The sequence below is a fragment of the Sarcophilus harrisii genome, chromosome 5, assembly GCF_902635505.1.
Source record: "Sarcophilus harrisii chromosome 5, mSarHar1.11, whole genome shotgun sequence".
Taxonomy (NCBI): domain Eukaryota; kingdom Metazoa; phylum Chordata; class Mammalia; order Dasyuromorphia; family Dasyuridae; genus Sarcophilus; species Sarcophilus harrisii.
The window spans coordinates 138,758,077-139,911,509 of record NC_045430.1 but is presented as its reverse complement, the minus strand read 5'-3'; the positions used below and the strand labels follow the sequence as shown (position 1 = coordinate 139,911,509).

The following is a 1,153,433-nucleotide window of genomic DNA, read 5'->3' as shown; positions in this document are numbered from 1 at the left end:
TAAATCATTCCTAAACACAAGATAATATTTGAGGTTCAAAAGAAAAGACACAGAAGGCAGGAAGCACATAAATCATAGACTTTAAAGTAGAAATATAATTTTAAAAGGCAAATAGGACATTTCAGGACCAGGCAACAATGTGAACAGCAATGATGCACAGTAGAAGAAAAAGCTATATTCAAGAAACAGGAAAAATTAAATTTCCCTAGTGCAAACAGTATAAGGAAGTGCAGAGTAAGAAATAAAGCTTGAAAGGGTATTGTAGATCCAGATTGTGAAGGGCTTTGATTGAATAAAAAGGAGCTTAAACTTTAAACTTTGGTAGGCAATGGGGAGTCACAGAAGGTTCTGGAGCAAAACAGCAATTTAACTTTAAGGAAATACACTGCACAAAGTATTTGATAGGCTATCAATTAGATGAAGGATGCATTGAAGTAGGGGAAAGAATATAGTTGGGATAACTTTCTATAAGGGTATTTTAATAGAATAGGTATCAGTAAATCAAGCCTCTACTATAAGGTTAATAACAAGAATATGTAGATATAACTGGTCATTCTTCATAAATATAAAGATAATTAGAGAAAGAGAAAAGGCAGTTGAGAGATACTTCACAGATCTTCCAGGCCAAAGGTTCTTAAGCTAGGGGCCATAAAATGTTTTTTTGGATAACTGTATTTCAATATATTGATTTCCTTTTAATCTCACATATGTTTAGTACATTTTAAAACATTATTCTGAGTAGACTATAGGCTTCATCAGATTATCAGATTCATTACCCAAAATAAATAAATAAAAATAAAAAAAAAGGTTAATGAGCTCTAATTCTAGAAAAACCTTATGCCCTTCACAGAAGGAGACTTCTGCAACACATTTGTCCTTTTGTTATTATGTGAATAGTTTCAATTACAGACCATATTTCATTCCATTTATTCATCCTTGGACAATAGGGCCTAGACACTATGAGCATCTTATTACCTATGCTTCCAATGTACATACAGCCTTCCTCTCTTACTCCTTCTTCCAATGTGAGCCAGTCTCAGGGAACAATAGAACAATAATCAAATCAACATTACTATTGTTACAGGAAACGGTGTGACAATATACTGCCTTTGTAGCTCCTCTCAAAACTACTATGACCATCTAACTCATAACTATTTTCTCTGGCCATTGTCTTTTCAAGTATATTTCATTTTCCTACTGCAATGCACTCCTTGAAGACATGGAAAGTACAACAGTCTTATTTTGCATCCTCAGTGCTTAGCATATAGTAAATCCCCAATAAATATTTATTCATTTATAGGATATTTTTTCTTACCTCATCAACTCTGACTCCCCCCCCAATCTTCTTTATCTTTTTAAGATCCATTCCTATTGCTATTTACCATGCCAAGAAGAACTAGCATTAACACCTTAATCAAATGACAGGATAATATCAAGGTAGGTGCCAAGTTACATGCTAAATGTATGGAAAGTGATATTTCATAGTTTCTTTGGTGCCTGCAATCTGCACTTTAGTCTTTATATATCTTTACAATCTTGTTGATATGAGTATTTCCTCTATTGTTACAGATTCAACCCATACCTTTTCATCCTTTGAAATTGTTATTCATAATCTTCCATAAATCTGTTATATAGGATCTTCCCAATGAGTCTGGAGCTCTAATATTTTGTAGATATCAATCTAAAACTTTGACTGACAACCAACACTCCCTTTTGCAGTATCATTGGTGTACTTTTATAGTCATAAATGTCATTTCTGATAACTGTCTTTGATATCCTTGGGCACTATTGGTTCACATACACCCACTATATATCTCCTAAGAATATTATTTTTACATATAACTGGGGAACATAGAAATAAAAAGACAAAGCATTTATTGTGAATATTAACAATAATAGCCCACATATATGCACTGCTTCATACATGTTCATACAGGCACTTAATACATGTTTGTTAAAAATCGAATCTATAAAGTTAGTTGAACATTTGTGATAATGAAGACTATGATATATCTATATCTATATTTATATCTATATCTGAATGGCAAACTACAAACTCATCCATTAGTAAACATATCTTGGGCTGATATTACAAGAATTTTTATTCTTCTGACATTATAGTATTCTATAATTTATGGTAACATTATATCACCTGTAAAATACTGAAATTAAAGATATGTGTTTGATAGCAATGAGAAAGCAGCTTGAGACCATAAAAAAGTATACCATAATTTACCAAATGAAATCCATCCAGTACTTCTTCTTTTGTTTAATTCTAGGCCAAAGTCATTGTCTTACTACAGTGACTGCTTATGATATTCATATTAAAGGACTAATTCAATCCATCAAATTTTATTTCATAGTCTGGGAAATGTATTCTTTATCAGCAGAGTTTGGCCTCTGTTGGATTAATGAGAACATCTCTGTTCAATGACTATGGATCTAAATGAAAAGGCCCTCTATTGCCCTGGGGTTCACTTTACACAAAAAGCAGAATGTCATCCCCAAATATAAGCATCTGATGAGTCATCATCTACAGAAAATCCCTCTTCCCTTTGGACTTTGTAAAAGAATCCTCTGTGATCTTTGGGTGACATAGATATCTGTTTTAATACTGCAGAAATGTTATTATGAGTCCCATCTAAGTTACATCTTCCAAAGAAGATTTATAGAGGAAATCTGAAAAAAAAAATAGATGTAAAAACAATGCAGATTTAACAATTTTCCAACACCTAACACAATGCCTGGCATATAATGCATGTTTCATAATGACTGATCCCTCCTGTATTCTCATCAAATACAGAAAAGCAATAACCTTTGAATGTCTAATTTCTGAAGGCTTTATGAGAAACAAAAATTGGAAATGGTGCTTGAGACAATGATGTCAGGAGGAATGGCTAGCCACAATCAGAAAAAAATCTCTATAGAGAGCAGAATTTTGAAGGCACTTTACCATTAATTTTTAAGATAGCTTAAAGTGGAATGGTCCTAAAAAGAATGGAAAAGATTATGTGTGGCATTATTTTCTCTGTTATCTAAAAGTGAAAAGATAAAATATTTGATTATGGCAATTAGCAAAATACTTTTGTTTCCCATTTCTCAATCCTTTCTAGATATATAATCACATCATGTTTTAAATGGAGCATTCCACTAATCATAGGGGGCATTCAGGTCACAGCACTAGTATAGTTACCATCATTTTTGTGCCAGGTAAAGTAGAAAAACTGTATTACCAAGAGAGTTCCTTAAGAAGATTCTGAAAATCACTTAGCAAGTATAACTGGCCTGAGGAGTCGAATAAGAGTATGGTCAGTCATGTCTGTCTGATTTGCATTCTGTCCATTGCCAAGAAGGAGAAGAGTTTATAGAAAAGTTTCAAGAGAATTCAGTTAATTGTCAGAAACTTTGCTGAAATATGAAATAAATACCTTACAAGTCAGTTTTAGGGCACATACATCTGAAATTTAACTAAAATTAAGAGTCACTGTAAAAATTTTGAAATCAATGGTTAGCATAGGTATACAGAGAGAAAGATTTGCATAAGTAAACTTAACCGTAATGCACAGGTAATGCTGCAGTATCAGTATTATGATATGTCTTAATTTCTATTATCCTGTAATAGTTAAACATACTCTACATGTTAAGATCATGGTTGGCAAAAGAGAGATGAAGGTTACCCCTAAAATCAGATGCCAAATCAAGGAAAAATGAATTACAGTAAGATTTTTCAGAAAAATCAAAAAGATTCTAGCAATATGGATTGTGAAATCATTATTCATGTTAGACTGTGATCTACAAAAGGACAGAATCTGTTTTGAGGGGTCTTAAGCTGTAGATAAATGGTAAACACAACTCCTTGACATGTCTTATTGATTGCAGATACATGCTACTGACCATAAATTTAAGTGAAGAAGATATTAATTTCCATTCCTTTTTAGTATTACACATTAAATAGATTTAAACATAAAAGTAGTAAGGTACTGCAAAAGATAGACTGCTGAATATGGACCAAAGATTCGCATGCCATCTTGATATTAGTTAAGTGAGAAAAAATAATTTAGTCCTTGAAAGCTTTTAGACTTCTCTTTGAAACTTAATAAGTTATAGACAGTGGTCACCATTTTTGTCAGTGGATTACTTTCACATCAACAAAATCACAGGTTATTTGATATATATTTAAATACATTAAATGTTCTTAGATGGTATTTAGGTAGTTTTATGGTTTGCCTAGCATTTAATCCACCACACACTCTTTCATTAGATTTTCACATTAACCTTGTAAGGTCATTAAATAGAGTGATAAGACAAATGGCTATTTTCCCATTTTATAGATTGGAAAATTTGAATTGATTTTCCATGTTACAAAATAAATGATAAAAGATGGGATCCCAAACTCAGTTTTCTAATGCAAATTTGGTGATTCCTTTATTTTTTAATTTAAAAGTTCTTTTAAAAAAAATATTGGGTAGAATTCATTAATTTGGTAGTCATTAAAATTCACATTTTTTTTTAAATTTTTGACCAGAACAAGCAATTGCAAGAGTTTTTCCAAAATTAAAAATAACATTTCAGCTCCTTTGAGGAAAGCAAAGCAATATGACTAATTACCTATGGGTTTTTCCAGATAGTAGCTAGAGCTGAGTACAGGTAAAATGGTATCAATACTATAGGTAAAGGTTTCACCTTGAAATTCATTTTTTAATGGAAAGTTACTTAAATGCCAAAGATTGGGCACATTGGGAAGTTCTCATTACAAAAGAACATAATCGCCTTTTGCATAGCTGGTGATAATAATTAAATCTTTGAACAAATCACAACTTCTTTGGTGTTCAGTATACTCATCTTTAAATTGAGGTGATTATATTAGATTAAGTCTGAGGTGTCTTTCCAATGCTAGAACTATTATCCTATTCTAATTAAAGCTTTGTCTTCTTAGTCCTAGGTTTAGACAGGGGTAACTTGAAGCTTTCATTGGTCATTACTACTATAGTGCAAAGGAATGATCTAAGATTTTGATCAAGGAAATGGTTGAAAGAATATTGTAGGCAATTGAAAATATAGGGATAAAATGACCAGAGAAAATGTGGTGAAAGCAAGGCCCACTTTCAAATTGTGGAGATTGGCCGTAGTATTTCAATACTTATCTATAATCTTCATAATTTGAGGGATTTTTTTGACTTTTTCCTTCTTCAGAAAAGTACCTTTTAGGATATTATAGGCCAATCTTATCACAATACCTCCTTCCATGCCTGAGTCAAGTTGGCTTTTTCTCCATTTTTGGGAAGTCCAAATACTACAATTGTTTCAATTAATTCAAGGCATGAATACTAGTTGGTTTGTATAAATGAGAGATGAAAAAGGATTTGAAAGATATTCTTGAAATAGAGGAAAAAGATTTAGAAGATCCCTATTAAATGAACTGGAATTTTAATTTGGAAACATTTACATTCTCCAGGTGTTAGATTGCTATGAATCACTTCATATGTGTTCTATTTTTCTATAGAAAGCAGAAGAAGAAACTCCATTGGTGAACTTTCTAACTGACTATGAGAGCAAGCATTGAAATGGAAAATTAGAAGAGATATATGAATCTACTTTTTAAAGCATGGATATATGGTTTAAGTGAAATCTTGTCTGGAAAGAGGGAAATGGGCTAAATATTTCTTTTTAGATTTTGATGCCATGCAGAAGACTCATGAATTAGTAATAGTCTTATTTTTGTGTGATACATTTTCTATTCCTGCACACAAAAGTTACTGTATCAATCACAGTTACTTCAAGAATCAGGAAGAAGAAAGCCCAGCCCTTAATTTTGAACTTGTATATCATTTTGCCTGCTGATGTTTGGGAGGCCATGTAAAATGGAGGAAGTTCCACTGAGTTTGGACTTAAGAGGACACTGATTCAAATCCTGATTCAAATTAGACTTCCATTTTCTTACCTGTAAAATGAAAAACTTAGATTGTCTTTAAAGTTTTGTCTGACTGATTCTCATCTTCTTTATTACAGCTATTATATTCATTTAATGTTGACCAACATGACTTCAAGTTAATGGCCTCTTCCCTATCTTTTTTGTATATCATAGCTTACAATTGCCAAGAGGCTTTTGAAAAACTTAGCAGTTTTCACAGATATTTTCAGATGAACATTTGTAAATCCTGCCTTTTGCACTATTATAGTGAGGATCACTGCATAATACATAGATGAATCTGTAATTCTCTTGTATTCTTGAAATGCTGAATTTTAGAATTACTTCTTCCAAAATAACATAAATGTTTTTAAAAGTCAAATATAATTTTAAATCACTTTACAATAGTACCTAACTATATGTGGAAAAAAGATATTGTTCTAGGGAAGAATTGGGGGAGAAAGCAAGTAGAGGTAGGGAGGCAGATGCATTTGATGCCCATCTAAAAGAAAACATCTTTGTACAACACCCATGGGACAATGATTAGCAATCATAGGATGTTAAAGTATTCTTCCCCATAAAACTTTACTAAAAATACTAAATATTTCTCAACTCTCATAAGGAAATGTTTTATTTCTCCATATTTTCCAGGCTACTTTTAATCAAGGACAGTTGAGACTTCTGTCAGAAGGCCAAACTGATTATATGACATTGGATCATTGAAAAGAATTCCACTACTCTCAGAAGAACTACAACTCAGTGGCTTCTCTAGAAATATGTCAATATGATCTTGGTCAGATAGCAGGAAATAGTTAAGTGATAGGACTGCACAGTAGAACTGTCATATTATGCTTAAGCTCTTTCTGCCTATGGGAGATTTTTTTTTTTTTTTAGTTCGGAATTTACATTCCTAGTTCCTCCTTTCAAGAGCTTAAAATAAAAATACTAACATAAACAAAATCAAATTTCAATTTCTTATGAGTATGTTCAAATCAACAAGACCAAAATCTTGAAGTGTCTAGGAAACAACCAGGATTTATATACAGGATAGTTTAATGGCAATTTAAAAAATAACACAAGAGAAAGTGGACAAAGTTTCAAAGAAAGGTAAAACAGTGCAAAAAAAAAAAAAATAAAGGGAAAAGAAGAAAAATATACTGAGGTTAAAAGTTCTTGCCATGTAGCAGCTAGGAACACAGTGGATAGAGCATTGGACTTGGAATCAAAGATATTTATCTTTGTGAGTTCAAATTTGTTCTTAAACACAATAGCAGTAAAACCCTGGGCAAATTACTTATTTGCCTCAGTTTCCTCATCTGAAAATGAGCTGGATAAGGATATGGCAAACACTTAGTGCCTTTGCCAAGAAAACCTGCAAATTGGGTCATGAAGAGTTGGACATGATGGAAAAGACTAAACTATAAAAAAGAGCTCCTGCTTACAGGATATTACCAAGATGAATGTTGCTGCATGAGAATGCTATACTTTTTATCCCCATTTGCTACCACAAATCAGTTAATCATTTATGGCAATAAAAGAAAATAGCCTAATCAGACCCTACATTCTACAAAACATGGGAAGAAATGTGACTACTACCTTTTGCAAAGCCGAATTTCTGTTAACCTAACCTCCAAACTCCAAGCAACTTATATAGAAGCTTGAAAAGTTATACACACACTCTCTCTCTCTCTCTCTCTTTTGTGTCCTCAGCCCATACTTCTTGATAATATAAGGAATGGAGTACATGGCACTTAGTTAACTTCCAATTCTCACTATTGTCACCTCTCAGGTTATCATGCATTCTTAAAAAGTTGGAGATTATCACATTAAGACTTATTACCATACCCTTTCTTTCCTTGGGAGGAACCTTGTCAATTAAATTACATTCTACAAGCATTTATGAAGTCCCTAAAAATTATTTGCTAGGCATTATATACCATGTCACTAAAATATAACATCCATCTAATGTTAAGAATAATTTAAAATTTAAAAACCTGTAAACCAGGTTTTTCTAGGTCTTATTGACCACTTCACATATTTTCCAATGGCTTGTAGCCAGTGCAGAATGTCAACTGGTACCACCAAACCAAAGGATATTTAATCTGGTCCATGTCATCTAAAATTGTAAGAATAAAATAGAGATTCACAGTAAAGTGGCATTGGTTCTGATGTAATACTCTGAATAGAAGTTGTCCCAGGAGATCAGCTGTGACCAGAGACCTTTCCATTTACCATACTGAGTGTAAAAATATTTACAGATGTCTTCCTAGGAATATGGCCTTCATGAAAAGAGAGTCATGGAACTAGTTAACAAAATCTTACATAGACTCCCTATATGTAAGCAAATTGGAATACTTAAATAGAATGCCAGTATATAAGGATTCTCTCCAGTATTCTAGACCAGAGGTGTCAGACTTGAAACACAAAGCTCCCAAAATGGGGTCTGAACCAAATTAATATGTAAATGGGAAATGCGTAACAAATACATAAAAATATGGTATGTTTTGTTGTTTCATTTCAGTCATGCCCAACACATTGGGAGTTTTCTTGGCAGAGATAGTAGAGTGAATTGCCATTTCCTTCTCCCACTTCTTTTACAGATGAGGAAACTGAGGCAAAGAGGATTAAATGACTGGTCCAGAGTCCCACAGATAGTGTCTGAAGTCTGATTTGCACTCAGACTTGATTCCAAGTCCATCACTCCATCCACTGTACCACCCAGCTGGCCCCTCACAATATGATATTGTTAATGTTAAGTTATAGTTTCATAGGTCAATATTCAGTTACAGGGATTCATTTCTATTTGATTTTGGCACCATTGCTGTAGACTTCCAAAGAAGACTTTAGTAGGGTTTTGACCTTGCTTCAGTCTTGGCCAAAACACTCTCTGTTTTAGGAATGAGGAGGACAACAGAGTAAGTACTTTGAAGTCTCAATCAGGTTCAGAAGACATGGGACATAAAGATCCCTTGCATACTTTTGGTATCATCAATTCAATTCAGGTAATCTTTTATTAAATATATCTACTATTTGCTAGGTACTGTCTATGCCTGGAACATCCCCATGACACAAAGATAAAAAACAAAAAACAAAAAAAAAAAAACCACTCCTTACTTTCGACCATATCCCTACATGGTTACCTTTTATTCTATATATATGCTTTTGATGTCCCTTTTATGTGTTGTCTTCTTCCATTAAAATGTATGCTCCTTGAGGGCAGGAACTTTCTTGTTGGACTATTTTGTATTCCCAGTGCTTAGCACAGAGTCTGACAAATAAAAGTGCTCCTAGATGCTTGTCACCAATCTGTGAAGGGACTTTGACATGAACACAAAAAATAGATACAAATTCAAAATAATTTAAAGGAAGAGAGAGCTAATAATTGGTGGAGAGGGAATTTGGAGAGGTCTCCTGTAATAGGTGACATCTGTATTATATTTCAAAGGAAGATAAGAGGTAGAGGTGAAGAGAGAGTACATTTCAGACTTACATAAACACTTGCGAAAAGGCACAGAGACAAAAGACAGAAGGTAATATAGGAGGAACAGCTAGAAGTCTAGTTTTACTGGAATGGAGAATATGAGTAGAAGTAATATGAAGAAATGTTTGAAATCTAGGTGGAAACTCGGCTGTGAAAGGCTTGTAATACCAAACTGAGAAGTATGTATTTTGTCCAAAAAAAAAAAAAAAAAAAAAGAAAAGGAATCTTTGAAGAGTTTTGAATCAAGTAATAATATGGTCAAATATATGATTTATGAATATTTATATTAGAGAAAAGAGGCAAGACCAGAAGACCAATTAAGAGGCTACTTCAATGGGAATACAGAGGAAAGAGAATGACCATTTAATATAGAAAATGCTATGTACCGAGCACTGTTAGTGCTTTTTAATATATATTTCACTTGATCTTCATGACGACCCTGAGATGTAAGTGCTATAATTATTTCCGTTTTTAAAATGGAGGAAACAAAGGCAAACTGAGGTTTGTCCATGGTCATACAGCTAGTATCTGAGGCTGGTTTTAAATTCAATAGTCTAGGTGAAAAATGATAAGGACCTGAAGTAAGAGAGACATTCAATGGACTCCCTTCTGAATGTACTGTATGGTTTGGCAGCATACAATCTTGAAAAGAGAATACAATTATCCCTTCTACATTGCCAGGGTTTAGGTTACAGCACTCCTGAAATCTGAAAAACCTACATATAATTTTTGGATCTTCCTTAATACCAGAGAAGTCTAAATTATTATAGAAGATAAAATATATGGATATTATACAATATTATACATATGTTTTATATATTTCTGAGTTTCTGTGTCTGCTGGCCTTTGCATGTTGTCAGCAGCTCCTGCATAACTCCCCACAAAATTTCATTTAATTTCTTATGCTAACCCTTCATATACTGAAACTGGGATGGAGAAAATCATGATATGGAAGGGATAACTACAGTCTTGATTATTTAAAGTACTTTCTGAAAAGCAGGGGAAGGGTTTAGATTTAAAGCAATACCAACAATTAGAAGCTTTAGAGAGAGATGTAAGTTTGGTGTAAACAAACAAAAGTATTTATTAAGCACTTATTAAATGCCAGGCACTGTGCTAAGCACCCAGCATACAAATGAGGATAATAATTGAGAGGGCAGCTAGGTGATATAATGGATAGAACAGCAAGACTGGAATCAGAAAGATCAAAGTTCATATCCATCCCAGCTGGTGAGACCCTCAACATTAGTTACTTAACTCCTATTTGCCTCAGTTGCACATACGTAAAATGGGACCATAATGGAGAAGGAAAAGAAAAATCCCTACAATATCTTTGCCATGAAAACCTCATGGACAATGTCTATAGGGTCACATAGAGTTGGTCATGACTGAACAATAACCCTTAAAGATTTGTTGATTCTGATGAGGCAAGAATGTATACAGGAAAAATTTTTGCTAGGAATTAATGATATCAAAGTAGAATGGATCATCTTGTTGGGACAGAGCAGATTCCCTTTCACTAAACCTATAAGCCATGACAAAATTACCACTTATCAGAAAGATTGAAGATGAAATTGTCCAAGTACTGATTGGACTAAATAGCCCTAGAACTGACTCTCCCCCTCCCCAATTCTCTGAAATATTGAAGAACACAGGAGGATAGATTTGAAAACTGGAAAGAGCCTTAAAAACCACATAGCTCCCAATAATCCTAGAAGGAAGATATAATGTTCCTTCCACTATAGCACACATTTTCTTATTACTAGTTCTAAGTAATTAGATCTCTAAGTAGCAGGGAGTAGATGAAGCAGCTACTTGTTGACCCTAGAATACCAAATTCTGTTTAACGTCTCATATAGTTCCCAAGAACAGAATGAGAAAGGACAATTCACTTGCCAAAGGCTTAAGAAGGAACCCACAATCAAGGAACCCAAATCAAGGCTTGTTAAACTCCAGTGACACCTTTGTCACGGTCACTTCCCTTCACAGACCCAGCTGGCTCCTAGACACCAGACAGACAAGTTGTGTCAAAGCTAATAACTCAAGGAGATGAATGACCTTGTCTAATTATCATGCATGGTTTGCTCTGTGATATGTGACCATTCCCCTCTGTATATTCTCTTACTACCAGGCATTAATATAAATTTTATTTTATACAATTATCCAGGCAGGCAAGGCCTTGACACTAATGTCTCAATCCCCAGGGACTGAGGCAGTGAGTATACACATGCACACACATAGCAATAAAGAATTGCTCCATGTGAATTAATTCTGATCTCTACATTTATATCGACAGGAAAATCAGGTGTTTCCACTGACAACCATGCATCCAAGATGTTTAATTTAAAGCAATCTCTGCACGCTTCATTGTGCACATGCTCCTGAGGCTTCACACAGCCCACTCTTTTGAATATCCTCACACTTCTGCAGAAGCAAATTAAAACCAACTCTAATATAATGCCTTGGCAAGGAAGAGTAGCTTTTTAAAGTGACAGCATCATAAAGATTTTACACATTTCCTTCTGTGGAGAATGTCAAAATGATTGCCATGGAGAAGCTTATTTCTGGCACTTGAAAACTAGCTCTTTCACTCCTTATCATCAAAAAATACTTATTAGTCATGGTATTAATTTATAGTCTGAAATTCCTCTTCCCTCTCCCTCAAGCTAAGTACTTAAGACATAATTTTATTAAACTATGGCATGCCCACCCTGAGTGAATAGTGTTTATCAAAGGCTAGGTTGCCTTGATGTTGTAGATCAAAAAGAATGAGTTAAATGAATGTGACTTCTATTCTAAAAGCAAATGAGAACCTCGTTCTTCTCTAGTCACTATTGGTAGGTGGGTTTTTGTTTTGTTTGTTTTTTTTTTTTTTAAACTAATCATCTCCACTTTTTTAATCTATTGATTTTACTATTCAGTATACTGGATATTCTGATGATCACCCTTTTGGATCATGTTGTCAACAGGAAATTTTATTAATTTCTAAATATTTTTCAAATCAAAAAATAAATTATCATTTAGGGAATAAAAATTGCTAGTATTTGGGTTATGACTTCTTAAAAATAAAATTAACTAATTTGCTGTATGCTATCAACCATTTAAACCTGGGAGGGACCTAAACTGAAATGTCTTAAAGTTCATTTTTTCCCCTCTTTCCTCTCTTTCCTTTTAGACTATTGCCCTGGATTTAGAAGATCAAGGATTATTCTAACATAATACAATAACTTCTGTCTTCATTTCTTTTTATTCTCTGAGAAGAATTGCTAAAATATACTCTTTAAAATTTTTTTCAGAAATGCTTGGCCTTCTCCTCTCCTATCTTTCCAGTTGCCAAATTAGTTGTATGGAGTTTAATATTTCAGCTTACAGAACTAAGGTCATCAGTTTGATTTTCATATGTGCAAAAATATCATACCTTTCTCCAATGTAATATATGAATTCTGCTCTGTTCCAGACTGTGGCCGACACTGAATTCCTTGTATCTATACACATTTTTTTTTTTTGGTAAGGCAAAAGAAATGAGAGATTATGGATTCAACAACAAATATGAAGCATCTAATACAGCTATAGTGTGGTGGGCACTAGGAGCAATAAAAATAATGAAACCATCCCTGCCCTCATTAAGTTTACATTCTATTAGACTTAGGGTAAGACAATACACTATGCACAGGTAAATATAAAACATTCTAATTTATCTTCATTACTAGAACAACTCAATGTGTGTATCCTGTTGGTGATCAGGACATAATATCTTCATATATGAAAGGCATAAATGTTCTTGCTGCTAATAATGTTAATCTCATAAAGGATGAATATGGAAAGTACTGGGCTTATTGTAATATCTGGATTTCAACTATAGCTACCTCTGAGCTTTATAATAAAAGACAAGTTATCAGTTAATTTCTTAAAACTTTATTTTCCTCACCTGTAGAATGGGGTAATGATATTTGTACTACATAAATTATCATTTGTAATGTACTATATAAATAAAAGCTAATAGTGATGACTGTGGTAATGCATATATTGGTGTGACAATTAAGTCCAGGAGGGGATGGAATGCTGGGTCTGGAGTTAGGATGATTCATCTTCTGGCCTCAAATACTTACTAATTGTGAGAGTCCCAGCAAACCATAGATTCTGTTTGCTTCAGATTCTTCTTTTATAAAATGAACCTGGAGAAGTCAGTATCTTTGCCAAGAAAGCCCTAAACAGAATTATGAAGAGGTGGAAAAGATTGAAAACAACTAAACAACAGTAGGGTCAATTTTCACCATTCACAATGTGCTTTGGAATACTTAAAGTAGTATAGTACAGGAAGAGAGTAGGGAAAAACCAAAACAAAAAAAGAAAGGGGGGAGGGCGCTTTACCTTTTCTTTCTCATCTTCTATTTCAAGCCACAAATCCAATTTTTATATACCTACCTGAACCAATTTCTGGGAGTACCAAAGAGACCTATATTATTTTTCAGGTCTATTGTTTGGTGCAATAGCAACCATTCATGCAAACAACCTTGAAATTCTTGGAATGCCAAAATTGCAGAAATAACAAGTCATTGATACCAAAGCCTTGATCTTTCAAAAGATTCAGAGACCTTAATTTCCAGACTAACCACAGGACTCTACTATAAATTGGTCCTTCCAATTTATTGATGTATTCTTCCATTCAAAAGATTTGTGTATTAATTCATTTGGGACTATAGTTATCCTTTTACTAAAGGGAAATTATATTAAGATAGTGTTAAATCACACAACTGTCAGATTTGTTTGCTTTACTGCATCTTTCTAATAATTATGCACTGTTTTTGCTCTTACTGTAACAGCTTTCTACAAAACATACTCATACTAACCAGTCTTCAATAACATCCATTTAGTGGTTAATCTCTATTACAAAATTAGGAAAGAATAAAAGCCACCTGAAAAGAATTATAACTAAACAAAAGTCAATAATAAACCTTAGTCTTATTATTTGTCAGATATTACTTGTCTTGTGAATTCTTGATTTCAAATCATTGAATTACAGAGAGAAGCTTTTCTTGTAGCTCCCAGAAGCAGAAACCCTTATCTAATTAAGACAGAGACATAGAGACAGACAGACACACAGAGAGAAACACAAAACAGATTCCGAGGAAACAGACAAAGTCAGAAAAAAAAAAAAAATAGAATGATAGAGATAGAGAGAAACCACAAGTCTTCCTAAACTGAGAAAAGATATGAAGAGCTGAAGAGAAAGGTAGAAGGATTAAGATAAGATTGAGTAACTCTCCTGGGATCTCTCCTTCATTTTTTAACTCTTGGAGTGCCAGAGATTTCCCAATCTTACCAATTAACATTTTCCATTTTGAGTCCTAGTAAAATCTTATTTAAGAGTATGGCTCAGTATTTGGAGAGTTCTCCAAAAAAATATCCAGCAAATTACAAGGGTTTACTATATGCCAAATCCTACTATATCATGCTGCTCTACTTCTGAATTCTTTCCTTATGTTTCAGGTTTTGTTTTTTTTTTTAAGATTTTATTTGTATTTGTTGTTGTGAGGTATTTGAAGGTGGGGGAATTTATTTTTAAAAATAAATAAACAAGAGGTAATCTTGTTCTTAGAATTTCTCAAATTGAATAAAGGTGGCATAATTTTGAGCTTGTTTCCCAGAGTTCCACTTGCCTCAAAAGTGTTGGCTTTAGAGATATTTCATAAAATATAGAAGAGCAAATTTCCCACCCCAGAATTTTTTTTCTTTCTGAACTTCTAGTGCTTTATCTAGCTTTTGATGATATATTTTCCTAATATTTTTTCTAACAAATCACTTTCCCAGGAGTCTGTAAAAATTGTAATAGATAATTCCTTTGTGTATTCTAGAATTGGAACTATTTTATCATCTTTGTTTTCCAAAATGAATTTCTAGAGAACTAGAACCTTGGAAAAGGAATATTAACTTCTTAAAACATTTGTTTTTAAATTGGACCCAACACCAACTTCATGAAATAACTATCCCTATCTTAAGCTCACAAGTAAAATGAATTTTTTTCTTATAATATCTACCTAAAGGATTATGAGCATGAAATGAGATGAATATACAGTGCTGTTGAAAACCCTAAAATATTATCTAAATATCAGCTATTGTAAATGTCTCATATTGGTGTTATTTTCTCTGATACTCCCTCACACACTCAACATTTCCCTCTATCTTTAAGAAAATTTTAATTTATTTTTCAAAGCAAGAAATTTGCTCAGGATTCATATAGATTTTAATTTTATTTTTCTATTTCCCCATAATTCTACAAGATAACATTCTAATAGAATGGAAGTTCTTTCCTCTGATCATCAGTATATGGACTTTTAATATGTGGCAAGAACAAATTTCATTGATCTTTCTAACCTTTTCTACTTCTCTCCCTAAATCCAGATGTTATATCTGAGGATCTTCAGTCTTATTGGTATCAATTTTTTTTTCCCCCTTATAGGGCACTTATTTACTTATCAATGAAAAATCATCTATATATGGATTTCAATATAGGTCAAAGGCTTAAATGATACTGGATAAGTCTTTGAAAAAGAAGTAGGTAGAATTATAATAAGAAAATCTTAAAAATCAAGACCTATGAACATGTAATTAGAAAAAAAAAAAGTATTCTTTCTCTAGCCTTCTAGCTCACATCAATAAATAACATTTCAAAAGAATGAGAGGACACTACATCCTGAAGTATCATTTTTAACAGTGATTGGAAGGCCAATGTGTTATTTCTATGAAAGTGTTTAAAGAGAATATCTCAAAGTGGTTCATAAATGACCACATTTAAAAAATAAGATATTTTTCTCAAACATTTCAGGTTCTGAAATAGTAAATATCCATTAACTTTCAGTATTCTTATTTTAATGCTTAACTGGTTCTGTATTTTAAAGTTGTACAATTAAAAATGCCAACTGATGATAAAATTCAACAGAAGCATATGGCAACAGAAAAATTCAGCAGCAGCAAGTGTTAAAATAACATTTAACCAGAAATACTCCACATCCATATTCAAAGAGTATTTCAAGCACTGCTTCATATAGAACAGCCCGATTTTGAATTACTGTAATTAAGTGTAAAAGTGTGCTGATTTGTTGGTCCCACAATGTCAATCTTTTCCATAAACTTGTTAGCCTCTATATAAATAAATAGGGGAAAAAAAAGAAATGAAAGCAGTAATCATAAAATTATTTTATCCCGTAAGAACTGGTGACAGGTTAGGTTATATATATTTATATGAAAATATATATACACAATGCATTTATGCTGTTATCCAAGTATATTTAAAGCATAAATTATAATTGCATAAAGTATATTAAAAAGACAGGAATGTACAAAAAAATACATTTTTTGTGTTTGTTTTTAATCTTTTGTTGTTAAAATGCTACAATACATTGCCAATTTTTGTCTTTTAAAAATAAAAATAAATATTTTAATTGGGTTACATTTATTTATCACAATGATCTTAAAAAAAAACAACAGCATGAACATTTCAAGAGCAAAAGTTTTCTTTTCTTTTGTTCTTCCTAAAAGGATGACAAAGTTTATCTTTACTATATATTTTTCCTTATACCAATAATGAGTCATTTTAATATTTCCGACTTGTAAATATTGCATTAGAGAAAAAAAACTATTAAATTTCCTTATATAAAATCACTATATGATAACATATGAGTATGTAACTATTAAAAAATTAAAGTACATAAACATTTTATGAGCCAAAAAACCCTACGTACCAATATTTGCATTCTAAAAAAAAAAAAAAAAAAAGATTTAGAAATGAATGATACTCATTTGATGTACAACCAACAATACATATACAAATAAATGTAGATTTGAATACAATAAACTCAGAGTTATTTAATCTACTAATTGGGTTTTATCTCAGTAGAGCCATGCCATTAATATTTAAAATTTCTGGAAGAAAGATGGTAAAAACCTCAACTGAAATTAACTGCACATATCAATTCCCATTAAAACCTTTGCCTTTCTCCTATACCTTAGGGAGCATCTACGTATATACTAGGGCACAACTGTGATATAATTCATCATGACACTGGATGTTATAAGAAATATATACAACACGTTTAGGTATTTGAAGATAAGTGAAGAACTTAAAATTATATATATATGCACAAATAAACATGTTCAGTTTCACATTAATTAAATCAAATTTCCATAGTCATTTATAAAGAGAACAATTGCAATGGAAAACTCCTAAATCAAAGACTTGGGAACAGCTTGGATTCTGTGCACAGAATAGTGCTAAGAAGTATTATAAAGTTGGAAGAATAAAAATAGTTCTCTATATGTGTGTTTAAAAGGGTGTTTTTTTGGTTTGCTTTTAATAAAGATAATAACAAGTCCTTATTACAAATAACAAGAAGACATCATTACTGAAAGTCAGAAGCTGTTTGCCAAGAGATGAAACACAGAATTTGTGCTTTCAAAATACTTCAGAGGTAGAATGTATATATTTAATATTATTTACATCTTTACATATATGACCTATGCTGTATTACATACAGCATATATTGTACGTGTTTAATATTGTATTTGTACAATTCATATTTATGTGTCTATAAGTATATGGATATATTCCTGCAAATCTCTAACAGATAAGTAAAGTTTATAACCATGCTATTTTAACCTACTGAGGTATTTAAAAAATCTGGACATAAAAAAAGAAAATGCTTAACTAACCTTTCCCGACTGAATTAAAAATGAATGCTATTTCAAATTATACACAAGTTAGATAAATGCAACTTGCACATGTAAGTTTGGCCATATCTCAGAAAGACAAGACATTTTTATTATTTCATCTTTTTTTCTTGGTGTTTAGTTTGGGGAATGTGATCAATAAAAGGTGTTGAGCAACAGCTACATTTCATTTAAACAGAATATATATCTTGGTCTTTGTAACCTAGATATTGACACTTTTTAGGGAAATCTACAGTAATTGAAGAAATAAAAAGATATCAAAGTATATATTCACTTGAGTTTAGCTCTTCTTCTCTAATTTGTCTTCTTTCCTGTACTTCTCTAAATTGCATATCTGTGTTTCCATGAATAATGTCAGTGTGCTCCCAACACACTCTAATGCAAAGGTAGATCCGTAGAAGTACCTATGTGACTGTTAAAATTTACATGGCCATTTTAAAAGAAAATCAAATCTCCTGCAAGTTTTAATCACCTGTAGCTTTATACATTTTGGAGAACAGTTGATGGCAAAAGAAATTTAGGAATATAGTATACCATCATCCTTCCTCTTCTTCATTATGCCTAAAACTCTAAGAAGCATAATTTAATACATACCATATGAGAATAGGCGTTGCTAAACATTAATGAAAATTGAGTAGCCATATCAGGAATGATATGGAAACAATACTTTTTCAATGCCAATAAAAATTGTCTCATCATTTTCAAATGTATGTCATAGATTTTTGAGGCAGAAATTAAATTATTATTTTATAGAATTCCACTTAGAGGGACTAATTTGTAATTTTCTTCATATTGGATTCAGGCACAGACAATATTCCCAAATATTAAGAGCTATGTCATGAATGTTATTTGACTCCCTGGCATTTTTGAAGGACTGCATATGAAATAAGACATGATGTATGAAGAAAGGCTTTACATGATATTGAGCTATAAATATAAATGGAAAGCTTTTGAGAAACATATAGAGTGGTAGCTAGAACATCACACTAAGAAATCAAAAAGAGGCCTTTACTTAAGTGCATTAGTATAATGGGTGTGTTGATATTTTGCATTTTAAATCTAGCTTGTTGGAGCAGCTGCTCTAACAAACTGTTTCTAAAACTAAGAGATGGCTCCTTACTCTGAAGAATGCTTTTAAAAAAAAGTAAGATATTAGCAAAGGCCAAGTTTGTAATCATTGGATTTCACATTACATTCTAAGACAATCCCTAATAGTACTTTATTTTGGCAAAAAAAAAAAAAAAAAAAAAATTATAAAGTTATTAAATACTAAATGAAAACATCAGAATTCTTTGTTGTCTACAACAGAGCACTGATTTTAATGTTAATTCTTAGTAACAGAACATAAATGTAAATTTAATGAGGTTAGATCTCTTTTACTATGTTAAAATGCAGGACTGTGAGGTAGGTTAAGATAGAAACATATCTTAAGGTTGTATTTAGCCCGTTTTATATTTCTTCTGTATCAGCATAATATTATGTTAAATTAAAAAACATAAAAAAAAAATCTTATTTTAATTTTGAATGGCCGCTTCTAGCTTAGCTTATAATTAAATCATTATGTTATAGTGCTTCAAAAATTTCTGATGATGGAAGTATTTTATTCCCTCTTATGATTATTTAAAGTTTCTTTCTAATTCTAAAATAATCTAATTTCTGAAATGACAAAAGGACCAAAGAGAAGACTATAGAAAAGAAGTATTTTAATAAATAATTTTAGAATATGAAAACATTTTACTTGCAACTCAAAGATTGCAACATTTAAATTAATTTTTAAAAGATACAACATATACACTAAACATTAAGCTTACACAAATAACCTATCCTAATTATAGTTTTTAATGCCAACAGAAGATTTAAGAAAAAACAAGTGGACAAAATATATATTATAAAAGGTCATTCCTTATTCTCTGTTTCTTGAAGTCTGGTCATAAATTGAGCCTGGGTTATGGGGAGGGTGGGGGGAGGAGAAGAGCTATAATATTTCAGCCTCCGTTCAAGCATGGATAACATCAACTTTTCAAATAAATATCTGTCAAAAATAGTGTAAATATCACCTGCTGAGGACCATTCCCTTTCTTCACCTAGTCAATACAAAACCTTGCATATAATTTTATTTCTGAAGTAATTTATTCTGAAATCCCATCTTTGGATAAATTGTAAATTGTATCCCCCTAGTCAGTACAAATCACTGCTTATTATCTTGCTTCTAACATAATTCATACTGAAATCCCATATTTGAATAATTGTAAATTGTATCATTTATTTGTATGTTTTCTCTACAGGTAGAGAAAAAGAAAAAAGAAAATCATTGAACTCTATTTAAAATAAATGAAAAGAAACATCTCCTTTTATGTCTATATCTGCTATATTTTATGAGGCTATCCCCAAGTCTTAGTGAACAGGTAGTTGTGCCTGTTTCAGTCTTGGAGCATTAAAAAAAATCAATGAGTTACTTCAGTGTAAGAAAAGCATTTATTACAAATTATTTAAATGAATGAAGGATTTACAATTTAATATTTGTCTATGTATATGAAGAAGTTGATACAGTAAAATTTTTCAAAGGGACATTTTTTCAATTTAATTTTTAAAAAACCAATACTTTTTATAACTAATAAGGTTATGATGCATATCTATAAAAAATGTTTTCAACAACTATAAATGAACATTGTCAGTTTCAAAAGCCAGAGGCACAAAATGCTGCTCAAGTAAAAGTAAAGTTAAGAATCATAACTTTATATGGGACAAGAGCTTACAATTTGCAAACTGTAAGCAATTTATTTAAGTACTCATTTTATAGGTCACCCTCCTGATAGCACTTAGAAATGAGAATCTAAATCTGATGTAAATAGTTTGGCATCATTATTTGGCTAACTCTGCCTTTCTTTAACATGCAGTGTCACCACCTGGATATCTTGCCAATTATCACACTTTATTTATTTCCTCTACATTAAGTGTACAGAAGCAATTCTTATTACAGAAGATATTCTAGGAATAGACATCTTTATTTAAAAAATACATAAACACTATTTGCTAAAAGAAAAACCAAACAGTATTGGTGTTACACGCTCACTCTTTAGTGTGCAAATTCTCTATGTTCCCCCACCGATATCTAACGCAACAAAGACTGGGAACTGAATCTATTAATAACTCTTCCAAAGAGTCCTAATTGGTGAAAATGCAGGGCTTGGATCCACTAAAAAAAAAAAAAAATTTTTTTTAAACCTCAAGTCTTCAGCCTTAAGCCAGAAAAGGACAGCAAATCCTTTATAACACAAAATACCAGGAAAAAGAAGGCTACCTTAGGCTTTGTTTTTGTTATGTAAAATGCATTAAAGTGAGTCATCCACTTAAAATTACCTACTGGTGGTAGCTGTAACCCAGTTTCAGGAACTAAAATAAGTGTTTCCCAAAATGCCTGTTAGGTTATTCAGTGCACTTAAACATAAATGTGAATGATGATATGTAGGTGCACATATATGTATAGCTATTTGTATGTAAGGACATGAAATTATCTCCCTAAGATTTTAAGTTTCTTGTGAACGTAGAGGAAATTATTCTTCATTCCTACATTTTCCAAGAGAACCCGCCTATTTCTACAAGTCATATCACCACAATAAATGGTAGTCTTATTATGTACAAGCCGTGTCAGTTTTATGACAATGAGGGGGAAAAAAATCCGAACGGCCCTCATAACTCCTTAGTTTTTTCTTCAGAAACCAGATTTAGTAACAGCCCCCAATTGTTTATTTAAACTACAGAAACTGAATAGCTCAGCTTTGCTAGCATAGTTCAGCTAAAGAGAATCGGAAGGAAAGGATAACGTGTTTCTAGGACCCCCAGCAAGCCCACTAGAAGCGACAAAACATTCGGGAGTCCTGGAGGGAGGTACACTTCACATAAGAATAGCTGTCAAGTGCAACCAGTCAATTGTCAACTAAACAAGTTTGGTTAACTAGGCAATTACAATAGAATCCGAGGCCAAGTACAGGAAGTGTTAGTCCTCTAAGAATTGAAAGGGGAAGGGGGGGAAGAGATATATCTATATAAAACTCAAAGGAGGTGTCTATTACATCTTAAGAGAATCAAAGCTTTTCAGAGGGCCTGGTTACATATGAACATGTGTCCGGCTGGAAACTTTTCTCTCAGTGCAACTAAACTGTAAAGAGGGCAATTGAGAAATGGGCTAAAGTAGTGGGAAAACCCCTGGATTTTTCAAAGTCGCTCATTTTCTAAGTGGTTGTTTTCTTTCCTGAGACCGCCTGGCCTTAAATCCGCTACCCGATGCGGGAGATTTCGGATTTCATGTTTATTTCCTAAGTGCAAAACCTGCAAATACCTCATTTGTCATTTTCATCTTAGATTCTGGTATTTCTTCCTCCTCCTCTCTCACCCCTTCCCCCCACATGTAAGAGAGCCAGGAACTCCCGGTAATTTACAATCCCCCGCCCCCAACTCTCTCTGGCTCGCTCTTTCTCCCTCTGCCTTTCTTGCTCCCTCTGACACACACACACACACACACACACACACACACGCACGCATACACAGACGTTGTCCACATCCCTCGCCAGCTCCAACTCCATGGATGGACTTACGTGACTGCCGAAGGGAAAGGTTCTTCCGATGAAGGGTTGATCAGTAAAGATTGGAAAAGTGTCAGACTAAAGACTAGCAGCCAGCCAGCAGCCATCTTCGGGATAGAAGATCGATTCTCCCTCTCCCCCCCCACCCCGCTTCTCACTCCTTCTCCAACTCGAGGGGGGAAAATTAAAAAAAAAAAAAAAAAAAAGATAATGGAACCAACCGGGAAGGAGAGGGGAGAAATGGCAAAACACCAATGTACACACTGCAAAGAAAGACGCCAGGAGATAACGCAAGCAAGGTGCCAGAGATGGGGAGGGGCTCGGTGGGGGAGGTAGGGAGATCAAAATCCAGATCTGGAATGAGGGACGGTTGAGAGAGAAAAACCCACTAGAAGCTCACTGCAACTCCCTACAGCAGCTTCATCTGATCAGCCGCCATCAGGGTTACTTTTGTAACAGATCTCGGCAAGCACTCTCTTTTCTGTCTCCTCTTTCCCTTTCTCTGTTTCCTTCCCTGATTTATTCCCGATTGCAGAGTAGAAGGAGGAGGCGAAGGCGGGGGCGGAGGAGGGGTGACGGTAATGGGGAGGGGGAAGTAAGGAGGGGGAGTGGAGAGGCAGAGACTTGTGGAAAAGCGAGGTTTCTTCTTGCTTCTTCTCTGCAATGAGCAGACGGGCTCTGGGAAAGTCACAGGGTGGTGGTTGGGGGTGGGAGGTAGGAGGGGAGTGTGTCAGATGAGTCTAGAGGAGCCCGACCGTGAGCAGCTCTCCATAGAAGGAAAGCATAAAAGGAACTCCCAAAGTCAGCATCTGAGCTCTCTCCTGAGTCCCAGGGGTAGAGGAATGGTACCTAATCCCCTGGGGCTGTCAGGGGAAATGCAACCACCATATCCCAGAAGGCATCCGAAGACAGTATTATACTCCAACAAAAGTGTTTGGCACACTCTGAGATTCAGATCTTTGTGAGTTATTTTTGAACACGCTTGCAACGTTCTCCCACCCCTCTTCGGAGGCACCAGAATAAACTGCCTGCCTAGGAAACGTGCAGAAGCGATTTGACAACAGAAGTAGGAAGGCATTAAAAAAAAAAAAAAAAAAAAAAAATGTGGGTTTTTTTTTTTTTTTTTTTTGAACCACTAATGATTTTCTACCAGGTGGCACTATTTGACTCCGAGTGTCTGGGTCCTTTTCTCCGTGGCAGCTCGGATCCAGTCATATATCTGGTATCTCGGCTTTCACTAGTTACTGGGTTTGCTGTCTTGTAACAAGGCTAGTTGAAGAACAGGGCAGGAAGAATTAGTTGATGGAGGGAGGAGGGGAAAATAGTATTAGTACTGCTGTAAAATTATCTTTTATAATATTTATCTATATAGCTGGGGTTGGAGGGAGAGAAATTTTCACCAACCTAGAAGATTCATGGAAAGGTTCAGATTTTTCCTTCAATATTTTCAGGGAAAAAAACCTTCAACAAGGAGTCTACTTTGTCCAGTGATCATATTTGTGGAAGAAGAGATAGGTGCAACAGGCACCCGTACTCAAGTGATTGAAACTGAAACAGGTGGGATGGATGAAGCTAAAGGAAAAACAAAAAACAAAAATCACGAGGGTCAGGCAACCCTAATCAGCTGTTGCGGGCATCCTCCTAATGTCACATATTTTAGAATTACTGATTTAGGTGAGAAGCAATAAATATATACAATTTGCAGAGCAACAGGCTTAGTTCATGGCACTGTTGGGGGAGGGGGGAGGGATGTCAAATGAGATAACATAAAATGCTTCGAAAACCTCAGAGTTCTCTATGGATGCTGGTTATTATTATCTTCATTATTTTATTTGGTGTTAACTTCTCTTCATTCCCACATCCTTTGAAGGGATTGGAGCAGGTTGTCGAGCTAAAAGCTTTTAAGAAATATCAAACTGCTGGTTGTAGAGCTGTTTACAATGAACCAGAGGTAGAATTTACTTTTAATATGGTTAACACTAAATTGCCTTTCTTAGTAATATCTCCACTGACTTAGATGCGTGGGAGGCAGAAGAAAGTTGGCAGTATTTAGCAAATGTTCTCCGTATTTATAAACCATATTTCTAAATAAGCTGAATAAGAGCTGTGCTATTTGGAGATGACTAGAAAGTTTATAATTCTTAAGATGAACTTAATGAACCAAGGCTCTAGAGTGCCCTTCTACTAAAAAATAAAAGAAATAAAACTTCATAAACCAAAACCAACACTCTCTTTGGACTGCATATTGAGGCAGTCCCTCTAAAATTAATTAATGGAAAGAGCTTTCCCTTTGAAGTCCAGGATCTGGGTTCAAATTCCTGTCTTGCTACTTTAAACTTGAGATTGGACAAAATCAATTGGCATTTGTTACCTTCTAGGTTTGTTTACTTATCTCCAAAAGAGATTTTTAAGATTCCTGAAGTTCTCAGTCTATGATCCTATGAATTTTGCCAAGAGAAAAGCCAAACAACAATATATAGAGAAGAATAATGCATGAATCATGGTTGTTCTTCAATTTAGTGCATGTATTTTTTCACCAAAAATATTCTTTTACATTTCCATTTTTTATTTTTCCAATATCTTCCCTTTGTCTATCTTATTCTTAAATTTTCCCTTGCAAAGTATTCTTCCTATCCCATCCTCAATGATTTAACTTAGGTTTATTTTATGCAAAGCATAAGGTGGTGAGGCAGTAGAAGCTCTATAAATGAGGAATGGAGTGGGATGTGATGGAATTGAACACTAGAGCTTAGAAAATATATTTTATACAATTGAAGATGACATTTATTTTCTTCCCCCCCCCTCAGAATTGCATGACCAAATAAAACAGAAAAATTTTTTCAACTGATGATAATTCAAAAATAAAGATTTTTTTTGTCCTTTTTGTTTTTTAAAACATGACCTTATACCTGCCTTAGCAAAGCCAAAATTTAGGTTTATGTTATTGTCAGTGATATATTGCTTATAACAGCCTTGTCACACACACAAAAAAAATTATTGTGGCATTATATTCTGTCAATTATTTCAATAATGAATTTAAACTTCCTACTGTGACCTATCATGTTCTGGTCTTTCATCTTTCTAAATAGTGAATTAAAAATGAAAGTATATAATAAACTTTCAGAGAACTTAGATCTTATATCATAATTGCCTTATCTGGGCTTGAGGCAAATCTCAGTATCTTTGTATTCTCCTGATGAAGCACTGTATATTTTTCAATATCCAATTCTATAATATAAAGTCTTGCTTATACAATTCTAAATAAAGTTATTTGACTCACAATTGTAAGTTTAAATCACAACTGGCATTCTTTTATGAGATTTGTTATTAATTACTTAAAATATATCTTTTAATTAGGCATGGATTAAATGTGGCCTTCATATTTTATAAAGGGCAAATGAAATAAGGTCATTTTAAAAGTAATATCTTTCTATTTGGTGTTCCATAACATTCTATATTGTCCAAGTTAGTTTTTTTTTTTTTTATATCAGAAAACATGTCCTTAATTTCAATAAGACTTTGCTTAGCAAAAGTAACATAAGTAGATAAAGTTCCTGAGTCACATACATTTTCATCACTAAAGTTGTCACTTTAGAATGAACTTTCATTGTTCTTTTCATCATGATTTATGGATATAGTGTTTATATATTGAAGGGAAGGAGGAAGAGCAGATGAAATAGTTTTAGAATTATCAAGTGATGTTTAAGTATGACAAAGTAAATATCAGGATGAGTTAAAGTTTGATAGCTAGAGATTTTACTTTTAAATGGTCACTTGAGGAAGCAAGTATCAAGAAAATGTGGTGTGTAGAAGTGATCTTTTTAAATATAAGCCTATAGTCAGTAACATTTTAAGGAAGGGGTTCCTGCCTACTCAGGCAGGAAGATGACACAGTGGATAATGTTGGTTGGAGTTAGAAAGAACTGAATTTAAATCTTGCCTCAGATCCTGGATTAGTGACTTCTCTTATTCTCAGTTTCTTCATCTATAAAATGAGGATAATAAAAAACATCTACTTCACAAGACTATTGGAAAGATCAACTGAAATGATATATGTTCAATATGTCACAAATCTCAAAGTGCCATATAAGTGCACTCTACCTATGATTCTCATGTTTTTTACATAGCTTTAGAATAGTCATATATTTACTAGTTCTTTTTCATTTAGAACATTGATAAGTACCAGTAGCCTGAAATTCTAATAATGTAACAGTTTTGTGAATAGTATTGATTTGCAGAATTTTTGTTGTGTTTAATTTAGTTAAGACCTTGTTCTATAGGTCTATGATAAGCAGCCTATCTAACTTGCATATGTGCAATAAATCTTAGTGTTTCCCCTTGATAATACTGAAAGTGTGTTTAAATTAAAATTAAAATGGTTTAAAATGGATTAAAAAATGGATCTGACCTCAGAAGGCCTGGATTTGAACACTTAATCTGATGCTAGCTGTATGATCTTGAACAAGTCACTATGGAGCCTCATAGAATCATCAGTTTAGAGTTGTAAATATTTTAGAGGTCATCTCGTCAATCTTCTTATTTTACACATTAAGAAATCAAATCTCAGAAAGGTTTAAAGACTTGCACAGAATTATACACAAAAAATTTCTGAGATGGAATTTGAATCCAGGTTTTCTTTAATTAATCAAGTGTCCTATTTTCTTTATCATGTTATCATTCTTGTTCTCGTTTTCCTCAAGGGTAAATTAAAAGGATTCTCTTAGATGCAGTTTAAGGTACAGCATCTTTATAAATCTAATATTTTGAAATTCTGTTTTGTGAGGTGGGAGCATATTAATTGTCAGTATTCTTGAAAAGAATGATATTCAGTACTTTTAGAAATGCAATGGAACCACAATAAAACCAGATTTTATATACAAGAATTAAATATACATGAATATTTATGGCACATAATATAAATGCTTGTTGCTTGATGCATAAAATAATATCCTCTGAAATATAACTGGAATCAAAGTCTATTAGGCAGATGTTAATGCTACTGTCCTCCAACCACATTAAAAGGTATTTCCACTGTACATGAAAGATATATAAATATACTCAGAGAGAGCTATGTTATATATGTATATGTGAAATATATACTGTATTATGTGTATATGTATATGTTTCATATATAATTCATATAGGCATAACTATACCCAATTGCACTATATTAGAGCTGGAAAAGTCTTTAGAAGTCTGCTAGTTAAGCTCTTTCTTTGTGAAGATGGAGAAACTGACTTCTAGATGTATCATGTGACTTCTTCCTGCAACATCACAAAGCTAGTAAATGGCTGAGTTCCAACCCTATCTTCCTGTCTCCCAAGCCAATTATGGTTCCATTATAACAAAGTTCCATCTCTGTATATTGGTGTACAGTGTGTGTGTGTGGTATTTGGAAAAGATAACATGTATTTTAGATAGATAAATCATTAAACAGTCTAGTCTTATCATTTTATTGCTATAGAAAATTCTACTAAGGAAACCTTGCTTTATTATGGTAGATGAACAAAATAATTACTGCAGTTTATTATGGTGGAGTCTTCTTTATGGTTCTGAGAGAAGAAATATCTTTTTCAGGATTATACAGCGTTTGTATAAGAAGCAAAATGAAATTACTGTCTTCCTTCCAAGACCTTTTTGACATTCTTCTGTGTTACATATTATATATATACACACATACATAAATATATGTATATTTGTTATTGTTATTGGGTCTTTTTGTTTCTATCTGATTCTTTGTGACCTCATTCAGAGTTTTCTTGGTAGAGATACTGGAATGGTTTGCCAATTCCTTCTCCAGCTCATTTTACAGATGAGGAAATTGAGGCAAACAGGGTAAAATGATTAGTTAGCATCCAATAGGCATGGCAGGATTTGAATTCAGAAGGATAAGTCTTCCTGATTCCAAGTCTACTGCTCTCTCCATTGTCATACACACACACACACACACACACACACACACATATATGTAATGAATATGTTCAGATACTTAATAATAGACACACTTTTAAAAAAATTAAATTGGCCTATGATTTCATTAGTTTAGCCAATTCTAAATGTTGAATTTCCATCAATGCAGATCTCTATCTGCTTTGCAAGTTACCATCTGTCCAGTGCTAGGTTACTTTTCTAGTATCATACAGTCAGAATATTTCAGGTGCAAGAACACACACACACACATACACACACACATACACATGTTGAAATCAATGAATACCAGCTCTTCTAGTTTCAGCCTCTGTGAATTATTATCCTCCTGCCACAAATTCCTCAACTGAAAAATGAGAGAGTTGGACTTTTTGAAGATTTCCTCTCATTCTGATCCCTAAAACATGAATGCATGTTTTATTTAGAAAAGTCATCCATTAGACTATTATGCTGAACATTCTTACAATATGTTACAGGAACAAAGGTTTTCTTAGAGTCTTTAACTTTTTTCCAAGGATCAAATAAGTATTATTCTGCCAAGAAACTCTTCCTGATCTCTTCTTCCCAATCCCACCTTGTGCTCTATTCTTCCTCAAATTATACTTAATTGTATATAGTCTTACTTCAGGTCCATTCAAATGAAAGCTCTTTGAATACAACCCCTGTTATTTCTTTGTCTTTGCACCCAGTACAACAACAACAAAAATCAGTGCTTAATAAATGCTTGCTGCATTGAATAAAATTGAAAAATATTTCTGATTAGACCCGTAGACTAGAAGTAAATACTCCAGTTTCTTTTAATAACTGAGTACAATAACTAGGTTACATTCATTTGATAAACATGAAAAGTTTTCAGGTATGTGTTTGTATCATGAAAAATTTGAAAATAAACATGCAAAGAATTCCAAAAGCTTATGTTGTATATAATTGTACCAGTAGAAGGTATATTTGAGGGATGTATTCCCTTCTTCTTTTCTTCCCAGCTCTAGAATCTTGAGTTTTTAGAGAAATAATCCCTTTTTCCCCCAATTCTCTCTTATGGGGGAATTATGTTTTATAAAGTCATTACTATCACCAACATATAATACTTATCAGCTCTTTGGATGTAGTTTTATGAGTACTTGCCTACAAAATCTTTGTGTTGTAGAACTTAGAATTTTTTTAAAGTTTTTAAAATTATATGAGTTATGTGATATTTTGTGCCATGTATTGATTTTGTTATTCTTTAACATTTTCAAATGAATTTTTATCTATCATTAGGAAATTAGGGACACTGAGGAGAAATTGATTGAATAAATTTGCCTGCATTTATAAAGACCTTCAGTAAAGCATTAAACCTAATGTTTGAATCTCAAACTATCTGCTTATTCCTTTTGCATGGATACTGACTTTAAAAAGAGATATTAGTTACTGGAGACTTGGTCTGCCCTGTCACTTAAGGGTCAAATTAGTTATTTTACTATAAATTATTTTTAAATGAATTTAATTCTTTGAGACTTTATTTCAAGTACAAAAGTATTTTAAAATTCAAATGAATGCTTAAATTATCTGCACTATCTAACTCATTTCCCTTTTTATTGTAGATTTATGCCATCATGCCTTGATGTAATAGTTCTGACTGGTGATGCTGATTCTTCCTTGGTTCTTTCATATTACTTACAGGTTCAGAATTACTAATTACTGAAAGCAATGTTGATAGTTATGCTATGTTTAAGTCTATCTGTTTCTCTATATATCTATTTTCCTAGCTATCTGTCTCTATAATCTAACTCAAAAAGTCAAAATTATAGCTAGAAAAAAAGATAAACATAACAGCATTGGCCTTACAATTCCATCACAAAAATCACTTTCATTCTCACAAGTAACCCACAATGCTCCCATTAGAGAAAGTTGACAAGGCACAATAAACTTGACTAGACTTTAATTAATGCCACAGCAAATACACATGGCTCATCAATGTTCAGGGAACAGATACCAAGTTCAGCATGTTTTCCCTTTCTTCTTCTCTTGGAGAGCCCAGCCCAACTCCACCCCTTCTCCACCCCTTCTTTTGATCTTGTCATCCTACTAGACAATTGCAAAGAATCTTTAAGTGATTCCAAAAGAAAGGGAAAGTTTGAAAAGTAATGGGAGGAGGAAAGGAAAAGAACAGAATAGAAAATTAAATAGGTCAAAGAGATTATAGGGCAAATAAGAAAAAAAGGAGTAACAAATGAAGAAAATAGAGTTTGGAAAAGACAAGATGAAGAAGATATAAACAAGGGAAGAATGATAAAGATTGAAGATAAAAGTTAATAAAATAAACTTGAAATTATGCAAAAATATCATAAGAATGTCAGAATAAGTTACTTTTTAAAATCATTAAGCAATTATACTTTTATTGCTTAAAGGAAGCCACAAGAGATATAAACTTTACCATTTACTTATTCAGATTCTTAGCCCTTATTTTTATTAAATATTTATTTTTAATATCATAATACTGAATGCAATTTTTCTATTGCATATTTGAAAGATATATTTTTTACATAGGATCATAAAATTAATTTTCAATATGTAGTCTTTGTTTTATGGAAAGTAGCTGAAAACACAATAGTCAATTATGTATGTGTCTGTGTGTGTGTATGTGTGTGTGTGTGTGTGTGTGTGTGTGTGTGTGTGTAGTATTTTTTTTTTATGTCAGTAGATATTGCTAAGCTTTGCCCTTGCCAATTAAAGCATTGCTTTCATGGAAAAAATAAAAATTGTAGACCTCAGGTCTACAAACTTCTTCTACCATTTCCCATATAGAATAACTTACTAGTTAGAGGAGGTATATTGGTGGCAGTAGGGAGGGACAAAGCTAGAAAAGATCTGTTAATACTTTTTCTTTTTCTGTCTTGTACTATAACAACAACTTTGGCCATCATACCTTTGCATTAGTGAGAAGTTAAAGAAAGCTTGATCTCTTTATAATTATGTAGATACTATGTGTGTTTTTCTCTCTTCTATTTATTGATTATCCTTCAACTAATTGCTTACCTTTCAAAACTCTTAATTTTTGCTCCCTAGGTTTAATAATATAATGTTTCATTTCAAAGTCATCCTAATCACAGATTCATCTATTTTGAATTGGAATTGGATTATGAGATATAATGCAATTCCTTCATTTTATAGGTTAGGAAACTGATATCAAATGATTTATTCAAGGTCATATATGTTATCAATGGCAGAACCTCTATTCTACTCGGGTTCTCTCAAACTAAATCCACCACCTTTTCTGATTTGATTGCAATACCTCTTTTAGTTCCTTTACAATAGAAATGAAGAAACTGAGGGCCCAAGGTTAAGGTGTTTGGTAGATCTCCTTATCACCAGGGTAGTACTCTCCATATTATTCTACAAATGCCATCTGAAATCATACCACCTGCAGATAAGAAACTATTTTGTGGTTTTGAGATTTTAAATTTTTCATCACAAAATGTTATCATAAAGAAAATTAATTTCTTCTATAAATCAGTTTACATAACCCATTAATGTCTGGAATAGATAAAGCATTTGAAAGAAAAAAAGCAGACTGAGAAAATATAAAACATCTGAAAATTTAGAATAGGTAGAATGTGGACTGAAGGAAGACAATCTGTGAACAGGTCCAAATTTAACCAAGAGGTGTTTTAAACAGTTTCTGTAGATTCATTGTAGATATTTAAAAAAAAAAGAAATTTCATGTTTTTTTTTCGTTTTGACAATGTATTTGTACTATTATTATAAGACACAAGTAGCCTGAAGTGGCTAAGTAAATGACTATAATCATAGTAACCATTTAGATAACTCTTGGGAAAATGTGCTTGAGCTACTCTGCTCCCTTATGCTGACCGGGTATATGTAAATTCAAATTCTACCTTTAAGCATTTATTTCACAATGTTAAATTCACAATGCCAAACTCTGGACTGAAAAATAAATGTGTATCTGGGAAGAATATCTTCATCATTCTCCAACTTGAAAAAAAATCCTAATGCCAGGTATAAATATACCTGTTTGCAACTTTTATTCACTGTCCCTGATTCTGGGACTAAACAGGTCAAATCTAATCCCTTCTCTACAAATACTAAATAAAATATTACTATTTTTTTTTATTTAATAGCCTTTTATTTACAGGATATATGCATGGGTAACTTTACAGCATTAACAATTGCCAAACCTCTTGTTCCAATTTTTCACCTCTTATCCCCCCACCCTCTCCCCTAGATGGCAGGATGATCAGTAGATGTTAAATATATTAAAATATAAATTAGATATACAATAAGTATACATGACCAAAACGTTATTTTGCTGTACAAAAAGAATCAGACTCTGAAATATTGTACAATTAGCTTGTGAAGGAAATCAAAAATGCAGGTGTGCATAAATATAGGGATTGGGAATTCAATGTAATGGTTTTTAGTCATCTCCCAGAGTTCTTTTTCTGGGCATAGCTGGTTCAGTTCATTACTGCTCCATTGGAAATGATTTGGTTGATCTCGTTGCTGAGGATGGCCTGGTCCATCAGAACTGGTCATCATATAGTATTGTTGTTGAAGTATATAATGATCTCCTGGTCCTGCTCATTTCACTCAGCATCAGTTCGTGTAAGTCTCTCCAGGCCTTTCTGAAATCAGCCTGTTGGTCATTTCTTATAGAACAGTAATATTCCATAATATTCATATACCACAATTTATTCAGCCATTCTCCAACTGATGGACATCCATTCAGTTTCCAGTTTCTAAGCCACTACAAAAAGGGCTGCCACAAACATTCGTGCACATACAGGTCCCTTTCCCTTCTTTATAATCTCTTTGGGATATAATCCCAGTAGTAACACTGCTGGATCAAAGGGTATGCACAGTTTGATAACTTTTTGAGCATAGTTCCAAACTACTCTCCAAAATGGTTGGATTCGTTCACAACTCCACCAACAATGCATCAATGTCCCAGTTTTCCCGCATCCCCTCCAACAATCATCATTATTTTTTCCTGTCATCTTAGCCAATCTGACAGGTGTGTAGTGGTATCTTAGAGTTGTCTTAATTTGCATTTCTCTGATTAATAATGACTTGGAGCATCTTTTCATATGACTAGAAATAGTTTCAATTTCTTCATCTGAGAATTGTCTGTTCATATCCTTTGACCATTTTTCAATTGGAGAATGGCTTGATTTTTTATAAATTAGAGTTAATTCTCTATATATTTTGGAAATGAGGCCTTTATCAGAACCTTTGACTGTAAAAATATTTTCCCAGTTTATTGCTTCCCTTCTAATCTTGTCTGCATTAGTTTTGTTTGTACAAAAACTTTTCAGTTTGGTATAATCGAAATTTTCTATTTTGTGATCAGTAATGATCTCTAGTTCTGCTTTGGTCATAAAGACCTTCCCCTTCCACAGGTCTGAGAGGTAAACTATCCTATGTTCCTCTAATTTATTAATAATTTCATTCTTTATGCCTAGGTCATGAACCCATTTTGACCTTATCTTGGTGTACGGCGTTAAGTATGGATCAATGCCTAGTTTCTGCCATATTAGTTTCCAATTTTCCCAGCAATTTTTATCAAACAGTAAGTTCTTATCCCAAAAGCTGGGATCTTTGGGTTTGTCAAAGACTAGGTTGCTATATTTGTTGACTGTTTTATCCCTTGAACCTAATCTATTCCACTGATCAACTAATCTATTCCTTAGCCAATACCAAATAGTTTTGGTAACTGCTGCTCTATAATATAATTTTAGATCTGGTACAGCTAAGCCACCATCATTTGATTTTTTTTTCATTAATTCCCTTGAAATTCTTGACCTTTTGTTTTTCCATATGAACTTTGTTGTTATTTTTTCTAGGTCATTAAAATAGTTTTTTGGGAGTCTGATTGGTATAGCGCTAAATAAATAGATTAGTTTAGGTAATATTGTCATCTTTATTATATTTGCTCGCCCTATCCAAGAGCATTTAATATTTTTCCAATTGGTTAGATCAGACTTAATTTGTGTGAAAAGTGGTCTGTAATTTTGCTCATAAAGTTTCTGATTTTCCCTTGGCAGATAGATTCCTAAATATTTTATATTATCAGTAGTTACTTTAAATGGAATTTCTCTTTGTAACTCTGACTGTTGGATTTTGTTAGTGATATATAAGAATGCTGATGACTTATGTGGGTTTATTTTATAACCAGCAACTTTGCTAAAGTTGTGGATTATTTCTAATAACTTTTTAGCAGAATCTCTGGGGTTCTCTAAGTATACCATCATGTCATCGGCAAAGAGTGATAATTTGGCTTCCTCATTGCCTATTCTTATTCCTTTAATCTCTTTCTCAGCTCTTATTGCTATAGCTAGCGTTTCTAATACAATATTAAATAGTAACGGTGATAGTGGGCAACCTTGTTTCACTCCAGATCTTATTGGGAATGGTTGCAGTTTGTCTCCATTACATATGATGCTTACTGATGGTTTTAAATAGATGCTGCTGATTATTTTAAGGAAAAGTCCATTTATTCCTATACTCTCAAGTGTTTTTAATAGGAATGGATGTTGGATTTTATCAAATGCTTTTTCTGCATCTATTGAGATGATCATATGGTTTTTGTTAATTTGGTTATTAACGGCCAATTATATTGATAGTTTTCCTAATATTGAACCAGCCCTGCATTCCTGGTATAAATCCTACTTGATCATAGTGTATTATCTTGGAGATGATTTTCTGTAGTCTTTTTGCTAATATCTTATTTAAGATTTTAGCATCAATATTCATTAGGGAGATTGGTCTATAATTTTCTTTCTCTGTTTTCAGCCTACCTGGTTTAGGTATCAGTACCATGTCTGTGTCATAGAAGGAATTTGGTAGGACTCCTTCATTCCCTATTTTATCAAATAATTTATATAGCATTGGGGCCAATTGTTCTTTAAATGTTTGGTAAAATTCACATGTAAATCCATCTGGTCCTGGGGATTTTTTCTTAGGGAGTTGTTTAATTGCCTGTTCTATTTCTTTTTCTGAAATGGGACTATTCAAGCAATTTACTTCCTCCTCTGTTAGTCTGGGAAGTCTATATTTATTTAAAATTTATTTATATTTATTTATTTATATAAAATATTAAATAATTGAGCACAGTTATCTTGCCTATTTGTTGACTTCTCTAGACTAAAAGTCTCCATTTCCTTTAATAATCCTTCATATGACATGGAATCAAGGCATTTCATCATATCTATGAACACTCTATAGTTTAGCAATGCCTTCTTAAACTAATATCAAGAATTAAACACACTGCTTCTTATGAGATCTGATGAGGACTAATATTAAATATGGAAGAGAAATCACCTCCTTATAGCTGGAAGAGGCTGTCTTACTCTATGCAACCTAGGATTGCATATTTGTTGTTTAACTGTCTACTTTTGAGCATATATTTAACCCCCATATTGTTTTCACACAAACTACTGTCTAACTATTCCTTTCCCATCTTGTACTTTTGAAGAAGGGTTACACTTCTGATCTTTGTGTCACTGGCAGATTTGCATAGCCTGGAATCTATGCCTTTAACCAAGTCACTGATTATAATAGCCTGGAGTAATGATGATGATAATGACGGAAAATATAGAGGATGAACGGAATAAATCAAAACCATGTATGAATAGGATGAAATATATATTGTTCCTATTATCCTGCCTGTTATTAAATTGTCCCAAAGATATTTTCAAGGAGCCATTATAATGTGAACTCATGTTCTATAACTTTTACTTTGTTAACAAAAATAGAAAAAAGTCATTTTAAACTCCTGTATACTCAGAATATTAAACATATGAAAACAATTGAAGGGTAGTGTTTTTTCTCAGGATTATTTTATCTTTGAACTCTGTTGAATATAGGATGAAAATAATCCCACAGTCTTCCTGTCGCAAGGTTAAAAGAAGCAATAGCCAAGTTGTGCAACACCAGTGAAGGAGATATATATTAATAACTCTGAATGTCCTGGAGTTTCTTATGATAGCTGTGAAGATCTATCAGGAACTCTGAAATGTTGGCTATTTACATTTTGTCACTGATTGACTTAGTACCCTAGTCACTATGATTCTGAGAGTCAACAAAATAAGATGATAGAAAAATAGATAGATAGATGGATGGATCGATTGATGGAAAATAGCTAAGTAGTTAGCAACAACATTGAATGGGTTAGTGATTTGATGAAGGGCACTACAATTACGTGTAAGCATCAAGGAAATAAGCAAATAATGGGTAATATTTATATAGCAATTTTAGATTTTGCAAAGCATATTACAAGCATTATCTCATTCTATTTTTACACTGAGAGAGGTGTTATTATTTTCCTCATTTCCTTGATGAATTAAGTGACTTTTCTAGAGTCTCAAGTCTAATAACTGAGGCAGATTTTGAACTCATATTTCTCCGACTCCAGATCTAGCATTCAATCCATTGAACCACCTAGCTTCCTCTAGGCAATAGATGGTGTAGCATAGGAATTCAGAGAGGTACTACCCAAAATTATTGTGAAATCATCAGTTTAATTCTGAGGACTACAGGACAAGTGGTGTGTTCTACTATTATAAGAAGGCAAAATAAAGATATATAAGAACAAAACTAATACATTTACCTTCTGGAAATGCTTCAGTGAAGATGGCACTGACTACTAAAGCAGGAAGCTAACAAGTATATATGAAGCAGGCTGAAGATACGACTTATATAGTATTCTATTATAATAAAACTTCCAACATCTTCCTAGTTATTGATAATGGCTTTATGCTGATTTGTTTTTTCATTATATTTTCAGATCCAAGACACACAACAATCTATTACAAACAATTACAGAGTAATCATAAAACAATGTCATTCTCAAAACCAAATTTGATGAAATTAGAGCATGAATTGAATAGTTGCTTAAATCTGAAGACATTTAAAATTTACAAAACACTAGCTCTAGAAGTGCTTGAAACTGGATAAATGGATAGCAAAGGTATATGATGACTCAAATGATTTTGAAAAAGTAAGCATGAAATTGGATCTTATGTGTTTTTTTAGTTTGATAAAATGAATCTAACTAATAGACTATACCAATACACAATAAGTTAAAAAAGAGCATCTCATTATTGATTTAGTGATCATTGAACTAGCCATATGAAAGTGCTATAACATTTGCATTGTCTTAGTTGGTTATCACAAAATTTTTGACTCAGTTCTGTACTCATGTGCAGTGAGTGCAGAAATAGATCCAAAAACTGAGTTTTGCTTTTTTTTTTTTGTCTACATAGAAATAGAGGAATTTATAATAGTAATATAGGATTAAATAATTGTCATAAATCACAAAAATATTTTCCTTAGGAAGCCCAGTTTTATTGATGAATATACACTATTGTGGTAGACACAACAACATATCACAGCAGGCTCCAAAAATTTAACATCTACAAATACAAAAAATATGATTGTGTGGCTAAAACTATCCACCAAAATTTGTTATCTTTCCTATAGAGAAAATTACCCTATGTTATCCTATATAACTGAGAATAAATCCTAAACCATGAATGCAAATCCTTAAGTTATCTCTGAGAATTCAACAAATAAATCATACTGATTTTTTAGAATATCAACTGTCACCCACAACTGCCCAAATATAACATTGATTCATAAACATTTAGATGTTATATTTTAAATAGATGTTGACATAACAAATCTAATATTTTTCAATTTATGTGAATTGAAAAGCTTTCAAAATATAGGCTTAGCAGAAGAAATGTAAAATGTGGAGGACCAGGACTAGGTATATTTTATTACTGACATCTTCTCTCTGTTTTAGAAGTTGTCCTTAGTATATTTTCAGTCAGTTAGAAGATAGGTATCTCTAATGGAGATAGGAATCTGGAGATCAATAATTAAAAGTGGGTGGTTATAATTATTAAGTATTGGAGAAATTAGGTTGACTGGAGAAAGGAGAAATATATATGTTTTTAATCAATAAAAGCAGGTATTTCTCATCTGACTTTTTGCCATCCACTGGCAAATTGGGTTGGGAGAGGAAAAGACTATAATTTGCCTCTTGGAGGGTGAGTAGATTGGTTCTGATTGACAGTTTAGAGATTATTGGGTTATAGTTAAGTAACAAGAGCAGGCAACTATTATCATAGGTATAGTCACAAATAAGGACCCCAAACCTGATTTTTCAGAGCAAAGAGAGCTTTTAATCCATGAAAAGGATGAAGCACTAGGAAGAATAAGGCTCATCATGGACTGCCTTGATAGCATGGTTTAATAGGGAAAAATTACCAGGATGAAATATGAAACATGGCTAAACCTAATGGCTTTGTGATACATGCTCCCAAATAGGCAACATCGGATTTTTTTTTCAACTAAGAGAAAGAGATTCCCAGAAATGTCAAGCAGCAGGGCAAAAAGGAAGGTCCATTGATCTAGAGGGTTTGGGTACATGGTATGGGGTGTGATAGTCTGGATGTGGGAAAATGGTTAAGGTGGAATTAGAAGTATTACTGGAGATTTTTAGATATTGTGAGACAAGGGAACATTTATGAATTTGGAGATCATGGGCCAAAATATACCAGGAGGTATATTTAACCATTTCATCTCCAGAGGGTTCTGTTTCAAGACTTAGGGATCCTTATGGTATGCTAGCAACTTTGATTACAATGGCCATTTAATCTGGAGACTGTCAGCAAAGCAGAAAGCAAGGTCTATTTGACCTTGACACAATGGTAGGTCAGCTGCTAAGACCTGAGGTTCCTTCATATCACCACAAAAATTATGGAGATAAGTACTCCATGGTCTCCAAATAGAATGAATAATTATGTCCAAATGACAAAGAATGAGTAGAGTATAGAAAAGCCCTGAGGTCCAACAGAATTGTAAAGTGAGGAGAAGGCTTGTTAGTTAAAAGCAGAGACTCTGGTTTCCCTCTCAGGGCGACATAATTGGGAAAGGGAAAGAGAGCATTAAGAATAGGTTAGGAGAAAGATCATCCTGTGGTACTTCTTTTTTCTGTTTTTGAGCCAGTCAGGTAGGTTGGGTAGAGAAGGAAATCCTATAGCTCTTCCTAAATTTTTTTGAAACTGAATAATAATAAAAATGTATGATCAGATAAAGGAATTTCAAAAGTCAAATATAAAAACAAAATAGTTGTATATGGTGGCAAGGAACAAGAGAGGAAGATGTCTAAAATGAAAGGAAACTTGTTAATTACAGAACAGTGTTCAGAGAACATAATAGAATGGATGAATGAGTGAATGCATGAATGAAAAAGTATGTACTAAACACTGAAAATACAAATGGAAAAATCTATGTTTTCTCTGATCTCAAGAAGCTCACAATTTTACATGTAAAAAAACTCTTGAGAGTTCAGCTTCGGGACAGATGACAAGGTCCCAGGGTCCTTAGGTTATAACAATAGTTCAAGTATTAGTAGCAGGGTCAGAAAGTATAGAGGCGGCAGGACAAATAGTAAGGACTGGTGACCTTTCATATCTTTGAAAGGATTAGTAGTGCCCATCTCATCTTGCTATGGGAGCAGAAAAGCACACTATAAAAGTTCAAGATTGCTGATAATTGGGGAAAGGGATAAAGAAAAGAAAACAGGGTAGGGAACCCTGGTGATGATTGCCTCCTTCCTACTTGGTTGACCCCAATGACTTTCAGTGGGTAATGACCTTAATAGAATCAATTAAGTACCTAAATAAATTGATTTTATCAGTTCATTATCATTGAGAAGGGGATAATTAGGTACAGCCACTGGACTTGGAATCAGGAAGACTCATGTTCAGGAGTTCAAATTTGAGTCACTTAACTCTGTTTGCCTCATCTGTAAAGTGAGCTAAGAAGGAAATGGCAAACCACTCCACTATCTTTGCCAACAAAAGCCCAGTCAAAGTCATGAAGAATCAGATGTGATTGAAACAACTAAACAACAAAGCACTGAGAATACAAATAGATAACTGAGATAGCTTCAGCTTTTGAAGAATTCACATTCTGAATTGAGGAAATAATAATAAAGGAGTGTTTTACTGCATGAAAGATGGAAAAGCTCCTTATGATGTGTTGTAAAGTATTTGGCCATGCTCAGAGATCAGGATGGCTCAGTGAGAGGAAAAATAACACCCAATGGTACTTTCCTCATCAAAGCAATGGGGAAAGACATGTTTCTTAAATAGCCAAGGACAGATCTATGATCATTCAGAAGTAAAGATCCTTGGTGTAAGGTAGACAGGCAGGTATCGAGTTAGGTTCACTGGGGGAAAGGCTCCAATATCAGTACAGTTGGCTTTGATTTCCAGATAGAAATAGTGGCATGTAGATAGAATGTAGATAGGCATCCAGATAGAATAGTGGCAAAAATAGAATGGCATGTAGGGAGGGAGATAGAGTTTAAGCAAATTGGTGGAGATTTATTTGTTTTTATCAATTGGGCATTCTATATCACATAGATATAGAAGATTAGAGGGAGCAGAAGTTTGTTCCTCATAAAATAATGAATCTAGGAGAAACAGGAATTCTGTGGATCAAGTTAGGTAGTCAGAAGTTTCAAAATCTAGGAGCAGCCTTCATAGTCTTAGAAACATGGTCCTTGGGGTAATGCTGTGTTCAGGGAACTACAGAAACTTATTCTTTAACTCATATTTTACTGAAAAAAATGAGACTATGTAAAAATGGTCTTTTGTATCATCCTACTCTCACTAATCTTTAATTTCTCCCTTTTTACTAGTTGTTTTTATATTGTCTAAAATATAACGGTGTTTTCCCCTTTTAAAAAACTTATTTGATTCATCATCTATCCTTGCTAATAATTATTATATATCTCTCCTTTTTTCATGGCTAAAGACCTTGAAAAGACTAACTACAACCTATGCCTCTAACTATTTTTCTCTCACTTTCTTCATAACTGTAGATTTAGGCTTTCACTTTCATCAACTAAAACTTCATCTCTGTGATTTCTTCATTGCCAAATCTACAGGTCTTTTCTCAATTTTCATATCTCTTGATCTCTCAGAAGATCATATCTTTTTCTTTTTCTTACCTTTTGTGTACTGGAATTCCTGGTCTCCTTTGGTTCCCAACTAAAGTTCTAACTTCTACAAGAAGACTTTCCTGATCTCCTTTAATGCTGGGGTTTTTTTCTCTATAGATTATCTTCAATTTATTTTTTCTATATCTTATTTGTATGTAGTTATTTTTATATTATCTTCTCAAATTCATTATAAGATCTTTGAGATAAGGCATTGTCTTTTGTCTTTCTTTGTACTTCCAATGTCTGGCATATGATGCTTAATAAATGTTTGTTGACATTCACTTGACTAAACCATAACTGAGTATTGGTACACAAATGGAAAGCAGTAGAGGAAGTTGTCTGGAAATCTGCTGCCTCTTCATGGCAAGCACAACTAGCCCTGATGAGGATATGTTCCAGAAATGTTGAAGTCTGCTTAAGACCTCTGGCAATCGCAAGCAGAATAATCGGGTTGTGAGGCAGGGTTGTCCCAACCTTTGGCCTCAACAAGGAGTAAGTGTAAGTGAATCTGGTTGTATTGAATATAAGATCTAAATAATGATCTTTCCCCTAGGAGGTATAATACAACCCATCTTCCAACTCTCAGATTGGTCTTCTCTAGGGATTATGCCAGGGCCTTTTGTAAGTACAAGTTCCCTTCTTTGGAGACTATACCATAGATCAAAACTTGAGAAAACAAAGAGTTATTATTCTATTTTTTCCTTTTTTTTTTTCTTTTTTTCATTCTGTATATCTTGGTCTTAAAGTCACTGAATATTAAAGTATAGATTGATTTAATTTGGAGGACTGTATAGAGTTTGCCACAGAATTTATCTAATTTCATCTTTTGCAACAGATTGCAGAAGTTGAAATCATCTTCATGGCATTCTTTTTAAATATGCATCTCACTAGCACTGATACATAAGCATTTACAAATAAAGCCTTGATAAAGGGATGGGGAAATGACAGTGAATATGCCAGCATTAAGGGAAATGATGGGTAATGATAGCTTCAGTTTTATCAAAGAAAAATGACTCCCCCCCCACCCCAAATCTTCTGACTTATGCCACCTTGGAAGTTAGAGAAAAGGGATCAAGGCAGGGGTACCAGCATAATGAAGCCTTGGGATAGTGGCCTGGGGGCAGATAAAAGAAAAGGGTTGTACTATGGGCCATGCACAAGCAGATAGTCAAAGGGGTGATGGATTAAACCACTAAGAGGACAAAGTAATCTCTTCAATAATTGTCATTCTGGGGCAAATCTGGCAATTTGAAGTACAAAACAATAAAATTAGCTGAATATAATTATTCATTCATTCACATTCAATTTCATTCATTTCACATCAAATGACACATAAGTTTCCTTTGGAATGTTGCATTGATTACCCAACAAAGTGCTGGGAATTCAGATACAATAAAAATAAGAACACACCCTTGAAGTTAGGAAGGCTTGCATCCTTAGCTATCACTAACTAGCTGTGTGATCTTGGGCAATTTATTTAATTATTCTGTGCCTTAATTTCTTACTTTGTAAAATGGGGATAATATAGCAGTAACCTCATGTAAGGATGTGAGCATCAAATGAAAAGAAAATATGCAAAACACTCTGTAAAACTTAAAGTGCTATAAAATGCCAGCTTTTATTATTTTTATTAATATGTAGATCCTCCTCTTAAAAATGTCAACAAATTGCTCAGCAATACTATAGTTATTAAGTATTATCTTTTCCACACACAGAATGCTTTTCACACAATTATTCTTTCATTTTACGATCTAATTCCCAAAATTGCTCACATAAAAATAAATTACCTAAAGAAAAAAAGTTAAATTTTAAAGAAATTTAATATTTGAGCCTAATATGATAACTACAGAGTTCTATGCAAAGAAATTTATATTCAGTTTGGCAATGGACCCTCTACCATTATTTACTTTATTTAGACATGCAGAACTAAGTTGATTTTATGCTGTCATTTGTTGAATCGTCTTTTGTCTTATATTGAAATATTTATGGTACCAAAGACCATGAGGTTGTAAATGGCATTTTCAGTCATCACATAAACTATGTATCTGTATTTAAACCACCAAGTGCTATTTATTGCTTTGCCTACCTAGCTTTAAGGAATATTAATACTTAAACAGAATATCTTCACAATTGTTGGGCCTAACCTCCTTCAATTCATGAATGGAATTGTGTTTTAATATAGTGGAACTTTTTATATTGAAAAAAAAGATTCCCATCTTGATCAGGTAAGCAGTGAGCTTTAGAAAACTAATATGCATATGGTAAATAGGTTATCATATCACACCACTAGGGGGTGTGCCCAAGCTCTGAAGATGATGGCCATCTAATAAACAGGTAAGTTAATATCTGTGACCTCTGACTTTCAGAGCCCCTCAGGCTCTGATATTTTAATATCTGAAAGATTTTTTAACCCTTTTCTCTCCTAATTTCTAGAAATGGAGCATGTTGTGTTGGAATTCTGGGCTAAACAAAAGCAATTTTTTATCAATTATTCCTTTTAAAAATTACTGTAATTAATTACAATTACAATTAATTACAAAAAATTGGTGTAATTAATTACACCTTTAGCCAAGGTAGAAGCAAGAGTATGATTCTTTTAGCAGCAAGAGGTATGATTAGTTTCTTTAGTACATGAGGTTCCTTTACTTTTATCTGTGTAATATGGAAGGCTTTGGAAGTTCAATGGAGTTTAATTCTATTTGTCACCAATTTTCATAATTGCAGGGGTTAGTAAAAATAAAGGTGAGTTTTGTTCTTTTTTGCCATCCTAGTTTACAGACCTCCTGAAATCTATCTAGAGCCCCTTTGGAATATCTGTAGAGCCCAAGTTAGGAGCCCTTATTTAGAATGTCTCTATTGAAAGGTAATTATTATTTTAGAGAGAACAATGGATTTGAGACAAAAGACAAATTTGAATTTAAACTCCAACTGGCATCTAGGTCACTTCTAGATAGAGCACTGAATTTGGAATCAGGAAGACTTGTCTTCCCGAGTTCAAATATGACCTTGGGTATTTACTAGCTGTGTGATACCGGGCAAGCTAGTTAATCCTATTTGCCTCAGTTTCCAAATCTGTAAAATGAGCTGGAGAAGGAAATGGCAAACTACTCCAGTATCTTTGCCAAGAAAACTCCAAATAGAGTCACAAAGATTTGGACATCACTGAAAAAAAAAAAAAAAACAATAATTCATCTCCAACCAGGACTATATGAATAAATGTTCAACAACCAATTCTTTAGGGGAAAAATGTAACAGGACACACTTTTAAGATTAATCTGCATTATTAACATTCCATCACTTCCTTAGGTCTAGATAATCAGCAAAGCAATAAATCAATTCTTGATTTATAACATTTGCCAATTTCCAAAGGCAAAATGCTCGGAGTAAAAATTTAACATATGATTCTCATGAACTGGTGAAAGCTATTTCAAACACAACATTGACTCTGACACGTACTAGCCAAAAAACTCTCCAAATTCGGGGTCTGAATTTCTCACTTTTAGTTTCCTCATTTGAAAAATGGAGACATTACCTTCAATTTCTATACTGATTTTCCTATCTTTGCTTTATGTCTAGTTGATATAAATGAAATGATTTAAAACTCAAATGATTTTCATCAGAAATTTGGTCTAAATCTTAGACCTCTCCTTTAGGAATTTCAATTTGGTAGCTATGTAAAAAATGGATTGGAGAGGGGAAGAACTAGATGAAGGATGATTAGGTGGCTATAGGCAAGGAAGGAACCAATTAGCAAAAAATGAAAGAGGTCCTGGACTACTATGCTTGTGATGTGAAAAAGGGGAAAGATGTGAGAGATGTTGGAGCTGGAATCAATAAGACTTGGCAAATGATTGAATATGGAAATGAGAAAAGTCAAGGTTTGGAAGAATAGTGGTATCCTTAACATAAATAAGCAATTTAGAACAAAAGATGGCTTTAAAGTTCTTAAGAATTCTATCTGGTTTGGACATGTGGAATTTGAGATGTTATTTTAAAGGACATCTAGTAGACAATTGGAAAGGCAAAACTAGAAATCAAGTTTCTAAAGTATGTCTAAACTTAGAGGTTATCTGCATAAAGATAATTGAATTTGTTTATTTCTCAGTTCATTTCAGTTATCAATTCCTGATTTCATTTGGGGTTTTCTTGGCAAAGACACTGGAGTGATTTGCCATTTCCTTCTCCAACTTATTTTACAGATTCCTTTGATCAGTAACCTTTGGTCCAAAACCCATTTGGGAAGCTTCATGGTTTTTGTAAAGGATCTTAAACTGGGTAGAATTTCATAGCCAATCTTTTGTCAACATAAAAAATAATACATCGTGCAAATTTTAATTCTTCAAATGTATATAAATATTGTTTAGTAAGCTTCATCTAAAAGTCTTTTCTCATTATGCATACCCTCAACCTAAAGATGTTAATGAGAACCCCTAATATTGTGGTTATAAAGCTAGCCTTTCAAACAATTATCCCTGGATTTAAGAGTTGCCTCTCACTAGACAACTCTGAGGAGGTGAAAGATAATTTTAGAAGGGAAGACAATAGCAGCTGGAGGATTAGGAAAGGTTCTCTGTAATTTATCAACAAGTTATTTATGAAGACCTATTAAATCTCAGGCATTGTGATAAAGACTGGACAGAGAAGTCTTAAAGGAAGCCAGAAAATCCAAGAGGGGGAAATGAGCAAGGAGAATATTTTAGATGAAAAGCAGAATGAGTACAAGAAATAAAGAAAAGAGATGATATATCATGTACGAAGAAAAGGAAGTACACCAGAATTGTTAGATCATAGAATAAGAGGAGAGGAGTAAAGTATAAGAATACTGGAAACATGTGAAGGAATCAGAAAATGACGAGCTTTATTTACCAAACATAGAATTTTGTATGTGACTGTGGGGGTCAAAGGGCCTCAGAATTCATTTTAGAGGCAACTTTAAGTTAAATAACCTTTTGTGGACTGCTCTGGAAAACTAAATGTCATTTATTGATTCCCCTAACCTCTGTTTGAGAGGTTTTCCCCTAATAAAATGTGAGGAGAACAGGGACATTTTGGGAAACTGTCACACATCAGTCCATCCATCAATCAAAAAGGATTAGTTAAGCACTTACTACAAGTTGTTGAGGTTAAATATATAAATCAGGAAAAAGCCTTATATCAAGGGACTTACATTCTAATGGAGAAGGCAATGAGGATACACACACACATACATATGTGTATACATATACATATACATATATATATATATATACATGTATAGCACAAATATAAAATTAATAAATACAAATCCATTAATCAGCAGTTAAATCTAAGATAGTTTAAGAAGGAAGGAATAGGCAGTTGTGACAATCAGAAAAGATTTCATACAGAAATGATGCTTGAATTATGTCTTAAAGGAAAAGAAGTATTCTAAGAGACTGGAATGTGGTATTGTAAGGAAAAAGTAAGGAAAAGAAAGAATGCCATTGGATCAGAGCAAGAATGGGATTGGGAGTTTACTCTCTTTGACAACTTCAGAAGGGAAGGTACTGGCATCTGAGAGATTAGAAAAAGCCCCCAGTAATTTATCAACAAATTTTTCTCAATTAATAGGTAATTTGAAGTACAAACTAATAAAAATTGCTTGGGTTGAAAACCATTCATTCATTCCTTTTTGTTCATCAAGTAACACAGAGAAGTTTTATTTGTAAAATGAATAAGATAAAGTAATTTCTGATTTTTCAAGTATAATGACTTGTTGTTTTGGTCTAGAGGGGAAGGGGGAAACTGCCTTTGGCAATATGCATCAATAGATGTTCTACAAATTACAGTTTTATTGTCAGGTTTATCTCCCTCATTAGCATATGAGCTCTTAGGAAACAGGAATTGCTTTGGCTTTTTTTTTTTTTTTTTTTTGGTATCTCCAGCATTTAGCCCTAGGTCTGGCACTTAAATTTGTCTTTTAAGTTCTTGTTGAGCATTTAAGCCCAGAGAACCTCTGAGCTCTGATATGGTTTGGAGAAAACAATGAAAGGGGGATGGGATGGAGATCCAGTAACTGATGATGCATATGAATGGAAAAATGGCAGTACTAAGATGGCAGAGAGATAGGAATACTTTGAATGCCCTATGTCCATATATAAGCCATTTTGAAGTGTAAAGAGAGAAGAGAGTATGATGGAAAATAGTACCAGAAAATTACATGCGATTAGGGAGCACCCCTTTAATCAGCAAAAAAGAAATGCTTTGTCTGTTTAACAACTGTGCCTACAGCTGGTCCTGTTGCTTCCTGCCCATTTGCCTACATTCTGCCTGACTAAGCATTAGAAAATGTCAAGACAGGCTCTCAAGGGAGGAAGGGAGGGGTTAGAGGAGGGATGACTTCTCTTTAAAAAAAAAAAAAAAGTATGTCTCCATGAGAGGGAGAGATCAGAAGATATACATTGTCCTAAGGACATCAATCTGTTTGGAAACATGACTTTAAGTTCTACCTTTCAATTAATAATTATATGTTATCTATCAATCTTTCTGTCAAAGTTTCCCTCAGAGGAATTAAAAATGGATAAAATGAATCTAAATGATTAGTTTCCTGGTGTGAGCATAACATTATAAAGCATAGTAATCTACAAGAAAGTTTATTAAACAAAAAAATGCTTTGAAAATAGCTGGTTGCTGTTTCTCAAATCTAATTGAATTACAGGGTTTGGAGTGACCGTGAAAGGTCATTTGATCCATTTTTCATCTTTTAGCTATAGACCATTATGTTTCACAGACTCTTTAAAGAAAAAAAAAGTTTCTATTTTAGCCATAAAAATTAGTCCCCAAAAAGAATCTGAGTAACCTTACAGAAAAGCCAACAATGGACAAGTAGAAAATGAAAGAATACACTAACAGAATTGTAATTCATTCTGCTTCTTCTCATTCCATTATTTTGAGATCCCAAGAAATCTGTGCTATTCAAACCAATACTTGTATAATATTATTCTTTTTTTATAAGGATTTTCAAGGCGAGGTAGGTATAGCCAGGGGAAAGAAGGGAGATCATTAACAAGATGCCTCTATAGTATTCATCTTCAACTAACATGTTGGATCTGAAGTCAGATCAAGGTTCATATTTCAACTCTGTTACTTATCAGGGTGACCTTGACCTAGCTTCTCTGATATTCAGTGAGCTTTGAGATTCCTTTGAGCATGAAACTTATGAGATTATGAAAATATTCACAAGTGGTTAAGTATTTATGATGGGGCCTGATCTGCTTATACAGTTATCCAGCCCTTCTATATCGCAATTTACCCCACTGAGATTTTGATATGTCACAGGCTAGCATAAGAAATTAAATGGGAATTTCTTTTTTCTTTTTTTTTTTTTAAATAGCCTTTTATTTACAGGTTATATGCATGGGTAACTTTACAGCATTAACAACTGCCAAACCTCTTGTTCCAATTTTTCACCTCTTACCCCCCCACCCCCTCCCCTAGATGGCAGGATGACCAGTAGATGTTAAATACATTAAAATATAAATTATATACACAATAAGTATACATGACCAAAACATTATTTTGCTGTATAAAAAGAATCAGACTGAAATATTGTACAATTAGTTTGTGAAGGAAATCAAAAATGCAGGTGGGCATAAATATAGGGATTGGGAATTCAATGTAATGGTTTTTAGTCATCTCCCAGAGTTCTTTCTCTGGGTGTAGCTGGTTCAGTTCATTACTGCTCCATTGGAAATGATTTGGTTGATCTCGTTGCTGAGGATGGCCAGGTGCATCAGAACTGGTCATCATATAGTATTGTTGTTGAAGTATATAATGATCTCCTGGTCCTGCTCATTTCACTCAGCATCAGTTCGTGTAAGTCTCTCCAGGCCTTTCTGAAATCATCCTGTTGGTCATTTCTTACAGAACAGTAATATTCCATAATTAAATGGGAATTTCTAAGGAGTTTTGTGGAAGTTTCAGGATGCCTGAAGAGCAGGAGATAACACAGAGAAATTTTAGAAACTCCAAAATGAATAAATTATATGTATAGATTTGTATAATATCAAAATAGTTTATCTTTTATTACCCTAACAATTCAGACTTCTTCTTTGGTTGAGAGAGCCAAAAACTTTTATGTGGATTTTCCAGATTAAGTCCCTAACTTCCTGTGATATGGAAGGGATAAGTTTGTTTTATCTAACCATTAAAATTTATCTATTTTCTTACAAATGTAAACATTTTGAAGATACCATCTATAAGTTCTATTATTTAAAATAAAAGCATATTAATGCTAAATTAATATTAATTAAAGTAAATTAATACTTTCACTTGACCTCCCCACCCCTCACTTATAGCATGGAAACACAGGTAAGTAAAACAAATTGATACATTGGCCACTTCTGATGGCTCATGCCTATCGTTTCCTATCTGGGATGGTTTCTGACTACCCATGGAGTGGGTAAAACAACTTTACCTCAATGGCTACCAGGAATTCTTATCACAGTCTCCCAGTCCATAATAGGTAATAGAGTATGCCCTATTGGCTACAGTAATAGGCCTTGGACTAAGTAAAAAGGAACTACATGTAGGGGGTTGCATACATCTTTTCAGAGACACACAATTCTGAATACAGTAGCATTTTTTAAAAAAAAACATATATAGGCATTATATATACTACAAAATGCTATCTTTTCAGCTTTCTACCTGTGTGATTTGGGGCAAGCCATGTTACCTCTATGTTACCTTTCCAGGCATTCATTTTCCTTGTTTTTAAATTAAAATAATTGGACTATATGAACTCTAATTTATCTTATCTTGATCTGTATGTAAAAGGAAAACACATACAGGGTTCCCAATTCTCAGTTCAGCCTTAGCCCTCTTCATTACAGGGATATATATTTCTCCCACTAGAACCACTTGAGTATAACATAGTGATAGATGCCCAATCATTTTGCATACCTGTGGAAATGACAGTGTGTGAATAAGTACTTAGTCACACAGATTTCAAATATCTAAAGAATCTATCTATATAGACAACAATCCATTAGATATCTGTAGAGTCCAGATAACCTAACTTTGCCTCTTAGCCCTCTGGGGAATCTAATTGGCAAATAATCCAGACTTTCTCTCTTCTATGATGTATATTCCAGGGCAGATGCAATTAAAGAGTGATTTATAGATTTTGGAAGGCTTTCAAGGCTATTGGTCAATTTGGCATTGTTGTCTCTGTACTGTTAGGAGATACTCAGTTTTTTTGGTCCAATCTTTAGGAAGATCCTTGCCCAGAATAAGTGGAGTTGGCTGATTGCCAGTGGCAGCGATCCCTGGGGAATTTCTGCCAAGACAGTGCCTGTAGAGCTGTCCAACAGCTGTTATGGATTGAAGTTCTGAAGGGTATCTGAAGAAAGGGAAGCTGGAATGTTAAAGACATGACAAATGACCCTTTATGCCCTTGGGAGAGTGAGTAGAGACAAAGTTAGGAGGGGAGGGGATCAAAGTGCAACACACACACACACACACACACACACACACACACGTGTGAAACAAGACAAAATGCAAGTAAATCTCCCATGGGAATAGATGAACAGAGTCAGCTGGTGGAAAGTCAACAAGGGCAGGGCTAGTAAACCTCATTGTGGTCAGGTACTTTGCACTTCTAAAATTCTCCAGAACAAGATTAAACAGCAGTGCATTATTTAGAGGTCTAAAGGATAGTAGCCAGAAACTCTGAGGAGAGGTGAGTTGTGTTGAGAGGTGCTTAGGGAAATGTGGCTATTTAACTGGATATATCGGTCCCTTAAACTGGGTAAGGTACTCTGCCCTTAAAGGAACGACTGACAGGGAGCTCATTGGTAAAAACCCAGGTCTATCTAGGCATGTCTAGTTAGTTTGGCATGGAGGTAGCCTTGAAAGGACTTTGGAGCAGATTACCTATCATGAAGGCTTCAATTTCCCCTATTAGTAGCCTCCTTTGATTGATTTAAAAACCTAATTGGCTTTGATTATCTTTAAAACTGGAGAGATTCAATTTATTGTCCCCCTCCCCGCTTTTTGCTGCATCCAGAAGGTGAAGATCTCAATTTACCCATAGTAAGAATGACATGAACTGACCTGGTCAGAGAAGGACTACATCACTTTTGAAGGATTTTATCAGAATTCTTTTAAGTGGATTACATTTATAAATATGTATGTATATTTAATATATTTAACCATTTTGAAGTCAAATGTATCCTTCTTCAGCTTAGCCAATAAATTGGTGCTGCCAGAGGCCAGCCTGGACATAAATGAGAGGTTCTTAAACTGAGGTCTACCTACAACTGACCTTGGATAAGAAAAAATATACATTTCAATTTTCACTAAAGTCTAATTTGGATTTAATAATTATTTTTCATTTATGAATGAATTTTATTTTTTAAAATCATCACGTTATTCTTAAGAATTCATAACATTCACCAAACTATAATGAATGATTAATTGGGCCACATTAACCACTGTGATATGATTCCAAAGGGAATTGATTATAAGTTCTAGATATTAGGTCCCAGAGATGTAAACTGCAGATGGTGAATTCACTTGTTTGATCACAGGAAGTGAACTAGAGAGCCTCCACCCTTGTTTTTTGCCTTGTTAAAATGATCAGTCCCAGCATAGCCATGGTGACTTGATGACATGGGAAATCCTCAATATATTTTTGTTGCTTCTTCAGTCTTCATAATCCCTTTATTGCTCAACATGTGAAGATGGCCATGAATACTTGAACAAGAAGTAGGCCTGTTTGCTAGTCTGTGGCCTGCTTGTTTACTAGTCCATATAGATGTTTTAATATCTATTTATCAGCCAGCACACTGGTGAGCTTGTTTGTTCAGTAGGACCTCCTGCTGAAAGGTCAAGATAGGTCTGTATGCAGATTGAAAGAAATCATCTGTCCTCAATGAGCTTACACATAATAAGTGACAAAGAAGATAAGTGATAGACTAAACATATTGCTGTAGGAAGGTTTGAGAGAGGAAAGACTAGCTCCTAGAGCATGGGAAATGTTTTCACAGAGAACCTGAACTATATCTTCAAGGAAAAAAAGAAATCCAAAAGGGAAAGGGGGAAGAAATAATTGACCGAAGATCTGAATGAATATACAAGGTTGGGAGATGAAATGTTGCATTTGGAGAACAGATAGTAATCCAATGTATGTGAAGTGTGTAAAAGAAATAATATGAAATAAGGTTGAAAAAGAAAGTTGAATCTAAATTTTAGAATACCTTAAATGTCAAGCTAAGAAAATTTTAGCTAATACGAGAAGCCATAAGAAATCAATTAAGATTTCTGAACAATGATCAGAGATCAGATGGGTGCCTTAGGAAGATTACTTTGGCAGCTTTTGAAAGCATAGATTGTAGAATGAAAAAAAAAAAATAAAGGCATAAAGACCATAAATAGGATCCTATTTTAATAGGCAAAGAAAAAGATAATGAGAACTTGAATTAGACTGGTGGTTGCATCAGTGAGGAGAAATTGACAGATGTGAGCTGTGTTCTAGATATGACAGATGTGAGTTATATTCATACTGATAGATATATCAGTTGACTTTGGAGAGGGTGAGTATTAGGGAAGAATGAAAGATGATTCTAGTAGCTGTGAAGTTATCCAACCATTCTGGAAAGTAATTTGGAACTAGGACCAAAGGGCTATAAAACTGTATATATCCTCCAACTCCGCAATATCTCTACTGGATCTGTATCCCAAAAGATCTTAAAAGAGGGAAAAGGATCCACATGTAAACAAATGTTTATAGCAATCCCTTTTTATAGTGGCAAGGAACTGGAAACTGAGTGGATGCTCATCAGTTGGGGAATAGCTGAATAAGATGTGGTATATGAATATTATGAAATAATATTGTTCCATTAGAAGTGATCAGCAGGATGATTTCAGAAAGGCCTGGAGAGACTTATATGAACTGATGGCGAATGAAGTGAATAGAACCAAGAGAATATTGTGCACAACAAAAACCAGATTATGCGATGATCAATTCTGTTTGATGTGACTCTTTTCAACCATGAGGTGATTCAGGCCAATTCCAATAGATTTGGGATGGAAAGAGCTGTTTACATCCAGAAAGAGGACTGTAGGGACTGAATGTGGATCACAACACAATATTTTTCAGCTTTTTAATTGTTTGCTTTTTTTTTTTTTTGCTTTCTTTAAAATTTTGTTGGAACAATGCCCAAAGGGGTATAAAATTGTGCCTGTCCTTTGACTCAGACTCAGTAGTGCCAATACTGGGTCTATATCCTAAGGAAATCATAAAGGAGGGGAAAAGACCCACATGTGCAGAAGTGTTTGTAGCAGCTCTTTCTAGGGTGGCAAAGAATTGGAAAATGAGTAGATGCCCATCAATTGAGGAATAGCTGAATAAATTATGATATATGGAAACAATATAATATTATTGTTCTATTACAATGATAAGCTGATTTTAGAAAGGCCTGGAAAGATTTACATGAACTGATGTTGAATAAAACAAGCAGAACCAGAAAAAACATTGCATACAATAACAGCAATGTGCAACCAACTATGAAAGACTTGGTTCTTCTCAGTGATTCAATGATCAAAGGCAATGCTAATAAACTTTGGATTGAAAATTCCATCTGAATCCACAAAAAAGAACTATGGAGACTGAATATAAATCAATACATGCTATGTTCACTTCCTTTTTTCTGTTTCTTTTCCTCCTGTGTTTTTTTTTTTCTTTTTTGTTCCAATTTTTTTTCTCTCAACCTGATTCATAAAGAACTGTATATTTAAAAAGCTAATATACATGTGTAATCAGAAAAAATATACAAAATATACAAAAAATACAAAAGAAAAAAGAAAAGAAAACTATCTTTGCATATATTTTGAAAATAAAAAGCTATTATCCATTAAAAAAAAAAAAAGATGACTCCAATACTTCAAAACAGGGAGTAGAAACTGAAAATTGGGAGGACAGGGAAGTTGAAGAGATCATGACTTAAATGTGGTCCATATTGGCTTTAAAGCACTTATGGAAAAATGTAACTAATCTGTGCAATATGTAATTTAAGCAAGGTGTTGTAGAGGTAAAACTAGAAGTCAGGAGACAGATAAGTATTCAATATCGAACTGTGAGAATCATATACAAATAGATGCTAATTGAATCCATAAAACAATGAGATCCAGTGGCGGGGGGGGGGGGGGGGGGGGGGGGATGTAAAAAAAAGTAGAGAGCCCAAAAGAGAACTTTGGGGGGACACCCAAAACCTGGGAGCAGAAGATGAATAATGTTCTTGGAAGATAAAAAAAATACTGAGGATCAGCCAGAAAAATAGGAAGGGAGGGAAACATCAGACAGTAACATTACAGAAGCAGAAAGAAAAAAATATCTAGTAAGAAGAGTCAGTTAACAATGTCAGAAGTTGAAGAAAAGGATAAGGATGAAGGAGGAAAAAAGGAAGGATAAGGGACAAGGATAAGGAAGAATAGATAAGGATGATGGGGAAAAAAAGATGGAATTTAGCACTTCTTTTTTTGTTGTTTTTTCAGAGATGTTTAAGTCTAGTGACTGGTTCAGAAGCCACATTTCAACAGGCTGAGAAGTGAGTGGATGATAAGGAAGTATTGATATTCAGCACATAACATTTTCCCCTATGGTTTTGATAGTGATAAAGATAAGAAATATAGTTTAATAATTGTAGGAGATGAACAACATTAAGTGACTTTTTAAAGTTGCAGGAGATGATTATTTTGTGGTCAGAGTGGAGGCAGCTTCTAGATAAAAAAAAAAATATAATAATAAAGATGAGTTAGAGAGGAAATAAACAAAGGGGTGGTTTGCCAGAAGACATTGGTGGAAGGGCAGGTCAAAGAGCACAAATAACAAAGAAAGAGAAGGGCCACTTCCCCCTCAGAGACCTGAGAAAAAAAGAGAATTGTAATGAAAAAAAAGTTTTGAAGAATGGAATAAGGAGATAAAGATAGTCTCAATTTTCTCAATAAAGTAGGTGATTTCAGGAAATGGAGAGGAGTTAACTAGTAGAATGTAATGATATATATCTATATCTATATCTATATATATATCAATCTTTGAGGCATAAATACAAGTAGATTATCATTGTTGACTGGGCATCAGCTGTCCTAGTGGCAAAATGTAGCTGGAAAGGTGCCAGACAATGTAATTGCCCTGGAATTGCCAGGCCTAAGTTCCTGGGGAACAAAAGAAAGGTTGCTTAGGGAGAACAGCAATCAGGAGGCAACTGCTGTGGAGTATTGGTGGTCAAAGAGCATGCTCAGAGTCCAAATGTTGGAATTAGGGGAAGACTGGAGATATGATTGCAATAGGACAAGGGAAAAAAATCTGTACAATTGAACTGGTTCATTAAAGGATCAAGGTGGGGAAGAGAGGAGAAAGTTACAAGGATTATGTATAGGGAAAGTAAACAGAATTTAGAGGGATTAGCAAACAAAGTAACCATGAAAACCAGGTCTGGGAGGCTAGATGGGTAGACAAACCCATTAAGTGCTTCCTATGTAACAACCTATATCTATATCTATACATATATCTATAGAAGATAGATGTAAGCAAACAAAACTCTGCTATCAAGGTGCTTACATTCTAATGGAAAAGACAATAAAAAGGGAAACTGGAAGGGGATAGGATATATAGGAAGATGAAAGCTCCCAGGGTGTTTGGGAGAAAAATGGAAGATGAGATTCAGATCTGAGCATGAATTTCACTTTACTTATCATTCTAGTATATTTCTCCTAGAATTCTCCACAAAAAGTCTCAAAATTGCTCCTAATTTTATATAAATACTTGTTGATTCTGGGAAGTGACTTTTATCTCTGTAACAATTTAGTACAGGATTTTAGGAACACTTACTCTGAACGTATCAGTGTGCTAGGAGTGAAAGAAATACACAGAAAAAGAAAATATTATGTGCTCTCAATTAATTCATACTTCAGAAAAAATAGTACCTATAGGAGAGTTGTAACTTACATATAAAGACTCAGAAATCCTAAGGGTAAAGCTATAGGATAGATTAAAACTAGGGATTTGTCAGTATTAGATCATAAAATAATCTCATCTAATGATTCCCAACATACAACATAGATAGTGTGTTACTCAGGTGCCTACAAAGTGTAATACAAATACTCCTATAATGTCACACTTGGGGTGTAATGCCTGAGAAACTGAGGCAAAATAGAGATCAGAGAGTATTTAATAATTTATTTAAAGGGAGAGATTTATTGGAACCAAATGGATCCATGGTTTGGTCCCAGGGCTGAATGAGACTGTCGTCTCCAAGGATCCAGCCAACAATGTGAGTTTCTCAATGACTATATACACATGGCTCAGATTCAGGGGGGGTTCTGAAGCAGGGGCAGAGTCAGGGTGCTGAGAGCTGGAACGGGATTCTGACAGGGTGGGGTGAGCCACTGGAGATGGGAGGAGGCATCTTGATAAGATAATATCTGACATTCTGATAGCTTGGGATGGGGAGAGGCATTCTGATATTCTAAAACATAAGATCTTTTATCCTTATTAAATATTCTAATAAAGAGGGAGGGGAGATTTTGTAGGACTGAACTTTAAGAAGCAGAGAAACTGAGTCAGGACTGGATCAGGGTAATTAGGGAAACTGAGAACTGTGGCATAACAGGGGCTTTACACTTCTTACCTAGGAGTGTGAAATCTCTGACTCCCTCTGATTTGGATCATTCACCTATTTTTAGAAGATATATATATATATATATATATACACATACATACATACATATATATATATATATATATACATACATACATACATGTATATATATATATATATATATAGAGAGAGAGAGAGAGAGAGAAAGAGAGAGAGAGACCATAGGTTAATATTTAAACTTTCAGGACCCTAGAGGTAACTAGGATCTTATTCGGAAGGCTTCATGTTTATTCTTGTTACAGATAATTCTTGCTCTTCATTTTAGATAGATATTATTTATTATTTTAAAGAAAACCTCCATTGACTCCTATATTTTCCCTATTCAGTGCCCTAGTTCTTGAGCCCCCATCCAATGTGTTTTTTACCTATACAATCAGTTATTTGGAAATTCACTCATTCACATAATAAATGATATTTACACAGACATTCACATAATAACATTTTTAGATCTTAAATAACCAGTTATTTAGTAAGAGAAAAATAAACATATAATTATGGATGTTAACATATTAAAATGAATATATACGGGTAATAAAAATCAAAATATACATGTAAATCCAGATCATACTCTTCCATTAATGTATTTATTGGCTTTGGTGAAATTATAGTAATCTTGTCATGGAAATATATGAAGGATATATTGAGGATAGCTCCAAATGATAAACTGTAGATTTCAATGTTATGGGGCTATTGACTATTAATTCTTACTGCTAAAGCTGGGGAAACCTTAGTCTCACTTAAACTTAGCTGTTAAAAACTTTTTAAAAATTACTATCAGCGTTAAAATAGATTTTTAGAAAATATTGGTTCTAATGGGGATGACAGTGTTCTTCAAGACAGACAAATGTCAAGCTCATCAAACTGGTTATCTCTAGGCTGTACAAACCAGCCCAACCAAGTATTCATTCATCTGGTTCTGTTTGCTTTCATTCTAAGGCAGCAGCAGCAAAGGATATCACAGGTAAAATCTCCCTCTGCTTTTCCTTTTCAAGTCAAAGGTGGCAGCAGAGAGCAATAAACCTTTAATAAGAAATATGGAAATCCAGATGACTCTAAAGCACCACAGGTATCACTGGATCTTTTGACCAGTGATCAATCAAAATTCATTTATCTGGCTCTTTCTCTCAGTTTTCTGTTTTTAATCCCTATAATGCCAAATGGGGAATTTTTAACCCTCTTATAATGACCTCAACTTTTTTCCTCAGTTTTCTCTCACCTTGCTGATATATTGCCCTTGTGTTCAGCACTTCAAATCATTCTCAACTTTGATATTCAGTTCTTTCTTGAAAAGGTTATAATTCCCCAATTTTCCCTAGCATAATAATTTTTCATACATTCATATAAATTCTCATGTCCTTAGTTTTATTCTCTTTGATCATAGTATATGTATATGCAAATTAAGTTACTCATTAAGCTTTTGAAATATAGTTTTATTTACTTGTTAAATATTTACTAATTATATGCAAACATTTTTAACAATCATTTTAAAAATTTTTGAATTCTAAATTCCCTTTCATCTGTTCTACCACTGTACTTGAGAAGGGAAGCAATTTGATATTGATTATACATATGAAGTCATGCAAAACACAAATCCATGGTAGATATGTTGCAAAACAAAACACAAGGAAAACAAGACAAATTTTGAAAAGTTTTTTTATCAGGAATTTCTGATACCAATCTGTTTACAATTTCTTATAGCATAATAGTGTCTTCAAAGATCATATACTACCACTAATTCAGTTATTCCTGAATTATTGGTCACCCCCTTCAATTTCCATTTCTTTGCTATAAATGTTTTTATACAAATAAGGCTTTTTTCCTTTTTCTTTGATTTCTCTGGGAAACAGACCTATTGGTAGTATTGCTGGGTCAAAGATTATGCTTGGTTTTATAGCACTTTGGGTATAGTTGCAAACTATTCTCCTGAATGATTAAAATAGTTCACAACTTCACTAATAGTGCATTAATGTCAGTTTTCCCACATCCCCTCTAGTATTTGTCATTTTGGTTTTTTGCCTTGTTAGGTGTGAGATATCTCAACATAGTTTTAATTTGCATGTCTCTAATCAGTAGTGATTTAGAGTATTTTTAATGTGACTATTCAGAGTTTTGATTTCTTCTGAAAACAGCCTGTTCATATCCTTTGACTGTTCATGAAGTGGGGAATGACTCTTATTTTTTATAAACTAGGCTTAGTTTCTTATATATTTGACAAATAAAGTCTTTTTCAGGGAAATTTATTATAAAATGCACCCCCACCCCCCGTTTCTTGTTTTTCTTCTAATTTTAGCTACATTAGTTTCGTTTGTGCAAAAACTTTTTAATTTCACAAAATAAAAATGATCTATTTTCCTTTCTGTGATCCTCTCTATCTCTTGTTTGGTCATAAACTCTTCCTTATCCAAAGATATGACAGCTACATTCTTCCATGCTCAATTTATTTATATCACGTTTTATGTCTAAATCATGTATCCATTTTGACCTTGTTGGTATATGGTGTGAGATGTTGATCTATACCTAGTTAATACCCTCAAAGACTTAGACTGAGAGCTAACCACATCTTTTATTCCTTGATGTGTCTTCCTTCTGATTGGCCTGATAGTACATCATTTGGATCTCCTCTGGTAATGCTAATTGGTGGATACTTCCAATAAGGAGGTGGATCAAAAGTTTTTGACTCATCCCATTATTTCCTCACTAGGAGGGAGAAGACTGATTTTTAGGTGGCAGATCACTCTACAGCTTGGGAAAATGACTTTCAAATTTGCCTGACTAGCCCCATTCTTGTATTTAAAAAATGGAATGTTAGCTAATTTATGAAACCCAGCTTGCTTCTAGCAAACTTGACTAAGTAAAAACATTAGCCATCTCAACTAAGTTTTTACTGACTTGATCTCCCTTTTCCTTTAGATCATTCCCAAATCTTGATGAAGGGAATAGTAAGGACAGAGATTTGTCCTTGTGGAACAGTAATGGTCCCTGCCCAGGATATAAGTGATCACATACACTAAGGTGTGATCACCTTAATTGGGTCACATTCTTCAAAAACTGCCTGCCCCAGGTCTTTAAAAAAAATCAGAGGAAAAAGGATGGAGTACAAATTAATAATTGATTATTGATATGATAGCAAAATATTAATTTCCATCAGGACTCTGATGGCTATCTGAATGATTATTTCTACAAGAGATTATTTATCTTTTGATGAAATGTTTTCAACTATCAAATATCAATTTTTTTCTCCTTCCCATTTCCCCAACTCAACAAAGAAAAAGAATGAAAGAATCCTTTTTTTCCTATAATAAAAGCTCTATTCAGGCAAAATGATAATAATAATAATAATAATAAGCATTTGTATATTGGCTACCTGCAAAATGTGTATTTCTCATTAATCCATCTGTCAGTCATTCAACTATAATTTATTAGTAACATATGTATACACACAGAAAATATACAGAAAAGGAAAAAAAAAGTTTCTGATCTCAAGTGCTCCATATAAGAGATAGAGAGGATCACAAGAAGTAAAACTGGTAATTTTGATTACATAAAATTAAAAAAATATCAGAGGAGAAAAGAGGGCATATTTGAGAAATGCTACAAAGATGAAATCAACAGGCTTTGGCAACGGGATTGGATATAAGGTGAGAGATAATGAGGAGTTGAGGATTTCACCTAAGTTGTAAGCTTGAGGAACTAGAAGTGTCTTTAGTCATACTAAAATTTAGAAATCTGAAAAGGTTTTGAGAAGGAAGATAATGAGTTTAATTTTGTACCTTTTATCTAGTGATATGAAATAAGAATAGAGAAGATGGAGATCATGACATATGACCTCATGCTTTTCAATAAAGAGGCAAGGTTATCAATTAAGAGAGTGGGAAGAGGGTAACCTTGGGAGAACTGAGAAAGAAGGAAAATATTTAGAAGAGTGACTATGGAAAGTAGGATAGTGAAATAATTAGAGGTATAGAAAGATTGCTTAATAATAGTTAAGAATCAATTGGGGTCATGTTACACAACTTTGTAATGGAGCTAGTCAGAAGACTTACTTCCTTTTTTTTCCCCCTTTCATTCAGCAGCATTTGTGTGGGATTAAAGGCAGTATATGGTGGAAATAATCTCTGGCTGAGATTTGGCAAGGCACAAATGGCAATATGATAATGGAGTAAGGGACTCGAGAGGAGGATGATGTAGAATTGAACTGTGAGTGTGTCTAGTGTGGGAATAATGGGGATATTTCCATCCCCCCAAAAACAAGCTGATAAACATTTAAAAACTTCTTAGCTCTCAGAGTCAAGCCTATGCTATCATTCTTAGCAATCTCAATAATCACTTTCTGTTAGAATCCTTACAAAGTGATGTCAGTTGTCTAATTTAGCATGGTTCAGTATGATTGATCTGATCCTACAAGGAGATGTTATGGGCCAGAACTTAAAACAAGGTACTAAGTGGAATTGAGGAGACAATGTTTAAATCTAGTTTAGAACTAATTTAATCCTACAACAAATAATGGTTTCCCAGTGATATAATGATTGGTGTGCACTCAGTATACAGCATATAAGCAAGAAGCTCTCAGGGCCAAACACAGAAGCCCACTCTCAGAGGCGGAGACAGATTCCATTCCATATTCCACCTTTGTGCTGGTGGAGACATTCGGAGGGAGCTAGGGGCTGAAGCTCAAGACTGAAGGACACAATAAAGGACTGGATTTTAACTCCTGGCTGTGTTTGAAGTAATTATTACTTTGAATTGAAACTAAGGCTGCCTCCAGAGAAGCTCCCCTGAGAAACCTGCTCCCAGAGAGAACAATCATATATTATAAAAAAGAAGAGAACACTACAATTTTCATTTCCTTTGAAGGGATTACCATGATTTCAGATCCTCTGAGCCTGTAAAATGGGGTATTAGCGTTCTCCCAACCAACACAGAGAACTCGGGTGATGACCACACAACCTATGTCTGGCTCCCAGTGTCCAAATTCAAGTTTATGAGGTTATAGATCAGTAGTATGTCCATACTTGGAAATAAGCTTTGGACTTTATCAGTGAAAACCTAATTTGAAGCCAAGAAGTCTAACTTCTAGATGGAATAATGGCTTTTATATCAATGAGTGTCCTACTGGAAAATGTAATTCATTTCTGGTAGCCATCATTCTCCCATTATGAGGTTATGTAACAGCCTAAAGATATATATTGTATAATGCAGTATTTAACAATTTGCTCACTTTGCTATACTGGCAAAAGTCATTTATGGATATATAAAACAGATAACTAAGCATCTGATCATTTTTTTATTTTTTTATCAAAAGTTGTAAAATCTTCCAACTTCTTGACCTAATTTTTATTGTTCTTCTCAACCATATGTCATGGATAAAATAGAGAGATTTTATAATAATGAATGAATCAATGAAAAAGTCTTTGATTATATAATATGAACTAAACACTATGGTAAGTATTAGGGATTCAAAGCAAAAATAGATTACCTCTGTTTTTAAAAAAAAACATTCTCCAGTTGGAAAATATAACACATATAAGAGAATATATCTTCAAAATAAATGGAAAGGCCTAGAGCAATTATAGGGTGATAAACAAACTTAGGAGTAATAGGATACATCTCACTGCTCTACCCCCCTGACAATAGACAAATACCTACAGCTCTAGAGTAAAGAGATGATTCTGGGTTTATTCTAACAGTAATGTGGATGGGGGATGAGGGTGGGATGGTAATGGTTAATATTTGGCCAAGGTCAGTAAAGAAGAAGAGAGCATTGGCAGGAAGTTTGGTGTAGGTAGTCACTCTAGATGCCAGCTCTAGCCTGGGCCCTTCTGTCACCCTTTTTGGGTTTGGGGCTTCTTGAACTGAGGAAAGGAAAAGTTTGGGCTTCACTTGATGAAAGCTCTGAATAACATAATTCTTCACCAGTATTGTGGAACTCAGATAGGTTCAAAGTTTAAAATATAATATGTACTTATTGGCTATATATGCAGTGGAAAAACAGCCTTATTAGGTGACCATTTAAAAAAGTCAACTTTCAAATTAAAAGAATATAGAGGTGACTTTCTCCTACAGGCAATAAGAGCTCAGTAGCTAGCAAAGCTTAGAGTTCCAAAAAGTCAAAAAAAGCTCAGTAGTCCTTACTGGAAAAAACAAGCAATCTTCTTTTTCTTCTTTTAAGAAAACACAAAACCACCATCATTTTTATTTAAAGTTTGAGTTTCAAATTCCATCCTTCCTTCTTTTCTTTCTCATCCTCCTTTAGACAGTAAGCAATCAGATGTGGGTTATACATGTACTATTATGTAAAACATTTCTATATTAGTCATTTTGTATAAGAAGTTTTGAATAAAAAAATAAAAGAAAGAAAAATAGCCCACTTCAATCTATATCTGGTCTATATTAGCTCTTTTTCTGGAGGTAGATAGCATATTTAATCATTAGTCATTTGGGATGTTGTGGATCATTGTGTGGTTAAGAATAGCTAAGTCATTCACAATTCTTCATTGAAAAATATTGCTATTACTGGGTACAATGTTCTCTGGGTTCTGCTCACTTTACTATGTATTATTCACCTAATTTTTTCTAGGCTTTTCTGAAATCATTTTGCTTGTCATTTCTTATAGCACAATAATATTCCATTGCAATCATATACCACAGCTTGTTTAGTCATTAACCAAGTGATGGTCATGCCTTTGATTTCCAAGTCTTAGCCACCACAATAAGAGCTGCTATAAAATGTTTGCACAAATAGTTACTTTTCCTTTTTTTTGTTTGTTTGTTTTATTTTGGGTATAGATTTAGCAGTGATATTGCTGGATTGAAGGGTATGCATAGTCTGATAGCCCATAGTTTGATAAGCATAGTTCCAAACTGCTCTCCAGAATGGTTGGATCAGTTCACAATTCCAACAACAGTACATTAGTGCCCCAGGTTTTCCCACATCCCCTCCAACATTCAGCATTTTCTTTTTTTGTCATAGTAGCCACTCTGATGGTTGTGATGTGGCTCTTTGGAGTTATTTTAATTTGTATTTCTATGTTCAATAGTGACTTAGACAGTTATTTTATATGATTATTGATAGCTTTGGGTTTTTTACCTGAAAACTGCCTTTGATAAATTGTCAAATAGGGAATGACATGTTTTTTTTATAAATTTGATTCAGTTCTTTATGTATGTGAGAAATTAGGCCTTTTTTCAGAGATACTTGTTATAATTCCCCCCCAGTTTTCTGCTTTCCTTATAATTTTTCTTTCACTGGTTTTAACAAACAACCCTCTTGAAAGGTCAGCCTAGTTTTAAAAGATCAAGAAGGGAGAAGAAAGGAACATTATAAAGCCTTCAGCAGTGAGGAAGCAGTCTCTTTCCTTCTCAGTTGCAGGCCCTCAGAGTCAGATTGACCCTTTACACAAAAACAGACAAGTCTCCTAATTAGTCTCTAATAAATGTCCAGGAACTAATATCCAAGAAGCCCTTTAAAAGTCTTTGGATGGACAAGTGTTTCTGTCTCCTCACAGTGAGTACTCACTCCATACTGAGGTGTTATTGCTATTCATTGAAGAGGTGTTATTGCTATTCAATGATGGCTACCAGAAATGAATTACATTTTCCAGTAGGACACTCATTGATATAAAAGCCATTATTCCATCCAGAAGTTAGGCTTCTTGGCTTCAAATTAGGTTTTCACTGATAAAGTCCAAAATGACATCATGATGTCAGGGTCAAAGTATAGCCTGTCTGACAGTGGCTGATAAGTCCAATATGAGCTTGAAAGGCTCTGCCATCGGCCAGGAACAAATTGTCCATATGAACATTTGAGAGGAAGTTGTCTCTGGATTTACTCATCTCATATTTCCTTTGTGTTACTGTGATTCTGCTTTGCTCATGAAGTATAATATCAGTGTCAAACTTTCTGGATCCCAGACAGGTGTGCTAGAGGCAGTTGAAATGAGCTCTCAAATTGTCCTGAGCCTCATCAAATGCTAAAAATCAAGATTTCATTTATTGCCTTCTTGATAGTCTCAACTTAAGAAAATGGAGAAAATGTAAATAATGCATATTAAACTTAAAGTGCATGCATTATTATCATATACATTATTTTTTTTTTCAAAAATAACCACAATAACCACAAGCTTGTAGTTAAATAGCTACACTCCCAGTCCCACTTTCATGGATATTAGCATTTCTACAAACAGTTCCTTGTCCACCAAGAGTTTGTAGAGGTTCTTTCACCTAGATGGAGTAAAATAGTATGAGATTCTTTCTTGAGTTGAACTACCAAGCATTCAAATTCTACAACAAAGAGTATAACTCCAATGGACTGGCCACTTAGACCAAATGCCAAACAAACATTATAGATCAGGCTCAGGAAAATTTGAGAGCCCATTTCAACTGCCTCCAGCATACCTGTTTGTGACGCAAAAAGTTTGGTACTTCTGAAATTCATTTTAAGTTTCAGCCTCAGTGATATCCCTAAACTTTATTATCCTCTTAATTTCAAGACACCAGAATTAATGGGCAGACATTTTGTTTATAAAAAAGAAACACAACACAACAGAATTTGGAAACTTGTACATCAGCCATTGTAATGGACCCTCCTATAAAATCTTCATCTTTGTATGTTTCTGTTCTCTTGGGGTGTGTATGGTTGGGGGGTGCTGCCCCCAATAGAATAAATATAGCAATAATCAGTTAAGTGTGAATTCCTGGAATGGTCAATTCCTCCTATGGAATTGAAGAAAAGTCTCCAAAAAGAAGCTATATGATCATTGTCTCAAAACTGCAATTTTTTAAAAATAATTTTTTTTAGAACTTAAACACTCCAAAAAGAACATTTCCATATACAGAGCAGAATACATACACAGCAGAACACAAAAAAGGTTTCTCTATGAAACTATAAATCTCCATTTCGTGCCACTTTCTTAAAAAAAAGTATATAATGTATTCCACACATTACTTTCAAAACCATCCAGTTTGTGCTGCCTTCTGAATTTCCTTCTGTTCTTTTCTGTGAATGTCTTAAATTGTTTCATTTTTAAAATATTCTCTTTTGTTTGGCAATCTATCACTAACTTCTCCCCATATCAACCATTAAGAATTAAGAAAAAATCTAGCTCTTATAATAAGTATAATCAAACAAAAGAAATTAAAATAGTGGCCATATCCCAAAGTATTCCTCTTTCTTCACCTTGTGTCCTCTCCATCTCTTTCAGCAAGTAAATATCAAGTTTCATTTCAGGACCTCTGAAGATACAGTTGGTCATTGAAGTAATCAGAGTTCTCATATTTTTCAGAATTTTTTTTTCTTAAGCCTTGTTTGCCTAGTATAAATTATTTTCCTGGTTATGATCTCTTCACTACTTAGAAATCTCTGAAATAATTTCTTTCTTTTTTTTTTTTTACAAACACAATATTCCATTATGTTAATATACTCCAATTTATTTAGTCATCCCCTAGCTGTCTAAGAAGTTATCTTAGATTATATATTTAAATTATAGATTCAACCCCTTAGATTCTAGTTCTTTGATTTTCTTTCCTTCCTTCCTTTTTGATTTTCCCCTTCAGGATAAGAAAATTTGGTTTGCTGAAGGGTATTCTCTCTTTTTATCTCTTGCTCGTCCCCCATGTTTCCTCTTGAGTTTATTTTTTACACCAAACTATGTGTATGTGTATGAGTATGTATATGTTCAACCTTTCTTTGTCCATTTCAGATAAGACTGAGATTAATTCAGTGCTCTCTTCATCCTCTTCCATGTCTATATACTCTTCTCACACACCACAACAATGATGTATAAATTTTAGTCACTTCTTCCCTTAGTAGACTGTAATAGCATTTATACGATACTTTAAGGTTTGCATGTCTTCCTAGTTTCAAGTACAGTACTCTATTTACTGTACAACAGGATAGCCTCTTATATATTAGCTTTCCTCTATGATTATTTTCAATTTACCTTTTACATATCATATTTGAACATGGTTATTTGAATGTTCTCTCTCCCCATTAGATGATGATCTCTTCTAAAGAAAGGACTATTTATTTTGCCCTTTTTTTGTTTCAGTGTCTAACGTATAGTAGGTACTTAATAAATAATTGTTGAAACTTGGGGGAGGGAGAGGAAAAGTTTGAATAATCAGCCCAATATTCAGTTTATTGATTTCCTTGAAATGTAGAAAGGTTATCAATGTCTGCCATTCTTGACTCAATATTTTATGAACCCATCCATGTAGATGTCCCTCTCTACTAACACATAATTTACTAAATAATCTCATAAACTGTTTTGGACAAAAAAATTAATCACTTGTTGGTTAACCATTCAGTGACAAGTCTCTCCAAATGCTTCAGGAAGGGATTCATCTATGAGACTGTTTTGTCTGAGGACCTACTTTATGGTTGAGTGCATTCATGCATCCATATAACTTAGAATTTTGTGAGAAATTGGATTTCCTTTAGTTAAGACTATTAATCTCTAAACCTCAAAAAATAATCTTATATAGAAAGATTATCCCCTTCAGTTGGGTTGAATTGACTAGAGGTTGGACTGGAAAATTCAGTTTTGAAAACTAACTTTATTTGAGGATATTCAGAGAAGAGGTTACAATTTCCATATTTGTAAAAGTTCTCGTTAAGGTATCCTTGTCATCTCTTCCCCTTGTAAAGATATTTAACACTCTAATTTTAGAGATTTTTGGAGAAGTCTTAAGGGGGAAATTATGGAGACCTTCAATTATAGACTGCCCATGGTACAGTGGCCCTCCCTGCCTATTTCAATTTCAAGAGGCAGTATAGCATAATGCTGAGAGTCCTGCACTTGGACTCAAAAAGACTTGAGTCCTAATTTTACATTAGATACTTGTAAGCTTTATGAGTGTAGGAAAGGTTCTTAACCTCTCCTAACCTTAGTTTTTCCATTTGTAAAATTAAGTTAATAAGAGCACCTACAATACAGATCTTGGTGAGGAATGAATGATAAAATATGTAAAGCACTCAGAAATCTCTTTTTTTTTTTATTTAATAGCCTTTTATTTACAGGATATATGCATGGGTAACTTTACAGCATTAACAACTGCCAAACCTCTTGTTCCAATTTTTCACCTCTTACCCCCTCACCCCCTCCCCTAGATGGCAGGATGACCAGTAGATGTTAAATATATTAAAATATAAATTAGATACACAATAAGTATACATGACCAAAATGTTATTTTGCTGTACAAAAAGAATCAGACTCTGAAATATTGTACAATTAGCTTGTGAAGGAAATCAAAAATGCAGGTGTGCATAAATATAGGGATTGGGAATTCAATGTAATGGTTTTTAGTCATCTCCCAGAGTTCTTTTTCTGGGCATAGCTGGTTCAGTTCATTACTGCTCCATTGGAAATGATTTGGTTGATCTCGTTGCTGAGGATGGCCTGGTCCATCAGAACTGGTCATCATATAGTATTGTTGTTGAAGTATATAATGATCTCCTGGTCCTGCTCATTTCACTCAGCATTAGTTCGTGTAAGTCTCTCCAGGCCTTTCAGCACTCAGAAATCTCAAGTGTTTTTTTCATGATCCCACTTGGGGTTTTCTTGGCAAAGATACTAGAATGATTTACCATTTCCTTTTCAAGCTCATTTTACAGATGAAGAAACAGAGCCAAACAGAGGTAAGTGACTTGCCCAGGGTAACACAGCTAGAAATAGTCTGAGGCAAGGTTTAAACTCACATATTTCTGACTCCAGGCTTGGCATTCTATCCACTGTGCCACCTAGCTGTCCTCTATGTAAATGTTAGTTGTTATTATCATTTTTGATTAACAAAATCCAGAAACAATTAAGGTTATTAATAATAAATAACATGAATTATTCATTATGTTGAACCAAATGAGTTATTATATGTAGGGACCAGATATAAAATATATTATTGCAAGTTGAAACTTTGAATATGGAATACTGGCTTGGCAGTATATATTATATATTTTTTTCTGCCTTCTATACTTTAGGTTTTTCATTTTGGTCAAACATTTTATTCTACTTCTTATTTTTTCTTTGAGAGGGTGTTATGTTCCTTTATTTTACTGTACACAATTCTATTATCTCTGACATCTCTTTGTTTTCAGCAACCTTGAGTGAAAGATAAAAAAGAAAGCTTACTTGACATTCAGGTCATGAGAGTGGACCACCTTCTTGTGAGGGAACAAAATTATACCTTAGTATACCTTAGTCAGTGCTAAGCTTCCATACTCAGAGCTGAAACTGGTTGCTCTTTATCATAATCTACCAACCTCTTCCCTTTTAAATTCTCCTTTTATTCTTCTTTTGATTGCTTTGTTAAAAGATAAAAATGAAGGGAAATTTATTTTGTTTTTTTGAAGCAAGACTTACTTTCTAAGTAAACCTCAGTGGTTTTCACTGTCAGAAAGACATCAAGGAAGGAATGAAGCAGGAAAAATGTCTTACAAGGTGGAAGAATGTAGTGTCATGCCTTAACAACTCAGTCTAGTAGAGCAATTGACAAGTTAGAGGTGAAAGATCAAATGAATGCAGAGACCACATTCTTTGACCCTAAACTACAGGTTTCCTTTTTCTTGGCAACAGTACTGAGTCATACTGGCTGAACAATGTGTAAAGCTTGACATGAAATTTGCATTTTGTGGATATACAATTTCAAACCCAAGTACCTATAAAAATTCATTAAAATATGAAAAATTTCCCCAAGAAATATTTCCCCTCAATATTCCATTCAAAGGAAAAAAATGGAAATATGTACCTGTCCTTATATTCAACATCCTTTGAGAGTCATCAGTAAATTGCAATAGCATATCCTTGAATTCTTTGCTTTGGAAACAAAAATGCAATACCCACTGCCCAGGCAAAGTGCCTGGTACATAGTAGGTGCTTGATAAATGCTCACTGATTAATTACTATTTGATAATTGTAATATAAACAAAACTCCTGTTGGGTGATAACCCTCTTCTGTTGGGTGTTAGTTTCAATAAAGTGGTGGGTAGGAGAGCATCTAGACCTATGGAGACTTGCAAATAGTTTGCAGCAATCATCAGGCCCACAGAAATTCCACTTAGGCTGCCAACTTTGCATTGGTCCCACCCACATTTTGAAATATCACTCCCACCCTCTCCTTGCCATCTGCACATCCTCCTACTACTTCCTGTGTCTCTAGGCTTTGAGAACAGAAGCATCTGCCTAGAGCAAGCACACTCAGAATTGCCCCCCAAACTTAGCCTCCCAGGAAAAGCAGAGGAAAAGGTAAGATCAAGTAGAGTCTAAGAATTTCATTCCCATTAGAGTACACTAATTGATTCTCTTCAGAACTCTGACCTGATTGTCATTTCTTTATTTTCTTACAACCCTTCACCCCACAAGCAAATCCATAGGTAGAAAGTGCCTGACTATGCCTTAATATATTTTAATTTTCCTTAATATTAACTTGTTAAGATTATTATTTCAGATTGGTCTTTTTATAAAATCTGTACAACCACTTTTTTGGATTTTTTATTTGACTTTTGTCATTTTATTCTTGGATAATAAATAATCTGGAAACAAATGGTGGAACTAGTCATTCTTATGTCAATATGCTGATTACTAATGTATGTATATCAATGGTCTAAGTTTAAGAAAATGAAATATTTTTTTAAATATTCAAACTCAAAAATGATTTATGCTTTTGTAAGATATTTTTTTCCTAAAGATTTTCTTTTGGAAACTTCCTGTATAGGAAATTCAAATTTCAAATTATATTTCAAATATTCTATTTCTACTAACCAAAGACCATTGTTTATAAACAACTGAAAGAAGATAGTACTTTCCTTACAGATATGGGATACAAAATATGATTGTATTTCTGCTAGCAATCCTAAGTTTAAAATGCCAGACACTCAGGGTTTATAATATTTTTTCCCTTTGCCAATGTACACCTGAGAGCAGGACTGTGAATTACTTTATTTTTAAAAATATTAATTCAATATTTAACATCTACTGGTCATCCTGCCATCTAGGGGAGGAGTTGGGGGGAAGGACGGGAAAAACTGGAACAACAGGTTTGGCAATTGTCAATGCTATAAAATTAGCCATACATATAACTTGTAAATAAAAAGCTATTAAAAAATTAATTCAGACCAACAGGATGATTTCAGAAAGGCCTGGAGAGACTTACACGAACTGATGCTGAGTGAAATGAGCAGGACCAGGAGATCATTATATACTTCAACAACAATACTAGATGATGACTAGTCCTGATGGATCAGGCCATCCTCAGCAACAAGATCAACCAAATCATTTCTAATGGAGCAGTAATGAACTGAACTAACTATACCCAGAAAAGAACTCTGGGAGATGACTAAAACCATTACATTGAATTCTAGTCCCTATATTTATGCACACCTGCATCTTTGATTTCCTTCACAAGCTAATTGTACAATAATTCAGAGTCTGATTCTTTTTGTACAGCAAAATAATGTTTTGGTCATGTATACTTATTGTGTATCTAAGTTATATTTTAATATATTTAACATCTACTGGTCATCCTGCCATCTAGGGAGGGGTGGGGGGTAAGAGGTGAAAAATTGGAACAAGAGGTTTGGCAATTGTTAATGCTGTAAAGTTACCCATGTATATATCCTGTAAATTAAAGGCTATTAAATTAAAAAAAAAAAGACATATTAAAAGATCAAAAAAAAAATAATAATAATAATAATTTTATTCTGCACAAGTAAAAAAAAAAATAATTAATTCAGAATGAAAATTAAAACTGCCTTGACTTTGTTATGATATATTGAAAGTTAACAATTTTGCTGTAACAAGTTATTTTTTTCCATTATGTCTCACATTTAGAAGATTGTTAAAGACCAGAGACCATGTTAAAGACCATTTAGTTTAAGCCTCTCCCTTCAAAAATGAACAATCAAAGACTTCAAGAGGTGAGGGAATTTGTCTTACATGAAGAAGCAGAATGGTGGGTCTGAGTTGGCTTTTGGGTCAGAAAACCTGAATGGTATCCACTTTAGCAGATTATTTATGAGTGATCTCTTTATACCTTAGCTTCCCAGTTTGTTAAACAGAATCATATTTCCACCACCTAATGGTGTTATTGTGAAGAAAGTACTATGTACTTTTCCATTATTCTTGGCACCTTGCATATTGTGCTGATGATGACAGGTACTAAACTCATATTAGGCATTTGTCTTCCATCTTAAAAAAAATTCTCTTCCTCCAAATATCTTTTTTCCTGTTGAGAGCATAACCATACATTTGCAGTCATCACTGCTCTGTACTCCCTCCTTATGCTTATTTCTCATAACACGTGTCTAGTTTTAATGCTCATATCAGGCAACAAGTGTTTGCATACCTTCTCTGACCTGCCAGTTGTTAGATTTTTTTTCCCTTCTCAATTTTTTCTTGAGTGTATTTATGTATGTTATTTTTTCCTTTCAAATGTAAACTCCTTGATGGTAGAGACTGTTTCGTTTTTGTCTTTATGTTCTCATACCTAACCATATCTTAACAAGTTGTATTTGATAAATGTTGGAAGTGGGAAAAGGGCAGATGGTAGGAGGAAGAGAAAATAGATGCTTATTAAATGAAAAAATGGATTTTAAAAACAAATAATAAATCAGAGTTGACAGTTCACATAAAAACTGTTAAACTGAATTGTTGAATATGTATTAGTTGAGTGAAATTGAATTCCCAAATAACCATTTAGTCAGAAAGTTAAGGTAAGGACCTAGATTCCTTGGCTATAGGTCTATCATATAACTGGTGGCAGATAGAGTACTGGCCTTGACATCAGGAAGTCCCTATGCTCTATCCACTGTACCACCTAATTGTTTATTTATTTTCTATCAGACTGATTTCTGGGGAAAAAAAAAGATAATTCCTTCACTTCCAAATTATTTGATTCCTTATAACAAAAACGACAATTACACTAAAATATCCTTTAATGAAATAATGTCTGACCATATAATATATTTCAGTATTAGGCGTCCCCTATCTCTTTGTTGGGTGGAAAGCAGCACATTTCATCATTGCTCTCTATGTTTATCACTGGCTTTTCAGCTTCTCAAAATCTAGTTCCCCTTTAGTTATCTGTCTATTTGCATGATTGTAGTCCTTTTGCACATAGTTCTGTTGTCTCTGCTCACTGCTGCACTCTGTGGATTCTAACAAAACCTCCCCACGTCTCTGAATTCCTCATAGTATCCTTTATTATTGCTCAATAATAAACTTTGATATTCACATTATATTGATTTTCCAGCTTTTTAACCAACTGATGGTCACTCACTTTCTTTACAGATCTTTGTTAGCAGAAAATGATGCTCTATTTTTATATATACTAGGTCTGAGTTTATGTTTTCACTACTTGAGGTATATACTTAGTAGTAGGATCACTTCATCAAAGAGCATGAATTTATTCATTTGGGGGGGGGGCTTTAACTGGAATTGAAATTTGGGATTATTAGAATATATCATAGCATTACCACAAAAAGGCTTTTCTTTTCTTTTTATTTGTGCTGATCTTCTCATAGCCCCTCTAATATTAGCCATTCTCATATTCATCAATTTGCAATAGAAGAGGTAAAATCCCAGTTTTATTTTTTTTTTTAATTAAAGCTTTTTACATTCAAAACACATGCATGGATAATTTTGCAATACTGACCCTTGGAAAACCTTGTGTTCCAATTCCCTCTCCTTACCTCACCCCCTCCCCTAGATGGCAAGTAGTCCAATATATGCTAAACATAGTAAAAATATGTTACCCCTGTAACCCCTGGCTACTCTTGTGGTGATTACTCTGACTAAAAAGAAGGCTGCCCCAAAGACCTCCAGACAACCAAAAGAACATTACAATTCCATAACATTCATATACTATAACTTATTCAAGCATTCTCTATCTGATGAGCATCCATTCAGTTTCCAGTTTCTTGTCACTACAAAAAGGACTGCCACAAACATTTTTGCACATGCGAGTCCCTTTCCTTCCTATATTCCCTTGGAATATAAACCCAGTAGAAACACTGCTAGGTCAAAAGGTATGCACGTTTTGATAGCTCTTTGGGCATAAAACTGCAGTTTTCAGGTTTATTTCCTTTATTATTAGTGATATAGAGCAATCTTTCCAATGATTATTTAGAATTTTCAATCTTTTTGAAAACTGCTTGTATCTTTTGATAATGCATGTATTATATTGGAGAATATCTCTTGGTATTATATAATTATGTTAATTCTCTATACTATTAAATATAAGACTTTTCATTAAAGAATTTTTATACAATAAAGTTTCTTTATTGTACTTTCATTGATTATGTAAAATCTTTATAATTTCATGTAATAGAAATTGTCCATTTTTTTCATTTGTGATCTGGGTTCAAATTTTGCTTTTGATATTTGGCAGAGTCTTTGCTTAAGCTCCTTGAGCTTCAGTTTTCTTATATGTAAAAGAAGTTGATTGAACTAGATATCCTCTGAAGTTCCTTCCAATTCTAGACTTATATCTTATAGTACTTCTTTATCCCATGTTTGAATAAGAATTCCTTCCTCTCCTTCCTACCCACATTATCAGTATTTGAAAAAGATGCTCTCTTTTATTCTTTTCTAATTTTCTTTTTAAAAATTTTATTTAATATTTTATTTGCCTCCAGTTACATTAAAACCTTTCTAACATTTGTTTTTAAAACTTTGAGTTCCAGATTCTTTCCCTTCCTCCTCCCCTACCTATATATTGAGAAGGCACATTCTCTTCTAATTAAAAAAATGATGTGGCCTTTTAAAAATACAGGTTGTATCCATATTGAACTTATAGTGATACATATAAGATTTTTGTTTAAACATTATTTTGGTCAGATAATTTTCTGGTTTTGTCATGATTACTTATCAAAAAAGAATCATTTTCCAATAATTTATGTTATATAATCTGTCAAATACTCACTTCCGTATTTAATAACTTTGCTGTTTATTTGCTGAAGTAGCTTGTTTCATTTATTTATTTTTAAAAATCACTTCCAATTATTTTTGATGACTACTACTTCATAACATATGGTTTAAAATCTGATAGTTCCCTTTCAGTCATTTTTCTCATCATTTCCCTTGAGATTCAAGATTACATGTTCCTCAAAATTAACTATATTATTGCTTTGTTAAGTTTATTAACAATCTAGGTAATTTGATAGCTATTATGTTAAATATGTAAATTATTTTACAAAATATTATCATTTAATAAACAGAGATTGAAAGCACTAGTTTTCTAATTATTTGTCTTCTTTTCTTCCTGTAAAGATCATTGTATTTATCCAAATATTGCAACTACCTTAATAAGTTGATAGGTAAATGGCACAGTAGAAAGAGCACTGTTCTTGGAGTCAGGAAGATCTTAGTTCAACGTGACCTGAGACACTAGCTCTGTGATTCTGATCAAGTCACTTCACCCTATTTATCTTAGTTCCTCATCTTTAAACAAGCTGGAGAAGGAAATGGCAAATGATTCTAATATCTTTGCCAAGAAAACCCAAAATGGGGTCATGAAGAGTTGGACATGACTGGAAAATGACTAAACAATAATATCAATCTTTGTAAGTTAAATCTCCTACATTTTGTGTGTTTTATTTTCAAGGTAGTTGCTCTTATCAATTCTTCCTAGATTATATTAATATCATATAGAAAATTGATAAGTTCTATGAATTTATTTTGTATCCAGCTATTTTGCTGAAACTATTAATCTCAGTTTCTTTGCTGATTCTTCTGGTTTTCTAAGTACACTATAATATTATCAGTAAGGAGGTATTTTTTTCCTTATAAGCTCAATTATGTTGTCATAAAACTAGAAGTTTGTGATAATTCTCTTAATTTTCAATCTGCATATTGTAAATTCACTTTATTCAATTTAAAAAATATATATTTTCTTCTTTTTAAGACACATTTTATAAAGTTTTAGTGATCATTATTGCAAATGTAATTTCTTTTATTTGAATTCTGAGCAATTTATTATTCATGTCTTAATTACTTAGTATTTATTTAGGTTTACACTTTTGCCAATATTTATTAGTTTCTTTTTATTGTATTCTGAGTTATAACAGACATATTTATCACTGGACCTTTTAATATTTTTAGGATTCCTTTATTTCCTAGTACATAATCAGTTTTTGGTAAAGATATTGTGAGATGTTAAGAAAAGTGTATTCTTCCCTTTTAGAAGTGATCCTAAGTCAATAAAATTCCATTTTTTCAAAATAAATCTGTTTATATCTACATTTTTCTCATTTTTCCTTTCTATTGGATTTATCTACTTCCATGAGAGGTAGAATAAAATAAATAAAATAAACTTTCATTATTATTACCATTTTTTGCACTTGGTTGTAAATGTTATATGACTTGGTGCATATAGTTATTTTTTTTTTAAAGAATTGCTGTAAGCATTATAGATTTTGTATCATACTCTTTCCCCCTACTCTGTATCTATCTGTTACAGGTGTTATTTATTATATACAATTGTTTATCTTCTATATTTTTCTATTATCTTTCTTTGAAGGATGATTTTATCCAGTCATATATTATTTACATTTAGGATTACATTTGCTAAGTTTGTGTTTTTTTTCCCATTAAATACATTTATGTAGATAGATATATTTTTATATAGTTATGTCTATGTAGATATAGAAAGTGATTTTCCTTAAGTGCTTATCCTTAAATGATATCCACTCATATCATTTCCCTACTCAGTATATTCCAAGAGCTCCCCATTATCTCTAGGATCAAATACAATTTTTCTCTATCTAGCTTTTTAAAAACTTTAAAAAAAAAGCTTTTTAAAAAACTTAAAAAAAAAAACCCTTTACAACTTGGCTCAAATCTATCTTTGCAGTCTTATTGTGTATTATTTTCCCCTCTGACAATACTCTGTAATAGTCTGAATTATCCTTCTCTCTATTTCTTGCATATCACATCCTATTTCCTCAAGACTTTGTAATTGATGGCTCTCATGTCTGGTATCCATGTGTACTGTCCTCAACTTTCTTTCTTAAAACTTCTAATAGTTCCTTTCCTCCCAAATTATCTTGTCTTTAGCTACTTTGTATTTATATTTATTTTATATGCCAGTGTATCATATCTATATGTATATTTTCACATATGTACTTTTTCTCATTTTAGAATATAAGTTCCTTCAAAGTAGGAATTATTTAATTCTTTGTATTTGTAGTCTCAGTACCCAGAACATCATACCTGGTATATAGTGCTTAATAAATGTTTTTTGATTAATTGTTTCATGAAAGTAACTTTGATGCAATGATAACTAATTCTGAATTACAATCAACTTTCTTCTATTTTTCATGTTGAAAATCACAAACTATTTACTCCACAACTTGTAGATAATATTATGCAGCTGGTGACAGAAGTCGCCTCTCCACTCCCATTCCCCATTGAATTCTCTCTGATACTTTTTTTTTCTCTGATACTTTTAAAATATCATCTTAATGTTATTGTAACCAGGATGATTTCAGAAAACAATCCCATAAATGCTTACATGAGCTGATGCAAAGTAAATTGAGCAGAACCAGATAAATGCTGTATACAAGAACAGCAATACTGTATGATAAAGAACTGTGAATAACTATTCTCAGCAATACAAAGATCCAAGATAACCCCAAAGAACTCATGATGAAACATGCTGTCTCCAGAGGAAGAACTGATGTCTGAAGAAAACACAAACTGAAGCATACTGTTTCTCTCTGTGTCTCTGCCTCTCTTTTTGTTTCTTCTTGTATAAAGTGAATAAAATGGTAATGTTTAACATGATTGTACATGTGAATTTATATCAAATTGCTTATCCTTTCAGAGAGGAAATAGAATTTGATATGCAAAACTAAAAAAAAAGTTTAAAAAGTTTTAATATGTAAGTATAAAATAAAATAAAATGCTATTTAAAAATAAAACTAAACCTATTTGTGGCAAAAATAAATGAAATACCATTTTAAGGCTTATAAAGCACACCTTGCATAAGAACCATATAATATATAAAAGCATATGGTAGATTTTTTTTTTAATCTTGACTTTTATAAGAAAGGAAACTGAGACTGGGAGGGCTTAAATAAGTTTCCCATGGTCACATATGTGTTAAGTGACATAGCTAAGATTGAGATTGACTTCTTATTGACTTCTTTGGACTTCAAGTTCAATGTCCTCTACATCACATGCTGCTGCCTATCCAATAGCTGCAGCTGATTTTAGATATTTGACTACCTCTTGAGAAGTTTTTTTCCTATCATGTAAGATGTGAAAAATGATTTTTACTGATACTGGTCATACTCTATTTTTAAATGAGAATCAGTAGTGTTGAGAGTCTGAGCACAGCAGTCAGCATTTGGTATGAGAGTTTTCTTTTAAATTAGCATTGTACAGCTGACAGGAATAATTTCTGATATGTTCTGAAAGAACCAGCTAACATTCATAAAAGAGGGTCATGAAAAGCAGTGGGATAGAGTATAGAATGAGTCATGTTATGTCCCAGATTCTTGGAATTTGGGGTGAAATTGAAGTCAGGAGAACTAGAATTTAGTCTTAATTTTGACACTTATAAGTTGTAAACCTTAAAGAAGTAATTTCCACTCTCTGGAGCTGTATTACCTTAACTAAAATTTGAAAGGACTGGATTATTCATTCATCTCTGAGCTTCCTTCCCACTTTAAGATTCTCTGTCTACATTAAATGATTGGTTAATAAAGGAAAATATTCAAAGTGCATATGAAAATATAATACAAAATTTTCCAGATGTGTAAATATCTCAAATGAGGTCATGATTGGAAAACAACTAAATACAGAGGTAGAGCAGCTAGGTGTTGTTGTAGATAGGACACTGGGCCAGGTCTGAAAGAGCTGAGTTCAAATGCACCTCAGATGCTTACTAATTTTATAACATAGAAAATCACAACTCCAGTATTCTCAATTTGCTCACATATAAAATGAACTGGAAAAGAAAATAGCAAACCACTTCAGTATCTTTGCCAAGAAAACCCCAAATGGGGTCACAAAGAGTTGGACACAACTGAACCACAACAATAAATAAAGGGGTCATATAGAACTTTTGGTCTTTAAGATTGTTTTTTCTCTATGTTTTGGTTTTATCTTCTTACTTAATTCAGGATATTCAATGTCATAGTCAAGCTATAATTAGATATACTTTCACAACACAGGCACAAGTCAAGCAATGCATTTGTTATTTAGGGTTAGCCAGTTTTCCTGGATCTCTGTAAGATCATTGCTATTTTCTTTGACTTTTTGAATCTGGGACACACAGTACATAGTGTTTTCTCTGAAGTGTATTGTGAGACTAATTCAAAGGTTTGCTCTCTCTGTCTTGTTGTTCTTGTAATATGTCTTCCTTCTCTCTTGATTGGTATCCCCATACTTCTCTCTGAGATATTTTTTTTTTCCAGTGTGTCATTTTTTTGCAGCCTGATGATAGTTAAGGGGAAAAAATGTTTAAAATAGTTTCTTCAAGGTTTCTTCAGGAATAATCTGCTGTGTTATTATTCCCTTCATATATGCAATAGTTCACTCTCATCAGTATTAGACCTCTTCCAGTATTAATCAAACTATGTCGCATCTTAAATCTTACAATACCCTTCCCTCTTGAAATGCAGATATATAACATAGGCCTCATTTTATAATGAACATTTATGAGAGTTAATCTTGGTAATCAGAGAAAATCAAATACTTAAAATGTTACCAATTATAGGGTATGATGCTTAGCCAATATATCATCACTCTAAAATTACTAGAAGAGGTCCTCCAGATTTAAAACTAAGCAATCTGCTATACTGAGGGCTGTTAAAATCCTTCATTGTTTAAGTCAGTAATCTGAGGTCTTTCTTTGCTTGCTTTTTAAAAATTATAAGTATATTTACAAAATATGTATAAAAATGAAACAATATTTCTCAATAAAATCTTAAAGTCCAGTTTGCATTTGATTAGAAATCTGTTTAAACAAAATAATTGTTTTGTGTTTTCATCAGACTTTATCTGCAGATATAAAAGTTTGTGTTTTTTTTCAACAAAGCTTTATAACTTTCTTGTTTTTATGATTTTGTACTTAATATATGTTTTTGTTTTATTCTACTGACCCCAATCTTGGATAATTCCCATCACCTCTCCTTTTAACCCCTATTCCCATGCTACTGAACTTTGTTAGACAAAAACACACAGTTGTGCTGAATAGATCCAATATAGTTTGTGTTAGTTGATCTTAACTGGATCCTCACTGCTCTGCACTAATCCTTTGACTCTTTTCTGATTGAACACACCTCACAGCATCTGTTCCAAGCCTTATCCTTTCATCAATATATCTGTCACTTCCTCCCTCCTCCCTTCCAGAAGAGGATTTTGTCTCACAATTCACAGTGAACAAAGAGGCCACACATCAGATACTCCTTTCTGTATATCTTAATTACCTTTAAATCATATTCCTCTCTTTTCCTTCATCTTGCCAAGGCTAACTTCTCTATCTTTTCCCTTTATCTTATAATTCTTTCTATTTCCTCCAGGAACTTGATCCTTAATCATCCCTTTCCTTTTTATAATTCCTAATCTTTTTTTTTTTTTTTTGTACATCATATCCAACTCATATTGTCTACAAAATGACAGGATTCCCCCCATCTCTTAGAAAACAGAAGATTAAGCTTTTATATCTCTCCTCCTTTTTAGGTGCCAAATTCTTAGCCAAAAAAGAAAAAAAGGATATCATATTTTGCTTACTCTTCTTTATCCAACATTCACATCTTATTTTTTCCCAATATGACTTCCAACTCTACTACTCACAGTCTCCAAGGAAACCAATGATGTCCCATTCTTAATTTTAATCAATTCTCAATTCTTATCTTAATTGATCTCTCTTTAGCTTTTGACATTCTTGACCACCATTTGCTCTTAAACATGTTAGGCACTTTTCTCACCAATCAGTCATTGGTTTGTAAAAAAAAAAAATAATACATTTAAGAATTGGAAGGTACTTTCTCATTTTAAAGATGAGGAAACTGAGACAGAAAGAGATTAAGTGATTTTTTTTTCTGTAGTCACACAACTGGTAAACTTCTGAGGTGGGATTTGAACTTAAGACTTTCTGTGTTTTTTTTAGCATCCTATCTACTACCAAACACTGCCAGTCACTTGTAGACAATCTGTAGTCCTTGAGTTTTCATAACTCTGTTTACCTGGTTCTCCTTCTCTTGTACCAGATTCTCAGGCACTCTCCTTCATTGATTACTCATTCATGTTCAATATCCTTTTTTGTTTTTTGAGAGATGAGGTCTTTATTGGAAAAACTTGCTTTAAATTCTCTCCCCTCCCCATTTTTACTTTTGTTCTAGTTTTGGTTGTATTGGTTTTGTTTGTAGGAATTGTTTTAATTAAATGTAATCAAAATTATCCATTGTGCATCCCATAAAAACAAAATGTAAATGAAGCTCAGAGACATGCAGGATTCTTGGCTCAGCAAAAAAAGAAGAGATTAAATTCTATAGTGACAGTAATAATCCCAAACACTTCTATGATTCCGTAAAGACTATTTAAGGAATAAAAACTTCCAGCATATTTCAACTACTCATCACTACTCCAACTACTTCTTACTAATCAATAACAAAATCATGAAAATGGGCTTTCCTGGAGAGATGAGTTAATACTTCCATAGTGTTCTTATTCAGCCATCAGCAATCAATGCCAATCATATGCCTTAGGTCATAATCAGTTTCTCTCCAACTGAACCTCCACCAGAAGAAAAGATATTGAATGGTATCAAACTTCCTTTAAGTGGCAAAGCACCTGGTGCTGATTCCATCCCAGAAGAGATCTACAAAGCAGGGGGTTCATTTTTTATTCAAAAGTTAGTTCAGTCTACTTTGAATGATTATGTACCCAAGGAATCTATTCTAGGCTCTCCTCTCTACACTTTCTTGGTGATCTTATCTGCTTTTATGATTTTCATTATTCTCTTTCTTCCTAACCTGCCTTTTGGATAGCTTCATCTAGATGACCCTTAGAAACTAATCTTTCTTTCTCCTCCCACAATTTATTCTCTTTCTTTAGTTTGTATTTTTACAAAGGATACTAAGTAATCTTTGGTTCATTAATTGTAGTTATCACTCTTCACTCTTTCATCCTCTACAAATAATTTGCTCTCACTATCTCCTTCATGTCACTACTAGAAGTTTGCCTTAAAAGTGACCTTCACTTCTGGTCTCTTTCATCACAAGTTGCCTTTGGATATTTTTTTCCAATATATCCATAAATATCTGAAACTCCACATTGTAAAAATAACTCATTCTTTTCTTCTCAAAGCTTCTCTTTTTCTTAGTATACATCACTGTTCTTATCATCCTGTGTTATAATTTCTAAATCATTCTTGACTTTTGCTTTCCCTCAGCCCCATATACAATTAGTTGACAAGTTTATTGATTTTACATCTGCATTTATCCTATTCTCACAAATCATACAGCCACCATCCTAGATCAAGCCTTTATTCTGAACCTTTATAAGAATCTCTACTTAATTTCCCAGTTTCCAGCCTCTCCCTTCTTCAACTTATTTTCTAAATTATTGAAAAATTAATCTTACTAAGGTACAGGTGCAACCATTTCAGTTTGTGGTTTAAAAAATCTTCACTGGTTTTATAGGAGCATCACTGGACATGGAGTTAGATGAACTGGGTTAAAACCTTTTCTCTCCTATTTGATACTGTATGTGATTTTGGGCAAATATCTCTGTATTATGTCTTCTCATCTATAAAGTGATAGGACTGAACAAGATAATTTACATGGTCACTTCCATCTTCAAATTTGTGATCTGATTATTAAAAACCAATTTCTTATCCTGGGATTTAAGGAAGTCTATAATATGGCTCCAACATACCTTTTCATATTTCTTTTCCTATCTAGTCCCTTTGCAAACTACATGGAGGTTGTAAGATGATTGTTCTGGTTTCTGTCAAATATCTCAGGTGAATATGTTTGTTCATAATGATTTTTAATACATTTTATATTTTTAAAAATTGTTCTGCTTTATTATAGTTAATTTGCTTTCCATATTTATGCCATCAAATTCAAAAAAAGAGTTTTTTTTTAAATAAATTTGAGTCCAAGTATCACAGTGTTATTTTCAAAATAATTTGATACATTAATATTAGTTTTGGCACCCATTTTGTTTTTAGATAAGATTTTTGAGTTTATATTAAGTAATGATGTTTACCAGCCTCAGGTTCTTCAACTTTTCCCTCTGCAGAGTTTGGTAAATATTGGATATCAGCTCTTATTTTACCTAATTTGGGTATAAGAATGATATTTCTTAGGAGTACCTTGAATTGGTTAGTATCATTATGATATTTATCGTTACCATTTTGCCTCTCTCTTGTTTCATAAATGGATAGTTAAAAAATGCAAATTGGTATTGCTTATAAGCTTATTATTTTCAGTATCTTACTAATATCTTAAAAAAATTTGTAGTTCTCCAAAGACAAGAAAGAAGTGCTATACAAATTAAATATTTCTAATATAGATATTCTGCTTAAACTTGTGTTAGGTGAAATTCCAAACTTTGTTTCCTATTTCATTTATTGGTTATTACCAACTTCAAAAGAATTTGTCCTTGTAGAGTTGGTACCTTGTAAATTTAAAAAGATAAAAATAGAAATTAAAGAATAAAGAAGTATTAAAGCATAGTCTGATATATTTGTATTCCGATAAATTTGAGTGTTTGCAAAGAAAATACAATATTCTGATCACTTAGTATTTCATAACAGTCTCATAAAACCAGTCTTCTAATGCAGTTATTTAGGAATAAAATATTATTTTATTAATAATAAAAATATTCTTCACTTTACTCATTAAATCCTTGAGAGAGTCTTCATGTTTTGATTGAGAGAATCCTAGAGTTTTTACACCTATATCCATACATAGAAATACATTTAAATTTGTCTTTTCAACCTGAACATAAAAATTGCAAATAAATATAAGATGTGCCTACAGTATTTTCTTTCAGTTATAGTACTTTAATCTGTTGCTAATTTGTCATATGCCATTGTAAATAGAATAATAACTTAATTCATTGGGTACCCTTTTGCATCCTTTGTGAAGCCTTCTGCTTTCAGGATTCTCTTTAGATGCAATTCTTGGCATGATGAGCAACATAGATAGTCTCTGAGGTCTCACAGTCTCTTTTGATCTTGTGGAAATTTTCAAAGGGCCACTAGGGATGCCACTACCTAAAACTGTCTTACTTCTCATTTGTTTGTCCATGATGTTTCTTTATTCCTGGTGCAGATCTTGCCATCAGTCACTGTTGAAATCCTTAGCTACTATTCAGGTGTCACTACAAGTGGTGTGTGTAATGATACCTTTAATCTCACAAACTTGTGAGGTCTCTTGGGCACTCAGATCTCTGAATCCTAGTTAGCATAATACCAATCAAAAACAGGCACAAAAGAAAGATTGGCCCATTTCTGTATAGGGTGGCTTTAAGTTTGAGTTCCAGACTACTCAGAAGATTAGAGGACTGGGTATCTGCTCTCCTTTACATCTAGGTCTTAGAATTCAACACAACATTCTTCCTTGGAGGAGAGAGTAGGTAAAAGGAGAAATGATTTGTACTTTTTGTATGCACACTCAGTTCCAGCTCAGCAGACCTGAGTCATTAGTTCTTCAGCTTTCACAGTTAATTAGGGAATGATTGATTATCACAAAGTACAGATCCCTGAGTCATCATGGCTTGTATTAGGTTCACACTTGACCTAAGTAAGGATCTGTACATGCTCCAAGGATTGTCCACTTCCCATTGTACTGTCTACCCCATCACACTCTGATGGGGTATACTTATACTGAGATTTCTACCTAGAGATATGAATTGATTCTCCATCAGAATAACTTAAAAGTCACAAAAACTATCATGTGTCATTTCAGCATATCTTATACAGAAGAAGTTTTTTTTACTTTGGTATGTAAACAACTGACTCATTGCTGTAATGGGGTAAAATTCATGTCCCCATGAATAGCAGTTGAGATTTCATATTGCATTTCATCATCTCTATTGGATTTTTCAAAGTTCACAAAGATAAATTTGCACATTATTTTTTGTGTGTGTGTGTGCTTTTTGATTCTCAGCTTTAGTTGTCCTAGAGAGTCTTCAGACTCAGATTTGGGGAAAATAATAGAGATTGGAAAGTTGTTGTTTTGGAATTTTGTTTCTTAAAAGAATTGACTGAAAGTCAAATAAATCTTCCTTATCAAAGTAATCCCCAAAAGTTCATCCATTGTTGGTTTCTTTACTATAAGAGAACTAAATAAGTATGAATCAGAAATGATTTTTTGATTTATTTCAAGCCCCCAGCTGGTAAAACCCAGGTAATTTAGAGGAGAATTGCCTTCTCATTCCCTGAGTAGCTATATATATCTTTTTTTCTTGGCTCTATATCCTCTCCTCAAGGCCATTCATATAGACACACAGACCCTTACATAAACACACACACACACACACACACACACACACACACAAATAATAAATTATAAACACTAGTTTCTTTTGGAAATGTACACCAAATATAGAAAACAACATCTTAATGGAGTCAAAGATTGGGTGAGGGTAAGGGGGAAACAAAGCAGATCATCTTTCTGTTTGTTTCCTTTCTACAGCGGGAGAAAAAGAGAGAAAGTAAGGGAGGGAGACACACACACACACACACACACATACACAGAGATGGAGAGACAGACACAGAGAGAGAAGGAAGGAAAAGGAAGGAAGGAAGGAAGGAAGGAAGGAAGGAAGGAAGGAAGGAAGGAAGGGAGAGAGGGAGGGAAAGAAGGAGGAAGAGAATAAGGAAAGGAGGGAGGGAGGGAAGGAGGGAGGAAGAAAAGAAGGAAGGGAGGGAGGGAGGAAGAGAAGAAGGGAGGGAGGGAGGAAGAGAAGAAGGGAGAGAAAGAAAGAAAGAAAGAAAGAAAGAAAGAAAGAAAGAAAGAAAGAAAAGAAAGAAAAGAAAGAAAAAGAAAGAAAGAAAGAAAGAAAGAAAGAAAGAAAGAAAGAAAGAAAGAAAGAAAGAAAGAAAGAAAGAAAAACTATTTGAAAGGAAGAAGGGAGAGAACATTAGCATAGTAATTATTAGCTTTGTCCTTGACACATATTGGGCATAAGTCCATGAATCAGTTCAGTCTGGTATCTGGAAGAACTCTTATTTTGTAGCTCAGCAGCATTTGGTGGTTTCATTCATGATCTATATTGACAGCCATGTCTCTGGCATAAGCCCTGGTCTGCAGTCACCTTATCTTTTCACACTATTGAAACCATAATTTCTTATTGTTACAATAGCCACATACTTCCAGCTTTCATAATATTGTTGGTCTTTCAAATCTCTACAACTCACTTCTACTTTCTCTGACATCCTCACTTAGTATCACCTATATATGATCTTCCCTTTTCCTTTAGTCACTAGGTTCACTAGTGTTCAAATGCATTAGTGTTAGTCAACCCTGTAGTTACATATTTGAATTAATAGTGCCTCTGAAATCAAGGGAGTAAAGAATATCCAAAAAGGCATGAACAACAGTATCAAATGTTACAGGAAAATAAGGATTGAAAGTAGCCCTCTTTTTTGGTAATCAAGTGCTTATTAGTTATCTTGACAGGGCTATTTTAATAGAATAGAAAAGGTAGAAGCTAAATTTCAAGTCAATGACACCATGAATAATGACAGGTGAAAACATCTGGCATTTTGACTTTTTCAAGAAGTTTGGCTGTGAAATGGAAGAGAGTGAAGGAATAGTGCTATAAGGGAAGAGAAGATGAAAGGAAGCCTTTTTTAAAAATTGAGCATAACTGTGCATATTTATATGTAGAAGAAGTCAAGAGAAGAGAGAAGTAGAAGGAAGAGAACATAATTTTTCTGTTCTTTTCCTTTGACAGAAAATGCATATTTTAAGTTGTTATTGGTATTTTTGGTTGTATATCACTTTCATTTCTGAATATATCTTTCCTCTCCAACCTAGACAGTCATTCCTTATAAGAAATTTTTTTAAAAAAAAAGACAGGAAAAAATCCAGTTCAGCAAAATTAACCAATACATGAACCAAATCTGATAATACGTGCCCACACAGACACACACACACACACACACACACACACACACACTATAACCCTCATTGTTGCAGAGGGAGAGATCTTTTCCTTTCTTCTCTATAACCAAGATTATTTACTATATAAGCACAATATTCAAGTTGGATTTTCTTTTTTTTTTTTAATTTATAATATTCTGGGCATTATGCATATTGCTTCCTGGGTTTACTGATATCCTCTATGAAATATAAATTTTTTTCTGTTTGCTACCATATCTATCTCCCAAACAAACATACATTTAAGAGGTATCCACTTTGAGGAAAAAAATTTATTTATATAAGGAGATTTTCAGTATCAACCCACAACAAAATGTTACATATATAATAATGTAATGCTGGAGAAACTGAGACAAGACAAAGATTAGAGGTTTTAATTTTATTAATGGAGAGCTTTGACTAGTCAGCTGGATGGGACTCTTGTCTCAAAGCACCCAGCATCTAGTAATTAATTCCAGAGACTTTTATAGGGCTCCAACTATCAGGGAAACAAACATAAGAAGGGAGAAACAGCTAGTAAGTCATAATTTCAGAAAGGACCATAAATTCTGATAAATTGAGAGTGAAGAAGTTGGTCAAGCAGGAGACAGGAAGTCTGGAGCAGAAGAGATAGAGGGTGCCATCTAGTTATTTGAGATAAGCTATCTAGAGTTTTATGACTCTTTAGAATGCCAGAATGGCCAGAGCTCTGCAGCCCTAATTATTTCAGTCCTAATGGTCAGGAGCAGGGGGGGGGGGGGGGGGGGGGGGGGGATGAGGAGGAGAGAGAGAAGAACATAGCAAACTAAGAGAAACTGAATATTATAATTCAGGGAAACTAATGCAAGGAAGCTGAGGCATTACAATTCAGGGAAACAGATATTACAATGAGGTAGGGAAAGTAAAGTATTACAATTCAGTGAAACTGAGGTATTACAATGAGGTAGCGAAAGTAAAGTATTACAATTCAGGGAAACTGAGATATTACAATTCAGGGAAACTGAGGCATTTCAATAGGAGCTTTATCCTAATAAACACTTCCCCTTCAGTCTCAATTTAAGCTAAATTTTTCTTTAAAGATATTAAAACTACTTTCAATATATAATTGCTTCAAAGGATTAAGGCTCAAGACTTTGACATAAGTTCCTGGAATCCTGGATGCTAAGACAACTAAGTGGCTTAGAATTAGGTAAATTCCTCTTGTTCAGTTCAAACCTAATCTTGTAATGCTGGAAAAGCTGAGGCAAGAGAGAGATTAGAGAGTTTTAATATTTTATTTGAAAGGAAGAGATTGTTCTGGGGGCATGATGCCCTCAGGGCTGATGTCCAAAGCATCCAGCAGCTAATGTGTGCTTCCCTTCATACTAAAGTATGAATACATAGTATAAACATATAAAGTATACATATACATAGCTCTAAGCTACTGGGGATAGACTGAAGCAGGGGCGGAGTCAGAGCAGTGGGAACAGACTATCAATCCAGTTCTGACAGGGTGGGCAAGGCACCGGACATTCTGATAAATTGGGATCAAGAAGAACAATGACAGAATGGGGGACATTTTGATAATTAGGGAGGGACTGGGATTATAATGTCTAAAATAGAAGATCTTTCTCTTTATTAAACATCCTGATGATTAAGAGGGAAGGGTTACAACCTGAGGATTGGGGCAGAATAACTGAGGTGGGACAATTCAAGGAGATCGTGGCATAACAATCTCAGATACTAGCTGTGTGACCTTGGACAAATCACTTGATTCTGTTTGCCTCAGTTTCCTCCTCTGTAAAAGGAGCTGGAGAAGGAAAAGACAAATCATTCCAGTATCTTTGACAAAAAAAATCCCAAATGGGGTTATGAAAAGTTGGAAATGACTGAACAATCCTGGGTACTAAATGGCCAGAACAAGAGGAATTGGAGCTTCTCCTTCAGACTTGAGATCCTGAATCATGAACAACACTGAGAAGCTATGCTCAACTCATTCAGTGCTTTATGTGGATGAATATCATCTCCTTGCTTTCAATGTTCTTTCTTTGCAATGCTGAAAGATTCCTTTTGTTGACAGATGGATTTCTAATGTCTCATTGTTTTTTAATTTTGAATTTAGCCTGCCAGGAGACTCTTCTGTAATATGCTTAAGTAGTCATCCTGTAACTTCAATAAGAAGCTTATGGAGAGCAAAGATCTTATTTGCTTCTGTATTCTAATACACCTATTATCCCACCGCTACATTCAAATACCACAGCCTTTTCTTGAACTATTATAAAATAGTGAAGGACAGAGCCTGTTCTTCACCTTCTCAAAGGATCTTCATTCATCTCTTTTTTTCTTTCCTCAGTCAGAGTTATTGTGACTAACTGATGATTAGACTTGTAACTGAATCCATTTGATTTTCTTTGGCTACCAGATTTAATATTTATTTTTAGTAAATCTTTAGGTAGTCCATTTACATGAAGTTTAATATGATTAAATAGGTATAAAGTATGTACTTTTCAGTTGACAATTTTATTTTCTGTTAGATCAATAAAAACTTTTTTTTAAAACTCATCTATAGTTTTCACCTCATTAAACCTTTCATTCTCTGGAATGGGTAAGGAGAGCTAAATGGTCTAGAAATGTTCTCTTAATATAAAATTACGAGGATCAGTCGTTAAAGTCAAGTTTTCCACAAGGTTATAATACTGAAAATGCCCAGTTATTAAAATTTGATTTTCCAGGCTGATGAAGACCTTCATGTCTTGATTTTTAACATGTATTTTAAACTGTCCATTTCATATCATTTTTGCATATCTTACCCTTAAATAAAGGAAAAGAGACATGAAAAAAAATCTGACAAATGGCATTTCTAAGTAAATAGACTCATTATTATTCAGTTAATCTTGATCCTAAGGGAATTCATGATTCACGAATAGAAAAACCCAACACATAAATTAAAGTGTTTAAAACAAGTGTGGGATCAGTAAATAATTCCTTAACAGATATTCAGGTACTTGCTTTAGTATCTATTACAAAAGAAATCTTTAACTTAGGCAAATTTTCGAAACCTGGCCCCAACTTATTGAAGAAGGGTCCCCAAAACTCTAAAAATCCTTGAAGGAGAAAATCTCCTTTAACTCTGCCTCAGTGAGAGACCCCACCCAAGGGAAAGCAAACTAGACCTTATCATATTTGGTTCCCTGACCGAGAATCTGGGCTGCAGCAGTGAGAGCACCAAATCTTAACCATTAGACCATGATGAGGTTTAGCTTTTGGGGTTCCCTTGAGTAGGGAACCATGATAAGGTCTAGATTTAGGGAACCAAAATGAGATTAGGGTTTCTGGTGGTCAGGGAGTTAAATAATAAGGTCTGGTGTCAGGTTTGGAGTTCAGGGAACCAAATGAAGAGGTTTGGCTCCCCTGTACTCCCTTGGGATTTGGTGCAAGGGTAGGGAGTTTTGGGGAAATCCCTTCTGGTGGTGCAGAGATTCTCTCTAAAAGAATTTACAGACCTGAAAACCTATATTGATAAAAGAGGTTTAATTGTAGGGATTGGAAAGTAAGGTTAGAAATCCTGACAGAGAGGCATAAAGTCTTATTAGGGAAATAAGTGAAGGTAAAGAGAGGATAACATGGGAAAGGAATATTATTCAGCAGGCAGAGGTTTCCATGGCATAGCCAACATGGCATAGCATGGCATGTTTGGAACCTCTGCAAAGAGAGGGTTTTAGTTTGGCTCTTTTATAATAGGAGCTTTGTCATAAGCTGAAGGGGGCTTGTGGGTGGAGTCCCAAGTTGGCTCATCTACTCCCTGGGTTTCAGCTTGAGCTGGAATTCAATGAGTTTCTTCAATTCAATAGAATTGGAATTCCTTTTGTTAGATCACAAAATGAAACTGTCTTGTTTGCTTTCCCTTGGGTGGGGTCCCTCAATGAGGCAGAGTTGAAGGAGATTTTTTCCTACAAGGATTTTTAGAGTTTCATGGTCCCTTCTTCACTATCACTTCAGGTATTTGCCCACTTAGATAAACACTTCAGTTGTTAAACCGACTCACTGATTTCAAAAATGCCATTTTTTTTTTTTACTTCATTTGAATTGGATTTCTTGATTGAAACTTCAACTGGACATAATTGTATGAGGCAGATTAATTTGAGGTTCATGGTGGGGAGGTGTTCATGAGACAGTGCTACCACAAGTGAAAAAGAGAGAGCAGCAGTTTATCCCACAGTGTCTCAGATCTTACTCCCACAATCTCACAATCTTGGGAGGTGGAGGGGTAGAGAATGTCAGGCCCTTGGTATGAGAACCAGGAAAAATTGTGCCTTCTACCTCCAGAAGGCCTTGAGGTGGAACATAGAACAGTGGTTTATAAGAAGGAAGTAAAACCTTGGTATTTTCAGGCAAACAAATTCAATCTATGATCATTAGTTCGCTGCCTTTGCTTATTTTTCCCTTTCTCATTTTCCTACTCCAGTATGCTTTCTCTAAATCAGCCCATTTATTAAAAAATTATATCTTGTCTTTTAAGGACTAATGCAAAGTTCTTGCCTGCAAAACCTTCTTTGATTCTATTTTTTTCTTTTGCATTTATTTGCAGGAATAAATTCATATTTAACACTTGTTACTTTGTTTAAGCTCTTTATTTAAGTGTATGTTTTATACCCCCAACTGGTCCTTAAGCTCTTTAGGAATAAGCTCTTTGAAGACAGGAATTATCTCATTTTATTTATTTATTTTTAATCTTCTGTGCTTAGGAGATATTAAATAAATTGGGGGCAGGGAGATAATACATATTTATAGGATAATGTGATCTATAAGTAATCTTGTCCAACTCTCCCCATTTTGTAAACATCTTTATATTCCTGATAGTGTTTTGAACATAGTATACAATTTATATTTGCTGACTGATTGAATACTAGTTAATGTTTTATACTATAAATAACAGTGTTCACTTTTTTTCTTTATAAAACTAATTGCAGCCTTCTACTATCAGTAAATATATAGACCTTTTCACTGTCTTTAATATTCTTATGTTAAGTTACTCTTAACTTTTCCAGTCTATAAGTGGTTATTTTCTAACTCCTAATATATCTTTTTCTTATGTGAATCAGAATGATGTTATTTAAAATTTAACTTGTCCTAAAAAATAATTTAGAAACAGAGGATAGTACTTTTACTCAAATTAATTTCATGGAATTTGCATTAGGCACAGTGCAAACAAGTCTCTTTAGTTGCTTACATTAAATAAACTGTATTCCATCATTCATTTTCAGATGATTGATAGTTACTTAGAAGTGATCAAACTTTTGAAAGATTTTATAATAAATCTTTGAAAGGTCTTGAAAGAAATCCATCCAAGGTAAGAAATATTCCTTTATTAAAAGTCTCTTACTGACTAAAAATTGTTTTTGTATCTATTGTCATGGTTTCCTTATGTTCTAGAAGAAGAAAAAAACCTGCTAAAGAAAGACATTACCTGAACTCTTATATTATTATTCAGTTTTACAAAACTATTATAGATTTTTTCCTCCAAGTAGCTGAAATTCTTTTTCTATTTTCTATGTACAAAATACTTGATTATTCTCCAAAGAAATGAGCATCCAATGACTTAATTAAGCTAGTATTATTTAATATGATTTATAACATGTTTGCAGCCTTCAAAGACCTTCACTACTCAGTCTAAATTCTTAGTTCTTTTCTCAGCTTTATAACAATTTTATGTAATATTTGTGTTGGTGTTCTAGTTTGTTTTAATACATTGATGGATGTCATCTTATTGATCTATTTATGTCTTTCAGTCATGCACATATAACCTGTCTTTTGCTTGCTTATCCTGGAGGACTATTGTTTATAATTCTCCTGTAAATCCATCACTGGAAGACTTCCTATAAATAAAAATAAAAATAATTAAATAAATAATAATTAAAAAATAAATAAAATAATTAGTCTGACTTTGCTATAAACACACAGAACCATAAGTAATAATTATAATTATATATAATATTATATAAATATTAAGTATAAATAATAAATAATAGGTTCCATGTTCTAACTTTTTTATATATATCTTTCTTTATATCTAGGTCATGTAATCATTTTGAGGTTTATCTTGGTAATGGTAAGATATTGGCCTGTGCCCAGTTTCTAACATGCTGCTTTTTAGTTTTCTCAACATTTTTCCTCTACCAAATAATGAATTCCTACCCTCAAATCCTAAGTGTTTACACTTGTCAAATAAAAGATTATTATATTTATTTTGCTGATGTAAATTGTATTCTATTGATCCACCTATTTCTTAGTGCCATACAGTTTTGATAAGTGTTGCCTCATAATATAGCATAAGATTTGGTACTGCTAAACTTCCTTCCTTTACATTTTTTTTTCATTAGTTCCTTTCATTTTCTTGACTTCTTGTTCTTCACAAATGAATTTTATTGTTAATTTTTTCTAATTCAGTAAAATTATTTTTGCTGATTTAATTGGGATGGCATTGAATATATAAATTAGTTTAGTTAAATTGTCATTTTTTATATTGATCCTGCTTATTGATGAACAATTAATATTTCATCAATTATTTAAATCTGAAAAATAAAGGATATATGAAGGATGTCATCTGCATCTAGAGAAAGAAAAAATGAAATTTATATACATACATATATACACACAGAAAGAGAATGATTTTACATATATAAATGTATATATACAGATATGTACATATTTGTGTCTAATGATAGTCACCTCTAAGGTGGGAGGGAGAGGAAAAGGAAAAAAAGGGAAATAATTTACATAACTTTAAAAGGAATAGCATCTTGAACATAATAGATTTGAAGTTTTGTGTACAACTTTTTATTGTACAATATTATGGAAATGGTTGTTTTATCCCATGAAATATATCTTTAATTTTTAAAATTTAAAAATACTACAAATCTAATTTGAGTTGATAACTTAAATTTTGTGGGTTGGGAGGTGAAGGTTAGGAAAGAGAATATGATTTGATTAGTGCAAACTTACCACTCCAATGCACAGACAATTCAGGCTCATATTCTACTGGTGGTTAGTTAATAATCATCTTTCCATTGAATAATATTTTTAAAATGTTCCTTATATACATGCAGAATTAAAAAAAAAAAGTTCTCTACCTATTTCACTATTCCTCACTCTCCCTCAAATAATGTGTTTGTCATTGTCCAGGCAAAGTTAAATTAAAAGAACCCAAGAAATTTCAACTCCTTATTTTTTCTGGAAGTAAGAGCACATGGAAACCAGGAAATGAAATTCCTCCAGTCTAGATTATTCTGGGAGCAATGACACAGAACTCAAAGAAAATTTGCTTAGCTAAATGCCATGGAGCTCCCAGTAAAGATCCATGCTTATCTGATTTACAGGCTGTCTTACCTATCAGCTGCTTGTGTTGACACCACATTAACTAACATGTTTTCCCTGGAGAATCTATTCACTTCAAAGAGCTAGAGTGATGAGATTTAAAGGGAAAGGGCTAGTGACAATAGAAATGTGGTACTGGTATTATTACTGAACACAATCCTTTCACTACAAATTCATTGAGGAAAATTGTTAACTTTACAAAAATATTTTTCTTATACATTAATTTCTTTTTTCCCTACTTCTTTTATTTCATTTATTTATTTCATTTCATTTTTATTTTTACATATATTTCACCTCCTCAGATACCCAGGGAGACATAGCTTGCAATAAACAAAAGAGAGACAGAGAAAAAAAAAATTAAAGGATTCCACAAGAGACTACATATCAGCTGAGTATGACTGCATACTCATGGGTTCCTATAGTATTCCACTTCAATGAAGTAATAGAGATATATTTTCTAATCTCTTGTGAAAACAATTTTGGTCATATATTTACATAGTTTCCTGCTCTTTTTCATGTTCTTTTCCATTTATATTGGAGTTGTAATTGTTTACATTATGTTCCTAGTTCTACTTATTTTATTTTAGATCAATTTATAGAATTTCAATGCTTCTCTTTAAAAAATACTCAGTGTTTCTTATGGCAAAGTAATATTCCAATATATTGGTTCAATATATGACTTTCCAAGGACACATCTTATGTAAAAAATAAAACTCAGTTCCTTACATGCAGATATCCATTCCTGTAATATGACTATAGAAAATTTGGTCTAGGATTCTTAAATAAGAAAAAGCTATTAGAAAATGCATTAATTAGGATTATGGCAGTAGTCTTGCTCAGTATAACCATTTATAAACTTAATCTAAGACCTCTTCATTTTATAGCAGTTATTTCTTATTATAACAAAAAACAATATACTTCAATTTGATCAATCATCAAATATTAACCTCTTTTCACATTCTGGGAGTTATGAATACAAACAAACAAATGAAGGGAAAAAAAAGACTTAAAATTTCAAGTCAAAACAAGCATGTGGGAATTTCCACAGTTTCAGGGGATCAGTGATAATATTACCTACCTCTTGACATAGAGGGGATAGATTCAGGGCTCAGAATAAGATATTTTCTGAGATATTTTCTGATATGGCCAATGTAAGAATCCTGTGCTCTAAACCTAGTCAAGAGACCAGGATCCAGTGCTAGTATGATACAGGAATACCAATGGAAGTCAATCAGAATATGGACAGTGATATGTTCTATTAGGATTCAGTTTGAAATATACTATAGTCATGATGAAATTCCCAATAGTTCGATGATATGGGATTAGAGCACAGGAGAGAGACTAAAGACTACATAGATCTAGGAATCATTTGTATACAGATTATCATTGACTCTATGGGAGCTGGGAGATAACACAGAAAGAAAGAAAAAAAAGAGGTCAAATGGCAAAAATTGAGTGCCTGAACTAAAGTGGTGACTGTTTGAATAGGGAAAAATGAAGAATAAGAGAGATGGTATAGCGGTTGAATTGACAAGAAGAGAAATGCTTAATATAAAGTAAAAATCTAGAGAAGAAAATAGTTGAGAGAGCACCAAGCCTCCTTCAGGGAAGTCAAGATTTCAAAATTTGTTGAACTACATATAAGTGTACTGAAAAAATTGTTGATATTATCACTATGTTATTGTCACTTATCTTTGAAAGATCATTGAAAATAACAGGTGATCTTCATGATTGGAGAAGGCCAAATATTCTCCCAATATCTTTCAATGAAGGTAGTTAGTATAAAGTATACACAAATGGGATTGACTTTAAACCTGGGGGGGGGGAAGTTATGATGCATTTATTTTTATTGATTTCTTTTGTTTTTACATTATTCACATTTATAAATATATACGTTCACTCCCCCTTCCCCATCCAGTATATGGATCCAAAGAAAGAAATAATGAATGAAGCAAAATCAACTGGCCCATGAGTTATCCAATATTGAATGCAACCTTTTATTAATATGAATACCAACTTCTTCAAAAGAATAGGAAAGATAAAATCTCTCAAATGTCCTAGTGTCTGTCTTCCCTCTGTTAATTACTTTTTATCTATCTTATATAGAGCCTGATTTGTATATATTTGTTTGCATATTGTCTCTCCTATTAGATCATAATCTCTGGAAGACCAGAGACTGTCTTTTGTCTCTTTTTTCTATCACCTGTGCCTAGCACAGTACTTGTTTACATAGTCTATGCTAAATTGATGTTTGTTGATTGATTGAACCCTGACATCCAATATGGCTCATCATGATGAAACCAGACTGTTTCAGTTATTAACAGGGTTTTTAAACCTTTAGATCTCTTAATGTTGTTTAACTACATTTTGGTAAATAATTTCAAAAATAGTTTATCTTATCATTATAAACAAAGTATAAAGATGTGGGCTTTCTCTGGAAAATCAAATTCAAATAGAAATCTCAATGGCAAAAACTATCCATAAGATCTCTGTGAGCCACATATTGATTTAGAAAACCACATATTGACATTATTTCTGTTCTATTGTATTTTTTATTTTGTTCAATATTTTACAATTATATTTTAATATGCCACAGTGCACTCATGGCATTTGATAGTTCTGTATAAGACAATAATATTGTTAGATGTATTCACTGCAAAGATAGAAGAGTTTTCATTAATGAGGACACAAGTTGGAAGTCTCTAGTGTAATCCTCCAATAATTTATCTTTGACCTTATGTTTTTTTTTTCCATTTTTCCCATTATTTTTCCATTATTTTGGATAAAGAAATAGATTTCTTCACAATGATCTAAAACCAGGAGAAATAACTAATGTATTAAGTCACAGAGTAAGTATACAAATATTGCTTTCAGTTTCTGGTTAACTAACACAATATCTGTTACTTGTTACTTATTGATATTACTATTGTCACTAATAGAATTACTCTTGAATATATCCTGCAAAATATAGGACAGGCAAAGACAAATTAAAAATCCAAAAATTCAAATTCACCAAAAAAAGATGATAGGTTCATTCATGGATTTAAAGTTGGAAGGGAGCCTGGATTCTATCTAGTACAACCCACTTCATTTACAAATGAAGGAACTGAGCCCCAGAAAAATAAAGGCCAGTTTGAGTGGACCATATATATTTATGTATAAAGAGGCACACACACACACACAAACACACACACACACATATATATATATATACACACATACATGTGAATATGTATATTATATGTATATACTTATATACATAATATAACATTGCATTTATCTTATGCCTTAAGGTTTGCAAAACATTTTATAAGTAACTCATTTTCCTTTCACAGCAACATTGGAATGTAGGTGTTCTTATTATCCCCTTTTTATAGATGAGGAAATTGAGTCAGATTGAGATTAAGTGATTTGCTTAGGATCATACAGCTATTAAGAGTTTGTGGTCAAATCTGAACTCCTAAATTCAAATTATTTGCTCTCTCTACTGCACCACCTAGCTTTCCCACTGCTAAGCCTGTACTCTAAAGAGAGCAAAATTAGAAAAGAAGAAGAATAGGTCCCATGTGTACAAAAAATATTTATAGCAGCTTTTTTTTTAATAGTGGCAAAGAACTGAGAACTAAAGGATTGTCCATCTATGGGGAATGCCTAAGAAAATTATGGTATGTGCATAAAATGGAATATTATTGTTTTGTAAAAAATGAAGGAAAAGTGTCATAGAAATTTGAGACTAAAGGAAATTAAAGTGAGTAGAATCAGAAAACAATAAATAAATGTTTATTGATTGATTGAACACTGAGATCCAATATGGCATCATCATGAGGAGGTCAGACTGTTTCAGTTATTAAACTGATCTGAAAGACCAACACAATTATCAACTATTATTTTAGAGGACTGATGAAGAATGCTGTCCAACCTCATGTTAGAAATGTGATGGACTAATATGAAGAATTAGAAATATATTTTTCCATGTGGCTAATGTAGGATATAGTTGGTTTAGATAGGCTTAATTTAATACAATGATTTTATATTTCCCTGGGAATTAAGAATGAGAATGGAGAGGATGGAGAAAAGTGTGTGGGGGGGAGAAGAACTTGGATAATTTTTTTTAAATGCCTCAAACTGGGGGGCTTATATATTCTCTTAGTGGCAATATAGAGTCAATAGAATTTATTGAATTAGGAACACCATGGTCAGAACTATGCTTAAGGAAGATCATTCATGTAGCTTTGTGGAAGATAGATTGGAATGGACAGATAATTGAGGCAGGGAAATGAATTAGGAGTTTCTTGTAATAATACAAGGAAGAAATGATGAGGGATTAAACAAGAGTGGTAATTGTGTGAGTAGAAAGAAGGGACAGGTGCAAAAGATGATGTCAAACAGAGTCCTGAGGTTTTAAACCTCGGATATTGGAAGAATATTTTATGCAATATTTACAAAATGTATAACATAACTAAGACATGTATGTTATATAAATGTTATGTTTCCTTAGCATTTCCTTATATATTTTAACAATAAGCAATTATAAGCAATAAAGCTTAATAAATCATTGATAATGATGATATTCTTATGCTAAGACTTTGTATGCATTGAGTTGATTCTAGTGGCATTCCAAATATTTACCATAGCATTTTGATAATGGACTTCAATTTTTTTTTTGAGGTTTTCAAATGGTCATTATATTTTTGATGAATTGTGCTGTAAAAATTAGTAAGCATTTCTAATGAACTAAGAAAGAAGATATAATTTAATAATGATATTATTATATATGTGATTGATAATACTCAATTATCATACTTAACTCTTGTGTTATCTTCCACCTAGCATAGAGGCCATGATACTGTTTTAGCCCTGCTTAGTTTAATCATACATTTCCTTATTCCTCAAAAAATCCTGAGATGTCATCCTGCTTTAATGTATACTATGCTCTGTGTGTGTGTGTGTGTGTGTGTGTGTGTGTATGTGTGTGTGTGTGTGTGTGTGGTGTGTTTGCATATAGATGTGTACTTTTGGAAAAGCTTATTTGCTAAAAATCTTTTTAGACTGCATTTAATGTGGATCACACTCTTCTGTATTGTAAAAATATTGTCATGGTTACCTGGAAAACATCAAGAAACAGTTGGGTGAAAGAGATACTAAAGAAGGGAAAGGGACCTGTACGTGCCAAAATGTTTGTGGCAGCCCTCTTTGTAGTGGCTAGAAAGTGGAAAATGAATGGATGTCCATCAATTGGAGAATGGTTGGGTAAATTGTGGTATATGAATGTTATGGAATATTATTGTTCTGTAAGAAATGACTAGCAGCATGAATACGGAGAGGCTTGGAGAGACTTACATGACTTGATACTAAGTGAAATGAGCAGAACCAGTAGATCATTATATACTTCAACAACAATACTATATGACGATGTATTCTGATGGAAGTGGATTTCTTCGACAAAGAGAAGATCTAACTCAGTTTCAATTGATCAATGATGGACAGAAGCAGCTACACCCAGAGAAGGAACACTGGGAAATGAATGTAAACTGTTTGCATTTTTGTTTTTCTTCCCAGGTTATTTTTACCTTCTGAATTCAATTCTTCCTGTGCAACAAGAGAACTGTTTGGTTCTGCACACATATATTGTATCTAGGATATACTGTGACATATTTAGCATGTATAGGACTGCTTGCCATCTAAGGGAGGGGGGAGAGGGAGCGAAGGGAAAAGTCAGAACAGAAGTGAATGCAAGGGATAATTTGTAAAAAATTACCCAGACATGGGTTCTGTCAATAAAAAGTTATAATTATGAAAATAAATAAATAAAATTACTGCAGACAAAAAAAAAGGAATAGTTGGGTGAAAGTGAAAGTCCAAATTTTTTTGAATGGAATTGTTAATAGAAATTAAAGATTATAGACAAAGGGAAGATAGAAAGTTGGGGTGGGTAGAGAGTGAAGAGAGAGAAGTTAGAAGAGAATTAATAATTGTACCTGCTTTTAAATAAAACATTGCCAAGTCATTTTTTCTTGTATGCACAGTTTCACAGTTATTGGTCTTAACTTGCTGAATCTTAGAGAACTGCTTTATTTAAGTAGCTCCTCATAGCTTCAGAATAAATCCAAAGGGAGTGAAATTGAACTCACTTACTTAACTCCTTTTCAACAAGAAATAAAATGAGAACATGTTTTTATGTCAGAAGGGATACTATACAAATACATTTATTTGTTTATTTTTGTGGATGTTGGCCTATTACTTCATGGAAACTGCTGATTTCATTTGATCGTTCACTTTTATGCTTATTAAATTTAGTGCATTCTACTCTTATATACTCTTGTTAAATATATTTTCTCCTCAATTTAGCATTGAGATCAATGGAGATGGTTGAATTCCATCTGTTTTATTCCTAGTTAAAGCAAATATTCACTAATAAATTCTAAGCTTTGACTTTTAAATGGTTTAGGTAACTGCTATGAAGTCCCCAAATAAGAAACTGATATTGCTTAACTGGAAGGAGCAACATATAATATTCAGATTGTAATAAAATTTTTTCTCTGAAAAGTTAGAAAAAAAAAGATGGAAAGAGGATTAAATAAGTTAGTAATTCATTTCAAATAAATTATTTACCACTACAACAGTGAAAGAGTGTGATTAGATAAAAATGGGAAGCTTTTTTTTTTAACCTCTACTTCTAATCACCATGGAGATTGTCTATGACTGATTTCTCGATAGTAACCCTCACAATTATTTTTCTAGATCTATGATGGTTATTCATGCTTTATTAGCAAATCTGTTCTCTAGGGAACAATGCAATGTCTGTCCTGTTCATATCATGGAAGATAAATGGAACAGACTTGATCACAATCCAAACTAGATTAAAATGTAATTGAGAAATCTTTAACAAAATGAAAAACACAACAAAATATAGATACTCTTAATATATAGTTTTCTAAGTCAATATGTGATCCTTATATATGGCTTAGTGGCCCTATTTCTATTAGAGTTTGATACCAATGGATTAGATAAGAAAGAATCAGAAATAATCGTCAATAACCCTATGTTGTTATAAATTCAAGAATGAAAGTCATATGGAAGAAGGATTCACCATTTTGCATGAATTACTAAGAAACTTTAAAAGTACTCTGAAAGAAATTAGATTTAGAGTAATACCAATTATTTCTTTTAAGTGAGAAAAGAGGTCAGTAGTATAAACAATCAAGGCTATAATGAGAATTCTTAATCACATGAATAATTTCAAGGAAGAGTATAAAAAAGACAGAGAGACAGAAAGAGGGAAAGAGAAGGAGATGGAGAGACAGAAGACAGAGACTGAGAAGAAAGACTCTGTGTGTATGTATGTGTGTGTGTGAGAGAGAGACAGAGACAGACAGAGACAGAGAGAGAAATTAAGAGAGAGAGAGAGAGAGAGAGAGAGAGAGAGAGAGAGAGAGAGAGAGTTAGTTCATCAGAACCCTCAGTTGTCTTGGTCCCTCTGATTGGAAGACTGAAGGGTAGAGCAAAAACCTTTTCCAAGAGGCTCCCTTTTTGTGAGGACTCAGAATTCTCAGCCATTCATCCATTTCCCACCAGTTGTTTTATTATCTGCCCCACCATCACCATGCCCCAGTGCTGGGTGTCCTCTGGACACTCCTTTCCACCATTTTTAGCTTTCTCTAATTTATTATCTTCCCCTATTAAATTGTAGACTCCTTAAAGTCAGGAACTATCTTTTTTTTTTTTTTTTTTTTTTTGATATGAGCACTTTGTTGCATTGGTATATAGTATGCATATAATGTGTACTGTTGTATTGTATTGTACAGATAGATACAGAGGTACAGATCACACAAAAGAAAAGAAATTATTACATAAATTTTTTTGGTATAAAATCTATAGATATATAATAAAGGAAAATATCAACTGAAAAAGCTAAAAAACATTTGTATCTAATATCAAATAAGTGACTATTACCAAATATGTATATATATGTATATATCACAAATATGAAAAACCAAGAAATAATTGGCAATAGATAATAGAAAGCAATAGATATGTGTTCAAAGAGTAGAAGCAAACAATTCTGAAAATAGGAACATCAAACTACTAATAAACTTGTGGAAAAATTTCTAGAATAATCGATAATGAGAAAAATACAAATTAAAATAACTCTGATGTTTCATCCCATAACTAGCAAATAGGTAAAATAACAAAAGATGGAAAAAGTCATTATTGGAGGAGTTGCTTAAAGTCAGACAAAACTGAAGCATTCTGTAAAGTTACAACTATTTCCAACACTTTAGGACTGTTCCACTTGATTCTAAACAGTTTGATATAGTAAATAGAACACTGGACTTGAAATTAAGAAAACTTTCTTTTATCCCAGACATTTATTAGCTGTAGAATACTGTGTAATTTAACAATAATTTGTATTCATATAATACTTTACATGTTAACAGACTTAATTTGGTTTTTTAATCTCTTCAAAGTTCAGTTTTCTCATATGTAATATGGGGATGGTAATAGCATTTACCTCAGAGGTTGTTGTGAGCATTAAATGAAATAATAGATATAAAACATTTTGCAAACTTTGACTTGCTATATAAACATTTGCTTTTATTATGACTTCTTCTTACTGAATTGAAGCCTATCTCTTGAAACCTGGGTAAGCCTCTTTCCCTCAGTAGTAATTGAATTAGAATATATCCTTCCATGATACTTTAAGATTTTCTTTTTTGAGAGCGGTCAAGTAAGGAAAGAAGTTATTTTCAAGCATTCTTTCATTCTCTTTTTCAAAAGTATATTTTTTGTAGAGGTTACAATTATAACTCACCTGTCAATGATTAGCTTTGGGACATATTTGTTTCTTATGATCATCCATAATTCTTAGTTTGTGGCCCATAGTGCCCTATGGTTTTCACTTCAAAGAGTGAAATATTATTTATTATGTAATATTATACTATAGGTAAAAATATTTATTTATATCTACATCCTATGAAGAGGTTAATGCTGCTTCTGATCATAATTAACAGTGTTTCTCTGAAGGTGTATTTTTTAATTTAAATTTTATTTTCTCAGCCCTGAAGTCAGGAGGATCTTAGTTCAAATTATGTATATATATATATATATATATATATATATATATATACATTTTCTTTCTTTTTCATTTTAGTAGATTATTTATCAAATTACATATAGAGATAGTTTCCAACATTCATTTTGGTAAGATTTTGAGTTCCAATATTTTTTTCTTCCTCATTTCCTCCCTATTCAACACAGCAAGCAATGTGATATGGATTATGTATATATAATAATTTTTAACATATTTTCATATGAATCACATGGGGAACAAAAACCAAAGTGCAAATAATATGCTTTAATCTGCATTCAGTTTTAATAGTACTTTCTCTGGATATGGATATTATTTTCCATCACAAATTTATTGGAATAGTTTTGGATCACTTTATTCTGAGAAGAGTTAAGTCTGCCTTAGCCAATCATCACACATGGTATTCCAAATGGAAACTAGATGGAAGAATTTCTATATGATCCTAGAATATTGGGGAGCTACTGAAGTTTGAGAGTGAGATGCTTAGATGAGAATCTGAACAAAGATGATGGCTTTTCTTCATTTATTCTATGCTCCATCTAAATTAGGCTCCTACATCATTTCCCAGTCTCATTCTACTCTTTTACACCTTTGCAACAGTTGTCTCTCAATACAAAAGTGATATTTTTTCATATTTCTTGACATTTCCCTTCCTCCCAGGGCTAATTTAACTATTGTTGTTCCAAAGTCTTCCCTCATCTTAGTTCGGCCTACGATACATTATTTCTCCCTCTTTCAATCTCTCATATCACTGCAACCTCTCCTCTACATATATAATATTATCATATGTTATATTATCATATGTTACTGATCTGTTAGACTTCAAACGCCATGAAGGTAGAGGCTATCTACCTTCATCTTCATATTTCCAAAACATAGTAGTGATGAGGTCCTGGCTAGTCAAGTGGACTTCAGCAGAGAAAGCCTGAATCACTGTAAGAAATCTAGAAATCTAGCTATCCCTGATGCAAGCAGGGAGGAGCACCGGTAGGATCATCTCAACCTTAAGTGGACCTTTTGCTCTTAAGTAGGCCTTTTATTGCTTGCATTGACAACATCACCATGACCCCACAATTTATTGTATCCTATCAGAGAGTGAAGTTGTGATATTTACTCATACTGAAGAGCTTCCCAATGGAAGCTCCTTTTTAGGGCCAGCTCAATAGTCATAGGTATACTCCTTTACATGGTTTATTTCTCCTTGTTATGGCTAACTCCTCCATTTTGGGGTTAATCCACTTGCTAAGTGTAACAATGAGTAACTTCCCTATGAGTTTAACCTGTGAGCCAATGGTGTACTCCTTGTTATAGCTAACTCCTTTTAGGATTAGTCAGATAATTTGGGAGTTTAGCCCATTCTTAGCAGTGTAATAAAATTTTTGACCCTTCATTCTGAAAATATCTAATTCTTTTGAGACAACTTACAACACTGACCCATAACCCCAATATATTTTGGGGTGTCACCATTTTGATGGCTAACCCTATCATTTGTTGACTCAGTGGGGAAGTCTGAGTGCACCTTGTAACCTCAAAAAAAGGCAATTTAAAGTGTTTACAGAATGAATAAGAGGCATGAAATTTTCAAGCCTTTAATAAGATTTGTTTTTTGATTTATTAATTATATCTCAAATAATATAAAATACTTAGAAGTAAACTATAATAGTGAATACTCTGGTCTCCACTTTTAAGTCAAGGTATATTACATTTTTTTCTGTCCCTCAGACTTTTCTCGTATCCTGAAGGATTTTCCAGGTTCCATGTCATTTGACTCCAGGGCGCTTTGATGTTGTTTCCCCAATTTTAGGGAGTATCTTGTATGGCAGTTCCATTTGCCACTTAACATTTGGATTTGATTTTCTAAAGGCATATTAACTTTGAATGAAAAGAAATAATACATTTATAAACATCTCATCCTTTAATATCTTGGAGGTCATAATCTCCCTTCATACCCTTGAGGCATCTCAGTCTCTGAAGAAATAAAGATGGTTAGTGTCACAATTTAACAGGGACAAGTTCAAAGTTAAACTCCAACTTGAGCTTGAGTCCCAGGCACTATGGCCTGGAATTTTGTTTCCAAGTTTTCCATGGTACAAGGATTCCACCACTTATGCTTCAAAGTGAAAGATACAAAGGAAATAGACCAGTCCACAAGCCCAAATCCATTTATGGGAACCATGGGGTCTAAAATATGGGAGGATCGGTAGTGCTTTCCTTTACTAGTTCAGTTAATAGTGTTTGTACTAGGGGTGAACTTGGCCTTTTACTGCCTTAGGGAAAGAGGGAGGCACCAGAGAGTTTTGTCTCTACAAAAACGAAAAAATTGTCTGTGAAAGAGGAATAGGTTATTTTGTTAAATTATCTGCATCCTCATATTTGGAACTCCCTATCTCTATAGTTTAAAACAAAACAAAATGAAACATATGAAAGAACTTTCCCCCTTGGAACTTGATTCTTGCTTAAGCTTGGAGACTAGGAAGACATTTCTTTCCCTAACAAAAGAACTGAAAAGATTTAAGGGGAAAACATAAAACAAAAGTCAATGAAGGAGTAATCAGATACTTAGGAAAATGATGAGTTTGTTTATGAGAAAGCAATCTATTCACTTTACTCTAGGCAGTTTGGAATTATTGAAACATTAAATAATCCTGCTTACAATCATTAATAAATTTGCCCAGAATTCTTAGGCAGTTTAGTGTTAGAAGTAATATAGTATGAAAAGTTGTTCTGTATTAAAGGATCTCATGAGAAAGTACAATTTCATTTTTAGTTATTAAAAAATCTCTGAGTTATTGCTAAGGTTTACTTGCCAAGGCTTTTTTATTTGTTATTCATAACAATTTACAATACTTATATTTATTACCTTTTGTCAACTTGGTTAGAGCACAATGCCCTTTTTACTCTTTATGATATTGGATGTATATATTAGAAGAAACAGAGTTGCCTTTGTAAAATGAATTAAATTTTTTAAACTTGAAAAGAAAACATGTTTTTATTAAATATAAACAGAATACTAATATTATTTTATTTTTTACATGAGCTGATATTAAATTTTGATGTTTAATATTATTAGTTTTTTTACTTTCTTACTTCATTAGCAACCCCCCCCAAATATTAAAACCCCCAAACCAAATAAACCCCAAACCAACGCACATTGGTGTCATTTGAACTGAATAAATCCTGCTATTTTTTTGCAATTACAAATCTGAACTCAATTATTATAGTGTAAATTCCTCATAACAGAACAAAGCTCAGCTAATTAATCTATTCAGTCAGCTAACTAATCTAATAAATTCAAATGAAGTTTCATACTCACAAAAACAAGTCCTTAACCTTGTGTTTAGGTTTGAAACCATTCAAAACAATGTATATAGGACATCAAGGATCAATGGCTTCATGGAATGTCCGAGCTAGGATTTGTGATTTTACCAGCTGCTGTCAAAAATATAGATTGTAGGATATCTTATCCAGCTTCCTCATTTTAATAATAATAATGATGGTGATAGTATTTATACAGTTTGAAAAGTCCTGAACAAATAGTACCCATTTATTCTCACAATGACTCTGGAAGATGATACTATTATTATTCTCATTTTATAGATGAGGAAATTGAGGCAGAGATTAAGTGATTTGTCTATGATCATGTTGCTCTCAAGATAGCTAAGTGACACAGTGAATAAAATGCTGGGCCTGAACCAAGAAGACTCAGCTTCCTGAGTTCAAATCTGACCTCAGACACTTATTAGCTGGATGACTCAGATTAAGTCACTTAATCCTGTTTGACTCAATTATTCATCTGATAAATGAACTAGAGAAGGTTATTTCACTCAAGTATCTTCACCATTAAAACTCCAAGTGCAGTCACAAAGAGATTGGTGCAACTCAACAATAACAAAATGCTACTATTAAGTGTCTGGGACTGAATTCAGATCTTGTTAATTGTCATCCCAGTGCTCTCTCCACTGTGCAAAATAGTTATCATAATTTTACAGATGTAGAAACTAATTCCCAGGCAGATAAAGATGTGTCCATATAGATCATAAGCGATTTTAAACTCTTTTCTGTGCCAGAGACTTGAATCCAGGTCTTCCTGATTTTATGTCTAGAATATAACTCTTATATACACAATAGTGAACATATTTTTAAAACATAAATTAACCGAATCAAAATACCTGTCATGTTTAAAATTAAATTCATCAAGCAATGATTCTTAGAGTGTATCATTAAATATATTTGCAAAGAGATAATATATTTTTAGTTTCATCACTTTTACGTGCTGGTTGAAATTGATGCTAAAGATAAGTAGAAATGTATTTTAGGTGTCATGGTTTTCCTGTTCCCACAAGAAGAGCCTCAAGCTATAACATGCAGTTTTTCTCCCTGGTCCAATTATAACAGGGCACCTATGTTGTGGTGATGTATTTATACATCCTCAAAATGATCCACATAGCCACAGAACAAGAGTCTGCACATACATAGGTTTGCACTTACTAATGAGTTTTTCAATTGTTATACCAATCTATCTGACAGAACTTTCTCTCTAGAGGTCAATTATATGAGGGGAAAGGGCAAAAAGAACACATTTTAGCAGACATGCTAATAACTTCAATTTTACCCTTCTGTCAAAGAACTGGTTACTGAATGGATACTGGACAACTATCCTCAAAGAAACACTGTGCATGCAATTAGATTTTTCAACTAGTGGAAGTTTTGTCTTATCAAGAATGTTACCAGAGCTTTCTTTGTTCCAGGAGTATTAAAAATCTAAGGGAAGAATGGAAGTTAGGACTTCTATAGTAGTGAATTGACTCTATTCCCATCAAGTACCTTTCAAAGCCTTTTAGAAGAACTATAAATCCCATTATATATGGATATGTTTTCTGATGCTCACAAATGGTAGAAAGTTTCAGATATGAGCATGAAAATTTCCAAGAGAGAATATCTGATTTTGAGTTTTTTGTGCTATTTGTTGTGAATGGAACTGTCATTCATTGGCTTATAAATAAAGCTATCCTGTTCTAATGCCAGTTGAATTTTTTCCTAATATATTATATATAGATGAAAAGGGGTTTTCTTTTTGAAGAAATGATGTATTTTGTTGTTTTGTTGGAGGATAAAATCTGATTTGTGGTTTGGCTTTCCAGGTTTACTGAAGGAATCACTAGGATAACTAAATTGTAAAGGGCTGCAACTTTGAATAAGTACACTTGAATCAGACAACCAAGCATTTAAGGCTAATTACCTATTTGACATTGACTCTATTAGCATATGTTTGGAATTGCTCTTCTCATAGTTAATGCTGGCTCAATGTTTGGAGTTAAGAGAATTGTAGGTAAAGATTAGGGGATGGGGTGAGAGAGGCCAGAGAACTTCACTTTGTGACAAGACCAGGAGAAGAGAGGCTGGTGGTGAGCTTGTGACACTTTGTCTGTCTCCTCCCCATAAAGACCAAAGACTTTTACTTATCCTGACTTTGGCTGTTCCTGAGACTTCCAGGGAGCTAGTCTGGACTTTACACTAGATTAATTAAAAATGTTTTAATAAAATTTATTCATTGAATTTAGAATTACAGATTCATATACTTGTATAACTTGAAGGAAACCTTAAAGAAAGATACATGGTCTGCTGGAAAGTTTATTGTGCTTGTAGTTAAAAGATTTGAGTTATAATAAAAATTTCATTAAGTACTAACTGTGAAAAAGAATATGCTCAAAAAGACACATTCTCCCAAGTCATAGTTTCCTCATCTATAAAATGAGGTTAGTAATAAATGACATGCTTTATAGGGCTGGTATGAGGATGACCAAAGATCAATCAGAGAATACAAAGACAAAAACAAATGAAACGTCTGTTATAAAAAAAAAAAATTGACATTTCTCTAAGGAGAAAATATATAATAAAAGTTTTGTGACTCCAGTATATTATATGAATATGAGCTATATTTATCACTGTTTCTGTTGGATACCACCTTTGTGAACTTGAGAAAGTCATTTGAATTTTTTTTAATGCTCTAGAAGAAAGAACAAATTTTTGACGTGCATCAGAAAAGGAAGCTTTCACATTAATAAACAGACCAATAAAATAATAGGTACACAGAGATTATCCAGTTTAGCTCCATAATTTTCCATTTGAATAAACAAGAGCTTATAAAGGTTATTGTCAAGATTATAAAGGATACTGTCAAGTTAATGACAAGGTAGGCCTAGAACTCTACTCTTCTAACTATCAATTAGTATTTAAAATTATTATTTTAAAAATTGGATAGATTTAAATAAAACTTTCAATTTTAGTTTTCAGTTTAGTTTTAGTTGTCCCTAAAATTTTCTTTTTTTTCCCCTATATTTCCAAAATCATTGGATTTAGATTTGACTTTAGGACAGAAAATATTTAGAGTTAAAGTTACCATACATATTGTAGATGAAGAGATTAGGTCCTCAAAGGGGAAGAAATTTACATAACATCATACAGTTAATTAGATGCAGAACTAGAGTAGAACTCAGATCTCCTTAAAGATTTTTTTTAAAAAGCTAGTTATATCTGAAAAATAAGCCAAGTGAAATGTCATTAAAGTCGGTTTTTTCAGTAAGCATCTTGAAAATGAGTTCCAGTGAAAGTATTTTATTGAAGATATACTTAATGCATTTCAGATTATTTTCTTCCACAAATCTAGCACCAGATAGTGTGTCCAATGAAATCCACTTTGATAAAAATGATTAAGATAAAAAAGCTATTTAAGAATTTTACAGGACTCCTAATATACAACTATTATCATCACCATGTTAAAAAAGAAATGAGAACCTTGATTGTGAAAAAATATTGAGGGATTTTATTAATTCCTCTGTCATTGAAGATTTTCAATGAGATACTGGATTAGCATTTGTCAGAGCTGTCCTATTCACTCATTCATTATTGATTCATTCATCAAATATTTATTGAGTATTTAATATGTTCTATATTCTGGGGGAAATAACAAAGGTCAATGGAAAGACTTTTGAACTTGTCACCTTAGGACCTGAGTTCTAATCTTAGGTTGTTCTATTTGTTACCTGTGTGACCTTGGGTCAGCTAATCAAACTCTTTGAATTTTCTTACTTGTAAAATAAGTGGATTGGACTGACCTCTAAAGTCTCTTCTAGCTCTAAATGTTAGACCCCATGTAATCTCTAACTTCAAAGAATTTTTATAGATATAGCAGAAGGAGGTAGAAAACAACACAAATAGAAGCAAAGTGAGTATATAAAAGGCATATATAGTATTGTGCAATCAGATAGTTCTCTATTTCATTATTGGCAAACTTTTGATCCATGCCACCTAATGTGCCCACAGAATACTCTTAGATTTTAATTCACAATCTTAGTGTGGGAACTGTGATCTTCACAGCAGGGTAAATCAGACATAAGAAAAAACATCAACAACATTATTTTCCTTTTTGCAGAAAAATTTTTTTTCTTTATACCCCAAATAGATTCTGATTACTACTTAGCCTTTTAAAATCACATTTATTGCATTTATCTGTATGTTATAAATTACTTGAGGGCAGGGGCTACTTTTTGCCTTTTCTTTTTATTCCTAGGGCTCGACACAGGACCTGGATCATAGAAAGAAAAATATCTTAAAATTTACTAGCTAGATTTCTATCTTAAGGATAAAACAAAATTAAAACAAAATTACTCTGATTCTTATTGATTGGCCACTCATTAAGTCCCAGGCCAAGTTCCATATAGTCATTTGAATCTTTATAGGAAGCCTTTCCCACTCCCTCTCAATTTATAATTTCCTTTGAAGATTATTTCCAACTTATCCTATGTATATTGTATATACAACTAATTGTACATATTTGTTTGCAAATTTTCTTGCTCCCCCATCAGATTGCAACCTCCTTGAGAACAAGGTCTGTCTTGCCTTTCTTTGTATTCCTACTGCTTAATGTAGTATCAGATACATAACTGATGCTTACTAAATATTTATGGACTCTTCTAGGTCCTGTTTTGGCACAATATTATTAGGTTTGTTAACTCTCCATCTCCAAAGAACCTTACCTTGTAGCTAAGAAAAAAAGCATGTCAAATGAACAATCATTATCTTTAATCATTTTTTTTTTCCTAGTTAGATTCACCTACCTTGGAGATTACAAACAAAACATTTTTAAAAAGTGGAATAACATAAAATTTGTTTTTTCTTCATACAACTCATTCCTTTATAAAAGCTTCCTTTGATACTCATTTGGACATGACAAAGACTGATTTCTTGAAGAGTGTCACCAAAATACAAGATCTAGCAGCAGATTGTACCAAACAATTTAAGCTTTGAATATGGGTTGGATTTTTGTTACCTGAATACTATAAGAGTAGAATTCAGTGACGTTTATCACCGGAAAACTGACTACTAGGTATTTTTTTTTTATTATAGCTTTTTATTTACAAGATATATGCATCAGTAATTTTTCAGCATTGACAACTGCAAAACCTTTTGTTCCAATTTTTCCCCTCCTTCCCCCTACCCCTTTCCCCAGATGGCAGATAGACTAATACATGTTAAATATGTTACAGTATATATTAAATACAATATATGTATACATATCCATACAGTTATTTTGCTGCACAAGAAGAATTGGACTTTGAAATAATGTACAATTAACCTGTGAAAGAAATAAAAAATGCAAGCAGACAAAAACAGGAATGGGAAATACTATGTAGTAGTTCACACTCAATTCCCAGAATTCTTTCACTGAGTGTAACTGGTTCTTTTCATTATTGAACAAATGGAACTGGTTTGGTTTATCTCATTGTTGAAGAGAGCCACGTCCATCAGAATTGCTCATCATATAGTATTGTTGTTGAAGTATATAATGATCTCTTGGTCCTGCTCATTTCACTCACCATCAGTTCATATAAGTCTCTCCAGGCCTTTCTGAAATCGTCCTGCTGGTCATTTCTTACAGAACAATGATATTCCATAACAATCATATACCACAATTTATTCAGCCATTCTCCAAATGATGGTCATCCACTCAGTTTCCAGTTTCTAGCCACTACAAAGAAGGCTCCCACAAACATTTTGGCACATACAGGTCCCTTTGCCTTCTTTAAGATATCTTTGGGATATAAGCACAGTAGTAAACTTTTTGAGCATACTGCATTTTTGATTTCCTTCACAGGCTAATTGTACACTATTTCAGAGTCCAATTCTTTTTGTACACCAAAACAATGGTTTGGACATGTAAAAAAAAAAAAAAAAACAACTGTTTGAGCATAGTTCCAAATCGTTCTCCAGAATGGCTGGATGTATTCACAATTCCACCAATGTATCAATGTCCCAGTTTTTCCACATCCCCTCTAACATTTAGCATGATCTTTTCCTATCATCCTAGACAATCTGACAAGTGTGTAGTGGTATCTCAGAGTTGTCTTAATGTGCATTTCTCTGATTAAGAATGACTTGGAGCATCTTTTCATATGGCTATAAATAGTTTCAATTTCTTCATCTGAGAATTGTCTGTTCACCTCTGACCATTTATCAATTGGAGAATGGCTTGATTTCTTATAAATTTGAGTCAATTCTCTATATATTTTGGAAATGAGGCCTTTATCAGAGCCTTTGACTGTAAAAATGTTTTCCCAGTTTATTATTTCCCTTCTAATCTTGTCTGCATTAGTTTTGTTTGTACAAAAGCTTTTCAATTTGATATAATCAAAATTTTCTATTTTGTGATCAATAATGATCTCTAGTTCTTCTTTGGTCACAAATTCCTTCCTCCTCCACAGGTCTGAGAGGTAAACTATTCTATGTTCTTCTAATTTATTCATAATCTCATTCTTTATGCCTAGATTATGAACCAACCCGTTTTGATCTTATCTTGGTGTATGGTGTTAAGTGTGAGTCAGTGCCTAGTTTCTGCCATCCTAATTTCCAATTTTCCCAGCAGTTTTTATCAAATAGTGAATTTTTATTCCCAAAGCTGGGATCTTTGGGTTTGTCAAACACTAGATTATTAAAGTTATTGGCTATTTTATCCTTTGAACCTAACCGATTCCACTGATCATACTAGGTATTTTTTTAAAAATTACTTTTTTTTTCTTCTAGAGCAAATTTTGACAATTGTTTGTGAAGACACATAAAATGTAAACTGATAGTAGGTGTACCACTAAAATTATTCTTGGTCTTTTTTGACAAATGGAAATGCAAATTGCTTTGATGAATACCATTCTGAGAAGGGTTCTATGAGATTCATCAAACTACTAACGGGACCCATGAAGAAGGATAAGTACTCTGGCTCTAATTAAATGATTTTAGAAAAGTGAGGTTAAAAAAAGGGAAAAAGACCTTAAGTTTTTATTTTAATATCTGCTCATATTAAAACTGAAAAGAATTCATATAAAACTATGCATCCAGTTATATATTCTTATAGAACTTTAAATAATGGCAGAACAGTAGTTTTGGGGTATCACTTAGAGATATATATTCTTATCCTAACCAACATATTAGTTGCCTATAATGTGTAAAGGACTAAATTTTGTCTTCTTCTTAAAATATAATTTATTATTTTTATTTTGCCTTTAATTTTAATCTTGTCTTTTTATCTTATCTTGCATATAAAATTTCTGTGAAATAACTGAAAAAAGATACTCTGAATCTACATATTTGATACACCATAAAATTCCTTATGAAAGCCAAGATACCTTAACCTAGGGCTTATGGATTCTCAAAGGATCTGTGTATAGGTTTTAGGCAACCTGTGAACATGAATAAGGGGGGGAGGGTGGTGGTTACATTTTTATTTACTTTATTCTTTTGTTTCCTTTATAATCCTACATATTTTATTTTATGCATCCAAAACATCATTCTGAAAAGAGTTTCATTGAGTTCACCAGACTGCAAATAAGGAACATGATAGTAAAAAAGGAAAGGACTCCTGCTCTAAGTGCAAATTATATAGAGTATATGTCTAGTCAAAATGTCAATGTTTTGTTTTTATTTAACATGATTCTATTAGTGGGGGATTGGAAAGTACCAGATCATATATAATAGCTATCATATATGCATATACATACTGTACTAGTGTTTTTGACAAGAAGGAAGACACAGTATTGCATGACATTGAATTTAGAAAATTAAGTCCAAATTTGAGTATGTCACATGGAAGGAAAATCTGCTGACAGATTGCAAACATAGGTTAATGATCAAACTGAAATGTATCCAGAGAGTGAAGGTGATGGTTGCCATGCCTTAGGGATTACTGCTCATCCTGCTTTTGCTTGACATCTTCATTGAAATCTCTAAGAGAATAATCAACATGCTAATGAAATTCATAGCTGATACTAAAGCAGGTAAAATAGAGATGGGTGGGGAGGGGAAGAAAAGGGAGGAAGAAAAGGCAGAAAAGAGAATAAAAAGAGATTCAATGAGACTTTCTTTCCTTTTAGCGAAATAGTTTTCTCTAATAATAAATGTCTAAGGTGACTGTTAATGCTTTACTGATGCCTTTTGCTTTTACAATGCTATTGCCTCCCCAGAGAATCCTCTCTTGAAACTAACTTAAAAATAAAACAAATCATCACAGCCACATGTTGTGATATGGGAGCCACCTGCCAGTGGCTGCTGGACATCTAACTCAGATCTGTAAAATGAATCTTCTTCATGTGAGAGGATGATGATGAGGATGAGGATGCTGATGATACAAGGAGATGGAGAGGCAGTTACTGTTCTCTGACCTCTCCATTGAGAGGCAATGGTATTGTCTGACCTCTCTCCTCTTCCCTCTTGCCTCCAATTTATTTCATTCCCAATCCACAAGGAACATCTGCAAAGGCTGCTTTGTAACTCCTTCAAGTATTATAATTCATAGCTGTGGAGGCTCTCAGAGAATTGACCTGCCCCTTCACCTAGGCATAGTCCTTAACAGCCACTATCTATGACTTATATTCCTAATTGTATATCATTTATCATGGGATTTTAAATGTAAACTTGGAATGGACCTTAGAGACTGCTGAGTCAAAACCCTTCATGTTATAGATGAGAAACTGAAGCCAAAAGAGAAAGTTACTTTTCCAGTTTCCCACAGCTACTAAGTGTGTGAGACTGGATTTGAATTTAGTTCTTCCTGTCTTTAATTCCAACATTGTATCCCACTCTGCGACCAAGATGCCAATGTGATGCTCTATTTTATATTTCATTTTCTTGATTCTGTTTTTTTTTCTGCAGCAGTTCATTTAAGTCTTTCCATATTTATGTGATTTCCTCACAGTCATTTCTTGTTGTTGTATAATATTCCATTATATTCATATGTTGTTATTTGTTCTAATATTCTCCAATCAATGGGCAGCCACTGATCTCTTTTTTCAGTTATTTTGTTGCCATGCAAAGTGTTGTTATGAATATTTGAATGGATATTCGGGACCATTTTTTATCACTGATCTCCTTCAGTTATGTACACAGCAATAGAATAACTGGGACAAAAGATATGAATGGTATAATGATTTTTTTCTTATGTGATTCTAAATTATTTTCCAGAATTGTTAGCCCAATTCACAATTTTACCAACAAAGCATTAAAATTTATGTCTTACGTTAGCCTCTCCAACATCGACTATTTCTTACCTTTGCTACCTTCTCAATCTGTTGTTCATGAGGTGAAATTTCAGTTGTTTTAATTTACATTTATTTTGTTTATTATTTAGAACATTTATCCTTATACCTTTTTGTTCTTTGCATTTCTTCCTTTTAAAATTGTTTTAAATTACTTTCATCAAAGCTTAATATAACACTTATAAATTCTTCCTTTTTCACATTTAAAATAATAGAAACTTTTTCATTTATCTTTTCTCTTATAAGAATAACCTTTGGATGATGTGAGTAGAATTAGGACATTATACAAAGTAACAGCAATATTGTGCGATGATTAGCTTTGAATAACTTAACTCTTCTCAGAAATACAATGACCCAAGACAAGTCCAAAGGACTGCTTCATGATAGAAAATGCTATCCGCAACTGGAAAAAGAACTGATGGAACCTGAATACAGATTGAAGCACACTATTTTTACTTTTGTTGTTGTTTTTCCATTTAGTCTACTACTGCTTTCATAGTGTGACAAATAAGGAAATCTTTTACATGACTGCATATAACCAATATCCAGTTGCTTACTTGTTTTGAGTGAGGGGAGGGGAGGAAGATAAGCAATTCAAATTAAAAAAAAATGTTAAAACTTTCTTTATATGTAATATGCTATTAAAATTTAACTTTGGCCTCAACATGAATGCAAACATTACAGATATAAAGAGTAATGACCTGAAATAATTATCAGTTACGTTTTCACAAAACTTTCAATTATGTTGCCAATGTTAGCAGGTAACTAATAATCCCAGTGTTTGGAGTTATATTTTTAACTTAAAAGAAATCTCATTTGACTTCTGATTCTTTTTGCCCTAAATTTCTTTTAGATATTAAACCTAAATATGATCCATGTTAAATTGCATGAATGGATGAGAGAGAGTAAGTTGGAGAAAATGATGATGCATTGGAAGCAGGAAATTATAATGAAAGCTCTAACATCAGCCTTGCAATATATTACATCTTAATATCTAGTCATTAGAGTACTGTGCCTCAAACAAGTAAGGAATAATGCTTGAAGGTTATTCATCACTCAATTTTCACAGCAGTGTATCAGCAGGAATTTATTTAGCACAGCCACTTGCATTATTTTGACACATTGAGAAAATTCATTCCATTTAATTGGCCTTCAAACTCCCACTTCCACCAGTATGGTGTATTCATTTATTATTAGCTCACAAGATAAGGAGTGTGTGGCACATAGCAATTACAGAACAACTCTAGATCTGCAAAAATGCTTTCACCTTGCCTGTTTTATTCCATCTTTATTTCAAACCTTTTGCAGGAATGAGGAAAAGTCAACATTCTTCTCAGAAAGTAGAAAGTCATTTCTGATGCAAATTTAGTCTAGACAACTTCACCTTCCCTGAAGGACAAATGAAAAATATACCAATGTGTCTCCTGGGAGAAAGAGAAAGGGAATAAACATTTATTAAGTATCTACTATGAACGATCTACTTTACAAATATTACTTAATTTGATCCTCATCACAATCTTGGAAAGTAGGTGCTACTGTTATATCCATTTTAAAACTGAGGAAACTGAGGCAGAGTTTAAGTGATTTCCAGCATTAGTAAGTGTCTTATATTGGATTTGAACTCAGGTTTTCTTGCCTCCAAGTTAAGTTTTGGATTCATGAGTCACATAGCTGCCTACCATCTTAGCACCTGAAAATGATCCTTTGTGTGTGAGGTAACAGTGATAGAATATAGTGCTAAAAACACTGGACCTGGAGCTAAGGCATATCAAGATTTGAATCCTGTCTGTGACCCTTGCTAGTTCTGTCACCAGGACAAGTTAGATAATATTTCCAAGCTTCAGCTTTCTCATCTGCAAGATGGTACTAATAATGCCTATTACTCAGGATGGTAATGAGAATTAAATGAACTCATATGCATAAAATCTTCTGTGGTTCTAAATATTTCATAGTTTAGTTTTTCCTTTGGGAAATATAATACAGTACTTTGCACAAAGTATACATTTAATACACATTTATTATTAGGAAGAAACAAGAAAACTTAAAAAAAAATTTGCCTTTCATCATACTTTTAATACATGTAATGACTATAGACATTTTCACTTTTCTTTCACTATCCTACATCCTATGACAATTCAACAAGGAAACAAAATAGCCAACTATGGAGTGCATTAGTGTGGATAAAAGAAATCTGTGTTTTAGTTCTAGTCATAGATTTTACTAGATAAAAATACATTTCTACTATGGAGTTATGTCGAGATAGAACTTACAACTCCCTATTCCTTTATGTTGTTTTATTCTCTCTTCCTCTCCATCCATCCCTCTCTCCCTGTCTCTGTCTCTCTGTTTCTCCATCTGTCTGTCTCTCTGCCTCTCTCTGTGTGTCTCTTTTTCTCTGTCTCTCTGTGTCTGTGTCTGTGTCTCTCTCTTTTTCTCTCTCTCTCTGACACACACAAGACGCAGATACTTGAATGTTCTTTTCAGAATTTCTTTTTCTCTTTACTGATAAAGATGGAGTACTTGATATAGTCCATAGCATATTAGACATAGAGTAAAGAAGACTTGAACCCAGACCATTCCCTCTAACTTCCTTTAAAAAAATGAAAATAATTACAATATTAGAAAATAATTACAATATTAGAATATTTCTATATTGCTTTACCATTTATAATCTTGAAGTAGATAATGCAGTTATCATTATTCCCATTTTACAAAAGAGGAAATGGAGTCTCAAAGATGATAAGTGACTTACTTACTTATGGTCACAGAGGTGACCATACCTAATCCCCTAATCTATGCATCATGTAATTAAAAAGAGAATTTTTGCAAACAAAAAAACCAGACAAAATGCTCATGGCTCATTAGTTAATCGCCACATTTAAACAACTGCATTGTCTTTTGTGAATTACCTGTTATTCTATGAAATATTTTTTAAGTTCTGCGGGTTAATGATGTATATGATATTCACTATTTTGAAGGATATAATACATTCTACTATAGAGTTATGTAAAGATAGAATTTACGACACCCTATTCCTTTATGTTGTTTTTTTTCCCTCTCTTCCCCTCCATCCCTCCCTCTCTCCCTGTCTCTCTGTCTCTCTGTCTCTCTGTCTGTCTCTCTGCCTCTCTCTGTGTGTCTCTTTTTCTCTGTCTCTCTGTCTCTGTCTCTCTCTTTTTCTGTCTCTCTCTGACACACACACACACACACACACACACACACACACACACACAATTATAAGCAAGAGAGAAATCAAATCAATAAAATTGACTCATCAAATGAAGTTGAACATCATAGACTATTCTCAACCACAGTCTCCACATCTGCAAATAAAATAGAAAGGAGCCTCTTCTCATCTCTTTATTGGGGACAAATATTGTCATTATAATTTGACAGCATTCTGTTCCAATTGTTTTGTTGTTGCTCTTCTTTCCAAATTCTATTCCCTACTACACACTTGACCTACATCTGCACTTTCTCTACTTCAATCTCTCACAGATCTTGAAATCATTCTTACTGCCTCTTATTCATATGAGGAAAATTTCATTAGGCAATTTGATTGATAAGATTTTTTATAGTCATCATGTATATTGTTATTTTAGTTCTGCTCACTTTACTTTGCATCTTCTAATACTTATTGATATTTATAATGTTGTTTCTCATGGTGCAATAATGTGTACATGTCACATTGTTGAGGCACTCTCTAGTTAATAACCTTTTTTTAAAAAAAATTTCCAGTTCTGTGCTACAAAAATTGTTACTATAAATATTTTGGTGAATGTGGGACCTTTATTTTTATCAATGCCATATATATATATATATATATATATATATATATATACACATACACCTGACTAATGACTTTCACTATGTAAATATAAAGAAAAAGTAGCATTCCTTCAAAATAAGAGAAATTATGACATCAGTAGAGTATAAATTCCTTGAGAATGAAAATTGTTTCATTTCTTAAAAATGTGTGGGTTCTACTTAGCATAGTACAAGGCATGTAGTATTTAATAAATGATTGATTGAATTCCTTTTTAAAACAATTGTATATAATAGTAGGTATTTACATTATTAAATATAATTCTTTAGATGAAGTAGTCAATAGTAGAGCCCCTCAAATTCTAGAATTATATATGACAGAAAACAGAACTTTATCTTTCATTGATTTGTTCCATCCCCAAAGCCCTGTGATTGTTTCGTTCTCAACTCTCTTTTAGTATTGTGATTATCATAAATAATACTATAAACAACAAATCCTGCTATCTCAAACATGGGGTTACTACATATTTGGCCTAAACGTTCACTTTCTCTCTTTTGACCTCTCACAGATCTTTAAATCATTCTTAACATCTGTCTCAGTCATATGAGGAAGAGATTTAATCAGGCAACTGATTGAGTAGGATTAAAGAGTTGTAGAATGGAGATTATGTATATATGTATGTATGAGCCTATACCTACAGAGAGTGATGGATATACATATATGTCCACTGTATATAAAACCTTTTTTTTTTGTTTTTTTGAGGTAGATATGACTAAGAAATCAAACCAAAATTATTGTCTATCATAACTTAAGAAAGCATAAGCAGTTTGTTTATAAGATTTTTTAAAAAAAAAATACTTAAACCCTGAGGAATTAATTAAATAGGATTTAGACAAATGAACACCAAAGCCAGAAGGCCATCTTGGATAAGACATTTTTATTTTATAGTAATTGGCAGCCATAATTATAATTCTCTCATTTAGAATCTCACGAATCTCAGTGGAAGTGTTCATATATTTAATTATTCATATGTTTTTTTTTTTTTTTAAAAAGCAGAAAAAAAGTACTTGGGTTGAGAATTCTTTTGCTTGTTAAAAATTTTGGGTGAAAATGATCATTAAAAATAAATTTAGGTGAAAAAAGTTTCTTTGTTTCTTTTTTTCTTTCTTTTTTAAAAAATGTGACTATCCTAAGCTACATCACTAAGGAAGTTACAACTACTGAATTACTTTTAGTATATAGTTGGAAACTTCTCAATGTGTCTAAGCAAATAAAATTCTTCATCAAAGAATATCCTAGACATATGTACTTTCTTGGAGCAAATACAAATTTAAAATGAAAAGAGCACAAAATTTGGTATAGTCAAATCCCAGTCAGTAGGAAAATCTGCTAAAAAAATGAAGCAATAATATGGTTTTCTTGAAGAAATATACATTTAATCATGAAATATTTGACAACCTGATTTAGTTCCCAAAAGATCAGATAGTTACTAAAACTTACATTTATCAATAAAATTAATAACTATGTAAATATTTTACTTATTTGTATCAATAAAATTAATTAACAACCACATAAATATTTGGATTCAACTAAAATTATATATCTGGTGTTATAAAGATGTCTTCTAAATAGCATTCCTGCAAACTGGACATCCAGCTTCTATATGAATACCTCTCTGGTGACAGGGAACTCACTATTTCACAGGTAGTCCGGCATTATCTGTACAACTTAAATTTATAGGAACTTCTCTTTCTTTAAAAAAAAAAAAAAATTGTATTTTTCCTCTTTAAGCTGAACATCAATAAATGTGATCATTTCAAATCACCAAGAACAACAGTAAAAGATATATCTGAAATTGAATTTCTATTGTAAAGTTTCTCTTCTGGACTTGTATTTTTATTTCTTGAATATTTTATTAATGCCTGCTTTCTTTTTTACTCTTTTCATTTCTGTCTTCCAGAATGGGGTCCTTTAATTTTCACATGTTCTGTCAGTGTTAGCATGATGCATGATTCCCTTTACATGTATGAACAAAAGAAAGGCCTGATGATAGCAATCCTTGGTTTAAACCACAAGATTTGTTCAACTCTAAGTGCCCAGAATCATTTTGGAGTTATAAATGCTCAGTAGCCCAGTAGTGACTGCATGTTTTTCCTTGAACTTTTTGAAGCAGTTTTAAATTAAGCACTTTGGAGTGATATTCAGCCTTCCTGGACTAAGTTATTAACAGTACTATGAATGCCAAGTAATAAAATTTAGCAATGGACTCCTTAATTCCTTTCACCTCCCAGGCATATGAGAATAGCAATTTATTTTTTAAATAAAGAAAATGCCTGAAAAGGGAAAAATAAACTTATAGAGGAAAGAGAGGAAATAAAAAGGGTAGTATGAAGTGTTAGAAAGAACACTGGGTTTCTTAGTGGAGAAGTGAGGTTTAAAGAAAGGCATTGCCAATTACTGAGCTACCTCAGTCTTTTGGCCTCCCTGTGCTTCAAATTCCTCATCTGTAAAAAGAAAAAAAAAAAACAAACCAACAACTAGATTATGACTTCAAAATTCCCTAAGTTATAAATTCTATGAGTAAAAAGAGAATATTGGCATAAAGAAAAATTTCTCCTGCAAAACATTATATTTACTTTAATAATATTCATTGTCTTTTGAGCTCCCAGGGCCAATATATCATTGTGATTCTTAGTATCCACAGAGGCACTTTGAGAAGGAATACCCCCATCAGTAAGACAGAGATTCAGTAAAGACTTTAAGTACTATGGCCAGAATATCTCTACTTACACAAGTCATGGCTGAATTCTAATAGCAGAGTTGAATTCTAAATTTGGCTTTGGAAGGAAGGAAGGAAACAAACAGTAAGGTCTGTCATGTGCTAGGCATTTTGTTATGTGCTTTACAAATATTATTTCATTTGCTCCATATGTCCTTTAGAAGTAATTTGCTAATATTATCCCTATTTTACATATGAGGAAAATAAGACTCTCAGGTTAAGTGACTTATGCAGGGTAACATGGCTAGTTAGTATCTAAGGTTCAATTGAATTTAGTTCTTCCTGACTCCTGGTCCAGTGCTTAATTTACTGTACCACATGGCTGTGTCACTTAAATTGTATAATCTCATCTACTCATGTTATTCCCTCTAGGTCTTTGCTCTTCTGTAAAGTGAAAAAATTAGAAATGCTGATCACTAAACTCTTTTATAGCTTTAATAGTCTTTGTTTTACTTACAAGTAAAGTCTAAAAGCATTTATTAAGTGCCTCATCTATGGCAGGAACTATGCTTGCCATTATTTTCTTTATGATAACTCTTTGAAATAGGTGGCAGAACTATTATATGAGATATAATTATAATGTAATAAAATGGAGCCCACAAGATATATCATCAATCTTACATGTTTATTATTATACTCACTTGGTGGAGTGTGCAGGCAGCCTATGCTAATCTTCTAAACAAGATCCCATTGAATGTCCACTTCCACATGTTGCTTTTACCAGTTGTTAACTCATTTATTTTTTCATTCTTCATGTACTCATAAGGTCTTTAGTTTTGGTGTTCCTTACACAAATTGAAACAGCAACTATCTTCATGACTTAATAGATGATCTATATGAGCCTTCTTGGCAAAGAGGAAAAAAAAATAGATCTTCTCTTTGCCACATTCTGATGATGTGATTCTGAGGCTTTAGCCTGTCTGAGCTTTAACCAATAGGTGTATAATTTGTTCCTGCTCAGAGAAGTTTGCCCACATTTGTTTTTCATTGGCATAACTTTTGAAAGCCCACAATCATTCACTCAGTCAATAAATACTTTGTTAAATTCTTACTATCTGGAAAGCATTCAATTGAACTGAATTTGATAATATTTATTATGCTCAAGCTTTTTGTAAGGTGTTGTCCTAGGTGTTGAAGATACACACAGCTCTTAGTGCAGGAATAAAAATATATACACATAATATAAGATAATTTAAAGATATAGATAATCAGATCAAGTTTGGATTTTCAGAGAAAGAGCCTAAGCTGAGTCTTGAAGGAAGGTATGAGAAAAAAGGGAATGCATTCTAGAGTTAAGAGTATAGGGGATGGCTACAATGGTGATCTTACCAAACAGTTAGTCGTCTAGCTTGACTTCCAGGTGCTGTGCCACAGTTCTCTTTTAATGTCCTGACCCAGTTTCTCTAATTGTCTTAGTTACTCTGCCTCAAGTTATAACTATTCCCTCTTAATGTTTGATAGGATAAAGGTCTTATACAGTGGTTCTCAAAGTATGGTCTAGGTCCTCAAACTATGGCCCACAGCCAGATGCAGCAGCTGAGGACATTTATCCCCCTCACCCAGGGCTATGAAGTTTCTTTATTTAAAGGCCCACAAAACAAAGTTTTTGTTTTTACTATAGTCCGGTCCTCCAACAGTCTGAGGGACAGTGAACTGGCCCCTATTTAAAAAGTTTGAGGACCCCTGGGAGAATCCTGGGGATCTCTGAAACCCTTTTAGAGGGTCTACAAATTCAAAAATAGTTTTTATTTCTAATATGGTGAATGTCTATAAATGTAATCCAGATAAACAAAAAAGCTTTGGAGAGATCCTCAATAATTTTTAATAGGATAAAGATAATGTGCACGAATGTTTGTGGCAGCCCTTTTTGTAGTGGCTGTGTCACTTAAATTGTATAATCTCATCTACTCATATACTGGAAACAGAATGGATGTCCATTAGTTGGAGAATGGCTGAATAAATTGTGGTATATGAATATTATGGAATATTACTGTTCTGTAAGAAATGACCAACAGGATGATTTCAGAAAGGCCTGGAGAGACTTACACGAACTGATGCTGAGTGAAATGAGTAGGACCAGGAGATCATTATCTACTTCAACAACAATACTATATGATGACCAGTTCTGATGGACCTGGCCATCCTCAGCAACGAGATCAACCAAATCATTTCCAATGGAGCAGTAATGAACTGAACCTAGCTATACCCAGAAAAAGAACTCTGGGAGATGACTAAAAACCATTACATTGAATTCCCAATCCCTATATTTATGCACACCTGCATTTTTGATTTCCTTCACAAGCTAATTGTACAATATTTCAGAGTCTGATTCTTTTTATACAGCAAAATAATGTTTTGGTCATGTATACTTATTGTGTATCTAATTTATATTTTAATGTATTTAACATCTACTGGTCATCCTGCCATCTAGGGGAGGGGGTGGGAGGTAAGAGGTGAAAAATTGGAACAAGAGGTTTGGCAGTTGTTAACACTGTAAAGTTACCCATGCATATAACCTGTAAATAAAAGGCTATTAAATAAAAAAAAAAAAAAGAAAAAGATAAGAAAAAAAATAGGATAAAGATATTGAAAACAAAAGTTTGAGAACCACTGGTCTTATATCTTAGACCTTAGGCTATACTTATTCCCTTTTAATGTTTGATGGGATAAAGGTCTTATCCATTTTAGACATTAGAATATCAGGAGCCTCATCAGCACCTCCTTCCATTATGCCTGCCTTCATTATGTCATCCTCATGCTAGGTTCCTCTCCCCATTAGGTCATTCCCATCCAGGTACCTCCCTCATTATATCATTGTTCTTGTTACACTATAAAAGAATCGTGTGTTGGACATTAGCTGCTGGATTCGATGAGACCATAGTCTCATTCAGCCCTGGGACCAAACCATGGATCCATTTGGCCCCAGTAAATCTCTCCTATTTAATAAATTATTGATCTCTAATCTCTATCTTGCTCAGTTTCTCTGGAATTACACAGGGAAGGGAAAATTGGAAAGGTTGCCCAATGCCAAATTGTAGAGAGTTTAGATACCACAAAATTTGCATGTGATCTCATGAACAATAGAGAACAACTAATGGCTTTTAAAACAGAAGAATGACATGGTGACTCTGCCTTTGAAAGATTATTTTGGCAGGTATGTGCAAAATGAATTGGGATGAATAAGGCTGTAAACAATTGGAATAATTAAGATTTTTTTTAATAGTTCAGGTAAGAAGCAAGAAAGGATTCCAATAGGGTTAGGGTTAAGTGAAGAATGAAATATGAGTGAAAAGAAGAATAAATGTCAGTAATATATGGAAGAGAGAATAGACTTGATCAAACTTGGCTACTTATCAAATGAGACAAGGGAAAGGAAATAGTAAGGGGTGATTGAGGTCCTGAGTTGGGATCTCTGGTGGCATAGAGATGTTCTTGAAAGAAATAGGAATCTTGAGCAACATTTGATTTTTTGAGGAAAGAATCAATGAGAAAGATTAAACCATTCATTTATTTGAAAAGGATTCTGGTATAATGCAAGGCATGCTTTATCAGCATTAAGAGGACTTGGGTTCAAACATTGCTCTGTGGCTTATTTTCAATGTATTCTTGGATGAATAACAATTTCTGGCCTTTAATTTCTCATGTACAAAAGGAAGGGGTTAGAATAGGTGACCTTTAAATTCTCACCCAATTTTAAATGATCCTTATCTTGCCCAATTTAGATGATCCTGATCTTTTTCAATTCTAAATCTCTATAAGCTTATGAGTTCTCACAAATCTGAATTATTTTCATGATTTGAATTATAAAGTTGATTTGAGGGCTACTTTTTGTTTTATGTGTCCTAAGCATCAAAATGACTAGTAATAACTCTAGAATGATATCTACTTTAGAGACAAAAAAGGTCATTTTTCTAGAAGAGACTCTAAGATAGACCTTTAAAAAAATTAATAGAGTATGTTATAGTAAATTTACTTTACCACAATTATATATTTAAACTTATTTGATGAAGAAAAAAATATAGATCCTATACTCAAGAATGTTATCATCTAAAAAAAGATAGCCATGATATTGTATCTAAACAAACCCTGTAAAGATAAACATATTAACAATCTAGTGAGATATTTCTTTTGATAAACTGAACATATTGGATTGATTCTAAAATTACAAACAAAATTGTCTTTCATAATATTATCTTTAAAATATTTCCAACTTAAACAACATTACTTAAAGTATATGGAACCTAGATTTTTAGAAGTTTAGAATAAACAAGTATTTATTTTCTCTCCTCCAATTTAAAAGCTAAACAAAAAATTCATAACAAATATGCATAGGAATAAAGCAAATTGCAACAGGAATGAAATAGAAAATATAATGATAAGATAAAGATAAGAAGAAAAAGAAGAAACAAGTAGGAGCAGAAGGAGGAAGAAGAGAAAAAGTAACATTTATATGGTGCTTTGCAAAATGTGGGCTTGATACTGTTACTATTCCCATTTTACAGATTCATACATTGAGGTTTGCTCAGTATTACAAACTAATGTCTTAAGCAGGATTAGAAATTTACTCATCTTGATTCCTTATAAAGTACTATTAATTGCATCAACTTATCTACCAACCTATAAAAAGAGAAGATGAAAGAAAGGGCTGAAGAGAGAATTGGGAAATGTCTATTCAAAGAGCACAGGAGGAAACTACTAGCTAGAAAGACTGAAAGGAAGCATCTGAGAGGAAAATCAGTGTCACAGAAGGTAGAGAAGAAGATAGTTTCAAATACTGCAGAGAATTCTGGGGATCCTAAAAGTGATTTCAGATCTTGGTTTGCAGGGAAATGTTTTAGTGGTTTGCTGAACAGAAGCTATTCATAGGGAAGTGAGAAGTAACTGGTTAGTGGGAAAATAAGAGGCATCAAATGTAGGTCTCCTAATATCCAGTTGCCTGGAACATTGTTTAAAATACTTAGTACCATTCTTTTAATTTGATATTCTTTTTCTTCTTTTTATTAGTGTATTTTCAGTGAATAAGCTACCTCAGCTCAGGCAGTTTATATATCACTAAAAGAAAGGTAATTCTAGATTTTTAATACTTTTTGTTGCCATTGGTGATACCATGCATTAAATTGTTTATAAGAGCCCCAGCCCCATTCTTGGCTGTAGTAGTTGCTGAACCAATTAGTAAAATGCTCAGGTTTTGAAATCCCTCTTTCAAAGTCCATTCCTTATAGATATTAAAAATAAATCTGTCATGCAATCACAGCTGAGACCTTCCCTCTCCACCACCCTTCCCCCTTTGCAAAGCACTTATTGGATATAGTTGTTCCCAAGAGGGAAAGGGGAGTCTGAATTGATATCTGAATGACAGGGCGCTGTTGACATATATTTAAGCAATGCCAAGATTTCCCTTATTTTTAAAGGAAGTTTCAATGGCAGGTCTCTCTCTCTCTCTCTCTCTTTTTTACATGCTAGTAAAGCCAAAGGAGGCTGTGCTAATTTTAAAAACAGGAAGAGAAAAACCAGTATATTATTAGGTAGAAATATAATGAAAAGAAAATGGTAATAAAGCTATTTTGCTTCACTTTAAAGAGAGATAAAATGTTTATTCTACATAGTTTTCTTTCAAGATCACTTATCAATAGTAAATATATGAAAACAGTTCTTTCTTTGTGTTGCAGATGACAATACATTATCACCAGAATAATCATCTGTCATCTTGTGAAAGGACTGTATATCTTTGTAATATTTATAAAATGAAAAATATACCTGACAGATTGCGTTCAATATTTTTGCACATGCAAGTAGACTACATTTTTACTTCACTTCAACATGCTGTTTGCAAAGTCAGAAAAAGTGAGTGCAGTAGTTCAAGATGCCTTTGGCTTGCAATAAATAGTAAATGAAACAATATGGGTAAGTCATTTAATACAGTTGTAATCGATTGTCGCTGTTGCCTTTCTGGTCAGGTTATTTTGCAGGAGCAGATTTTTAATTAAATAAATAGCTGGGTCTGCAGGCAGGTGTGCTCTGGCAAGCAACCTGCCCTGGGATTTGGTTTTCAGTAGTTGCTTGGCAACACAACACAGACAGGCTCCACACAACAGCTGGACCCTCTGTTTGCAGCTAGCAGATGCTCATACCTCAGAGAATGGCATCAGCAATAATGGTCTGAGAATAATGGCTTGGGAAGCTCCCTAATAAACCAAAAACAAGTCTGTATGATAAAGATCAAAGGCATTCCAGACTTATATATTAGCTTTAATTTGGTTTTAATTCTACTACCAGAATCAGGAAAATGGAATGAAGATTCCAAAGACATTAAATTATCACCCTGTCTTGGAAAATAATAATAATAACTTGCTAGTATTCATATAGTTCTTTAAGGCTTATAAAGTTATATAAAACATATTTACATGCATTGTGTATGCATATACATATGTAAAATTTATACACGTGAAACATATCTTGTGTATATTTATATTCCTTGTGTTTTTATTGTATATAACACATACCTACACACATAATTTACATTCCAAACATATAAGTACCCACATACTGTATTCATGTATACATATATATGTGTGTGTACTGTGTGTATATTATTTAATATTTGGGTTATGTACTATATGTGTATATATGATAGATGTAATACACAACATATATATAATATATAATATTCATAACAACCCAATCATTATTTTTATTTTTTAGAGATGGAAGAAATACTTAGTGAAGTCCAATGACTTGCCTGGTATCATACAGCTGATTATGTATTGGGGGCTGGATTTGAATTCAGGAGCTCAGATTTTTCTAAATCTATATTCAGCTCTCTGTTCATTGTGCCACCTGATTGTTATGATTTTTTTTTATGGTTCCAGGTAACAGATATTTTGGAGCTTCAGGGTTTTACTCTATTGCTATTGTTGTCCATGTCTATTTGTGATTGAATTTCTTAAACTAAGTTCACATGAATAGGTTGAAAAAGGACACTGAACAAAAGTGTAGCTATAGTTGGCCTGGTGTCCTGCAGGTAGTGAAGATGGTCCACTGTGTGGGAAGAATAATACTTGTATATCCTCCCTAGCAACTGAAAATAATAAGAAGATAACAGATGTAGAAATTATGAAATTTTAGAACTGGTCAGGTCTTCAGGTATCATCTTGTCCAATCTTTTACTTTATATATTAAGAAACTGAGACATAGAGAAGTTAATTGATTTGCTCAAGATTACACAAGTAGCAAATGACTCAAGATTTAAATGAGCAAGATTTAAAACAGCATGGTGTAGAGAAAAAAGAATTACATTTGATATTAGTAATAACTCTAAATATAGCTATTGATTTGGATTTTTAAAAAATGATTCAATGATTTTTTTGGTTTACTTCATATGAAGAACCAACACTACCCACAAAGATTGGTACCTGCTCTGTATTACAGTCTTAGAGAGTTGACTGGCACACTGAGAGGTTAAGTAGCTTGCTCAGGGTCACACAGCTGGTATGTGGCAGTAGTAGGACTTGAAACTTGAGTCTTATTGACACTGAGGTCAACTTACTGTCCACCATTCTCTTTAATGTTAATAATAACTTGCATTTGTAAAACTTTGATATTTGTATTTTACATTCACCATTTAATTTGATCCTCACAACAACCTTATAAGACAAGTGCTATTATCTCCACTTTACAGGTGAGGAAATTGATTAAGATAGGTAAAGTGACATATTTAGGGCCATATAGCTAGTAATCACCTTGTATAGGACTCAAATGCAGGTCTTTCTGACTCCAAAGATGTTCAAGAACAAGCTCTGCCACTTGCTACTTGTCTGAACTTTGATAATCCTCTTGACATCCTGTGTGTCAGTTCTTTTCTCTATAAAATGAAAAGTTTGAAATTAATCATTTCTAGGGGGTCCTTTCAGCTCTAAAGATATGATTCTAGAGCAAAAATCAGGCCTTTTGACTCCAGAGTCAGTACTATTTCTTCATAAGACATCATATTAATACTACCTTTTGTTTCTATTTGACTAAGTCATTCTCACCTAGGTGCCAATTGTGTCTCACCTTCAATTTGATGCCTGGGGTCAAATAGCAATAATGCATAAAATATATCATCAAGGACATGTAGAAAATGAAAAAGGCAGTTCCATGTTTTATAAGGAGAGATGACAGATGGGTTATCTGAACGATACACTACTTTCTATGAACTATCTAAGGAAACAGAAAGATCCTCCCAACATGGTAGGTAGATGGATCTTCTGTGAAAGATAAGACCTGAAGAGAAGGAAATAGCATGGAGAATTACAGTCTCTACTATACCCACCCAGAGGAGATCAAAGATGATGCATCAATGTATAGTTGCTTCATTCTAAAGAAAATTGGAAGGGAAGCCATATGCTATTTAGTGTTCTCTCTCTCCCTCTATCTCTCTGTCTCTCTTTATCTCTCTTTGTTCTCCCTGTCTGTCTCTCCTCCTCCCTCTCTCCCTCCCTCATCTTTCTGTTTCCACTCTCTGTCTCTGTCTTTCTCTGTTTGCTTTTGTCTCTCTTTCTCGCTCCTTCCCTCTCTTCCACTTGTTTAAAAAAATGAGGAAACTGAGTTTAAGGTCACATAGTTATGAAGTATTAGAATCAAGATTTGGATGTAGCTCTTTGTATCATACCAAATTAACTCCTTTAAAAATGTGAATTTATATTCAATTTCAAATGTCAATTTTGTCCAGAGTGAAGTTTTAAAGTCACTTTATGTAGTATTGCCCTATTTTCAGCTATTATTTAAGCTACATGGGGTATGACTTCAAAATTAATAAGTCCAGAAATCATACATAAAATGACTCATTATTTTACACTTAGCTTTAACTTTAAAAAGAAATATCAATTGTTTTTCTATACCTATAGAATCTAGGTAGCAGAATTGTAATCAAAGAAGCTTAAATGATTCAACTATTTTCTATATTACTTGTTGCAGACCTAATCTTTTGACTGAAAAGGTTTAGAAAAAATGTACTACTATTTTTGATGCATTCTTTTTTTTTTTACTTTTAAAGGAACTTTAAATGTTAAGATATTTTTAATATGTTTACATTTCAACGATTTAATCACTATATTATTTTTCAATTCTGTTTTCAAATTATTATTTTAGGGATGAAATGCCTTTATTGCATTTTTATTTCATTAATTAAAAAGAGACCTGAATTCTATCCTCATATTATTAACTGCTTACTGGATATTTCTCCTGGAATGTCCAAAATGGAATTCATGATTTTTTTCTTCAAAAATCATTTCTCTTCCAAGCCTTTTTATTTGTATGGAGGGAACACTGTATTTCATTTATTATCATTCTCTACCTTGGAATCATGTTTCACTTTTCCCCTCTACTTTACTTTATCCTCCCCTTCACTAAGATCACATATCCTATTAGTTGCTAAATCTTTTTAGTTTAACCTTTATAACATCTCTATAATCCACAACCTTCCCTCCATTCATATAATTCAGAGTATCATCACCTCTTGGCCAGACAATTGCAGTAATCTTGAAATTCATCTCCCTGCTTTATGGGAATGAAAAGTTTGTCCCCTGATATGTATATCCAGGACAGATGATACCAAAAGATCACAAGTTTGAGTCCAGAATTAAACAAGAAAAATAAAGTAGATTGGACTGCTTTCAGGAAATTCCAAAGCTTCTTTAATTATATCAAGTCCTGATTTTTTCCCAAGAACAGCTATCTATTGAATATCTGTATTCTACCATTATTATATATATAGAAAATATGAAAACATCAATTTTTAAAACATGAAAAATGTTTATCAAAGAGAAGGCACACGATCCAGAGACACATGATCAGTGTAAACAGACTAGAAAATAATAAACACTTAAGGATTTTTGAAGAAGGGAACCAAAAGATGGCATTAGGGAATTGTATGAAAGGGCCAGACATGTTGTGAAGATGAAGGATGGCACGAGGACTTCCAGAATGCTTCCCTGGCATCCTAGTCAAATTAGGAGAAAGCAAGTAGGGTTTCTAACATGTTGAGACCATATAAGATAAAAAGGACAATATATGGATTAAAATTTGTATTGTTTGAGGAGTTGTCAAAATTGATAAGATCATAGTTCCATTTATACATTTTATGGGGAGATTTTTTTCCAAATGGAATGAGTTTGTACTCTGGGGCAGTCTCAAGTTTTCTTTGTATTCACAACATCTGGTAGGTATTTATTGTTTTTTATGATCTTTGATAGCATTATATCTGTAATTTTATTTGATGAATGAACAACTATTAATAGTTTAAAAGAAAAAAATTCCCAATAAATTAAAATGCATATTATAATATAAGGTAGGTAAAATATGAAATCCAGTCTCTCATGTTTCTTTAGTTTTATTGTATTTTAGTAAAAGAAAACAAATTTATGCCTAGTAATATATGAATATAAATGTTGCAAATAATTTGAACAGTAATTTCAGGAAATTGTCTTTATAAGATTTATGTCATAATAAGATAAGCAAACCGACATACTTCTGAAGCAGCTGTCTTAACAAACTTGCTACTTGCTTTGAAGCATTAAGTTATTAGTAAAACATATTTTCTTTACCAGCACAATCTGGTAAAAGAGATTGATACATATCATTATAAGGCAAGGTAGAATATGAAAGTGCAAGAAGGTAGTTCAAAGTACAAATGGAGTTCACAAGTGGAAAAAGTCATATCTACCTGGTAGCTGTATTCAGGATGTGCATTTGAGCTGGACTTTTAAGGACTAGTTTTACAGGATGCCCCAAAGTTCAGTCTCTTCACCGTCCATCAAACTTCTCAAAAAATGAGTCCTTATAGGGCAGTGTGTCTGTGATTTCTAAAATAAATCTAATTTCTTTTAGTAAGCATTTAAACACCTATTATGTGTAAGCCTCCAATGTCTACATTATACTAGGGGAGCAAAAGATATAAAAACCAACCAGGAAGTTGGTTATTTTTGGACCTGGTTCTTTATAATAAGGAAGAAGGGGATTGGTTAGAGAATTAGAAATATTAGGACCCTTGGACAAAAATGGCTAGTCAGTCCTTGACATTATGATAAAAGAAAGGACATCTATAAATAGTCTGACACACAGACCACATTTTGGAAGAACATATTTTAAAGACTTCAGACACTATTTTATTTTTTACAAGGAAAGTGTCTTAGAAGTCATACAAAACTGTGAAGGCAACAGGAAGGCAAGATACATTTTCATGTGTAAGGCACTAGGCTGAGTGCTAGGGATAGAAATATAAGCAAAAACTGAGGTAATCCCTGCCCTCAAGGAATTCACATATTTAGAGGGTGACAACATACCAAAATAATAAATAAATAAATAAAAGCTGAAAAATGGTTGAGGAATGGGAAAGGGACAGAGAGTATTGAAATCCAGAAAGTCACAAGTCAAGCTAGGAAGGGAATAAAGGCAGAGTGGCCTAGTCTCTACTCAAAATGGAGATCTGAGGAAGAATTAACCAATGGCAGAAGGAAATCATCATGGAGAAGTGAAAGTGGGAAGGGCTCAGGGATAGAAAGATGTTCCAGGTTGAGGAGGCTCCAGAAACTTAGAGAAGCTCCAGAATAAGATGGTAGCTGATGATTTATGGTATAATCTTGAAACCAGAAGTATAGCTTAAAGGGAAAATTTCATTTAAGGATGAAATTCAGAAGGCACAATGATAAATAATACCTAAAAGGAAAAAAAGATAGAGTTATCTAAAGAGAATCATTTGAATGTAAAGGGAACTAGCTTTGATTTTAAAAAGACATAAACTAAAAGACTAGCAATATAGGGGGAGAGGAGTGAGAGAGAGGGAGAAAGGGAGAGAGAGAGAGAGAGAGAGAGAGAGAAAGAGAAAGAGAGAGAGGGAGAGACTAAGTCTATTAATAGATTTATCTATCTATGTCTAATACAAAAAGACCTTGTTTTAACGTCTATTGATATAATCAAATAGTTTGAGCCATTTTTTATTTAGTATGATAAATTATGTTACCTCTTTTCCAAAAATTGGCATGATTTTTTCATCCCTGATGTAAATCTTTTATTATGATGAAAAAAATGGAGAGATTCTTGTCTCTATAAAACCTAGTGTCACATTATAATACTGATTTGATTTTTAAACTTATGAAGAAAAAAAACCTATTTATTTTTAGTATGATGAAAAAAAGTATCTAAAACAAACAAAAAAAACTTATTATTATTTGCAAAAGATAAATACTAGAAGTTTTCCCAATACACAACATAATAAAGCAAGATGCCCCTTTCTTTACAGTTATATGACACAAGTTTGCATATACTTTTGATAGCAATAACACTACAAAAGGAATTAAAGGCATAGACACAAGCAAAGAAGAAACAGATGCTTCTCTTCCCTTGACTTATTAGGGATATAAATTCCTACCATTTAGTTATGTGGAATCAAGACTATCCTTATTTCTAAAAGCTTTTAGAGTATTTTGCAAAATGAAATATATTTTTAAAAAGAATACCTTAAACAAAATTCAATTTAACAATAATTCCTTTTAGAAATAAAAGCTCGTTAGTATTGTATATTTTGTTGGGGAAGGGTGGACAGGAAGCAAATATGCCTTAAAGAGAAGTAATAAATTTTAATATGTATTTGTTTCCTAACCATTTAATAGTATCTTAGTGTAAACTTATAGTTTCAATCACTTTACTTTATCAAAGCAACATGGAATCTAATAGGAGAGGTAGAATGTCATATTTAAAGTGTAGGCACTGTTCAGGGAAAAGAGTACCTTGGAATGGATATTGTAGTAGGGTGCCCTAAGAAACCCCAGAGGGAGTACAAGAACCTGGGACTCTGAGTCCAAGGTTGCTAAAAACATGGAATAGGAAAGAGGGAAAAATTGAATTGTGCTGAAAATAACTCTTCTATAATATAGCTTTGTCTCAACAAATCTGTATGTATTTATAGCAAATCTAAAGATCAAAGAAAAGTAATGGTATGACTGAACAACCTGAGTAGACTGAGGAAAACCCAGAATTGCCTATTGTTAAAAGCTGACTCTCAGTATCTATGCAATGGAAGTGTAACCAGGGATTATTGAATGGTAAAACTATTTTACAACAAGCAATCTAATTGTTCCATGTGCCACCTGGTGGTACAAATCAGAAAATCATTAGCTCTCACACTGGTTTCTAAATTCTCTCATCTCACACCGATAGCAGAAGTCTGTTTCAACAATCAATAAAGCATTACATTCAAAATTCAGTGATTTGACAAATAGCTTATCAAATGTTATTATTATACTGAAAGACCTCAATTTAGAGGAAGCATTTTATTTTAAATAATAGGGAAATTATATATGTATGTATGTGTGTATGCATACAAGCATTCTCCATTCAAAATTGAAGAATCAGACACTCACAGGTCATTGAGTCACTGACATAAATGTTGCTTACTTTTCCCAAACACAGCAAAGACTTGTAACATGTCTATTGTGGCTATTTGTATGTTTGGATTCAGAGTTCTTCATCTATATAGGGAAAGCCATGATTATCAGGATATGATGAAGAATATATAATTTTAATAGTTTTCAGAAACTGACCAAATTTAAGAGACCTAGACTCCACGTGGCTGGGACTTTTTGTGTTCTTAGAAGCTATCTCAGGAAGTAAGAGCAATAAGGTATGTATATTTTAAAATTTATCCTTATGTTCTTAAAGCCTAGCATACTATTCTGAATAAAGTGAATGTTAAATGCTTATTGGATTGGATCGGTTTGAATTGAATTAACACAACTGCAGATCATGTTATTCCTATGGTTCATGGTTTTGCTCCCCAACCTAATTCATGATTGCTCAGAACAGAAATTCTTGATAGCTTATACAAGAAGAGTATTATAAAAAAGAGATTCAATTCTACTTTGATACTATAGGTAAAGTTTCTTTTCCCAAACACTCTCTCAACTAACTAGGCACCCCACCTTTTAACTAAAGAGAGTGTGTTGTATAAAAAGTAAAAATATATATATAATGTGGGAAGAATTAAAGAGGAAAATATGTCTGCAATAATGATTTAGAAAAAAATTCTGGAACAAACCTTCAAATTCATCAATGTGGAAGTTTTGAATAAGATATAGATCATCTCATCTATGAGTTTAATATGAGGAGTTTTTCCATATGGAGGGGTTAAGTGACTCGTCTGTGAAAACATAGTAAGTAGAAATGACATTATTTAAATTAAGGCATCCTATTTCTAAGATAAGCCCTTTACTAAGAATGCCAAATGGATTATTTTATTTAAATTTTATCTTAATGCATCAAAAAGTCACAGATTTAGTAAAATTCAATAAAAAACATCAGTTCATACTTCTATTTACATCTTATTCATAAGAAAACAGAAAATATATACATTATATAGAATGGGATTGGGATAATTTGGGCCTAAAAAAAGGCAAATAACCAGTATGCTAATGTTACAGATACTTGTTCAGTTATTAATTTTTCTTTTCACATGGAGGGAAAGTGATAGTTTCTTAGTACATAAATATTGATATTCAGTGGGTAGAATACCTAGTCAACATTCCAATCTATTGAACTTAAGAATATTTTAGAAGTGAGTTAAATGGAAATAACCAAGCGCAATAATTACTCCAGAAGGGGCATGGAGATGTAGAACAAATTATGGGTTCAGAATAAGAAGGGTTTCAACTTAAGTCTCCAAATAATAATAATAGTCATTTACATAATGCCTTAAAGTTTATAAAGTCCTTTGAATAGATTTGAGTCTCAAAACAAATCCATCCACAATTCCCTGTTGTTTCTAAAATAGTCCAGGATATTTTTCAGTCACTTTCTTACCACTATAGGTTAATACAATTTAGAATGACAAGGAACCACAGGGATTATGAAATCCAATCCCCTCTTTTTTATAGATGAAGAAATGGAAGCCTAGAAAAATCTGAGTGGTTTTCCTCAAATCACAAAGATAAGTGGCAAAACCAGGGCTGACCCTTTGACTATTGACTTTGTTTTCCTCTAAATCCCAATCAAAATTCCACTTTCTACAAGAAGGCTTCCTTAATTCCTATTATTTTCTATTTAACCTATATATAGTTTGATTTATATATATATATATATATTTGTTTTTAGATTGTCTCCCTCAATAGATTATAAGCTTCTTGAAGGAAGGAGCCATCTCATGTTTCTTTTTGTATGTCTGATACTTAACATAGTGCCTGGCACTTGCTAGGCGACAATTGATCAATATTGGCTGATTAATAGTATATTACTAACTAACAGTATATTACTATTAGTATAGTACTAACTCCTTTTTCCTCCATAATTATCAGAAAGTGAAGTAAATGTGAGGCCTAATTAAAGAAGAAAATTAGATCTGGAGATCCTTGATTTAGAGCTTGAAGTATATTTATATATCATCTATTTTTATTTCTTTCTGTTATAGATGACCTTGATCACCAGGGAGTTTAAATGACCTATAAAGAATTATATAAGTGATAAGTCACAGAACTAAGATATGAATCCTGGTCCTCTGGCTTACTTTGACTATGCCAAGATAAAGGCACAAAGTCTTTTCTATTCTTCTACTTGCTCTTACACACTAAAGAGAGAATTCACAGGGAAATGTGACAGTGTTCTTTGGGGAAAAAACAATATATAAATATATCTGGACTAGGTATACTCCATTAAGACAAAATTTTTATTGTGTTAAATCTCAATGAGTCAAGAAAAAGTGTAATAACTTTAATATGTAGGTCTAAGTTGGTTCTGGCATTTAGTTTACACTTCAAAATTAGATTATGGATATGATAATATATGATCTAGAAATATAGGAAAGGTAGGTGAGGGTAAAAGAGAAACAGAGACAGAGAAAGACAAAGACAACAGGGAGAAAGAAGAAGGAAGGGAGTAGAGGGACAGAGAGAAGTAGAAGCTATGGGAGTATGGTGTAATGGATAGAAGATTGATGTTGGAAGCACAAGAATTGCATCCAGGTTCTATATCTGACACATACTGATACTGGCCAAATCCTTTAACCTTTAAGTTTCCCAGTTAATTTTCCAATACTAAAATCTGAAGAGAAAGTACTAACATTTATTATTAAAGGGAATTTTCTCTCATCCAGGTGCTCCCTGCACCAATGAAATAATAAGTTGTTTGTCTGTCCATCCATCTATCTATCTATAATTTAATGAAGTTTATTAAGATGGAGAAAAATCAGAAAAGAACTAGTGAAAAGCCTTCTCTTAGAAAGGTCAATGGGAGAAAGTGGTTATGTTTAGTCTCAGAGGAGACAAAAGCTATCTTCAAGTACTGGAAGGGTTGTCATATGGAAAAAGGTTAAACTTGTTCTTTTTGGCCTAGAAGACAAAGACAGAAGCATTGAATAGAAGTTGCAAAAAAAGTAAAATTCAGGCTTGAAGCAAGGGATCTTTTTTTTAAAAAAACAATTAGGGGTACCTAAAAATGGAATGTAAAATGAATAGATGAATTAGCAAAGATGCATTAAGTGATTACTATGTTATTAAACTTCATGCTATACATTACCAATATAGAAAGGAAGGTGAAAGAGTTCCTGCTGCAAAGCATTTATATTTTGCTGGGAAGGCTATATCGTGTTCACAGATAAATAAATACTGGATATGTATAGATTAAATGCATAGTGACTGGCAAAGAACACACATTGGGAGAAATGAAAAATCTCTAGAAGGAAGTCACACCTCAGCTAATATTTGAAGTAAATTAAGTGGAGCTAAATTATCTTAAACATGCTTTCAGAAAAGTTTATATTTTAACTTAGAAGCAATGAGAATATACTACAGTTTCTTTTAAATTTTTATATCTATCTCTTTACTAAAGTTTCTTATGTCAAGAAGTAACATTGTTAGACTGTAATTTAGGAATCTCATTTGACATCTGTGTAGATGACAGATTACAATAGGGAGAAAGTGAATGGAGATACAATTCAATCAATAAATTTTTATTAGGTGCCTACTATGTGCCAGGCATTTTGCTAAGAGACCCTAAGACAGGCCCCTAAATACTTGAGAGTTCATTGATGAGAAGACAATATTGTTCTGATCTAGTAAGTGAATACTCTAGTAAGTGCTTCCAACATCAACCTTCTATCCATTACACCATACTCCCATACCTTCTACTTCTCTCGGTCCCTCTACTCCCTTCCTTCTTCTTCTACTCTTCTACTAGAAGTGAAGACTTCTAACAGGACATAAAATTCCCATATGAAGAAAATAAGGTTCTGTTCCTCCACACTTTAAGAGCAATATCTCATGGATCTTATGGATCTTCTACAGTAAAAGTGTAGGTTAAGCATCAATCCTGTAGATAATTTTGGCAGATATTACTTTCTATGGAGATGATAGTCATCAACTAGTGGGACTAATCTAATGGTTCAGGTATTCTGCCTAATGAGCAGGTAATATTCATCTAAGTTCCGTTGATAAGTAACTTCTAGGACTATGACTTTTGGGTAATTATTATTGTAAGCTGTAGTGATGTCTGTTTCAGCAGGAACAAAATGATTGATGGAGATGTGAGTGACTCTGACAAGTTTTGTACTTATCCCGTGACACTGAAATAACTTGATGATCCCAGAAATTATTATATTAATGGAAGAAGGTTTCAATTCCATTGAATTCTATTCAATCCAATGTTTGGATTTAAATACATACTAATGTATGTAAATGACTGATTTTTAGATATTCTTTCAAAAGTACATTTTGGGGACACATAAAAAATAAAGCATAGGGAGTGTGAAAGAGTTAAAAAAAAAAAAAAAAAAAAAAAAAAAAAGCCTGTTTTATAATGTTGACTTGTCCTAGTCCTGTCCATTTGAATAGTTAGATTTTTAAGCAATGTCATCTCAATATATTCAATACTGACATCCTATTTTATGAAATATAATTCACAGCTTCATAATCAACCTAAAGTGCCTTTATATCAAAATAAATTTGTGATTGTGCCAAACATTGTGTTTGGGTTGCTACAGAAGGGCTACATCATCCTAGTGCCAAAATACTTAATCAATTCTGTGCATGCATTGGATGTCTGGCACTGTGAAGATGAAACAACTTGGTGATTTAATTTTTTTTTTACATTTCTACCGGTTGGCTCTTGGCATCAAATAGACAAATCCTGAGTATTTCTAATTTTACTATTCTTGGATGGCATTGCTCTTGTCATATTATATGCTTATATCTCATACTATGAAGGACTAGACATTGCTAAGTTGGATTCTGGTCCCAACTCTATAGATAACTAAATGAAGATCCTAAATACCACTTGCTATGCCTCATGGCTAAATGTTGCATCAGTGTTTCTTAAACTTGTTTTTTGCTTTTTCTTTACCATGAAGAATCACAGAACATTGAACATTTAAGTTGGTAAAAAGAAGGGTGTTAAGGTGGTTGAGATTCCAAGCTCATTAGTAGAGAGTGGATTTCTCTGCTCTTCTTTCCCCTCCTCCAAACCTTTATTCTCTTCTTTCTTCACTTCACTCATACTAGAAGCACAGGCAATTTGGAGTCTGTGTGGATTGAGTTGATATTTTGGTCTGCTGGAGACCAGACTGGGAAGATCAGGCAGCAGGGTGTAGTTGAGGCTGAAAGATCTATCTAAGGAATGTAGAAATCTGGAGCATGAGGAGTAGTTAATGTCGGACTTGATAAAATACACAGAAGTAAGGAACACATCCTTTGAGAAGCGCTAGTTAGTGATTTTTATGTTTTATTAGTACTCTTCTATTCTATTTCAATATTCAATGATACCTTCAATTCTGTAACATTTGACATGATTTAGAACCTTCCAACAAAGAAAAGTAAAATGTAGACTTCACAAGGCTAATGTATTTATTCCAGTTATAGAAGAAGGAATCACTATCATGCAAACAATCTAGTATGTAGGTGCAGATTGAAGTTAACAATATGTCAGAAAGAAAATATCTTAATTATTTCCAAATCAGAGCAAGGTAACAGTTTTCTAGTTAAAGTTTTTGTGGCATATTGATATTTGAACAGTATTCCCTACTTAGAATATCTCCAACAAGTGTTCATCCAACTTTTCCACAATTATATCTAGTAATGAGAAACTTACTACCTTCTATGGTAAGCCATTCTGTTTTTAATTGTTAGATAGTTTAAAAACCAATAACAACAAACAGAGTCACAAAATCAGAGAACTTGAAAGACCTAAAAGTCTATTCACTAGGTCATTGAGCAACTAAGGAGAGCAGTTCAAAGACAATTAAGTCTGAATAGGAAGACCTCAGTTGAAATCTGGCTTCAAAGACTGGGTGATCTTGGGCAAATCACTTAAATTTGATTGCCTCAGTTTCATCATCTGTAAAATGAGCTAGAGAAGGAAATGGCTAACCACTCCAGAATCTCTGCCAAGAAAATTCCCAATGGGGTCACAAATGGTCAGACATGGTTGAAACAAATGAACTAGGTTTTCACCATCAACCAACAGTTATCCAGCTTCTGCCTAAAGACTCACCTTCCACAAGTCTATTCCATTTTTGAATAGTTTTAACTGATAGAAACTTTTTCTTCACATGAAATCTAAATTTTTCCCTCCATGACATCTTGGTCTTGCCTTTGTGGTCAAACTAATTCCTCTTCTAGGTAACAGTCTTGTAAATTCTTGAGGACCGTTAAAATGTCCCTATATAGTCTTTATTAATGCAGCCTAAGATCCCTTTACCCTTTGGGTCCATGTCACACTATTTCAAGTCATATTGATCTAGCAATTTACTAAAAACCCCAGATCTCTTTTACATGAACTGTTATCAAATGTCACCTCTCCCATCCCTATTGAGTGCTTGTGACTGTTGTTTTTTTAAACCAAACTGTAGGGCTTTTCATTTACTTTTATTACATTATAGTATTACTTAAAGTCCCCAAATCATTTTTCAAATATGCTATTGTATTGTTAAAAACAATAAATATGAAGAATTCAGACAAACAAGGGAAGACATAAATTAACACAGAGTAATCAGAGCCATGAGAACAATATATGGTTGTATTAATATAAATGAAAGTAATAATAAAAGGCAGCTGAGCTCAGATTAATTGCAATGACTATTACTGGCCTCAGAAAACAGATTATGAAATACATTTTTCTCTTCTTAGAGATGTGTGGTAGATGTATAATGTCAGATATATTGTCAGACATTTTATTGATCACTTCTACATAACTTTGTTGCTAGGGCAAGGTTTAGAAGAATGAAGTCTAATAGAAAATGGTTATGGTGCAAAAAAAAGGCTTTGAAAGCAGTTTAAATTAATATTCACTTAAAATAATTGTGCAATTTAGAATTTCATTGGAAATTATATTTGCTATGTATTTTCACAACCATAGAGACACTATTGCTCCACATATAATATGACTAGTATTGTTAAGATTTCCTTTCTTCAGGAGTGAAAAAAGGGATATATTGAAAAATGCTTAGCATTTGGAGTCAGAAGACCTGGTTTCTCATAACAGCTTTGCTTCTGATTAAGTTAAGTGAAGTGTGTGTGTGTGTGTGTGTGTGTGTGTGTGTGTGTGAGAGAGAGACCTTAGTTAACTACTTAATCATATGCATATATATGTTTCTGCATATGTAAAATTGGAAGATTAGATATGATGATTTCCCTGTAAGAGACTCTCCTTTTTAAATCCTATAATCCTTATAAAAATGCATTTCAGAACTAAGGGGGACACAATATAATAATACTGATAATGGCTGATTTAAAAAGTAGATGGAATGGAAATAGTACTAACACTCTGATGCAAACAAAAATACACATAATTTGAAATTTCACACTCACTCACTGAAAAATTATTGAGTACATATTATGTCCAAGACAATGTGCTAGACTTATGGGGAAGAGGGGAAAGTGTAACCTGTGTATTCTCAGAATTACCTAGAGCTAGACTCAGGTGTAAAATGACTTCCACATGTAGAAGAAATAGAAGTTCCTAGTTGTAAGGAAGGCTCCTGAATATAGAAAATGATATCCCCACATATAAAAAAGACTCTTAAACTGTAACTCACTTGTAATATGACAGCATATGAAATAGAATGGAACAGTATTTATTAAGGGCTTATTATGTTCTAAGAACTAGAGAAACAAATTAAAACAAAACAAAAATCAAAAAAACCCTTTAACACCTGCAATCAAGGAGTTCACATTCTGATTGGGCAAGATAACATCCTGAAGGAGTTCAATCTTATGACATATGAAAAGGTCAGGTGGAATTCAGATCACATACAATCAATGAAAATGCAAGTCGACAAGGATATTATAGAGCAGTGTCAGGCCATGGGGTCCTCCAAAATAATAATAATAATAATAACAATAGGGAAAAGGGATCATGCATCTGAGGATCAGAGTGGAGTATTTGCCATAGGTTACTTTCATCAGAATTGGGATGGGGAATAGGGAAGTCTTTGTTCCCAGACAAGATTGGACATGCAACCTTTGTTGATAACTGGACAGTGGGAACGTAGTGGCTATTAGTATTGGTTTGAATTTAGGTTGTCTGTTGGTATACTAGGAAGTGTGAGGGGAAAACCCTTTTAAATATATTTAAAAGGCATTCTTATATATTAACAATGATTTTGAATATAATACTATGATGTAAATAGTGTTATTAATTTAAATTAAGTATAAAGCCAATATCACCAATTCAGTTATAGAGGATGGCCTGTAGGGCTGCCGTGTTTGCGTCAGTTCGTCCAAATCACCCTCCAATGAGTATGAATGATATGATTCCTATGCCTTCTCATCTGATGAAAAGTTGAAATAGGTTAGGTTTAGGGGACACCAATGATTTTTTTGCTTTCATTCTATTATGAACTCCAGGATTCCTCCCATTCCCAGATCAGATTTTGCTGAAGGGAAAGAATGCTTCATGGTGCTTCAAGGGAAAAACCTTTTCTCTTCTCCTAATATTGAACAAAAAAAAAAGATAATAAACATATTTGCTAGAGGTCAATGGATTTTGATGGCCACTCTTTGTTTTTTTTTTTTTTTTAATCAAACGTGAAAAGTATAAGAATTCAAAGAGATAACAGAGAATAAAAGTGCAAATACCCTGGCCAGGAGAAAGAAATTGTTTCTCTTTCTACATCTTTCTCTTCATCTTCTCACTGAAAGAAAAGAAACAAAAAGAATTGTTCTATGATTCAGCTAGGGATAGGAGTTAAAAAACTAAGCACCCTTAAGTGCATATAGGAATGGCTCCCTGAACAGTTAAATTTCATGGGATTTGCCCATTAGCTTTAGAAAGATTCTTTTCTGTATCTTTAAATACAGCTTTCCATCCTCTATATTAGCAACCCACGATGTCTAAGGGGTTAGGAGTGGGTGCAGATCAGGAAATAGTAGGAAAGGTACTGAATGACTCCAGTCCATCACGCTCTCTGTTCATCTACATGGCTCAGCAGAGATGGATTCACTATAACCTCCCCACTTTCCTTTTCCAATGCCAAGTTCAAATGTCACTAGCCCTATGCCATGAGGGTAAAAGTTAGTTGGATTGCTTTGGTTACTTCCAAGATCGTATGTTCCCTTGGCAATGCACACTAAACTTAACAGTCCAAGAGATGTTGCTCATGTTAATATAATGTCCTTTGCCTCTCTTCTTTATGGCCTCTCTGCAAACTATCCCAACTTGAAGAGACTTTATTACTCAATTCCCACTCAGAACCATAGCTCTTATTATGTTTTCTTTTCCCCTAGCAGATCAACTAGAGGATACCTTCAGAACAGCAACCATTTAATCAAATAACATAGCAATATAAAAAAAATGAAGATTTCTCATACACAAAATGATGAGATCTTGGATGGGGAACCATGATATTACTGGGGAGGAGGGAACAAATACATCAAAGAAGATACATACTGGGACATATGTGAAGAGAACAAGTGGCTAGACCAGATCACACCACTGATATTACGGAATGGTCATAAGTCTTCAGAAGATATCACTGAGCAAGTTGTTTGTGTACAATGATGTGGGATCCTTTGATGCTGAGAAATCTCCTATACAACTATATAGGCATTTATCATTTGCCAAGTATTATGCTAAGAAGTAGGGATATAAATAAAGGCAGAAAACAACTCATATTCAAGGTGCTAACATTCTAGTGGGAAAAACACATAACTTTTTGTTGTTCAGTGTGAAGATCGTGTATTTTTAAATCAGTAGGAGACAGGAATTCAGGTTAGGGGAAAACCGTCAGTCTTTATTCTCAGTGAAGAAGGATCGGAGGTGGAAGAGAATTGGCGATAGCAATGTGTGCAGCTGAGTCAAGAAGCTAGCTCGACCAGCAGCCACACAACCAGCAGCTCGGAGTCTCGAACCCAGCCCAATCTCTCCCCGCTTGTCTTCCTCCCTCTCTCTCTGCCTCCAAAATCGTCATTTCCTATACAACACATCAGGACTTGCACGGAGAGTGGGCAGGGACCATTCTTTATCCAATCATGTATATTAATAGAGTATAGTCCAATTACTATTTAGCCTCATGTACTTGGGACCTCAGTGCATCAACTCAAACCTCAGCCCATTACAGTTCAGTCATTTCAGTCATGTCCAATTCTTTGTGAGCCCACTTGAGGGGTTTTTTTTTGGCAAAAGATCTTGGAGTGATTTGCCATTTCCTTCTCTAGCTAATTTATAGATAAGTGTAAATAACTAGGAATACATAAGTTGCATAAAGACTAGATGGAAGGATATCTGAAATGGGAATTGTTACTAGCTAGAAGAAAGGAGGGCTGTTAGTATACTGGGAAAAGCCTACCATAGATGATGACATTTTAGTTGCATCTTGCTTGAAGCAAGGGAGACCAAGAGGCAAAAGTAAAAGTACAAAGCATTCTATGAATTGGGAGAGTTAATAAAGAGCCATGGAGATGGGTGATGGTATGGAAATGGAGGAAAGCCAGTGGGGCTAGATCATGGAGTTTGTGTTACGAGTAAGGTATAAGAAAACTGAGAGATATGAAAGAATAAGATTTTAAATAGCTCTAAATATCAGACAGAGGAGTTTATAATAAAGAGAATAGAAAGTTGAAAAGAGGAAAAGGTCTAAGACAGGGTCTTGAGGGATGTCCAACATAAAGGATATGACAGATAAAGTACCCAACAAAAGAGACCGAGAAAGAGAAGTCTGAAATATAAGAAAGAGATAGGAGAGAACTGAGAGAGTACTAGATCAGGAAAATCTTGGAAAGAATGACTAGGAGGAGAAAGTGACCATCAGTATGCAGAGAGTCAGGAAGAATCAGAATTGAGAAAAAGTCAGCAGATTTGATCATTAAGATCACCAATAACTTCTGGAGAGGGCAATTGCTGTTAAAAGAAGAGAACCCAAAGCCAGAATACAGAAGTAAGTGAGCAAACAGTGAGAGGCAGTGAAGGCATCTAGTATAGATGATTTTCTCACAAAATTTAACAGGAGTTTCAATAGGATAGCTAGCAGGGAGCACAGGCTCAAGTTGTGGGTTTTTTTTGTTTTTGTTTTTGTTTGATTTGTTTTGTTTTGTTTTTTAAGAATGGGGGGAATGTGGGTATATCTATAGTTAGGAGAAAATCTCTTCTGATGGTCTTTGGTACCATCAGCTGGTCTTCATCAGCAGTAGGATTACTTCCTGCAGAAGGAAAGTTTTGCCAATTCTTTTTCTTATATTTTGGGATTATTCTTACGTCATTGTGATATAAATGCAACCAAATAGTTAAGCTTTTGGCACTTTTATCTTTTCATCCTTTTTCTTCTTGGCTGTTATTCCAGTTATGATTTTTTTTTTCCTTTTTTATTCTTATCATCCAACTGATTTAAGCAAGATATTCCCAAAAGGCTCCCCTCAGCAAGACTACAAAGAGCTCCATGAAGCTTTGGTAAGGAATTTTCATCTTAAATCTCAATCTCATTATTAGTTATCATTTCAAATCACAGTAGTTGAACTGGGTGGAGAAGGCTTGAAGTGATTCTCCCCTTTCTTTCTTTTTTTTTCTTTTGGAATAAAATTGCTTCCTTTCCACAAACACAAGTTATAAATACACAAGAGAAGTATAAGATATTGTGAGATTTTAGAGAATGGAAAGGTCAAGTCCAGCTAAGGAAGATCAGGTGATTCTCCATGGAATAGGTGACTTTTCATGAACAGACTTTGAAGTTTGGACATGATTTCAGAAGATGAGATTAGGGTGGGATATTACTGATATAGAATGATGTGAACAAAAGCACTAAAGAATAAAGTACAGGACATCTGGATGACAGCAAGAGTTCTTGTTTTAGTAGGTTATGTCTAATAGGAACAAAAATAGCATGAGATCAGTTTGAGACTGTAGGCAGACTGTAGGGCTTTCAAATATCAGGCTAAAGGCTTTGGCCTTTATTAATTCAACCCTGGGAAATTGTACTTTGGGGAAATTACTGTGATAGAGGTCTGAAGGAAAGATTGGAAAGGGTATGGATTGGAATCAGGGAGATTAGTTAAGAGACTATTATAATAGTCTAGGTGACAGACAAATAATAGGCTTAAAGGGGCAGTCCTAGTGGAAAAGATAAGTAGTGCGCAGATGTGAGTGATATTTGATAAAAGAAACCTAACTCAAGAACCTGGAAAGCTTACCTATATAAAATTTATTAATGTTAAATTAAAGACTACATAGAATACGACACTTGACTTCAACATAGTGAGGTCATTTTGATCCTCTTTGAAAACAAAAGACAAGAAGCAACTACAACAAAATAAATGGAAGGAACAATGAAAATTGTATAATGACTATAGATCTTAGTTCTGAAGAAGAGATGAGAAAATGCACCTCTCCCTTTTTACTGAAGAGTTGGGGGAACACTGGTATGGAATTTGCATATATTATCAGACACTCTTGATTGATTAGTTGGTTTTGATGTACTTTTTTGATTTTTTTAAAGTCACACATTGTGACTTTCCTTCTTCGTCAACATGTATCATAGGATACATGTATCTCCCAAATCCATTCATATTTTTGACAGACTATTCCTTGCCTGGAATATATATACGTCTTTTGTCTCTGTTTCTCAGAATCTCTAATTTCCTACAAAGTTCACCTCAAATGTCATCTCCTCCATGATCTTTTTCCTGTGATTGCTCCCCCTTCAGCCCCAAATACTTTAAAACTTTTCCTGCTTTTTATTGAATAAATGAATAATTTTTAAGATGTATTTATTAAATGCTTTGTTGTTATTCAGTCATTTTAGCCATGTTTGATTCTTCATGATCACATTTAGAGGTTTTGTTGGCAAAAATACTAAAGTGGTTGGCCATTTCTTTCTCCAGTTCAATTTACAGTTGAGGAAACTGAGACAAATTGGGAATGGAAGCAATTGAAACCAGTTTTGAATTCAGGAAGATGAGTCTTCCTGACCTCAAGCCTTGCTCTCTATCTACTGTGCTGCCTTGAATATTTACTCTGTTAAATGCTAAACACTGAGCAAAGGTCTTGGAATACAAATAGAAAAATGAAGACAATTCCTGGCCTAAGGGAATCTTCATTCTGATACAGGGACACAATACACATGGAGGAAGGGCACTTCAAGAGTGGATTTTGAATATTTTGTTTTAGAAACTTTTGGGGACATGTCCTTTCCAGAAACCATTCTAGTCTAGGGCTTGTTTTTTGGATCTAATAACATAGTTGTTATTGAAAAGTTCATTATTGTTGAAATCTTAGTGGTCTGAAAACCTGGTTCTACTAGGAATTATGGATATGCCAGGGCTAAGGGTTTCTTAGGATCCCAAGCCTAAAAGTAATGGACAATAGAAGCGATCATCAGTTAGGAAAGCAGAATCTCAAGGTAAGAGATCTAGGCAAAAAAATGTTATACTTAGATATGTAATTTTCCCCCAAAATGAATATAAGTTTCTGGAGGACAATGTTTACTTAATTTTTGCCTTTGTACCAAAACATAACATAAAACCAACTTTTTTTTTCTTTTCCTTTTTTGGGGGAGAAGTGGGAGATTTGACCTATGATTTCACTGGTATAGGAAATTTTTGGTGAAGAAATTCCCCTTACCAGTGAATATCAAAAGGTGTTCTGTAATGCAATTTTATGAGGCTGACTGGGACATACAACTCTGATAATCTTTAGGCATTTATGAGCCCAGTACTTAGACTGCTGTCCTTTGTAATTCCAAATAGTTTCTCTTTAATATTAAAACAAAACAAAACAAAACAACTCCAAACAGAACATCCAACAACAGAAGTCATAGTAGAATAACTAGAAAGCACTATGACTGAGCTAAAATATAATGCCGTGGATGGGGAAAAAAAAGGATGTCACTTATATAGTGTTTTCTAAGTTAGAGCAGGCAGCCCTCTGAGGAGTATGACAAGCAAATAATAAAGTACAGATAAAAAGCTACAATATATGAATTTACTGCGCCTGAACATTTTATTTCATAAACTTACTGTTTGTCAGAATATTTTATATGAATATCACATTGCATCTAGTAAAATTTTTAGGAATTGCAATTATTTTTAATAAGGGGGAAAATGTAACTTGTAATCAATTGTTTTTCCATGTTCTCATTTCAAAAGAAATGGTATCATCTGAAGGAATACATGTTGGACAATTTAAGGAATTTTTGATTTTGTCCACTTATTCCACAGGTAAGTTGAATAATCTTATAAATAGTTGACTAAAAATTTTTCAATAATTAGCTAAGAAATAAGTAGCTCAAAATTATGGTGCTTGATGGGCACCCTGATACATAAGAAATGATCCCTCAGGGGAGATACCTCTCTATGTAATAAGAAGGAGAAAAAACATCAAGGTGTCTGGTTATTATAATTGAACCTGAAGTTGGTAACAGTGATTCTCTTGAAATTGAAGACCAATAAAATAATTGATGCTGATTCAGTTTTGATGAAGTCAGAGAATGGATATAATGGGTTCCATTAAACAGTGTCCAACTCTGCTAATTAGGAGTCATAGGGGACATCAAGAAAAAGTCAGAAGAAATTAACTACATGAATATCCATCCAGAGAGTAATGCCTGATAGTCCTTGTTAATAACCACATAGAACCAAATAAGGATCCTGCACAATCATTGCCTAATATTGCTTCTTGTGAGCTTTACAAAAATATAGGAAGATGTAATGGGAAATTTCAGGAGAAGCCATGCTATGAGATTCAGGGAGAGGAATCTGGCAGTTGAAGAATGCAATTGACTGAGAGAAGTCCAATTAGATAAAGAGTTAAATATTCTGCATTATTTACATTTTGCATCTCTCAATAAAATATAAAAGATTGTATTGGCAAATTTAGTTTAAAAAACTGTAACATACAGTTGCAAGAAACATCAATCTTAAAGAATAGCATGAAAGAAGTATAAGGCAATGATTTTCTTATACCTTTTGACTAGGGATTATATTTTTTCAAGACTTAAATATTTCTTGAGAAACGAACTAATTCAATATTTCTTGTGGCTACTTCATTATTTTCCTTGAAATCCTAATTCTAGTGAACACTGGGGATGATTTGTTAAGACAAAAAAATTTTTTCATTGGGTCTTAATTGATCAGTCATCTCTTCCATTTCTATTGGTGATAATGTGTCTAGTCTCTAATGATAGAAAAGAGATAAAAGAGATTATTCACTTTCTCTGCTCTACCTTAAATTCCCCTGATTAAATCTTTATAGGTCTTTTATTGTGATTTATATTACATATACATACTGGTTATTATGGCTTTAAGATCTGAAACTGGGAGTTTTGTATTTGGATAGCAAATTATTTATATACACTCAAATATAGATAGGAAGACATCTATCTATCTATCTATCTATCTATCATCTATCTATCTATATGCATGTATTTTCCTTTGTGCTAAAAAAAAAAGATTGTAGTTTGAATAAATATCATACAATTAAATTTATAAAAATAATAATTATGTTAAAATAGGACTATGTATTTAACAGGAGACTTTAGAAGCTTAAGGCACAGATATTAAAACACCATAATAATGTTAAAATAGGATGAGGATATTATATATACAAATTCTCCTAAAAAAGGAGTATTTACATCTTAAAGGGGGAAGCTGGTAGTGAAAGGAATAGAATGCTGACCTAGAATCAGAAAGATTCACTCATTTTCTTAAGTTTAAATCTGGCTACAAATACTTACTAGCTATGTGATTCTGGACAAGTCATTTAACCCTGTTTGCCTACATTTTTTTTTTTTTTTTAATTTATAAAATGAGCTCAAGAAGGCAATGGCAAACAATTCTAGTATCTTCATCTAGAAAATCCCAAATAGATAAATGAAGAGTTGGACACAACTAGGAAAAAAAAATGATTGAAAATCTCAAAGAGGCAGCATGGAGTAGTAGATAAGAGGGCTAAGACTGTGGTAGGAAGAACATTTCCCCATACTCCTCCAGTATGTGGGTTGAGCTACTTTTTTTTCCATATAAAGGAACTGGAATTATCCCCATACCTAATTGGCTCAAGGTGCTAAAGGCTGGGGCCATTGATATCTTTTCCTAGTTGCCTAAATGATTCTTCTTGGTTGTCTCTTCCTGCTTGCCTTGCCTCTCACACTATATTATTCACAGTTTTTCCTTTGGTTCTTGACAAAGTCTAAGTATAAATAGCCATCAAAAACTCCAACTCCTCTTTGATCTGTAAACTACTTGGGCAATCTATAAGCAAGGAAGCTGCACCTTTCAAATATATTTGTTGACTAACCTTTCCATGCTAAGTAAATCACCTTTTGTTGACTCTTAGACTGACTAAGTATGAGTGTTTCCTTTAAACCCAAACTTGATCCTAAATTATAAGGGCACTAGCCTGAGTCAGTTCTTTCCTTCCACAGACTAAATAAATATTTGAACAGATGCTGATGCTGATCTTCATGGGCAGAGAAAATTTTGTGCGAATGACTTCCTATTGCACTGAAACCATGTCTTTTACCCACCTTCAAAAGATCTGAATCACAAATAACATTTTTGGGGAAAGAATAAACCAGCTCACACAGGGAAAGCTTCCTACAAAACGTTAGCTTGTACCTTATCTATAGATAAAGAAGACTTATAATCTACATGGAAAAATAATCAAAGCAACTTGTGCAACCAACTCATCTCTGTATTTTGATATAACATTTGACAATGTTGTTTAAGAAAACATTGTCTCTTGGCTCAAGATGATATGTAATTATGAATATTGTTCACTGCTATTGAGACCATCAATAATTATGAAAAACTTAAAAGGACTGAAAAAAGACTACTCAGAAATAAAATAAAATGCAAAATTTCTGGACAAGTAAATGCCCCTATGGATCTTGTCTTACCTGAGATAGGTAATATATTAGGATTGGGTGTGTCATTTGTTATTATATCAGTGCCCTGCACTTGGAAATAATTTGTTGTAGTTTGTTCTTCATTTTTGAAGAGGACAAATATCAACACGAAGGTCATGTCTTGACTTTCAAGTGCACTAAATTTAAATGAAGCTGGGCTGTGCAAAATCCACCAGCCTTATTCTCTCCTCCAAAGTCATCTGGGTTCAGTGGCAAGAATTAGTAGATCAGTATGACATGAAGGTGGCTCTGGATGAAGTGGGAGACTATGGCCCTTTTAAGCTAAGGTTTTTTCCCAGGTTTCAGTTTAATCATTTAAAATAATAAATTGAAGCAGGTTAATAATTTAAGGCAAACTATAATAGCCAAGACTGAGCTTGGCTATTAACACTCTGAATTCCTTCCTTCCTTCCTTCCTTCCTTCCTTCCTTCCTTCCTTCCTTCCTTCCTTCCTTCCTTCCTTCCTTCCTTCCTTTCTTCCTTCCTTCCTTCCTCCTTCCCTCTCTCCCTCCTTTCCTTCCTTCCTCCTCCCTCTTTCCTTTCTTTTCTTTTTCTCCTTCCTTTCTCCTTCCCTCCTTCCTTCCCTCCCTCCCTCCTTCCTTCTTTCCTTTTTTCTTTCTTTTCTTTTCTTTCTTTCTTTCTTTCTCTCTGTCTTTCTATTTTTCTTTCTTTCTTAGTCTCTTTCTTTGTTCTCTCTTTCTCTAGTTCTCTCTCTTTCTTCTTTTTTCTTTCTTCTTTTCTTTCTTTCTTTTATCCCAGTTTTATACTTTTCACAAAATGTTGGATAAATATGCAGACTTGTTATTTTTGTTCATATCATCATGTAGCTGTGCTGTCATACCAGCAAGAGTAGGGGTAATTAATGCACATCATCTCTGTATCATTGCATTCTTTTGGCAATAAGTAGATTACTTAACCTTTTATTTTGCTCTTTCTCTTTTACTGTTGCACAATTGCTAAGAAGGTAAAATGGAAGAGGTAAATACTTTGGATGAAATAATATAATAAAATATCTTAGGGCATGCTTGTCTCATATATCTGAACTCTAGGAGCAAGATTCTGAAAGCTATAAAGGGAGGGTAGAACTCAAAGGTCTTTAGACAATTGATGAATTATGCTCAAACTGCTGTTGTTTTGGATAAAGGCAATATCATTTGGAAGACCTTGATCATAATGGACACTAGGAAGCATAGAGCCTATTTGACTAAATGAAGTTCCCAACTGTGTGAAACTCAAGCCATAGAAAGTCAGATGTTGGGAGGGAGAGAAGAACTGTGCCAACAAACATTTGTTGTATATTCTGTAGCATATATGAATCAGTTCTTTTTTTGTTATTCCTTGTAATTCTACAATTTCAAAATTAAATAGTCTAGAAAATATGATCATTAGAGTCTTACAGATGGAGAAATTGGCTTTGAGAGAGCTTAATTCTTACAAAGGTAACAGAAGCAGACTGGGGAAAAAATGATTTTATATTTGGAAACCTGAAGGAGAGGTCAAGAAGCTTAACTAAACTTTCATATCTCAATATGGACATGAGAAGATAGTAATGTGATGTGTGGGGAGTCTGCACAATTTGAAGTCAGAGGCTAGAATTCCAAATCCAGCTGAAGTCATTACAGATTTTATGACTGTGCACACCCACTTTGCCACTCTCAGACTCATTTTCTGCATGAAGGAATCATTAGACCACAAATTTAGAGTTAGAAAAGACCTTATAAGCTATTGAATACAACCCTCTTATTTTACTGATAAGGAAACTAAGACTCAGTGAGGTACTGATTTGCCTAAGGAAACAACTCATAAGTGACAGAAGCAAGAATAGGGTAGATCTCTTCTAAAGTCCCTTTTAGCTATAAATCTGTGCTTCCATAAACTAACAAAGCAAAGATTGATTGGCTAGGGGTAATGAGGGAGAGGAAAGTCACTATTACAATGTAGGCATTTCCTATGTCATGTTCACTGCAAAAATCCTGGAAGATTTATGGTAGGTTTTCTTCTCTATGTTATCAATATGAAAACTCTGGTAAATGAATAGGGAGAGAAAATTATATAAAGAATATTTTTATTGCATATGCCCTCAATTAGGGAATAGTTGACCAAATTGTGGTATATGATTGTGATGGGATAATACTGTGCTATAATTAATGATGAACTTGATGATTTTAGAAAAGATGTTGATAACTTGAATAAAATAATGAGTGAAATGATCAGAACCAAGGAAATTTTACATACAGTAATAGCAATATTAAGAATAACATTGAGTAACTAAGTCATTTTGACTTTTATAAATACCTAAATTAACTATAAAAACCTATGAAGGAAGATGCTATCTGCATCCAGAGAAGGAATTGATGAATAGAAGTATATAATGAATAATTTATATATGTGTGCATATCTATATCTATATGTTGATATATATATATATATATATATATATATATATACACAAACATACATAATTGTGTCTAATTGTAGATATCCATAGGATGGAGGTAGAGGGAAGAAAAAAGGGGGGGGGAATTACATGAGAATGTTGTTACATATTTAAAAGCAGTAACACATTATATATAATAGATTTGTAAATTTCATGTGTAATCTTTAAAAAAAAGACACTTTTACCATGCTATGGAAATGCTTGTTTTATTTAATAAATTCAATAAATATTTTAAAGAGTATTTACACAAAAATTATGGGTGAGAACTAGACCTTTGACTTTAGTGATAGGGGAGAGTTCCAAATGAGGATACTCTTTCTAGTTCTCTGCAACTTGTAGTCTTAGAGAGTAGTCTAGAGCATTGAGAGATTAAATGACTTGCCCAAGATCACACAGTCAGTATTTAGTAGAGGCAGTACTGGATCCCAGGTCTTCAAGGCTCTATGGCCAGCTTGCTATATACTAGGTCACATGACTGACTTTCTAGAAGAAATAATAATGATAATAAAAGAGAAATAAGACCAAAGAAGAACTAGAGAACATTGTGAAAGATAAAATGGACAACTATGACAACTTTGATTACATTAAATTAAAAAGGTTTTGCACAAACCAAACCAACAGAAAAAAGCTTAAAAAGGGAAGTTCAAAGCTGGGACAAAATATTCAAAACCAGTATTTGTGATAAAGGTCTTATTTCTAAAATATATGAAGATCTGTGTCAAATTTATAAGAATAAAAGTCTTTCTACAATTGATAAATGGTTAAAAAATATGAACAGACAATTTTCATATGATAAAATTAAAGTCCCCTATAGTTATTTGAAAAAATGCTGTAAATCAGGTACCACCTCACACCTCACATTGGCTAAGATGACAGGAAAAGATAATGACAAATATTGGAGAGTATGTGGGGAAACTGGACCACTAATGCATTGTTGGTGGAGTTGTGGAAATAATCTAGCCATTTTGAAGAGCAATCTGGAACTATGTTTAAAGGGCCATAAAATTGTGCAAAAATGTTTGTAGTAGTTCTTTTTGTGGTAGCAAAGAATTGAAAAATGAGTAGATGTTCATCAATTGAGGAATAGTTGAACAAGGTGTAGTACATTAAGGTAATGGAATATTTTGTTCTATAAAAAATGATGAACAAGCTGATTTTAGAAAGGCCGGGAAAGATTTACATGAACTGATGCTAAGTGAAACAAGCAGAACCAGAAATACTTTGTATACAATAACAGCAAAAATGTGTAATGATCAACTATGAAAGACTTGGTTCTTCTCAGTGGTTCAGTGACCTAAAGCAAACCCAATAGACTTTGGACAGAAAATAGCTGCTGCATCCAGAAAAAGAACTAAGGAGCTCAAATGTAAATCAACACATTTTTATCTCTCCCAATGGTTTTTCCCTTTTGTTCTGATTTTTCTCTCCTAACATGATTCATAAATATGTTAAAAATAAATAAAAATAAAAATAAATTTATTTTTACAAGATTAAAATAAAGGTAATGGAGGAGATACTTGTAATGAGAAACACCTGAAAATGTGTCTTTGGACAGTATTTAAGCATTGATGTCTTAATTTAAGTGATGATTAGTAAAATGTTCTATTACTTAAATACAAAATACAACTTTGTACTTATATTTGTACATTATAAAATTTGTTTCTTTGTTGTTGTTGTTTTTTTTTTTAAATCAGGGCACCAAATCAAGAAAACTCATCTTCCTGACTTCAAATCTGGCTGTAGACACTCACTAATTGGGTGACCCTGGTCAATTCACTAAACTCTGTTTGTCTCAGTTTCCTTATCTGTAAAATGAGCCAAAGAAGGAAATGCAAAAAATAACTCTAGTATTTTTGCCAAGAAAATCCCAATTAGGGTCACAAGTAGTCAGACACAACTGAAAATGACAGATACAAAGGTATATTATTCATGTAACAGACTAAATAGCTTTCAAGGGGCCATTAATTGACTGGAAAATGTACTTATGAAGAGTATATTATGGACTACATAGATAGTTTACCAACTGAGACTCTTCAGAGGAGAGAAAAGATAATGAATATCTGTAAAATTGCAAGTCTCAAACCACAAAATTATTCACTTTAATTATTTGAAGGATAAAAGATGCACACACTTTTCATGAAATATCTTTCATTTTTCTTTTAGGAATCATTTATTCCTTGACTTATACTTTATCATGTTTTATGTGTGGTACATGGACATTTTAGTGTTACAATTTGTCATATGCCTAGAAGAACATCTCTACCAGAGATATTTATATTTAAAAGTCAACTGCATAGGATGTTAATGTGTTTAATTTTTGGTTTGAGTTTTTTTCCCCAAGACATTTACGTATGTATCTGAGTCTTTGTGCTTGGAGTGTGTGTGTGTGTGTGTGTGTGTGTGTGTGTGTATGTGTGTGCATGTGTGTGTGTGTCCATTCAAGCACTTATTAAATGCATACTATGTGCAAGTGCAAGACTCATTTGTGTGTGTATTTATCCAGCATATCTTAAATCATTGGCAAATAGTAATAATAGCTCACCTTTAAAAAAAAACTAACAAAATTTTATTTTCTTTGCTTCCTGCCCCTCATCATTAGGAAAAACAAATCCTCGTAAAAATTCTTATAATCGTGCAAAACAAGTAGCCCCATATGTCATGTCTACACATGGATATCTTATTCTGTATCTTTAATCCATTCTCTCTCTTTCAAGATGTGAGTAGCATACTTAACTTTGGACTTGAGACTGATCATTATGTTCATCAGTTATCAAGGATATACTAATTTTTATATGTACTTTTTATATAAGTAAAACTTGTCCTTTTCCCAGAGTTCAATATATCAAATATTTTACTTAATATTGTTTATCACTTCTTGTGTATTTTTATGGCTATTCCAAGGAGATGATCTTCAAAAATGGGACTCCAAGAAAGGCAAGGGTTTCCATATTGATCCATGAGCAACAGCTCATTTCCTGAAAATTTGACTTTATAATAAGTGATTAAACAGAAACTGGAATCTCTAGAGGTTTTGGTACAGAGTGAGGGTGGCAGGGAAGAGAGCTTAGATAAAAGAAAAATTATATTGACCCCCTGATGTATTCACTAAAGTAACTTCCTACATCCATAAAAATGTAAAGATCCAAGGTAGTCCAGAAATATAGCCGATATCCTAAGTTGCAGATCATAATTTATAAATTAATGTAACAGAGCCCTCAAAAGTGGGATTGTAGTTTTGCCTTTGTGCAGTGACTTAGGAAAAATTGCTTCCTCCAAAGTCCAGATTAAAAAAAATGAATGAATAAATAAAATCATTTGTATTGATAGGCTTAGTGAACTGATATTCACCGTGAAATTCATCAAAATAAGATATCACCAAATATTTGTTTTTAAATTTTTATATATTTAATATTTCCTCCAGTTGCATTATTTACATTTTAAAACTTAAGTATTTCATGGAAAACCAACTAATTCAACATTTCTTATGTATACTTCTTCATTATTTCCCTCTAGATGCCAATTCTAGTGAATGTAGGGGAGAATTTGTCTACTAGTCTTAACTCTGCTTCATTTGGACTTAATTGATCAATGATCTTTTCCATTTCTGTTGATGACGATGAATCTAGTCTCAAATGGTTAAAAAAAAGAACATTCACTTTCTCTGCTCCACCTTAAGTTCCCTAGATTAGATCTTAATAGATCTTTTTATTTATTTTTTTATTATTATAGCTTTTTATTTACAAGTTATATGCATGGGTAATTTTACAGCATTGACAATTGCCGAACCTTTTGTTCCAATTTTTCCCCTCCTTCCCTCCATTCCGTCCTCCCAATGGCAGGTTGACCAATACATGTTAAATATGTTAAAGTATAAATTAAACACAATAGAAGTATACATGTCCTAACAGTTATTTTGCTGTACAAAAAGAATTGGACTTTGAAATAGTGTACTATTAGCCTGTGAAGGAAATCAAAAATGCAGGCAGACAAAAATATAGGGATTGGGAATTCTATGTAATGGTTCATAGTCATCTCCCAGAGTTCTTTTGCTGGGTGTAGCTAGTTCAATTCCTTGCTGCTTTATTGGAACTGATTTGCTTCATCTCATTGCTGGAGATGGTCATGTCCATCAGAATTGATCATCATGTAGTATTGTTGTTGAAGTATATAATGATCTCCTAGTTCTGCTCATTTTACTCAGCATCAGTTCATGTAAGTCTCTCCAGGCCTTTCTGAAATCATCCTGCTGATCATTTCTTACAAAACAATAACATTCCATAATATTCATGTACCACAATTTATTCAGCCACTCTCCAATTGATGGGCATCCACTCCGTTTCCAGTTTCTGGCCACTACAAAGAGACCTGCCACAAATATTCAGGCACATACAGGTCCCTTTCCCTTCTTTTAAGATTTTTGGGGGATATAAGCCCAGGAGAAATACTGCTGGATCAAAGGGTTTGATAACTTTTTGAGCATAGTTCCAAATTGCTCTCCAGAATGGCTGGATGTATTTCACAATTCCACCAACAATGTATTAGTGTCCCTGTTTTCCCACATCCCTTCCAACATTCCGCATTATCTTTCCCTGTCATTCTAGCCAATCTGACAGGTGTGTAGTGGTATCTCAGAGTTGTCTTAATTTGCATTTCTCTGATTAAGAATGACTCGGAGCATCTTTTCATATGGCTAGAAATAGTTTCAATTTCTTCATCTGAGAATTGTCTGTTCATATCCTCTAATCATTTATCAATTGGAAAATGGCTTGATTTCTTATAAATTAGAGTCAATTCTCTATGTATTTTAGAAATGAGTCCTTTATCAGAACCTTTGACTGTAAAAATGTTTTCCCAGTTTATTGTTTCCCTTCTAATCTTGTCTGCACTAGTTTTGTTTGTACAAAAGCTTTTCAATTTGATATAATCAAAAATTTCTATTTTGTGATCAATAATGATCTCTAATTCTTCTTTGGTCACAAATTCCTTCCTCCTCCACAGGTCTGAGAGGTAAACTGTCCTATGTTCTTCTAATTTATTCATAATCTCATTCTTTATGCTTAGATTATGAACCAACTCATTTTGATCTTATTTTAGTGTATAGTGTTTAGTGTGAGTCAATGCCTAGTTTTTGTCATACTAATTTCCAATTTTCCCAGCAGTTTTTGTCAAACAGTGAATTCTTATACCAAAAGCTGGGTCTTTGGGTTTGTCAAACACTAGATTATTAAAGTTATTGACTATTTTATCCTTTCAGCTTAACCGATTCCACTGATCATACTAGGTATTTTTTTAAAAATTACTTTTTTTTTCTTCTAGATCAAATTTTGACAATTGTTTGCGAAGACACATAAAATGTAAACTGATGGTAGGTGTACCACTAAAATTGTCCTTGGTCTTTTGACAAATGGAAATGCAAATTGCTTTGATGAATACCATTCTGAGAAGGGTTCCATGAGGTTCACCAAACTACTAACGGGACCCTATGCTTTTCCAATTTATTTACAATCTCATTATTTATGTCTAAGTCATGAACCCATTTTGACCTTATCTTTGTGTACGGTGTTAAGTGCGGGTCAATGCCTAATTTCTGCCATACTAATTTCCAATTTTCTCAGCAATTTTTGTCAAATAGTGAGTTCTTATCCCAAAAACTGGGTTCTTTGGGTTTGCCAAACACTAGATTATTAAAGTTATTGGCTGTTTTGTCCTTTGAACTTAACCTATTTCATTGATTAACTAGTGTGTTTCTTAGCCAATACCAAATGGTTTTGGTAACTGCTGTAATTTTAGATCTGGTACAGCTAGGCCACCTTCATTTGATTTTTTTTTTCATTAATTCCCTTGAAATTCTTGACCTTTTGTTTTTCCATATGAACTTTGTTGTTATTTTTTCTGGGTCATTAAAATAGTTTTTTTGGGAGTCTTATTGGTATAGCGCTAAATAAATAGATTAGCTTAGGTAGTATTGTCATCTTTATTATATTTACTTGTCCTATCTAAGAGCATTTAATATTTTTCCAGTTGCTTAGATCAGACTTAATTTGTGTGGAAAGTGTTTTGTAGTTTTGCTCATAAAGTTGCTGATTTTCCCTTGGCAGATAGATTCCTAAATATTTTATACTAACAGTAGTTACTTTAAATGGAATTTCTCTTTGTAACTCTAACTGTTGGATTTTGTTAGTGATATATAAGAATGCTGATGATGTATGTGAGTTTATTTTGTATCCTGTAACTTTAGTAAAGGTGTGGATTATTTCTAATAACTTTTTAGTAGAATCACTGGGGTTCTCTAAGTATACCATCATGTCATCAGCCAAGAGTGATAATTTGGTTTCTTCATTGCCTACTCTAAATCCTTTAATCTCTTTCTCAACTCTTATTGCCAAAGCTAGCATTTCTAATACAATATTGAATAGTAACAATGATAGTGGGCAACCTTGTTTTACTCCTGATCTTATTGGGAATGATTGCAGTTTGTCCCCATTACATATGATGCTTACTGATGGTTTTAAATAGATGCCACTGATTATTTTAAGGAAAAATCCATTTATTCCTATACTCTCAAGTGTCTTTAATAGGAATGGGTGTTAGATTTTATCAAATGCTTTTTCTGCATCTATTGAGATGATCTTTTTTTTTTGTTCATTTGGTTATTAATATGGCCAATTATACTGATAGTTTGCCTAATATTGAACCAGCCCTGCATTCCTGGTATAAACACTACTTGATCATGGTGTATCATCCTGGGGATGATTTTCTGTAGTCTTTTTGCTAATATCTTATTTAAGATTTTAGCATCGATATTCATTAGGGATATTAGTCTATAATTTTCTTTCTCTGTTTTCAACCTACCTGATTTAGGTATCAGTACCATGTCTGTGTCATAAAAGGAATTTGATAGGATTCCTTCATTCCCTATTTTTTCAAATAGTTTATATAGCACTGGGGCTAATTGTTCTTTAAATGTTTGGTAGAATTTACATGTAAATCCATCTGGGATTTTTTTTTAGGGAATAGATTAATAGCTTGTTCTATTTCTTTTTCTGAAATGGTACTATTTAAGTGATTTACTTCATCCTCTGTTAATCTGGAAAGCCTATATTTTTGGAGGTAGTCATCCATTTCACTTAGTAACCTGTTTATTGGCATAAAGTTGGGCAAAATAACTCCTTATTATTTAATTTCCTCTTCATTGGTAGAAAGTTCTCCCTTTTCATTTTTAAGACTACTAATTTGATTTTCCTCTCTCCTTTTTCTAATCAGATTTACCAAAGGTTTATCAATTTTATTAGTTTTTTTCATAAAACCAACTCTTTGTTTTTTTTATTAGTTCAATAGTTAATTTTTACTTTCAATATTATTAATTTCTCCTTTTAATTTTAGAATTTCAAGTTTAGTAATTGATTGGGGGGAGGTTAATTTGGTCTTTTTCTAGCTTTTTAAGTTGCAAGCCCAATTCATTGAGCTTCTCTTTCTCTATTTTATTCAAGTAAGCCTCTAAAGATATACAATTTCCCCTTATTACCGCTTTGGCTGCATCCCTCAAATTTTGGTATGATGTCTCATTGTTGTCATTATCTTGAGTGAAATTATTGATTGTGTCTACAATTTGCTGTTTCACCCAATCATTCTTTAAGATGAGATTATTTAATTTCCAATTACTTTTTGGTCTATTTACCCCTAATTTTTTGTTGAATGTAGTTTTTATTGCATTGTGATCTGAAAAGAAAGCATTTACTATTTCTGCCTCTCTTCATTTAATATTGAGGTGTTTATGTCCTAATATATGGTCAATTTTTGTGTAGGTTCCATAAACTGCTGAGAAGAAAGTATACTCCGTTCTGTCACCATTCAGTTTTCTCCAAAGATCTATCTGACCTAATTTTTCTAATATTCTATTTACCTCTTTAATTTCTTTCTTATTTGTTTTGTAGTTTAATTTGTCTAATTCTGCGAGTTCAAGATTGTGATCCCCCACTATTATAGTTTTGCTGTCTATTTCTTCTTGCAACTCTCTTAACTTCTCCTTTAGGAAGTTAGATATTATACCACTTGGCGCATGCATGTTTAATACTGATATTGCTTCATTGTCTATAGCACCCTTTAGCAAGATATACTTTCCTTCCTTATCTCTTTTAATTAGATCAGTTTTTGCTTTTGCTTGATCTGAGATGAGGATGGCTACCCCTGCTTTTTTGACTTCACCTGAAGCATAATAGATTCTGCTCCAGCCTTTCACCTTTACTCTGTGTGTATCTCCCTGTTTTAAATGTGTTTCCTGTAAACAACATATTGTAGATCCAGTCTGCTATCTGCCTCTGCTTTATGGGAGAATTCATCTCATTCACATTTATGGTTAAAATTACTAATTCTTTATTTCCTGCCATCATAATATCCCTAGATTGTGCTTTTCTTTTTCTTATTCCCCTTACCCCCTTCCCTAGTATTAAACTTATGGGCCCCACTTGTATCACGCAGCTCTCTCTCTTTAGGATCCTCCCTTCTCCCTTTGAATTCCTTCCCCCTTTCTTGTACCCTTCCCTTATTACTCTTTTTCCTTTTCCCTTTTCCTCTCTCACTTTTTAATGAGGTGAAAGAAGATTCTCTGTAAAATAAATATGTCAATTATTTTCTCTTTGAGCCAACTCTGATGAGAATAAGATTCACACAATGTCCCCCCACCTCCTCTAAGTTCCTTCAAATAGATAGGTTTCCTTTGCCTCATTGTGGGATGTAGTTTCCTTCTTTTTATCTCCCCTTTTCCCTTTTTCTGACACTATTCCCTTTCCATTTCTACTTCCCTTTTTTATGTTATATCAGTAAAATTAAATTATACATGTGGTTTTTATGTGTATCCACAACAGAGATACAGTTCTCAAGAATTGCTTTTACCTTTTTCTTCTTCTCTTGAGTCCCATGGTTGGAGATCATTTTTTTTTTTTTGTTTAAATCTGGTTTTTTCCTTAGAAACAAATGGAATAACTCTGTTTCATTAAATGTCCATCTTCTTCCATGGGAAAAAAATGCTCAGCTTAGCTGGGTAGTTTATTCTTGGCTGCATTCCAAGTTCTTTTGCCTTTCAGAATATCAGATTCCAAGCCCTTCGATCTTTTAATGTTGAGGCAGCCAGATCTTGAGTGACCCTTATTGTGGCACCTCCGTATTTTAATTTTTTTTCCCTGGGCGATTGTAATATTTTTTCTTTAGTCTGATAGTTCTGAAATTTGGCCACAATATTCCTTGGAATTTTTATTTTAGGGTCTTTTTCAGAAGGTGTTTGACGAATTCTTTCAACACCTATTTTACTTTCTGGTTCTATTACTTCTGGGCAATTCTCTTTGATGATTTCCTGTTAAATAGTACTTAGGCTCTTTTTTTCATAATAATTTTCAGGTAGTGCAATGATCCTCAGGTTATCTCTCTTAAATCTATTTTCCGGGTCTGTTGTTTTTCCAAGTAGATAGTTGACATTTTTTTTCTAATTTTTCCATTTGTTTTTGGTTTTTTGTTTTTTTTTTTGGTTTTGCTTGACTGATTTTTGATGTCTCAATGAATCAGTCATTTCTATTTGTTCAGTTCTGATTTTTAGTGAGTTATTTTCTTCATCAGCTTTTTTTTAACTTCTTTTTCTATATGTCCAATTGAGTTTTTAAATGAGTTGTTTTGCTCTATGGAATTTTTTTCCATTTCACAAATTTTTTTTAGTGAGTTATTTTCTTTTTCCAATTCACAAATCCTACTTTCTTGAGAATTCTTTACCTTTTCCAATTCATAAATTCTGTTTTCTTGCACTTCTTGGGAGTTTTTTACCTTTTCCAATTCACATTTTAGGAAGTTGTTGCTCTCTTGCATAGCTTTTCTTTCCTTTCCCCATTTTCCCCCTAGTTCTCTTTTAAGGTTTTTAATAGTCTCTTCCAGGAGAGTCTTTTGTGTTGGGGACCAACAATTGTCTGGAGATTGTCTTATTAGTCTCCTTGCCTGCTCCTTGAGCAGAAAACCTGCTCTCTTTCCGTATAGAAGCTATGGATCGTCCTTTTGATTTTTTTACTCATTTTTTAAAGCCTGTAGGGTCTTCCTTCAAGGCCAGGAGGTTACCAGCTTCCTCTGCAGAGCAAGGATAGGTGTATGGATGGGTAGTTGTCCTGCCAACCGGCTACAAAGTGCAGTGAGCTACGGGAGTGCTCTGGGAAAAAGTTCCCCCCTGGAAGTAACTCAGGCCTGCACTTTGAAACTGTGGAAGTGCCCTGCAAAGAACCCTGCTGTGAGAGTTAAGGACTGCCCTGGGGCTAGAAGCTGGGCAGTGAAACTGTCACTATCCCAGGCCAAAGTCCTCCGTGAGGGTGTGGGTATTAGCAGTTGACCACTGAATAGTTGCAGGGATGGGAAGTGTCCCTGCCCAGGGAATCACAATTGGCTGAAAGTTCTATTGCCCTAGGCTGAGTCCCCCACTGTACAGATTAGAGGCTGCCCTGGGCTGTGCCCTCCTGCCGTGCAGATTTGTAACTGCCCCCACAAAAGCCCAGTACTGCAGGATGTGGCTGCAGGGCTATATTACGGTCTGAGATGAGTCACTTCCGGTTTTGGGTGATTATAGCCAGATCTTGTTAGATTCTGGCGTTTTTCAGAGAGTATCCTTTGTATTTGTCTTTAATTTCTCTGCTGGTTTACTGCTTTATAATTAAGACAGAGCTGTAAGCCTATGGGAGAGTTGTCTTTAGCCACAGAAGTCACCCCCACCCCTGGTCTGCTCCAGGGGTCTGTGCTGGTCTTTTCCTGGCCCCTCAGGACAAACCTTTCCTGGTGATCTTACAGATTATCTTTGGCTGGTAAATTGTTGTGCTTCTAAACTTCATGGGTTTTACCAGTCAAGCGCTATTTTCAAGGCTGAATTTAATAGTTGGTCATGAGGGCATGAGTGGAGCTTAGAAAGTTGTGTGTGCCTTTTCTTCCATCTTGGCTCCACCCCTCCTTTATAGATCTTTGATTATGATTCTATATGATTACATGTACATATTGGTTATTAGGGCTCTAAGATCTGAAATTGGGAGTTTTATATTTGGATAGCAAATTATACACATATACACACACAGATAGGTGGATATATGTATGGATATATATATGTATGCATGTTATCTTCCTTTTTGCTAAAAAGATTGTAATTTGAATAAATATGAAGTCCTTTATGAATTTCCTTTCTTCTTAACCTCTTATGCTTCTGCTGAGCCCTGAATTTGAAAATCAAATTTTCCATTCTGCTCTCCTCTTTTCATCACAAAAAATTGAAAATCCTCTGTTTCACTGAATGATCACCTTTTCCTCTGAAGGATTCCTCTGAAGGAAGATTTTGCTGGGTAGATGATTCTTGGTTGAAATTCTAGCTCCATTGCTCTTTAGAATATCATATTCCAAGCCTATTGTTCCTTTAATGTAGAAGGTGCTAAATCCTGGCTTATCCTGACTGTGGCTTCACTATAATTGAATTGTTTGTTTCTGGATGCTTACAATATTTTCTCCTTGACCTGAGAGTCCCAGAATTTGGTTATAATATTCCTGGGAATTTTCATTTTGGAATTTCTTTCAGGAGATGATCAGATTCTTTCAATTTCTATTTTCCTCTCTGGTTCTAGAATATTAGGCAGTTTTCCTTGATAATTTCTTGAAAGATGATATCCAGGTTCTTTTTTTGATCATGACTTTCAGGTAGACCAATAATTTAAAAATTATCTCTCCTGGATCTATTTTCCAAGTCAGTAGTTTTTCCAATGAAATATTTTACTTTTTTCATTTTTTGATTTTGTTTTATTGTATTTTGATTTCTCATAAAGGCATTAACTTCCATTTGCTCAATTCTATTTTTCAAGGAATTATTTTCTTCAGTGAACTTTTGTACTTCCTCTCCCAATTGGCCAATTTTGCTTTTTAAGTCATTTTTCTCATTAGCAGTTTGTATTTCCTTTTATACCACTCTCAATTCTTTTCCCAATTTTCTTTCTCTCTTACTTGAATTTCAAAATCCCTTTTGAGCTCTTACATGGCCTGAGTCCAATTCTTATTTTTCTTGGAGGCTTTAGATATAGGAACTTTGACTGTTAATATCTTCTGAGTATGTGTTTTGATCTTCCTTGTCACCATAATAACTTTAAATAGTCAGCAACTTTTTTTTTGTTTTCTGTTCATTTTCCTAGTCTATTACTTGGCTTTTAACTTTTTGTTAAAGTAGAGATTTGTTTCCAGGGTGGAAAGTGCACTGTCCCAAGATTCAGGGGTTTTTGAGCAGCTGTTTTCAGAAATCCTTCTAGGAACCTGATGACAAACCCTCTTTTCTCTCCGAAACTACTGTGTTCCCACCTCTCTATAGTTATAAAATCTAGTATGCTAATTCAATAGTCTTCTTTACTGATGCTCTGGCCAGGTGTAGGAATCAGGACTATGCTGGTGCATCCTGGGCTGGGACTGCACAAAGGACTCTCACATGTTGCCACAGACCCTCTCCATTGACCTTCTTAGTCTTCCCTGGTGTTCCCTGATGGAGAAGTCCAGAAATCCCTAGCACTACTGCTGGATTAGAGGTCCTACCTCACTGACATTATGGTCTGGGCTGGAGCCAGGGTTGCCTTGGCACAGCCTGTGGTAGGAATTCATGTTGGGCTCCTACCTTGGTTCCACAGACCTTTTCTGCTGACCTTCTAAGTCCTACTTGATGTCTCTGGCTATAGAGCTCTGGAAGCCAGAAGTATTGCTGCTGATTCATAGGTTGAACGGGGTCAGGATCTGGGACTGTGGCTGAGACTGCATGCTGGATTACCACCCTGGTATCACAAACCTTTTCTTCTGACCTTCTGACTCTCCTTTGAATAGAGAATATTCTACTCCATTTTTGGGGATGTTATAATTGTCTAAAATTTCTTTAGTCATTATTTAAAGGAATTTGGAGCAGTTTGGGGGAGAAATTGAATGAGTTCCTGACTTATTCCACCATCTTGGTTCCACTTCTCCACCAAATATTTTTTATGCATTTTCTATGTGAAGTCTTATATGGGTTCCAAAGTTTGTATGAAACTTGTTTTTTGCTCTGATGAACCTTAAAATTTCATTGAAAATAGGATGAGAATATACTCTTTAGAAAGGCATTTCACTGGTAAATTAAAATTTACTTTACTTTTTCATAAACTTCCCCTGACAACACTAACTCCCACAAGCATAACGAGGCAATGAATATGTGGCATAGTGGCTATTTATGTCCTGTCCTCTTTGTTGCCAGGGTAATAGCAGGAGAACTGAAGATACTGGAGGTGTTATGATTGGTGAGGATGCTGACTTTAGCTTCCAAATGGAAAAACTGTAAAAAGCAAAATGTAGGCTGGGATGTGGGCAGCCATACAGTGAAAGGGACAAGAGATATGTATAAATTAGATGAATGGATTTTTCCTTGTTAGCCAAACATGATATTAATCTTGGAAATATGACTTGTATAGGCTATCTTTCCAGTAATGGCACAAAAATGTATCAACCCAGCCACATGAAATGTTAATGAAGAATAACTTCTGAGAGTAATACAGAATCTGATCTCATTGGCAAATCCCAGTTCAATCATCTTACACTATAAAGAATAAATGTTTTCCCTCTATCCTTCCTCTTAATTTGCTCTTCTACAAGAAAGAAAAATATATTTAAAAAAATCAGTATTTTCTTTAGAGGTGGTAGAATAAAATTAAATTTCTCTCTAAAGATAAATGGAGCAATATTTCTCCTTTCCATTCCTGAATAATATCCCTGCACCTAAAGGAAAACAAAACAAAACAACCACATAAGAAAAAAAGTTTCAATGTGTTTGATAACATTTGGAAGAAGTAGTCTGATATATAAGAAAGAACATTTTTACTATTCAGAAAATTAGGATGTTATTTCTTGATCCCTTTCTAGTTAACTTGACAACTTTGATATTCCATTTATGTAGTGAAAAAACCAGTAGGTTTGAAAACAGGAAAACCAAGGATCATCTTCTAACTATAACACTACCTGTCATGTGACCAAGGACAAATCCTTCACCTATTCTAGTTCAAGTTTCCTCATTTATAAAACAGATATAATAATGCTTAGAATTTACATAGCAAATCATAAATATTACCTTATTTCATCCTTATATGGGAGGTAAATATTGATATTCCCATTTTATGGATGATAAAAATAGGACAAATAGGGATTTTCTATCTATCTTGAGGTTACACAGATGGTGAGCATCTGAGACCAGATTTGAACTCAGGTTTTCCTAACTCCAAGGGCAACTAGGTGGTTCAGTGCATACAAAACTTAGCCTATTATCCAGGAAGATCTAAATTCAAATCTGGCCTCAAAAATACTTAACTAGTTGTGTGATTCTAGGTAAGTCACTTAACTCTGTTCGTGTCAGGGGTTTTTTTTTTAATCTGTAAAATGATCTGGAGAATCACTCCAGTATCTTCGCAAAGAAATCTCCAAATGGATTCATCAAAAGTCAGACAGGGTTGAAACTGAAAGATAACTTCCTAATTCCAAGTCCAATGTTCCTAATTACTGCACCATCAATTTCAAAGGATTTATGTGAGGATCAAAAATAAAAATGCCTATAAAAACATTCAAAAACCTTAAAGCACCATATAAATGTCAAAGATTAATATGTTTATCTGTCAAATAAGGGTGGGATTATTTTTAAGCTCTCTATCAAATCTAAAATTATGTGAATCTTATAAATCAAAATGTGGAATCATTAGGGATCAATTGATCTCCTTTAATTTTTGTAAGCTGTGCAGTTGCTAGGAGAAAAGAAAAAACAACAAAGACAAATCTTTGTCCTCCTTCTAGCCTGTGTTCTATTAGCTTTTCAGAAGAGTAGGACCAGCTGTCATCCTTAATCAGGTTATTTAAATTTTCCTGACCTTAGTTTCTCAGCTGTAAAATGGATGATTAGCTGATTTCTAAGTTTCTTTAAACTTCTGTGATTTAAAAAAAAAGTTTGCAGCCAGCTTTCCCTAAAAATTGATGCAGCCAAAAGAAACTTTACTTTTTCATAAACTTCCCCTGACAACACTCATTCCCAAGAGCATAACAAGGCAATGAATATGTGGCATAGTGACTATTTATGTCCCATCATCTTTGACCTTTTCCTGTAAGTATAACCAATCACTTTTTTTGTTGATTCTACTGCTTGATATTTCTGAGGAGAGAGGAGAGAGAGAGTTTTGAGGGTAGCCTGTGTGATGGATTGAATTTTGATCATTAAGTTATTTAAGACTCTTGTATTGACTTTGTTTCCCTCTTGAAGAATGAGAGGGGATGTTAGGAAACTTAATATTATAAAAATCATGTTTTCCCTGAAAAAAAAGGGAACAATAAAAATGCAGTAATTTTCCTCTATTTGGAGGTAGTGTAATGAGATTAAATTCGTCTAAAGAGTGTAGGGGAGATGATACACCCCATTCTATCCAGATCACTTAGTCATCGAAAGTTTCATGATTAGCTGGGGATGAACTTCGAATTGGAAGTACAGACCAATAAATTCTAGTCAGAGAGCCCAGCAATGGATGAATTCTAAATTTTGCTCGAGTGTGTTCTGATACCATTCTTATTTTTAGCAAAGAGGGGAGCAGGACAGAATGGCCAGTGTTTCCTAGGTGTCACAGGATTGTGGATGAGATCATGCTTAGGGAAATTTAATTAAGTATTTGGTTAGAAAGATTAGAGGCCATGCAGTCTGGAATTTGGTAGATTTGTTTTAAGCAGAATTCTAATCACCTTACTCTTCTGAATAATTTAGAAATTTTTCTATTTCTTGGGTCATTTGTGAATAAGCACTGCAAATATATTATTTTGATTATGAGTGGGCAGACAAAAGAAGGATAGAAAGAAAAACAAGAAGGAAATACCAGAAATTATATCCAGATGTGTTGAAAAATCTCTAGGAATTGGGTATGACAATTCAGATTTCTGACTTCAACAAGGTAATCTAATTAGCTCTGTTTAATTCAGTTCAACTCAACAGATATTTATTATTTTTGTAAGGCTTTATTTTCTCCATTTCCATAGAATAGAAAAAAACTAAACTTTTTTATAAAAATTACAATCTTGACCTGTAATGTCTGGGTTAGCTTTCTGGAGGATCTCTGGACAGGCCTTAGTCTTTAGGTGGAGAAGTGATGAAGGCAGGAGAGCCACCAGGTGGGTGGTCAAAGATGGAGTCCGGAGGCTGGGGACTGGAGTCTGGAGTCTTCTCTTGTGTCTGTGTCTGAGACTCTCAGATCCCAGTCCTTTTAGCCCTTAAATACTTCAATATGATTACATCACTATAGCAACTGAGCATGTGCCAACTAGAGTGATTCCATCATTACATCACACTGAGTAGGTGCTTAACTATAAGCACCCTGCTGTCCTTGATTCAAGTATACCTTTCCAGAGTTCAGGCCCTCTAAATTGATCCCATTCATTCAAGGAGTCCAGATTCTTTGGAGATTTTTGGACTATTCACCAAGCATCAATATCCAGATCAGTGCTAAGTCTTGGCAATTTTCAAGGGGGACTGAATTCAAAATAAATATATATGAAGGTTTTCTGGAGGCAGCCTTAGTCTCAGTTGAAATAAAAATTACTCCAAAATTGCAGCCAGGTGTTAAAAGTGCAAACGTTTATTTCTCCTTCCAAAATAGCCCGGTTATTTGAGAGTTACTCTGCCTGGCTCCAAGAGATTCCAACAAATATATAAGTAATAATTTTCATGTTGGTGTAGTAGATAAAGTATTGGTCCTGGTGTCCAATTTCAATTCCAGTGCCAGACACTCAATAGCTGTGTGACTCTGGCCAAATGACTTAACCCTGTTTTCTTCAGTTTCCTCATCTGTAAAAGTTGCGGAGAAAAAAAAAATGGCAAACCACTCCATATCTTTGCCAAGAAAATCCCAAAAAGAGTTACAAAGAATTGAGCAAGATGAATGAACAAAACAAAAACAAATTTTTGAGGGAGCACTAATAAAAAAGAATCCAGAGTAGCTAAGTTCAGCTGTGACTCTGCCACCTAATTCCAAACTTTGTTTTCTTGAAATGTAAAATCATAAATGCAAAATTAGCACAATCCTCTCATTAATTGATACTAGCTACTTTGGAGTCTCTATTATGCTCCCATTCTAGGATCTCCTCATTTTTTTCCCTCCTTCCACAACACCCTTTTCTGTAACCTCTTCCCCAATTAGACTGTAAACTTCTTGAGAGCAGGGACTGACTGCTTTTATTTGTTTTGCCAACACTGGGTATAACAATATATCCAGTATGTTGCCATTCTTCTTTTATTAGAAAACCTCCTTTGAGGGGAAAGCCACCACTTCTAGAAGTGTGAGTAGCTATAATTATTAGATTTTCCCTTACATCAAGCCTACATTTATTTACCTCCTTGAAAGCTGCATCCACTGTGATGTCATATAGGAGGGCCCTTGATTGCAAAAACTTGATAAAGATCATTTCTACAGAGAAGAATAAACATCCTATGGCTTTGTATTCTCCATGTCTGCTCCATGACTTAATAAAAATAGTCTATTTAAGGTGTATAACCCTGAGTTGCTCTGCTTTTTGTAACTCCTTTCATCATACCTTGTGTATTACTTCCTATCAGAACATTACACACTACATTCTGAGAGAGAGGTGTACCAGGAAAAGTATTTTAGATTTGAAGTTACAGAATCTGGTGATTTCATTTAATCTTTTCATGACCATGGGTAAATCACAATCTGCCTAGGTCTTAGTTTTCATCTGTAAAATAGAGGGCTTGGAATATATGATCTTCCTTCAATCTCTATATCTATAATACAATAAATGGATATGAAATACACATTTAAATTCAAATTATGACACTTCCACTTAATACCTGCCTGACTGCGAATTTCACTTAAACATTCTAGATTATAATTTGTTCACATATAAAATTGGTATAGGTTGCTCCTCATTTATCATCAGACTCCCTTTTTTAGATTTCTCCATCATGCCCCCACATTATATTCTTGCTTTCTCCTTTCTGTCATTCCCAACCTTTTCAACTTCCTTTTATCCATTGTTTTCTCTTAGTAGATTGTAACTTTAGCAATTACTTAATTATGTATTTGATATATGTTTATATAAGCACATATCTGTATAGAAGCAAGTACATTTCTATATATGAGTGTGATATATGCATATGAGCAAGATACATCTATTCTTGTGTATATATAATGCACATGGTATTTATATGTGTGTGCAGAGGGTGTGTATATTCATGAATCCTATTCTGATCTCCCACTTCCTTTACTAACACAAATTTCTATTAGCTTATTATCATTTGTGTATGTACCAAGACTGGGATCAATGAATCATAGGGTTGGCAAGGACTTTGAGAAGTCATCTTGTTCATCCTCTTCACCAATTGATCAAGTGTCAGCAATTAGTCAAATGTCAGTGACATTTATCAAGTGTGAGGCAGATGCAAGACACTAGAGACATAAACAAAAAGTTGTCTCTCTGTGAAAGATTTTAGAATTTTGCAAATATCTCTTAATGAAAGAGCAGTTAAATCAGTATATATATGTATGTATATATATATATATATATATATATACACACATATATGTGTGTGTTTATTTTTGTGAGTGTGTGTGAGAAAGAGAGACGAGATAGAGACAGAGGAGAGAGAGAGAGAAAGAGAGAGGGGGGGAGGGAGAGAGAGAGGGAGGGAGAAGGGGCGGGAGAGAGAGAAAGGGAAAGAGAGGGAGAGAGAGAGGGAGAGGGAGAGAGAGATTGATTGATTCCTGGAGCAGTCATTCTTTCATTCTGGTTATTTTGCCTTACCAATAATGATTTTTTGAAAATTGATTTTGGAATCTTTATATTTAAATTTTGTTAACTTTAAATGAAGCTTTCATTGTACCTCATTTAGCCTACAACATCAAATATTAAAAGTCAGTGTTTTATGTATCACTTTGAAAAGTTGAAGTGTAAAATTTGGAATTAAAAGCTATTAAAATACAATCTTATCAGAACTGAAAATTATGCAAATTAATGTAATAATATTTTAACACTGGACAGAAAAAGACTAGCATCAGAGATAATGAAAAATTTTGTCATAACTGTTTCTCTTAAATAAAACTGAATGTGGGAGTGGAGTCAAAATGGCATAATAAAGGAGGAACTTGTCCGAACTTTTCCAAATTTAACTCTAAAAAAACCATAAAATAACCCCTAAAAATGAATTCTAGAGAGGCAGAACCAACAAAAAGGGTGAAATCATTTCCAGCCCAAGTGAAGTTAGAAGGTTGGGAAGAAACATCTGTCTCACTTGGATAGAAGAGAAGTACAGTACACTAAAGTGCAGGTAGCTTTCAGGCAAGTCAACAGCAAGTATGCCCCAGAAAGCAAGCAGAAGGCCCTGAGCTTTGATACAGATCAGTGACTAGAATCCCTGGCCTTAGCACAGCCAACAGCAAGCCAACAACACAGCAAGTCAGTGATTAGACCCTACAGCTATGATGCAGTGGGCCAGAGGCTGGATGGACCCCAGGCTCTCAGCACAAGATGTTTAAGACAGCACCCCCTTAAAGTCAGAAACAGATTCCCAAATTTAAAAGTTATGAAATAGACTGAAAAAATTAAAAAAAAAAAAAACAGAACCTGATTATGGAAAGTTACTATAGTGTTATGGAAGATCAAAGCACAAATTTGGAAGAGGATACAATGCAATATATCTACATATAAAGCTTCAAAGAAAAAAGGTAAATTTTTCTCAGGATCCAAAGGAGCTCCAGGAAGAGCTGAAAAAAGGATTTTAAAAATCAAATAGGAAAAATAGAAGAAAATTGGGGGAAAAATAAAGTGTTTCAAGAGAATCATGAAAAAAGATCTAATAGTAAAGAAAGCACAAAAATTGGAAAAGGATGCATAAAAATTCACTGAAGAAAGCAAATCCTTAAAAATTACAATTGGCTAACAGAGGTACAAAAGCTAATTGAGGAAAATAATACCTTAAAAATTAGATTTGGAAAAGTGGAAGCTAATGTCTTCATAAGACACCAAGAATTTACAAGATTAAAGGAATAAAAAAAATGAAGAAAATATAAACTATGACCTGGAAAACAGACCCAGAAGAGATAATTTTAAAATCATTGGACTGCCTGAAAACAAAATTTAAAAAAAAGCATGGATATCACATTGAAGAAATTATCCAGGAAAATGCTCTGATATTCTAGAACCAGAGGTTATATTAAATAATTATATTTAGGAGGGAATTTATATCTTTGGATGTTTACATAAGTGAGAAAAGGCAGATCAATGAATTGGACATGCAACTAAAAACAACTAAGGAAAAAATACATTTAAAATTTCTAATTAAAAATAAAATTGAAAACCCTGAAAAATCAAAGAAGAAAATAATAAGAAAACCATTGAACTAATAAAACTAGGAGCTGATTTTATGGGGAGGAAACAACATAGCAGATAAACCATTGATTAATTTGATTTTTAAAAAGAAAAAAATTTCCAGTATCAAAAATGAAAAGGGTAAGCTCATCCCTATTGAAAAGGAAATTAAACCAATTATTAGAGATATTTTGCACAATTGTATGCCAATAAATCTTATCATTTAAGTGAAATTAATGAGTATTTACAAAACTATAAATTGTTTAGATTAACAGAAGGGGAAATAGAGCACCTAAATAAAACCATCCTGGAAAAAGAAATTGAACAAGCCATCAGTGAACTCTCTAAGAAAAAATCTATAGAGCCAGGTGAATTCACAAACAAATTCCACAAAACATTTGAAAAGCAAATAATTCTAATACCACCCAAACTATTTGGGGAAAAAAAAAAGGAGGCAAAAAAAGCCCTACAAAATTTCAAAACAACAACTAGACCAATTTCCTTAATGAATATTGATGCAAAGTTTTAAAAATAAAATTCTAGCAAGGAAATTATAATAATATATTACCCATTTCATACCCTATGACCAGATTGGGATTTATGCCAGGAATTCAGGTCTACTTTAACATTAAAAACCTATCAGCATAGTTTGCCATATCAATAACAAAATCAATAGAAATCGTATTATTTCAATAGGTGCACAAATGCACCTATTGACAAAATGCAATATCTATTCCTATTAAAAACTCTAGACAACATAGGAATAAATGGAGCTTTTCTTAAAACATGAAATAGTGTCTATCTAAAACCATCATCAGGTATTATTTGTAATGGAAATAATCTAGAAGATTTTCTAATAAGATCATAGGTAAAGCAAGAATGCCCATTATCACCACAATTATTTTATTTTTAATTTAATTTAATTTATTTTTAAAAAACACATTGCCTTAAGAATTATGTTGGAAGATAAAAATCAGAACAAAAGAGAACAAACCATGGGAGAGAAAAAAAAAACAGAAAAAAGAAGTGAACATAGCATGTGTTAATTAACATTCATTCTCCATAGTTTTTTTTCTGGATGAAGATGGCATTTTCTATCCAAAGTTTATTGTGATTGCACTCACTGAGAAAAACCAAGTCTTTCATAGTTGATCATCATACATTCTTTCTATTACTCTATACAATTTATTCCTGGTTCTGCTTGTTTCACTCAGCATCAGTTCATGTAAGTCTTTCCAGGTCTTTCTAAAATAGCTTGTTCATCATTTTTTATAGACAATTGATATTCCATTACTTTCATACACCACAACTTATTCAGCCATTCCCCAATTGATGGACATCTACTAATTTTCCAGTTCTTTGCTACCACAAAAAGAGCTGCTACAAACATTTTTGCACATATGGGTCCTTTTCCCTGTAGTGGAACTGTTAGATCAAAGAGTATGCACAGTGTTATAGCCCTTTGGGCATAGTTCCAAAATGCTCTCTGTAATCTTTGGATCATTTCACAACACCAACAATGCATTAATATCACCATTCTTATTAAATGTTATACCAGACATGTTTTAATAAATACATATATATGTGTGTGTGTGTGTGTGTGTGTGTGTGTGTGTGTGTGCGTGTGTGTATGAGAGAGAGATAAGAGAAGAAAAAGAAATTGAAGGAATTAAAATTGGTAATGAAGAAAAAAAACTATCACTCTGCAGGTAATATGCTGATATATTATAGAATTCTAGAAAATCAGCTAAAAACCTAGTTGAATCATTTAGCAAAATAAACCCATATAAATCATCAGTATTACTGACAAAGATCAGTGGCAAGAGAAAAAAAATTCTGTTTAAAATAACTGAAAAAATATAAACTACTTAAGGATAAAACCAGAAATTATATGAACATAATTACAAAACAGTTTTTTACACAAATAAAGTCAAATGTAAATGTAAACAATTGGAAATATTTCAAGTGCTCATGGGTAGGCTGAGGTAATATAAAAATAATGATTCTATGTAAATTAATTTACTTATTAAGTACCATACCAATCAAACTACCAAAAAAATCTATTTTGTAGAGATAGAAAAATAATTACAAAATAAATCTGGAAGTACAAAAAGTCAAAAATATCCCAGTAATTAATGAAAAAAAAAAAGTAAAGAAAGATCACCTCACTATATCAGATTTCAAACTCTGTTATAAAATGGTAAACATCAAAATAATCTACATTGGCTAAAAAATAGTGATGGAGCAGTGAAACACATTAGGTACATAAGGTACAGTAAATGATGACTAAAGTAACCTAGTGTTTAATAAATGCAGAGATCCAAGATTTTGGGACAAGAGCTCCTTGTTGTTGTTGCTATTGCTGTTTATTCAATTCAGTCATGTCCAATTCATTGCAATCCTGTTTGGGGTTTTCTTGTCAAAGATGTTGGAGTGGCTTGCCATTTCCTTCTCTAGCTCATTTTTTTATAGATGACAAAATGAGGAAAAAAAGAATCTAATGACTTGCTCAGGGTCACATAGCTAGTAAGTTTTTGAGTTTGAATTTAAACTCAGATCCTCCTAACTCCAAGGTCAGCACTGTATCTATTGTGGCATATAGTCATTCCTGTGACAAGAGTCGGTTATTTGACAAAAACTGCTGGGAAAACTGGAAAACAGTATGGTAGAATAAGGTATAGACCAAGATTTTACATATGCACATAAATTAGATAATTAAGTTAAGAAATAGTTTACTTTTCAAATCTATGAAAAAAGGAATGATTTATGACCAAACAAAAGATAAACAATATTACAAATTGTAAAATAGATAGTATTGACTATATTAAAGTACCCAAGATTAAAAGGAAAACAGAAAGCTAGAAAACAATTTTTATAGCAAATGTCTCAAATAAAGGCCTTATTTCTTAAATTCATAGAGAACTCAGATCACTCTATATGTAGTGACTAAAAAAAAATGGAATTTGAGTGGATGTCCATCAACTGGAGAATGGCTGAACAAATTGTGGCATATGATTATAATGGAATACTATTGTGGTATAAGAAAAGATGAGCAGGATGCTCTTAGAAAAACCTAAGGAGCATCTAAGTGGCAAAATAGAGCACTGGCACTGGAGTCAGAAACACTGGAATTTAAATCTGTCTCCAGACACTTGACACTTATTAGCTATGTGACCTGGGCAGGAAATTTAATCCTAATTACCTCACAAAAAAGGGGGGGAAAAAGAAAAATGTAGAAAGATTTACATAAACTGATGCAAACTGATGCAAAGCTAGATATTGTGCAGAGTAAATAGAAACATAAGATGATTGATGATTGATGAACAATGGTGAACAATTCTATCCATATCCAGAAAAAAAAGATTGATGGAACCTGGATGCAGATCAAAGTATACTATTCTTCACTTTATTTTTTGGTATTTTTTTTTCTTTTTTGGGGGACAGTCTATTTCTTCTTTCACAGCCAAGAATAATAAGGAAGTACATTTTGCATGATCAAACATGCATAATCTATATCAAATTGCTTGCCATGTCAGGAGGGAAGGAAGGGAAAGAGACAGAGGGAGTTGGGAAATTAAAATTTTTAAAAAGTGTTAAAATTTTTCTTTACTTGTAGTTGGGGGAAAATAAAATATTATTTGAAAAAAAGTAAAATCTAGGGTGGAACCAAGATGTGGAGTAGAGGCTAGAATTCATGTGACTTCTCATCCAAATTACTCCAAATTCCTTTAAATATTTCTAAACAAATTTTAGCATGTCAGAATACCTAAAAAGGCAGAGTAGAACATTTTCCATACAAACAATTTAAAAAGTCAGTAGAAAAGATCTGTGGAAGCAGAATGGGAGCCCAGTGCACAGTTCCACTGCAAAAAGCACCCTATCCCTCATTCCATGCCAGTAAAGTAGGAATAGTTCTAGGGACTTCTGAATCAAAGTCAATACTGACAATTTCTAAACCTCTCAGCCCAAAGACACCAAAGAAAACATAAAAGGTCATCAGAAAAAGGCTGTGGCAACAGGATAGGAGTTCAGCAGGCAATCCCATGTAGGCTGTGCCTCAGCAGTCCCAGCCCTAGCTTCTGTTCCAGTCCTGGCCCTAGCCCTGATCTGAGCACAGCTGAACAAGACTATGTTGTTTTAGAATATTAGATCTTACAGCTAGACTGGAGGGGTTGGAGGTGGGTGGGGAGAGACATTTCTACCTTTTCCAGGACAGAAAAGAGGACTTGTGATTGAGTTCCTAGAAGGAACTCTGAAAACAGCTTGGAACAGTGCACCCTGCACCCTCAAAACAGAGTTTTCATGATCAAAAAAAAAAAAAGCCTGTAAATCATCTTTCAGGAAATTATCAAGGAAAATTGTTCTGATATTCTAGAACCAGAGGGTAAAATAGAAATTAAAAGAATCCAACAATCACCTTTTGAAAGAGATCCCAAAATGAAAACTCCCAAGAATATTATAACCAAATTCCAGAACTCCCAGGTCAAGGAGAAAAGATTGTAAGCATCCAGAAAGAAACAGTTCAATTATAATGAAGACACAGTCAGGATAACCAAAAATGTAGCAGCTTCTACAATCAGAGAGCTTGAAATGATATTCTGTAGAGCAATGCAACTAGGATTGTAATCAAGAATCACCTATCCAGTAAAGTTGAATATAATCTTTTATAGGAAAAGGTGGTCATTCAATGAAATAGAGGATTTTCAAGCATTCATGATGAAAAGACTAGAGTGAAAGGAAAAATCTGATTTTTAAATATAGGTCTCTGGAGAAACATAAGGAGGTAATGAAAAAAGTGATATCATAAGAACTTAATAAGGTTTACATGTTTGCATTCCTATATAAGAGGATGATACTTGTAACTTAGAACTGTCTTATTATTATGACATTTGGGAGTATATATAGACAGAGGGCACAAGTGTGAATTGAATGTGAAGGGATAATACCTAAAATAAATGATAAAATTAAGGACTAAGAGAGGAATGTTCTGGGAGAAAAGGAAAGAGAAGTAGAATTGTGTAAATTATCTGCCATGAAAAAGAGCCAAGGAAAAGCTTTTATAGTACAGGGATAGGGTGAGCGAGTGAACTTTAGTCTCATCAGAATTGGTTCAGAGGAAATAACATACACATTCAATATGGATATAGTAATCTATCTTATCCTGAGGAAAATTGGAGAGGAATGGGATATAGGAAATGGGGAAGATGATAAAAGAGTGGGCATATTGGGGAAGGGAGTGGTCAGTAGTAAAACACTTTTGAATATGGGCAGAATAAAAGGAAAGAAAGAACAGAATAAATTGAGAACAGAATAAACAATTTCAGTTAGCACTGGAAATTGTAAAAAGAATCTTAAAGTTTCTCTAAGATCTCATTTTTCAAACATAGAAATGAATCAAATTTATAAAAAATAAGAGCCATGCCCCAATTGATAAATGATTACAAAATATGATCTATGTCCAAAAGACCATAAATTCATGCATATCCTTTGACCTAACAACACATTTTTAGGCATGAATAACAAAAAAGATTTTTTAAAAAGGAAATATCTATGATTGCTTTGTTCTTAGGACAAAAACTTGGAAATTGAGAGGATGCCCATCAGCTGTGGAATAGCTAAATAAACTGTGGTTTGTAATGGAATGTTGTTATTCTATAGGAAATGTTGAGCAGGATACTCTCAGAAAAAAAATAAAACCTAGAAAGTCCTTCATGAATTCAAGCAAAGTGAAATGTGATATAAATATTGTTTGAAGTGAGAGAGTCAAAATTGCATAGGACTTGCAATCAGGGAGAGGTGAATTCAACTCTCACCTTAGCCACTTACTAGCTGTAGTAATTAGGAAAGATACTTCTGTGAATCATTTTCCTTGAGGTAAAAAGAAAATCAATATCTCACAGAATAATTCTGTAGATCAGATGAGATAATGTATGTTGAACTTTATAAACCATGAAGTGCTATGTAAAGGAGACCTATTTTTCATATTATGAAATAAAGCATGTTTAGGACTAGGATCTCCCAAGGGAAAAAAGCAATAAAGAGACACAGATTTCAAAGCCAAAACAGAAATAGTTTTTGGATTGCTTGGTGTTTAATTATTCTATGCCATTGTTAGCCTCTATTAGTTTGTATAATTGAGAATTCATTGAACAGGCATGGCAATAAATAGAAATAGTTAACATTTCTTTATCAGGGAACTTCCCAGGAGCATGTGCACACTTACTTGTATAGTTGTTTACATACACACACACACACACAGAGAGAGAGAGAGAGAGAGAGAGAGAGAGACAGACAGACAGACAGACAGACAGACAGACACAGGGAGACAGGGAGGGGGGAAAGAGGGGAGAGTTTGTTCTTTGATTGCTGTAGCTGTCTGTGTGTTTTCTTAGGGAGGGCTCCTCCTTTTTCACATTGCTCCCTTAAAAAAATTGTTTTTGTCTTTAGCCCTTTGCTCAGTCCCTTTGACTTAATCCATTTTTCTGATAACTGATCCTAGGCTGTGAATCACTAACCAAATGCTTTTGGTTCTTTTCTATGCCTGAACTTTCTGAATATATCTCAATGGAAACTTGAGCCAACATTAAGGAAGACCCTTAAGTTTTATCTCATAGTAGGTTTCAGACCTGGACTTAATGCTGGAGAAATAAGAAAAACATGACCTACCAGCATTCAAAGAATGTATCATTTATCTACTACTGGAGAGGTGACCTATAACAATCCATTATATGAAAAGTATAGAAGGCACAATGTATAAAATTAGCAGTGTTTCACACTATAAAAAGAAAATGTTCTATGAGTGTGAAGGCCATTATAGGAATCTCACAGATGCTCACTTCAATCCATAAGATAAATATGTTACAAAGACAGACTAGATAACCTATGAAAACAGCACTGATTTGTATTTCCATTGCTTACATTAAATCAAGAGGAGCCTAAAAGAAACTGAAATAAATTTATAGGGAGATATTGGAAAAGGCATCTACAACAGCCTTCTTATGAGGACAAATCCTAGATTAAAAAATGAATGAAAATGTCATATTAATATGCACAGAGCACTGGGAATATGTTATTCTCTACCTGACCAGTATAATGAGACTGGATTGGACAAGTTAACCCAAATAGGAGAATCCAAAAAGCCAGGTAAAGTAGTAGAATAATAAAAATCATGAATTAAGATTTGGAATGAAATTCAAGATCATCCTGCTTATGTGAGTTTTTGTACAATTTGTAAGCTAAAAAAAAATTGTGTTTTTTTTTTACATTTTTAAAACAAAGTTTTATTGTATTTGACAATCATTCTCAGCTTACATGCATTCAGAAGTAGGCAGCAGCCAGATTTGGCCCTCCAGCAGTTTGCCAATCTCTGAGCTAGTCAATGAGATGACATGAGTTAGAATTAAAAAATTGTACCATTTATGTACCATAACCATTTATGTTATAAATAAAATGTGGGGAGAAAACTAAACATTGCTTTCCCATTTTCATTGAAGGCACCATCTCAGTCTTCCAGTCTCAAAAACTCAGTCATCTTTGATTCATCCTTTTTCCTCAGTCCCTAACTTCATTCAGAAGACAAATACTCTCTTCTACCTCCTTAATAATTCCATACTCTCCTTTTATTCATGCTAGCGCTTCTTTAAACAAGTTCCTGAAAGTCTTGTACTGTTCTATGTGACTATCTTTTGTCTCCAAAAAGTATGTTTGAATCTCTTGAGTTTTTTGATGAAAACTAGTTTCCTTTTTTATAAAATATGTTTTTTTTTAATTGTTCTATCTCTAACCCTGGAAATGCATGAACTGATGCAGAGAGAAATTGAGCAAAACCAACAGAGTATTGTAACAGTAACAGCAATGTTGTGCAATGATCAACTTTGATAGACTTAGTTCTTGTTAGAAAAACAGTGATCTAAGACAATTTTCACTTTTTTTGTATTTTTCATTTTTCTTTTGATTCTTCTTTCACAGCATGACTAATGTTAAAATAGTTTAATATGATTATACATATATAACTTATCAGATTGCTTGTCATCTGGGGAAGAATGGAAGGTAGGGAAAGAGGAAGAAAGAAAATTAGAATTCAAATCTTATAAAAGTGAATTTTAAAAACTATCTTTACATGTAAAAAATTAAAATGTTAATAAGTATGTGTGAGAGGAATTTTTCTAGCTCTCCTTGCTGTTAGCTCTTTTAGGAGGACATAAATTCTGACTTGCATTTCTGATTTTAGCTATGTGATTTTTGTCTTTTTTGAAGTTTTATTTAAAATATTTATTTTGAAATTTTATTCAGAAATCAACTTTGTGAGTACAAGAGACAGGAGGTATTGATGAGCAGAAAGGGCATGTGAAAAAAGTCAATGATTTTACTGAATTGAAAAAATTCAATGTAAGTCTGCTATAGGATCTACAAAGACAAAAACAAAAACATGAGCAATATTGTTGTTCAGTTGTGTCTGACTCTTTGAGACCCCCATTTGGAATTTTCTTGGCAAAGATACTGAAGTAGTTTGCTATTCCTTTCTCCAGCTTATTTTACAGATGCAGGAATTGAGGCAAATAAGGTTAAATGATTTGCCTAGGATCACACAACTAGTATCTGAAACTGAATTTTGTTTTCCTGGCTCCAGGCTCAGTTCTCTACCCACTGTATCACTTAGGTATCCTAAACAATTTCTTCCTGGAATGAGCTTCTCTGGGATGTATAAACAGCAACATGAAGAAATGCTAGTATGTTGTTGTTGTTTAGTTGTTTCACTTGTGTCCACCTCTTCATGACCCCATTTTGTGATTTTTCTTGGCAAAGATACTGGAATGTTTTCCTATTTCTCTCTCTACCTCATTTTACATATGAGGAAACTAAGGCAAATAGGTTAAAGTGACTTGCCCAGAGTCATATATCCAGAAAGATTTGAAATCAGGGTTTTCTGACTCTACTCCATTTCTGGCAATCTATCCAGTGCTCTGATGGTGGTAATATTAGATAATATTAATAATGCAATATTATTGAACTGCAATTCAATGCAATTGAATGCAATATTACCCAGAACTGAGTACTGGGGTGATAATCCTTCTGTTCTTTTTACTTCTCAGATCACATCCAACCAGGAGTACTGGTTTCAGTTTGATATACCATTTTTTTTTCCAATTTGATTTTATTCTATTTTCAAATCTTTCTCCCTTCGCCACCATAAGCAAGAAAAACAAAGCCACAGTTACAAACACATAATCAACAAAACAAATTCCTGCATTGGCTATATCAAAAAAAGAAGACAAACACATAAAAAGAAAGAAAGAAAGAAAATGAAGATATATCTCAATATAAAGATATACATAACAAAGATATATGTGCATGAAATCATATTTACATATAATTACATATATGATATACACACATATCCATGTACATATATAATATGTGTGCATCCACACATACCTCATTCTCTATGTCTATCATTTCTATATCTGGAGCTAGCATATTTCATTTGTACTGAGTCTTCTCAAATTATGGTGGGTCATTGTATTATCAGAGTTTCTAAGCCTTTCAAAGTTATTTGTCTTTTCAATATTGTTTTTATTGTATAAAGTCCTCTCCTGAATATTGCACACTCCTTTTTTCATCAATTCATATAAATTTCCTCAAAAAAAAACCTGTTCCCATTTTCTTTTCTTACAGCACAGTAGTATTCTATCATATTCACACATCGTAGCTTGTTCAGCCATTCCCCAACAGACAGATACTCCCTGATGATTAATAAAGGATTTTGAATTCTTTGCCACCAAAAAATTGATACTATATAAATGGTTTTGTAAATATGAGTGGTTTTCTTCTTTCTCTAATGTTTTTGGGAGTACAAACCTAATAGTATTAGTATTTCTGGGTCAACGAGTATGCAGAGTTTAATAATTGGGGGTGGAACATAGTTCCAAATTACTTTCCAGTGTAGTTGTACCAATTCTAGGTATCAAATTTGAAAGAGGTAGTTTAGTTAGAGTTAGGTTCAAGTCCTGCTTCCCAGACATGTAGCTGAATTACCTGGACAAGTTATTTAAACTTTCTAAGTCTTAGCTTCTTATTTTTGTAGAGAATAAGACTTACTAGTTTAGGGTTGCTATGAAAATCCAATGAGATAATATATTTGAAGCATCCAAATATCATTTATTTTATTGCCATTATTTTTGGTTTTATTATTATTATTATTATTAATCACAGAATATGGAAAAGGTAACCAAATGGTATTCATGTCATATGAATATTAACTGAAGAAACTAGAGGTACATAGGCTAGAAGAGAGAAATGAGAGAAACAATAGCAATTTTCAAGTATTTGAAGTATTGTTCAGAGGTAGAAGAACCAGATTTGTTTTCTTTGGGTGTTTCATTTCACTAGAAATGTTCATGCAATGCCTGGATGATTGTTTTCAGTTATATGTTAGAGAGGATTCTTTTTGAGGTATGGGTTGGTCTGGAGCTCCTCTGAGCTCCCATACACTGCTTATTTTTTGTGATTTTATCACAATACATATCTGGTCCCTTTGCACTTAATTTTTGTAGGAAACTGTCATTTGTGGTAGGATTCTCTCTATATAGTCGCTTAGCCTAGTGAGGGGGTTAAGAAAAAAGGAAACAGCCAGGAGGGGAAGAGATTAAAAATTCCTTTTTGAGCTATGACCATTGTAAGCCAATTGGAAGTTTTGCAAGTCTAATGATTTTGGAAAACTATTTCAAGGGTGAAACATCTATAATCAAAAAGAAGTTTGATCTTTTTCAAAAGATTGACTTTCAAAAGACTCCTATTAGTTGGGTCTCCCAGTAGCAGGATGATTATTATGGAATGCCCTGATTAATGATAGCCTACACAGCACACAGAGTTATTATGCATTCTGAGTGGTTACTAGGTTAAAAGGCCAGCTGATAATCATGCTGGTTGGCTTTAGAGATTTTTCCATTGTCTGCAAATTGACCTAAGTAATAATAACACAAACAATAAAATTGAATGTGAAACAGAAACTATGTCATTCACTATATAAAATAAAATTAACAGTTTTATAGTAATATGCTTTCTCCAAGTGCAGCCAATGGCAGGCTTTAAAAAAAAAACAGTAATTCTTATAATGACATTTTGGGACCATATTTGTACTTTCAAAGTACCTTGAAATTCATTGTTATATCCTAAAATTTTGTCTTCTCTCCTAAAGAAGTGTAATTTATTTTGACAAACAAACATTTCATATATGCCTACCATAAGCTGCTTGATTAAATTCTGATGAAACCAAGACAAAAAAAAAAAAAAAAAAAAAGAAATCCAGTCACTGATTCTAGGAGCTTATATCCTTCTTGGGTCCATAGCATAATATAAAAAGATAAGTACATATCATATAATTTGAAGAGGAAAAGAAAACTGAAAATTAGGGGAATCAAGAAGTTTCTAGGTGTCTGAGCCTTTGAGGCATTCAAGAATAGTGAGAGACAAGAATACATTTTGGGAATGGGAGACAGCCTGTGGAAATACAGGGAGTAGGAAATAGAATCCTAAAATGTTCCAAAGAGCAAGTAGAACCTATTTGTCTATAATAAAGAATGTGTGAAGGAAAATATCATGAAATTAGTCTGGAAATATAGGTAGGAGCCAGATTGTGATAATGTTTAAGATTAAACTGAGGAATTTATATTTTATCATACATGTAAAAGAAAGCTACTGAGGTGGATATGGATAGGGGAATGGCATGGGTAAAACTGTTTTGATTTGGTTTTGGCAGATATTAACAACATGGATTGGAAAGTGGAGATCAATTAGTATGCTAGCATGGTGCTTTAAGAAGTGATAATGATCTCAAGTGTGGTGATAGTCTGTGAAAGAAAGGGACAGATGTGAGGGATGATATTAAACCAAGAGCCGATGACCCTTCTACTTTAGTTAGAAGAGAATAAGGAGAAAGGAGAGAAGGAAAAAAAAATCCTCTATTAAGTACCTACTAAGTGCCAGGCATTGTGCCAAGTGCTTTGCAAATATTATCTTATTTGATTTTTGTATTAATTCTGTGAGGTAGGTATAATTTATTTCCTTTTTAAAGTTGAGGAAATTGAGGCATATATTTAAAGTGAATTAATCAAGGTCATGTAAATAATAAGTGCCTTAAGTTGGATTTGAATGTAGGCCTTCCTGACTCCATACCTAGCACTGTGCCACCTAACTAGTTAGCTATGGATTTTAAATTCATAGAAGAACTGTTACTGGCATTGGGTAGGTGGGGTAAGTGGATGAATTGTGATAAATGTGTGATTTCACTGGTTTAGGAAATTCCAAGAGTGAAAGCTCTATTCATTGATGTAAAACAGCAAGTTATCTGCATTTCATACTCTTGGAGAATTACCTCTTCAAAACAATTTTTAGCAGCAGTTTGACAAAATGTAGAATGATGATTGAAAATTTCAATTTTATCTTCAACTATTTTAACAAGTAAATAATAAACTAAAATCCCCAGAGAACAAACTATTTTTTTAATTCTAAAATCTGAGCTTGAAGATAAATCATTGTACTATGTGATTATGTCCAAAAAGCAGAACAAAATGACGAATGTCATTGAAGCTAATTATTTTTGAAAGTATAATCTAGAAGTTCAGCAAATGCAAATAAGAATTTAAATATTTTATCAACAAATAATATTTCTTGAAACTTTCCCACCAAATAAGAATAAATTCTGGAAGTACATTTCATCATGTACAAAACAATAGTTACTTCTTACCAAAACTTTAGGAAAGCAAAGTAAGAATAGATAGTCTTCCTACATAAACTCTCAAAAAATATTTTTTTTTCTTAAGAGAGGAATGAAATGGAAGAAATATGATTGCTGTTTCAAATGAAAGACAGTATGAATGGAACTTCTGGAAAAAAGTATTAGAATCAATGTATAAAAATTAAATGGGTATAGACGACCAATATAAAGAACTTTGTAGGAATTATGGTTATCCTGAAGTTGAATAAGCTAACTAGCTAAAGAGCTCTCCCTCTTTTTAGATATATTCATAAAGAGGGTGGATGACCATGACAAAGAACTTAAAAAGATTCATCTTTTTGGATAGTGATTTGAACTCTAAGGATTCTTTTCAATATAAAACATGATGCTACAATCTCAGGCAGTCATTAACAGTGACATGCTTACCTTATAAAAGAATGAGAAAATCTTAAGATACAGTAGTTTGTTGGCAAATGTTTAACAGTTGACTCTGAGAGGTGGAGTTAAGAGAAGTGTATGGAGGATACACTTCTAAGTTTAAACTGCTGTATTAATACTATCTCTGTCATTTTCTTAGGTCTAGTCAATCAATACAACAATAAATCAAGCTGGTGAGTTATAGCATCAGTTTTCAGGGTGTTAATGCTCACACTGATTAAAAAAAATATTTTGTTCCAGAGAAAGCTGTCTCCAACACCTCCTTGGTATACATATCTTAACCTTAAATACACACTTTAATATTTTAATTAATTTAGTATATTTCTTTGATGCTTGATAATTTCAATCTGTTTCTCACTTAGACTAGCAAAGATTCCCTTACTTAGTCTCAGGAAAACTCAATTCATTATTGTAAACCTTTAAGTCCACCCCTTGAATCTGAGTAAAAACTCAACGACAAAGTGAGCAGTTTGCTTGCTCTTCTGAATTGCTTTTTTAGCATCTCTGAATTAACCGTCTTTTCACTTAGACCCCTCTCCCTATTTGTCCACCAAAGCTTATTCTCCCTCACTTACTTCTCATTTCTCAATTCCTTCCCTCTGCTACTTTCTTCTATTTCATTTTTGACTAATCCTTTACAGCTGCTGTTCTCCTAACACTTCAAATGCTTTTTTGGAAGAGGGCAGAATGCAAGCAAAGAAATAAAGTGCTGTTCTTTTGGCTACTCGAGCCCATGCTTTTTAGTTCGAGTCATTGCTTTATATTGATTCCTGTTTTTTTTTAAACTTTTTTTTTGCCTCAAATATAACCTTTGAACAATTCCTATCCTAAAAATACTCTAATAGAATTGACATAGATAATGTTATAAATTTACAAAGAAATATATATGCATATGGATATATGGATATACATGTCTGTCTACAGACAAAATGTTACAAAAACAGACAAAAATGTTACATGTATGTAAAATGTGATCCTCACTACAACTCCAAGGAAGGAGCCACTAAAAAGATTAATCCTATTTTAAAAATGAAGAAACTGGCCTCTGAAATGTTAAGTGACTTTTTCATGGTCCTTATATATGAGATAAAATTTGACCCCATGTCTTCTTGACACAAAATCTAGCAATATAGCTATTATACTTTTACCCTGTTCTAACCCCTGCCAATTACTTCTGTCCTGTGGTGAAATAAAGGTTCTCAAGCTTCTCAAACTCATGTTTCTTTTAAAATGCTTAAGAATCTATTTTGTTGACATAGAAAGGGGAAAGAGGAAGAGTTATAAATGAAGGTGATTTGAACTTTTCCCCAAGATGCTATAATGTAAAAGGAGATGAAAACAATTTATTCTGATGGCAATGAAGGCAGGTGAAGCAGGCACTCTAGGCTCCCTACAGCTTGGTCAGGCACTGAAGACATCAAGTCATCCATTACAGTCCAGGCTATCTCCTGTTGTTCTGGCTTTCATTATGCCACTGGCTCTGGAAGAAAATGACTATGTAAGACAGTATGTAGGTGCCAACTTTATGCAACTTTGCCTCCCTTAAAACCCAATTCATGTGCAAATCATGACATCACCCTATAATGTCATGTTTCTATAAGGTTGATGGTCCTCTTCAGAATATAAAAGACAAACAATAAAGTCACTAAGAGTCCTTTAACTCCCCCTACATCATGAGAACATAAGAATTTACCTCCTAGCAAGAATAATTTAGTTACATTAGGAAGAAAAATAATTAGTTAAAATAGGAAGTACTCAAATGACATCTAGGTGATCCAATAATGTGAGTGCAAAGTAATCATGGCTAGAGGGTAAATATAACAATACATCTATCTTCTTCCCTATCTCCTGCAGCTAAATTAGTCTTAAAATTTTGATTTGAGAATTCTTTTCAGGCTTTTACACCTAGTGGCATTTTGGGTAAAGTTTTCCCAGGCCTGAAAAATGAGAGATATCATTCTAGGAATTATAGTCATAATATGAATTGGATTTATAAAATACAAAGGTTCTTCATACAAGTTAATTCAAAAAGTTGAGGGTTTTAATGGTTTCTCATGTATTCTCCCAGGAACATTAAGGCTTACTCTTATGAAAACTCACAAGATATTTTTAATTTAAAAGCAGAAAAGAGGTTCTTAAAGCTCTATCAATATAATAAATCAAATGGAACTTGATTTATATATTTCACAAAACAGAAAAGATTAGTTCACTCTAGCTAAGGTTGAAATTGAATGTGTCCTTAGAGAAAAAAAATCTTATACCGTTATTTATTTTTTTGTTTATTTATTTATTTTATGAGTGTAACGCAGAAAAGAAAAAAAATTCAATTTTTACAATCATGAGGAAAATGATGACGCCAAATGATGAATAATTTTTAGCCATTAAAAATTCCAGTTTATATTGGGGACATATAGAATTGTGAGATCAAACAGCTATTGCCCTAAAGGAAAAACAAGACAATTTGCTGAAGAATAGAAAATGTTTTGCTAAAGAAAGGATGACTGAAATTAACTGTCTACTGATCCTTATCCTATGGACATCTCTGTGATCGTGATTTTTTTTTTAATCAACAAATTCAAATTGTTATTTTTAGCAAAGAGTCTGTGACTTCCAGATCGAGATAGATGCACTGAATCATTGTGCTGATTAAAATAAGAGTCTTTTCACTTTTAAATGCTAACAATAATGAGACCATGATAATTGACTTTTTTTTCTAGCCAGATCTTTAGATTTATTTCTCTATGTTTCAATATTTTAAAATTCTTCTTTAATGGTTACTTTTTTATCTACTTCCTAGTAAGAAGAAGAGATATTTATGTTTGAATATGTGTTTTAGTGATTTCAAATAAAGAAACATAAAATGGGATATAATTGAATAAAGGATTTCATCTTTTGTGAGAAATATTCAGTAACATAAGTAGATTCCTTTTCCTGTCAGTCAAAGGTTGTTGTTTCCCACCCATGATGGCACCTCAGCACAGACCATCTGTTTTGCACTGTTCTAGGCAGCTGGAAATGACAGTTTCCTCCAACTAATATTCCCAGTATTCCAAATTCAAATTCTCAGATGTAGAAGTATCGCTAAAAGACTACAATGATGCCCCAAATACTATAAATGTCCTTGGGAATGTCTTAAGATTTTAAATATTGACTTAAATAGAAATAAATGAAGACAAACATTTTAGCATCTAGCCTTAAGTCCACAGTCACTGTAGTATGGGATCTATCTTCCTAATCCTAATCAGGAACAATTGTTGTCCAATTATTCCTGCTTCCAGAGCAGTTCTCACAACCATCATCTCGTGGAAAAGGGGCCAACCATTCCCACCAACTGCTAATCGACCACCATATACAAGGAAAGCAATCCAGACCAGGAGAAATCCAAAGTAACCTAAAGAAAGGCACAGGTCAGACAAGTCAAACTACTGCCACCATCCTGAATACCATCTATGCTGATGGAGATAGCTAGACCCTTGAAAAAAGAACCTTGAAAAGAGAAATGCTTTCCCAACTTAGTATCCTCAGTAAAAGTAACCTTTGTGGAGATGTAGCCTATACTTGTTGCTTTTATGTTTCTTAGTTACTGAATAGCTACTGAAAAACAGAAAGTATTTTCCACCTGAGTCCATGACACTATCAAATGGTCCAACATCAGACACTCACAGCATTTATTTTTTGCACTACTAATGATACTAAAGAAGTCATTTGCTTCATTTTTTGCCATTGCAAACTAAGGACTAAGACTTTTCTGTCTTACTTGACGCTAAAACTTTCCATGTATGATATCTTCCCTACCATCATGTGAGTTTCTTGAGAGTTGGGGCTCTCCTATGTTTCTATTTGTATCCTGAAGGCAGCATAGTTCTTTGAATACAGATAAGGCCTAAATAAATGCTTCACTCATTCATGAAGTGAAGATGTTGCTGGCTCTATTGATGTGGATACCTGCCCTATATAAACTAGATGGGTATAAGAATACATATGGGACCCTTAATTTCATTGCTATTGGGAACTTTCAGGTATGGAAACTCTCTCTATCATTGCAATCTGAACTCTGTCTCTACAATTTATAATCTTAGAGTTTTGCTTAGATCACTAAGAAGTTAAATGAATGGCCCAAGGACTATAAATTAAATGCTACTAATTACAATTAAACAGTTATTTATTCCTATACAACTGTATTTTAATTTGGAATTGTCTCTTCCCCATCCAAGTCACAAAATTGTGAATATTCTTCTGAACCAGAAATACTTCTACTAGCTCCATACCCCAAAGAGGAAAGAAGATTTTCTTTTACAAAAAAAAATACACTCATATTTAGAATATATTCTTTAAAACAAAGAAGTAGAAACTAATCAACAATGAGGGAATGGCCGAACAGGTTATGGAATATAAAAAGAATAAAATATTAGTTTATCAACAGAAGTTATAAAAGGGATAGTTTCAGAAAAATTTGGAAAGACTTGTATAAGCTGTTATCAAATAAAATAAATGGAAACCAACATACAATAATAGCATTTTAAATAATAACTTTGAAAAATTATAGAACTCTGATGTATGCATTGATCAACTATGATTTCTGGATTGATGCTATTCATTTCATTACAGAGATGATGGATTTAAGAAATAGACCAACGTATATATTTTCTTTTTTAAAAAAAATATGTATATATACATATACTATTTAATTTCCCCCAATTACACATCAAAATGATTTTTTAACATTAAAAAAATTTTCAATTCCAAATTCTATCCATTCCTCCTTTTCTTATTCTTCATCTCTCTGAAATGCTAAGCAATTATGGTGCTTTTATGTCTCTTAGCTACTGAATAGCTACTGAAAAACAGAAAATATTTTCCACCTGAGTCCATGAACACTATCTAATGGTCCAATATCAGACACTCACGGCATTTTTTTGCACTACTAATGATAGTAAAGAAGTCATTGACTTCTTTACCAAAAACAGAAAACTGTTTTTCAGTAGCTATTCAGTAGCTAAGAAACATAAAAGCAACAATTATGAAATGCTGAGATAAATTAGATTATAAATGTGCAATCATATTAAACATTTCCATATTAGTTATTTTGTACATGGAGACTCAAATTTTAAAAAAAATGAAAGAAAGTGAAAATATCATGTGGCAGTCTATATTCAGACAGTGTCAGTTCTTTTTTGGCAGTGGAGAGCATGCTTCATTATGTCTTGCATAACTGAAATGGATAATAGTGAAGCAATTCACAATTCTTCATCATACAAAATTGCTGTTACTCTATACAATATTCTTCTGGTTCTGCTCACTTTACTTTGCATCAGTTCATAACACATTCATTTTCTGACGTGGTCAATGTAAGAATTTGTTTTGCTTCACTGTTCATATTTATAACAAAGTTGTAAATTTTTTCTTAGTAGTGATGAGGGAAACTTGAAGTAATAAAGGGCTAGACTAAAAGGTGCCATAAAACATGAAAAGAAAATGGGGTGGGGGAGAGGTTCATTAAAACATTAAGCACAACCATGAACAGGAGAGAACAGAAGAAAAGTCAAAAGAAAAACAAAGACAGGGCAGTTTTGAAAATTATATTTTGAATTAATTATGTATTTAAAAGGAAAAGCAAGTTGTACATAGTACAATGTTGTAGCTTCATGCTAAATCCTCTTTTTCTATTCTACTTTGTAAATGGAAATGCCCATTTTTTTGGTGTTTGTTAAATTTAGAATTTAAAGAAAAGTCAGGCTAGAGACAAAATTGTGAAAGAGACAAAGTTCATCCTTGAAGCCTTCCTTTGAAGGCAACCCTTTTCTGAATCCTTTTCTCTACATTCAGCAACCCAAACACTTCCACCCCCATACTGTAAAGTTGCTTTCAGGTACTTTTATCAGCAAATTCCCATAGAGAATTTTGTGACAGTGCATTTTCCTTCATAAGGACATTTATTAGCATTTTGGAAAGTCAGAAAAAGAAAGTAATGATCAACCAAAAACAATGACTAGTTTTAATGGTGCCATTTTAGGTACTTTCACTGAGAACATAATTGTTTCTTCTGGAGCTCTGAAATCACATTTCCATGATTGCTCATACTACATAACATAAAGCAAGTGTGCAGGACCTGGAGTCAAAGGCTTAAGCAGGAATCCTGGCTCTACTGCTTGCCTTGTTTTCTGATATTGTAGAAGGACTTTAGCCTTTCTGGGGCCTAAGTTTCCTATGATCCAATTTGAACATACCACTTTTGCTGCTTTCTGGACAATGCCTCATATTATTTTATAGCTTCTTAGATGATTCTTGAAACTAGATAAAGCTATAAAAAATATAGCACAAAAGAATCTTCATTTAACTCAATAGATTTGCTTTATTATTAAAATATTTCTTGGGATGGGGGCAAATAGATGATGCAGTAGATAGAGTACCAGCGCTGAAGTTAGGAGAACCTGAGTTCAATTCTGGTCTCAGGCACTTAATACTTTCTAGCTGTGTGATCCTGGGCAAGTCACTTAACCCCAATTGCCTCAGCACACACACACACAAAATTCTAGGATGACATTCCTAACTATAAAGAACAATATATATAATGTAAAAGGAAAGAAACAAGGATTTATTAAGTACTTGCTATGTGCTGGGCTCTCTGCTAAGTGATTAACATATATTATTTTATTTAATCCTTCTAAGAAACCTATGAGGTAGGTACTATTATTATTATTATTCCTGTTTTACAGTTTGGAAAAATGAGCTATATAGTGCTTAAGTGATTTGTGCAGGATCACATAGCTAGTTAATTATATGATGCTATTTTTAAAATTTGTATTCCTAATGCAGGCCAATCACCTTTTTTTTCCAGTTTCCAGTTCCCTAGAAAGTTAAGGATTTAGGATTTTTTTTTTTTTTTTAGGATTTACAAATTTTTTTTTTTGTTTAGGATTACAAAGGAAATACGTGACAAAACCCAGATTTAAACTCTAGTTTGGATATTCCAAATTGATCAGTCCAACTTGAACACTCTTTTCTTTGAACCATATTGCTTCCCTTTTTGCTTTTTGTTCTTTAAGTAATTCTAATTGATTTTAGATTTTCAGAGTTAGTCAAAACTTACTCTGAATATAAGGGAACCCACAGAAAAACTTCAGGTCCAATATAGACAAATTTCATTTTGTGAGATTTGCCTGTATTGAATGCTACTCATCATAATTAATAATCTAATTAATTCTAAATTGTTGGTTAATGAATACATCTTGCTACCTATTTTAAGATAAATTAATTAGAATGATTAAAAAATCAGATACAGACACTGATGAAATATGAAAATGCTACTGTTTTAATGCAAGGGTAAACGTCATCTTTTGCATTATATATTATTACAATTCATCAGTGCAATCAAAAATCCCAAATAACAGGGGATATCCATTTTGGGAAATTGTCAGGACCATATGGAACCTTCAGGTGGTTTTATGATGGATGGCCATTTAGAGGCCAAAGTGAAATTTCAGCTTTGCTCCTAGTCAATATATGTTCACAATATATAAACTGCTACCACTGTCTGGGTGATTTTTCAGAGACTTGTTGGGAGTCCCTAAGGATATTAGAAATTGAGTTGGTCACAGATATTAAATGACCTTTCATCCCAAAGATATGGACATTAAAAACTCAGAAACAATGACGGATCTGTCTAGAAGTTCAGAATTGCTGAGTTCTTTCCATACCGACTGAATTTTGAGGTACATCAAAGATCTGGGAACCCACTTGTGTGTGTGTATGTGTGTGTGTGTGTGTGTGTGTGTGTGCACGCATGTTTTTAAGATGTAGAAATCTTTTTTTTGGAAAGCCATAAATTTATAAAGGGTGGGGAGTTATCAGAGATGCAAGGCCTTAATTGCTTATGGAGGTGAGCTTGATATTACAATATTAAAAATACTTTACTAACTTCATGATGGAATTCTTAGTAGTTTAAAAAATTGGATAATAGTTTTAGTGTTCTACATGACATTAAGAGTTAATCATAATCCTCTCATTTTACATATGAAGAAAATGAAGGAAAACAAAGATAATTGACTAGCTTTGGGTCCCATAGCTACAAAGTATCTGAGATGAAATTTAAATTCATATCTTTCTTACTCCATGTCCAGGACTCTGTCCTTTATGTCATGTCATTGACATGTCATTAACAACAGATCTGTGAGGCAGCCTGAACAGATATTAACTATATTTTAGTGACCAACATCTGAGGTACAAAGTGATTTAGTGGTTTGTCCAAGATCAGTTACAAAGCAAGTTAAATGACAAGAGAAACATGGGAGCTAAGATTTAGGGTTTCTTTTCCCTCTGCTCTTTTCACTATGGATAATAATAAATCAATAATAATTATTATAATAGTAATGATAGAAACATAGCACTTTAAATTTTGCAAACATGACTTCATTTGAGTTTCACAACAACATGTGACTTATAAGTATTATTATTCTCATTTTAGAGATGAAGAAACTGAGTCTCAGAAAATTTAAGTGGCTTGCATATGGTCATACAGTTAGCATGTAGCAAAAGTAGGATCCAATTTATATCTTCTGGGTACAAGTCCAACACTTTATCCAGCAGGCCAATATGACTCTTAAAAATAAACATTTATATAATAATTTATGTGAATATGAAATTATAGAGATATATTCAAACACAAAAATGGAATGAAATCTAAAATAGGGAACTGTTATTCAGAAATTGTGGTGAAAAAGATCTAAATTAAACTCTCTAATTGCTCTAAACAGGTCTGGAATAGATAGCCCAGATTTCAAAAAGAGATATAGTGATTTATTTTTTCCCCTCTCTGAACTTATCCAAAAGGATATATATTGACTTCCTAAAACAACTGGGGTCAGCCCAAAATGAAGTGAAAATCCCTCCCCAGAAGCAAGAGAAGGAAAACAGACAACGTGCTGTGGTCATTGCTGTGGTGTTCTATTCCCTGTAATACCGAGTTTAGAGAAAGCTGACCAGCTTTTGTTTCAACTCCACTGGATCCCACTCACACAAAGCTTTCAATATCTGGATAACCTTGGGGATTCTACTTCTAACATTTCCTTCAGGCTCATTCTTCAAAACTGAGCCAGCTAGTTTATATTTAGGTTGGAACAGCAAGGGTACCAGGTGAATAGCAGGGGGAAAAAAAGAGAGAATGGAGGGCTAGATTGTTTGAATCTTATGGTAAATAGAACAGTTCTCAGCTGTATCTCCTTCTAGTCAATGATGTTGATAATATATAGACAATTCTGTGGTATCCCTTACCCCAAATGAATTAATTTTAAGATATTATTACAAATATTTAGCCCAGACAGAAGTCCTGTAACTAAATCAAAGGTTATATGTGAAGAAAATATGTAAGGCTTTTCAAATCATCTCTGTACTGGATAAAAAAAGTTTAAAAATGTGGGAAATGATGCTGAATAAGGTCAAGTAGACAGGGAGGCTGTTTATCAAATTAGCACTTTCTCCTTCATCTATCAAGTTTGGACTTCTTTCAAAGCAACAAATTAGATCAGTCTGACAGGGAAGTTTAGAAAATCGATTTGGCTGATTACGTAATCACCTCTATTTCTCTATGTGGTGAAGATTGGATTTTTACTTGGCTTCTTCCTTTTACTTTCCAGGTCAAGAATTAATTGTAATTTACATCCATAATCAGAATAATCCATAATCAACAGTGATCACAGGAGTTCTTTGGTCATTTTCCTAGAACTATAATTTAACTTGTACAAAACAGGATTTTGTTTCCATGTGCTCATCTGTCTGCAATTTTTATGATTGTCTACATTTAGAAGTGATTGTCATTAAATACTCACTTGAATATCAAAACACATTTGATATTTTATAGCACCCTTTTTATTGGCAGACATAGTTCAGGGAACTTTGATGATAGCTTGATATTTCAGCTATTATTAATTTTTACTACTATTCAACAGTTCATGAGTACCTAAGATATCTTAGGCTATAAAAAAGGGTTGTATAGATTTCAGTTCCTTTTGTAACATAGATTCTATTTTAAACTTTTGCTGAAATTTTCTAAACATTAGCATTGTTGGAATTATGAAGACTGATACACAGATAGGTTTGGGGTTGGGAGAGATTTTAGAGACCATATTATTCATTCTCTCATTTTCAAAATTAGGAAACTGAGGCCCAAAGAGGTTAAGAGAGTTGGCCATAATTGTATTGGTAGTGAGGTGTCCTAACTTAAGATCCAACATATTTTTCATTGGTCAATTCTGCTTAGTGTAAAACCTATAGTTAGAGATAAATGCTCCATCCCCTTATCTTTATTCAGGAATATACTTTTGCCATGTCAGAAAGATAGAAACATAGTTTACTTGTTTAGATTTCTGAGGGAGAGCTCACAACTTTTTTACTTATATCTTTCAAATTCTAACCATTATTTCCAACAAGAAAATTAATCCGGATACCCTCTATATACCTAGATACTGAAATAGATCCAAGATCTATTGCAACTCTTCCATGCCCACAGATCTTTGCCATATCTTGCCATAAGTTTACCCGATGTGCTTGGACCTTCTTACTGTGTTTTTTTTTTCTGCCACCATGGAATAGTAAGGAACAATAGTGGCCTATTCATTGATTATCTTTTATTCTCACCCTGTGACTGACTAATGTTCTTTTTCAATTATAGATGGCTTTGATAACACCCTTTACTTGATTCTTCTTTATAATTCATTTTGTTTTTGTGTGAGCAATGTGTCTGACACACTGTTCATATAAAATATGTCCCTCTATAATAACCACATAGAATGATATTCAATTTTCAATGTTTTGGAGATTTCAGTGTTTCATGACTTACAATTCACAACACTAATCACATTGGCTCATGTCAAAGTTCTGAGACTTTTTTTCTCTTACAAGACTGACTTACTGCTGTTTTTAAACTTTCATCATAAGCCTTTCTCTTTGTGGCTGACACATCTTGAATTCTCCTGTAGATATAGAGCCCTAAAATGTATCCAAGTAAGCATCTAATCAAAACTAACAATTTCTATTTATATAACTTTGAGATATATAATGTATATTTCTCACAAATATCCTGCAAATCATATAAGCATGACTATGTCCATTTAAACGTATAATAAGAATAATATCTAGCATTAATATGATGTTTTATGATTTAAATGCAAAACTCTTACCAAATATCCATTTTCCCCTTATCACAACCCTGGGAAGTATATGTTAATATTAGTTACATTTTACAGATGAAGAAATTGTGGCAAATAGAGAATAAATGACTTGCATAGATTCACACAAATAATAAATTTCTAAAACTGACTTAAAATACATATCTTCCTAAATCCACATTCAAAATGTTATCTATCACACTACCTTGTTGAATAATGAAACTGATATTGAAATTGGAAATAAAGTATAGGGCTTCTGATGCTAAGATTAATAATGCTTGCTCATGAATTTCAATACTATATATACACACTAGTTTAATTTCTTTATATCAACTTAAAATTTGAGTTGAACTACCATTTATTAATCAACTGCTGCATGCAGACTTTTTCTTGTTCTATTATTGGATAGGATATGACAAACATCTCAAACAACTGTAAAATAGGTACACAGAGAGTGCAGTTGTTTGACAGAAACAATGTCTTAGATGACAAGGAGGATATATTTCCTGGAGTTACAATATTTGACCTGAGTTTTAGAGGATGGACAGTAACTAATTAGGAATAAATCATGGAGAATATCCTAGCTAAAAGAAAGAATGTTGACAAAGGTGCTAAGATAGAAACACAGATTATATAAAGGGATACTATATAGTTCAATGTGACAAGAAGTAAATTTAAGTAGTATGAGATAAATTAACAAAGATAGCATGACATCAGATTATATAAGGACTTAAATACCAGTCTGAGAAATCTGAACTTTATATTTTAGACATCAGGAGTGACTGTAGGGTTTTAGACTGTAGAGTATGATAAGATGATAGAGTATGATAAGAGGCACAGCACAGTGGTGTAAAGAAAACACAAATGCCCCACAAAGCCAGGAAGACTTTCTACCTTTGCCACACACACTGTGTGATTCTGGGTAAAACTTAACCTCTCAGCATTCTAGGAGAATAATTTTAGATTATAAACTGCAAAGAAGTGTTAACTTGAATTGCTAGAGAGGCTTTTCTAACCTGGGAATTTCCTACCTCAGCAAAATCATAAGTCTAATGCCTATCCATATGAAAATTATTTGAAGTATAATTAAAAAAGGGAAAGAGTGAATATAGGACTACTTATTACAAGGCTATTAGAACAGCTCAGACACTGAGGCAGAGTGATGTGAGCAGAAGCAGGGGGAACACTGGAAACAGTTAAAGCAATATTAGAAGGGTGATCAACTGTGAAAAACTCAGCTACTCTGATGAAGATAATAATCCAAGACAATTTCAAAGTACCCACAGCAAAAAATGCTACCTCCAGAGAGATTATTTTGAATACAGATTAAAACATACTTTAAACAGTTCGTTTTTCTTGATTTTTTGTGTGTTTTCTTTTACAACATGGCTAATATAAAAATATGTTTTATCTGACTTTAAATATATATATATAAAATCAATACCCTATTGCTTGCCTTGTCAATGGGATGGGGAGGGGCAGGAGGGATGGAGAAAATTGGGATTTCAAATTTTTAAAAAAATTAATGTTAACATTATTCTAATTGTAATTGGGAAATATTTAATGAGATAAAATATATTTTTAAAAAGATAAGACAGATAAAATATAAGACAAGTGAAATGAAGTTCTAGACTAGAGTGGTTATATAAGCATGGAAAAGAGAAATGGAGGCTAGCAGTGTTATGGAAGGAGAACCAACAAGACTTGGTGAATGACTGGATATATGAGGTAAGGGATAAGAAATGTCAAATATAACAAGATTTCAGACATGGGAGACAGAATAATGGTGATGTCATTGACATAAATAGAGAAGGCTAAAGCATCAGCAGATTGAAGGACAAAGATAATGAGCTCAGTTTGGGACAAGTTGACTTTGAGATGCTGTTTTGACGTTCAGAGTCTTGTTGGAGATTATTTTTTATTCAATACCACACTGCTGTCAAGTTTAGTAGATCTTTTAAAAATTGTTTATACATCGTAATTTACAATCTTGATTGTACACTTTGACTTTCCTTACTGAGGATTTTTTTTCCCCCTGACTCTATCTCCTATTTACCAATGTCACTTGAGTAATGATCTTATCCTCTAAGGAGCTAGCAACGTAGCTCAGATATGTCCAATAACTCAATATAATCAATAGTATTTTCCTAAAATTCTAATAGTATATTTGTATTGTTTGTATCACCAATATATCTCTTCCATTACTGTAATCTTTGTTGCCTTCCATAAAGATTTGCTTATCTGATTATAAAATTCGATAGGTATTTTTTTTTTCCTGAAATAACTGTTTGCAAGCCTGACTTTGGAATGGTGACAGTGAGAAGCTATAAATAACCCAAAGAAGTCCAAAAGTTATAGATTTGAGATCCCTAATATATAAAAGAGACTCCAATCTTAACAGAGACTCCAATCTTATCTCCAATCTTAACATTTAACCTAAAATGTTAGGTACCTCATATGTATCTTTCCAAATTCATTTCCTCTTTGCCTCTCTTTAATCACAAACTTTTTACTCATTCTATTGTTGTTCAGTTGTATCTGATTCATTCTGACCCTATTTGGGGTGTTTTACCTTTCCTTTCCCAGCTCATTTTACAGAAGAGAAGCCTAAGGTAAACAGAATTAAATGACTTGTCCAAGGTCACACAGTTAGTATCAAAGGACAGATTTGAATACAAAATGAATCTTCCTGACTCCAGACCCAGAACTCTTTCTATTGCACCACTTAACTTCCCAGATTGACTAGGTCTTACAAATCTATGACAGGTAGCCTAGACATACTAGGATTCCCAAATAAAGTTTCCCAAATCTCCAGATCCAGGTGATGGGAGCTTTCAAATCTCATTCTAGTTTTTCTAAATTTTAATGATCTTGCAGATTCATCCCATTTTTGAAGGTTAAATGTATGCAGTTCTTCTAAACATATTTCCATATTTGTCATATTGCATAAGAAAAGTCAGATCAAAAGGGAAAAGAAAGCCACAAGGAAGAAAGACCAAATCAAACAAACAACAACAAAATGTACAGATACTAAACTTTGATCGACATTCAGTTTTCGTAGTTCTCTTTCTGGATGCAGATGGTACTTTCCATCATAAGTCTATTGGTATTGCCTTGGATCACCTTATTGTTGAAAAGAGCTGAGCCTATCACAGTTACATAATCTTCTTGTTATTGCGCACAATGTTCTCTTGATTCTAGTCATTTCACTGATGTTATCATCAGTCGTATAAGTCTTTCCAGGCCTCTCTAAAATCATCCTGCTCATCATTTCTTATACAAGAATAATATTCAATTACATTCATATACTATAACTGATTCAGCCTTTCTCCAATTGATGGACATCCACTCATTTTCCAATCCCTTGCCACCACAATAAGGGATACAACAAACATTTTTGCACATGTGAGTCCTTTTCCCTCTTTTATGATCTTTTTGGGGGTACAGCCCCAGTAGAGACACTGCTGGATCAAAGAGTATGTACAGTTTGATAGCCTTTGGGACATACTTCCAAATTGCTCTCCAGAATGGTTGAATCAGTTCACAACTCCACCAACAATGTATCAGTGTTCCAGTTTTCCCACATCTCCTCCAACATTTATCATGATCTTTTCCTGACATCGTTGCCAATCTGACAGGTATGTAGTAGTACCTCAGAGTTGTCTTAATTTGCATTCGTCTAATCAATAGTGATTTAGAGTATTTTTACATGACTAGAAAAGGCTTTAATTTCTTCATCTGAAAATTGTCTGTTCATATACTTTGATCATTTATCAACCAAATTCCATTATTTTTATCTCTTAACCTGATATTACTATTTCTCTTCCAGAAAATGGAAACAGATTGTCCCACCCACTAAACTTTAATAGATACATTGTGAAACCCTCCGCTCAGAAAACATTAGGGGCTCCTCAATGCCAGTAGGATAAGAAAAAAAAAATGTATTACTTGACTTTTTGAAGACTTTCAAAATCTGGCTCTAACTTCAGCTGCACAAGTCTCATCACTATTTGCCTCAGTTTCTTATCTTTAAAATGTATTGGAGAAGGAAATGGCAAACAGCTCCAGCATTTTTGCTAAGAAAACTCTAAGATCTGTTTACAAAGAGTCAGAAATGACTGAAACATTACTGAATAACAACAACCTGTCAGAGTCAGCATCTTCCCTTCCATGATGAAATATTAAAGTAGTGCTTCTAAAAAACTAAAAAAAAAAAATTAGAGACTTTTAATATCTTGTCAGAAAGAAAAAAATTGTTTTTTTAAATGAACTCCAATAGAATTTTAAAATTACAAAGAGAACCAAAAGACATCACTACAGCTTCATTGTTTGTACAAAATGAATGCCAAATCTATGGAAGAAGGGTATCTTTTCAAGAAAATTAGTTTGTCACTCAACTCTTTTCACATGATATATCCAATGCCACATTGTGCTGCTATTGACAGTAAAATGTATGTTATTTAAGTTTTATTTTTCTGTGTCGTGGCTTTGCTGTCATAGGCAAAGGAATAATTCTTAATTAACCAAGAATTGGTTAGAGTGGAGATGAGGATTCCCTATCTGTTAATTCAACTAGCCCTCCAAAAAATCAAGATTGAAAATATTTCTCTGTCTCTGTCTCTGTCTCTGTCTCTCTCTGTGTGTCTCTCTCTCTGTCTCTCTATCTCTCTCTCTCATGTGTCTCTGCCTGTCTGTGTTTATCTGTCTGTCTCTCCCTCTCTCTCCTTCAATTTCTTTGCCTGTGATTTTCTTACTCTCTTGTAACTATTAGAAAATAAATCGGATATGCCATCTATGTCTATATAACTGGTGACGAGAAAAGCAAAGGCTGTAGGTTGAACTACATGACCTACTGGGATGGAATCCTTTATTCATTAAGTTGATTGAGTAACTGAAAAGAACCTGTCACCTAATATCAGTCCACTCATTCACTTAGGATGACTACAGATTAATGAGAGAAGCACATATGTGTGTTAGTCAAAATATGCTATTGATCAGATTGAGCCATTCATGGGATGAATGCTTATAACCCCAACAGTAGGGAACCTCTTTTTATTTCTCTCTACCCTCTCCACAAGCTTCATAGAAAATTTTTTGTCTTGTATTGTACTTTGTTCTTAGATTCTGCTACTTTGGAAGATTTCTAAAGAGAAAATGTTGTCAACCATAAAGATTGCTGTATTAAAAAAACTATAACCAGAAAGTTTAGAATGCTGGAGAAGATGAATGAAGTTTAGATTTTAGAAAGGAAAAAAAAATCCTTAAAGATACTTTCTCTCTGTCATTTCAGTTCTAGTCATGTTGGGAGTACAGAGATCAAACCACACAAGCAAAGAAAGAACCACCCCCCCACTCCCCCACCCCCATTTTGCAGCAATCCATTGCATTCTAAGCTAGTTAGAAACTAAATTTGTAATTTATATTATCTTTTCTGTCAGTTTCCAAATTTTGATTTGAAGATTTCTGTAAATGTTGAAGTATTTTTAAGAAGACTAGGTGAGATTGTTATTTGAAATCTTTGGAATGGAACTAACTGAAAGTAGTAGGCTTTGTGATTTGAGTTGGTGGCACATAATTGTGCTTGAGAAAATTGAGATTTGGAAGATACCATTTATAAGTCCAGATTGAGTTTGTTCTAAAACTAAATTATAATGTAGCACCATTTGAAGTGAAATAATTGTAATGTTTGATCCTCTTTGTGTATTTTGTTACTGTTCAGTTATTTCAGTCATATACTAACTTTTTATGACCATATTTGGAGTTTTCTTTGTGAGGACAGCAGTGATTTGTCATTTCCTTCTCCAGTTCATTTTAAAGATGAGGTAACAGAGACAGATAAGTGACTTCCCAGGGTTACATAGCTAGAAAGAGTCTAAGACTGAATTTGAACTCAGATGTTCCTGATTTCAGGCCCAGCACTTTCTTGACTTCACTTCTTCTACAAATATATCAGACTTAGATGAAATTTCATTAATAAAAAATTAATACTATAATTATATATACTGACATTTTGAATGCCATCAGTAAAAATTGTTGTTTTGATGGATGGATGAAATAATTTTCTATATAAGAGGAATAAGACATACATTCAACTAAATTCTGATTTCACTGGAAAAAAAGTTGTGGTATGTTTTCAAAGTTGTTAGGCTTCTAATTTTTCTTGTATTATGATTTTGTGGAAATCATTGTATAAGAAATATTATTCATTTGAAAATGGATATTCTGAGGGTGTTACAATTGTTTTATTGGACAATTAATTCATTTTTTGATAGCAACTGTCATCCTTGTGGTTAAGAAATTATCAAGCATTTAATTTTTCTTAAAATGAATGATAACTCAGAGTTTGGGAAAAGTATCAAATTGTAAATATTTGAGAAATTGTGAGGACCTTGCCAGATTTCTCCCCCCTCTTTCCCCCTCCCCCCGCACAATCCCTAGGACATTCAGCCTTAACAAGGTTATAAATCTTATTAACTCTCTGAGAGAATTTGCTGAAAGAATGGGATGAAATCCTAAAATAATGAAGTGCTTAAATGAAAAAAAAAAAACAAACTAGGATATTTTACCACTAAAATAACGGGGCTTACAAGTTTATTTTATTTTTAAAAAAATGATTTTACTGAACAGATTGTTTATTATTTATTAAGATTATTAAAGTTGTCTTAATATTGTATTATTAAAATTGCATCTTTGAGTCAACTTATTATGGATAGATCCCATATTTAGAAATTTTATTTTTGTTTTACGAGTTATCATGCAATTCTTTCTGATTTGGATATATGTCTGATTCAAAGCTTACAGTGACCAGTGTCTTTCTGGGTTTTGAGTAAACAATCATATGTTCATTATAGGTATATAATCATAGGATGTAATTATTTTCTTAATTCCTAATGACTAGCATCTGCTCAAGGATGGATTTAAATTTAAAAATGATAAACAAGATAGTGCACCTAGGTGGTGCAAATGAGGGGATGCCTAGCCTGGAGTCAGAAAGATCTGAATTCAAATCCTGTCTCAGATAGTTATTGGTTATGTGATCAGGGAAAGCCACTGCCCTGTTAGCTTTGTTTGTTTTTTATTGTTTGTTTGTTTTGTTTTGTTTTATTTGTAAATTGATCTGGAAAATGATGGTAAATGTGAGGAAAAAATAGTAATTGATATATCTAAGTTGTGATTGGTGATTTGAAGTAAATATTTAAAGTAAAACAATTCTTCACAGTCCTGTGAAGCATGGTATTTATATTCAAATGAAAAAAGTATTGCTTGGAAATTATGCTTATCTGTTTGTTAAAGTGGTTGTGAAATTATTTAGGGACCTTCTTCAATGATTTCTTTATGCTGTGTTACTATAAGATTTGTCCTTAGGGTATGCTAAATTGGGGTTAGGTGATTTTGCCAGCTAGTGCTAAAAAAAAAAAAAAAAAAAAAAGCAAACGAGAGATGTATATGTATATGTATATTTTACATACATACATATATATTATGTATATCTGCATGTAAACACAAACGTGCAATGCTCTAAAACCCCAATCCTTTTTTTTTTGTCAGATATGTTTTGTTAGTTAACCATGTCATCTCATACTTGTTCTGCATATAAATATCTGGGAATCATAAATATAGAGATAACATTCAAACCCATGGAAACTGATGAAGTACATGAGAGATGGTATGAAGAATAAAAGAGAGAATATATAGTAACATTTTTATTAAGCATTATAATATTATATGAATAACAGTATAAATTGCTATATTATTTAGATGTTGTTTTGTAAATATATAATATACTTCCTTAACATTATAATTTATAAATACAATAAATATGTTATTATATTTTCTTCTCTCTATACCTCTTCTAAGATATATTAGATATAAAATTATAAATGTTTATATATATTCAAATACCTATATGTACATATACAATTTTATATATATTGCATGTGTGCATATATGTCATACATATACATATATCCACACACAGTACTTTGCTCTTCATCACATATGAAATACAATCTTTAGACTTTCTTCAAGTTTTTCTTCCATGCCTAGGATGCACTCCTTATTCATGCAAATATTATAGCTATGTAAGAAAAAAAATATGTTGGTATGTCATTTATGTTAAACAGATCCAGCAAATATGTATATAAGTGAACATGTATACACAAAATATATATAAATGCATGTATATGTGCATTGTGATGGATGATTGTAAGGGAATTTCTTTAATTAGTGCAGGTCAGCTACTTTTTTTCTTTTTTGATGTTTGTTTTATTTTTATTCTGGAAGTTGACCAGAATACAGTCAAATTATTTATCCATGTTATATTAGAGGTCCTAGAAAGGAATTGACTCCAGGGATTCTTTATGGGAAAGGCCTGGAACCCAGACTTAAAGGAAGCCCTTCATTCAATTTCATCAACAGTTACCTCTCTGACTTCATAAATACATCAAGTAGTTAAGAGGGGATGAATTTGGAGGGTAAATTATAATATGATTTGCCCTTTATTCCCCACCATTCTCTCAGAAACATCCTGATCCTGACAATCCACTAGAGGTAAGCCCTGACAGCATAAGATTGAGAGTAATAAAATTTCATCACTTTTAAAAGATTTAATGATTTAAATATTTTAAAAATCCAGACTGACCTTTCTCCAATACATATGAAAAGTTAAGTTTAACTGTGACAGTGCTATGCTTTTGCAATTGAGTAAGAGACATCTCTAATATTTTATTAAGGTTGTATAAAATCTACAGTCAGGTTAATTTCTTTAGTTTGTTTTGTTTAGGTTTCTGGAATTGACTTTTAAGTATGGTTTTGAAACAGGGTATCATCACACTGATAATCCTATTTGAACATTAAAGTGAAAGAAAAATTTAACAGGTACCTTCTTAGGCACTGAAGTTTTATTTTCCCAGATTTGGGAAATAATGCTGAATATAGGGGCCTAGTGCCTCTTTGTGGTCACTTGTATTATTGCAGCCATGATGAAATTTTTAATGTTTCTAAGAATTACCTTAGATATAATAGAAGTCATAGGCATCTAAGAAAAAATTTCACATGCAAAATTTCCCCAATATATGTATATATCCATATGTGTACATGTACATATACATACCTATGTGTGTATATAATTTTGTATTTTTTTCAGAATTTGATAGCATAGTAATATTTATATAATTAATTATAGACTATACATTCCAGTTGCCAAACTCACTAAATTGCTTTAACAATATGTTTGGTGATAGTGATTGGGAAGAGTAGAGGGTGATAAAGAGGATGGTCCCTATGCCACGTATTGAGGATATGCCAATAATGGCATGACCACTGGATCTAGTGTCAGAGTACCCATATTGAATTTTGATTCTCCTTACTATGGTTATGATATTGATCAAATCATTTGACCTCCCTGAAAGAAATTTTCTCATCTATAAAATTAGTTCAGGCTAGATGATATTTAAGACTTCTTCCAGTTCTAAATTCTATGATGTTAAATGGATCACTATGAAAGAGATAGGTTTCATTGTTCAATATTGGTTTATTTATCCATGAAATACAGGCAAATGAATTTCAATCCAACAAACATTAGACAATACCTACCATGTAAAAAGTAGTGTATTAGGTCCTGCTGATACAATCTTGGAAAGCAATATAGCCTTTTCCCTCAAGAACCACAGAATCTAATAGGATAAAATGTAGTAGGATAAAATGAACATTGATAAGGCCAATAGAAAATTATAGGGACAAAGAATAAATCCAGATTCAAAGTGTTCTACTTAATTTGAGAATGGAGACGTCACTTTCGTTTGAAAAGACCAGAAAAGAGCTCCATGAATTGCCAAAGTTGAAGATGAAGTTGAAAGTGGACTCTGAAGAAGAAAAATAATTTTCATAAGTAGGAGGCAATGCATAACATGCATAATCTTTAATTCCCTAATAATCATGGCCACAATCTGTGCATTGTAAATATATGCTTTATTAATGTACTTTCTAAAATTAGGCACCTAGAATTTAACAAAATATTTCAGCTGTGATTTAGCCAGTGACTCTCATTTCCTTTATATTCTACATTATAACACATTTAGGGAAACCTAAAATGGCACTTTTTTTGGTTGTCATGATACATTGTTGGCTCATTTTGAGTTTATGAGTCCATTAAAGACCCCAGATCTTTTGAACATAATTAGTTGTCTGGACAACTGAAGCTGATTTGAAGCTGATTATTAAAATCCAACTTTAGGAATTAGTATTTATTTTTACTAAGTTTCTTCTTTCTTATTTGTCCTATTTAATTTTTAAAGATATTTTTAGATACTGAATCAGTTATCCAATGAGTTAATTCTTAGCTATGTATCATCAGCAGTCAATGAATAAAATGTTGAATAGCACCAGGACCAAGTGGCATAGCACTACAGAAATAGCTCTAAATTTGACATTGACACATTAATTTCTTGAGTTTGGTTATTTACTGAGTTATGAAACCATCTGACCATGCTATATCACGCCTACCTTTCACCATTTTGTCTACAAAACTAGCATGAAATATTTAAAGATAAAGCTATTCGCTATACCAATCAGACTCCCAAAAAACTATTTTAATGACCTAGAAAAAATAACAACAAAATTCATATGGAAAAACAAAAGGTCAAGAATTTCAAGGGAATTAATGAAAAAAAATCCAAATGAAGGTGGCTTAGCTGTACCAGATCTAAAATTATATTATAGAGCAGCAGTTACCAAAACTATTTGGTATTGGCTAAGGAATAGATTAGTTGATCAGTGGAATAGGTTAGGTTCAAGGGATAAAACAGTCAACAAATATAGCAACCTAGTCTTTGACAAACCCAAAGACCCCAGTTTTTGGGATAAGAACTTACTGTTTGATAAAAATTGCTGGGAAATTGGAAACTAATATGGCAGAAACTAGGCATTGATCCATACTTAAAACCATACACCAAGATAAGGTCAAAATGGGTTCATGACCTAGGCATAAAGAATGAAATTATTAATAAATTAGAGGAACACAGGATAGTTTACCTCTCAGACCTGTGGAAGGGGAAGGTCTTTATGACCAAAGCAGAACTAGAGATCATTACTGATCACAAAATAGAAAATTTCGATTATACCAAACTGAAAAGTTTTTGTACAAACAAAACTAATGCAGACAAGATTAGAAGGGAAGCAATAAACTGGGAAAATATTTTTACAGTCAAAGGTTCTGATAAAGGCCTCATTTCCAAAATATATAGAGAATTAACTCTAATTTATAAAAAATCAAGCCATACTCCAATTGAAAAATGGTCAAAGGATATGAACAGACAATTCTCAGATGAAGAAATTGAAACTATTTCTAGTCATATGAAAAGATGCTCCAAGTCATTATTAATCAGAGAAATGCAAATTAAGACAACTCTAAGATACCACTACACACCTGTCAGATTGGCTAAGATGACAGGAAAAAATAATGATGATTGTTGGAGGGGATGTGGGAAAACTGGGACATTGATGCATTGTTGGTGGAGTTGTGAACGAATCCAACCATTTTGGAGAGTAGTTTGGAACTATGCTCAAAAAGTTATCAAACTGTGCATACCCTTTGATCCAGCAGTGTTACTACTGGGATTATATCCCAAAGAGATTATAAAGAAGGGAAAGGGACCTGTATGTGCACGAATGTTTGTGGCAGCCCTTTTTGTAGTGGCTAAAAACTGGAAACTGAATGGATGTCCATCAGTTGGAGAATGGCTGAATAAATTGTGGTATATGAAAATTATGGAATATTACTGTTCTGTAAGACATGACCAACAGGATGATTTCAGAAAGGCCTGGAGAGACTTACACGAACTGATGCTGAGTGAAATGAGCAGGACCAGGAGATCATTATATACTTCAACAACAATACTATATGATGACCAGTTCTGATGGACCTGGCCATCCTCAGCAACGAGATCAACCAAATCATTTCCAAAGGAGCAGTAATGAACTGAACCAGCTATGCCCAGAGAAAGAACTCTGAGATGACTAAAAACCATTACATTGAATTCCCAATCCCTATATTTATGCCCACCTGCATTTTTTATTTCCTTCACAAGCTAATTGTACAATATTTCAGAGTCTGATTATTTTTGTTCAGCAAAATAACGTTTTGGTCATGTATACTTATTGTGTATCTAATTTATATTTTAATGTACTTAATATTTACTGATCATCCTGCCATCTGGGGGAGGGGGTGGGGGGTAAGAGGTAAAAAATTGGAACAAGAGGTTTGGCAATTGTTAATGCTTTAAAGTTACCCATGCATATATTCTGTAAATAAAAGGCTATTAAATTTAAAAAAAATAATGGTAAAGTTATTGGATTTAATGAGGAAAGAAGAGTGGCCTGGAAATTACTAGATGATAGCAACAAAAAACTGGATCCAATGACAAATCTCGATAGATTGAAATTCAGAGGAGGACAGATCAGCAGCAAGCAGCATACTGATTCGTCCTCCTGGCTGAAGGGGAAATGTGATAAAAGGAGTAACTAGCATGGAAGATTCACGCACACACAAAAAGAAAACAAGGAGAGTTGTCTTCAGGATAAAAAATCAGATTCCAGTGAATGTCACAACATGTTAAGTGCTGTGAAAAGAATAACACAAAAATGAAAGGAGGTTTTTAATGATTGGAAGGAATCTTCCAATGCAGAATGAGTTACAGTTTTTTGGACATAGCTAACATGGGAATAATTTTGATGCAATGCCTATGTTTTCTTTTAAGTTTAAGTTCTTTTAAGGATGAATAGGAGGAAGGGAAAATAAATGCTTAATAATTGAAAAATCAGATTATACTAAGAAAAGGAAGAGGTGGCAGAAAGCACTGTGAAATGGGATTGGGGAGAGGTAGGGTTTAATAGAAAATCCATGAAAGTTCAGGGATAGATAACTGTACAAAGAGATTTTTATGTGGACTCTTGCTATTCTGAATTGTTGGAATCTTTACAAATTGTTAAGCCATTGGAGTTGATTTGATCTTAGAAAGAGATATTTTGGGCCAGAACTTGAAAGAAGGTACTAAGTGGAACTGATAGAAACAATACTTGTGTTCACACCTTTAGAGAGCTCATAAGCATCTAAGTACTCAATGGAGTTCACAGGTTTGGGAGAATTCAGGGTTTAGAATAAGATAACCGAATTGATACCTCCCTTAGGGCCAGAGAGCACTCTGGGAGATAACCCAAAATCCCTTTCCTTCCAGAAGGTGGAGTTAACCTTTGGGAGATCATATATAGAGGGAGCTCTTGGAGCTTGGGGACTTACTTGAGTTAGTTACTTGAGGAGTTACTTGAAAGAGTTTTTCTTGGGAACTCGAGAGAGTTTTACTTGGAGTCTGAGAGAGCTCTTGGAACCCACAAACCCTATCTTCAAGGCAAAAGATTCATTGCATCTTTCAACTTGGTGCTGGCTGGAGGCTGAAGAAAGCAGAGGCAGAAGCCAAGGACAAAGCTGCAAGATCTCTTGGAACCAAGCAGAGAGATAGGCCTCTGGATTAACCGGGCTATATTGAAGGACTCAATAAAAGATCTAAACTTTTATCACCTGGCTGTGTTTTGGGAAAAGAAACACCAACACTGAATCAAAAGGATTCCATCAGTAAGAGGTAGAAACTTCTTGTCCTTGAGCAGAAAGAATACCAAGTATGCAGAAACTTGAAGACTAAACTGGGCTAAGGTGGCTGAGGTTTATGGTAGCCAGGTGGATATTGAAAAGATGAGCAGATAATGCGTGGATTCTTAGTAATATCAAACCATTGACTTGGACCATTTGTTCATATTCCAAAGCATTGCACCTGACATAATTTAAAGACATTGTCTTTTCTCCTTTTCTCAATATAGTTATCTGATATATAATGAGTCATAATGAATAAACTTGGGTCTGGGAGAACAGCAGGATAAAAACTTCTCTTTACTCTGTGTTCAGGAAACCAATGTTCCCTGACATTAAGAGAACAATAGAACAAAACTGTGAAAAATTATTTTTTCACTGTGTTTATAAAAATCCCATTGAATTTAAGTTCCAAGTTTTTATTACTCCTTACTTTTTTTGTATGTAACTCCTACCTATTTAAACATGTTCTTTAATTATTAAAATGGACCTGAACTAGTAAATAATTATGAGATATGCCATTCTAATGAAAACTTGTACCTTTTTCTTTTGATAAACTATGAGATTATCATCTTACCATTAAAGATTTAATAAGCCACTATCTCTAAGGCATAGGCGGAGATTTCACTCATATTCTTGGGAGAATGATGTTCTGTAGTTATAAAATACTCTCACATGAATCATTGTACATATTATCATTTACATATTATCATTTACATATTATCAATTACATATTATCAAAAAATCTACTAGGAAGAAATAGAAATAAAAATTCCATTTAAAATAAAAAGAGGTTATACCTGGTAGTCTACTAGCCAAAGAACACACAGAAGCTACATTAGCTAAAATACAAAGCACTTTTTACATAAATAGAGGTAGATCTAAATAAATGAAAAATATTAATTACTCATGAGTAGACTAAGACAACATAATAAAAATGACAATGCATATTCAGTTTGTTTATTCAGTGCCGTACCAATCAAACTACAAATTTTTACTTTATAGAATTAGAAAAAAATAATAACAAAATTCATTTGGAGGAAATAGGTCAAGAAGATCAAGTAAATCAATGGGGGGAAATGAGAAAAAAGGGGGACTAGCAGTACCTGCATTCAAACTATGCTACAAAGCAGTAATAATCAAAATAATTTGGTACTAGGTTAAAATAAATAGAAAGGCTGACCAAAAAGATTAAGTATGTAATACATAGAAACACATGAGGATAGTAACCTAATTCTTATTCAATTCAAAGATCTAAGCTATTGGGATAAATATTGAGAATTCAACAAACTGTTGAGAACTGGAAAACAGTCTGGCATAAACTGAGTATAGATCTCATATCATATACCTAGATAATTTCTGAATGGGCACATCATTTAGACATAAAGGATGATATAAGGAAATCAGAGGAGCATGGAAGAAATCACCTTCAGATCTATAGGAAATAATTTATTATCAAACAAGTGATAGAGAAGTTATCAGAATATAAGAGGAACAATTTTGATTACATAAAATTAAAAAATTTTTTGCACGAAAAATAAACCCAGATAAAATTTGAGGGAAAGCAGGAAAGTGGGGAGAAATTCTGTGCAGGTTTCTCTGAAAAAAAGGTTTCAATTCTGACATATATAGGGAATTAAATTAAATTTATAAAAATAAGAGGCACTCCCCCAATCAACAAATCATCAAAAGATTTAAATAGGCAGTTTTTGGAAGAAGAAATCCAAGCTATCCATAGCCATATTTTTGAAATGTTCTAAATCACTGATTAGAGAAATGCAAAATAAAACAACTCTGAGATATCTCTACATACTCATCAAATTGATTAAGTTGACAAAAAAGGAAAATAAGAACCATTAGAGGGGATGTAAGACAACAAGTACTGTGATATGCTTTTGATGGAATTACACCTGGTCCAAACATTTTGGAAAGTGGGAAATATGCCCCCCAAACTACTAACTACTACTAAATTATACATATTTTTTTACTCAATGATATTGTTACTGCATTTATGCATCAAGGTAATCAAAGAAAGGAGAAAGGGACTTTCATATGTACAAAATATTTGTAATAGCTCTTTTTGTGATAGCAAAGAATTGGAAAGTGAGGAGAATTGGGGAATGACTGAACAAGTTATGGTAAATGAATGTGATAGTACTATTGTACTATAAGAAATGATGAAGGGAGTGTCAGAAAAATCTGGAGAGATTTATATGAAATGATACAAAGTGAAGGGAAAAGAATCAGGAGAACAATGTATATAATAACAATATTGTAAACATAATCAACTTTGAAAAATTTAGAAACTCTGATGAATGACAACCATGATTCTGAAGGATTCATGATGAAATAGGCTATCATTTTCCACATAGAGAGCTGATGTACTCAGAGTGCTGATTGACGTGTATACACACATACACACACAATGCATACATACACATTTTTATGGTTTTTTTTTATATAGGTAAGGTGGGAATTTGTTTTGCCTAACTATATGTATTTGTAATGGGCTTTATTTTTCTTAACTTCTCAATGGGTAGAAGAATGGTAGGGGGAGGAAAAGAGTTCAGAATTTAAAGCAAATGAACTTAAATAAAATTTTTAAAGTTTCAATTTCTAAGATTAAAAAAAAATCATTGAATAGAAACAGGCCTATTTGGTCTTTTTCAGTATAAGATTGGAAATAGATTTAATAGACCGTTTCTTTCATCTCTTTTACCTCTAATAAAGACTGAGGTTCTTAAGTTAATTTTTGTGTCCTAAATTCTTTGCTACTCTGATAAAATTAATAGACATCCAAAAATTGATGGAAAAGATAAATTTCAATTAGATATTAATTAAAATAATTTTTATTATATATATATATATATATATATATATATATATATATAAAATAATCCTGCTCCATCCAAATAAATAATCCCTTGAAATCAGTCCAGAGACTTCAGGTTATGATACCTTGCATTAAGATAAAATAGTAGCTAATTTTTTTGAAGCAGGGAACAATTCATTTTATATAATGATTATAATTTATAGTATATAATATACTAATAATATATTATATAATAGTATACTAATAATATAATATATAATGGACTTCTATAGTGAATTTGTTTTATATGAATCCATAGTTGTAGGGGGAGGTATGTATGTATAACATATATGCAAAATATGACCATCTCTTCAATTGAGTCAGAAAAAAGCAAAGCCATTGGAAGATGAGCCATGTACAGAAAAACTCTTAAATGTCACAGCCTAGTCATTTTGGATTTGTTGAGGCAGGAGACAAAATTCTGGGTAGAATCCAAAATCTTTTTACAGAAAAGAGAGTATCTTCTTTCCTTTTTGTCCCACATTGGCTATGATTTCTAGGGCCGAGCTATTTACCCAGAAGATGACATTCTACTCAGCAGTTTGAGAGTTTGTTGGTTCAGGTGAGTTTAGATAAGAGCCAACATTTGAGTAGAGATGCACTCTCCAAATATGTAGATACAGAGAGTCAGTCACTTAAGCTGGAAACAACTTCAAAAGGTATGATACTTAATAGCAGAGAAAAGAAGCAACTACTGACAACAGAGAACTAGCACTAGCAATTGAGAGCTGACTGATAGAACATTCTACAAAGAAAGAGGATTTTAAAGAAATGCAGCAGTAGAGGAGTGATTGCCTTGCAATTTTTACATGCTTACTTTTGTACTTTAAATTTGTGTCCAATATTCCTATGCACTCTTGTGTGCATTTGTAATTAAGTAAGCCCCATAGTAAAGAAACAAGGGGGTGGATGAGGAAAGAGATGTTTTGTAGCAACTGTTATTGCTATACTGTGTTAATAAGTGACTGATTTGACCTAATTGTATCTAAATACTGACTTTTAGGCTTTGTTTATTTATTTTTAATTTATTGAATAATACAAAGATTTCTATAATACAATAAAAAAAAGATTGCCCTTGCTATTCCATTTAAATAAGTAATATAGATCTTTTTTCTCTTTTTCCCCCTTCCCTTCCCATACCATCTGCCCTAAAAAGACTACCATTAGATACACACATACATATGTGTGTATGTATGTATCTATCTACCTAAAATCATTCTATAAATACAGTTTCTTCTCTGCATGCAGACAGTGTCTTCCTTCATATGTATTTTGTAGTTAATTTGGCTATTTATAATAATCAAAATGACAATGAATTAAATTTAAAATAACATTTTATTGATATCTCTTATCCATATTCTCTTCTGTCTCCTTTCTTTTTTCTCCAAGGGGATTGTCCCTTTTTAATTAATTTGATTTTTTTGATATTGGGGTTCAAAACTAAGCAATCATTAAATCTTTTACTCAATCTTCAAGGCTATCAAATACATCTCTAGACAGAGTGCCAATGATGTTGAAGTCCTATGATTACTAGTCTTTGCCCACAGCCTTTCTTTACTGAGGCCTAATGAACTGCATTGGCTGCTGCCATAGCAGTTGACATGACCTTATTGGGGTTTTCTCCAGGGAATTTGCACTCTTACTGTCTCAGGACACAGAGCCCTCCAAACTACATCTGGACTATTTCTGTTCCAATAGGGGGCTATTGCCTTGCTTATCTGTGCTATCATCAACTTTATTGGAAGACCCCTTTCCTATTTTCGGCTGATATATATATATATATATATATATATATATATATATATATATATATTTTGCTGACAATTCATGAAGTTCTAGGGTTAAAGAAGTTGAAACTATAGTTTTGCATTAGATGTCTTGATTATTAATATGTCTGGTGAAAATTTCAGGTTTATGACCAAGAAGTATATAGAAGCTTTATGATCTATCTTCTTTCACCAGGTATCATGGATGGACATCTACAAACACTTTTATTCATAAAAAGTTTTGTAGTGGATAAAATGTCAATCCTGGAGTTAGGAAAACCTGAGTTCAAATCTGTGTCTGATACCTATTACTTGCATGATCTTGAGCAAGTCATTTAACCCTCTTTGCCTCAGTTTCTTCATCTGCAAAATGAGTTAGAAAGAGAAAGTGTAAATTACTCCAGTATCTTTGCTAAGAAAATTACAAAAAAAGTCACAAAAAGTCAGATATGACTGAATGGCTGAAGAGCCACAACAAAACATTTTTACTAGTATCATAGAGGAGATATAATATAAAGTGTAAGTAATAGATGACTTTCATATGTAAGAGGAGTATTATAGACTGTACTATGGGTATATTTCTTGGCTGCGTCTAGTTGCCTTACTATTATGCTGCTGAGAGTGAATACCATGAGAGTATTTCTTAAATATTCTAGTAGTGGAATCTCTGAGTACCAAATTATGAAATCTATTCTCTTATGTTTCTAAGCATAACAAAAGTTAGTTGGTTGATTTGGAAGACTGTCTTAGAAAGAGAATGATCAGCTGGAACTTTATAGAAAAGTAGACAAATCCTTCAAAACTTTACTTGGGATGGAAAATGCCATCTGCATTCTGAGAGAGACGTATGGAGACTGAATGTGAATCTAAGCAAAGTATTGTTTGCTTGCTTGCTTTTTCTTTTTTGAATTTTCCCTCCTTTTATTTGATTGTCTTGCAAAACACAACAAATATGAAAATACGTTTAACAGGGATTGTACATGCTTGCTGCCCTGGGGAGAGGGAGAAAGAGGGAGAAAAATAATTGGAAATCAAAATCTTACCAAAAAAAAAAACTACTTTATTGCAAAGAGGTAGGGAAAGGTCTGAGGTTTATGGTGGCTAGGAGAAATGTGAATATAGCATTAAGGATGGGTAGATAGATAGATAGAACCCTGATTTAATTCAATTTCCTAATAATTAGAGATATTTAGAAATGAAATGATCTGCCTTAGTGGATATTATATTCCCATTCATTAAGTCTTTAAGTAAAGGCTGGTAGAAGGAATTTTTGTTCAGGTTGAGAGTCATCTAGATGGTTTCTGAGGCTTCTTATTATTTTGCGATTCTGCCTTTTCTAAGAGATAGTTTATAAATTTCCTTAGCAACCCATCCTAATTTTGAATAAAATTATAAGCATATAAAAGTGAGTCATAGGTCAGACCCTACCACCCAGACTGTTTCTTCCTTCTACACTGTTTGGAGAGAGCAGACTTGGGCTTTTCCCAATAACCTTTACCTTTGACCCTACCTTTTTTACAATCACCAGCTCAACTTTCCACAAACTCCTAGGACTGGCCTTTCTCTAGGTCAGACTGCTTCTTTTGTCACTCCCCCTATCCCCTACTCTACCTCCCAGATATACCAATATTCATGGCTTCTCCAATGGCCTCTTCCTCCTTCAAATGAGGTTGCCATCAACCATGTGACCATTCCTTATTTGCAGACCTCCTACCTGTTTCCTGTTTTGACCAGAACAATGTTGTCATCCCCAGAGGATCACATTTTTTTTCCTGTGGTGACAGTAAAGACAAAGGCAAAGGAGTCTACTGAGTGCCTTTTGCAGTTCCTGATGCATTGTAGGTCCCGGGTCCTGCTCTGCCCTGGGCAGAAGCTTGCCAGAGATGAATGGGGCCACATCCCAGATGCTATGAAAGCTGCTGTTACCCTGGAGAGTACCTGACTCCTGTAATTGCATTCTCTAGGCTCCAGCCACAGAAGACACATCTCTGGGATTTGCAAGAAAGCAACTGTGAGAAATAGGTAATTGAAGCTGCTGAAGCTTCTGGGTAACTACCTGAAAATCCTACAACACCTGCAAATGCCTTGCCCCCTCAGCCTGTGTAGGGTGAGTTCCCATTAGTGAGGATAAGCCTCAAAGGGATCTAGATGCTGGGTCTTCCTTGTCATATGATCTGACTCCTTCTGATATTATGACACCTCCCCCAGCTCCACCATGAAACAAAATAATCACAACAAGGCTTTCTTGAAAAAAAAAAAAGGGAGGGGGAGAACCCATAATATATTGAGTCATACTGTACCTATGCCATTCTTAGTGAAATGATAAACTTTTTTGGAGGGGAGGTGGAGGGTTCGGCATATCCTCTCATAGGATAAGGTTATTTCTTCTTGCATTGTTCTCAATGATATAATTTTATATACTTACAGAATACTATTGAATTGAATTCTCAGTTCTCAATGAATTGAAATCTCATCAAGGTAGAGACCTAATTTTTTCCCTTAAGCTACAATAATTTAATGATTATGTAATTGTCTCTTAACATCTTACCTAAATTTTTAGAATCATAGCTCCTTCAGAGTGGGAAAGGGAATTTGAAGAATCATAGACCTCAAACTATTACATCTAAAAAGATGAGGGAACAGACTTAGGGACTTGCCAAAAAATCAAAGGACAAATTAGCGTAGAACCTTGATTTTAACTTCTGGTTCCTGATTCCTAGTTGGTCACCTAATCCAACCTTTATTTGAACAGAAATCTCCTCTGAAACTCAGACAATAAGTAGTCATATGACTGTATTTGAAGATTACTGTTGATGAGGAAATCATTTCCTCCTAAAGTAACTAATTCCCTTTTGTGAAAACACTGTTGAAAAATCTTTCAAAATATTGAACCAAAAATATTTCTTGCCATTTTTACTTTCTCCCATCTCTTTTTTATCTTCTTGAGTTCCAGTTAAAAAGAAAGGAAGGAAGGAAAGAAAAAAGTAAAGAAGGAGGGAAGGAGGGAAGGAAGGAAAAGAGGAAAGAAGGAAGGAAGGAAGGAAAAGAGGAAGGAAGGAAAGAAGGAAGGAAAAGAGGAAAGAAGGAAGGAAGGAAGGAAAAAAGGAAAGAAGGAAGGAAGGAAGGAAAAAAGGAAAGAAGGAAGGAAGGAAGGAAGGAAAGAGGGAAGGAGGAAAGGAAGGAAGGAAAAAGGAAAGAGGGAAGGAAGGAAGGAGGGAAATAGGAAAGGAGAGAAGGAAGGAAGGAAGGAAGGAAGGAAGGAAGGAAGGAAGGAAGGAAGGAAGGAAGGAAGGAAAGAAGGAGGGAGGGAAGGAAAGAGGGAGAGAAGGAAGGAAGGAGGGAGGGAAGGAAGGAAGGAAGGAGGGAGGGAGGGAGGAAGAGAAAAAATAAACCTATTCAAATCCATTTTTATTGAATAATTTTATAAATACTACATTTTACCTTAATGTACTCTTATTTATGTCTCTTTAAAATATTCTCTTATAGAAGTGTTTGGTCAGCCTCTACTCTTTCTTAATCACTATCTTTGTGGCAATATGAACTCTGAGTAACTGTACTTGCACTTTGTATCGGGATTTTAATATTTTAAAGATGTTTTCCTCTGAATTTTATGAAAGAAGTAATGTTGAACGTTTTTTAGCTTCATTTTGGAGATTAGGAAAGTGAGGCTCACTTAGATTGAAAACTTTCCCAAAAATCATTCAGCTAACAAAGGTTGAATATTCAGTTTCAAAGCAGTGAACTTCTTTTTGTTCTTTAACATACATTTCTACAGTATTTTGTTAAAAGTCTTAATTAAATAATAGCAATATATGAAGAAAAAACAATTTCTTAGCTATAGAGTATACTACTTTCTATTATCTATAAAGTATTGTGTGTATATCTATATATCTATATTTTAGGGGGTGATCTTTATGAAAATACTTGAAACTTAAAAAAAAAAATTTTTATTCTGTGGAATTTGTAAACTCCCTTATAAGATTTTAGGTCCCAGTCTAAGGTTCTTTACAAAAATCTTGTTGAAATTAGGATTTAGAAAAATGATTTCTTTAGTTTTTGGTTGTTCAAAGACAATAACTTATTGTTCTTTGACTGTTAAAAAATCTCCATAAAGTCTGGGGTTGAGAAGTAGGGTTTAAGCTTTTGGCATTTCCTCTCTAAAATCCTTGACCCTGTTTTCTGAAGTGACTCTCATTAAAATATTAATACATATCAATAACTTATCAATAAAGTAAAACATCTGATTCGTGAGTGTAGTTGAGAAATGAAATAATGAAATATATTTGGAGGGGTCCTGTCCAAAATAGTTAACTTCACTTAACAAAACAGAATTTTAATTAACCCAAAGTGAAGAGATTTTAGCCATACAAAGCAGGATCTGAAATTATGGCAAATTTATTTTATAACAAAAAAAAATAAGGGCTGGGGTGTGGGAAGAAGATATTGAACCCATCTCTCTTATATTTTCATTACTTGCCAATTACTTTCTTCCTATATTGGGGTTTGATTGGTGTGCAGGTCAGGTAGAGCCAGTTCGTGTGCTAGCAAGTAGCGATTTCAGAGAGAGACTACAGAAAATGGACACTTCTATCAAGAAACCAAAGAAATGGGGGTGGGATCATTCCCACTCAAATAGAAGTCAGTTTGGGGTAATTTCTAAGTATGTATTATTTGTCTTCTCTTAATTTTTTTCTGTTATCCAGAAGCTTTTGTGTTTTCTTCCAATTTTTTTATTAAGGATTATATATAGACTACTAATAATTTTCATATATACTGGTAATACTAGTGTCCTTCCTGTTGTGGTTGGTGTTTGTTTCTGACAGTAAGATAATTGTGAAGGAAAGCACATTTTTTCATTAGTAGAGTATTCTTCCCAGTTTCCTTATTGTTAAAAGCTGAATCTCTTGGGAAGAATTGTGTCTGTTTAAGAGACATCAGCTAGAGATGGAATAACTCCTTTTCCTTTTTTTTTTCTACCCCAACCCGCCACCCCCAAAGCCCAGCTAAGTGACTAAGCTGACAGCCAGCCAGAAAATACCTCAACCCTTGCTCTGCTAGTATGTCAGGGAGATACATGGAAAATTCATCTGAGACTTCTGGGTACAGGGTGAACTTCGGTGGCTGCATTTCCCTGAATTTATTTTTAGTCAAATTAATTTTGAAAGGAAAAGTTTTCTCCCCTTAGAAAAGGATATTGCCTTGACAGCACAGGAGGTAAACAGTACACAGTAGGTTGTTGCCTAGAAAAGCTCATAGTTAGTGAAATTCAAAAAAAAAATTTAAATGAATCCATGGTTGCACAACCAACCTAATTATCTTTGTCATTTTTGTTTACACTTTCAACTACTGGAACATTCCCATAAGCAAATATGAATCTGCTTGTATTATTCTTTAAGATAAATTTTAAGTAGCATCTGGTAGTGAAAGAAATGGTATTCTCTAATTTAGTACTCACCTATATTTGTTTGTTTTTTTAATCTACAAGGGTCCTATAGCCTTAATTATCTATCCCACTATAGACATATGCATTTTACTTCCTTGTCTTGTTGTTCTTTTTATGTTATATGTGTGTAATATGTCTTTATTTAGTTATTAAGCTTCTGGAGGGGGACATCATAGTGGCATAGTATATTCAAAACTATAAGCGATCATAGAAATCAGCTAATTTACCATTTCTTAAACTTTTGTGTTTCAAGGATGCCTTGTATTCTTCCTGCCCTTGCCCCAGGTTTTTATGTTTTTATTTTATTTATTTTTCAAACCAAAATATTATTCTTTTTTATTTTTAGTAGAATATTTCCCCTAATTACACATCAAGACAAATTTTGGCATTCATTTTTATAAAATTTTGAGTTTCAATTTTTTTTTCTCTTTGCCTCTTTCCCCTCCATTCTACTGAAGATAATAGCCCATTTGATAGAGGTTATACATGTTGCCTTTACTTTAAAAATATTGAGAATTCCAGAGAACTTTTATTTATATAGTTTATGCCTATTTGTATTTACTCTGTTAGAAAATAAAATATCCTAATATTATAATGAAAATAGTTTTAACTTTGTAGACATGCTGAATGGGCCTTAGGGACCCGGTCCTTAGAGCACACTTTGAAAAAGGTTGATCTAATCGAAGGCTCTCGTCATGAAGCCCCAAATATGAAATATGAAATGGCAAGATTTAAGGAGTGTTCAACTTGGAGTCAGGAATCCTGGGTTAAAATTCTATCTTAGGAATTTACTAGCTATGTGATCAATTTACTCAACATCCTTCATTTCCTTATCTGTAAAATGGGGATAATAATACTAGTTACCTCACAAAGTTATTTGGAGTAAAGAGATGGCCATTTTAATTTTCATCTGTATGTACCCTTATGATAAATGTAAATTATTATTATTATTATTATCTAAAATCACAAAAATTGAAGTAGAGGCAGAGTTATTAGAACTTATAATTCTATGTTCCATTATGGAGTTCTGTATGTAATAAGGGCTTTGAAAATACTTACTGATTGATTTTTGCAGCTGTAGGGGACAGTGAGCATTAATAAGTACATTCTTTAAAAACAGTCAAATCCTTTAGAAATAGTGTCCCAAAAGGAAAGAAAAGCATTTCTGTACTGCATCAAAATTCTGCATAAAAAAGAGTAAGGAGATCAATGAACATTTATTCAAAAGCATAGTCATTATTTCTTTTTTTTTTTAACCTAAATGATTTGCCTTTTAGTGTCAATTACACACACACACACACACACACACACATATATATATATATATACATATAAATCATTATGCTTTTTCAAAGTTCTTTCACTTAATTTCCTATTGAATATACTCAACCTATGAGACAGCATTTCAGGTATTATTATTGCCATAGGAGACATATGTGGTGTTATAATAAAACTATTATTAAATTGCTTATTATGAGTCAGTTATGGGATTAAAGCACAATAAAATTTAGTGACTTGCTTGAGATTACACAATGAAAATAATTATTCAAAAATTTGGTAACATTAATCTAAATTTCCTTGGACTCCATCGAAACCTCTTTTCACTAAATTTTCTTGCTATTTTTGAAATTAGCTGGTTGTTGAATAGTCTTAATATGAATGAGAAAACTGCAACATCTAGAATTGGTTATCCCATATTTTCATATGCCATGTTAATATGCATCCTAACTCTAATCAAATCAATCAATTGACTTAGGAGAATAGCTCAAGAAGTGATTTAGTCCAATTTCACTTTACAGTAAACTGAGGTCCATGGAGGATAAGTAAATCCCGTAAAGTCACAGAGTTAGAAACAAGTAGAAGTCTTTGAACCCATGTTCTCTGACTTCAAACTCACTGCTTTCCTTTGTGCTTTGAAAATTAATTTTTAACAACATGCTTGTGCTGCAGCTACCCTGAACTCTGGTGAGGCAAAATTTTGGTGTAAGCATTTACACTTCAGAAGTTATCAAATAAAGGCTTGTTTTTATGTTTTCTTTATTGAATAGATGTAAAGCAATGGTAAAAATGATAAAATGGATTAAATTTCAAAGAGTATCATTTATGCAATTTTATTTTATTTATTGGATAGTTGTTAAATGTGTATCAGCACATTCCTTTCACCAGGCCTTCCACATAATGAACATTAAATAAATATCATTTAATAGTTTGACAGAACAAATAAGAATATACTTCTACTAACAATCCTACCTTTTGATTTTAATGCAAAAAGTGTAATCTTGAAATCCTGTTTCCAACATAAAATGTTCCAATGTCTAGAGTTTAAGGTCATTTCAGAAAAAGGAGCCAATTGTCAGAAATACGCAAAATGTTCAAGTCAACCTTTGGCTCCGTTTCCATGCAAAATCAATCTTGAATACACTATTCTTTATAAAACTAAGTTTTGAGACAGAGGCCAAGCATGCTGTAGTACCCACTAAAATGATAGCCAGTTACATCTGGCATTTGATGGTCAGGAATCAAAATAGTCTTAACCATACTCACTAAGCAGAAATAAAAGCCTGCCTTGATTCGGTAAAAATGAAGAGAAAAAAACCCCCTAAAATAAAAAAAAATAACTTTCAAATGTATGACAAGAACAATCAATGGGGACAAAAGAAAATACTTCCTCTACTACCTATAGTTCAATTGTAGTCTAGAAAGAATGTTTGCAATTGAAAAATATTTAGAACCTATACTTACCTCTCTACTCCAGACTCCTCTAAATATGACTATAGAGGCTAAAAAATATTTATTACAGAAAAATGAAGACTCTTCCAATCTCTATTTTATGATATATTACATCTACCCTGCTTTTGGAAGGCACAATAGCTATAGTAATCCTAGCATTTATGTAGTACTATCAAGTTTGCAAAGCATTTTACAAATATCTCATTTTTTTTTCAAAATAATCTTGTGACATGTTATTATATTGTCCATTTTATAAATGAGGAAATTGAGGCTAACATAGGTTATGACTTGACCAAAATCACTCAGCAAATATCTAAGAACAGATAAATTCATAACTGTCTGACTCCACATTTAGCACTCTATTTTCTTCCCCTGAGAATTCTTTATTAGAATATAGCTTAGTGCCTTTATGGACCTTTCAGATGAAGAATTGGGGAAATAAACAACTATGTCTCAATTAATGTGAATAATGAATTTCATGGAGTTTGTAATACAATTTGAAGTCATACTGCATATTTACATTGAATTGGAGATGCATTTCATATAACAATAGCTTTGAATAGTATCCAATATAGGAATTCTGCTGCTTAATTAAAAATGTTTATAGCAGGGATTTCATTTTCATTTAGCAGGAGGAGAGATTTTCATTGATTAAAAAGATAAACTTAATTAAATTTGAAATTAATTTAATAACTTAAAAACTGTTATCTCAACAAAAGAAGTGATAAAATATACACTTCTGATCACATAAAGTTGGAAAGCTTTTACATGAATCAAATGAGTGCAGCAGAAAATTGAAGGAAAATCTTTGAAATAAATATCTTTGTTAAAAGTCCAATATTGAAGATACATAGCAAATTTATGAGTATTGAAAGCAAGAATCATTTCTAAATAAGCAAAGTAAAAAAATAACTTGAGCAGTTTTTAAAAAGCAGTTATCTTCAAGTATATGATAAATTGCTCCAATTTTTTTAATATTAAGAAAAATGCAAATTAAAACAATCTGAGGGCTCAGGTCATTTTGCCAAAAAATAACAAAAGACCAAAAGGATAAATGCTAGAGGTGCTGTGAAAAAAGATAGTCACATAAATGTGCTGCTGGAAAAGCTGTGATTTGCTCCAGCTAGTCCAGAAAACAATTTAGAATTATAGTTCAAAAAATAATCATATGACTCTTCTGAGTATATGTCTAGTTATGGACATATATTACCAGGAGTTCTAAGACAAAGGAATGGTTTTTATATATACAAAAAAAATGCAACCTTTTTTGCAGTAGCAAAAATTGGAAGAAATTATTCATCAGTTGGGGAACGGTTGAATATAGTGTTCTTTGTTTGGTTTTCTGGAAGTCTTTGGGCAGCCTTCTTTTCAGTAGAGTAATCAACACAAGAATAGCCAGTTATTAAAGTCCAAATCCTTTATTATCTCTTTCAAAGTTTTGTCTCCTTGCCTGGGACTTCAGCAAGTTTTCTTAGAGGCCTTTCAGAATCTTGGTTTCAGTGGAGAAGCTAAGGAGGAAATGCCTGCCATCACAGTGCTGATGAAGATGGAAATGAATCTTTCTCCTTGGGCCAGAGAATTTGTGCTCCAATCTCCAGTCCTTTGTCTTCTCTGCTCTCTCTCTGTCTGAGGCTCCCAGCTTATATGCTCTACACTGAGTATAAACCAATCATTATATCAGTAGGAAACCATTATTTGTTGTAAGATTAAATCAATCATACTGAATTTAGAGAACTATTAATCACCATGCTAAACTAGATAATCATTGTCTCATCAATTCCACTGAATTAGTACCTTGTAAGAATCCTTGTTTCAAGTTCAGAGTTTTGGCCCATAACAGCTGAACACATGAAATATATGAATGTAAAGTAATGTCAACATGAGAAATGGCAAACTTGAAGAATTCAGTGGGGGGGAAGCTTGAGAAGATTTTATCAACTAATGTTGTGATGAGAACCAGGACAGCACTTCACGTGATAATCCTAGTTATATAAAGAAAAACTACTTTGAAATACCTCAGAACTCTGATCAATGCAATGATCAATCATGATTGCACAGTACTGACACTGAAACATGCCTTCTTTCTTATGGCAAATTGATGGGAGACTACTTAGTGAGAATGCTACATGCATTATTAGATATAAAAATGATATAGGATATTTTATGCTTATCTTTTTAAAAAAAATTAAAAGAGAGAATTCAATTTGGGATAAATGAAAGGAGGTCCAGGAATGGAACACTTCCAGAAATGACAGATTTAGAAACAAAAGGTATTAATAAAACATTTTCTTCAAAAAAAGGAAAAATCTTGCATTTATCCTCCTCAAAATGTATTTCTCTTTCCTCAAAATTTGTGAGTTTTATTTGTTTGTTCACTTTATAATTTCAGGAACTTTTATGCTCGGTATTATGTTTTATCTTTCCTTAATCTCCAGATTCATTGATGTGCTGCATTTGATCTTCCTGGTTTCTTTCTAGCCCTTTAATTATGTATTATTTTTCCTGTTGTTGCCATCTTAATAGTCTATTTAACTTCATTTGAAAAGCCTGCAAATATATGTGGTTCATATTTATTTTCCTAGTAGCATGTCTTCTTAATCACAGTTCCTGCAGCCAAATTTACTCCAATATTAATTTCCTTTGATTTTAATTTATGTCAGGGTTTGAATGTATTTTCCTTTCATCATGTTGATCTACTTTTGCCTTTTTAGTAAGTTGGACAAAAACAAATTCTCTCTCTCTCTCTCACACACAAACACAGACACACAAACATATACACACATACATACACACACACACACCAACAAATGATTTCTTAAAATATTCTCAAAATATTATCCAGCATAATTAAGTAGATTCTCTTATTAATAAAAAAATTGTTGATCATTTTATCCAAATATGGATCATAAGCTTTCAATGGTAAAAAAAAAAAAATGAAGGATAAGCTAAATTGCCTTTAGTATATTGTACAGTGTTCTTAATGACCTCAAGCTTTTTCCTGAAACAAAAGCTTTTTTAAAAAAGATAATCATAGTCATCTGATGATGATATGTGATTTTAAATTATGAGATGCATAGTTTATGAGAAACTGGAGTTACAGATTATCCAAAAAGCAAGAGAGAGAGATACAAAAAGCAAAAGAGAATGAGGGAGAGGTAGAAATTATTCAGGGAAAGCATTAAAAAGGATATCATCAGATAAATATGACTGCAAATAAGTTAGATTAGACATCTAGTAGAGGAATAACTAATGAACAAACAATCCAGCTCCTCAGTTGTTATCAATAAAACATTAAGAAATCTAATGGAAGGCACTGTTTGTTTGGTAGGTTCATTATGAAAGTTTTGTTTGGGTTTATTATCTCAAACATTTAGCATAGTCCTTGGCATATTGAAAGGGCTTAATAAATATTTCTTGATTGATTAATTGATATGACAAGAGGTATAGCTTGATTGTGCTCTGCACCACTGAAGAGAGTACTCACATTAAAGAAATTACAATTCCATCTAAGTGTGATATCTATTTTAAGTGTATTCTTTTAGATTTTATTCATATCTTTTATTTTTACACCAGTTATATTTCCCAATGTTTCCCCTTCCCTTCTCCCAGAGAATCATCTGTTGTAATAAAAAATAAAAAAGGTTAAAAGTTCAGCAAAGCTCAGCAATATATAAAAAGTATAAAATGATATACAATGCTCCCCATCCATAGACCTCCATTTCTGCAAAGAAGTAGACAGAAGTACCTCAAAGTGTATTTTAATGCATTGTAAGCAAAAAGAAGTGTTTTCATTCAAACTGACAATATTTTGATATTATCTTCATGTCACATTTTCTCTTCTTATGTAAATGAATTACATAAACAGAATCATTTTATATGTATATTATGCAATCAGGTCACCTCTAGACAAATACTGCAAATATTACAGAGACAAATCTAACTTTGAGATTTAGGGGAAAAATACCAAATGTGCCAACACTTGCAAGTCCCCAAATGCTTTAAGCTCTATCATGTTTCTCTCTACTGAGGGAATTCAGATGACAATAACAAGGAAGTTGTTTATCTACTTGGATAGGATTCCTTTCCTTGGGCACTGTTTGACATAAAAAAAAAAATGCACAGATGTATCTCTGTCACTTCTTTGACCCCTCTGGAAAAATGAATAGCTAGCCTGATGCGTTTATTGATCAGAACAAGCATCAGTTCATGAGAAAATAAACAGTAGATGCTTTACTGTATAAATGAGGATTTTTCATCTACCCCATGCAAATTGGTTATAAATCTGAGGTTTTAATACTACAGTTATGTTGTTGGATATACTTATTCTGGAAACACAGATAAGGGAATTTACTGGATTACTCCAGAGGTAATATTTTATGAGACTGAATAGTTGCATATGTATTTCCTAAATCAGATATGTCATATTCAGCCTGCAATTTTTAATTATGTTGATTATTGGATATGTTTATCATTTTGTAATTAACTCTCTTGTCTCTCTTTTTTGCAATGTGACAAGGAAAATTCCAGAATGACAGTAGATGTTAATATGAAGTTTCCTCTACTAGCCCCTTTTTGGAAAGCTTTTCAAAATAGTTGTTTTAAAAATGTGAAGCAAATTTTTATGGAACTTTTTGCATAAGTCTAATAAAATGATTGTCATGAAGCCAAAAAAAAACTATTTGTGGAATAATTTATTTCTTTGGTGTTATTCCTAGAAGTATAGATAGAAGTGATCCAAAAGACCATCTGTTCCAACTCTTCTCAGGTACTATCAGGTATTACATCAAGCCTGAGTTACCTATCTGAAATCAAATGTGCTTCTTTGCATTAGGATCTTTTATTTCCTGTTCTTGTTACCTGTCCTTTGACCTTTAAAACAGATATTTGAGACCATAATGTATGCATGTTAGTATATATTTTTGTAGTTACTTAATCTTTTCTGGGATTTTGTCTCTTCTGAGATTTCAGCATCTATGCTCATACTTTTTCCTACATTTTATCTTTTGTAAATGGTGCATAGTTTGGTTGAATGCATAGGATAGGAAAAATAAGATTGAAAGGGACTTTAGAGGCCATTTAGTCCAGCTCCCTCATTTTAAAATAAGGAAGCTGAGGTCTGGGAAGATTATGTAATTTTGAATCCCATCTTCTGATTCCAAAGATAGTGATTTTTTTTTTCATTTTTAGCATGCTAAAATTTTCTCCTATCTTCTTTTTCATTTTAAAGCTCTTTGGATTAGATTTTGCATATCTCTAGGCAACTACATTGTTGTATGTAGTTCTCTTTCATTGGTCAGAAGACTGTAATATCTGTATTTTAAGTCATGCTCCAGAAATTTAAATCCCATTTGCAGATGCCATCTTGACCAACTGTTCACTTCCTAAATCTGTCTCTTTTCTGGAACACTTGCCTGTGATAGTGAGCAGTGATGAAAACACCACCTGTACTGTTAAGGTCTTCAGATTTGTGCTCAAGATTTTAGCATGCTTTCTAGATTCCTTCTGGCAATAAAATTGTTGCCCATGGAAATTATAAGGATTTAGCAGTCATCATTCAATTTGATAAATATTGGAAGCTTTTCTCACATCTTGAACACATATTGTGTGTGTGTGTGTGTGTGTGTGTGTGTGTAGATTCTCTGAACAGAGATTTAGACCCAGGCAATGGAGTTATTCTTCCTTTCTATTTTCTCTATTTCCATTTGTTTTCTCTCCTCATTCCCAACTTTCTTTGCCTTTGTTTCTTCAAATTCCCTGACAAGGAGGAAATTGCTGGCTTATATTGCAATTGGGATGAAAAGCATAAAGATTCTCTGTACTTCCCTTACTCCCTACAGGCAACAGATATTTTATGTGATTTTTCTATTTCATTAGCTAGTTCATAATTCTAGCTCTAGATATGAAACTATGATTTTTTAATAACATCTCTAAGATTGAAGCTTGTTACTAAGTACAATGAGAAATCAATGGAGGTCTGTGAATACCTGATATTTGATAAAGACAAAAGGCACAGATCCTCCTATTCCTCTGTCCAAAATAGCTAGTGCTGCTTCTTTTTTTTTTTTTTTTTAATTTAGCTTGGGAATTCTGAGCATAATAGAAAATACGATATATTTTAAAATTATTGATAATGTTTGATAGACTTCTTACAAGAAGATAAAATTGGATCTGGATTTTTCTTGTTACTCCTCAAACTAAAAAAAAAAAATGAAACAATAACAAGAGTGGTTTGTTGAGGGAGGATGAGTATTGCCTCCTTGTCTCCCCTTCATTGTTTTCTTCTCAAGCATGTCCTGCAGACAGAGAAAGGAGTGTCTGAGGAAGAGCTCCACGTAATATGAAGGAAAGAGTGTGGTTTGGACAGAGAGATGATACCCCAAATTCCAAAAGTAGGAACACAAAGGAATAACTACAAATTCTTACTTTCAAACTGTCACAACTTCTCATTTATTGATAAGGAAACTAAGGCCCAGAAAAGTTAATCAACATCATATCACACAGATAGTAAATAGCAGAATTTTGATTCAAATTTAGGTCCCAAGATTTCAAGTTCAGTACTAATTCAACTACATTGCTCTGGTTCCAAATCTTTTTTAAAAATGTATTTGATTTTTTTAATATTTCTCATTTCTCATTTCATTAATGTAGGAATATTATATTAATATGCGATGGCTTATTGAGACATGTGAAGAACATATTGTTTTTTTTTTCCTTTTTACTATTAAACATAAAGCTATGGTGAATATCTTTGAGTAGTTAGATCTTTGTCTTTTCCAATCTCCCACTAAGTCTTAGGTTTTAATCACTTACATGTACTCTGAGGTATATTTCTATGTATATATGTTTACATATATACATATACATACATATGTACATACATACACAGAAAGAGAAAAGCGGCATTCCCTGTAGATATTTAATAAGAAAGATAGCAATTAGACCCCTCAATCAATAGATTATTTTAAAGGAAAACCAGTGGTTTTGTACTAGAAACATGTGAGATATGGGAATCAATCAATATATGGTTCCTCATGAAATGAGAGAAACTCAACCACTTGGATCATTTCAGGGTGATAAATGTTATATGTACAATACTGCATTAGTTTTTTTCTCTCAGTGGTTTACTTGACAGACACAAATATATCCATGTTCCAAGTTTAAACTCATTAGCTCTGCTAAATCATAAAATGTCAGGTCTTGAAGTAACTATTAACACAGTGGTAAATACCATTAGCCATTCCTTTTCAACTTAGTCAATTTATTTGTCACTGAACCTACACTGTTGCAATAAACTTCAAAAGCTCAATTCAATCATCATACTATACCTATTGGACAGCATGTTTTTCTTTCATACCAACACTATTGAAAGCAGCTGAATTTCAGAGTCTGCTTCATAGAAATGATCAGTGATGTTCTTTGAAATGGAAATCATCCAAAGAGAAGGAAAAAAAGCTTAGAGCATGAAAGTTGATCACTCATATTGAAACCTTCATGGGGGAAGGGCTGGTGAATAACTCAAAACACTTACTTTATAAGCAATTTCTCTCTCAATATTCTCAAACATTCAATTAGTTTCAAATTCTTTAGAGTATTAATTTGAAATCACATTTATTAGATCATAGAAACTATACTTTTATATATAGAAAACACCACCCCCCTTCAACAACCAAAATAACAGAGACCTTTTTATATTCAGTAAGGGAACCTGGAATATAACTCAGTCTGATTTTTCTTATCTACCATTTTCACTGTTACTTTCATTCATTAATGCACATGCTATATAGATATTTTAATGGATCTGAGAACTTATCATTATGGGCATTCCAATCATGACCCATGCACTCATTTTCATTCTATCCCATTGGTCCACAAGGAGATCACCTCAAAGGTAGTCAGATAACATTAGCTTTTATTGAATGCCTACTATGTGCCAAGAATTGTGGGGACTTTCAGATGGAATTTACCATGGGGAAAACGCACCAGTATGGCAAAGGTATAATCCTGTGAGAAGTCAGCTGACTCTTTTTGATGATTTGAGAAGTTTGGGAAGCCTTCCCTCGGATTCCTTAATATAATTTCAGTACTAGTGGGCATCATGATCTTATCTCTGATCATCTTTTCATCTGGAAGTGTCACTGGCCCACTTCCTTTTTTCATACATTTATTTGATAATATCATTCGTATTGCTTCCCCTATATCAATAGTGATAGGGTACATGGTATTCAGACCATAATATATTACTCTCATCAAAAGAGTGACTAATAACATTAAATATTCAGAGAGCTAAACTTGGCATCTAGGATACTTAAATATTGAACCTACTGAATGAAATCATTTAACCTCTCTTACCTTGTTTCTTAATCTGTGACATAAACCAATAGAATCTATATTTATTGTGAATAACAAAAGAGATTACATATATAGCATGCCATTCAAACTGAAGTACAATATGAATGTTAGCTATCATTACAATTCAAGTTCCAAAAGTGAAAGCAGTTATTATAGAGTTAGTAGAAAGAAAATTACGAGGTTTGGAGTCAGAAAACTTGAGTCAGGTATGTTAATTTCTAGTTGCCTGACCTTGGGAAAGATATTTAACCCATCTGAATCTCAATTTCCAAGTAAAATTGTCAGGATTTGTGCAGCTAGGTGACACAGTGGATAGAGCACCATCCCTGAAGTCAGCAGGACCTGAGTTCAAATCTGGCCTCAAACACTTAACACTTCCTAGCTGTGTGATCCTATGCAACTCACTTAACCCCAAATTCTTTAGTGCAAAAAAAAAAGTCAGGATTATATAAGATCATATATGTTAGGATTTCAGAAACTTTAAAGTGCTTTATGAATTTGAATGATTATCTAGGGAGTTTTTAAGAAGTTCAAAGGCTCTCCTAACCATGGACAACCTCAAGGTTTGGATAATATTCTTTCTTTATATGATTAGTAAGAATGACAGAAGGAAGATTATTTTCAATGTAGACCATTAAAAAAAAACCTGTAAGACAAAACTTAAAGGGCTCATTATTTTTAAATCTAGTCATACAAAGAAGAGAAAACCAACATGAATGGCAGAGATTGTCTTTTGGCCTATAAAGTACTTTAAAAATTAGGATCATCTGTACATTTTTGTTTATTTACTGAAAGAGCTTGAGTAATAACAGTAGTTGGATTGAAAGTCAATATATTAGTTGACTTTATAGTCCAGGTCCAATCAACCTTATATGGAAGCTTAGCTTCTTAAGTTGTTGACCTATATAGTGCAAGAATGTATGAACTTTCCTTGGTGAGCTATTTCTTCAGTGCACAGGCCCTGTCCCTGAATAAGTTGATTTTTGTTTGTTTTTTGTTTGTTTTTAGTACAAGTCTTCTATGAAAAAAATGACTATAGAACCTAACACTCAAGCACAGATATTTTCATTAGACTCTCCTCAATGGTCAAAAGAATGATTATCAAAACCTGTGAAACATGAGGAACAGAGTTTAGCTTCCAGAACTGATATAAGACAAGTATAGTTCCAAGATCCTATAGAAAAGCTTAGCTTCCCTTTCTATTTTCCTACTAAAAATACAAGGATTAAAATTCATATTTTATTGTAGCCCTCCCACTCAAGAGGAGGGTATAACTCCAAATGTTTTACAACAAAACTATCTTGTCTCAAGGAACTATAATTGATGTCATTCAAACATGTTTGATACCCCATTGGGGGTTTTCTTGGCAAAATATTATACAGATTTATCATTTCATGGATGAGGAAACTGAGATAAATAGGGTTAAATGACTTGTCCAGAAACACATAAAAAAAGGAGGAGCCAAGATGGAGGAGAGGACACATGCTTCATTCTGAGCTCCCTTCTACCCTGGCTTACTAATTATCTAATTCAGCCTCAGACATAGTGCTTAACTGATAGAATGCACAAATATTGGGAGTACAACAAATTGCCAGCTGAAGATAACTTGGAAGATTGCCAGAAAAGGTCTGTCTTGATCGGTGGGAGAAAGCCAGTGCAGACAGAGAGGCAGAACACAGAGGCTAGCTCATGCTGAGTGGACCAGTGGTGGAGTGTGGTCTTTGTGGGTTGAGAATTTTCAGGGAAGACCCTACCACAGGTTCTTTGCTCTGCTTTGATTGAAAAGCCATAGATCAGCAGAGAAGTTACACAAACGCCAAAGGTAGAGTGTACCCTAAAACGCCAGAATATAACAGGACCTGGCCACATCCGCCCAGCACTAGGAGTGACTCAGCACAACCATAGTGAAGCTGCACAGCTACATTCTGCAGCCCTGGGCTCTGCCTAGGGCAGTCATACTTCCAGCACGGAGGGAAGGGGGGGCCCTCCTCCCAGGGCATGGCTGCTTTTTGCAGCCCATTCATAGGACAACTACTGTCTATCTGTCCCTGTTCTGTAGAGGAAGCTGAGAACCATCTTGCCCTGAAGACAGACCCTAAGGGCTTTTAAAAAATGAGTAAAAAAGCCAAGTAAGCTCTAACTATAGATAGTTATATCTATCTATCTATCTAGATAGAAGAAAAATGGGGAAAAGAAAGAGAAGCTCTGCAAGAGAATATGGAAAAGGCATAAAACTCATTAAAAGAAAGATTTGATAAAGTGGAAAAAGAAAACAACTTCCCAAAATGCAAAATAGAAAAGATAAAGAACTCCAAGGGAAACAGAATTTGTGAATTGGAAAAGATAAAGAACTCCCATGAAAGTAGGATTTGTGAATTGGAAAAAGAAAATAACTCATTAAAAAAATTAGTGAAATGGGAAAAAAAATTCCATAGAGCAAAACAACTCATTTAAAAATTCAATTGAACATATACAAAAAAAAGTTAATGAAAATAACTCTTTAAAAATCAGAACTAAACAAATAGAAATGAACGATTCATTGAGACATCAAGAATCAATCAAGCAAAACCAAAAAAATGAAAAAATAGAAAAAAAAAGTTAAATATCTACATGGAAAAACAATAGACCTGGAAAAAAGATCTAGGAGAGATAATTTGAGGATTATTGGACTTCCTGAAAATTATGATGAAAAAAAGAGCCTAGACACTATTTAACACGAAATCATCAAAGAGAACTCCCCAGATGTAATAGAATCAGAAGGTAAAATAGGCATTGAAAGAATTCATCAAACACCTTCTGAAAGAGACCCCAAAATAAAAACTCCAAGGATTTCAGAACTATCAGACTAAGGAAAAAATATTATAAGCAGTCAGAAAAAAAAATAAATACCAAGGAGCCACAATAAGGATCACTCAGGATCTAGCAGCTCCACATTAAAGTATTGAGGGGCCTGGAATATGATATTCCATATGGCAAAAGAACTTCGAATACAGCCAATAATAAACTACCAACAAAGCTGGGCATTTTCTTCCAGGGAAGAAGATGGACATTTAATGAAACAGGTGAATTCCATTTATTCCTAATGAAAAAAACAGAGCTAAACAAAAAATTTGACCTCCAAATACAGGACTCAAGAGAAGCAAAAAAGATAAAAAAAGAACTCTTGAGAACTGTATTTCTGTTATGGCATACATAAAGAGTGTGTGTGTATAATTTGATTTTACTGTTGTCATATAAAAAAAAAAGGAAGTAGAAGTGGAAAGGGGATTGTATCAGAAAAAGAAAAAGAAGGAGATAAAAAAGAGGGAAATTACATCCCTTGAAGAGGCAAAGGAAACCTATCCTATCTGAGGAAATTAAGGGAGGGGGAGGAATATTGTGTGAATCTTACTCTCATCAGATTTGGCTCAAAGAGAAAATATTAAACATATCTGTTTTACAGAGAAACTTCTCTCACCTCATTAAAAAGTGGAAGAGGGAAAGGGAGAAGGAAAAGAATAGGCTAAATAGAAGGGAATACAGAAAAAATAAGGGAAAGGTATAATAAAGGGGGAGGGACTCAAGGGGGTGGGAGGGATTCTAAAGAGGGAGAACTGTGTGAGGGAAGTGGTGCCCCATAAGTTTAATACTGGGGAGGTGGATAAGAGGGGAAAGGAAAAGAAAAGTATAATCTGGGGATAATAAGATGGCAGAAATTATAGAATTAGTAGTTTTAACTGTAAATGTGAATGGGATGAACTCTCCCATAAAGCAGAGGTGGATAGCAGATTGGATCAAAAGCCAGAATCCTACAAGATATTGTTTACAGAAAACACATTTAAAGCAGGGCGATATATACAGAGTAAAGGTAAAAAGCTGGAGCATAATCTATTATGCTTCAGATGAAGTAAAAAAAAAAAAAAAAAACAGGGAGAGCCATCTTTACCTCAGATCAAGTAAAAGTAAAAATTGATCTAATTAAAAGAGATAAGGGAGAAAACTATATCTTGCTAATGGATAGCATAGCCAATGAAGCAATATCAATACTAAACATATATGCACCAAGTGGTATAGAATCTAAATTCCTAAAGGACAAGTTAAGAGAGTTGCAAGAAGAAATAGACAGCAAAACTATAATAGTGGGAGATCTCAACCTTGCACTCTCAGAATTAGATAAATCAAACCTCAAAACAAATAAGAAAGAAGTTAATGAGGTAAACAGAATATTAGAAAAGTTAGGTATGATAAATTTTTGGAGAAAACTGAATGGAGACAGAAAGGAGTATACTTCTTCTTGGCAGTTCATGGGAACCTATACAAAAATTGACCATATATTAAGACATAAAGACCTCAACATTAAATGCAGAAAGACAGAAATAGTAAATGCATTCCTTTCAGATCACGATGCAATAAAAACTACATTCAACAAATAGCTAAGGGTAGATAGACCAAAAAGTAATTGGAAACTAAAAAATCTCATCCTAGAGAATGAATGGGTGAAATAGCAAATCACAGACACAATTAATAATTTCAGCCAAGAGAATGACAACAATGAGACAACATACCAAACTTTGTGGGATGCAGCCAAAGCAGTAATAAGGGGAAATTGTATATCTCTAGAGGCTTACTTGAATAAAATAGAGAAAGAGAAGATCAATGAACTGGGCTTGCAACTTAAAAAGCTAGAAAAAGACCAAATTAAAAACCCCCAATCAATTACTAAACTTCAAATTCTAAAATTAAAAGGAGAAATTAATAATATTGAAAGTAAAAAAAACTATTGAACTAATAAATAAAACTAAGAGTTGGTTTTATGAAAAAAACAATAAAATTGATAAACCTTTGGTAAATTTGATTAGAAAAAGGAGAGCAGAAAATCAAATTAGTAGTCTTAAAAATGAAAAGGGAGAACTTTCCACCAATGAAGAGGAAATTAGAGCAATAATTAGGAGTTACTTTGCCCAACTTTATGCCAATAAATTTCATAACCTAAGTGAAATGGATGACTACCTTCAAAAATATAGGCTGCCTAGATTAATAGAGGAGGAAGTAAATTGCTTAAATAGTCCCATCTAAGAAAAAGAAATAGAACAAGCTATTAATCAACTCCCTAAGAAAAAATTTTCAGGACCACATGGATTTACATGTGAATTCTACCAAACATTAAAAGAACAATTAACACCAATGTTATATATTATTTGAAAAAATAGAAAATGAAGGACTCCTACCAAATTCCTTTTATGACACAGACATGGTACTGATACCTAAACCAGGTAGATTGAAAACAGAGAAAGAACATTATAGACCAATCTCCCTAATGAATATTAATGCAAAAAGCTTAAATAAAATATTAGCAAAAAGACTACAGAAAATCATCCCCAGGATAATATGCCATGACCACATAGGATTTATACCAGGAATGCAGTGCTGGTTCAATATTAGGAAAACTATTAGCATAATTGATTATATCAATAATCAAATTAACAAAAACCATACGATCATCTCAATAGATGCAGAAAAATCATTTGATAAAATCCAACTTCCATTCCTATTAAAACACTTGAGAGTAGAGGAAGAAATGGGCTTTTCCTTAAAATAGTCAGTAGAATCTAGCATCTATTTAAAACTGTCAGTGAGCATCATATGTAATGAGGATAAACTGGAACCATTCCCAATAAGATCAGGAGTGAAACAAGGTTGCCCACTATCACCATTACTATTCAACATTGTATTAGAAATGCTACCATTGGCAATAAGAGAAGAAAAAGAGTTTGAAGGAATTAGAATAGGTAAAGAGAGAATCAAATTATCACTCTTTGCAGATGATATGATGGTATACTTAGAGAACCCCAGAGATTCTACTAAAAAGATATTAGAAATAATCCACAACTTTAGCAAAGTTGCAGAATACAAAATTTAAACCCACATAAATCATTAGCATTCTTATATATCACTAACAAAATTCAACAGTTAGAGATACAAAGAGAAATCCCATTTAAAGCAACTGCTGATAGTATAAAATATTTGGGAATCTATCTGCCAAGGGAAAATCAGGAACTATATGAGCAAAACTACAAAACACTTTCCACACAAATAAAGTCAGATCTAAACAATTGGAAAAATATTTTTGCTCCTGGATAGGTCGAGTGACTATAATAAAGAGACAACACTACTTAAACTAATCTATTTATTTAGTACTATACCAATTAGACTCCCAAGAAACCATTTTAATGACCTAGAAAAATAATAACAAAATTCATTTGGAAGAACAAAAGGTCAAGAATTTCAAGGGAACTAATGAAAAAAAAATCATATAGAGGTGGCTTAGCTGTACCTGATCTAAAACTATATTATAAAGTAGTGGTCACCAAAATCATTTGGTATTGGCTAAGAAATAGACTAGTTGATCAATGGAATAGGTTAATTTCACAGGACAAAATAGTCAATAACATTATAGCAATCTAGTGTTTGACAAACTCCAAAACCCCAGGCTTTGGGATAAGAATTCATTATTTGACAAAAATTGCTGGGAAAATTGGAAATTAGTGTGACAGATACTAGGTATTGACTCATATTTAACACCATACATCAAGATAAGATCAAATTGGGTTCATGATCTAGGCATAAAGAATGAGATTATAAATAAATTAGAAGATAGGATAGTTTACCTCTCACACCTATGGAGGACGAAGGAATTTATGACTGAAAAAGAACTAGAGATTATTATTAATCACAAAATAGAAAATTTTGATTATATCAAATTGAAAAGCTTTTGTACAAACAAAAGTAATGCAGACAAGATTAGAAGGGAAGCAATAGAGTGGGAAAACATTTTTTATAGTTAAAGGTTCTGATAAAGGCCTCATTTCCAAAATATCTAGAGAATCAACTCAAATTTATAAGAAATCAAGCCATTCTCCAATTGATAATTGGTCAAAGGATATAAACAGATAATTTTTGGATGAAGAAATAGAAACTATTTATAGCCATATGAAAAGATGCTCCAAATCATTATTAGAGAAATGCAAATTAAGACAATTCTGAGATACCACTCCACACCTGTCAGATTGGCTAGGATGACAGGAAAAGTTAATGATGAATGTTGGTGGCATTGTGAATGCACTCCACAATTCTGAAGAGCAGTTTGGAACTGTGCTCAAAAAATTATCAAACTGTACATACCCTTTGATGCAGCAGTATTACTACTGGGCTTATATTGCAAAGAGATCTTAAAGAAGAGAAAGACCTATATGTGCAAAAATGTTTGCCGCAGCCTTTTTTAGTGGCTAGAAACCGAAAACTGAATGAGTGCCCATCAATTGAAGAATGGCTGAATAACTTGTGGATGTTATGGAATATTTTTGCTCTATAAGAAATGACCAGCAGGATGATTTCAGAAAGGCCTGGAGAGACTTACATGAACTGATGCTGAGTAAAATTAGCAGGACCAGGAGATTATTATATATTTCAACAACAATACTATATGATGATCAATTCTGATGGACATGGCTCTCTTCAAAAATGAGATGAACCAAATCAGTTGCAATTGTTCAATAATGAAGAGAACCAGCTACATCCAGCAAAAGAACTATGGGAAATAAGCATGAACCACAACATAGCATTTCCACTCCCTCTGTTTTTGTCTGTTTGCATTTTTGATTTCCTTCTCAGGTTCCTTCTCAAACGTTAATGCTGAAAAATTACCCATGCATATATCTTGTAAATAAAAAGCTATAATAATAATTTAAAAAAAGAAACACATAGAAAATAATTGTATAAGGCCTGATGTGAACTCGGGAAAATGAGTCTTCCTGACCCCAAGTATGGTACTGTATTCACTGTGCCACTAGCTGGTAAAAGGAGCATTTACAATGACCCTATCTTATCCATCATATATTTACTTATTTGAGGGGGGAAGTGAAGGGAGTGGAAGGCAGAGATGCAGATCTGTGCTTTTATTGATATGAAGATCTCTTGTTGAGAAAACTATCCCAATCAATGCAAATGAGTAATTGCTCTGAAATTTTGTGTCATAGAGTTATCTCAATGCTTGGGCGCATAAAATGCTATGGCTTGCCCAGGATGCCACAGATTGTCAGAGGTGAAAGCATCCTGTAGGTTTTTCCATCTCCAAAGTCAGTTATCTACTATGTCGTGTTGCCTCTCATTCTAATCTTATAGATGTAGAAACAAAGACCCTGCCTTTGAGATTGACTTGAATCTTTTTCTTCCTGAATTGAAAGACAAGCTTTCTATCAGCTACATATTATATCTCTCCATTTTGATTATCCATTCCAATGCTCTTTTTCTAATAGAGCATACTATTGATAATTAACAATGTTGTTGTTGATGCCATTGTTGTTGCTATTGTTAATGTTTTAGAAGGACAAGGACTTACATCTTGATTATAACTATTTGAGAAAATTGTTATTTAATTTATACAAAACTGTGAATGCATTTTGTAATAACTTTTTTTTTCTCATGGCAAATTTTAATCAGGGTTAGACAAATGTTTAATCCTCATTCTTTTAAAGGAAAAATAAAACCTTTTCATTTTAACTGTGTAAATGTGGGAACATCTGTCATGTAAATGGTTCCTGTTACATTAGGACATAAATCACAGTAGGAGGGTCTACATGGTGCTTATGGTCAGATAGCCAAGACAGCAAGTAAAAGAGGAGTTGATAGGCTTTGAAAAACAGAAAGTGTCATGAGTAAGACTGGATTTTAAGCTTGGATTCTAGAGGAACACAGAGAGTCAGTAAAGGTAGCATAATAATTAAATGAACTCTGATTTTGGTCAGCTTGTTCCCTGATCTATTTATAATACTTACTGAATGTGGGCTGCTCTGGGCCCATAGGTGTTGAGGTAAATCTACCTTTGTTCTTGATTAGTATCTAAAATATCAAATCAATCAGCAAGTATAGATTCTACTGGATGTCAGACATTATTCTAAGTCGTCCTTGGGAATACAAATCATGAAAGATCTTACCTTTTATAAAAGTAGAAAACGTTTGTGGAGATATGGACTATTTTGACTGTGCAAGGGCACATGAGCATACACAAAGGCACGCACACATGCACACACATACACACAAATATACACGCAGAAAATCTGTATACTTTCCGTCAATTAGCCAACTATTTACTAAAATGTTTAAGATAAGCCCTAAGTGTGCTAAGCTTTAGAGAAACCAAAATAAATAAATATTTATTTTTTAAAAGGAAAGATGCTTATATATTTTTCTTTTTTTTAAAATTGTTTTATTTTTTCTGGTTACACATGTACATTCATTTATATATGTATATATATATTTCTTTATGAATGATATTGGAAGAGAAAAGTCAGAACAAAAAGGAAAAACCATGAGAGAGGGGAAAAAAAGAAAAAGAAAAAAAAGTGAAATAGCATGTGTTGATTTACATTCAATCTCCAGTTTTCTCTGTGGATGCATATGTCATTTTCTATCCAAAGTTTGTTAGAATTTTCTTGGATCACTAACCTGCTTAGAAATAAACAAGTCTTTCATAGATGATCATCACACAATCTTGCTGTTACTACATATAATGTATTCCTGCTTCTGTCTGTTTTGCTCAGTATCAGTTTGTGTACATTTTTATAAGCCTTTCTAAAATCAATTTGTTCATCAGTTTTTATAGAATAACAATATTCCATTACTTTCAAATACCATAACTTATTTTATATATCATTCTCCAATTGATGACAATGTCTATTTTCAAAGAACATGCATTCCAACATTCTATATGCTTGTCATATAATGAAAAGAACATAGATAAGAGTAGATTTAAAATAGGTTTTGTTGAATTGTTGGGATTTGAGGGACAACAAAACAGGGCAGCTGAATGGCATAGCGAATGGAGCACTGGGCCAACAGTCAGTAAGACCATATTTCAAATTTGATCTTAGATACTTTTTAGATTTGTGAGCCTAGGCAAGTCACTTAACTCTTGGCTGTATGAAACTGGAAGAAAATGCCAAACATTCCAGTATCTTTTCCAAGAAAACCCTATGGACATTATAGTCTACAGAGTCACAAAGAGTCAAATATGACTGAATGACTGAATAACAAAAAGTTCACTTATATATAGAAAAAATCATGTAAATGTAGTGCTGGTCAGCAGGGAAGTATTAAACAACGGGGGGAAGGAAGTAAAAGTTAGTAGAATCATAGAATTGCAGAATGTTAAGGCTAGACAGGAACTAAAAGACACTCTCATCAACTTTCTATGCTTTATTTTGTAGATGAGGAAACTGACATCCAGAGGTATAATTACTTTCCAAAGTTCCTGCAGGTTATCAATATGAGAATCTGTGGGTTATGGCATCAAGGAAACTAACTAGGAATATTTGAACTAAACTGTTAGAGGAATGTTGAATCTGAGAAATGAAAATGAAAAATATATAAGTTGTTCAATGTATGATTTTACATAGAATCTTAGGTACTTGTAAGGAGTTACAGAATTTTAGAGCTTCATGGGGGTCATTGAAACTATTGTTCTTGGGGGCGGAGCGACGGAGAAGGCAAGAACTTTCTGTTTTTCACCTTTCTTTATCAATATTATATTGAGTCAAAATAGTCTTGACTGCAAATTCAAATGATAAAAGTAAAACTCACCAGCCAAAGAAAATCTGAGCTGCCAAAAAGGTTTGTTCCGGGAGGGAGATCAGCATAGACTGGGAGAGAAATTAGTTTCGAGAAGACCCCTCAAACCGAAAGTGAGAGACAGATCTCAGGAAAGCTCACAGCCCCAACCGAAGTAAGGGCTTTCCTTGGGCAGTTGGAACCTGCACAGCAGGAGGGCCAGCCCGAGCCCTCTAACGAGCAGTGGGGGCCCTACATAGAGTGCACGGAGGCATCGGGAGACAATGGGGGCAGAGTCCGACAGATTTTAGAATCGGTGGTCTGTGGACCTAACCCACAGCCCCAGAAAAGGCCCCGGGCTACACTTTCACCCCAGCCAGCCTAGGGAACGCTAACCCAAAAGACCAACTGGGCACTTTGATAGCTCAGCCATGCGAATCCACCCCTTGTTGGGGAAAGGAAAACCTAACTCAGAGAAATACCTGAGCGAAACCGGGTTTACATTCCTTTTCCCCAAGAGGAAGCTTAACCCCTGCTAGGAGGCATACCCAAAGGCAAACATGAATAAAAAGATGAAAAGAATGATTGACAGCTTTTAGAAAAAGAGCATCAAAACCTGAAGAACCTCAAACAGCAAAAATGCATCAGACTGTCCTCCTTTACATGATGCCCAAGAAGAGACAATTAAAAGTCTCAAAAGAGAGTTGAAGATAAATGGGGAAAGGAAAGAGAATTTTAAAGAGAGCAACAACTTCCTGAAATACAAATTGAAAAGATAAAAATTCCCAGGGAAGTAGGGAAACAAAATTTTCAATTGGAAAAAGAAAAAATTCAGGAAAGTAAGAATTGTGAATTGAAAAAAAAAGAATTACTAGAAAGAGGATTTGTGAATTGAAAAGACAAAGAACTCCAAGAAAGTAGGATCTGGAATTGAAAAAGAAAATAATTCATAAAAAAAAATTAGTGAAATGGAAAAAAAATTCCAAGAGCAAAACAATAATTTAAAACTAATTGACATATACAGAAAGAAGTAAAAAAAGCTAATGAAGAAAATAATTTTTAAAAATTGAGCTGAACAAATAGAAACTAATGATTATTGAGGCAAGAATCAGTCACAAAACCAAAAACAAACTGGAAAACCATAATTATCTATTGAAAACGAAGACTTGGAAAATAGATCAAGAGATAATCTGAGGATTATTGACTTTCCAAATTATATGAAAAAAAAGAGCCTAATACTATTTTACAAGAAATCCTCAAAGAGAACTGCCCAGATGTAATAGAATGAAGGTAAAATAGACATTGAAAGAATCACAACACCTTCTGAAAAGACCCTAAAAAAAAAAACCCCAAGGAATATTGGGCCAAATTTCAGAACCATTAAGGAAAAAATTTTACAAGCAAAAAAAAAAAAAATTTACCGAGGTGAAATAAGGGATAAAGATCTGGCTGCCACAAAAGGATCAGGACCTGGAATCTGATATTCCAAAAGGCAAAAAGAACTTGGGATGCAGCCAAGAATAAACTACCCATGTTGAGATTTTCTTCCAGGGAAGAAGATGGAATTTAATGAAAAAAGAATTCCATTTGTTTCTAAGGAAAACCAGAACTAAACAAAAATTTGATTCCAACCATAGAACTCAAGAAATGCAGAAAAGGTAAAAGAATTTTGAGAATTTATTTTGTTTTGGATATACAAAAGAATACATGTATAATTTGATTTTTACTGATATAAAAAAGGGAAGTGATATGGAAAAGGGATGATGGCAGAATAAGGTGTGAAGGAGGAATAAAAAGAGGGAAACCATATCCCATGAAGAGGCAAAGGAAACTTATCATATCTGAGGGAATTTAGAGAGGGAGAGGAACATTGATGAGAGTAAGATTCACACAGAGTTGGCTAAAGAGAAAATAATTGACATTTGTTTTAGAGAAAATTCTCTCTCACCTCATTAAAAAAGGGGAAAGGAAAAGGGAAAAGAAAAGAGTAATAAGGGAAGGAAGGGGAAAAGATTCAAAGGGGGGAGAGAGGGATCCAAAGAGGGTAAGCAGGCCCAAGTGGGGTTTAAGCAAAAAGGGAAAGAGGGTTGGGGGAGGCAAGGAAAAGAAAGATAATCTGGGGTTAAGAATGGCAGGAAAACAGATTTAGTAATTCTAACTGTAAATGTGAATGGGATGAACCGCCCAAAAGGGAGGCGGGCAGACTGGATCAAAAGTCAGAACCCTCAAATGTTGCTTACAAGAAACAATTTAAAGAGGGAGATACAATAAGAAAGGTAAAAGGCTGAAAAATCATTATGTTTGGTAATAAAAAAGCAGGGGTAGCATCCTTGTCAGATCAAGCAAAACAAAAATTGATCTAATTAAAAGAGAAAGGAAGGAAACTACATCCGCTAAAGGGGCATAAACAACGGCGAATCAATATTAAACAAAGCAAAATTGGCATCCAACTTCCTAAAGGGAAGAAGAGAGTTGCAAGAAGAAATAGACAAAAAAACTGTAATAGTGGGAGATCTCAACCTTGCAGTCTCAGAAAGACAAATCAAAACCACAAAACAAATAAGAAAGAAATTAAAGAAGTAAATAGAATATTAGAAAAATTAGGTATGTTAGATCTTGGAGAAAAATTGAATGGGAAGAAAGGAATATATTTTTCTCAGCAGTTCATGGAACCATTCAAAAATTGACCAATATTAGGCTAAAGACCCAAATTTAAATGCAAGAAAAGAAATAGTAAATGCTTTCTTTTTCAGATCATGATGCAATAAAAAACACATTCAACAAAAAGTTAGGGGAAATAGACCAAAAGTAATTAGAAACTAAAAACTCATCTTAAAGAATGATTGGGTGAAGCAAAATTATAGATAAAATTAATAATTTCACTAAGATAAGACAATGATGAGACGTCACACCAAAATTTGTGGGATGCACCAAAGTGGTTAAGAGGGAATTTTAATCCTTAGAGGCTTATTGAATAAAAAGAGAAAGACAAGATTAATGAATTGGGCTTGAACTAAAAACTAAAAAAAGACCAAATTAAAAACCCCAATCAAATACTAAATTTGAAATTTAAAATTAAAAGGAGAAATTAAAATATTGAAAAAAAATTGAACTAATTAATAAAAGTAAGAGTTGGTTCTATGAAAAGCCAATAAAATAGATAAGCCTTTGGTAAATCTGATTAGAAAAAGGAGGAGGAAATGAAATTAAAGTTTAAAATGAAAAGGGGCTTCCACCAATGAAGAGGAAATTAGAGAAATAAAAGGAGTTGTTTTCCAACCTTTATGCCAATAAATTTAAACCATGAAATGGATGACTACCCAAAAACATAGACTTCAGGATAAAGAGGAGGAAGGAAATTGTTGAATAGTCCTTTCAGAAAAAAGAAATAGAATGAGCAATAAACAATTCCCTAAGAAAATTCCCAGGACCAGATGGATTTAATGGAATTTTACCAAACATTTAAAAACAATTGGCCCTTTATATAAATTATTTGATAAAATAGGGAATGAAGGAGTCCTACCAAATTCCCTTCTAGACACAGAATGGTACTATACCTAAACCAGGTAGGTTGAAAACAGAGAAAGAAAAATTATAGACCAATTCCCTTATGAAAGATGCTAAAATCTTAAAAAAGATATTAAAAAAGATACAGAAAATCACCCCAGGATAATACACTATGATCAAGTAGGATTTATACCCAGGAACAGGGTGGTTCAATATTAGAAAATACAATATAATTCCATTTAATAACCAAATTAAAAACCATAGATCATCTCAATAGATGCAGAAAAGCAGACAAAACCAACATCCATTCCTATTAAAAACACTTGAGAGATAGGAAAAATGGGACTTTTCCTTAAAAAAATCAGCAGCATCTATTTAAAACCATCAGGAGCATCATATTAAGGAGAAAAAACTGCAACTATTCCAATAAGATCTGGAGGAAACAAGGTTGCCCACTATCACCAATTTATTTAATATTGTATTGAAAGCATATAGCAATAAGAGCTGAGAAAGAGATTAAAGGAATAAGAATAGGGCAATGAGGAAGCCAAATTATCACTCTTTTGCCGATGACATGATGGATACTTAGAGAACCCCAGAGATTTTCTAAAAAGTTATTAGAAATAACCACAACTTTACAAAGTTGTTGGTTATAAAAAACCCAAAGTCATCAGCATTCATATATCACTAAAAAATCCAACAGTCAGGTTACAAAGAGAAATTCCATTTAAAGTAACTACTGATAATATAAAATATTTAGGGAATCTATCTGAAGGAAAATCAGAAACTTTATGAAAAATTACACTTCTTTTCACACAAATTAAGTCTGGATCTAACCAATTGAAAAATATTAAAGCTCTTTTGGATAGGGTGAAAATATAAAAAGATGGCAAATTCCAAACTAATCTATTTATTTATTTATACCAAAGAGTCCCAAAACACCATTTTTGGACCTAGAAAAAATAACAACAAAATTCATATGGAAAAACAAAAAGGTCAAGAATTTTAAATTAATTAAAAAAATCAAATGAAGGTTTATGTACCAGACAAAATTATGTTATAGAGCAGCAGTTACCAAAACCATTTGGTAAGGAATTTGGCATGAAAGGGTTAGTTGATCAGTGGAATAGGTTAGGTTCAAGGGACAAAACAGTCAACAACTATAGCAACCTGTCTTTGAAAACCCAAAGACCCCAGCTTTTGGGATAAGAATTTACTGTTTGATAAAAAAGGGGAAAATTGAAACTAATATGGCAGAAACTAGGCATTGATCTCACTTAACACCGCAACCAAGATAAGGTCAAAATGGGTTCATAACCTAGGTAAAGAATGAAAATTAATAAATTAGAGGAAACAGGATAGTTTACCTCTGACCTGTGGAAGGGGAAGGACTTTATGACCAAAGAAGAACTAGAGATCATTACTGATCACAAAAATGGAAAAATTTTGACTATACAAACTGAAAAAGTTTTTGTGCAAACAAAACTAATGCAGACAAGATTAGAAGGGAAGTAATAAACTGGGAAAATATTTTTACAGTGAAAGGTTCTTAAAGGCCCATTTCCAAACAATTGAGAATTAACTCTACTTTATTAAAAAATCGATTCTCCAATTGAAAATGGTCAAAGGATATGAACAGACAGTTCTCAGATGGAAATTGAAACTATTTCTAGTCATATGAAAAGATGCTTAAGTCTTATTAATCAGAGAAATGCAAATTAAGACAACCAAGATAAACCACCTGTCAGATTGGCTAAGATGACAGGTAAGATGATTGTTGGAGGGATGCGGGAAACTGGGGGAGCATTGTTGATGGAGTTGTGAATGAATCCAACCATCCAGAGTAGTTTTGGAACATGCTAAAAGTTATCAAACGTGAACCTTTTGATCCAGAGTGTTACACTGGGAAATCCCAAAGAGATCCGGAAGGAAAGGGGCTTGATTGCACGAATGTTTGTGGCACCCCTTTGTGTGGTAGCTGGAAACGAGGATGCCCATCAGTTGAGAATTTAATAAATTGTTAAGAATATTATGGAAATTATTGTTTGTAAGAAATGACCAACAGGAATTTCAGAAAGGCTGAGACACACGAACTGATGCGAGGAAAGAGGGACCAGGAGATCATTATATACTTAACAACAATACAATGATCATCAGTTCTGATGGACCCCATCTTCAGGAATGAGATCAACCAAATCATTTCCAATGGGAGTAATGAACTGAACAGCTAGCCCAGAGAAAGAACTCTGGGTGATGACTAAAAACCATTACATTGAATTCAATCCCTATATTTATTTCCCACCGCATTTTGATTTTTAAAGGTAATTGTACAATATTTCAAGTCTGATTCTTTTTTACAGCAAAATAACGGTTTGCATAATTATTTGATCTAATTTATATTTTTAAATATTTAACATCTATTGGTCATCCTGCCATCTGGGGAGGGGGGGGGGTAAGAGGAAAAATTGAAAAGAGGTTTGGCAATTGTTAATGCTGTAAAGTTACCCATACATATAACCTGTAAATAAAAGGCTATTAAATAAAAAAAAAAAGAAAAGAAACTATTGTTCTTTTTACAGCCTTCTGTCCTACAGCACAAGCCACACATACCCTCTCCCACCTTTCTCTGGACTTTTACACAAGCACAGTATAGAATGAGTAGGAGTTTTGTTTGTTTTGGATCCTTTGGGAAGCAGCTGCTTGGAAATCAAACACCCTTTCCCTATATAAACTATTCAATAAGTTGCATACTACCTATTCTCAAATCTACAGGGATATCTACAACATCATACCTCAGATCTACTGGCAAAGAAATAGAATGATTTATCAAGCATGCATTTTGATACAGGCTCATGGGGTATTTGGCAAGGACTAAAAGAAATTAGGTCATATACATACCTATCTCTATGGTGAATTCTATATCAGACAACAAAAGCATCACTTTGGTACGGAGAGGGGAAGTTGAGAAAAAGCAGCAAAGAAACATTTCTGACTTCCCACCTTTGCCTAGAGTTAGCCTTGAATAATAAAAGTAAAAACAACCCATATTTATACAATACTTTAAGCTTCAGTTGGTATGTTCTCACAAAAGAGAAAAGGTAGGTAGCACAATTATTTTCGAGAAAACTAAGTCTCAAAAATGGAATAATTTGTCCATTATCATATGGGAATCATTTTCAAACAACTCACTATCTCTGGGTCCAGTGCTCTTTTAATTATATAACATCATTTACTAAGAATATAGTAATAAATGTACCAAGAGAATATTGTACTTCTAAACCTGGGGCACAATTTTTTTCATAAATATTTACACTATCAGAAGGAAGATTAAATGCACATGGAAGGACATGCACAAAGGAAAACATTTGCCAGGGCACATGCATTGAGAGATACCCAGGTTGGGAATATATGTGCACTGGTCACTTGTATGGACAAGCAACAAGTCTCTGATCTACAGGGCAAAGATATCTTCTGGTGATGTGATCATGGAACTCTTACTATGCCTGCTATTCATAGGGCATCTTATTCAGTTTTTCTTGAGCACTTGTAACATATGTCCAATGTAGTTTGTTTCTGGAATTGCTCCTAGCTGAATTTGAGGGATTGTGGTACCTTTGCTCTCTGTGGCTGTGGTTCATAAACAAACAAACAAATAAAATAAATTAATTGTACATATAAATATAACTTTAAAAACAGAAACATGCACACATATTACATGTATCAGTGAAAGAAAAAAAAAAAGGAAACAATTAGTCAAAGGGCCTGGATTCAGGTCCCAGCTCAAACATTGAGTACCTGAGTAACTCTGAACCTCAATTCTTTTATTTTCTACTTTTCTTCTCTTCATCTTCCTCTTTTCCTTTTCCATTCTACTATACTGCCTTCCTGAGACAGCAAGAGAAATATATTTTTTTCATTTGAAATAATGAGTGTGGCTTCATTTTTCAGATGGGAATCAGAGCTTCAGGAATATGTACTTAGAAGAAATTGTTATTATAAAAGAGGACATCATCAAAGTACTTATCAAAACTTGAGAATAATGACATCAATGTTGCCTTCTGTTCTAAAACTGTACTGAAAATAGAACCTTTAATTGCCCCTGATTCTCTTGGAGTTTGGGAAAGAAACATGAAAGAATAAAGGTGGAATGACAAATATCTTTTGATAAGAAGGAAGAACAGTGCTATTTTGGGGAATAAAATCTGTATAGGCAGAGACTCTGTGACGTGATCATTGACATGTGATTCATGAATCATCCAAAAGGAATAGAAGTATGATTTGTTGTTTAACTTAAATTAAGAGGATCTTAATGAAATGGAGAATGAAATAAATGTGTGTGCATGAATATATATATATATATATATATATATATATATATATACATATAATGGAGTATCATATCACATTAATGAGGAATTTATTTGTAAGGTATAACTATATCAGTATTGCTGTTGAAATGTCTACCTTTCTCTGCATTTAAGTAGGGATATCTAACCTATGGTCTTTGAGATCTATGAATTAATTTCAAGGGTTCAAGAATTTTTGATGGGAAATATATCATAATTATTACTAACTACAATTTGACATTTCTTTCTTTATCTAAAAACATGATTTGAAAAAGGTATCAATGAAGGTTAAGAACTCCACACTCTGGTTAAGAGGTTCTTAAAATCTCCCTTGTCCATGAAAGAAAAAATAAAAACCTTGTAATGATCAAAACTGGAAAATTCCTCCTTAAAAGGAATGAGAAAAGACAGCTTAAAATCATTTAATCTACATTTTATTAAAGTAATTTACTGCTCCTGGGAGTTGCTGCTCAGTTGCCTGCCCTAGGAATGAAATCTTCCCATTTATCTACCAAGGTTAAACAGCCAGGGGACTGGCTGGCTAAAGGGCTTCATAATGGGAAATAGATGTTCCTTCTGTTACATTGCCAGCTTAAATCTGGCCAAGGATTTGTAATACACTACAGGTGTAGCTTTCTTCAAATCCAATACTGTAAATGAAAATCTTAGGAAATAGCTATTTGTTCTACAAAAAAGTTTCTTTATAAAAGGATCATAGGTTTAAAAGAGACCTTACTTAATCTACTTCCCTTATTTTATTAATGAGTGAACTAAGGCTCAGAGAAAGCAAATAACTTATTCAAAGTCACACCAGTGTGAGGCTTATCTAACACTATCTTCTTTAGAAAATCTGTTTTGAATCTAGTTTTGACAAAAGGTCTGTAAGAGTATAATTGTATGCTGACAAAATATAATTCTTTATGAAAGTCCATAATCCAGAAGGGTGTTGGCTGGAACAAGATAAAGAACATTTGAGACAAAATTAGTAGAAAAGGAAGTGATGCTAAAGGTAGAAAGCTGCAACAGGAAAACAAAGTACATAATGACTACAACAGCTCAAACAACCAAAAAAAAAAAATACTATCAAAGGAATCTAAGTGGTAGGTAATTTTTTAAACGTTTCAATAGCTTTTTATTTTCCAAAATATATGCAAAGATAATTATCAACATTCAACTTTGCAAAATCTTGTATTGCAAAATTTTCTCCCTCCCTACTTCCCCCTTCCCTAGACAGCAAGCAATTCAATTTAGGCTAAACATGTGCAGTTCTTTTAAACATGTCATTTATCATGCTATGCAAGAAAAATCAGATCAAAAGGGAGAAAAGTAGAAAAGAAAAAAGCAAACAAACAAACAACAACAAAAGTGTAAGTATTATGCTTTGATGCACATTCAGTCATTGTAGTTCTGTCTTTGGATGCAGATGGCTCTTTCCATCACAAGTCTATACTGCAAGTAATGGTAGGTAATTATAAAGACTAAATTTCCCTAAGAAAAGATAATTCATTTCCCTTCTTTTGTATTGATAGTTTTTGTTTTATATTAGCCAATTAATAAACATTTATTAAGTATCTAGTAAGTGCCAAGAATTGTTTTAAATGATAGAAATACAAAAGAAGACAAAAAGACAAACTTTACCTTCCAGCTGTTTACAATCTAATGGAAGAGACAACAGAGAAACTATACACAGAATAAAATAGGAAATAATTAATAGAGGGAAAATATGAGAGGTTGTGGAAATAGGAATAGGAAATAGCAAATAATTAACAGAGTGAAGATATTAGGGATTTTAGTAAAACATATATTTTCTAGGAAAGAATGGGATTTTATATGATGTACTTTATTTCCTGAAATAGCCATGCCTCTAAAACTTTCTTTATAATAAAAAACAAGGAAAGATGGTGACTGGACCTGAAATTTCACTATCTGCTAGTCGATAAACATTTGGTAAGTTCCTACAGTGTATCATTTGCTGTGCTAAGTTTGGGGACAAAACAGAAAAAGGAAAAAAAAAAAAAAAGAAAAAAACAGTCTGTTCTCAAGATGACAATATGAAAACAAAAACATCCAAACAAGTTATATTCAAAATAGAAATAATCCAGTGAGAAAAGGCAGTAGAAGATGGGGGTAAACTTATTATAGAAGTTAGGATTGAAGCAGTGACTTGAGGTAGCCTCAGTCAAGCACTATAAGAGACCAGTATTATTAGATCACACAGACAGTGTATCTGAAATAGAATTTGGACCAGTTATGCCTGGTTCTGAGGAGAGCTCTCTAATGATTATATCACATGGATTCTCACACCAAAGAATAAAAAAGGAAAAATAGAACAGCTTAGCAAAACTAACCAATTTAGTTTTGACTAAAGACTTGGATTCACATATGGGCTTGAACATTTATCAGCTGTGGGAATTTGGGCAATTCACTAAACTTTCTGATCCTTAGTTTCCCCACCTCTAAAATGAAGGGATTAGCTTGGATAGACTCTGAAGTTCCTTTCATCTCTCACTCTATGTACTATGATATGTCTGACATTACACATAATGATTTACATTGATGAAGAACAGAGGTAGGGAACTACAGATGGGAAATATTTTATATACTTCCCAATATGGTACATATGTCAGTTGCTTTGTTTAATTACTTTTTTTTTTCTTCCTTTATTACCAAAGTTGTTTCAAGAAGAAGAGAAGGATATATTTGGACATCACAGTCATATAAAAACAAAAAGCATCAATAGTTTTTTGTATGTTTCTTTGTTTGTTTTAAAGAAAGCTAGGGTGGGACAGCAGTGGATAGAGCCCCACTCCTGAAGTCAGGAGGACCCGAGTTCAAATTTGACCTCAGATACTTAACATTGCCTAGCTGTGTGACCCCTGGGCAAGTCATTTAACCCTAATTGCCTCAACAACAAAAAAGAAAAAGCAAAAAAAGAAAGAAAGAAAATGAAAGAAAGGTAAAGCAGCTAGGTGGTACAGTGAATAAAGTTCTGGGTTTGCAGTGAGAAAGATCTGAATTCAAATGGAGTGCAATCCTGGGTAAATTCCTTAATCCCATTTGCTTTAATGAACTTTGATTATAAAATGAGCTGAAAAAGACAATGACAAAGCACTCCAGGAAGTCCCAAATGCTGTAGAGAAAATCAACCCAGTAGAGTTGGGAATTCTCTGAGAAAGGAACTCCAAAACCCAAATCGAAATGATAATGACATGGAAGAAAATGAAGATTCTTTTTCTTACTAAAGAAGTAAGTAAAATAACAATAGCTAGTATTTATATAAGGTTTGCAAATTTTAAAGTTTGCAAAACACGTTACAAAATTAATCTTATTTTACCAGTACAGCAACTTTGAGAATTGGATTCTATTATTTTAGTCCTATATTATAGAATAAGTATTTGAGGCAAATAGAAGTAAAGTGACTTACCTAGGAATTATCTGAGGTGATATTTGAACTCAGGTCTTCTTGGTTACTACTCTATTTTAACACTTAATGTCTCTATGGATATCACTGATGGATACTTATTGGTAATCTCTGAAAAGTCACTGAAAATTGAAAGAGTGTTCCAGGACTGGATATTGACAAATTTTATCCAGTTCTCAGACTTTGGAAGATTTGAAAAGCTTGAGTTTCATTCTTAGAATATCTAGAATTCTTCTGTGAGCACTTAGCAAACCAAAAGGGCAACAAACCTGAATGAGTTTATCAAGAACTAATCAGATTAACTTCATTTTTTTTTGATAGGCTAGTCAGATGTATACACTAGAATACTATATAAACTATAGGCATAATGTATCTCATTTTCTTTAATTTTCAGATAAGAGAGAACAGAGCTCCAATTTACTTTGTCAGACCACTTCTGTAGCAAAGTACTCAAGTCTGGCCACCCATGTTTTAGGAAGGAAATTGGCTAGCTGGGAAGTCTAAAGGAGGGCAGCTAAGAAAGCCAGTTGATCTGAAACCATGCTGCCAGTGTGTCTCTGTCCAAATTACATATGTTATTCATATTTTTATGTATACGTGTATGTGCACAGATCTTGGAGTGCAAACTCCTTGAGATTAAGGACTTTTATTTCTGTCTTTGTGTCCCTATCACAATGTCTACTATACAGCAGATACTTAATAAATGTTTAATTAATTAATTAAAAGAACTAGAGATTGGATCTAAAATTTCTTTTAATAGCAAGTTTCTATGCATTATTTGCATAAATTTTATTTACATTCAACTTTTAATGATTGCATGTGTTCCTTAAAACAATATGTAAATGCATCAATCACTGGCTAGTAGATGGAACATTTTGAAAGGTTTCTGGAATCAGATCTTTTGCAGGTTTCAGCCAAAATTTCCAACTGTATTAGTTCCTGCCTCCTAGAAATCCATTGAAATGATTAGATAAGAATGGTGCCATACTTCAAAAATAGTCCTCAATGCTCTCTAACATGTAACTTCCTGATGTCCTCTTATGAATTAATTTATTCTAGAAGTAGAAATTATAATTACTTTAGGTCATCTGTTGTTAGACTTCACAATGCCGTATGTTTCATGAAATCTGAAAAAAAGTGAAAAAAAAACTCTAATAAGCAAGGGTCAATTCAGGCAGGAATTAAATATAGGAGAGAGCTGGTTGAATATAGTGGGCACCCATACAGGAGCTGTGCTTTAGAATTGGTCTTCAATATGAGAACATTTAAAGGAATAAAATAGGATTCTACCTCTGGTTGCAGGGGCTTAAGCATCGTGGAATAAATTAGAGACTTGGTTATTAGGATTAAGATACAGTATGGATTATTTAGGATGTTGTAATAAATTGGTCATCACACTCATCTGAAAAGATATGTCTTTGATATTAAACTTGACACTTTTCCCCCTCCTGGGCAGTTTTATTGTATGAGACTTCCTTTATTCTGTCCTATTGGTTTTAGTTATAGAGCTGATGCTTTGATTTCCTCAGGTCAACTAACTTCCCTGTGCCTCAGTCTCCTCATCTGTAAAATGAGGGAGTTGGACTCAGTGACTTCTACTATTTCTTCTATTTCTAAATCTGTAATATTTTGACTTTGTCAGACATGAAAGCAACTGCAAAAGCTAAACACTCACATACAGCACTGTAATTAATGATCCTAAGATCATAGCATCATATTCAAAGTTGAAAAACTGTTAGAGACTAATTGAATCCAATCCCCTCTTTTTTACGTATATAAGTGGCTTGCTCACAGTCATAAAGCTTTTAAGTGTCTGAGGAGAGATTTTTATCCCAGATACTAATACTACTCATCAAGATGTCTTTCATTATTAACATAGCTTGAAGTAAGTTTTGTTCAATTCAGATCTGGTGCTTCCTTTATTCTAGTTATTTAATCCCAGGCAAATCTAATTCATGTTCTTTTACTTTCTTATGGCCAGACTCTGCTAATGAGGGACCAGGTCACAAGTGAAAATAATAACAGCAGCAAGTCACTTATTAAATCAGAAGCAATAAAAACTCAGTGATAATCTCCTAAGATTTGGTGCTTTATGACTTCTCTGCCAAAGACTGCTGCTAGAGATTGGGGCAGGGCTGAAGCTTGCAAGTGGATTGAAGGGCAAAGACCAGACTGGTCATAAGAATTCATTTCCCTAGGATTACCCATTAAATATAACAGTAGAGGAAGCCAGATTGAACTTCCCAGCAGTTTGCTATGTTATTTAGCCCCTTAGCTGCTGAGTCACAAATGCTTCCTTTAATAGCTTAACAGAAGGTGAGAAACTTTATTTCCAAGCCTCATCAATACAAAGAAGAAGAAAATGGAAGGCGGGAATGAGCAGCTCCTTTTAAATTTATTTATTGATAGCTGCCATGAATATGAGACTAGGAAGAAATGAATGAAATGACCATTTAATACATTTCATAGAATCTTACAATTTAATGACCTCATTTGTTGTGAGCATTAAAGAAAAGATAGCATACATTTTTAAAGTGCCAGAAGAGAGAAATCCTATTTTCCTGACTCTGATAAGACCAGGTATATATTCATGGGAGACAGTAATGAATAATAGTTAGATTGCTATAATAGGAAAACCTAGGTTTTCCCCCAAAAAACTCTCCTCAGACACTTAAAATCCTTAAGACTCTGAGCAAGTCACTTATATCTGTAAAAAAGAGGGGATTGAATTCAATTAGTCTCTAACAATTTTTTACAAACTTTGAATATACGATGCTATGATCTTAGGATCATTAATTTTCATATAGAGTAGGCAGATGAAACTGAAGCAACTTTTAATCTTAAATTAGTATGCATTCTCTATGAGGAAAAAGGAAAGGGTCCATGAGAATGTTTCCCCATGAAGTAACAGTATATGTTGCCCACTTGACCGAAGCTTTATTAATGCCTGTGGCTTCTATCATCTATGCAATGAATACTTACATTCTCTGAGTTCTCATTTTGTTATTTTGTATGTCATATTTAAATTGTATGTATTGTCCATGTAGATTATGCATATTTATGTGGGTTTGATTAAATGCAGTTACCAGGTGGTATGATTAGATATTTCTAGAGTCCTTCAATCCCATAACACATTGATAGTTGAGAGGAAATAATTTTCAAATCCATGTAATATTCCTGAAAATTATCCCTTAAGGGATCTATAATGCCTCAAGCAGTATCTTAAGGCTTGACTCCTTTTCCACCAAATGGCCATCATAAAGACTGTCACATGCAGTAGATATTAATTTATTCAAGCCAAAAGTAAACAAAAATTAGAGAAGGTATGCATATGAGAATATTCCAGGCCATACATAGAAGGAATAAATTCTTCTACTAAGAGAGAACTATTTCAACTTAACTGTGAGACAGAATTCTTCATCTTTCCCTAGGAGAAATTTTCTCAGGTCTCTAGAATAGCAAGCTAAAAATAGGGACATGTTTGAGAAACCTGGTCCGCTATCTCTCAGTTTTTTTACAGGACCTTCTATCCCCCCAGATAGAAACTGGAGCCATTCATGTTCTCCCTCCACATTGGAACCCTAAGGATCTCTCTTCTTCCAAGCTATTATCAACTCTACTTTTCATACAGGCATGAAAGGATGAGTTACCGATAAGAAGAGGCTTAAGTAAATTTCTAATTTTAATCCCCAGACAACAATTTTTTTGTCACTGTAGCTGTTTATTTCCATCCCAAACTCTGGCAATTTTCAGAAATATTAAGTTGTAGAAAACAGACATATAAACATCCCTATTTCTATAGCACTCAGGATAATAAATTATACACAAGAGATGATCAAGAACCCTATGATTAATTCCTAATACCCTAATAGCTAATTCCATCACCCATCATTATCAGTTCTAATTTAAAGAGTCATTTATAATCTTCTATCTATATTCAAATTTAAGTCACTTTTACAATCTTAGAAGGCTAAAAGCTTATCCATTTTCTACTCTACCTACCAGAATATACTCTTATCCTCAAATAGTCTTAACTAAACTTCATTTTAAAACTATTTTTTTCTTTGCACTATAACTTTGATTTCAATTATAAATGCCAGATTTGTTTTAGTTGTGAAATACAAATCTCTATTTTTTTTCAGTTGCTGTCACCATATTCATTATTTAGAATTAGATAATGTTTCTAAAAATGGTTAAAATCAAAGGTTGAAAATGCTCAGTTTTCAATTCCAACCCCTGACTTGTTAAGAACTGTCCCTATGGTATATTTTATTGTTCCCCATAGTCTCAGAGAAAGGAAAGATGAGACATCTTTAATCAAGTTGTAAGAAGAAAGATAAAATATTTCTAAGAGTGCCAGCAGTTGGATATAAATGAATTATGATTAAAGCTACAATTAAGAAAGTTCAATCAAGTAGTGCCCAAGATGTTTCTGAAAATTAATTTATTTTTGGTTTCTTTCAAAGTGGAGGAACCTAGCTGTAGGTGTTTTGGTACATAAATTTCAACTATTCCCAAATAATTCATCAGAGTTTATTCTACTTTAAAAAGTTTAGCATTTTGCCAACTGGAAAATTTTGAACATTTTAGAATAAAATGAGAATATTCTCTTTTATTCCTTTATAAACATATTTAATGTGAAGACCTGATTTATTTATAATAATAATAATTGATATTTTATGTAATGTCTTACATTTATGATGTCTCACAATAGCTCTTTGAGTTAAGGTATCTATCTATCTATCTATCTATATATATATTTGTCATTTTATAGATGAGAAAGAAAACTGAAGCTCAGAGATATTAAATGTTTCATTGATGAAAAATTATAGATGCCCAGTAGTGAAAAGTTTAATGAATTGGTTGGAATTGTTCAGAAAAAAATATTAGAAATTAAATTTACTGCCATTTAGCCATATTTCCTCCATCTTCTCAGAGATGTGGCAAAAGAGTTTCTTATATTAAATTAATGTTTGCATTAAGTTACTATAGAAAGTACCTTTAACTCCAACAATTTATAATTTAATAATTTAAGAAATAAGGGCAAGATTAGTTGGTTTCCACAAATGTCCTTTTATACTTTTTTGTGTGTTGGAATGGGGAGGAGAACATGGCTGTTTATCTTTTATGCAATATAAATAATGTCTATCTCTTAAAAGGCTGGCTGAAATTGATTTTTTAATTGCACTTAGATTTTGTCCTTAATTTGAAGAGTACTCACCAGTACTTTATAATTATAAAGAGCTTTTTTTTTTCAAAAAGCAGAAAAAAATTATCATTCATTTATAATTCCATTTATGTTTTTTGAACTCCATTTTAGTTCAAGGAGAAAGCAATTCACAAACAAAGTTCCTGGTAAACAGAATTCTTTATTGTGAGTATTAGTAATGAACAAAAACAAATCCAGAAGATACATCCCTGGGCAAAATATTTCAGAAAAGCTCAATTTTCTACATATAAAAGAAAAAAATAAGAGTAGTACATGGCACTCCTCTACTCAGGAAAATTCAGTAATTCTTTGGGATAAAATAGATATTCTTATTTGACATCTAAAACTCTTCACAATTGTGGTCCAACCAAACTTTCCAAATTTAATTTGTAATCCTTTCTCTCACATACTAAGATCCAGCCAGACTTGTCCACTGGTTTTCTACTATATATAACATTCCATTTCTCACCTATGGGTCTTTGTACAAGATATCACTCATGCCTATAAGCTCTCCCTCCTCATAGCCATCTTTTGGAATCTCTGTTTGTATTTAAAGATCACCTCACATTTCATTCTTTGCCCTTTTAAAGGAATGAAGCATGTGATTTGATTTTTTTCTCAAGGAGTTTACATGTTCTTGGCAAGAGAATTATTATGTTTGAAAAATTAGAAAATGATACAAAACTCAGAGTCCAAATAGACGTGAAATTTATGTGAAATTTAAAGTGATCAAATAAGTCCTAATAGTGAAGGAAAAAGATAGACATTAATTGAAATGAACACTTAATTGGAATTGATCACAGAAGTATAAATAAGATTTCCATCAAATGTGTCCATTTGTCTTTCCCACTACAGGGACACTTTTTAATTGGTGAGCCTGATGTATTACACACTTTTAGGATCATAGGTTTAGAATGGGAAGGAATCTTGACAATTTACAGATGAATTAAAGCCCTAAGACAATAACTGACTTCTTCAAATGTATACAGGTTGTAAATAGAATAGTCAAAATTTAAATCCAGATTCTCAGATTCTAAATTCAATGCTCTTTTATCTACACTACTCACTTTTTAAAAGTCTTATTGATGTAGAAAACTCTCAGTATTGCAACTCCTTTCACTAATTCAAATCCTTTGCCGATTATAGTGTATAGCTACTAGACACCCTGAGAGATTAAGTGATTTGCCTATGATTTTTCAGCTAACTTGAACCCAGGTATTTGGGACTCCAAATCTCTTTCTCACTCTATCCTTCCATGGCACATCTCTAGTTCTAGGACATAGATCTGTAAGTAGAAAGAGCCCTGGAAGTGATCTAGTTTAATCCCTTCATTTTATAGATGAAAAAACTAAGAGCAAAGAAAGATTTTTAAAATTGCTCAACGTTACAGGTAGGGATCGCATTTTATGTATATATGCACACATGCATACTTCTATGGGCATAAATTTATATAAATATAAAGTTTAGGTTGTACCTATAGCTTAATCTCTTTAATTAATGTGACTAATTCAGTTTTTAAAAATCTATTAAATCAATTTACAAATGCATCAATATTTGAATTTATCAGTTAGTATCAGTTAATAACCAAGCTTATTTCTCTCTGTGCAGAGACATTTCTAAATAGAAACAATGATCATCTTTTCAGTACTTGGGGGAAGCATTCAAAGAAGAGAGCTAAATTCTGAGTCTCTTTCTCTGACTTGGTTATCAATATTTCTTTGGAGCAGATGTCTGTGGCAGATTATGCCAAGTGAGGCTGTTAATAGGTGGGTGCTATTGAATCAGAGGACAGCTATCTGTTTTTGCTGAAGAATATTGCCAGACCAGAATGGCTGTTAATGGGCTGTTAGGCCCATTACAAACAGTTTAAAACCATAAAAATCTAAATGACTCTAAACAGCCTTAGAATTTATAGCTTATTGTTTTTGCAGAAAACTACATTTCCATGTAACTCTAACATTTTTATCTCAATCTCTGTTCTAGGATTTTGTATTTTTTGCTTCATATCATATAAGTTAACAGTATTCCAATTTTTAACTCCTTTTCACAAAATTTAATTGGGCAATACTGTCTATATTTTTGTAAAGTACCTTCCCTTCCTCCCTCCCCCCGTTTTCAAAGAGAGAATAGAAATTGTTACATACATTATTCTTTTTTACATTCTGTGGTCTGAATTAGAAGATCTTTACATAGGTAATATAGTGGTTTTGAATTCAAATTGCCAATTAAAATAATTAAGCATTATTAAACATTTAATATTTTTCAGATATTCTGTTAAATGCTGCAAATACAAAAAAGTGAACTATGCTTAAGGAATTAAAATTTTACATTATATTTTATGCTTATATAAATAATATAATAGATAATAATATAATAAATAATAAATAATTATATACATTTTCCAACTTTTTAAAAAAAGATTTCCTGCCCAATATCTGCTTTGTACTACGAAAGTAAAAAAAGACTGTCAATATCACATAATTAATCAAAACCTTAATATGAGTCAATCATATGCCACAACTTAATTGATGGGACATCATTTTGATTTCCAATTCTTAATCATCACAAAAAGAACTGCTATAAAACCTCTGACAAAAGAAAGTAATATCTTTATTCCTTTGCCACTTTATTTCATCTCTTTAGGCTTTAGATTTAGTAATGGTATTGCTTAATCAAATGATATATACATTTTTATAGGCTGATGGACTTAGTTCCAAATTGTTCTCCAGAATGATTAGATCAGTTCACAGCTCCATTAACAGTTCATTGGTGTATCAATTTTTTCAAATCCCCTTAAGCAATTTTTCTGATAGGTGTTGTGTTACCTCAGAGTTGTTTTAATTTGCCTTTCTTTAATCGCTAGTGATTTAGAACATTTTCCCCCAAATAACTATAAATATCTTTAGCTTTTTCATCTGAAAACTGCCTGTTCATATCCTTTACTCATGTATCACTTGGGAAAGGACACATTTTAAAATGTTTTATTTAGTTGCCTACATATGTAAAAAATGAGGCCTTTATCAGAGAAACTTGTTATAATTTTTTGTTTTTATTTCTTTGTTGATGATCCATTTGACAAAATGTAGCTTCCCCAATTTCTTTTATTTAGATCTAATTTTGCTTTAGATCATCATTGCTACATCTACCTGTTTTACTTCATAATAGATTCTTTTCCAGCCCCTTTTTAAAACTTTGTGTCTTTTTATTTCAAGGGTGTTTCAATGTTAAGACATTTTCATTTTGAGAAATCTTCCAGGGGGATTCTTTCCATTTCTATTTTATCTTCTTGGGAAAGGATATTAGGACAGTTTTCTTGATAATTTCTTGAAATATGATGTGTAGGCTCTTTTTTTATCCTGGCTTTCAGGCAGTTCAGTAATTTAAAAAAATTATTTTGCTACAATCTATCTTGCAGTTCAATTGTTTTTTTTTTTTTCCCAAAGTATCTATTTTACATATCCTTCTATTTTTCCCCCCTTTCTTTGGGTTTAGTTTTATTGTTTCCTGATATCTCATGGAGTTAGTTATTACCTTCCACTTTCTACCTTCCAAATTTTAAGGAATTATTTTTTTTCTCTTTCTTACTTTTTTTTTTTTTGAAGGGAAGAAGGGAGGGATCACTGTTAAGTGGCTTACTCAGGGTCACATGGCTAGAATGTTTCTGACATCAGAATTGAATTCTGGTCCTTCTGACTCCAGGACGGTACTCTATTCACTGTACCACTTAGCTATACTGATTATTTCCATTAGTGAGATTTCATATTTCTTTTTCATTTGGTCAATTCTGCTTTTAAAGGTATTCTTTAGTGAATTTTTGTTCCTCTTTTACCAAACTATTAATTGCCTTTTCATAATTTTCTTATATTACTTTCATTTTTTTCCCCAATGTTTCCTCTACAACTCTTTTATCTCTTTCTTTAACTCTTTCAGGCATTCTTCCTGGACTTGTCTCCAATTCACACTATTTTCTGAAGTTTAGCTTGAAGATGTTTTCATATTGCTGTCTTCTGAGTTTGTCTTGTTCTTCCTTGCAACCATAGTAGCTTTTTATAATCAAATTCTTTTCTTTTTATATTTGCTCATTTTCCCAATATATTTCTGAACTTGGATTTTTTGTTAAAGTTGGGCTCTGCTCATCTGGGAATGGGGTAGTAGTACTATCCCAAGCTCCTGGGGCTTTTTTTTTTTTTTTTTTTGGTGTCAGGGCTAGTTTCAGAAGTCTGTAAGTTTTCAGTGATTCCAAGGTGGTAGTGGTGGTTCTTATTGTTGCTTCTTATTCTTCTTTCTTGACAAGAACCATGACATCAAGGAATGAATGCCGTGACATGCAAGTGAATTTGGATTTAAGTGAGGGAGGACTGGGCAAAGCCAGAAGCCTTGCTTTTCCCTCTGGAGACATCTGAGCCCAGTGGCAAGATAAAGATTCTGATGACTGAAAATGTTGCTCTTTTCAAATTGATATAATCCAGGGAGAGGTGTGCTCACTGCTCTCTTGATTTGTACTCTGGTCTTTATCCAGGAAAGGTTGCTACTGTCCTGTAGCCACAATTAGTAGCATTCCTGTCAGTCCTGGAACTAGGACCAGATTTCTGTTCTCCCGTAGCTGCATGTGCTGGTGCTCCTTTTTTCCCTGGAACAATGACCCCGGACCCTGGTGCTTTGTGATGAACTAACTGTATATAGACAACAAAGTTACCAAACAGTGCCACATTCTATACTCAGTGTCAGCAAAGGTTCCTCTGGAATCTCTTTCTTACCAGTTATCTGACACTGTTTTTTGCCTCTGTGCTGAGTGCTCTCAAAGCTGCTCCTGTTGCCTCCAAGACCACTGCTAGTTCTGGCCATCTGCTCGAGGCCAGCTCCAAATTCAATATCACAGACCTCATCTGCTGACTTCCTATTGTGTACGTCTAGACAAATTGTCTCACTATGACCTTATATTGTTGCTCCAGAATTTCACCTGAGGCATTTCTTTAAAGTTTTTTTGGAGAACAATATTGGAAGAGTTGCATTGGCTGGCTACCTCTCCTCTGCCATCTTGGCTGCATCCCCAGGACAGTATCAATTGCAGAAAAAGTATAGACTTTCAGAACACAGGTTTATTTCCTTTCTAGGAAAGTATTTAAGTTCTTTATATTAAAATATCCTGTTCTCTGATGCTATATTCTTGATATTTTGGAGGATAGAGACTAGGAGGCTAGGGTTTGAAGAAAGAATGAGATTCACTTAAAGATTTAGATTTTGGCTATTATTTTTCTAGAGGTTTTTATTTTCTTAGGATATAAACAGTGGATTATTTCCATTTATACTTTGTTCTCTGGTTCGAAGAGATCGGAACAATTTTTTTCTTTTTTCTTTTTTTTTGAAATATAATATTTAAACCTTTTTTAGTCACGTCTTTCAGGCAGTTCAATGGTTTTAATTTAATCCTCCTTTATCTGTTTTCCAAGTCAGTTGTTTTTCTTATGAAATATTTTACATTTTCTTCTATATTGTTCAGTCTTTTGATATTGTATTAATATTTCTTATTGTCTTATTGATATCTACTTGTCTATTTCAATTTTCAGAAAATTTGTATCTTTATCAAGTTTTTGTACCTTTTATACCAAGTTGTTAATTCTGTTTCTAATTTTCCCTCCCATATCTTTTATTCCTTTTCTAAATTTTTTCCTCTATCATTCTCATTTCCATTAATAAAAAATACTTGAACTCATTTAAATACACAATTCATCTATTTAGAAATTCTAATTAAATTTGTGTTTTAATTTGAGACTTTGTAGACATTTTTATAGTTATTCTTTTCTCCTAGGACTGTGTTTTGGGCATCTTGGTAAGCATGATAGCTTTTTATGGGAGGATTGTTGTTGTTGTTGTTTACTTTTTCTACAGAGAACAGAATAGAGATTCATTTCTATATTCTATAAATGTAATTTCTCAACATTTTTATTACTTAAAAAGTATTGAGAAATAATGGGGAAATAATTGATAGAAAGCTAGCCTTGGAGTCAGAGTTTGAGTTCCATTTCTGCTTCATATTGATTGGGTTAACCCAAGCAAATTGTTTAACTTCTCAGGGATACATGCAAATCTCAAAGACTATAAGTTGCCAAACTTTATTAGTAGAGAGAATTTTCTTACTAGGTATTCCCTACAGAGACAAAATTACAAGTGTGTATCAAAAAATGATTATTCTGTTTTTCCTCGGAAGATCATGTTTATTCTTCATGACTTGAACCTTATTATTAAAAGCAAATTAACTTAATTTTACTGTAATACCTTACTGTAATGTGCCTTCACATTACTTAGAAAAGATAAGACTATGTCTATTTATTTAACAAAGATTTTGGTATAGAATGAAATTTTTGTTAGTAAACCAAATTTGACCACAGATAAAAGTCATATCCCCTAGTGAAAGTTGAGTGTAACTCCTCTAATAACATGGACAACTTATAAAACAGTTGTTCTTTCTCATCTTACCCTCTCACACCATCTTCACTACCCTGCCCCTACCCCACATCAGCCTCATTATACTAAGAAAAGGAGATATAGGAAAATCAAGTTATTTGACCAAAATCACAGTTAAAGTTGTAGAGAACATTTCTGCTTAGATAAGAGTTGGCATGGATAGCCTCTGAGGTAGTTTAAATTTAAGATTCTATGCTTTGGGGATTTTACGTGGCTTAGGGACCTAGTTTTTTTTTTTAATTTTTCAATCCAATGCTCTTGTTTCTCTTGAATTGGAAAAGCAACTATTAAAAACTGCTAAAAAAATGAACAACATGTTAGTAAAATTTGTCTATTTTTAGTTTCCTACAAATTAATATATTGTTTTTAATAAACTTTGCATTTAATTGTCAGTATAAAGAATTATCTGCCAAAATCCATGTTTTCAAAAGAGTGTATTAACAGCTATTACTATGCATGTTTCCATTAATATTTTATAGAATATCTGGCATAGAAAGTGACATTGAATCATTGAAAACCATTGCCTGGTTTATTTTATGCCTATAATTAAATATAATGGTGGAAAGGAGGGTGGAGCATCATAGATGGGTCACTTAAATTCTAGACATATAAAGAAAAATATTTTTAAGAATTCACCCATTAAGTTAATTATTTTTCCATTCTAAATGTAAAATGTCCCATTCAGTAAGCTGAGAAAATTATACTAAACTGAGAATAAAGAAGTAACTATTGAAGCTTCTTAAAAGCCTTTTAAAAATGTGGTGAATATACTCAACTGGCTTTTTTTCATATTTTCTTTTTTTTATTTCTTTTTTTATTTTATTTTATTTTTTTTTATTTAATAGCCTTTATTTACAGGATATATGCATGGGTAACTTTACAGCATTAACAATTGCCAAACCTCTTGTTCCAATTTTTTACCTCTTACCCCCCCACCCCCTCCCCTAGATGGCAAGATGACCAGTAGATGTTAAATATATTAAAATATAAAGATACACAATAAGTATACATGACCAAAACGTTATTTTGCTGTACAAAAAGGATCAGACTCTGAAATATTGTACAATTAGCTTGTGAAGGAAATAAAAAATGCAGGTGTGCATAAATATAGGGATTGGGAATTCAATGTAATTTTTTTCATATTTTCTATGTAAATGGCATTGTGGCAGTGGCTGTGAACTGAGAATGAATAGTTATTGTCCTCCAAAATGAAAAAGGAAAGTCTTTGTCACAAATATGTACAGTCAAGTAAAACAAAATTTCACATTGTGTCTAGAAATGTATCTCATTTTCTACCTTGAGTCCATCACCTCACTATCAGGAGCTCAGTAACATGAAATCTCTCCATAGCCCTCTCCAATTATGGTTGGTCATTGTATTGAAGGAGTTTACATTATAAAGACATTTTTTGCTTTTCTATTCTTGTTTCTTATTGATTAGTGATCTGCTCTTTCTCTTAATGGCTGACTTTTCTATAAAACAATTGTCTTAAGTAACTTCTTGGGAAATGAAAAGGTTTTGATTAGGTGTCTGTAAGTCAAAGTGACTAGATTTTCTCCAACTTGTAGGAAGGTGAACTTAATGTGTTCTTCAAAAGATACCTCTTATTATTCAATTGTGTAGCTAGACAGAGGGACGAAATAGAAATGTTCAGAAACTTGAGGGTAAGTTTCATACCATAGTATTGGCTTGAATATAATAGCAATCGATAGGCAAATTGGGCATGTGGTGATGGTTAGAAATGGCAGGAATCAAAGAGAAAAATAAAGAATCAAGACAATCTATGGCATATGAATTATATGGAGGATGCAAGCAATATACAATTCTTGGGGAAAGAAAAGAGAAAAAAAGTTTAATTAAAGTTAAATTTAATTAAATTCAAGTCTTTTACTTAGGACTCAGATATATAGAAATTTCACTCATTCTTTCAAGGATAAGCAATATATTCAAATGGGTCACCTTTAAATATGAAAAGCATATGATCTAGAGTTTAAGAAAAACAATCATTGATAATCAAACATATAAACTCAGATTTTTGTTAGTGTCATATTCTATCTCTATCAGGTTTCAATTTTGCCTCTGTAAACAATTCGTAACTTTTGTGTAATGTGGACATTTAAATCACCTAGCTTGTTAAGGAAAAAAATCAAGCCATAACATGCATATTTAACAGTGCGGTATCATGTGGCAAGCAAGGTGACATTTGGAAAGGTGACATTAAGCTCTGCAGGATAGGGTACACAATCTAAGAGTAAAAAAGGAAGGAAGAACTGCTGAGAGATCAGGCTGTTCTGGGAGCTAAATCACTTTTCCACACACTCCAGTGACACTCTGCCTCTCCTCTAACCCTGCAAAACACTTCACATCAATTAGTTAAAGGATAAAGTATTTTAGAAAACTTCAGGAAAATGATTAGGTACTACTCCACTTAACTCTTATTATGCACAAGAAGAATTTTCCATGCAGTATAGGAGGTACCATTATCTTTATTTTATATATGTGCCCTATATTCTTATCCTTTGGGTTATTTCCAAGGGTCTTGGTATTATTACAGAAATTTAAACATTAAAAAAACATCATTTTACAAATAATTTCAGCAACGATTTTTATGATATTTTCACCACAATTTATTTTGCAAATTTAACTGAATCATGCATGCTTTTAATGGAGTCATTCTAAATTAGCATTTGTCAGGAGGTTTGGATTAGTAGTTTATGCTGGTGATTAGATATAAAGCCTTTCAGTGTTCTTTGTACTGGCTGGTGCAACCTGCTTCAACTCATTTTACTTTAAATGTCTAATCTTGAAAAAGTTTGGAAAGATTTTAATTGTAACATATATAAAAAGGATAATTTACTAGCACCTAATGACCTCAGAGATGCATTAGACAATTCATTAATAGTCTTTTTAGGGAACTTCTTTTTTTTAAGTGGTAGACAACTAGATATTCTTGTAAATGTCACACTACATGACTCATTCCTGATTTAATACATCCTAGAGTACTACCAGTTATCTCAGGGGAGTACAAATCCAAAATTTATCAGGAAAAAATTCATTCTCTTATTCATCCATATTTCACATTCTTCAAAATAGTTGTGCAAAAAGACTAGATGTCAGGGGCAATTAGGTGGGGCAGTGGATAGAGCACCAACCCTGAAGTCAGAGTTCATATCTGACCTCAGACACTTCCTAGCTGTGTGACCCTGGGAAAGTCACTTAACTCCAATTGCCTCAGCAAAAAAAGAAGAAAAAAAGAAAAAGAGCAGATGTCAGAATTAAATTTTTTTAATGTTTAGTTCTTTAGTTTCAACAAATTTGCTGCTAAAGACCATATTGAATTCAAAGAAAAGAGAAATGACAGTCACTAACAATTGTATTATGCTTTGTGATTTACACAGATTACGATTTGTAATTAATAAATGTTTCATTTATCTATTTATATACTTATATAACTATTTTATATACTTATATATGTGGGATCACATAAAAATTTCTCTAGCAAAAGGGGTTACAAATGGAAAACGTTTAAGAATCTCTCTTATAGATCATTAATATAGATCATATGTAGATTGAGGCAAAGGGAGATTCAATGACTTATATAAGGCTCCTCAATTTATAATGTTGAAGGTAGGATTAGAACTCAGATTTCTCCTAATTCAAGTTCTACCATTCTTTCTTTTACAATACATTGAATGAGTAAGAACATAATACTAGAGATATAAGGGACATCAGAGTCTGTACTAATTCAACTTCTTCATTTTATACCTGAGAAAGTTGAGGGCCAGAAGTGAAAAAATTACTGGAGAATAGCCAGTTATTTCATTTATATTAATTGTGAGCACATCTATTAAGTAATTTGAAGCCATATGAAGTCTATAGTATTTAACACAGAGAATGTAAAGCTAGAAAAAAAATTGATATAACTAAGTCCAATCCTCATTTGCAATGAGGTATTGATATCCAGAAAGGTAGAGTCACTTGCATTTTTGTTTTTAAGTCCTTTTGTGACTAGTCAGTTTAGATAAAACAGTCAAAGTGGTTGTACAAATGTAGACAATTTCAAGATACAATTTTTCAGTGTCCTTCAGCATTCACTGCATCAAGTATACTAACCAGCATCACCATCAAACATTTGCTAAGTGCCTAATTATGCAGTTTGGTGTGCTAGCTGATAGACAACAGGGATTTGAGAGATCCTGCCCTTCAGGTGCCATTAAACTAATGGATGTTACATTAAATATAATAATGAAAATGATGGTGTCACTGTTTTTTCTAGATTCACTTTAATATGTTGAAAAACTTTAATATGCTGAAAAAATGTTTTCCCCCAGGAGTAGTATTTATCACTAATGATCATCTCTTTTTATATTCATTTTTTTAAAATAAAGGAGAGTCTCTTTATACTTGGCCTAGAAGTTTTCATACATGATTTCATCCTTCTTTTGTGTTTTTGAAAATGGAAAGAAAAGTCAAGTTATAACCTCGTTACACTGATGCTGTCACACTGAAGCCTGTGTTATTTTTTCCAAGCATTCCTTTGTGGTTCTCAGTATGTCAAGGATGACTAGTCACTGCTATAAAATGCTATGACCTAGATATGAAAATCTGTACATGTTGCAAAGAATTTATCAATCTAGCTTAACTATTTTAGCATATCCTGCCAATGAATCTTTTAAAATAAAAATGAAATAAAGAAAAAAAAGGCATCAAGATGGTTTAATAAATGACAATTTCAATCAAAAAGAATTTCAGTATATTACCTTTCAAGGATTTTGCTAGAAACTGGCAATATAAATACAAAATATAAATACTCTAGAAAATTACATTCTTCTGGGGTAATATGAAATTATTAAGAAAATAAAGTACAGGATACATATGAAATAAATTCAAAGAAATCAAAGTAATTAGGAGGAGGCTCTAACAAGCAGGGAAATCAAGAAGGTCTCTTAAAGGAGGTTATAGCTCAAGTTATCAAAAGGCCAACATGAAGACAGAAAGTAATACAAGCTTGGAAAGCAACTTCTGTATGTAGAAGATGAAAGCAAGTGTGAGAATAGTTAGTATATAAATTTGGCTAAAGAATAAAGAGCATAAAGGAGAGAAATAGGTAATCAATCTTACAAGATAAGCTCTACTCAAATCATGAGGGAAGGCTATAAATGAATTTTCACTTAATTTTACAAGGGATAGGGAGCCTCTGAAGAATGTTAAGTGAAGAATGGCACAGTCTGATCTGTTGTTTAATTTGGCATTTGTGAAGAGGCTAGATTGGAAAGGGAGATTAAGAGACTATTATATAATCTTTCTGAAAAATGATGAGAGGCCTGAATCAGAGGTATAATTATGTGTATAGAGAGTAGTACACACATGAGAGAGGTGCTGAGAAGGGAGAAAGGCAAATAACTACTTGTACATGGTAGTGTGAGAGATTACATATGATAGTATCTAAGTTGACTTCATGACTATAAACCTGAATAACTAATGGACATATCTTGTTAGGGATGGTTTTCCTTCTCTGAGAATTGCCATGTCAGCTGGTAGGGTGGGCCAGGAGGTAAAAAGTGGCTTGGCCTCTGAGAGAGAAGGTTGTGTCTTGCAGGTGTTAAAGGAACCGCTAATAGGTTCCTTGAGATAGCAAGGGTGTGCCCTCTTGCTCTATCTCCACCTAGGACGCAGCACTAACTCCAGGTGTCTCCCTTCTGCAGATCCACCTATGCAGTGGGCTAGGCACGGGGTAATCCCAAAGGAGAGTAAATATAAATAACCACCTTTGAGTCCATAGAGGGAGATGCAGAGAGAAACACGCAGGTACATACACTTGTTCTTACACTCTCTTGCTTCCTGCTAACCCTTGCTAAGATTACTAATAAAGAAAGACTGTTTTGTACCTTAAGATCTGCTCATCTTCTTCTGTATCTGGGGGTTTTCCCGAAGACTGGTATATATGGCCCTGGCAGTCTAGAATAGTGTATACAGATGGTCTGGTACAAATGGTGCTCAACAAGGGGCGGGATTGGCCAGGGACCTCATGAATTCAGCTGGTCTGATCATGGGAAGGGAGACAAGACATCAAGACTGATAGTAGGTCTAGGATGGAAGATGGTACAGGTTTTTGTTAGGGTCCAGGATCAAGAGGAACTGGGGAAAGAAGTTTATAGAATAGTAAAGCAAGGGGAAAATAAATGTGACCTCATACGAAGAGGCAGTGGGAGAGAAGTAGGAAGTGGATAGATTTACAGACAGAATTAGGAAGTATGCTACAGAAAGCAGCGAATGAACGAAACCAGAAAGCAAGGATTTTGGCAAGGATTTGGCTAGGCTCTTATACCTTGTTTGAAGGCCCCCAGGGAAGAACTTGGGCCCCATTAGAGTGGAAGAAATTTAAGGAACTGAAGGAGGCAATTAACACTTATGGGGTTGATTTTCCATATGTTAAGGAGCTGTTGGCTCTCCTACCCTCAACAGTATACTAACTCTGAAAGACTATTGCTAAAGTCTGCTGGGAGTCTCTGAAATGGATGACTGTGTTTGCAGACTTGGCAAAAAACTTTGTTTAAGAGCCATGCAGAGCCACACCCCTCAAGATGATTTCCATAAAATAGTAGTAGTATGAAGAAATGAGACCAAATGAAATATGATGCAGCAGTATATGCAGTTGTATTCCAATGTGCCCAATGATCTTTTAGCAAAATTCAGGCTTCTGGAAAGCAGAGGCCCTCAATGACTAAAATTAAACAGGGCCCAAATGAACCTTTCCCTGATTTTGTGGCTTGCCTGCTGGTGGATGTTGCGAGGTTAGTAGGTAAAGGAGAAGCAGCTGGTCTTATCAGGAAATTAGGGAAAATGCTAATACCCGTAGCCAGAAAGCCATGCTCTCCTTAGATGCGGACCCGAGCCTTGAAGAGATGATAAAAAGATGTAAGAATGTTGGCACCAGTAACTTCCTTTCTTTTTTTTTTCTTTTTTAAAATTTTCTTTTTATTGCATTTATTTACTTTTTAAAATAGCTTTTTAAAAAAGGTATATGCATGGGTAATTTTACAGCATTGACAATTGCCAAACCTCTTGTTCCAATTTTTCCCCTCCTTCCCCCCACCCCCTCCCATAGATGGCAGGTTGACCAATATATGTTAAGTATTTTAAAGTATAAATTAAATACAAAATAAATATACATGTCCAAACAGTTATTTTGCTGTACAAAAAGAATAGGACTCTGTAATAGTGTACAAAAGTTCACAATTCCTATGAAGGAAATAAAAAATGCAAGCGGACAAAAATATAGGGATTGGGATTTCTATGTAATGGTTCTTAGTCGTTGCCCAAAGTTCTTTAGCTGGGTGTAGCTGGTTCAGTTCATTACTGCTCCATTGGAACTGATTTGGGCACCAGTAACTTTCAAATGGATGCCCTTGCAGCTGCCCTTTCTTTCTTTCATTATTATAGCTTTTTATTTACAATATATATGTATCAATGATTTTTCAGCATTGATCTTTGCAAAACCTTCTGTTCCAACTTTTTCTCTCCTTCCCCCCCATTGCCTTTCCTAGATGGCAGGTAGAACAATACATGTTAAATATGTTAAAGTATATGTTAAACACAATATATGTATACATATCCATACAGTTATTTTGCTGCACAAGAAAAATTGGACTAAGACATAAGGTAAAAATAACCTGAGAAGGAAAACAAAAATGCAAGCAGACAAAAGCAGAAGGAATAGAAATGTTATGTTGTGGTCCACACTCATTTCCCATAGTTCTTTAGCTGGGTGTAGCTGGCTCTCTTCATTACTGAACAATTGGAACTGATTTGGTGCATCTCAGTGTTGAAGAGAGCCATGTCCATCAGAATTGATCATCATATAGTATTGTTGTTGAAGTGTATAATGATCTCCTGGTTCTGTTCATTTCACTCAGCATCAGTAAGATTCTCCAGCCTTTCTGAAAGCATCCTGTTGGTCATTTCTTAGAGAACAATAATATTCCATAACATTCATATAACACAACTTATTCAGTCATTCTCCAATTGATGGGCATCCATTCAATTTCCAGTTTCTAGACACCACAAAAAGGGCTGCCACAGACATTTTTGCACATACAGGCCCCTTTCCCTCCTTTAAAATCTCTTTGGAATATAAGCCCAGTAGTAACACAGTTGGATCAAAGGGTATACACAGTTTGATAACTTTTTGAGCATAGTTCCAAATTGCTCTCAAGAATGGTTGGATGCTTTCACAATTCCACCAACAATGTATCAGTGTCCCAGTTTTCCCACATCCCCTCCAACATTCATCTTAACTATTCCTATCATCCTAGCCAATCTGACAGGTGTGTAGTGGTATCTCATAGTTGTATTAATTTGCATTTCTCTGATCAATAATGATTTGGAACATCTTTTCATATTGCTAGAAATAGTTTCCATTTCTTCATCTGAAAATTGTCTGTTCATATGCTTTGACCATTTATCAATTACAGAATGGCTTAATTTCTTATAAATTAGAATCAATTCTCTAGATATTTTTAAAAGGCTTTTATCAGGACCTTTAATTGTAAAAATGTTTTCCCAGTTTATTGCTTCCCTTCTAATCTTGTCTGCATTAGTTTTGTTTGTACAAAAACTTTTTAACTTGATATAATCAAACTTTTCTATTTTGTGATCAATAATGATCTCTAGTTCTTTGGTCACAAATTCCTTTCTCCTCTACAGGTCTGAGTGGTAAACTATTCTATGTTCTTCTAATTTATTTATAATCTCATTTTTTATGCCTAGATCATGAACCCATTTTGACCTTATCTTGGTGTATGGTGTTCAGTGTGGGTCAATGCCTAGTTTCTGCCATACTAATTTCCAATTTTTCTAGCAGTTTTTGTCAAACAGTGAATCTTATCCCAAAAGCTGAGGTCTTTGGGTTTATCAAACACTAGATTATTAAAGTTATTGACTATTTTGTCGTGAACCTAACCTATTTCACTGATCAACTGGTCTATTTCTTAGGCAATACTAAATAGTTTTGGTGACCACTGCTTTATAATATACTTTTAAATCTGGTACAGCTAGGCCACCTTCATTTGATTTTTTTTTTCATTAGTTCCCTTAAAAATCTTGACCTTTTGTTCTTCCATATGAATTTTGTTCTTATTTTTTCTATGTCATTAAAATAGTTTTTTGGGAGTCTGATATAGAACTAAATAAATAGATTAGTTTAGGTAGTATTATCATCTTTATTATATTCGCTTGACCTATCCAATTGGTTAGATCTGACTTCATTTTTATGGAAAGTGTTTTGTAATTTTGCTCATATAGTTCCTGACTTTACCTTGGCAGATAGATTCCCAAATATTTTATACTATCAACAGTTATTTGGAATGGAATTTCTCTTTGTATCTTTTGCTGCTGGATTTTGTTGGTGATGTATAAAAATGCTGAGGATTTATTTTGTATCTTGTCACTTTGCTAAAGTTGTGGATTATTTCTAATAGCTTTTTAGTAGAATCTCTGGGGTTCTCTAAGTATACCATCATATCATCTGCAAAGAGTGATAATTTAGTTTTCTTATTACCTACTCTAATTCCTTTCATCTCTTTCTCAACTCTTATTGCCAATGGTAGTGTTTCTAAACAATATTGAATAGTAATGGTGATAGTGGGCAACCTTGTTTCACTCCTGTTCTTATTGGGAATGGTTCCAGTTTATCCCCATTGCATATGATGCCTACTGACAGTTTTAAATAGATGTGGCTGCTATTTCTAAAGGAGTCATAGAGAGAATGAAGCTTAGTGAAGCCACTATATGTTATCAATGTGGGAAGACTGGTCACTTCAGAGCCCAGTGCCATCAGGCAGGTAGGAGAACTCACCCACAAGGGATATGCCATAATTGCAATAAACCAGGACATTATGCAAAGGAGAGGCACAAAAATAATTTGAAAAATGGGCTAAGGGGCTCCTTGAGGGCCCCACAACAATCTTATCAGGTGGAGGAAAGGCATTCTTCAGCGACTCAATCAGGACTACAGCAGGAGTATGTCTGGCTTCTGTCAGGTGATTTGGGTTTCCCCTTTGTATTTTTTTTTCTGTAAAGAACCAGATAGTATCTATTTTGGACTCTGTGGGCCAAAAGGCAAAACTGAGGATAATATATGTAGGTACTTATATAATATAATAAAAACCAAATTTCCACTATTGATGAAATCAAAGTATAATGATAATAATTGAATATTTTTATACAGTTTTACTAATGAGAAGACAATGAGTGGGAAGGGGAAAATTTGTTTAATTGGTATTCAAAGTTAGTGTTTCCTATCATCAAAATTGATTACAAATGTTTGTTTATTAAAGATGATATTTAATAAAATTGTTGATATTTCATCTTTGAAATTGTCTTTTCACACAAATAGCTGGTGCCAAATACTGATTTCAACTTAAAAGCATGTGCTTTTAGTTGATTTCAAAGATTATTTTAAATATATTTATTTTCTCTTTTTGTAAGCAGCTACAATTAAGTATGATTTATGATTTCATTAATTCACCATTGATAAATACCTTTCCTTGTTTGACTAAGAAATGGCTTGATTTAAATCTTGCTTTGTTTGCAGAATTATTTTTTAAACTTTTTATCTAGAAATTCTAATATAATAATAAATTTTATTTTAACTCATAATTTTTCTAGCCATTTTTTATGTGACTTAAGAATATCACAATGTCTTGTAACAGCTCTTCTATGTGTGTTGTTTGCAGCTGTAGTGTAATTGCATAACAAATGCAATGTTTTCCCATCTAAGTTGATTACAAAGTAATATACCTTTACTGTACCTTTAAAACTATGACATTCAAACTCCATTTTTCTTTTTTTTTTTTTTTTTGACAAATGAAAATGGACTGGTAATTTTAAAAAAAAAGTTGCACTATAATGGTAGAGGTGCCACTTGAAATGTTGAATTATAACTTTGTCAGTGTGATTTGTATTGTACTGAGCAACAGCATTAAGTAATGAAAGAATCTCATATGATCTCTGTTGCAACTACTAAACTTTCTATTATAGCATAAAATCAGTCATAGATAATATGTAAATGAAGGGATATTGTTGTCTTTCTATAACTTAATTTATACATGTAATACTATCTTTTGATTTTTGCAATCATTTAAATACATAAAAGAAAACAATAACAAACTTCTTAGATCACAGATTACACAGAGAGTAAACTGAATTTGGTTTTAGTTTTATAATCACTATTATATCACAATTAAGAAACATTTTATGTTCTTATTGGCCATAAAATTTTACTTTAGTGACACACTTCTAGATATTTATTTTTGTATCTACTATATCTTAATTTATACATATTAGATTGTAAAATCCATGAGGATAGAGTATCTATCCAAACTTTTTAACTCCTCTACCACCTTTATTATCTGTGACTTCCCCTTATGTGTATGTTGCCTTAATTTGGTAATGTGCGTGACTATTCTTACTGCTTTGTGATTTGAACTATCAAATAAAGTAAATACTTATGAAAGCCTTAATTATTTAACTGGTTGTAATTAAACTAAGTAAAGATTGTTATACTTCTGACATACTAATATAACATGATATTTTTTCATATTCTATCAGTATCTAATTTTAGCTCCTATGATTATTCTTCCAAGTTATAAAATGATAAAATATAAATTCTTTCAGTTGGAACTACCCATAAAAGTCAACTAGTTCTTGCTCCAACAATTCCAATAAGTAATCATCTAGCTTCTATTTAAATGCCTTTTGTAACTGAATTAGTTATTGAATATTTATTAAGCTCTTACAATGAATACATTCTTCTAAACTTCAGGAATACAAAAAGAGCAAGATATATTCCCTGACTTCAAAGATCTCATGATCTAATGGAGGACATAAAAATCAAACAAATGTAGCATGTGCAAACATGCTAGATAGAAAATAAATATGAAATAATTAACAAAGGGAAAATACAAGAATTAAGAAAGGTTGGAAAAATCTTGTAGAAGATGACATATTAATTGGGACTTCAAGGAAGTAAGAAAGGTAAATATACAGAGTGGTATAAGACAGTCAGAGAAGATACCAGGAATTGAGAAATAATTTATGAAATAATAAAGAAGATAGTGCCTTAGGTTACAGGTAGGTGTCAGAGGGCAAAGTATAAGGAGATTAGAGAGGTTGAAGGAAATTCAGTTATGAAGGATTTTGGATGTCATATTGAGGCTTTTGTATTTAATTTTGGAAGTGATAGGGAAACACTGGAGTTTATTGAGTAGTTTATTCACAAGATCTGAACTTTAGGGAAATCACTTTGGTGACTGAATGGAGGATAGAATGAGTGGGGAGAATATAGAAACAGGCAAATCTATCAGCAGGCTATTGCAATAGTACAGATGTGAAGTGATGAGGGAATTCACTGAGGGGAATGAGAGGAAGTAGTGTCAGAGGAAAGAAGGAGGCATGTTAAAGAAATACTACAAAGGTGAAATTGGCATACCTTGGCAACATATTGTACACGGGATATGAGAGACAGTGAGGAATGGAGGATAACATCTAAATTGTGAAATTGAGAAATTGGGAGGATAGTGTTGCCCTCTATGACAATAGAGAGCTCATTGCCACATAAAGCAGCACATTTGATTTTGACACCTCATTTTCAGGAAATTTTTCCTTAAATTTGTGTCCCTATAACTTCCATTCAGTGCTCATGATACTTCTCTTCAGCAGCCAAGAAAAGCAAGTTTAATTCCTCTAGCTCCTGATAAGCCTTCAAATATTTGAAGGCAGCTGTCATGTCTCCTCTGAGTCTTTTCTTCAGGCTAAAATCAAGCCCCTAGTTGCCTTCTTTTGTATATGCTCCATCTTGTCAATGTCTTTCCTAAAATAGAGCATTCAAAGCTGTGTGCAATATAGTCTGACCAGGAAAGAATATTAAAAGACTATTGCTTCCCTCACTTAGTATATTATACTTCTATTAACTTAGCCCAAGGTCATGTTAACTTATTTGGCTATAATACAAAACTATTAATCCATATTGAATTAACTGTATCTCTTAGGATTTAGTTATTTTTCCCCAATAATTCATAATAATTAATAATATTTAATTATAGACAACAATCTATATAGTTTTCTAACTGACATTTTGATCGATAATTTTATAACTTTTATTAATATCCTTAGGTATATTGAGTTGACTCATCTTCATACAATGAAATTCTTTGTAATTTCTTCACATGAACCTATATATATATCTAAAGCTTAGTTTTCTACAATTAATTTAAAAACAACTAAGTTATTTTAAAAGAATTAATTTTACTTATATTTCATCTTACTAGAGTAGGCCTTTTGTCCATGTTAAGATATTTTTCATTGCTGATTCTTTTATCCAGTGATTATTAGCCATGCATCACAGGTTCATGTTATCTATAAGCTTGATAAATATACCTTCTGTGTCTTTATACAAGTTATTTTTTAAAAAATAAAATGAAATGGATATGAGGGAATAACATGATATACCATTAGAATCTTCCCTCCAGAATAGAATTAGTATGCCATTGCTCTATTTATGACTATTGTGTCCAAGACACAATAGTTTTGATTGTTAGTTGATATGATTTCTGGACCTATGGTCTTCTATTGCCACAAATTGATCTATGAGTATTAGAATCCAGTTCATATCTTTTTACCTTGCCCATAGAATAACATAAGACAACTCATGAAACCAAATCATATAACGTCTGTCTCTTAAGTTCATGACTCTAATTTTTCTAGAAACTAATCAAAAGAGGAAAAGAGATTAGTCTTGTATAATTTGTTCTGTCTCCTTAATTTTACTGGTCAGGAAATTCCTATTGTGAAAACTCACTCTACAATTCAGCATTGCAGAATAGCACTTGTTCTACAATTTGTAATCTTAAAATTTGCCTGGATTACTAATGGAAATATTAAAAGTTTCTGGAACAATGACAGTTCAGAGTTACAAATCCGGTATGTGTCAGAGGAAGATTTGAACCTGTAGAGGGCTGAAACACTGAAAAAGTGTGCTTGAATCAGATAGCAGAGCTCTTAAGGTTAATTACCTATTAGATCTGAGATAATGGCTCTAAATACATATATTTAGATGAGATGATGATGTGATGGCTTTCCTTACCATTGGTGCTTGCTGAATGTTTGGTGATGAGGTAATCGTAGGCAAGGATTGGAGGGCTGAGGGAGAAAAGTCAGAGTCATTTGGCTAAAGGATGAGGAGGAGAGAGGATAGAGATTCTGGACTCCAGAATCCAGGATGCATCTTTGGAAGCCACTTGGCAGCTTGCCTGCCTCCTTCACTTCTCCCTCTAAAGACCAAGAACTTTGATCCAGACTCTGACTGATCCTGAGGCCCTCCAAGGAACTAGCCCAAACACTGAATTAGCTGCTTACCTACTTTGTCATGTTGCCTATAAATGTGATTTCTCCTAACTGGTGTCAATTTACTATCATTGCTTCCTTAGCACTCACATATCATCCTTCCAATAATGTTGCTCATATTTTTTTTTTGCAGAAAACATGATCAGAATGCTATCTTAGAATCTTAAATGTCCATCAAAAAAGAGACTAAACATAAAAAGGGAATAAGATATCCCATCATTTATAAGACATGAAAAGAACTGGAGTTCCTGTGTTATCTGTTTCAGAATGTGGATGAATATAAAGAGTATCTTTAGTTACTTCATAGGTAGGACTGTATGGTTAGCATAGAATATCAATAATAGTTTTATATTTGAATCACTTGTATAGATGAGAAAATAGACGTACAATAAATTAATCCCTTAATGCATTCACAGTTGTGTTGCCTACAGCACAAATCTTCATTACTTATACATGTTCTGTTTCAATAGCTCCTCTAATCTTTGTTCTTTTTAGTGCCATTTCTTATTACCTTTGTAAATAAAACTGGGACAAGGACATTACAATACAAGTACTATGGCTCTTTTGCCTTGATGATGAGATTTTGTTACAAAAATCTTTTCATATAGTTTCCAATTTTCTTTCTTAAATCCTTGTCTTTATTCTTCCTTGATTTTAAAACACCCTTGGGATGAATTTATTTAGTTGGACCTCTCAACAAGCTTTATTTAAAATGATTTTACCTTGCTTGCTTCTCTCTGTTTCATTAGGTGATATTACTTGTAATTTATATTACATTTATCTGAAGGATCTTGTAAATGGATTTATATTCTAAATGGGTATTGCCTTTGGTTGCCATTTCTCTTCAGCTGACAACTAAATCAAGTATTCACTGATTTTTTTAGCCTCTTTTTAATTTTATTTTAACAATTGATTTGTAGTATAAAATGTTTCTATAATATTGTTGTACTCTATGTCCAAATCCCTCTGTTACTTATTTTGTTTTGAAATTTGTTTTTATTAAAAAACAGAATGATAAAAAAAAAAGGAAAACAAAACAAACGATTAGAACATTGTCATGTGCCCAGAAAACACCAGGAAAAATTCAAAATATATAGCAATAAATTACCAGTTCAAGAAAGGATATTTATGTACTAGTAGAAAAATTATATTAATGAGTATCTGTCTTTATATCCTCATAAATTGTTCTTAGTTCTCTTTTGGGTACTTTTCTTTACTTTATTCTTTTTTTCTCTTTCATGTTTCTCATTTCCCATAAGCAAGCTATAGTTAACCAATGTATATAGATAGATAGATAGAAAAAAAATATATATATATATATATACATACACACACACACACACACACACACACACCTACCTTTCTCTTTCCTTTAATTCTGCTCTTTAACTTTCCTTGCTATTATTTAACTTCCCCTCACTATTACTTAACTCCCCTTACTCATGAATTATTCCCTTGTCTTTTTCTCCCACTCTTTGCTTCCTCCTGCACCTATCCTTCCTCCCTTATTTCTAGAGAGTGCTATCATAGTATATATGTAATGTTGCTTATTTAATCTGTCCTTCATGTGAGTAGTTTTTTCAAAATTACGAGCCCTTCTCTCTCCTCTAATGGCTCTGTGTCTATTTTCCTCTGCACCTCATTTGTATAACATAATTACTATTTCTATGTTAACTCTGTTCCAATCTTTCTTTTTACTTACCCAGTTGCTGATTCGATCTTAAACATATGCTAAAAAAATTTTTTCCATGTTAAGTTCCTTGAAATTAATCTTTGATATTGGCTCTTATATATTAAATTTTCTATTGAGTTCAGGTTTGATTGAAAGAAAGATCTTGAAGATCTGCAAGTTTATTGAATGCCCTTTTTTCATTCAGTATTATGGATAATTTTGTGGAATATGATATTTTTGGCCATAGACTTAGTTCTTTTGATTGTCAGTAGATATAATTTCTGGACCTGTGGTCTTTTATTATGGCTATGGTTAAGTCCTGTACAACTCTAATTGTAGCTCCAACATATTTGAATTTTTTTTTCTTGTTTCTCTTTGATCTAGAAACTTCAAAATTTGGCAATAAGATTATATATATCTTTGAGGTGGTGATTGATAGATTGTTTTTCTCTTTCTACATTTTCCTCAGGTTCTATCATTTCAGGACAATTTTCTTTGATTATTTCTTATATTGTTGTGTCAAGGTAGTCCAATTATTCTCACATTTTCTCTCCTTGCTTTGTTCTCCAAATACATTGTTTTTCTTATAAGATGTTTTACATTTTCTTCTATTATTTTATACTTTATATTTTGTTTTTTTTATTTCTTGGTCTCATAGTTTCACCAACTTTCCTTTGTTCAATTCTAATTTTCAAACAGTTATTTTTTGTCTTTAAGACTCTGAATCATGTATTGAGACATCTGCTATCCAGGGGAGGGGTGGAGGGAAGGAGGGGAAAATTTGGAACAGAAGATTTTGCAAGGATCCACATTGAAAAATTACCCATATATGTTTTGTAAATAAAAAGCTTTAATAAAATTTGAAATAAAATAAAACTCTCTATTTCCTTTTCCAGATGATTAATTTTTTTCATAATCTTGTTTTTCTTCAATTTTAAAAATTTTTTCTTTAGTTTTTCCTCAATGTGTCTCATTTGATTTATAAATTTGTTTTTAAGTTCTTCTATAAATTCTCTCTGTTCAAGGAGCCATTTCACCTTACTCTTTGGAGTAGAAGAACTGTTTTTTACTTCAGTGTCTCTGTTTGAAAATGAACCTCAGTTTTCCCTATTCCCATAGTAAGTTTCTATAATTTGGTTCTTCTTTGTCAGTTCATTTTTTTAAATGAAAAGTATTAAGTGTAAGCATCTCTAATAATTGGGTGGGGTTGTGGTGCTTTTAGCTTTACTTCAGCTCTCCCCTCTGATATGGAACTCAAACATAAGAGCTCTATCTTCCTGCAAGTGTTGGCAGCCAGTCACATCCCTGCCCCACTACCTCTGTACTCACTAGATGCTAGTTCCCTTTCACCCAGGGCCATGGGTTTGCATAACAACTGGACCTAAAATTCTTGATCAGTTGAGGTTCCCTCAGTCTTCCTGACTTAGACTCCTGACTCTTCACTGTATTCGGGAAAAGAAAGTTTGTGTAGTTCCTGCAGATGCTCCATCCAAACCCAGCACACTCCAGCAGTCCTCAGTTGCTGTTTCTACAGAGTTTGCTCAGAGATGTTTGTACTTCACAAGGATTAATTCACAAGGGTCTTTCTTCAGATCTTGGGTTTTACCAGTAGGACCACTGTTCTACCCTGTCTTCATGAATTTTCATAATCTATGTTCACCTTGAGGTGCAGATTTGTTTTGTTTGTGTGGGAAATCTGGAGAGCTTAAAATTTACTGAGCCATCTTCCCAGAATCCTCCCATTTATTTTTAAATACAAATAACTTATTTGAATAGTGTCTGGATTATTTCTATTGCAAGACATATTTTTATCAATTTTTTCTTCTAATTTTGAACTAATTTTAATCTTTGCTCTAACAAGTCAGCAGACTGATTATACACAGACAGCTGATTCACAAATTATTCCATCAGTAATGAATCATTTCCTCTCCATTAAATTATAATCAATTTAATATTTTTTCCTGCCAGTATTGTTTGATGGCTAGATGATTCTGAAAAATAGAACACTGCATTTTCCAATTAATTCAAATGAGAATTTCCCATAGTAGATGATAGAGATACAAGATGAGAAAGAACATACAACAAATAAGGAAATTTGTAGAATTAAAGGTGGGGGATGTCCCTCGGGCAAATGAATGATTGAAATGAATAGGTGGACAGGTCATGTTATAGTGAGAGATAAGAGGTGTGGACAGCTTGAGTACTTCATGTCCATTGTAACAGTGTTGGAGTAAAGCATAAAGGAAATTCAATAGGAATAAAATAGAGAAGAAATGAAAAAATTGGCTGGATCTTCTATGATGAATTTATGGGAAGACATACTTATCGAATAGGATGTGTAAGGCATAATAAATATGTTGTGTTTTCCACCACTAGTGGTAACATTTGTATTAATAAGAATTTAAATTGATCAGGCTTTCATTTTTTTCCATATATTTCCTGATATTCAATAGTGATATTGATGAAGCACCCAGATAGTGGAAGTGGGGGGGGGAAACTCACAAAAGACATTATCATGGTCACAAGGGTCCTTTATTGTCATAAAAAAGCTCATGGGATAATCAGATGATTAAGTAGTGAACTGGGAGAGAAGGGGGGGGGGTTATTTGAAAGTCAGCAGTGAAGAGAAAAGATGTGGTTTAGAGAGTTAGGGACGAGTTAGGGAGGGTCCGAATCAAGTACAAACTCATATGTATATTATGACTATGTCAGCAACTGCATGATAGGGAAGGAAGAAACAGTATGATAATACAGGATTATGAGATGGCTTTATTCACAAAGCTTATTTGTAGGGTGAGAATGTATCTAGTGTATCTGCTCAAGGAAGAGGGGTCCTTTATCTGATTTTGTAAGCTGAGTATGCCTCAGTCATGTTGACAAGAGGGTGCCAGGAATTTGACCTCCTTTTGTAGGTATGATGGGAACCGGATGGACTAGGTTAACCTGGTTAAAGTTTACATCATTCCTGAAATGAATGTACAACATCAAAATTATTGGAAAAATTTACTTGAGAAATTATATTTTCTATATTTTTCCTAGAATGATTTGGGATATACTATTGTATGGATATTTTAAAAATAGAAGTGAAGTACTTGGTTAATAATACACACACATATGAGAAAAAATTCATTTGGATCCCTATGCTATTATCAGTATTACTTTGGTATTTCATATAAATCATATAAGAATAGTTAGGTTTTTATACTGGGCCTCAAATTTTAGTGTAATATTCACTATTGTTTATGAAGTTATGAAATTCACTTGTACAATCAGAAAAATATTGACAAATATATCACTATCCTATTTTACCCAATTCCATTTTCAAAACCAAGATTTGATCTTTTGGAAGCTCCTCTAACTTATTTTTTTTTGTATTTTTGTATTTTATATTCTTCCTCATTCAACAGGAACTGGTGATCATTTTATTATTATCTTATGACTACTTATTCAGTGAAGATGCCTCATATTTCACCAGACCTGTCACTCCCTTGTTGATAAATCATTTTTGCCCCTGAAGAGTAAGGTCTAACAGTCAATGAAATTCTATATTTCACCATATCTCTTTTGCATATTTAGGTATCAAATCATATAAAAACAAGGTTCTGGACTGAGGGGACATCATTAAAGGAGACCATGGACTCAGAACTCTGCTTAGTCTCTTTATTGTAGGTAAAACAATTTTAATATGTATCATCTAGGTAAGTATGCACATGTTGGTAAGAATATTATATATTTAGTGAGACAATAGGAAAACAATTCATTTGGCTGATGATCAGATAGATATGATATATTCTATATTATAGTGTAATGTTCTCTTGCTCAGTTTCCTGGGGGTCTCTGAGGATCTTGGGAGCATCCTTCATTTCAGTCCAGTAATCACCATGAGAGTAGCCAGGAGTTAAAAGTCCAAATCCCTTATTATCTCTTTCAAAGTTTTGTCTCTTTTCCTGGGGCCTGGTTAGCTTTCTTAATAAACTTCCAGAGTCTTGGTTTCAGTAGAGAAATGCAGGAGGAGAGCCTACCACCAGGAGTCTGACCAAATGAATCTCTCTCCTTGGTTCTGAGAGCTTAAGCTCCTGCCTCCAGTTCTCTTGTCTTCTCTGCTTCTCAATGAATCTAGCTGAGGCTCCTAGCTTATATGCTCTACACTGAGTATAAATCAATCATTATATCACTAGGAAATCATTATTTGTTGTAAGATTAAATCAATCATACTGAACTTAGAGAACTATTAAGTATCATGCTAAACTAGATAACCATTGTCTCATCAATTCCACTTAGTACCTTGTAAGAATCTTTATTTCAAATTCAGAGTTCTGGCCCATAACATTATAGTATGGTGTTTATTTTATAATGGATTTTATAATCAATGATGTTTCCAGCACAAGTATAGACTGGAATTTTATCAATAATTTACAAATGACATTGTAGCAATCTATTACTTTCTTTTTTTTAAAGATAAAAAAACAAGTTAAGCATTCTATCCCCATAAAGACCTAGAATAAGCAAAAAATATAAACATTTCTACAAATTTCCACTCCATTGTGAGTTTTAAATTCTTTAAAACTATGCTAATGAATTATACCATTCTGACAGGTTCCAACATACTAGACTACATGAGCATAAACCCAGGAACTGTTTGAGTTTCTTTCCCAAAGACTAGTTTAATGAAGTAGAAAGGAGTGTGTTTGTGTTTCTGGCAGAATTAGATCAAATGACTCTTGACATTCTCTTTATAAACAAAGAGAATATAGAAATAAGTTGCAGCTGAATGAGAGTTCTCAAGCTTGTGTTGGAGAAACAAGTGAGTAATATTTTTACTATTGCTTTTGCTATTGCTATTGGTGTTCTTTTTATATGCTCAAAGACAACAAGAAATATCATTTCATCATTGTGTACTCTAATGCTCACAATATAGATGTTCAAATACAATTGCAGGTTATGTATCAAAATGTGTTATGTGCAATAAAGAGATAGATAAATTCTACTAAGAATTCTGCAGGCACCTACAACAAAGCAAGCAACACCAAAGCAAGAAATGTATTGAAAAATATAGATGAAGAAAATAATTAGAGTTCAATGATATGTAGGCAATACAAAAATCTCATATTGATATATCTTTAATATATTTTATTTAAAAAACATTTTGCTAAATGTTCTTTTTAACCATAATTTTTTCCAGTATCTTCTCCATGCTCCTCCCAAAAATAATTTTCTTTTAAAGAATTAGAAAGAGGAAAGGAGTAAAAAGGAGAAAAATTAACAATACAGTAAATATATCAGATAAATATTAAATAGATGCAATGAACTACATCTATGGACCTCTGTAAAGGAGTTAAGTAACAGTATCTTTTTTTTTTTTAATGGCCTTTTATTTACAGGATATATACATGGGTAACTTTACAGCATTAACAATTGCCAAACCTCTTGTTCCAATTTTTCACCTCTTACCCTCCCCCCACCCCCTCCCCTGAATGGCAGGATGACCAGTAGATGAAGTAACAGTATTTTATCATGACTCATCTTTGGGACATCAATAGTACTTTGTAAAGAAAACAAAGAGCAATTGTAGTAAATGAGAAAAAAATAAATTTATTATATCTTTACAAAGAAGTAAAGTGTTACTGAAATGTCAATCATAATTGACTCATTTTTCAGTAAGAGTCACACTGTTTAACATTTAAATAATATCAAAATTAGTACAAAGCTGGAAGGAAGAAGAGAAATAAAATAAATATCTACCATTCAATTTAAACACTCAATATTCACCAATTTAATAAGTTATTAATGATGGAAAATAAGAAGGAACATAGACCAAGACTTCAATAGTTTCATATAGAAGACTAATAGATAAACATTAATTATCAAAATAATGAGAGAAAAAAGAGCCTAAAAAGTGTCTCAGTCAAAAAAAAAAGGAATGTCTTGCCAAGCTAGAGGATATATTAGTCAAAGATACCATCAATTTTAGAATAAAACTTATTGGTGAAATTTTACAGAGAAGAATGATGAAAAATTAGGGGTAGCATTTTACAAAACAGAATATCATAGTGGAAGGCAAAACCAGTTTTTAAAAAAGACTTGATAAGAGACTCTAATAAACCAAATGATCATAGAGTAGTAGATTTTTTGTTTGTTTTTTGTTTGTTTTATTGGAGTTTTTTTGGATATAGATGGAAGTAGGAAAACAAAAGATTAATGGAAAAGATTCAGAAACTTTCAGAATACTTTTTATTTTCAAAATCAAGGACAGTAAAACCACTATATTTGAACTTAAGACATCTCCGACCCAAAAAGGTAAAATTGTTTTTTGGGAGAATATTCATGAGAAAATCAAATCAGAATATACCTTATACAAAAGTAGCAAATATGTGTTGGAGGTAAAAACAAATTCAAGGGCATTGAGGACTTGATTCATAGCACAACTGAAAGAGGAAAGATATCACAACCTTGGAAAAAAATCTCAGATATTATTAATACTGTGAAAAGATGACAGAAAGCTCATCAGTTACAATTAACCTAGATATCTACTTTCTCATTTATAAAATTTTATGTGACAATCATTTATTGATAGCTTCTTTGATGAGTGTAATGATAAAAAAAGGAGGGGCAGATTTTTTAAACCAATATTCTATAGCATATCTTTTCCTCACCATCACAAAAAAATCCCAATGTCCATTGTTTGTTTAATGTATGTATGTTTGTGTATGAGAGAGAGAATAAGGAAGGGAGAGAGAGAAGGATATATATATATAGATATATAGATATAGATATATAGATATAGATATAGATATATAGATATATACACATACACACACACACATATACACATACACAGACAAAGAGAGAAAGAGAACACATACAAAATGATACTTTCAAGTCTCTTTTCCAATAAGGTAGCTCCCATTCTTTGTTTATAATTCTTAAAGATGGCTCATAAAAATAACAACAAATGAATCCTTGTTCAACTCCTTGATCATAAATAATAGGTAAGAAATAAAACAATATGAATTAAAAGTTAACTAAAAATATGTCTTATCATAATGGAAAGGTAAAACAGAATTCAAGTTAAAGAAGGGTTTCTTTGGATAATAATATATTACAAAGTTCTTGTTTGCAGATGACATCGGATTGGTTCCAACAGATCACAGAATATTGCAAGACATCAAGGAAGATATCCATAACCATACAAAATAGGTAGGACCAACCATCTTCATGGGAAAAAACTCAAATAGTTGAAAAATGTCTGCTTTTCTTATTATGGCATGCAGGTAAGTGAACAACCTATAGAACTCACGTGTGTGTGTGTGTGTGTGTGTGTGTGTGTGTGTCTAGCAATATATATATATATATATATATATATATTGCTAGAGAGAGAGAGAGAGAGAGAGAGAGAGAGTCTGTGTACATACATATTAGCCAGGAAGCACAAAGCAATAATGAGTTGGCCCCAGAATTAAACAGGAATACAGTGAGTGAGATTGCCCTTGGGAAATTGCAAGGATTCTTTAATGACTTCAAACTTCTCTCAATAACCATTGCTAAGATATATATATATATATATATATATATATATATATATATATATATATATATATATATATATTCAAGTCTTTGAAGATTTTAAAATGAGTATCACAGAGAGGGCAATAGAGAAGCATATGGCAGTATGAGTAAAGTGTGCCATGTAATAAATACAGGACTTTGAAAAAGAACCAGAGTAGAACATATCACCAAAGGAAAATATGAATGAAAGAGGAGCTGGGCTGGACATATTCCAGGAATAGAAAGATAACAGGTGGACAACCTATCAGATCCACTGCTATTCTCACCATGTCAGAAAAAAGGCTGCCAACATGTTGGATCAACTCTGTGTGGTTAATTTTACGACATGAACAGAAGTCATACTGGATAAACAAATACAAATAAGTACAATCTGTATCACTAGGGGCAACATCTGTACTGATGAGGCAGCAAGTATATTTGAATGTGATTTAAGCAGACAAAGGGATTGATTCTGCAATTGAGATTTTTTCCTCAGGATATGATAGCATATCATCATGGTCTTCTTCCCCTACACAATGCCATTTAAAGTGTTCCTGTAAACATCTAGTAAATAATTTCATGACTTCCATGGACAGGTGGCTGGTTCTATGAAAGTTGAGACTTCAAAAGAATTAGTTTAGCACTTTACTATGGTTGCCTAGAACTCCTGTAGCCATTATAACCACCTGTTACTATAATTTATTTTAAAGAATTGGGTATAGTAACAATCAGGTAACACAAATATCCTGGAAATTCTAGGCAGCAACTATAAAGTCTATTTCTATCCCTGAAAATAAATTAGAAAAGACCTTAAGGCCATCTACTCTTGAAGCATAAATTCTAACTACCTTTAATATCATTTCATAAGAAGTGATGGAGCTTCTACTTAAATACTTCCAAAGATAGTTGAGTATTTAAATTTTTTTGAAATATATATTGTTTGTTGTTAGTAACTTTTTAGCTGTAAAGTGTAGAAGTAAATGTTAAGTAAATTGAATTCTTTTTTTTTTAAAGGGAAATTTTTAAATATTCCTTTTAAAAATGAATTGTCTTTCTCAATAGAATGTATACTCTTTATAATTAGGGACAGCAGCTTAATTTTTAATATTTGTTCCCAAGTAATTTATGATAGCATAGTATACCACATTAATACTTGTTATCTAATTTAGCAAATAAGTGTGATACCAGTTAGTCTCAGAAAGTATCCATATGATCAGTTAAAGTGTGGTTGTATATCAAAATAATTCAAACAGTTCTCTATGTTCCACCATATTTCATCACATAGATGGTTTACCTTTGCTTTATCTTGGGCAATATATACATGAATACACACACAAACATATATACATATGTACATAGGCATATTACATAATTATCTGAGGTTATTAGAGACAACCTTTCAGACAAGGTTACTAAGATACTGTTTACCGTCTTATATGATTTAGTAGAAATTTCAAGTACAGTAGCAGATGGGATAAGACAGGATATCATTTATATCACAGCCCAGGGATAGGCATACTGAATTTATATTCTTGTTTTCAAGAGAAATTTAAAGTATTAGATATTAGACTTCTCTGGAAGCATGATTTATATTTGCCTTCAATGAATGTCATATTCAAAAAGTTGAGTGATTTTATTCTGTAATTGAGAAAAAGTCATTCTGTGTCGGTATTAGGAAGAATGTGAGTCTATGAAGAAAACAAGTTTTAACAGATGGCATTGGTTTAAATTTAATTCATGATATCAAAAATATAGAATCTTCATGTCATCTTTAAAATTTTGTGAAAACAGGAAAAAAAAAAGGTCAATAGCCAATACAATATCAACTTCATTATTGTTGAATTATTCCTAAAGTAGAGAGGGACAAAATGGTTGATTTTCATTGTGGAAATCACATTTTTTTCTGAAATGATAAACTACTCACATGCACAAATCATTCTTCAACAAGTCATCCTACTTCATATTGGTAATATTATTAATTCACCAATATTGAATTTAAGCTCTTATTAAATAAGTTAACTTTTATTGAAATCACTTTTGATTTTGACTTAATATCAGAAACTATAATATTTATATTAAAATAACTGATAAAATGAAAATGATAGGCCTTGGAAATATAATACTGGCTCCCCAATACAGTTTTCATTGGAAAATGTACAAAACCAGAAGGTAGAGCTAACCTATACAAGAGAAACATCAATTTTTCTTTAGTTTACCATAACTTAACTAAATACTATATATGTCCTGTGCCATTTCCTCGAGGACTTCTCTCTGATGTAAAGGTCTTGTTAACATATATTTAATTGGCATTCTGAATATGCAATAATCAGTTTAATACCTCAATTATATATATATATATATATATATATATATATATATATATATACATACAAATTTGAGTATGTGATATGTATGAATCCAAGCAGATTCCAATTCATCTTTGAGTTGATGGAAGCTTATTAAAAGTCACTATAGCCAAAATATCTATTACTCTGAATCTAGCCTGGTGATAAGCTTCACTGTTTTAGCTCGACTGATCCTTGGACAAGAGACATATACTGTTACTGGGCTTGCATTTAGACCTTATCTAATTTGGTAGGATATACCAGGGCATATGTTCTGCTAATACAGCCGTGAAATAATATAATAGAAATAATAATTAAAGAATAAATTTTCCAGCATAAAAACAAACGGAACCTCTTCTCCCTCTATGTTTCTTCTAGGGTAATAAAGAAAAAATTCAAGATATTTATGTGATATTCCTATCATGATTTGAGATCCTAGAGCATATCTTTAAAAAATTTACTTCCTGCTTATACTTTGATTTTATAGTCACTGACACAAGATGAATCTTGGTGTCTTCTTTTGTTTAAGATGTGTGGTGAATGCGGAAATTTTTTAAAATGAAATATACTGTGAGTATGAAAAAAATGACAATTAAGGAAGCCAAGGAAAACCATTTCATATTGTCAATTTTTTTAAAGGAATATAATCAATTTAGAATAAGAAGGCATAAATTAAGTTCCCATTTAAAAAGAACAAAGTAAAAAGAGTTAGACTGCCACTCAAGTAAAAGCTATGTTTCTGTTCCATTCATTTTAGTTCACTAGAGGGAAAATGACATGGTTTCCCTTGAGATACCTAAAAGTGAATATGAGCATGGATAAGAAAACTCCAAAAAAAAAAAACCCACTGGAACGGACACTGCCCAGCCTCCCCAACTCCCCACAAACTGGATCATCCATTAATAACCACAATACATAATGAGGCAATTCAGGGAAAGTATGCACACCCAAAAATATTATTAGAATCTTTGGTATGATGGCCTTCAGACCATGACAGAATGAAAGAATGTATTATGGTCCCGAGAGACTATCTCTTAGATTCAAAACATTTTTATAGCAAGCTCTTATCTTTCTGGTAGAAATCCTAGGTCCATTGTCACATGAATCTGAGCATGTTATGAATTCTGAAAAGTATTATGAATTTGGGGGGAAGATAGGCTCTTAAACAGATACATTTAATAAATAGTTCCTTGCTTTTATTATCACAAGCAAGGGACTAATTAGTGGAACTGCATAGAAGAAATGCTTCTGGTGTGGAAGTTCTAGACTTAGAAATGTCCAGAGAAAGTGCAGGAGTTTCTCAGGAGAAAGGGGAGTTTCTTCAGTAGATATAAGCTGCCGTAAAAATATTATCACAATCTCCCTTTCAGCTCTCAGAAGCCTACTCCTATATTTACAGGTTTTTTTTTTTCAAACTTTGAATCACTACAAGGCAATTTAAGTGGTCAAGAAACATAGTTCATAAGTCAATACTATTTTTGTAATTTATTAAGAGTTAAAATTTCTCAAGTAGCTCTCTCAAATTCAAAGCATTCATTCCCTACCTCACCCCCCATATGGCCCCTCTTTATTAGAGCAATTGACTTGTGTTCCCATTTACACTTACTTTAAGAGAGAGAATCTTTTAGATGTCTCCTTCTTTGATCTCTGCCTTTCATGTTTGAGGCAAATGGTATTACTGAAACTTCTGCTGATGTTCTTAAATAACTTGTCTCCTGCTTTCCCTGAATGAATTGCTCAGTAGTATTAAGTAGGAAATGCTTTAAAACATCTTATATGACTTTGTTATATTGTTAGTGAATGTCAAATAAAATTAGCAAATTAAAAGCACAAATACAGGCCAAAATTCTGTATAATTGAAAAAATGAGCCCAATAAAAAAGAAATTTTCTTAGTTTTGTAACTATTTCCAAAATTAGTTTCCTTTCCTGCTGCTTTTTAGATTATGTTACAATACATATTTCATAAGTTAGTTCTTGGTAAGTACATGGAAATATTAAGAATTTCAGTGCCATTAACAAGAGTCAACTCAGTTTTCATTCTCAAAGTCTTAACTCTGAAGAAATTCCTTATTCATTCAAAGAAAGCTTCTGATTAAGTGAACCAGCCTTTTTCCTCTTCTCACCCCAGACTTTCTTATTTCTTCATATTTACAGCTTTAATGGACAATACATGAATTCAATCAAGTCATGATTTAAACAATTATTTTAAAGTTAATTACAACTTTGACTTTTACTATGAATAAAAGAACAATAATTTACTTCTGGCTGAATCCCTAAAGAAGAAACTTATATGCCATCCTTTCTGATAATTTTTATTTTCAAGAATATTTCTCTTTCCATTATGTCACCTTCTTCCTCTCCTTTTTTAGTGTTTTTCTGCCCTTGTCAAACAACTAAAATTTATGATAATAGTCTGAGTCATTCAGAAGTTGTTGATTTATAATGGCACTTTTAAAGTTCCATCCTTATTTTTGTCTGCTGGATGTAGTACTCTAAATCTACTATTTTCTGTCATTCTGTCATTAAAATCATGTATCAAATTTTAGTAGCGAACTTTATACATGTTGTATACTCTATGGATACAGGGTTAGCCTTGAAGTCAGGAACATATAGTTTCAAGTCTTACTTCTGATGTGCATGTTGAAAATTACATTAAAGCAGGGGCTTTAACATGTTCTTTGCTGCTTCTGCTGCTGAAGATCATGGGACTTTCCCATCTGATTTGCAGATGAAACATTCCATTTTTGTTGTCTTCCTCTTGAGAATGTGAGCTCTTTTAGAGAAGGAACTGACTTACATTTATGCTTGCAACCTAAGTGTGTAGGACAGTTCTTTTCCCATAGCAAGTATCAATTCATTTATTCATTCTTTTGTGTAATTTAGCCTTTCAGTAACTCAGGGGTCTCTCTAAGGTGATAAGACAGTGATAATTTACTGGTTTGCAGTGGAGGGAGTTTCTACTTATGAAATTCTTTATACCAATTAAATTTCAGTGTCAGATGAAATGTTTTTGTGTGTGTTGAATCTTCTCTGTTTTTTATGTTTGCTGCTTCTTAATAATACACCCAAATTTGCACAATTCTCAACAAAACCTCACCCAAATCTGTCATACCCACTAAGAGATAATTATATACCTCTCCTTCTTATCTCATATAAGCTCTGACAAAAAACCAGAACACCTAGTATCTCCATTTCTTCTACTCTCACTCTCTTGTCAGCCCTCTGCAATCTGACTCCTGATATTGTTCAACCAAAAACTGTTTTATTCAAAGTTGTCCTTGATCTCTTAATTGCCAAATCTGAATACTTATTTTCAATCTTCTTTCTTGATCTCTATGTATCATTTGAAACTTTTAATGATCTCTTTCTGGATACTTTTTTCTCTCCCTTTTCCTTCTTTTCTCTCCTTCTTGTTCCTTCAAGACACAAGTTAAATAGTAAGATAGATCCAAGATTGCAGATGGGACTTGCCTGAGCTCTCCCCTAAACCCTTCCAAATACTTTTAAATAATGTCTCTAAATAAATTCTGGAGTGGCAAAATTGACATAAAGGCAGATGAAATAATTTCCTAACTCTAGATAATTTAAAAGTTGTCACCCCTTGTTGAGAGTGGAGTACAATCCAGCTCAGGCTGCCAGCAAACTGGGAACAGGCTCTGGGAGCCACTGAATCAGCAGTGGTAGCAATGACTTTCAGAGCTCTCAGCTCACAGACAGTAAGGGGGTAATGTCCAACCACCTAGTCAGAAGGAGATTACAGGGATCATTTTGCTAGAACTGAGGCAGGATTCTGTTGCCATTTGACCAAGCCACTACTTGGTTATATGTCAACTCTTTTCTCAGGGCAAACAATAGAAATTTGAAGGGATGTCCATCAGTTGAGGAATGACTGAAAAATTGTGGCATTTGATTCTGATGGAACACTGTTGTATCAAAAGAAATGATAAGCAGGATATTCTCAAACAAACCTAGGAAGCCTTCCATAAGCTGATGCAAAGTGCAATGTACTGTATACAAACTAAGAGTAGAGCTAAGATGATGGAGAGTAGATTAGTCTTTATCTGAGTTCCTTCTGGCTTCCCTCAGTTCAACACCAGATCAAGCCTCAAACTGCTTTTGAAGTGACAAAACACACAAATATTTGGAGTGTAACAAATTTCCAACAGAAGATATTTTGGAAGAACTTCAGAAAAGATATGTTTCAATTAGGAATGGGGGGGCAGGAAAAGGGGATAGAGGCAGCTGAGCGCAGCTGCAATAGGTGGTGTGGTATCCCTACTGGGGGATTCAACCCAGAGGCTCTTAGCCAAAATATAGCAGTATTGGCTACTCTCTCCTGATTCAGAAGCCAGTGGATCAGCAGATCATCTGTGAGACATCTCACACAACTACAAAAGGCAAATAGTGAGCCCTTGTCCAGAATAACAAAAGACTTGATCATGTCCAGCCAGCGCAGAAGGAAGTCAGCAGCTCTGGCCCCATGGTAGCATGAAGCCACTGTCACCTGTGGAGGAAGCTTGGGACAATCTCCCCTTTGTCCTAAGAACACACCTCAAACTTTAAAAATGAGCAAAAAAAGAAAAAAAAGTTCTGATCATAAATAGCTATTATGGAGACAAGAAAGAACAGACCTCAAATACTGAGGACAGTAAAGGCAAATGGTCTCTAGATGGACCCATAATGGATGATATGAATTGATGTCCATATCATTAGGCTCTCTTGAAAGAATAATAAAAGGATCTTAAAAGAGAGTTAAAAGAAAAAAAATGGGAAAAGGAAATAAGAACTTTGCAGGACAGTTTGGAAAAGGAAACATAGAAATTATCTGAAGAAAACTCCTTAAAAATAGATTTAGCAAAATGGGGAAAAAAAGCTTTTAACTCCTTACAAAATAGATTTGATGTAATGGAAAGAGAAATCAACTTGTTGAAAAATAGAACAAAGCAACAATGCATTTAAAAATTCAACTGGCCAAAAGCAAAAAGAAATGAAAAAATTAATTGAAGAAAATAATTCACTAAAAAATAGAATTAAACAAATGGAAGTGGATGATTCAATGAGACATCAAGAATCGGTCAAAAAAAAGAAAAGAAAAAAAGGAAAAAAAATAGAAGAAAATGTAAAATACCTCATTGGAAAAATAACTGTCCTGGAAAATAGATCCAGGAGAAACAGTCTAAGAATACCTGAAAACCATGATGAAAAAAAGAACCGAGATATCTTTCAAGAAGTCATCAAGAAAAACTGCCCTGTTGTCCTAGAAACAGTGGGTACAATAATCATTGAAAAAATTCACCAATGACCTCCTGAAAGAGAACCAAAATGAAAACTCTAAGGAATATTGTAGCTAGAGTTCAGAATTATCAAATCAAGTAGAAAATATTGCCATCAGCCAGAAAGAAACAATTCAAATATCAAGGAGCCACAATCAGGATTACCCAGGACTTAGTAGCTTTCACTGTAAAGGATCAAAGGGCCTGGAATATAATATTCCAAAGGGCGAAGAAACTTGCATTGCAGCCAAGAATCAATTATCTGGCAAAATTAAGCATTATCTTTTAGGAGGAAAAATGGACATTCAATGAAACAGGTGAATTTCATTTATTTGTGATGAAAAGACTAGAGATGAATAGAAAATTTGATCTTCAAATACAGAACTTAAGAAAAGTATAAAAAGGTAAAAAGGAATGACAAAAATAATTGTATCTTTTTAAAATGAAAAAGTTTACGTCCTTATGGGAAAATGATATATTTAAACTCTTGAGAACTGTATCTCTGTTTTGGGTATACTTGGAGAGTGTAGGTATAATTTGATTTTATTGTGATGGTATAAAAAAGAAAGTAGAGGTGGAAAGAGGATTGTATTATAAGAAGTGGAAAATGGAGGTAAAATGAGGTAAATTACATCTCATAAAGAGGCAAAAATAAACCTATTTTGAGGAAAGCAAGAACAGTGATGATTATTGTGTGAACCTTACTCTCATTGGATTTGGTTCAAAGAGAGAATTTCAGACATATTTAGCTTCACATATGTAAGGCAGAGTGATACATATAGCATAAAGGAAAAAGGCTGGAACAGAATCTATTATTCTTTAGATGAAGTTAAAAAAAAAAAGCAGGAGTAGTGATCTTGATCTCAGATCAAGCAAAAGCAAAAATAAATCTAATTAAGAGAGACAAGGAAGGAAACTACATTTGCTAAAGGATATCATAGATAATGAAGTAATATGAATACTAAATATAAATGTGCCAAGTGGCATAACATCCAAATGCCCAGAGAAGAAGTTAATAGAGCTCCAAGAAGAATTAGACAACAAAGCTACACTACTGGGGGATTTCAACTTTGTTCTATCAGAATAGATAAATCTAACCACAAGATAAATAAGAAGGAAGTTAGGGAGGTAAGTAGAATTTTAGAAAAGTTAGATATGATAGAAATTTGGAGAAAATTTAATGGAGACAGAAAGGAACATATTTTTTTCTCAATCATACATAGAACCCACCCAAAATTAACCATGTATTGGGATATAAAACCTCAAAATCAAATGTAGAAAGGCAGAAGTAATAAATACATCTTTTTCAGATCATGATAGAATAAAAATTGCACATAATTAAGGGTCAGGGGAAAATAGACCAAAAAAAAACTAAAGAATCTAATCCTAAAGAATGATAATGTCATTCAAGAGAAGGACAGTAATCAGACAACATACCAAAATTTATGGGATTCAGCCAAAACAGTTCTTAGAGGAAGTTTTATATTTGTAGATGCTTACTTTCATAAAACAGGAAGAGGAGATTAATAAATTGGGCATGCAATTAAAAAAGCTGGAAAAAGTACAAATTAAAACCCCCAATTAAATACTAAATTTGAAATTCTGAAAATAAAAGGAGAGATTAATAAAACTGAAAAGTTGAAAGTAAGAAAACTAATTAACAAAACTGAATTGGTTTTATGGAGAAAAAAACCCAAAATAGATAAACCTTTAGTTAGTTTAGTTAGAAAAAGAAAAGAAGAAAATTAAATTGTTAGTATACAAACTAGCAACATTATTGTAAGATGACTTAGCTGTTGCCAACAGTACAATGATCTAAGACAACTGTGATGTAATTATGATGAAAAATGCTATCTATACTCAGAGAAAGAATTGATTGTGTCTGAATACAGATTAAAGCATACTTTTTACTTTATTTTTCTTGAGTTTTTTTTTTTTTTAATCTGCTTTCTTTCACAACATGGCTAAGTGTTTTTCATTACTACACATGTATAGCCCATATCAAATTGCTTGTCTTTTCAGGGAGGGAAGATAAGGGATAGAGGGAAAGAATTTGGAACTCAAAAGTTTTAAAAAATGAATGTTAAAAATTGTTTTAAATGTAACTAGGGGAAATAAAGTGCTAAATAAAATTTTAATAACAAACAAAAAAGGTTCAGAGTAATTGCTGTCTTATGCATAAGGGTTTTTTTTTTTATCAGTCTCCTCAAAGTCTAGTGTCTTCTTTGCTAAGTTTATCCTCTGTCTATTCTTTATGTATCTTGAATGTATCTATATGTGTAATGCTATCTCCCCCATCTGAATATAAGCTTGGGTCCAAGGTTTATTTTTGCTTTTTCTTTGTTTTCCAAGTCCTTAGGTCTATGACTGGAACAGGAAAAGGTTTCAATAAATCCTTGTTGATTGTTGTATGTATCTTATGTGATTGTGTTTCACATGCACATATACATGTGTATATGCATGATGAATATTTCAATGTGTACATATTTGTGTTTTAACATGCATTTCTTATGCATGCAATACATATATGTGTGGGTTTTATTTACATATGTGTGTATACATGTGTATGTTGCATATACATCAACAAATATGAATTACATATACATGTATTTTTGAACAAAAGTTCATGACCATAATTAAATCATATTTTATTTTCCAAGTTAAAACTCTTATTCCTGATATATACATATATATATATATATATATATATATATATATAAAACTGTTATGGGCCAGAACTCTGAAGCAAGGATTCTTACAATATGTTGTCAGTGGAATTGATGATTCAATGATTATCTAGGTTAGCATGGTGCTTAATAGTTTTCTAAGTTCAGCATGATTGATTTAATCTTACAACAAATAGTGGTTTCCTAGTGATATAATGATTGGTTTATACTCAGTGTGTAGTATAAGCCAAGCTCTCAGAGCCAAAGAGAAAGATTTACTTGTACCTTCAGTCAGGTCAGGTTCCTGGTGGCTCTCCTGGGGAACTGAGAGGCTCGGGGAGAGAGCTAGGGAAGACAAGAGGACTGGAGGCTGAAGCACAAGCCCTTGGACTCAGATTCATTCATCTCATCTCATACCACCTTGGTGGCAGGCTCTCCTCCTTAGTTTCTTCACTGAAACCACAAAGTCTGAGAGGCCTCCAAGAAAGCTAGTTGAAGCCCCAGGCAAGGAGACAAGACTTTGAAGGAGATAATATAGGATTTGGACTTTAACACCTGGCTATTCTTGTGGTGAAGGCTGGTCCAGGAGACCTCCGAAAACAAATTAAGAACAAACATTACATGTAACAATTTTAAAAAGATTCTTTTTATATTTGAAATCATAAGTGCTCTGTATTTTCTTAGATTTTTATATTAGCACTTGGAAATTTCTTTTGCTGTTTTCACTTAATTATATAACTAAACATGTTGTGATCCAAGTATGGAGTTTACACACCTGAAATAATGACATTGATCTAATCACTATTGAATTATTTGAGACATTTAGATGTAATCAGTATTAATCTGATGGAAATTTGCTTTGTTAAGTTGTTTATTGTTACTGGTTTACATTAAAAAAAAAACAAACAAACCATTTTTTCCCCTGGTGGTATTACATTTATTAGGTACTACTATTTCAGAAACATAGCTCACAGATTCACGGTATGGGCTATTGAAATGTTTCTGTGCTTAATATGTTTGTGTATAAAGAGATAGGGATATAAATAGATGGATAACTAGTTTCATATATACATATATATATAATAAATTTATTCCCTATCATAGTGTTCTTAGAACATGAAAGATAATAGTACCATAGTAATTTATATGACATAAAGTTTAGAAAGGACCCTTAAAGTGATGGATAGTTGTAATTATAAATTCCTACAACTTGATTTTGCCCAAGGATTTTTGTAGACAGAAATAAAGAGTGATTCTGATATCTGTCCTTTCTGTTTGATTTCTTCATTCACTATATTATAATGAATACATTTTAAAGTTAATAAAGGCATAATTATGATTATTCCTATTCGAAATTATTAATTGATAACTTAAATGATCAACTAATTCACTTTTAAGTTGGAATCACATTGTTGAAGGTGGAAAATGCATCTTCTTGTTTGATTTTCTGATAGTTATTAATAAGATTATAGTCTCCTTCCCTTCTCTATAACCAATTTTTAAAATATTTTTCTTCATTGCTTCTTTTTCCATCTTTGATACATCAGTGTTCCCTGGGGTTCTTGTTAACTGTAGTGTCTTTGAAGTACAAAAGATAAAATGCAACAAAAGTATCTCTGTATTTATTTTTTCGCCAAGGGGAAGAACATGTTTAGATTTGTTCCAAAGCTTATGTGAATATAAACCCATATATGATAATTTATCAACATGGACATTTAAAGATGCATAAACATATATTTCAACTCTAAAATACACTAGAAATTTATATTTTATTGTAAATAGAAAAATAAATGCTAAATCAAAATTGTCATTTATCTTAATATAATAATCCATTTTTAAATAAGTGCAGCTAAATAAATGCTTAAAATCTTATATTTTATCCATTTCTTCCCACATTTATATATTTGAATTTGGTTTGTGATATATTTCACTATGAAATAATTTTTAAAACACATTTTATTCATTGTTAGGTTTAGAGATATTATAATAATAAACTTTCTTAAATTACTTATTAATGAGGGGAAAAATGAATTGTTAGTTAGGTATTTCATTTATTCTCCCTATGAATGGAGCAATTCTAGATTATTTGATCAAAGTATGTAGATTATGTTTTCACAGAAAACATTAGGTTAATTAACCACATATGTAGTATAATTTAAGAATCATTAAGAAAGTTATTTACTTTCCAAGTCTCCCTTACCATCTTGTGCATGCAACAAATATGGTCAAGTGATATCCCTTGTTGAAATGAAAATATGTATGTTATGGAAAGGTAATATACCAAATCTTTCTCGGGGTAAATTAGTAATTTATAGTTTAGTTGGCTTTACTTTATTCTACCCTTTTATATAAGGCAGACATGAAATCTTTATATTGCAGATCTTTAAAGCTGGAAGAGATACCTAGGTCAATTTCTCAAATGTCATTTTACAAATGAGGAAACTGAGGCCCACACTAATTAAATAACTTTACCCAAGCCCACAAAAGTAATGTATTAGAATCAGGATATGAACCCACATCCTCAGCTCTAAACTTAAGCATTTTTTCTATTGTTTCATTTAGCCACCCTACTTTACTGTAAACTCATTTTTTATCTGCTGGTTGTTTAAAATATATTTATATATATATATATATATACATACATATGTATTTACATATATATTATATACACACAAGTATGGCAGTTATACATAAATTTTTTTACTTGTATATGAGCAAATATATACAAATGCAAACCTCTCTATATAAATATGCATAGATTAGTGTGTGTGTGTGTATATATACACACATTCATGTTTTTCCAGGTAAGAAAATATTTCCAGGTAAACAAAATAGCTGAGTTAAATAGCCATGAGAAATAACTTTGTGGCATAATAGAACAATCTCTGAACCTGGAGTCAAAAATTTTGGATCAAAATTTGACTCTGCAACTTACCATTGACTATATAACCAAAGAAGTTATGATGTCTTAAAGTCTTAGTTTTCTCTTCTATAAAATGGGGGAAATAATACTTAAACTAATTAACAATATACCACATAACTTATCCTGTTATTAGAGAAATGTTTATTAATTTAGAATATTATTTTAAAGAATAGATCTCTAGTTTTCAAGTTCCAGAAAAAATAACAATATGATATTGAAAGTATTTTTTGGTAGAAAAAAAATGAATTATTAGCACTTCAGGTAACTTAGCATGTAGTTTTTATATGGTTTCTACTTAGATTAATATCAGAAATTTATAGATCATTTTGTGGTTTGCAAATAATACAATAAATACCTAATATTTATTCTACTACAAGTCAGGCACTATGAAAAATGTTGAACACACACACACACACACACACACAAAAGAATATTTCCTATCCTCCAAGAGTTTCCAATCTAATGGCAGCAGAGAGAAAAATATACAAAAGCAGAAAAAAAAATGACAGTGGAAGAAGGAACTAGGAAAATACCTAACTTAGAGGCATCTTGTCCAACAAAATTGATACCTCGAAGGAAAGATAATGAAGAGTGAAGTGGACTGAAAATACAATCTCTGCATTCTGATCACAGGATCACAGTAAGATCACAGGATGAGTTTGGTATTCTATCCTCCAATTCTCCAATTAGAAAGAGACTGAGTAATATGATATTAATCAAAGTTTGAGTTAGTAATGTGGTATAAGGATACAGGGGATAAGTTTAGCCTGAAAGGCATCTTTTTCCATGGAGGTGAATCCAGGCAAGGCAGCAAATGTAAAGTAGTATAAATTCTTACAATTGTGAAGTAAGCATGATATGTTTTATTATTTCTCTATTTTATACATGAAGAAGACTTAGAAGATGACTTAAGAGCCACAGAGATAGTAAGAGCCAAAGGCTACATTTGAATCCTGCTCTCTTGACTCCATGGTTCTACTTACCTCTCATTATGCTATGTCTCTCAGAATAAGGTGCTCAGATTACATCATAAAACTTTCTGATGTCTCCAGATATCAAGAGGAGATTATTAAGTAGTTATTGAAATAACGAGAAATTTTCTTGGGAGTAATAAGATGTTTTCTCAGAAAAAAAAAAAAAAAAACAGCTGAATTTGTTTTCTTTCTTTAAGTAAATAAGGTTGTGGTGATTAGAGCCACAGCAAAAATAAAGACATGACAAATTGATTTGCAATGTTATACTAAGATGACCTCTTAAGAACTGGCAGGACAAGTGTCCTGGTTCTTTGTAATGAGACATAAAGCAGCTTTTTCTCCTCCCAGTCTCGTCTAGTGCCATTAGCCTATATAGTCATAGACTCAGATTGCTGTATTAAGCTAAGGACACCCTTCTAGAATATTTATTATTCAGTCTAGTATGTAAGAAAGTTATTAGAGACACTTATATGTTTTAGATTAATACATAGGAGAATTTAAAAAGTATCATATCATCTCTATATTTAGCTATTTGGGTTGGATTTTTAAAAAAATCCCATCTGTCTCTTTTAGTGCATTTAATATAGTGCATCCTACTGAGATCTGGAGACAGTCTTTAAATAACTCTTCAACACCGTTTTCTCTGTCTGAATTTAAATTGTCATGATGGACATTCTATTTTTTTCTTCCTTCTGCCTGTTCTTTACTTTATTCACTTGCACCAGTTTCTTTTTTTTTTTTTTTTAATATGCTGAGTCATTAAAAGATAACGATGTCTTTTTCCCTTTTCATATTTTTTTCCTCCTCCCATGGATACTGATTTTCAGTCTTTTGGTAAACCTTCACAGTGATTTAATATAATTGAGGGAAGCACATAAATATTAATAGATACATAAACAAACTGTTAGGAAAGCAGCTGTCTTGGCTTATTTTTGAAATAGCCCTTATGAAAGCAAGGGTCGGCAGGATCGATGCCAGCATCTGGAACAAGACTGCATTTTCTGTAGTTGTTGATTTTGGAGTTGTTAATATCTTTTGGAAATACACTGAAAGAAACAATGGATATTTTATATAGCTCACATTAATATAGCTCTTTACATCTTACAAAGCATATGCTTTATAGCCATAAACTCAATCTGAAACATCGATGTTATAGCTAGCAGGGCTTTTAGGAAAGAGTTAGTAGTTTTCCACAGGAAGCTAGTAATAAGATGCTAGTTCCATTATCTATGATGCATGGATATGTACTTCCTTGTCCTAAAAGATAATCACTTCATTTTTGGCTAAGTTTTTTTTTTTCAAATCAGATACTGTTCTTATTTTTTAAATGTTATTAAGTATAATGGATATCAATTTTTTTCCCAAATGAAATGTACTTAGTCATGGACTAAGTGTCCTTATTTCTACATTTTGGAGTCCTAAGAGGGAATGACCAAACAAGTCTCTGAGGTAGGTAAACAAGAATGGTAATTTTAGGGAAGTCTGGCATTGTGTGTTAGAATAGAATTATGGAAACCTAAAGGAAACCCAGGCAATATAAAATTAGAGAGCTGGAGCTAGAAAGGGAGCTCTGAGGTCATCCAACATCCTCCTTTTTTCACTTATGGGAAACTGAATCCCAGAGAAGTTATGATTTTCCAACAGTACATGGGGAGTATAGAAAGTGGGATTTGAAACTATATTTTGTAAATCCAGAGCCAGTACTCATGATGAGGCTCATTTTTTTCATAATGGACTCTGAAAATAAGGTTTTTCCTCCACATTTCTTCCTTTGATGATATAGCAGTTGGTTTCAGAGTTGATAAAAAATGTTTTTAATATGTTGTATTCACATTTGACCTATCCGTTATTGTCTTCTGGAACTTCCTAGTTAGTTATGGGCTATAGTTTCAAGAGTTTAGGATCCTCACTCAACTTAGTTTCCTTTGTGTTTGAAGAAACTGCAATTATTTCTGATGAAATGTAAATGAATGTGGTTGAGAAGACAAATGTGTGACCAGCAGTTATTTCCATATTGTATGTAATGCTGACTTTTGGTTAGTTTGTTTGCTGTGTTTGTTACTTATTTATGAGATATTTTCTTATTGCATACATTTGAAATAAATTAAGCCATTTCCTTATAATGAGAAAAGTTATCTGTCAACTATGTACTCCATTTTGAGAATTCCAGAGTAAAGCACTTTACTTTTGTATCAATTATGTTTCAGGATACCCTGAAGTAATTCGTTTGTCCCCCTACTTGAACACTAAGTAGATTATATCTATTTATAAAAATTTTCTGTTAAAAAACAGCAACAAAAGAATATACAACTTTTGTGTCAATACTGTGTTTGTATGTTCATAGATGCATAATTTAAAGAAAAATTACCTTGCTGTGGATCAGATCAAGAGATCATAGATTTGTACAATCTATGTTTTCCAGGTCTACTCTTGATTATATTATATATTAAACTATTATTACTCTGATTACTCTATTGTTAATTTTACTTAACTAAAAATTATAACTTTTATAACTTTTAGTTTATATATGTTATATATATATATATATATTAAAAATAAAATAGGAATAAAACAATGTTTAAAAGAGCAAATGAATGGAGATGACAATGAAGGTAACATATTATAGAATATTCTTTTTGGAGTCTGTCCTAAAAGGACAGATGAATGGTTATCTTTTAGGACAAGGAAATGTATTCTGAGTTTAAATGTGATTTAAAATAAGCAAGTTGTAAAGAATAACACCATGTCATAGAATTTCATCTAGACTTGGGAATTTCTGTAATGCTAGAACAATTCTACTTCTCAGTATATTAAGATATTTATCAAAGTTTATTATTCCCTCAAAAAGGGATATGACTTTCAAACTAAATGGAACTAAAACATATGACAGATTTTGAGTGAATATTTTACAGTCTGATGATGTCCAGATTTTATAGTCTCATCTGGACTATATCTGACAAAGGTTTTGATACACTTTGAATGATAAAAAAGAAGTTTGATCAGTAAGATGAACATTTTCCAAACTTTAGCACTTTATTCTTTGTAGCATCTAACCCACTAAATGCAGTTGTTTTTCCCCTTCATAGTCTATCGTAGTACCTGTTTTCTTACTGTTCCTGTATGGAGCAGTCAAATAAAAATACCAAACAATTCCCATGAGATGTTTGACCAACATGGTCATCAGATGTTGATACAGTCACTCTGGAGTAAGAGTTTCAGTTCACTATTAATTTAGGAGCATGTAATATAAAATTTGGTGCAAAATAGAACTTAGAAGGGTTAAGCTTTCCTGTTTCAGTTATCTGACTGCAAGCAGGGAGCATGACCTTATCTGTCTATTGCCTATCTATCACAGATTAGTGAGGATAATTTACAGTTAGTTCTAAGCAGAAGCCATTCCATAATTACATATGCTGTGTCTTTTTCATTCTGACCTTGAGCACTATTCTCTACTGCCACATTTCTCTCTTTTCTTCACTTCTTATTACTGTTCCAGTCTCAAACTGCTTAGCACTAGCAATGAGGTTGTTTATTGTCCTTTGTCCTCAAAGATGACTATAACATTAAGGAGGTGATGCCATGAATTGTAAGTGAATTGGATTTAAGTGGAGGAGGGTTGAGCAAAGTCACCAGCTTCACTTTCTCCTGCAAGGCCAAGTGAATTCAGTAGCAAAACATAGATAAGGATGACTTGCCTTATTTAGTCAATTATAAAATTATGCTTGAATATGATTGCTCATTATTATTTTTTTATTATTTATATGAACCAGAATCATAGTTCAATATAAAAATGTTATTCCAAAAATTTTCAATTTATGGTTTGCAAATGATTTTAAGTTTATAAAATTTATAAAATATGTATCTAGTGGAATGGAAATTATCCTTCTTAGTGTCAAATAAAGCCTGTCTTTATTAATGCTTTCAAAGTCTTAAAAGTGAATCAAGTGGTTTTGTAATAAGAAAAAACATTCAACCAATATAAAGGGTTAAAAGGTATTTTAAAATATCAAGACATTAATACTAGTCATTAAAAAAATCTCATTTTACTAAAACATAAAGGCAATCAAGGTTCTTCTTTGAGTGGTAGACCTTAAGTATCATATAAATATGGAAGATTTGGAGAGGGACAGAATAAACCACAAAATTACAGAATCTCAAAGTTGTAAGAGACTTCAAAGATTATCTAATCTAACCTTTACCTGAAGGGAAACTTTCTTTACAAAACAATTTATAAAGAGCTATTCAGATTTTGGTAGAGGATTCCATTAATGGGGGATAAGTTTTGTCTAGTTCCAGAAAGTAAGCCTAAGCAAATGACTCTTCTTGCCATTGCTACCCTTCTAAACATAATTTGATCACATTATCTTCTATTTTCTATAGTATATTACTTTCATTGTAATCTCCATTCATTTATTCTTTTAAACATTGTTTTATTGCTATTTTATTTTTAAAATATATATTGTTATATTTACAAGTTTTAGTTAAGTAAAATTAATAATAGAGTAATCAGAGTAGTACTAGAGTACATACAATGATTTATATTTATCTCCTCTCTGTCTTCTTTAAGAAAAATCTAGTTCTCCATCATTCAGTTAAATAAAAAAAAACAAATTTGTTATAACAAATATGCATAATCAAGCAAAATATATTCCCTCAATGTCTTTATTTGTCTTATTCGACATCCTTTATCCCTCACCACTCTGTATAACATGTTCCATCATCAGTCCTCTGAAATCATAAATGGACATTAGATTGATCATATTTTTTACAACTTTCAAATTGTTTATTTTTAATGTCATTATTTATAGAAATTCTTTTCTAGGCCCTGCTTGCTTAATTATTTGTATGTTTATTAAAATCATTATAATTACTTATTTTTTATAATAGGCATAACAATTGTCAGTTCAGTTTTAAGTTGATAAAATTTAACACTACACTGAGACTTTTGAGATACAGTTAATTAATGTTATTATATTAATTATTTTTCCTGTTCTTACTTTGTTCTGTATATTTTAACACAAGTTTTCCATTTAAAAATATTTCTTCATTTCATACAGTGCAATAATATAGTAAATTTTATCCACACATTGTTCAATTGATGGGGATGTTATCTATTTTCTCTTCCTTTCTTTTTTCTTTTGCCACCACAAGAAGCACTGCTATAAATATTTTTGTATACGAAAGCTCTTTTCCTCTTTCTTTGATCCTTTTTGTAAATCAACCCAGTAAGAACAGCTAGGTCAAAAGGTATGTACCATTTAGGAGATTTTTTTGATATATAATTCCAATTTCACCTTTGCCCCCTCATGCACTGGCACCTTCCCTTAAAACTGTCTAATATCTATTGTATTTATCTTTCATATATATATACATATATATATACATACACATACATATATATATATATATATGCATGCTTTCTTTCCCACTAAAGGTAAATTGTAAAGAAATAGAAAAAATCTTTCCATTCTCTTCAAAAAAAGGGATTGGTTTGTTTTTTATTTTTCTTTTCATATCTCCAAATCATGGCATGGGCTGTAGCACATTGGAAACCTTTAATAAATGTTTATTTATTGACAATTGACAATAATCTGTTTGAGTAAACTGAGTTGTAGACTGATTAAATATGAATACACTATTTTCAGTATGTTTTTGTTTCATTTTAGAAATTCCTGAGAATTTGGAGGATGTCATTATCTGGAACATAGTAATCAGTTTCTTTTCTTCTTCATAGATTTATGGTAATTCTTATTATTTTTTCTCCTTTATTCTCAAAAAATCTAGCACTTTTATCTACATGCATTTTAAGTATTTTTAAAATATTTCCCATTTTTCATCTACTATTTATCTTCCTAGTATTCTCTCCCTCAGTAAAATAATACTACTATTTGTCAAATTCAGTGTCACATTGATATTCTCTACATATCTTTCTAAATTCAAGGTCATTGTTATCTTTTTCTGAAAATAGTTGCATTTATTTAATTATATATTTTAGTAATTTCATGTATTCAAGTCTTTTAAAGTATCTACCATTAACAATTTTGTGCCTTAAGTAAGTTCTAGTTCAATTTCCAATGGTGATATTATTTCAATATATTTTCTTTTGCTTTTTTAATTCATAATGCTTTTACTTGTATTGAACCTTTTCTTTTGTTTTCATGTTTTCTTTTTAAATATAAAGAGAATTTAAAGTTGTGTGTAGAAAAATTTAAAATATATAGAGAATTTATAGGCATTTGCATGAGAATTTTTAAAATATAAAGTGAATTTAAAATTATTTATTTGTGTTGTTTCATCATTTGATGTTTCTTTTGTTGTTTTTGTTTTTGAGGAGTGTTTAGAAGTTAATCTCCTTTTTAGTTTCATTTGTCTTATTACTGAGTCTAAGAACTTTTCCATTCCCATGATGGTAATTCTCTATACATTGATAATCATAAAATTAACTTTCTGTTCTCCTTTCATTTGAATTCCAACATCACATCTATAAGTAACTATTGGACATTTCACAATTATTTCAAACAACTTATCCCAGATAACACATTATTTGTCCTTTTGTAAATTTTTTTTTCCAAACCCCTTCTCCTATGTACTGTTATTGGAAGGGTTGGAATTATTTTTGATTCGCCAATAATGTATCTTCTTTGTTTAATGTATCAGTAAGTCATATTGATTTCTTCTTTGATCTCATGTCTGTTTCTTAATTCCTATTCTCCTTATATAAGTTAGGTCAAGATCCTTTTCTTCTCTACTTAAATTACTTCACCAATCAATCAATTTCTTCTAGATTCCCATAATATCTCTTCTGCTAACTATCCTACATACAATGTCTAGAATAATTTTTCTTAAATGCAATATCCATACCATTATGACTACTTCTCAGATCTATTATTATTATATTTATTAATATATATGTATTATAATATATATGATTATTTTATTTAATTGCTTTATTTCCTGCCAAATGCAAGTTGAAATATTCTGCCTCGTTTATAAGATGTTCCATAACTGGCCCCACAAAAATCATTTAACTTTCTTTCCAACTGCTTTCAAATAAAGGTTTAACTCAAGCTTCCCTTCTCTTAGCAGTCTTTCTTAAATCATTCCATTCTCAGTGATTTATTTGTATACTGGTATCTTCAAAGAACTGGTAGTATATTCTGTACTGTATCTTACATATTCACAGTGCCTGCTTAATTAACTATTTTTGATGTATCTTTTCTTCCCAATTAGATTTCAAAATCCCTACGGGAAGGAATCACAGTTTATATTTCTATTGAATTTTCCTAATTCCTCCACAAATGTCCTTTTCCAAAGTTTCACCATAATTTGGAAATATGTCCTTGGTTCTCAAAGGCTGTGATATTGGAACATAGTTCTCTGATGAATTCCATCAAGCAGAAAGTTTTCACATATGGGCATAGCAATAGCATTTGCCTTCTGTTCAAGGACTAACTTGACAAAGTACTGATTTTTTTTTTTGCCAGTCTAATCCATTATTCAAAATTGCCTAATCCCAAGATATTTCTTTATTAATTTTATTTTAAATTTCTACATTACTTAAATATTTTAAATTAACTCCCAATTCAAAAAGAGTATGAAGTTTTCATTAAAAAGTCTGTAGACTGTGAATTCTTCAGGCAAATGTGTTGCTTGAAGGCTGCCTAGGAAATAAAGGAGCAAATATATATATATATATATATATATATATATATATATATCTTTGAGGTAAATTCTTAGCAAAGTCATAGACACAGTTCCTCTGAGTGTTACTGCAATGTAATTCACTTAGCATGAAAATTTCCCATCTGCAGTACTGTATATTTCTTAAATGCAAACCTTTGGAAGCAGTTCCTGATAGAAACTTCCTTCATTAAATCTTTAATTTCTTTAATTTAATTATATCTATCCTGTATGTGACAGCATTGAAATATTTTAAAATGACAAATGTAGGAGAAAAATATGAATCCTTAGAAATCTTGAAATAATTCATGTATAGCTTAACATTTATCTAAAATAATATTGCAATATAATTATATAAATAACCCCCAAAAAACTGAGAATTAGAATAAATAGAGGAATAATGAAAAGACTTATTTGATTTATACCAAAGTTTAAGTCAAAGAAAATATTTTTTGTTTCTTTATGACTTCATTTCTGTCAGGAATTCTTAAATGGAGAACATGAATTTAGTTGTTTAAAAAAATTGGTCACTATTTCAATACAATTCATTTCCTTGTAATTCTGTGCTTTATGTTATCCATACAAAAACATTTTGAAAAGAGGTACCAAACTTCACCAGCCTGTCAAGTCCTACGATATGGAGTAATTTCTCTAAATTTATATATTTAAAAATATAAAATGGATTAAGAAAGGAAAATCTGTACTTATAAATGGACAGGAAACTTCATACAGACAACTAGGTTTCAGAGGGAATAGAATACCCAGGTTGGGGTTTGAGTTCAAATTCTATCACAAACCCTTAATAGATATGTCAATCATAGGATAGTCACTTAACCTCTCTTAGCCTCAGTCTCTTCATCTATAAAGAAAGGGGATTAGACTAGATGATAAATAAATATTCTTCTAACTCTAAATCTATGATCCTATAATATAAAGTTCCATATATAGAGGAGTCAAAGTTCTCCATTCATTTGAGCCAATGTCATTCCTCAACAGAAAAAAAAAAAAAGAAAGAATGTCTTGTTTATGGAAAAATAATTCAGTTTGGGATTACTGAATAATAAATTTTCTTGTTCAGTAATTAGAATGTGACCAAAAATTAAACTTTGAAAAATATATTCTCCTAGGAGAAAAGATAGAAGGATCAAATGAGGTTTGAGGCACTTAAAATCAAAGTAATGTTCCCACAGTAGAGACCAAGAGTCATAAACTGTAGAACTTGAAGGTGATGATGACAGAGGTCATCTTATAGATGAATGGAGGTCCAGAAGGATTTTGTAATTTGCTAAGTGAGTCACATAATTCCTGAGAGACATATAGACTAGAACTTGAATCTTGTTTTTCAAAATATTGTTCTTGACTCTGGTAGCTTTCTTCATACAATCTGGAGTAGGAATTCAGATAAACAAAAATAATCAAATATTCATTCAGAAAAGAATTATAATTATTTTGAGTTTATTTGTGGTTAACTTGATTATTGTGCATATTTTTATGTAGAATAGCTATAGTGTATTTCTAATGGTGAATAACATGGAAGATGTGACTTTAGAGCTACAACTGAGAAAATGTATCATAAGGAAAATTTTGCTATTTATGTAGTGAGTCATTGAAGATAAAAGTTGAATAGCTCAAGTATGGTGCTAGTATCTTCACTATGTTAAAAAAATGTGGAGGAAGGCCTCGAGCAATTCCTCTGTAAATTATCTATGGGAGATCATAGCATAGAACTTTATAGGATGAGAAACCATAGAGAGGTTGTGATGTTCACAAAGAAAATAAATTTCTATAGCAATGAGATCTCAGTGTCACAGAAGTATTGAAATACTGAAATATGAGTAGTACTTCCAAGGGCAGAACCAAGATAGCAGAGATGACACACATTCCTCTCTGACCTTCTTTACAACCCTCACAATAATAACAAAATCCAGTCTCTGAATTAGTTCTGGATGGGCAGAACCCACAAATATTGGGAGTGAAATAAATTTTCAGCAGAAAATAATTTCAAAGATTGCCAAAAAGTTCTGTTTCTATTGGAAAAGGGAGGAGGCAGCCAGAGCAACCAGTACAAATGCCAGAGCAGATAGCTCACTGTCCCAGGGCAGAGAATTTGCAGGAGGAAACAGACCAGAAAATATCTGTTTCAGTCAGAAATGGGAGAGAGGCAGCAAAGCACAAACAGCTGACCACAAACACCATCATAGACAGAGCAGGGTCCCAGGACAGAGGAGTCTCGGTATGGCAGTGTGACCTCCATGAGGCAGAGAATTTGTGGGAGGAAGCGGACCAGAGAAGCTCTGCTTCAATTGGAAGCAAGAGAGAGACAGTGAAGCCTGGGCATCTGACCACAAATGCTAACTCAGAAAGCTTAGAATCTGGGAGCAGGGCAGTCTCAGGGCAGCACCTGAATAGATTCTGACCACAAAAAACTGGGCAGACAGCACAGAGCCACAGGGGCATTGCTAATGACTCCACATGGCAGAGCCAGCACCAGGAGTGAATCAGTACTGAACCAGTGCGGCTGCCTTTGCTTGGAAAACCTCTCCTGTCTAAAGGCAGACCTTAACTTAACTTTAAGAAAAGTGAGTAAAAAAGTAAAGAGGACAATTGACAGCTTTTATGGTGAAAAAGACGAACAGATTTCAAACTCTGGGGAGAATAAAGTCAGATTGTCTCCAGATGAAGCTCCAAGGAGTGAAATAATCTGGTCCCCATCACACAAGGCTCTCCTAGAAGAATTTAGAAAGGATCTTAAAAGAGAGCTAGAGGAAAAATGGGGAAAGGAAATGAAAGCATTGCAAGAGAGTCTGGAAAAGGAAACACAAAAAAGACATAGTGATATAGAAAAAACATATAACTCATTAAAATATAGATTTGACAAATTGGAAAAAGAAAAAAAACTCCCAGAAAAACAGAATTTGTGAAATAGAAAAAGAAAATAATTTCTTAAAAAACAAAAATTGTGAAATGGAAAAAGAAACTAACTCTAAAAAACAGAATTTGTGAAATGAAAAAAAAGTTCCACAGATCGAAACAACTTATTCAGAAATTCAATTGGACAAATACAAAAAGAAGTTTTAAAAAGTGAATTAAGAAAATAACACACTAAAATTCAAAATTGAACAGGAAACAAATGACTCAATAAAGCAATAAGAATCAGTCAAGCATAACAAAAAGAAAGAAAGAAATAGAAAATAACTAATGGGGAAAACAACCTACTTGGAAATTAGATCTAGTAGAGACAATCTAAGGATTATTGGACTCCATGAAATATATAATGAAAAAAAAGAACCTAGACACCATTTTTCAAGAATTCATCAAAGAGAACTGCCTGGATGTCATAGAAACAGAAGGTAAAATAGACATTGAAAGAATTCTTTGATCACCTATAGAAAGAGATCCCAAAATTAAAACTCTGAGAAATATTGTGGCTAAATTCCAGAACTATCAGACTAAGGAAAAAAAATACTACAAGCAGCCAGAAAAAATAATTCAAATACCAAGGAGCCACAATAAGGATCATTCAGGATCTAGCAGCTTCCACATTAAAGGATTGAAAGGTTTGGAATCTGATATCCTGAGAGGCAAAGGTAGTTTGTATGCAGTCAAGAATATAATACCCTCCTAAAATGAGCATTTTCTTTCAGGAAAGAAGATGGACATTCAATGAAATGGGTGAATTCCATATATTTCTGATGAAAAAACCAGAGCTAAACAAAAAGTTTGACCTCCAAATATAGGACTCAAGAAAAGCATAAAAAGGTAAAAAGAATTCTTGAGAATTGTATTTCTGTTATGGGTATACATAAAGAGTACATGTGTAATTTGGTTTACTGTTATAATATAAAAAAGGATCTAGAGGTGGAAAGGAAATTGTACCAGAAAAAGGGAAAAGTGGAGGTAAAAAGAGGGAAACAACATTTCATGAGGCAAAGGAAATTTATTATATCTGAGGGAAAGAAGGTAGGGGGATGATCATAGTGTGAATCTTACTCTCATCAGAACTGGCTAAAAGAGAAAATATTAGACATATTCAGTTTACAAAGAAACTTCTCCCATCTCATTGAAAAGTGGGAGGGGAAAAGCAAAAAGGGAAGGGGTAAGATAAATAGAAGGGAATACAGAAATTGAAAGGGAAAGGTTTAAAAAAAGGGGAGGGACTCTAAGGGGGAGATCCTAAAGAGGAAGCGCTGCATGATGCAAGTGGTGCTCATAAGTTTAATAATGGGGAGGGGGTAAAGGAAAAAAAAAGAAAAGCATAATCTGGGGTTAATAAGATGGCAGGAAATACAGAACTAGTAATCTTAACTATAAATGTGAATGGGGTAAACTCCCCCATAAAACAGAGTGGATAGGAAACTGAATTAAAAGCCAGAATCCTACAATATCTTGTTTACAGGAAACGCATTTAAAGCAGGGTGATACATACAGAGTAAAGGTAAAAGGCTGGAGCAGAATCTACTTTCCTTCAGGTGAAATCAAAAAAGCAGGTGTAGCCATCTTTATCTCAGATCAAGCAAAAGCAAAAATTGATCTAATTAAAAGAGATAAGGAAGGCCCCTATCTCTTGCTATAGGGCAGCATAGATAATGAAGCAATATTAGTACTAAACATATATACACCAAGTGGTATAGCATCTAAATTCCCTAAAGGAGAAGTTAAGAGAGCTGCAAGAAATAGCTAACAAAACTATAATAGTGGGAGATCTCAACCTTGCACTCTCAGAATTAGATAAATCAAACCACAAAATAAATAAGAAAGAAGTTAAAGAGGTAAATAGAATACTAGAAAAGTTAGGTAAAGAGAAAATTTTCTCTTTGGAGAAAATTGAATGGAAACAGAAAGGAATACACTTTCTTCTCAGCAGTTCATGGAACCTATACAAAAATTGACCATATATTGGGACATAAAGACCTCAAATTCAAATGCAGAAAGGCAGAAATAGCAAATGTATCCTTTTCAGATCACGATGCAATAAAAATTACATTCAATAAAAAAACAGGGGAAAATAGACTAAAAAGTAATGGGAAACTAAATAATCCCATCCTAAAGAATGAATGGGTGAAACAGCAAATCATAGACACAATTAATAATTTCATCCAAGAGAATGACAATAATAAAACAACATACCAAAATATGTGTGGTGCAGCCAAAGTGGTAATAAGGGGAAGTTTTATATTTCTAGAGGCCTATTTGCATAAATTAAAGAAAGAGAAAATCAATTGATTAAGATTTGCAACTAAAAAAGCTAGAAAAAAAGCAAATTAAAAACCCCCAAACACTAAACTTGAAATTCTAAAAATAGAGAGATTAATAAAATTGAAAGTTAAAAAAACTATTGAATTAATAAATAAAACTAAGAGTTGGTTATATGAAAAAACTAACAAAATAGATAAACCCTTAGTAAATTTGATTAAAAAATAAGAAAGAGGAAAATCAAATTGTTAGTCTTAAAAATGAAAAGGGAGATCTTTCCACTAATGAAGAGGAAATTAAAGCGATAATTAGGAGTTATTTTGCCCAACTTTATGCCAATAAATTTGACAACTTAAATGAAATGAATGAATACCTTATAGGTTGCCCAGATTAACAGAGAAAGAAATAAATTGATTAAATAGTCCTATTTTAGAAAAATAAATAGAACAAGCTATTAATCAACTCCCTAAGGAAAAAAAAAAAACAAAAACAACAACAAAACCAGGACCAGGTAGATTTACATGTGAATTCTACCAAACATTTAAAGAACAATTAACTCCAATGCTATATAAACTATTTGAAAAAATAGGGAATGAAGGAATCCTATCAAATTCCCTTTATGACACAGACATGGTATTGATACCTAAACCTGGGAGGATGAAAACAGAAAGAAAATTATAGACCAATCTTTCTAATGAACATTGATGCAAAAATCTTAAATAAAATATTATCCAAAAAATTACAGAAAATTTCCCCCAGGATAATATACCATGACCAAATAGGATTTATACCAGGAATGCAGGGCTGGTTCAATATTAGGAAAAGTATTAACATAATCAACTATATCAATAACCAAATTAATGAAAATCATATGATCATCTCAATTGATGCAGAAAAAGCATCCAATAAAATCCAACATCAATTCCTATTAAAAACACTAGAGAGTATAGAAACAAATGGACTTTTCCTTAAAATAATAAGTAGCATCTATTTAAAACCATCAGTAAGCATAATTTGTAATGGTGATATACTGGGAACCATTCCCAATAAAATCAGGAGTGAAACAATGTTGCCCACTATCACCATTACTATTCAATATTGTGTTAGAAATGCCAGCTTTGTCAATAAGAGATGAAAAAGAGATTAAAGGAATTAGAATAGGTAATGAGGAAACCAAATTATCACTCTTTGCAGATGATATGGTGGTATACTTAGAGAATGCCAGAGAGTCTATTAAAAAGCTATTAGAAATAATCCACAAATTTAGCAAGGTTTCAGGATGCAAAATAAACCCACATAAATCATCAACATTTTTATACATCACTAACAATATCCAATAGCAAGAAAAATTCTATTTAAAATAACTGGTGACAATATAAAATATTTGGGAATCTATCTGCCAAGGAAAAGTCAGGAACTATATGAGCAAAACAACAGAACACTTTCCACAAAAATAAAGTCGGATCTAAACAATTTGAAAAATATTAAGTGTTCTTGGATAGGTCAAGCGAATATAATAAAGCTGACAATATTCCCTAAACCAATCTATTTGTTTAGTGCTATATCAATCAGACTCCCACGAACTATTTTACTAAACTAGAAAAAAATGACAACAAAATTCATCTGGAAGAACAAAAGGTCAAGAATTTCAAGGAAACTAATGAAAAAAAAAATCAAATGAAGTTGGCCTAGCTGTACCTGATCTAAAACTATATTATAAAGCAGTGGTCACTAAAACATTTGGTATTGGCTAATAAATATACTAGTTTCTCAGTGGAATAGGTTAGGTTCACAGGACAAAATAGTCAATAATTATAGCAATCTAGTGTAATGGGCTGAGGCTTGAGTTGATGCACTGAGGTCCCAAGCATGTGAGGCTAAATAGTTATTGGACTATACTCTATTAATATACATGCTTGGATAAAGAATGGCTCCCACCCACTCTCTGTGCAAGTCCTGATGTGTTGTATAGGAAATAACGATTTTGGTGGGTGGAGGCAGAAAGACAGGAAGAGAGGCTGGGAGAGATTGGGTCTGGGTTCTAGGCTGGTAGCTGCTGGTCATGTGGCTTCTGGTCTAGCTAGCTTCTTGGCTCAGCTGCTGACATTGCTATTGCCGATTCCCTGCTTCCTCCGATCTTTCTTCATCTCTGCTAAAGATAAAGATTGATGATTTCCCCCTAACCTGAATTCCTGACTCCAGCTGATTTTAAAATATGTGGTCACCACAATCTAGTGTTTGACAAACCCAAAGAAACCCAACTTTTGGGATAAGAATGCACTATTTGACAAAAACTGCTGGGAAAACTGGAAATTAGTATGACAGAAACTAGGTATTGACCCACACTAAACACTGTATATCAAGATAAGACCAAAATGGATTAATGATGTAGGCATAAAGAATGAGATTATAAATAAATTAGAACATAAAATAGTTTACCTCTCAGACCTGTGGAGGAGGAAGGAATCTGTGATCAAAGAAGAACTAGAGAGCATTATTGATCACAAAATAGAAAATTTTGATCATATCAAGTTAAAAAGCTTTTTTTTTTTTTTTTTTTTTTTTTTACAAACAAAACTAATGCAGCCAAGATTAGAAGGAAAGCAATAAACTAGGAAAACATCTTCACAATTAAAGGTTTTGATAAAGGCCTCATTTCCAAAATATATAGAGAATTGACTCAAATTTATAAGAAATTAAGCCATTCTCCAATTGATATATGGTCAAAGGATATGAACAGAAAATTTCCATATGATGAAATTGAAACTATTTCTACCCATATGAAAAGGTGTTCCAAATCATTATTGATTAGAGAAATGCAAATTAAGACAACTCTGAAATATCACTACACACCTGTCAGATTGGCTAAAATGACAGGAAAAGATAATGAGAAATGCTGGAGGGGATATGGGGAAATTGGGCCACTGATGCATTGTTGATGGAGTTGTGAACGGATCCAACCATTCTGGAGAGCAATTTGGAACTATACTCAAAAAGTTGCCAAACTATGCATACCCTTTGATCCAGCAGTGTTACTACTAGGCTTATATCCCAAAGAGATATTAAAGAAGGGAAAGGGACCTGTATGTGCAAAAATGTTTGTAGCAGCACTTTTCAGAGTGGCTAGAAAGTGGAAATTGAATGGATATGCTTAAATTGGAAAATGGCTCAGTAAATTGTGGTATATGAATGTTATGGAATGTTATTGTTCTGTAAGAACTGACCAACAGTATGAACACAGAGAGGCTTGGAGAGACATACTTGAACTGATATTAAGTGAAATGAGCAGAACCAAGAGATCATTATACACTTCAACAACCATACTATATGAGGATCAATTCTGATGAATGTGGGTATCTTCACCAATGAGAGCATTAAATCAGTTCCAATTGATCAGTAATAAACAGAATCAGCTACACCCATTGAAAGAACACTGGGAAATGAGTGTGGACCACAACATAACATTTACACTCTTTCTGCTATTGTTGCTTGCATTTTTGTTTTTCTTCCCAGGTTATTTTTACCTTTTCTAAATCCGATTTTTCTTGTGTAGCAAAACAACTGTATAAATATGTATACATATATTATATTTAACATATTTAACATGTATGGGAATACCTGACATCTCGGGGAGGGGGTGGAGTGAAGGAGGGGAAAAATTGGAACAGAAGTTTTTACAAGGGTCAATGTTGAAAAATTGCCTATGCATATGTTGTCAGTAAAAAGCTATAATAATTTTTAAAAAGAAAAGAAAAGAAATACTGAAATATATTTTAGCACTTATAATGAAAGTAAATCCTGTAGTTCCCATTCAAAATACATGAATATAATACATTTTTAAAATCGATTATTAAAATGGAAATAACATTAATAATTAGAGAAATGCATAGTTAAAATAACTCTTAGGTTTTTCTTCAGCTTTATCAGACTGGTAAAGTTAACAAAAAATGAAAACAATAAATATTGATGGAGCTGTTGGAAGCCAAGCACACTTCTTCACCATTAGTGAAGCTCTGAATTGATTCAGGCATTCTGGGAAGCAATTTGCACCTATGCTTCCAAAGTTGCCAAACTACATTCCTTTTGACCAGGAATATCACTAAAATACCTCTACTCTAAACATATAAAAAAAAAGAGGAAAATGTTACAAATGTGAAAATACAGTAGTATAAAAGAACTGAAAACTAAAAATGTTCCCACCAAATCAGGAATGGTAAAACAGATTATTGCATAAAAATTATGGAATATACTGATGCTGTAGGAAATGCTGAAAGGGGCAGTTTTAGGAAGCCTGGAAAGACTTATATAGTTGCAGAGTGATGTGAGCAGAATCAGAACAATTTATGCTCTAAAACAATCTTGTAAAAATGAAGAATTTTTAGAAACTCAAGAACTTAGATGAACCCAATGAACAGCCATGATTTCAGAGTACTAACAGAAAACAATGCTACCTAATTCTTGACTAAGAGTTGATAAATGAAATATGCAAAATGAGATACATTTTCATACTTGACCAGTACAAGAATTTATTTCACTTAATTATGTACATTTTTTGTTTTCCTTTTTTTGCCTTCAGCAAAATGAGAGATAAGTTTAGAAGGGGGAAAAAAGCTTAATTGCATAAAGATAGATTGATGGATGAATAAATGACTAAGTATATGGGTGAATGAATGAAGTAAAAATAACTACTTCTAAAATAAGAATAAAGAACAGACCTTATTTTGCCACTTTTATAGGGGATTTACCAATAAGGAAATTTTCTATCAATGTGGATATCATTTTCTCAGTAACTTATAGTCATAAGAGGTTTGTCCAGGACCACATAGTAAACGTTATGAGGCAAGACATAAACCAAGGTTTTCCTTATTCAGAAACTAACTCTGTCTTTTATGCCAATTCAATGTAAAAAAAAGTTTAATAATTACAGTTTTAATATAAATGTGTGGGTCTTTATGAAAAAAAAAAGATCAGTTTTCTAAATACTGCCTAACTAGTTTTAAATATTGACTTGCTGTAGTCATCCCCTTATGAATTTACTAATGGAATTGAAAGTTGAAAGCAAACCTTTCCATTAGGAATGTAATTTAAATTCTGCTGCAGGGAAACAAGATGTCTTTCATTTCTTCATAATTTAAAGTTAAATACTTAGTGTTACTCATAGTTATAACCCTAAGGTCCTACAGGGATTAAAAGAGAGATAAGATGAAAAGATTGACAAAGTACATACTTAACAACAAGGAGACAATTTCATAAGACTTATGGATGAAACTAATCTCAGATTCAAATACAGAAATAATTTTCCTAATTAAAATGAGTTAAGAAAAATGACAAATTTCTACACACACACACACACACATACACACACACACACGCATGCACGCACGCACGCACACACGCACACATTCATGGGAACCAGTACAGCATTTTAGTTTGTTCCTTGTTCTTGCTCCATAATCGACTTTCTTTTCTCAACAGGTATTTCCTAAATGATGAATCCCTGATGCCATTTGTGCATCAATCATCTATAGAAATTTGCTGTAGCTTTCATATGCCCATCTCTCCATTGATTTTTGGGAGTATTCCAGTTTTAATTGTTCAAAGGGCACAAGGGCATCATATTACAATATTTGCAATTATATAGCAATGCTAAGTAAATACTGGCAGTTATTTTTAAGATGGACTTTTATGTTGGAGAGCAATTTGTAACTATTGAAACAACTGTCCAATTTCTCAAATACAATTCATATTGTTCCTCCAGTTCATTTCTGGAAACACGTCAGTAACTGTCTGCCCTATATGGACTGCCAATGTCAATAAATTCATGGTACTATTATAGTACTAAAGTAGTCAGTGGAAAAGATCCCTAATTGTGCTTGCTAACATTTGGAACAGCATTCCAATATTTCAAAAATATTTTTACCTACAATTAAATAATGGAAGAGAAAACTTTAATCCTCTGGTTAAAAAATTAATGTCTGAATGTGACTGATATCATCAGGTACCTGTGCAATTTGTCATTATTGAAGATGTGATTGGATCTTACATTGAAATAAAAGAATAATAAACTTACCTCAGAGTCAAGAAGACATGTTCAGACTCTACTTCTGATATATGTTAGCTTAGTTTACTGGGGCAAGACCCTTCACCTCTAAAAATACCCAGGCAACTATTTAAGATTCAAAATTGCATAACAGTTCCCAATAAAGTTTCTTTACCAGAATTTTTCTTTGCTAATGAAATAACAAACCTAGCTAGGAAAGAAAAAATAGTAATGCATTGCTAAACTTATAATTAGTATATACATATATATGTATATGTCTATATACATTATATACATGTATATAATAATTTGCAATGATTAGACATGTATAAAATTATTTTTGCAGATAATAATAATTTGGAAAAAAGGACAATCTCCCAAGGTTTCTAAAGATGATCTTTTACACTTCCAAATACTCCAATAATATTTTTTATAATACAAGAAGCCATTTTATTATGATTTGTCAAGTTTTCTTTATTAAAAAAAAGTTAACTAAGCTCTAATGGATCCAATTTTGTTTTCAATCTGCTCATGTTTGAAAAGGGATTAAAAGATCATTTACATTTTTAAAAAATCTTTGCCAATTATCTGGATGTAAAGTGAAAGTTTAGAGTTGTTTTGCTAAGTAATTCTCTTATTAGTGGGTTGAAACAGTCTTTCAAATGGTTCTTAATACTTTGCAATACTTTTGAGAATTATTCAAATTTCTGAAAATGAAAGGATCGATTAATAAAATTGAAAGACATAAAACTATTGAAATAATAAATAGAACTGAAATGAAAAATCAAAAAAAGATTTTAAAAGTTAGTTTGATTAGAAAAATGAAAGAAAAAAACAAATCACTAGTATCAAAAAGTAAAAGGGAAAACTTTTTACCAATAACAAAGAAATTAAATCAATAAGTAGGAGCTATTTTGCCCAACTGTATGCCAACAAATCTAATAATCTAAATAAGATGGATGAATACTTACAAAAATATAGATTGCCCAGATTAGAAAAGGAGGAAATAAATTACTTAAATAGTCCCATTTTAGAAAAAGAAATTGATCAAGCTATTAATCAACTTCCTAAGAAAAAATTTCCAGGGTCAGAAGCATTTACAAATGAATTCTACTAAATATTTAAAGAACAATTAATTCCAATATAATGCAAACTATTTAGGAAAATAGGGAAAAGAGTCCTACCAAATTCTGTTTATGACACAGATATGATGCTGATAGCTAAAGCAGATAGAGTCAAAACAGAGAAAGAAAATTACAGAGCAATTTCCCTAATGGATATTGATGCAGAAATCTTAAATAAAATATCAAAGAGATTATAGAAAATTATCAAGAGGACAATACACCATGACCAATTAGGTTTTATACCAGGAATGCAGGGCTGGTTTAATATTAGGAGAAATATTGGCATAATTGACTATATCAATAACCAACAAAACCATGTGATTATCTCAATGGATGTGGAAAAAACATTTGACAAAATCCAACACTCATTCCTTAAAAACAACAACAACAACAACATTACAGAGCATAGGAATTCATGGAGTTTTCCTTAAAATGATAAATAGCATCTATTTAAAAATATCAGCAAGTATCATATGTAATGGGGGCTAGAACCATTCTCAATAAAATCAGGGGGGAAATAAGATTGTCCATTATTACCATTACTATTCAGTATTATATTAGAAATGTTAGCTTTAGCAAAAAGAGAAGAAAAATTAAAGGAATCAGAGTAGGTAATGAGGAAACAAAATTATCATTCTTTGAAGATGATATTATGATATACTTCGATAATCCCAGAAAATTAACTAAAAATTTACAGAAACAATTAACAATATTAGCAAAGTTGCAGGATACAAAATAAATCCACATAAATCATCAGCATTTCTATATGTTACCAACAAAGTTCAGCAGCAAGAGATACAAAGAGAAATTCCATTTAACATTACTGCAGATAATGTAAAATATTTGCAAGTCTACCTGCCAAGTCAAAGTCAAGAACTATATCAACACAATTGAAAAATACTTTGCACACAAATATAGTCAGATCTAATCAGTTGGGAAAATATCAAGTACTCAGGGATAGGCCAAGCTAAGATGATAAAAATGACAATTCTAACTAAATAATCTACTTATTCAATGCCATACTAATCAAACTACCAAGAAATTATTTTATAGAGCCAGGAAAAAAACGTTCTTCTGGAATAATGAAAAGTTAAGAATTTCAAAGGAATTAATGACAAATACGTGAATGAAGATGGCTTAGCTATACCAGATCTAAAACTATATTATAAAGCAGCAGTCATTAAAACCATTTGTTGCTAGTTAAGAAATAGAGTAGTTGATTTGTAATAGTTCACAAGATACAATAGTTAATGACTATAGTAATCTAATATTTAATAAATCCCAAAACCCCAGCTTCTGGGATAAGGTACTCTATCTTTGACAAATATTGCTGGGAAAATTAGAAATTATTATGGCAGAATCTAGGAAATGATGAACATCTAACACTTTATACCAAGATAAGGATGAAATTGATTCATGATTCAGACGTGATTTAGAATGATACTATAAGCAAATAAGAATAACAGATAATAGTATACCTCTCAGATCTGTGGAGAAGGAAGGGATTTGTGGCTAAAGAAGAATTAGAATTTTTATAAAATGCAAAGTGGATAATTTTGATTCTATTAAGTTAAAAATAAATTTGAACAAACAAAATGCAAACAAGATTAGAAGAAAAGCAGAAAATGGAATAATTTTTTTTTTATATTCAAGGGTTCTAATAAAGGCTTCATTTCTAAAATATATAAAAAAGACTCAAATTCATGAGAATACAAGCCATTCTCCAAATGAAAAATGTTGAAATCATATAAAGAAACAATTTTCAGATGAAGAAATTAAAATCATTTCTTGTCATATGAAAAAGTGCTCTATTGAACAGACAACTCTAAGGTACGTACCACTTCACACTTTTCAGATTGGCTAAGATGATCGGAAAAGATAATTATGACTGTGAGAGAGAATATGGGAAACTGGAACACTAATACACTGTTAATAGAATTGTGAGCTAATCAAACCATTCTGGAGAGCAATTTGGGACTATGCCCAAAGAGCTATTAAAAGGGTGCATACCCTTTCATTTATCAGTCTCTCTAGTGGGCCTGTATCCCAAAGAGATCATAAAAAAGGGGAAAAAATACTTATGTGTGCAAAAATGTTTATAGCAGCCTTTTTATGATAGCAAGAAAACCGACACTGAATAGATGCCCATCAGGTGGAGAATAGATAAATAAGTTATGGTATATGAATGTTATGGAATATTACTGTTCTATAAGAAATGATCAGCAGTATGATTTCAGAAAGGCTTGAAGAGGCCTTTGAACTGATGCTAAGCAAAATGAGTAGAACCAAGAGAACATTGTGCACAGCAACAGCAAAATTATGTGATGATCAATTCTGATGCACATGTCTCTTTTGAACAGTGAGGAGATTCAGGCCAGTTCTAATGGTCTTGTGATGGAGCAAGCCATCTGCATGCAGAAAGATGACCGAGTCTAGATCAGCATAAGATTTTCACCTATTTTTGTTGGTTTGCTTGCTTTTTGTTTTCTTTCTCATTTTTTCCTTTTTTGATCTGATTTTTCTTGTACAACATGATAATTGTGGAAATATGTATTGAAAAGTTTCACGTTTAATATGTATTGGATTGCTTGCTATCTAAGGAAGGAGTGGGAGGAAGGGAGAAAATAAATTGGAACACATTTTGCAAGGGTGAATGTTGAAAACTATGCAGAAATATTGAAAATAAAAAGCTTTAAAAAAGGATTTTGCCCCCAGATGGCTTTTAAAAGTACTAATTTACATTTTAAATTTTTACAAATTTAAAATTAAGGTTCCTTATTTACTGTCAGTTTATTATAATAAGTGATTGTAACATACTGGTGTATATACTTAATTTTTGTTAAATTACTTTTCATTTTCCCCAGTTCTTTTAAAAAACATGAAAAGAGACAAGTTGGAGGGGTTGTAAAATATAAACATTAATATTTTGGAAAGTGGAATTTTGCTAAAAGTGATAAAAATATTTATTCCTTTTGACTCATTGTTAGGCCTATACCCTAATGAGGACAAAGATGAAAGAAACATCTCATACACATCAATATTTATAGTAGCTCCTTAAAGTATCTATATAGTATAAAAAAAGAGGATGTTCATTGAGAGGAGAATAGCTAAACAAATATTGGCAAACTAATATAATAGAATATTACTCTACTTTTTAATATGCTGAATGTGAAAGACACAAATGAAAATAAGATTTATATGAACTGGTGAAAAGTAAAAGAAGCAGAGACCGGGAATATAGGCTAAATAATATATAAACTAACTGCAACTCCAATTCAACAATCATTTATAAAACCTTTAACTTGCCAATTATTATGCTAAGCATTAAAGATATGATAAGATAGTCCATGCTCTAAATGGACTTAACAATTTAAAATGGGAAACAACATACCAATAGAGGTGGGAAAGTGGGACCAGACACTAGAGAGTACAAGCTTAAAAGCACCTTGCTTTGTGGAGTTGAACCAAGTAGGGTAACAGATGCAAAATGAAGTGATCTAAAAGTTAAGTTTTTCAAACTAGTATTTTATTTTTAAAAATGCATGCAAAAAATTTTTCAACAATTGCCTTTGCAAAATCTTGTATTCCAGATTTTTCACCCTTTCTCATTCCCCTCCTCTCTGCAAGAAAGCAAGAAATCTAATATAAGTTAAACACGTGTAATTCTTCTAAATATATTTCTATATTTGTCATGCTGCACAAGACAAATTAGATTAAAATGAAAAAAAATGAGAAAAAAAACCAAGCAAACAAGCAACAACAAGGTGAAAATATGATTTGTTCCATATCCAATCCACAATCAATAGTTCTCTCTCTAGATACAGATGGCTCTTTTCATCACAAATCTATTGGAATTCTCTTGAATCACCTAATTACTGAAAAAAGCCAAGTCAATCACAAAAAATCATCACATAATCTTGTTACTGTTGTATATACTCTCTTGATTCTGCTCACTTTACTTAATCATCAATTTATGTAAGTCTTTCTAGGTTTTTCTGAAATCACCCTACTTATCATTTCTTACAGAACAATAATATTCCATTACATTCATACACCATAGCTTTTTCAGTCATTCCTCAAATTATGGGCATCCGCTCAATTTCCAATTCCTTGCCACTACAAAAAAAGGCTGTTACATTTTTGCAAATACAGGTCCTTTTTCCTCTTTTATGATCTCTTTGGGATACAGGCCCGGGCCCAGCAGAGACACTGCTGAATCAAAGGGTATGCACAGTTTAATAGCCCTTTGGGCATAGTTCTAAGTTGCTCTAAGGATTGGTTTTTATCAGTTCACAACTCCACTAACAATGTATTGGTGTCCCAGTTTTCCCACATTCCCTATCACATTCATAATTATCTGTATCTGTCAACTTAGCCAATCTGAGAGGTGTGTAGTGTTTTAATTTTCATTTCTCTAATCACTAATAATTTAGAACACCTTTTCATATGACTAGAAATGGTTTCAATTTCTTCATCTGAAAATTGTTCATATCCTTTGATCATTTATCAATTGGAGAATGGTTTGAATTCTTATAAATTTGGGTTAATTCCCTATACATTTTAGAAATGAAGCCTTTATGAGAAACACTGAAATATACTTTTATTCTCAGATTTCTGTTTCCCTTCTAATTTTGGCTGCATTGGTTTTGTTAGTTCAAAACCTTTTTAACTTAATGTAATCAAAATTATCCATTTTGCACTACATGATATTCTCTAGTTCTTCTTTGACCATAAATTCCTCCCTTCTCCACAGATCTGAGAGGTAGACTATTGTTGATTCTCCTAATTTGCATATAGTCTCACTCTTTATGTCTAAATCATGAATCCATTTAGACCTTATCTTGGTATAGGATGTTAGATGCTGGTCAATGCCTAGCTTCTACCATACTGTTTTCCAGCTTTCCCAGAAATATTTGGCTAAGATTGAGTTCTTATCCCTGAAGCTTTGGATTTATCAAACATTAAATTAATATAGTCATTGACTATTGTGTCTTGTAAACCTCATCCACTGATCAACTACTCTATTTCTTTGACAATACCACCAAATGGTTTTGATGACCACCACTTTATTATATGGTGTTGGTACAGCTAGGCCAGTTTCCTCTGCTTTTGTCTTTATTAATTTCCTTGAAATTCTTCATCTTTTGTTCTTCCAGATGAATTTTGTTATTATTTTTACTAGTTCTATAAAGTAAGTTCTTGGCAATTTGATTGAAATGGTACTGAATAGGTAGATTTAGGTATATTTATCATTTTTACTATTTTAGTTCAGTTCACTCATGACTACTTGATATTCTCCAATTGTTATTTTGTGAAAAGTGTTTTGTAACTGTGTTCATATAGTTCCTGACTGTCTAGGCAGGTAGATTCCCAAATATTATCCACAGTTATTTTAAATGGAATTTCTTTTTCTATCTCTTGCTGTTGGACTTTGTTGATAACAAATAGAAATTCTGATTATTTATATAGGTTTGTTTTATATCCTTCAATTTTTGCTGAAGTTATTAACTGTTTCTAGAAGTTTTTTTAGTTGATTCTCTTGAATTCTCTAAATATATCATCATATTGTCCTCAGAATGATACTTTTGTTTCTTCATTGCCTATTCTGATTCCTCCAATTTTTTTTTCTCATTGCTAAAGTTTACATTTGTAGTACAATATTGAATAATAGTGGTAATAATGGGAAACCTTGTTTCACCCCTCATCTCACTGGGAATGCTTCTAGCTTATACCCATTACAAATAATATTTGTTGATTGTTTTAGATAGATGGTACTTATCATTTTCAGAAAAAACTCCATTTATTCCTAGAATATTTAGTGCTTTTAATGGGAATGGATGTTCTATTTTGTCAAATTATTTTTTTTACATCTATTGAGATCATCATGTGATTTCTGTTAGTTTGGTTATTGATATGTTCAATTATGCTGATAGTTTTTCTGATATTGAACCAGCCCTGCTTTGCTAGTATAAATCCTACTTGCTCATATTGTATTATCCTGGTGACAAGATGCTATTATCTATTCAATAATATATTTTTTTAAGATTTTGGCATCAATATTCATTAGGAAAATTATTCTCTAATTTTCTTTCTCTGTTTTGGCTCTTATCAGCACCACCTCAGTTTTGGCTCTTATCTGTGTCATAAAAGGGAATTCCAGATTGCTCACCAGAATAGTTGGATTATTTCACAACTCCACCAACAATGTATTGGTGTCCCAGTTTTCCCACATCTGCTCCAACATTTATTATTGCCTTTTCCTGTCAATTTAGCCAATCTTAGAAGTGTGAGGTGATACTCAGAGTTGTTTTAATTTCTATTTCTCTAATCAATAATGATTTAGAGTATTTTTTCATATAACTATAAATGACTTTAATTTCATCATCTGAAAATTGTCTGTTCATATCCTTTGACCATTTATCATTTGGGGAATGATGTGTGTTCTTATATACACAGTTCTATTATTTTTTAAATGAGACCTTTGTCAGAAATATTGGCTGTAAAAGATTTTTCCCAGCTTTGTACTTCCCTTTTAATCTTGTTTCTGATGGTTTTGTTTTTGCAAAAACTTTTTTTTTAAATTTAATGTAATCAAAGTTGTTCATTTTGCTTTTCATAATATTCTCTAGTTCTTCTTTGGTCACAAATTCCTTCTACAAAGATCTGATGGGTAAATTTTCCCCTGTTATTTCTTAAGGGACAAGTCAGTTCTCCAAGAGTCTCCACAGCTATGGATCACAACATCTGGCAGCTTTTACTGACCCAAATGTTGCAGACTAGGAATGAGATAAATTGGAGGCAGAAGGAAGAGGAGAGAGGTCAGACAATACAATGGTCTCTCAATCAGAGGGGTGAGAGAACAGCAACTGCCTCTCAGTCTCTTTGTATCATCCTCTTACAAGAGGAGATCCATTCTGGGTTGGATCTCCAAGTAGCCACTGTTAGGTAGCTCCTGTGTATTTCAGCAGCTCTCTCATGTATTTCAACATATGGTGCCCAAACATGGGGTAGAAGATAAGAATTACAAGAAGAACCAGAGCTGTTTATGAGAAGGATCCTTCCAGAATTAAGGAAGGAGAGCCCCGGTAAGACATTTTTAGTCAGGATAATTAAAGGGGCCAGTACATTAAAGGACCAAGCCAAGAGACTGATGAGAGACTTAAATGCTTGTTCTGACTACAGTCCTCTGCTCCATTAGAAAGTTTGCCTTGATTAGCACCTGCTACAACCATCCAGATAGGGCTGCTTGCATTCCTCAATGTGCAGACCATGCTGTTGGGGGAAAATACTAGCAAAAAAACAAAAAATGAGGAATTGTTAAGGGACAGGTCAATTCTCTGAGAGCCTCTACAGCTGTGGATCACAACATCTGAAGGAGTTGCAGAGCAGCCTTTGCTGACTCAGGTGTTGTGGACTAGGAATGAGATAAATTGGAGACAAAGGAAAGAGGAGAGAAGTCAGACAATGCAATGGCCTCTCAGTCAGAGAGGTTAGAGTACAGCAACTTCCTCTCAGTATCCTTGTATCATCCTCTCACAAGAAAAGATCCATTCTGGGTTTGATCTCTAAGCAAGCATTGTCAGGTGGCCCCCATGTATTTCAGCAGCTCTTCTGTGTATTCCAACAGTTGTAATTTGTTTATGGTATCATCCTTTATGATCAAATAATGTATTCATTTTTATCTTATTTTGGTATAGGGTGTGAGATGTATTTCTAGTCCTAGTTTCTGACCATATTTTCCAATTTTCCCAGCACTTTTTCTCAAATAATGAGTTCTTATTTCCAGAAGCTGGAGTTTGGGGGTTTATCAAATACTAGATTGCTATAGGCCTTGATTATTGTGTTGTGTATATCTAATCTATTCCACTGATCCATCACTCTATTTTTTAACCAGTACCAATTTTTTTATATATATAACTGCTATTTTATACTATAGTTTAATGTTTGGTACTACTAAGCTGCCATTCTTTGTGGGGGGGAGGGGTTCATTAATTCCCTTGACTTTTTGATCTTTTGTTTTCCAGATGAATTTTGTAATTATTTTTTCCATATTTATTTATATTACATTTATATGTAAATATAATATATTATATTTCTATAAAATTATGTTTGGTAGTTTGATTGGTATGGCAGTGAACAAGTAGACCAATTTGGGCAGAATTGTTATTTTTATTACATTAGCTAGGCTCAGTCATAAGCAAATGAAATTCTCCCAATTGTTTATATCTGACTTTATTTGTGTGAGAAGTGTTTTGTGATTGTCTTGATCTAGTTCTTGGGTTTGTCATGAAGGTAGACCTTCAAGTATTTTGTTTTGTCTACAATAATTTTAAATGGAATTTCTCTTTCTATCTCTTGATGATGGACTTTGTCATTAATATATAGTTTTGCGGATGATTTGTGTAGATTTGTTTTATATCCTACAACTTTGCTAAAGATTTGAATTGTTTCCGATAGATTTTTGAATGATTTTCTAGTATATCATGCAGTATATTTTCTAATTATATCATCATATCATCTACAAAGAGTGATAGTTTTACCTCCTCATTGCCTGTTCTAATTCTTCTAATTTGTTTTTCTTTTCTTCTTGCTAAAGCCAACATTTCTAGTACAATGTTGAATCATCGTGGTCATCAATAATAGTCATCCTTGTTTCACGCTGATCTTATTGAGTAACTGAGATTTCTATGCTCTAATACATATAAGTATCATGTACTTCTGCGAAAAAGGTATAGTCCTTTCAATTCTCATTCAAATTTCTCCAAAGCTCTATCATAACTAAATAACTAAAATTTTATTCACTTCCTTAACTTCTTTATTTTCTAAACTGTTTAGATTTATCTAGTTCTGATAGAGAGAGTTTTATATCCTCTACTAGTGTAGTGTTGCTGTCTATTTCTTCTTAAAATTAATTTAATTTCTAAGAATTTGGATGCTATACCACTTGATGCATATATGTTTAGTATTGATATTATTTCATTATCTATGGGAAATTTTGGAAAGATGTAATTTACTTCCTTATCTCTTTTAATTAAATCTATTTTTCTTTTACTTGATCTGAGATCAGAATCACTACCCTTTTTTTTGTTTGTTTTTTTGTTTTTATTTCAGCTGAAGCACAACATATTCTAGTCCAGCCTTTTACTTTTATATGTATATGCTTCAAATGTGTTTCTTGTAAACGACATATTATAGGATTCTAACTTTTAATATAGTCTACTATCCACTTCAATTTCATGGGAGTCATGGGGACTGTTGATCCCAGTCACATTCACAGTTAAAATTACTAACTCTGTATTCCCCACTACCTATTTCCCAAAAGTTATAGTTGTCTCTCTTCTTCCACTCTTCACCTTTTCATCAGAGTTTTGCTTTTGACCACCATCTCCCTCCATCTGCCTTCCTTTTTTTTTTTTATCTCTGCTTTCTTAATCCTTTTCTCTTCAACTTCTGCCCTCCTTTCTATTAGACTCCTCGTTTCTTTTCCCCTTTTCCTTCCTACTTCCCTATAAGGTGAGACACATTTTTATACCAAGCAAAGTATGTACATATTTATTCTTTGAGCCAAATATGATGAGATTAAGATTCAAACATTGGTCATCCCCTTTCTTCTTTTCCTCAACTGTAATAGGTCTTTTTCCTCTTTGTGTGACATAATTTAACCTACTTTTATCTTTTTTCCCCTCTTCTCCCAGTACAATCACCTTTCCACTCTTCATTTCTTTTTTCTTAATATAATCACATTAAAGTCAACTTGCACCTGCACCTCTAAGTATACTCCTCACTGCTCTGACAAAGATACAGTTCTCAAAAGTTATACATATCATCTTTCCATGTAGGGATGTAAATATTTTAATGTTTAAAAAGCATAGTTTTTTTTCTGCTGTTTATCTTTTTATACTTCTCTTGAGTTGTATTTGGAAATCAAATTTTTCTGTTCAGATCTGGTCTTTCATTACAAAAGACTGAAAACCCCTTATTTCATCAAATGATCATCTTTCCCTGAAAGATGTTGCTTAATTTAGTTGTTCCTTGATAGTAAGGCAAGTTTCTTTGCCTTCCAGAATATCATATTATCAGCCCTCCGATTCTTTAATGTAGAAGCAACTAGTCCTGAGTAATTCTGATTGTGGCTCCTCATTATTTGAATTGTTTATTTCTGGCTGCTTACAATATTTTCTCCTTATAGGATAATTCTGAAATTTAGTTACTATATTCCTTGGAGTTTTCATTTTGGGAATCTCTTTCAGGAAGTGATTGCTCGATTCTTTCAATGACTGTTTTAGACTCTAGTTTCTAGGATATCAGGGCAGTTTTCCTTAATGATTTCTTGAAAGATGCTGTCCAGGGACTTCTGGCCAAGATGGCAGAGAGGACACATGCATCTATCTAAGCTCTTTCTTGCCCTCAGAATACTTTTTTTCATGATATGGCCTTGGAATTAGTGCTTGATTGAAAAAAACCACAAATACATTACCAACAGAAGATATCCTCGAAATTCGCCAGAAAAGATCTGTTTTTGTTCACGGGCAGGGACGATTAGACTAGGTGCAGACTGCAGGCAGTGTCCACATTAAAGGATCGAAGAGCCTGGAATCTGATGTACCAAAAGGCTAAAGAACTTGGTATGCAGCCAAGAATAACTCACCCAGCCAAAATGAACATTTTTCCCCCCAAGGGAATAAGATGGACATTCAATGAAATAGGTGAATTTCACCTATTTCTGATGAAAAAAAAAAAAAGAACTAAACAAAAAGTTTGATCTACAAATATAGAACTCAAGAGAAATATAAAAAGGTAAACTATATTTCTGTTATGAATTTACATAAAGAACACATATATAATTTGGTTTTACAGTTATAAATATAAAAAAGAAACTAGAGGTGGAAAGGAAATTATACCAGAAAAAGGGTAAAGTGGGGTTACTATATCTCACAACCAGGCAAAGGAAACCTATTTTATCTGAGGGAAAGAAGGGAGAGGGATGAACATAGCGAGAATTTTACTTCCATCAGAATTGGCTTAAAGAGAAAAATATTAGATATATTCAATTTACAGAGAAACTTCTCCCACCTCATTAAAAAGTAGAAGGAGAAGAGTGAAAAGAGGAGTAGGCTAAGCCGAAGGGAATACAGAAATTGTGAGGAAAGGCGATAAGAAAAGGGGAGAAACTCTAAGGTGGGGGAAGGGATTCTAAAAAGAGAGGGCTGTGAGAGGCAAGTGGTGCTCACAAGTTTAATACTGGGGAGGGGGGTAAGGAGGAAGGAAAGGAGAAAATGATAAGCAGGGGTTAACAAGATGGCTAGAAATATAGAATTAGTAATTTTAACCATAAATGTGAATGGGGTAAACTCCCCCATAAAGTGGAAGCGGATGGAAGACTGGATCAAAAGCCAGAATCCTACAATATGTTGTTTACAAGAAACATACTTGAAGCAAGGTGATACATACATAGTAAAAGTAAAAGGCTGAAACAGAATTTACTATGTTTCAGGTGAAGTAAAAAAAAACAAAAAAAACAAACAAAAAAAAAAAAAAAAAAAAAAAAAACAAAACAGGGGTAGGTAGCCATCCTGATCTCAGATCAAGCAAAAACAAAAATTGATCTAATTAAAAGAGATAAGGAAGGGCACTATATCTTGCTAAAGGGTAGCATAGATAATGAAGTAGAAGTAATATCAATATTAAACATATGTGCACCAAGTTGTGTAGCATCTAAATTCTTAAAAGAGAAATTAAGAGAGCTGCAAGAAAAAATAGACAGCAAAAGTATAATAGTTGGAGATCTCAACCTTGCACTCCCAGAAATAGATAAATCAAACCACAAAATAAATAAGAAAGAAGTCAACGAGGTGAAAAGAATACTAGAAAAATTAGATATGATAGATCTTTGGAGAAAAATAAATGGAGACAGAAAGGAGTATACTTTCTTCTCAGCAATTCATGGAACCTATATAAAAACTGACCATATATTAACATATAAAAACCTCAAATTCAAATGCAGAAAGGCAGAAATAGCAAATGTATCCTTTTCAGAACATGATATAATGAAAATTACATTCAATAAAAAGGTAGGGGGAAAATAGACCAAAAATAATTGGAAACTAAATGATCTCATCCTAAAGAAGGATTGGGTGAAACAGAAAATCATAGACATAATTAATAATTTCACCCAAGAAAATGACAATAAAAAGATGTTATACCAAAATGTATGGGATGCAGCCAAAGTGGTAATAAGGGGAATCTTCTATCACAAGAAGCCTACATGCATAAAACAGAGAAAGAGAAGGTCAATGAGCACAGGGGAGTTTGTCTCAAACTTTCTTTACATGACAACAGGGAATTCTCACTGACTGCTCTGGGGATGGTGGTGCTTCAGGTTTTCCCACTGCACTGTATGGGTCTGCCCAAATCCCACCTGTTTTGCTGGGGTTTGATAACTCACAATTTGCTTTCTGTAGGTATGTGGGAGGTCTCGCTGCTAGTCTCCTGATCCACTGACCTTCAGAACCAGATAGAACAGAGGAGGCAATGGTGTTATATTTTGCCCAAGTATGTCCTGCTAGATTCTCTTTATTACACTCCAAATGTTTGTGGTTTCTTTCACTACAAAATCTGTTCAGAGCCTTGATCTAGTATTCATTATAAGGGAACCTGGGGAGAGGTCAGGCAATGTCCTGTCTACCCTCCACCATCTTGACTTCACCTTCCAATTTCTGCCTTCTATAAAGAAAGCATTGGGATATGCCTCCAGATCTCTAAAGCAGAGGGGAGAAAAGACTGAGAGAAATGGAGTCAATCAGGGATTAAGTTAGCATAATGATGGTGAATTTGGAAGAGATGAAACTATTTGGAAGAGTTGAAATGTAGCAGAAAGCAATGCAAAGTCAAGCTATGAAACTAAATGCTATGAAATTATAATAATGAAGCTTAGATTTGATAAGGATATTTCCTGTATTTAGCTGATCCATTTGCAGAAGTAGGAGATTATGGTTATGGAGCATTGAAGAACATAATAGACTAAGTTAATGTGTTATTTACTTTTGTTGATTTTTCTTCTTTCTTTCTTATAAGAAATGGTTCTCAAGGAGAAGGATATATTAGGAAATGAAATATAAGGAAGAAGTGTTCCCTATGTGTAGTGAGGGGTTTATATTTGACTGGGGCCTGTCCTTAAGTGTCTCAAAGGGAGGCAGACTTCTCCAGAATCTTTTCCTTTCATCCTTCTCCAAAAGAGATTTTCATCCCTAACATGAGGGGAAACAGGAATCCCTCTCCCTAGGGAAAAGTGATATGTGTGTGTGCTAGCACACACACATAAATATATGTTGTGTATATATGCACATAAACATGTCATATGTATATATTTATATATTCCCTAAAATATCATTTTTCTAGAGTATATGACTAAATTTTGATCACTTTGTCATTTGCGGGGATGAGGACCCCAAATTCTATTTCCAAGATTTGACCCCTTCCCCACCTAGTATCAATTTTACAATGAAGGCTCATAGAAAATAGCAAAGAAACTAATTTATTCAAAGCAGAGCAAAACAGCAATCAAAAAATTATATATAGGAGATTATATACCAGACAATATTTAGTAAAAGAGCTCTTCCATTGGGAGAGAGGGAAATACTCAAGAGAGCAGGTCCTGGATCTTACCCAAAAAGAAATTGAAAATCTCTACAATACCAAGCTGAAAGAGGGAAATTATAGACACAACCCACTTCTCTCATGTCTTCCCAGTCTATTTTTTAAGCAACTTGGAGTGGGATTAGTCTTTCATCTTCTCTCTAGAACCTGGAAGCTGACTAGGCTTTCAGGTATAATTCTTACTGGCAGAATTCCCAAAAAGGGGCTTAAAAAGAAACTCTTGATTGGAAAGCCTTGAAAAAGACTCAAAGGACAGTTTTACTTATAAAGACTGGAGGGGGTCCTGGCTGATAATTGAAGCTCTCACTTCTTTTTAACTCTGGCTTTCCTCTCAACTCACTCAGAGTCTTCATCTCCACCAATATGAAGAGAGTCCCTTACCAATGGGCTTTGAGAGATGGGTTAAAGGTTATGTGAAAATTAGTTAATGGTTTTATTTATCTTAGAGATTTTTACATTCCAGTTGCCGAAGACAACAGACTTCTTGGCTATCTCTAGATAACCTAATGAAAATTATTTAAATGTCAGAAACAGTGAAAATAAGATAAACGTGGTATAACTCCAGACTCTCATATCTGAAAAATCAGGCTTTTGAACAACTTCCTTGTCTCTTTACACATCTGGGATTGTTAGAAATGCAACTATACTGACATGGCAAAAAATGCAAAATAAATTTTCTGACATATATTACCTTCAGAGAAAACATGTTTCTTGGAGACTTTGAAGTGAATTATTTAGCCTGCCAAGCCCTAACACTGTCCACTATAATAGAATTAAAAGCATAAAGCTGGCAGCAACAATGGATTTTCTTGCTATTATTTTAGCATAATTGGATTTGTTGGCATCCTTTCTTAGCATTCAAGATATTAAATCCTAGAGCATACAACTTACTGTAATGTATCGGATTAATAATCAGCACTACTGGATATCTCAGATAAAAGGCTATAAAGTAACTGGCTAAACAGGGTGAGATGAAGAAAATGAGGGCTTTAAAAAAATAAAGAATGTGTAAACTATTATTTCCAATCTATACCAAAGCATATTTTATATATTAGATAGAAGTTCTTAATACACAGGGGAAAAAGGATGTGTGCATTTCACTGGCATTTAGTCATCAGAGATAAAATGGTTTATTTTAAAAGAGAAATGTTGCATTATTTAAGAGTGTAATATACAGGGAATATTCCCTCATATGTGGACCCCTTGGTAAAGCTTCTCTAGATTCAAGGTATAATTTGGGACTGCATAAATTCAGTAACAGATCACTACTTCATATTGATGTATTTATTTTTACTAGTCAGAGAACTAAATTAAAACCAAGAAAAAAAATATTTAGTAAAATGTCCAGGGCACATCTATGGAGGATAATCTTATGTTACTTATATTATAAGTCTGATGTCTTCTGATGATACTACTAAAATATTCACTCTGTTTTTCTTTCTTCTAAGTTTTCTCTCAACAAGAAATACAACTAGCTGTCTCCTTATTTCACTACTAGACCCTCCCTTGTACTGAGTTATCTGCTGTTCTTTAAACTGGCTGTTTTGTTTCTGTTGAATTAATGAATAAATGATATTTTAAACATTATTAAGGTATTTCTATTCATCACATATCATGTGAAGGGCCAAGAATGAAAGTCCAAAAGTAAGAGAAATACTGCAATACAAATACTGTTTATTTCCAAAAATGATTAAATAAGTGGCTACAGAGCTTTATTTAGATAAAGACAGGATGACAGGTCTTTTTGCTTCTTTGTTTTAGAGGATATGAGTTCATATCCAACTAAGAAAAGTCAGGTAGAATGTCACTAAGATTAAGTCTTACTTCTTAACTTTCATCTCAGGATACATATCACACGACTTTGTCCTTATCCACTCTCTGGTTTAGGAATAGAAATCCCTAAACCATCTTTTCTGGCTTTCCACACAAATCACTGAGAGCAAGAATTAAAAGGAAGCAAAGGAGACAAGAGCATTGCTCTCTCCCATAATTTCTGGTTTATTATGCATTTCTATCTACATCAACACTATTACCCATTGGTACTATGTTTTGATCAATGAAAAATCTCACTATCTACCCATGTAAGACAAAGGAAGAAAAAGAGTGAATGATAGCTTTTCCTCATATTATCTAAAGAGATTAGTCATCAGCTTTTTTTACAGCTATAGTGCAGAAGAAATAGGAGTGTATGCAGTAGTTTTTTAAAAATGCACTTTTTTTCACACAGAAGAGTTGATTATAACATAATGTCATCTAAAGGATAACTATACAAAAGCCAGTACCAGGAAGAGAATACATTTTTATGTTCCTTCATGAATTAGATTTAAAAACTTTACAACTGTGAATTATAGTCCAATAAAATATAATCAAGGGTGCAAAAATAAATATCTTGGCAAATAACAATAACCATTACCACCTCTCCTCAAGCAGTAAAAGGCTCATTTAACTTCATTCTTCTCATACTATGTTTATAGGAATTTATATGCATAGAAGCTTTGATAAATAGAACACAGAATCACATAAAGCTAAAACTGGAGGTTTAAAATTTCAATATAAGCCCACTAATTTATAGAGACCAGGAAAATTTGTGTAACTTACACAGCTGATTAGTAAGAGTAATGACTAGAACTAAGGCCCTCTGATTCCAATTTCAATATTACTTACATTATTTCCCCATTTATTCTTGTAATGATACCTAGAGACAGTGTTTACATGGGTTTATCACTTAAACTTCCTTCTTCTCTTTCTTCATCTTCTTCAAGTGTTTTTCTTTATTTAATTTAAACAAATACAAAGTGAGAAAAAAATTGCAATATACACTGCAGAACACAAGAATTCATCATGAAACAATAAATTTGCATTCTAAGAAAACCTATATTATAGGTGACTTTCATCAGCTGAACAAAAATTTTGATCTCCAAACACAGAACTCAAGAGAAACATAAAAGTTAAAAAGGAAAGAATTCTTGAGAACTTATATTTCTGTTATGGGTATACTTAGAAAGTGTGGATATAATTTGATTTTATTATGATAATATGGAAAAGAAACTAAAAGTGAAAAGGAGATTGTATTGGAAAAAGAAGAAAAAGGAGGTAAAATAAGGAAAATTACATCTCATGAAGAAACAAAGAAGATCTATTATAATTGAGGAAAAGAAAGGAGGGGGATGAGCATTGTGTGAATCTTACTCTCATCAGACATATTTGGTTTCACAGAGAAACTTGTCTCACCTTATAGGAAAGTGGGAAGGGAAAGGGGAAAAGAAAAGGGAAGGCTAATAGAAGGTAAAACAGAAGTAGTAGGGAAAAAGTGTAAGAAAGGGAGTGAAGGGTGTTTGAGTGTGGTGGTGATCAGAAGCAAAATACTGTGAAGGAGGGAAGGGGGACAGGAAAGAGAAAAGTACAATTTGGGGTAAATAAGATAGCAGGAAATATAGAATTAGTTATTTTAACTGTGATTATGATGGAGTGAATTCTCCCATAAAACAGAAGGGGATAGCAGACTGGATTAAAAGCTAAAGTCTTACAATGTGTTGTTTACAATAAAAACATTTAAAGCAGAGTGAAGGTAAAGAGCTAGAGCAGAATTTATTATGCTACAGGTGAAGTAAAAAAAAAAAAAACTGATGTCAGATCAAATAAAAGCAAAGATGCATCTAATTAAAATAGATAAGGAAAGAAACTATATGTTGCTAAAGGACAACATAAATAATAAAGCAATATAATACTAAATATATATGCACCAAATGGTATAGCATCCAAATTCCTAGAGGAGAAGTTAAAAGGGATGCAAGAAGAATTAGACAGCAAAACTATACTACTAGGGGATCTCAACTTTGTTCTCTCAGAACTAGATAAATCAAACCACAAAATAAATAAGAAAGAAATTAAGACAGTAAACAGAATGTTAGAAAAGTTAGGTATTATAGATCTTTGGAGAAAATTGAATGGAGACAGAAGAGAGTTTACTTTTTTCTCAATGGTTCATGGAACCTATACAAAAATTGACCATGTATTAGGGCATAAAAACCTCAAAATTAAATGCACAAAGGTGTAAATAGGAAATGCATTTTTTTCAGATCATGATGCAAAAAAAAATCACATGCAATAAAAGGCCAAGGGAAAATAGACCAAAAATTAATCAGAAACTAAATAATCTAATCATAAAAAATAAATGGGTAAAACAAATAAATCAAAGACAAAATCAATAACTTCAAGAGAATGACAATGAGATAACATATCAAAATTTGTGGGATACACCCAAAGAGGTTACTATGGGAAATTTTATATTTCTAGTTGCTTACTTGTACAAAAATAGAGAAAGAGAATATCAATGAACTGGGTTTACAACTAAAAAGCTAGAAAAAGAACAAATTAAAAACCTTCAATGAAATATAAAATTTGAAATTCTGGAAATAAAAGGGGACATTAATAAAATTGAAAATAAGAAAAGTATTGAGTTAATAAATAAAACTGATTTGGTTTTATGAAAAAATCAACAAAATAGATAAACATTTTGTTAATTTGATTAGAAAAAGAAAAGAAGAAAATCAAATTGTTAGTCTTAAAAATGAAAAGGGAGACCACCAATGAAGAGGAAATTATAGCAATAATAATTATTTTGCCCAACTCTATGTCAATAAATTTGATAATTTAAATGAAATGGAGGAATATCTACAAAAATATGGATTGTGTAGGTTAAGAGAAGAAGAAATAAATTATCTAAATAGTCCCATTTTAGAAAAAAGAAATAGAACAATCTACTAATCAACTTCCTAAGAAAAAATCTCCAGGGCCAGATGGATTTACATGTAAATTCTACCAAACATTTAAAGGACAGTTAATTCAAATACTATATAAACTATTTGAAAAAATAGGAAAAGAAAGTTCTGCCAAACTCCTTTTATGACACAGATATGATACTGATACCTGTAATGTCTGGACTAGCTCTCTGGAGGATGTTGAGACCATCCTGAGTCTTTGGTGTTAGTGGAGGAGTTAAGGAGGCAGGAGACTAATGAGGATAGATGGTCAAAGATAAAAGTGCGAAATCTTCTTTGTGTCTGAGTCTGTGGCTGGAAGAGTCCTCTGTGGCTATGGCTGAGATAGTTCTTCTGTGTCTGTGGCTGAGAGGGCCAATCCCAGTTCTCCCAACCCTTAAATACTTCAGTACCATTACATCCCTACCACAACTGAGCATGTGCAACCATTACATCACCATATCACATTAAGTATATGTTTAGAGAACCATTATCTCACACTGAGTGCTTAACTATAAGCATCTTGCTATTCTTGATTCAAGTAGATCTTTTCAGAGTTCCAGAACTCTACATCTCCCATTTTCTTTTGTCTTAGAATACAGGTGATCATGGCCTCCCTGACTTCTCAGGAAGGGAGGTGAAAGCACCATAAAAGGGGGTGATTACATTTCCCTGACTTCTCAGGAAGGGAGGTGAAAACACTTAAGGGAAATGGGGAGTCAAACCAGATATTGTTAGCAGGTTTCCTCTGGGCTGAAGGGACTTACTTGAAACAGGTATTCATAAATCCATTAGCATGGGAGGTATTACACAAGCACATACTAATATAACACAGGCTAATAGTGATATAACAAACAACATGAATCAATATGAGGAATTATACATGTCCATAAATCCTTGAAGGAGGGTATATAAATAACAATCGCACATACAACTCCTTCAGCAGCCAAGAGATAGTCCAAAACTTTTCTATTGTCCATTACTTCGTGTATCAGGCAATCCAATGATTCCTGCAGATTTTGAAGTCCTGCAACAGTCTCATTATGTCTCAGGGAATCCAATGATTCCTGCTGGTTTTAAAGTTCTGCAGCACTCTCATCAACAATTTTTGATGTTCATGAGTCAATTGCCATAACTGCCATGCTCTTTCAGTTGTGGACAGTCAGCAATGGAGCCATCTGATGTTTCTTGGCACTTCTTTGTTTTCTCTCCAATGGACAAGGTGAATATGGCTCACTGTCACCCATCTGATTCCTTCTCCATCTGTAGAGGTACAAGCAAACTTTCTCCCCCAAACAGTTAACCTATCTAGTCCCTTCCATTCACCACTATCTAGATCTCTCCACATTACCTGGAGATTATCTAAAGATAGTGGAGCTGCTCGCAATGGATACTGCCCTTCTGGCGGGTTATAAAACCTGTCTGCTGGAGTCAGTGCATCGTTATCAAAAATAAAAAAAAATAATAGTATAAAGAGCTAAATTTAAAAGTTCTCTAGGGTTACCTGTGGCTCCTCCTTTCTTTTGTTTTTGGAAGAGCATCTTGAAGTCTCTGTTTCTCCTCTCTATCATTGCCTGGCCTTGAAGATTAAAAGGTTTGTCAGTGGTTTGTAAGATCTGATATCGGTCACAAAAGTGTACAAAATGATTAGAAGTATATGCAGGTCCAGTATCTGTTTTTACTGCTTGTGGCACACCCATGATTGAAAATGCTTGTATAAGGAATTCAGTGACCACTCGGCTGTCTCTTTTGCTGCTTAGTATTTCAAAATTAAATCCTGAAAAGGTGTCTGCTACAACATGGATAAAAGACAGACGACCAAAAGATTTATAATGGGTCACATCCATTTGCCAAATTTCATTGGGTCTCAAACCATGAGGGTTCTTCCCTGGCGAGAAAGTAAAAGGCTGGAAAGAAAGGCAAGCTGTACAGGGTTTTACTCTGCTCCTAGCTTCCTCTTTTATTATCCCAAATTGCAAATGTAAAGCTGAAGCAGCCTGGTGATATTTAGGATGAGATTCTTGGGCTGCCTAAAATAAAGGAGTATTGCCTAACATGGATAGAAGGCTATCTGCCTTTGAATTTCCATAAAAAATAGGAACTGGAAGTCTACTATGAAAGTAGACATGCAAGATATAAATCTTATCTGGATGCCTTCTCACTTGCTCTTGAAATTTCTTAAAAAGCTGATATATATTAGAAGCTACAAATTTTATTTGGCCTTTGGCAATCTTTGTACCATACCTGCTGAATAGTCTGAATCAGATATTATATTTACATCTCTTGGATAATAAGTAAGACGTAGCATGATTGCACACAATTCATTCTGCTGAGGGGATTGAAAAGGAGTTCTAACTACTCTCTTTATAGTTAAGTCATGAGAGTATACAGCACAAATATTATGTTTGGATGCATCTGTAAAGATTGTTGGTCCTTTAAGAGGAACCTTAGAAACTTTTTCTTCAAAAATTCATGGACAATTATGTAATAGCTGGATTATCTTTGATGGAGACCTGTGTGCAAAATCTGGAGCTGTGGCCAATAAAATTTGCCTCTCTGGGATGGTTTCGTAGCATACATTAATTTGTGCATTGGTATAAAAGGTGTATATCTTGTCAGGTCTTATCCCAAATAATTGTATTACTCACTTAATGGTCTTTAATAAAATTCTAGACACAAGCATTGGGAAAGGAGTAAGGCTTTGGTCTGGTTGTGCTGAGAGGTTCATCCACTGCATTCCACTGTCTCCTTGATGAAGGACTGTTGTGGATGACTCTTTTGTAGGAAAACCTGATAATTCCAAGGGTTTTTTGAGTGACTCTTTCACCACATTGGATAAAGCCATTTCAAATTTTCTCAAAGCCTCGAGCTTCTTTTGTAAGCTAGTGTAGTGAGTTTAAAGCATTGTCTCCCTTTAAAATGTCATATAATGGCTATAATTAATAGGTAGTTAAGCCTAACATGGAATGCATCCATTGGATATCTCTTATCGATTTCTGAAAGTCATTTAAGGTGTTCAACTTCTCTGTTCTTAAAAAAAGCTTTTGTACTGTAATCACCTTAGGATATACTTCATATTCTAAAAACTGAAAAAGAGTGTGCCTTTGAATTTTTTCTGGAACTATATGCAATTTGTAGTTCCTTAGTGTTTCTATGGTCTTTATTATAGACATGTTTCTAACATTTGTTCCTCAGCCGCACAACCCAATATATCATCCATGTAATGTAACAACATAACTTTTGGAAATCTTCTTACTGGAGTAAGAGCAGCAGCAACATACATTTGACACATAGGGCAAAACTGTCCATTTGTATCTTTTATAAGGTTCAGTTAAATTAACGCTGGGCACTGAAAAGGCAAATCTTTTCATATCCTCCTTATCTAGAGGGACAGAATAGAAACAATCCTTAATGTCTATAACTCTGAGGCCATTCTCTAGGCAAATGAGTAGGAGAAGGAAGTCCAGGCTGAAGAGTACCCATAGTTTTTATCTGTTCATTTACTTTTCTTAAATCAGTTAACATCCTCTATTTTCCAGATTTCTTTTTACCACAAATACAGGGGAATTCCAAGGACTTAGAGAAAGTTGTAAGTGTCCTTGGTCAAGTTGCTCCTCTACCATATTTAAAGGCCTGAATTTTATCACTCACTAATGGCCACTGTTCCACCCACACTGGTATATCAATTTTCCATTGAATGGGAACAGGAGAGAGTGTAGGCAGACCTTCAACAGCAGCCCTGCCTAAAAAGCCAAAGTACTCAATTGTAATCCTAAGTGTTGTAAAATGTCTCTTCCCCATAGATTAATGAGGATTTTATTTACTACAAAAGGAGTAAAAAAAACTCCTATTTCCCCTTCAAATATCCATTTCAAAGGGGTAGCACTAATTTCATCTGCTATTGATCCTCCTATGCCAGACATATAAGTGTCTGTCTTAATCATTGGCCAATGACTGGGCCAATTGACACTTTTAATGACTGTACAATCTGCACCTGTGTCTAACAATCCTTTCAATGGTATGCCATTTACATAGATAGTGAGCATAGAATGGTCAACTGTAAGAGTTGCATTCCAGAATATTCCCGGATTCTGTTATTGGAAGTCAAAATCTGGGCAAATATCACCAAATTGCCTATTAGGAGTATCTATCAGTAAACCTGATGCTACTACTTCTCTTGGGTGATGTTACACATTGTCTGACTAGGATACCCATTCCCCAGTTTCCCAAGTCAGTGTATGGATAAACACTGTTTAGTAAGCCCTTGCAGGAGGTGAAATGGTCAAGCCTACTGTGCCTGGAGGCAAAGGAAATATAGGCTGGACAGGGACAGATTTCACCTCTCCAGTAGTCCCAGATGCATACAACTCTTATTCTCCCCAATTGTAATCTCTTTCTCCCTTCAGGTTGCTTCTCCACTGATTGATCATGTTGGAGTACTGAACTTCTAGAAACTCTCTGGAAGTAACATCAGCTGCTGTCATGCCCCAGGTGTTTTTTGCCTGAGACCCTGGAGCTGAGCCTCACTTTCCATTTCCCTGAGTCAATCTACATTTGGATGCCCAATGAAAACCTTTATTGCATTTTGGACATAGAGTTTGGGTCTTGTTCTCACACCCTGTTTACTCACTCTATCTTTATACCAACATTGAGTTTTCAGCTGCCCTACTTTATACCACATTGAAAGTATTGACGAGTCCCTCTGGAAGTCCTTTGCCAAAAGGGGCCCTGTCTTCCCATGATCATATCTTGAAAAGTCTGCATCATTGCTTGGGTATAAAAGGTATTTGTGCCCACTGTGGCACAGAGTCTTATGATCTCATCTAAAGGAGTATCCTTGTGTAGCCCTAGTATAATTCTTCTAAAAACCTCATTAGCATTTTCCTTAGCAAGTTGTCTTATCATAATTTCTGTTGCTACATTTTCACAAATAGTTCATATGACAACTGTCTGCAGACATCCAAGAAATCAGCAAAGGGTTCATTTGGACCTTGTGCTATTTTCATGAAGGCTTCCCCTGTATAATCCCTTTCTCCCATCAGGTTGCTTCTCCACCGATTGATCATGTGGAGTACTGAACTTCTAGAGACTCTGGGTGTAACATCAGTGGCTCTCATGTCCCAGGTGTTTTTTGCCTAGGGCCCTGGAGCTGAGCCTCACTTTCCATTTCCCTGAGCCAATTTACATTTGGATGCCCAATGGAAGTCTTTATTGCAAAAGATGGAATGAAAGTAGTTTAGCTCTGCCAGATCTAAAACTATATTATAAAGCAGCAGTCATTAAAACCATTTGATAGTTGGTCAGTGGAATAAGTTAGGTTCACAGGACAATATAATCAATAACTATAGCAATCTAGTGTTTGACAAACACTTGTGACTTTCCATTATGTCATCTGATCAGAAATCTAACTTATTCAATTTTATCTTTTTAGATACACCCTATCATAATATGTTGAGATTTTATTTTCTAGATCTATTGTTTTAATGCTAGCTATCCCTCCCATCTTTCTGTCACATGCATATTTGAAAAGGATGTCATTTATTGTCTTCATTAAAGCTATCAATAAGTAATATTAAATAGCACAAAATGAAAAGTATTTTTCACAAGAGCTATTGTGCCAAATTGATGGAAACACAATAATAGCTGGTTATTCAAGCATTTATCAATTTGTCTCACTTAACAATGATAATTTAGTCCATATTTCAATATCTTGTGCACAAGGATAACATTAGAGATTGTATCAAAGATGGTAAAATATAGTATAGAATTCTTTCCTTCCTCAACTCTAGCTTCCCTGGTTTTCTTTTTCTTTTAATTTCTTTTTTTTTTAATTTTCAGTAGTGTTTTATTTTTCTGAATGCATGTAAAGATGCTAATTTCCAACATTCATTCCTGTAAGACTTTGTATTCCAAATCTTTCTCCTTCCTCCCCCTCTCAAAAACAGCAAGCAATATGACATCAACATAGGCAATTCTTTTAATCATATTTGTAGATTTGTCCTGATGTGCAAAAACAGATCAGAAGGGAAAAAAACCACAAGAATGGGGAAAAAAATTAAAAAGGTGAAAATACTGTGCTTCAACACACATTCAGTCTCCATTGTTCAGTGTCTGGAAGTGAATGACATTTTCCATTTCAATCCTATTGGAATTTCTTTGAATCATTGCATTTTTGAGAAGACCCAAGTCTATCACAGCTGATCATCACATGATTTTGTTGTTATTGTGTACAATATTCTCTTGATTCTGCTCACTTTATTTAACATGATGGTGTTTGATGGTGTTTATGTAAGTTTTTTCAGGCTTTTCTGAAATCAACCTGCTCATCATTTCTTATAAAACAACAATATTCCCTTACATTCATATGCCATGTAAATATATACCAATTTATTCAGTCATTACCCATATGATAGGCATCTACTCAGTTTCCATTTCTTTTCCACTACAAAAAAAGCTACTACTAATATGTTTTGCACATGTAAGTCCTTTTTCCTCTTTTATTAGGATACAGATCCAGTAGTGAGATTGCTGAATCAAAGGATACTTATAGTTTTAAAGCTCTTTGTATATAGTTCCAAATTGATCTCCAGAATGGTTGGATCAGTTCACAACTCCACCACAATGCATGAGTGTCCCTGTTTTTTTATATCCTTTCCAACATATATTGTTATCTTTTTCTGTCATCTTAGCCAATCTGTGAGGTATAAAGTGGTATTTCAAAGTTGTCTTAATTTGCATTTCTCTAATCAAGAATAATTTAGAATATTTTTTCATATGATTAGAAATGATTTTAATCTCTTCATCTCAAAACTGTTTGTTTATATCCTTTGACATTTATCAATTGGTATTTCCTGTTTTTTTTTTAATTTGCCAAGTCCTATCTTCTAAAAGAATCTTTTTCTGTTATCCTTGCTGTATCCCCCTTAACTCTAGTACCTTCTTTCTGTTAATTAACTTTAATTTGTCCTATATATATCAGGTTTATACAAAGCTGTTATATGCTGTGTCCCTCATTAGACTATAATTTCCCTAAGAGGAGTCTTTTATTTTTCTTTTTATTCTCAGTGCTTGGCACAGTGTGACATATAGTAGGTGTTTAATAGTGTTAGTTTACTATGTCTCAAGAGTTCTGGAATTTGGAATCTTCATTCCACAAAAAGAAATGGGATTTGTAAGATATAGGCTTTTTTGATGAATCCATGCAAAGTTTTATTGATCACCACTTTTTTTACATTAATTATCCCTTTAAATAATATGTTCTATAATTTTTTTTCATGAATTAGCAAATTTACACTAGCCTAGAATTTGCAGATTCTACCCTCCTCCCTTTCAGGGCAAATGGAACAAAGCCTAGCTCTCTCCAGTAATAGGGTATCTTCAGTATCCCAAAATGTCTTTATCCTGGCTTACTTTATGCAGTCCTTCAATTCACTATAAAATCACTTGTCTATGAACTATAAGATTTTCCACTCAGTCTCTCCAAGGCCTAATCCAAATTAATTATAGGATATTGGTGATACAAAAGGACATTTGAAAAAAAAAAATGGAATTCAAGCTATGTAACAAAGAATTAAAATATGAAGCAAATTGTCTCACCACTTGTTTCCTAATAGTACCTGCTCCAACCTTCCAGGGCTGAGAAAGTGTGTATCCCAGTTCCCTAAGGTATCTGATCAATTCTGTTTGTAAACTAGAAAACAGAGGGTTTAGAACTGGAGAAGCACAGATCCCTACCATTTCAATGCTAGAATGTGAAAAGCATGGAAACCTGCAAGTATAGTTTTCTATACAAAAAATCATAGTAGAAGAGACAGCTGTAAACATTGTGTCTGTGTTCAAAAAGGCCCTTTGGACTCAGTCACTTAAAGGCCTTCCTGTTGTTCTTTATACATGCTACCTAGTTTCCTACCTCTGTGCTTATACCCATGCTGTATCCCATTCTTCCTGAATAAATACATTCAGGATACATCCTGAATGGATACTCCCTCTGAACTCTGTCTCTCAGAATTCCCAGTTCACTTCAGGTTTCAGGTTAAATACCACTTTTTTCATCAGGCCTTTCTTAATGATCCAAATGCTAATGCTTTCCCCATTAATTTATTTAATTAAAAATTATGCCTATAAATTTGCATGCTCTTTCTCTGACTAACAATAAATTTCTTGAGGGTACAGGTTATTTTTGTTTTTAACTTGTGTGACTATCATGTAGGACATAGCCTGGAATAGTCAATGCTTTTTTGATTGACAGATACCAGTAAGAGGAATGAAGAAAGGACTCAGTAGCAACCATTAATCATCCTTTAAAGAGCAGCAAGATGCAGCCAGGATAAGCCCCTAATTCTATGGCCATTTTCATCTTCTTCCTTCCTATTTCACCATATGAAATAAGATTCTGGAATGGCATAGAAATAAGAGGAATCATGAAAAGTAATATCTGCTATTTAACTAAAAGAGTCTTAAAAAAAAACTACTACATGCATCAGTAAAGATATATTCTTCCCTGGAGAAAATTCTGGAGGTGATACTAGAGTCTTTGGAGGTACAGACTGATGGTCTTCTTTCCAAGATACAATTTCAGAGAGACTGAGTTGTAAATCTAGCACATTTTGGGCACTCAACCTTTAGCTCATGCTGAAAGCTCAAACCTTGGACTAGAAAACTGTTTTGCAACTAGAAAAGAAAAGAAAACAAGAAAGTTTGATTTTAAATTAGGCCTCCAAAAATGTCAAATAATAATAAATAGTCTTGGCTCCTAAGTTTCTTGACTTAGCCCCTTCAAATACTGCCTATTTTTCAAAGCTTAGTTTATCTTTGCATTTGTCTTCAATTTCTCTAGCCCAAACTACTATTTCTCTTTGCTAAGTTAAAAAAATATATGAAATTAAACTTCTATCACTATTACACAGTTTAATCCTTTGCTTTTGCTAAATGGTTTCATATAGTTAGATTTGTCTTTCTGAGTAAAATATAAATTCCTGGTGCATAAAGTACAATTCCTGTACTTATTAATGTTACTCATAATAGAGCTAAATACTGAACAAACATATAGTCAGCCCTCAACTTTTGCAAGGTAAACGTTCCTAGAAAAAGTGAATGTTGATATATCAAGGCTATAGGAAATAGGGGGTTAAGCATCTAAGAATAGCAAAAACTATAATTTGTTCACTAACCATTATTTTAAAATATAGTATTATGCATATAATTTTATATCAAAACATTAATAATATATATGATGTAATACATATATTATATATAGTATAGTATATATAATACAATAATAATATATACTTTTCCTAATACAATAACCATAAAAGAATCCATAAATGTAGTATACAAAATGAAATCTATAACACACATTTTTCTCACTAGTAATTCCTTTTGAAAAATTAATTAATTAATCTGTTTTTAATATGTATTGCTTTTTAAACCATGTTGGGAGAGAAAAATTAGAACAAAAGGGAAAAACCATGGGAGAGGAAAAAAAACAAAAAAACAGAAAAAATAAATAAATATAGCATGTGTTAATTTACATCCAATCTCCATAGTTGTTTTTCTGGATGCAGAAGGCATTTTTTGTCCAAAGTCTATTGGGATTGCTTTTGATCACTGAACCACTGTAAAGAACCAAGTATTTCATAGTTGATCATTGCCTGGATCCACTCATGGGAGGACTTGTGTACCAGCACGAGGAATGAAGAAGTGGGACTCAGGAGGAAAGTCAAACAGGAGTCATTTTATTCAAAGAAACCCTCAACCTTACATATCATATGCTTATGTAATACACTTATATAGCTATAAGGTACTGTGCATGTGCAACCATATAAACAACTTACTTTTACATGCAGATGTTTCCTTGCCATGTCAGCATAATTTGTGCCAAGCTACACATCCACATACTCTGTTCCAAGTACAACACAGGCTGTCACACCCCCTGACTTCTCAGAAAGGCCAAGATGCTCTTGGGGGGATGGAGAGAGTCAAACCAGACACATCAGCAGAGTTCCTTACTGGACTAAAGAATCTTCTATCTCGTCTAGGGTTCCCCACTATCTGTGGCTCTCTATATCTCCCCTTTTCTTTTGTTTTAATTGGAGCAATTATACAGATCCATGAAGTGGCAGATAACAAGTTTCAGCATGAGGAAAATCACATAGGCAAGTAATAATATAACAAGCAATATGACAATACAACAAGATGTTAAAAAGAGTCACAAGAAGTCACAGAAGAAAAGTATAGAAAATCACTGTTGTCTTTTGTCTCTCATCTATTGAGCTGCCTCAGGTAAGTGGTATACATTCATAGTCACCTGCTGTGAATTATTAATATACATACAAGAGGAATTCACAACCACTTATACACCTCCTTAAGCAATCAAAACATAGTCCAAAGCCAGTCTATTGTCCATCATTTCATATGTCAGGGAATTCAATGATTCCTGTAGATTTTGAAGTCCTGCATCACTTTCATTAGCAATTATTTTTATGGTCATTGTAATATTTGTCAAGACAGTCTCGTAGATGCAGTCAGGGAGGGAGTCACCTGATGTTTCCTGGGTATTCTCCTTTGTTTTGAGATGTTTTCCATTTGTCCTCAATGGACAAGGTAGATACAGCATGTTGGCACCCATCAAATTCCTTCTCCATCTGTAGAGACACAAGTAAACCTTTTGCCCCAAGTGGTTAACCTATCTAGTCCCTTACATTCACCACTCTCTAGCTTTCTCCCATCAACTGGTGATTATCTAAAACATCAGAGCTGCTCCCACAATTCATGGCTTTCCAGCAAGTTATAAAATCTATCCTTGAGGATTTAAGGGCATCCCAGTGGTGTATAAAATCTGACACTGTGCACAAAATCATGTGAAATGTTTAGAAGTATATGCAGGTCCATTATCTGTCCATTTATTGCTTGTGACACATCCATAACTGCAAAGGTCTGTATAAGGAATTCAGTGACCACCCAGGTCATCTCTTTCAGTGCTGGAACTGCAAAAGTAAATCCTGAGAAGTTACCCATGATAACATGGATAAAGGACAGCTGGTCAAAAAATTTATAATGAGTCACATCCATCTGCCAAATTTCACTGGACCTCAAACCATGAGTATTTATCCCTGGAAGGAGAGCAGAAATGTGGAAAGGGAGGAAAGTCATACAGGCTTTTACTATGCTGCTAGCTTCTTCTTTTGTTATCCCCAAATTTCAGACATAAAGCTCATGCAACCTGATGATATCTACAATTAGATTCTTGGACAGCCTGAAATAGAGGAGTGTTGGCTAACATGGTGAGAAGGTGATTTGCCTCTGAAATTCCTTTAAAAATAGGTCCTGGAAGGTCAGTATGAGAGGGGACATGCAAAAGGTAATACTAACCTGGTCAGTTTCACACTTGCTCCTGAAATTCTTTAAAAAGTTAATATATGTTAGAGGCTGCAAACTTTATCTGGGCTATGGCAGTTCTTTGTACAACATCTAGGCCAAATCAAATATTATGTTTATATCTCCTAGATAATAAGTAAGGGCTAGCATGATTGCATAATTCATTCTGCTGCATGAACTGAAAGGAAATTCTGGCTATTCTTTTTATGTCTAGGTCAGGAGAATATAGACCACAAATGTTATGTTTGGTTGCATCTGCAAATATGGTTGATCCTTTAAGAGGAATCTTAGAAACCTTTTCTTTAAAAACCCATGGACAATTATGTAGTAGCCAGACTATCCTTAAGGGTGACCCATGTATGAAATTTGGAGCTGTGGCCAATAAAATTTGCCACTCTAAGATGATTTCACAGCATACATTAATTTGTACATTGGTATAAAAGATGTATATTCCAGATAATTGTGTTATTTGCTTAATGTTTTTTTAACAAAATTCTAGCTACCAGCACTGGATAAAAAGTATGGCTTTGGACTGGTTGTGCTAAGAGAGTCACTGTTTTCCCATGTTTAGGTCTTGAAAGGCCTGCATCATAGTCTGGGCATAGAAGGCATGTGTGCCTACTGTGGCACAGCATCTTACAATATCATCTAAAACTAAATACAAAATAAGAAAAAAATAGAAAAAGACAAAAAAGGAAAATAAACAAAACAAAACAAAATTTTCATGTGCCCAGCAGAACATCAAGGAGGATTCAAATATGTAACAATAAATTTCAATGTCAAGAAAACATATATAATAATTTAAAAGATTATATGATAAAAAAGATTATATACATGACTATCCATTGTTCCTTTGATTCCTTGTAGGCTATACTTTTTGTTCTCTGCTGTGCAATTTTTATTTTATTCCTTTTCCCCCCTTTCATTTTCCCCAGGCTACAGTTAAGCATGGATATATTTATACATATTATATACACAAACACACACATACACACACACACACATTATATATATATTTTTTCACACTCAGCTACACAATATAATTTATATACACACATACATACAAACACATAAACCCATATATAATATATATATATGCCTTTACATACACATAAACATGAATCTAAAACAATATAAATATAGCTGACAAATAATATAGATCTCTCTTGTATATTTGACTTTGTCTTAGATCAATGATCATTAGCCCTATTTTTTCTAATATCTTTTCCTCCTGATGCTTATTGCATATCTCTTATTTCCTATCCCAACTAACTTTTCTACTCTGTCTACTCCATAAACTTGCCTTGCTATTACTTAACCTCCTCCCATATATATTGTATATATGTATTTATTGTTCCCCTATTTAACCAATTTTGATGTCAGTAGGTTTTCAGAACCACAAGCCCTTCTCCCCTCTCTAATGCCTCTGTGTTGGTTCTTCCTCTCCAACTCCTTCATAAAGCATAATTATTATGTTACCTTTTCTAAGACAATTTTTGCCTTTTAAGTCAGATCATGCTCGACTCAATTTGATTTTGTTGAGTTCTTTGAAATTAATCTTCGATGTTTGCTCCATTGAATTTCCTATTAAGTTTGAGTTTAGTTGAGAAAGAGTTCTGCAATTCTGCAAGTTCATTGAAAGTTCATTTCTTTTTCATTCAATATTATGATTAGTTTTGCAGAATATAATATTTTTGGCCACAGACTTAGTTCTTTTGATTATTGATTTATATTATTCAAGATCTTTTATTGTAGCTGCTGATAAATTCACACAATTCTAATTGTAGCTCTAGCATATTTGAATTGATTTGTTGTTGTTTGTTTGTTTGTTTCTTGTAAGATTCCCTCAAATCAAACTATCAAATCAAACAAATCAAAACTATCCATCCAGACAGTTGTTTAATATTACTTTTGGGGTAGAAGAAACTCTTTTTGCTTCAATGTCTTCCTCTGAAGATGAATCCAATCTTCCCAATTCCCATAGTAAGTTACTATGGCTGTTGTTTTTTTTTTTCTTTGCCTATTGATTTTTTAAAAGGATAATTATTAATGTAAGCACCTGTAATTCTGGGGGAGGAAGATAAAGTGCCTCTTGCTTCACTTCAGCTCTCCCCTTTGACCGGGAACCCCCAAACCAAAAACTCCACCCTCATGTAAGTACCTATAGCCAGCAACATCTCTACCCTAGTTCTTTTCCACTCACCTGGCCATCTCTGTAGCATAGCTGGACCTAATATTCTTAATCAGCAGAGATTCCCTCAATCTTCCTGGATTTAGGAACTCCCCAAACTGTCTGAGAGGTGAAATTTCCTGTAGTTCAGATTGAGTCTTCCTCCTAATTCAATTAGCCACAAGGTTCCTCCTGGCTATTTCAGGTGAGTTAGCCTAGAGGTATTTACATTTCAAACTGATTAAACTTTAGTCCTGGGGCCTTTTTTTAGATCTTTTTGTATTATTTCATTAGGACCCTTGCTCTGCCCCAAATCTTATTTGTTTTTCACTTATCTATATGTTTTCTCTGAGTCAAATTTTGTTCTGTTTTTGGGGAAAATCTGGAGGGCTTGAAATTTTCTGACCTAATTTGCCATTTTCCTAGTGTTCTTCTTCAACATTCATTTTTGTAAGATTTTGAGTTACAAATTTTTCTCCCTACCTCCTTTCTCTCCTTAAAACAGCAAGCAAACTGATATAGACCATACACTCATATTAAATTATTGTTTCCACATTAATCATACTATGCAAGAAGAACAAAAAGTTCATCCTCAAAATGGGGATAGCAATTTATATTATGAGTCTCTCGGAAATGTCTTGCATCATTGCATTGCTGAGAAGAATTGTCTATCATAGATGATCATCACATAATGTTGCTATTATTATGTATATTCCTCTCTTGGTTCTGTTCCCTTCACTCAGTATCATTTGATGTAAGTCTTTCCAGATTTTTGTTAAATTTACATCATCATAATTTCTTATATAATAATAGTTTTCCATTACATTCATATGATATTATAACTTATTCAGCCATTTCCCAATTTATGAGCATCCTATCAATTTCCATTTTTGCCACCAAAAAAAAAGTGCTGCTATAAATATTTGTGCACGTTTGGATCTTTTCCCCCTTTTATGATTTTTTTTAATATAAAACTAGTACTGGTATTGCTAGATAAAAGGCTATGCACAGTTTGGTCATAGTTCTAAAATGCTTTCCAGAATGCTTAGATTAACTTACAGTTTCACCAATGATGCACCTATATCCTCTCCAATCTTTATCATTTTCCTTTTCTGTGATATTGGTCAATCAGAGTTGTTCTAATTTACATTTCTCTAATTAATAGTAATTTAGATACTTTTTCATAAGATTATAGGTAGCTTTAATTTCTTCATCTGATAGGTCGAGCAAATATAATGAAAATGACGATATTGCTTAAACTAATCTATTTATTTAGTGCTATACCAATCAAACTCCCCAAAAACTATTTTACTGGCCTAGAAAAAAATAACAAAAAAATTTATCTGGAAGAACAAAAGGTCAAGAATTTCAAGGGAATTAATGAAAAAATGCAAATGATGGTGCCTGGCTATATCAGATCTAAAACTATATTATAAAGCAGCAGTCATCAAAACCATTTGGTACTGGCTAAAAAATAGAATAGTTGATCAGTGGAATAGGTAGGTTCACAGGGCAAAATAGTCAATAACTATAGTAATCTCGTGTTTGACAAACCCAAAGACTTCAGCTTTTGGGATTACAACTCAGTACTTGACAAAAACTGCTGGGAAAATTGGAAACTGGTATGGCAGAAACTAGGTACTGGCATACACTTAACACTGTATACCAAGATAAGGTTGAAATGGGTTCATGATCCAGACATGAGGAATGATATTATAAACAAATTAAAAGAACATAGGATAGTTTACCTCTCAGATCTGTGAAGGAAGAAGGAATTTGTGACCAAAGAAGAACTGGGGATCATTATTGATCACAAAATAGAAAATTTTGATTATATTAAATTTAAAAGTTTTTGTACAAACAAAACTAATGCAGACAAGATTAGAAGGGAAGCAATAAATTGGGAAAACATTTTTTCATTCAAAGGTTCTGATAAAGGCCTCATTTCTAAAATATATAGAGAATTAACTCAAATTTATAAGAATTCAAACTATTCTCCAATTGATTAATGGTCAAAGGATATGAACAGACAATTTTCAGATGAAGAAATTGAAACTATTTGTAGTCATATGGAAAGGTACTCTAAATTATTATTAATCAGAGAAATGATAATTAAGACAACTCTGAGATATCACTACACAGATCTCAGATTGGCTAAGATGACAGGAAAAGACAACGACAAATGTTGGAGGGGAATGTGGAAAAACTGGGTCACTGATACATTGTTGGTGGAACTGTGAATGGATCCAACCATTCTGGAGAGCATTTTGGAACTATGCTCAAAAAGTTATCAAACAGTGCATATTCTTTGATCCAGCAGTGTTTCTACTGGGCTTATATCCCAAAGAGATCTTAAAGAAGGGAAAGGGACACACATGTGCAAAAATGTTTATAGCAGCTCTTTTTGTAGTGGCAAGAAACTGGAAACTGAATGGAAGCCCATCAGTTGGAGAATGGCTGAATAAATTATGGTATATGAATGTTACAGAATATTATTGTTCTGTAAGAAACAACTGACAATGATTTCAGAGAAGCCTGGACAGATTTACATGAACTGATGCTAAATGAAATGAGCAGGACTAGGAGATCATTATACACAACAACAAGAAGATTATACAATAATCAATTCTGATGGCCATGGCTCTCTTCAACAATGATATGCTTCAAACCAATTCCAATTGTTCAGTGATGAAGAGAGCCATCTCCACCCAGAGAGAAGACTATGGGAACTGAATGTGGTTCACCGTATAGCATTTTCAGTCTTTTTGTAGTTGTTTGCTTGCATTTTATTTTGCTTCACTTTTTCTCTTGTGCGGCATGATATTTGTATAAATATGTATACATATATTGGATTAAACTTATATTTCTACCATGTTTAACATATATTGGACTACTTACCATCTGGGGGACAACATAGGGAAAGGGGGGAAATTGGAACACAGGGTTTTGCAAGGGCTAATGTTGAAGAATTGCCCATGCATATGTTTTGAAAAACAAAAAGCTTTAATAAAAAATAAAATTCTTCATCTGAAAATTCTTTGACTATTTAATCAATTGGGGAATGACTTGTTTTCTTATAAATTTTACTCATTTTCTATATATTTTAGAAATGAAGCCTTTATCGGAAACACTGATTGCAAAAAATAATAATAATACTTCACAGCTTTAACTTACCTTCTAATCTTGGTTGCTTCAGTTTTCCTTGTGCAAAGTCTTTTTAATGTAATGTAATCAAAATTATCCATTTTGTATCTCAGAATATTCCCTATATCTTGTTTGGTTATATTTTTTTCCCTTCTCCATAGATCTGAAGGTTAAATTATTCCTTACTCTCCTATTTAGGGTGTCACCTTTTATGTTTAAATCATGGACCAATTTCAGTCTTACTGTGGCATATGGTAGGAAATGTTGGTCTATGCCTAGTTTATGCCAGACTATTTTCCAGTTTTCCTAGTAGTTTTTGTTTAAAAAGTGAGTTATTATCCCAGAAGTTGGAGTCTTGTAGCTTATTTCCATTACATATAATGCTTGCTGTCATTTTAGATAGATACTGCTTATGATCTTAAAGAAAAATCCATTTATTCACATTCTCTCTAGTGTTTTAAATAATTATAGGCACCATATTTTGTCAAAAACTTTTTCCTGGGGCAGCTAGATGGCACAGTGGATAAAGTGCCAGCCCTGAAGTAAGGAGACCTGAGTTCAAATCTGGCCTCAGACACTCAAAATTCCCTAGCTGTGTGACCCTGGACAAGTCACTTAACCCCAATTGCCTCACAAAAACACTTTTTCTTTCATCTATTGAGGTAATCATAATGATTTTTGTTAATTTTGTTGTCAATTATGCTGATAGTTTTGTTAATATTAAACCAGCCCTGTATTTCTGGTATCAATCCTGACTGGTCATAATGTGTTATCCTCATTATGAATTACCATAATCTTTTTGCTTATATTTTACTTTAAAATTTTGCATCAATATTTATTAGGGAATCTGGTCTATAGTTTTCATTCTCTATTTTGACTCTTTCTGATTTCGATATAAGCAATATGTTGCATGTTAAAGGAAACTAGGTAAGATGCTTTCAGCTATTTTTTCAAATAGCTTATATAGTAATGGAATTAATTGTTCTTTAAATGTTTGGTAGAATTCACTTTTAAATTCATCTGGCCCTGAAGATATTTTCTTAGAGAATTTATTGATGGCTTGTTTAATTTCTTTTTTCTAAAATGGGGTTATTTGTGAATTTTATTTATTCTGGCAATTTATATTTTTGTAAATATTTAGCCATCTCACTTAGATTTTCAGATTTATTGACATATAACTGGGCAAAAGAGCTCCCAAGTATTGCTTTTAATTTTCTCTTTATTGGTGGTGAATTCACCCTTTTAATTTTGGATGCAGATAATTTGGTTTTCTTCTTCCTTTTAAATCAAATTAATCAAAGATTTATCTACTTTATTGTTATTGTTGTTTTTATTAAACAGCTCTTAGTTTTATGTGTTAGTGCAATACTTTTAAAACTTTCACTTTTTAAAAATCTCTCCTTTTATTTTCCAAATTTCTAATTTGGTATTTAATTGGGGGGGCTAATTTGTTCTTTTTCTGGGTTTTTTTTTTCTGTTTTGCCTGTTAAATTCATTAATCTTTTCTTTTTCTTTTCATATAAATAAGTAGACATTGACATCCCATAAGTTTTAGTATATTTTCTCATTATTGTCTTTCTCTTGATAACATTATTGTTTCTTTGATTTATTGTTTGACCCACACTCATTCTTTAGGTTTGGATTATCTAGTTTCCAATTAATTTTAGTCCATCTTTCTATGGCCCTTTATTACACCTAATTTTTTTTTATTGCATCATAATCTGAAAAGTATTCATCTAATAAATCTTTTTTTGCATTTGATTGTGAGGTTTTTAATGTCCTAACACATAGTCAGTCTTTGTGTAGATATCATGGTACTGTGAGAAAAAGGTATATATTCTTTCCCTTCCCATTCAATTTTCTCCAGAGGCTTATGCTCTCTAACATTTCTAAAATTTTATTAACCTCCTTAACTTCTTTCTTCTTTTTTTTTGTGGTTAGATTTAACTAGGTCTAAGAAAGGGATATTATAGTCCTCCACTATTATAGATTTATTGTCTATTTCTTCCTGTAACTCATTTAACTTCACTAAGAATTTGCATACTATACTTGATACATATACATATATGTAAAGTGTTGATGTCACGTCAGTGTCTAAGGCATGTATTCATTATTCCCAAGAGAGCTCATAAAGAAATTCATTACCCTAATTCCCTTTACTGAACCATCTGATCAACTCCTTAGTAAAACATTTGAAAGGTGATCACTTATCGATAAGAACTAGGCAATTACCTTTTCATTTGCCACTGTATATTAGCCCAGTTAAGGGTACAGAGTGCTTTGTATGCACAAACAACATTTGAATGAACTCTGAATGGGCCTATTACCACTCATTTTGATTTCTGCTTTTTAAATATGAACTGAAAAGTCTCAGTTACTTATAATTGCAGATAGAATCACAGAACACTACAAGGAAGTATTTTCCTCAGAGTGGGGAAGACATCCAAAACCCAACATGTGTGAGATACACTTATTATTTTCTATTATGGGCTGATCTCTATGGATAGACTACTTAGATTTATAGATTAAAATTTAAGGATTTTTTAAAAGTCAGTTTTGTAGGTTATGCATTGGCAAAGAGATTAAGACAATGATTTATTCATTTTTCTCTTATAGTAATTTCAAAGTGCTTCATTAGAATTCATTTTTTTCTTTTGTAATACTATTTTTAATATAAGATAGAAATTCTTTTGTCCTTGGGGTTATTATGAAGTGAATAAGTTTTCATGGGTTAAGGGAATAATATTTCTTAACATTATAATAAATTATTTAAAGCTGTCTTACTTTAAAAATTCTCTCTTTAAATTAATTAGTAGGAATGTAATAAGTTTGTAACTATAGTTAAGCTCTTTGAGTGTTTGTTTACTAAATAATTTTATGTTAGCAAGTAAAAAAAAAATTAAGCCATATCACTTTTCAAGGAACCATTGCTACATTTTGTTTCTCAGTAAGCTGCTGGGTCCTAGTAAACCACCACAAATTATATATCTCAACAGACCAAAAAACTATGTTATAGATATAAAAAGATAATAAAGTAAAATATCAATTGAAAACAATTTTTGTCCTGAAATAAAATTTGCATATATATATGCATTCATGTATAAGCGTATACATGTACATGTCTGTATGTACCTATATACTATAGTTATTTTTAGAATATATACTTTCTTTCTAGAATATACGAGTGGATATATTCTGATTATGTACTTTCAGGAAAAGGATGATTAGGTGGTAAATGGTAAACAAGATTTCACACAAACCAAGCAAGAGCCAAGCCATTTTGGCTAAAGGAATTAAAAAAAAATCTACATGAGTCAGTGAAGACACATTCTTCCCTAAGAAAAATTTCAAATTAATATTAGATTTCTTGGAAAATACATATTGGTTGTCTTCTTTCTAAAGTGCAACTTCAGAAACACTGAATTGTAAGCTTAGCACAACAAACAGTACGTATTCAGGCACAGACACAGACACACATACACACATTTAAGAAAACATGTCTTGGATCAAACAATTATGTGGAAAAATATATAAAACTTTTTAAGATTAAGTCATTTGCCATTGAGTCATTAAGTCAAATCATTTGGGTACAGTCTAGCTGTATTGTATTATGCTCCCACCTAATGGAAAGAAATGCTTTAAGGTATGTATGAGTCAGCTAGATGGCGAAATGAATAAAGGTCCTCGAATAAGGAAGATGAGTTCAAATCTTTTTTCTTTTTTTTTAATTTTATTAAAGCTTTTTATTTACAAAACATATGTATGGGTAATTTTTCAACATTGACCCTTCCAAACCCTTCTGTTCCAAATTGTCCTCCCCTCCCCACTCCTTCCCCTAGATGGCAGGTAGTCTAATACATGTTAAATATGTTAAAATCTATGTTAAATTCAATATATGTATACATATTTATACAGTTATCTTGCTGCACAAAAAAATCGAATCAAGAAGGAAGAAAAAACTGCAAAAGAAAACAAAATGCAAACAAACTACAACAGAGAGAGTGAGAATGCTATGTTGTGGTCCACACTCAGTTTCCATGGTCCTCTCTCTGGGTGTAGATGGCTCTCTTCATCACTGGACAATTGGTATTTGTTTGAATCATCTCACTGTTGAAGAGAGCCTTGTCCATCAGAATTGATCATTATGTAGTCTTGTTTTTGCCATGGATGATGATCTCGTGGTTCTGCTCATTTCACTTAGCATCAATTCATGAATGTCTCTTTAGGCCTTTCTGAAATCATCCTGCTGGTTGTTTCTTACAGAACAATAATATTCCATGATATTCATATGCCATAATTTATTCAGCCATTCTCCAATTGATGGGCATCCATTCAGTTTCCAGTAAACTAATATCTTTTCCAAGAAAACCCCAAATGGGGTCAAGAAGAGTCATATACAACTGAAAACCACTAAATAATAACACCCCATTGTAAATGCCTTTATGAGGACTGAATAACAGCCTCTCAACTGATTGTTATCATTTTAGAATTCCTTATTACTTGCCATTCTCCTTTCTGTATGAGGAAACAAAACTTTCTGTTCCATATCTGAATCATGTTTTTATTCAGGGTACCTTTTAATTTGTTTCATGCTGTCACCTGCTTCCCTCTATTCCCCTGCTCCCACTCCCTATCCACATTCCCATTCCCAATCTCAGTCTTTGGTAGGAAGGAATACTTAAACTACAGTTGAAAACAGAATTTTCCCTTAGTAATCTGAGATAGAGGTAGTTTGAAGTTCTAGAAAGATGGCTCTCATGATGAGTTCAAATCTTGCAAATCTTGTAAGATTATGTAGCAATGGGCAAATCACTTAACTTCTGTCAGTCTCGGTTTCTTAGTCTGTAAAAAAGACCATAATAGGATTTACCTTGCAAGATTGTTGTGAAGATCAAGTGAATTGACAAAGTGTTTTACAAACCTTAAAGTACTATATAAGGACTAAACATTATTATTTGATTCCTCTATTAGTTTTTGGCATTAAGCAAAGTTGGACCACAAAGGTTATTTAGTGAGCTATAGGACTTTAACTTAAGTTAAAGTGAAGTGGTGAGAGTCAGGTGAACACTTTTGGCACCAGTGTTTCAAAACAATTAGCCTTTTGGTACTCTTCGAAAGAAAAAATTGATTTCCAGATACATGCTTCACAGTCAGTTTAAGAAATATTTAGACATCTGGGTTATCCTATCATAAATGGTGACAATGAAAGTGAAAGATTATTAGTCATTTCTACAGTGTGATATAAATGAAGTCAACATAGAAAATTTAGGAGCTTAGCAACTTGGAGAAGTCATATAAAGGAATAAATGCATCCTATAAATTACTATTAACTGAATTCCTTATGATAATGTTTGAAGCACACAGACTACATACTCACAATCCTTATTAAAATTTTTGGTTGAACTTAAAAAGTCAACATTTCATTTCAATTCACACAGCCACAAAATAGACTCTATCATTATACCCTGAATGAATCTTTTAAAATATACTGGGAATTTTGCTACTCTTTATGTGCATTGTCCTTTTCTATCAGATATTGAGTTGTTACTTGATAGCTCCAAGCTCTGCATTTCTTGATATATGGAATTAAAAATAAAATGTTTCTCTCTTCCTCTAAATTCCCAGAACCTAGCCTAGGCTCTGTCACATAGTAGGTACTTAATAAATAATTGTTGCCTGATTGGTTGACTGATTCATTTGTGGATTTATTAGCAAGACTCCAACTACTAAAATGTCTCCTAAATGTCCATCTCCAATCCTGATTTATCTTCTGGATTCCAGACTTAAGACCCTGACTGCCTGGAGCATATCTTTCAGCATGTTGTCATCTCAACCTGAACATATTCAAAACTGAGGATATTATTTTTCCCTCAAAATCTGTTCTTTCTTATTTCTGTCTGCATTCTTCACCCCCATCTTTCATGTTTTAGATTTGAAGTTATTTTTCTTTTCCCTTCATTATTCACATCTAACCAAGTCTTGTATACCATCAAAACTCTATTCCCATTTTTCAATTCAGTTAATCCTGTTCTAACCGCTGTGTTGATCTCTAATTTGACATCTTCAACTGCCTTTCAGACAACTTGAACTGGATGTTCAGAACATAGCTTAAACTCATATCCAAAAATGAACTTACTATTTTGCTGCCTCAACTATCCCCCATTCAAACTTCACTTTCTATCTGGGGCTCTACTGGGTCTGAACTCTATCTAACAACATATCCCTCCCAGGTTAAGTGGATTACCAGAAATCTCATCATGTAATTTAACTCAGATTTAGACATAGGTCTGGAGAACAGAGGACTAAATTTCATCTAAAGTTTTCCTTAATACTTTAAAGCTGTACCTCTACTTGATCCGAACTCCATGGAACAATATGGAACTCTCCAAGCCCCCTCTTTCCAACTCCTTTTTTTTTTTTTTTTTTTTTTTAATTTAATAGCCTTTTATTTACAGGATATATACATGGGTAACTTTACAGCATTAACAATTGCCAAACCTCTTGTTCCAATTTTTCACCTCTTACCCCCCCCACCCCCTCCCCTAAATGGCAGGATGACCAGTAGATGTTAAATATATTAAAATATAACTTAGATACACAATAAGTATAGATGACCAAAACATTATCTTGCTGTACAAAAAGAATCAGACTCTGAATTATTGTACAATTAGCTTGTGAAGGAAATCAAAGATGCAGGTGTGCATAAATATAGGGATTGGGAATTCAATGTAATGGTTTTTAGTCATCTCCCAGAGTTCTTTTTCTGGGTATAGCTAGTTCAGTTCATTACTGCTCCATTAGAAATGATTTGGTTGATCTCGTTGCTGAGGATGGCCTGATCCATCAGAACTGGTCATCATCTAGTATTGTTGTTGAAGTATATAATGATCTCCTGGTCCTGCTCATTTCACTCAGCATCAGTTCGTGTAAGTCTCTCCAGGCCTTTCTGAAATCATCCTGTTGGTCATTTCTTACAGAACAGTAATATTCCATAATTTTCATATACCACAATTTATTCAGCCATTCTCCAACTGATGGACATCCATTCAGTTTCCAGTTTCTAGCCACTACAAAAAGGGCTGCCACAAACATTCGTGCACATACAGGTCCCTTTCCCTTCTTTATAATCTCTTTGGGATATAATCCCAGTAGTAACACTGCTGGATCAAAGGGTATGCACAGTTTGATAACTTTTTGAGCATAGTTCCAAACTACTCTCCAAAATGGTTGGATTCGTTCACAACTCCACCAACAATGCATCAATGTCCCAGTTTTCCCGCATCCCCTCCAACAATCATCATTATTTTTCCTGTCATCTTAGCCAATCTGACAGGTGTGTAGTGGTATCTTAGAGTTGTCTTAATTTGCATTTCTCTGATTAATAATGACTTGGAGCATCTTTTCATATGACTAGAAATAGTTTCAATTTCTTCATCTGAGAATTGTCTGTTCATATCCTTTGACCATTTTTCAATTGGAGAATGGCTTGATTTTTTATAAATTAGAGTTAATTCTCTATATATTTTGGAAATGAGGCCTTTATCAGAACCTTTGACTGTAAAAATATTTTCCCAGTTTATTGCTTCCCTTCTAATCTTGTCTGCATTAGTTTTGTTTGTACAAAAACTTTTCAGTTTGGTATAATCGAAATTTTCTATTTTGTGATCAGTAATGATCTCTAGTTCTGCTTTGGTCATAAAGACCTTCCCCTTCCACAGGTCTGAGAGGTAAACTATCCTATGTTCCTCTAATTTATTAATAATTTCATTCTTTATGCCTAGGTCATGAACCCATTTTGACCTTATCTTGGTGTACGGCGTTAAGTATGGATCAATGCCTAGTTTCTGCCATATTAGTTTCCAATTTTCCCAGCAATTTTTATCAAACAGTAAGTTCTTATCCCAAAAGCTGGGATCTTTGGGTTTGTCAAAGACTAGGTTGCTATATTTGTCCAACTCCTTTTTGTATCAGGTCTTGCCTACTGTGTGTCTCTTGCCACAAATCTTTCCCCACACTTCTCCAACCTCTATTCTACCACCAAAGAGATTTTCCTTAAACCCAGGTCCAATTATATTACAACCTTATTGAGTAATGTCTAATGAATCTTTATCATCTCCAATATCAAATAATCATCTTTTTGATATTTGTAAACTAGCCTTCTCCCTAAAATCTGTGCAATTTTTTACACTTTACTCTCCATCATATAGGTGATACAGTGAATAGAGTTCTGCATCTTCCCGAGTTCAAATGTGGCCTCAGACACTTACTGGCTGGGTGACCCTGGGAAAGTCACTTAATCCTACTTGCCTCAGTTTTTTTCTATAAAATGAGCTGGAGAAGGAATTTGCAAACATTCCAGTATTTCTGCCAAGAAAACCACAAATGGGATCATGAATTCAAATATAACTGAAAAACAACAACCATTCTACCATCTAATCTTTGACCTCTGACATTGGCTCCCATCAAAAATTCTATCTTCTGTAAGAAGCCTTTTCTAACTTCTTTTTATTATTTCCTATGTTATTTTTTTTCCTTTTTATCCTGTACATAACATATCTGTACATTTTCCTTGTACTTGATGTTTTTCCCATTAGATTGTGAATGCCTCAAGAGAAGGTACTGACTTTTGCTTTTTTTTTTTTTTTTCATTTCCAGTGCTTAACACAGTCCATGGCACATATCAAGTGCTTGACAAATGCCTATTAATTTAATGATTGACTATACGGAAAAGTAGATTACTTCATCCCAAGAAAAAAATCAACATAATTAATCATTTTAATAAAAATAAGTAAAACTACACAATTATTTAATGATATGCAAAACATTTAATATCATTCAATACCCCTTTCTACTAAAAACACAAAAAGCATTGGAATAAATACGCCTTTCTTTAGTATGGTAAATAACATTTGTTTAAAACTGAGAACTAATATCATAGTCAATGGATAAAGGTGAAAAGCCATTGCATTAAGATCAGCAGTAAAAGACACACACACACACACACACACACACACACATACACACACACAAATCATCATTATTTTATATATTTCAATAAATGTTAGCTTTTGAAATAAAGCACACAAAATAATTAAGGGAATATGCACAAGCAAAGATAAATTCAATCATTCCATGATAATGGAGATGCTTGTTTCCCTGATCCTTGATGAGGTTGCTTTAATGTTTACTCAAGGTTTTGACAACCTCCCTGTAATTTTCTTCTTCATTGTAGAAACATTTTATTTTGCACTTTTAAATATTTGATGTGGACTTTTGATCCTTTTATCTTCTTTCTGTTTATGTTTTTAATTTTGTTTTTAGGGATTTAAAAAAAAACTATCACAGATTTTGTAAACAAGGGATTTCAGGATCTCACTCAAAATGCCAGTACAAGAACAGAATTGTAAAATGATACTATTTAAAAGCATCTTATATCTGAGACCCTTATAATAATTCAAATCTAAAAGGTTTTATATTCACCATGGGAAAACTATAATTATTATCTAACCTCATAAACTTGGCAGCAGTCTCTACAACAGAAGATTAATATATATGATAATTTTATAAATCCTTCATGGTACCTTCCTCTCTTCCCCTCTCTTTCCCTAAATAATTCTTAAACACCTATCTGATTTGAATAAAATATAGATGCATAAGTAATAAACCCTTGAGGAGAAACCCAAGCAAGAAATATACATGCATTAGAAAGTTGCTGGATATTTTTTATTTCCCTTGCTTCTCAAAAAGCCTTATTCCTAGTCTTAAACATGCTGAACTGATCACTGGGGCAATGAATATTCTCTACTGAGTTTTACAAATATGCATTAAATTTTTTTCAGAACTACTCATTATACTACCTTCCATCCGTCTTATTAAACCTTATTGGTACTCTACAGTTTTTGTTTAAATTTGAAAGAGCATCTATGACAATGCCACTGGGGTTTGCTGAGTACTAAATAATGAAATTATATGGGACACAGAAGAAACTTACTTGATTCACACTCATGAAAATCTTTGAAGGGTACTCAATGGAAATATGAAGACATGTAGATAAAAAGGAAAAAAGCCCAAAAGTTTTGTAAAATTTAAAAAAAAAAAAAAGTATAATCCCAAGTTTTTTGGCTATTCATTTATATAAATCTTTCATTTGAAGGTGATATGTAGTATCAAGGGGAAACCAAAATTGAATATTCATCTTTCATTAAGAAGAGAAGCTCAAAACTTGGAGAGCTTAAATTTTTTTTCCTCTAAATAAGTTAATTTAGCATTTATTGAGCACTTATTATATGCCAGATACTATACTAGATATTGGGATACAAAGACTTTCCCTTGATAAGCTTAGGAAATAAAATAAAGAATTCAGAAGGATGATTATCAAATAAAAAAATCTTCATTTTTAACTGATGTGGAAGAATGTATTCATCCAAATTGATTTATGCCCTTTCTAGTAACCACCTTGGCAAACCAGACACATTTTGAGCAATGATTCTGCTGTTGCCCAGAACATTTTTGGAACTTCTTCAAAACCTGAACCACATTCTTTTGAATATTCTTGCTCATAGTAAATCTTTTTGAGGGTGTATTTGGTTCTTGAAATTACACCCATACCTTATTCAGAGCCAAAGAAATACAGCTAGGAATATTTAGTTTTAAAAAATTAAATTGTGAGTATATGGTAATTAGACTTAATTTCTTCTGTGACTTCTAAATTGTCTCTGAAAGCAATGTTATGAGTTTCAAAAATGTTTTTTAAATGGTTCTATCTCAGAAACAAATATGCAACCTACCAAAATGAATAAAGGATAATATTGTTCAAATATAAATATTCATGTTTGTTTGAATAAATTAAGTTAGTTAGCTCAAATTCATCTTCTCAAATATTTTTTTAAAATTGCATTTTCCAACAAGTCTTGTTTTCTGTCTACCCAGAATGGGAAAAAAAATAAATGAAGGACGGAACAGTAATCTATACTTTTTTCTAGCTGAGTTACAATAGCTTGTGGACTGGAAGATTACTGTGTTAAGATTGAGTATAGAAATAGTATATAGAACAGTACAATCACAAAAGCAATCATTGTGGGAGAAGAATTCATTGAGCTTTAGTTCCTTTGAGGCTAAAAGAAGAAGAGAGAATAGGGATCTGAAGGTTGTTGTGCCATGGAGCCCTGTAAAAGACTATGAACTGAGAGACAGGGACTGTAATAGCTGTTAGGAGGGATCAAACACTTCTTGAATATGGGCATCCTTGGACAAAACCTCTTAGTTATGATTCTGAAAGAAGACCTTACCCAGCTTTCTATAATTCATCCTAGAATAACTGAGTTTAAAATCTTTTTTTTTTTTTACTTTGGCATATACTATCTATACACTTTCCACTCATGCTATGACTGGTCACCAATTTAAAAAAAAAAATCAGAAAATGTGAATGGTAAGAATTTTAATGTTGATGATGAAAAATAAACAATTTAAATTGAATATATAGTAGTTCCTTATTCATATACCATTAATAAGGATTAAGAATTCCATAACATTGAATTTTCTAGATAACTATTTGAACTTACTCATTCAAGCCCTAAATTAAAAAAAAAATCATTTTGGGAGGAAATCTCCCTAAAGAGTATTAAATAATTACATTTTTTTTCTTAAATAGAAAGTAATAAAATAATTTGAACTGATATGACTTGGTTCATTTTGAGAATGCATTTATATAGGAGTAGTGGTACCTATGTATATTTATTCCTTTTTCTGTTTCTTCTCTACAACATTCAGTTAGCTATCACTTCTCATTGCTGTTACTCTGACTACTTCTGACAGTGGCCCTCACTCCTAAGAGAATGAAAGTTGCTTGAGGAAAGAGATTATTTCATTTTGTTTCATTGTTGTCCCAGCCCTGCCCCTGACCTTCTCTGGACTTCAGATTCAGTATCTAACACTATCTTACCTTGGAGTTTCCCTTAGCACATGGGAACTTCTCATTTTGAAACATCCTATTCTACCTAAAGATTGCTCACTTTGAAATATCCCTAGTCAAGAAGGATCGTCCACTCTTCTCCCATTTGTGAGTTCCTCTTGGAGCCTCCAGTATGTGCAGGGGCCAAGCAAGCCTGCTTCTTTCCCCTACTGGCCTGTTTCTTACTTCTGGACATCAAAATCATCCATGTCCCCACAACTTCCTTCCCCCCTTTCCGCTCCCTTTTGTACTTAACATTTTTTCCCTTTCTTCTTTCCTTCCTTCCTTCCTTCCTACTTTTGCACCTTTACAAATAACTCTCTCCTATACTTTTTAAATTTAAATTTATTGACATAATGCTTTTAAAGTACATACTAAGGGATGCTAGTCACAACTTTGTAAACTGTTCTGTCAGCATCCAGAATTTTTAATGATTTCTTTTGGCTAACTGTGAATTGTGATGTTTATGTATATTAGGAGATTCATAAGGATCATCAATGTAGGATGTATCTTGCCTAAGGCTATTTAAATGAAAAAATATTTTTTCTTTGAAATAATCGGTCCAAGGGAGGCAAGTCATTATGCAGTCTGTTTTTAGAATTAAAATTCTGAAGAAAATTAAAGTTTATTCCAGATTGTTGTGATGGTCTTTACTTTTCTATGATTATACATTTTGGGGAAATGTAGATATAAATATTGTGATTCATAAAAATTGAGGATATGTAACAATAACTTGGCCTGCTGTGCTCTTTTGCCTGAAAATAACTCAAATTTATTGGATTTCTTATTGAAATTGCAGGGTCTGACTATTATAGTAATAAAATTGTTCCACTAAATATGTAATGGGTGATTTTACTTTGTTAACTACCTAGTTTACACTATAGTTATAAATAATGTTGACATTCATAAATGTGATTGAACACAGTAATAAAGTTTAAGACAATTATACTATCTTTCAGTTTTATTTTAGTATGCGGAATGTTGTACTACCTACTATTTGAAAATCTAAAGAACAAGGCAGAATTTTCATTCTAGTTTATAGGGATTAGATAAGAATTAAGCTTGTGATTTTAATGAGGATACTTTAATGAGGATACAATAAAGGAACTTCCAAGTGAAGAAATTTTTTCTACCAACTCAAACTCTGCAGCTCTGCAACTGAAAATGTCATTTTCCTACGGCACTAAGAACAAAGATGATTTACTGAGAGTCATTTACCCTATATGTTTAAGGGGTGAGACCTGAATCCACATCTAGCTGGTTTTGAGATTAGTACTCTTATCTACCATGCCATGCTTCCTCTCTAGCGTTGGAGGCATTTTAAATCCAGCATTTCTGAAATCTAATCTGAAAAAAAAATTTTTTTTGGATAGATTAAAATAGGTTTAAGATATCATAGCTGGAAGCATGTCCAATATCTGATGAGAATGATATCTTTCTGGGAACTATCATTCTTGGTGACTTATCTAGATTTTGAGTCCATTGAACATGATGAATTAAATGATTGAAAATCAATTTGAGGAAAAGAGTTAATATTTGACCAAGGAATCTGAGTCAACCCTTAAAGGATTGGGACAGTATTAGGCCTGTTGGACAAGAAAATATCTAAATGTATGTATTTTAGTCTGTAAATTTTGGTGAAGTCCAATGTAAGAAATCTGAAGATTAATAGACAAACTGAAATTGAACAAAGTTTCTTGAACCTGGTTTATTCCACAGGGAAAAGGAAGTGGAAGCAAACTCTTAGGGAAACAGAAGCACATGGTAGATAGGTATCTAATCCAGACTACTGCTAAAATGGGATAGATGGGAATAGGTTAAGGATTTCAAAGAGCCTTTATCCTTGGAATATAGTGAATTGTAGTCTATGTTTTCATTCCTTTGGTTCAAGTTTCTTCATCTTCTCTTTCAGTGCCTTTTTGTTTTTTATAAGTATAGTTCAAATTATGAAAGTTTATTGTTATTCAGAAATAATAGGATCAATTATGAATCTGTTTTTTTAGTGGGGGGAAATGGAGATTGGGAAGTTGGCTCATGTTTTTCCCAAAAATTTCCCTTAAAAATATATTTCTAACTGGAAAATGAAGGGAGGCCCATCAATTGGAGAATGGTTGGGTAAATTGTGGTATATGAATGTTATGGAATATTATTGTTCTATAAGAAATGACCAGCAGGATGAATACAGAGAGGCTTGGAGAGACTTACATGAACTGATGCTAAGTGAAATGAGCAGAACCAGGAGATCATTATATACTTCAACAACGATACCGTATGAAGATGTAATCTGATGGAAGTGGATTTCTTTGACAAAGAGACCTAACTCAATTTCAATTGATCAGTGATGGATAGAAGCAGCTATACCCAAAGAAAGAACACTGGGAAATGAATGTAAACTGTTTGCATTTTTGTTTTTCTTCCCGGATTGTTTTTACCTTCTGAATCCAATTCTGCCTGTGCAACAAGAGAACTGTTTGGTTCTGCACACATATATTGTTTCTAGGATATACTGCAACATATTCAACATATATAGGACTGCTTGCCATCTAGGGGATGGGGTGGAGGGAGAGAGGGGAAAAATTGGAACAGAAATGAGTGCAAGAGATAATGTTGTAAAAAATTACCCTGGCATGGGTTCTGTCAATAAAAAGTTATTATAATAAATAAAAAAAGAAATATATATATATATATATATATATATATATATATATATATATATATATTTCTAGCTTTCCTCTAAAGGCCCCTAAGGTCCTATCTATTCTAGGCTTCCAAAGAATGGAGCATAGTAGAGAATACAAAAAGGAGTCAAGTTCATAGATAATCCAGAAAACTGTGTCCTTTAAAAATATTTTTATTTATTTTGTTAAAATTTCCCAGTAACTTGAAGCAAATTTAACAATCTTTTTCTAAAAATTGTTGAGTTCCAAATTCTCTGTCATTTCATGCAAGAGACCCCACCCAAGATGGCAAGTAATCTAAAACTGATTATACAAGCAAGGGAAGTCAGGTAAAATATATTTCCATATTACCTATGTTGCAGAAGAAAATGCAAACAAAATAAAACAATAAAAATAAAGTTTTAAAAAGTATGCCTCAATCTTCATTCAAAGTTTATCAGTTCTCTTTCTGAAGGTTGATAGCATTTGGGGTCTTTTGGACCCAAATCTTAGATAATTTTCTTGATCAGAGAAGCTAAATCTTTCCCAGTTGATCATTTTTTATAATATTGCTGGTAATGTGTAAAATGCTATTCTGCTTCTGCTCATTTCACTTTGCATGAGTTCACATAAGTCTTCCCAGGTTTTTCTGAAATCATCTTTTATATTATTTCTAAGAATACAGTAGTATTCCATCATAATTATATACCACAGCTTATTCAGCCATTCATCAATTGATGTATATTCCCTCATTTTCTAATTCTTTGTTGCCACAAAAACAGTTGTCTAAATATTTTTGTACCAATAAGTCCTTTTCTTTTTCTTTGATCTCTTTTGGTATATAGACCTAGTAATGGTATTGCTGGGTCAAAGGATTTGTATAGTTTTATATCCTTTGGGCACAATTCCAAATGATAATCTAGAATGGTTGGACTAATTTAAAACTTCACTAATAAATAATATGTTCGTATTCCAATTTTTTTACATCCCCTCCAGCATTTGTCATTTTCCTTTTCTATCATGTTAGTTATGAGGTAGTATCTCAGTTGTTTTAATTTGTCTTTCTCTAATCAGTAATACTTTAGAGCATTTTTATGTAAGTATTGATAATTTTGATCCCTTCTTCTGAAAACTGCCTATTTGTATCTTTTGACCATTTATCAACTGAGAAATTAGTAAGTATCTGACTCCAGACCCACTAAGCCACCTAGCTGCTTCCTTTAGATAGATACGACTTATCATTTTAGGGAAGGCTCCATTGACTCTTATGATTGCTATTGTGTATTGTTTTTAAAGAATGAATGGTATATTTTGTCAAAGGCTTTTTTAACATCTTTTGATGTAATTATATATATGTAATGTTTTGTAATTGTTATGATCAATTGTACTAATAGTTTTCTCTATATTAAACCAGTCCTACAGTCCTCTTATAAATTCCTCTTTGAAGGAAATTCTCCTTGATAGTATTTTATTCAAGAATTTTGCATCTATCATTGATATTAATTAATGAACTTTGTCTATAGTTTTATTTCACTATTTTTGTATCTTCTGGTTTAGGTATTAAAATAATATTTGTGTCATAAAAGAAACTTGATAGGATCTCTATCTTTTTTTTTTCAAATAGCTTATATAGTATTAAGATTAAATGTTCCTTAAAGTTTGGAATAAAAAGTGTTTCATCACTCTACCATGTCACAAAATTCTCTTTCTGACATCCTATGTTGCCTTGGGTTGGAATAATGTCTCACTTTGATTTTTTGTGGTCTCTACCTCTATAGAATTCTATTTGAGGCATTATTTTAAAGTTGTTTGGAGAGGGATGTATGGAAAATTCAGCTGAGTGCATTCGTTACTCCACCATTTTGGCTTTGCCTTCAGAAGTCCAAAAAAATCTATGTTCCTTTCTTTACCTTAGCCCCTCCATATATTTGTTATGAATGAATGCCATCTCACATAGAACCCTGCCCAATGAGGAGTAAAAAACTTGCAGTTTTTATAGAATAAAGCAACCTTTTTAATAATTTCTATCTTTTCTAGGGAAATATATCTACAAGCCTATAAAATTTCCCTGGTATTGAAGTCCATAATAATTAATGTGAAGACCTCAGGACCACTTCAAAGTCTCTTACTCTCCTTCTCTCACCCCAATTTCTACTCTAAACTACAAAGTCCACTTAATTCAATATACTAGTAAAGGACAGCTTGATTTTTCTCCTTTACCTTCTGAGTCTATATATCCCTTCCATATCACAGGAATTAGGAATACAGTGCCCCCATAATCTGGAAAATCCCTTCCTCTTTATTAGAGAAAAAATGTGCATTATTATGGTATTAAAAGAAAAAATGGCTATTATTATGTAGTACTAATATATATGTATCTACATCTATATTATGCATTTTTGAGTTTCTAAACTTTGAGTCATCTGCAAAGATGTGTCATCTGTAAGAAAAAAAATTTTAAAAATTTAAAAGATGTGTCATCTGTGATTTCCATAAAATTCTCAAGAAATTTAATTTTTTATGCCAATCTATGCTGAATTGAAAACCATTCTGGAGAAAGTTGCAATGTGCAAGGGGTAACTGTCAACTTTTTGGCCCCTTGATGCTACCTACTTTGATTATCTTTCTTTCCCAAGATTTGAATATTCTCATTGTCTTTATAGTTACTGTATGCTTATCCTTGCTCAGTAATATGTTTCATGTCATACATTCAGATAACTAGAACCAGTATTCTGCTGAACTAGTTAATAACCTTAAAACTTAGATTAAGTTCCACATCCTCCAATTGTCACTTTGCTAACTTTCCATTGACCAATGCTTTCTCTGTTATCTCTCAATTACTCTATATTTGTCTTTTACTGCTTGATTTTTAAATATTTTTCTCCCACATTTTAATGTAAGTTCTTTAAGGACAAGAAGTGCTTTTCTTTTTTTCTTTTAACTCCACTGCTTAGCACAGTGTTTAGCATATAGTAAGTAAGCATTTAAATACTTGTTGGTAGATTGATTTGTAGTTGAAAAAACTGAAGCTGAGGGAGATTACAATTTTTTCAGGGTCACACAGCTAGGAAGTGGTAGAGACAGAACTTGAACTAATTTTAAGATTCCAAAATGTGTGATCCTTCTACCATATCAAGTTTTCTTTCACTAGGAAAAAACAAATAAATCTTTAATATCTTACTTAGGATATCTATAATAGATACATTTTATGGTAATAACTATAGGGAGAGGTGGAATGATTATCTTCATATCCCCAACATCTCATAGTGTAACATATAGATATAGATATATTATATATTTGTGTGTGATTATATTGACCATATAGCTGTTACTGAAATATCATTATTCTACAAAAACATCAATTATGGTTTTGTACTCTTCTAATAAGGGTTTTTCTTTGTTGTTGGGAATAGGTTGAGGAAGATAGAAAATTAATACCTTTAATTAAAAACCTTCTATGGAGCCTAAATATAGCTCTGAGATTTCTTCCTATTTCTTCTTTTTATACTAAACTTAAATATTGCTTATGTAACTTCCTTTGAAATATTTAAAAACAAGAGTTTCAGGGGTAGAGCCAAGATGGCAGAGTAAAGTCAGGAAGCTGCTGGAGCTCTCCCGGTTTCCTTTGAAAACCACATGAAACTAAGCCTCTGAACAGTTTGACAAAATGAAACCACTCTCTAGCTCAAGATAGATTGAAAAAACCTCAAGATAGGTCAGTCTCACTGGGATGAAAAGGATATTCAGCCCAGATCACATAGACTGTGGGAAAGCCAGGTCTTAATCACAACAAATCAACAACTAAGACTATCAGTCCTGACATTCCTGTAACAGTAAAGGAGCAAATCAGGGGGGGCAGCCTCCAATCCCAGTTCAAAAGGCAAACTCTGGGAAACCAGGCTGTTTCCTGGAAAGAGCAGGCAAAGATACCCCCTGTAAACACAAAGGGGTTCAGTGTTCAAAGCCAAGGCTTTGAGCTGCACAGGAAGTTTGGGCAGCAGGCTTTTTACTCTAGGAGCAGTGCTCCACCTTAAAAGCAAAAAAAAAACAAAAAAGAAGAAGAAGAAGAAGAAGAAGAAGAAGAAGAAGAAGAAGAAGAAGAAGAAGAAGAAGAAGAAGAAGAAGAAGAAGAAGAAGAAGAAGAAGAAGAAGAAGAAGAAGAAGAAAGAAGAAGAAGAAGAAGAAGAAGAAGAAGAAGAAATAACAAAAGAAAAGGGAAAAACAAATTAGCAAGAAACAGAAAAGGAATTTGACCATAGAAAAGTATTATGATGACAGGGAAGACCAAAACACAAACTCAGATGAGGACAGAATGTCCACAGAAGAAATCTCAAAGAGTGAGATAAATTGGTTTCAGGCTCAAAGAGACTTCTTGGACATGCTCATAAAAGACTTCAAAAGACAGAAAAGGGAAAACTTTTCACTAATAAAGAGGAAGTTAGAGCAATAATTAGGACATACTTTGCCCAACTTTATATCTTTGATCCAGCAGTATTATTACTGGGCTTATATCCCAAAGAGATCTTTAAGAAGGGAAAGGAACGCACATGTGCAAAAATGTTTGTGGCAGCTCTTTTTGTAGTGGCAAGAACTGGAAACTGAATGGATGCCCATCAGTTGGAGAGTGGCTGAATAAATTATGGTATATGAATGTTACAGAATATTATTGTTCTGTAAGAAACAACTGACAGAATGATTTCAGAGAAGCCTGGACAGACTTACATGAACTGATGCTAAATAAAATGAGCAGGACTAGGAGATTATACACAACAACAAGAAGATTATACAATAATCAATTTTGATGGACATGGCTCTCTTCAACAAGGATATGATTCAAACCAATTCCAATTGTTCAGTGATGAAGAGAGCCATCTCCACCCAAAGAGAAGACTGTGGGAACTGAATGTGGTTCACAACATAGAATTTTCAGTCTTTTTGTTGTTGTTTGCTTGTATTTTATTTTGTTTCACTTTTTCTCTTGTGCAGCATGATAATTGTATAAATATGCATACATATATTGGATTAAACACATATTTCTACCATGTTTAACATATATTGGACTACTTACCATCTAGGGGACAGAATAGGGGAAGGGAGGAAATTGGAACACAGGGTTTTGCAAGGGCTAATGTTGAAGAATTGTCCATGCATATGCTTTGAAAAATAAAAAGCTTTAATAAAAAATAAAATTCTCCATCTGAAAATTGTGTATTCATATCCTTTGACTATTTAATCAATTGGGGAATGACTTGTTTTCTTATAAATTTTACTCATTTTCTATATATTTTATAAATGAGGTCTTTATCAGAAACACTGATTGCAAAAATATATATATATATATACTTCACAGCTTTAACTTACATTCCAATCTTGGTTGTTTCAGTTTTCCTTGTGCAAAGTCTTTTTAATGTAATGTAATCAAAATTATCCATTTTGTATCTCAGAATATTCCCTATATCTTGTTTGGTTATAATTTTTTCCCTTCTCCATAGATCTGAAAGTTAAATTATTCCTTACTCTCCTATTTAAGGTGTTGCCTTTTATGTTTAAATCATGAACCAATTTCAATCTTATTGTGGCATATGGTGGGAAATGTTGGTCTATGCCTAGTTTATGCCAGACTATTTTCCAGTTTTCCTAGTAGTTTTTGTTAAAAAGTGAGTTATCCCAGAAGCTGGAGTCTTGTAGCTTATTTCCATTACATGTAATGCTTGCTGTCATTTTAGATAGATACTGCTTATGATCTTAAAGAAAAATCCATTTATTCACATTCTCTCTAGTATTTTAAATAATTATAGGCACCATATTTTGTCAAAAACTTTTTCCTGGGGCAGCTAGATGGCACAGTGGATAAAGTGCCAGCCCTGAAGTAAGGAGACCTGAGTTCAAATCTGGCCTCAGACACTCAATATTTCCTAGCTGTATGGCCCTGGACAAGTCACTTAACCCCAATTGCCTCACAAAAATTTTTCTTTCATCTATTGAGGTAATCATAATGATTTTTGTTAATTTCGTTGTCAATTATGCTGATAGTTTTGTTAATATTAAACCAGCCCTGTATTCCTGGTATCAATCCTGACTGGTCATAATGTGTTATCCTCATTATGAATTACCATAATCTTTTTGCTAATATTTTACTTTAAAATTTTTCATCAATGTTTATTAGGGAATCTGCTCTATAGTTTTCATTCTCTGTTTTGACTCTTTCTGATTTCGATATAAGCAATATGTTGCATGTTAAAGGAAACTAGGTAAGATGCTTTCAGCTATTTTTTCAAATAGTTTATATAGTATTGGAATTAATTGTTCTTTAAATGTTTGGTAGAATTCACTTTTAAATTCATCTGGCCCTGAAGATATTTTCTTAGAGAATTTATTGATGGCTTGTTTAATTTCTTCTTTCTAAAATTGGGTTATTTGTGAATTTTATTTATTCTGTCAATCTGGCAATTTATATTTTTGTAAATATTTAGCCATCTCACTTAGATTTTCAGATTTATTGACATTATAACTGGGCAAAAGAGTTCCCAATTATTGCTTTTAATTTTCTCTTTATTGTTGGTGACTTCATCCTTTTAATTTTGGATGCCAGTAATTTGGTTTTCTTCTTCCTTTTAAATAAAATTAATCAAAGATTTATCTACTTTATTGTTGTTGTTGTTGTTATTAAACAGCTCTTAATTTTATTTGTTTGTGCAATACTTTTTAAACTTTCACTTTTTAAAAATCTCTCCTTTGAGACTTACATGAACTGATGCTAAGTGAAATGAGCAGAACCAGGAGATCATTATATACTTCAACAACGATACTGTATGAAGGTGTATTCTGATGGAAGTGGATTTCTTTGACAAAGAGACCTAACTCAGTTTCAATTGATCAAGGATGGACAAAAGCAGCTACACCCAAAGAAAGAACACTGGGAAATGAATGTAAAGTGTTTGCATTTTTGTTTTTCTTCCTGGGTTATTTCTGTCTTCTGAATCCAATTCTCCCTGTGCAACAAGAGAATTGTTCGGTTCTGCACACATATATTGTATCTAGGATATACTGAGACATATTTAACATATATAGAACTACTTGCCATCTAGGGGAGGGGGTGGAGAAAGGGGAAAAATCAGAACAGAAGTGAGTGCAAGGGATAATGTTGTAAAAAATTACCCTGGCATGGGTTCTGGCAATAAAAAGTTATTATAATAATAATAATAATAAAGGATTTAACATACATTTTTAATATGTATAAACATATGTTGGATTGCTTGCCATCTAGGGGAGAGAGTGGGGAAAAGGAGGAGAAAATCTGAAATGCAAGGTTAAGCAGGGGTCAATGTTGAAAAATTATCCATGAATATATTTTGAAAATAAAAAGCTTAAAAAAATAAAAATAAAAATCTCTCTTTTGATTTTCAGAATTTGTAATTTGGTATTTAATTGGGGGGGTTAATTTGTTCTTTTTCTGGTTTTTTTTTTCTGTTTTGCCTGCTAAATTCATTGATCTTTTCTTTCTCTTTTTTATTCATATAAATAAGTAACATTGACATCCCAAGTTTTAGTATATTTTCTCATTATTGTCTTTCTGTTTGATAACATTATTGTTTCTTCGATTTATTATTTGACCCACTCATTCTTTAGGACTGAATTATCTAGTTTCCAATTAATTTTAGTCTATCTTTCTATGGCCCTTTATTGCACCTAATTTATTTTATTGAATCATGATCTGAAAAGTATTCATTTAATAAATCTTTTTTGTATTTGATTGTGAGGTTTTTAATGTCCTAACACACGGTCAGTCTTTGTGTAGCTACCATGTTACTGTGAGAAAAAGATATATATTCTTTCTCTTCCCGTTCAATTTTCTCCAGAGGTTTATGCTCTCTAACATTTCTAAAATTTTATTAACCTCCTTAACTTCTTTCTTCTTTTTTCTCTTTCTTTGATCACCAAGCCTTAATGTAGTCTAACATCATGTTGGCTTTTATTTGATTGCTTTGTTTTATAGATGACTCATATAACATTTGTAAGCTCTTACGAACCTCTTATATTTTCCATATTATATCTTTAATAGCTATTTCACTATTCAAATTGTCCTTGTGCAGTTAAATCTATAAATCCCATTATAGAACTTCAAAATTAGTCCTATTTAATTTCATCATATTTGACCCATTATTCTACCCCAAAGAGATATTTTGGCATCCTGTCATTCATGTTAATGATCTCTCTCAACTTTATATGATCTGAAAATTTAGTGTGTGCTATTTAAACCTTCATCCAAGTTATTGATAGTGTTGAAGTGCTCAGGTCAAAAGACATATACTTCTGCAAGATATATCCTTTCAATTTGACAGAACAGTGACTACTATAAGGTCAATTCATTTCATCAATTTTGAATCTACCTGATTTATACTATCATCTAGCTCACACCTTTCCACCTTGTCTATGAGAATAGCATGAGAACTTTTTAAAGTGTCATATATTGTGCTCACAACATTCCCCCTAAGTACCAATCTAGAAATCTTGTCAAAAGATGAAATAAATTTAGTCTAACACAACATATTCTTGATGAAGCTTTCTTATTGGTCTCTTTGTAATATGTAATCACATATGTATATATGTATTCTTATATATACACATATAGGAATATGTATATATATATACATATAGGAACTTACACACATACATATATATACAAACATGTATATTTAGATATGTATATTGCATGTATACATCCATTGATGAAATTTGTTTTGCTTTACTATGAATACTTGAAATCCATAATGACTTTAAATTGATAAACCTGATTATCCAAATTAGAAACACAATCTATTAAAATTATATCTCATCCAGACTGTAATATATGACTAGGAAAGCATACTATTAAACTAATGAATTGATAAATATAACTTGAACAAGTACTTCAGATAAATGATGAATTAAATCAAAAAAACTGAGTAGAAGAAAAATATACTATTCTCCCCATGATTTTAATTGGGTTTGTACAGTAAAATATAATGACCATGGAATTAAATGTCAACAACTCAAAAGATAATTCAGATACTATAGTGGATAGAATTGTATTGAGGACAAATGAGCAGAAAAGAGATCTTGTGAGAATAGTCAAAGCAGTTATATCCATATATAACTTAATGTTCTTAAAATGTAAAAAGAAAAAGGGGAAGCCTTCAGAGAGTTAAGCAGATCCTCAATCAGTATACCTTAATTAAGTGCCTTCTGTGAACTAGGTATTGTGTTGAGACTACAAAGAAAAAAAATAAAATTACCTCTGCCATTAAAGTTAAGCTTACATTCAAACAGGAGAATTAGACTTTTATGTGAAGGCTTGCCATGCCATTTTTAGAGCTGTTCATCTACCTTTGCTGTCTACCTGATACTGGACTTTCACCTGTGATTCCAAGAAGCTGTAGCATGAGTAATGGCAACACTCTGGTGTAAACCATTTTGGCGGATAGATTAAACCAGGCTTAGGGTAACCAACAGGACTCAAGTCCATCAGTGAGTTAAGAAGTGTTTACTCTATATGAAGACTTCCCTAGTGGAATGATAGGATGAGAACAATTTGTTCTAGTCATGAAGATGGCTGAAGCAGGTGTATGTTTAGAACTTGGTCAGACATCAAAGACTCCAAAGATATGAATTTAAGCTTGGGTCATTGACAGTCATCCTAACATTTGTCTTTCTACTGGATTTTGGTGGCTCTGGAAGAGAGAGAGAGAGGCTTATGACTTTGAGCAATTATGCCTCACAAATCCAATTTTCACAAAAGTCTAGATATCATCTGCGATGTCTGTGGATCTCTTCAAAAATAAAAGACAGACATTCTAATGGAGAACACAGCACATGCATATGCATATATGAATTATATCTGTGTGTAGTACATACACTCTGATAGATATCTATCTATATCGGTCTATACACATAAATATGTATTTACATAAACACCGGTGTGTATATTAAATAAATATAAAGTAATTTTTGGGAGGAAAAGTGCTAGTGAGTAGGGAGAAGTAGGAACACTACTTCAGAGAAGGGAGAGACTTAAAGAAAGAAGAAAAGGTAGGATATCATTACAATGCTATAGGTGAGAGATGGTGGGACTTTGAATTAAGCTGGTGCCTGTAGTAGAAAGACAAGAACAAATGGTAAAACGCCATAGTACAAGGAAGCAAAAAGGGTTTGAGAATTATGCTATTGGAGGGAGTTCTTAGAACTGGGGAAATTTCAAAATATTTTAATGTAGGTAATTTTCCACCAAGTGATCAATAGCTTTTCAGTACCCTCCACTATAGCATATAGAAACATGAAAAATAAATGATGGTTTGGACTCAGGGCACTTACAATCCAACAGATGATTAATATATAGAGATGAAAAATATTTAAGAACATGTATAAAAGCACATTTTAAATAAATGTGATGTATTCTGTATATAATGCTCCTAAGGAAGAAACTTGTCACAATCATCAAAAGTTTAGGACTGACCATTAATTTTTAATACACTGAATACTATGTGAACTGACAGTTTCATCAAACAAAGATGCCATGGTGTATACTAGAAAATATCCTGAAATAATTTGTTGATAATCAGAAATCATAGGTTGTCACAGCCTGTGACAAACCATAGGTTTTCAGTTAATATCTGTTGATTTAATAATATCTTCAACTTTTCTACTCTGCAGTTGAACAAATTAGATTGTAATCATCTAGTTAAGCTTATTAAACACTACGTCTCAGTGTTGAAATGTTTATGTAAAATTAAAAATAACATATATAATGTTATAACTCAATAATTCTTTATTACGTACAATCTGTAAAGATTCAGAAAGTGGAGTACTATATGATTATTTTGTGTGTATTCCACAACTACTCTTAGAATCATCTATTTCTCTCATTTTGTAGCATGGTGGTTTGCACCTAGCTGATATTCTATTATTAGCTTTGCAATGGAATGAAATAGAATGGAATGAAATGGAATATGAATATTAACATTTAATTTCCTTTAGTTCTTTTTTTAGGATTTTAGAAAAATGGAAAGTTCTTTCTTCTTCATTTCCTTTAGAGACAGATCATAGTGTTTCTACTTCTAATGGTGAATCAGTATATTCTACAACTACATTTCAAGGCAATTAAGGGAAATGGAGCTGTAGTCTTACTTCACAAAGCCTTCTGAAGGGTTCAGTGAACTGTAGGAGTTCAATTAATGTTACTGACTTACTGACCAATTTAAGATTTTTTTTTTTTTAAGGGAAGAATGATTTAGGGGAATCAGTTGTTTGGTGACATCCAGTGGTCTATTTTGGTATGACAGACAATGACATTTAAAATGACAGTTACTGAAATGATTTTATTTGCAGAGCCAAAAAAGCAAAGATCAGGGAGAACAACACAAAACAAAAGCTTTGTAGAATTTTTCAATCACTTCATTCTAGTTAAAAAAGGAATTTCTGGCTCAACGTAAGTAAATTTTCAGTAAAATTTCAAATGAAATCTATTCTTGATTGATTAATTAGTTAGCAGTTTAGTAGGTAGATTTTATCTCATTGGGCTTTGTAGATATAAAAGGAAGATAAAATTTATGTAATTCTATGAAGTATGACATTGCAATATTTTAACATTGAGAAATGAGAACTAATATATGCTTAACATAGTTTTCAAAATTAATCTAATTAGCACATAAATGATAAAGTTGCAAGGTAATAGATTTAGAGTTTCAAAGACCTTAAAAGATCCAAACCTTCAGTGGTATATAAGGTATATGATGGAGATATATTACATTTCCAAATGAAGTTGTAATGTACTGTTTTATCAACTTTTAAAAATTAAAATTAATAGTATTTAAGTACCCACATATGTATCTTAATTTTTTTTTTCATTTCACATATTCACATAGTTTAATTAGTTAGAAGGAATATCAGAGGGCATGTAATGCAATCCCTAAATAAACAGGAATCTCCACCTATCATAAAAAATAATCTAACAGCTTTACCTGAAGACTTCCAGTTATAAGAAATCTACTATATCTTAAGGCAACCTATTCAACTTTTTTTTTAAAGCTAGCTTAAAAATGTATATAGCTTAAGATTTGCAAAGTGCTTTACAAAGGTTATTTCATCTGAGGTAAGTAAGCCAGATAGGGCAACTAGGTGACTTAATGGATAGAGCTGCCAAACTTACAATGAAGAATTTCTGAGTTCTAATCCAACTTTGGATATCTAACTTTAGATACTTACTGGCCCTGTGACCCTGGAAAAGAAATCTGACTTCTTCATGTCTCAATTTCTTCAATTATAAAATAAGGATAAAGATGGCATCTACCTCACCAAGTGGTTGTGAGGATAAAATGAAATGTAAAGTATATTGTAAATCTTAAGTGATACTATTATTATTTTTTCATTTTTATTGCCTCAAAACAACCCTTTTAAATAGGTGCTATTATTATCCTCATTTTACAGGTGAGGCTGCTGAGGATAAATAGTCCTCATCATCAAAAATAAAACAAGGTCACAGAGTTAATAACTTTCTGGAATCCATTTTGAATTCCAGTCAAATCTATAATTCTATTAACTATTCCTGATAAAAATTCCCAGCAAATAAATCCCTTCAGTCAAAGCAGATATGCATCTCCTTTGTAATTTATAATTTTAGAAAAAGGTACTAAGAAAATAAATAATTTATTCAGCATTGTGTGAACATGTCATAGTAAGGACTTGAACCCAGATGAAAAAATCATAGAGATAAAGCTGAAAGAAAAATCTCCATACAACATCCTTATTTCACAGAACAACAAACTACAGGTCAGAGGTTAGCCAACTTATGTAAAGTCACCTACCTAATGTCTGAAGAAATATAACTCTAAGGCCAAATCTCTATTAAGATTCTCATTATATACTTATAATTGTTAAGAGTCCAAATCTGCCTTAGAGTTAAACCCATTAGTTTTGCTATGAACCTTGAAGATAAATTATGGAGTTCAAAGGTGAATGTCAGAACAAGACCAAACCACTTTTAATATCAAAATACCTGATCAACAGACATTTATTAAGTATTAAGTGGCTTTTACTGTTAGACCACGAAAAGATAAAAATTTTCCAAATTATCATTTTAAGGTTTGGATTACTGAGAATAAGGTAAAAATGCAGAACAGCAAAACATCTGTCATAATTCTATATGTATAATAAAATATTGTATGATATTATATACAATAAAATATTGTATGATAATACTATACAATCTTCCCAAATGATGCAAGTTTATTTATCTGTTAGACAATTTCTATTAGAATTTACACTTGAAAGACTGGAAAAGAAGAAATATGTTAAACAGAACCCTTACAATTTTTCCTCCTTAAATCAAGAAGTTTGAAAGTCTTTTTCAAAGGATTATATCACCATCTTGTGGCAACATTAAAGTAATGCAAATGTAACAATTCTATAGTTAATGTTCTATTTTATAGAATATTAGACATCTGGAAGGAAATTACAGATAAAGAAACAGCTGATTGAAGAATCGATTTGCCAAAGTCTACAGTAAATTAAATTGTTTTCTATAGGCATCCTGAAATTAATTTTTTTTAAACTCATTCTTTAAAAAGTGAGATTGTTGTCCTTTATTTTGGAAGAGGACCAAAATGACATCACTGTGTTAGAATTGAGTTACATTGTATGCAACTGTGACTGATCAAACAAATACAAGCTCCAAATGCTCTGTCACAGATTGGACATAAATAATCCCTATGAACATTTGGCGTAGATTCTCTAACTTTGTGCATCTCACGTTTCTTTTGGGCTAATTCAATTCTGCTTTCCTCATAGAACACAGCCCCCTCTCTGATGAGGGCACGCCATGCTGGACAGTCCTGGACCAGTGTTTCCCATGTCATACAATCAGACCTTGAGAGTGTCCTTATATTACTTTTTCTGACCACTTTATGAGTACTTGCCATGTCAAGTGCTCATAAAAGACAAAGTGTTAAGAACACTAAGTTGTATATAGATAAATTGCTTTGACTATTCTCACAAGATCTCTTTTCTGCTCATTTGTCTGCAATACAATTCTATACACTATAGCATCTAATTATCTTTTGAGTTGTTGTGTTTGAAAGGCATCAGGTCATAGTATATAGAGACTGATGAATGCAGGAAAATACAGATCCTAATTGTGACTCTGACACTAGCAAATTTTTCAGCCCTGAGTAAGTCACAACTCAGTGCCTCAGGAAGCTCTAAAATATGAAAAGTTACAGAAAAAAAATAGTTGATTAATATTAATTTAGGGAATTTACAAATCAGGAGTTTTCTTCACTAATTAAATCACAGGTTTAGATTAGCAACAGATGAAAGTTTCTCACTATCTATTTCAGAAACTTGTCCTCAATAAAACCTTTGCAGGCACTCAGTAAAGCTGTTGTTATTGTTTTTAAATGAATTGCCAAAAAGAAAAATCTCAACTTGAGACATGTCACCTTTTGGGAGGGATTGCTGACCTCTTTTCTTTTAGAGTGTAGGAGTGTTTGAAGGTGTCAGCTTTTGTGGTGTGAAAAAGTTTGGTGGGGATGAGGGATGGAAGTGAACAACTAGAGAACAGCACAGAGCAGTATAAGATAGTCTCAAAGGAGTGGGAAGAAGGGATATCAAAAGTTGATAGAATGATCTTGAGATGATAAAAAGATTAAAAGGCCATTTTGGGGGGCAGCTAATTAGTGCAGTGGATAGACCACCAGCCCTGAAGTCAGGAGGATATGAGTTCAAATTTGGCCTAAGACACTTAACACTTCCTCCTGTGTTTCCCTGGGCAAGTTACTTAACCCCAATTGCCTCAGGAAAAAAAAAAAAAAATAGGCCATTTTTCTTAGGCACCAGATATCTCTCTGACACCTGAGGCAAACATCTTTTAGCCATACACACACACACACACACACACACATACATACATACATACATACATACCAGAGAGACAGAGATAAGGGGTGGGGAGAGGAGACAGAGAGAGAGGGAGAGAGGGAAAAAAGGGAGAGGGAGATATGGAATTGTCTGGTGATAGGGGAAATTGAAGGAGACCTTCCAAATCCTTTTGTTTCACAATTCAGTGAACTGGGCCCTGGAGAAGTTAAATAACGCGCCTAATTAAATTCAGGAAGTGACAGGTAAGATTTGAATACAGGTTCATAGACTAGGTGCTTTCCGCACTACTATATCCATTCTGAGAGCTGTACATGTAATCGGGATTAAACTAGAGTACTTTCCATAGGACTGGGTTTGGGTTTTAGTCTACTGCATTGGAACATGGAACTTTTACCCTGTTTTCAAATTCCAAATGGCTCTAATAAGTTATTTTAATTGTTTGATTTTTATTTACATTTTTACTGATTCCAAGATTTCTGATTTTAATGTTTCAATTAATCACAATGGAACCACTCTATACCCTTTTCTTTACAGTCTTTCATAAATAGTGGATAAAATAATTTTTTAAAAATTTAAAAAAGCATCACAATGACCAGATGAACTATTAAAATTTATCTAAAAAAGTCCTTATTTGGCTGACATTGAATCCATCCTTGGGCTCCTCCTCTTTGTTTAAACTGCAGTCCTACAGTGCTATAGTCTTTAAAAACTCAAGGTTATATCCATACCACTAGAGGGCATTAAAAGTGAATTTAAATTGGAAATTATTTGACATTCATATTCCCCTCCAAAAGACAGAGATCACCCCATGCTGTTCTATTGTTTTATTCTTCTTAAATTATTTTTCACAGGAATGTTCTCTATCATTTTTTCTTGTATAAACATTAATTCAAACACAGACTTTAAACTAATCTCATTATCAAATACTGACTAGTTGAAATTAGTTTAAAAAAAAAGAAAAAAGGCAGATAGACTTTTAATTTAATTAATTGCAAATGAGTCCTCATTGATTTTTTTATTTTTTATCTAACACATCAAAACTCACTTTGATATTTCCTATTTAATTCTCACTCACCAGTATCCAATTAACACCCTATTAGCTTATATACCTGTAATTATCCCCAACATTTTATGCTGAGATTTTTAACACTCCACTAAAAGTTTTGTTTCTCCACTAAAATATATGATATCTGTGGGCATAGTTTTTAAAAATCTTACTTGTAATTTTCTGAAATCACAAGTAAAATTGCAATTTCTAAAATGACTAGTGTCATTTCTTTGTTCATGAGGAATGACAATATGTTTCCTTATTTATTTATATTTATTTTATATTTGTATTATTCATATTTGTTTATATTCATACTTTTTATTTTTACATCTCTTGCATTATTGCCAATGGGGAAGTTAGGTGGTACAGTGGAGAAAATGCTGGCCTTGGAATTGGGAAGATTCATCCTTCTGATTTCACACCTGGCCGCAGACAATTATTAGTTGTGTGACCCTGCACAGGTTACTTAACTCTTTTTACCTCAGTTTCCTCATCTTTAAAATGAACTGGAGAAGGAAATAGCAACTACCCTAGTATCTTTGCCAAGAAATCCCCAAATAGGGACACAAAAAATTGGATATGATTCAATAACAACAACAATACAACAAAGAGAAATAGTTACACAAAATCAAAAAATACAGAGTATTATGTCTGGGAGTGTATGCAACACTGCACACACATAATCTCTTACCTCCATACCAAAAATAATATTCACTGGTTTGATATTTTTTGGTCCTTTCTGTCCCTCAACAATCCTCTATTTTTTTTACAGATTTCTGGGAGGTTGGCATGGTACAAAGGAAAGCAGATTGCATTTCAAATCTGTGTGTGTGAGTTTGAACCCTAGCTCTACCTGTATGAAAGAAATAAAGCAGAGAATGGCCTTTTTAAAAATCTATTTATAAACAGAATAACAAACATACAAATAGAAGGAATCCTTTTTGGGGAGTTATTTATTTGTTTGTTTGTTTTTGGGTGTGGCTTTAGTAAACTGATAGCCATTGAAGATCTTAGCTTAAAAAGGCTAAGATCTCCCGTTGCATATAGAGCCATTTTCAGTCAAACTGATCTATAACTAACCATTGGATTCAGATGGTTCCAGAGCAGAAAGTGAGGTTTGTGACCTTGGATAGTTCTCCTTCCCTCAGATCCAATTCACTTGTGTGTCATATCCCTGGTGCTATCTATGGTCATCTTCAAGAACGAAGGACAGACAATAGCAACAACCTGTATAAATCTAAGTAAGTTACTTCATTTACTCTGGACCTCATTTCTTATCAAATGAGAAGTTTTGATTAGATAATATAAAATATCCACTAGAGATCAAAACCTAGAAGTCTGAAATCCTATGATACATCTCATTCTCTTTATTGACTATTCCAAACATTTTTTGTCTTCAGATTTCCAGATGAGTAACTATAACTCATAATCTGCAATTATATCTAGTTTACCCAGTCTCCTATTTCTCTAAGAATCATTAAATCATTCAACAAAAATTTATTGCTGTTGTTCAATTATTTCAGGGGTGTCTGACTTCTTCTGATCCCATTTGGTGTTTTCTCTGCAAAGATAGTAAAATGGTTTATCATTTCTTTCTTCAGCTCATTTTACAGATGAAGAAACTGAGGCAAACAGAATTAAGTGACTTGCTTAGGGTCAAGCAGCTAGTAAGTGAGGCTAGATTTGAATTCAGGAATGAGACTTCCTGATTCCAGGCCCAGCAATCTATCCACTATTGTACCACTTAGCTGCCAAGAATTTATTAAGAGCCTACTTTGTGTTTACTAAGTACTATGCTAGGCTGAGTGATCCAAATCAGAAATCACTTTCAGTTCTCAAAGTCTTTACTCACAAGGCATTTGTTGTTGTTTTCCTTCATTCTTAAAGAGAACCAAAGACATCAGGTAATTTCTTGAATTGCAAGTCAATTGGACTTAAATGAGGCAAGAACCTCACCCTCTCCTCCAGATTTATAGGTCATTGCTGACATAAGGAGATACCCAGTTATATTCCTTTTTAAAAGAAGCCTTCTAGTGTTTGAAAAACCCAAAGACCCCAGCTTCTGAGGTAAAAACTCACTATTTGACAAAAATTGCTGGGAAAATTGGAAATTAGTATGGCAAAAACTAGGCATCTAGTTAGCACAGCCACACATATTGTTATCTATATGTTATACTGAAATAGGGTAGAAATGGGTTCATGATTTAGACATAGTAATACTATAATCAAATTAGAAGAACAAGGAATAGTATGTCTCTCAGACCTGTAGAGAAGGAAGGAATTTGTAGCCAGGAAGAACTAGAATACATTATGAAATGCAAAATGGATAATTTTAATTATATTAAATTAAGATTTTATACAAACAAAACCAATGTAGCAAAGATTAGAAGGGAAGCAATAAACAGAGTGGAGGGGGAAATTACATGAAAGAGTTCTCTGATAAAGGCCTCATTTTTAAAAATTACTATTTTTTATTATAGCTTTTTGTTTTTAAAACATATTCATGGATAATTTTTCAATATTGATTCTTGCAAAACCTTGTGGTCCAAATTTTTCCCTCCCTTCCCCTATCCCCTCTCCTAGATGGCAAGTAATCCAATATATGTTAAACATGTTTTAAAAATATGTTAAATGCAATATATGTATACATATTTATACAATTATGCTGCACAAGAAACATCAAATCAAAAAGAAAAAAATGAGATAGAAAAAAAATGCAAGCAAACAACAAAAAGAGTAAAAATGCTATGTTGTGATCCATATTCAGTTCTGAAGGAATATTCCCTATTCCTGAGTAAGTTCACTTAGTCCTTTAGTTGACTTCTCAAGGAAAGTTCACTTTGTCCTTTAGTTGACTTCTCAAGGAATGCATCATGTATGCATTGGCTGCTTATCTATGTTTCAGGAACTAGCCCCTCCTGAAACTCAAGGACACTACTTGGGAGAAATGGCTAATCTCCCATGTATGTCATTTATTAATTACAACCTTGCAGACCCTCATGGTTATCTCCTTGATGAGCTAACACATCTATATTCCCATGGCCAATACCACAAAGATGGGCCAAAGCTCAAAGCCCCTGGCCCATCTATAGCCCAAATCCTTTGCCCTAAGCCTTCTTTGTCTGAAACCCCATAAAAGCCCCTGCTCTGAAATGGCTCATTGGAGTCTCATCCATGGAGAGGATGCTCTGCCTGGAATTGTTCCCAGTTCAGGACTCATAGGCTGAATATGGGACTCCCCACCACAGTGAATCAGAGTGGGTGCTCCTCCGAATTGGTGATGTTTTCTCCCTCTTTTTCATCTATTCTGATTATTATATTAATAATTGTAGTATGTTTAGTTATCCTTATATGCTGGTTTAGTTATTGCAAAAGGTCTAGTTTTTGCTGTTTTTAGTTATTATTGAAGTGCTTTTATATTTGGCTTCTGAAACACATGAGTCATTTGTGATAGCTAATTCAAACTTTAAAATCTTACAAGTTCCCACAGTCCTCCCTCTGGTTGTAGATAGCTGTCTTCATTACAAGACCATTGGAATTGGCCTCAATCATTTCATTGTTGGAGAGAGTCACGTCCATCAGAATTGGTCATCATATAATCTTCTTGTTGCTGTGTATAATGATCTCCTGGTTCTGCTCATTTCACTTAGCATCAGTTCATGTGGGTCCCTCCAGGCATCTCTGAAATCATCCTTCTGATTGATTCTTATGGAACAATAATATTCCATAACATTCATATACCATAATTTGTTCATCCATTCTCCAATTTATGGGCATCCACTCAGTTTCCAGTTTCTTGCACAACAAAAAGGGATGCCACAAACATTTTTGCACATACAGGTCCATTTCCCTCCTTTAAGATCTCTTTGGGATATAAGTCCAGTAGAAACACTGCTGGATCAAAGGGTATGCACAATTTGATAGCCCTTTGGACATAGTTCCAAATTGCTCTCCAGAAAGTTTGAATCAGTTCACAATTCCACCAACAATATATTAGTGTCTCAGTTTTCCCACATCCCCTCCAACTTTCATCATTATCTTTTCCTGCCATCTTAGCCAATCTGAGAGGTATATAGTAGAATCTAGAATTGCTTTAATTTGCATTTCTGTGATCAGTAGTGATTTAGAGCACCTTTTCATATGACTAGAAATAGTTTCCATTTTTTCATCTGAAAATTGTCTGCTCATATCCTTTGACCATTTATCAATTGGAAAATGGCTTGAATTCTTATAAATTTGAGTCAATTCTCTATATATGCTAGAATTGAGGCCTTTATGAGAAGCTTTGAATGTATATTTTTTTCCTAGTCTATTGTTTCCTTTCTAATCTTGTCTTCATTGGTTTTGTTTTTTTAACTTAATATAATCAAAATTATCTTATTTTGTGTTCAATAATATACTCTAGTTCTTCTTTGGCCACAAATTCCTTCCTTCTCTACAGATCTGAGAGGCAAACTATCTAAAGATCTCATTTCATCATCTTTGTTTCTTTTTATCTATTGTCTTAATTGAAATCTTTAATATAAAAAACTTATGCTGGCTAGTGATTCTGATCCTTTTTGATTATTATTTGCAGTTTAGGAAGGATTATGTAGAGAGGTGACTTTCTTACATGAGCAGAATGAATGTAATAGTCATCATCAGGGGGTAAGAATGGGGCTAGAGCCAAAGAATTTCAGAGTGAGAGAAAGAGGTATTAATCTCTTCTTGATTCTACCCCTCTTTGGAGGGAGGAAGAAAGAAGGGAATAAGGATTTAAGTACCTACTATGTGCCAGGAACTGTATTTAGTGCTTGAAAAATGTATCTCATTTAATCCTCATAAGAATCTTAAGTGCTATTATTATCTATATGTTAGAGATCAGAAAATCAAAGTACATAGAAGTTAAGCTATCTGTCTAGAGTGCCATATCTAGCAAATGTCCAAAGTCAAATTTGAATTCAGGCTTATCCTGAGTCAGGTCCAGAACTCCATCTATTGTACCATTTAGCTGCCTCGCAGGTTGGTCCAAAATTTGTATGGTTTATCCAATTAGAAAATATCTCCTGGCTCATGGTCTTTATCTATGTAAGGGTAATCTATCTGTTGTGCTTTTGGCTAGGTCATTCTCCATACATATTGGATAAAAATTTAATTAAAACATTAGAAATGAATAAAAGAAATAATATCATTGTGCCTAGAGTAGTTATTTCCCTTCCATTCACCTTCCCCCTCATCCCCTTAATTGTGATCCTCCTCAAATTAAACAATAACTCCACTGTGAAGGCAAGTTCAAAAATTGAGAAATTTCATCCTTCCCCACGTCATGCTTTCATGGAAAACTGGCCAGAACGTATACCCAGAGTTTTTTGTTTTTCTATATGCGGCAAAGTCTCTGGTCTAAATTGTTATCCTGTTTGGGGATTACTCAGAAAATCAGAACAATAATACAGTGTTCCTAAGGATAAAGATGACTGCAAAATCAAGACAATCTGGGCTTTGGTTTATGTCTTGGAAGTAATTATTCTTGCTCTCCTGCTCTCATGTGTTTTGTCTGAAATAAGTTCTCTCTTTCATACAGAATAAACCTGAGAGGCAACATTTCCCCTCCCTCACCCTGAGAATAAACTGTTTGGGGTACTTAGTCCTGTTTAGAGGGCTTCAAAGGATGCAGTATCTTCTAGTAGAATACCATTTCCTTCCTTCCTTATTCAGTTTCAAAAATTCTTTTCATGACCTTGAAATGTCACATTTCCTCCTGTTTTGCATGACAATTTGCTTATAAATCAGACAGTTGAAATTGATGTCAGGATTTGAAAAGTGCTGATAGGACTATTAAAAATAAATAAAAAAGTTGGAGGGAAAGTACATTTAAAGGAATATGTTGAGTTTGAGGGTTGGGTGGGAACTAAAGTTAGAAATATCCCCATTATACAATAAAAAATGCAAGGCTAGTGCTCCAGAATGGGGTCATAGTTTAGAGACAGAAATCTGAGAATGAATCATTACCATTGTACATTTCTGTTTCAATAAGAACTTTGAGGAATGTTTTTTTTTTTTGTTTTTTGTTTTTTTTTTTTACTTCTTCTGCAGTCTATATGATGATGAATGAGTCCCTCCAATCCACTCTGTTTTATATTGGTTCCTTAACAGTTTCTGTCATGTCTAATTGCTTTAGAAGAAATCTACTACCCTATTCTGTACCTTCATCCAAACAGCATTTATTTTAGTCCTTTTCCTTCCTAGACTGAATTCAGAATAACCCCTATCCTAGCTCATCTGCTGTGAAAGAAATGTGCAGAATATAAAAGCAAAATTTGTTTAATATGAATGTGGCATTGATTAAGTTATGATCCCATCAATTCCCAGTCAGGGAACCAAAATGATGAGGTTAGAGGTAGTCAGAGAGTTGTTAAAATCCCCTTTTGGTTGGCACACAGGTTCTTCCTGAAAGAATTTGTGAAATCCAAAATATTCATTGGCAAAAATGAAAGTTTATTGTTGGATAGGAAGCCAGTTCTGTTAAGAGACTGACTTCTTTAGTGGCAAAGTCCTATTAGAGAAATGGAGACTGGCACCGAGAAGAGAATGACTTCTCAGGGGGAAGGGTTCTAGAAGTAGAGAAAGCTGCTTTGGACCTTCTGCAAAGTGTGAGTTCAGAAACTGCCCTTTAAAAGGAGTCTTGAGGCTTCAGGTGGAAAAGGAAGCCAAAAGTTCCCAGGCCTAGATGCTTATTGGTATTCAGCCCAGATCTATTAGAATTAACAACACTTCTTGGTTTTTGCATCAAAAGAGATGTTTTTTGACCAAGATTTTTAATTGAATCAAAGGGTCTGGCATCCCCGAAAGATAACACAGTTTCAATAAAGGGAACAGTTTCCCTTCACCTTCAGCATGATCAGTATAAAAGAGAGCAGAAATTGTAACACCCAAAATGATTTAAAGGAAGCTAAGGCAACAACAACAATAGCAGAGTTTTAAAGCAATATTGAAAATCCCATAGGTCTTTAGTTTAAGTGAAAGGGATAATGATTAATTAACAGCAGAAAGGGGGTGGGATACTAACAACAGAAAAAGATAGGTAGCTGGCACTCCTGAATAGAGACTGGCCCTAAGTTCAAGAGTGCCTGAGTTCACATTCAGGCTCATTTACTTGTGATATATATATATATATATATATATATATATATATATATATATATATTAAACTAATAGATGACGAGAATGTTGAGTGTCTGTCTAGCTTATCTAAATTAAACATTCTTATATTTTTTCATCATGGATGCATTTTTTTTGATGGTTAGCATTTTTAAAGCAATAAAGTATTTTATTTTAAATTTTAAATTAGATTTAATTAGAAATAAGCCTTTCTATAACATAGTGTGATTTTAAAAAGATGATTACATAAATGAATTTTAAAACTATTAGGCACAAATTGCTTTTGCTTTTAAATATATAATAAAACCATCATGTAGTTTTTTTTTTCTTTTTTTTTTTACCTCTCCCTCAGATGGATATTATCAGATGCAAATATGGGGGAGGGGGGAAGACAAGATGACCAGCACAGATAAATAAAGTTGATTTCTCAAGGTAAAAGCACAAAGGAATTTTATTACCATTTCATGAGAAAGGGTGTTTACCTACCAACAAGCAATCAGACAAGGAGAGGCAAGGCCCAGTTAGCAAACAAGAATTATATAGGGATCTAAGATAACACTCCTTATAGGCTGGATCTTTTTCCTGATTAGTCTGGAAATGACCTCACATTCTAAGACATAAATGAGGAAAAACTTCTAACATAATCACATTTTTAGGATGACTAAGTTTCCTTATATGGGAGGATCACTGCCAAGATGACCCCAGCTTACTATCACAAAGAAAAGGGTTATATGGCCCCACTCCTTAGAAGGCACATGATCTCTAGAAAAAGAAACCTCACCTTAAGGCACAGCCAACTTTTACTTAATTTTTAGAACACTATCTCCATCTTGTGAAATAACTTTCACAGTTCACTTCATTCATGTGTATATATATGATTGCATGCATATATATAATATATACAAATGAAAAATCATTCTATATATACTTATATTTGCCAATTCTTTCTCTGGATGTTGATAGTATGTCCTTCTGTTATGCCACAGTTCTCATTTTCCATAATTATCCTGAACCAGTCTTGAACTCAGTTTCCCTGCTTCTCAAAGCTCAGTCCTGCAAAACCTCCCCTCCCTCTTTATCAGAATATTTGATAAGGATAAAAGATCTTATGTTTTAAAATATCAGAATGTCTCTCTCTATCCCAAGCTACTAGAATGTCAGATACCATCTTATCAAGATATCTCTCCCCATCTCGGGGTTCCTCCCTCCATGCCTCCCCTTACCCTGTCAGAACTGGATTGTCAGAGTCCCATTCCTGCCTCAGCACTCTGACTCTGCCCCTGCCTCAGTCTACCCTCTGTGTCTGAGCGATCTGTAATAGATCACTGAGAACTCTCATTGTTGGCTGGATTTTTGGAGAAGATAGTGTCATTTAGCCCTGGGACCAAATCCATTTGGTCCCAATAAATCTCTTCCATTAAATAAATTATTAAATACTCTCTAATCTCTATCCTGCCTCAGTTTCTCCAACATTACATTTTGGAGGCTTCCCACCTAGATGTTAGAAAATGAGCAGAATTAGAGATGAGACTTTCAGGTCTCCCTCTTGGGCTTCAAGGTGACTGGGGATCTGAACTCTTGGCCTGGAGAGGCCGGCCCTCTGGATATTTTTTCCAGAACCTCCAGGAAAGAGAGCACTTTCCAGCTACAACTGTGGCTGATGGTGGACACCTCCATTTGGCCATGGGAGAATCTGGTCTGAAACCCCTGCAGGGTAAATTTTCTGTCTGGTCTGACTGCTAGCAAATCTGGTCCCCAGAAAAAGTTAGGCTGATGAGCCACACAACTCTGGGAAATTTACCTAAGTACCTTTTGGGTACTATCTGGTTTTAATTTGGGGATTCTCTGTGAAGGCAGAGAAATACACCACACTGGGAGGGAAGACTCTGGAGCTGACAACTTCCCTCAGGGCTATCTTTTCCAGACAGCCCCTGGTCTGTGTTAAATGTTTTGTTTTATGTTGTAACTGCTCAGTCAATGTCTGTTTGTCCTGTTGGTTCAGAGCTCTGCTAAATTAAGAAATTTGGGAATTGACTGTTTCAATGTTGAAATTGTATTAGTATGAAATTTACTTGTGATTTTAAACTTTAAAAACTGATGCTCAGGTAGATGAAATTCAGGCTTACTTTGGATTTAACTACCTTAGATAAGACCTCTGGCCAACAAAAAGAGTTTATGCTAATTTCTTTGAACTCTGGCTGGAGAAAATATCTGATTAGGGATTTTAGCATGGCTTTAAATTGTGGAAATAATTTTACTGTTGCCTTTGCAGGCTAGATTTAGTTACCATTGAATGTAAATCTTAAGAACTTGTTGGGGTGAAGTTCTGTTAACTTACTTGAAAGGGGTCACGTGTCTCCAATTAGGGTCTGACTTTTCTGAAGGCTTCTACACTGGACAAGTTGGGACTTAGGAAAAGTCCACTGGGAATAATGGCCACGTGGGGCCAGAGAGAAATTCATTATTTGAAATATGATAGGAAAAACAGTTTTATATTACTGGGAACTTAAAGCTGTATTTGATTGGATTTTAAGTTATAATATAGGTTATTAAAACAAATGCCAGTAGCTTACCTTGGGAAGTCTTGTTTGTATCTCCCTACTTAGAGGATATGTTGCTTTCTAGAAGTATTGGGTAATTTGTAAACTATTCTCTGTTGGGTATATGTATTAAGTTTTATGAAATTTGGTTTTTAAAATTTTTTAAAAAGTGATTTAAAGACAAAGGACAAGAAAGATTGATTTGCAAAAGCAATTAATAATTTAAATGGAGCATCTAGTATTGGTTTGGGAGTGTTTAAAGCATGTTGAAGAAGGTTTGAGCAAGTAAGCTTTGGGAGGAGAGAAATAGAGATGGGATAGGAAGAGATGGTGTGAGAGAAGGAAAAAGAGAGAGGAAAATAGCTTTCCAGAAAGAGGGGAACAAAAAAGCATAAATCCCTAGTGAATTTGCCATTTGCTATGGGAAAGGCGATACCCCATGAGGTTGGGGACCTGTCTTTAGATGGTAGATTGGATCCTGGGGGAAATGGCACCCTAAAAGGTTAGTAGTAATAAGTTGGGGCCGGGAAGCATGGTGGAATGGGGGAAGGGTGACCATGTGAAATATCTCTCCCCTCATTAAGGTGGTAGTTTTGTTTTTGAGAAACTGCAGCTCCTTGCTGGTTCAAATATTAATTGCTTCTTCTGTTTAATTAATACTTTAAAGAATCTTTCTGATTCTTTTATGTAGAATTGGGTATTCTGTATAAGTTTAATAAATTGTATCCTGAGGTCATGCCCATCATTTAAAGGGTTTCTGAAAATCATAGTTTTTCTTTGTCCTTCTGAAAATGTTTCTGTTAAATATGAAAGATAACTTGTGAACTTACTGAAACCAATTTATTATTGTGATCAATATGAGGTTATGGTATTTCTAAAAGTTTAATATTTTTAAGTACTTCTTGGATTCTTTTATGTGATATTAGGATGTTCTGTATGGGATATTCTAAGTTTTCATTGCTTGTATTAGGTCATCCTGAGGTCATTTAAAAAGCCTCTGAAAATAATTTTTTTTTTGTCCTTTTGAAAATGTTTGTTATGGACAATATGTAATTTGGAATATCTGTTTATGTATTGGGTATTTTTAAAAGCAAACTGATTTGTATCTATAATGTTCCTACATCTACTTAGATATGAAGGAAGTGAACTTACTGAGACAAGTTCTTACTGTCATAAATATAAGGTTATGGTAAATATCTGTGTAGAATATGTCTGAAACTTAATTAATAGAATTTGTTATTAGAAGTAAAATTCCTTGGGCTTATAATTAATGCTATTTGGGAGTTTTAAAGCTCTACCCTCTGACAGTTACTGGGACAATTAACAGGAGTGAAAATGAATTGAAGCTATTTTATCCTGTTTTGCTGAAAGTTGAGTTTTAACTCCTTATGTTATGGTTGTATTTTTTCCTCCTGTAACTAATTTCTATGATCAGAGAAATGGTCACTAAGGAATTGTTATTGCAATTCAATTATGTCATACCTTGTTATTTCCAATCTGATTTTATGTAATATTCTCTTTAAAATAATCTTCCTCTTATTGGGGTTTTCTTGAGGTCTCTGGAGGCAGCCTTCCTTTCATTTCAGTAATCACTACACAAGTAGCCAGGTGTTAAAGTCCAAATCCTTTATTGTCTCCTTCCGAGTCTTGTCTCCTTTCCTGCAGCCCCATTAAATAGGAGGCCAGTTCACTGTCCCTCAGACTGTTGGAGGGCCGGACTATAGTAAAAACAAAAACTTTGTTTTGTGGGCCTTTAAATAAAGAAACTTCATAGCCCTGGGTGAGGAGGATAATTGTGGCCTGCGGATTGTAGTTTGAGGACTCCTGGTCCAGATCCTTTATTATGTCCTTCTTGGGGCTGGGCAGCTTTCGGGAGAGCCTTTCAGTATGGCCTTGGTTCCAAGAGGTTGAGGTCCTGCCTGCCTTCTCTGGCTTCTGAATTTCCCCGACTGAATCCTGGCTGAGACTCCTAGCTTATATATGCTCTCTTATCAAGGGTGTGAATCTTGTAGAACTATAGTAAGTACTAAGTACATGTACTGAACTAGAGAACTATTAAGCACCATGCTAAATTAGATAACTATTGTCTATCAATTCCACTGACTTAGCACCTTGTTTCAAGTTCTGGCCCATAACAGTTATATGTAATCATTATATCCTAAATACTTGGGCAAATAAGTATCTAGTCTGGTCATCTATCTGTTACCGAATATTTATGTCTGTGGATATTCAGGTTTTTAAAGGTTTCTAAATAATACGAGCTCAAAAGCCTATCTATTGGGAAGCTGCTGGCCAATTCATACTGGCCTCTTCACATTTTGTATCAGTCTATTCTAACCTTTACTTGTTAGAGTTGTGTTTTTTGTTCTAGATTTTGGTCAAGTACAGGTACTGACTTGCTTCTGAGACATGGATAGTTTCATTCAGCCCTGGGATGAAATCATGGATCCATTTGGGGCCAGTAAATCTCTCCCCATTAAATAAATTATGAAATATTTTCTGTCCAGCCTCAGTTTATTAGGCATTACACTTCATATGTTCTTGTAGTTATTTTGGGTATTTATAGTATTAAAAATGTTTTATCCACTCAAAAATATTTCTATTAATTTATACAATATTCTCTTGGTTCTACTCATTTTGTTTTCTATTTTGTGTAATTCTGCCCAAGTTTTCCTAAGATCATTTCTCTCATCCTAAGGCTTTAAGAGAATATGAGTGTAACTCCATGGTAATGGTCCTTCTCAAAGGACCTAGATATGCCAGTGTGAGAACAAATTTAAGAGAGTTAACTAGCCCAGAAACTGAAAAGGTTTTTGAGAGGTGTGAAGTAGTAGAGTGTGGGTGACTACACTAATGAATGTTACAAATGAAGAAAGTATATGAATTCTCCAAAAAAGATATTCTTATTATTATATATCATGAATCTGAGAACTAAACATTGTGAGAGGGAACATTATAAATAAAGATTAATATAATCATGGATGAGAGCTAGAGGGTTCCATCAAAGAGCTAAGAGAACAAGGATAGCTTAGCATCAGGAAAAAAAAAATGGAAGAAAAGTTCAAGAAGACAGAAGGGTCAACAATGTTATACATATTGATTTTGAGAAGAAACCCTAAAATCTGAAATGTTTTTAGAAAGAAATTCATTAGGTTGTTTGGTTGGAGAGAGTGAGGTGAAAAGAAAGTGTAGTTCCCTCTTGTCCAGGTTCTGGAGAGTTTACAAGATACAGGATTTTGGTTGGGCTACTCTTATGCAGTTGAGCAATCTTGCTGAAATGGCAACTCCTACATAAGGTAGATAATATCGGTAAGTGTAAACATTCAACCAAATTTAGGTGGAAGTCAAAACACAAGGGGAATCCAAAACACAAGCCTGGGTTTACCCAAAACAAGAACTGCCTAAGTGTGGTGACCCAAAGCATAAATATTTTGGCTGGATCAAGAATCTAAAGGAATCCAAAATTCCTAGTAGCTATCTCATGACATTCTTAAGAGAGTTGTTGAGATCAGGATGACCCTCTGGGTTCAAACAGTCCTTAGTCATGTAAAGTTAGTTTTAAGCAGAAGAAAAAGTTTTCTGAACAATATAAAGCACTTTCTACATGTTATAATAAAATTAAGAATAAGCTACAGAAAAAAGTCCATTAACTTGTAAATGAAAACTTAATAATATTAAATAGTTTTAGTAAAGCCAGTTTGTGATTAAGAAGATGGTGGTATTTTTGTATTGCTCTGCAAGTTAAGGGTTTGTTTGATATGGTTCTCCATATGTAGGAATAAATATCCTCAATCTCTCACACAAATATTTCTCTTCAGAGAATTTGATTCATGCCTGGAAAGGAGCAAGAGATTGGGATTACAAAACTGGTCACTCTGTTTTTATCAGAGTGGGAGGCTAGTATAAAATTACATCTGTGCTGCTCTCAAACTATTGTTAATCTAAGAGGAATAATTTTTAAGTTTAAACTGTTATTTATTAACTTTTAACAAGGAAAGAATGGCCTAATGCATTTGTGTGTGTGTGTGTGTGTGTGTGTGTGTGTGTATTCAAAGGCTTGATCTTTTCACCAAATGTCCATTACTTTAACAAGATCCCAGAGTGAATAGCAAATAAATCTGTTTATCCAAACTGATAGAAAACAAAAACAACAAGAGAGAGAGAGAGAGAGAGAGAGAGAGATTTATCTAGATTAAGATATATCAGACAAAGTATGCTGAGAGTAAATGAGCTCTTCCCCAGGGAGAAGAAAATCTCAGTTCAAATATTAAGTCCACAATCTCATCTAAAGGGAAATTGCCTGGAATTTCTAATATGATAATCTAGTCTTATCTGAATGTCTAATATGATAGGGAAATGATCAATGAGCCAGCTCCTTTACATATTGACTTCTTCCCAAAAGCCATCTCTTCATCCATGTGCCTTTCCCTGAAAATAATCTGGAAAAGTGTTTTTCTTCTCTTGACACTTAAATTAGAAGAACAAGATCTCTCCTCTCCCATATTCTTACTAAGTGCATCCCTCATACAACCATGGAACATGGAGATATCATTCACTAGTGAAAAGAATCTTGGACAAATGTTTTTAAGTTCTGAGTTACATGCAAAGAAAATATAAGACTACCAAATGAGTTATAAAAGGAAAAAAAAAAAATAATAGTATGTTTAACACTACCAATTGGGATATTAAAGGAAGAAAAATAGTAGTATGTTAGCTAAAAAGCAGTAGTTGGTTCTGTAATGCCAGAGAAACTGAGCAAGATGGAGATTAGAGAACAATTTAACAGTTTATTAAATGGAGAGATTTACTGGGACCAAATGATCCATGTTTGGTCCCAGGGCTGAACGAGACTATCGTCTCAAAGAATATAGCCCTGAATATCAGACAGCAAGACTCTTTTATAGGATAATAAGAACAATGACATAATGGGGGAGGTACCTGGATAGGGATAACCTAATGAGGGGAGGCACCTAGGATGACATAATGGAGGGAGGTACTGGAGAGGTTACTGATATTCTAATGATATATAAAATGGATAGACTTTATCCTGTCAAACATTAAGAAGGAATGATTATAGTCTAAAGATATAAAACCTTTATCTCATCAAACATTAAGAGGGAAAGATTATAACCTGAGGCAGAGTAACTAAATAGGACAATTAGAGAAACTGGGTTAGGACATTAAAAGGGAACTGTGGCACAACAGTTCTGCGGGGAAAAAAAAAATTATTATAGAAATTTGTAACTGTTTGGGAGAGGTGAAGAAGAAGTAAATTGAAGAGGGATTTGAGTGAAGGAGGAAAATAATAATAAAAGATAGGTATATAGATACTTAAAAGAAGGAATACTTGATGACTCTAATTTTCTTAGTAAAATGGATTACACAATCATTTCCAAAGGATAAAGAAATTTATATGGATCTCCATGGAATATCATTTTTACATTAGCCATAGGAAAAAAGAGAGAGGGGGAAATTATATATATATATATATATATATATATATATATATATATATTTAGTAGAGTGAATGTTGTGCCAAAGTTCCCTTTTTAATGTTGTGACACAGTTTCTCCAACTGTCCTATTTAGTTATTCTGCCTCAGGTTATAACCTTTCCCTCTTAATGTTTGGTGTACCTCAGTTGCTCTGCCCCAAAACCCCAGGCTATAATCATTCCCTCTTAAATGGTTGATGAGATGAAGATTTTATATTTTTAGGTTATAGACATTCCTTCTTAATGTTTGACAGGATAAAGGTTTATCCATTTTAGATGTCATTAGAATATCAGTAACCTCCCTCCATTGTGTCATCCTAGGAGCCTCCCCCACCATTAGGTTATCCCCACCTAGGTACCTCCCCCATTATGTCACTGTTCTTGTTATACTATAAAAAAGCTTGCTGTCCCAGTACTCAGGGCTGGATTCACTGAGATGACAGTCTTGTCCAGCCCTGGGACCAAGATCCATCTGGTCCCAGTATCTCTCTCCATTTAATAAACTATTGAATTGGTCTCTAATCTCTGTCTTGCTCAATTTCTTTGGCTTTACATGAAAAGGGGTCCTTTTCAGAAGGATTTCTTGAACCTGCTATAGAAGAAAAAAAAAAAAGATCTGAATAAAAGATTGATTTCTTCAGAGAGGTTTAGAAAGAATTGCCTCTTACCAATCCTTTTCCCCACTAGAATACCACTGCTTAGCTCATTCACTGTCTGGAAGTTCTTAACATGGAGCCCATAAACTCTAAATGATATTAATAGGGATATGGATAGATTTCAAGAGGTCCATGGACTTGAACAGTGGGAAGGAACAAATTATACCTTTATTTACTTTAACTAGGATTTAGCATTTACTTCAATTATGAAAAAATATTAGTCTGAGTCCAGACTTCACCAAATTGTCAATGGGGTCCATTATACACACATACACAAATCCCTAGTAAAAATCCTTTTTCACTTGCGCTTTTTTGGGGGGGAGAGGTAAAATAACTGAAACAATAATATCTCTGGTTTTTTTTCAAGCCCCTAAGTAGAGACTCCATCTAGTGACTAAGAAAGAGATCCTCTCCTTTCTTCTTGTGTCTTATGTTGATCATAGTACCATTTGACTCTCTATAACTCCCCAAGAATACACATACACACAAGCATACAAAGTGAACAATAATTTGGAGAAATGGATTTGGGGGAGAAGGATATGCCCAATACAGAAAGTGAATACATTTTTAATAGAAACAAGAATTGAAAGGGACAAGTGAATCCTTCTTCTTCACTTCATTGCAACCATTCTTTTATTAGTTTACCCTTTCTCTGATATCAAAATCTATCATGAGATTTCTCCTGATTCTTTTTCTCTCCTTTAGAAGAAGGAAAGACTGGGCTATCTGTCACTTGCTTGTTAAGGCTCAAATAGCTAAGCATTGGTGAATCACTTATTTAAGGATCTATGTGCCCCAAAATAGAACATTTGGTTAAAGAATAGCATTATCATTTGGATTTATCTCAAAATCTTATTCATTTATACCCTGCCATTTTTTTTTTAAGTAAAGGGGGGCTCATGATTGAAGGAACTACATTTCCCAAGAATCTCAGGCTTGCAAATATTGGGTGGATTCTGGAATTCCCAGAACTAAAATCCCATGAGATTTTCCTGGAAGGTTGAAGGTGAGGTGGCATTTCATCATAGAAGGAGATAGAGACATCTAAAGTAACACCATGTGTGTATGTGCCCCATATGCCAGAAATTTGGGTTTGTTAGTGAGACTCACAGAACAAGGAAAGGAGGTATGAGTTATAGGGAGCATGCACCTAAAATCAAACAGCCTGATGTCATGAGCTGAAGAGCAAAGCCCAGGGCCCAACTGGACACGGAAGCCACAAACAACACTCTTCCTAAGCCTGAGCAAGTCCTACTATGGGGAAGTTTTCATGCCGTCTCCTGAGACCAAGGCAGAAAGCACTAAAACCTAAGCTTTTTTCCATCAGGCATGTAAGTAGGAGGTTGTACCCATCTGTGTGTAGGGGTGTCTGAGAATGATTCTACTGCTTTATTTTCCAGGTTTTATTCATCCTTCTTTTCTCTTTCAAATAAACATGTTGTTTCACTGAAAATTCTTTCTTGTTCTATAACAGACTGTCTGATGGAAAGGAACTTTTTATATTTGTTTAATTTTGTCTAATATCTAGATACAGAGATTGTCATACATATGTAAAGAAGATATTGCACATATAAAAAAAAAAGCTAGGAATATGAATTGCCATGTGTAAAATAGGTATATAATGCTCCACAAATATAAATGAGGTCTTAGAAATAGAAGAAAAGCTTAAGGAGAAAAAAACAAAAGGAAAGCTCCTGAATGTAGAGGATTGGATTTCACATGTGAAGAAAGCTTGGACTGGGTCCAATATGTAATATGCAAACACAGTAATGAACCAGGGTATAATAAGAATATTTTTCTATGCACATGTATATTACAAATATATGTACATGTGTGTTCTCAAAGATTTCTTTTACTAGACCTAGAGGATAATAATAATTTATATATTTTACTTCTCCCATGAGCTCTGGCCCTCCCTCTTTTTTCCAGCTTCTGGTGAGAAGAAAAAAAATTGTCTCCTTTCTTTTTAAAGGCAAAACCACTTATTTTTTCAAATATTACCAGCATCCATCATTAACCACTTCAGAAAATAAAGACATCTGCAAGAGTAAATAGCCATCATATATTTTATATGAATAAGAATTATTTTATAAACAATGAAAGAATGGCAAATAATTGGGGAACTATTTTTTTTTTGGCATGCCAGCCACATGTGTTGCTAGTGGTAAAGAATAGAATAGGTTAGGTGAACCAAGAAGTCATAGGAATTCTGGTGAACAGGTCCAGAGGAGGGAGAAACTAAGAGATTTAGTTTGTGTGTGACTTCACAGTCCTTTTCATGTTCCAACTGTTTTCAAAGGTCCATTACCTTCACAATCATACCTTGACTTTCCCACTCATCCATTTGCAAAGTGATGGCCCTGGACATTTATTCATATTCCTGCCTGTATAATCACAGAGAAAACTAAGCCAATTCTTTTTTTTTTCCCTTGGAAACAATTTTTTAAAAAATTTTAACACACATTGCTTTATGAATCATGTTGGAAAAAAAAAACAGAACAAAATGGAAAAACTATGGGAGATAAAAAAACAGGAAAAAGAAGTGAACATATAAAGTGCTGATTTACATTCACTCTCATTAGTACTTTTTCTGGATGCAGATGGCATTTTCTGTCCAAAGTCGAGAAGAACCAGGTCTTATATTTGACCATTGCACATTCTTGCTATTATTGTATACAATATAATCCTGGTTCTGATTGTTTTGCTTAGAACTGGTTCATGTAAATCTTTTCAGGCCTTTCTAAAGTCAGCTTGTTCATCATTTTTTACAGAACAATAATATTCCATTACCTTTATATACCACAATTTGTTCAGGCATTCCCCAATTGATGGGCATCTACTCATTTTCCAGTTCTTTGCTACCACAAAAAGAGCTGTTACAAATATTTTTGCACACCTGGGTCCTTTTCCCTCCTTTATTATTTCATTGGGATACAGACCCAGTAATAGCACTGTTGGGTCAAAGGGTATGCACAGTTTGATAGCCCTTTGGGTATATAGTTCCAGTTTGCTCTCCAGAATGGTTGGATCATTTCACAACTCCATGAACAATGCAAAACTAAGCCAATTCTGGCCTTCAGTCAGACTCATAGCATAGAGCCTGTGCCTCTCCTCATCATCTCACATCACTGAAATTGTTCTCTACCACCTGTCTTTGTCCCAATGTCCTCTTCCAATTTCAAGTTCAAAAGTCACAGCTGATTGTGAATTCAGATAAAAAGACCTTCTTGCATCTTCCAAAGAAGTAAGCAAAGGACTTTAGAGTTTAAATCTCATGCTTTACTATTAAATAATTTCCTTTGCCTTTAATGTAAAATTACTGTATCTTTAATTGCAATATTCTCTAAATAAGGGCTCAGTAATGACAATTAAGTATACTAGAAGGAATCTATATGAGTTCCTCTTTTGCTGCCAGACTGTTGTATGCTAGTTCTTCCCTGTTGTTGACTATTCTACTTATCTTAGGATCATACACAAGGTGTAGGAATTAAATGTAGATGTCAGCTAATGAACTCTTTATCTTTTGGAAAGGATGAGTCCTATGATTCTACCTCCTTTTTCTACTGGAACTAGTTAACAGCTACAACAATTACAACAAGAAGTTTACTTTAAGCTTTTAATAGTTTTGATGATACCTTGAGTAATCATCAAGTAGTTCCAGAGTCAGAGAAAATTGGTACAAATCATAAATCTGATGGTAGTTATTACTTATGCAACTTTAAGAAAGTCATAATTTGCCTGGGTCTCAGTTTCCTCAGCTATAAAATAACGTAGGTGGATGAAGTTCCCTTTCAACTCTGAATCTATGATTCTATGACCTTAATGAAAAATAGGTAACCTGGAAGACTGTATTAACTTCCTTTTGCAACAATACTAAAACCAATTTGGCTTCCATCTACATTTTCGGCCTCTTTCACTTTACTCCCTCTCATATACTATTCTTTCCATTTCAGTCAAAACATCTGATGGTTACTTTCTGGTGACAATACTCCTTTTGCTAATTTTGTGTGTTTGCACAAGGGATCCCTGATACCTGTAATACACCTGCTCCTCATTCCTATTTTCCCTTAGAGGAAGAAAGCAAGTTCCACCTGTAACAAAAATTTTCTTTCACTTATTAAAATGATTGTCCTTTTGAAATTTCTTTGTAATGCTTGCTATGTACATTGTTTTTTCAGTCATTTTTTTTTCAGTTGTGTCTGATTCTTTTGTGGCTGTTTTTTTTTTTTTTTGTTTTTTTTTTGGCAGATATTAGAGTGGCTTGCCATTTCTTTATTCAGTTCATTTCACAGATGAGGAGGCTTATAGCGTTAAGTGACATAGCTAGTGTCTGAGGTCAGTTTTAAACTAAAGAATGTGCACCTTCCTAGATTCCAGGGTCTGTGCTCTACCCACTGCACCACGTATAGCCATGTACATAATTTGTTCCTCTCTGTAAAATGTAAGCTCCTTGAGATTATGGACTAGACTGTTTTATCTTTGTATCCCATTCAATTACTGCCAGTTGTTCATAGGGTTAAGAAATATTTACAGAATTTTACTGAATTCCTTTTTAATTTCACAGCTGGGACATTGATGATCATCAGTTATGTAAAAATTAGGCACTCATTCAACTATTTGATATTTATAATGTTCCAGAAAATATCATACTAACATTAATGAAAACGGTATGACTAATTTAATTGATGGATAAGATAGAATGGATCACTCATTCACTTTTTCTTTATAAATGAAATGTGTAAAGAAAAAAAAATAATTCTAGAGTACCTAGGCCTGTGTACTGGGATTAGAATCAGGAAGTTCATGAGTTCAAGCTCATCCTCAAGACACTTACTGTCTGTGTGACTACCAGGAAAGTCACAACCCAGTTTCCTCATCTGTAAAATAAGTTGGAGAAGGACATGGCAAACCAGCCCAGTATCTTTGCCAAGAAAACCCCAAATGGGGTCATGAAGAGTAAGATAGGAATGAAACAATTCAACACCAAGTGTCTTATGAATCAACAGATTATTTTTTATTCACATTTCCCATTAGGTTTCATCATCTTCATATCACAATCCCATCATCACCACTTTAGTCTTCTATGAATTAAATAAGACTGAAGGATTTTGATTACACAGACTATGGCCCATCTGTTTCACATCAAATCTGTTTCACATGCCAACTATAAAATGGTGATATTGAATAGAATGCAAGAGATGCAAAGAGAATCCATGGATGGTGCAATTATTTTAAGTGAATTTAAATTTTCTGAATTTTTTATGAAAATTTGAGTAAATACTGTAATATCATCCTGATTCCTATTCATTGTTATCAGTCTGACAGTTTCAAGTACCTCATAGCAGTTGATCTTTAACATTACTTGAAAATCATCTTATTAAATGCAGATGCACATTGTAATAGTATCTCATGAAACTTTTAGTTTATCAAGGACACATTAATAAACAGAAATCTAATTAAATTCAGAAATAGGAATGTCAGCATATAATTACCAGTAGCTTAAATGGTAATTTCAACTGCTGAGTCTTTTTACAGTCATCTGTTCTTGAAATCCACCTAAAGATGCAGATCAGCTAAAAAATATTCAAAGTTAACAAATAACACCAAAAATTATTCTGAATAAAGTACATAGCAAATGTTTTCTTATAAAGCTTTTGTTTTTTCTTTTAGTAATGGCTTTTTGAGTTACACTAATTCACTTATTCCATTTTTATCCAACAAAAATTCTCCATTCTGCTGAACCCTAATAACAACTGATATAAAACAAATTTATTCTCTTGCTTTTTCCATTTAGCTTTATTGCTACTTTTCACTTTTGCCCTTTCTTCATGTACTATTTATCTACGTTGGGCAAAGAAAAAATGATGGTAATTGCAAAGCAAAATGGTTTAAAAAACATTTTTAGAAAAATTGAAGAAACACAATGTTTTCATTGATGACTTGCATGAGAAAAGAATTATAAAATATATGATTATTAATAAATTAGAATGATGTGCAAGTTCCTCTTCTGACAAATTGTTCTGTATGTCTTGTCCCTGCTCCAGCTTGGTTTTCTAATGCTTTTGGAGAAGATTAGATTCAGGTCAAGCAAGCAAAGCTAATTTGTGTTTCTCATTCTAAAAAAAATATGATGGATGTAAGGGTGAACTTGGAGACAGAAATATCTAATTCAAATCCTCTCCCTGATACTTGATTTGTGATCATGGATAAATCATTTAACCTTACTGAGTCTCAGTTAACTCTCTAAAATGGCCTACTAAATTATAGGAGGGGACTTCTATAACACCACTAATCTTCATCATCCTTCATATATTCATTAGTTTCCTCCCAAAAGTAAAAGTTAATGAGCTTCAGGAAATTGGTCTCTGCTAAAAGGCAACATTAAGTAGTGAAAAGACTGAAACTCAGGAGTCTGAATTCAAGGCACAGTTCTTCCACTAAATTCTATGACAAGTCACTTTAAGTTCCCTAAGACTGTTGCCATATATTTAAAGAAATGAAGTTTGGTTGGCTTGTTTAAAGTTCCTTTCAACTCTGAAATTCTGTGAAATGATTGTTAGGGAACTTCACAAACCAATTGAAGCATTATTTTTTGCCTTTTAAACACAAAATTGTATTGTGCAAAAATATATATATATATTGTGTTTTTCTCTCAAAATATTGATAATTAGGAAAGTTTAGTTAGAGATAAAAGAAGAACTTGATGAGTCACCAGAGTTTTGTTTCTTCCATTCACATCCTCAAAATGGCATTTTTTACCCACTTCACCCCTATAGTATCAACCAATATATTAATACTCTTTGCTATGTCATCTTGGGACAGGCATAATCACAATCTCTGAGCTTTAGTTTCCTCAACTTCTACTTCTATCTCTAAATCTATGATTTTATGACTTTATGAATCCATGATCCTATCTCAGCCTAGTGTGACAATTAAAATTATCCCACTTACAATAAAAGAGATAGAGGCAGAAGTTTGAAACAATAGCATTTTATTAAAGAGTCCATGGTCTCCTGTAATGAAATCGACCTCAGATCTTCTTATGATCACAGATGCCATCTCCTTCCCAGGCCCTATTTTTATAGGGCTAGATGTCCAGTCATTCCAGAATAACTATATCTAATACAGAATAATTATATTTATCAACATGTGCTGCATAAGCTAAAATAAGCAATATGTCAGCAGAGTCACAAGTTGGATGGAGCAAAGGATAGTTCCATATAAAATGGACAGGATTCTCCTTAATTTGACAGGAGGAAATCAGTCAGTGATCTAAGTAGTCATAAGATGGTCATTTGCTTCTATTGAATAAGTGGTTGGTTTGGAGGTACAAAAATAATTTGGGGGAATTTCCATATAGTTGTCACCTCTACTAAGCTGGACTTGGTCATCCAAGTCCAGGGGAAAACAAGGGTGAAGAATCTTTAGCTATCTTCCTATAGTCAATCAAGTGAACTTAGAATCTGCAACTCACAGCTCTGGGGACTTATATATAGGACTTTGATATGATTTTGTCAAATTGATTAATAATGATTGGAATAGAGTAGGGGTCCAAAATAAATTACTTTTCTCAATAGACTTCTAGTCCTTCAGGCTTTTATAGAATGATACTTTCAAGCTGTCCCAGGAATGTTCCCATAGTACCACAGATTCACAACTAAAAGGAACCTTAGAGACAAAGGTATCCTGTCCCCTCATTTTATATATAGGGAAACTAAGGACTAGTGGTTTGTCCAATGTCAAACAAGTAGTAAATGAAAGAGAAGGATTTGAGCTTCTTGAGAGAACTTTGGATCTCCTGCCACTTAAGAAGACTTTTAAGGAAACCCATTTAAAACCTCAGGTGAACTGCTTTATTAATTTGGGTATTTGAAAAGTAAAAGAGTCAGGCTGTGGATTTAATCAACCTAAGACAAAATAAATAAATAAATAAATAAATAAAAGTAGCTGATGGAAACTCCTACCTCCTCCCTTCCTTCCCAACTTCAACTTATGCATTCCTCACCAAAGTGCAAATTAAAGGACTTGAAACTACACTTGGTAATAGCCAGAGTTTCTTAATCTAGAGTCTATGAAGTTACTATTAACTTTTTTAATTGACAAATATAATTCAATGTCATTAGTTTCCCATGTAATCCTTCTATTTTATTTATTTATATATTTATTTGTCTGATTATTTATTTATTTTTGTATTTTGAAACATTATTCTGATTCCACAGGCTCTTTTCAGACTGCAAGAGGGCTCCATGATACAAAAAAGATTAGGAAATTTGACTAATTACACACATTTGCATCTGCTGTGCTTTCTGAGATTTAAAAGGAATAATCAGGAAGGGGCTGGATAGCTACTAAAGAGATAGACTACTCACTTTGGTAGGCAGTATCTTTCCTGGTGTTTTAAGGGAACAGGACAGTCAATTTATAGTCATCATATCTTAATTTGGTATTGGTGCCTGGCATTATCTTGAAGAGAGATAATGTTCCCTGAACAAATTTTAGTGAGAAATAACTTCAGTGAAAAGCAGTCTGGTGTTTCATGGTTAGAGATATAACTACAACCCCTATCAGGGCACTGTAAAGGCCTTGTCTTTTGTGAGTGGGGACATTTCATTGCCCAAGCATGGAGGATTGATTAGTCTAAGAGTTTGGCTATTCCTGAGTGACAACTGATGTGACCTGTGTGGAGAGTTACCCAGTGGAATTATAATCATAACACCTTTGGGGAGCATCACCTTTTAGGAGGAATTACACAGGTAAATGCTTTCAAATCTTTTATTAAAGTTCCTTGTTATGAACCTATGAGACAAAATCCCTTTAAGTGTACCCATGTCTTGAGAAGTAATGCAGGAGAAACTGAGCAAGACAGAGGTTAGAGACCAATTTAATAGTTTATTAAATGGAGAGATATACTGGGACCAAATGGATTTGGTTCCAGGGCTGGACGAGACTATTATCTCAAAGAATCCAGCACTAAGTATCAGAGAGCAAGATTTTTTATAGGATAACAAGAACAATGACATAATGGGGAAGGTACCTGGATGGGGATGACCTAATGGGGGGAGGCACCTAGGATGACACAATAGAGGAAGATACTGGAGAGGTTACTGATATTCTAATGACATTTAAAATGGATAAACCTTTATCCTGTTAAACATTAAGAAGGAATGACTATAACCTAAAGATATAAAACCTTTATCTCATCAGCCATTTAAGAGGGAATGATTATAGCCTGGGGTTTTGGGACAGAGCAACTGAGGTAGACCTTTATCTCATCAAACATTAAGAGGGAAAGGTTATAACCTGAGGCAGAGTAACTAAATAGGACAATTAGGTAAACTAGGTCAGGACATCAAAAGGGAACTGTGGCACAGCAGAGAGAATCATAAGATCTTAAGTTTAGAGCTAGAAGAAACTTGAAAGTCATGGAGACTAAACTCCGCATTTTATAAATGACTAGACTGAAGTTACAAAAGATCATGAAGCTTAAATAGGATTTGAATCAAGTGGGTTCTTAAGTTGTAAAAGATTTGAATCAATTGTTTTAAATTAAAACTATATTTTCCTCATATTGTGATGTCTCTAAGGCAAAAGAATAAGATCGAAATATAGGAAGGAAAAATAAATAAATATAAAGAAATAGCTGCCTAAATAAACCCAAAGCAATTTTGCTATTACCTTGGTAAATTTTATAAATGTGTGCATATATAGAATTATGTTTGAACGAGATGAGGTGAGATCTTTCAAGACAGTTGTGAAAATCGAGTAAGTCTTCATCTATTTCAGAGTTTGAGTAGGCCTTGAAAGACTTTAAGCATTGAGTCAAGGGCATACCTAAGTCCCCTTCCTGCTATCCTCCCATGACATCAGCATCTCCCTATTTCAGTCAAATATGGGCAGCTATGTACTTATTGGTCAAGTTCAATTTCTTGGGTAGTTTCTGCGTTTAGAATGTAAAATCCTCAGCCAATAAGGATGAGGGTCAGTGGTGGGAGGGGGTATTTGAGTAAGTGTTGACCCTGACCTGGAAGGGGCTTCCTCCCTTCGATTGTCTGCTCCGTGGGTGGGACGCCCTTTTTGAGAGAATGTATAATAAACTTTGCTTTGCTTCTAGAGATCCCTCCAGCTTTTTTTTTTTTTTTTTTTAATTAAAATGGTGATCCCTCACCATTTCTGAACCACACATGTTTAATAATGAGAAATGTTTATATTACAAGTACCTTTAAAAATTGTAACAAAAACATAAAGCTTTTTTCACTCAATTGTTTTTGTTTTGTGGTTACATGTAAAGATAGTTTTCAATATTCTGTAAGATTTTTGAGTCCCAAATTTTTCTTTCTTCTTCCCTCCCTTCCTTTTCCCCTCTCCAACACTGCCATATTAGTGGTATTGTGAAAGAAAAATCTGAAGGAAAGAAAAAACAAAAGTGAAAATAGTAGCATAAATCTTTTTATACAATCTGCTTTGTATGTTAAAATGTTCGTACTTGATCAAGTTCACCATAAAAGTAACTTGGATTTTCTAAAGAGTTTGTTGGTAAGAATTTCAGATTTGGCCTCATAATATCCACAGTTAAAAACTATTTCCTGGTTTTGGTTTGTCAATATCTAATTGATTCTGATCATTCTGTGTTATCTAAGACTGGCCATAGCACCGAATGGTGATATTATGTGATGAATGATCACCTAAGGGTTTTCTTTATTATTGTCTAGACTAAGCCTCAAGAGTTTGCTTGAAATTTTGGAATATTATGAACAGGTCAATTCAATGATCTCTCAAGTGCCAATTGAAAATTCTATGGATTTGTGTTATGAAGCCTTTAAAATGATTATTCCATGTCTAGGAAATGGCAAAGTCAGGACTCAAACCAAGGCTCCACATGCAACATTTTCCCCAGATCATCAAGTTACTTCACTCATACTATTTGATGATTTTATGTATAAGTAGGAAAAAAGTGCTGGCCATGGATTTAGGAGATTTGAATTCAAGTTTTATCTTGTATGCTTGCTAGCTATGTGAGCAGGAGCTTCAATTTTGTTTATTCTTAAAATAAGAATAATAAAACTTGCATTACTTATTCTAGAGGATGGTAGTAAGAAACACAATTTGCAAATCTTAAAATGTTAGACAAATGGATTGAAATTGTTCATCCTAGTAGTTTTGAAATCTCTTGAGATTGGACTGTTATACCTAGCTTATATAATAATAAATAACATATGAAATTACATATATATGTTTTGTTTTCATCATCATGTTTGTATGCTATATGATATATAACATAAATATATATAATTATATTAATTATAATATACACTACATTATATATATAAAATAATATATATTATGATACATAAAATGCCACTATTGTGGAATTCAATTCAGCTGTACTAGGTAGGGCATTAGGTTTGAAATACAGTTTGATTTAAAATCTGAGTATATCTAGGTTCTGGAATTCAAGTTTTTCAGGATAAAAATACTTTCTTTCAACCTTTGAGTACTGACTCTTTGATCCTTTGAAATATGAGTTTAGAAACTATTACAAAGTTCACTAAAGCATACTGTGGCATTATTAAAATTGAATACTGAAATATGAAATCCAAATCTGTTCACATAAAGTTAAAGAAAAAGTCTTTTTCTTTTCTGGAAATGTGAAATAGACTTAATTTAAAAATTGTGTCTACAATCATATATCATAGATTTAGAGCTTGAAAGGAGCTTAAAATGGTATTGAATCCAATTTCTTTACTTGCAGATAAGGAAACTAAAGCAGAGGGAGAATTAAATTACTTACCTGGTTAGGCATGTGTTAGTATATATAATTCTAATATCTTACACTTTATATCTTTTTGATGTTGGAAAAATAAGACACTCCATTTGAGAATTGGTGTATGACATCATTCAAAATGGAATATTGAACAAAATAATTTTGTGTCTGCTTAAAAAATCTTAGTGCTTTCACAGATGGCCTGAAATTGCAAGAAACTGCTTAAATATTTTTAACGATCAGCGATTTCACCTGTATGTGGTCCATTCTCCAGCACCAAAATTTACAACTTTAACCATGTTAGTAAATGTTCTTGATGATTTGAAATGGGCAAGATAATACTGATATGTAAAGTGCCCTGGTATTTATACTGTCATTTAATCTTTAATAGCATAAAATGCACTTAGAATTTTGGGATACCTGTATAAATTTATTTTGGTCCAAACCTGTGATTTCATTGGTATAGGAAACTCCTGTTTATAAAACTCCCACTACCAATACAGATGTGTAACTTCTCTGTACAGGTACCCAAGGGCAACCTGGACCTCTTTTGTTTTTTCCTTTCATTAGTACTGAGTCATTAAGACTATATAGGTCTCAGTAGATAGGTGGGGTTTCTTTTCACAATTTCTTTCTCGCTTTGATAAGGTAGGAAATGTTTTCTCAACTACTTATAGCACAGGTGTGAGTCCTTTTAGTATTTTTATTGTTTTTAAAAATCTGATCTAGAGTAAACCTTTTGTTAATCTAAATGCTTACAGGAAAAAATCTTTTATAGAGAATAAAATTTGCTATTTATTGCCATTTTCAGGGTTTTCCTGGGTAGAAAATGAGTTTCAGATTTAGGAGTGGGCTAGAGGGACTTGATATTCACAGAATTTATCTGGGGAGAGCCATGACCCAGAGATTCTACAAGAGACTACAAAAACAAGTTGTTTTTGGTATATTGTATTAAGGAATCAAAGTCCAAATGAAATAATAATTACATTATTAAATGGGCATTTTTAGAGCAATTAATAGGGCAATAACACATTTGTGAGAGGCCCTTGAAAAAAATATTTTAATGTTTAAACCATTTTCAGGTGTTTCTTATAAAATGACTGTACTTGGCATTTTTTAGGAGGTATTTAGATATTTAATCTTTCTATCTGTCCCTCTAAATGTTTACAAACTCAATTTAACCTATTAATGCCTTTGACCAATCTTGTAATGAAACCTTTGACCGGTTTTCAATTTCAATTCCATTTTTTTGGAATCTAAATATGAGAAGCTGGTTCACTGAACTTAATCCATAAGTAATAATAAATTTGCAATTCCAAAACTTATTTAAACAAACTTTTTTATCATCTAAATTGTGTGAGTAAACCCCTGATGTCCAACAAACTCACTGTAGAAAGATTTGAATAAACACCAAAAAGTGAGGAAAAAGTAAAATTCCTGAATGAAATTATTTGACTAGACATTTTTTTTTATTTACGTCTATATTAAAGGAATATTAATACTTCCCCCTGCTAGGCTATAAATTCCATAAGATCAAGAATGATACTTTATCTCAATTTTGAATCACTCCTTGTTCCGAAATAATGTTCTACATTATCATAATACTAAAACAGATTTGTGAAATTATCAATTTAGGTAGTTCCTAGACTTGGGTAGATTATAATGTTGCAACAATTCAACTCTTCTTATCTTATATGCTTTACAAATGTGTGCTGAATTTTTAAAATGTTACATAAACTAAAATTGGACCTGAAGTCTCATCACTAATTTTGCTTTTGCCTGGCCATATTTCTAATCCATTCATCTTTCTCTGTGCAGCTGCAACTGTCACTCCTAGGACACAGAGTTCTAACTTTTTTCATTTATTTTTCATCCCTTTCTATTATTCTTGATAGACATATATTTTGATTGTTGCTGTAGTTTGTTTTCAGAAGGCATAGTTAATACCCTAAAAAAATCCCTAGTGGTTCTTAACTGTTGTAACCATTAAGTCTTATACAGTCTTTTATCACCAGTCTCTTTTTCTATCTCTGTTCTTATTCTTTAAAATAGAATGATATGCTTACTCTGGTATTGTTAAGCTTCCCTGTTTCCTACTTTGGGGGCATTTTATTATACTACTTGTTTGAGAACTTGACTGAAATGTTCTCACAATGTAAATTGGGCTTTCATGACACACTCTATGTTTGTCTTTGGGACTTTTCCTTTCATTTGCAAGATTTATACAAATTGCTTTTTTCTGGGTTAAGGTTCCTTTATCATTTCTTTCCCTTCACACATTCAATCAGAAACTAAAACAAACTGATCATTCTGTGAATCTTATCATAGTCTTCCAATATTAAGTCTTCAACTTCTTGCTTTAAATCATTGATGCAGCCTCATCCTTTAAGTTTATCATCTAGATTGTAGCAGTATCAGTATAAATGCTGGGTTTTCAACAACAGATTTTTTTTTCCCCTAATTTATGCTAATATTTCATTATTATCATTTTCAACTCTCTGTATAAAATATTATGTTGTGGTTACTTTGGTAGGGGAAGAAGAATCTGATTTTATTCAATTAAAGTGTTAAAAAAAAAAAAAAAAAAAACAGAAAATAAAATAGGATTGCTTTTTAAATGCTTGGTAAGATTTCCCCAGTCCTGGCTTAGATCATATGTGTTTAAAATTACAGAGTTAAAAATAAATAACTTTTCAGTCATTTGGTTTCCATTCCATTCAAGGGATACTGATAAATACTTAAGAACAGGTTCTTTGGTGGGGAGGGAATTGTATCTAGGGCATGCTTTTTTTAAAGTTTAATCTTCATTATTAACATTATCATCATCACTTTCTTAAGTCTAGACAGTCAAACAATGAATTAGGCCCCTATTTGTATCTTCTGCCTATTTCCAAGACATAAATACTCACACAAAAAATTTTACAGTGGGGTCTCAGGAGCAAGTACAAAATGACTCTAGTGTACCCCAATTCCATCCCTCCTCAGAAATAATTGGAGATGAGGATGCAGATGGAGGGTGTTGAGAAAAGAATTAATTCTATATTTTGCCATTTGCAAACCTTCCCCCCATCCCCACTTTATGTTCCTCAGCTGCCAAATAATTTTTAATAAACCAATTGTCCATCTACTGACCAAGAAATATACTACACCTTTTATCAACCAGTTAATTGTTCACATAATAATCTTTTCACCAAAAAATGGAATAATGAAAATAGGGTACCTATTCACCTGCAAGTCAAGACCACACTGTCATAATGTGATTGGTCCTGTTGGAAAACAAAGGACAAACAACAACATGCACCTCTTGCACCTACCACCATGTGAGAGAAGAAAATTTTCTCTAAATAATTCTTTTGTCCACTTTCAAAAAGTTATTTTAATTTATTAGTTTTCTTTCATGTAAACTCTAGGTAAAGCATGTGTACAATGTAGAGTGCTGGAACTCTGGAGAAGTACACTTGAAACAAAGTGTTAACTCGGTGGGATTGATGAGATGATTGTTCTCTAGTTTACATATATACTTACTACTTAGCATGGTAATGTAATGGTTCTCTAAGTTCACACATAATCAGTATGCTGTAATGATGTAATTACAATAAGGTATATAAAGGCTAACAAAAACTGGTAGATATACAGTCTATCTTTGACCATCCTTGTGGTGGCTCTCCTGCACTGTAAGGGAGACTGGCAGACTGGAAGACTGTAGGAGGAGATTGTCAGACAGATTGACTGAGACTGTGGAGCAGACATGATCAGACTGGGAGGCTTTGGACTTTATTCCTGACTATTCTCGGGGTGACTAATCTGCTCCTTCCAGAGGACCTCCAGAAAGCTAGCCCAAACATTACAGTACAAAGCAAATATAGCAGCCTTTTTTTTTTTCTTTTTGAATAACAGCACCTTTGAATGCTAATTATACTTACAATATATTATAGTTCCTAAATTCTAGCAGTTTAATTTAGATATCTGTTTTTTAAATTACTTATATGTTCTGTTTATTTTCTCAGTATTAGTTTCAACTGAATCTAATTTAGAAATTTCTTCCTACTAAGATTTATCCATCTTAACAGAATGTTATTCTACTTGAGAGGCAAAATTAAAGTTATTAAATTTAAATTAAATCACTGAAAATTTCAAAGGATTATCTACAATTATTTTCAAATTATTTTGTTCAAAAAATTACAGATTTCAGGGAAACCAGAATATTGGGAAGTACTAACCAAAATCAGTGACATTGAAAAACATAAGTGATATGACATCTTTAACTTCTATGCAAATATTTTAAGTTAATGCTTTCCCAATACATGTTCAAATGAAGCTTATAGTTATGAATTTATGTTGACCAATAGTGATGGTGACAGATCAAGAGTCAGTCTTTACCAATTCACATATGACCTAATTTTTTCATAGCACATCTATCATTAGCATTGCATTAAATGAGTGGCTGATGGGCAGTCTGAGTTTATATTTTTGTCTCTGGAATTCTTGAGTTTAAAGCATGTCTAAAGCAAGTTGGGGTTTGGGCTGTCTAATTTGGAAGGAATCACAGATTTAAAATCTGTGTGTTTGTGTGTGTGTGTACATAAATTTAAATACTCCACCATCATATTTATGTGTATTTAAGAACTTTAACTTAAGTACTTCATTTAAATATTTCTATATATATGTATAAACACATATAAATACACATACATACTTCATTCCTTTTACTTCTGTGGGTACTTTTAAAGAAGGCTATACAGCCAAGTCATGTAATAGAAAAAAATAATGGTGGAGTCTCTCTGTGGATGGAAATGGAAGAAAATAATTATCTAAATCCATACAGACTAAATTTTTGAACTGATGAAAGGAGTACTGCCGATCACAAAAGGGGAGGGGTTGAGGAATAGAATTAGTTAGCCCTCAAAAACCATTAGAAGCCTGTCATTCTTTCCAGATTTCTCTGACCTTGAGTGGAGCTCATATTTACCTTGTCATGTTCTTCAAGCGCATGAGGCAGATGCCCAGTGGCATTTCTTTGTTGTTACAACTTAGCATAGGTATACTATTTTAGGGGTGAGAGAGGAATGAGTTGTCTTTAGTTGTATCAGCATTTCTGGAGGTGTCAGAGTAGGCCTAGAAGAAATTTATTTCATAAACTTGAGCATATTTGAATATTTAGGTTCAAATACATTCTGTAAGTTGCTCAAGGCAATTCTTCCAAACTGTTAGTCACTTCTGAAAGTTGGGAAGATCTCTGAGAATCCCTTCTATGCACATATAGACTCCCAGTTTGATTAGTTTTTCTTTAAATTTAACTTTTGCTTAGGTCTTTTCTGTTATGATACAGGAGCCACCTGCCAGTGGCTGCTGGAGGGCTAACTCAGACCTGTAGAATGGATCTCTTCATGTGAGAGGATAATGATGACACAAGGAGACTGAGAGGCAGTTGCTGTTCTCTGACCCGCCTCTACTGAGAAGCAATTGCATTGTCTGACCTCTCTCCTCTTCCCTCTTGCATCCAATTTATTTCATTCCCAATCTACAAGGAATACCTGCATCAGCAAAGGCTGCTTTGCAACTCCTTCAAGTGTTATGATCTACAGCTGTGTAGGCTCTAAGAGAATCGACCTGCCCTTCACTTAGGCATGGTCCTCAATATTTTTCTTGTCTATATTTCCCCCAACAACCTGCATCTGACTGAGTCTGCCTTAGCCAGAGTAAAGAATAACCATCTTGTACTGTCTCTCTGTCTGTCTGTCAGCCAGCCAGATGTGTGTGTGTGTGTGTGTGTGTGTGTTGTCTCAAAATGGCAATTATAGCCTTGCTCTGAGAAGGTTTCAGAACTATGGTATAGGAAGGATAGTGTATGTAGTGTTTACTGCCTGCTGGGTCTATTATATGAGCCCCTATGGTTTTCTCACTGTAGTCCTTTTTTTTTTTTTTAAGTTGGTAACAAAAAAAAAAAAATGATATACCTTACTATTGCCCAAAATATGTAAAGTCTGAATAAATGAAAGATTTTGAAAAGCATCCAATACCAGGTTATTTATTCTTCACAACTCACTGATGCAGTATTAAATGCAAGCTGACAGATGTAATAATAAAGATTTTATTTGAAAACCAATTAACCTGTTTCACATTTTGATAATTTTTTTCTCTACCTGTTAATTACTTTCTTCCTGGGAGACAGATCTCCTTGATCATTCCCTACCCTCCACCCAATTTGCAACTACAGGACTTACTTAAATAATTTTAAAATAGCTCTGGGCATCTGAGTGCCAAAAAATCCAATCTGAATTCTATTTTCTTTTCAGACTTCAAAACTCCACATCATTTCTAGAGCCAGCTGCCTCATTAATGTTCTGTTCCTCCTTTACTGGGAGGAATCTGCTTCCTTTTTTCTTCTTCTTCTCCCAAATAAATGATCAGATCTTGTGAAAATCTTGGTGTCCCTCTATAGATATTTCCCTCAGATATGTTATTCTTGCATTATTTTTTCCTTCCAAAGTCCAAACTTTCTTTTTTTTTTTCCATCAAAGTCCAAACTTTCTTCAAAATAAACTGATATTTTAGATAGTACCTATTTATAAAGTTGTCTCCATAAATATTGGAATTTCCATTGAGTACATCAATAATCTTGATGAAAATCCTAGCTTTTAAAATTTAAACCTATGCCTTCATTCATTTTTTTTTTTTCCCATGGAGAATGGGATATTAGAAAGAACAGTAGGTTTGGAGAATTAGGAAATCTAGGTTTAGTTGTGAATCTGACTTCCACTGGGTTTTATTATGGGGGAAAAAAATCACTTAATCTTTGTTTATACCTATAACAGAGTGGCATGTTTGACCCACTTATCTTACTAGGTTGTTTTGAAGAAAAAATAAAATATAGAAAGCTGAGAATGAATAAGTAGGTGGATGGATAAAAGAATGGGGTGAAAAAGCATTTATTGACCTCCTACTATGTATAAAGAATTATGCTAAATACTGGGAATAAAATTTTTTTAAAAAATGGCAGTTCCTGTCTTCGAGGAGCTCATATTCTGTGGGGCTAAGAAAATGCATATGTAAAGTTCGTCTTTAAGTCACATGACAAATCTTTGAAAGTTGCAACAAAGCAGTTTTCTTTCATCTGTAAATCTATATTCATACTTAAATAAATTAAATAATAGAATATACCATAGGAAGAATATATAAACATTCAAATACATCATCTTAACTAAGCACCTATCAGCATACCTATCTTGGACTTTATTGTTCAATTTAATGAACATTTATTTTAAATGTCTACTATATTAAAACAAACAAACAAAAAAAAACCACTACCCCAAGTATCAACATGCAAACTAGGAGTAGATTTTTGCAACCATCAAGGAATATAGGCCTGGGAGAATTCTGAGGAGATGCAGAGTAGGTCAGAAAATTTCCAAGTACTTCAGATTTCCTTCATAAATAAGACAAAATCAAACCTCAGGGCAAAGAAGAGGTGGAGCAAAGCAATGGTCCTCCCAGGACAATTAGAGAAGACAGGAAAAAGATAGTAGGATTAAGATTTCACCCTTATAAACTATAAACACACCTCTAAGCTAGTTCCACTCAAACAGCAAGTGAAAAGCCCTGGTGTTAGCTGTATTGGGAGGTAGCCTCTGCCCTAGCCATAGGAATTTTTACCTCCCAGATAGCGTAGACATCAGGTACCTAATCAGGGAAGATTGAGGGAACCCCTCCTGATAAGGGACACTAGGACCATTTGTGCTGCCAAAATGAAGACCTGGGCAAGAAGGGACTAGTACATGCCAGAGTGTAGAAACAGTGGGACAGGAATGCTGGATGTTAGAGAAAGGCAGACTTCTTGGTTTCCTATTCTAGGCAAGAGGGCAAAACTAAAGGAGGATCTGGGACAAAAGGCACCATCTCCCATACCTCAGTACTAGAGGAGATTATACTTACAATCTGCTATTAAAAAAATAATAATAATAAAATTACTATAGGGATTATACTTACAATCTGCTATTAAAAATAATAATAATAATAAAATTACTACAGGGTTCATATTCAGAAAAGGAGGTTGAAGCAAAAAAAAAAAAAAAAAAAAAAAAAAAAAAAAAAAAAAAAGAGAGAGACCCAAATTCTTAAGGAAGAAAATGACTCCTTGAAAACCAGAATTAGGCAAAGGGAAGCCAACAAAGTTAGAAAAGAATAAGATAATAAAATTAAAAGAATGGAAAAAATAGAAGAGAACACAAGACATAAGAAAAACAACAGATTTGGAGAACAGATCAAGAAGAGAAAACATAAGAATAATGGGATTATCTGAAAGCTATGACCAAAAAAAAAAAAAAAAAAAGAATTTTGATACAATAATACAAGAAATAATTAAAGAAAATTGTTCTGAAGTGTTAGGACAAAAGGGGAAAGTAGACCACCATCTGAAAGAGTTCCTATGAGGAAAATATATAGGAACATCATAGCCAAATTCTGAAACCCTGGGTCAATAAGAAAATATAATGAGCAACCTGAAAAGAACAGTTCAAATATGGTGGAGTCATAATTAGAATCACACAAGACTTAGCAATGGCTATATTAAAAGACTGCAGATCTTGGAATACATATTGAAGAGCAAAAGAATGAGGGTATAGAATTATACTCAGCAAAGTTAAGCATAATCCTGAACAATAAAAAATAGATTTTCAATGAATTGCCAGACTTTTGAGGATTTTGTTACAAAAAACCTGAACTCAATAGGAAATTTGATATATAAGATCCAAGAAAAATATAAGGTAAAATAAAAGACTAATTTCAAGGGAGTCGATAAGGATAAACTGTATGTTTCACAAATAGAAATGTAAGCGGTATGTCTAAGATTGTCATTAATAATTGAGTAGTTTAAAAGAAATATGGGGTAGAGCTGAATATGATGGAATTCTAAAAAGCAAAACCATGAAGGAAATGGTCAAAAAAGTAATGATCTTATACAAATGAGTTACAGAGGAAGAACTGACACTGAAAAAACTAGGGAAGGGGAGCTGGTAGTTCTGGTGTCCTAATTTCATCAGGAATGGATTAACAAGGAAAAAATACCTATATATTTAGAAATGTATAAAAGTCTTCTAAATCTTTAAAACAAATAAGAGGGGGAAGAAATAAAACAAGAGGAAAGTACAGGAAATCTGTAGATTTGCTGGAATAGGACAAAGAAGGAAGGGAGAGAATAAGGGAGAAAGTCTTGCAGGGGAGTTAGGTTAAATAATAGCAAGGCAAGGTAGTAGGTAGAGATGTAAAACAAAGGATTCAGCAGGGAGAGAAAATAACAGATATACATAAATATGATAATAATCAGGAGTAGAATATATTAGGGGAAAAAAAACAAGTAATAATCACTGATCTCAGACAAAGTTAAAGCTAAAACATATTTAATCAAAAGAGAAAAATAGAGAAACTACATTCTATGTCAGCCACATTAGTCAATATTGTTTTAGATAATTTAAAATAACTAGACAGTATAAATTTGGAATATTATTGTAGAAATAATGAGTCAGTGGATTTAGAAAACATATGAAAGACTTGGATTTAGGAAGAATGATGTTGTTTCCCTTCAGATAAACAGAGGATGAACAAAAATAGTATGGCCTTACATAGATATATATGAATTTATATGTATTTGTACATATGGTTTTGTGTATATATATATATATATATATATATATATATATATATATATATATATACATGCTTAATTGAAACCTTTGAGGTTACGTAAGGAGAGGAAAGAGGAAAAAATAATTAAGTAAAAAGTGCACAGTAGAAAACAAAAGAGAACCTACAAGGAAGCAAAGAAAAGATAAACATCTCTGAACACAGTATGTAATATTTATTATGCAGGCTTTCTTGAAATGGAAATCTATTGTTTCATAATTTTAACCTTTTCATGTACTGTGCACGACACTTTTTTTCCTATTTTATATTTATTCAAATTAATTAAAAGAAAAGAAAAACAAAGGGCATATGTGAGCAAAAGTGCACAGAGAGAAATTAGACCAAGATTGGACCAATTTGGCTAGAGAATAGAATGCATAATATCACATAAATCAGAAATGTGATATGACATTGTGATGGGCTTTCGATACTTTGATACATGGATAATACTTGGATGAGGGCATTGAAACTTTAGTCTGAGTGCAAGGAGATTTTTGCATTTGCTGAGTAATAGTGAACAATAGTGAGAATGGAAAAGAATAGAGAGATATCAAAAATCATGCAAAATAATAAAATGAAATGGTATTATTTCTATTTTTAAAATGAATAACATCCACATCTCTTGAACCTCTTTTCCCTTACTTTTTACTAGAAGCATTTTTGAAAAATAAATGTTCAAAATCATTTCATAGTTATATATTTTATATTTACTATCTCAGTTAAAGTGAATTTTATAACTACCATTATGTTAATTGCTTTAATACAGGAATTCTCATGTTTGTTATTTAAGAAAAAGAAACAAAAAACATTAAACAGTAGGGAGTCATTGAAGTTTTTTGTTTGTTTTCGAACAGACGTGCATGTGATTAAACCTTTTATATAAAGAGAAATGTAGGTAATGATGCAGGGAAGTTGTCTGGAATGGAAATCTCATTTCCTGTTACCATCATCTAAGGAAAGTCTTTCCTTACCCCCTTATTTGATAATACATATTGATAAAAGCCACAGATTACATCCTCTAGTGAGTAATTCATGTAAAGGAGCTTGCTGAGGAGAATCAAGCTATTTTCTTTCCATTGAAACCTTTTCTTCATTTGAAGCAGAAATATAATCTAAAAATTCTGAGATCAATGTGAAATCAGCTATTACATAAGCTGAAAACATTATCCTCAGAACACTGTGGGTCTCATATTCACCTTAACCGTGATCTACCTTATTGCTATTTCTGTGATACTTCTCCATAGAGACTATGTCTAAGGGCAGAAAGCCACTCACCTTTGAATTCTCTAGGACTATATAACCTCATTTTAACACTGACCATTTTCTGTCTTGTGAGCTTCCATTTCCCTGGGATATCTCTTAATCTAAAAACTATAATGAACTCAGCTCTATTACTGACTCTGTAAAGGGCAAGACTAGCTAGCCTAAAATATCTATCCTTACCCAACCTTCCACCATATGTGGTCTCCTCCTATTAGATGTGAACTTTTCAAAGCCAGAAACTATTTTATTTTTTTCCCAAGCACTTAGTATAATCCTTATTATACTTCATAAATACTTTTTATTCAATCTTTCACATAGAGAATGACAAGGACATGACATTTGACATCCCTGTTTTCACATTCTTTAAAGGAAAACCATTAGCTCCAGTGTCCTACTACTTTGCAGTAGGAAACATTGATTTTCATTGGGATAACACTGAATATGAAATGTAGTCATTTTTAGATCTGCCAAGATTTTTCTAGCGAGATACCATTTTAAACAAACAAAAAATAAAAATAATTAAAAAAAACTCCATTGAAGTTGAGGACTAAAATATAAATAGGAATCTCTGTGCCTCAGGGATTCTTTCAGGAAGAAAGGTGATGCTGACACAGAGGATAGTCTTACTGCAGTCTTGTCTGGAGGGGAAGATTACTTTTCTATTTTTGCTTAGGACAGTGTTTTGCACATAGAAAGGACTTAAATCCTTCACTCATTCTTTAGCTCTGAAAAAAGGGTTTGATGATGATAAGTAACATTTCTATAGCACATACTATGTGCCAGACACTTTGCTTAGCATTATCTCATTTGCTACTCAAAATAATCCTAGGAAATAGGCATTATTATTATCCTCATTTTACAGAGGAGGAAACTGAGGAAAACAAAGATTAAGTGACTTGCCCAGAGTCACATAGCTAGTAAATGTCTCAGGCTAGATTTGATTTAATGTCTTCCTAACTCCAGGTCCAGAACCCCCAGAATAGGCCCAGCATCACCCATTTACTCCTAATAAACTAACATCTCCTTTTAAAATGTTACTCATCTTTCAAGGTCTTGGTTAAATCATTTTCTTCTAAAAAATCCTCTGTAATCATCCCAGCTCAAAAAAGATATTTCTCTTCTAAACTTGTACTATGTACCAGTTGTACTATGTACCATTATTATTTCCCTTTTTGTCTCATATTGTAGATTTTTTGTATGTTCTTTATTATATAAACTTCTTGAGAACATTGCCTTTTTTTTTTTTTTTTAAACCATCATTGTCTATGCAGGGCCTTGGATGTTGTAAATACTCAGGAAATAAGTTCAGTGACAGAATAGATGAAGGAATAAATAAGATGGCAAGTGACTTACATTATTCAAATAACTGCTTTAAGCAGATTGAGAACACATATTTTCATTTTTTTAAATAATAGCTTTTTATTATCAAAATATATGCAGAGGTAGTTTTCAACATTTACTCTTGAAAAACCTTGTGTCCCAAACTTTTCTCTTCTTTTCTTATCACTTCTTCCCCTAGATGGCAAGCAATCTAATATAAGTTAAACATGGATAATTTTTCTATACATATTTTCACATTTATCATGCTGTATAAGAAAAATCAGATCAAAAAGGGGAAAAAAATGAGAAAGAAAACAAAAAGCAAACGGCAACAACAAAAAAATGACAATAATATGTTGTAATCCACAATCCATTCCCATGGTCCTCTCTCTGGATGCAGAAGGCTCTCTCCATCACATGTCTATTGGGATTGACCTGAATCACCTCATTGTTGAAAAGAGCCATGAATATCAGAATTAATCACTATATAATCTTGCTGTTGCTTTGTACAATGTTCTCTTGATTCTACTCATTTTACTTAGCATAAGTTCATGCAAGTCTCTCCAAGCCTTTGTAAAATCATCCTGTTGATCATTTCTTATAGAACAATAATATTCCATAACACTCATATACCATAACTTATGAAGCTATTCCCTAATTGATGGGTATGTATTCAGTTTCCAGTTCTTTGCCACTCAAAAAAACTGCTACAAACATTTTTGCACATATGAATCCTTTTCTCTCTTTTATAATCTCTTTGGGATAGAGGCTCAGTAGAGACACTACTGGATTAAAGGGTATGCACAGTTTGATAGCCCTTTGGGCACAGTTCCAAATTGTTCTCCAGAATGCTTGGGTCAGTTCACAACTTCACTAACAATGTTCAGAGAACACCTTTTATAGATAACACTTTTGCTGTTTATCAGTTCATTCAATTGGTATTTCTTTGCCCATTTCCACTTTACCCACACATTGTTGTTCTTATTGTTTATCCTTTGTTTTAGACGATATTAGGGGTAACATCTTGAATTGTGCATGAATTAGATTTAATGAGACAATTGCACAAAGTGTCAGTCTTATTCTCTCTTCCAGAGGCAAGGAATTCTAATGGCTGGATGGACTGGTAATGGCCTAGGATGCAGTGAATGACTTTGGTATCTCTGATTTCTGAACAGCCTCTAAACCAGGAGTAGGAAAACTTTTTTTTTTTTTTTTTTTTTTATGCCAAGGGCCATTTGGATATTTATAACATCATACAAAATTATCATTTTATAGAACTCAAACAGTAGGTGGTTTTATATCTAGTTTTAAGTTCATCATTGCCTGTGGTTACCTCCACAAAAGATTTCACGGCTCCTGTAAGTCTGGATGTTCTCCATCCCTGCTGTAAATACTCTGCAGTACCTGCTTCAGTTACCTTCATGGTCCTTGCATCACACTGAAACCAACTACCCATTCTGCTGGAGGAAGTACTCTTGTGCTTGGGGTAGATATCTCCCTAACTCACAATTGGTCAGTCACCCTGAACCTGGTTTAGTCCATCTGCCAATACAGTTTACTAGGATGTAACTGTTATATGTGCCATAGCTTCTTGGAACAAGTGAGTTGGGTACTTAGTAGATACCAAAGATAAATGAGCAGCCCTGAAAAGAACTCGGCAAGCTCTCACACTATAGGTACCAGTCCTTCTTAAAAACCTCATCTACTATACATACGTACACATATTTTTACATATATATGTATGTATGTGCATATAAACATGTATAATATTTATATACATATGTATAAAATAAAATACTTTATATACTATATATGCATATACATATATATATATATGTACACACACACATATATATATATATATATATATATATATATACACACTACTTCTATGTGTGTCATTAGGGGATCTATTTATCATCTTGTAAAATCTAAAAATATCAAGATTTTTTTTTTGTTCAATTAAATATCAATTAGGTACAAAGTGATACAAAAGTGATACAAAGATAGAGTTCTTAATCTCACAGTCCTTAAATGAAAAAGCAGTCCATGGAAATGTTACTTTTTATGAGCATTGGTATAAGGCTCTGAATTGATGATATATGCAAAATACCTTTCAAACTATAGAAGACCTTAGAAGTCTTCTCTAGTAAGAGAGTGTGACAGGCAGAGTAACGTGGTAAATAGAAGGCAAGACTGTAACCTAGCAACATATGAATTCAAGTCCTGCCTCTGATGCCTCCTAAGAGTCCTTAAAACATTAAATTTCTCAGTGTCTCTAGCAACCATATAAAACCAAGAATTGAAAGAGGAGAGTGAGTTCTCTTCATGGTGTCACAGACTGTGCAACAAAAATAGGTGTGCATATCTATGGTTATCTAGAGCAAAGTTTAAGTTTTTATTATTATTATTATTTTTAGTAATCATCTTGAGGAATGTATTTGTGGTGTTGCATGAAAGAGCTGAATGAGTTCTCAGTTTCTGAGGTGACAAATTTTCACTTTCTTGGCATCAACTCTAAGGGAGAAGGTTTATTTTAAGAATTATGCAGGTTATTGACATCCTGTTGAATTGGACATTTCAGTGTTTTTCAGTCACTTTTGACTCTTTATGATCCCATTTAAGGTGTTCTTGTCAAAAATACTGGATTGGTTTGCCATTTCCTTCTCTATATTATTTTATAGATAAGAAGATAGGAAAATAGGGTCATACTCTTGACAAACTTTGCTTAAGGTTACATAGTTTCTGAAATCATAATTGAACTTGGGAAGATGAGTCTTCCTTTTTCAGGTTCAGCACACTCTATTGAACCTACTGTATAATAAAGACTATTCCTATATACCTTCAGCATCTCCAAATTATCATCTCTAAGATATGTTTCTAAAATCTTTTTGGATCCCTGAGAAGTATGATGACTATAAAAGAATTGAATAATGAAAATGCTCATGAAACTAGGACTTAAAACCTAATAATGTTTCCTTACCAGTAACTTTTTATTTAAAAATGGAAAGATGGATAATGAAATACTTAAATGAAATACTTAAAAATAATTTTTGCTGTTTAGGAAAGGTCATACCACGTATATTTGTCATTTAAGAGTCATCCTTTCTTTATTGTACCATCTTAAAATAGGTTTTCATTTAGTGTGTTAATGATGAGTAACAGCAGAGTTGATGTTTTCACTATTTATTTGTTAGACTGGGGGAGCAGCCTTTGTATAACACAACTTGCATAAATTCTCAAGATACATCCTGTATACAACCACAAAACCATGACAGGGATTTTTACATAGAGTGGAAACTAAAACAGATTTACAAGCATTGTCTTTGTACAATTCTCATACATTTTATGTTTTAATTTATACAACTTTTAGAACAAGGCTTTTTGATTTTTTTTTTGTTTTGTTTTTCCAGAGAAATCTCAGAAGTAAAATTTATAAATGGAAAAGAAGATATCAAATCACTATCACTGCATGCAACATTCAATTTAGAAACATGACATTTTTTCAAGGATATTTTCTTAATTAAAAAAAAATTGGACAGCTGGAATGCTGTATGTTTTTCTTTTTTGATAAGATATTGTCATGGTAGCACCTGAGCACATCACTGAACAAATATACAGACACTGTCAAATAATATTCACATTCACATGCTGAATGCTGGATGAAATTAATAATCCAAACTCGTCTGTTTTACAAAATGTATAGTTATATACAGTGTAACAAATTAAGAAACTGCTCTTTCAAACTACCTACTATTATTTAAGGATTTTTAAATGATTTTAAGTTCCCCAGGTAACTTTTTTAAACAAATAAAACGGAACATACAGAAAACATTAAAATGTGTATTATAACTTAGATTATCCATTTACTCATTCACTCTAGTCTTTTTTAAGCAAACGCAATTAATCATTTGAAAGAAACAACTGAATCATCTGATTTGTATTTATTGAACATTCTCTCCTTTTCATTTCAGTTCCAAGTTCAGTCACATATCTTCAATTCATTTGTTAGACATAGATGTATATACATGTATAGATATAGTTGGCAGAATTTGGGATAATAGACACTGTAGCAATGAAAATAAGTCCTTTAAAATATTAAGTATGATTTAAATAATAAAAAAATACTATAAACATCTTTATGATATCTTCATGAAACTAAACATTGATCAAATAATTTCTATTAAATTGGGCACAATAGCTTTTTATACTATAGATGCTTACTTATATCTCCACACTACTCTCACCACACCCACTCCCACCATTATTCCTATAGTAAGAATCCATTTTAGCTGGTTACCAGCTACGTTATTCCCACAAAATGACCATTTCAAGATGTGTATGTGTGATCTACAAAACTTACTTCACTTATGTCTTGAAACATGGATTTGGTTAATAAGTTAGTTAGATGTAAAAATATGGGTACTATTAAGAAGCAGATCCTATATTCCTTTATTCTGCTCCTGGATCCTGTCTCTTTACACTGTGAAATAGTAAATGAGTAACATATTCATAGTAATGTCCTGCTTCTATCCCCATCCATATATATTAATAAAGACTATATCATGAAGCCTTGTAAACACTCACACTGTGCTTTTGCTCAGATTTCAGCATGTTTTCATAGCTCCTTGGTTTAAGATCTAATGCAATCTCAATATTTCATGATTAAGTGGATTTGTGGGAAAAATCAAAATTCCTCTGAAGAACCTGAAAGATGTACTTATTCAGGCAAATGTTGTAGAAGTATATTGTTTAGATCAATAAAAAATTAGTTAATCAGAGATCATAAATTCCATCACCACTAAGAAGTCAGTGGAAGGATAAATATGTAGAACTGGAAACCTATGCTGTGATATATATAAAAAAAAATACCAAGAGTTTTATTTTTTATTTTAAAATGAAATTATTTCATTTTATGGAGGATAGTTAACTTCACTCAGAAGAAATGCATTCACATAATCAGTGTTGCATAGAATAATTCCAGAACAACCTAAGGATTTTTGGTCAACTGCAACTTTGGCACTCGTTAGAAGCATCTTACATCACACATTCTGAATTCACGCTAACATATACCCCTCCAAGATGATCTCTGTCACTGAATGTACTAAATGACTTGACTGCTACTAGTCTCCAGGAACTGTTGAGCCACCCAGAATGAAAATAATTTTAATACATTTGATAAGAGATGATGAAGGGACATCCCTTTGTTTGATAATCTCTACTACTTTATTGGTTAAATGGAGATCATATTTTGAAGTCAAATGATTGGTATGAGCCAATCATTTTTTATAATGTTTAGTTCTCATGAGTACAAGATGACCAGAGAGACTGAGAGTGCCAGAGTTAACCAAGATCCTATTAGTTTAGCTTTCAGGGAATCTAGAAGTGACATTTTATGTCAGAAAAGCTTATTAAGCTACTTTTCTCAAATAAAGAATGTTGATTATAGACTCCCATATCACAGTAACTCCTGCTGAAAATTTCCATAGCAACCATCAGCAGGACTTGCAGTCACCAATACAAATGAAATTCTTGCAAGATCAAAATTGTCTTTGATCTTTCAAATACCTACATCTTATCCTTATTTCAATGTAGCTAAAAGCAGGATTTTTTATTATTTTTTTTTATTTTTTGGTGAAGGGTAGAGGTGGAGGGGATGTTGTTGGATAGAGAAGATATGATAACCTTCCAAGTAGGGCTGTAGGACAACTGGAGTAAATCCTTATTCTATTAATGCAAATAAAGTTTGTTGTAATGAATGATTTCCAGTTATTTTGAAGGTCCATGCAGAATCAAGAGCTCTAGTTAATATTAACTACAGAGAAAACTACATTTGAAATATGTATTCATTTGAAAAAAAAAAGCCACAATATTCAAAGTTAAAGTTGCTACTGTGAGAACTGTACTACCTCCTCTTCCCAGAGGAATATTGAATCTAAATTACAGCAGCAATTTTAAAGCAACAAACTTAGACTGAGTTGCTTAGCTCTGAAATTTTGCTTTAGAGACAAAGTGAGAGTGGAGTAAAAGATTTAACAAGGGAATAGTTCATTTGGCTTCAACTTTGCATATCCTGTCTATTTATATATATTTTAATTTTGGTTTTTTTTCCCAAATGGGTAAATGAAAAATAATACTTTTGGAAAAGCATTTTCCACCTTATATATAAAATGAGATTTGAAGGTGATGTTATTTTCTTTTTAGCCAATATAAAGTGATTTTTTTAAGGGGTAAGAAGGCTTTTAGTGTGTCTTGGAAGGAGAGACTCAACATGTTTGACCCTTATTCATTATATTTGTATAGCTCTTTATATTGTGCAAAGTGCTTTCGTGTATATGGCCTACTTTTATCCTAACAACAACCCTGTGAGGTAGGAAAGGAAGCTATTAAGATCATCATTATACACAAGACATGGGCACACAATGAAGTTTAGTGACTTGCTTAAGATTATACAAGGAATCATTGTCAGAACTCGGACTAAAACCCAGTTTTTTTCTAAATTCTAGTACTAGATTATTTTCCACCCGATCCAAGATATTGAATTTAGACCATTTTGTTCAATATTTAAAGAAATGAATTATCCATCTTCTGGTGTCAAAATCCTCACTCAAATAGAATAAAATTTTTAAACTTGGTATTTTGAATAGTCACACTATACAATTTTTCCAAGTTTCCCAGTAATGAATTTGACCAAAATGAAGTAGGGAAGCAGAAGTATGATAGAAAGGTAGGCTTCTGATGTTAGGATTTTCATGCTATTATATATATATGTATATATATATATATAATATGTATATACATATACATATTTTTTAAAGATTTAATGACAAGAGTAAAAAGTCATCCCAATTTATTTTCCACTACAGAGAGACTAATATAAAATTTATTTGAGGGAAATATTTTTGTCTCCTAATATGCCACTCAATAGAAATTAAATCTATAGGATAATTAATTTATTTTCAGTTCCACAAAGAATAGGCTCTCATGCATTCTAACTCATACAAGACAAGTTAAATCGTCCTTTGGTACATATAGCCTATATTATTATTATTCAAATAGTCTTCTCCAAAGACTAAATTATGGGAAAATAAATAATCTTCTATATTTTTGTGATAGGTCACTGGGATTATTTTGTTTTTGAGGCAAAATTCTTCACTACCAAGTCATTCATGTCTGTTTTTCCAGGATAGCAGCTCATTTGTACAATAAATAATATCGCCTTTTTAATATTCCATTTAATTTCTATTCTGGGCTATCTTCAGTATAAATCATGTCAACCTTTGCCAAAAATGTGCTTTCATAATATAGGTTTCAAGAATGGTGCTTTACACCATGAAATCTCCTTTGAGCTCATGCTCCAAGGCATATATATATATATACATATACATATATATATATATTTAATTCATAAAAATAAAATCCACACCTCTGCCATGACTGTACACAAAACGGGATGAATCAATCCTGCAGTATACTCTTACCATAGTGAATAATCAGAGAGAGCCTAAGGTTCAGAGAAACTACTTCTATAGTTTTGAAAAGTGAGATTTATAAAGTCAGTCCTTTGTTTTCACCCCCGATGCCTTTGCATAAAAAACATCATTGTGTTACATTGCAAACCATATTGATCTTTGAACCATCACTTTCAGCGTCAGAGCAGCTCCAAGTAATCACATTGCCTTCAGCATTCAACTTCTTCCATAGTTCCTATTGGTGACCATGAGAAGTCTTATATCAACAAGGCTTCCTTTCTTTAAATCATATATCCTTTTAATTGGGATCCCAGAGCTGCCTGTTGACTTCATCAACAACAAGTTTACAAGGTTGAAGATTCATCATCTGATCTTCCCACTTGTCTTTTTTTTCCTTCTGAAAGCCTAGTTAAACACAATAGTATCAATCTATAGAACTGATTTGATGCTCTTTATAGAAGATAATAGTCTGTAAAGTTCTAAAGCCTAACCAGACTCTCTTCAATGTGTTTGAGTAGGACTGACCAAGAGTTTGTGCCAGTTTACTATTCTTTTCCTTAAATCCACTTTGTCAAGCCAGATATAAGCTTCACCAATTAATGTCTTTTTCATAAACTTCCCTCCATTGGAGACGAGCAAAATCTAGAAGACAGAAAGTCAGAAATTTACTTTATCTTATTCTAGATAATTCATATCAATTCAACATATAGTTATTAAGCCATCACTATAAGCAAGCCATTTGAAAGACATTTTTCTCACTGTGGGAGAAAAAGATAAAGATGAAAAAGGGGCATGGAAGAATTACAATAACAAAGAAATCCTCAGAACACTTTAATGCTATAAATGAACTTTAATATTTCTTAATATTCCTTGAAACAAATTGTACATTCTTGAGGTTCTCACCATTCCAAACATAAATCTGTGTATGCTTAGATTAAAATAGATATACTAAACCAATGTGCAGGATACTTTATCAAACATCTTGGTTCCAGATTATGCAATATGAAATCAACTAGAATATTAATGCTAGAAAAATGAAATAGTCAATTTCATAAAACTAGATGATATTATTTTGCATTTTAATCTTCTGGAATTTTGCATCCATTAATGCTTAGTAAATTTTTATGGAATCTTAGTTGAATCTGTAGCATTGGTGTGGAATGACCTTTTGTCCTCTTTACCTATCATTATTTTGTTTTTCTAAAATTTTCATATCATGTCTAACTCTAACCATGACCCTGGTTGGGGCTTACTTGATAAAGATTCTAGAATGACTTGTCATTTCCTTTTCCAGCCCATTTTACAAATGGAGGAACTGAGGGAAACCAGTTAAGCAAACTGGCTAGAGTCACACAGTTAATGTGTCTGAAACCAGATTTGAATTCAGGAAAATAAATCTTTCTGATTCCAGCCCTATTATTCTATATATTGTGCCACCTAACTGCCTCCTCTTTGCCTATCAAAAAATCTTGCTTATGCTTAAAAGACTCATTAAATATTGATAAGGCACTCTACTAGGCATTATGTAAAGATAGTACGATTAGAGATAGATTGCCTTATTTTTCAGTTGGCTCCTGAGATAAGTCTCATCTTTATCATAATTTTAGGAAAAAAAGGTTTGAGGGCAATATCACCCAATGAGTCATATTTCAACCTTCATGAGAACCAAGAAAATATGGAGATTAGTTAAGAATTGTAAGGAGGTAGATAGCATATTTGAAATCAGTTAGAAGAGATATACTCTGAGAATTATCCCAGATTTGTTCCTCAGGGAAGACTGAGTCAACTAAGTCTCAAGACTTCTGTAATTAAATTCCTGGCTTTACCAGCTGAAAGATTTGCTTCCCCTGATTTCTGGAAGTCAAGAAAAAATAAATATAAAGTCTCGGCATCATGCTTAGATTAAGGAAGTTAGTCTCCTTCTCTGTAGTAGAAGTTATCTTCTTTATTGATATTTAAAGATTAGAACAGACAGAGCCCTTTTGTGTTTTATACAAAAAGTTGAGAAAAGAGAAAAGGAAGTTGTTTGGCTTTCCTGTATTAGGTAAGGGCTGATGGGGTAAGAAAGACATATCATTTCCCTCTTGATTTTCAAGCATACCTTCAAATATAAGGGGAATGAAATTGTACTTTAAAAGGCATTGGGGGGGAAAAAAACCCCCAACAACCTACTATTTATTTAATTTTTTTTCTTTCTATATAGCTAGAATCACACCAAGTAGAGATTCATTTCAGTAAATTTTGTACTCTGATAGGATTAATGAGGTAGGCTAAGTCATTTGCTCCTAAAGTTTAAATTAGTTTAATCAGAAAGCTTTATTCATTATAAGTTATTTCTGTGCAACAGTTGTGTTGTAGACTTCTTGGGTCTGAGGGTAAGCTGGGTTGGGAAATAGACAAAGTTCACAGAGGACACAATCATAGAACTTAATAATTCAGTAGAGGGAATAAATAACAAGTATGAATAAACCATATTACTAAATAAAATCTAATTGTATTAGAAAGGTACAAATTCAGTGCTTTGTGCAGTCCAAGTGGAACAAGATCATGATCAGCTGGTGGATCAGGGAAGACATCCTTGAGGAGATATACTTTGATTTGGATTATAAAGGAAAATTAGAATTTCCTTATGTAAGAGGTAGAGAAAGGGGATTCCAAGGATGACAAGTAATCCAATTTGAGTGGCAAAAGAATAGATGGAGGAGGAGTCTAATACTTTGAAATTTTGTCACCACAAAATTCCTGTTATTATAGCCCATTGTCACAGTAAAAAATCACTATTAAGAAAAATTTTGAACTTCTGTCCTGGCTGAGTTAATCTCAGGATTTATATGTTATGATTTGACAAGAAAACGACAAATTCCAAAACTTTACCTAAAAAGGCTGACAAGGTTAAATTGATCTCCTTGCTGTCTAAGGGACTTTCAAAAGTCTTCTCCAGCAAGGCTATTAGAACCAGTTCTGCAGTGTTTAGCTTTCCTTAGTCCAACTCCATACACTGCTACTGGAAAAATCATAGCTTTGACTGCATGGACCTTTGTTGGCAATGTGATGTCTCTGCTTTTTAGTATGTTGTCCAGAAGCTTTCCTTCTAAGGAACAAGTGTCTTTTAATTTCATGACTGCAGTTGCCATTTGTAGTGATCTTTGAATGCCAAAATATAAAATCTGCCACTGCTTCCATTTTTTCCTCCCTATATTTGCCAGAAGGTGATGGGACCAGTTGCGTGTGTGTGTGTGTGTGTGTGTGTATACCCACACACATACGCACATATAGTAGTTATTGTTTGTTTTTTAAAGTTATACTTCAAGACAGCTTTTACATTCTCTTCTTTCCACCCTTAAGAGGCTTCTTAATTCTTTACTTTCTGCCATCAGATTGGTATCATCTGAATATCTGAGATTGTTTTAAAATTGGAAAAGAAGAAAATTCTCATGTTATTTATTTCTCATGTTATTTATTTAACTTCTATGCTGAGTACATAATACAAAATTCCAAGTTAGCTTAATTAAAAGCTGGAATTAATGTTGCTGGGAGAATTATCAACAATCACTTGTTCCATGTTCAGTTCCAAATGTTGCTTCCTAACACACATTTAAATTGCTTAGGAGACAAATAAGATGATGTGGTACTCTCATCTCTTTGGGGACTTGCCAAGTTTTGTTTCGATCCACACAGTCAAAGGCTTTAGTGTAGTCAATGAAGCAGAAGTTGATGGATTTTTGTTTGTTTCTTTTCTTTTCTTTTTCTGAAACTCCTTTACTTTCTCCAAAATCTGAATTTTAGCAATTTGGTCTCTAGTTCTTCTACCTCTTTGAAAACCATACTATGTATCTAGAGCCAAATATCCTGGAAAGTGAAGTCAAGTAGGGCTTATGAAATATTGTTAACAGTAAAGTTAGTGGAGGTAACAGATTTCCAGCTGAGCTATTAAAAATCCTACAAGATAATAACTATTAAAATCTGCACTCAATATCCCACCACATTTGGAAAACTCAAATAGTGACCACTGGATTGGAAAAGTTGAGTTTATGTCCCAGTCCCAAAGAAGGGAGATGCCAAGGAACATTCAAATTACTGAACAACTGTGCTTATTTCAGAGAGAAAAGAGTGTAGAGTGGAAGAAGAGGGTCAAATGTTATGTTGGGAGATATTAATTTTAATAAATCAGGATAGTATAAATATAAATAGTATTTATATCATAAATAAAAAGTATAAAAATAAATATATATGATATACTGGTATAAAATAGTATACAGATGAGTATAAATAGTATAAAATATGTAAATAATAATATAAATATAGCATAATAGTATAAAAATGAGATCATAGGATTTTAAATGTAAGACTAGAAAAACCTTTTAGGTCTTCTAATATATTCTACATGTAACTCAGTTTTTGAGCATACTTTGCCTAACATAGAGCCATCTGCATCCCACGTCATTTAAGTGGTGTAACTCCCTTTGATTGGTTGCCTGTATCTTTAAAACTGGGGAGATATTTGTGTCATCTGTATTCCTAGATTTACAAACCATTGCCACCAGCCATCCCAGCATGGAACCCTAAGATGGAGCTTGTTTCTTAGATTTTTCAAAAATCCTTCTACTGTGGTCTAGCTGCCCTGCCCTGTCCTACCTGCACTACTGGTTTCAAGTTTATCATGGCACAACCTCCTGAGTTCTGTGGAAATCACTGGCAATACCCCAGGGCAGATTTCTGGGAGCTGGAGTAAAAGAGGAAGGTATCTCTTCTCCCTTCCTCCCCACCCCAATGCAGTAACTAGTAGCACAGCTTCAGTCTCCCCAGTTTTGAAACTACAGGTAGCCAGGCAAAAGAAGCTATAATACCCATGTGGTGACTGTTCTTTGGTAAGCAGCATGCTCATATGCTAAGCTATATAGAGATAAAGAAATAAAGTTCCAGTGGGAGAATAAATAATTTGCCCAAGGGTTCACATAGCAAAGCCAGCATTAAAACCCAGGTTCTCTGATTGTAAATCTTCTATACCCTCTAATTTAAAACTTTAGATTTCTGAAATTCTCATTTACACAGGGATTAGGCTGGGTGTGCTAGCACTTGTATACGTTTCTGAGAATAGATTGTTAAATTTTCATTGTAGTCATTACACCTGGGAAATCAGCAAAGCTACAAATTAGGATTTGAGTTATTGTTTTGATGATCATCAGACAAGACAAGAATGGAGAAAAGTTAATATATATAAAATTATTGGGCACATTAAAAAAAAAAACAAACTAGAGAGCAAGCTGTGAATTATTTACCAACACATACTGGTCAGATTGCTTGTTTTATCTTTTTTTTGGGGGGGGAGAATCAATAGCCAGAAAATATTTATTAAGCACCTACTATGTTCCAATAGTCACTGTGCTAAGCATTGGAAGTACAAAGACTGCTTTAAAAAAAGTGCCTGCTCCCAAAGAGCTTACAACTTAATGGTAGGGGGAGAAACAACATGCAGAAAACTAAGAATGAACAGGATAGACACAGGATAAACTGGAGATAATCAACAGATGAAAGACACTAACATTAAGAGGGATCTGTGAAGATTTATTGTAGGTGGCGTTTTAGCTGCCAAGAAAAGCAATACTAATTTACTTGACAGTGAATTTCAAATAATGACTGCCCATCAATAAAATAAAGAAAGAGCAGGTCAATGAAATGGGGATACAATTAAAAAAAAAACTACAAAAGAACAAATTAAAAATCTCCAATCCTGAGAATCAAAGATCAGATTAATAAAATTGAATGTAAGAAAACCATTGAACAAATAAATGAAACTATATTCTGATTATGTGAGGAAAACTAAAAAGATAAGCCATTAGTTAATGATTTTAAAAAGAGAAAGAAGAAAAGTAAATTACTAATATCAAAAATGAAAAGGATGAATATATACCAGTGTTGTTTGTCTGCTCTAGAAGAGGACCATATCAGGGAGGTGATGCCATGACATGCAAATGAATTGGAATCAAGTGAGGAAGAGCTATATTAAGGTCATTGGCTTCACTTTCTCCTCTAGAATCATCTGGGTCCAGTTGGAGATGGTCCTTGCTTGTTTTATCTTTTAAAATGAGCTTATTTAAATCTTTGTCATAACTCATTGTATCTAAAATAATAAAATTATTTTAAGAATTAAAAAGACAAAATTATTTCAAATTCACACACACACACACACACACACACACATAGTTGTAGAGAATTACCTGAAGAGAATGTCCAGCAGGATTCAGGCTAAATCTAAATGTTTCATTGAATGAAGGTTCCCGATCATGCCTACATACTCTTGTCTTTTTCTTGATCACTCTTTTTTGGGTAGAAATGTTGACTACATACAGCTTCACATACAAATCTGTTGATAAGAATTTAGCTTTTTATTAAGTCCACTGCTGCCTCATTTGACCAATAATACTAAAGAACATTTTTTTAAAAATAGCACTTCACATACATTTGATCTTCACAGTAACTCTGAGAAAAATAATCCTATTATCACCTTTATTTTTCTGCTAAGAAAACTGAGTTTTTGAGAATTTAAAAGACTTACTGATAGTCACACAAACAGCAAATATCAGAGACAATATTTGAACTCCAATTCCTCCTGACTCCATGTCCAAATTTCTTTTTATTATAATATCTACCTCTACAAACTGTCCACTACCTAAAGAAATAAATTTTATAATGCTTCTTCCCTGAAATCTATAGTCTCATGATAATTTATATTAGAAAAATTAAGTATTAAATTAAATAACACCAATTTTCTCAAAAAAACAAATTTTTTATTTTTAGCAAGTATTGGTCTATATGTTTTAAAATATCAATAAAGCAAGAAATAGCAGTAATTGACTTAAATTTCAATAATAATTCAAGTTTTAACTAATTTTAGTTTTCATTAAGATCTTTAGTATCATATCCAATGTCCTCAAATGAGCTTTTTCACATATTACATATATCATATATATATATATATATATATATATATATATATATATATATATATATATATATATATATATATAAAATAGATACCTGGTAAATGATCAGGAGACTTAAATTTGTAGGTGATATTTCTGCATTGAAGGATCTCAACTATTAGCTGTTCTCCATCTGTTTTCATTTCTTTTTTCAGGGCAATCTTGATTTCTCCCATTACTTGTGTTTTAGCTGAAAGAGGTAATGCACAAACTTAAACAAAATTAAATATCTGTCATGAATAGATACTTGAAATGAATTAAATTACATTATAAATCACTGTCACACACAATTATGAGGAATTGCTAATTCAGCAACTTCTGGAAAATATGACCATATTTATTTATCATTAATCCTCATAGGAAATAAACTTTCATTTTAAGAAACACAAATCACTTTTTTTTTTTTTTTTTTTTTTTTTTGTAACTGAAGTGTTCCCAAAGACAAAAGGCAAAAATGTGTTTCTGGGGGTATATAAGTGACACAAAGTGAGCTCTGAGCATATGTGCCTTCCAGATATGCCTTCAATCCTTGCCATCACAGTGGAAACTGCTCAAGTCATATACTCTTCACATTTCTTTTTGCACAGATCTGAGATTTCATGGGAAACCTTTGACAGGAGGCGTGGAGGGCACAGTAACTGTTAGGCTGGAGGTAGGAAAATTATCACAGATTACATATGTATATGGATTACTGCCATCAATTTTTTGTTGGTATTTAGGCAATTTGCTGATTGCAGAATTTGATTAATTTCTTTACTGAGTTAATCAGCTATTTGACTGAAATAACCTTGATGTTTTGAAGTTTAAAGAAACTTTGGCATGTATCCTGGAACAACTTCTGTTTGTTTATCTTCTTCCCTTCTTCCAGTAATCAATACCAGCATTCAAATGGAAACCAAGCAATCTTCCACATCTTGCAATTTTTTTTTTTAACTAAATTGGTACCAGAATGAATTTTTCAGAGCTAAATCATGATTACAAAGTGGCAAACAAAGGAAGTATTTTGAACTATCACTACTTTAGAATTATTTTAAAGAAGGAATCAGATTGATCTGTGTGTCCATGGGGCAAGCCTCTACCTAACAGTAAATCTGAGATGTCTAGAGTCATAGAACACTCTCCTAACAAGCAGTTTCATTTTATTCTCTGATATCATGAAAAAATACACATAAATTTAACATTTCAGCATGAAATCATATAAAAAAGCTGTTTAGTAGAATCCAATATTTATAATTTAAAATTATATCTTGTATTTATCCTTTGTTCAATAAATTTTTTCTTACACATATAACTTGAATTTCATTCATTTTATAAAGAGATGAAAATATGCCTATATAAAAATAGAATATTTATGCTAATTCAGATGATATACATAGCTCATAGCACACAGTGTCTTTTTGTTGTTGTCATCTTTATTTTTTATTTTAACTCATCTGACAGATAATTCCTTCTTATTGATAAAGTAATCAGAAATTTCTAACTACAATTTTTGCTACCACTGTGTTTGTGAAATAATGAGCACTATTACAACATGCAATTTTATAAACTAGAAAAATACAAGTCAAGTCGAAAGATAGTAATCATTTTGTCTTAAAGTAATATACAGATGTACCTATAGAGGAAGGGGATGATTCTCCAAGTACTGTGTTTGTTGCTTTGTTACTTTATAATCATGATTCAGATTCTGATACTACCCAACTATGTAATTGTGGCTAAGTCCCTTGACCTCATTATAAACCTTAGCTTCCTCATTTGTAAAATAAGGTTGATAATAGCACCTATTTCACAAGACTGTTGTAAAGATCAATTGAGATACTATATGTAAAACACTTTGCAAAGCACAAATCTCTCTAAAAAATGATGTATTGTTACTATAAAGTGTTAGCAATTGTTCATTTTGGCTTTATTTCAATTGATCTTATTGATTATTTCTGATCTAATATGGGGAGAAAGTCTGATTGGCATCAGAAATAACTGATTCTATTGCATGACTATAGTTTTAAAAATAATAAAAATAACTTTATTTAAAACTCTACAGAAGAAAGCTTTGCACAGTGACTATGGGAAGAAAATTCTTATACTATAATAAAAATGTTGATATGGATATGCTTCACAGTACGTTTTTAGTAAAATGAAATTGAAATATATGTTATCAATAAAGCTGCAAAATTGGATTCAATTACCAAACATTAACCCAAAGGATATAAAAGCAACTTTAGGGAAGTTTCAAATGTATACACAATGTAATCACAATAATTTATCAAAGGAATCATACTTAGAGTTTTAAATTGACATCAAGAAGTTCTGCTTTTCCTTTCTATAATAAACCTCTTGTTGGCTCTAACACTGAAAGAATGCATAAATTCTGGGCTTGATCCTGTATTCAATTTAATGAATAACTTTTTTTTAAGTTCCTGTTGTGTACTGTATGATATCAACCTCTTTGTTTTTCATAGGTATGTTTAGGTCCTTTGATCACATTATGCTAAAACATTAATCAGAAAGTACTGAGCTTACTATTTTGGTAGATGTGCTATAGCTTGGTCTCTACTCTCACAGGGCTTGTAATCCATTTAAGAAGAAAAGACCAGTAGATATGAAAAAAATCAGCACACAGAATAGGACAATATATAATTAAGGGCTGAATTAGGTGATACAAATAATAGCTAACATTGGAGTGTGTTATCTCATTTGATGTTCAAAACAGTGCTGTGATGTAGGGACTGTTTCTGTCCTCATTCTACAGATAAAGACACGTAGAAAAGTTAAGTAATTTTCCCAGGATTGTATAAATAGTAAATGCTAGAGGCAGAATTCAAACTACCAACTATGCCACTTGCATACCTAAAAAGAAAAAAGTGAATATAACGAAAAGGACATTTATATATATATATTTTTCTGAATTCCTATTAATTATTATATTTTTTTGAAGCTAGCTTTTTGTACCTGGAAAATTGTCTAACCCAAAAGTTTAGAGTAGAGATCCAAATTCAGGGATCTCAGGGAAAGCAGACAGTTGTGAGGAATGCTTAGATTCTATACACATACACTCAAACCCCACAGAGTATTTCTTTTGAGAACAATTCAGGCCATGTTTGGGGGCTGCCCAGAATTTGGGTTTTTGGATTTCCTATTTCAGATTGAATGTTTATACTCACTGGATGATATACAGTTCAAATTGTTCTTTTCTGCAAACTGCCTAAAACCTATGTGAGGTCAATTAAATAAAAGTCCTTATTGTCCTGTATGAACTCTGTATGATTTAACTTCACCTTTCCCACTTGTCTCTTTTGCCAAATAACCTAATAAAATTCTTCCTAATACCTTTTTTTCCCCAGATATTGGGATTTGTTCTCATATCTAACATCAACTACTAGAAAAGGCAAATTTGAAAAAAAAAATGATTTGAAATTCGATTAGACTAATATGGTGAGCTTACATGATGAGTGACAATGATAATCAAGTAGAATTCAGCCTTGAAAAAATGATTGCAGTAGATTTAAAAATAATAATTAAAAATAGCTAATATTATATATAGTGCTGGTCACAGAACACACACTGTTCTAATTGTTGTTTTTATAAATATCTCATTTGATCTTCCAACAACCCTGGGAAGGTAGATGCTATTATCTCATTTTCACAGATGAGGAAACTGAGACATGTAGATTCTTGAATGATTAGACCTGGATCATACAGCTCGTAAATAAATATTTGAGGAACTACTGAAGAAGTTAAAATGTTTTAGGAATAATCATAACCTCTGCCTCCATATAGTTATAAAAGTCTAGGATAGAATTTAATTGAAATTCACTGCAATCTAAGAAATGATGAATATAAAAAGTTCAAAAACAATGGGAAGACATAAATTGATAAAGAGTCAAGTAAGCAGATTGAGGAAAACAATGTATGTAATAATTGTGACTATATAGATGGAAATAATAAAAAGATAAGTGAAAACTAACAGATATATTTATATGATATATAGATATGTTGAACAAGCTTATCCCCAAAGAAATGTTGAGAAAATGGATTTCCCTCCCTTGTTTGAAGAAGTGGATAACTGTAAGTGTGAAAGCCTGAATTTGTTAGAAAAATGAATATTGGTTAGTTTTGTTGGAGTGCTTTATAAAACTTGAAAGTTTTATCCTTGAAAGAATAATAGGAAATGATACATTTAGAAATGTAAATTAAATGAATTTTTTAATTGCTGAAAATTTAAAAAAAGCTTAGGTGAATCCTAGGCAGTTCTTAGTATTATAGAATCAAAGTATTTACAATTGAAAAATCACTTTTGCTTATATCTAATAATGAGACCCAGCAAGAATGCCCTTGATGAAGATAATAGAACTGATGAAGAGAATAGAACAGAATGCTTTCATCTATGTAGATGACATTAATTAAGAGATATAGAGAATATAAGATGCTATACTATTCCATACAAAAAGACATTTGATGTGATAGAAAAATGTACCACTTGAAGCTTTCCTTCAACAATATGTCTTCAGTGTGCACATTAAAATCATATAAGATTCATTGTCAGATTTAATAACAAAGATAGATTTCTTCACTGACTTTTATCTAGTTTAGCATAGTGATTAATGATTCTCTAGTTCAATATGATTGATTTAATCTTACAACAAATAATGGTTTCCTAATGATATAATGATTGGTTTATGCTCAGTGTAGAACATATAAGCTAGGAGCCTCAGCCAGATTCATTCAGAGCTAGAGAAGACAAAAGAATTTGAGGTGGGAACTCAAGCTCTCGGAGCCAAGGAGAGAGATACATTTCCATCTTCATCTTCACCAGAGAGGTGGCAGGTCTCCTCTTTAGCTTCTCCACTGAAACTAAGACTCCTGAAGGCCTTTAAGAGAGCTAGCTGGGCTTCAGGCAAGGAGACAATAGAGAATTTGGACTTTGGAATTCAACATCTGGCTATTTTTGTGGTGATTACTCTACTGAAAAGAAGGCTGCCCCAGAGACCTCCAGAAAACCACCAAGAACATTATATATAAATATAAATGTATATGTATATATGTGTGTGTGTATGTATTTTCTAATGTAAAGCAAAGTAAAGTATATGTAAAGGAAGTAAAGATTTTCTAATGTAATAGCAAGACATTCAAGAGGATTAAGGTGTAAATTAGAAAAATCACTACATCCTATCCCAGTTCCATTTCTAAAAGATATTTTTTTCCTTTGGCCATCAGTTTAGTTTTTTCTATCCTTGTCTCTGTCCCCATCTCTCTCTGTCCTTGTCACTGTTCTTGTCTCTTGTCCCATCATACACATATACACTCCCCACTCACCTCTCTACTATGTCCTTTCTCCTAGCAAAGTGCCATCTGTGGCATTTATACTTTCAGATGAATGAGTCTGACAACTGTTAGCACTCTTAGGGATAAATGCATTTTAATCTTATCTATGATCACAAAATGAAAAGCTTTACCCATTTAAAAGGGATTTCAGACTGCTTCTGTCCCTTGAAATTATACTTCAATATATTTGATTTGGGTTAATGTCACTGGAGTACTAAAAAGAATTGGAATTTAAATTTTAAGGAAAGCATCATGTGCTGCTATCTAGCAATGTTTTTTAGGGTGGAGAATGAAATTAAATATATGGGAAAACTCACTTTCTTACTCTTCTGAGCTGATAAATTGAAGCCACATTCTTTCCAACTATCTCAATTCCTTCATCCTGGGAAATGCCAGTTTGTAAATTTCCTTTTCTCCACAAAATCCTCTGGCTCCTACTCATTCTTCAGGGATTAGAGATTTTTTTGGAATGACTTCTCCCAGCCAACTATTCTACCACCACAACAAAGAGCTCATTGAGTCTACATAATAAATACATTTATTCTAAATAATAAAGGAAAACACCAGATTCATGTTAAGTTCTGCCCTTTGGGAAGCTAATCAAAAATTATTAATAAAATTATAAATGTGATGGTACATACCTTTAGCTAGAGAAGCCTCCAGCAAACCACCCTAATATTTTGGATAGAAATATCAATCTCTGATCTGGCAAAATTCTTTGTGTTCAAAGTAGTGACTATCATTGTTCAGTCATATAGTTGTATCTGGCCCTTCATGATCTCATGGATCATAGCATGCCGATATTGTCCACAAAGTTTTCTTGGCAAAGATATTGGAATCGTTTGCTATTTTCTTCTCCAGTGCTTTAAGATAAATGGCAGTTAAGTGACTTTCCCGGTCTGACACAGTTCAAAAGTGTCTGAGGATGAATTTGAAATTGGGTCTTTTTGATTCTGGGCCCAGAGTTCTATCTTCTAACCTTGCTGCCTCCAAGGTAGTCACTAGTCTGCCCCATTTTCCCTTTTCTGAGCTTGAAATGTAAATAAATAAAATTTAAGGTATAGTTTACAATTTTACATCCTTATGTTCTTTTAAGTCATTTTGAGAAAATTACCAGAAACACAGGGTTGGGGAAGGGTGAGTTGGAGAGAGTGAAAGCTTTTTATAAATTTTTTCTTAGTTTTTAAAGTGAGAGCTGTCACTCTGCTTCAATCTAAGTTGTCTTTTGGGAAACATATACAGCAAGATACCTGAAAGCAGGTATTCTGTCTTTCCTATCTCTAGTTCTGCTTGGCCATTGCCTCCTACTGAGGAGAAAGAAAAAGACTTTACTTTCATTAATCTTTCCTCCTTGTCTGTCTTTTCTGAGACACTAATTTTTCAAGCACCTGCATTCTGTCCCTCTAAATCTCAAATTGGAATTCCCAGTGAGGCCCCAGCAAGAGGGGCAGGCTAAGACCCATCTGAAAAATAAATATTTTTTTTTAGAATTGAGTGCCTTATAACACTACAGAACTAAAAGTATCCAATTTGTCATCACTCATTTTGTGATTTGGTACAATTCACCTGATCTCATCTGCTCTCCATTGATCTCATCAGAGAGCTGAAGGAATTAAGGGATCTCAAGCATTCCATCCAGTTCTAGGGATAATTCTCTGAAATTTCTAACCTAAGTTATCTTTATTTTGTACTAGTATACTGTCCTTTTAGAGAGCATAGTTTTTATCCAGATCTTTTCCCCTTCTAGATTGCTTCTCTGCAATTTACTTTTGACTTTCTCAATTTCAGTTTTGCAAATTTGAATTCATTAATGTCTTCAGAGAATAATGAAGCTCCATTCAGGCCTCAATCCTATCTCTATGAAAAATCTGAATCAATACCCACAATCAGAAGGCAGTAAAGGGATTCTTTATGCTTTTTAACTTATTCTGCATGTGTACTTAAATTGCAAGTCAAAAAGATGTCTTTTTGTAAATATTGGCATTTTAAAATTGTCATGCAAATCAAGCTTTGCTCTTGAGACTTTTTGAACACTAACTCTAAAATACCCTAAATCCAAATATGTTAGCTGACTACACCAATGTTCCTCTTGAAAATCAAATATTATACAAATATTAGAGGGGAAAAAAAGCAAATAAACTTCCTTGCTGGTAAAGATAATACATTGACTAACACTTTGCTCTACTTGACCATAAAATAAATGTTATTTTTTTTAATCTTACCTATATTGGGATTATATTTCAAGCCACACTTTCTCAATGAAACCTTCTTTGATGACTCTATCTCAAATAACCATTTATCTTCTCCTATTATATTGATGAGATGTATCATGCTTAATGTACAAGCCAGAAATGTTTTCTAATTCACATGTATTAGATTTTAATTTTTAAAAAATTTGTTTGAAAGTTTTCTGAAGGTGTAGAGGGTTTAATTAATATTTCTCGTGTCCCCACCTGAAAACTATCATAATGCCAGATACAGATTAGACATAACCCCAAAATACTGATTGATTGGGTAACTATTTTATCTACCATAATTCATTTCTCTTTAAAGCTTTGAGCTGCAGTTCATTTGTGGGACAGTTGTAATTGGAAAAGACATAACTGAATCTATGCTGCACCATTCCCAAAATATGAACAATTTCCAAAAGAAGAATCGTAACTTATCAATAGTCTTATGAAAACATGTTCCAGATCACTAAAATTGAGAGAACTGCAAATTATAACTGTAAAATATAGGCTTAAAACCTTCGAACTAATAATAATTAAAAAATAAAAAAGAAATAATCATAACATCAATTGATTAAAAATCAATCGTAAACCAGATGTATTTTAATCATGTAATTTTATCAAACCACAAGATGCCTTTAGATTTTTCTCTTAACTTCATTATCTATGAATATACATATCAAAATTTCTAAATCGAAGGTATGAAGCATGGATTTTTAATACTTTTGGTCTTTAACAGTCTTTATATTTGTTTTCCTAGGTCTTTTACATCCTCTTATTTTTTTTTTTAAGTAATTTATTCTGCCAAAGGGAAAGCAAGTATGCAAGTTTTCATTAAAAGACTATTTCAAAGTAACCCAGATATAAGAGGATGTTTTGTACAATAAGACACTCATTCTGGTCTAATATAATTTTAACTGGTTTGTGAAAATGGGACAAGCATGGACTCTTTTTATACTCTGTTATATAAAGAAATACTTTCTGACTGAAAGCCAGAGAGAACATCATTTGAGAGAAAAAATAGATTTTTTTCTGATTAGTCTGCCCTAATGGTTTTGGTTTTTTTCTTCCTTTTAATATATACTTTCTAACATTCATTTTGCTAGGAGAGAAAATCACTAGACCTGCTATATCTTTTTCAGTTAAAAGCCTCCTTATATCCTGTTGTTGCTGTTTTTTAATACCATTATCAATTTTCAATAGACAGAAAGAAATATTAGCATAGATATAAGTCAATATCACTTGAATAAGTCTTTGTCTTCAAATTGATAACATTCAGGCTATTCATTGGAATTCTGAAATAAAATGCTAAAAATCTATAAATTTAAATTTCTTTGATAATGTAATAATAAAAGAAATCACTTTTTATTATGAAATTACTTAGCCCATTTTTCTATTCCACTTTTAAAATCCTAGTCTATGATTTCCTTGATTTCCTTCAGGAATTGTCCTAAATGGACATAACTAGATGATATTCATTCATAGGAGGTTAAATGTAGATGATGGTCCAGCAGGAGAGATGTAATATCTATACTTTTAATGATCACTAAAATCCAGCCTAAAGACTTTATTTCTCTTTGATAGTCTGTCTTTGATAGGATTTCTCTATTCATTATAATCTTATACTAAAGGTGTGAATGACAGTACCTTAACTATTCCAAAAGCATCTATTTGTTCAACAATAACAACAAAAAAGAAAATTTGATGTTTTTCTGGAACAATGTAGATGAACCATACTCAGATCATTTTCCTTCTGGGCATGATCCTGTTATGGGAGTGGGAAAGAAAAAAAGACAATTTGTGCATCTCAGCCCCCTTTATTCAGTTATGGGGAACGAAAGGGAAAAAGGAAATTGTGCAGAAAAAATGACTGCTTTGATGGCTTTTGGAAGATAACTACATCTGTAACCTAGGAGACCCAGATAGTTAGGTTTCTCTGTTCTCTAGCAATTGATCATTAAAACAAACAACAAGCAAACATTTTTTGTCTATCCTGTGCCAGATTCAGCTTTGGATGCTAGGGAATATGCAAACAAAAATTGAACAGCCCCTGCCATTGGGCAGCTTATGATCTAATAAGAGAAATAATAAAAGTGGGGGGAGGATGCCTGAATTCACTTCTGGTTGCTCTAGGAGCTTTTTATTCATATTATCTCCTTACTTCCACATACTACCATGATCTTCCTTCCCTCCAGTCTCATACTGATTCAAAACCTTGGACTATCTTCTGGTCTCTCACCAGAAACATTACATGACTTGTCCTACACACTATAAATAATAATGATCAAAGACTGTATTTGGATCCAGGCTCTCTGACTCCAGAGATAATCCACTTTCTATTTTACCATGTTGCCTTCCAAATCAGATATAAATCCAAGGCTCTCTTCTCTCTGTCCATGCTCTGACTTAGCTTATTTATTTATTTATTAATTTATATACAGAACACCTTTTACACAAACTTCTGCTGATGTTGACTGAAAACTTTCTTTAAAATTTTTAGTCTTATAAAGCTTCTGGAACCTTGAGAGGTTATGACATCCTAGAACTTCCTGACTACAAGGCTATTCCTTTATTCCCTATACTATGCTTCTACAGTTGCAGAAGAAAAGTGGGATTTGTAGTGGGGCACCATGACTAGAACATCCCTGGGGGGGGGGGGGTGCAGCTAGAGACATCTGTGTCATTCAGAAGGTCAGACCAGTGAAGGACTGAAGGTGAAATGTGGGGATGAGTGTTATTAGACAGTTTTAGTACTGCTACTGTCAGCTATCAGGTGGCATAGGATCAAAATCTGGGAGAGATCTGAGATCAACGAGATGATGGCATCCTAGGCTTTATAGTCCCATGCCACATGGGTTTTATTTTAGAGAGAAAAGGAGGGATATATTCTCATCTACATCAATGGATGAAGAAACTAAAACTTTACTCCAAAGAACAAAACAAATTGTGGTATAGTGAAAAGAGGTCTGGATTTCCTGTCAGAAAACCAGAGTTGAAATTGTAGTTCTGACACTTTGTATGTGAAACCACACAGATTTCTTTGCCTCTCTTGCCTCAGTTTTTTCAACTGTAAAATGAAAGATTGAGTTGCAATAGCATTTAGGTTCTCTTCCAACTTTAACATTACATAAGTCTATTGAAACACTACTTAAACTATTTTCTGTTTTAATTGACTTGCCAAAATAAATTAAGAGCAAGAGAAAATTTCTAGGGATTATCACCAATGAAATGTCCAGAAGAGTTAGGGTAACTTTAAAGATCGTCATAAAAGTCTAGGGAGAAATCATTGGAGGAGAGATCAGATATGAATCTTCTTAATGAGAAAGGTATGGGGCAAATGCTAGACTATCATTGTGTCCAAAAGGAAGGGAAAGGGGCCTTGGGCTTGATGAGGGGAGCTCTGAAACTCTCACTCTCTCTCAGACTTTGCGGGGGGGTGGGGGGGGGTGGAACTTGGGAAACTCCCTCAGAGAAGCTCTCTCCCCTGAGAGACCAGCCCCAGAGATTCAAGATAAAATGATTTCATTCTGTTATCTGGGTGAGACTAGTTGAATCCAGGACCACTCCTACTTAGTCTGAGCTGGAGATCAAGATTTCTATCCAACTCTATTGAGTTGGAGATTAGTGGAAGGACACTCATTCAAATGAAAATTTGTATTCAATTCTGAAAATCTGTCTGTTTCCAACTCAAAATGCCCCCCAGCCTCCAGCCAAGTTTCAGTTATAAAAAGAGGCAACTTGGGGCTCATTCCTTGCAGAGGACCTAATCATGCCAAGGAACCTCTCTCTTCCCTTGGCATAGCTTTGACCCTCTGACTGCTGAAAAGACATTCTCTTTTCAGTGTTACTCCCTCTTTACCTCTCTCACCTATTTCCCTAATAGGACCCTATTTATCTCTCTGTCCAGATTTCTCTGCTAGATCTCTACTTCTCTGTTGGGACCTGCCACTAAGAAAGTCAGTCTGCAAAAACTGACTTCCCTGTGCCAATAAACTTTTTTTGCCAGTTTAACTTTTCAGCTTCGTAAATTTGTTTACAAAGAACCTGCGCCTACCAGAAGGGGGTTCCCACAACTCCCTGCCCTGTGCCAAACCTCATCGTTTTTTGGCTCCCTGACAGGAAATCGAGGAGAGTCTAACCTCAGGCTGAAGGACATGATAGGTCTGCCTAGAGAGACCAGAAATGGAAATGCCCACTGCTAGCTTGGGGTTTCCTCACTGAGAGGTTAGGTTGGTTAAATAGATTTGGGGAATGCTGACACATTGCTATTAGAATTTCAAAACAAAACGTTTCTTATGGGAAGCTTCAACTTGATCTAGACCCAAACAGATTTTGATGGACTGAATACAAACTCAAGCTCTAAAAGAATAGATTTAATCAGGTAGAGGTACCCATGAATAATTAAAGTTTGAGACTGGTTATTTGCATATAAAGCAAGAATGAAGATTTAAAACATGCAAATTTTCAAAATTTCCTTTAGTTTATCACTTTAATCCCTTTAATGTGTTCCTCAAAGACAAAACTGGAGCAGGAGGAATGGTTTGAATGTTATTTTCTAGGAGATTAATTCAGAGAAGAGAATAAAACTATTGGGATTTTCTGCTGTGAAATTAATAATCAAAATAAATTATACCTTTTTTATTTATTTTTCTTACTATTAAAGACCATGGGAATGATAGTTTTGATTGCAGTTAAGGGAAAAATAACAATTTTCTGTCAAGGGGCATTGTGGGACAAGAAAGGATGACTTCTTATATTATCACAGAAAGAAAGTGGTATAATAGAATTCCTTTATGGGATGATAACTGGGAAGGGGAAGAGTTGGGGATTTAGGTTTAAAGAGCCAATGTAGGAGGCAAAAAGCTGAATTTGCTTTCTTTGATCAGCCTTTCTCCTTTTCTCCTTAAAGGTCAAGACAGATGGTAAACTAAGGCCTTAGTACTACCTTCCTCAGTTTTTCTGGTTGGAATGCTATTGGTAGTGGAAGTAGAAAGGGGATGAGGGCTGTGTTAGGGCTAGTGAATTAGCTCTGTTGTAATTCTGGGGGCTGTATTTCAGGACTAAGTTGTCCTAATTGTGCAAAACCCTTTATAATATGGTTTCAATTTATTTTTCCACAATGATATTTCATTCTTTATCCATGTAGGTCATATTTCAGTCTAAATGGACTTTTTTTCTCCATCTTCCCTCTTTCTTCAAATCCCTCCCTGCTAATAATCTATTTTTTTCTACCTTCCTTTTTTGCCTTGGAATGTTCTCCTGTAAACCTTGCTCATTCCATATTTCTCTCTCATAGTCCAGAAGAATTGATCCTCCAAATGCCACAGCTAAAAAAATGATTTCTCATTCTTCTAAACCCTCATAATACTTTATCCCATTTTATGTATTTATTTCCCACCTTATAGTCATTTGCAAATACTTTCCTTTCGTATTAAATTATCAATCCCTTCAAAGCATGTATTATTCATTTTGTATCCCCTACAGCATCTATCAAATGTATCTGACACATAGTAGGCCTGTAAAATGGTTGTAGATTGCAAGAATAATTTATTCTAATATTCAAATGTCTTATTTTCCTTTCAGTTCAGAAACCATAAATATTGTAGCCAGGTACTTTTTCTATTTCTGCTATTATTGTATCACATTGTGTTAAAGAAAACATTACCAAGCATTAAGCATTCTTTTGCCATCATCATCATCAAATATTTAGTGGAGTTGTTTTCAGGTCAAGGCATATAGACAAATTTGTGCCAGCCTATTTTGTGATTACAGAGATTCTTTATGAATTAGTAGACTGCTAACATTCTCTTCCTGTATTTCAAGGTCCTGCTCTTCTTGCCATGAAATTCTTATCAGTAGATTGACTTGTATGTAATTATAAAAAAAAAGAAAGAAAAGGGAAAAAAAAAAAAAAACCACATTTCCTCTAGATGATTGTTTGCAATATTTGGGATTTTTTGTTTGTTTTTGTGGATAGGGAGAAGGAGTGGTATAGTCCTTCCTTTTGTAAATGCAGACTGACAATTGCTCTACAAATTATTGCTTCAGAATCTTGGCTGGAGGTCTTAAGAGGCTGAGTAGCTTGATCAGAAATGGGACTTGAAGTTTTTAGTCTCTGGCACTTCCCTAGGGCTTAGCTACTAAATCATAGACTGAATTATATTCAGTTTGGCTGAGGAAGTTCCCACTGTAAGAATTACTCCTAATGAAATTACAGATTCTGTAAGAAAGCAGGTGAAAGAATTAAAGTTTTATCTAATTTCTTAATAAGAACCACTGAAAATGGAATTAGTTCCTTAGGAAATTAGTGAGTTCTCTATTAAAAATGAATTGGTTTTTGCTGTTTTTTTTTTTAAGCAAATCTTAGACAATATATTGGGAATATTATAAAAAGAATTCTAGCTTATAGAATGACTGAGACTAGACTGCCTCTAGTAGTTCAAGTCCTTTCCAATGCTGATAATATAATTTAGTTTGGAAAAGAGGGGGAGACAGAAAAAAGACTGGCTATTTTCTACTAACATATAAGCAGTAGTTATACTGATATGGTTTATTTTTCCTATTAGTTATTTCTCAGCTTAAAAAATAGTGGTCCTGAGGGAAGAAAACTCAAAACAAGAAATTTTCAATCTGAGGAAAATTGAAGAAAGATTTGGGAGCATAAAATGTTGTTCAAGATGGGATGGGGCAGTGTAATTGTTGTAGGCCCTGGGTCAGATAAGAGGTGGGAGAGAATGAGTACACTCCCCCCAAAATTTTCTTGTTTCACTATTTGTTGAAAGTGGACCTTAGCCTCTACTACATGTAGCAGAAACTTTAGTTAGCTGAAATGATCACTTTTTATGTCATGGGTCTTAAAGATCCATAAAAATTATGACATAATTGACATTAAAGTGATTATTATCCCAACTATAAAAATTGGTAATAGGCTATGTAAACTCCCATGAGCCACAAGCTGCATTTCATGGAATAATAGACTACTACTACAATATCCATTTAGCTTTTGCTCTATTAAGTTAAAGTCCATGTTATCCCCCAGATCTCTGAACAAACATCTGTCTTTCATTGAATAGCATATTTTTTACACATGTAGGCTTACATAGACATAGACCCTCTTCCATGATAACTCATATTATAAACAAACTGATACAGACAACCATTTTCTTATGTAAAAAGATGAATTAAAAATAGAAATAATGCATGAATGTTCAGTCTTGATAGACTTATCATTATCACAGGTTCTGAACTTTTAGTAGGCAATGCTGATGACATATTTCAACTAAAATGGCATTTATATGGCCATATAAGATTCTGTAAGAATCCGAGGGAGACCCAATCCCTCTATTTTTGTCTGCATGCATTTTTTATTTCCTTCACAGGCTAATTGTACACTATTTCAAACTCTGATTTTTTTGTCAAAGTTGGAACAAAAGGTTTTTCAATTGTCGATGCTGAAAAATTACCTATGCATATATCTTGTAAATAAAAAAAACTATAATAAAGGGGAAAAAAAGAATCTGAGGGAGAGGAAGAAGAGAAGAGAAGCATCAGATTGATTTATCTGAGCAAACAGGCCAAGGTTGATTCAGAAAACTACTCAAAAATAGTCAAAAATGGAGGTCAAAGCTCCCATACAGATAAGTAGTGGGATCTTGCCTGTGAGTATCCCTCATATTTCCAACTTCAGTAAAAAAAGGAAAATAGAGTATTAAAAAGAAGAATAAAAGATTTATTAGTCAAGATAAGGAATAGAGCTGAAAGATTTTCTGGTGACTACATGTGGTGTCAGCCAGTCTATCGAGATGAATTTTGTCCTTAATAATTTTGGTTAGTCTCTGTTAACTGAATTGCTGTGTACATTCCATCCACCAGATAATTTGGTAACGAACTCACCTTTAGGCCCTGTTTGAAATTTTAACATTTAGGCAAAATTTTCAAACTGAAATAAATGACCATCATGGGAAGCATATGAATCTAATGAAACCAATGAGAAAAAAAATTTGATGTATAATGAAAATGTGAAAGAAACAGCATTTAATACACAGAGATTCTTATTGATGGCTTGTGGATTGGGCTGAGCATTCTGGAGACATTTATGTGAATAATTCTTCACATATTCCAACAGAGGGAGCAAGATGACAACTGATGAATTTAACTTGTACAATATAACCATTACCAGGCCTACCAGACAAAAGAAAAAGATATCTGCCCATGCATCATAAAATGCAAAGGAAAATTTTGCGAGAAAAATTTCTTAGTTCCTAGGAAGATACTTAGATAGCATATGATCTAAATCCACTGTAATGTCATGAGAGCTAAATTTCAATTATTAATAACTACCTATATCTAAAAATCAGATAGCAAAAATAAAGACTATATGTATAATTTTTACATTTTTTATCTTATAAAAATAAAAATGAGTTTCATTTTTCCTCTTCCCAGTCCTATCATTTCTTATTATTCAGGGATTCAAATTTGACATGGTCATGTCACATATATTTGATTTTCATTTTAAGTCTAAATTTCACATTTAAAAAAAAAAAAGTTGACTCTTTCCATAAAACTGATATCTTAATATAAGTATAGAGGATGAGTTTTGCTTTACTCAGATTTCTGAAATTTGAGTAATATGAATAAATGAGTATATTGGTTATGATTTATCCTTGAATTTGGATATATTTTTTGAGTTATAAAAATGATTTAACACTCATGATATTTATTTGCTTAGAGTGACATAGAGTTTATGATTGTTTTCTCAAGTTAACTTAATAGATTATGCACTTAAAGTACAGGAAATGAATTTTATGTAAAATGTACTTGATTTAGGGCCATAAATCCTACTGATAAAGTTGTTGAAATGAATTAATCTCTCTGGGTCACTTTTTTTTTTTTTTTTAAATCTATAAAAATAAAGACCTTGGATTGTTGGATTAGATGATCTCTGGCCTTTCTAGGTGGTGCAGTAGATAGAGCAGAGAATCTATAGTCAGGAAGATCTCTGGTTCAAACCTCAATTTCTCACCTGTAAAATAGGAACACACTGAAGAAGGAAATGGAAAACTACTCCTGTATCTTTGCCAATAAAATCCCATGGGAACATTGGGACTTATTTGAGCCAAGAGTCTTGCTAATTCTAAATTTCTTTGTTCCTATTTGGGTCCTCCTATTGACAAATATAGGTACTCAAAAATTGTTTCTGTAGCACAAGTGACTGAACTATTGATTCACTACTAAGCTACTACTAAAATTTCCAAATGATTGTTTTGTACCAGGTGCTTCTAGAGAGAAGGAATTCTGGTCTATCAAGCAGGGATGAACTGCTGCCCATATTTTATATGAAAATATGGCCCTACTCGGTTCCCAGTTCTTTCTTTAGCCACAGAATAAAACCATTCCATTGCTTGTCTTTATTATTTATGGAATATACATTAAGTACCATGGATCTTTCCCAAAAGCTTCTTAGTGTTTACTGTGCTATGAAATTGTGCCCTGTAACAAGTTAGAGAAGAAATTATAGGATTATTGACAAGGATTTGATGATTCTGTTGTCCATTGGGATAGGGATGATGACTGCCAAATTTTAGTTGTTTTATCTGACCATTTAACTGACAAAGCAAGTGGGTCTTAGTGGCTAATTACTCTAAAATGTCACTGTCTACAGTACTATGAAGGCCACAGGTAAGAAAGGAGGCATGTCAGTCATGTCAATAGGTGTTATTCATTTGCTCTGCTAAATTAAATCCATAGGGAACTACTTTTCATTTCTCTTCCAGAAAATGTGCAGATCAAAGTAAAAAATTTTAATTAGAAAGTCTTTCCAAAGTATTTAGAATAAAACAGCCCAAAAAACGCAAAAAAAAGAACACACTAACATAGAAATTTCATTATGTGTGATAGGTTTTGTCACTTTAGGTTTTCTTCCACCAATGCTAATTACAAATCTTAACTTAATAGATACTCTGTGGGCAAACAATGTCATCATATTTCAGTCAACTTGGTTTAAAAAAAAAAAAGCAAGCAAAAAAAAAAAATAACAAAAACCCAACAACAGGGTCATTATAAGAAAGAAAAATGCTTATTACTTTGCTTGACGATATTACAGAATAGTAGTAAATAAATCATTGAGAGAAAATAAGTTTATTAATAAAGAAAACAAAATTTTCATTTTTGTCCATGGAAGATAAATGCATTCATTGTTAATGTTACTTTGCACAGGGACCTATGGTATATCTTTCAAAGCTGTAAAATTGCCTTGAATGCTAGTTAGTAGCTAGAGCATATAATTTAGTGAAGTGCCAATTTCTCCTCTTCCCCCATTTTTGAAGCGGTTCTTCATATCTCATCGGGCTAAAAGCACAATAACTCCCTTATTCCTCAATTGCTCCATCTCACTGCTGACCAGCACAGAAGCTTTGATCTGTTCTATTTTCAAACTTTGACTCTTATTAGACATCTTGATTGTTCTTATTCTTTCCATGTACCCAAGCACTCACCACATTGGAACCAGACTTAGTGAGGACAACGAGACCTGCCAGTCTCAAGGGATTCACTGTTAGAAGAATTTACTCTTGTGCAGCCCACTTTGTCCTCTTCTCTGCTTAAAGTGCTATTGCTAGCTACAAATTCACTTAGACTAAAATGACTTTTAATTCCTTGAACATCAATCATTTCCTCCTTCCCCCATAGTCAAAGAGACTGAGTAGCAATAGAACAGAATCAGACTCTCTAATCTGGAGTCAGACCTAAATTCAAATCCTCCCTCAAACATTTATTATTTTTCTGACTCTGGGGAGGCTTTTTAAACTCTGCTATCTGTCTTATTTTTTTCTTAACTATAAAATGAGACTAATAATAGCACCTACCCCCTAGGAATTTTATGAGGATAAAATGAGACTATCTTTGTAAAGTGCCTAGCACAGAACCTGTAACATAGTGGGTTTTATATAAATGTTAATTGTTGTTAGGTCAAAAGACTGACATCATGTTTAAGGGTTTATTTGCCCTGATAGCTTCCTTGGATCCATCTTGATGATTAGGGTTTATGTTACAAAAAAAATATAGATCCCTTGGAGTTTTAAGTCTTTTCTCTTAGAATTAGACATTGAATTGCAGCTGAACACCAGAAGGTGACAACAGAAATTCAAGAGAGATATTCAGCAAAGAAAAGCATGATGACATCACCTAAAGGCAACAGTGGCTCTCCGGTGTCAGACACTGTGATTTGGCCTGAAACTCTTGAGTAAGCCCATACCTATATTGATTTCCTGCATGAGCATCCCTCCATGTATATAACACGTTGACTGTGTTGGCTACTGTGCCTTCCCTGATAGCATAGTAATATATGAAAGAATATATCCCCTGTGCACTTTTCTGGCCATTTACTATTGTACTGATTTAATTAATTAAATAATGGGAGGGGGGTGGGGGTGGAAGTTGAATTAATGTGTCCTCCAGGTTGCCTTGTCGAAATAAATGTACCATTGGGTGCTTGTGAGTGATGGTGAGTGAATGTTAACTTAGAAAGGTGATTTAAACCTGTAATAGTTTTCCTGAGGCCTTATACATAAAAAAGTCTATGGGTGCTATCAAAAAACCCAAACCAAACCTAATGTTATTTTATCCCAAATGTTACCACCTTTAGAGTAGGCTTTTGATCAAAACAATATCATTTATATTTTCCCTATCATTGCCCATTCAGCAGAGGTATTGTATTTCATCTCTTAAGCATTATTGCCTTATAATTGCTATAATGGTTACATTTAGAATCTCAGATTTCATTGCATATTTGGATATATAAATGTTCTTCCCTATCCTCAAGCCCCCAATTTTGCCATCACCAGATCTCTTAGCAGATGATCTTGCCTCCTACTTGTCAATCTTTTCAGTTATTGTCTATTGTGAAATTCTGCATTTCCCTTCTTCTGTTTCTAAAAATACTTCTTTATATCTTCTTTTCCTCCTCCCCTCCCCCTCCCCAGATTTAGGGGATTAAATGAACCTTCTCTTTACCAAAGATAATCTTTCCATTTAATACTATCCCTTTTCATTTCTTTTAGGAGCTTCTCCTATATGTTATTTCCCTTTTGTTTCAAGCAATTTTTCTCTAATTGTTGTACAGGAGGTCCTTCCTGGTTCTAACTTAGCCACTTTCCCTTCTTTTTCTCTTTCCCTCCCTCCTCCCCTCTCCTTCTCCCCTCTCCTCCTCCCCCCCCCCTCGTGTGTGTCTCTCTCTATCTTTTTATCCCAAATTATGAGACATGTAATAATAATAATAATAATAATAATAATAACTAGTGTTTATAACACATTAAAGTTTACAAAATGCTTTATAAATATTTCACTGGATTCTTAGAACAACATTGTTAGGTTAGTGATGTTATTATCCCCAACTGAAGAAACTGAAACAAATAGAAGTTAAGTGACTTATCTGGATCATATGGCTAATAAGCACAGAGTTTGATTTCAGCTCTTCCTGACTAAATTCATTACACCACATGATTAGCTCAGTAGGAGGCTAACTGCTTCATAATTCAAATTCAACATATTCAAAATGGAGGCCATTATCTTCCTCTCTGAACTTTCCCTTCCTACTAATTTCCCTACTTCTTTGAGGGTTATTAACTATTTTCTCTTCCTCATTCCTCCCATAGAAGCTACTGCCATGATTTGTCACTTATCCTTGACAATCCTATTCCTTTTCTCTACTCCAACTGTCACCAAGCTACTTCAGTCCCTTATTACCCTCTAGTTTAGATTAGCTTCCTGCTTCCAGTCTCACTTCTCTCCAATTCATCTATAGAATTGACAAGATTCTGAAAAACCACTGAACAACCATTGTGTGAGGAACAAGGAGAAAGATGTTTAGGGGAAGGGAGGGCAGGGGCAATAAAATCCATAACGATGTAGGATAAATAAATTGGAGTTACACTGTAAAAAGAATTTTTAAAATTCAAATATAGTTTATATTTTTATTATGGAAGAAATGTTGGCATTTATTGAATAGGAAAGTGACATGGTCAGATCTGGATGTTTCAAGTTTCAGTCACAGCATATTTTTGGGGAAATTTTAAACTCGGCATACTATTTACTGACTCTGTGCATGTATACAGTCTTGTCTGAAAGTACTTCCACATCATTATCACTTTCAGATTATCATTATCGATTCAGAAGAACTTTCTTCAAAATTCAATTCAAATGCAATTACCATTGTAAAGACTTCCCCATTTAAAAAAAAAAAAAAAAAAAAAAAAAAACTTCCCCAATATTCCCTAGGGAAAAGTGTTCACTTCTCAAATTTCTTGGAGTATTTATTTTGATCATTCCTTTGCCCTCATCACACACCATTCATTATTATATAGATCTTTATCCTTGTCATGTCCTCCTTCCTTTAATAGATTATAAATTCTCTGAGGGTAGGAACTCTATCTTTCTTAATTTTTGTACACTCAGCATACAAGATAAATCTTATCTTTAGGCACTTATTTGCAAATGCATAAAGATGAGAACAGAAAAAAAAAACGATTAGTATTTTCTTGACAGTTTCAAAAGACAAATAAACAAAAAATATTTATGAGATGGGGGAACAGGTTTCCAGAGTCCCTAAAATGCCAGATGGATAAATTTGGATTTTGTATGATAGCCAATTTTGTCACAAGGAAGTAGACATGAAGAAGATGATGTGTTGAGATATATTTGCAAGTAATGAATATGAGTATAAGATATTTCAGGCATAATGACTAGACTAAAAGAGAACCTATGAAATTTGAACCAAAGGGTTAATTTAAGAGACTGCAAAGCAGAAAAAATGATGACAAACTAGATATTGATGGGTAGGAAGAAGAGGAGGAAAAAAATTGACTTCCAAGTGATGATGTTGGGTGAGAAAGTACAATTCTATGAGCAGTTATAAGAAAATTAGGCTAATGTGTCAGCATGTTATAGAAGATGGAAGGATGAAAAAGTAGAGGTTGAATGAGCTTGGTGAGAAAAATAATATTAAAAATTGAAGAATTATTGAGATAGAAAGCATATATATGTACATTGGCAGGTCAATTGCAGCCCAGCATAGGTTATTCATCCCTTTTGACTATCTTCATGATTGATGTTGACTACTATCTCTATATCATTTGCCAAATAAACTTCATGGAATATTAAGGAGCAAAAAATGAATGTATCAGTTTCCAGACAAAATTAATGACTACCTATATTGTATGATTTTAAAGGCATTAAAAAGTCCTTCTGTTCTTGCTATCCAACAAAAAATAAAAACAAACAACAACAATTTGTTGGTTCATGGATTGAATTGAGCTACAGGAACTTTATTTTTTTAAATTAGAGGCCTATTAAGATGAAAACTCCTTAAATAAAGTGATAATTTCCAGCTATCATTCTCTCACATTTTAGTGTGAATGAATTTCAGAGCCTTTGTTCAAAATAGGTTTTAGTAAAGAGAAGTTTTAATCAAATACCATCACACAACATCTTTATCATTTAAGTGATCATGTTATATATACAATATTACTATATTACAATAGTTTGTAGATGGTAAATATTATCACCAGCATACTCAGGCACAAAATAGCCCACATAAGAGAATTTAGTGGGTTCATTTTTCCAGGGACAGTTTCTGAGTTTCTGAATTGGTTCTTTTATGATCAGCTGGATCCTTTCCCTTTAAATTGTCTCTGGAGGGAATAGAAGCAGATACTTCTTTCTTGAGCCTTGAACTTTGCACATTTGCCTTTGAGACACAGGTCCTTTAAAACACAGTTTCTACCCTAATTTAATAAATCAAAGAGATTTACTTTAGTACTTTTACACAGCAGATTAAGTGTTGCTGTGTAAGAGGACACAATGCTGGATAAAACAATTTAAGCAAATTTTTATGAATCAAATAAAATGCTAAAAATTAAAGAACTTCTATTTCTAGATTGTTTCCAATTTTCTTATAATAAAGGTAAAGAACCAAAAGACCATAACTCAACTTTATTTCTATATTAATATTATAACCTTAATCAAATTAATTCAATTAACCATGTGACCTCAAATGCAAACAGGCCTTAGTGAATAGAGAAGAGGTGAGGAATCATAGTTAAGTATTTAACTGTCTTTGGGACACCTGGTCATAATTTTTCAGCTCTTAGAAATAATCTGGGACTAAAATGTCAGATATTACAATGTACACAACATTCCTCACAACACATAAAGCACAGAGGAAGGAAAAAAATATATAGACACATGGACAATCTCCCCCAAGTAATGCTTTTTTCTTCAATGAGATTTCATTTGACTTTTCTCCATCCTATTAGCACAGTTCTCTAGAATAAAAATCAGTTTATAGACCCATTATCTATTTCTTCTTTTATACACATGCTACAGGCAAACTCAAGGTTAGGAAGGAAGTTGAATAGTTCCTTATTAGTGCCAGTGGCCAAGACTACTGCTTTCTTTGTCCCATAAACCAATTGTTCTGCCTTCCTATTGATAGAAGCAAACATTTAGTTATAGAATCTTAGTTCTAGTCTCTTCTAATATTTGGCAAAAGAAATCAGTCTGAGGAATTTTATGAGTAAACAAATGATCAGAGTGTTATTCAAATAACCTTTTAAAGGAGATTTAATAAAACTGAGAAAAATAAAAGAAATGAAAAACATACTAACAGTTACAACTTTCATCTTAATCATAGTTAAAAATATACACAATTCTCATTTTGCAAGTGTAGTCATTGGTCATCTTTGCAATAATTTAATAGCTGTGCCTCTGTTTCCATGCCAACTGCATTAGTAACAAAATTAGTTCAGAGCAAAACCCTGAAACATTTTTATTAACTTTCAAGCAAATGATTATGCATATTCAAGGACTAGTAATGTGAATGCATTTGTTTTTATGTCAGAGACAAAGTTTTGTATAAAATACCCTTAAATAAAACATTTTGTTAGAACAGGTTTTCTTAAGCACATTGGCATTTCTATCATTGGTTTTAATAAAATAGTATATACACTTGACTATTTTCTAATTCTTTTACAGGATCTCAGCAAAAATTATGCTACACTTGTAATAAATGCCAGGATTAAGGAAGGTTCCCACCAAATTATTTCCCTAGTTCTTAATTAGCAAAATGATATTAAAATTTTCTAGGAGTATTTTTGATATTTATTTTCTCTATGTTTCCAAAATTTCTAGCTATTTTAAAGTTCTTCTGGAAGAAGAAACCAAGATTTCCAGTGAAATAAAAAGCATCTAAGATATGTAAGTGTTAGGGTCACCTATCTGCTTGCATTTGCCACTTAGGCAAACAGCCTAATTAAAATTAAACATTCCAAGTATACCCTTCATGCTGGTGTTACAGAAATTATCTTGATGGAAAAAAAAAATTCTTGTCATGCAAGAAAGTTCACAGGGGGAAAAAAAGCCTATTTACAGAAATAGGAAAGGTGAGTCTATGAAAGTTATTAAGAGGGAGAAAGGGATATGTCTGAGGGAGGAGGTTAGGATCCTGGAGTTTGTCCATAAGATTAGGAGTAAGAATAAGTAATGCATAAGAAGAGACACAAGTTAGAGAAAAGGGAGTATTATGGAATGTATTCTGGGTCCTTGTTATGCCAAAATACATCAATATCAATACTGGACAGTAATAAGGGTGATTAATCAAATTTATTCTTGTACTTCTTAACTGGATGAACATTTTCTGAAATTCTTGTGTTATTATTATTATTTTTTTGGAAAGAAAGGGCTCACATGAGTACAAGAGAATGTAACACACATTAGATCAACAGTTATGACAGGACTATGAAAAGTCTCTAACAATAACCTATTTCAATGTGCTTAGTTCAATTTCCATTTCCTGACCATAAAACATTTAAATACACTCATAGTTCTTTAGTTATTAAAGACTGAACTCTGACAAATATTGCAAATAGAAAGAAGAATTAGCGAATTCATCAATTGTATTTAGATACTACTTCTGCAAGATAATTGTTTGTTTAACTAAATCCATTGGCTCTATTTATCAGTTACCACTTTTTTTTTTTTTTGACTAAACCAGACTCAATATAAAATAACTTGTATAAAATTAAACTCTTTCATTTATTACTAGTTAAAGAAGAGCTTAGAAGTCATTATTCATATCAGTAGATGTTTAAACAGTAACATGAATAGTAAAATTATTAATTATTCTATGGAATGAACAGTAATCTGTCTTTATACAGATAGTATATTCATATTCATTCAGTAATAACTTATTGAAATTGATTCGTGTATTCACATTTAAAATAATGTTAGCAACATATTGCATCATATATAAAATAGTAGTAGTCACACTGGCAATTTTAAGTCCTAATTTTTTTAATCCTATTGTTGTTCTGTCCTTTCAGTCTTTTGTGACTTCATTTGGGGTTTTCTTGGCAAAGATACTGAAATGTTGTTTTTCCTTCTCCAGCTTATTTTATGAATGAGGAACTAAAGCAAACAGATTAGATTTGAATTCAGGAAGAAGAGTCTTACTAACTCCAGGCCTGACATTCTATCCATTGTGCTACCTAGAATCCCCAAATCCCAGTTTTGAACTTCAGGTTTCCCCAAATTAAAATTGGGGAATTAGGTTCAAAAAACCCAAAGCCTGGAAAGATTTAGATGCACTGATGCTGAGTGAAATAAGCAGAAGCAGGAATACAATAAACACAATAACAGCAGGAATATGCAATGGCCATTTATGAAAGACTTGGTTCTTCTTAGTGGTTCAGTGATCCAAAGCAATCTGAATAAATTTTGGATATGAAATGCCATCTGCATCCAGAAAAAAAGAGACTGAATATAAATCAATGTATGCTATATTGATTTACAGTCTCTCTGTTAGGATTCTTACAAGGTGCTAAGTAAGTGAAATTGAGGAGTTAGTGGTTAAATCTAGTTTAGCATTGATTTAATCCTACAACAAACAATGGTTTCCTAGTGATATAATGATTAGTGTGTACTCAGTGTACAGCATATAAGCAAAAAGATCCCAGGGCCAGACACAGAAGTCCACTAGAAGCTCTGGGAGGAGGAGACAGATTCATTCCATCTTCCACTTTTGTGCTGTACAGAGAAACTTTTCTCACCTTATTGAAAAGTGGAAGGGGAAAAGTGAAAAGGGAAGGGGTAGGCTAAATAGAAGGGAATATAGAAATAGTAACAGAAAGGTATAAGAAAGAGAGGGGGACTCTAAATGGGGAGGGCTGCTTGAGGCAAGTGTTGCCCATAAGTTAAATACTGGGGAGGGAGGTAAGGGGAAAAGGAAAGAGAAAACTACAATATGGGGATAATAAGATGGCAGGAAATACAGAATTAGTAGTTTTAACTATAAATGTGAATGGGGTAAATTCTCCCATAAAGCAGAGGTGGATAGCAGACTGGATTAAAAGCTAGAATCCTACCATATGTTGTTTACAGGAAATAGATTTAAAGCAGGGTGATACATACAGACTAAAGGTAAAAGGCTGGAGCAGAATCTATTATGCTTCAGGTGATTTCAAAAAAAAAAAAAAAAAAAAGGCAGGGATAGCCATCCTAATCTTAGATCAAGCAAAAGCAAAAATTGATCTACTTAAGAGATAAGGAAGGAAACTATATTCTGCTAAAGGGTACCATAGATAATGAAGCAATATCAATACTAAACATATATGCACTAAGTGGTATAGTATCTAAATTCCTGAAGGAGAAGTTAAGAGAGCTGCAAGAAGAAACAGAAAGCAAAACTATGATAGTGGGAGACTCAACCTTGCAGTCTCAGAACTAGATAAATCAAATCACAAAATAAATAAGAAAGAAGTTAAAGAAGTAAATAGAATACAAGGAATGTTAGGTATGAGAGATCTTTGGAAAAAACTGAATGGAGACAGAAAGGAGTACACATACTGCTTGGCATTTCATGGAACTTATACAAAAATTAACCATATATTAGGACATAAAGACCTCAAAATCAAATACAGAAAGGCAGAAATAGTAAACGCATTCTTTTTAGATCATGATGGAATGAAAACTGCATTCAATAAAAAGCCAGGGGAAAATAGACCAAAAAGTAATTGGAAACTAAATAATCTCATCCTAAAGAATGGATGGGTGAAACAGCAAACCATTAATAATTTCATCCAAGAGAATAACAATAATGAGATAAGATATCAAAATCTGTGGGATGCAGCCAAAGTGGGAATAAGGGGAAATTTTATATCTCTAGAGGCTTTCTTGCATAAAATAGAGAAAGACAAAATCAATGAATTGGGCTTGCAATGAAAAAAAGTTAGAAAAAAAGCAAATTAAAAACCTCCAACCAAAAACTAAACTTGAAATTCTTTAAAAAAAAAAAAAAAAAAAAAGAGAGAGAGAGAGAGATTAAGCATTTGAAAGTAAAAATAACAAAAATAACAAAGTAAAAGTAAAAAAAAATAACAAATTAATAAATAAAACTGAGTTGGTTTTATGAAAAAAACCAACAAATCACATAAACCTTTGGTAAATTTGATTAGAAAAAGGAAAGAGGAAAATCAAATTGTAATCTTAATGAAAAGAGAGAACTTTCTACTAACAAAGATGAAATTAGAGCAATTATCAGAAGTTAATTTGCCCAACTTTATGCCAATAAATTTGTTAACCTAAGTGAAATGGATGAATACCTACAAAAGTATAGGTTGCCAAGATTAACAGAGGAGGAAGTAAATTGCTTAAACAGTCCCATTTTACAAAAAGAAATAGAGCAAGCTATTAATCAGCTCCTTAAGAAAAAAATCCCCAGGACCAGAGGACAGGTTTTACATGCGAATTCTACCAAATATTTAAAGAACAATTAACTCTAATACTATATAAACTATTTGAAAAATTATCAAATTCCTTTTATGACACAGACATGGTACTGATACCTAAACCAGGTAGGCTGAAAACAGAGAAAGAAAATTATAGACCAATCTCCCTAATGAATATTGATGCAAAAATCTTAAATAAAATATTAGCAAAGAGATTACAGAAAATCATCACCAGGATAATATACTATGACCAAGTAGGATTTATACTAGGAATACAGGGCTGGTTCAATATAAGGAAAACTATTAGCATAATTGGCTATTTCAATAACCAACTTAACAAAAACCATATGTCATCTCAATCAATGCAGAAAAAGTATTTTATAAAATCCAACACCCATTCCTATTTAAAAAAAAAAAAAAACTTGAGAGTATAGGAATAAATGGAATTTTCCTTATAATAGTTAATAGCATCTATTTAAAACCATCAGTAAGCATCCTATGTAATGGGGATAAATTGGAACCATTCCCAAAAAGATCAGTAAGGAAACAAGGTTGCCCACTATCACCATTACTACTCAATATTGTGTGAGAAATGCTTGTTTTGACAATAAGAGATGAAAACGAGACTAAAGGAATTAGAGTAGGTAATAAGGAAACCAAATTATCACTGTTTGCAGATGATATGATGGTATACTTAGAGAACCCCAGAGAATCTACCAAAAAGCTGTTAGAAATAATCTGCAACTTCAGCAAAGTTGCAGGATACAAAATAAATCCACATAAATTGTCAGCATTTTTATACATCACTAACAGAATCCAACAGCAAGAGATACAAAGAGAAATTCCATTTAAAATAAAGTTGATAGTATAAAATATTTGGGAATCTATCTGCCAAGGGAAAGTCAGGAACTATATGAACAAAACTACAAAACATTTTCTACACAAATAAAGTTAGATCTCAACAACTGGAAAAATGTTGTGCTCTTGGATAGGTTGAGTGAATATAATAAAGATGACAATACTACCTAAACTAATCTATTTATTTAGTGCTATACCAATCAAACTCCCAAGAAACTATTTTACTGACCTAGAAAAAATAACAAAATTCATCTGGAAGAACAAAAGATCAAGAATTTCAAGGGAACTAATAAAAAAAAATCAAATGAAGATGGCTTAGCTGTACCAGATCTAAAACTATATTATAAAGCAGCAGTCATCAAGACCATTTGGTACTGACTAAGAAATAGACTAGTTGATCAGTGCAATAGGTTAGGCTCACAGGACAAAATAGTCAATAACTATAGCAATCTACTGTTTGACAAACCCAAAGACCCCAGCTTTTGGGATTATAACTCAGTACTTGACAAAAACTTCTGGGAAAATTGGGAACTAGTATGGCAGAAACTAGGCATTGACCCACACTTACAACTGTATACCAAGATAAGGTCACAATGGATTCATGATCTAGATATAAAGAATGAAATTATAAATAAATTAGAAGGACATAGTATACTTTACCTCTCAGACCTGTGGAGGAGGAGGAACTTATGGCCAAAGAAGAACTAGAAATCATTATTGATTACAAAATAGAAAATTTTGATTATATTAAGTTAAAAAGTTTTTGTACAAACAAAACTAATGCAGACATGATTGGAAGGGAAGCAATGAATGAACTGGGAAAACATCTTTACATTCAAAGGTTCTGATAAAGGCCTCATTTCCAAAATATATAGAGAATTGATTCAAATTTATAAGAAACAATGCCATTCTCAAATTGATACATGGTCAGAGGATATGAAGAGACAATTTTCAGATGAAGAAATTGAAACTATTTCTAGTCATATGAAAAGGTGCTCCAAATCGTATTGATCAGAGAAGTGCAAATTAAAACATACCTCTCAGATTGGCTAAAATAACAGGAAGGGATAATGATTAAGGTTGGAGGGGATGTGGGAAAACAGAAACACTGATACATTGTTGGTGGAATTGTGAACAAATCTAAGCATTGTGAAGAGCAATTTGGAACTATGTTCAAAAAGTTATCAAACTGTGCATACCCTTTGATCCAGCAGTGTTACTACTAGGTTTATATTCCAAAAATATCTGAAAGAAGGGAAAGGTACCCACATGTGCAAAGATGTTTGTGGCAGCCCTTTTTGTAGTGGCCAGAAACTGGAAATTGAATGGATGCCTATCATTTGGAGAATGACTGAATAAATTGTGGTATATAAATATTATGGAACATTATCGTTCTGTAAGAAATGATCAGCAGGATGATTTCAGAGAGATCTGGAGAGACTTACATGAACTGATTGATGGTAAGTGAAATGAGCAGAACCAAGAGATCATTATACACTTCAACAACAAAATTATACATGATCAGTTCTGATCGACTCTTCAACAATAAGATGATTCAAACCACTTCCAGTTGTTCAGTAATGAAGAGAATCAGCTATACCCAGAGAGAGAACTATAGGAAATGAGTATGGACCACAACATAGTATTTCCACTTTTTCTGTTATTGTTTGCTTGCATTCTTGTTTTCCTTCTCAGGATTTTTTTTTTCTTTCTTTCTAGATCCAATTTTTCTGGTGTAGCAAGCTAACTCTATAAATATGTATGCATATTTAGGATTTAACATATACATTAAAATGTTTAACATGTATTTGACTACCTACCATCTATGGGAGGGAGTGGGGCAAGGAAGGGAAAAGTTGGAACAGAAGATTTTACAAGGGTCAATGTTAAAAAATTACCCATGCTTATGTTTTGTAAATAAAAATTTATAATAATATTTAAAATATATATTTTAAAAAGTATTTATTGTTATAGAGTCATTTCAGTTAGGTCCAACTATTCATGAACAAAACTGTTTTTGTTTTTTGTTTTTTTGTTTTTTTTTTTTTTAACAAAAATACTGGAATGGTTTGTCAATTCCTTTTCCAGCTCATTTTACAGATGAAGAATTGAGGCAAATAGGGTTATGTGACTTGTCTAGGATTACATAGCCAGTAAGTAGATAATTGAGGGATCTAATCAAGAGTTTGTTATACATAAATCTATTTTGAAATTTCCCTAACCTGCAAAAATGTCAGCATGTTATGGGAATGATTGTCAGTTTGTTATACTTGTGATTATCATGTAATTTGTCTTTGCCCATGAATAGCACCTGACCTTTGAGGGCATACCTTGTTTTCATTACTTTTATGAAGTGCTGCAGAAATATTAATGTGCATTTAGGCCTCTTTTCAGTATTCTGTTTGTATGCTATCTATTGCTAAAGTTAAAGTGTTTTTTTTTTTATTTTCCATAAGTTTCTTCTACTTTGTAAATCTCAGTTTTCAATGCACTATTGTCTACATTTTGTCTCTCATTTTACACTTAGTATATTTCATCCATATGACACTAGTACATTATGATGATAGGATAGTTTTATTTAATTCCTATTCATTTTATGGAAGATTTATTAAATAGACAGAGTGATAATTAATCACAGAGTGAATTTGGAATTGAAAGAAGTGACTCAAGTTCCTTAATGGCTGTGTGACCTTTATTATTTAATCTCTCTGAATCTCAGTTTCAACATCTCTAAAATTGTATGTCTGCTACAAACTGTACTGGAGGAAAGGCCATGTAGTTCAGTTTCTGAGGAAACTGAATATAGTGGATTAATTGAGTTTGGGAGTTTTAAGTAGCAATACACCAGTAGTCAATCAGTTATTGGCACTAAGCCTGATATCAGTATAGTGAGCCCTGAGAATGGGGGCTAGCAGGCTTTTTGAAAGGCTTTTTTCAAAGTGGCCCAGTTCAGAAAAATGGAACAGGTAAAAGCTTCCAAGTCAATCAATACTGAGATTAGACCCATGAGTGACTTCTACCTATAGACTTACCCTATACAGACAGAGAGACACAGAGGGAGACGGGGTAAGGAGAGAGAGCGGATGGGGGAAGGAAAAGGGGAGAGGGATAGACACACACACTCACACAGAGACACAGAGAGACATACACAAAATAGAACATGTGCTGAGTCTGTGTATATATTTCCTCATGTACATCTTTTTTTTTCCTCCTTTGCTTAATTCAGTAGCACTGGCACTTATTTCCTATTTGCTAGGTACCTTTCCCCTTTACAAATTATATAAATTCCAAATGGCTTCCTACATTACAATAAAAAGGATAATGTGTGTCTGATGTACTTTCAATTATTTACTGGATGTGTTTGTAAAGCAGCAATGGATTTTTTTCCCTCATTGACAAAGAAGTAAATTTTCAGGGGATTTTTTTTTTTTTAACTTCTTCATGCTTTTGTTTTTTCTTACATTTTTAGATTCACATCTGTAGTAAAGTTAAAAGGATATTAAATCTGCTTTATAGTCTCTACATCATTTCTTGGCTTTTTGAAGCCAAAATGAATACAAAAGACATTTCCCCCCCCTTAGGGATTTTTCATTTTGCTGTCGACAATAAAAGGAAAAGTCTCTTCAAGGGGGTTAAAAGAAAAAAAAAACCTTTTTATGTAACATTGATGCAATCAACAAGTGAACAATTCTTCATGAAAAGAAATGTGTTTTCAGGGGAAAATTTATTTGCAAGAGATTTAAGAAACTGAGGTTTTGGTTTTATTAGACTGGAAGGGAATATTTTAAGTGTTAATTTTAAGAAAGCTGTTGTTTCCAGCATCATAGGGTACAGGAGAATATATGGAAAAATAGTTCATACATAAAGACATGGGTCTCTGATTTTAATTTTAATGTGATTCTACATGAAAACTACTATTTGGCTGAGATAGCTGGTTTTAATTTGATCTTCTTCAATTTCCCCATTTCTTTTCAAGGAAACAATTACCTCTGAGGTTGTAACATGGTCATTGCTCAGCTTATTTTACCTCATGCTTAAGAACTCAACCATGTTATAGCAGAACCTAATGCACAATAATTTCACCAGAGAAATTCGGGATTGTATGCAAGCAAAAGCATGTGACAAAAATCGGCAAAGTGATGAGATTTCTCAGAACTATAATATTCTGTTACAAAATGCTGTTATTTGATTCATTTCCTCTCACTTCTCCCTGAAGTCACAGTTCAGCCACCACAGCACAAAAGACTGAGTTTCTAGTGATTTTTTATTTTTTATTTTTTTTTATTGATAAATATCCTTTCTCAATCCTCATTTTTCTTGATCTCCTGTACAGTCTTTGACACTATGGATCACTCTGTTCTCATTGTTATTCTCTTCCCTGGAATTTTTTGGGACACTGCTCATACTTGGTCACTTTTGCTAGACATCTGTTAACTAGCAGTCCTAAAGGACTATGATAAGGCTGTTTTTATTTTCCTCTATACTATTTCACTTGATCTCATCATCTCCCCATCATCTCTTAGCTAATAATTTAAAAATCTATTATTCTAACACTTATCTTCCTGGTGTCTTCCAGTCTCATATTACCAAATGCCTATAAAACAACTCAGATTGGATGTCTTCTAGACATGTTAAACTCAAGATATATAAAAAGGAATTCATTCTATTTCTCATGAAACCCTTCTACTTCCAAATTTTCCTATTACTGTTTTTTTTTAGTAAATTCATTTGTTTTTAATACAAAATTGCTTTATGAATTATGTTGGAAGAGAAAATTTAGAGCAAAAGGGAAAATATTTGGAAGAGAAAAAAAACAAAAATAAGAAGTGAAAAAGCATGTTTTGATTTATATTCAGTCTCCTTAGTTCTTTTTCTAGATGCACATGGCTTTTGTGTCCTAAGTCCATTGGAATTGCCTTGAATCACCAAACAATTAAGGAGAACCAAATCTGTCATAGCTGATCAAAAACAATCTTGCTGTTACAGTTTATGATGTATTACTGTTTCTGCTTGTTTTGCTCAGCATCAGTTCACTTACATCTTTCCAAGTCTTTCTAAAATCAGCCAGTTAGTCATTTTTATAGAATCATAATATTCCATTACTTTCAGAAACCACAACTTATTCAACCATTCCCAATTGATGGCCATCTACTCATTTTCCAATTCTTTGCCACCACACACACACACACAAAAAGAGCTGCTACAAATATTTTTTGCAAATATGGGTCCTTTTCCCTCCTTTATGATTTCCTTGGAATACAGAACCAATAATGGCACTGCAGGGTCAAAGGTATGCACAGTTTGATATCCTTCTGGGCACATTTCCAAATTGCTCTCCAGAATAGTTGGATCATTTCACAACTCTAGCAACAATTTATTAGTGTCCCAGTTTTCCCATATTCTTTCCAACATTTGTCATTATCTTTTTCTAGTCATCTTAGCCAATCCTACTTTTTTTTTTTTTTTTTTTTTGCTTTTTTTTGCTAAGACAATTGGGGTTAAGTGACTTGCCCAGGGTCACACAGCTAGAAAGTGTTCTGTATTTGAGACCAAATTTGAACTCAGGTCTTCCTGACTTCAGGGCTGGTGTTCTATCCACTGCACCACCTAGCTGCCCCAATCCTATTACTTTTAAGGACAAAATTATTTTCCTCCCTAATCCTTCCCATGCCCTTATTACACTTTGATGCAATGACATTGTCTTTCTTGCTGTACTCAAAGAAGATGCTCCATCTTTTGACTACAGACATTTTTGCTGACTGTCCTTTACACAGGAAATGGTTTCTCTCTTCATCTCTGCCTACCCTTTTTTTCTTCAAGTCCCAGTCTTAACCTCACCTTCTACAAGAAGCCTTTACAAAACCCTTTTAATTCTAAGACCTTCCCTCTGATGATCATTTACTATTTATCCTGTATCTAGTGTGTTTGACCATAATTATCTGTGTTGTCTCTCATTAGACTATATCCTTATTGAGGGGAGGGGTGATTTTTTCCTTTCTTGATTTCCCTAGCTCTTAGCACATTAATTGACATATAGTAGTCATTAAATAAATGTTATTAATTGATTGCCTAAAGGCTCAGAGGCATGTTATTGTCATAATTTTGTTTATTTTCTACAAGTAGTCTTAGCATGAGAAAATGGGATAGAATGTTTTCTTAGCATTCATATTGATAGCTGATGCCTTCTTTCTGCATATTTTAACTGCTCTGCTTTCTGGGTTAGAGAAACATTACGTAAATAAAAGGTATTACATTATATGATATATTTCTCCCTCTTTACTCAAAACAATTTTCTTTACTGCTTTTTTTTAAGGCTCCCAAATATTTTCTTAGCTTGGAGGACAGGTAGACCATCCTGATTCAGAGTTCTTCCTGTATTGATTATGATATCAATATCACAATCACACACATTTTAAATGGTTCTTTTCATTGGAAAAATTACTTCCCTTGCAGTGAATCTGTAAAGTAGGGAATTTCATGAATAAATTAGAATAAAAACTCTAAAACTAAGCTTTACAGGAAAATGTAACATCTCAGATATTAATCTTGGAATATTTCAGAAATCCTGAACTTTAAATTGTTCCTATTTCTCTAATATATGCTAGACCTTAAATCTTCCAGAATGTATTCATTTTAGTTCCTATAGTGTAATCAGTATCCTCTAGGTATGAATTTGTTTCACAGTGAAGTTCTAAAATCTTTCAGAATTCAAGAAGGGAAAAGTGATAATTTCCTGAATTTTAAATTAATGGATATAACTCAGGATTAAGAGTTAGAAACCATGAATTTTAAATTCCAGTTCACTTAAGAAAATATTTCAAGGGCTAGAGAAAGACACACATAAAATCTATGTTAAAGTCCATCAATGAGAGATTTTTTTTTTTGTTCCCATATTGATAAAGAAGTCAAATAATCTGAGTCAGATTGGTCAATTGATCTGTTGGCCAATGCTCTCATTTAGGCCTCAACCAAAGACAAACTGTAAGATGGGTTTTTGAACACCTTCTCAAATCTCCTTTCAGAACCATTCTCCTTTATTTCTCTCTCTATTTCTCCCATATTCATTCCACTCAGGTATCCAATGTTGACAGAGACTCTACTTTCCTACTCTATTAAGATTTAGTTTGTTGTCCTATTTTATTTCATTTAACAACTAATCTATGCTAGAATGGTTTATTGATTTTTTGAATGATTTTTGATTGATGTATAAATGGTTGATAATAGCTTAATGTAGCAATGACTATAGAGTATTTTAATTTTAATTAAAGAAATGGAAAGTTTGTCTTAAAGAATGAATCTCTAATGTAAAATACTCAAAACTATCTCAAGCTATACATTTACAATAGAAAGGACTCTCCAGTGTTTTTCAAATTACATATGGGCCAATATATTTATCTTTCTTCCTATTATCTATCTCCTTTCAATATCTTTATGTGTACATATTGCCAAATTAATAGTTATTAATAATATTTATTAATTCATTAATTAAATAGTCATTAGGAAAAGCTACATACACAAAGTTGATTATAACCCTCAAATTATAGTCCAGAAGAAAAACAAAAACTTTACCTATACTGTAGATCTAGAAGCATCTTGGTCAAAGCCTATGCCTAAGAGTTGAGGATGATGATGTGAATTTGAAATTGCAGTTCAGTATAACCACGTAGTTCAAGCCTTTCTTTTCAGTGGGAGAAAGGGATTAAAATTTTATTAAACACTTACCATATGCTAGATACTGTTAAGTACTTTACAAATACTATAAGATTTGATTTCACAGCTCTGGGAATTAGATGATAGTATTACCCCCATTTTACAGTTGAAGAAACTGAGGCAGACATGTTCAGTGACTTGTCCAGGGTCACATACTTAATAAATGACTGAGAGTGACTAGTGCATAAGATTTAAAGGTTCTTTATGGGATGTAAGCTGTTGCAGTGAGTTCCCATGGAATCTAAAATTTGTCATAAAAGTTCCAGATTAGGCTGAACCCTTCTTCATCAAAGAAGATTACTAAAATGTTCTAAACTGAATTCTAAGTCTGCTACAGAGCAAAGTTCTAAAGTCTAGAGTTGGCTAGTTTTTGCAAATATTACTTCTACTTAAAAACAACTAAACTGTGAATAGTGGTAATATAATCATACCATAATACATGGATTCAACACCATGTCTCACAAAAATTCAGCACAAGAAATAGCAAAAATTGTCAAAATATGGGAAATTTAAGAGATAAAATAAACTTGACAGAGAAGACTGGCAGAATGGCACTAATGTTGAAGATCCTTTGCATCAATGCTTCCTTTCTCTTCACTTGAGAAGGAATGGGGTAAAGGTTATTATGTGGTATCAGAGAAAGTTGCTGGTTATTTCAATGACCACCCTTTTGCCCAAAACATACAATCTTGCTGGTGTGAAAGGAATAAGAACACAAACTATTTCAGTCTATCTGGAGAACTTTTCAGATGATCGAGGAATGGAAACAGCAACTTCGGACAAGATGATAGCTATAGTTTATTGATGTCATGTTGAGAAAGATGTGTAGAAATGCTTTGAATTCCCATGGCATACCAATAAATTGGACACTGATCCCATGGGAAATTTCTCCAGGAATGAAAAATCCTCAGGTTGAAAACCTTGCCAGATCTCTGTGGAAATATCTAGAAAGGGCATTGAGTTACCATTCGTTTGGTTGGTGTCCTGTCTGAAGAGAGGGGTTCTTGCTTCTTACTTTGAAGAAGTTTTTGGGAAAAACTCTTAATCTGTTTCAACCTCTTCTTTTTCATCTATATATGACAAGTATGCATATACATCCCTCATAAAGTTGTTCCAAGGAGGCTCAAATACAATAATGTTAGAGGGGGAGAAGAGAAAATTCTCAATTATTTACTTAATTTTTAATATTCTGATGAAATATTTTATGTAGTATCCTTTGTCAATGAAGCAGTAAAATAAATCTCTAACGAGGGATGGAATAAAAGGGGCAGGGGCTTATTAGTAGGAAGGAGGCCCAGATAAGATATGATTAAGTAATATGCACCCTGTAAATAAAGTAATTTGAAAAAGGATATCATCCAAATAGTGGCAATGATAAGTGGAAATGGGCATCAAGTTTCTGGGGTTTTTGAAACAGAGGTTAGTTTATTAACACTACCTCATATTTCCCTTTCTCCCATCCTCTATTCTCAAATTTTGGGATGCCCATCATTGCAGATAAAGATGAATACTTCATGGATAACACCTGTTCCTTACTACTAAAAAGAGTCAGGAAGTAAATGCTCAGCAGTACCACAATACTACTTCATGAAGAAAAGATTACACCTACATTGGATTACTTGCTGCCTAAAGGAGAGGTAGAGGGAGGGAGGAAGGGAGAAAAATATGGAACACAAGATTTTGCTAAAGAGAATGTTGAAAACTATATTTGCATGTATTTGGAAAAATTATAAAAATAAATTATTAAATTATTATAAAAATTATAAAAATAAATTAATATATATATTTTAGAAAATAACATATGATTGAGGCTATACTTCTGAACACTGATTAGAAAAAATATTTTCTTTGTTATTTATTTTCAATCATTTAAATTTCCTATTAATAAAACCTAGGGAGGAAGAAATACTTGAAAATTCAAAATAAATTCCATTTTGTATATTCAATAGCAGTATATCATCTACTAAAGTCCTTCTCCAATATGTCATTACAATGTGAAGGTGACTTTGGATTCTCAAATCCTATGTGAGAAGAATATAAGCTCTGATAGGTCTTCTCAGATTAGAAAAGCTTTGAATATGAACCTGATGATGTTAGCATCCAAAGCCCCATCCAAGTCTAGACAAGATCATAATCAAAGTAACCAAAACATGAATGCAGAAAATCCATACTAAATAATCTATAATGAGAAATAAAGGAGTTTTGATTTATTCCAGTGAAAGGAGTATCTGTACCTATCAAATAACAGAATCATAATTATGATTTTTAAAATGATTAAGTGCACATTGTTTTTTCCAGTGTTGAATGATCCTAGCATGCATCAGTGGTATCATCCTAATGGTTAAATAATTTTAGACATATTGATATAATTTTGTAGGATTTTATTTTTTAAATTTTAATCAAATTTCTTTAGTGACATTGATTTTAATTTCTCTTTCTTTGTCTTATCCTTCCCTGATTTAGTTATTAAGACTAAATTTGTCTTATATAAGGATTTTGGTAGAGAATGTTCTTCCTCAATTCTTGAGTATAATTTGTGTAATCTAAGTAATAATTGTTCTTTAAAAATTTGGCAGAATTTTTCTATAAATCCATTTATATAGAGGTTTCTTTCAACCCCTTTTGTAGTTCTTTTATACATAGTTCAATTTCTTTTTTTTTTTTTTTTTTTTGAGTTGGATTGTTTTTAAGACCTCTAGTTGGAATACTTTTAATATATATGATGTTTCTATTTTGCAGATATGTTTCCTTTTCTTTTGGATTTTCAGTTTTCCTGACTATAGTCATGTGCAGTAGGTAGTGAAAAATTTAAGAAAATAATTCTCTGTTACATTACAGGATCTTAAAATAACTAAATAAAAGCAAGAATATAGCATCTGTGTTCCTAGTTATTCAAAAACATCCAGAGTTCTCACTGAGCTCAGGATGACAAATTTAATCTCCAAAAGAAGACTATTCACAAGCTTAGGATCTGTGACACCTTGGCCTGGGGAGTATCTGAAAACAAAACAATAGTTGCCTGATGATTGGATAAAATCTCTCTCATATTCTGGATTTCAGTTTTGCTTAAGATTAAGTTGGCTTTTTCTAAATGTGTATTTTTATTATTCATCATTCTAAGAATAGTTGATATCCTCTTCTATTTGTAGGTCATGATAAGTGAATTAAAATTATTTCTGAACATATAATAATAACAATATGGAGAGGCAGAAAGGGCACATGATTGCTATATGTAAAGCTTAGATATTTGAATTTATAAATACTGAGATGGGGGAAACCATTATTAAGTCTCTGTTTTTATCTATTCAAAAGCAAAGAGGGGTAAAAAAAAAATAACAATGGAGGAAATTATTAAAATTTATATATTAGAAAAGATAGGAATTTGTTTTCATTTCTTGTGATTTTTATTCTTTTTCCAGGTCAGGATGCAAAATTATTACAACCTCACACTTATTTAATGAATTATTTAATTACCACCATTATTGTTCATTGATCAAAATAGCTCTATGCCAATCATTTTGCTCTCATACAAAATAGTTAGAAGAATCAATTATGAAAAATACATTATCCACTAGGAATTACCATTTAGCTCAGGGAAATAACTGTGACTTTCCTCAGAAGTGCTTCATTTAAACAGGCTCCTGAATCAAAATGTGTTAAGCATATCAGGCATAATGCCATGAATCTGTGAACTTCAAGTTTAAATCACCCACATATCAATGTGTCTTGAAGAAAGACACCTACATTTTATAGCTTATAACCTACACTGTCTGAGATGTGACAATTCTTGATGGATATGCTTTCTTGTTTCCATTATCTAGGAAGCTTCTGAAACTAGCTATATATTTCCAAAGCTATATGCACTCTAGTCATTCCGTTCCAATAAGAATAAGGAAAATCCAAACAAGAAAATGGCATTTACATAGCCCGCTAAGGTTTTTAAAGTACTCTTCTTACATTATTTGATTTGATCCTCCTTAGAACAACTTTGTGAAGGGATATATTACTATTATTGTCACATGTAGATGAAGAAAATGAGACTGAGATATTTAGGGTCTTTCCCAAGATTATATAGCTAGTAGATATCTTAGAAAGACCAGATTTTCTTGACACACAAACTTGCACACTATTCCTTATGTCATGTTACCTTCACAGTGAATATTTGCATTTATCTCTTTAAATTTCCGATAGTATCTAAAAAAAAAAGCACACTGCAAAAAAGTAGATAATAAATTGTTGAATTGATACTTTAGGTTTGGATATATATATTTTTTACAACATTCAAAAAACATTCACAAATATTGTTTCATGGTTAGAATTGAATGTAGTATTATATTTCTTGGAGAAGTTAAATATATGAACCACAGGGTAGGGTCCTTACCAGCCAGCTATAAATGCATACTGCTAATGCATTTATTTTACCAATAGAGTCTGTTCCAATAAAAATCACACTGACCATTATATTAGCCACTTGCTCTTTGGTGTAACCAACTTTTTTTCAAATTTTCTTTACTAATAATTAGGTATTTTGGTGTGACCCTCTCCCTTCATTATATTCTCCCCAGCCACAGAATGCATTTATCCCTTACATTTGAGTCCTTATTGATTCCTTCTCCACAAATACATCACCAAAAAGCTTATAAGGAATTGGATTATGCTTCAAACCAGACCAATTTACTTAGGTCTGATCAATTATGATGCTATAAATAATCTTAAACTCCTCCTAAATGTTTATTTTTTTTACTGAGATAGTTTTGTAATATTTTCCCCAAAGATTGTAATTTTGCTAGTAGATTATGACAGGACCAGTTAATTGGTGCAGATTTTGACCTCTTTATGCTTTTTCATGGACCTTAACACTATCCTCTCTATAAGAAATATGACTTTGAGACAATGAGTTGCCTCATGAACAAAGTTCTAAATCCTTTTCTGTCTGGATTTTGATCAAGGTAATTAATGTTGGGTAGTCATTGTAATCTTGATTAATAGCAGAGGAGTATTCTGTATTTGGTGCACACATCAAGAACTCTATCATTCTGGTACTGATTCACATTCCTTACAAGCCCAATTTTTTATACATCTCTCAATGTTTATGCCTCTTCTATTGAAGTACATGATGATTCCTCAGATGTTTATAATCACTCCTAGTGGCCTTCTAAAGGATATATCTCCTCTGTTTCCATTAGCTACCAATAATTTTAGTAAATTTTAATACCCAATTTGGCATCAGACCATTTATAGAATATGTGAATTAGATATATGGTATTCCTCTTCTTGAGGAATTTCTTAATAAAAGATAAAAATACCTGTCCAAGCTTATTTATTATTAAAATCATAATACTAAAAAAGCACTCTCTAGGATATCTTGAGAAAAATTAATTTACATTTTAACCTACATTCTATCTCTGCTGTTATTTAATAATCTGAGCTTTTTTGGTGATCTTTATCTGTTAGATATATATATTCCATATTAGACTGCTAATGGTCATTTCCTCCTGCATTTTTCTCTGATTCTTGATATTATCTGTTTGACCAAGATCCAGCTTTTTCCAAGAATTTTATCATGGCATTGGCTTTTAAGAAGACATCCAAATAAGCATATTAACTAATCATTTTTCTCTCTTACTCTCTCTTTTTTAAAAGAATCAAATCTAATTAATAGTATAGAAATTACATACCTAGTCTGTTTTATTAAAGCACTTCAAAAATGCCTCGTTAACCTTTAATATTATGCCTTCCACATTAATGAAAGCTCAAGATAAGAAATGTCCTTTTGTGAACTATTTCACTTTTTTTTTTTTTTTTTTTTTGCAATAGAAGTTGATTAGATTGTCCACCAATAGGACTTTTCTATGAATCTAAGAGTTAATCAACGTGAAAACTTCTCTATTGATATCAATAACAATCTATCCATATAATTTTTTAAAAAATAAGAACTTTTCCCCATCTCTATCACCCAGTGCTTGAAACATAACAAGCACTTAATTCAAATAGAAATGAATTAATTGTTCAATTAATTGAATTGAATGTTGTATTTAAATTTAATATTGAAACACCACTCGTTAAATATAAATTCTAAAGTCCTTATAAATAATATAAGTATTTTCAACCTATTCTTTAAATAAGGGATATTAATTTTCTCTAGACAATGACTGTCTCTTTTATTTTAATCATCATAAACTCATTTCCTGATAGCTTAAAGTAGGATTAATTGGTAAACCTTCAATTAATCAGTGAAATAAAAGGAAATTATCATGGAATTATAAGTCTCAGAGCTGTAAGGGTTTTTAATATATTTTCTACCCTATCTTTCTGTCTTCATAAGGATGAAATATTATCTCAGTTCTACAAATGAGGTACTTAAGACTGAGAGAGGTTAAGTTTTGCTGTCTAAGATTTCCCTAAATGTAACTGGATAAGTAGCATAGTTAGAACAGTAGGACTGAATTTAAATACTGACTATGATCCTTATTAGCTGGGTGTCCTCATGTAAGTCATTTAATTTTTCAGCCTCAGTTTCTTTATCTGTAAAAAGGGGATCTAGTGAGATAATATTAATACTAGATATTACATAGCTAATGGTAAGAATGGATAAAGTGTAGTGGTAGGCAATTTATTTATTTATTTATTTTTTTTTTTTTTTGTAAGGAGTGAAGGTTATCTAGAATCTTACTTTCATGCCTTCTGGTACTTAACTTATTTTGTATTCTTTCTACTATACCATGCTCTTATGCTACTTAACCAAGTATTCCTGATAATACATTTAGAGGATCCTTCCTAACAGTAATGTCAAGGATTGGAGGAGTCTTGGTGGGTGGGGTAAGTATACCATTTGTACTTATGTACTTGCACATAAGAACTTCCAGATAGACCAGATAGGAATGAGCATATAGGGCTAAAGTACTTTGTACCTTTTATGTAAGTACCTTATATAAAAGTACTTAGAGTATGCCAGATATGCAGACATTGACCTATTGGTTGGGAATACAAAGACAGATACAAATAGTGCTTCTCAACAAAGAGCTTATATTCTAATGGTGTAGACAATAGGTTTACAACTATAAAATACTATAAAATAGTATATGATAATTTGAAATGAAGGTACTAACATTAAAATGTATGATAGAGAAAAACTTCTAGAAGATGAAATTTTAGTTGAGACTTAGAGAAAGTCAATGAAAATGGTGTGAATAAATTTAGTAAAAATATATTTCCCTTCCTAATTTTCAGTACCTATCCCTTAAATTTGTGAATAGACATGGGCTCCTATAGACATGGCTCCTTTGCTGTGGGTCCCTGTAATGGGCTGAGGCTTGAGTTGATGCACTGAGGTCCCAAGCATGTGAGGCTAAATAGTAATTGGACTATATTAATATACAGGCTTGGAGAAAGAATGGCCCCCACCCTCTCTCTGTGCAAATCCTGATGTGTTGTATAGGAAATGATGATTTTAGTGGGTGGAGGCACAGGGGCAGGAAGAGAGGCTGGGAGAGATTGCTGGCTGGGTTCTGTTCTGGTAACTGCTGGTCTCGTGGCTTCTGGTCTAGCTAGCTTCTTGACTCAGCTGCTGACATTGCTATTGCCAATTCCCTTCCACCTCCGATCTTTCTTCATCTCTGCTAAGAATAAAGATTGATGATTTTCCCTTAACCTGAATTCCTGTCTCCGACTTATTTTAAAATACATGGTCATCACAGGTCCCAAGTTAGAAACTTTTTTCATAAAGAGATATCTAAGTGGAAGTAAGCTAGTTCTCTGGACTTTTTCTCAATTACTCTTCCCTCATTTCTCAATTTCTTATAAATCTCATTCTAAACACTTATCGTAGTACATCTTTTGTTCAAATAGCTTACATGCTGTAAGCCATACACAGCTTTCAAAAGCATACATGGGGTAGCTATTTTTAAAGTATAGAAACTTGGGAGGTTCTGTGTTTGATCCTGGAAATGATAGGGAACCACTGGAGTTGATTGAACAGGAAGATGTCATGATACTTTAAGATTGGTTTGACAGCTGAGAAGATGGATTAGATAGAGTCAGGGAGAGACTCAAAAGTTTGTTTTTTTTTAAACTATTATTATCAAAACTAAGAGTTTTGATATAGGAGCTAAAATGCCCCTTGAATTATATAAACTGAAATTTCTCAATTGTATCTTTTCCTAATTTTCACCTGGAAGAAAAAACAATTTGCTCTTAGTCCCTGAAAAGAATGGAAAGTGTTCATTCTTATTTTGAATTATAGTAATTCATTTTTATGAGGGATTCTTGCTGACTATGGGCTATTAAGTATATACAATGTATAAGAGACTGTTGGGTTTTGAGATAAAAGATGAAAAACAAGATAATTCATGCCTTCAAGTATATTACAATTTATTGGTGGGAGAGAGGAAATAAGCTATGTATGCAAATAAGTATTACATTGGAGAATGTATATATTGGACAAATCACTTAACTTCTCTGGGCCTCAGTTTCCTTTCCCCAACATCTGTTGCCTTCTCTGTACTCCTATGACCACCACTTTAATTCAGACACATGTATTATTGTGGTTTCTCTAATTGCTTTCTATTTCATAAGACTGTTCCCTTTCCAACCAATTCCCCTCATAGTTGTCAGAGAAATATTCCTAAAGTTCAGATCTGATCATTTCACTCTCTTACTCAATAAATTCCACTGAGTGCCTAAGTCTTGTAGGTTTGAATAGAAAATGCTTTTATTTATCATGTAAATATCTTTATAACTTGTCAACAAATTTATCTCTCCAAAGTGATTTTATGAAACTTCCTTTCCTGGAGTTGCTAGTCTAGTCAAACTGGCCTCCTCCATGTTCATCCTACATGGTATTTCATTCCTAAAGAAAGTTTCCATGCATTTGTGTAGGCAGATCCTGTACACCTGGGACTGTATTTCCTTCTCTTCTTTCCCTCTTTGAATCCCTCATTTTTATCAAATATGGTAGTTTATTTGGTTCCTTTCTTAATCTCTGTATTTGGAGTAGACCTATGTCAAAAGTTTCAGATATTCCTGGAGAGGAAATACCTTTATAAATTGTTGAGAACATGCCAATCTGAATTGGTAATCTTTGGTATCAAGGGGACCTCACAAGAATCATATCAACAATGTCTTTGGTAGGACTTGAATTCAGATCTTCCCTATGTTAAGATCATCTCTCTAGCCATTATGACAACATATTTGTACCTACGTACATAATTAGATGATACAATGTGAGCATTAGGTCAAGACAGTATTATTTTTGTCTTTGTATTACCACTGCCTGGTATCTAAAGGTTTGTTGATTTTCTCTTTATCATCATAACAAAAGTTGGTTCTTTTATAAAGGATTGTAAAATAGATTGTGAATTGTAAAGGACTATACAAATGATACTTCATTTGATTTCTGTGATGTAGGTGCTATTATTAATTCCATTTTATAGATGAGGAAGTGAAAGCAAACAGAGGTAAAATGGCTTGCCCAAGAAGTTGAATTTGAATTTGGGTATTTCTTACTTCAAGTCTATGGCTTCATCCACTATGCCTGTCTCATTTGTAAATTGAAGAGTTTGGGGCAGATGATTTCTCAAGCTCCTTCTAGCTCCAATTCTTGTCATTTCATTCAAGAATATATAAAAACAAAACAAAAAAAATGAATTTAAGGGATATCATGAATGGGATGGTGAACTATCTAGACAATTACATGGAGGAAGGAACTTTCAGGTCATGATTAAGGAATAGTTAGGAATGCATTTTTTCTAAAATATAAAATGTTTGAAGAAGAAGAGAGTTTAAAAAAAAATTAAAAGGGTTAAAGTCTGACTAGTGAGCCTTAAAGGCCATACTAAAGAATTTGGATTCTACTCTACAGACTGGAAAGCCATTGATTTTATTCTATAGACTGGAATTCTATGTTTTAGAATAGGGAAAAATAATGTCACATTGTTCATATATGGCTTTCCCTGTGTTGTATACTGAAGTATAAAGATACACTAGAGAGAAACAGGAAATGGGAAAGCCAATTAGGAATCTACTAGTATATTCCATACAAAAATTGATAAAAATGATTGGTGGCATTGAAAGAGAAGAGGTGGAGATTAGAGGTATCGAATAAACATATTATCATTCATTACCCCTTTCTATTAAAACATTTTAATTTAATGGTAACCAATTTGTTTCAATGAAATTTCTGATTAATAAATAAAATGTTTTATTTTGGTAGATCATTCAGCTTGAAGATCAATTGCATAAGTCTAATAATATGATGCCTAAAAAATCTCATGCAATTTTAAGCTAACTTAAGAAGATCATAGAGCTCAGATTGAGGGAGAGGTTTACTCTATTGCTCTGGCCAGATCATATCTGAAATATTCATCTTGGGGTACAATACTTTAGGAAAGAGTTTGGCAGAATTAATTGGGCCAAAAGGAATGAGAACATGAAGGAGATGGGACTAGATACCATGCCATATGAGGCTTTATTGAAAAATCTAGGTTGTTTAACTTTGATAAGAGATTGAGAATAACTCTAAGAAAACATCAGAACCAAAATTTGGAAACAGGTCAGTCCTTTGGCTTCAGAGAGCCAGTGTTCTTTCCTCCATTCAACAGTATTAGATGAATTCAATTTGTTTTTAGCTGTTGGTGCAGAAATGGCTAAAATGAGTAGTAGGTACAGAGAAAATGATCTAAGCTTAATATTTAAAAAAATGTCCTAATAACTTTAGCTTTTCCACAGAAACCAGCTTCCTGGGAATTCTCCTTGAATCAAATTGCTTGATCTTTGTTTCTATGATTCTGCATCAAAAAGTTGGGAGTGCAAAGATCCCAAGTAGCCTACTTTCATTTCTTCTAGTACAAGCCATGATTAAAAAAAAAAAAAAAAAAAAAAAAAAAAAAAAAAAAAGATCCTGGACACCATTTTTCAAGACATTATCAAGTAAAACTGCCTTAATATCCTTGAATCAGAAGGTAAACTATTCATTGAAAGAATCCACTGATCACCTTGGGGAAAGAGATTTCAAAATGAAAACTCTGAGGACTATTGTAACCAAATTAAAGAATTATAAGGTCAAAGAGAAAATACTATAAGCAGTCAGAAACAATTCAAATATCAAAGATCCACAACCAAACTTACACAGGACTTAGCTACTTCTACATTCAAGGACTGGAGAGCTTGGAATATGAAATTCCAGAAGGTAAAGATACTTGGATTACAGCTAAGAATCAACCACCTAGCAAAATTGGGCATATTTTTTTTTTGAGGAGGAAAGATGGAAATTTAGTGAAATAGGGGACCTGCAGACTTTCCAGATAAAAAGATCAGAGCTGAACAGAAAACTCAGTTTTCAAAAGCAAGACTCAAGAGAAGCATTAAAAAAAAGTAAATAGGAAAGAAAAAAAAAAAACTATGTTATTCAATAAGAATAAACTGTTTACATACTTATATAGGAAATTTATACTTATAATTTTGGAGAATTGAATCTACTGGAGTAGTTAGAAGAGTGGATATAAAAGTGATAGTTTTTAAAGAAGAATGAAAAAAAAAAAAGGATTGAACTAGTAGAAGAAAGGGGAAATAAAAAGAGAGTATCCTATAAAAAGGTAAAGAGAAGAGGGAAAGAAGGAAAGGATAAACCTTGTTTGAATTTTATTTTCACTGAATTTGGCTCAAAGAAAGAATAACATACTTATTCAGTTGTATATTGGAATTTCTTATCCTTTAGGGAAATAGGAAGGGAAAGAAAGTGGTGGGAGCTTGGGGAGTGGGGAACATGCTGATGTAAGGTAGGACAAATTGAAGGAGGTGGTGGTCAGAGGCAAAACACCAGTGAAAAGGGAAAGGATGAAAGGAGAGAGTATAAATGGGGAAAACAGAATGAAAAGAAATCTATAGTAATCATATGGGATGAACTCTCTCATAAAACAGAAGTTGATAACAGAGTAGATAAAAAACCATAATCCTATACTATGTTCACAAAAAAGCACATTCAAAGCAGAAAGGTACACACAGAATAAAGGGAAAAGCCTGGAGCAGAATATATTATGCTTCAGCTGAAGTTAAAAAAAAAAAAAAAAACAAAAAACAATATAGCAATCCTGATCTCAGACAAAGCAAAAGCAAAAACAGATCTAATTAAAAGAGTAAGGAAGTAAACTACATCTTGCTAAAGGGTACCATAGGTAATGAAGTATATCAATAATAAACATACAAAATACAATAATAGACAAACAAAATAAATAATAAACAGTATGTAGTGGCATAGCAACTATATTCTTAGAGGAGAATCTAAGTAAGTTATAGGATGAAATGGAGAGCAAAATTATAGTAGTGAGGGACTTCAAACTCCCCTTCTCAGAACTAGATATATTTAACCACAAAATACACATGAAAGAAATTAAGGAGGTGAACAGAATTCTAGAAAAGAATAGAACTCTGGAGAAAATTGAATAGGGATAGAAAGAAATAAAACTTTTTGCAGTGGTATATGACACTTACACTAAAGTTGACCACTAAAGTTGAGATGTTAGGGCATAAACACCTCACAATTAAATGCAGTAAAGCAAAAATATTAAATGCTTCCTTTTCAGATCATGATGCAATAAAAAGTATACATAATAAAAGGTCATTGGAAAGAAAACTAAAAAATTAATTGGAAACTAAATAATACTATCCTAAGGAATAAGTGGGGTCAAACAAATCATAGAAATAATCAAAAATTTCATCAAAAAGAATAACAATAATGAGATAACATACCATAATTTATGTGATGAAGTCAAAGAAGTTCTTAGGGGAAACTTAATATCTAAATGTTTATGTAAATAAAATTATCATTCTTTCCAGATGATATGATGATATACTTAGAGAATCCTAGAAAGTCATCCAAAAACCTACTGGAAACAATTTACAGCTTTAGCAAAATTGTAGGATATAAAATAAACCCATATAAATCATCAGCATTTCTATATATTACTCTATCAGCAAGAGATAGAGAAATTCCATTTAAAATCATTGTAGACAAAATAAAATACTTGGGTGTTTACCTGCCAAAACAAACCCAAGAACTATATGAACACAATTACAAAACATTTCTCACACAAATAAAGTCAGATCTAAACAAACAGAAATGTATCAATTGTTCATCGATAGCCCAAGCTAATATAATAAAAATGACAATTCTGCCTAAATCAATCTACTTTTTCAGTGTCATACAAATAATGGAATACATCTGGAAGAAGAAAAGGTCAGGAATATCAAGGAAATTAATGAAAAAAATGCAAGGATGATGACTTAGCAGAACCAAACCTAAGACTATATTATAAAGTAGCAGCAATCAATACCATTTAATATTGGCTAAGAAACAGAGTGGTAGATCAGTGGGAGAGATTAGATACACATGACACAATAATCTAGTATTTGATACTGGCAATCTAGTATTTGATAAAACCTCAAACTCCAACTTCTGGAATAAGAACTTACTATTTGACAAAAATTGCCAAGAAAACTGAAAATAACATATCAGAAACTCAGCACAGACTTACATCTCATGATCCATCCCAAAATAAGATAAAAATGGATACATGATTTGGTCATAAAGGATGATACTAAAAACAAATTAGGAGGAGAAGGGATAATTTACCTGTCAGAGCTTTAGAAAAGGAAGGAATTTATGCCCAAAGAACTAGAGAACATTATGAAAGGCACAATGGACAACTTTGATTATATTATTTTTATAGAAACAAAACCAACAGAAGATTAAAGGGAAGGTACAAAGCTAAGAAAAAATTCTGATAAAGGTCTTATTTCTAAAATATATAAGAAACTGGTCAAATTTATAAGTATACAAGTCTTACCTCAATTCATAAATGGTCAAAGGCTATGAATAGGCAATCTTCAGATAACATTTTTTATACTTTTTTTTTTTATTTACAAGTTATATGCATGGGTAATTTTACAGCATTGACAATTGCTAAACCTTTTGTTCCACTTCCCCCCCTTTTCCCCACTCACTGCCCCCGATAGCAGGTTTTCAGATGAAATTAAAGCCATTTATAATTATGTGAAAAAATGCTCTAAATAAATTTTGATTAGAGAAATGCAAATTAAAACAACTCTGGGGTATCGCCTCATACCTCTCAGATTGATCAAGCTGACAAAAAAGATAATGATGAATGATGGATGGGATGTGAGAAAACTGGGGCACTAATGAATTGTTTGTGGAGTTGTGAAATGATCCAACTATTCTGGAGAACAATCTGGAACTATGCCCAAAGGCCTATGAAACTTCATACCCTTTGACTCAGTAGTGACATTACTGGTGTATCCTTAGGAAATCATAAAGGGGAAAGGACTTACATATTTGTAGCAGCTCTTTTTGTGGTAGCAAATATGGAAAAGGAGTGGATGGTCATCTATTGGGAAATGGCTGAACAAGTTATGGTAAAAAAGGTAATGGAATATTATTGTTCTATAAAAAATGATGAATAAACTGATTATAGAAAGGCCAGGAAAGGTTTGCATGAACTGGTGCTTAGTAAAACAAGCAGAACCAAGAAAACATTGTACATAATAACTAACAAAATGTGTGATGATCAATTATGAAAGACCTGGTTCTTGTAGGTGGTTCAGTGATCCAAAGCAATCCCAATAGACTTTGGACAGAAAATGCCATCTGCATCCAGAAAAAGAACTGAGGAGAGAGAATGTAAATTAACACATGCTATGTTCACTTCTTTTTCTGTTCTTTTTTTTTTTAATCTCTTCCATGTTTTTTTTTCCCCTTTTGCTCTGGTTTTTCTCTCCCAACATGATTCACAAAGCAATGTATATTAAAATAAACAAACTTACTACAAAAAAGTGAATTCTACCAACACTTTGAGGAATGATTAATTCCACTACTACTATATAAACTATTTGGAAAAATAGGTGAAGGAGTCCTACCAAATTCTCCTTATGATACACAAATAATACTAAGACATAAGCAACGAAGAGAGAAGGCAGAGAAAGAAAAATATAGATCTGATGAATATTGAAACAAAGAATCAGCAAAAAAATTATAGCATTTTATCACCAGGTTAAAACACTATGACCAGGTGGGATTTATAGCAGGAACATAGGGCTAATTCAATATTAGGAAAACTATCAGCATAATTGACCAGATCAATAACAAAACTAAGAGAAATTATTTTATTATCTCAATAGATGCTGAAAAAGCTTTGAACAAAATACAGCATATATTCCTAATAAAACACTAGAAAGCATAAAAATAAATGGGATTTTCTTTTTAAGTGATAAGCAGTATCTATCTAAAATCATTACATGTAATGGAAACAAGCTACAGGCCAAGGATGCCCATTATTAGCACTATTTATTCAATACGTTACTAGAAATATTAAAATGTGACAATAAGAGAAGAAAAAGAAAATGAAGGAATTAGACAATGAGGAAACAAAACTATCCCTCTTTGCAGATGATATGGTGTGATATTTATAGAATCAATTTCTAAACTGCTTGAAACAATTGACAACATTACCAAAGTTGCAGGATATAAAATAAAACCACATAAATCACTAGCATTTCTATATATTGCCAACAATGACCAGCAGCAAGAGATAGAAAGAAAATTTTCATTTTAAATAACTGTAGAGAATATAGAATATTTGGGAGCATATTAGCCAAGGCAAACCCAGGAATTTTATAAACACAGGTTACAAAATATTTTTTCATACAAATATAGTCAGATCTAAAAAATTGGAAAAATATCAATTCCTCATGTGTCAGCCAGCTAATATAATAAAAATGGCAATTATACCTAAATGTATTTACTTATTCAGTGTCATACCTATCAAAGTACCAAAAATTATTTCAAAGAAATAAAGAATAAATAGTAATAAAATTCATCTGGAAGAACACAAGGTCAAGAATATCAAGGAAAGTAATAACAAAAATGCAAATAAAAGTGGCTCATTTATACTAAATCTAAAACTATATTATAAAGTGACAATTATCAAAACTATTTTTTTACTGGTTAAGAATTAGAATGATGGATCAACGGAAAGAAATGAAAACTGAAGGGATGCCTACCAACTGGGAAATGACTGACAAGTTGTGACATGTAAATTTAATAGAATACCATTCTATAAGGAATGATGAACAGATGGATTTCAGAAAAATCTGGACTTACATGAACTGATACAGAATGAAGTGAATAGAACTAGTAGAAAACTCTGCACAGTAACAGCAACATTATGTGGTGATCAGCTATGATAGACTTCTCAGCAATGTAATGTCCAAGACAATTCTAAGAGACTCATGATGAAAAATATTGGTCACTTCCAGAGAAATTATTGAGTCTAGATGTACATTAAAGCATACAGTTTTCAATTTTTGTTCTTTTTTTCCTTGTGGTTTTTCTCTTTTGTTCTCAGTTTTCTTTCACAACATGACTAATGTGGAAAATATGTTTAACATGGTCATACATATATAATTTAAATCGGATTGATTGCCCACTTGGGGAGAGGAAAGAGAAAGGAAGTTGGGGGAAAAATTTGGAGTTCAAAATATTACTAAGATGAATGTTGAAAATTATCTTTGCAAATAAAATGCTAATATCTGCAAGATTGACCTTTCTTATCTCTATAGGAAGAATCTTTGATTCTATTAATCGTCATCTAGGAACATTAGAGAGAGTTGATGAAAGGACTTTATTGCAAATCCAAGATCCTAATTCAGTCATTAAGTTTATCCTCTCCACTATAAAATTTGTAATCCCATATGTCCTGTATTTTTCCAGGGACATAGGACAGTGTAAATAGCTATTTTTGTCACTGCTAGAAATCATATCATCTGGGTACCATGGAAACATGGTGCTAACATTCATTCAAAAAAAGCAAAGTTTCTTCAAATACGGGTGATAATAAAATGTCTTTCAATGACTTTTCTTGATGATTACATGTATAATATTGTATTGGAACTTGCTGCCCCCAGAAGGAAAAAAAAAAGACTGAGCTTTCAGTCTTGGAAGTCATAGTATTCTTAGCCCTGAAAAGGGGTGGTCAATCTAATCCTGGAGGGGAAGTGAGAGGAATAAGATAATGTTCTAAAAATGGTAGAAAATTTTGAGTCATTATGTGATAGTACAGAGATGACTTTTAACAATCAGAGATGGTACTATTAGAGAAGTGATTGCTTGAAGATAAAGCCTAAAAAGATATAACACTGGCATCAGCAGTGATGGGCTGGATATTTTTGGCTGGCCTCTGACAATGCATATTGATGAAAACATGGTTGGCATTTCCCCTACTCCCTATTTTGCCTATTGGATAGAATCTGAAGAGGAATATAGCTGACTTTTCTCCCTGAAAAGCTGATGGAACTGTGAACATGCTCTAAAACTCCTTTCTCCATTTCTTTTTTCTTTTGAATCTTCACATGAAAATTCTGGATTCAATTTGTGTCTTAAACCTTTTCATATATAAATTCCATGACTAATCATGACACTGTCAGGCAAGAATGTAGTTTTCAAGGAGAAGAGAAATAGTGTTGGGGAGTGTTGTTATTGGATAATTTTTAGCTGTATCTGACTTTGTTATCATATTTGGGAATTTTTTGGCAAAGATACTTTGGTATTTCCTTCTTTAGCTCATTTAGCAGAAGAGGAAACTGAGGCAAGCTGGGTTAAGTGACATGGCTAGGGTCACATAGGTAGTAAGTATCTTGAGACCACATTTGAACTCAAGAACTTAAGTCCTATTGACTGGGCTAAGAGGCCTAACCACTGAAAAGGTATAGAAAAAAAAAAAAAAAAAAAGATGCAAAAGTCATGTTCAAAGAAGAATCAATTCCTTCCCCTTTTACTTTTCAAAGAAAAAAAATTTAAAGAAGCAAATTTGTTGTATATCAACATCTAGTGGTCACACATTTGTGTGTATGTATATGTATGAATGTATATTAAATATACATATATGTATATATATGCATACATGAATACATACATACTTATACATCATTCAGTCCTAATACTGTTATTAGCAGTGACAGTAAATATTTTTAAAAACTATTTTTAGAGACTCAAAAATTTTATCAAACTTGGCATCACTCAAACAAATGGCAGGTAGAACTGGCTTCATAAATTTTTCCATGTATCCTTCTTTTTGGTCTTCCCTGCCTAGAGGATAAATATTCAGAAGGTAGTTTCAGATAAACTATTATGATTCCTTTATATTTTACTGTGTCTCTGTCTTTCTGCAAGACACATTATTTAGTGCAGGTGATTCCACTTGCTGATATTTCTGACTTTAAATTTTGGGGGACCTTGATATCATCCTCTTTGAAAATCCTAGATAGTCAACGTGAGTTAGTGTTGAGAGATTCAGAATAGAATAATGATTTAATGTCAAAAGGGAAAACTGACTGAGAAATCTTGGTTCGTGACATGTTTTTTTCCCCCCCACAATAGATGAAAAAATATAGCAAAGGAACCTTAGTATTTAAAGTAGAATATAAGGCTTTAAAAGAAGCCAACCTATACAAAAAGATCAATTTGAACTTTCAAATGGGGTGTTTTCTTCACTGCAGTTTTTTTCCCCATTTCACAAATTCTGTTTGTGAGAAATAAATTGGTTTCTTTTTCATATCTATTTTATAAGGAATTATATGCTTTTTCCATTTCACCAAATCTATTTTTAAGGAGTTTTCTTCAGGTAATTTCTGTTTCCTTTTTCAAGCTCTTGCAAAGGTTTCATTTCCTTTCCCCATTTTTCTTCTAACTCTCTTTTAAGATCCTTTTAGAATTCTTCCAAGAGATCCTTGTGAGATGGAGACAAACTTATATTACCCTTTGGGGATTCATCTGGAAATGATTTGCCTTTAGGATCCTCAGTGATTGAGGTCTATTCTTCTCTTTCTCCATAAAAGCTATCTATGATCAGTGTTCTTTTTTGCTTTTTTGTTTATATTTTTTTTAAGATTGAGGTCTGCTCTTAGGGCAAAGGGGAGATTGTCCCCGATTTCCTCTCTACGTGACAGTGGCTTTAGGGTGCTGTGGGGTTGGTACTGCTAACTAACTTCCAGTGCTAGGTGGGCATGGCCCTGTCCCACATTTTTCTGGGATTCAGAGACTCATTATTTGCCTATTGTATTTGCATTGTATGTCTCACAGCTAATCTGCTGATCCACTGACTTGTAACTAGGATAGAGTAGCCAATGCAGCTAAATTTGGCTAAGAGCCTCTCAGTAAATTCCCTAGCATATGGACCCTACACCACTCCACTCCTTAGTACAGGACTTTCTGTACTAAGTCTGTGCTTGGCAGCCTCTCTCCACTTGATCAAACAGACCTTTTCTGAAGTTCTTCCAAAGTATCTTTTGCTGTAAATGTGTTATACTCCAGATATTTGTGGATTCTATCACTCCACAACCAGTGCATAGGCTTAATCTGGTGTGAATCTGAAGGACACTAGGAAGGACACTTTCTGGCATCTTGGTTCCCCTCCCTTCCCCAAAAAAAGATCAATTTGAAAAAAAATTCTCAGAAAATATTTTTGTTTAATAAAGAGGAAAAAATGTGTATTGATAAAAGAGAAATGATGCTTATTAAACAACTGAATATGTATAAAGTATCCATGTGATTAATGCTTCAAGATGACAAATTCAAACCTGAACTTTGTTATTTTCCTTTGTATTTAACCAAGTAGTTGAACAAATAATGAAGTCCTTTTATTATTTTCTTTTTTTTTGAAAAATCCACGTGACAGAAATTGCAAATTGGGTTAGAGTTGTGTCTCCAACACTTTGCTGATTGAAATAATGTGCAAAGGGAAGATAAGGAAGCCAACCCATAGTATTATTATGAGGCACAAATGAAAGAGCATGTGTAAAGGATGTCACAAAAATTAAAGTACTTATGTAATTAGCAGCTATTATTGTTAATATTTAAAACTACTTTGTATAAGGTCTTAATTCCTCTGACTGGAATGCGCTCCTAGCTTTTCATTTTTTTTCTCTCCTTATTTATACCAGTTTTGAGTAATTGTTGGATAACTTGATAACTGAATAGGTATTTATGTGTATGTATATATTTATGTATATGAATATGTTTAAGTAAATATACACATAAATACTTAATTTTTTATCTATATATCTAGAATGTTCACCTATATTATACCTATGTTTTGGATATTATATATACATACATATATATATATATATATATATATAGTTTTTTTTTTTTACTTTTTCACACAAAATTCATTAAAAAAAAAATAGGCAGGTGACTATGAAGTTGATAGGGCAGTAGAGCTGAATTCAAGAATTCTTGAGATACTTGCTAGTTATTCAATCCCAGACAAGGCACTCAAACTCTGCCTGAATGTTTCCCCATCTGTAAAATGGGAATGATAACAGGACTTGCATCCCAGATTTGTTGTAAAGATAAAAAGAAATAATGATTATAAAGCATTTTGCATAGAAATGCTATATAAATGCTAGATATTCCAAGTTATTATTATTATCATTAATTACCAGATATCCTCTTCATTCATAATACTATGCTAAGCACAAAGAAAGCAATGATGATATTTGTTGCAGAACATTATGCACCTTAACAGAAGAATTCAAACAGTTTTACTTCATACAATAAATATCACAATTGGTCATATAAGCAATGTCAAAATTAATAAAAGATATAAGAAAGATGATGCTGAGATGGAAAGTCTTATTAGAAGGTCCTTTATCTCTGATTTTTTTCTTACATGAATAATCAGAACTTTTAGATATAGGTTCATGGAACAGATGTCGCAAAGAAACGGCAATTTACCTATAACTCTACTTCCATTCTCCTTCTCTCCCAATCCATGCCTAATACTCTCTCTTCACATTTAGAGACACCTGGAGTCTTAAATTGGACCATAAATAGCTCCAACTTATTGGTCTTATATCATTGGATGGATCAGAAGCCCAAAGCCTGTCACTTTTCTAGCTATTTACACAAGGTATTACCTCTTATTTTCCTATTCCTGGAACTTACTTTTCCATTCCCAAACATAAAATCCACACTGAGAGTCCATATTCAAATGTCTTTTCTTCAATGTATTCCATGTATATCTCAAGGACATATTTCCTACCATCACAGCTTCTTAATGTTTTTTTTAATGACCAAGCTATATAATCAAAATTAGCTAATTAATTTACCTGTTTCACACACAAAGAGAATTTGTAAGTTTTTCTGGCCCTTTTAATACTTCTGAACTCATAAATTTCAATCTTTATTTTCCTACTAGAAGTTTACAAAAAGGCAACAAATAAAAACCAAATAGAAATTAAAAAAAATTATTTGACATAAAAATAAATTGAAGATTTTATATATGTGTATATATATATATATATATATATATATATATATATATATATATATATATATATATACACTGATCAAATTTATTCAAAAATTTGCCATGTGGGGGGCAGAGCCAAGATGGTGGAGTGGACACATACTTCTTTCTGAGCTCTTCTACTACTCTCACACTAATTGTGGACTTCAGACTGCAGAAACCATGAATATTGGGAGTACAACAAATTACCAGCAGAAGATAATTTCAAAGATCACCACAAAAGGTCTGTTTTGATCTGGCACAGGAGGAGGCCACACACAGGCAGGGAGACAGAACATAGAAGCCAGCACATGCTAAGTAGACTTGGGGTTAGGTGCTGTGCCTAGCCAGGGCTAGGTGGAACCTACCAAAATGTTGGCTACTCTGCCTGCCCTAGATGCAAGCCAGTAGATCAGCAGAAAAGTTATAAAACATCCAACAGAACCACAAAAGGTAAAGAATGTACCCCAAAGCTCCAGAGTCTCATGGGACCTGGCAACACCCACCCAACACCGGGAGTGACTCAGTATGATCCCAGCACAGCTGCTGCTGCTCCACGGCCACTCCGTGGCTTGCTCCACTGCCATTTCATGTTGCCTGTAGAGGAAGCTTGGGAAGCCTTCCTTGTCCTAAAAGCAGTTCCCAACATTTAAAAAAAAAAATGAGTAAAAAGGCAAAATGAGCTCTAACTATAGATAGCTTCGATAGTGAAAGAGAAGAACAAATTTCAAACCCTGAGGAGACTAAAAGCAGATTGTCTCCAGATGAAGCCCCAAAGAATGATATAACCTAGTCTCTACCATACAAGGTTCTCCTAGAAGAAATTTAAAAGGATCTTAAAAGAGAAGAAAAATGGGGAAAGAAAAGGAAAACATTGTAAGATGGTTTGGAAAAGGCATATAACTCATTAAAAGATAGATTGAGAAAAGAAAACAACTCCCTGAAAAGTAGAATATATGAAATGGAAAGGGTAAAGAACTCCCAGGAAAATAGAGTTTATGAATTGGAAAAAGAAAATAATTTCTTTAAAAAAAATTTGTGAAATGGAAAAAAAATTCCATAGAAAAAACAACTCATTTGAAAATTCAATGGACAAATACAAAAAGAAGCAAAAAAAGTAAATGAAGAAAATAATTCAGAGAATCAGAGAAATGCAAATTAAGACAACTCTAACATTAATATGGTAATAATAAGAAGGCAGGAAATATAGAATTAGTAGTTTTAATTATAAATGTGAATGGGGTAAATTCTCCCATAAAGCAGAGGTGGATAGCAGACTGGATTAAAAGCCAGAATCCTACAATATGTTGGTTAGAGGAAACACATTTAAAGCAGGGGTTAGCTGTCATGATCTCAGATCAAGCAAAAGCAAAAATTGATCTAGTTAAAAGAAATAGGGAAGGAAACTATATCTTGCTAAAGGGTGCCATAGATAAAGAAGCAATATTAATACTAAATATATATGCACTAAGTGGTAAAAGCACCCAAATTCCTAAAGGAGAAGTTAAGAGAGCTGCAAGAAGAAATAGACAGCAAAACTATGATAGTGGGAGAACTCAACCTTGCAGTTTCACAACTAGATAAATCAAATCACAAAATAAATAAGAAAGAAGTTAAAGAGGTAAATAGAATACAAGGAAAGTTAGGTATGAGAGATTTTTGGAGAAAACTGAATGGAGACAGAAAGGAGTACACATACTGCTTGGCAGTTCATGGAACTTATACAAAAATTGACCATATATTAGGACATAAAGATCTCAAAATCAAATGCAGAAAGGTAGAAATAGTAAACACATTCTTTTTAGATCATGATGGAATGAAAACTGCATTCAATAAAAAGCCAGGGGAAAATAGACCAAAAAGTAATTGGAAACCGAATAATCACATCCTAAAGAATGAATGGGTGAAACAGCAAATCATTAATAAATTCATCCAAGAGAATGACAATAATGAGACAACCTACCAAAATCTGTGGGATGCAGCTAAAGTGGTAATAAGGGGAAATTTTGTATCTTTAGAGGCTTGCATAAAATAGAGAAAGAGAAGATCAATGAATTGGCTTGCAACTAAAAAAGCTAGAAAAAGAGCAAATTAAAAAAATTGAAAATAAAAATAAAACAGAAAGAAAAGATTAATGAATTGGGCTTGCAACTAAAAAAAACTAAAAAAAGACCAAATTAAAAACCCCCAATCAAATACTAAATTTGAAATTCTAAAATTAAAAGGAGAAATTAAAAATATTGAAAGTAAAAAAACTATTGAACTAATTAATAAAACTAAGAGTTGGTTCTATGAAAAGCCAATAAAATTGATAAGCCTTTGGTAAATCTGATTAGAAAAAGGAGGGAGGAAAATGAAATTAGTAGTCTTAAAAATGAAAAGGGAGAACTTTCCACCAATGAAAAGGAAATTAGAGAAATAATGAGTTATTTTGCTCAACTTTATGCCAATAAATTTGATAACCTAAGTGAAATGGATGACTACTCAAAAAATATAGACTCCCAGACTAACAGAGGAGGAAGTAAATTGCTTGAATAGTCCCATTTCAGAAAAAGAAATAGAACAGGCAATTAAACAACTCCCTAAGAAAAATCCCCAGGACCAGATGGATTTACATGTGAATTTTACCAAACATTTAAAGAACAATTGGCCCCAATGCTATATAAATTACTTGATAAAATAGAGAATGAAGGAGTCCTACCAAATTCCTTCTATGACACAGACATTGTCCTGATACCTAAACCAGGTAGGTTGAAAACAGAGAAAGAAAATTATAGACCAATCTCCCTAATGAATATTGATGCTAAAATCTTAAATAAGATATTAGCAAAAGACTACAGAAAATCATCTCCAGGATAATACATTATGATCAAGTAGGATTGATACCAAGAATGCAGGGCTGGTTCAATATTAGGAAAACTATCAATAACTGGCCATGTTAATAACCAAATTAAAAAACCATATGATCATCTCAATAGATGCAGAAAAAGCATTTGATAAAATCCAACATCCATTCCTATTAAAACACTTGAGAGTATAGGAATAAATGGACTTTTCCTTAAAATAATCAGCAGCATCTATTTAAAACCATCAGTAAGCATCTATAGATGGAGACAAACTGCAAACCATTCCAATAAGATCTGGAGTGAAACAAGGTTGCCCACTATCACTCGCTACTATTTAATATTGTATTAGAAACGCTAGCTTTAGCAATAAGAGCTGAGAAAGAGATTAAAGGAATAAGAATAGGCAATGAGGAAACCAAATTATCACTTTGCTGGATGACATGATGGTATACTTAGAGAACCCCAGAGATTCTGCTAAAAAGTTATTAGAAATAATCCACAATTTTAGCAAAGTTGCTGGTTATAAAATAAACCCACATAAGTCATCAGCATTCTTATATATCACTAACAAAATCCAACAGCCAAAGTTACTAAGAAAAATTCCATTTAAAGTAACTACTGATAATATAAAATATTTAGGAATCTATCTGCCAAGGGAAAATCAGAAACTTTATGAGCAAAATTACAGACCACTTTTCACACAAATTAAGTCTGATCTAACCAATTGAAAATATTAAATGCTCTTTGGATAGGCGAGCAAATATAATAAAGATGACAATATTACCTAAACCTAATCTATTTATTTAGTGCTATACCAATCAGAGTCCCAAAACTATTTTAATGACCTAGAAAAATAAAACAAAGTTCATATGGAAAACAAAGGTCAAGAATTTCAAGGAATTAATGAAAAAAAATCAAATGAAGGTGGCTTAGCTGACCAGATCTAAAATTATATTATAGAGCAGCAGTTACAAAACTATTTGTATTGACTAAGAATAGATTAGTTGAGTAGTGAATAGGTTAGGTTCAAGGACAAAACAGTCAACAAATATAGCAACCTAGTCTTTGACAAACCCAAAGACCCCAGCTTTTGGATAAGAACCTACTGTTTGATAAAAATTGCTGGGAAAATTGAAACTAATATGGCAGAAACTAGGCATTGATCCACACTTAACACCATACACCAAGATAAGGTCAAAATGTCAGACCAGGTATAAAGAATGAAATTATTAATAAATTAGAGGAACACAGGATAGCTTCCCAGACCTGTGGAAGTGGGAAGGTCTCATGACCAAAGAAGAACTAGAGATCATTACGATCACAAAATAAAAATTTCAATTATGCTAAACTGAAAAGTTTTTGTAAAACAAAACCAATGCAGACAAAATTAAAGGAAGCAATAAACTGGGAAAATATTTTTACAGTCAAACGTTCTGATAAAGGCCTCATTTCCAAAATATATAAAGAATTAACTCTAATTTATAAAAAATCGTTATCTCCAATTGAAAATGGTCAAAGGATATGAACAGACATCCTCAGATGAAGAAATTGAAACTATTTCTAGTCATATGAAAAGATGTCCAAGTCATTATTAATCAGAGAAATGCAAATTAAGACAACCTAAGATACTCACTCACACCTGTCAGATTGGCTAAGATGACAGGAAAAATAATGATGATTGTTGAGGATGGGGAAAACTGGGGCATTGATGCATTGTTGGTGGAGTTGTGAACGAATCCAACCATTCTGAGAGTAGTTTGAACCTATGCCTCAAAATTTATCAAACTGTGCATACCCTTGGATCCAGCAGTGTTACTACTGGCTTATATCCCAAAGAGATTATAAAGAAGGGAAAGGACCTGTGTATGCACTGGAATGTTCGTGGCAGCCCTTTTGTAGTAGAAGAAACTGAAACTGAATGGATGTCCATCAGTTGAGAATGGCTGAATAAATTGTGGATTGAATATTATGGCATATTATGTTCTGTAAGAATGACCAACAGGATGATTTCAGAAAGGCCAGAGAGACTTACACGAACTGATGCTGAGGAAATGAGCAGGACCAGGGAGATCATTATATACGCAATCAATACTACATGATGACCAGTTCTGATGGACCTGGCCATCCTCAGCAACGAGATCAACCAAATCATTTCCAGTGGAGCAGTAATGAACTGAACCAGCTATGCCCAGAGAAAGAACTCTCAGAGATGACTAAAAACCAGTACATTGAATTCCCAATCCCTATATTTATGCCCACCTGCATTTTTGATTTCCTTCACAAGCTAATTGTACAATATTTCAGAGTCTGATTCTTTTTGTACAGCAAAATAATGTTTTGGTCACGTATACTTATTGTGTATCTAATTTATATTTTAATGTACTTAATATCTACTGGTCATCCTGCTATCTGGGGGAGGAGGTGGGGGGTAAGAGGTGAAAAATTGGAACAAGAGGTTTGGCAATTGTTAGTGATGTAAAGTTACCCATGCATATATCCTGTAAATAAAAGGCTATTAAATAAAATAAAAAAAAATAAACATAAAAAAATTGAAAGTAAAAAAACTATTGAATTAAATAAAACTAAGAGTGGGTTTTATGAAAAAAACAACAAAACAGATAAACCTTTGGTCAATTTGATTAGAAAAAGGAAAGAGGAAAATCAAATTATTAGTCTTAAAAATGAAAAGGGAGAACTTTCCACTAATGAAGAGGAAATTAGAGCAATAATTAGGAGTTACTTTGCCCAACTTTATGCCAATAAATTTGATAACATAAGTGAAATGGATGAATACCTACAAAAATATAAGTTGCCCAGATTAACAGAGGAAGTAAATTGCTTAAATAGTTCCATTTTAGGAAAAGAAATAGAATAAACTATTAATCAACTCCCTGAGAAAAAAGCCCCAGAATCTTATGGATTTATATGTTAATTCTACCAAACATTTAAAGAACAATTAACTCCAATATAATAGAAACTATTTGAAAAAATAGGGAATGAAAGACTCCTACCAAATTCCTTTGATGACCCAGACATGGTACTGATACCCAAATCAGGTAGGATGAAAACAGAGAAAATAAATTATAGACCAATCTCGCTAATGAATATTGATGCAAAAGTCTTAAATAAAATATTAGCAAAGAGATTACAAAAAATCATCCCCAGGATAATATACCATGACCAAATAGGATTTATACCAGGAATGTAGGGCTGGTTCAATAAAACTATTAGCATAATTGAATATATCAATAACTAAATTAACAAAAACTATATGATCATCTCAATAGATGCAGAAAAAGCATTTGATAAAATCCAAACCCATTCCTATTAAAAACACTAGAGAGTATAGGAATAAATGGACTCTTCCTTAAAATAATCAGTAGCACCTCTCAGATCGACTAAGATTACAGGAAAAGTTAATGAAGAATGTTGGAGGGGATGGAGACTGAGACATTGTTGGTGGAATTGTGAACGAATTCAACCATTCTGGAGAGCAATTTGGAACTATGCTCAAAAAGTTTTCCAACTGTACATGCCCTTTGATCCAGCAGGGTTACCACTGGGCTTATATCCCAAAGAGATGTGAAAGAAGGGAAAGGGAGCAGTATGTGCAAAAATGTTTGTGGCAGCCCTTTTTGTAGTGGCTAGAAACTGGAAATAGAATAGATGCCATCAATTGGGGAATGGCTGAATAAATCGTGGTATATGAATGTTATGGAATATTATTGTTCTGTAAGAAATGACCAGTAGAATGATTTCAGAGAGGCCTGGAGAGACTTACATGAAGTGATGCTAAGTGAAATAAGCAGAACCAGGAGATCATCATAGATCAACAACATTATACAATGATCAATTCGGATGGATGCAGCTCTCTTCAACAATGAGATGATTCAAACCAGTTCCAACTGTTCAGTAATGAAGAGAATCAACTATACTCAGAGAGAGCACTATTGGAAATGAGTGTGGACCACAACATAGCATTTCCACTTTTTCTGTTATTGTCTGCTTGTATTTTTGTTTTCCTTCTCAGGTTTTTTTCTTTCGTTCTGGATTCGATTTTTCTTGTACAGCAAGATAACTGTATAAATTTGTATACATATATTGGATTTAACATATATTTCAACATATTTAAAATGTATTGGCTACCTGCCATAAAGGGGAGGTTGTGGGGGAGGGAAGGTAAAAGTTGGAACAGAAGGTTTTGCAAGGGCTAGTTTTGAAAATTTACCTATGCATATGTTTTGTAAATAAAAAGCTATACTAAAAAAAAATTGCCATGTGGAATGCAAGAGAAAAGGTCAGATCAAAACCTATTGAAAAAAATTCTTAATAGAAGAATTCCAAAATTATCAAAGAAAAAAAAAACCTTAATGTTGTTAATTGATGTTATTTAATCTTGAGGTTATATCTAAATAACAACAATATAACTTATTAAAATACAAATTACTGTTATTTACACATACAATACTATTTTTTTAACTTTTTTCATTGTCAAGACAAAATTGCAATATAAATTCTTTAAAAATCATTTTTCAGATTAAATTTTTTTGTTTTGTTTTAGCACATCTCAATTTGTTTGGTATTTTATAATTATAGTCAGTAAAAGAGTTATGTCAAAGCCTCATTCTTGTGATATACTGGATTTCTTCTATCTGTGATCTTTAGTAGTGAAACTACAAAAAGAACATTTAGTAACTCTGATCACAAGTACTGCTTGTGAAACAAAATGGCTCTGCTTAAAATAAATCTTACTTTGTAAAAATCCAATATTTTTACTAGTTTAAAAAACTACATAAAAGTTATCCATTTATTTTTTCTAAAACTTGGGTGAGTTCCTCTGTAGAGACAATTGAATTTATATTATGACCCCACTGAATTAATCTCACATTGAACTTGAAATTTATGAGTCACCTCTGTGTAGCAGATGAAATATCAATAGAAAAAAAGCTAGGTGGAAAGTGGAATTTTCTATCATAAGCTATAATAAATAGCCTGGCTCCCAACTAAATAAATAGATAGAACAAAGATGTGCTTGGTTGATCTTCAAGAACAACCTAAGAATTGAAGATCATGGTCATCAAAACAGTCAAGCTTGTGAAATATTTTTGTCAAATATTGCCTGGGCCTCTGCTGGGTCAGAAAACAAACTATGTTATAGTTCCTTAGTTTTAGTCCACAAGCATATACTTGGTTAGGGGGGAAAGTCATTTTAGATTGGCATCTTTATATGACAATTCCTCCTACATTTCCACAAAAGATTTCTTTTTCTCAGGCTTTCATTTAAAGAATAGACACTTTCTGATTTTTCTTCAAGTCTATATAATGCCATGATAATTAATTGAAATGCTGAAAAAGTCACTCAGCAGCTAGATGTTTTTTGAACTGCTCTTTCTTTCTTTCTTTCTTTCTTTCTCTCTCTCTCTCTCCTATCCATTTTCCAGTCCACTCCACCCATCCCCAAATTGTTTTATATACATACACACATATGTGTGTGTGTGTATTTAATTTCAGAAATAGCAGTCAAGGGAAAAATGAAGGCAAATCTCTGGATATAATAGAATGTAATTTTATCTCACTAGAAGCAAAGACAGACAAAGACATTATGACTTCAACTGTCAAACTATTTTAGGTAAAGTTGTTCCTTAACCAGTATGAACCAAATTATTTTCTCAATTTTAATCCTTATTTATCATGAGAATGAAATACATAATCATTTAATATTTCCACGTGTCTAAGTATATATATATATATATATATATATATATGTATATATATATATATATATATATATTCCTATTAAGGGAGTGTTTAACTACTACATAAATATGTAAATCATCATTTGGTTTCACTTCAACTTAAAAATTCAATGAATATAATTGATTCATTTCAATAAGCATTTATTAAGTGCCAACTATTTATATTTACTAAGCTCTCTGTTAAATTGGCAATGAGGAAATAAAAATACAATTAGATAATTCTTTCCATTGAGCAATTTAAATACATGCATATGCAAAATAACCTTAGAAGTAGAGCTAGCATTAACCTCTGAGCTACTGAGAAAAATTCTCATGTAAGAGATTGCATGAAAATTGACTCTTGAAAGGATAAAGACATTCTAAAAGGCAAATGGAGACAGAGAAAAATTCCAAGATCAAAAGAGACAGCATGTACAAAGACATGAAAGAAGTAACTCTATGTACACTTGATAGCAATTAGACCAATTTGCCTGAGACAATATAATGTGTGAGGAGGAGTAATGAGAAACCACTTTGGAAATTATATTAAAGCCAGATTGTTAAAATCATCCAAAGGTTTGCATTTTATCCTGGAATCAATAGGAATCCATTGAAACTTATTAAATTGGGGAATGATAATGATCAAACCTGGGCTTTAGAAATATTAATATGGTTGATGGGTAGAGAACAGGCAAAGAAATAGATAAGATGCTGGATGATGAATTAAGAAACTATTACCATATTCTATGGGGATAAAATAAGAGGCTGAATGCTGGAAAGTAGTTATGGAAGTGAAAAGAAGAAATTAGGAAAAGCTAAGCAGGAAAGATACAGTGAAGAGAAAATCAAAAAGAACTGGCAGCAGATTGGACATTGAAGGAGGGAGTAAACAAGAGAGAGTAAACATAATAAGGAATACTCCAAAGCTTTGAAGCCAGGTTTCTGGAAGCATGATGGTATCCTTACAGAAAGATGGAATTTAAGAAAAGGGGAAAGGACATCTAGATAATGCAATATATAGAACATGAGCCCTGAAATCAGGAGGACCTGAGTTCAAATCCAGCCTCTGACTCTTAACACTTGCTAGCAACTGCCTCATCCAAAAAAAAAAAAAAAAGAAGAAAAGAAAGAAAGAAAGAAAGGGGGAAGGTTTTGATTGGAATGGGTAAAGAATAGAAAATAGTGATTTTTGATTTAGAAATGTTGAGTCTGAGCTATTCATACAATTGGTAAAGTGAGACTACAATTCAGGAAAAGGTTGAGTATCGTAAATGTGTATTTGGGAATTATCTGCATAGAGAAAGCAATTAAACTCATGGAGGTTAATGAGATCACAAAAGGAAAATAAAGGAGGGGAAAGAATCCTGGTTCATACATATATAAACATATGAGTGGGATATAGATTACTATCAAGTAAAAGGATCTGAAAAAGTATAGGTAGGAGAAGTATAAGGAAAGAAGAATATCATGAACAAGATCAAAGTATTGAAGAAGGGGTTGGTCAAAACTTTTAAATGCTGCAGAAACGTTAAAAAAAATTAAAAACTGAGAACAAGATGTTAGATTTAGCAATGCAACATCATTCCGAATCTTAAAAAGCACCATTTCACTCAAGTGTGATATCAAGAACCAGATGGTGAAAAGTTAATGGAAGATGAGGAAATGGAATCAGCAATTATAACTTTTTAACTGTGAATACGAATGGGGTGAACTCTCCCGTAAAATGGAAGCAGATAGCAGACTGGATTAAAAGCCAGAATCCTACAATATGTTGTTTACAAGAAACACATTTAAAGTAGAGTGATACATACAGAGTAAAGATAAAAGGCTGGAGAAGAATTATAATGCTTCAGGTGAAGTAAAAAAAAGCAGGGGTAGCTATCCTGATCTCAGATCAAGCAAAAGCAAAAATAGATCTAATTACAAAAGATAAAGAAGGAAATTATATCTTGCTAAAGGTTACCATAGATAAAGAAGCAATATCAATACTAAACATATACGTAACAAGTGGTATAACATCTAAATTCCAAAAGGAGAAATTAAGAAAGCTGTAAGAAGAAATAGACAGAAAAATTATAATAGTGGGGGATCTCAACCTTGTCTTTCAGAACTAGATAAATCAAAACACAAAATAAACAAGAAAGACGTTAAGGAGGTAAATAGAATACTAGAAAAGTTAGGTATGCTAGATCTTTGTAGAAAATTGATTGGAGATAGAAAGGAGTACACTTTTTTTCTCAGCAGTTCATGGAACCTATAGAAAAATTGACCATATATTAAGGTATAAAAACTTCAGAATCAAATGCAGAAAGGCAGAAATAGTAGAGACATTTTTTTTCAGATTACAATGAAAGAAAAATTACATTCAAATAAAAAGCCAGGGGAATTGGGCTTGCAACTAAAAAAGCTAGAAAAAAATTAAAAACTCCCAATTAAATACCAAATTTGAAATTCTAAAAAATAAAAGGAGAGATTAATAAAATTAAAAGTAAAAAACAAAACAAAACAAAACAAAACTATTGAATTAATAAATAAAACTAAGAGTTGATTTTATGAAAAAAAACAACAAAATAGATAAACCTTTGGTAAATTTGATCAGAAAAAGGAAAGAGGAAAATCAAATTATTAGTATTAAAAATGAAAAGGGAGAACTTTTCACTAATGAAGAGGAAATTAGAGCAATAATTAGGAGTTACTTTGCCCAACTTTGTGACAATAAATTTGATAACATAAGTGAAATGGATGAATACCTACAAAAACATAGGTTGCCCAGATTAACAGAGGAAGAAGTAAATTGCTTAAATAGTCCCATTTTAGAAAAATAGATAGAACAAACTATTAATCAACTCCCTAAGAAAAAATCCCCAGGACAAGATGGATTTATATGTGAATTGTACCAGACATTTAAAGAACAATTAACCCTAATACTATACAAACTGTTTGAAAAAATAGGGAATGAAGGACTCGTACCAAATTCCTTTTATGACACAGACATAGCACTGATACCTAAACCAGGTAGGATGAAAACAGAGAAAGAAAATTATAGACTAATCTTCCTAATGCATATTGATGCTAAAAAATCTTAAATAAAATATTAGCAAAGAGATTACAGAAAATCATTCATCATACACCATGACCTAGTAGCATTTATACCAGGAATGCAGAGTTGGTTCAATCTAAGGAAAACTATTAGCATAATTGACTATATCAATAATTAAATTAACAAAAATCATATGATCATCACAATAGATGCAGAAAAAAGCATTTGATAAAATCTATTACCCATTCCTATTAAAAAAAAAAACTAGAGAGTATAGGAATAAATGGACTTTTCCTTAAAATAGTCAGTAGCATCTATTTAAAACCATAAGCAAGCATCATATTTAATGGGGATAAACAAGAACCATTCCCAATATGATCAGAGGTGAAACTATTGTATTAGAAATGTTAGCTTTGGCAAGAAGAGAAGAATTACCATTCTTTACAGATGATATGACAGTATATGTAGAGTACCCTAGAGAATCAACTAAAAACTATTAGAGACATCCACAACTTTAGCAAAGTTGCAGGATACAAAATAAACCTACATAAATCATTAGCATTTTTATACATTACCAACAAAATCCAGCAGCAAAAGATACAAAGAAAGATTTGATTTAAAATAACTGTCAATATTATAAAATATTTGGGAATCTATCTGCCAAAGGAAAGTCAAGAACTATATGAACACAACTACAAAACACTTTCCTCAAAAATAAAGTCAGATCTAATAATTTGGGAAAATAGCAAGTGCTCTTGAATAGGTCAAGTGAATATAATAAAAATGATAATATTACCTAAATAAATTATTTAGTGTTATACCAATCAGACTCCAAAGAAATTATTTTACTGACCTAGAAAAAAATAGTAACGAAATTCATCTGGAAGAATAAAAGGTCAAGAATTTCAAGAGAATTTATGAAGAAAATGCAAATGAAAGTGGCTAAGCTGTACCAGATGTAAAACTATATTATAAAGAAGTGATCATCAAAACCATTTGGGACTGGCTAAGAGAGTATTCGATTGGTGGAATAGGTTAGATTCACAGGACAAAACAGTCAGTGACTATAGTAATCTAGTGTTGACAAATCTAAAGGCCCCAGCTTTTGGGATAAAGTTAAAAAGTTTTCGTACAAACAAAATTAATGCAGACAAGATTAGAAGGGAAGCAATAAACTGTGAAAATATTTTTACATTCAAGTGTTTTGATAAAGGCCTCATTTCTAAAATATATAGAGAACCGACTCAAATTTATAAGAATTTGAGTCATTTTTCAATTAATAAATAGTCAAAGGATATAAACAGACAATTTTCAGATGAAGAAATTGAAAGTATTTCTAGTCATATGAAAAGGCGCTCCAAATCATTATTGATCAAAGAAATGCAAATTAAGACAACTCTGAGATAGAGTCGGGTAGTATTATATACTTCTCATATTGGCTAAGATGACAGGAAAACATAGTGATGAATGTTGGAGGGGATGTGGGAAAACTGGGGACATTAATACATTGTCAGTAGAATTGTGAATGGATCCAACCATTCTAGAGAGCAATTTGGAACTATAGCCAAAGAGTTATCATACTGTGCATATCCTTTGATCCGGCCAGGTTTCTATTCGGCTTATATCCCAAAGAGATCTTAAAGGAAGGAAAGGGACCCACATGTGCAAAAATGTTTGTGGCAGCCCTTTTTGCAATGGCAAGAAACTGAAAACTGAATGGATGCTCATCAGTTGGAGAATGGCTGACTAAGTTATGGTATATGAATGTTATGGAATATTATTGTTCTATAAGAAACAATCAGCAGAATGATTTCAGAGAGCCCTTTATAGACTTACATGAACTAATGCTAAGTGAAATGAGCAGAACCAGGAGATCATTGTCCAGGGCAACAACAAGATTATACAACGATCGATTCTGATGGACATGGTTCTCTTCAACAATGATTTGATTCAGACCTGTTTCAATGGTCTTGCAATGAAAAGAGCCATCTATACCCAGAGAGAGGACTGTGGGAACTGAGTATGGTTTACAACATAGCATTTTCACTCTTTTTGTTGTTGTTTGCTTGAATTTTATTATCTTTTTCATTTTTTCCTGTTTGATTTGATTTTTCTTGTGCAGCAAGATAATTGTATAAATATGGATGCATATATTGGATTTAACATATATGTCTACCATGTTTAATATATTATCTACTTGCCACCTGGGGAAGGCAGTGGGGGAAGGGGAAAAAATTGGAACACAAGGTTCTGTAAGGGTTAATGTCAAAGAATTATCCATGCGTATATTTTAGAAAAATAAAAAGATAAAATTAAAAAAAAATTAAAATTAAAATAAGTAATCTTTGGTCAGGAAAAGTAAGCAAAAAAGTAACAACAGATTGAGTTAAATTTAAATGAAATTTCAAATGTCCTATGATTATATTTCTCTAGAAAATAAACATCTTTTATGTGGGAAAGAAAGAAGAAACCTATAGAAGGATGAACAAGTTTTCGTCATTAACAGCTGCTAACATTTATGATAAAAGTTTACTTATAAATTTGAAGCTTCTATAACTACACATGTATTTTCCTCAATATGCAGTTCTTCATTACCAACATGTATGCATATTGATTCTTTTAATCTGTGCATTTTGGGAATCATGTCAGTTTGTCTTTGGAGGAAAAAAGTGTCACACTGGTCACTGTTTATTTTCATACAGTGATGTCATAATCTAGAAGCATTCTATAATCTAATTTGGGAGAATCATAAAGATAATTTATTTTTCCTCCCTCATTGTACAAATGGATCTTTTCTCTTTGTACTACAACTTCCTATGATAATCTCTATTTCAAATAAAAAGGAGGCTTAGGTGAAATTAAATAGGTCGTAAGACCATAAGGGACATAATATCCCCACATAACGATTTAAAAAAAAAAACTCAACAAAACAAAACACAATGAAGAAACAGTAAGAACATTTATATCATTAATCAGATTATTTTTAATATGCAATTTTGCTTTTCTATAAAAATTAGAAAAGGATATATTGACTGTCATTCTCTATTTCAATGCAGAATTCAGTTTAGAAATAAATGTCTTCTTTCAAAAGATTTTCCCTATGTGTTTAAGAGCTTTCTTCAAAGTGCTCTGTCACTACACATAGATATAGTATTAACTTCAAAGAGATTTCCATACTTATGCCATTCAATTAGAATAAGGGGTGTGGGTATGGAGAACAGGAAAGATAGGAAGAAGAATGTTAACAGGATATGCTATGATATTTGCATCTTGGATTTCCATTTCTCAGAAGGCACTGAGTTAAAATGATTGCTGAAATATGGAAAATATTATGTAAAACTACAAAGTCCTCCTTATTGGTAAAAAAAAAAGAGAATTATCATTTTATCTTTGAATCCAAGAGAACCTTTATATATCTAAAATTAAAATAAAAAACAATTTAAATATGATATGTAGACTATAATTCTGAATTTTAATTTACCTTCAGCATCTGTTAATCCTACTCCTGGCTGCTTCGCAGTCTCTTGTCCATTCTGGCCCATCTTTCCTCTGTTAAAATACATAGATATGTTGTCAGCAGAAAGCTTTACAAAGGGAAATGCCAAAGAACACAGATAATTACAATCACAGATAATTACAATTACATGCTATCTAAAAGATCCAAAGATAAGAAATATGTATTGAATTTCAATGACTTTTCTTAAGTGATTTCATTAAGTACACCCACTGTTGTTATTCTATGGCCTACCCTGGTTCACAAAGATCCAGTTTAAACTTTATGGTTCTTATCAAAATATTTAAAAATCAGTTCTTAGATTTAAGTGTTCTAAACTGCTTTTTTACTGTTTCATGTGGACTTAAAACTTGAAAAAAAAAAATGCTGTTCATATTTTCCTTTAACTAGGAATAGCTGCATATCTATATCTATCTATTTGGTGGGAAGAGCTAAGGTGAGAGTCATTCAGTGGTAGGAAGATAAATTTATTTTCCCACTCCCATCCACTTTCTCCAGTTTGGGATATTATGCTGTCTTCTGGAACTAAAATGTGAGAGAGATTGAACAAATTAAAAGAAAAAATGACACAAAATTTGTATTCACTAACTTAATGACTAAATGTTTCATGTCTGAGAACTTTTCTTGGAATCTTCTTAGTCAAGATATTGAAATGGTTTGCCATTTCCTTCTCCAGCTCACTATGCAGATGAGGAAACTGAAGCAAGCAGGATTAAGTGACTTGCCCAGGGTCATACAGCAAGTGTCTGAGGCCACATTGGCATTCAGGTCTTCCTGATTCCAGGCCTTATGACACCTAGATAACTTTTATAATCACAGTGAATTGTTGCATCATCCCATGGATACTGGAGCACAGGAAATATATAGATTTTATATGATCTCAGAGTTGAAAGGAAATTGAGTTCAACCCTTTAGATAAGAAAATTGAAGTTAGAGATAAGCAACCTCAGGAACAGAGAGTAAAGCAACTGTTCAAAGGCACAAGGTAAAAGTGACTTTCTGAATTCTCATTTTTAAAGTCTTATTTTTAAATTCATCTTTTCATTTTGATTCATTGATACATATTTATTGGGTACATGTTATATGGAGTGTTCTGGGAACTATGATAACATGTAGAATAGTTCAAGAAAGGTTCCCTGAATAAAGTATAATACTGAAGAAAGTTTTGAATGTGGAATCAAAGGTTGTGGCTTCAAATCCCAACCCTACCTTTTCTTATGTGACCTTGGATAAAGCATTTCAGTCCTATGGGCCTCTATTTCCTAAAATCACTTCAAGGTCACATTTATAAAAAATTCCTTGATATATCCTATAGTAATACATAGACACATATTGAATGCAGGCATTATATGACCATATGATCTTCGGTATTAGAAATAATAAGCAATATTGCTAAGTGTTGAGCTTTTAAGAATAATATGTTCCATTTTCAACTCGCAGATATAGACACCATGAAAGGTATTACATGAGTTACATTGAGTCAAAGCATGGGTCAAAGTTTGTATTTGGAAATTTCTCCTTCACTGCTTTTAAGAGAATGGTCATGTATAAAGGTAGGAAGATTCAAAAAATGCTCTGATTCCAAGGCCTTAGGAAGTCAAATAATCCTCTATAGACCAATGAAGGGATTCTTAACCTTTCTGATGGCTTTGGGAGTCTGAGGAAAGGCTATAAATCTCAACTCAAAATAATGACTCCAAAGGTGTAAAATAAAATGCATAAGATTACTGAGCAAATCATTTATATTGGTTATAAAAAAATAAAATGAAAGCAAGTTCATAGATTCAAATCAGAAACTGATCAGGTGAGCACTAAGAAATTATTTTTCCTGGGTATCCTGCTAGGTCAAACTGAACTTGCTAAGGCAAAGAGCTAGTATGATTAAGCTCTTTTTAAAAACAATTTCTAATGAAACCTATCCAATTAAAGCCATAATTTTTACTGAACATTTTGGCTAAACATTTACAGCAAAAGATAAGAAAAGATGAAGTAATAATCAAAAGAGTTCAAGCTGGAAAAGTGGGGGGAAAAAACCTCTCAATATAAGGAAAAGATAGATCTGTGACTTTCAGTGATTTTTTAAAAAATCTTAAATAAATTGAATTGTTCATAAGATTGTATATTTGTCTACCTTGCTTTGCTCAGTGTGACTACACACACACGCGTGCATAGATATATTTGTATATGTATGTGTATATATATATAATATGTACATAAAGAAAGAGAAATAATAGAGAGAGAGAAAAAGACAGAGAAGGGGGATGGAAGAGAGAAAGAGAGAGGGAAGAAGAGAGGGAGGGAGTAAACAAGAGAAAAACAGAAAGGGGGAGTAGGGAGGAGAAAGGAAAAAAGAAAAGAGGGAGAGATAGAGAAAAAGACTTTTTGGGGAGCAGAGTGAAGGAAGAGCCTGAGCTTCTAAACCAGAAGAGCTAGGGGGAGCTCTGATCCACAGCATGGAATGGTCCATTTGCTTAGGAGCATGAAGACATCCTCTTGAATCCTGTTCTCTTGTCCTCCACATCGTATTCTTTGCCATGATTTGCCTTTGATCTTCCTCCTTAATAAATTTACCCACATTACAATACAAACTTGGTCATTTGGGTAATGGTCAAAGGAGCAAAAGGAAAAGATTTGGGGCAAATTAGATTTGGTCTACAGCATATTACTATGTGGTCATCTTATGTTCATAGCACTAATTTGTATTAAAAATCTCAGATGGATCAATGATCTCTTTGTTAGATCTTCCATCTATCTAAATGCTTGTTCCTCTTTGCAAATGCTTAGTATTGTTACATACTTATGTCTGAAGCATAGCTTCATGACATGAATTCTGGGGAGAAGCTGTGTAAGTGGCCTGAATTTTAGGAACAGGAGAAGGTAAATAGACTGAAACATTTCTGTTTTTGGTGATGCTATGTGTGGAAAGGTCTCCTTAGGAAGAAACTTTCTTAATCAATGCAGAGATGAGATTTATAGCCTTTCCTCAGACTGCCAGAGGGTTTTATGCCAGGTGTAACCTGAGAAAGTTACTGGTACTGAAATGTGACAGTGACTGGCTTTTCCAAGGTCATAAAGATAAAGTAGAGTGTAAGCAGGTGGGAGACCGAAAAGCACAATAACTTTATAGTCAGTAGACTGACTAGGTGTAAATTCTATTTTTGCCCAAACTTGTGTGATATAGACTATGGTGCAATCTCCCTAGGTCCTAGTTACTTATCTGTAAAATGAGCAATTTGTACTTTACAGGGCCTATGTCCTTTCCAGCTCTGGACCTCTGTATCTAGATCTTCTTGTCACAAAGGATGACTTTCTGTCTACTGTGTTTTGTTGCATGAAATTTTATTTCATAGCAAGAGTTCTTAATCTTTGGTCTGGGAACTTGGTAAAGTTTTTTAATAACTATTTCTAAATAATATATAGTATTTATATATTGTATGTGCATACACACATGTGTATATCTACACATGTGTATGTAGATATATAAATATGTATTTGCATACATATAATCTTATGTATTGAATGCTTTGAAAAACTTTATCCTAGGGTCCATAACTTTTACCCAACTGCCAAAGGAACCCATGACATAAACAAAAGGATTGAGAACCCCTATGATGTAGAGGGGCTCATCAATTTTCAGTCGTATTTCTTAGTTGCAGGGTATTTCTGTTTTATATATGTATGTATGGATATGTTCTATTAGGTGAGTCATCAATACGTATCTTGGGATTATAATCCTAGAAATAGGATAGTAATATTTTTCAAGAAAATCAGCTTCTGAAGACAGTCCTTCAGAAGTAGAGGAGTATCACAATGTGTTAATTATTTGAAATTCGGGTAGTACTGATTTCTAAAATATCTGCCAAGTAGTACTGGACAAATGCCAATTTTTCTAAATATTCTTCAAATTCTACTTTTGTTTGTACTTAGTCACTAAAGGCATGATGACAAGGAGGAAAGAAAGAGGGAAGGTGGGATTTGTTTTTAAAGAATCTAGTTTCCAATCATGACCTACTCCACTGGGCCCCAATTTTTCCAAGGTTCAAAATAAGGAAGTTCATCACAGTGAACTTGAGCTCAAGAATATCAGGATTCAAATTCTGCCACCAACCTATTGTGAACCTAGGCAAATCATTGTGTCTAATTTCTATGTCTAATTTCCTCATGTGAAAAGAAAAAAATAGACTCAATGGCTTCAAAAGTCTATTTCAGCTTCCAATCTCTGATTATATTTTCACTTAAAATTTAGGATCCAATTATAAGATGAAAATATATAAACATGTTAGTTCTGAATTGAACTGTGCTGTAGTTAATCTGATCATTCCTATGGTTTTTCTATTCAATATGAATCTTCTGAATAAATAAGGTGATCCCTATCCATTTTTAAGATAAATAATCAGATCTCCTTTGTCACAATCTAGTTCTTTCATGTTTATAGAAACAGTACAAAGGTATCATGCTTTCTAAGCATTTGCTGAGAATGAAACATTAGACTTTATTTAAATTTTCTTATTTTTTTTTTTAATTTGACCATGTTATCCCTTAATCTTGAGGAAGCCTGATGATGGTGGATGACTCACATTAAAGGCTGCTGAGTTTTGGTTCACTTCTAAACATATCAAAGTGGGAGGGGAAAAAAAAAACTTACACTCTTGGAATGGGAAATAGATTAGTCTCCCCTGCAGTGCTGCTACCTCCTTCACTGTCCACACTATATCCACTGCCAAAGCTGCTGGCAGATGAGCCGGTAGAGACGGAGCTTTCAGCAGGTCGGTGATTAGTAGGTCTTGCTGTATAGGGTGGGAATAGCAGGTTAGCAAAAACTTTAAAAACATTTAATATGAAAAGGTTGCAATGCATACAATAAAATGATTACATTTCACATTATATTCAATATAAATTTGAAAATTTGGAAAAAGTACAAATTCAGATTTTTTTTACCTGTTGGGCTTATTAAATTTCTAATCAATAAAGTTCCATGCCAAATTAATATATGATTTTTGTCTTATGAAAGAGATTCGATGAATGCATAGGGGACACACAAAACACTATTTTTGAGAAACCCATAATTATTTTTTGATTGTATCTCTAAGACCAGGCTGTATCTTTCCTTCAATTTTGACCTAACTTTTCTTTCATAATCCATGGTTGTGAATAGACAACAAATAATGTTTTACTTTTTTACAAAGGAAACAATTCAAAAACCACTCATGAACAGAAATGAGGAAAACAAGAGTACAAACAGCCATTCATGTTTTAACAGCTTTATCTTAACAAACAATAGGATGTGTTATTTTTATTTTTGAACAACAGAGAATGACAAAATATAACCATTTCTTGGTATGTCTAATTTAATTGGAATGATCTGGTGACTTAGACAGACTTTAGAAAATTTAATAGAGATCCCTTTGTCTTATCCAGATAGTCTTTGATGTTGTATACCCAACATTTGCAAATCAATTTAGCATGCTGAAAGCATTTTCCTATGGAACTACATTTAAATGGTAAATGAATTGTCTTACAGTTGTCTTACAAATGTCAAGTTAAACTTCAGTATAGTTGAATTGTTGACTAAATTAATCTTAGTTCTGAGACTGGAGTTAAAGGAGTAAATGGCAAAAACTGGGGAATAATAATGGCTACCTTTTCCTGGTCAAAGAGACATCCTTAGGTGATTTTTTTCATAATAGATAAAAGCTTGCCTTGTTCCCATTCCATCTTCTTTTCTGAGTTACTCTCCCACCAGCTGTTACCTCTCTAGAAGGCTTCATTCCCTTAGTGCCCTTGTGTTGCCCCAGCTAGATATTAGAAACAAAGCAATCTAATTGGCCTATTTCATTCTCATTGGGGCGTTCTCTTCCACTGATGCTAACTGGCACCTCCTCAGGATTTTACAGTCTGAAAAAGTTGCCACTATGCATTGAGATTAAAGGATTTATTTTTGTCTTATTGATTGGATTTGTCAGATGTAAGACTTTGACCCAGCTCAGCCCTTTGCTTAAGGACCACTTTAATTCTTAAAGTATAAATTAAACAAATATTTCAATAAGAGATAGTGATGCAACTATTGTATTTGTATTTTTGAAAGAATAAATGTAACCCAATTAAATTCTATTTTGATGGCATTTCTAGTAGTTTAAGAAAAATAAATAAAAAAACAGAATTTGTGGGAAAATATATTTTTGGGGGAATGATGAAACTTTGGTATGGTGACATGCACATTGAATTAACATAAGAGGATTCTTCAGCAAGTCATCTTACATCTTCTTACTTTCCTCTCCATCAATGAGGAAAAATAAGTAAACACCAATATATTTAGTTCTGTCTTATGGCTCCTCAGGCTACCATCATGGAAGAGCCACCATAGAGAACCAGAACCAATTAAGAGGTCTTATCCAGTATTTATTTTTCTGACCTCTTTTAGTTTTTTTCATGGTTTTCTTTTCCTTCATATTATATTTTAAAGATTCTTAAAAACAAACATACAAACACAAACCCTTTCTTTTTCACAAATGCTGCTTTGGCTTAATTTAAAGATGGCTAAATATGAAGAGTAAGGGTAATGGGAGTTTAGGAAGTTGGGCAAGGGCAGTTTATATGAAAACAGAATGTTGCTTAGTCAAGAAGACCTGAACTCAAATCCCACCTATGATACTACTAGCATGATCCTGGCTAAGTCACTTAAACTCTGCCTTGATTCCCTAAGGCATTAGTTCCCTAATTTGTAAAATGGAAATAATATTAGCACTAGGGCTGTGAGGAGAAAATGAAATGATAATGAGATGATATATGTGAGATAATATGTGTAATATGCTTTGCAGTCCTTAAAGTGCTATAGCTAAATTCTAGTTTCCAGATAACTATAAAATGGAAATTACCTTATTGTTGCAAACAACTTCTAAATAGTTGTTAGATTTTTAGAAAAATCAGTCTTTTTTTTCTTAGCAAGATATTTGGTTTTTAAAGTAAAAGTTTTCATTTCCCCCAGTATTTTAAAGAGACAAAAAACTAGAGAAATGTTTATTATTTAATAACAATATTGTTCAAAAAGATAGTTTTTTAAAAAGTTGTAGAATCACTGGGATATGGATATGCAGTTTTTGATATGTGTGTGTATAATAATCTAAAATTGTCATTACAACTAGAAAATAAATTAGTAATTCATTGAAAGTTATCAGTCAAACCAGCATGACATTTCTATATTAAACTGGTTATTGATTATTTTTTTTTATTTTATAGTGAGCTACTTTTTGTCACATAGATCCAACTTGTTTCATCAATAGTAACATCAACATAAAAGTCTTAACTAAATAGTTCCATTGCACTATTCCCTATTCCATTGCTGTTAGAATATCATTAATCCAATTCTTTAAATGGTGTCTTATTGAGATGATCAATTTTCCCTCATTCTGATATGATCTACACAATACATTATACCACCTCACAAAATGTATACCTTAATCTTCACATATGGCAAAATTTTTACTTTACAGATTTTGCTAACTCTGGGTTCAAGATATTTTTTTTTTCTTTTTCAAGCAAGAAATAAGACAAAAATAAGAAGACAACATAATAACAAAGGGAAACAAAGAACAATGTTGAAAATAAGTTAGTGGAATGCAGCTTTTCATTTTAATCTTTTCCTTGGAATGAATTGTAATTGGGAAAGTATAATAACATGTTGCAAATTTTAAAGAAAATATAAAAAAGAATGGAATTTTAAAGTTTATAAAATTTAATCTGTAATTACATCTGTAACCTATCCTTCAAAAAAAAAAAACAAACCTGAAATGATATCTCAGACAAGTATATGAATCTGTATATACATGGTATACATGGAAAACAGAGCTATTCATGTGAAAATGATTTTTAAAAATCAGGTTCTGGATTTTTTTCAATATAAACACCAAAGTTCCTACCCATCGGAATTGTGTTAATGCAGAATCTGCATAATTGATTGAATTTTTCATTCAAATGTCCATTGATCTATTTGTATATAAACTAAGCATGAAGAGATCAGTATTTAGCTAATTTCTGGAAGGAAAATAAAATTTAAATTAGTATTTATTTTTATTTGAGCTACAGTATAATAGCAGATTGAGGGAAATGGAAAATTCCACCAGAAGTACAAATGTTTTGAGAACTTTGATACAACACATCAATGTATTTCAGAATACCTAAATTATTTCTTGAAATTTTATACAAATGTTTGCAAATCAGATGTTTAAGTATGCTTAGTGCTTCATGTAGATATAGGTTAATAATTTATAAATGTAAAGTTAAATAACCTATAGGAACTAACAACAGTTTGAAGGTAGGCATACACAGACATACATATGTATATTTTTTCAATATACATACTACACACATAGATCTTTATATAGTGATTTGCATATATATACAATGTATATAATGTGTATGTGTATGATTAACATACAAGTGTTAGTGACTCAGAACAAGTCTCTGGACTGTTGGTCATAATCATATGCGTGTGTGTGTGTGTGTGTGTGTGTGAGAGAGAGAGAGAGAGAGAGATCTAAAGTATTTTGTACTTACATAATATGACAAATGCTCTTTTTTTTTCCTCTAATGTGCTGAACTCTTCAAATAGTGAATGTCTTTGTAGCTCTGTAAGCACATAGGAGGAAGTGAAGGTATCTATTTTCTTCAATTCCCAAAGTACTCAGCACAGAGTTACTGAAATATGATATTGCTCAATAAATTGTTGAATGAAACAACAAAAACTACAAATATTGGTCAATTACTTTGATCCATCTAAATATATAAATATTAGGCATCATCTACAAAAAGATATCTTATTTGGGAGAGATAATTTTATTATGCAAGTGTCTGTTATATACATTCAGTCTGAACTCGAAGCTCTTATTAAATTTTGAAAATAAAATTAAAATAAGCCCAAAGAAGGGTAAATTGGGCAATGAAGCAAATGTTATCATTGTAACAAATGTTTCCTTTCCTGAGTGTTTGATAGCTCAAATTCAAAATAGTTCTAGCATTACATAAGTTATTTAATGCAGGTAGTGCTAATATTTGCTATAGATACTTTTATTTCAGGCTCAATTCATTTTCTTAAAGGATTTCACATAATTTACAGAGTGCCTAAACATCCAGTAAATTCAATTAATTCAGTGATGTATTTATTTTTGTCAAGAAAAAAGCTGAGTGAATCTTTGAAGTTTTGACTCTATTCACATTTTTAATTGAATAAACATAATCTTGATTTCTTATCAAAAGAACTAATAAATTCATAATTTAAATTCACATTTTCTTGGGTTCATATGAAAGAAATTAAATTGATCTTTTGTGACTGATATTTTCAGAATTCAGCATAATCAAATGTTGCAAAGGATATTCATTTCAAACACAGTTTAATAAGAAATATAGTCTCATTTGCATATTGGAAAGTAGTCCTATTTGACTGAATGAAAGGAATATGATGACATTCTATAGATACAGCCTCTTAGTTCCATGATTTCATGATGTGTCATTTTACTTATTATAAAATGAAATTTTGTTCATTCCAAGTGATTTGGTGTCTGACATACATATATTTAATGAAATTATTTCATTGGCTAAAATATTTAAAAAATAATCCACTATTTTATTCTCCTTTTGGTCATATAAAAAAGTAGGGATTTTAAAAGATATTTCTTTAATTGATTAAAAGGGTTGCTATAATCATAAAAATTAGAACTTTGGAAAAAATTATAAGGTGACAATAATAGTTACATTAAAAAATCATCAGAGCATATATGGAAGAAACCTCAGAGGCCAGCATGATTGACTCTGAATCACTTGGAATGAATAAAATTTCATTTTATAATAAGTAAAATGACAAAAATGTAATTAATCGTTTATCTTCAAATTAATTATATGCATAGTTTATCATAAAAACCAAATTAAGACATAGATTTTCTAAATCAGATATTATGTTAAAACTTTTCTTGATGTAAATGTAGAGTCTTATTAAGATTAAAACATTTAAATTTTGATTAGAAGGGGTTATGGTCAATATTCTACTAGGCTATTAAAATCCTTTCATAGTTGAAGCTTTTGTTTTTTTGTTTTTTATAGTGTAACATTTCTAGGGAGCCACCAGATGGTGCTATTACAGATAACAGTAATAGTACTGACTTGGATTTTGACATCACAACCTTGTGTTTTTCTCCTTTCTTTTATTTTCCTTTTTTTCCATTTAAAAAAAATGTATTCCAATAGGAAATTAATTATAATGTTCAATTTTTTTAAAGATTGTAGAACTTTCCTTATTTTTTCTAAAAGGTGTAGCCTATAAATGTGTGGGAAATTATTTTGCTATTGAAAAACTGGGTTATTTTATTCTTGGGCCTCATACCTTTCATATGGATTTTGTTTTATGACATACCTGCTTTATCAGTAAATCTCATTTTCTTACCAGGGGAAAGAACTAGAATCAGAAAACAATCAATTTAATAACAGATAAACAAAGTCATAAAAGATATGCTCCCTGTAATATGTAGGAAAAAGATGCCAGTTACAAAATTATTTGTTCATAACTATATTGTTAAATGGATCCTTTTATAAAATAATCTTATTTATTCTGAGTCAGTTTAACTCTATTAATTTTTTTAATTCTTTGACTTTGTCTTGATTTTCTTCAAAGTCTCAATGATTAGACATAATTTAGTTTTACTGCTTCACATTATTTTCAATTTAACTATATCCTTTCATGGAATATCTTTTTTTTTTTTAATTTGTTAACTCTTCTGCTCTTCTATGTGTCAATGAAATAATGCTATCACTTACATGCTAACCAGGCACGGTCCCAAAGGTTCTAATTGTAATTTTTGGTCAGATAGATCAGCTGAAGTTTCTATTAAGTTCAGAAGAAATAAATGTATGAATCTCTTAGAGATTCTTTCTGTTTATCATGGATGAAATCTATGGATGGAATCTAACCATAGCTTCTAGGCTGAACATTACTATTCAAACAAGCAGTTATGTGGTACAGTAGAATTTTGGACCTTGAGTCAAAAAAAAAAAAAAAACCTGAGTTCAAATTCAGCCTTATTAGCTTTGCAGCTCTAGGCAAATCACTTAACCTCTGTATATCTCAATTTCTTCAACTGTATGATGGGGATAATAATAGTACCTACCTCACAAGGGTGATGTAAGGATCACAAGATAAAATTTATAAAGTGTTTAGTATAGTTCCTATTATATAGAAGTTATATAAAACTATTCATTTCTACTATCTTTTTAAATGATGATGCCTCTATGTCAACATATAATTTATTATTTCTAAAATATCTCTTTTGATCTAGTCTTAAGTATGGCTGCCATGGAAATTGAAAATTTTCTCTACTGATTTTTTTCCTTTTTGTTTGGGAAGGAAAGTGACAATAAATCTATCAGTTTTTTTTTTTTTCAGCATATGTGTTTTTTTCATCATATAGTTTAAATTTTCTTGTAATAATTTTCATCTTTTTAAAAAAAAGATGATTCATTTTACTTAACCATTACATTATAAATTCCGAATTTATTTCTCTGCAACAATCTATTTACCACTTTTAATATCAATTGCAACAAAAATTCTAAAAGTATCAGACTAAACCTTTAGCTATGTCTGGAATAATACAGTTAGGTTTCAGCTTAACTTTCTGTTTACTGAACTCTCTTTTCTTTGATATACCTATTCCTATATCTAATTTATAGACATGTTACCTATCTATTTATCCTCCAATATACAACATGGATAATGTCATTTACAGTGAGCTAAACTGACTTTTTGGGAAGGCAAAACATTTTTATTTTCTTTATATTTCAGTTCATTGCTAAAGTACAAAATCAAGAAAATATAAAATAAGAAAAAATGAAGTACAAGATAAAAATATAATTCCACTTGTGTTTCTGTATAGCTAAATTATAACTAGTTTAAAAGTGATTTAAAATGTTTAAAAGGGAGGAAAATGTTCAGCTGAATTTAACATGTTTTTAGTTTTAATCCTTGGTGGCAATTTCATTAGCATACTTCTTTCTAACTGCAAAATATTAGTTTGTTTTAGGTATATGTAAATCTCTTTCAAATATCAGAAAACCAGAACATTACAAATTACATATTTTTTTCTTTACAGTATAACATATTCCTTGTTCTCAAAGATATATTTTTATCCTCATATGTAGAGACAGGTACAAAATTTAGACTTTTATGTTTTTGAGGAAGATCAGTGTGGGATATTTCTAAGTATACAATTCAGGGTTAGGAGAAAGAAACAATTTGGTGGCTTCAACCCACACCCCTGACTTCTTCCAAACTACATTATATTGACATTGTATTGCTCAAAACTTTCCTATAGATGTGAAAGAATATTAATATTTTAACCTAAAAGTTTCATAATATTAATCTTTCATACATTTGACAAATTTTTACTTTGTAGATAGTAATAAAACTGAATAACTAAAAGGACCACAAGTGATTTCTTGGCATAGCATATATAGTCAGTGTAGTGGAAAATAGTAATAATATGAGAAAAGTTCAAATGTAAAACTACCTGTAACAGAAAAAAAAAATATATATATATATATATATAACTAAAATAATTTCAAAGCATAGTAAAACATTATTCCAAATCATTTACATATTAATGAAATTGAATTTAATTGCATTTTGCAATACCTTTCCTTGAGATCCATGTCATGAGACCGACTTTAATGTGCTTCTGTCTTCTAATAAGCAAAATATTAATTTTTAAACTCTCTTGAATGAAATTAAGACTTAACTATTTTAAACCAAAATTTTACTACAAAGGAAAAAAAGTTGGGCAAGGGTACAATGTATATAATTATTTTAATACTAATAACTATCCTCAGATATGATGCAATTACTATTTAATATTTAATTTAATTAAATGTATAGTTACACAGACAAATTAAAGAGGAAATGGGCAGAATAAATGTGAAACTTTTATAAATATGGATGGTTTTCAATTGTTTGTCTTTCCTTATTGCAAAAAAAGACAATTGTTAACAGCCCAGTCAAAATAAGGGGAACAATGGAATAGTCTATACAGGAAACACACCAATAAGTGAATTTGGAATGAATTTTCAGTATCTTTCCCAATAATGTTACTGCTTTTACAATGAATAACATTGAAAATCTTTCCCTCTCAAATGTAAATACAGAGACATTATTCCTGATGGATCACTTACCAGTTATAAAAACTGAGAGAAAGAACACTCAGGGTCTGGTATTATACCAAACAAATTGTTATCTTTTATAACATCATCAAGTAAAGAAATGCAAACAATTTACCATAATATAAGGGTACAGGCTTCTTAATACAATGATAGCTTTTTTGTTGTTATTGTTTCTGGGTTTATGTACTTGGAAATTCCTTTCCCAAACAGACCACCAAGAAAACAAAGGTTTGGTATCCTAGTGTATGGATGCCAACTTAAATTTTATTTATGTGGACATTGCAATATATCAGCATTTTAGATATTCAACCTTAATAATATTAAGGAACAGTAATTCAGAACTCTGCAGGATAAAATTCTATCCTGGGCAAAAGAATTCTCTATAATAATCAAAAGTATGGAAAATCACTTCAAAACTTTAAGATTTTATATATATCCTTATAGATAGTTACATGGAACAGTAAATAGAATACTGGTCCTGGAGTCAGGAAGACTTCAGTTCTTGAGTTCAAATTTGGCCTTAGACAACTTACTAGTTTGGTGACCCTGGACAAATCACTTTGCCCTATTTGTGTCAGTTTTCTCATCTGTAAAATAATCTGGTAAAGGAAATGGCAATCCACTTCAGTATCTTTGCCACAAAAAACCCCAATGGAGCTATGAATATTCAGACATGACTGAAAACATCTGAATGATAACTCATAGACAAAGTGATTTTTCTGGAGAAAATGATAAAAGAAGAAGAACTGATGAAATTCATATATTGCATAAATTTGAGAATCCAAATTATGTTCCTTAAAAATAAAATCATTTAAATTAATAGGGACTGGCATAGCCTGAGGCTATTTCAACATAATTGCAAGAAATTCATTTGGGCAGATAGAGGAAAGATCAGAACATGGAATGCAAAAAGATACTTGAAAGAAATGAAAAGAGAATTATGATGTTTATATATCTTGGAAAAATACGGTTTTCCAGCATTCATGATTATTGGGAGAAAGGGTGAATGATCATGGGCTTGGGGAATAACAGAGGAACAATGAAGCTTTTTCTGTATGCATAAGAGGGAACAAAAGCCATCCACATGTTTTCAAGAGAATTTAAGAAGATGCAAAAATAAAAGTCTCCTAATTTTTTTTTCTCTTTTATCTTAGTGGTAGCAAAATGATGGTTATTTCTTGCTACTTTGCTTACATATTTTTAAGCATTTTCCACATTATTTTGTTTCTTTGGGGGATCTGCTTCTCAGGAATTATTATATCTTGATACTTATCCCAGTGATAAAAAAATTAATCTCAGTAGGTACAAAGAAATAACAATTGAAGAATTCTTGAAGATATTGTCATGCACATATAATTTCTAAATTTGCTTTCTACATATTTCCTGAAATACTAACACTATCCTTTTTCACAAAGGAAGGAAGTTAATTTTCAGTCTTCAATATTTCATTATAAAGTAGTAATAAAGAAAGTTGATCCACCTTTGAGCTACCTGTACCATTTTAAACAAATGTGAATCTATCTTATTTTTCAAGCCTGGCATTAAAGTTGTTTTTTCCCCCATAGACTCTCAAAGTAGTTCCAAATGACACTAGAAAATCAATTTGATTTAGTGACCCTTCAAGGAAAAAGAAACCAGTGAAATGGATAGTTGAGTATGATTTATATATTGTAACTAGATTATTGATAGTTATAGTTTATAATTACTTAAGTTGCTACATAGCTGTATAACCTTCAGTGGTGAGACACGACTTCCTCTTGTTCTATCTTCTGCAGAGTTGAGAACTTAAGGTACCATCTTCTCTGATGTTCTTGATACACAGTGTATATACTTTAGGACCACTTTTATTTATGTCCCCCCTCATCCTTTTCCCTCCTAAAATGAAGAATTTTGATTTGAATCTTACCTGAAAGGTTTTATTCTGAATTCTTTTAATGGGCTTGTAACTCTAAATTTACTCTCTTTCTAATCTTCATGATTCTCCCCTCTTTTTTTTTTCTAACCCCCAGAATTTTTTTTAATACTAGAATCTCAAACCTAAATTGGGAATTTTAACTTGGAATAAAATTGTGTATTTAATAACAACAAAACAAACAAAAAAACCAAAGCAAATGCATTGGGGGCTTATTTTTAGCATGTTTTATGGCTAAATAGTATGTTTTAATTTATTAGGTTATTTAGTGTTTTTGTGCTTATGTAATATAGATGATCATATTTGGTGAAATACAGTTAATCCTTGCAAATCAAATATTTAAGAGACAGGGAAGAGATTCGTGATTTCACTGGTGTAGGACCTAGGAAACCTCTACCAATGCAATCTAGAATTTTATTTTATTTGTTAGTCTTGGAGAGTTGCCTAGATTTTTGGAAAATTCAGCTCATGATCACTGTCAGTATTATGTCCGGGGCTGGAGTTAAATCTGTTTCTCTGGCTCACAAGTCAATCTAGACCCAATATTGCATCTCACAAGTGAAGCATGTTTTTTTGTTTGTTTTTTTAACCATATATTTGTACTCACCCAGGAACATTTTGAAAGATTTTCCTTCCCTATCAATTTTCCTGCCAATCTGCGTATCAATAGATCACACGTAATACTGTGTACCCTGAATCCATGGTGAAATTAATTTTACATGATGATTTTCACTGAATTTTTGATGCAATCCAGGTCAGGTGTGTTTTCTAATAGACCATGAAAGGTAGAATGAAAAGGAATGACAAAGTATATCATATTCTTTTAAACTTATTATTCCTTCCCCTTTTATTTATTTTTCTCTCTGAACAAAGTGAGCAGGAATTAATTTCATTAAGTTTACATTTATTACTTCTTTCATTACTCACCTCAGGCAGCTTAATAAGCTTAAAAACAAAACAAAAAATGCAAAATGAACATGGAAAATACTTGAAGGAGAACTGAATGGTTTACTAAAGAATGAGAGCTATAAATATGGAGTAGGCATTTCCACCAATAATGAGTTTTTACCTAATCAACAGAGAAAAGCAACACACAGGTTTTCTCTATAGCTTCTATATTCAATAACATGATTCAATCCATTTCCCAATTAAACAAAGAACCTAAGCAACCACTCACTCAAATTAATTTAGATGGAATTGGAAAGATGGAAACAATATGAGTACTGCTGAACAACTAAATGAACTATTACACTATACCTGGTAAAAGCAGGAAGTTGCTATGTGAATAGAGAACATTTTACAAATAAAACAAGTCATGAAAGATTTCCACTTTTTTTCATTAAATTCAATTAATTTTTCACTAAATGAGTATACATAGGAGAGTATTTAAGGAAGGAAAAGAAAAGCAATTATTTGAAATGAGTTATTTATATTTTGGGGACATTATCATCAACCTTTGAAATCAATGAAAACATTGCATGTGCTATTTAAAGTATGTAACTAAAAAAAATTACAAATTTCAATTAGTTTATAGATTTCCCAGTCATCATACTTTTTGCATGAGACACTAACCAAAATTACTAATTTTCTAAGAGATAATAGAATTCACATGCCTTTGACTTTTATCAAGTATTTTTTGAGAAAAATGAAACTTGCTACCTCAATCAAAAAGCAGAGGTTGAAATAATATAAATGAAAAGAGCACTAAAAGAAAGCTAAGATCTGAATATTTTCAATAACTAATTTTGATCACAAAGAAGAAATAGTGAAATATACCTTCCTCATCTTACTAAGAGAGGCAAAGGAATGACATGGGAATGAAATGTTGCATACCTTGTGTTGCTGCATCATTTATTTTTGCTTAACTGCTTTTCTTTGTTACAAGGGAGGATCAAATTTCAGGGAGACATTCATAAAAGACAATCATGTGAAAACAAAAGACATCAAGAATATTCATGTATTTAAAGAAGCAAATATGTAGTAGAATGAAAAGAGGGAAAAAATCCATAGTTCAGTGTTCATATTATATGATTAAAAAAACAATATTCATATCTGGAACCCATGATGTAATACTTTTTAAACCTTTTTCCCCATGAAAATGTATGTATTCTGTTGGTTTTATCATATTGGCATAAAATTTGTATTACTCTATTCAGCTATATCAATTAAATTCATTCAATAATTATATCTTTTAACACAGGGATCTTTGAATATTGTAATCTTTATGGATATAAAAATGAATTACACTCAAATAAATTTCACATACTCTTTTACCCAAGCTTTTAAGTTTCTTTGTTTAAGTAAAAAAAAAAAAGGGGGGGAGAGCTTATATTTTAAAATCTGTAAGATTTTGAATTTATTAAATAATGAATACCCTTTTGTTTTAAAAGTTATTGTTACAAAAAATTGCTAGAATCAAATATCATTCCATAAGCCATTTGGCTTTATAAGTCAATACTTATAATCTATCTCCCATTGCTATTTAAATCTGCTTTCTTACCAAACTGTGTATCTCAATAAAGAGTATTTATACAAAATTAAACATCTAGCTGAAAAATATAATTCCTAAATAATTCAAATGTTTTGAAATATGAAAACCATTATTTGGTATAGTCATAATTTTAGTGTATACATTTATGTATTTCCATATGCATGGCTAGCATATCTGCCTCTCTCCTTCCCTATTCTAGTTTCTGTAAATGAGTCATTCCCATTAGATTTTTATGCCCTGCTGTCCAGGACTCTCATTGTGGCACCCCCTCCTCTTCATGAACCAGACTTTCCCCAATTCTCTCTTCTTCTCAAAGCAAATTTATATTCCCTATAAACAATCCTACTTTAACCTGCAGGTGAGTCTATATCACACTTCTAATGCTGTTTAATCTCTATTGATATCATAAAGTAAACTATTCCCAAAACTTAATATTTGTATTTTTTGCAGGGAAAGATACTGGAAAATGTCTTAAATTAAAGAAATTACTCTAAGTTCATATATTTCCATGATTTTTACAGGCTATTAGGGGAAATGGTTTAGTTAGATGGAATCTATCTGTGGCTTCTTATAATCCTTGTATAATACCCTCTTCAATTATCTACAGTCAACCCAATATTTGTTTGCTCAATTGCTTAAAATGTAGTTAAAGAAGCCAAAGTCAAAGATTTCGACTTCCATGTGAGCTAGATGGTCCTGTTCTTTATCATTCCATAATATACCAAGTCTCATTTTATCTTTTTGCCTTTAGTCATAAGAGTGCCTAAGCAAAATTTCCCAGCTAACAATAAAAGAAATTGAGGGAGAAAAAAAAAAAAAAAAAAAAAAAAAGAGTGCCTAAGCAAGAGAGTAGTGATTGATTATTGAAGATCCTTTGCTATTTCTGACAAATATCTCACTTGCACCACTGATATTCCTTCAGTAATGCCATTCATAGGTGAAGTACAGAGCACAATCTATGGGTAGTAATTATACAATGAAAACATCTTAAACCCCATAAGTGTTAAATTGTAATGTGAACATACAAAAATGTATAGCTAAGAGAGTTTTGACTATAGGAGATAAATAATACAGAAATTAAAAATGCTTATTCAACTATTTGCAGAGAGGGGAAAGAACATTAATTCTGTTTCTCTGTTGTTGATCATTTCCCCCTCTTTCAAAACATAGCTAAGAAAAGACTTCAAGTTTATTTTAATTGGTATGTCAAATATTCATAAATTTGTGACTAATATAAAAAGTAGGAGTGTTTTTAGTGAGCTCAGCTCTAACTCAAGAACAAAATAGAGAGCTAAAAACTGTAGAGCTTTACTAAATGAAAAGAGCAAATAATAAAGCATATTTAGAAAAGAATTTCAGTTTTCTTAGTAAGTGCAGAAAAGTCCTTGTCAAGAAACATAAACAGAAGATCTTTTGAGTACTAGAATTAATCAATTTGGTTCCTGTATATTTTTTTCCCTAAAGGCTTATTCTCCCTCCATTTTTGCTTTTAACATTTGTCTCAGACTTTTGAAAACTTCCCTCCTTTTCCTTGCCTGCTTTTTTTCAATTTTTGTCACAATCATTCATTACATTGTGATAGAGCAAACTTGACCGACTCATTCTGATATTTCTTAAGCACACTTCCCCCTCAAACAATTTGCCGTGAAATCGCTTTTTGAGCTTTATGAACTTTTGTCATCTCTATTTCATTGCTTAGGAGGATATGGGACTCTTGGATTTTTGGGGGTTTTTTTCCCCACTGATATATATATATATATATATATATATATATACATATATACACATATATATATATATATATATATATATATATATATATATATATATATATACACACACACACACACACACCTCTACTGACACAAACAGTTCTTGAAAGCTGAAGACCCACTAGTTTGGGAAAGCAATTGCATATCTCTAGTCTTTCTTCCATGAGATGGCAATAAATGGGAGAACCTGTAAAAGGATTCCATTTCCCTATTCCCTTACCCAACCAAGAGTTCTCAAATTTGTTGAATGCCATTTTTAATTGGCTAGGGAAGTTGAGTGGGTATGAATGACTGCTTACTGTCTACTACATCATTTCATAATTTTATTTCGGTTTCTAAATTTGTAACTTTATAAAGATAAGAATCATTTCTTTCAGAATGAAGCAAGCTTGTTTAATTTGGTATGATCTGCATTTTTTCTCATGAATAGGTTGTTCTGAGATTTCCACCACTTTAAGTTCTTCTTGTGTATAAGCATAGACCTACACCCTAAAGGCTTAACAGAGTTTCTAAGAGTGTCTAATATTCCAGCAGAAAATATTTTAGGTAATAGAACAGTATGACTTAATTGCTCATCCAGCGCAAGCACAGTGCTTTTGACAAACACAAGAAAATGGCTGCCTGTTTGCTTAGCAAGCATTCTGGTACTCCCGGGATCCATGCACTATACCAGCACAACCACTTCTTTGTATGAACTGTGCAAATGTATTTGGAAAGTGGGATAGGGATATTCTATTTCCTTCACTGATTTCTGACCAAGCAATTACTCATAAAATCTAGGTACTAGAATCAGTGTCATCAGTACTGCATCCCTCTATTACGTCTCTTGACTTCAGGAATAAGTTAATTTCAGAATTTTGAGTTGTAGGAACTAAATGCTGAGAATTTTTTTGCTTCCTTTAATTTAAAAAGCCATGGAAGAGTTGAATTTAAGCTCTCTAAAATGCATAAATAATATCCTGCCTCTGTTATTCATGAACTATAACTAGCTAATCCTTCTTGTACTTAAATTTCTTATTAGTCATATTATCTTTACATGAACAAACGTGTGTTGTGGGTTTTTTTTTTTGTTTGTTTTTTAAATAAATATAGAAGTCTATTGTCTATGGGGGTTTTAACTGTTTGGAGAAAAATGAGGAAATAATTTAAGTATAGTTTTGATTCCTTCTTAATAGTAGAAAATACATATTTCATAATTTGTATTTGTTTCTTTTGATAAAAGATATTTCCCTTTGTTGCTATTACATCTTAGAACAACATTTCTCTACTAAGTTCTGATTTCAATATTTTATTGTGTCCTGAAGATGATCTTGGGTTTTGAAGATAATGATAATAAAGATCCCCAAATATCCAGTTATATGAATTTAAATTTTTGTGGGTTTATGAGAAAGCTATTCAAAGGAAGACAACTCAAAGAACATAGCTTATGGCCTTTCACCATTTTAGGAAAAGGAATTAGAACAATCCAAAATGGGGTGGGGTGGGGTGTAAGTTCAGAGCATAGTAGACAAACTATTCTTAGGAATTCTGGGTCTTCATTCAGGGGATGCAATGAATTTATTATGGGGCTAGAGAGCATTATCAAAATTAAAAATACTACTAAATCCTTTGAAGGGGAAAAGTCACCTCAAGATGGCAACAATGGAAAATGAAAAGGGAGGGATAGGTGAAAATCTCTTATGATGTATACTATATCTCCCGAAAAATTTAGGGCTTCTGCTTATTTTTCTCTTAACCATCTGGGGAAAACAGAAAATCTTCCCTGTGGTCTATTCTGAATTATTTGATTACTTATTGATGTGTGACAGAATTGATTGTTGAACACTTCTAATTTCCAGGATGGAGGTAGGGAGAGGTGGAAATAGGCAATATAAGGCTTAGATATGTTAGAATATACAATTCGTGTATCTTATACCGAAACATTATCAAAATAATACAGTTTTCCCCACATTTAAATTTGAACAAACTTAGAAAACAATTTAAATTATTCCTATTATCTACCCATGAAACATTAAACTAGGAATAGTAGTCAGTTGAGATAATAAAATGTAAGGCATCTTCCCACTTTTTCTACTAAGCCTAGGATATCTAAAGAAGATTGTAGCTCATTTTCCAAAGCAAGGTGCTTATGACAAGGGTTCAACATTAACTACAGAATCAATATGAAGAGCATATGAAGTACTCTTCATGTGAAAGAAAGGAAAAAAATACTATATGATTTCTTGGAATCCAAACTCTATTATTGATATGCATTGGTTTTTTGTTTGTTTTGTTTTGTTTTGTTTTTACCATATCTACTTGTGTTATTTTGTATTCACTTTCCTTCTAGCTTGGGGATTTTTTTTTCCAGCCAGAAATTGTGTCTACTCCCCATAACTAATTTCTACATTGCTCTATTTTTACTATTCCAAATTAGCAATGGAATCTCTATTGCAATAAACCAAGTCCACCCATTCTCTTTCAATAGTGACACATTCATACCATGCTACAACAGAATATATAACAATGGCTCAGAATCCAGTAGTTTAGGAATGAAATAAAGATACTTTATTTATTACACAGGCACTTAGATATTGACATGCCCAACACATCTGATAGTACACTTAACAACTACCAAAACAAGAGTGGAAAATGTCTGCTAGTAGTATCAAGAGAGAACTTTCACCATGTAAATGTAAGTGAGTGCATTAACAATTTTTTTTTCCTCTAGGAAGTTTGAAAATCCACTGAACCAAAGACAAAACACTTGAGATAGTATGTAAGAATAACCGAGTTATGTTCCAATGGAGAGGCTAGTAGTTGTGAGCAATTCAAGCTTTGTCACAATGCAACAAATCATGCTTGAACAGATTAGGTTAGTTGCATGCATTTCATTCTGCAATAAGAACACAAGTTGACCTATTTTTTTTTTCCCAACAAAAGTCTGAGACCCAGTGTGTGGAAAAGTACAAAGGACTGTCATCAACATATCAGTACAGTGGTCTTGGGACTTACATAATGGTGATGTGATCCTGATATGATAGCCTACAATAGCACACTAGGAAGAGGGCAAAGATGTTTAAAATCAAATCTCTACACAACAAAGGCGGGGCACTTTAAAGTGGGGGAGAGGGGGTTCTTGTTGTGTGCAGCGTCTTTCTGCTCACCTCCTTCTGGCTTGACTGGTCCATCAGACATCACCTTCCTGAGAGCCAGCTGGCTTGGATCTTTGTTGTCATTGGCTGGTGGAGGCAGATTGTCAGACTGAGTTCTTTGAATTGGGAGGACTCCTGCTATGCTGTGTCTGTGCTGCTTCCTGGTATGATTAGACTGACCGCTTTTATGTGCTGCTGTGGCAGTGTGAGTGAAATGGAAACCCACAGTATGTATCCTCAGATGGAACCAGCTTAAATGTTAGTCATGCAAACACAAGTGGGATTTTTTTTTTCCTTCTATTTAAATAAGTTGTGTGCTCAAACGCCAAAACAGACACCACATGCACAGCACTAAAAGGGATTAAAACTGGCTGTTTCTTTAACAATGATGGAAAGAGAAAATAACCACCTTTTCCAACTTTCTGAGTAATGCCTCTGGGGGCTTATCCTACACCAACAAACATGATGATGTCACACTTAGTTGGTTACTACATAAATGCTTTTAATGCATATCTCTAAGTAATTTTGTTGAGATTCAAATTATATTATAGAATAGTTGGTAATAAGTGGCTGTTAGTCTTTTATTGTGCTGGACAAATGGTTTTTGAATTTCAGTGAAAGAACAGAGCCAATAAAAACTCCTGCATACTATCATTTTATCTTACAGAAAATGGAATCCAACAGAGTAGACTCATTTGTGCTCCATAGTGAAAAGGCTATGTTGCCCTACCATTTTTCATTATAAGAATGATTGATAATATCATTAGGCCAAAGGAAAGGTTTCTGTTCCTAAACTTTCTGAGAAACCGGATAGCATAGAATACAGATAGATATCACATCTTACATTTATACAATGAGGCTGACTCACTAGCGTTATTTGGTATTGATTGGAAGCTTCTTTATTCCCTTGTGTTTTAAGTTTGAAATCCTTCCAAATCTATTAACTGCATTGCTCTCTTGAATAACCTTTTTGCAGATTCAAGGATTTGGAGCTGGAGGTCACTTAGCCCCAAACCTTCATTTTATTGTTGAGAAAATTGAGGCTTCTAAAGCCGAGTGACTGAGGAAAAAGTACATACACAACCAATATTAAAAGTGGACTTTGTACCCAAGACCTTCGACCTCCAAATCCAGCATTTTTTCCCCACTGTACCATACTCTTTCAATGTCAGAAATAACTTATTGATAATCTGCTATACATGGCTTATATGGATGCTCAGAGTAAAACCTACAACATGAGCTGCCTTCTGAAGTTTCATGAATTCATTCTAGTATACTAATGTTCTAATATAGATATTTGAACATGAAAATGACACACATTCCCCACCCCCCTGAAAACATCAAACTCACAGATATCAAACACCATTAATCAGGTTGGACAAATGATGAAAAGGATGGAGAAACAGCCAGTTTTACTGCCATGTATTAAAAATGAAAACAAAACAAATAACTAAATAGAAAGGAGTAGAATTACGTACATACTTATACTGTTTTTTAAACATACACAAAGGGACAGAAATAGTGATCAGGGACAAAGGAGTTGGAAAAGCAAGATGACAAAGCAAACAGGAAGAGACAGCAGGAAAAAAAAGGCAACAGATAAACATTAAGCTGCCATGCTGAGGAATTTATTTGCGTCTTTTACTTGGTTGAAGGCGAAGCTGTTGCACAGCTGCTTCTGCGGCTGCTATGGCGGCCCCTGCATCTTCAAGATGGGTCTGAGTGACACTGGTCTTGCTTTGGCTACGTGATGGTCCATGAGAGCGAAGATGGCCTTCAGAGGATGACTTTGAGCTCCCAGGACTACTATGGGATTTCTCAATTGTAGGTACCTGCATATCTGGGGACAAAAGGATTAAGCATCAATAGTATATTTTCTTTAAGAGTTTCATTGGAATATATTACACTATTAAGAAAGCATATTTTAGAGAACAACAAATGGACATAAAGAAATATATGCAAAATGTGTTCTACTTTAAAAGTTTCCTACCTTTGGATGGATCAGGGAAGATTCCATGACTTCTGCTTTTGATGACAGATGGTTTTGGAGATTGCTGGCTACTCTGACTAGAATGGGACTTTCCGTGTTCAATACTTTCTGTCTGTTCTTTGAGAGGATACCATCTAGGGGTATTGTCAAGGTGAGAAGTACTGGATAATTCAATCAATACCTACAAAACAGAAGAGAAAACCAATGGTAACACTACAAATTATTTACTCACTTTGAGTTAACATTTTTTGAAAAGTAAAAACCAAAGTATATTTGACTACACATATAAATGTATCTGCATATATATGAATTTTTTCTCAACTTGGAAAATTCTGATAATGAGTTTTTATTGGTATGCTATATAATTTTTTGTTGTTAATTTGAAATAATTATTTGACATTTTGTTCTTCATATAAACTATGCAGAAAATTCTCATAATATGCATGAAAATGTGTGAATTTTTAGAATATATTTCTTATTTCCTTATATTTTATTATTTATAAAAGATAATTTTGATTTTAATACATTATATCCCTTAATAACAAATATAGTATATAGATTATATCTTTCCTATTGGTATATCAAAAGGAAATTGCTAGTAGTTCCTCCTGTTGAAATTGTTGAAAACTGTTCCTATTTCCAAATATTTGCTCGTTTGTTCTGCCAAAAGCATTGCAAACTAAAACAAATATATACTATAGAATGGAAAAAATGAGACTTGCAAACAGAATACACACATATATCTGCACAGATATGTAGATCTATACAACTATACATGTGTGCTTATATATTCATACAAACACGTATGCATAATAACATATCTGTCAGTCTATCTGTCATCGTAGTATAATGGACAAAGAACCGGCCAAAGAATGTAGAAGACCTGGGTCCATTCAAATTTGGCCTCCAGGATATATTGGGCCTATGTCTATGTGCAGGTCACTTAACTAATCCCAAGTACTTAATGCCCATAAATACTTTCCTAAAAGTATAAATTGCCAAGAAGATTTAAAGAGGATGTTCCTCAGTCAGAACTCCTTAAATTGGTGAAATGGTTCTAATTCATTCAGCATTCCATTTATAGTCACTTTTTAATAAGATGGTATTAATTTATGTTTTTGCTTCAAGTTTTTCCTAATAATTCAAAAGATCAACGATTGAATTAACGTCAATATTCTCTCTATCAATGCAGATACCAACCCATTGATGTCTAAGCATCCTAGCACTTCTAGTTCATATACTCCCATAAGTCTCCATAAGCATTTTACCAAATGTCTTAGGGATTTTTCTGTAGTACTCTTGACAATGCTGACATACCAGTTGGACACAGTGGTCTCATTTTCTTGATATATGTTCAGCAATTTTTTTTTGTCCTATATTTCTTAGACATTCTTGGTGTCAAATTCAGAAATGCGGTCCACTAAACCATAAAGAAAGATTCCCATGGCCTGTTTATTTGTACTTTTATTTATTTTCTTAAATATTTTCCAATTACATCTTAATCAGGATCAAGGTTCAATGGAGAATGTTGTGGCATATAGCCAATGTGTTTCACACCTCTACTTTATAACTCTCCTGCACAATTTCACATTTGAAATGTTCTATGGCTGGTTTATATCCATTACTTGCTTTTCTCTTACCCTTTATATTATTTGTTGTTCAGCTGTTTCAATCATGTCCAACTCTTCATGAACCCATTGGGGATTTTCTTAGTAAATATATTGGAATGATTTGCAATTTTCTTCTCTAGTTCATTTTACAGATGAGGAACTAAGGTAAATAAGTTAAGTGACTCATCCAGGATCACACAGCCAGTAGTGTCATCACATAGTCTGAGGCAGATTTGAATTCAGGAAGGTAAGATTTATAGACTCCAAGTCTGGCACTCCATCTACTATGTCACCTTGCTCTTCTCTTTTATGTTATATTCAGGCATAATTTTTCAAAGAGGTGCAGTGAAATGACTACACAGTCATAGCTCATTACCAGAAGAACATCAGTGTTAAATAGAGAAGCCTTTGTTTCAAAAAGGTTGACATTTTAAAGCAATAACTGCAATTTCTCCTCCTTATTCAATTTTTGGCCTAATTGTCTCTTTGAAATGTCTAAGATGATGGATGAGCTCTATGATTTTGCAAGTGCTCCTCTTGCTTCTAATGCCTCCTGCTGCTAATCCTGTCCCTCTTGTTACTAATGTCTTTCTCCTGACATTACCTTCTATTCATATTGAATATATCTCATATACATAGTTATATCAATATCTCCCCTATTAGAATGTGAGCTCCTTGAAGTCAGAGATTATGCTTTTGCTTTTCTTCTCATCTCTAATGTTTGGAACATATTATGTGCTTAATAATTCCTTATTGATTGACTGTATTGTCCAAACTGTAATAGGCAGTTAAATGGATAGGTAATTTTTTTATCTCCTCAGGTTTTCCTATGAAGGTATTTATATTAAGGTTGGTTTTTTTTTTAATTGTTTGTTTTGGGATAACTATAGATCTCATGGTCCTAGATAACTAGGTAGGATTGGCAGAAAAAACCTGAAGTATTGATAAGATTATAATGATTCCTGAAGCAAGCAGGGAAGGGCACTACTCAACTTCATAGTTCCACCCATAGTTGGAAATCTTGGGAAATCCCACCCACCTTATCATATCCAATCAGAAAGCCACATTATGATGTCAAAACTCTGAGGTTTAATTTCCCCTATAAATTTGCTCAGGGTCTATGCCATCTTTATTGAATCCTTTTTGTATTAGCTGCCATGTTCTTCCTTGTGATATCTTGTTCCTCCTTCCTCCCCCATATCTCCTAGTGTCATTTCTCCTGATTATAGCTAACTCTTTTAAAGTGCTAAATTCCCTCTATGGATTTAGAATATGTCAATCAATATGCCAGTCAATAGTATATTTTCTTTCTCCTAGCTAATTTTGAGTTCCAATTACCCTTTTCCATTGTGAATTGTTAAAGTCCCTTTCCTTACTAACTATAGGCTCTCCCAAATATATTTCATATTTATTACTCCCCGTGTCTATTTTACCTCTTCATTTTGTCTATAATCTCTTCTCATAAATAAATGCTCCTTTTGGCAAAGAGAAAGCCATTGTGAATTTGTCACATGACTGACCCCCATCATTTTGGTCCTGACCTCATCATTTGGTACCTAACTCCCCAACATTTGGTGCCAAACTTCATCCTCATCAACTACAATATTAATGCACTGGAACATGTGAAGGACCTCACCACCTATTAAAATCTCTTTTGATCTTTTGCTTCTAAAATTCCCTTATTTTCTTCAACACTCAGTTCATATACCACTTTCTGTATGAAATCATCTCCAACTCTGTTACTAATTATCTTTTCTGGTTGGGTTTATTAATCATCTACTCTATTTGACTTAGCTAGATTAGAAATGTGATGTTTATTAATGAACCAACACACAGGCATTTTTGGTCCTCCAGATGTTAGGTCCTTTCTTAACTCTAAGGTCACCTTGTATCTGATTTGCATATGTATTTTATATGTATCTATTTTATATGGATCATGTTATCACTACAATTTAGAATGTAAGCTCCTTGAGAGAAGGTACTGTTTCACTTTTGGCTTTGGATTCCTGATGCCTAGTGTATACACTGGGAGACATAATAGCTTGTTCATTTATGTGTTAATTAATTCATTTATTCTATGCCTTTGGTATCACTCCTCTTCTAAATAATTTGATAATCCAGCCCTCCATCACTTAACAATCATGTCACGTACAGTATAGATTTCCTCTGAATATAAAAATCTAGAACAGATGCTTAGTCCATCCTTATTTTCTTCGGTGCTATTTCCACTTTGTGTTCAATCTACCTTCTTATAACTATTCTAATTCATTGTTTTTGTGTCTGCTTTTCAATTTCAAAGTCAAATTAGTCAGATGAACAGAGTAGATTATCATTTAGCCTAATAAAAAGAATGTATTTTTTCAAAAGTCTAATGAATTTTCAATGCATTATAAATAAAATGTAGACATTGTTGAAATGCTCTGGGTTTAAAATGAATCACTTCATATCCAACCTTTTGGTGGCGATCCTTCCCTAGCATAACCATTTGGTCCTTGTATGATGAATGACCATATCTAGAGTCACTTGAGACCCCAAAGTAACTTTTGTGCCTTGACAAAATTCAGAGTGAAAGCAGCAAATTTTTAATCCTTTAACTGAGTAATCCTTAAATGAAAATGGAATTTGCATCATTTGATATTTCTTTCTATATCAATATTTTATTTTCTTTATTATTCTTCATAAAAGATAACCATGGCCAAAGTAAATAGCCATTTCTAGAGCTGCTGTGAAAGTAGCATATGAATCTATAATATTGAAGTAAAGTGATAGTCATAATTATCTAAGGGATTTAACCATAAAAATAGTTTACTTAAAATATGTTTAAAAAGACAACACATTTGCAATCAGGCTTATGTCAGAAAACATATCCTGAAGTTTGAAGTAATCTTTTGTTTACAAGGACACAAAAAGTGAAACTTACCTCACCAAGAAAGTCATTGGAAGAGAATCTATCATAATCCCAGACTGTCACTTCCAGTGTTTTCTTCTTGAGCTATGGTTTAAATCAAAATGTAATTAACCCCAATTTCCATCCTGCACTTCTTATTTCAGCCACACAATAGACTCTATTTATTATCACTTGCTTGCACTCCTTTGCAATATGACAGGAAGACAATTTTCATTTCTCTATAATAACCTTGAGTTTAGGGGAAAAAATACCTCTCAAGACATAAAAGCTTATGAATTCTTTTGTAATTTTTGTAATCTAGATTTTGAGTAGGAGGGTCAAATTGTAGAGTATGCAAAATATTTGGATTACTGCCACTGAAGTTTAAAAAAAAGTTGTTTTTTTTTCAGGAGAAATATCTGTAATTCAATTCAACTCATGATGTTTATGCATATATCTTAGTGTCCTACTTCAGAGGGTCCTTGCAGTGCTCACCTTTTTGGATAATACTTGAATTTCTAAAAACTAAAGATATTTTTTAATATACCAGGAGATTATTACATGGAATACTAGGTTTATTTCAAAGACAAACTTTGAGTTTTTGATATTATGATAGTAGGATCTTAGGATAATAAATCAGGAGTTTGAAGGGACCATAAGGGCCATTTAGTTAAAACACTTCCTTTTGCAGAGAAAATGAGTTTAGGCACTAAATATCAAAAGTAGAAAAGGTTCTACTTATTGAAATATGCAGATATTTCTTAGCTTATGTACATATATGAACTGCTTCATATACAGAGATATCATTATTAGGACCTATTTAGAAAAGATAATTACCTAATCCAAGTCAAACACAAAAAAATTTGCTTGTTTTCCTACTTTTCTTGCAAACTGTCTGAATTTCTATCCTATTTCAGAAAGCAAACCCCTATAATTTAATGTGTGTATGTACTTGTGTAACTTTATCTAAGTTTTTTTTTGAAAATTAATATTTTGATGTTTTCAGTAACTTTAGGTTTCACAAAAATGTGCATAAATATTAACATAATTCATTCATTAGGAGAGGCATAAACAAGAAATCCAAGAAAAAAAGAATTTATGAAAAGGAAAAATGTATAGCAATATCAGCCTGTTTTTTATTATCTATTCTAGTCAGGAAGAACATTTCAACAAAATAGCAGATTTTAAGCTGGGAGTTAACATTTTTATCAGAATATCAAAGTTGAATTGCCCTTCATTTAAAAAATAATCAATAATATAAATCTTTCAGAAAAGTTATTTTTCAGGATAGATATAACTTGTATATCATAGTTTTGGTGGAAGGAATCTGTAGAGGAGGGTTTTATTTTCTTTAATCCTTTTTATTTCATGGATTCTTTTTTAGTCTGACAAGCCTTTTCTCAAGTATTTTTAATGAATAAAATAAAATATTTATGATTTTAAAAGAAAGCAATTATATGAAAACATTCATTAGAATATTTTTTTTTAATTTGCAAAACCCAAGAGCTCCTGATGCAACTGATTTCTACATAGTGATGTTAAAATTATATGAAAATTGAATACTTATCATTCTCATAAATGTGGAAGCTTAGGCCCCTACAATTGCCCCCTTTGAATGCATAACTATTAATAAGTTTTGGGAAGGGACTAAAGCATAACTGATTAAATGCATCACTTTCAGTTTCTCCCTATAAAATTCAGCATGTCTACTGATTAGAACATCTGTTCTCTATATCACAGTGATCCTCTTACTGTTCTATTAATAGGTTTTTTTTTTTTCTGCTGTATTTAAAGTTGTATACTGTCAATTATTGTCTCGTATTCATGCAAATTTTATGAAATGCAGACTTCTCTAAACTGATAAACAGGAAATACAGGATAAAGGCAGCCTGCTATAACTTTGTAGATAGTTACTATCCTGGGCTGATAGGCTGATTTTCTAGCACACACTATCTATTGAGGAAAGACATGTGTTTCTGAAAAATACCTAAAGGGTATATTTCTATATTGAATCCCATTTTTTCTTTTGAGTGCATCATAAAAATCAAAATATGTCATTTTTACAAAACATTTTGGCCTCAAGATAGAATAAAAGTGGACCAAGGTATGCAGGTCAAAACATTTTTAGTCCCTTCGAATGGAAATCCCTGGTTTTCTCCAGAGAGATTGCCAAGGCCTTATTTGTGATGCTGCCTGGCAAATTCCCCCCTTTATAGTTTTTGCTACAACATTCCTTCTGCAATCAATCCTCTGAACAATTACTATCCATTGCCTTTCTCTTTATGTTTCATTCTATTTCATAGGTTTTTGATTGTTGTATGTTTGTTTACTGTCTCAGAAATGTTATTTTTGCCAACTAAAGCAAAATAACAACAAAGGAAATACAATGTGAGGTGATTTTGCATATTAGTGATTATACAAATATAATTCATTTATCCAACTTGGTTAGAATAGAAGGTATTTATAGAAGTACATACTGAATTTCTTCAGATAAATAAATTTTATCTCTTTAAGGTAGGCATTCTTAAACTGGAGTTCATGAACCTAATTGTTTTTAGTAATTATATTTCAATTTCCTTTCTAATTCTATATATTTTGCTTTATTTATTTAAAAACAATATTCTGAAAAGGTATCCTTCAGATTGTAATGTGTCTAGAAAAGTTAATAACTTCTATTTTAATTGCTAATTTTAATTTTATGTTCATGGAAAAATTTTTTATGTATTATGTTATTCTTTGCCACCTTAAGTTGAAGATACGGAGTATAATGTTTTCTTTTTACTAATAGTCTTCAATATGAAATCATTTATATTCTTTTGTTGAAAATTTTTTATTCAAATCTAAGATTTTCTTTGAGATCATCAATCAACCTGCAAATTATAGTTTTAGTTGCTTTAGGAACTGAGATTAAGTTATTTGTCTCACGTCAGAAGTAGGACTTGAACTCAAATTTTCCTGATTCTGAGGTCATCCCTCTATTCACTACTCTTTGCTTTTGCTTATGTCTTTTATTGCAATGCAGTGTATTATAGTGAAAAGGGGTTATTGATGTATATTAGGTCTCTTTGATCAATACATAAAATATTAATTCACATTTTGTAGATCTCTTTAAATCTTACAATTATTTTTACTTGCAAAATTTTGTTAGGCAAGTAATAGAAGTATTAGTATCAGCTTTTGGAAAAAAGGAAACTGAGGCTCAGAGAGTTTTACTAGTTGTCACAAGGAGAATAAACAAGAGCCCAGACCTTTACCTATAAGGATTTAAAACCATTAAACATTCTCAATATGTGGAATCTCTATTATTTTGATTACTTGGACATCAACTTCTTGGCTATATAGCAATAATAAGCAATTCACTATATGGAATATGAATCCCTCAAATATGAATCATTAAAAATAATTATTACTTACCTGTTCCATGGAGATATTTTTATAAATTACTGTCTGATTCCATTCTGGATTAAGACTTTTCTGAACATATTTAGTTCTCCTCTTATACTCAGCACTGAATTGGAAGGAAAAAAGACACTGAAAGATGCATCCTAAAAGATTATACCAGAGTTAACTGTTGGAACATGCAGAATGCTCACTCAAGATGATGACAGTTGTATATTTTAAAAACTATTTGTACAGAAGATAGAATAATTCAGTCATGCTCACATATAATTCTTTACAGTCACCTCCAATTTTCATTTTAAAATGCTATTGGTTAAAAATAATTATCTACTTCCATTGTTCTTTTCAATATATTTTAGAGAAATTCTTTTAGCCCCCTCTTCCTTATTTATTTATGAACTATTAGTAGTTTTAGGACTAATTTTACCATACTTTTGTAATCTTGATCATCTCAGAGTATAGAGAAGAATACTAAGTAAAATTTTACGATACCATTATTCTCTTACCACTAGAAATATGAATTTCATTATGTAATCATAGAAACAAGATTAATTTAGAAGGGGGGGTGCTAAAAAGAGAAAGATGTGCATAACTACAACCAATGATTCTTGGAAACCATTCACCTTAAACAGTATGTGTTTTGAAAAGCACTATTTATATAACTTATTTGTTTATATATTTGCAATATAGTTTTATAGAAGTGCACATTTTTTACTAATGTTAGTTAATATCAAAAATAATTTTGTTAGGAACAATGCCTGAAATCTTATTGTCCTGTATGATCTAATCCTGTTTTTCATTTTATTACTTTTTGTTTTTATTTTCAGCACCTACCACAGTATTTTCTATATAATAGGCACTTACTGAATATTTATTGGAGTGGGTGGAATACTGGAGTAGACTAAATTGAAACTTGAACTTGTAGTATTATTCCTAAACAATCTATATAAAAGAATACCAATTAGCAATAGTAGCAATTGACATCCATTTCATTTAATTATAATAAGCTCCTTAAGAGTGGAGACCATCTTTTGCCACTCTCAGATTCTCAAGGCTTAACACAGTTTCTGGCAAATAGTTGGTGCTTAAAATGTTGGGTAATTTTTAAAAATTATTTAAAAATAATTAACATAAAATTACCAGCAATTGTTAATTATCACTTTAACATTTTACTTTTTTAAAAAAAATTCTGCTATAGCAGCAAATGTTTATTGTTTCATCATGAATTGATAAAAAATATTAATTGATGTGGTTATCAATGAGTATTATTTTGGTTAATTTGTTTAGAAGTAAAAGCTATACTACTTGTTACAAACTTTATATTTTGTTATCAAAACAGAGGTATCAATGGGTATTGGGGAAAGCAACATTTTGTATATGTTTTATAAATACATTTTGTTCATCAATAACATTAAAAATGTTCATTTGAACAAAAACCTAGTAGATTAAGTGTTCACAAGCATTTCTATTTGTGAAAAAAAGGGAAATAATTCTACATATAATCCCAGATACTTTAACTCACATTAAATTCAGATTATGTGAATGTCCAATTAAAGAAATGGTTGAATTGCAGTGCTGATTTAGTAATGTTTTTCTAATGATCAACTTATACCAAATTATTATATAACTATTACAGCAATATCCACATTGCCCAAATAAATCTATTATCAACTTTCATCAAACATAGCACTTTAATATCATTTATGTTAATAAATAATTTTCTATTCGTATTTCCTTTATATGTACACAAAAACTCAAAAATATTGTCCTGCACAGTAATATTGGCTCCTTTGTATCAGGGACATTTATCTATGCTACTCTCATCAAAAGACTGGAATCTATCTGAAGCTATTTGTATTATTACAGAAAAGCCTTTCTCTCTTGTATGTAAACATAAATTCAACTCTAGGAAAGATTTTTCAGGAAAAAAACCTGAAAATCTTTCTACATATTTCACAAAATATGTGAAATATTTTCTTTCAAGAGATATAATAGAGAAGAAATCCCCTTCACATTCTTGCTATGATTTTTTTTTTCCTGAGGCAATTGGAATTAAGTGACTTGCCCAGGGTCATACAGCTAGGACATGTTAATGTCTGAGGTCAGATTTGAACTCAGGTCCTTCTGACTTCAGGGCTGGTGCTCTATCCATTGTACCACCTAGTTGCCCTACTCCTGTGATTCTTGAACTGATATCTGTCTAACAACCAAGCTTCTAGTTATAAAATGAAAAATTAATCCAGTCATTTGATCTTTTTTTTTTCCTGAGTCCTCTCTCAATAACAATATTTGTTTGAATAATTTTATCCTAATAATATCAATTGAACAATATTGAGTAGTTAACAACTTAAAAGATAGTATGAGGAAAGAATTTCACATAAATTAAACTTGCTCATTTGGCAGAAATTTATTGATAACATCAGTTTTTGCTTGAAAAAACTATATTAAGAAATCATTGTGGAAAAGAATCCTCAACAATGTTTCTTTATGCTTTAACTATAGACTGAGTTATTGCATTCTCTTCTTCACAAATGTCCTTTAATTGATTTGTTCTTCCATTCATGGTTATTGATAAAACAAAACAATATATATTTTTCATTTAATATTTTCTATACTACAGCATAGTGAGAATTTTTTTTCTTGAGTATTGATGGAAATCTGTTCTTTTAGTTTCAGTGGTTCAAAAAAATTAATATAAAACCTATGATAAGCCCAGAAGTACTATATCAAGAAGCAATAACTTCTAGAGAAAAATCCAGTGGAAAACTGAGCAAGAAGCATAGCATAATTGCTCAGTAAAATTCTAGTCAGCAAGATACAGGTTATAAGACCTTTTACCTAGGGCATACAATTTGTTCAATATAAAGAAAATGTGACTTCATTCATCTGTTCAATAATAACATAACACTTTAATAAAACCATATCTCAATTGTTAGACCTTAATTATGAATCTCTGTATCATTTAAACATTTTGCTTCTATTTCCTTTTTCCCTGTTATTTGGCTTTTGAACAGTGATCTGCTGTTTATTATTGTCACTTGAGGCAGGAAGAAAAAAAAATCCAAGGAAAATAAATTTAAACCAATTCTGCTAGTTTGGTGAAAGTGGGTTTTGGTAAAAATTAAAATAAGGTAGAAACTAGAAATGTTACAGATAATAGGATGGCTTATCAACTTAATTGAAGCTTTTTGATCCCTATTACTCTCCCTGTTACTCTTGTATCCTATTATCATAAGTAACTGAGTAATAACATATGTTAGAGTAAAATGGTATTATAAATGTGTGTACATACTTATATGAAACTATAATATATATGAAAATATGATATATAAAATATATTACACATTACATATAATGTACACATAGTAAATGTAATTATAACACATCTGATTAATGATAATAGCTAACATTTCCATAAAGCACTTACTATGGGTCAGGCATTGAATTAAACTTTTTATAGATGTTATTTCATTTGATTCTTATAATAGTCCTGTAAGATAGTTGCCAATATTATGCCTATATTAAAGCTGAGGAAATGTAGCAGAAAAAGTTTGTGTGTTGTCCTAATTGTACAGAAAGTGTCTATAACTGGATTTCAACTCAGATCTTTCTGATTTAAGCATCGAAACACTATCCATTATACCACCTAATTGCCCCTACATTCCTTATCTGATATGATTTAACATAATACAATGTAACAACATAATATGATGCCATCAATATGATGCAAATGATAAAAACAGTATAACATGACATAAATGATATAAATGTAATATAATATAACCTCACAACATAACATAATATACATGTCTATAATGATTTTTAAATTAAATTATTTTTCCCATTAACAGTACTTTTCCCTCTCCTCCCACTTCTCCCTCCTTTGTAAAAAAGAAAAAAAAAACCAAGAAGAGAAACAAAAGAATAAACTTTAACAAACATGAATACTCAAGCAAAACAAGTTTTACATTGACCATATCCAAAACATTTTATTCTGCATATTTAGTCCTTTACCTCTATGATTGTTTTTTTAATTACAACTTTTAATTATTACTTTGTCACTTTATATCATAAAAACTCGACTTAAAGATTTGTTATAGTGAAATCTAAGCTTTTTTTTATAATTTTCCAATTAACATTATTCTTTTTTTAACATACTAAGAAATATTGACATTTCTGTTTATTTTTGCTTTTCCTTATGCTGGATAATAGGACAATAGGTTTTGAATAATGTGATTGATATTCCTGTCTCATTGAAATACAATTTTTTCATGTCTACATAAGAGAGATAGGAAGAAGATTCTAGGTGAGAGGGTCAAACATAACAAGAAAACTACAACAAATTTCCCTACTTGTGAGATTTTTTGGCTGTAATTTAGTGGAATGGTTCTGGGCAAATGAAAAGCAATTTATTGTATTTTTTGCAACATTTGTGCCTTTAAGAAATAGAATGTTATTGTTGTTATCTTTATTGTTATGGTAGCAGCTTGTCAGGATTAGTAGAGATGTCATTTAAAAGAAAAAAGCCACAAACAAAAACAAATGCTGTAGGAAGTTTGTTTGGGGTGGAATTAAAATTATTGTCATCTCAATTCTATTGATGACACACTTTTCACCTTTTACCAAAATAGTACATTCACTTTGTCATGCAAATAGGAGATCCCCCTTAAAATTTATATAGCCAAATATTGATCTGGCCCTTTGTTAAAGTGCAAAGGATGATTTCTGCCATTCTTTTGCAAGATGGATCAGGCTTCTTCCAGCAATCCAGCTTCTTGATGTTGACAAATAAAAGCTAGAGGAAACTCTCTGTCAGATCACAGGAGGTGAAGAAGGGTATGGCAGAACTGTAATTCCACTAATAAGAGTGGCAAGGCCTTTACAGTGAAGGTTGTATGACAAGATCATGTTTCAATTTTGTATTTTATTTGGGGGAGGCAAAGTGGGAAGGGTAAGGAAAAGCTACCCAAGTGAATTACATTCTGTGGCTAGGATTAGGGCTACCTCTACCAACAAAAATAGAAAAATCCTCAGAGCCTCTCCACAATAGCCTGTGTGTAGTTCTCCATGAGCAACTAACTGGGAACTCAGAACTTCAAACACTGAAGGTTGCAAAGGAGGCTTTCTGAACTGTGTGGTGGATAGAATAATAGATAATTTGGCCACATCCAATTCTGATGCCTATTATATAGCCCCAAACTAACAGCAAATGTCTTTTTTTCACATTCAATTCCACTTTCATAAAGGTTAATGGACAACTAACATTTGCATTAAATTGGAAGTTCAATGGATTGGAAATGCCACAGAGTGGCAATGAAGTTGAATGAATAAATAGAGGAAGACAGTATTCAGTCCATCCCATTCACTTAGGTTTCTTTAAAAAATACATATTTTGGTCCTTCTAGTATCTTTATATTCTGTACGTGTTAGTTTTGTAAAATTTTAAAATCTCAACTATATCAATGATGTTACTATTTTGAAAAGACATTACAAATACTACATACAGATCAATAATTATCTAATTATTTTTCTGTTTTGTGTGACATTTATCCTAAGTAATTAAATTTGTAGTTATACCTTAAGAGGTCAATTGAGTCATTCATTTTAGATCATTAGAATAATCTTGTATTCAATTATGTTGAGTGAAAATTTTGCCTTATTTATTTATATCTTTCTATAGGCAAATGAAAAACTCACAACATAGTTTATAATGTGAATTTTCTCCCCATTTAAAAAGTTTCCAAAATAAAATTGTTAAAATGTTTTTTCCCACTTATTCTCTGCTTCTGTTGTGAATATATTTTGTTCAATGTAAATATGTCAAATATTAATAAAATGAAAAGTTTCCCATTTCAGACTGTTAGTTTGGGTGTCAAAACAAAACCTTTAATAAGCAGATATAATTTAGAAGTTAAAGATATATCATGGTGATTCTTTTCTAAATCAATTGAAGGGTTATTAAAATAAATGTTGAAAGTTTGGCAACTCATATCTGGAGATACCAAAGAATAAATAGCACTAATTTAGTTTTCTATATGTGATGTTATATAATAAATGATTATTTATTGATTGTGGGTTTCCCACTGGTGAAAATTTTATATTGAGGAATAATTATAGGATTAGGAGAATGTTTTTAAATATGTAATCTCATTTTCATCTCTTAAAAATTCACAAAAATAAAAAAAATCACATTTTCAGTGTTAAATACTCTCATCCTCTATAATTTCTGCTATATAAATGTAGATATTTGTTTTGTTTTTTATCTGTGGCTTCGAGGCATAATTGGATCAAATCACAAATATTTAGATTTCAATGGAATCCTAATGTTTAAATCATTTGATGATTTAAGTCATCTTTATATAGGTCAGTTTTCATCCAGAAAAAAATAGGGTCCATGACACATTTTTATTATTGCCTTAAAGGATTAGATCCTTAGAAATTTAATGAAACTCTAATTGTACAGTAATATGTATTTATCTAAAGGCAGATTCATAAGTCACCAAGTCATAGAAAGGCTAAAAATATAAACTAGAGCTGCAATGATTCTATGTGCAATTGTGCTTTCATGCATCCACTAAACACACAGTTCAAAGCATGACACTGAAAGGTAAGGCACTCTACCTTGCATTCTGGACAACCATGACTTGGCTGCATGGGATCACCAAAGGATATTAAAAATGAAGAAGTAGAAAAAAAGCAGCAGGGGTGAAAAGGAGAGAAATGAGAAACATGTAAATAAACAGCAGAGTAAGTATGCAAGAATTATAGAGTCAGAAATTAACATTAGATGTATGAAGGAACCAAAACCTCAAAAACCCAGTTTATATGATTCTAGACAGACTTGTGATTCACATTTTTAAAAACTTACATTTGAAATATTGTTAATAGCCAGAACTAATGCTTTTGTTAGCCAAATGTTCTTGGTGGTCTTATTCAATAACAGCCTGTAGCTCTTGGCATGGCTAGTACAATGACTGCTGAAATCTCATGTGAAATAGTATAATCTATTTTGTAACTGAAGATTTTTCACTCCCTACTAGAAGTTGTACAGATTCTCAGATTTTTCTACAGTTTTTTCAATGTATTCATAGAATGAAAAACAGTAAAAAAAAATTTTTTATCTATAATAAAGACAGAAAATAACTGAAAACATCATACTTCACTAAACATAAATACACATAGTGTTTTCTTCTGCCCAGTAATGTGATAATTATGAAACAACATCTGTGATCCAATAGGCATTTCTGCAGAGAATGCTAATTTTTATTTTGTTCCTTCCCTACCTCTATGCTCATTCCTTTATCCTTCCTTATATCAACTGCTTTGATGGTCACAGGTAGTTCAATTATCTCTCACTACACTATTATAAAAAACAAATAAGAAGGGCCCATGTCTCACTAATTGAATTCTTGATTGCTCAGCTATTCACATACTGCTGAATAGAATATCATTAAATTATGCTGGCTGAGTCCATTACAAATGTATGTTATCTCATCTCAACTGGGTCTTCACTTTAGCATAACAAATATTCAATTCTTGAATAGATTCATTATCCTCACTCCATAAAGCTTCCCATGGTGTCCCTTTTTCACATCCTTTCATCTAAAAATCCTGCCTCCAATTTTACAGAAGAAAAAAATTACAGAAAGAACCACCACTTTTCCATATCTCTCTATCGCTGATCTTTCAGATCTATACTTCCCCCTAACCACACATACCACACACATACAATGCTTCTATCACTCTGGTCTGGAACAAAGAGTTGATCCTTCTTACCAGAACTACTCTAGATCTTGTCTCTTCCCATCTTCTCTAGCTATCTAGCACTATCATGCTACCCCCTCCATCTTTTCTTCCTCAATGTTTTCTTATTAGAGTTTTCCATGCTTGTTAAAAACATGCTCATGCCTTCCCCAATGTCTCCTCCATTCTCAACAAACTCTCACTTGATCCTAACTTCACTATCCACCCCAGGAAAGAAGAAAACAAATTTTTACTACAATGTGCAAAGCACTGTGATAAATTATTTTCATATATTATCCCAGGTGACCCTCACAAAACCTTTCAATATTAGGGTAATTTTTACCTCCTCCCCACCCCCCACCCCCCGTTTTACAGTTGAGGAACTTAGGCAGATACAGGTTAAAAGACCTGTCCAAGGTCACAAAATCAGTATCTGAAGTCAAATTTGAACTCAGGTTTTCCCAATTGTAGGCCTAGAATTCTATTACTGAGCCACCTAAGCTACCTATAGATAGTGCTTGAAATATCTTCTCTTCTCAACTAATCTTGAAAAAAGCCAAATATGATAGCTACTTCCACTTCTTTTTCCACTGTCTTCTAAACTTGGTAATTTGGCTTCCAATAAAATTTTTGAACTAAAAACTGTTTTCTCCGAAGTTAGTAATGATTTATTGGTTGCCAAATATAATTACCCTTTTTTTTAAAAGCCTCATCATTGACATTTGTATAACAATTCAAATTGTAGGTCACTTTCTTTTATATAGTCACCTCTGTAGACTTTCCTGTCAATGTTGTCTCTTCATTTTACTCCTTTCTTTCTGACATCTCTCTTCAATCTCCTTTGCTATCTCCCAAATACTTAAGCCACTTTAACTCCTCTGATATAAATGGGTCAGAAAAGCCATAATAGTGCTCAGGTACAAAAAACATTTATGAAAGCTTTTAAATATTATTTATAGGCCAGAATATAACACTTACCACATCTCACATAAACATTAAGCATCTTCAAAGAGTTCATACAGGCAATTGATAGATCATAGTAGGTAGTTCAAAAGGAATCTATTATATTCTTGCCAAATTAGAATTTTCAAAGGTAACTAAATAGTTTTGAGTAAAAAATTTGGTAGATACTTATGAATTATGCGATATGTTCATTTCCATTTGTAAATTAAATTATTTTATAAAGTTTTGAAAGTTGCTTTGACAAGGTCAATACACTTGAAAATTTGATTTACTTCTTAAATTTTACTATATTAAGTTTCCTCTATTGTAATTGACACTGATATAAATTGCATGAAAAAATATGCATTAAATAACTTATGAGCTCATTTGTTTATGGATTTTTGAGGATTAACTGCTGATTAAAACAAAGTGAATATCAACTTGTAGCAAATATATGCAATGTTCAGGAGATCAAAAGATCAATTAAATTATATGGAAGGTAAGACTGCTGATATCAGTGTTTTTCAAATCAAAGGACAATAAAAATAGGATTGGAAAGGACCCAAGAGGCCCTCTAGTCCAAGGCTGTCAATTTAGAAATGAAAAAACTGAGGCCTGGGAAAGTTATCTGATTTTTCCAATGTTACCAAAGACATAAGCATCAGAAGAAGATTTCAACCTAAGTTCTTAATGGGGGACAACTTTTTGAAAAGAGTTGATTAATACAGATATTTACTGTAAATTTCTTCTTCACTTACCCTCTCCCTGGAAGAAGATAAACTTTAACAAAAGGATCAGAATATCCATTGTTGTCACGTGGAACAAGATTTCTTGCTTGAAGAATGTGGATAATAAGATTTCCAAGGTGTTTGTCATAGTTGATTTGAAGCTATAGTGAATATTAAAATATTTGATTAAGTTAGGGTTTTTTGACTACATTCAAGTAAAATATGATTCCCTCAAGGAAGCAATCTCTGATTCCCACAGCTCTTAATGTCCCTCCTATTACAATTGCATGAGCATTTTATTTTACAGTTCCCTATTGCATTTAATGTAGAGAATTTTATATTATTAGTATGTGTTTTGGAAGACAGTATAGACGTTTGATAGACTGAACCCTGGTATTGTAGTCATACCTGATAGGGGTTCAAACTTCACTGGCAATAATTCCTAATTGTGTGACTGTACACTTAGCCTTTGCCAACCTCAGTTAAGATTCCCATTACCTGGGAAGTTCTCTCAAGAAGGAATTGTTTTTGTGTATGCTTCTTTGTATATCTTGGTGTACTGTAATGTTAAGGACTATGCCTACGTGAAGGGGCAGGTCAATTCTCCAAGAGCCTCCAAAGCTGTGAATCATAACATCTGAAGGAGCTGCAAAGCAGCCTTTACTGACAAGGTGACACAGTCCCTTGTGGACTGGGAATGAAATACATTAGAGGCAGAGGGAAGAGGAGAAAAGTCAGACAATGCAACTGCCTCTCAGTGGAAAGGTTAGAGAATAGCAACTGCCTCTTAGTCTCCTTGTATCATCATCCCCCTCTCACATGAAGGAATCCACTCTCCAGGTCTGAGTTAGACCTCCAGCAGACACTTGCTATTGCAACACTGTAGAAATTTAGTAAATTCTAATAAACTCTGTTCCCTCATTTTTCAAATGAGGACAATGGTACTAAAGTATTTATTTCACAGATTTCTTAAAGGAATTGTATGAAATAATATATATTGTATGCTTTGCAAACTAAAAGTTTTATATTATTTTTGTTCTTTTGTTCTGTCATTTTTTAGTTGTGTCTGACTCTTCAAGGACCCCATTTGAGATTTTCTTGGTAGAGATACTAGAGTGTTTTTTTATTTCCTTCTCCAGCTCATTTTACAGACGAAGAAACTGAGGCAGAGTTAAATGATTTGTCCAGAGAAACACAGCTAGTACATGTCTGACACCAGGTTTGAACTCAGAAAGATGAATCTTCTTAATTTCAGGCGCAATATTCTTATCTACTACAACACTTAGCTGCTCTATTGCTATCATTACCTCCATATAAATTCATTGAGAATAAGAATCAGCATTATCTAAATTCCATTTCATTCCCATTCTTAACTCCTACCCTCAGAAATTAGCACAAGTAGTGTTTCATAATTGTGTATCCCCGAATTTGTTGCATTTTTCTAGAAAAATAATTTTCTATTGATTACTGCAGTATTTGCTTTCATCTAATTTAAATGAATAATAGCTATTCTACAAAATAAATGTTTAAGCTTTATTTAACATTGAAGTAGTTTATTTAATTTCTGGGTTCTTGTTGAAGGTAACATTTTATATTTATATATGGTTAGAGTTTACACAGTCACGTGACAACTATATTCCTTCATTTTGCAAATGAAGAATATGAGCATTAAAGAAATACAAATCATACAAAGATACATCTAGTATCAAAGTCCTCTTTCTATTATTCAATCTTTTCTCAATGCCTGTTAATTTCAAAGGAAAAACAAAAAAATGTAGGCATATTAGTATATGTTTCTAAAAGGGAAAACTACAGGAATATCAATTTCATTTTACAATTAAGTCTTTGAAATTTAGAAATATGAATTTTAGTTAGAAGTTTAGCCTAATTCTTTTAATACTTGATGGCTCATTCAGAATCGAACACACAATTGATAACTTTGTTAGAACAAGTAATTTGCTTTCTCCCCTACATGATTAGCCAGGGGTATTAAGATAGATACTATTTAGAGACAGATGCTTCTAAGAAGATAAGTATGATGAAAAAGGCAGTAATTAATGAATTTTTAAGTGTTGTTATCCTGACTCTTATGATAATCCTACAACTCTTTTCTCATTCTGTAGTTTCCAACTGAACAAGTGCTTGAGATAAAATAATCTAGTAAAGTCTTTTTAATCCTGGAAACTAGAATAGAAATACTATGATACTACTATAATTGATGGTCTGAATGATACTTTAACTATATCTACATAAGACTAACACACTGAAAAAAGAAACCAATTAACTTTAAAATGCAAAGTGACAATCAGGTCAATAAGAAGCAAAATAATTGGTTCTAATATCTGGCTGATGAATTAAATGATCATTTTGGCATCATATAGATGTTTGCTTCTTTTTAGAGATTTTATTCCCATTAAACTAAAAAAAAAAAAACTAAACCTATAAACAAATGAACATATCACAAATTTTATATAGGGGATTTTTGTTGAAAATGCAATCTAACTGCTGTTAGATTGTCTACACCACTCTTTCAGACTGAGTAATGTCCATGATCATTGAGTACTAAAAATAAATTGAGTGGTGCTTTGAAATTACAGGTGGTAAAATATTGAGTTAATTTTGTCATTTATTTAAACTGAGTGGGTTTGACATTGGCTTCTGGCAAAATTCTACTATGATTATTAAAGAGATGAGTTGTAAGCATTTATATTTCAGAACAAGTGATGCCAGATTCATTCAGTCTTTGAAAGAGTTCCCAAACTGTGGATGAAGCTGATACCATTTATCTAACATATTTGAAATTTATAAAACATTTGACAAAATTTTTCCTACTCATGTGAATAATGTGCAGAAATATGAATTGTACTGTAAGGTATGTTTAGAACCAAGCACAGAAAATACTAATAAATGGATTAATATCAACCTGGAGCAAGATCTTTTCTACTCAACATTTTATTAATAAGCCTTAACAATTTGGCTTTCTTCTGTGGTATTATCACTAAGACTGGAATAAAGACATAGTTGGTGTACTCAGCAGATATACAAATAATATTCAGCTTAGAGGAATAATAACTTGAAGATGAAGGAATTAGGATAAAAAATATCTATATAGGCTAGAACAGTGAGCTAATGCTAACAAGACTTATAGATGAAATATAATAGATAATATTAATAGTGTAATATCATAACTTCTATAAATTCAGAATTAATAACATCATATATGTTTAGAAATGCAATAAAAACTTAGAAGCCATCATGTCCAAATCCCTTATGTTACAGAGGAGAAAACAGATACAGAGAGATTAAATCAATTACTCGCAATTATAGAAATCATAAATACACAAATATAGAATAGATAGTGATGTCTCCAGATAGCAGTTCATATGAAAGAGATTGATTTCTGGACAACAAGCTAAATGAATCAGTAGTGTGATGTGAAAGCCAAAAGTATAAGATAAGAATTAGCATTATCTAAATTCCATTTCATTCCCATTCTTAACTCCCACCCTCAGTACTTAGCACAATTGGTGCTTCATAACTGTGTGTCCCTGAATTTGTTGTATTTTTCTAGAAAAATAATTTTTATTGATTATATCAGTATTTGCTTTCATCTAATTAAAATGAATAATAGCTTCTGCCTCACTGGATGTACTAAATTCTTTGACCATGTGGGTCACAGCAAATTTTGGTAAGTTCTCAGAGTAGGAAAATCGGATCATCTTAAATAAGATGCTCGTCTCCTGAGGAACCTGTGTACAGGTCAAGAAGAAAGGAAGATGACAAGCCTATATATTGTTATCTTATTTATTTAACTTATATGCATATTATATTTTGTAAAATGCCAAGGTGGATGAATCAAAAGCTAGGAAAATATCAAAAAATCTCAGATGTCAGATACTATTACTCTGAAGGCAGAATGTGAAGAATTAAGAAGATTCTTGATGAGGGTGAAAGAGAAGCATATTAAAACTAGTTTAAGCTTAACATGAAAAACAAACAACAACAACAACAACAAAACTAAGATCATGGCTACTGGTGTAATGACACCAGTAATATTAGAAGTCACAGGGATGATGAGTGGAGTCATAGAACAATTGTGTAATATTCTGATAAATAAGGGGAGAAGAAATGGAAACAGGATCAGATTTAAGAGTGCTAAGGCAACTGCCATCATGAAATTTTTCCTTGGAAGGAAAGCAATGGCAAATCTATATAACATACTAAAAAACAGAGACATCACTTTGCTGCAAAAGGTCTATACAGTCAAAGCTATGGTTTTTCTAGTAGTGATATGGCTGATAGTTGAACTCTAAGTTGAGTGCCATAGAATTGACATTTTTGAATTGTGGTGCTAGAGAAGAGTTTTGAGAGTCTTTTGGACAGCATGGAGATTAAATCAGTCAATAATTTTAAAAATTAAATCAGGTTATTCTCTGGAATGTTAAATATTGAAGCTGAATCTTAAATACTTTGACCACATATGAGAAAATGGGACTCATCAGAAGAGACCCTGATGTTGGGAAAGATCGAAGCCAAAAGGAAAAGGGGATGGTAGAGGGTGGGATAAGATAGATAGTGTTGTGGAAGCAAAAAATATGAGCTTGCAGAGATTTTAGGAAATTGTAGATGATAGAAGGGCCTGGTATATTTTGGTTCATGGGGGCACAAAGAGTTGGACATGACTGAACAAAAGTCACCCTCATTCAGGTGACTTCATGGATTTTTAATGGTTCCTATCTTTGTATATATATGTATGTATGTATCTATCTATCTATCTTTAGATAGATAAATATATATATTTAATGGATTATGTGGATTTTACTGGTGCCTATCTTTGTCATATATATATATATATATATACAAATTTATTAATTATCTATCTATCTATCTATATCTGTCTCTCTATATATATATTTATATATAGGCCTTACCTTCAGGCCATGTTCTTTTGCAACATAGATTCTATTTCAACCCAAAACATTATTTTATTTATTTGGGGAACTTTATATTTCATGACCAAGTTATTCACTTTATCTACTGCCCTGGTGACTGGGCCTTTGATTGCTGGGTCTTCATAATTTCTAGCTCTGTATGTTGCAGGTTCATGGCCACCTTCCTGATAGAAATTTTTTAATAGTGACCCTTTCTCTCCCCCTCTCTCAATTTATATATACATCTATACTTTATTTTTATCTTTTCTTTTGGAATAGCAATCAAGAATTGGCATTGACCTTTCTAGAAGCGAAATGTTAAACAATTGTTCTATGACTCCACTCATCATCCCTGTGATTTCTAACATGAATATATTATATAAATATATAAATCCTCCTTCCCTGGCCACCACTCTTCCAGATGTATTGTCTTTCTAGTTTAGAACATAAGCATTTTGAATGTAGAGACTGTCATTTTTTCTTCCTTTAAAAAAAAAAAAATCCTTATCCCACCCCCCCCCAAAATGCTTGCCAGAATCCCTAGCCTATAGTATTTAATAAATAATTTTAATTCTCAAATTTAGATTAGATAGGTAGTGATCACAAGGTCTATTTATGCTTTACATTTATTTGGAACCTCCTCCTGCATCATCCCTCAAAGTCCACCAGCACAAAGAAGCTATTAAACAAACATTTCCTTGTTAATTGATCAGTGAAGAGTTCACTAATATGCAATGGAATCACATGTATTTAAAGCATTTTTTAAGTAGTTGAAAGTGATTAAGGTTTTTAAAGTTATAGCCACTAAAAAAAGTGAGAATGTTTTGAATACGAATTAAAGCAGTAACATTCTTGGAGTGTTTGGACCTGTTTTCAAAAGCCTTTTTTAAAAGGAAGCTGAGAAGCTATTACTATCTCTTTTTAGAGCAGAGAAATTAAAGACCAAACAGTTGTAATTATTCAATGAAATGATTTCCCTTGTGGACTCAGGGATACTATGTGTGGGAGTTGAAATTAGATGTTAGGTTTATCTATGAGAAAAACTGTGGGAAAAATAGTGAGTAAGAAGGTGAAGAGAAACTTTTCTCTCTTGAGAACTGTCCTTACATTTTAAAAGAACATTAAAAAGTCATTTTATAAGGAATGAGCCTGGAGAGAAATTGTTAAGAATATGAACTTGAAAGAATCTAGAGGCTGTTTTCTTGTCAAAGTTGAAGAGTAGTTAGGGAAAATTAGTTAGTTATTGTAACTTTAGTCTAACAAAGAAGATTCTTATGAAAAAGATCTTATTTGTTATACTGAATAAAATAAATATTCTCAGAAGTGAAGTGATCTGCAATTATACGAGAGAGTTTGAGAAGATGCTAGCTTTGGTCTTTCATAAAGATAAGTTATTTTAATATTTCATTTTATTATTGATTTTATAGTCAATAAATTATATATATATGCACACATACATATAATTGCTTTAATGTTTTTAATCTGAAAAGATTAGGTTGTTTTAGTATAGAAAGAAATATGAAGCAACTACTATGGGAAAAATAGGTCTACAGGTTTTAAAATAATATCTGATGAACTGAATGATTTTTATTTCATTTGACAGAGGAATGCATTGAAATTTTACAAATTAATAAAGAAATATATAAATATACCCCATGTTACCTTCAAAATCTGAATGAGAAGATTAAATATATCAAGTAGCAACTTGAGAGAAAACCTGAAAATGAACTTTATGATCTAAGTAATCATATTACACTTTGGGGGAGGGGTGTCTTCTAAACCTTGTTACAATAGGGTAAGTGATCACTTTTATTTCATAAAAATTCCTTCAAAGTAAAATATCATTCTGTAAAAGTTGGCATAAATTAAATATAATATCTTAAATAAAAAGGAAAGATTTTGTTCCTTGGATTCACAATATCAATAATGCCAGTAAGAAAAATGTTACTCAAAAACATACAATAATAATTGACTTATTTTGCATTTTCATACCTGAATTTCTCCAGTAATTGGATGAGAGACAGATTTTGTTGCATCAGTGGGCTGTAATATTAAAGAACATATGCAAACATTATTACATGAAACATTCATAAAATTTGATATTTCAGTATTCTGAAATTCTATTAATTTTGCTGGTTACACAATTTTGGTTTGATAGTAAATTGCATACAATTTTCAGTTGATCTGTTTCAAATAAGGTTACACATTATAAAGAAGAAGTCTACAATTTGTCTCTGCATAAATCACTTTTATGGAGCTGACTTTTTAAAGTTATAACAATATCAGAAATAGTCATTTTTTTAATACTCCAAAAAACACTGAGATTATAAATTAATTTTAATCACTTCTGATGAAATATATAATTTATTAAATTGTGTTTACCAAAATTGGATATGAAATGGGGGAGAGGGACTCTTAATAGTAAACTATGAGGTTTTTATTCATTAATATATATATTTGGTTTTTCCATCACCTTTATTTCCCAGAACACTATTTGCCCTCCCAGACAGTTATCCCTTATACAAATATTTTTTTTTTTAAAGAACACTTCAATAAAACTAATTCATCAGTCAAGTGTAACAGATTATGTAGGATCCTTCACCTGTAGTTTTCCACCTTTGAAAAAAAATGAGAGTAGTACATTCTCATATATGACGCTTTTATAATAGGATATAGAAATAAGTAATACAAATTGTCAGGCAGGTAAAGTTTATTTTCGATGTGCTTCTTTCTTTCTCCTGTAAATGCCTTTTTTCCATATGCACACTGACTTCCTATTGCTTCCTGAGGTAAAATTAAAATGACAATATTATCCTATATTCCAAAATGTTTCTTTTCCTTGTTTTCTGCATTCATCAAAATTTTATCTATTTTATGACACTGTTATCAGTTAGGTTTCAGGCATGATAGTTCATATTTCTGTAAATGTCTGTGAGTTTATTATATATTATCTCCACTTTCCAGATCAAGAAATTGAGATTCATAATGGTAGAATGAATTGCTCAAAATTCAAGGTTGGTAAATGGAAGAGCTCAATCTTCAACCCAATTCTTTAGATACCAATTTCAGGATTCTTTATACCATATCATAGAATCAGTATAGAAAGTGATCTTTGTTAAAACCAGGCATAAGGACTGCTTGAAGACATTGAGTTTGTTATTCCTTCCTATCTCAAATAATAAATGAGAATTAAATTGTTTGTTTCCAAATAAATTATGTTGATGGTATAAAGTTTAGGCATTAAATTGTGCTTATAAAGATATAGTATAGAAACAAACTTGATTTTTTTTTCCTTACAGAAAGATCCTATATACAGACAATCATTTGTAGCAGCATATTTTTTTTTTCAGTTGAAAAGAGCCCATAGGTTGGGGAGTGGTGAAACAAAATGCAATATGTGAATGTAATGAAATATTGCTGTGTTACAAGAAATGATAATAAGATGAATAGAGCAGCTTGGGGGGGGGGGGGAAACATATGGATTGATGTAAAATGAAAAAGCCGAACCAAAACAACAATGTGCAAAATGACCATGACAACATAAATTAAAAAGAACAGTAAAACAACTGAAACAGAATGGTGTGAAATGATAATGATCAAGATTATCCCTAAAGAAAAACTGTAAGAATGCATTACTCTTCAGAGAGGTAGGACATTATGGATATAGGACACTTGATATATTGTTGAAGTTGACTGATATGTTGGTTAAATTTGCTGTTTGTTTTTTTTTTTTCTCTTTTTATTCTTTACTATAAATGATGCTGTGTATAAGGCAATCAGAAACTCACTATTCAAAGGAATATTGCAAAATAAAATATTTATTTTTCTTTAATTAAATATAGCAATATCCATTTATATGTACATAACCTAGATATTTTAAAGAGACTGCTTAGTACTGTTAAAATTCATATAGTTTAGTAAAGTTTTTAAAAGATATTTAATTATGCTATTTCACAAATACATTTTATTTTTGATCTATTGTAATAAATTATCAATTTCAAATTCTAAATATGTTGCCAATAATGAAAATAAACTCTAAATAATTTAAAGAATACAAAGCAGAGAAGCACACCTAGGCAGAAATTAACCTGAGGGAAGGCTTATTGAACTCTTGCTTATTATGAATTGATAGTTTGGTATGACATTCAAAGAAGTTAATGAAATCCTAGACTTCCTTATTTAAGATATAGGGCCTAGAATATGGAAGGTGATAATCTTTCTTGCTAGATTAGTGTTCAGTTTGAGGCATCATAGTTCAGAAAGAACATTGAGAAACTGGTACTCTAAAAGAAAAGAGGAACCAAGATACATCAGGGCTTTGAGTTCATGCTATATGAGGACTATGGGAGGAAAATTAATCTGCTTAACTGGGAGAAAATAAGATTTGGATAGGGGGCATGATAGCTCTTTTTAGGTTTTTAATGTATTGTTATATGGCAGAAGGGTTTGATTAGTTATGTCATATCTCAGAGGACAAAAATAATAGTAATATGTGAAATTTGTTAATAGGAAAACGGGTTTGATGAGAAGAAAATCTTCTTTAATATTAGAATGATCCAAAAATTGGATTTTTTACCCTGTAAGATAGTAAATTCCATCCCTTTACTTAATGTTTTTAAACAAAGTTTTAAGGAAATGATATAGAGGGAAATATTTTTTTTCATATATGGATTCAGCTAATTGTTTTCAGAAGACCCTTTTAACTATGAAATTCTTCGATTGTGTTTACTAGACCATCCACAAATCAATCTTGGATCCCCTTTCCAAAAGACTATTATTACTCCCAAAGGCATCTGAATTTTTATATTGTCTGTAGTATGTGTATGTAGCAAACCGAGGAAGATTTGTGTCACCTAAGTATGACTACTTTGAGATAAGATGTGTTTTCAGGAAGATCAACTGTTTTCAAGGAGATGATAGCAAACTGATAAAAGAAGATAATATTGAAAAATCTGGGTATGAAAGCCTTTTATTTTCAAGCTGATGCTTTTCGCTAAAGAACAAAAGAAATAAAAATTATTTCTCCCTCGCTGCTGCAAACAAACAAACAAATAAACAATTAATAAGAGTTCTTTCTTCCTTGAGTTATATGAGAAACATGTTTTGGCCTTTCTCTTGCTAGGGAGAAATAAGAGAGCTAGAGAAAACTGAGCTCCTTGCCAGTGAAATGAAAGAGCTTGCAACTTTTCTCAAGGAAATGGGCTGTAACATAATTAAAATATGTGCAATTATGCATAGAAGTCTAAATTTACTTGATGTTAATAATAATATATTGCGGAATATGGCCTAATTTGAAGCCACCATACAGTTCAATACTACAAAAATCTTAGAATATTTACTTAGTAATGAAATCCTGGGATTCCATTTTATGCAAAAATATTAAAATGCTGAATCTATTAACTATAGTAATTCTTACTCATTGTCTTGATTATTGTTAGGTAGCATACTAAATAGAGTTCTGCACTTGGAATTAGGAAAAGTTGAATTAGAACCATGCTTCAGATATGTAGGTATTGATGGATCCACATTCTCTTATTTGGAAATATTCTTTATTTCCAAAATATTCTTTCCAACACAAAAATGCATCAAAATTATCCCTGATACTTCAGCAAAAATAGCAGAAAACCATATACCACCTGATTTCTTGCACAAAATAAAAAATACAGTACATCAATACATCCAGCAACATCCTACTGTGCTGCTTTGATCTTTCATTAGTTACCAAAGAAACTATAGAACATTTTTTTCCATCTCCACATGACATCTGTCAAAAGAAATACTAGCTAGATCTATAAGTGACTAGACATTGAAAATCTTTGTACTTTATTCTATAAATGCAAAATGTACTTAGGTAGGCATCCATCACTTTGGATAATTCTAGGCATTTCTAATATTTCTTAATGTTCCTAGATTTAGAGGATTAACAGATAATATGTGACTAGGCAAAGACATAATTCTATATTTGAATGTGTGTTCTGGAGAATTATCTTTTGGGAAGAATGTGTTCTAATACCACACTATAAGCTTTTCACTTGAACCTGGTCCTTTCAGTAATGTTAAATCTCAGCTAAAGCATATGGATTTCAGCAGGATTTAAAACATTTGACCAGCCAAAGAAAAATGCTAGCTGCCTTATTTCTGATGCCAGCTTCATATAGTCTCCTGAAAAGTCACAATAACAAATTTATAAATAAGAAAAAAATCCTTGTCCAGTCTTCTATATCCTGCTCATTATTTTATAGAATAACTATCTTTCAAATGATGTAAAGTGAAACATTTTTATCAAATTTATCTCAGGATGTTCTAGGTAATATGTGATATTGTCACGTACACAAAAAGAGACTACTATTTTGATAAGGATAGGGATACTGAAGCTGCTTAATCTTAGACTCATATGTTAAACTCTATGACTCTTTAGAGCAATGGAGTAGAAGTATCTATCACATAATCAATTGGTTAACAAGAAGTTAGTAAGTTCTTATGATATGCCAGGAACTGTGCTAGGTGCTAGAGATTCTAAAGAAAGACAAAAAAAAAAAAAAATAGTTCTTATACTCCAGGAGTTAGCATTCCAATAGTGATGATAGCATATAGATAACTGTGTAATATGAAAATAGATAGATAGATGATAGTAGATAGGAAGAAAAAAGAAGAAAGAAACAAAGAGAAGAAAAGGGGGAGGAGATAAAAGAAGGAAGACAAGGAGAAGGAGAAGAGAGAAATCTCAGGAAGAAGAAATTAGGAAGTGATGGCAGGGTCTAAGAATGAAAAACATCCTAAGGGAAAAAAAATCAGTGTGGGAGTCAGGAGAATTAGATTATTAGTCCTTATCCAATGAGCTATCTGCAAGACTTTGGCCAATTATTTGACATCTCTGGATCTCAGGGTCCCTAAAAGAGGGAGTTAGACTAGATGGTCCATTCTAACACTAAAAATCTGTGATTTTGTTCACTATAAAGAACTTGAATTCTGAAAAAAGAAATGAAACTATTAACTGAGAAAATTACATATTATTTATGTTTGTGTGTATAGCAAGCAGAAAAGGAAAATACTTTTTAGTGGATAGAGATGTCCTGGGGAGACTTTATAAAGGGGAGAAAAGGAATACAAACACACACACACACACACACACACACACACACACAAGTCCACATACATTTATGTGTATATATTTGTATCTAGGTATCCATATAATCATAATTATAAATATACAATGCATATAAAGTAATTATATTTGTATATACATGTATACCTACAGTACAATCATTAAATATTCATCTGTGAGCATACATGCATACATATATAGATTCTGTATTTGCATAGTAGTTGTGGGTGTGTCTAGTGAGTTCAACATAGTTGAACATAAGAGTTATTAACACATCCTTTTGCATTCTCTTGCCTGCCCATTATTTCAGAAGTGGTAATGATTTTCATCTTATATAACTTGCATTTGATAATTTGGTCTTTCTCCTTTTCCTCTTCGTCAATACAAACTTGCTCTAAAAATTGTATCATGTTTTATTTTTCTTTCTGAAAGGTTCACAACAGCTATTGCCCAATACCAATAAAATTTTGACCAGGAAAGCTTCTGCCTTGTATAGTTACATTGCACTGAGAAGTTCAGGAAAGAAAGTCTAGAATGGGCACCTCACTTGTTTGACATTTAGGAAGATACAAAGACAAAATGCCTGTGTATGAAAGGTGTAGATTGATAGCTATTTATTTAATAATTTTCATATCTTGAGATGTGAAAAACTCTAGAACAGAATTTCGTATCAAGGGGCCATTATTATAGTGCTAGAAGAGCTTATTTACTGAGTTTACTGACTCTTCAGTTTTACAGGTAATTAAATTGAGATAAGAGGGGTTTAAATGGCTTACTTTAAGTCACATAGATGTTTTTTCTTTCTCTTAACATAATTATTATATTAAAGTATCAAAAGTACATTAAAAAACTGTACTAAACATAAAATCGCTGTGGTATATTCTACTGTTTTATTTGTATAAGAAAAATCACTTGCTAGATTAAAAGGATAGGTTATAAGAAATTATTGTAGCGTATAAGAAATATAATTTTTACTTTTGTGTCTTAGTAATTATGTTGTTAGAGTAAAAAGGAAGATGCTTGAGCAGAAAGCTCAGGGAATCAAAATTGTTTCTCATTTGTTTTTCCCTGATCTAAAGATGGGATAAAAAAAAGAAACCATACTGACAACATATTTAGACATGACTCACCTTGCTGCTGTGCCTCTTTTTGCTCACAGAGGGTGATCCTGGTTGACCAGGACTAGGAACAGCACTAGATGCAGCTGATGTGGGGCCAGAGTGAACATGTGATCCTTTTTCAACAACTGAAGAAAGAACCAATGGTGACTGCTGGAGAGAAACTTTTTGGAGCTCAGCTGCCAGTTGCTTTGGATCTACCCCAGGGGATTTTGCTTTGTCTACTGCAACAAGATAAAAACAGTTTTATGTACTAAATCCACGTTAAAGAAATTTATTTCTATAACATCAGCTACATCAGCACTATTAGAATTCTGGATATCAAAGATAAAATGTCAATCTTCACTTGATTACAAGGAAATTGGTAACATATTATGGATAGTGTAAACTACCTGTGGAGTCAAGAATGCTTTCATTTTTCTCTTTGTATTGAGAGAACTGATTATTATCATTGGCTCTTATATTAAGAGCCAATTATTGAATTGGGCCCCTCAGGTTTTTCCCCTTTTCTACTTCCTCATTCAGAAATAATCCCCAGTGCCTTATTCAGGAAGCCTTTGAAATGTAGGGCTGATAATGAGAGGGGAAAACTCAGATTTGTTCAAATGGTAAAGAAATTTGAGTTTAAGTGAATTGATGGATTCTAGCCTATAGTATTCTACTTAGACTAGACTAGGGAAAGGTGGTTTCTCCAGTGTTTGTCTAGATGAGGTGATATTGGTATAAATAAGATTCTGATCAAGACTGAGTGATCAATTATGTCCCCCATACTCTAATTAGAATAAGCCCTGACCTCTCATAATTTTCATTCTCACATTACTTGTTGCCAATCAGAGTTGACTGCCTTCCTCAGGAATACCCATTCTTCCAAAAGCATATAATCAGTTGGGTTCCATTGGGACTTCTGGGCATTTAAGATTCTCCTTTTATTAATTATTTCTAATATGATGAATAAAATGATCAATTATCCCAGAAATTATTTCTCTTTTTTTATTATAGCTTTTTATTTACAAGATGGGTAATTTTTCAGCATCAACAATTGCAAAACCTTTTATTCCATTTTTTCCACTCCTTCCCCCATCTCCTCCTCCAGATGGCAGGTAGACCAATACATGTTAAATGTATTAAAGTATATGTTAAATACAATATATCCATATAGTTATTTTGTTGCACAAGAAGGATCAAACTTTGAAATAATGTACAATTAACCTGTGAAGGAAATCAAAAATGTAAGCAGACAAAAACAGAGGAATTGGAAATGCTATGTAGTGGTTTTTCTCATTTTCTAGAGTTCTTTCTCTGGGTGTAGCTGATTCTATTCATTATTGAACAAATAGAACTAATTTGGTTCATCTCATTCACCAGAGAGCCATGTTCATCAGAACTGATCATCACATAGCATTGTTGCTGAAGTATATAATAATCTCCTGGTCCTGCTCTTTTCACTCAGCATCAGTTCATATAAGTCTCTCTCCAGGTTTTTCTGAAATCATCCTGCTGGTCATTTCTTGCAGAACAATAATATTACATAATATTCATATACCACAACTTATTCAGCCATTCTCCAATTGATGGGCATCCATTAAGTTTCCAGTTTCTAGCTATTACAAAAATTGCTTCCACAAACATTTTTGCACAAATGGGTCCCTTTCCCTTCTTTAATGTCTCTTTGGGATATAAGCTCAGTACTAACACTGCTGGATCAAATGGTATGCACAGTTTGATAACTTTTTGACCATAGTTCCAAATCGCTCTCCAGAATGGCTGGATGTATTCACAATTCCACCAAACAATGTATCAGTTTCCCAGTTTTCCCACATCCCCTCCAACATTCACCATTATCTTTTCCTGTCATCCTAGCCAATCTGACAGGTGTGTAGTGATATCTCAGAGTTGTCTTAATTTGTATTTCTCTGATTAATAATGATTTGGATCATCTTTTCATATGACTAGAAATAGTTTCAATTTCTTTATCTGAAAATTGTCTATTCATATCCTTTGACCATTTATCAATTGGAGAATGGCTTGGTTTCTTATAAATTAGATCAATTCTCTATATATTTTGGCAATGAGGTCTTTGTCAGAACCTTTGACTTAGAAAAGTTTTCCCAGTTTATTGTTTCCCTTCTAATTTTGCCAGAAATTATTTCTCAAACTTTTTTTGTATATCATGGTATACCTAGTACTAAACAAAATGTCTGGCACATGTTGGCAATCCTTGGTGTGAAGCAGTAAATTACATTTTACATATAATTTACTCTCATTCTCCTTCAAAAGAAGTTTAGTGTACAGATGGGACTAAAAGTCAGAGCTCTTGCCTACCTTATTTACTTACATTTCCAGAATGGACATAAATTGCTTTAATTTGAGAAATAAGCAAAATATACTGTGTGAAATCAATGGATAGTTCATTCTTGCCCCCTGGAAACATGTTTTATGTGATTTGAATTGTTTTTGTTTTTGTCTTTTTTCTTTTATTTAAGCATTCTTTTTAATCTCAGAGCAAACATTAATATAAAGTCTTCATTTATTAAAAGAGAGATTTCTTTGGTATCTAAAAAAAATATCACTTTTACATAAATAGGAAATAGTATTAACTATAACCTAGCAACCAAATAGAATAGAGAAAGTGTCTTACTTAGCATCATGAACACTTGGGCTTGAGCTCTTTCACTTATTAAGTAGGCAAACTTGGACCAATCATGAGTCTCATGAGATCTAAGTTTTTTTATCATTCACTGTATCATTCAATGAGAACTTCTTAAGCATCCACATTGTGCCAGGTACAATGCTAAATGCAAATAAGTCTTTTAGAGTTGTTGATAAGAAAAATGATAAAACTGAGTTGGAAGCACTCTGCTAAGTGTCAAGGAGCTACATGGATATAATTGGTCCTCATAATTTCTTACATTAAGTAAAGATATTGTTTTATTATGAACCTAAAAAGAGGTTGAATGGTACAACAGAGAAAGAAGGCCTTGGAGCTTCAAAAGCAAAGGTTCAAGACTTGCCTCTGACACACTTACAGATTGTGTGACCTCTCAGTTCTGCAGATAACTCCTTAAGATTATAAATTTCTGAAAAAATGCTCACTTGCATTAATAGAGTGAGGGTCCTCATTTAAGAAATGCCTCTATGAAATCAGGTCTGGACTCTAACTCTATGACTAAATCTTTTTAAGGGATTTAATTTCAGGCAGTTGGAAATATATTACTTTCACCTACCAGCCTTTGGTGGTTCATGTAGTTCTAAGTGTTGGGGATTCTCCGAATCTGAGAGCATGTTGATATCCCTAAAGGAAGCAAAAGAAGCCTGAGATAAAAGGTCCTTCTTCCTTCTAAGCACAGTCTTTTAGTTAGTTAGATAAATGAAAAGTGATCAATGATATATAAAGCAATTTCCCAGCATAATCCCCTTCTGTAATTGATACATATTTGCAGTGCTGTTAAAAAAGTCAAGTAGCTGTAAAAATGATTCTTTAAGGTGAAATCTTTGATGGAGCAAATGTAAATTCATATTGAAATGTTACAAATGCTGCTAGGTCAGAATTAGTGTGAATAATGAATCCCCTACAGGGATTGTATATGAAAAATGTGGTCACTTGTATTCTCCCAAATAGAAATGTGCAGTATGAATTTGAATATTTGACAATTAAATAAGATTATATATTTGCACTAATTGGAACCTAGGTGTACATTTCTCATGGATTATAAATAAGTTATAGCCTTCATCTAAATGAAGCATGTTTAATAAAAGACATGTAAGGAAAGAATTATTAACATTTTATTGAAAATGAATTGAATGCATTCTCTCTATGCTAAAGAGCTTTTGTTTTATAACAGACACAAGAAACCACTAAAGTTTTATTTTTTAATTACATTTAAATACAGATAAGTCATACAAACTGGAAAAGGTTCCACCTTAATAACTTTAAAGAAAAATAAGACGTGAAAAGCCAAAAAAATGGAAACAAAAAGATGGGGAAAAACTCACAGTCTTACACATATTTCTGCTTCCCCACTTTGTTGATTAATGATACTCTGGACTTCTTCATAGGTTTTAGAAGTCAGGGGGATTCCATTCCATTCTAAAACTTGCATTCCTAGGAAAACAAGTAAGGGAATAAGTTTAGATAAATTCCATACTTCTAGCATGTTGTATTCCTTAAGGAATATTTTTTTTTCTTAAATGTAAGCAATTCAGCACACACTTCCAGAAAACCTCAACTAAATGGCTTCTGGAATGTTTAACAAAACCATCTCACAGCACGAGAAAACCATTTTATCAGTTCTCATCAACTTACCTGATCACATAAGGATATCTGGCTGGACATACAAACTTTGTCCTTTCTTGTGGAGGCCCAAGTCTGTCAGATAGCAACAAATATGCATTGTATTCAAGCAGATGTGAAGAAAACACTATAGAAATACCTATTAGCATATTTTGTCTCTTCTGGGACAAGAAGGTATAAATATATATGTGTGTGTATGTATGTGTGTGTGTGTGGACACACATACACACACACGCGTGTATATGTGTGTGTATGGTGACTGGAAATCATCTGCAATATAGTTATGCCCACTCATGAATAGATCATTCATGATCTTCTCATGAAAGGATCATAGATATAGTGCTGGAAGGAATGTTGGAAGTCACTAAATCCAACTTTCTCATTTTACAGAAGAAAGAACCTAGTTCTGGAAGTAAATAACTTGCCTAGGATGGCATAGTTGATATGTTTCTGAGGCAGGATTTGAACCCAGGTTTCCCTACATTCAAATCAAGGGCATTAATCAATGTCTCATACTTTGACAAATGATCCTTCAAAGGATGTGGTAACAGCAGCTCCCTTTCTATATAAGAATTCACTATTTCCTGAACATATCCCTCCTGAATTCTCTCCCTTTGGTATATTCTTAAAATGAAATTTCCTAGGAATGGTAAAAAGGTATTCTTTTTCTTCTCCCTCCACAAGGCCTTTGCCTTAAACAAAAAGTGAAATAAAACTCAATAATGTTTTATATCTAAAATACACAAAAGATTTGATGGGCCATAAAATTTTTTCAGTCATTTTTCCCAGTTATATTTGACTCATGACCCCATTAGGGGGTTTTCTTGACAGATTAAGATTTATACATTAAGCCATCTCTCTCTCTCTCTCTCTTTATATATATATATATATATGTATATATATATATATATATACATATATATATATAAATATAATTATAATAGCTAGCATTTAAGTATCTCAAAGTTTGCAAAATGGTTTATAAATGTTATTTAATTTGACTGTAAAAACAACCCTGTGAGATAGGTAGTATTATTATTATACTTACTTTACAGATAAAGAAACTGAGACACAGATTGGTTATGTAATTTGCCCAGGACTATATAGTTAGTAAGAGTATGAGCAAGGATTTGAACTTTGGTCTTCCTGACTTCAGGTCCAATGCTCTACCTACTGAATTATTTGTGTTGAAACCAAGTGTCACTGCTAATAATTCCATACTGTCTGCTTTAGAGACACTCATATATGCTTATTCATAATCCCAGATTATAGTGTTAACAAAGTCAATATGTTTTAGAATTGTCATAATTCTTTCCAAGGAATTCTAAAGGATGAAAATGTGCTGTTGTATTATCTGATTTGACTAAACTGCAGAAAATCACATGTGAAATCCCCTATTATCTCTTCTACTCATTCAGTCCTCCCATTGACTAAGAAATCAGATTCTTAAACATTAGGGTTTAATCAACTAGTCAACAAATACTGATTAAGTGACTATTATGTGGCAACACTTGGCTGAGTCCTGAAACAAGAAAGGGAAAAGCAGTCTTTGACATCAAAAAACTTAAAATCTTATGGAGAAAGATAACACACAGTTATGTTCTTCTATCTATCTCTCTATTTTATAAATTGTCAATCTCAGAGGAACAGTATTAACTTTCAGGAAGACTAAGAATGGATTCTTGCAGAAGATGAAATATTAGCTACAACTTAAAATAAGCCAGTAAAGTCATCAGGAAGAGATAAGAAGAGAGAATTCTGGTATGGGTAACAGCCAGCTATGTGTTGGAAAGCATATTATTCATTGCAAATTACTATTATTTTCTCACAAAAATAAATTGGAGAGAAAAGCTCACACAATCACCACCATCAAAACAAACTGTTCATAGTAAAAACTTATTATTTTACTAAACTTACACCAAGGAAATTTTATCCTCAAATAGTTTTATATTTGTTTCAGTAGTCCCAAGCTGTTGTACATATAAAATGAAAAAAAGAAACCCAGTGACAATTTCAATACATGTTTTTGATCAACAAAAGAAAGTATAATTCATGAATGTATGCTTTTGACTATATCATATTTATGATTTATACCATTATAATCTGGAAACAGTATTATCACATTTATCTAGGAACACATTGATCTTCATAGAGATTTGATTCAAAACAAATTTCTCTTTATTTTTTCTTAGCAAAAATTTCTTCCCAAATATGAAAGCGACTAATTTTCTAAAACCTCTTATGTAACATACTGCAAAATACACAATCATCTTTTGGTCAAAATGAAAGAATATTATTCAATATTATTAGTAAAATCATAAGAGGAATGATAAGGAAAATTTGGATACTAATTCAATATTGTCCCAACTATTTGAAAAGGCTACTTTTTTAATGTTACTTATGTGACACCTCCCAAACTCCTATCTCTCTCTCCTCATGTAATCCTATACATTTTATGTTATACATTTAAAAACATTCAGATATGTCAACAGATTTCACCAAATTGTTAGTTCTACTGCTTTAAGCATCCTATAGAATAACAAAACCAACAAAAACCTTGGCAGCCCTTTTATTTTTCAAGTTATACCTTATCACATTTAATCAATGGAAATTACATTAGTCAGTCTGTCATTTAACAAATATTATTAAATACTATGTGCTAGGGACTACAATAAGAGTAGGAATATTTTTTTAAAAGCCAAAAACATCATCTGTTAAGTTCAAGAAGGGCAGCTAGATGTCACCATAGTGCACAGAATAAGGGCTTGGAATCAGAAACTTTTTGAGTTCAAATTTGGCCTCAGATACTAAATGTGTGATAGTCATCACCCTCTTTACCTCAGTTAATTCATCTATAAGACAAGGCAGAGAAGGAAATGATAAACACTTCAATATCTTTGCCAAGAAAACCCCAAATGGGTTAACAAAGAATCATATGTGACTGAAAAACAACTGAACAACAAAAACCCTCAATAAGCTTTCATTCTAATGAAGGATAGGATATATAACTATGTGTCATACTTTGTAAAATTCTACTAGTAGTGGAATTATCATCAGTTTGGGGAGAAAATTAGCAAGAAGTCAGTTAAGGCCTTGTCACTAATTAGCTACCTGATTTTGATTTTTCTCATTTATAAAATGGCCATTATGCCTAACTAAGCTCTTCTACTATTGTAATAATTAAATAACATTTTATATAAATGAATTCCCAACTGATAGCTTCATTTTCTTAATAATTTGGAAGACAAAATTCTTTGCTGAAGGAAAAAGGAGTGGCAAATGCTTTTGTCTTGAGTCATCTAATGTTACACAAACTCCTCTATAGAGGAGTTGAAAAAAATCACCTAGGGACACTTGGTATGTTTTATTCATGTAACCATATATCCTTAAAAGAAATATACTGAGCAGAAAAGCTATATAAACTAAATGTGTGTGATTCATCATCAGTCATATGCTGTAGATCATTGGTACCCTTAGTTTAATATGTTAAAAATGAACCTGAACAGAATGGCTAACTAGATCTTAGAAGTAGCATTTGATAATAAACATAAATTTTACAAATCTACAGGGACTATATATTCCACCAACTGTTCTAATTTAATTGAAATTTTGAACATCATAGGATTAAGATATATTCATTGAAAAATCTTCACTGGAAATCAGTACAAAGGATGCTTCATGATCATAAACAAAACAAAACAAAACTTCATACCTTGATATAACATATAAATATTATCTCTGTAGAATAAGGAGGCTCTAATGATACAATGACACAAAAGGAGTATAAATAAGCTTTCCTATTACAGAATACTGAATCTAAAATAAAAAAAGACAAAATAAAACAGTAAAATGTCTTTTAAAAGGATTTATATCAATGTTTTCCTATTAAATACATATTAAAATTAAATTATATTATCTAAAATATCTTTTTAAACCTACAAAAGAAATGAATATGAGAATCAAGCATATTTGTATATTTTATGCCCATGATAATTAATAAAAAGACATAAAATGATCACATGAAACAATTTTAATAAATGAATACATAGACACTTAATAAATTATTGCTAATTTGGATGGAATGTAAGAATAAATAATTTTAATAAATGAATAAATAAATGATTTATGAATAAACTATTACAAACTTGAATGAACATAAGATCATCTCTACTAACATCAGAATGAATTAGAATCTTCACTAAGATTACTTAAAATAATGAGCAGAAGACAGTTTCTTCAGTTAGAATGTTAACTCATAATGTTCGTCACATATGTTCCATTGTTTTTCTAGTCATTTCATATATGTATATATATATTTTAATTCTAAAGGATTATATTATAACTTTGTCAAAAGCAGAAGCTTGTATCTTCTCAATTTCCACATATCTTAGAAGAGTATTAGATATGGAACAGACTTCATAAAATTTTTGTGATATCTAAGATATTTAGGAATTGATATGACAGTTATTCATTCTTTAGTAGACAGTCAAGTTATATAAAAGATCTTCAGAAGAAAACTCAGAATGTCACTGATCATATAAATGTTTCTTCACTAAGAATAAGAAAAATGAAAATTAAAACAAGTGCAAGGTTTTAACTCATATCTATCAAATTGAGCAAAGATATCAATGGGAAGAAATTATCAGTGGTAGAAAGCATCATGATTAATTAACCTTAATACATTATTGGTAGAAATGTGAACTAGTCCAATCACTCTGGAAAATAAGTTGGAATCATACAAGGAAAGTCAATATACTTTATACTTTTTTTACTCAGCAACACATTACTGCAAATATATTCCAGATAAACCACAGATATAAAAAAATAACTAAAATATTTATTGTAGCATTTTTTGTCATAGGAAAAAACAACAAGAAAACAAGCAAATACTCTAGTACTACTATCTGAACAAATTTTGCTGTATCAATTTAATGGATCATTGTTGCCCTATAGAAAATGGCAAGTATGAGTAGTAACTCACATAGATTTGAGAAGAAAAACTTGCAAAGACTGATACAGACTGAAGCCAGGAACACAATGACAATGTTTAAGGACTTCTAAATGCGATGATAACTAATTTTCAAGAGATACATAATCAAACACAATTCTGTATATTTTGGTTAAATAGGTGGACAATTAGGGGTGCAGAATATCAAAAATACTGTTAGATATAGCTACTACATTGGTGGGCTGTCATTTTTTTTTCTGTGATATGAAATCATTTGAAAGTTACTTTGGTTATATTTTGTTTATTTTTCTTAAAACACCAATAAAACTTTTTTTCAGAACATGAAAAATTAGCAACAATTACATCAACACAGCTGTAGTTGAATGAGATTGAATTTACATTGTTGATTTACCATCTATCCTGAATTTCCTAGAAAGCCCATGATTTGCTGGCAAAGAACAAGATGTCTCCTACAAGTGATAGAAAAAAAAATGAATCGGCTAAAATTAGTCACCCAAGCTACTCCAATATTACTTTTTACATGATTTCTTCTTCTCTTAGTTAGTGTTTTGTCTTTTTATTACTAAGTATCTATAGTACATATTCTGATTTCCAGATATCATCCTCTGAGGGATAGCATTAAATGAATCCTGAATTCTCACTTAAAACTTAAGATTAATAAAATAATTTACCAAAATTACATTCTCAGTATATTATGGTTCTGCCTATTCCCATCAAAATAAATTTACCCTATGTCCTATTCCCAAAACCTGTCATGCTAAAAAAAAATAATAATAGCAATATATAATACTTTAATTGGCTAAAATATCTGAGTGGGAATCTTCAGTGCTGAAAGGGCTTGTCACTTAATTTCATCAGCTCAGCCTAGCATCTACCAAGATCTAATTCCATATATGTCTGTGGTTTTGAACTATGTATATCTCAACATCTTTTTTTCATACCTTACATAGTCATACTACAAAATAGGAATGGTTTAAAAGGATTTAACAACAATATTTTAAAAGGTCGATGTACAAGAATTAATTTAAATGGCCTCTGAGAGTGCTTTTAACAGTAATTCTGTGACTTGATGATATTAAGTAATTGTGATTGTGATTATCAATTTATGTATGAGTCTGTATATCTTTATAACAAATTGTGACATTTCTCATCATAAAAATTCTGAATTGTATGATTTTTTAAAATGTGGAAATGACAAATGAGTTACATATGTAAATATGTCTCTTTTTATCTTTTATTCCTTTTGAAAAGAAGGAGAGAGGGAGGAGAAAGGAATGGAAGGGGGAACTAGAAAAAATAGAGGAAACATGGGGTGGGGGAGGGAGAGAGACTGCTAGAGACTAAGAGGAAGCGATATTGTCTTATAAATGATTTCATTTTGAAAGAACTACAAATCACTTTTAGTTACATTTTTTCTCTAAAATATCTTTAAGATCCTGGCATTTTTAGTTTCTTTTTAAAAGGGTAAAAACCAATAAATCACTTTCAGAAAAAGATTGCAAAAGAATCAGTCATTCAACTATATATGAATAATGATATATAATCAAGCTGATTACCCCACACTTTATATTAATGACATCTCCAAATTCTGTCTTTTTTGTACCAAAAACAATTTATAAAAGAATATTTTAGATATGTATATGAAAAAAATTACACAAGACTCAAGTCAAGTAAGCTGTAGTACTCAATTATACTTTTAATACTTTCATGTAGCTTTTTTAAAATAAGAAAAAAACTACTTTAGCGAAATGGGAAAAGCAGTATCATTCTAAAAATATGAAACAATTATATCAAGGCCTTTCTATATTATATAGAGTTTAGAATATTTTAGAATATCCCATTTTACAGCAAAATCAAGGCACCTCTATCCAAAGCATTCAACAAAAATATAAAGTTGTCTGAGATCACTGAAGAGCCCAAAAAGGATTTTGAAAATCAAGTAAGAAAGGTAGGGAAAAAAACTGGGAAGAGAAATGAGAGTGATGCAAGAAAATTATGAAAAGCAAAACAATAGTTTGGCATATATAAAATATACAAAACTAATACTGAGGAAAATAACACCTTAAAAACCAGACTAGGCCAAAAGGTAAAAGAAGTACAAAAAAGTCATTGAGAAGATTAATGTCTTAAAAGGCAGAATTACCCAAATTGGAGGGGGGAGGGGTGAAATTCATTGAAGGAAACAACTCCTTTAAAAATAGAATTGACCAAATGGAAAAGAAAGTACAAAATTTCACTGAAGAAAATAATTCCTTAAAAATTGGGATTGAGCAAATGATAACTTGTAGTGAGCTTTCTAGATGCCCCAAGTTGAGGTGCCAAAATGTACTGTGCTTTCTCGAGTGCCCATGCTGGGATGCCAAAATATACCTTCTGGACTAGGCTCTCTGAAGGATCTTGAGACCAGCTCCTTTATTTCAAGTTCTCTCAGTCCTACATACTTTAGTAAAATTATATCACCACAGCACATTGGACATGTGCTATCTATAAGCACCTTGCTATTATTATGTAAATGCATTTTTTACTACAAATATCTCTACTTCAAGTAGAACACAGGTTGTCATACTCTCCTCCGACTTCTCAGTGCATCTTGAGATGCACTAAAGGGAGATGAGACCCGAACCAGATGTTGTCAGCAAGTTCCCTCTGGGCTGAAGGGTCTTATACTGAGAGTTCCCCCATTGTCTATGGCTCTCTACAATAACTAATGACTTTATGAGAAATTAAGAAATAATAAAATGAAAGCAAAAAAAAAAAAACGAAGAAAAAGAGAAGACAATGTGAAATATCTCATTGGAAAAATAACTGACCTGGAAAATAGATCCAGGAGAGAGAATTGAAATTTGAAACTTATTGGCTTACCTGAAAGCCATGAGCAATTCAAGAAATTGTCAAGGAAAATTGCCCTGATATTCTAGGACCAGAAAGTAAAATAAAAACTAGAAGAATGCAGCAATCACTTCCTGAAAGAGATCCCAAAACTCCCAGGAATAGTATAATCAAATTCCAGAGCTCCCAGATCAAGGAGAAAATACTGCAGCAATCAGAAAAAAAAAAAAGAAAAAAAAACAAAAACAATTCAAGTACCTTGGAGCCAGTCAAGATAATACAAGATTTAGCAGCTTCTATGTTAAAGGATTGGGAGAGCTTGGAATAGAAAATTTCAGAGGGCAAAGGGGCTAGGGTTACAACCAAGAATCATCTACCCAGAAAAATCTAACTATAATTCTTCAAGGGGAAAATAGATCTTGAATGAAATAAAGTATTTTAAAATATTCTTGAAAAGACCAGAGTTGAATAGAAAATTTGACTTTCAAATATAAGACTCTAGAAAAGCACGAAAAAGTAAATATGAAAGGGAAATTATTATTAACTTAGTAAGTTTAAACTGTGTAACATTCCTACATGGGAAGATAATACCATCCATCCATCAAAACTTTTTCATTAGTTTAGTTAGAAGTATGTATAGACAGAGGGCATGTGTTAGTTGAATGTGAAGGGATTATATCTAATAAATAAAATTAAGGGGTAAGAGTGGAATGTAACAGAAGAAAGGGAAAGAGAGAGGTATAATGGGGTAAATTATCACATATAAAAGAGCAAGAAAATCTTTTATAGTAGAGGGAAAGAGAAAGGAAGTAAGTGGGAATGAATGAATCTTATTCTCATCAGATTTGGCTCAAAGATGGAATAACACTCAATTAGAAATAGAAATCTATCTTACAATACGGAAAGTAGGAGAGGAAGGGGATAAGAGGATGGGGTAGGAGTGGCAGAAGGTAGGGAAGATTGGCAGAGGGGACAGTAAGAAGCAAAACACTTTTGTAGAGGGACAGGATGAAAGGGAAAAGAATAGAATAAATGGGAGGAATACAATTAGCAAAAGTAAATGTGGAGAAAATTAAAACAAGTCTCTCTGATAAAGGCTGTATTTCTTAAACATATAGAGAACTCAGTCAAATTTATAAAATTAAGAACCAATCTACAGTTGATAAATGATCAAAAGATAAAAACAGTTTTCACATGAAGTAATTGTAGCTATCTATAGCCATATAAAAATGCTTGCACTATTGACTGGAGAAATGTAAACTAAAACAATTCTGAAGTACTAACACATACCTATTAGATTAGCTAATGAGACAGAAAAAGTAAATGACAAATGTTGGAGGAGATGTGGGAAAAAAAAGGAACTTTAATACACTATTGATGGAATTGTAAACTAATTCAACCCTTTTGTAGAGCAATGTGGAACTATTGCAAAAGAGCTATTGAACCATTAAACCTTTTAACGCACAATACCAATATTAGGTCTGTATACCAAAAGACATTAAAACAAGGGAAAAGGAGCCATATGTAAAAAATATTTACAATTGCTCTTTTCTGGGGACAAAGAATTGGAAGTTGGTGGAATGTCTATCAATTGAGATATGACTAAATAAATTACATTATTTAATTTTGATGTAAATACTATGTGCTGTAAAAAATTATGAGCAAGATGCTTTCCACACAACCATTAGCTGATACAAAGAGAAATGTGATATGTACAAAGTTATAGCAATATAAGATGATCAACTGTGAATGATATGACTGTTCTCATCAACACAATGATCCAAGACTATTCTGAAGGGCTTGTGATAAAAAATGATATCCATATCCATAGAAGGAATTAATGGTGTCTAAATGTAGGTTAAAGCATACTTTTTTTACTTTATTCTTCTTGAGGATTTTTAATTTATATTTTCTTGTACAACATGATGATTAAGGAAATTTTTTCATGATTACACATGTATAAGCTATATTGGATTGCTTGCTTTGTCAATGGGAGCTGGGGTGGGGAGGGAGAAAGGGAAAGAATCTGGAACTTAAATCTTTTTAAGAGGTTTGGTGGAGAGAATGGTGGAAAAATGGAGTTCATTTATTTCAAGGACTTTCCCCTTTATATAATGTATCAAAAACAACACTGCACACATGGGACCACATGAACAACTTGCTGTTGTATGTAGTTTGCCACCTGGTATCACTCTTCCATCTGCTATCACTCTGTTTCAATCTCAACACAGGTTGTCACCACCCCCTGACTTCTCAGGAAGGCTGAGAGTCCTTAGGGGAGATGGGAATCTGAACCAGATATTGTCAGCAGGTTCGTTCTGGGCTGAAGGGTCTTATACCTCACCTAGAGTTTCTCTGTTGACTGTGACCCTCTACTTTTATGGAAGTGACTTTAGGTATAAACTATTCCCTCTAAAAATTTAGCAATGAAGGATAGGAGAAAAAGAAATTTTAGAAAGTGAAAGGTTAATGTGGTAGGGAAACATTAAAATACTAAATAGAATTTTGCATTTGGAAAGAAATTTAGAAAAAAAAAGAATTTTCACCCAATAGAGGAGACTTCTGAATATCTGACTATATCATCAAAAAATCTCTGTTCAGTTATGCCTTTATCTCCAATTTGAAATCTTTTCTTCCTTTCTAATTCATTAGTACATCAGTCAGTCACTAATATGTGCCAGCAAGAGACAGAGGAAAAAAATTAAAGCATATTTCTTGCTCTCATGATAAATTCTAATAGTGAGATGACATGCCAATAATTGTGTGCTTATCAAATATATACAGTGTAAATAAAGGTAATCTCAGGGAAGGCAGTAATTGGGAAAGTCTCATACAAAAGATAGGATTGGGGTTTAATCTTGAAGGCACACAAAGAAGACAAGGTAAAAGTGAGGATGGAGAGAATTTTAGGCACAAAGGATAGAAAGTCAGGGACAAAGGATGGAGTGTTATGTGCAAAAAGGTAGTAAAGATCATAGAGTGCATTGAAGGGAATGAAGCAGAAATAATGGACAAGTAGGAAGGGGCCATACTGTGAAGGGCTTTAAATGTCAAACAAAGGATTTTATATTTGATACTAGTATTAGAAAGCTATATAGAGTAGGAACATGGTACAATTTCTATGTTTCAGGAAAATCATTTAGGGATAAGAATGAAGGATGGGTTGGAGATGGTAGGGTTTTGAGGAAGAGAAATCAATCTAAGAGCTATCACAGTTGTCCAAGTGTTAGGTCCTGAAGATTTATAGAATGGTAAGAGAAAAAACACAGAGATTATTGTCATGAAAAAATAAGAAGAGAATACTATCCAGGAAGTATTATCAAAACCTGAAGTGAAGAAAGATATAGAATGAGAAAAAAACAAAACAAAACTCCAGCATTAGATTTTGCAATTTAATTTAATTTGCAAAGAGGAGTTTCAGTTGAATGATGAATAAGAAGACAGACTGTTTAAAATTTAGATACAGGTAATGAAAGGAGAGGAAGCAGAGGTAGATCTGGCAAGAGGGGAATGGGTTTCCATAATTAATAGAAAAGTGTCTGTAAATCTACTAGCATTTTCTCCTCTCAGTGGAATCAACACAGCATAGGTCAATAAAGCCCATAAGTCTAATGCCAGACAGAGTAGCTTTAAATGTGAAAGCCTAATACAAACTTAGAAGAAAATAAAAAGGTTCAACTCAACCGTATACCAAGATAAGGTTGAAATGGGTTCATAATTTAGATAGAAAGGGTGATACTATAAGCAAATTAGGAAAGATGGGATTTACTTGTCAAATCTTTGAAGAAAAGAAATTTATGACTAAACAAGAAATAGAGAATATTACAAAATGCAAAATGGATATTTTTTATATTAAATTTAAAAAGTTTTGCACAAAGAAAACCAATACAGCCAAGATTAGGATGGAAGCAAAAGCTGGGGGGAAAATTTTTACAGCCAGGGTTCTGATAAAAAAAAAAAAAACCCTAATTTCTAAACTATAGAAAGAACTGAGTCAAGTTTGTAAGAATATAAGCCATTCCTCAAATGATAAATGGTCAAGAGATATAAACAAGCCACTTTCAGAGCTCAGATTTCAGATTAAAGCTATCTATGGTCATATAAAAATACTCTAAATAGCTATTAATTAGAGAAATGAAAATTTCACACTTATCAGATTGTTAAGGTTACAGAATAAGATAATGATAAATATTGAAGGGGATGTGAAAAATTGGGAACACTCATGCATTGTTGGTGGAGTTGTGAACTGATTCAGCCATTCTAGATTTAAAAAAAAAAAATGGAACTAAGACCAAAGGGCAATACAACTGCACATATTCTTTGATCCAGTATTGATCCTTCTGAGTTTGTACCCCAGAGATGATAAAAGAGGGGAAAGGATCTACAAAAATGTTTGTAGCAGCTTTTTGGGGTGGCAAAGAACTGGAAATTGAATGAATGTCTGTCAGTTGGGGAATGAATGAATAAGACGGGTTATTTGAATATAATGGAATACTATTGTTCTGTAAGAAATAATGATCAGGTTGATTTCAGGAATTCCTTTACAGAATTTCATTAACTGATGCTGACTGAAGTGAGCAGAACTAAAAGAACATTTTATACAGTAACAGCAAGATTATATGATGATCAATTATGATAGACTTAGTTCTACTCAACTATACCATGATTCTAGGTAATTCCAACAGACTTGGATGGAAAATGCCAACCTTATGCAGAGAAAGAACTATGGAGAGTGAATGCAGATCAAAGCATACTATATTCAACTTTTTTTGTAGTTGCTTTTTCTTTCTCATAGTTTTTCTTCTTTGTTTTGATTTTTTTTACAACATGACTAATATGGCAATATATTAAAAATGATTGTACATATATAACCTACATCAGAGTGCTGCATTCCATTCTTGAGGATGGGAGAGGAATGGAAGGGAAGGAGAAAAAAATTGGAACTCAATCTTAAAAAAAGTGAATGTTGAGGGGGACAGCTAGGTGGTGTAGTGGATAGAGCAAGAGCTCTGAAGTCAGGAGGACCTGAGTTTGAAACTGATCTCAGACATTGCCTCAGCCAAAAAAAAAAAATCTGTTGAAAATCATCTTTATATCTAATTGGAAAAAATAAAATACTATTAAGTGAACAAATAAAATAAACAGGCCAAAAGACAACAAGATCAAGAGAGAAAGATTGGGATTACTATCCTGACTAGATTATTATTTAATAAATCGATAGTGGGATTCTTAAAGAAAAAATGAGCAATTATACAAAAAGAATACAAGAAAATTAATAAGTATTATGACTTAAAGGGATGTAAAAAAAGAAATTGAAGGTACAAGAATAGACAATGAAGAAACAGAACTATTACATTTATAGATGAGAATGTGCTTAAAGAATTCTAGAGAATTAACTAAAAATAATGTAAACAATTAACAATTTTAATTAAGTTGTAGGATATAACCCCTCTCTCCATAAATTATCAGCATTTCTATATGTTACCAACCAAACCCAACAGGAAGACATAAAATGAGAAATTCCATTTGAAATAACTCCAGTGGTTTTCAGACTTTTGTTCTCATATCTTCATGTTGTTAAAAAACTATCAAAGATCTGTTCAAAGAGTTTTTGTTCACATAGGTTATATTTAAGGCTATTTACTATATTAGAAATAAAAAATAATTTTGAATTTGTAGACCCTCTGAAAGGGTTTCAGAGACCCAAACAATTCTTTGGACTACACTTTGAGGACCACTGATTTATACTATGAAACACTTGAAGGCTGCCAACATACACACCTGAAGTATGTGAATACAATTACAAAACACTCTTTATACAAATAAAGACAAATTTGAACAATTGGAAAAATATTTTCTTCTGAGTAGGCCCAAGCCAATATAATAAAAATTACAATACTACCTAAATAAATGTACTATTCATGCCATAAAACTACCAAGAAAGTATTTTATAGAAATAGGAAAGTAACAAAATTCATCTTGAAAAACAAAAAGTCAGGGCAGCTAGGTGCTACAGTGGATAGAGCACCAGCCCTGAAGTCAGGAGGACCCGAGTTCAAATATGGTCTCAAACACTTAACACTTCTAGCTATGTGACCCTGGGCAAGTCATTTAACCCCAATTGCTTCAGGGAAAAAAAATATCCCATCGATCAAGTCAGGATAGGAGTATCTGGGATATAACCAGAAAAACAAAAGGTCAAGAATAAAGTGAATAAAAGGGGGAAAAAAGTTAAGGAAGATGGCCTAGCAATATTGTTTTCAAACTATACCACAAAGTGGTAATCATCAATATAATTTGTACTAAATAAGAAATGAATGGCTGATAATTGGAATAGCTTAGTATACCTTATATAAAACTAAATGACCAGTATTTCATAAATCCAAACACACCAGTTATTGAAGCAAGAACTCATTGTTTGACAAAAAATATTTTTAGAAAACTAAAGAGGAATCTGGAAGAAAGTAGGGGTAGACCCTTATCTAATACTGTGTATCAAAGTAAGTTAAAAATGAATACATGATTTTGACATAAATGGTGATGTCATAGGCAAATTACAGAAAAACAGAAACAAATTATCTGATCCATGGATAAGAGAAGATAAAACAAAAGAGCAGATCATAAGAAATAAAATGGATAATTTGGAATACACAAAATTAAAACATTTTTTGCAGAAATAAATCCAATGCAGCTAAATTAGAAAGAAAACTGGAAAGGAGGGGAAAATTTTATAATAATTTTCTCTATTAAAGTTTTCTATTCTAAAATATTTAGAGAACTGAGGTAACATTATAAAAATAAGAGCCATTCTAATTGAACACAAATAGGTCCTAGGCCAAGTCCATTTGGCTATTAATTTGTTTATTTAGAACTTTTTGTTTGTTTGTTTGTTTTGGACTAGATGAAAAAGGAGATCTTTGCCTTAATAGCTATCTAGCCTAAAATACTGAACTGGTACAGCCTCAGTCAAACTGAGACCTGTGGAAGACCTCTGCTTAAAAAGGCCAAGGTCTGCTATTTCATCCAGGGCCATTGCTAGTCATTTGGATCTGTATCTGGTCACTGCATGCAAATGGCTCTAGAGGGGAAAGTGAGGCAGGTTACTTTGCACAGTCCTCCCTCATTTAAAATTCACTTGCATGTCATGGCATTACCTCCCTGAGGTCATGGTTCTTTAGGAGAACAAAAAACAAACAACAAAAGTCAAAGAATATGAAAAGGAAATTTTCAGGAGAAGAGATTAAAGCTATCAGTAGTCATCTAAAAATGCTTTAAATCTAATAATTAGAAAAAAGTTAAATTAAAATAATTCTGAGGCACAACTTCACACCCATCAGATTGGCTAACATGACAGAAAAGGAAAATGACAGATGTCAGATGGGATATAGAAAAATAGATATACTGAGACATTGTTGGTGGCATTGTGCACAGCAACAACATATGTGATGATCAATTGCAATGGACTTGGCTCTTTTCAACAATCAGGTGATTCAAGGCAATTCCAATAGTTTTGTGATGAAGAGAGCCTTCTGCATCAAGAAAGAGGAGTCTGGGGACTGAGTGTGGATCACAGCATAGTATTTTCACCTTTTTTGTTGTTTGCTTGCTTTTTGTTTTCTTTCTCACTTTTTTTTCTCTTTTTGATCTGTTTTTTCTTGTGCAGCATGATAAATGTGGAAATAAGTTTAGAAGAACTACATGTTTAATATATATTGGATTATTTGCTTTCTAGGGGAGAGAGTGGTAGAAGGGAGGAAAATTTGGAACACAAGGTTTTACAAGGATGAATGATGCAAAGTATGTTTGCATATATTTTGAAAATAAAAAGGTATTATTTTAAAAATAAATAAAATATATTAAAAAATAAAGAGGAAAAGAAGAGAAGTAATGGTCATTTACTTGAATCAAGAAAACTCCCTTTATTTCCAAAATATGAATTTTTCAACTATTATAGTTGATTATGCAAACAATATCTTTAGGAAAGGCCTGCCATCACTATTTACACACAAGATAGTCCAAAAGTAACTACCCCTGAATAATTAAGAAATAAAACACACCTATAAGAAAGTGAAAGGAACTATCCTATAAATCACTAGACCAAGTAAACACTTGAAATATTTTGAAGACAATGATTGTAGAATTATTATAAAATAAAATTTAACATAATTTTATGTTAAATAAAAAAAATTACATAAGGAGACAATAGAAACATCTACTTACATACCTACCATGCTAACAAACAGATTAATGAAAAGTACAGCTATCATCAATTTTTTTTTAAAAGAATAATATGTCTTAGTCTAGTTAATAACCTTTTCCTCATTCTCTAAAAGAGCAAACACAGCTTTTTCCTAAAGTGCCTATGGGGAAATTGAATCTAAATAAAATGTGACTACCAGCTCAGTACATCTAATATACAGTCTTAGAATTCTGACTGAGCTCATTCTAATAACCAATCCATACCTGGTAATCTCCCTGGAACAAGAACAAGGAAGATCCCTCATCTGTATGGTGGTTATTTCTTGGTTTCCATATTTGGTCATTGCCAATTCATCTGTAATATATGTCAAAAAAGCATAAGCAGAAATAGAGAATTCTCTTTTCTAGGAATGTAAACTCTCTTGTATCTTATGAGAACCTATTCTCCAACAGTGTCTTTGAGATTGCCAACTATTCAATTATAAAACTCTCCAGGCTATTCAAAGCTTATGATAGAATTCTAACACCAACATGACCAGTTCAACAGCGACTGAATTTGAAATCACTTCAGCCACTGTTCCTCATTAAATCCAAGTTTTTACTTCTGCCAGTGTTATCTTTCAAAACTCCAGAGAAATAAACCAGGCTGAATAAACTTAGATCAAGTCAATGAGTAACTAACAATTTCAAAAAGACAGAAAATGAAAATAACTAGAGCCCAAACTTGTCAGAATTTACTACATGATTTTCTTCTCAGAAAGAAAAAATCTCAAAGGCAGCCTGAGCACAATCCACTGGAGCTCAAAAGAGTAAATGAGAAAAAATGCATTTCTAATAATTTGAGTTAAATCTATAATCAGCATTAGATATAGCAGATTTATCTTTATATCCTACAGAAGACTTTTTATTGCAGCAATCAAAAATGTATTTGAGGAACTATTAAAATGTGATTAAGGACATACACTCTATAAACAACATGGCTTGCTTTCTTATATGCATTTTGTATTTGTGTGTGTGTATATATGTATATATGTAATTTTCATAAGCAATAAGCCAAAATTTTCAATATCAAAGGCATTTTTAAATATCTGATATAATGTAGCTACTGGTCTACCTCCTTATCAATTGACTCAATCCACTGTTGCTGACTGGAGGCAATTTGGATATAGAAAATTACTCTTAAGGGAAGATGTAGAATGATTTAAAAATTAATTACTCTCTTGTGACTTTTAAGTTTTTCAAATGCTGTTCCAGGAATATATTTTATCATGCTGAGTTTTTGCCTAAATAATACCAAAATCTAGTTTGTTCAGCTAAAAAAAGATCCATCAATTCATTTAATATATAAAATTAAGAAGCCAGAGCTCTTTATTATTGTGTCATTCTTGGTACAATGGCTCTAGAGAGAGCCTCTTCTCCCTGCTATTTGTGTCACCTGTGACTAAAGCCATTCACCTCCCCAGACCTCAATTTTCTTGTATGTAAAATGTGGGATTGGGACTATATGGATTCTAAGATCTTTTCTAGTTCCAAGATGGTCTTGATTCACTATTCTATAACCAACAGAGATCTCTTTCTTTCTTCTGTTATCAATACTGATAATCCAGCTTTTCCTAGTGGTCATTTTTATGTCTGCCATTCATATATTTTTCCTTTCTAAATAAAACCCTTCTTTATACAAGGTGCATCACAGAAATTTGAATAAGAAGGGAATACTTTCCATTTGGGGCCTAACATTATAAAGAAGAATATACAGAGAGATCTCCAAAGGGAAAGATTTTGATAGGAAAAGGAAAGAATATACTCCAAGTACTTGGAGAAGTTGGAGAAATTAAAAGTGTTTTTATGAACAGGAAGTTGAATTTAGGGCGGATAGAAGTCCAATTTGTCTTGAAAGTGCAGTGATTATGTAAATGAGAATAACATGAAACAAAGCAGTAAAGGGAGGATGTATCTAGACTAGGAAGATCTTTAAATGCCAGACTAAGAAATGCGTCCAGTTATAATCAGGGCAGTGTGATAAAAGCTTTGTCCCAGGGTAGTGAATTTAGAGGACATTGGCAGTGTTGACTTCATTAGAATAAAAACAGCTGAACTTAATACCTAACTATTAAGAATAATTACCTGAAATAATAAACTAAAAATGGCACTATTTCTTCCCTTGTCTGCCACATTGCAGGTGAGCTTCACCCTCACCTTAACTCTCCTCCAACTATCCTCTCTTCCCTCTGCTTGCTCTCTCAAATTGAATTTATATTAAGTTGATTTGAGGTCCACTTTTCCCAAGTACATGTTGGTTTGTTTTAAGATCTTCCTTACTACCAAAAATGCTACTTACAGCTCTGGGAATATGCTTTATCTATATGGAAGCAAGAGCCACTCATGATTTCTTTTATTTTTATTTTTTATTAAAGCTTTAAAAAAAACATATGCATAATTTTCAGCATTCACCCTTGCAAAACCTTGTGTTCCATTTTTTTCATTTCCTCCCTTTGACCGCCTACTCCTGACTCCCTCCCTTAGATGGCAAGTAATTCAATATATGTTAAACATGTACAATCCTTCCATATATATTTCCACAATTATCATGCTACACAAGAAAAATCAGATAAAAAAGGGAAAACAATGAGAAATTAAAAAATGCAAACAGCCAAAAGAGTGAAAATGCTAGTTTGTGATCCACACTCAGTTCCCACAGTCCTCTCTTTGGAAGCAGATGGCTCTCTTCAGCACAAGATCATTGCAACGGGGCTCAATCATCTCATTGTTAAAAAGAGCCATGCCCATCAGAATTGATCATCACATAATCTTCTCGTTCCCATGTATAATGATCTCCTGGTTCTGCTCACTTCACTCAGCATCAGTTCATGTAAGTCTCTCCTGGTCTTTCTGAAATTATCCTGCTGATTGTTTCTTACACAACAATAATATTCCCTAAAATTCATATACTATAACTTACTCAGCCATTCTCCAACTGTTGGGCATCCACTCAGTTTCCAGTTTCTTGCCACGACAAAAAGGGCTCCCACAAACATTTTTGCATAGGTGGGTTTTTTTCCTTTTTTTATGATCTCTTTGGGAAACAGGTCCACTAGAGTTTGATAGCCCTTTGGGCACATTTCCAAATTGCTCTCCAGAATGGTTGGATCAGTTCACAATTCCACCAACAATGCATTAATATCCCAGTTTTCCCACATCCCCTCCAACAATCATCATTTTTTCCTGTCATCTTAGCCAGTCTGAGAGCTGTGTGCCACAAATGATTTCTAAGGAAGAGGGTTTCATGATTATACCTATAAATGAAAACCAACATTTAGAAATTTCTTTGAAAATAGATTTCAGAAGGAAGACATTGGAGGCAGGAATAAGAGTTTGGAAGTTCTGTTATATTACCCAACAAACATTTAGTCACTACATGCCAAGCATTATACTAATATCAGTAGATACAAATAAGAAAAAATACAGTCTCTGTCTGTAAGGAGCTTACTAATGGGGAGAGACAATGCACAGGAGGAAGCCAAACAGGGGTGGGAAGCAGTGTCGGCTCAGAGGTGTGATGATGGAATCAAAGCAAGCAGAGCAGTTAGTAGCAAAATTTACTGTTATAACAAAATAAACAAATATTTACTATTATTATAATAAAGCAGACAAAATATGTTGAGGCCCTGAAACTTAGTGTTGGTAGCATGAACAAAGAAATGGGGATATGTTTTAGAAATGTTGATAAATAAGAATGATAGGCCTTGTCAATTGATTGGATGTAGGTTGTAAGAGAAAGAAAGAGTCAATGATGATTTAAAGATATAATTATGATATAATTATGAAAATGGGAGTTTTAGAGCAGTGTAAATGTACCCGAGTTGAAAATGATGTAATAGCTTAGCATGTAATCCTGATAAGACTTTCCGAATCAACTTTTAGGCCTTGGACAACATTCAGTGGCTCCATTGGCCCCAGAAGCGAAGCAAGGGAACTGTGTCTTAAGTGCAGAACCACAGGCTCTGCCCAAAGACCACCAAGTGAAAGAATGGTGCATAAAACTTCCTTTTGGAGATACAGGATTAAAGGAATCAAACCACTTGAAGGCCTAATATAAGAACCCCTTTGTCAAGCATTAAAATAACAGACAAACCATGTGTTATAATTAGATCTAAATGCTGTAAGTACAAAAAATATAGAATATTTGTCCAAAAGCTAATTTTTTCCCCAGATTTGGAAAAAAATGAGAATAAGCTTGGGAAGGAGATGACTCTGAGCTTTTGGGAACAGTCACAGTTACTTGATGGTCAATTCTTTTTGGGTGGATTGGATGGCAAAGAATTTGTGCAGAGATGATAGCAAAAATTGAGAATGTGAACTGCATTGCTGTCCTTGATAGAATATTTGAAGTTAACATGCTTTTCTAATATTTTATGATAAGTATTTAAGAAACTACCTTTAAATCCTATGGCAGGATTTTGACTTAAGGGGCTAAATGACACATTATCTATATCTAGAATTCTTCAGAGTGAGCTCAAGACTCCCAAAGGGATTTGATATCAACAAGAAAATAAACAATGTTACTGGTATTTCCAGATTCTTCAATACTCACTGGAATATTAGCATTATTTCAAAATAATTGTAATCCTTTCAAAATTATGGCAGCAAAATGCAAAGCTAGTTACCAGGACACCTGTATACTTTGACTATCCACACAAATTGTGTAGAGATTTTAAGGTGTTAAAGACAAGAGATGTCAGGGAACAACTAAAGAGCACTGACTGACAAGCTCTGTACTGAACAGGGAGGTATTTGACTTTGGTGACTTCTTAGTATCAGAAGAGTAGAAGGATAGATTAAGTTTGAAATTTAGGAAGAGGAGAGACAGACAAAAACAGAGAGACAGATAATCTACAGATAAATAGAAGAGTGCATAGTATGCACAGGATGCAGGTAAGCAAAGTTGGAAATGAGAAGTGTCACATATATAACATTAAAGAAAAGTGCTTGAATAAAGTGGAGCATTGATTCAGAATAGGAAATTAGGTAATATTATTCCCATTTTGAATAAATTACATACTATATTTCCCTCAATTAATACATGCAATAGAAAATTAATCACTAAATCCTTTTATTACCAATTACCAATGTCCCAGTGCACATTTATCATTTTTAGCAGCAAATGAATTAGAAGTAGACATCTTGGACAGTACACATTTCCACAGCTATCTGTAGCAATTCCAGGGTTAGTAACCTTAAGGCTGGAGCTCATCTCCTAGAGCCTCTTTATTTTGTGTTCTTCAATAAAAATTAAAAAAACAAAACAAAACAAAACAAATAAGATGTTTTAGGAATCCTGTTCATGCTGAGCCAAAAAAAAAAAAAAAAAAAAAAAAGTTCTGGCACAGAAATCTCTCTTCCCTAGACCCAGGCACAGCATGGACAGATGTTGTTACTTTATTTTCTAATTTTACAAGGTTTTCTCTTCCCTCAGTGGTAGCAGTTTTTTGAGAACTGAATGTAAATGTGAAGGCAAAGAAAACCCATAGAATAACACCCTACTGGGTGATATCTTATACTACTTTATCTACAAATCAAACTCTTAAGTAGTGGGCTTAAGGCCAAGAGGAAAGACTTCCTGCTCTAATGATCTATGATGAAAGGATAGCCACAAATAGATTATTAAGTAGGATGCATCTCAGTGCCTTTGAAATGTGGTCCAACTGTTCTTCCTTAAAACACATTCTTATATATTCAGCTCAATTCAACAAGTATTTATGAAATGCCTACTATTTGCCAGCCTTTGTATTGGATGCTAGAAATTAAGAGATTAAAAATAAATGTCTTGCCCATACAGCACTTTAATTCAATACTCAGGGAAAACAACAACGACCTGCACACATGGGCACACACACACACAGAAAGAGAAAGAGAGAGACAGAGACAGAGACAGAGAGAGAGAGAGAGAGAGAGAGAGAGAGAAGAAACAGAAATACAGAGAGATATACAGAGACAGAGGGAGAGAGACAAAGGCAGAGAGAAACATAAACATAAAACACATACCAATTGTTTCTATCAAGGGTGGTATCAAGTCAAGGGAGATATTTAGACATTTCTCATAGATGGTACTATTGGAGCTGGACTTTGAAGGAGGATAGGAATTATGTAAGAGGTATAGAAAGAGTACAGACTATGTATAGGTAACACCCTGTGTACAAAGGTACAGACATAGCAGATGAATTTCCTATATAAGAAAGGATTTGATTGGTTTAAACATTATTTGTACTTTGAAAGAGAGTAATGTGCAAGGTCAGAAAAGGTAAATATTGTAAAAGTCTTAAATGCCCCACAGAAGAGTTTATATTTTATCTTCTAGGCAAGAAGAAAACTCTGAAGTTTCTCAAATAGGTGAGTAGCATGGCCAGAATTCCTCTGTAAGAATACTGATTTGCTTTAAACAGGGGAGATTGGAGGCTATTTCAAATGTTCCAGAAAGAGAGGATTAATGCCTAAAATATGTATGTATGTGTGTGTGTGTGTGTGTGTGTGTGTGTGTGTAATATGTATATATCTAAGCAAAGAGAAGGGAACAGAAAAAGCCATATTGTATCAGTAGAATCAACAAGATTTAACAAGAGATTAGATATAAAGTTAGGAAAAGGCAAAAATTAAGAATTGACACTATGATAATGAAATCTGGATTATTAAAAGAATAGTGATATTTCCTCAATAGAGAAACAGAAATTAGGAAGAAGAGAAGAATCTTGCAGTAGGGAGAGAAGAAATGAGAATCTAGGACACTTCCCTATGCTACATTCATACATATAGAGTTGGACAAAATTGATGATCCTGCCAAGGAAATTGAGAAGTCGCTACAGAGATAGGAAGAGAACCAGGAAAGAGCAAAGATGTAAAAACAGATAGAAGAGAGACTTCCTAGGAAGAGGGAAGAAGTGGGGATTCAACAATATCAAATAATACAGAGAAATCAAGAAGGAATAGGACTTTGTATATTGATATGTTTTTGATAATGGTTAAGCTCAAAATTAAAAAAAATAAATTTTATTACATTGGATAATCATTATGCCATCCATCATTGAAAACCAGAGCATAAATTAAGTGGTAAAATTGGAAATCAGATTACTAATGGCTGAAAAATGAAGTGGGGAGTGGTGAAAAATGAGAGACATTAATTACAGATTTCATTTTCTGGGATTTTATCTGTGAAGAAAGGAGGAATGGTATGAGGCAGTAGCATGAAAGCTTAGTGTAAGGGAGAAAAATCAAAGGGAAAATTCCTGTAAGGAAAGAGAAATGATCAAAGATATACATAGAGGGGGTGTGATTTTCAAAGAAAGCTACCTCTATTTCTGATACTGTAGCAAAGGAGAGAATAGGAGATTATATTAAGATTGTATGCAGTATGGAGGTTTTCATTTGGATGCTTCATTGTTATAATCTGTTCACATCCTCCATGTTCCCTCACATTGCTTACTATGTATGCATTTTTAATTCTTCAAAAACTATTGCATTATTCTAAATGTCACTCTCATACAACAACACTGACAAAATATTATGAAAAATTTGAGCCTTGTTTTCCCAAGAAATGTGGGGGTCATTAAAAGACTTGCAATTTCATAGTCAGAGATAAAGTCTTATCTTTTTTTCCTGTTCTATTTTGAGTTCAAGTCATCCATTGAAACTGCCTATTCTAGCAACAAATACTGACAAACAAGTCTACATTTTTTTCCATTCAAACATGCATCATAATCTAGCAAAGATATATTCTTAATAAATTTGTTATTTCCCCAAAAGATAAGTGGGACAATTTTTTTCAGTTGTTAAAATGACTTCCAGAAAGCTCTGAACAATTCCAGGGCTTGGTGAAGCCTACACAATGTCATCCATTGACAGAAATGTGTGGAGCACCAAATCATTCAGAAAACATTTCTCCTGTGCTATTTTCACCTAACCTAAAAGTGTTTTCTAATGAGGCAGCTAGGTGGCACAATGGATACAACACTGGTCCTGAAGTCAAGAAGACTCATCTTTCTAAGTTCAAATTCATGCAAAAATCTATTTGAAACAATTAACAGCTTAAGCAAAGTTGCAGGATTTATAACCCACACAAATCATGAACATTTCTACATACTACTGTCAAAGCCCAGCAGGAAGAGATAGAAAAAGAAATTTCATTTAAAATGCCTATAGACAAAATAAAGTATTTGGGCATCTATCTGCCAAGAAAAACTCAAGGAATTATATAAACAATGATATGAATACTTACACAAATAATGTCAAATCTAAACAACTGGAAAAGTATCAATTGCTCATGGGTAGACTTGAGCTAATATAATTAAAATGACAACTCTATCTAAATTGGTCTACTTGTTCAGGCAACAAATTATTTTATAGAGTGAAAAATAACAACAATTCATCTGGAAGAACAAAAGGTCAAGAATATCAAGGAAATTAATGAAAAAAATACAAATGATGGTGGCCTAGCACCAGACCTAAAACTCTATTATAAAGCAGCAGTCATCAAAACTTGATACTGGCTAAGAAATAGAGTAGTGGATCAGTGGAATTGGTTAAATACACATGACATGATCATCAGTTACTATAGTAATCTTGTATTTGATCAACCCCCAACCTCTAGCTTCTGGAGTAAGAACTCACTATTTCACAAAAATTGCTGGGATAACTAGAAAATAATGTCAGAAACTCAAGATAGACCTGCATCTCACACCCCATATCAGAATAAAGTACCTGATTTGGGCATAAAGGATGATACCATAAACAAATTAGTAGAGCAAGAGATAGTTTACCTATCAGATCTTTGGAAAAGAAAGGAATTTATGACGAAAGAAGAATTAGAGAACATGATGAATGCAAAATGGACAATTTTGGTTACATTAAATAAAAAGGTTTTGCACAAACAAAACCAACACAAACAAGATTAAGAGGGAAATACAATGCTGCGGAAAATAATTTTACAGCCAGTGTCCTGATAAAGACCTCATTTCTAAAATATGTAAGGAACTATATAAAATTTATAAGAATGTGTCATTCTCCAATTCATAAATGGTCAAAGGATTGGAACAGATATTTCAGATGATGAAATTAAAGCCAACTACAGTCATATGAAAAAATGCTCTAAATTACTATTGATTAGAGAAATGCAAATTAAACAACTCTGAGGTACCAGCTCACCTCACACCTCTCAGATTGGCTAAAATGACAGGAAAAGAAAATGCTAAATGTTGGAGGGGATGTGAGAAAACTGGGACACTAATGCATTATTGGTAGAGTTGTTAAATGATTCAACCATTCTGGAGAACAATTTGGAATTATGCCCAAACGGCTTTATAACTGTGCATACCCTGTAATCCAGCAGTGTCATTATTGGATCTGTACTCCAAGGAAATCCTAAAGGAGGGAAAAGATCCTCTTGTGCAAAATATTTGCAGCAATTCTTTTTGTGGTAGCAAATAATTGGAAAATGAGGAGACGCCCATCAATTGGGGAATGACTGAACAAGATGTAGTATATGAAAGTAATGGAATATTACTGTTTTATAAAAAAATGATGAACAAGTTGATTTTTAGATGGCCTTGGAAAGATTTACATGAATTGATACTGAGCAAAAGAAGTAGAGCCAGAAATACATTGTACACAATAACAGCAAGAATGTGTGATGATCAATCATGTAAAACTTCGTTCTGCTCAGCGATTCAGTGATCCAAGGCAATCCCAATAGACCTTGGACAGAAAACGCCATTTGCATCCAGAAAGAGAACTATGGAAATTGAATGTAAATCAACATATGCTACATTCACTTTCTTTTCTTTTTTTTTTTTCATGATTTTTCCCTTTTGTTTTGATTTTTCTCCCTCAACATGATTCATAAAGAAATGTCCATTTAAAAAGTTAATATACATTTAACACTTTCTAGCTGTATGACCCTGGGAAAGTCATTTAAACACAACTACCTCAGAAAAAAGTTAATATACATGTAAAAACAGAAAAAAATAAAACAATTGATAGAAAAAAAAAAAAGAAAACCAAATGGTGTCATGAAGAGAAGAGTCACACAATTGAAATGACAGAACAACAATAATGGAGCATATCCTGGATTCAAATATTAGGGTCCAACTGCGGAATTAATTGTTAATAGTAATCTTTATAGATTTGTCCTATTCTATTCCTAGTTCTTCCCTCATATTTTCACTCTTAAATACCTTTAGCATAATTGTACTTAATTGGATTTCCTATCAAACTTTCTTTAAACTAATTTTACTTTACATGATTTCTCTTGGCATTATGGTATGATTCAACTCATAATTCTCATCCTTTTTTGTAACATTATACAAAGGAATTTATATATCACACTGCTGTTTCCTTTCATCTCTTTCTGCTTGACAAGTAAATAAAATTTCTATTGAATCAGCAATTCCCTGGTCTACTTTTTCCTTCTTTGTGTGACAAAAGACTTATAGCAATTTAACTTCTCTTTAAAACTTTGTTCAAAGCCAATGCCATTTCTATTGTGCATTTCTGATTAATTGTTTAAATAGTTCAGAATTAAATGGTTTAAATTAAATATCATGTTTCACATTATCATTCCTAGTCCTTTTTGCTTTCTAATTATATCCTTTGCCCTAACGAAAGAAATTTGATTGCACACAGACAAGTAAACGAGGGATAATCATCATATCAACAACAGATATTTTTCAATATGCTAATTCAGGGATCCTCAAACGTTTTAAATAAGGGGCCAGTTCACTGTCCTTCAGATGTTGGAGGGCCGGACTATAGTAAAAACAAAAACTTTGTTTTGTGGGCCTTTAAATAAAGAAACTTCATAGCCCTGGGTGAGGGGGATAAATGTCCTCAGCTGCTGCATCAGTCCTGGGGGCCGTAGTTTGAGGACACCTGTGATGATATTTGCTCCCACTTTGTGATGTTACTTGGTTTTTGTTGCATTTTGTGCCTACCAACTCTTTTCTTGAAGAAATTAATGAACTTAAGTATATTTTTAAAAAGCAAAATAGCACTGTTTTCAATTCTAATTCTGTTTATATTAATACTTGATGATGAGATGCTTCTGTTATTATAGTAAATAGAATATAATTTTGCTTTTAGCTATAGTCAAAACAAAATTCCTTTAAAATATTCCATTTTAACTCATGACAAAAATCTTTACGAAAGTAATAACTGCAAACTTGAACTTCTTTGAAAAATATCATGGCTATCTTTTGGGCTTTTCAATCCAAATCACTAGCAAATGATCTTATATCAAATATTACCTATTCTGAAATTTGTGCTATAGATGACTCTGAATTATGACCCAAATCAGTTTTTCAGGGGACCACATATTTCACTGAAATTGCTATACATTCACCTTTTGTTATTTGGCTTGAGAAAAGCACCAGGAAAACAATTTTCAATCAAGCATATTACTCAATTATAGAAGAAACTTGATGCTTTTGATAAGTAGAAAACATGTAGAAGAATATAAACTTATGAAGCTCAACTGTCCATAAAGCGTTTCTTATTCATTCTGCTCAGGAAAAAGACTTGTTAGCTGAATTAAAAAAACATAAACCTTTAAAAATATAATTAGAATGATTTGATAACTCAGGAAATTACTGTGCCTTTGGGTATTCATTTGAACATTAGTTGTAGCATTATATTTGTTGTTCATTTGTTTCAGTCCCATATGACTCTACATTACCCTATTTGGGGTTTTCTTGACAAAGATACTGAAATGGTTTTCTATTTCCTTCTCCAACTTATTTTACAGATGAGGAAAGTGAGAAAACAGGGCAATGTAACTTGCTCAGGGATCAGACAGCTATTAAGCATTGAGGTTAGATTTGGACTCAGAGAGAAGCCTTACTGACTCCTAGTCCAGCACTTTATTCACTGAATCACTGAGCTGCCTAGCATTGTGTATTAGAATTTATATAAATTGTATTATATACTCTTAATATTTCATCTTAACCAAATTACAACTAAAATATCAACTTATCTTCCTGTAGCAAGATGATTGTAAAATGATATGTTAGGTCATAACTACTCTGTGAGGCAGTTGCAAGTATAATCTCGATTTTACAAATAAGGAAACTGAGGTTGACAAAGGATAATTAGCTTGTCTAGTATCACAGAGCTAGTATATGGCTTAGGCAGAATTTGAATTTACCTAATAAAGAAGAGACTATCACTCACTCTTGCTTAAAATGGACATATTAATTTGAAAATCCTGGAATCATAGATTTAAAGATGGAATAGGTCACTAAGACTATTATAAATGAAGAAACTGAAACCTAGATTGGAAAGTGACATTTCAGAGGTTGCAAAAGTATTGAAGTTTCAGAGCGAGGTGTCAAATGCATTGACTCAATGTTTCTACTTCAAGATGCTGAAAAATAATGTTAGGTAATGACATGTTAAGCAAATCCAGAATTAAAAAGCTATTCTAAGCTATTTCCATTTTCTTTCTTTGCTTTATCCTCTTTTTTCTACAACTTAATCTAGTTTACTAGAAGTACATCAGAATCTAATATCAACAGTGAAAAGAAATGCAGTAAATAAAATATTTTCTTTTTTACAAACTACAATTCTAAGCATAATTGTATAATAGAATATTATAATATAATCATATAATCATATAAAATAACAATAGAAAAATAACTTGGAATAACACAATGGAATTATAGAATCTCAGAGACAGAAGAGACTTTGGCTATCAGAAATCTAATCCCATCAAAATAAGCAAGAATTCACTATTTAATATATTTGACAAGAGGTCAATAATCTTTGATTATTTCCAAGGAAAAGGAACACACATCTAGTCATGGCAGCCACATTTAGCCATTTCTAAACTTTAGAAAGTTTTTGCTAATATTAAACCTAAATTTGCTTCCTTGGAACTTCCATTCATTGCTCCTAATTCTTCCTTCCAGAGTCAAGGATCAAAAGGCCATCCACATGGCAGCCTTTGAAATACTAGATTAAAGTTATGTCTCATCTTCCCTAATCATGTCATCTTTTCCCACATAAAGCAATCTAGATTCTTTCAACCAATCCTTTTCTCACATAACTTTAGCTTCCATGTATAAGTATGCAGTATAAAAATCAATCTTTGACAAGTTAAGAACTCACTGTTCTACATAAACAAAATGCTGACTGATAACCATATGTGTAATGAAGATGAATTCAAATTATAAATTAGAATGAGAAATCTCTAGAAGGAAAGAAATAGTCCTCCAACTTCTAACTCCATTATATAAACTGTGCCTAAAGAATTTGAATTAAAATATGGAATCCTGTGATTCAAAAAATAGCTTTGAATTCACAAACCCAAGTTCATAACTTAGAGATTTCTCAATAATAGCTTATACCCTATCCAATATCTCCTCTGAATTTAGTTCATATTCTCCTTTAGAGATACTGATTTTTCTCCTAAAAGCAATTGAGGTTACCAACGTAATTAAACTTAAATGCACCTTATTAGAATAAAGTTTGTAAGCAAAATCCCCCATGTGGAAACTGTCCTTTACTATTCAGGAAAGAAGTCCTTCAGAGACCTATAACAACAATAGATGAAGCCTCTTGATTCAATGCTAGCATGGTTCTGGGTCCAGTTCATGTGAGCTACCATTATCTGGGCTCTCAGCATTTCTTACAATATGATCCTGCAGGAGACTGCTGCCATCTGACCATAGCTCTTCTCTTGCTTCAGGCTAACTACTAATCTTTCAGATGTCTCTCTCCCTTATTTTTCCCTGTCATCAGTGGAAAGTCTTTATCTCTTCCTTAACCCAAACTCTAATAAGTCCATTTCTGCCAATGTTTCTAGAGCTCTTTCCAAGAAAGGGAAGGTTATTCCCTTTCCTATAAATGCTTGTACACTCCTCCCTACCTCATGTATGTCTCTTCTCTGAAAATACTGGAAAAGAGAAAAGAATGAACAGCTATTCATTCTCTATCAATTCTCATATTTCTTTACTACAACCACATCTATTTCTTCCTGCTCTTCCTTCTCTCTCTGATTATACATAAACTAGAAAACATATAGAAGAAGTTGACTATCAATGAAGCATTGAATTAGAGAATCGACAAGTTTTTGTTTGACAATCTGGAGTGTAATATTTTGTACAAGAAGAATTTGCCATCTGAAAAATACCATATGAAAAAGCATTATCTCTATGTAGTCTATTTTCCTTTTTTCAATTTAGGCTTTCTTTTTGCTTGGTAGCAAATCAGCTATTCCCATACTCAAAAGTACTTTTCCCAACATCAGTCAATCAATAAATCAGCAATTTATGAAATATTTAGGTTATGTCAGGTAATATGTGAAGCATTGAGAGCACAACACTTTAGAGGTGTGAGGTTTGAGAGGTTTTTTTTTTGATATCTTATATAGCAAATAACTTGTTTATATAGCTATTTAACAAGTTGATAACACATCAGATTACAAGATGATCTTCACATCAGATTCACCACTATCTGCACACGAAAAAAAATGTAACTTGTTGACTAATGGCAACTCTCATCTTCAAGTATAAGTTTGCTTTGGAGTTGTTTTAGCAAGAGGATAAATATTCAAGGTAAATGTTCTGTCTACTTCAAAGTTTCTATGATATAAAACAAATTATCATTTGCATTAGAGATTTTGAATATTGATTTCTTAAATTTTCTGCTAGCTAGTAAACCTTATTTTTCACATTCACAATAATAAAGCAGTATCACTTTTGACTGATTCCTATTCTAGATGGAAAACAAACCCGTTTGTTTTATGAAATGCCACAAAGATAATGCTGCAAAATCAAGTTAGTTTCATATTATGGTAAAACAACATCCACTTACACCTTATATAGTGTCTAGGGAAGATGGATCATGCCATCCATTAAAACTGAATAGCAAAAATAAAATAGATGTACCTAGAATAATTTTCTTATTTTAACAATAGAACCACATTTTTTATGAACTTCTACAGCATGACACATCAAGCATTACTATTCTTATTCAATAATTTTATGTGATTCTATATACAAAGATATAAGAGAATAAGTGAACAAACAAAAATGAGCTCAAGTGATAATAAAATAGCAAATTCCAAAATGTTACCAAGTAATTTATCCAAACCCATCATTTTACATGTGAAGTAACAGTCCCAAAGAAATTAAGTGATATTTCTGATAACAATTTAATGAGGACAACAATTCTAATAACAAACATTTATGGAGAGCTTTAAGATTTGCAAAACACTTTACGAATTCACCTCATTTTTGTCTTCAGAATCACCCTGAAAGGTCAGTGTTACTATTCACCTTACAGATGAGGAAACTGAGACAACTTAAGTAACTGGCCCAGGTTACTTGGCTACTAAGGGTCTGAGGCTGTATTTGAATTCAGGTTAATACCTGAATTCAAGCCTTCAGGCCTTCAGGCAGAAGCCTGCCTTCAGGCTTAGGGACAAGTCCAAAGTTGTGATTTGTGCATTATTATGTAACTATATGCTACACATCTATTTGAATCATGGAGCAATTTTGTCAATATAAAAAATACAATAATAAATTTGAATGAAATATTTTATTTTTTCAGTCAATAAACATTTATTAAGTGCCTACTCTATACTAGGTACTGTGTTAATCATTGGAGACACAAAGAAATTCAAAGCTAGTTGCTACTCTCAAGGTTCTCCTAGAACATCAAAAGTTTTTGAACAAACGTTGGATTAATTTAAAAATGTCTAACCTTTTTTTGAACCAAGAATCTATTTGAAAATAATACAAAAAAGATTCTAGTATTTTTATTTCCATCTATATGAGATTTCTAGTCCCACAAATAAAATAATATTGGAAACTTTCACCTTTCAACTTTCAATATGAAGAATTTTAATTAAGCTTGTAAAATCTTAACCATTTCAGTTATAATTTGCTTGTCTCTCCTGAAATGGTAGCAGAAAACATAGTCCTAATAAGTGCCGGTCTATCCTCCGACACTTCCTCATCTTGTTACAGACTCTCATCTTGCATCTTGACTATCTAGCAACATGACTATCAAGATGTCATGACTTGACAAGCAATTTGACAACATGCTGATTGTACTGTCTCAAGTCTCTCCTTACTCCAGTCCATCTTCCATTTAGCCATCAGAGTATTTTTCCTAAAGCACAGATCTGATTATGTTACAACTTCAACTCAGTAAATCTAATGACTCCCTATCATTTATATGATGAAATTTAAAAAAAAATTCTCTGTTTGGTGTTTAAAGTCATTTAAAATCTAGTTCCATTCCCCAGCCCTTGCTCTTTTTCAGTCTTTCCCTCACATACACCCACCCCCACCTCCAAATAATTTTCCAACAAGTTATAGCAATTTCCTTGGTGTGCCACAAATATATTTCATTTCTTGAGCCTGGACATCTTCTCTAGCTGTCCTTTATACCTGAAATGTTTGCCTTCTTTATTTCTACCTCCTGGATTCTAGGGCTTCATCCAAGTCACAATTAAGATTTTACTTTTTATCAGAATTCTTTGCCATACCTCTTAATTCTAGTGTCATTATTAAGGCAGTTATTTCTTATGTTTCCTATATATAGTTTGCACATATTTGCTTGTTTATTGTCTCTCCCATTAACTTTTCTGTTTCTGGAGGTCAAGGACTATCTTTTGCCTTGTTATATCACCAGTGCTTAGCATAGTATCCGACACATAGTGGGTATTTCATAAATGACTACACTAACTTAATATCTATAGTTATTTTTCATTTCTATTTCCTGCAATTAAATCAATACGATTGTATTCTTGAAAACTATGATATGACTTAAAAAAATCAACTATAATTCCATTTTAACTTCTCAGTATTATATATAAAACAATTTCCACATTTAGTATTCCTCTTCACAATCAATTAGAATTCATTTTAAAATCTTTCATGCTAACATGTGAGAAGTTGTACAGTGAGGTACAGTGACTATTAAACTTCTATTATGGCTGTTCTATGTTAATATATATATATATATATATATATATATATATTATAACCCATTCCTTTTTAGAGCATGTCAATATGAAAAGATCATAGCTTACAAACCTTTAATATGTGGTCTAATTCAGTGTAGCTACTCATTCTCAATTGACAAAGCAGGAGAGTAAAAATAGAAGGGTAATAGAATTAAATGACTCTAACTTCAATAGATCTTGACTATCCGGCCTACCATGTTCTGTCTTACTAACATAACATCTCTTTCAACTTATATGCTCCACACCTTGTTAAGAAGTAAAAGACTTGTACGAATACATCTCCATCATCACAGAAATTGTCCCTTCCCATTATCTTCTCATTGCCACTTGGACCAAAACAACATGATATATAAGTCAGATAGATTGAAATGAAGATAAGTTTTATTCTGAGGGGGGGGAAAGAAGTGTTAGGAGAAAACCACAAGTTTCCATTAAATAATAAAATAAAAGAGGAAAAAATTATGGAAATAAATAACCACTAAAGTTAAAAAAGCTACCAAATGGATGAGATGACTAATATTTGTTATTGAGAAGCAAAAGCTAATATACTCTATACTTTTGAGTACAAAAGGAGGCTAATTTTGCTACTAGGTAGCAACTGGAAATCAACACCTAATGATTTCAGAATCCAGCTAAACAGTTCTAAAAAGGAGAAAAAAGAAATACATATTTAATGGAGCATTAACTACATTCTCTAAGTTTCATCATAACTTGAAGATTCTAAAGATATAATGAGGCAGATTACTCTCTAAAACTGGAAAAATCTTTAAGCATCTAGAATTTTTTTAGCTCCTAAGTTGCCATGTATTTATGGCTGTTGTGATGCTAATAGCAATTTGCTTCTTTTTTTATGGAAATATCAATAAATAGTCCAACTCAATCTATTTTGGAAAATTGTTCACAAAGCACAAATATCTTGGAATAACTAGATTTGTCCAAATAAAACAGGATTTTCAAATGGCTAACAAGACACTAAAATGAAAAAATGAAATTGAAAATAGAATATAATGATATTATCAGTAGAAATTTTAAGAATTCAAAAAAGAATAAAGGCCATTTGACTAAATAAATATCCAAGAAAAAGTAAATAATGTACCATTAAAACTCATAAGTCTAATTAATGAGCTATGTAATTTGTGTATAAATTCTTCATTACTGGAATTTTAACTGAATTAATTTTTCTTACCTTCAATTAGCTTTCCTGTCTGCTCCGCACTTCCACCAGGGAGGATCTTGGCAATATATGCTCCAATTTCTCCACTATTTCCTGGGATTTCTTTGCCACCTACTATTCTGATTCCTAACCCATTACCTATTTAAAAAAAATAGATATAAGAATCAACGTCACATATTAGGGGGATAATGACTAAAGCTGCATGAATTTAGACATTAACAATCATACAATATATACAAATTGAATGCAAACCATTTCAATCCAAAAAAAGCATTTATTAAGCTCTTAAAACATGCAAGATACTATCTACACATATAAGTTGGAATAAGATATCATGGGAATAGTCAGTTATTATTTCAATGACTTTGTGATATGTTGATTGGACTTTTCTGAGCGTTTATCCAGTTTAAAAAACTAATAATAGAAGCTAGTATGCATATAGTACTATAAGATTTACAAAGTGATTTAAATGTTATTTCATCTGAATTGCACAACAACTTTGTGAATTATATGATTATTATCCCCATTTTATCAATGAGGGAAATGAAGCAGAGAGAAGTTAAATGACTTGCTCTGGATCACAAAGCTAATAATGTTCAAAGCAGAATTTGAACCCAGATCTTCCTGTCTTCAAATATTACTTTTAATCTATTAAGCCATAAAGCTACCTTATGAATATACTTCCATTTGATCCTCATTCTACTCTGTGAGATAGGTAATAGCTGTATTATCATTATTATTATTTGCATTTTCCAGATGAAGAAACTAAAGTTCAGAGAAATGACAGTAAATGGCAGAGTGCAGATTTGAACTGAGTTATTTTCCCAATAGGTACATTAAAATCTCTGTTCAGTTGTTTAAAAAAAAAATTCATCTTTTAAAGCCTTACTTTTCCCAAATTAAAAAAAAATACTTGTTATTAATGACAAATAAATCCTACATATAATTATTTTGTGGCAAAATCTGAAAATACCTCAGAATCAAATATATATGGAATCAGAGAATATTAAAATTAGAAGGGATGTTAGAAAGACAAGACTTTGGGTATAGATGAGGGAAGAAATGATAGCTTTGGGTTGTTAGTTCTGGGGGCAAAACTAAGTGTGAAAAGCTAGGGTAAAGAATTCACTGCCTTTCAATGTAACCCATTACACAAATAAACAAAATTATTCTTAGAAAGTTTCTCAATGCCAAGCTAAAATCTAACCTCTTAATAATTTCCTTATTGCTCTTAGTTGCTCTTTCCAGTCAAGAATTAAACTTTCTTTTGACATTCCAATTCTCAAATTAGGAAAATGAAGTCAGAGCAACTTGAGAAGACATATTTGTACTGGAACAGAGCAATTTATATGAAGTTCATGGCAAGGTAAAGAAAAACAATATTGAATAACCTCAGAACGTTGAATCAGTAATCACTTGTGACTTCAAATGACTAACCTAAAAGCTAAATTTGTCTCCTGTATCTTAGCAGAGAAATGGTATAATATAGATACAGAGCAAGGTGTATATTTTCAGATGTGGCAACTGTTGATTTGTGTTACTTGACTTGTTAAAAAGGAGAACTCTGGTGGAAGAGGGGAGGGGGAGGGGAGGGAGGAGGGGGGAGGGGTAATCACTGCAAAGTTGCAGGAATGCCATTTTTAGTAGGAAAAAACTGGAAGGAATGTTATTATAAATCAGTTGAAAAGTAATTGAACAAAACAGAAAAAATATAATTAATACTATTACAAGATAATAAATGATGAATGTAAAGATTTGAGGGATTTGGGAAAACTAGAACAGAAGAAAATAAGCAGAAATAGTTGATCAATTGGCAAATATTATCAAATAATATAAAGGATAATATTGAAAGGTTAAAATTCTAATGAACCATACCTCCTGGCTTTCTTCATTAACATGGTAGACAATAGGTATAGAACAAGGTATGTGTCATTAAACATGGTCACTGTTTGGATTCAGCTTAATCACACTTGTTACCAGGAAAAAGTTCTATTGCTGAAGTTTGAGAGACTCATCATGAAATGACAAATATTTTTTAAAAGATCATCAACTAAATCTGAAAAATGGGGAAAAAATCCCTATAGACATAAAAATCCAATGAACCTATTAGTTTAAACAAGTTGTAATTATTAGTGTTCAAATAGTGATATTATGAAATCCATTAAGTGTGAATTCTATAGAGTTGAGTCCTAAAAAGAGAAATATGATGGACAGTTGAGAACTCTAAAGTCTTTTTTCCATATTTGAGCAAAACTAACAATTAAAATGGGAGAACAAAGTAATTAAGGCACAGAACATATCATAAAACTCATGGAATCTTTCTAAAAGCAACTATACATATGTACCATTTCTTCTCTTGTTTATAGAGTTGCTAAAATTTCTATGTGGAAGAATAACCTCATGACCTAATTGATAGGTCATGATATATGGGAATATAAGGGAAATTGCTGAACATGGCATTATATTATCCCCAATAAGAGATGTCTCTTGACAATTCATTGTACCAAGCAATTAAAAAACTCAAACTAGATTTCTTCCCTAACTGCTTCCTTTAGGAGATTAAAGAAAAAAAGGAAACATTCAAAGCATAATAAAGGTGCTATGTTAAGGAACAGTTCTCCAAGATGTGCAAAACAAAGGAAATTAATAAGAGCTGTTATGAATTATGCTGTTAGAAACAGAAATCTAACAAGTTCTTCAAATTCAGCTTTTGCCTATATGTAGAATATTATCCCCTCTTCCCCTTTGCCTCTAAGAATGCTTAGATTTCTTCAAGGCTCAACTCATAGGTCACTTCTGGGAGAAACACATTAGCATTCTTTTTTCCTTACATTAACTTGTATTTATCTCTTTGTCTGCCTCATATCGCTCAATAGAGCATAAGTTCTAAGACAACAGATTGTCACTTTGTCTTTCTATCCCCTATGTCTAGCACACTATATCTCCTTATACATGGTAAAATAACTAAAAAATGATTGAATTAAAATCTAATCCAGCTCCTTCTTGATATTTTATTTCTATGGATGAAAGATCATTCTTTGAGTTGCCTAGATCAGAAATTATCAGTTCATTTTTGACTCCCTCTTTCCTTCTGTCACCTTATAAATAATCAGTCACCAAATCCTGTCCATTCTTCCTTTTCTTACATTGCATGTCCTAGAATGGGACTTTAGTCAAGTAGTCATTTCTCTTTATTTCACATATTAGGAAAGTCAGGCCTGGAGAGATTGATTGGTCTAATTGTTGGTTAAGTGGCAAAGTGGGGTTTCAACTCTGGTTCCTTTTCTCCATATCTAATATTCTTTTCATTGCACTATAAACCACCTTCCACTTTATTCATTACTATCATTACCATTGTGTACCAGGCTCTCACGATATTATGTTTCAGTTATTATAGTAGATTCCTCACAATTCTTATTCCCAGTTCAAGTGAAATTATTAATTTACTATGAAAGTGATACAGTGATTTTAATGGGAAGCTTAATTTGCTTTTGGTAAATTATCTTACTATGACATAGAAAGTTAAACTACTGCTTGGTAAATAGTTGTTTAAACTGTTATTCCTATTAACTAGAAAGGTTGCTGTGTCTTGAAAAATGAAGTGCTAAAAGGGAAGTAAAGGTGAAGGGAGTCCTCCTATGGTCTGAGGAAACTGAAGTCAAGGAATTTCTTAAGGTCCCACAGAAAAATGCATGCTTTATAGAATTAGAGTTCGAATTGCCATGCTATTTCTGGGACTTAGTTTCAGAATTTTTATAATGGACATAATACTGAATCTAATGATTTCACATCATTGTTGTGGGGATATCAACTGAAATGTGAAAGCATATGAAAATACTTAGAAAAATAAGTTCTGGTAAAATGAAATATATTATTCATATCAAAATGATTAAGCATATACACTGAGCAATCACCAAGAAAGGGGCCTGCATCCTGCCTCATCCTCAGTTCCCTGAAACTCAGTAAGAATTCCTTCAAAAATTTATGATGCTCTAATATATCCACAAAGGGGGTAAATGTCTGATTGAATTTAATCAACTTTGTGCCTGAGATCCCATTTTGGAAAACAAAACAAAACACAAACAAAAACAGCTCCTTTACTTCTAATTGCGACATTTGCAACTCATCTCTAGACAGGCTGACAAGATTAATGGGAGAGGTTCATAACATGTATCAGAACAATTATGAGTGAAATGATGTGTGTCTATTAATAGTGCATCCAGGTGAAATGCAGAAAAAATATCATCTAAGAAAATTCCAGCCACTGCAGGATGCAGATATAAAAGAAAATTAAAGGAGAATATTTGAAAACATGTTTTTTATTATAGCTCATAAAAAGCTCAAAATACGTTGTCTCACTATATGATAGTCATGTACCCTGGTTTTCACAAAGAAATTCCCTGCTGTGTGCTGAAAAGATTTATTCTATAGTTTTCTATAAATTACCTTCTGTATAAAAAAGTGATTCCTGAAATTTGTATCTGAATGTCTTTCCACTGCCTGCGAGATACATAACTACATAAAAGGACAATTTCATAAGCTCACAGCATGAAGAAAAACTGTTAAAATATATCTCATTCCTCTATGAAGAAATCTATAAAGTATTTATATACTTTGATGACAGCTATAAATGTACATATATTTAGCATAGGTTTAGGACAGGGTTATATTCTTCTGATAAAACTGAACTTTGTATGAACTTCTTAAGCATTTTTCACATACTAGCCACATATTTCCTTATCTCTTTTACAAGAACATCAGCATTTTATCTTATATAATTTCGTTTTAGGAACCCAATTCCTTGCCTCAGTACCAGTCTGAAAAGTACTTAGTCTTCAAGTCTGGAAAAATCCCTCATTCCCCCTAAAAAAGGAGAGTTATGAATGACTTACTTTGAAAAATAAACAGTTTAAAATAAAACAAACTCTATCCCTTTCCGCATAGAGAGAAAACAAAACAAACTTCCCCACCTCCCAAAAAAATTTGACTTTTTTACTGTTTGGAAAAAGAAAGCAGTAAAAATATCAGGTGCTTCTCAACATTTTGATACAAATTCCATTCAACAAACAAAAGAATTCCCCAAAATATTACAGGACAAATCTTTCATACATTAATTAAGTGACATAATTTTCTTATCTATGTGTTTCTATAAATGCTGCCTTAGGAAACTGAGAATGAAGAATAGGTTTTACTATTCTCCCTTCTTACGACAACGTAGGTTATAAAAGCTATTTAATTTAAAATATTGTTATAGTTAGGTTATATGTAAATGGAGAGAGTGGGAACAAAGGGGACAGAGAAGGGACAGAAGAAGAGAGGGAGGGAATGAGGAGGGGAGGAAAGAAGTAAAATAATGGAGGGGGGAGGAAGAGAGAGAGGGAAGGAGGGAGCAAGAGAAGGAGCAGAGAGGAGTAAGGGAGAAGGAAGAGAAGGAGAGGGAGAGAGGTAGGGAGATAATAAAGCAATTCACATAGGTGCCTTGTCTCTGGTCACACATCTAATAAGTGGAGTAAGGCAGATTTGATCTCAAATATTCCCTGACTTCAATATACCATTGACTAAACTTTTTTCTCTCTCTCCTAATTAAGGATTGTAGGATCAAGCCTTAGGTATCTGTGTGGATTATATCAGAAGAATGGCCATTACAGGTTTTCTTTTAAAAAATTGTTAAAAGTAATAAATCACAAACAACAAATAATAAAACAATGCTTAGAGATGAAAATACTGCTTGGTTATCTCCTATAAGAAATTTATACTATATGACCCTTTTAATGACATTGAGTGTGTTTTTTCCCATTGTAGCTGTTTTTTTTTTAATTAATGACAAAAAATTATTTTCATTCCAGAACATTTTTCCCTCTCTGAGTTATCTCACTTGCAAGTCACTGATCACTAATGATCACTGCTAAAATGTTGTGATTTCCACATAACTGTTTACACAATAAAAACAATAGGAAGTTATTGGCTGCTGTGGTATTAGATTGGTAATTAAGTCTTGCACTTAATCATTTGACATAAATGTGACTGCCTTTTGTTAGGTCAATGTTGAAAAATTGCCCAGCATGTTTTGTAAATAAAAAGCTTTAATAAAAAAATAAAGATAAAAGTTAATCATAGAGATTCTTTCTAGACAATTAGGCATATAAATATACTTATCTGGTTCAATATATACATTATCAACATTTTGGGATTTTGATTAAGTATTTCCATAGTGACCAAAGGAAGAGTATTCTTTGCAGATGCAAAGCTTGCTAACATGATTGTTAATATTTTGTGTATGCAAGAATTACTTAGCTATGTTTCATGATATAAGGGACAGAGAGCTAACCTTGTACTTAAGACGAGCTGGGTTCAAGTTCCACTTTTGAATATACTGCCTATATGAATCCAGGAATGTTATTTAATTTCTTAGTGCTTTGGACAACTCTAAAGATTATATCTTTCAGAGAAGTGCTGACCTGAATTAGTAATATAGATCTTTATGGTTTGTAAAACATGTTACAAATATTATCTCATTTTATCCTCCTACTAATGCTGGGATCTGTGCTTATATCTGCGATCTATTCTTATCCCCATTTTATGAATGAAGAATTGAGGCATAAAGAATTTATGTGACTAGCCAGGGTCAAAGGCCAGATTTGAACACAGATATTCCTGAATGCAAAGTCACTGTTTTAACCACTACTCAATCTTCCCTCATCTGAATATTTACTTCTAAAGAAATCATGGATCCAGTCTTTATCCCTTATATAATTTGATGAAACTTCCAAATAAATATGTGTTATCCCAAAGGTTTTACCTTGATTTGAAATGTAACAAATATGTCAAGGAAAATATAAAAATGGGAAAGAGAGAAAAAGAGATGAGGCAGGTGAAGAACTAGATGAGGTAAACAATGAGTACTAGACAGATAACTGTCAGTTGAATTGAAATATGCTGATAGACAGAAATAACAAAAGAATTCCCACAACTACAGATAATAAGAATCCACACTTTGCCAAAGCCAATGAAATGGAGCTTAAATCAGAAAAATAACATAAAGTGATGATATACTTTTAAAAAATTTAACAATGTTTTTTCCCTAAGAATAAATCATAGCTGCCTGTCTCCCAGTAAATAATCTTACTCTTATGAAACAGTAGATTATGAAATAAATACTGCTTTTACTATATTACATCTCATTACTGCAAACAAGCTGGCCTGAGAGTCATGCAAGGAAGTACATACATACATAAAGAAAGAAAATAGATATCTGCACTTAAATATGTTAGCATGGGGAAAACAAAATGTGTTGAGGGCATCCATAAACATAAAATAGGACAAACCAAAAAAGCACTGAGAAAAAGCCAGGATGAAGACCAGGAAAATGTTAATAAGCAAAAAGCTGCCATAGTGGCTGTGGTACCATATGGAAAGGCCTTCAGGTATTTTTCTGCTTTGTTTTTTCTTACAAAGGCTCATCTATGCTGGGTGATCCTCTGGGATTTGAATTTTTAATACTTTCATACATATTTAAAAAATCATGTAGCATATATCTAATGAGTCTAAGCATAAGGCAATGTGTTGGGGCAGATGGAAATAAATAAGGCATGGTCTAATTTAGGCAACATGGTACAGTGGAATGTATGCTGAGAGGATGTAAAGAAAAAGAACTTGGGTTAAAATCTTTTTGTTTCTATGTACTACCAACATAACAAACCACTTCCTGGGTCTGAATTTCATCATCTATAAAATAAAACTATTGGAATAAGTGTTCTCTAAGGTCACTTCCAATTCTAAGTCTATGATTTGATGATAAATTCCTTATTTTTTATAAGTACCTGCATTTAAACACAAGAAATCTTGGTCTACTCTGACATGAAATTTTTACTACAAAAGGACCTGTTCTTTAATAAAAATAAATTAATATATTTTTTCTGAATACCATAGTTCCTAGAAAATTTGCAATTTAAGTTACATATTTTCCTTATTTCCAATACAAGGGGAGGAAGAGAAGAAGGAGGAGGAAGAGAAGGAGAAAGAGGAAAGAAAGAAAGAAACAATAAGCAGCAGAAGAAAAAAGAAGCAAGAAGCAGCAGTGGAAGGAAGAGAAGGAGAAAGAATGGAGAAGGAGGAAGAAGAGATGAAGAAGAAGAGGAGGAAGAAGAGATCCTATCACCAAAACACACATTGGTTTTTATCCATTTTTTTTTTTTTTGGTAAAACAGGAGAATACCATAAACAAATTAGGAGAGCACAAGATAGTTTACCTATCAGATCTTTGGAGAAAGAAGGAATTTATGAATAAAGAGGAATTAGAGAACCTGATGAAATGCAAAATGGACAATTTTAGTTACATTAAATTGAAAAGTTTTTGCACAAACAAAACCACAAGTTTTTGCAACAAACAAGGATGAAAGGGGAGTAGAAATATGGGGAAAAAATCTTTACAGTCAGTATTTCCGCTAAAGATTTCACTTCAAAAATATATAAAGAACTATATCAAATTTATAAGGACATAAGTCATTCCCCAACTGATAAATGGTCAAAGGATATGAACAGACAATTTTCAAATGATGATATGTTTATAATTACATGAAAAAATGTTCTAAATCACTATTGATTAGAAAAATGCAAATTAAAACAACTCAGAGGTACTGCCTCATACCTTTCAGATTGTCTAAAATGACAAGAAAAGATAAAGATAAAGGTTGGAGGGGATGTGGGAAAACTGGGACACATTCATTGTTGATGGAGTTGTGAAATGATCCAATCATTCTGGAGAGCAATCTGGAACTATGCTCAAAGGGCTATAAAACTGAGCATAGCCTTTGACCCAGCAGTACTATTACTGGCTCTATATCTCAAGGAAATCATAAAGGAGGGAAAAGATGTGCAAAAATGTTTGTAGCAAGTCTTTTTGTGGTAGCAAAGAATTGTAAAATGAGTAAATACCTATCAATTGGGGAATGGCTGAACAAGGTGTGGCACATAAATGAAATGGAATATTATTGTTCCATAAAAATGATGAACAAGCAGATTATAGAAAGGCCTGGAAAGATTTACATCAACTGATGCTGAGTGAAATAAGCAGAACCAGAAATATATTGTACACAATAACAGCAAGAATAGACAATGATCAACTATGAAAGACTTGGTTCTTCTCAGTGGTTCAGTGATCCCAAGCAGTCCCAATAGACTTTAGATAGAAAATGCCATCTGCATCCAGAAAAAGAACTATGGAGACCAAATGTAAATCAAACACATGCTATATTCACTTCTCTCTCTTTTTTTATTTCTCCCATGGTTTTTCTTTTTTGCTCTGATTTTTCTCCCAAAATGATTCATAAAACAATGTATGTTAAAAAATAAATAAATGTACTAAGAAAAAATATTTTTTCTCTTACTCAGTTGAAGGCAGATGTTCTTCATACTTTAAAAACATTAGTTGTAGTCTGTTTATCTTTCCAGGGCAGACAAAAAGTTTAGTTAGAGAGGGAAAGAGCATAAATATCTAGAAAACTCCTCAATGCCAAGCATTTTAGAAATATTATCTCCTGTGACTTTTATTTGAGCCTGTTATTATTCCCACTTTACAACTGAGGAAAGGGAGGCAAATGGAATTCAAAGACTTGGACAGGGTTGCTAGAGATTTAAATGATAAATGTCTGAGGCTAGATTTGAACTCACATATTTTCAGGCCCAATGCTCTATCCACAGTGACATCTTGTCAATGAAGAGAAAGCTAATTGGTAATAACTCATTGATTCAACAGCAAGAATTCATTTATTAAGCACCTACTCCATGACAAGAACTCTTTTAGGTGCTAAAAATACAAGGAGAAAAATGAAACCATTCTCTTTGAAGGAGTTTATATTCTATTAAAGGAAAGCAATACAAACACAAATGACTTGTGGAGCAAGGTCACTAGAAGTCTAGAGATTCCCATGAAGCCCCAGTTTCATCTTGGGATGGCCCTAAGAGGGAATTTTCTCCTTTCAAACAAACAAACCTCAATCCCTTATAAAATGAGACAATGCCAAGAACCCACAAAGAACAAGTCAAGAACCCACAAAGAAATATAGAAAACACAGAAGCTATCAAAGGTATAGCTGATACTCACAAATAAAATGGAATCAGACAAAATACTTGAATATCCTATAAACTCTATTTAGAAATGAATTTAGGGTTGTCATTAGAATTCTGTTGATTGTTTCACAAAGGGTCCCACTAAATCTCAGCAGCACTCCCCAACATATTAACATGTTCCCTAATACTAAGTCTAGACAATGAACAAATCAGGTTTTGAGTAATTATTTTTGATGTGTAAATGTTCATACTGAAAATTTAACAATCATTGGTTAGAATTAGATCCAGCAATTGGATTGCCCCCTCCCTCAATATTTTGAGCGATGGTAGTATATAGTAGGTATTTAATAAATGTTAGGACAAATCTGACTTGACATTGCATTTGATTTTTTTCTTCCTCTCCTCTCTTCTCTAAGAGAGAAAAAACTATAAAGTAGAAGTATGTGTTTCATTATTTATTACCTTCCTTTCAATATTCCTTTCTTTCCTGAAGTCAACAATTGGTTAAAATCATTATTATTACTGGTATTGGTATTGTTAGTAGCAGCAGCAGAAGCAGCAACACTTGTAATTCAGGAATTGGGTATTTAAGAACTCATTATGTACATCTGAAAATCAACTTCAAAGTCATGCTCTTTATTTATATGGGAATATATGATCACATTTAACTATTATTCAGAAAGGAAGATATTTTATATTACATCAATTAAAATGACTCTTTTGCAGAGATACAGCCAAAATAAATAAAAAGCAATCAGAAAGGGTAAATGTGAATAATATAACAATGTAACAATAACAGTAACAATGGTTTGCCAACACATGTATACATATTCTACAAATCAAAAATTTTAATATCAAAAGCAGAATCTATATAAGCTGATTATGCTATGTGTGCATGTTATGTGTGTGTATGTATATATCATACACACTCAAACAAGTGACTCTTGAATGAAAACTTTCAAAGAAACAAATTAGTTGTTCTAAAAGGAAATGAATAGATTCATCACACACACCCTTTTTCTGTGGCTATATCCTGTATTCTGAATAGATATCACTGGGTACATAGCATCCTTGTACAGGCTTAGGTATGATAATTGCATCATATTGCTTCTTTCTGACTTCCTCTGTTAAACATAGAAAGACTTGTATCTTTTGCAGAAGGACAATTTTTGATTAAAGTAGCCAGTATTTTCAAAGAACATGAAGAGCTTGGGGAATTTGTGAAATAATCCTCAATTCTCCTTTCATACAGGAAAGACAATGATTTCCATTCGGAGTCCTTGAAAAGTACTTATTTTTAGATTGCAGCAGGTATCTGAAATATAGCTCTATTTTCCAGCTGAGTTTACTGATTCCTTAATTTTCTTTCTTTTCTGAGTTTTGCCATATTATTCTAAGAGAAGGACCTATCTTGTACACTGTAATTTTTGACTCAGAGTAATCAACTGTACTATTGCATATAAAAAGATAAAGAGAAACCATGAATCAGTTCTCTGACAATATCAAATATAACAAGGAAATCTAAATGATAATTGGTAAAAGGAGAATATTTATTTCACTGGTTAATGAAAAACAAGTCCCAAGTAACATTTGTTTCTACTACACAGTACCCAAACTTTGAATTTTTCTTTCTTCTTTTCTTATGTACCTTTGGTATATTTTGGGATTTGGTTCCTTATATTCATGACTTACACTGAGTTTGGAAAAAAAAATACTTTGGTAACCTAAATCAGAACCCTAACAATATGTTAGCTACAAAATGAATTTATGGACCCATCCTGATTATGAAGAAGAAAGAAAAAAAAGAGTCTGTAGTATTTAATTTGATTTTGATCAGGTACCAATTCTTATGTGTACCTCTAAGGCAAAAAAAAAAAAAAAGATAGATGGGGTCTTCCAAGAAGTCTTTTATCCTTCTTGAAGAAGATGAGGAACTAGAAAATAAAAACATTAAGAAGTACTATTTATAAAAGTAATAAAGTAAAGAACTTCCTTCCACGAATCCAGGAAAATAACTAATATTCTTGGTATTTGAAGGAGCCATGAAAAAATATACCTTTCTGAGTAATGAAAGGATGAACTGAGACCAGAAAAAAAAATTTCCTGGCATGTAAGTGCGTTCAGAAAAAAGAGGCTTTGTAAACCACATTGTGGCATTCAGTAATCCTCAGAATAACCTTTTACTTTAAACACAACTTCAGTAAAATCTTTGTAAAAAAATCTTTAAAATCATTCTTGAAATAGTGTCATTATAGTGTCAATTGACAAGTTAAGAACAGAGAGTCTTATGTTTGTAAATCAATTTCCTTTTTTAAAATAAAAAATTTACAACTTGAGATTTCAAAGTTTCATATTAATAAAGTTTCTAGAATTGGAAAAAATTGGCTACATAATTACTCTTCTACTATGCTTCACAAAAAATTATTTTTTTTTGTTTTAACTCACATATTCATTCACTATCATTTATTTAGAATTCTTAAGAGTTCAGATCTTGTTTCACTGTATTTTATTCACAGATGTCTGCAATTTTGCTAGAACTGTCAACTTTGGAAACTTCAATGGGTATGTGATCTCCCTGATGTGGCTACTCTCTCCACTGGTGTTGATGCTAATCTCACAATCCTTTTCCACTGTGAAACTTTTATCCATCCTTTGCTATAAATCTTTTGTGGATGTAGCCATTAAGCTACAGACCTTTTAACATTTCAGGAGTATTAATAGAACATCTTCATTCTTTTTTTTCTTTTTTTTTTTTTTTTTTTTTTAATTTATTTAATAGCCTTTAATTTACAGGATATATACATGGGTAACTTTACAGCATTAACAATTGCCAAACCTCTTGTTCCAATTTTTCACCTCTTACCCCCCCACCCCCTCCCCTAAATGGCAGGATGACCAGTAGATGTTAAATATATTAAAATATAACTTAGATACACAATAAGTATACATGACCAAAACATTATTTTGCTGTACAAAAAGAATCAGACTCTGAATTATTGTACAATTAGCTTGTGAAGGAAATCAAAGATGCAGGTGTGCATAAATATAGGGATTGGGAATTCAATGTAATGGTTTTTAGTCATCTCCCAGAGTTCTTTTTCTGGGTATAGCTAGTTCAGTTCATTACTGCTCCATTAGAAATGATTTGGTTGATCTTGTTGCTGAGGATGGCCTGATCCATCAGGACTAGTCATCATCTAGTATTGTTGTTGAAGTATATAATGATCTCCTGGTCCTGCTCATTTCACTCAGCATCAGTTCGTGTAAGTCTCTCCAGGCCTTTCTGAAATCATCCTGTTGGTCATTTCTTACAGAACAGTAATATTCCATAATTTTCATACCACAATTTATTCAGCCATTCTCCAACTGATGGACATCCATTCAGTTTCCAGTTTCTAGCCACTACAAAAAGGGCTGCCACAAACATTCGTGCACATATAGGTCCCTTTCCCTTCTTTATAATCTCTTTGGGATATAATCCCAGTAGTAACACTGCTGGATCAAAGGGTATGCACAGTTTGATAACTTTTTGAGCATAGTTCCAAACTACTCTCCAAAATGGTATCTTCATTCTTTTAATAAATTTTTCATCAATCCCTTTTTATACTACAGTCATTTCCCAACGTTGATCTTCCTCAATTGAATTTTCTTTTCTAACAAAGGGCAGTTAGCTAAAATAAGATGACACATTGACAGAATATGTTTCATTCCAACCTTCCGAGAGGGTTAGGATTAAAGGGTTTAAGGATGCTCATGCATTTAATTTGAGTTCTAATGTTTTTAATATCAGTTACCTTTATAATGTTACAATCATTCTGTATACTGATTCTTCTGTCTTCATTGTATCACTTCAAAATTATCTAAATTTTCTCAACAAACTAAAAACTTTTTATAGTTTTGTAATTTTCATTTCTATCCTTCAGAAAACCCATCTACCTACTTCTCTGGACACATTCAACGCTAGAATCAACATATTATTCATTTATTACATCAAATTATTTCTCCTTTGTGGGTCTCAGTTTTCTCCCCTGTGTCAACTTCCTACTCAAACAAAGGTTCTTAAACTGTGGATCACTGAAATGGGAGTTACAAAATTGTGATCTATTATCAGTCAATGTTTATTTGTATAGCTATATACCTGGTGTTGCATAAAAATCTTTTGGGTGAAAAGGGGTTGTGAATAAAAAAAGTTTAAGAAATCCTGCTCCAGAAGACTCTGTGATCTAATGTGTTTCAAAATAGAAACAAATGTTAGAGCTTTATGGATTTTTATGTTTTTAAGGATACATCTGATATTTTCAGTCTTTCAGAATTCAGCTCCTTCTTGCTCTTATATCTTATGATTTCCTCTTGACCCTGGACCTTTTCACTGGCTGTCCCCTTTGTCTGAACCATTCTTCCTTCCCAGCACCTTCTGCTCCCTTTTTCACTAAAAAAGGAGGCCACATAGGACTTGGAATTAGGTATATATTATCCATTTGGATAATTATTATAAAGAGCAATGTCATCATCAAGTGTTAAACCTTTCAATAATTATCTTTCTTTGCTCATTTAATTTAATTCTCTGATAATAATCAGACTTTTCCACCAGAGCTACACTCAAAAATTATTTCATTTTGATATACAGTGTTGGACACTTGCACATATCACACATAAAAAATGACATTCATATATGTTTATGTTATTTCAGTTATTTGGTGCCATACCAACCAAACTACCAAAAATTATTTTATAGATCTAGAAAAAATAATAACAAAACTTATCTAGAAGGTCAAGAATATCAAAGAAATTGATAAGAAAAATGCAAAAGAATGTAGTATGGCAAAACCAACTCTAAAACTATATCATAAAGTAACTATAATCAAAACTATTTTGTACTGGCTAAGAAATAGAGTGCTGGTTCAGTGGAATAGGTTAGGTACCTAAGACATAGTAATAAATGACTATAGTAATCTACTGTTTGATAAACCAAAAGACTCCAGTTTTTGAGATGAATTCACTATTTGATAAAAACTGCTGGGAAACTGGAAAATAATATGGTAGAAACTAGGCATAGATGAATGTCGCACACCATATACCATGATAAGGTGAAATTGAGATATGATTTAAATATAACGGATGATACTGTAAACAAATTAGGAAAGAAAGGAATAGTTTATCTCTCATATCTATAAAGAACTGAAGAAGTTATAACTAAACAAAAAATAAAGACATTATAAAATGCAAAATGGATAATATTGATTCATTAAATTAAAGAGATTTTGCATGAACAGTCAAATCAGTCAGTTAGAAGGAAAAGGGAAAGATGGGAAACAATTTCTCCAGCAAGTATTTCTGAAAAAGGCTTCATTTCTAAAATATGTAGAAAATTGAGCTAAATTTATAAGAATACAAATTATCCCCCAATTGATAAGCATATCAACAAACAATTTTCAGATGAAGAAATTAAAGCTATCTTTAGTTATATGGGGAAAAAATGCTCTCCATCATATTGATTAGAGAAATGCAAATTAAAATGATTCTGAGGTACCAATTCACACCTATCAGATTAGCTAATGTAACAAAAAAGGAAAATGATAAATGTTGGAGAAGATGCTGAAAAATTGGGAAACTAATGCATTGTTGGTGGAGTTGTGAATTGTTCCAACCATTCTGGAGAGTTATTTGGAAGTATGCCCCAAGGATATATAATTGTACACATTCTTTGATGCAATAATACCACTACTAAGACTGGATAGCAAAAAAATTCATAAAAAAGGGAAAAGGATCTATATGTACAAAAAATATTTAGAGCAACTCTCTCAGTGGTGACAAAGTATTGGAAATGGAGAGCATACTCATCAAATGGGGAATGGTTGAACAAAGTGTGACATATCAATATAATGGAATTCTATTGTGCTATAAGAAATATTGATCCAGTAGATTTCAGAAAAACCCGGAAAGACTTAACATGACACTGATACTGAATAAAGTGAACAAAACCAGACAACCAGAGAAAGACTTACAGAGTCTGAATGAAGATCAAATGATACTTTTTCACTTTTTTTCCCATGGCTCTTCCCTTTTGATGTTCCTTTTTTCATAACATGACTAATGTGGAAATGTGTTTACATAACTGTATATGTATAACCTATATCAGATTGCTCGATATCAGGGGGAGGGGCAACAGAAGGGAGAAAGGGAGAGAAATTTGAAACTCAAAATTTTATAAAAATAAGTGATGAAAACTATATATGCAATTTGAGGAAAAATACAATTTTAAAAAATACTGTTAAGCTAAGACTTTATTGAGCTTCTGAATTAAAGAGTTCATTTGCTCTTTTGTATCTAGTCATCTAGTTTAATCTGTTCATTTTCCCCAAATTCTGAAGAAATGTATTTGTAAGTTATCAAGCCAGATTGTCTTTTGGACATATATTTGGTGGGACAGAGATAAACTGGCACTGAGTAAAATAAGTATTACTTCTCATCCCTTCCTCCTTCATAGCAAATCAGACAATATAATTTTTATTCTGACATGTCCAAAAGAATTGTAACCTCCCTCTTTGAGATATGATAGATAACTTTTGAAGACAGACTAGAAAAGAAAAGAGAGATTTGCTCAACCACAGTTCTTCTGGACACTCCCCCCTCTCTGCCATTGGGTCAGAAGGAAATCAAGGCTTTCCCCCTACTTTCTACAATAGTGGAAATCACAGAATTTCCAGAGATAGGCTAAGCCATGTCCCAGATGTAATATGTACTTATACATATCACTCACATTTCAACTAATCTATATTAGATGGTTCATCACTAGACACACTATATCACTCTTTTGTGAATGCTAGACAAAATAACCAAAGAGCATGCCATTCCACTTACCTCAAAAGACAAGACTAGTTCTGGTCTGTTAGGTTCTTATTCAGAAGATAGTCTAATCTTGGTTTGATCTTACATAAAATATAAATTTAAAAAAGTCTAAAAAGATGCAGAATCTTCCCTTAAGACTTCATGTCTAGACTGTTCTTTACAGGAGGCTTACAGACCTGACCCAATGTCCTAGGACAACCCAGGAATGAATTTAAAGAACTTGGTAGCTGTTTTTTAAACAGGAATTATAGATTTTTTTCTTGCCAAAAAAACCATCAGTTTTATTTTTTACTATAAGGAATAGTACCATGTTTTCTTCAACTTTTTTCCTGCAGATGATTTATTATCCATGAAGTATTTGTTTATTTTTCTGACACGACAACATTTTAAAAAATATAGTTGTTTTTATTTGATTTTATATTTTCCCACCCTAAATTTGATGGATTATTTGAATGTCAATATGATAAATCATTACTCAGACATGGTACATCACTTAAAAATGTTTAACTTACAATGTTTTAATTGTATAAAACATGAAATATTCTCCTACCTGTCTGACCATTTCCAATTTCTTTTGCTGGATCTTCATGTACTTGTGTTTAACTCCAAGCCATTTACCTGAATCGGAATCTCTTCTCTATTTAGACTATTAATTTGGTGATCTCAGCTCCTATGGATTCAATTATCAAATTCATTTGTCTTCTAACCTCCAACTTTCTATTTCAAAACTGACTCCTGGACATCTCAAATTGTATATCATATAGGCTTATTAAACTCAGTGGGTCTAAAAATGGTCATATTACTTTCTCCATAAAACACTCTTATCTTCCTAACTTTTACTTTCAAGAATGCCTACATCTTCTCTGATACCAGTGCTTCCTTCATGTCATCATTAACTTCTCATTCTGTCCCTGCCCTTACACCTCATCAGTTGCTAAGTCTTGATTTTACCTTTACAACATTGCATATATACATCCTCCTTGCTCCTTTGACATTACTACTTGGTAAGGGCCCTCATCACTTCATACCTGATAGATGGTACTGCAGGTTGGTCTCTTAAAAAAAATACCTCCCCAAACTAGGTTATTTTCCACTCCATTATCAAAATGATTTTCCAAAGTGTGGGTCTGACTACATTTATAATCAATCAACTTAATTGGTTCCTTCTTCCCTCTGGAATAAAATATAAAATCTGTTTAGCATTCAAAGATTTTCCTAACCTTTCTATTCTTCTTATGTCTTACTCCCTCTGTTGTATTTTATAATTCAATGACACTGACCCTCTTGTTTTCCTCACACAAGACATAATCTCTGATCTCTGGATATTTTCACCAGCTATGCCCTAAATTGCTATTGTTACATGACTTCTCCTAGCATCATTCAGTAGTATGTGAGAAGTTGGGGATAACCCAGGGTTGGAGTTTGGCAAGGAATTATTGGTGATTGCACAAAGGAGTAAGGGATTTGAGAGTTGAGGATCATATATAATTTGACTTGTTAACTAGAGGGTGACTAGAAAATGAACAAAACAATGCCAAAGCAAAACAATGGATGCAGGAGAACAGAGAAGGTTAATAAAGTCACTGTACATTGACAATAGTATTAACAGTAGTTTTATTAGGTGCCAATTTTATAATCTTCCTTTCCACTTGTATTCACCTGGTTTTTGTTCAGTTATATCAGTCTAAGATATTTTAACAACTTCCTCAATGACCCCTTTTGTCAATCTCTCTTCTAATTCCTCCTTCACTCTGGTACTCAAGTGTTATTCTTATATACTGATCTTATTTAACATGGAACTCACTTGATCATAAACTTTCAGCAATTCTTCATGGCCAATTAAAATAAAAATTGAAAAAGTTCCACATCTAACTTCAAACTGTGATTTTTCATAGTATTTCCTTTTGTGTTCCAAATTTAATTCCCTGCTCTTATCTTGAAATTTTATTCTATTTCTCACCTTTTTGCCTTTTTTTGCATAGTATCTCCAACATCTGCGATAGATTCTACTCTTCCCTTTTTTAATTAGCTACAGATGCATCAAAAGGCCTTCCTGGGCTTCTACAGTGTTTTCTTGCCTCAGGTAAATGTCTGCCCTAAAAATGTTTGTTCTTACAATATCTTCAAAGTAAATATACCATAAATAAAAGTTAATGTTAAGGGGTTAAATGGAACTGAGGTACTAGAAACTGGATCTTAAAAATTAAAAGAACAAGACCCATGGAAACTGGAACTCCTGGCTGTAGAGAAGAGACATTTCTACCTTCCTTAAGGTACTCTAGTTTCCTAAGGGGGAAAACATAGCAGCTTGGCTCTGAGAAACTGAGAACAAGTCTTTTGGTTCCAAATACAATGTTTTGTTTTTTTTCTCCTTATTGCATGTGGCTGATTCAATTCACATGTCATCATTCCATTAAACAAATGCTCATCTGTGGGAGTAATTATTTCAGGTCAATCTTTTTTTACATTCCTATATGTACATATGATAAGAAAAATTATACATAAAATCTAAGAAGGCTAAGTGCTACGTTACATATCATTTGGACATTATTCAATCTCCCTGAAAAAATTTTAGAAGTAAAGAAACTGAATTGAGTTTGAAGCAAAGTAAACATTTTCATGAAAATTTCTAGAATATTTAGAATTTAAAATCATATAGTATAGACTATTATTCTACTGAAATATTTTAACAATGAATTCCAATTATAATATATATGTATATTACATATATATAAATGTAATATAAATATGATATAAAACAGAAGGATTACATAGTGGAATTCATTTTTTAATGGAACAGTTTATATTATTTCTATACTCTGTAGTGTGAAAATAACTGAAACATCCAAAAAATGATGCAAGAATGTATGCCCCAGGGAAAAATAATTTAAGTTTTTCTGTTGAAACTGCTGGGAAAAGACCAATATTTTATAAAACTGAAAACATACTGCTGATTTCTTTTGTGAGCTGTAGGGAATTTCAGAAGATTATAGCAAGTAATTATTTGTATAGCAAAGTGGATTTTGATATTCACTGTTCAAATTGTCATCAGAATTTAAAAGATATTCAAAATTGAAGCAAAATTATGAAAGACTAAATTATATGTCACTGGGAGATGACAGATCACACATCTTAAAAGAAAAAAATGTCACCTCATAAATTCATCCTCTTAATAAAAACTGATCCTTTACTTGTTTTTGTATCTAAAATTCATTATGGACCAAAATGCTCAGAATTTTGTTTCTTGCTATATTCCACAAAAGGTAAAATGCCTACACAAAGGTTATAAAGAACATGTATATAATAAAATCATTTCATTATTATTGCTGCATACATATGTCCAGAAATGTCAAGTACATTTCAACATACACATTTATGATTATAATTTATGTTTACATGCAGCAAGATAAACTTTGTTTCCTATGAAATGTGTTTTCTTTGAATAATTGCAAGCTGCCTTTTAATATAAAATTTAAAAAAATGTTTGTATTCTTGCATGAACATGCCTTTAAAGATTATGTATTATCATTCACAGTAATAATACTTTATATGCATATAATGGCATAAGATTTGAAAATCACTTTACATATATTATTTATATTGCACTTTATGATTCACTGAATCATAGGGTTCAAAACTAGAGGAATATTACAGATTATCCAATCCTTTACTGCCTTGCATAATAAATGAAGAAACTAAGGTTCATAGAAGTTTCAAGTTATACCATACTATACAGATAGTAAGTCACAAAATTCAGATTTGAATTTTGAATCTAGTACCCTTTCTTTTACATCACATCCTACTGTGTTATCAATATGAGCAGCTCTCAGTAAAGATTCCTCTTCAATTTTTTCTAGTTTTCCATTCACAATTCTATTTGATATCTTTCTAGTTGGTGAAACAGCTTAATGGCTACAAAGCCAATGTCATTTTCAAGAACAACCTCATTTGTAGATTAGTGACAAATATCAGATTCCCAAAGTAGTATTTCAAATGTGTCTACCCAATGCATGTGATAAATCTTTGGAAAATTAAAATCTAATAAATTCTAAATTTTATAAAAAGGCAACAACCAATTTGACTGATATTTTCATTGAACTAACCAGTTGTTTGGGTGATTTATACTCACAAAGAGGTTGCTAACTAATTAGATTCTCATAATCCAAAAGAGAAATATAGGACCTAATATCAAGTCAGCATCCTTTGTAGAATTCATTATATAATAATACTCTGTAAGTCCAAAGACAACAAATACTATTTGATGATGATAATGACTTAAAACATGTGAACAATTACTAATGATCATGTCTCATGGATTGAAATGGTCAGAATTCTGATTCAGAGTTTGTGTATTTGCTGGCTTCTCAAAAACACTTAAGAAATATAACCACAATCCATTTTACTTTGTCATCCAGAAAGAAATCTGAATGGATTACATGTTTTAATATTTTAATAAAATGATAAATCATTATTTTTTTCATTTAGCTTTACCTGAAACTGTATGATCCTTAAGGTCTCTCATTATTTTTATTCTTGCATGAGGAAAGATGTACTGTGTAGGCTTCCCATTCATCTGAAGAATATAAGACATACATATTACAAAATACATAATCCATTTAGGCAATACTTTAACTGCATAAGTGTGTGTATGTTTGTATTCCTAGTTAATTTTATAACATCTTTCAAAAGTCAGTAGAAAACATAATAGAAGGTTTGAGTCACTGCTTTGCAAATTACTCACATGATAGTAGAGTTTTTAAATATAATATTTTGATTTTAGCACATATCTTTTCTTTTATAATTCTAATTTAGCCCCCTTAACACATAATTTTGACAGATGTATTTTTCTGAGATAACTTTGGTTTATAACTGACAATAAAAAGCCTATCCCTAAACAACAATTGACAAAATAATAACAGTAAGTGAATTGACAGAAGAAATTATTGTAAATTTGTTACTTGTCTACTTTTGGTCTGGAAAAATGAGAAAATGGGATATTCAGGTAAATTTTCTTTTTCCAAGTCAAAAGGTAGGACAAATTGGGCTTTTGCTACTACCAGCCTATACTAAGTATATTCAGATGATTCCCTAAACTTTATTATCCATACTGGCTTCTTTTTTGTGTTCTACATCAGTATATCAGGACTAGATGAAACAAATTAAAGAGTGGTAGCTTTCCTGCAAATCACAGTTAGAATACCAAATAAATAAATAAAAAACAAACAAAAAAACCCTCTTAGACATTTTGGTTTACTTTGATGAGATGACACTCAACAGGTAATGATATCAAGGCACACTAAGTTTAAAAAAAAAAAAAAAAACTTCTTAAGTACCATATCAGAAAGTTACAATTAAACATCATTGCGTTAGAAATAGGGCTATAGTTCTTAGCAGACTATGAGATCAATGAGTCAACACAATGCCATGCCCCCCAAAAGAAGTGAATATAAACTTTGGGCTGCAAAAAAAGAGGCCTTGAATCAGAAGTTTATGGTTTCAAATTACATTCTGCTCTTAATGGTATTGGAAGAAAATTGATGTCAGAAATTTCTAGAAAATTACAAGCAGGATGGCTAAAGGCCCAGAATTTGTCACATAAGGAACTTTCTAAGGCAGTGGGGATTGTTAGCCTGCAATAGAAAAGTCTGGCAGAGGAGAATGGATAATTGCTATCTTCAAATATTTGAAGATACAGAAAAGAAATTAGATTTAATTTTATTGATACCAAGGAACTGGACCAGAATGGGCAGAATGTTCAGAGAGACAAATCACAATTTGATAAAAAGTGAAATAGGGTACCTTAAAAACAGTGGGTTTTTCTTCTGGCATTTTCAAATAAAGATGGATTAACCACTTATTAATTATTAGGTTATTAATAATATTGTAGTGAAGATGTTGTTTTTGGCATGACTTAGATTATATGACCACTGGGATCTCTATGCTTTTGTGAAATCCTATGAATTTCCCAGGTCATCTCTTTGTGAATGTGCTACTTGTTCCTTAAGAGCAGTGTGTCCTGAACTGAGCTGATTATTTTTTCAGTTATCTCCAGCTCTTCTTTTTCTCATGTCTTAAATCTAATTTATTACCAAGTCATATCACTATCACTCCCAAAATGTTGCAAATTCAATTCTTTTTATTGTCACAGTGACAGTAAAGATTTTCATTATACCCAATCTGGATCATTACAATAGACTCCTAAGTCTTGTGTTCAATCTTCTCACCTGTTCTTTATATCACTTCCAGAATATGGCTGATACAAAGATATTATTTCATCTGTTCATTAAAAAAATTCTCTGTCATAAATATTTTTGGTTTAGTGGTGTTCCAGGGTTTATTGTTCAGTTTGTGTCCAAATCTTTGTGAACCTATTTGGGGTTTTCTTAGCAAAGGTATTGAAGTGATTTGTCATTTCCTTTGCCAGCTCTGAGGAAACTGAGGCAGAATTAAGTGGCTTGCTCAAGGTGGTAAAGCTAGTATCTAAAGTCAGCTTTGAATTTATGAAGACAAGTCTTCCTAACTCTAGATTCAGCCTTCTATCAACTGTGTTACTTAGCTGCCCCACAGATCAGAACCAAATGGAATTAATTGAAATATAAGCTTTGAAGATAAATTGAAATTTTTGGAGAACCAAGATATCTACAGAGAAATTTTCTATGTAGACTTTACACAAGATATCTTTTCTTGATAGTGGTGAATAGCTTACATGAATCTCTATCTGCTTGATGTTAACAATAAGATAATTACTGATGTCAGTATCATATATAACACTGATAACAGATCCTAAGTCTACTATGGAAGTAGCAATCTCAGAAGAGCTGATTAGATTCCAGCTTCTTCAACTGCAGATCATGACCCTATATGGTGTCCAAAACTGAATGGGGTAGTAACAAAATTATGATTTATTGTCAGTAAATGTTTGATTTGTACAACTACTTTATATTCCTATATATCTGGGTTCATTTAAAAAAATTCTTGGGTGAAAAAGGGTTGTGAGTATAAAAAGTTTAAGAAGATCTAGTTTAGATAACTGTTTAAGTTTACCTGTGAGAAAACTGAAGGCCAAATGGCATTAAAATAGCTACTTTGGGGGCAGCTAGATGATGCAGTGGATAGAGCACCTGAAGTCAGGAGAACCTGAGTTCAAATCTGGTCTCAGACACTTAACACTTCCTAGCTATGTGATCCTGGGCAAGTTATTTAACTCCAATTGCCTCAGCAAGAAAACAAAGACAAAAACAAAAAACAAACAAATAAAACCAGCTACCTTCTCTCTTCAGAGTCAGAGTGCTTTTCTAGGCTTTTTGAGGAGAGTTTGAATTTTATTCCTCTCACTCAAATATTAAAAACAATGACACAGGTAATTCATACTTTTGTACAATTTTAAATATGATGGTAAATATTTGATCTGCTACAGAAAATAATCTTCAAAATCCTGCTAGTTTCCTTCTAATATTTTAATTAAAAATGTCATCAAAACATGTTTGAACTATTTTGATAGTTCTTAGAGAACTTCTTTCTAAGATTTCTTAGAGAAGAGAAAGTTTAATCTTTCTCCTCTTCCCTCCTGAACCCCCATACAACTTCAAAGAAAACTGACCTATTTTCAGATACTTTTACCAAGAAAAAAATAAGGTGTCATCTATAATCTTTTCTGTTATTTTGTGATCCTTCTGTGTTTGAGATATCTTTTTTAAAAAAAATCAGTCCCTGATTCTCATTAAAACAATTTAATTTCCAGCACATTCAGATCTTTCATTCTTCCTAAATTCATCATCTTAGGTGATAGTCACTTCTTCATCTTAGTACATTGGGTACTCAGGTGCTAAATAGGATGTTTCCATTATTGTCACTGATAAGCACTAGTAACTACTAGCACTAGTAACTACTAGTAGTTGATAATTACTGCCAAATATACTAGACTTAAATTAATATTGTTGTATTCCTTGTGGAATCTTCTTTAAACACTCTTAGGATGATGACCTGGCTTTGCTGAATTGAGTACCAATTTCTCAGACATCTCACTTTATCCTCAATTGTTCTTCATTGTCTGCTTGTAGTTTTCCATCATCTGTTATGTATTAAAAATGAGCTTACGATGGTATTACTTGTCTCTTGTGTTTCTTCTTGTGGAGAAGATTAAGCATTTAATAACTATAATAAATTTTGGATATATTCTCCTTGTTCTATCGATTTCTGCAAGTTCAAATTCTTTTTTTTTAAATCCTTACTTTTGTCTATTTCAACTTTTTTCAAGTTGAAAGCTTATTTGAACAGTTTGGAACAAAGATTCTGTATTTTAAAATATAATTCAATTTCACTGTTATATTTTGCAATATCTAGAAGCATCAGATTATATCTTTTAAAAAGTTTTATTGAAGTCTTTTTTTTATATCACAACTATTTTCAAATATAGCCCTCTACTTCTTCTTCCTAGTACCTTTGTTTTGTAACAAATAGTAAAAAACAGTTAAGCAAAATCAACCAAAATAGAAATTATATCTAAAAAAAGCACAACCTCTCCACATTCACAGTGCCATACCTTACTAGGGAGAAAAGAAAGGAAGGAAAAGAAGTAGAAAAAGAGAGATGAAAGAGAAGATATATATTTCTTAAACTTTTCCAGGGACAAGTTTTGTTATTAAAATTATACAGGATTCAAATATTGTTATAGTCATGGTTCATAAACCATAAGAAATGATGAGTTGACAAATTCAATTCAACTTGAGACATGAATTAATTGTGGAATAACATGGTAGAAAATATACTTATCTATAACAATATAAATTATGAAAACAATAAAAAAATTTGAATCCTGTATAATTTTAATAACAAAACTTGTCCCTGGAAAAGTTTGAAAATATGCTCATTATCTATAGGGCATAATTACTCTAGTTAATCTTTTTCATTTTGTTTTAATATCAAATCATATTTTTCAATATAATTTATATTATCCTTTCCTTGCCTCATTTTCACAGGAAAAATCATTATATTTCCTTGCTTATGAAGGTTTAATTTCAAGGTTTGTGTCAAGCTCTTCATCCAATTTCTCTGTTTTATCCTCTATAATGCATGTTGGGACATAAGCTATAATTATCTTTCTAGTACTAGGTAAACTTATACTTATCACGGTCACTGCAAGACAAGATGACCCATGAATTGATCTACTTACTTGTTAACTACTGAACAAAAAATAAAACTAGCTCTATTTTTTTCTTCCCTTAAAAATAGCTTATCAGTCACCCATACATTTGGTTTCTTTATGCCTTCTTATTTAACTTATAGTGTAACATCATAGTGAATCTATCACTATGTGTGTGATTCATTTTTATCAGTTTTATAGAACAACTGGTTATTGGACAATAATCCTAAGTGAACAGGACTAACAATTAATGATGTTAGTAAAGACATCTACAACTGAATCTACATAGACTTACAAAAACACTTTTCATATTTTATCTCATATAGTAGCCACAATAAATCTATAAATTAATTACTGTTATTATCTCACTTAATAGATGGATGAAACTGACTGAGACAAATTAAGATGCCTTGCCTATTATGGTCACAATGCCAATAAGATGCTTTAAAATTCAGTTATTCCTGCTTCCAAACAATATTTTATTTTTATGCATTATACTGACTAGCAGGCTCTTTAGTGCAAGAACTGTGTAGTTCTTGTTATCTTTTACTATATATCTATTTTGACATAATGGTTCTGATATTGTCAATAGGCTATCACATAAATAATAAATAGATTTTGTGGGTCAAATAATACATCCAATAAGACATCCATCCTCTCTTGCCAACCTGCAGTGATTACTGTTACGGAGATAAATCTCTCAATTCTGAGTTTAGATAATCCCAGAACAAGAGACTACATAGTACATTAATTAACAGGCTCATACTCAAAATCCATCTGAGTTTCTAATGAGATAGCATAGCTTTTGAAAAACCAGACATCTTCAGACCATGATGAGGTATCTGGAAAACTTATTTATAAATAATAAATCATGTCCCTTGATTATTCTGTAACCTTCTTTTCACATTCAGGCACACAGATGCTATCATTTTACACATTTTACTGGCAAGATTCATCATCACATTATATGTAAATATATGAACCCTTCACTCATTGAAGCCTCCTTATGTTCCAAAAAGTATTTTTAATAATGTTATCCATGATAGGTAGAAGTAGAAACTTATGAAGCTATTGTGATAAGTATATAATTTCAATTCTCATTTCTGAGATTTGAATATAAGAACTAACTGATTATGCCATCTCTGTTTCTATTTGGCCATATGAGTTACCAAAACAAAACCAAATACAGGTAATTTAAATAATGTGAACTTCTGTATAATATGTAACAGAGCTTTGTACTCTTAATAGTTTACTGGAATAGAAAGAAAATAGGATGTAGCTCTTATTTTTAAAACAAAACATTGATTTGTGAATAAAAACAGGTATCTTTAAATATTTTGGAGGTTTCCCATTAGAAGTATTTGAATTTTTAAAATAACTACTATAATTGTATTTTACTATTAAGTGAATAGACATTTTTTTACTGATCAATAAAAATTATGTTTAAGACTGTGAATGCCAAATATGTACAATTTAGATTTTAAAAAAGAATGAAATTAAAGATGATATTGTGTTTTTCTCTCTTGTACATGATAGTTAACAATTTTTTAATTGAAAAAAATTATGTTAATTTAAAGGAATACTACTAATGAAAAAATATATTGTGTACCCTTATATTTATCCCTTATAAAATTTTTAAAAAACATTTCCAGGAGAATCTAAAGAATTAAATTCTTCGCATATATTATATTTTCTTTTTGTGGAAATTTATCTAATGATTCTCCAATACAAGATCTATGTTAATGGCATTATTAAATTGCAAACAATTTATATTTTTTCTAAAAACTATCAAAAATTATTTATTTAGTGGAGCATAATTTTATATACATAGAGGAATATCAAGTACGTACTTGAGATTTACATCATTAAAAATGCTAAATTCACATTTATTAATAAAGCCTAATATTTATATAATGTTTTAAGGTTTGTAAAACCTTTATTTAAACAAACTCAATTGACTCTTAAAACTCATTGAAATATGTTATTTTTATTAGCATTTTTCAAATAAGGAGACTCATTTAGCTGTTTTCAGTTAAATGACTGACTCAGGTACATAAATCAGTCAAGTATCTGAGAACTCTACTCTTCTTGACTCCAAGTTCAACATTCTATCTACTGTGTTTCATTACTGCTTTACTAAGAATACTAAAGTTATAGATGCAAAGGGAGATAGATATACACAATTCATGGTAAAATGAAATCATAACCCTTTCCCACTTTCTCTATATTATGTGGGTGAATTAAATAGTTTTCCTGCAAAAAATAACATGTGACAATATATACCAATGTAAATATTGTTTATGTAGGTTATTATTAGGGCATTTGCTTCTTTTTCCTATTTTTTTCCAGTGTTGTGATTCTCTAGACAGGGAAGTAAAGGACTTGGGGGAGTGACTATATGCAAAAAAAAAAACCATGAATTTTATTACTGAATTTTTTTTTTAGAATTAAAAAAAATCATGAGGATGAACTAATATTGACAAGTAAATCATTCCATTTGTCATTACATGCAAAGTGAAATGAATTTAAATGCATTTTGATTCATGTGTTTAGACTGAGTTGAGCTTTATTCCTTAACTTTTGTCACAAAAGAATAAAAAAGAAATAAGATATGGAAAGATACTGCATTGTTTACAAACAAAAAGAATTAGAAAAATGGGGTCAGAAAGAGTTGGATATGACTGAAAAACAATAAATAAATAACACTGGTAAAGAGTGGATGAATGAAATTGATGGGTTAGATATCTTTGTCTTATACTTTTGTTAAAATAAATGTTTAAAAAGGATTATGATCAAAGTAAAGGAAAGATGAAATATATTTTTAACTATCACATTTTGCTTTTCTTTATATTGTCTGTCTGAAATCAATCGATCTGGAGATCATCTTAATTTAAAGTTACTATTGGATAATGAAATTATGCAAGGACCCAGTTTCATGGTAAACAAAAAATCAAGACAAACTAATTGTCAAAAAAATTATCTCAATGAAATAATAATCTAGTATTGAAATTCTAGAATTATGTTTACTTATTAAATCTAATAAGTTAATATTGTCTTGCAAAGCATTATGATGCAACTGTCATTATCAATTTCAACCAGATCACTTTGGACATGTCATGACTTTTTACCAGAATTGCAAAGGGTTAAATTGTGACTTCATTAGTATAAATTCATTTTGATTTAAGAAAATTGAGAGTATTTAAGGTAGAATTTGACTTCTAAAAATTATTTTAAAATGATAATTTGATGAAGTACTTACTTGTTCTTGATGTTGGCTGAGTGGTCTTGAATGAATCAGTCTTTCTGGCAGTTTCCGGTCAAGACCATGTCCATTTTCTAAACGAGTTTCCCTGGGCTTGTCAAACCAATCTGTTTCCTCACGACGTAGGTGATAGGCTTTGGAAACCAAGGAAATGTCAAATGTTCCAATCCAGATGAACAGAGAAGAGAGGGCAAAAATGACCCATAATACAAACATGCATTTTGAAAATTGCTCATGCAGTTAAAATACAATTTTCAAAGAAAGCAAGACAAGTTTTTCAAAATACCACCACCAATTAACAAAATCCATTAAATAGTATATTTCTGTGAAATAATACAATATGAGAGCACCATGTAAAAATTGTGGAATAATATTCTATTTAAAGATTCCTGTCAGAGAGTTTTAGACATGGAGAAAATCTTAAGAGAACATTAGTTCAATTCAATGCAGTGATCGTTTGAGTGGTGTTAATATTTGTTAGGATACATTTCTAAAATAGAAATTAAAAACATAAAACTAGTCATGACTTAATTTTTCCTTCTCAAAGTATTATAGAAAAGCTTTAAATTAATTTTATTATCAACATAAGATTCTCACTAATTCTACAATGGGGAGGAGGAAGCTAACACTTATCTTTTCCTATATTACCATCTTTTCAGTCATTTCTTAGAATTTTATAAAAGTAAATTCAATTAATTATATTTTGTGCTTGTCTTTATAATGCTAATTTAGAGTTCCAATTGCTTGTGTTTATTTTTAAATTATTAGTAAATGTGATAGATATTTTTGTCTTGATTACATATTTTTTTTTAATCATATAAATATAGCTCATTTTCAGGTTTTCCATTGCAAATAGTGTGATTTTGATAAACATGCATATTGTCAGAACAAACCTTAGGGAAGAAAAAAAGATTCATGTGTAGGAGGAATGAGGGTCTTATTTGATAAATCTCCTGTAATTATACTTATTAAATATCTTTACTTCCCAAATAATTTATATAGTGGCAACTATCCACAATTAGTTTATTCTGTATTATAACTTTAATACTGCTAGTGTAAGGCAGATTCCAATACTTCCTCATTTGTAGTGCAAATAGTATGTATCACACTAATCTGAACTATACATTAGTGAAGTATTATTCTTGGAGATGTTATCTATTATGCTCCCTGAAGCTGGAGAAAGCAGGCCAATAATATTTATATTCTGTTATTTTCCCTCACAAATTAAATGGCCAATTCTTAAGTCACTGAGAAATCCATGAAATTTTGATTTCTCTTGTTTTGTTTTAACTTGACATTAATATAACTAATTAAATCTGTGAGATATTGATCAATTTAATAGTTTTTTAAAATACATTCAAACTAGAAATTTTACTAAATTGACTGGGAAATTTAACTGGTTCTCCTATGAAAAATATCAAGAACATAAAGAAAAATTCTATATTGCTTTGCAGAGTGGAGGTGGGGAGAAACCCTCTAAGGAAAATAGATTAAATTTATACAATGATATGCCAACTGATAATTAATTATTGTTTTATGACAATGAAAAAAAAGTCATGGAGAGTGAAAAACAAAACAAAACAATTATTACATGATGAGGTCCCAGGTTTAAAGTCAAAAGTCTACATGGCACCTACCTGTTTCCCCCAGCCCCCAAAAGAATGAATTTTATTAATTCATTAGGACAACTGGTCAGTTCATTAAGGGAAAAATCAGTCATACCCTGTATAGGTGTTACATTGGCAAAAACAGTTCATGGATTGATTTTTTGTATTTTGTAATACTATTTTCATTGGAAACATTTACATTTTAGTGTATATGAATTTTCAAAAGGCAATATATTTATATCTGTAATTTTCAAAAGTTATGCTTAGTTGTTTATTAATTTTTATGCACACTGATGATAAAAATGTAAATATATTGAAAACAACCTCATTTAATGAAATATGAGTACATACAATATTTTTAAAATTTTTTCTTAGTTTAGAGAAATTGTTTCAGAGCTATTTATCTCATAATTTTTTAATTTTTCAGTTCCATAAAAATAAATTCCTGGTTTAGTTATTCATTTAATCTCAAAAATGTTTAATTTCAATAATGCCCCAGATATAAATGAAAAAAAAAACATAAATAATTCACTAATGAACACAAATAAGCTAATTGCATCTTGAACTAAAACTTTAAAGAACTTGGAAACTATATCTTATTTCCTTAAAAAAAGCAAAAAATCCATGAAATGGTATAAGATATGGGCTGTTGTAAATGACATATTGTAATAAACATAAAATAAATCTATAATGATATATTGAATACTTTTGCAAAGAACTTATCAAGCAAAATTATACATCACTAGTTCTGTTTTTATAAAATTATTTTGACTTTTGGCTTGACTTTCTTGAGTCTTTAGAGTAAATAACATGTCCATTGGGTCCAAAATCAGGCAAAAATGATGTTATTTCCACAGGGGTAAGTAATGGATAGAAAAGATAAATTCTCATGTAAATTCTCAGAAAACTTTCTTTTCGTGAATTTATATCAATGCAATCTTTGTTTTAATGTTCGTTATATTACAATACTTGTTGAAAATTGTCAATGGTCCTTTTCTCCTCATTCTTCTATAACATCTGATATTTTAAACCAAAGTTCCTCCTTTGCTTTTTGTGATATAATTAATCTTATTCTTTTCCTAGTCTATAGTTCTTTCTTTAGTACCTCATTTTTGTTCCCCTTTATAAAAAGCCACATTCAAATATGAAGATATTCCAAAATCTCAGTCTTTGAGTTTCTATTTTTCTTCTTTTCTTCATATTCTTGGACATTGTTTCTTATAGTATCAGCATATTATCTTATAGTTTCTTATAGAATAGTATCAGTATTTTTTGCTAATTCTCAATTTGGCAATCCCTCTTGCCTCAACATTTCAATTAAGGTGTAGAATTACATTTCCTACTACATATAAGACATCTTCATTAGAGTTCTTTGAGTACCTTGAGTTTTACACAGGAGATTTAAAGTTCCTTGACCCCCCCCCCACCTCACCCGACCCCCAGAAATCTTGAACACAGACTAAGACATCCAGTTCCATTTAAGAAGTTTTGATTGCAAAAACACAACCGTATCAATATTCCATTTGGAATGTCAGGGTGGCCTAACTTCTAATTTCTTCTGGTAATAAGAGACTTGTCTGTTCCCTCTCATGCTACCATTAATATACTCTTCTCCTCTCATCTAATATGATTCCTTCAAAATCTGTTATCATCAATTTTCCTCTATTTCAAAACCCCATGAATTGTACTTTTAAAATCTTTGCCCAATTCACTTTGTTTCTACACTTTTTTTTTTTCCTGTTCTACAATCTGTCCCACTATTATCCTCTACAATTGAAGACTATGGCCAAACTCCTCTTTATTCTCAAATATTTCCTTATCTTCTTCTACTTCTTAGATTAAATACAGATTTCTTCTAAGCATAGTAATATAATGAAATGCATGACTTTTTCTCAGTAAGACCTCATTCAACTCTGATTATGCCAAAAGAAAAGAAAGGATTACTTTGTGCCCTACTTCCCACTACTGCTAATAATAATTTAAAACAAATATTTCATTGTTGACTTTTGTTTTATATATTATGATTTCTCAATATGTCCCCATGCTTTTTTCAAGATAACTGATCTGTCATTAACTCTTTATGCAATCCATTAATATGAATTTGTTGTAATCCATTAATACACCAACTTGTACAACACAATATCCTCTACTTTTGTGGTTTTAATACCTAGCCAACTTTTGTTTTCTTACTTATGCCATATTCTGCTATTTTCTTCAGCAACTTTAACATCCAGTGTAATGACATTTCTGACACCTATTATTCACAGTTCAATGATCTCTTTATCTAAAATTCTTTTCATCTTCTTCCTTATTTCATCCATTCATTAGCCCAGTCACATGATGCATCACAAAAACAACTTTTATACCTACAAATTTCTACTGTTTCTTAATTTCAACACCCCTTGGATGTCTTTCTTCATTCTCACTGCCATGATCACAGACATCTTTAACATCTCATATCTGGGTTACAACAAATATTCTAGATTATTATGTCTCTCTTCTTACCTTTACTCTTTCTGACTTTTAATTCAGCTGCATTATGTTTTCTAAAACATCACAAGTATCTATAATTCATTACCAAATCAAGCTGATACTCTTAGATAAGGCTTGTGGATACTCCCTTGTTCTTGTCTCATCTAAATTATTTAATTTCATTTTTTACTACCATTCTACTCTACTAAGGCCATTCATTTTCTTTAACACTTCCTATAGATTTGTTGAATTCCAATCCATGCACCTTTACTCATGTTGCTCTTATTATTAGAAATGACCTATATTATTGAAAATGAGTGACTTGAAATCTATGCATATTTATGTCTTACTCATCTTACAAGGAATATTTCAAATATACATCATAAAAACAAGAAGAAAAATAAAAAAAGGTTTTCTTGGCTATTTCATTCCACATTTTCTTCCTGGCTTCTTTAAATTTCTTTGCCATATCTCATTCTTATGAGGAAGTTTGACAATTTATTATGTTTTAACTTGTTCTCTTGTTTCTTGGGTGTTTGTCTTTCCTTTATTCAAGTTTTTAAACTCCTTGCAGGCAAAGATATATTCACAGGTACGATACACTGTTAAAGACATAGTAGGCTCGAGATTGTGTCTATCTTTTATAATTGTGGGGTGATCGTTTTCCTAAAGCAACATATCTATTTTAAAACAAATAAATACAAATACATTGACAATTTATGTAATAATTTTTACCCCAAGGACCATAATATTTTTACAAAGTCATTCTAGAGTCAGCTTTTGTTCTCAAATATCTTTCACTCCATTTTTGAGAATATCATGTTCTCTGAAAATGGTGTAGAGAGGATCGTCTATTAACACATCCCCATTCCTTCTTTTCAATCTAGCAAGTACATGATTCAGCTCACTTTGAAAATATAGTCTCTATTGTTGAGGTTATGAAGAGCAAGTATCATTACATCTTCTTTGGTCAGACTAGGCGGACCTGTTCCCTAAACTCTTGGCACAAAAATGATTGAAAAGCCATATTCTTCAGACAGTGGTCTTGTGTTTTATAAACATACTTTGTAAGCCTGAAACAACAACAACAACAACAACAAAAACTAGACTATTGACCTCAATTAGCAAAATACAAACTTATCGCAAAATGGATTTTGCCAAGAATTCGAGCTATTGAGGTTAGTAGGAAATAGCTTCACATTTTTCATACAGATAAATATTAAGTACTTAGATCTTAAAAATTCAAATCAGATTTATCTATCTAATCTCTCAATATTTTAAATGACATCTTTTATATAGATCATTTCCCCACTTTAAGTTCTAACAATATTAAAAAAAAAATTGCTTTTGAATGGAAAATTACTTTTATATTAGAATGGATTTTTACATGAATGAATAAATAAAAAAGAACTTATTTCAGAAGTTTATATATCTATATATCTGAAATATTTATCTTGATGTACAGCTTATTATTATATGCTTATTGGTCTTTGGGGAGGGTTCTCTACCTTATCATAATAATTGTGAATAAAAATACCTTAAGTACATAAGTCTGTATGTGTATATATATATATACACACACACACAGAGGTATATTTATGTATATACTTACATTTATGCACAGATTTGCATGTATAAACTTTTATGAAACAAACTTTAAATTGCTTAAATACTCATGGAATGTTCTAAATTGATAGCTTTTGGAAACAGCTACTTATTTAATTTCCAAATTCAGTAACAATTACATTTTATTCCATCCCTTGGTTTTGATTCTTCAATAGCATCTTAACTATCTAACTCATCTCATTTTTTAATCTCATGGTTTCCTTGGCATTGTGCAACTATTTTTTCTCTCTCTACCTTTCTTAAAGAGTCAGATTGCCAACCAATTAAAATTCCACCCATTTTCTCTGACATTTTAATGTAGATTACCTATCACAATCTTATCCTTCTTTTACCAATTTTATTTCCCATTATTCTTCCCATCTCAGATACCAATCTGTAACCAAAATCAAATGCTCATTGATACTAATATATGCCTTAAATTTCCTATTTCTATCACTTTGTTTATGAAAGTTACTGATATCAGTAATACTACTTTCTTTCATATCAATCTGGTTTCCTAATTTTTCTTTAATCCCCAGGTTGCAATTGATGGCCTTGAAGTCTTTGATCACAAGTAGAATTCTACTATTTGTCACATTTTTTTCCTGTTTTATAGATATGCATCAGTGTCTAATTTTATAACTAGACTTTAAATTCCTTGAAAGATAACATTATATATTCCTTATATTCTCTTTCAGAATACCTTAGACATAACTGGTACTCAATAAAAAAAATTAGTGAATACATGAATTGATATATTAGTCTGCAATTTAACAGAAGTTAAATAATTTATATCTACGTGGAAATAAGAGAAACAGTAATAGCATTTAGAGGCTATTTAATATCCTTATAATTATGATAATAATAATTTTTGTTACCTTGGAACCTATCCCTCCCCAGCAACCTCATTAGAAGTTACTAAATCATTTTTCACAATCTGTTATATCCTATGATGGATCAAATTTAGTTCTAGCTAATAATTTATGAAAATAAAGAAATTTAATATGATATACATATCATATTAAGAAAGAATGCAAACTATAATCAATTATAATCCATTATTGGAGTACTCATTTGTTTATCTAAACCATCTATTCCAGGTTTCTTCCAACTTATTCCAAAACACATTCTTTTATCTTTCCTCATTTCTTGGTATCTAAAATTAACATCAAAAAAAAAAAAAAAACTTTTAGCAATTGAAGTGAATTAATTCACTGTCTGTTACTTGTGCATAGCTTGAATTCACATATAATATATATAGTTCTGATGCTATTTATAAATATGGGAAAATGAGTTTGTTTTCTAGGTTGCATCTAGAAAGCTATGGCAAAAGTTATTATTATTTAATTTCATTTAACTTCTTTTGATAGCTCCATGATAAAATGAACTAATGTATTTGAATACCCTAACTTGATTATGGTAAAGCCAAAGAGATCAACTTTATTTGCAAATTCTATCCAAATTCTATTTTTCCCATAAAAATTTACCACTTACAACTTTTATTTTTTCTGATTATTTAAATGACTTGATAAATCAAGTAAAAAATAAATCAAAGGAGACTTTCAGACCTCCAAGCAAAACTTGAAGAAAATAAAGGGAAATATAGCAACCTATATGAAAACAATGATTATTTTTACTTGAAGTATTATTATAGAAACAATATATAATTAATCAGAATGTACCAAAAGCTGAAACCTATTGCTGTAGTGTATCTGAAAAGGTTTGGGTTCTTTAAAGGAAAAAATAATTAACAGGTTATCTTAATTTGCTATGATAAATACTTGACATTGTAATTAGTAATTTCATGTAATATATAAAACAAAAAACATCCTTAAACTATTTTTACTCTTAAAAATCACTGTCAAAAATATACATGAATTGGCCTGATCTTTCTTTCCTCAGACTGCACTATTAGTTAAAAGGAAATTTTGCCTCTTCACTATCATGTAAAATGAACCAAGATTATATAATTTCCACTAACAACAATTCTAATTTATATAAAGAAATGATATGTAACTCTGTCAGCCTGGTAATAAGATGTGATTACTCCAATATTAGGGCACTGCATGAGGCACCCAGAGTTTGTGCTTTACCTATACTCACTATACTTTTATTATACTTTTTAAAATTGCATAAATCTATAGTAATTTTGTGATCCTGTAACTTAATTTTATTATAGTGTAAAAAAATCTTGATTTAAAGAACTGCTTCTTTACTTACCTTATGATTCAAAATGAAAGACTCTTGGCAAGTTAAGGTGGTTATAGCTATTGCATTATGCATTGCAGAAAATATATATATTCATATATATGTTTATATGCATACATACATTTTGGATATGTGTATGCATATATTAACCACTTCAAGAATTTATCCAAGGCATATAGAATCTTCAAACACTTGAAAAAAAAAAGTTTAAAGACCAAGTCTTCATATATAGGGTTTTTTTTAATTGTCTGAGTTCAATAAAAGAATAGCAAATGTTTGATTTGGTCATATACTATATTTTCCACTTTTCAATAGGTTCTTTTAGTATTTATAGATAAGTTCTTATTATATTGATGTTGTAAGTTGAAAAGAAAAATATGGCTTCACCTAACAATAAATTGTAGGAGGTAATAATTACATATTACATTACAGTAGCTAATATGTTAAGAACAAAATGAGACATTGCTGAATATAAATATTATGGTAATTGGAAAATATAAATTAATCATGAAAGAAAACTTATACCATTTCATGTCATGCACATTTTTCTATTAAGATGATCATTTTTACAGGGAATAAAAACATGCATTTTTATTTTATGATAGATTAACACAATAACATGAAAATTTATAGCAAGCATTTATTATTTTTTTTTTACAATTTCCCTATTTCATTCAATGTCCAAGTGATTTTCATTAATTTGTTCTGCTATATATTTAAACAAATTTCATGTTAAATCTTACATGTCTTTGCATTACTGTAATCAATACATTTTCTATATTTTTAATGTTGACTGTCAGATTGATGACTTCTTTTTACAATTTAGACAACCATAACAAATATTATTTCATATATTTAATACTTCCTCATCACATGAAAAAATCAACAATTCAGTCTTTCTTAAGCTTGTAAAAAAAATAATGCCACATAAACTAGAAACATCTACATGTTTTGACATCATGTAAACAAAACATCCAAGATGTCTGACTGAATTTTTGGAATTTCAATTACCTCTTTTGTCAAAAAGTAGACAGTCTTTAATATTATTTAACTTGATGAAATATTATATTTTATTTATTATTCATAATTCTTCATTTTGTTAATCACCTGAAATGGACAAATTATTCTTAGAATAGTGTTATCTTTTTTAAAATGGTTGTTGAGGAGTCATCTTAATATCCTCTAAGTCATCAACCAATTAAAAATGATGCTTATATAAAAATTCTGCAAAAATATTAAAAACTATAGACATATAATGCCATAAACTCTAACTTATTTAATCAATTCATTCAAACACAATTAAGTAAAAAGAAAGAAAAATCATTGAAAGGTACTCCGTGCAACTCAATTGACTGGTCAATAAAATAAAAAATGATCAATCCAATGTATTATTACATAAAGTTATCTGAAAGCAATAATTAAGTGATTGCTTCAAATACTGTGAACTCTAAAGATGTTCTCATGTCTAAATTCTATGATTCTAACTACTGAAATTCAAAAGGAATGTCAAATTATAACTGATCAATTAAGTTTTATTGTTTGAATGACAAGATAAAAACTAATAAAATTGTAGAGGGCAAAATTCAGTGGGGAAATACTATCAGGTCTAAGACTTATTAATTTAACAAAGCAAACTGAAGGAAATTGATCATGGTCTTTCAAAGTTTTAAACAAATTATAGAAAGGAAATTTTAAAGTTAATTTCAGTGAGTAAAGTTCCATCTGTGATGACCATGTTTTATTTAAAAGTAGCTATTTTATAATGATTTTAGATAAGGACATATGCAAAGAAATCAAGGGGAAACCAGAACAGGAAGAGAAATATCAGTAGCAGTAGCAGCAGCAACAACAACAACAACAACAAAAGAATGAAAATAAAACATGCTTTCAAATCTACACACAATACAGACTCTTCTTTTACAAAAAATAAAATTAAAATAAATATACAAACAACACACCGAGAAAACAGGAAGAATAAGTCCTTGGAGAAGGACAATTAGACATGCAGAGAAATGAGGATCTGTGTTTTGATGGGAACGTAACAGCTTGGGGCCTAGTTTACCTTCACTGTCTGACATGGCATGTTGGAAGTCATCCATGAAGATTGCAATATCCCGGTCATAGCCTCCTCGAGTCCGTGACTCTTCCCTCATATGCTGCTGAACTTCAGGCAAAGAATGACTTGATCCAAACTGATCTCTGGTATCAGCAGATATTGGTGGCAGTGGTCCAGCTGCAGCTCTTGCCATTCCCATTGGTTGGCCAACAGGGCTCAAAGGACTTTCTTCTTCTGAGTTCTGAGCAACAATTGGTATTCTTCCTCTGCTCTGGCTAATAGGCAGACTTGTGGGCTTAGTTCTGCCAGAGGGTGTGACATGACTAAAAGCAACATCCAAAGCTTCAGCCTCTTGAGCCTTCAATCTTAAAGAAGAGCTTGACGAATCTCTCTTTATAGATAAATCAAGTCCATAGACGGAAGATGGTCGAGAAGAAGGCCTTGATCTAGTGCCACTACTATAAGGCTTGTCTGCCTCATCCTGTAATGCTGACCGGATTGTGGAACCCAAAGTGCCCAAGCCTGTTCCAAGGGATGAAGTAAGGGATGAACCTATGAATTTTTGTTGGTCTGTGATATTTTTCCTAAGGCCAAATGTAATATCATCCTGAAGAAGTCTTGCCCTGGAAGAAATGCCTCCAACTGATGGAGAGCTAGAAGTCATATAACTTGAGTAATCAGGTTCAAGGTCTCTGCTTTCTTGAATTGGTGAGAATTTTGACATTTTGGGGTCAATTAGTGATTTTTTATGCTTTGCTTGCTTTTGATAAAGGATTGCTGCTGGAAGTTGTTTTGCTGCCTGTTTTTCAAGTGTCAGTCTACTAATGCTATATTTCTCTGATTTAGGGAAATGCCTATAACTAGTGTCTGCATGGTAATAATGGGAAAGACCGGCGAGATGGTCTAAACTTTCAGCACCACGACGGAATTCCTGCTTGATCTGATGTTTGAGAAGTTTCAATTCATATGGATCATCCATTGGGTCTTCATCTGCTTTTACATAGGAATGTAGTCTAGAAGAAGTCTGTAAAGGTGACAGAAAATCTGTAACTTCTTGGGTTCTGCGAGTCTCTGTTGTTTGAAGGAGGCGGTCAGTTTTTGTCAAATCCTTATCGTGAAGGCTAAATGCAGTACTCAGTGAGGCTGTTCCTTTAGTAAGCTCACCAATATCATCAATTAGGAGATAATTCCGTGGTGTGTGATGTTCTATATCTGCATAAAAAGAATCTGCAGATATGCTTGAGATTGGACTTCCAGCTATGCTACTTCTTTCCTCTAAACCGATTCTTAAATCTAAACTATTATATTTACTACCAAGATGGGACACTGCATAAGTATTCTCAGTAGAAACTGGTGCTATCATCAGTGGTTGATTTCGAATGACTTCATAATTAGATGTTATTTTAGGCTCCAAATACAATGTAGATTGCCTTGGTTTTTGTTGTATGACCATCATCTGAGATGGAAGTTGATATGAAGGCTGTGGTGTTGGTGGAGGCTGTGTTTGTGGTGTGAAGGACATTGTGGCCACAGTTTGGAAAGTGGGCTGGGTCTGATAAGGGGAAACCTGCTGATGGTATAAAGGCTGCTGTTGGTAAGGAGACTGTTGGGTATACTGAGTTGGTGCTTGGGTTGGAAGAGCAGGGGAGGAGAACTGGTACTGCGTGTAAGGACTTGTTGGTGGAACTAACTGAGACTCTGTCTGTGTTTGGGGTGGCATAAATTGATTAAATTCCGTTTGGGGGGCAGTTCTAGGTCTCTCCAAACCATGCTGACTTTCTATTCGGGTTGGCCGAGTGCTGCTTACTTCACTATCTGACATATAATCACGGTCCTCAGCTACTCCCTGGAGGTAGGCTCGCTCTCTCTTTTCCCTTTCCTTTAATAAGGCTTCTTTTCTTCGGTTGATTCCCATTTCCAAGTAACGCAACTTTGCATCTATCTCCTTTTCTTCCTCATCCAGTTCAGCTTGCTTCTTCCTGAGTTTTGCCGATTCCCTTTCCACAAGATCAAGTTCTCTATCTATATCCTGAAGGATTTTGGCTCTTGCCATAGTGTTAGTTCTGCAGATTCTTCTTCGGGAAACGGATCCCATAGTGCTGTATGCTGATGGGGTTCCTGAGGAAGTTTCTTCAGGAGGTGGATTTGGTAGTGTCCTCTTTACTTTCTTCTGGCTGCCAGAAGCGGTCATAGTCTGAGAGCCTTTGGTCTAAAATATAAAAGAAAAGGAGAACTGATCAGAAAAGTGAAAAAAAAATACAACTGGCACATTTTTTTTTCTTTTTTTATTTATTTGACAGCAATAATCAACTCCTTCATTCTTTATCTGGTTTCCTTATACTACTTTATGTATCTCTAGTTTGATCAAATGAAACTAATTGAAGCATAATATATTTTTTCTGTCTCTGAATACATTTGTGCATCATTATATTATCTGAAACATTAAAAAAGAATTTTGTAAAATCAAAATTAAAATGTTATTGTGAAGTTTATATAGATTTCGTTTTTAAAAGACAATATGTATAATAACATTTAAATTAAAGATATGGGGTTTGTATGTGTGTGTTATATGTGTCTGAAAAATCCATGTTAGTCATTCTAAAATTTAAACAATGTTTTGGTGAAAATGCAAGTTCATCATTCAAAATAGGTGTAAATTTGAAATGATGAAAATAAATTTGGAATGCTGCATCTAGTATGAACTATCCTAGTAATATATTCCTGCCGAAATAATAATTTAAAACACGAATACATGAGATAAGAGACTCCTTGATAAGAAAAGTATAGAATTGAATATAATAATATCATCTCATATTTATTTACCAAGCTAAGTTTCAAAGTGCTTTATAATATTATTATTTAATCTTTGGGACAAAGGCTATATAGCCATTATTATCCCCATTTTATAGATGAATTGTCTCTTAGAGACAATGACTTACCTGAGATCACAAAATCAATAAGTGGAAATGAAACTAGTAAGGAGCAACTAGGTTGTGCAGTAGATATAGTACTGGGCTTGGGGTAGAAAATCTAAATTTTCCTGAATTCAAATATGATCTCAAACACTTGAGGCAAGTCATTTAACTCTATTTGCCTTAATTTCCTCATCTCTGCTAGAGAAGGAAATGGCAAACTAGTCCAGTAATTTTGCCAAGAAAATCCCAAATGAGTCATAAAGATTCAGACACAACTGACTTACAATAAACAACAAGGATTAGTATTCCAAGTCTGAGGTTGGAGTCCCTAAACAGTGCTCTACTATCTTGTTTTTCCACATGTTAAATCAATGGTTAGCCTTGATGTTTATGAAGCTTTTCTTGAGAAAATATTCTTAGTGGTTTTTATATTTGCACAATGTTGCTACCTTAAGGAACTCTATATAAAACTTTTAATTAGAAAATTTTAAAATAGCAATATCAATGATTACTGAATCAGGAAAAGGAAGAGGAAGATTAAACAACAAGGAATAGAGTGAAGTGGGGTGGAAGTGCAGCTAATTATAATCTGCACTATATGATGGTAAATTCTTATGAGAAATAAATGACCCTCAGGCTAAATTCTACTTTCCAAAATTACCTAAACCAATATATTTTTATAACAGTGACCCAGCTACCTACACTCAAAATTGAAAGTGTGAAGAGATATTACTTCGTATGATATGACTTTACCTGTAACTGTTTAAGTGTTATAAAGAGTATATACAACAAAGAGAGAATACTCAGTCTATGGCAATGAGGAATTTTCTAATTAAAGGAAAATTAGGAAAGGCAAATCATACAAATTGGCAAACAAGTTAGAAATATATTTACAGAAACAATAAGACAATTTCACAAATCATACACCTAAAATAATCCATAGAATACTTGAGTTAAAGAAATATTGTGACATAATTCTTACTTTTCCTCCTTTTCTCCAATAAATATTAATTGAGCAGTCATTATGTGCAGTGGGATCATACCAGGCCTCATAAGGGACACAATGTTAAAAGTGCTCTTTAGTCATTAAAGACTAAGTGAGAAATGTTAAGTACAAGCACCCCTAAGACAATTCCAATGACAGTTTGTCTAATAGAAATATCATATCAACAAGCATTTACTAAGCACCTACCATAGCCCAGATAATGTACAAACACTGTGAATACAAAGAATGGGAAAAAACAAACAAACAAATTCCTGTCTTCAAAGAGTTCATAACATAATTAATGTTTCACATTATTAATATGCAAATATTCCCATCCCCAAATACAGACACATATACATATTTACACAGAAGTAAATGCTACTAAAAGTAAAGTTGTTTATGAGCATTTGGTTTGAGGAAATGGATTGAATCATTTGAGGTTCCTGGATTTTAATTGCTATCTAGAGGAATAACATTGAAAGGTGAGAAGAAGAAATCAATTCCAAACAAACATTGTATTATATTTAAGGGAAAGGAAAACCAAATGCATAGAAAAAAGCCTTTTAAATGGTATCATGTTTTAACCTTTATTTTTCCTTTTTCAGAGTAAAGAAAGATAACTCAGGTCACTGAAGACTAGTCAACTTAGCACAGTATCTTGGGAGACTGTTAAGATGTGTCATCGAACAATAAACCATAATCATCTGCAGTGATGGGCAGAGAAAGCAAAAGGTAGAAATCAATGTGGTTTTAGTAAAGAGAAAATCATGACAGCCCAATTTAATTTCCTGCAATGATAATGCAAAAGGCCATGCAGATAAGGAAAAAGCAATAGATGTAATCTTGTCTGCAGCAAGTCTTTTTATTCTGTCCTGAATGACATTCCCATCAACAAGTTAAGAAAATGTGGTCTCAGTCACTTAAATGTTAAGTGGTTAGGGAATTCCACAAAGGATTTCTTTTAAAGAAAAAAGAATGTTATTCATGGTTTAGCATCAACGTGGAAAGACATATGGAATCCAGATCCTCAGGGATAAGTCATTGCTTTGTACTAATTTGATATCTCTGGCATGTATTTGAATGACAAATTTGTATATTCTCATTAAAATTAACACTTATTAAAAACAATATTTTTGAGACAATATAATCAATCAGGGAAATAAAAAAATGAGACTCTTCTCTAAAACATTATATAATCCATGTGTAGAGATAATACAAACTCATATGTGAAAATCATTCAACATTTAATAGCAGAAAAAGTAGTAGGATGGGTGTCTGGACTAGAAGTCATATGATTGGGGTTCTAATATTGTCTGAAAGCTGGGACCTTGAGCTTTCTTACATAAGTTATATAATTTCCCTTGGTTGTAAGCTACACAGTTGTAAAGTTGTCAAGAACTCAGAGGATATCTAGTCATACTAGTCCAAGAAGAATCCCCATTAAAATAAACATGACATAAGTCATCCAGATTTTCCTTTAAAATTTCTAATGGAGAATCCATTGTCTCTTGAAACTGATAATTGATTTTTTTTATAACTATTATTGTTAGGAAACTTCTTTTCACATCTAAATGAAATTTATGTTTTCTCCTACAGTCTAAATATAACAAATAGAATAATTATTCCACATTATAACTCTTCAAATATTTGTAGATAGTTATTATGTGTTCTCTTCAAGTATCATGATCCTTTGGATGTTCTACATCTTATCTCCCAGTTCCTTTTTTTTTTTTTTTTTTTTTTTTTTTAGATCTCTTATGTGATGCATGCCTAATAATGGTATTATTAGGTCAAAGGGTGTCCATGATTTTATACACTTTTGGGCACAGCTTCAAAATGATCTACAGAATGGTTGAATCAGTTCACAATTCTACAAACAATTCATTAATGTCTCATTTTCCCCAACAGTTATAATTTCCCTTTTCTGGTCCATTATCTTATCTAAGAGGTATAAGGCAATACCTCAGAATTTTCTTACTCTCCATTACTCCAATCAATAGTGAGAGTATTTTTTTTTCCATATGGCTATAAATGGCTTGATGAATTAATCTGAAAATTGTTCAAATCTTTTGATCATTTATCCTGGGGAGTGACTCCTATTTTTTTTATAAATTTGACTCAGTATACTGTATATTTCAGAAATGAGATGAATATGCTCTCTTATTACTCTTCCCCCTTCTTGTATCCCCTTCCCCTCTTATAGAGTAAGTTGCTTTTCTATAGCCATATTGTTATTTTTTTCTTTGAGCCAATTTTTAGGAGAGTAAGATTCATTTACTTTCTCTATTTTACTGAATGTCTACTTTTGTCCCTGAAGGATTATACTCAGTTTTGCTGGGTAGGTGATTCTTGGTTGTGGTCCTAAATCCATTGCTCTCCAGAATATCATTTTTAAGTCCTCTGATTCTTTAATGTAGAAGCCACTAAATCTTGTTTATTCCTGACTGGGGTTACACTATATTTGAATTGTTTCTTTCTGGATGTTTGCAATATTTTCCTCTTGACCAAGAAATTCTGGAGTTTGGCAATAATACTCCCAGTAGTTTTCATTTTGGTATCTCTTTCATCAGGTGATCAATGGAATTCCAGAGGTAGAGCCAAGATGATAGAGTAAAACCAGGAAGCTGCTTGAGCTGTGCCAGTTTCCCTTGAAAAACCACATGAAATCAAGTCTCTGAACAGAGTCTGAAGGGATGAAACTACTTTCCAGTTCAAAATAGACTGAGAAAACTTCAAGAAAGGTCAGTCTCATTGGGTGAAAATGATGTTTAGCTCAGGTAAGACAAACTCTGGTAAAAGCCAGTAAGAGGATCTTAATCACAGTAAATCTACAATTAAGTCCACTCAGTCCTGGCTCAGTAGAGGAGCAAATCAGTGAAGCAGTTTCCAGTCCCAGCTCAGAAGGCGAACTCTAGGAAACCAGGTTATTTCCTGGAAAGAACAAGCAAAGTTACCCCCTGCAAACAAAAGGGACCCCTGTTCTCAAAGCCAAGGGTTAGAACTATACAGGAAGCATGGGACAACACCATTTTTGCCTCAGGAGCAGAGCTCAGCCATAAAAGTAAAAAAATAAAATAAAAAAAGAGGAAATACCAAAAGAAAAGAAAAGAAATGAACAAGAAACAGAAAAGAATCTTGACCAGGGAAGACCAAAACACTAACTCAGATGAGGACAAAATGTCCATAGAAGAAATCTCAAAAGAATAATATGAATTGGTCTCAAGCCCAAAGAGGTTTCTTGGAAGTGGTCATAAAAAAATTTAAAAGACACATAATAGAAATGAGAAAGGAAATGAGAGGCGTGCATGAGAAAGTCAACAGCTTGGAAAAGGAAGGCGATTCCTTAAAAAATACAATTTGTCAAATGCAAAAAAAAAAAAAAAAAAAAATCCACTCAAGAAAGCAAAACCTTCAAAACTAGCATTAATCAATTAGAAAAAGATAAACAAATGAAGAAAATCAGACATTAAAAACCAGAGCAAGACAAATAAAAGCTAATGACTCTATGAGACATCAAGAATTAGTTGAGCAAATCAAAAAGAATGAAAATAATAGAAGAAAATGTGAAATATCTCATGAGAAAAATACCCAAGCTAGAAAACAGATTCAGAAGAGACAACTTAAAAATTATTGGTCTATCTGAAGGCCATAATCAAAAAAAAACAAAAACAAAAAAAAAAAAAAAAACCCTGAATACCATTCTTCAAGAGATCATCAAGGAAAATCACCCTGCTATTCTAGAAACAGAAGAGGAAATATTCATTGAAAGAATCCATCAATTATCTTGAGAAAGAGATACTATAAAGGAAAATCCCAAGAAAGATTGTTAGGAAATTCCAAAACTCCAATCTACAATTCAGATATCAAGGAGCAACAATCAGGACTACACAGAATCTTGCAGTTTCTACAATAAAGTATAAGGTCTGCAGTACCATATTCCACATGGCAAAGGACTGAAGGTTACAACCAAGAATTAAGCACCCAATGAGACTGAGCACCATCTTTCAAAGGAGGCAATGGAGCTTCAATGAAGTAAGAAACTTTCAATCATTTCTACTGAAAAAACAGAACTAAACAGAAAATTTAATCTTCAAACAGAACTCAAGAGAAACACAAAAAGGTAAACAGGGAGGAAATGTATATTACTTAAAAGTTAAACTGTTTATATCCCTAGAAGGGGAAATGATATCTGTAACTCTCAAGAACTATATGGCACTGGCGCACACAGAGGGGGAGCATCACATGGACAGAGGGTGAATGGACTTTGATGTAATGACATCAAAGAAAAAGACCTTGAAGGGTGGGAAAAGGTCAGTACTGTAAGAAGAGGAAAGGGGAAATATAAAAGAACAAATTAAATTACATGAATAGGCACAAAAAGGAAGAAGTGAGAGGGCTGAGTATTGTTTGAAACCTATTCTCATCAGTTATAACTAATAACTAAATCATTCATTTGGGTATAGAAATTTATCTAACCCTTATAAGTAGAAGAAATAGGAAAGTAAAGGGAGGGGGAAAAGGAGGGCAGAAACCCTAGAAAATAAAGATAAGACAAGAGGGGAAGGGGGATAGAAAATAAAGCAGTGGGTGGAGTAGGTCAACAAATACTATTAAGAGAAGGGGAGAGGGGTGGTAGGAGATAAGGTAGTGGGTGGGATGGGTCAAAAAAAAAAAAAAAGAAAACACTACTAAGGGCAGGGTGGAAAGAGAGAACAAAATTATATACAGGGGAGAAAATAGGATGGAGAGAAATACAGAACTAGTAATCATAACTGTGAATGTGAATGAGATGAACTCTCCCATAAAATGGAAGTAAATAGCAAAATAAATTTAAAAACAGAATCCTATAATATGTTGTTTACAAGAAACACATTTGACATAGAAAGACACATACAGAGCATAGGTTAAAGACTGGAACAGAATTTATTACACTTCAGCTGAAATTAAAAAAAAGAAAAGAAGGAGTAGCAATTCTGATCTCAAATAAAGCAAAAGTAAAAATAGATCTTATTAAAAAGAGATAAAGAAGGAAAGTAATTTTGATAAAGGGTACCATAAATAATGAAGTAGTAATTATATTAAATATATATGCATCAAGTGGAAGGGCATATAAATTCCTAGAAAATATATTAAATCAATTATAGGAAGAAATAGCAAGACTCATTAGTAAGGAATCTTAGCCTTCCTCTCTCAGAATCAGACAAATCTAACTACAAAATAAACAAGAAAGGAAGTGATCAGTGAGTTCTTTCAATTTCTATTTGACTCTTTGGTTGTAGAATATCAGGATAGTTTTCCTTAATAATTTCTTGAAAGATGATGTCTGGGCTCTTTTTTTTGATCATGGCTTTCTCATAGACTGAAAATTCTTAAGTTATCTCTCCTAGACCCATTTTCCAATGGTTTCCAACCATTAGGTTGTTTTTCTAATGAGATGTTTCATTTTTTCCCCATTTTTTCATTCTTTTGGTTTTATTATTTTTTGATTTCTTATAAAATTATTAGTTTCCATTTGCTCAATTATAATTTTAATACCATGCTATTTTTAACTAATTACTTGCAAAGAAAAAATTTTAACATTTATTTTACAAATAATCTTGAGTTCCAAATTATAGATGACTTTTTAAAGTATTAACAATATTTTATTTTCCCAAATATATGTAAATATACTTGTCAATATTCATTTTTGCAAAACTTTATATTCTAAAATTTTCTCCCTTTTTCCCTGACTTCCTCTCTTTCCAAGATAATAAACAATCTGATATATAGGTTAATTATGTGCAATACTTTTAAACATATTTCTATATTTATCATGTTATACAAGAAAAAAACATGAGAAAAAATAAACAAAAAGGTGAAAATTCTATGCTTTGTTCCAAATCCACATTCAGTCTCCATAATTCTCTTTATCTCTCTGGATGCAGATGCCATTTTCCATACCAAGTCTATTGGAATTACCTTGAATCACCTCATTGCTGAAAAGAACCAAATTCATCACAACTGATCATCACATAATCTTCTTATTACTGTGTATAATGTTCTCCTGTTTCTGCTGACTTCACTCAGTATCACCTCATTTAGTCTTTCCAATCTTTTCTGAAATCAGCCTGCTCATTATTGCTTACAGAAAAATAATATTCTATTACCTTCATATATCATAATTTATTCAGCCATTCCCCAAATTTCTAATTCCTCGCCACTACAAAAAGAGGTACTACAAAATATTTGCACATGAGTCCTTTTCCTTTTTTTATTATCTGTTTGGGATATAGGCCTAGCACTGAGACAGCTATATCAAAGGGGATGCACAATTTTTATAGCCCTTTAAGCATAGTTCTAAATTCCTTGCTGAAATGGTTGAATCACTTCACAAGTCTACCAACAATGCCCTAGCGTCCTAGTTTTCCCACATTGCTTCCAACATTTATCATTATCTTTTCCTGTCATCTTTGCCAACCTGAGAATGATTCTAATTTTTAAAGAATTATTTTCCTCAGTGAGCTTTTGTACTTCTTTTCCCATTTGGACAATTTTGCTTTTAAAGGCATTTTTCACCTCATTATATTTTCGTACTTAAACTTTCATTTCTCTTCCCAATTTGTCTTTTATCTCTTTTAACTTGATTTTCAAAATTCTTTTTGAGTTTTTCCATGGTCTTTGACTAATCGTTATTTTTCTTGGAGGCTTTGGATGCATGAGTTTTAAGTTTGTTATTCTCTTCCGAGTGTGGATTTGATATTTCTTGTCACCAAAGTAACTTTCTGTGGTCAGTGTTCTCTTGTTTGCTCATTTTCCTAGACTATTACAAAGCTTTTAACTGTTTGTTAAAGTATTGCTCTTTTTACAATGTAGAGAATTCAGTGTCCCAAGCTTCAGGAGTCTTATGCAGCTGTTTTTACTTACCCTTTTAGGGACCTATCAGTTTTCACTTCTTCCATGATGGTATGATTCAAAGAGAACTGTGTTTACTACTTTTCTGACCTGTGTTCTAGTCAGTGAGTGACGACAAACACTCTTTTCTGCTTTGGAACTGTGAGGAGGGTCCTGATTCATTGGAGTTAAAGGTTCTAGTGTGCTAGTGCTCCTGCTCACTCTGGGTCTGTGAGCCAGTACCACAGTCTGGATGGGCACAGACCTTTGAAAGACACCCCTGCTGCTGCTACCCCCATGCTGATTCAGGGGCTCCCAATAACCACTCTTAATTTGCTGGGGCTGACCCTGAGCTTCACTCCCACCCTGGGTCAAATGACCTTTGGTGCTGAAGTTGTCTTCAGCTGGAAAATTGTTCCAGTTCATCTTTTTATGGGTTTTGATGCTCTAAAATTTGTGTAGAGTCATTATTTAAAGATATTTGGAGGGCTTTGAGGGAGAGTTCCTGCCTTTACTCTTTGTTCCCCCCCCCACCTCCATTCTATATCTTATCAATGATATTCCAAGATGTTATGCCTAAAAACCAAACACATTACATATGTGGTCTCACTAGGGCAGATATCTTTCTTTCATCTTCTAAAATCTATACCTTTATTAATGGAGGATTCTCTGTGATTATAGCAAACTATTGATTTATGATGATCTGGAAGTTCCTTAAACATTCAACTCTTTTAAAAGTGAACTGCTGTCTCACCATGCCTTCTCCATGTTTGTCTTATGAATGTAACTCTAGATTTATGCATACCAGGATGAACTAGGGAATTTGTCACAAAACTTTCTTTTTGACTCATGCTTCCACCTAAATTTTTCTTTGTACACATAAAAATTTGACTCACATTTATCTAAAGAAACAAATGCTTTGAGCTCTCATAGAAATACTTTAAAATTTATTAAAGATAGGAAATCTTTATCTAATAACATCTACAATCACTAATATTTAAGTTGTAAAACTTATAAAGTTTGTGTGTATATATATATATATATATATATATATATATATATCTTTTTTGTTTTCATTTGATCTTTACAATCATTCTTCAAAATAGGAATTACATTATGGCCATTTTATAGGAATTACTATCAAGTGATTTGTTCAGTATCATACAACTAGTAGCTAATCTGAGCTAGGTTTGCTCTCTGATCTCTAAAGCTTTAGCCACTTTACTACCTTGTAGAATATACAAAAGATTGAAATCTTGGCCTATAGTAGTCAAGCCAGCTCCTATTCCCAGTCTAGTGTGCCTTAATTTCCAGAAGGAGCTACATAATCATCCATATTTATAGCATTATCCTTAATTTGAAATCCTATCATAGGAAGTAAAACACTCTGGAATGTTAAAGCATCAAACAACCCTCCTTTGTGATTAGTCCCACTCCTACCAGGAACCTATACAGTCCTCTAATGTTAATCACTATGAGATTGAGCCCATAAAGGGAAAGCACTCCTTTCCTAGGACCTGGTACTACCTTTATTCATCATAGTACCAGTGAAAATCAAGGTCTAGATTTGTTTCTCTATTTCATAATTCTATTCTTCACAGCTCCTTATATATATAGCTCCTACTTATTCATGTAATTCTTCTATCATTTTACTACTGTTGCTTAGCTCACATTACTTAGCTTAAGCCAGCTTAAAGATAAGCTTACTTATCTTTGCATTTATATGTACTCTAAGGCACATTGTTGCATAGTATATGTGGTTCCTTAATGCATACAGTTCCCTGAAGGGAACTTGTAGCTTTATATTCTTTCTTCCAGTGAACAGAGTCTATGTATATTCAATCTCCTAGCTCAGTATATTTGTCTTTACTATACATTTTAAATGCAAATTTGAAGGATGAAGCCTGTATATATGAAATGGTCTTGAATCACTCAATTTTCCTCAATGGGATATTAATGGAGTAAGTACATAAGGCAAGGAAATGTTACCCTAAAAGTTAACCTTGTACCACAGTTCTAGATATCTCTTTGGGTGTTAAGGAGATTTTAATAGTTTCTCTTATCTCACTCAATGAACTGGTCACATTTTTCTTATTTGCAAATATATATATACATACACATATACATACACACACCTACACACATATATTTATTTACATACAGAGCTGAATATACTAGTATAAATAGGTAATAGTTGTTTTCAAAAATTTTCTGTTTTTCTAAGAGATACTGGTAAACTATAGAAAAATGTGATGGGAGGAACTACTGAAAAAAAAAATAATTTTAAAATGTCTTGCAAAAAAAGTAAAAAAAGAAAAAAAAAAGGCCAGCAATAGTAAGAAGACTAAAGATGCTAGTATTTCCTTAACTAGTCAAAAATCAAGAGATTGAATCATAGTTTGCTACTGAAGATGAAAAGAACCAGCAAAGGATTATCTTCATTAAGAGAATAATCTTGCATTATTAATCAATGGTAGATTACCAGTGACTGCCAGTGAATCATGATTGCCTCAAAAAGTAATCACCATTTAAATATATATATATATATATATATATACACATACATACATATATATGTATGTGTGTATAATCACCTAACATTTAATGTCTATAGAACTAGTGAAAAGAAAATACAGAAGTCTGAAAGTAAAGGTAGTTAGTGATTATAAAACCCGTATTTTAAGGTAATCATGCAAAGTCAAGTGGTAGAGATATAGCCTAAATTTCTATTCATTTAAAAATGCAAAATTTGGAACAGAAGGTTTTTCAAGGGTCAGTGTTGAGAAATTACCCATGAATATGTTTTGTAAATAAAAAGCTATAATAAAAAAAATTTAATGCATGTATCACATTCTATATTTCAGCAATGACATTACTTAGCTTTAAGCTTTCCCTTTATACATTGCTTGTCCATAGTTTTTTTTTTTTTTTTTTTTTTTTCCTCCCTGCAAGCAGTTTGCTCTGAGTTGGGCAGTCAAGCAGAAAACTAGTTTCTTCCTCACTAAACTGAAGTATTACATATGCCAGACTGAAAGACTCATAATATTATTCTTCTGAAGGCTGCCAAAAGATAGTTGTTGTTTTTTTAATGAACTCAAAACCTTTTGATCATTAAAGAATTTAAAAATTAACTTTTCTTCATTTACTTATTTATTCATAATGAATCAAATCAGATAGCCAAACTTCCAAAGAATGGAGATGGAATAGGGCCAAATATCTTATCTATACAAGCAATTTTAATTTTTTCCCTCTGGAATGACTAAAACCTAAGAAAATATCGTCACTTTCTTGATTAGCACCTTTTTTTTTTTTTGCCATAGATATAACATATATGAATAAAATTCTTTGAGAAACCTATCCTATTCCTTATAAAATTCTTGGGACTTTTGGTGAATGTTGTATTTAAAATGTATCAGCCCAAGTCATTTTCCTGGCTTATTATAATGACTTATTATAAAAGATAGCTTCAATCCAGAAGGAATCTTATAGTTACAGTTAATTTTAATGATATGCAAAATTCTCCAAAAAGAGAGTGTATCTGCCTGTTTTTGTTGTTCTTCAGTTGTTTGTCTTGTTTGAATTTTTGTAACATTTGAGGTTTTCTTAAAAAGATACTAGAGTAATTAGCTATATCTTTCTGTAGCTTATTTTACAGATGAGGAAACTGAGGCAAATGGAATTAAATGATTGCATAGGGCCACATAATAAATAACTAAGGCTAGACTGGAACTCATAAAGATTAGTATTGCTGACTGCAGATTGGCACTTTATCTACTATATCACCTAGCTGCTTTAAGAGGAAAAAATAAAAAGACAAGAGAACAACAGAAAAAAAGAGCTAAGTATATTTGTTCACTATTCCTCTACATAACTGATTTATTATTAATTCTCCTCTTTGTACATTGCATTGTCAACTGTACTAATCTTAATCCTCTATTATTTATGTCACTTCTTTCCTTAAAATGAAATGTTAACAATCATCCTGAATCATCAATTACTTATTGATTTATTTTGTTAATTTCTTAACATATTATTTATGCTATATTGACTCAATTATTTAATACTAATTCAACTACTACTTTGCAAGTGCCTCAAATCTCTTTCATACATATGCAGACACTATATATAATGATTAACAACCTATATTAATGCTTCATTACACATGAAAGGGTAAAAAATATTCCTTTTAAATGAAAAACTTCACAATTTTCATGGTTAGATAGTTTGTGTGTACAATGTTATAATAAACTTAATGAAATTTATAGTATGTGACATTTAAAATATAATTTGATTTTTATGAGGTCAGTTTTCCTTCTTTAATCGAAAAAAAAAAGAAAGAAAGAAAAAACAATCACATTTAAGTGAAACATTTTCATGTTTGAAATATTCTGGAGGAAATAAAAATTGAGGAGGCAACAATGCTAAATTAATATTTTCCAGGACTCATACTTGAGTTGTTAGGTCAAGCTTTTTCAAAAGCCATCCAAGACATTTAATTGTGTCCTCCACAAAGTATTGTATTAAGATTTGATTCCTTAGCATTAACTATCAAATATTTATGTTCCAGTCTTAGATATAGGATATATTTTATATATGTGTATATAAATACACATATATACATAGACATAACACACACACATACAAATGTATATATAGTACCCTTAGCAAAGATATTAGAGTAGTTTGCCATTTTCTTTTGTAGCTCATTTTAAAGATGAGAAAATGAGGCAAACAGGGTTAAATGATTTGCCTAGAGTCACTCAGCTAATAAGTGTCTGAGATTCAACTCAGGAAGAATAATCTTCCTGACTTCAGACTATTCACTGTCCCATGCTGTATTTCCTTCTAAATATGCTATGATCTAGATTCAGTGGCCTTCTTACTATTCCTTGAAAACAATACTATATCAACTAACTGAATTTTCACTGATGGCCCTCTTTGCCTGGAATGCAATATCTCCTCACATCTGCCATGACGTCCCTTCAAGGCTCAGCTAAAATCTCATTTTCTACAGGATAACTTTTGTGATTTCTATTAATTCTAGAAATTTTCCCTTTGTTGATTATTTCCAGTTAATCCTGTATATAGCTTGTTTGTTATTATATAGTTATTTGCTTGTTGACTCCCCCAGTAGAATGAGATCTCTTTGAGGACAAGAATTGTTTTTCTGCAGTTTGTTGTTTATTTGTTCGCAACTGCAGAATTTAAGAGTCTTTGAAACATAGTATTTGTTTAAATGCGCTTGCTGATTAATGATTGACTGATTGCAAAGTCTTCATTTGCCAAATTCAGAAATGGAGGCCACAAGCAAATGTACTTGACCAAGGTCAGAGTTTGAGCTGAGATTATCAGATTTAAAATTCATTGTCCTTTCTATTTTACTACACACCTCACTCCTCAGAAACTAAAAAGTTAGAGGACTATCTTAATACTGAAAATAAAATCCATAAAACTTTAAGTAACTGTATTAAGTCAGCAAATCAATAAATCATATCTTCTGAATAAAAGGTAAGCTGTATTAAATAAATATGTTTTATAAAAATATCTAAAATGCCAGTGTTAGATGGTTTTTAAAGTATCTGATTTACTTAGAATTTAAATATTCACAACTTTTTGATTATTAATGAATTCTTAACATAGGAGGAGATTATATCTTTGCTTTTCTTGGAACACTACATTTTTATCTATTTTAACTGTGTTCCAAACTTTTTATTTATTTGATTATTCTTTAATCTTAATAGGTATCTTACTTTAGGAAAAAAATTTCCAGAGGATATAATCAAAAAATCTAGTAACATATAATTCCTTAAGAAAAGAGCTGCAGACAATTGCGGGGAATTTACTATGAACTTCAGGTTAATTGAACTTAAAATTGGATTTAAGAATTACTTCCTTTTCAATTTGTTTTCCCAAAACTAAACTTCAAGTTCACATTAATTTGCTATTTACTTTTTTGGACACAATTTCCCCATAGGAGTATGTCAAAATATACAAACAGAAGGCAGAATCAAAAGGATTGTAGGCTCTTAATCAGAAAGGCAAGATGTGAATCTCAACTCTGCCAGTTCCTGGCTTTATGGTCCTAAGTAGATTGAGCTTCAATTTGCATTATAAAATGTAATGCCTGTAGTATCCATTTCACATGTTTTTATGAGGCTTAAATGAGATATTGTATGTATGGACAGTCCTTGGCAAAACTAAAAGAGCTATGTAATTATACATGTAATATATGTAATTAGTTAAATTATAGTTTAAGAGTTATATAAAGGTAAATTTATCAAAACAATGGACTTTGTTAGCTGAAATGACCTTCAAGATCATTCATTTTCATCCCTCATTTTCCAGAAGAGGTAACTGAACCTGAGAATGGTTAACTTTTCCCCCAAAAGTTAAAGACACTGACTTTAGAACATACGTATCTTGGTCCCCAATTTGGGTTTAACAGTCAAGTATTTTGTGAAATTTATAGAATTTTATTTATTATAGAATTAGATGAAAACTTACAAATCATCCTTTAAATTTCAGGGTGGACATCTTAATTTACTTTTAGTAACCTATCACCAAGTAGCATTAGTTAATGCTTACATGTTTCTTAATATTTCATTGATTCAATTCAACAATAGCCATTTTGTTCAAGTCAAATCTTTGCTTGGCATTGTGGGGAACACAATGATAAAATCTATCATAATTTTGCCTAAGGAAAAGATACAACAGATAAGTACACAAACAAATATAGTATATGCTAAATGGAATAAGATGTGCAAAGAAAATGTTATACAAATTCAGAAGCAGAAATCAATTTGTGTTGGAGGGAACAAGGAAAGCTTATTATTGCAAGAAAAGTGAATGAAAACCCTCAGTAGGACATTTTAGGGGGAAAGAAGGAGATGTCAGGACAGAATCAAACCAGAAATGTTAACTACAAGATATTTAAACAGCTTATTGAGGAAAGTTATAAAATATGAAGAAATGTTCATCGTATAGAGAGGAACAATACATAGAAATACCGTACAACTTTTAATTTACTAACATATTTCATATATCTTAATATTTTTCTCAGTGCCTTTTTGTGACTTCCATAAGTATTTGGAATTATAGAATCTTAGAATTAGAAGTTTGTCTCAAATTTAACTCCTTGTGTACTAACTACCAGTATGTCAAGAATCAGGCATGATTTTGCCTAAAAGCTAAGGCGCTTTTTGTTTTAGCACCTTTATTTACAATGCACTCTATTTTTTTGAGGCCGCCTATTCTATTTTGGATAAAGTTATTATTAAGAATTTGAGATATGCCTTCTTATAAAATCTGTTAATTCTTTTTAGTTAAAATTTTAGATTAGTTTAATCTAATCCCTCTCTGATTCTCCACTCTTTCCAATCTTTCTTGCCCTAAGGCTAACCAATTCTTTCCCAAAGGCATCTGGATTTGTTCTAGTTTTTCTGTGATTCTTGTAAAAAAAAAAAATTATGTCCAGACATTTAATACTATACTCCAGATGTGGTCTAATCAGGGAATCTTCTTCATTTTATATATCCTATTGTTCATTTGTTCTAGTTTAAGAATAGTTATTAGGGGCAGTTAGATGGCACTGAGGATAATGCACTATCCCTGAAGTCAGGAGGACCTGAGTTCAAATCTGATTTCAAACACTTAATACTTCCTATCTGCGTGACCTTGGGCAAGTCACTTAACCCCAATTGCCCTGGGAGGGGGAAATATTAAATTTCTAAAAAATAGTTATAATTTTATAGTTATTTTTATTAGTTATAAGCATAGCATTTTATTAACAAGAACACAGTTCTAGATACACAGTACACACTTAATAAATGCTCTTGATTGATTATTGATATATTTACTATGTATGGCTGGTGTTTTTTATTTTTACTTTTTACATTAACGATTCTTTCTCATTCTGCTCATTTGTTGTAAGTAATTTCTTAAACTAGAATATAAGTTGCAGATTAAAAACTTGAATTCAATAATATGGTGCTCTAAAGAAATGCTATTAAAAAAAGAGATAATGTAAAAGGTAAAATGAAGATCAGGAGTAGAAATTTTTATGTTAAAAAAAAGCAGCAATGGTAATCATGATCTCGGACAAAGTTAAAACTAAAATAGATTTTATCAAAAGGAGAAAATAGGAAAACTACACTGTGTCAGCAATATTGTTTTAGACCATTTAAATGGTCTACACAGTGTGAAATACTGGTAAGTATACCCACCAAAACAGAAAATGGAACTACACATAAATATAAAACATTGTTTATACAAATAAAGTCAGATTTAAATAACTTAAGTAATATTTATTGTTTGTGGGTAGATGAAACCAATATAAAAATTATAATTTTACTTTCATGAATCTACTCATTTAATATCATCCCCATTAAATTACTAAAATATTTTACTGAGTCAGAAAAAATAATAACAAAGTTCATTTGAAAGAATTTCAAAGAAACCAGAAAAAATATGTAAAAGAAGCAGATTTGGTGGTATCAGACCTTAAAGTACATTATGAGAGAAATGTTGAAGTATAAAATGACTAATTTTGATTACTTTTAAATTTTCTTATGTAATTAGAAACTATACAGCCAAGAATAAAAGGAATGAATTGGGACAATCTTTCATAGACAATCTCTCAGGATGAGATTAGGTTGGAATATTGCTGAAGTATACGAAATGATGAACTGGTTGGTTTAGAAAAACTTTTATATGAATTTATGAAGTTAGAGAAACAGATGACAAGTGGAAATAAGCATTGATGTGTATGAGCATATATGTATATGCCTGTATAGATATCATATTTATGTGTGTGTGTGTGTGTGTGTGTGTGTGTGTAAGTCTCCATGCTTAATTGGAGGAGAAAGGAGAGGGGGGGGGAAATAAAGTTTAAATGTGCACAAGGGAGAACAAAAGAAAACTTATAAGGAAGCAAAGAAGTTAAGTAGCTTTGAAAACAATGCAAAGTATTTATTATATTATCTTTCTCAAAATGGAAATTTATTGTTTTATATCGAGTCCTCTTGTATGTCCTGCTATGTACCTAGCAATTTCCTTCCTTCCTTCCCCATATTCCATTTAAGTTTAAAATAAATAAATAAATATTTAAATCAAATCTAAGCCTTTATGCTTATTCATATAAAATTTGATTTTACTTATTTTGTCCCTTACTTTTAGTCTATCTGCCTCAGTTTTGTAGTATTCTAATAAATGAATCTGCTGTAGGTACCTTCATTCATATTTTCTTAGTATTCTGAAGTTATACATTAAGGATAATTAACCCTTGTTACTATAGTGTAGGTGATAAAAGGAAATTGATTTTGATCTAGTAGGCCATTATGCTTATATTTTCTATCAGATTGCACTCAATATATTATTTAGGTAATTTATAAAGAGACTGAAGAGGAAGATCTTGTGCCACAGTTCTCTTTTAATTGCCCTGACTCAGTTTCCCTAAATTGTTCTGCCTCAGTTTCCCTAATTGGTTCTGCCTCAGTTTCCTTTATTGTTCTGCCTCAATCCTCTAAGTTGCAACTCCCGCCTCAGGTTCATTAAGACTGGTATAATTCAGAGGTTATAAATTGTCAATGTGTAAACTCAAAAAAGGGGATTCCAGACATTCTGTCTGTTGCCAGACACTTTCTTAACTCCCAGTTTGTTAGAATTTATGGTCCTACTCCCCAACCTGTCAGAGCCGAGTTGATGGTTCCTGCCTGGAGAATTCACAAGACTTTGGACTCCATCCCCCCTGCCTTGGTTTAGCTACTGTGTATAAATACATTGGCTGCTGGATGCTGGATTCTTGGAGATGATAGTCTCATTCAGCCCTGGGACCAAATCATGGATCCATTTGGTCCCAGTAAACATCTCTCTTTCAAATAAAATATTAAAAAAAACTCTCTAATCTCTATCTTGCCTCAATTTCTCGGGCATTACAATCTCACCTTTATTAGCCAGTAATTCTTTATATTTTAATATCCATTAATGTTATTTAGAACTGTGATCTTTACTGACTACTGACAAGTATGAAGTTTTTAGGGTCAATTATCAATTGGGTTAAACTTGGGTAGGGAGAGTTTTTTTTTTTTTTTAATTGGGACCACAAACTGTGTATATACACACATGGTAGGAGGAGGATCAAATGATAAACTAAGGAGGAAGGAACAAGAATTAGTTTAGACTGAGGCTACATATATTGAGTCAAAAACTGTGAACCTTATCTGTCTAACAGAGTTAATATGGTGAAAAAGTATTAGTTTATCTGTCTTATAAGCTTTTAGGGGCATTAAGATCACTAAGCCTAAGTGATATCACATGGGAGCCCTGTCATATAATTATAATATCAAATAAATATACATTTTATAGTTATCACAGACTCTGAAATGTATTGATCCTGAATTTCTCAGAAACGTGTTTTCCTGAAAACATAACAAGAAGGGAATCAAAAAGCTACAGGCTAATAATGCCAAAGTTGTTAATACCTTAACTGAGGCAATGAAGGCTCATTGTTGCAAAGTCTTGGAATCCAAATTTCAAGAACAGGTATTACTACACCTAAAGACCTGCAATAATCTACACTGATTAGAATTCTTCTGGAAAATGATGTTTGGTTCTAAGCACTACAGTTGAGGAAATAGAAAAAGTTCAGATTTGATATGATATATCTCTGTGAGGGCAAGGATTATTTTATTTTCATATTTGTAGCCCCATCATCTAGAACAGAGCCTGGCACATAAGTTGCTAATAAAAAGTCATTTATTGCTCAGTCTAAATATGGGTCAATTGAATAGAGTTAAAAAATGCTTTTTGGCTTTTGAAAAATAAAAAAAAAAGGGAAAACATAATACCTGTGTTCAATGTTACAACATGTTTTAAGCAGTCAAATGAGCAAGTACTGCTGCTAATGAACAAACAAGGCTGCAGAGCTAAGACAAAACTATAATTTATTACTTAGATTGAAGAATTCCCCTGAGCCTGAGTTTTAAGCTATACTTTGTTGGTTTTGGCTACATAAGCAGGATGGGTACAATAGAATTTCAAAGAGCAATCGAGAAAGACAATGATCAAATGATAAGCAAGAAAAATTTTTATCTGATAAAACAGAAAATAAGTTGGTTAATAAAGGAACTATAGTAGATAACTAAATCTTGATTTGCAGACTTTTGCATGTTACATGATATGCTTATCTTAAGTTATTTCAAAATGTGTCAAGTGGCCAATGACAAATGTGTCAATGTTTTACCTGTATCCAAAGGGCAGAACTAAGAACAATGGGTAGAAGTTCTGGAGATGTATAGTCCATCAAATATAAGGAAACATTTTCAAAGAATTCCAATAAGATGGAATGGCCAGTTTCCCCATCAGATTTTAAGATCTTTGAGGGCAGGGCTGTCTTCTGCTTCTTTTTGTACTCCTAGTGCTTAGCACAATAGATAATTTAATCACCATGATTCTGGGTTGTTTATTTTTTTGCCTATTATATAGGCATTGTAGTACCGCCTTCCTAGGCTGCTATAAGGAAACTTATCTTTAAAGTATGCTATATGAAGTACACTATTAATAAGTCCCAAATGTTTTCCTTTCAAATCTAACTAGACATCTATTATAAGTTACATAATTATTTTGCTTCATTTGTCCTGTTTTCCACTCCCCTCACCTCATTCCTCAAGAGAAATAAAAAAGAAAAAAAAAATCTCATGGTTCAGTTTATATGCAAGGGCCATGATTGGAGAAGATATTTTAGTTTCTGTCCTCTGTCTTGAGAATACAGCACAGTGCTTTGCATTTTTTAAAAACAGAGTCTTCTGTTTTCAGGCACCTTGATAAACAAATTATTTGTAAAGGATAACAGACACCAGGGAATCTGACAGGCAGAATGACTTGCCTAATGTTCATAAGTAGGATGTTACAGAGATAGAATCCCTTATCCAGTGAAAAAATGTTTGATGAATTTATTAAATTATCCATTTATAATTGTTAGTTAAGTTCTTAATTAGTTCTCTCATCACCAGAGCTTCATTCTTATGAAGTTTTCTTAGAAAATAAACACAGATAATCATGTGAAGTTGTTGTACAGATCAAATCTTGGAAAGGGAAGATATTTAATTATATTTAGCATACTCAAGAACAGATAAATGGCAGAGTTTAGAGGGCTGGGCCTAGAGTCAGAAAAACATCTTTATGAGTTAAAAACCAACCTCAGATATTTACTAGCTATGTGATCTTGGACAAGTCACTTAATTCTGTCTCTCCTCAACACCAGTGTCAACATTTTCCTGGACATCACCACTTAAATATCCTTCTGGAACCTCGAGTTCAGCAGTATAAATCGATTTATTTTCTCCTTAAACATGCCTCTTATTCATACTGTTGTCGTTGTTGCTGCTGTTTTTATGATGATAATAATGATGGTTAGCAACAGCCGCCAAAAAGGTTCAAAATTTCAAAGCAGTCTGGTTCTTTACTTACTTTTATCTCCAATCAGTTATTAATTTTGTGAATTATACCTGATGCCATCGTTTGCATCTATCACCTCTTTTCCCCCTAATCAGTTGGCATGGACTATTTTAATAGTCTCTTAAATTATCTTGTCTGAAGTATTTCCCCTCTCCAAATTATCTTATAAAAGTTGCCAAATAATGTTCCAAAAACAGAAGTCTAATCACACTATCATCTTGTGAAAAGATGTCCTATGACTCTTTTCCCTCTAATATAAAAAACAAATTAAGACACCTGGTGCTTATAGCCTTTTTGCAAGCAGATACCAGGTTACTTATTGAGCATTCTTTTATATTGATCCCTAAACTTGACATTTCATCTCTCAAATCCATGCATTTTTCTGAAGTCATTTCCAATTCATAATATTATCTATCTTATTTGCACAGTTATTTGCATATTGTATCCCCCATGAAATTAAGAACTCATTAGGTCCAGACTTGTATATGTCTTTCTTAGTATTCATAGGGCTTAATATAGTGCCTAGACCATAATAGTTGCTTGATAAATGCTTGTTGACTTTACCACCCAGCTTCCCTGCAATTTACTTTCTTCTCATTATTATCTTTCAGAATCCTCTTCTTTCAGGATTCAGCTCAGGTGACATGAACTCCATGAAGCCAACTGTACCAGATGAATGTGTTTTCTCCTATCTCAAATCTTTTTATAGCAAAATCTCCTTTTCCATCAGCATGCCCTACCTTGTGTGATATATAGCCTGTCTTTTTTTTTTTTTTTTTTTAATGATTTTGCATCATGGATCACCCACCTCCTACCCCCATTCCAGAAGTCTGATGGAGACTCCCTCAAATAAAGGTCTTTGTTGAGATGCATAAGATAAATTAAAGAGCCTTGGGATATATCAATATTTAATAGGCGTGACCAGGATGGAATATGATGCAAAGAATCCCTTAACTTTTGCCCTCTATACTATTTCAATTGATTATTTCAGCAGAGCCCTTGGTTTGAATTATAATTTTTAGGCAGATGATTCTCATATCTGCTTATCCAACCCTAATTTCTCTCCCGACAATCCAATCCAATATCTCCAATTGCTTATTGGACATCTTGAACTGAATGGAGCAGAGATAATAACTTAAAGCTCAATGACTAAGGCAGCTAGATAGTGCAGTAGTAACTAGAGTAACTGGCTCTGGAGTCAGGAGAATCTAACTTCAAGTATGGCCTCAGATACTTAATAAAAGTATGACTATAGGCAAGTTATTTAATCCCAATTCCCTTAAAAGAATAAAAATATTAAAAAAAATTCAATAACAAAACCCAAACACATTATCTTTTCCAGCTAGTTGGTCTAAGTTAGGAAAATTTGCATTCAAAGACTCACTAACTGTACAACATTGGGCAAATCACCAAATCTATATTTTATTTAACTTTCTTCATCAGCAAAAAGGGAATAAAAGTAGCTCCTACATTCAATGATAGTTTTAAGGCTCAAATGAGAAAATATTCATATATTGCTTAGTACAGAAGCTGGTATATAGTAGGTATTATATAAATGCTTACTCCTTTCCTTTTTTCCCCACTTCACTTTGCCTAATGCAGAATAAATTTTAAAAGTTATTTAAAATTCCCCTTTCCCCAATCTGATGTTGAGCCATGCCCACCCTCCCTTTCCTTTCCATTAGGCCTGGAAATTTAGTTTTAAAAAGAGCCCAGGAAAAACCTTGAAGCTTTGATCACCTTTATATACCACTGTGTCATAAACTCCAGGTATATTATTTCTATCCTTGCTAGGATAATTCCTCCTCCTTTTGTTTATTTTCCCCTTCCTCCTGTCTCCTGTCCACACAACGTTCTTGTCTTAACTCCTAATCCCCCCCTCTTTTGAGTATTGCCCCTCACCTCACTGTCTCCTTTCCATGACCTTCTTATCTCGATCCCAATCTTGTCAGGATTAAATTATGATCCCTTCCTGGAATTATGGCTTGTCCATCCTCCCTTATCTGCTTTTTTTTTCCCTTTTAAGACTGTATACTCATTTTACATATTCTGGTTGCAAGCTCTAGTTAGCTAAAACCCTGCCTTGGTTGATCTGGACTGAATGCTTTGGACAAGAGTACCATGTGGTCAGCTAGCTTAAACTCCACATTAAAAATTTTTAAAAATAATAATCTTTGCTTGCCTCAATTTCTCTGGTGTTACACTGAAAGCCTTATTGGTAAACAGTTACTAGCACAACTCTGAATTACTCTAAAAGAATTGCCTGAGCTCAGCAATAATGTAGTAATAGGGAATAAAATCATCATCAGTCGAAAGGCCTTGTGACTGTGTAATAATAATAATTATAATCATCATCATAAAAAAAAATCACATATAATAACATCTTTGGGAACCTAAATAGGTTTGTGAGATGTAATGCCCATGGGATGACTGAATAAGAAAAAGAAATCACACAAGATAAAAAAGACAATTTTAAATATTTAAAAATTAAAACATTTTTGCAAAGAATCAATATAATTAAAATTAAAAGGGAAAACTGCAACTGGAAAAAAACCTTTATAGCAAATATATCTGATAAATATCTGATATCCAACATCTATAAAGAATTGGTGAAAATCTACAAGAATAAGGGCCATTCTACAATAGGTAAATAGTCAAAGAATATAAGCAGGCAGTTTTCTAAGTAAAAAATCTAAATTATCAATAATCAAAAGAAAAAAAATTCTCCAAATCAATTATATTGAGAAAAAAGAAAATTAAAGTTGCTTTAAAGTTCTACCTCATATTCATCAGACTGGAAAAATGACAAAGATATCAAATAAGGAGTAAAAGGACCTATATTTACCAAAAACAAAAACCCTTAATAGCATCTTTTTTACTGGTAGCCAAAAATTGGAAAATAAGGAGGAGGCAATGACTTCATGTTGGTGAATAGCTAAACAAACTGTGGAATATGAATGCAATAGAATGTTATTAGGCCATAAGAAATAACAAAATAGACAATATCACAGAACTAACATTTCTCTAACATTGCTTCTTTCCTTTCCTTGTGCAAATTTAAAACAAAAACAAAAACAAAAACTTCTCAAGGCATATATGTATTGTACAGCGATACAAACTCTCATATTGGCTGAGTCCAAAAATATAATTTGTTCTACATTTTAAGTGCTTATATTTTCATTTTGTATAAATGAGATAGGATGTAATGGGAAGAGTAGATTAATTTTTTTTTAAATTCCATTAATTTGCTTTAAATGTCCCTAGCACCAAGGAGACAAAAGCAATTTTGTAGCATTTCTGCTTTGCAAAAGTTGCATTTAGTTGGTACGTTCAAAGAAAAGAAAAGTTGGTGGATATAAGATGGGCCATAACTCTTTTTTTCCCCTTGGAATAGAATTGGTTTAACAATTAAATGAAGAGCTGAACTAAGTTAGTCATTGAAATACAGATAAGGGCATTTCTATGCTATATGGGTACCCTAAAGACATTATTTCTCAGTGGCCTTTTCTATGGTTTTTTTTTTTCCCCCCAGTAAAAGGACCCAAAGGGAAGGTAGTCATATGGGTTACTGAGGATCATGTCTTGAGCAAGACTAATGCCTAATGACTCTACCCTCCGTTCTTACATAACATATATCATGCTTAGACCTCAAACTAACACTGCTATTTGTGTTCTATCTACTGTTAAATGTATTAGTCCAATAGAATTTACACAGATGATAGATTACATGTTCCACTATATTCCCCCTATGGATATATCTGAAAGTCCCAGAGATTAGATGCGTTAATTGTAAATCATGATATTTTGATTCCAATATTTGTTGTATTGAATTTCAGTATCTTATTGATTTTTTTGTTTGGATATACCAAAAAGAATTCCAATCAGCAGGAAAAATAATTAGAAGCCAAAGCATCCCACTAATTGTCAACTAAATCTAAGGCTTATTCCTACAAATGAGGTAAGGTATTAGTGATCACTTGGTACCTATTCTGCCATGTGTCTTTACTAAAATGCTTCAGTTGTGGTGATTGACTTAACAGATAATTTGTCCATTCCAAGTGATCTGACATCAAGGTTTGGGGATTGATGAATGTGATAGAAAGAATTGTTGGATTGAGGATGAGTAGAGAGGATATGATTTTGCAGCCTTCCTATATCCCTCAATGCATTGGAAACATCATTAAGTAGGAAACACTTGAAAGAAAGAATTCTCTGTGTGGGCAGTTCTACTACATGTATTGGATAAGGAATAGTGATAACACAATTATCGCCTTCAGAGTAATCTTAAGATTCTCCCAGAGGGAACAAGAACAGGAAATTCATCAAGAAATGGTGAAAATTGATTGATAAACTTGAAGAAGAATGGAGAATGGCATCATCCTTCATGAAGTCATCACATAATACTTTTTTTTTTTCCACAGAGGAACAGAAAACCCATTAGAGATTAGTGCCTTAGGCATTATTAGGATAGCTATAATACAGGCATTCTAGACAGTGAAAAACAACATAGTACACTTGAAGTATCCACTAGAGTTCCATACTGAGAAGTATATGATTAGTATTCACTGGAAATGATTGTTCCCTAGGACTCTAAGTGGAATTATTCATTCTAAGAAACTAGGAGCCTTGGGACAACTATTATTTGTCTCTTGTCTATCTAATTTTTAAAAATTATTCTAATACAAATTATTATTTTGTTACTAAAAAAAAAAAATCAAGAATTCCTTTTGTTCCTATATCCATTTGTGAAAATATCCCTAAAGATACACTTTTGAAAAGCATGACACTAAAGATGTCCTTTCTGTATAGTTTTAGTAAGACTAAGGATTTATGAAGCTGACTATTAAAAAAGACACCATGATGCTGCATTATTTTTAAAAGCTAGTTTATGTATAGAGAAATGGATATTTACACATGTCTATTCTTGTAGAGTATATATTATATACATACAAAATATGTATATACATGTACATACATAATTTGATATGGTAGTATCATTATTGCATTACTTTCCCATGTCCCTCTTCTGAGTTTCATTCTACTTTTTTTCTGTTTACTTAAACGTTTCAGTGTATTATCTTAAATATGTTATATGATAGTCATGAGATTGTTTATATATATGTACACATATATGTATATAAAACACAACACATAGTAATAAAGAGTTCAAACCATTTTGAGTTGCAGAAATACTAATAGCTCAGGAAGGGCTTGATATAAGAATAGACAGCTACCCAAACTGTCCTCCAAACTAAAGGTATCAAACCTTTTAGTCCACAAAACAATTCTTATGTGTATACAGAATCTAATTAAAATGTAATTGGGCCCAAAAGGCTATAAAACTGTGAATATTCTTTGATCCAGAACTGCCACTAAGAGATCATAAAAGTCTGGGAAAAGGACTTGCATGTGCAAAAATATTTGTAGCAACTCTTTTTATGGTGGTAAGGAATTGGAAAGTGAAGAAATGAACATCAATTGGGGAATGGCTGAATAAGTTATGGTATATGAATGTAATGGAATACTATTTTGTTCTCTAAGAAAATGATGAGCAGGCTGATTTCAGAAAAACCTGTAAAGATTTACATGAATTGATGCTGAGGGAAGTGAGCAGCACCAGGGAAATATTGTACATAGTAACAAGATTATATGATGATCAACTATGATAGACTTAGCCCACTTAGTTGAGTGATCCAAGACAGTTTTAACAGACTTTACATGAAAAATGTCATCCGCTTCCAGGAGACTGAAAGTGAATCAAAGCACAGCATTTTCACTTTTTGTTGTTGTTTTTTTCTTTCTCATGGTTTTTCTCTTTTGTTCTGATTTTTCTTTCCCAATACTATTCATATGGAAATATCTTAAAAATTGACTGTACATGTATAACCTGTACCAGATTGCTTGCTGTCTTGAGGAGGGGGTAGGTAAATGAGGCAGAAAAAAAAATCAGAACTCAAATTCTTTCAAAAATGAATGTTGAAAATCATCTTTACTTGTAATTGAAAAAATAATGTACCATAAAACTGAAATAAAAATAAAATAAATATGAATGGGACTGATTGGATGAAGTTTTCTCAGTTTGAGACTAAGTCACATGATCCCTACTCCCAGAGGCAGAAGATTAAGTCTTGGACGTTTAGTTTCAGGGAGTCACATAGTCTCTAAAGTTGAGACCATCAGGAAGTTACAAGAAATAATGGGACTCAGGGAGCAGACAACATTGGTGACCATTAGTCAAGGATAGTTATGTACTTTTAATCTATCCAATGAAAAAGCTTGGGTCTTTTCCTATTTAACTGGGTGTTATGCTTCCTGCTGGTCAGGTCAAGCACATGGCAGGAGCTGGGATGCCTCCTGGGTGTGCTGGGCCTCTCCCTGCAGGAACTAAATAAATGCTTTCTCTGATTAGTTAATTTGGGAAAGGGGATCTAGCACCCACCCCCCCCACAAATGTAATTGGGAAATTTTAATAAAAACCAATAGTGGTTGGTGATCAGTTGTTCCAGTCAAGTTAGATACTTTAGGACTCCATTTGGAGTTTTCTTGGCAAAGATAATAGAATGATTTGCCATTTCCTTCTCTGGCTCATTTTACCTATGAGGAAACTAAAATAAATAGGATTAAGTGACTTGGCCAGGAGCACACAACTAGTGTCCAAGTCCAAATTTGAACTCAGAGAGATAAAGATCCCTTACTTTAAGCCTATATGTCTTATCCATTGTGCCAGCTAATTACTCCCAATATAATTTAAGCAATGCTAATTTTGTGGTTTTCTAAGTCAAGATGAGTCCTGCAGAGATTCTTTTCTACTTGAATTTAATATCACTGTTCCAAACTCACCCAGAGTTAAATAATAACACTATTATTACCACACTAAAAAGAAGGGACAAGAAACTAGTATGACAAGAGCTTTAACTCACCCTTAAGAGTCACCCAGATGCCTATCCTTCCTTCAAAGGAAAATAGTTACAAAAGACTCATCCTATCCCCAGAGCTAATTAACTTTGGGAAAAAATACCTAAGAAAGGAATGAAATTAATTCCTGGAACAAAGTACTTGAGTAGTTCTGAGTGACATACTATCTGCTTTAGGTGCCAGTAATGAAGTTTCACACAGTTGTTTACACTGATTGTATAGGAGCTCAGGGTGGTACAAAACAGAATGGTTAATTAACTTACTCATTATCTTGATTTGTTCAAGCTCCCTTACCATCCTATAAAGGCCAGACTGACCAGGGAATCAGATAACTCTCAGCATTCCTTGCTGGGCAGCATATTAGAAGTTCCTTGTAGTACTGACATACTGAACCTAGAACTTCCCCTGCTATTCCAGATAATCAACTCAGACTGATTCATATTAACTTCTAATTCTGAAAAACCCAGTGCAGAGATGACTTGATAAAGATCACTAGGTAATTATCCCTCCCCCCCACCCCCCACCCCCTGCCACTGTGAATCTTGTCTTTATAACTCCTGCTACCCATGCCCACCTTGAGCTCAATTCTGTGCTCCCATCTATACATGTCTGCTTACTTAGGAGGACTAAAGCCATGCACACAACCTAACTTGGTCTTTCTTAGACCTAACTCTGGAGAAAAAAGGTCAACAGTGGACATAGTTGCTGAGGTTAAAAAAATAAAAATCTCAGCGAGGGGAGGATGGAATCACATAGTGGTCTTACCAGATCATCTCTAAGCTAGGTTATTTTTCAGAACTGAGAGTTGATATGAATCAATCTGAGTTGGTTATCTGGCATAGCAAAAGTTCTGAGTTCAGTATGCTTATACCACAAGGAACTTCCAATGCTCAAATACTATAAGATACATCCAATTTAAGGAATACTCAGTTCTATCTGATTCCCAAGTCACTCCAAAGCTTGAGCAAATCAAGGTGATTAATATAATCATCAACCATTCCATTTATACAAATACCTTAAAAAACCATTAATCTCTGATCTTTAGAATATTATCTTCATGTGTTCTGAAGGTACAAGATTTGACTAATTCAGCTAAACAGAGCTAACTGGACATAGTTTAACCGTGTCTTTTCTGTAAAATACTCTGAAAGCAAAGGACTGTCTGTACAAGAAAAATATGTATTGTGTGATGAGATCCTTAGTAACTATGTGGAGTTGACAGAGAGAGCCTTAACTACAGATAAAATTATTCCCTGAGGCAAGCAGGGAAGGGCACTGATAGGGATCAGTTTGACCTTATAGTTCCACCTTCTAAGCTGTTACCAAACCCCTGAGGTTAAATTTCCCCTATAAATCTATCTGTGGCTCATGTCATCTTTGTTGAACCCTTTCAGGTTAAGCTGTGGCCCCAGGACTCTGCCTCTAGGTGTCTTTCCTCTCATCAGTGCACCATGCCTTATGGTAACTTTCTCCTCTATATAGCTAACTCTTTTAGGTTGCTAAAACTCCTCTATGGATTTAGTCTGCTAGCTAAGGGCATACTATAACTTCATGGGATATCCCCTTTTTCCTGGCTAATTGTGAGTTTCACTAGGGAACTTGTTTTTTCCATTGTTAATTGTTAAAATCCTTTTCCTTGCTAATTATATGCTCTCCCAAATTTATTTCATATTTACTATTTCTCATATCTATTGTACTTCTTCGTTTTGTCTGTAATCTCTTCTCCTAAATAGAGCTACCTTTTGCCAAAGAGAATGGGTGCTGTGAATTCTTTATATTATTGAACCCCAACATTTGATGCCTACATCAATCTTCTGAACACATCATTTGGCATCTGAACCTGAATCATATCACTGTTGATTTTATTTTCTATGTATACATTTGTAACGGACTGGTTTTCTGACTTTTTCTTCGAAGGTTGAACATTTCTTGACAGAATATTGAAAAGTAAAACACTGAATTTATTTATTCCATCTAAGAACCAAAATGAATATACTTGCAATTAAACTACCCTGTCATTCACAGCAGATAACATTTAGGTCATTGCGAAATTTTTATTTAGCCATATTTTCATTCTCCTACATGTATCTTCCCTTTTTATTCAGCTTCTGAAGACTGACAAATCATTTTTTGCTTTCAGTTCTCTTTGAAAAAGCTGTCTTTAATTTCTTTTAGTATTCCTTTTCTTTGGATTATACCTTGTCACTTGGGACTACACACATTTTCTCTTTAGCTCTTCTGATGTTAGGGTCTGAGCTGAATTACCAAGGAATCATTCAACCCCCCTCTGAGCTATGACCTGAACACTTCCCCCCAGCAGACATCTTCCTAGCAGGTCCAATATGCTTAATTCTAGTCCTTACTTTCACAAAAGATGGTCATTTATTAAGTTGTTAATTAAACACCCAGGGAGCACTTCCTTACTTTCTTGGGGCCTCGGCCTTTTTAATTGAAGCTTTAACACCTTTGCCTTCTGAAATCTATCTTAAGCTTTTTCAATTTTCTAGTCTGATAACTTTTCTAATGAACATAACTATTTTTTTTTTTGGCTGTAGATACTTTTTAAGGAATCTAGAATTTTGAAATGGGACTACCCTTAAACAATATTATAAGAACATTTGCCTTTGGAGATCTCTACCTCCCTCATTGCCCCTTACCCTGCCCCATTCCAGCCAGCAAAAATTTTGATTCTTCCCAGGAATATTTTCATTTTCATTTTTTCTTTTCTTTTTGTTAGAGCAGGAAAAAGCAATAAGGGATGACTTGCCCAATGACTTACTTGTTAAAATTTTTTTTTTCTGTCACATTCTAGGCTAAGTATTGGAGATACAAAGATAAAATCGGAGACTGTATTTTGCGTTATTTATGTTCAAATCCATTCTCCTACTATATAGAGCATTGAGGCTGTGAGCATGTCTTACAAATTATTATATTCTCCACTCCTAGTCCTGAGCACAATTTCTCTGAATATAATTGATGCTTAATAAATTTTCCCTGAATTGAACTGGTTGCAAGTGACTTTGAATTAACACAGCTAAATATTTGTTCATATGGAGATAAAATGGAAGGGCTATTATCAATTATTTTGTTTTAATGTGCCAAAAATGAAATCTTACATAAAGCTGAAATATGAGATGCAAAATTAAATAAAAAACATATGCCTCACCATATGTGATATTATATGTATATACTCTACAAATATCTCCCTTTCAAAATGTATGGTTCTCCATTTTAAAAGAAGCTAGTCATATGAATCCTCAGATTTCTGAATAAAGATTAAAATGCAGAAATAATTATTTGCCCAGTAGATTTATATTTCAAAATCAGGGAGAAAAACTAGCCGTAGGGCTGTTTTGATACTTCAATGATTTTTGATTTTCTAAGATCTTCAAAAGTTACCATGGTTGAAAGATTCAGAATGATTCTTTCTGAACTGAGCTAGGCTAATCTGTAATACAATCACAGCAATATTTCACCAGGTCTGTACTTGAAATGTTATTTTGTGTAGGACCCAGGGTCAAACATTCCAATCTATAATGAGACATCAGAATAGGAATTCATTAGTAGCTCCATGCAGATACAATTAAAATTTTATTTATATATATATATAGTAGGAGGCAGCTGGGTGGTGCAGTGGATAGAGCACCAGCCCTGAAGTCAGAAGGACCTGAGTTCAAATCCTGCCTTAGACACTTAACACTTCCTAGCTGTGTGACCCTGGGCAAGTCACTTAACCCCAATTGTCTCAGGAGAAAAAAGTGCCATTTATATGACAGGTGCTGCTAAGCATTATAACATTCACTCCTCATTTGACCAGCACAAAAGTCTTATTCCATAAGTGTCAGTAAACTTTTCTGTACATTCTAGAATGAAAGTTAATATGATAAAATGGAAATAAAGATGGATTTGGTGTTATAGGCCTGCAATTTGACCTTGGCCTCTGGTACTTGCTATTCTGCAACTTATTCTCTCTAGGCTTTGGGCTGTGTGTGTATGTATGTGTGTGTGTGTGTGTGTGTGTGTGTGTGTGTGTGTTTTAACTATGAAAGCAAAGATAGGGTTGGGAAAAACCTTTCCCTTCCACATTACCCTTGTATTTACTTAATAGTTTAAATGTATTTCTATTTTTGCTGTGATAGACTATTTTAATTTTGAAAGACAGGATTATTTCATTTTTGCTTACAATCAATAGTACCTAGTCTTATAACTGACACATAATGCAGTAAGTGTTTTATATGAATACTTGTTGATTGACTTAAGATAGTGGCCTATTTTTCATTTCTAGGCTCTAACCTTATATTTGTGGATTACAAGTTCTTATAGGTTTTATTAAACTAGGATGGTTTTAAGTATGATCATTATGACAGGCTACATTAATTGTCAAATAATATTAAACAATAATAAAGAAACATCACTGGAAGATTGAAATAGTGAACAGTAGTTGTATTACTATCTACAAATTGACTTGAAAGATGCAGATCCTCTAATAAACTGACTTGCTTGAGAGTTGTGTATTGACATCTTGAGTTTTCCTTTTCTGCTTAAAACCACGATTTCCATTAATTAAAATATACCCTAAATACACTGATGCATTGTTGGTGGAGTTGTGAAATGATCCAACCATTCTGGAGAGCAATTTGGAACTATGCCCAAAGAGCTATAAAATTGTGCATATCCTTTGACCCAGCAGCACTATTACTGGGTCTGTATCCCAAGGAAATCATAAAGGGAAAAAGACTCACATGTGCAAAAAATGTTTGTAGCATCTCTTTTGGTGGTAACAAAGAATTGGAAAATGAGTAGATGCTTATCAATTGGGGAATGGCTGAATAAGTTATAATATATGAAGATAATGGAATATTATTGTTCTATAAAAAATGATGAACTCGCTGAGTTATAAAAAAGCCTGGAAAGATTTACATGAACTGATGCTAAGTGAAACAAGCAGAAACTGGAATACATTGCATACAATAACAGCTAGAATGTGAGATGATCAACTATGAAAGACTTGGTTCTTCTCAGTGGTTCAGTGATCCAAAGCAATCCCAACAGACTTTGGACAGAAAATGCTATCTGCATCCAGAAAAAGAACTAAGGAAACTGAATGTAAGTTAACACATGCTATGTTCACTTATTTTTTTCTGTTTTTTTTTTTTAACTCTCATCCATGTTTTTTTTTTTCTTTTTGCTCTGATTTTTCTCTCCCAACATGATTGATAAAGCCATGTGCATTAAAAAATTTAAATAAACAATGAAAAAATATACTCCAGTGCAAAACTACTTCTGACTCCTCTAAACCCAATATTTGCTTGAGCGATTTTGAGACTGGTACTTAACTCATATATCATCATGGTACTTAACTAAAAAATGCTAGTTTTGATTAATGGTATCCTGCCTTACCATTTTAATTATGAATCTCTAGTAACTTTTCTCAGCTCTCTTAGATCCAGACTTTCCCACTAGAACTAGGATTAGCATCTGTCACTTTCCTCCCTATCCCTTCTTCCTCATTTTTGGAGATCCTGTGCAAGGCTAAGCCAGGAGACAATTTGTCTTAAAATAGTGATCCTAGTACCCAGTAGGATTATAATTATAATATTTTAAGATTTTTGTTCAGTGACCAGTGAAATGGAGGAATTTCACCATGACCATATTTATATTTATAAATAAAACCTATAAATAATACAAATTTAAAAAAAAATATATATATATATATATAAACAAAAATATAAACTGTAAGAAAATTACAGATAAAAGGAAGGATGACTCTTACTTCTCCTTGGAAACATAAATAAGGGTTTGGGAAGTTGGTTTCATTATGAATCTAAAGACCACCAGAAAAAAAATTATTTCAGGGGATACTTGGTCAATATACAATTAGGGAGGACTCTAGAACTTCTTCTTACCTTCTCTATTACTATAGAGAGTAACACTATTCTCCTAGTTTCTCAAGTTTATACTCCATCTTTCACCCTTCCTTCCCAATCCAAATTTTCATCAATATCACCTTTGGAACACCTCTCCTATATGTCCCTTTCTTTCCTCTGACATTGCCATCACTCTGGTACAGACTATCATCACCTCAAACCTGGTCTACTGCAATAACTTCAAGATGGGTCTGCCTGCTTCAAGTCTCTACCTATTCAATCCATCTTCTATTCAGCCACCAAAATAATTTTCCCAAATGCATAAGATCCACTGTCACTCTTCTACTCAGTAAGCTTTAGTGATTCCCTAACACCTCCAAGATGAAATATAAAATGCTCTGTTAGGCCTTCAAAGCCTTCATAATCTCTCCACTTCCTATCTTTCTGGTCTTATACCTCATTTCCCACACTTTTCAATCCAAAGATTGGCCTCTTGGCTATTATGCAAAAAAAAAAAAAAAAACACTCCATTTCTCAGCTCCAAAAATTTTCTCTGAATGTTCCCCATGCCTAGAAAGTTTTTTTTTAATCCCAACTAAAATCTTATCTTTTGCAGAAGACTTCCCTAATCCTTCTTAATTCTAGTGCCTTCTGTTAATTATTTATCTTTTATAAAACTTGCTTTGCTTCAATTTCTTCAATTGTCTCCCCCAAGCTCCTTGAGAGTGGAGTGTATATTTTGCCTCACTTTTGTAATTTCAGTGCTTAATACAGTGCCTAGGACATAGTTATATGCTTAATAAATATTGATTGATTGATGTTTATAAAATTAAAAACCATGTACTTCTTACTCCTGATTTATCAGGATGATATGCCCTAAAAAACATAGCATACTTTATGAAGATATGAGATGAATATATTTTATGCAAACATAGTTTCAACAGTATAGAGACATATTCATTTCAAAGATATGTTTTACAACAAAGAAGCTTCCTACTTTAATGGATATGTATTTAAAATAAGTAAGATAGAACAGTTGCTAACGAATATTTTGAATGCAACTGAATAAATGTGTAAAGCTTTCAAAGAAGGATATTTTATAGAAATAAAAAAGAGAAAAAAATAAAAGGTGATGAAAAGGAATGAGAGGATAATATCCCAAACTCCTATTTTTAATAAAGTGGAAGTGAAATAAAAATTAACCTACATAATTGTTAATACCAAAAAGAACTTATTAAGATTAACTGTGATAATTTGGAATAATAATATGAATAAAAATATTCTCTTCCAAGAAAATGACTAAAGAAAAGACAAACCTAGTTATTAAAATGGTAAATGAAAAAGGCTAAATTCTTCAATAAAATGGAAAATAGTAACAAATTGAATTAAAAAACAAAATCCAGTAACATGCTGCTTACAGGAAACATTTCATTTTTAAAAAATATAAATAGAATAAAAATTAAAATTCGGGCTAAAATTTACTATGACAGATGATGAAAACTAGCAGTAACATTCTATTGCGTTCATATACCATAATTTATTTAGTTATTTCACAATTTCTGTGAACATATTTTGTGTCTAGCTTTTCATTACCATTAATACATTCATCAAAAACTCAGATGGAAGGAGTAGGCATTGGACTTGGCAAATACTACACATAATAACAAGAAGAAAATTTATTTATTTTAACAAGAGAAGGCTAATTACTGATGCAGATATCACATCAAAATTAAGTTTAATTAAATCATCAGTTTGTTTGAGCAAATCCCAAAAAGCAAAGGCCAATTTAAAGAATGGAAATAAAATGAAGATACAGAAATCAATTTAAAACAACATGCATTACATGTGTAAAGAAACATTGATTCCAAAAATTAGAAACTAATAAAAAGAAAGATACTGATTATGTATCCATTAGAAAAATTTAACTGATGGAAAATGGTAATCCCAAACAAAAGGCTTAAACCACCTCAAATAACATTTTGCTCATCAGAGAGACATGGAAGACAATGGAAATATTAATCTGGAGTACAAACTCATTTGAAAAACATAACCTTAAGTCAACAAGCATTTATTTATGATTATATGATAAGCACATTCTAAGAGTCAAACTTAGAACAAAAGAAAAAAAAAAAAACCAATAATGAGGTAAACAAAATGTTAGAGCTCTAAGTATTGGGAGAAACTTCCTGTAGAAGGTGGGATAAATGCCTAAAATATCAGAGAATTTACCCCACATATTACATGTGACTGAGAAAAAATTAATTTCTATATTATTAATCTTATGAAAATTTTCTCTCTCAAAAGGCTATCCTGACAGTAAAAGAAGTCCCTGGCTCTAGAAAATGTCATTGCATTCCTGCTCTTAAGGCAAGTTTTACTCTCCACTAAATTGGATTGTTCTCTATTCTGGTATTCTAAGCCCTATATCCTGTAAACAAAATTTCGACTAGTAGTGGTCTATGGAAAATGACCCAAATATCTTTGCAGTCCCTCATTGAGATCTGAGGCAAGTTGGATGAGGAAGAGGAAAAGCAACTAGAAAGAATGCAGTGGGTTTTCTTGCTCAACTTGCTAAAAGCAGCTAGAACCTCATGACTAGGTCTAGCTCCTCATATGACCCCACCCCATTTTTCTTCCTGAATATATAAAATTTTTTTCTCTTAAGTTTTCTTGGTGCTTAAATTTCTCTTAAGTAGCTCAAACATATTTGTGCCTCAGGAATCTGACCCTCCTTATTTCAATTAAATTTCTATTAAAAATATTTCAATTAAATTTTATTTCAGGACTTCACACAACCAATTTCAATACAAGTACAAATTATCTTTTCAGAAATAATGGGAGACAAAATAACTAGTGAGATCTTTATTAATCATGACCATGCTATCTAAATCACTGATCAAACATAATTTTCAAAAGTTTAGTACACATTGTATTTTTCCTATACTCTATAATTTAAATAAATTGACTTTTTTCCTATTCCTAATATGTGCCATTTCCAGACAAAGTTCTGTGATCTCAGAAACTTTCAAGGGAACTTGAAACAAAGGGGAGAGTTCATGGCACATGCCCCAGTGTTAGTCAACTAAGTGGTATAGTATATAAGTTGTCTGGGAGTAAGGATAACCTGAGTTGAAATTCAGTTCCTAGCTTTGTAATCTGTGGAATATCACTTTGTTTCTTTGTGCCACAATTTCCTTACTTGCAAATTGCTTAGACTCAATGACTCAGTGACTTCCAAGGTCTCTTCCATGTCTAAATCTGTAGATCCTATGAGTTATAATTCAGGAAAAGCTGTGTATCCTAACAAGATACAGAAACTAGAGCATTTTTCTCTATTAGGCACAGATGTTGCCTAAGGCAAAGAAAAATCTTTCTCTGCAAAAAATAGCTAGTGCCTAAGGAGCATTACTATACTGCTATATTATACAGAACAAAGAAATCATAAAGAGGAGGAATGTAGAAAGATGCCCCTTAAGGTGAGTAGCAGTTGAATCTGTACAGAACAGAAACCACCGAGAAAGTGTCTGAGGCAATCTGCCAAAACCCTAGGCAAATATATGGCTATAAGCAACTGAGCTTTATCATTCTTTGCTGTGAACTGATTAGATTACTTATTGGTGGCTTTCATTTTTCATGAGTCCTGTTGTGAATTCTATGTGTTTGTTTCATGTTGTACATATATATTTTACTTTCCATTATAATGTTTTGAACTACTTGCTCATGAGAGTAGTTAGTAACAATTCCCGTTTGATTCATGATGCATTCATGTTCTGAGATTCTCAGGATTTGGGTGAAAAAGCAATAATTCAGAGGGATTGAGGAAAAACTACACAACATACCTTACTACCCATGTTATGTGAGAATCTCACATTTACCAAGTATAACTTGATAAAGACAAGTTGGCACCTCTTCTCTGTACCAAGAAATAGTCTTAGTCACCTGCTTAGTTGAAAGGATTCTTCTAACTACTATATAAAATTACAGAAATTTAAAATCAGTAAAATATCTTCAAGATGATGGAGAGTAGAGCAAGGGCAGAAATAAAAGGACTCAAATTGAAGGAAATTTAGCCAGAAGCTATTCATTTTTCCATTTATGTATCATTCAAACTTGTAATTTTGAAGTAACAAAATCTTTGGTCTCTCCAACCATGTAATGCTGATGGCTTTTCTGTGAACAAAATTGTCCTCAATCCTGTGTTAAATTAAAATAATGGGCTTACTTTAAATGTCTCTTTTCATAGTGAAGGAAATCTTCACTAAGGAAAGGAATATGAGTTTAATATAAAGGATAAGAATGAATTATTTAAATAATATTTAAATTATTTTACAGAAGAGAAAAATAAAGCCCAAAGTTACACAGATGGGGGCAAAATTGAGGCTATTCAGTTCAATTCAATGTTTTTCAAATGTTTTTCAGGTGCTAGACATACAAATTAAAAAAAAAATGGAAGAAGGCCCTCCCTTCAATGAGTTTACTGCATCAGGGTCTTCTGATTTCCAGTCAAGTAGTATGCTGGTAAATGTTTAACAATTGGTTCTCTGAAAAGTACAATACATTTATAAGTAATGAATTATTAACATTTGCCCCCATAACTTCATTAAGTCTAGGACAAAGGTGTCAAATCTGTCTTGAAGGCTAAACATTTCAAAGTATGATGCAAAAAGATTAAAATGTGATGGAAAATATTTGAAAAAAATAAATACAAATTAAATAGTATTAATATATAGTTTTCTAAGTCAATATACAACCCCCAAGATAGATTCAGTATTTTTAAGTCAATATGCAATTAAATATGTTCAATTGTCTCTGTTTCTATTTGTTCTATTCTAACAGCTTAATAAATTAAGCACTGATAAGCAGTGTTTGTTGATTTTTAAATGTTGAAACTTAAAATTTGACAAGCATAAATTGGTTAAATCGACTGCAGCATACGCTTGTTCTCAGGCCAATATTTTGCCCAATATCGATAACTGCTTTGATTTCCAGCAATGTTAAATTTGAGATATTAGGAGGAAAAGGATGTCCATTGAAAAGTTGGATGCCCAACTGAAAAGTACCAAGGATAAAATATTGGGGATGATCTAAAAGAAATAGAAGGGGGAGGGGGGAAGATAGGATCTTATTAAGAAATAAAAGAACCAGGCTGGTATAATGTTATAAAAATAAAGGAGGAGAATTTTAATGAGAAGATAGTAAAAAAATCACAAAGAACTAGAGAAAGATAAGTGCTTGAGAAAGGTGGCAACATGGAATAGTTAAAGGAGAGCTGGATCTGTTCTAAGAGAATCTGCCTCAGGATTCTGCTTCTATCAATTATTTCTTAGAATCCATAGAAAAGTCATTTTATTTGTATGGATCTTGGTTTCCTGATCTTTAAAGCCAATGCAATTGGTCTAAATGGAATACGAGGTTCCTTTTAGCTCAGAATCTATATTCTTATATAAATAGGTTGGAAAACCAGAATAAAGTTATATATTAATTTATGTGAATTACAGATGAATTATTTCTTCTATTTCATAAAATTAATTTAAGGGTGTTACATCTACCAATCAATCAACCTATCTATCTAAACCCAACTGGGGACTTTAGAACTCTAAAGATAAATACAGATACATATGCATTATGTACACATTATGATACTTCCCTTTGTATAAGCACTCTTGTTGATTCCTTGAAAGAGTCAATAAGAATGAAGATTTTACTAGAGGTAAAGGGATTATATGACATATAATGCTCAGTGGATGAGAAGAATATTTTATTCACTTAATTATTCTAGAGTTAGCTGTCCCTTATCTAACTTTTGTACTTCTAAATACAACTATCACTGTCATTTTAAGAAATGCATTTTTCTTTTTAATGTTGAGTTCTGCCCATTCAGTAACCACTAAATGAGCAATTAGATGTGCAATTAAATGCTGGCTTAAATGGATAATTAGTATGGCATGAATTCATTTAGAGTTTAGCAGCTTTTTATTTGAAAAGCACATTTTTTTTTTAAGCAACCACTTACAGAAACAGCTCGGATTACATTCAAGAAAGGATGAATTGTTGTGGCTATTTGATAAGGTAGCCCTCTGTACACACTGTAGAGCAATATTGTTCCTTACATTCAAGAAGTGTGTACAGATTTACTCTTGTGAAAAGGAAACTATTATGTAGTTATTTTAAAATAATATCACTAAAACTGCCTAAAATTAGTTTTAATTAGTAACTGGTATAGTAATTTTAGCAGAAGGTTCAGAGAAGCAATGAACTTAGCCTCCGTTTGAGGATGAATCCCTGATGTTTAAATTGAGACAAGTCACAAAGTAGGATAACAAAATGATTTGCACCATTTAGGATTCATATGACTAGTATCTGGTTGAAAGAGAAAGAATAAACAAGAGTAAGATCATACTAATTTGACTTTTTATACAACCAAATTTGCAAAGGGGGACTTCTGAAAAGGAATTTTTATAGTCTCATCGTGAATGATTTATCTAGATTTAACTTTAGACTAAAAATATCTACTTATCTTTAAGTCTTCTCTTTCAGGTTCTTAATTTTATTTTTCTCAATATAAACATTATAGTATTTCTTAAAGTGGGGTCATTTATCAATTTTTAATCTAAATACATGCTATATTTGATTTTGATATTAAGGATGAGTAGTTCTTTCACAAATATATTTTTAAAAAATTCACATAAGAAATTTCTGGAAGTTTGATTCAAACTTTTTCTTCTTCCCTTCCTTCCTTCTTTCTTTTTCTTTCTTTCTTTTTTTTTTTTTTTTTTTTTTTTTTTAACATCACAAAACCCTATGGTATTCTGGTAAAGCCTAAAGACCCTTTGTCATATTTGTGATGTTACACACACATGTAACTGTGATTCCAGTTACAACTGAATACTAATTTTCGATTAGAGGTTAGTGAAAATAAAAATGTAATTCTCCACCCCGCCCCATCCATGTTGACAGATTCCCTAAAAGCTATCCAGCTGGAGTAGGTTAAGAACCCCTTTTCTTTAATAAGGCTTGTAAAGTATTCAACAGAGTGCTACTAGTTCTGGTACAAAGTAGAGAAGTTAATGACTTTTATCCTTCCCAACCCTACACATGCACTATCCCATTCTGTAGTCTCCTTTGTTAATGGTTTTGTACAAAACAAGAATAGAATAATTCTCTCAAATGTTTAAAATAAATTTAACTCTCAGTGAAAAAGGACAGCAATTGTTAATACATCTCTTTTGATTATCTCTTCAATTAAAAATCTGTAATTTAGATTTCTCTTCTCCAGGTTATAATATAACTTCAGATCATTTAATTGGTCCATCTAGAAATTACTTTTTCACTACAAAATCATTCCTGTTGCTTTTTGCTGAACCCTTTCCAAGATCAGGGACTATGTTCTGTTACTTATCTAGCAAAGTGATGCATTTAATGTAAGATTTAATTGAATTTTCCACATTATTTAAGTTTCATCAGAGTATCCAAATACATTTTGTTAAATTGTGGGACTAGATTAACAATGATAGAAACACAGGAGAGTTTGGAAAGAACAGTTATGAGGAAATCTGGGTTCTTATCTGGGTTCTGGAGTATGATCCTAACCTAGTCATTTAATTTCTCAGCATACTCAACAACAAAATAAGGAAAGTGTTCTATCTCATAAACTAAGTAACTGGAAATTTTGAAGTGCTACAGGATGGTGACAATTCAGATTCTAGAACAGGTGAATTATATTTTAGGCTACGTTGCACATACATGAATTAAAATTTCTTTGAAGGTAGGGTCTCACATTAGGAGAGTTTCAAAAAAATAAACCATGTAAGCATTTAATAAAAAATTTTGGATTCTGATGAAAATTAAATGGAAGACAATATATTTGTATATTCAGAAATATCTCACATTCACAAAGAGCTTTTTACAAAGCACTTTATCTATATTACCTTATTTAATACTCACAACTACCCTGTATGACTAGGATAACAGGATTATTTCCATTTTATGAAAAATGAGCAAATAAAAAGTGAGATGAGAAATTATTAAAATATATGTACAATATGTATATGCATGTACATCTTTGCTTATTTCCAGTTACTTGTAATACTAAATTAATAACAAAGTGATGTAAATTGCTTAATTGTTAAATTTATTGTATTATCCAGACTAGCTTTCTAGAGGACCTGGGACCAGCCTGAGTCCTTGGTCTTAGTGGAGGAGTGAAGGAGGCAGGAGAACTGCCACGTGTCTGGTCAAAGATGGAGTCTAGAATCTCTTCTCTTGTGTCTGTGGCTGAGAGCTCTGTGTCCCTCCTTCAGCCTTTAAATACTTCAGTACAATTACATCACTACACCATACTGAACATGCACCAGCTGTAGAGCATTACATTACATTAAGTATCACACTAAGTATGTACTTAGCTAGAGAATCATTATCTCATCAGTCATACTGAGTCTTAAGTATACCTTTTCAGAGTTCAGGCCCTCTACAATTTATGTCACCTTAGTTATAACCATTAAAACTATTCTAAAAGTTTTAATGATTTTATTTTAAAAAAGAAAAACATATCATTAAAACCTAGATTTTTATTGTTCAGTTGTTTTCAATTGTGTCTGAATCTTTGAACCATTGGGAGTTTTCTTGGAAATGGAAAATTGGATACATACACACACATACATGTGTAAATATACATATGCACACATATATGTGTGTACGTACATCTATCTGTATGGACTAGTGGCATTGGGATGTTTTGTTATTTTCTTCTTCAGATCCTTTACAGATGAGGAAACCAAGGTAAACAGGGTTAAGTGACTTGATCAGAGTCACACAGCTAGTGTGCAAGGCCAGATTTGAATTCAAGATGAGTCTTCTAGATTCCAGACTCTATATCCACTGTCACCCCTAGCTGTGCACAACATAACTCAGTCTCACTATCAGTCTCACTATCATTTGGTTTGATTTAAATATCACAAAATCACCATGTCCTTCTTCCTGAGAGAAGTGGCTGAGAGTCCCGTGATATTCTTGCCGATATAATAATAGTCCAGCATGAAGTTGAACAATAGTTCCAAAGAGACATTGCAAATAGAAAAGCAAACAAATTGGTACAGAAATGGTCATATTTATAACAGAGCCGAAGATTTATTCCAACTCATCATTTTATTATTTCTTTTTAAATTTTTACACAGTATCACTTATGATAATCTCTTCCTAAATCATTGTTCTTCTGAATTAAGCTGATATCACTCATTCAGAGCTACATTTCAGATACATCTCACTGAATTTTAGGAATTTTATTCAAAGTTAATTTTATCTTTACTATAATTTCTTTCCCGTAGATGCCCAGAAAAGATAACAGATAGCCTGATTCCTGTTTCAGGCAGCAGATATAACTTCTTTTGAAATTGTCCTGAAATATTGATCATAAGGATTTATGAATATTGTACTAAAAATAAAATCAAGATCAACTTAAAAATTATACTCATTAATCACTTGTAATATTTTCATACACATTTGTAAGAGCAAAAATAACAGATGATATTCTGATATATATCCTTTTAAGAGATAACATGTATAGACTAAGTGAACTATTATATTAATTTCTGAAAGTATTTTTAAATCAGGTAATTAAGCACCTAAACAATTCCTATCAACACTGCTGATGGAATGAAAAAGAGATCTGTATCAACTTCTTTTTTGGCATAAAGCTAATTATGCTTTGCCTAAATCACACATTAAGATCTTTAAATGCCAAGAAGGTATATGGACATTCCCATTACTAACAATTTTAATACAAGGATGTTGTTAGCTATATAATCAAATCATAAATGAAAACTTTCCATTTTCATTTAAGGTTGTATGATTAAATCTAGGGAACAAATATCAATCATTAATTATGAATTAGAAAAAAGTGATTGGCTAGTGTAACAGGAAGTTATGAAATATGATATTAAGTAGCTTATTTATATAGTAATAGTTATTTATTTAAGGTTGTTCACATTGAAGAGATAATAAATAATTAAACAATTTCCTTAAATTGACCAAATTTTAAGTTTTCCCCAAAACATTTTCTATCAAAGTCACCTTTACATTGTATAATTTTATTTTGAACCTTTAAAAAAATTCCACTAAGAAATGACATATAAAAAGTCTCAATTTAGTACAAGAAAATTATCAGAAATAAACAATGAAGGGTTCCAAAAATCTTAACACTAGTCACAAAAACATTAATCAGTGAAGCAAAAAATATATTTCTAATAATAGCTCATGAATAGCAGCTGGTTTGCAATGAAGACCTGGCAGGCATTAAACCCAGCATAAACGTATTTGGTAATGATTTTTACTAGAAAAAAAATGCAAAAAATTTCAGCTATTAAAAATGAGGCAGGATATCTCTGTTATGTAACGGTCAATTCACTGGAAAAAGGACCTTTTGGTAATATTAAAAGTGCTTTGAATGTAGTACATTTTAATGTAAAAACAATAATTGTAAAATCATTTCTATAAAAGAGAAAGTACAATATGGCTAAATGCAAGTTACAAAAAATTTTGGATATAAAAGTTATTTTATGTTAATAAGTCATAACTTAAAATGTTCTTTTTAAAGCACAAAGAAAAAAAATTAAGGAATATGTTGCTTTAATCTTGGGTGTCTATATTAAAGGGCATATGGTTTGATTGGCTTCTTGCCTACTTCTTTGTGCTATAATTGTACATTGGTCTTCTGGCTAAGGCATAATATAATTAGGTCTGAGATGTACCCCTCTGTGCTTAACATACATACATTATAGAAATATGATGAAATAAAATTTAATAAAGCAAGGAAACTCTAGAGGACAAAATAAATATTAATGATTCATCATCCTTCCAAATTTGGGGAATTCTGTAGGTAGAATGAAATAGAAGACAGATATAGTGATAAATGTGACCACCCATAGTGGATCTAGGTATTGTTCAAATCAAAATACTGACTAAATACAATGCCATATTGCCCACATTTGATTCTGAAAGTAGAAAGACTATAAAGAAATATAACATAAATTAGGTTATTCCATATTGCCTGATGAAAGGCAGTTAATTTCCCATATGAAGACTTGATTACTATGTACATTTCAACAGACACTCAAATGAACATTATGACTAGTCTTTTCCTAACTATAGGGCATGCTCCTGGTTTATCCTAGTATACTCAGACATAACCAATGATCTATGTAGACACACAGCCAAGATTCATATGAATTTTTCAGGAAATATAGTGTTCTTTCTAAAAATTTATACAAAGTACTCCTAATAGCTCATACATATTCTATAGCAGTCACCACTCTGCATCAGTTATTTGTGTCTACTTATTATGAATGTCTTAAAACACATTATTAGAACACCCTATATCAAAGTAAAGTTGAAATGGGTTCATGATTTGAACCTAAAGGGTGATACTATAAGAAAATTAGGAGAACAAGGGATAGTCTACTCAGATCTGCAGAGAAAGAAGGAATTCAAGATCAAAAAAGAACTAGAGAACAATATGAAATGCAAAATGGATAATTTTGGTTGCATTAAATTAAAAAGGTTCTGTACAAACAAAACCAATGCAGACAAGATTAGAAGGAAACCAGAAAAATGGAAAAAAAAAACTTTTTATATCCAAGGGTTCTGATAAAGGCCTCATTTCTAAAATATATAAAGAACTGACTCAAATTTATAAGAATAAAAGCCATCCTCCAATTGACAAATAGTCAAAGGATATAAAAAGACAATTTTCAGATGAAGAAATTAAAGCCATTTTCAGTCATATGAAAAAATACTCTAAATCAATATTGATTAGAGAAATGCTAATTAAGACAACTCTGAGATACCATTACACATCTCTTAGATTGGCTAAGATGACAGGAAAAGATAATGATAAAAATCGGAGGGGATCTGGGAAAACTGGGTTCCTAATACATTGTTAGTGAAGTTGTGAACTGATCTGGAGAACAATTTGGAACTATGTCCAAAGGATTATCAAACTGTGCATACCCTTTGATTCAGCAATACCTCTACTGGGTCTGTAACCCAAAGAGATCATAAAAAGGAGAAAGGACCTACAGTTGCAAAAATGTTTTTATCAGCCCTTTTTGTAGTGGGAAGGAACTGGAAACTGAGTGGATGTCCATCAGGGAATGGCTGAGTAAGTTATGGTCTATGAATGAATGGAATGTCATTATTCTAAAAGAAACGATCAGTGGGATGATTTCAGAAAGGCCTGGAAAGACTTACGTGAATTGAGGCTAAGTGAAGTGAGTAGAATCAAGAGTACATTATACATAGAAACAAGATAATATGGTAATCAATTCTGGTGGATGTGGCTCTTTCTTTGTGAGGTGATGCAGACCAAATCCAATGAACTTGTGATGGAGATAATTATCTGCATCTAGAGAGTACTGTGGGGACTGAGTGTGAATCACAACATAGTATTTTCCCCTTTTTTGTTTTTGTTAATTTGCTTTTTGTTTTCTTTCTCATTCTTTTTTGATCTGATTTTTCTTGTGCAGAACGATAAATATAGAAATATATAGAGAAGAACTACACATGTTTAATATATTTTGGATTACTTGCTGTCTAAGGGATGGGGAAAGGGAGGAAAAATTTTGGAACACAAGGTTTTGCAAGAGTGAATGTTGAAAATTATCTTTGCATGTATTTTGAAAATAAAACTATTATTAAAAATATTGTTAAAGTAAATTACAATAAACAAACAAACTGTCAGGCTTGTATTCAACATCTAGTGTTGAGGACATGTCCAATTCTTTGTTCAGCAATAAGAGGAGGTCTTTCTAAAGTACTAATTTAATACCCACTCCTACCCAGCTAAGCTGTGAAGTTTTCTGATGGTCAGTGATGTGATCTGAGCTCCATCTAAGTATTGAAACAGAATTCCTGATCGACTAAGAGAACACTGAATTGTGGCACTGCATGAGGGGTAAAAAGGATTTAGGATAGTTTATTAGACACACTTCAAGAAAAGACCATAAGTAACCAAAGATGAAATGTTTAATTGGCTAACAAGAGCCCTAGAAGCTTCAGACATATGGGGAAGTAGGCCCTCATAATGCCCCTTAACATCTAGCACTTGCAGTCCCAGAGAGAGAACTCCCTTTGGTGAGATTGCTCCCTATCTTCTAGTATGAACAAAGATCTGATCTTCCAGCAAAAAAAGTCACTTGGGGTGTAACCTTATAGGTATAACTTCTCTGGTTTCTGATGGATGCTTTTTTTTTTTTTTTTTTTTTAATAAAGAGCTACTTTTCATGGTCTTTTTTGTAATCAGTATTTCATTCACCCTCTACAATTGTATCTCTAGTCTACAGATAATTGAAGGGGGAAAGATAATTTTAGCCTGGTACCTATCTAGGAGACTAGAAGAGAGACCACTTAAATTAAGAGACAGTGGATTTTGCCTTCTGTCCCTTTCCTCAATTTCCAATCCCATTATTATGCTGTTAAAAGAATGGAAATGGGATGTTAGCATGATCCCACTCTGCAAGAGTGGGCCAGGTCTCAAATCATATTTAGTCATGCATAAACATCCATCTCTCTGTGTCTGTCTCTTTGTGTGTGTGTGTGTGTGTGTCTGTGTGTGTCTGTGTGTGTGTGTGTATCTGTCTGCCTGTCTGTCTGTCTCCATCTCTTTCGGTGTCTCTCTCTGTCTCTGTGTCTCTGTCTTTCTCTGCTTCTGTCTTTCTGTCTCTCTCTCTCTCTCCACTCATATACTTTAGATTCATAATGAGACTTATTTCAAGAGTAGGAACAAATTTGGATTCCATAGGTCATCAGTCTTATTTTCTTCATCTGTAAATAAGGATAAAAATATTGAGTTATTTAAATTTATTTTTATCAAGCTAAAGAAATAAATCAATGAGGCATTCTAATGCCTAATATTTTAATGGAATAGTAAAATATCGATTGATTAATGGCAGGTGGCACTGAGCACTAGTATTTGTCCCAGAGACAAGATTGAAATTCACATGTCATAAGTCAATAAAGCTATTTCAAACCTGTGATCACATACAAGGAACCCCCCCTCCAAAAAAAACCCAACAAATTAAAAAATCATTCAAAAACCAGATATCACTGAATTAATAGTAACATTAAGGAGGCAATCTCATGCTCACAAAAAGAAATCTTATGGGGCTTTTGTTTAGTACAAATTATAAAGGCACAACTATAGAGATACTGATGAAACTTCCTAATTTCTATGAGAGCAAGCAAGTGTTTTTTTTTTTTTTTTCTTTTAGGAAAATCAAGTTCTGTTCTTTAGATTACATTGTTCTTTACCAGTAAACTATTAGTGTCTCAATGTCAGCTCCCAAACCATAAGTGAAACATCAGTGTGGAAAAGTGGTTTATTTTCATTGTATTTATTAGCACTGATTGACTATTCAATAATTGCTTGAAATTGAAGAAAGCATATGTGTATGCATACATATACATCTAATGTCCCCAAACACTATTTTTAGCCTAGTAGAAGATGGAATGGCATTTCCATCTTTTATGGAAAAAAAATAACATATTAAATAGCCTGAGGAGGATTAAAATGCTCACTTCGCTATTAGTTAAGGCATAATATGTATTTCCCAAACCAAATCTTTGGAAATGAGACTGCTAATTGCATAAATACAGAGGCAAAAAAAACTATCACTAGGGTGTCTAATTTTGTTTAATTTTTTTATACCACATACCTAAAAATACTGCAAAAGTACTCCAAGAACCTTTCTTATCAATGACAAAGGTCTTAATTACAAAAGACTTTACTACAATATGGTAGTAGACAGAGAATCATCTCTAAGGGGGAAAAAATTGCAATTGTCACTCTACTTAAATAGGAACATACATATAAGAGTAAATTTAATACATACTTTAAAAAAGACTCAATTATATTTAAAATAAGATGCCATTTTCATATGTGGTCCTCTTTTCTTATGAGAGAAGGATCATCTTTATAATTTGCATGTTCATATTTGTTAATAACTATTAAGTTCATAATAAATCAATTTTAAATGAACAAAAAGAGTGATTCTGAGTATCATAGTAATCCAAAATAATCAGTAGAAAGGAATAGTTCAAGTTCCCCAAGGCTTGGTGGTTGGCTCTTTCCTGTTCAAGCATTTAATTGATAATTGATGAGCTGTGGAAAAATATTGGGAAGGAGAAGTGGCAAATATTCTTTTTCCCAGGTAAATAGGTAGGGAATAAGGTGATTATATAGATTAGATAGAAGTATAGCTGAAGTATTTCAATTATATATACTTCTCAAATTTCATATTGCTATTAGGTTTTCATACTAGTACTTTCCCAGGTGGCCCAATGATTCTAGGTTCCTAAGTCCTGGAAAAAGATAAGTGACACAAGTGAAAAATTATTATTAGTATGAGGATGGATGGACAGGTGAGGCTGTGAGATCAGAAATCCATAGTATACATTAACAGCACAGATTCTGACAACACCAAATTAATGTGTGCTGTTATCCTGAAGTATGTATTGTATCCTTAATCATATAGGAAAAAAAAGTCCCATTGGAGAATATTGTAGAAGGTAATTTTATTAATTTCAGGTATATCATAATTTTAATATGCTATCCTTATGGCAGTCCCTCATATACTAATGAAGACCAGTATTATATACTGCACATACTTCCTCTCTGTTTCTAGACTAAGCACACATAGTTTTCTCAAGTATTTTTCAAATGAAAATGCTTGAATAGTACTTTAGAGTTTAAAATGTAACCATTAGATGGAATGACAAATTAGCCAGATAGGGCTCAATATAGCGATAATGTTACTAGTGTTTAGAACTGTTCCCAAAAGGAACAGGTTGGCACTCATTCACTTAATGAAAAGCAATATTCCAAGGCATTATCCAAGGCATTTTATGCAGTGCTGTTTGGGGATACATGTGTGAAGACTACACAGTCCCAACTTCAAGAAGCTTATATTCCAATAACAAAATAAGATACTTACACAAATTAAATAATAAAAAATATGCTATTCTTAGGAGAGATAAAAGAAAGTAGTTTTAGGTCTTAATAGGGGTGAAAGAAAAATAGGGGTAAATGGTTAAGATATTTAGAGAAGTTATCATTTTACTTGGACTTTGAAGACCAGAAAGGGTTTTAACAGGCAGAAATAGACATAAGAGTATTTGATATGCTAGAAACAATAAGAATAAAAGCTCAGAGGAGAAAAGGCACTGGGATCAAGGTTTTAATGGTGAAGAGTATATTTTAATCAGAATTTAGTGTATGTTTAGGGAAGTAGTGGGATGTAATGCTGAAAATTAGGCTGAAATCAAAGCATGTATAATTAGGAAAGTCTGATTAAATAAGTACTCATGACCTCCCTACCTCTAAACCATCTTGTATATATTTTCTATGTATTCTATGTCTCTCCAATTTCCTTATTAGACTGTAGGCTCTTTGTGTGTAATACTTAACTTTTGTCTCTGTTATTATCATATCTTTACATAGCACTTTGATTGCCAGATTGTTTAAGGTTCAGTTTGGTAGGTCAGCTAAGCTAGATGATTATCAAGACTGTTAATAGAGGGGATTGCTATATTAAATAAGAGTAGGGGCTAAATAGTCTGAGCTTCAAAATGCCTTCTATTTTCATGATTTTCTGAAATGGACTGTTAGCTTCTGAAATGTCATTGAGCTACATTCACTGGGGTCAGTGCTAAGAAAGGGTGATTTTTTTTTCCCTATCTGTGATTTACTGGGGTTGTAAGCTCTCTAACATAGCAATTATTATGGGTCACAGAGCTAGGAAGAGTTAAATGTCTGAAGCCAGATTTGAATTTAGGACCTCCTGACTTCAGGGCTGGTGTTCTATCCATTGAGCCACCTAGCTGTCCCACAAGTATCATTCTCAACTATACTTTCACAATGAAAATATTGTATTAGATGCTGAGTATTGAAACAATTTATAGTCACATGAAAAAATAAATCATTATTGATTAGAGAAATGCAAATTAAAACAAATTTGAGATATAATTTTACAACTACCAGACTACCTAAAATGATAGAAGGGTAAAGTGACAAATGTTGGAGGGAGTATCATTGCTGGTGGAATTTTTGAACTTATCCAACCATTTTGGAGAACAACCTGGAATTAGGCCCAGAGTTATTAAATTGTTTATATCTTTTGTCCCAGGTATATCATTACTTGATCTATTTTTTTAATTTTACAGTATTATATTTTTATTATAGCTTTTTATTTACAAAACATATATATGAGTAATTTTTCAACATTGACCCTTGCAAACCCTTCTGTTTCAACTTTTCCCCTCCTTCCCCCTACCCCCTCCCCTAGATGGCAGGTAGTCCAATACATGTTAAATGTGTTAAAGTATATGTTACATATAATATATGTATACATATTTATAGTTATCTCGCTGCACAAGAAAAATTGGATCTACAAAGAAGGTAAAAAAAAAAAACCCGAGAAAGAAAACAAAAATGCAAGCAAACAATAACAGAAAGAGTGGAAATGCTATGTTGTGTTCCACACTCATTTCCCATACTTCTTTCTTTGGGTATAGCTGATTCTCTTCATTACTGAACAATTGGAACTGGTTTGAATCATCATATTGTTGAAGAGAGCCACGTCCGCACTAGATCTATTTCCAAAAATTATTAGGGAGAAAGGAAAAGAAACAACACGCTCTAAAATATTAAAAGCAGCTTTCTTTGTGGTAATGAAAACTGGAAATTACAGGGATGCCCTTCAATTGTGGGATGGCAGAAAGACTTGCATAAAATAATAAAGAGTGAAATGAGTAGAATCAAAAGAACATCCTATGCAGTAACAGCAATATTATTTTAAGAACATTAAGCAAATAAGTTATTTTGACTATTATAAATACCTAAATTAACCATAAAGGACACATGAAGAAAGAAGCTATCTGTATCCATAAAACAACCGATAAATTTAAAGTTAACAGCAAAAATCTATACAGTAGATTTGCAGTTTTATGTGCAAATATATTTTTATAAATTGTACTATGCAATTGAAATGCTTGTTTTATTTCATAAATTAAAAATAAGATAACATTTTTGTTTGTTTTTTGTTTCTTTGCTGAGTCCTTTGGGGTTAAGTGACTTCCCAGGGTTACACAATTAGAAAGTGTAGTGTCTGACGCCAGATTTTAACTCAGGTCCTCCTAACTTCAGGACTGGTGCTCTATCTATTGTGCCACCTACCTGCCCCAAGATAATATTTTTAAGTATTAAGTTTGACTAGGTTGCTTTGTGAGAGACAAACAATTCAGGACTGTTTAATATTTCATTATTAATATATTATATGGCTAGTAAAAGTTCCTTGTTTTTCTTAGAATCCCAGCATTGGAATAGACTTTAGAGAAATAGACAATAGACCAAAATATTATTTCTTTTTTTTGCATCCCTCCAGACAAGTGCTCATCTAACCTCTGTCAGAAGAACTCTAATAACTGGGATTTCACTACCATTTAAATTAACAATGGTAAGGGAAAACTAGTGTTGAACAAATATTATTACTCTCATATATATAAATGCTTGCTGAGTAGTATTGAATGGTATAGACATTAACACATTTTAGAAAAAAAAAAAGTTTAGAAAATGGTAGTCTGTAGTCATATGAGGGAGGAATTTTAATAGAGATGAATTCTTGTCCCCAATTTGCCTAATTGTGACAATGAATGGAAGCTGTTAACCTTTGCCCCCAAGAGGACATTGAATATCGAGAAAGAACTACTCTCATGAGTGTAGTATATTAGGTGCATATTCTTGACTGTACAGATGTGTGTTAAAGTAGAAAATGTAGACTCAATGCTATTGAGCTAGTTTATCCCAAATCTACTCAGCTGATGAGGTCGGGAATAGAAGTAAGACTTGTGTTCTTGAAAAGAGGGAAGATTTCCCATAAGGGATAAGGTAAGACAATTATTTTCTTCTGACCACTCTTGGAAGCTGAGAAAAAGTGAGCTGGAAGATAGAATTATCTGGAATTATTCAACACATAAGCAGGAAAATAATTCGGAAGCCAGAGAGTTTTTGATACCTCCTCATCACCCACTTTAGCCATAAATTTCCTGTCTTTCTCTCATAGTTGATTATTAATTCATCTCACGTTAAGTCCAGAATTTAATAGTTTCCCCCTTCCCATAGGATAATAAAACGACTTCAAGGCCTAAAATAAATAAATTTCTAATGGTGAAATTTTAGGTATTATGGCAACATAGTAATGACAAATATTTGGAAGTACAAGAACCACACCAATGTCATTCTTACTGATGATATGATGATTTACTATCCCAAAGGTCATAGCCAAATAATTTGTGTCTTCTTTTCTTCTGTCACACAATAAGCACTTAATAAATGCTTGTTGGCTGTTGACTGATTATAGGAATGTTTTGATTTCTTATTCTTAATGGTCTAGGCCAAACAACTAAATTCGGCAGTGAAATAGGTTTTATATAAGTACAAACAAAAAATCATATCCATTTCCCCAATCAAAATACATATAATTAGATCCTTATTCTAAAGACCACAGTGTTTTCTTAAGACTTGCACACTCTGCCTTAGGATATAGTTAAGTAGAAAAGGAATAAGAAAACTTGGTGACTTTCAGAAACAGGATTCAGAAGACAGAAATTTCTTAGAATTATATATTTCAAGAAAATGACAGCCTGACTACTTGGACTTCATAAAACAAAAGATTTAGTATTTGAAATAAATTTGGATTATTATTAATTATAAGGCACTTCTACTCTTAGTCTTAATGTCTTCATTTGTAAAACCAATGATTTCTAAGATCACTTTCTAGTGCTAATATTCTTTGAATTCACTGACCAGAGTTAGGTCTAAACAAACAAAAACAGAATGGAAATGAAATACTTCTATTGATCTGGTGTTTCTGAAACCCTTAAAGATCTAATATTTATCAACTATAGCATGATTCACCAATCCAGCTGACCACAGAACTCTTTTATCTCCAACCAAAATTATTTATAAAAAAAAAGCTAAACCCTCGCATGTATGTCAGTATAAGTATCACCATTTTTTGATAGTGCTACTATATTCTGCCCTTTCTCTTTAGCAATATCAAATAGACATTTCCAAATCATGCAATCAAGTCACTAATTTACTTTATAAAAGTTTAAATCAATCAGATATATTTATTCTGTTCCTGCAATTCATGGAAAATTTCTTTCATTATTTTTTTCCTATATTTTCTATACTTTCCATCATTTCCTAAAACGATCACTTGTTAGTATATGAAACATTTACTGTTTACTTGCTCTTCCTCCCTGAATAAAATTTCTACATAACATGTGAGAACAATTTAAACTACATTAGAGTGAATTTAAAGTAATTTTATCAATTGAAAATCCTAAGTGGTCATCAACGCTTCTAGATTTCACTTTCTTTACCCCTACTAGTCAGTCATTTGCTCATAAACCACCCTTCTGAAGTGACCAAAAATATAAACACAATAAAAAGAAAAACAAAGGAATTATATTGTGACAGTTATGACTGAAAGATCAACTAAAGGATAATATGATTAGATCCTATAATTCTGTTTTACTTCCAATTAAAAATATACTAGTTCTTTAAAGTAATTATTAGATAAAAATCTTATTATTTGAGGAGTAGCTATATACATTTTCTGGCTGTAGATTTTTGTGGTTTCTATTTAATCACCTTACTATCAATATTCTTACTATAATCAAGATTTAGATTTGTGTTTCTAGCAATGTGTGCAGAGCCTGTGTAATATGCATGCCCAAATAATAACCCTGAATACTCTAAATAACATGGTTTAGGAAAGATCTAGGCTCTAGACCTTCAAAGGTCCAATCTTTGCAATAACATTGGCAAGTTGTCATTTTCAGTGCCCAGACAGAGGAGAAAGTAAATTAATATCCAGCCAAGAAACCTCATCAAACTAGGAGAAAAAATGACAGAGATAATGATCTAAGGATCAAAAACTAAGAGGAAACTGACAACCAAGAATTTTCACATAAGTAATATACTCTCAATGAATTATGCTTTACCAGACTACTCAGTCTTGTTTCATAGAACTATGAATCACTTTTTTTATTTATTTTTCCTCTAATAAATACTTTCCAATTAGTATTTGCAATATCTTAATTTAATTATGTTTAGGAGGTATATTATTTTGTTTAATTTGAGTAATTAAAGAAACACATTATTTTTAAAAATTAAAAAAGTATAGATTTTTTCACTACATTTGAATAGATGCATACAAACATACATAACACATGTATGCCTCTCTATATATTTAAACATTTCCATAGATTATTTTATATATATATTTTCACACCGTGACATATATAAAAGTATTTATTTTATTTGAATAGTATCTTTGAGACTCTGTCAATTTATCCCCTTTGTAAAAACCTTTTTGGTCTAGACAAAAGAAAAAAATATTCTCTCATATCTTGAAGTTCAAATCCATCTAGGTTTTTTCAGGTTGAGGGACTCATTTAAACAAGCATTTTTCAAATATTTTAAGTTTCAGGACCACTTGCTCATCTTAATAATTATTAAGAACCTATAAAATAATTTTTGGCTATAAGGGATTCTATAAATGTTTACCATATTAGAAATTAAAGCTTCTTAGTTTATTATGAAAATAGTTTTGGATTTGTGGACATCCTGAAAGTGCCTCAGAGACACTCAGCTAACCTAGGTTACCTTGTTCCCATTATTCTTCACCCTCTTTTCCCAGTATATGGAGAATTTTCTAGTAAGATTATGAAAAGGCACTGATAGCATTGGTGGCCTGTTAGGTTACTTTTAATGAGGAAATAAGCTTACAAAGTATATAGAGGAATAATAATGTAAAAGAAATAGTTTTTTGTACTTAAAAGATCAAATCTTTTTTTAAGTTTGATGTTTGTAGAAATCTTTTAATTACAATAAAAGTTTATAATACTACATTTTTCTGAATAAACATCCCACAATTTACTAAAAATGTATCTTATGTTACACAATGGATGGGTTCCTTCAAAAAGGAACATCTAGATTAGATTTTGGCAGATCAATGACATTTTAAATTAATGTAGAGGAAAAAATGCAATATTAAAGAATGTAATAGTTATTTATGATGTAAATATCAGCTTATCTGTTTTTGTGAGTTAAGATGTTCATATATAAAGTTAGACATGGGATAAACTTAGACATGGGATACATGAAATTATTTTTAAACATAACTTTTTGTGTTGTTACATTTACATTTTATATATGATATTAAGTATTTAAAAAATGATTATTTTCTCAGTCAAATCTGACTGGTGTCCTCTAAAGTTCTAGGAGAAAAATAATTTAAGTAAGCAATTCATAGGTCCTACAATTCAGGCATCATTTATTCTTCAAAAACAAATCACGTACCTTTTTGTTGCTTTTGTTTCAATTAGAATTCACATGAGAATTATTTCTTAGCACAAGCCATTTTATCAGTGAGGTATCGAAATTCTTTTTATACCATTTCTCCTAAGTGTAGCATCTAATTTTCATCATTCAGAACAATGACCACTTGAGATTTAAAATGAAAAAAAGTTAATTTAAGGATTTAGGCCCAATGTTGATACTCGTCACCTCCTTCTTTTTCTGTAGTTGGTCCCAGAAGACATAAACTAATGGGGAGGGTATGTATATGTGTGTGTGTGGGGAGGGGGGGAACTAGATCATTTATCTGCCAATTTTCTTTTTTGGAAGTTTTTTTAGTTTTTCCTAAAGACAGCTTAAAGTTGTAATATACAATTGACACTAACTAGTCTCCTTAGAAAATTGACATAGCTATGTGTTATTCTTGACTCTTCACTATATTTTACTCTCCATTTACAATCTGTTGCCAAGGCTTATTGATTTTGCCTTTGCAACATATCTCAAATATGTCCCCAACTTTCTTCTGATAATGCTAGCACTCTGGTATAGAGTGCACCTCAAGATGCAATAGCTTGCTGATTGGTCTGCCAAAAGTCTCTCTCTCCATTCCAAATCATCCTCCACTTAGGCATCTAAGTGACTTTTCTAAATTATAGGTCTAACCATATCATACAACCCTCTAAATAAATTCCAGCGACTCTCTATCACCTACAGTTTCAAATACAATATCTTTTGGCATTTAGATTTTTATAATATAGGTTCTTCTCTACAACTCCATCTTTCCATTTTTCTTATACCTTACACCCTTCCATACACTCTTTAATCCAGACACTAGCCTCCTTGCTGTTCTACAAACATTTCTTGATTCAGAGGATTGGCTCTTGGCTATTTCCTGTGCCTAGAATTTCAAAGGGCTGAAATTCTTGGTAGATGCACTGAGATCGGTTTGAGCACTTAAGGCTAATTACCAATTGGACAATACTCTATAAGCATGTGCTTGGAAAATGGCTCTTCCCACTATCCTGTGCTGGCTCGATAACTGATGTATACAGAGCATTGTAGGAGGGACTAGGGGGTGGAGTAAGATTAGTCAGGGTCACTTTGGCAGTAGATGAGGAAGAAAGAAGGTTGCGGAGATTCTGCTTCCATCCAATTCAATCCTACCTCTAAAGACCAAGAATAAAGACCGAGGACTTTTGCTTATCCTGACTCCGGCTGATTCTAAGGTATCCAGAGTGCTAATCTGGTCATCACATAGAATGTTCTTCCTTTTCATCTCTACCTCTTGGCTTCCTTAGATTTTTTTCAAGTTGCAACTAAATACTATGAGCTACATAAATAATTTCCCAATCCCTCTTAATTCTAGTGCCTTCTCTTTGCTAATTATTTTCAATTCATCCTGTATATAGCATTTTTTATTATTGTCTCTCCCATTAGATTGAGAGCCCCTTAAAGAAAGGGACTGTCTTCTTGTTTCCCTCTGAAGGCCTGGTATGTAAAAGGGGCTTAATAAATGGCGACTAGCAGTCTAGTGACTAGAATCATGGAAATTTGTTGAGCTTGTCGTATAGAAAAGTACATAAAATTCATGAAACAGTGCCTGTTATAACATTAACTCTTAAAACAGCAAACTAGTTTCTGATATAGCTTCCAAATATCACATTCACTAATCACAGTATTTAATGAGATGACATTATTTATTCATTGCTAAATTTTCCCAAAATTATACTGAAACAACTTTATGTGAGTACACTAAACCTATAGCTCATATAAAGTTGTTTCAATATGCATATACATGTATGTACACATCTGATATTAAATAATTAATAAAATTACCAGTTATATGAAAAAAATACAGAATGATTCTTACCAAGTAGCCTTCTGTGTACTGAAAATGCACTCTGGAACTCTCTTCTGCTGTTGGACTCAAAGGTTTTGGATCAGACATTGACCTCTGCATCATTTTCACAGACTTTGGACTTGCTGGTGGAACTTTTGCCATGTCTGGGTGCAATATTTTCTGAGGACTAATATCATCAGTAATGGGCTTTTCATAAGGTACAAAGGCTGATTCTAAGGCTTTGCCTGGTGAAATTGGAGAAATGGGTGAATAAAGGACTTTTGGAGATTTTGGTGGGGATGGTGCTAGCTGTAGGGTGGAATCTGCCCGAAGATGAGATGAATAACCTATTTCTAAAGGCGTTGGACGTTTCTTGTCTTTGGGTGAAGATGTGGCACTCAAAAACTGAGGACTCTGTGCATCTGGGTCTGTCTCTGTTTGACAACCTAAACTTCCACCTTTGTATGTTTTTTCAGGAGCTGAAATGTGCTTGATTATTTCAACTTTTGCATCTACTTGAGCACGTATGGAAGGCGTTCTTATGGTCCCAACTGGTTCAGTCTGCACTGATATTTCTGCCACTGTCTGAACTGCTATGCTAGATACCTTAGAAAGGGGTTTAGTTTTGTCAATTTCAGAGGTGCTATCACTATATTTCCCTGGACGTGATTTTCGCCGTGATCTACTGGGCACATCCCATTCATCTTGATCTTCATCATCAGTCTGAACACTCGTATCCACACTCTTTTTACTTCTTCTTCTCCTATTAGCATAACTTCTGTCGGCTCCATCTTCATCATCGGTTTGTACTCCACTGTCCACTATCTTTTTAAAACACCGGGGGTCCTCACCCACAGCTTCCTCAAGCTCATCATATTGGCCACGCATCTTGGCTCCAGAAGTCCTTTTTTTAAGTTGCTTTTCATCCTTCACAACAATATCAGTTAAGGGCATTTCAGAAACAGTACTCAGTATACCAGGTGGAGCGATATATTGAGTAACACCATCAGACTGAACTGTATACCAGCCTTGGCTCTGTGGGATTTCAATGGCCACTACAGCTGAAGCTGTGGTGGTGACATCTTCGGTGGGCCAAAACTGATTGCTCTCCACTGCTGGATACTGACCTTCCAGAATTGCTTGTTCCGTGGTTGTTTGTGGTGAAGCTGTTCCTGAAGGATCATAATTATACTGGTATATCTGGCGGATCTTTTGCTCTTCTAGCTGCTGGTGAAGTTGCTGTTGAAGTTGCTGGATTTGCTCAAGTTGTAGCTGTTGCTGTGCTAGTGTTTCTTGCCTCATCATAAACTGAGCTTGCCTCTCTTCTTCTTGCTGTAATAAGAGATGCTGCTTCATAGATTGCAACTCCTCTAGTTTCTTTTGAACCATAAACTTCTCCTGCTCTCGGAATCTTTGTATTTCCTGTCGTTCCCACTCTAACTCCTCAGCAAATCGCTGTTGCTTAATTTTCTCAAGCTCTAAGAGCTCTCTCTCCAAATCAAGTTGTTGCTGCTTATCTTCTTCAGTCCCAATGGCAAGAGCACTGTCATCTCCCAAGACTTCTGGAAACACCTCAGATGCTGTGGTCAAAGTGGGAATAACATCAATGGCCTCAGCAGGGAGACTCTCCACAGGAAGAGTTTGCAAGCTTGTTTCTATTTCTATTGCAGTCACAGAACTGTCCTTATCAGATGCTCCTGTAGTTAGGAAACCATACGATCTAGGTAGCGGCTGGCTCTGTTGCAAAGCAGACAAAGATGTTATTGCATCAGTTGTGTGAATGCCAGACAAATCCCTCACTGTAGTACTGAAAATTGAGCCAGGCTGAGTAGTGATAGCAAATGTAGAAGGGACTGGAGTTGCTACTGAAGAATAGACTACACCATTGGAGGATCTCAAAACAGTCCCCATGCCATATGGGGATCCTGGTGGAGGGGTCATTCTTGCCGTAGAATATTGTGGTGTACCAATCCCACTGCCTGAAATAACTTGCCGAGTCTCAGGGTAAGGACCTGTGGTCTTGCTTGAATAATCCATTACCTCACCTGAAATACAGGGTAGAGTTATAGTCCAGTTCCAAGAAAGAATTGTGCTTTATGTGCCTGAAAGCCCTCTTATCTTGATGAACATAATGGAGAGAACTGCATGCAAATCCACAGTTTAGCCTACTTATATGCGAAGAGAAAGCAACGTTGAACATGCAGGCACATGCAGGCAGTTTGGGCAAAACATAAGTAAAATGAGGAAATTAAAAAAAAAAAAAAACGCACGTGTACTCCACAATATGCTGCCATATCATTGAAAAGAAAGGAAAAAGAAAAACATAATGGGAAAAAAAAAGGATAAAAATTCATCCTGAAATGAGATGAGCGACCCCATAATGATATTTCAATGAAAGATCTGCTGCCATGTCATACTGACCTGTAGTTATTCTTCCAGAAGTTAGATCTACTGCTGTATCAACCCCTCCAGTATAATCAAAGGTATTCTTACTTTTATAAAGAAAAACTCCAGTATCAGCTAAGTTCGTGTCAGACATAGAAGGCTTCATGCCCCCAATACCCCTATAACCATATGGCCCTGATCGATCATACTGGTAGTGATCATCCCTGTAACCAAAACGATCTTCTGGAAGAGTAGTTGCAGGCTGTTGTGTTGTACAACTTCTTCCAAATGGTAACTTATAAACAACATCACAGCAAACTGCTCTTCTTCCTGCGGTCAAATCCACTGGTTTCTCATCATCTTCTATGACAGTCGTCACAACACCGGAAGTAGATTCATCCATGGTGACTACAGTACGGTGAGACTTTGTAGTACTGAGGTCCACTGCACCATCATCTTGGGGCCCCTGAGACGTGGAGAGATCAGCCCATCCATTGGTAACACTAGGTGGAGGTACAGTGATAGGTTTGGTGGCAGGCATTGTTACTACATGCCCAGAAGTACTTAGAGATAAATTTATTGGTGCTTCCTCCCTAAGTGTTGGGAAGACCTGGACACTCGTTTTTCTGTAGGTAGGCTCAGCATGTTTTGATGTTGTTAACTGAAGAGGTGTCATCATAGAATGATCTGTCCCAACCAGGCTTTCTGTGCTAGTGCTATAACTTAGGCTAGTTGTACATGTCACAACAGCCATAGTTTCTGTGACCAGGGAGAGGGGCGTGACTACTGTTGAAGTTGCACTGAGATTTATAATAGCAGGTTGGACAGTGCTGATTTGTCTGCCATATGACTCACTTGCTGTGGTCTGCCTTCTCACATCTCCTGGAGAAGCAGACAGGTCCATGCAGCTTCCAGTTATTTCACCATCAACCTTTGATACCATGCGTAGATCAATAACATCTCCAAAATGCTGAAACTTTCCATCTTCTTTATATCTTGGTTTCTCTAACGCTAAGGGTTCTTGAGCTACGGGTTCAGGAGGAATTGTTATAGAAACACTATTTGAATCAACACTAGGAATTGTGCTGTCTGCCAATGAAACTAAGGTTTTGCTCAGTTCACTTGAGAGAAATGGAGTTACTGAGCCTGGGGCTACATGGAATGAAGGCTGTGTCATGACTGGGGCAGCAGAGAAAGGCTGTAAAGCACCTGAGGTATACAGGCTCTGATCTGACATGCTTTGAATCTCTTCACCTGTCACAGGAAGAACTGTAGTAAATACAGGCTCCATTGAAACTAGTTCCTTAGAAGGTGATCCCAAAGGCCAACTGGTCACTGCCTGACTAGTTAAAGAATCTGTTGGAGTTCCTGGTTCAGATGGCAATGTTATAACAACATAAGTCTCCAATGATTTGGAAAATCTTGGGGAGGACTTGTTAGAATGTGGTGACAAGGGAGATGTAGGAGATGGCAGTTTATAATCTGCTGAAGTCACTAAATTCAATGTCATACTTGAAGTTAAGGATAAACCTGCTGGTTTGGGATGTGTATCCACTGGCAGAGGTGTAGTTATTGGAGGCTGAGGAATTGTTGGTTTAGGAGCAATTGGAGGCTTGGTTCCCTCAACAGGCCTGTGAGTAAATACAAGTCCTGATGGAATTGAAGAAGGCTTAGGTGGAACTGGAGGTGGTGCAGGGGTGTATACTTTTGTTACAGGTGTCAAATTATTTTTTGGACTAGCAGTAGCCTCTACAGTAGCAACAGTGTCAACTGAAGGTACAATAACAGCTGATGTCACTGGAGGAGCTTTTATTAACTTCTTTTTAGGATAAATAGCAGGTTTAGGTGGAGTTGGTGGGGGAAGTGGAGGAGGTGGAGGAGGAGGAGGAAGAGGAGCAGGGGGAGCAGGAGGAGCAGGAGGAGCTGGAGCAGGAGGAGCTGGAGCAGGAGGAGCAGGAGGAGCTGGAGCAGGAGGAACAAGTGGGGGTTGGGCAGATGAATCCAAAGAAGAACTTCTCCAAAGAAGAGGTGTTCTAGGTGTCACAGCAGGAATTGAAGTCATAGATGGCAATTGTGATATTGTATCGGTCACTTCTCTAGATATAGTAGAAACGGTTGACATTTGATCACTAACTGGAACTGCAATGATACTTGAAGGTGGTTGGACCGGCCCAGAATCTACAGAGCTAATTCTACGTAGTAAAGGTACAGGTGCCTTTCTTTTATCCTTGTAAGTTTCCAGCATGCCACCATTTCCATTTTTACTCTTAGTTTTTCTTACTGCATCTTCTTCTGATACAGATGAATCAACAGAAAAAGAATCAGAAACAGATGGCTTTGGTTTGAATTCTTCAGGTACCATGACAGACCTTGGAACATCAGGAAGAGAAATTACAACATGATCATCAATTGCTTTAGAAGAGGGTTGGGCAGTCTGATCTAAAGATATATCTGTTCTTGAATATACTTTTGTGTCTACTGGAAAGGGAGGTAATGGAATCTTTTCAGAATCCTGAAATTTAGCTAGTTGGTCCACAGTATCTGCAAAAACTGCAGTTGTGGTTTCTGGAGCAGTAATAGGTGAGGAGCTATCCGTTGTACAAACTGATGAAATGGATGATGTAAGAGAGGGCGTGTCAGACGGTAGCACAGATGTTGCACTTTCTGAGAGCTCAGAGTATGCTAAAATTGATGATTCATGGGCAATTATCTCTTGAATTTCTCTGGTATAATCAGTTATATATTCATCCTCTATTTCCTCTGGTGAAAAGTGCTGCGTTATTTTCACATCTGGGATAGAAAGTGTTGTACTACTAGTTGAGTCTGTAAGTGAGGCTCCTGAGAGAATACTAGATGTCAATGAGGTATCTGGCATTCTGTCAAAGTCTATTGCAGGCTCTGTTAGATCATGCTCAGTGGCTGATTGAGTTGGACTAGCTCCTGGGGTTAGCTGCATTTGTTGCCTCTTCATGAGTTCCTCATAGGCTGCATCTGCATCTAATAACTGCTTCTCTTCACTCGTTGATGTTACCATAGTACCTAGATCCACAATTTCATGACTTTCAGGGATGATATATGAGCTTGATACAATATCTTCTTGAGGCACCATAGAATGTAAGCTCTCTAGCTCATAAAATTCTTTCTGCAGATCTGAGATTTTCTTCATAGGATCTTCATAGATCTCCTCTGGAATTCTCATTTTTCTCTCTCTCCCTCCTGGATGAATAAATTCACTATCCTCCTCTTGTCTTGTTAATAGACTGCTATCAACAGCACCATTGTATGTATCTTCAACCAAAGATTCATAAATATAATCCTCTATTAGCATTCCACCATACAAAGGCTCCTTCTCAAATACTTCATCTTTCTCTGTTGGTGTTGGAAACACTTTTGATTTGTGGGATTTATGCATCATTTCTTCATACATTTCTTCAGCACTTTTTAATACCTTTTGACCACTATCTTTTTGAATTGTAATAGATTGCTCATCTGTTGGAGAATATAAAGACACAGCTGTGGGCAGTTTATAAACTTTTTGTACTTCTATTATTTTTTCTGGGCTAATTTCAAACCCTTCTGGATCTGACTCTATGCTTGGAGAATATTCAGAGCAAGAGGAACGATGCAACTCTTCCATCTCTGCAGCCTGACGTAATTCTTCTGTGGGAGATGCATCTTCGATTGGAGAGAGATTGCTGGGTGGTGTCTTTGGTCTTTCTCTTCTTCTTTGAGCCCGAAGTTCATCTTTGTCTTTTTTTGATTTTTTACTGGAACTCTTTCTTTGCTGCTGTTCGATTTCACGTTGTTTTTCTTGCTCCTTTAATAATTCTTCTTCTTCCCTCATTTCCTCTTCTTCTGAAGAATCTTCAATAGTGGGAAGAAGAGGACCATGTGATCGGTGTCTAGATTTTCGCTGCTTACTCTCTCCCTTTTTGTGACTTGGACTGCTGTCACTATCCTCGTCAAGAGATGACACTGATGTAGGAGATGTACCAGGTGTGAAACTGGAGGCATGTAGACTAGAAGATCCTTCTCCTCGTGACCGATCCTCTGGTGAATCTGTAAGACTTTCCATCTCAAGTTCTGGTTCTTCATCAAAATATAAACTTGTTTTCTTTTGCACAGAGTCTTCAGAATATTTATCTGTCACTGTGCTGTTTAGTTCAATGGTTTTGAATCTTCTAAGACCTCCTCCACCAGTAACAGTGAGTTCTTCGCTTTCCTGACTTTTGGTTTCTCTATATTTTAATTCTGGGCTCTCATCGAATGTCTCATCATCTTCATCATGCCAAGAATGACGTCTCCCTGCATCATCATCAAAGCTTGTACTACTTTTTCTGGTGAGTCTCCTGTGTTTCCCAACTATTCCTTTCCCCTTTCCTTTTGTTTCTTCCTTCTTCTGGCTCTCACTAACACTGATTTCTTTGAGTTGTTTCCTGATGAAATCATCATCATCTGAACCAGAGGCATCTTCATCGGCACTCATCTCTATGATCTGTTTTCTAATGAAATCTTCATCATCACCTGATCCTTGACTGTCTTCCTGCTTATATTCATCACTGCTTGATGAACCAACACTAGCTCTTCTTTTCCTTCGTGAGACAGGGGAGTTTTCACTTTCACTGCTATCTTCCAGTGAATCATAACGCTGCCTTCTAGCTGTCACATCGTCTACAAAGTCAGTTTTTTCTCTGACGGCCTTTATGGAAGGGATACTGTCTTTTTCAGCTTTTACAAGGACATCTTTCTTTTCTTCTTGAACTTCCTTGATATCCTCTTCTTCTGAACTATAAGATTCTAGTGTGACAGGAAAATCCTTAGTTTTCTGTTGATCTTTGGGCTGCTCAGGAAGCCCACCATACAATTCTTTTTTCTTTTCTGATTTTTCTTCAACAAGTGAATTTGCTTGAGCTTCCAAAATGGACAGAACAGTACTTTCTAACTTTGCTAGATCAGAAGGACTTGTAGGACTACTTTCTTGAGAATGAGAATCTTTTTTAATTTCTTGTGGCAAGTCCTTTTCATCACCAGGAATAAGACTTGGAATTTCACCAAGGGAACCTGATATTCCATCAGAAGAATATCCTGTGTCACTCAAACCTTGAGGGCTTTTCTGTTGCTGAGAACTTGATGTATCTGATTTGTCATCTTCCTTTTCCTAGGGACAAAAAAAAATATCAAAACTTAACATTATGTAATTATTATATTGATTATCTCTATGATCACCAAATAATTTATTTGAGAAATGTTTAGGAATCCTCATGAGAATTATATTTAAATTATCAATTGATGTGAAGAAAATATTGACTATGCAATTAGAAAACCATAAATTATTAGAAAACACATTTCAAAAATGCACTGATACAAAAAAGTTTTGTTTATAAAAAAACAAACAATCCTTTATATTTTTATTAATATTTAATGATAGTTTTTCCCACTGGATATTAATTTCAAATGAACAATAATTTACAAGTCAACTATATTTATGCTATTTTATTATATCTTTTATGTAAAATATAATTGTATTTCAATTTTATCTCAAATAATCATTTTATTCAAAGACTAAGCAGCAAAGATTTAGAGAGGGGATTTGGATTGCCAAAGTGTCCAACAGACAACAGAGATGAGAGCCAGGGTTTTGAATTTAATCCTCCCACTGTGGTGTGTGTGTGTGTGTGTGTGTGTGTGTGTGTATGTATTAGGACACTAGCTCTTTGCATATATTAGGCAGCATATTCAGAGTATTTATTTAAAATTATCTTGTAAAATATGAATGAATACATTCTCAACTACAATAGTTCCACAGTTCTGTAGCATGATAGATTCAGAAAACCAAAGTTTTGGTGTTGGCTCTGTAACTTATTAATTGATTAGGGGAGATGGGACTTATAGTGGGATAAAACCTCAATGTTTTAGTAACAAGACCTGGCAGAAAAAAAAAAAAAAAAACTTACTTAATCTTCGTTTGCAAAAAGAAAAAAACAAGTTGGCCAAAAGAGGAAACATGAATATTTGTAAGAACTTCTAATTCACAAACTGGTTAAATTATTTGATATCTAGGGTTCCCCAATTCTGAGTTTCTAGGATGCTTAGAGTAATCTTAGTCAATTCACTAAACTTCTTTGCCCTCCATGTATAAAATATCTATAGCTACTGTATTGCATGCCTCACAAGATATAATGAAAAGAAAATGAGAAAGATATGTACGATAAAATGCACTTAACATCTATAAAATCCTTTGATATAATGTAATTTTTACTGTGATTTATTGAAGCTAATAAAAGAAGAACTGTATGACTATATTCCCTGGTTTCAAATATTTCCTTCAACTTCTCAAAAAACAAAATTAACAACAAAGCAATTCAACAAAACCCCAAACAAAAAAAGCTAATTATTGGCTCATAAATTCAGTAATAATCACATTACTTTTCTGTAATGGAAATTAAAACACATTTCAAAAATGTTAATGATACTAAATTGTTTGATTATTAAAATAACTATATTTTTTGCTATTTACACTTTTTGATCATAGTTTTTCTCAGTGTAGATTTTTTTTAAAAAGTTAAAATGATGTCTAAATATTAGGTTATAAATCCTTCATTTTTGAGGGAAAAAATGCCATAAAATCTTCATGGAAAATCACTTTTGTATTTTTAGAGGATTAAAACTAATGTTCTAAAAGTTTATTAAGATAACATTTCTATATCCTATCTCCATATCCTATAACTATAGTTTTAGTAATATTATTTCATACTACTATTGGAAGACAACTTATACTTAATATCAAAGCTTATGTCAAATTTGTGAGCACTTGAGATTCAATGTGATAGTGAAATTTTTCTATTGATAAAATGTTGATAAAATGAGAAAAATACAAATAGCTCAAACTACCCCTTTGTTTTCTAAAGGGAAATATATTGGTTTTAAGATCTTCCTTTGACTTTTTCTGAATTCTCTTCAGGATAATATCTCTCTGTATTTAGAAGTCTTTTTCATCATTAGAAAAATAAAGCATGTGATAGGTGGTTGAAAGGCTTCTAGTATATGACTTTTTTTTAACCATCTACCTACTTCCATCTTAAGGGAAATATATTTGGAAATGATATAAGATCAGCAAATTCAAGGGGGAAAAAATCAGTTTGGTTATACTTGTAGAGAAAAATTTTAACTTTTTCCCATACATACTCCAGATATATTTGTATAGGATATCCTCTGCACCATCCTATTTATGAATTCTTTACCTTTCCATTCTGCCCCACCTTTCTTTTCAATACCACATCATTATACCATCAACACGAAAAAAAAAAAAAAAAAGAGAATCAAATTGTTTATCCCAAGGGATTGCCAAGAAAATATCTATTATCCCACGTTTGAAAATATTGATGTTCTAGTATAATTTGTAATTTATGTGAATATTATATATAATATATAAAATTCCAGTTTATGTATATTTTTTTTGTTATATATACGCACGCAGATATATGTGTGTGTGTATACGCACACACACATACACACACATAACTTATGTATGTATATATACACATAGAGGGAGATAAATAGATGATAGACAGACAAATATATAGATGGATTTATGATAGGGAATGGAACTGTGATTTCATTTGTATAGAAAATGCTATGATGAAGAAACTTTTATAATTGAAGCTTGGTAGTTTTTTTATGCAACCTAACATTTTAGGGAACCTCTAAAATCTTAAAAGGTTAAGTAATTTCTGGGGTCACAGAGTCAGATGTATCATATATGGGACCTGAACCAAGTGTTCTTGGCTCTTCAAGACCAGAATTTCATGTATTACAAAATACCTGCCAACATATATATGTATGCATGTGTAGATATTTGTCTATCTACCTATCACATTATGTTCAAGTACATACACGTACTTTTATGCACAAATATACATACATATACATATACATGTATACACATATGTATACATGCATGCAGACCTATATATAGATAAATGAACACATATTGATGTATAATACTAAATGTGGAAAATGTGTTTAAAACGAGATTATATAGTAGATCAGATACAGGATTGTGAATATGAGAAGGATCTATCCAGGTACCTCAGTACTATAGTAACTTCTTCAATCAACTCAAATAATATCCTATCTGTTACTTCCCGGATGAATCCCAGGAAGTTACTCATGGACAGAGAAATGAAAAGACTTGAATTATGTCATATGGTATCAGAGATCAGACTTGAATCTAGGTCTTCCTAAAGCCATGCTCAGCACTCTTTCCACTCTGCTATGCTGCTGCTAAGATATTAGTTTTTATAATATGAATTTGTGTTTTATTAATGACTTTACCCATCTAATGTGAAGATGACTTTTATAAAGGTGAGAGCTGGACACTGGCACATACTTAAACATAATTGAAAATTATTGGCTCCCTAATCATCTGTAAAATGAGTTGAAGAAAGAAATGACAAACTACCCTAGTATCTTTGCCAAGAAAATTCCAAATGGGGTTCCAAAAAGTTGGACATGACTGAAAAACAACCAAACTGAAAATCTTTGATATCACTGAAGCAAAAAGCTAATTTTCAAGCCCTTTTTCATTCTAAGAACTTCTATTAAGTAATATATAAGGTCAAACTTTTAAACATTTTAAAAGAAGGTAACATTTAATTAAATATTTATAGTTTGCTTATTAGCAGTGTTATGATACTTTACTCAAAACAAACTATTCTCTTTCAAGGATATTCTACTTGTGGTTAAATTACAAAATATTTTTATTCCCTTTACTTATGATAGGAAAATACAGATACATCAAACTCAGTGACAATTCATGAATTGAAACTTTAATACTCAAAAGACTTTTGTCCCATATTTTGGTGGGGAGAAAAATCACATTGACAAACTTTATAATTCCATATAATATTCTAGATCAGAGGGATACAAAAAAATATACCCCTGTGAGTGGCATATGGAAAACCCCAAATTACCATTATCTGAGTTCTATTTTATGTTTACTTATTTTCTTAAGCATTTCCTAATTACATCTTCTGTTATTATTGACCACCATGACTGTAGAAGCATATGATGAGATAACTGAAGGGAACACTTGGCATTTATGTCCTTGAAAAAGCATAGGTAATTAACTGGATAACACAAGGAAAGTAAAAGGAACACTGGCCTTGAAATCAGAGGATCTTGTTGCCACTCATACCCAAGATCATACCCAAGGACAACCTTTGGCAAGGTTCTTTAACTTTTTGGTCCTCAGTTTTGCTCACTTGTCAAAGGAGGGGTTTGGATGATAGACTGAGTTTTCTCCTGCCTTTAAATCCAGAATCCTATAACGTCCATAACATTGGCTAAATTGCATCTTAAACAATTTGTCCAAGCAAGGCAAAACATGAAGCAAAAAAGATATAAAATACAAATTTGTTGATTCCTAAATTATTTAGAGATAAAAGTAGCATAGATTTACCGGTTTAAAATTTTATGTGGCTTTATAAAAGGAGAGAAAAAAAGTAGCCCTTCTCCCAGACAATTCTGTAACCAACAGGAAGACCTAGAACTTCTTTTCAGTACACTTCAACAATCACATAATATAAATACCTACTACATGCCTGGGCATTAGGTAGTGCAGGGAATAGAGTACTGGGCTTGGAATCAGGGTGACTCATTTTCATGAGTTCAAATCAGGCTTTAGACACTTACTATCTGTGTGATCCTGGGCAAATCATTTAATCCTGTTTGCCTCAATTTATCTAAAACAGGTTAGAGAAGGAAATGGCGAATTACTCTAGAATCTTTGCCAAGGAAACACTAAAATGGGTCACGAAGAGTTGGACACAACTGAAATGATTTGACAACAACACTCCAGTAACAACAGCAACTATGTGCAAGAAACTTAAAGGCTGGAAAGAATACAAAGATATATAAAGCATGGCCCATTCCTTGAGGAATCTTACAATGCTTTGTGTATATGCTTCAATAACAAGAATGCAGAATAAAGTATTGTAAAAACATGAGAGGTTATAAACACTGTATAAATTCAAGGAAAAAAAAAACATCATTTCAAGGAATGATGATTTTAGGAAAAGAGCAATTTTTCAATGTATGATCAGAGGATATGTTCCTGAGTACTTTTGCTCCTAGCAAAAAGGTATAATTTTTTTCAGAAATCTTAAGATGGATGAAAACTTCTTTTGTAATCTATTTTCAATAATCTTTTGTATTTAATTATTTATGCAATTGTCCCTATTTAAATTAATAATCTGGAATTAGCTGTATGTCAGTATCATAGACTTTGAACATAATAGCACTTCAAATGAGATGTGAATCTTGCATACAAATAATTATTTGTATTTAGCATTTATGTGAAGATTTTATGATTTGTTACTCTTTATGGAGGTTGTAAGTAGGAAGAAGTGTGGTTAAAGCATTTAATGTTTTCTTGCTTGTAATATTATTGTACAGTCCTTTGAGAAATGCATTTTCACTCTAGTTTTGAAAGCATATTACCATTAAAATCTATTATACAAAAACTTGTATTTTTATAATACATTGCATTGTTCCCATGTTGAGAATTATGACCACTTGGGTCTTTCTGCTGTAGCATGATGAAACAATTACTCAGTCACCAGAGTCTAAGCTTCATTTTTACTCGCTATTCAGAAATAGAAAAAAAAAAGGTAATTAGATTATATTTTTATCTCAATTTTACACTGTCACATTCTACAAACCATATGCAGTTATACAATGGTTAAAAACTGCAGCAACAAAGTATTAAATAAAGTAAGGAAGGCTTTTTTCTACACTACTTATAGTCTCTGGTTAACAGAATAGGTTGTAAAAATTTATATTAGTAAGAATAATTATGTACATTTTTCTAATATTGTGGTTCTATTATTATTATTATTTCTATTATCACTTATTTGGAGGGTAAAAAAAATTCTAGGCCAAATATAAGGCTCTGCCAGCAAATGTTATCATTACATGTCACTTCATTTACCTTGATAAATTCAGATACAAAATAGTAGGTCAATTTTTTTTCTCCGTATTGCACCAATCTTGAATATGATTGAAGAATTCATTATTTTCCTTCATGCTTACCATGTCTCAAGAGTAATGAATAGTACTTACTTACAGGTACTCAGGGAGATAGCTATGATGAAAAAATTTAGTCTCCTTTAATTCTGAATCAGTAAATTTTACTATCTGATTAGTAAATGTCAGAAATTTAAACAAGTTCAAAGTTTTAATGATGCCATAAAAGTTAAAAGTAGACAATAAATGTGGTTTCTTAATGATACTGAATCAAACACACGCTAAAATTTCCTTCAAACCTATATTAAAAGAAAAGTTAGAATTCTAATTTATAGCTAGATTTTAATTTTTAAAATATTAAACAAATTTTAATACAACTAGTTATTTTTAACAAAAGGGAATTCTACAAAGTTTAATAATAACTTGCTAAATATAAATAATTAGTGAAACTAAGTATACCTCCTTTGACCCAGCAATACTACTACTGGGTCTGTTTTCAAAGATATTAAGGGAAAAGGAAAAAAAAAAAACTATATGTTCATACCAACTCTCCTTGCAGTGGCAAAGGACTATAAATTGAAGGAATGGTCAACAGTTAGGGAATAGCTTACCAAGTGTTGCTATATGTTTGTGATGCAATACTACTGTGGTATATGAAATGATGAGCTCAGTGATTTTAGAGAAAACCATGGAAAGGCTTGCATGAAATAATGAAGAGCAAAATGAGCAGAACCAAGAAAACATTGTATACAGTATCATTAATATTATTTTAAGAATGACTTTGAGTGAATAAGTTTCTTTATCTATTACAAATACCCAAATAAACTATAAAGGACATTTGAAAAAAGAAGCTATCTTTATCCAGAGAAAGAACTGATAAATATATAGAAGTTTACATACATATACACACATACAACTCATATCCCTTTTAGTTTCTGATGTAGCCATCTCTGTAGGGTGGGGAGTAAGGAGAGAGAAAGGCAGAAAAAAAGAAATTTATGCAATATTTTTGCTGTATATGTGAATGGAAAAGTAAGCTATACATAGTGGATTAGAAATTTCAAGTACAATTATCTTTTTTATTGTGCTATGTTATAGAAATGCTTGCTTTATTACATAAATTAAAAAGAAAAATAAACAAGCAAAGCAAATAAGGAATACAAAAAGGATATGCACATTGTCTTTATGTTAGAACTAACTATGGAAACAATACATAAATATAAATATTATAATAAGTGATAGGATGTGAGGAGCAGCACAATAAATATGTAAAATATTATTGGCTTAGAAAATTAGTTGGGCTCTGAAGAATGAATAGGATTTCAATAATTGCACTAAATATTGCAATATTGCAATAAATGCAATAATTGCATAATAAAGTTCATTTGAATGGCTTTTAAATTCTAGCTCTAAAGTTATCCTTCTAACATTTCTCTGCCAAAGCAAGTTGGCACTTTCTTCACAACTTTTAGCCTTAAAGGAGCTGCCTAAAGTAGCACAGAGAAGCTAAGTCATTTGCCTAGGATCACAAGAAATGGAACTTGAATCCCAATATTTCTGGCTCTAAGATTGTCTTTCTACCCCACTACATTATGCTGCTTTTGAAAGATGACATGACATAAGCCAAACCACATGGCATACATTGAGAATAGTGATATAATTTGTAATATGCATATGTACAGAGAAATAGCACAAAATGAAGCTGATATAAACATTCTTAACTATTAACCCTACTCTGTGCTGAACACTATGTTGGATCCAGGGTTGGCGATAGAAGTTAGAAAGTTTAGATATCACATATTGTCTATCCTTATGAAAATTGCAAATGTCCTTTCCTCTTTAAAAAAAAATTCTCAGTCATCTTAAAAAAGCCTACCTTATAGTTCCTGTTCATACATCAAATAGAAAGGTAGGACATAAAATAGAAAACTATGATGTATGCTAAATAAATTTTTTCAAAAAATTTCATTATATATGCCACAGACTTTTTTCCCCTTGCATCACATAAGTTTTCCAATATTATAGGATTTTAAAGAGAGTGAAAAGGGACCTGAGACATCATTGATTTCAACTCTCTCATTTTACAAATCAAGGAAGGTTAATTGACTTGACAGTTTACAAGGGTTTAATGTATCACTTTTGGGGAGAGATACTGCCTTTGGAAGCATCCAGTCTCCCTATGCTCAAACTCTACATAGAGGGAAAATAATCTAATGGAGTTACCATTTTTTATTGCAAGTAACCAGCTCTTCTACCATGGGAGTAATAGTCAAAGGTACTATTTTCTCCTCAAGTAGGTTAAGATTCAAGTACAGCAGACTCAATTCTTCCCCTTTGCTATCTCTCTCATTCTCTTGCAGCACTACCACCATCACCATCCTTACTTTTGCTTGGATTTAAACAAATCGCCATCTTTTTATTGTCCATTTATGACCTTGGTAGAGGTGCAACCTCCCCCTCTCCCCCCCAACCAGCCAATCCCATTTTGTCCTCCTTTATCCCTTACACAGTTTTAGGAAACTTCCTAATTTGTAACTCCATCCTACAAGAATTTTATTCCATGATGCCTCTGCACAGCTCTCCTGACACTAATACACTCATCTTTCTTTCAGTTCTATTTATCTCTTTTCTCCTATCTTTTTTTAAAGACCTGCACTATTACTCTGTTTCAAAAACAAAAACAACCATAGGAAAATCTCTCTTCCTCCTCCAATATCACTCTCTTTCAGTATTTCTTCTTATCTCTCTGCCCCATCTCTGTCTCTCTCTTTCCCTATTTTCCCTCTCAACAATAATTTCTAAACCAAGTGGTTATTTTGTCTTCCTTTGGTTTTACTAATTTACCTCTCTTGTATTTCTATTTGTTGTGTTTAACATTATGTTTGTCTATTTTTTTAAAAATAATGCTTTAAATGTCTGTCTTTTGTCTCGTGTCCAGCATTTTTTTAAAAAATTCATTGATTATGTTTAGATTTTCAGAGTTTATCATTTTGGGTTGTATCTTAAGCTATATTTCCTTTCATAATATGTTATTCTATCATCTCCATCAATTTCTCATGGCTATAGACTAATCCCATATTATTAAAATTTCCTTTCCTTCATATTTGAAAGTCTTTATCCTAGGCTTTTATTGAAACACATAAATACATACACCCATGCATACATGGGTTGAAATACTATGAATTAAAACACTATATATGTGTATGTCTATGTATGTGTATATAATATGTGATATATATATAGAGAGAGAGAGAATATACATATAGAAAATATGTATTACATATATGTGTATGTATACATATACACATACCCACATATATATTTTATATATATGCAATATAGATATATAGATATAATATAAAAGATAGAAACTATATATCTGTAGTTTCAATCCTTTATATATTATCCCATTTTACTTTCTGGTCCTTCCCATTTGCCCATGTGATAATTCACCATGTCTATCCCTAGTGAGTTTCACTGTCTATCTTTCCTCAGATCTATAACTACCTCCCAAATACCACCAGATTTCTCTAATCTTTTTCAACAACATTCATGTCCATCCTTATACAACAAGATTAATTAGCTTTCCTCCTAAATCTGTTCTTTCTTCTGAGTATGCAGTTTCCATCTCTATTTGAGTTCAGATCTCACAGTCATCATATGTACAAAGTATTTGAAAAATTTTAAAGTACTACATAAATGTTAGCTGTTACCATTTTTATTATCTTGGAATTAATGTTTGCTATTTATTTCCATCATCCCTTATATCCTAACTGGTTATAAAATTTTGTTGATTCTATTTTTAATATAATCTAATCCAAAAAGGATTCATTAGGTACTTAATATACCCTAAGGGTAAAAATGAAAATGACAATCAATTTCTGCCTCCAAAGAACTTACATTCTATTGGAAATGACAACAGCTAATATTTATAAAGGATTTTATATTATATACATATATATGTATGTGTGTATGTATGTGTATATATATATATATATATATATATATATATATAGTAAAGAGCAGCTAGGTGATGAACTGAAAAAAATTACTGGCCTGGAGGCAGGAAGACCAGAGTTCAAATTATATCTCAAACACTAGCTATGTGACCTGGAAAATCACTTAACCCTGTTAACCTCAGTTTCCTCATTTGGAAGATTATCTGGAAAAGAAAATAACAAACCACTTCAGTGTCTTTGCCAAGAAAACCCCAAATAGGGTCACACAAGACTGAGATTTAATCTCAGGTCTTAGTTGAAAATTACTGCTCTATAATTGTTTCCCTCCCTCACTCTTCCTCTTTTCCTCCCTTCTTTCCTTTTTCCCTTCTCCCTCCCCTAGTTTCTCCTTCCTCCCTCTCTTCCTTCCTTTCCTTCCTTTTTTCCTTATTTTTTTTAATCTATTGATATATCTATTGATTTATCAATCTCATTTAAGACCCACAAAAAAAATTGAGGTAGCTGTTTTAAAATATTGTTTCTCATTTTATAGATGAGGAAACTAAAGCTAAAAGAAATTCAATTACTTGTCCATGGTCACACAGTTAGCATGATAACTGAATTTAAACTCAATCTTCTTTACTCTAAATTCAACACTATAGAAAAGTCATATTACTTTTCACCTGTGAAATCTCTTTTCCATCTTTCTCCTTTTCAGTCTCTACCCTTAACTAGATCTCAAGTATCAGCTGCACAGAAAGTTACTAATAGTTTTCCAATAGGTCTTCTTACATAAATCTTTCTTTGACCACCAATTCCCCTTCTTCCCAAAGCCATTCTTCTTACCTTTCCAGAATAGTCTTACACATAGTCATAATTGTGCTACTTCTGTTTTTAAAAAAATTATTTTTACTTCCTATTGCTTTTAATGTCCAGGTACACATACAATTCAAAAAACAAAGTACACTATGTTTGTACAGATAATGCCCATTAAAGAGAATAAGCATTTTCCTTAAAAAATAACCTTTTCCAAAAAAGAAATGATTATGGAAGAGCAGCGGGATGTGATGAAATGCAAATATGGAGTCTTATTAAAATCTGTAAAGGAAGGCAATCAAAAGAGAAGCTAGGACTGGATTGCATTTGAGCAATTATGCAGTGCTAAGCTACTTAATACTGTAAAACCTGAACAATGATGATTTGCCATTAATGATAGTTTACATTTACATAGCACTTTAAGGTTCTAAAAGGTTCTATTTTGATATATATTACATCATTTTATCTTCAGAACAACCCAGTGAAGTGCTATTATTACTCCTATTTAAGAGGGCAGGAAACAAAGGATGACAATATTAAGTTTCTTGCCCAAATCACAAAAGTAATAAATATCTGAAATAGGATTTATCAGGTCTTCCTGCCTCTACTTCTAGAGTTTCATCCACTACAGCAGAATGCCTGAAACATAATTACAGAAAAAATGTGAGATTATAAGAAATAATAATAGCCAAAAAAAAAAATACCTAAGTCAATATGAGATTCTATGAAAAAGGCACAATATCTAGGGAGACAATAGTCTCACTGTACTCTCAATCTGGCCAAAATTGTGAAGAAACCAGTTTTTTAGGAAGATTACTGATGGGTGAGAAAGTTAATTGTAGAATTACATATCAGAAGTATCTTAAAATTTTAAAATTGTAGTGGACTTTGTGAACCAAACTGCTGAACATTCAATCTAGTCTAACCTGTATTAGAGCAAGAGTTCCCTTTACATTAAATCTAACATGTGTTTATTCAGTCTTTACTTGAAGACCTCTAGTAAGTAGAAGCTCCTTCCTAAAACAGCCCGTTTTATTTCTTGATAGCTCTATTATTAGGAAATTTGTTTTCCTTACATCTAGTCATATTCAGATTCTTTACAACTCATGCTAATAATTTGATCTATGGAGGGAAAAAAAAAAAGCCCATTTATCAAGTCCCCAAACTTGAAGACTGTTGTTATCTTTCCTCTAAATGTTCTTTCACTGAAAAGTCTATGCTTTCAACTAATTGTGTCAACTGCTTTATCATTAAAATGGAATGAGTAGCCAGAATTCATAAGCTACATTTTAAGAGTATCTGTTCACAGAGTATGCTGAACACAAGGTAATTACTTTTCCTGGGGAACCTAACCTGTGATTTCAACTTGGCATGAACTCTCTCACTCTCATTCTTTCTCTGTGTAAATGTGGAAGTGCATGTATACACATACACACAAGTTGGTGTTAACTTGAAAAATGTCAAATAACTTTCTGTGTGTGTAACTGATGATTTGAAAAAGAAAAAGTTAAATGTTGAATTTTAAATTTTAGTTTACTAAATGTGGACATGAATAACTGGTTGATATAATTTTAAAAATCAAAATAAATAAACACTTCTTTTTTATTATACCTGAATTACCCAGATTTTTTCCCAATTTGAATATAGGGACAGATCCCAATTAACTGACACTTGTGTCACCTTCCTTTACACTTTGTGCAGATGTTTCTAAATGGAATTTGTGTGTTTTAGTTTAAAATTAATTATATGTACACAAACTTTGTGTAAACAGTTAAATAAACAACAATAACAACAACAAATGATCCACTTACTATTTTTTCTTTCACTGTTTCCACTTGATCTGGTTTTACTAATGGTGTTGTCTGTAGTACATCATCTTTTTTCTGAGTTTTCTCCTCTTCTTTGGGTAGACTCTGGGGAATTCCAGGTGCTGTCTTGATCTCTGCTTGTTTTTCCACATGTACTTCTTTAGGAAGTTCCTGGTCCAAGGATTTTTCTTTATCAGCTGGCACCTCAGGTTTCATTATTTCTTGCAACTCTCCCTTTTTGGGCTTTTCCTCCAAATCATCAGAGTCTATAATCTTGTCTTTCAATTTACTTTCCTCATGCTTTTCATCTGTGCTTATCAATGGGGGCTTCTTTTCAAGTGAAGGTATTTCCTTTACTTTTTCATCTTCTTTTTGTGCTTCTTGTTCTTTCTTTTTTTCTGTTACTTGGGCAGGCATTGGGGATATTTTGGGGGATATTTCTTCTGTCACAGGAGGCTGAGGCTGAGGTATAGCTGATGGTTTTTGTACAATCTCTGAAGAAATAGGTGGGATTGAAGGTGGCACTTTGCCCATGTCCCCAAGTTGTCCTGATATTGCTCTCTGAGTCTGACAATTTAAGCATAGCCATTCTTGAACCTAAGAAAGAAAAAAAAAGAATACAGCATTGAATGGATTGAGCACATAAAATTATAACTTAATGAAGCCATAAATAAAAAATAAACACTTATCAGTGTTTTGTTTTGTTTTTTTAACTTTTCTAATGAATGGAAGAAGAATTTTTCTAAGCAAATAGAACACCGGAATGTGAAAAAGTTGGCAATAATGGAGAGTTTTTGACATCTTAGAAGCATATTTTATGTTTTAGACTAAATTGCTCTTGTTTGAAGACTGTGGAAAATTTAATAGGGTTTCCTATAGAAATATAATATGTAGTTACAATGTCTCCTACTAGTGAATTCTTACTAGAAAGATCCATGAATATGTTTTTGGATGGGCTCTTGATCTCATATTCTCTCTCTCTCCCTCCTTCTTTGTTCCTCCTTCCTTCCCTCTCTTCCCTTCCTCCTTCTTTCCTTTCCTCCCTTCTTCTCTCTCCCTCTTTCTCTCCCTCCCCCCTCTCATTCTCTCTCTTCTCTTATTATTTTAAATAACTTTTTTAAACATCTTCTACTCCCAGAGAGTAATCCCTTATAACAGATGCAAAACAAAGCAGGAAAAGGAGAAAAATGATTTTAATATCTATACCATTTCAACTTATGAAATAACTTTGATTGACTTTCATTGCAAATGAATTAATGAAGTTTTTGACTATAGTAAGGTACACAGTGGAGAACTAGACATACCTGGGAGCATAATTATAGTTTTTCATTTAAATACAATAATGCTTTTTATAAAGACTAAATTATTTCCCAGGACTATTTTGCTGTTTTTATGTTTTGTGTAAAGGTACCTGTGCATTCTTTTTATGTATGTGTACACATGTGTGTATAAATATCGATGTGTGTGCATTATATACATATACAACTACATACATATATACATATACATTCATACATATTCCTATATATGCAGATATATATGTGTGTATATATCCATATATTAGAATGTGTATGTGTATGCTGTTTGCCTCAGTTTCATTCCCTGTAAAATGAGATGGAGAAAGAAATGGTAAACTATTTCAATATCTTTGCCAAGAAAACCTCAAATGAAGTTACAAAGAGTCAGATACTACACAGGGCATCTAAATATAATGCAATATAAACAATATATTTAAAACATATAAAGATATTTAAAATGATAACTATAACATATGAAGAAAAGCATAGCATAGTGGACAGAGAGCTGGGCTTGGGGCTCAAGAAAGAACAATGTTGAAGCACTACTTCTAGACTATAATGTTTGTGTGACCCTGAGCAATTCATCACTCAGCTGCCACTGTTCTGGGTAATTCTCTAAGACCATGTATTACAGAGAAGGTACTGACCAGGTGTGGCAGAATTTTCTCATCTGGGTGTTCCCTCTCCCAGTGAAATAATAGATCCAGTCCCTATACTCACTATAACATATAAACATATTCAGTGTTTATGTATCCGATGATATGTTTTAAGAACTGATCATATGTCAGGCATTGTGGTAAGGACTGAATCCAAATACAAACATTGTATAAAATGTATAGGGGTGTCCCAAGAGACTTTTTGTAAATTTTAAGCTTTAATAGCTTAACACATATGTTTATATATAGAAACACACACATATTTAATGAAATGAATTTCAAATGTGGTACATAGACTTTGCAATATTTTTATAACTGTTAGAAAGTAATAGTTATTAAAAAAACATGTATTATGTATATAAGGACTTTGAGCTCACAATGACAATGATAATAATTATTAACAATTTATTTTATACAATGCTATAACATCTGCAAGAACATAACATATACTGCCTCCTTCAATCCTCATAACAATCCTGAGTGATGGGGACTATTAACTATCCCTATTTTCCAGAGGAAAAAACTGAAGTTCACAGAGGTTAAGAGAATTCTAATACAATTAGAAATCAATCAGTTAGTTTGCATTATTAAGCACTATGTTCTAGGCCAGGGGTCCTCAAACTATGGCCCACAGGCCAGATGCAGCAGCTAAGGATGATTATTATCCCCCTCACCCAGGGCTATGAAGTTTCTTTATTTAAAGGCCCACAAAACAAAGTTTTTGTTTTTACTATAGTCCGGCCCTCCAACAGTCTGAGGGACAGTGAACTGGCCCCCTATTTAAAAAGTTTGAGGACCCCTGTCTTTGCCAAGCACTGGGGGTACAAAGACAAAATGAGACAGCCTCATTCTCATGAGGGGAAATGATGAACATGTATAAATAAATTAAAGTAATTTGGGGATAAGAATTAGGAGCTGGAAGGTCAGGAAATATCTCATACAAGAGGTTATAGTGGGCCTAAGTTTTGAAGATAATGGTAGCCTATAATACAGACATGAGACAAGAGTGATTCCAAGTATGATTGACCTCTGCAAAGGATTGGAGGTAAAAGATGGGATGTCGCATATAAACATCATCAAATACACTTTGGCAAGATCAAAGAGTACATAAAGGGAAACAATGTATTTATATAAAACTTGGAAAGATAGGCCAGACTGTAGATAAAGAACTTTAAATGTTACATAGAGGAATTAGTATTTATTCTAGAAGCAGTAGGGTACTACTGGAGTTTTTGAGCAAACATCCAGAGCAGAAATAAAAACAAAGTTTTTGTGACTCCAAGTCCGGAACACTCTTCATATCTATCTATCTATCTATCTAAAATACTGAGTGTTTTCAAGCCAAGAGTATGCTGAAGTCAACTCCAACTGAAAAGCAGAGTGTTAAATTTTCAATATAAACTTTTACACCTTGGAAATGACCAAACACTTCATATATCAGGCTTTGATTTATTATTCTCTTGATTTCTTAGATTTGGAAAAGGGATGTAAAAATGTTAATAATGTAGATTAAACTTAAAGGAGTCTCCTACATATATAACCACTACTACCGCAAAGAGCCAATTGTTAAATATTTACCAGCATACTACTCCTTCAAGTTCACTATAATTCATGCTATAAGAAGTATTCACATTTGAATGAGGATATTTTTGGTGAACTCAGTTAATGACATATCTTTGTTGTAAGGTCTCTATCAGGAAAGTATTTTAAAAGGAATTATCCCAAAACTTGTAAGTATGTTCACTTCAAGATAAACAATCTTATCTATAACAATAAATACAACATAAACATAAGCCATTTAATTTAAAATTTTTTTTAAACCTCCAATTTGTGGGACTATGTTATGAACAATACAAATTCAATGCACTACAACAAGTATTGAGTATTATTATAAGCAAGGCATCATGTGCCAAAACGTAGGAATAAAAGCAAAATGAAAAGCTATCTCTGGCATTAAAAAGATACATCCTATTAAAAAATAAAACTGTCCTCAGGAAGTTTATAATATAATCATAGTGAAGGCAGATGAAAAACAAACAAAAAAACCAAAATACTACATAATTTAGAATATTTTTAAGTGGATGGCAGAGGTCAAAATGATACTACTAAGTCCCAGAAGAAAGAATCACTACCCTTCGAGGAAAGAGGAGAATGTGAGAAGATTTGATGGCATTTGTACTGGGCTTTGAAGGAGAGATATTTTAATTTTCTATTTTTCTAGTTGAAAAGAAATATTGTGAAAGGCAGAAATATACAGTAGTTTATTCTACTCATAATTTGAAAAAGGACAGGATGAAATTAGACAGAAAAAGTGTATTTTTTTAGTTTGGTTATAGCATTTATTATAGAAAGGATGGAAGGAAACAAGTATTTAGTAAATGCCTAGTACATTCCATGAACTGGACTAAATACTTTAAAAATATTATCTCATTTGATCAAGCTAAGGGAAGCATGTGTTAAAATCTATTTTGAAGTTGAGGACAGTAAGGCAAACAGAGGTAAAGTGAGTGTCCAGAGTCCCATAGGGAATAAGTACCTGAGGCAACATGTGAACAATGGTCTTCCTAACTGTAAGCCTAATAATGTTTCATTCACTGTGCCTCCCAGCTGTTTCTATGAAGGGAAAAAATTTTGAAAGGGGTTTTGTTGTTGTTGTTGTTGTTGTTTTTCTTTTTTTGTATCCCTAGAGTCTTATTAGTAAAATATAATTGTACCTTTCTTTGTTGCCCCAGAGCTTAACATAGTGCCTGTAAAAAAGTAAGGACATTATAAATGCTTGCTACCTAAGCAGAGTCAGATTATAAAGAGTCTTGAATGCCACGCTGAGTTAGTAGTTTTTTCAGTAGATTGCAGTAAATAAACCTATAACACTAAGTGAATAAAATATAATGTATATCAGCAGTTGAAGGAAAAAGCAACTGGAAAGTTAAGAAAAGACATTATGTCAGATGAAGAACTTTTGTGGTAACATGAAGGGACTTTAGATTCCAAGAAGGGACTTATTACAAAAGTAATAAGGGAGAATATTCATAGATGGTAGAAAATCTCTGCAAAGTCAATAAATTTTTGAGGAGTCACTGATAGCTTTGGAGCAGAGTCCTGATGGAATCATCTCTATGTATTAAGGAATATGGCTTTGGCAGTTAAATGAAGGGAGGATTAAAATATAGCTAGAAAATTTTTTTCACTATTCTTCCATCATGATAAAGGAAACTTCCACAAGTGTCAAATGCTACTATTAGAGCATTACTGTTTCTGGGTTTTCTGTATATTTGGTTATTCAATTTTTTCCTGATTAATTCAGGTTATTCCTTACATATTTACCATAAGACAAATGACCATGTCAAGTTAGTTTAAATAAGCTGCACCTGATAACTATACTTGCCATTATTCCTTTTTGTCAAGGTATGCCGCCTTCCTTGATTAGGTTTTTATTTAAAGGCCAGGACTATACTAATAATTTCCTATACAGATTAGTTTCTTTTCCAGGGAGTTTAAAGGAATCACAAATTCTAATCTATTTCTTTTAATTTCTTATCATAAATTATTTGGGGATTGTGCTAAAGAGTTGCTAATATAAAAATAAGGCTCTACCCTGAAAGAATATACTAATAATGCATGGGGGTGGGGAACTGCAGAAGGGGGGCAACCAGTATACAAGAGCAGAATGGTTTAGTGAACAAATGTTCTTTGCTCTGTAATTTATACTTGTGTGACCTCAGGCGGGTGACCTCAGTCCATCACTTCTTTAGGTCTCAGTTTGCTCAAATACAGAATGAAGAGGTTGGATCAGATCATTTACAATCTTCCAATTATAAATCTATAAGCCTACAACCCTAGATGAATAAAATATAAAGCATATCAGCAGTTGAAGGAAAAAAAAACATCTGGAAAGTTAAGGAAAATCCATCACATAGGAAGAACTCAAATGGTAACATGAAGAGGACTAGGAATTCCAAGATGCAGAAGTAATAAGGGAGAATATTCATAGATGGTAGAAAGTCATTGCAAAGGCATAGGTGCAGAAAATGGAGTCATACAGAGAAACACAGCTACACAAGTTTTATTAGAACATAGAGTAGATATGAGAAAGTGCTAGAGAAACTGGAGATAATATGAAGCAAAGAAGTTTAGATAGAGCAGTGCTATAGTCAGACCTGTGCATTAGGATCATCAATATATTAGCTAGGTGAACAATGAACTGGAAACATGAAGGCCTTGAAGAAGATCAGTTAACATGCTCTATTGCTAGAGTCCAGATCTACATAACATGGTAATTTATGGGTAATGTGTAGAAAGGAGAAAATTCTAGGATGACTGGGAGGTTGGCATGATTATGCCTTGACAAAAATATGGAAGTTTGGGGAAAGGATGAGATAAAGGAAAAAATAACTAGTTCTGGATAAGGTGAGTTGGAGATGCCTAGAGGACATCAAGGTAGAAATGAACAGAAGACAGATGTTGATATGGGACATCATACAGGTGAAGTTTGAATATGAAAATTTACAACTCATTTGTATGTAGATGATAATCGAATGTATTCAAAATAACGAGGTTACCAAAAGAAATAGTCCTAAGAAAGAAAGGAATATTGCCAAAGACGGTGCTCTGATATGGGAACTGGAAGAGAGACAAAGAGGATAATGATTTAGAAAAGGAGACCAGATACAGATAGATAATAGGTATAGCAGTACAGCATAAATTCTTGAAAAAATCCAGAGGGAAGAGACTATACAGGAAGGCAAGTGTAGGAATATAACTAATAGTGGTAAATACTGCTGAGGAGTCGAGATAGATTAGAACTGAGAAGAAATCATTAGGTTTAATAATTGAAAAATGATTGGTGAATTTGGAAATTTGGAAAGAGTATTTTTCAGTCTAGGGATGGAGATCAATAAGTCATATCACAAGGTGCTGAAGAGTGGTGAGAAAAGCAAAACAGAATCTAAATGACTTTTTATTTTTTGGTAATCTGGCTGCAAAAATTAAAGTTTTATAGGGTAGTAGATGAGTTGGATGGCATGGGGAAGGAAGATTTGATTTGTTTTGTTGTCGTTGTTGTCTTTTAAGGATGGTTAAATCTGAACATTTTTGTAGACAATAGGGGAAAAGTCCATAAATCTAATTCTCTGCTTTAGTTAGTCTTTGGAAAACTTCAAAAAAGTTGCTTAGTTTTTTTTTTAATTTTATTTTGCCATTAATCAACAAGAAAAATTAATAAAAATTTTCTGCCTTAAATGGTGTTTAGTTAGGATTGATTATCAATCTCACTCAGGAATTCTCAAGACTAAAGTATTGTTTCTAAAATGCAAGTACTATGGATTCATTTGTACTTTTTGTCTGTATCAATATTCCAAGCAGCTGTTATTTCTAATTTTCTGTACAGAAAGCTTTAATTTGAACAGTGGTTTTGTGAGTGTGTGTTTGTGTGCATGTACAGCCAAAGGGAAGAAAGTCATTCAATTCTATATGTCAAATAACAAAAGCCTCAATCTTGATAGTGAACATTCCCCACTGGGTCATATTCAATAACACATATAAAAAAATCAATCCTCTTAATCTGTCTAGTGGTTTCAGTAACCATTTCTTGGCTTTGCCACTGCATGTACTATTTTCATTGAAAGGTTGAATTCTTGGGAAACCAGAATGAAAAAAAAAATTAGCTTCAACACAATGAAATTGTATTACCTACGCTTTAAAGGTCCAAACATAACTTTGTAATAAACGTTTTAAGAACATATTTTGGCCTAAAATTACAAGAGATTTTAAGAAACTTGTCTTTTTTCGCAATAGTCAATTTTCTATCATTTGGAATAACTGATCCATTAGAAAATGTCAGATTTTACTTAGTATTCAGAGGTAAAATATTATGAATCATCTTACTCTCATACTAATCAAAACACATTTCAATAGTATAGTATTTTGCTTGAATAAACCCTTCTATTTAAAGGGAAACTATTGAAGGAGCCTCAAAGGATAGTAATAATTTTAGATGAGTGTAAACTCATCACCTTAATGTTTTAATAGGACTTTGAAAAATGCACTTCCCAGAGTTCAGGCAAATAACATGTTTCACTTTGTCAGTGTGAAAATAAACTTAGCAAGTCTACAAACAATTCCTCTACAGAACATATTTTCCTATATTAACAGATAAGTCAAATATTTGAAGCTCTACTTTAACAAAAGGGAAAAATATCTACCCTGATAATTTCTATTACTAATCCAATACTAGTAATTACTAATTACTACTACATTTTTACTTAAGTGCTTATGTAATTTTAAATGGAAATCGAATGTAGCATTTTAAAATAGTCTCAATGATTTGCTTTGTGCCTCTGGTATGCTTTGTATCTTGAATGAGGACATTTTTATGGTGATATAAGCCTGGTACCTTTTCCTTCCTATTTGATAATATATTACCAAACCTGCTTTTTTTTTTTTTTTTTTTTTTTTTTTTGTAAAAGGGGCTACTGTCTTGTCTATTGTTGAAAATTTGTTTGCAAAACCTTTTTTCTTCCTATTCTGCTATACCAAATGGAATTGGGGTATCACCCTACTGGAATACGATAGCCAAAAAAGCTAAGCCAATTTGGCGTGCTAAAGAAATATGGATTCCAACAATAATGAGGTTGTTGTACTGCTTTACTATTTCTTGATGACATCTTTTGTCTCAATATACTCTTATTCCAGAAGCTAGCCATATATTTTGAATTTTTGAGGAATTATATCAAGACTTGTTCTCAGAGTAACTTAATTACCAAGCAACATATTAACTAGTAATTAAATGTCTTTTTAAGCACTGTTTATTGTATAGTCTATAATGTAATATTTTCCTTTGAAATTGGTACTTTTCCTTTATATATAAACATATATAATATTTTATTATACATATATTTAGATGACAGAAATTTTTTAGAACACATTAAAGCTGAACAAAAAGCACAAAATATTTTATTGGATCATTCAAAAGCAATTGCATATGCACAAATCTAGAGTATCATGTGAATGAAATGAAATATTTCTAAGATATAACCTGGCAGAAGATTATTTTGCCTAAAAGATATTCAAATGCCAAAGTAACTCACTATCAAGTTGGGAAACATGATTTTTCTTTCTTTCTTTTTTTTTTTAATTAAAGCTTTTTATTTACAAAGTATATGCATTGGTAATTTTTCCAACATTGACCCATGCATGACCTTTTGTTGTAAATTTTCCCCTTCTCCCCAGCTCCTCCCCAATCTGGCAGGTAGTGCAATACATGTTAAATATGTTGAAATACATGTTAGATCCAATGTGTGTATACATATTTATACAGTTATCTGGTTGTACAAGAAAAATTAGACCAAGAAGGAAGAAAAAGAAAAACTGAGAAAAAAACAAAACAAAATGCAAGCAAATAACAACAGAGAAAATGAGAATGCTATGTTGTGTTCCCCCCTCTGTTCCCATGGTTCTCTCTCTGGGTATAGCTGGCTCTCTTCATCACTGCACAAGTGGAGCTGGTTTGAATCATCTCAATGTTGAAGGGAGCCATGTCCTTCAGAATTGATCATCACATAGTCTTCTTGTTGTTGTGTATAATGATCTCCTGGTTCTGCTCATTTCACTTTGTTTCAGTTCATGTAAGTCTCTCCAGGCCTCTCTGAAATCATCCTACTGGTCTATTCTTACAGAACAATAGTATTCCATAGCATTCATATACTATAATTTATTCAGCCATTCTCCAATTGATGGGCATCCACTCAGGGAAATATGATTTTTCTAACAACTATGATAGTATTCATTTTTTAAATCCAAATGGCATTTTGAAGTTTTTCAAGCAATTTGTATATAAATAATTTATATAAACCTTATAACAACTCAGTGAGATAGACAGGAAGATAATATATCAATATCCTTTCATTGCTGATGAAAATGAGTGGCTAAGTAGTTAATTGGTTACTCAAGGTTATAGGGGGGGAAAAAGACAGATGTAAAACTAAAACTCTAGTCAAGTAAGTTATAAGTAAATTATATCTCAGGAATTTCAGCATTCCATATAATATATTAAAATCTGCTGAAATCTATCTTCCAAGTAGAAGATAGCCCACTAAGTAGAGAAGAGCTCATCATTAGCTGTCTGGCTCTTTGGTAGTGATTTTTTTTTTTTTTTACATCCTCACGAGAGAACTCATATAAAACAAAAATAAATACAAGTACCCTTAGTTCCAAGAAGCCTAATTATATTTCTTCAGTAGTGGTGACAGAATTACAGAAGAATTAAGAAGTACTAAGAATCACTTAGATTTTGGCCTTTCTACATATTTTAATTTGACTATTATAAGATATGGTGTCTGTCCAATGTCTTCCAAATACATCAGGAAAATCTGAGTCACATCAGTATTGACATTATTGGTATAAATTAAATCAAATAAAAATGAAGTTGAACTAAATGAAGGGTTGAAGTCACAAACAGATATTATCCATAAAGGTAGGGAAAGTGATTGGTCAAGCTGTTTTTTTTTTTTTTTTTTTTTTTTAATTATACCCCAATATCATGAAGAAACATTATTTCATGATATGGATGATCATTCCATATTGTATCACTAACAAGGAATTGGAAAAAAGGTCTTTCTCAAAATAATTATAGCTTACATACACATTTTCTGAGAACTAATAAAACTAGGCCGCCTAGGTGACACAGCAGATACAGTACTGAGCTCAGAATCAGGAAGACTTATTTTGATGAGTTAAACCCAGCCTCAGACTTAGTTGTGTGACCCTGGGGAAGTCTCTTAACTCTTTTTGTCTTGGTTTCCTCATTTGTGAAATGAGATGAAGAAAGAAATGGCAAAGCACTCCAGTATCTTTGCCAAAAAAACAAACAAACCGAACAACAAAAAATATGGAGTCACAAAAAGTCAGATATGACTGAAAAAAACATTGAAGATTAAGAACACGATAAAATACATGAACTTAGGGGCTTAAATTCTGATACTTAGTGATAAATAGTGAAAATTTGAAAAATGTTATTAATGGGGTGAAAGAGCTATGAAAATGTTTCAAAAAAAAAAAAAAAAAGAAATGAGAAGCCAAGAACATAGAGACTAATAAATATCCTCATATTCTAAACACATGTTTAAAGAAAGGAATTTGTAGGTACCAAAATGGTGAATATCAATTAATACTGCCAAAAAAAAAGAAAGAAAAGAAAATTACAACATACATTGAAAATACTCATCACTGATTATAGAAATAAACTGTGTAAGTCAAATTTAATTTAGAAGGCAAAAAGCAGACTGTTAATGATGAGAAAAAGCTATATACTCCTGAAAGGATTCAAAATAGAACTATTCAAGCTAATAACAAGAAATAAGATATGGACACCCAAACATATCAATAATTTTATTCTAACTTAATATAAATCTATTCACAAAAAGACCATAAAGTGCTGTAGTCAGCAAATGTTGATTAAGCAATTGAACAGAAATGAAAATCAACTGCAATGTCAGTTTATACTATAAACTTATTTGTAAAATCTTATGAGGGTGATAGATGATTATATACACTATTATCTCATAAGATAGGGGGGAAACAGTTGAGAATAATAGTAATTTAAAGAAAGTTTTACAAGAGATCCATTGATCAAAGATATTCTAGCAGCACTGAAGCAAAATTGGGGAAGGACAACAAACAGGAGAAAATGGAAAAGATTACTCTGTCAATCTGGCAATTAAAAAACAAAAGTGGGAAAAACAACTACCTTTGATGTAGCTTATTTAACTTATTTAGATTTATATTGATCCAATTTTAAGAATGGTGAGGAAAAGCAAATTATTTGAAAGCAAGAACGATATCAACATTATACAATAAAATTTCAGACATTATTAGCAAAAAAGTATTAAAAATTAACAACTGATGATTTACATGTCTATTTCCTAAAAATACAAAAATTTTATGTTTGGAATCAATACTTCTATTAAAGTCTTCCTAATTTGGGGTATTAATAGGTGACAAGAAGGCTTTTCCTAGTTATATTCAACCAATGGATGTTGTTTTTATGATAATATAATTGACTTAAAGATACTGAAAATATAATACCCAATTGTGACTATTGTTTGCTTGTTACATTTTGTTGAACCATGAAGGCTCTTTTCCAATAATATAATCCATGCTACATATCACATATCTCACTCAGATATCAAAATCATCCAATATTCCTTGAAAGATATACTCATAGAAATAACCATGATAAATTATTTATCATAACCACCAGATAAAGTAATAAAAAAGGCAATAAATACATGATTGCTCAAGGTTTTTGTGGCAGTGATAGAGAAAATTTAACACAGAGCCTATGGTAAAAATAATTTTCTCTATGGATTGTGAGGTTCTCCAAATGTGTGCTTATGGATATTATTCCTCTGTTTCAGTCAAGTTCTTCAATATTGTGTTGCCTTAAGAGATCAGAGATGTTTTACTGCCCAGATGATATGTATTTGGAAGAACAACCTAAAAAGCTTACCTACGGTAGGCATATCTAGGAAAGATAATACAGATGGACAATAATTTGAGTACAGAGGAGGAGGAGGCTGGATTAGTTTAGTAAACTGAAAAGCTTTTCCAATGATCCCAAACGTCCCATGATAAAAATGCTCATATTTCCCTTGCATTCAATATTTTAAGATCTTGAACCTAAGACATAATACCAGATTATAGTTATTTAATAATTGTAATTTATAGTTATTTTTGTTATATTGTGCAATAAATTTTGAAAATATATCAATTTGCTATATAGATTTTTTAAGTGTGTTTGGACTCTTAAGTTGCTTCCAATTTTCTTTCAATCTAAGTTGTTTTTCCAAAATAACTGAGTCAGACACGAGATGCTTTAACATGATACATTTGTTTTGCTACAGACACGTTAGATCAGAAAAACAGAAGACTTCTTTTGACTTAGGGAAATCATATAGGGATTAGGGAAACTGGTTCTTCTCCATATGAGTGATGTTACAATATGAAAATGAATAGAAACATTAACATTCCAGCAATATCCTAGTGCTGATAAAATTCAATGTACTGATCAAAATAAAGTCGGATACATGATTTGGACATAAAGGATGATATTATAAGCAAATTAGGAAAACAAGGGATAATTTATCAGACCTTTGGAGAGACTTTGGAGTTTGGGGACTATAACCAAAGAAGAACTAGAGAACATTTAGAAAGGCAAAATGGACACCTTTTATTACATTAAATTTAAAAGTTTTGCATAAAGAAAACCAAAAGAAACAAGATTAAAGGGAAGTACAAAGCTGGGGGAAAATTTTTACAATCTTTATTTTTAACAAAGGTCTCATTTCTAAAATATATAAAGAACTGTGTCAAATTTATAATAGAAATCATTTACCTAGAAAAAATAACAACAAAGTTCATATGGAAAAACAAAAGGTCAAGAATTTCAAGGGAACTAATGAAAAAAAAATCAAATGAAGGGGGCCAAGCTGTACCAGATCTAAAATTATATTATAAAGCAGCAATTACCAAAACAATTTGGTATTGACTAAGAAATAGACTAATTAATCAGTGGAATAGGTTAGGTTCAAAGGATAAAACAGTCAATATCTTTAATCTAGTGTTACAAAGACCCCAGCTTTTGGGATAAGAACTCACTGTTTGACAAAAACTGCCACAATTACCATTACACCATACCATTACACACTTCTCAGATTGGCTAGAATGAAAGGGAAAATAATGTGGAATGTTGGAGGGGATGTGGGAAAACTGGGACACTGATACATTGTTGGTGGAATTGTGAATACATCCAGCCATTCTGGAGAGCGATTTGGAACTATGCCCAAAAAGTTATCAGACTGTGCATACCCTTTGATTCAGCAGTGTTACTACTGGACTTACATCCCAAAGAGATTTTAAAGAAGGGAAAGGGACTTGTATGTGCAAGAATGTTTGTGGCAGTCCTCTTTGTAGTAGCCAGAAACTGGAAACTGAGTGGATGCCCATCAATTGGAGAATGGCTGAATAAATTATGGTATATGAATATTATGGAATATTATTGTTCTGTAAGAAATGACCAGAAGGATGATGTCAGAAAGGCCTGGAGAGACTTGCATGAACTGATGTGGAATGAAATGAGTAGAACCAGGAGATCATCATATGCCTCAACAACAATAATATATGATGATCAATTCTGATAGACTTGGCCCTCTTCAACAATGAGATGAACCAAATCAGTTCCAATAGAGCAGTAATGAATTGAACCAGCTACACCCAGCGAAAGAACTCTGGGAAATGAGTATGAACCACTATATAGAATTCCCAATCCCTCTATTTTTGTCTACCCACATTTTTGATTTCCTTCACAGGTTACTTGTTAACTATTTCAAAGTCTGATTCTTTTTGTACAGCAAAATAATTGTATGGACATGTATACATATATTGCATTTAACATATACGTTAACATATTAACATGTATTGTCAACCTGCTATCTGAGGGAGAGGGTGAGGGGAAAAATTGGAACAAAAGGTTTTGCAATTATCAATGCTGAAAAATTACCCATGCATATATTTTGTAAATAAAAAGCTATAATTAAAAAAAAGAAAAAAAAATAGAAGTCATTTCCCAATTGATAAACGGTCAAAGGATATGAACAATTTTCAGATGACTAAATTAAAGCCCTATATAGTTACATGAAAAAAATGCTCTCAATCACTATTGCTCAGAGAAATGCAAAGTAAAACAACTCAGAGATACCATTTCACACCTCTCAGATTGGCTAAGTTGACAGGAAAAGATAATTATAAACATTGGAGGGTGTGGGAAAATTGGGACACTAATGAATTGTTGGTGGAGTTGTGAAATCATCCAATCATTCTGGAAAGCAATCTGGAACTATGCCTAAAAGGCTATAAAACTGTGCATATCCTTTCACCCGGCAATGCCATTACTGTGTCTGTATCCCAAGGAATCATAAAGGAAAGAAAAGGACCCATGTGCAAAAATGTTTGTAGCAGCTCTTTTGGGGATAGCAAAGAATTGGAAAAGGAATGGATGACTATCAATTGGGCAATGACTGAACAAGTTGTGGTATGTTAAGGTAATGAAATATTGTTCTATAAAAATGATTAACAAGTTTATTTTAGAAAGGCCTGGAAAGATGTACATGAACTGATGCTGAGTAAAACAAGCAGAACCAGGAATACATTGTACACAATAACAGAATGTGCAGTGATCAGCTATCAAAGTCTTGGTTATTCTCAGTGGTTCAGTGATTTATAATGATTAATGTCTTTACTAATCACCTTGATTTGCTCAAGCTTCTTCACTATACAGAGAAAAGGCCAGATTGATCTGGGAATCAAATAAAACTGAGCATTCCTTAAACTTAGCATAAGGGAAATTTTTTGCAGTATTTGCTCATTGGAAGTTCCTTGTGATACTGCCACACTATACCCAGAACTTTCCCTGCTATGCCAGATATCCAAGTCAGACTGATATATATCAACTCCCAAGTCTGATAATCAACCCAGACTAAAAATGATCTGATAAAATAATTATGTAATTATGCAATGCCCCCCCCTTCCTTTTGTGATTTTTGTCTTTAAAACTCCTACTGCCTATGCTCACTCTGAACTCAATTCTAACTGTATTATTCCCATGTATATATGTTTGCTTAGGTGTAAATAAAGCCGTAGATACAACCTTTATTTATTTATTTATTTTTGGTCATTCTTAGACTGAACTTTGGGGGGAAATGGCTGACAATAAAACTATAAAATAGGCTTATAAATTAAACATTTACTTGATGATAAATCATAATTTCACAAGTCTTACATTCAATTATCCCATATGAGGGCAAAACCTATAGTTTAAGAAGAATTGAACAGGGCAAAATATTCTACTTTATTTTATTTTCAAAAAGTATGTATTTTTATTGTGAAAATAAAATAATGTATTTGTATGAGATAACAATACAGGATTAGGAGTCTATCCTATAGATTGCACTATTAATTCAAGAATTTCTACTTTTAGTTTACCTCCAAAGGAGTACTTATGAAATTATTTATTTGAATAATATCCTAAGATATTAATTATACCCTAATAAAGCATAATTTGGTAGCACATTTTAAAATGACTTTTTAAAAAAAAAATCCTTTCTTTTCGTATTCTTTTTTTTATTTTGTTACAATTTTAAATTAAAAAAAAAAAGTTATTGCCATCAAAATTCTTTGCCCTGTCAAATAGTTCAAAACTAGAAAGTGATATGATTGTCAATGGAAGTGACTTTTAAAAATTACCATTAACTTTGCTGATATTACCTAGTAATATAAAATGTTTCTTTCTCACTTGCAGTCTAAACTTTATGTGTTTTGTCTATTCCATTAGAATGAAAACTTTTTGAGAGTAGAGACTATTATTTATTTGTATCCTAGTACTTAGAACAATGCTTTGCAAATAGTAAATACTTACTAAATGTTTTATTCATTCATTATTCATTTATTCATCCATGCAATGTAACATGTTATCAAGGAGCTTGCAAAAGATGAGCTTACATCAAAACATTTTAATTTGAGGACAAAAAATTATCTTATATATCTTTATATTAGTAACCAATTAAATATAAATAAGTAACTAGAATTATAACTTGTCCTGGGACCATTTCTATTTGAATTGTGCTGAAAAATATGAAAATTAAATTATGAGTGATATATGTGTGTATGTGTGTGATAATGCCATTTAAAAATAGTACTTTAATTGGAAATGGACCAAGCAGCAATGCAAGAAACCTTACTAAAATACTTTAGGCATCTGAATAAAACATTTGATTTGAACAATTATGATCTATTAACCTTTATGTTATTTATGTACTCAGAGCAAACATGCTTTTTAACAAGAAAGAAAATGAAAGGAAGATAAATAAAATAAGATATAGAAAATTGAGAGATGTTTTATGTGTGAAATGAATGCTAATGCTAAAATTGGACTGAGAAACCACTCTCATTTGCAACAAGTTATTCCAGTAACTCAAGCAAGAAGACTGATTTGAACACTATTGATTTAATGCTATGTATAGACTCAAGCTAAAAAGTAAATGCAAGTCTCTCTTAACTCTGCATTCTCTGAATTTTTTTTTACCAATCTGACTACTTCTCAGTTTCCTGTCAATTTTGTTCTTCCTTTATCTTTTCAATATGGAAAAGCTGCAAGATCTTTCTCTAACTTCTTTTATTGTCTTTCATTATATTCTTTCATCGTGAAGGCATTTACTTTCTTGTCTTCAATTAGCATATCCATGATTCTAATTGATGCCCAAAAAGGTTCCCAAAATCTATCTATTGATCCCTAACCTTTCACTGGACCTAGTTTTTTTTCTATAAATTTCCACATAGATATCCAGTCAACACTTCTAAAGGAACACAATAATTATATTAAGAATAAGCATTTATATAATATACACATTGCTTTTTTTGTGTTAAATTATTTTATCTTCACAATCCTTTAAAGTGGGTACTATTATTAAACTAATTTTACAAATGAGGAAATTGAGATTAGGAGAAGTTAGTGTTTTCCTAAATCATACCATCTGGTATCTACAACCACTTCATTTGCCACATTAACAATATCACCCAATATCTGAAATACTTATCTACATGTCTGTCAAAATCTTTTTGATCCTTCATCAGAGGTCCAATTGAAGTGTCCCTTCCTTCATGATTTAAAAACAACAACAACAAATTCTCCAAAGTGATTGGTTCCTCCTCAGAGACTTTATTTGAATATTTTGCATGGATATTTAATTTGTTCTATCATATTTTGCTCTATGTAATATTTACATGTTAAATCCATTTTCCATAATGATCCATTACCCTAGAAGTTCCTTATGGGCAAGAAATGTATCATTCATCTTTATATATATGTTTATATATTTATATATATGTTCATCTTTATATCTCCATGGTTCAGCAGAGCACATTGCACATACTAATTGTATAATTATATCTATTGATAATTGCTTACACAGGAAATCAAGAAAACCTCAACATTTTTGTTCATGTAATGCATAGTCTTTCTGATGACATTTTTAACCAATCAATCAAGTCCTTATTGAGTGCATATTATTTCCAGAGGTTAATACATACAGATACCATTACATTATGCCCTGAGAACACACATTCCCATTTCTACTGTATTTTTCCAAATGGAGGCAATCTCATAAATTTGAAAAGAAAACTTGCATTAACAAGTTATGGATATTTATTCTTAATTTTTCTGCTTACATATGCATTTATTATTAAATAAATTTCATGTATATTATTTTGGATATAAACAAACATGTTTATTTATCTCTAGATCTCTAGATACATATACATGGCATTTAACATTTTTGATAAGCTATTTTTCAAAAATGAGCAATATTATAGGTTTTAGCTCTTTAAAAAATTTTTTTCTGGGTATTTCTTCTAGCTTGGCCAAATTGAGGACAAGCCCTTGAGCTGAATCCTAACCCAATATAAAATGCTTATTTTACATTCTATCATTTGCCTTGGGTGTGTTCTTGACAAGGGATGTTATATATTCAGCAAGTCTTTAAATAATATAATCTCTTTATAAATAAAAGAATAGTTACATTAAAAACTTATAGTCATGTTCTTGTCTTTGTACCGAAACTATAATCTAGATTTATGACTGATTTTATGACTGTTTTAATTCATGTACCATACTGCCCAAGAGCAAAGATACTGGAGTGGTTTGGCATTTTCTTCTCTCCTGAATTAAGGCAAATAAGTTAAATGATTTTAATCAAGAGCACACAGCTAGTAAGTGTATGTAACTAGATCTGAATTTAGGTCTTTCTGACTCCAATCTCAGCAACCTAGTCACTAAGCCACTTAGTTGCCTCCTAGGTAAACAGAGGCTAAGTGATTTGACTTAGTGCAAAATTACAATCCAATTCAGGTATCTCTTGATTCTTGTGCTGGCAGACTATCCAATGCATTACCTATCTGCCCCATGAAATGTTTTAATGAAATAGAATAAAATCCCAAAGTCCAGGGCAACTAGATCTAGAAAGAAATCCTGCTGCCTAAAGAAACTCTCATGATATAACTGTTTATTTAAATTCACATTACCCACTTTTTTACTTACATTCACCATTATTCATTGTCAGAGCACTTTTGTTACCCAGGGGATAAATCTTCAAATGCTATTTTGATTTTTTTTATATTAAATTATTTATTGGAAAATACAAAAGATAATATAAGTTAATTATAATCTTTTTAACATGCATCATACACTTCAATTCAAAATATAATAATAAGAGCTATATATTCAAAAATACCTAAGTACCTATATCTCAAATATATTAATACCTTAAGAATTTTATATGAGGCAAAAGTATACATGAAATGCTCATATAAATATTTTTTTTAAATCCTGAATTTTAAAATGTTACATTTTAATTTCAACAATTTATAGCCTTCTATTTAATTATTAATACGATTGTATGTGGCTTTAATTTTGATGTTTTAATACAATAACTTTTTTTTTCCAGATTTAACATTGTCTATCTGACTTTTGGTACTTTTTTCAGACAATTTCCCTGAATTTATTTCCCAAAGTGTCATATATATATATAGGCAGTAAATAGATAGCCACTGTAATATATCCTTGAAATTTCCCTAATTATCCTCTTGGGGCTCAGTAAAACAATGACTAAAATACACAGTGAAAAAATGTGAATTCCCCAATCTCATCAATCATCTGCTTGCTGCGAAACAAGGAAAACGTGAATGAGCCAAAATGTTCCTTTTTGCTATAGTAACCAATTGACCTGGAAAGGGAGAAAAAGAGAAATTTGATTTATAAATAATTTGACTTGGGGAAAGAAGTTGAAATTCATTTTTGAAAAATTTCTAGCTTCTTTACCAACTGCACTAATAGCTCTAATTGTGGCTTTTAAAAATCCACTTCTCCCCATGATATGGAAAAATTCCATTAAAGAGAAAGAAAACTAAAAATTTCACAAGAAATACATATTATTATATAGAGCCTTTAAAAAAAAGTGATATAGGGGCAGCTAGGTTGTGCAGTAGATTGAGAACCAATCTTGAAGTCAGGAGGACTTGAGTTCAAATGTGACCTCAAACACTTAACACTTCCTAGCTGTGTGACCCTGGGCAAGTCACTTAACCTCAATTGCTTCAGCCAAAAAGTAAATAAATAAATAAATGTGATATAATTTCCACCATATTCTTTCCATAATAAAAGAAGATATAACCACAGTGGCATTTTCTTAATAACATTTTAATAGATATCTTCAATGTGTCATACATTCTCTATTAGGTAATTTGTGAAAAGTTTACATCAATGAGAATAGAGTAAGGATCTTAAAATTTCAATGACTGATAAAACATGGAAAAATAGGAAAGAAAGAATTATCCCTATGAAATTTTTTATCATGTACCTAGATAATATTTCTTTCTTTTGATTTTTAAAGTAATATATACATTAATATGGTTGATAATACTATTTATGAGACTTCTAAGAGCCAAGATGGCAGAATAAGCAATAAATCACTTTAACTCTTCCATATTCACCTTCAAACAACCAAACAATAGCACCTCGAAACAAATTCCAGAAAAGCAAAACCATCAAAAAGATGGGATGATGAAACAATATTTTAGTTGAAGAAACTTAGATCAGAAAGAAAAGTCTGCCTCACTCAGGTAAAGAGGGGACACAGTACAATATAGGAAGTGTCCCAGCAAGCCAGTAGTAAGCCCCACCTCAACAAACAAGCAAGAGATCCTGAGCTCCAGTGTGGTGGAGCAGGCAAACATCAACACCAGGAACTCCCCCTTCCTCCCCCCCCCAAAAAAAATACCTTAGCATAGCCAGGGGAACTGATATAATCCAACTCCAAGAACCATCGCATGCATCAGGGAGGCCCTGAGAAAACAGGCATCCTCCAGTGGCCAAACCTCCAAGTGTATCATAACATCCACAGGTGAAGAGGCATCCTTTAGTGACCAGTGTCACTAAATGATGTGCTTCAGTGTAGTCTTGGATAAATGCAGAAACACTTCACTGACTATAGCACACATCAGAAACTATCACTGGATCCCAGCCCAGCAGCAGGTCAGCTGTCAAACCCAGACAGCCTTCATCAACACAAGTCACCTGCCCACCCCAACCTCTCAGCTCAGCACCTGATATGAGAGTCCCCATTGGCCTCAGGACAATATCAGTCATAGGTAAACACCAGTCAGGCTCCACAAGCCACTGGCACATGAAACTTATGACAGTGTCCCTTCCACCCTGAGAGCAGAGCTGAATTTTTTTTTAAGGAAATCATGGAAGAAAAAATAAAAGAGCAAGAAAAAAAATAAAAAGCAAAGCCAAAAAAGACACTTTTTTAGTGTAGAAAAATATTAGGCTAACAGGGAAGAAAAGGATTTGAACTCAGAACAGGACAACAATAACCCTAAAAACAATTGGGAAGTGGTTTTAAGTCCAGAAAAAAACTGAGTGAAGAGTTCAAAAAGGAGTTTAAAAATCATAAAAGAGAGGTAGAAGAAAAATTGGGAAAAGAAATGAGAATGAGGCAAAAGAATTATTGAAAAAAGTCAACATCTCAGAAAACTACTTAAAAAGTAGAATTAGTCAACGGAAAAAAGAGATGCAAAAATCTATTGAAGAAAGCAACTCATTAAAGAGTTTTTGGTCAAATTGGTAAATTGGGGGGAAAAAGTAAAAAAGCTAATTGGGGAAAAAACACCTTAAAAGTTAGTTATGAGTAAGTGAAAACAAATTACTATGATTTTTAATCAAATTCAAAAGATGGGGGAAAAAAGATCGAAATGAAAAAATTTCATTGGAAAACAAACTGACCTGGAAAATAAATACAGGAGAGACAACATCAGAATTATTGGACTATTTGAAATGCACCACCAAAAGTAGGATCTGGACAACATCTTTGAAGAAATAATCAAGGAAAACTACCGTGATATCTTGGAAGCAAAGAATAAAAACAGAAATTGAAATAATTCGCTGATCACCTTAGGAAAAAGATCCCCAAATAAAAACTACAAAAAACATGATAGCCAGATTTCAGAACTATTAGGTCAAAGGAAAGTGGCCAGGAAAAAAAAAAAAAAAAACAATTGAAATATAGAGAAGCCCCAATTAGGATTCCATAGATTTAGCAGCAGCAACATTAAAGAATCAGAGGTCATAGAACATGATATTCCTGAAAGCAAAGAAACTAGGACTATAACCAAGAACCATCTACCTCGCAAAATTAAGCATAATACTCCAAGGGGAAAATGATCATTCAATGAAATAGAAGGACTTCAAGCTTTCATTAAGAGAAAATCAGAATTGAACAAAAAAATTTGATTTCCAATATCAAAACCCAAAAGAAGTCTAAAATGGTTTTAAAAAAGGAAAAGAAAACATAAGGGATTTAGTGAGCTAAATTACATCCCTGCCTGGTTAGATGATAGTTACAATTTTTAAAAATTATAAACTAATAATACAGCTAGAACACATTTACATGGAAACAGGGTACAAGTATAAGGTAGATTTGAGAGAATGATATAAAAATAATTAAGAGATGAGAAAGAGGAATATACTGGGTACAGAAGGAAAAAAGAATTAGAAGGGGGTAAATTAGTTCACATGAAAGAACCAAGGAGAGGAAGATGAGAGATTGGGCAATGGGCATCACATGAACCTTACTTTCATATTGCCTCAAAGAGGGAATAATAAATATGATCAATTGAATAAAGAAATATATATTATTGGACAGGAAAGTACAAAGGGAAGAAGATTAAGTAAAGATGGGTTTGGGGTGGAAGTTGTGAACTGACAGAAGAGAGGGCAGATGAGGGGAGATAGTAGACAGAAACAAAACACTGTTGAGGAGGGAATGGATGAAAAGAGAGAGAAAAAACAGGCAGAAAAATAGTCTGGAGGGGAATACCTTGTTAGGAATTATAATTGTAAAAGTGAATGGGATATAATCTCCCATAAAAAACAAATAGATAGCAGAGTAGATCAAAACCAGAATTCTACAATATGGTGATTATAAGAAAGACACAGAGAAAGTGAAGATAAGGGGCTGGAGCAGAATCTATTATGCTTCAGCTAAAATAAAAAATAATGCAGGGGTAACAAACCTGATCTTAGACAAAGTAAAAGCAAAAATATACCTACTTAAGAGACATAAGGAAGAAAACTAAAGGTACCATAGTCAATGAAGCAATATTAATATTAAACATATGTGCAGTATGTAGGTATAGCATCCACATTCTTAAAGATGAAATTAAATGTTATAGGTCATGAACAAACAAGAGACAGAGAGCTTTACAAAATGTAAAATAAATAATTATTGTTGCATTAAGTTAAAAAGCTGATGCACAAACAAAACCATGCAGCCAAGATTAAAAGGAAAGCAGAAATCTGGCAATCTTTATAGCAAATATCTCTCATAAAGGCCTCATTTCTCAAATATGTAGAGAACTTAGTCAAATTTAAAAGAATACAAGCATTTCCCATTGACTAAAGGTCAAACAATATGAACAGACAGTTTTCAGATAAAGAAATCAAAGCTATCTACAGACATATAAAGTGTTCTAAATCACTTTTGATTGCAGAAATACAAATTAAAACAACTCTGAGGGACCATCTCACACATGTCAGATTGGCTAGTATGATGAAAAGAAAAAAAGACAAAGAATAAATATTTGGAGAGGTTGTGGGAAAATTAGAGTACTATTACCATCTTGGTAGAGCTGTAAACTGATCCAATCATTCTGGAGAACAATTTGGAACTATGTCCAAAGGGCAACCAAACTATGTACACTCTTTGATCCAGCAATACCTCTACTAGATCTGTATTTCAAAAAGATCATAAAAAAGTGAAAATGATCTACATGTACAAAACTATTTATGGCAGTTTTTTGTGATGGCAAAATATTAGAAATTGAGGTGATGCCTATCAATTAGGGAAGGGCTAAACAAGCTTTAGTATATGAATATAATGGAATACTATTTTATAGTAAGAAATGATAAACAAGCAGATTTCAGAAAAAAACTGGAAACACTATTATGAACTAATGGAGTAATGATGAAATGAAATCTATATCCACTCTAGTAATGTAATAAAACTGTCAAAACAATTATTTTTGTAATAAAAATATTTATAAGTGACTATATAAACACATGGGAAAATCCCTCTAGCTATCAAATTGATCTTCCTAAAAAAGTAGTTCTCATTTAATTTACTCTTTTTCTAGTTTTTTTTTTTAAGTTGTATGCCCTATTCATTGATCTGCTATTTCTGTTTTTTGATGTATACATTTAGGGAGAGAGAATTTCTTGAAATAGTGCTTTGGTTGCAACCCACAAATTCTGGGATGTTTTCTCGTTGTTATCATTCTCTTTAAAGAATTTATTGATTTCATATTTCCATGATTTGTTTTTTTGACCCATTCATTCCTTTAGTATTAGATTATTTAATTTCAAATTAACTTGTCTATACCTCCACAGCCCTTTATTAAATCTAATTTTTATTGCATCATGCTCTCAAGAGGGTACATATACTCTATTTTTCTGTTTGTTTGTGAGGTTTTTATGCCATATAACATGGTAAATTTTTGTGTAGGTTACATGTACAGCTGAGAAAAAAAAATACTCCTTTCTATTCCCATTCAGTTTTCCAAGGACTATTATATATAACTTTTCTAAGATTCTATTCATATTCTTCATTTCCTTATTTTATGCTTGGATTTATCTAGCTCTGAGAGTGAAAAATTAAGGTCTTCCACTAGTATAAAAATATACTTTTCATTTCTTTCTGTAATTCATGAAACATTTTCTTAAAGAAGTTGAATGCTATGTTATTTGAAACACAATTTGGTAATGATATTCCTTCACTGTCTATTTTGTATTTTAGCAAGATGTAGTTTTCTTGCATATCTCTTTAAATTAGATTTATTTTTGCTTTTGCTTTGTTCTGAAATCACGATTATTACCTACTGGCTTTTTTTTTTTTTTTAACTTCAGTTGAAACACAATAGATTCTGCTCCATCCTGTTATTTTAACTGTCTCTCTGTCTGAAGTGTGTTTCTTCTAAGCAACATATTATTGAATTCTCATTTCTAATCCATTTTCCTGTTTCTATTTTATTGATGAGTTCATCCCATTTATATTTTCAGTTAAGATTGCTAACTATGCATTTCACTCCATCCTCTTCTGTATTTCCTTTCATCATTTTCTCTTCATTCTTTGTGCATACACTCTCCCTCCCTCTCTCTCCTCCTGACCTTTTTCCCTCCCTTCTTTTTTTTCTCTCCTTCCCTCCCTCTCTTTCTCCCTCCTTCCTTCCCTCCCTTTCTCTTCCCCCCTCCTCTCTGTTCTTTTATTATACCTCTCTCTCTCTTTTTCTCTTCCCCTCCTAATTACCTATTGGCTTTAGAAAGATTTCTAAGCTCAATTGAGTGTGTGTGTGTGTGTGTGTGTGTGTGTGTGTGTTGGTACATACCTCTTTAAGCAACTTAGAAGAGAATAAAATGTAAAATTGCCTGTCCTGACCCTATCATTTTCCCTGCCATTTTTCCAGCCTATTTCTTGACTATGAATTATGTTAAAGTTCTGCTGTGTTACTGGTGTGGAGAGTGAATGGTAATGTTCCAAGTTTGGGGCTTTTTCACACAGCTGTTTTCTGGAACTACTAATTCATCCTGGAAGTTTTCAGTGCCTAGAAGGTGATAATGTGACATAGGAAAAAGTTTGGTGACTGCTCTACTGATCTGAGCTCTGGACCTCACCACTCCTGATCTCTTGGGATTGCAAATGATACTTTTCCTCAGAGCCACTGTTCCCATGGGACCAGGAACTATATTATTCTGCAGGGTCCCTGATCTCTTGAGACAAAAACAACAACAACAACAAAAATGTTCCTCAGGGCCCTTGCTCCCTCTTGATTGAAAGTGCTCTTCTCAATCCTTAAATTGGACCCAAAAGTATGTTTAGGCAATGAAATTGTTATATATCTTGCAGTCTTATGCCCAGTGCTGGCACGGGTATCCCTTGTAATCTCTTTCTACCTAGTTGCCAGGTCTCTTTACCGTATTTGGCTTGAGATTTCCCAAAGCTGCTGCTGTTTCTGTCACCAATAGCTAGTACCAACATTGATGTTACATTTATATGAGTCCCATGCCAGCCTACATTTCCATGTCACAAATTTCTCCTCCTGACCCCCTATGTTGTTTCAGGCTGGAAGCAATTTCGTCCTGCTGTTTTTCTTGGCTCTGCTTCTCCAGATTTTGATTCACTTAATAGTATTTTATTTTATTTTCCAATTACATGTAAAGATAGTTTTAAACATTTTTATAAAAATTTGAGTTCCTACTTTTTTCTCCACATTATTCAAGATTGCAAGTAATCTGATATAAATCATATATGTATAATCCTGTTAAAGATATTTTCACATTAGTCATGCTGTGAAAAAAGAACAAAAGAGAAAAAACACAAGAAAAAATACAAAAAATTGAAAGCAGCATGCTCTGATCTGCATTCAGACTCCACAGTTCTTTCTCTGCATGTGGATAGCATTTATCATCATAAAGTTATATTCATATTGCAACTTGTTTAGTCATTCCCCAATATTAAGCATTTCCTAAATTTCTAATTCTTTGTCACTACAAAAAGAGCTGCTATAAATATTTTTGTATATTTAAATCCTATCCCCTTTTTTTAATAATCTCTTTGGGATATAGACTTTGTAGTGGTATCATTGGATCAAAACATAGTTTTATAGCCTTTGGGCATAGTCCCAAATTTCTCAACAGAATGTTTAGATCAATTTGCAATTCCATCAAGAGGGCATTAGTGTCCAAAATTTCCCATATTCTCTTCAATATTTATCATTTTTCTTCTCTGTATATTAGTCAATTTGATAGATATGAGGTAACACCTCAGAATTATTTTAATGTGCATTTCTTTCATCAATAATAACAGAACTTTTTTTCATATAATTATGGATTGGTTTAATTTCTTCATCTGAAAACTGTCTACTTATATCCTTTAACCACTTGTCAATTGGGGAATGACTTGAATTCTTATGAATCTAATTCAATGAGTAAGAAGGTTTTATCAGAAATACTGACTATAAAAATTATTTCTCAGCTTTCTACCACATTTATTCTTAATTGATTTTCATTAGCACTGTTATTTCATTCATTAAGGTTATTCCTAAAGATACATACAGGTTCCTTTTCTGCATGATGGACCTAGATTTGCCTAGAGGCACAGAAAGGCTATTATTTATCATGAATTTAGCTATTTCACATATTTGAACATACAGACACAAACATATATGTATATAGATACACATATATATGTATATGCATACATTTACATAAATGTTCATGTGTATGAATACACACACATAAACATTTTTTTCCCAGAAGCAATTTCAATAAAAACTCCTTGTCATGACACTCCAAAAGGTCATTTTTAATTTGAGAAGGACTCAGTATATACATCTCATTCTGGAGGTTTACTTAAATTATATCTGCATATAATAAGTAATATATAATTACATAATACATAATATGTTAATATACAAGTTACTTAAACTAATATAAAATATAAATAATATAGTAACATAAATTTACTCAAACTATAGCTTTATTATTTATCTTAATACTTTAAAAAACTATTTGTCACTAATGGGTACTACCTTTACTAATCTAGAACACAACCCCAGTTCCACTTGACACATGGTTTTCAGGAGTTGTTTTGATTCATCTGGTGAATGGTTTCTCTGAAAGTAATTGATCTGGTCATCAGACCATAGAGTTATAATGTAATTCTAGATTCTCAAAAACCATTACTACTTCCATTCCTTGATTAAGCATAAGATTAGAACTTCAATACAAGAACAATGATATTTATTCAATATCAATGCCTGAGTAACATGTTTGTCTTTTTTCATATCACTTATCATGCAATTTAAAAAAGGCAAAATGGAATTTGTTCATGTAATGACTGTAAAATCTTCAAATTTCATTGTAATGCAAATATTTGTTTAAGTTCAGGGCAAGTTTAAGTAATTAAATATGTATAACTTTCAAAGGACAAAAATCAATTAATTTATGCAAATAAAAAAACTTCATTAAACATGAACAAATAGGCAATGCTGATATAAAACGGTCCATCAACCTTATATAATGAAATAAATTCCTATAGGGAATTTAGTGGTTAATTCAGTAAGTAAAGATTTATTTGGTTAAGGAATATAGAACAGAATGAAACATAGAAAAAAAAATAAAAGAGTGAATATAAGCCAAAGGAAACAGTGTTTTCTTTTGGAGGTCACATAGGGATGAAGAGGGAAATGCTAAAAAGCAGTTAAGAAATTATCAAAATACATCAAAGATCTTGAAGCTATGTTTCAACATAAATCTAATCTGCAAATATTACATTGCAGGGAAAAGAAATGGAGAAAAGATTGAATTGAGAATCTATTTTTAAAAGCTTTATATAAGTTAGGGGCAAAGACACTTCTAATTCATTAACTTCTCATCTAACCCTATAACAATCTTTTTTTTAAAAAATGCTATACCTCATTAATTCACATTTTTTAAAGTATTTTTTTTCCTGAATGTGATAGCTGTAGTAAATGTACTATTAAGAACATAAGTAATAGTAGTATAAATGGAAATAATTACAACTCATTGATCTGTATCATCTGCAAAGCACTTTCCTAAGGATATCCTATGAGATAGGATTATGTCCTGTATTATGGTCCACCTTTAATAGAATGGGAAATTGAGGTTCTAGAATTTTAGTACTTTGTTCAACATAATCCAACAAATAATAGAGTTAGGTTTTGAAATGTTCTGAGAGGTCTTATATTATTGAATAAAACATCATAGGTGAGTAAAGGGTTTAATAAATTTAATTGTATCACTGAAAAAACTAGATTCTAGTATGACTTTATAAATTCAAAACACCCTGCATTACTCAAAAACTCATCACTCAAATACAATAGGTTCTTAGGGAGCTAATATTATTCATCAGGAAAAATAAACTTATCAACTAAGTAATCAGATTGTTAGTAGATCAAAATAGTAAAATACACTACAAAAGAAAACAAAACAAAATTACTACAGCATTATCACTGATACCAGAGGGGAGATTATTAAAATGATACCAAATAAGAAGCTGCTTTAAATGCTTTTCTTTTGTGTGATAGTCAAAGCTATACTTGTTTGTTATAGCACAATGACATCTTATCAAAAATATGACATAAGTACACATAGAAAATATGACATATGTGTTTGTGGCAGCCCTGTTTGTAGTGGCTAGACACTGGAAAATGAATGGATGCCTATCAATTGGAGAATGGTTGGGTAAATTGTGGTAGATGAATGTTATGGAATATTATTGTTCTGTAAGAAATGACCAGCAGGATGAATACAGAGAGGCTTGGAGAGACTTTCATGAACTGATGCCAAGTGAAATGAGAAGAACCAGGAGATCATTATATACTTCAACAATGATACTGTATGAGGATGTATTCTGATGGAAGTGGATTTCTTCAACAAAGAGAAGATCTAACTCGGTTTCAGTAGATCAATGATGGATAGAAGCTACACCCAAAGAAAGAACACTGGGAAATGAATGTAAACGGTTTGCATTTTTGTTTTTCTTCCCAGGTTATTTTTACCTTCTGAATCCAATTCTCCCTGTGCAACAAAAGAACTGTTCGGTTCTGCACAAATATATTGTATCTAGGATATATTGTGACATATTTAACACGTATAGAACTGCTTGCCATCTGAGGGAAGGGGTGGAGGGAGGGAGGGGAAAAGTCGGAACAGAAGTGAGTGCAAGGGATAATGTAAAAAATTACCCAGGCATGGGTTCTATCAATAAAAAGTTATAATTATTAAAAAAGAAAAAAAAAGAAAAGAAAATATGACATATGAATTGTGCCAACTTCCCTTCTAAATGCTTTTTCTTAGGTTTGTCAGTTAAATTTTCGATTATAAATAACAGAATTCTATGTTGTTTTTTTTAATAGTAGGTCACAACTAAGCCCAGAATGAGATTTTTATACCTTCAACAAATCATTTAGAAAGTTAAATACTTTATCACATTTGGATAGTGAAGATAAGTCTTTGATTGCATAGTAAAATGATTCTTTTAATTAACATTCAGCTTCTCATTTTGAAATTATGGTAAACCAATTTCTCATTTCTTAGTACTTTTTTATTTTAATTTTTTTATTAAACTAGATACAAAATAAGAAAAACACAGACTAGAAAAAGAAAAACAGAAAAGGAAAATTAAAAAGAAAACACAAAAGACTGTCATGTGTCCATCAGAACATCAGGGAAAATTCAAAATATATAACAAATTTCCATTTCAAGAAAGCATATATAATAATAAAATAGATCATATTCATGACTATCTTTTCTTTGCTTCCTTATTGGTTATTCTTATGTTCTGTGCTGTGTGCTTTTTACTTTATTTTTTCCCCTTTCATCTCTGGCCACCTCCCCCAAGCAGGCTACAATTAACATAGATATATACACATATTCACATATCCATATCCACATTCATCTTTCTCCTCCCTCTCTCTTTCCCCACCCCTTCTCTCTCTTACTATAGATATATATATAGATATATCTGTATACACACTTAGATATACCTATATGCATACCTATATATATGTACATGCATATATATTTACAGAAATGTAGGCATATGTCTAAAACAAAATTAGCTAAAACATAATGTAAATTTCTCTCTTGATTGAATCTTTAAATTTGATTTCATCTGAGATCAATGATTATTAACCCTACTTTTTTTTTCTTAAATAAATTCTAATTTGATCCTTGTTTTAGTATTTGTATATATCTCTTATTTTCTATCCCTGCTAACTTTTCCATTTGAAGTCTGTTCCTTAACTTGCCTTGCTATTACTTAACCACCTCCACTCATGAACCCCTTCTTTAACTTCTTCCCTTACCCTTTCCCTTTTTAACGCATTCCCATTAATGTATACATCTTATCTCATTCCTATGAAACTAAACACCCTTTTATAACCCACCTTATCTTATGCCATCCTCTCCCTCTTTTTATTCCTTTCCCATTAATCTACATGCTTTGTTCTGCTGCCATAAATCTACATAGACTTCTACTTATCTTATTCCTTCTCCCCTTATTTCTTTACAGATATTGGAGGGTGTTATACTCTTTGGGGTATCTATGTGTGTGTGTGTGTGTTTATGTATGTATGAATTATTTCCTATTTGATACATTCCCAATGTGAATAGATTTTTTTAGAAATACCAGCCCTCCTCCACCAATGCCTCTGTGTCAGTTCTTCCTCTGCACCTCATTCATATAATATAATTACTATATATATCTTTTCCTAGTTTTGTTTTTAAAGTCAGATCATACACAACTCTGCCTTAATCTTTCTTTTGAGTTACTCAATTACTCCTGCCAATCTTAAACATATAGTATACATATCCATGTTAAAAAAAAAAAAAAAACATAAATAATCTGTCCATGTTGAGTCCCTTGAAATTAATCCTTTATTTATTTTGGCTCTTATATGTTAAATTTTTTTATTAAAAAAATTTAGTTTTTCCTCAATCTTTGCATTTGACAGTATTCTTTGAGACAGAAGAGGCTTTTTAAAGCTTCACTGGCCTCCTCCCTCTCTTAGTACTTTTAAGAAGAACAAATATAAATAATTTTTAATAGAATACTAGAGTATGGAAGAGAAAGGCTATAAACACCTAACTATAAAAGTGACAAATATAACTTTACTTTTATTAAAAAATGCTAGTAATATCTCAGTCCCATTATGCATAAAATTGAATTTATTTCCAGCATTATAAATTATAAAAAATGATAATTATCCATAATTATATGCTTTATGGAATTACAAAGGGTTTTATGGGAAGTTGCATCACCATCTTACACTTATTTCAATGATCTTATTCTGTAATCCCAGAGAAATTGAGCAAGATAGAGATTAGAGAACAACTTAATAATTTATTTAATGGAGAGATTTACTGGGACCAAATGGATTCATGGTTTGGTCCCAGGGCTGAATGAGACAATAGTCTCAAAGAATCCAGCTGCGAATGTTAGATACAAGATTCTTTTATAGGGTAACAAGAATAATGACATAACGGGGGAGGTACCTGGATGGGGATGACCTAATGGGGGGAGGCACCTAGAATGACATAATGGGAAGTACTAGAGAGGCTCCTGATATTCTAATGATGTCTAAAATGGATAAGACCGTTATCCCATCAAACATTAAGAGGGAATGATTATAGCCTGATGTCTAAGATATAAGACCTTTATCCTATCAAACATTAAGAGGGAATGATTATAACCTGAGGCAGAGTAACTGAATAGAATAATTAGGGAAACTGGGTCAGGACATTAAAAGAGAACTGTGGAACAACAATTCCTGTACATGGCAGCATGATTGTCTTAATCATCTCAGCTCCATATTCTGGAATTATCTTTGATTTTTACCTTTGAATCACCACCTACAACTATCATTTGCTGTCTCCTATATACTACATTTAAGATAAAACAGAAATGATTCTGCGTGGTATTTCCTCTTTAGCCTTGTTATGCTTTACACCCTTTCTTGGATGCTATGGCAATCCAAATAAGCCTTTGTTGTTTTCCTCCCACATAGCACTCTATCACCTATGTCCATGTCTCTCTACTAGCTATCTGAACCCTATTTTTGGAATTCATTCCCTCTCACATCTACTTCATGGAATCCTTCCTTAAATTCATTCAATATTTATCCAAGACATCACCTTTCACACAAAGCCTTTATGGGAATCTCCAACTCTAGTGCCTTGTATCCCAAACTACTTCATATTTAACTATTTTATTCTATAAATGCAATGTATGCATTCTGTCTTCTCTAATATAAGCTTCTTTGGAGCAGAGATCTTTTTTATTATTGGTATTTTCATCTTCAAAGCCTAGCCCAAAATGTGATTCATAATAAGCATTGATAAATACTTGCTTCTTGATTCATTGATAAACCTTTGTTCCTTTGAAAGAGCCGAGTATTTAACTGGAGAATTAAAAAGTATTGCAATTACCATAGTACAAAATATATATATAAAGTACCAAAAACAGGAACAAAGGTTTATCAGTGAATCAATAAGCAAGTATTAAATAGTAATGAATAATGGAGAGATGGCACATTGGACATTTCTTTTGTTTCTATTTTTTTCTGCCAATGAGAATGCCCTGTAGAACCAAAAGGAAAAAAACAAAAAAACAAAAATAACTAATGAAAATAAAAATTAAATAGATTATAAAAGATCAATTTGATTTTAATAAGTTAAAGTTATCAGACACAGATGAACAATCCCTTTTGCACACTGAAATTTGGTAGAAGTGATTATTGAGATTTAAAGATCATTAAGAGGAATTGAAAATGGATCGTGAAGAATGCCATAGTACTGGAGAATGAAACCATTAAAGGAAAGGCTCTATGAAGAGGAGAAAGGGAGTACCTCCTACTGGGCTTACTCTTGAAAAAACTTCACAAATATCTTCATCATAAGGTCTTTTATAGGGATAATATGGCCTTGTGGATTTCTCAGGAAAACCAGGAAAATAAAGGTGGGAACTTAGAGGAATCAAGGAGGAATGGAAATACCAAGGAGTTCAGAGGATTGGGGAATGGACAACTGAGGTTGATAAAGTATTCCTTCCTCACAATCACTCTATACAAACAGGAGAATATGGGAATTGATTATTTCTGATAATAACTGGTTAGGCTTTTTTGATGACAGGAGAAGATAGTCCACACAACGGTGTTCACAATTAAGGAGATGATGGTCTTTGATGTACTGTGCCTTGGCAAAATAATTTTTGAGTATCAAGTTCAATTTTCACAGCCATCTTTTAAGAATTATATTCATGAGCTGTGTTCAAAATTTAGTTTTTAAGGATAAATGATCACAATGGCAACAGGATATAATGTTATATGAAAATCAAATGAAGGGGTTGGAGATGGTTACTGGGGAGGAGAAGATTTAATCAGTGTGCATTATAACTGTTTTCAAGAAAGTATAATAGTGAATGTGACAATAAATTTATATGCCAAGAACCTAGATTCAAACTTTGGGCCAGGTATTTACTACCTGTTGGATCTTGAACAAATTGCTTCAGGTCTAGTTTCCAAATCTGTAATGAGGAAGTTGTTTCAACTTCTATATCCTTGTTGTGTCCTGCTTTCTAGAACCCCTAAGTTGGGGTGACAAAACATATCATTGCTTTCTAGAGTCCCCACATCAGGGTCATTAAAATATATCTTCCTAGTGGAGAAGTGATGAGTCAGGACTCCCAAGGATAGTGGAAAAATGGAGTCCATTTATTCCAAGGACTTTCCCCCTTTTATACCCTCATACCCTTATGTAATCAACTCAACACTGGGCATGTACCCAGTATATACTGTGCACATGGTACCACATAAACAACTTGCTATTGTATGAAGTTTGCCACCTGGTATCACAGGTAACACAAGTTGACACTGCCCCCTAATTTCTCAGAAAGACTGAGAGCCTTTAGGGAGATGGGGAGCTGAACCAGACATTGTTACCAAGTTTCCTCTGGGCTGTCTTATACCTCACCTAGAGTTCCCCCACTGTCTGTGACCCTTTACATAGCTTTTTGACTTTTGAAATATTTAAAGGTTTGTTATGTTAAAATGGAATTAAACTTGTTCTGCTTTGATCAGAAAGCAAAAATAAATAGGTATAATTATAGAATATATATAAATAGAACACATTTATGAACAAAAATATAGAACATACATAAAAACACATTTAGATTAGATAAAAAGGAAAAAAAAAAGCATACCATCATCAATAATGGTGGTATACATTACCACCAGGTAATGATTTTTTTTCTTTTGACCATGATAACCTAAGAGAAAGCTCTGAGCTTTGAGAAGCTCTATTTTACTTCTTTTTTTTTCCCCATGAGGTAATAGGGTCAAGTGACTTGCCCAGGGTCACACAGCTAGAAAGTGTTCCATATCTGAGACCACATTTAAACTCAGGCCCTCCTGATTTCAGGGCTGGTACTCTATCCACTGCATCACCTAGCTGCCCCCTCTATTCTATTTCTGCTGTGACATTGGCAGAACAGTAGAAAGTAAGAAGAGAATGTTGATTTACAATTTCAGATTATCCAAAAATTTATTTGGACATTGGTATAATAAATCTCAGATTCTTGTCCAATGATAAATGAGCTGACATTTATTAGACAAATCAAATCACATAAGTCTTAACATTCTTACAAATAAGTAAAATTCAGACGATAGAAGGAAGTTTCAACTAAAGACAAATAGGGCTCATAGGGATAAACTACCTGAAAATGAAAAAAAATAGAAGCTGGAAGAGTAAGTTTTATCAAAAAAACTATAGATAAAAGAAATACTGTTTAATTAGACATTAGGTAATTGCATATTACAGCTCTAATGATAAAACCATCATTACAACAAGACTACCACAAAAGTAACTGATTATAGAGAATGAAGTGCTGATGAAATTCTATAAAGAATTTAAGACTTTACAAATTAAATGACATAAATTGTGACATTTATTAACTTAAAACTGAAATGATCACAATGGTAACAGGATATAATGTTAAATGAGAATCAAATGAAGGGGTTGGAGATGGTTACTGGGGAGGAGAAGATTTAGACAGTGTGCATTATCATTGTTTTCAAGAAAGGGACAGTATAGTAGTGGATGTGACAATAAATGTATATGTGATTAAGATCTTTTCACAGGCTTTCCCAGAATCAATCTGAGCTTGGCTAAACATTCTTTTCACCTCAGTGAGACTGACTTTTCAGTCTTTTTTTTTTTTTTTGTCAAAAAGGATAATGGAGGAAAATATTTGGAAAAGTATGGTTAAGAAAGAAAGAATAAAAGAGGTCAAATGCTTGTGGCTTGCATAGAAGTTTTTCTCTTGTATATCATGAATGTTTTCTTAAAACAAACCAAAACAAACCAAAAACAATTGCTAGATGTTGGTATAGGGAGCAACAGTTAATGTACACATCAAGGTTATCCTCAATAGCTTATTAGTTGGGAACAACAAATTCAACCATTTGACAATAACTTGGACTTTTAACTTCAACTTTAAATAACCTGTTGAAATTATTATATGCTAATTTCAAAAAAGCTATCCATTTTAGAAAGAATGAAATTTTTATAACAAAGTATTTTTCATTTCTGCATTAAATAATTCAAGAGGCCTTGAGAGATATAACAATAAATATTGTTCTCTAATTGTAAATATCCCATAAGAGATAACACTGAGAGACATGTTTGTCAGAACATTATGATTGGAGGAGAACAATGCAGAGTTCAGGTTAAAGACAGGAGTTACTGCATGAAATATGAGGTCTTTCAGATTGTTTCTATCTCCAGACAACATTGTTATGGTTTCAAGTCTTAGAACACTGAGTACTTGGGGGAGACTAACAACCACTCAAAATTCACACAGAAAAGTTCAAGTCTAAAATAGATTTCTGTTTTCAAGATTTTAAAGAAGGGAGGGGAATTAGCTTTATCTGAATCTTAATCTCATCAGTTTTGACTCAAAGAGGGAATAACATATTCAGTCAGTTGAGTATACAAATTTATCTTATCATATAAGGAAGTAGGAGGAAAGGGGGGAAAGAAAAAGAAGGGACAGGATAGAAGGGAGGGCAGAAACACAAGGAGAAGGGGATAAAGAGAAGAGAGGGTAATAGAAGGGAGAGCAGGTTGAACTCTTCCATAAAACAAAATGAATAGCAAAGTGGATTAAAAACCTGAATGCTATAATATGTTGTTTACAACAGATACATACCAAATAAAGGTAAAAGGTTGGAGCAGAATTTAATATGCTTCAGGAAAAGAAAAAAAAAAAAAAAAGCAGGCATAGCTATTCTGATCTCAGATAAAGCAGGAAAAATACAACTAATTAAAAGATAAGGAGAGAAACTATTTTGTTAAAGGGTATCATAGACAATAAAGTGGTATAGATAATAAATGTATATGCACTAAGTTGTATAGAATCCAAATTTCTGAGAAGTTTACAGGAATCTTTAAAGCACTCACAGGAAAAAAGAGAGCAAAACAGTACTAGTGGGAGATCTAATCTTCCCTCTCAGAGTTAAATGAAACTAATTACAAAATAAAAAAGAAAGAAACTAGGAATATAAACTGAATCTTAGAAAATTTAGACATAATAGACCTTTGTAAAAAATTGAATAGGGATAGAAAGGGATATACCTTTTTCTCAATAGTACATAGCACTGAGACTTCTGGAGGTGGAGCCAAATGGTAAAGTCAGGATGCTGCTCAAGCTTTCTCAGTTTTCCTCAAAAAGCACATGTAACCAACCCTCTGAACAAAGTCTGAAGGAATGAAATCACTTTCTAGCTCAAGATAGACTGAAAAAAAGTCAGTCTCACTGAAGTGAAAGAATGTTCAGCGAAGCACAGATTGATTCTGGGAAAGCCAGTGAGAGGATCTTAATCCTTGTTTCAAGTATAGAGTTCTGGCCCATAAAAGTTTCCTAAAAAGAGCAGGCAAAACTACCTCCTACAAATACAAGGGGCCTCTATGCTCAAAGCCAATATTCAGAGCTGCATAGAAAGCTTAGGACAGAACACCCTTTACTCCAGGAACAGAATTCTATATTAAAAATTAAAAAGGGGGAAATCAAAAGAAAAGGAAAGAAAATGAGCAAGAAAGAGAAAAGAAGCATGCCCATAGAAAGCTAATGTGGTGACAGAACACAAACTCAGAAGAGGATAGAATGTCCACAGCAATAATCTCAAAGTCAGATAAACTGATCTCAAGCCAAAAGAGACTTCCTGGAAGTGCTCATAAAAGACTTTAAAAGGCAAATAAGAGAGGTAGAAGAAAAAATGAGAAAGGAAATGAGAATTAATTCTAAAGAATGAATGGGTCAAACAACAAATCACAGAAACAATTCGATAATTTCATTCAAGAAAATAATAATAATAAGACAATAAAACCTATGGGATGCAGCCAAAGCAGTAATTGGGGGAAATTTTATATGTCTAAATAGCTACACAAATAAAATAGAGAAAGAGAAGATCAGTGATTTAGGGATGCGACTAAAAAAAGCTAGAAAAAGAACAAATTAAAACATTCCAATTAAATACCAAATTAGAAATTCTGAAACAAAAAGGAGAGATTAATACTAGAAGCTAAGAAAACTATTGAATTAATAAATAAAACTGAGTTAGCTTTATGAAAAAAAAAATAGATAAACTTTTGGTTACTTTGATTAGAAAGTAAAAAACCTTACAGCAAGAATTATTTGTTATGGCGAGAAGATGAATATATTCCCAATAAAATCAGGGGTGAACCAAGCATGTTTCTTATCACCACTATTATCCAACATTGTGCTAGAAATATTAACTTTAGCAATAAGAAAAGAAAAAGAAATTAAAAGAATTAGAATAGGCAAGGTGGAAATGAAGCTATCACTCTTTGCAAATGATATGATGATATACTTATAGAATCCTAGAAAACTCATCCAAAAACCTACTGGAAATAATTCATAGCTTTAGTAAAATTGTAGAATATAAAATCAATTCATGCAAATCATCAGCATTTCTTTATATTACTGAAAAGGCTCATCAGCAAAAGAGAGAAATTCCATTTAAAATTACTGTAGACAAAATAAAATACATGTAGTTCGATCTGCCAAGACAAACCCAAAAACTTTATGAGTGCAATTATAAAACACTTATCATACAAATTAACAACTGGAAAAATATCAATTGTTCATGACAAGGCTGAGCTAACATAATAAAAATGATAATTCTGCCTAAATTGGTCTTCTTGTTTGGTGCCATACCAATCAAACTGACAAAATGTTATTTTATAGAACTAGAAAAAATAATAACAAAATTCATCTGAAGAACAAAAGATCAAAAATATGAAGGGAATTAATTTAAAAAAATACAAAGGATGGTGACTTAGTAGTACCAAACCTAAAGTTATTTTATAAAGCAGCAGTCATCAAAATTATTTGGTGCTGGTTAAGAAATAGAGTGGTGGATTAGTGGAATAGATTAGATATATACAACATTCAATTCCTATAACAATCTAGTATTTGATAAACCCCCAATCTCTATCTTCTATAATAAGAACTCACTATTTGACAAAAATTGCTGGGAAAACTGGAAAATATAAGGCACAAACTCAGCAGAGACAAACACATGCTATAGTAAATTAAGTTCATAATGGATACATGATTTGTGCATAAAAGATGATACCATAAACAAATTAGGAGAACAAGGGATCTTTGGACAGGAGGAATTTATGATCAAAGAAGAACTAGAGAACATTATGAAAGGTAAAATAGACAATTTTGATTACATTAAAAAGTTTTTGTACAAATAAAACCAACAGAAAGAAGATTAAAAGGGACTTCCCTTTTAATTCTCTCACTTAGAGAATCCTAGAGAATTATCAGAAATCTATTTGAAGCAATTTTAAGCAATGTATAAAAGAATACTTTTAGCATATAAAATAAACCTACACAAATCATCAGAATTTCTATATATCACTAATAAAGCCCATCTACAAGACATAGAAAGAGAAATTCTACTAAAAAGAACTGTAAACAAAGCTGGGGAAAATAATTTCTTTAAAAGTTCTCATTTTTAAAATATAAAGAACTATGTCAAATTTATAAAAATTCAAGGCATTCCCCAATTGATAAAGGTCAAAAGATATAACCAGACAATTTTCTGATGACAAAATGAAAGTCATCTATATTTACATGAAAAAATACTCTAAATCACTGTTGATTAGAGAAATGCAAACTAAAAACAACTCTGAGGCCCCATCTCACACCTCTTAGACTGGCTAAAATGACAGAAAAAGATAATGCTAAATGTTGGAGGGAATGTGGGAACACTAATGTAAAACACTAATGCATTGCTAATGGGGTTGTGAAATGATTCAACTATTTTGGAAAGCAATCTGGAACTATGCCCAAAGGGAAATAAAACTGTGCATACCCTTTGACCCACCAGTGTGTCATTACTGGGTTTGTATCCTAAGGAAATCATAAAGGAGGGAAAAAGACCCACATATGCAAAAATATTTGTAGCTTCAAAAATGAAAATGATGAACTTGATACCAATGAAGAAAAAATTAAAATAATAATGGGCTGCTATTTTGCCTGACTATATGTTAACAAATCTGATAATTTAATAATCTAGTTGAAATTAATGAATATTTATAAAAATATAAATTTCTCAGATTAACAGAAGAGAAAATAATTTAATGAAATAATCTTATTTTAGTAAAAAGAAATGAACAAGCCATTAATGAACAAAACATCTCCATGGCCATATGAATTGGCAAATGAATTCTACAAAATGTTTAAAAAATAATTAATTCCAATATTAAGTAAACTACTTGGAAATATGGTCAAAGAGTTTGCCAAATTATTTTTTTTGATGCAAATATGGTGCTATCTAAACCAGGAAAAGCCAAAACAGAAAAAGAAAATTGTACACCAATCTCCCTATTGAATAGTGATGCAAATAATTTAAATAAAATATTAGCAAAGAGATTTTCATAATTATTAGCAAGATAATATATTATGACCAAGTGGGACTAATGCCAGGAATACGAATGCAGAGCTGCTTCAACACAAGGAAAACTATTGGCATAATTGGTCATATCAATAACAAAACTAATAGAAATCAAGTGATAATCTCAATAGATTCAGGAAAAGTTTTTGATAAAATACAGCACTATTCCTAATAAAAACCTAGGAACAAATGGAATTTTTTCCTAAACTGATAAGCATCATCTATCTAAAACCAAAAGTAAGCATTATTTGATATGGGGAGAAGCTAGATGCATTACCAACAAGATCAGGGGTGAAACAATGATGCCCATTATCACCACTATAATTCAATATTGTACTAGAAATTCAATATTGGCTTTATCAATAGGAAAATAAAAAGGAATTAAAAGAATTAGAGTAGGCAATGTGGAAAGAAAACTATCACTCTTTGCAGATGATATGATGCTTTACTTAGAGAATCCTAGAGAATTATCAGAAATCTATTTGAAGCAATTTTAAGCAATGTATAAAAGAATACTTTTAGCATATAAAATAAACCTACACAAATCATCAGAATTTCTATATATCACTAATAAAGCCCATCTACAAGACATAGAAAGAGAAATTCTACTAAAAAGAACTGTAAACAAAATAAAATATTTGGATGTCTTCCTGCCAAGACAAACTCGGAAACAAAATGAACATCATTAAAAATAATTTTTTCACAAATAAAGTCAGATCTATACAATTTGAAAAATATCAGTACCTCCTGGGTAGGATGAGCTAATACAATAAAAATGAGGATGCTACACAAACTAGTCCAGTTGTTCAATGCCATACCAAATCAAACTGCCAAAAAAATGTTTTATAGAACTAGAAAAAAAAAATTCATCTGGAAGAACAAAAGATCAATAATATCAAGGGATTTAATGGGGAAAAAATGCAAAGGATGGTGTCCTAACAGTATCAGAGCAAAAATTCAGTTATAAAGCAGCAGTCATTAAAATCATATAATACTGATTACATACCTCTCAGATTGGTTAAGATGACAGGAAAAGATAATGATAAGTATTGGATGGGGATATGGGGAAAACTGGAACATTAATGCATTGTTGGTGGAATTGTGAAATGATTCCACTATTCTGGAGGGCAATTTAGACCCACTCAGTGAGCTCAACACTTAATCATTAAAACTTTAATAGCTGATAGAAGGCTGTTTTAGATTTAAATTTAAATAGTACTAAATCATAGAATTTGCTTCAAACTCTATGTGAAGGTTTAATAGTATTCTAACTATGCTGATGTAGACTGCTCAGATGAAGATATGAATCCTAATTACAAGATTTTTTAGAAACAAATTATTTTTATATATAGAAATTTGAAATAGCAATTTTCTCTAAATGAACATGGCAGAACAACATGCTAAATTAAGGAAGCTTCCAAATGCAATTAAATATGGAAAATATTAAATTAGGAAATGCCTCCATGTCTTAAATATATCCATATTCCAGTTTTGATATATCTTTTTGAATCAAAGTGAAAATAACCACATGGAAGAAAAGTACGAAATTATTGTCACATTTCATGCCAATGAGGGTTTAAGAGTGCAAATCATTTAAAAAAGGAAATTGAAATGCTGTATGTTGTCAATTAAGTCAAAGACTAAATGCATTAATTAATGCACCATGGGACATAGTGAGTTGGTATGGATGCACTATTCTGCATAATGTAGTAAATCAATCATAATTACTATTATTAGAGACATCTATCATTTAAAGATTCACAATATATAGGGAAAGACAGTATTGCAAAGCAAAGTGAGAGCCAATTTCAGGACTGGGAAGAACTATGTTCAAATCTTTTCCTCTGACTCACATTAGCTGGACACTGCCAAAAGTTAGGTAACTTCTCAATTTATCAGGTCACTGATGTCAAACATGAATGAAAATGGATCTCAGTCATATATTAATTTAGCAAATCACAATTAATTTTATGTTGTAGTCATTTATTTTGTCAACATTTTTCAACTACCTGCATTATGCAGGCTATTTGAATTCCCATGTGGAATTTGATTCTGTTTGCTCTGGGCAACTTTCTTAGACTCACTTACAGAGAGAGAAGGTACTAACCTAATTAGTAGATGGAATTTCTATATCCAGGAATTTCACATACTAAGGAAACCCTATATAGGAATTACTTTCCATAAAGACTTGGAAATGTCAATTCATCACTGAGATATTGAATGACCCTCTATTGTGCAAAACTATACCAGCACAGCACAAACTGCAGCATATTCTATCATTTGGAGAAGATTTCAAACAAAATCCTATCAACAGACTACATGAATTGTACAAGAATCACTCCAGCTGCACATGAAGAATCTCTTCACAACTAGCCATTTGGTAACTTATTTAGACATTTCAATCTATGAATGAAGGCAAATTCAAAATGGTTTTCACAGCTGTGTATGATCTCTTTATATTTCAGTACTGGTAGTGGCAGAGAGTGGAAGAAAAAAAGGGAGGACGCAGAAAGATGCTAAGAATTACAACTTTTAGTCCATCTATAAACAATTTTCTTTTGGATACTTTAAAACTGAGTTTAATATCTTGACCAAGAATTCAATTGCTACTGGGTAGATTGAACCATATCAATATTAGAATTCTCAATATAAACAAAACCAAAAATTACAAAGAAGTTGCAAATAAATGAAGAGTCAGATATTTTCCTTAAAGTAGTAAGTGAAGGAATTAATGTTATCATGCTTCTAAAAGTAACAAAATATATAATTTCATGGGACAGTTGGTTTTTCATGGGACAGTTGGTTATCTAAATGTATATTTGTGATTAGCAAAAGAAAAAAATCACCACCAAACTAATTACATTGTATGTGCTAATCTCTATTACAGATGATAAACAGATACAGCAATTCTCTAAATAACAGTAATAATCTCTAATTAAATAAACATATATATATATATATATATATATTTGTTTAAGTTGGAAAATAAAGCCAAGAATCAAGAAATGAATGAGACTAGAGGCTTCCAAACCATACTGTAGTATATCTGCCCCTCAGTGTTATTAATAATTTCTTCTAGAAGAAAGTTTGAAGACATTTTGCAAGGGGAGCATTGAATAACACAACAAAAATGAAATTAACTACATTCAACAGTCACAAAATGATTTCTCACCAATGTGGGAATAATTTACAAATCAACTGTATGTACAATCAGATTTTTTAGAAGAAAAAAAAATCAAAACTAAATTAGAAAAAAATGATAAAGATAGAAAATTATATGTTCTAGTTTTAATATATATATATATGTATATATATAATATATATATATATTTTTAATTTATTCTTGTTCTTGTTCAGTTATTTCAGTCATCTTGGACTCTTCATGAACCTATTTGAAGGTTTCTTTGCAAACATACCAAACATCTTATTATTTTACAGATGAGGAACTGATTGATTAAATATGATTAAATGACTTGCCCAGTGACACATAGCTACTAAATGAATGGAAAAGTTTTTCTGCCTCCAGTCCTATCACTACTCTATTTACTTTGTCACTTAGCTTTGGTCTGTTTACTCAAATTAATAACATTAAAAATGGGAAATAAATAAGTAAACAGACATTAATATGGTCTACTATGATTTCCTTTAAAAATGTATTCAAAGAAATTATCAAATGGGCCTAGATATCATCTGAGATAAGTTTCTGATATCTTTACCAAATAGACTCATGTAGCACTCAATACATAATTACAATTTAACATACTGGAAAAAAAAATATAGACGAGTAGTGGAAAATTAGTCTAAAAAACCAGCAAAGGTATTGACCCACACTTAACACCGTACACCAAGATAAAGTCAAAATGGGTTCATGACCTAGGCATAAAGGATGAGATTATAAATAAATTGGAAGACCATAGGATAATTTAACCTCTCAGACTTGTGGAAGAAGAAGGAATTTATGACCAAAGAAGAACTAGAGACCTTTATTGATCACAAAATAGAAAATTTTGCTTATATCAAATTGAAAAGTTTTTTTACAAACAAAACTAATGCAGACAAGATTAGAAGGAAAACAATAAACTGGGAAAACATTTTTACAGTCAAAGGTTCTGATAAAAGCCTCATTTCCAAAATATATAGAGAATTAACTCTAATTTATAAAAAATGAATGGAAAAGGGAAAGGGAAGTCCCTTTGTATGTGCAAGAATGTTTCTGGCATTCTCCAATTGATAATTGGTCAAAGGATATGAACAGACAATTCTCAGATGAAGAAATTGAAACTATTTCTAGCCATATGAAAAGATGCTCCAAATCATTATTAATCAGAGAAATGCAAATTAAGACAACTCTGAGATACCACTACACACCTGTCAGATTGGCTAGAATGACAGGGAAATACAATGCAGAATGTTAGAGGGGATGTGGGAAAACTGGGACACATGCATTGTTGGTAGAATTATGAATACATCCAGCCATTCTGGAGAGTGACTTGGAACTATGCTCAAAAAGTTATCAAACTGTGCATACCCTTTGATACAGCAGTGTTACGACTGGGCTTATATTCCAAAGAAATTTTAAAGAAGGGAAAGGGACCTGTATGTGCAAGAATGTTTGTGGCAGCCCTCTTTGTAGTGGCCAGAAACTGGAAACTGAGTGGATGCCCATCAATTGGACAATGGATGAATGGATTGTGGTATATGAATATTATGGAATATTATTGTTCCGTAAGAAATAACCAGCAGGATGATTTCAGAAAGGCCTGGAGAGACTTACATGAACTGATGTGGAATGAAATGAGCAGGACCAGAAGATCATTATATACTTCAACAACAATACTGTATGATGATCAATTCTGATGGATGTGGCTCTCTTCAACAATGAGATGAACCAAATCAGTTCCAATAGAGCAGTAATGAACTGAACCAGCTATACCCAGCGAAAGAACTCTGGGAGATGACTGTGAACCACTACATAGAACTCCCAATCCCTCTATTTTTGTCCACCAGCATTTTTTATTTTCTTCACAGGCTAATTGTATACTCTTTCAAATTCCGATTCTTTTTGTACAGCAAAATAACTGTTTAGACATGCATATATATTGTATCTATGTATACACTGTATTGTATATACTTATATATTGTATTTAACTTATACTTTAACATATTTAACATGTATTGGTCAACCTGCCATCTAGGGGAAGGGGTGGGGGGGAAGGAGGGAAAAAGTTGGAACAAAAGGATTTGCAACTGTCAATGCTGAAAAATTACCTATGCATATATCTTGTAAATAAAAAGCTATAATAAAAAATTAAAAAAAATAAAAGAACCAGCAATAATTTGTAGAGAGGGAGCCAAGAGGCGGAGTAATAAGCAGGAACTTACCCAACTTCTCCCCCAAACTGCTCCAAATTCCTTGAAATAGGGATTTTAAACAAATTTTAGAGCATCAGAACATCCAAAAAGATGGAAAGGAACATTTTTCAACCAAAGGCAACTTAGAAGGTCAGCAGAAAACATCTGTGATAACAGGGTGGGAGTGCCTACATAGCCCCAGTCCCAGTCCCTGGCAGGGCTAAACTCTGAATCAGCTGTGGCTGATACTGGTGGGTTCCAGACCTCTCAGTCCACAGACACCAAAGAGGATTTAGAAGGTCAGAAGAAAAGGTCTGTGGAACAAGAGCAGGACCTCAGCATGCAATCCCAGAACAGGCCTGGCTCCAGCCTCAACTCTGGCCCAGAGCCCAGTGTCAACATCAGATGGGACCTCTGAATCAGCAACATCACTGGAGGCTTCTGGACTTCTCAGCCTGGGGACACCAGGAGAACTCGGAAGGTCAGTGAAGAGGGTCTATGGCAACAGGTTAGGGTCTGGTATGTAGTCCCAGTGCAGTCCTAGTCATCAGAGCCCCAGTCCAGACCAGCACACTAGATCTTACAGGTACAGTGGGGTAGGGATACTCCTAATAGGGCAGAAAATAGTGCTGGTGGTCAGATTCCTAGAAGGAATCTCCACAAAATAGCTGCACAAAACCCCTGAAGCTTGGGATAGTGCACTCTCTACCCTGGAAACAAAGCCTTACTTTAATAAACAGTTAAAAGCAGAGTAATGGTTTAGGAAAATGAGGCAAAAAAAAAAAGTATGGTGAAAAGGAGGATCAAAACAAACACCCAAAAGATGATAAAGTCAAAATTCCTATGCCCAAAGCCTCTAAGAAAAATAAGAATTGGGTTCAAAATGGAAGAATTCAAAAAGGACTTTGAAAATCAACTAATAAATATAGAGGAAAAATTAGATAAAGAATGTGAGAGAGATACAAAAAGGAATACAACAAGCTAAAGAAAAGAAGAATGCATTGAAAAGCAAAATTAGTCAATGGGGAAAAGAGGCACAAAAGCTCACTGAGGAAAATAATTCATTAAAAAATAGAACTGAACAAATGGAAACTAATAACTTTATGAGAACTCAAGATACAATAAAGCAAAATCAAAGAGAGAGAGAGAGAGAGAGAGAAAGAATAGGAAAAAATGTGAAAAAATTGGAAAAACAACTGACCTAGAAAATAGATCAGGTATTGGTCAACTTGAAAGTCATGATCAAAAAAAGAACCTTGACATCATCTTTCAAGAAATTATCATGGAAAACTCCTGATATTTTAGAGTTAAAGGGTAAAATTGAAATTCAAAGAATCCAGCAGTCACCTCCTGAAAGAGATCCCAAAATAAAAACTCCCAGGAATACTATAGTCAAATCCCAGAATACCTAGGGCAAAGAGAAAATATTGCAAGTACCAAGAAAAAAATAGTTCAAATGTAGTGGAGCTATAGTCAGGATAACACAATATTTTGAAGCTTCTCTATTAAAGGACCAGAGGGCTTAGAATATGATTTTCCAGAGAGCAATGGAGTAAAGATTGCAACCAAGAATTACTTACCTAGCAAAACTGAGTTTAATCCTTCAGAGGAAACACAGGATTTTCAAGCAATACTGATGAAAATACCAAAGCTGAATGAATAATTTGATTTTCAAATACAGGACTCTGGAGAAGCATAAGGAGGTAATCAGGAAAGTGATATCAGAAGAGACTTAATAAGGTTTATCTGTTTACATTTCTACATGGGAGGATGATATTTGTAACTCATTAGAATGTTCTCATTATTATGGCAGTTAGAAGCAATATATATAGACAGAAGATATGCATATGAGTTGAATATAAAGGGATAATATCTTTTTTTAAAAAAATGATGAAATTAAGGGGTGAGAAAGGAATACACTGGAAGAAAAGGAAAGGGAGAAGTAGAATGTTACAAATTATCTGCCATAAAAAAGAGGTAAGAAAAAACTTTCACAGTGGAAAAGAGAAGGAAAAGGGGAGTGGGTGAACCTTAGTCTCATCAGAATTGGCTCAAATAAGAAATAACAAATATAGTCAATAGTATAGAAATCTATCTTACCCTGCAGGAAAATAGGAGAGGAATGGGATAAAAGAGAGAGCATATTGAACTCATGAAGATGGTCATATAGAGTGGTCAGTAGAAAAATAATTTTAAGGAGGAACAGGGTAAAAAGAGAGAGGGAGAAGAAATGGCAGGAAATAGAATTAGCAATAGTAATTGTAAAAAAAAAATTGAAGCAAATTTCTCTGATGGAATATTATTGGGTTTTTTTGGAAAATAATGAGCAGGATGCTCTCAGGAAAAAAAATCCCTGAAAAGTCCTCCATGAACAAAGTAAAACATAAATGTCTTTGTTATTCTCAGTAGTACAATTGACCACAACTACTCTGAAAGATTTAGGATGAAAAATCCTATGTATACCCAGAGAAGAAACTAATCGAGTATGCCTATAGATTGAAGCATTCACTATTACTCTCTTTATCTCTCTTTTTCTTTTTAATTTAATTTTTCTTGAAGATTTTTATTTTCATTAGAGTGGGAGATCTATGTTTTCTTGCCCAACTTGATTTTTTGGAAAAGTTTTGAAGAACAATATAATTGTGGGTAGGGATAAGAGAGCAAACTTAGAACTCAAAAATCTTAAAAACAAATATTTAAAATGTTTTGAATGTAAAAGGGGAAAATATCAAATTTTTTTTAAATAAAAAAAAAATCTGGAGAGACCAAAATGAATTTGCAGAAAATGTGTTGTTAAATCCAGTTGAACTGCATCATCTTAAAAGCTTTTAGATGAAATTGGAAGGCAGTAATCAGTCAAAAAATAGAAAGATTAGACAGCATTTCTATAACGAATTATTTTCTCCCCTGATGCCAAATATAGTTACTACATATGGACTTGTAGTGTCTAAAATATTAACTTGAAGAAACAGAAATGGCAATAAGGAAAAATAAAAAAGATGGAAAGAAATTTCCTGAACCAGATTTCTAAAGAGAAAAGATAGATGCCAAAGGGATCCTAATTTCCAGGACAATAGGAGATAAAGCTTCAAATTCTCTCAAAGGACAAAAATATGAAAATCAATGGAGAAAATGCAGGTGACAGGCACAAAATAAAATTGATTTTACAAATGGCATGTATGTATATCTCTACATGGCTCTATTTTGTCTCATCATTACAGAATTTTTAAGGCTGATCTATACCAGCCTGACAAGCATAATGGTGAATATTGAAAAAAAGGAAAGGGTAAAGTTTGCAAATATCCACTATATAGTGGATGAAGTTTGAGCCCTTGAATCAGAAAGATTAATCTTCATGAGTTCAAATCTGGCTTTTTATTAGTTTTTATTTATTTTTATTAGTTGTGAGATTTATTAGTTTATTAGTTGTGAGATCCTGGGCAAGTCACTTAACCATGTTTACTTCAGTTTTCTTACCCAAAGGGAATCATGAAAAATCAAACACAACTTGAAATGACTAAACAATAAATTTTTCATTGACTTTATCCTATTTAAATGAAAACAACAACAACAAAAACAACAATTATACACTTGACACCAAAATACAGAAAATATGAAACTCATTCTTTTTTTCTATTGGTTTGGTTTGTTCTGTGATTTTCAAATTTGTGTTTGGAAAAGCAAAATGCAGTTTTTTAAAGATCCTCATCTCATGTATATAAGCAAATGCAGTATTTACATTATGCACATGAACAGATCTAATTTTGCTTTATGAAGCCTTTATTATTAATATCGAGTGATTTATAAAACCAGGAGGCATTCAACAGTGGTGTTCTCTGGTGTCTTGGAGAATATGCTGCTCAGAGTCTAAATGAAAAAAGAAATCTATATGAAGGAAAAGATTACAAATACTCCTATGTGTAGATGAGACTTATATTGAGTGTATCAGCCCTTTTAACACTACAATTTCTTTTATAGGATTTCTATAATCACTAAAAATACTTTGGTTTTTCAATCCATGTTATTAAAAAATGTCAATAAAGTTAAAAAAAAATCCAGATTTTAATGCACATGGATAGTCCATAGATCTTTGCCTTCTTGCATACATGTATATATACTTGCATATATATAACCTCATACATATTCATGCACATATAATTTTATATATATATATATACATACACACATTGTGTGTGTGTGTGTGTGTATGTGTGTATAGTGTGTATGTGTGTTTTCTTGGGTAGACACTGTACATGGATAATGAGCTATTTCCATAATTCAAAAGAGGTCGTTGCATTTGGGAAATTGTATAGTACTTTTAATAATTCTTAACCTTTCACTAACACTGAAACCCATGCGTTTTTTTAACATTGGAATTCTTCTAGTTATGCTATATGACCACAACTCTAGAATACCATAATTTCTGATAAATAAAAATGGGAGATACCCAAGGAGCTATTGAGAAATGTTCATGAGATTTTAATAAGTTGTAGCATACGTTCAATTAATTTTATTAAAGAAATTTCTTAAAATATCATGAAAAATTAGGTATGTAGAAAAAGAAGTATGCTCATTACACAGTGAGTGAAGAATGAACATCCAGAAGAATGTTTGTTTGAACAATCTTTAAGAGCAAGTCTGAGAGACTGCTTATCAAATTATTTACAGAGAGATATTAATGAATGGCAAACAAGAGTAGAAGAAATGCATGGCTCACAAACTGTAACTGGACAGACTTCTCATATTTATAAGATCACAAAGACACTGAATTACTTAAGGAGAAATTAGTCAACTCTCATTTTCTTCTTCCTTAAATTCTCTGTCTTTTGCCTAGCATGACAGCTAATTTTTATGCATAAGCTATATATCAATAGTCAATGTAGAGGGTATTTCGATTCAAATAATGAAGTAGGACTTGATAGCCTCTGAGAACCTTTCTGAATCTGAAATTCTCTAAATCTCTGGCTAAATAATGCCCAAAGTCACTTAACCCTCTTTCTTCTCACTAAACAAACGCAAATAAAACAGAAGCCCCTTTGTGATTTCTCTATGTCAGAGTATGACTGACTCAAGAAACAAAGTATAGGGGAAGCAACTAGTGCACTCTACTCCCAGCTCACCTAAATCTGTAAGGCTGTAGAAATAACTAGGAAAGAGTTGTTGCTGTTTTTTCTCTTTAACTGACAACCCTAATGAGATAGACCTCTCTTCCTAATTAGATTATAACCATAAAAATGGAATGAAGAGGACAAAAGCTTTTTTTTTTCTTTTCAAATTGAGATTCACTGTACCATCTGATTACTTATATTTACTTCTGAATAACCTAAATATTTTCCTTAAAATTTTGATTTCAGATAAATTCAGCATCAATTTATTTTTTAAAATGTAGAACATTAGTAAAAATCATTACTTCTCAATAATTTCATAGAAAGCAAGTCATATGAATATTTCTGCTTTAGAATGAAATAATGATCCAGAAATAAAATACTCGAAATGGTATTTCTAATACATATTTTTTAAACTAAATAATTCTTCTTCATTTGGGCCAAATGATCCATTTGAAGAACAATGTATTTTAAAAATTACATTACTCTGAGCTTTGTAACGCAAAATTTATTTTCACAGAAGAATTTAAATCATTCTTGAATACTAGAGAAAAGACAAAAAAAAATAGTATTTTAATAGTATTTTAAATGAAAATGGAATAATACCAACAAACAGCATTTTTTAGAGATAATTATTGACATTGCATTAATTAACCTGTGACAGCCATGTGTTTTAAGTAAATAGGCTATTAAGAGTTATGGAGCACTGAATTCTTAAAAGCACTTAGTAAACAAAGGCAAGAGTCACAAAGAACCTGAAGACATGGGAGATCTCTATTACTGAAAGAATTCCAGTACCAATGAGATGATAGTTATCCATCTGAAGGGGACAATAACAGCTTCAATAAGTTATATTTCTGAATGTTACAATCAATATACAAATGCTATTTAGAGTGGGACACTTACAATAGTATGACAGATCTCAGTAATAATTACTTTTTTAAAATCACCCAAAGAGTGATTTTATATCAGGTTCCAAATCAATATCTTTTTCTTTTTTTACTCAATATTACTATTTATGTAACCCTGTTTGAAGCAATTATCTCCTTTAGCATTTGTTTTCCTTCCTTTCATTTTCTCAGATTTCTAGATGCAAAAATCAGTGGAAGTACAGAATTTACTAGTGGAGAAGACAGTTTAAGCTAATAAGAAGATAACCAACATTGTACTGGTTGTGTTCTCTTGCAGGCACTTCTGGGAGTCTCTCAGAGATTAACTGTGACTATATTATGGGTAGGAGAAATAGGAGTTGAGAAAAGTCTCTACAGGAGCGGTAAGAGGGTGAACTGCTTGATTTCAAAGGTTTTTCTTCATTCATCTTTACTTTGACACTGAAAATTCTTAGTAACATTTATCTAACCTTTTTCCACTCTCATCAAAGATAGGGCAGAAAATCAAATCAACAAAGTGAGTAATGTCAATCAAAACTAGAAATACAAAAAAAAAAAATATCATACAGTGATCTTAATCCAATCTAAGGAAAATAAATATAATTAGCAGAGTGAAGGAGAGACTCCTGGTTCTAATGTCTTCATAGTTGAATTATATCAAGATTTAAAAGACAAATAACAGCAAAACTACACATATCATTTTCAAAAGCTGAGAAAGAAGGCAGGCACACTATCAGATTATTTTTATGAAGCAAATATAGTCCTTATATAAAACACAGGAAATGATTAAGCATCAAAGAAAACTAATAGCATTAATGAATACTGATTAAAACAGTTTTTTTAAAAAATTCTGTCAAACTGACTAAACTGATTCATCTAAGACAGCATTCATACTGAACAACTTGGATTTATACCAGAGATACAAGGATGGTTCAATAGTAAGAAAATAACCAACACAAATGATCATATTAAAAAGAAAAATAATACTCTTGAATCACCTGATTTTCTTGACAGAAGTGGAAAAGGATTTATCAAAAAACAAAACAACAACAACAAAAAAAAACCTCATTTATGCTCCAAACCTATTTATACACTATGAGATTAGAGGGCCCTTTTTACACACACTCTCACACCCATAACCCCATCTCCATCTCTGTTTCTTTGTCTCTGTGTGTGTCTGTCTCTCTCTTACACACACATCTCTCTAATGAAAAATAAGTATCTTTTTGCAAAGGAGATATGTTAGACATTTTAAAAATTATTACAGGAGTGGACAGAACTAAGATCATGGAGTATGGGCAGCAGCCAAGCAGAACTCTCCCAATATTTTCTTCCAAACTTTAAAATAATATTTCAAATCAAAGTGGCAGAGACAAAAAATAGTGCATCTTTTTTCCAGCCTAAGACATCTTATAACATTGGCATGAGAAACCTGTGATCTCATTAGAAATATGTGTATTTCTATGTGGAAACAGCATTGGCAACATCCATGGGAGTAGCAGCAATAGCTTCAGGAACTCAGCCCAAAGACAGAAAAGAACTTGGTCAGAAAGAGACTAGAGGAAATCTTTTGTTGGCACTAAATGCAGCAGGTGCTGATTGGGAATTCTATTGTTTATACTTAGTTTTAGGTCACAGTTTTAGGTGGGAGAGAAGCACTAATGCTGTTGGAAATCAGTCACCCTGGATATAGTCCCATGGCCAAGAAGAACTTGCTTATAGCTACAGGGGAGCAGGGATTCTTCCAGGATTAAGACCAGGAAGGAAACAAGGAAAGTAGTGTCCACATCTCTCCCTATATCACATCTTGCAAACACTGAAAACTACTAGATTTCCAGAACTAGCCCCCAAACCAACAGTACAAAAACTTGTACCCTAACTCCTAACCCCAGGCAAGCAGAGCTTAACTTTAACATGAAGTTCAAAGTCAAAAAATGGGTTGGAAAAGATGAGTAAAAAACCACAAAAAGAACCTTATCATAAAAAGCTACTCCACTGGCAGGAAAAACCAATATACTATTTCAAAAGAAGACAACAATGTAAACACAATCATAAACAAAGCATAAAAAGAAAATGTTATTTAGACCCAAGACCACTAAGAATTTCTGGAGGAGTTAAAGAAAGAGATAGGAGTAGTAGAAGACATACTGAAGGGAAGGGGCCTGAGGAATGAGAGTAATACAAGAAAATTATGGGGGGAAATGGTAAAAAAAAAAAAAAAAAAAATTGAAGAAAATTATACTTTAAAAAACAAAAATTCACTGGAGAGCTTAAAAATCAGAATTAGGCAAATGGAAAAAAGAAGTACAAAAATTTACTGAAGAAAATACTTTTTAAAATGACAATTTGTCAAGTGAAAACTAAATACTATATGAGAAATCAAGAAACAATAAAATGGCCAAAACAAGCAATTTAGAAAACAATTTAAGGAAAGAAAATATAAGAATTATTAAACCACCTGAAAGCCATGATAAATAAAATAGCCTAGATATCATACTTCAAGAATTTATAATGGTAAACTGCATTGATAATTTAAATCAAAAGCGTAAAAAAATAGTAATTGAAAAAGTCCACCAATCATCTATTGATAAAGATCTCAGAATGAAAATGCTCAGGAAAATGCTAGAACTCCCAGATCAAAAAGAAAATATTCCAAATAATTAGAAATAAATAAAATATTAGACATAGTAAAGATCATAAAAGCAACTCCCAAATTTAAGAATCTGAGGGCTTAGAATATGATACTCTGGAAGGAAAAAGATCTATAATTACAAATAAAAATAATCTAAATTGCAAACCTGAGTATAATTCTTCAGGACTGGGGAGGGGTGATGGGGAATGAATAGTTAATGAACTAGAGGATATTTAAGCACTCCTGATGAAAAGATCAGAGATGAATAGAAAAAATCTTTTTAGTTTGATTGAAGAGAAAAATCTAACTTTGAAGTATAAAAATCAAGAGATACATTAGAAAAGGAAGTATGAAAGAGTAATCACAAAAGGTTCTAAAGTTAAAATGTTTCCATTCTTTTGTGGAAAAATGGCACATCTAACTAATTATTGTCTTATAAGTAATGATCAGCAGGACGATTTTAGAAAGGCCTAGAGAGACTTACATGAACGGATGCTAAATGAAGTAGGTAGAACCAAGAGAATAATGTAAAAAGCAACAAGATTATGTGATGATCAACTGTGATGGACTTACCTCTTTTCAACAATGAGGTGGATTCCGGTCAATTCTAATAGACTTATAATGATGAGAGCCATTTGCCTCCAGAGAAGGAATTGGGGGGACTGAATGTGGATTACTACATAGTATTTTCACCTTTTTTTTGTTGTTGTTTGCTTGCATTTTGTTTTCTTTCTCATCTTTTTTTTTTCTTTTTTCATCTGATTTTTATGTGTATGTGCAGCATTATAATTGTGGAAATATGTACAGAAGAATTGCATTTGTTCAATATATATTGGCCTATTTGCAGTTTTGTGAAGGGCTGGGAGGGGAAATGTGGAACATAAGGTTTTACATAGGTGAATGTTGAAAATTATCTTGCATATATTTTGAAAATAAAAGCTCTTCAGGACCAGGAGATCATGATATACTTCAACAACAATACTATATGATGACCAGTTCTGATGGACCTGGCCATCCTCAGCAATGAGATCAACCAAATCATTTCCAATGGAGCAGTAATGAACTGAACCAGCTACGCCCAGAGAAAGAACTCTGGGAGGTGACTAAAAACCATTACATTGAATTCCCAATCCCTATATTTATGCCCACCTGCATTTTTGATTTCTTTCACAAGCTAATTGTACAATATTTCAGAGTCTGATTCTTTTTGTACAGCAAAATAACGGTTTGGTCATGTATACTTATTGTATATCTAATTTATATTTTAATATATTTAACATCTACTGGTCATCCTGCCATCTGGGGGAGGGGGTGGGGAGAGGAAGGGGAAGAATTGGAACAAGAGGTTTGGCAATTGTTAATGCTGTAAAGTTACCCATGCATATAACCTGTAAATAAAAGGCTATTAAATAAAAAAATAAATAAATAAATAAAATAAAAGCTCTTATTTAAAAAAAATAAAAGGGAGGGTAGATTAAGAAAGGTTTTGATGAGAAGCAAATGAGATTTTTGAGGAGAACCAAGATAAACAAGAGAGAGAAGTATAAACAGAGGGAAAAAAGAAAGGAAGATAAAAATGGTAATCATAACAGAGTGTGTGAATGCTATGAGTTCACTTAAAAAATGAAAGCAGATAGTAGAAAAGATTGGAAACCAAAATCCAATAAAAAGTTGTTTAAAAAAGAAACACTTGAAACAGAGTTAAAATAAAGGTCTGGTGCACAACATTAAGCTTCAGATAAAGTGAAAAAGACAGGATAGCAATCATGGTCTCAGAAAAAGCAAAAGCAAAGGGGACCTAATTAAAAAAGTTAAAGTACATGTTGATAAAAAGTACCAAAAATAATGAAATAATATTTTAAAAATAGGTCTCATTTCTCTCTTACTCTGTCTTTCACAAACACATCAAATTTACAAACATAAGATTTCCCAATTAATAAATTATTAAATGGATGAAGGACATGAAAATCCACTTTTCAGAAGAAAAAATCAAAGTTATCTATTGTTATATGAAAATGTGAAATATTTATTAGAGAAATGTATATTAAACAACTTTTGAGGTACTAAGTACAAGAAATGACAACTTCTTTAAAAAAAAATCCCCTAAATAGCAAGATCACTATATACAAAGTGAAGTGAAAAGAACCAGATCATTGTGCATTGTAACAGTAATGGTTTAATAAGAGTTACTCGATACAATGATTCAAGGCAGCTTCAAAGGAATCATGATGAAAAAATGCTATTCAACTTCAGAGAGAACAAATTGATGAACTCTGAATGCAAATTGAAGTATAACTTTCACTTTCTTATTTTTTTTTTTGCAATATGGCTTATATGGAAATGTTTTACTTTATTTAATATGGGTAATTAATATAATTTTGTTTGCCTTCTTCAGTGGGTAGGGGAAGTTTGAAAGTGAGGGAAAGAATTCGAAACTCAAAATTTAAAAAAAAATGTTAAAAATCAATAAATAATAAACACAAGAGTATAACAATAAATCTCATATTCTCTACTATTATTTAATAAAGTTCTTGAAATGCTGGTAATAACATTAATAAAAGGAAAAAGTAAAGACAGGTATCAAGGAAATAAAGGTATCTGTATTTGAATATAGCATCATAGTTTATTTAGAAAATCCTAAGGAATCAGTAAAGATCATAATTGAGACATCAATATCAGCAAAGTGGCAAACCCCCCAAAATCAACAGTATTTCTATATAACAAAATCCCAGAAGAATTACTATTAAGAGGAATCTCATTCCAAATAACTATGAAACACATGTTATCTGGAGATCAGTCTACCAAAGCATGCAAAATACTTGTATAGATTCAATTTAAAATATTCTTGAGGGGGCAATTAGGTGGTGCAGTGAATAGAGCATCAGCCCAGAAGTCAGAAGGACCTGAGTTCAAATCTGGCCTAGACACTTAACACTTCTTGGCTGTGTGACCCTGGGCAAGTCACTTAACCCCCAATTGCCTCAGCAATATATAGATATAGATATAGATTATTTGATATTGATAAAAAAAAGAAATTGAATCAAAGGGAGAGTAGCATTTCTAGTAGTCATCAAAACTGTTTACTCTTAATATTCTTGATGAAAAGGTGAGGTAGCTCAGTGGAAATAGATGAAACATGGAAGAATCAATGGCATTTAATACATATAATGAATCCCAACAAATAATCCAGTGTTTTATAACCTGGAAATCACAAATTACTGAATAAAGAACTCCAAATTTTATTTCTTAAAAAACTGATAGGAAAACTGAAAAGCTATGTGACAGAAATTAGTCTGAGTCCAACATATTATACAAAATATTTCACAATATATTGTAAGTGGATTCATGACCTTATTATTAAAGGACATATTAAAATAATTAGGAGGGAAGCAGATCATATACATTTTAGAATTATGGATAGGAGGTGTATTCTTAATCAAACAAATTGTAGAGGCAATTACAAAAAAAATCTAGAAAACTTTTATTATATGGAATGGAAAAGTTTTCAGACAAAATTAATGCACTTAGTAGAAGAAAAGAAATGGTTGAATAGGCAGGAATATCTTTGTGATACATTTTTCCGAAAAGATGTTGGTATGTTAGACATGAACAATTAACATATATATGAAATATGAAAAGCCATTCACCAATGCTACAGCAAAATTTAAGAAATATTTAAAAATCAGAGGAAACTTTCCATTTCATTGGAAGAGGAGATTGGCCTTGAAGGATTTAGGAAAGGAAGCATCGAGTTTCCTTAGGGCAGTTCAACCTATTTCTAATCCCAGCCTCTGAAACATAGCAGTAGGTATATCTCAGTTCCACAGGTAAATTTCTAAGACTTTAATTTGGAGAAAAGATACACAATTGCATTGATAGAAAGGATGTTCATGTAGATCATCAGACACCTATGAAATTATAAGTCTGGAAAATGTGTATGGTTTGTGTATGTGTCTGTGTGCATGTATGTGTATATATATTTAATATATATATGTGTATATATATATATATACACCAAAATGTATTTATGTGTGCATATATATGTATATATGTACACATGTATCTATCTTTCTATCACATAGAATGAAAAGGACTAGATTGAGATGAAATGTGGAAGAAATAATCAAATTATTAAAACAAGACTCCATCAAGGATTAGAAATATTCATTAATTTGAACATTTCTGTTAACTAATAATTTAATTTAATAAGTTTTTCAAACCAATTATTTACTTTTATTAACAATGAATAATGAATATCTGATTTTCTCAACTTGATTTGCTTTAGCATATGAAAATTATAAAGTTATTAAACATTTCCATGATGAAAATTTTAGCAAATTTGTTAAATGTACATAAACCAGTGGTGTGGTGAATAACACAGAAAGTCCTACACACTTAAAATGGTTAATTGTTTTAAAGAACCTACAGTGGATTACATTTTGTTTTCACTGGTCTCAGAGAAGATAGCATTTGTAGAGGAAAAATGCCAATAAAGCTGCCCTATTCTCTGGTTGCCAAGTAACAAGTTCTAATGAGTTCCTTCCCAGAGGTTCTATTTTGTCAATCAGGTGCATTAGCGCTGTCAGTATCAACAGGAGAAACTAAATGTTCAACTTCCCTTCTGTTAGCAACCATTTCACTCATATTTGCTTAGCATGTGTTGTTAAATTATTGTACTTTAGGACACTATCCTGTATAGTTCTATAAACATGGGATTTAATTTATAAGCTTTATGCCTGCTTATATCACAGGAAGCATATACCCTGTCAGTTCATGGAAATCTGCCCATTTCCTCCTACTTTCAAAAATATATTTGGAGGAAGATTTTACATCTTCATTTTAGGAAAGCTACAGTGGGTTAAATCAATAGTCCCTAGAAACAGAATGACAGTTACTTTAGAAAGGAACATTTTTATCTGTTTCCATTTGCTAGTTTTTCTGCTTAAAAATGATAAATGAATTCATGGGATAGCTTATTGCTACATTCTCAGAACTCTGCCACAAATATTTACAGAGAAGGAGAGGAGAGAGTTTCAGGGAAATTTCCTATTGTTTCCACCTCTACACCTTCCCATGACTTCTTAGCATGCTAAGCCACAATGCCATAATGGAAGGAATTGATTCTGGTTCATCTAAGTCTTTGGAGCTCTTATTGCTGAAATGCTTCAGAGATTAGTCTAAGTTAAAACTCTTTACATAAGCAAGGAAGGCCTATATGTTCTGGAGAACATGAACAGTAATTTGGAGCTTTATTCTCATATCCTACTATTATTTTATTTTTTTCTTTATTAATTGTTTTATTTTTCTAGTTATACATGTACATTAATATTCAAATACACATTTCTTTATGAATCATGTGGGGAGAGAAAAGTCAAAATAAAAGGGAAAAAAACATGGGAAAGGGAAAAAAAACAGAAAAAAGTGAATATACATATATTGATTTACATTCAGTCTCCTTAGGTTTTGTTTTGGTTTGGGTTTTTTTCTGTATATCGATAGCATTTTCTTTCCAAAATTTATTGGAATTGCCTTGGATCCCTGAAGCACTGAGAAGAACCAAGCCTTTCATTATTGATTACTGCAAAATCTTGCTGTTACTGTGTGCAATGTATTCCTGGTTCTGCTTGTTTCACTCAGCATTAATTCATGTACATCTTTCAAGGCCTTTCTAAAATCAGCTTGTTCATCATTTTTTATAGAACAATACCATTCCATCACCTTCATATATCACAATATAGCCATTTTCCTATTGATGGGCATGTACTCATTTTCCAATTCATTGCTACCACAAAAAGAGCTGCTACAAACATCCCTTTCCCTCCTTTCTGATTCTCTTGAGAGACAGTAATGGCACTGCTAGGTCAAAGGATATGCACAGTTTTATAGGCCTTTGGGAATAGTTCCAAATTGTTCTCCAGAATGGTTGGATTATTACACAACTCCACCTACAATGCATTAGTATTCTAGCTTTCCCCTATTTCCTCCATCATTTATCATTACCTTTTCCTATCATCTTAGCAAATCAAATATTTATTTTTATTAATGCCTAGCACAGTGCCTGGCACGTAATAGGTATTTAATCAATGTTTGTTGCTTGATTAATTAGAGGGAAAATGCAGCCATCCAGGCTGAAGAGATTTGTTCTGAAAGAAAAACTGATTACCAATTAGTAGGGACTTAATAAGTAAATAGTGCTGTAGTCATGCCTAGTTGCTTTGGAAATAGACAGGATTATAGATACTATAGTTCTCTATTTTCACCAGTTCCTCAGTCCAGTATTAGGAAAGAAATGATAGGCAATGGAAGAGAAAGTTGAGAGACCTATACTCAGATTTTCAGTCCTCTAAATTACCAATTGTTCTATAAAGAAAATTCAATTATTACTTCCACTAGTCTCTATTCTATAATGCTATAAGAGATTGTGATTTCTAAAAAGTTTCAGCTCCTTTTCACAAGGACTATAATTAAGCAGATGCACTGATTCTTTATTCAAATTCTTCTATTGCACCAAATTCAAACTGTAGTTTGTAGCATCACAGATCTAAATTCAACATAGTAATACTATTTATACATAATAGCATGACATATGGGGGGTAAAAACTTTTCAGAACCAAGGGAGACCAAACTTTAGGAACAAAATACTCATTTCACTAATTGGGAGTCAATTGAGTATTTAAATAATAGGTGAAGGGTGAAATTTAAGGGTGGGTGAAATTTAAGGTTGGGTGAAGGGTGAAATTTAAGAAGGGTGAAATTATTGGTTAATGAATCACAGAATCTTTGAATTGAACAAAATTATTAGAAATCATTTCATCTCACTCCCTTTTTTCAAAGATTTGAAAGTGAAGTTATGTAATTTATCCAAAGTTATTGGCAGAGAAAGGCCTTATGAATATTTTCCTGTTAACTTATTTTTTCTAAGGCCAATAATTCATCCATAGAAGTTGACAAAATAATGAGAGTTTTGACTATGTGAAAGATTTAACCATATAACTTCTAATATCCCAAAGAAAAGAATAAGTACTTTAACTGAGTTATATTTGTAAAGTTCATATTTCATTGCTATTTGCTCATACACACATATAATTATATTTTGAAGACAGACTTTGAACTGAAATTGGTCTTAGCACAAAATCAATAAATATACATTACCATTTAAATTCTGAATTTAAATAAAGTAAAAATAGAAAAAATAGAAAATTCATCTTTCTGCTTTATCAAACTACTCAATATTCAAAAATAGATCTTCTGGCAAATTTTTTTACTTTAACAAAATCAGCTAAAATATCAGTAGGATGCTTACTATATATACTAGATTCTGAGGAAACAGAAATGAAAATTGGATCACTGTGTGCACTTAAAGAACTTATATTCTGAAGGAATGGGAGAAGAGAAGAGAATAATAAATGGAGATACAGTAATTTTACAAAGAACAAAAAGGGCAATGAAACATTAAAAAGCTTTAAAAACATTTAAGATAGTAGAGATCACTAATAACTGGAGTTATCAAGGAAAACCTCTCATGAAGAAGGTGACACTTTTCAGAAGATAAGGCTTTTGAAAGACAGAGAAATAGAAGGGAATACCTTCTGTCAAGGGAAACAGCCTGTGCAGATTCATGGAGCTGAAGGATAGAAAGCTGAATTCAGTTGAAGCAGAGTGTTTGAAAGGGCATAGAAATAAGCTTGGAAGAATGAAACCATGACAAAGTATGGAAGTGGGTCAGGGTGTGAAGAAAAAAGGAATTACTGACTTATGGACAGGAATTCCTAATGAATTTAAAAGAAACATTGAAGTGAACTATTCAGATCATTATTTTTCAAGTAATGGAAACCTCTTGGCCATCTGACCCAATCTTATCAGGAATAGATAATGAGAACACAGCAGAACACTTCATTCTATAATCTTACAGACCCTCAACAAAGCTGTATACCTTGAGACCATCACAATGGGAACTATATCATGAAGCAGCCCAGAAATGAGTAAATGTTTATCATTTTTAGACAGAAAAATTTGAAACTGTCTCAGAAGTGTAGGTATAAAATGTAGAGGGCCAGAACTCTGGAGAAGTATACTTGAAACAAGGTATTAACTCAGTGGAATTGATTAGATGTTGGTTCTCTAGCTCATGTATATATTTAGTATTTAGTATGGTGATGCAATGGTTCTCTAGTTCACTCATATTCAGTATGCTGTAATGATGTAAGTGTACTTAGGTTATAAGGGCTGAGAAGGACTGGAAATGAGACATTCCATTTTTGACCATCCTCCCGGTAGCTCTCCTGTACTCCTCCACTAAGATTAAGACTATGCCAGAATAAAGATCCAGACTCTATTGACCATTCTCATGGTGTCTATCCTGCTGAGAACAAGGCCCATCCGAAGGACCTCCAGAAAGCTAGTCCAAACATTATGATTACAAGAAATCGGGGTTGAGCAATGAAAATGAGAAAAATACCAAGAAGTAATTAACAATTTTGATTCTTGTCCAATAGTCATCATTGTTGACTGGAGTTACATTTGTTATATGAATCTGCTAATTGCTGATTAGTTAAAATTGGGCTTATTGAACTTAGGTAGTTGAGTATACCTACTCTAAAAAGTTTTGCTCAGGAGTTTCAGAGGACAAATTACACAATACAGGCAAAGAGGCAGGGTCAAAAATACATCTGACATAGCAAATAGTAGGTATAGTCCAAAGAAGCAACAATGAATTTTGAATCTCAGATTCAGCAATTATACTAAGGAAAGAAATTAATTCATTGAATTACAGAGTTTATACTCTATTTATTTCAGAGTTAATTAAGGTTCTATGTGTGTACTAAAAGTATGTTAATTTTCCTGAAATGATCTCTACCTTACCTATTTATTTTACAATCATTATCTCCCTTGAGCTTCAACTACCTTCACCTACACTGGTATCTTTCCTTATTCTCTCTAATTGTTAGACTCCACATAAATTACTTTTCACTTATTAAATTATATACATATATTATGCTATACATATGTAATTTTTACATACATATGTTGCATACATATGCATAAATTGTACACTCATATATGTATATGTATACATATATACAGAGAGAAGAAGAAGAAGAGGAGGAGAAAGAGGAGAAGGGGGAAAAGAGAAAGAAAGCATTTACCTATTCATGTACATATTATTTTCAAATAGTAGAATGTAACCTTGGGGATATAAGTCCCAAGAAATCCTTCTTTTCAAACAATTGTCTAGTATTGGACAATTTTAACATGCTTCAGGAAGAGATATTATTGGAGGTATGTACTTGTCATAGTACAATAGGTTAAAACCAGTTCAAGGAAAAGAGAAATCTACCTTTTCATAATTTTGAAAATGAAGTAAAAAGCCAGAATTTCGTTACTATTCTGACACATGAACTTTTAAACAGGAACAATAAAATTTATCACAATTTATCTACATTTGGTTAACTCATTTGGTTAGCATATAGTACTAATGAACCCAAGGTTAGGTCTACATATTGAAGCCAATTATTTTGTCCCAGGTTGCAAACTTAATTTGGGCTACACATCATACATTATCTGCTAGCGATCACAAGGAAGATCAGGTGAAAGAGTTTGGTAAAGCAACTAAAATCACCATAAGAATCAGAGTTCAAACCCCAGTTCTGCTCATTTAACCTCTGCATGACCATTTAATCTCTCTGGGCTTTTGGTTCCTCACTGTAAAATGAGAAATTAAATAAGATAATTGATATGTTCTGTTCTAATTTAAAAGATTATGATTCTACAACTGGAAAAACATCTCTTAAGTTACATGCTATTCATAGCAGGTCAGTAATAACTTTGTCCTACATAAAGGACAGCATTATGATTAACAAACTTCAACTTGAATTGAAGAAACTAAAGTTATTTGAGAAGTTATTGATGAAGATAATGAAAAATTTGGGGTGATAATTTTTTGGTAATTCAGGATAGGATATTTACAATTAAAATTAAACATATAAAATAAAATTTGGTTGATGCAAAATATATTAATAGAGGACAAAGAATAACAAATATAAAATTTAAATGGATCTATCTCAAAGATCATCTAGTCATGCTCTTACCTATAGTACAGAGGCTAAACACAACATTTATGACAAATGGATATCAAGCTCTCACCTCCCATGTTAGCCAACTCCATTTTTGGATTGTTCTAATTAATGAATTTTGGTTTTTTTTCCCCTTAAGCATTCAACCTCTGTGATACTTATTAGCCCCAGTTCTTCTATCTGAGGCTAAGCAGAATAAATTAAATCCTTTTTCCACCTGAAATCTTTATTCACACAGCCTCCCCATAAGCATAATAATCTTTTCAAAAAAATATGCCTACAATTAGTTTTTAAATATGCATTGATTATAAATTAATTTTAACTCACAACTAAGTTTAAATGTTAATTAATAACTCAATAGAAGATTTTGATATTGTCATTCTAATTGAAACACCTTAAAACATAAATTCATATGTGATTCTGGCAGCTAAACTAATGAAACTGGAAACGAATGTATCTACAACTTAAAAACAGAAATAATTATTACATTGATAAGCATAGCTTTGTAAACACTGAGACACTTTACTAGAACAGGAATTTTTCCTCCCTTTTTGGCATTTGTTTTTGAACTGATACTTCTAGGCATATGCAGCCTCATTTAAAAAAAAATACTTATTGAATAAATTATCTTAATGGATCCATTATACTCTTATGAACTAATAAACATTTTCTAGAACTATAAACTTGAGAGATGTACTGTCCCTACCATTAGTATTCAAATATATTGTAAAGCATACTCTATGTAACTAAGAAATGAAAGAATCCCATGATTCAAAAACATAATGACATGATTATTATGCTCTCCTACCATAGTTTGAGAACTTTAGTAATGAAAAAGTAATGATTACAAGCAAAGGATATGTTAAGGCTACACAATTATGGATTTGTTAATTCAGACAATTTAAAGTAACTGAATATTTAAGTGGTAGACTATAAAATTATAGGTTGTATGAAGGCATTGGTAATGAAAATTATATAAATATATAAAAAAGGAAACGCTGGAGACAATCAGTAAAAACAGACTGATAAATAGTTAATTCTTTTCAGTATAGAGAATAATGTGCTACCAATAATCTGAGTTATTGTTCAAAGAAAGAGAAAACAAACATCAAAAGATCCTCTAAGATGTAAGAACATTAAATGTGAAATATTTTTCTTTGTGAGTCAAAGCTCTGATAAAAAAACACATTGAAAAAAATAGAGCAAATATAGGGAAAATGTTAATATTTCTTTCCTTCTATATATACATAACACCAGTTTTGAAAAGCATTCTCATTCTGATGTTTCACTGAGTCTCCAAAATTAGCAACTTGATCAGTTGCTAATCAGCTTTGATCAAAGCAGCACAGATAAATTATATTACCTGAGCTACTTTATTTTGACAAATATATTGACAAATAATAGTATTACATTATGTGTGCATTTTATCTCAGTGACTACACAAAATGATAATCTTCATTATTTTCATTTCTAAAGTTCATGACAAGTATTTCATTAAGACACAATAAAAACTGGAATTTTTGTATGTGGAAGGCAAAGGGTCATATTACTGTTTCAAAATCTATTATTTTTCTCTTCAAAAAAATAGGTATTCACAGTAATAAAAAGATTATATACAGAGACAGATATACACATATGTAATGGAGTATTTTTTTTAAACTGGTTATCAAATCTTTCATGTATATTCCCTAAATCCTACATTATTTGACAAATAGCAAATATTATTATAGTACTGACAGAATAATAAGCATGAAAGTTATTTCTTTGATAGTACTTCATACTCCCTTTAATAATTAAATGTTAAATAAAATGATGCACTTCTAATGTACAAAGACCCATAAGCTCCTATGTATTACATCATTATAATTTTCTGGATCAACATCTAAAACATCTGTAAAAATGACACATTTTCAAAGCCTTGAGAAAATTTAGAATTTTAAATAGAATTTTGTAGAAAGACTTAGGGAATGCTGAAGGCATATAAAGAACAGGTTATTATAGAATCCCAGGATTCTGAAGGAACCTCTGAAAACTTCTAAGTAACTTTTCCTGAAAACAATTACATAGACAAGTTGGAGTCTCTGGTTGGGTGTCATACAATCTCTATTTGGAGTTTTTCCCTATGCTATGTGACATTTGGCACCTTGAAAACTGAGCTTAACTGTGCTATACTATAATTTGGTACTCTACTGGACAGTATAAAATGTGCTTATTTTATATTTTAATAATCAATTCCACTGATTCACAAAAAAATAATTACAGCTTTCTATTTACATGTATTCACAGGTCCTGAGACTTGTGGACAAAATGACATATATTTATACCTTCCTGGACAGAAAACCTGAATGTTAAAATTTCATACTGGCTGTCACTAATATATGAATTTAAGTACAAGATACTGCTCCCTGTTGAGTAGAAGAAGCAGGGAAAGAATTAAATAAGATGTGGTAAAAGAAGACACAAATTGCAGTGTAGATTTTATTCATCTACATTTTCCAACTAATTTTGTTATATTTTACATAAGATAAAAACCATACTATTTTCCTTCAGATCATTAATTATATTGCACTTGAATGAATGTGACTTGTAATCACAAGCTATGAGATTTTTACAAATGTTCAATGTTTCACATTTACCTAATAGCTAAAAATATTCCTATTCTCAGAACTGGCAACAGAATCTGTAGGATTTAACTGATTTTTCTGCAGATGTAGCCTGACAGGTAGTTAAGAACATTAAATGTCTTCCAGGTTACATCTGTTTTGCACTAAATTCTATAAATTATCTAAACCACTAGACATTTAAAAGAAATGAACACATTTCAGGACTGAAAACTATTATTCTTCATGGGCCACAACAAGCACATTATTTCCACCAGTTATTAGATTTTCTGAGGGGAAAAAACAAACTGCCAGAGCTACAAATCAGTCTTCCATATTTTGTTTTTTAAGAAATAGAAATGGACATGAAGAATAAGCATAAATAAGACTACAAGATAATCTTCCATTTAGTAAAAGTTTTATGAAATTTGAGAGTTTTAATTTGAGAAATTTGAGTTTGTAATACATTATGCCTTAGAGATTAAGTATATTTCTGAAAAGTTGGCTTTAGAATGTTGTTCAGTTTTCCACTCATGTACGGCTATTTATGACTATTTCATTATCTCCTGAAGTCTGTCCAAGCTCATGTTTATTGTTTCCATGACACTATTCATCTCATATTTTTTTGTCCCTTTTCCTTTTGCCTTCAATCTTTTCTCACAGTATTATGGGCCAGAACTTGAAACAAGGTGCTAAGTCAGTGGAATTGATAGAGACAATATCTCTACTGAAACCAAGATCTGGAAAGCCTCCAGAAAAACTAGCTGAGCCCCAATAAAAGAGACAAGATTTTGAAAGAGACAACAAAGGATTTGGACTTCTGAACTGAAAAGAAGGCTGCCTCCAGAGACCCCAAGAAAACCTCAACAGAGAAGATTACATTTTAGAGAGAATATTGCATCACAGAATGAGTCCTGTCTTCTCAGTATTTGACCTTCTAATAAACTTCCATAATTAACTTCTTTATGTACTGACAGATTTGATCTCCTTGCTATGGAAGGGGCTTTCAAAAGTCTTCTTCAGCACCACAATTTAAAAGCATCAATTCTGAAGTATTCAGGTTTCCTTATAATCCAGTATTCACAGTCATACAATGCTACTAGAAAAATCATAGTTTCAGAATAAAACTCTATAAATTCATGCTAATTTATCTTTTAAGAACTTCTCCCACATTAAGAGAATGTGAAGAAGAATATCCATGAAACAGGATTATTCAGGGGTCATTTTTAGCCAAAGAAATAAGGGAGGATATTATATTATTTATTTGAATTTCAGCACAATCTATAATATCTGAAACTCAAACAGACTTTTAGAGAGGTCATCCATACCAGACATGCTTCATGTTCATTTCTATATTTTAATAATCTGTAGTTTGGGTGTGTTTTCCCTCCATTTTCTCTTCATGTCCTACCTAGTTGCACTTGTTCGTATTTATTTATTCATCACAACTTCAAAAGCTTCATTGTCAGGCACCTCTATGTCCCACAAGAATCTATTGCATTCAGCTTTTATGCCCTCACCTCATCTGTACATATTGCATAGGAACATCAATGACTGGACTGCAGAACAAAAGGCCACATCTAAAACCTCTAGCTTCCTTTTAATGCTATCTTCCATCATTAGATGGTAAAGACTTTGAGGGCAGGAATTGTTTTCTTTTATTTTTGTATCCCCAGTTTTAAGCTCAGTGTCTTGCACATGCAGGTGTTTAATAAAAAAAAGTATTTATTAAACATACTTATTGAATGTCTAATTCCCATTAGAATTTTGAACCTTTCCATGTAATCACATCTCTTACTGGTGGTTGGGCTGTTACAAATATAGTATGTTTAGCTTTGGCTTTGCCTAATGAGAATGTGAAGAAGAATATCCAGGAAATAGGATTATTCAGGGGTCATTTTTAGCCAAAGAAATAAGGGAGGATATTATATTATTTATTTGAATTTCAACACAATCTATAATATCTGAAACTCAAACACATTCTTGCATATTACCAGAATAATTCCATTAATGTTATGTAATTAACACTCTTAATTTGTAAACAAACTTGCATGCATAAAATTCAAACCACATAATCATGATGATTACAACAGGATATTCTCAATAAAAATACATTAAGGACCAAGCAGACTTTGGGGATTTAAAACGGAAGTGTATTAGGTTAATTTTTGGTTGTTATATTTTAAAAATTGATTGGATAAAGCAAAATAGCTCCTTAAAGGCTCTCTTCCAAAAAAAAGTATTCAATAAATACATTAAAAATAATTTCAAATTTTAAAGGTATAATAATAGAGAAAACTTTGTTTCAGTCAAGATCCTTTAATCTTAAATATCAGGTAAGGCAAATAAGATGCAGACTTCAAAAAGTGTTGAACACAACATTGGAGGAATCCAAGTCCAAGAGTCCAAGATAAAGAAAGGTTCTTTGGAGATAAGGTCCTCCAAATCTTCCACTTTGTACTATATGTCATAATATGTGTGAGAAACCCCAGAATAAGGCAGAGCTTTCTGGAAGGGAAGCTTCTCTCTAGTCACAGTTCTCATCCCTTTATTACAGGCTCTAATTCTAATATTGAGATGTTTCAAGAAGGTTATTTTGAGCAAGAAAATAACCACGTGTACAAGTATAAGGAGAGATGAATGCATGACAAGAATCCTATGTTGATGAAAATTCCTGTAATGGGAGAGGATTCAAATAAAGCTTCTGGGACAGCCATGAAGGCATGCAATATACTAACTTTATAAAGATGATGGAGTCTGAATGAATATTCTATATAAATGGCTCATGCCTCTGAAAGGTGAAAAAAGAAGGATGCTTTAGGCAGTCAAGACTATAGATATATTAAAAAAGGAATGAAAACCAGAGGTCTTAGTAATTTTTTTTCTCTTGACTTTTTCTCTGCTCTTGTTTGACTCTACTGAAGGTGTCTCATGAGACAATGCTGCAAGAAAAGAGGCCTTGGACCTTCCCATTAAGGTCCTAGTCCTTGTGTTTGATAATTTCTGTACTAGAAGGAAATAAATCTGTAGTCATGGGTCTCATGAAACTCAAAGGTCTAGAGTCAAGAGACTCAAAATTTGAGTATTTGAGAGATTTTATAGCTAAGCACTAATGCATGGAGGAGCAAGGAATGACCTTCTGGACCTAGGTAACTGAAACAATCCATATTGAAGTAATGCCACAGCTGTATAAAATCTATGTGGCCTGAACTCACTCTCCCAAGAGATCAAGGTAGTGTAAGGAATAGCTGTTCTTAATTAAATCTTAAAAGTAAATATTCATTTAAAAAAATCTGACTGACATTTAAGTGGTTTATATAGGATGCTTATCACTGGCTCCTACACTATGGCAAATACAAGTAGTAGGATCTTGACCTAATGATAATTTGGAAAATATCCTCCAAGTGTCCTGAGATACAGATATAGTCAACCTGACTCTAGATGAGGTTGCTTAGATTAGATCAAACTTGCTACACAAAAAATGTTCTAAGGAGTGTATTGAAGTTTTGAGGAAATAAGTTCCTCTTTAAGAAGAGAGAGAACATACTCAGAGATTAGCTGAATGAATTTCTGGCAAATATAGTCTCAAACGGAATAATTTTTCTTGCCATCCTGAGAGACCTTTTTGAGTTACTGGATGATGGATGTCATATAGACTTGAGAAAGACTGTGAAATATGTGATCCTAGATAGAATAGCTAAAGAAGGAAGAAGTTTCATTTTGCTATGTTTACCTTTGCTGCTGCTTCTAGAACAGCTCCATGTGACCAGAAGTAAAGTTAGAAGATGAAATGTTAAATGAGTTCATGAATTCTTTTAGTTTCTCTATTGAAATGACTCTTAAATCTGTTTATCCTCTCCTGTTCTTTCTATTTTTTGTACTCCACTCTTGAATCACTTACTGCTATTTGGAAATTTCAAACTGGACGTCCCTTTAACAGCTGAACCTCAGCACTTCTTAAGCAGAGACTCCCTTTTATCTCATATATCCAAAATAAAAAATCCTTCAAAAATATTGAACTTATTATCACCATTTTTGTTAGGTTATGTCATATCAACAAACATTTATTAAGCACTTACTATTTGTCAAGCAATGTGTTAATGAAAAGACATGAAAAAAGCAATCAAAAATCCCTCTACTCTAATAGTAGGGACAATATCTAAACAATTATATATATACAAGATACCTGAAAGACAAACTGAAGATAACAGGAGGAAGGCACTAATATAAGGCAAATCAGAAAAGGCTTATTGTAGAAGATAGGATCTTAACTATAATTTGAAGGAATCCAGAGAAGGCAGAAAACAGAAATGATGAAGAAAACATATTAGACATGAGCAACAGTCAGAGAAAATACCCAGTCAGGAAAATGAATGTCTTGTGGGAAGAATAACAAGGAGGCCAGTGTCATAACTTCTTAAAAGTCCACGGAGAGAAATAAGTTTTAAGAACAATGAAAAGGTAGGGAGAGGGTACATAATCAAGTTCTTTAATTTTTAAACAGAATTTTTATATTGTTAACTAAAATTCTTAAGTTCTACAATTTTATCATTTGATTACCCAAAAACTTGATTTCAGATTTTGTAAAAGTATTTAAAGCCTTCACATTCTGGTCCCTTCATATTTTTCCAATCCTATTACACTTAATTTGCTGCCCTCTATGAAGTACAATCCATCTACCCTGACTTCTACACATATTACTCTTATATCTCCCTTTGCATTATTTCCCATACTTGGAATGGCTTTCTCCTCATCTCTTCCTCTTAGCTTCAAAACTCACTTCAAAGTCCACCTTGAACATTATGCTTTTCCTGGTTCACTCCCCTCCCTTACTATTTAGACCCACACTATTAGGTCCTTCCCTCTAAAATTATTTTCCATTTCTTTTGTATATATTTCGCATGTATGTTATTGCTTACATTTTTGTCTTCCCCATTAGAATGTGAGGTTCTGATTAGTAGGTTTGGTTTTTTTTAACTTTTGTATCTCCAAGAACTTAGCACACTCTTTGTTTTATTGTTATAGTTGTTTTTCCTTCTCTTTCAAAGAGGACCAAGACCTCAGGAAGCTGATAACATGACATGCAAGTTATACAAATTACTATAAAAAAGTTTGTTGACTAATGGATTGATTGAAGAACATGGTGAAGAAATAAAAAGTGGCAAGTGGTTGTGTGGTATTGAGCTTCATCATGGGCAATAATATAGTTTAGAACTGTTTGTGAAAAGTATACACAAAGGCTATTAAATTAAAAAAAAAAAAAAAAGAAAAGTATACACAACTTGCAGCCAACTTTTCCTCTGACCAAAAAATTCTGAAATTGATAACAACCCATTTCTTTTCCATTCTACATAGGAAGACAAATATTTAACAGACAGAATTTCTGTTCTTTAAAATTGTTTATTTCCTGCTTTTATGAGTTAAAAAAAAAAAAAAAAAAACAGCCAGAAAAAGAACCGGCAATAATAGTTCTTGGTTGTGGAAATGATGTGTATTATACACACAAAAGTGTAAAAGTGGGTTTATAAATGTGTAGGGTATAATAAAGATAAAGGGGTTAGCCAGCAGTCAGTGAAATATAGAAAAATGAGATTTCTAACCTGGGGTTATGAACTTGGATTTTTTAAGATTCTGATAATTTCAATATAATTGTTTCCACTGTAATTCTATGTTTATTTCATGCATTTAGAAACACTATTCTTAGCAGTCTATAGGATTTACTAGACTGTCAAAAGGTTCTATGACACATAAAACGTTAAGAGCTACTGGCATAAACAAATGTTCAGAGGTTATTGGCGCTCTGTTTTATATGTAGGGAGCAAGGGGAGAGAGTTACAATAACCAAAAAGGGAAGATAGATGAATGGGGAAAGGCTTTTTGTTGAAGGTCAAAATTTAGCTGGAACTTGTAAAGAAACTAGGAAGTTGAGAGGAAGATGAAGAGGAATATCACTACTCCTTATGCCTTGGGGAGGAGAGAGTAAAATGTTTAATAATGATGTGAGAGGAATATAAACCATAAGAAGACTGGAAAATTGGGCATTCCTTAGATCTTAAAATCTGTAAACTCCCATTTCTATTTTGTCATGGAATACTGATTGTTTTCTATATATTCCAAGGAGACTAGATAACTGTAGAAGAGAGGAATAACAATGAGTTTAGGGGAGGCAAGTATTCCCCAGATACAGTACCTTCTGAGAGCAAGGAAACAGAATTATGGAGTATGCTCTGTACTCCCTTCCCTATTGCAAACAAGAATAATTCTATTTTAAGTGGGTCCTCTGTCATCCTAGGGATTTCCTGCCAAGACCAGTAATTTTGATAAGCCTAACTTTAGAGAAATGTATTTCCCATGGAAACAAGAATTTAGCCACTTGTTGGACACAAAGGTTGGCACATTCCCCCATTTTCTATTTTACTACGGAATGATGATTACTCTCTGTATATTCCAAGTGGGTTTAAAAACCCAAGTTGTAGCCTAAGCCACTTGGTCCTAATATACTAATTTTTTTTTTTCCCTTTTAGTTTGGCTTCTCACTTCTTAAGCTCTTATCTTACAGACTTTGTGCTAGAAGAAATTCTCCATGGATTGTCAAGGAGCTCAGTCTGGGAACTTCTCCCAATATAATCAAATAAAACTGCACTGCTTTTCTTCCAAAGTAGGGATCTCAGGCAAGTTTGCTTCCTGTACATTCATTCTCGGCTGAATCACTAGCTTCAGCTTCCTAACACACTGTGAATGAGGGGAGAAATGAAGGCATTGCCTTAAGGAAAAGTCATTTCCTGAAGCTTAATTGAAGACCTGAATTTAGAAAGAGAGGTTCTACCCACAAATTAAATAGAGGCCATCCACAAGAAAGAATCCATTTTTCTGATAGCCTGACTATTTCTGGTCTCATACAAGGCTACCAGATAATTATAACATATTTTTTTAAAAGATAATAAAAGATGTGTACAATAAGTGGTAGATGGTTGAACAAATTATACCATATAGATGTGACACAATGTTACCTGAGATATAAGGAACTGATAAATATGAAGAATGCAGAGAAACATCATGAGCAAGCTTATATAAAGTGATGCTAAATGAATAAATCATAGACAAAAAAATTTAATTTTGACAATGGTTAAAATTAGGTAAATATTAAGAAATATAAGCTCTGAAAAATACTATCAATATTAATATGATGCTAAAAAAGACTGAAAGACACATTACTTTCATGTTGGCAATCAATAAGTACTGCTCAAGGAAAAGTATGTTTTGTCAAAACAAAATGTATTCATCATTTTCCTTTTAAAGGTAGAGGTTTTTTTTTACCTTAATACAAATTTAAGATAAGTCAATAATAGGAGGAATGAGTTAAAGTAAATGTACAAAGCAGAAAGAAGTTGAAAGAAATAGAGCATTTCATAACTACCTTGTTAAAATATATTTTCAAATATATGTATATATAATATCCTAAAACAAATTGTGAGTAATAGCAAAATTTCTTATATTATCCTTTACTCTTCTGTTTATTGAAATATTTGTGTTTGATTGTTATATTTAAAATATTTTTTTAAAGCTAATGAAACCTTAGACCTTATTACTAGAATGTATTTTTGTTTAAATCTATTTTTTTTTGTTTAAATCTAATTTTGACACATGACAATCTCTTACTATGATTAAGCTCCTTTGGGACAAGAATTGTGCTATTTTACAACTTCATGTGCCTTAGCATATTAGGCATATCAAGCACTTAATAAATAATTGTTTTTATTTTTAATTTGATAGAAATAAAACACAAAAATGCAAATACTCCAAGAACAAACATTGGTTTAATGTCACACCATAGTCTATATCTTTTTTTTTAATTTAAAAAAAATCTCAAGTGTAGTGAAGGCAGGAGTAAAGGGCTATATAGTATAATAAGCACACTATCCATACTTTGCATATTACCAGAATAATTCCATTAATGTTATGTAATTAACACTCCTAATTTGTAAACAAACTTGCATGCATAAAATTCAAACCACATAATCATGATGATTACAACAGGATATTCTCAATAAAAATACATTAAGGACCAAGCAGATTTTGGGGATTTGAAACCGAAGTGTATTAGGTTAATTTTTGGTTGTTATATTTTAAAAATTGATTGGATAAAGCAAAATAGCTCCTTAAAGGCTCTCTTCCAAAAAAAATATTCAATAAATACATTAAAAATAATTTCAAATTTTAAAGGTATAATAATAGAGAAAACTTTGTTTCAAGATCCTTTAATCTTAAATATCAGGTAAGGCTATTAACTAACAATCTGAAGCCCATCTTCTCTTTATTAAATAACTAAAGATTAGTTTAAATACATTTACATCTTCTTAAAGATACTGACACAACAACAGTATAGGGACATACATCTATATGTTGATTTGACTTTTAAATACAATTTAAACTAGATAAGAAATGGAAAATTTTCAAAAAAGCACCTGAGATAATCTGGTACATAACTGATGGGGGGTTAGCATGGGCAGAAGGAATAGGAATTCAGTGAAATTCTTAAAAAAAGGAATGTGAATTAGAAATTGGAGTTGAGGCTTTATGTAGCTCAAAATGTAACAAAAATTTAATTCTAAAGAACCAAGTAATACAATCAATTTAGATAGGGGAAAAACTGCAAAACCCTGAGTATTTCAAACATTAAAGTTAAGCTGATCTCAAAGCAAAGGATGGAGAGGAAGGAATGAGTTTTATGCAAAGAACATTTTGTTCTATCAGTCCTGGACTTGGGCATTTGCTCTTAACAGTTTAGTAAAAGAAGGCAGGCACTATTTTCTGCTACCCTAAAGAATACTGGATATGGAATACAAAGAAGGTCAAATACTAACTCATAAATAATTAGGTGATCATGGGTAAATCACTTAACTTTTTTGATTTGTTTCCTCTTCTGTAAAATTAGTATAACATGCTCAATAACTGGTTTTTGGTGAAATTCAAAAGAGACAAATTTCTAGATCTTGTAGCATAATATAGAAATTGACTATAATACTATTCATTTAAAACTTTTTTTTGATTAGGAGAGAAGCCAAAGTAAATAGAAGACCATGGAATCACCAGGAATACCCGGCATAGGTATAGCTTCTGATAGATACATACTATGTGACTAGAGTCACCTAATGTAACCTCTCAGAACACAAGATTCTAAGCACTTAGATGCCATATAACATATAAATGCCCAGTTCAGGATATGTATCAATAAAAGGAAACTCCACATCCAGAATTCCTACAGTATATAAATCAAAAGTTTGTCCCACCTCCAAAAGATGTTAGACAATGGGAAAATGATAAAGAAATTATTCCTATCTTTAAGGTTTGATTTAGTCATAAATAGGTAAAGATGATGCATATTATCTCAGGTGGTATGGATACTTAAAGACAAAATTCAAATGATATCATAGGGACAGAAACTCTTATAGGGTCAAAAAGCACGTATTAAACACTATGTGACAAGTGTGTGATAGATACTGGGGATACAAAAAACAAAAGCAAAAACATGGTCCATCCTCTCCATGATCTCTTAGTATTTCCATATTTGTTGAATTAGAATCATCATTCTTGTGTCCACAATAGTATAATATATATATTATCTTATTAGATTATTCTTTAGTTCAACCTTTGTCTAATAGAATTCAAGAATATAATAATTCATAGTTTCTTAGATTTCATTCTATAAATGCATTATATATATAATTCAAGTATTTAAACAGTTAGTATGTGCTCAGAGCAGGCTTTATCCAAGAATACAAAACCAGTGAGTGAATGACACACATTTGGGAAAAAAAAAAAAAGAATAAGATTCAAGCCTGCCTCAGATTCATAAAGAATAATCCCCCTCTGGCTCAGTTTCCCCTTCGGGAAAATTAGTTATTTGAAGTAAATGACAACTAAGATCTCTGTGACTTCTGAATGTTTAATTCCATGATCCTGTAAGATAATAAAAGTGGCACTACATAATTAAATGCTATTATCAACAAAAATAAATGATTGAATAAATGAATAAAGCCCCATTTATTAAAGGCTTATTATGTGCCAAATATCATTAAAACTTCCGAGTATTCAAAAATAAAGACAGTTCCTGCCCTCAAAATATTTTCATTCAAATGGGTAAGAGAAGTCACATAATGCATTGGGGAAAAGGAAGGCAGAGCACTTTCGACTGGAATATTTCAGAGATGGTGAATGGTATCATAATAAATAATTCTAGGTCAGGGAGTAGGCATTAATATTAATGCTGATTTACTTTTCTAAATCCCAAAACAAAGAAATATTTATCATTTGTCAGGAATTTACAAGAAAGCACAATCTGTGTGTGTATACATATACATGTAGACATATATACAAATATGCATACACACATTATCTGCCCATGAATATGTCTCAGAGAATGGACAGAAATTTGCAGATAAAAGATAAGTTTCCCCCAATGTTTAAAAATGTAAACTTAATATGATACCAATTATGAATCATCTTATTTATTCTACTTATTATATTTTAAAGGAATTCTGCTTCTTTCTGAAAAGGCATGTATTGTGTCCAATTTCATGGAATAAAATTGTGCTTGGAAATTTTTTTGGTAAAAATTAAGGCACATTAAAATTGGAAATAGTTGTTGGGTAGACGTTTTAAATCTTTAATTAATATTAGTATTAAAATACTTAAAACCTTCCTCTTTTATAAACTATTTCATGTCTGATTTGTTTTCATCAATTTAGAATTTTCATCCTCACCAATTCCAAAATATCATTATTTTGTTTTATCTTGAAATTTAGACTCTTATTTATTTTGAAATGGCAAAAGGCAAAGTAACACAACCTTCTCTAATACTTACTTCTTCACAAACACATTTTATTTTTAAAATGTGAAACAATACCAGGTCTATTTTTAGGGGCAGATGAGAATGCAAAAATTTGGCAGCTCCCAAAGCCTATGACAAACTGTTTTGTTTTCATAAGAAATGCCTATCCTAGGTAGATAATCAAATATTGGAAAGGTAGGTAAGCCCCTTCTAACTCAGCTCCCCAAGTGGTACATGTAAATAAGGGCATAGCATAAGGTTGGATGCACACAGGAAGAGGCCCAGCAACAGATGGGATGCACCAGATTCAGGGGGAATGCCAAAATCTGGAAATGTCAAAATACAACAAAAGAAAACAAACAGGAGGGAAATAACTGAGAAATAGCATAGATAAAAACAGGCATCAAAATAAAATTTAAAATCATACAAGTGATGCTGAGAAATCACTAAAAAATATTACAGAAACTTGGATAAACCACCAACTTCTGACTGCTGTGAAGAGAATATGTTTTCAGTTACCCTTTAAATGATCTGAGGTATATAAATTAAGAAGCTAAATATTTCATTTACAGGAGATGAATCAATACAAAAACTAACAATGTGGGCAATAAAAGATATTTTAAAATTACATTACCCAAGTTTTATATAAAAAAACTTTTTTAAATATCATAACAGAGGATATATTTGATTGAGGATATATAGCTATATATGTAAGTGCAGTTTCTTCTAGATGTGAGTATAAAGCAATAAGTATACCATGTATGGCATCATCATTATAAACATAACATTTATTGACCATATGGCTTCCTGGTGGAGGGTAATACACAAGATGCTGGGAATACAAATGATATATATAAAGCAATGCCAGACTTTGAGAAGCTTATATTTATTCAGAAAACTGATAGGATATATATGTATACCACAATATAAAAATTGCATTATAAGTTACAAATGAGTGGTAGAGATAATGAATGTTATAGAAGAAGGGATAGCAAATTGTTAAGATTCAGAGTAGTCAGAAAAGTATTCCTGAGGAAACTAGACTAAGCTGGACTTTGAAAAAATCATTAAAAATTACAAATTTATCTTGTAGGTAATAGAAAATCATAGAAATTTGAGTCAGAGAGAAGTAGAATGAGATCAAAGTTTTGAGGACATTAGTCTGATTGAAAATATTTATTTGGATTGAAGGGGGAAAGGATCAGAAGTGAGAAGATGAGTTAGAAAATTATTGTAATAATCTAATAATGAAATGATGTGAGACTGAACTAAGTTAATAGGGATGGGAAACATCTGATCTAACAGATGCTATGCAGGAAAAAACTTCAAAAGATAGATGTTGTGGGAAGTTGGGGCAAGGAAGAATAATTCAAACATGACTTCAAAGTTTCAAGTCCTAAAACTAGAAAAACATTAGTGCCATCAAGAGAAATATAGGCAATATTGGTTAGGAAATTATTTTTGTGGGGAATTAGTTTAATTTTAGATATGTTAGCTCAGAAGAAATTTCTAGTAAGAGATGCAAGACTGAAATTCAAGAAGAGACACCAGACTGAAGATTATGTGGAATAGATACTTAAGGTAGTGATATTGAACTAGAAAGGAAATGGAGTCATTAAGTCATCCATGAGGATCATTAAAAGTTATATACTGACTTAAAAAAATATCATTATCTACATTCTATTGCATTTTTATTTACACCATTAAATATTTCTCAATTACATTGTTAATATTTAATTTTGATTTTTCTCAAATATAATTTTTTATTATTAAAGTTCTTTGTTTTCAAAACATATGCATAGATAATTTTCAACATTCAACTTGCAAAACCTTGTGATCTAATTTTTCCATCCCTTCCTCCGGCCCCCTCCCCTATACAGCAAATTATTCAATATATGTTAAACAGATGCAATTCTTCTATACATATTTTCCAATCATCATGCTGCATAAGAAAAATAAGATCAAGAAGGGAAAAAAAAATGATAAAGAAAACAAAATGCATGCAAACAACAAAATAGAAAGAAAATACTATGTTGTGATCCACACTCAATCTCCTCAGTCCTGGACTCAATCATCTCATTACTGAGAAGAACCACATCCATCAGGATTGATCACTGTATAATTTTGCTGTGGCCATGTACAATGATCTCCTGGTTCTACTCACTTCACTTAACATCATTTCATGTAAGTCTTTCCAGGCCTCTCTGAAATCATTCTGCTGATAGTTTCTTATAGAACAATAATATTTCATAGCATTCATATACCATAACTTATTCAACTATTCTCCAACTCATGGACATTCACTATTACAAAAAAGGTTATCATAAACATTTTTGCAGCTCCTGCTTTATGATCTCTATGGGATATAGCCCCAGTAGAGACACTGTTGGATCAAAGGGTATGCACAGCTTGATAGCCCTTTGGGCCTAGTTCCAAGTTGTTCTCCATCCTCAGGTCCCAAGTGCTATTATTCTTTTCAGCCATGGGATTGTTATCCAGAACTGTCTATAAGCAATGCAACATAGCCCTGAACCCATACCTTGAAAAGGTCCCCCTGCAATCTCCTTCTGACCAATTAATTGTCCATCCCTTCTAACTATTCATAGACTGGCAATTCCAAAGCTACTGCTACTACTTCCTCCAAGGTCTATTCTTGGTGCTGTAAGGGTCCCAACCACAACCCTGGTGAAATATACCTTTCCTGTCTACTTCCTAAGTTGTCTTGATGTGGAAAATTAGTTCTCCTGAAAATTGCCACTGGAGAAGATGCATTATTTCAGAGTTGTTGGGAGGGAAATTTGGGAAAGCTAGCCTGGGGGGTTTACCCTCTGGGTTCTGCCTCCTCCCAATTACTTTTGATTTGGGTTTAGCACAGCCAAGAGTGTCACCTCTTCATTTGCAGGCCAAGTGTTTCACATCTCTAATCTAAAACTTAATATAGAAAGAGAAAATCAAAAGATTAAGGAATCAACATTAGCATTGACACACATTTAAAGGAACACCAAAAAAAAAAAAAAAAAAAAAAAACTAGATTGGGAAAACAATAATAGGAAAAGTAGGAGAAAAATTAAGTCAATGTAACTTTGGGGAATTTTAAAAGGAGAAAAGCTTGGTAAACAGCATCTTAAACTGCATAAGGTATAAAGACTGAGATGAAAGTATGAATGATTAAGATTTTTAAGCATATTTTAAAATCTTTAATTCCATAAACAAAATAAATGTTGCCAAATCAATATAGTGATTAATCTACAAAGATTGCTTATTTATAAAAGAATATATATGCAGTGATGGTTTTGAGAAAGAAAGACCTGAATTTCAATCACATCTCTGATACATAATGAATACAGGAGAAAATTACTTAACTACTACATCTACATCATACAACTCCTTAAGTTTTATATACAAAGTCCTAGAACAGTTCCAGTATTAATCAAACAAGTATTAAATACTTATTATATGTTAGATGCTAGGGATTAAAAATGAAACAGTTCCTTCTTACAATAACTTTCTATTCTAACAGGGAAGGAAAGCAAGTATAAAACATGTTAGCATAAATATAAAGCTAATTAATGCAAATATATACAGAGTAGTTAAATGTGAGGTGGTTTGGGAGGAAGGGATTTATAATCTGAGAATCTCAAGAAAGGCTTCATGCAGAAGGTAGTATTTGGACTCATATCTTAGAGAGATTCATTCCATAGAGATAAAAAGAAATTGCATCGCAGTTACAAGGAATGACTGCTAGTGTAAAGATATGGAGAGAGGAGATGGGATGTTTAGTGAGAAAGAGAGAAGGCCATTCTGTCTGGTTTGCAGAGTGTGGGGAAGGAGTAATCACTAGTAAGACTAGTTCAAGACATGTAATGTAGGCATGAAAAAGCTTACCAAAGAAATTTTATTTTCTTTTTAATGTAGAAATGGGATACAGTAATAAGTGTGTTTTAAGTAATGCACATGAAATTCACATTAGTTAACTTCCACTCATTTTTCTATATCGAGAGACTTATTTTTAATAATACTAAAAACAAACTCAATCACATTTTTTCATAATGAAAGTCATTACTCTCTTTAAAAATCTCAGCAGCTTCTATTTACTTATGATGTAGAGTTTAATAATAAAACCTTATCATAAAAGTACCTACACAAAATGGTTGTAACCTCCCCTGTTTTGAGTTATTTCATAAAAATCTTAAAGATTTTTATATTCAAACAAGAGTCCCTTCTCCCTCCCCTCCAAAGACTTCAGTATTCTTATTATGACCTCTTCTTTGGGCATCTATGTGGTGTGATGGACAAAGTGTAAATCCTGAAGTCAACAAAACCGAAGTTTGAACCCTGCCTCAAACACTGTGTGACTTTGGGCAAGTCACTTAACCTTTTCCAGGCTGTTTACTTATCAGTAAAATAGAGAAAATCAGAACACATGTTTCATAAGGGTTTCATGAAGATCAAATGAGATAATTTGTTGTAAAGCACTTCGTAAAATTCAAATCCCTAAATGTTATCTACTACTACTATTATTAATGTTAAGTTTCTTCAAGGCTCTCATTCCTGTTTTATGGGTGTGCATAAATTTAGGCATTTAAAAATTAATTAATTGAAGCCTTTTCCTTCATAACCAAGCCAGATGTCATTTCATTTTTGAAGCACACTCTGACCTTTAGGCCATGAGAAAATGATTTTTGCACTTCCATATTTCTCATAGCATAACTCACTTTTGCTGCTAATGTATTCTACCTTATATCATAACTGTAAGTTATAATTCTCCAATCTAATCCTATGATAATCATTTTTTTATTATATGCCTATTATATAGTATCGTGTCTCACACTACAGTCTACTTTTTAAAATGCTAGTTGAATTTAAAAAAAGATGAGATTTTGTTTCACTGTAAAAATTGAGATTTTCAAAAGCACTATGTAATTTTAAAAATGCAAAATAGCTTGTCTTCTTCCAAATATTGTTTAGTTCTGGACCCTACATTATCATTCATTTTCAATGTGTATCTAAGTTATATTCATTCAACTCCAACAAGAATCATTTTTTCATTCACTTATTTTTTTCCTGTAGTTATTGTTATGCTCAACTCATTTTGAATGATTATGAATTTTTTTTTAATTTAATAGCCTTTTATTTACAGGATATATACATGGGTAACTTTACAGCATTAACAATTGCCAAACCTCTTCTTCCAATTTTTCACCTCTTACCCCCCCACCCCCTCCCCTAGATGGCAGGATGACCAGTAGATGTTAAATATATTAAAATATAACTTAGATACACAATAAGTATACATGACCAAAACGTTATTTTGCTGTACAAAAAGAATCAGACTCTGAAATATTGTATAATTAGCTTGTGAAGGAAATCAAAAATGCAGGTGTGCATAAATATAGGGATTGGGAATTCAATGTAATGGTTTTTAGTCATCTCCCAGAGTTCTTTTTCTGGGCATAGCTAGTTCAGTTCATTACTGCTCCATTAGAAATGGAATGATTATGAATCTTAAATAGCAGACCCTGGGATATCCTGGATGGAATCTGCACAATATATTCTACCAAGAGAAGTACTTAGAACAGAGGTGTCAAACATGAACTTGAGGGTTGCATCATGTTAACATCATTTCCAAGTTCATCTTATACAAGATTAAATGTAACTGGAAAATATTTAACAAAATAAATAAAATTATAATAGATCACAGATAATGAAAACATGTGTTTGTTTGTTTTTTTTTTTTTTAAATCAGTTTGCTCCAGTAGGGATCCTTCTTTAAGGTTAAGGATATCTTTCTTTTTGAGTCTAACACCATTGATCTGAAATCCAAAAATTAATTCTCAAATATCTAAAAGGAAGAAATGAATTAAGTTTAGTTGAAACATATCAGAATCTAAGATATATCTTCAGTTTTGATTGGACAATTTGTTCATTTATAAATTATACATTGTTGAAAATATCTACATTATTGTAATACTTAAGTAAATTTTTTTACTTAGAAACTAACTAACTAGCAAGAATTATGTATTGATCATCCCCTCTTTGGTCTTTTTTCTTTATAATCATTCCTAATTTTACATTATCTTTAGGACCATAATTCCTTATCTTCTACTGATGCTGTTTCCCTATGTATGTTTTTGAAACTTAGCAGCTTATGAATAAGGCATATTTGCAAATCATTATATTATGTCAACATGAAAGTGAAAGCAATGCTTAAATCCAACAAATTCACTGTCTATCCTCACATCACCCTGTAGTTCAATTCTTTCCATTTCATCAGAATATATTTTTGTGAAAGAAGTAAATGAAGTGTGTTTGCTATTACTGAGTGATCACTCTGTTTCATTGAATGGAAGGAAAAAAAAAAATTCATGCTCTTAAATCAAGGTAAGCTAATAAAAAAAAAAAATTAAGGATTGACAAAAAAAGTATGACTATGAAATGTCTCCCAAATAAAATAAACACTTTTGTTTGTTTTTAATTAAAAATTTATTTTGGTAAAGCTAAAACAAACCCACTGTCAAATCAAGATAATAATAATAATGCTGTTATTTTTAAGTTCAGTGAAAACAGAGGTTATCTATTTTAAAAAAATCAAGAAAGAAAAAAGTATAAAAAGCCTTTTGCAGTCTCTTGAAAACAGAGGATTAGGAATAAGAGAAAGATGTTGAAGAAAAGAAAGAAACTGGTATTTGTGGTCCAGGAAATTTTCAATTTTGAGATTTACTATGTCAGAAAAGCTCTTGGATTGAATAAGAGTTCTATGCCAGCCTTTCAAAATCTATAAAAAAGTCTTTCATAGGTAAGGCCAGGCATATAAAATCTTTGCTGGATAATGGGAATGAACAATTCTATGGGAGATCCAGGGTATCCAAATACATTTCTTCTCCTAGCTGTTACAGATTCCTCTATAAACATAATTGCTAGGCACTGGGCACTAAAGGGCTTTTTATTACTTTTTATCTCTTAGAAACAGTTCACTGTTCATATTATATACATCCCAAGTCAGTATTTCTTTCAGGATATACTGTGGCTATAAAATCTCTTGGCTTTGAATACTCGGAGATAGAAGTAACAGAAGTCTGCTGAACAGAGAGAGGAGAGATGTTATTTTCTAGATGAAATGAAGCAATGAAAAGATGCACATGAGAGTTACTTTTTTAAAAGTTGCCAAATCACTGCTACTCAATGAAGCATAGTGACCCTTAAACCTAGGGTTCAGGGAGACTCAAAGTGGGATGAGGCTACTGTGACATTGTTATTGAACCGTTTTTGTAATCACCTGACCATTAGAAATTTTTTAATTGTACTATCATCTAAGCTAGTCAAGATAATGTTTTCTAGTTAATTATTTATAATTTAAAAGGCATTATCATGGCTCTTTACACAAAAAAGAAAGTTAAATAAAAGGTATTCTTCTGTAGAAGATATTTAAAATTCTCATCTCTACTCAAATATTGGATTGTATCCAAAGTCTTCTAGAAAGGTAATTTTAGGGGTTCGAGCACTAATTTTTATGTGTTTCTATTTTTTAAAATACTCTGTCTTCATGGTATCCTGGCTTTGATGATAATGATAAAAGATGAAGGTGATTTACAAAAACTATTATGGAGGCTAATAATAAAGCCAGCAAAAAAAAAAAAAAAAACCCTAAAATAAGCAATATTAACAATTTTGTCCTTTGTTCCCCAAAATAATTATACTATTTTGATAAAATCATGCATAAAATAATTATAGTTTTGTGAAATTTCAAGTATGAGCATTTTCATAGAACATCTAAATCAATGTCCTCATTCTGCAGATCAGGAAATATAAGGCCAAATAGGCTAAATGACTTACCCATCATCATCACATAGGTAGTAGTGGGGCCTAATTTGAATCTAGATTATAAACTACCAAAAAAAAATCATTTGTAAAATATGTTTATTGAAATTTTTAGAACAAGAAAAGAGTCAATGTCTCCTCCTTCGAACTTAGTTGGGTACTTTTTTGCTTCCACTACATACAATATTGTATTATTTTGTTGTTCAGTAATATCAGTCATGCCTGACTCTTTGTTAGCCCAACTGGGGTTTTCTTGGTAGAGATATTGGAGTGGTTTTCTATTTTTCCCTTCAGCTTATTTTATAGATGAAAAATTGAGGCAAGTAGACTTAAATGACTTGCCCAGGATCACGCTGCTAGTAAATGTCTGAGGTCCGATTTGAACTCATGAAGATGAGTCTTTCTGACTTCAGGCCCAATACTCTATCTATTGTACGAGTTAATTGCTCTTGTACAATAGTTTATGTGTCTATATATGTGTCTTATTTCTCATTAAACTCATAAGCTCTTTGAGTGACTCAATTATCTTTTTTTCATATTTCTTCTAATGCCTATCATTATACATTTAAAACTGAACTAAAAAAAACTATGGCTTAAAACAATATAAAATACCAATCTCATTAGTTATCGATGGTTCAATTATCAACTCTACATACATGAATCTCAAATCATCATATCCAATTTAAGTTGCTGTTCTGAGACCTAGTAGCACATCTGGATTTCTCTCTTACACACTTCAAACTCAACATGTCCAAGATTTATATTCATTTCTTTCCCTCCAAAATCTGCTTCTCTGTTAAACTCATCTTTTTCCATTGAAGAAACACCCATCCTTGCTCCTAATAACTCATTTCTCAACTTTATAATGTTTTTAGATTTATTTCCTCCATGGAAAACATAGTTCAATATTGTGCTTGTTTTGCTTTGATTTTATTTTTAAGAGACAAAAGGCTTGTAAACTCTTCAGACTCCTCAAACCCATGAAAAATGAAAATGATTATGTTTTAACAAATAGGAAATGACTTATTAGCAACTCTGCAATTCTTCCTGAATCAGTCTTTTGTCAATAGACATTAATAGATTTCACAGCAAAGTCAAAATCCAAAAAACCTGCAGTTAAAAAACTGCAACCTAATTAAACAAGCTATTGATGATAAAAAATGGGAAATTGATAAAAAGAACAGATTTTGGATAGACTATGATCTTTTACCAAGATATTTATTTATTTGTTTGTTTATTTTTTATTATAGCTTTTTATTTACAAGATATATGCATGGATAATTTTTCAGCATTGACAACTGCAAAACCTTTTGTTCCAATTTTTCTCCTCCTTCTCCCCACTTCCTCCCCCAGATGGCAAGTTGACCAATGCATGTTAAATATGTTGAATATGAAATGAAATAGGTTAAATACAATATATGTATATATGTCTATCCAGTTATTTTATTTTCATTTCCTAAGATATTATCATCCTCAAAATGACTATCATCATTTCCTAAGGAAGACTTTTTTCCCCCCTAGGGTGATCTATCACCATGAACTTATTTAAATTAATCACCACAATAAAGAGAGAAAAAAAAAATTCTAGCAATTTCCTCAGCTAATACAATGATGTAAGGCTAATTTTCTGGTTCAAAGGTTGAGATATGACAGCCATGGACAACAACAGGACTACAAGGCTTTAAACTTTCCAACCCTAGGAAGCCCTTTGACCTTGCCCAGTCTCTACCAAGGAGAAACAGGGAAAATTCAACAAGATATTTATAATATTTTGCTCTCCTTATTTTTCATGACTTGAACATATATCCCTAGGGCTGTGGTAACATGGCAATATTAAAAATATATTAATTTTATAAGGAGTGGGCTTCTATCTTTACCCTTGATTCTCCATGGCAAAGAATGTGGTTGGACAACATTGTCTGACTCAAAATGTGCTTTTTCACCCAAGAAAATAATGCTAAAAATATTTTAAGGGATAGGAAATGGCTTTGACTCCATGGAACTACATGTGCTCCTTCTAGCCTCAAACAGAGTTAGCTGAACATCACTTGAAATCTCATCACTATTAAGAATGGCTCAGGTTTTGATACTCTATACTTTTTCATCTATTCATCATTTTTCTCTCCTCTCTGATTGTTGGTCTGGAGGGTGGAACACCAAACTTCTAAAAGACTGTATAGAGTGTATACAACCTTAGTGGCAGCTATATTTTTGTCATGAGGTACTCTGCTTGACTTCAGTTCCACCATATAATATACTCCCTTGAGACTCTCTGTTGTTATAGACATATACATCCTTTTTTGGCTTCCATTTGTGTGTTGTTTTCTTCCACTGAAATCTTCCATTGGATATAAGCAAGAATTTTTTAAATTTTCTTATTTAAAAATTATCATTTAGCATAATGTCTGGCACAGAGTAGGTATTTAGTGTTTCTTGAATTGAACTGGACTGATTAATTACAAGTAATTTGCAAAGGTTTTCTTTAAATATAGTAAGTTGTTAATCTAATAAAAATTTTAGTTTCCTTAGTTAGATGAATAATATTTTTTTATGATTCAGTAACCAATTAATGCATGCCTTAAAGAAATGAACTTAGCTGAGTGATTGACATAAAGAAATGTATGGTGCATACACTCTTGTTTCCATGCATAAAATCAGGCAAAATTCCTAAAAACTATATAACAAAAGTATCTTTGTTCTATGACCCCTCAATTAGAAAAATAAAATGAGGAATAAAACATGGATGGATATGTATGTTTAGCACATTGTTTTTATATTTATTTTACAACAGGCATTTTAAAGTCATATTGTGTCTCTCAGTTATCATAAATATCAAGTTTTACAATATTATACATTTCCTAAGGTTTTGGTTAGTAAAATTATCTAATAACAGAGAACCACTTTTGTCTTTTTCACAAATAGCTGAGCAACTACATAGGAAATTGTGATGCTGTGTCCCAAAAATCTAAGCACAAATTATGCAGGAATACTTTAAAATTGAACTAAAATGTTTGTAATACCCTGTATATCAGGTCATTTTCTGTTACAATGCACATGAGTTCATAATTACATATATTCAAGTGTATTCCTGTTATATAATTTGTATTATTAAAATGTCAACACAGAAGCTGGTATGGTCAGATAGTTCTAGGTTCACATATTGGCTCTGATATTTACTTATCCTGTAACCATAGTTAAGTCCTCTAATTTCTTTGAGTCTCAGTTTCCTCAAGTGTAAAATGTGGGAAATAATATCTATACAAGGTTGTTGTGAATATTAAATAAGATGATGCATTCCAGCATTATGAAAATTAAAAAAAAAACCATTCTATGTCATTTTGTTGGCTTATAAATGTACCTGAATGCATCTATTTGGATATAAGGATCTTCATAGCCTTATGTTGTTTCTCCCAAGTTATCTTGTAAGGTAGGCATTATAAGATTTATTTCTTTTTTTTAAGGAAAAAAAATTAAAATTGTAACAGGTTCAACTGATATGCCCAAGATAATAAAAGGCAAAGTCAGACTTATGCAGATATCTTAAGATCCCTAGATAACTGTTCTTTTCACTATGCTATACTGCCTTTCAATAACCCATTGCATCATGCTATCATAAAATTATATATATATATATATATATATATATATATATTAGAGATATAAGGGTTAAAGAAATCTTAAAGAATGTCTAACTCAAGTTCCTAATTTCATAAATAAAAAAAAAAAATGTTCCTTTGGAAACCAGCATAAACAAAGCATAATATCTTAATTGTCTCCTTTTAACTATATTTTTAAAAAATAATGAATCAAATCATTTTCTGAGAATTTTAAACTATTTTTAAAGATTGCCTGAGTTTTCTCTACTTTTCCTTCTTTTCTTCTGAAACCATGCATTCTTTATCTTTTCTTGATATTTGAAGATGAGAATTCTTTCCACTAATGTCAAAGGATAGAATAAAAGGAAGCAAAGGGCATGTATAAATCCCTGCACAATTACAGCAAAGAGTCTGACATAATTCAATTTGGGGCAGAAATTAAGCTGTATCAGCTGAAGGTATGTTCTCTTAATATCCATGAACATTCTAGATGTTATCACTCAATGCTTCCAAAAGCCTTGGGAGTACCATTTCATGTTCTCACTAATGAAATGCCATTTAAAAGAAAGGAAATAAAAATAGCACAATTTTTAAGTCTCAGAATGTAGCACATTCAAGGTAGTTTGCTCAATAGATTCATAGTTGATAGATATATCCTAAATATACACTATTTTTTTGTGAATTGTCATATTGCATGTAAAATTTAAAAACATCAGTAAATTATATAATAGTGCAGTTTCATTAAAACTACAATATGTTTATATGTAATATTTTTTAAGAATAGGAAAAATAAAAATTTTTTTTTTTGCTGTTAAATATAACGATGGAAGAACTATTAAACAAGCAGTGTTAGAAGATATCACAAAAGATGGATAATTTCAAAATACAAAAATGTTAAAATCAATTTACAAGTAGCATATTAAAGGAAACGTTTAATTGGGGCAAATTGTTGTATCAAATACGTTTAATAAGAGTCAAACCTGCAAGAAATACAAGTGAATAACCTAAACATATAGGAACAAAAACTATTTCCCAAAGAATAAATGGTCTTTATAAAGTTCTCAAATGAAGAACTGCAAAATATTAATGATTATTAATAGGAAAAATTATTTCAAATAACAAATAGCAGTATTGCTAATGTTTTATTTCACCCCTAGCAAATTGGAAAACGTGACAGAAGTCATCTGTAGTTAATATTGTAAAGTATCAAGGGAGATATGGTAAAGTACTAAAATATTGGTAAAAATACAAATTAGTTCAGCTATTCTGAGAAAGCAAGCTGGAGTTATATTTTTAAAATGTGATTAAGATGAAAATACCTTTGACTTAGAAATTACACTACTGGACATATATATTACAAGGAAATTCGAGGCAGAAAGTAAATTCTTATACATACCAAAGTCTTCTTACATTTGTGGTAGTAAAGACATAGACATAAAGTAGATGCCCATTACCAGAATGGCTTAACATTTGGTTATGTTATAATGCCATAAGAAATTATGAATAAGTAAAATTCAGGAAATCATGAGAGAACTTATATGGATAAATATAGAGGGAAGAAAGTTCAGAAACACAATATCCATGATGAGAGCAATATAAAGGGAAAAAAAACAAGAAATAAAATAGAACATTGGTACTATTAAAAATGAACAAGTCAGGCTCCAAATATAAATTGAATTGAGAAAATGTAAATATCAATTTGATGAAGGACATCTGTGTGGAATATTATATATCCTATCAATCAGTTTTTTTGCTTTCACTAAAATACTTCAAAATAATCTTTGTTATAAGGAATGGATCATTCACTGAAATAGAAGACTGGATTTATACTGAAGGGGATCATAGATCTATAGCTAGGTAGGATATTGGAGGCTAAATTATAGAATTATTTCATTTTATACATGAGGAAACTCAAAACCCAGAAAGATTAAATGACTTTGTCTAAAGTCATGAAGATTATAAGCATCAGAGGCAAGAATTGAATCCAAATCCCTGACTCTAGAGCCAGAGTTTTATCTATTATGTTATGCTATATCCATATGTTATATAACCATGAAGAGAAACAAAATTAACATTAAAAAAAGAAATAAAACAACAATAAAAAAGATAACACCAAAAATCTATGGATTATGTCAACAAATTCAGATAAGCATCACTGTTAAGTATGCTTAAGTTTATATAGTATACAACAAAGTGAATGATATTCTCTTATTCTTGGCAAATTCCATCTTTTAAAACCTTTATTCATCATATTTTACTTTTCTCTGTTTAATTTTCAGGCAGTTCTTTGCTATCTAATTAATTAAGTTCTTCAAAGTCAGCTTTAAGGGTCTACTGTGTACCCTTTAGATAATGTACCTAAGTATTTCAGCTTGATTTTTCTACTCTCCTTCAGGGGGAAAAGAATCCCATCTTAAGGCAAATAAAAATGCTGACATCTTTGAGGGAAGAATGAGATCTTAGGTAATTAAAGCCTCAGGTCCAGTACAGATAAAAGTACGTGCTTATTCCTTTTTCTATTTCAGGAATGAATTCAAATACAAGGGAAAAAAATAGAGAAATTAAGATAAATACATCATGTTCTTTGAAATCTGTCCTCACATCCCCCACCCTTCCCCATTCCCTTAGGCATCCTGTAAGGATAAAATACTTCTCAGATAAGAGTCTTACAGACAGAAAGCAAAAAACAACAGCATGTAAGCAAATTGCTGCTTACCAGCTTAATCTTTTTTTCCTTCTTGACAGCTGATGATCCATAGTAAAAAGCTTTCTGAGACTAGATGTTGCTACCTCAGCAGCACTGTCAAACACAAGCCATGTTGGACACTTTCACATACATTCACGATAACTTCAATGACCCACACAAGCATTTCAGTTTCCAGTGGTGTCAAGATGAGAATGTAATCTCTTTATCCCTATGGGTTTATTGCCATGTTCTATTTGTCTCATTAGGGTCACGGACAAAAAAATGCAATGCATTGTATAGTGAAAGTTAAACTAAGAGAAATAGTACAGTAAAATCTTGCCTATACAGCAGACTTGGGGAATGAATTGTTCTGAAAGACCAATTGTTCATAATAGCTAAGAATTAAGATTACAAGCTTTTCTCTTTTATAACTATATTATCATGATCTCTCCAAATTGTGGTCTTCAGTTTTCTTTCTTTCTAAATTGATGTATTGTGCTAGAACTAAAGTATATATGCATATATACAGGGAAGAAACTATACATATAGATTCTATAAATTGTAACAATTGTCAAACTTTTGATTATTTTAGTAGTCAATTAAAAACAGGTACCTTTTAAATGTCACAGCAATGTCTCAGAGGTTTGAAGTCTGGTGTTAAAAGTAATTATTTGTCTCAAAAGGACAAGATTGTTATATTTTTAGTTAATATAAAAATTTCATGAATCAAATCTGTATAACTACCAGCTCTATTCATAGGTAGAAGTCATGCACCTTATACCAACTGGCTATGTGATCCAGATCAAATCTAAGACTAAACTGCAAAGTAGGTTTTAACATTATTGCTATCAGAGTTTGCTCACTGAGGATTCACTACACAATAATCATAGTTTTAGTTACAAGGTAAAAAAAAAAAAAAATACAAGGTATTATGATGGGCATTGATATACAAAGACAAAAACCGAAAAAAAAAAAAAATCCTTTCAAGAATCTTATTTTTTTCTAAGGAATTATTTATCTTCAATATACAAAGACAAAAACAAAAAAATCCTTTCAAGAATCTTATTTTTTTCTAAGGAATTATTTGTCTTCATTATTGAATTTCTTTTTTATTACTATCTCCCAAACTGCAAAAGCCCATACTATTGTCATATCCTCTGATAACCCCTAATCACTGCTTCCAATCATCACACCTCTACTATCTCATTGCCTTTTCTTCCCTTTTTCTCCAGTTATCTTCCTGTTTATCTTCTCTGACTCATGTTACTTATCTACTGCTCCCTTTAAAAAAAATTATTCATTGTTATATTACTACTCAAATCAATCACTTCACATTGATTTGTTGCATCATGTGATGCATGTGATACAATCTTTAAATTGTAAAGAGTTTTTTTTTTTCTTTATTTTTGGTTATATTATTTGTTTCATAATTTTATAATGTGCTGAATAGAAGCTGCTAAACAATGTCTTAAAAACTGTTTAGTGCAAAATCTTTATTGATGGCTATGATTTTCAAGCGTTATTACTCATAAATAGCACTGTATTAATTATATTAGCCAAAGAATTTATGAAGACTTCTATTAAATCCAAAGTATTTTTAAGAGTTTAAATATTGAAAAACAATTTGAATTTTAAAAAAGCATTGCAAACTTCCAATCAAGGTCAGCTCTGGGTATAAAGTAGGTTTATGTTGCAGTTGAACAATGAGTCAAGTGCAGAGTTAAACAGGAAGAAGATATCAGGATAATAACATTTGTGAAATTGGTCAATATTTTCAGTGATTTTGATATCCTGATCAAAACACACACACACACACACACACACACACAAACACACACACGTGTGTGTAGATATTTTTCAAAAATACTTTTAATACTCCTCTAGTGATTTTATAAGATAGTTAAAAAAATAGAAAACCATGATCTAAGAGGAATCAAAATTGCATAGCATCTAAAGGACACTGGAAACATGTTTTGTGTTTATATAGTAGTATCATTAATCAGTAATAATTTGTTTATAAGATGTAGATGAAAAGACATCAGTGAAGAAAATGCATGACTGGAAAGGGAGGCAGGTCAATCATATATGAAGAATGAGAAACAAAAGATGAATAATGAAAGGATTACAATGCTGCTGAAATTATATTTAAAATAAATATGCAAAATCTTAGAGTGTTGAGAATGGATAATGGGTGGGTGACTTATGAGGAAAAAAAGTACTCAAAAACCAGATGGAATGAAAAAAGAATGGAGCTTTTCCTATGCACAGAAGTGGAAGCTGATAAAGATAGAAACCAGTAAAAATACTGATGCTCTAAAGAAGAATGTCTTTGTTGTTGGGTGCCAAGTCTTTATAACTAAAGAAATTTTCTTCTGCTGCTCCTGTTACTCTCCTTACCTCCCTCTCCCTCTAACCATCATTACATCTTCCATCATTTAGAAAGCTAAGGACTTGTCAAGGTCAAATTGTTGATGGTCAATAGTTTAGCCAACAGAACTAATAACTTCATAATTAATATGTAACTTCTATCCTTTTAATATGATTAAAATGGTGTTGATAAATTAAAGCAAAAACACTGATAGTCCTGGTGCTATTCCATTGGTATTCAAGGCCATAACTAGAAGGAAGATAGAGAAATGTTTATTTTGAAAATGTATTTTCTTGTGGAAAGGTAATCAATTGATAAAGAAAAAGTAGAAAACAAAGGAAGAATAAATAAATGTTGTATATTACTTATTAGTTGAACAAATTTATTTTGGCTGGGAAAAAACAAAACAAACAAACAAACAAAAAAAAAAACAGCCTTCATGGATAAAATTGAAGTAGGTTGCTAAGCTGCATTAAGCCTAATGTAGCAATATTGATATAGGTCCAGCTTTCAAATGTGCATTTAAAACAGCTTTCTGCCATATAATTTTCATTTCAGGAATAATTCCAATAGCAACCCAGACTATAACCCCATTATCATAGCACAATATGTGATGCTGTGAGTGCTAATATATTTAGACAGTAGCCAGGTCCAAAAACTTAATAGATTCTAACCACAATAAGACTCTTTACTAGAGACTGTAAGCATGAGAAGCCCATTTTATGGACACTAGAAAGAGCACTTACATTTGTCTCTGATGACTGGCACTAAAGAATTAAGACTCGGTACTGAATAGGAAGAGAAAAGAAAGGAAAAAAAGTGTGATTTGTTACTGATTGCATCAAGAACTTTTAAAAGTAATAATGCATTTGACAGCTTCTTAATAGAAAAGAAACAAACAAACAAACAAAAACAAACAAACCTCATATCTCCTAGATTCAGTCTTAGTTTGATTACTGGATTTCTCCTTTGGTGACAGCTATGGACCACTTCTAAGAATAATGATTGTTGCCTACATTCATAACTGAAAGAATGTTAAATTTCACTTTATGGTTAGAGAAAATAATTTAAAATTTTTAATTATACAAATTTATGGACTTCTTGAAATATATTTATGGACTATGGACCCCATGGTAAAAAAATCTTTGTTCTAGTTTCTCTCTCATATTCTCATATTCAAAGAATTAAGTACAAAATATTTTACTGAGATTTGTGTGTTCCGAGAGGTGTTACTAAAAGCTAGTAAACAATAATAAATCCATTTATTCAGTTCTTGGAAGATTAGTTTCTTTTCATTGTCAGGAGAAAAGAAGTGACCCTAAATTCCCCATTCCCAGAAATGTCCCTCCTTTGTAGTCTAACAATTGGAGATACATTGAAAGAAGTATGCTTAGGTTTTTTTTTTTTCCTGAATTTTTCTTTTCAATTGGCAAACATTTATTTTCCTCCCTTGCAGTGCCCCCACTGATCAGGAGAGGTGTTAAAATACATACACAAAAGCATTCTAGTCAAAGCTCAATCTATTAACACCTTAATGTGAATGATTTTGGGTTAGATCAATTTCTGTGGTAGCATTAGGGGAAACAAGTTTTGAAAGGTAGTTGGGGCTACACATTTCAAGGAATGACCAATGAAACAAAAAAATCTAAACCATAGAGTCTGAGCTCAAGGTCATTAGGAAAATCTGGTTTGTTATTTTGGAATTCTTATGGATGACCTGGAAGTAAATGATATGAAGAAGGGAAAAGGAAAGGAGAAAAGAGATCTATCAATAGCTATACCAATTTGGGATGAAAATAGATTACTTAAATTCTTATCTCTACCCTCAACTAAGAATTCTATGATTCCCATCAAGTCACTTCATCTTCATTTTTCTAACTTCTAAAGAAAGGATATTGGTTTGGATGATCTCTAAGGTCTCTTCCAAGTTGAAATCTTATGATTCTAGATAAGACTTCTATTTTTATAAGACTCTTAGTCACTTCCCATTTCTGTACAACTTAGGTTGAGTTTTAGGGATTGAGTTTTAAAGTTCTTCTCAAGGTTATTGAAAGAACCCACCTTGATGATGGATGTAAGATCCTTGAATTCAAGGGTAGAGAAACTAGAACAAAGATTTTTTTTTAACATGAGGTCCATAGTCCATAAATAGATTTCAAGAAGTCCATACACTTGTATAATTAAAAATTTTAAATTTTAATTAAGTGCCTACAGTGAAGTCAATGCAACAGATATTTGTTAAGATCCCAACATTTGCCAAGCACTTTTATCAGCTTCTAATTGTGTAGGAGAGGATTTGGGGAAAATGCAATCATATAGCATTTACTATGTACTTGGCAAGGTACCAAATATTTCCTTAAAAATAAAAGTATTATTTTATCATTGCATTCTGACAAGATCCCTGATATGTGAGTGCTTTTATTATTCCCATTTTACAGATGAAGACACTGCGGCAAATAGTGGTTGAGTGACTTACACACAGCTAATAAATATCTGGAGTTGGATTTGAACTCAGGACTTTTGTAATCACAGGTTTAGTGTTTTATCTACTAAGCCACCATTTATGAAGATTTTACAGGCAGTTTACTGGGGAGAGTTAGCTTTGGGATTAGGAAAACTTGATACACTGAAGTATGACCTTGATTATTAAGTTTTCATTAAAAAGACTTTTAATCCCTCATAACCTACAGGCAACTCTTAAGAGTTCAGAGTAAATGTGACCTGAATTTGTACTGGGAGCTTGCTCATTGGTAATTCTCTAAATCAATGAAACCACAGAAGGCCCATCCCTCTCCATCCTATTCTTAAAAAAAAAATCATCTTTTATAAAAAGGCTATTTTTTTGGGAGAATCCCTGAATTCAAGGATCTTACATCCATCATCAAGGTGGGTTCTTTCAATAAACTTAATTGAGAAGAACTTTAAAACTCAGTCCCTAAAATCCCAACGTTATCTGCATGGACAAATTTGAGTTGTATGAATACTTTAGGAATATAGTTAGCTACAGATAGTACAAATGTTTTTATCCCCATTTTTTCCAGATGAGGACAATGAGGTTCAGAACTGAAATGGCTTACTCAATGTTACCCATCTCCTCCTTTCTTATGTCATAAAATCTACCATCTTTTTTTCCTCTTCAGCTGAGGAAATTACTTCTCTCCTTAATGTATGTATATGAAAATTTGAAATCCAAGGATAAGAATCATTTTTAAACATTTATCAAGTATGTACTATGTGCCAGGCATAGTGCTATACACTCCACAAATCTCATCTGATCCTCAGATCAACTTAACAAGATAAATATTATTGTTATCCCCATTTTATAGATGAAGAAACAGACTGATTTTATGTGACTTGGCCAGGATCCCACAGCTAATAAATGTTTCAGGTCAAATTTGAACACTTACCTTCTTGAGTCCAAGCCCAGCATTTTATCCACTGCACAACTAGCTACCTCTACTTTATTATAAATAAAAAAATTTGCTAATTCCACAATTTGTCATTTATAGTAAGCACCTAAGTATTAAACATTAAGGATAAGGCTTTTTCTTTAATAGGCAATTGTAAATTTAGTCTTTCCTAATTCTTATAAGACTAAGGCCATCTTTATTAAGAGCAAGTTATTTCACTACAAAAATATGTGAATTATATGGTGCTTCATTTTGTATTCTTAGTTGATGTATTCAGATGATTCAGAATTCCGCCATTCCCCAGTCATCCTACACTAAGCAGATAAGGTTTTATTTTTTTTAATTTTTATTATTAAGTTTTCATTTCTACCATATACCTAAGCCTTCTCAAATGAAACTCATTTGAAAGGGCAACTGTAAATGATTTTTAGATTTAAAAAGTGTTGTAGACAGGACTTTTAACTGTTGTGAGTCATCATATGCATTACTGCCAAATAAAATACAATGATTTTTCTGTCTTTTAAAAAAAGCAAAACAAATGATTTTATGACTAGTTAACTCAGAAATGCAATAAAGCCACACATATCAGCCTGATGTTCAATGTATCTTAAAAGAGAAAGGAAAATAAAATTCTGTCCTTCAAAATATGAACCGACCTATTTGGTTACAGGGCCAATGTTAAATTGGATGTCAAAAGAAATGAATATCCAGAAATATTCAATCATGTGTAATGTGAAGGTTTCTAGCTACAAGAAGTTGGTAAAGCCGCCTGTCCTGCCAAAGAGTGCCCACTGACATAGGTTAACCTTTAAAATGAGTTTTCCAAGACATATAGATGTTCATCCATATTTGTTTTACCACAAAACTCAAATTAAATTCCCTGTCTCATTAAATTCTTCAAAAATTAGTCAAGGGAGTTTGCTTAATATTTCATATCAATTCTCAATCATTTCTCTAATGGAGAAAAGAAAATGTAGTTTTAATGGAATATACACAACATCCCCCAATACCAATTTCATCATTAATTCAGAACTACTTTAGTCAGCTTTTTATAAAAGCTGATATTGGAAAGGAAATTGATTTTAATTTTACCTTTTATTCCTAGATACTAACACAGCATATAGAAGTTCTATAAGAGCAGCCATGTTCTCAAATTCCAGTAAAGTGAAAAATATTTCTGAAGGACAATGATGATCCATAGCTGGTTTAGTAAATAAGATAACTCAAAAATCGAGCAAGGCAGCATTGCCTGGTAGAAAAAAGACTACATTTGGAGATTCAAGTTGCATGTCTGAAAAAAATAATTTGTTGTGATTCAGTTGTTTTACACACATCTAACTTTTAATGATTTCCTTTTGGGATTTCTTGGGAAAAATATTGGAGAGGTTTGCCACTTCTCCAAGCTTTTAAAAATAAGGAACTTAGGCAAACAGAATAGTGACTTGCCCAAGGTCATACTGCTATTAAGTGTATAATGCCAGAATTGAACTGAGTTCTTCTTGACTCCAGACTCAGCTTTCTATATACTAAGCCACCTAGATGTCAATAAGAGGTCTTAGTCTGGATAAAGACATTGGAATTGACTATTATGACAATCACATCTATCTCATTAGTAGGAAAATTAATAGGCAGAAAATACATTAATTTTAAACTCACAGAATTATAAATGAAGAAATATTTTTTGGGTATATAGATGTGAAACTCATATACTTTGAAGGAAATTTGGCATATAATTCAAAAATATACCTTTGAACTTCTAAATATGTACTAAATAACTTTTCAAAATACATACAAAATTTAGTAGTATTGAAATGGTTAGTAATTCTAATAGAAGTGCTTTTTAAAATAATTCCCCCAAATAATCAAAGGCAACAGGATTTAATTTAAATCATTATTTTTTTTTTGCCATTTCCTTTATTATTATTATTATTAAAGTTTTTTATTTACAAAACACATGCATGGGTAATTTTTCAACACTAACCCAAGCAAAACTTTCTGTTCCAATTTTTTCCTTTTTTTCCCCACCCTCTCCCCTAGATGGCAAGTAATCCAATACATGTTAAATATGTTAAAATATATGTTGTAATTTAAATTTTAAATGAAGGAAAAAAAAAACTTTTACAAGAATAAAATTTTGTAAACTGGTATTAAAGTGAAGATGGGGAAAAATCAACATCAAATATATCAGATAAGGATCTAATGCCTAGGATACATAGGGGAAAGACCTAATTTAGAAGGTAAGAACCCTGCTACAATAGATAAGTGCTCAAAGAATAAAAATAACCAAGTCCCACCAATTTTCAAAAGAAGAAATAGAAGTGATTAACAACCATATGAAAGAATGTTCCAAAACATTAATAATACACTAAATTAAATTAAAATAGCCAAAGTTTACATAATATTTAATAAATTGACAACATTTCCTCTGGCCTCACACTTTGTGCTTTCTATACACTGCTGGGTGTCAGTATGTCCCTTAAAGTCAAGGTAGAAAGTAATCAACCCTGGGGTCCTTCCATCTGCCCCAAAGTGATTTCCTCCTGGGCTGCCATATGATCTTCAGCCTCTGACCATTTAACTTGAGCCTTGCATTTCCTGCTGGACTAAGCATGTCCCGTGAGTGAAAACAGCAAAGGACAAGACAGGGTTTCTTCTCTCTGCCTTAAAGCAATGACTTTCATTTGTACCACCACAAGGCAACTTCTATCTCCTGCCACCTGCCTATTCTCTTCACCAGGACATAGAAAATCCCTGGTGCAAAGAGAAACAACCCTGTCTTTAACCTCAGGCCTTCCAATTCTAGCTATTCAGTTCCTTGGGAGAAAATGAAAGGGAAAGTTGATGAGGAAAGACATTTATTTCTCTCATGAAGGTTCAATTTTTAGCTCCTGCTGTGCCTTTTCCTGCTTAATTTCTGCCCTTTGGAGGGAGGGGAACCTCCCACTTGATCATCTTTACATCATGTACTTCCCATCTCTGGCCCGATGTCCACCTTCTTTTATGAAATAGAATGGCACCCCAATCAATGAAAGGCATTCTTACACTTGGTTTTAACCTTTCCATTATAGTGACACTAACTCATAGATCATCATCCAAACCCATTGCTTACTTCCCCATTGACATATATCTCATTCAGATCACAGCCCCTTAGGGTTCTGGCCTGGGCCTCTTCTCCTCTTCTTCCATACTGCCTTACTTCACAATCTTAGTGATCACCTCCCCTAGAGTTAATCATCATTTTGGTTCCCAATATTTACAAATTTACCATCTTCACACACCCTTTCTATTGGCTTCCATGCTCATATTTTCAAACTGCATGTCCAGTAAAAAAATTTTAACTAAACATATCTAAAATCATATGTAATACCAAATCAATTATTTCCCCCCCTAAATCACTCCTCTTTTCCTATTACTGAAAAGGCAACACCATCCCTTTGACAATTAGGCTTACAACCCCAAGGATCTTACCTCTCATATCCAATCTAGTGCCAAGGTTTGTTGGTACCTGTCTCGAATATGCTCCCTTCTCTCCTCTACTACTATCACCAATATAGAGCAAGTCCTTATTACTTTACACATTGAATATTTCAATAGCCTACCTATGATTCTGTCTGCGTAATGTTTCTCTCTGCTCCAACCCATCCCTCATTCAGCTAGCAAAGAGATATGCCTAAAGGCAAGTTTGACCATATCAATTCTCTTGAACCTTTCAATCTGGTGACATGGGCATCTTTGGAGATCCACTACTGCTCCTATCATTTTCTCTGGTTCAGACCCTACCTGGAATATTCTTAATCCTTATTTCCTTCAAGTTCCAACTAAAATTCCATCTTCTGTGGGAAGTCTTTTCAAATGTCTCTTAATTCTGATGATTTCTCTTGGTTAATTATTTCCTCGAATATAGCTTATTCTATCGATATTGGTTTGCTTTTTGTTTTCCCCATCCAACTGTAAGGTCCTAGAATTATGGGAAATTCTCAGCACTTAACATAGTATCTGGCATAGAAAGATGATTAATACATATTGATGATTGAAATGACAAAAGACAAAAATGGTAAATGTTGGAAAGGCTGTAAAAAGACAAACAGCATTAATGTACTACTGTTGAACCTCTCAATTGGTTCAAAAAGACAAAAAAGCTGTAACTGTACTAGAAAAGATATTAAATTATTCCTAACCTTTGACTTAGCAATACCACAACTAGGCTAATATCCAAGGAAATAAACAACTTTCTGAAAAGAAATGTTCCATCTATAGAAGATATTTATAGAAACACTTTTAATAATAACAGAAAAATCAAAATAAAGCAAATGCTTATAGTTTCAGGTACTATGGACCAATTACGGTATATGAATATATTAGAAAATTAATACACTTTAAGAAATGATAAATATAAAAGATCAGGAAAAACAATCTTGGTAAGACATATTAATTGAAGCAGAGCATTGTACCGGTAGAAGAACCAGCAGAAGAATAAGACAATATAATATAATAATAATAATTAATATTTATATAACACATTAAATCCCAAGCATATACAATAAACAACAGTAGAAATACTTCAGAACTGATGAGATGAGGTGAGAAATTATGATTTTAAAAGACTAATGATACAGTAAAGAATAAAGCACACATTTTCATATGTGGTCAAAAATTTGCTCAACTTTACTTTGTTTAAAAAAAAACAAAACAGTTCTATTACCCATAAGGAATCCTTGTGAAATTATAGCAGTGGATATAAAATTAATAAGTCATGCATTTATCAAGTGTCTATTGTGTACCAAATACTATGCCATGCATGAACATATTCTTTAAAAGCTAATGTACAACATAAAGAAATGAAATCTATTGTTTAGGGAAAATAACATCATGAAAAATTAAAATAAGCTTAGGATTTGATTTTGAATTTAATTCAATATGAAAATAAATGAACAATTATGAAATAAAATAATTATTTTAAAGTATGAATAAAAATAGTCATCTGTAAAGTATGGGCTAGCTCCCTGGAGGGCCTCAGGATCAGGCAGAGTCAGGATTAATCAAAGTTCTTGGTCTTTAGAGAGAGAAGTGAAGGAGGTAGGCAAGCTGCCATGCAGCTTGCAAAGATGCTTGCCAAGATGTATCCTGGATTCTGGAGTTCAGAGTCTCTAGCCTCTCTTCTCCTCATCCTGCCACCAAGTGACTCTGACTTCTTTCCCTCAGCCCTCCAAACCTTACCTACAATTATCTCACCACCAAAACATTCAGCAAGCACCTGTGATGAGGAGAGCCATCACATCACCATCTCATCTAAATATGTATATACAGCCATTATCTCACATCAAATAGGTAATTAGCCGTAAGTATTCTGCTGTCTGATTCAAGCATACCTTTTCAGAGTTTCAGCCCTCTACAATCATCTATCTAACCTATGTCAGTTTTTTTCTTAAATAGAAAAAAAAAAAAGTTTTATTAGCAAGCGACTAAGAAGTAAAGCATTCTTTATGCCAGGAAGTTTTAACATTTGTGTGTATCATGGACATTTCTGGAACTTGGAGAAGCCCATTGACTTCTCAGAACAATGTTTTTAAATGTGTTAAATGAAATATAAAGGATTACCAAGGAAATAAAATATACTGAGATAGCTATCAGTCAAAAAATGAAGATCACAGACCCCAGTTAAGAATTTCTGCTTTATGCAAAAACTTTTTGCAAAAGAAGGCCAATGTGGCCAACTAATTAAGAAATCACGCATCATAATTATATTCCCTCCTTTTCCATGCTTCGTTTCAACAAGTCTCATTTACTTTTACATCTTAAATATTAAGTCTCCAAAACTCCTGAAATCAGCTTAGGGATTTAAAATAAGACTGAGAAAACCTGAAAGAAGACTATGGAACTTATGATGTAAGCAGTAATTGTCTGAAAATGGTCACTGTGCCCAAAACTATCTGTAGGCAGCTAACTTGCAATTCACTGTGAAAAGGAAACATGGATCTGTGAAGCAGATGCTGTCTGAGGAGGCAATATGGATCCCTTTAAATGGAATACACAACACAGCCAAAACAGTGAACTTTAAATGGTTACCTGTTGTGCTTGCCTTATGTTTTTTCAACCTTGCTTGTTCTGGTAGAATGCCAATTAAAAAAAAAAAAACAAAAAAAAACGAAAGAAAAGAAAAACAAGGACAATGCTATTGTTTCAATTTGTAAGTGAAGTAGAAGGTATTTAAAAATGAATACATTTTTATCTGTAAAAGTAATGTATACTGAATCATAGAATGCTTTTCATGGGGAATTTACATTTTTTTTGTTTTTGTCTTTTCCTAATTAGCTAATGCTGATATGGGCAGATGATTAGTTTACTAAGAAATTCTTAAGAATATGTGAAACTACAAAAGTCTTTTACTGACCAGGAGATTCTCTAAATAAAAATGGGTTGACCTGGAATTGTAAATAGATAGGTGGGCTTCATTCACAAAAGCTGGCTGTAAAGGTAGGGCCTTAATTCTAAAATGAGGAAGGGTTTTCTGAGATAGTCTTTTTCATTTTCAATAAGTGTATGTAAAATATTTGGACATAGCTCGAGGAACAAGCTGAAACTAGATCTTTGATCCATAGGAACTTAGCAGATTGGAATCCAAGATAAAAGTATTTGCTGTGTCCATTTAGGGCTAAGAGAAAAGCAAGGTTTAGATTACAGCTAAAGAAATTCCTGGACCAGTTTATGAAGTTCAGTTATTAATATGTTTAAGAATTGATCTCTCAGAATTGGTATAGTCAATAGAAATCCAAAATCAGGGCAATTATTCACTGACATGAATCTCTATAATGGGTTATTTTTCTGAATTATTGGCCTAGTTCAGTGATGAGGATAGAAGACATGCAGATATTTCCCTTAGCTGAATGTAATCCTGGTTGCTAAATATGTCTTTTAACAAAACTAATGCATACATTGAGCTGGGCAGCTAAACAATGCAGTGGATAGAGTGTCAAGCATGGAGTCAGGAAGACTCATCTTCCTGAGTTCAAATCTGAACTCAAAAATTTATTAGCTGTGTGACTCTGAGCAAGTCACTTAACCCTGTTTGTCTCAATTTCCTCATCTGTAAAATGAGCTGCAAAAGGAAATGCCAAACCACCCAAGTATCTTTGCCAAGAAATCCCCAAATGGGATCATGAAGAGTCAGACAAATGAATCTATTGAACAAAGCATTGAATCATATATGCTGTACATGAATCTGAACCATGCAAAAAAATCATCAAAGATTACATAAATTATGGCTGTATTGCTTCTTCCCTTGGCTAAACATGCTCTAAAATAGCAATAAACAGTAAGAATGACTGCACTTTGACACTATATTAATTCTTGATACAATGAACAATCAAATGAAATAGAACTTAATTCTTTGACATCAGAGTAAAATATTATGGGTAATCAAATTAAATATTTTTATCTGGTATTATTATATAGATTGTCAATATCATGCAGGCATAGATATTTACCTAGAATTTCCATGGGAAGGGCAACTTAAAAATTTCTTTATATGTTCATTTTACTGGTTTATAAAAATTGTATCTCAGGATATTAGCTATAATATTAAGTTCAGGAAATCCTTTTTAAGTACAGGATGGATTACTACACATCCTTTGATGTCATTAAGAACTCTACAATTTACCAGTAGAAAGAAGAAATTAATAGTATTATTGGACAATAGCATACTTAATTATTTGTAGGAAAATAGGATGCCATGACAACTTCTTGTAGGATCATTTTCCTTTAGTTAGTTGTTAGTATTTAAACAGTTTCAGTCATGTCAGCAAGCATTTATTTATGAAGTATCTATCATATAACTGGCATTAAACTTAGGTAAATTATCTATTTAGAAACTATCAGAGAAAAGTTTGACCCATACTTTAAAATCCAGCTCAAATGCAATTTCTTTTATGTAGCCTTCTCAAATCTTTCTAATCAGCAGTAGTCTTTCTCCTCTATGAATTTTGCTACCACTCTGTGCTTCTGTAATGACACTTAACAGTTACTGCACATCATCTTTAGCCCTATACATATCACCTACTAGTCAATAAGGTCTTCATATTTATCATGCATTTTTATATCTCCCCAGAGTACCTAGTATAGCACCAGGCACTAAAATGCTATATATTGGATGTGAATACATCAATAGATCATTTTGCTCAGCACCATTAGGACTGTTTATGCCATCAACAGGGAGGCAATAACATCTTTCTGAAAAGTAGTAAATGCCTTGGCTCTTTTTTTTTTTAGAAATAAGATGACTTCTTTCAACGGTCTAATCAAATTCAATTAAATACATTTTCATTAATTCCCTACCATATTCAAGTAACCATGATGGGAAAAATTAAATGATTATACAAAGCACATTCCTTGTTTTCATGAAATTTACAGTGTAGTGGACAAAATGTGGCATTAGAGTAGGTACAAATGACTAACTCAAAATATAAGAACTTTAGAGGTTTGTGAAATTGCTGAAGGTGGAAGAGGGAACACCAGAATTCATTTTATTCAGGATGTGACATTTGAACTGAATATTGGAAAATAGGATTTCAGAGGCAATGAAAGGGAGGTCTATATTAAAGAGATGAGGAAATGTATGCTCAAAGACACAGAAGTATAAGTATATGGGATTTGTTTATGGAGCATGTATAATAGTCCAGTTTGGCCAACAGAACATGAAATTCAAATAGAAGATTAGGAAGAGGAGACTATTTAAATAATATCTTTGTTAGTAGAGAGGGGGCATCAAAGCACAATAGGAACATGAACTCATCAAGAAGATTAAGATTGGGAGAGGGTTTGAGAAAGAAAGAGCAGCTAAAAGTTTGTTGTAATTGCACAGGGCAGCAGTTCTCAGACTGATTTCAAGATTCCTTTATATTCTTGAATATTATTGAGAACTTCAAAGACCTTTTGTTTATGTAGATTATATCTATAGACATTGTGTTAAAAATGAAAACCAATTCATTAAAATAATAATATAATGAATAATAAAAAACAAATCACATATTAAAAAAATAACTGCATCTTCCAAAACAAGAACATTAAGTGAAAAGAATGACATAATTTTACATGTTTTTGCAAATCTCCTTAATTTCTGGTTTAATAAAAGAGAGATGATTCTCATCTTTATTTCTTTATGCAATTTCTTGTGCTATGGTATTCTGGTTGAAATTTATGAAGAAAATCTGTCCTCATACAGATATAAATTCAAAAAAGAAGGGAGTATCAACAGGAAAAAAAACTTCTTAGAATTAGTATAAATATAGCTTTCACCTTTTGATGCTAAACCTTTTGAAAACTTCTCAGAGAGTCCCTAAATTCTGAGGATTACATTTTGAGAAGTATTGTACTGAGCTATTCATTATAAGGGCATATAATAAAATAGAGAAAGGAAATGGAGGAAATGGAAAAAAGAATCAAAGTCTCTTCAAGTTGGAAGGGATTTGAGGCTATGTAGTTAAACTTTAACTTAAGTAAAAATCATTTCTAAGATTGACCCCACTAGCAATTATTCAACCTTTGATTGAACATTTCCAGTGAATCCTTCTGAGGTAATCTAGTAGGATGTTAGAAATGATAGGAACTTTCTTTTTAACTTCTCACCCTTATATTAGAAAGGAATATTCTGAAAACAGAATTGATAGCTGGATAATAAGTGAAAGAAGCAAAAATGACAACTTTCAAATTCAAGTGACCAGGTCAATGAAATGTAGAGGGTCACAATTAGTAGGAAAACTCTGGCTGAGGTATAAGACCCTTCAGCCCAGAAGGAACCTGCTAACAATGTCTGGTTCAGCTCTCCATCTTCCCTAAGGGATCTCAGCCTTCCTGAGAAGTCAGGGGATGGTGACAACCTGTGTTGAGATTGAGGCAGAGTGATACCAGGTGAAAGAGTGATACCAGGTGGCAACGTCATACAATAGCAAGTTATTTATGTGGTTCCACATGTGCAGTGTTGTTTTCGTTACATTATAAAAAGGGGAAAGCCCTTGAAATAAATGGACTCCATTTTTCCACCATCCTTAGGAGTCCTACCTCAACACTTCTCTACTAGAAAAGCAGGATATTTTAATCACCCCAGTGTGGGGGCTCTAGAAAATGGTACATTGTATCACCCCCAACTTGGGGGATCTAGAAAGCAGGACACAAACAATGAAATAACATTTTTCTACCAGAATTATACAAAGCCTTACCTCAATGGAAGAATCACTCAATACAGTAACATAAGCACTTAAAAGGAGCATTCTTATTCTTTTTTTTTTTTTTAATTAAAGCTTTTTATTTACAAAACATATGTGTGGGCAATTTTTCAACATTGACCCTTGCAAAAGCTTCTGTTCCAAATGTTCCCCTCATTCCTCTAGATGGCAAATAGTATAATACGTGTTAAATATACTAAAATATATGTTAAAGCCAATACATATATATCTTTATATATATATATATATATGTATTTATACAGTTATCTTGCTGCACAAGAAAAATCAGATCAAAAAGGAAAAAAAAAAAATACCTGAGAAAGAAAACAAAATGCAAGCAAACAATAACAGAAAGAGTGAAAATGTATGCTGTGATCCACACTCAGTTCCCATAATACTCTCTTTAGGTGTAGATGGCTCTCTTCATCATTGAATAATTGGTACTATTTTGAATCACTGCATTACTGAAAAGAGCCACATCCATCAAAATGGATCATCTTACATTCTTGCAGTTGGTGTGTATAATGATTTCCTGGTTCTGCTCTTCTCACTTAGCATCAGTTCATGTAAGTCTCTCCAGGTTTCTCTGAAATCATCCTGTTGGGTTATTTCTTACAAAACAATAATATTCCATCACATTCATATACCATGATTTATTCAGCTATTTTCCAATTGATGGGTATCCATTCAGTTTCCAGTTTCTTGCCACTACAAAAAGGGCTCCACAAACATTTCCCTCCTTTAAGCTCTCTTTGGGGTTTAAGCCCAGTAGAAACACTGCTAGATCAAAGGATATGCATAATTTGATAACTTTTTTGAGCACAGTTCCAAATTGCTTTCCAGAGTGGTTAGATCTGTTCACAGTTCCACCAACAATGTATCAGAGCTCCATTTTTCCATATCGTCTCCACATTCATCATTATCTTTTCCTGTCATCTTAGCCAATCTGAGAAATGTGTAATGGTATCTCAGAGAATTCTTAATTTGCATTTCTCTGATCAATAGTGATTTGGAGCACCTTTTCATATGACTAAAAATAGTTTCAATTTCTTCATCTGAAAATTATCTGTTCATATTCTTTGACCATTTATCAATTGGAGAATGGCTTGATTTCTTACAAACTTGAGCCAGTTCTCTATATATTTTAGAAATGAGGCCTTTATCAGAACCTTTGAATGTTAAAAAAAAAAAATGTTTTCCCAATGTATTGCATCTCTTCTAATCTTGTCTGCATTAGTTTTGTTTGTACAAAAATCAAATTTATATATTTTGTGATAATGATCTCTAGTACTTATTTAGTCACAAATTCCTTTTTCCTCCATAGATCTGAGAGGTAAACTATCCTATGTTCTTCTAATTTGTTTATAATATCATTCTTTATGTCTAGATCATGAACCCATTTTGACCTTATCTTGGTATAGAGTATTTTGTGTGGATCAATGCCTAGATTCCGCCATACTACTTTCCAATTTTTCTTGCAGTTTTTGTCAAACAGTGAATTCTTAAGGGAGCATTCTTCTATTTATTGCTTTTGAGTTTGTTGAGATATCTACAGATTTAAAAATTTTGTATATTGTGAGAAGTGGTCTCTTTTGCATATTTTTGTTTATTAAGGAGAGATATTAAATAGTTGGATAGCAGCAATGTCATGACAGATTTAATTAGGGAGACTACTATACAATGAGTTTTTTCTTTAACTCAGAATAATATATATATATATATATATCTGGGAAGAATAATTGTATATACATGCATACATATGTGTGTGTGTGTGTATATATATATATATATATATATATATATATATATACACACACACACATATATAGACACAATATGTATAGTGATTTCATAGAAGATTTAAAAAACTCTACCAAGTGGCAACTAGATGGTGCAGTGGATAGAGCACCAGCCCTTCATTCAGGAGTACCTGAGTTCAAATCAGGCCTCAGACACTTAATACTACCTAGCTGTGTGACTCTAGGCAAGTCACTTAACTCCAACTGCCTCAGGAAAAAAATAAAATAAAATAAAATAAAACTACCAACACCACATAATTAAGTAATGTGCTCACAAAATAAAAGGTGTGCACTACTCTTATGTTCCTTAAATTTATAATTTTCTGAAGTAAACCATAGAACATTAGGACAATATAATTTATGTTGTTCTTTTTATTGGTATCAAACTATGGTCAAGCAAGTATATATTTCTCCACCTGAAATTAAAGAAAAACAACTCAAGCAATATCTCATTTATGTCCGAAGCTCTAAAGAAAATACACATTTGTGTTTTGGAAAGTGTGTCTCTGTGATTCAGAGATTCATTTTAAACTTGGAAACCTTAGAAAAATATGAAATTTCTTATGCTCTGTATTGTAGTTTGCCTCATAAAGATGGAACAATAAAGAGACCATCGATGCTTTTCCCAAAAGTAAATTCTAAAAAGTAAAGAGAATCAATAACTCTAAGTAACACACTTAACCAAGTCTTATTAAGGAAACAGAAATGTCTAGTTACTGTTAAAATGCTTCAGCAGGGAACATAAAAATCTCAGTTTTCTTACTTGATGAGCTGCTAAACACATCAATAGGAATATCAAGCATAAGGAACATGGGAACATACTTCAGATCTCTATAGAAAATATAGTAAAGCATGGAAAATAAGATTTCAGTAGCGAAGAAAATACATGTTTATATCTTATGCAAATTCTCTCCTAAAATTATTGTTATAACATCAATTGAAAATTATGATATACAAATTTAATGAATAATTTTACTTAAGTAATGCTCCCTAGATTTCCAAAAGATTATAAAGTTTGCTTATTATTTACCTTACAACTTGATTTATTTTTACAAACAAAACTATAACAATAAACATCAATAAATGTTTTCATTTTACAGAGTACTATAGTAATTTAAATACTATATACAAAAGGTTTTTAGAAATGATACTATAAAATGAACACTTTCTGCAGTTATTCCTAAATAATATTAGGAGAACTGTTTTATTGATTAGGTCTTTGTTGATAGAAATGATGCTATATTTTACCAGTAAGCAATTTGCCTATATACTGGAAAGTCTCTGTGTACCCACTAATTGTCTTGTTCAACCACACATGGAGTTAGGAATAAAATCTAAACAGCTGTGCAAATTTAGCAAACTTTACTAATAGGACTGTCTTTGTTTTTGTCAGGGTCAATTTCATAGTAACTGTACTTTAGGAAGATCACTTTTACACCTGAGCAGAGGATAGACTAAAATGAGGAGAGAACTGAAACAGGAAGACTAAGAACCAGACAGTTTCAATAGTTTAGGAATGAGATGAGAATCTGCATCATAGTGGTGACTATTGAAAATAGGGGACATAAGAACTGTACATGTTTAAATTATATTAGATTGCTCGCTATCTTGGTGAGTGGGCAGTGCAGGAAAAAAAAAGGAGAAACATTTGGAACACAAAGTTTTGGAAAGGTGGATGTTTAAAACTATCTTTGCATGTATTTGGAAAAATAAAATACTATTAGAATATAAAAAGAAAGTAGAGGACATATATGAGATATCTTATAAAGACAGTAAAAACAAACAAACCTGGCAACAGATTGGATATGGGCAATGCTTTTGAGAAAGGAGTCAGGAATGACAATGAGGTTATAAGACTATGTGACTGGAAGGATAGGAGTGCCCTTAATAATAAAAAGGAAGTTGGGAAGAGATAAGTTTTTAAGGAGAAGATAATGAACAAATCTATTACAAAAGACAAGCATGTCAGTCAGACACAATCCCAATTTGTAGTCATATTTCTTACCATAAATTCTCTATATTTCATGTTCTATACATCACAAGTTGTTCTTCAACATTCTTTAAGTTGTTCATTCTACCTACTTAAAATGAACTCTGTACTCCACTTTACCCTTTCAAAGTATTCAAGGGTCAAGAGTCAGAATAAGTCCCATACTACTTTGGGAGTCTTATATGTTCTGCTTCCCTTTCAACTTTCTACCTTCTTCCCCTTGTGTGAACACAAAAGTTTGTATAATATATCCAAATTTAATTTAGTTATTTACATTCATATATTTAACAAATAAAAAAAATTCAATCACATATTAACAATGATTTTCTTTTCTCCTGAACAAGATTATTTTACAATAACCTAATATATCTTTTTCATTCTCCACAAATACTTGTGCTAGTTACACATATAATGGGGAATCATGTTGTTTGATTGTCAGAGGTATAAGTATTTTGCACTAGTATTTTCAGAAACTCCCTATGAACTATCAAGTAAAGTTTAAGTTTTTCCCCTGTCATTCAAAGCCTTGTGTAATTTCCCCACCATTCTACCTTATCTTCATACTGTCTCCTATTATCTAATGTGTTTAGCCTTTTCTCTCTTTGTGTATTGAATCCTCATCCAGTCTTTGTCGCCAATTCTAATACATTTCACATACAATTCTAATATTTCTAATACAATTCTAATATTTCAAGTAGCTCTTCCTGATTCTCTTCCTTTCCTCTCAAATTAGTACCGACACCCATTAAGAATTCATATATCAGTTTTTTTTTCAATTCTTCAGTATACATCATGAATTCTATGTAGTATTATATATTTTAGATATCTGCATCTTATTCTTGTGCCATTTGAAGGCAATTACAGTGCTGAATACACATACTGAACACTAAAATAACTGAGACCTTGTGTAAATTTTATGGTTTGTACAAAACAATGTTCTGTACATACTAAGTTTTTTAATATATTTGTTGAGTGTTGAATTGAATGAATTTAGAGATTTAGGGAATTCCAGAAAAAGCCAGGCCAGATTAATTTGGATTATTGCCAAAAATGATTTTAAGTACCTCAGAAAAGAAACAAACTACCAGATCTTTGAATCAAAACAATACTTTGGGGATATTTGATAAATGGCAAGAAGAGATTGGTCACTGCGGGAGGGAGGAACACTCAAAAAGTCTAAGCTATACCTCAGTCTGTATTTATAAAGCAGGTAAATCAAGAACAAAATCAACCCAGGATTACAAGGCAATTAGATTTCTTCTTTTTCATTTACCAACTAATGGCTATCAACTTACTTCGGGCAGTACTTCAATTACCCACAGGATATTTCAAGAGCAAAAGTCATATCCCCAACAAGAGTTCAACTGAACAGTTGACTGGCAATTAAACCCTCAGAGAATATCAATCTTAGATGTTGAAATATTGAAGTGTATACAGGTTTCTGTGATTTACTACAACAGTTTCAAAATGTGAAACTACAATTTCCGTTGTTTTCTAAGTTGTTCAGAGAAAAAGTATCAAACTAAATCAAATTTTACTGCTGTTTTTTTTCTTTTTTTAAAGTCTCAGTTGAGCACTTTTTATAGTGGCAAACAACTAGAAAAATCTTTTGGAGAATTGCTAAATAAATTTGCTACACTGATATAATGAAATTTTGCTGCATTGTAAAAAAAAAAAAAAAAAAAAAAAAAACCAAATATGAATACTACAAAAAAGCATGGGAAACCATGAATGGATGCAAAGTGAAGTGAGCAAAATGAAGACAAAATATATGTATGTACATATAGATTACAACAATATAGAAAGAATTTAAAAATAAAAATTGAACTCTAATTGCAATTACCAAGCTTATCCTCAAAGAGATAAAGCATTCCACTGATCTCTTATTTCTGTGTAGAGATTAGCATATAATACTGAATAAAATTTTGGAGTTGGTTGGTATTTTGAGTAATTTTGCTAAATCAGTTTCTCTTTTTCTTATTTTTTGATATAAGGAGAATGTATTAAGAAACATAGGTCTCTTATTTGTGTTTGTACACCAATTTGTACCTGACATAAGTAATTGTTACACAATGTGAATGGTGGTGAAACCTACTTGTTTATGGAAAGATTTAGAACTGATTCACTAGTCATGGTTAACTGTTTTTCCAAATGAAAATGATGAGACTTTTTTCTACTGCAGCCAAGCTAACAGTTTTCTGCTTGGTGCCCACTCTTCTAATTTCTCATGCAACAGACAAATCTATATATATAAAAAAAAAAAAAAAAACAGGAAAAAAAATGATAGTGACTGAATGTTCAGTCATGATCTTTCATGCCAATGGAACCCAGAAGAGATGACATGACAGATAATTCCCTCTGTTTTGTGAAAGATAAATAATATTGCTCACATTAGAGAATTATCACATACTTCCTAGTGTGATAATATGATTCAATAAAGTTACATAAAATTATTCCCATAAAATAAGATTAAATTTGTTTCATAGTTTAGATTCATTAGTAATAAACATATGGGAAAAAGAAAAAAAAACTGCATAAGCTATTTTCTTTAGTGCAATTCAAAGGAGGAAAATACAATTGTTTCATCATGCAATTGTTACTTTTTAAAAAATTCCATAGAGAATAGATTGGTGAAACTGATACAAGAAGACAAATTAAATACCTATTCTAACAGTCCAGGATAGCTGACAATGATTTTAATTACGGAAGTAGCCATATGAATGGAGGGAAAGGGAGATAACAGAGTAAAAATTCACAAGTAAATGGATAGAAGAGTAAAGGAGAAAGAACTTAGTCTTTAATTACTTAGAGGTTGAGAACTAAGTATAAGAAGGATTTGTTGTTGAATAGTTTCAGTCATGTACATTTCTTTGGGGTTCTCTTGGCAAAGATAGTGGAGTAGTTTGTCATCTCTATCTTCACATCATTTTACAAAATGAGAAAACAGAGGCAAACAAAGTATAGTGATTTGCTCAAGGGCACATAGTGCCTGAAGATAGATTTAAATTTAGGGAAATAGTCCTCTTGATTCCAGTTCTGGAGCTCTTAGCTACTGCTGAGGAGGGATATACAGTGTTCACAAAGGAGATTCTGATGAAATCTAATCTTCTCAGGATTCCTAAGTCTATAAATCCAATTCTAATACTTATCCTTAACTTATCCACAATGCCAATTACCTGCTACACAACTGAATTGTCCCAGTATCATTACAAGCCCAATGTGCCACTCATTATCTTTTCCCTTAAATATACCACACTTCCAATTTTTTTTTTCTATTTTCTTTTGCTGTTGTTTTTAAGAGTCTTTCTATAATCAAGGTTTGTAACTTCAAGGTCATTTTGAATCTTTTTTTGCTTCCACTTTTTTCATTTGTATAGATTGTGACTATTTCCTATGTTATTTTAACAAAAGATCTATTTTTTTTTTAAGGAAGAATATTATGGCTTAGAACTGGGTTCCTGTGGATTTTCAAATGATTTATAATAGAGGGCCAGAATCCTACTAGTTTTGACAACCAACCAAAAAAGGAGAATCATATACACAACAATGTGGTTTTAGTATCAAGTTAAAAATATATCCTATTTAGTCGATTCTACCTACTTCTTATATCGTTTCCCTGCTATTCATTAATATCAATACCATCTTATGTGAGAATCATATCAAATCTTATTTGGTCTATAATAATAGTCTCCATGATTTTAGCTTCTTACTTTTCAAATCTAATTTCTCCATGAGAAATTAGAAGAGTGGGCACCAGGCAGCAATCCAGTCCTCTATATACTTAACAAATGGTATTCCTAAAATACAAGTCTGTCATATATCTGTAAAAGAATTTTCAGTAGTTATTTGCTATCTCAGAAAAAAAATACAAACTCTTTAATGTGATCTTTAAAACTCCACACAGACTCCTAACTTTCCAGACCTTGCACATTGCTCTTTTCCATGAATTCTTCATTTTCTCTCCCATCTTATTGAACTTCATTTAGATTCTCTCTACCAATAACATACTTTATCTTCAGGGTTTGCCATAATTTCAAGTATTCTTGAAAAAGAATTATCACCTTCTAACTAAAAAACTTTTTTAACCCTCAACTTAGAGAGGGAGAAAGCATTCATAAGTGATCTTGCAATTTTTAATATATGTATGGTAGAATACAAGTTCTTTAAGCACTTTGTTTGACTATTTGAGCTGTTTGACTATTGCATTTCTATCTCCAAAGTGCAGCACAGTAATCCAACATATACCACCTTGTCAATATTTTATAATGGCCCATTTATGCATCAACTCAGGGAAAATAACTCACTTTATTTTTTCATTTTGTTTAGAAGCAGCCTCAAAATAAGGCAAAAATAATAGTGACCTCATCGGGTTTATATAGCCTGCTGCATTCCTATCACAAAGTTCAACTGTTTTACCTTTCTATTTGTGGTAATATAATAGGTTGTTTTTTTTTTTTTGACAAAGGAATATAGTATCAACATTTGTATGGTGCTCAATAATATTTAATTTTACCAAATACAACATCCATTTTCATAAGATTTGGTATTTCATTTATATATATATATATATATATATATATATATATATATATATACCTTTTCTCCCCTCTAAGATAGCAAACAATCTGATATAGGTACAATATGTTAAAACATATTTCCATATTTGTCATGTTGGACAACAAAAACCAGACCAAAAGGGGGGAAAGCATGAGAAAGAAAAAGAAAACAAAACAAACAAACAAAAGGATGACAATACTATGCTTTGAACCACAATTAGTTTCCATTATTCTCTCTCTGAATATGGATGGCATTTTCCATTTAAAGTCTACAGAAATTGTCTTGCATTACCAAATTACTATGAACAATGAAGTCTGTCAGTTCATATAATCTTAGTATTATCTTAACATTTCTCATTCAAGTCACAAGAAAGGAAGTTTCTTGAGGGCAGATATTGTTTTTCATTTGTTTATAAAACTATATACTTAAAATTGTTCTTTTGAATAACAAAAATTTAATAAAAGCTTGCTTAATAGAATTGAAATATCAAGTTTTATTGGATAATAGACTGTTGAGTTACTGTTATAAGTTTCTCCCTCAATATATTTCATTAAAATTTATTTTTCATTATATTTATTATTTATTTCATTTAAAATTATACTGAAAATTTCTGTAATATTTACTTAATATGTTAATATTTTATATTAACATACAGGTTATTTCAAAAGCATCAGAAAAGCTATGTAGGAAAGATTTAATTTTGTTGGGTTTTATCTTTTTTCTGGTAAAAAGAACAAAAAGGCATGCACTGTTGAAAAGACAAATTAGGCATTAAAGCCAGAAATATAGAGATATTAAAAGGCAGCTGAGAGATTCCCCATCAGGGCTGATGTAACTTGTCAAGGTCAGGATTTGCATAATAGCTCATCAGCATTAAATCAGGAAGGCCAACTAGCTAACTACAGAGCACAATTTCACTGCAAATAACTGGCAACATAAGTGTGTACTACTGCAATAGCAATGCCAATATGGAGCAATTTCCTTCTTGGGAACTTAATTTTCTTGATTCAGTTGACCAACTTCGCAGATAGGATCAAATGAAATTCAAATATCCTCATTGTAGCAGTGTATAGTAACTAAATTAGAACATTTCAGATCATAATATATTTTTTCCTTTCTTCATATTGATAAGAAAATTGGTTTTATATTTTTAAGAAAATAAGATATAATTTTAATTTGACATTAAAACAATTAATTATGTTTCCCACAGGAAATGTTATGTTCTTTCTTCATCCTTCCTTTCCTTCATTCCTCCCTCTCTCCCTCACTCCTTCCTTCCTTTTTCTTCTCTTAACAACTGAAATTACTAGACTCTTCATCATAGGTTATGAATTATTTGAAAATTCAATATAAAACCTGTTTCTAAGACATCATTTTGGTCCTTAAAAATAGATCTTTTCTGAGGAAAAAAAAAAGCAGAGGAAATAGGCACAAACTATTTTGTGATTTAAAATAAACACTAGATTCAAGCCAGGTAGGGAGATAAAAATATAGAATGAAAAAAATAGGACACCTTTCTTCCCCATTGGGCAATAAGTGAGTTGCAAAAAGAAAGAGCCTAGAGAAGAATTTTAGAATGAGATCAGTAATGACCTGTGACATTCTGTCACAATGAGTTATTTGTTTTATTTGAAGAGATTCACCACTGGCTTTGGGAAAATGTGATGCTGTTTTACTATTCTGGGAACCTAACTGGCCTTAAGAAGAATCCATTTAAACTTTAATATTTCAACATAGTTATTTATGGGGCCATTATATCCACTGCTTCTTTTCCTATCACTTAAAGTGAGCATGTGAGGAGCAATGTAGCTTCTCTGGTCCCTATATTTCTAGCTAAAAAACACAAAACAAGAACCCAGAGATGCTTAAGCTTTTATAATAATAATAATTATTATTATTTTATTATTATTGCTGAGGCTATTGGGGTTAAGTAATTTTCCCAGGTCACACAACTAGGAAGTGTTAAGTGTCTGAGACAAGGTTTGAACTCAGGTCCTCCTGACTTCGGGGTTGGTGCTCTATCCACTGCACCACCTAGCTGTCCCTATTATTATTATTATTATTATTATTATTATTATTATTTTAGCATGGACACTTGAGGCAGTCTGAAATATATAGACCCTCTTCTTAGGATACAGTTTTGAAATATATAAAATAAAATACAAAGGATTACAAATAAAACCAATTATACTTAAATAATTATCAAAATATTTTTAAAATAGGTTTGAATATTCCAAAATTAAGGATTCTTGTAATAAAGCAAATTAGAAGTATGTTTTAATATTTCCCCCATTAGAATGTGAGCTCTTTATAAACAAATCCTGTATTTCTTTTCTATCTATATCTCCAACACCTACCACAGTTATTTGCACATAATAAGATTTATCAAATGGTTTTTTATTCATTTAAGTTTAGAGATAAATACAATGCTTCTAGTAAATTCAAATTCTGACCAGATTTACAGATAAGACCTTTATTAAAGGAAACAATCAAAAACAAGTGCAACAATATTTTTTCATAGAAGTTTTATACTGAATTCTCTCTGCTATGAAATATCAAAATAGACTATTCAGCAACAAATTTGTATCTATGATAAAAGGTATATTTATTTGTATTATCTAGTGGCTTAAAATAAATTAAGTGTAATCCTAGAAGATATCACTCATTGTGAAGTGGAAATATTTTTTTTTTCTTTTAGTCTTAGCTGAAAATAACAATTCATTTATTTGTTTAGAGACAGTAAACATAATAGTTTACTTTTGAATTTAGAAGACATCATACATTAGAATGAATTTAAAATATACTCAAGAAGGCATATTGGATATTAGAAGACATGAAATAGAATTAAAACTTTGCCACCTTGCTACCAGTGTGATGTTGGCCAAGCCACTTCACTTTTAAGGCCTTAGATGCATTATCTAATAAAAGTATAGTTTAGATTCCATCTGTAAGGTCCCTTTTAACTTGAAATTCAAATAGGTAACTAATGTGTTAAAATACATCTTTAATAATATCTATAGGATTACAAAATAATTATGTAAATAAGCTCTCTGGGGGGGTCAAGCCAATTCTTTGCTATTCCTTAGAATTGGAAAAATATTAAATGCTCTTGTATAGTGTGATGACCGCGTATTTTAAAATCAACCGGAGTCAGGAATTCAAGTTAAGGGAAAATCTTCAATCTTTATTCTCAGTAGAGGTGAAGGGGGATCAGAAGTGAAGGGGGATCAGAGGTGAAGGGGGGTTGGAGATAGCAATGTGTGCAGCTACATCAAGAAGCCAGCCAGCAATCTCTCTCTGCTTCTCTCTCCACCCCTATGCCTCTACCCACTAAAATCGTCATTTCCTATACAACACATCAGGACTTGCACAAAGAGTGGGCGGGGCCATTCTTTCTCCAAGCATATATATTAATAGAGTATGGTCCAATTACCATTTAGCCTCACGTGCTTGGGACCTCAGTGCATCAACTAGAGCTTCAGCCCATTACAGGATAGGGAGAGCAATTAGAATAAAGATAACAATACTAACTAAACTAATCTATGTATTTAGCACTATACCAATCAGACTCTTGAAAAACTATTGTCATGATCTAGAAAAAATAACAACAAAGTTCATTGGAAAAACAAAAGGTCAAGAATTTCAAGGGAATTAATGAAAAAAAAAAAATCAAATGAAGGTGGCCTAGCTTTACCAGATCTAAAATTATATTATAAAGCAACCATTACCAAAACCATTTGGTATTGGCTAAGAAATAGACGAGGTGATCAGTGGAATACGTAAGGTTCAGAGGACAAAACAGTCAATAACTTTAATAATGTAATGTTTGACAAACCCAAAGATCCCAGCTTTTGGGATAAGAACTCACTATTTGACAAAAACTGCTGGGAAAATTGGAAATTAATATGGCAGAAACTAAGCATTGACCCGTAATTAACACTGTACACCAAGATAAGGTCAAAATGGGTTCATGACCTAGGCATAAAGAATGAGATTATAAATGAAGTAGAAGAACATAGGATAGTTCACCTCTCAGACCTGTAGAAGAGGAAGGAATTTATGACCAAGAGGAACTGCAGATCATTATTGATCACAAAATAGAAAATTTTGATTATATCAAATTGAAAAGTTTTTGTACAAACAAAACTAATGCAAACAAGATTAGAAGGGAAGTAATAAACTGGGAAAACATTTTTATACTGAAAGGTTCTGATAAAGGCCTCATTACCAAAATATATAGAGAATTGACTCTAATTTATAAGAAATCAAGCCATTATCCAATTGATAAATGGTCAAAGGATATGAACAGAAAATTCTCAGATGAAGAAATTGAAACTATTTCTAGTTGTAATGGACTGAAGCTCTAGTTGATGCACTGCAGTCCCAAGCACGTGAGGCTAAATGGTAATTGGACCATACTCTATTAATATATATGCTTGGAGAAAGAATGGCCCCCGCTCACTCTTTGTGCAAGTCCTGATGTGTTGTATAGGAAATGATGATTTTGGTGGGTGGAGGCAGAGGGGCGGAGAGAGAAGCAGAAAGAGACAGCTGGCTGGCTTCTTGTCGCAGCTGCTCACATTGCTATCACAATCCCCCTTCACCTCTGCTGGCGGTCCTGTCGCAGCTGCCCATATTGCTATCGCAATCCCCCTTCACCTCAAAAAGAATAAAGATTGAAGATTTTCCCTTAACCTGAATTCCTGACTCTGGCTGATTTTAAAATATAAGGTCATCACATCTAGCCATATGAGAAGATGCTCCAAGTCATTATTAATCAGAGAAATGCAAATTAAGACAACTCTGAAATACCACTACACACCTGTCAGATTGGCTAGAATGAGAGGGAAAGATAATGTGGAATGTTGGAGGGGATGTGGGAAAACTGGGACACTGATACATTGTTGGTGGAATTGTGAATACATCCAGCCATTCTGGAGAATGATTTGGAACTATGCTCAAAAAAGTTATCAAACTGTTCATACCCTTTAACCCTGCAGTGTTACTACTGGGCTTATATCCCAAAGAGATTTTAAAGAAGGGAAAGGGACCTGTATGTGCAAGAATGTTTGTGGCAGGTCTCTTTGTAGTGGCCAGAAACTGGAAACTGAGTAGATGCCATCAATTGGAGAATGGCTGAATAAATTGTGGTATATGAATATTATGGAATGAACTGATGCTGAGTGAAATGAGCAGGACCAGGAGATCATTATATAATTCAACAACAATACTATATGATGATCAATTCTGATGAACAGGGCCCTCTTCAACAATGAGATGAACCAAATCAATTCCAATAGAGCAGTAATGAATTGAACTAGCTACACCCAGCAAAAGAACTTTGGGAGATGACTATGAACCACTACATAGAATTCCCAATCCCTCTATTTTTGTCCACCTGCATTTTTTATTTCCTTCACAGGCTAATTGTATACTATTTCAAAGTCTGATTCTTTTTGTACAGCAATATGGATATGTATACATATATTGTATTTAACTTATGCTCTAACATATTTAACATGTATTGGTCAACCTGCCATCTGGGGGAAGGGGTGAGGGAGAAGGAGGGGGAAAGTTGGAACAAAAGGTCTTGCAATTATCAGTGCTGAAAAATTACCCATGCATATATCTTGTAAATAAAAAGCTATAATAAAAAAAGGAAAGAAAAACAAAACAAAACAAAACAAACTAACAAAAAGACAGTACTATGGAAGGTACCATTCTCCCAGTAGTACAGGGTCTATTATCCAAGGCGCCATTCTCCCCATAATATAGAGTCTGAACATATTTGGATTTTTAGCTCCCTAAAGGAAAGTCTTATTAGCCAATTGGTTTATATCATCATCTCTGGACTGCTACCATCTGCATAAATAATTACCATCTGTATCCTCTTAAGCTAAATGAGAAACTTCCAAAATTTCTTTGTCTTAAGCCATAATTCAGAAATCTAAGTCTAGTTTTGACATAGTATTTTCTTAATGAGGTATTTATATTTTCCTTTTCTTTCAAAAAGTTTTATTTTGTAAATCTATTATACAAGCTGAAATTCTTAAGTATTATACATTTTCAAAATAATGCTTTTAGGTTTAAGAAGTATATACCTTGTAAAGAATATTATCTCAAAACTAAACTTAAATTTCCAAACTATATCTTAAGACATAGAAATCATGAGTTTTTCCATAGCAAGAAAATGGATTTTATATGGGCTGATAAACATTTTATTTTTAGTAGTCTTTTAAATAAGTGCAATTTTAAAAAGTTCTCATATTTTAATAATAAATTTATCTTTAAGATGAAGAAGCAATGATAGATATTAAGACTTTAGTTTTCATTCACATAATCTAATGAAGAACAAGTGATAGGAAGCTTAGAGAAGAAGTGAATATTTATTTCATCTTGGAATCTGAGAAAAAAAATAGTAGGAAAGCGTAGCCTAAGTTATCACATATCCTGGATTTTTTGGAGTATAAACATAAAAAGATATTTGGTTTTTAAAGTCCTTTATAGATTGGTTCCTTCCTGACTTTCTAGTGTTCTTTTTAGGCTCCTAGACTTCTCACCAACAGTTCTTTATCCCTAGAATTGCCTCTTTCCTTAACTTTACCTCTATGGCTACCCTGGCTTCCTTTAAGTCTCTGCAATTGTTACATAATTGTTTATTTGTTGTCACCCCTACTAGGTTGTGAGATCCCAGAAAGCAGAAACTGTATATTTATTCATTCATTCATTTATTTATATTTATTTTTTTGTGGAGGAATGGAGGAAAAGAGAGATCCTCAATACTTAACACAGTGCTTGAAACAAAGCTTGGTGCTTCATACATGCTTTTTGACTTGATTTGATTTTACTTTTCAAAGAGGACAGGTAAATATCTTAAAGGCTTGTTAATAGGACCTGTTAACCAAGAAAGCTAGGTGTTAATAGAAATTCTTTTTAGAATGAAATTATGAAAACAAAAAGAGAAATACATCTACTGAGGCATTTTTACTATAATGTAGAAGATAATATGCAAACAAGTTTATACAAAACAAGATACATACAGGATAAATAGGAAATAATTAAAAGAGGGAAAGAACTGGATTTAAGCAGAGTTAAGAAAGGGTTCTCACAGAAGGTGAGATTTTAGTTGTAACTTAAAAGGAAGCTAGGGAGATCAGCAGTCTGAGTGGAGGAGGAAGAATCTTGCCAATGTGGGGGATCACCAGAGAGAATGCCTGGAATTAAGAGTTGGAGTATTTTGTATATGAAATAGCCAGGAAGTCTATCACTGGAAGGAAGATTAGAGGTCATTAAACAAGTGTATGGAACTTAAAAAAGCAAGAAGAGGATAGTTTTGAAATTCTTGGAAAGGCAAAAGGGTGCTGAGATATGAAGTGCTTTAAATGCCAAACACAACATTTTGTATTTTTTTTCCTGGAAGCAGCAGCATGTTTAGACAATGCAAAGGGATAATATAATTAGAAAGGAACATAAAGACTCATCAGTTTTGGATTCAGGATTGCTAGATACAAGTCCAGTTTCTGAAACATACTATCTATAATTATCAATGTTTTAAACAATTCTTTATGTAATTTACTGATGATTTGGTGATTTGTATCAATGCATGAACCATTTACATAGGTAATTCCTTCCAAAAGAAAAAAAAAAAAATACAGGAGTAAAAGAATAACTTTTGTCTCCTTTCTTGTGCAATATTTTCTAATACTTCATAGAAATGTTAAATGTCTATAAGAAAAATGATGTAAAATATAAACTTTACAAAATGTCAAAAATATAAAGAATTTTAGCTGTCAAAGTTAAATTCTTTCATTTTAGAGATGAAGAGAATAAAGCTTATTCTAATTTTTGCATAGAACTAGTAGTAGTAGAGCCAGGTTAGAATTGGATCATTTCACAACTCCACCAACAATGAATTAGTGTCCCAGTTTTTCCACATCCCCTTCAACATTTGTCATTATCTTTTCCTATCATCTTAGCCAATATGAGAGGTGTGTAGTGGTATCTCAAAGTTGTCTTAATTTCCTTTTCAATTTCTTCATCTGAAAATTGTCTGTTCATATCCTTTGACCATTTATTAAGTGGGGAATGGCTTGAATTCTTATAAATTTGAGTCAATTTTCTATGTATTTTAGAAATGAGGACTTTATCAGAACCCTTGAATACAAAAATGTTTTTCATTTATTGCAGGAAGTTAAGGTTTTACAAAATCAAACTCACAATGACTCAGGGCCCTAACTTTCACTCATCTATCTAGGAAGGAATTCTAACATATAACAACAAGCTCCAATACAAAATAATGAACACATATATAGTTTTTTAGGATTAAAATAAAAGTACATGAATTATCTAATTTGATACATTAGCCCCATAAAGTAGCTACTATTATTATCTTACTCATTTTATAGACAAGGAAACTGAGCCTGAATGAGATAAAGTAATTTGCCCCAGGGTCACACAGCTGGTTGTGTGCCTGGATTATGAAGCAATATCATGACATAAGGAAAGTTTACTGGATTTGAAATTAGAAGACATAACAATAAAATCCCTGTTCCCTTTTATGGTATGCTATGATGGTAGATAACTTACTTCTCCTCTCTCAAACTGACTTTTTTGAAGACAGATGAAAATAACACATGTACTATTTCATATTGTGTGGTGGGAAAAGTGCTTTAATATCAGAATTATTATTAGAACCCAAGTCTTATGATTCTCAGACCACTGCTCTTCCTACACCACCACATTAGGTTATAAAATGCAGCTAAATCTCTATTCATTCATATATATATATATATATATATATATATATATATATCTTCAATTATTTTCCTCTGGACCTAGATCCAGATATATTGGTCTTTTACTGTAACCTTATGAGATCAGCTAAGGAGTTCAATCAAAGAGTTTCTACATCACTGAGAATCTAATCTACTTGTGATTAATCCAAACTAAAACTATTGGGCTTCAACTTCTTAAAGATTTTTTCTTATCTTGAATGGGTTTTTATTGTAAAAGCAGGGAAAATTTTAATTTAATTCAAACTTAATGAACTTTTTTCAATAAATTAAAGTAAATTTATTCATTGAGCTTTATATTTTAAAATTACTACAATAGATTTTTTTTTATTCTACCCAAAAAGTATAAATCAATTCAGTCCTTTCTTGGAAATACAAAAGATCTCATAAGAGAATTTAAATATGAGCAATTATAATCTTTATTAATAAGAAATATATTCTAAGTCCAAGTTCAACCACCTAAGACAATAAAATTTCCTATAACGATCAGAATCTGAACAATTAGAATGAACAACTTCTTATTATTATGATTTAGAGCTGTAAAGAATCTTAGAGTTCACTAGTTCAATTTTGTTACTTTGCAAATGAGGCACCTGAGAGTCAGTGAGGTTAAATGACTTATCCAAAAATCAAACAAGGAACTTAGTAGTCAAATAACAAAATTAGATCATTCAATTTAAAATTCAATAATATTAAAGAATTAAAGAATCAACAAATTTTTTATCTATATATCAATCTATATATGTAATATGCTTATCTTCTATAATAAAATAGGAATACAGTCCCAAGTCTTAAGGAATTCACTGTGTAATAATGGGGGAGACAATAAATATAGGCCATTTCATCTAAGTCAGATAAAAAGATTCTATGATCCCTCTGATGCAGTATCAAAGCATATAGTAATATATCTTCTTAAATGTCATTTTCACTGATAAAAATATTTTCATTTATGATGTTCAATCATTTGATAGTGCTAAGGAATTTGGAGAAGAGAGTTTTCTTTCTATGTCTTCAGTACTTATAGTTGCTAAAAATGTGGGGGCTTCAGCATCTGTGAATACTAGATTTGCATCTTTCTACAATACCATGCTGCTTCTTATGGCTATTTTTTAAATATGTCCTACTGAGTGACTGATTACTCCTTTGTATATTTTATTGACTTTCTTTTCCCATGCTCCATAGATTCAGATCTCCCTAAGTTTCTGATCTTGGCAGCCTACTCTATTTACATTAACTTTCTTGGAGATCATCTTTTGTAGAGTTCAACTATGAATTTATAGTTGATGGATATGTGGATAACTTCTATTTCTTGATCTCTACTGATCTTTACCCCAAGTTCTAGTTTCAAAAAGGGATGAATAAACAATGAATAAAAAGGAATACAAATATAAAATAAGACAGTTGCTGTCAAGAAGCTCACATTCTAATAAGTGGAAATAATACATATAGGAAGTTTCGAATGTCAGATAGAAAATCCCAGTGTTCTAATTCTTCGTAAACTATATCCACCTATATATCTGCTGACTCATCTAACTCAAATGATTTTCAATCCAACTCAATGTTGTACAAATATGGAAATCTTTAGCTCCTTGAAGGAAAGGAATACTATACTTAAATCCACCTTTCTCTCACCACTCCATCCAAGTTTAAAACTATGAGTCACCTTTGATTCTTCAATACCAATCATTAAGTTCAATCAATAGAATCAAATTATTATTTTTATTTCCTAGTAATAAATTGCAAACTACTTAGAATGAAATTTAATATCTCCAAAATATATTTATAATTCATTTTTTCAATATTATTACTGACTGCTCATGCATACAAATCCTATTTTCTGACCAAACATATCTATTCACATATCACTAAACAAATTTCATTGATTATTTCAACCATCCAACTTCACTTATACACTTACATTCCTAATCAAAATCCTACTTTTCTGTGTACCTTTCTGATAGCACTTATCCCATGTTACTGCTTTATTAATAATTGTAATTATTTGTATACATGCTTTTTCATACCTATAATATTACACTCTTCCTTAGACTAGGATTCAGTTTTGCTAAGGTTTTTGTCTCCAGCATCTAACCCAGGGCCTTGGAATACAGTAAGTACTCAATAAGTATTTGATGAACAAATAAAATTATAAAGAATCACAAAAGTTTTCTCTCTTTAAATGACTTAATGCATTTTATTGAACAAAGTGACTTTGTTGAACATTCCTTATTTGAATTCAGTTCATTTTTAAGGACAATCTTTCACTTATAAGTGTACTATACCTCATAAAAGACTAATAGTTAAAGTTGTTTTTAAAATATGAATGTAGAAACGTAGATATTTGTTTCTTTTCATCTTAGTATGTGAAGTTCTGTAAATAATCAATGTTTTATTAGCATAATTTTCAAATGTGCAATAGTTGTTAAATAATTAATATAATTCATCTGTTTGTCAAACACAAAAATAAAAACAATGACCATTAATGTGAATTTTCTTGTAGGAGTGATGACTTTGGATAAAATATTTATAGTTTCTCAACTTCTCCAATGTTCTGCAGGTAGACTTGACAGACATCTATTAAAAGGTTTGATATGAGGGATTGGGAAAGGTAAGGGAAGAATTAAGAAGCCATAAGAATTAAAAGAAGAAATAAAACAATGGGAAAAAAACAGAAATTAAAGAAATAAAGAGTAGACATGAAGGGAGATAAAGTCTTGCAGGAGGAATAGTCAAGTTGTGGGAAGATCAGGTGTGAGAAGTATATAACCAGAGAAGTAAAATTATGACATTTTTGAATGGAAAAGGATGGAAGGAAAAAATAAAAGAAGAAAAAAAGAGAAATAAAGCAAAACAAACAAATCTTGGTGTTTCTCTCTATGTATATTAAAACACATATATCTATACACACGTGTGTGTGTGTATTCCAACTCCTTTTACAGGTGAAAACAAATGAAGCCCAAAAAGGCGGAATAATTTGCCTCAATCCAAATCAATTGTTGGTGACAGAACCCAGAACACGACTTACATCAGCAGAGTCCTAGCACAATTCTTTCTTTTCATTTTAGGATAAAATTTCACAGATATTTAGAAACAAAAGGGATATTTGATCCACCTTAAAATTATATCTAAACTATATAATTGATGAAGTAGGATATTATGTGTGTGTATGGGCGAACACGCAACTCTACAAGTATATTAGACAGAGTAGGAAATGCTACATGGTTAGTATAAAAATTTTACTTATTGTAAACATAATCATTATTTTCCTTGTACCACATGGAATTTTTTTTTATCATATAAACTCCTTTAAACTGAAAATAGTGAGATATACAATTTCTGCTGTTCAAAAAGGCTCATAGAAAGATAAATATATAATAAAATTTATCATATAAATGTTCAAATGTTGAACTAGTAAGAAATTCTAAAAGCCAAACTATTTTAAGTTACCTTTGTTAAGGTAAGGCTATTAATATGACTGGGTGGATAGATAGATGGATAGAGAGGGAAGAGGGAAAGATGGAGGGGAGGGAAAAGAGAGGAGGAAAGAGAGGAAGGGGAGAAAGGGGAGGAATGGAGGGAGGAAGGAAGGAAGGAAAGGGAAGGAGGAAGGAAGGAAGAGTGGGAAGGAGGAAGAGAGAGAGGAAGGGAGGAAGGAAGAAAGGAAGGGAGGGAGACCTCCGTTCCATCTTCTACTTAAAAAAAAAAAAAAAAAAAAAAGGTAAAATGGATTAGGTGATTGCAAGATTTGTTCCAACTCTCTATGATTCTATTTTCCTAAGCTTGCTTCTTTAAAAACCCTCCCAAGGGATATGGAAAAATAAGCCCATTAAATCACTGTTTGTGGACCTGTGAACTAGTCCAGTTATTTTTGAAAATTGTTTGGAACTATATCCAAAGAAATTAAAAATTCTGCATATCTTTTAACCTAGCAATATGAATATTAGGTTTACACCCCTTGGAACTCAAAGACATAGGAAAAGAAACTATTGGTATAAAAATATTTATAATGAGTCTTCTTATGGTGGCAAAAAATTGGAAATGAAAGATGTGCTCATTATCTGAAGAATTCTTGAACAAGGTACAGTATACGAAGGTGATAGGACACTATATATATTAGTGTTCTGAGGAATTATGATGGGGATAATTTCAGAAAAACCTGGGAAGACTCACATGAACTGATGATGTGAAGAAAATCTTTTAAAAATCTATGCCACAGTAGCAATATTGTAAATATTATCAATTGTGGAAGAGTGAAGAATTTTATTCAATGCAATGATCCATAGCCACTACAAAAGAATGTATGTATGTATCTTATGTATGTATTTATGTAAAATGTTAACCACCTCCAGATAAAGTATTGATGTTCTCAGAATACAGATTGAAGCATTTTTCCACCTTTACTTTTCTGACTTCTTCCTGGAACATGGCTAATGTGAAAATATGTTTTATATGATTTCATATGTATAATGATATCTCTTGCTTTCTATGGAGGAAAGGACAGAGGGAGGAAGAGAATTTGAAATTGAAAATAAAAAATGCAAATATAAATTATAAAAAGCCCTCCCACCCTTGCTTTATGTGCTCCCACTAATTCACAGCATAATTCTCCCCCCATAAAATAAGCCTTTCAAATCATTGTTATTCTAAGGTCTATATTTTCCATTTGCTTCTCATATGTTGATATTCCTTTCAAAACTCCTTTCCTAAAGATAATAGGGATTCCAATTAAGTCTACTACCAAAAAGAAATCTGAATATCTATTTCATTGTACTTCATAATTTATTCCTATGCAGCAACTGATTTATCTCAATAATGGTTCAAAAGGTCTATATCTGAAATACATTTCTGTTGAGCTTATTCATGTAAAATTTTTTCTCTGTCACAGTACTATACATATATTCACAGAAAATATGCACTAAAAGTCATATCCAGTCTTCCAGTACATCTCTTTCACAGATAAAAGAATGTTCCCCAAAGAATATTTTCCTTATAACTTATGGCAAGGAAGTTACTCAATAACGAGTCAGCCTATAGGCATTTTGTTACTATTAATAATATTCAACTCCTATTTTAATGCCAAGTCATAAATGCCAAGGCAAATCTAAAATACTTAACCTCGTAAAATTATATTACAATGTTGAGAAATATTAATATTTGATACTTTTTAAATAAAATGTTTACAAATGGAACAATAAGTATATCATAAAATCTAGACAAAGAAAAGCACATTTTTGTTCTAATTACAATTACATATACTATATTTTAAATATACATATATATGTGTGTGTATACATATACACTTCGGAGTTTCAATTTCTTTACATATAAATTGAATGGGACTATGATTTTTTAGATCCATTCTAGGTAACTGTTGGATTAATGTTCTTCAGGACAAGACAGCAAGAGGAAATCTACAATAATCCAGAAAAAAATCGGAATTCATGCTTCAGAGCAGCACTTGGAACAACCCAGGCACCCTGGCTAATCAAAGTTTTGCACTTTTATGAATGAAGCCTCACTAAAAAGATGCTGATTAATTTCCCCTGCCTAAGATGCTAACTAGAAAACTAGCAGTGTGATATAAGGCTTAGAATTAAAAGTTAAAAGCTCTGCTTTCAAATCATCTCTCTCAGTACTACCTGTACCAACTTGGACACAATCATAAAACTTCCCTGTGCTTCAATTTCCCTTTCTCTAAAATGGGAAGTTGCACTAGATAACCTCTAAAGTCCCTTTCAGTTCTCAATCCATGATCCTAGGGAAGAGGTCTAACCTGAAATTTTCTAAGTATAGAAGTAGCCTTATATGGGGTCGGTAACGGGCAGAGTGGGGAGTAACATTGATAATAAACACGACTCTAAATTTTGTGAAAAGAAAGGTTGTTGGATTCATAGGATCATGTTCAATACCATCTCTTCATGAAATCTGAAGAGAAATCAATATATTAGCAATGAAGCAAAATAGAAGAATGGGCCATATAAATGATGGAGAAATGGAGCAAGGGAGGAAATGAAAAGGAGGAAATATAGCAGAAATTATATTTCAAATATCCAAAGTAACACAAGTCCATGATAGCAGCTAGATTATAGGAGCAAGACTATGTTGGGGTGTGGGCTCTTGCATCTTCAGGCACCTAAAGATAAAGAGAGATCAAACATTCCTATTTCTCTAATATCATCAGATATATGTGAATCAAACTTGTTACCATAGTTCCTATGAAAAGGATCTATGCATTATTAAAACGTAGAAATGGTAAATTTTAGCTATAGACAAAAAGCACTCAAGCTCTACTTTTAAGGTGAGTGATATCAATAGTTGCTCCAAATAGATTCATACATGAACAATTGTTCATTATTGTATATTATTTATTCCATATGTACCAGCATAAAGTATGCCCTAACTAACTCAGTAGAAAACTATGAAGATGTACAGAAATAGCTTACATTGTAATTCATTAAGATGTTTTTTTCCCCCACAGATTTTAGGATATCATACTGGATCAAATTATATATGGTTCAAAAAATGGTCCATATTTCATTGATATGAATCATGGGTACAAGCCATTTTGCAAAAAAAAAAAAAAAAAAAAAAATGACATTAATAGCTGGCACTAACTGGCAAAATAAAAGTACAGAATCCTGAAGATACAGCCTACTTAAGGCAAATGGATGTTGTTCAAATAATACATTCAAAATTCCTTGGAGAAAGCATATGAGAGGAAGCTGTTCTAATTAGAGTTCTCAAGATCCAAGCCAAACAACAAAGCCTCGGGGATTTCACAAAAAGGGCACTAAAGTAGATAGATGCAAGTAACATCATTATTGAACATTAATGGTTGAAAATCTTGTACTGTCTCCTAAGAAAATGGATAATCTCTTAGGGAATAAGATACATTGATGATGAATTTTACACCCTGCAAGGCACATACATTAAAAGGATAACATCTCCATTTTAAAATGGTTATCTCACATGACACTTTTTTCTTTAAAAAAGCCTATTAAATTGCTTGCTTAAATTGTTAATCAGTCCAGTTCTCTCAAATTCAGCTGAGAAAATAAAGGGGGTTACAAATAATGTTATTCCAATACTATATGATGACCAGTTCTGATGGACCAGGCCATCCTCAGCAACGAGATCAACCAAATCATTTCTAATGGAGCAGTAATGAACTGAACTAGCTATGCCCAGAAAAAGAACTCTGGGAGATGACTAAAAACCATTACATTGAATTCCCAATCCCTATATTTATGCACACCTGCATTTTTGATTTCCTTCACAAGCTAATTGTACAATATTTCAGAGTCTGATTCTTTTTGTACAGCAAAATAACGTTTTGGTCATGTATACTTATTGTGTATCTAATTTATATTTTAATATATTTAACATCTACTGGTCATCCTGCCATCTAGGTGAGGGGGTGGGGGGGTAAGAGGTGAAAAATTGGAACAAGAGGTTTGGCAATTGTTAATGCTGTAAAGTTACCCATGTATATATCCTGTAAATAAAAGGCTATTAAATAAAAAAAATTTAAAAATAAAAAAATAAAAATTAAAAAATAAATAAAAAAAAACAAATAATGTTATTCCTAATGTCTTCATAGTCATTTATATTTTATTTTCATTGTTATTAAGATTCAAAGACTGTAATTTAGGGAAAGAAAATTTGCATTTATTAAACCCCTACTATGTGTCAGATACTGTGTTTTATAAATAGTATCTCATTTGATCCTTTAAACAATCCCAGCAGATAGATGTTGTAATGGTTCCCATTTTACATTTGAGGAAACTCAAACGTTTGTGGTGAAGTTAGAGGTTAAGTAAACTGTCCAGCTCACAATCCAGTAAATGTCTAAGGCTGAATTTGAAACCAGGATTTCTTGACTCCAGGCCCAGTACTTTATCCACTGCAGCCCACTATCTAGGTTATCATAGGGGAGGGATTCATGAAGACATAGTAAAAGAGTGATATAATTAGGAAGGACCCTCAATGTTGTAGGTGAAATGTTTTATGCCTTAGATTATTTTGGTTTTTCTCTTCCTTCCTTGTTGTGAAGATCATTATCGGGGGGGGGGGGGGGGGGGGTTTGCTGCCTATATATCTATGATTGCTAAATTAGAAAAAGTTAGGACACGTATACATTCACTTCTATACTTGGCAAATCATTTGCCTGTTCTAAGCCTCAAATTCTTTAACTGGAAAATAGGATGATAATACATTTCTCAGTAATCATTTACTTGTGGTATGATCTTGACAAATCATTGACCTCTAAGAATTTCAGTTTCTTAATTTCCAGAGGTAGAGGGGGAAATAATACAAATGTCATCTGTTTCATAGATGGTCACTGGTCACTGGTCACTGGTCAAGTCAGATATGAATATAATGTCTTATATGAATGGTGAAATACCATATTAAATGTTAGTATTAATAATAAGGAGACACTGGCTTAATTGGGCTCTTCTTGAACCACATTAAGGCAGTGTTTCTATAAAATCATCGAGATCAGGAAATTGTGCTTTCATTGGAAGTCCCACTTAAAGTCCCACTTACTATCACCTTTGAGGTCTATTTACTTAGGTCTCACTAAGTAAATATAAAAACTTGTAGCTGCCACATCTATGTACAAATAGCTCTAAATTTTGCACAAATCTTGGAGGGTGACTTCCTAAAGTAAGGTTGTGATTATCCCGGTTTATCCTTTGGTTAAAGCACAGAAGCTTGCTGAATATATGAATGTACTTCAAAATATTCTTAATGAAATATTTAATAAAAATAAAATTAGGAGGGAAATAGAATCTAAATTCTTCCCTTCAAATTATTTTACATGCGACTAAAGTATAACCACAAAAAAGCATAAATAAGTTTAACCATTTACTCAAATCATCCAAAGAGGGCCTAATAGACAAGAAATAATTTGTTTAAAGATGAATTCTACCATTCTTTAATGTTTAATTCCCTTGGGAATCCCAATATATGACCTTGTGAGCATGCTTTTTAAATAGATTTTAGGCTTAAGGAAAACAACAGAAGTCTGGCTCTGTCAAAAGAAGGAAAAATAACATTGCTTTACATATTCAGCACAAATTCTGTGAATAAAAATAATTTGTAGGACTGTTGACTTTCCACAAAAATTTACATAAGTATTATGATGTATTTTCAATTATTTGTAAAGATATACATTGTAATTAGTCATATGGTTTATGATAGATAATTATTCGTACTTAGAAACTCTGGGAAAAAAGTCAATTCAGTTTACCTACTTGGCAGTTCAGAAATTATGAAACATTATTAGATGTTAATTTGAATTATATTTCCTTCACTACACCAAAGTTAAATTCATTTTAACTTAATAAAAGCATCTAATTCTAATCCCCTGTTGTTTCATTACCCTTAAATTGAAAAAAAAAAAATATGATTTCCCACTATAGTAATAAACAACAGCAAAAAACCATTTGTGGTTTTGGATATTTATTTATTTGGTTTTCAGTGTAGACATATGGTTTAATCAATGTGGGGACAAAGCTTAAGCCCAACAAACTCAAATTATTCGGATAAAATGTGAAAAATGCAAGAAAAAAAATCTAATCCATAATGCTAAATGCCTCAAGATATATAAACATCCAGATGATCTTTTTTTTCCCATTTTATAACATTTAATATTACATAGACCTAGTCTCAAATTTTAAACAAATAAAAAATTCTCCAAATATCCTTCATTATTTAATTAAAAAGATATCATATTATCATAAACTTTTTAGAGTTTAAAGGTGCCTCTGAAAATTTATCTTATGAAATCATACACTTCTTTAAAGAGGAAATTTTGAAATCCACATAGAACCTAAACAAATTAACACTGGATATATGATTTTATAAATATTGATATGCCTGTCCCCAAAGCAAATCTCAATCTCATTGAAGCATTCTCTTGTGTGACGTCTGATCAAATGTTTCTCTATGCCATTGAGAATCTATCTAGTTTTACAGAGACATTCCTCTTATTCATTTAATATCATGAGGATGCCAATAAACAACTTAAATTTTCTATTTATTTTATCTCAACTGAGCAATACAATTTTTGCCAGTTACAAAAACCTTCAATATCTTTCCCCTCACTTTTTACATATAGACACATAATATTCGGCAATACATAGGAATTTGAAATTTAGGTAATTTTTTTTAATGACTTTTTTTTTTTTACTCTAATCTTGGAGGCATTGCAGGACATTTGAAAACTCTTTGGTGCCAGAGAATCTGAATTCCTATCTTACCTGTGTGTTATGGACCAGAACCCTGTTTTGAAACAAGAATTCTTACAAGGTGCTAAATGGAATTGATAATCCAATGGTTATCTAGTTTAGCATGGAGATGAATAGTTCTCTAATTCAGTATGATTGATTTAATCTTACAACAAATAATGGTTCTTAGTGATATAACGATTGGCTTATACTGAATATGAAGAATGGATTTAACTGTAATAGAGCATATAAGCTGGGACAAATTCAGCTGAGGGGGGATCCAGACACATTCATTCCATATTCCCATCTTTGTGGTGGCTGGAGACTGAAGCACAAGCCTTTAGACTCAGATTTCACTTCATCTCACACCACATTGGTGGCTGGTCTCCTGTACTTCCCTGGCTATTCTCCTGGTGATTACTTTGCTGAAATGAAGGCTGCTCCCAAGACCTCCAGAAAACCCACCAGAACCCTACACTTGTGATCCCTGTGACCTGAATGTTCAATTGCTTAATGGACAAGGGACTTAATTTTAATGGCCCAAAATATCCTCATCTATAAACTGAAAGAATTGAATTAGATGGCCCGAGGACCCTTCATATTCAAAGATCTCTAAATTCTGCTTTAAGCAAATAGTAGTTGACATTTACTTTATGCTTGATAGTCTTCAAATCACTTTATAATAAATTTCTTCAAATTGTCTCTGTATACATGGGAAAACCCCGGATCCAGGAAAAAGTGTGTATGAAGCGGGCAACTGGTACTTGGAATGTTAAAGGTGGGGATGGGGACAGAATCAAATGTCTTTGAGGAGATTACTCATGTTAAATACAGAATAAATTATTGAGTTGTTAAAAAAAAAAATTTTTAAATAAATTGCTTCTTTTAAGCTCACAGTGTGAGTTAGCATTGCCTTTTTGATCTTATAGATGGTCAGAGGACTAAAATTGATTATATGACCAAACAATTAGTAAGTGGTGCTAATAAATGCCTCTTTAGCAATTATTTTGTTCACATAGATTATTGGAAAGCAAACTTCATTATTTATTTGTATTTTTTCTATCATATAGTATATTACATACTAGAAAATAGTAAATACTCTCTGATTAATTGATTTGCCCCCAGTAAATTATTTTGCAAGAATGCCACATTACTAGTAAAATTGATTACTACCATTAAAGTTGGAAGAGCAGATTGGGTGGTATAGTATCTTGATATTTTTAAAAATGATCTATTTATTCTGTTTAGTCTGATAACCATGGTTTAATGCTTTGTATACAATAAGTGTTTAATAAATGCTTGATGAATTGAATTAGTTGAATAATTAAGAAATCTCCCTTGATAAATAACTTAAACAACTGGATTCTAAAAGCAAGCATGAGAGAATTTAGCCCATCTGCTCTGTATTAAGAAGTAGATGGTCTTAAAAAGTAATTACTTTTGCTAAATCTACAAAACTCTTCTCCCCTCAACCTATTAATTATATAGGTGATCACATTATGTATTGGGAAAATTGAAGATCACTTCATTAGCTATGAATTATAGACCCACCAAGAAGGGGTCCCTATATCTAAAACATCTTTGACATGTATTTTTATGTGCATAAACTGTTACCACTAGAGAGAATTATGTTGGCAGGGTTTCTGATATATAGCGCCAATGTTATTACTGGTGATTTCTTGACTTTGGGGTAAATTGGATTTAAATGAGGCAGAACTGCACATATTTGTCAGCCTCTCTTCTGAAGTCTTTGAAGTCAAGACAAAAGAAAGTGACTGGCAACAGACCTGGATGCATTGGATGGTCTTGGTGTCTTAGGTGTTTGGCCAAGCTCTAAGAGCACCACAGCTTCGGATTAAGTTACTTCATGGCTGTTGGAACAAATTGTTTTCATCTTTCCATTTCACTGGGGGTAAAAGTTATCACATTCTTGGGATAGATACCTTCCCTAACTCACCTTTCAATTATCCTCAAACTAGGTTAGCCTAGATGGTTTAGCAGAAAATGGTGACTGTGCATGCTTCTTGAAGTCACAAGGGAGAATTGGGCAAAAGAGTGACATTAAAGATGGATAAGCAGCCTTGAAAAGAGCTTGACACATTCCCAAGAGAGGTGTTAGTCCTCCTGGAAGACTAGAAAGGGTGAAGAAGAATTTTGGAAAAAGACACAGGGAATAGATGAAAACCTTGTCCAATTTTATAATTTTGCATAAACATACATAAATCTTCCAGGGAACAAGAATAAAGATATGAAGTACCTTTTTATTTTGTAACATTTCCCATTGAAATGGGAGTCAACAATTTGTTGAATTCTGTGAGATTTGGCTGCATAATTAAGGATTTGGAAAAATAACTTCTTAAAGGGTATGAAAAAATGTTCACAGAGGAGAACCTGAATTAATTTAGAAGAGCTAATCTCTCTCTATATATATATAGATAGATACATACATATATCGAGAGAGAGAGAGAGAGACAGACAGATAGACACACAGAGACAGCCCGTGAGAGACAGCCTGAGAAAGACAGAGACAGCTGGGAGGAGGAGAAGAGAAAGAGAAAAGGGGGGATGAGGGGGAGAGAGAGAGAGAGAAGGGAAGGAGAGAGAGGGAAGGAAGGGGGGGAGGGAGGGAGGGAAGAAAGGAGGAAGAGGAGGGAGAGCACACTCAGGGAAGGAAGCACTTCTATTTAAGACTTCAAATATCAACTGATCTGATTATAAAATTTGGCATGACATTCAAATCTAAATTAAAATTTCCCCAATACCTATGCATCATGTTTAATTTAAATAAACATTCCAGTACGCTTTCTGTATATATTATGGGTTTGCATTTTCAGTATTTAATCAACATTACATAATTATTAAAGACTAGGGTCTTATAATTGGCCAAGTATTTTAAGCAGCCCAGGGGTCTCATTAAAACAAAGTACCATAAAACTGTTAACTATGTTACAAAATGTAGGTAACAATATTAGGTCTCCTCTTTTTTTTTTTTTTTTTTTTTTTACTGTTGTTTTTAGGAGAGATCCATAAAAAATATTTTGAAAAATGGGTCGTGATATTAAGAGTTTTATATTCAGATATTCCCGTGTTCATCTCTCTTGCCCCTTCCAGCTTTAAATCCTATGATCAAAGCTGTACTGACTCATCAACCTACTAGTACATTTTAATTTAACTGCAGTTTCAATGCCCTGGATAATTTTAAACCTTGAAGTGCAATTTTACTTGTGCTGGCAACATATCGAGGTAAATGATCAAATTTACACTTGCACTAACAGAGCATACTAAAAAGAGGGCTGAGAGACTATAGCAGACGGTCTTATTTGACTATGATTCACTGGAATTTCTTTATGATATATATGCATACCAAAATTATTTCTAGACTTCTTAGCCAAACTTATTCCAAGAGACCAACAAAATATGAATCCATCTTCCCAGATTTGAACCAGTCACCAAAAAAAAAAAAAAAAAAACCCTACACTAGGGAAGAACTTCTCAGATCAGATTGAGAAATTAATATATTCTTCAACTTATTTCATGAACCAAGCAACAATCTACATGATCTGTTCCACAATCCTAAAAGGCAAACACAGAGTTATAAGATACTAGAAGATATATTTTTTTTCAATAAGAGATAGGTTTAGTAGTGGGTATTAGATAAATGACCATGACAAGTAGGTTTTTTAATTCTCTTTTTTTTCACATTTCATTTTAATGGCTATGTCTACATGGTTTTCCTTTTCTTTACTGATACCTAGAGCTAAAATTTCACTGATAGTCAGTTATTAAAGAGCAGAATCACTACACAATCAATATATGTTGAACTTTAGCATTTTAAGATGTAATCTTAGAACCAAATTTCTGTCAAAGATAAATCAGAAAAATTTTCCCCTACTTTTTTCATTTTTAATAGCGCCCCTACCTGCCAGAAAAATGAAAATTAAAGCAAAGATCAATAGTGACTACTGAAACTGAAATGGTTTATCATTGCTTATCATAAATGTAATTCCTTTTTAGTAAGAATGTGAAGTACAATTCAATATTTCTGATAAATTATTGTTAGCATCTCATCTAATTTTAACTTGGGTTTATTTTCCATTATCTTCTAATGGATATAATAAATATATAAATAACAGTATAAAGATTGCCCTGATGCATCTTCTGGGTAGCTCAGCAATCTCAACAAAAATTTCAATCAAATGGCATTAATATGCATAATACAAAAATTTCAATCAAATGGCATTAATATGCATAATAAATCTTGTTATGAATAATGACAACTATTTTGGAGGCTGAAAAGCTCTTTGAAAGACATAGTCTTTAAAAGAGAAAGCAAAATGATTTTAAATAAATTATAAAATAATTTAATGTCAAGATACAATAATTTTGACAATCAGTGCAATAATCCCAACAATGCCTGCTAAATGGGGAAGGAGGAGAAGATAAGGAGAAATGTCTGTTTTTTATTATCATACCACAAGTGGACCTAGCAGAAGGTTAAGACATACCATAACTTTTTGAAAGAGGGCGTCATTAAATCTCAGATATTCTGACACAATGACAGAGGGGCTATTAGGTTCCATGGAACAGAAATGTATTCTGGCTTTCAGAAGAACTAACTCTCTATCATCAATCAAATAGGGGATGAAGATTCTATTCCTGAATTCCTGATAGATGAAAATATGGGTTAAGAAAAGAAAAAAAAAATAAAGTGTATATTATACAAAGATAGTTTCCAATTATTGGGAGTATTCATAAATATTCACTTTAGAATGTTGTTCTATATGTAGAAAATTTACCTGAAATTGATTCTGAATTTCAGGGTTTTTGTTTTTCCAAATATTTTCACAAATATGCAAATTCCATTGTCAACTGAGGGACTTATTTAATATTTTATTTTGTGGACTAATCTAAGCTGAGTAAAGAAATAAATATATATATCTATATCTATATGTAGAGGGCTGAAACTCTTGAGTTTATGCACTGAGGTCCAGACAACCAAGCACTTAAGGCTATTTACTGATTGGACAATACTCTACAAGCATATACTTAGAAAATTGGCCCTTCCCACTATCCTGTGCTGGCTCAATAATTGTTGTGTGCAGATAATTGTAGGAGGGTGAGAAGGTGGAGTAAGACTAACCAGGGTCACTGGCGGTAGATGAGGAAAAAGAAGGTTGTGGAGATTCTGTGTCCATCCAATTCAATCCTACCTCTAAAGACCAAGAATAAAGACCAAGGAATTTTGCTTATCCTGACTCCAGCTGATTCTAAGATATCCAGGGTGCTAATGTGGTCATCACATCTATGTATATTTACATATATAAACACAAACATATAACACACATAAATGCATGGGCATATATATATATATATATATATATGTACATAAGCACATACATATGCATACATATAAAATTGATGGGATCAATTCAGTGATTATTCAGGGATTATGAAAAAGATCTTACCTTCCTTATCAATGGTTAAAATAATGTATCTCCCCTGTTTATCCAATTCATTTGAGCAAATGTTTATTGAATACTTGCTATATATAAAGTTAGAGGTATGATGATTCAAATATGGGTACAGTCCCTGATTATGAACAGTTTAGAAACCTACTATAAGATATATACTAAATTCAATAAAACACAAAAGAAAGAATGTGATTAGTACACAGAACGGGTACAAAATATTATGATGTTTTAGACACAAGGAAAAAGGATTTATTTGATTTGGATCTTGATGGATGACAAGGATTTTAAGATAAGAATGAGGGAGGAAAGACATTTCATGTGGGGATAAAAGCACAAAAAGGAATGTCAGTGGTAATTGGTATAGGGCATATTCCAAGAATAGCAAAGTCTGGCAAATCCAGGATGGGTGAAAGAATATAGAGGTAAATATGCCTGCAACCGTAATTTGGAGCCAGATTGTAAAGGATTTTGAATGTCATGCTAAAATTTTGAATTGTAATTAGTAGGAAATGAAAAGTCTGGAAAAAATCTAACACTTTAATAAAGATAAATGCTTAAGAAGGGCTGAATACAAAGGAAAACAAGACCAAGTGAACAAGAAGAGCATTTAGGAACCTAACTTTCTCCTAGCCTATTCCAATAATCAAGGATTACATTAGAAATGCAACCTTATACAACTTTATACAACTTATACAACCACAAACAGAAAAAAGAAAGCAAACTCAAAAGTTATTTCCTACTTATGATTGAGAGAATGTCAATTGATTAGATTGTGTGGTGAGTTGTAGATAGAGAAAAGTGAACTATTACCTAAATTCTGGGCCTCGGTAACTAAGAAGATGTATTAATAAATATAAGGAAACCAGGAGAAGAATTATATAGATCATTTAAAAAATATATTTTGGGGAGTGGAATATAGACAATAGGAATGATGAGTGAGGATTAGAAACACAAGACAATTCAGATAAAAATGTCTAGTAAATGATTGGCAGGGGAGGGGGGGATAAGAAGGGTGCTTAGATCCAAGGTTGAAAGTAGAAATTAAAATTTGGAAAGTTTCTACATAGAGAGGATATCTCAAGCTAAAGGAGTAGATGAAACCAAGGAATAGAGTATCAAGAAAGAGGGTATTAGGTATAAAGCCTTAAGGAATTTAAAATGCAGGAGGTAGAGCATATTTGAGCCAGAAACATACAGAGAAGGAATGTTCAAAGGTAGAAGAACAAAAATTACCTAAAACAAATGGAGAAGAAAAATTTTAAATCAAAGTTGATAATATCAACTATCAAAATTCTCATTTCAAACATCTGTTTCTAACATAACAGAATTATAGATAGATAGCTAAAAGTGACCTTAAAGGCCTCTTATTCTACAGATGAAAAAACTGAGGCTCAGTAAGAGTGATTTTCCCAATGATTCAGAAAGACCAAATGTATAAAGTGAGCTTTAAACTGAGCTCCTCTGATTATAGGCAAGTAGGCAGCTTAATGGGTAGAGTACTGGACCAGGAGTGAGAAAGACCAGAGTTCAAATTTGGCCTCAGACATTAGCTGTGTAAGACTGTACAATCACTTAACCTCTGTTTGCCTTCATCCATTGAGGAAAAAAATGTTTGGTAAATTACTCCAATATTTTGCCAAAAAGAACCAAATAAAATTTGAATGCATGAACAGCCTGTGATTAGTTTCTCTGTACCATCTTAGGGATTTCACTTATCCCTTCTCTCTGGGAATTTCACTTATCCCTTCTCTCTTCATTTATTATTTTTCATTTATAAAATAAGATAAAATTTTAAAAAGCTGTATGTGTCTCTTTTTCTTATAACTCTAAAAAATCAATGTCTATATCTAAAGTAACATGATTTGGACTTTTAGGTGTAATTCTGAACAGTTTTAGATTAAAAAGTAGTAATGAAAGGGTTGATTAATGTCTCAAGAAAATTAAGGACACAGGAAAAGATATATGGAGTCAGTATTCAAGAAGTATAGTTTTACTAATATGAAAAACTTATTTTACAAGAAGAGAAATAATCTAGTGGAGAAAAAACACCTAAAATATAAGAAATTAATCAATAAATATTGAAGTTTCTACTGTGTGTTAGCATTGTTCTAGGTGATAAGGCTACAAGAACAAAAGAAAAGGAAAGGATGAGTGCTAAAGTGATATTTCCAGGAAGTAAGCAAGGACAAAAAAAAAAAAAATGAAAAAAAAATAAAAAGAATGTGCTTTGGAAAAGAAAAAAAATAGGAAATTTCTTTTTTAGTATTCAAAAGTAAAGAAGAGCAAATGGAGGTAAACACATGAATATTATATTCTTGGAAAATTGTATGAAAAATTATACTCTGTAAGTGAGAGAGAGGAGTGAAATCAAGAGTATACAACTATGTGAAATGGCTAGGATTATTGATATGGACTATATAAAAGATGAACAAAAAGATTTATAATCATTATTAGGAATCTACATAAGGTTAGAAAGAATGAATGTAGCAGATTGATTCAAAAGTTACATTACTTTCTCCAAAATGGTTTAGAGCTCAAGAGAAAATAGAAAGTGGGAATAATAATGAGTTGAGTTTATCTGAGATCAAATTGACATAAGATCAAGAATTTGAGAGAACTTAAGGGCGCTATTGAGAATCTACTCGAGAAAAAAAGCTATACACATGAAATCCAATCTGGGAGGATAAAAATGTAGTTAAAGCAGAGAAATAGCGAAAGATCAACATATTACAGATTATTATGAAGACAAATAATGAATTCCACATTATTGGAGTGAGAATGCTCTAAGAAGGATATGGTAAAGAGAAATTCCCCCAAAAGCACAGGAGGACCTTATTGGTATATTCTTATGCTATAAAACACTTTATCTCTTATAAAATCAACTATTTCCAAAACCAAAGAAAAGAATAGGTGGTGAAGAAAGTGTGCAGAGATGAAGACAATGGATTTGTGTTCTAAAACCTTATTTAAGAAAGTACATCCCTGTCACCACCAGCATACTTACATTATAAAGCAATTCTTATTATATCCCAATGAGCCATAATCTGACTCAAAGTTTTTTTCATTAATTCAGTGTGTCATACAGTCTTCACCTTTTACATTCTACTCATCATTCTAGTCCCAATGCTAGAAGACTGATAATAAAGGGCCTAGAGATATATTGGTGATGAAAGCAGAAGAACTGGACAATCATCGACATCAAAATTTCTATTTTGCTGACTCACGAATGGGACTAGAAAAGATAGGATAGATAGGTAAATAATTATTGATCATCTTTCTCTAGGGGCAGGTCCTTCAATTCTTATTTTCCTTCCATCATGGCTTATACCACAGAAACTTCCCTTCTCTCTTGCCTACTTAACTTCATCCACTTTAAGCCCTCTCATGTTTTTACTCTTATCTTCCTAAAGTTACATAGAAACAGTAGATCAAGAAATTTCCTACATGTAAATTCATCAGAATTCAGAATTCTTGGAATTTGAAATCCTTCATTCAACCTATGTGAATAAAAAGACTATAATTAAAGGTAACATTTATGACACTAATTTGTGAAGCTTTTCAAAATGAACTCTTCAGGAACAATATGAATCATCAGTCACAGTGAAGGGATTTAGAACCCTGATGCAAAAAATATACCAAAGAAACAGCAATGAAATGACATTTAGGATTTGTATGTCTCTGAGAAATGCAGAGGTTAGTGCCCATCATTTTCCTTAAAAAAAAAAAAAAAAGATTTATTCAAAGTATGGGCAAATCAAAACCTTCACATCTCAAATTTCTATAGAAATGCATGGGCATCATCATCATTTATAATAGGTTTGCTTCCTTCCCTTTACAAAATGAGTTCAAAAAAATATTCAGAAGCTGGATTCTCTCCACCATAAAATATGTCAAATATAGTTTTATTTTAGCAGTTAAAACTCGCAGCAGTTTTTAAATCTAACACCTATCTAAAAACTGGAAAATAATATGCTCACTGAATATTAATGTAACCACCATTATTCACATAAAACTAAATCAAAGAATAGGTGAAATAAGTGTTATTAAGGGTAAAGAGATCTTTATTCTCTCTAGACTATTGAAATAAAAAAAAAAAAGGATATTTTCACTATCTTTTGTCCCTTCTATAATCATTGGCATTTTTAGAATGATTTAAAAAAGAAGGTATAATTTCATAAGTAAAGACTGAAATGATTACTGCAGGAAAAACCTTTGATCATTGCAAAATTATAAGCATTTTTGTTAAAGACACTTGTGATAGAATCTATAGTGAGTGTTACCTTCAATTCAAAAATAAGTATTTTTCCTGAATTCATTTTGTTTTCACCAAATATAACCATAGCTTAAGAAATAGAGTTCTGATAATTTCAGGGTTATTCTTATATCTCCACTAACCATATATTCATTTGTATTGCTGTGTCCTTAAATGAAATAATCTACCCTGACAGTTATATTTAATTTGCCACATTAAAATATGTCTGGCATTTGGCATAGCAAGCAAAAACACATCAAAATACTTTAGAATACTTCATAAAGTTAAACCAACTTCAGTTGGATTAAAAACAATCAAAACACATTTCCAAGATCCTTTTCCAACTCCTGGTATGCATTTTAGAAAATAAATTTATTTGGTCAGAACTTGAACTTAAAATAACCAATTTTGAAATATTTCATCCTAATCATAGTGAGAAAGAAATCAGGAACACACCTTATGGTGCCAGCAGGAATGACTTTATTAATAAACCGCTGCTTATATGGAGTAGTTTAAAGAATGTCAGAGAAATCTTAGATCCATGGTCAACATTACATATTATACTTCTGTTCAAGTTCCTTCCATGTACTTAATATGAATTTTCTACAGTTCACCTTACTCTAAGTTAAACTAATGTATCTATCACTTTCATCTAGACAACTGTTAAAACATATAATGTAAATAAGCACAGACTAAGAATAATTACCAAAGGTACTACAAATCAGAATTCCAGAAGAGACCCACAAGACCATTAATCTAATTTATACATGATCAAAAATCTTCTTTATGACATCCCCAAAGATTGACAGCCTTCCAATGAAGTCCACTAGAGAGGGGTGCCCACTACTGGAATATCTATAATTATCCCCCTCTCTCAAACCTTTCTTTATTTCAACTATATTAATAAATGCTAATAAAGTAATTTTCCTTAAGCTTAGATCTAACCACCTCAACCACCTCTGGTGGTTCTTACTGTCTTTAGGATAAAATGAAAATTCTCTACACAGTCACGCCACAATATATCTTTTCAGACTCAATAGATACTACTCTCCTTCCCATACTTTGTAATAAGGGCAAATTGAACTTTGATCAGTTCCTCAAATATGACATGCCATCTCCTTCCTCTGTAATTTTGCCTTTATAAACCACAATGTACTCCTTACTTCTACCTCACAAGATACCTCTCCTTTAAAAATGCAGCTGAAATACTATGTTCTGAAAGAAATCTTTCCAGATCCCCAAAGTTGCTACTTATTTAGTGCTATACCAATCAGATTCCAAAAAAAAAAAAAAAAAAAAAAAAAAAAAAAAAAAACTATTTTAATGGCCTAGAAGAAATAAGAACAAAGTTCATATGGAAAAACCAAAGGTCAAGAATTTCAAGGGAATTAATGAAAAAAAAAAAAAAAATCAAATGAAGGCCTAGCTGTACCAGATATAAAACTATGTTATAAAGCAGTGATTACCAAAACCATTTGGTATTGGCTAAGAAATAGACTAATTAATCAGTGGAATAGGTTAGGTTCAAAGAACAAAACAGTCAATAACCTTAATACTCTAGTCTTTGACAAACCCAAAGACCCCAGCTTTTGGGATAAGAACTCACTGTTTGACAAAAATTGCTGGGAAAATTGGAAACTTGTCTGGCAGAAACTAGGCATTGACCCACACTTAAGACCATACACCAAGATAAGGTCAAAATGGGTTCATGACCTAGGCATAAAAAATGAGATTATAAATAAATTAGAGGAATACAGTAATTTACCTCTCAGACCTGTGGAAGAGGAAAGAATTTATGACCAAAGAAGTACTAGAGATCACAAAAATAAATCACAAAATAGAAAATTTTGATTATATCATAATTGCAAAGTTTTTGTACAAACAAAACTAATGCAGACAAGATTAGAAGAGAAGCAATAAACTGGGAAAACATTTTTACAGTCAAAGGTTCTGAATAAAGGCCTCATTTCCAAAATATATAGAGAACTGACTCTAATTTATAAGAAATCAAGCCATTCTCCAATTGATAATTGGTCAAAGGATATGAACAGACAATTTCTCAGATGAAGAAATTGAAACTATTTCTAGCCATATGAAAAGATGCTCCAAGTCATTATTAATCAGAGAAATGCAAATTAAGACAACTCTGAGATACCACTACACACCTGTCAGATTGGCTAGAATGAGAGGGAAAGATAATGTGGAATGTTGGAGGGGATGTGGGAAAACTGGGACATTGATATATTGTTGGTGGAATTGTGAATACATCCAGCCATTCTGAAGAGCAGTTTGGAACTATGCTCAAAAAGATATCAAACTGTGCATACCCTTTGATCCAGCAGTGTTACTACTGGGCTTATATCCCAAAGAGATTTTAAAGAAGGGAAAGGGACCTGTATGTGCAAGAATGTTTGTGGCAGCCCTCTTTGTAGTGGCCAGAAACTGGAAACTGAGTGGATGTCCATCAATTGGAGAATAGCTGAATAGATTGTGGTATACAAATATTGTGGAATATTATTGTTCTGTAAGAAATGACCAGCAAGATGATTCTACAATCTACAGGAAATGGTAAGAGCTATAGCATGTTTTGCTTTATAAATCAATATTATTAATTGCAATTGTCTGACTTCTAAATGTTTCATAAATACATTTTCTTTCGAACTCATGTATAATGCAATTTGTAATAAAAATATCACTTTAGCATTTACTAATGGAAACTTGTACTATGAATCAAAACTAATTATGAAAGAAAAACAGATCACTACTTTAAACCAGATGTTCTTTTTATTATGTTGTTGTTGAGGAACTGGAGTACAAGACATTTTTATCCATAAAGTTGACAGCTATTTCTCATGCAGACACTTTTGACCCCATGCTGACACTATTGTTATCATATATTTAATTTATATGGTATTATTGTTATATCATAAATTTTTAGCTACAATCAGATTTAGTGAAATAAGATTCATTTTTAACATTATCTTCTATATCACTTCTGCCACTTTTTTTACACTAATCATGCATCTCTCTATTACTGTTTGGATGATCTACAACTTTGACTCTACAAAACAGATATTGCTGACATTAGAATTTTATTGCATCACTTGAAGGATATTGGTTAGAAGAGATGAGTATTTCAGAGACAAACTCATAAAAAACACATTTTTAAAAGCAATTCAACCCACTCTTTGATTTAAATGTCTGCTCAATTCATTGTGTACTATAATGCCTGCTAAATAAAGTTATCTTTATTCTCACACTATGAATTTTTTTTTATCTTAACATATGTAGGTGAAACAACTTGTAGGTGTTCTTCAAAGTAATATCTTGATCAAAAGAAATGTTTTTATATATTCACCAATCAATTAAGACAATGGGATTTTAAAATCTTTGATCTTTTAATCAACTATAAGAAAGGTGTAGATTGTTACAGTAAAAATAATTTGTGAAAGACTGTTACTGTCACTGTTCTAAGAAAAAGTAATCTAAAAGCAGTATGTGGAACGGACAAAAGAAAGAGAAAGCCAAAAACCTGAAAGTAACTTAGTAGTCTATTACAGTAGTCTAGAAAGGAAATTTTCAGCATCAAAACCAGTGTTGGCAATGGAAAATAAAACACAGAGATACATGCAAAAAGCAATACAATTGAAGATCAATATGACTGCCTTTGACTAGATCATCCACCTGGAAAAAAAGGGAAAGAAGTCAAAGATGATTTCTAGACTTAGGCTCCAGAAAATAAAAACAGACAAGTGCAAAGGTTGCTGTTTAATTGGATAAAGATCAAAGCAACGAGAAGACTGTTTCTAGACATATTAAGCTTGAGCATAGGGTAAGATATACAAGTGAAAATGTCTAGCAGATAGTAAAAAATATTATGACTTGAATCTTATGGCTTAAAATATAAACTGGCCTGTCATTCACAGCAAAAATCATGTCAAAAGAGAAACTATAGAAGTTGACAAAAAGAAAACCTTATATTACAAACACATTTAAGGATCAAGAAAAGAAGAAAAACAAACAAACAAACAAATAAAGAAGGATAGATCAGCAGTTATAGCAAAAGAAGTAGAGTAGTATATTTCCTTAGAAGATAAGCAGATTGAATATTATAGATAATAAAAGAAAATAACATATCAGAGAAGAATTAAGAGATTAGAGGACTACTTAAAGGTATCACAGAAATGGTTTTTGGAGTTTGTTAATAAAATTAGGAATAAACTTTCCTTTTTTTTCATCCACCTGGAAACTCTGAGCTACTTTCCCATCATTTGCTTTGAACCAGTGTATTAAACTAGGTCAATTATATTTAATTCCATGTTTTTCTCTTAAAACAAAATTATATAAAAAGTAGCAAAAACACAGTTTTGGCATAGTTTCTAATTAAGAATACAAAAGGAGGAATCCAGTGATTACCCACTTCTAATGATTCATCTGACAGAGAAAAAAGAAGCCAAAGTCAACAGAGAATGGATCAAAATTTTAAAAATATTGTTATCCCATGACCACAAGAATTTTGTATACTTTGAACACACCTCAATTCATCAACCTTGCTTCCTAGAAGGAATGATACAAATATAATTAGCCACGTCTCCACATTTTTCAATCAATATCTAATATATAGAATAAATTTTAGTAAAAGAGACCCTGAAATTTGAGACAAAATTCAGCCTTAGAGAAAAAGTTAGATGATGAAAAGAATCAATTTCTGGAAACTATTCACCAAAACAGAAAAGATAGCCTTTTAGTTTTCAGGCAATCCATGGTAAATAAAACAACGCACAATAACTTGTCAAATAACATTGATACTAGGGTCTAAAGAAGAGTGAGATGATAAAGGCAAAGAACTGAGATTCTAATATAAACTGATATAGCATAAAACAAGCAGAAGCAGGAGAATAACTTATAACAAAAATATTGTAAAAAAAATTTAAAAATTTAAGATTTCTATAATTTAATGTTTAACTATTTCTGCTGAAGACTGCTACTCACTTTCTGATATAAATAATAGACTAGAAATATGAAAAATAAAACATTCATTTTGCACATGAAGTAGTAATGTGGAAACACTGTCTTTGACTATTCATAGTTGTTTTGTTTTTTCTGTGTTGTAGGTGAGAGAAAAATAAAGTAAATGCATTTTAAGTATTAAAAAAAAAACAAATCAGAGATAAGAAGATAAGGATATTGCATGCATAACAGGGATATTTGACACAGAACACCCAACATAATAACAAAGATGCACAGGCAATTTCACAATTCTAAAGACAAAAAAAATAAATAAATAAAAAGTAAACAGATAATGGGAAATGAATATATGCATTTACTTTCAAATTCAATGACAGGTAAGAACTTGCTAAAGCTCACACAAATAGTAAATAAATATCATAATTTTATATATTTTCTCTTAAAAATCCCATCAATTTCTATTGTTTTAATTATAATCTCCAAACAGATGACTCTAACTTACATATCAAGAATTCCTCTGTCTTGTGAATTTCAGTCAGTTGCCTACCAGACATTATTTACTGGATCTCCTATAAGCAATTCAAAACCAACAAGTCCAAATATACGTGGTCAACTTCATATTTTTGTCAAACTTTTATATTTTTCTTGAGGGCACTATCATCCTTTTAGTCACTCAAATTCACTATCTTTAGTTACTTATAACTTTAATTCTCTTTTATAGCTTCTTCCAGCTTTATATCCAAGCAGCTGCCAAGCATCATCAACTTAACCCTTATATCATCTCAGGCCTGTCCTTTTTTTCTCTAGTCACATGGTCAAAACCATAATTCAGTCTCTTAACACCTTCAACTTGGGCTATGGAAAGAACCTCCTATGCTGGTTTCCTCCATTAAATCTATCTGCTCTCCAATTTTGATTCCAAATATTTGCTATAATTATCTAAAGCACAAAAATGTTGCTCTTAATATTCTAAGACCCTTTAGTGTTTCCCCATTTATTTTAGGATGAAATAAAAACCATTCTGTTAGGCACTTAAAGGGCTCTATAATCTAGCTTCAGTACTCATTTCCAGGTATATTTTATATTTATATGTAATCTGTGTTCAAACCACAATTTTCTCACATTGGCCACCTAACTCACCATTCCATTAATTGTATCCATGTCTTTGCTCCAACTAATGGGATAACTTCTTTGTCTCTACTTCTTGGATTCCTTACTTTCTGTAAAGACTCAACTTAAATGCTATCTTGTATAGAAATGCTTTCTTGAGATACTGTACTCTTAATGGAATGCTCTTGACTTTGGATTTTTTCCTGACATCAGAAAAACTGTATTTACTCATCTATGTAAACCATGGTATTTTTTCCACATAACCTAGAATATAAACTTTTAAAAAATTGTTCCTTATTTTGTCTTTGTTTCCAGTGCTTAGAAAATATATCCAAATTTTACTGGATTCCATCTTTGTTACTATTCTCTCTGACTTCGTTAGCTATAACTTTACAAGGAAAATCTAGGATATGACAATTTCCTAATTCTACTGTCATAAACCACTTAAGGAATTATACTTTCTCCTATATGTCCTCAAGATAGCACCATGCCAGGATCTGTTTCCCTCAAAAAATAATAGTATTTGGTAAACTGTCAAAGAACTCTAACTCTTCTCTACAGCTTTTTCATAATGAACCTCAAGCCAACACTGCTATCAATAAATAATAATGCAATTACCATATGTTGAATAGGCAAGCCAGAAATACACATATGTAACATATTTTTATCACACAAAGATTTTGCTGGAACTACTTCAAGTTTTACTAAGAGATATTTAGCTGTACTCAAACTATAGAAATTATTTGATGTTCTACAAAAAAGTAAATGGATTGTATGCAATAAATTTCTCAGATGCCTTTCCTGTTTCTTGATTCTTTGCTAAATTTAGTTATTAAAATGAATTACTGAAATAAGATTTCATGTTCTTGGGTTAAAAATTAATCTGAATTCCATTATACAGCAAGGTAAATAATCGATATAAATTAAGGAAAATATACAAATGTATGCTGTAGAGGGCCGGAACTCTGGACAAGTGTACTTAAAACAAGGAGTTAACAGAGTGGAATTGATGAGATGATTGTTCTCTAGTTTACATATATACTTAGTACTTAGCATGATGATGTAATGGTTCTCTAGTTCACACATATTCAGTATTTTGTAATGGTGTAATTGTAATAGGGTATTTAAACTGGGGACAAAGTCAGACTCAGGGGGAGACTGGTTGAGACTGAGACTGTCAGACTGCTGGATGAGACTGGATCAGACTGAGACTGGGTCAGACTGTGAGAGATACAGACTATGTAAGTGACAATAAAGACTTTGAACTCTATTCTTGCCCATTCTCATGGTGTCTATACTGCAAAGAATCCTTCTGGAGGTCCTCCAGAAAGCTAGCTCAGACACTACAGCAGGCAAACACACACACAAACTGAATGATAGAAAAATCATAGTAGCACAGCTATGACAAAAATAGGTCCTCTTGTTTATTTTTATGTATACTATTTTTTATATATATACATATATATTTAATATACACATATGCATCCACATATATATACATATTACCCATATACATATACACATAGCCATTTCCTATAGGAGAAAATGCATTTAAGGTACAGACAATAGCTTGGATAACAGGATGGGTCTGGGAGATAGAATATCATGTGTGTGAAATGGTTAGTAAGTCAATTTAACTCAAATAGAAAACATTATGTATACTATTAATGGAAATGATTTCTTAAAGATTAGTGAGAGCATATTGACTTCATTATTAAGAGAAAACAGGTTTTCTTATCCTCCAAAATGTTATAGTCTGATTTTGTTTTCTTTAAGCCCATTTACTTAAGCTTTATGTTCTAGATGTCTTTAAAGTAAAGGTTTGTCCCATGTTTTCTTCTTATCACATATGAAATTCAGCACTAAAGGTGACAGGATGGTGACATTAATTCTGATATAAATGGAGAGCGGAGGCAGAAGTCTGAGAAATCTCCTAGAAGTGGGGTACAATAAAAAAGGCATTGTTTGGGGTCCTCAAACCTAAGCTCAAATCCCAGATCTGCAACTTAATACATGTAAAATTGTTGGGCAACTCATTTAACTTCCCTATATAGGATTCCTAAGTTTTTCATCTATAAAATGAAGTTGTATTTTAAGTCTCTTCCACCTGTAAATCTACAATCCATGATCCATGAGTTTTCCTCTTTGCTTAGTAGCTCTGCCCTCAAGATAGATGGAGTTGGCCAGAAGTCCGGTGGGAGGATTTTCATCTCCCAAATTTATTTACTTATTATTTAAGTTTTTTTTTTTGACTAAGTGAAAAAGGCCATTTTTTTTTTTTTTTTACTTATTTACTACTAGCCTTAATTACAGAATAGGTATAGTCTTATTCAAAGGGATTGTTGACTGTTGAAGGAACTGTTGAAGACCTTAGCTTTAAAATGACAATATCTCCCTTTGTATCCAGGACTATCTCCACTTGTCCTGTTCTGGCCACTCAACCCAGATAATGCTGGAGGGTAAAATGAGGCAGATGACCCAGCACAGCCCATTCTCATTTAAATCCAATTCATTTACATGTCATAGCATCACCTTCCAGATGTCATGATCCTCATCTAGAACAAACAACAACAATGATAAGGGAATCTGGAAACTGAATGAGTAAATAACAATGAGATTTAGGATTTTAATTCTACTTGACACAGAAGCCACTTCATAGCCACAAATAAAATGTATTCAATAGCTGAGAAGTGGACAGTCTTTGACATTTCCAATGTTATTCTAAAAGAAATTATAATTAGAGAATCCTGACTTTATCAATATAGTTTTATGGGCAGTTGGATCTGGTACACTATAGTGATAGCATGTAACAACTGTAGCAATACCATTAAAGAAATATTGAGAAGAATGTTAGCCTTCTGCTTACAAATCAGAGACCTACTCCAAAATAGTCAAAGCACAATGAGAGGTAGCTAAGCGGAGCAGTGGATATAGAGTATTGGGTCTGGAATCAGGAAAACCCGAGATCAAATCCAGCCTCAGACATCATGTGACCCTGGGCAAGTTATTTCCCCCTATTTGCCTCAATTTTCTTATCTGTAAAATGATGTCCAAAAGAAAAGGAAATGGCAAACCATTTCAGTATTTTCGCCATAAAAATCCCAAATGATGTCAGTGAGGAATTGGACACAACATAAAAATAAATTAACAAGAAAGTAATGAAATGATTCAGGAAAGAGTTTAAAAGTAATCTCTGAAACCTCATAATCAGATAGTAAAATAAGGTATACATGAATAATGTTTAAGATTCTATAGCAAACTACAATAATTTCGATAAATCAATAAGGATTTTATTAAGTGGAAATTGTATGTCAACAGCTGTTCAGTGCTAGGATACAAAGGTAAAAATTAACTAGTCATTGCCTCCTCAAAATCTTTATCTTATCCTGGAAGGCCACATGTATATAAAATGAATGCACCATCACATCAGAAGAGAGGGCACTAGAAGCTTGTAGCAGGAGAAAGTTTCTTATACAAGGTGATGCTTCAGCAGAATCTTGACAGGGGAAAAAAAAAGATGCAAACAAAATTGTCTACACACTGTTATACTTTTATCAGGTTTGAACTATTTTAGTAATTAATGAAAAGCAGACATTACTAGCTAATCAAACAAATTCAAAACAAACAGGTGTTTTCTATAGGGTTAATTTCAAAAGCTGTTCAGTTAATAGATGTACCAGTCAAACAACAGAGGATTTCATTTTAGAAGTTACTAGGTTGGTCCATGAGAGAAAATGGATGGTATTAAAGTTATCTTCAATTTCAGATAGGTGAGGAGGAAAGGAGTTCTGTTCATTGACCAGGCCATTACAGAAACTAAACCAGGAGCAGATAATACATCCAGAGACTACAGACATATAAAATATGTGTACTCCATACATGTGCCTCATCATCATAGTTGACTATTAAGTCAACTCTTCTACTCTCTACACTCTACATAACTGAAAGAAACATTTTTCTTTTTTTTTTTTAGGGTTAGAGATAAGGAGGATAGTGGTATGTTTTGTCCCAGCTCTTCAAAAAACTAACAAATTTATATGATCCAGTTGACTGTAAACCTATTTGGAGGACAGATATTGTCTTTCACTTCTTTCATATTCCCAGAAATAGTAGTCACTTAATAAACATTGATTGATTGATATCTCTAAAACTAGGTTGGGGCCAGATCATAAACAGCTTCAAATGTCAAATGAACTTCATATTTATTCTTATACTTGGAGTCACTGGAGATTGAGTGGAGGAGTGACATGAAACTAGGTTTAGGGAAAATCATTTTTCCAGTTGTGTGGAAGATAGATTGCAAAGGGTAGAAACTAAAGACAAGGACACTTCTCAGGATCTCCAAAATGCATATTTTCTGCTGTTTTCTAAATCTTCATGTAAAGGGATCACACATAACTTTTTATGTTGATGACAAATATGGTTCACATGGAAGTGCAGATGAAAGTAATAGAACCTATTCTCAAAATACCCAGATTCCAAGCAAAATTCCTGTTCAACAAAGAGCAACAAAAAGGTAAGGTATTAATGATAATGGGAAAATACCTACTTATTCAACCGTACCAGGGTTCTAATTTAACAATTCGTCAGAACCTTTGGTTCTTTAGTAACCTCTTATTAGACTGAATTATTATTTCTTTTTATTTTCTTTTTGTGAGGCAATTGGGGTTGAAGTGATAAGTGTCTGAGGCTAATTTGAACGTAAGTCCTCATAACTATAGGACCAGTACTCTATGCATTGCATCATCTAGCTGCCCCCAGTCTAAACTATTCTAAATCCCAAATTCCAGTCTTCACCAGACCTAGAGACCAAACAGAGATATTATACTCTAAGACAGCATGATACATATTTTACTTTCCCAATTCTTCTCTGACTATAAATTGGGAATTACAGCTGCCCTTTATTATTTAAACAAAATAATAAATTATTACTTTATTATTTAAATGTCCCAAATATGGTACATGCTATGTCTACAATCTTAGACAAGGTATTTAATTTCTTAATGTCATCAGAAAAAAATCATTAAAGAATTACTGCTAGTCTGAATTAGTGAAAATAAATTCTTTACTAGAATATTCTTAAGCTTAAGAAATTACAGTTCCAAATAAAACAATGATGATGATGATGATTTAGTACTTAAAACAGATTATTATTGAAGACATTTTTAATGGATATAGATCTGATCATGAAACTAAAATCTATTTTTAGCTTTTATTCTTTTTACTTTTCTGTGTAAACCCAATGGTTAGTACAGTGTCTGGTAAGAGTAAGCACTTAATAAATGGGTGTGGATTCCTTGATTTAACTTGAATGGATTCAAATCCTTCTAACATGTTGACTATGTGACCCTATCAAATTGTTTAACCTCTCAGTGTTCTAGGATAGTCCCTTAGGCTATAATTTACAGACAAGGTGTTGGATTGCCTCAAAAAAGAAACCTTTCTCACTTATACTAATGAAATCAGAAGTCCAAGAAGATCTTTAATAGATCATTAAAGATTTTTTCTTCTTCCACATTCTTTTAAATTTTTTGTCACAAATTTATGAATTTTCAAATATTATTAACAAACAAAGCAAATGAACATGAATGAATCAAAATGAAACTATTCATGTTGCCAGGGTTTAAAGGAAGAAACTACTATGAACTGAAACCTCTGCTATTCGGTGTTGCAGGGATAATGTCATATTTAAATATTTTATTACTACATAAAAAACTTAATTTTACAAGATTGGTTGTCATGCACTAATGCATTATTGGTGGAGTTATGAAATGATCCAGCCATTCTGGAGAGTATTCTGGAGTTATGCTCAAAGGGCTATAAAACTGTGCATACCCTTTGACCCAGCAGTGACATTACTGGGTCTGTATCCCAAGGAAATTATAAAGGAGGGAAAAGAACCACGTGTGCAAAAACTGTTTGTAGCAGGTTGTTTATGGTAACAAAGAATTAGAAAATTAGTATATGCCTACCAATTAGGGAATGAGTAATAAGTTGTGGTATATGAAGATGATGGAATATTATTGTTCTATAAAAAATGATGAACAAGCTGATTTTAGAATGTCAGAAAGATTGACACAAACTGATGCTGAGCGAAATAAGCAGAACCAAAAATACATTGTACACTATAACAGTAAGAATGTGCAATGATCAGCTATGAAAGACTTGGTTCTTCTCAGTGGTTAAGTGAACCAAAGCGATCCCAATAGACTTTGGGTAGAAAATGCCATCTGCATCCAGAAAAAGAACTAAGGAGATTGAATGTAAATTAGCATATGCTATGTTCACTTGCTTTTTGTTTTTTCTCTCTCATGATTTTTCCCTTTTGTTCTGATTTTTTTCTCCTAACATAATCCATAAAGCAATGTATTTTAAAATAAATAAACAATTTATACGAAGATAGGTTGTAATAATCAAAGAGTTCAGGTCCTACTGAGCAACAAACTGGAAATGAGTTTCTCCTAATTTAATGAGGATGAGCCTAGTAGAGCAGACACAGTTTCAAGATCTTTTTTAAGAGCCATACAAAAATGTCTTTCTGTCATACATCTTTAGTGATATTTACACCAATCAAAGAAATGAGCCCAATAATACACATAGAAAAATAAAATGGATTTTAAAAGACTGTTACTCAAACTATGAAATAAATTTCAGAAGTATAACTTGAACCCAAATCTTTTGGTTCTTTAGGCAGTGGTACATCCATTATGCCATGATCCTATCTCTGAAAAAAATTTGAGCAAGTCCCTTAATCTAACAATGTCTTTAATCTCACAGCTGCTCTAAGCAACTCTATTAACATTATAAATACAGAGAAAATGCCTACTTACATTGGTTGACAGTATTCTCACATTGGAGAGTACCTATACCAATGAAAGCTTAAATTCAGTCCCTATATTAAGTACCCTGAATTGGATGAATAGTCCATTTGGTAAGGCCACAAGTATATGTATCTTAGGTAAGTGATACAGATAATCAATTAAATTCAAGAATTGAAACAAAAAAGAAAAAAGGACTAGATTGCTTTATAAAAGTACAAAGGCCTTTCAAAGAATCCAAGCAAATTTATCACATGAAAATATTTTAACACCAATATTTACCTACATCATCATAAATCATGAAACATTTTTAACTGAATTAAATATAAGGTTGAGTGAACTATAGCATATTAACAAGGATGGCTTGCACATAAGAAATAGTAAAGGTCATTTTTAAAAGCATATACAATTTTATCTAAGAACTAAGCATCCATCTCAATAATACAAAAAAAAAAATTAGTATATAACACAACAAATGGGAATCATGTCTGTTTTTAAAGACATCCAATGAGAAAGAAGCATGTTGAGACTGTAGGTAACCTATTGCACATTCAATAATTTTAATCTTTAGAAGCACCCCACCCACAAAAAAAAAAAAAAGATTAAATTTGTGTTTATTATTTTTACTTCTCAGTCCCTAATTGTAAGCCTAGAGGCATAAGACATAGAATCTAATCCTCCCCAATGCCAGTTTTTCAAGTATTGTATTAGAACTATTAATGTCTGATTTTTTTCCCTTCATCAGGCTAAACATCCTCAATTTCATTGATTAATCATCATATGGCAAGAGTCCAAAGACTTTGTCCTTTATAAAATGTGTTGCTCAGGATCAAATTTAACACTTCTGCTGAGGTCTGAACATAGCAATATAATGTGAGACCCTTACTTTCATATTATTGCTGAAAACTATATTAATCTTAAGTCAGCCTAAAATAGCTTTAGCCAATCACACTGCTAATTCATACTGAATATGTAGAACCTCAAATCTCTAGAATATTTAATCTGCTGTCTAAATATACCTCTTTCATATTGTATTTTTGAATTAATTTTATTGAACTGAAATGACTTTATATTTAGCTCTATGAAATTCTAGTTAACTACATTCAACCTTTTTGTTTTCCTTAATCCTGTGAAGACCTTTCTGGATTATGATTGTCATATGTGCTGTCTTTATCCTTACTAATTTTATGTTATGTGAAAATGATGTCATAAGCATATTATCTATATGTTTATCAGCATCACTGATGAAAACATCAAACAGCAAAGAGCAATGGGAACACTATTGGAATTCCCCTCAAATTCTCTCCCAATTAGAAAGAATAATGACCATCCATATGCTTTTTTCTTTTCCCCCCTCTCCTAGAATCACAGATCTTAAACTGGAAAATATTTCAGAGGCCTTCTGATCTAATCCTTTGATTTTCCTGAAAATGAAACTGATTGCACATAGAGATTCAATAACTTGTCAAGGTCAAGCGAATTATGTCAGCAATAAGATTCAAATGCACATCTTCAGAGTCCAGATCCAGTCTTCTCTCTAAATTAAATCAAATTATCAAGGAACCATTCGTCACTTTGCTTTGAATCAAGTCATCCAAATAGTTTTGAATGCATCTAACTGATATCTTCCTATCATTCCTCAGAATAATAATGTTAAATAATGTTTAAATAATTAGCTAAAATCTAGATAAATAGCATTTATAGCATTGTTCCCATCTGCCACTTTAAGACATAAGACCAGTCAGCCAAAAGTCATTTTTGATGAAGCTGTGTTGGGTTTTTATGATCACTGCTTCCTTTTGTAGATAATGTCTAACCATTTCTTTAATAATACATTTTATTATTATTTCCAGGAATCAAAGTCAAGTTCATACATCTGGGAAGTATCTCTAACCAGAGAAGCATTTGTGCCAGTTATGCAGCAAGAGTGTGTGAGGACAATTGAACAATCCAAGGGATGTAGTAATAATTATGAAATGTTAAAAACCTATATAGCAAATTGGGTACATCATGTATGAGGGTTATATGGAAATATATGAATAATGGACATTAAAAATGAGGTATAACTAGGGAAGTGTGCCATGTCATCTAAAAAGGTACTCATATAGATGAGATCATGACACCATTAAAGAATTAGAATATCTCATGGTATAAATTTTATTATTTTGTGCTTTGTAGAAAATATGCATTTTATCTGCCAAATTTCTAAAGAAAACAAATATAACCTTACAATAATTCATTATTGAAGCTTTGTTTTGAATAATTCAAGTTCTACCTGCATCCCACCATGGAAATGAATGTTTTCAGAAATAAGATAGCATCTAGTATATCAACATGGGCCTAGATAATAACCTTATAAAATAGAATGCAAAATGAATCCTCAGCCGAGCTGCAGGAAATAATCTTGGCCCAGTACATAGTGTTTGAAAAAAAATTTCAAACCTAATGGTTTGATCATCAAATACATTTCCAACTTAGATTCTCACTTTTGTTTGTGAGATTCTTAGTTTTTCTAGAAACACAAGCTAGATATGGATATAAGAACACAATAAAGTATCTTGAAGCTTCTCTAAATGTCACTGACAAAAAAAGTAGTCAAATGTTAAGCAGACACATTTTTGCATAACTCATTTTATCTATTGGACATTAGTTGGCATTCTTCCCAGGTTATTAGTTGGGAAAACTCCTACTATAATTTTAAAGACTTCAAGCTATTAACCACTGTGGTTCATAAGCTCAAGCTTTTGACTAAAATTGAAAAAAAAAATGTGTAAGAAAACTCTCATTTGTGCACTGAAATTCCAGCTTCTATAAAGATTACTTGGGGGATTTTCTTACCATAAATGTCATCTGTTTTTGAAGTAAAAATTTTTGTCTAACCTAGAGGCCACCATCAAAATTATTTGCTCAGAAATGTACTATCTAGAAAATCATATATTTCTAGCCCTAATACACATATTGTCTTTTTGAAGCAGAAGTTTCATTTTTACAAGCACCTCTAGGCTGTATTCCTATATTCCAACTTAAGTATGAAGACACAGATTATGTTTACTTTAATATAATTGTTCTTATCCTAGTATTTTGTTTATTTAATAAGTGCTATTCTCATCAAGGTGGCTAATAACCTCTATTTTTCCTGAAAAAGTAATGTTAAAAACAGGTATTTGTGTTTTTGTTCTTATTATAAGAGTTATACATTTATTTTTTCAAAAATTCCCACTGTGTAATGGGCTGAAAACTCTGAGCAGATGTGCTGAGGTCAGAGCACTTAAGGCCAGTTACCAATTGGACAATACTCTATCAGTATATGCTAGGAGAAAAAATGACCCTGCCCACTACGCTGCAGGCTTGATCTGTTGTATAGGAGACTGGTTGGAGGATTTGATGGATGGAGTGAGAAAAACCAGGGTCATTCCTGTCAGATTCGTGTCCTGATTGCTCTCACTTCATATAGCCATTCCGTTGACCTCCACAAAGAATAAAGATCAAGGACTTTTGCTGATCTTGACTCCAACTGATTCTAAAGTACCCAGAGTGATGACTCGGTCATCACACCACTGTTAACTAATTTGGCTATATTCAACTTTTTAATCATGTGATCTTGGGGAAATCACCTTGCTAAGTGTGTTTCTTTGCTTATAAAAATATGATAAAACAATCTGTGATATTAACCGCAGAGGATTGTACTACAGAGTAAATAGGATAATATATAATAAAATCAAGTATAATCATAAAATTATTTGCTAATTTAATGTAATATATTTACTAAGAAACTGATATAGAGGTTAAGTTTCATTAAAGCAAGAACAATGTCTACCCAACTTTTGTATCTACGTCTGTTGAACAATGAATATTAACTGAATGCTACTTATGGAAAGGTGAGTTTATTTTTATAAATTTACATTAGTTTTATGATTGAAAACTTTGTTGATGATTTAGGAAAAAATATCTTTAGTAGTCAAAAGTCTAGAGGATGGTATTGAACTAGGGTTTGAGAATACTTTGGGTATTGAATGACAATCCTACCCTGGGCAAGGTTTTAGTCTATCTATGCCTTACTTTGTTCAACTGTAAAATGAGGGGACCAAATTTGATGATTTCTAATGTCATTTCTAACTCTGTGATTATAAGTAATCATATAAGAGATTCAAATTGCTCAAGATATACTTTAAACCAAGCTTCTTCACTCTAAAACTTTATAATGCAGTGGAAAAAATCATTTTAATAACTCTTTAAAGTCAATAATGCTTTTCTACCTCATGACTCGGAGTAGAAAGCACAGGATGTGATTTTAGTTACATAAGAGGAAGTAAATCTTAGACTATAGGGTTGTGCTTGCTACTTTCAGAATTTTAAAAGTTAGGAAGGAAGCGAGGGAGGAAGGGAGAGGGGAAAGAGGGAAGAAGAGAGGAAAGGAAGGAGGGAGAAAGAGAAAGAAGTAGGATGGAAGGGAGGACGGGAGGGAGGACAGAGGGATTATAATTATTTTCAAGTATCTTTGAAAACAGAGAAAGGACAATGGAAATCCTTTCACAGTATTAGCTTTTCAATTCTCATCACTCAAATTATTTTCCAAAACTGACTCCCTCATATTTTCTTTTTTGAAGAATATTTGCTTTTTGATTATTTCATTGCTTCGTGAGTAAAGGGAAATGTTATGAATCATTATAATTGCAAAGTAACTTCAAAGATATTGCTAACCAGTAGGTGAAGAAAAGCAGTTATCACAAATGTTATGTCACTTTTAAAGGGATGAGAACATGTCCCAATATTGTAATTCATTTCCCAGGAACAAATACATTCCACTACACTAAATTACTCATTCATGAGGCCAACTACAAAAAATAAGAGCCTCATTTTCACCAACATTAAGAAGAATTTAATTAAAGCAGAAATGTTGATATGAATTCATAATCTCATTATTATCAGTACATTCAAACACTACTACTCAGGATTCATCTAAGAAACCATGTATGTTGCACTTGGAAATTTTTTTAAAGGACAGATGATAGTTTTATTCTGGAATATGGGCTTTTCAGTGTCAATTAACTTCTCCTTTACTCTTAACATGCACTTTTAAAATCACAGCCAACAGTAGATATGAAAAAGCATAACTTGGCCGAATTTACTACAAGACAGTTTTGGTATGGTGCCAGGTTTTCTAGGTCATGTAGTAAACAAAAATAATGCATGACTCAATCTGATACTTGTGTATATATTATGTAAATTTGTGCATTAAGGACTATTATTCAAATAGATTAAGAAGTCAAACATAGATCATAACTGTTTATCTTTGAATATTTTAAAAAATTAATCACTCTCTGATAGATCTCTGATTTCATGTTTGTTGACACTCCCTTCACTAGTATTGATTGCCACTCACTGATACTTCCTCATCTCCCATTTCTTTTGATAAGTCTTGCACAGGTTCATCAATAACTGCAGTCTTACCCAAGAACTCTTTAAGTTTCAGGGATACTAGTGAAGCAGATAGGCTTTACATTGGTTATCCATTTACATTTTCACATGACCAGACTGCTCACCCTTTCCTGTATCATCCCATTCTTGGCAGTCTTATAGCTTTATCAAAAAAAAAAAAAAAAAAAAAAAAAACCCTCTAGTATATATATTAAAAAAAACTCAGAATTTTGATTTACAAAAAAACAAAACAAAAAAAAAAAAAAAACCTTAGGCTCATCAAAATCCCTAAATATGAAGTCTCTTGAACCTCTTACAACTAGTTCTCTTATTTCTCAATCAATGCATGCCAAAGAGATGATGAAAAAAAATCTACCAAGTTATTTTATCTATTCTTTTTGCCAAGAATATTTCACATACTCAGTCAGCACTGACTTTGGGCATGTGTTTTGGTGAGCTTATCTCAGGAGGTAGGAAGAAGTTCCCATACTTTTGTGTTGCTCTGGGTATTGGTCTTCAAATTAAAAGAATATCAGCCCACTGTGATTCTGGAGAAACTTGCTGATCTCATTAAGCTCCAGAAACACTACCATTTCCAAGGAGAAAAATGGAACTGAGAGAGATATCAGAAGGTACAAAAAGTATTATGTTTGGATGACCTTATTCTGTGTGTCCTGGAATCCCAGGAACATGAAACTAATGTAATCCTTCCCATAGAATAAGTTGTTACAACTTACATGGAAACAGCCCAGAAAATTCATAATTGTTTATGGAAATAATGAGTTCAGGACATTTCTCTCAGAAGAGACTGACCTTTACCCAGAGCGAGGAGAATATAGTGGTTTAAGACTCAAGAGATCTCAGAGCAATGTTTAAGGAAGGGATGCCTCTAACATTTGAATCCCAAAGATGAATCCTGAGGGAAAAAAAAAGAATTTGGAAGAGAAGCTTCAGAAGTGGAAACTTTAAGGAGCAGGAGCTTCAGGTATAAGAAGAGGAAGAGTGTGACTCGCTTTTTAATCTTATGAGTCAAGTGAGTCCAATTCCAATGATAAGATAGAACTGGTCTAGAGATGCTAAATGAGCAGAAAAAGGCATTGTTCCAGAAGCCAGAAAGTCAAATAGATATTCAAGATATATAACCAAAAAATGCATTAGGGTGCAAAACTGATGCAGAAAAGCAAAGAGCTCTGGAAAATGATCACAGGGCTGGAGTAGCAATGTCATGGTACTGCTGAAGATATGACATATACATTGAGGAGTGAGGCATTACTGAAAAAAGTTTGGAGTCAGTTTAATCTCATGATGGTAACCATATTCTCAATCCCAAAAAATTATCTTCTTAATTTCATCTCTAAAATGCCTTATATTATTCTCATTAAAACGATAGCTTATACTAAGATATATGTGCATGTGTATGTGAGAGAGAGAGAAGAGTGAGGGAAAGTCCTAAGCAATTCCCCCAAAAAACAATGTAGCCTTGTCTCTTCTGACAAATTTCTAGGCCCAGTTCATTATCTACCTGCCATTGGTACTATTGGACCAGACCTATGGACTATCCACCTATCTGAATATCAGAGTCTTAACTTTAGACATTAATCTATTTGGCTTCTTCCTGTGGATACTTATGTCAAAATTTTTGAATGATAATTCATTTCAAACAGAAAATTCTGAAATATTCTTGGACTTGATGAAATTTGCAAAGGATCATCCTAGAACAGGAATAGCTACAAAACCTCACCATATGTAAAAAGATACTTCTTAATCTGGACTCTATGACAGTGGCAATATCTTTGCTGAATAAAAGTCTGTTTTATTTTACACTTCATATAATCAGAGGGTCACTCAACAAAGCTACCTCTAGTGTGCTAACAAGTCAAGTACTTTGTTTATAGTAAACAAGCAATAGGCACAGTATGATTTTGTACTCTGAGCTTTTTATAAACTTTGTGATTGCAAAAATGTGCTCAGCTTGTGGAATATTAATTGTAAAATATCTGCCTATTTTCTTCTAATAATTTCATCAATAATAACCTCAATAAATGTACAAATTATTCTCATGAATATTATATAGAGTTGGGAAAGTAGGCACGTGAGATGGTAATGACATTTTTCTTTTTTAATGTTTGATTAAAAAAAAAATCTGTAATTATTTCCAACATTTGCACATCCCCCTTTTCAAATATCTTGAAATATCAAAATTGTACTATTTATGGTTTAGTTATTTATAGTATAGTTTAGTATTGATTTAATCTTTTCTTTGATAAGCTGATTAGATATTCAGATATTTGGAAAAAGCTGATTGAAAAGTGACTTCTAACTGGTAAATAATTTTCAGTCAAAATTTCCTTAAAAGTCATTTTCCTTAAAAAAAAAAAAAAAAAATGGTATCATGCAGTGTTTTCTATGTCCAAATCTTACCTATTTTCTCTTTGTATAAATTATTTACAATATAGATAGGTGAGATTCTTTATAATCTAAGCCTTTGTACTCTTGAATTTTACTAATAGTAAGTTGTATTTTTCAATATACTTCCTTGTATTCACTTTGCACTGAAGCCATTATATCATAAAGTACATGTTGTTTCCTTTAGAAGAGTCTTAGTAAGTTTTCATATAAGTTTTCTACATTCTCAGCTTCTGCAGCAGATATAGGCATGAAAGCCAAAAGTATCTTAATGACAGTCTAATAATATCTCATAATCAATCATGAAATACTACAAAATATTTCTTGATGTTTGGACAAAATACAACCAATTCCATAAGTTCCTTTATTTTCCTCTAGTAAGCAGAATCGTGATTCCCTTTCCCAAGAAGTATGCGTATTTTTTAAATATTATATATATATATCTTGCCCCAATTAAAAAACAGAAAAGGAAAGATTTTCCCCAAATGATCTAGAATTAATAGAAGAAATTTTTTTCTATATGAGTCCCTCTCTGATCTTCACTGTAATAGGAAGGTACTGGGTTTTTAAGAGCCATGCCAAATTAATCAAAAAAATGCTGTAAGGTTAGAATTAGAAAAATTTTGAGTATAGATTCACTTATTCACTGTATCTGTTACTAACCAAGGGCCAGCTTAATTAAGTAGGCAAAGCTACAGAATTATAGCTGTACTATAAGCAAATCAATTACTTTATGTCTGCCTCCATTTCCTCATTTGTAAAATGGGGAAGGATTCTAGTGAAAAATTGTAGAGGGCCTGAACTCTGAAAATATATTTAAGATACTGACAGCAGGGTGCTTATAATTAAGCACCTACTCAGTGTGATTGATGACATAATGATTCTCTAATTAAGTACCTACTTAGTGTGATATGGTTCTCCTAACAGTTGGCTCATACTCAGTATGCTGTAGTGATTAAGTAGGACCATAAGCTTAAACCAGAAAGTGCAAAAGCTAAGAATTTTCAAATTTCAAATTTGATTCTCTATGAATTTCCCTCATATACCCTATGATTAGATCAAATTGACTACTTGCTATTGCACCATGTCTTGGCATAATGTCCAAAAGAACTGGAATATCCTCCTTCCCTGTGCTTTTTAGAAAGCCTAGTTCTCTTCAAGGACAACTCAATACTATTCCCTTTAAGAGGCCTTCCCTTATTCTTCCAATTGCTATCATATCCCACACATCCACAATCATGTGGCATTTATTTTGTGTATATTTTGTATTTACTTATGAGTAAGCATGCGATGTCCCTATACCCCAGTAGGATACGAATTTCCTTTACTGTTGTATCTCCATTTGGAAGCTTAATAAATATTTAATCAATTGAATTAGTCATTCTTCCTGAAGAAGAGCGATTACATTGATACTACTACTACTACTACTACTATTACTACTACTATTATTATTACTATTACTACTGTCAATGCTAGTGCTCTGATTTTAATTAGTTCTTTATTAAGACAGGAATAGTGATCTGCTATCCCATGATATCTAAGACTAGAAATTTTTATACCATAAAACATTTCTGGTTGCCATTGATATTAATCTTCCTGACCTGCTCTGAGATTGACACAAAATCTTATGAAATATCATGATGGGACATAATGGGACAGAAAATTGAGTTTTCCTAGACTCATATTTTCCAGGAGTGAGTATCCTCCTTTATTACATTTACCAACTACCATAAATATCAAATCTTTTATCCACTATTTTGGCCAATTGGTAATTTATCTGCCCTATATGAATACATTGTATCTACTCCCTTTGCATAACTCTCTCTACAAATACATTCTAATTCAAGAAAGCCAGAGCATTTCTTATTTTTCCTATCTTCCTCTATTCTCCAGAAATCAAATATCTTTAAAAAAAAGAAAAAAACCCTCCTCTTTATCATAGATCACTTTGTTTGACACTCTTACTATCCTCTGGTACTCAGAGAAACTTGGTTTCCTCATCCTTAACTTCCTTCTTTGGAGCTAACTTCACCTTTCATGATCTATCCCTTGGGTAGAGAAGAGTAATTAGTCAAATCCTTGCACCAAACTAATTAATCCAGACCCTCCATCTGCTACCATCAATTCAGCAAGTTTGCATATCTATTTCATCCAATTCAGATCCAAGTTGCTATCACTGGCTAGTCTCCAAATCACTGCTCTTCTTTTGTTTAATACATGGCTCACATTCTTCCTCTCTACTTCAACAATTTTTCATATTTTGGGTTCCTAGAGATATGTGCTGGACATACCCATTTGTCTTCTCCCCAATTCTATGACCTATATTTCCACTCTTTAGTAATCCTTTTATTTTTCCCATATCAACTATTCTACTCCATGCAGCAGCTGTTTCCAACTTTTTCTCTTGTCAAGCTCCAACACTTCCTCTCATCCTTTCATTCCTTAACAGAATGGAGGCCATCTGTCATGAACTTCTTCATTTCACCCACTCTGTACCTCATATCCCCTCTATAGTTTTATTTTTCTTTTTTATATTTTTTTCAATCTGTCAAGAAAGTAATCCACTTTGCCAAGATTAGTCCCTTTGCCTCTGCATTTTGTTTCATCATTTCTCTTCTCTTATACCTTGCCTTCTCTTCATTTATAATCTGCCTCTATCTCCTATGCTTTCTTCCTCTCCCTCTTCCTTTATCCATATCCATTGTATCTATTCCCAGTGCCTATAAACATATTTAGGTTTCTCCAGTGTTAAAGAGAATTGACTTATTCCTGCATCCTCATCTGTATTTTTTCTTTCATTACAAAATTCTAAAAAAGGGAAAACCATAGAAACTGTATCAGCCTTCTTCACAAACCACTTTTAAATCCTATCAATTTGACTTCCAATTCTATTATGCAAGTCATTTGTTCTCTTAACCACTATCAATGATCTCTGAACTAAACCCTTTGCACTTTTCTCATCTTTCTTTAATTTATCTGAAACTTTTTAGAAAGTTGACAGACTCTTTCCTCCAAGAAACTATCTCCTCACTCTTTCCCCACCTTAGCAATGTCCTCACTTTTCTAGGTCACTCCACTCAGCTCTCAAAATGATATGCCTGAAGTCTGTCTCTGATCATATCACTTCCCTATTCAGTAAACTTCATTGGCTACCTATTGCCTCAAGGATGAAAGACAAAATGTTCTGGCTTTTAAAGCATTACATAATCTAATTCCTTTCCAACTTTTTAATCTTTTAAGACTTATTGCCCTCCACATCCTATAAAATCAGTGTAATGTGTTACATTTCCAGATTTCCTGAATCTTCACTGACTGCCCCAAGAACTACAATTCTATTGTTCTTCTGTTTTCTACCTTCCCTAGATTCTTTCAAGTCTCAGCTAAAATACCACTTTCTAAAGTCTACCTTCTCCTGATAACTTCCTACTATCTTTGTGTGTGTATATATATACATAAAACTTTTGTCTACATAACATGTTTTCCCTAACATGTGAGTTCCTTGAGAAAAGAAATGTTTCTTTTATGTTTGTTTTGTTTTTGTCTTGCTTTGTTTCAAACTTTCCTTTTAAACCAAATGCTTTATACACTGCCTGACTTGTAGTTTCCATTTAGTAAATGCTTGTGTAGTCACTGACTAAACTCTAACAATATACTCTTCTGCGGTCGCTTTCATAACCACTTCTTAGTTAGCTTTGCTGTATAATCATCCATCTTTTAGCATGTCAGTATAAAAATTTCCTAAGGTTCTGAACTAAATCTTCTTTTCTGTCTTTGCACTTCCTCCCTTGTTGTTCTAAGCAATTTCCAGAAGTTTAGTTACCATGTCTAAGTACATAACTGCAAAAACATAATTCGGGTATAATTTTTCTCATAAAGTACATCCCAATATCTCCAACTCTATGTGTCATGCCATCTCAAACTCACAATCATATCATCTGACAAAATTTTGATCTGACAAAATATTTATTTATTTAAATTTAGGAAAACACAATCCTTCTGTTCAACCATGTTACTTTAGAGGCTGTTTAGTAGTGTTGAGTTGCCTATTGCACAGAGGATAAATGATATGCCGAGTTCATGCGGTACTGTGTTAGTTGGAAGCATTATTTGACCCTAAATCTATCTAACTCCAATACACCACTCTATCTCCTATAACATCTCTACTGTCTTACAATGTAAGCTTCTTGGATAGGAACTATGTCTTCAGTACTTATCACATAGTAAATGATTTTTCATACATTTATGTATAATAGATAAATCATATTATATCTAATATAGACTAGTTAATAAACTATACACAAAGTAAGATTATGTCAAGTGAGAATATGTTAAAAGGGAGAAGGGGGCCTTTCCCATTTACTTTTGTCAAATATCTAATTACATAGAATAATTTCTAAAAGAGTATATATCACAATTGTTGGATGCACTGGAAACAATGCCATTAGACATAAAGCAAAGGTGATTGAAAAGGTTTACCAAATGGAGCAAGAGAGAATCAGGAAGGTAGTTGATAAGCAAGAAAATGAATAATAACTCATATAAAATTTGACCTGTTTTGCTTTTTTTTAAGGGTGTCTTTGAAAATATATTATACCTGAGTGAGATTTAAAGTGTTCCCTAAATTTTCAATCTGAATTTTAAAATTATCTTTCTATAAGTGTTTACTATTGGGCACAATTTAGAGAGATATTGAGGAGTGACTACAACAAAATAAAATTATTAACTTTTATCTATTTGACTCTAGAAAAAACAAGGAAAATCTGCTATTCATTAAGCCACTTTGCTCACAAAATGCACTAAATGAATCTAGTTGCCTTCTCTCTCCCTAGGAGAGACTTCCTCAGTATATCCAAACAGATGTGAATGTTACAAAATTCTATTTCTGCTTCTTTCGTGACTTCACATCTCTAACAAAATTAATTCTTGGAACAAGAAAAATCAATTTACTGGAGTTAGTAACATCTTTAGTTATTATAAGTTATTATAAGAAATTCCTACTCTTCTCTTAAAACACAGGAAGCTAATTCCTAATAAACTATACCACCTGCTTTACCTTCTTGAGATCCCTCAAATTATTATTGACAGTTAAGATTACAGTCTAAATGGCAATAGCACCTGATTTTATTAAAGAGAGGCATCCTTTTTCCAGATATAAATCACTAAAGCACATCCATTTTTCAAAAGGTTTATGTTAGTCTAATCTTCCTTTATTAGAGGATGGGTTTTTAAATGTATTACCTACCATGAGAAGCCTTATAGTACCATAGAGAACAATGTGTGACCCTGTACAAATCCCTTAACTTCTTGGTGCTCTACACACTTCCCTTAAATTTAAGAAAAAAAACTCCCCTGTATTGAGAGGAACTTTTCTAACATAGACATTCTCTATATCAGTGAAATCAAAGGCCCAATCCCTTTCCATATAATAGGAATGTGAAACTAAGACATAGATCACAATAGAGAGTAAAAGATGAAATCACAAAATGCAAATAAGAGTTTCTTAAATGGCCTAATTAGGTACACAGGAGGCATTTATTCACTTTAGAATAATAAGCCTATTATGGCAGATTAATATATATATATATATATATATATATATGCCATACATATATATATATGGAAGATTAAAGCTCATATTCCATGAAAGGGGAGGGAGAAAAGATAGAGGGTATATAAAGCAAGGAGATTGGGGAGGAGATTATGGAGGAAGTAGCTGAATGAAATGAAGTGAAGTATAATTGAAGCTACCTGACACAGTGTGTCGGAAAAAATAGTCACCAAACAGGAGAGCCAGGTTCTTCCAGATTATTGTCTTTTAAATACATGGTCAGTTAGTGAGTTAATGGAGAAGATGGCCAAAAAAATGGTCAAAAAAAAAGTGACTTATGACATTTCTCAGAGTCCATGTTGAAAAATTTGTTGGTAAGACTAAATTGTAATGAAGTCTTTTTAACACTTCTATACTAAACCTTATGCCTCAAAATATGCCTCAGAGAGGTCCTAGACAAAATTATCTATTATTCAAATGAGTAAAGGGCATTCCATGATACAGAGTTCTAGGTTCATTAATTGTTGCAAAAATTACTTGAAGAATCAGTGACAGAGATGGATTTTCCTTTGAATAATTTATTTATACTTAAGACACATATGCTGAGAAATCAGTGACTTAGTTTTATGAGAACATTGCTTTTTATTTCACCATTCAAGTTGATAATACTAGCTCTACTCTACTTGATATCAGTTCCTAACATATTTCAATTTGGAGTAAAATTAACTTAACCTTCTAAATATAGTGATGAGGCACATTGTTTTAATAATCACAAATATGGTTAGTTTATTTTTATAGAATTTAAATGTCAGCTATCTGTCTAAAAGAACATTCAGAATTTCAAGATGATGATAGATCGGTATAATCAGCAAATGTCTGCTATTTTTTAGAAATCTGGTGAATCACTATAATAATTCTAGTCCCTATATCTTATTTGGTATGAAGTAATCATAAAAGCTTTCTATGGCCAAGCTATTATATGTGTGTATATGTACATATATGTACACATGTAAGGATATATATCCATGTATACATATACATATATACATGAGATATATATGTAAGCAAAATCAGGCCACACTATGCCTAAATAAAATCAGCTATCATTTCTCATCATAATATATAGTAGCTAAAAATAACAAAATTTATTTGTTGGAAAAAAATCTAGAATGCTAGTGAGAATAAAGAAAAATGGTAAGAATTAAAAAGAATATTCTTGACAGTCCTCAAAATATAATAAAAGGCAGCAATCATCAAAACAATCAGTACAGTTAACAATAGAGAAGTGGATCAAGGAAACAAATTAGACAAGGAAAAATCAGAATTACTAGTACTCAATAATGAGTGCTAGGAACAGTAGGAATCCCAAACAAACTACTTAGGAAAGAATTCCATATTTGTTAAGTGCTAGAAAAATTAGATAGCAGTCTGGTAGTAATGAGGCTTAGACCAATACCTTACACCATATTTTAAAATAAATTCATTATGAATACACCATCTGGGTCATATCATAAACAAAATGAGAGGAGAGTTATATCATATGTCCTTAACAGCCATGGACAGGAGATGAATTCTCAACTAAACAAGGAATAAAGGCAAGTACAAAGGACAAAATTAGATCATGTTGATTAAATGAAATTGAAAAGCTTCTCAACATACAAAACTAGTACCATCTAGGGTAAGAAAGAAAAGCAGTCAAAATCATAACAAATTTCCCAAGTAAAGATTTATATTATAGCAATACCATTTCTGAATAGATAATGGTCAAAGAATATGAATGAATGGTTCTTGAAAGAAGAATTGTAAAATACTAACAACCAAATGAAAGACTATTCCAAATCACTAATAAGAGAAAAATAAGTCAAAAAAGACCCTAAGGTTTTATCTCACACTCAACATACTGGAAAAGATAACCAAAGATGAAAATAGTCAATGCCATGGAAAGTCAGGGAAACTAAGATATTATTGGTGGAATTATGAATATATCCATTTTGGAAACAATTCAGAATTGTGCAGATAGTATTTCATACCCTTTGAAAGAAGGATTCTATTGCTAGTCCCAATGAGTTTACTGATAAAAAGAAAAGTCTATATGTACCAAATTATTTATAGCAGCACATAGTGTAGTAGCAAAGAACTGGGAATAAGGTAGAATCAATTGGATCAATAGGAGAATGCCTAAATAAACTGGGTACATGAATTTAATGAAATATTTCTGTGCTACAAGAAGCAATGAATACGATTACTATCTAGAGACCTGGAAAGAATTATAAAAACTAATGCAAAATGAAGTAAGCACAGACAAAAAACTGGAAATAGACTGATAGCCATGTAAATAGAAAGAACAAAATCAAAACCATCGACAATGAATATTGCAAAATTACAAAGAACATCCTTGACCCCAAAGAAGAAATATGAGAAGGCATCTCCTCTGACTCTTTTGCAGAAATGTATGAATGTGATGAGAGAGATAGGTTTATGATTGTGGAACACTGCACTTATTCTCAGATCTTTTCAGTATATTGATCAATTTGGCTGCTTTTTTTTTCCTATTTCCTCTTTTAACAACAAAAAAAAACCTATTTGTTATCTAATGATGGCTGAGTGAAGGAAGAGCAAGGATACAGGGGAAAACTATGTAGAAAATAAAATACATCCTCATAAGTTTATTTAAAAGAAATACATATCTACAAATCATTAATATCTACATCTTTATAAAACTCTACATCAATAGTTATCTAGAGAATTTAGATCAAGACTTATTAAACTTTTTCCATTCATGATCTCTATTTACCTGAGAAATTTTTATTTGATCCCAGGTATAAAAAAAAAGTATACAAATCAAACATTTACTGATAATAAATCATAATTTCGAGATCCCCATACTCAGTTAGCATACCCCATTTGGAATCATGAACCACAGTTTAAGAAGCTGTTAAGTAAATAGATCCATAACTGGCTCCCTATCTCTACTTGACAAAAAACTTCTGAGGGGAAAAAAGGAAGCAAACTGATTTTGAAGCCACAAGACCTAGTTTCTTATTTCTCATCCTTGGGTCTTAGGCAAGACGTTTCAATTCCCAGGGCCTCAGATTGCTCATAAGTAAACTGAAGGGAGGGATTGGGCTATCTGACTTCTGAGGGTCCTTTCAAGTTCAGCTCTATAATCCCATGAAAAGTATTTTCTAAATTTTTCAATTTCTAAGTCACGATAAAGCTATTTAAAAACCTTTCATTTCTTCTCTTCAAGCACTAAGATGGCCATCATTAACACACCAGAGTCATACACCAGATTTACTAAGTAAAAACAGAAGCTCTGCTGTCATCACAAATAAAAGAAAGGAGCAATTCAAATATTTTATTTGAGTCATAGCTCATTACTTTTCACCATATTTTATGCATATCTAAAACAATCTTTCAAACTTCTGGTAAAGACTCACACTTGGGCCTTTAACAATAAGGTCTGTTACACTTCAGAGGAATTTCTCAGTTTAGAAATATATTCTATCCAGAACAGTTGTTTGGCTTCTGGGCCAAATCTCCTAAAAAAGTTTATCTGATATCATACACTGTCTTAATGTATTTAATATGACCACTATATACTTCTAATATTGCTTCTTTGATTTTAGCCCTGTAACTCAGTTTTCTTCTTTTATGTGCCAGCAAGAACTCAAAAAAGTCCTCACTAAATTCCCACTAGTAAAGGAGAGGCAATCTGGTACCAGACATTTTGACAGATGTGGAGCACCACTCCTCAGGTAGTGATGACAAAAGAAATTAGTCAAGGGCCACAAGGAAAAGTCAATTATTGGTTCCAATATGAGCTAACGTTTTTATTCTCATTTTCTTGGAAATTTCTGTTGAGAGAACTATTATACTAGGGAACATTTTAAAGCTATATAACACTAATTTTCTAAATAAGTCACACAGATGTTCCTCATCCAATTAATTCCAGAAGATTTAACTTTCTGGTGGTAATGAAGCTTTTTCTTGAAAGCCCAGAACAATCTCCTAGCAATCATGGAAATAATCATGGAGTTCACACTCAATGCACATCTATCTCCTCTACAAGTTATAAACCTAAAGAGTGTCCAGGTGCAAGGAAAGGTGAAGTGATTTGAGCAGAAAAAGAAATTCAGCACAAGTCAGCAAAAAGTTAAAAATATCAAGGGAATTAATGAAAAAAAAAGTACAAAGGATGGAGGCTTAGTAGTACCAAAACTAAAACTGTATTATAAAGCAGCAGTTACCAAAACCACTTGGTATTGGCTAAGAAATGGAGTGATGGATCAGCGGAATAGATTAGATACACATGATACAATAATCAAGGCCTATAGTAATCTAGTAATTGGTAACCCCCCAAACTCTAGCTTCTGGAATAAGAATGACTCACTATTTGACAAAAGTTGCTGAGAAAACTTGAAAATAAAATGTCAGAAACTTGGCATAGACCTACATCTCACACCCCATACCAAAATAAGGTTCAAATGGATACATGATTTGGACATAAAGAATGATACCATAAACAAATTAGGAGAACAAGGGATAATTTACCTATTAGATCTTTGGAGAAGGAAAGAATTTATGACCAAAGAACTAGAGAACAGTATGAAAGACAAAATGGCTAGCACGTATCAGAGGGAAGATTTTTACCCAGGGAATTCATTCAGGGAATAATGTTCACCCATGACCAAAATATCAACAAATGCTGCATCAAACAATATGTTACATGTCATAGAAATATGTAAAATAAACATTTGTTGGATTTAAGAAAAAGAAAAGTCCTGGCAGAATCTTTCAAAGGGGAAAACAAGCAAATAAGCACTAGGTACCAAAAGGATAAGAGGAGTTGCCTCCAAAAAGATAAAAGGATGCCAAAGAATAGTCTGGACTCCTAAAGAAAAATATCACCAGCTTCAGAATTTTGCTAAGAAGCCACCCTTTCTCAAACTGCAATCATTTATTTAGCACCTGTCTGCAAATCTATGAAGTTTGAATATGGTTTTACCCTATGTAAACAGCTATGTGAGAAATGTTCTTTATAACAAAAGCAGCAGCAATTCTTTTCCTAAATCAATTTCAGTGGCTATTTTCTTTTAATTACTGCTAAAAAATATCACAATTATACCTGAATTAAGCTTCCAAAGGAATGCTAAAGTAGCAAACAATATGCCTTCTCATTGAGTAAACTATCTGAGAGGATGGTTGTTGATTTCCTTTTAGTATTCACAAAATTTTCTATAGCTATATGGTCCTTTGAAATCTATTAAATATCATGCATTTATTCATACATTATTTGTTTTCTTCAATAAAATAACAAAATAAAAGATGCAACTGGGTAGTGGAGTGGGAGAGACACCTACACTGAGCTGTACAAGAAAAAGCTGACAGGCAGTAAACTAAGATAACGAAACTAAGAATAACATAACTCTAAGCAAGAGGATGGGTGGATGTGAGGAATGTAAACAGAAGCGATCAGGATAATAAGACTTGGATAAGATTTGTGATTTTTGTGAAAAAGAAGGGATCTCTAAAAATTTGCTCCACTGACAACAGCAGATGCAAATTATTCTTCAATTCTTTGCAAAGACAACATGCCTATGATCTCTAACAGCAGATAATAAAAGCATGTATACAGTGTTCAAAAATAACTATGCAAGTAGTGCTGGCTTTGCTGCTGGTCCACTTTCTATTGTTCCACTTTCTGCTGAAATATGAAATACATCTATAAATTTTAAAATCTACTATTCCAATGAACTGGGAGCTTCTTGAGATATGATCTGTTATAAGATGAATACTTAATAAATAAATGTTTGTTGACTTGATTTGACTTGCTATCTTTAAACGAAAGTATTACCTGGGGATGGAAAATTAGTTACCAAGTCAGGAAAATATAGATTCAAGTTGCATTTCTTATACAAATAGGTTGCATGACTCTGGGCAAGTTACTAAAACCCTCAGTGTGCTAAGCAATTTTGTGACTAAGTGCTTAGCCACAATGGCAAAGAAATCACAATTCCTACACTCTACAAAAAAAACCAAAACTTTTTTCAATAAATAATTTACTTATTAAATTAACTCTTATTAAATTTAAAAAGCTGTAAAAAACAAAAGAGAGTTTATGAAAATGTTCATTAGGCCCTCCTTAATTGTTTAGTTTCTGTGCATGCAAGCTACTGCATATTTTTGTTCCTAAAATAATGTCATGGTAAATGCTTACTCCCAATTCCTCTGGCTTATATTTCCTCTAGCCATAGCATCTCACTTTTCTAAAAATGAAACCAAAAAAATGACTCACACTGTCATGTATCAATATGCATCACTCTATACGTCAACATCCAGAATTAAACATTTATTATATTTTAAGTTTCATCTCCTTACCAATAAGAGCTTATCATTAGTCTTTTCCCCCTCTCCACCAGAATTTTCAACTGTCAACTTTAACAATCTTAAAGAAAAACTTCTCTTGATTCAGTATTCTATGTGAAATTCCCATCTTTCTCTACTAATGAACCACATCTAGTGAAACATGGGTGTGGTAACCACCCATCAATATAAATATACCATCATTGTCCAGGCTACGACTATCAATAACAGCAATATCTTGGTGCTCAATGCAACCAATGTCTTTTAAACTAAACAACCAGGGTTGCTCAATCAGTATTTCGTTAGATTCACAATTCTTTCTTTTAGATTGTTTCTGTAAGATACAATTCTACTCTTTTGAAGAATGTATACCAGATCATAATGTAGTTTGAGATAAATGTCTCATCCTAGAAACCTTAACTATTAAACAGCAAAACAAAAAGCAAAAACAAAAACAAAAGTTTTAAAGGTAGCATTCATCCTCTCTATAAAGCATATTTGTGCTTTATCCAATTTACAAACAACTTTTTTTTTCCTTCTGATTTTGTATTAATAGGAATTATATTTGATCATGTCTTCCGGACAAGAGTCTGGAACAAGTCATTATAATACCTGTATTTTTAGATTATCCTTGTATTCTTTCTGTAAATTCCTACAAAGAGAATCCAAATTATAGTCACACGAGGTGTTATTCAGACAGCAGATAGATAAAAATACCACCCACTGCATCTTTTTTATGCCTGTTCTAAAGGGAATTGGGAGGAGTAATGAGACAGTAAGTGGTAGTATAGTAAAGGTGAGAAAATGGGCACCAAAGAGTTTATCAGGTCCTGTTTTTATCATCTAACAATTTAGAAATGGTTAAGACAGGGCCAGATATTAGGAGTGTGCAATAAAAGGAGAATATTCTCCGAGATACTATGACGATTCTTAAATTGTATGAATCGGAGAGTCTAACAACACCAAAATCAGATATAAATGTCATTTCCAAACAATTCTGATAGATATATAGGAATCAATAGATTAAGCTGGGTTTTGTACAATACTGAATATATTAGTATTATACAGCTAGTATCTCAAGTATTTTTTTTAATTATTCTGGATTTCTGGTGGATAGTAGGGTGAGGAACTCCTAGTATGGAAAGTCCCTCCATGAATAAAGATCTGCAGAATGATTATTCATCTGCAGATTAACTATTCATCTGTAACTACCAATTTAAAGAATTATCTATATGGCAGAAATTAAGTAATTTTCTCATATTTACATAGATCTTATGTCAAAGGCAAGACTTTATTGACTCCCTCTCCATATGTGTTATCATTTGATAAATGGTATCTGGTAAGATGCAATGATAATAAAGAATAATTATAGAATGTATATCTCATCCAAATACCAATGCTTTAGAAGGCACTATGACTCAGTGGAAAGAACACTGCATTTGGACTCAGAATACTTGGGTTTAAATGATGATTGTAGACATGTTACTTTATCTTTCTGGGCTTTAGTTTCTTTATCTTTAAAAAATAAGGAGTTTGAACTGAATAACTTCTAATATCCCTTTTAAAATCTAAATAGTTGATACTTTCTCACTCAAATCTGAGGTACAGGAAACTACAATGGTTTCAAGAGTAACAAAAGTGACACAAATATCCATCAGGAATAGGTCCCCAAATGAAAGCAATATTCTAACATATAATGGACACTTCACTTTTGTCATAACAAGTATTTGATACTTCTTAGCAAAATAAAATGAAAAATAGAATTTTCATGCTTGCTTTATATTATGTATGTAATACTTAAGGTACATTTTGTAACCAGAGTTCATTTTCAATGGCTATAGTCAATGGTGAAATTGTGATACAAATTGCATATGCATCTTAATTAAAGTGTACCTACCACTTTGCCTTAAGGATTATTCAATATTCTAAATGTAGACAACATTAACCATTGATAATAATGACCAACACACAGTATCCAAATTCCAAGGGTTACCAAGACTTCCTTTAAATAATGTTTATTGGTCAATAATATCATTCTTCCTAATGGAAAAAGGCAAGTCTTTTCATACATAGCCTGGTTTTATGATTATTTACTATTTCAAAAGCAGGACAAAAGTATAGTTCTAAGTTCACAGCAAGGATGAATAGTCAGCAATATAATTTTATCCTACACCCATATGCTACGACCCTCAGAATATAACCAAGGGATAAAAACAAAAAAGAGACATCTGCCACATTAAATTTATTTCAAATTTTGCCTATAGCAGCATTAACTATCGTGACTCTGGATTTCCAGACAAGCCGAGTTCTTCCAGATTCAAAGTGTAGTAAAAATATTTCTCTAATTCTTTTTTTTTTTTTTTTTTTTTTTTTTTTTTAAGGTCACAGGCTCAGCTTTAGTATATTGGAAGTAATTTTTATGATCTAGTCGCACGGGTCCTCAAACTACAGCCCACTGGCCAGATGAGGCAGGTAAGGACGATTATCCCACTCACCCAGGGCTATGAAGTTTCTTTATTTAAAGGCCCACAAAACAAAGTTTTTGTTTTTACTATAGTCCGGCCCTCCAACAGTCTGAGGGACAGTGAACTGGCCCCCTATTTAAAAAGTTTGAGGACCCCTGTAGATAAGATAAAAGAAATTGTGATATAATCTATAAGAAAGGATGAAGCTCACAATAAGATACAGTACACTGTAATCAAAAGACAAGGAAACTGGATTCAGACAAATTGCATTCAGCAATTCATGCACTATGCTTCACTAAAATCTGAGATTTCAGTTTCAATTATCTTTAAAATGAGAATAATAATGCTCATACTGTTTAACTCATAGGGTGATTATGAGCAAAGGGCTTTGGAAAAACATAAAACACTATATAAGTATAAATTATTCTGCAGCTGCTATTCTTCCTCTACCTCTTCTGTACTTAATATTGTCAAAGAAAAGAGAAGCTTAGAGGTTTAAGTCTTAAAACTATCAGGGAGCTCAGTTACATAATCTTCTTATACCTTGTACTCAAGTTCACCATGTGGTAAGTACTTGCCTAAGTCTTGGATACATTACTCCAAAAGAAACTCACTACACTAGAACTTCCTAAAATCTAAAACATATTTAGACTTAATTGAAAAAAAATAAAATAATATCAGATCAGATATCTTATTTCCACAGTTCAAAGATTACTTATGGAAAATTAAAACAAACAAAAAAATCCACAACAATCTAAGATAGACACCATAAAGAGAAAGGCATAAAACCACATTACATAAATCTAGATCTGGAAGGAACCTCAGCAATTTTCTAAGATGATCCCCTTATTATAAAGTTGAGGAAATAAAAATTAAAAAAAAAAAACAAATTGAGGAAATCAAACCCAGTAAGATTAAATCACTTATGCAATATTACACAGAAAGTACTCTTTGATACAAAATTTTTTTCATATTAAAAAGGAAAGTCAATGCACCATTCTAATATAAATAGACATTAAGATATATAGATAACTATATAGATAGAAATATCTATATATGTACATATATGTGCACATGTGCCTCCAATGTGTGCTTTACTGTACATGCATGTGCACACACACACACACACACCATACCTCCATATCACAAATGGGTTATAGGATGTGACATTGCTAGATGATTGCTGAACTTTTTGGTAAATGCTATCCTGTATACTTAGAAACAATAGAGAAAATGGAAATTATAAAAAATAAAACAAAACAAATATCTCTGAGTTATCTGATGTGGAATACCCTCAAAGCATTGCTATATGATTGCTGAACTTTTGGTAAATACTATCCTATAGTTAGGAACAATAGAAAAAATGGAAATTATTTAAAAAACTAATTTTAACAATCAGTATCCAGGAAGTACCGCATGTAAACTTAAGTAAATATATTTCAAGTCTTCTAGTATTTTAAAAGCACCAGACTCCCTCAGTATTTTCCAGCAAGAAGTAACTCTCTTATACCTCAAGAAATAACCTTTCCGGGAAATAAAATGGTTAAAAATGCACAATATCTAAAAAGCTTATTCTAGTTAAGGACAAACATTTGCATTCTTCAAAGAATTACTATAATTATAATAATCATGTTGGATTCTTAATTTCCAGATATACTCCAATTTTCAAAATAAATATGCCCATACATTGACCCTCTACTTTAAAACATATGTTGTTTATAGTTTTACTTTATTTTTATCTTGTTACTATCAAACTTTTATTAATTACTATTACTTTTTAAGCATTTACAATGCTTGTCCTAAACTATTGACCAGAAGATGCTATATAAAAAAATAAAACATTGAAAAATCCTAAAATAATATTGTGCAATTGTTTTCAAGATTAAAAATCTCAAAAGCAAAACAAGTTGTAATAGTTTATTTATGCCAGTCTAAATAATGATAAATGAGATAAAGACAACTTTATACCCATATTTAAAACATACAATTTAATAGTATTTCCAATATTTGAAACAGGGTATAAATTCAGATAAAAAGTAAAAGTGTACCATTTATCTTTATATATGTAAAACTTTACATATTATGTCAAAAGACAATGAAAAATGTTAGTTTGTACTTAATAATATTTAAGTTCATTTTTTTCTACATAAAATAGTTCATTAAATATTGAATAGCAAATAAAAACTCAAACATTTTTTATTATGATAGCCATTAAGATTTAAATTCCAAAGAACTAGAAAATAAATATGTAAGTGGAATAAAGTATTTGAAATCTGTTGAATGAATTTGATGTCCAGTAATCTAAGCATAAACCTGTGTTCTTGTAGAAAAATGTTCCCCTTTTTATACATATCTGTCCTCTTCATTAACTCTATCCAAAACGCTACACAGGCATTTTAGATATTTTCAAATAACTATATTAATTACATGTGTTCTATGTGTTCTTTAGCAATTTTAATGTTCTTATATATTGTATATTATTTATGCTTTGTGTACACACATACACACATACACACACAGAGATATTCTTATTTTAACTAAAGACCATAAATTCTTTTCAAGTCAGAGAATTTTCTATCTTTCCTACATTCTTTTTTAAAATTTTTACTTATTTTATTCTGGACTTAAAAAATAAATTGAGCATTTCCATAATATAGAAGAAAATAAAAGACGATTATGCACAAAACTGCAAATCTACTATATACAACTTGCTATTCTTTTAAAATATGTAATAAAGTTATCATATTCTCTTTTTCCTTCTCTCTCCTCCACCAGAGATGGATAACATTGGATACAAATTATGCCTATACATGTAAAAGCGTTCTGTATAAACTTGTACTTATCAGTTCTTTCTCTAGATGCAGATATCTTATAGTATCCTAATGCCAGTGATAAAAAAATTTACGATAGAAAAATTTAATAACTATAAGAAAAAATACATCTAACCACTCCTACCTACAATCAACTTTATTGTAATTCATGGTTTTAATGGAAATTTGAAAATGAAAATTGATAAACAATGGATTTTAAATTGTTATAGACTCACACCAACTAGTTTAGATTAAATAAAATAAACCCAAGACCAGCAACACTGACATAGTCATATAATAGGTACCTAAATAAAAAAATACATTTAAGCCATAAGTCTATAATTCCAATGAATCAAAGAAATATTTTTATGTGAATTTCCTATTTTTTTTTTTTCTTGTGGCAACTGGGATTAATTGACTTGCCCTAGGGTCACACAGTTAGGAAGTATTAAGTGTCTGAGGCTACATTTGAACTCAAGTCCTCCTGACTTCAGGGCCTGCATTCCTCATTTTTCTTTTAACCTAATATTATGCTAACCAACAAGAAGGTAAATCAAACCACTTTTTAACATGATAGTAGAATCTCATACATAAAGTTTATAATTAAAGCACTTTTGCTTTGTTCACAAGAAGTACAATGTTCTCATTTCATTGATCACTAAAATATAGGAATCAAAAAAAAATTTAAATGCCATTTCCTACCTCAGTTAAATGTGGTGTCGGATTAAATCCACAGAGATTGCATACCACATTCTTGCATTCTGTACAAGTATTAAAGTTGGGAGGATCCTTAGAACCCACATTTAGGCCAATTTTACAAAGGGGACAAGTAGATTTTGGTTTGGTGGGCTTTTCTGATTCTAGAGGGCCAGCAGCCTTTTGCGGTTCCACCATTTGCGGTTTGCTCTCTTTTGTGGGAAGAGGCTTCTTTTCTGGTTCTGTGCCTTTGACTGGGGCAACCTGTTCAGGTTTAGGCACCTCAGTTTTTTCAGCAGTTGGAGCTTTTGTGTCCTTTTTAACAGGTGTGGTTTTAGGAACTGTTTGTGGAGTTTGACTGGTGGGCTTAGGTGGTACCTGAGATACAGGTGGATGTGAAGGGGGAGGGGGTTGTTTGGTTGGAGCCCCTGGCATACCTTGTGCTTGAGTTCCTGCTTGACCAGCTGTGGAAATTAAATTTGATGCCTGGCTAAAGATTGAAGCTCCAAATCCAAATAGCTTCCCAGTGACTGTCTCTTGGGGAGTTGTGGGCTGCGATTTCGGGGCATCCGTGATACTTCCCAGATTAAGACTGAAACGTCTCGACTGTTCTTGGGTCTTTGGGGGCTGCTGGGCTGTAAGTGTGGGTTGTCCAGGACTAGGCTTTGTGCCTGGGAGAGTAGGCGATCCTTTTGGCATTTGCTTGGCATCTGGTTTGGGGCTCATTTTGGTTTGTGCTTTCTTAGGGTCTTCCTTTTTTTGAACTGGATCAACTTGTTTTTGAATTTTACTCTCTGAGATCATCCCAGGTTGTGAAGTGGGTTTGGAATCAGATGGAGTACGTGATGGGCCTTTAGAATCAGGTGGGACTTCTTTATCCCCCACGGGTGGGATAATTTGTGTTGATTTGGCAGAATCTGTTTTAGGAGGTTGTGCTGTTTTCTCCTGAACCTGTGATTGCATTTTGGAGCCTGAGACATCAGGTTTCATTGCAACTAACGAGGAAGCCCCAGCATCAGCTGGAGGCTTCTGTGTCTTTGGCTGTTTAGATTTGTCATCAGCCATTGGTACCTTGGCTTGCTCAGATTTGAGAGAAGGCTCTGGGTGAGGGGTTGGCTGGGTTACAGACTCTCTGGGGGAAGGCTGCTTGGCTTTTGCTGGAGGAGAGCCTGGAATGGATGGTTGCTTTGTGAGTGGCGGAGGTTTTTTAATCTCAGGGGACTTTGAAAGATCTGGTTTAGGGGCAACATCCTTTTTAAGGGAAGTTTGCTGGGATGGAGGGACTGGTTTAGTCACTGAAGATGCTGTAACCGCAGGGCTAACCTTCGGTTTCTGCTGAGGAGTTGGTGGAACTGGGGCCAAATCACCACCCAGTGCTCTTTGCATCTGGCAGTTTAGACAAAGCCACTCTTTAACCTGTAAGGAAGAAAAAAATAGATGTAATTGAAAAAGCCTTCAGAGGATTTTCAAAAGCATATAAATTGGTAAATAAGCAAGAATCAAATAAATATTCACACTGAGGAACTGCTCCTTGACGGCAGTCTTTGTCTCATTCATTTTTGTATGCCTCTATATACCTAGTCCTTACCTTGTGCTTAATAAATATTTGTAGAATAAACAAATGAACACTTCCCAAATGAATCAAAGCATTAATTAAAACCAAAAATGTTAATGGAATTAAAAATTAGAGACTTAGAAAATGTGAAGCAGTCTATACTTCTGAAGAAAGGGAGAGAAAGAAGATTAATATGATAGTGCCTTTCCTTCTCATAAAATATATAAATATATCTATATATATATACACAAAACATACATATAGAGATATATATATATGTGTTTGTGTGTATGTATAGACTGCTTTAATTAATATAAAATTTTTCCTTTTGTTCCAATCAGATCTTATTTAGGTAGAAATCAAGTTACACAAAAAATGTGGGTTAAAAATCTCTGAGATTAGCTTCCCAGATAAGACATACAAGAGATTTTTCCAATGATATCCACTCCAGATTTCTAATTCTTAAGAGCTCTTCAAAAAGAATGTGATGTTCTGATTTTTCTTGTGCAACAAGAGAACTGTACAAATATGTACACATATATTGTATTTAAGATATACTTTAACATGTTTAACATGTATGAGACTGCCTGCCATCTAAGGGCAGGGGTGGAGGGAAGGAAGGGAAAAGCTGGAACAGAAGTGATTGCAAGGGACAATGTTGAAAAATTACCTATGCATATGTTCTGTCAATAAAAGGCTATAATAATAATAAAAGTGTGATGTTACAGAAGGAATTGTATTTGAATCACTGCTTCCCCACCACCATCCTTGCCAGCTGTGTGACCTTATACAAATCACTACCTTTTTCTAGATCTATTTCCTGCCTTATAAAATGAAAGTTGGGGAAAATAAAGAAGGATAAATGGAGTAAATAGATGACCTCTAATGTCTTCCCTGCCTCTAAATCTTATAATTTTATGACTCTTCAAATTAAAATGTTACCTTCAAATAATATGTTCTATCATGGTAGGTATAGAGATTGAAATATGCTTACTCAGATGATGGGGAAGGGGGGAAGCAGGGGTGGGAGAGAAAAAGGGGGAAATTAGGGAGTGTCACTTCATCTATATAGTCTATAACTTGGCTATAGAAAGGGGTTATATGCTAACCTCCCAAATCACCATCCACATAATATAATCACACTTTGTAAAAATTATATCTTTTATGAAAAGAAATTAAAGACATATAAGATTTATCTTAATGCAGATAAAATATCTTTATTATTTCTAACTAGAATGAAATAATATGCATTATGAATGTTGATTATTATGTAGTTCAAAGGAGGATAGTATCATACTCAGATAATATATGGAATGCACACGAAAATCTATCTTGTGGGTATTTTCTAAATTTGAAAAAAATATACCTCATAACCAAATGTTTTTTAAAATGAAAGTGTCCTGTCAAGGGTGACTTTTCATCCTCATTAATATTAAACCCTTGAATCTCAAAGCAGATTAAATTTCTTTCTACAAGTACCAATTACAACAAGGAAGCAGAAAGCTCAAGAAATAATCATTCTATCAACCTATGTTATGTAGAATGGTCTGTGAAAATACTTCAGCACAACTATTCATCTCCCCAGTTCCAATTTCAAGCCCTACTTTTGCTGTCTCCTTGTAAATCCCTCTCATCCCAAATCTGATTCAGCTCTGTTACAATTCCCCACTTACCTCCTGGTCCAAGAGGAAAGGGGGAGGGGAGGGGAATGCAAAGAAAGGAAGAATCATTCAGCTACACAATGAAGTTAAGAACTAATTCAAAGGATTTGGAAATTAATCAGGAAAATAAAATCCATACAGTCAAACTCACTTATTTCATAGATATAAAAATTAAGACCCTTAGAAATTAAATTATTTGCCCAGTCACATGTAGTTGATTCTAGATTTTAAACTCCATTCTTCTGATTCTGAATAAGTGCTTTTTCTATTACATTCCTATAATCCTTGTAAATTTCTAAAAATAGCATAATTTTTATTTTTTAAAAGGCTTATTAAATATGTGTCTACATTTGTTTAGATTAGATACTTCTTGAAAGCATTTCTTTATTCATTCCTTCTATTCACTTTATCAAATGTATATATACACACACACAAATGATATGCTCCATGACCATATATTAATAATTTATCTATATTTTCCTTTTTCTTCTAAAATTCTTTTTGCTAACAAGTAAACTTCATGTACTTATTATACAAGTCAAAAAACTCCAAGGATTTGTTTTCAATCTTAATATCAAATAATATTTTCTTATTTAATAATATATGCTTTGTCTCATCCCAGAACATAAAGTTTTTTTTATCTGTTTGTTTGTTTTGAGATTCTATGAGTCTAGTGGCTCACAATATAAGTATCAGATGTGATGTGTATACTCAATCACCTTTAACCCTACTTCAGCTTGGAATTCTCAACTCAAGCAATCCATCAACCTCAGTCTTCCAACAGAGTAGATTACACGCATATGCTGCCATATCTGCTACCTGAGATTTTCAATTAGTATATATATACACACACACACACACACACACACATACATACATACATTATGATATCTCTCTCTATTTGGTGGTGATATTTAGAGTGGTAGATGGATACTGACCTCTAATCTTTCTACTGGTAGCATATACACAAAACTCTCTCTTCCTCCTAGTCAACCTGTACCATGTACCAGTCAACTACAAGCATTTACAAATTAAGTATATCACATTCCTAAGGTTTCTTGCCACTCTTGGAATACAAGTTAAAGTCATCTTTCTGCTTCTATCTCAAGATGAAAAACATGTTTTCCTCTAGAGGTTTTAGAAAATGGCTTCTTTCAGGGAAAGGGACCTGTATGTGCAAGAATGTTTGTGGCAGCCCTCTTTGTAGTGGCCAGAAACTGGAAACTGAATGGATGCCCATCAACTGGAGAATGACTGAATAAATTGTGGTATATGAATGTTATGGAATATTATTGTTCTGTAAGAAATGACCAACAGGATGATTTCAGAAAGGCCTGGAGAGACTTACATGAACTGATGCTGAGTGAAATGAGCAGGAACAGGAGATCATTAGATACTTCAACAACAATACTATATGATAATCAATTCTGATGGACGTGGCCATCTCCAGCCATGAGACGAACCAAATCAGTTCCAATGTAGCAGTAATGAATTGAAGCAGCTACACCCAGCGAAAGAACTCTGAGAAATGACTATGAACTACTATATAGAATTCCCAATCCCTCTATTTTTGTCCTCCTGAATTTTTGATTTCCTTCACAGGCTAATTGTATACTATTTCAAAGTCTGATTCTTTTTATACAGCAAAATAACTATATGGACATATATATATATATTGTATTTAACTTATGCTCTAACATATTTAACATATATTGGTCAACCTGCCATCTGGGGGAGGGGATGGGGGGAAGGAGGGGAAAAGTTGGAACAAAAGGTTTTGCAATTGTCAATGCTGAAAAATTATCCATGCATATATCTTGTTATAAGATATAACAAGATATATAATAATATACATCTTTAATTATAAAATTAATTAAAAATTTATTAAATATTAAAAATTAAATATAAATAAATAAATAAATATTTCAGTTGAAGCACACAAAAAAATGAAATTGAAGAAATATTATAGGCTAGGAATTTATGCTTGCTGGATACATTCATGCTAATGTGATTTGGTTGTTTTTAACTATTCTGATTAAAATCTATATATAACTATGAAAAAAAGTGGCTTCTTTCTTAATTAATCTAATTCTACTGGCCAAATACTTTAAAATGAGAAGGGTTTTTTGGTATGTATTAAATTTTCCTTAGAGTTTTAATAGTTTTTCCCTCTTGGTATTCACATTTCATTCTAAATCAATAAAGAGAAAATGTCTTTTTTAAGCATTTTATCTATATTTTTTCAAACTGAGAGTCTCTACAGGTCTACACTTAACCTACTGGATCCCATACCACCTAAAATAAAAGTTAGGATGCTGGGCAATACCCCAATGAAGATTAATTTAATCAACTGAAGAGGTTTAAGAGCTACAATGGAAACTCTGACTATGGTTTCAAAAGACCTGGATTCAAACCTAAGCTATGAAAATAGGTTATAAAAATAAACATCTTTGTAACCTTGGGAAATAACTCAATCCTCTTGAGCCTGAGTTTTCCTTATTTGTGAAATGAAATACCACCTCTAGATCTTTGACTCTTTGAATTTAGCTATAATCTTCATTCTATTGATAACTTTGGGGGCAGTTAGGTGGCACAGTGGCTAGAGCACCAGCCCTGAAGTCAGGAGGACCTAAGTTCAGATCTGGTCTCAGACACTTAACACTTTCGAACTGTGTGACCCTGAGCAAGTCACCTAACCCCAATTGCCTCAACAAAAAAAAAAAACACTGTTGATAATTTTGACCTAATTCTGCTCTGAGTTATACTATACAACATTCTTATTAACATTAATATAGGTCATTTGATGAGAGAACATATCAATACCTAAAATGTCAGTTTCTCTTTGGAGGATCAAAAAAATTTTGGCGATGCACATTTGGAACCACCATTACATGTATCACCATATTCCTAAAGAAGGGGGAAGAGGAAACAGCATGCCTGGAGGGCATATTCAAAGCAGAAAATACAAATAAAGGGTTGTAATGAATATCAACCTTACCAGCAATGTACCTAAAGGAATCAAGGTATTAGTATATAATACTGGGGTTTACTATCTGTTTTCAAGTTGTGAGTACTCTTTCTATTGAAATATTTATGGAAGCAATAGCATGTAAACAATATTATAAGACTATTTTGAGGGACTTTTATATATAATGTCAATAAAATGGAATTTTACATATAATACTTAAGATGATTGTGATATCTCTAAAGTATTTATATGTTAGAGTTAAAATGATATAGAAAAGTATTATATGTTCCTTTAAGTGAGTTTTTTTCATTTTGAAAAATCATACAATATTTAAATATGTTTAATTCCTCTGAGACAATTCTAATTAGATCTAGAGCATATTTAGTCATTCATTAAATGTTTGTGGAGTATCTACTTTGTGGATGATACTATGCTAAACATTGAAGGCATTTCACATTAGTAAAAGAAATGCTCCTTATCCTCCAGGGAGTACAATCCAATTATAATTGCTCAAAACTTACTTGTCTAGGTAGTTAGGCCTAGCTGCTATGTCTCCTAGGACAGGAGCAGTTCCAATGGACCCAGGTTCTTTCAAGCTAGCTCAAGAAACTTTTTTTTCATCATCATCCGCATCATGGGAGCTTCTTTAGAGTAATATGATTGTTGTATGTTTCAAATAATTGCATGTATACAGGCACTTTGGGGGAAGGATGGAAGAAAATAACATATGTTTTTCCTCTCTTTCTTCTTACTATCTATTATTATTCAGAAGTCTCCAATAATTTGAACTGAATAGAGGGTCAGAAGACCCAGAGCTATTCTCCAGGGAAGCAAAAGAAACTGATAACCCACACTTTCAAAATTGTACAACTTCATCTAACTATTGTCTGTTAACATACTATTCAACACAGCAAAAATCCCAAAAATCTTGATAGTACATATTTGTGACAAACCATGTGGCATATTTTTAAAAGAAGGCATAAAGTTTCTGATGAGCAATATATGGTTTTCTGATGCAGGAGAACAATTTCACATTTTGACTAGAGGGCACACATATCCTATGTAGGGACAGCATATATAGGGATATATAGCAAAAGAATATAGTGACAAGGAAATATCCAAATATAGTTTCCTTTTGATTTTTTTAGGGGTAACTGCTCATTTACTTCCTTTTACTTTCACTACTCTCTAGTCCAGTCAAGCAAATGACTTCAACATGTCTCTCAACTCTCCATGCTTTTACAGTCTGTCCCTCACATCTGAAATGCATTCTACTAAGTGCCTATAGTTTTCTTTAAAGCTCAGCCATCTCCTATCTGTACTCTTTGTGATATTCCAGTTATATCCCCTACCTCTGAAATTAATTTGTATTTATTTTGCATTCATCTTTTCTCTCCTACTCTCTCACTGATAATATAGATCATGTCATGTCATTTTCCTCCCTATATCCCCAGTTTTAAGCATAATTCCTGGTAGACAGTAAGGAAGGACTTATTAAATGCTTGTTCATTGATTCATTTTGTGCCATACTACCATACTGTTCTAAACCATACAATGATCAAATAAACTCATTTTACTAATCCCTGAATTGAAGTTTACCCACATTTATAACCTAAGTGCTTTATATGATGGAGCTTGCTCCATATGGTATCATATAACATAAAATTCTCCTCCTCCAAAAAACAATCTATTTTCTCGAGTTCAGTGAATCAGAGGGCAGAGAGGTTGAAACCATGTGAAAATGTTCTGTTTTGTCTTTAATTTTATCTTTCAAAGGTAGCCAAGATTTATCTGACTCGCTGGAAAATATTGTGTTTCAAAAAGCTCTGTGATTAATAAAAACTAAAGCCATACTTATATCCCAAAGAGATTTTAAAGAAGGGAAAGGGACCTGTATGTGCAAGAATGTTTGTGGCAGCCCTCTTTGTAGTAGCCAGAAACTGGAAACTGAGTGGATGCCCATCAACTGGAAAATGGCTGAATAAATTCTAGTTTATGAATATTATGGAATATTATTGTTCTGTAAGAAATGACCAGCAGGATGATTTCAGAAAGGCCTGGAGAGACTCACATGAACTGATGCTGAGTGAAATGAGCAGGACCAGGAGATCATTATATACTTCAACAACAATACTATATGATGATCAATTCTGATGAACGTGGCCCTCTTCAACAATGAAATGAACCAAATCAATTCTCAGTAGCATGAATAGAGCAGTAATGAATTGAACCAGTTATACCCAGCAAAAGAATTCTGGGAGATAACTATGAACCACTACATAGAATTCCCAATCCCTCTATTTTTGTCTGCCTGCATTTTTGATTTCCTTCACAGGCTAATTGTATACTATTTCAAAGTCTGATTCTTTTTGTACAGCAATATAACTGTTTGGACATATATACATATATTGTATTTAACTTATACTTCAACATATTTAACATGTATTGGTCAACCTGCCATCTGGGGAAGGGGTAGGGGGAAGGAGGGGAAAAGTTGTAACAAAAGGTTTTGCAATTGTCAATGCTGAAAAAATACCCATGCATATATTTTGCAAATAAAAAGCTATAATATAATAATTAAAAAAACTAAAGCCATAATAGAATTCATTTCCTTTCAAAAGTCATTTTGCTCGTTATAAAAGGTTTTTGCTTTTTTGTATTTGCTTATTAAAAAACAAAAACAACAATAACAACTTGGATTACTTGGAAAGGTATCTAATATATTTTGAAGTTATTTTGAAGAAAGGAAAGTTCTCGAAAGGTTAAGCTGAAAAGCCAATCTCTTTACACTACTCTATTTCTTCAGTAACTCCTTTAAGAAAAAAGAATCCAACAATATGTTTCATCTTGGAAATGAAAGTGCTTTAAAAGCCCCAACTGGTTTTAAGTTCTCTTATCACCATTTTACAGATGGCCAAAATAAAGTGCAAATACATAAAATGACTTGTGTCATTATGTGTCTTTCATCACATTTCTTGTCCAAGATCATCATCTGCTCTAGTTCCCCTCTCTCAGAAAATTTCAAAGATATCTTAGCTTCCCCATCACAATCTCTTCCCAAATAATAATCTTTCTATTTGGCTTTTCCATTGCTGTCCTATGTAATATTTTGAAAATTTAAAAATCTTACCACCTTGTTTTGTATGTATTGTTATGATACCAGAAGAACATTTATTTTCAAATTGAAGCTTTGTGGCCTTTTATTGTAGTTATCATCATCATATTATCATCATCACTTTGTAAATGAGAAAAATGAAACTCAAAGATGTAACTTGATCAAAGATCACACAACTTGATAGAAGGACTAAGATTCAAATCCAGGAATTCTAAGTCACTAATTTTTTTTTTCATTTTTATACCAAAGAAAATATTTTGTAAATTAAAATATCTAGATAAAATCTTAATAGTACTATCAATTCTGTGCCTCAAGAAAGAATTTTCTCCTAGAAATGTAAACTCAAAGTAGACTAATCAAATCTATCTAATCAGAATAACTGAACAGCTAGATGGTGCAATGGCTAGAACACCAAACTTGGAAAGATCTGAGTTAAAAATATACTCCAGTTAGTTAATTCAACTTCCCTCAGCCTCAATTTCCTCATCTGTGAAATGAGGTTGATACTTGAAATGAGGTTGGTAGTACTGACCTCAAAGAGTTGTGAACATTGAGATTTTTTTAAAAATACAAAGTGCTTTGTGAACTTTAAAGTATTATATAAATTATATTTTAGTGTCCAAAGCTAAAACACAAAAGATATATTACTCCATCCTTATCATTTTCCTAATATTATTTATATTTACATCATTTAAAAACTAAGAGAAAAACTGTAATGCGCTTTTAGCAGGAAGACCTAGGTTAAAAGGATCTTGCCTCTGATACATTGAAATTATGTGGTTTGGGGTATTATAGCTTTTTAGTGCTAACTATAAGTCTTTAAGTTAAATAATTATTGCAGAATTGCATCGGTCTCCTCTATAATTAGACCCCAAATACACACATTCATACAAATGCACACATATGTACACATATGTACATGTACACACATAAAAACACAGACAAATGGAAGCTGTTTCTAGATAGATCAACATTTTTGAGTGATGGAGACCATTTTTCAAGTCCTGCCTCTGACCTTCATTTGACTGTGATCCCTGAGCAGATCATTTAATTTCTGAGGTCTCCAAGCAACTCTCACAAGACTGTAAATTTCCAGAGAGTTACAGATTCCATTGGTAGATAGAATTGTCTTTTGGGGAATATATTTTAATGATAGCATTGGATTAGAGAAATCAAAATAATTAAATAGTATTACACAATTAAATAAAAATGGATAGAAGTAAAAGTACAGAGATACAAGAAACCATTCTTTCCAATAAAACGTTAAATTCTACAGGCTTTAATTTATGTGGTCTTGATATAGTTGGTGGCCCAACCAGGCCTAGAGTCAGGCCTCTGATCTTTCACAGTCACAGTCACAGACCTGAGTTATATCTGGTCTCAGACACTTACTAGCTCTGTAATATTGGGAAAGCCATTTTGCCTCCATTTATTTAAATTTCCTCAACTAAAAAAATGGGTTCTTGTGAATATCAAATGCAGATAATATTTGTAAAAATATCTAGCACATAGTAGATGCTATCAAAAGCCTTATTTCTTTTCCTTCTTTTCCCATCACAAGAGAACCCATATTTCTTAAATTAGCAATCTATAATACTGTCAATGTTGTCAGTGTTCACACAAAACATGCTATGTAATTTCTCTAAAATATTCAGACCACAGAAAACATGCCTGGAAATCTCTCTTCTGGTGGTACCAGTTCAGATTAGTAGAAACCACTGGATCAATGAATAACAATAAGTACAATGTCTAAAAAGGTTTTCATAGTTCTTTGTCTCCACAGTAGAAACCACTGGAAAGATTTTTTTAAAAAATCAATTGTAACTTTGTTTTCTTCACTGAATTTCATTTAAAACAACATAAAGATACATGACACTTTACCATTTGTAAAATACTTTATATACATCACTTTGATTTTTAAAATACCTCTCTAAGAGTGTTATTATCCCCATTTTTCATATAAGGAAACTAAGGCCTGGGAGCTTAAGTTACATGCCCAGGGACATAATGTAAGTTAAGTTACATGCCCAGGGACATAAAGTAATTAAGTGATAAAAATAGGGTTCAAACTTTGAAACTAACAGTCCAGAATTCTCTGCTATATTTGGTATACTATGTAAATGTGCCCCAAGTTTTATATTCTGTATACGTAGAAGGAGAAACTAAGAAGATTTACTTCCTAGGGAACCAAAAATACAAAACAAAAAGTAGAAAGACAACTATCTGATATGTTCAATTTTCCATCCTATTATTGGGAACACAATGGGAAATAGATAAGATTCTACTTCCATTTTATCTTCAATAAATCTGAAAAGACAATAATTGAAATTTCACTTTTGTCTTAAATGTTGATTTAAAAATACAGGGAGGATACAATTTGAATATGTGTTTTTAAGAGATGGAAAGTGAAAGAAGGAAATAGCTTATAACCGTTTTGAGTTTCCTTAACCAATAATTTTTAAAGTATAGATATCTGCTTCCATAGCAGAAATTTTATTCTTAACAGTATAATTAATTCATCATACTATATATGTGTCATGTTAATATATAGGTTTAAAACAGCTTTTGAAAGTGGGCTTATAAAAAAATATGAGTTATGAAAAAAGATGCAGGTGAAACAATTTTTTCAGACATTTGGGAACAGTTAGAAATAATTTATTTGTTGAGAATACAACTAATATGAAGGAATTGTGAGATGGGTCTTGGCCAAGATGAGAAATTAAATGTTATGAAAATTAAGAATGCATTTAACCAAAATTCATCAACTTTCTATCTGAAAGGTTTGTTAAATGACAAAGAATACATGGAGAAAGATGTAATATCCACTCTTAAAGGAGATTACAATCTAATAGGGGGAAAGAAGATGAGATTTATTCAAATAACTGCACTGAACAAAAAAGAATAAGCACACCCAAAAGGAATGAGCAATGAATAGAATTTCATAGAAGGGAGAGAGAGGGAGAGAGGGAAAAAGGGAAAGAGGGGGAGAAGAGGAGAGGGGGAGAGAGAGACAGAGACAGAGACAAAGAAAGGGAGGGAGAGGGAGGGAGAAAGAAAAAGAGAGAGGGACAGAGAGGGAGAGAGAAGTAGAGAGAAAAGAAGAGGGGAGAGAGAAAAGGAGAAAGAGGGAGACAAAGGGAGGGAAGGAAGGAAAGAGAAAGAGAGAGACAGAGAGGAAGAGAGAGAGAGAGAGAGGGAGAGAAAAGTAGAGAGAAAAAGAAGAGGGAGAGAGAGAGAAAGGGAAGGGGAGGGAGGAGAGAGAGAGAGAGAGAGAGAGAGAGAGAGAGAGAGAGAGAGAGAGAAGGAGAAGGGGGAAGGAAGAGGAGAGGGAGGGAGGGAGGGAGCGCAAATGCAAAGTACAAGCATTTCAATGAGAGGTATATAACACATAACACATTGGCCTGTCTAGAGGAATATCCCCTGCAAGATTAAGTCTAAACTCTTCTTATTATTTGAAATTGACAAAACACTTGACACAGCACAAAGCATAATGCTTGACTTCAGATTCACAGTTTAGGCACAATAATCCTTGATTACTCCCTCAAACACTATATATAATTTCTCTCCATGCCTGCTATACAATGGGAAAGTATCTGCTTCCAAAAATCAGTGTTGATTCAAATCTTGCCTATTTGTGTGAACTTTACTAAGTTATTCAACTTCCCTCGGTATTGCTATCTGCAAAAAAAGGAAGATAGTAGAAAGAGAAGTGAATTTGGGATCATGGGACATGAGTCAGAAATTAGTTCTATCATTTGTGTGAACATGGGCAAGTCAATTAATTTCTCTGCATCCTAGGTTATTTCTCTGTAAAATTAAGGAGGGGGCTGACCAGATGACTGTTAAGGTCATTTCTGAATCTAAATTTGTGATCTTATAATGTTTTCTAATTTAAATTATAAGTTTATTGTCCTGGGTGAGGAGGGAATTTTCCAATATCTTCAATATATTTCCACTCCCAATATTTAGCTCATGCTTCCATATGAAAATATTTCTCAAATAATTTTTAAAGTCTTAAAATATATCATCAGTAATTTGCATCCCTAATATGAACTTTGAGATATTAAAATTATGAACTCTAAGATTCCTCTTAACATCCTGCAATTGGAAAAAGATGACCAAAGATGAAAGATGATCAGTAACTGTCAATGTCAGTGGAACTATAAGAAGATAGGCTTAGGGGACTTGTGAATTGGTTTAGCTATTCTGAATATCAATCTCAAATTATGCAAAAGGAGTGACTAAAATCTCTAAATCTTCTGACCTCTAGACGTAGGCCAAAATAGGGCAAATAATATCCCAAGAAAATCAAAGGGAGACAAAGTTCCAACATATGCAAAAATATTCATAGCACACTGTTTTGGAAAAAAAGTAAACAAGTGATGTCTATCAGGGAACACTAAAAATTATGGGATATGAATATAGTGAAATGCTATTGTAGAATAAAAGGTGACAAGTATAAGAAATTCAGAGAAATAAAGCAAGATTTATATAAATTGCTGCTGGAGTAAATAGAATATATATACATACACACACACAGTGACTGATATAGTAAATGAGATCACTAAAAGAAAGTTGATTCTTAATAAAAGAAAAAATTCATTGATAGTCTTTGAGAAAAAATTTTCTTCCTCATTGCCAAGAGGTAGGGAATAACTACTAGAAATAATAATATATAAGTCATCAAATGTAGTCACTGTATTATGTGGTTTTGCTTACTTGCTTTTAGAGAAAGTTCATTCTGAAGAGGGAGGAACGTATTTTCTCGTTCCCATAAATTATTGTGAAGTAAAGGCAAAAAACCAATCAATCAAATATAATTAAAATACACAATATCAGGAAACTGTTTGGGTTATCACAGGTAATTATATTAGTTGCAGCTCTATCCCAGATCTATTCTTAGGCTATATGCCAGACAATATTAATTATCAAAAATAAATTTGAAAACTAAAGAAAAATATTTTTAGAATCTTTCTTCTTATTCATGCTTTAAGCACAGAATTATGATTACAGGATTTTTCTCCCTACAACAAACATGAAAGAAGTGACAAAATTGTAAACCATTATGAACACATTTTCAAGTTGATACCAGAAGCCAATGAGCAATCATAGTATTTCATGTATTCTAATCTCAGTACACACGGTTAGTTCAACATAAAGTCATTCAATTACATATTCCTAAATAGGAGATGATAGAAGACAAGGATCTTTTAGTAGGAAAAAATAGTTAGCTCTATGTTCACTGCCTTAAATAAATGAATCTTTTTTTCTGAAGTAAGTAGCTTAGAATTAAAGAAATAAATATTTGTTTCTGGGCTTGAGAAATGTTTTATTTTTATAACTGCAAGTACCCTTAATGACAGTTTCACAATACAGTGATTATGTGATGGCAAAATGATAGAGTATAGGAAAACATATCTCATCAGTTACTAAGAAAAGGAAACATGGTTACATTTTCTTAGGTAATTTGGAAATTCATGTAAGTGGTTATAAATTTATGAAACACTAGTGAAAGGGCATGACAAAAGAATTTTAATCTGGAGCTGCTATATCTGCTCCACATGGAGGCAACCCGATTCATTCCTAAATGAATTTATTTATACAGTATGTTATTCAATCAAGACATTTTCTATAATTTATGTTAGAAGATATCAATCCACATCTATGAGTTTCTGTATCCTCTTAAGAGATTGTTAAGAATTAAGAAAATGTTTAAAAGTTTTTTTAAAGAGATAAAAAGTTAATGATACCCCTAAGATACATTAAAAATTTAGCCTTGATTATCCTATTTTCTATACTGCCACTTTCATATGATGTATGACAAACATAAGACTTCCTGTATCATTTCTAAGCTTCCATTTTGCCCTCTTCCACATTCCCACCACCAAAGACCTTTTAGTCTCTCCTTTGCTTGTTCAGGGCAGGGGGAAATGTCTTCCCTTAATCTTGAGCTAGAATTCTGAAACCTTTTTCTCCTAGAAAAAGAGTTATCAATTTCTAGGAAGTGTAAAATATTACTTTATGGCATTAGAATGTGCCACATTCTAAATGAAGTATTTTCCTAGTTCCACTCCCAATCATTAGCATATCCCTTCCCCAAACAGCCTTGCATTTATTTTATATGTACTTTTATATGTGTGTTTTCCCTATCATGAATGTAAGATCCTTGAAGGACTGTTTCATTTTTATTTTTGTATCCTCAGCACTTAGCATAATGATTAGCAGATTTAAGCATTTTCCAGTCATGTCTGACTCTTTTTGATTTCCTTTGAGGTTTTCTTAGCAAAGATACTAGTTTGCCATTTTCTTCTTCAGCTCATTTTACAGATGAAAAAACTGAGGTAAACAAAATTAAGTAATTTGCCTAGGGTCATACAGCTCGTAAGTGTCTCCAGGCCTGCTCTCTATGTGCTATGCCATTTACCTGTCTCATTACTGCACAGAACATGCTAAATAAATCTGTTTTGATTGATTGAGGATAATCACAAGGATTTCTAATCATTCATAATCTTTTTCTTGCTATGGGAAGGCCAGCAAACAACTTAAAAATAAATTTTTAGGAGGAAATCCATACATAAGGTGGAGGCTTCCTATATTCCAACATCATATATTTATAGGAGTTTTATAGTTTTAAATATGATTTCAGATATTTAATGTTAAATATCCTACCAGACCCTCTCAGTGAAAGAGAAAAAAAAATACTGCTTGCTTTGATTACCAGTTGAGATAACAGATGTAGGGGTATTAAGTGACTTAGCCACATTTGCAAAACTTCACAGTGATGAAGCCTGAATTAGAATATGAGATTACACCATGTCTAAATTCCAACCAAGATTCTTCAGAATGGGGAAATCCAAATCAATTCAAGAATTTGCCCCATCACCCCTCCTTTTTTTTTTTTTCCCATTTTCATTGGTATAAGAAATGGAGGAATTCTATTAATGCATACCAGCCAACTGTCCTGCAATTTATAATCTACAAGATTATCCTGTGGTATTAAGACCTTGAGACCAGGTGATCTTGCTTTGAGGCTAGGTCTTTATCCAAGAAATCATGATGCTTCTTTGTAACAACCACAAAAAATCTACTAGGTACTAGTTACGAGAGAGATATATATACACAAAAAAAGAAACTATCCTCATTACAAGAGTTTATACTTCACAAGGAGAGGTATTCCATAAAATGGACAGATCAAGTGCAATGCTCCAAAAAACTTCCAGAAAAAAGAGAGATTAGACAACTGAGAGAAAAAAAAATGTTTACAGCCAGTGTTTCTGATAAAGGCTTCATTTCTAATACAAAAAAATAGTGTAAAATTTATAATGGAAGCCATTCCCCAATTGATAAATGGTCAAAGGCTATGAAAAGCCTTTTCTATGAAGATAATTTTCAGATGAAGAAATTAAAGATGTCTATAGTCATATGAAAAAGTCCTTTAAATCACTATTGATTAGAAAAATATTAATTAAAACAACTCTGTGATACTGTCACATACTTTTCAAATTAGCTGACAGGAAAAGATAATGATAAATGTTGGAGAGGATAAGTGTTGGGAAAAGTGGGATACTAATGCATTGTTGGTGTTGTGAAATGATCCAACCATTCTGAAGAGCAGTTTGGAACAAGGGGCTATAAAATTATGCATACTCTTTGATTTGTATTCCAAAGAAATAATAAAAGAGGGAAAAGGACCCAAATGTGCAAAAAATGTTTGTAGGAGCTCATTTTGTGGTGGCAAACAATTGAAAAATTAATAGATGGTCATCAATTGGGGAATGGCTGAATAAGTTATAGTATATAAAAGTAATGGAATATTATTGCAATATAAAAATAAAAGTATATATGAAAAATATAAAGCTGAAAGGCCTAGAAAGATGTACATGAACTGATGCTGAGCAAAATGCTGAGCAAAATAAGCAGAACCAAGAATACATTGTATACAGTAAGAGCAAGATTATGCATTGATCAACTGTGACACACTTGGCTCTTCTCAGTGGTTCAACACTATCTGCATCCAGAAAGAGAACCATGGAGACTGAATGTAAATCAACACATGCTATGTTCACTTTTTTCACCTTTTCTTTCTGTTTTTTTTTTCCTCTCATGGTTTTTTCCCTTTTGTTCTTTTTTCTCTCACAACATGATTCATAAAGAAATGTGTAAAAAAAAAAAAAAAGAATGTGCATGTATAACCAAAAAGAATTGTTTTTACATGTAACTGGGGAAAATTAAAAATAAAAAATGAGAGATCAGAAAAGGCTTCAGTAAGTATGTGGTACGAAAAAGAAGAGAGGGAACTGGAGGTATGGAGAGTAGCTGGTGTGTGTTGCATGTAGGTTGGAGATGGAATTATAAACTCAGGAAATAGTTTATCTGGAATACAGAGGGCAGGAAGGGATATAGAATAAAACAAGGTTGAAAAAGTGGGTTGGAGTCATTACAAAAAGTCAAGGTAATAGGAATCCAGTTAAAGATTTTTCACTGGAACTGGTCTGCACCTTCAGAAGACTTTAACAGTGGAAGAATCTTATTATTTATATGATCTTGTGAAGAGATGTATGAATGTTGTAAAGATAGACTTAACAATTAATATGGCTAGGAACGTGTGAAAGGAAAAGGGTAAAAGAATCAAAGTTGATGCCAAGATTGCAAAATGTGAATTCCATGTTGGAAATTATGCAGTTAGCAGCTCAAACTCATTAAATCAAGATGCCTTGCAGAAATTTGAAGATTAAGAACTAGATACCAGGATTCAGATTAGATATATTAGGTATAATAATATATTTGGTAGATTATATATATATATATATATGATATATTCAATAATATCTATGTATGTATGTGTGAGTATGTTCTTTGAAAAAATATCATTGAAACTATTGAATAAATTGAGATTACTATAATAGAGAAAATACTGAAAATTCAGAAAAGAATAAAGCAGTAAATGAGACTAAGAAAGAAGAATTAAAGAGGGAACAAAATAATGCAAAGGGATGAAAGAGTATCTAGAAGTAAAGCATTATCAACAATGTCAAAAACTACAAAGTTCAAGGAGAATATTAACTAAAAGAAGCCACTGAAATTAGCAACGAATTATTGATAACCTTTGCAAAAATTTCAATAGAGTAGTGAAATTCAGAACTTAGATTTCAATGGACTAAGAATTAACTATGTAAAGAAATAAAACCAAGAATAATAATGGTTTTACTTTTCTTTTAATGGCATCATTATCTTTCAATTAATTCAAGCTTAAAACTTGAGTCATCTTTAACTCTTCTATCTCCCCCATCTGTCATACATTCAGTTAGCAGACTCTTACCTTTATCCTACAATCTTTATTAAAACCTTCTAATAGTTCTCTTTACTGCCAATCTCCCCCAACACTGATCAACCCTACACTTAGTATCATAAATATCTGTCTAATACAAATATCCGATCATATTAATCTTAAAAATATATCTCCGCTACCTAAGAAATAAAGGTCAAACTTCATTAAAAATAAAATTAAGGGCACTCCACAATCTGGCTTCAACCTACCACATGGCAAGAATAGAAAGAATGTTAAATTAGAAGTTCATAGACTTGGGTCTAGATCAGATTGTAACATTCACTAACTGTGATCTTGGTCAAGGTTCTTCACTTTGCAGGGTTTCATTTCCATCATCCATAAAATAATTTCTAAAATCTCTCTAGCTCTGGTGCTATATTACTTTGCATTTCTACTAACCAATTACTTTACCTGAATTCAATTCAACAAAATGTTTGATGTATATTATATTTAAATTATGTAATTGTATTTATAACATATAATAATATATAATGATTTGTAATATATATTACATATAAATATATAAAATATGATGTATATTATATCTAGATGATGCAATGGATAGAGCACCAGAACTAGAATCAGGAAGATGAGTCCAAATGTGGCCTAACATTTACTATCTGTGTGATCTTGGGCAAGTCACTTTATTCTGTTTACCTTAGTTTCCTCATCTATAAAATGAGCTTGAGAAAGAAATGACCAACCACTGCAATATTTTTTTCAAGAAAACCCCAAAGGGTGTCACAAAGAATAAGACATGACTGAAATAACTGAACAATAACAACCACATATGTCACTATGCTCAATCCTAGGGATTCAAGGATGAAAGTGAAGAACCCTAACCCTAATAAAGTTATATTCTATTTTTAAAAAGTCACTCATTGTGACATCTGCTATGCCACATCACTAACTATACACTTCTTATTCTTTGTATTTGTATACCCTCCAGTCCTCAGAATAATTTCTTGTATATGTTAGCATTTAATAAAGCTATTTTTAAAATTAATTACATTAGCCTGGATTGTATAATATTCAATGAGGTTTTCCTGTCATAAATATACCTTTCCACAAAAAGTTTTTAAAATGTGAGGACCAATAAGTAACAATAATATTGAAAGATAGTAGAGTTGAGGCATGCAATTTTATTTTTATGGCATTCCTGTTCCACTTAACAAACAACAACTCCTAAGACAACTTATAGTTTTAGAATCAAGTAGCTACCACAAGAAATTCAGAGTTTATGGTCTCTTTTTTCTACTCTGAGCATTCTTTACATCGTTCCCCTCCACAACACAAAAAGGCATAAACCTGCCAAAGTAGGCTTAAAATTAGACTCTTTTGTTAACTAGAAGTTATGTTACTCATTATCAAAAAAATAGAAAAAACAAAAGACTTGTATACATTTAGAAGGCTCACATCCTTATATGATCAATGCTTTCTTTGAGAGAGTTATAAATTGATAAACATAGGAAGTGGCAAATAATATGGTTTAGCCATTAAATCAACTACATACTAACAGATGGGGATGAGGAATCACTATTATTAGTGTCTAAATTTCTTTTTTGTATACAATTAGACCAGTGACTTGTTACAACAGAAATTATTAGGATAAAGATGACAAAGTATGGGTTGTGATTAAACCATAATCAACTTAACTTATTTAAATAAGCTATTGTTGCCCCCAAAATGGGAAATGAATAGAGATATTCAAATGAATTGAGATATATCAACATATATCATCAACATTTCCTGTGAAGTCTAAAATATATTAATATGTATTTGATTTTCTTGCTAAGTAGGGCAAAATGTTAGTCTAATGCAAAACTAGTTTAGAATACAAACCAATTTTTTAATTTTTATGGAGGGGAACAATGAAACATTATGAGCAATAACACCTAAATACAGAGGTTAGAGTAATAATGATTGCAAAAAAAAAAAAAAAAGATTTAATCATTTCAAGAGCACTTAAAACAAAAAGAAAAACACCAAAACAATAGAAGACAGCTATCAATAGTTCTATCACAATCTTCTTCACAGCTGAGAATAAAATTATTCTAAAATGTTCTGTGTAATAAAATAAAATTGATGCTAAGAGGAATAATAACAAATACTGCTGAACCAGATCAAGTACAGACAAAGGAGGACTGTAATGGAAATAATTTTTTTTAAGATGTTGAAGGATTGATTCTCCAATATTTTAATGGAGAAAATATACTATGTGGTCTAAGGGAGTGGGGGCTGTCTGTTACTTCACTGGCATGGATAATTACTAGTTTACAAAGTCTCTCCAGTAATGTAGGTCAGCTTCATTACCTGTCAGTTTTTGTAACTCATAGGCTTTGAGAGTAAACTAGAGCCAACAGAGAGCTTAGTGTCTTGCTCAGCATCAGAGACTGATTTGAACCTGACCAATTTTCTAATAACTATGCTGTGCAATGGTTGCTTCCCCACTTGCACTTTAAACTCATACAGCATTTACTTCTCACCGCCTTCTAAACTGGCTTCTGACCTCATTTATCACTCAGCAGAAATTGTTCTAAGACTGCCCATAAAATGTAAATACAATAGTTGTTCTTTTCAGTTCCCATTCTACTAGATTCTTTTTATAACACATTACATTGCTGAACATGCCTTTTAGATAGTCTTCTATCTGGGTTTTGGTGATACTACTCTCACCTGGTGTGCTCTCCTGGTTTCCTTTGGTTGCATGCTCTGCCTTAAATGGCTGTTCAGTTTTCAATATTCATTGCTGCAGCAATTCTCATGTCTCACTTTCTATGTGTGGCTATATCCCGAGACTCTGTCCCTCTCTTTTTCTCTCTATTATCTTTATTGGCGATATGACCCACTACTGATTTAACAATAATATTAATGCAAATGACTCCTTGATCTATCCATTTCTAGTCTTTTTTTCCCCTGACTTTTGATCCCACAAGATTAACTGCTAATGGGACATTTCTAACTGGTTATCCCATAGACATCTCATAATAATAAATACAGAACTGAACTCATTATCCTTTTCTCAGGACTCTTCCCTTCTTTTTCATTTCCATATTTATGTCAAAAGCATCACTATCCTTCCAATCATAGAGGTTGAAAAACCTTAAAATCAGGCCTAATTTTTATTCTGCCTTGCTCCTGAGATGTTGACTGTTATAAATGAAATTTCTCATTTCATTCTCACATAGATATTACATTAGATCAGGTTTTCATTACTTTTCACCTAGAAAATTGCAGTGGTCTTCTAGCTGGTCTCTTGGCTTCCTCTCTCTGCCTTCTAATCAATCCTTCACATCACTGCCAAACTGATCTTCTAAAAACAAGTCTTACCCATATCACTTTCCTTTTCAAGAAATGTTAATGGTGCTGTCTTGCTTCCACCAAAAATAAATAAATAAGACCTTCTTTTTAAACCTTGAAAGCCCCTCTCAATTTGGCTTTATTCTATTTTTAAAGGATTGTTCTAGCTTAACCTCCTTTATGTCCCTTATATTCTCACCAAATTGGTTTCCTTGTAATTCACCATATGTGACATTTCATCTTTCTTCATCTCTTTGCAGAGTTCTCTGCAGTACACAGTCCTCTTACCTATATCTATAGAATCCTTACTGTCATTGAAAGCTCAAAATAGCATTTCCTTCAAAAAATCTATGAAAAACTTCCAATGTCTGCCCCTACATTCCTACCTTAATATCTTTCATCTATTTGTATCTAAATTATACTTAACTCTTCTGTGGAGATGTTGCTCCCCCTGATAGAATGTAAGGTTATTGAGGAGAAGCACTTTTATTTTTGTCTCTGTATACCCACTACCTAACATAGTGCCTGGTAAATACTTGACACATACTAAAATGCCTCTTGAGATATCTGAAAGAGCCAAAGATCATATATTATTAGAAAAATTCAAATTGAACTGCAATAAAAAAAAACAAAACGTTAATTCAGAAGATACCAGTAACAGCTTGTCAATAGACAATTCTTCCATATCTACAAAAATCTTTATAAATACAATCTACATATGTGTATCAAGCATGTACTTAATGAAAACAAATGCAGTCTTTTTAAAATAATCTATAGTAAACTGCAGAGTTATAGTCACACAACTAATTGAATAATTCAGAGACTAAAATCTACCCCAGCATTTGTTGTTTCTTTAATATAAAAATTCACCTGATTTCATAAAGGAAAAAATGAAATTTTAAAGGCTCTTCAAAAATGTAGCTTATGTATTTTTTGAGATTATATAGGATTTTTTGAAAGAAATAGCAAAGATAGCTTTCCTCAGTATTTCTTGGCCCAATTAATAAGGTGAAATAAAACACAAAACAGGGAGAGATGGTTTCAACAAAGGTGGAAGAGAGATTCCCTAAATATGGTTAAGTTCTTAAGATGCTGTTTACAAATAACATTGTGCTGACTGCAGCAAGTTCTAGGATATTACAAAGATTTCTGAATAAGATTCCCAAACATTCAAAAAAGTTCAGGCTAAGCCATCAAGAAAAAACAAATGAATGAAAAAGTACCTATTTTCTATACCATGATATTCTTGATCAATATGCATGATCCAGTGAACTAGAAGAGTAAGATATATATTTCTGGCAGTCACTGCAGAAAAGGACTATAACATAGGCCCAGAATAGAAAAGGAGAAAGAGAACAAGTTAAATTGCAGTTGAGAAGTTGTGCTGCTCTTTTAAAAGTCATGCTTCTCATATTTTCTGAAACAAATATTCTTTTGGTGAAACTATGAGACCATGAATTTTAGCCTACCATGATCTCTAAAGAATCAAAATTTAAGGTCATCAAGAAGTCACTGCAGGGAAATGTGGTGAGCATTTTGTCCAATGGTGAAAAGGATGAATGTCCATAATATAAAGGTGTGGTAAGAGTAGAGCATGACTGATGAACCACTTATTTGCTACAATGATATTCATATGATATTAAGGAACCAAAATGAAGATCTCCAATATATTGGACTGACCCCTGAACAAATATTTATTAAAAAGCATTGGTAAAAGCTTCCCAAAATAAGATGTGGGTGGATTATGGATGTGTAGCATTGGGGAAAGTACCTATATTAATGAGAGCACAAATCATTTGAAGTAAGAATTAATCATTTGTTTTAAGAAATTTGTCACTTCTTCATCCAGAATCAAAAGTCATTTCTAACTTCTCTCTTATCCCTCATATTTAATTAATCATCAAATCCTAGTGAATTTACTAACATGGTATCTCACCTCCATCCTATCTTTTATATTATCATCGGTTTCATCTTAAGATCATATGAATTATGTGATGATTGTTGGAGGGGATGTGGGAAAACTGGGACATTGATGCATTGTTGGTGGAGTTGTGAACGAATCCAACCATTTTGGAGAGTAGTTTGGAACTATGCTCAAAAAGTTATCAAACTGTGCATACCCTTTGATCCAGCAGTGTTACTACTGGGCTTATATCCCAAAGAGATTATAAAGAAGGGAAAGGGACCTGTATGTGCACGAATGTTTGTGGCAGCCCTTTTTGTAGTGGCTAGAAACTGGAAACTGAATGGATGTCCATCAGTTGGAGAATGGCTGAATAAATTGTGGTATATGAATATTATGGAATATTACTGTTCTGTAAGAAATGACCAACAGGATGATTTCAGAAAGGCCTGGAGAGACTTGCACGAACTGATGCTGAGTGAAATGAGCAGGACCAGGAGATCATTATATACTTCAACAACAATACTATATGATGACCAGTTCTGATGGACCTGGCCATCCTCAGCAACGAGATCAACCAAATCATTTCCAATGGAGCAGTAATGAACTGAACCAGCTACGCCCAGAGAAAGAACTCTGGGAGATGACTAAAAACCATTACATTGAATTCCCAATCCCTATATTTATGCCCACCTGCATTTTTTATTTCCTTCACAAGCTAATTGTACAATATTTCAAAGTCTGATTCTTTTTGTACAGCAAAATAACATTTTGGTCATGTATACTTATTGTGTATCTAATTTATATTTTAATGTATTAAACATCTGGTCATCCTGCCATCTAGGGGAGGGGGTGGGGGGGTAAGAGGTGAAAAATTGGAACAAGAGGTTTGGCAGTTGTTAATGCTGTAAAGTTACCCATGCATATAACCTGTAAATAAAAGGCTATTAAATAAAAATAAAAAATAAATTTAAAAAAAAAAAAAGATCATAAATTATTCTTACTAGGTATATTCCTACATTCATGGCTCCCTGACTACCATTGACAATGGTATGTGTCTTTTTCACATGTGGGCCACTGTCATTCATGTGCCCTTTCTTCCTGTATTTTCTTTCTTGCTGTGACATGTTAATCTGGAGCTGTTTTTTTTTTTTCTTTCTTGGGAATGGGAATGGGGATGGAATCCTTCTCATTTATTTTGTTGCCTTCTTTAATTAAATGTTCTTTACATTTTGAAAAAAAAAAAAAAAAGATCATATGAATTATGACTAGATAAGAGTCCTGTGCTTTCTTTTACAAATAAAGATTAAAAGCAATCACATGGGTAGTCCTAGGATTTAAATCTAGATTCCTTACCTCCAAATACTGTGTGTAGGAACTAACAGCTTTTAGTAGGTACTAATACAATGCCTTTCTAACTAGCCACCCAAATTCCAGTTGTTCTTTTCTCTAATCCATTCAATATATTATAGCCTGATTAATCTTCCTTAAGCATAACTAGAATTGTATCATTACTCAGTTCAAAAAATTTTAACCGTGTTCCTAATTACCATTCTAATTTATATTTGTGTGTGTGTATATATATATATATATATACATATACACACTATATATGTGTGTGTGTGTTTACATGTGATCTTTTTGAAAAAAAAATGGTATATTTTATGAATTTTAGGCATGAATTGATATCAAGTTGAAGAATTCTTTTTTCTGAATCAAAAGTGTAAGGATTTATTTTATTTTCCCCTTTCTCATTTTGAAGGTAGTAGCCATTGAGTAAAAGGAATGACAGTGAAATAACAAAAACTGTGCTTGAAATTAGTAAGTAACATGATTGGCTAAGAGCTATTCTAAGACGAATGAACACTCAGATGGGCTAAGTGTCATTCCATTCAAAAGGAGATTCTCTGATACAAAGGATGTCAGCTACATCAGATCAACAACAGTATGAGGGGCAATAGTTTCTAGATCTAAAAAATTATTAAGCTAAGCCAGTGAACTTAAGAGGATCACTTAACAAATTAATCAAAATCTAGTCTATTCTAGTTTTCATTTAGTGAGCTTTTGATGACATAGAGCCTTATTATGGTAACTTTATATCTAATATTTATCTTTTAACAAATCCTAAAAAACACATGTGGATATCTAGATAATGCAATAATTGGGAGAAGTGAGAAGGAAAATAGGTATGGGAAACAGGCAACAAGATTCATAGAAGAAAAAATAATTATAAATTGGGTATGACAGATCTGATCTTTGGACTAGAGGAGACAACTCAAATTGGTTAGGGCTTTACACCAAGAATAAAGCATTACCAAGTTTAAAGAAAATGCAAGAGCCTCTGGACCAAAGACAATGATTTTCTGATAACTTTTAAGAGGCAACTGAGTCTACCAGAAGTTGTCATGGTCTGTATAAGATGTAATTATTCACAATATTATTTTTTCAGTTATAGTAATAAATTAGCATCATAGCATGCTATTTGCTACCTATGTAACCTCAGCAAATCCACCTGTCTCTGCCTCAGTTTCTTTATCAAGAAACTGAGGCCTCTTTACTAAATGATCGGTGAGAAAAATTCTCTTTCCTAAATTCTATGATTTTATAATTTCAAACTACTTAAGGCCAAAAATATCTTATTTCTCTTTACCTTAGGACCAATATATGGTTGGTCCAAAGTTCCAAAATATACTGACTGAATAATTATTCTTGGCTAGAGAAGTTTCATCACGCAAAAAAAAAAAAAATAGGTGATAGGAAATCTGGCTCTAACTGTGAATAGGGGCAATACAATTTCTCTAATCCTCCTTTTTCATAACTGTAAAGGGGTATTAAAAATGTATCATTGATCTCACCAGCTGTTTTAGGAAAAGTACTGTACTTCATTAATAATTGTATTAAGACACAACAGCACAGACAATAGTAAGCTACATTATAATATATTGGTGAGATTGTAAACACATTAAAAAAACACCTTCTGAATATACATTATTCTTATTAATTACAATTATGATCACTAATGGAAATTAGATTTGTAATTAATAACAATAATGGTTAGTAATACTGTTTTTATTCATTATGACCATTGTATAGAAGACTTCTCTCTGGGAGATATTTAATCTGTATAAGGCTTTAAATTAAAATGTCTTTGAATTCAGGCTTATCCACTCCACTGTTTGTCCCTCACTCAGTTTCCAAAGTGCCCTGGCTGCCCACTAACCAGCTGTTCTCCAGCCTGACTAGGCAATGCCATCGTCTTCCTTCCAGGATAGTCCATTCACTGTAAAAAAATAAACTAGGTCCTTTCTACTATCTGAACATCATATCCCTATATTTTTCAGCTCTAGGTTAATAACATCCCTTTTTTAATACAATTAGGCTTCATTGCCACTGAAACCTTCACAATTTGCTGTCACCTTAGTTTGCTTCATGATTTTGCCCATGTAATATTTTTTTCTTTTAAGTAAAGATTTGCCACCTACTAAAACATCCTCTTGCTTTTAGAGAGCTATAACACTCAGTTAGATGCACAATAGGTACAGTATTCAATAAATACTTGGTGATTGGTGATACAAAACCAACTGTCAAAATGCCTGAAATTCATACAGTACCTCAGGAAAAAAAAAATTGATATAATTGATATCAACAATGTGGTGATCATAGTTCATATTAATGTGTTTAAGAAGTATGTATCATATTATGACAAATATAGCTCAGCAATAGAGTAGAAAAAAGAGTAATGCTTATTAGACATGATCTCTATTTGCATCCCAACTTGTCCTGTATATATAACCTGAGGGAAGTAACAACTTTTTAAGGGCCTAATCTTCCTCATACATAAAGTAAAGGAGTTTAGCTAGATATTACCTAGATATCTAATAACATGCTTTCCATTTTTATCCCGTGTTTAATAAAGAGTGACATGAAATCAAAACCATGAGACTGTTTTGAAAAATACCATTTCATGATAAAGGCAACATTATTATCCAGGTTCACTAAGTCTAGAAAGAGAAACCACAATAAATGTACTGACCTCTGTTATATGTGGGGGACTGAACCCACACAGGCTACAGACAATTGTTTGACACTGAGTGCAAGTATTATAATTGGCCTTCTCCGGAGTGTGGAGCAGAAGTTCCGTGGTAGTACAAAGAGGACAAAAGGTTTTGGGGGGACCCTGGGCTGACGTCAGTGCTGCAGATGGGGAGGAAGTTGGTTGTGGTTGCAAAGGTTTTCCAGGCTCTGCTTGTTGGCTTGAGGGTTTTGTAGTCTGCTGACCAAGGAGTTTTGTTGAGGCTGGCTGTTGAGAAGGGGGTTTTGTGGGTTCTAACTGTTGGGCAGGAGGTTTTGTGATCCCTGGCTGCTGGGTAGGGGGTTTTGAAGGCCCAGGCTGTTGGGTGGGGGTCTTTGAAGGCCCAGGCTGCTGGGTGGGGGTCTTTGAAGCCCCAGTCTGCTGAATGGTCAGTTTTGTGGGCGCTGGCTGTTGAGGGGGAGGTTTTGTTGGCCCAGGCTGCTGAGTGGGAGGTTTTGTTGGCCCAGGCTTCTGAGCGGGAGGTTTCATTGGCCCAGGCTGCTGAGTGGGAGGTTTCATTGGCCCAGGCTGCTGAGTGGGAGGTTTTGTTGGCCCAGGCTGCTGAGCAGGTGGTTTTGTTGCGTCTGGTTGTTGAGCAGGTGATTTTGTAGGCCCTGGTTGCTGGGAATATGCTTTAGATGGGCCTTGTGATACTAATTTAGCAGGATCTGATTTTGAAGGATCTGGTTGAGTCTTGGTTGGACCTCGTTGTTGAACTGGTGGCTTTGCCTGTTCTGATCGTGAAGTTTCTTCTGTAGACCCTAAAATTTGAGTTGGCTTTCCTGTCCCAACAGATTGAGGTTTAGTTTTTCCAGGTTGTTGAGGAGGTATGGGTTTGGTAGTACCAGCTGGCTGAGATGTAACTTTGGGAGGCCCTTGTGGCTTTGTAATTGGTTTAGGGGATTGCTGTTGAGATATGGGTTTTGTGATACCTTCAGGTTTTGCCGGTTCCTTCTGAACAACTTTTTGTTTCCTAGTGGTTTCTTCCTGGGATACATCAGAGTCTGATATCAAATCAAACGGGTTAAATTTATTTACAACAGAGGAGACAGCACTTAATGGGTTAGACTCTGTGAGAAAGCTAGGCATAATACTTGACTTTTGTTCTTCTTTAAAATCTGTTCTAGATTTAGATTCTCTCAGGCTAGTTGTAGAAGGGCTTCTTCCAGGAGATTTCTGCTCAGTTCTCAAAGTATCTGTTGTTCTACTTTTACTGAGAGTGGGTTGTCCAGGACGCCCAGGATCTGGAGGTTTCCCTGGTTGCTTTGGATGATGACTGCTATCAAATTCTTGTTTCCTGAGACAGTAAAGAAAAGGAAATAAAATAATGGAATTTACTAATCAATTAATCAACATACATTGATTGTTCACATACTATGTATTAGGCATTTTGCTAATCACTGAACCTACAAATGCAAAGAATATATATGTAAACATTATAAATTTGTATCTGTAAACATATAAATATTCCCTCTTCTGAAGAAATTTATATTCTTATGGGATTCTAAGCAACACAAGTAATTCCAATATTAACTATTCTGAGTGAGTAGATAGTCCTAAAATTGGGTTGACTATATTTATGACATAGAAATAATCCAGTAAGTAAATTTAAATAGTAGATAAATTCAGATTATATTTAAAATTTGCTTTGTAGCTGACACTAGACTTCTAATTTATTGCATATCAATGGCTAGGTTATTAAATACTTTGAAGTCATGCCCTTACTTTGAGATTCCTCATCTACAAAATGAGGTCATTGGACTAGATGATCTCTAACGTCCCTTCCAGCTGTAAAATCCTAGGATTCCTATGAAATGCAGAAAAGAGGCAGTTAAGTGTCTATTGAAGGCCTATAGCCAGTTCCCCATTAGCAGAGAAAAGGAGGGATAGAAATTCCCATACATGGAATTGTAATATATTAATAAATCAATGTCTAACATCTCTAGTAAAAATAAAATGGGGGCTACATATATGTACCAGTGTCTGTACACATCTACCCAAGTGCATAAATATATACATGATGGCTCCATTGCTCTTATATACTATCCCCACAAAATATATTCATCAATACTTAATGCTTAGATTTTCTAGGAGAAAAACATATCATTTTGTGCTAGAATTATTTCAAGATAACAGTTCCTAAATAAGTTCTTTCTCAATTAAGCTTTCTTAGAAATACTTATTTGAGTCACAATGACAAAACTGAAAAGCATTTCTAAAAAGTTCTTATAAGTTCTATAGTTGTGAACATTAAACAACTTTAGAGATGCCTCCTGGATTCTAGCTAATACTGAAGAATGAATTTAAATAATCTATCCCCAAAAAAAGGTTCTGTGAGTTGCTTAGAATCGGGAACTTCTATAATGACCATTTTCCTAAATGCTCACAATATGGTTTATATTTGTTGCTTGCTGATACTAAAGAATGATAATTTTCTAATTAACGCCTATCTCTTCTTTGCCTGTTATAAATAACATTTCTTTCCAGACCACAGAAAGAAATAAAAGATGAATTTTATTTGACTATTTTGATGACAAGATACATTTTCAAATATCTATAATTATACATTTTAAATGGCTGATCTTTTTTCATAATACATTTGAGTTCTACAGGGATCCATGATGTTAACTTTTTAAATAAAGCATACTCTGCTGATGAAGATGCTGATAGAACATGCTATACTGAGGAAAAAAAATCATTCACATGGAATAAATCACTTTGTAATTGCACACTTCATAAATAGATAGCCTTTTAATTTCAGTGAATAACTATTCCCTTTGATTAAGAGAAACTAATAAAGAATGAACCAAAGCAATTTAGAATCAAAGAATATCTGACCTAGAAGGAACCTCAAGTATCACCTGGTCTAACCATTTCATGTTAATGAAGAAGGCAATAAAAGCCAAAGAAAAGTGATTTGTTCCAGTGTAGTCAAGATATTGGTCTTGGGGTTACAAAAGACCCACATCTCTTTACTCTCAGTTTGCTGTGATGTTCACAGAAATATAGTGTATTATTTTAGAACAAAAAAGAACCCTCAAGTTCTGTGAATACCAAAGCTGAATATAATATTTATTAGATGAGAGACAAATTTGTGAGCTTTGAATTCAGTTCAGATTCATCTTACCTACTTCACTATGTAGAAGGCTAGTGACAATTGGAAAATCTAATATATGTTGAAAAGTAACATAAATTTATTTCTAAAAGGAAGTCAAATTTGTTTTGCATGACAATGAATATCTGCTAAAAAGAAAAAAGTTACTTTATTTTATTTTTTTTATTCATATAGAATAGAGGAAAGATGAAAATTGAATTTTCTAAATCTGGTCAACCAAGTTAAACATAAAAAAAACTTAAATGACAATTAATTCACATAAAATTTTAAAATAAAAACACCAATAGCAATTATTGGTACTGATAAATACAATGAGATAAGCAGGTATATATTAAAAAAGCATGTCTCAGTAGTTCTTATTTAATTAAAAAGAGAAGCTAAACTTTATATCTTTCTTTTAAACTATGAAAATTTCAAGGCTGTCCAATTTCAAATTTCTAACAAGCATTTATATTAATATTACTTAAATATTAATTCTTTACATGTTTCTGTTTTATATAATAGAAAGAGGATTAAGCTTCTAAGTTTTAAAGTCCCTTATTCAAATTTGACTTCAATACTTTCTAAAAATATAAAACTTTGAGAAAGTCACTTAGTATTTTTGAATCAGCTTTCTTACTTCTCAAATAGGAATAACTATTGTTGTAAGCTATAATATGTTATGTAATTGTAAGCAATTATTTTTATTATTTGTCATTTTACATAGATTTAAAGAGATCAGAGTATAAGCCCAAATAGGATGTATTTTTAAAAACATATGCAACTCATATTATGAGATTGAAATAAAAGGAGGACATCTCATCACTTTATTAACATGAAATCAGACATACAGAATATGAATTTTTAAGGGAAAAATAACTCTGGGTTTTTAATTTATCTTTATCATTGAGTTTCTAATAGGTAAAACATTCATAAAATACAGATTAAGCCATTTTCTTCAATTTGCTTAAGGTATCCTATATTTCTATCTCTTTACTTAGAACTTAAATCTGGTCTCCAAATATTTCAAAGATGGTCTCCACAAGAAAAAGTTGAAAGAACTTTATGAAAAATGTTAAAAACAAGAGGAAAACTAATAGGACACTAAACTGCTTTAATATTTCAAAACTTAAATGTTCAAATTTTATAAAAATTTGACCATTATATAAAAATATTGTTAGTTGATATCATAATACAAATCATATTCATCTGAGAGAACAAGTTATGGGTAAGAGTGACCTTTTTTGGAGTATTTGGCAAGGAATGTAATTTCCTAGAGCAAATTATTATACAATTACTGAATTGAAATTCTCAACTCTAAGGTATTTTCAAATAGCAATTTCTCTGTTTTAATGTAGATAGGATTTCTAGCTGCTCTGCTCTAGGGGGGAAATCACAGATAAAAGGTATTCATTTAGAATATTTTGAAGCTTCCATGCTGTACTCAGGACCCAGGGATTACATTATAGCTGTTACCAATTTAGTAAAAATTATTTTAGTAATTCAGCAAATAAAATTCCTTGGACAGAATTCATGATAAACCATCATTATATAGAATCATATTCTGATAGAAAAGAGTTTTATAATGAAGTTCCAACAAATGATTCTTTCTTTTATTATGATTAAACTATTTTATTTTCTTATGATTAGACCATGAACATCCAATTCATACATGAGTTATCTGGAAAGTATACAAATAGTCATGCTGAAATTTTTACCTGTTTATATAACTATTTTCACCAGCATTAATTAGAAACACTAATTATGTAAAATTTAAGACCTTTTGTTCTTAGAAAATATGTATACCATTATAATGACCTCATTTCTGGCAATATTTACTACTAATTTATTGTATGGATATGGATAGCAAAAGAACCAGAGAGATTAATAGCTAGTAGCTATCAAAGGTGATATTACTCAAGTGTAAAATAAGGGGAAATGAAATGTAGATATAATATTTATGTGACCAGAAATTCTTAAAGATGTACATCTCAGCCCATCATAGTTGCATGATTAATAATCTCTTACTATAGTACCTATGCAGTTAAATAATAAGTAAAAAGAAAATTTATTGAATTATGATATAGTTACAATCTTTCCCCAATTACAGTGATCAAAACTTCAATCCCATAGTTCCACTTTCAAACTGTTAAAATGAAAATAAGTATATTCTATATTCCTCTTAAACCTGGATATTATCTCATTGTATAAGAAAGCAAGTTAAAGATAACCATTACCTAGGAGAGGTGGAAAAAATGCTCAAGAGGATATCAAACGAGCATAGTATAGGTGTAAACCTCAGATTTCTAATGCAATATCCCACTAATTAGAAGTGACTATCAATAAAGTACTTTGAAACTGACCCATTTGTAGGTAAAGAAAATATCAAGTTGGAAAGGGTTTTCTCATGTGTGTATAAGGAATCAAAATTACCAGAAATACCTACTTTGTCACCTCTAATCTTCTACCATGTTAACTCCCCATGCCCTAGTCCTTCTTTTGATTTCACTCCTCTGTTATCATGAAATTTGAATTATTTCCCCTGACAGTTATAAAGGGAAAATATACAATAATAATTTTAATGGCTGTATATATCTTTTGAATTTCTATATTAAACAACAATCATGATACTATGTGTTATGCCAGGGAGGTATAAAAGAATCAACAGAAATATCAAACACCATTAATAGATTCTCAGCTTTACTAAGCATAGAGCTGAAGTACATAAAATTAGATCTTAGGGATCTTAGATATCATCAACCTGAAGTGAGAAAGAATATATTATTTTTCCCAAAGTTCTCAATAGCTAGACAACAGCAATCAGCCCTTGAAGCTAAGTCTCTTTACGTCAGTTCCAAATCTCATGCCACTACATCATGCTGCCTCTTCATAAGTCACATAAGATAAAATTTATGGAGAGTACAAAACAAACCACTACTACAATGCAAAACTGAAGCAAACAAAATGTTTAAAGTATTAAGTCTAAAAAAAAAGAAAAAGAAACAATCATACCAGACTGCAATATAGCTAATACCACTTCAAAATAATATAATGTCTTAAACTTCTCAGTATGCTGTTATATTTTAATTAGCTTTCATATAAATAATACATTAAGACTGGTATTATCAAACCTATTTAATAGATGAAGATACTGAGGCACTGATAAGGTAGGTGATTTTTCTAATTTATCATAGACTATTTAGGACAGTCAATCTGGAATCCAGAGGTGTGAATACATGTGAATTTGTGCACACAGACATGCTCATTTGTTTCATATTTTATCATTATTGAGAGGAACTGTGTGCTCTGATTATAATAACAGCCTCCTAAAAAGGGAAAAAAATTGAAACCCTTTACAAGGGCCTATATCTTGGAAAAATGGAATGTAACATAAATATCAGAAAATTTATATATTTCTTCTCTATGGATTACATCTGACACTAATATCTTGGGACTAAAAAGCATACTGATCATAAAAATTGTTGTAGAAGCAATAATTATGTGAATGTGACTAAGGCAAAAAGTATTATGTATATTACATACAGATTTACAGACCTCCATGCTGTTCTTTAAGCTATACCATAAACAGAAGTTAGAAGCAAAACAAAACAAAACAAAAAACACACACCTAGTATTTTCCTGTTATTTAACCAGTATCCTGAACCTGTTGAAAAAAACTTGTTATGAGACAATGGAAAATTATTACAAATTAATTTTAAAAGACAGATGGCCTCTATTTTCTTATCTGTAATATCACAGAACTGGAAGTGAATTACTAAGAATCTCCTTACCAATTTTATGATCCTAAAAAGTTGTGGCATTTAATATTAGTCTAAGAAATAATACTGAATCTTGATTCATAATTTATAATAATTCGAGTTTTCAATAAATACAAGTTACATAGAAAAAACTAAAATTTTTAAAGTTTACTAATATTCTGAAATAATGCTGAAATTGAATATTTTCAAAGTTAGAAGAGTCACAAATTTAATGGCAATAGTAGTTTTCTTCATACATTAATATTTTGTAATCAAGAGGAATCTTCTCAATAGATTTTGAGAAAAATGTTCAATATTAAAATAATATAATTTTCTTAGAATAATTTTCAACATTTCTCTTAAATACACATATATTGCCTATTTCAATTATCTTTTCAAAAAACCTATATTATCTCAAGTAAATTAATTTTCAAAAAACCTATATTATCTCAAGTAAATTAAAATACCATTTATTTTAAGTGAATAAATTAGAATTTATGCCCTGGTTTATATTAGTTTTCCTCCTCCCCCAAATTTAGTCTTCTTCCCTATAAGAAAATAAGGACCAATGTTTTCCCTGTTATATTGTGATCCCAGAGATAGACTCATTTCAGGACCATGGATAGGGAAGTGGTCCCTTTTCTCTTCCCAGAGGTGGTGAGCCTGTTTACAATAATGAGAGCTGACCACGCATTCTGTCCATGAGTGTGCACACTTCTTGCTGTTACAAATTAATGAAAAACAATTTGTTGGAGACAGGAAGGAAGAAAATGGGGGTAACATTATTAGATTACTATTAATCATCTAACTTTCATTTGTCAGGAAAGATAACTAAGGAGTTTGTCATCGTTTTATAAATATATACTGTAAATTACAAAATTTATATAAATTATTTCCTATTTAAGTGAAGTTACAACATGTATTTCTATGAAATAAAGTGATACTTTGGTATATGAAAAGGAGAGATTCATAAAATTAAAATTATTTTGGTAGAAATGTCAGAAAAATACCAGCCTTGGTATATATTACAGGATGCTTCATTATTCTCATAAAATAGTTCTGTTCAAGCTATACCTTTTGATTTCCATTAAAAGTAAAAAAAAAAAAAAAAGGAAAACAATCACCAGGTGAACGGAAGGTATTAATAAAAATATCATTGTTATGTATAATGGGAAGAAATTTCTGATAATCCCAAAGATAATTTAGCTCATAACACATCCCGTGTTGTTTTAATGGAATGCTTCCAGATTAATATATTAGAAACGTTTCTGGCTGTCATCGGATAAGAAGAACCTGAAAGATCAGAATTACAACTTAAAACCATACTAAAACCCCATAATAATGTAATGCTTGGCTATTTCAGCGAAACTCTACTACAAATCCCTTTTTTTCCCTCACCCATCCAGATGGCATATGATCACTGTATCCCCACCCCATTAGTGAGAATAAAATAAAGGGAGGTTACATCTATGCACCACTATCCTCACTCATACGTGCTCGCACATATGTGCCTAAGAAGCCGTAACACGTATGCATAAACATATATACATATGTATATATATATAATGTTGTGCATGCCTTTGCATAGAAGGTGGTTCCGCTGCGGCGGGGGGGACGTTTCCTTTGGGCAGCCCCTGCGCCCTTGACATGACAGCAGCGATCTGTCTCCTCTCCTCCTCGCTCAGCTGGCTCAGGTCCGCCTCCATGCCGGCCGGGATCATGGTGTGTAAGGTGCTCCCCGCCCCGCCGTCCCCTCCTCCGGCTGCCGCCGCCGCCGCCGCCGCCGCAGCAGCTGTCAGCCCTTCAGGGAGACCTTCCCCTTCCAAGCTCGCTTCGTTGCCCATGGCTCAGGGAGGCTCCTCAGAGGCGAGCTCCCCACCCTCCTTGGCTTCTTAAGCTAAATGCAGGCAGCCAGAACGGGAAAATACCCCTTTTACTCCTGCTGTCGGGCGTGTAGACAGACAGATGTGATTCCACGGGTGAAGGATTAGGCTTCCCTCCCTTCTTCAAGTACACAGCTGGATGGCTAAAGCGGAAGCCGGTGGATTAGTTCTGCTCGCAGGTAACTACCACTAGTGCTTCCTCCATGTTGGCCGGTATCAAACAACGTTTGCTAGAGATCCTTCCTGGTTGCTGCAGCTCCTGCTTCCCAAGCTGGAGAAGAAATAGATCTGAGCTGTGCCAGGCTGATCCTGTCCCCTCCCTCCTTTTCTCCTCCACCTCCTTCTCTCCCTCCCTCTTCAGTGAGCATGCTCCTCTTAGAACAGGTGATTTCTCCACCACCACCCCCAGCCACTCCCACTCAGATTTTCCTTTTTACTTCAGCCAACTAAAACTAATGTTTTTAAAGGTATAGCAAGTTAATAGAGAAGCAGCCTAGGAGCAAAGTCCATTTTTTTTTTTTTGTTTTTCAGGCATTATTCTAGATGCCTTAATCTGGATTTTAACCTACTGGAAGAAATCGAGGGGCTTTATGTTCTGCTTTGCCTCATGGGATGTGTAGTTTATGTTTCCCGGGAAGGATTCAGCCTAAGAGACCCTTGAAAAGGGGTCAGGTAATTGTCCTCTAATTAGCTAAAAGGTAGTTGAGAAAGATTAGCGCCTCTTGGCGCCTAAATTTCTAAATATTGAGAAGTTAATCCATTTAACTCAAACTCCTTAGAACATTAAGTAAGAGCTCCTTTAAATAGTGTACTTTGAGTAAACCAGATAAGATTTGAAAATTTATTAATACTCTATTCCCTAGGTCTGTGGATTCTCCCATTTGTAGAGAATTATGGGATTCGTAGTTCCATATGTGATACTTAGCATAGTACTGGAACAGATTTGAATGATTGATCTTTATATTGTTGACAGCTAAAACAGAAATCATACCTAACATCTTTTCCTTTGGTGGTAGATGTTATACAGTTTGCTCTCTCTATTCTACCCCCAAATATTCCGCTTGCCAAGTGAGTCCATAGTCAAAAGTCTAAGAAAAAAAGCTTCATAACTGTCAAAGGAATACAAATGAAAATTAAAATGTGTTATTCAAGTAGTTGCTTTGAAGACTGATAACAATATTTTATTAAACAGAAGACAACCCCTCAAAAGGTGAAGAATTAATAGTTATGTCTTAGTGAATCTCTAATTTAAAAAAAAAAAAAAATTCCTCCTCTCTCAAGTAGTTCCAAAATGATTTCATCATTTGTGCTCTGCCTGCCTGCTTTCCTAAAACAAACAAACAAAAAATCACTTCAACACAATTAGTCATAATGTCCATTTTCTCAAACAAATTCATGTTGAATTTCTGCAGGAGAATTTTCTTCACAGTTTAAAAATGAAATCATAGCATAAGCCATGTTAGAGACCAGGTGTCTAGAAGAGAAGCCATTTTAAAACTAAGAACACATCAAATTACCAAGGTTTACATCTGATCCACTTTGCAGTGTATCTATATTCCAATAAAAATTCTCTTCTAAAAATATCATTACACCATGGATAAAAGCTCTGATAGTTAACAATATAAATCATTTCTTTAACAATATTTGTACTTTTTTCATATCAACAAAGCAGAACAAGAAGAACATAATTAGTTACTATTGCATAATATATTGCTAAGTATATTAGGATGTAACTCATAATTATAAAAATAAAATGTATTAATGAAATCAGAAACAAATAGATAACATATGTGCGCATATATATTTAAAAGTGAAGAGAATGAAAATCAAGAAGGGGGAAGAAGGAGAAAAAAAATTAAAGAATTATATTGTTCCTCACCTCCATATTATTCAAATTCAGTCTACAAAATTATATAACATGATTCTCTCCTATTCTTCCTGTTTAGGCATTACTATAAACAGACTGAAAAAACTATGGGCTCTGCTTTACATATGATTTTTTTTTCCTTCCTAAAATATTATCAAGAGTTCTTTTAAAATTACAAATTACCTCCACATCTCAGTTGTTCTCTGCTCATTTTTTCAATTAGTTATTAGTTATAAAACTTGAATTAAAACCAGGACTTCTTATTGTTCTAGTCTCTTCTTAAGCAGTTGAAAAAATTACTTTTAGTGTCATATATCTTATTCACAATCTTTATTTGCAACTGAAATAATGATCTACATCTTTAGATAATCTGATATTAAAATTTCCTGTTTACTTATCCCAGTGATCTGATTCAACTTCATTGCTCTCTACTTTTTCCTTACCTAGCTATGGTTCCTATTTAGAAGAAAAAAGTGTTTGCTGGCATTTATACAGTGTTTAGAAATTGCTTTCATAAAGAGGAGTAGCCCATACTGATAGTATCTTTACACATATCATTCAAATAAAGATTAGGCCTTAGGATTAGTTATTGCCTAAGAATAAATATTAAAAAGCAAAAGTGAAGAACAAAAACAGCAATAATAGGGAGATCTCAACATTATTTATGCTGATGTGCAAGAAGCTATATATCATCAAAATAAACAAAAATGAAATAATCATTTTTTAAGAAATTATTCTTATACTTCATCAAAAGAAGAAAATATAGTTTTATTCTTTGTATACTCTAATATTTTTAAGCTGCTAATTGAAACTTTTTTTGGGAGGGGGTTAAGAGGGACATCTGGGTCAAAATTTGCATCAGAGAAGGAAACTTTATGTGTGGACAGTACCTACATTGATACAGATTTATACCATATAGGCTTAAAGAAGTACCAACTCCCAATCCCATTTACCATACTGATTTTCAGTACATAAATTATGCTAATTTTACTCTTTATGCATATACATGTAAGGCATTTGCATTTATGTTTAGATTAAGTTCTAGTTCTTCTACTCAGTTTAAGTTGAAGCAGTTTAGAATTTATCTATCTGATCAGGATACAAGGACCAGTACATCTTTTTAAATTTTCTTTTTAAAGGGTTGTACTGCTTTTGAATTGCTCCTTCCAACCATTTCTCTTAGTTCTGTTTTCAGGGTGTAAAAATGGAATTCACAGCTATGGTGGAGGGAATTCAAGTGAGATCACAGTTGATTGTGAACAGGCCTCTCAACTCATGAATCACATGGAATAGGTGTTAAAGAAAAATTATGTCTAACTAAAGGTTGATAGAATTTATTTTTGACTCCTTATATTTTAACCATCAGGTGACATCTTTCCCTTTATAAACATAAAAAAAGGTTTGTCATTTAACAACATAAGGTAATGCACTAAAACTTACACTATATGTTTCTTTTGACACAAAAAATTTGTGATGTTACAAGAGAGAAATGATTTATAATTTTCATATCACTAGAAAGCACATTTTAGTAAGAGAATGATGGCTGTTAAATGATAAAGCATTAATTTGTGCAATAATCATTTATTCCAACTTTGCAATTAGGGATAGTAATATAAAAAAAAATTAAGCTTACACAATTATTACACAGCATAATCTACCAAAAATGAAACTTTCCATCTTCCTATACTTTGTTCAGAAGGATGAGTCCTTACAAGAGACAGGGCAAAGAATTTGTCTATCCAAAGACTGGAATTACTACTTCTATGCGTTACTATCCACTGGAGTTAATATACATACCTTGACTTTTCACAAATAAAAATTTCTATGCCAGTCAGAGTGGAATTGTCTAGTTGTTCAATAAAAATGATTATAAAAAACTAATTTTATAAAGTATCCCTTGTTGTATGCATCTATTTCATTTTCTTTTACATCTGAGATCGTTGGGAAGTTCTTACATGAAATTAGAATATAGCTGTCATTAATTTCTACTTATTGATTTCAGTTTTGCTATATCAAGCAGTAATCTTCAAAGTCCCTGGTCCTCTAGGTGGTTGTGACATGAAAGGGATGGGGGAGGGTTGTGGTATTACCCTAAGGGGTAGGTAATTAACTAATGAGCAAGTGAATAGTATTCAACTTCTCCTTGTTAAAATCCAGGGGCGTTTCAAACACCACAACACTTACTCTTCACTTACTATCCCTCTATATTCCTTCAATCTATCCAATTTAACTACCCCTCAACAACACTAGATATATGTCCCTTACGATAGATATAACATCACCTTAGTCAGAACACTCATAGCAGAACTGGGTGAAATGCCACTTATAAGTATCCTTCTACTCCCAAATATACTCACAATCTGACCCCCACATTATTTTATAGTGCTGTTGAGAACCCATGAAAGCAGATCAAAAACTTACCCATCTTCTGAACTTTTTAAACTCAAGGACTTCTAATCATGAAATTCCTCTTCAGCTCTCTCACATATCTAAGTAACTGCCAAATCCTCGTCCTAAGTCTCTGCAACTCTCAGAAATATTGAGTCAGTCAGTCATTTATTAAGCATCTACATATGTCAGGATTTGAACTGCTGGAGAAATAAAAAGCCAAAGGAAGTTCCTTTGCTCAAAGAGTTCACAGTTTACTTGGAGATCCATCATAATAATAAATGTATAATGGGACTTTTGACTAGGTAAAAGTGTACCTTCTTTGCTACAATTCTTGTCTTGCCCTAACCACTGTATGGGCATTGCCTTGTCAAACTAAGACCTATTAAAAACATTAGCTTAAAAAGATTAAGGTCTTGGGGCAACTAGATGGTACAATGGGTAGATTACCAGCCCTGAAGTCAAGAAGACCTGAGTTCAAATTTGACCTCATACACTTAACACTTCCTATCTGTGTGACTCTGGACAGGTTACTTAACCCCAATTGCCTCAGGAAAAAAAAAAAAAAAATTTAGGTCTCCCACTGCATGTAGAGCCAACTCCAGCCACCCTGATCCATGTCTTGTCAGTAGAGTCAGATGACTTTATTGAACAAATAGAGGTTGATGACTTTGCACAACCTACCCTCACTTAAATCCAATTCACTTGTATGTATATCATGATATCATCTCCCAAAGGACAAACAAAGGACAAACAACAATTTCTGTGAATAGAGGCTGCCCCACTGGAGTCCCAAATGGAACTGTTGAGTTGAGGCACATGAATCTTTCTTTTCCTCTCTCTCTCTCTCTCTCTCTCTCTCTCTTTTTTCCTATTTCTTTTCTTTGAATATCAAAGGGGTTTATATTTTATTTTGGAGGTGATAGAGAACTACTAGAATTTACTCACTGGGAATGGGTAAGGGAGAAGAGCTTTAGCAAGATCTATTTAACAGCTGAGTGGAGAATGGATTAAAGTGAGCAGACACTTGAGGCAAGCAGACCACCAATAGGCTATTATTTCAATAGCTATTGAAATAACACAGGCATGAGGTTAAGAGGGCCTGAACCAGGATGGCAGCAGTATCAAAAGTCAAAAAAGACCAATTTGAAAGATGTTAAGAAAGTAAAATTGCCAGGTGTTTGAAAAAGATTAGATATGCAGGGTAAAGGTGAGATGAGAAATTGAAGAAGTGATGATCCCCAAGTATAACTGGAAGGAATGGGGTACTCTTGTCAGTACTAGGGAAGTTAGGAAGAGCGCATGGTTTGGAAGGGAAAGTTAAGGAATACAGTCTAAACTATTTAAAATATCTAAAACAGCAAGATTGAGGTGTCTAATAGGCAGTTGAAGAATGAGTCTAAAGGTCAAACAGAAAGGTTGGGGTTCAGTAAATAGTTTTGAGAATCATCAGCGTAAAGATGGTTATTGAATTCATGAAGAGACCCATGAGATAAGACAACCATATGTCCCATTTTTTCACTTGCATCCCTAGTTCAATCCCTTATCTCTTCTTACCTGGACTATTGCAATACATTTCTAATTGGTCTCTTTACCTCAAGTCTCTCTCTATTCCTATTCATCCTTCACATAAAGCCTATGTGATTTTCCTAAAGCACATATATGACCTTTTCAGCCATTTACTCAATTAACTTCAGGGTTCTAGGATCAATTATAAACTTTTCTGTTTGGCATTAAGATGTTTTACAACCTGACTCCAATCAATTGTTTTAATCATATATAGTATTTCCCAACCTACATACAAGGGTCAAACTTGGCCCTTTCATAATTGCTCACAGTCATATAAAAACATAACAAATATCTAAACATAATTAACAAATTAAGGATTGATACAATTAATAGAATCATTAAAAAAAAACAATGAATTCATATTGAAAACCTTCTACTGAGTTGAAATCAGAGACAATTCATTTTTGCTTGTACTGTGTGTGATTAAAATCTACAGAAAGAGAAAAAGAAATGCTTGTAAATATATCTTATGTTCACTGACTATTAAGAACTATTATGTGATATATTTTAATGAACATATATTTTGAATAGTACACATTTATATATTTGGATAGCTATATTGATTAAATAAACTGAATACTTAATTACTAACAATTATTATTTATAGATTAGTCCAATCCATTAGGACATAATGAAACATGGCTCTCACTAAAAATATTATTATTAACATAATTGTTAAAAGAAAAAGAGCATTTTGTTCCATTGATAAATAAGAAAAATATTTTACCATTTCTATCATCTTTGTCTCATGCTTTTAAAATGTATATTTTCATTTAAAATATTATAATTTACATAATATATTAGTATATGTCAGGAGGTAGGTCAGAGTGTTACAAAATCCATTCATTTTTATATAGTGATACAGTGAGCCTGCTTCTGGAAAGGCATGAGAACATTTAATGTAAATGTGCTTATCCTCAATTCAGAATATATGTAAATACTTTTGGGTGATTCTGTTCTGATAAATACATGATGAAGAGACAGGTTATTGACTGCAGAGCTACAAGTAGGGTGCATTCAAAACGCAACAGTTAGCCAAAACCAAGGTTTTGCACTGGCTTTTTCCTTCATATCATGTTCAACTGAAACAAGACTAAATCTCATACCTGTATCAATCCAACATGACCAAAATAATGTGGTTTATGATCATATGGTACTACCATGGTTTCTATTCTATTATGTCTACTTATTCCTGCTTTTGGTGCATTTATGACAAATCTACTAGCCCCACAGGAATTAAATCACATTTTTTAAAAAGAATTAAAAACATGTACCTAAAAAGGAAAATTAGCAAAATTCGTTTTGAAGAAATTCTGGAAACTTTTACAAAAAATTTAGGAGGTACAGAAAAAGATGTTCTATTTTTGTCAGTACTTAATATAATATTAGAAGTGATTTAAATAATGCTATACCAATAAGGCAAGAAAAATAAATGAACTAAATGAATACCAAAAGAAAAAAATTATTCCCATTTGAGTATAACATGATGTTTAACTTAGAAAACCCTAGAAAATTAACAAAGAATGTATTTGCAATGATTAATAGATTCAACCTAATTAGTGCTATGGATAGAGTACAAAGTCTGGACTCACACTCATTTTCATGAAATCAAATCCATCCTCAGACAGTAAATATGTGACATTGGACAAATCACTTAATCCTGTTGGCCTCCATTTCCTCATCTGTAAAATGAGCTGGAAAAGGAAATGGCAAACCATTCTATTATCTTTGCCAAGAAAACCCCAAATGAGATCGTAAGAAGTTGATTACAACTGAAATGACCCAACAGCAACAATAGATTCTGCGAAGTTGCATTAATGGGAAATATCAAAAGAAAGATAATGAGTTCTTCTTGGGATATCTTGAGTTTAAGATACCCCACAGGACATTTGATTTGAAATATCCAAGAGGTAACTAATCATGATTATAGCTTAGCTCAGGATTAGGACTGGTCCTTTCTTCAGTGATCTTATTTGAAAAAGAATACCTTCCCCAGCTCTTTTCTAAAAAGAAAAATAACTTTAAGGCAATGCATTCCTTTGAGGAACTCCTTCTTCAGTTATATTGATTCATGTAGTAGGCAGGTTAGTATATTGGATTGAGCTAAATATCTATAGTCAGTGGCCCCAAGTGAAATCAAGAAGTACATTTACCACCTACACATTCCAAACCAGCAGATCATCCCCTGATCAGCCAAACAGTTGTCCATACTTGTGTATCCTCAAGCACACAGATTTCCTCTTCCCTGAGACTAAAAGAGATTGCAAAAGTCACATTTCCTTACCAGTGAGGAAAGTCCTCTGAAGTATTAATTAAATAGAAATAAGTCTTATTTCAAAAGGTGCCCTGCCCCTCCTCCCATAACTGTTAATAAATGTGGCTTAATACCCTCAAAGTATTCCCTCTCTATGGGAATTCCTTCCATCCCAGACCTCATTTCTTGAGGTTCCTATTGGTTTCCAATTCCCTTGTTTGACAAAAAGTGTCAGAAAATCTGGAAAGAAGTTTGGTTGCAAAATATTTAGAACAGTAATTCATATGCCATAATATACTTTATATAGAAAACCACTGTAAATATCAAAGATCACATTAAAAATGAGAAGTTGTGTCTTATACAAATATGATTGAAGAATTCATAACTATATAAAGAATTAAGAGTACTATGAAAGAAATAGAAAATTTTATTTTCTAAACTTTAATTTTTTACAGGAACAAAATTAATTCACCTGGAATAAGAAGAATACCTATGGAAAAACAGGATATGTTTATATTAAACACCTTTGATGAAAGCCTATTTTAAAAATATATCAGAGGAACAGTTAGGTGGTACAGTGGATAGAGCACCAGCCCTGAAGTCAGGAAGATCTCTGAGTTCAAATTTGATCTCAGACACTTAACACTTCCTAGATGTGTGAACTTGGGCAAGTCACTTAACCCCAATTGCTTCAGCAAAATAAATAAATTTTTTAAAAAATCAGAAATTGGTATAAATTTTGAAGACTTAAACCCATTATCCAATTAAGTCAAAATATAAGGTTTGTTTTTTCAGCACTTAATATTGCATAACATAGTGGACATTTGATAAATATTTTTTCATTCGGTCAAGTTATTGTTTCTTTCTATAAGATCAAGTAAAATGTCAGCAAAATTTTTCAATACTTTCTTTGTACAACATATATAGGTACATTCCAGGCTCTATGTTATATGCTTTAGGGTAGAGATGTCAAACATGAGGCCTTCTAGAAATATTGGGCTCTCAACACTCCTCAGCTCAATTGAACCAGATTTAAATGTAATTGGGTAAATATTTTACAAAACAAGTAAAATTGCATTAAAACAGAGATAACCTTCATGACCTAGGCATAAAGAATGAAATTATTAATAAATTAGAGGAACACAGGATAGTTTACCTCTCAGACCTGTGGAAGGGGAAGGTCTTTATGACCAAAGAAGAACTAGAGATCATTTACTGATCACAAAATAGAAAATTTCGATTATACCAAACTGAAAAGTTTTTGTACAAACAAAACTAATGCAGACAAGATTAGAAGGGAAGCAATAAACTGGGAAAATATTTTTACAGTCAAAGGTTCTGATAAAGGCCTTATTTCCAAAATAAATAGAGAATTAACTCTAATTTATAAAAAATCAAGCCATTCTCCAAATGAAAAATGGTCAAAGGATATGAACAGACAATTCTCAGATGAAGAAATTGAAACTATTTCTAGTCATATGAAAAGATGCTCCAAGTCATTACTAATCAGAGAAATGCAAATTAAGACAACTCTAAGATACCACTACACACCTGTCAGATTGGCTAAGATGACAGGAAAAAATAATGATGATTGTTGGAGGGGATGCAGGAAAACTGGGACATTGATGCATTGTTGGTGGAGTTGTGAACGAATCCAACCATTTTGGAGAGTAGTTTGGAACTATGCTCAAAAAGTTATCAAACTGTGCATACCCTTTGATCCAGCAGTGTTACTACTGGGATTATATCCCAAAGAGATTATAAAGAAGGGAAAGGGACCTGTATGTGCACGAATGTTTGTGGCAGCCCTTTTTGTAGTAGCTAGAAACTGGAAACTGAATGGATGTCCATCAGTTGGAGAATGGCTGAATAAATTGTGGTATATGAATATTATGGAATATTACTGTTCTGTAAGAAATGACCAACAGGATGATTTCAGAAAGGCCTGGAGAGACTTACACGAACTGATGCTGAGTGAAATGAGCAGGACCAAGAGATCATTATATACTTCTACAACAATACTATATGATGACCAGTTCTGATGGACCAGGCCATCCTCAGCAACGAGATCAACCAAATCATTTCCAATGGAGCAGTAATGAACTGAACAATCTATGCCCAGGGAAAGAACTCTGGGAGATGACTAAAAACCATTACATTGAATTCCCAATCCCTATATTTATGCCCACCTGCATTTTTTATTTCCTTCACAAGCTAATTGTACAATATTTCAGAGTCTGATTCTTTTTGTACAGCAAAATAACGTTTTGGTCATGTATACTTATTGTGTATCTAATTTATATTTTAATGTACTTAACATCTACTGGTCATCCTGCCATCTGGGGGAGGGGGTGGGGGGTAAGAGGTGAAAAATTGGAACAAGAGGTTTGGCAATTGTTAATGCTGTAAAGTTACCCATGCAAATATCCTGTAAATAAAAGGCTATTAAATAAAATAAAAAATAAAAAAAAACCAGAGATAACGTTGATGCGGATCTAGTGGTAGAAAACTGATGTGAGAATCTTCTCTGGTCAGAGACATACATCCAACATGAAAGAATTCACGAACCCAAAAAGTCTGAATTGGCAAAAAGAATTTTATTGGCCCTGAAATGCTAGTTTGCTAGGAAAACAGTGATAAGAGGGAAATACTCTTAGGGAAATAAAGGTTATCACTGAGAAGAGTGCTTCTTCATAGCTGGCAAGAGTCCTGGCAGGCAGCTATGCTAAGAAGAAAGGTCCCTTGGAAAAGCATAAATCTACTTTGAACTTGTGCAGAGGTCCCTTGGAAAAGCATAAATCTACTTTGAACTTGTGCAGAGATTTGGGTTTCAAAACTGTCTTTTTATTAGCTGTCTGGGAGTAGGACTTCCCTTGAATGAGATTCCTTCAATGTTGTCACTACCTAGATTTCCAGTTGAAAAGAAAATACTTAAATTGGGAGTTTCAAGCCTCTAAATAACTGGGAGTTCTAGCTACTGGGAATAGTACTGGGCTCAATAGAAATATCAGGTGGAGATCTTCAGTTGAATGAGACCACTTAAATTCAAGATACTGGGAGTGGTCCTGGGCTAAGCTTAATGAAATCTCTTAACTGCTCTGAAGGGTGGGTCTCTCCTCAGAGGAGAGTTTCAGAGCTCACCCCCAAAGTCAAGGGGGACACTATTTGCAACAATGTTAATATGTTGCTTTCTAAGTCAACATAGTCTTGCATGGATGCTTTCTTATACTTTCTATTTGAGTTTGACAATAAAATCCAAGAATAAAAGAAAAATCAAATTTAAAAAATGGGTAAATTAAGTTAAGAAGAAATAGGCAACAAGGGAATACAATGGCAAGAAAACTGGTTCTGAAACAAACTTCACATACACATGGGGGGATCCCTGGGGTATCATGATCAGAGAGAATATACTGGACTAGCTATATCATGAATCTGATCTATTATGCAAGTTCTCTCCCTACACTAGTATGTGAATAGATACATTTGTTTCATGAAATTGAAATAACAAATGTCCAAAATTCTAAATAGAACTTTAATAAGTCAAGCAGTATTTCATTTAATTAAATAAAAGAAAGCATTTAAGATTTTTAAAGGTGTTTATGAGAAAATTTCTGAATGTACAAAGGAAATTGAGGAATGAAGAGATTTCCTCTTCAAATGCAATCAACTTCTTTCCAATTGAAAGAGTTGCCTGAGGCCCTAGTAGCTAAAGGAACTTTCTCTAGTCCAATCTGTCATATCAGTTAGAGATAAGGACTTGGGAAGAGGACCTTTCTCACTACAAAATCAAATCTTTCTGGCATTATTCCTCTCATCAAAAGGGTGGAAAGGAGAGGAAAAATCTACTATAAACCAAATAAATTATTCAGTAAGAAATCTACAAAGGTCAAGAGAAGCCATTTTGGTATTTTGTACTGCTTACATTTAGGCTAGGTTTCTCTTTACCTCTTACAATGAGGGAAAAAAACATCATTTTATACCATCTTGGAAGCTATTTGAGAGATATTTAATTTTATTCCAAACAAGTTCTGAATTTGTCTGATTAATTATTGATGAGCAATTTGAAGGCAGAGAGGATTTTAGATATTTTTGCCTTGAGCTTCTTAAATTTTCTCCCAATTACTACTCGTATAAAGACAACATTGATTGTTAGCAGATGGCCTATGATTGTAATGCTTCATCTTTTATAGCAATCCTTTCTGAAAGGAAGGCAAACTTTTGAAAAGTAAGTCAGCTATATGACATTTCTGTAATTACCCTCATTGTTTTTAAAAATATACACTTTTTATATTGAAGCAAATCAGTGAGAAAGTATAAATACTTTCAATTATTGAGTTCTTTGTTCTAACCAATAACAGAGTTTTAGTTTTTCACAGATTTTTATCCTCACCCTCATTTTTACCTTTTCAACTCACAATATTAAAAACTTCAAATAAATATAAGATTTGACCTTCTGTAAGAAAATAGTTTTACAAACTAAAAATGTTAATAGAGTAGAGAGGGTGATATTTTATTGTTTTGCTTTTATTAAGTTTCAGGAAATGAAAATACCTTTCTATATCTATTTTTAATCTTACATATAAAAGAGGCAAAGGGGACTTGTTTAGGGATTTCACAACATCAATTGCTCTCCTTTCAGAAAAAAAAAAATAAAAGATTTCCTTATCTATTCCCCACATTCAATTTCTAAGACATTTACCTGGAAGACTATATATATATATATATATATATATATATATATATATATATATATATATATATATTTGACCTCTGATTCTTATTTGTAGCTAAGAAAGTTGTTTCAAGTGTCTAACAAGCTCTCAGGAGATATCTCTTCATTGTAATTGTCTTCCCTTCCTGACCTTGAACTAACATTTCAAGATTTCATAAGTAAAACATTAAATAGCTCTGCTAAGAATCTCTAACCTTTGCCTTTATCTGCCCATTTCAACACAAACATATTACCAACAATGATTGATAGTTATAGTATCTAATAATTCAATGGGTTGTTTTTTTTAAGCTTTTAATAACTTTTGTATATATTTACAACATATTAAGAGGCTACGACTGGATACTTCTTCCTTTGTATCTCTTCAAATAATACTATTTACTTCTTTCCAAATGTCTAAGTTTTCCAATACTAGTTTATAAAGTCAGAAAATGGATTACATCTGTACTTTATTGTGTCAAAGTTATGATTAATATCATTATATAAAATGATTGAATTGTTAAAAACTAATTTTGATTTTATGTTTGGAGTTTAAGGTTGGATAATTTCTCTTGATTCTAAAGTGAGCTTATTTCCACACATTTTAATATTTCTAACATAATTTCTAATAAAGGGAATGAAAAACTCACAAATATTTTTTATTATACAGCAACCTGTTTCAAAGCCCATAAATAATTATACTGTCTTCCTTTGTATTCTTCTATTTCTGTGGCATATAATCTTGCAGGCACTTTAATGTTTGGAGGAAGATAGCAATATTTTAACTCCCTTAAATAACTAAACTGAAATATTATTTGCATGCATTAAAACACTAAAATTTATCTTCAATTATTTCAAACTAAGTACCCCAAATAAAAACATTTAATCTTTTATACTCAGCATATATTTACATTTATTTTTAAATAATATTTTTACTTAAATTTATGAGGTCATGCAGTCCACAAGCTTTCCTTCTAAAGTACTTTCCCAGCTTTCTCTCATACTGTGTCCTACTCCTTTCATCTGATTATTCAAGGATGCTTACCATCTACCCAAATATATCTTGTACTTTTCTACTTCTTTACCTTTTTTTCATATCCTTCTCTATAACTGTAATGTTCTTCCTCCTTTCCATCTATCTATCTCTCTCCATATATTGATCTACCTATCTATCTAGGTATCTAGATATTCACCAGTATTCAAATGGTAAATTCATCTCTTCCTTTTTAAATAAATTATCTCTTATCCTTTGACTCAACAATTCCCCTACTAAATCTATATGCAATAGAGATCAAAGAAAAAGGAATCCTATTTATACAAAAATATTTATAGTAGCTCTTTTTTGATGTGGCAAAGATCTAAAAATTGAGGGGAATGGTACATGATTATGACAGAATGCTATTATGCTATAAGAAATGCTAAACAGAGTCCTCTCATAAAAACCCAGGAAAACTTACATGAACTGATGCAAAGGGAAATTAGCTGACCCAGGAGAGCATTTTACACAATAATAGCAATATTGTAATGATGATCAACTGCTAATGACTTAACTGTTCTCAGCAATGTAATGATCCAAGACAATTCCAAAGAATTTGTGGTGAAAAAATGCTATCTGCGTCCAGAGAAAGAATTGAATCTGAACACAGATTGAAGAATACCTTAAAAACAAAACAACAACAACAACAACAAAATTATTATTATTGGAGTCTTTGCATTTTGTTTTGCAACATGGCTAATATGGAAATGTTATGAATGACCAAACATGCATAATCTATAACAAAGTGCTTGCCATCTCAAGGAGGAGGGAGAGAGGCAGAGTGAGAAAAAGAATTCATAACACAAAATTTTAAAGAAGGAACATAAAAAAGATTTTGTTTACAGGCAATTGAGAAAAAATTAAAATGAAATGTAAAACAAAAAATATCTCTTATTGTTAATATCATCTATATATTCCTTATTATATATGCTTTTATATGGTTGATAATTTTTTCATTGCTATATATTTTGTACTTCCAATAAGATTATAAATTTCTTCAGAAAAGAAATCATATTGTTTCTTTGTATTCTCACAAGGGCTTTCATCATAAGAAAGAATCAAATAAATACTGACTATTTGGTTGTGGGATTTAGATACTTACTCTATTTATGGCCAAACTATGGGACAATTACATCACATCATAGAATTTAAACCAAAAAGGTACCTTCATGCTTACATGTTCTATTAATGATCTAGTGGATAGAGCCTAAGACCTGTTATCAGGAAGAATTAGATTCAAATTCCACACTTGTAATCTGCTCCTCTACTTCCATATCTACAAAATAGGGATCATAAAAATAGCATCTATCCACAGCTTTTTTTTTTTTAAATCGAGATTTAGTTTCTCTTCACTGTCTGCTCCCTTGTCACTTTTTCCATGCTAGTCACACCAAAGATCAATCATGCCTTAAAGGAATGTTTACCCTGCCCTGCTCTACTTATTAGAGATAGGACTATTTTATATTGATCTCTATATGATCAGTTAAATGACAGTGTGGTATACCCAATAGATTCTTTAGTATCCCCTACCATTTATAGTGTAATGGAAAGATCATTAAAACAGAAATTGTGAACCCAAATTCAGGAGAATTCCATAAATACTTCACTTTACTCCTTCCTCTTTAGGAATCTCACATCTCCATAACTATGTTCTCCAGCTCTGGAATCATAAAATATGATTAGATCAATTCTAAGTTTGTTCCTGAATGGAAAAAATGTATCAACCTGCTTCACCATAATCACCCCGTTTGCCATCACCATTACTGCCACGATCACTATACCTTTCTACACCAAAACACTCCTTACTTGATCACGATTCCACTAATAAGTGTTATCTCTTCCATTGGATTATATACAATAGGAGAGATAATGCTAAACTCAGTCACTGATGTTCTGGTCAAAATTTATGTGTGAATTACCACATTTCCATTTCAAGTAATGCAATAAAGAATCCAATTAAATTTGTAAGACATCTAAGATCATTATTATCAAAAGCTTATAGAGTATTCTTCTCTGAGAAAAAAAAAAATTACTAAGGGTATAAAAAGCCAACTTTCTGGGATGTTTAAACAAAATTAGTAATCCAAAAGAAATTTTCATGCAAAAATGAGCACAATAAAAGACAAAAATGGAAGGGATTGAAAAGAAGCAGAATATATTAAGAAAAGATGACAAGAATACACAAAAGAACTCTGCAAGAAAGATCTTAACATCACTAATAATGACAATGATGTAGATGCTGATCTAGAGCCAGGCAAACTGAAAAATGACGTCAAATGGGCTTTAGGAAGCATTACTAACAGTAAGGCTGGTGAAGGTGATGGAATTCTGTTATGGGCCAGAACTCTGAAATAGGAATTCTTACAAGGTAGTAAGTCAGTGGAATTGATAAATACAATGCTTTATCTAGTTTAGCATGGTGCTTAATAGTTCTCTAGTTCAGTACATGTACTTACTACTTAATATAGCTCCATAAGATTCACACTTATGATAATGTAATTATAAGAGAGCACATAAAGCTGCCACAAACAGAGCCTGAGTCCAGAGCCAGAGAAGACAAGAGGACTGGAGGCAGGAGCTGAAGTTCTCCAAGCCAAGGAGAGCCAGAGACAGACTCAGAAGGGACTCAGAGCTAGATTCATGCATTGTATCTTCATCAGTCTAGTGGTGGCTGGCCTGGCCTCCTGCATTTCCCCCACTGAGACCAAGGTCTGATCTGAAAGGCTCTCCAGAAACCTGGCTTGGACCCCAGGCAAGGAAACTAGATTGTGAAGGAGATAAAGGATTTAGACTTTAACACCTGGCTATTCTTGTGGTTAATTACTTTGCTGAAAAGAAGGCTGCTCAAAGACCTCCAGAAAACCCACCAAGAACACTACAGAATTGTAGTTGAGGTATTTAAAACTCTAAAAGACAATGCTATTAAAGTGCTGCACTCAGTACATTAGCAAATGTGGAAAACATAACAGGAGCCACTGAATTATAAAAGATCAATTTATGTCCCAATTCTAAAGAAAGATAATGCCAAGATATATTTAAATCACTAAACAATTGCAATAATTTCACAGGCCAAGAAGATTATGATTAAGATTCTACAAGCTAGATTTTAGCCATTTGGGAAGAGAATTATTTAGAAAAGCAAACTGGTTTTTAAAAAGGCAAAGGAACTAAGGACCAAATTGCCAACATATGATATATACTGGATTATGAATAATAATTCTTCATTAACCAACCAAAGCCTTTGACTGTGTAGATCACAGAAAAATATGATAAGTCCTCAAAGTGTTAGAAGTATAAATCATCCTACCAGTCTCCTGAGGAATTTGTATGTAGGCCAAAAAGCAAGTTAGAAACAAACATAGAACAATTGATTGATTGAAGATTGAGAAAAAGAGTATGACAAAACTATATATTTTCACCTTATTTATTTAAATTATAAATCAAAAACCAGAATTAAGATTTCCAGGAGAAATAACAACAATCTCATACATGTCAATGACATCACTCTGATGACAGAAAATGAAAAGAAATTAAGAAGCCTCTTGAGAGTAAAAGAATTTAAAAACTGGATTAAACTTAACAAGAAACAAAACAAAACAAAATAACAAAGATCCATATAGTCACAGCTATTCGTGAGAATTGGACTATAAGAAGGATTGAGTGTTGCAGAACCAATGATTTTAAATTATGATACTAGAGAAGAATTTTGAGAGTTCCTTGGACAGCAAGGAGATCAAATCACTGGAAAATAAAATACTGGAGCTGAAGCTTAAATATTTTGGCTACATAATAAGAAGACGGGATTCACTGGAAAAAATTGAAAAAATGTTGGGGAAATGTAAGATACATGGAAAAAGGGACAATAGAGGATGAGAAGTTTAGATAGTATGATTGAAACAAGTAAGAACTTGGACAGACTTTAAGAGATAGTGGAGGATGGAAGAACCTGTCATGCTATGGTTCATGACTCCATGAACTCCCCTATCTGTAGGAAAAAGGAAATTAAGTAGTCCCCGGAGTGATTCATAACTTTGGGAATGTATTGGGTAAAGGATGATGAGATGAAACATTGAGAATCTACTGATTCTGATTCATTTTTCCCCACTGTAATATATTGTTTTAGAAAGAATTTTTTTTTAAAGTAAGGTGAGATTTAGACCTCCATATTGCATTTATTATCCTAGAAGTTGGTAATATTATGAAGATGGGAATATTATAGTTGAAGTTCCTGATACAGAATACATGCATAAAAATCCATTTTGATTGATTATCTATTGTTTGTATCTCTACTAGCAGTCAGCACAGAGAATGATCTTAATAAATATTACTGAATGAATGAATGAACAGACATGAGGTTAACCCCCTTCACAGGTGAGGTAAACACCCCACCCCAAACCCCTGGCCAAGATCTCCAATTAAATAAGATTATTTTTCTTGGAGTTTTCTCTAGGAGAGTAGGGTCCCTCCCAGAGGCTGGGAAGGTTTGAGACCTAATAGGATCATTCTTCTCCCCAAAGGGGACACAGTTTACATCAGGGTCTTTCCAACCCTTCTCCCCCAAAAATCTCAGTTTATATCATCCCCCCCGCCAAGCAGTCACCCCAAATTCATTTGAGGCAAAGGGATAAAAATCTCATTTTCGGTAGCTGCTTAAGCAGACAAGGGTCTTAGAGTTGTCCCTATGTTTAATGGGAGTTCAGACCAGGAGGGAAAGTGTGAGATCTGAAGATAGCAGCAGCAGCATCTAAGGGATGTTGTCCTAGGATCTTCCAACTGAAAGAGTAGTTAGAAGTTTATAGCTTGGAGCCTGGAGGAAACAAATCTTGCAGGCAGATTAAAAGTGGGGTGGCATCCAGGGTGGAGATGGTGACATTTAGGAATGGGGCCTTTGCAAATAATGCATCAGGTCCCATCTGTGGGCTGCCTTGAAGATGCTGATGGCCCATCCATCAATCTTGAGTGCCCCCCTGCCCACAGAGCTCCCTAGCTGAAAGGCTAAGAAGGAGTTAACTACTGGTAGAGGCCATAGCATGATATCAAGAAAAGCCAGAGAGAAAATGCTAGGAGCAAAGTTTTCTTGGAGTGACAGAGTTAGGAAGAAGAGCAAGAGTGAGGGAAAGAAGGACACAAAAAATTTCACCCTTCTTTCTCCAGAGTGCTCACAGGAGTACTCTGAAATACCTGAGAAGTAAAAGCTGGAATGTTTGTCATTCTGCAAGGAGTCAGGCAGACTTAGGTGAGGTATGATCTCTTTTAGCAAGTGCCTAGATACCTCCTGAGCCTTCTCAGTTTTGTGCCCCTTCTCTGAATAGGCTTCAGGAGAGTAAGAGGTTTAAAACAGACAGAAGGAAAAGAATTTGTTCCTGTGGTCTATAAGCAGAGGTGTAAGAATCAGGGAGCTAGGAGATTAAAGGTGCCATAGTCGGGGTGAATGGGCAGCAGCTTTAGCTGCAAACTCATTTCCCTTGGCTTGAAGTGAATCTCACTTCTGGTGTCCTTTACAAAATAAGACTGAAACTTCTTTGGGTCAGTGGACAGCTTGTAGTAGCTGTAGAATTCTTCCTGCATATTTAATAGGAGAATTCTTTGTTGTCAAAAGTCCCCTTTCTTTCCATATAGCCTCATGTGCATTCAAAATATGAAAAACATATTTGGAATCAGTATAGATGTCTATTCTTATTCCCTTCCCCAGTTCCAAAGCTCTGATCAGGGCAATGAGTTCAGAAGTCCCAGGGGCAGGGCTTAGCTTCAGGTAATAGGTGAGCCTGATACAATAAGCCTCCTACTAGTAAGCCATTGATGCCCTTTGGCTTCTAAAATGCTCTGGTGCCCTAGGGTAAATTTTGAGGCTTCTTCTCTAAGGCATAAGAGCCATTGTAGGGAAACTGAATGCAGTTCCTTTGAGAAATAGGCGACAGGTCTGCTTTTTGGGACTGCAGATCAAGACTGCAGCTAAGTGACTCCAAATCTCTTAACTCTTTTGCTAAAATTTTGTGCTTAAGAAATTTCTTAATCCTGACTAAGGCTGGAGTGGAAAAATCTATTTTCTCCCAAATTTCAGAGGGAACATGGGAGGGCTTTGAGAGTAGCACAAAAAGACCATCTGAAGGTCTGATAAGAAAAAATTGGGTCCCCAATTTCACCATTAAATCATGATCCAATAAGGAAGCAGGATAGGAGGGAATAATAAGAAACAAGTGTTTAAATAATAGGTCAGCAAACTGGCAAGGGAGAGGGAAAGTCTCCAAACAATTCTTAAATTCCCTTCCCATCCCCATTCTATGGGGGGAGGGGCAAGTGAGAACAGAGTGCCAGAGCAAGAAGGAAGAAGACCCTGTAGTAAAAAGAAATCCAGTGGTTTTATAGGCCATAGCCCCAGGGATAGCGAGGGTTCTGCTGTCCTCCTGGTGGAGTGAGGGGGAGCTTGACCAAGTCCCAAACTCCTGCCAGAGGGCAGGGCATTGGGTGGATAGCTTGTCCCCTGTAGGCAGTCTCTCTTCCAGTGCCCTTCCTGCTTGCACTTAGGGCAAGGACTGGGGAGTTTCCTCCATGGACAGTTTCGAGCCAGATGGCCCTGTCCATGACACTTATGGTTCCCCAAAGTAGGGGCTGTTCTCCATTTCTTGCTTTAACTCTGTGGTCTTTTTCCTTTGCTGCAGTTTGGTCCTTATTATTAAAGACTCCAACATCTGTTTCTAACAGCTGAGTGGGAAAAGTTTGAGGGCCCAAAGCTGGTTTCTGCAGCTTCCTCCGTATATCTGGGGCAGATTGTTTAACATTAACATCTTCCCAGGAGAGATCAAATTAGAGGGCATTGGCCTTGGACCCCTCAAAAAACTGGGTGGGGTCCTCAGAGTAATGGCAGGTTTTTCCTTAGTCTGGGAGAGATTTGACATTGAAAGAGGCACCTCTGCTCTGAGTGTTTCTCTCTGAGAGTCTGCTAGTTCTCTCAGGGGGCAGAAGTTAAAATCAATATCCTGAGGAAGAGAAAAAAGGGTCCCACTCCTTGTATCAGAGGAATTTGAGGAGTGGGGGCTAGGAAATCTCAAGATCTGGTTCAGGAGGTGAGAGGGAAAGAGTTAAAGAAATATTGTCGGACAAAAGATCCTGTTCTGGAAGGGATTCAGAAGCCTCCTGATAAGGTCTGCATAGGGGTGCAGAGGAGGGATCCTGTGTCCCTAGAGGAGCAGGAAGGAGGGAGTTATTTAAAAGATTTGATTTCCCTCCAGCAAATTTAAGGAGCATCCTGCAGTGCTATTTTAAGCTTTTTAGTTTTGAGAACTTTTAAGTTGAATTTGTCTCTGTTTTTAAAGAAACTTCCTAAGGAAAAATCCAGAGGCAGATTGTCCCATTTTTCCATAAGCCTTAGATTTCCCGATTCTATAGTGCCTCATTCTCCTAGGCATCCTTAGGGAGAGAGAGGGATGACAAAAGTTCCCTGATTAAGGGGACTTTTTTCCAAAATGCAGGAATTCCCAATCTGAGCATCCTCAGCCAGAGAATTCTGCTGACCTGGAGCTCTGGATGATCCAAATTTTCCCAGGAATTTGAGTGTTCTAGCTATAGAATAAACAATCAGCAAGAGAAGGCTTACCTCTTTGGCCAGATTTTCATGGATTCCCATATGGGCCACCAAATGTTGATGTATGAAAATTGAGGGTTGAGAGATCCTCTAACAGCAATGGGATCCCCCTTAGCCATTTGTGGTTGTGCAGGCTTTGCAAAAGAATTCACAAACCCCAGTGAATACAGGCTCAAGGTTTGTGACAAGAATGGATTTATTTACACAAGAAAATAGCTTTCTTAGTCGGCAGACTCCTGATAGGAATCAGCAAAGGTGAATTGACAAGCCTTCAGTTTTATCAAGATTTTCTATGCCTTGCCCCACCTTCCCCAAGCTCCTGGCCAAGATCTCTAATTGAATGAGATTACTTATCTTGAGTTTCCCCTAGGAGAGTAGGGCCCCTCCCAGAGGTTGGGAGGGTTTGAAACCCAGGACCACCCTTCCCCCGAAAGGGGTCACAGTTTACATCAGGATCTTTCCAACCCTTCCCCCTAAAAGATCTCAGTTTATATCACAATTTCAGTGAGAAATACAAATTAACAAAGAGGGAAGACCTGTGCAAAGGTCAATGTTGAAAAATTATCCATGCATATATCTTGTAATTAAAAAGGTATTAAAAAAAAAAACAAAAAACAAAAAGTACCAAAATGGTTTTGATGACTACTGCTTTATAATATAGTTTTAGTATTTAGTATACTATAATATAGTACAGCTAAGCCACCTTCATTTGCTTTTTTTTTTTTCATTAATTCCCTTGAAATTCTTGACCTTTTGTTTTTCCAGATGAACTTTATTATTATTTTTTCTAAATAATTTCTTGGGAGTTTGTTTGGTATGGCACTGAATAAATAGATTAATTTAGGTAGTACTGTCATTTTTGTTATATTCGCAAGGCCATGAGCACTTGATATTTTTTCAATTGATTAGATCTGACTTTATTTGTGTGGAAAGTGTTTTGTAGTTGTATTTATTTAGTTCCTGACTTAGCCTTGGTAAATAGACTCCCAAATATTTTATACTATCAACAATTATTTCAAATCAAATTTCTTTTGGTAACTCTTGCTGTTGTACTTTGTTGGTAATATATAAAAATGCTGATAATTTATTTTGTGTCTTGCAACTTTGGTAAAGTTGTGAATTGTTTCTAGCAGTTTTTTAGTTGATTCTCTAGGGTTCTCTAAGTATACAAACATATTGATCCAATGTAGCTTCTCGGGGAGACAGCAACAATTTTAAGGTCCCCTGGCCTTAGGGGTTTTCTATTTTAACAATCTATAAGTGATTCTAAAGTCCTATGGCTATGACTGACTCCTCCTCCCCCACCCCGCCAACCAAAGAATAATATTGTTCTAACAATCTATCTGATTCTAAAGTCTTCTGCCCTCAGGATAATCCCACAAAGCACACTCCTGAGACAATAGTGAATAGATCATTCCTCAGTTCATTTCAGACTTTCAGATGGATAATCAGTGATAGCCAAATTTCAGAGAGTACTTCTTGGTTCTACCTTTAGGCCATAAAATTAACATATCTATAACATGAAAAACTAGAAAAATGTATCTCTTTGCTTCTGTTTCTTTGCTCAATTCTCTCTTGTTGCACAGGAAGAATTGGATTCAAAAGGTAAAAATAACCTGGGAAGAAAGACAAAAATGCAAACAGTTCACAGTCATTTCCCAGTTTTCTTTCTTTGGGGGTAGCTACTTCTGTCCATCCTTGATCAATTGGAACTGAGATCTCCTGGTTCTGCTCATTTCACTCGCCAAGCCTCTCTGTATTCATCCTGCTGGTCATTTCTTAAAGAACTATAATATTAAACACGGTATAAATACAAACATTTGCAATTACATTATTATATCAATGGGGGGGGGGAACTTAATAAAGTGAAACAACATTTATGCTATAAATAAAAAGAAAATATGAAATGAAAGCTTACAAATAATTTTAATAGGATAAAAAGTATCTATATTATAGCCTAGGTATGACCAAGGCATCTGGCAACTCATAGTTCACAAAGGATATTAACTAGGACATCACACTGATTTCTCTGAATCAAACTACCCTCCTTTTGAGTTACCCATATTAGTCATCTTGTAAAGAAGAATAGCACTTCTAAATCTCAAAATTATATAAGCCAATAAATATCAAAACTGTATGGTACTAATTTTAAAAAAATAGAAAAAACAGCTCACTGTTTATAGACCAGGCAAGAACTGAGACATAAACTGAGCTCCATAATTTAGTGTTTTGGATATCCCCATACATAAATAAATTACTTAGGGAATTTCTTCACAGTGTCCCCCCCTTAATTTTTGATAATAACTGCTGGGCAAACTGGAAAGAACTTTGTCAGAAATAGGGTATAGAGCAGCATCTTTTACTATAAATTCAAAATGGAAAGACAAATGAACTGAATATCAAAATTAATACAATAAACACAAAATATCTTTTGTGGTTATAGCTAAGAGGCAGATTGTTACATAAGCAAGAGAAAGAAGTGATTGCAAAAAAACAAATTAAAAAATTGTAATTACATTAAAATGAAAAAGCTTTTGCATGAACAATGGCGATCATGGCTTTAGAACACTGTATAACATTAGGCTTCCCTCGCCCCCCCTTTCTTTTGTAGTTTTTTTCTTTAAAAATAACAACCAAATCTTTGATTTATCTCATTAAATATTTTCCAATTACATGAAAAAATTAACTCATTTAAAAGATTGTTGGGTTCTAAATTCTCTCTCCCCCTTTCCTCCCTCATCTTTTTGAAGGTAAAAAAAAAAAAATTACATCACTTACACATGTGAAGTAATACAAAAGAAATTTACATATTATCCAAACAAACAAATTTTAAAATAAAAATAAAGAATTAAAAAAAAAGCATGCTTTCCTCTGCAATCAGAGTTCATCAGTTCTTTCTCCAAGGTGAATGACATCTTTTATCATGGGTCCTTTGGAATTGTCTTGAAGTATTAATTTGATCAGAGTTGCTAAGTCTTTCACAGTTGATCATAAAAATATTGCTGTTACTATGGACGATGTTCTCCTGGTTCTGTTCACTTCACTTTGCATGAATTCAAATAAATCTTCCTATGTTTTTCTGAAACCATCCCAATTGTCATTTCTTATAGTATGATAGTACTCCATGACAATCATATCACACAGCTTGTTTAACCATTTTCTAATTGATGAGTAGCTCCTCAATTTCCAGTTCTTTGCCAGCAGAAAAAGAGATGCTCTGTTTTTGTGCATATAGATCCTTTCCCATTTTCTTTGATCTCTTTGGAAGACAGAAGTAGTAGTAGTATTGCTGAATACATAGTTTTATAGCTTTGGGGGGATAGTTTCAAATTGCTATCTAGAGTAATGGGACTAGTTCACAGCTTCACTATTAGTGCATTAGTGAGCCATTTTTTCCACATTCTCTCCAGCATTTGTCACTGTCATTTTCAATTGTGTTATCTAATTTGATATGTATGAGGTAATATTTCAGAGTTGTTTTAATCAGTATTTCCCTAATCAGTTGTGATTTGGAGCATTTTTTCATGTGACTCTTGTCAGCTCTGATTTCTTCTTCTGAAAACGGACTGTTCATATTCTTTGAACATTTATCACCAGGGGAATGAATTTTATTTTTATAAGTTTGGCTCAGTTCCCAATATATTTGAAAATTGAGAATTTTATCAGAGACATTTGCTATAAAATTTTTCATCTAATTCCCATTTTCCTTTTTAATTTTGACTGCATTAGTTTTATTTGTGCAAAAAAGCTCCTTAATTTCATGTGATCATTTTTTTTTAACTTTCAGTAATCTTCCCCATCTCATATTTGATTATAAACTCTTCCCTTATTCACATAGCTGGCAGGCATATTTTACCATACTCTTCTAATTTATTAATAATATTACAGTTATATCTAAATTATTTATCCATTTTGACCATATCTAGGTATATATGTAAAGTGTGTGTTATGTGAAGTATTGGACTATGCCTAATTTCTGCCAAACTGTTATCCTATTTTTCAGCAAGTTTTGTTAAATGGTGAGTTCTTATCCCAACAACTTGGATATTTGGGATTATGAAACAATAGATTACTATGATTATTTTCTACTGTATTTTATATCCCTAATATGTTTCATCTATTTCCTAGTCAGTATAGATTGTTTTGATATTTATCTTGTCTGACTCTTTGTGACCCCATTTGGAATTTTTCTAGCAAAGGTACCACAGTTTGTTGTTATTTTCTAATCCAGCTCACAAGTGAGAAAACTGAGGCAAAATTGGTTAAGTGATTGTGCAGGGTCACACAGCTAGTATACATCTTAGGTCAGACTTAAACTCTGGTATTCCTATCTCTAAGCATAGTGCTTTACCCAGTTTCAAAAGAGGAATTTGGGAGGACTCCTTCTTTCCCTATTTTTCAAATTGTTTTCATATTATTATAATAAATTATTCTTTAAATTTTTTTTAGAATTCACTTATAAATTCATCTGGTCCTGGAGGTTTTTTTTTTAGAGTTCATTAATGGCTTGTGTAATTTCTTTTTCTATAATGGGACTATTTAAGTAATTGATTTCCTCATCTGTTAATTTAGGCAATCTATATTTTTATGACCATTCATTTCACTTAGATTATCAGATTTATTGGCATGCAATTAGGCAAAATCACTCTTATTTATTGCTCTAATTTCCCCTTTCTTGGTGGTAAATTCACCCTTTTCATTTTTGATCCTGGTAATTTGATTTTCTTCTTTCCTTTTTACTAATCAAATTAACCAAATGTTTATCTATTTTGTTGTTTTTTTTTTTCATAAAACCAGCTGCTAGTTTTATTTATTAGTTCAATCATTTTCTTACTTTCAACATCTTTAATCTCTTCTTTCATTTTCAGAATTTCTAATTTAATATTTTATTGAGGAATTTTGATTTGTTCTTTTTCTAGCGTTTTTAGTTATATACCCAATTCATTGAACTTCTTTCTCTATTTTATTCATATAAGCATCTAGCAATATAAAGATTTTGGACTGCATCCCATAAGTTTCAGTATGTTGTCTTGTCATTCCCTTGAATGATATTATCAATTGTTTCTGTGATCCTAAAATATGGTCATTTTTTTGTGTATGTGCCATGTACCACTGAGATAAAAGATATATTCCTTTCTATCTCCATTCCATATTCTCCAAAGTTCTGTCATACTTAACTTTTCTAAAATTCTATTCACTTCAGCATTTTTCTTGTTTATTTTGTGGTTAGATTTATCTAAATCTGAAGGGGTGAAGTTGAGATCCCCCACTTTTGTTTTTAATTCGAACTTTTTTTTAAAAAAAATTAGAACTATTTTGCTTTTTGCTTCATCTGAGATCAGAATACCTACCCCTACTTTTTAAAAATTTAATTTTAATGAAATTTTAATTCTTTAAAAGTTTTTAAATTTTAAATTAGCTATTTGAATTATTTCTTGGTGACTGCTTACAGTATTTTCTCCTTGATGTGATAATTCTAGAATTTAGCTACAATATTCTTTAGTGTTTTTTAATTTGGGGTCTCTTTCAGGAAAAGATAAGTGGGCTCTTTTAATAACTATTTTCCTATTTAGTTCTAGGATCTCAGGGAATTTTTCCTTAATGATTTCTTGAAATATGCTTTTAAGATTCATTTTTTTTTAATCATGGCTTTCAGGTAGTCTAATAAGTCTTAGATTGTCTCTCCTGGATCTATTTTCCAAATTGTTTTTCCAACAATGTTTTGTATATTCCATTTTTTAAAATTTGTTTTTGTTTTGTTTGACTGATTCTTGATGTCTCATTGAGTCATTTACTTCCACTTGTCCAAATCTAATTTTTAGTGAATTATTCTCTTCAGATTTTTTTTTACACCCTCTTTCATTTGGCTAATTGTACTTTTAAAAGAGTTATTTTGTTCAATTCCTTCTATATTTGAGAAATTAAACCTTTATCAGAAACTTACAGTAAAAATATTTCCTAACTTTTTGCTTTCATTCTAATTTTGCTTGCATTAGTTTTGCTTGTACAAAATGTTTTTGCTTTGTATAGTTATTTTACATACCTGTGTGACTGAGCTTGTATAAAATTTTTTCAGGTGAAAAGGAGTCATAAGTGAAAAAAGTTTAAGTAGACCTGATCTAGAGGACTTTGAAGTTAAATCATCTGTCTAGGTTCACACAGTCAGAAGTGTCAAAGAGATACTTGAAATCAAGTCATTGTAATTTCAAGGCCATTTCTCTATGTATTTGATTCCTGAAAGTATAGTTTACCATAGATTTTCAGTCAAGGAAATAATTAACAACTGTAACAAAGTTGCAGGAAACAAAATAAACTCATATAAATTATCAGTATTTTTCTATATTATGAACAAAATCCAGAAGTAATAGAAAGCAAAATTGCATTTAACATAACTGGAGACAAAATAAAATACTTGGGATTCTACCTGATGAGACAAGCCCAAGAACTCTATGAATAAAATTATAAAACACTTCAGAAAAATAAAGTCAAATTTAAACAACTGGAAAATATTAATTGCTTACATACTCATCCAAAAGAATAAAATTAAGAATTCTACCTAAGTTAAGCTGCTTATTTAGTGTCATCCCAATCATATTATTAAATATTTACTTTATAAAAGTAGAAAAATAATAACAAAATTCATCTAGAACAAAAGGTCAAGAATATCAAGATAATCAGTGCAAAAAAAAAAAAAAATGTGAAGGAAGATGGTTAATCTGTAATAGATTTCAAACTGTTTAAAAACAATTTTGTCCTGACTAAGAACGAGTAGTGGATCAGTAGAATAAATTAGGTTCACAATACATTGCAGCCTTATGTCTGTAATCATCCAGTGTTTGATAAGTCCCAACATATAAGCAACATATAACAAAAAATTCATTATTTGATAAAAACAGCTGGGAAAATTACAAACCAGTATGATAGAAACTAGGAATAGACCAACATCTCATAGTGTATATTAAGATATGGTAAAAATATATACATAATTTATACATAAAAGGTGATATCATAAGCAAATTAGGGGATCATAGAGTAGTTTATCTTTCAGATCTATGAATAAGATGAAATTTTAAGATTAAACAAGATATAGAGAACATTATAAAATGTAAAGTGAATAATTTTGTTTATATAAAATTGAAAAGTTTTTGCACAAAGAAAATCAATGAAACTAAAATTACAGGAAAAGCAGAAAACTGAGGAAAATTTTTACAGCAAATCTGTCTAATAAAAGTAAAATTTCCCCAGTATATAGGCAAGTTGTAGTTTCCATGTGTCCCTTTTAGTAAAGTTTATTTTTGCTTTTTCTTTCTCTGAGATCACAATTGCTTTCTTTTTTTGTTTTGCTTCAGCTGATACATAATAGATGCCATTCTTTTTTCAAGCAATATTTCTTTTTCTTAACTTTCTTCATGTCATTTCACTTCTTTGCATAATTTTCCCTCCACTACTCTTATTTGATTATGAAAATCATCTTTAGTTTGCACTGAAATTCTTGTTGTGCTTGTGTCCAATTCATATTATTCCCAGGCTTTTGTTTGTAGCTACATTGACTTCACTGTCTTCTCAGTTTGTGTCTTGGTCTTTTCTGTCACATAAGTTGCTTTTTATGGTCAGATTCATTTTTCTTTTTTTTATTATAATAATTTTTTATTGACAGAACCCATGCCAGGGTAATTTTTTTACAACATTATCCCTTGCACTCACTTCTGTTCTGATTTTTCCCTCCCACCCTCCACCCCCTCCCCTAGATGGCAAGCAGTCCTATATATGTTGAATATGTCGTAGTATATCCTAGATACAATGTATGTATGCAGAGGTTCATTTTTCTTGATTTTTTTTTTTTTTGGTAATTTGTTCTTTTGCTTTTTAATCTTTTGCTTTATATCTTGATTTTGAACTTGATGTTAATGTTAGACTCTGTTCCCAATGTATGGCTGTGATACTGGATAGTGGAGGACACTGTCTGAAGCTTTAGTTTAGGATTTTTTTTTTCTTTTTTTTTGTAATGCTAATTTCAGAGCTAGTTCTAGAGGATTGGAAGTTTTTAGTGCTCCCAATGTGGTGTGATTTAGGTCACTGTTTTCCTGGTTTACACTCTGGTCGTAACCCAGGAAGAACTCATTTCTTGGGACTGAAAGACATGCTTTTCTGGATGCCTGACCTTTTTGGACTGGAAATGATACTGCCATTCTGGGTTTCTACTCCTTAAACAAAAGTGTTTCTCTCTTCCTTTGAGCTATGACCCAGAAGTAGTTATAGGAAATGGAAATGCCAAACAGCATCTGGTCCTATGTCCTGTGTTAGCACAGGAATTTCCTCTAATCTCATTCTGACCAGTGTCCAGGTCCCTTTATTGCCTCCTGGATGAAAGCCCCAAAAGCTGCTGCTATTTCTGTTGTCATTTATCCGTTGTTCTTAAAAAGGATCATTACATGATAGCATGACATACAAATGAATTGAATTTAAGTGAGGGAGAGCTATGCAAGATCATTTTCCTCTCCAGAATCTCTGGGTTCAGTGGCCAGATGTAGATCGGGATGAATGGAGATGGCTCTGGATGCAGTAGGAGACATTGGACTTTTAAAGCTAAGTTCTTCAACAGGTCTCAGTTTGACTGAGGCCACACCCATTCAATGATTAAACCTAGGTAGAAACTGAGGCAAAGTACTGCCCTTTTCACCTAGTTTAAAAAAAAAAAAAGCTACATAAATAATCTGGGAGGGGAAGACCCTCAGGGTTTCTGGCTAAAAAAAAAAAAAAAAAAATGACTGCTATTTACATTCACTCTGAGTCAAACAGGACCAAACAATGACTACTTTGGGGTTTGGCCTGATTCCTATAATTGGTCAATTAATGAGAGTGTGAGTGGTTTTGGTTTAAGACATATTCTTAATTAAGAAACAAATTTAGCCAGTAAATCCCAAAATATCTTTGGGGGAGGGGAACCGGATTTCAGTGCTTCTATCATAACATTCAGTTCCATCTCTGATGTTTCATCTGTGTGGGCTCTGGGCTAATTTCCTTAGTCAAGTTATACCCTCTCTTTTTTGACCTCTTGAATGTTGTCTTCTCCTGGAAGAATGTCTCCCTTGGATCTTTTGTCACTCTGACACTCTAGAATTCAATTCAAAGTGTTTGCGGTTTTTAGTTATTTGGAGAGGAATGTTGGGAAGACTCAGCTGAGTGCTTTCCCTAATATATTACTTTGGTTCTACTCCTGGAAGTCCTAAGCTTTTAAAATTTTATTTTCAGCTTAAATACAAAATAAGAAAAGGAAAAAAAAAAAAAACAAAACATTGCCACATGCATAGAACAAAGGAGAAAATTCAAAATATAAAACAAATAATTTCCATTTAAAGAGAATCTATATAATAAATAATATACATCATGTTCAGAGCTGACCATCATTTCTTTTCTTCCTTATAAGTTTACTTGTGTTCCCTGCAGTGTACTCTTCACTTTATTTTTTCTCCCTTTCTCTCCTCCCCAAGAAGGCAACAGTTAATCAGTGTACACGTGTATATGTATAGACACACATGCATATACATATATGTACATATCATACACATACACATATACACATGTATAATATGCATATATACAAGCATGTACACAGATATGTATAATCATCACATATATATGCACATATATTCATATGCATATATGTAAAAACACATTATATTCATTTTCACTTAAAAGCATATACTTCATTTCTCCTTTGTTTCTCTCAAAGTATAAAGAATCTTAAGTCCAAGTCTTTCCATATTTTTCTAAATAGATCATCTTATCATATCCTACCCTTCAGCAATATTTCAGCCTTATACTATCTAGTTATTTTAAATACTCTAAAACAATTATTAATATGATGTAATTTTGCTATTTTTCCTTTCTATCTTAAGCATTCCATTCTATCTTAAGCTTTGTTTGAGATCATAATTACCACCTGTCTTTTTTTTTAACATAACAAATTCTACTCTTGATCATCACTTTATGTTTCTCTATCACTCTAATTTTATCTATCTCTAGATCTATCTTTAATTTTAAAACATTTCCTCAATGTAACATATTATTGAACTCAAATTTTGTAATCTACTTTCCATTTCCACTTTGGGGCAAATTAATTCAATTCACATTCTAAGTTATAATTGTTGTGTGTTTCCTCCTTTCTATTTTCTTCACTCTTCTCACCCTATTCCTTTTTCTCTGCATTCCTCTGCTTTGCTTCTGCCCTCATCCCATTCATACTGATACAGTTAGTGGCAATGAAGAAAGTTGTGGGAACCCCTCTTTGATTGGTGCAGGTCCAATGTGAAAGAATTCATGAACCCAAAATAGTAGACTGGCAAAAAGGGAGTTTATTGTTGGCACTACAGAAGTCAGCTTTTGCTAGGAAGATTGACTTCAGTGAGAAACTCCTGACAGACAGATAAACAGAGGTGTTAACACTGAGAAGAGAATGTCTTCTCAGTGGGCAGGGGTCCTGACAGGCAGCCATGCCAAAGAGAGAGAGGTTCCTTGACAAGGCATGGTCCTGCTTTTGGTCTCTGCAAAGAAATGATCCCCTAAATAGTCCTTCAAATAGGAAATCTGAGACTGAAGTTTCAATTGAATGAAATTACTTCAATGTTGTCACTGACCCCAGGCCTAGATTTCCAGTAAAATGAGACCGCTTAAATTTGAGGTAAGTAGGAGTGATCCTGGACTAATTTTTCAGTTCAATAGAGGGTGCAGCTACTCAATTGAAATATCAAATTCAGATCTCTAGCTAAATAAGGCCACTTAAGTTCCAGCTAAGTAGGAAGTGATCTTGGGCCAATCTTAATGAAACCACTTAACTGCCCCAAAGGGTGGGTCTCTGTTAGAAGAGTCTCAGGGCTCACCCCAAAAGTCAAGGGCAGTTTCAGGTTTCCCCCATGATTTCCCCCTTTCAAGCAATCACCCCCAAATTCATTTGGGGTAAAAGGGCAAAGGTCTTCAATAACTGCTTTCAGCTGGCAAGGATTGTAGAGATATCCTTAAGTTCACTTGGAGGTTCATGTCAGGAGGGGATGTGTGAAATCTTAAAACGGCAGCAGAGTATCTAAAGGGTGTTGTGTGTCCCATTCAGTCATCCTATGATCTGCAGGCTGATGGAGCAGTTGAAAATTCATAGTGTGAGGCCTAGAGGAAACAAATCTCAGGAGCAGATTAAAAGTGGGGTGTCATCTAAGGTTGAGATGATGACATTTGGGAACAGGCCTTTTGCAAAAAATGCATCAGGTCTAGTCTAGCCTTGAGAATGTTGATAGCCCACCCAACAATGCTGAAAACCCCCCACTGCTCACAGAGTCCCTGGCTGAAAGTAGTTAATGAGTTAAATTATGCTAATTGCTGGCAGGGGCATAGAATGCCAATCAAGAAAAGTAGGAGAGAAAAGTCTAGCAGCAAAAAATTCTCATTCTTAGTAAAAGTGTTAAGCAACCTAGAGTCTAGGGTGTCATTGAGAATAACTTGCCTTTCCCCATTTTCAGGAAAACTAATTTTTTCCCCCTGTTGGGTGGAGTCAGGGAGCGAGGTGGTGGGATTAAGGGTGTGATGCACCCAGAGGGTTAGGTCAGGTAGGAAACCCTGATATCTATTAGGCCTCCCACAAAGCCACTGATGTCCTTTGGCTTTTAAAATACTTTGGACTAAAGCTAAAACCTCTGGAGGTTATAAACTCTAATGGCTGTCCCAAAGTTAGTTTTGAGGCTTCTTCAAGTTAAAAAGGCCTTGGTGGTTCTAAGGCAGGATGGCCAATTTAGGGAAGTACATAGAAGCTGCTGGGAGGCAGAGTCTGGAGGATGGGCATGGCCCTGCCTCTCAGGGCTGCAGATCAAGATAAGAATGAAATTAAGCTTCTCCAATTCTCTTAACTGTCTAATTAAAAGTTCCTGCTTAAATAATTTCTCTGGAGGTCTGAGAAAAGAGAGTTGGGTCCCCAATCTCACCATTAAATCATGCAGCATTTGAATGACAGGTCACCAAGCTGGCAAGACCGAGGAGAGTTCTTGAGACAGCTCTTGGGTTCCCCTGCAATCCCCACTCTATGTTCAAACTCAGGACAAGGATGGGGAGTCTCCTCGGACAGTTTCCATGTCACCTACAGCACGAACCTCTGGGGTTCCCAGAGATAGGGGCCAACAGCAGGGACTTTTCTTCAAATTTCGCTTTAATTTTATGGTCTCTGTTCTCAGTTAAAGCCTGACTCCTATATCAAAGACTCTAAAAGTTGTTGTCAAGGGAGAAATCTGAGGGACCAAACTTGGCCCCTGTAGCCCCCTTCCCACATCTGGGGCAGACTGCCCAACATTAACATCTCCCCAGGACAGATCAAGGAGAGTGCTGGCCCTGGACCCCCCAAAAGGCTGGGTGTGGTCCCCAGAGCAATGGCCAAGCCTCTCCTCAGTCTGGGAGAGACCAGAATCAGTATCCTGAAGAGGAGAAAAAAAGCTGCAAGTCCCAGGATTTAGTTCAGGTGAGAGAGATAGAGTTAAAGCAATAAAAGTCCTGTTGTAAGGACTTGAGAAATTTAGAATCTTCCTGATAAGGGCTGCAGAGAGATGCAGAGGGAAACTTCTTGCTCCTAGAGGGGCTGGAAGGAGGGAGTCTGATTTCCTTCCAGCAAATTTAAGCAGCACCCTACAATGCTGTTTCAATTTAAGCTTTTAGGTTTGAAATCTTTCACCTTAGAAACAGAGGTATTTTGTCCCATTTTGCCAAAGTTTTAGTTTCCCCAATTCTAAAAGCACCTCATCCTTCTCTAGACATCTCCAGAGATGGAGAAATAACAAAATGCTCCCTGAATAAGGGACCTTTTTGTCAGAGAATGCAGGCATTCTCATACCAGGGTCCCTAAGAGAATACTGCTTGAGCCTGGAGCTCTGACAATCAATTCTTCCCAGGTATTTGAGTGTTCAGCTATAGAATAAACAAGAAAAGGATTTACCTCATCCAGATTTTTGGGGATCTCAGTCTTCAGGGAATCAAATGATTAGGTCAGTGGCAGTGCAGAGAGAGTTGAGAAAATATTTTCAGCCAAAACAGCAGTTCTTTTTGCAATATGTAGTATTCTAAGACTTGTAGTCTTTTAGGGTAGCTGCTCCTAATTCTTGTATAATTCTACTTGTGGCTCCATCATAATCACATTGTTGGGTTTGTTTGTTTTGTTTTGTTTTTGACTCATAAGATTTTCTCTTTAATCTGGGAGGTTTGGCTATGATATTTCTGTAAATTTTCCTCATTGAATCTCTTTCAGGTGGTTAGTGATAGTTTTTTTACTTTTTTGTGTATATTTTTTTTCCTACTTCTGCATTTTCTTTTTCTAACACAAGGACAATTTTAATTATTTCTTGCATTATTGTATCATGATTATTTTTTATCATAGCTTTCAGATAGTCAGATTAGTTTTCTGTTTATTCTTCTTAATCTATACCCCAGATCAGTTCTTGTCATTATTGTTCTTGTTATGAGATTTCACATTTTATTTTATCTTTGCATTCTTTATTTTTTTGATCTCATAACTTCACTGGTTTCCCTTTGCCCAGTACTTATTTTCAAAAAATTCCTTTCATCTATAATATTTTGCATGTCCTTTTCCATTTGACAGACTTTCTTTTTCATAATCTTATTTTTCTTGAATTATTCTTATTTTTTTAAAATCCCTTAATTCTCTCTTCCTTTCCCCCTATTCTCACCCCCCATGTTTGTTTAATTCTTCTATAAATTCTTTTTGGGCAGGTGATGATTTAATATTACTCTCAGGAAGAAAAGTGTTTTTGTTTTGTTTTGTTTGCTTCACTATCCTCCTCTGAAGATGCCCTCAGTATTACCTGTTTTCATTTTAACTATCTATGGTTGTGTTCTTTCTCCTTCATCTGATCTTTTTTTTAAATTTATGGTAACTTATTATTATAATCACCTTCAATCCTAGGGTATGGAGGCCTCTGGTCCTTCTTACAGTTATTTTTTGAGCTTTGTCCTGAACCCAGCCTCTGTTGTCCTTACCCCGTCTAAATAAATCACAGTTACTTTCCCCCACACCCCTCCCATACCCACTTTCACTCCACTTCACTTCCTACATTATGCTCCCTGAGAACACTCCAATAGCTATAATCAGTTACCTCCTCTAGCCTGAAAATGAAACCAAGAACTTACCACTCCTATTAAGTGCTCAAAGCCATCACTATCTCCACAGAACTGCTTCTGCACACACCTGGCATATGTTGGTTCCTTCTGCTTCAGACCTCTTCCAGTAGCACAGCTGAGGCTAAGTTCAGGTGGGCCTGTTGTCCTTATCAGTAGAGATTCCCTCAATCTTCTCCAGCTCAATCACCTATCCACATTGTCTGGGAGCTGAAAATTCCTATGACTGGGATCAAGACTATCTCCGAACTTAGTTACTCCATGGCTTCCCACTTGTTTTTAGCAGAGTTAGCTTGGAAGTTGTTATGAGCCAAAACTCTGAACTTGAAACAAAGGATTCTTACAAGGTGCTAAGTCAGTGGAATTGGTGAGACAATGGTTATCTAGTTTAGCATAGTTTAGTATGGTTGACTTAATCTTTCAACAAATAATAGTTTCCTAGTGATGTAATGATTGGTTTATACTCAGTGTGGAGCATGTAAGCAAGTATACTAGAAGCTCTCAGAGCCAAGGAGAGAGAAATTCATTTCACCTTCAGTCAGGCTCCTGGTTGCTGGTCTGGCCTCCTGCACTTCCCCCACTGAGACCAAGGTCCATCTGAAAGGCTCTCCAGATAGCTGGCCAGCCTCAGGAAGGAGATAATAAAGGATTTGGACTTTAACAACAGGCTGTTCTCATGGTGATTACTGAACTGAAACAAAGGCTGCTCCCAAGACTCCCAGAGACCCCAAGAAAACTTAACCAAGAGAACATGACAGAAGTGTTTAAACTTCACTGTGGTCAAACCTCCATCCTGGGATTTTTCTTTGGATCTTCTTTGGTTATTCCAGGAGAACCTTTGTCCTGCCCTCTTATTTATTTTTACCATTATGTTCACTCTGGTGCATTATTTTGCCTTGCATGTGGAAGAAGTCTTGGAGAGCTTGGTATTTTCTGATCTATGCTACCATCATAGCAGAATCCTCTCTCCCTAGGCTTTTTTTTAAAGTACTTTTTCCCTTAAAATATTCTCTTAGTTTTGTTGAACAGGTTGTTTTTTTTTTTTTTTTTTGAAGATCAATAGGAAAGATATGATGAGAAATTGTGATATAAAAATAAAAGATATCAATGTAAATGAGTTTTGTAATATTCAGTTATCTATATATTAATTTTGGCTTGTTATACAGTCCAAAAAAGAATGTTTATTCAGGCACTATGTCATTAAGGAAAGAAACTATAATAATATAAATTTAACTCCTATGATTCAAATATCTTAAAACAATTTTCTATATTTTCCTTTTTTTTTTTTTGCAAAATAATAATAGCTCATTTAACTGAATGTTCATGCTGTGATATTGTTCAATTTAATTTCTTAATATCCTTCTTAGAACCTGTGAGCATATCTAATTTTTTATTTCTGAATATTAGATTGCATCATAAGTAATTCCACAGGGGCTTATATATATATATACATAATGTAAATGAACTAATTTTGATACATCATTTTCCATTAAGAAATATTCTTGTCACATAATAGCAGTTCATCAAATGGCTATAATTTTAACTTTTTCAATAAGTAGAAAATTTGTATACTGATAATCATTGCACAAAATTTTCTATTAAGTAAATTCTCAAACATAATATGGTTTCCTATTTTTATAGAACTAAAATTCTCAAAAATTTTACTTGTAAATTGCTGGGAACATAGAAAATATTTGAAAAGCTGATATCTACAAATTGATTATAACAGATCTTTTTTAAAAAATTATCTATTGCCTAAATATATTAAATGAATCATTTAACCTGCACAAAGAATTTTATTTTGAGATTCAGATCTCTGGTTTTACTAGTGTTATAAATTCCTAATGAGGAAACATGCTCCACAAATACAGAGCAACAACACTTCTGCAACTAATATTTATAAAAGCTGCCCTGTGTCCTAAGAAGGACTTATCCAGGTCAGAAAACAGTATCAGAATTGACACTTGAACTCAGATCTTTCTGATGCTCAGCCTGGCTCTCTATACACATTACAACATTATTTTTCACTTGTTTATCTTTTGAATGTTCTTTGATTGAAGGGAATATAAGTACTTGTGAGAAGTTAGTAAATAAATTATTGACATTAATTTTAAGTTGATATTAACATTAGCTTATTAGCTTTTTTTCCAAATATAGCTGAAAAATGGGCAAGCCACATTTTATACTGTGCATTTTGGATTTGACTGCAGTGTGACTGACTTTTTCCTAATACTCTCAGCCATTTCTTAGAGGAGTTTTCTTTTATAATTAATAATGATTATATGACAACAAGGAGAGTAGAAATAAACCTATTTTCCTTTCTCTAAAAGCAGACAGCTATACATTAAAGGAAAGGCTCTTTTTAGTTTAGTGAGCAGTGGAAAATATACTGTTGACTGCCAGTATTTTACAAATATCTCATTATGATGGGGATGTGAAACTGTGTTCCCTTTAATCTGTAAAACTATCACTCTGAAATTGTATCCTCTTTTGATCTGCAATAGAAGAGAGATCAGGGTTTCCCAGGCTCCCAAGAGTCTAGGAAGAGGCATATTTTTCAGCATTCAATTGGAAATCACCACCATTGATAGCCAGATCTCCCTTAAAATTCTTTTGAGAGATCTGGGCTTGGGGACACTGCTTTCTTTTCAACCTGAAATCTGAGCCATACATTTCTATAAAGGATATTTCTAAACTCCTGATCTTTGGAGAATGTCCAAAGCCTGCCAGGACTTCTGCCCACTGTGGAGAGACTCTCTTCTCAGTGAGAAGCCTGTTGTTATTTCTCTGCCATGACTTTGCCATTGAAGAAGTCTGTCTTTCTAGAAAAGCTGGCTTCTCATCCAACAATAAACTTTTTTGCCACTTAAAATTTTTTGGGTTTGTGAATTCTTTCATGAAGGACCTGTGGCAACCAAAAGGGGATTCCCAAAACTCTTTGACTGCCACTAGAACCCATTCAATTGGATCATCATAACAGTAGGTCCTATTATTATCTACATTTTATAATTAAGGAAATCAAGGCAGATTTCCTTACCAGGGTCATACAATTAATAAGTGGGACTTGAATTCACTTGCTACATCTATAGATCCAGCACTCTATCTACTGTCCCAACTAGATGCCAAGTGAAATTGATCCTATATTCAATTTCTCCATTCATGAATATGTAGGTTTGTATAAGATCATGACCTGGAGAGGTCAAAGTGCAGGAAAGTTAGTCAGCAATTAGTATCCTATCTATATAACAGTATAAGATTTGCCAAACATTTTGCATGCATAATCTCATTTGATCTCTACATGAAAATTTTTATTATTGTTCTCATTTTACAGGAAATCAAACTAAGCTTCTAAAGTAAAATTACTTGAACTAGCTGGTTTCAAAGGTGAGATTCAAATGCAGGCCTTTCTGATACCTGGTTCATTTCTCTGTTCTACCATATTGTTTCCAACTTTATTTCATCCAACAGAAGAAGATCTGCCGTACTTCCATTGGTATAATAGAATTTTTAAAATGTTCTTCCTAATGCATAATATGGATACAGAATCAAATAACTCAAGTGAGGGTAGAAGCCAATCCATTGAACTAAATTCTGGGAATACAAATACAAGTAAAGAGAAAGAAAATCTGTTTTCAAGACACTTACGGTCTAATAGAAGAAAATAAAACATAAAAGGAAGTTGAAAGAGAAGTGAGGAGAGAGTACTTGGCTAAAAGGAACATGATGGGAAAAATGAATTGCCTCAATAATTCATTTTTGAATTGTAAGTGATTTGTAATCACTTTGTAAAGTAAGTGATTTGGAATCAATGGTAACTTTTGATTCTTTTTCACATTCAATTTATTGAACATCAATACTCAAAAGTGGCACAACAGGAAATCATTCATTGCATTTGCCCATGTTAAGTTCCATGTTCTTTCTTACAAAGATTTTTTCCCCCTTGATGTGTTAGATTACTCTTATTCATTCTAGCATATCTTTGAATGTCATAATTAAATCTCCTTAGAGCCCTACCACATCCAATCTGAGCTTAGCTTTATGATGTAACCTGATCTTTCTCTAATAAACATCCCGCAGATCTACTGTTGAATGTTCACTCCAGGGAAAGTGTACAATTTTAAATTGCTCAATTTCAATAAAAATGTGCTCATTGCCTTAGCCAGAAAAAAACAAAATACTTCAGAAATGACATTTTTAGTAATTCCAGACTAGTTTTCTGGAGGATCTCAGAACCAGCCTGAGTCCTTGGTTTTAGTGAAGGAGTCAGGAGAGCCACCAAGATGGTCAAAGATAGAATGCTCATTTCCAGTCCTTCTCAGCCTTTATATACCTTAGTACAATTACAGCATTACTGAATATGTGTGAACTAGAGAATCATTACATCACCATACTAAGTACTAAGTATATATGTGAACTAGAGAACCATCATCTCATCAATTCCACTGAGTTGACCTTGTTTCAAGTATACTCTCCAGAGTTCTAGCCCTCTACAATTATGCATTCCTTTCTGAAATTATCTGAGGAAAAAACTTAATAGACTAAAGAAAACAATACCAATTGTAAACCATCCCAATATACTTACAAATTAAATGAATGTAATGTTTCATGTTCTGAACTTGGGATTTTAGATTAGCAACTTTTCTGAATTTAGAGTTTTTAAACAGTAATCTAAGGTAATGAGAGGTTAAGTGGTTTGACTAGTTAAAAACTCTTAGTTTATGTCAATGATGGAATTTGAACCTAAGTTTTCCTAACTCCAAAGCCAACTTGTATGATATATAGTATGACATGTTATATCACACTTAAATTAAAAATAATTAATATGCATTAAGATTTTTCACATACTTTTGAAAGTTCCCCCCTCCCAATTCATCAATAAATAATTTATGTATACTTCAATTCAATTAAAAAATAAAATACTTAATTCCACATGGTGGACACAAGTATCTGTCCTGTACCAGAAACTGTGTTTCTGGGTAGATAAGGACAAAAACACTATCTTACATTCACTTGGAAGCTGGGGAGAAAAGCATTATGCACACAGACAACAAGGAAAATAGCAAATAATTTAAGGGAGAGTTAAAAAGAGGGCATTATTTATTTATTTATTTATTTTTAATACACATTTCTTTTTTTCTAGCAAATTTATTTTTAATACACATTTTTTCCTAGTAAATTTATTTATTTTTAATATACTTTTTTATGAATCATGTTGGGGGAGAAAAATAAGAACAACAGGGAAAAACCATGGGAGAGGAAAAAAAGACAGGAAAAAAAAGAAGTGAACATAGTATGTGCAGATTTACATTCAGTCTCTATAGTTTTTTCTTCATACAGATGAAGTTTTTCTATCCGAAGAATATTGGGATTGCCTTGCATCCCTGAACAACTGAGAAGAACCAAGTCTTTCATAAATGATCGTTGCACATTCTTGCTGTTACTGTGTACAATATATTCCTGGTTCTGCTTATTTCACTCAGTATCAGTTTTTTGTTTTGTTTTCTCTTGTGGTTTTGCTTGTTTTGCTCAGTATCAGTTCATGCAATTCTTTCCAGATTAAAGTCTACTGGGATCGCCTTGGATCACTGAAAAGAACCAAATCTTTCCTACATGATCACACAATCTTGCCATTACTGTGTACAATGTATTTCTGGTTCTGCTTGCATCAGTTCATGTAAATCTTCCAAGGCCTTTCTAAAATCAGCTTGTTCATAATTTTTTATAGAACAATGATATTTCATTATCTTTATATACCACAATTTATTTAGCCATTCTCCAATAGATGGCATCTGTTCACTTTCCAAATCTTTGCTACCACAAAAAGAACTACTACAAACATTTTTGTATGTGTTCCCTTTTCGCAGAGGACACTAATCACTGAGATAAGTGGATCAAGAAATGCCTTCTGCAGAAAGTGAGTCTATAAAGTGAGTAAGAAACAACAATTCAAAGAGGGAAGATGAGGAGAGGTAGTTTTCCATATATGAGACATATGTTGGCATATAATCAATGCTGTAGTGTCAAATACCTCTATCTCTCTAATTTATCCTCTATATATCCCTAGGTAGAGATATATGCATATATTTATGCATATATCACTTCCTGTGCATATATCTGTATGTCTACATATGATTTTAATGAACCTACTTCATAATGCATCTTTATCCCATTAAAATGCAATTAGAATGTATTATGAATGATTTAACTTATGGTTTGCTTAATCTATTGTTATACCAAAATATTGTGAAATAGTAAAAACTGATCAGATTCTGCAATGAAAATAGCTTTTTCAGCTCTTTGCTCTGACAATAATTGTGTGACAATCTCTCAAGTTGTCTCATCTATAAAATGGGGACAATTTTAACAGGGTTATTGTTAGCTGTGCTAACTTTTACTCTCTAAATAAATGTGATCTGTGACTTAGTATGTGGTAACTTTCTTCATGATATTAAGTGATATGCATATTCATTATAGGTGGTACAATATATACCACTGAAAATTGACAAGATAGGTCATTGTTCAAGTGGGTAGTACTCTAGATCATGGTGGAAAGGTGATTGAAAGAAGAATTGGGAGAACAGCTGTGACTGGCTCAAATTTACCTAGAATAACCAAAGAGGCAGGGACAATTTTGAAAGGAGAGATGCCATTGAGTTACTTTAGGTCTGCAAAAGAAATTAAATAAACAAAGACTTTTAGGCAAATACTAAACAAATGAAATTCCTAATACTTTTGGTTTCCATATAGTATATTTGATTTGTTTACCGTCAACTCAGATTACATTCTTTTTTCCATTATTTAGGATAATTGATTGTTCACCTGTTGGAAATCTTTTCTTTTTAGACTGCAAACTCATGTTGAGCAAATAAAATGAGCATTTGCCCAATCCCATTCTATTTTTGTTCTTTTGAATAGAGAGCCAAGTTGTTGGTTGTGTTTAATACAATACCATTACCTGTAATATGGTGAATCAACTATTAGACAAACATGCTGATTGAGGTATATAAGATTCCCAAGCAAATAATTAGCTTTAATTATAATAGAAATAAAAAAAAACCCACAAATATTTCATAACTTAGACTTGCTATCAGAGAACTCTTGAAATACTGGCACTGTCACTGACCTATATTAATTTGAGCAAATCACTTCACACTCTGAACCTCAGTTTCTATATCTGTAAAATGAATGGATTTAACTAAATGACTTTAACATTCTTTTCTAACTCTAAATCTTAGAGCCCAAAATTATCTGAAACTCATTTGCTGGCATTATGGGATCTCTGAATTAGTGCCTCAGGTGGATTTGTTTCCTGATAACAGAACCATCACAACCTTCAGGAATTTGCTGTTGAATCTTTCATTGGCTAAATCAGCCATAAAATTGCTCTTTCCCTTATTTTCAGGCAACAAAGAACATTGATTTACAGTGATGGTTAACTTCCACTGGAAATTGTTCCCTAGAAATTACCACAATGTGGTCACATCTAAATTGGCTAAATTAAATTAGTAGTAGAAAATAAACCAAAATAAATTTCACTTTGCTATGTCCTAATAGTCTATTTTATTTGAAAACACTTTTTGACAATACCTTTTCCCCGTAAACACAAATTGCTTTTGGGGGAAGATGAACAAACATTGTATATACTGCACACACATGCACACATACATATACTCTAGTACAGATTACTTTTGGTTGTTTATATACCAGCTGGAAGGAAGTTTGCAAAATTGTTTCTGCAATAACAAAATAACAAATTTTCTTTTTATGTATGTGTTCAAAGGAACTTCTTCCTGTACCTTTCTGAGGAATTTCATATATTACAATCACTTTTGGAAAGTATATGTTCTAAGAAATTGGAAACTGAGTGAATCACCATCAGTTGGAGAATGGCTGAATGAATGTTATGGGATATTTTTGTTCTATAAGAAATGATTGGCATGATGATTTCAGAAAGATCTGAGAGAGACTTACATGAACTGATGCTAAGTGAAGTGAGTATAAACAAGAGAACATTGTACACAGCAACATCAAGATTATAGGATGATCAATTCTGATGGACATGGCTCTTTTCAAAAGAGAGGTGATTCAGGACAGTTCCAATTGACTTGTGATAGAGAGAGCCATCTGCATTCCAGCGAGAGGACTGTGGGGAATGAGTGTGATTCACATTTTTTTTTTTAAGTGTTTCCTTGCTTTTTGTTTTAGTTCGCATTTTCCCCTCTTTCGATCTGATTTTTCTTGTGCAGCACGATAATTGCGGAAATACATGTAGAAGAATTGCACATGTTTAACATATATTGGATTATTAGTCATCTAAGGGAGGGCATGGAGGGAAGGGAAGGGAAAAACATTTGGAAAACAAGGTTTTGCAAAGATGAATACTGAAAATTATGAATGTATATATTTCAAAAATAAAAAAACTTTAATTAAAAAAGAGAATGCAAGTAAGATATATATGAAAATCATGCAACAAGAAAAATATTTGCTCTTTTTGAATACATTTATTTCTTTGCTCAAAATTCTGTTACAGGCAATAGCATATCCAAACAAAAAGTAAAATATCTAGCTTAATTTATTTTTCTCTGAACAATATCAAATATTAAAATACTTAAATAATGTCCTGGAGTGTTTTCAGTTATTAGAAGTCTTACAGGGATAACTGAATAATTATCCCAATAGAATACATTCTGATTCTGGCTTTAGAAACTAGGTTCTCCAGCTCAAATTCCAGTTCTACTATCTATGACTTTGGCCCCCCATCATTCAGGTACCAATGGTCTCAGTTTCTTCATATGCAAAATTAAGAGACTGAACCAATGACCTCTCTGATCCTTGTTTTGCTTCTAAAATTATTATCACAATGATGAATGATTGCTTGTAAGGACTATATTGGAAATATGATTCATGGTTTTTTTTTAAGCTTTTTATTTTTCAAAACGTATGTGTAGAAAATTCTTCAACATTAACCCTTGCAAAACCCTATGTTCCAATTTTCCCTCCCTTCCTCCAAACCCTCCCCTAGATGGCAAGTAGTTCAATATATGTTAAACATGGTAGAAATATATATTGGGATTCATGTTTTTAGGCAGTGATTGACAAAGAGCTCTGAGGGACATTGCAGTTTCCAGTAGTGTATTTCCCATTAAGGTATTTGGCACTTTTCACACATGTGGCTCAAATACCCTCTGTTATTAAGTAACAAATAACTTACTAGAGTAGTGTACTATTACTACTACACATTACTGTTACTGCTACAGTATTGCAGCAGCATAATGCAACAATATAAAATGATGATACAGGTTCAAAGACTGCCTTTTGTGCTCATTATTTATGTAAATTTGAGCTAAGTTATTTAATCTTCATCAGCAAAATAAGGGCTGAGCCCCCCTCTAGATCTATCATTCTAATATGCAATAAGCTTCAATATTTTACATAGCAATGAGAATCATAACTCAATTATCACTTATGATAGGAGATAATAATGATTACAATAGCCATTTATATAGTGATTCAACCTTGCAAGGCATTTTCTTAAAAAAAAAAAAAAAAACAACCTGTGAAGAACAACCTGCTATTATTTCCTGCATTTTATAGCTGAAGAAATTTAGACAGAGGTTACTCCACTTGCCCATAGTTGCACAGCTAGAATCCGAAGCAGGATTTGGACTCAAATTTTCCTAACTGTAGTACTTTATTCACTTCAACATCTGTGTTCCTCAGTCATAGAAGTTAGATTCTACCAAAGGTAGCACATGCATGTAATAATAATTAAGCAAATCCCTGAGCAGAGGAAAACCTTGCCCAGCATAGGCTAAAGACAGGCCTGAAACTGAAGAAGATTGATGAATGCAGATTGTTAGCAGAGGAAAACTAATGTACCAATATCCTAGGGTTGTAAGGAGAAAGGGAATTGGAATAGATCAGAAAAATGCAAAGTCGAGATGGATTCTGCCATGGTTTAGGGAAGGGATGTATGGAGAGTATCACAAAGCATGTCTAATCCTCTGCAAGTGCTCATAGCACTTTTTGATCCCAAAAGGGCCTTGTTGCTTTTTACTCACTCAAATACTCTTACTATGCCAAAGGATCAGGAGAAAGGTAGGGAAGAGACTGTCTTATTTGATCCCACCAAACTACCAGAATTCTAAATATTTTGCAATCATATCTAAGGCAATATAAGAAGGAAAAGCAGAAATCTTACAGGGATGAATCAAGGATGCCGCCTGTAGCACCAAGTCAGAGATAAAGACATTCAGAAATATACTTACTCTATATCTGTGCTTTTTTTACAGCAAGGAATTTCCACCTATTTCTTTCCTTGCCATTCTGTTGTGCATTATATGGTTCTGCAAAGGAAGTGTTATGATAGCTAGTATTTACACATTCGCACTGGAAACCTTATTTTCCTTAGTTAAATGTGGTGGCTAAAATCATTTCCAACATAGAGACATGGGTGATATACTTCTCAAGTTTATTCAACATATCTGATTTTTATTCCTTTCCTCACCCCCTATCCCAGCTTGTTCCATTTCCCCATTTTCAATTGCCTTCCATTTGTGTTGATTTGTGATTCTTTCTTCTTTCTTTAATTGTACTTCTACAACTTATAAGGGGAAGCAAGCTGGTAGTCTATGTAATACTAACTAAATATAAAATAAAACTTTCATAAAACTAACTTTAGTTAAAATTTAGTTAAAAATTTAGTTAAAATAAACTAAGTAAAATAACCTTAAATTATAACTAAAATAAAAGTTCCATGTAAAAGTCTACAAAAATAGAATGATAGATTCTACAGCAAAATCATTCAAGAAATATTTTGTTAATTGATGCTTTTTGCTAAGTGATAGTGAGAACTATTTCATTTTTGGAGAAAGAGGCCTAGTTGATATAAGAGCATCTTGTATAATAATAATATATTAACATAATGTAATATAAATAACATAAAAACAACAACATATATGGATGTGATATTCAATATCTAACTATATCTGTATAACAATTTCTTCTCTTGGTATATGTATCTATCTATCTATATTATATATTTTAAAATCTGTATGTATAGAGATATTTTGTAAGTATCTAAAGATTCATATCCATAATATTCATATATACATATGTGTGTGTAATTACAGAATTAGGAAAGACCTAGAAGATAATCTAATGTATCTAGTGGTTCCCAAAGTGTGATCCACAGACCATTCCCAAGATCCTTCCAGACAAGCAGAAAGTTTAGTATTATTATGAAAATAATTTTATCCTATTACTTGCATTTTACCCTCCTCCTTCTTCAACTTACACATGTCTGAAGCTGGATTTTAATCATGTATTTTAAAAAGATAATAGAGCACAACAAATTGAATGCAAAAGCAGATATCTAGCTGCCTTGAATTAAGCTAAATATTGAAAGGATTTGCAAAGATATGTAAAACAATAGTCCTCACTAATTTTTGTCCTAGAAAATTTATTATCTTTTATAATGCAAGAAAGTTATATTAAAATGTAATGGGTTTATTTTAATTAACTAATTAAAAATTTATCACTTTTCATTTTTATTATGACAAATATTGATAAATATCTCACACAAAAACGACAAAACAAGTCTTTGAGGTCTTCAAACATTTTAAGGGTAAAAATAAATCTTGAGATCAAAAAATTTCAGAACTGCTTATCTAGTGAATCCTCTTTACACTATTTCTGCCAAGTTGTAATCCTCCTTTTTCTGGCTATTGGCATGGCCCTTCTAAGGCAAACAATTCTACTCTGGGGCAGCTCTAATTGCTTCAAAGTTTATTTAATTTGAATTTAAATTTGATCCTCTGCATCTTCTTTTCACATCTCCTGGTAATGTCCTCTAGTGTTAAGCAGAACATATCCAACTCTTTTTTTGGTACAAGTCTTTCAAATCCTTAAAAATAACTTTTATTTCTGCCACCACCATTTTTGTCTCTTCATGTCTAATTAAATATTCCCAATTCCTTCAGCAATCTTTGTGCATCAATCAGTGATGTGCTGAAGCCAATTTACACTGTCATAGGAGAGATGACTGTTAAATTTTCATGAGAAAATTTAGAGAAATAAATCCATAAATTGTATGAATTGGGCTTGATTTACTGTTTTGTTTATTCCCTAGATTTTAGAAAAAAAAATGTTAGGGGAAATGTTAATTCATATTAAATAAAAAGTGTGTTCTAACTAATAGAAGCAGTTGTTAAACACTTACCAGCACATTCTTGAATGTTCCCTATGTTTGACTTTGGTCCCTGAAAAAATAAGTGAATGAATATCAAAAAATAATTAATGACTTTTAGGAAAGGAAGTGGCAGTTACCAAAATCCATCAGGTCATTATCAAGGGAAAGTCATATAAGAATAACTTTATCCACAATTCCTACTTTTTTTTTTTTTTTTTGGCCAGGACTTACTAGTCAGGGGAAGAAACAAAATTTTCCTAGGTTTTAGCAATTCATCTTATAATACTATTTCCCCTTTCTATTTACTTTGTATCCTAAATAAACTGTATGACTATTTGTTCCCCAGAATACACTCTGCTTTGTCCTTTCCATAGCTTTTATGGCCTTGTCTCTTAATTTGGGAAAGACCTCTCCCTCTTTATCATCTGAATTCTTATCTGCCCTTAATAACTAATTCAAATAGCATTTCTTCCTAAATACTTCCCTTATACTTTCAGTTAATAATTGCCTTCCTCTGCATATTGTACATAGAACTTTATATTGTATTGATCTAATATACTTTTAATATACCATGTCTTATTTTTCTCTTTTTGTGATTAATTCTTCTATTGGACTTAAAGCTTCATAAATGAATGAAGAGATGAATAAAAACATGATTATTAAGCTCTTGCTCTATGACAATCCCTGTATTAAGCCCTTGGTACACAAATAGTCTCTACTCTCAAGGATTTCACATTCTAGCTGCAGGCCCAATACAGTCATTAATAGTGCAGAAGAAAGGCACATGATTATTCATTTTCTTTAGCTTCATTTCCATTCATAATGAAAAGTAATGCTGCTGCAGAGTGCTTTGATAAGCATCTCCTCATGTGAAGAGACTAAAAACCTGCTTCTGGAACAGCTCTGATGATATGTAAGGGAAGTCTTAGAAAGCTTAGGGGACATATTACTGGTTCCAGTCTACTAGCCACATAGTTAATGAAAGGATCTTTAACTGCTAAGGCATTCAAAAGGCCTTGGCCAGGTTCCACCAATTCAGTCAGTATTATTAAGCAATCTATTCGTGTTTTGATGACATCCACTGAGAGACTGTACTATAAGGGGAAGAAGCATTGGAACCTTTTTCTCTCTGAGGCCTTGTATCCAGAAAAGTTAATCTTAGTCTTTAGTTTTGGAATTTATTCTTTCCCATTCTAGGTGAAGGGAATAGGTGAAGGAAAGGTGAATAGGGATAATGATGATCTTGGAGTTATCAAAAAGTCCTAAAGATGTTTTAATATTTTGACATTATAGGGTGAGGAGGAAGGGGGCTTTTGACGTCCCAGCATTCCAGATTGGGTTTTGCTGTATTTTGCCAGCATTCATGTTCTGAGTGATCTTCTAGACATAGATCAACTAAAGCTGAGAAAAAGATTCATCTGGACATGTACTTATTAGAACCAATGCCATGAAGTTACTGAATAAAACTGCTTCCTATCTCCAAGGACTGGGATCATAGAAGAAAAAGTATACTTTGACTGGTACTGAGGAAATTTTTCTAAACTTTTTCATTCTGCATTTCAAAGTTAATATCTCTTTCTAAAAGCCAATTGATATTAAGTATAAATGAAATTGGGATGCTAGTCATTAGTTCTTGACAATAGAGGAACATAATCAGGAGAGATATGAGCCAATGGCAATACAGACTCCAGAAAAACATCAGGATCCTTTAGAACTCCAATGGGTTGATATAGCAGCCTGATTCTAGAAGAGTGGGCCAAAGTGTACATATCTTTTCCCCCCAACCATTTGACAATACAAAGAATCTAGATGTTAAGAATTTTCTTTTCTGGATCTGTAGTAACTATGGGTACTGAGAAAATACAGACTGCAGCATCTAAATAGGCAATTGCCAGGTAGTATCTAGCAAAATGGTTTCTCTAGAAGATGGCCATGAGGATCATGAAAGCAAGGACCATGTCTCTTATCCAGCTTTTCTGGGCAACTCTATCCTTAGAACAATCGGTCACTCTTTTAGCAAGCCTTGGCTCTAGAGGTGGTTTGGGTTTCTTTGTAGAAATGTCTTTGATGTTTTAATTTGAAGAGTCTTGATAGAGTCACATTATTCTCATGAATGGAGAGTATTTACTAGGGTTGGCCCAGTGATGATGCTCAAATTTCAAGGATATCACTGTACAATTTACTTCCTAGTAGTAGTTTAGAGGTCTTGTACTAAAGTATTTTTCTAGGTCTCTAAGAGATATTTGATGAGCATATCCTTTTATTTTTTAACCCGATAAAGGATATTTTCAAAATCATTAACATAGTATTCTCTTGGAAACTTATTATTTATCAGTTTCCCTTTATATTTAGACCCCTTTACCCCAAAACATGTTTTCTTATTGACCAGAAATGCTCATGCAATTGATAGGTTATTAATTGGACTATTTGCAAACACATTAATGACATTTTTCCAGTTGACATTTTTATTGATATATTTTTTTTGTATTTACAAACAAAAGAAAGGCAGAATGACAATGAATAGACAGCTGGCCTCAAAGTCAGAAAAAGTTGATTTCAAGTTCTGTCTCTGACAGAGCATGATTATATGACTTTGGACAAGTCACTTAACTTCCAACCAGATCTCTTAAATATAAGTTGCAGAGAAAAGTACTGAACTACAGTAGTAGAGGAAATTTCATTACTCAGGAATTTCCTCTTCCTGAAATGAAATGGAAATTTCATGTATTTCTATAAGAAATGAAACCAGAGGTCCCACTTCTATTCCTTATCCTTTAATTTATAACTCTCTCCTTCCTTTCAGAGAGCTATGCTACACAAGAAATAACTTTTAAAAAGATAAAAAAAACTTCTACTAAATCAAAACAGATCAACATGTTAACCAAATTTGATAGTACACAAAAGAGTATATATTCGTAGTTCACTACTTCAGTAAAAATAGCATGGAAATACAATCTCCTATTTTTCTATCTGAACAAAGCTTGGTCATTTGAAATATGTGATATTTAATTTTGAATTTTTATTGTGTTAATTCAATTTACATTATTATATTTGTTGTGTATATTTTTCCTGGTTCTATTTATTCTACTTTATATTGGTCCATAATTTCCCCATACTTACCATATATTATCTATATTCATCATTTCTCTCTCTATTATTTTTTAAATAAAGAGCCACCTTTCTTCCTTCCCATTTTTCCTCTAACCTTTATAGCAAACAAAAATAAACTGCTTTATAAGAATTTATATTTTCTTATTAATCGTCTGGAATTAGGGTGGGTCATTATCTTACATTAATCATTTATTATTATGTATTAGTTGTCTATCATATTAATGTGCCATAATTTGTTTAGTCATTTCCCATTCAATGGGCAACCATTTGTTTATGATTCTCTGCTTCCAGAAAAAATAGTATAAATATTTTAATATGCATTTGACTTTTCTTTATGTCTTTGACCTTCTTGGGATATATGCCCAGCATGGGTATCCTGTGGGTAAAGGGCATTTTAGTCACTTTCTTACTATAAATCCAAATTGCTTTCCAGAATAGTTGGGTTAGTTCATGGAACAGTATATTGATATACCTATTGTCCAACAATCACTTCAACATTGTTCATTCCCATCTTTTCTCATCTTTGCCATTTGATGAATTAGTCCAAATCATTTTTAAACACTTTATTATATAAAAAAGAGACACTTCAGTTAAGAATCAGTGGAAAAGAGAATTAATCGATTTTATATGTTAGGGCACACAAAAACGAAAGATACCCCTATCTTCAAGGAGCTTGCATTTTACAAGGGGAAATAAGCACCCAATGCAAGAATAAAAATGTAATGAGATAATATTGTTAAAATCGCTATTTTTAGCTATTGAGTCTTGCCAATGTTAATACATCCAAATTATATTGTTCCTGGACAAAAGAAATTCCTAGAACATTGACACATTTTGCCAAATACCATATAATAGCCTTGTGCAATTATGTAAATTAATTTCTCTTCAAAGATATATAACAAGAGTGATATAAAAATAGAGAAAGAGGAAGAAACAATGCATAAAATGAAGTAATTGCTATCATCCTTAAAAAAATTAATTTGGCTCCTTTTTTCAAAACTAATAAATTATTCATCCCTGTTCTCCTCTTGAAGCCCAGAAAGGAGTTAACAGGAAATACAATGCCTTATCTCTCCTTTTTCCCCTTTCTTGCTTCTGCTTTATGTATAGATTGATGACAGGAATACTGACCAAAATTTGGAGGCCTTCAAAACAGGTAGGTTACGATAATCTACAATATGCAGTGACCATAATTTTTTCCCTAGAGGAGAATAAATTTCAAGCAGAGTTAACCAACTAAAAGGTTGCCAATGCATTGTGGCAGATTACCTCTTTCTTCCCAAAGTGATAGGTCTAAGAGTTCTCTGTTAAAATATAAATGTATTATCTTAAGCATTTCAAATGTCACAACACAAAGCAATGACATCTTTCTAAGGATAGAATCGAAATTGATTTCAAGACTTAAATGTGTATTGTGAAGGCAGGAATTGAAATATTACTATTTTTTAAATTAAAGCTTTTTATTTACAAAGCAAATGCATGAGTAATTTTTCCAGCATTGACCCTTGCAAAACCTTTTGTTCCAAAATTTCCCCTTCTTCCTCCCACCCCTTTCCCTAGCTGGCAGGTAGTCCAATATATGCTAAATATGTTGAAATACATGTTAAATTCAATATGTGTATACATATTTATACAGTTATCTTGCTGCATAAGAAGAATCAGATTAAGAAGGAAGAAAAAGAAAAACTGAGAAAGAAAACAAAATGCAAGCAAATAACAACACTCTATGTTGTGTTCCACACTGTTCCTACACTTCTCTCTCTGGGTGTAGAAGGCTCCCTTCATCACTGAACAAGTGGAACTAGTTTGAATCATTTGCATGTTGAAGAGAGCCACATCCATCAGAATTGATTGTTGTATAGTCTTGTTGTTGCTGTGTATAATGATCTCCTGGTTTGTTCATTTCACTTAGCATCAGATCATGTAGGTCTCTCCAAGCCTCTCTGAAATCATTCTGTTAGTCATTTTTTACAGAACAATAGTGGAATTCAAATATTATGGGAAGAGTTGGAATCCATACTTTTTAGAAATGAGGAAGAAGTAGAAAACAAGTGCTCTGATGATTGAATGGGAAATCATTTATTGAGCACTTACTATGTGCTAGATGTTGTGCTAAATGCTAGTGCTACAAATGAAACCATCAAGAAGATCCTTGTGAATAAAGAACTAATAAAGAACTAAATATCCTTATAGGGAAAGACAATACAAATAAGGAATCAGTAGAAGAAAGGATTTGGTTCTAGATGGTGAATGGAACCTTGTGCATTTGATATTTCCTTCTCAGAAATGGTAATGTTGATTTGATTACTGCTCTCCACCACGGTAGGGTAAAGTGACTGTCCATGAAATAGAAATGGAGCAGTATGTGAGATGTAATTCAAGCTTAATGTAAAGAACTCTGAATGGCCAGAAGCTCAGAACACCTGGGTGGGAGCTAGAATGCTGGTTCATGATAATTGTTGTTTTGTTCTCTGTTTTCAAAGGAAATTGATGATATTAGTGGTGATGTCTTGATTCAGGAGTGAATTGGATTTAAGTGAGGCAGAGTTGTATAAAGTCCCTAGCCTCACTCTCTCCTCCAAAGACTGACCAATAGCAAGACAAAAGTCAAGACAATTGGCAAAGGCCTGGGATGTAGTGTATGACTTTGGCATCTGATACCTGACCAAACTCTCAGTGCCTCATAGCACCAGCTCCAGCCATCTTTCATGAATATGGAACAAATTATTCTCATGTTATTACAATAGGGGAAGTCTTCATATGCTTGGGATCAACAACTCCTAATTCATCAATGAATTTGCTGCCTACCAGTAACGCTCAATCTGATTTATCCCACCTGTCAAGGTCATTTTACCAGGCTGTGGTCACCATACGTAATACAGATTTAGGGAGCCATGGATGAGAACTGAGTACCAGGTAACCATCAAAGATGGAAAAGCAGCCCTGAAAAAGACTCAGCAAATCCTCATATCAGAGGTACCAGTCCTCTTTGGACATCCCATATACCCCAAGTTCATTATGACATTGAAAGGATTAAGGGCACAGTCAAGATTTAAATAGGAGACAGGTAAAGAACTCAACTGGGACTCTCAAACACAATCCAAGTTTGATGAGATGGAATAAAAAGCAATTAATTTCCTTGTTAAAAATGCAGACCAATTGTCTCAGAATGACCATATGATAATGGATTCACCAATGCTGAAAAAAAAAAATAAAAATAGCCTAACCACCAGGGAGATGTCAAGGCTAGTTACAGTGCAGGAAAAACAAAACAAAACAAAACAAAAAAAAACACCTGAAGGGCAGGTGGAAGAAGAAAGAAGGGGGAAATATTGATACAATTCACTGGCCATTTTTTCATGTAAGAATATACTAAAAGAAATGTATCTACATATGCATATATCCCAAGTATAACAAACACTAATGACATTTCCTTCCTTGTTCCTTGCTTAAAATCCCTGAACCATACCACTTATTTGGAGTTGTCATTTCCTACAGAAATAAAAACTATTAAACATTTAACTACCCAAAAAGGGTCACAACCATGGTAGTTCAGTTTACTACCAATATAATTTTTCTTCTCCTTCCTTTGCAGATCTTCTATTTACAAAATTAGCTAAGGCATTTTTACTGTCTACTTGTAAAATAGCAAGCTCCACTGCTCTTCATAGACTCAGTACTAACCGAATTGACTATTTCCCTTAGTCTTTTTTTTAATTAATCGTATATATTTTTTTCAAATTACATGTAAAGATAGTCTTGAACATTCAATTTTGTAAGATTTTGAGTTTCAAATTTGTCTCTCTCCCTCCTCAAGACAGCAAGTAATCTGATGTAATCTATTTACAAGTACAATCATTTTAAACTTCCCTTAGTTTTAATAATGGTAATACACCCCTCTTATGTGCCTTTTTATTATTCAGGGAAGGTGATAAAAGAGTTGATAAAAGATCCAAATCAGATCAATAATGACAAATTTTCTGTATCTCTCTCAATAGCATTTTTTAAGTACCTATTATGTGTCAGGCAGTGTGCTAAGCACTGGAGATACAAAGAGAGGTTAAAGACAGTCCCTGCCATAGAGGAAATCACAATTTCATAATTGTCTCTTAATTTCAAACACAACAGGACAGTTTGTTTTTTGTTGTCATGGGAATTCATAACACATTTAAGAATGAAGTAAACATATAAATATGAAAAATGAAAGACAAATTAAATGTTTCAAGTTCATGGGAACATAAGCTCATAAACCACTCAGTTTAGCTGCCAATTTCTGGAGAATTAACTTGAAAATCTGTTACTTAAAGACCTGGTATTCCTGTCTACCATATAATATAAATAAAATTGGAATAAAATTATTTCCTGACAAAGGAAGAGCTTAAAAAGAATAATGTAATACATTCTTTCTCCAGAAGCTTTCCTTTGTAGATTACCTATGCAGATTCCCTATAATCAGTAGGTCATATGCCAACATTAAAGGTCAACATTAGGCTAACAGTGAAGAAAACTAGGTCTGAAAGAGGACAAGTAAATATTTAAACAGAAATAAGAGTAGACAAGGCAAAGGCTCTCTTGTGGGAACATTTCTCACTGGTTGATTTCTTTAATTTTATTTATTAATTCACTTTGTTATTTACTTTATTCTAATTTCCAACTTTTTATTTCAATTACAACTATGTGCTGTATTAGTGTAGTATCTGAATACTACATATGTTCATTGGCCTTCAGATATTCATATGTTGTAATCAGTGGTTGAAGTCTTCTCCAAACTTGGGGGCGGGGGAGGTAGAATATGAGTCTTGAGTTAATCTGTATCAGAATTCCATGCAAGTGAATGATTTATAAAAATAACATACTGTGAGTGGATGGTAGTTTGGGAAACAGAATCAAGTTTATGATAAATTATTCATTGGTATGAAGATATTAATGTTCCTCCAAAAGAGGAAACTTATTAGTTATAAAATAACAATGGCCTAATATCATGGTCAAGGAACTATTATCATGGTTTCTGTGAGTTGGCAATGGCTTTAGACACATGGGCAATGGTGAATGCTCCATATCCCATCATACCACAAATTATTTTTATATATTAAATCGTTGGTTCTTATTTGTTTGATATAACTGGCTTACAGACTACTGTGGTGAACCCACAAGAAAATATCTAATCTATAGGACAATAAAACTATGATTTGTTCCTGAAAATATTAATTTGAGTTATCTCTTTATTAGTATTACAAACTATTTTTATATATTATATGGTTTGATATCATGCACAAAATATCAAATTATTCTTTTTTTTGTTACCATGATAATTTTAGGAATACAAAAGTTTGGCTTATGAAACATTAAAAACTGGTACATCTTCCATATTTGTTGTAGTCCATAATCATAAATCAATAGATTCAATTGCCAAGTACTAAAAAATTTCAGAATATCAGCTATCTAAAGACAAAGAGATTGAGAGTCTCAGGATGTATTTATGGACTAGCAAAGTTCAAAACTTTGAGACAGTTTATTAAATGAGATAGTTCTATAGGATATGAGATTTCTTTAAGCAAATTACTTGTTAGGATTAAAAAAGAATACACTACAATAATGTCTATTAGACATGATTTCCTCATACTATTCTTGAAGTCAACTAAGTCCTCATGGTCCATTAAGTTGAAACAGATTGCTTTGTTCCTTGTGAATGGTGTCTCCAGTCTAAGTGGTGCCTCTAAGTCTCCAGGGCTCCCTTGACAGCTAATTGTTCCATATTACATGTAGTCCATCTTTACTTCCAATATTAAGTGACAGGTATAATATACAATTAAAAAATAAATGGTCTGTGGTTATGACTTAAATCTCCTTTTCAGCAAAATTTAAAATGAGATTCTTCAATAACTACCTCTGAGTTATCTAATACTACCAAAAAAAAAAAAAAGATGAATCTAATTTTGGATGACTACTGACCAGCACACTACCCAAGTACCCAAGTATCTAAGAAATGATTGTTGATTGGCATATATAAGCAAAGCATGTCTCCAAGGGTTCTCTTCTACACCAGAAAGATCTCTTTCTTCTTGATACTTCTACACAATATTAATATCATCATTTCCTCAGCCATCAGTATCCTGGAACAAACTACCTATAAAAGTTCACTATCCCTAAGAAAAATTCCATGGCATCAATCCCTTTCAAGAGAACCTAGTTTGAAAAACTATGTTATCTAGTGAAAAATAGACTGCTGAGTTTTACAGTAGAATCTATGAGGAAGTGACTAGGTAAATATTTCTTAAACTTGAGTCATCTGAACAACACTCTATTTTTTCCCCCATGTTGCGAACAAGAATATGTGCTAGTAGGAAGAGAAATAAATAAAGGAATTTTCATGATTAGGCTACATATCCTTTTAACTTCTGACTAAAGCTCTACATGTGTCATCTCCTTTAACAATTAAGTTAGAGGGTCCGTGGTATTGCTTTTCAGAATTTTATCTTTCTCTTTTCTATTCTTTGTTCAGGGACTTAGGTTCCATTTATAGATTATTTCTCAAGGCTTTTTTAGACTTCTGTTTTGCCACATCCCCTGTTTTCCTTATCCTTAATCTTTCATGTATGTCAATACATTAGGATAAGAAACAGATTATAGTTAAAAGCTTCTATCCATACAAGGAAAGAAATCAGAAAGAAATAGGATATGATATAGTAATCAAGGAACTCCGTCAAAATTTCTTTAGTCAAATGTCAGACAGTCTTAGGGAAATTAGTCAACTCAAAAATCACAGCAATGAATTCATAATCTTTATATATAATATAAAGCATGTCCCAAAGGTTTCCTTTTACTAATCTCAAGCCCTAATACTGACAAAATAGTATGCCTCTCAGAAGTTCTGTTTGACACACCTGAACTCTCTAAGCCATAGTCAAACTACAAGTGGTTAACTATTATGTATTATTATTTCATGTAAGTATAAGTACTTAATTCAAGGACTAAACTCTTTTGCTTTTCCTTTTGGGAGACAAAAATGTCCATACTTCTTTTATGGATTAAGTGATCAATAAGTATTTATAAATATCTTCTAAACCTTTATTTCAAAGTTTTCTAAAATTTTCTCATGGGCTTTCTTCTCACTAACCCACATTCCTTGCTATGATTCTTGTAATTGTATGCTTGTGGCTAATTTTGATCTCTCCTGAGCTTATGTCATTGTCTAATAGTTAACTATCTATTTTATTTTTTACTTGGATGGTTTAAAACATATCAAAGTTCTGAATTAAGTTCTGTGAAGGGGGGGAGCAGAAGTCTTTACCCTTAATAATTTAACATTGTAAAAGATGAGACAGCACATATGGAGAAATGCTGGCCAGGGAATGGAGTCTGGGAAAAGAACAAAGATGGTGAGAAGCATAGCAAAGCATTCAACTAACTAACCCACCCTTTCACTTTCATTGCATCTTTGTTTTCCCTGAATCGATCATCATCCTTTAGAAATAGCAGGCATTTAATAAACACCTGTTGAATATTATTGAATTAATTTGAATTGAATTTTTAAGACCTACATTTTTCATTCATTTAGCATATATATCCTTTGACACGCCAAATAAACAGTCTATGGAATAATTGTAATTAGTATAGAGGAACAACTAGTCAGGTCTTTACTTTTTTCTTTTCTCTTAAAATAGTATTTTATTCTTCCCAAATACATGCAAAGACAGCTTTATTTTTTTCCAAACATTTCTACATTCATCATTCTGTACAAGAAAAATCAGATGAAAAAGGGAAAAATGAGAAAGTAAACAGCAACAAGAAAAAAGGTTATGATGAACATCTTATCCCCATGGTCCTCTCTCTGGATGCAGATGGGTCTCTCCATCATAAGTCTATTGGAATTGGTCTGAATAACCTCATTGTTGAAAAGAGCCAAGTCCATCACAGTTGACCATCACATTATCTGTTGTTGTATACAATTATCTCTTAGTTCCACTCACTTCACTTAGCATGAGTTCATATAAATCTTTCCAGGCATCTGAAATCAGCCTGCTCATCATTTCTTATAGAACAATAATATTCCATTACATTTATATACCATACCTTATTCAGCCAATCCCAAACTTTTGGGCATACACTGTTTCCAGTCCCTTGCCACTATAAAAAGGGCTGCTACAAACATTTTTGTGTTTGTGGATTCTTTTCCTTTTTTATAAACTTTTTGGGATACAGATCCAGATCCTGAAGGACCAAAAGCTACGCATAGCTTGATAGCTCTTTGGAGTTCCAAATTGCTCTCAAGAATGATTGGATCAGTTCACAAATCAATCCATCAATAATATATTAATGTCCCAGTTTTCCCACATCCACCCCAATATTTATCATTATTTTTACCTGTCATTTTAACTAATTGGAGAGTTGTGACTTAGTATCTCAGAGTTGTCTTAATTTGCATTTCTCTGTTCAATAGTGATTTAGAGTATTTTTTTTTTCATATTACTAGTAATGGCTTTGATTTATTCATCTGAAAATCGTCTGTTCATATCCTTTGACTATCAATCCCTATTGAATGATTTGCATTTTTATAAATTTGACACAGTTTTTTATATATTTTAGAAATGAGACCTTTATTAGAAACACTGGCTGTAAAGATTTTTTTTCCCCTAGGTTTTTACTTGCCTTTTCATTTTCTTTCTCTTGGTTTTGTCTGTGCAAACCTTTTTAATTTAATATAATCAAAGTTGTCCATTTTTCCTTTCATAATGTTCTCTAGTTCTTCTTTGGTCATAAATTCCTCTCTTCTCCAAAGATCTGATAGGTAAATTATCCCTTGTTTTCCTAATTTGTTTATGGTAGCACCCTTTATGCACCAATCATTTACCTATTTTGATATTATTTTGGTATGAACGTGAGATGTGGGTCTATGCAGACTTTCTGACATATTATTTTCCAGTTTTCCCAGCAATCTTTGTGAAATAATGAATTCTTATATCAGAAGCTGGAGTTTGGGGGTTTGTATTATTATAGTTTTGATTATTGTATTGTGTGTATCTAATCTATTCCACCATTTTAAAAAATTTTTCTTTCTTAGCCAGTATCAAATGGTTTTGATGATTGTTGCTTTATAATATAGTTTTAAATTTGGTACTGCTAAGCTACCATCCTTTATTTTTTGTTTTTGTTTTTCACTAATGCCTTGATATTCTTGACCTTTGTTCTTCCAGATGAATTTTGATATTATTTTTCCTAGTTCTATAAAATAATTTTTGGCAGTTTGATTGGTATGGCACTGAACAAATAGACAAATTTAGGCAGAATTTTCATTTTTATTATATTACCTCGATCTACCTATGAGCAATTGATATTTTATCATTTGTTTAGATTTGACTTTATTTGTAAGAAGTGTACAGGATAAAGGTATTTCTTAAATACGTATTGATAATAATCAGAAATGTCTATTTTTGCTTTTTTCCCCCAAAATTATTGATGAATACCTTCTAACATAACAGGTTTTTCCCTCCATTTTAGACAAAATCCCTTGGAATATACATTCCATTTGACCCTTATCCTCAGTCGTTAGTTTTCAAATTCTCAACATAAAGGAGAGATATCTGTTTGTATCTGTATTTAACTGTATTATTATCTCATAATATCGTAATAGTATCAAACTTTGAGAGACCACCAAACTATACAAAAGTATATGCCTGACAGTATAAACCTACAGTGGAACTAAACTATATTGCTTTTCAATTTAGTCATCATATAAAATGCTATTTTACATAGCTCCATATAAGTCATCCTATTTTATTAGAGTTTAGATTCTATCCTCATTGCTGGTGATCCCCTGTTCCATGATTGTGTGAGAGTAAGAAAGGAGTTGGTGAGAGTAAGAGAGAAAAGAGTGCCTGTCTCTTGAGACTTTCAATCTTTTTATTTTCTTAAAAATCTTTTCAGTTTATTTGGACTCTATAGTGCCTCTTCCAGCATTAAGGGAGAAGATGGAAGATACCAATCACACTTCAGGTTGCTGGCCAAAAAAAAAAAAAAAAAAACCTTTGAAAAGAAGTCAGCATGAGAGAATTAAGAATTTCTCTCATGTCCCTTAACCTAATCTGCTGCCTTCAGAAAACTTCCTTTTGGATAAAATCTTGAACTCTCTGTGTTGAGTTGAGTTACTTCACTCCCAGTGAGAGAGCTCCTTTGCTCTGTATTGTTTTATATGTGAGTTACTTCTTTCCCAGTGAGAGAACTTTTTCACTTCATATTGTCTCCTATATATACTTTCTCTGACTTCTGTTTTGCTGCTGATTTGGACAAAAGGATTTTAATGCTTTGTGTATTCATTGTTGAACCAATATTTGATAATCATGGAATTAAATCTTGGATATAAAGGTTAGATTCTTGCTTACCCCATTAAGAAACTGAAATCACATTGTTGGTGGAGTTGTGAACGAATCCAACCATTTTGGAGAGTAGTTTGGAACTATGCTCAAAAAGTTATCAAACTGTGCATACCCTTTGATCCAGCAGTGTTACTACTGGGATTATATCCCAAAGAGATTATAAAGAAGGGAAAGGGACCTGTATGTGCACGAATGTTTGTGGCAGCCCTTTTGTAGTGGCTAAAACTGGAAACTGAATGGATGTCCATCAGTTGGAGAATGGCTGAATAAATTGTGGTATATGAAAATTATGGAATATTACTGTTCTGTAAGAAATGACCAACAGGATGATTTCAGAAAGGCCTGGAGAGACTTACACGAACTGATGCTGAGTGAAATGAGCAGGACCAGGAGATCATTATATACTTCAACAACAATACTAGATGATGACCAGTTCTGATGGATCAGGCCATCCTCAGCAACAAGATCAACCAAATCATTTCTAATGGAGCAGTAATGAACTGAACTAGCTATACCCAGAAAAAGAACTCTGGGTATGACTAAAACCATTACATTGAATTCCCAATCCCTATATTTATGCACACCTGCATTTTGATTTCCTTCACAAGCTAATTGTACAATAATTCAGAGTCTGATTCTTTTGTACAGCAAAATAATGTTTTGGTCATGTATACTTATTATGTATCTAAGTTATATTTTAATATATTTAACATCTACTGGTCATCCTGCCATTTAGGGAGGGTGGGGGTAAGAGGTGAAAATTGGAACAAGAGGTTTGGCAATTGTTAATGCTGTAAAGTTACCCATGTATATATCCTGTAAATAAAAGGCTATTAAATTAAAAAAAAAAAAAAAAAAAAAAAAAAGAAACTGAAATCAAAAGTTTAGCTTGAAATTGGAAACAGCAGCTTCTACACTTGTATTATTTAGGAAGCAAAGAGATATAATTCTAGCACAGTCCCATTTCTCTTTGAGGAGAACAGAATAACCCTAATCTCTTGCTTCCCCCTTCTGTCAAAAATTAAAATCTCTATTGGAGAAGAATGAGGGAGAAGAGACTAGACATGGTCCACACATTGTTACCCTCATGCTGCATATGCGAGGACAGCCCTTGTTATGTAACTATGCATATATATCTAAGTCAATATACGTTTATTGGGATCCTTTTAATGGTTTAGGGTTCTCTCTATTTGAGTTTGATATTACTGCATCATACCATTAGATAGCAATGTATTCATCAATTCAACTATTGGACATACTTGTCTCTTTTTTATTTTAACAAAAAGTACTTCTACAAATGTTTTGGTACATACAGGCTTTTTTCTTGCTGTCATATAATTTCTTGGGCTATAGTTTCATAAGTGAAATCTCTGTGTTAAAGGATATGAACACAAGGTAATAGATTTTCTTATATATTTGAGATGGAAGGATTTGAAAAAAAATTATTTTCAAAATGTCATTCAATTTCACCCCCAACCTCTACCTTAACACCCCATTTTATTGAATAGAGAGAATATTTCAAGCTATGAAAGAAATGAAAGTAATGTTATTCACCATTTTTCTGTTTCTTTGTTTAAAGAAACATGAATGACCTTAGGCAGGTATAGCATCTGCTTCACCAGAGACTCAGTAAAGGTGACAAGAATGAATTGCTGGAAGTTTATGTGGATCTGAACTTCTCTTTGCAACTATTGAATGTTCCAAGGGACTTAAAAATGGTAGGCTGTCTATCTACTATAAGTTGCCATTTCTTCTCCTTCCTGACACAGTAGAGAGTCCTAGCTCTAGTAAGAGGCCCTGTGTTCAAATACTGTCTCTGACAGTACCTTTGTGACCTTTGTCAAGTTACTTAATTCCTAAATCTCTGATTTCTCTTCTGTAAAATGAAGAAATAAAGAAATCCTCCAAGGTCCCTTTTTAGTTCCAAATCTATGAACCCATCATCCACCTAAGTTTTTTTAGGACTTAAAATGACTGTACAATATAAGAAAGCTGCTTCGTGTTTTATTGTGCCACATAAAAAATAATTCCATTAGCTTTTCTCTTGCATTCATGGTCAAATCATATGGAAAAGGAAGCAAATACAGACTATGTTATGTATAGAAAGGAGGAAGGAAAAGAGAGAAGCATGACTTAGAGAAGGCTTCCAGTGTTACAGTAAGTTAGTGGGTAGATAACTGTATTGAAAGTTTCAATCAGAAAGACAAAGGTACCAATCAAAACAGCTTCTTAATCTTCCTGAAACTTAAAGGAGTTTAGTAAAACTAGTACTTCCTGCAACTGAAGTATGAACATAGTAGTACCACATGAAGTACTAGTATAAAGAAATTCAGAGTCAAGACTTAAAGGAAGTGGTTTTATATGGTTTTATATAGTCAATTCATTCTCTCAGCTATCATTTATTAAATTATATTATTTTCAAGGGATTATTAGGTATCTCAAGGAGGTTACATAGAAAAAGTAAAACAAAATATAATCAAAGTAGATACAAACATATATATTTTGGGAAAGAGCACCAGAAGTTAGAAGGTTCAAGACAAGCTTTCTGAAGGAGTTGCTGCATGCTGCATGCTGCATGCTGCATTCTAGAAGTCATTATTTAATTATTTAAATTTGATTCAAACATCATCATCATCATAGCAGTAATAATAGAACAATAATATCTTGTACTTAAAGTTACAAAGTTCTTTAAATATATCATCTCATTCAATCCCCACAACAACTCTAGGAGATAGAGTATTAGTATAATCCATATTTTACAGATGAGGAAACTAAGGCAAATTGAAGTTTGTATCATCTGAGATCACAGAATTAGGGTCTGAGGCTGTTGGAACTGAAGTCCTTCTGAATCTAAGCCCACTCCTCTTTCTGCTGCTCAATTTGGGTGCTATAATTATAATTTCCCTTAACTGTTGATTTCTTTATATTTGTAACCTTAAATTTCCTTATATCCTAGTAACAATTTATTGTTATTTGTTATTTGAGTTGTTGATTCTCCTTGAACTTTCAATACTATAACCTATACTTCAGTAGACAAGGTAAAATAAGATAAGTAAAAGAGGAGTGAAATTTGGGAGAATCTTGGAACCTACAGTTATAGGCTTTGATGTAACTTTCTCCTTTCTCATCCCTGGAGAACTGCAATAAAAAAGAAGGAATGAGTAAATGTTCTGTTACATATGGTTTCTCTTCATTACTCCATTTTAACATTTGGATTGATCATGAAAGCTGAGCAGTGCATAAAGAAAGAAAGTTATTTCTCCTTTTCTGCTTCTTCCCAAATCTCACCTCCTACCTTATAACATCTTAGGAAATCCCATTTCTGATTCATTTTGAAACTGAGGGGAATTAAATGTGTGTAGCTGACAACTGTACAGGCTCAATGTTCCTGTGTGTGTGTGTGTATTACATAAATGCATTACATAAATGTCACTAAAAATATCCAAGTATCATACAAAATACGTAGGATTAAAGTGACCTAATTAAATTTATTGACATACAATATACATCAAACTTTTTGCATCTATAAAAATCTTTTAACATGTAATATGCATTCTAATAAACTGTTTTACCATTTTTGACAATCAGCTTATACAATTTTGATAGGTATACTTTAATTCTTCATGACCAAATATCACTTTAAGCATTTGTTTATTGAACAGTTCATTTTTCACAAGTCATGCTTCAGTCTTTTTTTTTTTTTTCTTTCCCATAGGATTTAAAACAGCCAAGTTCCCAGGTAAATTTCTTAACTTAACATCATGTGTGACATAGTACAAGGTCTTATAATTTTCCATCTTCATTTGGGAATTTAAATAAATTCAAAATAAATTGACTTCTTAACATTTTACTATGTTTATTAGCATTCAACTTTATTTTTTATTTTTATGACCACTTAAAGTAGTCATAATCCACTGGTGGTCAAGATCCCCTAAAATATTTTTGGATATGTGTCTTACAGACTTTGAAGAAGTCCAAATCTTTTCTATTTTTGAAATTAGGTGTTTCTTTCTCATCTAGATTAGAAATGGGAAGCCATACATAGACCTAATGCCATTGCTGATTGACATGGAAACTTTTACTTGTTCCCTTTTCAACTTGGATCATTTAACATCTAGTTAGGCAGTCTGGTGATTATCCCCAATCCTAGGGATTTACAGTATTGATGCTAAACTCAAGGTAAATTAACATTAACTAGTACAATTCAGATCTGAGCTCAAGCAACCTATCTCCTGCAGCCTTTTAGTAGCAGGGATAATAGTTGACTACCATTATACTAGATGAAAATGCCAAAATTATGGATTCTTCTGAGAATGATTTTGGCATAATCTTGACAAGAAATGAATTTTGTCATTAAAATAAGTTTTTTATCCAATCTCTATGTCTTACATATTTCTATTATCTTATATATACAAAGATAGTTTCTCCTAAGGCTTCCTATGTTTACAATCTTCTTAAACCTTACTCTGTTCCACATACTGTACAATTACATGCTGCTGGCCTTCTTGCTATTCCTTCATAAGGGAATCCATTTCCTAACTCATTGATTTTTCACTGGCTAGTTGCCATGATTAGAATGTTCTCTTTCCTAACTCCTTCACCTTCCACAAAAAGCCTTTCCCAACTCTTTAATGCTAGTATCCTTCAGAAATTATCTCCCAGCTATCTTGTGCATATCTTGTTTATACATGGTTAATTGCATGTTATCTTCTCTGTTGGATTGTGAGATTTGTGAGGGCAGGGACTAGAGCTTGACCCATTGGAAATAATTCAAAAATGAATGCTGATTTGTTGACATTGAGGAATTTAGTAGCTTTGTTTTTACTGTAGTACAATTTATAGGATGCTAGATCTATAGTCAAGAAAATCTGGGTTCAAAATGAACCTTTGATATTTTAATGGCTGTGTGACTCTGAACAATTCATTTAAACTCAATTATAATGAAAACAACAACAATAAACCTTTCTAGTTACACATTCCCTGTAACATCAAATACCTTAACATTTTAATTCTTTCCCAGATCATCATCCTTCTTACATTGGTTATCCTCTCAAATCCATATCTGACTTCCTACTGAACCAGTTTGAATTTTCACTTTCATCTTCTCAAAGGTCTCTTCTTCCCTAATCGCACACTGATTTTGTCCTGGGAATTTTCATCCACAGTCCTCCAGTTGTGATCCAAGAAAGCAAGATGAAATTACAAAACTGTTGAATGTGATTACTACAAATTTGTTACATTATCTCAACTAGATCCTACCTGTTACCAATATATATGTTTATACTATTCTAATTGTCTCTACCCACTACAGCAGTTTTCTCACACTATTTCATCCTTTCTCAAATTCCCAAGGCCCTCTTCTTTTAGATGAGAACCTTGTTTTATATTTAATGGAAAATTGGAAGCATTAGCTGAGAAATCCTTCTTATCCTCTCCTTATCTTATTCTCAGATGTCTTCTATACAATGACTTCCTTCACTCCTATCTCACTTGTAAAGATGACACCTCACCTTGCTAGAGTTAATCTTTCCAGATTCATAAATAATCCCATTCTATTTAGCAGCTTGCTCCAATCCCATTCTATTTAGCAGCTTGCTCCAAACATCCTTATTCTATCATCATTTTTTAGCTTCTCACTGTTAATTGATAGCTTCTCTATTAACAATATGTTCATGGCTTCCTCATTTTAAGACATCCTTACTTTATGCGTCTGATTCATTTTTGGTAACTTTTTTTTTTATTAAAGCTTTTATTTTTCAAAACATATGCATGGACAGTTCTTTAATATTAGCCCTTGCAAAACCTTGTATTATAATTTTCTCTCCCTTCCCCCACAATCTCCTCTAGATGGCAAATAGTCCAATATATGTTAAACATGATAGAAATATATGTTCAATCCAATATATGCATACATAATTATACAATTGTTGTACTGCAAAAAAAAAAAAAAAAAAAATCAAATCAAACCAGTTAAAAAAAGAAGCAGAATAAAATGCAATCAAGCCACAATGAAAAGAGTGAAAATGCTATCTTCTGAACCACATTTAGTTCCCACAGTCCTCTCTCTGGGTGTAGATGGCTCTCTTCACCACTGAATAATTGGAATTGGTTTGAATCATCTCATTGTTGAAGAGAAACACGTCCATCAGAATTTATCATCGTATAATCTTGTTATTGCCCTGTAAAATGATCTGGTTCTGCTCATTTCATTAGCATCAATTCATGTAAATCTCCCCAATCCTCTCTGAAATCATCCTGTTGGTCATTTCCTACAGAACAATACTATTCCATAACATTCATATACCCTAATTTATCCAGCCATTCTCCAATTGATGGGTATCCATTCAGTTTCCAGTTTCTTGCCACTACAAAAAGGGCTGCCACAAACATTTTTACACATGTGGGTCCCTTTCCCTCCTTTAAGATCTCTTTGGGATATAAGCCCAGTAGAAACACTTCTGGGTCAAAGGGTGTAAACAGTTTGATAACTTTTTGAGCATAGTTCCAAAGTGCTCTCCAAAATGGTTGGATTCGTTCACAGTTTCACCAACAATGTATCAGTGTCCCAGTTTTCCCACATCCCCTCCAACATTTGTCATTATCTTTTCCTGTCATCTTAGCTAATCTGACAGGTATGTGGTGGTATCTCAGAGTTGTCTTAATTTGCATTTCTCTGATCAATAGTGATTTGGAGCAGCTTTTCATGTGACAAAATTTCTTCATTTGAAAATTGTTCATTTCCTTTGACCATTTATCAATAGGAGAATGGCTTGAATTCTTGTAAATTTGAGTCAATTCTCTGTATATTTTAGAAATGAAGTCTTTATCAAAACCTTTGAATTAAAAATGTTTTCCCAGTTTATTGCTTCCCTTCTAACCTTATCTGCATTAATTTTGTTTGTTCAAAAAACTTTTTAATTTAATATAATCAAAATTATCCATTTTGTGATCAGTAATAATCTCTAGTTCTTCTTCGGTCACAGATTCCATCCTCCTCCACAGATCTGAGAGTTAAACTATCCTATTTCCCTCTAATTGTTTATAATATTCTTTATGTCTAGATCATGAATCCATTTTGACCTTATCTTGGTATACGATGTTACGTGTGGGTAAAAGCCTAGATTCTGCTATACTAGTCTCCAATTTTCTGAGTAGTTTTTTTTTTTTTTTGTGAAATAGTGAATTCTTATCCCAAAAGTTGGGTCTTTGGGTTTGTCAAATGCTAGATTACTTTAGTTACTGACTATTTTGTCTTGTTAATCTAACCTATTCCACTGATCAACTATTCTATTTCTTAGTCAGTACCAAATGGTTTTGATGACCACTGCCTTATAATATAGTTTTAGATCTGGTATAGGTAGGCCACCTTCATTTGCTTTTTTTCCCCATTAATTCCCTTGGAATTCTTGACCTTTTGTTCTTCCAGCTGAATTTTGTTGTTATTTTTTTCTAAGTCATTAAAATAGTTTTTTGGGAGTTTGGTTGGTATAGCATTAAATATATAGATTAGTTTATGTAGTATTGGTCATCTTTATTATATTTGCTCAACCTATCCAAGAGCATTTGATATTTTTCCAACTTATTAGATCTGACTTTATTTTTGTGGAAAGTGTTTTGTAGTTGTGTTCACATAGTTCCTGACTTTCCTTGGCAGATAGATTCCCAGATATTTTATACTATCAACGGTTATTTTAAATGGAATTTCTCTTTCTATCTCTTGCTGTTGGATTTTGTTAGTGATGAATAAAAATGGTGATGATTTATGTGGATTTATTTTATATTCTGCAACTTTCCTAAAGTTGTAGATTATTTCAAATAGATGTTTAGTTGATTATCTAGGTTTCTCTAAGTATACCATCATATCATCTACAAAGAATGCTAATTTGGTTTCCTCATTACCTACTCTAATTCCTTTAATCTTTTTTTTCTTCTTCTTCTTCTTCTTCTTTTTTTTTTTTTTTTTTTTTTTGCCAAAACTAGCATTTCTAATACAAAATTGAATTAGTAATGGTGACAGCAGGCAACCTTGTTTTACCCCTGATCTTATTGGGAATGGTTCCAGTATATCCCCATTACATATGATACTTATTGATAGTTTTAAATAGAGGCTACTGACTATTTTAAGGAAAAGTTCATTTATTCCTATAGTCTCTAGTGTTTTTATTAGGAATGGGTTTTGGATTTTATTAAATGCTCTTTCTGCATCTATTGAGATAATCATGTGGTTTTTGTTAATTTGGTTATTGAGATAGCCAATTATGCTAGTAGTTTTTTCTAATATAAATCCTATTTGGTCATGGTGTATTATACTGGGGATGACTTTCTGTAATCTCTTTGCTAATATTTTATTAATGATTTTTTCAACAATATTCATTAGGAAGATTGGTCTATAATTTTCCTTCTCTGTTTTCATCCTACTTGGTTTAGGTATCATTACTATGTCTGTGTCATAAAAGGAATTTGGTAAGAATTCTTTTCCTATTTTTTTCCACAAATAGCTTATATAGTATTGGAGTTAATTTATCTTTAAATTTTTGGTAGAATTCACATGTAAATCCATCTGGCCCTGGAGATTTTTTTTTTTTAGGGAGATGATTAATAGCTTGTTCTATTTCTTTTTTAAAAAAATAGAACTATTTAAGTAATTTATTTCTTCTTCTGTTAATCTGGGTAATCTATATTTTATAGGTATTCCTCCATTTCACTTAGATTATCAAATTTGTTGGCATAAAGTTGGATAAAGTAACTCCTAATTATTGCTCTAATTTCTTCTTCATTGGTGGAAAGTTCTCCCTTTTTATTTTTGAGACTAACAATTTGATTTTCCTCTTTCATTTTTCTAATCAAATTAACTAAGAGTTTATCTTGGGGTTTTTTTTTTCATAAAACCGTCTTAATTTTATTTATTAATTCAATAGTTTTTTCTTTCAATTTTATTAATCTCTCTATTTTTAGAATTTCCAGTTTGGTATTTGATTGGGGGGGTTTAATTTATTCTTTTTCTAGGTTTTTTTTTATTTGCAAACCCAATTCATTGATCTTTTCTTTCTCTATTTTATACAAGTAAGTATCTAAAGATCTACAATTTCCCCTTTTACCACTTTGGCTGCATCCCACAAATTTTGGTATGTTGTCTCATTATTGTCATTCTCTTGGATGAAGTTTTTTTTTTTTTTTTTTAAATAGCCTTTTATTTACAGGTTATATGTATGGGTAACTTTACAGCATTAACAATTGCCAAACCTCTTGTTCCAATTTTTTCACCTCTTACCCCCCACCCCCTCCCCCAGATGGCAGGATGACCAGTAGATGTTAAATATATTAAAATATAAATTAGATACACAATAAGTATACATGACCAAAACGTTATTTTGCTATACAAAAAGAATCAGACTCTGAAATATTGTACAATTAGCTTGTGAAGGAAATCAAAAATGCAGGTGGGCATAAATATAGGGATTGGGAATTCAATGTAATGGTTTTTAGTCATCACCCAGAGTTCTTTTTCTGGGCGTAGCTGGTTCAGTTCATTACTGCTCCATTAGAAATGATTTGGTTGATCTCATTGCTGAGGATGGCCAGGTCCGTCAGAATGGATGACCATCTATAGTATTGTTGTTGAAGTATATAATGATCTCCTGGTCCTGCTCATTTCACTCAGCATCAGTTCGTGTAAGTCTCTCCAGCCCTTTCTGAAATCATCCTGTTGGTCATTTCTTACAGAACAATAATATTCCATAATATTCATATACCACAATTTATTCAGCCATTCTCCAACTGATGGGCCTCCACTCAATTTCCAGTTTCTAGCCACTACAAAGAGGGCTGCCACAAACATCCATGCACATACAAGTCCCTTTCCCTTCTTTATAATCTCTTTGGGATATAATCCCAGTAGTAACACTGCTGTATCAAAGGGTATGCACAGTTTGATAATTTTTTGAGCATAGTTCCAAACTACTTTCCAGAATGGTTGGATTCGTTCACAACTCCACCAACAATGCATCAATGTTCCAGTTTTCCCGCATCCCCTCCAACAATTGGATGAAATTTTTAATTGTGTCTATGATTTGCTGTTTCACCCATTCATTATTCAGGATGATATTATTTAGTTTCCAATGACCTTTTCCTCTATTTTCCCCCAGGCTTTTACTGAATGTAATTTTTATTGCATCATGATCTGAAAAAAAAGGCGCTATTTTTTCTTTCTGCATTTGATTGTGAGGTCTTTATGTCCTAAAATGTTGTCAATTTTTGTAAAGATTCCATGAACTGCCAAAAAGAAAGTGTACTCCTTTCTGTCTCAATTCAATTTTCTATAAAAATTTATCATACCAAAATGGTCAAAGCATATAACAGATAATTTTCAGATGATGAAATTAAAACTATTTCTACTCATATGAAAGGGTGTTTCAAATCACTATTGATCAGAGAAATGCAAATTAAGGCAACTCTCAGATACCACTACACACCTGTCAGATTGGCTAAGATGACAGGAAAAGATAGTGATGAATGTTGGAGAGGATGCTGGAAAACTGGGACACTAATGCATTGTTGGGGGGAGTCCATTCTGGAGAGCAATTTGGAACTATGCTCAAAAAGTTATCAAACTATGCATACCCTTTGATCCAGCAGTGTTACTACTGAGCTTATATCCTAAAGAGATATTAAAGAAGGGAAAGGAACCTGTATATGCAAAAATGTTTGCAGCCTTTTTGGAGTGGCTAGAAACTGGAAATTGAATGGATGCCCATAACTGGAGAATGGTTGGGTAAATTGTGGTATATGAATGTTATTATTGTTCTGTAAGAAATGACCAGCAAGATGAATATAGACAGGCTTGGAGAGACTTACATGAACTGATGCTGAGTGAAATGAACAGAACCAGGAGATCATTATGTACTTCAACAACAATACTGTATGAGGATGTATTCTGATGGAAGTGGATATCTTCAACAAAGAGAAGATCCAATTCAGTTCCAATTGATCAATGATGGACAGAATCAGCTATATCCAGAGAAGGAACACTAAGAAATGAATGTAGACTACTTGAATTTTTGTTTTTCTTTCCAGGTTATTTTTACCTTCTGAATACAACTTATCTTGTGCAATAAGAGAACTGTAATTACAGATTTGCACACATATTGTAGCTAAGATATACTTTAACATGTTTAACATATATGAGACATCCTGCCATCTAGGGGAGGGGGTGGTGGGAGGGAAGGGAAAAGTTGGAACAGAAGTGAGTGCAAGGGACAATGTTGCAAAAATTACTCTTGCATATGTTCTTTCAATAAAAAGCTATAATTAAAAAAATCTATCTTGCCTAATTTTTCTAGTATTCTATTTACTTCTTTAATTTCTTTCTTATTTTTTTTTTTGTGTGTGGTTTGATTTATCTAGTTCTGAGAGGGCAAGGTTGAGATCTCCCACTTTTATAGTTTTGCTGTCTATTTCTTCTTTCAGCTCTCTTAATTTCTCCTTTAGAAATTTCCATGCTATACCACTTGGTGCCTATATGTTTAGTATTAATATTACTTCAGTATCTATGGTACCCTTAAGCAAGATATAGTTTCCTTCCTTATCTCTTGTAATTAGATCAATTTTTGCTCTTGATCTGAGATCAGGATGGTTATCCCTGCTTTTTGTTACTTCATCTAATGCAAAATAGATTCTGCTCCAGCCTTTTACTGTTACTCTGTATGCATCACTCTGCTTTAAATGTGTTTCTTTTAAACAACATATTGTAGGGTTCTGGCTTTTAATCCAGTCTGCTATCTACTTTCGCTTTATGGGAGAATTCACCTCATTCACATTTATGTCTAAGACTACTAATTCTGTATTTCCTGCCATCTAATTAACCCCAAATTATAATTTCCTCTTTTCTTTTCCCTTTTCCCTCCTCCTTAGTATTTTACTTATAAGCACCACTTGTCTCAAGCAGCCCTCCTCCTTTAGAGTCTCTCCCCCTTTCCTATATATTTCCCCTACTATTTCTGTTTTCTCTTTTATTTAGCCTATCCCTTCCCTTTTCTCCTTTCCCCTTCTACTTTTCTATAAGGTAAATAAAGTTTCTCTGTGAAACCAATTCTGTATAATATTTTCTCTTTGAGCCAAATCTGATGAGAGTAAGATTCACATAATGTTCATCTTCCTCCCTTCTTTACCTTAAATAAAAGGGGTTTCCTTTGAATCTTCAAGAGATGTAATTTTCCTTACTTTATCTCTACTTTCCCCTTTTCCCAAAACACCTCTAGTTTCTTTTTTGTATTATAACAGTAAAATTGAATTATACATGTATTCTCTATGTATATCCATGAGAAATATAGTCCTCAAGAGTTCTTTTCTTTTTACTTTTTTATGCTTCTCTTGAGTTCTATATTTGGAGGTCAAAATTTTTGTTTAGCTCTGGTATTTTCATCAGAAATAAATGGAATTCACCTCTTTCATTGAATGTCTATCTTCTTCCCTGGAAGAAAATGCTCAATTTAGTGGGTAGTTTATTTATGGCTGCATTCCAAGTTTCTTTGCCTTTTGGAATATCAGATTCTGGACCCTTCCATCCTTTAAGGTGGAAGTGCTAAGTCCTTGTGGCTCCTGGGCATTTGAACTGTTTTTTTCTGGCTGCTTATAAATTTTTTTCCTTGGTCTGATAGTTCTGAAATTTAACCATGATATTACTTGGAGTTTTAATTTTGGGGTCTCTTTCAGGAGGTGTTTGGTGAATTTTGTTAATGGCTATTTTAGCTTCTGATTCTATGATATCTGGGCAGTTTTCTTTGATGATTTCCTGAAAAATAGTGTCTAGGCTCTTTTTTTCATCATGGTTTTTTAGAAGTCCAGTAATCCTTGTATTGTTTCTCCTACATTTATTTTCCAGGTCAGTTGTTTTCCTAAGTAGTTATTTTACATTTTAAAAATATTTTTCTTCTTTTTTTTTTTTTTTTGGGTTTTGCTTGACTAATTCTTGATGTCTCATTGAGTCATTCATTTCCATTTGTTCAGTTCTGATTTTTAGTGAATTATTTTCTTCATTTACTTTTTAACTTTTTTTGTATTTGTCCAATTGAATTTTTAAATAACTTGTTCTATGGATTTTTTTCCCATTTCACAAATTCTGTTTTTTAAGGAGTTATTTCCCTTTTCAATTTCATAAATTCTGTTTTTCAAGGAGTTGTTTTCTGTTTCCATTTTGTCAACTCCATTTTTTAAGGAGTGATATGCCTCCATTTCACTGTCTATTTTGTGTGAATTTTCTTCAGAAAATTTCTATTTTCTTTTCAAAACCCTCTTTTAAACTTCTCATATCTTTCCCCCATTTTTCTTTCAGCTCTCTTTTAAGACCTTTTATAATTTCTTCTAGGAGAGCCTTGTGTGATGGGGACCAATTTATATCACCCTTTGGGGCTTCATATGGAGGTGATCTGCTTTTAATCTTCTCAGGGATTGAATTCTGTTTTTCTCATTCACCATAAAAACCATCTATGATCAGGACTTTTTTGCTTTTTTACTCTTTTTTTTTTTTTTTTTAAAGTTGAGATCTGCTTTTGGGGCAAGAGAAGTTGTCCAAGCTTCTTCTACCAGCTGCAGCACCTATACTGAGTCTTTGCTGACTCACTCCCAGTGCTGGGTGGGCATTGCCAGTTCCTGTGAAATTCTGGCAATTTGGGGTTCATTATTTACTTTTGTGTTTGTGTTGGATGTTTTATAACTTCTCTGCTGATCTACTAGCTTGCAACCAAGGCAGCATAGCCAACACGCTATAGATTCTTCCCCATAGATTCTGTGGCCTATTCCAGATCTGCACTGCCTGTACTTGGTCTATGGGTGGCCTGCTTGGCCCACCTCCTTCCATGTCTGAAACAGACTTTTTCTAGTGATCTTCAAAATTATCTTCTGCTGGTAATTCGTTACACTCCCCATATTTGTGGATTCTGCCAATCTAGAACTAATTCAGAGATTGGATTTGATAATTAGTGTGAGGGTCATGGGAGAATGTCACAAAGAAATGTGTCCTTTCCACCATCTTGGCTTTGCCTCTCAAGTAACCTTTCTTGTTATCCTCCAAACTTAGCACATTCCCTATTCCTTTTGACCACTAACAATAGCAATTTAATATTTGTAAAGCGTTTTACAAATATTACCTCATTTGATTTCCACAACTGAAGCTAATATGAATTGTGACTTTCTCAAGAGCAAACAGTTACTAAGATAAGTTTAGGCTCTGATTCTAATTGCAAAGCATCCACACCCTAGTTTATCTAGGAATGAAAAAATAAATGTGGAATAATTAGCTCAATATTGTTTGATCTATTCAAGATCTGACTTCCAAGTTGGCCTTTTGTCAGTAGGAGAATAGTCACATAATCATGATTATTTAAAAATAAAACTATATTCAAATTATTTTTGCATACTAAGTATTTATTCACTCATTTCATAGGCTCCTCTCTGACCCCAGTCAATGTTCCCAAGAAAAACCCTCTCCAGCTCTAAGAGCTTTCTGTATATATATGATCTCCCAAAGGTTAACTCCTCCTTCTAGAGAGAGAGGAATTCTGGGTTATCTTCCAGAGTGCTCTCTGGCCCTAAGGGAGGTGTGAATTTGGATATCTCATACTAAGCCATACTAAGCCCTGAAATCTACCAAACGTGTGAACTCCATTGAGTACTTAGATACTTATGAGCTCTCTAAAGATGTGAACAAAAGCATCATTTCTATCAGTTGTACTTAGTACCTTGTTTCAAGTTCTGGCCCAAAATATCCCCTTCTAAGATCAAATCAATCATATTGAACCATGCTAAATTAGATCATTATTGTCTCCAACTCTAATAGCTTAACACTTTGTAAAGATTCCAATATCTCCCCTTTTCTTTTGATTTAGAACATAGGCGATCATAATATACATATTTAATAACTCATGAAACACCTTTAAAAAGAGGAAACAGAGATCAAGATTATATTAAATATAGCCACTTGATCATTTAAATATCAGATTATTTGGACAAAAGTTAAACCAATAGTGATTGGAAAAGTGAAGATATTCTATCCACTACACAATTTATCTGTCCTTGTATAAGCACATTCTATACCTGTATAAAAGCAATATCTAGATCCTGACATAGCAGATCAGATATTATGAGTTACTTTAATAGACAAATTAGATGGCCACAAAATTGACATGAATGACTGCTCACAAAGATGGATGAAATCAGTTCATCAACATACTATTGCTGATTATTCATTCAGTGACAGCATCTGAATATAAAGAATCATATAGGATTTAGAGCTACCAAGGGACCTTAAAAATTAGAGTTCAACTCTCATTTTGCAGCATAGAGAATTGAGGATTAGATGGGATCAGAGATTTATGGAAGGCCACTGCAATTAGCAACTCAACTAGTCAGTTACAGAGACCTATCTAGAATTTAGTTTCCCAGTTTTTTTATGTAAGAAATTTCACCATGACCTTCCCTGCCTCCCTACAGGATTTGAGTTCTTGGTATGATTTCACTGTCCTTTCTAAGAGTTGAGATAAAGTTGTTCCTTGCTTAAATGTGTATTTATTTATTTAATTTACAGGGATAAACTTGTAACTCTGTCCTTATAAATATGTATAACATCAGTTTATGAATCATCTGTCGACTGTGGATCATGTCTCTGCTTTCTTCTATTATTTCCTATAAGAATTATAATACCACAGAGTATTGTGTCATTGTATCTTTTTAAAAGTTCAATATTTTCAGGTAATTTTTTTTATAAATGTCAGCATTGACCTGGAAGACATCTAACAAAAGACTCTGTTTCTTTTTCTAGGGGCAAAAATCAAATCTTCCCAACATTATTTAAATAGCTATTTCAACCTTCACAGCTTTCTCCGCTAAGGTCTATCAAGATTTTTCATTGTCCTTGGTTGAGAACTTTCACTGCAATAAATCCTTTTGTAATGTATTATCCTTTTTACATATAATTGAAGTCTCCATAACAACCTGTGGTGACTATACTCAATAGAAACTCATGTATATTCCTTTTTAGAAGAAACCTTGTCAAAATAATCCCACAGTCCAAAATAATCATGGGTCAAAATGTATTGGGGAGTAGCAAATGTAGAATTTTCTTTCTGGGTAGAGGTATTATATAGGCCAGAACTCTTGTACTTGAAACAAGGATTCTTACAAGGTGCTAACTAAGTGGAATTGATAAGACAATGGTTTAGAATTGTGATTAATCTAGTTTAGCATGGTGATTAATGGTTCAGTATGACTGATTTAATCTTACAACAAATAATGGTTCCCTAGTGATATAATGATTGGCTTATACTCAGTATGATGAATGGATTTAACTGTTATAGAGCATATAAGCTGGGACAAACTTAGCCAGATTCATTCATTCCATCTCACACCACCGTGGTGGCAGGCCTGTCCTCCTTCATTTCTCCACTGAGACCAAGGCCTGTCTGAGCCAGAGAGAGACTCAGAGAAAGGCTTGGAGAGAGAAGGGCCAGGGCCAGACTAGGAAAGGGCTTGGAGACTCAGAAAAGATAGAAGAATGGAGGCTGGAGCACAAGCTCTTGGATTGAGACAGACTTCAAGACAGAGACTGTGATGATTGTCCTCCTGCCTCCCCCACAGAAACCAAGACACATTCCGAAGGACCTCAAAGAAGAAAGCTAGCCTGGGCCCCAGGCAAGGAAACTAGACTTTGAAGGAGATAATAAAGAATTTGGACTTTAACAACTGGCTATTCTTTTAGTGATTAGTGAAACGAAGGCTGGTTCAGAAACTTCCAGAAAATTAACTGGAACATTACATTATGGCGCCTGAACATGGGGTATAAGAAGCATAAGAATTTCAAGAAGAACCAGAGCTGTTCATGTCCACAGTTAAGGAAGAAGAGCCCCAGTAAGACCTTTTTAGTTGGGGTAATTAAATTGGCCAATACACAAAAAAGGGCAGAGCCAGGAGATTGATGAGAGATTTAAATGCCTATTCTGACTATGGTCCTCTTCTCCATTTAAAAGTTTGCCTTAATCAACACCTGCTATAACCATCCAGAAGTGATAGTGCTGCTTGCATTCCTCAGTGTAAGGACCATGCTATGGGAGGAAAACAACAGCAAAAAACAAACAAACAAAAAAAAACCGGGGAATTGTTAAGGGGCAGGTCAGTTCTCTAAGAGCTTCCACAGTTGTGGATTTTAACATCTGAAGGAGCTGCAGGGCAGCCTTTGCTGATGCAGGTGTTGTAGACTGGGAATGAGATAAATTGGAGGCAGAGGGAAGAGGAGAGAGGTCAGACAATGCAATGGCCTCTCAGTCAGAGAGGTCAGAGAACAGCAACTGCCTCTCAGTCTCCTTGTATCATCTTCTCACAAGAGGAGATCCATTCTGGGTTGGAACTCCAGCAGCCATTGTCAGGTGGCTCTTGTGTATTCCAACAGCTCTTCCATGTATTCCAACATAGAGGTACTCGTATATCCAAATGGACCTATGATCTCATGGATTTAGGAGTTCCATGCAATACTTCTTCATGCCTGACTCTCCTTTGTGACTTTCTTCTATATTCTCCTCAAAGTTCAACACAAAAGGTCCATCCAACATCTTGGAAACCTTCCTTGTTTTCACCCATTTTTGTGAGTTAAAAGTATAGTAAACTGTTTCACTGCTATCATGTTCCTTGGGAGAGTCTACTGAACTTTCCTATTTCCTTGCCATAAACAGAGTAGGGAGAGTTAACAGAGTAAGTGTTGCAACCTGTGAGACATTTCTCTCCAGATGACAAGAAGTAGTGAGTTGGCAAAAGAAAACAATAACAACAAAAAGTAAAAATAATAATAATAAAAAAAACTTCAGCAGGACAGCACCTTTACAAACAGGTCTATGGAGTTGCCAAATTAGAAGACACTGAAAGCAAAGGATCAATATAATCTGTTAGAGGTTAGGATGGTAAAAACCTAGCTGTCCTTTATTCTGTCTTTGTAGAAAGCTGATTTACCCTAGACTTACACATGTGTAAGCATGGATTAGGAAGTAAAAAGAAGATATCATTACCTAAAAAAATTCCACACAGATTTCTCTACTGTTAGTCATGTAGTAGATAGAGTACTGGACCTGAAGTCAGGAAAACCCAATTTCAAATCTGGTTTCAGGCACTTATTAGCTGTGTGACCCTGGGCAAGTCACTTCACTCTGTTTACCTCAGTTTCCTCAGCAATAAAATAATTTGGGAAAAGGTGAAATATTAAACCACTCCAAAACCTATGTCAATAAAACCTCAAATGCATTGGGAAGAGTCAGATACAATTAAATAGCATCAACAGTTCTACCATCGGCCAAAAACAAGAAGTAACTGAAATGAATAAGTGTTAGATGTGATATAAGATACAGTATTTGAGATAAGACATTTAAAGAAAACAAGAATATTGAGAGATACATGAAGAAATAGATGTAATCAACAAATACTTATTAAGTAAAAATTAAATGTTCTTTTTCTCTCTCTCTCTTTTTTTTTTTTTTTTTTTTTTTTTTTTTACAAATCCTCCCTTCCTATGACTACCAACAATACTTTGCTTATGGCTCCTGACAGTAATGATATATTATTTTGATGGCATTTAATATATTTATTTAGTATCTGCTATGTGAATTAAACTGTGATATACTTGGAACAAATATAGACCATAGATGACACATGATCGCTGCTGTTTGCAACTATTTAATTCAGTAAAATAACAATAACTCACATTTTAATAACACTTCAAAATTTACAAATTGTTTCTTTGAAAACCACACTCTGAGGAAGGGAGAGTGAATTTTATATCTCTATTTTCAAGATTAGAAAACCAAGGTTAAGAGAAGGGATGTGACATGGCCAGTGTTACACATATAGTAAAATCAGAGTCACCAGCTAAACCTGAATCTTGAGACTAGAAGTGCAGTATTAAATTCACTATTAAATTGGAGATTTTGTTTAAGTAGCATTGAAATATACAACTTCACAGTTACTAAAGAAAAATGTCTATACTACAAAGAGTAAGGTCACTAATGATCTTCCTGAAACCCACTACTGAGAACAATAGGAGAGCCAAGATGGCAGAGTAAAGCCAGGAAGCTACTGAAGTTCTCCTAGTTTTCCTCAACAAACCACATAAAACCAAATCTCTAAACGGAGTCTGGAAAAAGAGTCTATGATAGAATGAAACAATTTTCTATCTCAGGAATGTCAGTCTCACTGGGGTTGAAATGTGGGCACAGCCCAGCTTATATAGTACAGGGGGGAAAGTTAGTGAGAGGCCACAGCAGATCAGCAACAGAGGCCCTCAATCTTGACTCAGCAAAACATTAGCAGTGCAGACCAGTGGGGCAGCCCCAAGTCCCAGAGCTGAAGGCAAACTTCCAGCCTAGAAAACCTGGCAACAACAGACAAGACTAGGTGGGCTACCCCAGCACTGTGGACAACAAACCAAACACAAGGGCCCCTGTGCTCAAAGTCAAAGCTCAAAACTACCAAGGAACCTTTGGATATTACCCCCTGTGCCTCAGGAACAGAGCTCAACTTTAAAAGTCACACAATAGGAAAAATAAAAAGAAAGAAAGAAAATGAACAAGAAATAAAAAAGATCCTTGACCACAGAAAGCTACTATGATGACAACAATAATCATAATGTCAATTCAGAAGAAGGCAAAATGTTCACATGTAAAACTTCAAAGGGGGAAATGAATTGATCTCAAATCCAAAGAGTCTTCTTGAAAGAGTTCATAAAGGATTTTAAAAGTCAAATAAGAGATGTAGAGAGGTAAAGAAATGAAAGGTATACAAAAGACTTGGAAAAGAAAAATAATTTCTTAAAAAAATACAATTTGTCAAATGCAAAAAACAAATGCACTGAAGAAAACTACACATTTAAAAGTGAAATTAATCAAATGGATAGGAGATACAAAAACTAACTGATGAAAATCATACATTAAAAACTACAAGTGGAACACACCTGTCAGATTGGCTAAGATGACAGGACAAAATAATGATGATTGTTGGAGGGGATGTGGGAAAACTGGGACATTGATGCATTGTTGGTGGAGTTGTGAACGTATCCAACCATTTTGGAGAGTAGTTTGGAACTATGCTCAAAAAGTTATCAAACTGTGCATACCCTTTGATCCAGCAGTGTTACTACTGGGATTATATCCCAAAGAGATTATAAAGAAGGGAAAGGGACCTGTATGTGCACATATGTTTGTGGCAGCCCTTTTTGTAGTGGCTAAAAACTGGAAACTGAATGGATGTCCATCAGTTGGAGAATGGCTGAATAAATTGTGGTATATGAATATTATGGAATATTACTGTTCTGTAAGAAATGACCAACAGGATGATTTCAGAAAGGCCTGGAGAGACTTACACGAACTGATGCTGAGTGAAATGAGCAGGACCAGGAGATCATTATATACTTCAACAACAATACTATATGATGACCAGTTCTGATGGACCAGGCCATCCTCAGCAACGAGATCAACCAAATCATTTCTAATGGAGCAGTAATGAACTGAACTAGCTATGCCCAGAAAAAGAACTCTGGGAGATGACTAAAAACCATTACATTGAATTCCCAATCCCTATATTTATGCACACCTGCATTTTTGATTTCCTTCACAAGCTAATTGTACAATATTTCAGAGTCTGATTCTTTTTGTACAGCAAAATAACGTTTTGGTCATGTATACTTATTGTGTATCTAATTTATATTTTAATATATTTAATATCTACTGGTCATCCTGCCATCTAGGGGAGGGGGTAGGGGGGTAAGAGGTGAAAAATTGGAACAAGAGGTTTGGCAATTGTTAATGCTGTAAAGTTACCCATGTATATATCCTGTAAATAAAAGGCTATTAAATTAAAAATAAATAAATAAATAAATAATTAAAAAAAAAAAACTACAAGTGGAGAAACGGAAACTAATGACTCTATGAAACATCAAGAATCAGTCAAACAAACTAAAAAGAATGAAAAAAATAAGAGAAACTTTTAAAAATTACTAAAGAAATTACTAATGAAAAAGAAGAAAAAGAACAAGAAGAAGAAAAATTTTTCTTAAGGAAAAAATACTGCAGGCTTCCAGAAGAAAAAAAATTTTAAGCATCAAAGAACCACAGTCAGAATGGATCAGGATTTGGCAACTTGTACAAATAAAGAATTGGAGGGCCTCGAATACTATATTCCAGAAAGCAAAGGACCTTGAATTACAACCAAGAACCTGGATTACAGCCCATAGAAACTGAGCATAATCTTTCAGGTGAGGAGATGGACCTTCAATGAAGTAACGACCATTTAATCATTTCTATTTGAAAAGATTAGAACTAAATAGAAAATGTTATCTACAAATACAAATATTAAGAGAAGCATAGAAAGGTAACCAGTAAAAAAAAAAACAACTTTATTTAAAAGTTAAATTTTTACATAACTAGATGGGGAGAGGATACTTGTAATCCTTGAGGACTGTATATTAAGGCAGTTAAAAGGGGGTGTTGATTCTGATGTGATCAAATTAAAGAAAAAAAAAGACTTAAATGGGTGGGAAAAGGATTGTACTAGAAGAGGATAGGAAAGGTGAAATGGAGTAAATTAGATCACATGCAAAGGCACAAAAGACCTATCAGAATAGAGGGAAAGAAGGGAAAGGGATAAGCATTATCTGAAGCTTAATCATATCAGTTTTGGCTCATAGAGGGAATAATATATACACTTGGTTGGATACAGAAATTTATCCTATCCTACAGGCAAATAGGAGATGAAAGAGGGAAGAAAAGGGAGGGACTGAATAGGAAGGAGAGCAGAAACAGCAGGAGAAAGGGATAAGAGAAAGGAGAATAGGTGATAGAAGGGAGGAAAGGTTCAGGGAGGGATTAATCAGAAAGAAGGTGCTAGTGAAAAAAGAGGGGAGAAAGTACATGCAAGTTATAGGAAATACAAATCTGATAATCATAACTGTGGATGTGAATGGACTGGAGCCTCCCACAAAACAGAAGTGTATAGCAGATTGTATTAAAAACCAGAATCTTACAATATGTTGTTTATAAGAAATACATTTGAAACAGAAATATACACACAGAATAAGGGTAAAAAAATTTGGAGCAGAATGTATTATGCTTCAGCTGAAGCAAAGAGAAAAAAAAAGCAGACGAAGCAATTCTGATTTCAGATAAAGCAAAAAACAGATCTAATTGAAAGAGAGAAGCAAAGAAGTTACATCTTATTAACAGGTACCAGAGACAATGAAATGATGTCAATATTAAATATACATGCCCCAAAAGGTACAGAATCCAAATTTTTAGACAAAAAGTTGTCAGTTACAGGAAGTAATAGCAAAACTATACTACTGGGAGACCTCAAATTTCCTCTCTTCTCAGAACTAGATAAATCTAACCACAAAATAAACAATAAGAAAATTAGGGATATCTCTGGAGAAAACTGATTAAGAATAGAAGGGAATATACATTTTTTCTCATTAGTACACTGGAATCTACACAAAAATGGACCATATATTAGGGCATATATAACAGTCAAATGTAGAAGGAAAAAGTAGTAAATGCATCTTTTTTCAGATCACAATGCAATAAAATTATATTCAATAAAGGGCCAGGGAAAGACAGACTGGAAACCAATTGGAAATTAAATAATCTAATCCTAAATAATTATTGGGTCAAACAATAAATCATAGAAACAATAATTCCTGGGCTCCAAGATGGCAGAGTGAAGCCAGAAAGCTACTCAGACTGTTACAGTTTCCCTAGAAAATCATATGAAACCAAGCCTCTGAATAGGATCTGATGCAATGAAACCATTCTCCAGCTCAACATATTGGAAAAAATTCAAGAAAGGTCAAATCTCAATGGCTCAAAATTGTGTTCAGCCCAGCTCACATAGAGTTTGGGAAAGTCAGTGAGAGGGTTTTAAATATCTGATTTGCTGATCAGCAACCAAGATCCCAGCTTCTGGGATAAGAACCCTCTATTTGAAAAAATTTCAAGAACACTGGAAAATAGTATATCAAAAATTCTGCATAGATCAACACCTCATACCCCATATTAAAATAAAGTTGAAATAATTACATGATTTAAGCAGAAAGGGGTGATACTATAAGGAAATTAAGAGATCCCCTTTATGATCTCTTTGGGATATAAGCCCTGTAGTAACACTGCTGGATCAAAGGGGATGCACAGTTTGATAATTTTTTGGGCATAGAGAACTTTGCAAACTTTAAAGAGTTATAGCTGACCTCTTGTGGCCGTGGAGCAGTCTGTATTTGGTTCCAGGGGGGATTGCCCGGTGGCTTTGATACTTTGATACTTTGGGATCAAAGGGATACTTTGAATATAATTCTTTAGGCGAGGGAGGAATGTATGACCAAAGAATAACTAGAGAACATTATAAAATGCAAAATGGACAACTTTTTATAGCATTCAATTAAAAAGGTTTTCTACAGACAAAATCAATGCAGCCAAGATTAGAAAGGAAGCAGAAAGCTGGGAATTTTTACAGCAGTGTTTCTGATAAAGGCCTCATTTCTAAAACATATAGAGAACTGACTCAAATGTATAAGAATACAAGTCATTTTCTAATTAATAAAGGATAGGAACAGATAATTTTCAGATAAAGAAATTAAAGTCATTTATAGTCATAGGAAAAAATGCTCTAAATAACTATTGACTAGAGAAATGAAAATTAAATCATTGAGATAGCATCTTATACCTATCAGGCTGGTTAAGATGACAGGAAAAGATAATACAAACATAATAGACATTTCTAAACAAGTATAATTAATATTAAATGTTGCATCTTTTTTCTTTTTTTTAATAATAGTTTTTCATTTTCAAAATATATTCAAAGATAGTTTCCGACATTCACTCTGGAAAAATCTTGTGTTCCAAATCTTTCTCCCTCCTTTCATTTTAGTCCCCTCCACTAGATAGCAGGTAATCCAATACATATTATGCATATGCAATTCTTCAATATATATTTCCACATTTATCATACTGCACAAGAAAAATCAGATCTAAAAGGAAAAAAATTAGAAAAATAAAAAGCAAGCAAACAAAAGCAAAAATGGTGAAAACATTATGTTGCAATTCACATTCAGATCTCACAGTCCTCTTTCTGGATGTAGCTGGCTCTGTCCATCACAAGTCTCTTTTGCAATTGGACTGAATCACCTCTTTGCTGAAAAGAGCCACATCTGTTGGAGTTGATCATGAAGAATCTTTTAATAAAATAATAATTCTTGGGGACAGCTAGATGGCACAGTGAATAGAGCACTGGCTTTGAAATTAGGAAGACCTGAGTTCAAATCCAGCCTGAGACACTTAACATTTTCTAGCTGTGTGACCCTGGGCAAGTCACTTAACCCCAATTGCTTCAGAAAAAAAGAATAATTCCCTGAAATATAAACCTACCTCTATCCTTATTTTTCACATGAAAATTATTTCATTAAAATTATTTGTGTACTTTGTTTTGAGTCAATGGTAAAAGACAAAGATCCTTATAAACTGCTTTGCTCATGAACAATATAGCAAAAAAAACCCTACATGATAGGGTTGATGATGTTAATGATGGATAGTAGAGACACATTTATATTTTTACAGTTAATTAACAGAAACAAAGGAAATGTTATTTAATCTTGCTAGGACTGTGCTGACATTGTTGTATTTGTTGCCCCAATTTTGTCTGTTTGCTTATTGTGGTCATTGCTTACATTATTTTTTAGTTTTCTCCATTCAGAATCACTTCCTATCATAAATCTTTATAGGTTTCTATGAATTCTTCCTATTTTCACTTATTTATAATGCAATAATTTTAAAATAATATCAATATACCACAATTGTTTGGCCATTAGTCAATCATAAGGCTCACATTTTAACTGCAAATTTTATTTAAAATTATTTTGTGATAGGAACATTAAATTGATAAATCTTAAAGAAACCTCAAATTGAAATTAGAAAGATTATCCAGACCTAATCAAATATATGCAAATAAATCTATAATATATCATATACTTTTTAAAGGTACTGGAGAACTTTTTGTTTGATTTCTCTTATGAGCTTAAGATGTTTCCACTTCCCTTCACTCTGTAAAAGAAACTTGTTTTTAAGTGACATCTAATATAATGCCAAAGGTTATATTAGGTGCCAGAGAAACAAAGAAAAAAACAAAAGAAGCATTGTCCTTAATGAGTTTTCATTCTATTGCAATGAATCCCTAGTTCAAAGATTGGTTGGTGGCACTAATTATGAGTCAGACCAGACTTGGGCAAAATATTATATGACAAGTTTTCTCCTAGACCATTTTCTGTTTCTTCCACTAGTACTTACAAACTTATTATTTCTAATTACTACTTATAACTTCTGAAATATTTCATTTACACCTTAGTAATAATGCATTTAAGATAATATGATTACTTCCCCAGATATATCAAATATTCAGGCTTCTCACTAATTGCAGTACAAAATGATTTTCTTTATAAGAAGAATTTAAGGCACAAGATAGGGGATAAAGTTACTATCCTGGTGTCCCAGAAAAGCATTGTTTGAAAATAAAATACATTATAGGAAGGAAAGAAGAAAGGAAGAAAGGAGAAGAAGAAAATGGATGCTGAAAGACTATTAGCTTATTAAGCTCTGGAGTCATAATGAGCTTCATTTATCTCTCTCAATATTGAAAAATTTTACAGTAGTTTCATAAAATTTAAAACATTTCTTAATACTTGGGACTTGTTTCACTTTATTCAACTGCTGGAAATTGCCTCATGTCCAAAAATAAAGTTGATTTCACCATAAACATTACGTGTCTCACTAATTCATGAGCAAATTATGCTGGTCCACTAAAAACTAAGACAAAAGAGAAAAGTGTTTTTTTGGATCAGATTCATATGTGACCATCTTATCTATATGAATTAGCTTGAACTAATTTTGCTGTGAGAAGCTGAACAATTTATTCTTACAAAATAGATAGTTAACTCTACTTATAAGGCGAATCCTGTCACTTCAGTAACTTGTAGGTCAGGAAAAACATTACATCTCTTTGTAAGTCTGTCAAGGTTCTATTTTGGATGATGCATTATCCTGATCAACTACATAAGGTGCTGGACTGAAGTGCTTAGAAACACAAGTGATATTTCAAGAACAATGCCTTTAGTTTAGAGGAATAATCACAGGAATGAACACTTCAGAATATGCTGCACTTTGGGAAAAAGAGTGAGGATGATGCAGTTTTAGAGACCAACAGACACATATAGACTCACATACACACACAAAGGGATATATGCGCCAACAATCACAGATCTTAAAACCCAAAAAGATAGTGGAGATCATCTGCCATTTATTTCATATATCCACATATAATGATGATGATAATAACATACCTATACAACTAACTTTTAAGATTTGCAAAACATATTTTTTTTATGAGCCTCTAGGACAATCATGGAAGGCACAAACCACAAGTTATTGTTCTTATCTCCATTGTGCATTTGAGGAAATTTTGGCACAGAGAGATCAAGTGACTTGTTAATAGTGACACTGAAAGGTTCAAATTCAGATCTTTTGATTCTACTATGTCAGTTTATATATGGGCTCACTTACATGCATGCATATGCTTTTGAGGCAACTTACTATAGTTGATAAGGAGCTACATTCAAATCCTGCCTCTCTCATCTTGGCTGGGCAAGTCATTGAAACTTTTAACACTCTAGGAAATTCTCTAAGACTGTAAGTTCTAGAGAAGGTATTACCTTATATTGTTAGATAGAGGAAGTTTCCTCACCTGACAGTGTAATGTGCAGGCTAGCTTTCTGGAGGACCTCGGGACCAGCTTTGATCTTTGTGCAGGAGTGCAGAAGGCAGGAGGGCTACCAGGAGGATGGTCAAAGATATCTTAGTACAATTACATCATTACAGTATACTGAATATGTGTGAACTAGAGAACCATTACATCACCATGCTAAGTACTAAGTATATATGTGAAGTAGAGAACCATCATTTCAACAATTCCTCTGAGTTAACACCTTGTTTCAAGTATACTTCTCCAGAGTTCCTGCCCTCTACATGACAGTACCCAGTACCAAGGATATTAGAACTTCGGTTGTTAGTCCTATAAATAAATGCATATGTAAAGCATATATATATTATGTTTAAACATAAATGCATCTTTGGATGGGCAATTAGTTGCCTCAATGGAGAGAGTGCCAAGCATAGATTCAGAAACACTCATCTTCTTGAGTTCAAATCTGGTCTCAGATACTTACTAGGTATATAACCTTGGGCAAGTCACTTAATCCTGTTTGCCTCACTCATCTATAAAATGCTGGAGAAGGAAATGATAAACTATAGAGGATCACAATCAGTGGGGAAACTCTGGGTGAGGTATAAGACCCTTCAGCCCAGAGGGAACCTATTAACAATGTCTGGTTTGGCTCCCCATCTCCCCTAAGGGTGTTTGGCCTTCCTGAGAAGTCAGGAGGTGGTGACAGCCTGTGTTGAGATTGAAGCAGGTGGAAGAGTGTTATCAGGTGGCTAAGTACAATAGCAAGTTGTTTATGTGGTCCCATGTGTGCAGTGTTGTTTTTGTTACATTATATAAAAGGGAAAGTCCTTGAAATAAACGGACTCCATTTTTCCACCATCCTCTGGAGTCCCACCTCATCACTTCTCCACTAGGAAGGTATATTTTAATCATCCCAGTGTGGGGGCTCTAGAAAGCAATGGTACGTTTTATCATCCCAACTTTGGGGTGCTAGAAAGCAGGACACAACAGTAAACTACTGCAATATCTCTGTCAAGAAAACACCAAAATTAATCATGGACAGTTATCCATAGCTGAAATAACTGAACAGCAACATACATATCTATCTGTCTATCTGTATTTCTGTTGACCTCTCTCTCTCTCTCTCTCTCTCTCTCTCACACACACTCACACAACACACACACAATACACACACACACACACACACACACACAAATTCTGCTAATGATTCCTCTATTCTCTAAATGTACACATCTAAAAAACACAGAATTTTTAGTGTTTGAGAGGCTCTCAGAGTATAATTTAGTTTCTATATATACACAGATCATTTCTCCATGCTGTAAAACATACTCAATAGAGTCTAAATACATCATGATGTTGAGATCAAGGTATAGACAGAGTGTTTAATTATAGCTCATCAGTCTACTACCAGCTCAGAATCTCTACCACAGATCAAGTACACAGTCTGTTTGAGCATTTGGAATGGAAATATCTCTATATTTCTGTATTTCATATTTTGTTTATGTTACTATAATTCTTTATACTACTACAATGATTCTACAATGCTACTTTACTCATAGCACAGCACTTCCTTTGATGGCTTTACATCATGCTGGACAGTCCTATGCCAGTGTCTCCCCTATCTCACAATTAATTTCAAAGTTCTTCAGAGCTTGAGAATGTCCTTATATCACTTCTTCTGAGCTCCATGTGAGCACTTGTCTTTTGTGAATACTCAGTAAAATAGGTTTTTTAGGCAACCATGTTTGGCATTCAAACAACATTGTTAGCCCATTGGAGTTATACTCTGATTTTGAGTGCTTAGCATATTCAGCTTGAGAAAGCATCTCAGTTTTGTTTTTGTTTTTGTTTTTGTTTTTGGCTAGATAATCTTCTGAATCTTACTTTGACAATTTAAAAGGGAAATGATTCAGTTTTCTAGCATGGTGCTGGCAAATCATGCAGATTTCATAGGCATACTATTACTAAGACAGCAAAAGGACTCTACAGGCCTTCAGTTTTGTAGACAGCCTGATACCTCTCCTTTCCTACACTTTCTTCTGGAGTCTCCCCAATGCTGAGTGAACTCTGGCAATGCTTGTGTGAACTTCATCAACTATGTGGACAACTCTGGAAAGTATATGGTCAAGGTTATTGATCTTATCCACAGCATTCAAAATTTCTCCATTTTCTGTAATCAATAGTTAGTGCGATGTTGGCTGGTTGAAAATCCATGTTTTCTTAGTGTTGATTTTCAAGCCAAATTTAGGACAAGTAACAGAGAATCAATAGATACTCTTAGCTTCAAATCTTAGCTTTAGATCTTAGCTTCAGAATTTGCACTGACTTTATTTACAATAATCTACAAACAAAAACTTGTGCACCAACTTTCTACTTTAGTTTTGGTTTATAGCCTTCTCCTGTTAAATAGTTTACCATTAGTTTAGTAACTATTCTTGATGCCATTTTCATCCTCCTTGAGGTATGTGACAACATTGAAGAAAACATCATACTCAAAATCATGGAAGGAAGCCCACAATCCTGCTTCACTACATTAGTGACTAGTAAAGTGTGACGACATCATCCCCTTTATCCGGAATCCATACAAGTATGCCATCAATCATTGGTGTACAATACAGAAGCTGACTGTAATCTTTGGGTTACATGTCAAGAGTTTATCCCCCAGTATATCAAGGATGCCTCCTTTGTCCCATTCTATAAAGGAAAAGGAAACAGGTTGTTCTGTGACAATCAAAGTGGGGTCTCTCTCATAGCATTTCTGGCAAGATTTTTGCCAGTCTTCTTTAATTGGCTATTCAGTAAAAATGGCCATTTACCTGCAAGCTAGTGTGACTTCAAAAAGGGCCAAAGAATGGTGTTTGCTGACAGACAACACCAGTGGCAATGTTAAAAGCAGAACAGAGATTCAAACACAATGTATGTTGAACTGACTAAAGTCTTTGGTACTGTTATTGTGAGGGCTCTTGGAATACCATGGAGAAGTTTGGTTGCCTGGGAAATTTCTATAGTAGCCATGGGAAATGTTTGTAGCAGTTCTTTTTTATGGTGGAAAGGAATTTGAAAATTAGGGGATGCCCATCAATTGGGAAATGGCTGAATAAGTTATGGTATATGAATGTAATGCAATATTCTGAACTAAATTATTCTGAACTAATTTAGTTTTATTATGCAGATAACATTTTTATTTCAGAATGATACACCTGATGATATGATGAAATGTCATGATAAAAAATTACTTTTCATACTTTTATAAATACTTCACATCTCAACTGAAATGGTCATCAAGTCACATACAGTTAAAAATCAATGCAACATGGTATATTAGGGAGAGGAAGCACTGACCCTATAAACTCAAACAGGCTGATTTCAGAAAAGCCTAGAAAGGCTTACATGAACTAATGCTGAGTAAAGTGATCAGAACCAGGAGAACATTGTACATAGCAACAAAAAGATTGTGTGATGATCATCTATGATAGACAACTCTTCTCAGCGATTCAAAACAATTCCAATTGACTTTGAATGTAAAATATCATTTGCATCCAGAGAAAAAATTATGGAGACTGAATGTGGATTTAAGCATACTATTTTCACTTTTTTGTTTGTTTACTTGGTTTTGTTTTTCTTTCTTGTTATTTTTCCCTTTTTTTCTTATTTTTTTCCCAACATGACTTATATGGGGATATATTAAAAGTATAATCTATATCATATTGCTTCTTGTCTTAGGGATGGGTAGGTAAGAGAAGGAAAAAGAAAAAAAAACTGGAATTGAAAATCATATAAAAATGAATGTTGAAAATCATCTTTACTTGTAATTGGAAAATAATATACCATTTGTTGTGATACGGGAGCCACCTGCCAGTGGCTGCTGAGGTCCAACTCAGACCTGTAGAATGGATCTCTTCATGTAAGAAGATAATGACACAAGGAGATTGAGAGGCAGTTGCTGTTCCTTGATCTCTCCACTGAGAGGCAGTTGCATTGTCTAACCTCTCTTCTCTTCCCTCTACCTCCAATTTATTTCATTCCCAGTTCACAAGCCACACCTGTGTCAGTAGAGGCTGCCTTGCAACTCCTTCAGATGTTATGATTGACAGCTGTGGAGGTTCTGGGAGAATTCACCTGCCCCTTCACTTAGGCATGGTCTTAAACATTTCCCTGTTTTTTGTTTTATGGATATTTTCCCCCCACAGCATGGTCAGTAAGTTTATGCATTTGCTGTTATCTGAGTCTGCACACTGAGGAATGTAAACAGCACTATCACCTCTGGATGGTTGTAGCAGGTGTTGATCTTGTGAGATGTCATGGAGGCAAACTTTCAAATGGAGAAGACTATAGTCAGGACAGGAATTTAAGTCTCTCATCAGTCTCCTGGCTCAGCCCTTTGACCCACTTAATTACCCGACTAAAAAAGTCTTACTGGGTCTCTTCTCCCTTTCTTTCCTTGTGGATTACTGAAGGAACTCTGGCAGGATCCTACTCCAAACAGCTCTAATTCTTGTGCTTCTTATGCCCCACATTCAGGTGACATAATGTAACATTCTGACCAGCTCTCTGGAGGATCTCTGGACAAGCCTTAGTCTTAGGTGGAGTGATGAAGGCAAGAGAGCCACCAGGAGGAGCTCTGTTTCTGTCTCCTTTGTGTCTGAGTCCTGGACTGTGTCTCCTCTGTGTCCTTGTCTGAGTCTAAGTCTGAAACCGAGCTCAAGCTTGAGCTCTCATCTCCAGTCCTTTCAGCCCTTAAATACCTCAGTCTGATTACATCATTACATCACACTAAGTATATGCCAACTAGAGTGATTATATCATTATATCATACTAGAGTGATAAGATCATTATATCACACTAAGTAATGTGAACTAGAGAACTATTATCTCATCAATCACACTGAGTAAACACCCTACTGTAAGTATCCTTGCTTCAAGTATACCTTTCCCAGAGTTTCCCCATTATCTATGGTCCTCTACAACCATTAAATTAAAATTTTAAAAAGGATTACTGAAGTGGTGATAATTTAATCACTTTTAATTACCTCTCCCTCTGGGGGAAAAAAAAAAAAGCCTTTTCTACTTTTGGATAACTGGACATGTTAGGAAACTTTCTTTTCCTGTAGCTGGATATACCTTGACATTTCTACACATTGCTCCTAATTCAGCCCTGGGGGACCATATGAAATAATTAATTCTTATCTATAACATGAAATACTTGATGCACTATCCAGTTTTTCTTTCTCCATTTAAAAATATTAATTTCCTTCCATCTAAACTCATAGAGCATAAACCTGAGACACTTCACAATCATGTTTGTTCTTTTCTGGATGGTACCCAGAATGAAAACAAAGCTCCATATGTGATCTGGCCAAGGAAGATTAACTTGAAGTTATCATCACCATAGTTCTGAACACAGGGTCTGCTTAATGCATTCAAATATGAAATAAGCAAAAATTGTGTTGCTTCCCTAAGCCACCTATTTCTATCAAAATAAGTTTATTTGCTTTTTTTAAGCCACCCTTTTGTTCTCCTTATTGTTCCCTGCCAGGCTCAGATAATTATATATCTTAGTACAATAAAAATAATTCTAACTAAAATGGTCCAGGACTCTCCCCTTGCCTATATAATTATTCAGTCTGTGTGATAAATTCTTCCATTATGAGGCATATTGTGTTTGTTCTTTCTTTTTCATTTATACTGTTACAACACTGACTTAGACCCATGTTCAGACCATTTTAATTTCTTTCTAATTGTTTTTTCCCAATTCTGCTATTTTACCTTCCCTATATACTTGTGTCAGAAAAATCTCTTAATTTATCTCTTTATTATATAAATCTTCATAGATTGTCCACTGTTATAATTCTATAGCTTGACTTTCAAGTTCCTCTCCAATTAGTCTTATTCTGGACTTTTTGTCTTACCACCACTCAACAAACTTCTTCTCCATTTAGAATTCAAGGTCATTCAACTTGTCATCCCCCAAATATACCTTATGTTTTCTTGAGTTCACATAATTTCTCATATCATACTCCTTGTTTCTCCTGCCTTCTGCCATTTCTACAATTGGAATTAAATCATCAGTCAACTCAATCTATGTTTCTTCTCTATTTCCTCAATTGAAATGATTTCTTTTTTTGGGTTTTTTAATTGAATAATAACTCACTGTTTTGATTGATAATCATGTACTTATCTTGTCCCCATAGCTAGAGTATAAATTCCTAGAGAGGCTGCAACTGAAATTTCTACACAGCCAATAGATACTAAGTTCAAGTCTATTTATTTCAATTTAGATTAATGAAGAAACTTTTACTAAGTAACTACTGTGGAAGGTACAGTGATAAATATAAAGGACCTCATAATGATAAATAATATGATTCCTTTCCTCAAAGAATTTATAATGTAATAAGGAATGTATTAAAACTGCACAAAGAAATAAGATAGAAAAATAAGGGCAAAAGATACATCTAGTCAAGAGATGCTAGGAAGATTTGAGGAAGGGATTACTGCCACTTTTTTTTAAATTTTTCTAGTTATACATCTATGTATATTTAATTTTACATACACATTTCTTTATGAATCGTGTGGGGAGAGAAAAATCAGAACAAAAGGGAAAAACCATGGAAGAAGAAAAAAAAAAGAAAAAAGAAATGAACATAGCATGTATTGATTTACATTCAATCTTCACAGTTGTTTTTCTGGATGCAGATAGTGTTTTCTATACAAAGTTTATTGGGATTTTGGATCACTGAATTGCTGAGAAAACCAAGCCTGTCATAGTTGATCACTGCACGATCTTGCTTTTATGTTATTCAGTGTATTCCTAGTTGTGCTTCTCTCACTCAGCATCAGTTCATGTAAATCTTTCCAGGCCTTTCTAAAATCATCTTGTTCCTCATTTTTATAGAACAATAATATTCCATTACCTTCATATACTACAACTTATTTAGTCAGTCTTCAATTTTTTAAAATTTATTTAATAGCCTTTTATTTACAGGTTATATGCATGGGTAACTTTACAGCATTAACAATTGCCAAACCTCTTGTTCCAATTTTTCACCTCTTACCCCCCACCCTCTCCCCCAGATGGCAGGGTGACCAGTAGATGTTTAATATATTAAAATATAAATTAGATACACAATAAATATACATGACCAAACCATTATTTTGCTGTACAAAAAGAATCAGACTCTGAAATATTGTACAATTAGCTTGTGAAGGAAATCAAAAATGCAGGTGGGCATAAATATAGGGATTGGAAGTTCAATGTAATGGTTTTTAGTCATCACCCAGAGTTCTTTCTCTGGGCATAGCTAGTTCAATTCATTACTGCTCCATTGGAACTGATTTGGTTGATCTCATTGCTGAGGATGGCCAGGTCCATCAGAATGGATGACCATCATATAGTATTGTTGTTGAAGTATATAATGATCTCCTGGTCCTGCTCATTTCACTCAGCATCAGTTCGTGTAAGTCTCTCCAGGCCTTTCAGTCAGTCTTCAATTGATGGGACTTTCCTTTTCCAATTCTTTGCTCCACAAAAACAGTTGCTACAAACAAGAAATGTCATTTCTAGATGAGGAGATAAAAATATCTTCGTAATGGAGATGGTACTTGAGTTGATTTTTAAAGAAGAGAAGGATTTAAATGGGCAAAAAGAGCAGGTTATGCTTTCCAGGCAAAGTGATGAGCTATGTAATTGCATAGAAATGGGTTAACAAGATAAGATAAGAAAAACAAACAAACAAACAAACAAAACAACTAGTAATCTTGTTGACTGGAACATATGTGAGCAGAAAAGAAAAATGTGGGAAAAAAATTCCTAAAAATAAAAATTTGGACTACATTGTAGAAGGCTTCATCTACCAGGCAAGGTTTATATTTTATGCTATAGACCTGAAGATGCCATAGAAGGTTTCCGAGCAGTAGAGTGGAAAGGTCAGGACTGCAATACAAAAACTGGCTTTTCAGCTAAATGAAAATGCTCTAGAAAGGGGAGAGACTAAAGGCAAAGATATCAGTTTGGAAGCTATTATAATACTTGTTACATACTGCAATATTTTTAAATGTGTAAAAATGTATTTGAAGGCATTTTCACACAAATTGAGCCATCTACCACTGATTATTAATAGTGTTTAATCAGAAATTTATACTCTGTGAAGAGTAAAGCTAATATAGCTTACCTACAATAAAATAAATGAAATTTACAGATAGCTATAAATCAGGTATGAATATAGGAAAATAGCAAAACAAATTGCATAGTGGGAAGAACATTGTACTGAATATCCACAGACTTGAATTATTATCTTGCTGTAAGTGACCTTGATTCAGGCATAACTTCTTTGGGCCTCATGAACTTGTGCCAGATGATTTCTTCTAGATTTGACATTATGTAATTGCAAGATTGATATTTTGGACTGATACCCATATGAGAGCTTTATTTCTAAAATCCTATAAAATGATCCTCTCTCATTTTGGGGATGTTCTTTCATTTCTTATTCATCAATTTATTTCTTTGTTTCCTTTCCTGTTAAGATGTAAATATTTCATCAGACAACAATTTAATGGTATGTATATATAGACAAATTTGGTTTTAAGTGAATGGTCAGATTCTGTCACTAAGTAGACCTTTTAATACATATACCATTTCAATGTCATGAACCTCAGTTTCTTTAATCTATAAAATGAGGAGAAATAATTATTTCCTAATAAATATATGAACAAGAATTATTATTATAACATTTAGAAATTGTTATAGACAAAACACAGTTTATAAAGGAATCACCAAACAAAAGCAGATGGGGCAAGAGTGGAGGAAGGGATACCAGGAAGGATACTAAAATGTATTTGTCCCAGGCACTCTTCTAAACTTATTCATATTCTTACACTGGGTATCCTCTCCCTTTTTCTACTTTCTTTCATCTTTTGTTATTTTCCACTAAATTATGAACTCTTTACAGAGACTATCTTTTGCCTGTCTTTGTATCTCTATCACAAAACTAAATTCCTGGCACATAATTGGTGCTTAATAAATGTTTACTGACAGTGTAGTTGTTATTGTATAAGTTATTTTTCTAGTTTGGCTCATTTCATTTTTCATCAGTATTCAAAATCTTCATTTTCATAAAGCAATGTTTATTAAAATAAATAAATAAATACATTTTTTAAAAGATAAAAAAATATTAAAAAAGGAATCGCCTTCTTTTTCCAAGCTGTTGACACTTTCTTGCAAATCTCTCATTTCTTCTCTCATTTTTTTCTGTTTCAGATAAACTTTTTTTTCTCATTGATTCCTTTGATATTTTTGACATTTTGTTCTTCCAGACAAATTTTATTTTTTTTATTAAATAATAATAATAATTATTTATTATTATTCTATAGAATAGTTTTTGATTCTTTGATTGGTTTGGTAGTGAATAAGCAAATTAATTTACACAGAATTGTCATTGTTAGCATATTGGCTTTTGCCAATTAATTGCATCTCTATTTGTATGGGAAAGGTCTTTTAATTTGGTTCATATAGTTCTTGGGTTTGTCTTGGAAGATTAACTTCCAAGAAGTTTATATGTTCTATGATTATTTTCCATGGAATTTATCTTTCTATCTGTTCCTTATAGATTCTGTTGGTGACACACACACACACACACATACACACACACACATATACACATATAAAAATGTTGATAATTTCTGTTCATTTGTTTTATAACCTGAAACTTGGCTGAAGTTAATTAGTTCAGCTAGTTTTTTTTTTTATCTGCAAAGTGATAATTTTATTTCCTGACTATTCCAATTCCTTCACTTTTTTTTCTTCTTCAATTGTTGAGTACAACAATTCAGTACAATACTGAACAATAACAGTGAACATTCTTGCTTAAACTTTGATCTCATTGGGAAGGTTTCTTTCACTATTTCAGAAAATAGTTGTTGATAGTTTCTGATAGATATTACTTCTCTTATTAAAGAAAGATCCATTTATTCCTATGCTTTCCAGCATTTTTAAGGGGAATGAATGCTATATTTGTAAAAACGTTTCCTGCATCTTAGATAATCATAATTTTGTTATTTTTTTTATTGTTATTGTCAATTATGTTTATGGTTTTCCTAAAAATATATCAGTCTTGTATTCCTGGTATAAATCTACTTGGTTATAGTGTATAATATTAGTGATAGATAGCTATAAGGTCCTTGCTAGAACTTCATTTAAAATTTTTGCCTCAATATTGATTAGAGAAATTGGTCCATAGTTTCTTTTCTATATTTTTACTCTTAGTAGTTTAGGCATTAGTGCCATTAAAAAAAAAAAGCATTTGGTAAAACTCCTTCTTCTATTTTTGTCAGTAGTTTAAAAAGCATTGATATTAATTGTTCTTTAAATGATTGCTAGAATTCTTTCTTGTTTATTTGTGGTTAGATTTGTCTGCTTCTGAGAGGGGAAAATTGAGGTCCCCCACTAATATAATTTTGTTTTCTATGTCTTCCCATAACTGATTTAATGTTTTCTCTAAGAATTTGGATGTTCTACCACTTGGTACATATACACTTAGTATCATTACTACTTCATTGATCACAGTACTCTTTAACAAGATTTACTTTCCTGCCTTATCTCTTTTTAATAAAATCTATTTTTACTTTTGCTTTATCTGAGATTAGAATTGAATCTCTATTTTTTTTTTTACTTCAGCTAAAGCATAATAAATTATGCTCCAGCCTTTTACTTTTATTCTATATTTGTTGTTTTTTTTTTTTTTGGGGGGGGGGTGTGTGTGTGTGTGTGTGTGTCAAGTGTGTTTCTTGTATAATTTGCTATTAGAACTTTGGCACAGTTCATTATTTTTAAACTCTCTAATTCCGCATATTCTAGGGCTATTGGGAGTACTTCCTATGCCTATTTAATAGATCTTATTTCTATGTTTGTCTCATACACATGTGAGAAAACATCAGCAATTCAAAAGAAGTTGCTGATTTATCTCCATTAATAACTACCATGAAATCAGATAAAAATAATAAAATATTTAGTTTTACTTTATCTTTTTTTTTAATGAAGTGGCTTTCAAAGATATCTTACTGATGGTGGCAATCAATTGCTACATTAAAAAAAAAAAACTTCATAAAGCATATGGGTATAGAAATGTATACTATTTGACATTATTCACTTATAAACATGAAATGTATAATGTAGATAATTTAGCCATATGTATATATTGGAAAAATCATACGTAGACATATATATAATGTATATATACATTACATACATGTGTATATATAAAGACAGACAGACACAGAGAGACAGAGACAGAGACTGAGAGACAGAGAGAAAACATCAAGAGATTGAGAAGAGAGAGAGACAGACAGAGTGAGAGTTTACTAGTCTTTTAATAGTATTCATAAACATTTTAATGTATTACTTATCCTCCTGGGAGGATTTTCAAATACATATATTGATTTTCCTTGTCCGAATTTTCCCAAGACATACTCATTAGAATATTTTTTTATGTCCCAGATCCTTTTGGATACCTCCTTACTTAAAGAAAACCTGTCAGATCAAAACTCAAATAAATGCATTGATCAATCTTTACTGCAGAAGGCTGATAAAAAGACATATGTTGTTCCTGTTAGTGGTGGACTTCATGTCTGTGATGGGCCACATGCTGTCAGACATGATCATTGGGTCAGTGTGGTTAATTGCCTTCCTTGTTTTTAAAGGAGAAGTTTTGAGTGCAGTATTAGGAAATGGCAACAACATCAACAATTGTTTTAAGTGAGTTGGATTTTAAAAATTTATTTTGATTTTATATGTAGGTTATACATTGACTATGTTTTATGTATCTATATGAAAAAAAGGATGACATGTTCCTCTGCATGATTATGACGAAAATAATAGTTCCAGTTGTCTCTGAGAGGAAAACAAAACACAATTGACAATATTTTCACAGTAAGAAATTTACTACCAGACAAATGTCTTTTTTATATATCACTATACATTCAGATGAGAACTGAAAAATCCACATATCTGGAAGTATTTAGGTATCTAGATCTTTGCAATTTCCTTCTTCAGCTCATTTTATATATAAGGAACTGAGCCAAATGGCATTGTGACTTCCCCAGAGTCACACAGTTAGTGTGTGGACAGTTAGTGTGAGGACAGGTTTAAACACAGGAAGATAGGTCTTTTTAACTCCAGTACTGGCACTCTATACACTGTGCTATTTAGCTGCCCAGCTACTGTAGATCTTACTAAAAAAAATTTAAATGAAGGAAGAACCACCTGTCTCAGAAATATAATATGAGGTACAACACAATAAAAACAAACAAACAAAAAAATATTTAAGCATTATCAAAGACTAGAACTTGACCTCTGAATGTGAAACCTTCAAATCTACAACTACTATTACTTTGTTTATTCATGAAAAAATAAAATTTGGCATACTCTTTATTTTTCAGATTATTCTTCATAAGATTCACATAATTGATGGCTTATTTGGAAATATGATGTTGAATGAGACACTAAATTGCTATACTTTTGGAAACACACATATATATATCCACATGATCATATACAAAGTTAGAAAATCAATAGACAGCTCAGCAAGCTGATTCACTCTGCATTTTCTAACTTTGTTCTTAGAAAATACTCTTCTAAGATAAAGTATTTCTAGAAATAAGTTTAGAGAGCACTTGATAGAAATTCTGGATTTGTGTTCTGATAGTTATGTATAAAATCACTCATCACAAAATAACCATCAAATATAACCATATTGTTTTGATTTTTCAATCTTAATCTCATGGAAATATCTCATATTCTAGAACTATTGTTATTTTACAAAATTCACATTTATTATTTACCCCACAGGAAGATATATTATGGAAATTCAGATAGGGACCATATGGAGTAGCACTGCTCAGATATAGTACTGGTAAATTTTTGTCGACTGCTCTCCAAAAATGCATGCATAATGAACTTCAATTTGCATTGTAAATATTATTTAATCACTTTCTTAAGCCTGGAAAATTGATAAAACAGTGAATTAAGCCCTAATTTGTAGCATTTGAAAATTTCCAAAATATAAATGCTCACAACTGAGAGGTATTAATGACTTGGTTTCATTATATATCTGTGGGAAATGTGCTGTGTTCACACTAATAACTTTGGAAGTAAGCATGAGTTATACTATTGCATAACAAGTGTGCTGATAAGAATTGTACATATTGTATTAGAATCAAGTGGAAGAAGCTTTAGTAGATTTTAGTATTTGTCATCCAATCATAATTATGAAGAAATAAATAATAATGGACAAAAGAAAAGTTCATATTGATGTTTGGTAAATGATTGCTGATAGCCATTTTTATCACTGGTATTAAAATTGTTTTAGTTTTCAGGTAATAATAGAATACCTTTTTATTTATATTTATCTTATCCCCAGATTTTGACTAAAATTCCCTTAGAGTTTATGTAAAACTAGTTTCCTCTTGTTCTACTCTCTAGTTGCCTAGAGAACTAAAAAGTTCCAATGAGGAAAGAAAATAGTGGCTAGGTCAAAAATTAGAGAGCTTTGGAGATATTGGCTAACTCTGGTATCAGGAAATGTTGCTGCTCTGTGTAATTCACAAGATACCATCACTACCAGTATGACCACCACCACCACCACCACCACCACCATCATCATCATCATCATCATCATCAAAATTCACATTCATAGACTGTTTAAGGTTTTCAAACCACTTTACATATATTACCTCATTTGATCCTCATAACCTTATTGTTATATAGATAAGTATTATTTTCATTTTACATAAGAAAAGACTGAGACTATGAAAGCTTTTTCTTAGGGGCATTCAATTAGTAGTTGTCTAAGGGTACTCTAGACTACAGTCTAGAGGCAGAAACCTCTAGGCAGAAGCCTCTGGGTAGAAGAAGCCATGGGTGCAGCTATGTATATTTATTATGTGATTTCAGGTTTGGGTTTTGTTGTTGATGATTACGTATTGACTCTTCATAATGTAAATTCCATGAAAATATTATAGAAGTTTGCTTTTGCCTTTTGTTTAATAATCAGTATACTTGGACAACATCTAAATGGGAACATTTTTATGCTGAATTTATGTTATGCCTAATAGTGCTACAGTTTCCAGACTAAAATTGCTCTAGATTTTTATTAAATTATATGATGTTGAATGAACTAATATGAATTTAACTTTTAGATATTCTCATATTTAATTGGTCATAAATTTAGAATTAAAAGGTATTTTATTTTTAGTTCAATTCCCTTATTTTACAGATGAGAAAACTGAGGCACAGGGAGCTTAAGAAATTTGCTCAAGACTATACTAATAATAATTGACATAGTTGGAATTATAACTCAATTCTATTGACTCCAAGTTCAGCACTCTATCATGGAATATACATAATCAGGATAAATATTTTCATAGGAAAATTGGGAGATTCTAATAACTTACCAATTTGATTATTGGTAAGTTATTACCAATTTGATTATTCTCAAATTGTGGCTTCATTTTCTTTTATTTTACTTCTTTTTCCTATGGTCTTGTTTCTTTTTTGTGTGGATGTGTGTGTTGCATAAATACAAGAGGACTACTTGTATCTTGGCAAAAGAAAATATTAGATGGTTGGAGTTATGCAATAGATTTGGAGTCAGAAGAACTAGGTTCAAGGGCTTCTGATACTTATTCTCTGACAGGCAAATTAACACCTCACAGGATCTCAATTTCATAGTTGATAAAATGAGGAGGTTGGAGTAGAAGACTACTATGGCTTTTTTGTTGTTGAATTTTTTTGCAGTTGTGTACAACTCTTTGTGACTTCATTTGGGGTTTTATTGGCAAAGATACTAGACTTGTTTTCCATTTTCTTCTCTAGCCCCTTGTACAGATGAGCAGATAAGGTAAACAGGGTTAAGAGACTTGCCCAAGGTCATACAGCTAATAAAAGTCTAAGGTCAACTTTACTCTATCCATTGGATCACCTAACTTAACTTGAATGTCTTTTTCTGCTCTTAATTTTAATCAAATGAATTTTAAACTACTGTATATAGTATGTATGTGTGTGTGCATGTGTATATGTATATATATATATATATATATATATATATATATATATAGAGAGAGAGAGAGAGAGAGAGAGAGAGAGAGAGAGAGAAAGAGAGAAGGAGAGAGAGAGAGAGAGAGAGAGAGAGAGAGAGAGAGAGAGAGAGACTGTAGATGATTCAATTTTACTACATGATGTGAAAAAAAGGACATTAAGATGTAATATATCTGAGAAGGTAGGCAGAGTTTTCCTGGTGGTTTGAAGCTCACAAACTATTCTGATTACATAGATCTGCACTAATTACACCAGAGTTCTGATTAGAGAACTGATACTCAAAGAAAGACAGATCTAGAAATCAGTGCATGTGTACTCTGTGAAAACCATAGAAAACTCAGTACTTCATTGAGGAATTTAGATTATCTTATGTGGAGCTTAACTGTCACATTTAGTGTGAGACTTTAGACCCTATAAGAAAGGGACCAAAACATCACTTGGTGCTTAAATACAAACACAAGAGATATTATTATTATGGATATTGCTATTTTTTAAAACAGCAACTATCCATTTTTATAAAATTCAAATTTCCAATAAGGTCCATTGAAATGTGGCCTTAAATTCTTCAAGACTATGCTGCAAAAATCTTTATTATTGATCATATGTGTGCTGTGTTTAGGTTTCTGAAAAAGCCTTAAAACTAAGTTATTGATGATTATCAACCACTTTCAAAGAGTTTTAGAAGATCTCTGCCTTTACTGGAAGATAGAGAATCCACCACAATTAAATCAGAGATCTATGAAATTCTAAAATATTTCATATTGTCATTGTATAAGTATGATAACTCTACATTTTAAATTTTCATAAATTGCCTATATGGGGTAAATAAAGGGCTTAAGAAAATCTAGGAGAACAAATAAGCAAAACAAAGAATAATACTTCATTAATCAAAGCTAAAGAAAAATAAGTTAAAAAACAATGCAGGGAGATTGCTAGAAATAGATTGAAATCCTGAAAAAGAAACTAAATATAAATATTAGGAAACAATTATGATATTTAACATTGGGTTTTGAAATAACATTCACAGGAAAAGAGCAAAAAAGAATGACAGATTTTACTTTAAGTAGTTTTTTTTTCTTTTAAGATAACTAGGGGAAAAATTTTCATTGTAATTGTTAGAATAAATTACAATGGAAAAGATGCTTAATTGCAGTGATGAGAAATTTAGTCAGTAAGGATTCAAGACAAATGTTTTATTTAAGAAGCCAGTGTTCCAGGGAGACTGAATTGCTAGATTGAGAGAGGAACTGCTTGTGCTGGAGGAAATGATGACAAAAAAAACCCACCACAAAACTCAATAATAACAACAACATTAAACTAATACTTTAGATTGTGAACATTTGATTTAAAATAATCAGATTCTTGAAGTTTTTCCAGAAGTGTTCATATTAAGACCAAATCATAGTTTCTTATTTTGAGGTAGTCTTTATTTTTTACTTCATGATTTAACATAAAACTAAGAAGCATTTGAAGAGAAAACCACAGTTTCAACATTGACTCTAAAAATTATTCTTTGCATAAAAGAATATAAAATATGAAGAAATCAGAGAAAGTTGATAAGAATATTTTTATGCAGAATGAAATAAGCAGAACAAGAAGACCAATTCCCAAGAAAATCATTATAATGAAAAAGAAAATCACTGAAAGACTTTCTAATTGCTCAATGCAGTAACCAGTTATGGCTTCAGAGGAAGTATTAATGAAACATGTTCCCTACCTCTTGGTAAAGAAGTGGTAGACTACAGGTGAGGAATGAAGTATGCATTTGTAGATGTGACCAATGTATTGATTTGTTTTGCTCAAATATTTTGATTAGTTACAAAAAAGTAGTGTGGGAACTCACTAGGAAGTAATAATGATATAAATAAAGATATAGATAATTTTGAGAGAAAAAACATAAAATCTATTGAAAAAATTCTCTTCCATTTTTTACTATTTATGGGTGCAATCCATAACCTATATGTTCCATTTGTATCACCACCAAGCCAGAAAAAAGGCAAGAAAGAACCTTACTATGTTGGGTAGAATCATTGAGATAAATTCATTGGAATACATGGATGAAATTGGTATAGAATGAGTAGGCATGAATCGATTATGATGAAAATCATTAGAAGGGGTACTATATTCACAGTTGAACTGAACTACTATAGAAAGAAACCACTGTTATTGTTATTTCTCTCCATGAAAAATTATCAGTTGATATAATGGTCTAATGAATAAAGGAAGATGTAGGTCTTGACCTATCTTTGCTAATGAATTATTGTGTGATCTCCTATAGTAATAACATATGACATTTCTTCTAGAGAATAATTATGATAACCATCTTTAAAAAAAACTCATAGGAGAGATCTCTTCATGTGTATAAATTGGGGAATTTAATAAGTTCATGAACTTCAAGATAAATGGTGAATAAAAATGTTGTGTATGTTAAGTGTCTTTTCCTTAGTCGTCAGTAATGCTAGGATCCTTGTAAGATCCAAATATCCCTGGGACAGAGAAAATCTCTGTTGAGTCAAATTTATGCTAATTTAATATATTCAGTAATAAATATGATCAAGTTATAATTTAATTTAAGTTCTAATAATGTAGAATTCTGGTGAAGAATTAAGGTCACTTACTGGAGAATTTGAAATGAAAGCTCTCCGAGTTTGAAAAATCATGGTGGTGTAGCAACTCCAAAGATGGATTCCTTAGCATTTAAAAATGAAAAGAAGATTAATCCAGTTTCTCTAACACACTTTAATTCCTTCCTTTGAAGGAAAATATCTCTCCAAAGGAATGATTATGCAACAAGCCAACTTCTACAATAGAAACGGGAAATAGAAGTCCACACAGAAGATCTAACATGTCCAAAGAGATTTATTCAAAAGTATTCTTTATATTCACTGGAGATACTAGTTAGGGTGATCTGGACATTCAAATCTGAATCCTGATTAAGACAATAGTTTCCTAGATTGGAAGTATGGCAGCTCCAATGATAGCTTCCTAGTTTTCTCTTTTTGTACATAAAATTTCCATATTGCAACAAGTTAATTTTATTGGTCTTACCAAAAGAAGTCAGGGTAAAATTTGGAACCATAGGGCCAACTCAGGATAGAAAATGGAAGTTGTTCCAATTGAACTACTGTTGTTCTTCTCAATCCACTCAAATGATATCTACTCAATGCCTTCTGGATATTGTAGTTACTTCTTTTTGTGTGTTTGTATATTTATAAGAAAGAAAAATAATAGATAGCTATTTCTAGCAGGCTTAAGAAAAAACAAACATACTTTAAGAATGGAATCCAATGCTTACCCATGTAGCCAGTGCTTATATTTGTTGGCATGTCTGATTATACATTATACCTTAATCCTAGCCTAGCAAATCCTGACATGCTCTGCTGAACACTGCATGAACATGAGTCAAGGAAACTACATTCCAACCAAGATTATGATATGGTGCTCAAGATCTATCTGTGCTGCCCTGTATAAAGTCATGTTATCTATACCTATCCTCTAAATTAATGTATAACACAATACAACTCATTATCCTATGACTATTGTAAGAAAATTTATGTGAGATCCAATAATCTAAGATAATTATGTAATAGTTTTTTTTTCCTAAATACATGGAATAATCTTAAAATTCCAACTCTAATAAGTTTCAAATTAGTAATTAATGTACAGAAAGCAAATGTACAAAAATCCATGGAAAATTTATGCCAATCACTTCTCTCCAGACTGAATTTGTTGTATTGCACCCTGTCAAGACACTGACAAAAGGATGGAGCAAAATTCTGTACCTGTAGTTTAGTTAAATTATAGAACCATATTGATTTATGCTTCTGTCTAGAATCATTGGCACCTTTTGAACCCTCTTCTGAAAGCTCAGCTGTACAGAATATATTAGTTGGCAGAGAAAAGTCAAATGTTGCACTTGTTTGGGAGATCTAAGTGAATTAGAAAATTTAAAAGGTTCTGCAGGTTTCTTTAATACCAACTCAAAGTATACTGAGGTTGAATTTTGTAGACAGATGTAACTGTTTTCTGGAGGTTTCTCAAGAGCCAAACATAAGGCCAAGACTTAATGGCTAAGTATGTCCCTGTGAGACAGTTAGACTACTGGTGCAATGCCTTAGTCTGGCACTGTTACTGCTTATCAGTCTTTTAGGTTCCCAGTTTAAAGATGAAAATGAATCTGTTTGCTTTTATATATAGGACTCTATTTTATAAACATGCTCATATGTATGAGCATACACACATGAAGATATTTCAGTTCTACCTCAATCTAACATGAAAGCAGGTGTTCTTGAAATTTTAAATATCATGATCTAATATCATGATCTAATTTTGAGAGTCTGATGGAATCAGCAGATGCCTTCTCAGAATAATGATTTTAAATACATAAAACAAAATACATCGTACTACAATGGAAACCAATTGTGTTGAAATAAATGTATCAAAATATTAGAAAAAAAAAGCAAGTTAACATAAACACTCACATTTATTCATAAAAATAATGTTTATAGAATAAATTAGCATCATTTCAGGCAAACAGTAATTATTCAGATAATATTTAAATTTAACTAAAAGTATTTCAATACAGAGATATGATGCGTAAAAAAGGTCTTTTCATGGCTCTGAGACTGGCCCATTGCAATCAGGCTTTGCTGGTCTAATGCATTCAATTAAACAAAAAATCCTTAAGAACAGATGTGTTTCCCAAGCCCTTGCCCACATAACAGTTAAGCTATGGAAGAAAAATGCTGTTGTTTTGGTTTAATGTCTATGCTTCTGGAGGTAAATGCATTTGTGTACTGGGGTCTCAGTGGGGGTGCAGAGAGGAGTGATAAGCAGAAAGGGCAGTTATCATAGCCAGACAGATGGAGACAGGGGGATGAAGAAATTATTTATTTATGCCAAAACATGAACTATTCTCTATGCATTAAAGAAATGAGTGCCACAGTTTTTATTTCTTTCATTTCTTTACCCCCCCCATAATATGGCATGTTCACATCTGTCTTGAAACTTGTCCCTTGGGAATCCTCTTACTTGCCAAATTCAATGACTTTCTACTACCCCATAACTGAAGTTTTTGGCAATGATTCCATTAGGATGTGAACTCTTTGAGGGAAGGGAGCATATTTTTGCCTTTCTTTGACTACGTAGCACTTAGCACAATGTACATATAGTAATCATCTAATATTATAGTTGTAGACTGATTGACAATAGTCATCGAAACTCTTGCTTTGGCTCATGACTATTACTTTTATCCTATTTTTAAAATTACTTCTTTGACTAGCCTTACTAATTCCTTCTAAATCATTCTCCTTCTGTACAACTATCCAATTTAGGCTTGAATCCTGAGACCTGTTTCTTTTATCTTGTCTTCAAGAACTCAACTCAACATCTCACAATATAATTCTATATTGATAAGTGGCTAGTACATGGTTAATCTATATCTTCAATATAGTCTTCTCATTCTATCTACAATTTCATAGCTTCAAATAAAAAAATTCTCTATTATTTCTCTCCCAAAATGTTACCTACTCCAATTCCTCCTTTGACCATAATTAAAATCCTAGAGTCATCTCTGACAACTCTAAGATCTTTTCTAACTTTAAATCTACTATCCTGGATCTAGAGATAAAGGAATGCAATATACATTCTACTTCTGATGATTTCTCCCTCTATGACCTCTCTTAAATCATTCAGTCTTAACGTGAGACAGTTGGATTAGTAATTTTTAAAAATCCAACTAAATTGTTTTGAGATCCACTAGTTTTGAGATTTCAACTTTAGATTCAATTCAACTAAACTGTATGTCTAGTTATCCAGTTATGTCAAATCATCCATTGAAATGTTTCCCATATTCATTCATTTCACTGTACTTCCCATGGTTCAGCCCCATCTCAGTGGCCTACTTCTTGGCTTAGGATCTAGAAAATTCATGACCAAAATTCTACATTGATGGATCTCCCTTTAATACTGACTTTCTGTCTTCATCATGATTTTATGGAAAATAAGAAGCCTCTGAAGACATCTGAGCAGATATTCAGATAATACTTAAACTTTAAGGTCCAGCTTAAGTCCTACCTCATCCTTCATAAAACCTTACCTAATGTATGCTAGTCTCATTATTTTCCTTTGCACTAAATTCCTGCAAGATTTAGAGTCTCTATTACACCATTCACCACTTCATGTTGTTAGTTATTTCATGTTTGTTGATTTTCTCTTTCTGATGATACTTAAAGTTCCTTGAGATCAGGGATCAGGCGTTATACAGGACCTTCTCCCCCCTCCTTTCCCCAAGCTGAGAACATGGTAAAAAAAAAAAATCCATTAAACGAGACTCATTTAAAACAAATGGTGTTTCATCAGGTTGGTTAAAATAGGAATTTATCTGAACAAAATGAAGTCAATTATAAAAGCAGCAACCTGCAAAATAATCTATTTTACTATTGCCATATGTCTGTCTGAGAAATGCACAATCATGACCAGTATAAATGTGTCTATGTTATGACTCAACCCAACATTGCTTTTTTTTTTTTTTTAAACAAAGAGCCTTTGCTGATCTCCTCAGCTGCTGCTAGCCTACTTCCTAAAATTATTTTCTGCATTTAATATTTATTCTTTATGTATTTGCTCATGAAAATATTGTCTTCCAAGAACAAAAACAAATAAAATAAGGCCCTTAAGGGCAGGGGATGTTCATTTTGTCTTAATTCATCTATCATTCTAGAACAGTATTTGTAGAAGGGACTTAATAAGTGCTTGATGACTGCTTATGGGAAGATCAAAAATAATGAGTTTTCAAATAAATATGGAAACTTGAAGTGGATAGATTTAGATGATATAACTAAGCTGAGGAGGAAAACAAAGAATATAGTGAATGAAATTGGAGCTAAGGAAGAAGACTTGAGATTCACAGGTTTTTAGGGCAAGACTAGAGCCAGAAAACATCTTCCTCAATAAAAAAATAAAATAAAAAAATAGGGGAGGGACAGGGATATATTAGAGCCAATTAAACTTGGTTGAAATTGCAGATTAATAAATTCTCAGAGCATTTATATCACAAAATCACTACTACAAACCAGAGCTTGAATTAGTTTTGTTGATTGTATAGATTTAAGAAAGTAAAAGAGAATATATTAATATTGTAGATTTTAACTTAAAAGTCTGTTGAAAATACTTTTTTTTTCTCTAGAGCTTATTGCTAAATAAATACCTTTGCCAGCATATCCCCAGGGAGGAGTGAGTTGAAAGTTTGGAAGAAGTACAACAGAAAACAGATGGAAAAAGAGGTTAGTGGCATAGTATACCTTAAGTCAATTATTCTTATACATTATAGGCTATATTGTTTTATAAAGAACCACAAGACCATAGGCTCAACTGGGAGCAACCTGAAGGACTAGCTAATTCAACTTTTCATTTTAAAAATGAGAACCTGAGGCAAAATTCAGCACTTATTCAAGCTCACAGAAATAATATGTCTCCAAGGTAGGATTTGAATCCTGGTCTTCCTCATTTCAAGTACAATGCTGTACTATCACGCTGCCTTTCTAATTATACACATATAAAAAATTAGACAGGATGGAAAATTAGGAAAAGCAGTGCAGGAAACATCATAAGGTTGGAGTCCAAATCTGAGCCCCACTCATTTTACCTATGTGACTAAGAGAAAGTCACTTAATCTCATTAGGCCAAAATTTGTTACATGTAAAAAGAAAGGCTTGACTAGATGATATCAAAGATGCCTTAAAGATGTAAATATATGAAAACCTCTTTTATTTCTACATTTCTTTCACCTTTAGGTCATTTTCAGATGTTTCAGATTTATTATATTTCAGATTTCTCTTTTCAAAGTTACCTTTATTTCTAATTTTGCAAAGTAAACAATTCTTCCTCGTCATTATTCTTTAAGCAAGTACATAAGTAAATTTACTACGACCAACATGTGTTATATATTAGTTATAGTACAATTAGATGATCTAGTTTAAAGAAAATTATGGTATTCATAAACTTGTGCTTTTGAGATTTTAAAAAATAAAACAAAAATATTAGAATAATATGTTCTTTGTTTGCTTATAAGAAACAGCCAGTAGATAAAATTAAGGACTGAATCAAAAATTAATTGATTAAAATTAAATCTTGCCACAGACACATACTAGCTATGTGACCTTGGACAAGTCAATTCACAATTGTCACCACCAGACAATTTCCAAATGAATTAAATGAGAATAATATGTAAGTCACAGAGCTGATTTGAGGATTAAATGAGTTAATATATGTCAACCACTTTATGCATCTTAAAGTAATATATAAACGATTTATTATAATTATTATTTGTACTACTATCACTAATACTTCTACTACTACTATTGCTACTATTATTATTATTACTACTGCTAATCCTACTATTACTACTACTACTACTATTGCTACTACTATTACTACTACTATTGTTACTACTATTACTACTACTACTGCCACTATTACTACTACTATTATTACTACTACTACTGCTGCTGCTACTACTACTACTACTACTACTATACAAGGGCTAATGGCTCTAAAGCTTACTCAAAAATAGGAGGAAGCAAGGTTCCTCAACACAAAGCATGAAAATGGCAACACAATCAAAAGTGATATTATTATTTAAGAACTGAATTTTATAGAAGTTTAATTTTAAAGAAAACACAGGGTTCTCTATTTGTCGGAAATTTCACTTTGGCAAAACAATTGACCTTAAGGGAAATTGTGACCAAATAGTAGGGAAAATGACATAAGGGGGAGAAGAAATGAGGCTACTGTATAGGTCATATAAGACAGGGAGTAAATTTTAAGACCTACCATAAAAGTCAATTTGCATGCAATGATTGCATATATAAAAATGCTTGTGGTTAATTATGTAAATACAAAAAAGATAATGTGTGTTCTGAGGTCCTGGCTAGAACTGGAGGGGAGAATAAGCATGACTGGAGGTGTTTCTCAGTAATATAGAGTTCTTTGAAAACAAACACAGAATCGAATTGCATGAAAGTTATGACTTTACCTATACTCCAGGTAGCAAATAAAATTATATCAAATGTTGTCCACATTATTTTCTGGGCCATAACTTTAGTTGAATTAATGATCGGATTATGATAAAAGCTAAAACTAACATTATCCTAGCTTTCAAGAACCTACCTTTCCACTCTATTACTATGTCCTAGATTCTATTACTTTTTGTGCTATGGTATTTTTGTTCCTGAAAGACATTTTTAGCCATGGGAGGAAGCTTCAACAATACTAATATGACTAATGTTAATGGAAAACACTTTTGGAGATTTTCTAAAATTTTCTATTGCCATTTATTTCTTCTATAGTCATTTATTACAGTTGTATCCTTTGGGATACTAATGGAAATATATTCTAACTAGAATAGCAATTACAGGCACGTGAGAGACACTATCAATATCTTGCTATCATATTATCTGCTGTTGAGTGAAATTCAGTATGATACAGATCATTTTGGATTCCATCCAAGGAGACTTTTTGAATTTTTTTTTTCAGAAATATCAAAAGGCTCCATAAAAGTTTTACACCAATGTCATAATGTATAATGAAATTGAACCTCTGTTTTTAGTGCAGTGAAAGTCCTTACAGGTTCTACCAAATTGATAAAACTTGAAAAGAATGGCCCCAAATAAAGATTGAGTCTGCTCTTGACTCACACTCATTCCACATATCTAATGCGGCTAATTTGCATGGAATCTCTTATATCAGTCTACTTTTCTCCATTCACAAAGTCACCATTGCAGGGTAGCCCCTAATCACCTTATATCTGTACTATCTACAACAGCCTTGAAATTGATTTCATTGTCACAAGTCTCTCCCTACTCCAATCTCCACTTGATTATTAAAGTGAATTTCTTAAAGCATAAGTCTGATAATACTATCCCCACCAACATTTCAGTAAACTCCCATGGCACCCTGTTACCTCTAGTATCAAGTATAAAGTCCTCTGTTTGACTTTTAAAACCCTTCACAACTCCTTTCTACTCTTCGTCATCTTACTCCTTTTCACATACTCTATGACTCACTGACATTGGACTTGTTGCTCCTAGCATAAGACAATCAATCTCCTGAAACTGTGCCTTTTCACTGCCAGCCTACATCTAGAAGAATCTTTTCCCTCACTTCTATCATCCTGGATTCCTTTGTCTCTTAAATAAAATGAAAGGATATTAAGGTGTTAGAAGTTAAAATGAGTTGGGATGAATGCAGAAAAAAATGAAAAATTGGATCCTTGGACAGTTTTCCTTAAGTGTATATGATGATGTTCTCCAGTTATTTCAGTTTTGTCTGAACCTTTGACCCTATTAGGGATTTCTTGGCAAAGATCCTTAAGTGATTTGTCATTTACTTCTGCATCTCATTTTACAAATGAGGGAACTGAGGCAATCAGAGTTAAATGGCTTGCACAGGGTCACACCGCTAGTAACTGATGTCAAATTTGAATTCAGGAAGATGTGTTCCTGGTTCCAGATTCAGCAGTCTACACACTATGATACTTAGCGTATGATGATCATACCATAGAAATCATTACCATTTAATCAAATATTTTTTGAACATTTACTGTGAGTGAGGATTATAATGTGTTGGGCAAACAGAAACAAAAATTTTATAGGAGGGAATAGACAAGAATATTATAGAATAAGAAAGGGTGTTGTTTGAAGATTTTGATCAAAAGAAAGTGTACTCTCATTAGTGAGATCGCAGGCCAATTAAATCATAGAAAAAGAACTTATGATCTTAATTGTAATATGTTACAAGAATGAATCAATGGAAAAAAATTTATTAAATGTTTCCAGGCACTGTACTATTTATTGTGCATACAAATACGAAAGTAAGGCAGTGTTTGATTTTAAGAAGTTTGCATGCTATTGGAGAAGAAAATGCATGTAGGGAGAGGAATCTTGAGCTAGAAAATCAAAAAAGAAGTATGTTGAGCAATAGGACACTTAATTGATGCACTTTTTCTAAAAACAATGGTGGAGTGATCAATTCAACTTCTTCCTCCCTCCCTTCCCCTTCTTCTTCCTCTTCTTCCTCTCCCTCTCTCTCCCTTTCTCCCTCCCTTTCTTTCCCTTTCCCTCTCCCTCTACTCTCCTTCTCTCTCCCTCCCTCCTTTTTTCTCTCCTTCCCTCCCCTCCATCTCTCTCTCTTTCTCTGTCTCTCCATCTCCCTCTCACTCTCTGTCTCTCTCTTTCCCATCCCTTTCTCCCTCTCCCTTCCCTCTCTTTCTCTTTCTCTCTCTGTGTATATGTATGTCCATGTGAAATTTGAAGCTCATATTGCAATTCCATAGCAGTGATGTGTAAAAATATAGCTTGCATTTTGAACAATATATCTACTAAAATGGTTTAATGAAATACTCCTGCATTTCTGTTGTCACAAATCACAATGGCCAGGAAACACAATGGCTGAGTCATGGCACAGTGACTAACTTCCAGTTTGGTCTTTTGAATCTTTCCCAGATTGGTGGTGATCAAAATCTGTTCCTATCTACTGGCTATTATGCAAAGTGATTGAATGGGTACTTGGGTATGAATGTTCACATTAAATTAATCCTTCAGTGTTCTTTGTCTACAAAAATTCTTGCCATTGCAAGAAGCTGCTTCCTTATCACTTGAAGTAGTTTTCTTATGTAAAGACTGGGATAAAATAGAAAGTAACTTGTGGGTCACTTTTTTTGTTCACAGAGGAGCTGTGCGAGTTAAATTCTGTTAGTATAGTTATTTTACATATTTTAATGCTTTAATTCAGATGGCCAATTTTATTAGTGTAGAGAACTTCTGGCATAGAAACAATATTCACTAATGAAAATTGAGGAATTTAAATTCTTGAGATTTGGTTAGGACTGTGGTCTTGAAGGGTTTTTGATCGAATATAATTAATTGTTTTTCCCCTGGTAATTTTACTGAGGAGGTATAAGGTATATTTTTCCAGAGTATTTGCTCAGCTGCTATTTTGAGTGCTTGGATTTGGCTATAAGTGTCCTAGGGAAGCTCACAATTGTCTCATAAAAATGAAAGGTTAGAATCTTGAAAAGCAGTGGATAAGGGATGTGGGTAAGGAGTATTGGGTTACATATATTAAGGGTAGATAAAAATTATATTAAAAAACACTGTAAAAATGACTACTATAGAGAGAGTGAAATATGTCCAGATTTTCCCAGTCTCCCATTGGTCAATCACATACCCTTGGGGTCATTATGGACTCCACTTTGGACAAACTGGTCCAATTCATTAAGAAATTAGTAGCCAATGGTCACGCAGTTAGTTTAGGGCAGAATTTGGACTTGAACTCAGTTTTTTTATGCAAATCTTCTAGTTTTATAAAAACAATAATCTAAATAACTGTTCTAAAAATTTTCCCATCCTCCTTGAGCTCCCAAATGCATTCCTTTAAGCTTAGCCTATAAATGTACTTCCTACTTTACCAAGAAAATCAATGTGAGTTTCCCTAACTGCCTTTAAAAATGGCCTAATTTTTAGAATGAATGAATTATTTATCTCATATCCTCTACATTCAACCTAAGTTAGTAATTCAGCACGTAAATACATTTATGATACTGTAAACTGTACATATGATGAAAAAGCAATAAACTTTTCAGAAGCAAAGATTTCCTTAGAGTCATTGAAAAACTGAAAATTTACTAGAATTTTATGGTATCATTTTTCTTAATTAAGTTCAATTTTATTATAGAAATTCATATACAATATTTAACAATGATCTTTTAATGAAGATTAATGTTCATGAGCTTTTCCCCAGTTTTAGGCCTTTGTTTTGGAAAGGAAACTGAAATTTGATTATAAGAATTATATATCACTTTGTGGTTTCTTTTTACAATTGTTCATAATTCAATTATGCATTCAACTATGTTCTGTAATTGAGAATAGTGATATAGAAATTCATGTAAAATATAAATAAAAAAGTATTCTAACACCTACAGAGCAAGAAATTAAATAATATTAACAATTATTTTGACACCCATCTATTAACATTAATCTGGACTTGAAAAATATTTAAACTTACTCACATTTAGTTATCATCATTAATATCTAAAGTAGTCATATGAGACATTCGGTGATTCACAATCTCTTCTTCTCTACATCCCACCCAAGTACCTAATTGAAATCATATCACACTATTGCAGACTTCAAATTAGATAATACACACAAAACACTTTGTAAATTACTAAAGACTATGAAGGAGTATGTAGGTACTAGAGTGGAGAGGGAACAAGTCAGAATAACATTCCTGAATTCAAATCTTGTCTCTGACACTTACTACCTATGTGACCCCTGGGCAAATTAACTAATCTTGTTTGCTTTGATTTGATAATCTGTAAAATGAGCCAAAGAAGGCAATGGTAAACCACTCCAGTATTTTTTACCAAAGAACAAACCAATGGAGAGTTGGACATGAAAGAACAATGAAGGCTATTGTTATTGTTATGTTTCTGATTTATACATGAACTTTGTTAGAAAGAGCTGAAATATTTTATTCCCAATTTTCCAGACTTTTTCAACATTTAATGATTGGGGAAAAGGGATGGTGATTGTAATGGGCTGAGGCTTGAGTTCATGCACTGAGGTCCCAAGCACGTGAGGCTAAATAGTAATTGGGCTATACTCTATTAATATACATGATTGGATAAAGAATGGTCCCTGCCCACTCTCTGTGCAAGTCCTGATGTGTTGTATAGGAAATGACGATTTTGGTGGGTAGAGGCAGAGAGAGAGACAGGAAGAGAGGCTGGGAGAGACTGGCCTGCGTTCTATGCTTGTAGCTGCTGGTCGTGTGTTTGTTGGTCTAGCTAGCTTCTTGACTCATCTACACACATTGCTATTGCCCATTCTCTTCCACCTCCGATCTTTCTTCACTGAGAATAAAGACTGACGATTTTCCCCTAACCTGAATTCCTGACTCCGACTGATTTTAAAATACGCAGTCTTCACAGGTGATGATTTAGTATAAAATTAAAATTTCTCTATTTCATTTTAAATAAATGCAACAGGCAGTTAGATGGCACAGTGGATAGAGCACTGACCCTGAAGTCAGGAGGATCTGAGTTCAAATTTGGCCTCAGACACTTAATACTTCTTAGCTGTGTGACCCTGGGCAAGTCATTTAACCCCAATTGCCTCACCAAAAAAAAAAAAAACCAAAAAAAAAAAAAAATGTAACAGCTCTGTCAAGTTAGCATATCAGTTCAAAATAATCTATCTTCCATATTGGTTGAGAATTATTACATCCCTCCTACCTACCTAAACTGTCTCCTAGTGTTACCAAGGAGAAAGAAGCTTCAATACAAGATAATGGTTAAATCTAGGGTTATGTCCCTAGAGACTCTCATTTGTTCTATCTATAGCATGTGCCATGCGTTTGGAGCAAACACAATACAATAAGAATCTTTTGATTTTGATCTAGAGATAAAAGCCATTAAAAATTGAAGACAGTCAGCAATGCAGGATGAAACAGGGGTGGGGAAAAAGCAGAGGGTATAAATTCACCACATCCCAGTGGCTATGGAATAATTTGTTTGGGTAGATTATATCTCAAATGGATCAATGATCCAGACAAGGCTTCTATTACTCAGGACTATTTTCAGCCTTGGTTAGCAGATACTTTCACTTGCAATGGCCTGGTTGTTGCAATGGCCAGATTATGTATCTGTATCACAGATCCCTCCCCTATGGAGTCTCTCAAAATTTGGGGGCATTTCATTATCCTTCAGTCCAATCTTCCAAGAGACTCTTACATTATAGGACATTTTAACCTTACCAATTATAATATTGGCACCCTGTAGAATATTCTGCTGAGAAATATGGTCCTCTTTACAGATTCTTAAACAGAGCTGGATGACAAATATTAAGGATGTTTTTTTTTTATGTATGAGTTGGACCAGATGGCTGCTGATGGACTTTGAATTTTCAATACTCTTATTTTATGATGTCTTTTCTATTCCCCCTTTATAATTCATTTATCACATTGCTGCCAGATTTACTACTCGTATGGGGATCTGTATGACATTAAAAAGATTATTTTTACCTCTTTGGGCTTCAAAATTTTTTTCTTCTGTGAACTGAGGAGACTAGATGGAAGTTGTCCCTTTTAGTCTTGAGTACATGTACTCATATACAGATGAGTATATAATCTGTTCTTAATCCCACAGATTGTTCCCCACTGCCACTCTCACCACTGGGTTAGGACTGAGAATCAGAAGCAAGCTCAGCAATGTAATATGATTTTTAGAAGTATAGATTCAGAATTGGATGGATTCAAAAAAGTCTTCTTGTCCACTCCCAGCTTGTTTTATTACTGAGGAAACTGAGGTCCAGAGATATTAAATGAGTTGTTATAAGTCACATATCAAATATTGATTTTTAAACCCAGATCCCTTACCTCTAGAATCAGTGCTCTTTTCAACTTTCAGATAAATTATAGAAACTGGATGCTGATTATTGCTTAAGATACACTAACATTTTCTGGGAAGTGTGTATGTGTGTCTGTTTGTGTGTATGTATGTATGAGAAGTGAAAGAGATAGAGACAGAGACAGAGAGATTATCAAATCAAGCAACCAATCAAAATTTGTTTAGCACCTACTATATGCCTGGCACTCTGCTAGGCACTGGGGATACAAAGACACACATACAAACACACACACACACACACACACACACACACACACACACATAAACCAATTTAAGTCCTATTCTTGAGGAATTTATTTTTTTAAATATTTTATTTTTCCAAATATAAGCAAAAACAAACCTTGTGTTGCAAAATTTTCTCCCTCCTTTCCCCATTACCAAAATAGCAAGCAATCTAATATAAATTAAATATGTCAATTCTTCTGAACATATTTCCATATTCATCATGCTACACAAGAAAAATTAGATTAAAAAGGAAAAAAAAACAAAAAAGAAAAAAATATTGCAAACAACAACAACAAAAAGGTGAAAATATTACATTTGATTCACATTCAGTATCCATAGTCCTCTCTCTGGCTGCAGATATAGCTCTCTCCATCACAAGTCTATTAGAATTGGCCTGAATCATCTCATAGTTGAAAAGAGCCAAGTCCATTACAGTTGATCATTAGGAACACAGATCTTGTTTCTGTGTACAATCTTCTTTTGGTTCTGTTTACTTCCCTTAGCATCAGTTCATGTAAGTCTTTCCAGACTTTTCTGAAATCATCCTGTTCATCATCTCTTATAGAACATTAATATTCCATTTCATTCATAAACTATGATGTATTCAGCCATTCCCCAACTGATGAGTATCCACTCAGTTTCCAGTTCCTATCCTCTACAAAAAGGACCACTTAAAAATATTTTTGCACAGGTGGCCCTCTTTTTTATGATCTTTTTGGGATATAAACCCAGTAGAGACAGTGATGGATCAAGGGATATGCACAGTTTTATAGCCCTTTGGGCATAGTGAGGAGCTTATATTTTACTGGATAAATTTAAGCATCGAATCCCTAAATTAGACAAAATTTAATGAAAACATCCCCCATTATCATAGGAAGATTTAAGCAGATGCCACATCAGGAATGTGGTCTCCAGTCTTTTCCAGCTTCTCTGTATTCTCTGCATAGTTTACCACACCACAGACGATGCACAACAGAGACCAGATTTCATTCATTAGCAATATGCTTATTGCCTAATATTATTTTTTTTTAAATAACTTTTTTTTGACAAAACCCAGGCCAGGGTAATTTTTACAACATTATCCCTTGCACTCACTTCTGTTCCGATTTTTTCACTCCCTCCCTCCACCCGCTCCCCTAGATGGCAAGCAGTCCTATATATGTTAAATAGATTACAGTATATCCTAGATACAATATATGTGTGTAGAACCGAACAGTTCTCTTGTTGCACAGAGGGAATTGGGTTCAGTTTGCCTAATATTCTTTTTTTTTTTTTTAGTTCAAATCTAACTTCTTTTTTTTTTTTATTTAATAGCCTTTTATTTACAGGATATATGCATGGGTAACTTTACAGCATTAACAATTGCCAAACCTCTTGTTCCATTTTTTCACCTCTCACCTCCCCACCCCCTCCCCCAGATTTGCCTAATATTCTTAAAGATAAGTTAGGGAATTGAATATTATCACCCTTCACAGCAATTTCTAGAGTGAAAAGGACATGGTGGGAATTACCTCATGGAGGAAATTATTGCCAAAATAAAGTGCCAGAACCTCCTCAATTTTTCTGTGTCCATTTTCCTGCTAACTCCTTTGTTCAAAAGTTTTTAAGTAATTTTCCAATGCCTACCAAACAAAATTCAAAATCCTTTATCTAGCATTCCAGGCCCTCAATAATCTCGTATTACCTCATCTTTGAAGATCTTTGCTGTCCCCTGCGCTATCATCTATATCCTAAAGAAATCGAAATGTTCTTTTTATTGAGAACTGTTTTGGGCCAGAACTTGAAACAAGGTGCTAAGTCAGTGGAATTGATAGAGACAATGGTTGTGTAGCATGGTGCTTAACAGTTCAGTACATGTACTTAGTACTTACTATAGTTCTAGAAGATTCACATCTTTGATAAGAGACCATATAAGCTCCAACAAACTCAGCCAGAATCAGAACTGGAAGACAGAGACCGTAGTGGTGGTCTTTCTGCCTCCTCCACAGAAACCAAGACATATTCTGGAGGACCTCAAGCAGTCTGGCAGAAGCAGAGAACACAAAGAACTGGCAGCAGGAGCTTAAGCTCTCGGAATCAAGGAGAGAAATAGGCCTCTAAGAAAAACTAGCTGAGCCCCAAGTGAAGGAGACAATAAAGGATTTGGATTTTAACCCCTGGTGATTACTGAAATGAAATGAAGGCTGCCTCCAGAGACCCCAAAAAAACCTCAACAGAGAATAATACATTTTTAAAAGAATATTACATTTTAGAGAAGAATATTACAGAGAAAGATCCATGTTTTTCACTTCAGTACAAATATCTTCATTTCCCTGTTGAATGCTCATCTCACCCTTCTAAACCCAAACTTTAAAGATCCAATGCTTCTTCTTCCATTAAGCATTCTTTGATCCCCTCCAATCAATAATAACCTTTCCCCTCATTGATCTTTCACAGCATTAACTTTTTACCTCTAACAAACTTATGATACATTATTTTTCTTTATATATAGGCCAAGCATGCAATGGTTTATATATTATTTGTATCTCTCAGAACCAATAGTAATGTTCCCTACAAAGTAGGCATTTATTTAATGGTGTTTTGACTGAATTCAATGGAAGGTAGACAGAAGGATATTCTAAGCAGAGAAAATAGCTACAACATTAGATCCCAGAACAGCTAATGGCTGGACCACAATAACAAGGGAAACAGAATAGAGTGAAACAATCCTGAAAAGTTAGGTTAGTAATAGAATATAAACAGCATTGAATATGAAGTTTAGCAGTTTTGTTTGCCCTTATGTAACATATGCCTTTTACAGTCATATCCTCCTAAACACTTCCCAGTTACTAAAACCTTCCTGTCTAAGGTTAAATTCCAACTATTCTATATTTAGTGTACATGCCCCTCTAAATTTTCTCTGCAATTAAAATATAAATTCTTGCAATTAAGAATATGTTGCTACTTTTATCTGGATGCTCCTTGCTAGGCATAGTAACTGACACATAAGAGGTTAATAAATATTTTTGATTGACTAAATCATGTTGAGAATATAAAGAAACAGGAAAGGAAAAATAATTTTTTCAAAAGGTCATAAATTGTGTGGATATTGAAAGGAAATATAAATATCTTCTAATGATTAAAGTTAAAAAAAAAGCAGAATGGGCTGCATTGAAAGGTAATTGGTTCCCCTCTTTGGAGGGCTTCAAGCAAGGACTGAAAAACTACAGGTTGGGGGATTTTGCATAAAGGAATTTTGTTCATCTATAGGTGGGGTTATATGAACTTGAACATCCTTTTCACCTCTAAGATTCTGTGATTCAATGGTTTCTGAAATCTGATCAATTGCTAGGGAAAGAAAAAAAGAGTTGAAAGTGACAGATAAGTGAATTTGTGTATAAAATCTTGCAGACAAGAGCTGAGGGCAGTTTCTGTTAACATTAGGCCTTTGACAACAAATAGGTTTAATTACTGTTGTTATTCTCATTGCTGTTCTTTTTGTCTCTAGAGGAGAAAATGAGGCTAATGACTTTATGTCACTCTGCATCACTTAAATCCAATTCACACATGAGTCAAAAAATCACCCAATGATGTTACTGGTGCTCTTCAAAAATGATAATAACATAGGTCTTTGACAAGAAGTAGGTAATTATGAATCAAGTAAAGCTGAGAAATCCATGGAGCTAGACATCAGAAGAAAAGACACTGCAAATTCTCCCCATAGTAGTTATTCCAAATTTTATCTTTTATCAAACCTCCTAATTTACCCCAGCCTTCATCACCCTACCTTTTATATTATTGAGGAAATTTAGGACTTCCACCCTCAAATATCTTCCCTGATACACAGCTTAAAACTTTCCTTTATCTGTTCATTCCTCCTTTGTTTCAGTTGATGAAGAGGTGTTCCTCATACTTATAAAATCCAGTTTCTCCATTTGTCTCTCTGATCCCATTCTGTTCAGGCTTTTTGAAGATCTAGTCTCACTGTTCATTTTTTTTTCCCTCTCTTCTCTTTTTCTTATTTAATCTCACTATCTAGTATATTTTTCAAATGAGTCATCATATGTAGGGAACTTTATAAACCTTAAAGGTACTATATAAATGCTATTGATTTTACTGTGTGCCTTAAAAAGAAAAAAAAATAGGCCTTCCCTATCCTAACAAACAAAAAACAAAACAAAACAACAAAAATGTCCAATACTGGGTTGTACTATCCCTTATGGTGTTAGTCATTTAGCAGTAATTTCTCTGCTAAGATCTTAGAAGTGGCCATCTACTTCTGAGGTCCTCACTGCCTACTGATTTATTCACTTCTCACTTGGGATCTTGTTTTTGAACTCTGTTCTTTTCTGAATTTTTTTCTCTACAGTATTATCAATGATCTTTTTACTACTAAATTCAATGACCTCTTCTCAACCCTTACACTTCTTGATTTCTCTATAGTTGTCTTTTTTTTAAACTGGTGACTGAGTTTCCCTCTTTCACCTAGTTTAGAAATATGAGATTATTCATGAAATTAACCTCATCTTGACCTATACTGTTTTCACTGAGTTAGTGTACTTTACTTTAAGCAGCCCAGTGCCTCTTCCCCCACTCACTCTTTTGTGGAATATTGTCATTGCACTTAACGAAGACATTGTAGGCTCAAAATTCCTGCGCTACAGTGAACTGCTAGCCTCACAACCTCCCTAGTCACAGGGATTACATGTATATGATACCGTATCTGGCTATTTTGGTAATTTATGATGATGCTCTTCTATTCCTTTTTCTGGTTTTCTCATATGCCTTGGCTTCTAAGACACTACTTTCTCCTAACTTTTTTCTACATTATCACTAGCTAGGAATAGGAACCATTATTTAGGACTAATATAAATATGACCATTGAAAATGATATCTCTTAACTAACCAACTTTTACTTTGCTTCTCTTTTCTCATCTATGGATTGTTTTTAGTGTTTAAGCAATACAAGTGATATCCAAAGTAATTGTGGACCAGATATCTACAATGGGTTCAAATAACTATATCTGGATGAATCCCTTTGTAGGATGCTTAATGAATTGAAATGTATGACTGTTAAGTTGTTGGAAATACTTATAGAAAAGAAAGAGCATGCTTGTTATTTTTCTTGGCTGGCCCTATGAATTGAGTTGACATAAGACTGAGTATTCAGCACTATAGAAGATTGCAAAGGATATAGTAACTTCAGAAGAAAATCAGAAAATCTGTTAAATGAAGATTTTACAAAGGAAGTAATTATGAGTTGGGGTTTGAAAGAAAGATAAGATTTTGATATGAAAAGTTGTAGTGGGATGCCTGTCATATATGGTATAAAAAAAGACCACAAACTAAGAAATTGTTCAGGGAACTGGAAGTACTTGACTTTGGCCGGAACACAGGTAATATATTGAATCATATTAGGAGGCCAAGGGGAAATATTCAGAGTTAGATCTTGAATGCTAAACTAAATATTATGGTGAAAGGAGAGCTCAACTTGGAGGTAGTAAGGATAGCCTCTATAATTTACTTTCTGTGTGACTAAGAGAAAGTAGCTTAAGCTCAACTTTGCAAGAAAAATTTGGAGAGGATAAAATTAAGGACAAGCAGAGTCAGCAATATTGACAGTGACAAAAGAATACATATACCAATAAATGAATGAACTCATTAATGAATAAGCATTTAAGTGCAAAGGACTGAAGATGTTGTTGTTGTTCGGTTGTTTCAGGTACATCCAACTCTTTGTGATTCCATTTTAAGTTTTCTTGGCAAAAGTACTGGAGGGGTTTGCCATTTTCTTTTCCAGTTCATTTTAAAGGTAAGGAAACAGGCAAACAAGGTGAAGTGACTTATCCAGAATAATATAGTTATTAAGTGTCTGACACTATATTTGAACTCAGGAAGATGACAATACCTGGTTTCATATCCACACTATATTCACTGCACTATTTAGCTGCCCAAACACTGGGGATACAATTATAAAATGGAGACAGTACTTTACTGAAGGAGTTTACTTTCTAACAGCGGCAGATAAAATATAGAAGGAAGTGATGGCCAAAGTTTTGGTTTGAAAAGTTACAGAAATGATGAGCAGAGTGATGAGACTGACTGAGATACCATTTTCACTAGCACTGGTAATGTTTCTTTTTTTCTTTAATTATCATTCCCAGTAGAATACATGAAAATCTGGAGGACTCAAAAGAACATACATGGTTAAGATAGTGACTAAGTGGGATATGAAGCATGATTAGTATCTATTAAAAATAATAGGCAATTGTAAGGAATTCTAGTGAGGAAGAAATCTTAAATAATTCTCAGACATGTCTTTTGCATAACTTCTTTTTGCTGAGAATTTTGAAATGTACTCCTAGTTATCTGATAAAATCTCAGGGAACATTAGGAGGATTGGCCATCTTATAAGACCTTAATTAATGAATATCCTTTATGGCAGGCCTAAGTTAACTCTGGAAACCTGGCCAGTTCTTGGAGCAATTATGATCTTCCTAAAGGAATAAACAAATTCTCTTTGCTGGATCTCTTAAGATAGAACATTCCTGTATCTGGGGGGTAGAGGGGGGAGCGTTGTTCTATCTCAAGGATGACATATCACATGAGAAAATTTAGAATACCTTAGTGGAAAGAGACTTGGAGAATTCAATTAGGAAGTATGGTGCCATTTTCCTAATTGCCTCTCACTTGAGATTTTGAATATCTGTGACTTGAGTTCTCCCAGCTAAGGGATTCAGATGTTGGGGCTTTCTCATAGTGGTGATGATGTATGTTGTATGTTGTCCGCTTGTTTCTTATATTGTCTTAGTGATCCCTTGTTTGTTAATTGTGCATTACTTTTATGTTATAAATTTCCTCTTTTCTTATATCTTCTTTAAATCAAGGTTCTAAACAGTAATAAACTTGTACCCACTCTCTCTCTCTCTCTCTCTCTCTTTTTTTTTTTTTTTTTTTTTTTTTTTTTTTTTAAGAAATGAAACCTTTATTAGAAAGACTGGTTGTAAATCTCCCCCTCTCCCCCCTCCCCAGTTTTGTGTTTCCATTTTAATCTTGTTTGTTTGGATTTGTTTGTCCAAAACCTTTTTAATTTAATGTAATCAAAGTTGTCCATTTTGTCTTTCATAATGTTCTCTAATTCTTCTTTGGTTATAAATTCCTTCTCCAAAGATCTGATAAGTAAACTATCCCTTGATCTCCTAATTTGCTTATAGTATCACCCTTCATGCCTAAATCATGTAGCCATTTTGACCTTATTTTGGTATGAGGTATGAGGTTTATGCCAAATTTTTGACAAATTATTTTGCTGTATTCCCAGCAATTTTTGAAAAATAGGGAATTTTTATCCCAGAATCTGGAGTTTAGGGATTTATCAAATGTTAGATTATTGTAGGCCTTGATTATTCTATTCTACAGATCCACCACTCTACTTCTTACCCAGTTTCTTTATTTTTATAGCTTTTTATTTATAAGTTATATGCATGTGTACCCACCCTCTTTAAGACTGTAACCTTTGAATACAAATTCAGAACCTAAATTAATCCTACAGCCATGTAAATTTGAACTCAAATACTCATCAATCTGGTTCATTTAATCCCCAAAGGCAGGGTTTTTGGAGATCTGGTAGTCTATCAGGAAGAGTCCAAGGACAACTGGCAAGAAGACACAATTTTCTAAGATAAGAGAAAAGAAAGAGAAATACATATACCAGTAATATTTTTCAAAATAATTTATAATTGTTACTTTTGAAATAAAATATTTTTAATTACTATGTTCTTTCATCTACCAGTCAGCATTTTGAAAAGTAAATTTCCTCAATATATATCAACACATAGTTTCCAATTTTGGGCAATTATCAAAAGAGCTATTAAATATCTGTGTATATATCTGGCTCCTTTTGTCTTTCTTTGATTTCTTTAGAGTGTAAAACTAATAGTGGGTTTGATGAAGAATATGCTTGTTTGGTAACTTTCTGGGCATAGTTCCAAAAAGCTTTCCAAAGTGGCAAGGACAATTCATAGCTCCCCTGACACTACATTCACTTTTTATACTTTTCCTACTGACCCTCAAACATTTCTTATTTTCTTCTTTTGTCATTTTTGTCAGTCTGTGAGATATGGTATGAGATAAAACCATAAAATTGTTTTAATTTGTATTTTTCTATCTATTAGCAATCTAGAATATTTTTGCTATGGTTGTTCATAGTTTAGATTTCTTCCTTTGAAAAATGTCTATTCATATCTTTGACCATTCATCTATTAGGGGAATGAATCTTAGTCTAGTACATTTAAATCAGTTATTTAAATACCTTGAAAATAAAACTTTTATCAGCTAAAGTCTGCAATATTTCCCCCAATTATCAATTATCCTTCTAATTTTTGACAACAGATTTGAACAAAAATGTTTTCATTTTCTATAATCAATATTACCAATATAATCATGTGATTATTTCTTACTTGTTTTCATGAAATTTTCCACTATCATTAGATGCAAAAGGTGGGTTCTTCCTTGTTTCTCTAATTGATAATTGACTTTTATATCTAAACCATATCTTCTTTTCTAGCATCACATTATGTGGGGTAATATGTTAGTTTAAACCTAATTTTTGCCAGGCTACACTGCAATGTTCCCAGCAATTTTTGTTAACTACTGAGTTCTTCTTTATAATTACTGGGACATTTGAGTTTCTCAAACACTATACTACTTGTTGTGTTTTTGCTTGTGTGTGTTGCATACTGAATTTGTCCCACTATTTAGCTTCTTTTTAAAGCCTGTAAAACAACACTTTAATGAATATTACTTTGTAATACAATTTGAGATCTTGTCCTGCTTGACCCCCTGCCTTCTCACTTTTTTTTCCATTATTACTCTTGAGATTTTTGGCTTTTTGTTTCCCCATATGAAGATTGCTATTAGTTTTTTTCTTGTTCCTTTACCTATCTAAGGGTAATTTATTGATCTATATGTGAACAATTTATGTTTTTCCAATTATTTTTTGCAAAAAAGAAGTGTCATAAACAAGTTCACATAGTACCTGTGTGGGTCTCAGTAGATTTTCTCCTAAGTCTCCAAAAATATGAATATGAATAGAAAATGCTGATAATTTATCTTACAGCCTACAACTTTGTAGCAGTTATTATTCCAATTAATTTTAGTTAATTCTATTATTTTAGAACTACAAAATCATAATCTGCAAAAGCAACGATTTTTTTCTCTTTGGTTATCATTTATTCCTTCTAGTTCTTTTTCTTGTTGTTGTACAATCTTTCAGTCATATTTTATTCTTCAGGCCCTTATTATTTTTATTATTACTATCATTTTATAACACTATGTTAAATAAGTAGTGATGATAAAGGGATTTTTTGTTTTATTTCTGACCTTTATGGAAATATTTGTAATTTTTCTCTCTTGCATATGCCATTTGCTTTTTTGATTTATATAAATATGATTCACTATATTAAGGAAAGATCCATTTATTCCTAGCCTTCTAGAATTTTTAACAAAGATGTGTTTTAGATTTTGTCAAAAGCTTCTTTAGCATCTTTAGCACATGATATTATTATTTATACTATTAACATTGTTTATTATATTTATTTTCTTCCTTATGTTGAACCTAAACTGCATTCCTAGAAACCCAACCCAGTCACAGAGTATCATCTTTCTAATAAGATAAATTATCTGATATAAAAGAGATTTTACAAGGAAAATTGGGGTAGTGGAAAGGAGAGTATATGGACCTTATTCTCAGGGGAACTGGATCAAAAAGGGAATAATACACACTCATTTATCCTTATCATACAGAAAAGTGGGAGAGGAAGGGGCTAAGTGAAGAAAGGAAGCTGATAGGACAGTTTGGGGAAGTAAAAGTCACTTCTGAGAATGGAGAGAAAAAGAGAAGTGGGAAGATAAATGAGGGGAATAGGATGTAGAAAAATACTTAGTTGGTAATCATTACTATAAAAAAAATTACAGTGAGTTTCTCTGATAAAGACTTCATTTCTCAAATAAACAGAAAATTGACTCAAATTTTTACAAATGAGTCATTCTTCAATTAATAAAATGGTCAACGGGTATAAACTAGCAGTTTTTAGACAAAGTAAGCAAAGCTATCTATAGGCACATTAAAAAAGTGCTCTTTATCACTATTGAAGAGAGGAATACAAATTAAACCAATTTTGAGTCATTATCTCATACCTGTCTGTTTGCTAATATGACAGAAAAAGAAATGTTGGAGGGAATGTGGGAAAATTAAAACATTAATGTACTATTGATGAAGTTGTATATTGATTCATTTCTGGAGAATTAAATAAAACCAGCATATCCTTTCATCAAGCAATGCCACTGTAAATCTATATCCCAAACAGATTAAAACAAAACAAAGAAGGAAAAGGACCCATGTATACAAAAATATTCATAGCAGCTTTTTTAGTGGTGGCAAAGTTGGAAATTGAGGGGATGTCCATCAATTTGGGAAGATTTGAAAAAGTTATGTATAATTATGATAGAATAATGCTTTAAAAATAATGAAAAGGGTTACTTCAGAAAGATGTACATGAATTGATGCTGAGTGAAGTTAATAGAACCAAGAGAACATTGCACATAGTAATAGCAATGTTGTATTATGATCAACACTCTCAGCAATACAGTAATCAAAGACAATTCTGTAGGAATTATGATGAAAAGTGCTGTCCATCTCCAGAGAAAGAACTGTTAGGACCTGAATGTAGATCAAAGATAATTTTCTTTACTTTTTAATTTTTTGGGGGGTTTTTATTTTGTCTGTTTTCTTTCAAAGAATGATTTATATGGACATGTGCTTTGCATGACTAAACATGAATAATCTATGTTAAACTACTTGCCTTTTCAATAAGGGATATGGGAAGGAAAATAATTTGATTTTATACATAATTGGGGAAGATAAAATATTTAATAAGATGAGAAAAAAGAGGTTGCAGAATGAATGAATGATGTTGGGATGATATAAAAAAGTATAGATGAAAAAGGATTCCCTGGAAGGGTAAGGAAGAATGAGGAAAAAAATATCTCACATTAATGAGGCACACAAGAAAAAGCTTTTTAGTGAAGGCAAAATAATGGGGGAAGGTGGGAAATGCTTGATCTTCACAAATGAGTATATTCGGGGGAAAATACAAACATACAGTCCTATACGCAGATACATATACCTGGTAATAGAAATCTGTCTTAGCCAAAAGGGGAGTAGGAGGAGGATACAATAGAAAGAGGAATTATGAAAGGGAGGGCAGATAAAAGAAGGCAATGGCCTGAAGCAAAACAGATTTGAAAGGAGAGACAGAATAAAAAGAGAGAGGATAAACAGAAGAAAATAGGATACAGGAAATTGCACAGTTAGCAATCATAATTGTGAATGTGAATGGAATGTACTTACGCATAAAATGGAAGCAAATAGCAAAATGGATAAAAACCAGAATTCAAAAATATGTTGTTTACAGGAAATACACCTTTTAGACATGATTGTGATGGAATATTCTATTATAAGAAATGATGAGCAGGATTATTTCAGAAAAAAACCTAGGAAGACTTATGTAAAGTTATGCAAAGTGAAATAAGTATCCTGAATCAGGACAACATTATAGGACAGATATCAACTGGGAAAGATTTAGCTACTTTGGTTAATTAAGACAATAAACCAAGACATTCAATAGAGCCATGATAAAAATGCTATTCACGTAATAGAGATAAAACTGATGAATTCAATGCATATGAACATTCTTTTTTCTCCCTCTTTCTTTATTTTTGTTTTATGTTATTTGGTTTTTCTTTCGCAACATAGATAATATGAAAATCTCTCTTGCATGACTTCACATGTATAGATATCAAAGTGTTTGCCTTCTCAAGAAAGGGACAGAGGAAGGAGAAAAATAATCTGTAAATCAAAATTACTTAAAATGATTAATTTAAAAAAAATGTAATTGGGAAATATTTAATGAAATAAATAAAAGGTTTTTTTTTTTTAAATTTTCTTTCATTAGATTCAGAGGAAAATGAGCTTAATGAGATACACAAAACTCATCCCTTGGTTCTGTGACATTTTAGCCTTCAGCTTCTATCATATGGTAGTAATTTTCTCACCTTCTTCCTCAGTATATTTCCCTTCCCTCCTAGTTTTTTATATTTTCCTAAGACTACCAATACAGAATAAAACTTGCACAGACTTTTATTATCTTAATTTTTTCCTTTTGATTTTTCAAGAGTTTGCAGAATGAGAAGACTAGATTTGTGACATAACCATCTTATTGTTCACTGGAGGGTCTGTGCCCAGCATAACAAGTGAATGAAGTGGCAGGCCCTACTTTGACCTGGTCAGTATGGGGGTCAGAGCAGGCCTTTCTACAACTTTATAATGGTAGACTCTATCTGAAGTCTCCCCCTCCCTGCTGGGTCCAGGACTGCTTCCTGCTGCAGACACCATCAGAGATTCTTCCCAGTGGCATTGGGCTCAGGGGTTCTTCCCTTGCTGAACTCCCACAACAGGGTTCAGGGATTTCCTTAGCTAGATTTTGCTCAACTCTTTCCCATGTTAGGCTTTTGTCACTAGTGTGGCTGGACGCTGCATGGAATGTTGGGAACCTCAGGTCAGAACTGGAGAAAATTGTGGCCAGAGAGAAGACTAGGGCTTTACCAGACTTGTGAGCTGGAGAACTCAAGGTAGAGATTGCAAAAACTTCCTCAAAGATTCTAGGAGCAACTACTTGTGTGCCTCTGACCTGTCGTGGCAGCTGATCTTCTCTGAAGATCACTTCTTGGGACTCTTGGGAATCCAAGATTTTTGAGTTAGGTGAGATAGTCCAGAGGTGTTTTTTCCCCAATAATTTATTAATAATGGTGGACCTCTAAGTCTTTGTGGAGTACTTTCAGGAAATTTGTGATTTTCTATGTCCTAAACCTGCATCTTTCCACAATCTACAGAGAGATTTTAAAGTAAAAAGAAGAATATTTGGGGAAATCACCTTCATCACTGAAAAGTGGGAGGTAAGATTATCTACTGAAAGCAACATGAATGAGAATTGAATTGAAGGGTTAAGAATAGTAGAAAAGGCTTGGATCAGTTGGTGAGCAAAATGTAATAGGAGGTTGATAGGGCATGAATAGCTGGTTACCATGCTGAAGAGACAAACCAGATGAGCTAATTATCTATAATTGGAATAGGCCTCTATGTGACCTTTATAATTTGAAAGCTATCATAAGTGATTATACTCCTTTCTCTTATTTTTACTGCTCTAGTAGCAGAAATGGATATCATTAGAGGGAGAGGGTTGGAAGTAAAAGTGTGGAGAGTTTGGATGGAGCCTTGATAGCAATGGAGTTAAAGCTGGACTATCATTTCCCTAAAAATGGAGATTTTGAGATATAGTATCCAATCAGAGAAAGGGGCAGCAAAAGTTTATTTACAAGGTTTTAAAAAATACATTAATTATTTAGAGATATAACACATTAGTACTCATTAGTTCTCAGGTAGTAATTTGTTGAGGCAGTAATTTGTCACCTAGAAGAGAGGAGTATCCCAATGAGGAATAAGAGACAGATCAGATACATGGCAATGGAGGAGAGTGGGACAGTATAGAACAGAATATGTAATACTGATCCAGGATAACCAGAAGAAAGCATGAAGATACAAGATAGGTACTTGGGGAGAAAGAATGGATCTTGAAAGGGAGGATAGTGAATGGAATATTAAAACCTCATCTCAGCCACCTCATAATTGTTCCAAGAGCAATGTAGAGAGATGGTTTATGTTCTTCACAGTTTCAACAGCACCTGAATCCTCAAGGCAGAGAAAGTAAGCAATAGAGAGATGAGTTCTGGCATTTTCTTCTGCCTACTTCCCTCCTTCCTTCCTGTAGTAGAAGAAAACAATTTGCAGGAAAAATAAACACAAATCCAAATGAAGAAAAAAGGGGAATATTGGTGTAAACATTCAACAGGGAAACCTGGTGGTTGAAAAAAAAAATGACCAAGCTTTAGGAAGTAGGAAGGAAAGAAAATAAAATTTGAAAAAGTCTAAAGCACATGAATACCTACTCCCCTTCCCATCCCTCTTCCCAGTAACAAACATATTTATAGACAACAATAGATTTTATTTGGGGTTCTTTTGAACAATCCCTCAATACACATTTTATTTTTTTATTATTATTAATAAAGAGAAACTTTAGAAACCACAAAGGCAGCACAGAATAGGCACATTTTTGAGGAATTAAAACAAATCATTACAAGTCTAGTGTATAATTGAAACTTCAATTTTTCTTCATTGGTCATTTTTTAGAAATCATAGTTAATGTCTTGCTACTTTCATCAGAAAAAAAAAATTTCTGCTAGTAGCAAAGGAGAAAAACAAAGAATAAAGAAAACTGTCAAGAATTCCAATTCAGCTTGGCTAATATTTTATATTGCTGGCCTCTGGGAGAAAATAGCAGTTATCTTAACCTAAATGTTATAAATCCTCAGCTCAAAAAGCACAACCCTGTTATTCTATCACCTTATCATCAGTTTTTCAGTTTGTATGGATGTGTGTATATATGTTTTGGAGGATTTTAAAAACTTTAATAAATCAAAATAAAAGATATCTATAACTCTAAAATATTAGACTTTTTAAAAAATTGGATTTCAGGAAGAAATTTTTTTCTGAATTTCTCAAGGCACTGCATTACTATTAAATAATATATCAGACATGTGAGGATAACTTACCAACATTTTTTTTTTTTTACCAATACAGTATAAGGAACTTGAATGCTAAATATGAATAGCAATTTAAAAAAAACCTCATTGGATTCAAAATGGCCAGGAACTTTCAAAAATCTACCTTGTAAATCTTAGAAAAACTTTTTAGTTACTTATGTGATCTTAGATCAGGTACTTAATGTCTCTATGCCTCACTTCTACCTCTGTAATATTTTTTTCTAATTCCAAATTTATGGCCTTATGCTTTTGTAAAGAAGTTAGCAACATAGCAACATAGAAAAAGTGGGGTGTAAGAAAGAATATGTAAGGAAATAATTCATTTATATAAAGTTAAATAACATGTGAATGATCTGAGACTGATTCCAATATCTAATGTTCTATTTTATAGAACATTTTAGTAGGTAGACCTACTAAAAGATTTCTACTGATGCAGGTAAGTCTAAATCTTTAAATGTCAACCCAGGCTTTTGTTGTTTGTCTTTTTATTGCTCTTATTCTGATTATAAATAATCATACTTAAAATTTTGGTAAACTGATTTAGTTCCTAAGGCTGCTTTGATCAGAGCAAGACAAGCACTGAAATGTCTAGTGGTGGTCAAATATTTTTAAAATGGTTAAAACATTATATTCTCATGTTATCACTGTAGCAATAATAGATATAAAATAATATACCTATTGTTTTAGTTACACATTGATTAAAAAGCAGGAATTTATGTCTCTAACATTTGACATTATCTAAATCTTATAGGCTTCAAGACTATAATTTAGTATTCCTTTTTTAAAAAGTTTCTTTAACTCTCTATCTTTTGTCAAACTCTTTTCTTCTTTCAAAATTATCTTTTGGTACTTTTTCTTTTTTTCCTCTACTAGTGATTTCTACCCTAGTTTTTGTCTTTACCACATCACTTATATTTTTCATAAACTTTCTACCTAATCTTATTAATATAATTTTGTTCCCCTTGAAATTCAGTATTTCCTTGTGTACCAGACCGATCTTCTTAAAACACTATTTTAATTCTCTGATCAAGAACCAACAAAGATAATCACATCCATCATGTTGACAATGATTTAAAAAAATAAAAGGAAAGGAACAATTGTTGGAGGGTATGTGGATAGACAGACACACTGATGCAAAATTATTGAAGATATAAATTGATCTAACCATTTAGAGGAAAAAAAGCAACTGTGCTTACTTTTTGATCATGTGATTCCACTAATAGAAATATACTTCAAAGAAGTTAAAGACAGAGAAAAGGAACTCCATAAACACACAAAATATTTGTATCAGAATTTTTTGTTGTTGCAAAGTACTGAAAACAAAATAAATCCCTTTCATTTGGGAGAATGGATGAGCAAACAAGTTATAGTTACATAAGGAATTAAGGAACTTCACATGTGTAGTGAGGGCCCAGAAATGACAAGAAGTCATCATTGTGTACAGGTGGATGGTATAGTAGATAGAGTACTAGGCCTAGGTCAGCAAGACTCATGTTCCTGAGTTAAATTCTTACCATAGACACTTAATAGCAATGTGACTCTGGGCAACCCTGTTTTTCCTATCAGTAAAATGAGCTGGACAAGGAAATGATAAACCATTTCAATATCTTTGCCAAGAAAATTCCAAATGGGGTCATGAAGAGTCAATCATGAATGAAACAACTGAACAACAACAACATTGTTATTTTTTTTAATAAAGCTTTTTATTTTCAAAACATATGCACAGTTAATTTGACAACATTGACTCTTGCATAGCTTTGTGTTTTAGATTTTCTTCTTCTTCCCACTCCTCCCTTAGATGGCAAGAAATTCAATATATGTTAAACACGTTAAAATATATGTTAAATCCAATATGTATAAACATATTTATACAATTGCTGCACAAGAGAAATCAGATCAAAAAAAGAAAGCAAATGAGTAAGAAAACAAAATGCAAGCGAACACCAACAAAAAGAGTGAGAATGTTATGTTGTGATCAATCCTCAATTCTCACAGTCCTTTCTCTGGGTGTAGATGGCTCTCTTCATCACAAGATTATTGGAAATGGCATCAATCATCTCATTGTTGGAAAAAGCCACATTTATCAGAATTGATTGTCATATAATATTGATGTTGTCATGTACAATGATCTCCTGGTTCTGCTCATTCACTTAGCATCAGTTCATGTAAGTTTTTCCAGGCCTCTCTGAAACCATCCTGCTGGTCATTTCTTATAGAACAATAATATTCCATTACATTCATATACCATAAGTTATTCAGCCATACCCCAACTGATGGGCATCCACTAAGTTTCCAGTTTTTTCTACTACAAAAAGGGCTGCCACAAACATTTTTGCACATGTGGCTCTCTTTCCTTCCTTTAAATTCTCTTTGGAATGTAGGTCCAATAGAAATATAGCTGGTCAAAGGCTATGCACAGTTTGATACTTTTTTGAACATAATTCCAAATTGCTCCCCAGAATGGCTGGATCTGTTCACAACTCCACTAACAATATATTATTATCCCAGTTTTCCCAGAGCCCTTCCAACATTCAAGCTTGTCTTTTCCTGTCATTTTAGCCAATCTGACAGGTGTGTAGTGGTATCTCAGTTGTCTTAATTTGGATTTCTCTGATCAGTAGTGACTTAAAGCACCTTTTCATATAACTAAAAATGGTTTCAATTTTTCAGCTGAAAATTGTTTTTCATATTCTTTGACCATTTATCAATTGGAGAATGGCTTGAATTCTTATAAATTTGAGTCAATTCTCTGTATATTTTAGAAACAAGATCTTTATCAAAACCCTTAAATGTAAAAATGATTTCCCAATTTGTTGTTTCCCTTCTAATCTTGTCTGCATTGTTTGTACAAAAATTTTTTTAACTTAATATAATCAAAATTATCTATTTGATGTTCAGTTATGAGTTCCAGTTCTTCTTTGAACACAGATTCCTTCCTTCTCCACAGATCTGAGAGGTAAACTATTTATGTTCCTCTAATTTACTTATAATATCATTCTTTATGTCTAAATCATGAACCCATTTAGATCTTATCTTGATATGTAGTTAGGCGTGGGTCAAGCCCTAATTTCTTGCATACTAGTTTCCAATTTTCCCAACAGTTTTTGTCAAATAGTGAGGTCTTATCCCAAAAGCTGTGGTCTTCAACAGCAACATTATTGTATGGTTTAAAGGCAAGTAGAACAGATTCCTCTAGCCTCTCTTCCCTCCACTCTTGACTAAGGGAGATTTTCATTCCTGCCAGTAAGAGAAACAAGAAGTTGAGATTAAAGGCCAAATATTCTCCTCACAGAGATGGGGTACTTGACTAGAATTATATCTATCTGCTCCTTTAAATACTATTTTTAGGTGATATGATCAAGTTCCATATAACTTCTGATTGTTTTATCTCATTACTAGGGGGAAAGGAATTCCTTGAAATCTAGATAGAAGGCTTGAATACTTTCTTATCAAATATCAGTTCCAAAGTGAACACACATAGAGAATAATTCTGCAGAGAAACACATTTATCCAAAATATAGTAAAATGGAAATCAGAGGAATATAGGAGAATATATACAAGACAAAACAGAAAAAAAGTCCTTACTGATTAGGAGGAAAGTAATTTAGCTCATCTTAGGGAAAAGATCCTGGATTTCATGCAAGGAGAAACTTCCTAAAGCCCCTAATGTAGTTAAGGTTAAAGAGCTGAAGGTCTCTACTTGCTTCTTCCCAGAATCTTTTCCTTCAGAAACATGAAGTAGAGCTGATTTCTTTTCTTGAAACTAGAAGTCAGAAACAACTCAATTTGCTTGATTCAAAGCTTGATGACAAATAGTACTCTCACATGAAGGGTCTGAAAGGGACCTGGCAAAGACTGGAGTTCTCTCATCTCTTTACCACCTCTGCCCTCCTCCTTATACAAGATAGGGCATTCATCTGAACATTTTGAAATAGATATTAATTTTAACACCATAAAACTAAACAACTTTGTCATCTTTTTCCACTTCTAAACTTCTGTTCTATCCTCAGTTTAAAGTTTCATTCTTTGTTTGTTTCTTTTTTTTGTTTCCATGACCATGATTACCCACCAAATTCTGTCCACAGTTTGTATCACCAAATAGAAGCCAACCACTTCAAACAAAATTATAGTCAAACAAAACAAATCCACATATTGGCCATGTCTAAACATTTCCATTTCTTTCTAAGTCTCTAGACCTTCACTTCTCTGCCAAGAGGTAGAAAGGCTTAATAAATTATATCTTACATATCATGCCCTTTAAATTGCCTTAATACAAGTGCCTATTGAAGAGTAGACAATTAATACATAGTTCTCTTTCTGCTTGCCAGTTTGTCCACTCGTATCACTCAAGACTAGAGTATTGGAGTCTTCTTTAACTCTTTCCTTTAGGTCTATCTAATATTAACTTGAGATAGACTACTTTTATCCATATTTTAATATAATTTATGTCCAGAAGTTTATTTCTAGAGTAAAACATAGCTTCTCTGCAAGTGAATGTGTATGTTTGCTTTTGTTGAAAAATGAAAGTCTACATCTAAAAGCATCTACCATGTACCAAGCACTTTGTTAAATGTTAGGAATTCAAAAAATAAAGAGAAAGACTATACTTGCTTTCAGAAGCAAAAAATGGAGTAGGGGACGACAATAGAAAAAAGGAATTTGACGGGGGAAGGAGGGGAGGGTAAAAGGAAAGTTCTCTGGGTGAAGACTCAATGGTCAAGTCTGAAAGAGTGCAGCCTTGTGGAAAATAAAAGAGAAAACTATGTCACATGTTGCTTCTCTCCTTGTTTTGGTTCCCAGAAAGGTTAACACCAACTTCTGAGCACAGGTGTTAACTTATTTCATGTATATTGTAGCACCTGCCACTTTTGCTTTCTTCAGCCAGTTTTTATGCTGTTTTTATTTTTGGATTTTTAAATCTTGTTTTTAACCTTTAAGTCATATGAATTTTTTTTTAGGAAAGAAAGACAAAATTTAAAAAATTAATAATAAAATTGTAATCTGTATTTCTCTTGATAATGACAGTATATTTAAGTCCTTTGCAATCTATATCTCATTGAAGGGAGTTGAGAGGCTAAGCCAACAGACTAATTTAGCAGACAACATAATTCGTAACAACAAATATAGATGAATCCTGGAATTCAATGTGTTTTGTTTTATGCTTTATATTTCACTATGAAAACTGATTCCTTCTCTCTTTTTCCTCTCCCAAATTGTAAGGTATAAGATGTAAGGTAACATGATTGTTTACATCACTTGGATAAGATGTAAATCAACAACTAATATCTTTTCAATGAAATAGAATATCAACAAGTCTCTCCATTTGTCCTTTCACTAGGTCTTAAGTTTCTCTGGATCTTACTAATTGAGAGGTAAGATCCTTTCTAGTCTTAAGACCCCCTAGATATTATTATTTCTTACTGTACTGTAAGAGTGCCTAATTCTTGCCATTTTCACTTTTCTAGTATCATTAGGAATTCCGGGCCTTTCTATATGCACTAAAACTGAACTCTTTTATATAGTTGGGAACTTCTTAAGAGAATAGAAACTGTCTCTCTTTTAAAATGTGTATACTCAGCATTTAGCACAGTGTTTGGCACATAGTAAATGCTTAACAAATTAGGTTTCTTTTGTTCCTTCATATAATTAAACTACCAACTAGACTTTCTACCTGGGAGATATTAGACTGTAACCTATTATTATTCAATAGTGTGCTTCCATTAGCCTTACAAGTTAAATGTCAAAACAATCCAAAGCACTTTTCAGTACAGTTCTGAGGTAGATTACTACAAATTTCTTGGTAATAAACTCATAACATTACAGAATTTTATAGCTGAGAAAAAAACCATAGGAATTATTTCATATACTTCCTAATTAAATTTAACAAAACATAAAAAGTTTTAGAAAATACTACTGAGGGTCTTGGTAAAGAAATTTAGAAAAGATGTGGTTATTGTCATCATGGACTTTACATTCCATCAGGGGAAACACATTGATGGTGATATGTAAAATTGCTTGATGAATGTATTAAAGAGATGCAAAAAAAAAAAAAAATGTCCAGGGGAAGCAAAGGGTATAAATTAGATTATTTATTGGAGAGTTTGGGAAGACAATATTTGAATTTGGCTTTATAGAGGTAGTTGAAACTCAACAGTAAAGTGGGAGGGGGTGACTGAAACTTAAAGAATTCTTTCCAAAATTTCCTGATGTTGTTGGAATAATCACTATCCTTTTATACATTCTAATTTATATCTTTATTCTCTCTCATCTGATTTATTACCATCATTTCCTCATCTGTTTCTTTATTTCCAGCCTTTCTTCCTCCTCAGCTTATCCAAGCCATAAAACTCCCAAAACACTCTTGAACCTCAGGTTTGAATATATGACTTCCCTGCCCAAATATCTTCAATAGAATCCTGTTGCTGCAAGAATACAATAAAAATTGTTTAGCCTAGCATTTAAAGACTTGCAATCTACAGTTTTCTAGATCTGTATACTTCCTTGACATATTCTAAATTCCAATGGAACTGGCCTACTTACCATTCCTTGAGTCATCATTCTATCCCCTGTCTCCATTCCTCTGTCCAGTTAGCTTTCCATATCAAGAAAGAACACCTTCCTCCCCTCTAACTTTTAGATTCCTTAAGTTCATTCAAACAAAAAGTTGCCAAGCAACTTCCTACAGAATTTTTTTCCCCTTAAAACCATAGATAATAGTATGAAATATTTAAATAACCCTATTTTAGAAAAAAAATATATATTAAAAAGACTATCAATAAACTCTTTAAAAAATCTCCAGGGCCAGATAGATTTACAAGTAAATTCTATAAAACATTTAAAGAATAATTAATTCCAATACTACAAAAACTATTTGGAAAAAATATGTAAAGAAGAAGTTCTACCAAATTCCTTTTATGATATAAATATGATGCTGATACCCAAGAGTAAAAACAGAGAAAGAAAATTATAGACTAATTTTGCTAGTGAATATGATTGCAAAAATTTTAAATAAAATATTAGTGAAGTGACTACAACAATTTATCACCAGGATAATGCACTATGACCAAGTAGGATTTATACTAGGAATGCAGAGCTAATTCAACAGCAGGAAAACTATCAACATAATTGACCATGCCAGTAATAAAACTAAGAGAAATCATAGGATTATCTCAATAGATACTAAAATTTTTTTTGATAAAATACTTCACTCATTACTATTAAAACCACTAGCAAGCATAGGGACAAATGGAGTTTTTCTTAAAATGATAAGCATTATTTTCTAAAACTGTCAATAAGCATTATCTGTAAGAGGATAAACTAGAAACATTCCCAATGAGATTAGAGGTGAAACAAGGATTCCCCATTATCACCACTATCATTAAATACTATAGTAGAAATGTTAGCTTTAGCAATAAGACAAAAAAAAAAAAAAAGAAAGAAATTGAAGGAATTAGAATAATCAATGAAGGAACAAAATTATCATTCTTTGCAGGGGAGATGATGGCATACTTAGAGAATCCTAGAAAATCAACTGAAAAATTACTTGAAACAATTAAAAACTTTTTCAAAGTTGTGGGATATAAAATAAGTCTATATAAATCATGACTATTTTCAAAATGCACAGCACTAATTGATAGGGAAATTCCATTTAAAATAATTTTAGACAATATAAAATATTTAGGAGTCTGCTTACAAAGACAAACCCAGGCACTATATGAATATATTTACAAAACATTTTTCATACCATAAATTCAAATCTAACAACTGGAAAAATATCACTTGCTCCTGGGAAGACCAAGGTAATATAACAAAAAATGATAATTCTATCTAAATTAATGTGCTTGTTTAGTGCCATGCCAAATTATCTAAAATTATTTCATAGAGCTAGAAAAAAATAATAAAATTCACCTGAAGAATAAAATGTCAAGAATATCAAGGGAATTAATGAAAAAAATGTAAAGGAAGGGGTCTAACTATAGTAGCACAAACTGTATTATAAAGTAGAAATCATCAATTTGATAATGGCTAAGAAATAGAATGATGGGTTAGTGGAATATATTAAATACACAAGAAACAGTAGGCAAAAACAATAATAATCTACTGTTTGATAAACCCAGACTCCAGCTTATAGGATAAGAATTTATTCTTTGCCAAAAGCTTCAAAGAAAATTGGAAAATAATATGGCAGAAACTAGTCATTGACATATCTTATACCTTATACCAAGATGTGATGAAATTGCATACATGATTTAGATTTAAAAGCGATACCATAAACAAAGTAGAAGATTAAGGCATAGTTTATCTATCAGATTTATGGAAAAGAGAAGAGTTTATCAGCCAACAATAGAAAGACAATGTTATGAAATGCAAAATGGAAAATTTTTATTATACTTGATTTTTTTTTTAAATTGCACTAAACCAATGGAACTAAAATTAAAAGGAAAGCACAAAGCTAGGAACCAATTTTCCACTGTCAGTGTTTCAGATAGGGGTCTTATTTCTAAAATATATAGAAAACTGAGTCAAATTTATAAAAATATAAGCCATTCCCCAGTTGATAAATGGTCAAATTATATGAACAGGAAATTTTCAGATGAAATTAAACTTACCTATAGTCATATGAAAAATGCTTTAAATTACTATTGATTAGAAAAATGCAAATTAAAACAACTCTGTGGTACCACTTCATACCTTGTAGATTGGCTAATATGATAGAAATGGAAAATGATAAATGTTGGAGAGGATACTGAAAAATCAGAACTCTAATGCATTTTTGATATTAGTAGTAAACTGATCTAACCATTCTGGAAAGCAATTTGGAAATCTGCCCAAAGAGCTATAAAATTGCAAACACATTGATTCAGAAATACCACTACTTGGTCTGTAAACCAAAGACATACAAAAAAGGAAAATAACCCATATGCACAAAAGTATTTATAGCAGTTCTTTCTGTGGTAGAAAAGAATTGGAAATTATGAAGATGCCCATGAATTGGGAAATCCCTGAACAAGTTGTGGTATATAATGGAATGATATTGTGATATAAAAAATGGTGAGCAGGCAGATTTCAGAAAAACCAGGAAAGACTTAGATGAACTAATGCTGAATAAAGTGAGCATAAGCAGGAGAACATTGTACATAACAGCAACAACATTTGTAATGATTAACTATGATGACCTTAGTTCTCAGCAATTCCAAAAGATTCATGATGGAAAATGGAATCCATATTTAGAAAGAACTATGTAGTCTGAATGCAGTTTAAAACATAGTTTTCTTTTTTTTGTTGTTTTGTTTTTTCTTTCTCATGTTTTTTTTTTCCCCTTTTGGTTTGATTCCTCTTTCACAACATGATTAATATATAAATATGTTTCACATGATTGTACTTGCATAACCTATATCAGATTGTTTGCTGTCTTGGTGAGGGGAAGGGATGAGAAGAAGGGGGGAAAAAAACTTTGAAACTTAAAATCTTACAAATACAAATGTTGAAATTTATCATTACATGTAATTGAAAATTTAAAAAGGAAATAATATTAAGTAAAAAACTCAACATTTGTTTTTTATTCACAACATTGCTTGGAGATTATTGAAGATACTGAGAAGATAATGACTTGGTTTGGTCATGCAACTAATAAGTACCTGGAATCAGATTTAAATTCAAATCTCTACGCCAGGTCTGTCACTTCTACTAGATGACACCAAGATTTCAAACATTTGCAGACATATATATAGTAATGATATGTATGAATATTTGAAGTCACAAGGAAAAAAATTACCTTAGTTTTGAACATTTTTAAGTACATTTCAGCTTGCAATATCAGTGGGACATCCAGTTGAAGATGTCAGATCAGAAGTTAGTGATGTGTTTGGTATTCAGAAAAGAGGTCAAGACTATCCACACATACATAAATACATACATATACACATAAAAATATATATTTATACACATATAAAATGTAAAATTATATACATACATTTATATACATATATAATATTTTATTTCCCCAATTACTTGTTAAAACCACTTAAAACTTTCTTTTCATAATTTTGAGTTCCTAATTCTGTCCCTGCCCATCATCCTCCTTTTCCTAAGGGGTAAATTATCAGATATGGATTATACATATGCTACATACTATATTTTCATATTGGTCATTTGGTATAAGAAAAATGATCTTTTTTTTTTTAAAGAGTGAAAGTGAAAAATAACTTGAATTCAATCTGTATTCAGACAATATCAGTTTTTTCTCTGAAGGCAAATAATATGCTTCATCATTAGTCCTTTTAGATTGTTTCTGATCATTGTATTGCCATTCACTGATTCACTGAGCCATTCACAATTCATCCTCATATAATATTCCTATTACTGTTTACTGTTCTCCTAGTTCTGCTTACTTCATGTCTCTCTCCCTTCCCCTCTCCCCCTCTCTCTCTGTCTCCTTCTCCTTTTCCTTCTCCTTCTTTCCTTCCCTTCCTCCTCCCTCCCTCTCTTTTTCTCTAGCTCCCTTTCTCTCTATCTCTATTTCTATCTGTTTCTCTCTTTCTCTGTGTGTGTCTCTTTCTCTCTCTTTATCTATATGAACATATATCTATGTCTACATATATAGTATTATAAATATATATTAATAGGAGTTGTCTGCATATAACTGATAATAGAAAACAATAGGATGAATGATTTCACCAAGAGCAAGTATGTAAATAAAGGTCTTTATTCTTGGGGAGAAACCTACCCTAAAAATTTGGAGAAAGAAGAAGGAGATACTGCAGGAGAGATATGGAATAGATTCTTGTGATTTAACTGTAGCCAAAGAAGCCAAAGAAGAGGCAGAATAAAGAAGAATGGGTATTCAAAATGATAAAATTTTGCAAAAACAAAACAAAACAAACAAACAACAACAAGAACAAACAAACAAGGAGAATTAAGTCAGAAGAAATATCGTGGACATGGTGATGAAGAGATCCATAATTTGAGAAAGGAATTTCAACAATGGTGAGGAAGGTAGCCATATTGCAAGAAATTGAAGAGCTCATGAAAAAAATTGAATATATATATGTATGTGTGAGTATCTATACATACATGTTATAAATATTTGCCAGGAAAAGGAAGGAATAAGTTGGAACAATTGGTATAAAATGGTCAAGAGGAAGCTTATTTTATTTTTTTTAGTCTTAAAAATATCAAAGTTTTGGCTCAGAGAGATGAACAGATTGAGCCAAAGTTATACAACTAATTAGTAATAAAACTGGAAAGAGATTCTATATCTTCTGAGATCCATTGTTGTCCTCTTTCCATTAAACCATTATTATTCAACTACTTTTATTTGTGATAAGCTGCTGAATCTTTCCCTGAACACTACCAATTAAAAACATAACTACAATACATTCACAAAAGCAATAACTATTAGTTTGTATTTTTAACAGTTTAAAATTCATAATATGTTCTTTATTCTGTTTTGGTACACAGCCCACCAGTAATTCTTCTTAGAACAAGTAGGTATCTATTAAAAAACACACCCCCTCATTAGATAATTATCATTTTAAAGTTGTAGAGTCACAGATGCAGCCACTCTAGTTCATTAATGTATTTCTATAGCTGCATGTGTAAAAATAAATGCATAAGCATACATATGTATACTGCTTCTTTTATGTTATGTATATATGCTAATCTGGGTAGAAAAAAAGCCTTCTTGTTTCTGTGCAGATAAAGAAAAAATATAGTCTGCTTAATTTATTTATGGGCAATTCAGAAAAGAAACTACCTGTATATAATATGGAAAAACAATATAGGGAGATCAACTTGATTATACCATCAATCCCCTTTTTTGAGAATTGGATACAGATGGAATTTCTAACCACAATATGCCTTCATTGTATGGTTTTTTTTCTTGTTTTGGTTTCTCTTGTAAATTGACTTCACCCACAGATTAATTCACTAGACAGCAGAGATAAAAATAACTCATTTAGAAATGACTTTAAGTTTTGCAAACACAATTCTTCCAACATCTTTGTGATTTAAGTAGTGCATTTGTTCCTACAGAATTCCAAGCTCTTATCAAAACTCAGTTCAGGTAAAACATCCCATAGAGGACCTTTCCTTATTACCCTAATCATTACTGTCCTGCACACACCAAAAAATTACTTTTTATTTGGTTTATATTTTGCATTGTCCTTTTTGTATGTATGTTCTATCCATTGAGAATGTAAATCTCTGAAGACAAAGACCATCTCATTTTGTTTTTACACTAGTTCCTACAAATATCTATTGGAGTATCTTGATCAAAGCAGATAACAAATTCTTTTTGCATAAATAAAAGTAACATTATCCTAATTTTAATGGTGAGGAAACTAAGGCTCCGGAAAGTGATTTGTCCAGAATCATAGTTATTAAATGCCTGGTATTCGACCTTGGACTTCTGGACGCCAATTCTAAATGTAGAATAACATAATTGAGACAATAGAACTAAGGGGAAACCTTTTTTTTTTTTCTTTTTACATTGAGAATAACATTTTATTTTTTGTTAAATGTGGACATCTAGGTATTGGATATGAGACCTCAAAAATGACCTAGGAAGTTAAAGAACATGAATTATTTTTCTTCTTATAAAGAAAAATGGTTCTTATTTAAAATATTTCAACAGTAATTGGAAGAAGCTTATTACAATTAATATGATTATTCGATAGGTAACTAAGCCGGAAAATTTTTGTATTTTGAGAAGATGATAGCCTGGTATTTAAATTTAATAAGAACCAAAACTAAAAGTAATATGCATATTTGATAAAGATGCTCTTTTCTGCTCAACGTGTTTTTACAAACTCTTGTTTTATCACAAAGTTGATAGACTTAAAAAGGAGCAATTTCAAGCAAGAAGAAAATCAATAAATTTGTTGAGGCAGAAAAATATTAAACTATGAAAGCAAAATTGTGGACAGATAATGATCAAATCAAAATGGTAGAAAAACTGAAGGCTCAAGGGATAAGAAAAATGAAGAAAGCTCTAAAATTACTCATTGGCTACTCTAAAAAATACAGTATAAAATTAAATCTGATGATTAATGAATGAGGAACAAAAACAATTTTAACATTTTGAAAGTCCTTCAAAAGTGTGAGAAATGTGCATGATACTTTGACTTTGAAATTCAACAAAAATATTTTTTAAAAATAAAATGTTCTTTATGATTTTTTAAAATAAAATTGGATCTCAGCAGGATTTGATTGACAAAAGGTAATAGCTTTCAGTTTAAAATACTGAACAACAATATTTTAACATATTTCTAAACTTGAAGATATAGCTGCAATTTTCAACTAAAATTTCAAATAAAATTTGGATATATTTCATAGAGTAATGGAATATCTTGCATAATATGTAATTTGGGGGACCTTAATCAATAATCTTGATTTTCTATTCATTTTACTGTCTTTTCTGTTTTGGTCTAATCCACTTGGAACTTACTCCATTTAAATCTTTGCCTTGCTTTTTTGCTAGTCTCTTCTATTTTCCTAAAAATTGTAGTACAAATGAATTTAAAGAATTTTCTTTAGTAAATAAATATTCCAGTGATCTAAGATTTTATTGTTTTGTGTACTCATATGCAAAATGCAATCACCCAATAATTCAGTATGCAATTAACTTACCATTTTTACCTGGGTTTTTAAAATTTATTTTTAATACACATTGCTTTATGAATCATGTTGGGAGGGAAAAATCAGAGCACAAGGGAAAAACCATGGGAAAGATTAAAAAAAAGAAAAAACCAGAAAAAAAAAAAGAAGTGAACATAGCATCTGTGGATGCACATTAAGTCTCCTTAGATCTTTTTCTGGATGCAGATGGCATTTTCTGTCCAAAGTCTATTTTGGAATGCTTTGGATCACTGAATTACTGAGAAGAACCAAGTCTTTCATAGTTGATCATTGCACATTCTTGCTGTTATTGTGTACAATGTATTCCTAGTTCTGCTTGTTTTTCTCAGCATCAGTTCATGCAAATCTTTCCAGACCTTTTAAAATCAGTTTGTTCATGATTTTTATAGAATAATAATTTTCCATTACCTACATATAAAATAACTTATTCTGTCATTCTCCAATTGATAGGTACCTACTCCTTTTCCAATTCTTTGCTCCCACAAAAAGAGCTGCTACAAACATTTTTTTAAAAATGTGGATTCTTTTCCCTCCTTTATAATTTCCTTGGGATACAGACCCAGTAGTGGCATTCCTGGGTCATAGGATATGCACAGTTTTATAGCTCTTTGGGCATAAATCCCAGATTGCTCTCCAGAATGGTGGAATCATTTCACAAATTCACCAGCAATGCATTAGTGTCCCAGTTTTCCTGTATTCCCTCCAACATTTATCATCATCTTTTCCTGTCATCTTAACCAATCTGAGAAGTATGAGATGGTACCTCAGAGTTGTTTTGATTTTTATTTCTCTAATCAATAGTGATAGAGAGAATTTTTTCATATAACTATAGATGGCTTTAATTTCATCTTCTGAAAATTGTTCATATCATTTGACTATGTGTCAATTGAGGAATGATGTGTATTATAAATTTGACACAGTTCTTGATATATTTTAGAAATGAGACCTTTATCAGAAATACTGGTTGTAAAGATGTTCCCCAGCTTTGTATTTACCTTTTAATCTTGTTTCTATTGGTTTTGTTTGTGCAAAAACTTTTTAATTTAGTGCAAATTATAAATTGTCCATTTTACCTTTCATAATATTCTCTAGTTCTTCTTTGGTCATAAATTCCTCCTTCTTTAAAGATCTGATAGGTAAATTATCCCTTGGTCTCTCAAAATCTTTATGGTATCATCCTTTATGCCCAATCCATGTATCCATTTTGAACTTCTTTTGGTATAGGGTAGATGTAGGTCTATGCCAGGTTTTTGACATTATTTTCCAATTTTCCAGCAATTTTTTTTTCCAATAGTGAGTTCTTATTCCAGAAGTTGGAGTTTGGTGACCTATCAAATACTAGATTGCTATAAGCTTTTATTATTGTGTCGGATGTGTCTAATCTATTCCACTGATCCACCACTCTATTTCTTAGCCAATAACAATTGTTTTTGATGACTGGTACTTTATATTATGGTTTTAGATTTGGTACTGATAAGTTATCATCTTTTGGGTTTTTTCATCAGTTCCTTTGGTATTCTTGACCTTTTGTTCTTCCAGATGAATTTGGTTATTATTTTTCTAGTTCTCTAAAATAATGTTTTGACAGTTTGATTGATATAGCACAGAAAAAGTAGACCAATTTGTGCACAATGCTCATTTTTATTATATTTACTTGGCCTAGTCATAAATAATTGATATTTTTCCAGTTGTTTAGATCTGACTTTATTTGTGTGAGGTGTTTTGTAATTGTGTTCATATAGTTTTTTTTTGTCTTGGCAGATAGACCCCTAAGTATTTTATTTAGTCTACAGTAATTTTAAATGTGATTTCTCTTTCTATCTTTTGCTGATGGGCTTTGTCAATAATATATATAGAAATGTTGATGGATTTATTGTATAATCTGCAACTTTCCTAAAGCAGTGAATTGTTTCCTGTAGGTTTTTGGTTGATTTTCTCAGATCCTCTGTAAAGAGTGATAATTTTATTTCTCCATTGCCTATTCTAATTCCTTTATTCTTTTTTTTTTTCTTTTCTTATTCCTAAAGCCAACATTTTTAGTACAATGTTAAATGATAGTGGTGATAATGGGTATCTTTGTTTCACCACTGATCTTAAGGAATGAATCCAGGTACTATTCATTACAAATAATGCTTGCTGTAGGTTTTAGATAAATACTGTTCAATATTTTAATGAAAACTCTCTATCCTTATGCTCTATAATGTTTTTATAGGAATGAGTGCTGTATTTTGTCAAATTTTGTCTTTTTCTGCATCTATTGGGGTTATCATATGCTTTCTGTTGTTTTTGTTATTGATATGGTTAATTATGGTAATAGTTTTCCTGATATTGAACCAGCTTTGCACTCCTGGTATAAATCCCACTTGGGCAATGTGTATTGTCCTTCTGATACATCGTTGTAATCTCTTTGCTCATATTTTATTCAAATTTTTTGCATCAATATTTATTAGGGAAATTGGTCTGTAATTTTCTTTCTTTGTTTTGGCTCTTCCTGGTTTAGGTATTCATGCCATATTTGTGTCAAAGAAGGAATTTGACAGTACTCCTTCTTTACCTAATTTTCCAAATACTTTACATATGAAATTAACAGTTCTTTAAACATTTGATAGAATTCACTAGTGAATCCATCTGATTCCAGAGATTTTTTTCTTAGGGAATTCATTAATGTTTTGTTTAAGTTCTTTTTCTAAAATGGGACTATGTAAGTAATTTATTTCCTCTTCTGTTAATATGGGTAACATATATTTTTTGTAAATATTCATTCATTTCTGTTAGATTATCAGATACTGTTGTGCAAAATAGCTTCTAATTATTGCTTTAATTTCTTTTTTCATTGATGATAAATTTTGGTGATTTGCTTTTTTCTTTCCTTTTTCTGATAAAATTAGCCAAAAATTTATATATGTTTTTGTTGTTTTCATAAAACCAACTCTCAGTCTCATTTATTAGTTCAATAGTTTTCTTAGTTTCTTTATTATTAATCTCTCCTTTCAGTTTTAGAATTTCTAATTTAGTATTTAATTGGGTGTTTTTAATTTGTTCTTTCCTAGCTTTTTAGTTGCATACCTAATTCATTGATCTCTTCTTTCTTCCAAGAAGCCTCTTTGGGTCTGAAACCAATTCATATCACTCTGGGTTTTCTTCTGTCCTCATCTGAGTTTATGTTTTGGTCTGCCCTGTCACTGTAGTAGTTTTCTATGTTCAAGGTTCTTTTCTGTTTTTTTTTTTGCTCATTTTCTTTCTTTTTCTTTTGGTATTTCCTTTTATTTTTTTTTAAATAACTTTTATGGTTGCATTCTGCTCCTGGGGCAAAGGAGATGCTGTCTCAAGTTTCCTGTGCAGCTCGGTACTTTGGCTTTGAGCATAGGAGCCTTTTGTGTCTGCAAGGGGTAGCTTTGCCCGTTCTTTTCAGGAAAGAGCTTAGTTTCCCAGAGTTTGCCTTCTGAGGTAGGATTGGAAGCTATCCCCTGATTTGCTGCTCTACTGAACTAGGACTGAGGTATTAGTTGCTAATTTGCTGTGATTAAGACCCTCTCACTGGCTTTCCCAGAGTCTGTCTGATCTGGGCTGGACACCCTTTTCACTCCAGTGAGACTGACCTTTCTTAAAGTTTTTCCCAGTTTATCTTGAGCTAGAGAGTGGTTTCATTCCAACTGACTCTGTGCAGAGGCTTGGTTTCATGTGGTTTTTGAGGGAAACTGGGAGAGCCCAATTTATTCCAGCATCTTGGTTCCACTCCTGGATGTCCAGTATATTTTTTATAACAGTTATTGTAGCAAGGGAAAAAAAAAATCATCTTTTGGCCAGCCTCATGAAGAACAATTCCACACCTAATAAAGTTGGTTTTCACTTAAAAATATATTTTCCATTCTAAAAGGTATCTTGGTAGAACCTACCAGAGTTTGTTCTTTGCAGACAAAGAGTTCAAGAGCCTAGGACCACCTCTTTGTAAGGGTAAAACAAATGGGTTGGGCAGTACACAGGAGTCTAAGTTCTGGTAGAGACTGTTACCAGTTAGGTTACTGTTAGAATATACCTGTTATTGTATGGTTACAGTTAGAGTATAGCTGTACTATTAGAGCTCCGGTAAGGTTCTGTGATGTCATTGTATGGGAAACTCTGAACAATATAGGTTCATCAGCTTTTCTGCAGAGATCCATCATAATCACACAGTCTATATGTGTAAGACATGAAACTTGAAGTCAAGTCTTTCTGACTCAGGCTATTTTTCTACTAAATATGCCATTATATCTATTGTATGCAGTTAAAAAATAAGCTGAAATTAATCTTTACCCTTTATTTTAATTCAGTTTAATTTAGCTCAATTAAAAACAGATGATTTCTGTTTTTATGTCATTGTTATTTCATGGCTTCTATCCTTCTCACTTGCCTTACAAGATGTGTTATTGTGAGAATCAAATTAGATAATATGCAGAAAGTGCTCTACAAATCAGATATATGTATGTGTGTGTATATAAATATATGAATATATGTGTATATATATATATATATATATATATATATATATATACATGCTAACTAGCCCCTGTATAAAAGAAGCTCAGCTTAGCAAAAATAAGTGCATAGTACATTTTACTCACATAGAAAGTTCTCTACTTCTCCAATAAAAGAAGGTGTCTGATTTCCTTAATTCTTTTCTGAGGCAAAAATCTGATTTATTATTTATTATTTTTATTTTTAAAATTTTAAAAATTTTATTATTTTTTGTTTTTTATTATTTTATTTTTATATTTTCGTTATATTATATTATATTATTTATTTTATTATATTTTAATTGGTTTATTTTTTTTCTCCTTAAAGTATTGATATATTATGTTTTGATATATTTATGCATTCATTTCTAAAAGTGTCATTACTATTTCCCTATATCCTAAAATTTGTCCCTTGTGGTAATAAATTAAAAAGAAAAAAGGGATAAATTAATTTATTTAATCATTTATTCAATTTATTTATTTAACTTTATTTATTTAATTTAAATTTAATTTACTTTACCAATAATTGTGGTGTAATACATTAACTTTGGTTGAAAATATGAGTTTTGGATTCAACCATTTTGGAGAGCAATCTGGAACTATGCTCAAAAAGTTATCAAACTGTGCATACCCTTTCATCCAGCAGTGTTACTACTGGGCTTATATCACAAAGAGATCTTAAAGAAGGGAAAGGGATCCATATGTGCAAAAATGTTTGTGGCAGCCCTTTTTGTAGTGGCTAGAAACTGGTAACTGAGTGGATGACCATCAATTGAAGAATGGTTGGGTAAATTGTGGTATATGAATGTTATGGAATATTATTGTTCTGTAAGAAATGACCAGCAGGATGATTTCAGAGAGGCTTGGAGAGACTTACATGAACTGATGCTTAGTGAAATGAGCAGAACCAGGAGATCATTATACATTTCAACAACAATACATAGGATGATAAATTCTGATGGATGTGGCTCTCTTCAACAATGAGATGATTCAAACAAGTTCCAATTGTTCAGTAATGAAGAGAATCACCAGAGAGAAAACCATGGGAAATTAGTGTGGACCACAATATAGCATTTCTATTCTTTCTGTCATTACTTGCATTTTTGTTTTCCTTCTCAGGTTTTCCTACCTTCTTTCTAGATTCAATTTTTTTTTATGTGGCAAGATAACTGTATAAATATGTATACATATATTATATTTAACATATTCTTTAACATATTTAACATATATTGGACTACTTGCCATCTAGGGGACACAGTGGGAGGAAGGAGGGGAAAAGTTGGAAGAGAAGGTTTTGCAAGGCTCAATGTTTAAAAATTACCCATTCATAGGTTTTATAAATAAAAAGTTATAATAATACTTAAAAAATCAAACAGCATGAAAAAAAAAAAAAAACGAAAATGTGTCCTTCTTCAATAATCCCATAGCAATACAAAGAAGGGAGGAAAGTGAATTTTCTCATTTCATTTTCAATATCAAGCTTTGTGATTATAATTACATAGTACTCAGTTGTGTTTTTTAAATTATTCTTTAAATTTACATTGTTGTAGTTGTGTGTATGTGTGGTGTGTATGTTTGTATGTAGGGGGAAGAGAGAGAGAGAGAGAGAGAGAAAGAGAGAGAGAGATGAACTATGAAAATAGTCCATTACATTATGTCTTAGTTTATTTTCCCATTCATCAGCCAATGAAGAGCTACTTTGATTTTAGTTCTTTGTTATTATAGAAAGTGACATATGGCTATAAATATTATAGGGCACATAGAGATTTGGCTTCCTTAAGAAATCAGTGTAATTTCCAAATCAATAAGTATGGCTGTTTTATTTTTATTTATTTAAAACTAAATACAAAATGAGAAAAAAATTAAAAACAAAAAACAAACAAAAAATTTTCATGTGTTCAGCAGAGCATCAGGGAAGATTCAAATTATGTAACAATAAATTTTCATTTCAAGAAAGCATATATAATAATAGTTATATATTCATGACTGTCCATCTCTTTTTTGCTTCTTTGTAGTTTATTCTTTTGTTCTCTCTTGTGTACTTTTTACTTGATTCTTTTTTTCTCCTCCATCCCATCTCACCCAAGCAGGGTAGAGTTAAACACAGACAAGTATATATAAACACACACACACACACACACACACACATATATATATATATATATATATATATATATACATATACACACATATTCATATACACACCCACATTCACAAACATATATATGTATACATACATATATCTACAAGCATGCTCACACATACACACATATACACACACACATCCATTCATCCATACATACATATACCTTTACACATATGGAGACATAATCTAAAACAATAGTTATATGGCTGACTTAAAAGGTAGATTTCTCTCTAGATTAAATTTTTAAATTTGACTTGTCTGAGATCAGTGAGAACTAGTCCTATGTTTTTTTTTAATTGTAGCTGCTAAAAATCCTGTACAATTCTAAATGTATCTGCAGCATATTTGATTTGGTCTTTGTTTTTTGCAAAAGTTTCAATTTGAATAGCAATAATATTCCTTTGTGTGGAAAACTACACTTAAATGTGGAACCCAGAAAACCTATAAAGGGTTCAAGGGGTCTACCTTTAAGAAGTGGATTGGTTCTCCAAAGCCCCCACATCTGTGAATCAGAGCATACTTGAAAAACTAAAAGAATGTTTGGTTTTTATAGAGTTAAGGAGTTGCAAATCAGCCTTTATTGTTATCTTATTCTCTGAGCAGAACTGACTGACTCAAGGAACACATGATTCTGCTAATCTGAGATATCTATCTGGAGGTTATAAAACAAATTTACTGATGCAAATGTTTCTTGCAAAAGATTGCTTTTATTTTAATAACCTTGCTGTACTTAAAAAAAAAACTCCAAAAACCATATATATATATTCTGTATTGGGCATGAACCAAATAAGAGATTCAGAGGTTTTCACTGTAACTACCTTTTAGTCTCTTTGTATCATTATTGTTCTCTCATGTGACACAATCTATTCTGCTGGTTAGAATTAGATCCCCACAGCCATTAACAGGTGGCTCCCATTAACACCTATGTGTTATCTATATAGGATCTCTTTGAGTGATTTTTTTTTTCTTTTTCTACTTTCCCCTCATGTTCTATCACTCCAGGACAATTTTTTTGGATCATTTCTTACATTATTGTGTCAAGGTCCCTATTTTTGGTCACAGCTTTAAGGTATTACAATTGTTTTTATATTTTCTCTTCTTGATCTATTCTGTAGATCTGTTGTTTTTCTTTTGTTTCACATTCTTTTCTATTTTTTTATTCTTCTTATTTTGTTTTATTATTTCTTAGTCTCATTACATTGCTGGCTTCCCCTTGCCCAATTCTAATTTTCAGAGAGTTATTTTCTTCTTTAAGACTCTATCTCCTTTTCTAGGTGTTATTTTTTTCCATAACCTTGTTTTTCTTGAATTTGAATTTTTTTTTCTCAATCTCTTTCATTTTATTTTTGGTCTTTTTTTGAGTTCCATAATTTTTTTTCTAGGCAGGTAGCCATTTAATGTTACTCTTTAGGTAAAAAGGTTTTTTTCCCCCCATATCACTATCTTCCTCTGTAAATGGACCCCAGTCTTTCCTATTCCCATAGTACATTTCTATGGTTTTGTTCTTTCTTCTTTGCCTGATCCTTTTTTTTTTTTTTTTTAAAGGAGAATGTTTAGTATAAACACTTCTAATTCTGAGGTATGGAGGATGATGTTTCTAGCTTTACATCAGCAACCCCCGTGACCCTTAACCCCAAATCAAAAGGTCCACCCACCTGCAAGTCTGCAGACAATAGCATTCTTGCCCTACAGCTTTTGCTGTCCCTGGATGGACTAGTTCTTTCTTGCCCAGGACTGTGTCTTAGCACAGCTAGCCTGGCATTCTTTCTCAGCAATTTCCCAAAATTTTCCTGGACTCAGACTCCTGACTTTGCACGGTGTCTGGGAGGTAAAAGTTTCTGTGGTTCCAGTTGAAGCCCTCTCTGAACCCAGCTAACACAAGGGCTCCCCACTGGCTGTTTCTGCAGAAGTAAATTGGAGGTATTTACACTTCATACTGGTTAAACCCCAGTACTGAGGTCTTTCTATGTATCTTCTTGCGTTTTCCCAGGAGGATCCCAATACCAATTGTTATTTGTATTTCAGTTCATGTTTGTCCTGTTTTGTTTTGCATCTGTTTTATTTAGGGGGGAAATCTGAGGAGCTGGGAATTTTCTTACCTACTCCAACACCTTCCTAGAATCCTCTCCAGAGTATGGTTGTTTTAGTCAATTTCGTAACATAATTTTTTTTTTGGAGGCAATTGGAATTAAGTGACATGGTCAGAGTTACCAGCTAGAAAGTGCTAAGTGTCTGAGATCTGATTTGGACTTAATTCATCCTGACTCCAAGGCCAGTGCTTTCTCTCTGCCCCCATAATTATAAATTTCTTTCCAGATAATTGCTGCCCCCATAATTACAAATTTCTTTCCAGATAATTGTACCAGTGGAAAATTTTTTCATTCTTACTTTATTATATAATGAAACTGGCTGCCCAAGATCTTAAATGGATTATCTAAGAGCACATAGCTAATGTGTGGCAAAACCAGCTTTTGCTTGTCATAATGAGCTCCTGGTAACAGAAGCTATGTGCTTTCAAAAATAGTAGCTAGCCTCAGCATTAAGCTCAGTGATACTACTGACAAATACACAATTAAGGTCACTAACCAAATAAATAAGTAATATTTGTATTACTTGGTATTACCAAGTAATTACCATTGTAATTACCAAGTAATTAACAATGGTAATGGTATTACCATTATACCAAGTAATGCCACAAGTCATAAAACAAGCAGTAAACTGAATCAGCATTGTAAAGGGACAGAAATCTATAATAAAGCAAAAATTCACACCATGAACCAGAAAGATTAATCAATGTAGGATTAAAGCAAAATCCAAAGGTGAACTGCCCTAAAATAGAATTTGCTTTATTCAGTCACTAGAGAGTATTGGTGACTTTTGATCCAGGGAAAACAAAGCTAGCCATTGTTCCCACTTTGCCTAATGTATTTTACTAAATTGGAGATAAAACACAAACTAGAATTTAGACTAAAAATCTACAAATCCAATGGACTACTTTACCAATAATCTGAACTGAGCAAAATAATAAGCATAATTAACAAGAATATCTTTTTATATGTCTAGTTAGACATTTATGAACAAACTATTAAGTTTATTTTAACAAATATGATCTGACTTGTGGAAATATTAATATCCACAACTAAATCACAACTAAATTTTCACAAGCATATTTGAATTTCATTCATCTTGCATTCTATAGAAGAGATGCAGATCATAAATAGATCCTAACAACTATTATTGGAGCAAAGTGTTTTATTTAATAAATTATTATCCTTTGTTAAAAAAAATCACAGAACTCTGAGTCATTAATATACTAATTGTTCCTTCCTACTGAGATTGAGTATTAACTCAGTATCAGTTATAATTTATGGTATAACAAAGAGTCTGCTGTAAGACATTTATATGGTGAATTTTTTTTAGTATTGTCATTTGTTTTTTAAGAAGACCATGCCATCAAAGAGTTGATGACATAACATGCAAGTGAATTGGATTTAAATGAAGGAGGGCTGTACAAATTCACTAGACTCACTTTCTCTTCCCGAGACATCTGGGTCCAGTGACAAGAAAAAAGATCAGGACTACTGGAGTTGGCCTTTAACACACTTGAATTTCTAGCTTTAATGTGAATAGAGTTAATGTCGTCTCCTTCCAGAACTTTGTAATATATAACCTTGCTTTCATTTCAAATAAGAGCCATTGATCAGATCACATATTCAACAAGATGGAAGACTGGATACTTTATCCAATCTTCATAAATTCTCAAATTTCTTAAAAGTAGGAATTATGTTTAAGATATAAGTCCAGGAAGACTAAGTGACCGTTGGCTGGTTAGGAATGCCAGGCCCAGCTGTGCTGCTGAGACAGGATGAAAAGGAATCAGCACACCTGTGAATGCAGAAGCATTGGGTCAGGGATACTGCTAACTGCAGGCACTGGCAGAAGTGGGAAGTTCTTGGTTTAAAGGTCCAGGTCAGAGGGGAGAGCTGAAGTGAAGCCAGAGGCCTCATTCTCACATCCCATGATTAGGAGTACTTACACTAATACATCTTATTAAAAAATGATCTGGTAAAGAAGAAAGACTCCAATTATAGAAACTTGCTGTGGGAACAGGGAAGACTGGGGTTCATCTTCAGAGGAGGAAACTGAAGTAAAAAAGCTTCTACCACAAAGTGTAATGTGAAATGGCTACTGAATGAACTTGCAGATTTTTAGGACTTTATATCAACTAAACTTTATATCAAACTAAAGAAAAAAATTTAACATATAAAAGTCAATATGAAAGATCAATTTCAAGGAATTCAACAAGGACAAATTGTTTGTTTTTTTAACATGGAAATTGTATACCATATGATTGATTGACAACAATAGTGTAGCTCAAAAGAAAGATTGGGGCAGAGTTTAGATAAAAATAATAATTACATTGTACAAATAAGGTGCAGGGGAAGAATAGAATAAACATAGAGATATTAGAAAGGGGAGGAGGGGCTCATAGTTCTGAAAACCTACTCACATCATGAATGGGTTAAATAGGTAATACTACATATATACCATGAAGGATATAGCACCCTCCAAAATCTATAAAGAAATAAGAGGGGAGGGATGATCAGAGGGAAAAGCAAAGGATTCAGTAAACGTTAAGTAATATCAAGTTAAGCCAAGGAGCAGAATTAAAGGAAAGAGCAGAGATAGGAAAGATCTATTTGTGATTGTGGGGGGAGTAGGGAGCGGGGTATGTACATGTATATATCTACATCTCTATACATAAATATATCTTTTCTTAATTGTAGCCTGCTTGGGGGTGGAGATGGGGATGAAAGGGGAAAAAAAGAATATGGTAAAAAGATGTGCAAAAGAGAACAGAATAATGTATAAGAAAGTAAATAAAAGATAGACACTCATGAAGATAATTTCTTCTACACATACACACACACACACACACACACACACACACTTTCTTGAACTGGTAATATATTTTGAATGCTCTCTTATGTTCTGCTGAGCACATGACAGTATTCTCTTTTATTTTATATTCCTGTTCTGTTTTTCTTTTTTGCTACTCTGTTTTTTTTAATAAAATAAAGAAAAAAAGACATTATTAAAGGTATAAGGAGGAATCACATTCATTTAAGGATCTTGAACTTAAGCACTTAAACAAAGGAAAAAGTGACAGCAGAAGGGAATGTGGGTGGCCACTAGATCAGATAAAATAGAACAAATATTGCAAGGCAAAGTAAAGTAAGGCAAAACCCAAAGAGACATGAATATCATATAAAGATGTTTCTAAAAGTTTAAAAAAGAAATAAGAACTTTAAAGGCTGAATTTGTGACTTATACAGTAGAAATAATTCATAGAATAAAAAAATTGAATCCATGGTATTATGTCTTATTAAAGGATATGCAGATGTGAAGGACAATCTGGAAGAACAGAACTAAGCAATATATTTTTAAAAGTATAATCTCCATAAAACAAAAAATATTGAATTCAAAGAAAAGAAGCATAGAGATGATGTAAGAATTTTGGGGCTCTTAGAATAACATAAAGTTTAAAAAAGTGTGTACAGTTTAATGCAGGATATAAAACAAGAAAACAGCTTAGAATTTCTGAATATAGAAAGTAATATGCCAATTGAATGGATGCAAGATTGTTTCTTGGAAACAACAACAGTAAGATCAACAGCAAATATGCTGCAAACTCCAAGACACACAATGGTTTAAATTTATTTTAATAATATTATTGACAAACAATATATTTTGTAAGCAGCTAGGCGAAAGATCCTCATATATAGAGAAAAGAAAGTTCCAATAACATATGACTGTTCTGCACCTGATAGAAAATGCAGGAATGAAAGGAATTATACATTTCAAAGGGCAAAAGAGTTCAAAATTAAGTTTTAGGTGACCTATCCTACAAATCTAAGCCTAATTGTGAGTGGAAAATGTAATGTCCAGGCTAGCTTTCTGGAGGTCCCCTGGAAGGGTCTTGGTCTCATCAGGATAGACAAAGAATGGACAAGAATAGAGTCCAAAGTCTTTATCGTCTCTTACACAGTCTGTGTCTGTCATAGTCTGACCCAGCCTCTGTCTGAACCAGCCCCAACCCCAGTCCCAACCCCAGTCCCAACCCCAGTCCCAACCAGTCCCAACCACTCTGACATTTGTCCCCAGTTCTTATATACCCTATTACAATTATATCATTACAGCATACTGAATATGTGTGAACTAGAAAACTAGAAAACTACATCACCATGCTAAGTACTAAGTATATGTAAACTAGGTAACTATTGTCTCATTAATTCCATTGAGTTAGAACCTTGTTGTAAGTATCCTTGTTTCAAGTATAACACAGGTGGTCATGCCCTCCTTGACTTCTCAGGAAAGGTGACAACACCGAAGGGAGGTGAGAACACCAAAAGGAAAATGGGGAGCCAAACCAGACATTGTTAGCAGGTTTCCTCTGGGTTGAAAAGTGTTATATACCTCACCCAGAATTCCCCCACTATCTGAGGCCCTCTACAGAAAAAAATATAAACATTCATACAAAATTATAAAATGTTCCTAGAAATAAAACTAGACCTAAAGAAATAATTACATTCACAAATATCCCAGACATTAGAAATACAAGAACAGTAAACAAATACAATGATAATGGATGACAACATCAAAGATAAAGCAAAGAACATTATATTTTTTTTATATAAGTGTGCTCAGATTGTGGTAAAAATAGAATAAAAGTGATGGAGAAACAAGTCTGAACACCATGGATTAAAATCTCACAATACTTTGCCTACAGATAATTCAGTGTTTGTGGTGGTGGTGGTGGCTTTTGTTGATTGCTTGGATGACTGATTCTATGAAATTAAATTACAGAATGGGAATATCCATAAAAGTGAGGAGAGAAGAAATAAGATAAAAGGGAATATATGATGTACCCTAAGCAAATCAAAGACTAACAATGAAAAGCAAATAACTCCTGTACTCTTTTAGGGAAAAGTCTATAAGAAAATGGGTGCAAGGCAAAATGAGGTATTAAAGAGGGAGAAAGAAAAAAATGGAATCTTGTTTCAGTGGTGGGAGAGATAGCCATGATGAATGTTCTTATAGAAGAAGAATGATATTTTATAAAATGAGATGTAAACCTTTTAAAAAGTATAATCTTAAGAGATTTGGAACTTAGAATACATATCCTGTTTCAGACAAAGGGAAATCAGAGATCTGAGGGCAGATTACACTTAAAGGAGAGGATGGGACCCAGGAAGGAGATTTTGAAGCAAATGAGGGAAATGATCAAAAGAAAAACAAATATGTCAATAATAAACTGAACAATTAGGAACATAAGAAAATTCTTAAAATGGACCAATATCTTCTTCATCACCTGAATCAGTAGATATTTCTAAGATTTAAGTATAAAGGAAATAGGGGGATGGGTGAAGAACCATAAAACAATAATGTGCAAATTGTTCAGAAAAAAACTTCAAATAGATACTTAGAGACACGAACTCCATGAAGAAAACAGAGACTAAAAAAAGGGCTAAAAAAGGGAAATTAATCAAAGAATAGACATCTAGACAGAAAGAAAGAGAAGAAACATAATCAAGAAAATGAGGAAAAGATCACGTTGTAAATGTGCACAGGAAATGAAGTTTTAAAAACTAACAATCAAAATAAGTTGAAAGACAAGAAAGGAAGAAAGATTACTATCAAGAAACTGGAAAAAAGGAAAATAATTCAGTAGAAATATAAGCAAGAAAAATGAACTAACAAGCATAATTCCAAAACTAGGGAAAGGAAAAACAAATGGGAGTTGTCTGAACTTTAGGTAAGAGGACAAGAAGGTGGCTTTCACAGGATGACCAGGCATGGGTATTTTGTGATTTAGATTGTTGGAAGAAAAATCCTCATAAATGAGATTCCAGATCAAGAAATATTGTTTTAATTCTGAAAGAATCTCAACTCTTCAAGTTGGCCTATGGAGGAAATCTTTAAAGAAGCCTCCATAAATGGAATTTAGAGGCACAAGTTGAACCTGGGAGTTGGTGAGAGAAAAGAAGTGCTACAAATTCATTATGTGCTCAAATCTGTTTAGAAATAACTCAAAGCAGCAGGTGTTTAGCCTTTGCCCAGCTATTGAGAAGAGTCTCTTATTTCCTCAATTCTAAAGCTAGCATGGCAAAAGCACAGCATTTAGGTGAGATCAAATGACTGTGCTCCAGGACTATTTATGGAAACAAATACAAGTCTTGAGACATCAAGAGAGCTGTTGCTAAAGTTGGGAAGGGTTTGTCACAGACATCTGCCATAAATGAGGATAACAAAGTTACTGGAAAATCTAGCTTGATCTTGAAATAATGAGTGTCTATTTTGTTAGCATTGATCCTTAGGATTTGAAAGGAGTCAGACTGCCTATTTCAAAGTGCAGACATACTTACACATTATTTTTTACTAAAACTCTCTCACTACTCCAAGGAAATTCTCACTAGCATTGAAAAACCCAAATGGATATATTAACTGCTGTCATATTTACAGAGTGGCAATAGTAACAAGCCTGGTAATCCTAGACACAGAGGAAGTATATCTTGAATGACAATTGATGGACTATGGGGAAAAAAAGAAAAAGCTGTTATTAGAAAGGTACCTCCCTTGATATAAAACTACTCAATCAAATAGCAATGATCTATTAAGTGCCTACTATTTTCCAAGCGTTGTGTTAAATGCTGGAGATATAAAGACATAAACAAAAGTCCCTGCCATTAAGGAACTTACATTATGTCTGAGAAAACAATATGTAGTATTTATAAAACATATATAAAATTGATTTTGGGAGGGAGCAACTAGCAGTTGGAGAGTTCAAATAAAAATTTTTTAATCTATTCTGTCTTAACAATGTCTAAAGCACTTTGTAGTAACATGTATCTTATTTCTCCTTGTTATTCATCTAAAACAAAGGAAAAGTATCTTATTTCATAGACTTAATCATGGAGAAACTGAGGCACAAAGAATAGCAGTTAGCACAGTGCTCTGCAGGCCTCTAGATTATAACAAGAATGAGAGGAGGATGGGATGATAATATGGTGAAAATTTTAAGAGATAAGAGGCTCAAAAATTGTTAGATAGTGTAGAGGGTTGAAACTCTTGAGTCGTTGCACTGAGGTTGGTTCAAGCACTTAGGGCTAATTACCGATTGGACAATACTCTATGGGCATGTGCTTGGGGAATGGCCCTTCCCACTATCCTGTGCTGGCTCGATAATTGGTGTATACAGAGAATTGTAGGAGGGATTAGGGGGTGAAGTAAGACGAGCCAGGGTCACTTTGGCTCTGGACAAGGAAGAAGGAGGTTGCAGAGATTCTGCTTCCATCCCCTTCACTTCTACCCCTAAAGACCAAGAATAAAGACTAAGGACTTTTGCTTATCCTGACTCCAGTTGATTCTAAGGTATCCTGGATGCTAGCGTGGTCGTCACAAATAGCAACTATCTGGAATCAGAAATTGAAAATGAGGGAATTTTATTATGCCATTTTATTCATTTCTTCAAAGTGTACCAACTGACATAAAGGTGAATTCAATAGATTCCCTTCTCTCAAGGAATCTGAGAGCTACCAAACAGTTGGAGGAAAAAAAGATAAAATGTGGTAAATGACATAAAATAAGCCTTGGAAGATCAGAGGATGGAGGGAACTCTGGGGCTGGGCAACTGTTTTAACATCAAGTGTAATTAACTTTCTTCATCTTAAGGCTTCATCATTGATTTTGAATAAATTCAAGTTTCATATTATGAAGTAAATTATTGTTGTATTGATATTTGATGGGGGGAAGTGTTTCAAAACCTATGAATTCAATAATATAGGAATTCCTTAGCAACTCACCTAGAATTTAAAGATTTAGAATTTTCTTGGTATTGTTGTCTGTTTTTGAAGAGAACCAAACTAACATCACCATGTTAGAATCAAGTTACTGTTTGCCCAACTGTGGCTAATCAAACCAATATGAACTCACAATGCTTTGCCATAGGTCAGACACAAATACTCCATATGAACATCTGGAGTAGCTTCTCTAATTTTTTCATATTTTGTATTTCCTTTGAGCTAATTCATTTCTGCTTTTCTCATATCGTACAGCACCTTCTCTGTTGAGGGTACACCATGCTGGGAAGTCCTGCGCCAAGTGTCTCCCATGTCATACAATCAGTTATAAAGTTCTTAAGAGATACTTTGAGAGTTCCTTTGTATTGCTTTTTCTGACCATTTTTCTGACCACCTTATGAGCACTTGCCCTGTGTGAGTTCTTCATAAAATAATTTTTTGCAAGGATACATTTGGCATTGGAAAAAAATGTGGTCAGGCCTACAGAATTGTTCTCTCTACAGTAGAACTGGAATGCTTGGCAGTTTAGTTTGAGAAGGGACCTCAGTGTCTGGTATTGAAATCTTCCAGATTATCTTCAGAATCTTCAGAGTATACTAAGAGATTGTACAATAATAAAAATAGCTAATGTTTATGTAATATTTCAAGAGTTATCAAACATTTTACATTTTTGTATTCTTACTTGATCCTCACAACAATACTGTGAAGTATATATTACCCTCATTTTATAGATAACAAAAGAAAAGTTAAGCAATTTGCTTGGGGTGACATAATTAATTAGTGTCTGTAATGGGCTGAAGTTTGAGTTGATGCACTGAGGTCCCAAGCATGTGAGGCTAAATAGTAATTGGACCATACTCTATTAATATATATGCTTGGAGAAAGAATGGCCCCTGCCCACTCTTTGTGCAAGTCCTGATGTGTTTTAAGGAAATGATGATTTTGGTGGGTGGAGGCAGAGGGGCAGGAAGAGAGGCAGGGAGAGACTGCTGGCTGGCATCTTGTCGCAGCTGCTCACATTGCTATCACATTCCCCCTTCACCTCTGATCCTTCTTCACCTCCACAGAGAATAAAGATCAAAGATTTTCCCTTAACCTGAATTCCTGACTCCAGCTGATTTTAAATACATGGTCATCACATTTGGTGCCCAACGTGGGGCTGTTTTTCATTCTCTGTGGCAAAACTGTCCATTCATATCTTTTATAAGGCTCAGCTAAGTTAACGCTGGGCACTGAAAAGGCAATTCTTTTCATATCCTCCTTATCCAGAGGGATAGAATAGAAACAATCCTTAATATCTATGACCCAAAGAGGCCATTCTCTAGGCAATTGAGTAGGAGATGGAGGTCCAGGCTCAAGAGTTCCCATAGTTTCCGTCTGTTCATTTACCTTTCTTAAATCAGTCAATATCCTCCATTTTCCAGATTTCTTTTTTACAACAAACACTGGGGAATTCCAAAGACTTAGAGAAGGTTATAAGTGTCCTTCATCAAGTTGCTCCTGTACTATATCTAATAAGGCCTGAATTTTATCGCTACCTAAGGGCCACTGTTCTATCCACACTGGTGTATCAGTTTTCCATTGGATAGGAACAGGTGAAAGTGTTGGCAGGCCTTCAACAGCAGCCCTGCTTAAAAAACCAAAGTACTCATTTTTAACCATAATTTCTGTAAAATATTTCTTCCCCATAGATTGATAGGGATTTTTTCAACTATGAAAGGAGTAAAAACTCCTGTTTTGCCTTCAAAAGTCAATCTCATAGGGTCAGCACTAACTTCAGCTGCTATTGATCCTCCTACACCAGACACATAGGTGTCTGCTTTAATCTTTGGCCAGTGACTGGGCCAATTGGCACTTCTAATGAATCTATGATCTGCACCTGTGTTTACCAATCCTTCTAATGGTAGGCCATTTATATAGATCGTGAGCATAGATTGGTCAGCTGTTCCAGCTGCTGTACAGTATATTCCTGGGTTTTGTGGCCTGGAGTCAGAATCTGGGTGATTATCACCAGGTTGCTTATTAGGATTCTGTATAAACATAATATTTGCGCTGTATGCTCTCATGACTTAAGTATAAAGAGAGTAGTCAGAACTCCTTTTCAGTTCACTCAGCAGAATGAATTGTATGCGATCGTTCTAGCTCTTACTTAGTATCCAGGAGACATAAATATAATATCTGATTCGGCCTATTCAGTAGGTGTGGTACAAAAGAATTGCCACAGCCCAAATAAAATTTGCAGCCTCTAATATATATCAGCTCTTTAAGAAACTTCAAGAGAAAGTGAGAAAGCATCCAGGTAAGATTTATATCTTTCATGTCCACTCTCATAGTGGACTTCCAGGTCCCATTTTTGATGGTAATTCAAAAGCAGATAGCCTTATAACTATGTTGGTCAATATTCCTTTATTCCAAGAAGCCCAGCCATCTCATTCTAAATATCATCAGGCTGCTCGACTTTACATTTACAATTTGGAATAACAAGAGAGGAAGCTAGGAGCACAGTAAAAGCCTGTACGGCTTGCCTTCCTTTCCACACTCCTACACTGCCTCCAGGGAAGAACCCTCATGGTTTGATACCAGTGAAATCTGGCAAATGGATGTGATCCATTATAAATCTTTTGGTTGTCTGTCTTTTATCCACGTTGTGGTAGACACCTTTTCGGGATTCATTTTTGCAATACCAGCAGCAAAAGAGACAGCCCAGGTGGTCACTGAATTCCTCACACAAGCATTTGCCATTATGGGTGTGCCACAAGAAATAAAAACAGATAATGGTCCTGCTTATACTTCCAAACATTTTGCACACTTTTGTGTGCACAACACTGGCATACCTTTTAATCCTCAAGGACAGGCAATAGTAAAGAGGAGAAATAGAGAGACATTAAGCTGCTCCTCCAAAAACAAAAGAAAGGGGGAGCCACAGGTAACCCTACAAAACTTCTAAATCTCACCCTTTATATTATTAACTTCTTGATTTTTGACAAAGATGCACTGGCTCCAGTAGACAGGTTTTATAACCCACTGGAAGGGCAGTGGCCAGTATGAGCAGCTCCACTATCTTTAGACAATTGCCAGGTGATGTGGAAAGACCCAGAAAGTGGTGAATGGAGGGGACCAGAAAGGCTAATTGCTTGGGGGAGAGGGTTTGCTTGTATCTCTACAGGTGGAGAAGGAGTCAGATGGATGCCAATGAGCTGTATTCGCCTTGTCCATAGCAGAGAGACGGAGCAGACCCTTGAAACAAAGGAGAAGACCCAAGAAATATTGGGTGGTTCTATTGCTGATTGTGCTCACCATTGAAAGGGCCAGCAGTTATGGCGTTTGACTCATGGACATCAAAAATTGTTGGACTTCAAAACCCTCAGGAATCATTGGATTTTCTGAGACATAAGACTTGAAAGCCCTCAGGAATCATTGGAATTTCTGAGAAATGATAAGACTGTTACAGGACTTCAAAATCTGCTGGAATCATTGTATTCCCTAACACATAAAACTATTTTTGCAGGACTTCAAAAACTTGGGGGATCATTGGATTCCCTGATATGTGAAGCAATGGACAATAGATTGGTTTTGGACTATCTCTTGGCTGCTGAAGAAGGCGCGACAGTACATACCCTCCTTCTAAGACTTCTAGCAATCTTTTACAACCATGTTGATTTATATTGTTTGTTATACCGCTACTTGCACGTACAATTCATGTTTGTTACACCACATAGAGTCTGCATTGACTGTGGGGAGGGTCATCACTAATAGCCTCTGCATTCTTGCTCTGTGCTTGTATAATACCTCCCATGCTGATGGGTTTGTGCATAATAAGACTCTTCAGCCCAGAAACCTGCTAGTAACCCCCACTTCTCTTTGGTGCTTTTCATCTCCCTTCCTAAGATGCCAGGGAGAGCATGATCATCTCCTTTTTAGTGCTTTCACCTCCCTACCTGAGAAGTCAGGGGGGTTGTGATCACCTCCTTTCCAGTGCTTTCACCTCCTTTCCTGAGAAGTATCTGAGACAGAATGTGAACTCAGCTTTTCCTGACATGTTCAGAGCACTATACACTACACTATCTCTCTACCATTGGTTTAAATGACCTAGTGATGGTGACACAGTTCATATGTGTCAGAGGCAGGAGCTGAATACAGATCTTCCTGACTCCAGGGTTGCCCCTTTAATTACTTTGTCATGTTGCCATGGAAGTTATTAAAAATTCAGTTACATTTATCCAACATGGTAAGTCCAGTTTCTAGGATGCATTATCCAGATTGAATCATGTTTGCCATAAAGTTCCTTAGACCTGTATCCTTACTATGTGGCCAAACTATTTAAGCTTCAGTCCAAATATTTCAGTGAATAGAATGGATAAATTTCTTTAAGACAAATAATTTGATATCCATTCTATTCACTGGAATATCTGGGGCTGAAGCTAAAATAGTTTGGTCACATAGCAAGGAGACAGGTTTCGTTGGGAAAGACCCTAATATTGGAAAAGATTGATGGTAAAAAGAAAAGGGCATGGCAGAAGATGGGGTAGATCGATACTGTCATGGAAACAATGAACATGAACTTAGACTTTGAAAGATAGTGAAGGATAGAAGGGCTTTGTGTTCTATGTCCAAGGTATCACAAAGAGACTGAACAACAACACAGTACACATACTCAAGAACAGATCTATTCTTGCCTACTAGAGGAGGGAGTGGAGAGAGGGGAGGGAAAAATTAGAATACAGGGTTTTGTAGGGGGTGAATGTCAAAAATTATCCATGTATATATTTTGAAAACAAAAAAAGGTTTAATTAAAAATAAAAGAACAATATATTCAAAATATAATATATTCAAAACTATCTGACTAGTGAAATAGATAAAAGTACCTTCTTCAAAAGTGTTCTTGGTTACACTAAAAAAAATGTCATTTAGTAGTAGAAATAAAAATATTTTGAGCTTTTCACTCAGAAATGAAATTTCACCTATTGTCTCCATACTTTTGCAAAAACTGTCAACCTTACTGGGGGGAATGAATTATGCCTTCTCACCTCTGTTTCTTAGAATCAATCTCTAGCCACCTTCAGAGCTCAGATTGAACACTATCTCCATCTTACATGCAGCCTTTTCTGATGCTCCCTAACTGCTAATGCCCCTCCCTTAAATCACATTGTATGTAGTGATTATAAGATTTTTCTATCATTTAGTTTTCCAGGAAGCAGGGGAAATAGAGGGGAAATAAACACATGAGAAAACTAATTATTGAATGTAGAAGATGAAGGGAGAAATAAGGCACATAAACTCTTTGAGCCTGAATTTCCTTATCTATTTAAATAAGGAGGTTGGAAGAGATGCTTAGGTTTCTTCCAGCTTTGAAACTGTTTTACTGTGATCTCAATGACACTTGAACTTGGAGTGAATACTTGAAATATTTGAAGAGAAAATAGCTATCATGTCTTTCTCCCCTAAGGTTTCCATAGGACAGGAGTAGGGGGCATCAGAGAGTAGAAACAATACTACAAAGAAAAGTTTAAAGATAATTTATTTTCCTCATTTCTAATTTTTTCTTGAGCAGGTATTGAATAAGGAAGTAAGACTTTTTTTCCCTCTCTCATTTTAAAAAAATGTATTTTCTATGGATCCAGCCATTTTGGAGAGCAATATGGAATTATGTCCAAAGGACTATCAAATTGCGCTTACCCTTTGATCCAGCAGTGTTTCTACTCAGCTTACATCACAAAGAAATCTTAAAAGAAGGAAAGTGACCTACATTTGCAAAATTATTTGTGGCAGCCCTTTTTTGTAATGGCAAGAAACTGGAAACTGAGTGGATGCCCATCAGTTGGAAAATGGCTGAATAAGTTGTGGTATATGAACATTATAAAATATTATTGTTCCAAGAAATGATCAGTAGGATGATTTCAGAGAGACCTGGAGAGACTTACATGAACTGATGCTAAGTGAAATTAGCAGAACCAGGAGATCATTATACATGGCAACATGATTATAAGATGATCAATTCTAATGGACGTGACTTTTTAACAATGAGATGATTCAGGCTAGTTCCAATGATCTTGTGATGAAGAGAGCCATCTACACCCAGAGAGAGAACTGTAGGAACTGAGTATGGATCATAACACAGCATTTTCATTCTTTTTTTTGTTGTGGTTTGTTTGCATTTTGGTTTTTTCTTCTTTTTTCCTTTTTGATCTGATTTTTCTTGTGCAGCAAGATGACTATATAAATATGTACATATATTGGATTTAACATATATTTTAACATGTTTAACATATATTGGATTACCTGTAATATAAGGGGAGGGGATGAGGGGATGAGAACACAAGGCTATGTAAGGGTCAATGTTGAAAAATTATCCATGTACATTAAAAGCTTTAATAAAAAAAACGTATTTTCTAATCCTCTTGAGGCAGAACTAGTAAACAGCCTTGATTCTTAAAAAAACTAACACACATATATGTTTAGAAATATATGTCTATATTTCTCTCTGTCTCTGCTTCTTTCTGATTTTATCTCTATATTTCTTTCTCTCTGTATCTGTCCATATACATGTATTTATATACATATATACATATGTGTGTGCATGTATATACAGTTCTTCCTCTCCATTTGCCATCCAAAACCATATTTCCTATTGTGAAAATTCTTTGCATCTTCCTTTTTGTCTTCCCTACCAAAGTAGATGAAATCGAACATTGATCGAATCAGTCAAATTAAATCAAAGCATTTCTATGATGCTGCTTAATTTTTGCATTACCTATACATCATAGTGATATGTCACTCTTCTTGGACACATTTTCAGAGGGCACTTTTGAAATATGTGGCCATATAATGAGACCTAATTTTAAAGTGCCATTTGGGTAAAGCTACTGCCTAACAGAATCATCAATACAGTAACTGGAGCATGTAATAAAAGTCCTTAGTCCATTTAACAACTACATTTTCATTCATTTCTATTTTGTATAATTAACTGAACTTCTAAGAGAATGAACATCATAACAGAATGTTAAATTAATAATATCTACACATTCTTTCATTGAGGCAATTGACTGAATATATTTGAACAAACACTAACACTGTTCCCTGAAGCCTCTGTGATGTCCAGAGAATCAGAAATTAATTCCAGTGTCGCTATAACCACTGCAATAAACATGTCCAGAATTTTAAACTGAGCAATGGCATTAGAAGTCTCACAGTCATGAAATTTCATAAGGATGTATATAGGGGCTCTATAAATTGAAAATAGCATATTGCTTTGTATTATGGAATGAAGAAACAACCTTCAAAGAAAACAAGGGAAGTTACTTACATTCTATAAGTTTTATTCGATTGGATGCTCATCAGTTGGAAAATAGCTGAATAAATTATGGTATATGAATGTTATGGGATGTTATTGATCTATAAGAAACGATCAGCAGGATTATTTTAGAGAGGCCAGGAGAGACTTACATAAACTGAAGCCAAGTGAAATTAGCAGAATCAGGAGACCATTATACATGGCAACAACAAGATTATAAGATGATCAGTTCTAATGGACATGACTCTTTCCAACAATGAGATGATCAAATGTACTTTATACTTTATATTCATTGACAAGTAGGTATTCAGAGTTCAATATGGTGAAAGTGACCCCCCCATGATATGAAAATCCATAGTTCTTCCTAGCACACTAGGCACCCTACAAGAGCTCTTCCTCATAGATCATTCACAAAATTGTTAAATATATCATTTACTGCCTATGTAAACTTTGGACCATCAGTTTATCTCTCCAGTATCAATTTTTTCCTCATCCATAAAACAAGAGTATTGGATATGTGCTCACTAAGGTCTCTTTCAGCTTTTGTCTAGGAGCTAAGAAAGTGTGACATTATTTGCTCTCAACTTGTGCAAAAGAAGGTATGCTATTCTTCAATTGAAGTCCAAAATCCTGGGAGAATAACACAGAATTGGGAAGCTCAGTGAAAAAGATAACATATATACTTCTAATTACAATATCCAGTAAAAGAAAGTCATTGCTATTCATTTTTATGTGTTTGTTGTTCTCTAATCATTGTAAAAGCCAACTTTCCTAAAAGAGAACATGATTAACAATAAATAACTATATAATAATGATTTGGCCAGAGGGGATTTCACCATGTGGAGTAGATTAGTGGATAGAGTTAGAAAGATTTAGTTTTAAGTCTTGCCTTTGACAATTTACAACTATATGATCCTGGACAAGTAAGTCTCTTTGGGTTTAAGTCTCCTCATCTGTAAAATTAGATAATTGAAACTGATGACCTCAAAGGTTTCTTCCAGCTCTGAATTTCCTGATTTTGATGGCATCTCACTAATTATAATTATTTCATCTTTTTCCTACATGGAACAAAACAACTAGGTGCCAAGTCAAATTTATTGATATCAGAATCGTCATGAAATAAACTATATTACTAGTTAGGCCTATTTTTATTAATTGAACATAAAATGACTGACATTTTTCTCTTTTGCGTTAGAACCCTTTCTAGAAAAGCAAAGCTTTTTCAGTAATCCTGAACTTTATATCCTGAAGGATGCCAAATTATCATGATCCAAACACTGTTAAGTTGCTGGTGAATATATACACAACAGCCAGTTCCTCTGGAAACGCTACAGTAGATAAGTGTCATTATCTATGATTAGAGACAACCTCTTTCACAGATTCATGTTTTGTATACTTGAAGCTGTGGATTTTATATGATTTACTGCTTTAGGTATCAGGTTAAAGATTTTATAATTTCCTTTTATAAAAAAAATCATCCCAGCTATTATATTCTCATATATATTTTTATTCTCTTATACTTACTATGAAGGGGGAGATTTATTTTATTACTATTCTTGTTGTACCATTACTGTATTAATTCATTTTGTTTTGTTAAGTAAATACATGTAAACATCACAGAGGATAGAACTCTGAAATGGCAGTCCTGCTTGGTTGCCTGAATGACTGTGAAAATGCCTCATTTTGAAGGGTGTTGCTAGGAAGCTGCTACTGCTTTCTCACTACAAAGTAGCACTGCAATACCGCTAGCCAGATGAACAATCTTGAGAGTATGATTAGGGTATTCTGAAATCCTGGACCTATGCTATTGTGGCTTCTGTCCTAACCTAATTTCCCATAGTTCCTTTCAACTGTAAATGGCTTTTTTTCCTTCTTGTCCTAATCTGTTTTGTACAGCATTTCAGTGCTTTGTTAAGAAATTGTCACATATAATCACATGGCTGACTGGGTTTCAACAGGGATTAAAATTATTTCACATTTTTCCTGGGATGGAATTTTCCAATGTTATATTATAGTTTCATTATGATATCATTGATTGCATGATCACAGAAGGAGCAATCATAGGTACCACAAAAAGTAATGTAAGAATGGATGAAGAGGATAAAAAAGATGTACATGTTGTCCACAATGCCTTTTGAGAGAGCACTGGCATACAAAGATATTACCAAGAATGCTTATAATGGAAAAATGAGGTTGAGTCATCCTATGAGATAAGTAAAAATGAGAGTTAACAGATAAATAGTTTCAGTATTGCACTGATAATAAAAAAAGATGAAAAAAAGCTCAGGTAAGGTTTCTAGTAGATTGAAAAGATCCTTTAAGGAACATTTACAAAAAGACATAGACAAAAGAATTACAGGTACACAAGAAGAGAGTGTAGCTGATTACAATATTCAAAAAATAGTGAGGTTAATACTATTTTTTTTCTTTTAATATTTTACCTGTATATTGCAAGGTCTAAGAAGGCTTAGATTGTAACTTTATATTTTTCCCTGTTGTGTTGCTTTGAATATGATAGATATTTAACAATGGTTATCAATTAGAATTATACAATGAATTCATAGAATATAGAATCATTTCAAACTTTCAATCTAATTCAATACATATTTATTAAGTACCTATTATGTGAAATATGGCAATATACTTTTTAGTGGCCTGATAGAGATTTTAATCTAAATGATCCCTCCTTCCTTAAATTAGATGATTCATGTTCAAGCTTGTCCTTGAAATTACAATTCATTCTATTATGGTATCTTCCACATAGAAGATATTTCATCAAGATCTGTTGCTGATGCATTGCTGATTCAATTGTTAAATTATCTAGCATTTAATCAAGAATAGTCACAGGAAAAAATGTTATCACAAAATTTATCTTTTGTGTCACTTGAGCCTCCTTTTAAAAGATTCCCATTGTAATACCTTAAGCAGGCAAGACATTTTCCTTTGGATCTCTTTTTCCTTTTTATCACAGCATTACCTCTATTATGAACCTTTCCTGAAAGAATTAGTACAAATTCCTTTATCAGATTAGCCAGCCAGGCATCTAATCTGATTAATTAATTTGTGATAGGATATAAAAATGCTAGGAATTTTAGGCCATTTTGGCAGGCTGGAAGGCGTAAGATGTTTTATGTCAAACAGCCTTTTTACCCATCTCAATTTCTACTATTTCAGTGACATTCTTTTTTAAAGAGCTAATCCTAGTGACTGCAAAGAAAGGATCTGGAAAATTAGACCACATATGGGTATAATCCTTGTTTCAGATATAGTCGTGACTCAGCTATAACACCAGTAGAACAAAGGTCATATTTCTGGCATAATGTGCCAATGATTAATAAATAAAATCAGCAAGTGACCATTATGCTTCTGATTGAATGTAAACTCTTTAAGAGCATGGAGTGTTTGTTTTTCACTTTATATTCTCAGCTCCTGGAGGTAAATTGAATTGAATCGAGAAATAATTAAAAAAAATGACATTTTTTCTCTTCTCACATATACATATCTTACAAATAAACATGGAGGAAGATGAAATCAGGAAAAAAATATCTGCTCTCCCATTAACAATATGACTTCCACTTTTACAATGCTTTCCAAGACCTTAGCCTTAGGCATTATTTCAGAAAATGGTTCTCTAGAAGAAGCTAGGGAAAAAAAAACAAAAAAAAAAACTATATGATGAAAAAGGCCTACAGCATTTTCAAAAATAGACTTAAAAAGAATCCAAATTCAGAAGACAGAGAAAATGAAAGAGATTATTATTAGAGTAAGCCCTATCCCTGTGGTGGAAATATATTTATTACTAATCTCATTGTGTCCAAAAAGAAAAAAGGTAGGAGTCCTGGCTTTGACACTAATTAGCTATATGGCCCTGACTAAAACACCTAACCTTTTTAGTCCTTAGTTTCCTCCATCCAATAAGGGACACTTATTAGATGATGTCTTCCTCTAACATTAATTTAAAATTACAATTCCAAATTTATGTTTCAGATTGAGCTAGTTTGGGGAGAGTAATAAGAAATTGGTCATCCATTTCCTTTGACAGCTTTAATTTCCCTTAACCATTTCTAAACAAATATAGACTTTTTGTAAAGCATCGCTTTTCCCCTTCTCTTCTCTCCTTTCTGCTATTTTCTCATTCAGGGGACTTGATAGTGGGTCAGAATGAACCTGAAGTGGGGAAATAGCTACATTTCACTTCAAACACCTGCCTACCCTCCAAAGTCAGATCTGAATGAAGAGGAAAATATTCTTATGGTAAGACATTTTAACTATAGAAACCCATATCTCGCTGCCTGTGATTTCTATTCACTTTCTGAAAAACTGAAAGCACAAGACAAATCCCAAAGATGCGTGTTCAGGAAGCAGTTTTGACTCTAATTTCTATTCAGTAGCCTGTGTGGCACTTAGACCTGTGTGCAGCACCATCTTGTGGGGAAAGAGAGAAGCTGCTTTTGGTAAATTTGAAACATCTGCGTAATAAAAAGATGTTTCTTCATAGTTCAAATTGAAATCTGGTTTTTTCTCCTAAAAGACATGTTTAAAAAAGAAAAGGTAAGTAAAATTTAATATTCATAGACAGAAAAATGACAAGATATTTAGTGCTTGAATTAGTCCCTTTTTTTTCCATAAAATATCCTGAATCACCAATTCAGCCTTTTCAGAAAATTCCATTCTATTTATCTTTTGCAATCAGTGCCCTCTCCTTCCTTAGCCAGACTTTAATTTAAGACAAAGATAAAATGATTTTTTTTCAATATAGAATTTAAATGTCTTCCAAAAAAATTTTTTTAAGGAGAATGCAGACTGGCTTTAAGGAACCATTTTACAAGGCCATTCTATACAAACAATGGTACCAGAATAACTAAAATAGTCTTCTGCATCAGTAGGCTAACGCTTTACAATTTAATTAGGAACATGATTTTAAGACATATTTCACATTATCCCCAGATGGATATTCACATTGCCGTAGGGGGGGCTAAAGATTTGTCTCACATGCATATTTGTGAACAGATGGCTCCAAATCAATTGTTATTGGCCTATCTTCTCATCTGAGGAAAACACTTTCACATTGGAGGAAAACCTACTGAATTTTATGGATAGGAAATATTTCCTCTTAAAACTGGCACATAGTTCTTTTGGGTAGTAGAAAATGAATTGTTAGGTAAAATAGCAGCAAGCGAGGGCCCAGCCCTCCCTGAGCCTTTTATTTGACTCCCAAGAGAGTGTTTTTTTTTCAGGAAAAAACAAAACAAAACAAAACTGATTATCTTTGGTTTATGGAGGCAGCACCATATCAAGGATTACTGCTACTGAGCTACAGAGAGGATTGAAGGAGGAGTAGTGCATTCTCCAATATGTTCCAAATGGAATTTATTAAAGCCCTGTGGCAACTATAGCTTTTTTCTCCATCTTCTTTTCTACTCTGGTGAGTTAAATTCTGTGTTCAGAATAAGGAAGCATGCCATTTACTGAACAAGAATGGATGTCCTTTATTCTTCAAATGGAACTGTAAAAAGAGGTGCCACTAAGATCTAAAAAAATTAAAGGATCTAAGGCAATCCCAATAGATTTTGGATAGAAAATGCCATCTGCATCCAGAAAAATAACTATGGAGATTGAATATAAATCAACACATGCTTTGTTTGCTTTTTTTTCCTGGTTTTTTTTTTTTTTTACTCTCCCATAGTTTTTCCCTTTTATTCTGATTTTTCTCTCTCAATATGATTCATAAAACAATATGTATTAAAATAAATTAAAAAATAAAAGAAGGTCCCCCTAAATCACTCCTAAGGAAAAGTTATCAGCACTAATAGCCTCATCAAGAAGGGAATAATCATTTACATGTTCTTGTTCTGTAGTTTCAATTGTATCTGATTCTTCATGAGAGTCTTATTGGCAGGGATAGTGATTTACCATTTCCTTTTTCTTTTCATTTTACAAATGAAAAACTGAGGCAAAGTAAAATGACTTGCTAAGGATCACACAGCTAGGAAGTATTTGAGGACAGATTTGAACTCAGAAAAATGTATTCTTGACTCCCATTGGAGTCATGGAGGCCCAATACTCCATTCACTGTGCTATCTAGATGTCCAATCAATTATATAGCACTTACTATATGCACCAGACTTATTGCTAAACACTTTTGACAAATATCTCATTTGATTCTCATAATGAGGTAGTTGCTATTACCATTCCCATTTTACAGTTAAAGAAACTGAGGTAAATGGAGATTAAATTACTTGTCCAGAATCACATACTTAGTAAATGTCTGAGGTCAAATTTGAACTCAGTTCTTCCTCATTCCAGCCCCAATGCTCTATTCTCTGAACTACCAGCTGCTTCATGTGCTTCATTGACTTCAAGAAAAGGAAAGGAAAAAAATGCAAATTTCTAAGTGCAATGTCCTCTAATTAGTTTTGTTGAGATAGACAAAGGAGTGATACATGTTCATGACACTTCCACCTAATTGTACGCCATCTCTATCTGCAGAATGTTCAGTCACATCATTGGAATTTTCCAACTCGAGATAAATGTAGGCTATGCATGCTATAGCAATTCAACAAAAGGGCCCATTTTTCTAAAGAACTGCTTACTTATGAAATCTTTTTGATAATTCAGACATCTGGACAGCCGTATTTAATTTGTACTTAGACAAACTATACTTGCATTTAAATTTAGTTTAAAAAAGCCTTTAAGTATAAAATATTCCACATTCATAATACTAAGTAACATCTTAAGAAATAATTTTATGCATTGCCTATTCAATTAATGTGAACATGAAAAAATAGTGTTCTGTTCAGATGTTCAGAGAAGAGAATCAATTTGTCAGGGTTCAATAAAGCAGTGAAGATCTAGTATTAGTGGGATCTTTGCTTCATTTTTGAAGCATCAATTATGTTTTACAATAGCAAAGTGTCATAGTGATGGCATCTATCTATCTATATCAAAGATACCAAAGCATGATGGACTCAGAGTCTGGAAGACCTGAATTAAAATCTGGTGTTAACCATACTATTCTATTTTGAGTAAGTCATTAAGATTCTATGTACAGTAAAACAGGAACAATAACAGCACATGCTTCCCAGAGGTCTTGTGAGCAAATGAAATAACATACACAAATTACTTTTCAAATTTAAAACCCTGTATAAGTACCATTGTTGTTGTTGTTGTTATTTTAATATTAAAGTGAATGTGGAGTACCATAGACCTTCCAAAATGTAAGATAAATGAAGAGCTAAGTGAAGCACTTTAGCCTCAAAGGAGAACATTTTGGATGTTCTGGATTGTGTTAACAGGGTAGGTATAGAAAGAGCTTTAAGAATAAGCACTATCTTGAGCACACAGGTCAGTTATGGAAATGAAATAATTCAAGGAGAGAAGGAAGCTATCCTTTCTCTACCTCCATTTTCCTTGTCCCATCCAATTGCTAAAATTCTACCAAAATTTATTTTAAACAAGATCTTTTCAAAATGAAAAGGTATAGGAAGAGAAAAGAAAAAAAGAAACTAAGCAGAGGAAAGAAAGTATATGGGTGAGGCTAAAAGGAAGAAGAAACAAAAGGAATATTTTGATGGGATATACAGTCCTACAGACTATCTAAACACAAGAAGGAATTGACTAAAATATTTCTGATGTCAACAACAAAGCTCACACAGAGACAAAATAAAGGTATATGGTCTATCTTGATACTTTATTTATCTCTTTTCCCAAATAAGGTAACGATAGCATCCTGAGGTCATTCTTACTTTAAGAACTGCTGAAGACAGCCCCAAATTAAAGTAAGATTAGAAATGAATATAGATCATCATAAGCCTTGGCTAATTAGGACAAAATTTGGGATATATTTTTTTGTTTTTGAACAAATGAGAAGTGTTTGAATGAAAGATATTTGTCTCTTTTGGAATGGAGAACAAGGTTTTGGGTAATTATACCTGGAATTTGCTCAAGAATCCTGCAAGTTCCTATCTCAGAAAAGACAAGCACTTCATGGACAAGATGCAAGGACCAATCTTCAAGAATGAGTCTTGATATATCACTCCTCATAGATGGCAATATGGTTCTCATCCTGATTGAGTAAAGCAAAATGTTTAATCTGGCATGATCATTCATAAAGTCATTAAATTATAGATTTAGAATTTGAAGTTTCATTAAAGATTACATATTATTTTAATGCTCTCATTTGATAAGGGAAAAAAGTATTAAGAATTGATGCAACTTATCCAATATGACAAAGAAAACAAAGTGAAAGAACCATGCTTAAGTCCATAAATTTGGCAGTGAAGTTCTTACAAAAGCAGAGAAGAAACTGAGTCTTGAAGATATAAAGTCTCAATACAGTGACACCTATTCTATGTGTCAAAGGAAGCATATATAAAGCCAGGTTTTCTTCATTCCAAGTCTAACACTGTATGCATTACACAACTCCACTGAATGGAGTTAAAATTATACTATGTAATCATTAATTGAAGAGTCAGGAGAAAATTAGGAAGAAAAAAAAACTTAGAGAAGGAATGACAGCAGCCTTCAGATATCTTTTTACAGAAAAAAGAGATTAGACACATGTTGTGCTTAACAACATAAGATAAAAAACTAAGAATGATAGATAACAATTAAAAGAAAACAAATTTCACTTATATATTAGAAATTACAATTAGAGCTGTCAAATCATGGAACAATGAATCTTTTTTTAAAATTATAATAACTTTTTATTGACATAACCCATGCCAGGGTAATTTTTTTACATTATCCCTTGCACTCACTTCTGTTCCGATTTTTCTCTCCCACCCTCCACCCCCTTCCCTAGATGGCAAGCAGTCCTATATATGTTGAATATGTCGTAGTATATCCTAGATATAATATATGTGTACAGAACCAAACAGTTTTCTTGTTGCTCAGGGAGAATTGGATTCAGAAGGTAAAAATAACCCAGGAAGAAAAACAAAAATGCAAACAGTTTACATTCATTTCCCAGTGTTTTTTCTTTGGGTGTAGCTGCTTCTGTCCATCACTGATCATTTGAAACTGAATTAGGTCTCTTTGTCAAAGAAATCCACTTCCGTCAGAGTACATCTTCATACAGTATCATTGTTGATGTATATAATGATCTTTTGGTTCTGCTCATTTCACTTAGCATCAGTTCATGTAAGTCTCTCCAAGCCTCTCTATATTCATCCTGCTGGCCATCTCTTACAGAACAATAATATTCCATAACATTCATACAATTTACCCAACCATTCTCCGATTGATGGGCATCTGTTCATTTTCCAGCTTCTAGCCACTACAAATAGGGCTGCCACAAACATTTTGGCACATACAGGTCCCTTTCCCTTCTTTAGTATCATGGAACAGTGAATCTAAATAAATCATGAATGTTTCATCAATGGAGATTTTTCAATCAAAGCTGGATGATCAAATGTTTATCATGTTACAGAGGATAGTTCATACTTTAGATATATTTTATATGATGAGATGATTCCTAAAGTTACCTCTAGCTCTGATTCTGTGTTGATCTATGCAAACATACAGTTATGTCTCCATCTATATATCCAAAGTAAAGTAGAGAACTATAGTAGTTGAAGCCAATAAGAATGCATTCCTTAAAAGTGTAACAAAATATGTAAATTGTGAGTAAAGTGAATAAATGAAGTAGATGAAAAGATGTTGGAAGGTGAAAAATAAATTATCAGTTCATCAATATCATTATGAATAGTATTCTAATTTCTATCCCCATGAAAGTTAAGCTAGGTTTTTGTTTTGATTTGTTTTTCTGTAAAAGGCATTGAAACCAGCATTGAGACTTTATTAGCTTATCAGTCTAAGGAGGCTCTGTCTGCTGATTTCACTTGCTTTCCTGAGTGCAAAGAAGCCACAGGAGCTTCTGTGAATTTGGCTGGGAGAGAAAGTAGTAGTTTTAACTATAGTGTACTTTGTTTCCTGAATGGACTTGGAATGTTCTCAGACCATTTCCTTGTTGCATATCCTCCTATTATAGCTAAGTAGCTCTCCTTTTATTAATGGTTGAATGACTATGTCTCAATTCATTCCTATATCAAATAAACTACCAGGGGACTAGCCCAGAACATATGGTAAGTTAAGGAGAATATATCCTAAACTGTAAGACATTTATTGAATAACAAAAATGTTTACATTATTGAAAATATTTTGAAATGTAAAAAAATACTAGGTTACCCTAAATTAATATTAAAATTTTGTCTAAAGTTTTGGAATGAAAAAAAAAAGGCAGGTTAATAATGAAGTCAAATAGATTTCAAGGCAAAGAAGTCTTCATACTTGGGGATCACTAATTTTTTAGAGTTCATGACCATTCCATGTCCAAGTATAATTCTAAAGAAAATAAAGTATTAGTGCTCCTTGAAATTTATCTCAAGCATATTTGTATATCATATATTTCATTTTTCCCTGAATATTTATCTGTATTTTCCTCCATCTTATCAGTGCTCCTGTGCTGGGGTTATGGCAAATTCCTTTAGATTATAATTATGGGTACAATTGAGATTTCCTGCATGTACACAGGCTATGCAATTATGCTAATGATTTCCAAATTTAGATTGCTTATGGACGTTCAAGATATGACTGCCTATTTTTCTTCTTGTTAAGTCACACATAGTGTATGTATGTATTTAGATTACTATTTAGTTCTGCTTAAGCAGCAAGTCATACTGAACTCCATGATTTTGCTTAGGATTCTTCCTTTCTACACCGAAACAATTTCTTAGAAATTGTGTCAGCTTCCTATATTATTTTTGTGATTGGTCATATCTCCTATAACATTGCCTGAACTGGTTTCCTTGAGGGCAGACCAAATTTCTTCCCCTAGTAGGATCTGGAGGAACACAACACTATTACTTGAAAAATATGTTTGGACTAAATGACTTTTAAAGTTCCTCCTTGTATTATACCTAACATCTTATTTTCCCCAAAGATGTACACTTTCTTTAGCCTTTCATTTATCTCTTCTCTGAGGATCTTTTTAATAGCGCCTAAATCATCAATAATTGTGATAAACAAAATCTGTCAACCAAAGATGTTTTAATATTTTATTTTCCCCTAATTACATGTAAAATTTTTAATCATTCATTTCTTAAAATTTTGAAATCCAAATTCTCTTTGTCCCTTCTTTCCCTTCACTCCACTGAGAAGGCAACCAATTTGATATAGGTTATGCATTTACATTTCAGTCACATTGTGAGAGAAAACACAGATATAAAAACTCCCCAAAAAATAAAGAAAAAAATTTAAAAGCATGCTTCTTTTCATAAAAGATTTGTGATGGCAAAGAACTGGAAATTGTGGGGACGCTCATCAATTGGGGAATGGCTAAACAAGTTGTAGTAAATGATTGTAATGAAATACTGCTCTGCTATAAGAAATGATGAGCTCAAAGATCTTAGAAGTTAGATAGACTTGCATGAAATAATGAAGAATGAACCAATAAACCATTATATATATAGTAACAGCAATATTGTTTTAAGAATAATTTTGAGCAAATAAGTAATTTTGACTATCAGAAATATGCAAATCAACTACAAAGGACATCTTAAGGAAGATGCCATCTACATCCAGAGAAATAACAGATATATAAGTATATATGGAATCATTTTGTGTATAGAAAGTTTTACATAACAGATTTGTAGCTTCAAGTGCAATTATTTTTATTATATTATGTAAAGGATTTATTCCATAAATTAAAAGTTAAGAATTTTTTTTAAGAAAATGAAACTTAAAAGCTTTTATCTTTATTTAGATCTTCATCTTTAGAACTGCATCACTTCTTTTTAGAAGTTTGTTAGAAATTTAGAAGTTTTTATCCCAAATCCTTAGAATTATCTTGGATCAATGTATTGCTGAGAATAACTAAGTACTTTACAGATGATCAGTGTACAAATTTGCTATTAATGTAAGTCTTTCCAGGTATTTCTGAAAATATATTGCTTATCATTTCTTATAACACATTATTATTTCATTATAATCTTATATCACAATTTTCTCAGCCATTCATCAATTGATGATAATCCCTTCAATTCTTAATCTTTTTCTTATTCCAGTATTTTTCCACTATTAAAAGAGCCACTATAAATATTTTTGTACATAAACATCCTTTTCCTTTTGAAAAAATGTCTTTGGGGTAAACATTCAGAAGTAGTGCTATTGCTGGGTTAAAGCATATGCATAGTTTTACCTTTTGGGCATTGTTCCACATTACTCTTCACAATGATTGAATCAGTTCACAAGTCCACCAACAATGCATTAGTGTCTCAATTTTCTTTTTTCTATTAAATCTTTTAATTTTTGAAACATGTGCATAGATAATTTTCAACATCACCCTTGCAAAACCTTTTGCTACAATTTTTTCTTCACTTCACCCTCCAGATGGCAAGTAATCCAATATGTAAACATGTGACATTTTTTTATTCATATTTCCACAATTATTGTGCTTCAAAAGAAAAATCAGATCAAAAAGGGAAAAAATAAGAAAGAAAACAAAATGCAAGCAAGCAATAACAATGAAAGTGAAAATACTATGTTATGATCCACACTCAGTCCCTACAGTCCTTTTCCTGGGTGCAAATGGCTCTCTTCGTAACAAGACTATTAGAACTGGCCTGAATTACCTTGCTGTTGAAAAGAGCCATGTCCATCAGAATTGATCATTGTATAATCTTGCTGTTGCTGTGTACAATGTTCTCTCATTCTATTCACTTCATATAGCATCATATAAGTTTCTCCAGGCCTCTCTGAAATCATCCTATTGATCATTTCTCAAAGAACAATAATATTCCATAACATTCATTTACCATAACTTATTTAGTCATCCTCCAGTTATGGGCATCCACTCAAGTTTTTAGGTTCTTGCCACTACAAAAAGGGATTCTCCAAACATTTTTTGCACACAGAAGTCCTTTTCCCTTTTTTATGATTTCTTTGGGAAAGCAGCCTAGGAAAAATTTGTTTTTGGATCAAATGGATCAAAGGATCCATTTTGCTGGATCAAAGGATAATCACAGTTTGATAGCCCTTTGGGCACAGTTCCAAATTGTTCTCCAGAATAGTTGGCTCAGTTCACAACTCTACCAACAATGCATTAGTGTCCTAGTTTTCCCACACCTCCTAATTTTACTTATTATTATCTTTTCCTGTCATCTTAAATAATCTGAGAGTTATGTAGTAGTACCTCAGAATTATCTTAATTTTCATTTCTCTGATCAATAATGATTTAGAGTATTTTATATGACTATAAATTGTTTTAATTTCTTCATCTGAAAATTGCATATTCATATTCTTTGACCATTTATCAATTGGAGAATGCCTTGAGTTCTTATAAATTAGTCAATTTTCTATATATTTTAGAAATGAGGCCTTTATCAGACCCCTTGGTTGTAAAAAAAAAGTTTTCCCAGTTTGTTGCTTCCCTTCTAATCTTGTCTGCATTGGTTTTGTTTATACAAAAATTTTTAAACTTAATGTAATCAAAATTATCCATTTTGCACTCCAGAATGTACTCTGATTCTTCTTTGGTCACAAATTCCTTCCTTCTCCACAGATGTTAGAGGAAGCCTGTCCTTTGTTCTAATTTACATATAATATCATTCTTTAGGTCTAAATCATGAACCCATTTCAACTTTATTTTGGTATAGGGTGTTAGGGGTGGGTACTAATTTCCAATTTTTCAAATAATTTTTATCAAATTGTGAGTTCTTATCCCAGAAGCTGTGGTCTTTGGGTTTATCAAACACTAGATTACTATAGTCATTTACTATTTTGTCCTGTGAACCTAACCTCTTCCACTGATCAACTACTCTATTTCTTAGCTAGTACCAAATGATTTTGATGACTGCTGCTTTATAATATAGTTTAAGTCTGTACAGCTAGGCTATCTTCATTTCTACTTTGGTTCATTAATTTCCTTGACACTCTTGACCTTTTGTTCTTCCAGGTGAACTTTGTTGTTATTTTTTCTAGCTATGTAAAATAATTTCTTGGGAGTTGAATTGATATGACACTGAATAAGTAGATTAATTTAGGTACAATTGTCATTTTTTATTGTATTAGCTTGACAAACCCATGAGCACTTGATATTTTTCCAGTTGATTAAATATGACTTTATTTATATGGAAAGTGTTTTGTAGTTGTTTTCATATAGTTCCTGACTTTGCCTTGACAGCAAGACTACCAAATATTTTATATTATCTACAGTAATTTAAAATGAAATTTCTCTTTGTATCTCTTGCTGCTGGACTTTGTTGTTAACTAACATATAGAAAAGTTGGTGATTTATGTGGATTTATTTTGTATCCTGAAACTTAGTTTAAGTTGTGAATTATTTCGTAACTTTTTTGGTTGTTTCTCTAGGATTCTCTAAGAAAGAGTGATTTTGGTTTTCTCATTACTACTCTTAATTCCTTTAATTTCTTTTTCTTCTTTTATTGCTAAAGCTAACATTTCTGATACAATATTAAATAGTAACAGTGATAGTAGGCAACTTTGTTTCACCTGTGATCTTATTGGGAATAGTTCTAGTTTATCCTCATTACATATGATGCTTGCTCATGGTTTTAAATAGATGCTACTAATCATTTTAAGGAAAAGTCCATTTATGCCTATACTCTCTAGTGTTTTAATAGGAATAAGTGTTGGATTTTGTCAACTGCTTTTTCTGTATTTATTGAAATAATCAGATGACTTTTGTTAGTTTGGTTATTGATATAGTCAATTATGCTAATATTGAACCAGCCCTGCATTCCTATATATAAATTCTACTTGGTCATGGTGTATTATCCTGGGGATAACTTGCTCTTTGCTAATCTTTTATTTAAGATTTTTGCATCAATATTCATTAGAAAAATTGGTCTATAATTTTCTTTTTCTGTTTTGACTCTACCTGATGTAGTATTAGCACCATATCTGTGTCATAAAAGGAATATGATAGGACTCATTCTTTCCAAATTTTTTTTTCCAAATAGTTTGTATAGTATTGGGATTTTGTTCTTTAAATATTTGGTAGAATTCACATATAAATCCATCTGGCCCTGGAGAATTTTTCTTAGGGAGGTAATTAATAGCTTGTTCAATTTCTTTTTCTAAAATGGAACTATTTAAGTAATTTATTTCCTCCTCTGTTAAGCTGTGCAATTTACATTTTTGCTAGTATCCATCCATTTCTTTTAAATTACCAGATTTATTGGCAAACTATTGGGCAAAATAGCTCCTAATTACTGCTCTAATTTTCTCTTCATTGGTGGAAAGTTTACCATTTTCATTTTTGATACTAACAATTTGATTTTCTTCTTTCCTTTTTCTAATCAAATGAACTAAAAGTTTATCTATTTTGGTTTTTTTTCTGTTTTTTTTTTCCCCATAAAACCAACTCAGTTTTGTTTATTATTTTGATAGTTTTCTTTTTTTTTTTTAATCAATTTCCCCTTTTATTTCCAAAATTTCAAATTTGGTATTTAATTGAGGGTTTTTTATTTGTTTGTTTTCTAGCTTTTTTAATTGTATACCCAATTCACTGATCTTCTCTTTCTCTATTTTATGCAAGTATCTAGAGATATAAAAGTTCCCCTAAGAACTGCTTTGTCTGCATCCCATAAATTTTGGTATGTTGTCTCATTATTGTAATTTTCTTGGATGAAATTATTGATTGTGTTTATGATTTCTTGTTTCACCCACTCATTCTTTTAACATTAGATTATTTAGTTTTCATTTAATTTTTGGTCTATTTTTCCCTGGCCTTTTATTACATGTAATTCTTATTGAATCATGATCTGAAAATCAATTTTCCTACAATTCTTCTCACATTTTTTATTTTTCTTTTCTGATAAATGTGGAATACTACCTCAGAGATGTTTTCACTTGCTTTTCTCTGATAAATAGTGGTTTGACCATTTTCATATGACTACAGAAAAATGTGTTACTTTGTCTGAAAACTTCCTGTTCATATTCTTTTACTATTCATTAATTGAGCAATGACTCTTTCTTTCTTTCTTTTTTTAAAAATAAATTTGACTCAATTTGCTAAATATTTGAGAAATGAGATTTTACCAGAGATATTTGCTGTAATTTTTTTCATAATTATGATTACTATGTATTGCTTTCTCTTATTTCCCACTGTTTATCCTACTTTTTCTTTCCTTTTACCATGTCCATCCTCAAAATTGTTTTTCTTCTAACAACCATTTAACCCAATCTGTTTGCCCTTCTATCAGCTCCTCTATCTTATTCCCTTTCTGAGACAAGTATAATGAGAGTAAGGTTCAAGTGCTCCCCTCTATGTCCCTAGTCTTTCCCTTTATTATAAAAGTTCTTTTGTATTTCTGTTATATGAAAAAAATTGGCTCAATTCTAGTTCTCCCTCCTTCTTCTACTGCATTCTCCCTCACCCTTAATTTTATTTCTTTAGATATCATCCCTACCTATTTAACTCACTCATGTGTTCTCTATCTACTCCTTCTAACTTCCCTAATAATAATAAGATGCTTAAGCATTACAAATATCATCTTCCCATTAAGGAATATAAACAGTTTAATCTTGTGGAATTCCTTATAATTTCTCTTTTCTGTTTACCTTTTTATGGTTCTCTTGAGTCTTATAGTCAAAATTTCTATTCACCTCTGTTCATCAGAAATGATTGAAAGTTTTCTATTTCATTGAATATTCATTCTCCCTAAAGCTTTAGACTTAGTTTTGCTTTGTAGGTGATTCTTGGTTGCAATCCTAACTTATTTGCCCTCTGGAATATTATATTCCAAGCCCTCTAATCCTTTAATATAGAAGCTGCTAAATCTTGTGTTATCTTGACTGTGGCTTCATGATTTTTAAATTGTTTCTTTCTGGCTGTTTGCAAAATGTTGTCCTTGACCTGGAAGCTTTGGAATTCACCAATAATATTCCTGGGAATTTTCCTTTTTGGTGGCTTATTTTAATTTTAATTTTATTCTCTGGTTCTAGAATAACAAGGCAGTTTTCCTTGATGTTTCTTGAAAGATAAAGTCTAGGCTGTTTTCTTGATGATGACTTTCAAATAGTTCAACAATTCTCAAATTATTTTTCAAATCTATTTTCAAAATCACTTGTTTTTCCAATAAGATATTTCACATTTTCTTCTTTTATTATTCTTTTTATTTTATGTTATTTCTTCTTTATACCTCCTGCAATCATTAATTTCTATTTGTTCAATTCTAATTAAAAAATTTTTTTTCTTCATTGAGCTTTTCTATTTCTTTTTCCCAATTCCACTTTTTCCTTTGGTCAATTCCACTTTTTATGTACTTCTTATCTTCTATGAATGTTGTACACTTTTTTGCCCTATTTGGTAAATTCTTCTTTTGAAGGCATTCTTCTCCTCATTAGATTTTTTGTTTCTCTTTACCAACTGGCCAATTCTGTTTTTGAAGGTATTATTTCTTTACTATTTTTTTGAGCCTCCTTTATCTAGTTGTTTACTCTTTTTTCATGATTGTCTTGCCTCACTGTCATTTATTTTTCCAATTTTTCTGTACCTTTCATTTGATTTTTATGTCCTTTTGAGCTCTTATTATTTTGGGGTTTGAGACCATTTAACATTTTTTGAAATATTGGATGTAGTAGTATGGACTTTGTTGTCTTCTGAATTTGTTCCTTAACCTTCCCTGTCACCATAGTAATTTCCTATATTCAGGATCTTTTGTTATTGTGGTGCTTTGCTCATTTTCCAAGTTATTTGTTTTGACCTTTAGCTTTATATTAACATTTTGCTCTGTTCTCAGGGAAGAGAGGACAGCTGTCTAAAAGTTTATGTTTTTGGTTAGGTGTCTTCAGAGCTAGTTCTGGGGATCTGGAATCTTTTGGTTCTTCCAATGGCATAGGATCTAAAGAGATTTTCTGGCCTATACTTAGATCTGTAAGCAATCACAGGCACTATTTTCCTACCCTAGAACTGAGACAAGGATTCCCACTTCCCTTGTGCTGCTAGCTCTGGTGTTCTACTGCCCCTATCTATCCTGGGAGATTGACCCAGGACCCAGTACTTTACCAGTTCATTATTCAGGCAATGCAACAAAGTCTTATACTTGATGCCAGCAAAGGAACCTTTTTAATCTGTTTCTTGCCAGTTGTTCAACCCCCTTATTGTCCATGGGATGAGAGTTCTGGTGGGAGTTGTTTCAGCCACTGATTGAGTCACTTCCAAGGCTGATCATGGTTTCTTGTGTCAGGCCCTGTACTGACACAGCCTGTGCTGGAATTTGCTTCATTCCCATCTCAATGAAATAAACCATTCCTGACAACTTTCTAAGTTATTTTAGACTAAAAAAATTTTACCTCATCATTCTATACGTTTTGCTACTCCATATTTTGTTCTGAGGAGGTATTTAAAGTTCTTTGAAATGGAATTTGGGAGAACTCAAGTAAATCCCTTGCCTCTTCTCTGCAAACTTAACAAAAATATTTTTTAACAGAAACAAATCACTTATATCTTTGCAGAAAGGTATGACTAGAAATAGAGGATGAGGCATATACTGATCCTTCCAAAAAGTCAGTGCAGTTTTAAATTATTAAAGTCATATTTTTAGAGATAACCAATATGTTGATTTGCTTCATCTAATTAAATATGCATATATAATTAAATGAAGCAAATCAACATTATATATATATATATATATATATATATATATATATATAGTCAGAAGGATGGTCAGAAGGATGACAGTGGATAGAGATGAAAAACAAATAAAATAATATAGCTTTAATAAAATATTTTTTAAAAAGAACATTTACATAGAAAGCCAAGATGTGATAACTCGATATGTGTGTGTATGACAATCTCTATAAATAGAAAATGACACATGCCTCTATACAGCAAATAAAAAAAATTGTAAACTGAATTATCTTTGAAAAAGTATCCAATCTAAGTTAAATAACCTAATTTTGCCTTTCAAACAAAAGTTCTTTTAAAAATTAATAGGAAGGAAGGAAGACAGAGAGGGAGGGAAAAAGAAAGAAGGAAGGAAAGAAGGAAGGAAAGAAGGAAGGAAAGAAGGAAGGAAGGAAGGAAGGAAGGAAGGAAGGAAGGAAGGAAGGAAGGAAGGAAGGAAGGAAGAAGAAAAGGAATGAAAAAAAAAACCATTAAGTACTATTTTGTGCTAAGCAGTGAGTACAGAAATTCAATCAAGCAAGTCAGTCCACACATTTAAGGAACTTGGGGTTTTTTTTGTTTGTTTGTTTTTACAAATGAGGAAACTGCAGTAAACAAAGGTTTAATCACTTGCTCAAGGACACCCAACTAGCAAGTATCTAAAGTCAAATTTGAACTTAGCTCTTCCTAACTCTATGTCCAGTCTCTATACACACCATACCTCTAAATGCCTCCAAATAAAATATCTAACACAATTTCAATGCAAAATATTTTAAATCACTAGATAGTTGGTCTTTTCTTTATCTTTTCCAAAATTTTAAACTTTACCAAGTACAGTTCTGACAAAGACTAATAAAACAGTCTCTGGAACTACATATTTGCTGTGAGCGATGGTTGCTCTTTGTTACCTTATCAAAAAGATTTACCAATTCTTACCTTGCTCAATATGTCTCTGGAGAAAAGTCTTTGCCCTGATTTTTCTCCAAGCTACAAAGAGAACACTTTTGCTGCTAACTGTTCTCTGTGTCTTTAATTAACTAATAAAACCCCTATTGTTTACATCCCCAGCATACCCTCATGAACAGATTTTTTTCCATTAGGAACAACCTTCATATGCTCTGCTCTATGTTCTGATTTCCTCTCTCTCTTACTTGTGGAAATTTATTTAGATTTTTAAAAAATAATATAATACACTAAATACTTTTTAATAGTTCTATCCAGGTTCCTAACATTAGGGCCAGATCCAAGATTTGCTGTGAGGCTCAACATTATAAACATATAAAACATGTATTCTTCCTCAATAGAACAAACTGATTTTTGAGCATTCATAAAAAGAACATTTTCTCCCATTGATCAATGTTGTATAGTGGAATGGAAGAAATATTGGTTTTATAGTTGGGGCACTAATCACATCTTGACTTTGAATATGGGATGACAGTGGGCAAACTACTTCACTGTCTGGGTTCATTTTCTTCATAATTAAAATTATAGGATTGGATTAGATATCTTTTTAGGTCTTTTACAGTTATCTTAATTCTTAGATAATGAGGCAAACATATTTCACCTGACTTGTACAGTAGGTCATAGAGAATAATATATTTATTGTGGTTGTTCAGTCATTTCTGACTCATCATGAACCCATTTGGGGTTTTCTTGGCAATGATACTAAAAGTTTGCCAGTCTACTATTTAAATGGATTTAAAATTAGGTCTTCCTGATTCCAGGCCTCATGTTGTATTCATCTAGATAGTCTGAATAACAGGTTTACTTGACTTCCATTCTAGAAAGATCCAACAAGCCCAAATTTGCTAAGATTATCTATATGAAACCAACATATTATACAAAATTAAGATTGGGGTTCTGTGAGAATTATCATTTAACATGATATGTTATGTTAATAACAGGTATGATAATAAGAGATAATAAGAGAAAGAGAAAAACAAATTAGATGTGTATCCAAAACAATGACTATGTCCATTAATTTATTTTCTATTTTCTGATGGGTATGCCATTAGATCAGGTCCCCTGGCCTAGCATTTATATGTCTTGTCAATAAATTTCAAACTTCAAAGTATTTCATGGTAAAATTAGCTCAGGAAATATTGTATTAATGTCCTTCTTACTATTTTGTTGTCTCTTTCTCTTTCTTATATAAAATATTCTTAAATCAAGAGCCTGTTTTCCTTTGGCTGTGATTTTCCCAAAAGATAATAAATTTGTGTAAGACTAAATCCATTAGAAACACACAGCATATAAGGTTGCATGTTGAGAAAATTAGATTTAATTTAATTATGCAAATTTGGAGACTAGAGTTTTGGTAATCTTTCCAAGGATAATTGCAGTGTCACATTTTTTTCATGAATTAGTTTGGGACTCACTGTAATATAGTATTTCTTTGAAAAATGGTTCAAATACAGGGCAAAGACATGCTATGCATAGTACTTGATGTTAGAACCAAGATTTTAAGCCCAGTGGAATTATTTATTTAAATGTTGATACCGATTATACATTAATTGATCCATTTTGATTAAGTTTTATTATTAAGACAAAAATGATAATCCAGTTATTTTAGATGCTTAGCTACTAATTTTGTTGTTCAATTATTTCAATCATTTCCAACTTTTTGTGATCTCATTTGGTGTCTTCTTTGCAAAGATATTGGAGTAGTTTGCAATTTCTTTCTCATTTTTCATAAGAGGAAAGTGAGACAAATAGGGTTAAGTGACTTGTCCAAAGTCACATAGCTAATATCTGAAGCCACATTTGAACTCACATGTTTCCTGACTCCAGGCTTGGCACTCTTATCCACTCTACCATCTAGGTGCTTAGCTATTAAACACTCAAATTAAATCTTGGAGAACAAACTATTATGGCAATTTAAGGAAAGAATAAATGTATTTTGTATACTTTCTACCACATGATCAATTTTGAATATACTAGAAATAGTACTGACTACATAGTTCATACTTTTACCTTACTAGAAAGGATATTGGAAAAGTGAAAAGGGAAAGGTTATGAATCCTAATTTAGAAATAGAATGCTCAAATAATTGTTTGGACATGTATACTTATTTTGTATTTAATTTATACTTGAACATATGTAACATGTATTGGTCAACCTTCCATCTGGGGGAGTGGATGGGGGTAAGAGGGGAAAAATTGGAACAAAAGTTTTGGCAATTATTAATGCTATAAAATTACCCGTGCATATAACTTTTAAATAAAAAGATATTTTTAAAAAATCAAAGAGAGAGAGAGAGAGAGAGAGAGAAAGAGAGAGAGAGAGAGAGAGAGAGAGAGAGAGAGAGAGAGAGAATGCTCTCCTCCCTCAGGTACTTGCCAAAGACATTTATCCAAGTTACAGGCAATAAAATCTGGCTAGGGATCTATGCACTGGAGAGTTGTGCTGAAGACAATATCTCCCCAAATAGATATCCCTTTTCTTAAAATATAACATGTCATAGGGACTACTTTCAGTAACCAAAACATTAACTACAATATCAAAACATCTGTTATTATATTAGTATGAATACTTTCATGATTGCAATCCACCCATAATTCAGAGGATAGTTCTTCATGAATTTTCATTTAAAAAAAATCATTACCCATTGACTAATCTTCTATTTATGCAGCCCTATAAATTAAGTCAGCTTGACATTTAAGACAAACAAAAAAACTATCAATAGGCACATATTATATCTTGTTTCCAGTTTGGTAATACTGCCAGAAATTATATGTTCCTGGCCATAGTCTTTAGAAAATCAGTCATTTTTGTGTAAATAGGCAGGTATTAGATTATAATTTAAAAAATAAGATTGACATCTTGGTTTCTTACATCATTGTAATTATCCCAAGTATCCTACCACTACAGTCTCCCAAAAAGTCATTCCTTAGAGCAAATAACATTCTGGGGATGAGGCAATTGGGGATAAGTGACTTGCCCAGGGTCATACAACTGGGAAGTATTAAGTGTCTGAGACCGGATTTAAATTCAGATCCTCCTGACTCCAGTACCAGTGCTCTATCCGCTGCATCATCTAGCTGCCCCAAAGTAGCATTTTTAAAAGAAAAAAAAAATCAATACAATTGATCCATACACTGAAAAAGTTAAAAATCATGAATAATATGTAACATCTGTCATCCTCTCACCTCCAAGAGTGGGTTCTCATATCTCCTTAATAGAGTAATGCTTATTCTTTATGATTTTGTTACGGTCATTCTTTGTTGTTGTTGTATTGTTCTTTCCATTCATATTGTAGTTATTGTATATATTATTTTCTTGACTGCTTGCTTCAGTCAATATGAGTTCACATAAATCTTGCTTCTTTATATTCATCATTTCTACAGCACAATAATATTATATTACTATACTATAATTTGTTTAACCTTTCCTCAATATTTTTGTGATGTTTTTGTTTCTATTTTTTGCCATCACAAAAAAGTTTCTCTCAATATTTTTTGTGTATATTGAAGCTTTCTTCTTATTTATAATTTACTTAAGGTATAAATCCAGAAACAAAATTTCTGGCTCAAAGAGAATAGGTATCTTTTTCTCTTTATTTGCACACTGCTAAATTGCTTTCCAAAATGGATTTGCCATTTCACAGTTCCATCAACTATGTATTAATTTGCCTAACATTCTACAGTCCCTACAGCACTGAGTATTGACTTTTTTGTCATTTGTTTTTATTTGTTTGTTTTTACCTATTTGCATGATTAGATTTAATTTGAGTATTTAATAACTAAGCAGCTAAGTGGTAGAGTGGATAGAGTGCTAAGCCTGGAGTCAGGAAATGCCCGAGTTCAAATGTGGCTTCAGATATTAGCTGTGTGACTTTGTACAAGTCACTTAACCCTGTTTGCCTCAGTTTCCTCTAATGTAAAATGAGAAGGAAATGGGAAACTAATGTCTTTGCAAAGAAAACCCCCAGATGGGATCACAAATGTAGGAACTATATGCACAACAGGAGGTGAAACATCAGGATTGTTGTTGTTATTATTAGTAGTAGTAATAGTAGTAGTAACTTTTTCATATAGTTGTGAATATTTACAATTTTTCTTTTAAGGACTATTTGTTCATATTTTTGACCACTTATCTACCAGAGAATGGCTATTAGTCTTTCTTTTGATAGAATATATTTGTATACATAAGTGTATTATATAAATCATATATGTATATGTATATGCACATATATGATACCAAACTCTTATCAGAAAAAATATGATACAAAGATTTATTTTTCCCATTCAACCACTATTTTTCTTATCCTGCATCATTTTTGCCTATATAGAAATTTTCAAGTTTCACTATAAAGTAATCAGTTATCTATCTTAAAATTCCTTCTTTCTCTTGTTTAGTTAAGACTACATCTCCAATCCATAGCTGCAAGTTATATAGGATATGCTTCTATTCTAGTTTTTTTTTTAATTAATTCTATAAGCAATTTGGGAGAACAAGGGAGAGTTTAACTCTTAGATCTTTGGAGAAAGGAGGAATTTATGACCAAGCAAGAAACAGAGAACATTATGAAATGCAAAAATGAATAATTTTGATTACATTAAATTAAAAAGGTTTTATACAAATAAAACAAATTCAGCCAAGATTAGAAGGAGAAGAGAAAGCTGGAAAGCAATTTTTACAGTCAGTGTTTCTGATAAAGGCATAATTTCTAAAATCTATAGAGAACTGAGTCAAATTTGTAAGAATGCAAGTCATTCCGCAGTTGCTAAATGGTCAAAGGGTATGAAGAGACAATTTTCAGATGAAGAAATTAAATCATCTACAATCATCTAAAATAAATTCTCTAAATTATTATTGATGAGAGAAATAGAAATTAAAACCACTTTGAGGTACTACCTCCCATCTATGAAATTGGCAGGAAAAGATAATGATAAATATTGTGGGGATGTGGGAAAATGGGACATGAATGCATTGTTGGTGAAGTTATGAACTGATCTGAGAGCAATTTGGAAGTATGCCCAAAGGGCTATAAAACTATATACATTTTTGATCCAGCACCGTCACTACTTAGTCTTTATCCCAAAGAGATCATAAAAGAGAGGAAAGGAACAAGTCACTTAATACACCATGGATACCAACTTAAGAACCTTTGCTTTGTATACTAAGAATTTTTGGACCTCAATTCTGTCATCCAAATATGACACTCAAATAGCTTTTCCTCCCAGTTTTGCATCATCCAAAAATATGTTGAACATGCCATCCTTCTCCTTCTCCAAGTCACTGATATAAATAGAAAATATTCAAGCAAAAATCCCTGAGGAACTCTATTGTAGACCTCTAGCTGAGTTAAGGTCATTAATCATTTAACAATTTAATTTTAATTCTACCTATATAATTACTTTATCTATTGCACAAAAGCCATGTGTGACATTTTTTTTTTTTTTTACCAATATTGAAAGGCTTAAAAATACTCCATATAAAATGCAAAATCCTTGTAAAGCCTTACAAGGCAAAAAGCCTTGTAAAAAAGGCTACTTTTTAACCTGGCACAGTAACTTCACCATAGTAGACACATTAAATCCTTGTTGAATGAAATATTAAATGAATGAACAAGATATGTTTTTATTGATGGACTATATCTGCTATAAGATCAGTATAGTGGAAATGATTTTTTTGACTGCATCAATGCAAGGAATGAAGAAAAAGGCAATAAATACACATAATGCTTATAGTACAAACTGGAATTATTAAGTATGTCTTAAACCACAACCCTATAGTGATTTCAAATGCAAGTGACTTACTATTTAGGACAATTGATTTTTTAACCAATAGTCCAAGAAAAACAGGTGATGGCCAGGCAATTCCAACCCAGCAGTTGACATTGTTAAACCTACTTTTAATTTGTGTGATAAGTATTGCTAGATTTTGGGAAAATCTCTGTCACCAAAAAAAGTAAATGTATCTATACTCTTTGCAAGAATTGGTCAAACAAATATATTTTCATTAAACATTTTATTAAAACTTTTATTTTAAAAGACAAATTCTTCAATGAAAAGTCTTACAAACTTTATTTCTGGATATTCACTTTTGAAGTGTCCTTGTTCTTATAGAGAAGTTCATGATATCTCTTCTGTTTTTTTAAATAAATGTAAATATTAAGATTATCTATTAAGATAGTCTGACAGGATCAATTACAAAGGCTAGTTCAGATTGTCCATTATCATTACTTCTTCAATGATTTTAGCAACTGGTATAAAAATATAAGTTTAAAACACAGCTGCACAGAAAATGTATTCATCTGCCACTATGCATCTTTTCTTCCTTCAATTCTTTCTTTCTTCTGGTACATGTGAGAAATTGCTTACAAGCAAACTATGTTAAATACTAGAATAAGCACAAATGCTGTTTTTTTAATTAAAAAGCTCCATTTAGGCTGGAAAGACAAAAAATTAGAAATATGATATGAATGCAGATTCCTTCTTTTGAAATAAGAATCTTGGATTACTTAGGCAGCATTGTTACCTCTTCCTGAATTTATTTGCTTCATAATTTTGTGACAGATAATGCCTCAACCTATGAGAATCCCTTATACAAGTAAATATTAACATATCTTAATTTGCATTACAGCATAATTTATTTTAAAATTCAGTTGTTTTCTAGTTGCCCTCACTGATTAGGTTTATTCTGAGCTCAGAACTAATAACTAGTAACTATTTCAATGAAATCTACAGAATTACATTAGTATAATAATTGTTTTAATTTCTTCATCATTAAAATTAAAATTTTATAACTAGGATGGCCTAGTGTAAGTGATCAAACAATCAATAAATGTTCACTAAACACTTACTATGTGGCAAGTACTATGGATAGGGACTAGACAAAGGAAATAGAGTGCTGGACCTGGAATATGGAGAACATGAGTTCATATCTAGTTGTAGAGACTGTGTGTGATCCTGAGCAAGTTACTTTATCTCAGTTTCTTCAAATGCAAAATGGAAATAATGATAGCACATACCTCATAGGGCTCAAATTCTCATTTACACAGAGCCTGGCATATATTAGATCATTAATAAATGCTTATTCCATTCCCTTACCTTTAGGGGAAAAGTAAGAAACCTCTGCCCTTAAGGAATTTATATTCCAATGGGCCAAGCTTGGAAGAAACCAGAGATTCTAAGAGGCAGAGAGAGTACAATCTACAAATGGAGAAATGGCCTTTGAACAAGAACCAAGAAGCAACAGCAATAAATCTATGACTAGACCACAGAGGATAGTAAGGAGAATTATATATAAAAAGAAAATAAAAATATATTAGGATCAATTTATGAAATATTTATTCACCAAATTCTTAAGAAGTTAAGAGTTACTTGTATTTTAAATAAGGAATTGAAAATTTTTCACAACACATTTTAAAGAATGCTGGATTTAGGATTGTAGGACATATATTCAAAGAGTGGGTTTTGTCACTTACATTCTGTGTGATCTTAAATAAATCATTAAACTTTTTGTTTCTCCATTCCCTCATCAATAAAATAACAGGTTTAACTAGATAATCTCTAACAATTGTTTCAATTACAAACTTACATATAAACCTATGATATAAAAACAAAACTATTCAAACTTTGATTGTATTCTTTCTCTCAAATTCTGCAATGAAGGACACAGGCAGTGTATGAAAATATTGATTTTCACTCACCATTTTTTAGGGAACGGGAAAAACTTAAAATGAATGGTATAATGTAATAACTTTATCAAAGGAAGAATAATCTTTGCCCTTTGGAATAAGAGCAGATTGTACTGTTACTGTTAATTACTATGTGGAAATAAGGAAAATTTATTTCCTTATATTTCCTCAGTTGAGATCCTCAGACATTTTTAGATATCTTCTTTTTCTTTTGTCTAAGACTTTCCATTTCTTTCTAATATGGGTTTTTCTAGAACTTTCATTATTCATTAAGCTCTCTGTCATTTCTTCCACAGGAGTGGTTTTCTTACAAACTAAGAAGCAATACAAAATACAATTGTTTTGTCTATGGATGGCACATAGAGCATTGGGCCTGGAATCGGAAACACTCATTTTCCTAGGTTCAGAACTGGCCACACACACTTAATCTTTTGCAATGCAAATGTGACTTCAGATGCTTACTATTTGTGTCATCTTGGGGAAATTATTTAACCCTCTTTGCCTAAGTTTCCTCATCTTTAAAATGACTCTAGTTCTATATATAATATTTATTATCCATGCATGTCCAAGTTCAGGGGAGAGCACTAGTTTTAAACATTGTATCTGTCTCATACTACCTCTGTAATATTATATAAGTTAAGGAAACTGAGGTAAACAAGGTTAAATGACTTGCTCAGGTTCACATAGCTAGTAAATATTTGAGACCAGATTGGAATTCAGGAAAATGAGTCTTTCATGTTTCATTCCCATCAATCTACTCGCTGTACCATATGGTTTTCCCTGGTTTTGTAATACCAACCACAAAGATTTGTACATAACTGAAAAATGAATGAACACACCATACACCTTACTGGAAGAACACTATTAAGAAACTATAGGTCTCCCTGCATTTAACTTTCCCTGATACTAGGTAAAGGAATCTTAGAAAAAGAGTGATCTTGTAAAATTTAAAAGGTCAAAGTATCAGAGGTACAAGGATGCAATGGGAGTTCATACAGAAGCTGAACCCAATGATATGTTGACCTAGCAGCAAAAATGCTGTTTTCTATAAGGAAATAGCAACTCTTATCTCTTGGCTCTGTCAAACCTAAAGTGAACTTAATAAGATGAATGATTCATAGCAACCACTTTAAATGTGAGTTCGTTCTCCCTAAACCAAGGTATATTACTCATTTTTAAAAATAAAAACTATTATTACTATGCCACCTTTGTAAATACTCCTTTCTCAAAACTAATTCTCTGGTTGATTAATTGATTCTCAAGGACGTGTCTCGATCCTTCAGGACTAACTATCAGTTCTGATACAAGACATAGCCAATCTCTAAGCTTAATGTATACTATGGGAATTGGGGCAGGAATATCTGTCATAATGAACATATTGGTAATGTTTTAATTTTAATATACTTCAATCAAAACACATGAAACAAAAGCATTTTTGAAGGTTTGTGTTTATACTAGAAAGTACCTATAGATAAGACAGAAAGATAGAAAATCAATGTTTTGAAATTTAAATGAAATTTAATATTTCAACTCCAATATAGTTAAAATACTTAAAGTGAAATCAATAAGTATTAGAAATTTAACTATACCTTCAAAATAATTTTGAAAAAATTATTATTAAAATTATTTGCCAATTTTATATGGGAGACTATGAATATGCAATAATAAGAATAGTATGTAGGAAACTGTATGGTAAGGGTATGTAGCAAATAATAAAAGCCTATGGAAATAATAATTCACTTTAACTATTGTGTCTCCCCAATATTAATAAAATGAAACAACCAATAACTTTCTCATCTCTTTTTCAACTTAGTACTCAGAATTATGGAAAAAGCAAAGACATGCTTTACCCTTTAAAGCAGTTCTCCAAAGTATATAATCTGTGAAAGAGAATCAAATTTCCTTCTCAAAAGCTACTGTTTTACACCCAGGAAATTCTCCCTAAGTTAGAATTTACACTGAGAGGCAGCTCATTCATCTCAATAGTGATAAAAGGGAAAAGGAAGAAGAAAGTGTATAAATACCATACAAATTAATTATGGAGAAAATACATTTCAGACAAGACCTAAAATTCAAATTATGTCCTAGATGTGTTCTGTAACCTGTGACAACTGGCTTTGCATTTATATGTAATTCAAATCAAGGTTATTTCACAAGTTATCCATTTAAATATTGTGGGGTTGCTTTTCATAAAGCATTGGGAGACAAAACAAATATTTCCCCAACTAGCAAAAGAATAATTAATTAAGGAGATCTCTGTTCCAGCCATTATTCTCATCTTCACTCAATGTTCTAATTTCTAAACTATATCCAAAAGTATTTGAATGTCTCAGGACTGTTTTCTCCTGAGTAATTACAGGGCAATCCCTATTTTGGGAACTTCTATTAGAAAAATTCAATCTCTACTTCCTCCTACCCGAAGTTTCTTACTTTGCTAAGTTTTTCCATAATCATTCCTGAGAAACCATTAGTATAGCATTCATATAAATGGCCCTACAATGACTTTTCTCATTGTTTCTCATTCTGGAAAGGGAACAATTTAATAGCTGGATGTACTTCAGAAGAAGTCTAATGAGAATTAAATTACAACAGCCATCATCATCAATTAATCTATATGATAATATACAAGTCTGGAATTGTGGTAGAGCCCTTGTGAATGATA

At 32.7% G+C, this 1,153,433-nt stretch overlaps 2 protein-coding genes across 11 annotated transcripts in view; both read right to left on the bottom strand.

The window, feature by feature from the left end:
• CACNA2D1 (calcium voltage-gated channel auxiliary subunit alpha2delta 1) overlaps nucleotides 1-23,378 on the bottom strand; it is a 656,564-nt gene extending 633,186 nt beyond the window's left edge. For all 5 annotated transcript variants that reach the window (XM_031938658.1, XM_031938660.1, XM_031938659.1 and 2 more), the window contains exon 1: nucleotides 22,712-23,378. In XM_031938658.1, coding sequence (XP_031794518.1) covers nucleotides 22,712-22,806 — 95 coding nt within the window. In that variant the 5' untranslated portion in view covers nucleotides 22,807-23,378. The remainder of the gene's footprint in view (nucleotides 1-22,711) is intronic.
• A 415,999-nt stretch (nucleotides 23,379-439,377) lies between these two features.
• On the bottom strand, nucleotides 439,378-952,904 carry PCLO (piccolo presynaptic cytomatrix protein). 6 transcript variants are annotated; one of them, XM_031938652.1, is made up of 26 exons: nucleotides 952,252-952,904; nucleotides 943,783-945,118; nucleotides 915,926-917,335; nucleotides 731,966-732,559; nucleotides 714,412-719,533; nucleotides 712,021-714,035; nucleotides 651,738-653,940; nucleotides 641,781-641,917; nucleotides 633,871-633,952; nucleotides 612,475-612,600; nucleotides 577,980-578,088; nucleotides 577,211-577,278; nucleotides 573,999-574,210; nucleotides 567,756-567,806; nucleotides 560,863-560,993; nucleotides 558,041-558,067; nucleotides 551,435-551,528; nucleotides 548,054-548,125; nucleotides 543,524-543,704; nucleotides 543,179-543,373; nucleotides 541,546-541,728; nucleotides 523,676-523,817; nucleotides 518,998-519,065; nucleotides 446,705-446,839; nucleotides 445,885-446,030; nucleotides 439,378-440,308 (listed from the first exon to the last, which is right to left on the bottom strand). In XM_031938652.1, exons 1-26 carry the CDS (start codon nucleotides 952,515-952,517, stop codon nucleotides 440,168-440,170), a joined length of 15,246 nt encoding a protein of 5,081 aa, XP_031794512.1. In that variant the 5' UTR covers nucleotides 952,518-952,904; the 3' UTR covers nucleotides 439,378-440,167. The 6 variants fall into 6 exon arrangements, with proteins under 6 accessions (XP_031794512.1, XP_031794513.1, XP_031794515.1 ...); XM_031938653.1 differs by having other exon boundaries at nucleotides 541,546-541,725; XM_031938655.1 differs by having other exon boundaries at nucleotides 541,546-541,620.
• Between the last annotated feature and the right edge of the window lie 200,529 nt (nucleotides 952,905-1,153,433).

Bases quoted from the DNA above. Each gene is read 5' to 3' on its own strand.
- PCLO (XM_031938652.1), bottom strand. From the start codon at position 952,517: ATGGGCAACGAAGCGAGCTTGGAAGGGGAAGGTCTCCCTGAAGGGCTG. The intron at 641,918-651,737 runs GTAAACTAGGCC...TGGTTTCCAAAG, and splicing joins TGCCATGTCAGACAGTGAAG to CCTATCACCTACGTCGTGAG. The intron at 567,807-573,998 runs GTGAGTCATGTC...TTAATATTACAG, and splicing joins AAAAGAGGCACAGCAGCAAG to CCCACTGATGCAACAAAATC.